This window comes from Macaca fascicularis, chromosome 6 (assembly GCF_037993035.2).
Source record: "Macaca fascicularis isolate 582-1 chromosome 6, T2T-MFA8v1.1".
Taxonomy (NCBI): Eukaryota; Metazoa; Chordata; class Mammalia; order Primates; family Cercopithecidae; genus Macaca; species Macaca fascicularis.
The window spans coordinates 122,369,556-123,522,988 of NC_088380.1; the positions used below are offsets into that span (position 1 = coordinate 122,369,556).

Genomic DNA, 1,153,433 nt, shown 5'->3' on the forward strand with positions numbered 1-1,153,433 from the left:
AATAAAATTAAACTATGTTTCGTATTTTTATTCTAAAAGTGTATGTATTTTTATACTCCTATAGCAGTGGTTCTCACCTTTTGGTGTGCTTAAGAATCATTTAGGAGGCATAGTTAAAATGCTGATTTGGCTTCTACACCCAAAGTTGCTGATTCCCTAAGTCTGGCCTAGGACCTAGGAGCGTGCACTTTTTAGCAAGTTCTCACTTCAGGGCCTCTATTCCCCAGATAATAATAATCCATGCCGCATTATTTGAGAAAAACCATTCCAAAGCAAAAAATATCTTGGATATTTTACAAGACTAAAGCATTTCAGCAAGATGAAATTTTAAAATTTGAAGTAAAAGTATCTGACTTAAAACAGAGAAATAGATCAAGAAAAGGGAAACCTGATTCTTGTGATACACACAGGTTCATTCTATGGTTATTGCACCAAGAACGTGAGTTATTGCTGGCATAAGGAATTTTCCTGTCCTCCATATTTCACTATAGCCAAAGGTCCCTTAAGTCATCCAAACACAGTTCTTCATTCTACTACTAATATATTTACTTTCTGGCATTAAAAAAAAAAAACAAACTTCTAGAAGTAGCTAAAGATATCATTAAAATGTATAAAAGAAAAACACATTAAGGTAGTTGTTCTTTGCCTAAACACAATTATGGTGATTAAATTCACCATTTCATTAATTCATTTATCAAATAGTCACAAAGCTTGTAGGCTAGGGCCTGGAAATATCAATATGTTTACCCTATACGCTGTCCCATTTCTATTAAAGGCAAAACTATCCACTTAGCTGTTCAAGCTGGAAACCCAGGAGTCACTCTAAATATCTTCCTTTTCTTTATATACTCCATTTCTCATCTACGTACTAGTGCCGAACTCCAAAATATACCTCAAACTTGTTGACCTGTTTCTGTCTCTACCACCTTCACTATCATACCACTTCACCAAGCCACTGTCATCTTATGCCTGGACTCCTGCAATTGTTCCTAACTGTTCATTCATTCATTCAATATTGATGAGGACCTACCAAGTACCAGGAACTTTTCAACACTCTAAGACAGAGCGGGGAAACAAAACAGGCAAAATCCCTGCTTTATGGAACTTTCATTTTAGTGGATAGGAGACAGACAAAAAACTGAATTATACAAATAAATGTGGATATGTCAAGTAGATAATTAGGTATAGAGTCAGGTGTTCAAGGGAGAGATCAGGACATACTTTAGTATTCTGGAAGTTCCAAGAACATGTCAAGCACTCATCAGAATCAAGACCTTTGCATGTATTATTCCCTCTACATGGACCCCGTTATCCTTACATTTTTTTAGAAGTTGGTGCCTTCCCACACCTTAGCCTATATGTCATCTACCTAGGGAGGTCCCTGGCCACCCAATCTAAATTAAGTCCCCTCCTATAATTTCCTCGCAATAACACCTGTTTATTTTCCTTCTTAGCCCATACCACAACTTGCAAAGTACTTGTCTATTTATTGTTCTTTCAATATTAAACTGTAAATTCTATCTTTATTGTGTTTATTTTTGAATATTTAGTGCTCATCACATAGTGAACAGATGTTTTGGTTAGGATTCTACCAGAGAACAGAGCTAGAAGGAGATTTTATGTATGTATGTAAATAAACACACACACACACAAACATGCATATGGAGAGAAAGAAAGATTTATTGCACAAGCTACAGAAGGATCTTTTTTTTTCCTTTTAATTCTTTTTTTTTTATTTTATTTTATTTTATTTTTTTTTTTGAGGCAGGGTCTTAGTTGGAATGCAGCTTGGAATACAGAGGAGGACATTCTGGAAAACATTTCTCCTCATTGAGTTGCTTTTTAGTCCATACAAAATCCTCCCCATGAGTCTCCCTCTTCTCTTGATCTCCCTTAATCCTTCTATCTCTAAGACTCCCATATCCTGAACGCTTGCAGGACATTCTACAAGGAGCCAAAGCGCTTAGCACTTGCCCAAGCTCAGCAACTCCTGTTAGCCCCTCAAAGCCAAGACTGGTAAAACCCCTTTGCTCTAGACCAAGCTTATTCAACCCAAGGCCCACAGCCCGCATGTAGCCCAGGAGGGCTTTGAATGCAGCCCAACACAAATTTGTAAGCTTTCTTAACATATTATGAGATCTTTTTTTGCGATTTTTTAAAGCTTATCAGCTATCTTTAGTGTTAGTGTATTTCCTGCGTGGCTCAAGACAATTCTTCTTCCAAAGTGGCCCAGGGAAGCCAGAAGATGGGACACCCTTGCGTGAGACCCACACATTCTTCATGCCTAAAAGGTCAACATGCCCCCCTCTCTCTCATTTATATAACCATCTTTCACAACTTCATAGTATCATTACCGTGCAATATTTTTCAAAAAAGACTCTCCACAATAATGAGGAAAAGGCAGATTGAAGAGAATCAGAGATTGCTGTCTTCTGACACAGTTTTCATAATTTCTTCTCAGTAGTCTAATCTCACAAGTTTGATAACATGTGTTTACATTAACATTGATTTTTAACCCATTGCAAATATTTGTTTTTATTTCTACTTTAACCCAAGATTACTTAGAAAAGGTTTTTTTTTTACTTTTTTAACTTTCAAGTTTACTGTTTCTTTATTTTTGACTATCTTTTTTTTATTAATTTCTGTTCTTATTACATTGTGGTTAGAAAATGAGATTTCCCTTTGAGGCTTAATGCATGTTAAATTTTTATAAATACCCCACATGTATTTGAAAAGAATGCAAATTACCTATGGTCGAGTTTACAACTGGTTTATTCAAATCTTTTATAACTTTAATAATTTTTCTCTCTCTGACCCAAGAAAAGAGCATTAAAATATGTTACCACTGTGGATTTGTCAAATCCTCTGTTATCTATCTATTTTTCCTTTATATGTTATGAAGCTACATTGTTTTATAATTTTGGTGGATTATATCTTTCACCAGTATGAAATATTTATTTTGTCCCATTGAATGATTCTGTCCATTAATAATTAATACTAATGGTTCATTCATATGTTTAGTATTTTCTTGTACTTTTTTTTCTCTTTTTTTTTTGTTTATGTCTCTTACAAAATAGCAGGTAGCTGGATTTTTTCTTTTTTCCTACTCAGCATCTCTGTCTTTTAATGGGGAAATATAACCAGTTTCTATAATTGTTAATCTGATATGGCTTTTCTTATTCTTGTCTAATTTTTACTGTTTTCTTTTTATCATTTTCTTGTTTTTTCCTCTCTTTTCTTTTGTTGCATTAATTTTTTTGCCCACTCTTTTCTTGTTTATTTGAAAGTTACAAGTCCTACATCCATTTTTTTTTTTGGTTACCCTGAAAGTTGCAATTCGCCTAAAAAATTCTGTTTACCTATCTGTGTCTAGATATAATCTGTATTTTTTTGTCAAGCTACACAAAAGAAAAATTTTAGCATATTTTCACTTACTTCTGAATCCTTCATATCTTCTAGTTGAAATGGCCTTTGATTTTATTTCTAGATTGCTATTAGTTTTTTTTTTTTACATTATGCATGAGTGGTTATTTAGACATAACTATATGCTTTAGCAATTTCTTGGCTTATTATTGCTTCTGTAAGCTAAACATTTTCTCTCTTAGATTCATTTTCTGTCTTACTGGATTATATCCTTGAGTAATCCTTTCAGAAAAAAAAAATCTGTGGGTGGTGAACCTTTGAATACCTGTATGACAAAAGATGTAATTTTGCTTTTCAAAAATTTTTAAGCTCAAAATTGTCTTCCAGGATTTCAAAGATATTACTCCATTATCTTCTCACATTCAGAGCTAATGATGAGAAATCCAAAGTTAATCTGATTTTTGTTTCCTTGGAGGTATCATGATTTTTTTCTTACTGGATGCTTTTAGGATTTTCTCTTTATCCATGGATAGTGAATACAATTTGAATGTGTCTAATGGATGCTTTCCAAAAATCCTACCCGTTAGGGCCTTTTGGGATCCTTATCCATTGGGACCCTTCATTCGAAGACTCTTGTCTTTCTTCAGATGTGGGAAATCTGTCTTCCTTTTTCTTCCTTCCTTCTTGCCTCTTTTCCTTTCTCCCTCCCTTTTTTCCTTCCTTCCTTTCTCTCTTTTTCTTTCTTTCTTTTCTTCTTTCCATTACCTCTGATCTCTCTCACTCCCTCGTTCCTTCCCTCCCTCTCTTCTCCCTCCCTTCCCCTCCTCCTCTGAGGTAGATACCAGAACTTCTGGATTGTGCTAGATTATGAGAACATTCTTCATCTAGATCTTCTAATTAATGTTTACATTTGTCCATTCTTATATTAGGGTTATTTACCGAGCTTTTACAGTTTCTGTGATCAAAAAATAAAGACCAAAAAAACCCACAATTATATAATAATTTTTCTAATTGCCTATCTTGTTGCATATGAATATGCAATGTGCCTCTTCTATCACACTGAGGGTATTAATTACAACTATTTTGGAGTCTTTTCTGCTTTTCTGCTTGTTCTATTTACCCTGTTTGAGTTTGCTTGTTTATTGAGCTTGGTGCCTCACTTTCACAGTGTTCCTCAAATGTTTGGTGATTGGTAGTCGTGTTCTTATCTTTGTATCTGTGGTTCTGTATATACAGGTCTGTGGATTCTGCTGCAGTTGACTACAGCTTGCCTCCAGGTACATAAACAGATAAAAGATGTATAACTTCTGATGTGGGGTGGGATGGGACTTGTGGCCAAGGGGAGGTATTCCAACCATTGTCTTTTGATTGAGAGGTTTTCCCACCCACCTCGGAAGCTCACAGCCATGTGGTAGCACTGCTTTGTCATTTTATCCCCAGGCCCAATCTAGGGTGTCAAACAGCTGCTGCCCACTGCTTTGTGCACCCAAGAGAAACAGGACAGGCTGATTTGTCCAGAACATTTATCAGTATTTTAACTATATTTGATCTCTATTAAGAGACCTGTGAGAGATTTCTTAAAGCCCCCTTAAAAATACTTTTGCTTTATGATTTGCAAATTGTATTAAGACACATCAAAAGAAATATGAAATTTTCTACTTGCTGTTTTAAAAAGGCAAAACTAGCCCTTAACCACATTCCCGGTAATGTTAATTGATCTCACAGAGGGAAGGTGGAATTATAGCTTTGAATAAAGCAAAAAAGGTAAGCAAATGCAAAAGGGTTATATGGTAAACCAGACCTTATTTTAAGAATTTTTTAGTGGGAAATTATTGCCATCATTGGCAACACAATGAATAAAAGAAAAACTAAGTGCCTCGTAGCAGAATAGATCTTCAAGATTTCTACGGAATTTGAGGAGAATAAATGAGAGACAGAAAAAAGGAATAAGCCTAATTTAATTTGATGTTTTTAGAGAAACTAAGGTCATTCAAATGATATTTTTAAAAACACTTTACAAAGAAAATCTTATTACTGTTACACAAAACGTTTAATGTTTGTGGCAACTAGAATGTTGTATTTGGTAGGGATGCCAGGCATTCTTTGCATACAGGGCATATCCAGTGTCCTGTATTGACTTTCTCAGAACACATTAAATGCCCTGTATTTGGCTTTTTCCCCCAATAAATTAGAAAAATTCAGCAACTAGCACTATTTTTCTGCACCCATAATTAGTGCTTAAATTACTTAAATAGCAACACCAGCTAAAAATCATACCTTTAGAAATAAACATCTGGACAATCCCTCATTGTCTCTCCTGCAGATCTGGCTAAGAGAAGGCCGAAAGAGGAAACTAAGAATGAAAAGTACTTATTTTTCATATTTCAGAAAGTAAAACACTATTTTTTTGGCCACATTTCCAAGTCATAAATGAGTAAGCATTGTTCATTCCCAGACGACCTTGTATTGACACACAGGCTCTGAAAATCAGCCAAACAGCCATAGCTTCACTCCTATGGCCATGCTTATCATCATCAATCCGTCAGAAAACAGCCTCCCTACAAGCTTCCGAAATGCGGCAAATCCGTAAAGAGCCCAAAGCATCTGAAAGCCAATCAGTTTCAGTAATCTGAGATGCCCCACACTCACAGATAACAGCCAATAGGCAAGGGCCGCCCTCCATTAGCCTTACTCCAGTCAGCCAGTCAACAGCAGCCTTCCTCCAGTGACCACAGTCAGGTAGCCGAAAATCCTTCAGTCTCTAGGCACTTCACTTCTGAAAGCCCGCCAGTCCCTGAATGTCAGGATTCTCAAAACCTATGTAAGATCGACTCTGGCTTTGCTCCAGTAGACTATCTTACAAGCACAGTTCTTACTGTGTCTTATAAGTTATCTTCAAGCTCTTTGTGTAATTGCAGTTGTTCATTCAGCACACACACAAAAGTCAGCTATAGGCCAGATGTGGCTCATGCCTGTAATCCCAGCATTTTGGGAGGCCAAAGCAGTAGGAACTCTTCAACTAGGAATTTGAGACCAGCCTGGGCAACAGAAACTGTAATGGCTTTCCCTAGTGTATGTCTTCATCAATCTTAAAGCTCAAATGACTATTTGAAGGTACTGCTACCAGAGCATTTTTGGATTCCAAAACTGCAAGCAAATATTTAAGTGCCAGGACAAAATCTACAGCAATAAAAAAAAATATAATAGTTACATTTATTCTACAGATTATTAAAGATCTAATGCCTCACCTTTTTGTGGCATAGACAAGTGCAATAAAATAATCATGATCAGAAAAAAATTTCCTATTTCTTATGCAATATTTTTCTTGTGAAAAAGGATTGTTTTTAAGACTATTGTGAGTAAAATCTGCCAGAGAAGACTTCAGGCACATTGGACAATTTTAGTGGACTTTATTAATGAGGTAGAAATTCATGAGATAAATTGTATAGCTTTTGGTGGGGACCATGTCAATGTATGCATACAGGTACAGAAAATGTGTAGTCAAAATTGAAGCAAAGCATGAATGATTCTATGGAAGGGGTTGGCTGTCCTGCCCATATTCTGCATAATGCTGTTCAAATAGTATATGACGTTCCTTCTACTGATATTGTCACGACATTGTTATGAAATTCTTCTCTTCAGCGTTTATGCAGCAGGTCCTCAAATAACATCATTTTGTTCAACATCATTCCCTTGTAACGTTAATAAAAAAAAGTTGTCTAAATTGTCACAGTAGGAGTGTGTGTGAGAGCACCCTGCAGTGGGTTGGTGTCCTGGCCAATGTGGGTTCCCACCTATGCCCTGAGCTGGCGGGATAGGCTCCGGCCACACTTGACTCTAAACTGGAACAATTGGGTAAATAATTATCTTGTTTGTATTAATCTTTCCTAATAGTATGTATAGTTCACATTAATTTCAATGTTTAGTATTAGAAGTGTTTTGGATCTTTATTCAGAAGTTCGATGATGTTTTTGTGACCAGAAATATGCCATAGAAACTTTACTCTTGTTTATACCAATCAGCCTATGGTGAATTAGTTTCATTCTATGAAATTCCATTTAGTCACAGTTTCTAAGAATCTATGGAGGACCTAAGGTGAGGACTTACTATACTTACAAACAGCGTTTTTCTGTTCTATCAGATTCAAAAACTATTGGCTCTCTTTAACCAATGTATATGGGAGAATCCTCCGTATGATATCATACTTTAATTCCAAAGAAAAGACTCCCCCAAATTCTTGTTGAGTATTTAAATAGTTTATTAAATAAAGGCTACTTATTTCTTTTTCATATTTTGCAATTGCTTTTGCAAGAGGATTATACAAATTGAAAGAACAATGTTTTTGAAGTAGTTGTTTAAGGAAATTATTAAATGCATTAGAGAATGACTTGAAAAATTTATTCCTTTAATTATCAAAGTTGTTTTAATTTAATTTTGTTTTTATTTATTTACTTTTTTTGAGACACGGCCTTGTTGTGTCACCCAGGCTACAGTGCAGTGGTGCAATCACAGCTCACTGCAACCTCTGTCTCCTGGGAGCTCAAGTCATCTGCCTGCCTCAGTCTCCAGAGTAGCTACAAAAGTTGTTTTTAAAAGTGGCAACATTACTTTGAACAAGAAAAGAAATTCCAACTAGATTAGATCATTATTATGGCATTTATTGTAACTATGTTTTGAAATTGATACCATCTCTTGAAGAATTTGATTCTTTTATAGAGATATTACTAAATACACCTTCAACATGGGAACAAGAGGAATCATCGTGTGTACAGTTGAAGAGGAAGGGAATAAAAATTCATAGTAATGCTCTTTTATGACACTGGACAACATTTTAAAAAGTCATTGATCAAGATGCAATATAATCCTCAAGAATAGAAAAGCAAGTTATGTCACCAAAGATGGTATGTTCTTCAACAAATTAAATTTCAAGAGCACTTACTGGGATTTTAATTTTAGGCCAGTACATGCCTAGTATGCCAGCTCATAATGAGCATATTTTGTATTGGTAAATGTCAAATGGACAAAAGAATAAAACTTGTTGGATATGACCACTGTAAATGACATGTTAAAATGGAAATGGAGTATAGATTATAACTACAAGGAGTTTTATAAGTAAATTCTGCAAAACAAAGAGCTGTCAAGGAAAGCCAAGTCATTAGGGGGATAACATTTTAAAAATGGATATGTAATTTAGATCATTGTTATTTATTTCAGATAAAGAACAAATACTTTTCATAGTAAAGTATGTCTTATGCAATATTTTTTATTTCTCTAAATGTATATATATAGGCAACTAGAAGTAAAATTTAGCTGGGCTTTCTGTTTTATTATTTGCTAAACTGCAATTGTATATTTAGCTCAAATTTAAAGTTTTAGTAGAGATTGATTTTTATGTGTTTTATATATCGTTTTATATATATAGTTTATAATAAATTGGGGCACTTTATATATAATTTTGCCTGTTGTATAAGACTTAGTAATATTGCTTGTCTTTTATTGGGTATACAGACTTAGAGCTATTTTAATCGTTCTTATGCAATATCATTAGCAATATTATTCTTTTTTTCAGAATAACATAGTTTTTAGCAGCTTTATTGAGAGATAAACATACCATATAACCCACTTACTTGAAGTGTACAACTCAATGGTTTTTATTATATTCAGATGGATGCAACCATGGCCACAGTCAATTTCAGAACATTTTCACCATCTCAAAAAGAAACCTGTGTCCTTTTGCTATCTGGTTTTGTCCCCCATCCTTTATACCCCAGACCCCCGTTATTTACCCAAAGCCTGTACCACCATTGTATCTTGGATGTAAATAACTGTTTTTGACCTTACAGACTCATAAGTAGAAGAAACCTGCCTTGAGTCTCAAATGAGACTTTGGACCTTGTGCTGGAGTGAAGACTTTTGGGTACCATTAGGAAGGTATGATTACATTTTGCAGTGTGAGAAAAACGTGAGATTTGGGGGTCTGGGGGTCAAATGATATGGTTGGGATGTTTTGTCCTCTCTAAATCTCATATTGAAATGTGACCTCTAATGTTGGAGGTGGGCCTAATGGGAAGTGTTTGGGTTATGAGGGCGGATCCTTCATGAACAGCTCAGTGTTGTCCTCATGATAATGAATGAGTTTTCACTCTGAGTTAATGTGAGAGCTGGTTGTTTAAGAGTGCGGTACTCCCACCCCCTTGCTGCCTCTCTCACCATGTGACGTGCCTGCTCCATCTTCACCTTCTGCCGTGAGTGAAAACTTCCTGAGGCCCTCACCAGAAGCAGATACTGGCATCATGCTTCCTGTACAACCTGCAGAATCATGAGCCAAAATAAACCTCTTTTCTTTATAAATTACCCAGTCTCAGGTATTCCTTTATAGCAATGTAAACAGACTAATACACCCATCTTTATGCACTGCTAATGTACTTTCTATGTTTATAGATTTGCTGATTCCAGACATTTGGCATAACTAGAACCATATAACGTGGTCTTCTGTGACTGGATTCTTTCACATTTAGCATAATGTTTTCAAAGTAATCTATGCTATAGCAAGTTTCTTTTTGAGACAAGGTCTCACTTGGTTGCTCAGACTGGAGTGCAGTGACGTGATCATAGCTCATTGCAGCCTTGAGCTCCTGGGCTCAAGCAATCCTCTTACCTTAGCCTCCTGAGTAACTAGGACTACAGGTGTGCACCACCACACTCAACTAGTTAAAGAAAAATTGTAGAGATGAGGTCTTGCTGTGTTGCCCAGGTATAGCAAGTGTTAGTACTTCATTCCTTTTTGTGGCCAAATAATATTCCATAGTATGGATGTATCACATTTTGCTTATCCATTTATAGCTGATGGACATTTGGGTTGTTGCTATTTGGGTTGTTGCTTACGGGTGGAATTACTGGGTCATATAGCAAGTATATGTTTAATCATTTGAGGAACTACCAGACATTTTCCAAAGTGACTGCACTGTTTTTCATTCCCACCACAGTGTGTGAAGGTTCCAATTTCTCCAAAACCTCATCAGCACTTGTTATCTGATTTTTATATTGTAGCCATCCTAGTGGGTGTAAAGTGGTGTCTCATTGTGGTAGCAAAAATAGACAGAATTGGGTTAGCTTCTACTATAGTAATTGCTGAGGAAACAAAAGACAACTTTAACTAAAATAATAATAAACAAATAAATAAGCACCCACTCAAGAGGATTCTTTTAAATCATAAAAAGGACTTTCTGTGACTATGAAGCATTGTTTTTAAGTTAAATAATCCAGTAAAAAATGGAAAGAGAGGAAAGAAGCAGTTGAGAATCCAATCAATGGTGTGCTAATCAAGTGGAAGAAATATTTCAAAACAAAGAACAAAAAGTTCTGATGTATGTAAAGACTGAAGTCACCACCTTGGAAAGGTTTGCTAAATTTCAAGCAGGATTAGAAAAATAAGTCATATGTCAATATCTAGATACAGCCTAGTAAGTTTCTGAATGGCAAGGATAAAGAAGAAATCTTACATTCTTCCAGACAAAAGACAAAATCTCAGATTGGCATCAGACTACTCAAATGCAGTGATGGAAGCCAGAGGATGGTAGAATAATATCTACAGGATGTCAAATGAAAGGAGCACAGTCTAAGAAGCCTACTGTCAGCCAAGATGCCATTAGCTTCTCAGAATAAAAAGCAACCTATTGGTGAATATGTTACGAGTTAGATAATATATTCCCACACATATCTTAGCTGAGGCAAATGCTAAGAAAGGAGACCTCAAGCTCAGGGGAGCTCAAAAGAAGATGCAAGAGTGATGCACATTTATAGTGTTGGTTAAATATGAATAAATAGTGCTACAGAGATAAGGAATTTTTAGTGTCAATGCCAAATAAAGTCTTAAAATTGAAGACATATGAGAGAAAAATCTAATAGTAGTGTAGAACTAAAAATATCAAAGGATCTCAGTAAATAGGAATTGGAGAAAGGTGGGAGGTAAGGGAAGCTTAGCATTTGAAAGCTCTTATTTAGTCATTGAAGAAGCAAAAACATGGTAAGAATGAGCAGAGGGCAACAGAACCCTTTGGTATCTTGTTTTTATTCAATAGTAGAAAGTATTTATTAGGACTATGAGAAATTAGAAAATGACCTCCAGTGGGATAGAAAAGTGAGAACTTCTAAAATAAGAGTCACTAGCCAGGGAAATTTGGGAAGAGCCTCTGAAGTTTAATGCCTAAGGGCTCAGTTTCCTGGCTGTTAGCATCTGAATTTCACAGCCTGAAATCAGGATGCTTTACTGGTCTCCTGATCAAATTTGTGAGAAAAAAACCTGCTAGAGAGGCAAAGCAGCAGAATGCATGGAGCACGAACTTTGGAATCAGATAGAACTTGGTCCCAGTCGGAAATCTGCCCCTTTGCAGCTTGCTCTGAGTCTTTGAGTGTCCTTATCTGTAAAATGGGGATAAAAGCAGCTCTCTCACAGACTGTTGAGAAGATCAAGTAAAATAATATGTGAATATGCAGTGCAGTGCCTGGCACAAGTAGCTGTGCTACAATAGTCATTTTTATTTTATTCTTACTCTAATCATATATTTATTATTATTTATTATTTCTTACTCTAGCCTGTTCAGATACTCTGAGGCCCAGAGGACCAGGTCGGGCTGAGCTGGTAAGCCAGAGGCTTTTGTTTCAGCATCCTGACCCCTGTATTAGTTCTTCCCTATGTGACTTTGCTGTGCAATTTCAAAGCTACTCTCTCATGCTGAGATGACCCAGGATCGTTCTAAAATCTCACCTCCCACCTAGACTGGCTATTTGGACCATTGTTTATTGGAATCATTGAAATGTCTTTAAATAAATTTGTTCATCGATTTCTTTACATTTTGTGAAGACAGGGTGAAAGAGGTAAAAAGAGATCATTTCATGGCTATTCTGAAAGAAATATGTGAAAATTACTTTGTTAAGTAATAGAGTTCTGATTCCAAGCATTTTGGATTTTGAAGTTAGAAGAAATGAGGTTGAGTTTGACTTTCCCAGACTAAAATTGATACCTATATATTAAAAACAATTTTTTTCCATTTGGGACTATGTCAGTTTCCTGCTGTTATCTGATAAGGGTACGGAAAGATGCATCAGACTCAAACGCAGTTAACAGCTCAGATTAACAGCGTCTATCTTAAAATATTGTAGATGGAAAGAATTTGATGTTCTTGCAAACAAGGACCGAATTAACATATGCAGGTGTATTTGTATCTTGGAGAAAGATAAAGTATAACAAAATAAGCAGAACTAGATTTTCATGAAGCATTAAAACTACATTTAATGATTTTCATGGGGATTCTTCTTTCTGAAAGAAAAATATATGATGATTCTTCCCACAATGTACTTAAGAAGACTGCTGTGTTTGCTTCATAACAATCTATTTACCCAAGCAAATTAGTGATTCTGCACTTTGTTATCTGAGACATTCACGCAGAATAGGCTATCCCTATAAAGCATCTTGGATCCTGTCATTGCCTGCATTTATTTTTCTTGCCCCTTCTCACCCACATGTCCCTTCTGGTCATATGCTATGGGTAACAACGCAATTCAGTTTGATAAGAGAATTAGTATAAATCAGACCAGTTCATAAATCCTATTTCCCTATGACACTGCCCAAAATCAAACTTCACTTTATCTCCCCAAGATATGTTTCTTCCTGACTTGTCTGGGTCAAATGTATAAGATCCCTTCTCCTTGGAGCCTTGTGGAGATTTCACAGTAATCTTTGATCACTTTCTCTCTCCAGCCAATCCACAATCAGGTCCTGTGAATCCTGCCTCTGCAATGGCTCCTCTGTCCCCTTGTTTTCTGTCCATTCCACTGTCAACTCCTAGTCTAGATCTCCCTGTCAAAGCTCCTGCAGGGACCTCTGAAATGACTTTCTTGTCTTCAGTTCTCTCCTTACAACAAACTTACACAAAGAACCAGGTAAAATTTCCTAATGCCCAGCTCTGATCACATCACTATTATGTCTGGATCTCTCTTCATTGTTTACAGAATGAAACCCAAAGTCTTCAGCCTTTGCCCACTGCTTCTCTACTCAGCCTTCCACTCCCACTATGCCCTCTAGTCAAATTGGATTCACAACTTTCCAAACTAGTAAAGCCTCCTTAAATGGATGAGATACAGAAGTATGTGAGCCTTGGCCACCTTAAGACGTTCCATCTCCCTACAGTACCCTGTTCCTCAGGTCTAAATGTAAAGATCCAACCCATCCTTTAGGCAGAAAATCTCCCCACTCTCAGGTCCCATAGTCCTCAGTTCATATCTCTTTCATGACATTTGTCATTATTCTTTTTGGTTTGGTACTTGTGTGTGTGAGAGAGAGAGATACTCCTTTTCAGGATGGAGGCTGTATTCCATTTAGATTTGCTACAACTCCTTACACAAGGTCTAGCACCTCAAAAAGACCAACAGATGTCTATTGAATAAATACATTATTTTATTTACTGAATTGATTTCATTAAATCAATCAAAGCAGACTTTCTACAACTTATTTAACCCCAAAGCTTAGTTTCCTAATAGAGTTCTCTGACATTTGGGCAAATTTTATTGTATTGTGGATAAAAACATTTTAATTATATATCAGCAAGTTATATATGTGTGTATGTGCATATATATATATATATATGAGCTGTAGGTATTTATTTATTTTTCTGTTGGTCACATTGTGACAGCCAACTTAGGGGCTGCCTGTGATAATAATGTATGTCCTATTGGCCAACAAATGATTAAGATGGCTGTGGGGACAAGTTAGACCAGGGTCAGATAAATGCTCTTGTCTGCTAGGCCGTGTTTTGTAAAGAAGGAGTTTGACAAGGGGGACAGAGGCTTTCCAGCAGATGATGATGCTGGCAATCTGGGACAGGTCCCATTTGTGTCTTCCAACATGTCCAGAGATAGCAGGTGTTTCTTTGTTCTGCACTTTCCTTATTTATACACATGAAAGGGTGTCCCTTGATTCTTCAATTAATGGGAGTCATGAATCCTTTCAGTACCTCAACCTCTGGGCAAAGGAAGAACTTTGCTCCCACCGAGAAGCAGGTGTCTCACCCTTTCCTGTTAACAGGCAACTACTGTGCCTGCACATAGCCACCACTGCCCAGTCTGGGAGGATGTCTCTCTGCCTTATTTGCTGATTGTGGCTGCCCAGCCCCAGGGGTTTCCTGCTAGGGTGATAACACATTGTTCTTGAACAGAGAGAAATAACTTAGAGGGATTATCTTGTCCTAAGACGTTGTGTTGCCTCTCAGAGCAGAAATCTACCTTTTAAATGCTCTGTGTGTTCTCTGAACACTCTGTTGTCTCTGTCTACACCACAACTGTGAAGTCATTTATCAGGAACATCACTGTTAACGGGGGTAAAACGGTGGGGGAGTGGTTACTCTGGTGGAGACTGAGAAAAAAATAGATGGAGCACTGTCCTTCTCTGGCAATTAGGCTTAAATGATTCTTGAGTGGATTCCCCAGTAACATTGATTGTCACAATGCCCATGTTACCCACTCATGCTCCTGGCTCTTAATACAACATGCTTCCCAGAAGGGAATCTTTCCTCCCCAGACTAATAAAAATTGGCTACCACAGATTAGGCATATGGTGGAGTGGAAAAATTACACAAAAAAGACATGTGTCAGAGTTTCTGAAATTAGACACAGCAGAGATCAAAAGTATTCTTTAAAGACCTCTTTAAACCCTGTGGATTAAAAAAAAAAAGGAAGTAATTAGGCAGGCAAAACCATTATTGAAATCCCAAGATGTACAGTAAAATTTCAAAGCCTGGCTGGTTTGGTTGCTAGAGGAGTTGGAGGGTTGGGAGGCCCTAATCCAAGACCACTTAGTCTATCCTTCACCCCACACTAAATGTTTGAGTCTGGGGCAAATCTAGGGAATCCTAGGGTTCTATGGAGCTCAGTTTTTGTTTTTGATCCTTTAATTGAATGATAAGGAAACTGAGGCCCAAAGAAGCTAGAAGCCCAATAGCCCAGTACAAGTTAATGACAGAGCAAGGTTAGAATTCAGGACTCTTGGCTGAGTGTTCTTTCTGCTCCTTGTAGAGGTTTGGTGCAGGGTAGGAAACAAAGTCAAAGGAGAAAGACTAAAATTCCAAAAAGTTACTAAGAAATAATTTAGGCACATAAATTATAGTAGAAGAAACTCCCAATAATAGTAATGAGCATGATATTTCTTCAAGTATTCTCCGTAGACCTTCAGCATCAGAATCCCCCAGATTTCTGGAGAACGTTGTTAAAAGTGTGTATTTCTGGTCTTCACCCTAGACCCACAGAATTGGACTATCTGGAGGTGAGTCCAGGAAACTGCATTTTTAGAAACTCCCCTAGTGGTTTCTTATACTTGACAATGGCATACTCTGTCCCCTCCAGCAGTGGCCTTCACACCAAAGCAGGACAGGGTAGCACTTAACAGAATGTGTCAGCTGCATACCATCTCCAGTAACTGCTGTTATTTGGTTTTTGACTTTTAAATATACCTTAGGTAAGGCCAAGTGTGATGGCTCACACCTGTAATCTCAGCACTCTGGGGAGCTGAGGCAGGAGGATTGTTGAAGCCCAGGAGTTTAAGACCAGCCTGGCAGCATAGTAAGACCTCCATTGCTACAAAAAAATTAAAAAGAAAAAATAGCCAGGTACAGTGGTGTGCACCTGTAGCCCCAGCTACTTGGGAGGCTAAGGTGGGAGGATCACTTGAGCCCAGGAGTTTGAGGCTATAGTGAGCTATGACTGCACCACTGCATGTCAGCCTGAGTGACAGAGCAGGACCTTGTCTCAAAAATATATAAATTAATTAATTATTTTTAAAAAGCAGGATGCAAAATAACAGCAAAGTAGAAGGGATAAGTTCTAGTGTTCTACAACACTGCAGGATGACTATGGTTAACAATAATATATAGTTGCAAATAGCTAGAAGGAGGATATTGATGTTTCCAACACAAAGAAATGACGTTTGAGATGATGGATATGCTAATTACCTTGATCTGATCACTATACAAGATATGTATCAAAATATTACCATGTACCTTAAGAGTGTGTACAATTATTACTTGTTAATTTTAAAAAATGAAATTAATTTTTAAAATTGTCCTGCTACAACTCAATGCAAGAATTGGTACTTCAGGAACCTATTAACCCATAGCAGAGCAAACACAAACTAATTCCTGTAACAGAGCAGAATGTGGCAAGTGCTATAAGAAAGTGAAAATAAAATTCTATGGGAGCCCAAAGATAGAGAGATTACCTCCCACTGAGGCAACTTCTGAAATAATTGATATTTGAGCTGGGCTTTGGAAAGGAGCTGCTATGTCCCCAGAGGGCAGGGAACTGGGGCAGAGTGCATTTTAGGCAGAAGGAGAAGGAGGCAGAGCAGAACCAGTGAGGTAGCAAAGTGATATTTGTCCAGAGTATGGGGTGGGGAAGGGGTGTGTGTTTGTGAGGGATTGTGGGGTGCTAAGATCTAAGTGCAAAACCTGGCTCTATTGGGCAGGAGAAGTGGGAAGTAGATTGAGGGTCAGGGCTAGAGCCATGTAGGGTGAGATCACAGCAGAAGCTAGAATACGGTTGTAACAGACTCAGTACATACAGACTTAGAAATAAACATTAAGAGAGGTACTTCAGTAACTCACCATGGCAATGCAAAGATGGTGAAGGAGTAGGGGTGCTGCTGGGAGAGCAAGCTCCACCAACACCTAACAAGTCCTCAAGGGAAAATGCCTGATCCCAAGCTCTTAGTGACTTTTGTCAGTTTTCTTTGTAATGTGAGAGTACTTGATATCTTTTGGGTTTGACCTCAGACCTTAGCTGGATTTCAGAACATTGAAAAACATCCCACCTGTCTCTTGTTACACAGGGCAGTAATTCTGATGGAAGAATTTTGACATGGGTTGGGATCGATGGAGGATATTGAGATGTGGGAGCTTTCCCTTGAGCTCCCTCACGAGTCTATCTGTAAAGTGCTTTATCTTTGGAGTGATGAGAATGTTTTTGTAAGTTTCATCAGTAAAAGAAGAGAAAGAAACAACCTAGTCTTGCAGTTTTAAAAGTAGTGTTATATGGCCAGGTGCGTTGGTTCATGCCTATAATCCCAGTACTTTGGGAGGCCGAGGCAGGAGGATGGCTTGTGCCCAGGAGTTCAACACCAGCCTGGGCAACATGGTGAGACACCACCTTGACAAAAAAAAAAAAAAAAAAAAAAAATAGCCAGGCCTGGTGGCATGTGATCCCAGCTACTCTGGAAACTGAAGCGGGAGGATTGCTTGAGCCTGGGAGGGTGAGGCTTCAGTGAGCTGTGATCCTGTCACTGCACTCCAGCCTGGGCAAAAGAGTGAGAAAGAGTGAGAGTCTGTCTCAAAAAAAAAAAAAAAAAAAAAAAATTAGTGTTATCAAGGGTAAAAAGGTGACGATCATTTGGTTGCTATAATTCTTCATTTTATCCTTTTATTCATACATTCAACAAATATGATTTGGTGGAATTGGTTCCACCTTCGACTCCAGAGGCCAACACTGGACTCTGGCCAGGCCAGAGATCACACCCTGTTGGCCATAGTGAATGGGCCGGGGATAGTCATTGATGCACTCAGCATCCATAAAGCTAAATTCCTTTCAACACCTATGGAAAGACTGTGAAGACGTGATCCCTTATCTTGCCAAAATTGAAATAGAGAGCTTGGGTCATAAGTCTGCAGGTTTGGGGAGTCATCTTAACATGCAAAGGCAGACTTTAGGGGCAGGAAATATGGAGAGCATGATAGAGTCCTAATAAGCTGTTTGAACTCCTTGGCACACACTTCCCTGATTACTTACACTTGGACTTTACAGCAACATGAGCTTGCTTTGTTCAGGTCAGTTGGGGTCACATTTTGTCACTTGCAACTGAGCAAGCCCTAACTGAAACAACCTGGAATACTGGTCCGGTGCCATGGAGTATAGCCATGAACATGATCCCCAAAGTCGATCACCTATGCCCTGTCAAATAAGTAGGAATAAAGCACAACCCAGTCTCAGCCTCCGCTATGACACAATCATTAGTTGAATCTATTCAGGGAAAATAAAACTACTCTCTCTTCCACTGGGCTTGAGTATCTCATGAATATATTTTGTAAACTATGAGGTCAGAAACCAGTTGACAGATATCAAACAGGAAAATCAGAATCGCAATTGCGTTGGCCACATTGTTTACTTTGTCCCTGCTTAATAGTTTTTCTTTTTTGTCAAAGGTCCAATGTTCTGGGCAGAATTGATGTCTATTTTGTTTTTTCCATTACGAAGCTCTGTGTCCTTGGGCAAAACATTTCATGTACGTGTGGCTAAGTATTCTCATTGCTGAAATGGAGCAGGGAGATATAATATCTACTTAAGTGACAATAACAAATATATATACAAAAGAGATTTTAAAATTTAGAAGTCCAGTACAAATGAAAGGATAAAAAAGTATATATATATACGTGTGTGTGTATATATATACACGTGCATATATATATATATATATATATATATATTTTTTTTTTGAGATGGAGTCTCACTCTATTGCCTAGGTTGGAGTGCAGTGTCAGGCATGATCTGGGCTCAGTGCAACCTTTGTCTCCTGAGTTCAAGTGATCCTCCTGCCTCAGCCTCCCGAGTAACTGGGATTACAAGCATATTACAGCACACCCAGCTAATTTTTGTATTTTTAGTAGAGACGGGGTTTTGCCATCTTGAGGCTGGTCTGGTCTTGAACTCCTGACCTCAGGTGATCCACCACCTTGGCCTCCCAAAGTGCTGGTATTACAGGTGAAAGCCACCTTGCCCAATCTAAAAAAGTATATTTAAATTGCTCAAGCAAATCTTGTCTTTACTCTGAATTGGTTGAATAACCTCAGCTATAACAATGTGCTGGCGCATGTTTAACGAAAGCTTCTCTGAGAGAATAAAAATACCCTAATTTGTAGCTTTGACTAATTTCCACAGTAGAAATTCTATCATTATAGTCAATTTCAACCTACCAGTTTGCTTGCAAAATCCCCGAATATCAGCTCTAACAGGACTGTATGAGCCTGTACCAGCACACCATTGCTCACATCCATTGGTTAGCTCCTCTGCTTCAGTTTCTTCACTTATCATAACACTTGTTTCACTGATTATAATCATACAGCTTTCACTGAAAGGTGCCGTGCAGTCATCTACTGTTGTAATGACACTTTTTCTTTATGCTATGACATGCCTAGCAGGGATCTTGGCATCGACGGCTAATCGACCTTTATTTGCCTTAATTTGCTTTCTAGTTATGTAATATGTCTATCCCTCATGAGCAAGGAACAGGTCTGGTGATGCTTTTAGGCAAATATTACACACAGCACTCTAGTATGTGGATATTTAGATACAGATATTTTAAGTAGATAACCACTTTCTTGAGCTCGTATAAGAATATCCCTCAGATTACTGAGGGAGAGTCAGTCTCTCACTATCGATATCTATGTGTGAATTATTCAAAAAATTCACCAAATGCCCCTCAGTAAGCAACAGGTGAGGCATATTTTCTTTTCTTTTCTTCTTTTTTTTTTTTTTTTTTTTGAGACAAGAGTCTTGCTCTGTCGCCCACGCAGGAGTGCAGTGGGGCGATCTTGGCTCACTGCAAGCTCTGCCTCCCGGGTTCACGCCATTCTCCTGCCCCAGCCTCCCGAGTAGCTGGGACTACAGGCGCCTGGAACAATGCCCGGCTAATATTTGTATTTTTAGTAGAGACGTGGTTTCATCGTGTTAGCCAGGATGGTCTCAATCTCCTGACCTCGTGATCTGCCCGCCTCAGCCTCCCAAGTGCTGGGATTACAAGCGTGAGCCACCACACCCAGCCATGTGAGGCATATTTTCAAACAGCCCAGAAAGCTATTACATCTCCTTCAACTGCACAGAAAGCTCAGTGATAAAAAAACAAAAACAAACATCAGGAACGCCTCAACTCTCCTATTGAGAATGGGGCTGAATCCTAAATTGACCATGACTAGATCGTGACTTGTCTTACTAACAGGGGCCCTAGAGCTTTCTTGGTTGTGGTATATACTCTCTCTATGAGTGTCAAACTTCTGACAGCTTTGGAGCTTCACATGAATACAGCAGGCCAGTGAACAGAGTGGAAATGGCTGAATTGAAGAGTCAAGACATGGAGCGGCAGGCTGTGCACTAAAGGGACGCCTTCAAGCAGGGCAGCTGGCTATGACTTTCTGCTGTTACCTCATTTCCTGGGCCCTATTATCTTGCTTGTTTTGCAATAAATAAATATGTCAACTGATACTTGTGAAATGACATTATGCACACGGTTATTCATTGCAGAACTGCTTGTAATTATAAAAGGCTGGAAATTACCGAAAACTCCATCAGTAGAGGGCTAGTTAATGGAACTACGGTACATTCATCCAATAGGATAGCATACAGCTGTCAGTACAAAAGAATAAAGAAGCTGTTTGTATCCTGATATGGAAAGATCTCCTTATAATTTCCCAACATTGACTTCAGAATGCTACCCTGTGTATAAAAAATGGGAAAAAATAAATGAGGAAACACAAGAAAGTGATAATATTGGCTACCTTTAGGGAGGGAAACGAAGTGCTTGGGGTTAGGAAGGAGACTTCTCACATTATGTTTTTCATAAAATGGTTTATCACATTTTAGCATTTTAGTATTTGCTATGATCAGTGTGTCTTAACCTATGCCAATACATACACACATGAACACACTTTTTCCCACATGTACTTTTTACAGAAATAATTTTTATTGTGGGAAAATATAGTTATTTTAATCATTTGTAAATGTGCAATTCAGTGGCATTAAATAGATTCAGAGTGCTGTGTACCCATCACCACTATCTATAGCCACCAAATTTTTAGTATTCCCACCAAAAACTCTTTAGCCATTAAACAATAACTCCCCATTCTCCCTCCCTCCAGGCCCCTGGTAACCTCTGTTCTACTTCTGATGAATTTGCCTATTCTAGCTATCTTGTACAAATGGAATCATACAATATTTGTTCTGTGTCTGGCTTATGCCATTCTCCCACATACTTTTGTTTTCTAAAGAAAACATATATCAGCTGGATAAATAAAGTTGTGAAAGTTTGAAATGTCCTTCATGTCTTTAGAAAAAAGAGAACAGATCTTGTGAAATGTGTGGACGTGCCTTGGACAAGGTAACTCATGCCTGGTGTTTCCTAGAAACCTTAGCTAACTCATTGCAACCTTTAAAGGTTAACTAATTGCCCAGCATGCTAATACCCTCTTAATCTCAGAAAATGAAGTCAAATAGCCACCATTTCCCACAAATCTTGGCTCATATATGGCAGAGCTTTTTGAAGAGGGGCCCTAGAGGCCTTCAGAGAGTCCATGAATCTTTTCTGAAATTGTAGGCAAATTTGTTATGTGTTCCCTTTTGGGAGATAAGTTCTTTAGCATTCAGAGATTTTCAAAGGGGTCCATAATAACAATTTTTAAAAAAGGCTAAGTACCATTGTTAAATAGGATAATTAATTCTGTCCCCTCCCTTGGAACAGATGTCAAAACGCTTTGTTCATCAATAAGATTGTGTGAGTACATGATTCATGAATCCACGCCAAGATAAGTCTCTGAATCGGCTTTACAAAAGAAGTCTGTGGCTTAAGAAAATGACTCTTAGAATTTCCATCCTTAATAAAAATAACATTGCACATTTGATTTGGTGGCACACAGAAAACACCAAAGCATCCATGTGTGTTAGTACAAGATTACCATGTAAGGAGGTTGAGGATTTTTTCACTCATTTCATAAATATTGAACACTTCCTATGTGTCAGGTACAGTCCAAACACTCAGGATATAAAGTAGTGAATAACACAATGCCTTTCCTCTTATGGGGGCTTGCATCCTATTACTAGGATTTAGACAATAAAGGAGTGAAAAAAGAAGGGACACTTTCAGATAACTGTGCTTCAGAGTGGCCTAGAGATCTCACTGTTAGATAGTGTGATTGGGAAATTCCTCTCTGGGCAGATGGCATCTGATCTGAAACCTGATGGGCAAGAATGAGCCAGCCACGTAAAGAACTGAGAGAGGACATTCTAGGCAGAGGGAGCCACAGTGCCAAGCTCCAGCTGCAGGTGAGATGGGAGGTACTGAGTGCTATGGGGTGCTTGGCCATCTGTCTCCACCTGTCTCCTCACTTTAGGGCTACTCCTCTTCTACCCTCAGGTCTCCACTCCCTTTTACATCCCACCTACACTTTAGCAAACAGTATGATTCCAGCCCTCAATATTCCTTCTCACTCCTACAAAATCCTCTTGAGACCTTGATGCCATCACTGCCTTGCTTATGTGCAAACACCCCAGTGACCCAAGCAAACAGTAAGCTCTGGGAGAAGCAGTACATTGGCTCCTGCATAAACGTTGTTATGGACTGGAGGGAGCAGGCCAATTACAGAGGCAGGGAGGATGGTGAAGCCATCTATATTGAGCCTCACATTCACAAAGTTCTTCACATTTACATTTGACCATCATTGTCATACATAGGGTATTATATCATTTATGTATGTTAAAGGTGCTATTTATTAAGCACTTATGTATACGTATAAAACATATAACTATACCATAATTTTGCTTTTTGTTATAATGGGATACAAAAAAAAAAAAAAAAAAAAAAAAGAGAGGTGGCCCAGCCTTCTTTTACATCAAAAGGCCTAAATATAAAGAGAATGAATTTTAGAGGTAACTGCTTGAGATCAAATCCTGGCTTCAATCCTAGCTCTGTAATATCTTGGCTGATACCTTTTGGCAAGTTTCTTAACCGTGCTGAATATGTGTATATAGAGAGAGGAATTGTATCCTAGGATGGATGGTAAAAAGAGCCTCCCTCACACCTAATTTAGAGAATGATATATAGACAAGGTTTTTGGACTTCTGGGTTGATATTGTAATGGGATGTAACTCTGTGATCAGGAGAATGGTCTTCCAAAGGCACTGATATCTAATACTCAGAACCTAGAAATGTTATTTCATGTGGCCAAAAACAAAACAACTTCTCAGATGTGATTAAGGATATAATCTTGAGATGGAGACATTGTCCAGTTCCTCAAAGTGGAAAAGGGAAGTAAATGAGACATAGAAGAAGGACTAAATCCACCATTGCTGGCTTTGAAGATGGAGGAAGGATGTTCAAGTCAAGGAATACTGGACAGTCTTTAGGAGCTGAGGGAAAAAGAAACCCACAAAACAAGAAAACAGATACTGCCCAGCCTACAGAAAGGAGTGCAGCCCTTATAATACTGATTCTAGTGCTGTGCAACAGACTTCTGCAGGGCTATAGAATAATACATCTGCATTACTTTAACCCACTAAGTTTGTGATAATGTGCTACATACAGCAGCAGAAATACACCAATTCAATAAGGTTACTTTTCAGAATTGTTAGTAGGCTCAAACAACTTATAACAATACCTAATATATAGTAAGCATTCAGTAAGTGTTAATCTTTCTAAAGGATGAGAGGAAGCTAACATATAAATACTAATATGAGATATATAAACAATGTAACCAATGAGCTACACAGAAACTATTTTTAAAAGATTTTGCTAACTAAATTCCCAGAATTAATAAGCTCTAAGATTATGACAAATATTCCTAAAAAAGTTGCTTAGAGCAGGAAGAGCAAACTTGAATGCATATGCAGGCTTTGCAGGTAACAAATAATGGAAATAGGTGAGTTTGGGACGGCAGCAGATTGGAGGGCCAGCCCATTTAAGAGGCAAACCCTAGCCTAGCCAACTAATACCAATAAAAATGCAGTGCAGACCAAGTGTTCTAGATAATTCAAATTTTGAGCAGCTAGAATCCCTCAACTTCCACAAAAACTCCAGTTTTTACATGTTGAAAACCAATCCATATTTAAACACATACACGTATAGACACACAATTTTCAGGCAACACTGACCATGTCTGAGCCACACTACAGCCAGAGGCTCTCAGGTTGGTGTCTCTGACCAACTAGTGAAGATATTAATTAAGTCCAAAAAGGTAAGTTGTTTTTGAATGTTTTTTGGCTCTCTCATATTCTTACATCATAAAAGCATCTGTCACAGTGCTTTTGTACATCTAAATCTACGAAACTGATTTATGGGAAGTTTGTATCACGTTAATCAGAAAGACAACTTCAAATTGTGTTCAAATCCACTTTATTAAAATTATTTTGCAATTTTAGCCGTACAAAATCTTTGACTATGACCATGGGACACAGACGTGAGTTTATGTTTTGGTTTGTTGTGGTTTGGGGAGCATGTACTTTTCTAAATCCTCTGCACTTCCTTTCATTACCCAATGGCAGAGTGCTGTAAGTTCCTCTCTATTATTCATAGAAAAGAAATTCGTAAGGTAAGACTGAAAAAATAAAATCTACAGATTCACAAAATTATCTTCCAATATTAAGAACATACAAAGTATACTAAAGACATCTACGGTTAGTCCTCCAGGTTACAAAGCAAGCATTTGATGTTTGAGGTTTCTGTTTTTACTTCTTGCTAATTACAGTTCAGAGACCAAAGTATTTCCAAAAGCTATGAAAACCCTCACTGACGCTCATAGTATGGATTCAATGGAATCAGAGGATAGAACTAGGAGAGCACTTGAAAACTTGCCTTTAAAAATCACAAGACTTTCTTTTCCTTAGTGGGACTTTTCTTCTGCAGTAGCTGAGGGCACTACTTGCTTACTTAATGCTTATAATTAGCATCTGCCTTACAGTAGATCTAAGTATTGGCTTATTTAAGTACATTACTGGATAGCACATGGTAGGTAGCCTTTTTATCCAAGGCAAACATACAGCGAGGCTTAAAGTAAAACCTCAGAGGGTTTGGTGCTCCTTAATTGTTCTCCAGTGAGCCCGAAGTTGCCTGTAAAAAAGGGAAAAAAAGAAAGCTGTGTAAGAATCTTTACAAAAGATATTTTAGTTCGTTCTAAATAGTTCTGCTTTTGTAGCAGTGTATGAAAACTCAGCAAGGGCAAGGGAGCCTTGTTTTTCCTGCAATAAGAATATCTCTTAGGGTTTGGAATGTGGAAGACAAAGATGAAGTGGGGTGATAATGAGAAAATTCTGCCCTGGCTTCCCTCAGAGGCTGTACTTTCACTAAGACTCATAAGGATTGTTTTGGTCTCCATTTTCACACATTGTCTATTTCTGGATATTCTGATAATTAAATAAAGACTATTCCTCTAACTGACAAACTTATTTCAGAGGTAGAAGACTGCCCTGCTATATTAGTGTTGTTTGCCTTTTTATTTTTAGTAGGAAATGCTTATTTCTCAAGGAGGAACTTGTTAGTATAGTTTATTCTTATTTGTGGCATAAATGGCATAACAACTCTAAGAATAAGCAACCTTGGCAAACAAAACAGACAATTTTCTTTAGTTATATCATCAGAATAACCTTTACAAAGGTTGACTATGCAACTTATTCCTGTTGGCCCAGCAAATTAGACCTATGAATAGTAAGTTATGGCAGTAAGAGTTATATCAAATAATAGTTTTCACTCTTATTTCCCAAGTAAATGAAAACATTTTAAGCACACATTTTGAAGTTTCTCAAATAATCTTTGGATCTAACATAATAAGTTTCTAAAAATAAATTGAAGAGATAGTCTCTAAAGTTAAATAAAACAATCAAGATATATTGGGCCTTACCCATGAGTTAAGACTCATCTCATTCTTTGCATACATATAGTGTAATAGTGCCAACCTACAAAGCATTCAAACCTGGAAGAAATTATACTCACATATGGAGTTCTGATTCCAAATTTACTATGGAATGTCATGGTGACTTTGTTTTTATGTCCTGTTCTTTGATCAAAGGCATGGCACGTATCGAAAGGTGGACTGTACAAGTGAAGGCTCACGGCAGGTTCCGTATGGCTGATGTTCTCTACTCGATGTAAGCCAATGGAATCTAAACAATATCCAAGAGGGAAAAATAGATAAAGGAGCCTAGACAACAGCTGTAGGTAAAATTTCTGTGAGTCATCTGAGATCATGAATCAATTTTGATGCAAATGGAATAGATATTAGAATTGAACTTGTACTTAAAGATAGTAAGTAACATGTATGCATTAGCCTCTGCTCCTTCCTGAAAACCCTCTCCAATGGCAGTAAAAAAATAAAAAAGACATCAATATACAAAGACAAAATAGGAAAAGAGAAAACACTAACAAAAATTTGAAAGCTTGGAAAGTAAGATGGACAGCTTTACAGAGCAGAGAAAGCTAAATCCTTAGCCATCCATGGGGAAAGTCAAGAAATAACCTGATTTATATCTTGAAACTCCAAATAGCACAGGAATTGACAGCACCAGGTACTTACGGAAATGAGGGTAAAGATAGGGCTGTTCTTATAAGAACTGGTTTAAAGCCTGTTTAAGAAGTAGAGTCTCAATCCCTTTTACCAATTCTCTCTCTTCTTTCTTTTCAGCAGCAGACTAAGATCTAGTCTCTAGGTGTAAGAGATCAACTTGGGACTGATGGCAATCAGGTGAAAAACAGATGAATTAAACAAAAGCTTCCATACTGAATGGTAAAAATCCCTGCTTTAGTCATCACCTAGCTGCAAGAATGCTGCCAGACAAGATTTTTCTTTCCAGGCAGAAGATAGGAAGCAGCTTCTCAGAGAATCTGACTGGCTCAAGAAAAAAGCTTTAAAGATATTGTCGCTGGAAGTTCCTGAAGGAAAAGGCTCTGCCAGACTATCAAAAAGTGAAATCCAGTTGACAAGCTCCACTCACGTTCAGGGTTACCAATTAATTTTTTTGTTCTTGGTTTTTAAATATTAGCAAATCGCCAAGGTCACCAGACATTTGAGCAAGGCCTTTAGTATGAAAGACAGAGGTCAGAGCAAACAAAAAAGCAACCTGCAACAGAGACTACTCAGGGGAAGTGTTCAAAAGCCTATCATTAACTTTTTCCCAGAAATAAGAGAAAATACCATAAAAGGGACCATAATACAAAAAGAGGTTGAAGAAACAGAAACCAAAAAAGAGTTGGCAGGAAATGCTGAGGAAGACTCAAAGAACAAAAGGACAAAGACAGAAAATAGAAAAGAAAGAGAAAAAAAATGAGGAACCGTTCAAGAGGTTTAATATCTAAATAGGAGTTTCAGAAATAGAATTTTAAAATAAATTCAAAGAAATAACCTGTGAATGTTTTCCTGAGTTGAAGGACATGAACTCCCAGATTTAAAAACCCACTGAGTACCCAGCACAATGAATGAGTCATCAAACAAGACACATCACTATGAAATTTCAGAATACTGGGGATAGAGAGAAGGCACCAAAAGAGAAGGTCCCAAAAGTTTTTAGAAAGAAAAAAAAGGTTTCATAGAAAGATTCAATAATTAGAATGGCACCAGGTTTTTCTTTGTTTTGTTTTTGTTTTTTTGGGGAAAAAAAAAAAAAAAAAGACAGGTCTCATTCTGCTGTCCAGGATGAAGTAAAGCAGTGGGATCTTGGCTCACTGCAGCCTCCACCTCCCGGTCTCAAGTGATCCTCTCACTCAGCTTCCCAAGTAGCTGGGACATAGGCGCCTGCCACCAAGCCCTGCTAATTTTTGTGTTTTTGGTAGAGATGGGGTTTCAACATGTTGCCCAGGCTGTTCTTGAACTCCTGGGCTCAAGCAATTCTTCCATCTTAGCCTCCCAAAGTGCTGGGATTAGAAGTGTGAGTCACCACACCCAGCCAGCACTAGCCTTCTGATAAGAACACTAGAAACTAAAAGACAAAGGAATTACCCTCATGGTTATGAGGGAAGATGTTTACCAGGTGATAATCCATACCTAGCTAAATTATCAATCAAGTTGTAAGGGTTGAATACAGAGATTTTTAAATACATGGGGTCTTAAAAATTTACCTTCCATGAATCCTTTCTTGTGAAGCCATTGGAGCATATGCTCCACCAAAACAAGGGCATCAACCAAGAATGAAAAAAAATCATGAGATCAGGAAAGAGGGGATCCAGCCACAGGAAACAGCAAAGGGAAAGCTTGAGAGAATGTAAGCCTTACATTGTAAGGAATCTCAGGAACACAGCTCACCCTGGGCCTAGAGATCAACCAATCTGTGCTGAAGCAGTCAAGAGGCCCTGGGAGAGAGAGCTTCAAGAAGATTTAAACACACACACACACACACACACACACACACAAAAACAAAAAAACAAGATGAAATACTCAATTAAAAATGTTAATAAACTTACATAGTTACAAGAAAGTTTCAAGGATTAATCAAGTAATGAATTTAGTGTAACTAATGTAGGCAACCCATGTGGCTTTGTGCTTTCTTCATGATCTAGCTCCATGAGTGTGCATCATAAAGAACGAAGCATAGAACCAGAAGACTTAAGTTCTACTTCTAGCTAATTAGCGAAGCTATCTTTGAACAAGTCACACCTTCTAGGATCTTTCATTTTCCTTATTTCTGAAACTGGGGCCTAATTCTCAGATCTGCAAATTCTTTGATCCTGTAGCTTGTTGCGTTCATAATATACTGGCTTAAGCATAGTTTTGAACAACTGTTCACCACTGCAGGTTCATGCATTATCTAATGCATGCTGACAATCCTGCAAGCAAAGACCCTGCAAAAACAAGTTGCCCATCCTTTAGAGAAGCTCCTATTAATAATCCAGGCCTTATTATTATATTTTGATCTTTGCTTCTTTTTCCTTTATGGTCATGGTGTACCCTCTGTCACAGTAATACTGGACTTTTCTTGGGGATATTTATGAAGGACAGTTAGGTCCAGGCCCTGTCGACCTTTTGCCCATTACAATAGGCAACTAGGTCTCCTTGCCCCAATCCTCCCTTCTCCTCCACCCTATGTTGCATGCTGCTACCAAATCGATCAAGATATTCCCAATTACAACTCTGCTGACCAAACAAAGTCCTTACTTTTAGCTGGTCTTGCAGGCCCATACCCTGAGCTCACTTTACTCTCCTGCTAATCCACTGACCAAACCCATTCTTCTTTCTTTACTTCCCCCAATGCTGGAATAGTTTCCATTTTTCACAACGATTGTACCTTCACTTGTGCTCTTCCTTGTACTTGAAACATCCTTCCCCCTGATCACTATTCATCTCCACCCCTACTCCTGCATCTGTAAGAATCAGAGGTTGAAAATTTGTGGCTTTTAAGTTATTTGGGTAATTAGTCTACAGAATAATTAACATATCCCACCCAATACTTTACCGATTGGCAAAATTTCATATAAAATGCAGAATTTCCAACTTCTGTGGAGAAAGAAACCAGGCTGATTTCACTGGAGCTGGGTTGCCACTGCTGTCACCTTAGTATGAGGCTTGTATACTCCAGTTCATACCAGGCCTCACCACGGCTTTATCCCTGATGTATATCACTTCTTTATCTGTTTGGATTCTTTGGATTTTACATTGAAGACCCTTGAAAAAGCTTACGTATTCTTAAAGATCTGACCTCTTTTCACAAGCACTCTGACTCCAGCTGGAAGTAATTATTCTGAAAGATGTGTGGCTTTATTGTGAATATACAGACAACAGACATTGTTCTTGGAAATCTGGTGTGCCTTATAGATAGCAAGCCTCACATTATTTGGGTAAATGAATCAGAGCTTCCTGCCACATAGGAAACTAACATCCTTGTGTTATGTGAATGAGGGAAAACTTCCCATACCATCTGACCTTTGCAAGTGACTTGCATACAGGCCAAATATCAAGGCCAGTAAGATTTATGAAAAAAAAAAAAACTAGCTTTGCCAAAAAAAGTCCCCCAAAACTCTATAATACTTTATATAGGTGGGGTACATGCTGAATAAGAGCATAGGTTTTTGAATCAAATTGCTTAGATTCAAATTCTGGTTGCCACTTAGAAGCTGAGTGACCTTGGACAAATTATTTTATCTTCCTATGTACTGGCAACTTCATATGTAAATGGGAATAAAAAACTATCTGTCTCATATACATTTTAATGAGCTTTTTGGAAAGTTACTATTCCTTTTAGGAATATGAAAGTTAATCACTGCCTCTCTTGAAAAGTATTTGGCTATCCCATATCTCATTTAGAAAAGATAATGAAATCTTGGTAAGATATGTATAAATCACTAGCCAATAATGTGCTTTGTAAAATTTCCCTGGAGGATACTTTTTAGGTATGCTATACGTATTTTAGAAAAAGAGAGACTAGCTAGCATTCTTAATTAGTTACAGAACATTTTGTTCTATTCTCTAACACAAAGCTAATGTTTCCAACTTGATCTGTTTTGTTGAAAGACTCCACTGAAGTAAATTCATATTTTATTTTAACTGTCTTGTCTTGGCAAGTAAATGACTTTTCAGTGGATACTAATCTGCATGCATATGTTTTCAATAAGTGATTCCAACCCAGGTTTAATGTTTAAGTCATTTCCAAAGTATTTTAAATCATGACTCATGATCCAGGTTTTACTGCATAAAAAGTATAAGTAACCAATATTTCAGACAAAAGGTCATGGTTCTTCCCACTTGCCCTTAGAAAAAGAATAAGATGTTACCATTGATGTAGGCACACTGGTTTTCCCTCAAGACTCTTTCAGACTTCTTGACCATCTCATTGGATTTTTTGTCAGGCCAGGCAAATAATGTCTCCTTTAGATTTCCCTGTAGCATCTTCAGAAAGCAGTGGGAGTTGGTATGATCATGAATACTGCTACATGTACACAAAATGACAATCGAACTCAGTAGATGGTCTAGTGTCCAGACCTGCACTTAACAGTCTTCCCAGAACTGACACCTACATACCATCAATAAACCATCTCCCCAGCCAAAATCCATTTCAGCTGAATTTTAAAAATGTTATCAATTTACAGTTCAACAATGTTCAGGGTAAAGTAATAATATGTCATCTATATCAATTCATATAAAAAGTACAATTTTGATGCATACCCCTACTAAAGAACAGTTTTATTAACTTTGTTATACTACTTTGATAATAGAAACACAAAACCAGCAACATTTTATCTTCCCCCAAATACATATAACTCACTTAAACTGGGCTAGAATTTGATTATGAAAGTACATTAGAGAAATTTTAGAAAGGATTAAGACAATCATCCATAGTAATTGTACCACATTGAGAAGATCCACTTAACATTTAATGTTTTTTTCCCCAAGGCTTTTCTCTTTTCTCCTTCCTTTGGCGAGCTGTAAGGAGAGAAGGTATCTGTATGTGTATTACCATCCTAAAGTTATACTGTACATAAAATGTTAACACTGTGCCAATTTAGAGTGCTCTACCTGTGATTACCTTCCAACATTGGTGGGAGAAAGTTAATTGGATTTGAGGAAACAAAAGATTTATTTATGCAATCTTAGAGTAAATAGTATTTAAGTATATGAGGCAGTCGTGGTTACAGGGTTAATTAAAATATATGTATCTTTATACATTTTGGGTATTCATTTCATATACTGAATTTTATTAATCTATATATGTACCATAAAAAGAATTTGTTTCCTAAATCCACGGAGCCTAGTCCCACTCCGGACATAATGTGCTTTCAAAAATATTGAGAGAATGAATGGAAACACTTCATTCCATATGAGTAAATAAATGCACTCTACAGACCTACTTTCTAAACACTTATAAATTCATGTTTCCTTTCATAAAAATGGATCTAAATTATTGCTTTTACCATTCTCAAAAGACTGAGATAGTAATACTTAGTTGATAATAAGACTGTCAAACGTGAAACTAAAGACAAATTAAGGAGCTAAGTTTCAAGGAAACAGTATAAACTGCCTTTTCAGTAAAGAAACTAAATAATTAACTTGAAGTAGAAAGCAATTTTCTGAATTTGCAATGCTTTTCTAGCTTCTCCATCCTTTGGTCTTTGGTCCCACGATTGTTTACACACCTCAACCACCACAAATCTGAAGTGTAAACACAATTTCACATAAAATTTAACTCCATAGAAAACAGAGTATGGTTAACTTAAGGGGGTTACTTACCTCCTTTGATTTACTATTCATTTTGGGGGCTGCTTTTAATATGTGTGGTGTATGCGTGAATGCCCTGTGCTAACTCTCATGAGAATTTTTGTTGGGATTAGGGAACATTATGAACAAGTAATTAGAAAATGAGGGCTGGGTGTGGTGGCTCATACCTGTAATCCCAGCACTTTGGGATGTCGAGGTGGGTGGATCACCTGAAGTCAGGAGTTCGAGACCAGCCTAACCAGCATAGTGAAACCCCGTTTCTACTAAAAATACAAAATTAGCCAGGCAGGGTGGTGCATGCCTGTAATCCCAGCTACTCAGGAGGCTGAGGCAGGAGAATCACTTGAACCCGGGAGATGAGGTTGCAGTGAGCCAAGATTGTGCCATTGCACTCCAGCCTGGGCAACAAGAGCGAAACGCCGTCTCAAAAAACATAAATAAATAAATAAAAACAAAAAAAGAGATTTGTTAGTACTTGTAAGGCCTGTGGCTAGCCTGGTACTATACTTTTCATATGCTAGAACACATGCTGTAATAAATATCTGTGAATGAATAGTTATTTTACCTGCCATGTCCTTCACCCCAACAGAGAATCATCAGATTAAATTTTCCGTTTCCTTGATCCACAAGATTTCGGGTATACCTAAAAAAAAAAAAAAAAACCAATATATTCAGAAGTTTTAATTTGGTTGCTGAAACAAGCACTGGAAAAAGTGTGTCACCAAGTACCATTTATTCACAAATGTTAACATTTCCCCCTCTAAGCAATTTTGCATGCAGTTTTCTAATTAGAAATCCAACATAAATGAAAAATCCTTTTTCACAGTTAATTTTGAACTGCTGCATTTACAGAGGTAGCTGCTCAGTTTTAATTAATGGCACGGGAAAAATAACAGGAAAAAAACTGAAATTGCATGTTTCTCAATGTGACGGCCTCAAACTGCTGGAGTAAGTTTCTCATAGAAAAATATTTCCAAAGTGCATTACTGGTTCAGGCAAGAATGTTGTTATTGTATTTTTTTTTTTTCTTTTTCTGCCTGTAGCTAAATCAGGACTTGAGAAACAAGATTTCATTAAATAGAATTCTTAGTTTCACTAAAGCCTAGACACAAACCACATTCAAAGGCCCTTATAATGAAAAGTCTTCTGTGGGGGTTGATCTAAGTACCAGAACAAAGAAGACTACATTAGTGAAGTAAAGAACCCTCTAAACCTCTTACAATTAGGAGAAACCAGTAACTGGCAAACACATACACACAGACACACATACCACAACCAGCCACCACCACCAGCACCACCACCAACAAACTGCAAACCACAACCATAACGATAGCACCAGGAAAAAAGTAAAATCAATGTCAAAGTTTCCATTGGTCCAAGGTGTACTGTTGACAGCATCTAGTTAGCAAAGTTTCATAATTATGACATTCATTTAGGCTGTCACGTTAAAGAAAAGGGGTCTTTACTCCATTTTTGGGGAGTTTTTGTTCCCTTGGTCATCAGTTAACCCTTGTCTAGCATGCCCCTTCCATCCTGTCCCATTCCTCCCCACCCCCAGGTGCCCGAAGAGCACGATCCTATTAAGTGCTTTTTAGCCTCAGTTTTCTCTACTTTGTAGCTCTTTGTGACCTAACAAGAAGCTGTGCACAAAACCTTCAATTCACAGTAAACTGAGTTCCTGCAGAAGGAACTCACAAGTCTTAGGATAATCTTTCTTGCTTCTCTAAGGCTTCTTTCAAAGAATTCACAGCCTGGCCCACACTGGAGCATATTCTGTCTTGATTCTTCTGCACTGGCCCTCCCGAAGTCAGAGAACAGAATCCCTCACAGAGCTAGGCATCTATTTAACGCAAAAAATACTGTAGAATTGAATTCTCTCCCATCTCCTGTCTTCCCACAACTGCCTGCTCAGGACTACATCCATTATGTTAATGAGCTGTACTTCAGATATCTGTGAAAAGACCAATCAACCCGACTGGTTGCCCTTCAAAAGGTTTAGAGTTTGTCAATCAAGACTACTTCAAGGTTCTTGAAAATACACTTGTTCTAAAGATTAAAGATTAAAAATGGTTACAACCTGTCCTGGTTTAATAGTGGTTTAGAGTGTAGGCTCTGGAACAATAATGCTAACCCTGCTACTCGATAGAAGACCTCGTGCAAGTTATTCAACCTCTTCATTACCTACCATTCTTCATATGTGTCTGGTAACTGGAAGACTACCTGTCCGATAACAAATCTTCAATTACCTGGAGCAAATGCAAGAAAATTTAAAAGCTAGACTCTCTGATAGCTTTCACCGCTACAGAAGTGCTCTACCAGGAACTGAGCTGACAGGAGCCAAAGGAATTTCCTCAAGTCACTTGTATATGAAAAATGGGATCCTTAGTGGGCTTCACTTTTTCTATTTCAAATCCTAAAATACAGTTGAAACCGCCCATGCCAACAAAACTTTACCAAATATCCTACCTGTTAAACAGTGACTAAAAGAACCTGCTCCCAAGAAAAACAAACTTACTTCTTTCCTTATTTTCTTTCACTTACCCCTTTCTCCCAACCCTAAACCCAAAAAACCATAAAGACTGATGCGCTGGCTGCTCAGAAAAACTAGAACCTCTCACACTTCGGGGTGATTAAATTTTACCTCTGGCCCCGGAGGATTGGTAGACAGATTCAACTTAATCACCAAGCCAAGCAGGGGCTGCAAAAAAGTCAGCTTACCAGGGCACCTCACTCAAATACATCTGGGAAGTAGGAGTCTTTAATTTACATTGTAGATGCTCAGAACCAAGGATAAGAGAAATCAGAGCGTTTGGGGGGCTGAAAAAAAACGACGGTCGAATATTCAATTTGCGAAACCTGGCAGTGGTTTGAATAAACCCGCAGTCGGGGAAGTTGGTTTGGGAAAGGGAACAGCAGAAATTGCGTAGTGGCAGCTGACGGCCACAAGAAGCTATTTTACATGAGTAAAAATGCCTTCTATAAGGTGCCCGGTTGCAGGCGACAGAAGGCGCAGTGACGGAGAACTGACGTGGGTGACTTGTCTTCTTCATCATCACCCACTTCTCCCGACGGCTGATGTAGTGCTCTCCTGGGAGCACCCTCCGCTAGTACCGCCAGACAGTTCCTTAAGCTGCCAGGCGGGCCGGAACCTGAGTGCGGTCTCTCCGCATCTCCGCGCCGGGGGCTAACGATGGCTTGGGAGTGTGGGCACTGCTCCCGAGGCCAGGGGCAGGAGGACTGCTGGTTTGGAAGCAGAGGGGTTTGCGGGAGAGAAGAGAACAGAAAGTCTCGCAGACGCACTGTGACCTCCCTTCCCAGCGCCTGCCCGTAGTCCCCGGCTGGAGGCCAGCAAGGCCAGTATGATCCACCTTCCGCCTGCGCTGTGGCCGCGGAGCCCCAAGCGAGTCGTGCCAGCCCCGCGGCTCGCCAGCAAGGGGCGAGCGGCTGGCGCAGCGCGGCCCAAGCTTCCCGAGCCAGTCACATTGGGCTGCGTGCCCCACGTCCATTCCTCCTCAGACTGGGCGAGTGGGCGCCGCCTGGCCTTGAGGCTGCAGCGCGCTCACCTGTACTGGTCGAACTTGGCGTACATAGCCCACTCGGTGGGGTCGCTCTCGTAGGCTTCCATGATGGCCTGCACCTCCTCTACATTGACCTCATCGCCGGCGAAGAGCCGGTGCAGGATGCGGATCAGATCCGCCAGGGTCCGTGGCTTCAGCACCTCGGTCTGCTCCATCTCGTGCGGAGCCGGCTGCGTGCGCGTCTCACTGCTGGGCTGCGGTGAGAGTAGCTGAGCGAAACAAGGAGCTGGGGGCGAGGGAGCCTAACAGCCCGCTAGACCGCTAAGCAGACCCACGCACAAACCCAGCGTTCGAGTGCCAAAACGTAAGGATGTCGTCGCAAAGACAGCAAGAGACCCACCCTCCCGCCGCTGGCAGCGCAGTGGATCCGGGCTCGTTGGAGATGCGGCGCGCAATAAATCAGGTTCAGATCTGTGGGGTTCACCCTCCCGGGCCCCTTTTAAGCGCTTGGAGTCACTAGGAATGTACCAACGGCCCTTGGAGGGTGGACGAGGCGGAGAGCCACCCAAGAAAGAGGGCGGAGGCGGGGAGACTCTGCGGACACGGACCACGCGCATATGCCCTGCTTCCCCGGACTCCGCGCCTTCCCAAGAGCCCCGTTGTCTCCAGCGTCCCAGGGCTCGCGTGGGCTCAGCGCAATCTCTCCCCTACTTTTGCGGCGCGTTTTAGCCGTCCGGCCTAACGCATCTCCCCGCTCCACCTCCGCCGCTGTGGTTCGCGACGCTGGGACGTAGACAAAAAGGGTCGGCGGAGATGGCTGCGGGGGCGGACGCTGAGTAAAGAAGGAAAAGAAAAGGGAAGGAGAGGGACATTTCTTCAAACGGAGAATTGTGAGGAGCCTGCGAAGACTGAGGATGGATTCCACTCCTAGGCCGGAGAGCGCCTGTTTTGTCAATTGAAACTATCCAGAATACGCCCCAGGCTAGGTGGAAATAAGTCGAAGACATATATATATATATATATATATGTGTGTATATATATACACACACACACATATATATATGTGTATATATATATACACATATATATGTATATATATATATACACACACACCCCTTCCGTCAAAATATATTTAAGTATACACACACATATTTTTTGAAATGTGTAGTGAAATATATTTTGACAAAGGAGACTCGGGTCTCTAGTAAGACAGTGAAACGGTGGAAAACCAAGAACTCTTTGATTTTAAAATCAAATATCTTCTTTTAAAAAAAGAATATATATATATATATATTTTGCCAAAATATATTTAAGTACATACACATATTTTTTAAAATGTGTACTGAAATACATTTTGGCAAAGGAGACTCGGGTCTCTCGTAAGACAAGTAGTGAAACGCTGGAAAACCAAGAACTCTTTGATTTTAAAATCAAATATTTTCTTTAAAAAAAAATCCAGTGCACAGAGCGAGACTCCGAGACTCCGTCTCAAAAAAAAAAAAAAAAAAAAAAAAAAAAAAAAAATCCAGTGCAAAGAATCTGGTATTTCATTTGATGGTGTAAAAGGGGGCTTTTTCTGAGGGGATGGGGCTCTGACGCAATAATTTCAGAGGCTCTAATTAGATTTGAATCTCTCAAGCATGTGCTTGAAGGAGCCTGCTATAAGGAAACACGTTTCTACGTCATGCATAGCACCTAACACGTTGGGAACAACACAAATCAAGTAAAGTAGCATTTAAATGAGAAAGATGTTAAAGACGGAGGAAATGCAAGTGTAGATTTCTTTCTTCTCATTATGGATGGACCCAGGGAATAATTTGGATTTAAGGTTACTAAAGTTCTAGACTTCTGAAGACCTGTTTTTTTTCTAGACTATGATCACCCTCCCTCGTGTATATACATGTATACAATGAAATTGACTTGTGCCAGGTAGTCTTAAACATCTCTGGTAAAACTCGCTACATTATATTCTAACAGTGTTGTTAAAAGCTCAATCACCTATTGTTCAAAAATGGCTATAGGTAGAAAGCGTTCCAGAAGCCAGCTTTGGTAATGTGTGTTGCTGCCGGGTAGTGAATTAACAAAGTATTTTGTGACAGAGTAACCTGTAAACTTTTCATTGTTTACTCAAATTGTTTTTTATTCTTGGCAATGTTTTCTACTGAGTCTCTTAATTCATTTCAGCTAGTGTAATCCATAAATATTTGGAATGAACAACAACAAAAGTAAGCACAACTTATCTTTTCTACATTTCACTTGATAAAACTTCTAAATTTTTCTGACAATTTCATTTTTCTTTCTCTGACTCCTCTTTTTCTTTTTAAATTTTTATGAAAGTAATATAGTCACATAGTTAAAAAAAAATCAGTAGTACTAGAAGGTCAATGAAAAGCAGCAGGTCCTTTTAACCATTCCCGACGATCTGTCCTGTACTTAAAGAGTCAGTCTCTTAACTCTTCTAACTATTCCTTGTGGTAGTTACTTCCTTTTTCCAAAAATAGGCTTTGTTTGTTTGTTTCAGCAATTTTAGATATTATCTAGTCATTTTACATTATGAAAGCTCCACTCGTTTATTATTCATTCATTAATTTATTCAACAAATGTCTTTTTGGGTGAATACAAATTTTCATTTCACCTGAGTAAATACCTAGGAGTGAGACTGCTGGGCCATTTAGTCAATGCATGTTTAACTTTGCAAGAAATTGACAAACTAATTTGCAAAGGGTCTGTGCCATTTCGCATTCTCAACAGCAATGTATGAGTTCTGGTTGCCCTGCATCCTCACCAGTATTGTCAGTTTTACCGATTTTGGTCAAATAGGGGTGTGCTGATATCGCATTGTGTTGTTCATTTTCTATATCTCTAATTATTACGGGCAGCTCTTTGTTCTTAGAGCTCCCAAGATGGTGGCCGGCCGCTCCCAAGATGGCAACAAGCCTTTTGTTCTCTGACTTGGGGTTCTTGGCCTCACGGATTCCAAGGAATGAAACCTTGGGCCATGCGGTGAGTATTATAGCTCTATTAGAAGCCGTGGGTCACGGAAGAGAACCATGGAACCCAGCGACTAGTGTTCAGCTTAATTAGTACTAACCGGGGCACTTAGCCATGCAGGAACAATGGCGAGCCTTTGGTCCAATCGGGATTGGCAGTGGGCGCCTCACTGGATCAGAAAAGCAGTAGACACCCTGCCTGATCTGGAGGGGTGGAAGTCAGTGGCGGGTCTGTGATGGTGGCAAACAGCAGTGGTGGACAGCAAGTGAAAGCTCAGCCTGAGCCGAAACAAACACAGACCAGAAGAATGTGCAGTTGCAAGATTTAATAGAGTGAAAACAGAGCTCCCATACAATGGGAGAGCGCCCAAAGAGGGTTGCCACTCCCTGCTTGAATGCCTGGGTTTATATCCTGATCATTGTCCCTCTCCCGTGCTCTCAGGCAATATATGATTTGACTATTTCTTTACCTCCTGCTTTAGCCTAATTTGTATTTTAGTGAGCCCTCTTTACTACCTGATGGTTGGGTATGAGCTGAGTTACAAGCCCCGTGTTTAAAGGTAGTTGCAGTCACCTTTCACAGCTAGGCTTAGGAGTTCTTAGTTGGCCTAGGAAATCGAGCTAGTCCTGTCTTTCATAATGACTAATGATGCTGAGCATATCTTTATGTGATTGGTTATTTGTAAATAATTTTTGATGAAATATCCAAGTATTTTGTCCATTTAAAAATTATATTATTGTTGGGTTTTAAGAGTTTATTATATATTCTAGAAACAAGTCAGATGTGTGATTGGTATATATTTTCTCCCAGTCTGTGACTTGTCTCTGTTTGTTTGTTTGGACAAAGGTCTTGCTCTGTCACTGAGGCTGGACACTGAGTGGAGCCATTGGCTCACTGCAGCTTTCAACACCTGAGCTCAAGCAAGCCTACTGCCTTCGCCTCCCGAGTGGCAGGGACTACAAGCGTGCACTACTACACTTGGCTAATTTTTAATTTTTTTGTAGATGTGATTTTGTTATGTTGCACAGGCTGGGCTTGAACTACTAGGCTTAAGTGACTTCCTGCCTCAGCCTCCTGAAGTGTTGAGATTATAGGCGTGAGCTACTGTGCGTAGCTACCCTCTTTTCAACTTTTTAGATTCAGGGGTTACATGTGCAGGTTACCTGGGTATATTGTGTGATGCTGAGGTTTCTGGTATGAATGTTATTGTCACCTAGGTACTGAGCATAGTATCCAACAGTTTCAACCCTTGCTCTCCCCCATCCTCCCTCTAGTTGTCCCCAGTGTCTATTGTTGCCATCTTTATGTCCATCTGACTCCTCCTCTTGACCTTCAAAGACCTCAAGGAACTTTATTAATATAGTGATATTGACACATTTTTATTGTTTCTTCTCTCAACTCCCTCCCTTCCCCCACACCCAGGATTTCATTGATCGTCTGTATGTGGATGCCTCCCACAGTCCCTTAGTTTTACATGCAGACTGCAATCTCCAGCACCTCTTCGCACCTCAGATGCAGTATGTGTGAAACTCCTCTCAAGAATGCTCTCCCAAACTCCTAAAGGTTCTATTTCTGCAATGAGGCACCCAGGCTCAAAAACCTCATCCATTGCTGCGTACTCCTTCCTTGCATCATTATCCAGAGCCCATTCAACCAATTGCCAAGTTTTGTATCTCCTTATCATTTTCCCTACTTTGTATTCTTATTGCTATTCCACTATTCAAACCTCTATTCGATTTTGGCTGGATTATGGCACTGGCCTCTGAACTGGATTCCTTGGTTCCAACTTTCTCCCATAGGTATCCTTTATTCACAATCACTTGATTAATTAGCCTAAAGCACAGAACTGATGATGTTGTTTCCTGGTCACATTCTTCCAATAACTCTAACTTTCCTATACAATAGGTCTTATTAGCCTGGCATTAATTTTTTTTTTCATATTTTGGCTGTAAACTACCTTTCTTGATATTTTGCCCTTTATTATTTTTCTTTATGAATATATCTTTCAGCCAAATTGAATGTGCTTACCAGATCCATTGTTTTGCTTAAGCTTTTCCCATGCTTGAATCCTAGCCAGCCATTTCAACATGTCCCAATCTTATTTTAAGATCCAGCTTTTACTTTCCTGTCAAATGAGCCATCTCTCCTCCTCCTGAACAACGGAACAATCACTACCTTTCTTATGGCACTTACCATTTCTCAGCATGTGTTGCAATTACTTATGTGGATCACTTTGACAGTGAGAACCTTTAAGACAAGTTCCTTTTACATTTTATTTTTATATCACCATCAGTGCCTAGTGCATAGTATTTTGTGCAGGTTAGGCACAAATAGAAATATTTGTTAAGTGTATGCATAAATGAAGTTAGTAAAAACATATTGGCTAGAGTAACTCATCTAGTTCCTCATTCCTCTTTAAGGATCCTAGGGTTGTGATTTCAAATCCAGAAAAGACTTTTTTCAGGTTGTTTCTTTGTAAAGGACATCTGAATTCTTCACAACAGTTGCATATTGTAACCGAACTATAGTCATCTAAAAAAGTTGACATTATAGACTCTATTAACATAAGTAGAATACCTAGATCCAGAGAGGTAGCTCTACTGTACTCTGAATTGCCCAGGGCAATCAATGACTGTCACATTTTCAGACAGACATTTCAGACAGACATGGTGATAGATATACAGAGAAGGGAACTATCCAGCATATTTTAAAAAGCATGTACTATATGCCAGACACTGCTAACAAAACTAAGCCACTGCCCTCGGAGGGCTTACATTTTAATGGGGTTGGGTTGGTAGGAGGAGCACACCAACAAATATTGTATGCAGCATACGTGGAGAAACGGACATACAAACACTTATAAAATATACAATGGAGAAAAATAAAACGGGAAGTTGGGCATGTAGAGTGGCGAGTTGCTGTTTTAGAGGGAGTTCAGGGGAACATTTCCTTGAGGTGGTATTTGAGCAAGGACTGAATATTAGTAAGACATTTGTCTAGGGCAAGTTTCCAGGTGGAAGGACCAGTAAATCCAACAGCCCTGGGATTGGAGAAAGCTTAGTGTTTGAGTAACAGCATTTGAGTGGCAGAGTATGCGGAAGTGATGACTACGTATCACACAGGCCAAGGTAAAGACTTCGGCTTTTACACCAATATAGAAAGCCACTGGGATTCTAGGGGAGGAGAGAGTAGATACAGAGGAACCAACCAGTTAGCTGTTACAATTTGAGTGAAAAAAAAAATATGATGGTGGCTCTGTCCACAGCGGTAGCAAATGAGAAATGGCTGGACCCTGAACATGTTTTGCAGGTAAAGCAGTCAGGCTTTAAAATTTTTATGGATACATAAATGTACATATATATGGGGTACATGTGAAATTTTGATACAAGCATACAATATATAGTGATCAAATAAGAGTAACTGAAATATCCATCACCTCAAAGCATTTCTCATCCTTTGTGTTATGAACATTCCAACTCTACTTTTCTAGTTATTTTTTGAAATATACATTATTAACTAGAGTCACTCAATTGTGCTACCCAACACTAGATCTTTTTTCCTTCTAACTGTATTTTTTTACTCATTAAGCAACTCTTTTATTATTCCCCTTTTCTTACTACCCCTCCCAGCATCTGGTAACCATCATCTACACTCTATTTCCATAAAAGCAATTTTATTTTAAAGTTCTGTGATACATGTGCTGAACGTGCAGGTTTGTTAAATAGGTGCCATTGTAGTTTGCTACACCTATCAACCCATCATCTAGGTTTTAACCTCCACATGCATTACGTGTTTGTCCTAATGCTCTCTCTCCTCTTGCCCCCCACCCAACCCCCCTCCCCCACCCACCCACAGGCCCCGGTGTGTGATGTTCCTCTTCGTGTCTGTGCGTTCTCATTGTTCACCTCCCACTTATGAATGAGAATATGTGGTGTTTGGTTTTCCATTACAGTGTTAGTTTGCTGAGGATGATGGTTTCCAGCTTCATCCATGTCCCTGCAAAGGACATAAACTTACTCTTTTTTATGGCTGCATAGTATTCCATGGTGTATATGTGCCACATTTTTTTAATCCAGTCTATCATTGATAGAAATTTGGGTTGGTTCCAAGTCTTTGGTATTGTGAACAATGCTGCAATAAACATACGTGTGCATGTGTCTTTATAGAATGATTTATCATCCTTTGGGTATATACTCAGTAATTGGATTGCTGGGTCAAATGGTATTTCTGGTTCTAGATCCTTGAGGAATCACCACACTGTCTTCCACAATGAACTAGTTTACACTCCTACCAACAGTGTAAAAGTGTTCTTATTTCTCCACATCCTCATCAGCATCTGTTGTTTCCAGGTTTTTTTAATGCTTGCCATTCTAACTGGTGTGAGATGCTATCTCATTGTGGTTTTGATGTGCATTTCTCCAAGTGACCAGTCATGATGAGCTCTTTTTCATGTTTCCTGGCTGCATAAATATCTTCTTTTGAGAAGTGTCTGTTCATATCCTTTGCCAACTTTTTGATGGGGTTGATTTTTCTTGCAAATTTGTTTAAGTTCCTTGTAGATTCTGGATATTGGACCTTTGTCAAATGGATAGATTGCAAAAATTTCCTCCCATTTTGTAGGTCGACTGTTCACTCTGATGAGACTTTCTTTTGCTGAGCAGAAGCTCTTTAATTTAATTAGATCTCATTTGTCAATTTTGGATTTTGTTGCAATTACTTTTGGTGTTTTAGTCATGAAGTCTTTGCCCATGCTTATGTCCTGAATGGTACTGCCTAGGTTTTTGGGGGGTTTTTATAGTTTTAGGTTTTACATTTTAGTCTTTAATCCACCTCGAGTTAATTTTTGTATAAGGTATAAGGAAGGGGTCCAGTTTCTGTTTTCTAAATATGGTTAGCCAGGTATCCCAGCACCATTACCATTTATTAAATAGGGAGTGCTTTCCCCATTGCTTCCTTTTGTCAGGTTTGTCAAAGATCAGATGGTTGTAGACGTGTGGTGTTATTTCTGAGGCCTCTGTTCTGTTCCGTTGGTGTATATATCTGTTTTGGTACCAGTACCATGCTGTTTTTGTTACCATAGCTTTGTAGGATAGTTTGAAGTCAGGCAGCGTGATGCCTCCAGCTTTGTTCTTTTTGCTTAGGATTGTCTTGGCTATACGGGCTCTTTTTTGGGTCCATATGAAATTTAAAGTAGTTTTTTTCTAGTTATGTGAAGAAAGTCAATAGTAGCTTGATAGGAATAGCATTGAATCTATAAATTATTTTGGGTAATATGGCCATTTTCATGATACTGATTCTTCCTATCCATGAGCATGGATTTTTTTTCAATTTGTCTGTGTTCTCTCTTATCTCCTTGAGCAGTGGTTTGTAGTTCTCCTTGAAGGCCCTTCATGTCCCTTGTAAGTTGTATTCCTAGGTATTTTATTTTTTTGAGAGGAGTCTCATTCTGTTGCCCAGGCTGGTGTGCAGTGATGTGATCTCGGCTCACACTGCAAGCTCTGCCTCCCAGGTTCACGCCATTCTCCTGCCTCAGCCTACTGAGTAGCTGGGACTACAGGTGCCCACCACCACACCTGGCTAATTTTTTTTTTTTTTTTGTATTTTTAGTAGAGATGGGGTTTCAGCATGTTAGCCAGGATGGTTTCTATCTCCTGACCTCGTGATCTGCCCACCTCGGCCTCCTAAAGTGTTGGGATTACAGGCATGAGCCACTGCGCCCGACCAGGTATTTTATTTTCTTTGTAGCAATTGTGAAAGGGAGTTCACTCATGATTTGGCTATCTGCTTGTCTTTATTGGTGTACAGGAATGCTTGAGATTTTTGCACACTGAATTCAAGTCCTGAATATCCTTGTAATCTTCTGGCTCCTTGACCTAATATTGACAGTGTGTGTTTAAAGTCTCCCACTATTATTATGTGACAGTCTAAGTCACTTTGTACGTCTCTAAGAACTTGTTTTATGAATCTGGGTGCATCTGTGTTGGGTGCATATATATTTAGAATAGCTTTTCTTGTTGCATTGATCCCTTTACCATGATATAATGCCATTCTGTCTTTTTTGAACTTTGTTGGTTTAAAGTCTGTTTTATCAGAGACTAGGATTGCAATCCCTGCTTTTTTTTTTTGTTTTCCATTTGCTTGGTAAATATTCCTCCATCCCATTATTTTGAGCCTATGTGTGTCTTTGCATGGGAGATGGGTCTCCTGAATACAGCACACCAATGAGTCTTTATCCAATTTGCCAGGGTGTGTCTTTTAATTGGGGCATTTAGTCCATTTACATTTAAGGTTAATATTCTTATGTGTGAATAAAAAAGTGCAAAGTCCTATGTGTTAACCAGCTGTCATCACGATGCTAGCTGGTTATTTTGCACATTAGTTGATGCAATTTCTTCATAGTGTCATTGGTGTTTATATTCTGGTATGTTTTTGCAGTGGCTGGTACTGGTTTTTTCTTTCCATATTTTGTTCTTCCTTCAGGAGCTCTTGTAAGGCAGGCCTAGTGGTGACAAAAGTCCTTCAGCATTTGCTTCTCTGTAAAGGATTGTATTTCTCCTTCACTTACGGAAGTTAGTTTGGCTGGATATGAAATTCTGGGTTGAAAATTCTTTTCTTTAAGAATGTTTAATATTGACTTCCACTCTCTTCTGGCTTACAGGGTTTCTGCAGAGATCTTCTGTTAAGTCTGATGGCTTCCCTTTGTAGGTTACCTACCTTTCTCTCTGTTGCCCTTAACAGTTTTCCTTCATTTCAACTTTGGAGAATCTGACGATTATCTGTCTTGGGGTTGCTCTTCTCAAAGAGTATGTTTGTGGTGGTCTCTGTATTTCCTGAATTTGAATGTTGGCCTGTCTTGCTAGGTCGGGGAAGTTCTCCTGGATAATATCCGGAAGAGGGTTTTCCAACTTGGTTACATTCTCCCCATCACTTTCAGGGACACCAGTCAATCATAGGTTTGGTCTTTTCACATAGTCCTACATTTCTCCGGAGGTTTTGTTCCTTTTCAATCTTTTTTCTCTAACCTTTTCTTCATGCCTCATTTCAGTAAGTTGATCTTCAATCTCTGATATCCTTTCTTCCACTGATCGATTCGGTTATCAGTGTGTGAAAAGAACTCCTGCAGCTAGCTCGGTGTCCGCCTGAACAGCCACCCAGTTTTGTGTTTGAAACCCAGAGCCCTGGTGGTGTAGGCACACGAGGGAATCTCTTGGTCTGTGGATTTCTGAAACCAGGGGAAAAGTGTGGTATCTGGGCCAGATAGCACAGTCCCTCACAGCCTCCTTTGGCTGGGAAAGGGAGGCTCCCCTGCTCCTTGCACTTCCTGCATGAGGTGATGCCTCACCCTGCTTCTGCTCACCCTCTGTGGGCTGCACCCACTGCCTACCCAGTCCCAATCAGATGAACAGGATACCTCAGTTGGAAATGCAGAAACTACCCACTTCTGCATTGGTCTCACTGGGACCTGCAGACTGGAGCTGTTCCTATTCGGCCATCTTGCCAGTCAATCCTAAAAGCATTTTTTTTTTAGGCTCCCACATATGAGAATATGTGCTATTTGTCTTTCTGTGCCTGCCTTGTTTCACTTAACATCATAATATCCTCCAGTTCCATGTTGCAAATAACAGGATTACATTCTTTCTTAAGGCTGAATATGCCATCATGTACACTTTTTTATCCATTCATCCATGCATGTACTCTGAGGTTGATTATATATCCTGGCTATTGTGAGTACTGCTGCAATCGGGTATCTCGATATACTGATCTCCTTACCTTTGGGTTTACAACCAGCAGTGAGAATGCTGGATTACAAAGTAGTTCTATTCGTTTTTGGAGGAAACTTCATACTGTTCTCCTTAGTGGTTTTAGTAATTTACATTCCCACCAACAGTGTACAAGTATTCTCCTTTCTCCACATCCTCACCAGCATCCATTATTGCCTGACTTTTGGATAAAAGACATTTAAACTGGGGTGTGCTATCTTATTTAGTTTTGATTTCCATTTCCCTGGTGATTAGTGATGTTGAGCATTTTTTCATGTACCTGTTAACCACTTTGATATCTTCTTTTAAGAAACATCTATTCAGATCTTTTGCCTATTTTTAATTGGATTTTTTTTTTTTGGGGGGCTATTAAGTTCTTTATATATTCTAGTTTCTAATTCCTTGTCAAATGAGTAGTTTGCAAATATTTTTGCCCATTCTGTAGTATATTTCTTCACTTCGTTTCCTCTGCTATGCAGAAGCTTTTTAGCTTGATGTGATCTCATTTGCTCATTTTCACATAGGTTGTGTCTTTGAGGTCTTACAAGAAATCTTTGACCAGCCCAAACTTTCGGTTCCCCCAATTTTCTCTTCATAATTTCAGGTCTTACATTTAAGTCTTTATAATCTATTCTGATTTTTGTATATGGTGAGAGAGTGGGGTCTAATTTCATTCTTCTGCATTCACATACTCAGTTTTGCCTGCACCATTATAGCAGGGACTGTCTTTTCCCCAATGTATGTTCTTAGTGTGTCAAAAGAGTTGACTGTAAGTAAATACATGGATTTACTTCTGGGTTCTCTGTTCTGTTCCATTGGTCTGTGTCTTGTTTTTATGCTTCTATCATGCTGTTTTGGTTACTATAGCTTTGTAGTATATTATTTGAGGCCCAGTAATGCAATGCCTCCGGCTTTGCTATTTTTGCTCAGGATGGCTTTGGCTGTTCTGGGTCTTTTGTGGTTCCATAAAAATTTTAGACTTTTTTTTTTCCTATTTCAGTGAAGAATATCATTGGTATTTTGATAGCAATTGCATTTAATCTGTAGATTGCTTTGGGTAGTAAAGCTGTCAGGATTTGCTAATGGATTGAAACTGGGTTTGAAGACAGTCAAAATTCTAAGCAACTAGAGGGATAGATTTATCATTCTTGAGACAAGACGGGAAAAGTGGGGCAGGAAAAGGGGAAAGGTATGTTTTGTAGATGTAGATAAAAGAACTGGGAACAAATACTTGGAGGAAGCAAGGAGGCAGATTTTGGCATGTTGTAAGAAAGACAGTTATGAAACAAATAGCCATCTCAAAATGGACAGGACATCCTTTGTGTCTATCACTAGAAGTAATCAACCTAGATTCGTGTATATCAGCTACGATGACAGAAGGAACTATGGGAGTTGATTTATAAAGATTCCTTTAAAGATTTTACTCACATACATACATGTTTTATCTTTCATTAATATTAAATACGGAAACATGGGTAAACTAATAATATTTCTACTTTCCATTATTTCTAAAAATTCAGTTTTAAAAAATTTGAGACTTAAATTCAAATCTGAAAAATCTGTCCTACCCCCTTGAGTCAACATGAAAGTGACTCAAGAACAGGGACTTTATAGTCTCTTATGAGCTTTATTAGTGTTATTCCAATATTTAGGACATAGTAGGCATTCAGTGTGTGAATGGAAGGTCATATGAACAAATTGAAGTTTATACTTACATTTCAAGGTTTCTGATATTGCCAAATTGCCCCCTAAAAGTGATATACCAACTCATATTCTATTCACCAAAATATGACAGGAGTTCCCCACAACTCTGCTAATACCAAGATGTACATTATTTTTATTGATGTTCATCAGCATTGTTTTTACTTGTATTTTTTGTAACCAATAGGGTTCAAGGTGTTTCATGTTTTATTGGCCATTTTTTTTTTCTGAATCGAAATTTGGTATGTTTAACCTATTTTTCAGTTGGTCTTTTTTTTTTACCAATTAAAATGAATTCTTCACATATTTAAGACATTAAAAGCACTGTTATATGTTGCAAATATTTTCCATTACCTTCTGCTGTACAAACATTTTATACAAAATTTCCTGTTTTTAGCTGTCATACTTTGCAAATCACAATTTCATTCACTCAATGTGTCACATTACTACTTATTTATGTATAAGGAAATGTAGTAAGTATTATGTGTGTGTGGGTACCAGATAAAAACCAGAATGACACATGGCTCTGAGGCAGTATGCAGTAAGTGCTGTAATAGTGGTAGTTTGCTGTAAGTGTTTTTATGAGAGAAAGGGTATCTTCTCCTTGAATGATTCAGACAGCCTTTAAAAAGTTAAAATCTGAATCAGGTCTTGAAGAAGAGTTAGGATTTTAAAGGGTGAAAGTGTAAGTAAACTGCACGAGCAGAAGTAGGAAACAGAAAACACAAGGCATCTTGAGAGAACAGTGAATAATCCAGTTTGGGTTAAATAATGTAGGGAAACAGTATTTATATAAATACGACTTGAACTGTATTCAAATAGTAATATTTGTTGAACTGTTTTCTGAATAGTTTTCATTATGTGGTCCGTAGCTGGCTTCCTCCTTTGTGCCAAGAGTTTACTCAGCATATTATAATCCTTGGAAAATGAAGTAGAAACTGCATGAGATTTTTATTTTCACACTCCTTCAACACCTAAGACTTTCCCACTTTGTGTTACAACTAAATTGGTTGACTAATGTCATATAATCTGAGGAATACACTGAACTTCTAGTAGATATTTAAGGTCCCTTTAGGATTGAAACTTACAGAAATCAGATTCCAGGAATTATCCAATCTCATTTTGATTTCAGATAAAACATTAATTTGCCTTATTCATTAAATATAGTGAATTCATTATGAAGTCTTTGGCATACTTTTAAAGGTGGAAGTACAAAATTGTAATATTATACATATACTTTGTGTGCCATGGGTCATCTATGTACAGTAAAATAAAGCATGACATTATTGACATCTACTCACAAAGAAAACTTAAAATATCATCTGAATGTTCAATTTTCCCCCCAAGTTTAATAAGACTTGAGAGTCTAAATTAAAAATAAATTGTGTTTTAGGTTCTAGTCACCCAATAACTTATCAGATCCAGGCTTAATTATTGCTTCATGTTGTAAATTTAGCATAGAATGATTCTTTGAGTAAAGATCAAGAAATAATTAAATATGATTTGAAAAAGTACAAAGTCCAGGCCCAGCAGGGTGGCTCACGCCTATAATCCCAGCACTTTGGGAGGCCAACGTGGGTGGATCACCTGAGGTCAGTCAGGAATTGAGACCAGCCTGGCCAAAATGGTGAAACCCGGCCTCCACTGAAAATAACAAAAAATTAGGCAGGCGTGGTGGCAGGCGCCTGTAATCCCAGCTACTCAGGAGGCTGAGGCAGGAGAATCGCTTGAACCTGGGAGGCAGAGGTTGCAATGAGCCGAGATTGCGCCATTACAGTCCAGCCTGGGCGACAAGAGCAAAACTCCGTCTCTTAAAAAAAAAAAATAAAAAAGTGCAAAGTCCTATGTATTCTTCAGAGTTGTTAGGAAAGAAAACAAATAAGGTTAGTTGCTTATTTAGCTAACCTTAGATTTAATAAACTATTAAGTTATTTAGGTCAAAAAGAATAATTAAATGGATGCTACAAATTCAACCAGTATTTTCGATTTTTGAGGTCTATCATCTGAAACCTCAGTGGCAAACATAAAAAATTCAACATATTTTTATTTGTTAAATATATTAATATAATTAAATATATTCCTTCAGTTAACTGAAGCGGACAAAACTGGAGAACAGATCTTTTCCATACTCAACTTATTTAACTTTAAAATGATATTACTTGGAATTCTACTACATACCATCTTAGATCCTGTTTTGAAATTCCATTCACATTCCATTTGATTTACTAGAATGCTTTTTTTTTTTGGAGAATGGGATCTCACTCTGTTGCCCAGCAGGAATGCCACAGTACAATCATGACTCACTATACCCTTGAACTCCCGGGCTCAGGGGATCCTCTTGCCTCTGCAGCTTAATAATTTTTTTTTAATTTTTATTTTTTTGTAGAGTTGGGGAAATTGCCTTGTTATCCAGGCTGGTCTCAAACTTGTGGCCTCACACAATCCCCACACCTCGGCCTTCCAAAGTGCTGGGATTACAGGTGTAAGCCACCGTGGCTGATCTGGAATGCTTTCTAAAAATATGGCATTACAAATATAATACTGAACGAAGATAAAAAAGGTTAAATCTCACTTCAAGAAATTATCAGTCTAACAGCATCAGTAAAAATGGTACTTTTAGTCATGGCATAAAATACACAATAAGGCTATTTTTCAGTTATTGAGTGCTTTCAAGTTGGAAAATGCATTATGAAACACTCAAAAAGATGTTACCGGGTTTACTCATCAAGTGCTTTTGACACTATATAAATGACAGAATAACACCACAGTTAGGTGATTGGGACTCAAGAATCCTTAAATGATGGTACTGAAAACAGGTATATGACTTATTTGTCCAGAATTTGTATTATAATATAACCATGTGTATTGTCTAAAATTACAGTCTTTCCGTCTGTCCAACGTGCTTGCTCTCCTGGCTAGATATTACCTAAAAATTGGCAAAAACAGCCATTTTCCCTATTACTCCGCAGCAAAGATGTGAAACCAAAGTGCCTAATCTTTCCTGCCTGGTGGGCTGCCCTCTACTGGATTCTTTGAGGTACTCAGCCAGCAGGTCAATGTGACTATTTTTAAGAAGGTAAACAGAGACATAAATGTAAACATTAAAAAAAAAGGAACCTTTTAGTATATTAACTTTTATCATGAAAACAATTTCAGTCATTTTGAGAACTGGCAATGAAGATGCTTATACAGTCTTAGTCTCCTTTCCAACCTTGGAGGCAGATCTGCAGCAATAATAGTAACAAGTAGGAGCAATGGGTGTACTATAATGACCATCTTTTATGATGATTGGTGTATTAATACAAATCACATTTTTTTGAGTCCATTCATGCTATGGATGTTTTCTTATGCATAAAAATAGAGTAAACACATACTGAATAGATCACATCTGTTAAGTCTCTTGCCACAAGCAGCAAAACTTTTCAGAGCTGTCTCTTCTGTGAAAATCCATCTTATGTAGCAAGTTGATTTTCTTTGTGGTTCATCCCCATGCCTGAGACTTGCAGTAATGTAAAACCAGTTTACCATCACTGCCAAAACACTACAAAAAAAAGGCAACAAATCAAACTCAATCTTTATTATTCTTAGATGAAACTAAGAAAATAAATGCCATATGTATCATTAATATCCACACATGTACACTAAGTTACTTATGTTACAGGCTATCTCTTTCAAAGGATGCCTGTTTCTACCAGACACATATTAATAATCCGAAGTGTTTAATAAAATCTGTCCTTTAAGCATCTTAGGCATGAATGAGTTTATGTATTTTAATCTTGTCCTTTCTCTACATCTCCAACCACAATGTATGTAATTTCAGCTGTTTTCTAGTAGTGGTGCTACTAGGTGTACTCTAATGACTATTGCAATGACACTGTAAGATGTTGAACAAAGTCATTCTTATGCTGTTTTTTCAATTTCTTGTAGGCAGATTTGGATAACAGATTATAAGAACAATGCAGAAGAAATCAACCATAAAGAAAAAGTCTTACTTTCTAAGAATTACAAAGATGACTTTGAAATATAATTTATTCCTTGGTTCTTCAATAACTGTATAATTTATTAAGATCTTACTATGATCAAGATGTTAGATAACAGAACAAGAAAGTCATCTTTTCTTCTATCCCAGACAATTAAGAATGGCATGCTGGACGGGCGCAGTGACTCATGCCTGTAATCCCAGCACTTTGGGAGGCCAAGGTGAGTAGATCTCACAAGGTCAGTGGATCGAGACCACCCTGGCAAACATGGTGAAACCCTGTCGCTACTAAAAATAAAAAAAAAACAAATCAGCCGGGTGTGGTGGCATGTGCTTGTAGTCCCAGCTACTCGGGAGAGCAAGACAGGAAAATTGCTTGAACCCAGGAGGCGGAGGTTGCAGTGAGCCGAGATCATGCCACTGCACTCCAGCTTGGGCGACAGAGTGAGACTCGGTCTCAAAAAACAAAACAAAACAAAACAAAAGAATGGCATGCCATCTCTTGAAATAAAAATGTGAATTAACAATACTACACAATATATATATTATACAGATGTGCATACTCCATTAAGAAAAAAAAGCAATATATATGTATTTTTTTACCTCATACAGAGTTCCAACTTCTTGGTCTGGGGAAGGAGCAAAGGACTGATTCACATAAATAAACTACAAGAAAGGAGAGAAAAACAGAGATGTTTAAGGGTATCCTGATTAATCTGCATTTTTCTGCATTCCAGTCAGCTAGCTATTTCGTATTGTTTTCACAATTGAAGAAAGCTTCTCTGAACTCCTAACTTTTCTAGTCAATTCAAAGAGATCTTTATGAAGATCTCATTTTTCCTCCAGAGGAATAAAAATAACACAATTCCAGTTCCTAGAACAGTGGTTCCTAACTTTTTATAACTAAGAAACTTTTAAATATTTTTTACAAATAGCTTTTGAAGGGCTATTCAAGAAATTACATTATCATAAAAATGTCCCCACTTACCCATAAAGAATTTCCCCTAAGAAAATTACACACACACACAGTCAAAAATCAGTATGTCTAATATTCAAGGTAGTTTGTGCACTTTCCTTGGGTAAATGTATGACATATATACTTAGGTTTTTTATAAAGTCACTTAAAGGCAAATGAACAAGGAAAAAAGTAACAAAATTAAAACCTTATAACCTTGCTCTTTGAAGGATTCGCTGCTCAATGTTTCAGTTTAGTCTGTTTTTACTAAAATATTTCTAGTACTTAAAAAAAGTCAGTGTCCAAGTGCCTTCTAATAATTTTCTTTTTGGAAAACAAAACATTATATGCAGGTAACATATTTAGTTTTCCTTTAATATCCAAATTTGGGACTAAAATGTCCTGGATTAAACTTAGTATTAAAAAAAAAAAAGTATCAGAATAGTTGGTTGACAGATACTATTTTGATCACCAACCATGAACAATCAATATTGCTCGCATCTCTCTTAGCCAACATAGTGTGGTGATTAAGTGTACAGGCTCTACTGAGCCACATCTGGGTTTGAATCCTGGCTTTGAATACAAATAATCTCTCATCCTCTTTATTTGTAAGATATGGAAAATAATAGTAACTATACCTCTTGGGTCTGTTGGGAAAGACAAAATGAGATAATGCACTAAGTATCAGTGCCTGGTGTATGTACTCAAGAGGTGTTATTGTTAAATTTAAATAGTTCATGCTGAAATATCAATTCGTGGTTACGGCTGAGTAGAGTTCTGGCACAAAAATTTCAGAACTGTAACAGAAAACGATGTGCATTTTAATGTGAATTTTTTGTAATACAAATAAAATTTGTGTTCAGTGCCTGACAATTTATGAGCAAATCCAGATTTTACTCTTGTACATTATAAATGAGGGGAAGGGCTCTCAATAACAGCTTAGTTTATTTTATCAGTGTCGATGATGTGCTGAGAATTGTACACGGAACTATGAAGATTAATGTGACCTCTTCCCTCAATGAGCTTATAATCTATAGGAGAGGCAGACACACATGAATAAATATGGGTGAGAAAAGTACATCTAATGAAGTATATAGCATACAGAAATGTACACTAGTCTAGCCTAGCAAAAGGGTCAGGGACAGCTTTGTGGGAAATAAGCAGGATTTAACCAGGTGAAGAAAGTAGTAATTAGGACTTCTTAGGCAAAGGAGACAAAGAGTAAGATGGTGTTGTGTTCACAGAAAACAGCAGACTAGATGGAGCAGAGAACCAACCGAAGGAATTCAATGTGATTTTTTAACAGGTGTTAATTGGAAATTTTAAAAAAGCAATTCAGTTAGTTTAAAAGAGATAAAGCTCTATATAAGTAACAGGTTAACATCATCAATTCCACTGTAGAAACGCTAAGTGGCTTATAATTTGTTCCTTTAAAGTAGATGTAGTTACTCCAGGTTCGTGAAAGTAAAATTCCATGGAGCTATTATTTCCAAACTACAAGAACTTGGGCAGACAAAATTAGTTAGTTTTATTAATTACTTTGCCTTTAAATCAGCTTTTTTTCTTTTTACTTTTAAATCAGCAGTCTTTAAATTGATGTCTCTAGTTATTCTGGTTATAAAGCTCTCTGTCTAGTAGATTCCTCATGGATTCATTGGAATAGCATTTTCTGCTAATAGTTTGTGCCCCGATTAAGTCAGTTATGCAGGATATGAAAGCCTTATTTCACTTTTTCCTTAAGCATCTTTGCTGTCAAGGTTTGATGACAGCCTAATTTTCTAAGTCATGCCTTCTTTCCCAACCCCTACATTTCCAAATGATTTCAAGTCCAGTAATTTTAACAGAATGCATCCTGGTGTTCATTATTCTGGGTTGATACTCTCAGGTACTTGGGATGTTTTTTCTATATGTAGTTTGAAATCTCTTAAAATGACATGTTTACAGTATTTTTTCTGTTCCCTTGCTCTGGTTTTTTTCTTCACAGACTCTTGTCCAAAGGCTGACTCACTTTTAAATTTTTTTCATCTATTTTTCTTAACCCATTATCCGTTGTTTACGTTCCTCCTACTTTAGTCTCCGTTTCTGAAATAATTTTCTTTTATTTCTAATTCTTTTCCTGAGCTCTGTCACTTCATTTCTTAGTTTTACTAAAGCTGATCATTGTTTTTCTTTCATGTCTTATACTATCTTCTTGTTTTTAGCTCGTTTTGAAATACAAGGTTCCAGTTTTCGACTTGTCTTACAGGCATATTTTTCTGGCTTGATTTCATCGTCTCTGGGGATGTTGTTCTTTTCCGCATCTCTTTTTTCTTGTAACACTGTACGGAATTTGACCTTGTTATTGTTTTTATGTGAAATTAGTTTTCCTCAATTTTTAGAATGAGGTGAATTAGGGTAGTTTTTCTAACTTCATAGTGCTCCCCCTGTTGTTTTTTGTATACTGTTCAAAACGATGGAGGCCTGCTTTGAGCTTTCTAAGTTCTGTTTCCCTCCATTTTGATCTGGTCTTTCTCTTTCCTTACTTTCTCATGTCTCTACCCTTTTTAATTTTCATTTCACTTCCCAAAATTTCTCCTCAGTATGGGGTCCTGGAGCCCTCCTGGGTCTATTTTGAGATTGCTTGAGCCCTTCAAGTCCTCCTTAGTGCAAATACATTGTTATCACGTGCTACAGGAGAGGGCAAAACTCCTCTCAGTCGGCTTCTATTCTTAAATTGGCTCACTTTGCTTCTCAGTCAGGATCTATTAGCGCTTTTGAGGTTCTTCTTGTCTCAGTGCTGTCAGATGCCAACCCTGTTTCTTACTGCTTCTTTCAGCACAGATGCTGATACCATGCAGGTCCTGTGGTTGCTGGTGGTTTGCCCCCACCAACATGTGTTTTGGGGCTCATGAGGATATCTTATCACCTAGTTTTGTTACAAACACTAATCATGAGTTTTTGGTTTTGCTATCTAGTTGACTAAATTTTGTGAGAATTCAGAGAGATTCACGCATGCCTTCTGATACCACTATCTTCCCAGAATTCCTAGCGTTACTTTTTTTCCTTTAATGTCCATTTTGCTAGATAAAACTCAGAAGATATCAGTTTTAGTTTAATCTAGGAAAATGATGAAATAATTTTTTATGTTTCCTATTGCTTAAATGGGAAAGGATAATCATATTCACTACAGAGGCTTTAATTTAACCTTTATGAAATTGTTTACATAGGGTAAAATGGTTGAATGATGGCAATTTTATGTGGTTCAACCTACTATGTATTGGTATCAATCCAGTCCTTTCAGGTTACTGAATGAATATAGGCAATACAAAATTTCAAGACTCTTAACAGAGAACACAGTATCATTTCATCTTTTTAAAATCTCCATGTATTTCTAAACTAATGCATTAAATTAGTCAGTACATTTATTTTTACCAACTCTTCATGTTGCATCTTTAGTAAATATATAGCCTCTGCTCATTTCTCTCAAATGTATGTCCTCATTCCCCTGACTTTTCCATTTAGCTTCACCTTTGTGAGAGCACTTGCAGCCAAACTCTTAGATCAGAGTCAGTTTTTTGCTCCTCCCTGACAAAAAGAAATTCCAACATGTCCTGCTTTAATGATAGTTCACTTGCTTTACCCATGCACACACCTGTGTTCAGAAGCAAATAATTCCCCCTAGCACCCCCACACAAAAATTCCTGATTTTATTTAAAAAATACATAGCGATTCTTCAACTACCTATTCACTCATGCTACCTGAGTTAATACTATCCAAGATTGTGATCTATTTGCAGATAAAGGTGTCTGATATATATAAATTGTATATATAAAAAACACTTAATATGCCAAATACATGTAGACATTTAAATTTCTGTAGTCAAATGCCAAGTTAAAATGCAGTGGCATTTAAAGAATTAACCTTTACTACAACTGCCCCTGTGAAGTGCTTAATGTGTACTGTAACATGAAATATTTCTTAGTTCTTTTACAATATATGGCAAAGATACATTGCTTATCTCAAGAAAAATAGGAAAAAAGTAACTGCTATCAAAACAAATTGAAAAAATCCAAAACTTTTGTAGTAATGTACAGATATTGTAATGCTCTATGATAGATTTTTCTGCACGGGTATTCAGTGACTTTCTGAGGAAAACAATACAGGAGGCATAAATAAAATGGTTCACATTGTAAAACAAATCTAAAACATTTCATTTCAGAATTCCCCAGAGAATCCTTTGATAAAGTATATAAACTCCACTAACAAGAGATAAGGCAGGGCACAGTGGCACACTCATGTAATTCCAGCACTTCTGAGGTGGCCCCGTCTCTACTAAAAACACAAAAATTAGCCAGGCATGGTGGTGCACTCCTGTAATCCTGGCTACTCGGGTGGCTGAGGCAGGAGAATCGCTTGAACCAGGAGAAGGTTGCAGTGAGTCACTGTACTCCAGCCTGGGCAACAGAGCGAGACTGTCTCAAAGAAAATGAATAAATAAAAATAAAAGGATAAAAGGGCATAACAAAAGCAACATATGTGGCTCCATATGCATTTCTATAAACAACAGTTAATTCATTGTTGCCTAGGAACTACTGAAAATTTTTGTAGGAAAACGTCACTATTGGTTTCATACCAACTGTTCTGAGGCCACAAGTTTTAGAAACTTTTTGATGAAGTCAATGAGTCCTTGGATGGTTCGAGTTCGCTCTACCGCCCACTTCTTTGTTTTCATAATAGGAGTATCTCCCACAGCCTTTAGCAAAATGTCAACTGTAAAAGAATAAAATTTACTGACAATTACATGAAAACGTCTAAAGAGAATGGAATATAAAAGACTTAGAAATCAGAAATATTTAATCTACATCCATCTTATGTATTTATGATACTGAAGATATGTGAGAGGTATAAAAATGTTAGATTCTTTTCCGTAATTTTTTTCTTGATCCTACGAAGTTCTCCCAACAGGACTAATTTTTAAAATGCATTTTATCTTAACAGGCAATTCCAAAGAGAATACAAATGATCAATACAAAAACAATATTTAAGTTCACAAAAAGCAAAGTAAAATAATGTCATGTCCCTTTTCACCCACCAAACTACTTAAAATTAAAATAATTACCAGTGTAGATATTACTTCTGAGAATGTAAAATGGTACACTCTTTGTGGAATGCAATATGGTAATACAGATCCCAATAAAGGTATACTTTGATTCAATAATACTTCTAGAAATCTAGTCTAAGAAAATACGAGATGTGTAAAAATTCACTTAAAAACATTTCACCTCCGTTTAAGCATTTATTTTTATATGAAACACTGGTAAACCTAAATATCCAAAGGATATTTGGAGGTGACTGATTAAATGGAATGTAGTAAACAGCATATACTTTAAACTGCCTGAGGTTCAAATCCTGGCTCTGCCATTTGCTGGGTATATATGTGGATATTTAATCTCTCCAACAGCATGTATAATATCTCAAATGCATTAGAAACCATCAAAAACACATTCACATAAATATGGAAGAATATGCACCAAAACGTTATTTCTCATTAGTGACATTGTAGGCAATGGTTACTTGGTTTTACTTATGCTTTTTGTAACTACCAAATTTTCTGTAATAAACTTTTCAATAAAGGAAAGCAGTAAGTTATGAACAATAATAGAACCACCAAAGGCCAAAAAGTTGCAGAAAGAGAAATCTTAAGGTTTCAATGATCCAAAACACAGATATGCAAATCCAAACCCTATGAATCTGTCTCTTGAATAAAGTTATTTGCTAAAAAACAACAAACAAACAAACATCTGGCCAGGCGCGTAAGGTGGCTCACGCCAGTAATCTCAGCGCTTTGGGAGGTCAAGGAAGGAGGATCACTTGAGGTCAGGAGTTCAAGAGGGCCCAGTCCCCTTCCAACTTCTTGTTCAAGACTAGCCTGGCCAACATGGTGAAACCCCGTCTCTACTAAAAATACAAAAAATCAGCCAGGGGTGGTGGTGCATGCCTGTAATCCCAGCTACTTGGGAGGCTGAGACAGGGGAATCACTTGAACCCGGGATGCGGAGGTTGCAGTGAGCCGAGATGCGCCACTGCACTCCAGCCTGGGTGACACACTGAGACATCCTCTCAAAAAAAAAAAAAAAAAAAAAGACATCTGCAGTCAAAAACCAAGACACATTGAAAGCAAAATAGTGTATTGCTGCCCCCTAAAGTTAACTCTACTCTACTACACCCTTCTTGCTCCATTCTTTTGGTATTAAATGTTGGAGCCGAAAGATCAGAGGTCAATTTATTCAAGTTTACCCCTGGAATGAAGGCATCTAGAACACATGATGCATGCACATTTTATCTTCCTACTAAAGAACTAATTATCCTAGGCCCAGTTATCTCGGGAATAGGAATGTATTTGGAGAAAACATGGGATTTTATTTATCCTATCTTTCATACCTCCCTTCACTGCTCCCTCAATCCCCTGGGGCTATCAGTAAATCGATTAACGCAATTAAACATTTCCAGAAAGTGAAGCAGAAAATATCATGAGTTATGCTACCTCAGGAAGAAGTGTAAGACAGTGAGAAACTAGAGAAGGAAAATAATTTAATTACAGTTGCCCTCTCTTTTTAATTTTAAAGGTAATTTGCCTGTAGTTTTGAACCCCGGATACACATTAGAATCAACTAGGAAAACACTTACTCCCCAGGTAACCTAACATACCGCCAGTGCCAAAACCTTGGTCTGTTTCAACAATCTTTCTTCTGTAGATTAAAACAAAGGCTGAGGATACAAAACAGTTAAGCTGCTTTCATCAGATTATCCTCAACAAATGATGACAACCTCAAGGTAGGAATAGTTAGAAATAGGTTAGGAATAGAAAGTTTTATATTGGAGAGGCAAACTCAAATGCTAACAAGAGCCAGAAAATAAAAATCTGATCCTTAAATGACAGTTCAATTTGCAAAAAATACTGTTCAGACCAAGAAAATATGCCCTCGAGCAATATTTCGATTGTAAGCCACTGTTTTTTTAGCTTTTCACACAGCTATCATCAGGGTCAAGTAATAAGCTTTTGACTAAGACTGTTAGACCTTAAAACGAATCTCGGAAAGTCCGCTCTTGCCTATAGTACATTGGAAGAAAAAACGCAACAAAAAACTGTAAAACCTGCGGAATTCTTTTGAAGAAAGATTCTAGCGGCTATCCATGAAAAGTCTCACAGTGCATCACGTGGAAATGGGAGTCTGACTTAAAGGGGGAGGGGGGCAGTCTTGGGAGAGAATTATCCTCCACAGCAGCAGAAGTTGAAGAAAAGGCAATGAGACCAATGTCTTTTTTTTTTTTTTTTTTTTTTGAGGTGGAGTTCGCTCTTGTTGTCTAGGCTGGAGTGCAACAGCGCGACCTCCGCTCACTGCCACCTCCGCCTCGTGTGTTCAAGCGACTCTCCTGCTTCAGCCTCCCGAGTAGCTGGGATTACCGGCGCGCGCCACCACGCCCAGCTAATTTTTATATTTTTAGTAAAAACGGAGTCTCACCATGTTGGCCAGGCTGGTCTCGAACTCTTGACCTCAGGTGATCCACCCGCCTCGGCCTCCCAAAGTGCTGGGATTTACAGGCCTGAGCCACCGCGCCCTGCCAGAGACCACTGTCATCTTAAGACTGAACGCGGAAAACTTGTCTATGGACAAAATCAGCCTCTCTGAATCGAGGATGCTTATATGCTGCTTTTCTCATAGGCAACTCTAACTCTAGAGAGTGCTTTAGAACACGTAACCTTGGAAATCTCTTTTACAAAGGAAAACATTCTCAAACAATAAAGGGTTGAGGATAGCTGGTTCAAGCAATGAAATAACTCAAAAAGGTTCCAAAATGTGTTTCTTAAAAAGGTAACATCTATGCCTTTAGCTTTCCCTTAGCAGTCTTCATTTTGCGTAAGAATTTGGTTTTTGGTTTAAGGAGCGAATTCACAACCAACTGGGAGGGGGAAAAAACCAAAAAAGCGAGTAAGTCGGAAGGCGTGAATTCTAATCCAGGCTTTGCCAGTGACCATCCCTACCACCTTAAAACATTATTAAAATAATTAGCTCCTGTGTTAAGTACCTGGAATTACCGAGAACCCCCACTCAGCTCCCTCCCTCCTTCAAAGAGCTTGCAGTCTGGCCAACTCAAAGAATATAGAAAGGGGTGTGGCAGCCAAGTATCAGGACCTACACCGACAGACATAGTATTTTAACACTCAACTCATAAGCCTTAAAAATCAAAAAGTACACTTCTTCTGATGACTAGTCAAAATGCAGGTCTAGGACGGGAGTTCCTCTAAATTTTGCTTCTTTACTGGCCGCCACCCCCAGTCGGATGCAATCTGAACCTCCCGCCTCTCTGCCCGGAAATAAATTCAGTTACTTTTTTTCTTGGTGTCGCCAGCAGGTTCCTCTGTTCCCGGGGAAACTGCAGCGGAAGACGGGGGCTCCGGGGTGGTTGTTTCTGGGGAGACCTCCGTAGGTCCTTCCCCTCCAGCAGCACTTGAGGGAGGAAGCTGCAACATGGACTGCGGCTCCTCCGCCATCTTGCTTGGAGAGATTGGAGAACGGAAGTAGCGATTGAGCGCGTGCAGTGGGCGTGCTTTTTCTCCAGAGAGCGTAGCAAAGGAGGCGCCGGAGAAGGGGAACCCAATTCCACAGTGAAACTTGGTGTTCCTGGCAAGTCATTCAAATCGAAGCTGTGGCAGACTTCTGAACGTTAATAACGCAACATGTGTTTCTCCGCGACTACAGACCTCAGTAAAGGAGAGGTGGGCAACGTCTTCGTGCTTGGTCGAATGCGCACACTCCCCTGTTGGGCCGCTGGCTCGGACCTACAAATGTTTCCGCTTTCCTCAGTGCCTGCCCCGCCCAGGCCCCGCCTCTCGGGCCCCGCCCGGCGACACGGGAGCGCGCGCGGGCGCGTACGGGAGGGGGCGGGTGGGGAAGGATCGCCGGCGAGATTACGAGGCGAGGCTCGTGCGCCCGCCCCCGCCCTGGCCCCCAGTGCCCACCCGGTCGGCCAGGCACAGCCATGATTAAGGCGATCCTAATCTTCAACAACCACGGGAAGCCGCGGCTCTCCAAGTTCTACCAACCCTACGTGAGTATCCAGCTGCTGCTGATCCGGGCGAGGGGGAGTCGTTGGCGACGGGCAGCGCCCAGCGCGGCTTCCTCAGAGCGACCCCCTCCGGCGCGCTGCGGCCCTTCTCCCATCCTGGCCGCCTGGCTCTCGCCGGCTGTCAGCCTCCCGGTGGGTGTGGACGGGGTGCCCACCTCCCTGCCGCGCGGTCAGCCACCGACGTGGCTTTGCCCGGGCGGTTCCTCCGCCCGTCGGTGGGCTGCGTGCCTTCCCGGCTGCGCGGGCGAGGCCCTGGAGACTTCCCGGTGCCTGGCCCTCGCCGATCGGGCAGCGGCAGCCCACCCGCGCCCCGGAGCCCTGCGCCCCGGCCCCAAGAGCCAATCCCGCGCGACTGCCTTGTGCCGCCCGCGGCTGCAGTTAGCTCGGGAGGAGGAAGACCGGGCGGGACTTGTTCTTCTCGCCCCCCTTCCCCGACTCCCAGCCTTTGCAAGTGGACTTCTTTCTGTTCTTTGGACAGATGGGCTACTGGTTTTCACTGTAATCCTCTCATAGGGCAGGAACTTTGGCTTCCTGCGTTTGATAACTGCACGCTCTGTACAGTCTCTCTCCTGTATGTTTCGATACGTGACCGACTGCCCAGTGTGACTTTCAGGTGCCTCCTTATTAAAGAGGAAGATACGTGAGGACCTAATGTTTTTATCAGGCCTTTTAGCAGCTGGCTGCAAATTATTTACCCTCGAAGTAACCGGCGACGTTTGTAGTTGAGTGATTGGAACTGTGGTTCTATACGTAAAAGTTATGATTCTTTACCTAAAAGTTTTAGGTTCTATACCTAAAAGTTAAGCTTCTGGTTTGGCATTTTTCCACGTATGGGAATTTGCCATCATTTATAGTTTTTTTCTATTTATGAAGAATAGTAGCATTTGTAGAACTTCTCTTTTAGATGTGTGAATACTGTTTAGTATGGACAAGTGCAGGAGGCATTAAGGTAGTAGAGATAAGTGATTTATTGATGATCGAGGAAGGGTTTTATAGAGGTATGTGCTCATCTGAGCGAAAATTCACTAGCTGAAACACATAAAATTGGGTTCCCAGTGGTAGGATTAATGTGAGGTGTAACTGTTGTGTGGTATTGTGGCACTTTGCTTATAGCCAGAAATGAGCTTTCAATTCAATTTTGAAATTGTGCCAAGGCTAACACTTTTATGCAGATAAGTCCCAGATGGAAATCAATCTTGCCGTTACAAAGTAAATGTTAAAATGTCAGTTTGCCTAAAATGATAATGCAGTCTGTGGAGGTGTTAGTTGAAGTGAGAAATCTTGAGCTTATTCTTCATTTTTTTTTCAGTTGTTTTGCTTTTGCTAGCTATAAAGAATATTTTCTGCTACTCCTGTGTGGTTTTAATTTAGTATAACTTAAATACTGATGGTCTGTTTAAAAATTCTACATCATTCTGTAATCCAGCTTAAATTCTAGTTGATCCTCCCGAGTGAAAAAAATGCCATTAACTTTACCTGTTTGTTAAAAGATAGTACCGGCCTTTATTGAAGGAATCTTTTTCATAACCATTTTGCCAGTGTCATCCATTTGCAGTATAAAAAAGGTATGTTGCAATAGTGAAACAATTCAAAAAATTATTTTTCCATATCTAAACTTAAGCAATGTTCAAAACAGTGGGTTTTCTGGCTAATCCATATAATCAGTGTATACTATTCGTGTAGTATAGAATGTAACTATCTACTGAAAAATGCATTTAATTTAGAAACTCAGGAATCTGCCTTTCCCTTGTCCAAAAGTGGAACAGAAGTATTGTTTACCATCACTCACTAGGTAGCAGTGACGGTTAATGTGGGAAGAGGCAGTTCTGGCAGCAGTGGCAGCTCTGGTGGCATTTTTGGCCATGGTATGAGTGACAGTGCCACTGAGGGCAGAGAGCTAGAAGATATATAAAGAAGAATCTGGTGGTCACTGGCCATGTATAAGTGGAGTATGAGAAGTTGTTTCTGTGTATTAAGTTTCTATAAGTTGGGTTTTGCTGAGTGTGGTTTTTTTTGTCTTTCGGGAATAATTTAAGATTATTTACATATTTGCTTCCTCCACTAGACCATAACCTTTTTGAGGACAGTTATTTTTTTTTCATTCATTCATTCCATCAGTTTGTCGACAGATATTTAATTCATGCCTACCATATGCAGAAACAGTTTTAAAATCTGAAGATGAACAGATAACTTTTGCCCTTGCTTGAGAAACATAGATAGAGCTATTAAGGAGTAGGCTATATTATAGCATGCCAGATAGTATTAAGTGCTGTGGAAAAAAAATAAAGCACGGAACAGTCTTAGAGACTGAGAGGATGACAGTTGAAAATAGGATAGTCTGGTAAGTTCTCACTGAGAAGGTAGCATTTGAGCAAAGACTTGAACAAGGTAAGAAAGGCAGCCTTCCAGATATCTAGGGGAAGAGCATCCCAGGTACAAGGAGCAGCAAATGCAAAAACCCTGAAGAGAGTGCCTGTTGGAAGAACCCCAGGAATTTCTACATAGCAGGAGCAGACTGTGTAAGGGAACATGAGTTGAAAGTGTCTGTGTAGGGCGTCATTCTATTCTTGCTGCCTGGAATGTCCTTCCTTTCCGTTGCCACGTGTACAAATTCAACCCCTTGTTCTAGGCCCAGCACAAACGTCACCTAAACAGTCTGTGAAGCCTTTGATCTTGCTCAAAGGCTCCTCTTGTGTTTTAGGATTTTATTTTTTATCTTTGTTATGGCACAATATTCTTGTTCACAGCCTGTAATTCCTCGTGGCAGCCATCCTATAGAATACTTGAAGGAACGTATGAGATTTTAGAGATATTTGTGTCATTCTTAGCAGTCAACACTGAGGCTTGAACATAGAAAACTAACTCTTTGCTAAATGCATTTATTTAGAATCTCCTAGCTTGGGATAGAGTTTGGATTAGAATTGACTTCCTGAGTTTCCGTCTGTCTTTTAAAATGTAGTCCTTCACTAACTAGAGGTTTTACGAATTTCTGCCTTTAGCATAAAAGTAGTGATGGAATACCTGTTACTCAGCTGTTTCTGTTTTAAGAGGTCTCTAAGACGTATATGTCCAATATGAATAAAAATTTTGAGTTTAATTTATTGAACAATATCTAGGGATGTGACTGAGCTAACGATTCCATATGCTGGCAGGATGCTGAGGTTTGAGTCCAACAGTAATGGTTTAACACTAAGCCATTTGAAAAATGTTTAACCCTTTGCCAACAAGTTTATGCTACTGCATTGCATTTTCATTCCTCGTTTATCTCCCTCATAATATAACAACTTATATATTCATCTGCCCTTTAACAGTGCACATTTCCATTTCATGCTGTAATGGATTGTTAGATTAAATTGTGGCTCCAAGCTGCTATATGTGAGAAATATGAAGTCACACACCTGTTTTGCTAAACGGAAGTTTTGGTTCATTCTGCTAGAGTTAGACATTACGAATTCAAGTGTGGGCTGGGTGCCTTGGCTCATGCCTGTAATCTCAACACTTTGGGAGGCTGAGGCAGGCGGATCACCTGAGGTCAGGAGTTCAAGACCAGTCTGGCCAACATGGTGAAACCCCATCTCTACTAAAAATACAAAAATTAGCCAGGCATGGTAGCGCACGCCTATAATTGCAGCTACTCGGGAGGCTGAGGTAGGAGAATTGCTTGAACCTGGGGAGGTAGAGGCTACAGTGAGCTGAGATCGTGCCATTGCATTCCAGCCTGGGTGACAGAACGAGACTCCGTCTCAAAAAAAAAAAAAATTCCAGTCTGTACTCAGAATGCCTCCCTTTTTGTTTTTGCCTTCTATATCCTTGGTCTATGACTGCACAAATTCAAATATTTTTCTTCATTTGTCTTTTTAAGTTGATGCGTAGCTTCAGCGACTTGGCAGCAGTAACCTTTAGTCTTTTAATACTTGCCTAACAGTATTTGTGCGTTACTGTAAATAACTAATGAGACTTATATCTTATAAACCAAATATATTTTTACATAGCTATCAAACAAAAAAATCTCTTGGGTTATGATTCCATAGTGTATCCTCTGGTGAATTACTTAAAAAAAATTTTTTTTATAGAGAAAAGGTCTCACTTTGCTTAGGCTGGTCTTAACCTCCTGGCCTCAAGCAGTCCTCCAACTTTGGCCTCTCCAAGTGCTGGGATAAAGATCTGAGCCACTATGCCTGGCCTGTGAATTACTTTTATAAAGTGGAAATGTCTTTCTTTTGTGTGGATTATCTTAGTAGTTTCTGCAGATATAAAATACCATGTGTATATATGCATGTGTGCGTACACACCACACATATATGAAGTACAAGCCGGAAAATTTTCAAGTTAATGTATATGAGTTGCCTCAATTTTTTAATAAACTATATTTAATTAAACTGTTAACCAAATGCAAGCCTTAGGAGAAACTCTAAGATTCTTCTTTCCCGTTTTTCTTTTAAATTTTTAGCATAAAAATACAAAGTATTGAAAGTATAGATAACATTTTTTCTTTTAAAAATATCCCTTAAAAAGATCCATCCATGTTCACTGATGTCTTTTTTTAGTGACTATTAAGACATTGTGGCAGATGGGATAATTAAACTTAAGTCTGTGATCAAGATAGAATTATCAACACTGCTGAGTATGAGGGTGTTAACACGTATTAACACATGGCATTTCAGCTTTTTGTTAAGAAGAAAATTCCATACGATTTGGTTTCCTTCCATATTAGTTATAATGCATTTGTCTGCATAAATTGGGTTTTATGTAGCCTGACTCAAATGTTTAGAAAGAACTATGTGAGGTACATTATAGGAAGTGCAGAGTAGTAGACGGATTCCAAAATTAAATGATTCAACAAATCGATGACTTTATTGTAGATCCAATTTCTTTTTCTTTATCTGCTTTGCTCATCACAAAATTACTATTTCCAAAGGCTGTTTTTCTCCTTGAAATTGGTGGTAATCAATTCAATTCAGAAAGAGACAACTATCTGTTTCTGCAGTCCTGGACTGTGTCTTTTTCTTCATTCTGCTTAGACCCACCCAAGACCAATAATATTAATAGCTTACCCTAATCAAGATCTAACCTTGGATTGGAGCTGAAGATGAGAGTGCAAACGGGAATGAAATGGATATTCTGTTGGAAAGATTAAAGAAAGGAGTGGATGGTGGGTAGGCAAACAAGGGTCTGCTATTTCCTCTTCTAAACTTTTAAAAAAATATTTATTTTTATGGCCGGGCACGGTGGCTCATGCCTGTAATCCCAGCATGTTGGGAGGCCTAGGTGGGAGGATCATTTGAGCTCCGGAGTTCAAGACCAGCCTGGGCAATGTGGCAAAACCCTGTCTCTATGCAAAAAATACAAAAATTAGCGAGTCATGTTAGCACACACCTATAGTCCTAGCTACTTAGGTGACTGAGGTGGGAGGATTGCTTGAGCTCCGGAGGTTGAGGCTGCAGTGAGCTGAGATTGCACCATTGCACTCCAGCCTGGGTGCCAGAGGAGACTCAGTCTCAAAAAATTAAAAAAAAAATTTTTTTATTAAGGTACAGATGACAAAAAAAATTACACATATTTACAGTGTACATGCCATTTTCGTATATGTATGTATTGTGAAATGGGTAAATCAAGCTAATTAACATATCTGTCACCACTGTTCCCTCTTTATTAGCTTTTAATATATATTAGTTTTCTGTAATTTTAATATGCTTCTGAGGTTAATATCAGGAATGGTTCCTTGTAATATGCAATACTGAACATGTGTCACAATAGGTCTTAATTTCAGGTTTTCCTTGTATCAAAGTGTCCTCGAAAAACCCCAATGCTGATACGGTCACAGTCTTTATATGAAGTATGCTGGAAAACTTGCTTTTTAAAAATTAAGGTTAAACCTTTTGAATATTTAATTGTAAAGGAGGAAATAAAGTGTTCAAAGTTAAAATGATTTTTGGTTTTGAGGTAACTGTTATAAACAGTACAATGTTATAGGTCATTTCATGGCTTTTCTAAAAGAAGGCCTTACATAACGTACCTATATTATATTCTTTAGCAAAGGTGTTTTCAATTTTAAGTAAGTTTCTTTTTTGTGACTATGTGGAAAATTAAGTATTAAGGCCACTAAGGTCATTCTTGATTTTCCCACACACAGGTAATTATTAACACTTAGTGTATTTCCCCCAGTCTTTATTTTTCCTTTCAGAATGTCCCAGTGAATAGGATATACCTTTTAGACATTAATAACACAAATAAATGCTTTGAAGCTGATGGTGGATTTATTAGACATTGTGGCTTTAAGGTAACTGAGTATGTTAATGTTCAGCCACTCTATTGTTAAAATTTAAAAAACACAATATATGTTAATAGCACATTAATAATTTGCATGTTTTAAGAACTGTATGTATATCTTTTGTATAAAATTAAACTTAAACCTGTGTAACCTGAGGTTATCAGTGTCCTTGTCTTTTTCATTCTAAAGGGAAATCTTCGCTAATTTTTGTTTGAAAGTCAAGAGTTCATTCTTGCCTTTAGCACTTAGAGTCTTCTTTGTACCTGGGGATTATGGATTTTGTCACTGCTGTTTATAATTCAAGGGGGTTCTGAGCTGTTACCATCGAGAGGGCCCAGTCCCCTTCCAACTTCTTGTTATATAAAACTCTCACATTAGGCTAACTAAACACATTCTTTCTTCACCCATCCCGCCTTTTCAGCTTTCCTCTCATCAAATCCTTTGAACTACAATATAGTTAGAATTCTTTGCTGAAGAATCAGGCAACTCTTAGAAGGATACGGAGATGAAAAAAGAACAATTCTAGCTACCAACTGTTTTCTTAAGACTCCAAGTGGAGGAAGCACCTGTAGAGTTAGGCCTCTGACTAGGCCTTCTAGAGATAGGCCTGTGGGAAGAGGAGTGAGCTTTCTGGATACTTTCTGATCTGTCTCTCCGTTACACTCTTCTCTTGTCCTGTCCATATTCTTTCAAGTATTTATTTGTTGCTTGTATGGCCCTATTGTAAGCACTAGTAATACAGTGATGAGTAAGACAGATGTCACCCTTGCCCTATGAGTTTACATTCTGGTGATAGGAGATAGGCAATAAATTATTTAAGATTGTAATTAGTCTGAAGAAAAACGAAACAGTATAAGGGAATAAAGCTTGACGGAGGAGAGCCTGTATTAGATAGGGTCATCGGGAATACCTCTTTGACGACCTGACATTTGAGAGGAAAACTGAATGAGATAAGAGAGGGAGAATTATAAGAACAGCAAAGAAATGAATGTTTCAGGCAGAAAGAGGTGCAGTCTCCCTCAAATGGGACCACACTTGATGTGTTCAGGAATAGCAAGAAGGTAAGCTGAGAAATCACAGGGAAGAGAGGCAGGAGATGAAGCTAAAGAGAATGATGGGGACAGATCATGCCTGTATGCCACACCATGCCCCTTCTTGACATCATTCAGTTTGATGACATCATGCCCAGCATGTTCTCCACAAGAGGAGATACTCCTCTTCAAATCATACTTGTATTTTGCCATTTGAACTGTGCCTCTGCAGAAGGGGCCGTGAGGCTCTCCTCTGATTAGTTACTTTCTTCTCTACCCAGTTATTGTTAGGCTCTGGAAAGATGGGGTTGCTAGGCCAGTGAATAAAGATAAAAGTCAGTGCATCAAAACCAGGCATGGTGTGTGCCTATAGTCCCAGCTACTTGGGAGGCTAAGGTGGGAAGATTGCCTGAGCCCAGGAGTTGAGGCCATGCTAGGCAACCATAGCAGGACCCCTGTCTCCTGGGAAAAAAAAAAAAAAAAAACCAAAAAGCAAAAGAAACAAAAAACATGAGTGCTCCAGTTCTGTACAGCCTCTCTATCAATGAGACCTGTGATCAAGCTTTCCTAAGTCATCTGTAAAGTAACACAACTCAAGAAGAAAATGATTTTTTTTCTTAACTTATTGTCTTCATTATATGTGAATAGAGTTTATGTGAAGCCCACTGGACCCACCTCTATTGTGCCAAAAAGCATTTACATTTTTCCACTCTTGCAATCCTGATATAATTACAAGAATCACTTACTGTCAGTCACAGTTCTCTTTGTTACTCAGGAGGAAAGGACTATCTTTTAATATTCCAGACTCACTGAATTGTTTCAATTACCTTGTACTTACCGAGGAAGAGTACCAGTTGATTCTACCGCATACATATCCTGCTATTTCCTGTCATTAATATATCTTAGTGTGATATGAAAGGGTTATAAAATAAACCTTATTGTAGTAAAAATATATAACATAAAATTTATCATTTTAACGGTTCCAAGTGTACAGTTTTGTGGCATGAAGTATATTCACATTGTTGTGTCACCATCACCACCATCCATCTGTAGAACTTAATCTTTCCCAGCAGAAACTCCTTACACATTAAACACTAACTTCCTATTATCCTCTTCTCCTAGTACCTGGCAAACACCATTCTACTTTGTGTCTCTATAAATTTGACTGCTCTAAGAACCTCATATAGGAGGCATCATGGAATTTTTGTCTTTTTGAAACTAGCTTTTCTTTCAGTATGTCTTCGAAGTTCACTCATGTTGTATAGCATGTATCAAAACTTCCTTAATTGTTAAGATGGAATAATATTTCATTGTATGTGTGTACATACCATTGACCTAAAAGGAAGAGGCTCAAGCACAAAATAGTATTCAGAGTTTACTTGAGCCAAAATGAGAACAGTTGCCTGGGAGAGTCAGGCATTAAATAAAGGGGACATGGAGTGGGATGATACTAAGTTGTCTGTCAAGAATTCTCACTAGTTTATAGATACAACGTTGGTTAATGATTGACTAACATTGTTGAGATACAGGGAGTTGGTTATAATGTGTGGTGTAGCATTATTAGGTTATTTTCTAGTTACTTGTGGCAGTACAAAGCAGTTTCAATAGATAAGTATTTACCATAGCTCAAAGGAGGGAAGTAGGATGTGATTGCTGTCACATTTGATTGCCTTTCTGGGCCAGATCATTTAAAAGGACTTGCATTCCTCAGATAAAAGTTTCTTTCTCAATACCGTATTTTGTTTATCCGTTTGTCAGTGGAAACTTAGGTTGCTTCATCCTTTGGCTATTCTGAATAATGCTGCTGTGAACGTAGATGTACAGATATCTGTTTGAGTTCCTGCTTTTACTTTTTTAGGTACATACCTAGAAGTGGAATTGTTAGATTATATGGTAATTTTATGCTTCGCTTTTTTCTGGGGAAGTGTCACATCATTTTCCACAGCAGCTGTACCGTTTTACCTTCCCACCAGCAATGCACAAAGGTTTTAGTTTCTCTACATCCACGTTACTTTTTGTTTTTTGAAAATAGCCATCCTAATGTTTATGAAGTGATATCTCATTATGGTTTTGATTTGCATTTCTTTAGTGACTAGTGCTGTTGCGGGTCCTTTCATGTGTTTATTGGCCATTTGTGTATCTTTGGAAAAATACCTATTTGAGTCTTTCACCCATTTTAATATTCAGTTGTTTGCTTTTATTGTTTAGTTGTAGGAGTTTTAAAAATATATTCTAGATATCAGTCTCCTATTGTATATATGATTTGCAAATATTTTCTCTAATTCTGTGGTTGCCTTTTTACTCTGTTGATAGTGTCCTTTGATACAACTTTTTAATGAGATTTAACTTACATGTTTTGTTGTTTTGTTGTTGTTGTTGCTGGTGCTTGCTTTTGGTATCATACCCAGAAAATAATTTTTTAATTACTATATAGTAGTACATTGTATAGTATACTATAACCAATGTGGACTTCAATTTTGAGTAAGATTTTTTGATAAGATTAAATAAGAGAATGGTTGCAGAACCTGACATATAAAGACTTAGTAATTGTGTAAATAGTAATGATTACTTTTATTACTGCTTGTTACTTCCTACTTCTAATTGGAAGATCATGTAGTTAGTCATAGTACCATAGAACACACCAGAGATTGTTCTCAAATACTCTTTGTATTTTCTCAGAATGAATTATCTCTTTTATTTTATTTTTTTCCAAAAACCCCAGTGTTTAAATTATATGGGCCCTGTTTTGGTAAAAGGCAAAAGGTTTATAAGATCTGAAGAGAAACCAGAGTATGTGGGCCCTGTTTTAGAATGAACTTGCTGCTTATTATAAAATGCGAAGTCCCAAACACTCTTCAACAGAAAAGTTCTGTAAGAAGACTTTTATAGGAGAAAGTATGGCTATAAAAGTTGCCCCAGCTTTTTTTCTTTTTCTCTGAGAATTAGCCAACCTTTTTAAAAAACATCTCAGTGGCTTCTAGAATTATATCGTGGTGTGCAACCATCGCCACAATCTAAGTTTAGAACATTTTTATCAAACTAAATGAAATTTAGTACCTATTAGCAGTCACTCTTCAATCCCCACTCCCCACCATCCCTGGCAACCACGAATCTGTTTTGTTTCCATAGATTTTTCTATTCTGAACATTTTATATAAATGGAATCATGAAGTATTACAGCCTTGTAATTGGCTTCTTTTACTTAACATGATGCTTTCAGGGTTTGCCTATGTTGTAGCATATATTAATATTTCATTACTTTTTATAGCCAAATAATATTTTAGTATGGAGAGATGTATATACACTGCATCTTGTTTGTTCATTTATCAATTGGTGGACATTTGGGTTGTTTCCACTTTTTGGTTTCCATGAGTAATGATGCTATGAGCATTCATGTGGGAATTTTTGTGTGACCATATGTTCTCATTTCTCTTGGGTATGTAATTGGGAGTAAAATTGCCAAATCATGTGGTAAGAATATGTTTAATTATTTGGAAAAATGCCAGACTATATTCTAAAGTGACTGTACCATTGTGCCTTCCCACCAACAATGTCTGAGGGCTCCAGTTTCTTCATGTCCTAACCAACTATTGTTATTGTCAGTCATTTTTATTCTAGCTGTCCCGATGGGTATCAAGTAGTATCTCATTGTGATGTTCACTTACATTTTCCTGATGACAGATGATGTTGAACGTCTCTTCATGTGATTATCGTCCATTTACATATCTCTTTGAAAGAAATATATATTCAAATCCTTTGCCTGTTTTTAAGTTGAGTTGTCATTTTATTATTGACTTGTAGGAGTTCTTAATATACTCTACGTGCAAATCCTTTATCAGGTATATGTTGTGCATGTATCTCCTCTCATTCCATAGGTTGTCTTTTTACTTTCTTGCTGCTGTCACTTACAGCACAGTGGTTTTGAATTTTGATATCATCTAGTTTATCTCTTTTTTCTTCACTTGAGCTTTTGGTATCCTCTCTCAAAAATCTTTGCCTACTCCAAGGTCAAAATCTTGTAACCATTTTTCCTTTCAAGAGTTTAGTAGCCTTAATTCTTATACCTAGGTCAGTGGTTCATTTCAGGTTAGTTTTGTGTATGGTATAAGGTGGGGATCCAGTTTCATTCTTTTACATGTGGATATTTAGTTGTTCGAGCACCGTTTGTTGATTATTCTTTCCCTATTGAATTGTCTTGGTACTTTACCCCAAGTTTTCCTCCCAAATTTTATCTTGTTCTTGGAGTTCTTAGACCTTCCAGCTGCCACCATGGTTGACCCTCTAAATATTTCAAACTCAGTCTGTCACCTTCTCAGCTTTTTGTTATTTCAGTAATAGAGTGTTTGCCCCTGAAACTGGGAAACATTTTAATATGTGTCTCAGTTCATTTTGTGCTTCTATAACAGAATACTTGAGACTGGATAATTTATAGTGAACAGAAATTTATTTGGTTCATGGTTCTGGAGGCTGGGAAGTCCAAGGTCAGGGAGCCACATGTGGTGAGGGCCTTCCTGCTGCATCATAACATGGTGGAAGGCATCACATGGTATGCATGTGGGCAAATGTGGGAGCAAACTCGCTTTGATAACAAACCCACTACTGTAATAATGACCTTCATTCATTCATGAGAGCAGAGCTCTCATGACCTTATCACCTTTTAAAGGTCTTACCTTTTAACACTGTTGCATTGGAGATTAAATTTCCAACACATGAACTTTGGGGGATACATTCAAACCAAAGCAGAATGGTTGATGGTGGTTTAGGGGGTTAATTATACCTGCCATTTATTTAGTACTTTTTTGTGTGTGCTAAGCATTTTTTATACATTGTAAGAGAAAATATGAGAGAATTCTTCTCTGAAGAAATTTAATGAGGTATCTTGGAGAGTTCTAATTAAGTTACTATTGTAGGTGCCCTAGTCTCTTCTTGTTTGGGATTTAAGAATCCTGCCATCCTGATTGCTGGTTCTTTGTACACTCTGGCTGAAGTTAGGCCTGCCCATGTACAGAGTCTCCAGCCAGACTTCTCACTTAGGAGAGGCATTGGCAAAAAACACACTAACTGAATTTTCTTTGCTAGGGTCTTCTCTTTTTCATGATTCCTAAATGTTTGGAGTGCTCTGAGGCTTTGTCCTCAGACATCTCTTTTTTTTAAGTGCAACATAAACTTATTATTCTTCATATATTTTCTTGATTCTGTGATTTTGTCCACATTTTTACTTCTGCCCTTCATGTAACTTCATACTCCCCATTCTCTATATTTTTGAATTCTACCTATTCTTTAAGGCCCTTCCTCAGTATCTGTCACTTTTCTTTGAAGATGACAATATTGCTGCTCAAAATCATTGTTCCTCTTGACTTCTTACAGTATGTTATTTGTGCTATTATTATGTCAGAAATTGCCCTGTACCTTTTATTATGAAAAGTTACTTTCTCTCTCTATATATATAGATGTGTGTGTGTTTTTTTTTTTTTTTTTTTTTTTTTTTTTGAGACGGAGTTTCACTCTGTAACCCAGGCTGGAGAGCAGTGGCGCAATCTCAGCTCACTGCAACCTCCACCTCCCAGGTTCAAGCGATTCTCCTGCCTCAGTCTCCCGAGTAGCTGGGACTACAGGCATACACCACCACGCCTGGCCACTTTTTTTGTATTTTTAGTAGAGATGGGGTTTCACCATGTTGATCAGGGCAGTCTTGAACTCCTGACCTCAAATGATCTTCTTGCCTTGGCCTCCCAAAGTACAGGGATTACAGGTGTGAGCCAGTCCTATTTTAATATTTTTATTCAACCAGGACCTCACAGCCACCTAGGCTGGAGTCCAGTGGTATGATCACAGCTCACTCGCAGCCTTGATCTTCCTGGGCTCAGGTGATCCTCCCACTTCACCCTCCTGAGTAACTGGGACTACAGGCATGCATCACCATGCCCAGCTAATTTTTGTATTTTTTTGTAGAGATGGAGTTTCACCATGTTGCCCAGGCTTGTCTGGAACTCCTGGCCTCAAGCGATCCTCCCACCTTGGCCTCCCAAAGTGCTGGGATTATAGGCGTGAGCCACTGCGCCTAGTTGATTATGAGGAATTCTGTTTCTTTTTTTGAAATATAAAAAAGGCAAAATACAAAACTATAAGTTCAAAATAATGATATCTTATGTTTTACTTCTTGTATTAGATCATACGCTGTTTGTCTTTGATCTTGGTAATCCTCTATATTTTAACATCTACCAGAGTGAACGAATGCATTTTAAGAAAACACTTTCCTAAATTTTTAAAAGAATGATGAGGATAATGACATATTGATATGATTAGAGGGAAGTTTTAAAGTTGCCTTTGTGATATATGCATAAGGACAGGAAGGAAACATAGGAAAAGAGAAAACATTATTAGTGGGTTTCTGATTTTGTAAAGTTTATTTTTGTTTTTCATTAATGAATTAAATATTAAAATAATAAAAGTTTTTGCCTTTTTGTAACTGTAGTTGTCTTTAGACTGATGTAATCTAGGAGTTGTGACCAACTGAAATATAGCTCTTTTGACTTCTGTTGTGAAACTATACTGTTAGGAAATCTGATCAGCCTGAAGTAAGTTCTAGGCTCCTTAATGAAAGCTGTTAAGTTAAATAAGGGAAATAGTTTTATGTCAGCAGATACTTATTTAAGTTTAGCTTTAGCCTTTGGATGTTTGATTAAAATTTTAAGGCATTCTTTCCTATTTTTTAAATTCATTTTTAATTGACATAATAATTGTGCATATTAATGGGGTACAGTGTGATGTTTTGATCTATGTACACATTATAAAAGGATTCAATCAAGCTAGTTAATATATCCAGCATCTTTTTTTTTTTTTTTTTTTTTTTTAAAGAGATATCATCTTGCTCTCTCTTCCAGGCTGGAGTGCCCTGATGCCCAGGCTGACAGGCAGTGGTGTGATCATTAGCTCACTGCAGCCTCAACCTTTTCAAGGGCTTCAAGGGATCCTTTTGGCTTGGCCTCCTTGGTAGCCAGGACTCCAGGTGCCCGCCACCATGCTCAACTAAGTTTTTGAAACGTTTTGTTTTGTTTAGATGGGGTCTTACTTTGTAGCCTAGGATGGTATGAAATTCTTGGCTTCAAGTGATCCTAGGCCTTGGCCTCCCAAAGTGCTGGGATTACAAACGTGAGCCACCGCACCCAGCAACGTATCTGTCATCTCATCAACTTGTTATTTCTTTGTGGGGAGAATGTTAAAAATACATTATTTTGGAAGTTTTAAATATACATTATTATTAACTGCAGTCATGCAGTTCAGTAGATCACAAAAACTTATTCCTCCAGTCTAACTGAAACTTTGTACCCTTTGATCAACATTTTTGCTTTCCCCATTCCTCTTTTTATTCCCACCACCAGTCTCTGGTAACCACCCTACTGATTTTCTTCATTGAGTATTGCCAGCATTCTAAGAAGATTCCAAGTGGCAGCAGTTGAAGTTCCTATGAGAAATTCTTTCACTGTCAATATAATGAAACATAGTTAAAGGTTAGCACAGTTGACCTCTTCCTTGATAAGCAGTAATATAATGCAGAAAGATAACATTCCTTAAAAGAAAACTTCCTATAAGATTTTATTGTCCTTAGAATTCTAGAACTGACTTTTCAGATAAGGTCCAGAGGTAGTACTTAAAAATAAGTCAGTGTTAATGCATGCTTATTATGTGCCAGATATCATTCTATGAGTATGTACATATATGTATAAAGTAAGTGTATGAACTCAGTTCTCACAACACCACCATGAGGTAGATGCTATTGGTTTCTCTATGCTACAAATGAGGAAAACTCAGGCACAGAGAAGATAAGTAACTTGCCCAAAGTCACACAGTTAACAAAGAGTACATCCAGGAATAAACCCATATATCTGGTTGCAGATTATTTACTCTTCTCTTTCCCTTTTAGTTTGTTTCTTCAAGTTATACATACGTATTGGTTAAAGAATCTAATAGTTCCATAAAGTTTATTATGAAAAATAACATTCCTTCATTTCTCCCTTTCCACAAGTAACTACTTTTAGCTGCTTTCAGTGTTTATGTACATGTGTCTAAATAATGTACTTGTTTTACAGCCTGACTTATTATTTGTAGACGTGATTTATTCTGCTATTAAAATTGATTATTTGGCTGTTCTCTCCTCCACAACTAATTCCCAGTCCTCTCATAGTTATTTCATAATTTTGGTTAGATCAGTGTTTTGATGTTTACATTAATTTATTATGTAAACACTTTCTTCAGCCGAGCCATGTTGTAAACTGTACTGTTTTTTCTTTCCTGACACTTTGTTTTCCTTAAAGGTTGTAATTACCTTTTCTTTTGATGTAGTGTTTAATGCGCTTATCACTAATTTACATCTTTGCCAGTTGTCTAAATCTTACGCATCTTTTCTCCGTTTTATGTTCTTAAATTTTAAGTCTTTTCTGGAGCCTTTTGACGAGGACCAATCCAGACCAGTTGTAAGGCAGTCATGCAGGGATCTTTATTATTTTAGGGGATTCGTTTTGCTTGTTTCCTGTGTTGGACCTCCTGTTGCTTCATTTCTTTGTTTATTATCTTGCCATGGAGGAGCCAGTAATACCCTCCAGTAATTTCTTGAGAAAAGGTCATGGGAAGTAGATTTTTTGTGACCTGGCATGCATGCCCCAAAATTCTTATGACTCCACATTGACTGCATATAAAAGTTTAGGTTTGAATTTTTTCTCAGAACTTTGATTATATGCTCCATTACCTTTTAGTTTCCAGCGTTGCTATCTAAAAGTCTGAAGCAGTTCTGATTACTTATCTTTCATGTGTGATCATTTATACCTTCTAAAAAGTTGCAGATTCCTGTTTTTGGGGCAGAGTTTCTACAGTTTCACAGACCCTTGCCATGGGTCTGTTTTCATTTATTGTGCTGGGTATTTGATGGGTCCTTTGATTGTAGAAACTTTTGTCCTCTACTGGAAACATTTCTTCATTTCCTGTTCTCAAGTCTCCTTTTTTCAGTTTTTCTGAATTTCTCTGGACTCTTCTACATTTCTTATTCTTTCTCTTTCGTTTTCTATCTTTGTGCCCTTTGGCTCTATTTTCTCAACTTTATTTTCCAGTTTTCTACTGAATTTTTAAAATTTCTCCTTATATTTTGAATTCCCATGAGCTTCTTTATTTCTGAATTTCACTCTTTTATTATATACTGTTATTTTATAGTTGCATTATCTTTTCTTACCTTTCATATTAATGATATATATTTTTAAATTTTCTTCTCTTTACTTGGTTTGTTTCCTCTGAGTTGCTTTTTCCCTTATTTTATGTTTAACTTTTTAAAAAAATTTATTTTTTTTAATTTTTATTTTTTATTATAGTTTAAGTTCTGGGATACATGTGCAGAATAGGAAGGTTTGTTACATAGGTATACATGTGCCATGGTGGTTTGCTGCACCTATATTAGAGTTGTCTTCAACTGTCCAATAATCCTTGATTGACTGCTCCTTTCTAAGGATAGAGTACTGAAAGCTGATTGGAAGCTCTAAATCCATGATTAGAGGTTGCCTGTGCGATCTTTACTTGAGGTAATCAAGCTAGGCAATTTAAGTAGTGTAGGAATTGGAATTGTTGTAACTACAACTCCCCAAATCTTCGTGACTTAACATAATAAAAGTTTGTTTCTCACTTACATAAAGTCCAGCGTTGGTGTTCTTGGTCAACTGGAACCTTTCATGTGGGCCTTTTTTTTTTTTTTTTTTTTTTTAAATCATTCTTGAGAAGGGGACAAAGGAACTTCTACATCTAGTTAGCATGGAAGATTTTGCAGGAATTTTCATGAGTGAGGCTTGAATAGTATATTTTTAACAACCTGATCATCTGGGAGGAAAAAAGCTCTGATTTGTAGCATTTGCTGATCTTTGTGGTATAAATACTTCGCCGTGACCAAGTTCAGGCTACCAACATGACGTCACCAAATGCAGAATTAGGAAGAGATACACCCAATAGACTTTCATGCCAGGTCTGGCATACCACAGACTACCAGCCACATTCCACTGGCCAGAACTGTGTTGTATGGCTCCACCTAAATTCAGGGGAGGGTGAAATTGTGTGCCCTGGAAGTAAGGGAACTAGATTTTAGTGAGCAGCTAACAGTTTTCTGTCATAGTTGGTATCTCCATTATCATTAACTTTATATCTAGTTGGAGTTCCTACAGAGTTATGTTCCAATCTCCTGCCTAGATGGTGAAGAAGGCCTAGCGCTAGGTATTCTGAGAACTCTCATTAGACAGGATCTGGTGGTATCTGTACATTTACATAATCCCCATGTTTTCAATGTGGTCCCTGAATTTATTTTATGTTACTGTAACAAATTACCACAGACTTAGTGGCTTAAAACAACACAAACTTATCGTTGTATGGTTCTTTGGGTTAGAAGTCAGACGTGGGTTTTACTGGACTAAAATCAAGGTATTGGTATAGCTGCATCCCTTTCTGGAGGCTCTAGGGGCGAATCTATGCTCTTGTCTTTTCCAGCTCCTAGAGGCCACCCTCATTCCTTGCTTATGGCTTCCATTCTCCATGTTCATAGCCAGCTGCATAGCATATCTCTGATTCTTTTTCTGTAGTCATATCTCCCTCTGACCACAGCCCAGGAAAGATTCTCAGATTTTAAAGTACCATGCCATGCAATTAGCCCCACCTATATAATCTGGGATAATATCTTCATCTCAGAGTCCTTAATCACATCTGCAAAGGCATTTGTCATGTTAACCACATATTTACAGGTTCCGGGGATTAGGGTGTTGTCATTTTTTGGTGGACCATTTTTCTGCCTACCACAATACCACTTGCTCTCCGAAGACCCTCCCTTTGATCTATTCCTAGTAATAAGATTAAGAACGTTTCTTGGGGATGGTAGTGGGAATTTAGTGATCCTTCTGCTTTTTAAACAAACTTTTAGTCCTTATTTTACACTACTGTCTTCATCCTCACTTCCAGACATATGTAAAAGCACCAATTCATGAGTTTTTGCCTATTTTGTGACACAAATTGAGTTAGTTTTATGATTTCCCTCTCACCATTTAGGATTAAATTTTCTGAGAATACTTTAACACTTATTTAAACGCTTTCAAGATTTTGTTGTTCTTGTCTTCCTTTCCCATTCTCCTCATCCTTGTGTGTTTATGCCTTTACTGAAAAAAACCCTTTAATATTGTTTTAGCTGGGGTTTGGGCAGGCAACAAATGCAGATGTGTGTTTAATTTACCATCTTAATTAGAACACAGCTTGCACTTTTAACTTCTATACCATACTGCCTTAACTTTATTGCCTCTTTTTTTGTGTGTAAGGTAACCCAGATTTTGGGTAATATAAAGGGATGTGGATCTTGTCTTCTAGATTACAAATTTATTTATTCAGTACACTTTTCTTGGCTACTCTACATCAGCCACTTTGCTGAGCATTTCAAATACAAAGCTCAGGTTCTGGTGTTGGAATTCAGACTACCACAAAGGAAATTTGAGCACATTGTTATAAGTGTATGATAGGAATAGAAACAATACCAAAGAAACATGGAGAAAGAAGGGACTACTTTTAATTGAGAGTCAGGAAAGACTTCATAGAAGTCGTAACGTTCTAGCTGTGTCTTAGAAAGGGTGTTGCTGGAGAATGGAGTGAGGAAGTTGTTCCCAGACAGAAGTGGGAAAATGTGAAGAAGGTGAATGGTAAGAAGTTCATTGTGGCTGGAGCAGATTATATGGGGGAGAAGAAAGAGATGATGAAACTTCAGGGATTAGTCTGGCTTAGATATTGGAGAACGTTTTATGGCATGGTAGGGAGTTTTTATTTAGGTCAGATAAAAGCTAGAGATCTTTAAGAAAGGAAGTAACATGGCTTACACATCTTTGGTTAAATTTATTTCTAAGTTTTTAAAAAAATTTCTTGTTGTTTGGGATGATATTGTGAATGAATTTTTAAAAATTATTATTTAAAAAAATTTTTTGGAGGCAGAGTCTTGCTCTGTCATCCAGACTGGATTGTGATGGGATGATCTTGGCTCACTGTAACCTCCACCTCCCAGGCTCAAGCAATCCTCCTACCTCAGCCTCCCAAGTAGCTGGGACTACAGACATGCACTAGCATGCCTGGGTAATTTGTTGTAGAGACAGAGTTTTGCCACGTTGCCCAGGCTGGTCTCAAACTCCTAGACTCAAGAGATCATCCCACCTCAGTCTCCCAAAGTGTTGAGATTGCAGACGTGAGTCACTGAACCAGGCCAAAATTTTTCTTTTCTTGTTTTTTTGAGATGGGGTCTTGCTGTGTTGCCCAGGCTGATCTTGAACTTCTGGGCTCAAGTGATGATCCCCCTTGGCCTCCCAAAGTGCTGAGATTATAGGTGTGAACTACTGTGCACAACTGAGAATCATTCATATTTAAGGACGTGGTTCAGTTCTTTAACTTACTTTTTATAGGATTCCATTGTACAATTCCATTCCGTAATTTATCCTTCTGTGACTGGTGGACATTTGGGTCCTTTTCAGCTTTTCTTATTACAAACAGTGCTTTTATGAACATTCTTCTGTTTGTCTCCTGGTACAGAGGTTAAGAGATTTTTTTATGTACAGTTGACCCTTGTAAGGCTCCACTTACACACAGCTTTTTTTCAGTAAGTATATTGGGAAATTTTTTGGAGATTTTTGACAAATTGAAAACACTTGCAAATTGTATAACCTAGAAATAAAAAAAAAATGGGCCGGGCGCGGTGGCTCAAGCCTGTAATCCCAGCACTTTGGGAGGCCGAGACGGGTGGATCACAAGGTCAGGAGATCGAGACCATCCTGGCTAACCCGGTGAAACCCCGTCTCTACTAAAAAATACAAAAAAAACTAGCCGGGCGAGGTGGCGGGCGCCTGTAGTCCCAGCTACTCGGGAGGCTGAGGCAGGAGAATGGCGTGAACCCGGGAGGCGGAGCTTGCAGTGAGCTGAGATCCGGCCACTGCACTCCAGCCTGGGTGACAGAGCGAGACCCCGTCTCAAAAAAAAAAAAAAAAAAAAAAAAAAGAAATAAAAAAAATAAGTTTGGAGGTATGTCATCAATGCATAAAACAGTAGATACTAGCTTATTTTATCATTTACTACCATAAAATATATACAAATCCATCATAAAAAGTTAAAATGTATCAAAATTTATGCAAACACTTAGAGACTGGACATGGTGCTACTCTCGGTACGTGGTGCTACTCTCAGTACGTGGTGCTACTCTCAGTGGAGAGAACTGTAAACAAATGGAAAGATGCACTATTAAATTATAACTGTATAAAATTAACTGTGGTTTATACTGTACTACTGTAGTAATTCCAATATTCTGTTGCTATTGTGGTAAATTCAGGTGTTTTGAGAATCTGCTTAAAATGCTGTGTGATGCTAATCATCTCCTGGTGAGCAGTTTGTATCTTTAGTAAATTGCACATCACAGTAAAAAGTGCTTTCTCCCAATTCCTGTGTAATTTGTTGTCATGTTTGTTATAATATCATAAACCTTGACGTGCTACTAGTGATGTTGGAAGTGCTCCCAAGCAGCAGAGAAATGTCATGACACTACAAGAAAAAGTTAAATTGCTTGATATGTACCTTAGATAGAGGTCTGTGGCTGTGGTTGCCCACTATTTCAAGATAAATGAATCCAGCAAAAGGACTATCATAAAGAAAATAAAATTCATGGCCAGGCACAGTGGCTTATGCCTGTAATCCCAGCACTTTGGGAGGCCAAGGCAGGCGGATGACTTGAGGTCAGGAGTTCAAGACCAGCTTGGCCAACATGGCAAAACCCTGTTTCTACTACAAATACAAAAATTATAGCTGGACGCGGTAGCTCACACCTGTAATCCTAGCCCTTTGGGAGACTGAGGTAGGTGGATCACCTGAGGTCGAGTTCAAGACCAGCCTGGCCAACATGGTGAAACCTCGTCTCTACTAAAAATACAAAAATTAGCTGGGCATGGTGGTGGGCGCCTGTAATCCCAGCTACTTGGGAGGCTGAGGCAGGAGAACCGCTTGAACCCAGGAGGCGGAGGTTGCAGTGAGTGAGATCATGCCATTACACTCCAGCCTGGGCAACAGAGCAAAAACTCTGTCTTGATAAAATAAAATAGAAATAAATTAAAATAAAATAAAATAGAAACAAAAATTAGCTGGGCATGGTGGCAGGCACCTGTAATCCCAGCTACTCTGGAGGCTGAGACAGGAGAATTGCTTGAACCCTGGTGGTGGGTTGCAGTGAACCGAGATTGCACCAGTGTTCTCCATCCAGCCTGGGCAACAGAGGGAGACTCCATCTAAAAAAAAAAAAAAAAAAAAGAAAAGAATATTCATGAATCTGTAGCTATAGCTATGCCAATGTGTGAGAAAACTTTGCACCTTTTGCAAAATCCCTTTTTATCTAATATTGAAAATCCAGCTCTTATGTGGGCACAGGAATGCTGTAAGAAAGGCATACCTATAGAATATGATTTGAGAAAAAGTGAAGTCATTATATGATAACATAAAGCATAAGGAAGGTAAAGGATCTAAAGCTGGAGAATTTAATGCCAGCGAAGGACGGTTTGTTGCTTATAGAAAGAGGTTTGACTTTTAAAATGTCACGATGACAGATTGTTAAGAGAAAAAGTATAGCTAAGTTACATTTTTGGGGAGTCAAAACTTATACATAGATTTCCAAATGCATGGGGGATTGGCATCCCTAACCGCCACATTGTTCAAGGGTCAACTGTCTGTGTAATTGCCAATGCTCAATTGTTTTTGATCTTCAAAAACTGGTTTCATATGGTTTAGAATAGTATCTAGGAGAGAAAGTGCTGGTTAATAAAACTGTTTCCCCAAGTGATTATATGTTTACCCTACCACTGGTGAGGTGAGAGTTTCTTTGGCTCTACATCTTTGTCAACATTTTATACTATGATATTCTTATACTTTTGCCAATATGGTACATGTGGAACTATCTCGTCGTTTTAATTTGTATTTCACTTAATTACTGCTGAGGTTTAGTATCTTTTTATTTCTTTGTGGACCATTTACATCCTTTCCTGTGAAATTGGTGTTCATGATCTTGTTCAGTTCTCTATTGCAGTGTTTAGGAAACTGACTCTTGTTTTGTTTTGTTTTGTTTGAGATGGAGTCTCACTCTGTCACCAGGCTGGAGTGCAGTGGCGCGATCTTAGCTTACTGTAATCTCTGCCTCCTGGCTTCAAGCGATTCTCCTGCTTCAGCCTCCCGAGTAGCTGGGATTACAGGCACACGCCACCACACCCAGCTATTTTTGTATTTTCAGTAGAGATGGGGTTTCACCATGTTGGCCAGGATGGTCTCAATCTCCTGACCTTGTGATCCGCCCGCCTAGGCCTCTCAAAGTGCTGGGATTACAGGCATGAGCCACTGTGCCCGGTCAGGACGCTGACTCTTACTGGAATATGAATTGCTTAGTCCAGCTTAATAAATATTTATTGAGCCAATCCTTGGCTTTAGATCAACTTATATAAAGATGAGTAAGATATATGGACTCTTACCTCAGTCTGTATTTAGTAAAGGTTAAACTTAATTGGAAGCTCCATAGTTCTATTTCTTTTCTCCATTCAAATATAGATTAGCTATGCTATTTATAACTTTACCTTTCTGGTTCAGTTTACTCATTCGTAAGATAATCAGCTTTGACTAACATCTAGTTTCCCTTTTACCAGTGTGTGTAATTCATCTAATATTTTTTCTTGTTGGTTTTTGAAACTTAGAAATATGTTACTTTTATTATAGTGGTAAATATAAATACTTGGTTTTTTCTTTCCTTTTTCATCAAAAAGTGTTGGGTTTTGCTTCTGTAAGGTGTAATTTAAGTCACTTCTCCAAGGACCCCTCTCTTAGATGGATTTTCCAGATACATATTACTACCTTTGATTTTAAAAATTCTTAAAATGCTATTAAACCTATACCCTCCGTCCTAATATATATGAATTATTCTTCCTCAGAGTGAAGATACACAACAGCAAATCATCAGGGAGACTTTCCATTTGGTATCTAAGAGAGATGAAAATGTTTGTAATTTCCTAGAAGGAGGATTGTAAGTAAAGCATTTCATAGACATTTCTAAGTTTTGACTATATGATTAAAATATATGCTGTTTAATCAGTTTATGGTAAAAGTTTTCTAATTTTGATTAATTGGATTAGGTGAATTAATTGCCACCTATGTTAGCTATAAATCTAACCTAAAGAATTATTTTTTAAAGATATGAAATCTTTTTTTCTCTCTTAAAAATTTTGAAAGGGAATTTTATATAAAGGTAATATATTAATGGTAAAAATTCCAACATTACAGGGAAGTATAAAATGTAAAATAAGAATCTCTCAACTTTAGTCCTTCTACCCAATTTCTTGTGTATCCTTCTAGAAAATTGTTTGTATAGACTAACATATGAAGTATATGTGCTGACTAACATACAACCTTGAAATTTTTATTTATGAGATTATGCTTATTTGCTCATTTGCATGTTGCTGGTTCTCAGTATGTTCAAAAACTTTGCATATAAACACGTCTAGGACAAGGTTATTCTTTTTAATGACTATAGAGTATTCCTTTGTGTGAATGTGCATAAAAATTAGATTACATTTTTTATTTTACTATTACAATACTGAAGTCTGTTTTTCAAATATACCTAATTCAGCTAATCGATTTTTCTATTTTAAAATGAATAAGAATATTGCCAAATATTACAAATAAATACTTTTAAACTAATAGCTTCCATGAAAACAGTTTGTTCTCAAACATGAATCAGTCAGAGAAACCTAGAATTTTCTGTATTTTAATGTGTATGATGGATGAGAAATACTCTGGATAACAGGGAATCCATGGTCATAAGTTACTTTTTATCATGTGGAACACTTAACTTGGGTTTCCTAAAAGGTTATATCATGCTGTCCTTAAATGTCCAATACATACTTAAAAATGTTTCTGTTAACTCAAGGCTTCTAATTTAATAATTGAGACAAGTGTACCTGCTTCTGTTTTTGAATTTTACTTGTATTGATTCAACTTTAGTTGTCTTTGACATTACTGTCACTTCCTCTCATCCTAGCCTCTTGATTTCTTATCTCCTAGGAAACTTACCACCCAGCACAGTGTGTACTGCATTTAGAAGTAAGAACCTGATTAATCTAACTAGGGTGCTATTTGAAATAGAAATTGTGGCTTGAAATTGTGATTGTTCTTTTTTAACCTTACAAAAAATAGAAAGCAAATATTGCAGCAGAGATGAGGCTACACATCTAGTTTAATCCTAGTTTTGTTACTAAGAGGCTGATTTTCTTGGACAGGTCCCTTAAATTCTTGGGCCTCAGTTTTCTCCTCTATAAAATGAGTTATTTGGACTAACAGGATTTCTCAATCCTGTGGTTGTATATGATGTATTGCATTCTGTACAGGAATTTTTATCAGTATTATACTATAGCTTAAAGATAAAATTATATTTTTAAAGGTAAAATATATACTTGCCACGTTAATATTTTTGCTTGCTTTTAATAGCATTAATGGCCTCTTTGAAACATATTCTTCAGAAGTTTGCTCTCCTTTTAAAGTAAAGCAAAATTTTAAGATAGTCACTAAATTGCTGATTCAGAATGAAGTGAAGCCTCCTATTTGTGTTCTTTTTACCTCTTTCAGGGAACAATTGCAGTCACAGTCTATAAATACACTCTCAGAATCTTTAAATTGCATGTAGATATTTTTAAATTAAATATCTTCTCTAGAGGAGTATCTAGGATAGTAGGAAATTTTTATTCTTGTCAAAGATCATTTCTCCTTTTGCTATTAGAGGACATAGAAGTAGTATATACCTTGAGAAGTTGTTTCTACAGAACTTGTAAGTTTAGTATTATTTTTACTGCATAAAAACTAGATGCTGGCCGGGCATGGTGGCTCACACCTGTAATCCTAGCATTTTGGGAGGCCTAGGCATGCAGATCTCCTGAGCTCAGGAGTTCGAGACCAGCCCCATCTCTACTAAAAGTACAAAAATCAGCCAGGTGTGGTGGTGCGCACTTGTAATCCCAGCTACTTTAGTGGCTTGAAGCCAGGAAGCGGAGGCTGCTGAGATAGCGCCACCCAGGCTCTGTCACAGCCTGGGTGACAGAGTGAAACTCTGTCTCAAAAAGAAAGAAGAGAGAGAGAGAGAGAAAGAAATGCCATTTTCCTATATTCTGTTGGGATGGATGTTAGTTTACTTTTGGTTTCATATAACCTTGATTGTAAATTATGTTAAGTGTTTAGAGGTCTTTTAAGAAGGTGAATTCATTATTGCAAACTTAACTATGAAATAGCTAAACTATATTTAGAAAATTATAAGATGTTTGGAATGATTCCTAAATTATTATTTTTAAAATACTAAAATTCCAGTCATTATAAATAAAAGTATTTCATTAAAGAATTTAGTATCCTAGCTTAGTTTTCTTGCATTTATATTTCAAAACAATGTAATTCTGGAAGAGATCTTGATGGTGAATCTATCCAAAACTTAAGAAGTGTCATTCTTCTTTTTTTTCTAGTTGATAATCAGTCTTAAGCTGTGTAACTTACTGTGACGTATGGAGTTAAATACTAGTAAGCACTTACAAATGCCCCATGATCTAATTTCTGCCTACTTCTCTGACTGTATCATTTACTAATCTTTTCTTATCTACTGGCCTTTTTTCTCTTCCCTGAACATACATGCTTTGTTCTTGATGAAATGGCCGTTTATTACTTACTACCTTAGCTTGAAATGCTCTTCTCTAAATTTTTTTCAAGCCAACTCCTTATCATTAGATCTCAGCTTAAATGTCACTCTTGCTTAATATTCAGCCTGAAATAGGGAACCCATCAATATATCATCATTGTATTTTGATTCTCAGTGTAACACTTGCCACTATCTGATGATGTTCTGATATGTTTGTTTATTGCTCCTTCCCCACTACCAGTACCTGGCACACAGTAGTTACTCAGAGAACGGTTTAATGAATGAATGAACTGAAATTAAGCACTGGCTTCTTTTACTTGATATTGCTGAAGAAAACAGCCATCTTAATTTACCTAGTCTCTGAATAAGTTCACTTAAATGCTTTGCCATTGAATGTCACCTTTCATTTGACAAGTGGTTTTTAAACAAATTGTCAGTTTGCTTGAGCTAATGAAAATGTTTTGCATTTTGTTTCCAATAACATTACAATTTTTTTGTCATTTAGATTAATTGGAGGATCTGACAACAAACTGATTTATAGACATTATGCAACGTTATATTTTGTCTTCTGTGTGGATTCCTCAGAAAGTGAACTTGGCATTTTAGATCTAATTCAAGTAAGTTAACACTTGCTTCTTACTATCTTAAATAACAGTTTGGCATTTAAATTTTTAAAAACTTATATGTTCTAAATTTTCTAAAATGATGTTAGTAAGAAATAAAGCATTTCATAATAGATATTTTTGTTGGTAAAAGTGGTCAAAGGACATAGAAACAAGCAAATATTTGATCTGATTAAAACTATCATAACTAATTTCATCATGACCTTTTATCTTGCTCATGTAAGTTACAGCAAGGATCTCAAGACTCGTGGGTTTCTTAACACATGTATCCAAAACTAACCCTAAAACCTACCTCTCCGTGTTTCCTGAAAATCTTTCATAAAGTCTCTGGAACTCAAGGTCAGTCATCAGCAAATTTCTTTTTATCTTCAGCCTCTTCTGTTAATATTACTTTAATTTTGCTCTAAATTAAATCTTGCTTCCCTGATGATACTACCTGCAACCCTTTCAGGTAGTAGCCATTTTCTCTCCTGCTTCTTTCTGCCTTTGAACCTGGAGGTGTACTCTTAGCTTCTCATTGCATTTTCCAGACCATTCTTTCTTCTCAAACACCTCCAAATTTTATCTTATGTTATCAGACTATACCACCTTCTATCCATTTAGTTATAGTCATCACTCATCTCCATCTCTCATTCAGTGGAGATTTTGTTAAGAATTGTGAAGTGTCTGAGATTTGCTTTACTTGCAAGCTAGGAAGTTAACCTACCATAATTTCATGGATGCTGGCAGAAGACAGGAGATTTCTGGGCCAGAGACAAAGGACCTTATTACTAATAGCAAAAACTTTAGCTAAAGTGACAGCATTTGCTTGCATGAATTCTCTGATTCCCAAGGGGTGATATGAAGAGGTCCAGATGATACCTGCACACACCATGGATTAAATGACAGATGAGGAACACCAAGCTTAGGGAACTGGAATCTTTTATAATGGATACTAAGCTTGTCTGCCCTTGTTTGGAAGGAAGAGACTGTCTCTTCCAAGAGTGTAAGGAAACCTATCCTTTGCTGTGGAAGAAGACACTGTCTATTTTCCAGGGCTGTTTGATACACAAGCATGCTTAAAAAGATAGCCCAGAACAAAGACAGTCCATGCCTCTGCTCACAATATGTGCAGAAACACAAGATCCATGGAAAATTGTCTCCTAATAGATTATGGTTCTTGGTTTACTGGCATTCATTCCAGTACTGCTTGTTTTGTAATTCTTGGTGATTCCATTGTTCATATGTATAATTCTTCTAATATCCTGGTGTCTTCAAATCTGAAACTCCTCTCTGCCGATAAATTTTGCCCTGCATTCCATCTCACTATGTACCCACTTCTATATTTTATCTTTGTCTAAACTGTAACCCCTCCATAATCTCAATTTCACAGTTTTGAAGTGTTTAGACCTATTGGAACCCTGTTTTAAAAATCTATTTTTTTTTCAGTCTCTGATTTTACTGATCTTACTTTCCTTATTCCAGCTTAAATTTCATAGTCATGATAGTGATATAGCCTTGTGTACACTTAACTCCTTGTCCACACCCATACATCTGAACACACGTAGAGGAAAAAAAAGTAACCATGTTTACCAGTCTCACTTTAAATTAATGATCCTTTAGCTCAGTGAGTCCTTTATGCTACCCAAGAATCATTTTCTGTTTCCCCGGTCCATTTACTCTCCCATACCTCTAGATGACTACTCATACAGTCTCCTCTCTCCTAAAATATCTAGCACTTTTAGCACCTTGCTTCCCAGTACACAGATAAAATTGGCTTTTGAAGTTATCAAGAAGGAGGCATGGTTTGAGCTCTAGTTGGTGTTACAGAATAGACAAGAAATTAACCCAAGCAGACAACTTAGGTAATAAATTCTTAGCACTGTGGCTAAGGCTTTAAAAATAGAAACATTGTGGCCAGGTGTGGTAGTTCACACCTGTAATCCTAGCACTTTGGGAGGCTGAGCTGAGCAGATCACTTGAGCCCAGGAGTTCGAGACCAGCCTGGGCAACATGGCAAAACCCCATCTCTACAAAAATTAACGAGGCATGCTGTTCTGCACCTGTAGTCCCGGCCACTCGGGAGGCTGAGGCGGGAGCCAGAGAGGATGGCTTGTAGTGAGCTGAGATTGTACCACTCACTCCAGCTCAGGTAACAGAGTGAGACCCTGTCAAAAAAATATAAATAAAAACATTGTTAATGAAATAAAAAAGAAGATAAATGATAAATGGATCTATTCATTTGCCACATTACTCTTAAATCTATAATTCTTAAACTGGGTTTTTGGGAGGAGCCAGGTATCAAAGTTATATGAAACCACAACATAATCATGGCACATATTCCTGGTATATGTTTTTCCTTTGTTTTGAAGATTGGTGGCAATGAGGAAATGAAAGTAAACATGTGTATATTATGAGGTAGAATACAAAATTTTAATAATATTTAAAGCTCTAAGTGGAGACTTGAAAGAAATTTTGAGCTTGAAGGAAAGGTGCCCCAAGATCCCTTGGGTATATGTTCACTTTCCTCCTGGGGCCTACTTGAGAAACACTGCTAAGTTTTGTTTTGCTTTCTCAAGGCTTTTCTAGTAAAGAAAAAGAAGCCAAATCTTGCTTTTGATAACATTGAAGGGTTGATCAGGACTATATATTGCATTGCGTTGTAACTTTGTTTATTCTTACATTTCTTAGTTTATCCCACCTAGGGGAGTAGTTAATTCATTTTATCCTTATGTCAAGAGAGCATTATATTTTTACAGAAAAAAAATTAATGCAGAACTGTGTTTTCTATTTCTCTGTTACCCATGACTGAAGAGAGTGGTAGACATGCACACTGTGTTCCAAAACAGTTTTTACTTACCTGAGCCTAGCCACTGGAATTATAGGAAGACAAACAGGAAAAAGTGTACCATTTCAAATTTAGTCTCTTATTTAACAAATATTGCAATTAAGAAAGACCAAAGCAAATGTGTGTTTTCCTACAGGTAAATCAGAAGTATTTTATGCTTGTGTCCTGAGATTAAGTCCTCACCATTGATTATTATTTTGATACTGTGGTTGATCTTGTTATGAGAAGGTAGTTCTGTCTCCAAAGGGGATTAGATGGGGAGTTTTCAAAGAACAAACATGCTATTAATATGTCATATCCGAAGTAAATTCTGTCGTGTACTCATGGAAAGTGGAAACTGTCTTCTGTGTTTTGCAAAATTTTTTAGCCATGCTTCACACGTTGATCATTTGCTTTGATATTAGGTAACATATAGAAAAAAGGATTTCAGGAGGACTTTGTCATTTTCCTATTACTAAAGTAGGCTAGAGCTGTTTTTACAATACCCCTGAGTTACCACATGCTGATGTATTGTGTCACAAAAAAAGATTTCTGTAATTCACCTTATAGGTACTATGTCTATCACTACCAGAAACATGTTGGAAGTTCTTTGGTTGTGATCTTTCCCCTTCAATTACCACAGTTCATTAAATACTGAAGAGGGAGTGTACTGAGCATACATGAGTCAGTCACTTTAAAAACATTGGTTGAATAAACAAAGATGGAAGTGAGTAGCTTATTGTTTCTGCTTCTGTTTCATCAAATAGCTATTCAGAGAGAACTGATTTTCTTAGTTTGTTCATCCTCTAGTTTGGAGAAAGGCAATTTTAATGTAAAAAGTAAAAGTGGAAAATTATAAACCAAGAGTTTACATCAAAACCTCTTGGTCTTGCATATTCTTTTAGAGAACAGATCAAGAAAACTCAGCATATAACTATTAAGCCTATGCTTATAATTTTGATATTTTAAATATTAAAGTGATACCATTCATATAACTGGAAGCATATATTTTAATACAGAGAGTTAGTGTCTCTGAGGTATGCATATGTTGTCCCAAATATGAGTTTGTATCTTGTATAAAATCTGGGAGAAGGCATTATTAGTAAATTCGATATGAAATTTACACCACTATTCCACCAGTACTGAATTTACATCAGTATTCCACAGAATTTACACCAGCTACCCAAATGAATTATCAGTTTTTGTTTTCTTTTGTTTCTTTTTTAAAATTCCTTGTAAGTTTGGAAAAAAGGGGTAGACATTTTTTGTTATTGATATATACCATTTTAGTGTGATATTAACTGCCATGTATCTGAGAGTTAATAGCTAGATTTTTAAGGCGTCCTTTCTGTTGTAGCATATTGTTATTGGAAGTTGGAAGTGTTAAAATATTTACAGGATGAGAATAAAAGTTTATCAAATATTAATGTTGGGTTGAGTTATTTATAAGCAGTCGTATTGTCCTTAATTAGTTTATTATGCCAAGCTGATAATGGAGGCATATAAATTCACTGGATAATTCCAAATTTCTATTATAGTTTTCTGTACCACATATAACAGTAATCAGAGCATCAGTCTTATTCAGTTGTAGCTAGTTGAAAAAAAAATAACAAAATTGAGAACTAACAGCTAAACTTTTCTTAGGTTTAGAAAGATACGTTCTGACCATGTTGTTAGAATGTATATTTAAACTGGAACTCCATATATAACATTTGTTATTATTACAGTACCATTAGACTACCTTTTCAGGAATTATTTTATTCGTAGCTGCTGATGCTAAGTTAGTATGATATTGAGCAAGTTATTTATTCTTTGTAGACCTTAATTTTTTTTTACCTGTAAAGTATACTTGTTTCAACATGTTGCCTACAGACATGAGGTTGTTAGAAAAGACTTGTGAATTAAAGCTATCTATTATCTTGTAGTGGTTAAAACCATTCAGCTCTGCCATATACAAGCTATGTAATTTTGGGCAAGTTATTTAACCTCTTTGACCCTAACTTTCCTCATCCACAAAACAGGAATAATAATAACACCAACTCACAGAGTAGGTGTGCACATTAAAAAAAGATATTTCATGTGAAACCCATGACTAAATGATTAACATGGTTTTTAGCTAACATTATCATTAAAGCATGTATTTGTGAGAAAGACATGTAAAATATTATTTTGTTAGTACACAAACTGAATTAAGTAAATAGGTTTTTTTTTTTTAATCTTTCTGACTTTCTCATTGTTAGAAGCATTTGTGAATCTGTTTATCCTGTATGTTGTTTGATGGCTTGGAATGAATTTTATATGACACATTTATGTGATAAGAAATAGTCTTCACTGGGGAAATTTATAAGCCAAGAATCCTTAAGTGAAGAAAGGTCTCTGATCTTCCCAGCATCACCTAGCAAATTATGGTGAGGTAGGTGCTGCTGACCGACTGAACATACAGTGGTGTGCCAATGAAGGCCCACCCAGTTATTGTTCTCATCTATCATGATGGTAGGCCTGAAAGTACACTTGTTGGTGGGGTAACAGATATACTGTTTAAGCCTTGGGCTATGTAGGTTTGGGTACCACCTGTTTTTTAAAATTGCCTGGGAAAACCAACCGTCCAGCACTTGGAAATTATGGGAATTTGCAACTCTCCTGTTGGAGATAAACTAACTCCTGGTCCCAGAAGCAGATGAGTTTCTGGTACAGTTCCTCCTGCTGGAGCAAGAGGGATCCCTGGCCTAGCGAGCTTATTTTCCAGGCACTCAAGTGAATGCCCAGGATCATTTTAGGAAAATTCTGCCTCCTACATTATACAGTGTTACCCGGTTATTTAAAACTTTCTGTTTTCAATAAGATTTGTTTCTCATATATTTTTGGGCAACCCCCAATTTTTTAAAAATAGTTTGGGTCAGATTGTTAGAGTTGTGCAGGATTCCTAAAATTATTTTCCTGTGTTATTTTCATGCTTGAGAAGTCTAATTTCCAACAATTGCAAATATAATAATTCTTAGTTATTTATGTTGCTATTTATTTGTGACAAATCCTGGTATCAAATCCTGGTATCAAATTTGATGATACCTGCTCTTATAATTTACATGTTTCATTGATGTCTTAGCAGTTCATTTAGGAGGCATCATGGTGTCAAGTTTAGAGTGTCAGGGTGTTAGAGTCAGGTAGTATGGATTTGAATCTTGGCTCTGTCACCTAACAGTTGTATAACTTTAGGCAATTACTTAGTCTCATCTTTCCCCAGTTTTCTTTTTTCTAAGTGTTGATATTCATACTTATCTCACCAGCGTTGTTGTAAGAATTAGAACTAATTTATGTAAACAACCAGCAAATGATTTAGAATATAGTGGACAAACTTTTCTTAGTTACTTCACAGTAGTGAAGGAAGTAGTTTAGAACTCAAGTGCTTAAAATCAGAATTTTGGAGCTGGAAGTGACTTAAAATTTATTTTCTTCCCTTCAATGTAGGTTTAAGAGAAAAACTCAGCTTATGTTGGTCTTCTTCTTTGATTTAAGGTAAATTCATCATGTCCTAATGTAGAATGATTGGTTTTCAGGAAGGAATTGGACATGGTAGGGAGACTCCCCAAATTTGACATTAACCACAGTACAGCTATTAACCCAAGAAATTAACATTGATACACAACTATATAATCTGTAGGCCTTGTTTACAGTTTGCCAGTTGTCCCATTAATGTCCTTTTCTCATTCCGGATGTAATTCACACATTCCATTAGCTGTCATGTCTCCTTTATCTCCTTTACTGTGTAACAATTCTTTAACTTTGTCTTTCGTTCATGTCTTTCATATACTGATCCTTTTGATGAGTACTAGCTGGTTATTTTGATATTCCCCTATTTGGGTTTGTTTGATACTTCATAATGATTTAGACTGTGCATTTTTGGCAAGAATGCCACAGAAATGATGTTATGTCCATAGTGCATCATATCAAGAGGTATATGGTGTCCATTTGTTCCACTACTTGTGATACGTGATGATCACTTGGTTAAGGTGGGGTCCAACAGGTTTATGCACCATAAAGTTTCATTTTCCCATTGTGCTAGTATATTATGGGGAATATTTGAGACTATGTAAATATACTTTTTCTAATCATATATTTGTTCATTCATCCTAGTATCTATTGATCATTCTTACCTAAAAGAATTATTAATATTTGTGGTGTTTATCAAATGGTGGGGTTTTTCTTCTATCATACCTTCAATATTTAATAGTTGAAATTCTGTGAGGAAAAGCTTTGTGATACATATTTTTTTAATTATACTGTAAGTTCTGGGATACATGTGCAGAAGGTGCAGGTTTGTTACATAGGTATACACATGCCATGGTGGTTTGCTGCACCCATCAACCCATCATCTACATTAGGTAGATGTAGGATAGCATTATCTCCTAATGCTATTCCTCCCCTAGCCCTCCACACCCTGACAAGTCCCGGTGTGTGATGTTCCCCTCCGTGTGTCCATGTATTCTCATTGTGCAACTCTCACTTATGAATGAGAACATGCAGTGTTTGGTTTTCTGTTCCTGTGTTCGTTTGCTGAGAATGATGGTTTCCAGCTTCATCCATGTCCCTGCAAAGGACATGAACTCATCCTTTTTATGGCTGCATAGTATTCCATGGTGTGTATATGTACCACATTTTCTTTATCCAGTCTATCATTGATGGGCATTTGGGTTGGTTCCAAGTCTTTGGTATTGTGAACAGTGCTGCAATAAACATACGTGTGCATGTGTCTTTACAGTAGAATGATTTATAATCCTTTGGGTATTTACCTGGTAATGGGATTGCTAGGTCAAATGGTATTTCTGGTTCTAGATCCTTGAAGAATCACCGCACTGTCTTCCACAGTGGTTGAACTAATTTACACTCCCACCAACAGTTTAAAAGCGTTCCTATTTCTTCACATCCTTGCCAGCATCTGTTGTTTCCTGACTTTTTAATGATTGCCATTCTAACTGGAGGGAGATGGTATCTCATTGTGGTTTTGATTTGCATTTATTTAATGACTAGTGATGATGAGCTTTTCTTCATGTGTGTTGACTGCATAAATGTCTTCTTTTGAGAAGTGTCTGTTTATATCCTTTGCCCACTTTTTGATGGGATTGTTTGTTTTTTCCTTGTAAATTTGTTTAAGTTCCTTGTAGATTCTGGATATTAGCCCTTTGTCAGATGGATAGATTGCAAAAATTTTCTCCCATTTTGTAGGCTGCCTGTTCACTCTGATGATAGTTTTTTGTTTGTTTGTTTGTTTGTTTTTGCTGTGCAAAAGCTCTTTAGTTTAATTAGATCCCATTTGTCAATTTTGGCTTTTGTTGCAATTGCTTTTGGAGTTTTAGTCATGAAGTCTTTGCCCATGCCTATGTCCTTAATGGTATTGCCTAGGTTTTCTTCTAGGGTTTTTATGATTTTGGGTCTTATGTTTAAGTTTTTAATCCATCTTGAGTTAATTTTTGTATAAGGTGTAAGGAAGGGGTCCAGTTTCAGTTTTCTACATATGGCTAGCCAGTTTTCCAAACACCATTTATTAAGCTGGGAATCTTTTCCCCATTGCTTGTTTATGTCAGATTTGCCAAAGATCAAATGATTGTAGATATGTGGCATTATTTCTGAGACCTCTGTCCTGTTCCATTGGTGTGTATACCTGTTTTGGTACCAGTACCATGCTGTTTGGGTTACTGTAGCCTTATAATATAGTTTGAAGTCAGGTTATCATGATGCCTCCAGCTTTATTCCTTTTATTTAAGGTTGTCTTGGCTATACAGGCTCTTTTTTGGTTGCATATGAAATTTAAAGTACTTTTTTCTAATTCTGTGAAGAAAGTGAATGGTAGCTTGATGGGGATAGCATTGAATCTATAAATTACGTTGGACAGTATGGCCATTTTCATGATTCTGATTTTTCTATCCATGAGCATGGAATGTTTTTCCATTTGTTTGTGTTCTCTCTTATTTCCTTGAGCAGTAGTTTGTAATTCTCCTTGAAGAGGCCCTTCGCATCCCGTGTAAGTTGTATTCTTAGGTATTTTATTCTCTTTGTAGCAATTGTGAATGGGAGTTCACTCATGATTTGGCTCTGTTTATCTATTATTGGTGTACAGGAATGCTTGTGATTTTTGCACTTTGATTTTGTATCCTGAGACTTCGCTGAAGTTACTTATCAGCTTCAGGAGATTTTGGGCTGAGATGATGGGGTTTTCTAAATATATAGTCATGTCATCTGCATACAGAAGCAATTTGACTTTCTCTCTTCCTATTTGAATACCCTTTATTTCTTTCTCTCTCCTGATTGTCCTGGCCGGAACTTCCAATACTGTGTTGAATAGGAGTGGTGACGAGAGGGTATCCTTGTCTTGTGCCATTTTCAAAGGGAATGCTTGCAGCTTTTGCCCATTCAGTATTATATTGGCTGTGGTTTTGTGATACATAGCTCTTATTGAGATAAGTTCCATCTATATGTAGTTTATTGAGAATTTTTAGCATGAAGGGGTGTTGAATTTTGTCGAAGGCCTTTTCTGCATCTATTGAAATAATCATGTGGTTTTTGTCATTGGTTCTATTTATGTGATGGATTACGTTTATTGATTTGCGTGTGTTAAACCAGCCTTGCCACCCAGGGATGAAGCCGACTTGATCATGATGGATAAGCTTTTTGATGTGCTGCTGGATTCGGTTTGCCAGTATTTTATTGAGGATTTTCGCATCAATGTTCATCAGGGATATTGGCCTAAAATTCTCTTTTTTGTTGTTGTGTCTTTGTCAGGCTTTGGTATCATATCATGATGATGATGGCCTCAAAAAATGAGTTAGGGAGGAGTCCCTCTTTTTCCATTGATCGAAATAGTTTCAGAAGGAATGATACCAGCTCCTCTTTGTACCTCTGGTAGAATTCAGCTGTGAATCTGTCTGGTCCTGGACTTTTTTTGGTTGGTAGGCTATTAATTACTGCCTCAATTTCAGAACTTTTTATTGGTCTGGTTCAGGGATTCAGCCTCTTCCTGGTTTAAGTCTTGGGAGGGTGTATATGTCCAGGAATTTATCCATTTCTTCTAGATTTTCTAGCTTATTTGTGTAGAGGTGTTGATAGTATTCTCTGATGGTAGTTTGTATTTCTGTGGGAACAGTGGTTATATCCTCTTTATAATTTTTTATTGTGTCTATTTGATTCTTCTCTTTTCTTCTTTATTAGTCTGACTAGTGGTCTATCTATTTTGTTAGTCTTTTCAAAAAACCACTTCCTGGATTCATTTATTTTTTTGAAAGGTTTTTCGTGTGTCTGTCTCCTTCAATTCTGCTCTGATCTTAGTTATTTCTTGTCTTCTACTAGCTTTTGAATTTGTTTGCTCTTGCTTCTCTAATTCTTTTAATTGTGATGTTAGGGTGCTGATTTTAGATCTTTCCCAGTTTGTCCTGTGGGGGTTTTAGTGCTATAAATTTCCCTTGAAACACTGCTTTAGCTGTGTCTCAGAGATTCTGGTACATTGTATCTTTGTTCTCATTGGTTTCAAAGAACTCATTTTTTTTCTGCCTTAATTTCATTATTTACCCAGTAGTCACCCCGGAGCAGGTTGTTGAGTTTCCATGAAGTCGTACGGTTTTGAGTGAGTTTCTTAATCCTGAGTTCTAATTTGATATAGCACTGTGGTAAGAGTCTGTTCATTAATGATTTCTGTTCTTTTGCACTTGCTGGTGAGTATTTTACTTCCAATTATGTGGTCAGTTTTAGAATAAGTGTGATGTGGTGCTGAGAAGAATGTATATTCTATTGATTTGGGGTGGAGAGTTCTGTAGATGTCTGTTAGGTTCACTTGGTCCACAGTTGAGTTCATGTCTTGAATATCCTTGCTTATTTTCTGTCTTGATCTGTCAGATATTGACAATGAGGTGTTGAAGTCTCCCACTATTATTATGTGGGAGTCTAAATCTCTTTGTATGTCTCTAAGAACTTGCTTTATGAATCTGGGTGCTCCTGTATTGGGATATATATATTTAGGAAAGGTAGCTCTTCTTGTTGCGTTGATCCCTTTACCATTATGTAATGCTCTTCTTCGTCTTTTTTGATCTTTGTTGGTTTAAAGTCTGTTTTATCAGAGACAAGGATTGCAACCCCTACTTTCTTTTGCTTTCCATTTTCTTGGTAAATATTCCTCCATCCCATTATTTTGAGCCTGTGTGTGTCTTTGCACATGAAAGGGTCTTCTGAATACAGCAAACCAATGGGTCTTGACCTTTTATCCAATTTGCCTGTGTCTTTTAATTAGGGTATTTAGTCCTTTTACATTTAAGGTTAATATTATTTTGTGTGAATCTGATCCTGTCATTATGGTGCTAGCTGGTTATTTTGCCCGTTAGTTGACACAGTTTCTTCATAGTGTTGATGATCTTTACAATTTGTCATGTTTTTGCAGTGGCTGGTACCGTTTTTTCCTTTCCATATTTAGTGCTTCCTTCAGGAGCTCTTGTAAGGCAGGCCCGGTGATGACAAAATCTCTCAGCATTTGCTTGTCTGTAAAGGGTTTTATTTCTCCTTCACTTATGAAACTTAGTTTGGCTGGATATGAAATGCTGGGTTGAAAATTCTTTTCTTTAAGAATGTTGAATATCAGCCTCCACTCTTTTCTGGCTTATAAGCCAGAAGGGTTTCTGCAGAGAGATCCGCTGTTAGTCTGATGGGCTTCCCTTTGTGGGTAACCCAACCTTTCTCTCTGGCTACCCTTAACATTTTTTCCTTCATTTCAACCTTGGTGAATCTGACGATTATGTGTCTTGGGGTTGCTCTTCTCAAGGAGTAACTTTGTGATGTTCTCTGTATTTCCTGAATTTGAATGTTGGCCTGCCTTGCTAGGTTGGGGAATTTCTCCTGGATAATATCCGGAAGAGTGTTTTCCAACTTGGTTCCATTCTCCCTGTCACTATCAGGTACACCAATCAAACGTAGATTAAGTCTTTTCACATAGTGCCATATTTCTTGGAGGCATTGTTTGTTCCTTTTCATTCCTTTTTCTCTAATCTTGTCTTCAAGCTTTATTTCATTAAGTTGATCTTCAATCTGTGATATCCTTTCTTCCACTTGATTGATTCGGCTATTGATACTTGTGTGTGCTTCATGAAGTTCTCGTGCTGTGTTTTTCAACTCCACCAGGTCATTTACGTTCCTCTCTAAACTGGTTATTCTAGTTAGCAATTTGTCTAACCTTTTTTCAAGGTTCTTAGCTTCCTTGCATTGGGTTAGAACATGCTCTTTTAGCTCAGAGGAGTTTGTTATTACCCACCTTCTGAGGCCTACTTATGTCAATTTGTCAAACTCGTTCTCCATCCAGTTTTGTTACCTTGCTGGTGAGGAATTGTGGTCCTTTGGAGGAGAAGAGGCGGTCTAGTTTTTGGAATTTTCAGACTTTTTGCACTGGTTTTTCCTCATCTTCATGGATTTATCTACCTTTGGCCTTTGATGTTGGTGACCTTCAGATGGGGTTTTTGTGTGGACATCCTTATGGTCCTTGTTGATGCTATTCTTTTCTGTTTGTTAGTTTTCCTTCTGACAGTCCGTTCTGCTGCAGGTCTTCTGGAGCTCGCTAGAGGTCCACTCCAGACCCTGTTTGCCTGGGTATCACCAGCAGAGGCTACAGAACAGCAAAGATTGCTGCCTGTTCCTTCCTCTGGAAGGTTTGTCCCAGAGGAGCACCCACCAGATGCCAGCCAGAGCTCTCCTGTATGAGATGTCTGTTGACCCCTGCTGGGAGGTGTCTCCCAGTCAGGAGTCACAGGGCTCAGGGACCTACTTGAGGCAGTCTGTCCCTTATCAGAGCTCGAGCACTGTGCTGGGAGATTGCTGCTCTCTTCAGAGTTGGCAGGCACGAACGTTTAAGTCTGCTGAAGCTGCACCTACAACCACCCCTTCCCCCAGGTGCTCTGTCCCAGGGAGATGGGAGTTTTATCTATAAGCCCCTGACTGGGGCTGTTGCCTTTCTTTCAAAGATGCCCTGCTCAGAGAGGAGTAATCTAAAGAGGCAGTCTGGCCACAGTGGCTTTACCGTGTTGCGGTGGGCTCCGCCCAGTTCGAACTTCCAGGTGGCTTTATTTACACTGTGAGGGTTAAACCACCTACTGAAGCCTCAGTAATGGCAGACACCTCTCCCCCAACTAAGCTCCGGTGTCTCAGGTTGACTTCAGACTGCTGTGCTGGCAGCAAATATTCAAGCCAGTGGACCTTAGCTTGCTGGGCTCCATGGGAGTGGGATCCACTGAGCGAGATAGACCACTTGGCTCCCTGGCTTCAGCCCCCTTTCCGGGGGTGTGAATGGTTCTGTCTTGCTGGTGTTCCAGGTGCCACTGGGGTATGACAAAAAACTCCTGCAGCTAGCATGGTGTCTGCCCAAACGGCTGCCCAGTTTTGTGCTTGAAACCCAGGGACCTGGCGGTATAGGCACCTGAGGGAATCTCCTGATCTGCAGGTTGCAGAGACCATGGGAAAAGTGTAGTATCGGGGCCAGGTGGCACCATCCTTTACAGCACAGTCCCTCACAGCTTCCCTTGGCTACGGGAGGGAGTTCCCCAACCCCTTACGCCTCCCGGGTGAGGCAACGCCCCACCCTGCTTCTGCTCACCCTTCCTGGGCTACACTCACTGTCTCGCCAGTCCTAATGAGATGAGCCAGGTACCTCAGTTGGAAATGCTGAAATCAACTGCCTTCTGCGTTGATCTTGCTGGGAGCTGCAGACTGAATCTGTTCCTATTCGGCCATCTTGCCAGCCACCTCCTTTGTAATATTTATACTCTTTTTAAGTCACTGCTCAAAATATCAATCATACCATATTCAACTGTAGGTAGAAGAATGTATTTTTAGGCCAAATACCATTTTAAAAATCAGCTTTTGCTTGGGAGTTTAAATATAGTTTTGACAATTTATGTCAATATAAGCTTTAAAAAATGTTCTCATGAGTAGTTTTATACACAGAAAGAAATTATTCAGAGTTTACTTTCATTTTTAAAATTAATACTTCTTAACCTTACAAATTCATAAACCCGGTTCTTTCTTAGAAATTCAACATACAAATCAAATTAAGTCACTTAAATGGAGGGACTGAAACATAATTAAGCTTCCTATAGTACAAGCAGTCCTCGCTTTGCAGAATACCATGGTAATAATTCATGTTTGCAGGAACCATGTTTATCACTTTGCACGGTTCAGTGGTTGCTGAGATCCATTAACATGGTACCGTATAAAGCAAGGAGTACCTGTATTTTAAACTGAATTTATATATGTAATATGTTTTATTTTTATGCTCATATTTTGGCAAACTTTCTCAAATTTTTAAATATCTCAAATTAATTTTTAGAAGTTCATGTATTATGGTGATTCTTAAGTTATCTTAAACATTCTAATACATCAATCAATGTAGGCAAGTTTTCCTTTATATTTCAGCTTAAAAAGGCAGGTGGATCACGAGGTTTGAGGAGGTTGAGACCAGCCTGGCCAACGTGGTGAAACCCCATCTCTACTAAAGATACAAAAAATTAGCTGGGCATAGTGGTGTGCGCCTGTACCCAGCTACTTGGGAGGCTGAGGCAGGAGAATCGCTTGAACCCCGGGGGGGCGGAGGTTGCCATGAGCTGAGATCACACCTTTGCACTCCAGCCTGGGCGACAGGGTGAGACTTCATCTCAAAAAAAAAAAAAAAGAAAGAAAAAACAACCCATTCCAATTGGATATTCAGGTTTACGTTGAAATTTAGATTTATAAAAGCCTAGTCTGTTAAGTATTCTTATGATACCACATTTTTTTAAGGCGTAAGTATTTAAATAACTATATAGATTCTTTCTAAACTTAACATGAAAATACTAATATTATAGGTTCACATCATAATTTCTGTTACTTTAAATCTTTCTGGATTAAAAAATCACTTAACTAGTAAGGCAACCATTTTTTTTCCTAGTTTCTGAGGTTATTATATGTTGACTTGAGAGGCCCTGGCCTGATTCAAGATTGATTCTTTGCTAACACACTAATAGGAACACTGATACAGACATTCTATCACATAGAAAAACTGTTGATCTCAAAGTTCTTCCTGGGTTGAAATCATAGCCCTATGACTTAATAATATGAACTTAACTAATATTACTTCTTTGTACTTCCAGAAGTCTGCACTAACATTATGGCCAACATCATTTACTACATTAGTTGTATTTCCGTTTCTTCTGCTTTCTTGAGTATTTCAGTGTCTTCCTCCTGGTTCCAAAGACACATTAATGACTTTCCATCTGTATTAGTCAATGTCCTCCAGAGAGACAGAACTGATAGGATATATGTATATATGAAAGGGAGTTAGTTTATTAGGGAGAATTGGCTCACACAGTCACAAGGCAAAGTCCCACAGTAGGCCGTCTGCAAGCTGGGGAAGAAAGAAGCCAGTAGTGGCTCAGTCTGAGTCCAAAAGCCTCAAAAACATGGAAGCCAACAGTGCAGCCTTCAGTCTGTGGCCAAAGGCCGGAGAGTCCCCTGGCAAACCATGGTGTAAAACCAAGAGTCCAAAGGCTGAAGAACCTGGAGTCTGATGTTTTAGGGCAGGAGGAACCAAAGGAAGCAATCAGTGTGGGAGAAAGATGAAAGCCAGTAGACTCAGCAAGCAAGGTTATTTCACCTTCTTTTGCCTGCTTTGTTCTAGCCATGCTGGCAGCCAGTTGGATGGTGCCCACCCACACTGAGGGCAGGTCTTCCTCTCCCAGTCCACTGACTCAAATGTCAGTCTCCTCTGGCAACACCCTCACAGACATGTCCAGAAAGAGTACTTTACCAGCTATCTAGGCATCCTTCAATCAAGTTAACACCTAATATTAACAATCATCGTGTTGAATCCTTTTGTTAACTTCTTTTATTCTCCTTGAAATTTATCATTTGATTTAGGCAGACGAAACACTTTAAAGAATGGTGTGAAAAGCCTGTGTTTGTAGTTACTTCTTTTTCTATTTCTTCACTTGAAAGGAAGTTATGAATGAGATTTTAACTGTTAACAGTAGATTTTTGTGGGTGCTGTATGGACAGTTCAGATTTTTGCTTTATACTTTTCTGTATTTTCCATATTTTCTAAATGATCGCTTCTTACTACATTAGAAATAATATATTATTTGTTGTTGATGTCGGTTCTGGAATTAGATTTTTGAGATTTGAATCAGGACTCTACCATTAAGTGTTAGTAGTTAACCTTTTGCTTTAGATTACTCTTCTGCAAATGGTTGATGATAAAAGTAGTTGTCTTATGGGATTACTGTGAAGGCTCAAATAAAATACTTAAAGCACTCAGAACAGTGTTAATGCTACAATACTACGTAGAGTTGACTCTTGAACAACACAGGTATGAACTGTGTGGGTCAACTTATACACAGATTTTTTAAAATAAAGATTACACTGAGTGTACCTGCCTCTCGTGCCTCCCATTCCACCTCCTCCACTTCTTCCATCTCTGCCACCCCTGAGACAGCAAAACCAACCCCTCGTCTTCCTAAGTGTACTCAATGTGAAGACGAAGATAAAGATCTTTATGATGAACTATTTCCACTAAATGAATAGTAAATATATGTTCTCTTCCTCACTATTTTCTTAATAACATTTTTTCTCCAGCTCGTTTTATTGTAAGATTACAGTATATAATACATACAACAAAAAATGTACTAATTGACTGTTTATGTTATCGATAAGTCTTCTGGTCAGCAACAGGCCATTAGTAGTTAGGTTTTTAGTGAGTCAAAAGTTGTACACAGATTTTCAACTGTGTGGAGAGTCAGCATCCCAATCCCCCTGTTGTTCAAAGATCAACTGTACCAAGTAAATGCTAGCTGTTACTATCGTTAACTTTCTATAAACCACAGAGAAAGAATCATTAATGTAAACTCTTTCAGAATTATTATGATGTGATACAGAAGATAGATGGTCCTTTCTTCAACTCTTAATTTCTCTATATTGACATTAAGAGTTCATTATGTGTTAAGTGCATGGTACATAGTAAATGCCCATTAAATGACTGTTTTTGCTAACATTGTCATCACTGGCATGTGAGTGTCCAAGTGAAGTGTAGTAGAAATCCAGTCCAGAATGCAGTCATATGTTGAGTCAAGTGCTATTTACATATCTTGAACACCATACTTTAAAGATTCTTAATAGTACATGCAGTAGTACATATTGGAGAGTGTACCTAGGCTACATTCATAATTGTTCTTCAAAGATAAATGATCTGATTTTAGGTTCAGTTTGTCTTCCCTAGACCTGTTGGTACATTCAGTATTTGTAATGGTATTTTTTAGTTATTGGTTTGAGTTAAACCAAGATGTTTCTCTCTAGAACATCTTGCTGGTGATGAAAAAAAATTTTTTTTGCTTCAGCATATTAGTATCCTTAAATTTATGCCTCCAATTTTTGCACTGAAGACTTTTCCTATCTTATAACATGTCAGTGTAACCCTTTTTTATTTCATTTATTATTGTAGGTTCAAAACAGCAGGATATGTTCCTCCTGAATTTTAACAGAAATTTCTAAACCGAGAAACAAAATTTTTTTTGACTTAGAAACTTGAAAGGGGGTCTGCCAAATAAGTGGTATTGTTTAAGGGTAATTTGTGATATTTTTATTTTATCTTGTGTACATTTTTATTTCTCCATGTGTTTGTTATAATACTAGCTAATGTGTATTGAGTGTTTTCTTTTGTGGGACATTGTTTTAAGCCCTTTATATTTATTCACTTAATCCCTAAAACAACTCTATAATATAGGTACCATTATTATGCTCAGATAAGAAACTGAGGCTTAGTGTTAAATAACTTGCCCTGGATCTCAGAGTTAGAGGCAAAGCTAGAATTTGAGTATACGCATGCTAAAGTTTGTGCTCTTGAGTACTCAGTACTAAGCTGCCACATAATAGATACCTGTTACTCTTTGTAGCCTGGATATATAGGTCACTGTTTATGGCTTGGATGTAAAGACAAAGAAAACACAAGAATGTTTTATAACTAGAATAGCATGGGAAAGGAGAACTGTTAATATTTGGAGGAGGCATTATTCAGAATCTATTTATTTTTTATATTTATTTTTTGAATAATAGGTAATTAAAATGCAGGACAATTTAAAATATTATTCTTTTTTGTAAATTAGAAGTAATTTTTCTCCCACCAGCTTTTGAATTCCTTGAAGACAGAGTTTAGGTCTTTGGTTTTATATCCCTGGCACCTGAATAGCTACTCAGTAGTGGTTAGATACCTGTTATATTGAAATTGTCTTTAAACTTTATATCATTTTAAAATTGAGACACAAGAGGGTGCTATTTACTATGACACTTCTAGGTCTTACCTCCTTTTATCTTTCTCCTTGTGAAATAATAATGAAACAGCAATTTTGTTGTTGTTATGGTTAGAACTATCAAGACTCTAATTTTTCCCCCTAATTTCTTCACTTCAGATTGTCGTTTATTTGTTTTTTGTTGGCCTTGTCCATGTAACAGATCATCAGTGTGTATGGACCTTAGGGCTCTAGATTTCTAATTATATCAAATAATTTTTGCTAAATCAAAAGAAAATTAATAGAAAGTCTTTTGAAGAAGGTTTTTGATTTTTTAAAACTGAACATAGTATCTGAGTGCTTTAAATTTTAAGATTTTTTTCATAAATTAAGAACATGCAGTTATAATGACATTTTGCTGCAGGGTATACTTTTTTTATAGTATTCACATTTTTTTACACTTGGTATTGTTCTGAATTAAATGTGGACAGCATTTTTCCTTTCTAAGTTAACAAATCACAGTGTCTTGGTGGTTGTGGCATGTAGTCATCTTCGTTTTATATCAGTATTTATCAGCAGAATTACAATTTTCTATTTCTATTTTAATTTTATAATTATCACGTAATTTGAACAGCCAGATAAATAATTCTGGCTGCCATTTATTAAATGGGTCTTTGGAACTATGCTGGGCCCTCGATCTAAATTGTTTAACTCAATTTTTATGATAATCCAGAAAAGTAGGTACTTTTATCTCTATCTGATAGTTCTGAGATTTAAAGGAGTGAAATGATACTTAAGGCCACAGAGCAGGGATTTGAAGCCACGTATGTCTTCCTGGTTTCAAAGCATGTATCCTCAACACAGTACTGTACTGTCTGTATAGGCAACCCATATTTTTTACCACTCCCTAGTTTACCAGAGGCACACTTAATGCTATCACAAACTTTTTTTTTCTTTTTTGCCCAGTATAATCTGCACATTTAGTAGGTTCTGCTGATCTTTTATAAACACATGTAAGTGAAGGGGAACTATTTAGACAGCATTTTTACCAGGATGGTCTTCTAACAGTTAAAAAAGGATGACTGCAACATGTAGGTAATCAATGGAACTAGAAAAATTAAGAAAGAAAAAATAAAGGCATACTGGAAATTGTATTCTGATTAGTAAATCTAATAATGATTTAAAATCGAGTAAGACCACTCCACATCATACACAAAAATCAATTTCAGATAAATTTGGTCCAAACTTGAAGAGTAAAATAATAAAGCTTTTGTTTTCTTCTGAGTGAATCTCTTTCCTGACCTTGCTGTAGGCCAAGATTCCTTAAAGTGGACATAAAACAATATTAACTAAAAAGAAAAAAACTGAAAAAATGGATTTTATTGGAATGGAAAATTTCTGCTCTTGGAATGAAAAGGCAAGCCACCGAACTGGCAAAGATATTTGTAATACATATGACAAAAGACCGTAGCTAGAATATATAAAGAATTCCTATACATCAATAAGAAAATACAGACCACTTGAATCCCAGCTACTCAGGTGTCTGAGGTGGAAAGATTGCTTGAGCCCAGGAGTTTGAGACCAGCCTGGGCAACATAGTGAGACCATGTTTAAGAAAAAATAATGATAAAAAGACCAATAGAAAATGAGCAGAAATCTTGAACAGGCTTTATGAAAATGGATATCTAAATGGGTAATACAGATGAAATGGTACACAGTCTTATATCAGAGAAGTACAAGTTAATATCATCATATACCACCACACACCGTTGAGTATGGTTAAAGTTAAAAGATGGGTAACATAAGGTGGTGACAAGGCTATAGAACTGCAGAAACTCTCATACACTGCTGTTTAAAGTCTAAGTGTGCATAATTGTTTTGAAAGTCTATTTGGCACTATATACTAAAGCTTAACCTACGCGACTCTTTGACCTAGGAGTTCTATTCTGAGTATATAATCAGTAGATATGTGTATATATATATGTTCACCAAAAGATGTGTAAGAAATGTTTCTAACAGTACTAATTGTAATGGCACCATACTGGAAACAACCCAAATTTATATCACCAGTAGAGTGGACACGTGATATTCTAATTCAATGGCATACTGTACAACTAAGAATGATTAGCTGTTGTATTATGTAATAACCTGAATAAATCTCACAAAGATAACAATGAAGAAGCCACTCACAAAAGAGCATATATCCTATGATCTCATTTTAATATGGTTCAGACATAGATAAAATGTATTCATAGTGTTAGAAAGTAGGGTATTGGTTACCTTTGATGGTTGATAGTGACTGATGGACTCTGAGAAGGCTTCTATAATGCTAGTAATGTTAAAACATGATTTGAGTGTTGATTATACAGAAAATTTATGTTATATGTTATGATTTTTGTACTTTTCTATGTGTATGTTACACTTAAGTAAAAATTTAAGCAGGGGGTAGAACTTAAATGGCTTTATTTCCCATAACTTTTAACTATGATTTTCTAAATAGGTATTCAAATGATTTCTAAGTTAAAGACTATTTTCAAAGTAAATATTTTCTTCTTTCTCAATGGAAATGTCACCAGTAACTTGAGTTGTTTCCAGAGCCCTGGTATCATCCCAGGCTGTCTAGTTTCTTTAAGCAGATGTGCCTATTAATAGGGGTCTAAAGCAAAACAGTAAGAAAAAGAACTTTCCCAACTATTTCATGAGGGCTGCCCTGGTAACAGCGAGAATTTTCTTCTTTTCACTCCTATTATTACTTGCTCCAAAAAGTTAATATATGTTCATTGCTTACTCTGTGTTCAAGCAGCATTACCCCATTCAGTCCTCATAACAGGAGTCTGTTGTATCAAAGAGGAAAAATGTATCTGAATTAGTTAGAATGAATAAAGTCATTTCAGGTACCGTGTCACCAGGGCCTTGAGGAGAAATAAATAAAGTTGGGAGTTTGGGTGGATACTAAATGATACTAATTTTTTACCTACCAAAAAATTAAACTAAAATCTCACTTGTGGCTGACCTGTTGTAAAAGGAAAATACAAGATGGTTTTTCGCCTCTACCCCCACAGTCACTCAATACAATACATCTGACACCAGATGTGTGGGAGTTTGTTCCCGACACACCAAGCAGTTCTCCTGCTGGATGTCCTATAATTCAGTGCTGACAGTGTCTATATGGGGATAGTATCAGATCCCATGACACAGTCCCACAAGGCTGCCCCCACTTCAGATGCCAGTTGCAAGTAGTAGGTTGTGACCTGTACTTCTGATTGAGTGATGGTAAATTGGGATTCTTGTGACCCCCCTACTCAGTTCGATTAATTTCCCAGAGCACTTTACAGAACTCAGGGAAACACATTTACCCACTTATTATAAAGAATATTACAAAGGATACAGATGGGTGGGACCCTCATGGAGAACCTCTGCTAGGGCAGTGTGGAAGGGAAATGTGGGGTCAGAGCCACCACACAGAGTCCGTACTGGGGCACTGCCTCATGGAGCTGTGAGAAGAGGGCCATCATCCTCCAGACCCCAGAATGATAGATCCACTGACAGCTTGCACTGTGTGCCTGGAAAAGCCATAGACGCTCAACACCAGCCTGTGAAAGCAGCCAGGAGGGAGACTGTACCCTGCAAAGCCACAGGGTTGGAGCTGCCCAAGGCTGTGGGAGCCCACTTCTTGCGTCAGTGTGACCTGGATGTGAGATATGGAGTCAAAGGAGATCATTTTGGAGCTTTAAGATTTGACTCCCCCACTGGATTTCAGATTTGCATGCACCCTAATAATTCAACCAAAAAATGGGCAAAAGATTTGAATAGACATTTCTCAAAAGAAGACATACAAATGCCAAACAGGCACGTGAAAAGGTGCTCAACATCATTGATCATCAGAGAAATGTAAATCAAAACTGCAGTAAGATATCATCTCATCCCAGTTAAAATGTCTTATATGCAAAGTCAGGCAATAATAAATGCTGGCAAGGTTGTGGAGAAAAGGGAACTCTTGTACACTTGGTGAGAACGTAAATTAGCACAACCACCATGGGGAGCAGTTTGGAGGTTCCTCAAAAAACTAAAAATAGAGCTACCATAGGATCCAGCTCACTGCTGGGTATATATTCAAAAGAAAAGAAATCAGTATATCAAAGAGATGTCTGCACTCCCATATTTGTTGCAGCTCTGTGTAGAATATCCAAGATTTGGAAGCAACCTAAGCGTTCATCAGCAGATGAATAATAGATAAAGAAAATGCGGTACATATACACAATGGAGTACTAGCAAAAAGAATGATATTGTCATTTGCAACAACATGGATGGATAGAACTGGAGATCATTATGTTAAGTGAAAGAAGCCAGACACAGAAAGACAAATATTGTATGTTCTTACTTAATTTTAGGATCTAAAAATCAAAACAATTGAAGTCATGGACATAGAGAGTAGAAGGATGGTTACGAGAGACTTGGAAGGGTAGTGGGGGGCTGGAGAAAGGTGGAGATGATTAATGGATACAAAAAAATAGAACGAATAAGACCTACTATTTGATAGCTCATTATGGTGATTATAGTCAATGATCATTGAATTGTACATTCAAAAATAAGTAAAAATGTATAATTGGATTGTTTGTAGCATAAAAGATAAATGCTTGAGGGAATGGATACCCCATTTTCTTTGAAGTGATTATTGTGCATTGCATGCCTGTATCAAAACATTTCATGTACCCCACAGATGTGTATACCTACTGTGTACCCACAGAAATTAAAATAAATTATAGCTAGACAAAATTAACTATATATATTAACTATAATAATTTTGTTGTCACCTCCTTGTGGTGAGGTCAAGTGTTTTGAGTATCTGCTTAAATTGCTATGTCCTGCTAATTGCTATGTCCCCATGAGCAAAAAGTAATCTCTCCTGGTTCTTATGTATTTTTCATCATGTTTACTCAATATCGTAATCCTTGAATAACACCATGGTAACTCCCATACCAAGTGCCACTAGTGATGGTAGAAGTGCCCCCAAGAAGCAGAGAATGTCATGACATTACCAGCAAAAGTTGAATCACTTGATATGTACCTTAGATTGAGATCTGCAGCTGTGGTTGCTTTCCATTTCAAGATAAGTGGATCCAGCATACAGACCGTTGAACAGCAAGAAAAGGAGATTTTTGGGAAATTTCATGAAGTCGTACCCCAGCAGGCATGAAAACATTATTTCACATATTTTGTGAAATATGAAATATGTGTTAATTAACTATGTCATTGGTAAGGCTTCCATCAACAGTAAACTATTAGTAGATTTGGGGAATTCAAAGTTATGCATGAATTTTCAGCTGCCTGGAGGGTTGGAGTCCCAAACTCTATGTTGTTCAAGGATGAACTGTAGTTACATGTCCACTTAGCCATCTAACATTGATGCCAGGAAGGAACCTTGGATTGTGGATGTGTAGAAAGGTGCCCTACATAGGAGCAACTATAGCAAGAAGCCTTTTGTTTACATTTTACTCCTTTCCCCATAGGATCACCTGTGAATAGTGGGATGACTATTCATTTCAATAAACTAGGGATAGTCCTGGTTTATAGCTGTTGTTCCAGGCTGTTATTACATTATGATGATATTGCATCCTATTATATAATTTAGTATTAATAGCTGTTTCTTTTTACTTTTAATACTGCCCCATTTGGGATGATAAATTGTATGGTCACTTTATCTGAAATTACCACTGAAAGGGGTGGTGAGAATAGAAATGGGAATAGAATAGTTGGTGACAACTATGCAGTGTGGAATTTAAGAGACTGATTTTTGAAGGTTTGCATCAGGGATCATCAAGACCATCTCAATCATTTACTAGGATGCACTGGACTCAGAAGTTGCTATATTCATGCTATTGTTTATTATAGTGAAAGGATACAGAGTAAAGTCAGCAAAGGCACATGGGATGAAGTCTGGAAGACTCCAGTTGCAAGCTGTCAGGTGTTCCTTTCTACTGGAGTTACACAGGACATGTTTAATTTCCCCAAAAATATGTGATAATGTGTACAGAGTATTCCCAACCAGGGAAGTTTACCCTGGGGGTCAGTCACATAGGTATGTCATGCCTGCATGACTGACCTTGGCTACTTAAGCTTCAGATCCTCAGAGAAAAAGCTTATATTCACTGTAAATCAACATTATTAACATAAAGTCTCTGCTCATACTGGTACAGCATGGCCCAAGACCTCCAGCACACAAAAACACTCTAATCGGACAACTTTCTGAAAGGTCGGAGCTTAGTTCTCAGGAGCTGGCCAAGGGCTAGTCCTGAAAACAGTCCATTTATGGGAATGTGCAGAGTTTGAACAATGCAAGCTTGTTGAGATGACTCTTTTCCACACGATGTCATACAGGTTACTCAGTTTAGAGTTTGTACCCAGGTAAGTCTGATGCCAAGGTCTGTGCTTTTTCCATAAGTAGTTTTTAGTGGTCTTTTATACTGATTTGATAATTAAAAGTTACTGGCTACATTAGATATAGTAGGGAGTTGGACTGTGCCTCACCTCTCTTGATAGATATTTCCTAATGAGCTTTCTTCCCCCACTCACGTCAAAATAAGGAGACTTAGTTGAGTATTTTTAAGTGATTTTGTAAGAAGTGGTGCTAAGACTTTCTAGTTTTAGTGATTTTCAAAAAAAGTTTATTTTGTTTTCTATACTTACGTATTGAAAAGTAGTTTATCTGTAGTTAAACTTGGTATTTTTAGGACTCTATTCTTTTTTTACTTTTTTTATATTTAATACAATTTTTAGTTTGAAAAAGATAAATGTATTATACAAAATTTTAGTTCATAATTAAGAATTGCCTTCCTTATAGATAACAGGTTTGAATAAATTTAAACAGTCTCAAAACCTTTTTTCTTTTTCCATAGGTATTTGTGGAAACATTAGACAAATGTTTTGAAAATGTCTGTGAACTGGATTTGATTTTCCATGTAGACAAGGTACTATTTCTATTGTCACATCTAAGCTTTTTTTAAAAAAAACATTAACTTACAATTGTCATAGCAAAAGTGGCTTTAATGAATAATTCTATTTTTTTCTTTTATTTTATTCTTTTATTATTCAGTTCATAAATTGTTTTTACTATGAGCCAGGCTTTGTGCTTGGTGGAGAAGATTCAGATCCTTCCTTTAGAGGAGTTCACATCTATGGGCGGAAACAGTGGCATTAACAAATAATAATAGTATGTACAGGATGTCAATGGGGACACAGCTGAACCACTTACCTCTCCCTAGGAGACTGTGAAGGGAGGAAATTACATTTAAACTGGATTTTTAAGGGATTAGTAGATATTTCATACATAGAAAAGGAGAGGATGGTCCTACTGGCAGAGATACAAAATATAGGCCTTTTTGTGAGGAGGGACTGATATTGATCAACAGGCCTAATTTAAAAGAACCATTAATGCCATGACTTTGAACTTTATTGTGAGGCAATTTTTTTAAACAGGTTTTTACTGACATTATTATTGCTTTGTTTGTATATATTTTTGATAGAATGATTTTTTCTTGTGTTATGGAGATTGGATTGATAGGTTGAGAAATTAAACACAGGGAAGTCAATTAAGAGTTTATTGCAGTAGTCCAGAAAGAAATGACTAAGATACTACCATGAGGTTTGAAAGAAGGTAAGACACTAAGATGAGGTTTGGGAGAAGGTAGAAGTGATAGGATTTGATGGCTTATTGAAAGCTGGAGGTGAGAGAAAGAATGACAGATTTCTACCAGTATTGGTTGATATTTGTGATACGGAACTTAGGAGGAAGAGATTCCACTTGCACTATGTGCAGATTTTATTCTGTATTAAGTTTGTATAATCTAAGAGATTCTTTATGAGTGATTCAACTATTGAATAAGATAGTCTGAAAATTTTAGCAAAAAAAAAAATGCTGTGTGATTTTTAAAAATTGGCTTTATTGAGGCATAATTTACAGGTGTTAAAAGTCAACAGGTTTAAGCTTACAAAACTAAGATTTGACAAGTGTGTATAGTACATGTAACCAGCATCACAATCAAAGTACAAGGCATGAATTTCATTATTTGTGAATGTCAAAAAAATGCTTTTCTCTTTAGCCAATATTCTAGATCATATCTCTCATTTACCAAGTGATTTGATTTTATAAATTAATTCACTTTGGACAGAGTACTTAAACATGATATGTTTATGAGTCTGTTTTTAGTGTTCTGCTGTTTTTCTCTAATTACTATGTCTAATGCTTTTTCACACTTACAACGACTCTTGTTATTTTTAGTCATTAGGGTTCACAATACTCAAAATTATGTTTTGAAGACCAGGTGCAAGTGCTCATGTCTGTAATCCCAGTACTTTGGGAGGCTGAGGTCGGAGGATTGCTTGAGCCCAGGAGTTTAAGGCCATCCTGGGCAAAATGGCAAAACCCAGTCTCTACAAAAAATACAAAAATTAGCCAGGTGTGGTGTTATGCATCTGTAGTGCTAGCTGGTTGGGAGGCTAAGGAGGGAGGATCACCTGAGCCCGGGGAGGTTGAGGCTGCAGTGAGCCATGATTGTGCCACTGAACTTCAGCCTGGGTGACGGAGTGAGACCCTGTCTCAAAAAAGAAAAAAATTTATGTTTTGATACATGATTAAAATTTTTAGAAAGCTGTGTTTTAAAATGACTGCTGAGAGGTCATCATTAGCTTATATAAACACATTTACCATCTTTTAAGAAAATTGAGGACTGTGTTGTAAAATGTGGTGGTAAGAATAAGGTTCTTGTATTTTTTTACTAGAGAAAGAGAATAAAAATTTCGAAGAAAATTAAGCTGTACTCATCTGCAACTTCCATACATGATACAAAATGTTTTTAAAACTTCTATTTCTCATTAGTATGCATTCATTTTAGAAAAATCAGAAAATACAGATGAGAAAAATATGTGAAAATCATCCCTATCCCAGAGATTGCCTAGTGTTAACATTTTAGAATATGTATAGTTCTTGATTTTACATCTTTAAACAAATGCATCTTTAAAACAGTAAAGATGGAATCATACAATATGTATTTTGTGTAGCCTGTTCATTTTACACAACACTATATCACTATTTTAGAACCTGCCAAAATTAACTGTCTCTCTTTTCTCTGGGCTAAGATCTTGTTTTATTTTTTCAAGGCAAGGAGACAAAAGTTTTGGGATACCAAGAGTCGGAGATCAAATAAGTATTTCCTTCCTATTCTCCAAGACAATGCTAACTTTGCTTTCAGCCCTTTGATGAAAATTATTTTCAACTTAAAAAATATATATTTATTTTTAAATTTCAACTTTTAAGCTGCTCTGGACCTTCCAGCAGTAGGAATCTTCTGAGTGACTCAGCTCACATTTTCTTTTTTTTTTTTTGAGATGGAGCCTCACTCTGTCACCCAGGTTGGAGTGCAGTGGTGCGATCTCGGCTCACTGCAAGCTCTGCCTCTCAGGTTCACGCCATTCTCCTGCCTCAGCCTCCCGAGTAGCTGGGACTACAGGCACCCACCACCACACCTGGCTAATTTTTTTGTATTTTTTTTAGTAGAGATGGGATTTCACAGTGTTAGTCAGGATGGTCTTGATCTCCTGACCTCGTGAGCCACCTGCCTCAGCCTCCCAAAGTGCTGGGATTACAGGCGTGAGCCACCACGCCCAGTAACGGCTCACATTTTCTTAAAGGCAAGACCCAGAGAGGTTTACACACAACCCTCAGACTGCTTCTGGGTCACAACTGAGTAGATGAAAAGAGAAAGTTGTAGAGAATACCCCTTCTGTTATCAGTCAGGATGAGTTAATTTATGCTGCAGTAATAAACATGGAAATGTTAAGCCCGTGAAACAAAAAAGGGTTATTTCCTATTCACGCAGTATTTTTATCGTATTCCACATGCTGTCATTTTGGGATCCATGGTAACAGAGCTGCCACTATCCAGAACGTTGTTAGTTTCTATGTCAGAAAAAAAGTTTTCATTGGGTAAATTTATCTGCTTTTCAGGGTATCACAGATGATAATTGTACCAAATATTTTGCCACTACAGACATGCATCAGTAACTTCCTAGCCTCAAATACAACAGTTTCCATGGGGCCAACCGTCCAACCTGTAAACCACTGTCACACATTTTCTTTTATCGTGGTTGTTACCGGTTTCTTTTTATAAATCTTTACATGCTAATAGCTGTATCAATCACATAGGCTAGTGTGGTCACCCTGAAGTAGTGGGACAGACCCGCCCCTACTCACAGTTGGTTTGCATGTAGAGACTAACAATGTCACAGGTGCCCCAAGAGGGTTGGAAAAGGTTTATTACTCACATAATGAGGCTTTCTGGAGAAAGCAGAGAACAACACCGGGCTTGGGTTTTCTGGTGGTTTGGTGGTGGGAATGGGGTGAGGATTTCTGCATGTGGGCCAGGTCTTAGCTAGTCTGAACTTTCCACTAGTGTAAAGGAAGGAGCACCCAGACCTTCTTAACAGCTTGCCCAGATATGAGGCAGAAGAGGAATGGGGACTAGTAGAACTTGAAGGCTGTGAGCAGAGAAACATCAAAAATGGAGTCAGACCCATTATCACGTACAGCTAAGTTATGGTGTGGTTATTACCCCTAAAATCCTAAAATATGAATAATTCAGTATGTTTCTTTCTTAGACTACATGTTTATTGTGGATTTGCTGGGAGGAGCTGCTGAGTTATCTGCCCATTTCCTGTATAGTGTGACTTCAATTGGGTGGCCCCTTGTTGTTGCCCATATTGGAACAAAGCATCCAAATCCAAGGCAAAATGAGACAGCTAAAGGGCTTGATTTGGAGGATGTATGACTTTGATAATGACAGCTATTAATATACTCTGTTCTCCTCTCTGCATTCCCCCACTTGCCTCCACAAGTGATTAGTGTAGAGATCTGATTGGAGGCCCAAGTGTCTTTCCTACCCTTGAGGCTGAGAGAATGAAGACTTAAGAGCAGAGTGTTTTCCTCCAACCTGGTCCCTCTTGAGGATTTTGATAGCCTGGTCTTTAACCACAGGCACAGAATGAGAGACTCCTTTTACTTTCACCAAATAAAGGAGCTAGTCATTAATAATATCTTGGAGGCCAGCCCTGAGCACATTAAACCAATAGGAAAAAAAGCACTGCCATCTGAACAAGAAAGATGGACACATTGAACAATCAGAAATTACGCTCCATGGAAAAGAACTACTGGAGAAGATAGAGTAACACTTGAAATTTTATTATTTTAAAATTTATTTATTTTGGTATGATTGGGGTCTTGCTGTGTTGCCCAGGCTGCTCTTGAACTCCTGGCCTCAAGTGATCCTCCTGCCTTGGCCTCCCAAAGCATTGGGATTGCAGGTGTGAGCCACCACCTGGCCTCTCACTTGAAATTTTAAAATGATTTAAAAAGTACTTAGGATTTGGAAAAGTCTTATTGGGCTTGAAAAGAGTTTTTCAGACTGAAAAGTTTTAAAGACGGTGGTCACAATTGAGGCTTGAATTAAAGGTAGAAGATCAAGTGTAGGAAATTATCTCAAAGCATAAGACTGAAAGATAGAAAACATGAAGAAGATAAGAGACTTTGAAGGATGCATTTAACATGTATTATACAAGTACTTGGAGGGTCATATCCAATTGAGAGAAAAAAGAATGAGGAAGAATTAAAGTATTTTAGTAGGAAAACAAGGTCTCAGTGATCTAGAAAGACTTGATATTTGTTTTATAAATAATAACAAAGTCATTTAAGAGGGAGAGATATTTATTAATGGGAAGTATAAGCACAGTAGAGTCTCATATTTAAAAGGAAGAGAATAGTGTAATAAAATTAGATCAAACTAACAAATATTGGGAGAAAAGAGAAAGTATAATTAAAGGTAGAAATAATATTCAATACACTAAAAGTACATTGAATGAAATAATTCATTGAAGACAAAGATGGGTTTAAATAAAAGGCACAGTTTATATAGGAAAGGCCAGATAAATTCTAGAGTGTTTTTTTTTTATATTTACCAATTTTCATAACTGGTTGCTTTTCTAATATCCACCAAAAAAGATCATTTAAGTTTTTTAGTATCCTATGACAAAAATATTTTAATGTATTTGATTTGTTTAAGTCAATTGCAGACATTATTTTCTTTTATGTTCAAGTTGCCCATCTTTCTAGGAGCCCTGATGCCTTTGTGTTGGAGATAGTATATAGTAACCACAGTCTAGAGGTGCTCATAATTATGAAGCTGCTCATTGTTTCTTGGCCTTTTCAATGAATAGAGCATCTTAAATATTTTATGCTCCAGCCCTCAAGTCAGCCATTTCTCCAAGGAACTCTGGCTTCTTTCAGTGGAGAATGATGTTTAGAAATGACGATTTGGGCACTGTGTTTGCTCATTGTTGCTGGGGTGACATGACTCCTGGTTCTTAGTGAACTGAACTGGGAAATAGATGTGTGTATACACACACAGCTGTTTCTAGATCTTGATATGTATATTAAAAGTCATTGACCACTTCTTAATACCTCAGAATCTAGTACAATACTATAGAATTTCTTCTGGCTTTCTCATTTTCCATATTTGCAACTTGCTTCTCTGACAGAGATCAGTGAGAGATCTCTTTATACAAATATATGTCTAATAGTTAATGTTGATTCACTGTTTTAAATTTTTATATTTTTGTTCGTTTGCTCTTACCAATACAGTTTCATTTGTCACCAGTCTCTTTTATGGTTTTCCTAACTTAATTTCTCATTCTTTCCTGACTCTAACTTTCAATTCTTTATTTTCTTGCAGAACTGCAAAAATTAATGTATATAATATGTTCTCATTTGTGTAAATTAGATATGCATATACACATGTATAACAAGTATGTGCACAGCAAGTTTTCTAGGATACCTAAGATATAGCTGCCTGATTAGCTTTGGATAAGGGACCTCATAACGGATGCAGAGTGTGGTAGAGACTATTGTTGTTCATACATAAGTTTCTGTGTGAACTTTTAGTCATTTGCCTATATTCTTTTTTTTTTAAGTTATGATAGTTTTCAAAACACTGTGATGTCTGGTTTGGTTTGGTTGGCTAGGAAAAGTAATTTATATAAATTTGTCTTCGTAATTTTTGCATGAGGTATCCATATTTCCAAAATGAAAAATAGTAAATAATGATTTTTTTTTTTTTTTTTTTTTTTGAGACAGGGTCTCACTCTGTTGCCCAGGCTAGAGGGCAGTACTGTGATTTTGGCTCATTGCACCCTCCGCTTCCCAGGCTCAGGCAGTCCTCCTGGGTCAGCCTTCCGAGTAACTGGAAGTACAGACGTGAGGCACTATGCCTGGTTAATTTTCTGCATTTTTTGTAAAGACAGGGTTTTACCATATTGCCAGTGATCTGTCCACCTCATCCTCCCAAAGTGTTGGGATTACAGGTGTGAGCCACCATACCCAGCCTCCAGGGATATTTTTAAAATTATGAATAAGTTTGCATGAAATCTTACAAAGAAATTTAAATCAAATAATATATATTTAACTCCTAAAAAGAATTCGTTGAAAAAAAAAAATTACTTTATAATACTTAGTAGTTCTATGCTAAGCACTTACATGAATTATTTATGTAATTGTTATGGTAATTCTATGAGGTGCCTATATTATTGCTGTCTCTATTTTGTAAATAAGGTAACAGACTCAGAGAGCTGAAGTAACTGCTCAAAGGCTACAAGTAATAAGTGGTAGAGCCAGTATTCATGCTTATCTAATTTTGGAGTCTCCGTTTCTAACCTTACCACATTATTTAAAAATATATATATATAGCAGAGTAGATTCTTCTGTGAAATGTAATTCAGCTCTGAATTGTTGATTTCTTTGATCCAATAATACCTTATGAAAAGACATGAAGTTATATTTTTACTTCCCAATGGAAGACACCATTTTTAGTCATTATAAGATGTATTTATGAGAAGAAATCTGAGTATTACATGTGTAGAGGATTTGGGGGTAAAAGCACTATTAAAGTACCCACAATTTTAAAAATTCTAGCTTTTTCCAATCTAGAGCCTGTTAGAAGTACTGTGTTACATTGCTTCATTAAGTACAATGAGTAAAATAACAACCTAATTATTGTTGGCTACGAATCTGGCATAAAAGACCCTTATAAATCATATTTTAGTATTAAACTTGACATAATAAGAATGGTAGTTAATATTTACTAGTCATTTACTTTGTTTTGAGTACTGCGTTGGATTACCTTATTCCTTTCAACAGTCCTATGAAGCTAGTACTATTGTTTTTGTTTTATAGCCTATTAAGCTCATTAACTTAATGTTTTATAGCCTATTAACTTAAGGGGGTTATATAACTGCCTAGGACTTCACAGTAGTGATGAAAGTGGATTATGAGCCCTTACTCCAAGTTGTTTTTACCACTCATACATTTAATATAGATGAAGTGGTATTTGAAACAAAAAGTGAATCATGAAACTTCTTTTTAGTCAGTTTTCTTTATGGGTATATGTTCTTTTATTTCCTTTAGGTTCACAATATTCTTGCAGAAATGGTGATGGGGGGAATGGTATTGGAGACAAACATGAATGAGATTGTTACACAAATTGATGCACAAAATAAGCTGGAAAAATCTGAGGTAAGAATGGAAAATGCTATAGTTAAGAAAGGTTCTAAGCATGATGACAGATTACGCATGATTTGTAGCTTTCACTGTTTGTCCTTCAGTATCACCCTTTAGGTTCAGCCGTTATGCTCATTCAGTTTTTAAAAAATTGAATATACACATATTAGTATGCTAAAGGTTCTGTGACTATTATCTGCCAAACCGCTTTGTGTATTCTTCTTTTAGCCACAGTCATAGCTGCCTTGGGTAATAAGCACAATTCCAAATCTTATTGCTTAAAAGAATTATCTGAATAATGGAATCTAATATTTGCTTTGTAAAACATCAGTAATTATCAAGGAAGTCTTAGAACTAATATTTTAAAGATATATAAATTTTGTGTTACAAAACTACTTCTGGAAAGGGCAGGGACAGGAAATGGAATTCTTATAAGGAAGTAAGTAATGTTTCAAATTATAAATAAATGCCTAGCATGTTTGAGTTCACATTCAAAAAAGAAATTCAATACCTTAATCTTTTAATTCTAGATCTTTCCCTAAGATTTCACTGACAAGTTAGTTAAGTCACATATTTTAGACATTGGTACATAAATATCCGTGGTTTTTATTGCATTCTATAGGATTGGTTTGTTATACTTAGCTAACTTTCTGCTGTTAGATTCAACCTTAGATTGGATAAATGAGGAACAACCAGCACTTTAGCATTGTATAAAAACCCTACTTCAGAATTTTAGTGACTCTTCCCTCAAGCACTAGTCTGAATATCAGTAGCAGGTGCTGTAGCTGAGCCGCCCGGGTTCACATTATTTGGGTTGTTTATTACCCTAGCAGAGGTTTAGAAAGAGCAATAGTTTTATCACTTGAGGTCAGGAGTTCGAGACTGGCCTGGCCAACATGGTGAAACCCTGTCTCTACAAAAAAAAAAAAAAATTAGCTGGGCATGTAGAGCGCACCTGTAATCCCAGCTACTCGGGAGGCTGAGGCACAAGAATCACTTGAACCCTGGAGATGGAGGTTGCAGTGAGCCAAGATCACGTCGCTGCACTCCTGGGCAACAGAGTGAAACTTCATCTCAAAAAAAAAAAAAAGATCAATAATTTTTTGATATCTCATTCACCACCCAGCTGGTTTGAGGATACTCTTAAATTTGGTATTTGCAGTCATAACTCAGATTGGAAAAAACAAACTTTATTTATAATTATTAGTGTTAAGCTCAGATGTTCTGTTGATTTAAAGTAAATATTACTATGAAAACATCAAGGTATTAAAAATACACTGGCATTAATTTACAACAGGTGAGTTCTGAAAAATTTATCTTGTTGGCATTTTAAAGGATCAGTTTAACTCAATTCTGTGCCCATTTTAATTGAAGAAAACGCAGAATGAAGAATAAATTTGAAATCTAGAAACAGTTGAAGCTTTCTTATAAAAACATTTTCCAATGTTCTCTTTTAAATAAAATAGTATTGCATTTTTATCTCAATTTCCCATTCCTGTTGGTTTCCCAAAGGAGAAGTTTATAATGGTGATTTAGAGCTAAGATTCTCTTAAGTAACTATACATTTTGTTTGTCCTATAGCCAATTTTTAAAATATTGGCTTTTGAAAGTGGAAAACATAAATTAGGTTAATAGAGAAAATTTTGTTTTGGGACAAGGAAAAAGACTCATAATTTAATTTAGTATAACTGACTTGCAATATATTATTTAGTAAAGAAAAGGTTACTGTAAACCCTGAGCTATTGCTTTTAAAGTTTTAAAAGAACTTAAAATATGTGTCATTTGTTAAACATTGCTTTGCAAAACTGTATGGTTATAGATTTTAAATGCCAAGGGACAAACAGTTATGCAATCCTTTAATAACTGGTATAATGAATGAGTATCTAGTAATTTGTGAATTCTGTATAATCATCTATAAAAAGTATGACCAGTTGTCTGGAATTTTCACCTTTCCAGGTACTTAACTCCTTTCCATTGGTGGTGGTCCTTCTTTTTCTTCTGCTACTTAACACATTTATGCCTAGTGTTCCGTTATTGGAATGCTAAGCTTGTGGGAGTTATTTGTATCCTACTGTTCAGGGTCATCCCCAAGGTCTGATTTTTCACAAAAAAAAGTTTGCAACCTCTGACATAAATGGGTTAATGTGCTATATTGACGAAAGTCATGAAGGACCTATAATTATTGCATAATGGGTATTTGCTTTTTGATTGTTGAATAAAACTTCGTTAATGAGGCAATTTTTCTTATCTATAAAGAGCAGTAAAATGTAATTTACATTTCAATGGAAATAGTTATAAGAATACTATAACTTAAAATCCATTCACAGAAATAATGCTATTTAAAATAGTTTAGAATACTGGTGATTACTTCTATTTTTCATTCCCTGATCATCTTGCATCATACATAATTGTTAGCTCGTACCAAATTAGTTTCTCTTTTTTTGTCTTTTACAAGAAAGTATGTTTTAAGTTTGATTGGAGATAAACCACAAAATTATATATTTTCTATACATGTAATGTCTGCTAATATTTTAGTTATGAAATCGGATTTCAAATCAAAGTGAGGCCATTTAGTCCTGATCATCTTTTTAAAACAGCACTGAAAAGTATGATGACTAATTTTTCAGTAGCTTTCATATATTTTAAGTATGTTTGAACGACGTCTAGCTTTATTCCAGAAACATTGAAATGTCAAAAGCTTTCATATGTTTCATGTCCATGTTACTTCAATTGGTTAAATTTATCAGAGATATTACTCTGCAGAATAATCCAAAATTACTTGAAAGCAAAGTATAAACTTTTACTAATCTTCTTACTAAATTTCAGTTAAAATTTATTATATAAGCATAAACTTAAAAGACTTGTTTGGCTGGGCGCAGTGGCTCACACCTGTAATCTCAGCACTTTGGGAGGCCAAAGCAAGCAGATCACCTGAGGTCAGGAGTTTGAGACCAGCCTGGCAAACATGGTGAAACCCCGTCTCTACTAAAAATACAAAAAAAAAAATTATCCGGGCATGGTGGTACTTGCCTGTAATCCCAGTCGCTCTGGAGCCTGAGACACAAGAATCGCCCGAATCTGGAAGGCGGAGGTTGCCGTGAGCCAAGATTGCACCGATGCACTCCAGCCTGGGTGACAGAGTAAGACTCCATCTCAAAAACAAACACAAAAAAAGACTCTTTTAAAATCAAGAATGTCATGATTGGTGAAAAGAACTGGTTATCAATATTTTACATCATTTAACTAATATTTTAGGAACATCATTTATCTTTAAAAATCATTCTGGGTATAATTAAAACACAGCTTTTGAAACATAACATGCATTTATCTAGGGGCCTTTGTCAGAAATCAAAGCTTTTATTATGTTGGTCTAAAGTTAGTACATTTCTGGTAATGGAAAAAAGTGAATCAATTTAATTCCCAATACCTAGACAGGTAGAGCAAAGCTCTCCCAGATCCTGAAAGAGAGAAGCAAAGATATACTCTGAATGTACTTCCATCTGTTCTGTTTTGATAGAAAAATGGTTTACTGTAACATTGGAATATTGGGAGAGGAGGGTTTAAGCTGGGAGGGTGATGGGATTCGGGGCAAGTATAAGAGGCACTCAGGAACCTGCCTAAGAATGAAAGGACTCCCTGGGGGTGGAGGTAGAGGGGTGGGGTTGGGGAGATCTGTTAGCTTTTATGTATTTCATGTTATTCTTAAGATGGATAAATGGGTCTGAATTTAGTCACTACTTTTTGAAAGTCAGTCCTCTTTTTTTTTCCGAACATCCTGATCTTTCTAGCTCTTTCCATTCTTCTCTCTTACAGACCTTTATCTTTCAGTCTCCCAGACAGGACAGGTAGACAAGGTATTGCTGACTTTGAGAAATATGTGCTATAACAAAGGGAAAGCAAAATGATGTCAAAGGCAATTAATTATTTAGGCCAGACTCAAAAATTCTTTGTGTTAATAAACCCATATAGTCCCTGTAGCCTATTTTCCATTCTAGTTTCTCCTTGTAGTTTCTTCATCTTTTATTGGACTTAGTGTATTTTACTAGTATATCATTGATGTCATGTTTGTTCTGTTTTGTCTGCCTGCATTGTAAAAGGAAAGTTTAAATTTTTTTTAAACATTGTCATCTAACTGACAAATTGCATTTGCAGAAATGACAATTTACTTTGTGTATAGAAACGTAAAATTTATTTTGAGCATCATATAGCAGAACCAATCTTAATTTAACTCTCACAGATTTGTTTTTTTTCCATCTCTAAATTAGGATTCTAACATAAAATTGCCTGCTGGGTTTTGGAAGCTGTGAATTTAAAAACCAAAAGCTGAACCTTCAGAGTTTTGCATACAAAATGGGAAGCAGTGAAGGCTTAGAATAGTGACTGTTAAATAGTACTTTTTCCCCTCAAATGGTTTTCAGTTCCAAAGTCTTAACAGAATTCCTTTTACAGTTTTGACCTGCAGGTGCATATTAACAGTGGCCAACAGAAAATAAGATCAGAAACCTTATAAAACTTGACTATATTTCAAACTTGAATGCTCTAAAAATGGAATTAAATATATTGACCAAAATACAATGGGTTTTCATTGTAGCAAACCTTCTGACATCCAAACATGTCATAATCAGAATCAGTAAAAATACATTAATGTTTTAGTTAGTATTGATTAAAAAACCCTGAATATTTTTGCAAAGCATATTGACAAATATTGGAAATGTTTTTAATAGACCTCTAGTTTTACAAAACTAATTTTTCTTCTGATATTTCCTGTATATTTTTTTCACACTATAAATTAACTGTGTTAATTACTTTTTTAAAAGTTCCATGTATGTGGTGATGAGCAACTCTTTTGTGTAAAACCATGTAAGAAAGAGAAATGTTTATAAGGTCTCTGATGGAAAATTTCAAAATAAAAGTAATTTATTGAGTCCTATGGAGAAAAAAATGTGTAAACTTACAAAGTTAGATTATGCACCGTACTAATTAGAAAAACATCACTGAGAATTGATGATTGTGGTGATATCACAAAGCATTGCCTTTTAGCCACTAAATTTTTACTTACTCTCTGGATGTGTTTGAGAAGTAGCAACATACAGGTGGCTTTATAGTATCTTATTTTGAGATTGTGGGCTATATCACAAAACTGGGGTACCATTTTTGGTCCCTCTATCCATGTTATTTTGTTCCTCATATAGAGAATACATAGTAGTCTCATTCTCACCAGTGGGCAAAATTATTGCCAGTTTCTGTGTTACAGTATATAATTTATGTTAAACTGCTATTTTCCAGCAAAGAACCACTAATCACCTGGGTCTATTAACTTTCATTACTAGAACTGTTAATTGGCCTTTTTTTAAAAAAAAAAAATCAAGTTTCTGTTTTCAAAGAGTAGAGACTAAGAAAAGTGGCTCGGTATTTTAATACCGATGTTGGACGGTCAGCTCATGAGTTGGTTCTGCCTCTCTACCTTGACATACACATTTGTCTTGTACTTCTAAAAAATTTTGGTGAGAACCCTTGAGGTTACATGTAATGGTCAAAACTAGTAATAGTAAATCCATGAAAGTCATTAGTCTGCTCTCTTTTTTTCATGCAGGCAAATCCTACGTTTGATATTAAAGCTATAATTGAAGATAATCCATACAAAATGACTAATAATTTGGAAGGTTTTTTAGATTTTTGAACATTCTAATTTTGTTAAAACTGTAAAACACCATAGTTATTGCTCACTAGAGAATTGTCATGAGCATATCTAAATGTTTATAATTGCAATATTAAAGCACTGCCATTAAAGCAAAGAACAAGCCTATTATATATCCCCAGATTAAAAGTTATTCTACCTCATGTTGAAAAATTTTTTAAACTGTTGACATTGTCTTTTTTGCTCAAAAACATGCTTTCAAAATCTGCCATTATTTTGTTAATGATTTTGAGTCTGAAACCATTTAATATTGTGTTTATTAATGTTGGTGTTCTTTCACTTTGCTGTTAGGTCAAAATTATGAATGTGCATATAGCAACTTCCAGCAGGAAGGGTGGGTAAAGGTTTTAATATGTACAAATTGTTCCAACTACCATCTTATTATGCTGTATTTCAAACTTGAAAAAAAAAAGACATTTTAAGATGGTAGGATGATATTTTATGAAATAAATAACAAGATTGTTACTTTCCTTTTCCCTTCAAGAAAGTCGATTGTTTATTGCATGAAGAAAAGGGAGCTTTCAGGGTCTTTGAAATATATTTTAGTAATGCTGCTTTTTCAGTTTTGCTTGCACATATTTTGTTTATTTTTGGGTCTGGCAATTTAAAAACAAAATCAAAAACAAATCATATCCATCCATTACTATCTTTGTGATTCAAGTGCTTGAAATTTCCAAGAGTATGTCTGTATAAGTCTTCTATCTGTTTGGCCTCATTTTGGTATATTTGCAGACTTCATTTTGTTTTCTTTCTCTTAATTCTGTTAATTTATTTAATCTCATGGGAGAGAAAACATGATCATTCTTTTATATACTGTACTTCATTCTTTCATCCAGTTCATATTCTTAACTGCTTTGGATTCATATATTTGTTTTTATTGGTGTAGTCGCTGCAGTTTTACCTGCCATGGTGGTGCTCAAGTATAACATAGATGGAAACAAGTTATTTCTCTAGTAGAATTTCATTCTTTTTATTTCTGCTATGTGTCAACTATATAATCTTAAATCTTTACGAACTATGTTGTACTGTCAGAAATATCTTACTTTTACGTTTAAAAATGTGTTTACAGTAATCCCCCTTTATCTGTGTTGGATACATTCCAAAACACCCAATGGATGCCTGAAACTGTGAATACTACTGAACCTTATATATGCTATGTTTTTTCGTATACATACATACATACGATAAAATTTAATTTTTAAAATAGGCACAGTAAGAGATTAACAACTAATAATAAAAGAGAACAGTTATAATAGTATAACGTAATAAAAGTCATGTGAGGCCAGGTGCACTGGCTCACGCCTATAATACCAACACTTTAAGGGGCCAAGGCAGGAGATTTACTTGAGGCCAGGAGTTTGAGCCAGTCTGGGCAACACAGTGAGACCCCATCTCTACAAAAAGATATGTATATTTTTTACATTAGGTAGGCATGGTGGGACACACTTATAGTTCTAACTATTCAGGAGACAGGTGGGACGATCACTTGAGCCCAGGAGTTCAAGGCTGCAGTGAGCCATGATTGCATCACTCACTCCACCCTGGGTGACAGAGTCAGACCCTGTCTCTAAAAAAAAAAAAAAAAAAAAAAAAAGTTATGTGAGTAAGCCCTCTCTCTATCACAATATTGTACTATACACACCTATTTTCAGACCACAGTTAACCACGGGTAAATGAAACCATGGAAAGTGAAATTGCAGGTAAGCGGGGACTACTGTACTGCTAACAAGTCAGGTAAACTTAATTTCTGTAAGTTTTAGCATTGAAAAGTTAAGTGTTAGTAAAAGTTACTTTGTTGCTTTGAATGTATCTTACTAGAAAAAAAAATCTTAATCAAGATGAAAATTACTTCATACCTCTGTGTCAGCAAACTGATTCCCTAATGGAAAATTACTTTACATTTTATGTTTTAATAAAAATGTTTCAGGCATCACTTTCATGAATGTCTGAAAATGAAATTTGTTTTATAGCCATTCTGGTGTTGACTGAGTGACATAAAGTCTTTTTTTTGCCCTAAATTTTTATATATAAACATTGCTAGCTGGTTTAAACATCTACTTATTGATCAATTGTCATTATCATATTTTCTTCACATTTTATATTTTGCATAATAATTATTTTAAAATGTGAATTTAATTAAAACTTAAAGTACATATTACAATTTTAAAATTTCCTACCATTTAAATTCATGGCATACTATACAAAAGTATTGAACATGCTTGAGAAATAATTTGATTCTCCTAATTCATTTGCGTGTTCTGAATAGTTCCCATCTTTTGCATGTCTATGGCTTGCTGCTTATGTTTAGAAGAATTGTAGTTTGTTTTACTTAGAAACTTCTTTTGGTTTTACATATTAAGCACAAATATGCTATTTAAATCAATTGCTGTATTGACTTTATGTATTCTTGTTAGCAGCCAATAGTCGACACCATCTTTGGTCACAAAGATACAACTTAGTCTAATGAAATTTAACAGGATGTGTTTTTTAATTTTTTTAATTTTTTTTTTTTTTTTTTTTTTGCTTTAGCTGTTCATGGTACAGGATATTATGGAAAAGAGAGCTTCATGTACATTTAATACTGAAAAATTATGTTTACTATTTATAAGTGTAAACCTTAGTGTCCAATAAAATACACAGATACGCAGAATTTCTCTTGCAATAATAAAATCCCTTAATAATTCATGCCTTTTTAAATATTTATACTCAAATATTTTGTCAATACTTTTCTATAGTTAATTCATCATTTGTCTTCTTTATGGAAATTCCAAAGTAAAAATAGTGGCAAATTGGTCTTTTAACTAGAAAAATTACAAAATCCTCCTGTCTAAAAAATGATACTACCTCCAGGACATCCGCAATTTTGTAAATTTTTCTTCCTTGGTAGACAACATACTTCCTGGTAAAACAAAGCCAAAAGATGGTAAACCTCTTTGAATTAGATTCTTCTTTGATCCCAACCCACTCTCAATTTTGGTAGCTAGACCTTTAACTTGGAATGATCAAATTAAAGACCCTTTCGAATATGATACATGCTGCCTTAATTATTATTTAGTTGTATCTCCAACATCTTTGGGGGAGCAGGAAGGAAGGGGGGATAACAAAAACTTCATTGCTTCAGGTAGGTATAAGTATAGAGGTCAATCACATTTTTAGTTGTACATCAAAAATAACTAACATCCATTAAATTATAAAAATTCTCCAGCCCTATTCAGTATTTAGTTGGGTATGGAGTTATTCATTTGTATGACCCTTATTGCCTGTGTAGAATATACTTATTATTAATACTATTCTACTAATTTTTCTATTATTTCCAATTCTGAATTGATAATCCATGGCTTTTATTTCATTGCTTAACAATGTTTGTATCCTTTATTTAGCAAATAGTTTACACTGGCCTATTTTGTATCAGTCAAGATTTTTCTCAGGTAACAGCTTTATTATTATTTTTATTTTTATTAACAAAGGTAGGATTACATAAGAAAAGAGAACTAAAATTATGAAAAGGGACCTTAAAGCTAGTGTTTCTAATTTGATGGACATTGCCTTATATATAATCTAATCAAAGTGGAAGATTCGTTTTTGTTGTCTATTTTTGTACAAAATGATGCCACTGAACTCAGATGTCTTTGTTGACTTTGCTTTATTATATAGCCTGAATAAAAATTAATGAAATGTAATTGGTATAAAAATTAAACCTTAAATATGAAGGCTGTTCATGTAGGTGAGAAAAATGATATATATGCATTTTTCTTTTATTTGTAGGCATATTTTCTTTTAAAATTATTTCACAAATTATAAATGTTCCTACTAATAGGAAAGCCAAGTATTATGCACTAATGGTACTTACTGGAAATTTTAGAATTCATTTATTTATATTTACTACCCTCTTGCTTTTATGCTCTTCTTTCTCTAAATTCGTGAACTGTAAGCTGAATATATGTTGCTCAATCTATGCTATATGACAAAACATTTTTAATCATTATATTTTTACTAATGCATCAAAGGGTTGGAATGATCCTCTTCTTGTAGTTTCATCTTTAGGCAGAACTATATTCTTTGGATTGAGGCTTTACTTAAAAGCCTATTTTTTGAATGTTCTAGAACTTTCTTAGAAAAGTTTAAAAGAGCCCCCACAATTTAAAAAACTAATTTTATTGTTTTAAAATGTTTTAAGGGTTTATCCCTAAGAAAAGAAATTAAACAAGCACGATCTGTTACTTACAATTTTTATTTCACAGCACATATTGATAATAAATGCCATTTTAAAAGCAAAAGAAAATCTATCATGATCGTTGCAAGAGATATTTAATAAGGAAACTAATGTAAATCATGCTTCATGCTATATGTCAGTTAAATCAAGATACAAGTGAAGATTTAGGTCTTATTGTGTGAATATTGTGTGGTAGTGCACATTAATTTGTATTTAAATCTTTACATTGTTATCATTGCATGTGTTCACTGTATTTTTTAATGTGTCACTGTTTTCTCTTTATAGATTAGTATTTCAAAGTAACCATTCCATACCAATTCAAACTACCATCTGGTCCCTAAGCTTGTTATATGAAAATCTTTTATCATTGTCTTCCATTGTAAGTGTTTTATGATGAGCTACACCTGAGTTGTACATTTTCTTTTTCTTTTATTTGCTTCTGTATACAGGCTGGCTTAGCGGGAGCTCCAGCCCGTGCTGTATCAGCTGTAAAGAATATGAATCTTCCTGAGATCCCAAGAAATATTAACATTGGTGACATCAGTATAAAAGTGCCAAACCTGCCCTCTTTTAAATAAAAATGTAAAAAGGCCACTCCCAGGTAAAATCCAGGGGGAAGAGTCATCTAAGTTTACCATGCAGTTGTTTACCAAAAATAGAGGAGGAGAGTCTTAACTTTTGCTCTTGGATTTAAGTCAAGGTACTGTATAGAAGTTGTGTAAAATCAGTATGAAAGTTCAATGTTGCTTTTCTTGCTCAGTGATTTTAAAGAAATTGAGTAGTTCCTATGTGATTTTTTTTTTTCTTTTCTAAACTGCATTCCTGTGCCCACCTACGGCATGCCTCTATGTATTGGCTACTACAGTGTTTTAAAAAGTGTTTCAGATATTTCTTTAATTATGTACAACCTAAAATGTTGGTGTTTTGTGTGGATCACAAGTGCAGCATTCCTTAATTCCTTCTGCTATTTGTCATACAATTGTTATTTAAAGAACCAAGTATGTATTGCATGAAAACATTATGACTTTTTTCTCTTAGTTTAAATAAACTCCAAGGTAACTGGACTTCTAAAGCACCTTTCTGTTTTTGCCTGATATCTACTTTAGCAATAATTTTTTTTACAACCCTCTGACTCAACAAAGTAAATAAAAATATATTTTATCACTATTAAGCAGCTGTTAATGTCAATTTATTTTATACTTAAGTTTTTAATATTCAGAAACTCAGTAAATTATTCTGAAAATTATTTCACAAACCAGGAGCAGTCTGTCTTATGCATATTGTGCAAGATAAGATCTGGAGTAGGAGGCGACAGTCTTTCTAAAATGTATATTGAGAAAAAGTAAAATCTTTTTTATACAAATAGCTTTAAGCCTTGCCTCTTGTTCCTTCTTGCCCAGATGGTAAAAAATAATTTCAGCAAATACCTAATTGATTTTAAATACAAAAACCCTTGGGGCTCTACTTGTCTGTTTCATCCTAAAGCAAAGTTAAACGAATGTTTTCTTAAGTCCTAACACTCACTTATTCTAGTGTCTCATAATTGGCCCACATTTTATTTGGTCTTCCATGAACTGTGAGTGAGGTTACTTTTCCAGTTAGACTAAGGTTTTCCTTACAGTTCTAGTTCTCCTTCTTCAAATGTTCTCTTTGAAACACTTCCATAGACTTGCAGCATGTATGAATTTTACTCCAAGAACCCTAAGATATAAGCAAAGTTACTTTATTTTTTCTAAATAAAATTAATCTGTCTCTAAGCTCTCCAGCGTGTTATGATAACAGGAAATTTAATCTGTGATTATTGGGATTGCCATCAGCTCAGAAATATGCGAAAGTCCTAGAGAAAGGTTATGCAAAGTGGAACATTTCAGGAGATACCTGATCTTTAGTCATTTGACAATGTTTATTAAGTGTTTACTGTGCGCCCCCAAGTCCCTGTCTTTATGGAGCAATATGCAGTAACACAGAGTGCCTAGCAGTACCCCCTCCCCTCACCACCACCCCACCCTTTTCCTTTTCTCTTTGTTTTGGGGGAAACAAATTCTGGGAAGGTTAAGTGTTGGTTTGGTTAGGATATGCCAAAATTAAGGAAACCTCTGGGCCATACTTTAACTTCAAGACCATACTTTAACTTCAAGAAATAGTCAAAAGTGTTTTATTTCCCATTATATTCTATCACATACAATGCCCCAACAACCAGCCATCCTTCCTCCCCCTCCATTCTCTCATCTACCCTCCCTCCCTCTTTTCTTTCCTGCAGCAAATACTTACTGAGCATTAGCTATGTGCCAGGCATTGTTCTGGGTACTAGGATAGAGCAGGGAACAAACTAGATTCTGTTGGAACATAAATTCATGTGGGGTGAAACAATAAATGTATGATATGTCAGGAGGTGATAAGTGCTATGGAGAAAAGTAAACCTGGTTAAAAGATAGGGAGTAGAAGGATTGCGGGGTAGGAGTTGGGCTATTGCTGTGATTTATAGAATGGGTAGGAGGAGGCATCTCCGATGAAGTAACATTTGAACAAAAACCTGAAGGAGGTAAGGAAGGCATCATGGGAACTTGTGGAGCAAGAGTAAATCCACATAGCAAGTAACAGATGGCAGAGCCCAGAGGCAGGGGCGTGCTTGGGGTGTTTGAGAAACAGCAAGGAGCCAATAGCAAAATGGACAAGAGGGAAAGTAAGCTCTTATTAATGTTCCTGTTGTCCATCTCTCATAATGTTTATTCATGGGCAATACACAATAAGGGATATTAGCTTTTAAACTTTTTCATATTTTGGAAAGTAACAAGGCAGAAACTTTTGGTTAAACATACATTGTTAAACACTTACATTTGTGCTCTTTCAAACCACACTAAACTGACAGTAAAGAGTTTGTGTTAAAGGACCCAAATGGACAAAAAGGATCAGACAGGTGATAACAGCTACAAAATATTTGAAGCTGGAAAGCTTGTGAATACGTAGTATATGACTGAGCAAACCTGAGAAAACTGGAATTTAGGTTAGCAGTGGAATAATCATGAAAGCATGTGGATTTGCACCACAGAATCCAGAAAGACTTCAGGAAGTAGAGGTACTAATGAAACTGTGAATAGAATTATCAGTTATCAAATTGTCGTATATATCAAAGCATATAGACTCTCAGATCCCCTTCACCATACCACAAACCTTAGCAATTGTCTCTCATTCACCCCTGAACTAAGAGCCTGGAAATTACCCCAAATACCTTCTCAATGGTGGGAACTCAGCCTACTTTGTCTCTCAGCTCCCAGACGGTTAGTAGCCAGGCTTATACTCTACCCTGTCCACAAGCAGGAGATTCTAGCATATTCTTCCCTAGGAAGATTAGCCCAAGAGAAAAGATCTACAGTTAATGATGTTTCAAGCTTGCCCATTGATGTGGACCATCCGTATCATCCTCCTCTAAAGCCCCTTGTTGAAAAGCTTCTCCCTTGCATGCAGAGCTTCCAGTCAGGTGTTTAGGAGCCTCATACATGAGCAGAAAGCAAAAATCACCAAACATTTGAGGAAAGCTGCTAACATGAAAGGTAGAGGCCAAAACAAACAACATAAACTAATAGGAAAAACATTTTAAAATTAAAAGTTATCACTTATCCCCCACTATATTAGACACCTCTTATCTTGAGAATCTTCTTGGCCCACCACTTCAGCCACTGCTGTAGTAACTAATTCTTCATAGTCTTGACCAGCTTTGCTCAACTACAACTGGATATTGCCTTGTTTTTTGGCCCAAGCGATAACCTACTTCCTGCCTTGGACGTTCTCTTCACCCCAGCTGAAACGTAGGAAACCTTTTGGTACTCATGTATGTACAATTTGGAGATGAGGGAAATTTAACACCATTCTGACTCCTGTGAGTGCAATAAATACTTCTGTTTTATACCTTAGCAGACAGTTGAGAGTATTTCAAAAGTATTCCTCAGTAAGTCCCAAGGGATTGAAGGCTAGTTGCCTGGAGCAGTAACCAACTCCCTAATATGTCATTTTTTAAAAAAAATTTCCCCCTTCTCTGTTTAGTTCATATCCTGTACACCTTCCTGGGAGTGCATTTCCCAAAAATTATCTGTGCATAAGCCTTTGTCACAGGCTCTGCTTTCAGGAAACCCAGCCTGAGCGACACCCAGGGAAATAAAAGATCAAGAATAAGAGCAAAAAAAGGAACATCTGAGGAACTAAATGAAGTTTTTGGATATAATATAAAATATTATAAAATTGAATATTTAATGGGAAGATTGGAAGACAAAGTTGGGAGGACTTCCAAAAAGAAGAAAAAGACAAATGGATGGAAAATAAAAGGTAAAATTAAAGGATCACTTCAGGTAATTCCATAGCTGACCAGTAGAAATTCAGGGGGAGGGATGGGAGCAACACAGAAAATACAGGGAAGAAAATTTCCCCCTGAAAAAATTTTTTAAAGATTGCTTAGATCATAAGAACATGAGTTTTCAGATTGAAGGGCCCATTAGGCTGCCTAGCAGTGAATGAAAAAAAGAACCATACCAAGTGTCTAGTAGTCCATTTTGGCTGCTATAACAAAATACCATAGACTAGGTAGCTTATAAACAACAGAAATTTGTATCTCACAGTTCTGTAGGGTGGAAGTTCAAGATCAAGGCACCAGCAGTGCCTGGTGAGGCACATTTCTTATAGAAGGCATTTTATTGTTGCATTCTCACATGGGGAAGGGGCACATGAGCTCCCTCAGGCCTCTTTTATAAGGGCAATATAATCTCATTCATGAGGGCTCCAAGCTTATGACCTAATTACATCCTAAAAGTTCCACTTCTTAGTACTATTGCATTGGAGATTAGGATACAACATACAGATTTTGAGGGACACACACATTCAGACTATAGCACAAAGGGACATCACTGTGATTCTAAAAGATTCTAAAGTCTGTGGAGAGGGAGGGAAAAAGCAAGTCACAGAGGATCAGGAATCAACGTTTGAAGCCAAAAGACAAGGAGAAAGAAATGACTTCAAAATTCTGAGGATAAATCATTTAAACCCAAAATTGTGTGCCAGACAAATATTCAGGTATATATGTAGTTATAATGAGTATGTTTTCATACATGCAGTCTCAAAAGATGCATTTCTCATGCCCTCTTTCTCGGAAAGCTACTGAAAGATTGGCACCACCAAAGTAAAGGAATACATTATTTTTAAAAATCAAGAGATCCAGTAACCAATATATACAGCACAGGAGAAAGATGAAGGAAAGTCACAGGATGTTGGTGAATCTTAGAACCATAGCTTTATGGCATACCTAACGGGCAATTAGCCTAGATTGAAACAGGAAAATGAAAAGTTCAAGGAAAGATGGCTCTTTAGAAAAGAACATGGCCAGGTGGGGTGGCTCACACTTGTAATTTCAGCACTTTGGGAGGCCAACGTGGGCAGATCACTTGAGGTCAGGAATATGAGACAAGCCTGGGCAACGTGGTGAAACCTCGTCTCTAGCAAAAATACAAAAAATTAGCCAGGTGTGGTGGCACACGTCTGCAGTTCCAACTATTTGAGAGGCAGAAGCCGGAGAATCTCATGAACCCAGGAGGTGGAGGTTGCAGTGAGCCACGATCGTGCTACTGTACTCCAGCCTGGGCGACAGAGCTAGACTCCGTCTCAAAATAAATAAACACACATTTTAGTAAATTTGAGAAATATAATGTAGGTTTACATTATTATTTATCTTGATTATTTTGTAAGTTTATTGATAGTTGACCTTTGAACAACATGGGCATTAGGGCCACTGACCCCCTACACAGCCTAAAATTTGCATATACTTTTGACTCCTCAAAAATAACTAATGGCCTACCAGACCAGAGACTTACCAATAACATAAGCAATTGATTAACATATATTTTGTTTGTTAAATGTATTATATACTGTATTCTTACAATAATAATCTAGAGAAAAGAAAACATTGAGAAAATCATAAGAAGGAGAAAATATATTATTATATTTACTATTCATTGAGTGGAAGTGGATCATGGTAGGTCTCCATCCTTATTGTCTTTATATTGAACAGGCTGAGGAGGAGAGGAGTCTTGCTGTCTCAGGGGTGGCAGTGGTGGAAGAAAACCCATGTATAAGTGTATCTGTGCAATTCAAACCCGTGTGCAAGGGGCAACTGTAATTTCAATCTTTATATTAGTGAAAATAGCTTTTTACTTGAAAATAACTTTAATATTTGATACAATAAAATTGAGGTGAGAGGGAGGCTCTTCCTTTCAGAAATGTATATTTTAAGACAGCTAGGCTTATCGAATGTTAGGATAAATATGAACCAGATACTGTAGCTTTTAGAAGTTCACTTCACAGCCTTTTAAGCATATGTAGAATGCCCAAAGAGAGCGAGCTTTATCTTGCCATAGTATATAGCAAGGTTTAAGATACTTTTTGTGGGTCCGCATACTAATTAGTATAATTTGAAAAGGAAGGTTGATATTTCTGATATACCAAGGGCTCACAAATTAGAAAAAGACAATCTAATAATATGCTAAGGATAGAAACAGGCAAGTCATAGGAAACTAAATCTCAGTGGCCAATAAATATGTAGAGATACTTAACCTCACTAGTAGTCAAGGAATGCAAATGAACAATTAGATTTTATTTTCTCCTGTCATATTGACAAAAACTAGCAGAGGTGACAACATCCAGTACTAGAAAAGATAATGGGATAACGTGAGCTCTCATATTTTGATAGTGGGAATGTAATGTACTACTACTTTTTAAAAAAAGTTCTGCAAAAATTTAACAAAATTAAAAATACACATATCACACATAACCCATGACCTCATTTGGGAACTCTATATAGCACTTCTTGATTTATTTGTATAGAAAGGCATTTATTATATGAAATTTTTTGTAAAGTAAAAAAAAAAAATAACCTGGAGATATATTAAATGCCCACCAGTATGGAAATAGTTGAATAAATTGTAGTAACTACCACACTAGTTGCAATAGCAAACAACTGGAATGACTTAAATGTCTGTCAGAAGGAGACTGATGGAAAAGCTAGATTACTTCCATATTATGGAGTCCTATGGAGCTACCAAAAGGAATAAGAAATATCTCTTTATATTGCTACAAAGTGATTCTTAGAATATAGTGTTAGGTTAAAAAAAGCAAAGAGGAAGGAGAGTACATATGGAATGCATATTAGGGCTCTCCAGAGAAAAGATATATGTAGAAATATATATACTTCTTTATAGGTTATATATATACACACATATATATATATAATTTATAAGGAATTGGGTCACATGATTAAGTAGGTTGACAAGTCCCAAGATCTGAGGTTGAGTCTGCAAGCTGAAGACCCAGAATCGCTGATGATGCATTTCCAGTCAAAGGCCAGGAGGCTGGAAACTCAGGAAGAGCCAATATTTCAGTTCGTGTCCAAAGCCAAGAAAATGTCAGTGCCCCAGTTCAAAAGCAGTGAAGAAGAAAGAATTATCTCTTTACTCTGGGAAGGATCAGGAAGGCCAGACCTTTTGTTCTAGTCAGGCCTTCAACTGATTGGGTGAGGCTCACCCACACTAGGGAGGGGAATCAGCTTTACTCAGTCCACCAATTTAAATGTTTATCTCATCCAAAAACACACTCAACAGAAACACCCAGAACACCTGTTTGGCAAAATACCTGGATACCCCATGGCTCATTTAAGTTAACAGATGAAATTAACCATCACAATGTGCTTTCAATAAAGAAAAAGGGAGAATGAGTATGTATGTTTTGTATATTTTTTACATAGAAAGATAAACTATACTTTTTGCGGGGGGGTGGAGGGAGACAGGTTCTCACTCTGTCACTCAGGCTGGAGTAAAGTGGCATGATCTCAGCTCACTGCAGCCTCTACCTCCCAGGCTCAAGCAATCCTCCCACCTCAGCCTCCTGAGTAGCTGGGACTTCAGGCGCATGCCACCATGCCCGGCTAATTTTTGTATTTTTTGTAGAAATGGAGTTTCACCTTGTTGCCCAGACTGATCTCGAATTCCTGAGCTCAAAGCAATCCACCCACCTCAGCCTCCTAAAGTTCTGGGATTACAGGTACGAGCCACCATGCCTGGCCAACTGTACATATTTTTTTAAACGTATAAGAGGGAAGAAACAGGACAGAAGATTTGGGATAGAATCTAGATTTGTCTGAATGTACTTTGTTTTGGAACCATGTAAATATTTTACATACTTAGTAACATACAATTTAAATTTTGAAAATGTACCCTCTAAAAATTGAAAGCAGAGCAAATGTGTTGAACTATGCCATGAGTTGTGGCATAATGATCCAGAGGGAACTATTTCACATAACTCTAAAACACTTGACAATACACCACTAAATACCTGCTGTCCACAATTGTTTTCAGTAATCATAATGTGTGTGATATTTGTTCTTCTGAGGCTGGGTATGTGGATTGTGGGGTAAACTAAGGAGAAAGTATGTTGGCACCTGTAGTGGTTGCTCTTACGCGCATCTGTCAGGACTGAGGCACTCATTTCTTCAGCTGCTGGCAGTGAGCACTCAGTTGAGTTGCTCTGAGAACTGCCACCAGGTGGAAAGAACTGCTTCACCCAAAGCCATGGTTCCTCACAAGGACGTCCCGTATCCAAGTGATAAAAGCTTGGTGCCTTTGGCTAAGGCACAACAGCTCTGAAAGGCCATTCCATCAGCTCCAGTGCTACCCATGGGATCAGCTGAGGCCTTCATTGTGACTGCACTGCAATTTAACTCCTCCTCTGCTCTATCCTACTTCCTTCAGACTCTCACAGACTTTGATCCCAGTGGCATACTCTAGTAAATGGGCACATAAATCCACCTCAGTCTGTTTCTCAGGGAAGCTCATCAAAGCAGTTATTGCCAAGAATGGTCTGAAGAAGCAAATTTTTTGAGATGGAGTTTTGCTCTTGTTGCCCAGGCTGGAGTGCAATGGTGTGATCTCGGCTCACCCTAACCTCTGCCTCCCAAGTTTAAGTGATTCTCCTGCCTCAGCCTCCGTAGTAGCTGGGATTACAGGCATGCGCCACCACGCCCAGATAATTTTGTATTTTCAGTAGAGGCAGGATTTCACCATGTTGATCAGGCTAGTCTCGAACTCTCGACCTCATGTGATCCACCCACCTTGGCCTCCCAAAGTACTGGGATTACAGGCGTGAGCCACCACGCCCAGCCAGAAGCAGACTGTAAAATGACATTTTGGAGCTGGATCAGCATTGTCAGGCTGGCAATAGAGGACCCTATTACTGATGGCAGTAAAACCATTTGCATGCTATAACAATATAATTGTGGAAACTTTCACTGGTGGTGAGTTGGGATGGGATGCTGGAAAACCCTGATACAATGTTTCAGGCATTTGAGAAGTCCAAGGGAAGCAGTAATTATAAAGAGCATGGGATTGGATGGCTATTCTGGGTAATCACTGTATAGAGAAATGCTGACAGTAATGAATCACCAAGTAAGGCTATGTATGAAGGCCAGAGGGCCTCCTTGGCAGCATATGAAAACTGATCTCCTGCAGCTGGAGGACAGGAAAGGCTGAGGAGCAGCCCCAGGGCTCAAGTTTGGCTGCAGAACTTTGTCAAAGCGAACCTGGGGGAGCTGGAAGAGTGTAAGTGGGCCTGGATCCTGAGGGTTCTGGGTCAATGGGGAAGGAACATAAAGTTGGATGAGAGGTTATTTATATTTAAGCACTTTCCAATGATAAAAGATATAATACTCTGGGAAGACAGTGCTAACCCGTGGCTAGGGTAATTTTGGGAAGCTTGGAGAAAGCCTGAGCCACTTAGCTTGGCCCAGCTAAGTGAAGTATAATGAGAACTACCAATGCAGCCAAGGGATCAAAAGGCTCCGAGAAGTATGTGTGCTAGAGTGAATGTACTGTGTAGGACAGGAAGGCCCAGAGGTGACTATTTACCAAAACAATAAAGAACGTGCTATTTAAAGGGGCATCAGCATCATTCAGAAGCTCAGAAGTGGCTGTCCTCTGAAGGCCGGGTTTGAGGGTGGGAAATGTTACAGAACTGGGTGCCCTGATAATAATAGGGATGATGGGGTCCTGAAATAACAGAGGTCAGGTTGTGCACTTCGCTGCCGGGAGCAAAGTGGATAAGTTATCTTAATGAATTGCAAGGTCAGAGTGTCATTCACGTGTTATGGTCTGCAGTTTGCTATAGAGATATTTAATGGAACATGGCTTCAGTAGATGTAAGATAGATGGGCAGCCAGTAAAGACATTGCCTAATCTGTACAACCAAAAGAAATCAAGAATGGATCATCAGGAGGCTGAGAGCAGCTGCTGCAATAAAAAGTCATGAACTCTTTTCCAGTGTCTGGTTCTGAGCCAGTTCTCAGATCCAGAACTCACTGATTAACAGAAATGCTAAATCTCCAGGAGGAAGGACCCTGCAATACCACCCAAATGCGTAAGCTAATTATTTTCCCAGGGCTTCCCCTAAATGGACTTACTTGGGTAACTGTGCACTGGGTAATGGAAAACCCAATGTTTTAGGAATTACTGGGCACAGTTTCCAAGTTACCATTGATTCCCAGGGACCAAGCATCGTCATTGCCCCTTCCCCCATTACACTGGGAACATATGAGGGCTAGGTAATACATTTAGTCCTGGCCCAGGTCTAGTTTATATTGAGTCCACAGGTCTACCTCATGGTTATGATATTTTCCTTATCCTCGAATATATCTAACTGGTATGAGTGTTTGGTAAAACCTTACAGTGGTTCCCTAGTCTGTGGGATAAGAGATATAGTAGAAAGGAATACTAGGTGGAATCTTTGAAACTGCCCCTACACCACTCTTAGCCAGGATAGTAAGAATTGTAACTTGGGGACAAGTGAAGAGATTAATGCCATGCTTAAAGACCTAAAAGGATTCAGGAATGGTGGTCTCCATCATGTCCCACTTAATCGACCAGTCTGCTCTCTACAGATGGATCCTAGAGGATGACAGTGGACTACTGCAAATTGGCCAATTATAGCTGCTGTGGCAGATGTAGCATCTTTGTTAGGGCAGATTAATAAGGCTCTCAGATAGTTGGTATGTGGCCGTTGATCTGGGAAATGCCTTCTTTCCCATCCCTTATAGGAGGAAAGTCTAGAAAGTTCACATTCACTTTGGATGCACAACAGTTAACTATAAATGTTAATGCACCTGCCCGTCCTCATAATATAGTCAAAGGATCTGGATCCTCTGGATATTATATCACATTAGTCCACATATTGATAAAATTGTGTGATTTAGACTGCACAAACAAGAAATTACAAACATATCAAAGGCCTTGATAAGATACACTCCCTCAGTGGTTGAGAGAGAAACACTATAAAGATTCAGGGGCCTGGGATCCAGTGGTCTATGATATCCCTGTCAAATGAATGTTGTATTTCATGACTTCCCCACTCAGAAATAAGCACAGTGGTTGGTAGGCCTCTTCAGATTTTGGAGGCAGCATATTTCATACAGAGAACACTATTCCAACCCATTTACACAAATAGCATCCAGCTCTGAATGAGTCTCAACAAAAAAGGGCTCTGCAGCAGGTCCAGGCTACAAGGCAAGTGATTCTGCCTCTTGGACCATACTTCCTAACACACTCAATGATATTGGAGCTGTCAGTGATGGTAAAAGGTGTCATGTGGTGTTTCTGGGCATGTTCCAGTTGGAGAATAGCAACGTAGGCCCCCTAGAATTCTGCGACCAAGACATGACACCCACAGTAGAAAATTATAAACCATTTGAAAAACAAGTCCTTGGTGCTACTGCGCCCTGGTTGACGCAAGTGATCATGCTTCCAGAACTGACCTGAGATCTGTCCAGCCCACAAAATCATAAGGCTAGGCAGACCTAGCAACAATCTCTAGTAAGATGGAAGTGGTGTACATGGGAAAGAAGGGGGCCAGAGTGCACACATTAGCTGCACAAGTCCTGGCCCAAGTTTCATTTTCCACTGTTGACCAATGCCTTTCCCTCAGCTCCTGGGTAAGACAATGGTGAGCAGAAACCCTTCCAATGGGCAGAACTTTTGAGTTGTACACATGGGCGTCCACTGGGTATGAAAGTAAAAGTGGCCCAAGGTAAAACTACATGTGGAAGCATAGCTAATGACTTGGCTGGTTAGTTAACGGATCAGAAGATCAGAAACAAGGAGGTTTGGGTAAAAGGCATGTGGGTGAGTCTACGGGAATAAACATGAAAGTAAAATCTTTCTTTTTGTTTGGTATCTGAAAAGTCTGAATCGTATGTTACCTGACAGAGAGCATCTATCACAAAAGAGGTGCTTACACAATGGAATAGACAGAATGACTCACCAGAATGTCAGTCTGCCTCTGTTATTGGCCACTGCAGTGTTGGCACAATAGGAACATGAGTAGAGAAGCCATAGTGACGGGGATGGAGGCTGCACATGGGCCTAACAGCAGGGGCTCCTGCTCTCCAAGGTTGATTAAGCTACTGCTTATGTCAAATATCCCATCTACCACTAACAGAGAGCAAGGCTCAGCCCCTGATTCAGCACCTTCCTTTGAGGAAACCAAGCAACCACTTGGTGTCAAGTAACTTTGGCCATCTTGAAAAGGGAACAAATTGATTCTGACTGGAATTGATACATATTCTGGGTATGAACTTTCCCTTCCTGGCTGCATGGCCTCAGCCATCCTCATTATCCAAGGACCTACAAAGGGTTTGATCCACCTACCTAGGATCCTACCTAACCTCACAAAGGACCAAGGAATTCACTTTACAACAAAGGAGGTACAGCAGTGAATATAGATCAGTGAGACTGGTCTTGTCACAAGCCACGAAACCTAGAAGCTGCTGGATGGAGTAATGAAATGGCCTTTTAAAGGGACACCTGAACACCAGCTTGGAGATGAAACCTTGTGAAGGGGGACATATTCTACAGGATGTAACATATACCCTAAATCATAACAAATCTATGGTGCTGTTTCTCCAGTAGGTAGACTCCATAGGTCCAGGCACCAAGAGGTAAAAGTAGGAGCGGCCCCACTTCTCCCAGTGATCCGCTTGGGAAATTTGTGCTTCTGGTCCTCACAAGTCTAGGATCTATGGGTATAGAAGTCTTGGTTCCCAAAAAGGAAATGCAGATTTTAAGCAGAACAAGAGTCATATTAGCTTTTAGTCTACAGCTGCCCTCTAGTCCTTCTGGCTCCTCAAATCAGGAGACCAGTAGGCAAAGAAAGGAGTTCGCATCCGCTGTTACTCCACAGCTTACTGAAGTCTGACCAAAAGAGTCTTTCAGAGTACCATAAATAGTAGCTATAATGGCTCATCTAGTGGAAATCACAGCCATTTTGGAGACAGATTTCATTAGGACTCTGCTACTACTGACAATACAGCTCACTCAGTAAGATGCCAGAACCAAAATATTTAACCTACTTTACCTCCTCACACTATATGTGTGTGTGTGTGTGTGTATGTATACATGTGTGTGTATATATATATTATATATAACCTATCAAGTTACCCACTACATATATACATGTATGTATATATTATAACCTATTATATATTAGGTAACTACCTGTGTAAGATCACAGGATTTGGGAAATATAGTTTCCATGTTATAACTAGCTTCTATAATAGATTGCTTAGTAAAATGAATAGAACTGGGAAAAAAATAAAAAGAAACTTACTGACGGCTGGGTGCGGTGTCTCATGCCTGTAATCCCAGCACTTTGGGAGGTCGAGGCTGGCAGATCATGAGATCAGGAGATTGAGACCATCTAGCCAAAATGGTGAAACCCCGTCTCTACTAAAAAATGCAAAAAATTAGCTGGGCTTGGTGGTGGGCGCCTGCAGTCCCAGCTACTCGAGAGGCTGAGGCAGGGGAATTGCTTGAACCCAGGAGGCGGAGGTTGCAGTGAGCAGAGATTGTGCCACTGCACTCCAGCCCAGCAACACTGCAAGATTCTGTCTCAAAAAAAAAAAAAAAAGAAAAAAGAAAAAAAAGAAACTCACTGATATTTCTCATTTCAACCATCCACACCATAACAATTCCCTTTACTTTGAGCCCATCATAAAATAAACCATTGACAGTGCTTGAAAGAATTCCATGTACTGCATGTCCCAGGGTGATTCATTACATGGCTTCTAGAGTCAAAAACACCTGATTTCTAAACCTAGTTTCGTCTTTTAATGAAACCAAATAATCTCTGTAAGCCTGTTTACTCATCTGTAAATGGGAATGCCAGTGGTACTTACCTCATAGAACTATTGTGATGATTACATGCCATATAGAGTGCTTAGCACTGTGCCAAACACAAAGAAGTTCAGCATTTCATAAAATGGTAGCTTTTTTTTTTTTCTTTTAACTTATATGCCTTTGCTTCAGCAGTAAGACCATACAAATACAGAAGGAACAAGTCACTGGTTACTAAATAGTTTTTCACTTTCAATTGTTTGTTCCTTGAAACATGCTCATCTGGAACCTTGTCTTTCTGATACTGTTCTTAACTATTCAAGCTCCCGAATTTTGGTGTGCTAAGACCTTTCCTCACCACCACTCCAGTCTCTCTTAGGGTTGGGGAGAGACTGCATATTGCAACACAGATATTAAGATCAGAGTATTTTCCACAGTAAAGCTATTTTAGTTTGAAGGGGCAGAGGTTCTAATTATTACGTTTAAAACTCCCTTTGTAGTTTATCTTCCACTTCCTGGAGTTTATTTTTATAGGCTCTTTCATGTTCCAATGAAACTAGAAGAGATACTATACACAAACCTAAAAAACTTTTATTCTAGGATTATTAGCAATACATGTTACATTTGTTTTTCAAAGACCTCTCCTCTCAATATGGAGGCTAAAATAGATTATTTTCATATTCCATCCTTTGACACTAACCACCATCACTCTGTCCCCACCCCCACTCCAACGAGCTGGCCCTGGAAATGTGGCCTGGGCCTCCCAGAAAGTTGTCCCTCGATGGCTTTAATTAGATATTATTTCCCAAGCATGAGGTATATTTTATGCTAGGTATTAGTGGAAACAACAGACGCTGGTTACTGACTATTCCTTCTACCTTTAAGCTGCCTTCTAGTGCCCTACAATGGGCCATATAGGATTAGAGACACTGGTAAAATTATTTTTTGAGCAAAAAGAGCTTCTAAACAGCTTTATAATGTGGAAGTCATTATCTTTTCAGTTTTCACTGGACTAGTACTACCTATGCCCTGTTCAAATGATCTTTAAATGTACTTTAAATGTGATTGCAGTAAAATCTACTAACCTAAAATATATGTTTAGATGACAGATATTAGCTACCCTGCAGTTCTGGAGATTTGAAACAATTTGCAGATTTGTTTGTTTAGTTGACTGACAGTGGCAACCTGGAATAGGCCACCATGTGCCAAGATGATCTTTTGCACATATCCACAATCACCACTTTCAGATTCACTATATAATAAACTCTTTTTAATGCAGTCATCACTTATCAAAAACCTAATTCATAAGAGCTTGTAATGTTTTACACCAGGTAGTAGAGGCATAGTTTTGGAGCACAGGGAAGACACAGCTGGGGAACGATTTCAAAAGAGATTGAACTACTGCTGGACACAACTGACTGGGAGAAGATCCAGCTAGAGCAGGATCTTTCAACCTCTGCACTTACATTTTGGGCTGGATAATTCATCATTGTTGGGGGGTGTCCTGTGCATTGCAGGATGATTAGCAGCAGCATCCCTGGTTTCTACCCACTAAATGCCAATAACAGCACACCCTCCAAGTTGTAACAGCAAAAATATCTCCAGACACGCCCAACATTCTCTGGGTTGCAAAGCCAACCTCAGTTGAGAACTACTGACAGAGAGAATTCAGAGTTCTAGAGAAACACTTGGTATATAGTCTGTACTTTATTAGAGCCCTGATGGCAGTGGCACCAACTATGAAGTAGTAGCACCAACCAGCTACTAAGAGGCATTTATCATATGCTGTCAAGAGGCTGACATTTAAAGCCCCTTTCAGTTGGATCCCAGTCTACACTTCTCAGAGTCTACTCTCTTCCTTGAATGCCAGTGTTTTATACTCATTCAGGGGTTATGCAATCTATTTAGTGGGTCCTAATCAACATTTTTTAAAAAATGAAATAATGGAATAGAATAAAATAATACAGAAAATGTCAATACATTTTGTGGAATAATACTGATTTGCAAGAAATTTTTTATTCTGTGTGTGTACACAACTGTATGTTTATTCATATTGTTACCAGAAAGGAGTCCGGATCCAGACCCCAAGAGAGGGTCCTTGGATCTCATGCAAGAATGAATTCAGGGCGAGTCCGTGGTGCAAAGTGAAAGCAAGTTTATTAAGAATGTAAAGGAATAAAAGAATGGCTACTCTATAGACAGAGCAGCCACGGGGGCTGCTGGTTGCCCATTTTTTTTTTTATTATTATACTTTAAGTTCTAGGGTACATGTGCATAACGTGCAGGTTTGTTACATATGTATACTTGTGCCATGTTGCTGTGCTGCACCCATCAACTCGTCAGCACCCATCAACTCGTCATTTACATCAGGTATAACTCCCAATGCAATCCCTCCCCCCTCCCCCCACCCCCCTCCCCATGATAGGCCCCGGTGTGTGATGTTCCCCTTCCAGAGTCCAAGTGATCTCATTGTTCAGTTCCCACCTATGAGCGAGAACATGCGGTGTTTGGTTTTCTGTTCTTGTGATAGTTTGCTAAGAATGATGGTTTCCAGCTGCATCCATGTCCCTACAAAGGACACAAACTCATCCTTTTTTATGGCTGCATAGTATTCCATGGTGTATATGTGCCACATTTTCTTAATCCAGTCTGTCACTGATGGACATTTGGGTTGATTCCAAGTCTTTGCTATTGTGAATAGTGCCACAATAAACATACGTGTGCATGTGTCTTTATAGCAGCATGATTTATAATCCTTTGGGTATATACCCAGTAATGGGATGGCTGGGTCATATGGTACATCTAGTTCTAGATCCTTGAAGAATCGCCATACTGTTTTCCATAATGGTTGAACTAGTTTACAATCCCACCAACAGTGTAAAAGTGTTCCTATTTCTCCACAGCCTCTCCAGCACCTGTTGTTTCCTGACTTTTTAATGATCGCCATTCTAACTGGTGTGAGATGGTACCTCATTGTGGTTTTGATTTGCATTTCTCTGATGGCCATTGATGATGAGCATTTTTTCATGTGTCTGTTGGCTGTATGAATGTCTTCTTTTGAGAAACGTCTGTTCATATCCTTTGCCCATTTTTTGATGGGGCTGTTTGTTTTTTTCTTGTAAATTTGTTTGAGTTCTTTGTAGGTTCTGGATATTAGCCCTTTGTCAGATGAGTAGATTGCAAAAATTTTCTCCTATTCTGTAGGTTGCCTGTTCACTCTGATGGTAGATTCTTTTGCTGTGCAGAAGCTCTTTAGTTTAATTAGATCCCATTTGTCTATTTTGGCTTTTGCTGCCGTTGCTTTTGGTGTTTTAGACATGAAGTCTTTGCCCATGCCTATGTCCTGAATGGTACTACCTAGGTTTTCCTCTAGGGTTTTTATGGTATTAGGTCTAATATTTAAGTCTCTAATCCATCTTGAATTAATTTTCGTATAAGGAGTAAGGAAAGGATCCAGTTTCAGCTTTCTACTTATGGCTAGCCAATTTTCCCAGCACCATTTATTAAATAGGGAATCCTTTCCCCATTTCTTGTTTCTCTCAGGTTTGTCAAAGATCAGATGGCTGTAGGTGTGTGGTATTATTTCTGAAGACTCTGTTCTGTTCCATTGGTCTATATCTCTGTTTTGGTACCAGTACCATGCTGTTTTGGTTACTGTAGCCTTGTAGTATAGTTTGAAGTCAGGTAGCGTGATGCCTCCAGCTTTGTTCTTTTGACTTAGGATTGTCTTGGAGATGCGGGCTCTTTTTTGGTTCCATATGAACTTTAAAGTAGTTTTTTCCAATTCTGTGAAGAAAGTCATTGGTAGCTTGATGGGGATGGCATTGAATCTATAAATAACCTTGGGCAGTATGGCCATTTTCACGATATTGATTCTTCCTATCCATGAGCATGGTATGTTCTTCCATTTGTTTGTGTCCTCTTTTATTTCACTGAGCAGTGGTTTGTAGTTCTCCTTGAAGAGGTCCTTTACATCCCTTGTAAGTTGGATTCCTAGGTATTTTATTCTCTTTGAAGCAATTGTGAATGGAAGTTCATTCATGATTTGGCTCTCTGTTTGTCTGTTACTGGTGTATATGAATGCTTGTGATTTTTGCACATTAATTTTGTATCCTGAGACTTTGCTGAAGTTGCTTATCAGCTTAAGGAGATTTTGGGCTGAGACAATGGGATTTTCTAAATATACAATCATGTCATCTGCAAAGAGGGACAATTTGACTTCTTCTTTTCCTAACTGAATACCCTTGATTTCTTTCTCTTGCCTGATTGCCCTGGCCAGAACTTCCAACACTATGTTGAATAGGAGTGGTGAGAGAGGGCATCCCTGTCTTGTGCCAGTTTTCAAAGGGAATGCTTCCAGTTTTTGCACATTCAGTATGATATTGGCTGTGGGTTTGTCATAAATAGCTCTTATTATTTTGAGGTACGTTCCATCAATACCGAATTTATTGAGCGTTTTTAGCATGAAGGGCTGTTGAATTTTGTCAAAAGCCTTTTCTGCATCAATTGAGATAATCATGTGGTTCTTGTCTTTGGTTCTGTTTATATGCTGGATTATGTTTATTGATTTGCGAATGTTGAACCAGCCTTGCATCCCAGGGATGAAGCCCACTTGATCATGGTGGATAAGCTTTTTGATGTGTTGCTGAATCCGGTTTGCCAGTAGTTTATTGAGGATTTTTGCATCGATGTTCATCATAGATATTGGTCTAAAATTCTCTTTTTTTGTTGTGTCTCTGCCAGGCTTTGGTATCAGGATGATGTTGGCCTCATAAAATGAGTTAGGGAGGATTCCCTCTTTTTCTATTGATTGGAATAGTTTCAGAAGGAATGGTACCAGCTCCTCCTTGTACCTCTGGTAGAATTCAGCTGTGAATCCATCTGGTCCTGGACTTTTTTCGGTTGGTAGGCTATTAATTATTTCCTCAATTTCAGAGCCTGCTATTGGTCTATTCAGGGATTCAACTTCCTCCTGGTTTAGTCTTGGAAGAGTGTAAGTGTCCAGAAAATTATCCATTTCTTCTAGATTTTCTAGTTTATTTGCGTAGAGGTGTTTATAGTATTCTCTGATGGTAGTTTGTATTTCTGTGGGGTCGGTGGTGATATCCCCTTTATCATTTTTTATTGCATCAATTTGATTCTTCTCTCTTTTCTTCTTTATTAGTCTTGCTAGTGGTCTGTCAATTTTGTTGATCTTTTCAAAAAACCAACTCCTGGATTCATTGATTTTTTGAAGGGTTTTTTGTGTCTCTATCTCCTTCAGTTCTGCTCTGATCTTAGTTATTTCTTGCCTTCTGCTAGCTTTTGAATGCGTTTGCTCTTGCTTCTCTAGTTCTTTTAATTGTGATGTTAGAGTGTCAATTTTAGATCTTTCCTGCTTTCTCTTGTGGGCATTTAGTGCTATAAATTTCCCTCTACACACTGCTTTAAATGTGTCCCAGAGATTCTGGTATGTTGTATCTTTGTTCTCATTGGTTTCAAAGAACATCTTTATTTCTGCCTTCATTTCGTTATGTACCCAGTAGTCATTCAGTAGCAGGTTGTTCAGTTTCCATGTAGTTGAGCGGTTTTGATTGAGTTTCTTAGTCCTGAGTTCTAGTTTGATTGCACTGTGGTCTGAGAGACAGTTTGTTATAATTTCTGTTCTTGTACATTTGCTGAGGAGTGCTTTGCTTCCAGTTATGTGTGGTTGCCCATTTTTATGGTTATTTGGGGTGCATTATTCATGCCTCCCCTTGTTAGATGATATAGGGTAACTTCCTGATGTTGCCATGGCATTTGTAAACTGTCATGGTGCTGGTGGGATTGTAGCAGTGAGGACGAGCAGAAGTCACTCTTGTTGCCATTTTGGTTTTGGTGAGTTTTGGCTGGCTCTTTTACTGTGTTATAAGGTTTTGGTGCACAAAAGAAATAGCACTCGAATATAAATTTTTGTTTTTAATTCTCAGCAAGGCAAGGTACTTCTACAGAAGGGTGCACCCTTACAGATGGAGCAATGGTGGGTGCACACTTGGACAAGGGAGGGGAAGGGGTTCTTATCCCTGACACACGTGGCCCCTGCTGCTGTGTGGTTCCCCTATTGACCAGGGTTAGACCGCACAGGCTAAATTAGTTCTGACTGGCTAATTTAAAGAGAGTGACAGGGTGAGTGGTTTGGCAGGAAAAATGGTTATGACAGAGCAAGTAATTGGAATGAGTCAGGGTGGAGTAGGTAATCGGAATGAGTCAGGGTGCATAAGGTGATCGGAATGAGTTAGGGTGGAGCAGGTAATCGGAATGAGCCAGGGCGCGTCAGGTAATCGGAATGAGTCAGGGTGGAGCAGGTAGTCGGAATGAGTCAGGGTGCATTAGGTAATCGGAATGAGCCAGGGTGCATCAGGTAACCGAAATGAGTCAGGGTGGAGCAGGTAATTGGAATGAATCAGGGTGGAGCGGGTAATCAGAATGAGGGTGCAGCAGGTAATTGGAACGAGTCGGGGTGGAGCAAGCAATCGGAATGAATCAGGGTGAGTCTGGTAATCGGAATGAATCAGGGTGCATCCGGTAATCGGAATGAATCAGGGTGCATCCGGTAATCGGAATGAATCAGGGTGCAGCAGGTAATTGGAATGAGTCAGGGTGGAGTAGGCAATTGAAAAAGGTTGCTTTACGAGGAAGTTAAGTTTAAAAGTAGGCAAATAATTGAACGTACTGACATTGATTCTTTGAAAAGAAATTTAGACCTCATATCTAACAATTGCAACCTGTTTTATCAGCAAGGTCTTTATGACCTGCATTTTGTGCTGACCTCCTATCTCATCCTGTGACTTAGAATGCCTTCACCGTCTGGGAATGCAGCCCAGTAGGTTTCAGCCTCATTTTACCCAGCTCCTATTTAAGATGGAATTGCTCTGGTTCACACACCTCTGACAATATTGGATATTGATGTAAAATGTATTCCTTATCAAAAGTTGCAGTCAAAAAAGTTTGAGAATCCCTGTTCTATTTTAACATATCCCCTGGACATACACTTCTCCCCAGTGCCTAACATATCAATGTCCTATTGCTGAAACAGATTATTACAAGTTTAGCAGCTTGAAACAAGGCAAGTTTATTCTCTTGCCAGAGGTCAGAAATCTAAAATCAGTTTCACTGCTCTAAAGGCAAAATGAAAGGCTGGTTCCTGGAGGCTCCAAGGGAAAATGTTTTCTTTGTCTTTTCCAGTTTCTAGAGCTGTGTTCCTTACATTCCCTGGTTTATGGCCCCTTTCTCCATCTTCCAAGTCAGCAGCATAGCATCTTCAAATCTCTCTCTGCTTCTCTTCATATTGTCTTCTTTTTCTCTGATCTTCTGCCTCCCTCTTCTAGGGCCTCCTGTGATTACATAGAACCCCCTAGGATAACCCAAGGTAATCTCCCCACCTGAAGATCCTTCAATGAATCACTTTTGCCAAGCACCTTTTAGCATATAAAGCAACACTTACAAATTCCAAGAATTAGGACATGGACATCTTCACACCTAATCTGTGCTCTACTTGTGTGAGAAGCCCATTGTTCTCTGTACTGACTCAAATCAACCCCTCAATTAAGGCTTTCATCTCACTTCCCAGAATTGGACATGTTGAGTAAGAAAGGTCCTTATGTTTCTAATCCATAAGATGAGGCTAGGCTAAATCATTGGTGTTCAAGCTCCTTTTCTGAAGCTCTTGAAATTTTGGTTCACACACGATTTTTCTTGGTATGACAATATGCCAATAAGATGAAAGTTGAACTGCTCTGTTCCCCCACAGTGACCTGCCCAGTTTCTCATAGTGGAGCCATCCCACTTGCATCTCTAGCTGTTAGAGCCAGGGACACCTGAGAAGTTTTCACATTAAATGCCTACCTTTGCTATGCAGTAAGTGAGGGCTACAGAGGTGAAATAACTCTGTGGTATTGGCTCTGCTGTTAATCGGTGGAGTCACTGGCATATACTCTCCGAGCCTCAATTTTGTTAGCTACGAAAAGGAGCTTTGAAAGACTTTGTAAAGAAGTGGGATGTGAGAGAGATTTTGAGAAGCATTTAAATAGATAGGAAGGAGTAGGATATTATGATATGTAGAATTTTTAAGATAGTCCCCCAGATCCCGCATCCTAGTGTACAAACCCTGAATAATCCCCTCCCCATTGTGTGGGCAAGATGTGGGAATACGATACGACTTTACTTCTGTCACTAGATTACATTATGTGGCAAAGGTAAAGTGATTTTTGTAGATGTAATTAAGGTTCCAGTTGACTTTGAATTAACAAAGAGGAATATTTTCCTGGGTGGATCCAGTCTAATCAGACAAGTTTTAAAAAAGAGGATAGGGTCCAGGCATTTGGGGCAGGGAGAGATTTGAAGCAAGAGAGACATACTTTTGCTAGCCTCGGAGAAGCAAACAGCTATGTTGTAGAGTGGGCCACATGGCGGGAAGCAGCAGCTGAGGATAGCCGAGGAGGTGAGAGAGATGCTCAGTCGACAGCCAGCAAGACAACAGAGACCTTGATCCTGTAGTGGAATTCTGCCAACTGAATTCTGCCAACAACCAGTGAGCTTAGAAGAGGATCATGAGCCTCAGATGAGATTGTAGCCCTGGACAACATTGGTTGCAACTTGGTGAGACCTTAAGCAGAGGATAGATTCCAGGACCATGGAAACTTTGAGGTTACGATGGGAATTGTGTTAAGCCCGTAAGTTTATGGTAATTTGTTATACAGCAATAAAAAAGCTAATAACAGTATTCAAGGGATTCACCAGAGCAGAATCTAAACTGTGCAGGTGTGGTATATGAATATGAATATTAAGTGATTTTATCCAACAACATGGAGAAATCTCAAATGCATTTTTGCTAATTGAAATAAACCAGACCCCAAAGGCTGCATACTGTATGAGTCCTTTCAGATGACATTCTGGGGAAGACAAAACTATAGGGATGAAGAACAGTGGTTATCAAAGGTTGGGAATAGGGGAAGGAGTTGGCTACAAAGGGCAGCAGGCGTGAACGAAGGTAAGTGACCTGTTCTGTACTATGACTGTATGTTCTGTATTATAATAACATACAGGCTTATTAGAAACATGCCACGCTGCTTTGACCAGTGTCTCACAGCTGCATATGGTGATCAGGAACATTCATGTGGCACACATGCAAGTTCAGACTGACTGTGTTCCACTGATGGCCAAGGAGTCACTGGCATCACACACAGTTATCCAGTGTTCCTTAAGATAACATGACCCAATAGTGTAAATAAACAGGAAAAACGGTGTTAGTCATTCCTAGCAGCTCGGTCATGGTAATCATGACTGGTTATTCTTTTGAGATGGGAAGAGTAAAGTATGGCAGCTAAAATCTGTGAGCCAAGGTCAAGTTTATGCAATGCTTAGCCACAAGGCTTATCTTTGAATGGCCTGTAAAGCAATAGTACTTAGTCTCCAACCATAAATGCCATGTCTTTTGACCTAGCACTTGCATGCTTGCTTTTATTCACCCCAAAAAATCCCAAAGAATTCCATCTTCTGTTAAAATTAAGTTTAAATTATTCTGCAAACCTTAAAATGTTTTCCTAAAGCTTGCCTGCTTTGTAGGTCCCTCCATTACTTTTTAATACCACTAAATATAGTAGAACAAAGTTCTTAATGTGAAACTTCAAAGCTTATTTATGCCATGATGATAAAAGTGTTTACTATTAAGACATTTCCTTTTTACTCAATAAACTTCTGACTTATATACAAAGGATTCATTGCTCAAAAAGATCACATTACCAAATAAAAATGAAATGATTTATTGTATTCTGTGGTCTGCATCTACAAAGATGAAAATATCCTCAATAGAGGATTTATTAATTTACAAAGAATGTAGACTATCCATGAGAGTTCCCTGTAAATTAACAGTCAGGCAGGAATATTAAAAATCCAGGGATTCAATTTCCATTTGCAGAGTGGGGAGGATGCTGCCCTACCTATCTCTGGTTTGATGACCATCGAAGTTTTCAATGCAGGAATCCCAGAGTTTGCAGCCAAATAGAAACAATTTTGTGGTAACCTTTACAGTAGCCTTTTCCCCTCATTTAATCTACTTTGTCATCAAGTGAATATAAAAAATAACTAACAAGCTAAATCGCCATACTTATTTCAGGGCTGGTCATATATATGAGATCATCTGGCATTATGTGAGCAAGAATACCGAAGCTGGAATGAATTGGCTTATGAAAGCAAGGAAAGAAGTGGAAGGAGTGGAAGGCTGCAGAGACGGAGTGGTGGGTGTGTTGTTTGAAATGCAAACTAGACCTTGAAAATTAGGCTGAGGAGTTCTGATGTTAGTCCCTGAAAGTTTGTAAGCACACTGACAATTTTTTTGATAAATGCACATTCAACCAGTGTTTGACTATCTAGCTTCATCAATTTGGAAAAGAAACACTTAAGAAATCATTGTGTGTTCCAGTTAAACATAATTGAATAAGCGTTCTTAGTACATCATTCTCCTCAAAACTCACTCAAAAATCTAACAATAATAGGACAGAAACAAAAAGATCCTCCCACTGCTGCAAACCAAAACCAAAACAAAACAAAAAAACCCTCTATCTTCAATAAAATAAAGAAATGGTCTTAAGTCCAGGCCACAAACTTAAAGCATACTTGAAATATCGTGAAAGCAAAGTGAGGGAGAAAAGTGAAAATTAAACCTACCTTCTAAGAGCTTTAGCTGGAAACATTTTCTTGCAAGGAATTGTTACGTTGTAGAAAGGTTTATCTAAAAAAATATTTTAGTGTGATCATGCCTAAGGATGTCGATGGCCCGGGGGGAGAAGCAGAGAATCCTGGAGACAGTTTAGGAACCACAGGACGCCGGGCCGTGGGGCTGAAGGAGAGCTTTGCTGATGTGCCGCCCTCACCCACATCAAGCCTTCTTGTCTGGGGAGATCACATGAATCCACATTTGAAGACCTGCTCTTCGGATACCAGCACACAGAGCCTAGGTCTTCAAGCTTGGGGCACCACATTGCCTCTTGAATGCTAACATCTAAAAATTAAAAGAAGACATGCTTCCAAAAAAAATAAGATAAGTTATTATTGAAATAATCTGAGACAAAGAAGACAGCTGCCCTGGGTCACTCTCTCACCCCTCCTCACACTATTTTTTGACCCCAGTTGACAATATAAGCAATGATTTTAAACGAATAACATGGCACATATACATAGATACCACCATAAAAAGGAGTGAGAGAAGAAAAGAGCAAAATGCGCTCAAAGACATAGGAATTAATTAAGCTCTGTAGAGTTTCAAAGAAATGTTGGATAGCATGATTTCTCTAAAAAGAGAACTCGAAGAACAGACATGAGAATTTAAAGAACATAAGAGAGAAGAAAATAAAAAGACCTGGAGAACTCAAAAAGAAATAAAAGAAAAAATAATTATACTTTAGAAGAGATGCAGGAAGGAAGGGAGGAATGGAAGAAAGATTAGGACGAAAGAAAAAACTAGCTTGAGAAAAATCATACAATGAGACAAAAAAAACAAAGGACATAAAAATTGATTCTAGAGAATGTGATAATTATGGAAGATAAAGGAACTTCAACAGTCACACAATTAGTATTTCTAAAGTACGGAACTGAATAAATAGAACCCCAAATATGTTTAGGAATATGATTTTTTTAAAATAAACTTTGTAGATGTAAACAAAATCTTGAATCTGCAGGCTGAAAGGGCCCGTGAGATGCAAGAAAAAAATATATATGCCCATATATACACAAATTCACTCCAGTACAGGGTCTGGTGGAGTTGCTAAATTTCAAAGGTAAGAAAATTGATAGGAAAAGTGAGTTATGTAGAAAAGGGGAAAATCAGGTTCTCTTTATACTTCTCCATGGTTGTATCATCTACAAAATATGTCGTAATGGATTAGAATTGGAGACATCTGTGGGAACTCATGTTTAGCTGAATATAGATACAACTGGATATATAGAGAAATATGTATACATATGCTTATTGTGATACTATGATTATGTATAATCATAATATATATTATATATTTTATGTAGGTGTATATATATAATCATCATACATATATGAAATAGGCTTTTGTCCAAATTTCCTGGCTCATAACTCCCATAGCCCTTGTTACACTTGTTATAGTCTTTTGTTATAATCTTGAGGCACTTCAGGCCTCAGGAAACAGAATCTCTCTCTCTCTCACCTTTTCCTGTCCTCCTCTTGATAGAGGAGGCATTCATTTGCCTTCCAGGCATTGCCACCGCTACGGGCTCAAAATCCTTTAAGTTTGCCTTGTCACTACTTAAAAATTTACTATTCTTTGTTGATGATGCTATTTAGCTGGAATTCAAAGCCACTTTTTTGAAAACTACTCATTCCCTGGGTGTCTCCCACGTATATATGAAATACATATATATATATATATATATATAATCTGCTTGTTTTTCTCTGGTTAATCTGCCTTTTGTTACAGGGAGCTGTTCTAACTAAGAACCCATGAGGGTTGAAGAAAAATTTATTTTTCTTCTCCTACAACTCAAAGCAGCAAAGGTGGCCAGATCTCTCACCTTTCAAAATTTTATGTTAATTGGAGGTAGATTTTTAAACTGCAGAACTTTAGTACTGGTAGAAATAATCAAGATCAACCCAAGAGTCTAAGCCCTTCATGTTGCAGATGAGGAACAAAAGATTTTCATACTCACTTTTTGTTTTTGTTTTTTGAGACAGTCTCCCTCTGTCGCCCAGGCTGGAGTATAGTGGAGCAATCTCGGCTTATTGCAACTTCCGTCTCCTGGGCTCAAGGGATTCTTTTGCCTCAGCCACCCCAATAGCTGGGATTACAGCCGTGCACCACCACACCTGGCTAATTTTTGTATTTTTACTAGAGATGTGGTTTTATCATGTTGGCCAGGCTGGTCTCGAACTCCTGGCCTCAAGAAATCTGCCCACCTCAGTTTCCCAAAATGCTGGGATACAGGCGTGAGCCATTGCACCCATCCTTCATCCTTAGTTTTACGGAAACCTGATAAACCTAATTCTGCTGGCAAAATAGATAAATTGAGGTAGATATTCATTTTACAAAATGATCCAATGCAGTATTCTTTTAAATATGCCCCTGTATGTTTTAAAAGTATTATTCAATTTATAAAGATGTAATTCACACACAACTTTCAGGAATTCACCTACATTTAGCAAATACACATTTCTGTAATGTCTCCTGTGTACAAAGCTCTGTGGTTAGACACCACAGGGACTACAGAACCCCAGCTCCACTATGAAGTAATATACGACCTTGAAGAAAACTTTATTCATCCTATGAACTGACAGTGCTCTCACAACAAGATGCAGTGGTTTTCAGAAATCATCAGAGTCCAGGGACAAACAACAAAACCATTGTCTGAGCCTCACTGCCATTTCCTGGTGCCTTCATCCTCCTCCACATCTCCCTCCCTGTCAATGCTCTCCTCCTGCACCAGGCCAAAAGCTTGCAAACATCTGAGTAAGAGGTCACACATGCAAATTTCCAAGAAAAAAAAAAAAAACCCAAATAGAAATGAACTAGAAAGGAGATAAATATTAAATAACTCCTTTACTCTTCAACTGGCCTTCATTTTGGGTTTCTATTGTATGGTGGGCATATGTCTTAACATTTTAATTAACTCAGATGACTGGCATGTAATTTTCAGGAAATCCTACATTCTGGGATTCAATATTATTCTGCTGTTGGTCTTGCTAAAAGGAGTGTTTTAAGATTTTACTAGCAGGTGGAATGTGAAAACCATTGTAAGTATCAGGGCATTATCTTGAAGGTTTCACCTTATTCGAATAATCATAGACTGTCAAAGTTCTATGATTATAAATTTATGAAACCAATAGATCAAATCAAATTTGATAAAATGAATTTTCTATGATTATGAATTTATAAAACCAATAGATCAAATCTAGGACTAGGGATAAAGATGAAAAGGAAACACAATTTAATTCTTAATTTACAGAAGCAAAACAGCTGTGTTTAAGTCAAGGTGTGATTACTCATAAAGGATCCATAATTGGGGTAGAAATGATAAAGGTAAAGTGTTACTCATCACATCATTGTTACCACTAAGGCACTTTTTTTTCTTCTTTTTGAGAGGGAGTCTCACACTGTTGCCCAGGCTGGAGTAGAGTGGTGTGATCTCTGCTCGCTGCAACCTCCACCTTTCAGGTTCAAGCAATTCTCCTGCCTCAAACTCCCGAGTAGCTGGGACTACAGGCGCCCGCCACCATGCCCGGCAAATTTTTTGTATTTTTAGTAGAGACAGGATTTCACCGTATTAGCCAGGATGGTCTCAATCTCTTGACCTGATGATCGACTTGCCTCGACCTCCCAAAGTGCTGGGATTACAGGCATGAGCCACCGCACCCGGCCCAACCACTAAGGCACTTTTATGGTAGTGGAAAGATCCAGGCAGATCCTATAGGAGTTTAATGAGATGAAATTCAAGTGTATATAACACATCTAGACCCATTTCTAAGTAACAGTAGAATGATCAGAATTTGTCTGATTGTTCTTGATTCTCTTCCCTGCCTCCCAAAGCTACCATCTTCCAGGCTCACAGAATCTGTGGTGGCAGCATTTTTCTTTTTGAGGTGTGTCCAAGGTCAAGGTTTGAAGTAGTTAGGAAGAAAATCTGACAAGAAGAAAAACAAAACCCAACAATGAAAACAACACACGGAATAGGGAGAAAAGTCAAGGAGAATTTACATTTCTAAAGATGCTAATCTTCTGGCCAGGCGAAATAATACATTTTGCCAGTTGGCTTCATGGTGTCCCAGTCTGGGCCCAGGCACAGATGGAACAGATGTTGGAGCTTCTTCCTGGAACTGTATGGCCAGACTCTTATCCCTTAGGATTCTCTAAGTTAATTCTTGAAGAAATTGGAACTTCCTGGCCTCTGAATTCATGCATGTTCTTATCCAGAGGTAACAATGCTGGCTGTGCTCTGCTCCTATGGGACTAACAAGTGCACCATGTTCTTGGCAGTCCCTCTTTCTTTCTTTTTTTTTTTTTTTTTTGAGATGGAGTCTCGCTCTGTCGCCCAGGCTAGAGTGCAGTAGCACAATCTCAGCTCACTGCAACCTCCACCTCCCAGGTTCAAGCAATTCTCCTGCCTCAGCCTCCTGAGTAGCTATTACAGGTGCCTGCCACCATGCTCAGCTAATTTTTGTATTTTTAGTAGAGACAGGTTTTCACCATATTGGTCAGGCTGGTCTCGAACCCCTGACCTCGTGATCCACCCACCTCAGCCTCCCAAAGTGCTGGGATTACAGGCGTGAGCCACCGCGCCTGGCCAGCAGTCCCTCTTTCTTAATGCATCCCTTAGATACTGCCGCTCCTGGGAAGTTGCTTATGTTTCAGCTTCACCCTTTCCCTCCCTCTTCCTGTCAGTCAGACATGCCTTTCTCACCACAATGGGAATTACCCTTGAATTTTGTTAGAAAGAGTCAGTGCACAGCCAACATTTGTGGGCCTAGCCATATCCACATGTCCTTAGCAAACTAGAAATCTCAATAGGCTTGAAGAAAAGTTAATGAAACATGAACTGACCACTCTAACATTTCACAACCAGGAAAGTCTTATAGAAATGAAATGGAAAATAAATTAAAATATCAAGATTGAGGCTTTAAAAAAATGCAAGAAGAGCACTGACATCCCATGTGGAAAGCATATATACTGTTCCAGTTATTTTAGGAAGAGTCAGCTCACAACTGAGAGATGCTCACAGCTGAGTGTTCTGAGCAACTTGCACACTGGCGCAGGGGGAGGAAGGGCAGAAGGAGAAGATGTGAACTGTCGGCCCGAGCGTTTCATGGACATTCATCTCATAGCAGAGCTCCTGAGCTGCTAGGAATCTTTAGTTCAAGTTGAGTCATCTGAGTTCATACTTAAAATAATAATGATAATAATAATAGCAACCTATATGAATCATATTGTACTTAAGTTTCAATTTCTTTTCTTTTTATTATACTTTAAGTTCTAGGGTACATGTGCACAACATGCAAGTTTGTTACATATGTATACATATGCCATGTTGATTTGCTGCTCCCATTAATTTGTCATTTACGTTAGGTATTTCTCCTAATGTTATCCCTCCCCCATCCCCCCACCCCACGACAGGCTCCAGTGTATGATGTTCCCTGCTCTGTGTCCAGGTGTTCTCATTTGTTCGGTTCCCACCTATGAGTGAGAACATGCAGTGTTTGGTTTTCTGTCCTTGTGATAGTTTGCTTAGAATTATGGTTTCCAGCTTCATCCATGTCCCTGAAAAGGACATGAACTCATCCTTTTTTATGGCTGCATAGTATTCCATGGTGTATATATGCCACATTTTCGTAATCCAGTCTATCACTGATGGACATTTGGGTTGGTTCCAAGTCTTTGCTATTGTGAATAGTGCCACAATAAACATACGTGTGCATGTGTCTTTATAGTAGAATGATTTATAATCCTTTGGGTATTTACCCAGTAATGGGATGGCTGGGTCAAATGGTATTTCTACTTCTAGATCCTTAAGGAATTACTATACTGTCTTCCATAATGGTTGAACTAGTTTACAGTTCCACCAACAGTGTAAAAGTGTTCCTATTTCTCCACATCCTCTCCAGCACCTGTTGTTTCCTAACTTTTGAATGATCACCATTCTAACTGGCCTGAGAAGGTATCTCATTGTGGTTTTGATTTGCATTTCTCTGATGACCAGTGATGATGAGCATTTTTTCATGTGTCTGTTGGCTGCATAAAGGTTTTCTTTTGTAAAGTGTCTGTTCATATCCTTTGCCCACTTTTTTATACAGTTTGACTTTTTCTTATAAATTTGTTTAAGTTATTTGTAGATTCTGGATATTAGCCCTTTGTCAGATGGGTAGATTGCAAAAATCTTCTTCCATTCTGTAGGTTGCCAGTTCACTCTGATGGTAGTTTCTTTTGCTGTGCAGAAGTTCTTTAGTTTAAGTAGATCACATTTGTCTATTTTGGCTTTTGTTGCCATTGCTTTTGGTGTTTTAGTCATGAAGTCCTTACCCATGCCTATGTTCTGAATGGTATTGCCTAGGTTTTCTTCTGGGATTTTTATGGTTTTAGGTCTGACATTGAAGTCTTTAATACATCTTGGATTAATTTTTCTATGAGGTGTAAGGAAGGGATCCAGTTTCAGCTTTCTACATATGGCTAGCCAGTTTTCCCAGCACCATTTATTAAATAGGGAATCTTTTCCCCATTTCTTGTTTTTGTCAGGTTTGCCAAAGATCAGATGGTTGTAGATGTGTGGTGTTATTTCTGAGGTCTCTGTTCTGTTCCATTGGTATATATCTCTGTTTTGGTACCAGTACTATGATGTTTTGGTTACTGTAGCCTTGTAGTGTAGTTTGAAGTCAGGTAGCATGATGCCTCCAGCTTTGCTCTTTTGGCTTAGGATTGTCTTGGCAATGAGGGCTCTTTTTTCATTCCATATGAACTTTAAAGTAGTTTTTTCCAGTTCTGTGAAGAGAATCATTGGTAGCTTGTTGGGGATGGCATTGAATCTATAAATTACCTTGGGCAGTATGGCCATTTTCACGATATTGATTGTTCCTATCCATGAGCATGGAATGCTCTTCCATTTGTTTGTGTCCTCTTTTATTTCATTGAGCAGTGGTTTATAGTTCTCCTTGAAGAGGTCTTTCACATCCCTTGTAAGTTGGATTCCTAGGTATTTTATTCTCTTAGTAGCAATTGTGAATGGGAGTTCACTCATGATTTGGCTTTCTGTCTGTTATTGGTGTTTAAGAATGCTTGTGATTTTTCTGCATTGATTTTGTATCCTGAGATTTTGCTGAAGTTGCTTATCAGCTTAAGGAGATTTTGAGCTGGGACAATGTAGTTTTCTAAATATACAATCTTGTCATTTGCAAACAGGGACAATTTGACTTCCTCTTTTCCTAATTGAATACCCTTTATTTCTTTCTCTTGCCTGATTGCCTTGGCCAGAACTTCCAACACTATGTTGAATAGGAGTGGTGAGAGAGGGCATCCATGTCTTGTGCTGGTTTTCAAAGGGAATTTTTCCAGTTGTTGCCCATTCAGTATGTTATCGGCTGTGGGTTTGTCATAAATAGCTCTTATTATTTTGAGATACATTCCATCAATACTTAGGTTATTTAGAGTTTTTAGCATGAAAGCCTATTGAATTTTGTCAAAGGCCTTCTCTGCATCTATTGAGATAATCATGTCGTTTTTGTCTTTGGTTCTGTTTATGTGATGGATTACATTTATTGATTTGTGTATGTTGAACCAGCCTTGCATCCCAGGGATGAAACCAACTTGATCGTGGTGGATAAGCGTTTTGATGTGCTGCTGCATTCGGTTTGCCAGTATTTTACTGAGGATTTTCACATCAATATTCATCAGGGATATTGGTCTACAATTCTCTTTTTTGTGTGTGTGTGTCTCTGCCAGGCTTTGGTATCAGGATGACGCTGGCCTCATAAAATGAGTTAGGGAGGATCCTCTCTTTTTCTATTGATTGGAATAGTTTCAGAAGGAATGGTACCAGCTCATCTTTGTAGCTCTGTAGAATTCAGCTGTGAATCCGTCTGGTCCTGGATGTTTTTTCGTTGGTGGGCTATTAATTATTGCCTCAATTTCAGAGCCTGTTATTGGTCTATTCAGGAATTCAGCATCTTCCTGGTTTAGTCTTGAGGGTGGGTGTATGTGTCCTGGAATTTATCCATTTTTTTCTAGATTTTCTAGTTTATTTGCATAGAAGTGTTTATAGTATTCTCTGATGGTAGTTTGCATTTCTGTGGGGTTGGTGGTGATATCCCCTTTATCATTTTTTATTGCATCAATTTGATTCTTCTCTCTTTTCTTCTTTATTAGTCTTCCTAGCAGTCTATCAATTTTGTTGATCTTTTCAAAAAACCAGCTCCTGGATTCATTGATTTTTTCGAAGGGTTTTTTCTGTGTCTCTATCCCTTCATTTCTGCTTTAATCTTAGTTATTTCTTGCCTTGGACTAGCTTTTGAATTTGTTTGCTCTTGCTTCTCTAGTTCTTTTGATTGTGATGTTAGGGTGTCAATTTTAGATCTTTCCTTCTTTCACTTGTGGGCATTTAGTGCTATAAATTTCCCTCTACACACTGCTTTAAATGCGTCCCAGAGATTCTGGTACATTGTGTCTTTGTACTCGTTGGTTTCAAAGAACATCTTTATTTCAGCCCTCATTTCATTATGTACCCAGTAGTCATTCTGGAGTAGGTTGTTCAGTTTCCATGCAGTTGTGTGATTTTGAGTGAGTTTCTTAATCCTGAGTTCTAATTTGATTGCAGTGTGGTCTGAGAGACAGTTTGTTGTGATTTCGGTTCTTTTCTATTTGCTGAGGAGTGCTTTACTTCCAACTATGTGGTCAATTTTGGAATAAGTGTGATGTAGTGCTGAGAAGAATGCATATTCTGTTGATTTGGGGTGTAGAGTTCTATAGCTCTCTGTTAGGTCTGCTTGTTGCAGAGCTGAGTTCAACTCCTGGATATCCTTGTTAACCTTTTGTCTCGTTGATCTGTCTAATATTGACAGTGGGGTGTTAAAGTCTCCCATTATTATTGTGTGGGAGTCTAAGTCTCTTTGTAGGTCTCTAAGGACTTGCTTTATGAATCTAGGTTATCCTATATTGGGTGCATATATATTTAGGATAGTTAGCTCTTCTTGTTGAATTGATCTCTTTACCATTATGTAATGGCCTTCTTTGTCTCTTTTGATCTTTGTTGGCTTAAAGTCTGTTTTGTCAGAGACTAGGACTGCAAACCCTGCTTTTTTTTTTTTTTTTTTTTTTTTTTTTTTTTGCTTTCCATTTGCTTGGTAGATCTTCCTCCATCCCTTTATTTTGAGCCTATGTGTGTCTCTGCACGTGAGATGGGTCTCCTGAATACATCACCCTGATGGTTCTTGATTCTTTATCCAATTTGCCAGTGTGTGTCTTTTAATTGGGGCATTTAGACCATTTATATTTAAGGTTAATATTGTTATGTGTGAATTTGATCCTGTCATTGTAATGTTAGCTGGTTATTTTGCCCATTAGTTGATGCAGTTTCTTCATAGTCTTGATGGTCTTTACAATTTGGCATTTTTTTGCAGTGGCTGGTACCAGTTTTTCCTTTCCATGTTTAGTGCTTCCTTCAGGAGCTCTTGTAAGGCAGGCCTGGTGGTGACAAAATCTCTCAGCATTTGCTTGTCTTTAAAGGATTTTATTTCTCCTTTGCTTATGAAGTGTAGTGTGGCTGCATATGAAATTCTGGGTTGAAAATCCTTTCCTTTAAGAATGTCAAATATAGGCTCCCACTCTCTTCTGGCTTGTAGAGTTTCTGCTAAGAGATCCACTATTAGTCTGATGGGCTTCCCTTTGTGGGTAACCCAACCTTTCTCTCTGGCTGGCCTTAATATTTTTTCCTTCATTTCAACCTTGGTGAATCTGACAATTACGTGTCTTGGGGTTGCTCTTCTCAAGGAGTATCTTTGTGGTGTTCTCTTTATTTCCTGAATTTGTATGCTGGCCTGTCTTGCTAGTTTGGGGAAGTTCTCCTGGATAATATCCTGAAGAGTGTTTTCCAACTTGGTTCCATTCTCCCTGTCACTTTCAGGTACACCAATCAAACGTAGATGTGGATTTTTCCCATAGTCCCATATTATGTGTAGGATTTGTTCATTTCTTTTTACTCTTTTTTCTCTAAACTTCTCTTCTCACTTCATTTCATTAATTTGATCTTCAATCACTGATACCCTTTCTTCCACTTGATTGAATCAGCTACTGAAGCTTGTGCACATGTCACGTAGTTTTTGTGCCATGGTTTTCAGCTCCATCAGGTCATTTAAGGTCTTCTCTACACTGTTTATTTTAGTCAGCCATTCATCTAATCTTTTTACAAGGATTTTAGCTTCCTTGCAATGGGTTTGAACATCCTCCTTTAGCTCAGAGAAGTTTGTTATTACTGACTTTCTGAAGCCTACTTCTGTCGACTCATCAAAGTCATCCTCTGTCCAGCTTTGTTCCATTGCTAGTGAGGAGCTGGGATCCTTTGGAGGAGAAGAGGTGCTCTGGTTTTTAGAATTTTCAGCTTTTCTGCTCTGGTTTCTCCCCATCTTTCTGGTTTTATCTACCTTTGGTCTTTGATGATGGTGACCTACAGACGGGATTTTGGTGTGGATGTCCTTTTTGTTGATGTTGATGCTATTTCTTTCTGTTTGTTAGTTTTCCTTCTAAGAGTCAGGTCCCTCAGCTGCAGGTCTGTTGGAGTTTGCTGGAGGTCCTCTCCAGACCCTGTTTGCCTAAGTGTCACCAGCGGAGGCTGCAGAATAGCAAATATTGTAGAACAGCAAATATTGCTGCCTGATCCTTCCTCAGGAGGCTTCATCTCAGAGGGACACTTGGCTGTATGAGGTGTCAGTCGGCCCCTACTAGGAGGTGTCTCCCAGTTAAGCTACATGAGGATCTGGGACCCAGTTGAAGAGGCAGTCTGTCCATTCTCAGAACTCAAACACCATGCTGGGAGAACCAGTGCTTTCTTCAGAGCTGTCAGACAGGGACGTTTAAGTCTGCAGAAGTTTCTGCTGCCTTTTCTTCAGCTATGCCCAGCCCACAGAGGTGGAGTCTACAGAGTCAGCCAGGCCTCATTGAGCTGCAGTGGGCTCCACCCAGTTCGAGCTTCCTGGCCACTTTATTTACGTACTCAAGCCTCAGCAATGGCGGAAGTCCCTCCCCCAGCCAGTCTGCTACCTCGCAGTTCGATATTTTTAGTATCACCTTGCTCCAAAGAAGTTTATTCAGTGCTGATAGACTGAGTTCCCAAGAGGCATGTAGAAAACCCTTTTTCTCCATTTTTGGATAATACCAGGAATGCTACAGATTAGTATATTCATGGTTCCCAGCCAGCTGCATGTCTAGAATTCCACTTTTGTATTTTATCAGCTGGTAAATCAGGAGGCAGAAATGGATCTCCCTAACCCTCTCTTCAGGGTCTAAGGAAAACCAAACCCTCAGAAGCAAACAGCATCATGCTGAAGGAGATTCTTAGAGGTCAGAAACTGCTGACATTCAACTAGGAGATCTCTGAACTCTTGGTCTGTTGGGATGAGCCAAGATAGAATGAAGGTATCTATAATGGTAGAAAGAAGACCCACAGGGACTGAAGAGCTAGCTGCCCTGTAGTGCAGAGGAGACCTTGTCAACCCTGTTATTCTTGAGGAAACTAAGGATCTCAACTCTTAGAGCATTCATGTAGTGTACCCATTTCCTATCATGCAAATTCAGGGTATATCAACTAGCACAAGATTCCTTAATATACTTTCTCCTGTTCATCAAGAGTCACTCCCATTGCGACTGTATTTAAACTAATGGCCACAAACTGTGGCACAGATCACTTTTCATCTTTTCTACCAGAACAGAATAGTAGTTCTGGTATTTGAATATCACTTTGCAACTTTAAAATGCACTAGGGTTGAATTTATGCTGCAGGTGCCTGGTCGACAAAGTGTCATCTGTTTGTGGGGACAGGGTGTAAGGTGTAAGAGAGGAGTCCTTGGGCTGTATTTTTTGCCTAAGTATTTTTCACCAAGGATTTTAGCAATCCTTAAGGCCAGGAGTTTTCGGTTGTTTCTATGTTCAACAAGAGCAGCTTCTTTTCTTCTTTTCTTTTTAAAAAAAATGTTTTAAAGCCAAGTGTAGTGGCTCACGCCTGCAATCCCAACACTTTGGGAGGCTGAGGCAGGCAGATAATGAGGTCAGGAGTTCAAGACCATCCTGGCTAACATGGTGAAACCCCATCTCCACTAAAAATACAAAAAAATTACCCAGGCATGGGGGCACATGCCTGTAGTCCCAGCTACTTGGGAGGCTGAGGCAGGAGAGTTGCTTGAACCTGGGAAGCAGAGGTTGCAGTGAGTTGAGATTGTGTCACTGCACTCCAGCCTCAGCGACAGAGCACAACTCTGTCTCAAAAAAAAAAAAAAAAAAAGAAGTGTTGAATTAAAAGTGTTTTGCTTTACAAGGAAAAATTTGAAAACTTCTGAAATACAATAATACCTTCATCCTCACAGATGACAACTGTGCAGTTCCAAGAGGTTTAGGCCTTACCAGGATGCTTACAGCTGTCTCTCTTTGGAAGTGATGAGCTGGATCCAAGTGGCCTTTCTCTCAGTCCAGTGCTCTGGTTTCCACACTACTCTGTTTCTTGACATTTCATGCAAACGGAGCTAGTCTGCCTCTTGTTTTATTTCTTTCATCTGTTCGGAAAAGATGTCCTTTCAAAGGAAGGGCCCCGTTCACAGAAACCTGAAAGGAGCCCTGGCTGCAGAAGGGAAGAGCATGTGGCAAAGGAGAAATGGAAGTATGAACATCTGGACAGCTGGCTCAGCCTATGCCTTGGCACCATGGCAGCCTAACATTTGACAAGCTCTCTTATCTTTCAGTATTTCCTCTGAGCCTCATGCTGAATTCTTTGGGGAGATTCCTGTTTCTATAATGTTGGATGATTGAGGGGAAGGAGAAGGAGAGCATAGAGCTTAAGGCTTCCATAGCTTTAGGTAGTCCTGAGAGATCATGTCCACTATAGCTGGGTGCAGTGTAGTGCGAGCTACTTGAGAGGTTGAGGTGCAAGGATTGCTTGAACCCAGGAGTTGGAGACCCACCTAGGCCGCATAGTGAAACCCTTACCTCTGAAAAAAAAAAAAATCCTGTCCACTGTCCCTTGGATCCCAGGTCACCTCTAGATTATGGGCTCCTCACCTTCTGGCTGAGGTTAGCAGAAGGTTCTAACCAATCCCTATGCGTTCCAAGGGATCATGGTATCTGGTGGTGTTCTAGGAATGTAACAACCAGGGATACCAAAGGGCTGATCCTGCTGTTTTGGAAACAGGGGCAATAGCTATATTCCAAGGACAGCTACCTCAGTGCATCACCTTCAGATGGAACTGCTTTCAATATCTTAAAGAGGGAGAGACATATGCAATCTCCAGCAGGTGACTCAGCTTCATTATCATATATTTAGGTGCAAAGCAATTGCTGTACTATATGAGTGACACTTAAAAATACGCCCTATTGCAAGAGGCTCCATTGGTGCATCACATTGGTCTGGTAGGTAACAATCTGTTTGGAATTGTAAACTATAGCACTTGGGGTAATAGACTTTCGTTTTCATTTAGCATGGTTCCACTGTGACCCAATAGAATTCCTCATAAAGGCACATCTGAAAGAGCTCTGGTAGGTGTTCAGAAGCCAGATGTTTGACTGAACAACAAGAGCAATGTTTCTGCATTGGATACCAGATACCAGATGAAGGTTGAGGATGTGGAAGCATTTCTTGCTCTCTATATTTGGAGTTCCCCACCTTAAAAGAAGAAACACAAACATACTTAATAGCTCCATTATTCTGATTTGGGGAAAAAAATGATATAAGTACTTCCTCTACTCTTAGCTTCTTGGTTGGAGTGAAAGGAATGGGATTAGGGAAAATTTGCATGCATCAAAGCTCTAATTACAAGGGCAGAATCTAGATTTGCTTTTGATAGGTAGGGGGTTGGGGCAGGGAGTTTCTTTCCACACAGCAAAAGTCTTGAGGTCCTGGATCAGCCAAAATATTTGCACATGACTGGTTGTTTTGCTGCATGGCAAATTTTGCTCCTGAGACATTTTGCTCTAACTTAAGAAACAAACCATCTTAGGCTGGGTTCCCCAAAGAGCAGAGCCTGAGGAGGAGCTTATGTACTAGTGCTTTATTAAAGAGTGCAATGTCAGGAAAGGAATGTGGAGGAGAGGAGTGAGATGGTGAAGGGGTGGGCAGGAAAACCAACGTGAAAGTGCATCACCAGCTCAGAGGCTGGTGGCAAACTCAGCTGATCACGCAATCTCACAGGACTGTCTTCTGAGAGAAGGGTAGAATTTATTCCTGTTGGTCACCAAGGTTGTTCCTAAATGAAACGAGCAGCTCCTTTACTTCCCCATTCTGAGTTGTACACATGTAAGCACTGACTGGTTCCATGACTCATCAGTACTAAGGAAGTTGGAAACTAAGTCAAGAGGACCGAGTTGTGAGCAAAAGGCCAGGGTTTTCAGGTTGCTGGAGGCTCCACAGAGTCAGTCATTGCAGTGAAGATGGAAGGGAATAAGTGGCCAGGGGCCTGAGACAGACGAAGCTGAGAGCATCTGAGCTGGCACAAAGAGGGGTTTAATGAACAAGCTGTTAAGCTTCCTTTTATTATCTGAAAGTGACAATATGTTGCCCTTATTAAAAGTGACAATATGTTGCCCTTATTATGTTTGTTGCAGAAGATCCAGAGGTTGAGAAAAGATTTTAAGAAGAAAGTGAATCACAGGCTTAATTTCTATACTCCAGCGATAAGCAGATATTTTATATGCATTGAATCTTTTCATTGTAACATATTTAAATGCTGCTTTTTCAAATAACATGGTATGGATATATACCATGGAAATAAGTAGAGGTTATCATTATAATTTTAGTGGTTATATATATTCTATGGCTGCATGACCAGTTACTTAATCTTACATTAATGGGTATGTGACTTATTTTCATTGTTTTGATATTAAAACAATGATATGTGGTGTGCATGAACCTTCTCTCCAGGGCCCTGCCATTAATGCCTCTTTGCTTCGACACCCCCCAATTCACAAGTGTTTCCACTACAATTTACACATTCCAGAGTAGGAAATTGGATTGCATCGGCTTGGGTTGAGTGTCAACACTGGATCAGTTGGGTTTGATGAAAGGGTCCCACTGTGCATCAAAGCTATTCCCACAGTAAAAGGAATCCATGTGACTGGGAAACCCATCCATGAGGTATCTGCTCAGCTGGCTGTAGCCCTTGAGGTCAGTTATTAATGTCTCAGTCTCCAGCACCTAACACAGTGCCTGGCACAGAATAGATGCTCCATAAATGCTTACTTGCTGGATGGATGGATAAATGTTAGTGGCAAGCTCAGGCTCAATGTTGTAAAGGTGCTCATGTCTGCAATTCTGACTTCCTTTTCAAGAGATGAGAAAATTAAAAGACTTGAATGGGACAAGGAATAAAGTGGCATACCTCCATCCTTGGTTTGGACTAACCCATCAATGTGGTAGACACAGGTATGAACCATTGAGATCCCTCTTCAAGGAAGGATTTGCTGACAAGTGGTGGGTAGCGCAATCAGAAACAGTCTACAGCTGTTAGCTTCTTCTGGTTTTGCCTCAGCTGCACTCACTTTGCCCAAAGTCATGCCCATCCTGGGCACTGTGCATCTGGTGACTGAACAAGGCCTGGCCATTTGTTTCAGGAATATAAAACCCTGGATATTTGTTTTGGGACAACTCTAAAGGACCATACCCACTCTAGAGCTCTCTGCTGGGTTGACCTACATTGCTGTTGACTTCTCCCTCCACCTAATCCTGTTTTAACCCCCTCCCGTCATAGGTATTGATCCCTGATAAACATCTTGCAACCCAAACTCCATCTCAGCACCTGTTTCTGGAGAACCAACCCTACAACATTTAGCTTACTGTACTGCAAGCCCCACATTTATCAAATATATATAATAAATTGGAAAAGTTGGGCCATTCAAGAATGTACAGCTTCTGCACCCAGCCCTGGCCCTCACTAGCCTCAAGGAGCCTATTCCAGAATCATTTTAGAAGGAGTAGTGTTAGTGATGGCAGTAAATTTCTAATTCATGTTGACAAGATCACTGGGAAGATATCTAAGGCCAGAGAATCCCTGGACAGAAAACACTGGAATTTCTGCTAGTAAGTGGGCAAAGTGGTATCTTTGGGGCATTACCATACATGTGACCTCATTCCTGTACAAAACCTGTATATATTCAAAGGCTAGTACATATAGATAGCTTTAAGGTCAACATTTGGTGGTAGCAGGATTCCTGAGCCTTCAGATTTCTGCTCTGGGTTACTTGCCACTGCTCTTGGCTTCCATGTTTGTTAGGCCAGATAGAAAGCACAGAGCCTCATTTTCCTTGTTTCCGGCCCACTCTCTGCTCTTTCAGGGTGGCCCCACTTAGCATTACAGTAGCAGCAGGGACTTTTCGTGGTATAGGCTGAGGTGACAGGCAGTGATGGGATAATTTTCTTGCTGATCTCTAATTCTGTTTGCTCACAACATTGGACAATGTGAGGTAGCATCATAAGGGTATACCCTGTGCAGCATTGCAGCCCAACTTCTTGCATGAATGAGACACACAGAATATGTGGCACATGCTTATATACTCTTGCATCCACACATTCCTGCACGTCATCCTCAGGGGTTTTGTTTTTCCTTCCATTAAGTTGTACCTGAAGTCTCTTTGCCAGGCTTCTCTCCCAGTAAAAAGAATATATCCTTCTTTAAAGGGAAATGGAAAAGGTGATTGAGAATTGAGCATCTGTTGGAACCATTTTTCTCAATTTCCACATTGCCTGATCCAGAGATGGCGTAAATGATGCAGAGACACTGACAGGAAGCTCTCTGTTTGCTCTACATCATTACAGCTCAAGCCTGATATGGTGTGTATTGTGTGGTGGACTTCTGGTACCATCATTCCTTCTGTGACTTCCCTCAATTGTTGACTCATTTTGTGGAGTTGGGAATTGTTGAGACATACCAGACCTAATTCAATGAATTAGCAAGAAATGACAGCAAGGAGGCCGAAAGAATGTCAAAGTAAGGCACAGATAGGTAGGTGCTTATGGCGGAACCAGCTAGGGATCACCAATTGTCCATGAACTTGTCTACATTTCCCAGTCTCCTTTGCAGTTAAGATGGGACATGTGACTAGTTCTGGCCTATAGACTATGAGCAGAAGTAGAAGTCATGTATGGCACCTCTGGGCTGAGGAACTTAGGAGCTGTGGGCTTCCTCCACAATCTCTCTTCTCCTATTCCAATGTACTTGAGGACCACAGGTTCAAAGTGATGAAGCAACAAAATGGATAAACACCATTCAAGTTGCATTAAATATCGTTTCTCTTCCTGCCTTCCTTGGTTCCTAGAGCCTCTTTGAGCTTTCTTTTCTTCATGCACCCCAACTCCCTTTTTCTCCATTACATATTTCCTTGGTAAAGAGGCCAGGAGTAGCACTTTACAGAACAATATATGTGAGTAATATAAGACTCAGAGGCATACCACCCCGTGTGGAATTTGTCTATGCCACAATAATTTCATGTTCGCCTATGTTGCCTGTGTCTCTGTGAGGCTCATGATGTCACAGCAGAACCCCATCATGCATGTTTTTATTGTTACTTCCACAACTAATGCTTTAACATGATTCTTTTAACTAGGACTCATGTAATTTTAACTTTTCTCCAGGAGAATGCCCACTTGGTCAGATTTCTGCAATTAATGATAGGATATATTTACACGTCAATTATTATTTTAAGAACAATTTATTACTCTTGTTTTTTTCAAGTTAATAAAATTTTATTTCCATTTGATGATATTTATTGTAACTGAGCAAATCCTTAGTCTTTTCTAAATCAGGATAAAAATAAACATAGTAAGTTACTCTATTATATAGGTATCATCAAAAGAGTTACTGTTTAATCCACTGACTATGAAAAATCAGCCTCTCATACTCTTTTATCTGTATTCCAGACTGAAATTCTGTCACAGGCTAGCAAAAGTAGAGACCTTTATATATGACATTTGAACAAAGAAGAGCCTCAGGGCCCAACTGTAGATTTTCAGTGTTATATAAAATATGGACCTTAACTCCTAGCTCTGTTTCCAACATGAATTCCCTCATGGTGCCTGGTGTGTTCTTCTGGCTGCTACTGCCCTTGCTCACTCCACAACAAGAACATCAGGACTCCAAGGACACTGTGCCTCCTGGATTCGACAAAGGATCCTGCAGAGCCTGGCTTCCCCATGGCGTCCACATCAGTCATTGTCCTCTTCTCTCATTCCACTCCACCCCCTTTTCCAGCTGTCATGTATGAATACTTGCCAGCTCCTTGTTATTATTGCTTTTTGGAGTCTTTTCAGTTTAAGGATTGGGTAAGTTTGCAATTTAAACCTCATGGGTTTGAATTTTCAAGTTATGAATTTTGGTGATTACTCTTGTCCAAATGCAGCTCTTTGCCCTCGTGGAAAAAAAAAGTCTCCAGAGACATTTGGACATCTATTGCAAAAGATATTTGGACACCTATTGCAAAAGAACATATTGTTGATGATCTAAGTATAAAGGAACCAGAAATATATGGATTATATTTCCTCTTAAATGAGCATGATTTTTTGAAATGAAAGAAGTGAGTGAATTATTTGGCAATATTGAGTTTGGAGCTGGTCAATATTCAACTATTGGAAAAGTGAGACAGAAAACCAGGCCTGCTTTTAGGATTCTTCCTCCTTGGGTGGCAGGGAGTTACTATATTTTGTTCTGTTGCGGCCACACCCCAGCTGTGAGAACTATTGCACAGCCATCTCCTAGCATCCATTGGAAGACTACCACAATTCAAGGTCATTATTGAGTGATGGCTTGTCACTCAAATGCATTTAACCCTTGTAAATAAGTGGTTCGTAAATATAGGATATAACACTAATGGGAGTATTAAGCAGTTGAAGCCATTGTAACAGATCAGCTACCAGCCTAGTCTTTATTTTTTTAAAATATATTTTATTTTTTGGAACAATTTTAGGTTCATAGCAAAATTGAGTGGAAGGTATGGAGATTTCTCATATACCCCCTACCTCCATACATTTGTAGCTTCTATCATTATGAACCTAACATTGACACACCACGACCATCCAAAGTTCATAGTTTACATCAGGGTTCACACTTGGTATGGTCTGTTCCATGGGTTTGGACAAATGCTATGTGTCCACCAATATACTATCATACAGAGTTGTTTCACTGCCCCAAAAATTCTCTGTGCTCCACCTATTCATCTGTCCCTCCCCACATCCCCTAGAAACTACTGATCTTTTTACTGTCTCCATGGTTTTGCCTTTTCCAGAATGTCATCAAATTGGAATGACAGTATGTAGCCTTTTCAGATTTAGTCCCATCTTTGTAAACAGAAAGATCTGGTTTCAAATCCTGGTTAAGTGACCTTGGACAAGTTCTTTTGCTTTTCTGGTACTGTTTCCTCATCTCTGAGAATTAAATAAGACAGTGTTTATCAAGTGCCAGGTTCAGACCTTGAAACATTCATTACCGTGCAGATTTACTTGATTCCTCAATAGAGAGAGAGGTGATTTTTTTGGTCAAGGAGCACAACTATACTAGGAAAAATCATTATAGCACTCCTTATGACAGACCCGATATGACATAGATGTGTGTTTCCAAAGTTTACACAATATGTAGAGATTGGTCAGTGACCTGACTTAGCAAGTATCTTCAGATCACCAAGTGGGGCTTCCCGCATTTCTCTTTAGGCATCATTAGTTATTGGCTTCCCTTGGAATTTTGTCACAAAGAAGGAAAACCAGATAGAAGAAGGCCAGAAATGCCATAAACCCATAGGATGAAGTCATCCAATACGTGTGATACTGTTCCACAAATATAAATGTCTTAGAATCAACAAGAACAACTATACAGATCATGCAAAGTCACAAAAAAGCAAGCTAAATGTGCAGAGTTGTAGGGCGATGCTGAAGGGGCTGGGCAGGCATGAACTGATGGTATAACTATCTTTGTATTTCAAACGTTTGGTAAAATAGTAAAAGTGAAAAATCTACATTTGAAATTGCTACAAGAATTATTGAGCAGAACTTATGTGCAACACAGGGAGTTAACTCGGTGGGAATGCAGATATTGAGGTAAGCCAGCCAGGACCTGCATTCAACAGACAGAATTCAAGAAAGTCCTGCAGCAACAAAAATATTATATTATAAATGACCTGCCATTTAGCTCTCTGGGGAAAGTGGAAGCTTTCCTTCTACTTCTAAATTTCTGTGGGGTTGTAGCAGCCTCTGAAATCTGGTCCCTGATGTGTTCTGTCATTCTAAAACAAGCCCAGGTCCCCAAGAAGTAGGGACCCCACCTGGCCTTCTGTGGGAAAAGCAGTCTCACATCACCGTTTTCTGATCACTTCATTAAAAATGTGCCTCCTTCACTGTCACTAAAGAGAAAACACGTTTAAAGCTGCCTTCTCCCACTGGCCCAAATAGGTTACCTTGGAAATAACTTGGACTCATTCCTTTACTTCATTTCCCATTGCACCAAACTGTCACACCTTGTTAACTTTTTTTTTTTTTTGAGACAGAGTCTTGTTCCCATCTATGTTGGAATGCAGTGGTGTGATTATAGCTCACTGTAATCACAGTGATCACAGCTCAAAAGATCCTCCCACTTCAGCCTCACAAGAAGCTGAGATTACAGGCACAAGCCACCATGCCCAGCTAATTTTTAAATGTTTTGCAGAGACAGCATCTCATTATGTTGCCCATGCTGGTCTCAAACTCCTGGGCTCAAGAGATTCTCCTGCCTCGGCCTCCCAAAGTGCTGGGATTACAGATGTGAGCCACTGCACCCAGCCCTGTTGACTTAAAAAAAAAAAAAAAACTTTATTGAGATGTAATTTATATATCCTACAACTCACTCACTTAAGGTATGCAATTTAACAGTTTTTAGTATAATCACAGATATGTGCAACCATCACCATAGTTAATTTTAGAACATTTTCATCACCTCAAAAAAAACTCCGTATTTTTAGCTCCATGCTCTCCTGTGCCCTGTACCCCAGCCCTAAGCAACAACTAACCTATATGCTGCATCTATAATTTGCATATTCTGAATTTTCATGTGAATATAATTACGCAATATGTGGTCTTTCGTGACTGACTCCTTTCACTTGGCCTAATGTTTTTGAGGTTCATCCATGTTATAGCACATATCAGTACTCATTTCTTTTTATGGCCAAATAATATTCCATTGTATGGATATACCACATTTTGTTTATTCATGCATCAGTTGATGGACATTTGGGTTGTTTCCAATTTTTGGCTATCATAAATAATGCTGCTGTAAACACTAGCGTACAAATTTGTGTGTGGAAATATGTTTTTCTTGTGCACATACTTAGGGGTGGAATTGCTGGGTCATATAGTAACTCTAAGTTTAATCATTTGAGGAACTGTACCTCAATGATTAAGCTCTACCGTTTTACATTCCCATGAACAGTGTATGAGAGTTCCGATTTCTCCACATCTTCTTCAACACTTGTTATTATTTGATATTTTGATTCTATCTATGCTGTTGCCTTTTATAAAATTATTTTCCTCTGAAAAAAGGCAACATCTCTCTTACCTAGTTTTCTCGTTTCCTGATGTAGTCACCTCAGTCTAGCTCTTCATCATCTCATACAGAATTCTGAAGTCAAATCTGCTTTTTGTTTTTCCCCTTTCCAGATCACATTGCAGCCCTGCCAAACTCTATGTGAGAAATATATTTTCATTTCCATTTAGTTTTCCTCAGATCTCTTCAGTGGCTTCTAACTTGCTATCACTCCATCACTGAACAACTCTTGTTAGCTTTCCAGGTACCCCTGGAAAATTTGCCCGCACTCATCCTACTTAGCACAGATCCTCCTCCCTGACGAATTTTCCAGATGGCACTCACTCTCCTCACTTTTTCCTGCTCACTTTTGCAGTGATGCTGCCTGTTTACTTTTGCCTCCTCAGCATTAGACTCCTCAACCATGAATACCACCTTTTCTGTTTCCCTTGATCAGAAAACACCATAGCTTTCAAGAAGATTTCTCTGACTTTTTGCCCCTTCTTTTCCATGTCCAAGGGGTGGCTATAGCCAACCATGTGTTAAAGGTGTAGGCCAATCTTGTACTTTTTCCCTGGATTGCAAATCTGAGACAAGTGATACAGGATTGAAAAATGGTGACAGTGGTCTCCCAAAGAGACTCCTCATTAATTTTATATGTATCTCCAAGGACATCTGCCCAGCAACTGCCTGTCCAACCTCAGACTGGCATTATCCTTGTTATTGATCTTCGTAGACAAGGATACTTATTTTAAAATAATTATGTAATCCTCATTTTTTCCTTTAGAAATCTTTGTCTTCCTTTACCTTCCTAGATATGCACATGGTTTCTTATAGCATGCATATTCCCATTACAATGCTCTATTCCCAAATAAATATCTTTTCTATTAGAAAGCCCCTCTCTGTTACTTGGTTGACAGTACGAATCAATTTCTTTTTATTTGTTTGTTTGCTTATATTAGCCAAAGTCAGTCTCTATTGATTAAACCAGATAATCCTAACAGATACACCAAGCTCAATAATACTAGTAGGACTATTTCTTTAGCACTGCTGTGGACAAGGCACCATGTAGATTATTTCAGTTAATCTTCATAAGCAACCTGTGAAGTAAGCAGCATTTTTTCTCCCTTTTATGCACGAGGCAATTATATCTTTGAGAAGCAATAAACTTGTCCCAGACAATGCAACTGATTATTTGCAAAGATAGGTTGAATCCAGGTTTGCCTGGTTCCCAAGTCTATGTGCTTAGCTATTATGCAGTTAGGCCTCCCCTGGCATCTGTCTGACAGTCAGTGAAGAATCCTTTCTAGAGAGTGCCTTCTACTTCTTGGTGTCGTAATTCAATACCAAGAGCTATATTCTTGGTATTGAATATAGCTCACAGTCTTCTAATCGCAATTGCATTTCGTCATGTATTATAATTATTTGTGTACATGTCTTGACTTCCCTAGCCCAGAATCTGGCATATATATAACAAATATTTCTCAATAGATAATTGTGTCTAAAGAAAACCAAATGAAATTCCAATTATAATTGAAGTAAATTGCTTCGATGGAGCAAGTAGAGGGCCCTCACTGTGGCAAATATGGCAGCAGCTACCCTTTTCCCATGAATGTACTTATTATTTATTTATTTTTTTTTTAGGTTTTTGTGTAAGCATGTTTTATTTCTTTTTTTTTTTTTTTAGGTTTTTGTGTAAACATGTTTTATTTCTTTTTTTATTTTTTTTATTTTTTTATTTTTTATTTATTATTATTATTATACTTTAAGTTCGAGGGTACATGTGCATAACGTGCAGGTTTGTTATTTCTTTTTTAAAAAACTTGTCATGGTTATTACAAAATACGTATCTCATTTCCAGTGCTTTTCACACAAACATTTAATAGTGGATTGTGGTTTTGGTCAACAAGGCCACTTTAATTAAATTCAGTAGCTATAGCAAATACTTGTGGCAAAATTTTCCCCAAGATATATCATCGGCCAGTGTTGCAAACTGCTTTTCACCAGCGTCTCTCTGCTGGGAGGTTTTCCTCCTTTGTTTTGTCATTAATTTTCTTTCTTTTCATCTTGCTTCTCCTGGACTTTCATGATGACCCAGCTGAACTAGCTGCTTCTCTCCTCATAACTTTAATGCTGAACCCTGGAGACATTGAATAAGAAACAGTTCCCCAAGTGACTATTGTTAAACATACTAATAAATGAAGGGGAGTGGCCCTGTTGGAATGAGATGATGCCAGGCTAGCTGGCTAGTCCTAGGTGGAATGAAGCAAGGTGGCACAGACCAGCACAGATGATGTCAGTAATAACATTGTAGTGTTTCCACAAAGTGCATGAGTTGTCTAATTGATTTTTTAAAACTTCCATGGAAAACATGCAAAATCTAACTTTTCCTTTTACATATCCCCAGCTGCTACCATTTATTCTCCAGGCTTTGGTGGTTTAAGGATTTATGTCCCTCATATTAGGGCCATGAAACACAACATTGTTTCATAACCCCTTTGGTAATATAGAATGCTTTAAACTGCTCCATCAGATTAACTGTGTGATACAAAACCAACCTAGAATGCTGCCATTATGAGAAAGTGGAACTGATAGTGTAACTGGAGATGAAAGAGAATGGCTGAGGCAGAGCCTGGAATCAGGTAACTTCAAGGAAAAAGGAAGTCAGTCAAAGAAGGTCAATAAGAATAATGAAACTTGAAGATATCAAAAAATCTCCTTTGTTTTTAAAAAATATATTCTACACATTTTAAATGTTTCTTTTTGCTTCATTTAAATGCCATTTTCAAACAGTAGTGAGTAAACAGAATAATTCTTAAGAGACACATGCTCAGTGATGGAAGTAGCATGGATTTCAGGCAGGGCTCAGAGACCTGGGTTTAAATCCTGACTCTGCCTTTTATCAGCTCTGTATTTTTGAGCAAATTGCTGAAATTCATTGAGCCCCAGTTTCCATTCTTGTTCAATGGAGATAAAAACAAAGGCCTGTAGAACTGTTATAAGGAATAAATGAAATGCATATACATTAAAGTGCTTGCTAGAGTGAGTGGCACATAAGAGCTCCACATGAGATAGCAATATATGTGCTCTTCTGCTACATGTATTGGTAGAACCAGCACATTGGTAACAATTTGTCAAACTGGACACCAGCCTCTTTTTCCATGATCAATGAAGTGGGCATGATAGATTTACCATTTCTTATGCAAAGAAAGGAAGAAAGTTAAAAGATTAGGTAGAAATGCTTCTGTAACAAAGAACACTTTTAAAGACATATTTTTCTAGTTTATAATGTTTATGGCACTGTAGAAGTGTCCAAACATCTCTTATGTAGCAACTGATGCAACTGCACCTTTCAAGCAGAACTGCAGACTATGTAGATCAAGTAAAGTTGAGCTGTCTAGTTTGTAAGGACTTTATGACCTCAATATAGTTGTAACAATTTTAATTCTTGCTAATTCAAGCCTGTGTGAACACTTAGAAAAGCTAAACTGGGTCATATGGTACTTCTAGTTCTAGATCCTTGAGGAATCGCCATACTGTTTTCCATAATGGTTGAACTAGTTTACAATCCCACCAACAGTGTAAAAGTGTTCACCATACTGTTTTCCATAATGGTTGAACTAGTTTACAATCCCACCAACAGTGTAAAAGCGTTCCTATTTCTCCACATCCTCTCCAGCACCTGTTGTTTCCTGATTTTTTAATGATTGCCATTCTAACTGGTGTGAGATGGTATCTCATTGTGGTTTTGATTTGCATTTCTCTGATGGCCAGTGATGATGAGCATTTTTTCATGTGTCTGTTGGCTGTATGAATGTCCTCTTTTGAGAAATGTCTGTTCATATCCTTTGCCCACTTTTTGATGGGGCTGTTTGTTTTTTTCTTGTAAATTTGTTTGAGTTCTTTGTAGGTTCTGGATATTAGCCCTTTGTCAGATGAGTAGATTGCAAAAATTTTCTCCCATTCTGTAGGCTGCCTGTTCACTCTGATGGTAGTTTCTTTTGCCGTGCAGAAGCTCTTTAGTTTAATTAGATCCCATTTGTCAATTTTGGCTTTTGTTGCCGTTGCTTTTGGTGTTTTAGACATGAAGTCTTTGCCCATTCCTATGTCCTGAATGGTATTACCTAGGTTTTCTTCTAGGGTTTTTATGGTATTAGGTCTAACATTTAAGTCTCTAATCCATCTTGAATTAATTTTTGTATAAGGAGTAAAGAAAGGATCCAGTTTCAGCTTTCTACTTATGGCTAGCCAATTATCCCAGCAAAAAAAGGATGAGTTTGTGTCCTTTGTAGGGACATGGATGCAGCTGGAAACCATCATTCTCAGCAAACTATCGCAAGAACAAAACCAAACACCGCATGTTCTCACTCATAGGTGGGAACTGAGCAATGAGATCACTTGGACTCGGGAAGGGGAACATCACACACCGGGTCCTATCACGGGGAGGGGGAAGGGGGGAGGGATTGCATTGGGAGTTATACCTGATGTAAATGACGAGTTGATGGGTGCAGCACACCAACATGGCAGAATATACATATGTAACAAACCTGCACGTTATGCACATATACCCTAGAACTTAAAATATAATAAAAAAAAACATAGACCTTTTGATTTTATCTTCAAAGACAGATTTAATTTAGATTTAAACATTTTAATTATATGCAATAATCTTATCTTCTCCAGCCCTCTGGTTTTTGAAAATGATTCTTAGTCTTAGTAATAACATTCTCGAAACTGAATCTATGCTAGTAGATATAACTTCTGTGGCAATAGAGTTGAAACAAAGAAGAGAAAGTGGACTGTCAAAACTTGTTCATTGAATTTGTGACTTTTTCCATTACACAATAACTTACAGTTTATCAGGTATTCCTAGGAAAAATGAACTGCTCTACCTAAACAAATTTTGTAGGCAAGAACCCTAACCCCCTCCAATTTTTTATATTAACTATTTCTGTGAGAAAATCTTACATTTTCAGTCTCCTAAAACAGGGTAGGCAGAATATAACCAAATACCTCTGTTGATTTTATCCTGGACAACTCAGGATAATCTCTTTACTACTCAGTGTGCTAGTTTCTACTCCCACCTCTACCTGTTTATAGCCTGCTGCTCCTGGTGAATGATAGTTATAACCTAGGCAGAATTCCGGGATTTCCAGGGGAAGCTAAATAAAGTGCTTAGGGCAGTAAGATTAATTTTGTGTATATTACTGCATTAACAGGTCCTATCTGTGACAATGAGGGAAAAAGGGACTGGAATGGGAGCTGGAAGCCTGGAGTTCTAGATATTACTCTTCCACCAACCAGCTGTGTGATAGGGGCAAGTAATATGATTTCCCCATCTATATCCCTCCTGCGCTCCAAGGTTCTGAAGATATCTTCATAGGACTGCGGTAATGCAAAGTACATAAATTTGTGACATCTTTTGCTCTCATTATTGGGAAGATTTTTTTCTTGTTTTTGAATTTGGGGCTAAGTGAAAGATATGTTTGCTTAAAGTGAAATCGTAGTTAATTGGAATTCAAGAATCTTATATTCTTTCCCAAATTTTAGAAGAGATTTATTAGGCATATACTATGCCAAGCAGTGTAACAGGAACAGTAAATAAAGTGATGAATAGGACAGCTCTTATCTTTGCCTTCATGGAGTAAACAGTCCTGTGGATAAGATGGGCCTCGAAATGAGCAATCCTGTATGAGGAGAAAAGTTAAGAGGCTTTTGCAGTGCACAAGGTCAGGGGTGATGTTAGCCTAGCAGGGGAGTGTGTTGAGGCACTGAGGAGACAGAATATTAAAGAGATATCTTGGAGGTACAACTGATAAACTTAGCAATTGATTCCATGTGAGGAGTGAAGAAGAGGGAGGAAACATGGCTAACTCCCAACTTTCTGGCTTGAGCAATTAGGGGTGGGAAGAGAGATACCATTTCCCAAGAGAGAAAACATTGGAGGAATTGGAAGAGCAGCAGATATTGTGGGGTGAGAGGTTGAGAGAAAGAACTGAGCCCAGTTCAGACCGAGGAGTCTGTGACACAGTCAGCACCAATGCCAAGGAGCCAGTGGATACAAGGGTTGAGGTTGCAGACATAAATGCAGGATTCATCAGCATATGTGTGGTTTCTGAACCTGTAGGACAGGATGGCATCACTCAGGGAAAGAGCACAGAGTCAGAAGAAAATATGACGCAAGACCAGGCCTTGAAGAACTCCTATATTTAATGTTTGGGTAGAAGAAAAGGCAAACAAAGGTATCTGAAAAGATGGGCCAGAGAAGAGAGAATCAACTAAGGGGAGATGGTCCCAGAAGTCAAACAGAAGGGAGGGATTCACTGTGATGAATGCTGCAGAGGCCAAATAAGGTGGGAACTTTGGCTTTAGCCATGTGGACATTATAGTGATCTTAGAGTGTGGAGTTTCAAGAGATGATAGGATTGGAATTTCATTGGGAATAATTCGAAGAGTAACAGGTGAGAAAATAGAGACAACAAAAGCACATACTCTTTAAAGAAGTTTTGCTATACAGGAGATAGAATAATAGATGGACAGGCATAGGAGATCAAGGAAGCATCTTTTTAAAAACTACAGACGTCAGCATGTTTAAATGAGAAGAGAGAGTGTGGTAGAGCGGGAGAGGAAAGAAAGTTGAAGTAAGAGTGAGAAAGAGTAAGATTAATAGCATAATATAGCTGGGCGAGGTGGCTCATGCCTGTAATCTCAGCACTTTGGGAGGCCGAGGCGGGTGTATCACGAGGTCAAGAGGATCGAAACCACCCTGGCCAACATGGTGAAACCCTGTCTGTACTAAAAATACAAAAATTAGCCTGGTGTGGTGGCGCATGCCTGTAATCTCAGCTACTTGAGTGGTTGAGGCAGAAGAAGAATCTCTTGAACCTAGGAGGCGGTTGCAGTGAGCCAAGATTGTGCCACTGCACTCCAGCCTGGGCCACAGAGAGAGAAAAAAAAAAAAAAAAAAGCATAAGATTTCCAAGAAAATGTGACAGAATAAAATTCAGAGCCTAAGTGAATGAACTGACCTTAGACAAGAAGCACATGTTATTTGTTGTGTCTGGAGAGAAAAAAAGATGGGTGTGGATGAAGATAGGTCTGGTATGGAAAGTTGAAGTGGTTCCCAGTTACTGACATCTGTGTTCTCTGTGAAGTAGGAGGCAAGGGGGAAGGAGGAGGAAATTATAAGTGAGGAAGGTGGTGAAGGTGTGAAAATAGTGGCAGATAGTGAAAAAGCAAGACGTTAGAGAAAAGTGGTAGGACTGGAGGCACAACAGGGGTTGGTCACTGGTCACTACGAATCCATAGCGTTATCAACCTGCCTTCTCCTGGAGCCCTGGGCAGGTGTGGAGACAGCTAGCAGTTGGATTCATGGTGCGTTGTGGCCTTGCCCAGTGGTAGGAGGCATCCACAGGTGAGGAGTGGTGGGGCAGTATGCAGAGGATGGTAAGCAACTGAGGAAACACCTTGAAACATTATGGCTGATTTTTGTATCTTCATACCTCTCGATTTGAATTTTACAATAAAACAAAAGTTTGCAGCAGATATTTGTTGTTTGCTTACCCAGCATCTGTTCCCTGTCCTCCAGAAATAGCTCCAAATTTTCATTTAAAGACCCTCTCCCACCTGCTCTCTCAGTCCATAGGGTCCAGGTGTGGCTCCAGGAGGAGGAACAGTGCAGTATGTGGCTCATCCTGGCCAATCAAAGTACTACATCTTCTGGCCAGAGTGACAGGGGCTCGGATTGGATGATGTCACAAGCTGGCCCAATCAGAGTGACTATCAGGACTTTTGAGGAGGTGGGGAAAAGAGACCTCCGTGGGAAGAGGTAAGGCTGAAACTGCCGCAGCCATCTTGTGACCATGACAAGGCGCCAACCGAGCACTGACTGAAAGAGCAGATGTTGCTGAGGACGGAGAGAGAGAGAAATCCGGTTTTGGTGACATTGCACCCTGGACCTAGCAATGCCTGAAACAATACCCTGTGCTTTTCAGATCCATAAGCCAATAAGTTTCCCTTTTTACTTGTGCTAGTTTATGTTCAGTTTTCAAGTGGCTTTTTTCCTGATGGAAGATTTTAATTTGTTTAAAAGGAGCTACCCCTACATCCCAGTCATCTCTTGTTTGGAGATACCTTTGCTGTCCATGCGAGTACTAAGAATTAGTGGGGATGATCATAGGTCCTTGTTAGGCGTAGAATGGAGATCAGAGGAATGTTATAAAACTACTAAAATAGTTGAGAAAAACCGTTTTTGGAATGATACTATGTTAAAAAAAAAGTAGGATTTAAATTGTATGTAAAATCTAATTACAATGCTGTTTTTAAATTAAAGATGAAGTAAATATAACAAACTCTTACAATGATTGTTTAGGTTTTGAAATTATGGTTTATTTCCCCACTCCCACGTTTTCTGCTATTTTCTGCATCACTTGCATAGATTTATGTACTTATTTAACTTCGAAATTAATTTATATTTTTGCTAATGTATATACATAATTTTAAAAAATCAAATACTAAAAAGCTTATAATAAAAAACAGCAATCTTTTACCAGACCCCCTCTCCATACCCTTCCCAATGCTGTGTTAGTTGTTTGTTCTACCTTTGCCTCCATATGTCTAAATACTAGGCATAGACTGCTATTTTTGATTTGTCAATTTTAGAAAGTACCCTTTGAAATTCTGTTACATCAAATGGTGACTTAAGCTCTCTGCTACACCACCCTTTTTCAGTCCCTTTCTTCTCATCCTCCTAATATGGTTATACCACAGTTTAGGTTAAAACTGTAATGATGTATATGCATATTGTTCACTGCTAAGCCAACAGTAGAGTCACAAATATATTTGTTTTGAGATAACTTTTTTCTTCTTCCTGGAGTTAATGTTAGCTTGTTTTTTCATTTTCTTGTTTTCATTTGTTTCCAAGTATTCATTGCAATTTTCTTTAAAAGGTCCAATAGAGCTGTCAAACTTGCAGCAATAATGTTTATTAAAGCATAGAATGCATTGGATAATCCTGCCATCACCCCACCCCTCACCTCTCCTGGAGCTGACACAGGTTTCCACACTGCTGGGCTGGTTTCTTTCTAGGTGGGCTCCACAGCCTCACCCGCAGGATATTGGATCCCTTGTTTCCTGAGTCCTATGTCTTTATCTTTCTGCAGTGTGTGGGGAAGCACATTTTTCACTGGCTTTTTAAGAAAGAATGAAGCAATTTTTTTAGTACTTACATATTCGAAAATTTCAGATATTTACTTTACTATCATACTTGATTGATACTTTAGCTGGATATAGAATTCTAGCTTGAAAATAATTTTCACTATGAATTTTAAAGGAACTGCTGAATCTTATTCTGTCTTCTAGCAATATTGTGGGAAGTCTCATGCCATTCTGATTCTTGTTCATTTTGTTCTTTCTCTGGGTTCTTTTTAAGGTGGTCTACTTTTGGTGCCTTGAATTCACAGTGAAATGCCTTGGTGTAGGCCTTGAGTTGTTGTTGTTATTTTCCAATTAATTGTGCTGGTCATACAGTATGTGCTTTCAGTCTAGATTTATATGAATGTGTCAATAATTGTCTCCTTTATTGCCTCGATTCTCTTTCTAATCCTCTAATTTTCTTACCTATTTTCCTCTAATTTTCTATCTCTTCGAACACCTTGTTTCTCTCTTAGGAGATTTCTGTGATTATCTCTTTGAACACCTTGTTTCTTTTTTAGGAGATTTCTTTGACTTTAATATCTAAATCTTTATACTAAATATTTTATTTCAGCTACTATATGTTTAATTTCCAAGAGCTTAATCTTGATTTTCTATTGTTTCTATTTTCATTCTTGTTTTATGTTCACAATATTATTTCTTATCTCAATAGCAATATTAATTGCTAAGTTAAAACATTAAATTCTGCTTCTCACATTTTCTATTTCCTTAGTTCCTCTTTGCTATTCAATTTGGGTTTTTTCTTCTTTAATTTTGGAGGTTTTTTTCAAATGACCATTGATTCTTAGCTACTATTCATATATAAGAACATGGTTCTACATTGTCAATTAGAAGTTTTGTGTGTTGAGGTGGGGAGGAAGTCCCTGGGGGGGGATGGGTTGACTAGTGACCTTCACTCAGTGGTCATCAGGACACGCATGAGCTGCTCTTTCCTTAATGTCTTTTTCTAGAGATCTTCTCTCTGAATTGTTTCGTTTCTAAGGAGAAACTCCTCTCACCTTATGTCTGGGGTATATGCCCTGCTGCTAGAATTTTGTGAGCAAACCAGGAAGTCAGCCCTTCCATTCAGTGTATAGACTTTCCCTAAATCATTCACTATTTCATTAGCAAATACTTGTTTAAGACCTATTATGTTCCAGGCACTATTTTATGCACTTTGAATCCATCAGTAAACAAAATAGGGAAGGATCCCTGTACTCATGAAGCTTAGTGTCTAGCAACCTGGAGACATACAATAAGCAGTATATACAGGAAATAAGCAAATTAAATAGTATCCTAGTAGGTCATAAGTTTTATAGAAAAGGAAAAATAATAGTGCAGAATAAGGGAGATAAGGAGTGTTACATGGTTGCAATTGTAAATAGGGTGGTCAGGATAGACCTTATTAAGAAACTGATTTTTGAACAAAAAGACTTGATGAAAGCAAGTGAGTTAGAGCAGTTGAGTCAGAGGAATAGGAATGGCAAGTGCAAAGGCCCTGAGGTGGAAGCAGATTTGTTATGTAAGAGGAACAGAAAAAAAAGATTGATATAATAGTTGGAGAGTAATCGAGGAGGAAAAAGGGAGAGGAGGGTGGAGAAGTGAAAGGAAGACCTTGTGAGTGATGGGACGACTTTTACTGAAGGTAGCATGGTGCTATTATGTGCTTTGAAGTGGAAGCATGACAGGCTCTGACCTCAGATTTCAAAGAATCACTTGGCACCAAGCACTGACTGAAAGAGCATGTGTTGCTGAGGATGGAGAGAGATGTCTATGTTGAGAATAGACATTAGAATCAGGGAGACCAGTTAGGAGGCTATTCCAGTAATCCAGGAGAAAACCAGAAAGTGGCTTACACCAGGGTGGCTGAAATAAAGGTGGTGAGAAGTAGTCAGATTCTGGATTTATCTTATCAAGATGTCCTGATAAAATAGGTATGAAGTATAGGAGAAAGAGAGGCATCAAGGAGGACTCCCAGGTTTGTGGGTTGTGCACCTGGAAGGAAGAAATTGCCATCTGCTAAAATGAGAGGAGGGTCCAGAGTTCAGTTTGTGTATGTTGAGTCTTCCTATTTCCATTCCCATGGCCTACCCTTGCCCTTTGCTGGGTGCAGTGTCTTGAGATCAGAGCCATTTCCGTTCAATTCTGCCAAAGAACAAGTCTCTAGTTTATGTGTATGTGTGGAGGTGGGTGGGGCTGTACTGTGAAGTCTTTGGGCCACAAAAAATGAATAAAATGTTGTGTGGGGAGTCAGGCTGCTCCATTTGTGTTCATGCAAGCCCCATTCCTATTCCCACAGCATATTGCTGCCTTCCATAGAAACAGATATGTCCAAATCCTAAGCCTTTCTGGGGTTCTCTGGAGTGGAGCCCCCTGCTTCTCATTGCTCTTCTCCTCACAGGAGTTTTAACATCCTGAGCTTTTTGAACTGTTCAAAAAATGTGTTGAAATTTCCTATTCACTCTTGCCTTTAATCATCCTTGTGCAATTATCTTTTAAAATTCATTTTCTGTGTTTTGGGTTTGGAGAACAAGAGGATATAATGTGTGGGGTGATCTGCAATGTTGAACTGGATTCTTGCATTAGGGGAAGAAAATTCTTTTTTTTCCAAATTATTATTTATTTCTTATTTATTTATTTATTTTTGAGATGGAGTCTCGCTCTGTTGCCCAGGCTGGAGTGCAGTGGCGTGATCTTGGCTCACTGCAACCTCCGCCTCCTGGGTTCAAGCTATTCTCCTGCCTCAGCCTCCCGAGTAGCTGGGACTACAGGCGCCCACCACCACACCTGGCTAATTTTTGTATTTTAAATAGAGATGGGATTTCACCATATTGGCCAGGCTGGTCTCGAACTCCTGACCTTGTAATCCACCTGCCTCAGCCGCCAAAGTGCTGGGATTATAGGAGTGATCCACTGTGGCTGGCCCAGAAAACTCCTTTTAAAAAGCCTATTTGATTTTTATATCATCTCACTTTTTTCCTTTTTAAAGAATTTTTTAAATCCCACGTTGAGATTTTAATTATTATTGTTGATAAATTACTTGCAAGTTACCTCACAGCTCATTGAGATTCTGCAGTTCAGCTCCAGCTTTGAGCATAGAACAAAACATCATGAAACCACATGGACTTCTCTCATTCCCAAGAAAACTCTTTTACTAAGAGGCTAAACTCTGGTTTGGAGTTCAAAAATGAAACGTGGTATTGTTAAGCAGGTGGTTATCATATTAAGTTCTGAGAATGCATTGTTCAGAGTGGATAACCTAAAATAACATCTTCAAATGTATTCAATTCCAGCAAAAGGAAGCTGAGCTATATTCCTGTGGTTTGGGACATTTTTCAACTTCTGTTCTTCATGAATTAAATTATTATGAAAAGACATCTGTGCAGATGCTCATAACTTTTCTGTTTTTCCCCTTAGTATCTAGTACTTGACCTCTCTAATCAATTGATACAAACATCTCTCAGTTCCATCCACAAAACGTTTATTCTGAGCACCTTTGAAGATAGCTTGTTTTACCCCAGTTTGCCAAAGTAAACACAATCTCTAGTTTTGCTAGAATAATCTAATCTTCCAAAAGGAACAGTTGTAACTTCATCTGACAACAAACTTCTATTTTGCATGAAAAAGTACAAAGTTTATTTTAATATTTTCTCAGTGGAAGAGAAGCTTTCATAAGACCTATATTCAAGTAAAAGCATTGTTGATCCACATAGAGTAAATGGATTATATTAATTTATTATAGTTAATTGATAAGTTGAAAAACATTTGGATTGAGGATGTTTTAAAAATTTTTGTTTATATTTTGAAAGCATCTGATAGTGAGACACACTTGCTTATTAGGATTATGTTTGTATACTCTGTTTTACTACCCACAAGTAAAAAAATTGGTCTCTCTCCTTCATAGTAAAGATTTTTCTCAAATGTCTGGTGGCCCTTGGCCTATGCTTGGTGCTAGATGGTTTTCATTGTCCTGTGACACGAGGAGCTAAGCTGCCTTTTATGAAGAAAGGGTCTGCCAGAGTCAGTTTCTGGAGATGTGTTCTCTGTAGCTATTCAGTTTCTCCAGAGAAATATCCTTCAGTATCCTTCTTGCTTAAGACAAATAAATGTGCCTAAGTGACAGGATAGTCTGAAAGGAAAAAAGAACCTTTGTTTCCTATCCACTCTTTTCAGTAAATTTGCAGCCTGAGATTGTATGGGGTGGAGGAATGGAGGTGGGACAAAGTGAGGGTAAGGCAAAACAAACAGAAGAGTTGTCAACTTCTCTTTGATGTGAATACCTATATGTTGGCCAATCAACCAATTCCACCATGTCATACCTTCAGCTTTTCTCCTACTTTCTGTTTATTCCAGAAATAACCAATTTATTTAGCATTGCAAACTGAAGAATCACGAGGTTGATAAATTTGGAAAGGAGAGCTTTATTTTTCATAAAGAGTTTCAGGCCGGCCATCCTGCAGGCTGGGAAGTGTAGCCTCTGGCAGAAGCCAAGAGCAAGCACTTTGAGGGAAGGGTAGAAGGAACAGAAATTGATGCTGAGCAAGGTGGCCAACTATACATATTTAATAAGCTATAGGAAGAGTCATAAGTATTTATGAAAGGAGAAGCATGCACATGCACAATTGAGCTTCATGCCTCTTCGTGGGGTACATGTTCAAAAAATAGCAGTGTTAGCATGATAGGAGGGTAGAATTTTCAGCCCTCTGATGTCAAAAGGTGAAGCAGAGGACAAAAAAAAAACCTCACTGTGCATTCTCTATGAGCTAGCCAAAACTGGTCTAGAGATGGTGATCAGTTTTTAGGAAGGGGTGTGTTGTGAAACTGGTGAGCTGGTATGTCAAAACTGCAAAGAGGCAGAAGGAATCTGGTTGCTGCCTCAGATGACTGGCTGAAGATAAAGTTTTTTGCTTCTTGTTTTTCAGAATCGGCCTCTGCTTACTCCTTAGAAAATAATTCTGGTGAAAGGTTAATAAGAAAGGGGCATACTGAGGCATGTCCAACTTCTCATCCCATCATGGCCAAGAACTGAGTTTTCAAGGTTTCTCAGGGGTCTTCTTGGTCAAAAGGGGCTCTGTTTATTCAGTTGTGGGGCTTAGGATTTTGTTTTTACTTCTGAGCATTCACACTCTTTAAATACATAGAGTTCATGCAAATGGAGAATTATAGCTAACATCTGTTATTAGCTAGTGACTGTTTTAAGCTTTTACAGGATTATCTTAATCCTCTTTAAAACCCCTTTGAGCTATGTACTGTTAATATCCCCAGTTTATATGTGAAGCCTATGAGAGGCAAAGAGGTGAGGTAACTTACCCAATGTCACTGATGTGGTTTGGCTGTGTCTTCACCCAAATCTCAACTTGAATTGTATCTCCCAGAATTCCCACATCTTGTGGAAGGGACCCAGGGGGAGGTAATTGAGTCATGGGGGCTAGTTTTCCTGTGCTATTCTTGTGATAGTGAGTAAGTCTTATGAGATCTGATGGGTTTATCAAAGGTTTCCACTTTTGCTTCTTCCTCATTTTCTTACCACCGCCATGTAAGAAGTGACTTTCACTTCCTGCCATGATTCTGAGGCCTCCCCAGCCATGTGGAAATGTAAGTCCAATTAAACCTCTTTTTCTTCCTAGTCTCAGGTATGTCTTTATCAGCAGCATGAAAATGGACTAATACAGTAAATTGGTACCAGTAGAGTGGGGCGTTGCTGAAAAGACACCTGAAAATGTGGAAGCAACTTTGGAACTGAGTAACAGGCAGAAGTCGGAACAGTTTGGAGGGCTCAGAAGAAGACAAGAAAATGTGGGAAAGTTTGAAACCTCCTGGAGATTTGTTGAATGGCTTTGCCCAAAATGCCGATAGGGATATGAAGAATAAGGTCCAGGCTGAGGTGGTCTCAGATGGAGATGAGGAACTTGTTGGGAACTGGAGCAAAGGTGACTCTTGTTATGTTTTATCAAAGAGGCTGGCAGCATTTTGTTCTTAGAGATTTGAGGAACTTTGAACTTGAGAGAGATAATTTAGGGTACCTGGTGGAAGAAATTTCTAAGCAGCAAAGTATTCAAGAGGTGACTTGGGTGCTGTTAAAGGCTTTCAGTTTTATGAGGGAAGTAGAGCATAAAAGTTTGGAAAATTTGCAGTGTAACAATGTGATAGAAAAGAAAAACGCATTTTCTGGAGACAAATTCACAGCTGCAGAAATTTGCATAAGTAGCAGGGAGACTAATGTTAACCCCCAAGACTACGGGGAAAATGTTTCCAGGCCATGTCAGAGACCTTCATGGCAGCCCATCCCATCACAGGCCTGGAGGCCCAGGAGGAAAAAGTGGTTTCATGGGCTGGGTCCAGGGTCCCCGTGCTATGTGCAGCCTAGGGACTTGGTGCCCTGTGTCCCAGCCATGTCAGCCATGGTGAAACGGGCTAATGTACAGTTTGGGCTGTGGTTTCAGAAGGTGGAAGATCCAAGCCTTGGAAGCTTCCACATGGTGTTGAGCCTGTGGGTGCACAGAAGACAAGAATTGAGATTTGGGAACCTCCACCTAGATATTAGAGGATGTATGGAAATGCCTGGATGCCAAGGCAGAAGTTTGCTGCAGGGGTGGGGCCCTCATGGAGAACCTCTGTTAGGATAGTACAGAAGGGAAATGTGGGGTCAGAGTCCCCACGCTGAGTCCCTACTGGAGCACTGCCTAATGGAACTGTGAGAAGAGGGCTAAGGTCCTCCAGAGCCCAGAATGGAAGATACACTGACATCTTGCACATGCACCTGAAAAAGCCTCAGATGTTCAATGCCAGCCTGTGAAAGCAGCCAAGAGGGAGGCTGTACCCTGGAAAGCCACAGGGTCAGAGCTGCCCAAGACCATAGGAACCCACCTCTTGCATCAGCATGAGCTGGATGTGAGACCTGGAGTCAAATGAGATTATTTTGGAGCTTTAAAATGTGACTACCCTGCTGGATTTTGGACTTGCATGGGCCCTGTAAGCCTTTTGTTTTGGTCAATTTCTCCCATTTGGAATGGCTGTATTTACCCAATACCTGTACCTCCATTATATATAGAAAGTAACTAGCTTGCTTTTGACTTTACAGGCTCATAGGTGGAAGGGACTTCCCTTGTCTCAGATGAGACTTTGGACTGTGGACTTTTGGGTTAATGCTAAAATAAGTTAAGACTTTGGGGGACTGTTGGGAAGGTATAGTTGGTTTTGAAATATGAGGACATGAGATTTGGAGGGGACATAGGTGGAATGATATGGTTTGTCTGTGTCCCCACCCAAGTCTCAGCTTGAACTGTATGTCTCAGAATTCCCATGTATTGTGGAAGTGACCCAAGGGAGGGGTAATTGAATCATAGGGGCCAGCCTTTCCCATGCTATTCTCATGATAGTGAATAAGTCTCATGAGAGCTAATGAGTTTACCAGAGGTTTCTACTTTTGCTTCTTCCTCATTTTCTCTTGCTGCCACCATGTAAGAAGTAGCTTTCACTTCCCACCATGATTCTGAGGCCTCCCCAGCCATGTGGAACTGTAAGTCCAGTTAAACCTCTTCTTCTTCATAGTCTTGGGTATGTCCTTATTGGCAGAGAGAAAAAGGACTAATATAGTCACTTAGCTAGAAATCCATCGTTTGAGGATAAAAACCCCTGTTGGCCTAATTTCAGAGCCTGCTTTCTTAACTACTGTGCGATATGGCCTCTCTGATATATAAATAAAACATTAGGACTTTTATCAACAGAATGTGCAAAGGAATGGAATGAAGACCTAAGGTCCAAAAGAATCCAATGGGTATAAGAAAACTATTTTTCAACCTTACTAGTAAGGTTGAACATTAAAAATTAAAATAATAGTAATTAACAAAGATGAGGTGCTTTTTAGCTTGAGGTGATCATATTTATCCATTCTTGCTTTGGTTACCTGTGCTTTTGAGGCCTTATTCAAGAAATCTTTGCCCAGACCAATGTCCTGGGGTATTTCCCAAATGTTTTCTTCTAGTAGTTTCACAGTTTCAGGTGATAGATTTAAGGCTTTAATCTATTTTGACTTTATTTTTGTGTATGGTGAGAGATAAGGGTCTATTTTCATTCATTTGCATATGGATATCCAGTTTTCCTAGCACCATTTATTGAACAGACTGTACTTTCTCCAATGTATGTTCTTGGCAACTTTGTTGAAAATCAGTTGACTGTAAATGCATGGACTTATTTCCGGGTTCTCTGTTCTAATTCATTGATCTTTATGTTTGTTTTTATGCCAATACCATGCTATTTTTGTTATATAGAATTGTAGTATAATTTGAAGTCAGGCATGTGATTCCTCCAATTTAATTCTTTTTGCTCAGGATGGCTTTGGCTATTCTGGGTCTTTTGTGGTTCCATGTACATTTTAGATTTTTTTTTTTCTTTTTTTTTAGACAGGGTCTCACTTCAGTGGTCCTGGCTAGAGTGCAGTGGTGCAATCTTGGCTTGCTGTAGCCTCGACCTCCTAGGCTCAGGTGATTCTCCCACTTCAGCTCCCAAGTAGCTGGGACTAAAGGTGCACACCATCATGCCCAGCTGACTTTTTGCACTTTTTTGGTAGAAACGGGGTTTTTCCATGTTGCCTTGGCTGGTCTCAAACTCCTCAACTCAAGCAATCCACCCACCTCAGCCTTCCAAAGTGCTGGGATTATAGGTGTGAGCCACCATATCTGGCCTATTTTTTCTATTTCTATGAAGAATGTCGATGGTGTTTTGATAGTGATTGCATTGAATCTGAAGAATGCATATTTTAACCATATTAAATCTTCCAATCCATGAATATGGACTATTCCTTTTGTGTGTGTGTGTGTGTGTGTGTGTGTTCACTTTAGTTTCTTTCATCAGTGTTTTTTAGTTTTCATTGTAGAGATCTTCACTTCTTTGGTTAAGTTTATTCCTGGAAATTTAATTTTATTTGTAGTTATAATAAATGAGATTACTTTCTTGGTTTCTTTTTCAGATTGTTCACTATTGGCATATAGAAATACTACTGATATAGCAAAGGACACAAATCAATAAAGTGAAGAGATGATTAACAGAATTGGAGGAAATATTTGCAAACTACCCATTTGACAAAGGATTAATAATAGGAATATATAAGGAGCTCTAACAATTCCATAGGGAAAAAAACAAACAATTTGATTAAAAAATTGGAAAACAATCTGAGTAGACATTTCTCAAAAGAAGACATCCAAGTGGCCAACAGGTATATGAAAAATGCTCAACATCACTGGGCAGGAAGGGCCCAAAATGGGTGTTAAAAGACCGAAAACAGGGAGAACAGAAAAGTGGGATTCTAAAAGTGGTTAGATTCTTGGAATGCTTACAGCTGGGTTTTGTTAATCTTAATTTAGTCTCTTTCTATTTTGCTTTGTTTGCTTCTTATATTAAGGACATATCTGTGTGTGTCTCAATTTCTTAGAACTTCTTATGAAACATATAGAGAGGAACAAAGATAAGAATTTTGGCAGATTTCCCACTAGAAATCATGCAAGCTAAAGTCCAATAAGAATGACATACTTAAAGTGCTGCAAAATACCTGAAAAATCAGACTTCTATGTCTACGAAAATATGTTTAAAAAAATGAAAGCTGAAGACATTCTCAAATGAACAAGAGCTGAGAGAATTTGTTTTTTCTTTGCTTTGCTTTTTTTTTTTTTTTTTTTTTTTGAGAGGGAGTCTCACTCTGTTGCCCAGGCTGGAGTGCAGTGGCGCAATCTTGGCTCACTGCAAGCTCCGCCTCCCAGGTTCATGCCATTCTCCTGTCTCAGCCTCCCAGGTAGCTGCGACTACAGGTGCCTGCCACCACACCCAGCTAATTTTTTGTGTTTTCAGTAGAGACGGGGTTTCACTGCATTAGCCAGGATGATATCAATCTCCTGACTTTGTGATCCACCTGCCTCGGCCTCCCAAAGTGCTGGGATTACAGGCATGAGCCACCGCGCCCGGCCCTTCTTTTCTTTTCTTTTCTTTTGAGATGGACTCTCACTCTGTCACCCAAGCTGGAGTGCAGTGGCATGATCACGATGGAGCTGAGAGAATTTATTGCCAGCAGATTTGCACCATAAGATATATTAAAGGAAGTTCTATAGGAAAATGGAAAATAATACTAGAGGATAATTTGGATCTACTTTTAAAAAATAAAAAACAGCAGAGATAGCAAAATTTATAGTATATAAAATAATTTTTCTTTAAAAGAAATACTCAACGGAGTTCTAATCAAGGAAACAAATGGGCGATAATTGCTACCGTAAAAGCACACGTAAGTACAAAGTTCACAGATCCTATAAAGCAATTACACATTTGAGACTCCAAAGCAACTAAGAACACTGATAGGAACAAAACCTCACATATCAATATTAACCTTGAATATAAATGTGCTGCTTAAAAGATATAAATTGGCAAATTAGATTTAAAAATGAGACTCAACCATCTGTTGCTCACCAGAGATCCCCTTGACGTGTAAAGACACACACAGGTTTAAAGTAAAGGAGTGGAAAAAGATACATCACACAAATGGAAAACCAAAATGAGCAGGGATTGTTATTCTTTTATCAGATAAAACAGCAGACTTTAACCAACAACAGTAAAAAAAAAAAAAAAAAAAAGACAAAGGCATTATATAATGATAAATAATTCAATTCAACAAGAAGATTTAACTATCCTGAATATATACAAATCCAACACTGAAGCACCTGTATTTATAAAACAAATACTGTTAGACCTAAGAAAAGAGTTAGACAGCCATACTATAATAGTGGGACACTTCAACACCCCACTGACTGTACGAGACAGATCATGAAGACAGAAAGGTAACAAAAAAACTCTGGGCTTCAACTAGACTCTCGACCAAATGGATCTAATAGACATCTACAGAACATTCCACCCAACAACTGCAGAATATACATTTTTCTCATCTGTACATGGAAACGTATTTTCTTTTTCTTTTTCTTTTTTTTTTCTTTTAGATGGAGGTTTGCTCTGTTGCCCAGGCGAGAGTGCAGTGGCACAATCTTGGCTCACTGCAACCTCCACCTCCCAGGTTCAAGCAATTCTCCTGCCTCAGCCTTCTGAGTAGCTGGGATTACAGGTGTGCGCCACCATACCCCTCTAATTTTTGTATTTTTAGTAGAGACTGGGTTTCACCATGTTGGTCAGGCTGGTCTCGAACTCCTGACCTCAGGTGATCCACCCACCTCAGCCTCCCAAAGTGTTGGAATTACAGGCGTGAGCCAATGCACCCAGCTGGAACATTTTCTAAAATTGACCATATGCTTGGCCATAGAGGAAGTCTCAATAAATTAAAAAAATAATAATAGAAATCACATTTAGCATCTTCTCAGACCACAAGGGAATAAAACTAGGAATCAATATCAAAAGGAACTCTCGAAACCACACAAGTACATGGAAACTAAACAACTTGCTCCTTAATGACTTTTGGACAAACAACAAAATTAAGGAAGAATTCAAAAAATTTTGAAACAAATGAAAATAGAGACAACATACTGGAAAACCTGTGGGGTACAGAAAAGCAGTGATAAGAGAAAAGTTTATAGCATTAAATGGCTGCATCAAAAAGAATCTCAAATTAACAAACTGATATTGCACCTCAAAGAACTAGAAAAACAAGAATGAAACAAACCCAAAGCTGGAAGAAGAAAAGAAAAAAGATCAGAGCAGAACTAAATGAAATTAAGACAAAATACCATACAAAGGATCGACAGAATGAAAAGTTGGTTCCTTGAAAACATAAAATTGACAGACCACGAACTAGACTAACAGAAAAGAGAGAAGATTCAAATAAGCTCAATCACAAATGATAAAGGTGACATGACAACTGATACCACAGAAATATAAAAGCTCATCAGAGATTGCTGTGAATATCTCTATGCATGCAAATTATAAAACCTAAAGGAAATGGATAAATTCCCAGAAACATACAACCTCCCAAGATTGAACCAGGAAGAAATAGAAATCCTGAACAGACCAATAACAAGTAATGAATTGAATCACTATTTAAAAAGTCTATCAGCTGAAATAGCCCAGGAGCAGACAGATTCACAGCCAAATTTTACCAGATGTGCAAAGAACAGCTAGTACCAATCTTACTGAAAGTATTCCAAGAAATCAAGAAGGAGGGACTCATCTCTAACTCATTCTATGAAACTAGTATCATCCTGATACCAAAATCTGGCAAGTACACAACACAAAAAGAAAACTCTAGGCCTTGATGAACATAGACACAAAAATCTTTAAAACACACACACACACACACACACACACACACACACACACACACAAATCAAATGTAACAGCACATCAAAAAGATAACTCATAACAATCAAGTAGTTTTTATTCCAGGGATGCGAGGATGGTTGAACATAGGCAAACCAATAAGTGTGATTCACCACCTAAACAGAACAAAACCCATCATCTCAATAGATACAGAAAAGACATTTGATAAATTTCAACATCTCTTTATCATAAAAATTTTCAACAAACTAGGCATTGAAGGAATATACCTCAAAATCATAAGAGCCATACATGACAAATCCACAGTCAATATCACACTTAGTGGGGAAAAATTGAAAGCATTCTTTCTAAGAACTGGAATAAGACAAGGATGTCCACTTTCATCACTAATATTCAACATAGTACTGGAAGTCTTAGCCAGAGCATTAAGGCAAGAGAAAGAAATAAAAGGCATCCAAATTGAAAAGGGGAAGGCACATTATCTCTGTTCACTGATGGCATGATGTTATACCTGGAAAATCCTAAAGATTCCTCCACAAGAATCCTACACTTTATTAAAAACTTCAGTAAAGTTTCAGGATATGAAATTAACATGCAGAAATCAGTTGCATTCTACATACCAACAATGCTCAAGCTGAGAACCAAATCAAGAACTCATTCCCATTTATAATAGCCACACAAAAAAAAATACCTAGGAATATACATTTAACCAAGGAGGTGAAAGACCTCTACAAGGAGAACTACAAAACACTGATCAAAGAAATTGTTGATGGTACAAAGGGAAAAACATTCCATGCTCATGGAGAGGAAGAATCAATATTACTATTTTCAATATAAAGATATATACACAGGTAAGTATACCTCATCTGAAATGCTCGGGACCAAAATGTTTTTTATTTCAAATTTTTTCAGATTTTGGAATATTTACAGAATACATACTGGTTGACCATCCCTAATCCAAAAATCTGAAATCTGAAATGCTCCAGTGAGCATTTCCTGTGAGCATCATGTTGGTCCTAAAAAGTTTTGGATTTGGGAACGTTTCAGGTTTAAGATGTTCAGGTTAGGGATGCTCAACCTTCATAGATTTAAAGTAAAAGAAAGGAAAAGATGTATTTCTAAAACACTAATCAAATGTTGGAGTAGCTATACAAATATTAGACAAAGCTGACTTCAGAACAAGGAATATTATAAGGAATAAAAAGATATATAATATAGTGATAAAGGGGTCATTTCATCAAGAGAGCATAACACACCAAAATGTGTATATAGCAAAAGAGTAGAGCTTCAAAGTGCATTTTATAAATCCAGATATAACTTTAAAAAATAGATTTGCATTGTCATTTGGAGACTTCAATACTCCTCTGAATAATTGTTAGAAAAAAAAGAAAATCAATAAGAATATAGATGAACTGAAAAACACTGTTAACTAAATTGACCAAGTTGACGTTTATATGATACTATAACAACAGCAGAATATACATTCTTTTCAAATGCATTTGAAAATTCCACCAACTTTTGGTGTTTGAATTGTAGAAATTTACATTCTGGGCCATAAAACAAATATATACAAATCTGCTCCCTAGATTTCTCCTGATTCAAAATTGAAACATCCTAGGTATGTAGGCTGTCTAAGTGGAGAAAACCTTACACTTCTTTGGGCTATTTTAGGATCTCATTTTGAGCTGGGAGGCAATGACAGGTAGCGTGGGTTAGGTCTGAAAATAAATATCCCCTTTCGAGGTAACTACTCCAGATGAGGCAGAAAGATTTTTCTACAAGGGAGGACTGCTTACTCAATGGAATAGAGAGCTGCTTTCATTGGTAAGGAACGTTCAGAGGAAACAGATGGTTCAAAGTTCTCAGCTTTGTCTATGTCTGTCCAAATATCCCCAGCTCAAGTCTCAGCATCTCACCCCTTCCCAAACCATGCCCTTACCTTAGCATTAAAGACCTGGTGGGTTGCACATTTAACTGACATTATAGCTATGGGCCTAATCACAACTATGCTGGTCTTGCAGCTAGATGAGATAAAGCACTTCTTTAAGGTGACCATAGAGATTTGACTGTCCACCACTTCTATCGTAACATGGAAGTTTAAAGCTGTAAGTTTCTTTTTCTTTTGTTCTTTCGGCCAGGGCAGTCAGAAGAAACCATAATAATCTACAATCCTCACAATCACCATTGTCGTCATAATAGCTAAATTCTATAGCTACTCAATCTCCCAATACCTTGCTTTCTCACTGTAATCTATCCTCTATCAGCATTGGTGAGAATCTGAGTAAGCCCTGTCTTAGCAAGGAGGATATTCACGTGCTCTTCAAATATGTGAGCTGCCCAGTCCCGTAGTCATGTTTTGAGTGTCTATTTTCTGGAACAATTCCTGATAAAATTATCGTATCAGGACCCAACAGAAAACAAAATTAAGGGTTTAAATAAAGAATTATTGTACATCCTGGGTTTAGCAACAATGAGAAATCATTACCACACTTAGTCCTGAATGGGCGAGAAGAAATGTTATTACTAGGACCTGAAGAAAGCTGAAACTGTGGCCAGGTATGGTGGCTCATGCCTGTAATCCCAGCACTTTGGGAGGCTGAGGCAAGCGGATTACCTGAGGTCAGGAGTTCAGGACCAGCCTGGCCAACATGGTGAAACCCCATCTCTATTAAAAAATACAAAAATTAGGTGGGCATGGGGGCAGGCGCCTGTAATCCCAGATACTCGGGAGGCTAAGACAGGAGAATTGTTTGAACCCAGGAGGTGGAGGTTGCAGTGAGCTGAGATTGCACCATTGCACTCCAGCCTGGGTGACAAGAGCAAAACTCCGTCTCAAAAAAAAAAAAAACAAAAAACAAACAAAAAAAAAACTGGAACTGTAGATGAGAGCCACTCAGCAGGAGCAGTGGCCACAAACCAGGTCAGCCCTGCCAGAATTGTAGGGCTAAGGCACAGAAGAAGCCAGGGAGAAGAGATACTTCAGCCTTTCTCTTTTTCCTGTCCTTTGATCTCCCAGTGCTGCCTCCTATTAGCCAAATCCAACTGATGTCAGAGGTCAAAGAAACCTGGTTGATGCAGTTAGTAGAGCTATAACTCCCAGAATGGAAAACAAGGCAAAGATTGGATTCGGTGGTGAGGAACTGAGAATAATGACTTCAAAATACCAATCTCTTCCAAAAAGCTGCAGCAGTTGGCAAAACAGACCTTCATGAAATATCTATTGATTTTAGTTTTTGATACCTGAGTATATCACTAATGGCACTCAGCATATGCACATCTTAAAAACACCTTTTTATTATTCTTGATCTTATTTTGCTACTGTCAGTACACAGAAAGGGTCCTTAGTGATGTAATAAAACCAGGAGGGGAAATTAAATTATCCAACTCTTGCGTTTCAGTTCTCTACCTGAATTCCAGAACTTTCCCTGTTTTGCTTTTGTATAGTGACCCTGACTTACCCAAATGCTGGAGCTTCACTTGATGCTCACTAAAGATCTTTGGCCTCTGAGTAAGTTCAGTAATATGCCAGTCACAGAGCAGTGCCCAATAAAACTCCTGCCCCTTCAAAGCATGGGAAACGGGGTCAAGTGGTAATTTCAGCAGGAACACTGGAGAACTGAAGGTGCAGTTGGCAGGTCTGACTTCACATTTTGGGGCCTATGGCTCATAAACTGTGTAACAAATGATAGCAGCACAGAGCACTTTCTGAGCATCCTTAGGTAAAAATAATGCTTTTCACTACACAGCATTTTCCCTGAGGTTTAGCTTTGTGGAATCTTCCTTTTTATAAGTGTATTCTTTAAATCCTGAGTACAGAATGACTGTATTAAACTGCTTTTGTCAAGTATGGCAAAGACTGCTTATTGCTCCCCAATATCCATTCTTTCCTTCCTCCTTTTAATTTTTATTTTTATGCATTATTATTTTTTTCTATAGTACTTTGTTATGGCACTTCCTCCTTTTAGTAACAGAAATTCCCCATAGAATTTTAGAGGCATAGCTAGCCTTCCTTAGAGCTAGATATGGCCATATGATTTCCTTACCATTGGAATGTGAACAAAAAACTGATGTGCAGCAGCATATGCATCATTTCTCTAAAACACTTGCCTTCCACTTTCTCTCTTTTCCCTTTATGGGGCCAACTTGCAGACATGGTGTTGGTGAGCCAGGCAAGGACCACCTCCATGGGGGGCGAATTATGTCATGGAAGAGAGCCACCTGCTCATCCTGCATCCTTCACTTACCTCTGAACTATAGTGTGAAAAAAATGAACTCCTGTCTTGCCTGAGCCAGTGCTTTGGGGGGTCTTTTTGTTACAGCAGCTTAGTCTAAACCTTAACTAACACATTAGGACTCATTTAGCAGTAACATATTGCAACTGATTGTTTCATGCAAATTTTGTCTGAGGAGTTCTCCAGTAATCCTTAATTTCTCATCTACATAGGTGACCAAACAAAATATTTTATTGAAAATCAAATTTTAATGTGATTTAATATAACTAAATGGATAGCTAAAAAAAGAACACATATTTTAATATGTGTTTCTAGTATTACTATCTAGGATGCCTTGCTATTTCATGTATTTTTTTCCTTATCTTTTTGGTGAGTGTTTTTCACATTCATGGTTCTACACCAGATTGTGTGCTCGATACTGCAGAGAAGAAACCACCCATGATTTTACACTCCTCTTCTTTATGGTTTATTCTCAATCATATGTCAATTGCAAGTCAGGCAGTGTTTTTTTTGTTGTTGTTGTTTAGGAAAGAGGGGTGACTTACAGTTGATCTTTATTTAAAACACATTAGTTTAGTGGGAGTGACTAAAATGTTATATGTGGTATGACAGAGTAGGAGAAACAAAATCCTAAGAATCTAATCATTTGAATCCAATTATTCATTCCACAAACATTTACTGAAACTATTTTACTATGAGGGAGGTAGCACAGTGCTTCATTAATACTTAAGCCATGGTCTCTATAACAAATGCCTTTAATGTATGGAAGGAAGGAGAAGCTATTTGCATGTGCTTTGTATAAAACTATGAGTGATTCAGTGGAGATGTCTTTAAGACAGCATCTCACAAGACCTCCTGATTGCAACCTCCCCCAGCTTGTCACTAAAATACCTAATCAGCTTAGAAAAGGATAAAAATACCCTATTAAAAATTAGGAGTAACAACTATTGATAGGATTTGAAAAAGTTTCTAGTTGCTGCTGGATCCATGCAGTCAGAAACAGGGCAAATCTCCCTACCTGGAAGTAAGAAGGAAGCCCTCCAGCCCAACTAACCACTCCATAGATCAGAAACAGAACTATTCTAACTAGAGACTGACAGGTGTCACCTGCATTACAAGGGTGGCTTTTGGGAGCAGCCATTGCTTCCCAGTCCTCTTTCCCTTCGACCTTCTCTTTCCCTCTTTTACTACCTTCAGTAAATAATTACAACTCCTAGGAAGCTGAGGAGAGGTATCCATGGAGTGATATACATCCAAGGTGATATCCCCAGAGACAGGAGTCAGCAAAGCCTTTGAGCATTATCGTTTTCTTCATTTTCCACCTGTTCAGTGTGAGAGAGTCAGACAGTGGTGTTGGCACTAGTAGGGACAGGAAGTAGAGACTTCATTTCGGCCTCATGAAGCTGCAATAGATGACAGAAAGTTGTATTAGACCCACTTTCATCATCCCCAGGGGAGCAGGACTCTTCATTCCACTCCCTATCTACTTGGTTATATATTTTTCAGTACCAAACTTAAATACTGTCCTTGCCCAAGCTGCAATACTGAACAGGTTTTTTCTTTTGTGTAACTACATCGTGCGAAGGAAACACTTGATAAATTCTCTAATAATTACAGAGAAAAAAATGACATACAATAAAAATAAAGAGAAAAGAGTAGGAATCAACATGGCAGACTAGATGCAGACAGGAAGAGCTGCTCCCACTGGCAAACCAGACCATCGTGGAGGACAAGTTAAATACGTTGAACGTGGACACAAACAATGGTCACCAAGTCCCGGAATAAATTGTGTGAGCCCCTTGAGGCATTCATCTAGCCCTGTTTCAGAGAAATCTCTATTTCAATCTATTCCTATATGTTACTTATGGAAAAACAACAGTCAATTGCAAAAGCAAGTTGACCTTTTTGTGTTCCTTGAGCCCAGTCGCAAAGGGCCCACGTGACTGGGCCTCATGCCAAACAACTCGTGACAAAAAGAGCCAGGGCCCTAGACTGCACTGAAGCTTCATGAGACCGCTCCTCGTCTGTGCGTGGATGATGACTCTGGGGCCCAGACTGGTGCCCTGGTCTGGTGTCGAATCCTCCATAGTCTGATGAGTGTAAAAAAAAAATATATATATATATACACACACACACACACACACACACACACATTTTTCTTTTCCTCCTCTTCCCATTGCAATTTGCTTATTATCATTTGCTTATTGTATCTGTATTGCCATATACTTGGGATAAAGGCTGTTTACCCTTAAAAGTATTCTGTGTGCCTTTTCTTTTCCCCTCACGTGTTTCCCGCACAGAACAACCATCAAGAAGACCAGCATACACTGAACAGATCTTAGGAAAGAATTAAAAGGGTGGGAAGGCTGGGAACTCTGAAAGGGTGGGAAGCTGGGAATGAAAGGGTGGGAAGCTGGGAACTCTGCATGGGGTTGCCGATCATCAGGACTCAGTCCTGGCCCCAGGCAACTCCTGGTCCAATGGGTTCATTTTGCCCACAGCCGGAAAGGGATGTCATCATCTTTGTTTCAAAGTTAAAGTATAAACTAAATTCCTCTGAAAGTTAGTTTGGCTTATGCCTGGGAATGAACAAGGACAGCTTGGAGGTTAGAAGCAAGGTGGAGACAGTTAGGTCAGATCGCTTCACTGATGATTTTTGCAAAGATGGTTTCATTAGGGAAGGGAGTGCGTGAAATAGGCAATTAGTGGTGCACTTCTTCCACAGACCTCCAGAATCCTAGCTAAAGGAGACCCCACACTCTCCACGGACACTTGAGCTGGCAGGGAGAACTGCCCAGAGCATTGACAGAGGCAGAACTCCAGCCTGCATGGAGCCCAGAGGGTTTGGCATGGGAATGGCTGTAGTGGAGCAGAGCCATGGGCACCCATCCCTCAAGGCCCACCATGCTCCTTTAGGTGGCTTTAGCCTTCGTTAGCTGCTACACCTGGACCTGAGCAGGGCTACCTTGCCCATGGGATGGGGCAGTGTGATCTAAGCACCTGTCATCTGTTGGCCTATCCAGGAGTCCCTGCCTAGCCGTGCAAGGCACAGCAGCATTCTTAGTTTAGAGGGTATATGTTTTGGTTAGAAAACTAAAAGAGAAATGTAAAAATTAAAAATAAATAACAACAATAAAAAATAAAAATAAGATTGGCCCCTAAAAATCCCAGTAATAACACAGATTTTTCCATAGGCCCCTTACCTCACTGCCCATAGTGAATTCCAGTTTTACAAATACCTATGGCATTTGTTCTGTGGTTTAAATGTTCTGTGATTCTTTTTTAGGGCTCTGAAGAAAAGTAACCAATAATCAGGAATTATTTGTGATTTGGGGAAATAACATGTTTTATGAAGTCATTCAAAGGTCCTTTTCTTTTTCTTTTACTTGAATGTCCAATAACGATTTGAAGTTATCCCTTTGATAATTTCAATCTACTTATCATACTAACCGCAATCCTGCCTTTTTACTAGCAAACAACTTGGCTGATAAACTAGCAGAAAATGGAGGAATTCAATGAAAAATACACCCAAATGTATTTTATAAACTATAGCAAGCATGAGGTATTTATGACACCTTGATTATTGAGATTTAGCTCTTTCAGTATAAAAGAACATTCCTGTTCCAAAAACCTGAGAAGGAAGGATGGCAGTGAGGATCGAACCAGTTGAGCAAGCAGCTGTTTAATCAACAAGAAAGACCTGGTATAACCCACAATTCTGATTAGTAAGAGCAAGAGAAAGGACATTAAGAAACCAAGGTGGCTACATAGGGAGTCCCTGAGGGGACAAGTTTTACAGGTACATATTTTAAAAAGAAAGTAGGAGCATGGAGTCTAGGAGAAATGCAACAGACTGACATGAATCTTTAAGAGTGTCTAGAAGATCAAAGGGCTGAGGCTTCAGAAAAAGTCAGAAAACAACAAGAGAGACCTTTTTGTTTGATCTGACAAAAAACAGTAAGAACAGTAGAACTCAAAGTAGATAAGGCTATGCTAAGGATGCACCTGCTTGCTTTGAATAAATGCAAACCTCCAAGCTCAGAGAAAAATGGACACAATACAGCAGCAAATGTGAGTAAAGAATCTGTCAATAATTATTTGAAAATGTACAGTGAATTAGAGACATAAAAGATTTGGACAAAAGAAAACATTGCCTCAGTAACAGTGGTGCCTGGTACACTGATAATATGGATTTATCTTTGTGTCACATTGTTCATGTTCAGCCATCCTTCTATGCTGTCTCTCACATTGTCATCTGTCACACATAAATCTGCTCTAGAATGGATGCACATATCATTTTCCAAAAGCTCTTGATTACCAGTTACAGAAGATGCTGAATGTATCCCCAACCACATAATGCAAATACTTTAAAATATAACGTGTTGTTCTACTTCCAAGAATTTTCTTTTGCTAATGTTCTTAGCTAAATATAATACCTGCTTCCAATAACTTCCCACCCCAGGGGTGATTTCTCTTCTATGTCTGCAGCTGAGCAGGCTTCTCTTCCATGTGTCTCCTCCTGTCTCTATCCCTCATCCTTTTCCTCTTTCATTTTCTCTTTCTGCTGAGAAGTAGAGTGCTTCATATTCCTTTCCTTTTTTGTTGGAGAGAATTAATTCCAGCTTTGAGTCTAAGGTCAAAACAAATTCTCCAATAGACAACACTGAGAGCATCTTATTTCCTGAGTACCACTAATAAGTATCCTATCCAACAAGGCCATCACCAGGGTATGAGGGGCACTTGGCAATTAATTTTGCAGGGCCTCATCTAAGGCTAGCAGTTTGGTTCTTTAAAACACAATACGAATTCATGGGCTCATGTAAGGTATGGTGATTTTTCGATGAAGGGACAGAATGATGAGTAGAAAAGAGAAACATATTAGTTTCTTTTCCAATCAGTGCATATGAAGATTCTTCTTAGTGTTCAAGCACCATCTCTTCCTGTCCAGGAACAGGAATCATCAATTCACATTCTTTATTGTCATAGGCATAATTCCTGGCTCTTTTGTACTGCTTCGCGGGAGAAAAAGGTAGCAATGCTGTTATTACTCACAATGCTATGGCTCTTCAGACCTGTTTGTATTTTTTTAAATATAGGCCTACCTTCTTCTTCAGTTCCTTAACTCCATTTATTTAATACTGATTACATTATTACTCTTGACACTACATCATTCATTGTGCTGCCTATAAATACTGGCTTCTAATGACTCAAACAAAAGTTGTTATTGTGCTTCATTGACAATGCCTACACATGCAAGTTTTACTCATAGGATCCACAAAAATGTAAATGATAATTTATTTTCTGACTGTGTTAAATTTATTCCTCAAATTTGTATGGTGTAAAACAAAACAACACATCTTACAATCCTAGGTCTTCTTTAAACTCTTTAGAACATAATCCTGGCATTCCTAGAATGTGGTCCTTTTCCATGTTGACCACACTCTTACCTTCCACACATTGCCACCCAGGTGAGGGCTAAAAGGAGTGTTTCCATTGGGGCAAGAAATGTCTCTTCTTTATCCAACATACCTTAAGACCAAGCTGGGAGAGCATGATGTCACCACGTCGATTAGAGGCAAGAGAGGACATCAGTTGGAAGGGCCCACTGGCACTGCAGAGCCACAGTCTGAAAATGCTTATGAGCAAATAGATGCAGCCACTCCCAGGGGTGGGCAAATATATAGTATGGAGTCCATGGAGGGGATGGGGCAACTGTCTTGGTTGTCAGTAGCAGGGGGGTCATGAATAAATGACACCTGCCTCCCATCTTGCTGCCTTCAGATATTGCAGACTGGGGATGATCTTGCTGTCATAAAATGGATAAGCAAGAGCCAATACATGGATCCAGATACATAGCTCAAGTCCAAGGGATAGTAGTGGACAACGGGTACTCCAGGGCCCTGAACTCATCCTGTATACAAGATGTTTGAGAGTTACCCAGAATGATCACATGAGCACCATTCTGGTAGCCAAATCTTGTATAAGCTCACAAAGTACTCAGGTCCTCTGGTTAATCTGTCATGTAGGTCAAAGAGCTCCAAATACCTCAAAAAGGAGAAAATGAGACTGGGGCTCATGCATGTCCCAATCCAGTCTCAGAGATCTCTGATTGGATGGCCTACCAGCCCCTGCTTTCACTGTATCCTATAAGTGTTGGTATGTTGTGTTTTTGTTTTCATTCAACCCTAAGTATTTTCTAATTGCCCTTGTGATTTCTCTTTTGACCCATTGGTTGTTTAAGAGTATGCTGTTTAATTTCCACATATTTATGAGTTCTGCAATTTTCCTTCTGGTATTCTAACTTCATCCTATTGTTGTTGAAGATGTTTTGTATGATATATATCTTTTAAAATATATTAAGACTTGTTTTCTGGCCTAACATATGGTCTATCCATGAAGAAGTCTCATGTTCACTTAAGAAGAATGTATATTCTGCTATCATTGGATAGAGTGTTACGTATATGTCTTTTAGGCCTAATAGGTTTATGGTGTTGTTCAAGTTCTCTATTTTCTTATCATGTCTGGTTAATCATCCATTAATGAAAGTTGGGTGCTGAAGTGTTCAACTATTATTGTAGAACTATTTGTCTCCTGAATACTGTCAATTTTTGCTTCATATTTTGAGAATATGGTATACAGGTGTGTAAATGCTTATAATTATATCTTGTATCAAACCTTTTATTAATATGTAATATCCTTGTCTCTTATATCTTTTTTTATTTAAGGTCTATTTTATTTAATATTAGTATACCTGCCTTAGCTCTCTTTTGGTTACTATTTGCATGAAATATCTTTTTTCCTCCTTTTACTCTCAACCTATGCATTTGGATCTAAACCGAGTCTCTTGTAGACAGCATATAGTTAGGTCTACTTACATATCTATACTATAGATCTTCAGATGTTTAAAAACATCTATTCTGCCAATCTCTTTTGGAGAATTTAATACATTTACATTTGAAGTAATTAGAAATAAGGAAAGATTTACTTCAGCCATTTTGCTATTTGTTTATATATAGATGCCTTGTAGTTTTTTCTTGTTGTTCCTCCTTTCATCCATTATTGCCTTCTTTTGTGTTTAGTTGATTTTTTGTATAAAAAATTTAGATTATCTTCTCATTTCTTTATGTGAATATTCTATAGATGTTTACTGGTTGCCATAGGAATTATGTTTAACGTCTTAATATTATAATATCCTAATGTGAATTTATACTAACTTAGCTTCAATAGCATATGAAGACTCTGTTCCTATAGAGTTCTGTTCCCTGCTTTGGTTATTGATGCCACAGATTACATCTTTATGTTTTGTGTGTCCTGTAACATATATTAATAATTGTTTCTATGCATTTGTTTTTTAAATGACATAAAAAATCAAAAGTGGAGTTGCAAACCAAAATTATAAAAATGTTAGCTTGTATAATTGCCCACATATTATCTTTACCAAAGATCTTTATATCTTCATGACTTTGAGTTACTGCCTACTGTCTTTTCATTTTATCTGAAAAACTCCCATTAGCATTTCCTGCAGTTCAGGTCTAGTGGTAACAAACTTCGTCAGTTCTTGTTTATTTGGGAATATCTTATTTTTTCCTTCATTTTGAAGAGTAATTTTGCTGTATATAGAATTTCCAGGAATAGGACTTTTCTTTCACTACTTTGAATATATTAACCCACTACTTTCTAATCTCTAAGGTTTTGGAGAAATCAGCTGATTGTCTTATTGAGAATTCTTTATATGTGACAAGTCACTTCTCTCTTGCTGCTTTCAAGATTCTCTCTTTGTATTTAGCATCTATAATTTGATTGCAATGTGTTTTAGTATGGGCCTCTTTGATTTTTATCCCACCTGAAGTTTGTTGAGCTTTTTGGATTTGTAGATTCATAACTTGCACCGAATTTGGGAAATTTGTGGCCATTATTTCTTCAAATAATCTCTCTATCTCCTTCTCTTTCTCTTCTACTGTTGGAACTTCAACAGTGTGTGTGTTGGTCTGCTTGATAGTGTCTCACAGGTCCCTTAGGCTCTGTTCATGTTTCTTCATTTTTTTCTTTCTGTGCCTCAGACTGAATAATTTCATATGACCTATCTTCAGTTTCATTGATTCTTTCTTCTTTCTGATAAACCTACTGTTGGGCCCACTTACTGAATTTTTTATTTCAGTTATTGTACTTTCAACTCCAGACTTTCTATTGGTTTTTCTTAAATATTTTCTCTCTCTTTATTGGTATTACCATGAGAGAATATAATAATAATGAGATATTACTCTTATATTTACCTTTAGTTCTTTAGACATGATTTCCTTTACTTCTTTTAACATATTTAAAAAGCTAATTTAAGAGTTGGTTCTAAGGTGGCCGAATGGGAACAGCTCCAATCTGCAGCTCCTAGCATGATTGACACAGAAGACAGGTGATTTCTGCATTTCCAACTGAGGTACCTGGTTCATCTCATTGGGACTGGTTGGACAGTGGGTGCAGCCCACAGAGGCCAAGCTGAAGCAGGGCAGGGCATCGCTTCACCTGGGAAGTGCAAGGGGTCGGGGGAATTCCCTTTTACTAGCCAAGGGAAGCCACGACAGACCGTACCTCAAAAAACGGGACACTCTGCCCAAATACTACGCTTTTCCTAAGGTGTTAGCAACCAGCAGACCAGGAGATTCTTTCCCACGCCTGGCTTAGTGAGTCCCAGGCCCATGGAGCCTTACTCACTGCGAGCACAGCAGTCGGAGACCAAACTGAAAGGCAGCAGCCTGGCTACGGGAGGAGCATCTGCCATTGGTGAGGCTTAAGTAGGTAAACAAAGTGGCCGGGAAGCTTGAACTGGCCATAGCCCACTACAGCTCAGCAGCTCAGCAAGGCCTACTGCCTCTACAGACTCCAACTCTGTAGGCAGGGCATAGCTGAACAAATGGCAGCAGACAACTTCTGCAGACTTAAACATACCTGTCTGACAGCTCTGAAGAAAGCAGTGGTTCTCCTAGCATGGTGTTTGAGCTCTGAGAACAGACAGACTGCCTCCTCAAGTGGGTCCCTGATCCTGTGTAGCCTAACTGGGAGACATCTCTCAGTAGGGGCTGACAGACACCTCATATAGGTGGGTGACCCTCTGGGAGGAAGCTTCCAGAGGAAGGATCTGGTAGCAATATTTGCTGTTCCACAATATTTGCTATCTGGTGATACCCAGGCAAACAGGGTCTGGAGTGGACCTCCAGCAAACTCCAACAGACCTGCAGCTGAGGGACTGACTCTTAGGAGGAAAACTAACAAACAGAAAGGAATAGCATCAACATCAACAAAAAGGACATCTACACCAAAACCCCATCTGTAGTTCACCAACATCAAAGATCAAAGATAGATAAAACCACAAAGATAGGGAGAAACCAGAGCAGAAAAGCTGAAAATTCTAAAAACCAGAGCTCCTCTTATCCTCCAAAGGATTGCAGCTCCTCACCAAGAATAGCACAAAGCTGGACAGAGAATGACTTTGATGAGTTGACAGAAGTAGGCTTCAGAAGGTCTGTAATAACAAACTATTCTGAGCTAAAGGAGCATGTTTGAACCCATCACAAGGAAAGTAAAAACCTTGAAAAAAGGTTAGACAAATGGCTAACTAGTATAAACAGTGTACAGAATACCTTAAATGACCTGATGGAGCTGAAAACCGTGGCTTCAGTAGTCAATTTGATAAAGTGGAAAAAAGGGTGTCAGTAACTGAAGATCAAATTAATGAAATAAAGTAAGAAGACAAGTGAGAAAAAAGAGTAAAAAGAAATGAACAAAGCCTCCAAGAAATAAGGGACAATGTGAAAAGACCAAATCTATGTTTAATTGGTGTACCTGAAAGTGATGGGGAAAATGGAACCAAGCTGGAAAACACACTTTAGGATATTATCCAGGAGAACTTCCCCAACTTAGCTAGGCAGGCCAGCATTCTAATTCAGGAAATAAAGAGAACACCACAAAGATACTTCTCGAGAATAGCAACCCCAGGGCACATAATTGTCAGATTCACCAAAGTTGAAATGAAAGAAAAAATGTTAAGGGCAGCCAGAGAGAAAGGTCGGGTTACCCACAAAGGGAAGCCCATCAGACTAACAGCAGATCTCTCAGCAGAAACCCTACAAGCCAGAAGAGAGGAGGGGCCAATATTTAACATTCTTAAAGAAAAGAATTTTTAACCCAGAATATTATATCCAGCCAAACTAAGTCTCATACATGGAGGAAAAACAAAATCCTTTTCAGATAAGCAAATGCTGAGAGATTATGTCACCACCAGGCCTGCCTTACAAGAGCTCCTGAAGGAAGCACTAAACATGGAAAGAAACAACGATACCAGTCACTGCAAAAACAGGCCAAATTGTAAAGACCATTGATGCTATGAAAAAACTGCATCAATTAATGGGCAAAATAACCCACTAACATCATCATGGCAGGATCAAATTCACACATAACAATATTAACCTTAAATGTGAATGGGTTAAATGTCCCAATTAAAAGACACAGACTGGCAAATTGGATAGAGTCAAGATCCATCAGTGTGCTGTATTCAGGAGACCATCTCATGTGCAAAGACGCATATAGGCTCAAAATCAAGGGATGGAGGAAGATCTACCAAGCAAATGCAAAGCAAAAATAAGGAGGGGTTGCAATCCTACTCTCTGATAAAGCAGACTTTACATAAACAGAGATCAAAATAGACAAAGAATGGCATTACATAGTGGTAAAGGTATCAATTCAATAAGATGAGTGAACTCTCATAAATATATATGCAACCAATACAGGAGCACCAAGATTCATAAAGCAAGTCCTAGAGACCTACAAAGAGACTTAAGACTCACACACAATAATAATGGGAGACGTTAACACCCACTGACAATATTAGACAGATCAATGAGACATAAGGTTAACAAGGATATCCAGGACTTGAACTCAGCTCTGCAATAAGCAGAACTAACAGACAGCTACAGAACTCTACACCCCAAATCAACAGAATGTACATTTTTCTCAGCACCACATCACACTTATTCTAAAACTCACCACATAATTGGAAGTGAAGCACTCCTCAGCAAATGGAAAAGAACCGAAATCACAACAAACTGTCTCTCAGACCACAGTGCAATCAAACTAGAACTCAGGATTAAGAAACTCACTCAAAACCACTCAACTACATGGAAACTGAACAACCTACTCCTGAATGACTATTGGGTAAATAACGAAATGAAGGCAGAAACAAAGATGTTCTTTGAAACCAATGAGAACAAACACACAATATACCAGAATCTCTGGGACACATTTAATGCAATTTGTAGAGGGAAATGTATAGCACTAAATGCCCACAAGAAAAAGAAGGACAGGCCGGGCGCGGTGGCTCACGCCTGTAATCCCAGCACTTTGGGAGGCCGAGGCGGGCGGATCACAAGGTCAGGAGATCGAGACCACGGTGAAACCCCGTCTCTACTAAAAATACAAAAAATTAGCCAGGCGCGGTTGTGGGCGCCTGTAGTCCCAGCTACTCGGGAGGCTGAGGCAGGAGAATGGCATGAACCCGGGAGGCGGAGCTTGCAGTGAGCTGAGATCCGGCCACTGCACTCCAGCCTGGGTGACAGAGCGAGACTCCGTCTCAAAAAAAAAAAAAAAAAAAAAAAAAAAAGAAAAAGAAGGACAGATCTAAAATCAACACCCAAACATCACAATTAAAAGAACTACAGAAGCAAGAGCAAACAAATTCAAAAGCAAGCAGAAGGCAAATAACTAAGATCAGAGCAGAACTGAAAGAGATAGAGACACAAGAACCTTTCAAAAAATCAATGAATCCAGGAACTGGTTTTTTGAAAGATCAACAAAATTGATAGACCTCTACCAAGACTAATAAAGAAGAAAAGAGAGAAGAATCAAATAGATGCAATAAAAAATGATAAAGGGGATATCACCACCAATCCCACAGAAATACAAACTACTATCAGAGAATACTATAAACACCACTACACAAATAAACTAGAAAATCTAGAAGAAATGGATAAATTCCTGGACACATACACCTCCCAAGACAAAACCAGGAAGACATTGAATCCCTGAATAGACCAATAATGGGTTCTGAAATTCAGTCAATAATTAATAGCCTACCAACCAAAAAAAGTCCAGGACCAGACAGATTCACAGCCAAAGTCTACCAGAGGTACAAAGAGGAGCTGGTACTATTCCTTCTGAAACTATTCCAATCAATAGAAAAAGAGGGAATCCTCCCTAACTCATTTTATGAGGCCAGCATCATCCTGATACCAACGCCTGGCAGAGACACAACAACAACAAAAAAGAGAATTGTAGACCAATATCCCTGATGAACATAGAAGTGAAAATCCTCAATAAAATACTGGCAAATCAAATCCAGCAGCACATCAAAAAGCTTATCCACCATGATCAAGTTAGTTTCATCCCTGGGATGCAAAGCTGGTTCAACATACACAAATCAATAAATGTAATCCATCACATAAACAAAACCAATGAAAACAAACCACATGATTATCTCAATACATCAGAAAAGGCCTTTGGCAAAATTCAACAGCACTTCATGCTAAAAACTCTCAATAAACTAGGTATTGATGGAATGTATCTCAAAATATTAAGAGTTATTTATGACAAACCCACAACCACTATCATACTGAATGGGTGAAAACTGGAAGCATTCCCTTTGACAACCGGCACAAGACCAGGATGCCCACTCCTATTCAACACAGTGTTGGAAGTCCTGGCCAGGGCAATCAGTCAAGAGAAGGAAAAAAAGGGTATTCAATTAGGAAAAGAAGAAGTCAAATTGTCCGTGTTTGCAGATGACATGATTGTATATTTAGAAAACCCCATCGTCTCAGCCCCAAATCTCCTTAAGCTGATAAGCAACTTTAGCAAAGTCTCAGAATACGAAATCAATATGCAAAAATCACAAGCATTCCTATACACCAATAACAGACAGAGAGCCAATCATGAGTGAACTCCCATTCACAATTGCTTCAAAGAGAATAAAATACCTAGGAATCCAACTTACAAGGGATGTTAAGGACCTCTTCAAGGAGAACTACAAACCACTGCTCAACAAAATAAAAGAGGACACAAACAAATGGAAGAACATTCCATGCTCATAGATAGGAAGACTCAATATTGTGAAAATGGCCACACTGCCCAAGGTAATTTATAGATTCAATGCCACTTCCATCAAGCTGCCAATGACTTTTTTCACAGAATTGGAAGAACTAAAAATTCTATAAAAAAAAAAAAAAAAAAACTAAACTAAAAATCTTAAAGTTCATACGGAACCAAAAAAGAGCCCGCATTGCCAAGACAATCCTAAACAAAAAGAACCAAGCAGGAGGCATCATGCTAGCTGACTTCAAACTATACTACAAGGCTACAGTAACCAAAACAGCCTGGTACTGGTACCAAAACAGAGATATAGACCAATGGAACAGAACAGACGCCTCAGAAATAACACCAGACATCTTCAACCATTTGATCTTTGACAAATCTGACAAAAACAGGAAATGGGGAAAGGATTCCCTATTTAATAAATGGTGCTGGGAAAACTGGCTAGCCATATGTAGAAAGCTGAAACTGGATCTCTTTTTACACCTTGTACAAAAATTAATTCTAGGTGAATTAAATACTTAAATGTCAGACCTAAAATCATAAAAACTCTAGAAGAAAACCTAGGCAATACCATTCAGGACATAGGTACGGGCAAGGACTTCATGACTAAAACACCAAAAGCAAAGGCAACAAAAGCCAAAATGGACAAATGGGATCTAATTAAACTAAAGAGCTTCTGCATGGCAAAAGAATCTACCATCAGAGTGAAGAGGCAACCTACAGAATGGAAAAAAATTTTTGCAATCTACCCATCTGACAAAGGGCTAATATCCAGAATCCACAAAGAACTCAAACAAATTTACAAGAAAAAAAAAACAACTCCATTAAAAAGTGGGCAAAGGATATGAGCAGACACTTCTCAAAAGAAGATAATTATGCAGCCAATAGACACATGAAAATATGCTCATCATCACTGGTCATCAGAGAAATGCAAATCAAAACTGCAATGAGATACCATCTCACACCAGTTAGAATGGTGATCATTAAAATGCCAGGAAACAACAGATGCTGGAGAGGATGTGGAGAAATAAGAACGCTTTTACACTGTTGGTGGGAGTGTAAATTAGTTCAACCATTGGGGAAGACAGTGTGGTGATTCCTCAAGGATCTAGAACTAGAATACCATTTAACCCAGCAATCCTATTACTGCATATATACCCAAAGGATTATAAATCATGCTGCTATAAAGACACATGCACATGTATGTTTATTGCAGCACTATTCACTATAGCAAAGACTTGGGACCAAACCAAATGTCCATCAATGATAGAATGGATTAAGAAAATGTGGCACATCACATGGAATACTATGTAGCCATAAAAAAGGATGAGTTCATTTCCTTTGCAGGGACATGGATGAAGCTGGAAACCATCATTCTCAGCAAACTCTTACAAGGACAGAAAACCAAATGCCGCCTGTTCTCACTCATAGGTGGGAATTGAACAATGAGATCACTTGAACACAGGGCGTGGAACATCACACACTGGGCCCTCTTGGGGGATGGGGGGCTAGGGGAGGGATAGCTGTAGGAGAAATACCTAATGTAAATGACGAGTTAATGGGTGCAGCAAACCAACATGGCACATGTATACCTATGTATCAAACCTGCACGTTGGGCACATGTACCCTAGAACTTAAAGTATAATAAAAAATAAAAAGCTAATTTAAAGCCTTTGTCTAGTTTTGTCTAGTGTCTGACATTCCTTAGGCACACTTATTGACTGCTTTTTTCCTGCTTATGGGCATACTTTCTTGCTTCTTTGCATGTCTCATAATTTCTTTGTTGGAAACATGACATTTTACATAATGTGACAACTCTGAAAATCAGATTATCTTTCTCCAGGGTTTCTTGTGGTGGCCACTGATGTCCTTGCTCAGTTTGGTTAGTAGTCAACTAATAATTAAACAGAGATTTCCTTAAGTGCCTAGGACCAATAAGTCATCTCCCAGTCTTTGAGAAGGGGCTCTGTGTGTGTGCTGAGGCATCCCATCAACAGTTAGCAGGCAATTGACAACTCTACCTTAGTCTTCATATCCAGCTCTAGCAGTGCTTCAAGGTTAGCTAGAAGTGAGAGCTTAGGGACTTTTCAGGTATTTCCTGAGTACATATACAGTCCTGGTCATATGTATAGTTCTATATATGTATATGGTCTTACAGATTTTCAGAGATACTTTGGAGCTTTTCAAAGCCCCCTACAGATATCTCATTCCTGAGCTTTTCTTTTTAAGCTTTTTAATGAGTTTATTATTTACCCCAGTTGTTTGTCCATCTCAGGTAGTTGCAATGCTAAACAACTGCCTCTTGTTTTCAGCCAATGACCCTGAGGAAAGGCTGTTCACACTGCATGAACTCTGAGTATATCAAATAAAGACAGCCTTGTAAATGAGGTCTTCCAGGAAATTACCAAATAGTTCAAATAATGACAATTCTGTGAGGCTTTAAAGGGACTCAGACACCTTTCTGCTCTTTCCAGTAGCTGCCAGTTTTTGATGTGGTGATGAAGGTCTGAAATTCTCTCTGGAACCTCCCAGGTTGTTTTTTAAACTTGATGGTTTGCAACTGGACTTATGGGTCTGAAAAACTTGGCTTGATTACTTAAAAGACTAGTAATTTCACCTTTTGATACTGCCTTTGCAAAAATTCTAACAGTGGGAAAATTATGACAGTGAAAGAGATCTGACCTAACCAACTCCATCTTGCTTCTAACCTCCAGTCTGTCCCTGTTTTATTCCTGAGCATAGGCCAAACTAGCTTTGAGAGAAACTTAGTTTATAGGTTAACTTTGAAACAAAGATAATAATAACTTCCTCATGAAATAAACCTCCTTCTTACCTAGAGACCACACTGTCTTTGTAAGACTAATCAATTAGCCATAATATAAGAAATTATTGTTTCAGGAGTCATGCAGCTAGAGGCCATAAGATTCTGAACCTCCCCAGTTGCTCCTAGGCATAACATCACTATTGCAAAACCTAAAATTGGTGCTTGAGATGTTTTTTGGACTCTAAGTTCTGAGATACTAGCTGGTGCCACCCAGACTGGTAATTTGGCCTAACCAGTTTTGCAATCCTACCCAGGAAAAGAAGACAGCAAGAAGAAGCCACTTTGACTTGACAGCATGAAGTCAGCCCCTATGAAGAAGAAGACAGCATGAAGTCAGCCCCTATGACTTCATCTTTGATCCGATCAATCAGCACTCCCTACTCCCTGATCCCTACCAAATTCTCCTTAAAAGCCCTGGTCTCCAAATGTTCAAGGTGACTGATTTGAGTAATAAAACTCTAGTCTCCCATTTAGCTGTTTGTCTGTGAATTAAATTCTTTCTCTACAGCAATTCTCCTGTCTTGATACATTAGCTCTATCTGGGCAGCGGGCAAGGAGAACCCATTGGGCCATTTCACTATAAGGTCTTTCTAGAAAAGATTCCTCTCACAGAGATTGGTAGCTCAAGTTGGTGACACAGCATGGCCATTTGTGCAAATAAGGGCTCTTCTTTCTTTGCACATTGGATGTCTCTCTAACCTCCGGTACTTGCCTGTACTCTCTTTCTCTTGCTATACCGTATCCTTTGCCTTTAAATAAACACCTATATGAATATACTCTGTGGAGTCTGGTGAATCCATGCAAATAACCAAACTGGGGAAATCTTTGCAATGGTATGTCTGTACAATATAATACTATACAGCTGCAGAAAAGTATGTGAAATGTATCTGTGGACTGATATGAAAAGATATCTAGAATATATTGTTAAATGAAAATGCAGGTGAGGAACTACAATATAGTATACTGTTTTTCTTGTAAGAAAGAGAGAAATACAAGGGCATATAATTCTATTCTCTTGATTTGCATGAGGAAACACTGGAAGTTTACACAAAAAAATACTATTAAAAATGATTAACTATGGAAGTGGTGGAAGCAAGATATCTTAATGTATAAATTTTCATATTGAAGATACTTGCACACACATGTTTATAGCAGCACAATTCACAGTTGCAAAATCATGGAAGCAACCCAAATGCTCATCAATCAATGAACGGATAAAGGAACTGTAGTGTATATATACAATGGAATACTACTCAGACATAAAAAGGAATGAATTAACAGCATTTGGAATGACCTGGATGAGACTGGAGACTATTATTCTAAGTAACTCAGGAATGGAAAGAGACTATTATTCTAAGTGAAGTAACTCAGGAATGGAAAACCAAACATTGTATGTTCCCACTGATATGTGGGATCTAAGTTATGAGGATGCAAAGGCATAAAAATGATATAATGGACTCTGGAAACTTGCAGGAAAGAGTGGGAGGGAGTGAAGGATAAAAGACAACAAATATGGTGTAGTGTATACCACCTGAGTGATAGGTGCACCAGGATCTCACAAATCACCACCAAAGAACTACTCATGTAACCAAATACCACCTGTATCCCCAATAACTTATGGAAAAATAATAATTAAAAAGTAAAAAAATTTCATATTGTTTTGATTTTTGAAACTTACATTACCCACTCAAAAAATTAAAATTTCAGAGTAAACAAAAAAGAAAAGAAAAATCAAGTTATGTGGTCTAAGAGATATAATAAAATATTATAGGGTTTCATAATAAGTACCAAGAAATAAAGATGGCAAAATAATAGACATGCCAAAGTATAAACATAAACAACAAAAGTAAACAGCAGCACAAGATACAAAGCTGAAGTTTTACCTGGGTAGCATGTTAAAGGATTATTGCTTTAGTTCAGGATTTCTGAACAGCAGCACTAATGACATTTTGGGCAGGATACTTCTTTGTTGTGGCAGGCTGTCCAGTGCATTATTAGAGGACAGCTAGCCTCTACCCACTAAATACCAGTAGCACTTCCTCCCCTGAGTTGTGACAACCAAAAATATCTCCAAACATTGTCAAATGAGGTGCTGAGAGTGGCAAGGGCACAAAAATTATGCCCAGTTGAGAATCACCGTTTTCATTGCTCTGAATAAGCAGATTTTCTGAGCAGCTCTAGAAAATGTTTTCCTAGCAACTGGTCTATATTCCCGAACTACTTTTTCATTGAGATGTCAAATATTTCATATAATACTTTTCCAGTTCTTTATTATTATAATCTTGACTCAACCAGTATGTTATTTTGCAACGTCTTTGGAGTGACATGATTTATCAGAAATATTTTCCCTTTAATAAGATACTTGAACTGCTGAATCATTTGGTGTGACTATTACTTTGAAACTTTTTGTGTGGAAGCCAATCTCTATTTCTTTAATCATATTAGAAAAATAGAATTAAATGCTAATGTCCATATACAATTAATGTACTTAATTGAGGGGAATACCTTTAATATGTTTGAAATAATAGTGTTACTGACTACCTTTCTTTTTTATCTTTCCTTGAGTGTCTGGAAATCCTTCGAAATCCTTCAAGAAATTGTCCACGGGTTGTTAAGGCCAGTAATTAGTTAATTAGTGCCACAGCTGTCACAATCCCAATCTGAACATGATCTAAACTGAGATGCCCCTGCTAGCGCAGTAGCTCACAATTCTGGCAGCACAACTTGTGGTAGGTATATAGAAATAGATGGAGCTTCTCCCTCAGCTGTATTCATGATCTTCTGAGAGTGATGCATGTGGTCATAATTATTTTTAAATATAATCCTTAAGTTTCTGAAGAAAGCAAATCCAAAAAAATAAGTCATATGGTCTTAATGTGGACTGGTCCACAGATTATAGCACAACTATCTGCGTGAGCTTGATGCCAAATCTTCTTCCACTTCCCTGTCTTATTCCAGAGGGTGATGGTGGTGGTGTTCATGTGATTCACTTCAGTTGAAGGAACAAGAAAGCACGCATTTCCCAGGAGAATCACCATGGTCTACCCCACCTCCGAACACAGGCGAAAGGGGTTCCTCATTGAAAATGAGATACAGTCAAAGCAGTAGTAAAGCGAACACCGTTTTATAGCTGCTATGGAAAAAAATTATTGTATTTTCGCTGTAACACACACACACACACACACACACACACACACACACACACACACACACACTCTGCAGTCTCAAGACAGGATAGTTTAAAATCTTCAACTTGCAGTGGGATCTAACTACCTTCCCTTCCGTCCCCAGTGCCTCCTGATGTTTGCAATCTCATTTCCAATTCACCAGCGTGCATGAACGCAGACTCCAGATCCAGCGCAGAGCCAAGAATTCGCTCAGGGGCACCAGCTAAATAGCAAACATATGCCATGTCAAACATGTGAAAGCTTCAGCGACTAGGGTACTGCCGGAAAAACCAATTCCAGCCCAGGAATTTCTAGGTGGAAACACTGACCGCCAAGTTGTTTTATTCTCTTTGCTTGATTCAGGCCGGTTTTGAAAGCAGGTGTCCCCTCTACCCCAGCTTCAAGAAGGGAAATCCCGGCCCCCGGCAGCTGCAGAGCTAAGAAAAACTATCTCGCCACCCCTTCCTGTGGTAACGTGGTTCTAACCCTGCTCTGCCCCACAACCCCACTTCACCCGGAGACGCAGACGCCAGGCTACCTAGCACTTAGTCGCCTCTTCCTCCAGCCTGGTTTTATAAGCTCTGGAAACCAGGACGTTGTTTCCATCTTCGCCTTCGCTGCCTGGGCCGCATGCCTCCCGGGCTTATTTAGGAAGCGACGTTAGGGCTACACTTTTGGCTCCAGAAATTTGTTCAGACGGCGCAGCCGACGCCCTGCAGGGTCATTTCCGAACGCATTCCCAAATATCCTGGTCCTCTAGCCCTTACCACCCCCTAGCACACGAAACCCCGCCTGGCGGTGAAGCAGGTGTGTTGCTGGTGGCTCGTCGCTGGCTTGGAGATAGAGGTGCTCCGTACCTGTCCCCTTTCTGACACCACCTGAAACCGTACCGGGGCACATCCCTCATCCAAATATCCACTTTTAAGGTGTACGAATTCGAGTTTGGCCTGAACGCCCCCTCCCCGTGCCGACCCTGGAGGCATCTTCCGTGGGGTCTTTCTCTTCGAACCCAAAGGGGTAAGCTCCTGGGTGCGCCAGGTCCGCCTCTTCCCTGGCGCTGGCAGGGGGCGGGAGTGGATAGGCTGGGACCTGTGTCTGATTAGCTGGGAGGGGGAAGCCATGGTCCCAACCGCTGTCTGCTGCGTTCCAGTCCGTCCAGGCTCTTCCAGGAGGAAGAGGCACGTTACGAGAGAGGAGGGGCAGGGGTCCCAGCACTGAATACCCTGGCCGGGGTTTTGACAGCTGCCACAGTCTCTGAGCTCCTGCCTCGCGCCCGAAGCCGGTGCCTGCCATGGGGCCCCCTTCCAACTCAGGCTTCTATGTGAGCCGCGCGGTGGCTCTGCTGCTGGCGGGGCTGGTAGCCGCCCTCCTGCTGGCGCTGGCCGTACTCGCCGCCTTGTACGGCCACTGCGAGCGCGTCCCACCTTCGGGGCTGCCTGGACTCGGGGACTCGGAAGCCGAGTCCTCCCCTCCCCTCAGGCAGAAGCCGACGCGGACCCCGAAACCCAGCAGTGCACGCGAGCTAGCGGTGACGACCACCCCGAGCGACTGGCGACCCCCGGGGCCCTGGGACCAGTTACGCCTGCCGCCCTGGCTCGTGCCGCTGCACTACGACCTGGAGCTGTGGCCGCAGCTGAGGCCCGACCACCTTCCGGCCGGGTCTTTGCTCTTCACTGGCCGCGTGAACATCACGGTGCGCTGCACGGTGGCCACCTCTCGCCTGCTGCTGCATAGCCTGTTCCAGGACTGCGAGCGCGCCGAGGTGCGGGGCCCCCTGTCCCCGGGCACTGGGAACGCCACAGTGGGCCGCGTGCCCGTGGACGACGTGTGGTTCGCGGTGGACACTGAATACATGGTGCTGGAGCTCAGTGAGCCCCTGAAACCTGGTAGCAGCTACGAGCTGCAGCTCAGCTTCTCCGGCCTGGTGTATGAAGACCTCAAGGAGGGACTCTTCCTCAACGTCTACACCGACCAGGGCGAGCGCAGGTAAGGGCTGTACAGCCCGTGGCCCCTTTCGGCCCCCGCCCCTGCGTCCCGGTGCAGGCTGCGGGTCCAGCTGACTACCATGTCCAGGTGCGCGTCTGCTGCCTTTTCCAAAGAATCCCCTTGCGACGTTTTATTTATTTATTTATTTATTTATTTATTTATTTATTTAATTTTTATTATACTTTAAGTTCCAGGGTATATGTGCACAACGTGCCGGTTTGTTACATATGTATACATGTGCCATGTTGGTGTGCTGCACCCATTAACTCGTCGTTTACATTGGGTATATCTCCTAATGCAAACTCTCACAAGGATAAAAAACCAAACACCTCATGTTCTCACTCATAGGTGGGAACTGAACAATGAGAACACTTGGACGCAGGAAGGGGAACATCAGACACCGCGACGTTTTCTTTCAAAGCCAAACAGAGGGCGAGCGCCTCCTTTCTCCCTTTTCCTAAAACCTTACTCCGAATAAAGAGACGGCGGAGACCGCGGTCCTTCCTCTGGCCAGTTTTCAATCCTGTATCTGCTCATCCAGTTTGCTTCTATTGCTGCCCCTTTTTAGGTCGCTGGTACCCCAGAAGCTTATCGTTTTCTTCAGAAAGCACCTTTCCTCTCTAGCAGGAAATTTCTTCACCCCATTCAACAAACCCCTTGCCCCTCAAATGTTGGTCCTTGGACCAGCAGCAGCGGTAAGGGAGCTTGTTAGAAATGCAGACATGTGTTCTTTTTACACTCATTTGAGATAATATCTCCTACACGGGAAGTTTCCTGCCCCTGCACAAGAAGAATTGTCTCTTTCCACGCTCTGAGACCACAATACTGTCCTCCGGCGAATGCCGGGGAAATAGCTTAAGTGGGAGACATTAAAATTTATTTTTTTTCCAACCGGCGATCTCTTTGTCCACTCACACACTGGTGGAGCATTTGCGCCGAACACAACTGCATGCACTTTGCCCTTTATTATTAGAGAAAATGTTCTCAGATGTTTTCTGAGGGAAAGAATCCCACTAAATTACACCCTACACCATCTCCTGCACTACTTTCAAAATTTCAAAGGTTTTTAAAATAAATTTAAAGAGTTGCCCTCGTGGATGTATAATCTATAACTTTTGTTTTTAAGGGCAGCGTGCTTGGTTTTTCTTTTAAACAATACATCAATGCTTGAAAAACTAGTTTTGAAGTTTTCTTATTCAGATGATGTGTTACTCAACTTGTGAAGGAATCTTTTGAAATTACTGTGTAGGTCAGGGTGCAAAGTATTTCAGAGGAGAAAATGGAAACACTTTACCTACATGTCTGACTTTTTTTTTTTTCTTGCTGTAGGTCGGTAAATCCTCCTCTGTTCACCTACCTCTTCCTTGGTCCTGTTTCAGTGGGACTATGGCCCAGACAAGCTTGCAAAAATGGGAAAGGAAAGTCCCATTCAATTTTTCTATTGTGTTGCTAACTCTAGTGTTAACTAGAAACCATATTTTCAGAACATTAAAATTCAAGCAAGAAGAAATCTTAATAAAGTTCTACAGATGTTCATAAACCAAGGTTAGTCTCCAAAACTGTGATGTTTTGGAAGAGTTGTTACTCTCTGGGTCTCTGCTTCTGAAACCACAAGGAAAAGACAACTAAGATTAAGCTTGAAGCCAGAGTCATGAAGAACCTGCAACAGAAGGATGGCTTGTGGTACGCCAGATTCTGGGAGCCCAGCAGGCCTAAGTTTGAACCTGAGCTGTGTCAATTGAGCTAGTCTCTTAACCTCTCTGAGTCTGTTTCCTCATTCACAGAGTAGATACAATAATTGTCAACTATTAGAGTACTGTGAGAATTAAATGAAAAAGGGAGTACTCAGTGACACATACAGCCTGGGTAGTGGTAACTGCTATCCTTAGGTCAGATTATCATTATGATCAGCTTCTTTGCTATCTAAACACGGAACCTGCCAAGTTCCTGGTATATATGAGTCTAAGAAGATTCCCAGAGGAGAAGGCAAAGCTGGGGAGTGGGGAGTTATTGCTTAGTGGGTATAGATTGTAGTTTTGTAAGATGATAAGAGTTCTGGAGATAGATTGACAACAGTGTGAATGTTCTTAACACTACTGAACTTATACACTTAAAAATGGTTAAAGTGGTAAACTTTATGTTATGTGTATTTTACTAGAATTAAAAGTTTTTAACAAGCAAAAATAAATTATAGATCAGTGAGTTTAGAAAGGAGTTTAGAAATTTATATGTTTTGACAATTGTCTCAGTTAATTCTGATGCCTACTATAGGCACCTGATATGGTTTTGTTGTGTCCCCACCCAAACCTCATCTTGAATTGTAGTTCCCATAACCCGGTGGGAGGTAATTGGAAAAAGGGGGTGGTTTCCTCCATGCGGTTCTCCTGATAGTGAATGAGTCTCATGAGATCTGATGGTTTTATAAGAATCTGACATTTCCCCTGCTTGCACTCACTCTGTCTTGCTGCCCTGTGAAGAAAGTGCCTTTCTTCCCCTTTCTTCCCCTTCATCTCCTGCCATGACTAGAAGTTTCCCAAGGCCTTCCCAGCCATACAGAACTGTGAGTCAATTAAACCCCTTTTCTTTATAAATTACCCAGTCTTGGGTATTTCTTCATAGCAGCATGAATACGGACTAATACGGTATCTCATCCTTTTTTCTAACTTTTTATTTTGAAATAATTATAGATTCACCAGAAGTTGCAAAGATAACATAGAGAGGTCCTAGGTGCACTTCATCTAGTTTATCTTACATAATTATAGTATAATATCAAAAGCAAGAATTTGACATTGATACTATGCATATATATGTTTTTATGTCATTCATCATATGCATATATTTGTGCAAAAACTACCATAATAAAGATACAGAACTGTTCCACCTTAAAGATCATTCCCATACTTCTTTATATGCACTCATGCCACTCCCTAATCATCTCTAACTCCTGACAACCACTAATCTGTTCTCCATCTTTGTAATTTTGTCATTTTGAGAATGTTCTATAAATGAAATTATATAGCGTGTGACCTTTAGAGACTGGTTTTTCTAACTCAGCATAATGCCCTTGCGATCCATCCAAGTATGCATCAATAGTTTGAGTCTTTTCATTGCTAAGTACTATTCCATAGTATGGATGTATGAAAGTTTATTTAGTCATTCATCTATTGAGCGGTATTTTGGTTGTTTCCAGTTTTTGGTTTTACAAACAAATCTTTTATGAATAATTGTGTCCAGGTTTTTCTCTTTAAGAGGCAGGATCCCTCTATGTTGCCCAGGCTAGCCTCAAACTTCTGGCCCCAAGGGATCCTGCTATCTTTGCCTCCCAAAGCACTTGTACAGGTTTTTGTATGAACACAGTGTTCATTTCATTGGGACAAATGTTCACAATTATCATTGCTGGGTCATGAGGTAGTTGCATGTTTAGTTTTTAAGAAATTGCCAAATTGTTTTTCAAAGTAGCTATACCATTTTATACTCCTACCAGCAATATATGAGTGATAGAGGTCCTCTGTATCATGGCCATCATTTGGTTTTGTCACTATATTTTAGCTGTCCTGATAGGTGTATGGTAATATCTCATTGTGGTTTTAATTTGCATGTCTCCAATGACTAATGATGTTAAACGTCTTTTTGTGTGCTTATTTGCCATTTGTGTATCAGTCAGTGAAATGTCTTTTCATGCCTTTTCCTATTTTCTGATAGATTTTATTTTTTACTGTTGAATTCTGGAAGTTCTCTATATATTCTAGATCTAAGTCCTTTGTGAGTTATATATCATTTGCAAATACGTTCTCCCAGCCTATAGCTTGTCTTTTCATCATCTTAATAAGGTCTTTCAGAGAATAAAAGTTTTAAATAAAAGTTTCAATTTAATTTTGATGAAGTCCAAATTGTCTAATTTTTTTTGTTTTTCCCATATACTTTTTTTTTATTAATTATACTTTATGTTCTAGGGTACATGTGCACAATGTGCAGGTTTGTTACCTATGTATACATGTGCCATGTTGGTGTGCTGCACCCATTAGCTTGTCATTTACATTAGGTATATCTCCTAATGCTATCCCTCCCCCCTCTCCCCACCCCAGGACAGGCCTCGGAGTGTGATATTCCCCTTCCTGTGTCCAAGTGTTCTTATTGTTCAATTCCCACCTATGAGTGAGAACATGCAGTGTTTGGTTTACTGTTCTTGCAATACTTTGCTGAGAATGATGGTTTCCAGCTGCATCCATGTCCCTACAAAGGACGTGAACTCATCCTTTTTATGGCTGCGTAGTATACCGTGGTGTTTATGTGCCACATTTTCTTAATCCAGTCTGTCACTGATGGACATTTGCATTGGTCCAAGTCTTTGCTATTGTGAATAGTGCCACAATAAGCACTATTGTGCATGTGTCTTTATAGCAGCATGATTTGTAATCCTTTGGGTATATACCCAGTAATGGGATTGCTGGGTCAAATTCTAGTTCTAGATCCTTGAGGAATCACCACACTGTCTTCCACAATGGTTGAACTAGTTTACAGTCCCAACAACAGTGTAAAAGTGTTCCTATTTCTCCACATCCTCTCCAGCACCTGTTGTTTCCTGACTTTTTAATGATCACTATTCTAACTGGTGTGAGATGGTATCTCATTGTGGTTTTCATTTGCATTTCTCTGATGGCTAGTGATGACAAGCATTTTTTCATGTGTCTGTTGGCTGCATAAATGTCTTCTTTTGAGAAGTGTCTGTTCATATCCTTTGCCCACTCTTTGATGGGGTTTTTTTTTTTTTTTTTTTTTGGTAAATTTGAGTTCTTTGTAGGTTCTGGATATTAGCCCTTTGTCAGATGAGTAGATTGCAAAAATTGTCTCCCATTCTGTAGGTTGCCTGTTCACTCTGATGGTAGATTCTTTTGCTGTGCAGAAGCTCTTTAGTTTAATTAGATCCCATTTGTCCATTTTGGCTTTTGTTGTCATTGCTTTTGCTGTTTTAGACACGAAGTCCTTGCCCATGCCTATGTCCTGAATGGTATTGTCTAGGTTTTCTTCTAGGGTTTTTATGGTTTTAGGTCTAACATTTAAGTTTCTAATCCATCTTGAATTAATTTTTGTATAAGGTGTAAGGAAGGGATCCAGTTTCAACTTTCTACTTATGGCTAGCTAGTTTTCCCAGCACCATTTATTAAATAGGGAATCCTTTCCCCATTTCCTGTTTTTGTCAGATTTGTCAGAGATTAGATGGTTGTAGATGTGTGGTATTATTTCTGAGGACTCTGTTCTGTTCCATTGGTCTATATCACTGTTTTGGTACCAGTACCAGGCTGTTTTGGTTACTGTAGCCTTGTAGTATGGTTTGAGGTTAGGTAGCGTGATACCTCCAGCTTTGTTCTTTTGACTTAGGATTGTCTTGGCAATGCAGGTTCTTTTTTGGTTCCATATGAGCTTTAAAGTAGTATTTTCCAATTCTGTGAAGAAAGTCATTGATAGCTTAATGGGGGTGGCATTGAATCTATAAATTACATTGGGCAGTATGGCCATTTTCACGATATTGATTGTTCCTATCCATGAGCATGGAATGATCTTCCATTTGTTTGTGTCCTCTTTTATTTCATTGAGCAGTGGTTTATAGTCATCCTTGAAGAGGTCCTTAACATCCCTTGTAAGTTGGATTCCTAGGTATTTTATTCTCTTTGAAGCTGTTGTGAATGGGAGTTCACTCATGATTTGGCTCTCTGTTTGTCTGTTATTGGTATATAAGAATGCTAGTGACTTTTGCACATTGATTTTGTATCCTGAGACTTTGCTAAAGTTGTTTATCAACTTAAGGAGATTTGGGGCTGAGACGATGGGGTTTTCCAAATATGCAATCATGTCATCTGCAAACAGGAACAATTTGACTTCCTCTTTTCCTAATTGAATACCCTTTATTTCTTTCTCTTGCCTGATTGCCCTGGCCTGAACTTCCAAAACTATGTTGAATAGGAGTGGTGAGAGAGGGCATCTCTGTCTTGTGCCAGTTTTCAAGGGGAATGCTTCTAGTTTTTGCCCATTCAGCATGATATTGACTGTGGGTTTGTCATAAATAGCTCTTATTATTTTGGGATATGTTCCATCAATACCGAATTTATTGAGAGTTTTTAGCATGAAGGGCTGTTGAATTTTGTCAAAGGCCTTTTCTGCATCTATTGAGATAATTATGTGGTTTTTGTTTTTGGTTCTGTTTATATGCTGGATTACATTTATTGATTTGCGTATGTTGAACCAGCCTTGCATCCCAGGGATGAAACCCACTTGATCATGGTGGATAAGCTTTTTGATGTGCTGCTGGATTTGGTTTGCCAGTATTTTATTGAGGATTTTTGCATCAATGTTCATCAGGGATATTGGTCTAAAATTCTCCTTTTTTGTGTATGTGTCTCTGCCAGGCTTTAATATCAGGATGATATTGGCCTCATGAAATGAGTTAGGGAGGATTCCCTCTTTTTCTATTGATTGGAATAATTTCAGCAGGAATGGTACCAGCTCCTCCTTGTACCTTTGGTAGAATTCGGCTGTGAATCCGTCTGGTCCTGGACTTTTTTTCATTGGTAGGCTATTAATTATTGCCTCAATTTCAGATCCTGCTATTGGTCTATTCAGGGATCCAAATTCTTCCTGGTTTAGTCTTGGGAGAGTGTATGTGTCCAGGAATTTATCCATTTCTTCTAGGTTTTCTAGTTTATTTTCATAGAGGTGTTTATAGTATTCTCTGATGGTAGTTTGTATTTCTGTGGGGTTGGTGGTGATATCCCCTTTATCATTTTTTATTGTGTCTATTTGATTCTTCTCTCTTTTCTTCTTTTTAGTCTTGCTAGCATTCTATCAATTTTGTCAATCTTCTCAAAAAACCAGCTCCTGGATTCATTGATTTTTTTGAAGGGTTTTTTGTGTCTCTATCTCCTTCAGTTCTGCTCTGATCTTAGTTATTTCTTGCCTTCTGTTAGCTTTTGGAAGTTTTTGCTCTTGCTTCTCTAGTTCTTTTAATTGTGATGTTAGAGTGTCAATTTTAGATCTTTCCTGCTTTCTCTTGTGGGCATTTAGTGCTATAAATCTCCCTGTACACACGGCTTTAAATGTGTCCCAGAGATTCTGGTATGTTGTATCTTTGTTCTCATTGGTTTCAAAGAACATCTTTATTTCTGCCTTCATTTCGTTATATACCCAGTTGTCATTCAGGAGCAGATTGTTCCGTTTCCATGTAGTTGAGTGGTTTTGATTGAGTTTCTTAATCCTGAGTTCTAGTTTGATTGCACTGTGGTTTGAGAGACAGTTTGTTATAATTTCAGTTCTTTTCCATTTGTTTAGGAGTGCTTTACTTCCAACTAATTGGTCAATTTTGAAATAAGTGCGATGTGGTGCTGAGAAGAATGTATATTCTGTTGATTTGGGGTGGAGAGTTCTGTAGATGCCTATTAGGTCTGCTTGATGCAGAGTTGAATTCAATTCCTGGATATCCTTTTTAACTTTCTGTCTTGTTGATCTGTCTAATGTTGACAGTAGGATGTTAAAGTCTGCCATTATTATTGTATGGGAGTCTAAGTCTCTTTGTAAGTCTCTAAAGACTTGCTTTATGAATCTGGGTGATCCTGTATTGGGTGCATATATATTTAGGATAGTTAGCTCTTCTTGTTGAATTGATCCCTTTACCATTATGTAATGGCCTTCTTTGTCTCTCTTGATCTTGTTGGTTTAAAGCCTGTTTTATCAGATACTAGGATTGCAATCCCTGCCTTTTTTTGTTTTCCATTTGCTTGGTAGATCTTCCTCCATCCCTTTGTTTTGAGGCTATGTGTGTCTCTGCACATGAGATGGGTTGCCTGAATATAGCAAACTGATGGGTCTTGACTCTATCCAATTTGCCAGTCTGTGTCTTTTAATTGGAGTATTTAGCACATTTACATTTAAGGTTAATATTGTTATGTGTGAACTTGATCCTGTCATTATGATGTTAGCTGGTTATTTTGCCTGTTAGTTGATGCAGTTGCTTCCTAGTATTGATGGTCTTTACATTTTGGCATGTTTTTGCAGTGGCTGGTACCGGTTGTTCCTTTCCATGTTCAGTGCTTCCTTCAGGAGCTCTTGTAGGGCAGGCCTGGTGGTGACAAAATCTCTCAGCATTTGCTTTTCTGTAAAGGATTTTATTTCCCCTTCACTTATGAAACTTAGTTTGGCTGGATATGAAATTCTGGGTTGAAAATTCTTTTCTTTAAGAATGTTGAATATTGGCCCCTACTCTCTTCTGGCTTGTAGAGTTTCTGCCGAGAGATCCACTGTTAGTCTTATGGTCTTCCTGTTGTGGGTAACCTGACCTTTCTCTCTGGCTGCCCTTAACATTTTTTCCTTCATCAGCTTTGGTGAATCTGACAATTATGTGTCTTGGAGTTGCTCTTCTTGAGGAATATCTTTGTGGCCTTCTCTGTATTTCCTGAATTTGTATGCTGGCCTGCCTTACTAGGTTCGGGAAGTTCTCCTGGATAATATCCTGCAGAGTGTTTTCCAACTTGGTTCCATTCTCCCTGTCACTTTCAGGTACACCAATCAGACATAGATTTGGTCTTTTCACATAGTCCCATATTTCATGGAAGCTTTGTTAATTTCTTTTTACTCTTTTTTCTCTAAACTTCTCTTCTCGCTTCATTTCATTCATTTGATCTTCAATCACTGATACCCTTTCTTCCAGTTGATCGAGTCAGTTACTGAAGCTTGTGCATTTGTCATGTATTTCTCGTGTCATGGTTTTCATCTCTATCAGGTTGTTTAAGGACTTCTCTACATTGGTTATTCCAGTTAGCCATTCGTCAAGTCTTTTTTCAAGGTTTTTAGTTTCTTTACGCTAGGTTTGTAATTCCTCCTTTAGCTTGGAGAAGTTTGATTGTCTGAAGCCTTCTTCTCTCAACTCTTCAAAGTCATTCTCCATCCAGCTTTGTTCCATTGCTGGTGAGGAGCTGCATTCCTTTGGAGGGGGAGAGGCACTCTGATTTTTAGAATTTCCAGCTTTTATGTACTGCTTTTTCCCCATCTTTGTGGTTTTATCTACCTTTGGTCTTTGATGATGGTGACATACAGATGGGGTTTTGGTGTGGATGTCCTGTCTGTTTGTTATTTTCCCTTCTAACAGCCAGGACCCTCAGCTGCAAGTCTGTTGGAGTTTGCTAGAGGTCCACTCCAGACCCTGTTTGCCTGGGTATCAGCAGCGGAGGCTACAGAAGAGTGAATATTGCTAAACAGCAAATGTTGCTGTCTGATCGTTCCTCTGGAAGCTTCGTCTCAGAGGTGTACCCAACCCTCTGAGGTGTGAGGTGTCAGTCTGCCCCTAGTGGGGAATGTCTCCCAGTTAGGCTACTCAGGGGTCAGGGACCCACTTGTGCAGATGGTCTGTCCATTCTCAGATCTCAAACTCCATGCTGGGTGAACCACTACTCTCTTCAAAGCTGTCAGACAGGGATATTTACATCTGCAGAGGTTTTCGCTGCCTTTTTTTTTGGCTATGCCTTGTCCTCAGAGGTGGAGTCTACAGAGGCAGGCAGGCCTCCTTGAGCTATTGTAGGCTCCACCCAGTTCGAGCTTCCCGGCTGCTTTGTTTACCTACTTAAGCCCCAGCAATGGCAGGCACCCCTCCCCCAGCCTCACTGCTGCCTTGCAGTTAGATCTCAGACTGCTGTGCTGGCAATGAGGGAGGCCCCGTGGGCATGGGACCTTCTGAGCCAGATGCAGAATATAATCTACTGGTGTGCCATTTGCTAAGACCCTTGGTAAAACCCAGTATTAGGGTGGGAGTGACCTGATTTTCCAGGTGTTGTGTGCCACGGTTTCCCTTGGCTAGGAAAGGGAATTCCCTTTCCCCTTGCACTTCCCAGGTAAGGCGATGCCTCACCCTGCTTCGTCTCTTGCTCGTTGGGCTGCACCCACTGTCCAACACACCCCAGTGAGATGAACCCGGTACCTCAGTTGGAAATGCAGAAATCACCCGTCTTCTGTGTCGCTCACATTGGGAGCTGGAGGCTGGGGCTGTTCCTGTTCAGCCATCTTGGTGCCCAGTTTCCAGTTTGTCTAGTTTTTAATGGGTCATGCTGTTGGTGTCATGCCTGAGACCTCTTCACCAAGCCCTAGGTTCTGCAGATTTTCTATATTGTCTTCCAAAAGTGTTTTACATTTAAATCTATAATCCACTTTGATAATTTTTTAAGATGTTATGTTTAGATTGGGGTTAATTCTTTTGCCTCTGGATATCCATTTTTTTTCCAGCATCGTTTGTTGAAAAGACTATCCTCCCACTATTGAATTGCTTTTGCACCTTTGTCAAAAATCTGTTGGCCACACTATTACTGGATTCTCTATTCTGTTCGTCCACATAGGTGTTGATTCCTCTGCCAGTACTACATAGTCTTGCTTACTGTAGCTATACATTAAATCTTGAAATTGTCTTCCTTTTTTGGAATTGTTTTAACTATTTTAGTTCCTTTGCCTTTCCTTATGTATTTTATGATATTCTTATATATAGCTACTAAAAATCTTATTAGGCTTTTGATAGGACCTATGTTAAACCTTTATGTAAATTTAGGGAGAATTGATAGCTTTGCTATCCTTAATCTTCCATTCTCTGAGCATGAAATGTCCATTTATTTAGATCTTTGATTTATTTCATCAGAATTTTATCATTTTTAGCATACAAAGCCTACATGTTTTGTTAGATTCACACTCAAATATTTAAGTTTATTTCAGAAATAGTATATGGTATTATATGTTTAATTTTGGTTTTCTACATGTCTGTTGCTACTATATAGAAAAATTGCTTTGTATGTTGATCTTGTATCCTGTTCCCTTGCTGAACTCATGAGATCTAGAGCTTTGTGTTTTTTATTTTGTAGAGCCTTTGGAATTGTCTACATAGACCATCATGTTGTCAACAAATAGAGACAGTTTTATTTCTTCCATTTCAATCTATCTGCCATTTATTTTCTTTTCCTGCTTTATTGTGTTGGCTAAAACTTCCAGCACTATGTTAAACATGAGTGGTAAAAATGAACATTCTTGCTTTTTTCTCCTCATTTTAGGGGGAAAGTTTTTAGCCTTTACTACTGAGTATAATATTAAATGTAGGTTTCTGTATATGTTTTTTATCAAGTTGAGAACGTTGTCTTCTATTCATGTTTTTTTCTGAGAGTTTTTTTTTTTGCATGAATGCATGTTGAATTTTTCTAACACTTTTTCTGCATAAATTGATATAATCATGTGATTTTTTTTCTTCTTAAGCCTGTTAATATAGGTATTATATTGATTGATTTTTGAAAATATTGAGACAGCCTTAGTTCTCCAGCCTTTTTTTTTTTTTTTTTTTTTTTTTCAGAGATGGGATTTCACTCTGTCACCCAGGCTGGAGCACAATCATAGCTCACTGCAGCCTCAAACTCTCAGGCCCAAGTGATCCTCTTGTCTCAGCCTCCTGACTAGCTAGAAGGACAGGTGCCAATCTAGTCCCCCACCCTTTTTTTTTTTTTTTTTTTTTTGAGACTGAGTCTCCCTCTGTCACCCAGGCTGGAGTGCAGTGGCGCAATCTCAGCTCACTGCAAGCTCCGCCTCCCAGGTTCACACCATTCTTCTGCCTCAGCCTCCCATGTAGCTGGGACTACAGGGGCCCGCCACCGCACCTGGCTAAGTTTTTGTATTTTTAGTAGAGACGGGGTTTCACCGTGTTAGCCAGGATGGTCTCGATCTCCTGATCTCGTGATCCACCCTTCTCGGCCTCCCAAAGTGCTGGGATTATAGGTGTGAGCCACCGTGCCCCGCCCCCCCCTTTTTGATAAGAGCGCTTGCTATATAGTAGAGGAGAGTGGACAGTCCTTATAATGCAGGGAGGAAGGTGGGGGAAGACAGAGAAAAGAACAAATGGAGAAGGCAAGAGTCTACTTTCTCCCCTCCTCCTTCTGACAAGGTATAACCCTCAGACAAATTTTTCTACGGAAGCAATTTTTCAGTAAGTATTCCCAGGAAAACTCAACTGGAGAATGGGCAAGCGCGACTGAGAAACGAAGGAGGCCAAGCTGGGATATGCAGTTAAACAAAGTCCCATGGAGGAAAGTTCTATAGAGTGTGACTGGTTATCCAAGATGTGACTTCGAAAGGAATTACAACCAGGCTCAGAGACCTGGCCATTCAAGCAGTAGCCCAGATGAGGGCCCCATCATCAATGGAAAGCACTAAGCCTTGACTGTTACGAAGGAATGGTTCACAAGTCACACCATCTGATGAATTCAAAGTCTTCCCCTTTCAAGAGGCCTCTTTCTTTCCCCTTTCTCAATATAGCCTTTGTGTACAGGAGGAAGTGTCTTAGTTCTCATGTCTTAAGGAAATAAGAGAGCCCTGGTTTATCCTGTTTTGGGGTTCACTGAGCTTCTTGAATCTGCGAATTTAAGGTTTTCTTCACATTTGGAAAAACTTTCAACCATTATTAATTTTTTTTCCTGTTTCGTACTTTTTTTCTCCTCTTATTCTGGGACTTCGATTACCTGTTAGGCTGCCTGACATTACAGGCACGTCCTGAGGTTCTTTTCATTGTTTTTTAGTATGTTTTCTCTGTGTGTTTGATTTTGGATAGTTCCCATTGTTCTGTCTTCAATTTCATTAATTATTTTCATCTGCAGTGTTTAGTTTGCTTTTAGTCTCATCCAGTGAAATTGTCATTTAAGCTATTGTAATTTTTGGCCTGGTATGGTGGCTCACGCCTGTAATCCCAGCACTTTGGGAGGCTGAGGCAGGTGGATCATGAGGTCGGGAGATCGAGGCCTGGCTAACACAGTGAAACCCCGTCTCTACTAAAAATAAGACAAAAAATTAGCCAGGTGTGGTGGCATTTACCTGTAGTCCCAGCTACTCAGGAGACTGAGGCAGGAGAATCACTTGAACTTGGGAGGCGGAGATTGCAGTGAACTGAGATCATGCCACTGCACTCCAGCCTGGGCAACAGAGCGAGACTCCATCTCAAAAAAAAAAAAAAAAAGATACTGCAATTTTTATCTTTAACATTTCTACATGCTTATATCTTTCATACCATCTTTCATACCATTATCCTTGAGCATATTAGACATATTTATAATAGCAGTTTTAATGTTCTTAGCTGCTAAGTTTAGCATCTCTGTCATTTTTTGTTTTGTTTCTATTGACTTCTTTTTCCTGGGTTATCATGCACATTTTCTTGCTGCTTTGTATTTCTAGAGATTTTTAAAACAGCTTTATTAAAGTATAACTGACATACAATATACTGCACATATTTAAAGTGTAAAACTTGGTAAGTTTTGGCATATGTATACATATGTGCTGGTGAAACGACCACTACAATCAACATTAATAAACATATTCATCACGTCCAAAAGTTTCTTCTGCTCTTTATAATCTCTCCTTTCTACATCACTGTAACCTTCTTATCTTCAGGCAACTATGGATCTGCTTTCTGTAGATTAATTTGCATTTTGTAGTGTTTTATATGAATAGAATCATACAATATGTACTCTCATGTCTAACTTCTTTCGTTCAGCAGAATTACTTTGAAATACATTCTTTTTTTTTTTTCTTTTAGACAGAGTCTTGCTCTGTCGCCAGGATGGAGTACAGTGGCACAATCTCAGCTCACTGCAACCTCCGCCTCATGGGTTCAAGTGATTCCCCTGCCTCAGCCTCCCAAGTAGCTGGGATTACAGGTGCACACCACCACACCTGGCTAATTTTTTTTTTTTGTATTTCAGTAGAGATGGGGTTTCACCATGTTGGCCAAGATGACCTCGCTCTTCTGACCTTGTGATGCACTCGCCTTGGCCTCCCAAAGGGCTGGGGTTACAGGAGTGAGCCACCATGCCCATCTGAAGTACATTCTTTTTGTGTGTGTCAGTTCTTTTGTATTACTGATAGCATTTCATTATATTGATACAACACAATTTGTTTATCCAACAAATTACCAAGACATTTTGGTTGTTTTCAGTTTTGAGCTGTTTACAAATAAAGCTTCCAGGAATACTCATATACAAGTCTTTTTATGAATTCATTTTTCTTGAGTAAATACCTAAGAGTGGAGTGGTTAAATCATATGAATATTTAGTTTTTTAAGAAAATGCAAAACTGTTTTCCAAGAAATTTGGTCATTTAAAATTTTTATCAACATATGGGAGAATTCTAGTTGTTCCAAATCCTTATCAGCACTTGGTATTGCCAGATTTTTTCATTTTAGCCATTCTAATAGGTGTATAGTGTTCTTTATTACGGTTTTAATTTATATTTTCCTAATGACTAAAAATGTTGTGCATCACTTCCTGTAACTATTTGTCATCCATGTATTTTAGCAAAATGTCTGATAAAATCTTCAGTCCATTTTTCTCTTGCGCTGTTTATTTTCTTACTGTTGAATTTAGAGAGGATCTTTTCTCAAATACATGATTTGCAAATAATTTTTCAGTTGTGGCTTGTCTTTGTATTTTTTTAATAGTGTCTTTCAAACAGCAGAAGTTTTACATTTTAATGAAGTTCAGTTTATCAATGTTTCCTTATATAAATATCAGGCTTTTGGTGTTGTATCTATGAAAACATTGTCTATCCCAAGCTCATACAAATTTTCTTCTATGCCTTCTTTCAGAAGTTTTATAGTTAGATGTATGATCCATTTTGAGTTAATTTTTGCATATGGTGTGAGGTATGGATTAAAGAGTTATTTGCATATGGGCACTGAACTGTACCACTGCCATTTGTTAAAAAGTCTATGCTATCTGTACTGAGTTGTGTCTGTACTTTTGTAAAAAAAGTCAGTTTTTCATATATATATGGTATATTTTTTGATTGTCTAGCCTGTTCTATTGATCTATTTGTGTATTTTTATGCCAATTCTGTATTGTCTTGATTACTGTAGCTTTATAATAAATCTTGAAACTAGGTGTTATTCATCTACCAACTTTTTTCCAGTTATTTATGATATTCTAGGTCCTTTGCATTTCCATATTAATTTTAGAATTAGCTTGTTAATATCTATTAAATAAAGAAAAAAAAGCACCTGCTGGGATCTTGACTGAGATTATGTTGACTCTATAGAAAAATTTGAGGAGAATTCAAATGTTAAAAATATTGAATCTTCTAACCCATAAATATGGTATATCTCTCTACTTATTTAGGTCTTCTTTACTCAGTTTTGAGCTGTTACAAATAAAGTTTCCAGGAATATTCATGAATAAGTCTTTTTATGAATTCAGTTGTAAATTCAAGTATTTTTATTAATTCAGATGAAAATTTGCATGAGCTTGGGATAGACAATGTTTTCATAGATACAACATCAAAAGCTTGATATATATAAGCAAACATTGATAAACTGAGCTTCACTAAAATGTAAATCTTCTGCTCTTTGAAAGACACTATTAAAAGAATACAAAGACAAACCACAACTGAAAAATAGGTTCATAACTATTTTATGAATTTAGGTTTTATATTTTTTACTGTATATATCTTGCACATATTTTGTCAGATTCATTCCTAGATATTTTATATTTTAAATATCTATTGTTAATGATATTTTTTAAAATTCCAATTTCTAATTGTTTGTTGCTAATTAATTTTTGCTTATTGATCTTGTATGCTACAACTTTGCTAAATCACTTCTTCATTTAGCATCTTTTTATTTTAAAAAAAGCTTTTAATTTTCCATTAAATTCTCTATGTATGTTGTCATACTGTCTTGAATAAAGACAGTTTTACTTCTATTTAGTTTTGATGCCTTTTATTTATTTTTCTTGCCTTATTTCAATGTCTAGAGCCTCTAATACAGTGTTGAATAGAAAAAGTAATTAAATATATTCTAGTATCATTTCTTATTGTAGGGTGAAAGCATTCAGTCTTCCACCATTAATTATTAATTATGATTTTTCCTGTAAGGTTTTTTTTTTTTTTTTTTTGTAGATTCTTTTCATCTCATCATGTTGAGAACATTTCCTTTTATTTATAATTTTCTGAGAGCTGTGATCAGGAATGGATGTCATATTTTTTCAAATGTGTATTCTGCATCTTTTGAGATAATTATATAGTTTTTATTACTTAATTTGTTAATATGGTAAATTAATTTGATTTTCTAATGATAAACTAGCCTTCCATTTTTTTTTTTTTTTCAGTGTCTCACTTCTGGTACCCAGGCTGGAGTGCGGTGGTGCAATCACAGCTCACTGCAGCCTTGACTTCCAGGGCTCAGGTGATTCTCCTACCTCGGCCTCCTGAGTAGCTGAGACTACAGGCACATGCTGCCATGCCTACCTAATTTTTTGTATTTTTAGTAGGGATAGGGTTTTGCCATGTTGCCCTGGCTGGTCTCAAACTCCTGAGCTCAAGCAATCCATCTCCCTTGGCCTCCCAAAGTGTTGGAATTACAGGCATGAGCCACTGCACCCAGTCTACCTTGAATTATTGAAATAAATTCCAGTTGCTCTTGATGCATTAGCCTTTTTATATATTATTAGATTTGATTTGCTAAAATTTTGCTTAGAATTTTTGCTCTATGTTCATGAGACTTATTGACTTGTAGTTGTAGTTTTCTTGCAATGTATTTGTCCGATTTTGATGTCAAAGTAACACTGGCTTCAAATATTGCATTCAGAAGTACTCCCTTTTCCTTGATTTTCAGAAAGGATTTATATAAAATTGGTAATATTTCTTCCTTAACCATCTGATTGAATGTAACGCATGAGGCTACCTGGGCCTGGAAATTCTTTGTGGGATGGTCCTTAACTATAAGTTAAATTTATTTAATAGATACAGGGCTATTTAGGTTATCTATTTCTTCATTAGTATACTAAGGTAGTTTGTCTCTTTCTAGGAACTCATCCATTTAATCAAAGTTGCCAAATGTATAAGTACAAAATTGTTCAAAATATTTCCTTATTATTTTAAACATCTATAAACTCTGTAGTGACATCACCTCTTTTATTCCTGATATTGGAAATTTGTGTCTTCTCTCTTTGGGAGCTGGAGCCCTTATCTAGTACCACTCTAACACTTACTAGTTGTCTAACCAGTTTCTTCAGTTTTCATAGGTTTCTTCTGCTTCTAATATTCAATAATTTTATTTGGTCTGCCTTGAGATTTATCTTTTTTCAGGCTGGTAAATATGGACTTTTTATTATGGAAAATTCTTTAAACATATACAGAATATAATAAGCCCCCATTCATAACCCAGCTTTGGGAACACCTTTTTCAAAAATACTTCATCTAGCATTTCTGTTGAGTTTGAAGTAGGAGGTAAAGTTTCCTGTTTTAACTCAGTCCACCATCATAGTAGAAAGTTCTTTGCTTTTAACACTTCATCTAGTCCCTTTCTAGACATTTCAGTTAGTCTTTTGATATACAAATATTTTAGACATACTTATAGAATGCATTCATAGAAAAGAAATTGCCAGATCAAAAGGCCTATGTATTTGTAATTTATACATTACCAAGTTGTTCATAGGAGGTTATACCAATCTATACACCTACCAACTCTAAAGATACATTCACTAGACTTTAGGTAGTAGTAAAAGAGTAACACCTAACAATTTATTATGTTAAAAACTCTTAGAGGTAATACCAATTGCAGTATAAACACTAATGAAGCCTAGTTTAAGAAAGCAGGCATTTGAAGGTATATGTGTTATTAAAGTTTTACATCTGGTAAGCTAGTAACACTTTTCAACAAAAGATCTTAATAAAACTTCTTGGGCCTTCCTTGAAGTCTTCCCATTTCCTTTTTAGTTGTTGATGTGCCTCGTGTCTCTCAGCCATTGATGCTAACTCCTTTGGAACATTCTGGTTTGCTGTTTCTAAAATATAAATCAATTGGGTGGCAACCCTCAAATCATTTCTAGTCACAGGTGTAATTGACACTCCACTCCTTCCGGCTCTTCCTGTGCACCCTATTTAGTGTACATATTCTTCAGTGTTCCATGGAAAATTGTAATTATATATATCTGTAATATCATGGACATCAAGACCTCAGGAGGCTATGTCAGTAGCAATTAATGTTCACTTGACCTATTTTAAAATTCTCCAATGCTCTCTCCCAACCAATCTCTCTGTTCTCTATCACCATGCAGAGACTCTACTGATATATTTCCAAGTATTAGGTCACTTGATAAATGATCTGCAACTGCCTTTTGGGAAATGAAGACAATCACTTTGTCTCTGGGTGAAATACTGTCTAGAAAACTTTAGATATAAATTCATTTTTCTTCCTCTGTGGTGATCATTGTATTTGCTTCACTAAACTTATGGCAACCAGATCCAGTGTACCAGCACAGACAAGCATGGGCTCTTTCAAATAAGATTGTATGAATCGATGAATTGAATATGACCAAGTTGCCTGGTCATAATATTCTGCCTATCTGGGTGCACATCTAACAAAATCTTCATTGTCTTGGGTTCAAACCCCATGTCCAGCATCTTGTCTGCTTCATCTAAAATCAAGTAGGTTATGCTTCGCAGGCTGACAAAGTTATTCATTTGCAGATCATTCAGTCTTTTGGGAGTTGCAATTATGATATCAACACCTTTCCTAAGGTCTTCTATTTCTTTGTCTCCATCTCCACCACCATATACACAAATACTTCTAAACTTTTACTGCATCACTCAGCTTCCACTTAAAGAGTTAGCTCCTGAGTAGGCATAAGGACTAACATGCAGGTCTATTCCTTTTTCCTCTATGTGTTGGAAGTCCAGATGAATATATCCAGGCATTAAATAGCATAATGTCTTTCCTGTCCTAGTTTGGGATACCACTCTCAGATCTTTTCCTTGCAGAGCAATTGGCCATGTCTGTGACTGAATAGGTGTTGGTTTTTGAAAACCTGCCTTTTTAATGTTTTCCATAACTTCAGAATAACATTGAAAGTCATCATCAAATGTGCAAGTAGAATTGGGGATAGGACGTTTCTTATCATTTTTCAAGTCATCACACACTATATTAAAATTTTCCTTCCTCCAGTTGTCTACTTGCACTTGGGACATTGAACTTGTTGTTGACTCTTTGTAAAAGGTTTTCTCAATTGGTGATAAATCAATTCTGCGTTCTGAATTGTAATTTGCTTTTTTAAAAAACACATTTATCTATTACTACTTTTGCTTTTGTTTGCATCGCCTTGCTGCCAAAAATGTTGACTAATGATTCCAGATGTCCTTTTATTATTTGGATTTTGATGTTTGTTGTGCTTTGGCTATCCTTCATTTTTGACCCACCATGACTGATCACTGCACCAGCTAAGTCGTTCTTCAATCTGAAACAGAGCAGTGGCTCCCAGTGACTAACGGCTACAGCCTCCAGGGATATAGAGGGGTCTCTTCGGTGCCACTTCTGCCACCCCTATATCCTTCACAACCTCTTTGATTCAGTTCCTCTGCCAACCTCCTCTCTGGTGCTCAGGATACTGTTGAGCTTCACCAGGTAGCAACAACCCAGGTAATGGCATTGGCTCCTACTTTTTGGTTAGATGAGAGTAAGTGCATCTGATCAGCTCTGCACTACCTGACAGTGCTGTTGTAGGACTTGTGTCAAGATGTATCTATTTTACTAATCTTCTTGTAGAATCAGTTTTTGGCTTCATTGATTTTCTCTATTGATTTGCTGTTTTTTATTTCAATGATTTATATTTTGATCTTTATTATCCCCTTTCTTCTTACTTTGGCCTTTATTTTTACTTGTTCTGTATTATGGTTGACACAAACTCATTACTTTAATACCCTTTTATTTCTCATATAGGCATTTAATATGATAAATTTCCCCCCTAACTATTGCTTTAATGCCATGCCACAAATGATGTTATGTTGTTTCTTTTTTTTTTTTTGGTAGTTCAGAATACTTTCTAATTTCCATTTTGATTTCATCTTTGACTCCTGTGTTATTAGAACTGCATTATTTGCTTTCCAAATGTTTGGGTATTTTCTCATTTTTTATCGAATGCCTGACATTTAAACTTTTATGTTGTTGAATGCTGGATTTGGTTATATTGCTTAGAGAATGCTGGCCCTTTTGTATAGTAACTGAAGTTACTTGGTGATCCTGTTGATCCTTGTTTGATTCTCTTGAGCCGTGTTTTTAAGCTCTTTGAGAATGACTCTCAAGAAGACTTTACTCTAGGGCTACTTTAGGTCACTACTCAGGCATCACCCATCTGGACTCCCTCTGTTGAATAATCTATATATTCTGAAGATTTCAATACTCTGGCTTGAGAAAATTCCACCAACTCCAAACAGTATGTGAACTCTGGGAAGTGTTCAGCTTACCCTTCCCTGGTACGTATTCTTTCCCCAACAGCTTCTCTTTGCCTGACCTCATGATGATTAATATTTGACCAAAGATTTGAGGGGAATCCTATGTAGATTTCTGGAAGTCTTTCTCTGCATAGTTACCTCTTCTCTTATACTCTACTCTGCAAATTCTAGCTGTCTAGGTGTCCCTGAACTCTAATGTCTGTCTCTTCAACTCAGTGAGACTACTGAATTGTTTCAGTTTCTGTTTCCTGTGCTGCAGTTTAGAAACTGCTTCAAGGCAGAAAAACAGGGTAATTGGAGCCTTTGCCTTGTTTGTTTCTCTTCTCTTGAGGATCACAGTCCTGTGCTTCTGGTTATCTTATGTCTGAAATAGTTGTTTTATATATTTTGTCAGGTTTTAAAACTGTTTTCAGCAGAAGGCTGATTTGAGCCTATGTTACTCCCTTGTGGTGGCAAACAGAAGTCTCATTATCTTTAGATTTGGGAATGCTATTAATTATAAAGTTAATCTCTAGTCATCTTCATGACATCTTAGTTTAGTTTAGTTTTAGTATTATTACATTATGTACTTCAAAGCAGGCAATGCATTGGAAAGGACCCCAGGCTTGGGAGCTGGAGCCTTGATTCTGGTACCACTGTGCGCTTGCTGGCTGTCTAATCAGTTGCATAAACTCGTGGGGAGTCAGTTTTCACATCTGTAAATTAAGATGGTGGGACTCTTTAAGGTCTCTTCACTTTTGAAATTTAGTAAGATAACTCATATAATCCCATTTTTGTTCAAAGATTTCCAGAATACTTCTTGCATTTTTGAGTCTAGCATTCCCTTGATTAAAGAAAAGAAGGAACTGAAAGATATTTAAAGAAATGAAAATAGAAAGATCAAGATCAAATAAGGAAAGTGTGAAATAGTTGGTGAAAATTAGGATATTTTGTGGTGCCAAATAAAGGTGAAAGCAGCATGATTAAAATCAATAAATTTGTGCAGGTATAGACAGAGTGAACAGAGAATAGAAAGACTTCCTTGCAGTTGCAGTTTATGCTAGGAAATCTGGCATGGTGATTAGGGTATGACATACAAGAGAGAAATTTGAGCAGTATTAGGAAAAGAATTTGTAAGTCTCAAAACAAGGTTGGAGACCTCAAGTGCCAGACACATGATGCTGATATCACAGAGGAAAATGTCATTTCATTATCCTATAAAAGTGTCAAACCCACATATTTCTTGTGGCTGAGCAGTTCTCTCTGGGAGATGGTTTTGCACAGCAAAGATTCAGATCCTGTGTCTTTTGAAAATGGGTATAGCTAGCATATTGAAAAAGCACAGCTTATAGAATAGTAAAAACACAACTTTGTTTTTCTGTTGTCGTTTTACAGTGGGAAATTTAGTCCATGGGGTAACTTTTCTGCTCTGCATGAGGACACCAGCAGCCTATAAGTTCCTGCTTATTCTTAGGTGACAGGTGATCTACAGTAGCTAAGTCACAAATAAGTTAGATGTGAAAATTAGAAAATCTAGTTCTGTGTAATATTCAAACCTTCAAACTTAAATTTACTGTTAAACCTCCTTCTCCTCCACCTCCATTTTCTCCCATTCTCCACTCTCTACTCTTGGGCTGGTTTTTAGGATGGAAGTCTGCAGTAAGGTAGAGGGTGGTAGTCCTTCTTCTTTTCTTTACCTCATGTTTCTACTGTTCTTTGCCTGTCTTGATAGCTGCTATTTTGATTCCATGGGGGTCCATGGGGCTGGGGTGACAGGGAGAGGTGATGCATAGGACTTCTTACTTGAGCTGGCACTGTTGTCATTTTTTCTCATTCTGGTCTTACAGATGCATTTTCCCCTTGAGATGTCATTTTCCTGGATTATTCATTGTTTTCCCTCTTTTTTTTCTACAATTTCCTTGACTCAGCAACTTCTCCTATTTCTTTGTTCTGATAGTCATCATGACTTCTTCCTTAGCCCATAGACACCGAGCAGCATATCTCAAAGCTCCTCCAGACTCCTCCAGGTGGCTCTATTGGACTAACCCAAGACAGTCCCCATACTGGCTCACTTTGTGTGGTAGGGGACACAGCTCTTGCAAGGAACACTCATGCATCCCTGGCCTGAGACTGGCATGAGTCCCAGGGCAGCAGCACTCCAAAGAAGTCAGCCATTCTCATGCCTTTTAGATCCCCACCTGGTAGGAGTTAGACCTTGGCCATACTGTCAACTTCATCTTTCTCAAAAGTAAGTTGGGCTTCTAAGCCTCTCAGCCTGAGGAAACACTTTCACTGCTCTCTGAGGGATTCTCTCCTCCAAGCCCAGTTAGAAGGTTGCCCCTCCTCCCAACTCCCTGAGAGCATGGAAAGCTTGGCAAAATAATGCTTACCCCTCCCATCCATCAAGAGATATCTTCTATGATCTCTTTTGTCTCCATTCTCTGACCCTTCTTCTGTGGCGCTCATGTAGCTGAGAAGCCCAACAGGAAAACCCAGGTTCTCAAGGCCATTTATTTTGAAAATCTTCATAACATCTTTTGGCACCTTTCTGTGGAATTTTACATCTATTATGTTTTGTTGCCTGGTGAAAACTTCAGTTTTCAGATTCTATTACACGAGTAATAAACGAACATGATTCATAAGCCAACCCTTGAACCACATGGATGTGGTTCACTGGATGTTACACAGTCCAGTAAGTGTAACATCTGGCTCTACTAAACATTTTGATTTCTGAGTGTGTTATTGTGTAAAAAAAACTGTGTGGGAGGACAACTTTCCTAAGAGTTTTATTTAACACTTGTCCAACTATGCTATTCAGCACCTGTTAACTGGAGCTGTAGGCATACAAAGTTCATAAAATAATTTGGAATGAAATAGCTTACTGAATGGATGTAGTAGATTTTTTTAATGTGGTAGTAGATTTATTCTCCAAGGGTGTCATGGGGTTCTTGACTACAAAGAAACCAGTGAGTCCGTGATCCACTTCCAGCACGAGAAAACAGTGAGTCCATGATTCTCTTTCTAGGCAAGAGGGCAGTAAATTTGCTCTGCAATACTGACCCACAAGGAGACAAATTCTCCAAAATTAACTCCCTCACCAGCTGACCATTCTAAACACAGACTTAATGGACACCATAATAGCATGTTTCAGTGAGATTTGAAGGGAGGAGAGGCTGGTGGATGGTTCTATTTTCTGAGGTTAGAATATCTTTAGAGGGTTGCTTGAGTCCAAAGCCCAGAGAAAAGGGAAGGAAACACCACTGCGAGGTTCCCAGAGGTGGCATAATTAGATCATATGTGCTGCTGGTTAGACCTGACTTCTGCAGTTAAGGTTGAGAGCCAGAGACTGTGTGTTGTAGGGATTTTCCCCTAACTTTTTGTTTGTTTGCATCAAACTAGGGAGGGAAATAGTTGAATTAAATTTGAGAGACTTTATTTTACTTATTTGGAGACCTGAATCATGGAATTGGAAGATGCTTGCTTGATGTTTGATTTGCTAAAGTGGTGACTCTTTAAGCTAGCATCTCCACCTGCTTTTACGCTCCAGGTTCACTTTTGGAATCTGTAAAATAAAGTTTCCCACTTCCTTAAAGAGTCTAATTTTCTCTCCGCTCCCCACCTTGCAGCCTTTTTGAGATTCATAAGCTTTGTGAGGTCATGGCAGCTGAGAACGTATGATCAAGCTTTACCTCCTATAGTTTCTGTTACAAAGACAATAGGCATTTGTTGGCTTTTAAAAAATACATAAGCATATATTTTTTAATATGCCACCAGTTGTACGAAATATCCTATAATTTCAGAGGGCTCAAAGACCTCCTGAAGGCCATGCATGAACCTGGAAGGGGGTTGTTTCTCCCAACTTTAGATGACTCATGGGCTCTTTTTCCATCTTGCTGGATATCTTAATCTCTCTTAGAATCACAGTTTTAGGGTTCTGAGTGGCCTTAGAGATCATCTACATTTTATAGAAAATTTAAGTGGTATATTAAGCAACTTTCCCAAAGTTACACAACAGCCTTTACAGATTCCAAGCAAGAACCCAGGTGGCTGAATTTCCTGTTCATGCCTGTCCTTTCCACTATATTGTCAATGGCTTGAATTTTCTCTACTTTGTCCCATCCCCTTACAGACAGTAACTAAAACCATAAAACAAATGCCAGTATAACAAACTCTGCCAAAGTACTTTATGTTCTTTTGCATATGCTGATATCATGCTGCTTTTATTTTATATTAGCTCTTGGCTAAACAGATACTTATACAATTGCTGTGAACCCAGATTTCTGTCAACTCATACAGAAGAAAAAGATACATAACCTCTCATTTCTAGCAGTTTCAAATTTACTGGGGAGACAAATATAACTCATGTTTAACCTGTGGTCAGCTGTAGCCCCTAGAACATTTTTTTTCAATTTTTAATTTTTGTAGGTATAATAGTAGTTATATATGTGTGTGGGGGTACATGAGATACTTCGATGTAGGCATGGAATGCATAATAATCACATCATGGAGAATGGGGTATCTATCCCCTTAAGCATTCATCCTTTATGTGACAAACTAATTATACTCTAGTTAATTTTAAAAGTACAATTAAATTATTTTGACTATAGTCACCCTGTTGTGCTATTAAATACTAGTTATTATTCATTCTTTCTGTTTTTCTTTTGGTACCCATTAACCATTCCCACGTTCCCTAACCCTGGGACATTTAAAGATGCATCTGAAACTAGTGATTTCCGAACCTCCATTCCATCCTGTAACTTATCGCTCTTTGAATTCTTCTATAGTTCATCTGTATCAAGAATGATTTATGAGATTGGAAGGGATATAGGAGAATTCAAAGGGGATTTATTGGTAAATTTAATTACCAATAATTTAAAAGCTCAAACAGCAGTACAAGGTAAATAGGGTCATTATTTTCTAGGTGGAAAAACTGGGACTTAACAAGATTATGTACTGTCCAGGATTTCTCAGTTGGTAGTAGATGGAGTGGAGTACGGTCTTGCAGTGAAAGTAGCTGATGTCAGAGCCCACAGGGCTCCGTCCAGTCTATGCAAGTAAGCATATAATGATGTGGGCAAGAGCAAATAAGCCAAACAGGCCTTACTATAAATTATTGTTTTTGTCAATACAATGAGGTTATGACACCTCAAAATAGCTGACTGAGAGGGGTTTGCATGTGCCAACTGTCCTGTGTGTCCTTCCTAAATCTGTGTGAATTTTTATGCGAGCAGCAGCCTTATGATGGTGAAGGAGGGATCACAAGGGTAAGTAATGGATGGCATACACTCTTGAGATATCTTTGTTGAATTCACCTTTTATTTATTCAAGAATTGGGCCTGATGCAAAAACAAATGTATCAGAGACTTTAAGTCTCAGGACCTTAGTTGAAAAAGGAATTTAGCATCCACAGTTGTCATCTAAAGACAGGTTCCCAGGTAAGCAAGTCTTCACAAATGGGATAATGAGACTGCAGGGTTTGTGTGTGTGTGTGTGTGTGTGTGTGTGTATGTGTGTGTGTGTGTGTGTGTGTTTTGAGAAGGAAGTTGTTTGCTGGGACCTATGCTGTCATCAGACTCAGGCAGTGGTACCAGAGGGTATACCTGACATCTTCTTGTCTGCTCAGGGTATTCTTGTCCCTAAGTTTTTCCCTGTGAGTCACCAGTGTGTGGTGGGATTATGTCACTCTTTGTATTTTGTGTGGTGGGATAATGTCACTCTTTGCATTTTGCCATGGAGATAGAGGAACAATCAGTAGGGGTTTGATACATTTACCCATATATAATGGAAAGTTGTTTTGTTCAATCAGCATGTACCCATATTGTTTACTCCCAAGGGTGTCCAAAATGAAACTTTTTGTAAGTTTTTAGCTAGAAAGAAGAGGAGGCATGTGAGAAAAAGAAAAAAATGTAGACATTCTTCCACTGACTTTTACTTTAGTGGAAGATGAAAGCAATGGACCATTCTCAAAGAAGTACTCCTAGCTTTATAAAGACCTGGTTCTCAAAAGACTGGTGTTGCATATTTGCTATATTTGTTTCTATTCTGTTTGTAAAAGGTTTTAAAGGTTTACGACGTAATAAAGCAAATACTATTTTGTGGTTGAAAAGTAAAGAGTGTGCTTGTATTTAGGTCTTAGGAGAATTCTAAGGTGCCATGATAATTGGAGTGTGTTGGTGTGATGGGGTGGGCAGTGAGGAAGATGAGAGGAAATTTCCTCTAACACACCAGTCTAACAAACCATCATCTCAACATTTTTTTTATTCCACTGGGTTGAGATAAAAATAAGTAAAAATTTCCCCAAAATGTATTTCAGGGCCCTGTTAGCATCCCAGCTGGAACCAACATTTGCCAGGTATGTTTTCCCTTGTTTTGATGAGCCAGCTCTGAAGGCAACTTTTAATATTACAATTATTCATCATCCAAGTTATGTGGCCCTTTCCAACATGCCAAAGCTAGGTAAGTAATGCTTTCTGTCTATATCTAGCTGTCTGTCTATATAAGTTTTGTAATCACATTTACACCAGTAGCTTTTCCAGGCAGTGTATTATGGTGTGTTACAATTACGGTCTACTATAATTAGGTAGAGCAGTCACCTGGGGTATGTGTCGGCATCCACATCTTGGAGATGGTAAATCCTGATTCCTTTTGTATTAGAAGCTGCGGATTTTATACTGTTCTTATATATAGGCAGTCTGTCTGCCTCTTAGTTTGGGCTTCAACTGTTGATCATTAGTGATAACAAGCTGGTGGGCTTAGACTGAATCTGGTGCACAGCTGTGTTTCATTTGGCTCATGTGCCTTTTTTTCTTTTTGTTAAATCAGTTTCCAACTTTAAAATATCCAGAGATTTTACATAAAAATTTAAATGTGAAAACTTAGAAGTTCTAACAACACTGGACCTATAGCTCTTACGTGGCAGTGATCAGTTACATTTGAGAAGAGGCTTTAAGTCTCAGGACCTTAGTTGAAAGGGAATTTAGCATCCACAATTGTCATCTAAAGGCAGGTTCCTGGGTCGACAAGTCTTGCTGTCTCCAGCAGGAGGTTGGCTGCCTCCTGCAGCCTCTTCTCAGATGATCCTCACCACTCCCTATTAGCGTACACCAACCCATTTCACTTCAGGTGCCTGGCCCTTGTAGGCATTTCAGTTTGTGATTCCAGCTTTAAAGGCCCCAGATTGCTTCCACTAAAGTCTTAGTTGAAACCTGAGAGTAGTAGAATTGTACCTTGTTGACCTACCATGGGGCCTGGGCAGCTCTAGATTAAGTGTTGTGAGAAATTGGCTGGACTAGAAAACAATAGAATTAGGTGGGAGAGAAAGGAGGCAGATTGGGGACCAAGCTTATAGTGCTCATGGATTTGGCCCTCAAGCCCATATTATTCGAAATGCTGATTCAGGCCCAAGATGCTGTTCTGAGATTTTCCTAATGTAGTTTTGGATAGCTTAGGAGTAGGTGGAGAAATCTGAACTGCTGGACTATGAGGAATAGCTGGAAAGGAGTAGCTGGGTGACAATTGACTTGACAAATTATTTCAAAGACATGTTATTGCTTAGATTTGCTGTGATTTGAACTAAAATAAATTTCTCTAGGTCAGTCTGTAAAAGAAGATGTGAATGGAAGCAAATGGACTGTTACTACCTTTTCCACTACGCCCCACATGCCAACTTACTTAGTTGCATTTGTTATATGTGACTATGACCATGTCAACAGAACAGAAAGGGGCAAGGAGGTGAGTGAGGAAGATTCTGTAGGTAAGGAAGAGTGTACTGGCTGCAGATTATTCATCTATTCTTTTCTGCATCCAGTGGTTATGCCTGCATATCCCAAATCGATTCCTAGTTCTCTCTCCCAAGTCCTGTAAAAGTTCTTAGTGTGGCTTTGCAGAATGGGACATAACATTTCCTATTGCCATTCTTTGGGTAGGTTTTCATGGAAAGACTCCATATTAAACCCACTCCTCAAGGCAAGGTCTGTGCCCCCTCTTCCCCATGTGTTTCTGCTTTTGCAGAAGACAGGAGAGAATGGGGAGCACTGCTGCACTGGCACCTTGATGTTTGGGTTTAGTGTGTGATGTGTACTTAGCCCAGGGTTAATGGAGTCTTGAAGCTTGGGTGATATTCAAAACAGTTAGCAACCAGCGTGGCCGGGCATCAACCAGTCAAAACAGACACCAGCCAAGAACAACTGCTATGGCTGAAATGGTGCATGCAGGTTAAAATATTATCCCTGTTGTTCTGTAAAAGGGCCATATAACAAAACGACCCCCAAATGCAGAAGCAGCTGAGAGACTGAGGAAGGAGGCAGACAAATCTAGTTTGTTGGTTTGGGATGTTTTATTAGGGGAACTTAAAGACAGAAGCAGGTCTTGGCTGGCTGCGAGACAAGTAGATCTTTGCTCTGCAATTCCCCAGACCCAGGGCTTATATCTTCGGGGAAAAGCATACATGCTGTGGAAGAAATGTGTAGTTGGCCACATCACAGCTTATGATTTCCAGAACAACAAGGGTGGTTTTGAAGGAAACTTACTAGAATAGGTGTTTCTACATAATGAGTTAACACGTTAAGTAGACATTTAGAGGCACTCTTAGACTTAAGGTTAGTCAGAAGTTACATAGTGGATTAGCATTTAAAATAAAGTCGCGCTTGTCCGCATACCTATCCAGAAGCTGAACTGCCATATTCTTCAGTTCTGGAGCATGCAACGCTGTTTCTGAGTTGTGTAAAGTTGGCACTCTGTCCTGAAACAGCTGGTTTTCACCCAATTACCCCCTTTATAATAATCCTTTAGGAAAATATGGAGGTTATACTGGCAGTGCTTTATATACTGGTTCACTCCCTATCACAGTGGGCCTCAGGCCCAGTTCTTTCTAGACACATAGACTTCATCGAACTGAGAAAAATCAGGCCCTGTAGCTCGCTAACATACTCTCCTGGACCTGAGATCTTCCAGGTTTGCACCGTTGACATGTGGAGAAAAGGAAGCTGTGGGTGAGCTAAGTCCCTCATCAGGGGAGAATCACTCAAAGCTACTCCTCCTTTACAACTCCTAACCTAGTGATGAATTAATAATATTGTGTTGGCTGAGCAATTCCCAAAGCTCCTCCTTACTTAATGAATTAATAATACTGTGTTAGATGCAAATGACAGCTTGTTATCTTCCTAAGCTGTTGGCTCCAGTTTGATTTTCCTATTGAATAATTACTAGTAGATCCTTGTCATCTACAGATATAACACTGGCCAAGTTAAACGTGCATGGCTCATATTGTTAAATCTGCTCAGGCATGATTTGGAAGCATGTGCTTTGAGTTTGGCAAGGAGGAATGGGCCCCATGGCTCCCATAGGTAATGACAGACCAAAGGTGATTCCTCGGCTTCCATTATCTCAAGTGCCTTGTTGTGGTAAGTGCTGCCACACAGTCAGCAATTCTTGTAGAGGGATGATATCTATTTATCGGTGAAAGATCACCCCGGAAAGGATGCCAGCTGCCATAGAAGCAACAAGGAAATGCAGCATGCCTAAGAAAGTCATGTTCTTAGCCAGCACACTGAAGTTTGGCATGAGTCTATCAGTGGAATGTGAACATTTGGCTACAGCTCAGCTTTACAAAGTTAATGAGTCCATTACACACTCTGCAGAGGAACAAAAATAAACACTTGGAATAGAGTCCAACCCGTTTACAAATTTCTCATTAAGTAACAGATAAAGATTTCGTGAAATGGAAAGTGTGGTTCATGTGTGGCATGAAAATAAACATAAGAAACATGTAAGTAGTTCAGAATTTACATAATTCTAGAAATACTTTTAAGCAGAAATAAAAGCACAGTAAGACGAATATGTTCTTAGAGGGCACAAATCTGTAAATACTGTGATTCTTTCGTTTCCTTAGCATTTTCTCTAACGTTTTGCAGAGCGTTCTTTCTTAAATTAACTGCATTCACAACAGGACGAATATTTTAATTATCTCACTTGGTAACTTTCATTCCAAGATCTTTAAGTTTTATGCATGTTCTTTAACATTAATGCTGGCAATTCTATTAAAAATTGCTTACCTTTTGTTTTTGTAGAGTTTACAGTACTTTCAATTTACAGTAAAAATTAATGTTAAAACAATAGGATATTACTTACCAAAATCACACAAATAAGCTCCAATTACCCAAACAATAGAGTGGTCGCACAAAACGGACAAAACATGGCAGAGATTTCCTTTTCCTTGCTAAAGTGGAAGTGTCATTTTGCAATAGAATAACAAAAGAATTATAATTTACTTGCTTCGACAGCTTTAAAATTATGAGACATTTGATAAACTTTTTTAAATTAGGAGAATTAACCTTATTTCAAATTTTGAAAGTAAAGTAGGACTATTAATGTTGTAACTGCCAAACCATTTTAAATTTGCATGATTTAAATATGCTTAATATGTACCATACTATATAACCTCCCCTCACAGTGCAATTCTGTTTTGGATCATTAGTAATATATCCTAAAATGGGAAGCAAGGGCCTAAAGTGCACAAAATGCCTATAGAATCTACACTTACTGTAGGAATAGATGGTGGTACGACACATTCCAAGGGTTGTTTTATGATTCCAGATTGTACATGCGATTGTCAAAGATTGAAATACGCTTTCGGGGGAATCACTGTTCATAACTTAGTGAACAGCCTTCAGAGGTTTTCTCAGGACATGTAGGCATGCAAACATTTTATTGTGTAGCTTCTTCTGAAAAGGTAAGACTTTGACTCAGCAGCAGGGAATTGGAGCAAGCAGACTACCTCTTTACAAAATCACTACTGGTTTTCCTAATCACTGCTTGACTGTTTTGATTTAGATACGTATCTGGGCCCGGAAAGATGCCATTGCAAATGGAAGTATAGACTTTGCTTTGAACATCACAGGTCCCACCTTCTCTTTTCTGGAGGATTTGTTTAATATCAGTTACTCTCTTCCAAAAGCAGGTGAGGTAATCTTTTCCTTTCAGTGCATTTGGTTTCCTGTTATTTGGGCCCTTGGTTGAGGCCTCAAGATACACAGACAAACCCATAAGGATCCACTGTCACCATTTATACCTTCTGAAACACACAGAGGCCCGCCGGTTCTTTCTCTGTACAGAACCATGTGCTCAGCAGCTGCTGGGGAGCTCTCAGACTTTTTAGGTCTCTCCTGGCTACTCAATGGAAGCCTCCCATCCTCTAGACCCTGCTTTCTCTTTCGTGTTCAGGCGTTTTCTCTCATACTGCAAGTTTGCAACGCTGTGTCTGGATCACTTTAGCTAGTGGGCTTTCAGAAGTTACTTCAGTTCCCTTTACTAAGTTGTACTTTTTAAAATATCCATTAGCTGTGAATCACTGAATTAGGACTTAGTGGTCCCAACTGTGAATTTTCATTGTATAAAATTGGAATGATATGTGAATATAATATGATCCTTAAGAAAATACGTAAATATTTAACCTTTCATAGATCTATGTGGTATGTCCTTAAAATTGTATGAGTCACTCAGCTCAGAAAGTTGTTCAATGTTTTTTCTCTCTAAATTGAAAGTATCATGTAAATGTATTTTGTTCCTCTGACACGTTAGTTGAAGACTTGAAAAAAGTATGCTCTGCCTATACTGGCAGATAGTGGAAGAAGGTGGGGAGTAAATATTTGGGAGCTTGAGCCTTCTGAACCCCAGGAAGTCAGGGTCTCTGCAGCTTGAGCATTCTGGCTAAGGAGGAATGGGGAATGAAGGGATGGAAACCACCCTTGGCCCATACAGAAATCCTGGAGGTAACACCTATAATTCAGGGATTTGGACGCAGCAGGAGCTCAGGCATGGAGACTAAGCTCCTGGCATTTCTGGGGCTTGAAGCTCCCAAGTTGCCCCTTGTCTTGGCAAGAAAAGTTCTATTTGTATTTATTTAGATGAGAAGTCCAGAGTCATCCTTGACACCCTGTTCCCTTGAAGCACACCCTCGATCTAATTAGTCGCCTTATCATCCCCTACATCCATCCATCCATCCATCCATTCACTTCTTACTGTCCCCTTGGTTCTCCCTAGTTTTCATCATCATCTCCACCACAGCTGTACTCTCATAGCTTCTCCATATTCCCTCCAAGCCATCCTTCATATGAAACCAGAAGGATCTTTCCAGAGAAAATCTGATCATGTTACTGTTCTCTTTAAAACCTCTGTGTGACCTCCCATTGCCCTGAGGGTTAAGTCCGAAGTCAGTACCATGTCTTTCTAAAGGTGCTTCTCTTACCAACCTCTCAGGGCTTTTGGCAGTTCCTGAGTGGGAAGGATGCTCTAGCACTGTCTCTGCTCACTCCTATGCGTTCACCTTCCTCTTGTCTCCACCAGGCTCTTACACATGCAGTTTGCACATCCTGAAATGCCTTCTATCCACTGCTTAATTCAATTCTGTTTCTCAACTCAGTGCCTCCTCATCCAGGAAGCCTTCCCTGACTTCTTTTCTCATACTTCCACAGCATCCTGCGTATTCCTCCATTTGAACTCTTGACCAATTGTATTTTAATGATCTCCCTCATTAGATCTTGGAGTTAGGATCTGAAGGGTCTTTTTCTTTGTGTCTCTAGAACCCATGGCAGTCAGGTGGTCAACAGCAAACTTTTTGGGGGATGGAGGAAATAAATATATGCGATTAGTTCAGTAATTCCACTTAGATTCTGACCAGATTATTAATTCCTGGACATCAGGGATACATTTGATACTTTCTTTGTAACCTTCATAGCATCTCAACTGATGTTACCCTATGAGCGCTCATAGGAGGCACTCAATCAAAACCTTATTTTTATTGATAGGTGATTAAAATAAAGAGTTCCTCTATTACTGGGTTTTTAGGAGAAAGATAACTAATGTTTCTTAGTTGCTTTAACTCTTTGCTGAGTCACAAACAAAACAAAACAAATGCCTCCCCTACCAGTATTTCCCGCATATGCCATACCCTTACCGTCAGTGAGCTGGGTGAAAAACAATTTGGTTTATTTCTTCTGTGTTGTTCTTTTAGCTTATTTTCTTGTAGCTTGCTCAATGAATTCTAAACTTTAGAATCTAAGATTATATGAACGGTGTTCATGTATCCCTAATATAGAACAGTATTTTTTCTCATGTTGCTATCATTTTAATTCACTCTCAAGTCAAAAGTTGGACTGAATATCAAAATATTATAGTGACTGATAGAGCTAGGTGTTTGGGTTATTATTGTGCCAGTTTACACTTTACCTGTAGGCTATGTGCCAAATTTCCTATACCTACACATATTAATTATTAGACTCCTATGTATTTTAAAGATAAATCATTTTATTTTTTGATTTTTGATGATTAATGATGACCATTTTGAATAAGATTTTTGGCTGTTTGAAGTATTTCTTTGGTGCATTGTTCACGTTTGGTTTTTTCTCTGTTTTCTCAGAGTTCTTTAAATATTAAAAAGTTGTCTAATTGTTTGTGGTATATGCTTTAAGTATTTTTCCCTACATTATTCTTTGCCTTTCAAATTTGTTTATAGTGTATTTTGGTGAACTAAAATATTTATTTTTATTTATTCATTTTTTGAGACGGCATCTGACTCTATCACCCAGCCTGGAGTGCAGTGGCGCAATCTCCCCTCACTGACACCTCCGTCCCCCAAGTTCAAGTGATTCTCCTGCCTCGGCCTCCCCAGTAGCTGGGATTACAGGTGCGCACCACCATGCCCAGCTAATTTTTCTATTTTTAGTAGAGACAGGGTTTTACCATGTTGACCAGGCTGGTCTTGAACTCCTGATCTCAAGTGATCCGCCCACCTCACCCTCCCAAAGTGCTGAGATTATGCGCATGAGCCACCATGCCTGGCTAAAGTATTTAATATAAATAGACTATTTTTAGAGCAGTTTTAGGTTTACAGGAAGATTGTGTAAAAAATAGAGTTCTCATATATTCTCTCTTTCCTTCCATCTCCCTCCTTTCTCCTGTTGTCAATATCTTGCATTAGTATGGTATACTTGCTACAGTATTGAAACATTATTGTTAACTAACCTCCCTAGTTTATCTTATGGCTGAGTTTTTGCATTGTACAGCAATATGGGTTTTGGCAAGTGTATAATGATCAGTATCAACAATTGCAGTATCATACAGAATAGTTTCACTGCCATAAAAACCCCCTGTGCTCCATCGATTTATCTTCCCCTGCTTCCCCTGAATCCCTGACAACCACCAATCTTTCTATTATCTTTATAGTTTTGCCTATTCCCGAATGTCATATAGTTGGAATTGCATAGTGTGTAGCTTTCCCAGACCAGCTTCTTTCACTTAGCAACATGCACTTAAAATTTCCCATATCTTTTCCTAGCATGATCCATCATTTCTCATCACTGAATAATACTCTGTTGTATTGATGTACTGCAGTTTGTTTATGTATTAGCCTATTTAAGGGCATCTTGGTTGCTTCCAACTTTTAGCAATTATGAATAGAGCTTCTATAGACATTTGTGTGCAGGTTTTTGGGTGGGCATAAGATTTCAGGTCATTTGGGTTAATTCCAAGGAATGTAATTGTCAGATCTTATGGTCAACTTATAGTGACTGTACCATTTTGCATCCCCACAAGCAATGAATGAGAGTCCCTGTTGCTCCACATCCTCATCCGCATTTGGTGTTGCCAGTGTTTTGGATTTTAGCCATTCGAGTAGGTGTGTGGTAGTATCTCATTGTTTAATTTAAAATTCTCTAATGACAATTGATGTTGAGCATCTTTTCATATGTGTATTTGCCATTTATATATCTTCTTTAGTGAGGTGTATGTTCAGATCTTTTGCCCATTTTGTAGTTGGGTTGTTTGTTTCCTTACTGCTGAGTTATAAGCATTCTTTGTATATTGGAATACAAGTCCTTTATCAAGAATATTTTATTTTAACATAGTCAAAATAATTTATTTGCTGGCTTTTGTCTTTGGTATTAGTCTTTAAAAAGCTTTCTCTGCCTTCAGGTTATAAATATTCTCTTGTATTTTTTGGCAATTTTATGATTTCATTTTGAGATATTTAAAAAATCCCATTTTTTGGAAAATATTATTTTATATTCTCCTCCGTTTAAATCCACTTAGATATAATTGCCTTGCCTAGTTTTGACAACCATGCAATGGAAAACTGGGGACTAATGATATTTGATGAATCAGTATTGTTGTTGGAACCAAAAGATCAACTGACAGAAAAAAAGATTCTGATCTCCTACATTGTCTCCCACGAGATTGGACACCAGGCATGTGGTAAAATGTTCTTTCTATTTCACGTGAAGTTATTTTCCAGGTGCGCTACCAAAATAGCATAAAAACTCCAATAAGACCCTGGCATCTTTTAAAATACCATATTTTAAAAAGAAAAACATCGCAAAGTATGACAGTGAGTAAAAATGGGGAAGACTCAGATTCAGGGTGGATTTGAACTACTGGTGACAGATCATAGGAAGGAGACTGTACAGTTCGTCTGAGGGCTGGGTATTTACATCCAACAATTAACTTTGCTCCGCAAAGTCCTCTTCAGGAAAAGTAAGCCATGCAGACACAGGAGTATTTTATTTTCATTTCACCTAAACTAAGGGCTATTCAAAAGGATCACTGAAAGCTATGCACATTTCATCAGCAGATTGTTATAAATTTCTAGTTGTTGTTGCTGTTGTTGGAGAGAGGTTAAATGGATGCAGGTAATACATTAGCAAGGTGGCAATAATTAACCCTTGAGCTGCATTCCCAATGGTTGTGTAAACGACAATCCATTTAATCAGATCATTTGCTTTTGCACTGGGATTTTAGAAGTTTAGCTGTTTAATTTGATGAAGATTTTCATATCTGCATTTCAGTGTCTGCTCCATTAATACAAATCTGTTAAGAAAGAAATAATCTCAACGATGTTATCTTAGTAATGAGGCTCCATAAGAAGTTTTGGAAAAGAGCGATTTACTAGGATTGACTAATACCCTGGTGCACAGTAAAACACACACATTCACAAGTTTTATTAAGTCACCCAAAGTGTCCTTTTTTAATGATAGCCTAAGTGACACATTGTTTTGCAATACAGGCTATTAGTAATTATAGCTGTTATAAGAATTTGGTTAAATACCAGGCCTTGGGTTTGTTAGTTTGGAAATCATTGTTTTTCTTTCCTCATCCTGTTCATCATCCATTTGGCACTGTTTTTTTTTTTTTTTTCTGTTCAGTTCAAACAGAAAATAATTACAGCTGAACCATATTGCAGAACATATGATTACTTGAGTGATTTGTACATGGCACAGATCAAATTATGTTCTTAAAATATAAACAACTGCTTAAAGTAAAATCCAGTTGCAGCCTATTTAGAGTATAAGGTACTAGAATTAGTAGGTGGCAAGTCAGCATTCAGGGCTTCTGTTTTATGGAACTAAAAACAACTTTTGGGCCAAGTGGACAGTTTAAGAAATGCTATTCTAACTGACCTTATGTTTAAACATCGCAGTTTTAAAACAAAAATTGCTTTTAATCACTGAACATGGAATATTTCTGAGAAAAAAAATGCATGACTAATATCTCCTTATGTGAAAACAACAACTTGTTTTTTTGCTGTCCTGTCTTCAAGTTTTGTTATTGATGACAAATAAATTTTAATTATGTCTTTTGACCTTACATTTACTTAACATGCAATTACAATGAATATAACTTAAAAATTAAATTTAAGAAAGCTCTTTTTTCTTCTCATTTCCAAAAGTGGTTTGGAAACTTGGTTACCATGAATTGGTGGAACAACATCTGGCTCAAGGAGGGTTTTGCATCTTATTTTGAGTTTGAAGTAATTAACTACTTTAATCCTAAACTCCCAAGAGTAAGTATGTTTATTAAGTTTATTTAACATTTTTTCTCCTAATTATAGAAGTAATGCATATTAATTCTTGAAAATGTATAAAATACAGGAAAATACAAGAAATAATAAATTACCTATAATACCAAAAATAATTTGTGTTATCGTTTTGATATATTTTTTTTAAAATTCCAGGCTTTTTATCTATTGTAAATGTTTTTGAAAGTGGGGATTACATAAAATTTTATATTGCTTTTTTTACTTCATATTCTACTTCATATTTCTACCTATTCGTATTTCCACTTCATAATCCTGAGCATTTCTACAAATCATTAGATCTTTTTTAAAAAGATTTTAAATGACTACCTAAGATTATTTTCACTTATTCCTACTACATATATTTCTTATTCCTACTATATGGACTATATATGTATATAGTCTAGGTCTTGCTTTGTCACCCGGGCTGGAGACAGGGTCTTGCTCTGTCACCCAAGCTGGAGTGTGGTGGCGCGATCTTGACTCACTGCAGTCTCGACCTCCTGGGCTCAAGCAGTTCTCCCGCCTCAGCCTTCCGAATAGCTGGGACTACAGGCGTGTGCCACGATGCCCAGATAATTTTTGTATTTTTTTGTAGAGATGGGGTTTCGCCATGTTGCCCAGACTGGTCTCAAACTCCTGGACTCAAAGGTCCACCAGCCTCGGCCTCCCAAGTACTGGGATTACAGGCATGAGCTACCGTGCCCAACCTAGAGTGTATTTTAAAGCAACTGTAACAGTAGTGTATGGCTTTTATGATAAGTAATATGATACTTCATATTTAATACTATTGCTGATATTGTTTTGCTAATTTGAGTAAATAGTAATATTGAAAAATAAATACATCCATGTGCAAATCTAATTCTTTCAACTGTAGGTTTTACTTCTGATATTTAATTTATTTAGGGTAATTATGTAGTGCTTTTAGAATGCCATGATAAAACCTAATTGATTTGATTTAGCTATCTAAATGTTTAGACTTAATGTTATCTTTTGGTATAAACCTCACTTCTTTTATAAACTAGAGGTCCTTTCTTGGTTTGCATCTTCTTCCCCTCCTCTCTTCTGTCTCCTGTAACCTCTCTGGTCCTCAGGATTGCTCCTTCCTGCCTCTTTGCTGGTCCCCGTCTCATCTCAGCTCCCGTTGTTCCAAGGCTGGATTATTGACCTCTTTTCTCCTCCCTGCCTTCACTCATTCAAAGTGTTTATTAATATTTAATGCTATCTCTACTTGCTGGATCTTCTTTACAGGCTAAATCTATTCATTCTGAAGGAAATTCTAAGATGATATTCTTTCTATTATTTTGGAAGTAAGCTTTCCTTCTTTTATGAAACTTGATAATGGACGGTAGGTAGATGGTACTTGTTTTGGTTGATAGTTTGGCAGGAAAAAGAAGTTGACAAGCCTATCTTAGTGCCACAGAAACCTTTTAAAAAATGTCTTTTTATCTGTTTGTGAAATCACAGATCTGGCAAGCACTGATGTAGTGCAGTCTTTTAACACCAGAGTTCCATGCCACCTCCCCGCCCTTTACAGACACCCTATAAGAGTCCCCCAGCCCAGTCACTCGGCAGCGCCTCTCTCTTCCTCCCCCTGGACTATGCACAGGCCCTACTTGTCCTGGAGGAAAGTTTGGATGTCATTATATAGATCAGGAGACTGAAGTACTGAAAGGTTAAATGACTTGCCCAAGGTCATTTGCCCAATCGGGACAGGCCTGATTTTATAACCAGCTATCTGGGTCTAGTCTGATGACAAGCATGATGATAACAACAATAATACTGTATTTACCATGCAGTGAGTACTTAGAACTTAAGTGCCAGACAGTGTGGGCACTATACATACATCATCTTATTCAGTCCTCAAACCAACCGTATGAGTGCTGTTGTTATTTCTATTTTACACACGAGGAAACTGAGGTATAGAAGCATTAAGTAAGTTGCTCAACGTCTCATAGTTATTAAATGTCAGAACTGAGATTCAATTCCAGGTCATGCTAACTGCGAAGCCCATGCTTTTAACCACTGTGCTCTATGGCAAAAACACACTGGATTGTTCTTATCCTCAAGAAGCTAATGGGGTGTGTGTGTGTCTTCAATATACAATTCTTTTCATATATATATATATATATATATATATATATATATACACACATACTTTATCTACATATAGTGTGTATTTATTGTCTTAGCTGTCTCCAACAGTCCTTTCCACTTACTCTATGCCTACAAAATCATTTGTATCTCTCTTTCATAACTTTTATTCACTCATGGTTAGTGCCATCTCTAACTTCTTTTAAAAGGAGTTGGATATGTCCTAAGTTAACTCTGTGGATAGAGTTAATAAGGGAAGAAGTTTAATTCCCGTAAGACAATGAAATTTACTCTATTTTCTTAAGTAGATAGAATACATCATGAACATCAATTTCAGTTACCTCTTATAACAACTAAAATGGTTAAGGTATTATCAGTATCTCACAAAACTTGCCAAAAACATCTTCCTGGTATTTTTGAAGCTAAGATTACAACGTTAGTCTCTTTTTGTACCTTTTAATTATTTCTTTTTATCATTAGTTTGTTAGTCAGTCTTTTCTATATCTCTTAGTTGCTTGTGGAGCTGAGTGAAAGCATCAGATCCTGGCGATTGAGGACATTGCCACGTTCTTTGTTTTTAAAAAGCTTAGCTTTCCTTTCAAAGATTTTTGGAGATCAAGAACTTTAACCTCCTTTTAATCTAATAATGTGATTGAAATTGAGTAACAGAATCATAGACCCTTAGGCAGAAATAGATTTTCAATTTTTTTCTATTTCGAGGTCTAGTTTCAGCTGATATGAATGGATTATGCTCAAGGGGTCAGAACATTAAGGACGAAGCCTTTCTGGATCTCTGAAGCTCTAGCCCTGACATTGCCACTCACTGACTTTCCTCCACCTTCCTGCTGCCTGATCTAAGAAAGCAGCAGACTTGGTGAAGGGAAAAGGTACACATGGGCACTGCAGCCATCAGATGTTACTCTGCCTTTACTATGACGGTAAGCTGAGGAAGGCAGATGAACACCTCTGAGCTTTACTTCCTCATTTGTAAAATGGGTTTCATGCAGTCATTCAACAGATGATAATGGCATCTGCTAGGTACTGTTGAGACAACTACCACTAACTAGGTACTAGTTTTATGTACTTAAATAGAATTATTTATATTATCTCATTCAATCCTCAGAACAATTCTGAAGGATAATAATAAAAATAATGATAAGTAATCACCACAGTGGTTAACCCTTATGGAGCATGTCCTATTTGCTATCTGTTGTGCTTGTAACATTATGAAAATTAATTTAGTCCTCATAATAATCCTTTGAAGACATTGTTGTTTAACCCATTTTCAGATGGCAACTGAGTTTCAGAGAGATAAAGTTGGTGGTCTTTGATGAGTCACCTAACTCCTAAAGGACAGAGGAAAGATTCGTACACAGGCACTTTAACTCCAGATTCTGTGGGTTTTTTTTTTTTTTTTGCGACGGAGTCTCACTCTGTCGCCCAGACTGGAGTGCAGTGGCCGGATCTCAGCTCACTGCAAGCTCCGCCTCCTGGGTTTACGCCATTCTCCTGCCTCAGCCTCCCGAGTAGCTGGGACTACAGGCGCCGGCCACCTTGCCCGGCTAGTTTTTTGTATTTTTTAGTAGAGACGGGGTTTCACAGTTTTAGCCAGGATGGTCTCGATCTCCTGACCTCGTGATCCGCCCGTCTCGGCCTCCCAAAGTGCTGGGATTGCAGGCTTGAGCCACTGCGCCCGGCCCAGATTCTGTGTTTTTAATCATCATGATATTCTGTACAAATTTATTACAATAAATAGTGTTATATTTCTAAGGATAAGAGTAGATTCTATGCTGTGTGTGGTGGCTGACACCTGTAATTCCAACACTTTGGGAGGCCAAGGTGGGAGAATCTCTTAAGCTCAGGAGTTTAAGACCAGCCTGGGCAACATAGTGAAATCTCGTTTCTACTAAATTTTTTTTTAGTTAGCTGGGCATGGTGGTGCACCCTTGTAGTCCCAGCTGCTCAGGAGGCTGCAGTGAGACGATTGCTTGAGCCTAGGAAATTGAAGCTGCGGCGAGCTATGACCACACCAGTGCACTCCAGCCTGGGCAACAGAGTGAGACTGTCTCCAAAAAAAAAAAGGGAAGAAATTTTAATAGGCCTTCTCTGACATATTGCAGCTCGTGGGACAAATTAATGGTGACTATACAGATTCATGTTATCTAATCACTATATGCAGTAGCTAGTTTTATTTATTTATTTATTTTTGTTTGTTTTTTAAAGCTGACATCATGTTTTATGTAATGTTTCCCTCCAATAGAACTGAAACAGGCTACGGGCAGCATCACTTTATGGGAGGCCCAGAGTAGAAAGACCTTTAGGGTGTTGAGGAAGAGGTGTTTGTCTCACTCATTAATTACCTTGTATGGTTATAGTGATATCAAGAAGATTACATAAAACCTTATGCCAGGCAGGCAGAAGAAAGAAAGACAATCTGTTCTGATGGGGTTAGGGGAGACCCACAAAATGTAGAGAAGCAGTATGTGCAAAAATATTCATTAAAACTGGTTAAAACAGCAAAAAGCTGAAAGTAACTTAAATGCCTAGCTAATAAAAGGGAAATGATTGAATCAATTATGGGCCATTGACCTGATGGGTTATTTTGCAGCTATGTATTTATATATTTTAAGGTTTTTTTTTTTGCAACATTTTTATCTGCTGTTTTGAAAAGAAGAAAATCATCTTGATTTGATCACACTATTAAATTTTGGGTTGTTTTCTTTCAATTTATGTTTCTGTTTTCTTTATAATGCAGCAGCCATTATAAGGGATAATTATAAAGATGAGGTAGCAAAATTGTAAAATGCTATAATAAGTAAATAAGCAAGATAAAAAGTTTTTACAACTATGGGAATAAATAGTACATAGGAAAAACGATGGAAAAGAACTACACTAACATTTTAACAGTGGTGATCTGAGGGTGCGATATTACGGGTGATTTTATTTTCTCTATTTTCTACATGGTGGTTATAGGTCACCAGTAAGACACTCTCAAGACGCCTTGAGTGTTAAACTAATAGAATCCATGCTTACTGATGACTCCTCCAAATCCTTGCTACTCAGTGTGATTCTCAAACTAGCAGCATCAGCATCATCGGGTTGTTTATTAGAAATACAGGCTCCAACCCAAACCAACTGAATCAGAAGATGATTTTGACAAAATGCCCTGGTGATCCTTATTCATGTTAAAATTTGAGATGTATTGCTCTAAATGATAGGTTTTCTTATTTCCGGAAAAGCAGAGTTTGATAATAGCCTAATCGATGGTATTACTAGCCTAAAAATAATATGCTTATAGAAAGGCATTGATGAGAACATTGGCAAATGGAAGTGCAACAGGTTTTGAAAATCTGACGCTGTCAAAGGCTGAGAGAGTCAACTTACAGATCCCAAAGATAGTCAGTAGGGACTTGAGGGTTCCTGTGGATCATGAGGGGTTCACCCGGTTCTCCAGGCTATGAACGTGTGTCAGTATAACTTCTCCACTGGTCTTTGCTCTAGCTCTGTCATCACAAGACTCTCTGGCTATAAACTGGTTTTTCTTCTAGCTTTACTTCAGGGAGAAATTGCCCTTGTCATGTGTCTGAGAGAGAGCTAGTCTTTTGAAGAGTCCTGTGGTTCTCATTAAAATGTAATAAATTGCCTTATCTTAATGCATGAGCCATAAACTGTAGTATCCAGATTTATTTTCAATTTTCATTTATTACGTCCGCATCTTTGTGAATTTGTAGATCTGGCATGCTTTTAGTTTGTAAATATTCATGAAAGAGAGGCTGATTAATTTTAAGGAGTTATTGATAAAATTACTGATGAAATTTTAGATAATTAAAACCACCTTAAGGAAGGCTCTTTCAGGATGGCATGGACCTCCCTGTCGGAAATGTAGGTGGCTTTTGGAAACTGTATTAACTTTGTAATTGACTTTTTAAAAACTGAAATGAAAAAGGATACAAATGGGAAAGAAAGTGTCTTATAGTTTTGTTATTCAAGGAATCCTGACTTATTTGGCATCTTTCAATTCATAGACACTTCTCAATTACTGAATTTTCTCCCTCTTCAATATCAGTTTTTGAAAGTATTTGAGGACCATAGAATTTTGGTTTTCTGTGACACCTCAGGAGTTAATGTTGCTCAATCTTTTCCTTTATAGAATGAGATCTTTTTTTCCAACATTTTACATAATGTCCTCAGAGAAGATCACGCCCTGGTGACTAGAGCTGTGGCCTTGAAAGTGGAACATTTCAAAACAAGTGAAATAGAGGAACTCTATGACTTATTTACTTACAGCAAGGTAAAAGCAGTTAGAAATTTCCTTTGGCTTTGTATTCTTGTAGAAAGTTGCATAAAATGGATTCTAAGGGTCCTATATCAATATACAACTTAAAACTTTTTATGAAAATAACCTTATTTTAATTCAATACATAGGTTTCAGAAAACATGATTAAATTAATTCTCACCTTGCAAATATCAAACAAGCCCATATTAATGCTTGGATCCATAAACCATAGACTTTAACAACTTGCTACTTTTAAGGTGAACCCTTCTGCTTGATGGAAATTTATTCTTGCTATGTAAAGATCTCAATTTTTAAAAATGTTATGTACTCTGCACTCTTTACATGTAGGACATCTGCTTACCTTTTACCTCTTAATTAGTGTACTATTTTATTAGCACATTCCGAAATAATTCAAACATTCAACTAAAATGCAAAATGCAATCAGGAGCACAGCTCAGAATATTGCTTATAAATATGGAATGTGTCAGTATGGGGATATTGAATTTCGTTCAAATAACGGAGAGCTTCTTTTTTCCTAGGGAGCGTCTATGGCCCGGATGCTTTCTGGTTTCTTGAATGAGCATTTATTTGTCAGTGCACTCAAGGTGAGCTTGCAAAATAGTTGTTACCTGGATGGCAGTAAACAGAAATTGCTTTGGCATGTTATTTATTTTAACCTTAACTTTTCTATTTTTACAGTCATATTTGAAGACGTTTTCCTACTCAAATGCTGAGCAAGATGATCTGTGGAGGCATTTTCAAATGGTAATTGTCCTACTTTCTGACACGTTCTTGCTGAGTTGTTTTGTATGATACTGGAAAAGACTGGGAGGCCATGGGTGAATGGCAGTTCCACAGAAAAACAACTTTGTCTTGTTGTAGAACTCCCTTAGGTCATGGGTAGTGTCTTTAGTCTTCACTATATTTCCAGTGCCCAGAACAGAGCATGGAACATGTTAGATCAATAAATATGTGTTCATATTTATTGAATGAATTAATTAAAGAACCATTCATATATAAACAGAGTTCCAAATTTGCCTCAGAGGATCACCCACTGCAGGACTACTACATAAGTGAGGAAGAGAATAGCTACCGAGCTTCTTTTTGGACATTGCTACTTCAAAATGTTTCACTGATAACCTTACCTGCTTTTGTGATGATTTTTTAAAACAGGCCATAGATGACCAGAGTACAGTTATTTTGCCAGCAACAATAAAAAAAATAATGGACAGTTGGACACACCAGAGTGGTTTTCCAGTGATCACTTTAAATGTGTCTACTGGCATCATGAAACAGGAGCCATTTTATCTTGAAAAGGTTAAAAATCAGACTCTTCTAACCAGCAAGTAGGTAGCTTTGCTCTTCTTTGTCTTCACTTTCCTTGGGGTGAGCTCTGACCCAATGGAATCCAGCCTGTGGGTGAAGAAGCATTACGCCTGCTGGGCATACACACTTCTGCTATGTGACTGTGTACTAGGGTGAAGCAGAGTCCTTGTGTCCAGGCAAGGCCAGAGACCCACAGTTAGGGATTCCAGACACAGTGCCCCTACCCTGGGATTTAGGGTTACATCAACGACCCAAGCTGTGGGGTATTGTGTGTTCCTCTTCGTCCCTCAGACAGAGGTAATGAATTACTTGGGATTCTAAGTTGGAGACAATAAGATAGAGCCATAGATTGCCACATGTTAGTAAAGAGGAAAGGAAGTCTTATTGCAGAGTAGTCTTCTCTTCCTTAAAAATGAAACTGAATGGTAACTATTTCCTTGAGGAATAGTTCTGTGCGGGGGTGTGCACATATGTGTGTGGATGCGTGCATTTGTGTGTTTGTAGCCATACCCACAACATTAGAATGATGGCCTTTAGATTCTGTTAGACCTGGGTTCAGATATTGACTTCTCAAAAATTCAAACCTTAGGTGTTATTTAAGCTCTGTGAGTTTCAGTTGCCTTATCTATAAAATACACGCAGTAGCATGTATCCCAAAAGATTGTGTAAAAGTGAAAAGAGTATAAAATAGCCTAGACTATATCCCTTTCTTCTTCTCTTCCCTTTCTTAATTTATTAGCTGATTTTCAACAGTTTTTGGTAGTTTTAATCTTCACATTTCATTGCAGCATCAGCACAAATGAGTAATTAATTTTCAAATACCATCACCAAAATTTTCAGATAGTTCTATTCTTTCTTTAAAGCCTCAGGAGAGAGAAATGGGACACTCAAAAGTTCCTTCTCCCTGTATTACTCTGCGATTTTTGAGAAGACCTGTGTGTCTTAGCTATGCAGATAAACACAGACCCACAGCTGACAGTCTTCAAGACACCAGGCTTGTGAGAGCTTAACAAGATTGGAAATATTGCCCAAACTCTGAGTAGAGTATCTCTTCCGATGATGAATGTGCTTCCTGTGGTTGGCTACTTCATCCAGGTCACATCCAGCAATGTGGGAAGAATGCAGACATTCAATAAATATAAATGTCATGGATGATTCCTGTTGAATACTTTTCAGATGGGGAGAATGCTTGAGGCTGAAAGTATTTTGAAGTGATTGTCAAGCTCTTTCTTCTAAACTACTTTTCACCTCTCTGGGCATGGATGGATTTGGGTCTGTTTGCAGCATTTGAACTACCCTTGAGTGAAGCCAGGTGTCTATAATTTAACATACACAGGCCTTGAAGGTTTCAGACATAAGAGTTTTAGTAGCTACCTAAGTTATAAAAGGAAGTAAATCCATAAGACATAACAGGAGAGAGGAGTAAACAATAGCGAAAGTAAAACTAGCTTGTAAAAACAGTGGTGAGTAATCCTCTCTGCATATCTAGAGAGAATGACCAAAGAACCCGAGTTCTGTGTGCTATTTCATCGTCTCTTTAATCATGGCTCAGAGTGTATGTTTTTATGTGCGAAAAGTAACTAAAGTTTTTATTTTCTTCCAATAAGTGACACATGGATTGTCCCTATTCTTTGGATAAAAAATGGAACTACGCAATCTTTAGTTTGGCTAGATCAAAGAAGCAGTAAGTAACAAATTTTAAAAACATCTTTACATATATGCACATATAAAGGCAGGGAATAAAATACTGAGATGTCTAGCTTTTGAAAAGCTATCTCATTTCAAACTAAAATATTCTTGGCCGGGCGCGGTGGCTCAAGCCTGTAATCCCAGCACTTTGGGAGGCCGAGACGGGCGGATCACGAGGTCAGGAGATCGAGACCATCCTGGCGAACACGGTGAAACCCCGTCTCTACTAAAAAATACAAAAAACTAGCCGGGCGCGGTGGCGGGCGCCTATTGTCCCAGCTACTCGGGAGGCTGAGGCAGGAGAATGGCATGATGGCATGAACCCGGGAGGCGGAGCCTGCAGTGAGCTGAGATCCGGCCACTGCACTCCAGCCTGGTCGACAGAGCGAGACTCCATCTCAAAAAAAAAAAAATATATATATATATATATATATATGTGTATATATATATTCTTGTTGAACATAGAGTTTTAAAGAAAAGTGTCAAATCAAAAGCTATTACATGTGAAAAATATATAATGACCTGGTAAGAGCAATATATATTTTAGAATTCCTTTAATTTTTTGTTTTATTGTTTATTGTTTAGAATTGAGTATGTAGTATAAATAGGTATTAAAACCTTTTTTAAATGTACCATTTCAAATTATTCCCATATTCCTTTATAGAAGTATTCCCTGAAATGCAAGTTTCAGATTCTGACCATGACTGGGTGATTTTGAATTTGAATATGACTGGATATTATAGAGTTAATTATGATAAATTAGGTTGGAAGAAACTAAACCAACAACTTGAAAAGGATCCTAAGGTAAGGTTACTTTTGATGCTTTTAATTAAATATAATTTATAATGCCTTCTCTAGTGTTTTAGAGGTTGAACATTCTGGTAGGAAGAGATTCTACCTTCATCCCCGCCCCTCACCTCCAGGCTTACAAAAGATTTTTTTTTTTTCTTATTCTTAGCAAGTGGAGATTTTGATTAAATGTGTTGTGTTTTTGAACATTCATCTTGCTTTTCCAAAACAACCTTTCCAGGTAGGAATCAGGATGCATTTTCCTATTAATCATTAGTTTTGTGATCTTCGGCAAATTACTTAAATGTCCTGGTTCCATTTCTTCGTTTTAAAATGAGAATATTATTCTATTTTATTCATCATGAGGATTAGAGATGATGTAGGTGAAAGCATACTTAAAATTTCTAAACCCATAATAGGTACTCAGTAAATGCTAGAAAATACTAATTTTACTTCTAAAAACATATTTCCACTCTCCCTCAGAAGAGAGAAGTTAATTCACAAAACATCAGTAATAATCCAGTATCACTTTATATCATAAAAAAACTATAAGTAATTATGCAGTGTATAAACACTAAAATGTTGGCCAGTTCTAATCAATCAGATTTTAACTGGATTAAACTAAATTTCCATGAGTGGAGCTGGACGCCGGCTTAGGAGTCAGTACTGTTGTCTCTGCTGTGACTTGCTGGGAGCCCTTGGGTGGTTCATTTAGACTCCATTTACGAAACTGGAGTGCTGAACTAAAAGATGTCTGTGTGTTAAGTGTCTCTGTGTTTGAAGGTTCTCTGAGACACACAGCAGTTTCTCTAGCATATTGGTTTAGAGCTTAGGTTCTGGGTCAGGAAGACGTATGTTCCTGTTTTGTTCATTGTTTGCCAGATGTATGGCACCTTCGAGCCAAATCTCCCCTTTTTAAGAATATGTGATAAAACAAAACAAACCAAAACAAACAAACAAACAAAAAACCCTCTTCAGTATTCCTGGAGGTGAGGGGTGGGAGTGGAGGTGGAGTCTCTTCCTAACAGAAAGATCAACCATTAAAAGGCTAGAGAAGGCATCCTGGTTGTACCTCAATTTCTTATATGTGTAATAATGGGTGTAATATACCAAACTTAAAGGTTTATAGTGAAGATTAAATAAGATAATATATGTATTATGTTTAACAAAGGCCTGACACAATTCAGGGATTCATAACATATTCTGTAATTAAAACAAATTATTGGGATTTTGAATAAAGCTACAAAGGCCACTTACAATAATATTTTCTTTTCAAATCTTTGCGAAGTATCTAAATTCTTATTACATTTTGAAGGGCATTCTAAGCCATGAAAGCACGAGGTTATACCATTATAGTAATGATTTATTGAAACCATTGTAGATTTACTTATTGAAAAACAGAGGCAAATTATTTCTACAACATAATTGGTGAGCAAATAAAAGAGAATCTTTATGATTAATATTAATCTAGAAAACGTGTTAGTACTGCCAGAAAAGAAATTAGACCATACCAGCTGAAGAATTTAACTTGACTTGCTCGGACCCTTAAAGAAATGCTGTGAAGATAAAGTTTTTGAACCAAATAGATCACAGTGCTGAGAGGTGCTGAAGGTATGATGTAGGAGGCCTTGAGCCCCCTTAGGGACTGAGCTGACAGCAGAGTCTTATGGTCCGGCAATGCCAGGGAATTCAAATAGGAGTCTAAAGAATTACACTGGCAATTGGCCCCTGCCGTTCCACGGATATAAAGGGAACTGTTGGTGGCATTCTGTCACATCAGTAAAATCTTAAGATAAATACCATGTGAAAAATTATAGTACCTCAATGTTACCAAAAGAACACTAAACAATACTTATTTAAGGGCTTCTATGCCAAAAACGTCCCTGAAAATAATTTGGATGTGGAAATACAATTTAATGTATACTTGGTTTGGAGAGGCCTTTTAAAATTGGTTGCCTATTTTATTTTTTAACACGATATGTTTCCGGAGTATTTTGGCAAAACTCTCTGCTGTATTTAAACCTTATGATTGATATCCAGAGGGTTCATTTATTTAAAAAACAGATGTATGATAAATAAATTATGGGGACTCTCCTCAGTAATTATTGTTTCTCTGCAGATGAGATAATTCACATGAAGGTGTTTTGTAGGCAGCAGTAATCTTTAAATTGTTGTTATTTTGAAAATTTTACTGAAAAATGTTCTCATCTTCTTCTGGACATATTTGGGTCTAATTCTGCAGGCTATTCCTGTTATTCACAGACTGCAGTTGATTGATGATGCCTTTTCCTTGTCTAAGTGAGTATATTTTCTTCTCTCATGGTTTTAGAATATACCTCGAGACCTTTATAAAAATAATAGCTTCATCACTATGAATTTGATTATTTAGTATATATAGGCCATAACTGATTCAGACTAGGATGCAATTCTGTAGCTGCAATGGAATTTTATAATATAATGAGTTGCTGGAAATAAAAAGACTACCAATTGAGATTTGGCAGTGATTTCTGTTATCCAAGGGTGGTGGCTACAATTTTAATGCAATCTCGCCCGTATTTTAATATATTGCACAATTATTTATTTTATTTATATTAGATTTACTCAGTGTAAGATATGCTGCTAAGTGTTTATAACCAGGTAAATTAATAAATATTCAGAATTTAAATTTTCAGTCAATAAAAGTAGGAATATATGTAGTAAATTATCTAGTATTTTTTCTTTAGCCAGACATATTGCTTGAGTAAATGTCTACTTATTTTATCCTTCTTTACTCCTTTTTCCCTCTGTGACTTGCAGTACATTTCCTTGTCTAATACTTTGCTGAAATTCCTCTCTCTCTAAGATCACCATGACTTTACTATAATTGACTACATCCTCCTGAAAATGTCATTTTGGCTTCCTTAGACTCTGATATGCAAACCTGGTTCTCCTTGTGTATCTGACTCCTCTTCTACTACTGTGAGCTTCTTAGCACCAATCATGGTTATATTACTTTCTTCTATCTTTCCTTTGATAACTCATTCACTCTTGGGTTTTGGTGACCATTTTATTGCGTATCTGTAGAGTGCCAGCAGATGTAAGGTCCTCAGTAAATGTTTGTGGAAGGACATGTTGATGACTTCCAAATCTACATTGTTACTTATCTTTCCTCCTGTCTTAGGTTTATCCTGTGGTCATATGAATTCAGTACCTTAAACCCTGAACTTCATTTTTGTCTCTACCTTGCTCTTGCTATCAATTTCTCCCTGCATGGCAAAGGTACTCTTCTTTTCATCACCCAAACTTGAAACCTCAGAGATATCCTTGATTCCTCTCTTTACTTCATCTTACATGCACCGTCACCAAGTCTTATCTCTTCATTCTTAGAAATGTCTTTCGGAGGCTCACTTTACCACTTTCACTGCTTCCACACTAAGCCAAGCTTTTTTCATCTCTTGCCTGGCCTATTAGATTAGCCTCCTGTCTTCAGTCCTTTTGAATTTCATTCTGTCTTCTGTAACACTATTGCAATAAAATTGTTAGACGTCAATTTCATTATGCTTTTCCAATTGTTTAAATGCCTAGAGTACCTTTCCACCTAAACTCTTCATCCTGACATTCAAGGATCTGCACAGGCTTGAGCCGACTTACCTTTTAGGCCCTATTTCTCACTATACACAAAGGAAATCCTCTGCCTCAGTTAGCTTCATCTGCCCATCACACTAATTCCCACCTTATCTTATTTGTCCTGGGCTGCCCTCCTCTTTTTCTACTTATTTTAATCCTATGCATCCTTCACTGCTCTTCCCAAGTTTCTCCTCCATGAAGACTTCCTTGACTTTTCTATCTTATCCCTGACTTTTCTACGTGCGTATTTTCCTTCTTTGCTACTTTACAGTATTCACTGCCTTTTCTGGGACTTTTCATTACTGATTTCTTATGCATAAGTCTCAGCTCTTCATTGAAGCTCCTCAATGGTAGGCAAGTGCAGTGTCATATGTACTACAGGCATACCTTGTTTTATTGTGCTTCGCTTTAAGACTTCACAGATATTGCATTTGTTACAAATTAAAGATTTGTGGCAACCCTGAGTCAAGCAAGTCTATCGGCATCATTTTCCAGCAGCATGTGTTCATGTTATGTCTCTGGGTCACATTTTAGTAATTCTTACAATATTTCAAACTTTTTCATTATTGTTGTATCTGTTACAGTAATCTGTGAACAGGAATGGTTGATGTTATGACTGTAATTGTTTTGGGGTGCAATGAATTGTGCCGTATAAGGCTGCAAACTTAATAATTGTGTGTGTTCTGACTGCTCCACTGGCTAGCCATTCCTCCATCTCTCTCCCTCTTCTTTGGCCTTTCCATTCCCTGAGAATCAGTAATATTGAAATTAGGGCCGGGTGCGGTGACTCATGCCTGTAATCCCAGCACTTTGGGAGGCCAAGGCGGGCAGATTGTGAGATCAGGGGGTCAAGACCATCCTGGCTAACATGGTGCAAACCACGTCTCTACTAAAAATACAAAAAAATTAGCTGGGCATGGTGGCGGGCACCTGTAATCCCAGCTACATGGGAGGCTGAGGCAGGAGAAAGGAATGAACCCAGGAGGCAGAGCTTGCAGTGAGCCGAGATCACACAACTGCACTCCAGCCTAGGTGACAGAGCGAGACTCTGTCTAAAAATAAAAAATAAAATAAAATTAGGCCAATTAATAACCCTACAATGGCCTTTAGGGGTTTAAGTAAAAGGGGGAGTCCTGCATCTTTCACTTTAAATCAAAAGCTAGAAATGATTAAGTTTAGTGAGGAAGGCATGTTGAAACTGAGATAGGCTGAAACTAGGCCTCTTGCACCAAACAGCCAAATTGTAGATGCAAAGGATAAGTTCTTGAAGGAAATTAAAAAGTATTACTCCAGTGAATACATGAATGATTTAAAAAAAAAAAAGTGAAACAGCCTTATTGCTGATAGGGAGAAAGTTTCAGTGATTTGGATAAAAGATCAAACCAGCCACAGTATTCCCTTAAACCAAAGCCTAATCCAGAGCAAGGTCCTAACTCTCTTCAATTCTATTAAGGCTAAGAGAGGTGAGGAAGGTGCAGGAAAAGGTGCTAGTTTAAAGCTAGCAGAGGTTAGTTCATGAAGATTAAGGAAAGAAGCCATCTCCACAACAAAGTACAAGGTGAAGCAGCAAATGTTGATGTAGAAGTTATAGTAAGTTATCCAGAAAATCTAGCTGAGATAATTGTTAAAATGGCTACACCACCGGGTGCAGTGGCTCACGCCTATAATCCCAGGACTTTGGGAGGCTGAGGCAGGCGGATCACGAGGTCAGGAGATCGAGACCATGGTGAAACCCCATCTCTACTAAAAATACAAAAAATTAGCCTGGTGTGGTGGCGTGCGCCTGTGGTCCCAGCTACTCAGGAGGCTGAGGCAGGAGAATGGCGCGAACCTGGGAGGTGGAGCTTGCAGTGAGCTGAGATCGCGCCACTGCACTCCAGCCTAGGTGCAGAGCAAAACTCCGTTTCAAAAAAAAAAAAAAAAAAGGGCTGCACCAAACAACAGGTTTTTCAGTTTTTTTTTTTTTTTTTAGTATTATTATATTTTAAGTTCTAGGGTACATGTGCACAATGTGCAGGTTTGTTACATATGTATACATGTGCCATGTTGTTGTGCTGCACCCATTAACTTGTCATTTACATTAGGTATATCTCCTAATGCTATCCCTCCCCCCTCCCCCTTTCCTCCACCCCAGGACAGGCCCCGGGGTGTGATGTTTCCCCTTCCTGTGTCCAAGTGTTCTCATTGTTCAATTCCCACCTATGAGTGAGAACATGTGGTGTTTGGTTTTTTGTCCCAACAACAGGTTTTTCAATATGAAACAATCTTATATAGGAAGAAGATGCCCTCTAGGCCTTTTATAGCTAGAGAGGACAAGTCAATGCCTGGCTTCAAAGTTTCAAAGGACAAGCTGACTCTCTTGTTAGGGGCTAATGCAGCTGGTAGCTTTAAGTTGAAGCCAATGCTCATTTACCATTCTGTAAATCCTAGTGTCCTTAAACATTACCTAAATCAACTCTGCTTGTGCTCTGTAAGTGGAAAAACAAAGCCTGAATGACAGCATATCTGTTTACAGTATTGTTTGCTGAATATTTTAAGCCCATCGCTTAGATCTACTGCTCAGGAAAAAAAAAAAAAAGAAGATTCCTTCCAAAATATTACTGCTCATTGACGATGCACTTGATTACACAAGCACTATGATGGAGATGTACGAGGAGATTAATGCTGTTTTCATGCCTACTAACACAGCATCAATTCTTCAGCCCATAGATCAAGGAGTAATTTCTTTCTTTCTTTTAACTCTTACTATTTAAGAAATACATTTTATAAGGCTATAGCTTCCATAGATAATGATCCTTCTGATGAATCTGGCCAAAGTAAATTGCAAATCTTCTGGAAGGGATGAATCATTCCAAATGCCATTACGAACATTTGTGAGGCATGAAAGGAGGTAAAAAAAAAATCAATATAAACAGGAGTTTTGAAGAAGTTTTCAATCCTCATTGATGACTTCAAGGGGTTAGGATTTCAGTAGAGGAAGTCACTTCAGATGCGGTGGGAATAGCAATAGAACTAGAATTAGAAGTGGAGCCTGAAGATGTGACTGAATTGCTGCAATCTCATGATCAAACTTGAGTGGATGAGAAGTTGCTTCTTATGGACGAGCAAGGAAAGTTGTTTCTTGAGAAAGAATCTAATCCTGGTGAAGACGCTATGACCATTGTTGAAATGACATCAAAAGATTGAGAATATTATGTATACTTAGTTGTTAAAGCAGCAGCAGGGTGTGTGACAGGATTGACTCCAATTTTGAAAGAGGTTTTGCTGTGGGTAAAATGCTGTTAAACAGCATCGCATACTACAGAGGAATCTTTTGTGAAAGGAAACTGAGCAATGTGGCAAACTTTATTGTAGCTTATTTTAAGAAATTGCCATAGTCACCCCAGCTTCCACAACTACCACCCTGATCAGTTAGCAGCCAAGGTTATGACTTGCTGAAGTCTCAGATTGTTGTTAGCATTTGTTGACAGTAAACTACTTTTAAATTAAGGTGTGCATACTGTTTTTCTTAGACATAATGCCATTGCTACTTAATAGGCTACAGTATAGTGTAAACATAAGTTTTATATGCACTGGAAAATAAAAAAATCTGTGTGACTTGCTTTATTATGATATTCGCTTTATTGTGTCTGAAACAGAATCCACAATATCTCTGAGGTATGCCTGTAGTTGGTGTGCACATCAGCAGCTGTCAGAGCATTAGATAGAGAATGACTTCTAATTAATACTTGTTGAATGCAAACTATGCTGTCACAAGAATGCATACAGAATGCATAACTGCTCTATTTCCTAATAATCAGTCCAACATTTGGCCTGAATTTTCTCTAGCCTTCAAGACTTTGGACACTTGAAAGTACCAAATTGAAATGGAAGGCCTGTCAACTTTGCTTGGGTTTCATCCTTTCTATAAGATGAGACAATTACCTTCTCATTTCTTGACTTATTCACATGCCTTATTGAAGTCAGGCATTGAAACATGGAACAAATATGGAACGCATGCAAATTACTTAGCAAGTGAAGGTTTTTTGAGTGTGTGTGTTTTTAAATCAAACAGAAACAATTATATTGAGATTGAAACAGCACTTGAGTTAACCAAGTACCTTGCTGAAGAAGATGAAATTATAGTATGGCATACAGTCTTGGTAAACTTGGTAACCAGGGATCTTGTTTCTGATGTGAACAACTATGATATATACCCATTATTAAAGGTAATTTCATTCTTTCTTATGTAGTTTTTAAATAAATCCTCTCTTCTTCTGTTCGTATTTTAGCCAGCATCAGTGAGACAGGTCTTTTCCAAAGTAATAGTCTTAGTTCCATATATATATATTCATTTCCTTAACAATGGCTGATTGATCTTGGAAGAAAATACCTTAGTCGTAGACCTGGTCTAGGAGATGAGTGAGGTTTGGAAGGGTACTTCATTTTTGGTGAAGTGGCAGTGTGTCCTAAGAAACCGGAAGTGGATGGAAATGGTATGCCTGTTTTTTTAGGGAAAAGAATAGTATTTATTAACAACTATTTTCCCAAGAGATTGTTAGGTAACCAGAATGAATTGTAACAACTCTGTGTCTATAATTGCAATATTTTGACACATAGGAACAGCACTTAAATCCAGAGAGATATGTTCCAGAAAATGTAAAAATTTGAAGATGCTTTTGATGTTAGGAAAAGAAAGGGAGAAATTAGAATTACTGAACAGAGAAATGACATGCCATCATAAATTTAAAAATATATTTTCCATTGTTAGATCTTAAACAGTAATTACAGGAAAAAATAGCAAAGGTGAAATCAAAGCAAAAGTTAGGTAGCCCTCTTTAGGGAGTTACGGGTCACACAAACCAAAAAGTATGTTAGGTGATGATTTCAAGTGAATTTCTGGGCCATTCGGAGGGTGAGATCACAAATACCTCTAATGGTCCCAGACTTTCTTTTTCCTAGTGGCCAAAGTACCAATGGGAATTTAGCTGACCTTGGGATGGTGATTAATAAAAGAAGGCACTAAAATTTTGGTGAAATTGAGGAGGCTCATTGATAACATCTGATGACTTGTCCTGGGTAAAGAAGTAAAACTAATACTTGTTTTTAAAGAATTTCAATGAACAGCATCTAGTTAATTCTTAGGGATATATTAGTAAATGTCTAACTTCTATAATTTTATATTTAACAGCTGATAGCTTATATTTATTTTAAAATTAGGGCTTCAGTTTGTCCAGGACATAAACCAGTTCTTTTTTTTTTTTTTTTTTTTTTTGAGGAATGTATACTTAGTATGGATGTTTTATGGTAGAAAGACTGTTTTATACTTTTACATTTCTTCTCTATTTTGAACATAACTGGAAATGTATGCAATGATGTTAAATGATAATTATAGCTAATTTTTTTGAGTTATTGCTTTGTGCCAGGCAATGTGCTTGCAATATATTATATTATTTAATCCTCATAATACACTGTAACGTTGGTGTTATGGTAAACCACATTTTATGTAAAATGGAACTAAACCCAAAGAGGTTAAAAAATAAGCCAGTTATATATTTATAACAGATAAAGATAATTTCTAAAGAAGTATCTGCCACTTGCCTATCAATGTCTTTTCAGATAAATAAATAGAACACAGTGAAAATTCAGTGTTTGCAAGCCAGAATTAACAGTGTATTTTCTTTGTTGTTTATAGAAGTACCTATTAAAGAGACTTAATTTAATATGGAATATTTATTCAACTATAATTCGTGAAAATGTGTTGGCATTACAAGATGACTACTTAGCTCTGTAAGTATGTTTTCAGAAGCGATAATTGAATAAAATGCATTCATATTAATAGGCTTCCAGAAGTAATAAAATAAAACCTTCATACCTGTTATTCATTGAGATATTTTATATGCTATTATTATTTGAGAACAATAGCTCAGAGATTGGTGGGCTACATGTATTCTAACAGAAAATAGTCGTTTTAGATCTTAATTTACCTGCAAAGCACGTGCATGTACACATAGGAACTTACAGCTCTATATTCTCAAAGCCTAGACTACTGGTTGAAATTATAAATGTTTCCTACTATTGGTGAAGGTGTGCTAAGCAAAGCTAGCCTATACCAGTGAGTTGAAGGGCATGGGGAAGCCACAGGGGAAAAGGTCCCCTCTGTATATTATTGTTAACATAAATTCAGTCATTATGCAGATAAGATGAGGTAGGTGGACAGTGATATAGATCAGTCACTGTGTGTGAGCACAGGTTAGTATCACAAATGACTTTCATATTACCAGTTTGGTGAGGAGAGTAAACACATTGTCATGGTGGTCTAGGAAGGAGGCAAGAGGCAAAATGGGGTGGTAGTATTTCTGTCTTCCTTGTGTCCTAAGTTTTGTGCGTAGGATGGTCTCTAGATTTAGGGAGGGACTCTGTAGCCAGTAACAGTATAGGGATTATACCTACAACTTCTGGCCAACATCAAGTTCAAATCAATTAGACCAAGCAAGAAATACAAAATATACAAAGTATGATTATTCTGACTCAATAGTACTATTCTGGGAGGGCAGAAATTTTAGTGCTAAGGGATGTGACTGGAAGGACATAAAATGTAATGGATGAGTAGGTTGACAATGGTAAGGAATAGCTGGGATCGAGAGTGGCTAGGCAATTTGTATGAATGAATGGGAAGGCAAAAGTGTGCTCAATCAGGCAGCATATTTGTTAACCAGACATATCCTTGGCTCTCCTAAATTGGACTGAAGCAGCCTACTTTTTATAGAATCAGGGACAATTCTCTTCAGAGCAGCTCTAGGGAGTTAGACTGCACTTCCACAGAACTCCAGCTTGTTGCTACCAGCTTTAGATTGGGATGGGTGAGGAGAGGGAGTGAGTAGAGTACGTAAATGAATACCTAGAACTGTCTCTCAGAGGACCTCCACCCTTACACATTCCTCTTCAGCTTATCAGAAGGTCAGTCCAGGCTGGGTTGAAACTGGAAGATGGAGTAACAGAGATTTGGCGCTTGCATTTTCTGGAAACTTATGGCCAATTTGGGTTTCTTTACCCTGACCCCAAACTGGAGTAGGGACCACAAGGCATCACTTACCTGGATTTATTATTGGTCTTCACTCTATTCTTTTGAACTTATTTTGTTTTAAAGTACAGTGTATACCCCTGCTCAGCTGTAAAAACAAACCAAACCAACCAAATACCTTTATTCTTTTTCTGAACATGTATATAACAGCCAGGAGGAGTAGAAGAAACACACTAAAGCAAGAGAAAGCAAATTGTAGAAGGGGAGAAATGAACTCTTCCCTTTCCCTTTCTTGTATAGAGGAAGAACTTTATTTTAAAGTCTTTTAGATCAGATACTCTAAAATCATTTTTTATCCATAAGGCAATTCTAGTGAAAGAGAGGAAAAATAAATTGACAACAGCTGTGGAGTGTGTGTACACCCATGTGTGTTTGAGGGAGATGAAGGATGGCAGTAATTTGTTTCTCACTTTCAAAAAATACTGGTCTTAGGAGCTTTTTTTGGTGCCTAGGAGCCTCTCAGTAAATATTTCTCTGAATCTTAAATATCTCTGTCATCCACAAAAGCAATTTTTTTAAACAAACCCAATGTCATTGAAAGGATATTTAAAAATACCCATCTTTTTATGAAACACACATTTTTGGAAGCAGAGAAAATGAAGGTGGTAATGCAAAATAAACTGTTTTTCTTTGACTTTTTCTTCAAGAATATCACTGGAAAAACTTTTTGGAACTGCGTGTTGGTTGGGCCTTGAAGACTGCCTTCAGCTGTCAAAAGAACTCTTCACAAAATGGGTGGACCATCCAGAAAATGAGTAAGAGTAATATTGTAATTCCTCTTGTTTTTGTCCTATTTAAGCACCAGCAATTTCCCTTTTTGATGTACTCACTGTGGGAATGAGTGTTTTGCTTTCACTTGGTTAGGCGCTCTCTCCTACTATTCTTTTCAAATACCTTTTTAAAAAAACCAGTGTTTAATGTGGGTCTGTGTATAACAATAGACTAGAATTTATACAATGAATTGTCACCTAGGACCTTTCACTGCCAATGCATTCTTCCAATAAGCATTTATTTGGAGCTGTCTCTGCTTGACTTGAATCTTAATAGGTTGTTCTTTATGATTGTTTGTGATTGTTATATCTATGAGTGCAGCAGAGCACCTCCCTCTCCATCTCTCTCTTAGTTTGTTGCCTCACTGAGCGCTGAGACTCTCATTTTGGTTTTATTACCTTTAATATACCACCTCAGATGGACTCTTAGGAAATGTGATAATGAGATATGAGATACAAGACCAACTTGTATTATCAATATACTCTATACTATTCTAATTTCCTTCTTTCTTAAAGCCCCTTAGTTTGGAATTGATTATCTCTTCTCATGGAATTAATGCTAATGACAGTTCTGACAATTGCCTCCCTAGATTCCTACTTTTGACCTTTATATCTGTGACTACAAATATTTTTTCTAGATTCATACTCTAAAGTATGATAACCTGGGGAAACATAACTACTATGAAAAATATCATTTTATTTTATATTTTACAGAATACCTTATCCAATTAAAGATGTGGTTTTATGTTATGGCATTGCCTTGGGAAGTGATAAAGAGTGGGACATCTTGTTAAATACTTACACTAATACAACAAAGGAAGAAGAAAAGATTCAACTTGCTTATGCAATGAGCTGCAGCAAAGACCCATGGATACTTAACAGGTGATTATGCTCAACTTACCTTGAAATTTCCTGGTAATGGAAAAAAATAGAAATGTGCTAATGTAAGTATGAAAATGATGCATATTTGTGCTGCACGATCTTAGAACCATGCGATTTTGATTTCGTTTATTTAAATTAACTATGTTGGATGTTTAAAATGTATTTTTTGCAAATGCACTTTTGCAGATTTATGGAGTATGCCATCAGCACATCTCCATTCACTTCTAATGAAACAAATGTAATTGAGATTGTGGCAGCATCTGAAGTTGGCCGGTATGTCGCAAAAGACTTCTTAGTTGACAACTGGCAAGCTGTGAGTAAAAGGTAAGAAGGAGAGTGAGACCTTTCTTTCATTTAGGTCACTGGTTTGGCGCTGGAAGCTCAGCTGTAGTCTAGCTAGGTCACAAAAGTCTTTTGCATTGACTAGAAAAGTGATCATTTTTCCTTCGTTTAGTCTCACTACAAACTGCCTGTGTTATGGAAGAGCAATGCATGAACTTTTAACTATGGCTTGAATATTTTTATCTTTTAGTTAGCAACATGCCATACTCATAAAATAGATGCCTATGCTACTTCTGATAAATTTGCCTTAGTTCACTTTTCTTGCACATTCTGCACAAAAAGTGTTTCAGACTCAAATTAATTTGCTCTCTACATCTTATGCGTTTGTTTTTAGGGCTTAGTTTATAGTCAGCAGTTTTGCTCAATTTTGCTAATACTTTTGTTTGAATAGACAGTAACATTATTTATGGATTGTAAGAAGGAAATAAAAGTTCAACTTAATAATTAAAATTTTATTTATAGTCAAAATGGCACAGGAACATTTACTTAGTTCTTTGTACATCTGAATATTTAATTATCACTAATTAAACAGATATATTTGACATGATAATATGTATGTCACTAGTCCTAATGTAATGATGAAGGTAGTATAACATTATAAGTAAAAATGCTTATGCCAGATTAAATTTTATATTAATGATATGGAAAGTATCTATACTGAATTTGTTAAAATGTGACTGATCACTAACAAGTTAGCAATTAGTTTTTCTCACGCATATTCCACTGGATGCTATTCATGAAGATGGGGATGATAAGCCTTCTGGGACAGAAGAGACAATAGCTCCATCAGTTTTGAAACTGTTTTAACCCTCACTTTTGCAGACTCACAGTGCATTTTAGCGTTATAAAGTATCCAAGAAGCCCTGCAGAAGGAAACTTAGAGTTTTCCATACAGTTTGACTACACAACATCTTCTAGGTGTAGTTCTTCCAAACTCCAGCTTGGGATATGCTGATGTAAACAAAGCGTCATTTTGCCGGTAGAACAGTTGTTCCAGAAGAAAGACAGATGGGAGAAACAAAATTTTCCAACCCTCTCATTTGGTTCTGAAACTTAAAAACACCCATTAGTTAACATTTAGGCCTTGTTTTCTTCTTCTATAGAATAATAGATGTATTCGATAAATGTAAGATTCTTTCTAGTAATAAAAAGTTTTAGTTTTTCTACATCAAGATGCAGTTCAAATTGTTATTGGAGATGTAAAGGGATTAGGACTTGGTATCTGATAAATGCTGTAGAGGAGAGATGACAAGGGCTTTTGGGGATTTAAGGGGAAGAAAGGGATGTGCATGTGATTTGAACAAGCATAGTTGCAAATCTCCTCCTTCTTCCTGGAGGACAGAACATCAGGAAATGCCTGGAGGCAGAGCTGGGAGGCCAACTTGAGACTAGTCACAATAACTGGCAGGAGCTTAGCACACTGGAGAGGAGATGGGGTGGGAAGGTAAGTTGAGGGTCAGAGAGAAGGACAGGTGATAACAGGCCCTGAATATCATGTGAAGGAGTTTTATTTTGTGTGCTCTTCATTGGTGATGTCCTGTTTCTAACTGGTGTCGTATGTGAAACACACACACAGGCTGTCGTGATTATGACAGTGTGTTAACACTACTGGGGGTCAGTTCTAGAACTGGGGGATGGGGATAGACTTAACTAGAGCAGTATAGCAAAGTGGTGGTTTCTTCCTCTAAGAACTATGGAAAGTGTCTCTTCATTACTGTCCTTTGTCCTTTTATTTATTGTGCTTTAGTTTTTCATGTATCCACTAGAGACATGGTATGTCAAAGAGTTAAGGCAATAGAATCTAGAATCAGATCAATCTTAGGATAAGGAGAGTGCTAAATATGTAACCTTAAACAAGATTTTTAACCTAAGCTTCAGCTTTCTCATTCATAAAATGAGGATAATAATGAATAGGCTTTAAGATAATTTAATAATGTGCTATTTAAGGTGATTGGTACACAATAAATGTTTAGTGTTCATTATTATTATCTTAGTGAGATAATATGATGTATGTGCTTTATTACAAGTCCCTATATCCTTCACTTTATTTCTTTTTCTCAATATTATCAATTTCTATTTTTATGTTATTGATAACATCCCTCAGCAGTATTAGAGTCTCATGTTTAGAATGAAAAACACACATTGATGTTGTTCTTTAAAATAACATGTTTAGTCTGGGCACGGTGGCTCATGCCTATAATCCCAGCACTTTGGGAGGCCAAGGCAGGAGGATCACTATAGCCCAGGAGTTTGAGAACAGGCTGGGCAACATAGCAAGACTCTATTTCTACCAAAAAATTAAAAAACAAAATAATGTGTTTATATATGCAATAATTACAGTTTTCACAGCCACCCATGAAATAATTACCAATTAATAACCAAGACTCAGAAGTTAAATAACTTAAAGTCAACACCTAGTAAATAAAAAAACTTGAATTAGAAAGCGTGTCCCCTGGCTCTGATTCCCGGCTCTCTATTTACTTCCTCCTAAGTAAGAAAATGCATACTTCATAATTTTTTTTTTGAGAGTACTACTGAAAATATTTAATGTTTCAATGTGTACTTAACTAATGCCTCATCTACATTTTCAGTGGCTCACGCCTATCATAATCCCAGCACTTTGGGAGGCCAAGGCAGGAAGATCACCTGAGGTCGGGAGTTCATGACCAGCCTGACCAACAGGGAGAAACACCGTCTTTACTAAAAATACGAAAGTAGCCAGGCATGGTGGCAAATGCCTGCAATCCCAGCTACTCGGAAAGCCGAGACAGGAGAATCGCTTGAACCCGGGAGGCAGAGGTTACAGTGAGCCAAGATCAACCCATTGCCCTCCAGCCTGAGTAGGCAACAAGAACAAAATTCTATTTTTTTTTAAAGATATGCTATATCCTTTAAACATTTTGAGATGCCAAGATTTGTTCAAATATTTTAAATTTGTTTTACTTAGAAAGCCCTTCTCATGATGTGATTTATTTATCTCAATTCCAGAAAATGTTTAAATAAATGAAGTGGCTTTTCAGTTGATTTTAAAAAAATTAATAAACTTAATTTTTAGGATAGTTTTAAGTTCACAGCAAAATTGAGCAGACAGAGTTCCCATATATCCCTGTCAGCACACAGGCACAAGCTCCCCCTCTATCAACATCCTGCATCAAAGCCACACATTTACAGTCACATGTTGATTAACAACAGAAATACATTCTGAGAAATGCATCCTTAGATGATTTAGTCTTTGTGTGAACAGCACAGACTGTACTTACACAAACCTAAATGGTAGAGCCTACCACACACCTGGGTTCTATGGTATAGTCTATTGCTCCTAGTTTACAAACCTGTACAGCATGTTACTGAATACTGGAAGCAGTAGTAACACAACTGTAAGTATTTGTGGGTTTTTTGTTTGTTTTTTGTTTTTTGTTTTTTGTTTTTTGTTTTTTGAGAGGGAGTCTCGCCCTGTCACCCAGGCTGGAATATAGTGGCGCCATCTCGGCTCACTGCAAGTTCCGCCTCCTGGGTTCACACCATTCTCCTGCCTCAGCCTCCCGAGTAGCTGGGACTACAGGCGCCTGCCACCACGTCTGACTAATTTTTTTGTCTTTTTTAGTAGAGACAGGGTTTCACTGTGTTAGCCAGGATGGTCTTGACCTCCTGACCTAGTGATCCACCCGCCTCGGCCTCCCAAAGTGCTGGGATTACAGGCGTGAGCCACCGCGCCCAGCCAGTATTTGTGTATTTAAACATATCTAAACATAGAAAAGGTAATGCATTGTGCTACAATGTTACAAGACTATGACATTGCTAGGGGATAAGAATTTTTCGGCTCCTTTTTAATGTTGTCCATTGTTGACTGAAACATTGTTATATGGCTCATAGCTGTACTATAATTGATTAACATAAACAGGCACATCATTATCACCCAAAGTCCCTAGTTTACGTTAGGGTTTACTCTTGGTGTTGCACATTCTATGGGTGTTGATGTATTAATGTATAATGATGCATATTCACCATTGTAGCATCATACGGAATACTTTCACTACCCTAAAAATCCTCTGTGCTGTGCCTACTCATCCTTCCCTCTGCCCATAGTCAGTTGCTTTTTTATGAAAAAGTTTGAATAATCTACTTCTTATTCCAGAAGTTTTCATTTTATTTTTGTTTTTGCTTTTTAATGTGTTGAGCTTTTGGTTGCTGGTTTGGTCTTGGCTGTGGCAGCTAGAATCAGGGGGAGTACGAGCAGAGCGGCTTTGCACCCCTCCCATAAGGTGGTATCTTGCTGGGATCTTATGCTCCATTTCTACAGGGTGAGAGACAGGCTGGCAGAGGCAGCTTGCCTAAATGCAAAAACAAAAAAATACCATCTTATGTCCAGCTTGGCCCTGAGCATGAAGTGACCAGTGCTGTGGTTTTGAGTATATCCCTCCCTTATCTCAGAGCACTCATGGGCATATGTCTCACAGTGACATGCAGGCAAGCTCACAGACATCGTCTCCACACCAAGGCACATGTTGGAGTTGAGTATATCGCCAATAGCGGCGCAGGAACCGCTGTTCCTTTCAGCCAGGCCCAGAATTCTTCCCAGGAAGCCTAATCTGGAAATACATTTTGGAATATTTGATTGAATAAAACAACTTTTGGCTTGGTCTTGCCCCTCACTGTCATGTACAGAGCATTGCACTGGTTGGTGTGGGAAAGTTTAGTTAATTATTGGGCCAAAGATGATCTCTTGAATACTCATTCCAATGACGAAGACTCCATTGGTCATGGAGCTATATTTCAAGTTACAGAAAAGTCAGTAGGTACACATAGCTATGAATAGGTCCTATGGAAGCATATGAATGGGGGTGAAGCAATAGTATTTTTGGGACTTTTCAATGGATGTGGTAGAAGCATTATTTGTGCCATTATCATCTCTGTTAAATGGGCTTCACAGCATACAGAAAAGCCAGTTTTATCTCAATATAGAATACAGAGTATGATCAGTTTTAAACTCATCCTGTCCAAAATGAATCTTACGCTCTTCATTAAGCACTTGATTTTTTTCTCCACATGTTATTATATTGCCTAAAGTCTTAAGCTTAAAAACATGGAATCATTTTCACTTCTCCTTGGTTGTATTTCATGTTGGGGAACACAGCCAAAAAGGCTAAACAGGAGCACAAGCAAAGTGAGAGGTTTTCAGAGGGGAGGGTCCAAGCACTGGAGTCTGTTCCCATGGCATGGATCAGGCTGGATGCCTTGGTGTCCCCATGCTTGCCGCGTGGCCATCCTTGCCAGAAGGAATCTGACATGGCAGGGGAGATGAAGGGAGGGGTAATGTGAGAAGAGGGAGAGGCAGAAAGGAGAGCCAGACTGGAGTACTGAAATCACTGTTCCCACACTAATGTTAGATGTTATGAACTTTTTAAAAAGGATTACTATATTGACTCATATTGGCTTTTGACTTCATATTAATTAGAATGTATTTGAACAGTGATGGGGGTAAACTATTTGTAATGCAGTTTTGTTGAGTAATATTTGAAAGAGATTGCTCTCTCAACAAGAATGATAAATCATGTGTTTCAAAAATAGCCCCTCTTGAAGTTGACAAGAGCAGGAAGGAATGAAGTGTGCCAGGTAATCTAATAGGTGCTTCCATATACATTATCTCATTTATGCTCCAGAACAATGCTTCTAAGTATCTGTTATTTTCCATTTTTACAATTTATAAATTGTCCAAGGTAATGTCAAACCCAGCCCTGCCTCCTCAGGTACCTTTCTCCTGTGTCTGGCAGAAATTAACACATTTAGCACCATAGGTAGGTTTCCTCTGTTTTCTATTTTTATTTTTAAGGTTGGAATTTGAGTTCTTTGGAACTCAAGTTTCTTGAGTCATTTTATAGGTTTTTTCTGCCTAGTTGGCCAATTAAAATAGAGAACTAAGAAATGTTTCCTCTTTCTTCATAAAAACAGTTTCGCTTGCCTCAATTATATGCAGAGTTCTATTGTCCTTCACGTTGCTCAGGTAGACACAGTGTAAGTTACAGCTAGGAACTCAGAAAAACAGCAGCACTATTTTCTCTCACCTTTATTAGTATATTATGCCAAAGTTAACTCTTATAATTTTTAATTTCAAGTACATATTTTTGAAGTAAATCAATTGTGTATATTAACTCTTCAACCATCTCTTGGTCAGTCCATTATAATAACCCTATTTTAATTTTTCTTTCTTTTTTAATGCACCCAAAAGTCTTTTATTTACTTTTTTAACTACAGCCACACTTTGAGTAGGTAAGTATCTGCTGTTTTTTCATAGCAATACTTCACAGTTATTTTAAGATTTTTTTTGCTAGATATTCAGGGACACTAAACGAGAGGGAAAGTTTCCATTACCACACCTATTGAAACAAGCACAGGTAGGGCCATGGTGCCCAGCCTTCAGGGTCACCAACATTTAGAGAACATCGGAAGACACGGATCTTCTCTCCAAAAAAGCACGAACAAAAACAACATTTTAAATACATGTTCAGGGGGCTTTAGTCAGCAGTTCTGAAATGGATCCTCTCTTAACTACTGTTTTTTACGGGACACAATTTATATATTTATTTATTCCTTTAGAAATTGTATTGAGACATGTGACGTGTATTCCAACTACCTCATTTTAATAGATAATGGTTGTTTTTAAGAAGAACTTTTTAGATTTAGATAACAGATTTGTGTAACACATATAAGTATTTAACTATCAATATTTCCTTAGTGTTAATAGGATTTTCTATTGAAAGATGACGCTAAACTAGTTCATACATGTTTTTACCTAGATTTAGGACATAGGAATTAATAGGGGCCGTACACTTGGCTTTCATCTGCTGTATAAAATATAACTTTATTTTGCAAAATGCTTTCCACCCTTGATTAACATATTATTGCCTTGTAGGTATGGCACACAATCATTGATCAATCTAATATATGCAATAGGGAGAGCCATAACTACAGATTTACAGATTGTGGAGGTAAGCACTTTAAATATTATGAAACACAATGATAATTTGGAAACCACTTTTTATGCAATTTGGACTTGTTAAAATTAAAAATAATAATATGCTTATCTGAATTATTACAGTCTATGCTTCTGTTGCTGCTGTATCACTGTGAAGAAGTGTTTTTAATTGTATCCTCCTCCTGAAATAGATATCACCTGTTCATGGAGGGTGGTACTTCATCCTTTCTCACCTGAATGCAGGGGACTCTCGCCCAGGGTTCCTGTCCCAGATTGGGCTTCCTTCTGTCCCACCTTTGCCATCACTGCCAGTCATTGCTGTGTTCCAGAGCTTCAGTAGCTTTTTATAGTTTTTCAAAGAAATTTTGAAATCCTGTGATTAGCACATGAGGCCCTTCATGATCTGGCCCCTACATTACAGTTTGGCTTCATTTTTGCTCACCTCACCACCAAGTGTCAGAGGGCAAGAGAGATGGACAGACACCCCTAAACACATTTCCTCTAGCTATACTGTACCACTTACAAATTTTCTTGAATTATTGTATAGCTTCACATTTTCTGGATTTCAGAAACACTCTACCTTTTGTCTGGAGAACGTTCCTCATCCCAGTTCCTGGCTGGATAATTCCTAATCATCTTTTAAGATTCTGCTCCTATTATCTATTATGGGAACTTTTTAATGAAGGATTTATACCCTTTCCTCATCTATACTTTCAAGTAATCCTATGAATATATTTTTACCATAGTGCTTATTACCTTATAGTGTAATCACTGGTAAATATGTCTACCCCATGAGGCTACAATAAGCTCCCTGAGGACTGAGATGATATCTTAATTTTGTCTATTCTAGATTCTTACCGTTTCCTGGCTTTGCTTTCCTCTAGGCTGAATTTTTATTAGGCAGTCTTTTTCCATGTGGAGAGAAGCATAGCTCCCTGCTTATATAATCCTCAGCACTCCCAGCTGCAGAAGGAAGGATACTTTCTCATAGCTTCAAGAGTTCCTGCCCTGAAAAAAGCACTTTGGTTGGTCCTACTTGGGTCAGAGGCAGCAATCACTGTGTCCAGGGGAGATGGAATACTCTGATTGGTCTAGCCAGGGTCGAACAGCCCCACCCAAGTCACAGGCACTGGGAAGGGGAAGGGGAAGTTCTGAAAGAACAAAGGGCTGTAACCAGAAAGTAAACGAAGCAGACAAAAGCAAATGTCTACAAAAAGATACTTTCACACAAAGTAAAACAAGGATACAATATAAATACAACCTCTACACACCCAGTAGTGTAGGTAAAATTAGACAGATTTATGGTACCAAATGGTGGCAAAGATATGGAGCAACTGGAACTCTTTTATCCTGCTGGGAGGAATGTAACATGGCACAACCATGTCAGGAAACAGGCAGTTTTTTAAAATGTTAACTGGAAACCATCTAAATGCCCATCCATAGGTAAATGAATAAGGAAAAGTAATATACCCACACAATGGAATACTATCCTGAAATTTTTAAAATTTGTGTAGCAACATGGATGAATATCAAGGTGATTATGTTTGGTAAAAGAAACCAGTCACATTCTGGGTAATGCAAATGGATCTATAGTGACAAAGGGCAGATCAGTGGTTGCTTGGGACAGAGAGATGGACTGCAAGAGGGCCTGAGGGCCCTTTTTCAGGGTAGAGAAAATGTACTTGATTGTGTCTATGGTTTCAAAGGGGTACACATTGGTCAAAATTCACTGACTTGTACAGTTTAAGTATATCTAGTTTGCCTCTACAGAATCTAGTGAAGTTTTGTTGTTGTTAATGAATAATAAATGAGGTTCGTATAAATTTAGCAATCTTCAAAATTTCAAAATTCTAGTCACTGACAGCTTTTCAAAATTGGAAAAATGGATTTAGCAGTAGTTAAATTGTTGCAATTTAAAAAAATAAATGAATGAGCTAAGATGAATATCCTTGCCAACAACTATTAATGTCCAGCAGTCCTGCTAGGCTGCATCAGTTCACAGGGTAGTATCTGAAATAAATAATAAAAAAGAAAGTGAAAATGAAATCATTTGCCTCCCTTGTCCCTCTCCAAAGGCACAATTTTCAAACACCTTCCGCATCTCTGGCTCTGGTTTTTATGTTCCCCCGCTAGACATACTCTCAAGCACACATAAAGCCCACCCACAAGCCCAAACACCATCGCCACTCCCCTCCCACCACTACAGGAGCCCAATCCTGGGCACACTGTCCGTGATGTGGAGTTGTGGGCTGTTGGTTACCACCTCCTGGCGGGTGTGAGCAGAGAAGGAAAGAGTGGGGGAGGATTGTTCCTGGCTCTTTAACTTACTTTTCCCTAAAACATTTCTTTTACATTGTAATTAGGCTTGATAGCCCTATTACTATGCAATTTTGAGTATATTAGGGTTGAAGTGAGCTGTTGTGAACTGGAATGTGCATCTTCATCTTAGGGCTGTAAGTGTTTGGAGTTCTAATCCACTGATACAAAAAGAGACTTTTGGTAAAATGAAAATTGAAAAAACTTACAACTTATTTATATTTTGGAATATAACTTATTTTTCACTTGGAGTCTGACTTATACGTAATATTGCAACAAATGTTCTAATAACTGTATGCTTGACCTGACCCAATGAGGTAATTCAGCCAATGGACGAATTCATTATCTAAGTGTTCTCAAATAAAGAATGACAGTTGTAAAGATGCAACTATTATGTACCAATTTTGAGCTTTGGAAGTTTCAGTTTCTTTTGAGATTTAAAAAAAGTGAGGGGGTTCACTGTATCTCTGTCTGCAAATCTTAGAGAACACTCTATTTGCCTTCAGTAAATATTCATTGAGACTTAATATGTGCTTTGGGACTAGAGCAATGAATAAGGCATAGTTTCTGCTTCATGGACCTTCCTGTCTACATCTGCTTCTTTGGGGTAGGTGTGGTGTTCATCACATTGTCTCAGTCACAGTCTCCCCAGGGACACACAATCTGGGAGTATACATTTCTACTCATTCCAACCATCATCACCAATTTACAAAATCATGTTGCTGCTTAGCATTTAGATATTTGTTTTGTCCAAATGGGAAGTTAGATTGCACTGATCATCTGTCTCTCTGTCCTTCCAGCTGCAGCAGTTTTTCAGTAACATGTTGGAGGAACACTCGAGGATCAGCATTCATGCCAAATTACAGACAATAAAGAATGAAAATCTGAAAAACAAGAAGCAAAATGCCAGGATGGCTGCATGGCTAAGGAGAAACACATAGCTTGTGGCTACCTTTCAGCACTCCTCTTGCCTATTATAATGTAGTTTGCTCACAGTTTTGTCTTCCAATACTTTATGAGTCTGGAAAACCATACATTTTGTTTGTATTTCAGTCACATTTATTACTTAGAGTGCCTTTCTTCTCATATTGTCATGTTTGGCCCTGAGGTTGGGTGATTGCTGACAATTTTGCCAATGCTGCTGTATTTCTGGGAAAGATGTCACTTCACGTTGGGCTGTAATCCCACAGAATCCACCTTAAATGTTGTGTAAAAACAAATTAACCTAAGAAAGTCTTGCTTATTTTGTTGTGAAGGCCAGTGGAATATAAAATCATTGGCATTAATGAGTGGCACATTCTTTGCTGAGGGAAATAACAGTTTAGCCAGGCCCGAGGGTTTATTTAGTTCAACATTGAAAATCGAAAAGACTAATGAGAAGATAACATGACAATATGAAAAGACAGAAACTCAAAAAGTATATTCACTAGAAGACAGAAGAGCCAAAGAAAAGCAAGTTGAAAAAGAAAGAGGAGACAATTTAACGAGCCCTAAAGGCAAGAAGTGTGTCTTCTCCTGCCCATTTCTCTCTCCCACAGTATATCCTGCATTGAATCATGCGTTGCTAGTTACTGAATTTTATGGTGTCACAAAAAGACAAATGATTGTAGGATCCATGGAAGTGCACTTAGGCTTGCTGTGGTGGAGGCCACAGTGGAGATGAAGGCTTTGCTCTGAAGCTCTTGATTGTGTATTCACCAGTGGGATGGACACCCTTTCGGCCTAAGCGTATGAGTGAAAATAATGACGTCAAAAGACAATAGGAAGTATGGACTACTATTTAGGGCAAAAGGAATCCTGAAATGAAGGAAACAGAACTACAAGGCTAACTGGAGCATAATCTTACAGTTTTGCACTCAGGGGATTAAGTTTGAAACATGGTGTCTTTTGGCCAAATTGAACCTACTTGTAATGTGGACTAACTTACTTTACACATTTTGGTCAGTCCCAGTATATGGAATTAGCTTAGTTTTCTCATGCTTGATTAAAACAAGACAACTAAAGCCAATCATTCCTCTTGTAGACTTTGTGTATATGATTTAATCTTTTATTTTATTTTTATTTTTGTAGAATGGGGTAAAACTACAGATCTCCACCTCAGGGTGATATTTGTAAAGGTTAAGGAGTATGACATCAATTAACAGTCTTTAAAGGTGTTACATAAGCTCAAAGCAATGTGACCTAAGACGTTTTTCCTATTTCTTGTATAAGTTAAGGCAGCCATAAATGAAAATACGAAACAAAATTTTGCTTTTATATTTGCTTCACAAGAGGGTTCTCCCTGAGTGTCAGGGGGAGGCTGTGGGGCTTCACCACGTGGACAAACGAAAGCACAGGTCAGAGAATTTCTTCTTCAAATTTAGAAATGTAAATTTTCAGCAATAAAATATCTGCATGCCTTCAAAGTGTTGTAGGTGAGATACTTTCCTGTTTTTTTTCTTAAACATTCTATATTTCCCATATTTCCTCTGATAATGCATCTCATCTTTCAATAACTTTGTCTTCATGTGTCCTCTCAACTGCTTTTCTCTTCCTCCTCTTCCTCTCTGTCTTAGTCCATTTTGTGCTGCTGTCACAGAATACCTTAGACTGGGTAATTTGTGAAGAACAGAGATGTGTTTCTTATCATTCTGGAGATTCCAAGGTCCAGGGGCCTGCATCTCACTAGGGCCTTCTTGCTGTGTCATCCCCCATGGTGGAAGGCAAGAGGGCAAGAGAAAGAAGAGGGAAGAGGACTGAACTCATCCTTTTTATCAAGAACCCTCTCCCAAGACAACTAGCCAACTCCCATGATAAGAGCATTAATCTATTCATGAAGGCAGAACCTTCATGACCTAATCACCTCTTGAAAGTCCCACCTCTCAACATTGCATTGAGGATTAAGTTTCCAACACATGACCTTGGAGGGACACATTCAAACCATACATAGCTCTCTCCTCTATTTCCACTCCTGTTGTTTCTCTCTCGAGCTCCCTCTTCCCTTCTCCCCTTTTCCCCTTTCTCCTCTTTCCAGTGACCTCTGCCTTCCTTCTGCCTGGTTGTTTTTATCCTCACTCCTTGGTCTTCCCACACAACCATGGTCTCAGTCCACCAAGTGTGCTTTGAAGCTGACACTCAGGGTCAAGAAGGCTCTGATGCCTGGTATTGGGTGATGCCAAGAACTACTGATCTTGCCAAAAGAGCATGTAGGCTGGTCTTTCCAGACAGTTAAAAGTTAAACTGAATCCTATTACATCTTAGCTTCTGTGGTAATTAAATACTGCTGAAGGTGTTTCTCCAAAATCAAATGCCCAAATATTTGATTAATAGTCTTTCCTCTAAATATGAGGAAAAAAATAGATGATATAACATTTTTACTTACTTGGATGAAGCTGGTTACTTAAGCACTGCATTTTATTATGCTTTACCTTATACAAAGTATAAAAACAAGTAATTGTTGATTGGTTTCTGTGGTAGCAATAATGCAGTAACAGGTCAGGGAGTGGTACTGAGGCTGATTTGTCTGTGTGGCATTAATACTTTATTAACCAATAAAAACTGCTTGTCTATTATCACCCCAACTATAAAATGATTTCCCTGACCCAGTCCATTTATTGTATACCTTTCTTCCTGAAAATAATTAACAATGTATACAATATAGTCATGATTTTTTCCAATTTCGTAATTAGAAATTAAATTTTTTCTCACAATCTTATGCCTTTTTGTTTGTTTGTTTTGTTTTGCCCAAACCCATTCAGTGACTTGTTATTGTTGACTTTAAATGAAAGAACAAATGCCTTAGTGTGATGTTCAACATCTTTTGTAATTTAGATCTCTGGGACCAATCTGTATAGCAATTTATTCTGGGGGAGGCATGAAGAAGCAAAGTGAGATGAGATTTAAAATGTAGCTCATCTTAGTTACTTCTCGTGTTTAATCCATTCTTTGCTCCAATAAAAGCTATTTTTTTCTCATCCGAACTGTAGCAGGATTACCATGTTCAAAGCAAAGCCTTAAGGGATGCTTACAAGTAAATATAACTGCCTCCCCCATGTAAAGAATGATTTAGCACAGTTAGCAGCATTTGAAACCATACATATGTTGCCTTTGGCTCATTCTTCTCTCTAATTCAACAAGATTTAGCAAAGGTTATCTCTACAACACACATTTTTAGGAGTTATTTGGCTCTTCCTCTTCCCTTCCCTTCATAAATAAGTCAGTCCTAGAGGTGAAATAGAGCAAGGTGGCCCATGACTTGAAGTGGGCATTAAGAGTTTGAATGGGGTGAAGAAAGAATCCACACAGAGGAGGGGAGATCACAGCAGGATATCAGAACCCAGACAGGGTGAATAAGGTTAGCACACGGTGGTGGAGGGGATTATGACATGGTGACTTAGAGCCCAGATAGGGTGAGAAGGGCATCTAATGGGGGTTGTGCAACCCAAAATGGGCAGTTCAAGTCCTTGTGGGGTAAAGAGGATATACATATGTTGGAAGGTGGCCTAGTATGAGGTATCAGAGCCTGGGGAGGGTAAGGAGGGAATCCACATGGGGAGGGAGAGAGGCAGATATAAAAGGTGAGTCGCCACAGGGTTATGGGCAAACAAGAAAATACATCCATGATAATAGGATACAGGCTTCTCGTAGTTGGAGAAGGGAGTTACAGATATTCAAATGAAGGGAACAAGAATGAACTGTTCTGGTATGGAATAGGAAGTATTTGTGTGGACTCATAGTTTTCAATATATAGATAGATTCATAAGTATTTGTAAAGTATGTAATAAACAGCTGTAATATGTGTAGATATATTTTGCTCTTTATCTGAATATACATAGATATAGATATAGTTTTTGCCATTACTTTTAGTGGCAAAAACCACAATTACTTTTGCACCAACCCAATATATCTATATCTACATCATCTCTATCTATCTCTATTTACATAGAGATAGAGAAAGAGTAAAAGTAATGGCAAAACCTGCAATTACTTTTGCACCAACCTAATGGATTTAGACTCTAGCTTCCCTCCTGAGAGAGAGTAGCAGCAGCAACACCTAGTTATGGACTGAATGTATCCTCCAACAATTCATATGTTGAAGCTCTAACCCCCAAGGTAATGGTATTCAGAAGTGAGGGCTTTGGGAGGTAATTAGGTTTAGATGAGGTCTTAAGGTTGGGGCCCACATGATGTGATAAGTGCTCTTACAAGAAGAGGAAGAGACACCAGAGCATTCTCTCTCCCTCCATGTGTGTGCACCAAAAACGGCACGTGAACACAGAGAGAGGACGTGGCTGCCTACAGGCCAAGAGGAGCACTCTCACCAGGAACCGAAGCTGCCGGCACCTTGATATTGGACCTTCCAGTCTCCAGAACTGTGAGAAAGAAATGTCTATTGCTTAAACCACCCAGTCTATGGTATATTGTTATGGCAGCTCAAACTAAGACAACCCTAATAATGAGCACAGCTATTGCCCATATCTTGACTTCTAGATGCCATTCTCCACTAAAAGAGCCAAAGTTCCTTGAAGAAATGGCTGATTTCAGGGCCAGGACAGGACAGGAAAGGGGCAATTAAAAGTGGAACATATTTTGAAGCAAAAAGCAAGGAAGTACTACAAAAAATAATGGGGACATACCAAATGGACCCAAAAGCCAGCTTGAAGGAAACCCCACTGGCCTAATCTGGGAAAGTTTGAGAATCATAATAATAAAGCAGTAAGGGAAATCATGAGCTAAATAACAATTAAAATTTTGATGAGGAAGGGTATTTACATAATTTCAAAGTTCTTTCCCACAAAGTACAGTTGAATAATGAAGGCAAAATGAGTAATTTACAATGGGAAAAGCCTGGCAGATGTCACCTCACTCAAGTGATCAGTTCCAATGATATTCCATCACAGTGGGATAAATAGAAATTTTATTCCATTTAATAAGATGAAATGACAAAACTACATCATTATTCTTGTTATACTTCTAACAAAGCTGCAAACATGAATCTAATAATGAAGAAAAAAACAAATTGAGGGACATGCCGCAACAATAATATCCAAAAGTCTCAAGGTCATGAAAGTCAAGGAAAGACAGAGGATCCGTTCTAAACTGGAGGAGCTTAGAGACATGACAACTGAATGTTGTGTGTGGTCCTAAACTGGTTCCTTTTGCCATAAAAGACTAATGTTACAGGGACAATTGGCAAAACTTGGGAGGAGTCTGAAGATTAGATGCTATCATTGTTAATTTCTCAACTTTGATAGTTTGTTGTATTTATGTAGAAAATATTTTGGTTGTGAGAAATATACATCAAGGAGTGAAACAATAACCTGCTGATTCAGGAAAAAAATATTTTTATAGTAACTCCAGCTTTTCTATGAGTTTCTGAATAAATTAAACTTAAATAAAAGAGTTATTTGTTACTGGAACTGCAATGCACTTTCATTTCAAGTCACTTTTTTCTTTAAAATTTGGTAATGGCCACAGCCACAATCCTGAAGTTATCTACTAAACATTTTAATAATTATGCCCAAGTTGGAAATGCAAGTTGTCCGAAAAGACTTAATTTCTTGTTTCAGTCAACATTTCCTATCTTCAACCAGAGGGACTAAAAACTTAAAATTTTAAAATGTATTACTCAAAATCAACAAAGCTATATAAATGTAAAATAAATGTAAGTCATTACACTTTTAAATAAAGTTTGTTTGAAACTTTTATATAAAAATTTGTAGCCTTTATACTTCCAAAAGTATTCAATCTTACAATTTCAGTAAGACTTTTGGGAAGACCTTTACATATACATAGGTGAATCATGTAACTTGAAATTATTATGCCAACAACTTGACTTAGTCCATGTTACAGTAATAGCTAATAATATTTTACCATTTTATATAATCAGTGATAAACAGTACACATCTAGAAGCATAGTAAAGTAGTCTTCCCTTAGCTGCAGTTTCATTTTCCACAGTTTCAGTTGCTCAGGGTCAACTATAGTTCAAAAATATTACATCACTACCCTGTGTTTTGGGGCCACTATTAAGTACAATAAGGGTCACTTGAACACAAGCACTGCAATACTGCAACAGTTGCTCTAATCGCCAAGGTGACTACATGGTGACTCATTGCCATCCAGTGGGCCGAAGCAGGAGGGCAAGAGATTTCATTGCACCACTAAGAACAGTACACAATTTGAAACTTAAGAGTTGTTTATTTCTGGAATTTTCCACCTATGTCACAATACCTGTGTTATTGCCCTCACTTCATCCCATCACGTAGCCATTTTACCATTTTACATCATCACAAGAAGGGTGAGTAGAGTACAATAAGATATTCTGAAAGAGAAAGATACCATATTTGCATATTTTTAATTACAATATATTGTCATAATTGTTCTATTTTATTGTTAGTTACTGTTGTTCATTTCTTACTGTGCCTAATTTATAAATTAACTTTATCCTAAGTACATATGTACAGGAAAAACAGTCGTGTATATAGAGTACGATAATATCCACAGTTTGAGGCATCCACGGCGGACCTTGGAAGGTAGCATATAATTCCTGATACATAGCTATGTATTCTGGGATTTTTGTTGTGGTGGTTTTTGTTTTTGTTTTTGTTTTTTTGAAACAAGGTGTCACTCTGTCACCCAGGCTGGAGTGCAGTGCTGCCATCTCTGCTAACCGCAGCCTTGACTTCCTAGGCTCAGGTGATTCTCCCACCTCAGCCTCCGGAGTAGCTGAGACTACAGGCATACACCACCATGCCCGGGCAATTTCTTGTATTTTTAGTTGAGACAGGGTTTCACCATGTTGCCCAGGCTGGTCTTGAGCTCCTGGGCTCAAGTGATCCAACTGCCTTGGCCTGCCAAAATGCTGGGATTACAGGTGTGAGCCCCCACTCCTGGCCCGTAGCTAAGTATTCTTAATTGTTACTATCTAGTAGAAATGAAATAACAACTCTCTGCTAGGTGCATATTACCACCTCCTTTCACTAAGACAATCCTGACTTACCGTGGTTTGAGTTACTATTTTTTTACTTTACAATGGTGCAAAAGTGATACAAATTCAATAGTAACCATACTTTGACTACCCACAGAGCTATTCTGTTTTTTTTTCATTTTCAGTGTAGTTTTCCATGAATTACATGAGCTATTCAACATTTTATTATAAAATAGGCTTTGTGTTAAATGATGTTGCCCAACTGGAGGCTAATGTAAGTGTTCTCAGAGCATTTGAGGTAGACTATGCTAAGCTATGATGTTTGGTGCATTAACTGCATTTTCAACTTACTATAGGTTTATGGGGACATAACTTCATCATAAATTAAGATCACCTGTAATTTTTTAATTGAAGAAAATCTAACTAGATGAATAAAATTATCTTGATTTGGGTGCTACAACATCACTTCAAAATTCTAAATGGAATTTAGGGGCACAGAATGAAGAACACAGGTAGATATTATCTACTCTATTTTTAAAATGTAGATTCTTGGATCAGGATTTTCAAAATAGTAAGTTGCAGGCTTTTTAATAGAAACTCTTTCTACCCAAGCTATATTCTTAAAAGTATATTATAACTTATTTTGCTTGCTAAAAAGTTTATTTTGTGAAAAAAAAGGCTGTGTGTGTATTTATAATAGAGTATATGTTTGTGAGAATAGTGTGTATGTGAATACTTGCCTGTCCTTGGCTGAACTGCACTTTAATTATTTTGATTGCCATGGAAAAGAAATAGCAGGATATAAAGGCTTCCTCACTGTCTTTGCTTTCTTTCACAAACAATACCAAGCAATGAGATGAGGCTGTCACCTTCTCTGCTCTCAGGCTTCTACTGAAGGTGGACGATTTTGATGACGTGATGAGTCCTCTCAGGATTCATAGATACACATCAGAGGATTAAAGGGGCTCTAAGCATGGAGTTTGCAAGAGTTTGGGGTTTTCTATCCTCTGTGAAATGATCACCTTGTCTTTGAGAATAGTTCTTTAGTGTTTGCATGTCTTACTTGAGATCAACACAGGTGGTTAGTCCCATTATTTCCTATGGGTAGGGACAATCCTTAGTGATGCCAGGGCTCTCAGGGTTCATTTAGGAGATTGTCCTGAGAATTCTCCATAACAGAGAATAGCTCTGGTTTCTTCCAGAAAGTGTTCCTTTGACTTGTCAATAGTGAGCAGGAGACCTTTCTGATCACCTGGCACTAGAGGGTGGCCTCAGTGTTTATGAATTCCTGTGAGAGGGAGGCAGGGTGAAAGTACTAGTAGTAGCACTAGAAATGAATTATCATTCATTTCTTCACAAGGTTGATATTTTCCTTCATTTCCCCCAACACATACCCCCATTTTTAGAGAAATGTTACCTCCTTTTATAAATAAGTTCAGAGAGAAGTTTTGACCTGCTCGACTAGAAGTAGCACAACGAAGTAGGGAAAAGATGTGGTCAGCAGGGAAATTCTACTACCTGCTGAGTGTCTTCTGTGGGTGATATACCATACTGAGCTCTGTGCTATATGTGCCTTGTCTCAGCCTCAAAATAACCCTATAAGGCAGTGTGTCCAGTAGGCTTCAGTTAGAAAAACAGAAGCCAGATCAATTTTGTTTGCTTGTTTTAGCAAAGAGATTTTAATGTTAAGGATTTGTTAAACAAGTATTAGAGAAGTGAAAAAAACAAAAGAAGAACCCCAAGTTATAGTTCGGGAAGTAGTTCTCAGCCTTAAAACTGGAGAATAATGGGCAAAAGTTAAAGTTACCAGGATATAGAAGTTTGGATGAAGGAATATAAGATTTTCTGTTTTGTTTGATTTCACCCAGATGTCCTTATTCCAAATCTCAGGATCTCTCTCCTTCCCAACCAATCTTCTAATGCTCACACCTGAGCCTTGGCAAGGCTGTGAATTCAACTTGCATTGTAATGATGTATCCCACAGAGCAACTACAAAACTTAAGAGACTCTTTTACAGCTGCCTTAGAAGTTTTCTGGTTCTCTGATCATGTCTCAAGTTGGTCATTTTCATCTCGTAAGCACTCCAGTGCACACAGAAATAGCTATCTCACCATATGATCCTCATAGTGGTTAAACAAAGCAGCCACTTGGTCCCAGAAGGCACTTGCTTGAGTAGGTATTTCATTTGTAATCAACCACAGATGATTGCTGATTAATCGTGGGAGTACTAGGAGTCAGCACTGTGTTCAAACCCAAAGTCATGATCAAGCCTAAGCTCAGAATCTTATCTTGAGAATCTATTTCCTAGAATTCTCTATAGTTGGTCAGGAAATCAGAAACCAAATCGGCTTTTTTGAATGAGAACTGTTTACAAGGAATTGGTATTGGAGAACCAAAATGACAAAAGAGTAAGGCCGAGATAACATCGAGACAGGAACTACAAGAAACAGTTAGCACTTCTAGGGCAGGGGTAACAAGGGAGGAGGTGGAGTTATTAGAACCTAGAAGCTGGTGTGGCTACTTCAGAATCTCAGAGACAGGGCTCAGCCCAGCCAGGATCCAGACCTTAAGGAGAGGGTCAACTTGACTGGGGCTGATGCCTCAAAAACTCAGAGGAAAGCCCCTTGGAGCTGGACTGATACCTCTGAGGAGGCGGCTCTGGCCAGCTGCTGCTGGTATCTCTGTGGGGAACTTACTAAGCTGGTCTGGGAGACTGAGGGAAGAATCCTGAGAACTGGAATCCAACAGCCACTGCCAGAAGGAAAAACCATTGCTTGGGTGATACCGACAGAAATTAGAAACAAACAGGAAGGAGCAAGCAAGCCCCTTCTTTCTCTTCCAACCTTCCACGTCCCTCGACAAGCCTGTTGGCAGAGCTGGCAAAGCTAAAATGTGGTTTACGTAGTCTGAGTCCTAACATCACAAAGCAGAGCATTAAAAGGTGGTTTTGGAACTGAGAGACAATGGCTTATTAACCAACTCAGGTCAGTATAATTGTTCTGATCTCAACACTTGGGGAAATAGGGGTTTAAGGTCACAGTGCTAGCAGAAGCAGAAGCTAGAATTTAAGACCCATGCTCTCTACTGCTAAACCCCATTCACCTTTGGGTTTTCCTTTTATTTATTAATTTAGGACATGGTTAAGATACTATTACACTCTGAGAAGCCTCTCTGAAAGCTTTAAAAAAAAAATCTTCCATAAACCAGAAATAATATAGTGTCAAGTGGGAAGCTCCTGGAAATAACACGCAGTGCTTCATATAGAAATGGGTGTCCAAAACAAAGGAAAATTTCTAAGATAATTATCATAAGAATAGTTAAATTTGGACTTGTTCTAAAAAGAAACTTTAGGTAAATGCATTTAAATAGATTGTTGCATCTACTTTGCAAACATTATTTAGATATATTTTTAGGAGCTTATAGAAACTCTAAAATGACTAGCTTCATGCTGTCAAGTCACTATTTGTTTGGGTTTATAGTTGCATTGAAAAATTATAGACTGTGCAGGAATTACAACCTAGGGATATTTTTTTGATATAAATAAACTTTATTTGTAAAAATATAACCTAGAAATATGCTTACATTTCTCATGAAAGCTCATGTTAGCCGAAATGCTGTTTCCTATAGTTTCTGTAAACCATTATAACTATAAACCAGATTTAAATGAATCCAGTGTTTAAAATATGAGAAATTTAATATATCATAAATTCCAGTTTCAGATGTCAAATTTGTGAAAACATCTGTACTAAATTTATTGATGCATTTTGAATATTCTTATTGATGTTTTCCTTTAAAGGCAATTAAGACTTTTTTTTTTTTTTTTGCTTTCTATATGTTTTTCCATTTTTAATTTGCAACTCTCCTCTGAGCAGCCCTTTTCTCAGCAGTAAAATGAAACCACTGCATTAGGGGTTTTCTCTAGGGAAAACCAAGAGTGGAAGTATTTTATGGTTTCCATAAATGTTGATTAAGTATAGCCAGTTATTGACTATGTCAGCTATAAGGGGTGGGGCTACGCTGGGACAAAGAGAAGGACCAGCATGGCCCTTGCCTCCCATCCCATCCCCTGCTTTAAGTAGGAGAGATTCACTTTTGTTGGTTTCATACATTGAAGTTTATTTAGGAAAAAAAATGGTAAAAACATTGTCTGAAAACACATGGACTATATGGGATCCAAAGCCCTCTCCAGATGTGACACCGCATTAATACACAGCTTGTCCACTTTTCGAGAATGTTTTGCACAGTCCAACTTGCCCTGCAGCCTCTGCAGGTCCCACACATCTTGCATATCACAAAGGCCCCTTCCTTTCCTCTGACACGACTCACCTTTGATTATAGCAGAGACAAACAAATCATACCTAATGGAGATGAAGATTCTGGAAGCAGTGTCCATTTTGGCTGATTCCTGGTCACTAAGATACATGCCCTTCACATGGCATTCTTCAAGTAGCAAGGTTTTTTTGTTTGTTTGTTTTTTTAACTGTTTTAATTCTGGATTAGGGATTTTGTGCCATCTGCTGGACATACTTATTTCACACATACAGGAGAGTTCTACATTATTCTTAGAAGTATTTTTAAAATATTAATACCTTTAAAAATTGTGAAATATATGCTTATTATAGGAAATGATTAAATACAGGAAATGATAAAGTATAAAAAAACATCCAGAGATACCTACTACTAATATCTAACTGTTTTCTTACCTGCACATAAAAATGTGCTTTGTTTGGTTTTAGTTGTGGTTTTTATTTTAACACCAATTTGAGATCAACACTGCATTGATATACGTTATAGCAATAGCAGGAAGAGGGGATGCATTGCAAATGTAAGGTTCATGGAGAGGAAATGCTCTCAGTCACTGTTGTGTTTGTGAACCTTAAAGCTTGCATTGCCTATCATGCAAAGCAGGAATCTTATGCTCCAATTTAACAGAGCAAGGTAGAAGGAGAGGTAGGGATGGCGGAGTGGGTTAGAACCTGAAAAAAAAATGCCTTATATTGCTCAGACTCCTGGGAAACAGATCACTAAATTACTATTCACAGTGAAGAATGTGCCATTGATCCTTTCTATTAGTGGGTATGCATGAGTACCAATGTGCTAGTTGCTGTGGCAGATGATGCCATAGAAATGAATAAGTCATATAGATCCTGCCTTGAAGTGGGAGAGGTCTGATAGGGGAGACAAGTGTGTAAATAACTGTGAACAAGCTTGCAAACATAGAAACAGAGGTGCTTATTCTAACTGAGCAGTGGGGATGATTACACAATGGTGATTTTAGACATACACTGGGGAAAGCGTAAGTGGGTCCTGGAAGTGGGAACATTCTAGCACTCTAGCTAGAATTTAGTGTCAGGGTAATGGAAGGATGCAGTGACAATGAGGCTGGGAGGGTAGAGTTTGGTCATGTCATGGAAGGCCTAAAATCTCACACTGAGGACCACAAAGTACCACAAAGGTTTTGGAGGAGGAAAGTGACACAATGCAGACAAGAATTTTAAGGAGAATAACTTCAGCAGCGAAGTATGGAGATTGAAAGGACTTAAGGCAGGGAAACTAGGTTAGGTTAGAAGTTAGCCTGGGAAACATGGGGTGGGGAGGGCGGGTGTGAAAAAGATGAAAATTCAATGCACTGAGGAAATAGAGCACATTCTGAAAAACACAATCTATGACTAACTACTTCTAAAAAACAAAATTTAGACCCAGTTGTAAAAGAAATCTGAGAGCAAATACATGTTTCTGTGGATCTTTAACAGGAGGCAGAACCTTCCAAAATTAAGTGGCTTACCCTGAGAGGCCAAATCTGTAACACTTTGTAATTACAAGCCCCAGACAGCCTTTCAGGGAGTCCCTGGGGCCCAGAGGCGGCGGAGGAAATGAAGCAGAATGAGGAAATGCACAAAAAAATCGTGTTTGCTTTCTGGTGGCAGGGTGGGGGAAGAAGGTGGGTGGCAGTCAGCTCTGCAGTTACTGGTCTTGACCCATAAGAGGACAGGAAACATTTTAGACTCAGTTGTACCCCAGGAGGGAATGTAAGCCTGGGGCAGAGGGTCATGTCCTGAACAGGGTTTGGTGGGAAGGCTTCCAAGTCAACACACCTAACCACTTGCTCTCTTAAGCTCATCCACTCCTGATCCCCGGCCCTCTTCCTATAATCTTTCAACATATAGGTGTCTCGGAAAGGATGGCCTTCGTGCAAAGATCACAGATTGAACAGAAAGAACCAGAATGGGGTCTCTACAAAGGTACCAGGAAAATCAAATAGCCAGTAAGGGACACATAGAAGAACAAATACACTATAAAGCAGAACAAAAGACCAAAAATCTTCTCCATGGAACAAAAACATTAAGAAAACACTTCTTCTTTGAAACAAGTGATCAGATCAAAGATAGAGATATGATAAAAGGAGAGATGATACAAAGCTGCGCAGGCAGGGAAAAACCTAATGAGATTTATATCCCCAAATACTTACATTAAGGGGAAAAAAAGAATGAAAACTAATGAGCTAACCATACATCTTAGAACAACAGAACATCAAAATATACTCAAAGTTCTTAGAAGAATATGACGTAGAAAAAAACAAGCTAAAACTCAGTTCTTTGAGAAGATGAGAAATCTCCGAGAGAAAAGGTACAAATAAACAGTGTTATGAATACATTACATAATTACAGATGCTGCAGACATCAATGATAACATGATGACATTATGAACAAATTTATGCCAATAAAGTTGAAAACTTAGAAGAAATGGTTACGTTCCTAGAAAAATATGATATACTAAACTGTCTCACAAATTTTAAAGCCCTCTGCATTCTCAGACCTGCTTTTGTAACAACAATGTGTATCAATCTTTCTTCTTAACAAATATGTTTCCACAACATTATTTTAATGACTACTTCATATCACATTATTTTGTTTTGACAATTAAGTTGCTGCCAAACTTTTTATTCTACCAACTTAGCAACTCGATGCCTGGCAATTAATACAAGATTTACTCTTGTAGCTAAATTTTTGCGAAGATCTTTATCTTTCCTTAGAATAAATTTCCCAAAGAGGAATTGCTGGGTCAAAGATAATGTCTATTTTAAAACTTTTGATATATACCAAATGGCTATATATAATTTCTATTATAGCCATTTGGTTTAATCACTCCTTTAATGCCTTCCCTTCACTCCTGTTATATACCAAATGGCCATAATAGAAATTATATAATTTATATAGAATAATAGAAATTATAGCCATTTGGTATATAACAAGAGTGAAGGGAAGGCATTAAAGGAGTGATTAAAGAGTGACAGGAAGGCATTTCTGGAAAAGAGAATAAAGGCACATTTAGGTACAGCAAGAACAAAATGTGTCCTAAGACTGGGATGTAGTGCACGATATTAGTAAGTCAAATTAGTAACACAATATTAGCATAATAGTTGTGTTAAAAGTAGTAGTAAATATAATAGTAATAATAGTAAAATAAGGAAAATAATTTCTTTTAATATAAAACAATTAAACTGAACATTATATTCACTTATACCACTCTCTGTTTCAAATTAGAACTTGTGTAAAAAGTTTTTATGTTGTGCATCAAAAAACACAATAGAATATTTTTTAGAGAGGTTTTAGTTTTATAGAAAAAATTGAACAAAAAGCACAGAGAGTTCTCACGTATTCTCTTGTTATCCCCCAACAGTTTCCCTGATTATTAACATCACGCATTAGTATGGTACTTTTGTTATAATTCGTGAGCCAATATTAATAAAGTTCACAGTTTATATTAGGGTTTGTTCTTTGTCTATTGCATCCTATTCTATGGCTTTTGGCAAATGTATAATGACATATATCCACCACTGAAGTATCATACAGAATACTTTCACTGCTTTATTATTATTTTTCAATATATAAAAATATATGTATTTATTTACTGGCATATAAGGCATGCCAGTTCTACAAGGAAGTTTTGGGGGAAAACATTGAAGCAGTTTTTAATCCTATTTTTTGTTTTGTTTTTGTTTCTTTGTTTTTTTAATTGTTTTAGTGATTTTCCAAAATGGATCTGCTGGAGGTCCTGAAATTGCATAACTCTGCTTACTCTCCTCTCTGTTGACTTTATTTCATTTGCCTGCTGGCAACAAAAACCATTTTTGTTACTGGGAATGATACTCATTAGAGTCTATATACACACACAGAAGCTACTGGAGTGCACTTTGCAGTTTAGCCATGTCAGAGCCCAGACAACCCTTAACACCCCCACTAGAGCACTCCGAAATCTGTAGATTTCTCCTACTTTAAACTCTTCCTCACAGCAGCTCCAGTCACTTAGAATGTCCTTCTCCCTCCCTCTTTACCTGAGTTTTCCCTGTGCATTTTTCAAGATTCACCAACTGGCATCTTTTCTAGTGAGTCTTTTTTAAAACAAATTTTTTTGAGACAGAGTCTCACTGTGTCACCCAAGCTGGAATGCACTGACTCAATCACGGCTCACTGCAGCCTCAACTTCCCAGGCTCAAGCGATCCTCCTGCCTCGGCCTCCTGAGTAGCTGTGATTACAGGCATGAGCCACCATGCTCGGCTATTTTTTTTATGTTTTGTAAAGATGGGGGTCTCACCATGTTGTCTAGGCTGGTCTCGAGTGTCTGGGTGCAGGCAATCCTCCCACCTTGGCCTCCCAATGTGCTGAGATTACAGGTGTGAGCCACAATGTCCGACCAGGAGTCTTTCTTGACACCTTGATTCCCAGGGACAGCACACTAGTCCCTCCACCCCCTCTGCCCCTCTCAGCTCCGCAGTGCCTTGAATACTTGTGATGCACATCTTGTACTTATTTGATTACATATCTTCTTCTTTTGGACCTGTGAGCACTTTGAAGAAAGGAACTGTGTCTTATTTGCCCTTTTATTATTGGCACATTGTCTGGCTCATTAAGAAGTATTGATTTGAAGGGCAGTGTGGACAGATACCCTTGAGTACATCCAGTGATGGAGCCACTGGTCCTGGCTAAGGTCTATAGTATTCTATATCAGTGCCATCCACTTCTGGACTCCCATGAAGACTCACACTAGAAAGTGTACCTTTTCAAAAATACAACTTGTAACACCTTCACAGTAGAATAGCAGCTTGATAAAACAGTAACCACAGCGAACCAGAAGTAATAGCACCCCGACAATAAGGGTTGTTCTTCTTGGAGCCTTTCAATTAGAGGATTGGAGCAGCCCAGTGAGAGCTCGTTCAATAAGTGCTAAGAAAGATGCTAACAGCTTTAGGAAGATAAAACTAGAGAGTTTCCTACTGTAGCCCCTCCCTGGATGCTTATAACTCCCAAAGCCAGCAACTTTTTAATTATTTCACAAGCCACACCCTGTATCATATAGGATTTATTAAAATTACTTGGCTAGAGTAAGAATTTTCTTATAATCCTTCTTCATTACATGAAGGATAGTATCCTACAAATACTCTTTGTACTCTGCTTTTTAAATTTAACAATATATTTTGGAAATTATCTTATACAACTCCATAAAAATCTTCCTTATTCTTTTTTTTTTTTAACAGATGTGTAGTACTACATGTTTATGGTACATGTGGATGTACCATAATTTTTTTTAAACTTTATTAAACTTTATTAAAGCAGTTAAACTTAGCATTAAATGGTACACCTATGAAGCAAGAGTTAAACATAAACACAGTCTAATCCTGTACACTTGTGATGGTGACAATCTTAAGTTGCTCACTTCTTTCCCATTTACCAATTCAGAGAAAAGCCCCTTTCCTATTTTCTCTCTCACCACTTTGCCTTGGCATCAAACTAGCCCTGCCTTGGGCTTCAGCTGCAGATCCTCCCCAGCCCTTCCTCCCAGCTGGGCTGACTCCAGTCCCAGCCCCAGCTTCCGCCAATTGAGTGGGGTATGCAGGGTTGTGTCTGGCTTCCAGCATCTACCACCCCTTCAGAGCATCTTCCAACATGGGACAGGAGAGGAAGCTCACACTGCTTGGTCTGAACAGATTTAAGGAGGTTTTATCACAAAGCCCTGAAAACTACCTGAGCCTGCTTTCTCCTTGCAAAGGTGAGGAGGAGCAATGGAGGGGTTGGGGCAGGGGCTCTCAACTGAGGGCCCTAAATCACAGAGGGGGTAGACGCTGCCTTAGTCCTTCTTGCCACCCAGGGCCAGGCTTCTTGTAAGGAGCTTCCCTGGGCTGGAGGGGGTCAGTGTGGAGACTGTGGGGGATTCCAGCTTCACTCTGTCTAGGAGCGTCTTCTTAAGGGCAGCTGGGGAGATCTTTTCTTGGTCGGCCATGGACTGTAGCTCTCGTGTTCGGATACAGGAGGCCTCAACTGCATTGATGAGCAGAGAGCGGAAGCCCCCACTCTCCAGAAAGTGCAGGGCGTGGATGGTGGCTCCCCCAGGGGAGCAGACAATGTCCTTGAGCTGGCATGGATGCTGCTCTGAGTCCAGCAGCATCTTGGCAGCTCCCAGCAAGGCCTGGGCCCCGAGTCGGACTGCCAGGCGCCGTGGCAAACCCATCTTCACCCCACCATCAGCCAATGCATCCAGAGCCATGAATGCATAGGCAGGCCCGCTGCCACTGAGCCCCGTGACGGCATCGATGAGGTCCTCTTCCACCTCAGTGCAGAAGCCCACGCTGCTCATGAGCTGCTCCAGGAGCTGCCCATCCTCCACCAGAGCATGGGTGCCCATGGCGTACACTGTAGCGCCTTCCCGCACTACCACAGGTGTGTTGGTCATGCAGCGAATCACTTTGGGGGCTGGCTGGAACGCCATCAGCTTCTTCTCCACAGAGCTGATGGTGACACCAGCCGCACAGGAGACCACGATGTGTCTGGCTTGTACATCGGCCCCAATCTTATCCAGAACGAAGGGGATGATATGTGGCTTCACGGCCAGAAACAGGACGTCGCTGTGCTTCACTGTCTCCTTGTTGCTGCGTGTCAGGTTTACACCCATCTTCCTGAGGGCCGACACCGTGGGCAGGTTCATTTCCGGAGAGCTGGCTATTATCTTGTGAGCCGACACGATACCTGCGGCCGTGAAGCCCCGCGCCAGAGCATAGGCCAGCTGGCCGGCTCCGATGATGCCCACGCTCGTGGTCCGCGGCTCACACCTCCTGGCAGCCGCAGGAACCTCCTCAGCGCCGGCCCGGAAATAACGCTAGGGGAAGGGCGGACAGCGCCGTACCATAATTTTTTCAACCACTCTCCTATGTATGGGCAGTCTATAAACAATGCTGCAATGGATAAGCTTATGAGTTGTGTCACTTTTAAGTACAGAGTATATTCCAAATTAATATATAGACAGCTAAAAACTGGTAAAATAAATTTAGTTTGGGGCAAAAGTAATTGCAATTTTGCCATTGAAAGTAATGGCAAAAACTGCAATCACCTTTGTACCACCAACCTGATAATACCACTCACAACTCATAAGCGTGAAGATTTTACTTTCTGAGAACTAAAGGGTAAACTGAGGAGTGTTTTAGTATGTGAATCCTTCATTTGAAAAAGCAACCAATTTTACATTACATTCAACTTATTCTCTAAGAAACCTGAGAATATCTGAAGATGAAAAAATATAATTTTATAGCAAAAATCATGTCAGAAGTTCAATAATTTCTGGACTTGCAAATTTAATGAGGTATTATTACCTTTGAAAAATACTCTTCAGTCTTTTAAAAGGAAATTCTTTTAAAAAGTGAGATAAAGTTCTCCTGAAGATTTATCAGTTAAACCATTATTTCAAAAACTATATTAAGTTTTGCTTGAGAAACTTGTAAATAGTACAGGATAATTATTTTGTATGACTTATTTTCTCACTTAAATTAGAAAAATAAAAGGAAGTAATGTTCAGTGCCGTGGTGCACTGTTATTTCCTGGCACTTTAATTTTAAAAAAACTTTAAGTTGGGACTTTTCTTGGTTGGTTACAAACCTTATCTGTTAGAAAATTTTCCTCTGTCTAGTTTTAAGAGCGTTGCTGTCTTTGCCCTTGGCCCTTGATGTGTTTGCTGTATTTCAGTGTTACTTTAGTACATTAGCTAAGACCCCCTTCTCCTGCTAATTGTCTAAAAGCAAAGTCAAACATTGTCCAAAGAATTTATTTTGTAGGAAATGACTGACTGTAGAAAAGTCTGGTAGGATTTTTACCAGCTTTGAATTTTATCACTCTGGAAGTGGCAAGATGGAACACATTTTTAATTATGCAAAATTTGCTGTGTAATCTCAAAATATAGCAAAGGCTTGATACATAAGCAGTGGCTTAATACATAAAAGTTCAGGTCAAGTATATTTATTCTGGAACCACCTTAGGATTTTTGCCTCATTGCCAGATGGGTTGCAAGCTCTTATAATTGAAGACTTTGTTTCCTTTCCTTGCTCTTTGCAGTAAAAGTAATTAGTAATGAAATGGCAGTTTTTACCCTATAATTCACAGGTGAACAGAGCAAGTATTAGCCTGCCAGTGAAGTGGGTTTTAATGACTCACAACATAATATCCAAATCCTGGTGGCAGAGGACAATGTTTAGAGGGTGGCAGGCCGGGCGCGGTGGCTCAAGCCTGTAATCCCAGCACTTTGGGAGGCCGAGACGGGCGGATCACGAGGTCAGGAGATCGAGACCATCCTGGCTAACACCGTGAAACCCCGTCTCTACTAAAAATACAAAAAACTAGCCGGGCGAGGTGGCGGGCGCCTGTAGTCCCAGCTACTCCGGAGGCTGAGGCAGGAGAATGGCCTAAACCCGGGAGGCGGAGCTTGCAGTGAGCTGAGATCCGGCCACTGCACTCCAGCCCGGGCTACAGAGCAAGACTCCATCTCAAAAAAAAAAAAAAAAATAGAGGGTGGCAATTTAGAGATTAGAATATGTCTTAGACACAGTTTATAAACATGGTTTAGTTTTCTCTTGGGAAAACAGCTTTTTCTTAAATGGCTTTAACATTTAAGAAAAACATTATATATGTGTGTGTATATATATATATGTGTGTGTGTGTAGTGCTATTAGTGCTATTTGCACTGAAGTACAAAATAGCAAAGGGGACAATTTGGTATTAATATTAGTTAAACTTTTGAAGTTGAGATATGAGACTGAACAGTAGAGTAAAAACTTAACTCTAGATTAACTGATTATTGTGAACGGAAGATGGGAGAGAAGGTGAACTCTCATAATCCGATTTCATATGATTTTAGAATAGAGTCATGGTGGAAGAGTGAGTTAAATTTACATCCATCCCCTCCTTCATTTTCTACCTCCCCTCATCCCAGCCATTATTATACAGGATTAAACTGTAGAAGCACCTTTGAGACCTTCTCATTTTCCCTTGAGGGTTCTATGGTTTCTCAGCAAAACAAAGGAAAGAAGGCAGTACAGTTTTCCTTTCTTTCCAGTATTCTTTCCTTCTTTTTCATCCAACTTAAAGGTATGTATTCTTTCTCTTTACCACCCTACTAGTTCATCTTCACGAGGCAACTCACATTAAGAAGCAGGAAGTAATAGAACTGTGAAACTTCATCATTTGAAAGGTGCACCTTTACAAATGATGCATCCTAAACCCGATGCCCTCTGAAGCTGGTAGAGAAGGAAGAGGTAAAACAAGCCACATTACGTAGATTCTGAATATATATTGCTATATTAATGTGTTATACTTAAAAGTGAAAGACAATTGGAGTTCCTTTATTGCAGTGTAAATGAAAATAAAAATAAAAACTAAGAAATGAGCATAATAGGGCCATTGGGATTTGGAAGAAAGAACCGCCACACTTAAATATTTGAGATGAGTGCTTTTGAAGGATGTTTATCAGGAAAATGCTGAATATATTTACCAGGATAATGCTGAAAGTAGCACAGTATTCTGGTCTCATAGAAGAGTTTTCATCCTTTTCCACTCTCCATTAGTGGAGGAGGGTAAACAGACAGGGTTGGTTTTTTACAAACTTTAAAATTGCAGGAAATAATTTGAATGTATAATTCAAGAGATCCATGGTACAAATAAGGTGTAGTAGAGAGGCCCTTTTAGATGCTGATCTGTCAGTGACCCAGACAAGCCGTTTAAGGGAGTTGGTTTTAAAGTGATGCCAGACTGTAGCCTTTGTGGCATTAGCAATAGCAACTATTTGGTGGCATTGTGTTCCACAGATGATGAAATTCTCTGCTGAGTGCACTTTCAAATTATTTTAAATATACTGTATGTGTTTTCACATTGTTTCATATTGAGCCACAGAAGTGTGTGTGTGTGTGTGTGTGTGTAGGAAAATACAACTACAAACGTATCTCTAGTAATCTGTGGATATTGTAGATACAGTTGCTTCTAGAGTGTTAATATTGATTATCTAACAATGCTCTCAAAGGCTTAAATCAAAGTTACTTTTAATTCTAAAGGACAAATGGCAGTGGAGATTTTTTAGAGGTTATTGTCTTGTGGTTTTGAAAACAACTGAAACAGCTTGGAGAGGGCAGCAAGGGAATGACTTAATTGACAACCTGCACAGGTATCCTTTCTCTTTACCAGATATGCCCCTGGTGATATTGACTCATCTGTCAATTATCTCAGTGACCCATAAATTTAGCAAGTATAGGAACTCAGACTAGAGACTGAATGAGATTAAAATAGCTTGACTCACTTGTCTTGTATATATGTGTGTGTATCTTTCACTTCCAAATATATTCCAAGAGATATCTTACAGATAGTGTCCCTGAATAAGTGACATTATCTGCTATGAGTAAGAACAGAGACCAACTTTTAGGCTAGAATTTAAATGGAACTTTTCTTTCTTTGATAATTTGCTAGTGTCCATAGGGGTAATGATGGAAAATTATTCATTCTATCCCATGCAAGACACAATCAACTGACGTAAATTCAACTCTACCTGCCACGGCATCCTAAACATAAATGGAAGCAATAAATGTATGAGTGATTTTGCCTGGAGTTCCTCTCAATGACCTGTGCCTCAGAGTTAGTATGAAGATAGAGGTGTGGACCTGTGCCATTCCCTCAAGGGATGTGGTTCCTGAGGCCTCCACAGGATGAGCACCTTGCCAGGGTGTGGGATTCTGAGGCTTAAAAGTAAACATCATGTATCCATCATGAATAATTCAGCCATCATGGCTCCTATGTATAAGGCAGCTACTTCATCTGATGCTGACCCTAAGGAATGATAATCTGTTCCAGTGCTAAAGAAATGCCTGGCTTTGTTGGGCTATTTCAATGTAGCATTTTCTGAAGGGATTTTCAAGGGTAATTTCATCTGTATATGACTGCTATTGACTTCACTGTGTCCTCTCCAAATTCATAATTGAAGCCTGAATTCCAGCATGACTATATTTAGAGATAGGGCCTTTGGGAGGTAATTAAGTTTAAATGAGGTCCTAGGGTGTGGACCTAATCTGATAGAATTGCTGGTCTTGTAAGAAGAGAAAAACAGCCCCTCTTTCTCCGTGTGCATACCAAGAAAAGGCCTTGTGAGGACTTAGCAAGAAGCAGGCACTCTGCAAGCCAGAAAGAGCCTGACCAAAAGCTGACTCAGTTGGCACCTTGATCTTGGACATCCCAGCCTCTAAAGCTATGAGAAATAAATGTCTGTTGTTTAAGCCACTCAGTCTGTGATATTTGTTATAGCAGCCTGAGAAGACTAGTATAGTGACTTTCTTCAGAATCCAATCCTGAAGTCAGACGTGGCTCATATGCCCTAAACAGGGGGCTTTTCTTTCCTAGTATACGCTTTGAGTGTCGTGTTACTGAAGAAGAGCTGAAGGAGGAAAACTTGAGATTATTTATAGTGCATCCTTTACTATTCCTTCCCCAGGCTTCTATGTAGAGATGGTAATCACCAATAAAATAAACCTTGGAGAAGTGTTTCATTCTTAAAAGGGCATAGTGTTGGGGGTCACCTAAATCTGAGATCCAAACTCATGCAGCCTGTTAGTATCTTTGTGACTCAGATGATCTTTCTGAGCCTTGGTTTCCTCAGCTGTAAAATACAGAAAATTGTACTGCTTAGGTTCAACAAGGTATGGACAGCTGTATAAAACTATGATTGGACAAAAATGTATGATCTAATGCTAATAGACCGAGTGGGGAAACCCAGCAAGTCCCATCTCTACATTCTCCCCGGCCCCTCTGAGCACGTGTTCCTTCCTTCTGGGTATAAGGCAGGACCCTCTCTGGAATGGGTCTTATGACCTACAGTCAAACAAGGTGGGTCAGATATTAATGATTTCTTTATGGTCAGTTTTTACACAGATGGGGTGGAGGGAAAGTTAGAGTAATACCTTAAGGTTTTATGACTGGCCTTGGAGAAAAGGGGTGCTGGTTTCTCTAACCCACCTTGGGGAAGAGGGATTCTAGTTTCTATGGCCAGACTCAAAAGAGAATGGGACTGAGAGAAGAGGGCCTAAGATAGAGAGAAAGTTTTGCTTCTGAGGCTATTTCTGAAGCCTTCATTTTGACAGATTGTTTTTAAAACCCCAACACTACCCAACATGCGTAATGAAGTGGTTGATTTCTATTCTGACCCAAGCTTCTTTTCTTTCCCCATACTGGTACTAAACAGTTGCCCCATCTTCAGAGTACACTTTGACCACCTCTGTTCTAGCAGTCTGTTTTAAAAGTCTAAGAGTCTGATGCTTGGGGGAGCCTCTTCTCTTTGTATTAGAACACTTTATGGCTCTTTCATAGGCAATCTGACATAATGTCAGGACAATTCAGTTTATTAACCCGATTTCACACTTTTTGTATCCCCATCAAATGCAATAGCTTAGCGTACATGTGGCCTGCTTGAAGATGAGCGTCTTGTATAGTTTGAATGATCCTGAGCTGGGAACTGTTGTTTCTCATCACCATCATCAGTGGAGATGGTGGCAGTAGGTTCTCCCTGCCTTTTGGCAGTTCTTAATCTTATTTTTGTATCACAGATCTCTTTGGCAGACAGTGATATCTATGGACCGTTTCTCAGAATGTTATTTTTAATTGTATAATATAAAACCTGTAAGTTAAGAAAGGAAACCAATTATACTGAAATATGCTTATCAAAATATTGTGACAGTAATATATGTGCCCAATTGTTAACACATCAAACAAGATCTAGTAGCATGTCTAAGAGCTGCTATTATCTTGAAGAAGTGGTGAACATAAGTAAAACTTTGACATCTATGGCAACTCTAGTGGGTTATGAAAATCTGTTTTCATACTCGACAATGTCACAGGTACTGCTAACACTACTGTGGTTTGTTGGTTACATTATAATAGAAGGAAACCGAAGAATTTCAGTTAGAAATTAGTGAAAACGAGTATGTACTTTTTACTCATTCAAGTTCAAGGACCCCCTGCATTCTCTGGTTAGGAATCCCTGCCTTGGGCATACCCAGTGAGAGAAAAGTTGGTGGGGGTTGTGGAGAGGGGTGCGTTCTGAAGCTTTTTACTACTTTTCCTGGGACAGGTATTTTGAGCTTGTAATAAAATCCAATGACAATTTCAGTCCCCAGTGAAATTTTATTGTAATTTCCTTTTGCTTTATTTGGAATACACAGAAGCAAGTTTTGCTCCTAACTTGCTTGTAGAGGCCTACAGTTCACTAAAGATTTAAACAAAGGTACATCAGGCATCATAAGATATTCACTTTCTCCCAGTTCAGTTAAGTCTATCTAATATATTTGCAGGAAAAGTTCTTGTTTGCAAAGATGCTCGTAGTCTAATGGTCACATCTATTCCCATGAGGAGGAAAATTTGCTACATGAGGAAGCTAGAGGATTTGGGACCCCTTTCTGGGAATTTTATTGAAGAAGTTCCAAACAGCCCAAGAAAGAAAAGGATCTTTGTGAATCGGAAAGGTCTTCTTAGAGGAGGGAGCAGAAGCAGAGCTTAAAATTGAAAGATTTAGTTAGGTAAGAATTGGGAGGTCAATGGGAGTAATGGGATCAGGTAGCTTTGGTCCAAGTGTAGGTATGACAGAATATGAGCCTATAAAGTTTAAAGACAGCTATGATGAACCTTCACTGATATACCAGAGGGGTGGGATATTATTGGCAGAGAGGAGTCATTGAAGTATTTTAATAAGAATGAGATAAAGAGATTCCTGATTTCAGAATACTCGCAGGACTGGAATGTATTAAATGAATTATGGTGTCGGGGATGGGGAGATAATACAGTGTTTCTCTATTTATGGTCAGGTTACGTACTGATAAACTCAAAATATTTTTAAGTAGAAAGTGCATTTTTGGCATATGATATTTTCAATTTACTATGCGTTTATTTGGACATAGCCCATGGCAAATCAAGGAGCATGCTTTCACACCATCATAAAGTCAAAAAGTTCTAAGTCAAACCATCTTCAGTCAGGGACCATCTATATGGACAGTAGTTTTACCATCAGACTGCATGGAGAAAATTATACCTATTTTTCCTACCCTAGTATTTCCTTTAATTGCCTAATGATAAGGTTCATCTAGAGAACTTATTAATTATGCAGAATACCAGATTCTTTCCTGCAAATTACAACTGCAGTAGGTCTGAGATTCAGAAGAAAATTGGTGATTTTTGAAACAACTCCATATGATTTTTATCTTCTACAAGTTGAAAAATTCTTCATAGGAATGTTTGGCTGATCAGGTCTGACATTGCATGTAAGGATATCAAAGTAGAAACTGATGTAGACAAAGTGTAATTAATTAAATTTAATTAATTAATTTTTCTTTCCTTTTCAACTTTTATTTTAGAATCAGGAAGTACCTGTGCAGGTTTGTTACAGAAGTATATTGCATGATACTGAGGTTTGGATTATGATGGAACTCATTATCTTGGTAAAGAGCTAAGTACCAAATAGGTAGTTTTTCAGCCCTTGCCCTCAATGCCCTTCCTTGCCATCTTTTAAATGTGTCCTTTCTTTCATTCATAATATGTTAAGCCAACAAATAGTTTGAAGGACCATAAAAGAAATATAAGTTGGCTATGAGAGGGCAGTAAGAAACTCCAGCAGCACTATAAAACACCACATGTAAGTCTTTATGGCACTGTATTTTCCAATTAGAAATAGTTATTATAAATTACGTTTTTTCACAGCCCTAAGTATTTATGTAACATGCACAAAAAAGTAAATTAAAATTCTCCAAAATAATGGCAGTAGAAATTATGGCAGCAAATGCAAAGACTGAAAAGTCAAGATAAACAAAATTAAATTAACCATTGAGGCTTCAATGTGTTTATTTCATATATATATATGTGAATATATATATCTGCTTATGAATTCTATTAATGAATAGATGCATTTTAAAATAGCTGTTATTTACTTTTCCTGAGAACTACTGTTTGAATTTTATAAGGAGAAATAAAAAGGTGATTTTTTAAAAAAAAATGTGAATATTGTATTTCTTTACTTTCAAGTTTTATTTTAGACACAGGGAGTACATATGCAGGTTTGTTACGGGGGATAATGCACCTAGGTAATGAGCATCATACCCAATAGGTAGTTTTTCAACCCATTTCCCCCCATCCCAGTAGCCCCCAGTGTCTATTGTTGCCATCTTTCTGTCCATGTGTAACCAGGGTTTAGCTCCCACATAAGTAAGAACATGCAGTATTCCGTGTTAGTTCACTTCAGATAACGGCTTCCAACTGTATCCATGTCGCCCAAAAGAGATGATTTAGGTCTTTTTATGGCTGCATAGTATTCCATGGTGCATACTTACACACTGTTGGTGAGAATGTAAATTAGTCCAGTCACTGTCGAGAGCAGTTTGGAGATTTCCCATTGATAGAAATGGAATTTCCAATTGGTCAGCAATTGGAGGTGCTGCTCAATGAGTCAAGCCAACATGATAACAAGTAACTCTTAAGTTCCTTTGGTAGAAATGGTACCCTGTAGTCAGCATTGGTAGTACATGAGAGTCAGGGAAAACATCAGGGCTTGTGGAAGCTTCCTCTGGAGAGTGGTCTCTTCTGATAGAACATTGCAGACCACCCCTGGGCTGTCACTCATGATTAGCATCTTGTGTGGGCTCCATCTCTCTCTCTCTCTCTCTCTCTCTCTCTCTCACACACACACACACACACACACACACACCCTGTATATATACTACTGAAGTAATTTAGAAGAAGTTACAGGCATTTTAGCACTGGGGTTTCATGAAAAATTGATTACCATTTAGCACAAGTTGCGTTAGAAATTTATCAGAAAACTTGAATAAGGAGGTCAAGGCTTTGGGAAGTCACTGTGGGAATGATATATGAAGAGGTGTCAGCTGAAACCATGGGAGTGGATGAGCTTTTCACAACATTACTGGGTATGTATGGCATTAACATATCATACCTTTTCTTTCAAGAGTGTGTGTAAAGAAGGAAGAATGGAGTTCTAAAAACTCAGAGTCTTCTTAATCCTGCTTCAGAGAGGTTTATGATGCTAAGGACTGTCAAATGTACAGTTGATTTTCTCCTGGAACCCCTGGCAGAGGAGAGCCGCAGTAGAGTGGTCTGGAGGAGTTAGATGCAAGGTTTCACAGTGAGTGGGAGAAAAGGTGCTGGGAGTACAGATGCAGTCTGACTTTGAAAAAAGTGAGACGTGGAGGGAGAGTAGAAAAGAATCACCAGATAAAGTTACTGGGAATAGATGATACTAATATGTTTCATTTTTTCCAATTACTTTTTTAGTGATCAGAAATGAGTGAACAATCAGAGAAAAACAATTCCATTCAAGAGGGACACACAGATCATAGTTTTCCTGAGAAGAACTGTCAAATTGGACAGAAACAACTGGTATGGCACACAGATGTTATGATTCCATGCTACTGGGGAGTGCTGCCTCGAGGATCTCTGAGATGCCCATGGATGTAGGTGGGAAGGTGGGCCCAGGCAGGGCTTCACAGGGAGGAGCTCTGCCGCCCAGGCTGATAGAGCTTTCCCTCCACCCCACTGCTCAGTGCGGGCTGCTCTTGCCTCACCTATCTCCTCTCCACCTCCTGTGTACCCTGATTTTTAGCCCAGTGTTCTGTATAGTAAAATTCTGCTTTTTGTGGGGAATATATACAGATGTTTTTATTTAATGAATCTTTATTTTGTTCTTATTATGTCATGTTATGGCTCTAAAACTGTATGTATTAACTCATCTAATCCTTTTCACACCATACTATTCTTAACTCTATTTTACAAAGGGAGAAACTGGGGCCTAGAGACATAGGAATTTGCTCAAGGGCCACCACTAGTACGTGGCAGAGCCAAGGCTTGAGCACAGGCAGATGACCCTGCATCTCTATTCTTAACCTTGCTGTGCTACTTACAATAGTAATCGATGGTACTAAGTTGTACATATTTCATAACCATACCTAATGCAGAACAGTTTAAGTTTATGAAACAAACCCATACACAGATACCAAGATGAAATTTAAAAGAAACATGGTATTATTTTAGACTGACTAGATGGTATTAAACTAAATAAACTGCAGAAAAGCCCATGACATTCTGTTACTAATTTGTTACATTGAAATTCCTATATTGAAAGGTTCCCTTTTGTTTCCAGGTGGAGTATTTCATGTATATGTCAGCCTATATGTTTTTGTGCTTCCGAGATTATTTTCTTATATAATCCTTCAAAAGAGCATTTTCTTCCCTGATGACATGTGCTGCATGTTCACAATAAGTTATCAGTACAATATTCGATTGAAGCATTTTGTTGTTTGTCTTCCAGCTCAGGCCCCATTTAATTTCTAATTGTCTTTCAGCTCAGGCCCCATTTAATTTCTAATTACAGTGGCTCACACCCGTAATCCCAGCGCTTTGAGAGCCCAAAGTAGATCCCTTGAGCCCAGGAATTCAAGGCCAGCCTGGGCAACATGGTGAAACCCCATCTGTACTGCATATGTACACAAAAATTAGCCAAGCATTGTGGTGCGTCCTGTAGTCCTACCCACATGAGAGGCTGAGGTGGGAGGATCACTTGAGCCCGGGGGGAATGAGGCTGCAGTGAGCCATAATCATGCCATAGCACTCCAGCCTGGGTGACAGAGCAAGACCCTATCTCAAAAAAAAAAAAAAAAAAAACTCCAGAGACTTTTCAAAATGTCCCCCTATGCCCTAGAAAGTCATCCTAGCAATATTTCTCTTGTTCCAATCTGGCTTTGACTGAAAGTCAGTCCTTCAGGTGGCTGAGTTCTGAATGGGAGCCCCACGTGGAGGCCAGTCCTGGGTAGGGAGTAGCTCCGAAACGCGTCCCAGGGCACTGAAGGGGAGTGCTGGATCTACTCTGGGTTCTCACTGTGGTTTGAGACACTGCATGGGCTTCTTTAGCTAACAGCTGAGGAAGGGCCTCTACTCCTTTGTCCTTACTCACATCAAGTGCTAGTTCTGATGTGCATCGCCATCAAATTTGGAAAGCTGAGTGCCGTTTTGCAGTTTTAAAGAGAATTCGTCTATTCCCCTTGATTGTTTTTCACATTTTATTTTATGAGTGTTATACTATTTCTTTATTCAGAAAGAATGGCCCAACTTGAGAAAATTTATACCATCTTTTGAAACTTAATTGGATTAAACCGTTCATTTCTTTGTGTAAAACATATATACTTTCATGCCATTATGGTGAAAGTTACAGAAAGTTCATTTTGGGGAAAAGTAAAACTTAAAACTATCTGATTCTTACTACTAATACATTTTATTTGTTTAATAGCAACAAATAGAGCGGCAGTTAAAATGCTTGGCATTTCAAAACCCTGGACCACAGGTAGCAGACTTTAATCCTGAAACAAGGCAGCAGAAAAAGAAAGCCCGGATGTCAAAGATGAATGAATATTTTTCTACAAAATACAAGTAAGATTCTGACTTATTATATTTGGTCTGTGGGATTATGAAATGCATGAGTTCTCCTTGACAAAGCAATTAAAGGTTCCCTCTTTTTATAATTTATTATTTAAAAATATCTCTTCTAAAATACAATAGTATCCATGTGTCTGGACGTTAGCAACCTTAAGAAACAGAAAAATAGACTATAATCCCGATTTAGGAATCAATTTCTTTTAAAAAGGCTTCAATAGCCCTGTAATAGAGTAATGGCTTTAGTAGGAAAGATGATTTAAAAGTAACGAAGATGTATCATTAGAAGGATAAATAATATAACCATGGGAATGAATTCGAGATATCAAATGGGCACAGCACTTTCATCAAGTACAATGATTGTTAGCACATCCTAAGTATAAACTAAGCAAACTGGCTGGGCGCGGTGTCTCACGCCTGTAATTCCAGTACTTTGGGAGGCCAAAGTGGGTGGATCACTAGGTCAGGAGATCCAGACCATCCTGGCTAACATGGTGAAACCCCATCTCTACTAAAAATACAAAAAATTAGCTGGGCATGGTGGCACGCGCCTGTAATCCCAGCTACTTGGGAGGCTGAGGCAGGAGAATCGCTTGAACCTGAGAGGAGGCGGAGGTTGCAGTGAGCAGAGATCACACCACTGCACTCCAGCCTGGGTGACAGAGCAAGACTGCATCTCCACAAAAAAAATTAATTAATTAATTAATAATAATAATAAACTAAGCAAACTATAAAGGAAAAGGATAAATTTGACTATATTAAAATTAATATGCCCATTAAAACTCCATAAAAACACTGAAAGACACATCATAAAGTAGAAGTTATTTGTAATATAAAAAATCAGTATCCAAAATATATGAAGAATCTTACAAGTCAATAAGAAAACTATAAATATCCCAATAGAAAAATTAATAAACTGATAAACGCATTTCATAGAAGAAACAACAAATAAACATTCAGGATATAGAACCTCATCAGCACATGCAGAGAAGTGCCATACTCCCCAGGGAGTCAGAATTTAGTCTGTCGACATCAAAGCTGATGAAGCTATGGGATATAAATTAAGTGTAAAACGCTACAACCACTATTTAAAAACAGCTTAGTGTTACCTATGTGCCTTATGACCTAACATCTTCACTCCTGAGTATATATTAATATCTGGAAAAAGTCAAATACACGTATAGGGAAATATGTTTAAGAAGTTTCATGGCATCACTGAAATAGCAAAGAAAATAAACTGTTAATAATCCAAATGTCCATCAACAATGGAAAAGATAAATAACTTGTGGTATATTTATACAGTGGAATACATATAGAAGTGAAAATATTTGAACAGCTACATGTACCATCATGGAAGAATCTCAACTCATGACCAGAATAACAAGGAAAATTACAAAAGAAAAATCACAATATGTTTAGGGACACCTACATATGTCTCATAACTAAAAGCAAAACAAGGAAGTGACTTTTATAACATCAACGTACAGTTCCTTTCTGAGGGGAGGGTAGAGGGATGCAATGGGTGGGGAATGAAGAGGACTTCACAGCTGTAACACTCTTTTGTTAAGCTGGACAGTGGGCACACCGGTTTGTTTTATTCTTCTTTATCTATGCATGTAGTGTATATATTTTGCATGCTTTGATGTGTATAATTCAGGATTTTACCAAAAAAAAAAAAAAAAAAAGCATCAAATAGGCAGGAAACCATAAAACCTTACCAACACAGGAGAGTATTTGAGTTAAGGCAAAGGGAGGACAGAATCTGACCTGTGCTATAGGTTAGTTTCAGGACCATCTACTCCATCATTCTTATAATAGATTTAAAATATCCTCTTCTGCTAAATTTCCTGGGGGGTGCTTAGGAAGAGTTTCATTCCACAAATAAAGCACTTCAAATGTGAATCTTCATTAGAAGGCATTCTTGCTAAAGCGTGATCATCAGGCAGCAAGTACACATAATGACTAATCAACCCTTTCCCTTCCCTGCATTCTTAGGAAAGGGAAGAGGATGGAACGATATTACTTAGCTGAATAGAAGGAGTGGAGGTATTGTGCCTGCTTGGGGACAAAGGGTTCAGGAGTATTATATATAATTTTGTCATACTAGCTTGGGACCACCAGTCATTTGGACTCCAGTGGTAATAATGGCTAAAAGTTATACAGAGGTATTTTTGTTACTCTCAGGTTTTGAAGCAACTCAGTTTTGAAGGATTTATTTCAAAATGGTTAGGTTTGAGAATGTGGTAGGATTCCTGTGAAACTCCTTTGTCCCTGGCCATGTTGTAGAGGCTGACAGAGAAAGTCTGGACTCTGCACTGTCCTCTGGGACAGAGCATCTCACCTTCGCTCAGAGATTATGATGTATGATCCTCCATTCCTGATCACCTCCTTTCTGCCTCCACACTGGGTAAAAAGCAGAATCAGAAAGGAACAGAAGAAATGGCACTTGGAGACTGTTAGCAAAGGTGCTTTTCTTTCTTTAAATGATTATGGTGTAGTAACTGACAGTTCTAATTTTAGGTAACAAAAATGTGGTAGTTGCATTTGGCATGGTGCTTTTAAGAAAAAAAAAATAATTTGTTAGGGAAAAGTCCATCAAGAATGGTAATATTTTAAAGAAAACTTTGGAGCAATTTGTTGGAGGAAGTTTTAGTTCGCTATTCCTCATAATTTTCTTAGGTAGATCGCTGCATTTCCCAGCAATGCTAGAAAAATGAAGGGTTACTCTAGATGACAAGCCTGGCTGCACTGGAAGTTGTTTGATCTCATATTGACTGAATTTCCCATGACGTCACTGCCATCGAATATTCTGGAGTGTTTCTGGTAATCTCTGGAATTCTGGTCCAGCGTAGCAATGTTTCTAGTAATCTCTGGAGTTCTGGCTCAGGGTAAAATAGTCACGTGTATGATGTTTATTGTACACTCATTTATTCTCAATGTTGAGGATGATTGCACTGTCATGTTAATGTCATGCTTTTCCTTTGTAGAGTAATGAGGAAGTACGACAAAAGTGGCAGGCTCCTCTGTAATAATGTTGACCTGTGTGATTGTCTAGAGAAGAACTGCCTGGGCTGCTTCTACCCATGCCCCAAGTGTAACTCCAACAAGTGTGGGCCCGAGTGCCGCTGCAACCGACGGTGGGTTTACGATGCCATCGTCACCGAGTCTGGAGAGGTCATCAGCACGCTGCCATTTAATGTTCCTGACTAGGTGTTCTTGCATATGGAATGATTTGTTTCTTCTTCTTATACATTTAAGTCAACCTCTTTCTCTTGGGTGAATTTTAGGGCTTGGGGGAAATATTGAAAAAAACATACTGAAGACTCATGTTCTGTCAAGCCCCAGAACAATGTAGAATGGGCAATAATTCTGTAACCTTCTTAACTGTGTCAACAAGTTTCAAGTTCCTTAACTTACAACTGAAGAATGTAACAATGGAGGGATCAGCATTTCTCATCAGCACCCTCATCTCTACTCTGCCTTCAAATTAAAACTCTCTTCCCTCTTTGCTGATATCTGAGAAAATGTAGCTTTAAGATTTTCAAAACTCTGTGGCTGAGAGCTTTTCTTACATGGAACATAGAATCTTAAATTTATAATATCTAGTTATCCTTAGAATCTTATACATCACTAGCTGTAAATCAGAATTGACATTTGAATTAAAAAAAACAAACAAACCTGTGACTGCACTGTATACCCATAGCGTCATTTTTTATTGTTCATGTTTTAATAACATAAAAGTGAAATTTAGTAATACTTGGTAGTATTTTTAATCATTAAAAATTTGTATTGTACTTGTAAAATTGAGAAGTCAGGAATTTAATATCCTAAAAGCCAGGAGTTTACATATTTTTGATTTCAGAAATAGTATTTCAGGATTTTTTCATAGAGAGGAAACAAGTTATACAAAAATGATTTTCTGTATGTTTGCTAATTGAGTCTGTTGATAAGCAATTGACTAGATACATGATGTGGTCTTTTCAATTTTGATACATTATCAGAGCTATAAAAATTGAATTCAGCTTTCTTTGAATTCATTTTTTTTATGACAGTCTTTTTTTAACCCTAAGTCAGTGGTTCTCATTCATCAGAATTGCCTGGAAGACTTGTCAAAACATAGATTTGTGTGGCCCCACACTCAGAATCTGGGCCAGAGCTCAATCATCTGTTCCATGTTCCCAGGTGATGTTGATGCTGCTGATGTGGGGACCACACTTTGAGAACCACTTCTCTAAATTATTTTAGATACATAATGTAAGGAAGTATTTAAACCTCATTGACTATGATACTGCCACGGCACAAAGCTGGAAGTATTTAAATAAAGTAATGTAACAAAAATTTAAAAGTAAATAAGAGCATTTAAGTTTTAAAATAAATTAGAAATATTATAGAGGGGTTTTTTGTTGTTGTTTCTTCTTCTTTTTTTTTTTTTTTTTTAGATGGAGTTTCCCTTTGTCACCCAGGCTGCAGTGCAGTAGCGCAGTCTCGGTTCACTGCAACCCCCGCCTCTGTGACTCAAGCCATTCTCGTGCCTCAGCCTCTCAAGTGCCTGGGATTACAGGCTTGCACCACCATGCCTGGTTAATTTTTGTATTTTTATTAGAGATGGAGTTTCACCATGTTGACCAGGCTGGTCTCAAACTCCTGACCTCAAGTGATCAGATCGCCTCACCTCCTAAAGTGCTGGGATTAGAGGTGTGAGCAACTGTGACCAGCCTTTTATAAATAGAGTTTTCAGGATTTATTTTTCCTTCATAATCAGTTTTTAACACTCACTTCTGCACAATCTACTCGTGCCAGGGAACATTTCTGACAATTCTGGATTTGTTGCTTAACGTATGCTTCAGGACTAAAATAAGCAAAGTCCTAAAAGTAATGGTGTGACTAAGTATACCTGTCCACAGAGCAAGAGAACTTACATTCTTCTGCATCATTCTCTATAGAATTTACTGAGTTTTCCAGATTCCACTTACTTTTACTGAGCATACACTGTGAACTAAACATTGTGTTAACACAGTAATGAATTGCATTACCTTTAACAGTCACAGTCCAGTAAGGAAGACATAAAATCAAATTACTCAACTCACATCCTTTGAAATGCTCACCAGGAATGTGCAGCCCGGAAACCAGTAAAAACAAGCAGGGCCTTTTTCGGTTTATATCTTGTTTTATTTTTGAGAATAATTATTATTTTGTAATTGGCAGACCAAATGCATTTATTACTTCTTCATTTTAAAGTCATATAATCTTAGAGCCAAGAAGAGCCTTCTAGCTCATCCATATAGTGAATTAGTCGACAAATACTAACAGAGAGACTGCTCTGTGACAGGCAGCAGGCTAGGTGCAGGGGATCAGGCAGTGAACAAAATCTGCCTGGCACCTGTCTTCATGGGGTTTGTGGACTACGGCCAAACTCTTTTTGTTTTTTGTTGTTTTTGTACCTTTGCCACTGAGGAGATTTAGACCCAGTGAGATTACATGACTCAGGTAAGCACGCACAGAAGAACTGGCAGCCCTGGTGTTTTGAACACTAAGACTAGGTCAGAGTTCTTTCAATGATGCCACATATTTCCTACACTGCACTCATTAAGTGCTTTTAATATAATACACATTCCTAAGACGCATCCCAAACCTCAGGAATCAGAACCTGTAGGAATGAGACCTGGGATTCCATAATTTTAAACAAGCATTGCCGTTAAGTCTCATGATCTGATACATCTGAGAAACACTGCCCTATATCATCAGTTGTCCAATTTTCATGCTAAAAAATAATCCTAGGCAAATTAGCGTTAAAGCCTCCTTCCTTTCTGTCTCCTCTTGTCACTCAGTCTTAAGGATTAGATAAAGGAATCTCGTTTAAAATGATCTGGCTTAAAAAGTGTGTTGAAAAATTATGTTGGTAAATTTTCCAAGTAAGGCAAAAAATAAAGTAAAAACCTGCATAGTTAACTAAGCAGACACCCTAATACTGCTATTATGGAAGCCTAGTACATTTGATGAAGTACAGTTTCAGAAATCAGGCTATTTCTTCTTGATCTAATGCCACTTCAATGTATTTTTTAAAAGTCTCTTGCAAAAAATAATTATTACAAAAATAAATTTATATGAATTGTCCAAAACTTATTTTGCAAGTGTATAATTTTTATCACAAAGTGAATAAAGCTCTTTAGCTATTTGAACTAAATTCAGATTAACAAGGAATGCAGCTGTACTATCTGATTACATTACCCAAGGAAATTGTCTTGTCAGTGTGATGGGACTTTATTCTGCTCGGCTATCTTTCAATGCTGACAGCATGTCTTCATGAATATGTATAAAATGGAAGGAAACCTATTTTACAAAAGGTTATTTAAATTAAACCAGTACATACCAAAGGATTTAGACAAATTATCCTGTGCCCAATGATGCAAGGATTTTGGACTAGAATGCCATATCACGTCAATTTGTGTGACAACTTTGAGTGTAATTTGTAAGAGTTACAGAATATCTGTACACTGTCTGAGATAATCCTCCTGTACCTCCCCTTCCAGCTACCCCCACCCAAGACACAACATCCTGGATCCATTGCAGGTATAGATGTTGGGATGCTAACTCACAGAAAAATCATTTAACATCTGTTTTTATAAAAGTGAACAATGCCATTTTGGATAGTCTGTGGATGTCATAGACGGTAGTTATGTAATGAAAGCTTTGGACATTTTTAAACATTTACACATGCAAGGCTTCAGTGTTTGGCCATGTAGGGACATTTGCTACTTAAGGGTAGACCATGTATTGACATTTACTTTGTGTTAGACATTGTGTGCTTTAGGTTGGTTCATATTATTGTATAAAATACTTTTTAAAAAAATCCCTGTGTGTCCTCTCTCTTCTGTCTACTTTTTCTTTTTTCCTTCATTCTCTGTAACATTCTTTACATGCTCTGGAACATGCTCTACGCTTTCCTGCCACAGACCCTGCAACACGCTCTTTACTCTGCCAAAAACATTCTCCTTTCTGAATGAAACATCATTCTTCTGATGTCTGTAACAGCAGAAGATAGTTTTGAGGTTACTTAGGACAATAGTCTCTATATATGATTTAACACACACAGTTTTTCTACTACTTTTTCCTTTTCAGAACCTATATTTTAATCCTGGACTTAGAATATTCTTTTTAATGTTCACAGATTCCTAAAATTCTGTATTTTTCTTCACTCTGTGGAAAGGAAATGACACTCTTATTACTATTCATGTCTAATAAACAATGTATTACTTAAGATGCATATTCAATTTGAAAAATGTTTCTTTTGTGTTTATAATTTGTAGTTTTAACAGATTATTTTTTCCTCACTATTGTATGGCTGTCTGTATATTATTTTTAAGCTGGCCAAAGCTTAGGTCAGATACAATAAATTCAGCGAGATCAGTGACTGAGTTTGTTTTTCCTTCAATAGTGCAATCAATAGCATAGTGCACTTAATAGATACACTACTTAGTGACCCATTATTCATTTATTCATTCATTTACCAAGCACCTTTTATATGCCAGACACTTTACTAGGTGCTAAGGATACAATGGATAAGGGAAAAAACGCTCAAACATGGTCTCTACTCTTACAGACTTTTACAGAATAGTCATGTGGGGAGAGAGACATAGAATAATAACTTCATGACACAAATGAGTGTGAAAAGAGTAATGGGTGAGAGGAGTTATTAAGGACATCTTTACATGGGTGATCACAGAAGTCTTTCCTAAAGGAGTGATCACAGTTCCAGGGCTTGAAAAGTGAGAAAAAAATTGCAGAGAAGATGGGGGTGGGGGAGAATGTTTTTGGCAGAGTAAAGAGCATGTTGAAGGGTCTATGGCAGGAAAGGGTAGAGCATGTTCCAGACACTAGAAGAAGCCTGGGTGGGTGGAGGGAAAAGCATGAGAAGCCTCTGCAGAGCAGAGAGTACTCATATCAGGGGAGGCCTTTTAGGCACATTAAGGAAGTTGAGGCCAAGTGTGGTGGCTCACACCTGTAATCCCAGCACTTTGGGAGGCTGAGGTGGGAGGATCTCTTGAGCCCAGAATTTTGAGACCATTCTGGGCCACATAGTGAGATCTTGTCTCTACTAAAAATAAAACTAAAAAACTTACTGGGCCTAGTGGTGCGTGCCTGTAGTCCCAGATACTCGGGAGGCTGAAGTGGGAAGATCGCTTGAGCCCAGGAGGTCAAGGCTGTGGTGAGCCATGTTTGTGTCACTGTACTCCAGCCTGGGCAACAGAGTGACACCCAAACTGCCAAAATGTTTTCCAGAGTGGCTGTACCCTTTTGCATTCCCACCAGCAATGTATGAGGGATCCACTTATTCTAATCCTCACCAGCAATTAGTAGTGTTACTATTTTTTATTTTAACCATTTGGATTGGTAATTCGTGATATCTCATTGTGGTCTTACTTTGCTTTTCCCTAATGGCTGATACTTTCATGTGTTTATTTGCTATCTGTATGTAATCAGAATGAAATGTTTCTTCATATCTTTTGCCCATTTTCTAACTAGATTATTTGATGTTGTTAATACTGTGTTCTGAGAATTTTTTATATATTCTAGCTACAAGTTCTTTGTCAGATACATGTTTGCAAACATTTTTCTCTCTACAGCTTGTTTTCATCCTCCTAATAAGGTCTTTCACAGAGCAATAGTTTTAATTCTAATGAAGTTTAATTTATAAATTTTTGTCTTTTACAGATTGTGCTTTTGGTGTTACGTCTAAGAACTCTTATCCAAGCCCTCATTACCAAAGATTTTCTCCTATATTATCTTCTAAAGGTTTTATGTGATCCATTTTGAGTTAATTTTTGTATGAGATGTGAGATGCAAAGTTTAGGTCAAGGTTCCTTTTTGCCTATGGATATCCAACTGTTTTTCGGCACCACTTATTGAAAATACTATCCTTCCTCCACTGAATTGTTTTTGCATTGTTGTAAAAAGTCAGGTGGTCATACTTGTGCTGGGCTATTTCTGGGTCCTCTAGACTGTTACACTGATCTATGCATCTATTCATCTGACAATACCACATAGTCTTTGTGACGGCAGATACACAATACAGTTGGCCCTTGAACAGCGCAGAGGTTAGGGGTACCAATGCATATTTTGTATGTTATACATTTACAGACTGTGTTCTTATAATAAAGTAAGCTAAAGAGAAGAAAATGTTAAGAAAATCATCATGAAGGGGAAATATATTTACTATTCATTACGTGGAAGTGGATCATCATAAAAGTCTTCATCCTTCTTATCTTCACATTGAGTAGGCTGAGAAGGAGGATGAAGAGAAGGGGTTGGTTTTGCTGTCTCAGGGATGGCTGAGGCAGGAGAAAATCTGTGTATATGTGGACCCAGGCAGTTCAAGCTTGTTGTTCAAGGGCCAACTGCAAGTTTTAAAATTAGGAAAAATAATTTCCCCCATTTTGTTTTTCTTTTAAACATCGTTTTAACTACTCTAGTTCATTTACTTTTCCATATACATTTTAGATTAAACTTGTCTATATCCACAAAAAAATCTTGCTAGTGTTTTAATAGGAATGTGTTAAATCTGTGTGTCAATTTGGGAAGAACTGACATCTCTATTACCTTGAGTCTCCCTTCCAGTTCATGAACACGGCATGTCCTTTCGTATATTTATTCCATTATCACTCCATCCATATTCCATTATAGGTTTTTTCCATTATCATTTCATAGTTTTTGGCTTACAAGTCTTATATGTATTTTGTTAGATTTACAACCACGTGTCTCATTTTTCTCAACAATTGTAAATGGTATTGTATTTTAAATTTCAGTGTTTATTGAGAGCATGTAGAAATAAAATAGATTTTTGTATGTTGATCTTGTATCCAACAACTTTGTTGAAGTCCCTTATTAGTTTTAGAAGGCTGTTCGTAGATTAAAAAAAAAATCTTTGTAAATTTTTTTGGAATTTTCCATGTAGATAGAATCTGTCATCTGCAAACAGGGACAGTTTTATTTCTTCCTTTCTAATGTGTATGCATTTTCTGTCCACTTCTTTCATTATTACTCTGGTGAGACCTCCCATTACTCTCATAGCAATTGTGGGAGCAAACAGCCTTACCTTGTTCTTGAGTTTGGGGATCTCATTTAAAACATTTTTTGCTACTTTCTGATAGCTTCCAATGTTTCTGAAGAGAAGCCTGTCTTTTGAATTGTTTTTTTCCAGAAGTAATGCATTGTTTCTCTCTGGATGCTTTTAAAAAAACTGTCAGCTTTCAGAGGTTGAGTTATGATATATGTTGGTGAGTATGTGTTCCGTTGTTGGGGTACTTCATTACAGCCTAGCCAGGGTGGAAGTCCAGGTTCCCTATTCAGCCTTTGCTGGTGGGAGTAAGGGCACAGTTTCCTTCTGTGATTGTTGGTGGAGTAGAGGGGTTATTGTTTAAAACTTTTCTGTCTTGCTGGGCTGCCTATTTCTTGGTTCTCTGGCTACAGAGACCAAGGTTTTGGGGGCTATTTCCATCTGTGCCCATTGGTATTTCTGGATTGCTGACATCTCCATTACCCAGTCTTCATACACCCAAGGATGTATGAAGTAAAAAGAAACCCAGGGTACTTACTGCTCTGTCGTTCCTCATGTCCCAGGTCCCTAGCCAGTCTGCCTCCTTCTCTCTGCCTTTCAGAGTCATCTTGTATTTGTTGTATTCATAATGTCCAGAGTTTGTAACTGTACGTAGTGAGAAGAATAGAAAAAAAGCATGTCTACTCATTTTTCTGCAAATGGAAGTCCTTGTTGGGCTTTCAGGTCAAGGTGATGCTCGCCACATAAAAGGAGACGGTGAACACTTTCTTTTCTCTACAAGTCTTTGTTTCAGGTGAAACTGTTCATCCTCACATGTTTATTGGAACTTGCCAGTGAGGCCAGTTGGACCTGAAGGGATTTTTTTTGTTGTTTTCTTTCTCTCTCTCTCTCTCTCTCTTTTTTTTAATAGGAAGGTTGTCAATAATACATTCGTTTTTAAAATAGTTATATTCTGTTTTCTTCTATTTTTGTTATGTATTACATATTACATATATATCTTTCTATAAGTTATCTATTTTATATAAATTTTCAAATTTGTGACCGTAAAGTTATACAAAATATATTCATTGTCATTTTTAAATATCAACCATTTCCCCCAAATATTTATAAATTATTGAAAGGATAGTACTAACCAGCATTCTTTCAGTAAATTATTTCCCCCGCTTAGTTAGCCAGAGTTGGTCAGAGTTGGATTCTCTTACTTATAAACAAAACACCTTAACTAATGCAGTTATTGTCCAGAAAATGGAGAGACATGTATAGTGTAGTTGCGGCAAATTCCTTGTCAACAAATTTCCACAAAAATGATTTCCTTCTGTTTCCTGAGAGATACCTAGAGCCTGATTTAAGAGGTGTGAGCTAAGGCCCTCCCGTTTCTTTTCAACACACTGCTAACAATTGTGTTCTCAGCAATAGGAACTGAAAAAGTGTTCATACAACTCATAAAATGTTCCCACTTCAATAGAACACAAATTATTTTGCTTTTCAGGAGTTACTACAGAAAAGTCCTAGAGAAAGAAAAAAGAAAAAAACAAAAACCCAAAAAAGTCCTAGAGAGTGAGAGGAAGGAATACTTTTTCAGTTGCTTCACATTTAGAATCCCATTCTAGCTTTGAATTTTCCATACAGTACTTGGCATAGAGTAGCACTAAATATATGATTTCTATGATTTTTGCATATATTCTTGAATGATGAGGGTTATTTGCATTTTGTAATTTTTATTAATCCACTTTCCTAAAAACGATGTACAAATGAAATACATACATGGTTTTGGCTCCCTCTGCTGGCCATTTGTATGTACTTTAGGTTTTACACAAAATCAAGACCACTATTTTTCAAATGGATTTGGAATTTTTTCAAAAAGATTATTTAAGGCTGGGTTCAATGAGATTTTTATATTTTCTTTGGAATAAAAGATGATTTCTCAAGATTTTGTTTCTTTTTTTAAAAGTCAGGGTCTCACTTTGTTGCCCAGGCTGGAGTGCACAATCATAGCTCACTGTAACCTCAAATTCCTGGGCTCAAATGATCCTCCCGCCTTAGCCTCCTGAGTAGCTGGGACTACAGGTGACAGCCACCACGCCCGGTTAACTTTTAATTTTATTTAGCTTTTTAAGATGAGGGCTCAAGCGCTATGTTGCCTTGGCTGGTCTCTAATGCCTGGCCTCAAGTGATCCACCTGCCTCAGTTCCCCAAAGCCCTGAGATTACAGGTGTGAGTCACCATGCCTGGCACTATTTAAACTTTTCAATTTAATTTTTCAAATTTATACTTTAAAAAACTTTAACATTATAACTGTTATAACATTATAACTTTAAAAAAGGATACATTTAGCACAATAAATAAAGTTTAGAAAATGTTTTAGATAAAAGGCCTGATTCCTGCTGTGTCTCTTTCTCAGGCTGTCTGTGGTGAAGGTGCCCAGTTATACAGACTGATGCCATTCCATATTGCCATAACAATGCCTCCCTCAGTCCAGTCAACTCCTCGGCCATTCTCCAAAGCAGCTATGTAAACGTTTGGCCTCTTTAACTCCCCACTTCTTTATCCTCTCCTCAATGTTGCTGTTTTCTTGGAAATGATAGAGGCCATCTGATACATAACTTTGACATGCTGATTCTTTCTCCTGCCCCCAATCCTAGTAAGAATCTCTATCCATACCTTTTTTTTTTTGGCCTCCATTCTTGTAGTTTCAGTGAAACAAGTTTCTCTCCTGTTAAAGGCCAGTCAGTTGGGATGGATACCTTTTCCCTGGGTTCTTTAGGAACAGCACTGTGTCAAATATTAACATCTCTCTCTTTTCTATATCTTTGCACTCTTATTCTTTGTTGGCTTTTCATGATCGTATGATTATATTCTTATTGTTTATGTCAGCTGGGATCTTTCAACTGCAAATGGCTCTGGCTAAGATAAGCAAAAAAAAAAAAAAAAAAACAAGGGGGGCCCACCAGATCTAAGAAAATGTAGAAAAGCTTGGCCTCAGGAAGAAAAGATACCAGGCCAGTTTTATGAGCTGAGTAGTCACACATCATGAACTAGGAACCAACCATCAGAAACCTTGCTGAGCTGGGGGAGAGAGAGCTGAACTGTCAGGTGTCAGACTAGTTAAAACCACAAGCCAAATATGAAAGAGGTAAGCATGTAATCACTTACTGTGAAGGTATATGCAAGAATCTAAAAGGAGATTGCTGTGAGATTTAAGGAAATAATGCTTGTAAAGCATCAGAAACAATCCTGGGTACACGGCAAACATAACTTGATAAATGACGGCTATCATCATGTATTCAGAGCATCCACAGTGCCCTGTACTCACATGAATCATGACACTTTTTCACTTCACTGTTGTTTTGTGGCCTCATACCGATGTGTAAGTTCCTTAGAATTAGGAGAAGGGATGGTATTTTTTAAGTGCAAGATCCATAGCACAGAGCTTGGCACAAGGTAGATATTCAATAAATGCATGGTGGATAATGACAACATGGATTACATGTTAAGGGCATATGAAAGTAAAGTAAAATAGGCATGGTTACCAAAGGTCCTCTGGGTTTCCTAGAGAGTAGCATAAATTATTTTCATTAAAATATTTGGTTATTAACAGGCATGGAGGGGCATGCCTGTAATCCCAGCTACTGGAGAGGCTTAGGCAGGTGGACCCCCTGAGCCCAGGTGTTTGAGACCAGCCTGGGCAACATAGTCAGACCCCATCTCAACCATCTCATCTTGTTTATAATTTTTACTTTTTCATATACTGACTCCTTGTTTAAATAGAATTCGAGAGTCTGTTAGACAAAAATTTTTCCTTTCCTTTGTTGTCCTATGACCACAGCATCAGCATCATCATTGCCAAGATAATTGTCTTCAAGTACTTTAAGCAATCATTGAATAATAATCTTCTTGGTTAGTTTGTCCAGCAAGAAATCCCTGTTGCACGTTAGATTCCTCAGGAAGCAGAATCTGAGATGAGATTCACATGCAGGAAGTTGAGTGCTGTTGAGTCAAATGCTTAGAAGGGATGGAAAGGGAGCAGGGTTGGGTAGAGGGAGAGATTGGGCTACAATGCAGTCATAATAAGCTCTCAGCTGGCCCCCCAGGAGCTGTGAATTTGAAATGGCTCCTCAATGTTGTCCCAAGTTGATATCAAAAGGACACAGTGATGTGCTACAGCCGGCTCATTCCAGCTTGGGAGGTGATTGTATGCATCTCTTCTCCAATGGGCATTCATTGATTGCACTTTGGTACTTGATATGGGCTATAGTAGAAACATCAACACTATAGAAACTGGTTAAATGCTACAAACAAGGGCACTGGTTTTTCTCTCTTCAGAGATCTGGTTGTTAAATATTACCAGTCAGATACAGACTGCACTGAGAAGTGGACGTGGCCTTGTGCTAAGTGGTACTCTTTAGGTGAGGCAATTCCTGAAAAGAACTCACAGCTCAGCAGTGTCAGCCAGCACCCTTCACTGCAGCTGTGGGAATACATCCTTCCTCCAAAGGGAGGCTTTGGGCGGCACCGCACAGCACTCACAGTGGTACCCATGACCTATTTGTGCTGCTATGGAAAGTGTAACAGTGATAATGTTTCTAAGTTTTATAAGTGTCATTTTGACAGTAGTACTCCTTTCATACTTCAAAAAGTTGAAAATAGTTAATAGGTTTAAAACAAATATACTTTATCTTATACAACTGTTTTAGAAACAGAAAAATTGTGAAGACTGTAAAAAGTGGCCATATACCCCACATCCAATCTCCCATATTACTGACAAATGAGTATGGCATATTTGTTACAGTAAAGGAACTAATAATAAGAAATTATTGTTAGCCAAAGTCCACGCTTTATCTGTATTTCTTAGTTATTGCCCAATGTCCTTTTTCTGTTCCAGGATCCCATTGAAAATACCACATTACATTTAGTCATCATGTCTTTTTAGGCTCTTCTAGACTGTGACAGTTTCTTGGGCTTTTCTTGTTTTTGATGACCTTGACAGTTTTGAGGACTCCTAGTCAAGTATTTTGTAGAATGTCCCCAAACTGGAATTTGTCTGATGGTTTTCTCATAATGAAACCAGAATTATGGGCTTCTGGAAGAAGACACGAAGACCAATTGCCATTTTCATGACACCATACCAAGAGTACTTACTACCAACATGGTTAATCACTGATAATGTGGCCTTGATCATCTGGTTGAGGTGGTGTTTGTCAGGATTCTTCACCGTAAAGTGACTCTATCCCTACCACCCTTACAAACTGCACTCTGGAAAGAAGTCACTGTGTGTAGCCTGTAATGAAGGAGTAGAGAGTTACGCTTCCCTCTTTTTAGGGATGGCCATTTATATAAATTATTTGTAATTTTATGCAGAAAATTTTGTCTTCTCTCCCATTTACTCAATAATTATTCAATTATTTAAATAATGGAATAATTTATTAAATGATTTGTTTATATCAGTATGGACTTGTGGATATTTATTTTATTCTTTGGTTTTAAGTTATTAGGAGTTTTTTTCAGTTGTGTTCTATGGTCCTTTAACATATCTGAATCATTATGAGTTTTAACATTTTATTTTAATTTCTCAGCACTTCCTTACTCCCTGCACTACAAGATGTCCCAGGCTCATTCTGTACTTACTGCCCCAGTCCTAGAATCAGCCATTTCTCCAACAAGTCCAGGTTCTTTTTATCGGAGAATGATATTAGAAACCAAGATTGGGGCACTAGGTGTGATTGAGTTAATAGGCTTTCACACTAAAGTTATACCTCAAATCAAATGTTCCGCAATTATATATTTACCAAGTTGACCTTGATGAACAAATTCTGTCATACAAAAATAAGGAAAAGTCATGAGGAAAAAAAAAAAAACATTTTATAGACACATTTGGAACAGAGTATTTTAACATTAGTTTGTCAAAACATGAAAGTATTGTGAAGTGTCTTGAGTTCTGGAAAGACAGCTATGAAAATACAGTATTGCAACTCATTTTTCAAGATCTCAATAAAACTTACTAATTTCAAAGTAGAATAAATCAAGGAATCACATAAAATATGTGTTTAGGGATACACACTATTTCTCTTTCAATATAGCATTCACAGATTTCTGCACCTTTAGACATACCATTTAACTAAATTGGCTGTCCAACTGAGATGTTAAATCTTCACTGTAAAAGGGTCTGAAATAGTTTTATTTTATCTATCCCAGGCACCCGTATGATAACGGGCATGACAAGGTCTCTGAAGAAGTCTACAATGGATCTATGCCTTTACAACAGTTGGCTAATGAAGAAAGGCAATCATATAGAATTACTTGCTAAAATGTTTGCTTCATATAAGAAACCCTCTCAAAGTTCCAGAGAAGAACATGAGTAGGTGGTGTACATTTTAGGAAGTGTGAACTGAGTTGGATCTTGAAGTCTTGAAGGTTTGGTTTCTCCACACAGATGCTATTGGCACTTTGGGTGGATAATTCATCATTGTGTGAGACTGTGATTCCTGTTATGTATCAGTAACATTTGCAAGGCCTTGGAACAACCCAAACACCTCTACATATTCCCTTCTGGAGAGGTAGGAACTGTGGGTAGAGTATATTACAAAGAAGAGACTACAAAACTAGACACAGAACTGAGAAGGGGTATGGCATGCTGGAACAACGAGGAGACTCGGTAGAGTCATTCAAATAATCTGTATTTACCTATGGCTCTAAGGGGCAGATTGGAACCTCTCGAGCTCTTTGGCTTGTTAGAAGAACCACTTTGTCTTTAGTAAATGCCACGCTGACTCTGATCCTGAAGGAAAGTAACTGCACCCATCTTGTTATTTTACTAATCTAAGCAAACAGTAAAGAAAAAAACCTTTTAAAATCTTGTGTAAATAAAAAATAGGCAGTCACACTGAAGAGATACATGTTTGCCTTTTTTCCAAATGCAATAATATTAATAATTTACTTTAGATCTTTCATTTAACACACACAAATCTTAAGTATATTTTAATGATAATAAATTAATATTATTTACAAATTTCCATAAGACTGATGTTAATGTTAGGTCCCCCAAAGAATTTTTCTTGGCGTGTAAACTATTTTAGCACCTAATATAAAATATCCTGGGCACATAACTAATTATCTTTGTCTTCATGATCTTTTGAATAGTAACTGATGGTGAAAATAATTTCTCATCATTGGAAATTTAAGTAATACAGAGAAGGTAAAAACTTACAGAAAATCTCACCAGCCTGAAATAATTGTGGACATTAACCAAACCTAATTCTAGTAATCACTGTATGCATATTTATATCTAGATCACAATCTATATGCTATATATCTAATATATATGGTACAGATATATAGAAATGATTTTATTAAAGTGGAAAAGAGAAGGAAAAGAAACTATAGAAATTGCTGTATATTAGAGAGTTGTTTCCTTAACAAAGAAATGTTTGTCCCTAAAGTATTCCTCTAAGATGGGGGTCATAAACTTAAATGCCTTTAGGCATAGTGACTATACGATTCATGCAGCAAACTAAAAAATTAAGTTTCTTCTATTGTTTTCAAAATAAGAATCTCTCTGGTTACATTGTTTATGTCACTCCTGAGTAGGTTAAACAAAATAAGCAAGCACAGTATTTCTATAGCCCATGGGCCATATTCAGACTACAGCTCTCTATACTGCCACCTCTGCAAATGTTTAAAAAGATTATGGAAACATCTGGGGCCGGGCGTGGTGGTTCACGCCTGTTATCCCAGCACTTTGGGAGGCCGAGGCGGGCAGATCACGAGGTCAGGAGATCGAGACCATCCTGGCCAACATGGTGAAACTCTGTCTCTACTAAAAATACAAAAAATTAGCCAGGCTTGGTGGTGGGAGCCTGTAGTCCCAGCTACTCGGGAGGCTAAGGCAGGAGAATGGCGTGAACCCGGGAGGCAGAGGTGCAGTGGGCAACAGAGTGAGACTCCAACTCAAAAGAAAAAAAAAAAGATTATGGAAACATTTTAAGAAGTTATGATCAATTCATTTTTTAAATAATGTATTTCATTTTAATTTTTTAAAATTTTCTTGGGACATAGTAGGTATAGATATTTATGGGGTACTGTTGTATTTCTTTAAGAGAACGTTTGATTCATAGCATTTGCTTTGAAAGATAAAGAAATAAGTACTCTTAAAACTTTATTCCACCCAATTTTGTCCATTTAAAAATTAGTTCTCTAAGCTATATGTTGATTCCATATTATCAAACATTACAACATTTCTACTTAACTTCATAAATTAACTACATTTTAGTTTTATATGGATTTAATGTTCACTACATGTCACAGCATCTCTGCTCCTGAGTTCTTTATTTTCATTAATCTCTTGGTTGGCTTGTTCTCAACTATTAGTTTTTATAAAAAGAGCCCATGAAAACTATGAATGCAATCATGTTTAGTAAGATCTGACTTTTGCTTTAATATTGAATAGCATGTTGGCAGGACATGATACACTTTTCTCAACACTTTGTAGACATTGCTATGAAGAAGTCTGAAAGTTGTTGATTATTTTACTCTTGTAAGTGACATGCTTTTTTTCACCACGCCGCTTGAAGAAATTTTTCTTTATCCTTGGAATTTGATAATTTTACCAGAATCTGTCCCAGAATCATCATATTCTATGTTTTTCCAAAAAATAATTTGCTCTTTCATTAGACTGTATATTCAGTTTTTCTAACATTGCAGAGAAATCGTCTTCTATTAATTTGTTTTGATCATCCTACAGAGGCAAAATGGATTTTGTACCCTAAATTTGGTTAGGTGTTGATGTGGTTTGGCTGTGTCCCCACCCAAGTCTCACCTTGAATTGTAGCTCCCATAATTCCCTCGTGTTGTGGGAGGGACCCAGTGGGAGATAATTAAATCATGGGGGTGGTTCCCCCATACTGTTCTTGGGGTAGTGAATAAGTCTCACGAGATCTGATGGTTTTATAAGGGGAAACCACTTTCACTTGGCTCATTCTTGTCTGCTGCCACGTGAGACATGACTTTTGCCTTCTGCCTTCTGCCATGATTGTGAGGCCTCCCCAGCCACATGGAACTATGAGTCCATTAAACCTCCTTCTTTTGTAAATTGCCCAGTCTTGGGTATGTCTTTATCAGCAGTGTGAAAACAGTCTGATACAGGTGTCTAGACTGATGATGCCATTCATGCAGCAGGGAGGTATGTAACAAGATTTATTACTTACATAATGAGGTTTTCTGGGGAGAGCAGAGCAGACTCTCAAGCAAAACCAAAAACGGCTTAAGACAGCAGGGAAAGTCAACTGGCCTGGGGCTTTATGGTGGTTGGGGTGCGGGCCAGGATGAGGGTTCCCTGATGCAGTCAGGGGCTTATGTGGTTTGAATTTGCCATCAGTGCCAGAGAAGGAAACACCTGGGCTTCTTTAACACTTTGCCCAGCTGTGGGGCAGAAGGTGAAGAGGGAGTGGTGGGGCTTGAAATCTGCCAGCAAACATAAAAAATGGAGTCAGACTCTTTATTATCATATTGAAAGTATTTTTGTGTCTATTTGTTGGGTTATTTGCCTTGGGGACACAGTAATCTTTAGGTTGGTTTTTGTTATTAGTATCTACTTTGTGTTTGTCTCATTCTTTGCATTCACTATGAATAGCCCCTCTGCTCTGTTCATAATTTAGTTTAAAATTGTGTGTAGTCTTTTCCTTGCAGTTTCTAATTTACATCACAAGAAATGGTGTTTTTAGTCCTGACTTTCTTTCTTTGGTTTCTGTGCTTTACATCTAATTTTGATATTTTGTCAAGTTGTCTTTTAGCTCTTGTTTCACTGAATTAATTTCTTTCTTAAGTTCTATCTCAAGAGCATTCAGGTGGAATTTTTGTTTTTTGCATACTCGATAGCTTTCCTTTATATATGTTCCTGTAAAATTATTACACAACTGTCATGGCATTTCTTCCTATCCTACTTGTGTTTAGCATGAACAGCTCTGCCCAGACCTCTATTTTCTCTGATATGTCTTCTTTGTTCTTTTTAATGTGAGATTGATTTGTCTTTCCATCTATGCTAGCTTGATGGCTCAATATTCCATTCTGCTATTTAATAAAAGCTTGGGGTTGAGGGTAGCATTTGTTAGTGGATTTAGTTTTTACTTTCTTAGCTCTGAGATTTTGTCAACTGTCCTGTATCAAGATTCACTTGACTGGTACAGGCATGTCCAATAGCTGATGGGGTATCCCCCAGGTTTCAGATCAGTCCTCCTTTAATTGTGGAGTACTGGAACCTCTGACTCTTCCTGAGTTAGCCCCGGTTTTTGCTTCCCCATTTCATTCTTCCATTTCCACTTAATATAGAGAAAGAATCAGAGCACCTGTGGGTTTCAGCCAGTGTTAACATTAAGGCAGGGAGGGTTAGGGAAGGCTATTTTCACTGTAGCTTCAATGTAATCTTTTCCACTGGCTTTTTGCATGGGTGTCTTTTTTTTTAAATTTTTTCTTTTATCTTCAAATTTCATAGCTTCCTATTCATCATTTGAGATAATTAGATGTATTTTTTTTTTCTGCCTTTTTGCTCTACTTTTTCCCTCACTCAGATACATCAAAAGAGTGACCCCTGGAGCTTCCTCTGGACTCCGCTAGTCCTGTGTCAGCCTCAGGCATCTATATTCTCCAGGGATTTTCCATGATTTCTTCTTGGCTGACTGTATACCTCCAATTCTGCTCCTCTCCAAGTCTGGGGATATAAAGATAACTCTCATGGTTTTGTGGAAACCTTATTTTCCTAGCACAGTTTCAGAAAGTTGGGAACCACCTTTAGAATCCAGCTTAGCTAAGGCAGAAGTTCTGTTTCTTTTCTCATCAGATCATTTTTCAAGTGTAGTATTAACTTATGCTTCTTTGTTTCCTGTTAATGATTTGACTTCTTTTTCCTGTTGTCTATTTATGGTGTTTACTCTTTATTTTTTTTACTAGCCGTGGGGTAAAAGGCAGTCTGTAATCTTGCCTTGCTCTGACACGTCCACTGATTCTTTTCAAATGGTGCTCACAGGTGAAAATTACTGAAGAAAGCACTTTGTCTTTCACACATCCTATGTGTAAATATCAGTCCTGTTAATGGCACAGGCCTCTGGGAGGTAGGACTGGGAAAACTAGGTGCAAATGAAAATGGATGAGTGATAATTTGAGATGGTTTTCAACTTTAAGTTTGAGAACACATTATGAGGGGATCTGTTCATATATTACAAAGTGTATTTTTGCTACATTTTAATAAATGTTTCCCTCTCATCCTCTTCCCCACCCTCCATTTGGTTAAGGGTGGGAGAACATAAATACTGTTTTTTCTGGGAAAATGTGGCCTACAACCTGGATACTATTCTCTTTCTGTTTCTTGCTTCTGTTTTTTTTTTTTTTTTTTTTTTTTGAGACAGAGTCTCACTCTGTTACCAGGCTGGAGTGCAGTGGCACGATCTCAGCCCACTGCAACCTCCTCCTCCCAGATTCAAGCGATTCTCCTGCCTTAGCCTCCTGAGTAGCTGGGATTACAGGCGCGTACCACCATGCCCAGCTAATTTTTGTATTTTTGTAGAGACGAGGTTTCACCATGTTGGCCGGGATGGTCTCGATCTCTTGACCTCATGATCTGCCCTCCTCGGTCTCCCAAAGTGCTGGGATTACAGGCGTGAACCACTGTGCCTGGCCATTTCTTGCTTCTTTCTACAGTACAGCCTGCTGTGCAAATATTCAGAGAATAGATTATGTTCAAGCATTCTTTATCCCCTATGTGTATCATGTTAAACAGGAATATTTACATACGTACAACTCAAAAATAAAGATTATGTAATTTAAAAACTTTATCCCCCTAGGACTCTGGGGAGGCAATGTGAAATGAACAATTACATGTTTACCATCTAGAAGGCTGTTCTTCAGCTCCACTTCAATTGATTCTCTCACACCTATGAGGCAAGTGCTGACTGCAGAGCTAAAAACAGGGCTAGAAACTGCATGTGTGTGACGGTAAGGAGAGGAAGACTATGTGCAGTGCAGGGTGGGAAAGAGGAAAACTGGGCCAACAGTGTCTGCAGGTGAATGTGACAAAGCTGTTGAATATGAAGTTTGTGTTTTATAGCCAGTCCGGCAGTCAGGCATGGGTAGCAGATAGTTTTAGTCTCCTGCCTTTATATGTCTATTTGCTAGATGCATCTGATGAACTCAGGATAAGTTGTAGGACTTCAGGCTTTCATAATGTTAAAGAACTGGGTCACATAGTTGGCCAATCCTTTGCCAGAACAATCGGAGGTACATAATAAAATGCCTGCATCCCCCTATTTGAGAATATATATCAAAAACTTACTTAAAAGATCATTTCAGCTGGACTAGGTTTCTGGGGACACGATTCTGGTGGGTGAATAGGTGTTACTCTTCCTCCAAAGATAATCATTTGCATTTGGGACTGGAATGTCGAAGGATAGATTTGGGTGAGGCTCCCTGGTGTCTTCAGAGTTCCCTTAGGGTTGGGGGAGACTTCTGGGAGAAAAACATCCCAGATCTTGGCTTTACTTCACTGGGTGTCAAAAATATAAATCATGCCTAATGAGGGGAGGGGGAGAACACAGTGGGGCTGTAGGTAGAGGCCACAAAGGAGCCCTTCCAAACAGGACAAAGCTCACACTCAGAGGAAGCGTTAGCTTCCAGGATACAGGGAAGGCTGACACCAGACCTACACCAGACCTTACTCCAAGTTGTGCCATGATGTACTTTGGGAAAATTATGTGAATATGAATTGAAAAAGCTGCATAATAAAGACTGAAGCAGTTAGGGCCCAAGCAACTCTTGTTTTGAGACTCCACTAAAGGCTATAACTGTCTCTAAGTTATGTCCCTCCTCAGGTAAGTTCACCCCACTTGTTTCCAAGGCTTCAGCATGTTGTTCTACTTTCCTGACAAAATGGCCCCTGGAAACTCTTGATAGTCCCATGGTTTAAAGCCCCTGTCACTCACTGCCACCCTTGGCAGGGCAGAGGGAGGGGGATTGAGAAGGGGCTATGGGCAGGGATTGAACCACGGGTTCCTCTTCTGCTATAGCTTCAGGACTCAGTTCCTATTCTACTGGGCCCACAGAAGCTCTGAATTTTCCAGTGGGGCTGCCTAGAGGCACCAGGTGACATATCCTAGAAATGCAGGAGCATGAGTTATAGGACAGATTTTGATGAAGAAAGAAAAAATTGGAAAGAGTTCAATTTCTTTCTTCCACTCCAACCCCATGTTGTTCTAAGACACAGTGATTCCGAATAGCCTCTCTGGAAATATCCCAGAGTACTGAGAAATAAGCTAGGTTTTGAAGCTGTAACCAGTTTGATAACATGCCACCCTGTATTTGCTTTCTCTCTACCTTTCCTTAGTTTCCTTTTGCCTGCATTCCTACTCCCTTGCAATTATAGTTCCCAATTGAGCATGTATAATAGCTAGGCTTATTTTCTAGAAAAGTCAGGCTAATACAGAATGTAATAAAAGGTGGACTTCATAAAAGTTTGCAATGGATATTTTACTTGGCTGGCAAGATGGCCGAATAACAGCTCCAGTATGCAGCTCCCAGCCAGACCAATGCAGAAAGTGGTAGTTTCTGCATTTCCAACTGAGGTACCTGGTTCATCTCATTGGGACTAGTTAGACAGTGGGTGCAGCCCACAGAAGGTGAGCAGAAGCAGGGTGGGGCATTGTCTCACCCCGGAAGCGTAAGGGGCCAGGGAACTCCCTTCCCTAGCCAAGGGAAGCCGTGAGGGACGGTGCCATGAGGGATGGTGCCATCCGGCACAGATACTACTCTTTTCCCAGGGTCATCGCAACCTGCAGACTAGGAGATTCCCTTGGGTACCTACACCACCAGGTCCCTGGGTTTCAAGGACAAAATTGGGAGGCTATTGGGGCAGATACCTCGCTAGCTGCAGGAGTTTTTTTGTACTCCAGTGGCGCCTGGAATGCCAGCAAGACAGAACTGTTTACTCCTCTGGAAAGGGGGCTGAAGCCAGGGAGCAAAGTGGTCTAGCTCAGTGGATCCCACCCCCATGGAGTCCAGCAAGCTAAGGTCCACTGACTTGAAATTCTCACTACTAGCACAGCAGTCTGAAGTCGACCTGGGATGCTTGAGCTTGGTGGGCAGAGGGGCGTCCACCATTACTGAGACTTGAGTAGGCGGTTTTCCCCTCAGGGTAAACAAAGCTGCCAGGAAGTTCCAACTGGGTGCAAACCCACCACAGCTTGGCAAAGCCACTGTAGCCAGACTGCCTCTCTAGGTTCCTCTTTTCTGGGCAGGGCATCTCCGAAAGAAAGGCAACAGCCCCAGTCAGGGGCTTATAGATAAAACCCCCATCTCCCTGGGACAGAGCACCTGGGGAAAAGGGTGGCTGTGGGTGCAGCTTCAGCTGACTTAAAACATTCCTGCCTGCTGGCTCTGAAGAGAGAAGTGGATCTCCCAGCATAGCACTTGAGCTCTGCTAAGGGACAGACTGCCTCCTCAAGTGGGTCCCTGACCCCCATGCCTCCTGACTGGGAGACACCTCCCAGCAGGGGTAGACAGACACCTCCAGCTGTCATCTGGTGGGTACCCTCTGGGACAAAGTTTCCACAGGAAGGGGCAGGCAGCAATCTTTGCTGTTCTGCAGCTTCTGCTGGTGATATCCAGGCAAACAGCATCTGGAGTGGATCTCCAGAAAACTCCAGCAGACCTGCAGAAGAGGGATCTGTTAGAAGGAAAACTAACAAACAAAAAACAATGGTATCAATATCAACAAAAAGGACGCCCATGCAAAAACCCCATCTGAAGGTCAACAACATCAAAGACCAAAGGTAGATAATCCACGAAGGTGAGAAAAAACCAGTGCAGAAAGGCTGAAAATTCCAAAAACCAGAAAGCCTCTTCTCATTCAAAGGATCGCAAGTCCTCACCAGCAAGGGAACAAAACTGGATGGAGAATGAGTTTGACAAATTGATAGAAGTAGGCTTCAGAAGGTGGGTAATAACAAACTCCTCTGAGCTAAAGGAGCATGTTCTAACCCAATGCAAAGAAGCTAAGAACCTTGATAATATGTTACAGGAACTGTTAACTAGAATAACAAGTTTAGAAAAGAATATAAATGACCTGATGGAACTGAAAAACACAGCAAGATAACTTTGTGAAGTATACACAAGTATCAGTAGCTGTATCAATCAAGTGGGAGAAAGGATATCCGAGATTGGAGATCAACTTAATGAAATAAAGCATTATGACAAGATTAGAGAAAAAAGAGTGAAAAGGAACGAACAAAGCCTCCAAGAAATATAGGACTATGTGAAAAGACCAAACCTATGTTTGATTAGTGTACCTGAAAGTGATGGGGAGAATGTAACCAAGTTGGAAAACACTCTTCAGGATATTATCCAGGAGAACTTCTCCAACCTAGCAAGGCAGGCCAACATTCAAGTTCAGGAAATACATAGAACACCACAAAGATACTCCTCGAGAAGAGCAACCCCAAGACACATAGTCAGATTCACCAAGGCTGAAATGAAGGAAAACATTTTAAGGGCAGCCAGAGAGAAAAGTCAGCTTACCCACAAAGGGAAACCCATCAGACTAACAGCACATCTCTCTGCAGAAACCCTACAAACCAGAAGAGAGTGGGGGGCCAATATTCAACATTCTTAAAGAAAAGAATTTTCAACCCAGAATTTCATATCCAGCCACACTAAGCCTCATAAGCGAAGGAGAAATAAAATCCTTTACAGACAAGCAAATGCTGAGGGATTTTGTCACCACCAGCTTGCCTCATAAGAGCTCCTGAAGGAAGCACTAAACATGGAAAGGAACAACCAGTACCAGCCATTGCAAAAACATATGAAAATGTAAAGACCATCGACACTATGAAGCAACTGCATCAACTAATGGGCAAAATAGCCAGCTAGTATCATAAGACAGGATCAAATTCAGACATAACAATATTAACCTTAAATGTAAATGGACTAAATGCCCCAATTAAAACACAGACTGGCAAATTGGGTAAAGAAGCAAGATCTATTGGTGTGTTGTATTCAGGAGACCCATCTCGCGTGCAAAGACACACATAGGCTCAAAATAAAGGGATGGAAAAATATTTACCAAGCAAATGGAAAGCAAAAAGAAGCCAGGGTTGCAATCCTAGTCTCTAATAAAACAGACTTTAAACCAACAAAGATCAAAAAAGACAAAGAAGGGCATTACATAATGGTAAAGGGATCAAGGCAACAAGAAGAGCTAACTATCCTAAATATATATGCACCCAATATAGGAGCACCCACATTCTAAAGCAAGTTCTTGAAGAGCCTACGAAGACACTTAAGACTCCCACACAATAATAGCAGACAACTAAAAGGACTTTTCATGGACATAGATGCCTATGCTCCAGAGAATGCAGAAATGTCTTGGGTGAGGTTCTCATTTGAGGTGTGAAACTATTCACAGCATCACGCCTTTATAGAAACACGTGGTAATAAGAAGTAATCAGTCCATCATTGAAAATGAAGAGAATTAGAGTAAGTGGCCTCTGTGTCTACTGGAGACTTGCTTGTGTGAAAACCTTAAGAGGTCTGGGTTTTGTGTTCTAAGGAGGGTAGAGTATTTCTTTTACATACGTCACATTATTTAAATCGCATTAAGATCCAGAGGAACAGACATTATTCTCATCCCCATTACAGATTGAGAATGAGAAACTTGTTGAGGTTAAGTACTTTGTCCAGGGTTACACAGATTTGGGATTTGAGCTATCTTGATGCTCTTTTGCTCAAAATTCTGGCTGTATATTTTTAAGGCAATCAGAGGGTGAACTTCATTAGGGATCTGAAACAGTTTTAGTTGGTTAGTGGTTCTACTTTAGGAAAGGAATCAAGACAAAAGGGAAATGATTCAAAGAATGAGGGAACTGGGACCCTTTTAAGTTGCAGATGAGGTAATCTGTGTTTGGATCAGAGACCTATAATTTATGTAGATTCACATACATCTTTTTCAGATATGCATACATTGGGGACTGTAGAGTGTTGTGGAACTAAATGTATTTGTATGTGTTCAACACATTGTATAATTGACTCAATTATCCATGTGGAGATTATTCACATTTAATTTGCAATCTGGTTTCTCCTTTCAGTTAGGTTGTTCTTGGGCTGCTCCAGGAATGCCAACTAATTTAAATAATAATTTAAGTAAAACATAATTAGGAAGGAAAATTAAATTCAATTTTTTGGCAGCTCTTGAATATTCTACTGCTGAAATGTAACTAATCCATCCACTATCTTTTAATTCACCAATGCCTTTTTAGTACCACAGGATTTTATTGCTTTCCATAGATTATTGCAGTAGTTTCCAGGTAGCCCTCCTGCTTACCTCTTTCCACTCCAATCATCATTCTGCTGACAGCAACCTTCAAAAAAACCAACTCCCATTGCAAAATTTCTTTGCTTCAAAACATTTAATGGATACAAAAAACAACTTAATGGCTACCCATTTCTCACCAGATTAAGTGCACATGCCACAACCAGTCATTAAAGGCTTTTTCTAGTCTAAATTCCTGTTCTTCAAACGTCAAACCGTCCTTCTACTCTACTGACCTGAAACACATTGCCTCACCCTCCACACCTCCACACCTCTGCAGACCCACCGCATTTGCCACCTGCCCTAGGAAGCTTTTCCTGATCTTACCTCTGATGCCTTTCACTGCTCCCACATCTGAATTCCTTTAACTCACTCCATGTTTTTCTCAAAGGCAGATCAAGGTATTTATGCAAACATGGTGTCTCCCTAGTCTTGGATGAGGTCCTTGACATTACTCACTGCAGCGATTCATCTCCCCTGCTCTGCAGTGTCAGACTCTAAAGAAGGGTGCAACAAATACTTGTCCATTTAGACTGCTGGCAAACCCTGAGAGCAGGAATTTTGGCCTTTTGTATCTCCCGTGCCTAGAACAGCGCTTGGTACACAGTAGGCGCTCATTCATTGAACATTGCTGAAGGAATTGAACGTACATACTACAAGCCCTGCAGATGCAGATACAGGAGGGGGTGATGGCACAGTGCTTAGGGTGGAATTGGATGCACCACCTCTCCTGAGGGGTGATGCGCAGCTTCCTGGGCAGGCTCAGGGGAGCTGGCTGAACCGCCTGCCTCTCCGCAGGCCAAACGCTGGAACCCACACATTACCTATCCAAGTATGTACACACAGGCTCACTTAAATCTGCCCTATTAAAAAAATATACCCACACACGCACACACCACGTATCCAAGCATCAAGCATGTACACATGGGCTTGCTTAAACCTGCCCTATTAAAAATAATATATATATATGCACATACATACACACACATATCTATCCAGGTCTGTACATGGACTTGCTTAAACTGGCCCTATTAAACACACACACACACACACACACACCTGTCCACGTATGTACATACATATATAATACATAAATACAAAGACATATATATGCACAGACTTAAGTCCAACACGATTGTAGTGTCGGGAGGACAACTGGGCCGCCCTCTCCGCCCTCCAGGACTGCGGGACAGGTCTCCGGCCGCCGGGGTCGCAGGAGCCCCAGAGCTCTAAAGCGGCCCCGGCGCGGCTTGGGCCTTCCGGCTTTCCGTCCGCCGCGGCCACCATTGGCTGGCTTCGGCGCAGCTGACAGACGGCGGCAGTGCGAGAAAGTCGAGGATGGCGGTGCCGGCGGCGCTGATCCTACGGGAGAGCCCCAGGTAGCTGATCCGCTAAGCTGCTGCGGTAGCGGGCTCGCACAAGGCTGACCTTGCTGCCTGCCGCCTGGCCGCCGCGGCGGACCCGGTTGGGTGGGGTGGGCTGCCGAGGTCGCGACGCTGGGTCTGCGGAGTGCGTGGGGCCGTGTAGCGCCTTTACCTTCACGGTGGTCCACCTGTGGGGCTCACAGTGCGCTTGGCAGCTGAGGTCTGTATGGAAGCGTGTGGTCTGCAAGCATGAGGTCTGCGTCACTGTTTGCGGAGTTTGGTATCAGAAGTTCCCGGGCGCTGCCTTGAGTGCTGCTGAATCACGTGGGACGGTATTCCGTTTCCGATTTCAGTTCCCGTTCGGACCCTGTGGTGAGAAAGGCTCACACTGGTGCTGGACCAACATGTGTTAATACCCCTTTTAAGTCAGGATCGAATATGGGACCGAATTTTTGATTGGTAACAGAATCTAGCCTGGCTTTGGTAGCATTTGCTTTTGTTTGCATTTTAAACAAATTTTTAGTTAATTTCTACTTATGGTAAATTAAGCTGGTTGTCCATGGTGGTGACATACAGTTCCCCTTTAACATTATTTAAGTAAAAAAAGACTTAATTTGTGAAAAAATAAGTAATAGTGCAGGTAGTGTGTGGATACAGAAAAAGTACTGAAGTATATAGGCAAAATAGTGTTCGGAAATAATTACTTTGTGCTTGAATTGGGCAGGAATCTTCCAGAAGAAAAGAGTTATTTTAAAGTTTTTCCTTCTTCCTGGATTCCTTTTGTTACCAGTGGAGGGTGTCCAGGTTCTTGGCGTCTTGAACAAAGAACTGGAGAAGACGCACAAACAAAGCGAGGAAAGAATGCAGAAATTTATTGAAAATGAAACTACACTCTACAGTGTGGAAGTTGCTTGAGCATAGGGGCTGAAGGGCCCCTACAGAATTTTTGGGAATTTAAATAATCTCTAGAGGATTCCATTGGTTACTTGGTGTTCTCCCTATGTAAATGAAGAGGATGAAGTAAAGTTACAAAGTCATTTACTCCGCCTATCTATATAGAGGACATTTCCTGTCATAGCTGAAGTGTGAATCAGCCTTATGTTCCCAGCCTCCCGACCCTATTTTCCTGCCTCACTTTGGTTCTGATTGCCAGTTTCTTTCCTCATACCAGTGTCTTGGGGAACACTGCTACATCAGTAAACAGTATCCAATATGGTGCAGTAAAGAATTGTTCTCATCACATCATTTAAAGTTGATTGTTACAGGACAGGTGCTGTGGCTCATGCCTGTAATCCCAGCACTTTGGGAGACTGAGGCGGGCAGATGTCTCTTTTTTTTTTTTTCCTGAGAAGGCGTTTCCCTCTTGTGCAGGCTGGAGGGCAATGGCGCCATCTTGGCTCACTGCAGCTCTCCCCTCTTGTGTTCAAGCGATTCTCGTCCCTCAGCCTCCCAAGTAGCTGGGATTACAGGCGCCCACTGCCTTGCTCAGCTAATTTTTTTGTATTTTTAGTAAAGATGGGGTTTCACTGTGTTGGCTAGGCTGGTCTGGAACTCCTTGCTTCAGGTGATACGTCCTCCCTGGCCTTGCAAAGTGCTGGGATTATAGGCATGAGCCACCGCAGGACTGATTGAGCTCAGGAGTTAGAGACCAGCCTGGGCAACAGGGCGAAACCCCATTTCTACAAAAAATACAAAAATTAGCCAGCGCTGTGGCCTGTGCATGTAGTTCTAGCTACTTGGGAGGCTGAGGCACGAGGATTCCTAGAACCCAGGAGACAGAGGCTGTAGTGAAGTGAGCTCATGCCACTGCACTCCAACCTGGGTGACAGAGCGAGACCCTATCTCAAAATTGATTATTATTGTAATAATGAAGTTGATTATTACAATCGAAAGAGGGTTTTAAAATAACTATGTCCTTAGTGACCCCAAATAATTTTGTACATAGTATTTGAAAAGTTACTTGCCTTGTAGTATTCTTTAAGTTTTTGGTGTAATTGCCATAATTGCTATTCCTCTCCTCCCACCACTTTCAGAGTTCCGTTTTTGGGTTAAGTGGTTATATAAACACTCTACTAGATTAATGCTCTTCCGCTGCAGAGTACAAGCTTTCCCTAGTACTTTGGTTTGCCCAAAAGCAAGAGAAAATTTGCCAAATGGACCTTTTCAGCAGAAGTAATTTTGGGGGCATCTTTTTGGAAATGTTCAGGTTGCCCTGCCCTTTTTGCTGGCTGTCATCTGTTTTTCTTTATTTCACTCAGATTTACCATACAGCAATCAGAGTTGTTGGAATGAAAACTTAAGATAACTATAGAAAGTACAGTTCAACTTGGAAAGCTCATTTTACAACTTTGTTTTATAATTTTCTTTAGCATGAAGAAAGCAGTGTCACTGATCAATGCAATAGATATAGGAAGATTTCCACGGTTGCTCACTCGGATTCTTCAGAAACTTCACCTGAAGGTTTGTATTTTTGTGTTTCCACACCTTGTAATCTTCCTTCTGATTTAATTGAAAGTCTGATTATTTGGAGAACTTTTTGCAAAGCCATAACTTTTCCAGTATGTTCTTAGGGACACTGGTTCTGTGGAAGATTTGATAATGTTTTGTGGTCAAAAGTTTGAGAAACTCTGTCTTCAATAAAGTTAAATTTTTTAAATTATGGAACTTTTCAGAGTATTTTAGATGCTAGTGTTTGTGGTACGTATGTGAGGGTGATTATGGCAGTAACATTTTCCAAATGTGTTTTGACCTTGGATCTGTTTTATTTTGATATGTATTTTGGGACTAATGTTCTACAAAATCTACTTTAGGGAAAAATTCTGATGTCTTGGTTTGATTTTTCCCCTTAAAAATAATTCTGTGTTTTTTTCTATCAACTAGTATTTAATCTTTCAGTTAATTTTGTTCTTCTTTCACTTTTATTTTAAGGGTATGGTTGTTTTGGACATGCGAATGCTTTGTAATTCTCTACCTGGCCCAATCCAAGTTAATTTATCAAGTTATAAAAATTTGATTCCATCTGACGTATTTATGGAGCACACACTAACTGCTCTATGCAGTGCCGGGTATCATCATCCTGAGAACCAAGACTCTTACTCTTTCCTCTTCTTTTTCCTCGCCAAGAGCCAGCCTCAAAACCATGCCTTTCCCCTTCAAAGTGTCTTTCAAATCCAAGTTCTCACAATTCTAGGTCAAATCCTTATTACCTGTTTTTTAGATGACAATAGTTACCTTCAAACTGATTTCCCTGCCTATAGTCTTCTTGTTTTCTACTGCTTCATAATACTATGTAAATTACTTTCTAATTTTTTTTTCCCTAAAACAAAGGTGGATTATAATTTTCACAGTGTTCAAAACCATCAGTGACTATCCATTGCCCCATGGAGAAAAGTTTAAAATGCTTAACATTGTGTACAAGTCCCATTATAATATGGTTGCAGTCTACAGTCTCATTTTGTAAGTGCTCCAGTTACACTGGATGGTGCCTATTTACTACAACATGCCATGAACTTTTTCAGCAATGTATCTATGCATATATTCTTTCCCTTGCCTATAAATGGCCTTCTTCTCTTTACTGAGTACCTGTTCATCCTTCAAGGATTTCACACTCTCAGGCTCAGCAATTTGTTCTTTCTTCTGTGCTTTAATTCATTCTCACCTAATTTTAGTACTGCCTCATAAGTATTTGTTTCATGATTAGAAGGCAACCAAATCCCTTAAACCTATTAATGGGTCTTCCTCTGGTTTTAAATATCTTGAGGATTATGTCTTACTCATCTTTATAGTTCCCATTCCTAATACATTGCTACTAGTATAGTTGGCACTCAGTAAATATTCTTAGAGTTAATTATTTTCCTTGCTGTGGAAAACACAAAACAAACCTCAGTCTTCTATAATATATTCCTTTTTCTAAGGAATCTGTGATGTGGATGGAGAGAAAGGAGAAACTGCAATGATAGCAGCAACATTCTGTGGTATTTGCTATTCATAAAGTTACATTGGTTTCTTTTTCACTGGTGTGATGCTAATGGCTTTGTGTTACTAGCTCATCTAATCCTTACGGCAACTTGAAAAAGTAGGTACTGTGGTCATCTCTGGTCATCTTCATTTTATCTATGAGGTAACCAAGATAGAGACAGAGATTGGTTAAGTAACTTTCCCAAGGTCACACAGCTAGCTAGTAAGGCAGCTTGGCTCCGTAACTCTGTCCCTTATTACACGAAACCTCAAGAAAGGGTATAGAACATTTCATAAATTGGCCCAAAAGCGAATGATGTGGGCTATACAGATATTCTGCTTTATTTCTTGAGCTGGTGGGTGCTTGCTTGTGTGTAACAATATGGGACAAGAAACTCTTACACACATCTTTTGTTCTTCACACTGAGGGAGAATGGAGCACTTGCACAGAAAATTGTGATGTTTGTCTTTGACATTCTCAGTCATTTATGGAGTTGAGAATGAGTTAGTATCTATCTTAGAGTTAACTGAGTGGCTGAAGAATTCCATGGAGGAGCTTGAATGCTTTGTCATCAGAGGTAGGGGAGTGGAGAGGAATAGAGGTGCTTGTTGAAAAGTGAAGTTACCGGTCCTGCTGGCATTTAATGTCCAGGTACTTTTAAATAAAGAAACATGTATGTGAATACTTGCCTGCTAAGAAAATGTCAGGAAAGGTGTAATTGTTTTTCTCCTGTACAGTTTCAGGGGATCATCTTTTAGAAGGGCTCCTATTTTGATAAGGGCTCTTCAGTCAAGTTTGCACTGCATTTCAGGATCTGCCAACTTTCTTTTATGTGCCCCGACTTCATCAAGTTGGCCTTTGCCTTGAGGCAGAATTCTTAGAATAGTGAAACTGAGGCAGGCAGATTGGTGAAGAGGTTTTGGGATTTTGTTGCGCCTCTACTGGTACTTTTATTTTACCAAGTTTGATCTGTTTATGGGCAGAAGATATGTTTTTGTCTATACTTAGGTATAGAATGTGGGCATGCCAGATTATGGATCTGGGAGTCCTCTTTGGCCATATTCCTGGCTCATCCTGGCATATACAAATACATGGATATTTTGTTTCTTTGTTTGTTACAATGTGTGGAGGCTGCTGCTGGTATTTAATGTCCAGGGACTTTAGAAATATTTTGCAGTGTTGGCCAGGCGCAGTGGCTCACGCCTGTAATCCCAGCACTTTGGGAGGCCGAGATGGGCGGATCATGAGGTGAGGAGATCGAGACCATCCTGGCTAACATGGTGAAACCCCATCTCTACTAAAAATACAAAAAATTAGCCCGGCGTGGTAGCAGGTGCCTGTAGTCCCAGCTACTTGGGAGGCTGAGGCAGGAGAATGGCGTGAACCCGGGAGGTGGAGCTTGCAGTGAGCCGAGATTGCGCCGCTGCAGTCCAGCCTGGGTGACAGAGCGAGACTCCGTCTCAAAAAATATATATATTTTGCAGTGTTTAGGGCAGTCCTGCACAAAGAATTGTCTCATTCAGCGTGCCAGCAGTTTGCATTGGGAAATACTAATGGAAGTCAGATGAACTTCCATAGCTGGGAACTTAGAAATAAACATTCGTGGCCTTTGCACTTCAAAAATAACTGTCACAGCTCATGCAATAAAAAAACTCATGTACTTGGCTTCATAGGAGAGACTTTGAGGCCCTCACACGAAGCCTGTTGAGGTAACAGTGCTGTATATCTAGTTTTGAGAGGTCAGTTCTCTGGGTTCCTGACCATGGCACACTAAAAATAGCAAACTGGGGGTTGGTTTGAAGATGCTGTCATGGGGCATGTAGGCAGCTTTAAGAAATGACTGCTGATCATGAGATGAAATGGAAGAGTTATGACAATCAGACCCAAGAAACATAAAAGGACAGAAGTCTTAGATTTGTTTTTGCTCTAGTTAAAAATCATCCATGTATCTCAGCAGTTCTTTAGGATACATGAGCCCCTTAGCACAGGGCTCTGAGTCACCGCAAGATATTTGTTTAATCTAATTTATTTTGTTTACAAAGGTCTAGAAATGAGCATCATACATTTTATAAATTTACATGCACATCAATTTCTTTTCACCATGTATTTTCCTTTAAAGTTCTCATCTCATATACGAATAAATGAATCTTCTGTCAAGTATGAATTTTGAATGTCTGAATATGTGCTAATAGATTGCTATTTGTATTATAGGCTGAGAGCAGTTTCAGTGAAGAAGAGGAAGAAAAACTTCAAGTGGCATTTTCTCTAGAGAAACAAGATCTTCACCTAGTTCTTGAAACAATATCATTTATTTTAGAACAGGTATTTTTGTTGCCTCAAATTTTCTAACCATGATTTGTTTACTACATATTTGTATTGTTATGATATCTTTAACATTCTGTTTTTTTAATTAAAAAGTATGCAAGATGGAAGCTGTGAATATATTTTAGTTAACAATTTCAATGTAAAAATACCTGAATATTATAAAGTATTTGAAAATATGAATTGAGACTTCATTGATTTGAGACAGTTATGAAAGATTTTAATTTGTTAGTACTTGGTATAATGGAAAAATGGACGTATTTTACTTAAGATAGTAAATGATTTGGGGGATGTATTGACTAGGCTGGTAAGACAGACATTTAGAAAAGAAGTATTGTCATGTTATGTGCTACTAAGCTGCCTTCTGCATCCCTTTTTCTCATCTAAATTCACTTCATGATTTAAGCTGCTATTCAAGGCTCATCTCCTTTACTTGAGCTGTGACCCCTTATACTTTCAGTCTTCCTTTATTTGGATTTTTAAAAATCCTTGGCTCATCACAGTAGAGCACACTGTTAGTCTTTCAGCAGTTCATATGTGTTAGTTATGCCTCCTTCACCAGATTCTAATTTGTGGGGAGCAGGATCATATTTTTGTGTATCTTATATAAGCCTAACACATTGGTGGGCTTAAAATAGATCCTCATAAATTCTTGTTGGTTGATTAAAAATAATATTTGTGAAATAAAAGTTTAAATAGTTTTGTAACTTCATGAGCATTTTAATGAACATATTAAGAGGACAAGCTGGCAGTTATCTACTACAGCCCTACATACATTATAGATCACAAAGATAAATGCGGTTCTAATTTTTGGTGGGTGTTCAGTAAGAGAAAAGGATCATTGAGTAGGACAGCATAGCATGGTGTTCCAGAATAATGTGAGGAACAGAACTGGCATCACTGTTAAAATTTTTTACAACTTTTAATTATATAGCCTGTAGAAAATTGATAGATAAGGTAATTTTGAGAAAGTGCTTCTTGGAAAAAAATTGTTAGTTGGGAAACAAAACTGTTGTATACTTATTTGAAATGATTAAGTGAAATAAATGAAATCTTAATTAGGGTACTATTTACATAGCCAAAGCAAAGAAGAAGTTTTTTGGTTATTAAGTGGATTTAGGATTACTTAAAGCATAGGCAAAAATGAAAAAAAAATCATCTTGAATAATTTAGGCCATTTAATCTTGAATCTTCCAGCTCTTGGTCATGTATTTTATTATTTGTAAAATAACCAAAAATGTCTGTAATAGGACCATGAGGTTTTTTTTTTTTTTTTTTTGACTTAAGTCATTTAAAAATAATTTTGTACTTATTATAGTTTAAGGTTTCTGTATGAAGATGAGGGACATATGTAATTTTTTTTTCTTTTTAATAGGCAGTATATCACAATGTGAAGCCAGCAGCTTTGCAGCAGCAATTAGAGAACATTCATCTTAGACAAGACAAAGCTGAAGCATTTGTCAATACGTGGTCTTCTATGGGTCAAGAAACAGTTGAAAAGTTCAGGCAGAGAATTCTGGCTCCCTATAAGGTATAGAACATACTATCTTAAATATGTTTTTCAGTAATGTATGGCATGAATTATTACACCTGAAGAGTTTTTAAAGTGATAATATTTTGATTTGAGAGGTAGAGTCAGGCGAAAGAAACACAGATGCTCCTCAACTTACAATGGCCTTACATCCTGATAAACCTGTTGCAAATTGAAAATATCCTAGGTCAAAAATAGAGTACACTCTAGAGAATCAGTTGTTTACCCTTGTGATCACATGACTGACTGGAAGCTATAGCTAGCTGCCATTGCCCAGCATCACGAGAGAATATCATACATATTGCTAGCCCAGGAAAATAGAATTGCTAGCCCAAGAATTCAAAATTTGAAGTATAGTTTTTACTGAATACATATTGCTTTCACACTGTTATAGAGTCAGAAAATTGTCTGATATGGTCCCTGACTTAAGTTTAGATTTTACAGTGGTGCAAAACTATTGCAATTTCGACATACTTTTACTTTTGATCTCTTCCTGGGCTAGTGATGTGTGGTACATAGATACTCCTTTTTTTGGAGGCTTTTGAAGATGGCTGACTAGAGACACAGGACACTTCTCCACAAAGAAGAACCAAAATAGTGAGTAGGTAATCACACTTTAAATAAATCGTCTAGAAGAGAATGCTAGAGTTCAGCAGAGAAGTGACCGGAAACACCTGAGGAGAGGGAGGAGAGGTGGACAGCCTTGCTAGGGTCAACCAGAAGCCTGGAGAGGCTCCTCAGTGTAGAGTTGGGGTAAGTGAGAGATCCCTAGGTGTCCACATTCTTGCTGCAGACTCCTGTAATCCTAACTGTGGGGGAGTTCTTGAACCCCATGGGCCCCAAGACTGGCACAGGGAGCTCCCTGAAGTTCGTGCAATGGCATTGCTCTAGAAAGGGTGCTCTTGCTGGATTCTATGCACCCCCTGAGTCTTAGGCAACTGGAGCATGGCTCCATTTTAAGAGTCTAGTCCCTGTCAGAAACAGAATAATCTTAAAATTTGTGTGAAACCAAAAAATAACCCAAATAGCCAAAGCAATCCTAAGCAAAAAGAACAAAGCTGGAGGCATCATCTTCCCTGATTTCAGCATTTATTACAAGGCTATAGTAACCAAAACAGCAAGGTGTTGATATGAAAGCAGACTATATACCAATGGAACAGCATAAAATACCCAGAAGTAAACCCATGTATTTATAGCCAACTGATTTATTACAAAGGTGCCAAGAGCATACACGGGGGAAAGGACACCACCTTTAATAAATTGTGCTAGGAAAACTGGATAACTATGCAAAAGAATGAAATGGCCCTTCTCTCTCACCATATAAAAAATCAACTCAAAATCGATTAAAGACTTAAAGACTTAAACATAAGACCCACAACTATTAAAATACTAGAAGAAAATAGGAGAAACACTCCAGGACATTTGTCTAGGCAAAAGTTTTATGGCTGACATTCCTAAAACATGGACCAAAAAACCCCAAAATAGACAAATGGAAGTATATTAAACTAAAAATCTTCTGTACATTAGAGGAAACAATCAACAAAATGAAGACCCAACCTGACAAATGGGAGACAATTTTACAAACTATTGACTTAGCAAATGACTAATATCCAGAATATGCAAGGAACTTAAACACCTCAACTGCAAAAGAACTAATCCCATTTAATGTGGACAAAGGATCTAAACAAATGCTTCTTGAAAGACAATATATAAATGGCTTATAGGTATATGAAAAAATGCTTAACATCACTAATTATCAGAGAAATGCAAGTCAGAACCAAACATGCCGTATCATCTTACCCCAGGTAGAATGGCTATTAAAAAGAGAAAAAAATAATGGATGCAGGTGAGGATGTGGAGAAAAGGGAACTCTCATATGCTTTTGGTGACAGTGTATATTAGTACAGACATTATGCAAAAGCAGTATGGAGATTTCTCAAAAAACTAAAATTAGAACTACCACACAGTCCAGTAATTCCACTATTTGGTATATATTCAAAGGAAAGGAAATCAGCATATTAAAGAAATATTTGTACCCCTGTGTTTATTGCAACAGTAAGAAATCAACCTAAGTGTCCATCAGTGGATGGATGAATAAAGGGAATTTGGTATAATTACACACGAGAATAATATTCAACCATAGAAGAGAATGAAGTGTTGTTTGCAGCAACATGGATAGAACTAGAGATCATTATGTTACATGAAATAAGCTAGACACAGACAAATATAACAGGCACTCACTCCTGTGTGGTAGCTAAACAAGTTGATGTCATGAAGATAGAGAGTAGAATGGTAGTCAGCAGAGTCCCAGAAGGATGCATGGGATGTGGGGCCGGAGGGTGGATGAATGGAAGTTGGTTAATGGGTACAAACATATAATCAGAAGTAATAAGTTTAATGTTTGATCGTTTAGTATGGTGCTTATAGTTGACATCAATATATTGGTCATTTCAAAATAGCTAGAATTGAGGAAGTGAAATGTTCTGAACATACACAAATGATAAATGCTCATGGTGGTGAATATATTAAATACCCTGACATGATCATTAAACAGTCTATGCATATAAGAAAATATCCCACATATCTCATAAATATGCAAAAATGTTATGTATTGATGAACAAATAGGCTTTGTATTAGATGATTTGGCTCAACCATAGGCTAATGTAAGTATACTGAACATGTCCAAGGTCAGCTAGGCTAAGCTGTGATGTTTGGTAAATTAAGTGTATTAAATGCATTTGTCAATTATTATGTTTTAACTTACAGTAGATTAATTGAGGCATAAGCCCATTGTCAGTCAAGGAGCATCTGTATATTCTCTAGAAGTCTTCTATGGGATATATGATTTGCACATATTTTCTCCTAATCCGTAGTTTTCGTTTTCATTCTCTTTAACAGTATCTTTCCCAGAACAAAACCATTAACTTTGATGAAATCTGTTGTTGTTTTTTTTTTTTTCTCTTTTCGTGATCCTACTTTTGGTTTTCTAAGAATTTGCAGCCTAATCATGACACAAATATTTTCTCTTTTGTTTTCTTCTAAATGTTTTACATATATATATTTTATGTTTAGATCTAAAATCCATTTAACGTTAATTTTGTATGACACAGAAAGTGCAGGTCAAAGTTCATTTTTTCTACGTGTGGATGTTCATTTGATCCAATGTGATTTGTTGTTAAAATTATCGTTTTGTCATTGAATTACAATGTGTTTGTCTAACATTTGATATTTTTGTGTGAGTCTTTTTCTGGAATCTCTCTTTGATTTCATTGACCTATTTGTCTATGCCAATATCACACTGCCTTAATTATTATAGCTTAATAGTAAGTCTTAAAATCAGGTATTATGAACCCACTGACTTTTTTCTTCTTTTTCGTAATTGTTTGAGCAATCCTAGTTTCTTTGCCTTTTCGTATACATTTGAAAATCAGCTTTTGTATGTCTGTAAAAAATCCTGCTGGGGTATTGATTGGGGTTGTGTTTAATTTGGAAATAACTTTATTGAGAAATGACTTTTTAACAAGTATTGAGTATATCTATTTATTTGGATCTTCTTTGATTTCTTTTATCAGTGTCTTTTGTTTTCAGCATATCAATCCTGTACATATTTTCTTAGGTTTGTACCTTAAGTACTTTTTCTTTCTGTCTTTTTTGTTGTTGTTGTTGTTGTTGTTGAACTATTGGTAGTATTTTTCAAATTTTGTTTTCCAATGGCTTATTGCTAGTATATGGAAATACAATAGATTTTCTATACTGATCTCTCTCCTATAACCTTGGTGAATTCACTAATTAGTTTTAGCAGCTTTCTTATAGGTTTTTTGTGATTTCCTTTGTAGACAGTCACATTGTCTGCGAATAAAGACAGTTTCATTTCTTCCTTTTCAATCTGTACAGCTTTTATTTTTCTTATTTTATTTTACTGACAAGGACTTCCAACATGATGCTGAATAGGAGTGGTAAGTCTGAATATCCTTGCCTTGTTCCCAATTTTAGGGTGAAAGCATTCAGGCTCTTATTAAGTAGGATGTTAGAAAATGCCCCTTTATTGTTTTCACTTCTCTACTTCCCTTTTTAAACATTCTGTATTCTTACTGCTCTCAAGTGTCTTCTATGTCATTGCCTCATTTTTTATCATTTTAAATTCTACTTTTTCCTATATCCTGTACAGATTTTAAGCTTTCCATTTCTTTCCCTGCAATTCTTTTTTTAAGCCATTTTCATTTTTAAAAAATTCTTGTTTTTTAATAGTAGCCTATTCTCTCTTTATATTTTTCCTATATTTTATGCAGTCCATTTTTTCCTTGCACATTAGTAGTCATAACAGTTAAAAATATTTTTGTTTTCTGCTTCTAATAGTAAGTTACTTTTTAGTGTCTTCATGATGACAGTTTGTTTTTTTAAAAGTAGTATTTTTCCCATAGCTGCATTACAGAAGCTTCTGTTTAAGAAATAAATTAATCATTTGTTATATAAAATATGCAAATAAAGAGGTTGGAAGGCCCTGATTAATTGTACATTGTCCTATTGAGAGTGCTGGACATTATCTTTTGGTAATTCTGGGTATATCATAGGATAGCTAATATACTCTTTTAAAGTCTGGAATGCTTAAATAAGATAATATTATAATAACAAACATTTATGGTGCTTATTGTGGGTCAGATGTTATAATGAGTTCTTTGTATCGTACAAAACCCATTCATAGTTCTGGTTTATACATGTACTTATAAAATTGAGGCTTAGAGAGATTTAAAAAGTTGCCCCTGGTTGTACAGCTAAATAAGTAGCCGAGTTGGGATTTGACAAGAATAGTCACACTCCTAAGCTATTATACTATCCTGACACATAGATGTTAGCTGCGAAATTTTTCTGCATCAGGCATTATGCAGGGTGATTTATATAGTTGTTTGTATGTACTTCATATTAGTCCATTCTCACATTGCTATAAATACCTGAAATGGGGTAATTATATAAAGAAAAGAGGTGTAATTTGCCCATGGTTTTGAAGGCTGTACAGGAAGCATGATGTGCTGGCGTCTGCTTGGCTTCTGGGGAGGCCTCAGGAAACTTACATCATGGTGGAAGGTGAATGGGGAGCAGGTGTCTTTCCTGGCAGGAGCAGGAATGAGAGAGAGGGAGGAGGGAGGTGCTACATACTTTTAAACAAGCAGATCTTGTGAGAACTCAACTACCACAAGAATAGCACTAAAGGGATGGTGCTAAACCATTCATGAAAAGCCTGTCCCCATCCCATGATCCAGTCACCTCCTACCAGGCCCCACCTCCAACACTGGAGATTACAGTTGCACATGAGATTTGTTGTGATCACAGATCCAAACCATGCCACATATCTTTGAAAGTGAGGAAATAAAACTTTAGAAAATATTAGTCACTTTATCATGTTATCCCAAGTGGTCCATGATGAAACTGAGGTGAGTATTGGATCTGTCTATCTCTAAGTCTTACTCTTTTTATATCTTGCTACCTCTGGCAGCTATAATGCTATCTTTCTTTTTTATTCTGAGAACTGTTTAGGATACTGTGGCCAAAATAGCCAGATGTGAAAACAGATCATGCCATTTAAATTGTAACAAAAATATATTACACTGACTTATATGATGAAAAAAGGTGTACATGCAATGACTTTAACTGTTTTATGGTAACTTAGGGTCTTACCCACATAAACTGTGTAAACTGTGTGGTGCTTGCAGCAGAACACATGTTGGTAGTACAGTCAACCCTCTGTATCCCTGGATTTCGTATTCATGGATTAAACTTGCAGCAGATCAAGAATATTTGGGAAACAAAAAATTCCAAAAAGTGAAACTTGAATTTGCCATGTGTCGAGTACTATATTAAATCCCCACAAATGAAGTGATGTGTTGCCATTGTATTAGTTATTATAAATAATCTAGAGATGATTTAAAGTATAAAGGAGGCTATGTGGAGGTTATATTCAAATACTATGTCATTTTATATGAGGGACTTGAGTATCTGCAGTTTTGGGTATCTGTAGGGGGTCCTGGAACCAGTCCTCCCTAGATACTGAGGAAAGACTGTAATTCTGAATTCAAAGAGGGTAAGATTCAATGAAATAATGTTAAAAAAATCAAAAGGTGTTTATTTTTATTCCGTTTTAAAAAATGCTTATTTTTAAAGCTTTATCAAGGTATAATTGATAAACAAAAAGTATGTGTATTCAGGGTGTGCAATGTGATGATTTGATAGCTTTATACATTGTGTAATGATTACCATAATCAAATTAATCAACATATCCATCACCAGACAGTTACCCCCTTTTATATGTGGTATGTGTGTGCGTGAGGACATTTAAGATCTGCTATATTTGAAAACTAAACAATGTGGTATTTTTAACTGTAGTCACCATAATGTACATTAGATTCCCAGAACTTAATTTATTTTAAGCTAAAAGTTGTACCCTTTGACCAGTATCTCCTCATTTCACCCATACCCCATCCCCTGGCAACTACCATTCTGTTCTCTGCTTCAATGAGTTAAACTTTTGGAGTATGCATATAAATTAGCTCATACAATGTTTTGTCTTTCTGATCCTGGCTTATTTCACTTAGTATAATGCCCTCCAAGTTCATCCATTTTGTCACAAATGGCAGTGTTTCCTTTTAAAAGGTTGAGTAATATTCCATTAATTATCTGTTCATTTGTTGACAGACACTTAGGTTGTTTCCATATGTTGGCCATTGTGAATAATACTGCAGTGAACATGTGGGTGCAGATATCTCTTCAAGATACTGATTTCATTTCCTTTAGATATATACCAGAAGTGGGATTGTTGGATTGTATGATAGTTTTATTTTTAACATTTTGAGGAACCTCCATACTGTTTTTCATAAATGCTGTACCAATTAACAGTCCCACAAACACTGTACAAGGGTTTCTTTTTCTCTGCTCTCTTGCTATCACTTGCTATCTCTTGTCTTTTTGATAATAGCTATTTTAACAGATGTAAGGTCATCTTGTATTATGCTTTTGATTTGCATTTCTTTGATGATTAGTGATATTGACCACTTTTTTATATACCTGCTGATCATTTTTATGCCTTTTTTTGGGGGATAGGGGAGAATGTCTATTCAGTTCCTTTGCCCAGTTTTTAAATGGGTTATTAGTTTTTCTGTTATTGAGCTTGTGACTTCCTTACATATTTTGTATATTAACCCCTTATACATGGTTTACAAATACAGGTTGGGTATCACATATCTGAAATGCTTGGGACCAGAAGTGTTTTGGGTTTTAGATTTTTTGGATTTTGGAATATTTGCATATACATAATGAGATGTCTTGGGAATGGTAAGCAAGTCTAAACACTGAATTCAATTATGTTTCAAATATACCTTATATACATAGCCTAAAGGTAATCTTATAGAATATTTTAAATAATTTTGCGTATGAAACAAAGTTTTGACTATGATCTGTCTCATGAGATCAGGTGGAAATTTTCTATTTATGGTGTTATGTTGGAGTTCAAAGAGTTTCAGATTTTGGAGCATTTTAGATTTTGGATTTTTGTATTAGGGATACCGAACCTCTGTTTTCTCACGTTCTATAGGTTGCCTTTTCATTTTGTTAAGTTTCCTTTGTTGTGTAGAAGCTTTTTAGTTTGATGTAATCACGCCTGTTTGTTTTTGCTTTTGTTACGTATTTCATATCCAAAAAGTGATACGCTTTTGGTGTCCTATCCAGAAAATCATTGCCAAGGCCAGTGTTAAGGAGCTTTTTTTCTTGTATTTTTTTCCGGAAGTTTTATAATCTCAGATCTTTCATTTAAGTCTTTAATTCATTTTTAGTTAATTTTTGTAGATGGTATAAGATAAAGGTCCAGTTCCATTTTTTTTTACATGTAGGTTTCGAGTTTTCTCAGTACCATTACTTGAAAAGGCTTTGTCCCGTGGTCTATTCTTGGTCCCCTTATCAAAGATTACTTGGAAGGCCCCTCTTGTTATCTTTTGTTGTTCAGATCTAATAAATGAGAGGGCCAAGTGAAAAAAAACTTGATATTAATAGGTTTTTGCAAAATATGATTGAAGGAATTTTGAAATTTCATCTCATCTCACTTTTTAATACATCTGTTTTTTGCCATTTATTTATTTTTATTTGGGTAAATTTATGGTGTCCAATTGAAATTTTGTTACATGCATAACAAAATTTCATAATGATGAATTCAGGACTTTTAGGTAATTTCTCATCACCCTCACAGCACCTCCTCTCCCTTCTGAGTCTCCATTGTCTATCATTCTACTCTTTACATCCATGTGTACACATTATTTAGCTCCCACTTATGAGTAAGAATATGCAGTATTTGTCTTTCTGTGTCTGACTTGTTTCACTTAAGATAATGGCCTCCAGTTTCATCCGTGTTGCTGCAAAAGATATGATTCTGTTCTTTTTTATGGCTGAATAGTGTTCCATTGTCTATATATACACACCGTATTTTCTTTATCCTGTCATCCATTGATGGACATTTAGGTTGATCCCATATTGTTATTATTGTGAATACTGTGATAAACAGGAGTGTAGGTACCTTTTTGATATACTGATTTCTTTTCCTTTGGGTAGATGCCCCATTGAGGGATTGCTGGATTGAATGTAACTTATAGTTTTAGTTATTTGAGAAATCGCTATACTATTTTCCATAGAGTTCCCTTTTCTATACTATTTTCCATAAGATTTTTCTCTTTTCTCCACATTCTTGTTAACATTTATTGTTTTTTCACTTGTTTTTGTTTGTTTTCGAGATGGAGTCTTGCTCTGTCACCCAGGCTGGAGTGCAGTGGTGCGATCTTGGCTAACTGCTCCCAGAGTCAAGCAATTCTCCTGCCTCAGTCTCCTGAGTAGCTGGGATTACAGGCGCATACCACCATGCCTGGCTAATTTTTTGTATTTTTAGTAGAGACGGGGTTTCACCATGTTGGTCAGGCTGGTCTTGAACTCCTGACCTCATGATCCACTTGCCTCGGCCTTCCAAAGGGTTACAGGCATGAGCCACCGTGCCCGGCCTTTTTTTCACTTTTTGATAGCCATTCTGACTAGGGTAAGATGGTATCTCATTGTGGTTTTGATTTACATTTCTCTGATTAATGATGTTGAGCATTTTTAAATGCATCTGTTGGCCATTTTTATGTCTTCTTTTGAAAAATGTCTATTCATGTCCTTTGCCCTGTGTCCACTTTCTAACGAGATTATTTTTGTTGTTGTTGTTGAGTCGTTTGGGTTCTTTGTATATTCTGGATATTGGTCCTCTGTCAGGTACAAATATTTTTGCAAATATTTTCTCCCATTTTGCAGGTTGTCTTTGTACTATGTTGATTATTTCTTTTCCTGGGCAAATCTTCTTAGTTTAAGTTCCATTTGTCTATATTTTTTATTGTTTTCTGTGCTTTTAAGATCTTAGTCATGAATTCTTTACCTAGAACAATGTCCAAAAGAGTTTTTGCTAGGTTTTCTTCTAGTATTTTAAGTTTCAAGTCTTCCATTGAAGTCTCTAATTCATCTTGAGATTTTTTTATATGATCAGAGACAGAGGTCTAGTCTCATTCTTCTGCCTATGGCAAGCCAATTTTCTCAGCACCATTTATTGAAAAAGTTGTCATTTCCTCAATATAGGTTCTTGTTGACTTAGTCAAAGAACACTTAAATGTTAATATGTAGCTTCATTTCTGGGTTTTCTATTCCATTCTGTTGATCTATGTGTCTATCTTTATACTAGTATCATGCTGTTTTGGTTATTATAGCCTTGCAGTTTAATTTGAAGTCAGAGAGCGTAAGGCCTCCAAGTTTGTTCTTTTTGCTTAGGACTGCTTTGGCCATTCAGGTTCTTCATTGGTTCCATATGAATTTTAGGCTTGTTTTTCCTAATCTAGTGAAAAATGACAATGGTTTTTTGATAAGGATTGCATTGAATCTGTAGATTGCTTTGGGCAGTGTAGTCATTTTTAATAATAATTCCTTTATTATATTTCTAGTTCTGGGAGTACATGTGCAGAATGTGCAGGTTTGTTACATAGGTATACATGTGCCATGGTGGTTTGCTGCACCCATCAACCTGTCATCTACATTAGGTATTTCTCCTAATGCTGTCCCTCCCTCAGCCCCCGACCCCCTGACAGGCCCCATTGTGTGATGCCCCCACCCCTTATGTCCATCTGTTCTCATTGTTCAGCTCCCCCTTATGAGTGAGAACATGTGGTGTTTGGTTTTCTGTTCTTGTGTTAGTTTGCTGAGAATGCTGGTTTCCAGCTTCATCCATGTCCCTGCAAAGGACATGAACTCATCCTTTTTTATGGCTGCGTAGTATTCCATGGTGTATATGTGCCACATTTTTTTTATCCAGTCTATCATTGATGGGCATTTGGGTTGGTTCCAAGTCTTTACTGTTGTGGACAGTGCTGCAATAAAGATATGTCTGCATGTATCTTTATAGTAGAATGATTTATAATCCTTTGGGTATATACCCAGTAATGGGATGACTGGGTCAAATGGTATTTCTAGTTCTAGGTCCTTAAGGAATCGCCACACTGTCTTCCACAGTGGTTGAACTAATTTACACTCCCACCAACAGTGTAAAAGCATTCCTGTTTCTCCACATCCTCTCCAGCACCTGGTGTTTCCTGACTTTTTAATGATCGCCATTCTAACTGGAGGGGGATGGTATCTCATTGTGGTTTTGATTTGCATTTCTCTGATGGCTAGTGATGATGAGCATTTTTTCATGTGTCTGTTGGCTGCATAAATGTCTTCTTTTGAGAAGGGTCTGTTCATATTCTTCGCCCACTTTTTTTTTTTTTTTTTTTTTCTTGTAAATTTGTTTAAGTTCCTCGTAGATTCTGCATATTAGCCCTTTGTCAGATGCATGGATTGCAAAAATTTTCTCCCATTCTGTGGGTTGCCTGTTCATGCTGATGATAGTTTCTTTTGCTCTGCAGAAACTCTTCAGTTTAGTTAGATCCCATTTGTCAATTTTGGCTTTTGTTGCCATTGCTTTTGGTGTTTTAGTCATGAAGTCCTTGCCCATGGCTATGTCCTGAATGGTATTGTGTAGGTTTTTTTTCTAGAGTTTTTATGGTTTTAGGTCTTAAGTTTAAGTCTTTAATCCATCTTGAGTTAATTTTTGTATGGGTGTAAGGAAGGGATCCATTTTCAGTTTTCTGCATATGGTTAGCCAGTTTTCCCAACACCATTTATTAAATAGGGAATCCTTTCCCCATTTCTTGTTTTTGTCAGGTTTGTCAAAGATCCGATGGTTTTAGATGTGTGGTGTTATTTCTGAGGCCTCTGTTCTGTTCCGTTGGTCTATATATCTGTATGGTACCAGTACCATGCTGTTTTGGTTACTGTAGCTTTGTAGTATAGTTTGAAGTCAGGTAGCATGATGCCTCCAGCTTTGTTCTTTTTGCTTAGGATTGTCTTGACTATGTGGGCTCCTTTTTGGTTCCATATGAACTTTAAAGTAGTTTTTTCCAGTGCTGTGAAGAAAGTCATTGGTAGCTTGATGGAGATAGCGTTGAATCTGTAAATTACTTTGGGCAGTATGACCATTTTCACAATATTGATTCTTCCTATCCATGAGCCTGGAATGTTTTTCCATTTGTTTGTATCCTCTCTTATTTCCTTGAGCAGTGGTTTGTAATTCTCCTTGAAGAGGCCCTTCAAATCCATTGTAAGTTGTATTACTAGGCATTGTATCCTCTTTGTAGCAGTTGTGAATGGGAGTTCACTCATGATTTGTCTCCCTGTTTGTCTGTTATTGGTGTATAGGAATGCTTGTGAGTTTTGCACCTTGATTTTGTATCCTGAGACTTTGCTGAAGTTGCTTAAGGAGATTTTGGGTTGAGACGATGGGATTTTCTAAATATACAATCGTGTTATCTGTAAACAGGGACAATTTGGCTTCCTGTTTTCCTAAATGAATACCCTTTATTTCTTTCTCTTGTCTGATTGCCTTGGCCAGAACTTCCAACACCATGTTGAATAGGAGTGGTGAGAGAGGGCATCCCTGTCTTGTGCCAGTTTTCAAAGGGAATGCTTCCAGTTTTTGCCCATTTAGTATGATATTGGCTGTGGGTTGTCATGAATAGCTCTTATTATTCTGAGATACGTTCCATCAATATCTAGTTTATTGAGAGTTTTTTTAGCTTGAAGGGCTGTTGAATTTCATCAAAGGGCTTTACTGATTCTATTGCAATAATCTTGTGGTTTTTTAATTGGTTCCGTTTATGTGATTGATTATGTTTATTGATTTGCATATCTTGAACCAGCCTTGCATCCCAGGGATGGAGCCGACTTGATCATGGTGGATAAGCTATTTGATGTGATGGTGGATTTGGTTTGCCAGGATTTTATTGAGGATTTTCACGTTGATGTTCATCAGGGATATTGGCCTGAAATTTTCTTTTTTTTTGTTGTGTCTTTGCCAGGTTTCAGTATTAGGATGATGCTGGCCTCATAAAATGAATTAGGGAGGATTCCCTCTTTTTCTATTGTTTGGAATAGTTTCAGAAGGAATGGTACCAGCTTCTCTTTGTACCTCTGGTGGAATTCGGCTGTCATTCCGTCTGGTCCTGGACTTTTTTTGGTTGGTAGGCTATTAACTACTGCCTCAATTTCAGAATGTGTTTTTGGTGTATTCAGGGATTCGAATTTTTCCTAGTTTAGTGTTGGGAGGGTGTATGTGTCCAGGAATTTATCAATTTCTTCTAGATTTTCTAGTTTATTTGCGTAGAGGTGTTTATAGTACTTTCTGATGGTAGTTTGTATTTCTGTAGGATCAGTGGTGATATCCCTTTTTATCATTTTTTATTGCATCTATTTGATTATTCTCTCTTTTCTTCTTTATTAATTTGTCTAGGGGTCTATTTATTTTGTTGAACTTTTCAAAAAACCAGCTCCTGGATTCATTGATTTTTTTGAACGGCTTTTCATGTCTCTATCTCCTTCAATTTTGCTCTAATCTTAGTTATTTCTTGTCTTATGCTAGGTTTTCAATTTGTTTGCTCTTGCTTCTCTAGTTCTTTTAATTGTGATGTTAGGGTGTTGATTTTACATCTTTCCTGTTTTTTCTTGTGGGCATTTAGTGCTATAAATTTCCCTCTACACACTGCTTTAAATATGTCCTGGAGATTCTGGTACGTTGTGTCTTCGTTCTCATTAGTTTCAAAGGAAATCTTTAGTTTTCCTTAATTTCTTTTTTTTACCCATTAGTCATTCAGCAGCAGGTTGTTCAGTTTCCACGTAGTTGTGTGGTTTTGAGTGAGTTTTTAATCCTGAGTTCTAATTTGATTGTACTGTGGTCTGAGAGACTGTTCGTTTTGATTTCCGTTCTTTTGCATTTGCTGAGGAGTGTTTAACTTCCAATTATGTGGTCAATTTTAGAATAAGTGCGATGTGGTGCTGAGTAGAATGTGTATTCAGTTGATTTGGGGTGGAGAGGTCTGTAGATGTCTGTTATGTCCACTTGGTCCGGAGCTGAGTTCATGTCCTGGATATCTTTGTTAATTTTCTGTCTTTTTGATCTGTCTAACATTGACAGTGGAGTGTTAAAGTCTCTCACGATTGTTGTGTGGTAGTCTCCTTGTAGGTCTCTAAAAACTTGCTTTATGAATCTAGGTCCTCCTGTATTGGGTGCATATATGTTTAGGATTGATAACTCTTGTTGCATTGATCCCTTTAGCATTATTTAATGCCCTTCTTTGTCTCTTTTGATCTTAGTTGGCTTAAAGTCTGTTTTATCAGCGACTAGGATTGCAACCCCTGCTTTTTTTAGCTTTCCATTTGCTTTGTAAATATTCCTCCATCCCTTTATTTTGAGCCTATGTGTGTCTCTGCACGTGAGATGGGTCTCCTGAATACATCACCCTGATGGTTCTTGATTCTTTATCCAATTTGCCAGTGTGTGTCTTTTAATTGGGGCATTTAGACCATTTATATTTAAGGTTAATATTGTTATGTGTGAATTTGATCCTGTCATTATGATGGTAAGCTGTTTATTTTGCCTGTTAAGGTTTCTGTTGAGAGATCCACTTGTAGTCTGATGGGCTTCCCTTTGTGGGTAACTTGACCTTTCTCTCTGGCTGCCCTTAACATTTTTTCCTTCATTTCCACCTTGGTGAATCTGATGATTATGTTTCTTGGGGTTGCTCTTCTCAAGGAGTATCTTTGTGGTGTTCTCTGTATTTCCTGAATTTGAATGTTGGCCTGCCTTTCTAGGTTGGGGAAGTTCTCCTGGATAATACCCTGATGTGGTCTGGCTTGGTGGGTCCCACCCCCACAGAGGCCAGCAAGCTAAGATCCACTGGCTTGAAATTCTCACTGCTATTACAGCAGTCTGAGGTGGACCTGGGAAACTCAAACTTGGTGGGCGGAGGGACGTCTGCCATTGCTGAGGCTTGAGTAAGTGCTTTTACCCTCACAGTGTAACAAACCCACCAGGAAGTTTGAACTGGGCAGAGCATACCACAGCTCAAAAAGGCCACTGCAGCCAGACTGCCTCTCTAGATTCCTCCTTTCTGGGCAGGACATCTCTGAAAAAAAGGCAGCAGCCTCAGTCAGGGACCTATAGATAAAACCTCCATCTCCCTGGGACAGAGCACCTGGGAAAAGGGGTGGCTGTGGGTGCAGCTCCAGCAGACTTAAACGTCCCTTAAATGTGTATTCATTCCATTCTCCCCATCACTTTCAGGTACACCAATGAAACATAGATTTGGTCTTTTCACATAGTCCCATATTTATTGGTGGCTTTGTTTGTTTCTTTTCACTCTTCTCTAATCTTGTTTTCTTACTTTATTTCATTGAGTTGATCTTCAGTGTCCGATATCCTTTCTTTTGCTTGATCGATTCAGCTGTTGATACTTGTGTATGCTTCACAAAGTTCTCATGCTGTGTTTTTCAGCTCCATCAGGTCATTTATGTTCTTCTCTAATCTGGTTGTTCTAGTTAGCAATTTGTCTTTTACCTTTTTTCAACGTTCTTAGCTTTCCTGCATTCGGTTAGAACATGCTTTTTTAGCTCAGAGGAGTTTGTTATTCCCCACCTTCTGAAGCCTACTTCTGTCAGTTTGCCAAACTCATTCTCTATACAGTTTTGTTCCTTTGCTGGCCAGGAGTTGTGATCCTTTGGAGGAGAAGAGCCATTCTGGTTTCTGGAATTTTCAGCCTTTCTACTCTGGTTTCTCCCCATCTCTGTGGATTTATCTACCTTTGTTCTTTGATGTTGGTGACCTTTGGATGAGCTCTCTGAGTGGATGTCCTTTTTGTTGATGTTGATGCTATTGTTTTTTGTTTGTTAGTTTTTCTTCTGTTAGGCCTTTCTGCTGCAGGTCTGCTGGAGTTTGCTGGATGTCCACTCCAGACCCTGTTTGCCTGGGTATCACCAGTGGAGGCTGCAGAACAGCAAAGATTGCTGCCTGTTCCTTCCTCCTGAAGCTTCTTCCCAGAGGGGTACCCACCAGATGCCAGTCAGAGCTCTCCTGTATGAGGTGTCTTTCGACCCCTACTGTGAGGTTTCTTCCAGTGACTCCTCCTTGAGGAGGCAGTCTGTCCCTGGATCAGAGCTCGAATGCTGTGCTGGGAGATCTACTGCTCTTTCCAGAGCTGTCAGGCAGGGACGTTTAAGTCTGCTGGAGCTGCACCCACAGCCACCCCTTTTCCCAGGTGCTCTGTCCCAGGGAGATAGAAGTTTTATCTATAGGTCCCTGACTGAGGCTGCTGCCTTTTTTTCAGAGATGTCCTGCCCAGAAAGGAGGAATCTAGAGAGGCAGTCTGGCTGCAGTGGCCTTTTTGAGCTGTGGTATGCTCTGCCCAGTTCAAACTTCCTGGTGGGTTTGTTACACTGTGAGGGTAAAAGCACTTACTCAAGCCTCAGCAATGGCAGACGTCCCTCCGCCCACCAAGTTTGAGTTTCCCAGGTCCACCTCAGACTGCTGTAATAGCAGTGAGAATTTCAAGCCAGTGGATCTTAGCTTGCTGGCCTCTGTGGGGGTGGGACCCACCAAGCCAGACCACTTGGCTCCCTGGCTTCATCCCCCTTTCCAGGAGAGTGAACAGTTCTTTTTCACTGGCATTCTAGGTGCCATTGGGGTATGAAAAAAAACACGCACACAAAAAAAAAACTCCTACAGCTGGCTTTGTGTCTGCCCAAATAGCCACCCAGTTTTATGCTTGAAACCCAGGGCCTAGGTGGTGCAGGCATCAGAGGGAATCTCCTGGTCTGCAGGTTGTTAAGACCATCAGAAAAGTGCAGTATCTGGACCAGAGTGCACCGTTCCTCTGGGTACAGCCTCTCACATCTTCCCTTAGCTGGGAGAGGGAGATCCCCTGACCCCTTGTGCTTCCCAGGTGAGGCGATGCCCCATCCTGCATCTGCTCAGCCTCCGTGGGCTGCACCCACTGTCCATCTAGTCCCTATGAGATGAACCAGGTACCTCAGTTGGAAATGCAGAAATCTTTTGCCTTTTGTGTCGATCTCGCTGGGAGCTGCAGACCGGAACTGTTCCCATTCGGCCATCTTGCCAACAAATCATCAATAATTCTTTTGACCCATGAGTAAGGGATGTTTTTCCATTTGTTTATGTCCTGTTCAATTTCCTTTCATCAGTGTTTTGTAGTTCTCCTAATAAGATCATTCAGCTCGTTGGTTAAAAAATATTCCTGTGTATTTGGCTGAGCACTGTGGTTCATGCCTGTAATTTCAGCACTTTGAGAGGCTAAGGTGGATGGATCACCACTCCTGGGTGATCACCAGGAGTTTAAGACCAGCCTGGCCAACATGGTGAAACACCATCTATACTAAAAATACAAAAATTAGCCAGGTGTGCTGGTGCATGTCTGTAATCCCACCTACTTGGGAGGCTGGGGCCTGAGAATTGCTTGAACCTGGGAGGGGGAGGTTGCAGTGAGCCGAGATAGTGCCACTGCACTCCAGCCTGGATGACAGAATGAGACTCTGTCTCAAAAACAAACAAAAAATTTCTGTGTATTGTATTTTTCTTGTAGCCATTGTAAATGGGATTGTTTTCTTGAATTTATTCTCAACTAGATTGTTACTGGTGTAAGAAATGCTACTGACTTTTTATTTTGATTTTGTGTTGTGCAACTTTACTATATTCATTTATTAATTATGAGAGTTTTTCATGAATCTTTAGCTTTTCTTAGATATGTTACATCTTAAGCAAACAGGAATAATTTTCCTTTCTCTTTTCCAATTTAGAAGCCTTTTATCTCTTGCCTGATGGCTGTGGGTAGGACTTCCAGTACTCTGTTAAATAGGAGTAGTGAAAATGGGCGTCCTTGTCTTGTCCAAGGTTTTAGAGGAAATATTTTCAACTTTTCCCTGTTGAGTATGATGTTGGCTGTGGGCTTGTCATATATGGCATTTATTGTTATGATGCATATTTCTTCTATGCCCACTTTGTTGATAGTTTGTATCATGAAGGGGTACTGAATTTTGTCAAATGCTATTTCTCAGGCTATTGATTTGATCATATAGTTTTTCTCCTTCATTCTTTTTATGTGATGAATCACATTTATTGACTTGTGTATTTTGAACCACTCTTACATCTCTTGAATAAAACACACTTGATTGTGGTGTATTATCTTTTTAATATGCTGTTGGACTCTGTTTCCTAGTATTTTTTTTACGATTTTTGTGTCTGTGTTCATCAGGGATATTGGTCTTTAGTTTTCTTTATTTTTGAGTCCTTGTTTAGTTTTAGTTTTGGGATGATACTGGAGAATGAGTTAGGGAGAATTCCTTTCTCCCGTTCCAACTTTTTGAAACAGTTTTACAAGAATTGGTATTAGTTCTTTGTATGTTTGGCAGAATTCAGGTGTGAATCCATCTGGTCCTACGTCTTTTGGGGTAGGATTTTGTTACTGATTTAATCTCACTACCCGTTATTGGTCTGTTCAAGCTATTTCTTCTTTGTTCAATCTTTGGAGGTTATGTATTTGTCCATTCTTACATTCCTACACAGAAATACCTGCGACTGGGTAATTTATAAAGAAAAGAGGTTTAATTGGCTTATGGTTCTGCAGGCTGTACTGGAAGCATGATGCTAGTAGCATCTGGGGAGGCCTTGAGAAATGAACAATCATGGCAAAAGGTGAAGGGGGAGCAAACCCATCACATGGCCAGAGCAGGAACAAGAGAGAGAAGGGGGAGGTGCTACACACTTTTAAACCACCAAATCTTGAGAGAATTCACTATTGTGAGGACAATACCAAGAGGGATGGTGCTAAATCATTCATGAGAAACCTGCCTCTATGATCCAACCACCTCCCATCAGGCCCCACCTCTAACATTGGATATTACATTTCAATATGAGATTTGGATTGGAACATAGATCCAAACTATAACAGGTTATATGTCACCAGGAATTTATCTATTTTCTCCAAGTTTTCTAGTTTATGAACATATAGTTGTTCATAATAGTCTCTGATAATCTTTTGAATTTTTCTCATATCATTTGTAACATCTCCATTTTGATTTCTTATTTTATTTGGATCTTCTTCTGGTTAGTTTTGCTAGCAGTTGATCAATTTTATCTTTTTAAAGAACTAGTTTTTTGTTTCATTAATTTTTTTAATTTTTATTTTTGGTCTCTATTTCATTTAGTTTTGCTCTGATCCCTGTTACTTCTTTACTTCTGCTAATTTTGTGTTTGGTTTGTTCTTTTCTTGTTCCTTTAGATGTGTTGTTAGATTGTTAATTTACAATCTTTCTACTTTTTCAATGTAGGTATTTGTTGCTGCAAACTTCCTTCTTAGCACTGGTTTTGCTGTGTCCTGCAGGTTTTTGTATGTTGTGTTTCCAATTTCATTTGTTTCATAAAATTTTTAAATTCTCTTCTTAATTTTTTCATTGATCCAAAGGTCATTCAGGAGCATATTGTTTAATTTTTCTGTATTTATATAGTTTCCAAAGTTTTTATTGATATTGATTTCTTGGTATTGGTTTTATTCTGCTGTGGTCTGAGAAGATACTTGATGTCATTTGATTTTTAAAAATTCGTGGAGGCTTGTTTTGTGGCATAACATGTGGTCTATATTGGAGAATATCCCGTGTGTTGATGAGAAGAATATTTATTATGCAGTTGTTGGATAGAATATTCTGTAAATGTGTGTTAGGTACATTTTGTCTGAAGTCCAATTTAAGTCCGATGTTTGTTGATTTTGTGTCTCAGTGATCTGTCTAATGCTGTGAGTGGGATGTTGACGACCCCTATTATTATTGTTTTTCTGTGTATCTCTCTTTAGGTCTAGCAATATATGAATTTGGGTACTCAAATGTTGGATGCATGTATGTTTAGAATTGTTATGTCCTCTTGTAGAACTGATACCTTTAATACTTTTGTGTTTTCCTGATGGGGTTGCCCTGTCTCTTCCAAGTTTATGATTCCTTTGAATATTTCTTGTAGAACTGGTCTAGTTTTGACAAATTCTTTTAGTGTTCTGTTGTCTGGGAAAGAAGATTATTTCTACTTCATTTATGGAGTTTGATATTTCTGGATATAGAACTTGGCTGATAATGACTTCCGTTATTTTTTTTTACATTTTTATTTTAAAGTATGTTTTATCTGATACAAATATAGCTACCTCCGCTTGCTTTGGATTTTCGTTGACCCATAATATCAATCAATATCTTTTTCCACCCCTTTACTTTTAGTCTGTGTGTCTTCGCAGATAAGGTGGGTTTCTTGTAAGTAGCATATAGCTGATTTTTTCTTTTTTTTGAGATGGAGTCTCACGCTATTGCCAGGCTGGAGTGCAGTGGCGCAATCTCAGCTCACTGCAACCTCCGTCTTCCAGGTTCAAGCAATTCTCCTGCCTCAGCCTCCCGAGTAGCTGTGACTACAGGTGTACGCCACCACGCACAGCTAATTTTTGTACTTTTAGTAGAGACGGGGTTTCACCATGTTGGCCAGAATGGTCTCGATCTCTTGACCTCATGATCCACCTGCCTCAGCCTCCCAAAGTGCTGGGATTACAGGCGTGAGCCATCACGCCTGCTCTATAGTTGATTTTTTAATTCATTCAGCCAATGTATATTTTTTAGTAGAACATTTAATCCATTTACATTTGAGGTGGTATTTGAGATTTTGTTCCTGTCATATTGTTTTTTTCATCATTTTGTAAACTTTTGGGTTTTTTTGTCTGTCTTTATGGTTTGTTGGAATTCTGTAGTGGTTTCATTTGATTCTTTTCCTTCTTTGTATGATATATTTACTAGTGTATTTTATATTTTTGTGTGTTTTCACAGTGATAAATATTGTCCTGTCTCTTCCAAGTTTAGGACTCCTTTGAGCATTTCCTGTAGGACTGGTCTAGTTTTCATGAATTCCCTCAGTATTTGATTGTCTGGGAAAGACTATTTCTCCTTTACTTATGAAGCTTAATACCACCTGGATATACAATTCATGGCTGATAGTTGTTTTCTTTCACACTTTGATTGTGTCATCCCATTTTTTTCTGCCTTGTAAGGTTTCTGCCTGGTAGTCTGCTGTTGGTTTGATGGACTTTCCTTTATAGATGACACTTTTCTCTTGATTTTAGAATTTGTTCTTTCACTTTGACATTAGACACTCATTATAATATGCTGTATTGAAGTCCCTTTTACACTGTATTTGCCTGCAGATCATGGAGCCTCCTGTATCTATTATGTGTGTATCTCTTGCTAGCCTTGGGCCACCCAGCTGCCCAAGAGCTCATGAACCCACTCACTTGCCTAGTACGCTACTACCAAAACTGGTATCCAAGACAGCCACCCAGAGCCCCAATAATCAGCCTGCATAGAACTGCCAACACATGTGCCAGCACACGCTGCCCCATATATAGACCTACTTAGACAACCACTGCTACCACTAAAACCTGAAGAAGGACTTATCAAGCATTCCAGTCCCTGGCAAAATTTCACCACATCTTCCATCAAAACCCACACCCTACCTAACACACAAAGGAATCCACAGATACCAATAACAATGTTTACAGCCAAGATTGTTGGGAGTTTTTAATGTATTATTTTGTCAGAGATTTTTGATGTTTCTGTCCCTTTGGGAATACCAGTAATTCATAAGTTCAATTGCTTTATGTAGTCCAAAAACACTTAGAAAGCTTTGTTCATTTTTTCTTATTTTGAAAATTTTCATCAGACTGCACTGTTTGAAAAGGCCTGTCTTCATGTTCTGAAATCTTTTCTTCTGCTTGGCCAGGTCTATTATTGGAGCTTCCATGTATTTTGTATCTCCTTCGGTGAATTTTTTAGTTCCAGAATTTTTTAAAAGACATCTATCACCTTGGTAAATTTCTCATTCGTATCCTGAATTGATTTTCTGATTTCTTTGTATTAGTTTTCAGATTTCTCTTGCATCTCATTGAACTTAATTTAAATCAAATATTGAATTCTTTATCTGGGGTTGTAAGGATTTCTTTTTGGTTCTGCTCTATTGTTGGAGAATTATTGTGTTCCTTTGATGGTGTCATATTGCTGTGCTTTTTTATGTTTCTTGTGTTTTTATGCTCATTCCAGTACATCTGGAACAACAATTGCTTTTCTTTTTTTAATTTAACTTTTGTTGGAAGTAGACTTTGCTGCTGTATATGTGACTTTGATGTTGGTTGGGGAGGGCCACTTGTTTTTATTTCTGGGTGTGTGCATTGGTGAATATTTTATGATTTTCTTGGCTGTAAATATTGTTATTGGTATCTGTGGATTCCTTTGTGTGTTAGGTAGGGTGTGGGTTTTGATGGAGGATGTGGTGAAATTTTGCCAGGGACTGGAATGCTTGATAGGTCCTTCTTCAGGTTTCAGTGGTAGCAGTGGTTGTCTAAGTAGGTCTATATATGAGGCAGTGTGTGCTGGCACATGTGTTGGCAGTTCTATGCAGACTTATTATTGGGACTCTGGGTGGCTGTCTTGGATACCAGTTTTGGTAGCAGTGTACTGGGCAAGTGAATGGGCTCATGAGCTCTTGGGCAGCTGGGTGGCCTCAGTGATGGTGGTTGCAGTGGTGGTGAGATGCTCTCCCCAGTGCGCTTGTGTTGGGAGTGATTGTAATTGGCGTGTGGGCTGACCTCCAGGCCATATGACACTTGCAGATAGAAACCAACTGAGGTAGTAATGGCAGGGTTTTTATGCCAAACACTGTCTCCTTGGAGAAGTACGTGGGTGTCTCAGGCAGTGGGCTGGACCGTGGGACCTCCAGAAGCCCAGATCCTGCATTGTGTCTCAGATAGTAGGGCAAAGCTGGGTATATCTGGATTGGGAAAGCCTGGGCTTGTCCTATGAAATGCTTGCATGAGGGGTGACAACACCTTTGCTAAAGTACTGCCATGATGGGAGAGTGGGGCTACTGGTCCCAGTGGTTGCAGCATTGGCTGGCAAGTTAGGAATCTGTGTCCCTCTCATGTTCCAGTCCTGGTGGGGCTTCCTTCCCTATCCCCGCTCTTGCAGCTGATCCTGTAGTTTAGTCAGACTGGGCAGTTCTCACTTATCTCATAACGTAGCCCTGCCCAGGTCAGGTCCAGACTGCTTTGACGGCTCTTATGCTGCTCACATCTTGGGGATTGCCTAGCTCCCAAGCTGGGGGCTGGAGTTTACGTCATGCTTGCTTTTCAGTCCTGGTTGCAGAATCCCATTTCCTACACAGGCCCCAGTTCAGCAAAGCACAGGCTGAGTTACTCTAATGCTCAGGACTGGTGCCATAGGTTCCCAGGTCACACAATTTGTTAAGCCCTAGGATTGAGAATGGCATCTTACTGTAGCTGCTCAGGGAAGGCATGGAACCCAGGGTGTGTTATTTCCCTGTAGCAGTTCCTTTATACAGTCACCTGGTTGCTTCCCAAGTCAAATTCAAGGTTTGGGAGGGTCAAGATATACTCCCATGGCCTGGATTATACAGTTGATTCTCCAGTAGGAAAGTGGACCACAGAAAGACACTCAGTTGCCTTCTCCCACGTTGCAGACTCCCTTTTGGTTGCCAGCCTGTCCCGTCTACATTAGCTGTTTGTTCTCCTCCTCTCATGATTTTGGAGTTTCTGTTTGCTTTTCTGTTGAACGCCTGTTGGAACCTTTACATAATAAGCATGACTTTAACACTTTATCTTAACCTCTTTGGAGACTTGAGACTGAAATGTCACTATAACTTATTAGAATTTGTATTCTTTCCTCTTGAATCCATGTTGACTGTTAGCAATGTTCTTCTAACAGAGTTTTCTGTTTGATTTTGTTGTTATAATACCTGTGTGTTCATAACATCTATTAAATCATGAATTCTTTTCAGACAGAAATTGAATGCTATGTTTAATTTTATTCCTGAAATTCTGTTCAGAGCTCTTTTACCTATATTTCTACCATACTAAATGTAAAAACTGACATGTCAAATGTTTTTGATGTCAATATTTCTTTTTTAGGAGATACCTAAAGGAAACAACTTGAGTTCTTTTACATATATTTTCTAAAATATTTTTACAAATAAGATTATGAGACATATATGTAAGTCATATTTTAAGCACTTCTGAGTAGCTTGCTCTTTAAAGCATGCATTTATTGACTCCTTTTCTTAAAATGCACTTATGGTTTTGTTAGGGAGTTTTAAAATATAAATTTAACAGTTGTATCTAGTTTGAATGTTTAAAATGTGTTTAATGTGATTTTCTTCTGTTAAGAATGTTCTTTACTTTGCTGAGTACATGGCAGATTTTCCCATAATATAAACTATTATATAGTGAAACTTTGTATTTTATTCTTACAGATTCTTGAGAAGTCTACATTAAAAAAATGGATAGACAATAGTCCTAAGATAATAATGTTCCTGTAACATTAAAAAATCCCCATTAAGCCATTGTAAGATTTACTTTATTGTTAACAACTCGTTGTTTCATTAATTATTGAATACCTATCTTTTATATGGAGTATAAGAAATTAGAAATTGTTACTTTAAAAACGTGTTCTCTTGTTTTATTATTTTCTTTAATTTGATTTCATTTCTTTTGGCATTCTATGGATGGTCGAATGGCTTCATCCTAAGGAGGACAGAAAAAGCATACTTTATGTAGCTAAAGCTTGAAGCACAATATGTAACTGTGAATACATATCTGAGAGCTTCTTCAAGATTTAAATGCTTCTGAACATTATTGTCTTTGTTTATCGCAAGGGTATTTTGTTATAATTATGTTCACATACAATTCAAATTTCTGTTGTTTTTGTTACTTTAGTGTCGGTATGTTATGTAAAAGGCATAGTTTTTCTGTATGCTTAAATTAACTGACTATATGTGGTTGAGAACTTTAAATGCTGCTATGTATACTCTTCACTACTTTTTACTGAAATGTTTTTCTGCAGTAAAATGCAGAGATTTTAAGTGTTCAGTTTGATGGGTTTCAGAAGTTATATACACACATTGAATTATGATACATAACAAAGTATAGAAAATCTTCATCAGCAGGAAAGTGCCCAGTTTTAGTTAATTCCTTTCAACCTCATCCTCGCTCTTTTATTTCTGTCACCACAGATTAGTTTTGTCTGCTCTTGGATTTAGTGTAATGAACTCATATAATATGTATTTGACTGTCACTCAAAATAATTTTTTCGATTCATTCATATTATTACATTTATTAGTAATTCTTTTATTGCTAAGTGTCATTCCATTATATGAAAAATCACAATTTGTTTATCCGTATTTCTGTTCATGTATGTTTGGGTTGTTTACAGTTTCTGGCTAATATGAATAAGATTGCTATGAATGTTTGTGTTCCAATCATTTTATAGATATTATGTTTTTTTCCTTTGGGTAAATATCTAGTGATGGGGATTGCTGACCCCTCGAGCCAAAAAGTTTGAGACTTTCTATTTGAGTTTTAGTCTCCCCATGCTACATGGATTGGGAAAGTCATATATATGTGAATCTCACCTTGAATAGTTTCCTTTAAGAGTCAAATTTCCTTTAACTTTTGCCTAACTTTAGTCATTCTTTTTTTGTTGTTTTTGAAATGGGGTCTTGCTCGGTTGCCCAGGCTGGAGTGTGCAGTGGCACAATTTTGGCTCACTGCAACCGCTACCTCCTGGGTTCAAGCAGTTCTGTGTCTCAGCCTCCCGAGTAGTTGGGATTACAGGCATGCACCACCATGCCTGGCTAATTTTTTTGTATTTTAGTAGAGGTGGGGTTTTGCCATGTTGGCCAGGCTGGTCTTGAACTCCTGAACTTAAGTGATCTGCCTGCCTTGGCCTCCCAAAGTGCTGGGATTACAGGTGTGAGCCACCACACCTAGCCTGATTTTAGTCATTCTTAATGCATTCAAATTGTTGTTTTAAAAAAAGCATTTTGTATAGAGATTATACATTTTTATCTTCAAGGAGGATATAAGCTATTTCCCAACCATTACTAGACTAAGAACTCCAAAAGTGATTTTTAAAAAATGTGTCTTATTTTATCCACCCCACTCCATTTCCATTTTAGGGTTTCCATGTTACTAATTGTAGAAGTTGGAGTTCTTACAATTGTCTTTAAGGACTGCATGATCTGTTGTCTCCTCAGCCCACAACCTACATTGTTGACCATCTCCTTTTAACATCCTCTATCTGGCTTATTGAATACCTCTAATCTCCTTACTTCAAAAGTTCTACTGGATGTTCATAGGGCTGGCTTGCTTCCTTTCTCCAGGTGTTTGTTTAAATGCGACATTTATCAGTGAATCTTTCCCTGATAGTGCCACCTCCTCTGTGGCATTTTATTATCTTATTTTTCTCCATAATACTTATTTTTTTGTGGCCCACTATATATTTTGCTTATTTACTATTTTGTCTGTCTCTACCACCAGAATATAAGCTCCTCAAGGGCAGGAATTTTTGTCTGTTTGTTTACTGCTGTTATTTTCACTATTTTTGGTCTTTGGGAGATAGTAGAGTATCAATAAATATTTGTTCAATGAGTACATGCGCAATATCCCTGCCTTACAAACTGTGCTATTTTTAAGTTCACTTTATTCAGTTTTCTTATGAAGAGGGGTATTTTTATTTATTGATAGAGAAAAGGACAATTAAGGGAGGAGACTATGAACTGCATTTTGTATTTCCTAATATTCTTTTGTGTTTTCATTTTTGGTTGTACTTTAAGCCTTTTTGTGGTTCATTTATTTTATGGCTCTTGAATTTTGCTAGAGTACTAGATTCTAGTCATTTAAAAAATTTTCTCTTTAAAAGTGAAAATATAGAAAGAATTGCTTTAGCTTGAAACAGGTGGAAATTCTCCAGAAAAAAAAAAGTGATGGACTTAGCTGTTGATGCAGAAATCAATTTAAAAAGCTTTAGATCTAAGTGACTCTTAATCATTCTTATTTGAAACAGAATGTATTTCTCCGCTTCATAAGTAATTGGCTGAAACCAGAACCATTAACAAATTGAATAAAGATTTCGTTAATGCCAGGGAACTGTGCTGTTAGCAAAATTACTCTTATTATGTCACAGTATTCAAAGGTGTGCATTTGTTAAATAGAATTGATGTACTTTTTCAGAGTGTTGCCAATTGTGAGAACATTTGTTGAATGACATTTCAGCGTCCTCAAACTTGTGCTATTATCTTCATATATTCTTGGTATGCAGAGGTGACAAACAATTTGGAAAAGAAAAATACATTGATGATTCCCCTCAATTTCTTCCATCTTGAATGTGAAGGCCAGTCTTATGATTTGGTACTTTGGTCAATTGATGTAGTTAAGTTCCTTGTCACCCTAACGGTGGGACTAGGCTGACTTTTGTGGTGTCTAAACTTGAGGATATTGGTTAGGGAATATCCCTGAATTGTGTTTGTAATAAAGTGTTTGCACTTCTTATTATGATTTGATGTAGCAGCCAAATTAAAAGTACAGAGTGCCAAAATGAATGTGTTGGCTTAGTCACTGTTGGAGTTTTGCAGGGGGCAACAGATTCCTGAGGTCTTCTGGAGGCTGCCTAATCTCTGTTGGAGATTTGTGCAATATGTCTTATGAAAGTAGGCAGTCACTTGGGTGTAAGATACGGTAATAGATTCACATCTGTGTAATATAGGTTATATATTGTATACCAGTCATCTCTGATATCCTGGCCCTGGCATCTTATTGTTTGATTTTTTTCCAGAGACAGCGTTTTGCTCAGTTACTCAGTCTGGAGTGTGTGGTGGCTTGTGGTGTGATCATAGCTCACTGTAGCCTTAAACTCCTGGCCTCAAGGGATCCTCCTGCTTTGGCTTCTCAAGTGACCAGGACTACAGGTGTATGCTATCATGCCTAGATAATTTTTAAAAAAACATTTTCACAGAGAGAGTGTCTTGCCATTTTGCCCAAGCTGGTCTTGAACTCTTGGCCTCAAGCAATTGGTCCTCCTGCCTCAGCCTCCCAAAGTGCTAGGATTACAAGTGTGAGTCACTATGCTTGCCTTGTATCTTTAAAAAATAATGTTCTAAAATTATAATTTGCATGGTATACACTGTATTCTTTTGAATTGTATGGTTCCATGAATTTTGATTGTTGTATGTCCATGAGATCACCATGGTAATCAAGATACAGGGCATTATGTTTATAGCGGCACGATTTGCAATTGCAATGAATGGAACCAACCTAAGTGCCCATCAACCAACAAGTGAATAAAGAAAATACGGTATATATACATGATGGAGAACTACTCAGCCATAAAAAAGGAATGAAGTAGCATTTTTTGCAACAAGTTGGGTGGAACTGGAGGCCATTATTCTAGATGAAGTAATTCAGGAATGGAAAACCAAATATCTTATATTTTCCCTTATTGGGAGCTAAGCTATGAAGTTATGAGGGCATGAGAATGATATAATGGACTTTGGGGATTTGGGGGGCAAGATTGGGAGGAGGATGAGGGATAAAAGACTACACATTGGATACAGTGCACTCTGCTTGGGTGACGGTTGCACTAAAATCTCAGAAATCACTGCTAAAGAACTTATCCATGTAAACAGATACCACCTGTACCCCCAAACGATTGAAATAAAATTAAAAAAAATTTTTTTTAAAGACACAGATTATTTTCATTACCCTCAAAAGTTTCATTTTCCTTTGCAGTCCGTTCCTGCCCTAACCTGGCCCAAAGCAACCCCAGATCTACATTCTGTCACTATAGATGGCATTCTCTAGTATTTTATGTAAATGGACTTACAGATATACTTTTTGTATGTGTCTGGCTTCATTCACTGATTATAATGATTTTGAGACTGATCCATTTTGTTACTTGTCTTAGTACTTTGTTCTTTTTTTATTACAGAGTAGTATTCTACCATATGGATATACCTGCTTATCCGTTCACCTGTTTGTGGATATCTGGGCTATTTCTAGGTTTTGGCTATTATGAATAAACCTAATTAATGTTTATCTGTGATTAACATTTATGTATATGTTTTGTACGTTTTTGTATATGTTTATATGTTTTGTATATGTATATGTATATGTTTTTGTATGGGCCCTTATTTTCTTTTTTAAAATTATACTTTAAGTTCTAGGGTACATGTGCACAACATGCAGGCTTGTTACATAGATATATGTGTGCCATGTTGGTGTGCTGCACCCATTAACTCATCATTTACACTAGATATTTCTCCTAATGCTGTCTCTCCCCCTGGCCCCCACCCGACAACAGGACCCCGTGTGTGATGTTCCCCGCCTTGTGTCCAAGTGTTCTCATTGTTCAGTTCCCACCTATGAGTGATAACATACAGTGTTTGATTTTCTGTCCTTGTGATAGTTTGCTGAGAATGATAGTTTCTGACTTCATCTATGTTCCTGCAAAGGACATGAACTCATCCTTTTTTATGGCTGCATAGTATTCCATGGTGTATATCTGCCACATTTTCTTAATCTGGTCTATCATTGATGGACATTTGGGTTGGTTCCAAGTTTTTGCTATTGTGAATAGTGCCGCAATAATCATACACGTACATGTGTCTTTATAGTAGCATGATTATAATCCTTTGGGTATATACACAATAATGGAATGGCTGGATCAAATGGTATTTCTAGTTCTAGATCCTTGTGGAATCGCCACACTGTCTTCTACAATGGTTGAACTGGTTTACACTCCCACCAACAGTGTAAAAGTGTTCCTGTTTCTCCACATCCTCTCCAGCATCTTTTTTTTTCCTGACTTTTTAATGATCACCATTCTAACTGCTGAGAGATGGTATCATTGTGGTTTTGATTTGCATTTCGCTGAAGACCTGTGATGATGAACATTTTTTCATGTGTCTGTTGGCTGCATAGATGTCTTCTCTTGAGGAGTGTCTGTTCATATCCTTTGCCTACTCTTTGATGGTTTTTTTTTTTTTTTTTTTTTTTTTGTAAATTTGTTTGAGTTCTTTGTAGATTCTGGATATTAGCCCTTTGTCAGATGGGTAGATTGCACAAATTTTCTCCCATTCTGTAGGTTGCCTGTTCACTCTGCTGGTAGTTTCTTTTCCTGTGCAGAAGTTCTTTAATTAGATTCCATTTGTCTACTTTGGCTTTTGTTGCCACTGCTTTTGTTGCTTTAGTCATGAAGTCCTTGTCCATGACTATGTCCTGAATGGTATTGCCTAGGTTTTCTTCTAGGGTTTTTATGGTTTTAGGTCTAACATTTCGGTCTTTAATCCATCTTGAATTAATTTTTGTATAAGGTGTAAGGAAGGGATCCAGTTTTAGCTTTCTACATATGGCTAGCCAGTTTTCCCAGCGCCGTTTATTAAACAGGGAATCCTTTCCCTATTTCTTGTTTTTGTCGGGTTTGTCAAAGATCAAATGGTTTTAGATATGTGGTGTTATTTCTGAGGCCTCTGTTCTGTTCCATTGGTCTATATCTCTGTTTTGGTACCAGTACCATGCTGTTTTGGTTACTGTACCCTTGTAGTATAGTTTGAAGTCAGGTAGCATGATACCTCCAGTTTTGTTCTTTTGACTTAGGATTGTCTTGACTATGCGGGCTCCCTTTTGGTTCCATATGAACTTTAAAGTAGTATTTTCCAATTTTGTAAAGAAAGTCATTGGTAGCTTGATGAGGATGGCATTGAATCTATAAATTACCTTGGGCAGTATGGCCATTTTCACGATATTGATTGTTCCTATACATGAGCATGAAATGTTCTTCCATTTGTTTGTGTACTCTTTTATTTCATTGAGTAGTGGTTTGTAGTTCTCCTTGAAGTGGTCCTTCACATCCCTTGTAAGTTGGATTCCTTGGTATTTTATTCTCTTTGTAGCAATTGTGAATGGGAGTTCACTCATGATTTGTCTCTCTTTTTGTCTGTTACTGGTGTATAGGAATGCTTGTGATTTTTGCACATTGATTTTGTATCCCGAGACTTTGCTCAAGTTGCTTATCAGCTTAAGCAGATTTTGAGCTGAGACGAGTGGGTTTTCTAAATATACGATCATATCATCTGCAAACAGGAACAATTTGACTTCCTCTTTTCCTAATTGAATACGCTTTATTTCTTTCTCTTGCCTGATTGCCCTGGCCAGAACTTCCAATGCTATGTTGAATAGGAGTGGTGAGAGAGGGCATCCCTGTCTTGTGCCAGTTTTCAAAGGAAATGCTTCCAGTTTTTGCCCACTCAGTATGATTTTGGCTGTGGGTTTGTCATAAATAGCTCTTATTATTTTGAGATACTTTCCATCAATACCTAGTTTAGTGAGAGTTTTTAGCATGAAGCGCTGTTGAATTTTGTCGAAGGCCTTTTCTGCATCTACTGAGATAATTGTGGTTTTTGTCGTTGGTTCTGTTTATGTGATGGATTACGTTTATTGATTTGTGTATGTTGAACCAGCCTTGCATTGCAGGGATGAAGCCGACTTAATAGTGGTGGATAACTTTTTTGATGTGCTGGTGAATTCGGTTTGCCAGTATTTTATTGAGAATTTTTGCATCAATGTTCATCAGGGACATTGATCTAAAATTCTCTATTTTTGTTGTGTCTGTGCCAGGCTTTGATATCAGGATGATGTTGGCCTCATAAAATGACTTAGGGAGGATTCCATCTTTTTCTGTTGTTTGGAATAGTTTCGGAAGGAATGGTACCAGCTGCTCTTTGTACCTCTGGTAGATTTCAGCTATTAATCTGTCTGGTCCTTTTTTGGTTGGTAGGCTATTAATTATTGCCTCAAGTTCAGAACCTGTTATTGGTCTATTCAGAGATTCAGCTTCTTTCTGGTATAGTCTTGTGAGGGTGTATGTGTCCAGGAATGTATCTATTTCTTCTAGATTGTCTAGTTTATTTGCATAGAGTTGTTTATAGTATTCTCTGATGGTAGTTTGTATTTCTGTGGGATCAGTGGTGATATCCCCTTTATCATTTTTTCCTGTGTCTATTTCATTCTTCTCTCTTTTCTTCTGTATTAGTCTTGCTAGCAGTCTATCAATTTTGTTTATCTTTTCAAAAAACCGGTTTCTGGATTCATTGATTTTTTTTTTGAAGGGTTTTTTCTGTCTCTGTCTCCTTCAGTTCTGCTCTGATCTTAGTTATTTCTTGTGTTCTGCTAGCTTTTGAATGTGTTTGCTCTTGCTTCTCTAGTTCTTTTAATTGTGATGTTAGGGTGTTGATTTTAGATCTTTCCTGCTTTCTCTTGTGGGCATTTAGTGCTATAAGTTTCCTTCTACATAATGCTTTAATTGTGTCCCAGAGATTCTGGTACGTTGTGTCTTTGTTCTCATTAGTTTCAAAGAACATCTTTATTTCTGCCTTCATTTCGTTTTTTACCCAATAGTCATTCAGGACCAGGTTGTTCAGTTTCCATGTAGTTGTGCAGTTTTGAGTGAGTTTCTTAATCCTGAGTTCTAATTTGATTGCACTGTAGTCTGAGAGACAGTTTTTGTGATTTCTGTTCCTTTCCATTTGCTAAGGGGTGCTTTACTTCCAACTATGTGGTCAGTTTTGGAATAAGTGCGATGTGGTGCTGAGAAGAATGTATATTCAGTTGATTTGGGGTAGAGAGTTCTGTAGATATGTCTATTAAGTCCACTTGGTGCAGAGCTGACTTCAAGTCCTGGATATTGTTCTTAACTTTGTCTTGTTGATCCGTCTGATATTAATAGTGGGGTGTTAAAGTCTCCCATTATTGTTGTGTGGGAGTCTTAAGTCTCTTTGTAGGTCTCTTAGGACTTGCTTTATGAATCTGGGTGCTCCTGTATTGGGTATGTATATATATTTAGGATAGTTAGCTCTTCTTGTTGAATTGATCCCTTTACTATTATGTAATGGCCTTCTTAGTCTCTTTTGATCTTTGTTGGTATAAAATCTGTTTTATCAGAGACTAGGATTGCAACCCCTCCTTATTTTTGTTTTTCATTTGCTTGGTAGGCCTTCCTCCATCCCTTTATTTTGAGCCTATGTGTGTCTCTGTACGTCAGATGGTTCTCCTGAATATAGCTCACTGTTGAATCTTGACTTTTTATCCAATTTGCCAGTCTGTGTCTTTTAATTGGGGCATTTAGCGCATTTACTTTTAAGGTTAATATTGTTATGTGTGAATTTGATCCTGTCATTATGATGTTACCTGGTTATTTTGCCTGTTAGTTGATGCAGTTTCTTCCTAGCATCGATGGTCTTTACATTTTGGCATGTTTTTGCAATGGCTGGTACTGGTTGGTACTGGTTGTTCCATGTTTAGTGCTTCCTTCAGGAGCTCTTGTAAGGCAGGCCTGGTGGTGACAGAATCTCTCAGCATTTGCTTGTCTGTAAAGGATTTCATTTCTCCTTCACTTCTGAAGCTTAGTTTGACTGGATATGAAATTCTGGGTTGAAAATTCTTTTCTTTAAGAATGTTGAATATCGGTCTCCACTCTCTTCTGGCTTGTAGAGTTTCTGCCGAGAGATCTGCTGTTAGTCTTTTGGACTTCCCTTTGTGGGTAACCCGACCTTTCTCTCTGACTGCCCTTAACATGTTTTCCTTCACTTCGACCTTGGTAAATTTGACAGTTATGTGTCTTGGGGTTGTTCTTCTTTAGGAGTATCTTTGTGGTTTTCTCTGTATTTCCTGAATTTGAATGTTGGCCTGCCTTGCCAGGTTGGGGAAGTTCTCCTGGATAATATCCTGAAGAGTGTTTTCCAACTTGGTTCCATTTTCCCCATCACTTTCAGGTACACCAATCAAATGTAGATTTGGTCTGTTCACATAGTCCTATATTCTTGGAAGCTTTGTTTGTTTGTTTTTACTTTTTTTCTCTAAACTTCTCTTCTAGCTTTATATCATTAATTTGATCTTCAATCACTGATACTCTTTCTTCCACTTGATTGAATTGGCTATTGAAGCTTGTGCATGTGTCACGTGGTTCTTGTGCCATGGTTTTTAGCTCCATCAGGTCATTTAAGGTCTACACTGTTTATTCTAGTTAGCCATTCATCTAATCTTTTCTCAAGGTTTTTAGCTTCCTTGCAATGGGTGCAAACATCATCCGTTAGCTTAGAGAAGTTTGTAATTATCGACCTTCTGAAACCTACTTTTGTCAAGTCATCAAAGTCATTCTTCGTCCAGCTTTGTTCCGTTGCTGGCAAGAAGGTAAGTTCCTTTGGAGTAGAAGAGGAGCTCTGGTTTTTAGAATTTTCAGCTTTTCTGCCCTGGTTTCTCCCCATCTTTGTGGTTTTATCTACCTTTGGTCTTTGATGCTGGTGACCTACAGATGGAGTTTTGGTATGGATGTCCTTTTTGTTGATGTTGATGTTGATGCTATTCCTTTCTGTTTGTTAGTTTTCCTTCTAAGAGTCAGGTCCCTCAGCTGCAGGTCTGTTGCAGTTTGCTGGAGGTCCACTACAGATCCCGTTTGCCTGGGTATCACCAGCAGAGACTGCACAACAGCAAATATTGTAGAACCGCAAATAGTGCTGCCTGGTCCTTCCCCTGGAAGCTTCGGCCCAGAGGGGCACCCGCCTGTATGAAGGTGTCAGTCAGCTGCCACTGGGATGTGTCTCCCAGTTTGGCTCTATGGGAGTCAGGGTCCCACTTGAGGAGGCAGTCTGTCCATCCTCAGAGCTCTAACACTGTGCTGGGAGAACGACTGCTTCTCTTCAGAGCTGTCAGACAGGGACATTTAAGTCTGCAGAACTGTCTGCTGCCTTTAGTTCAGCTATGCCCTGCCCCCAGAGGTGGGGTCTACAGAGGCAGCAGGCCTTGCAGAGCTGTGGTGGGATCTGCCCAGTTCCAGCTTCCCTGGCTGCTTTGTTTACCTACTGAGGCATCAGCAGCAGCAGATGCCCTTCCACCTGCCAAGCTGCTGCCTCACAGGTCAATCTCAGACTGCTGCACTAGCAGGGAGCAAGGCTCTGTGGGTGTGGGACCCCCCTGAGTCAGGCGCAGGACATAATCTGCTTGCGTGTCGTTTCTAAGACATTTGGAAAAGTGCAGTATTTGGGCTGGAGTGTCCCAATTTTCCAGGTGCAGTCTGTCATGGCTTCCCTTGGCTAGGAAAGGGAAAACTCCTGATGCCTTGTACTTCCCATGTGAGGCGATGACCTGCCCTGCTTTGGCTCGCCCTCTGTGGGCTGCACCCACTGTGCAAGCAGTTCCAATGAGATGAACCAAGTTACTCAGTTGGAAATGCTTCAATCACCATCTTCTGTGTCGATCACACTGGGCGCTGCAGACTGGAGCTGTTCCTATTTGGCCGTCTTGGAATGGAATCCTCATATGGGCCTATATTTTCATTCCTCTAAGGTGTACACCTAGGAGTTGATTGGCTGAGTTACAGAGTAGGGATACGTTTAACTTTATAAGAAACTGCCCAACAGTTTTCCAAGGTGATTATACCATTTTATATTGTAACCTGCACTTGCTGTTTTTCTGGCTAACACTTGGTTGGTATAGTGGGTGTATAGTGGTATTTGATGATTTTTTTCATTTTCATTATGCTAAGGGTGTTGAATATCTTTTATGTGTTTATTGGCCACTGTATAGCTTCTTTTGTGAATTCTGTTCATATTTTTGCCCATTCTTGTACAGATTTCTGTTTTCTTATTATTGATTGGTAAGAATTCTTTATATATTTTATGTACAAGTCCTTTGTAGTGAATATTTTGTCAGTGAATATTTATAGTGAATATTTTATCAGTTTATGGTATGCCTTTTCTTTTCCTTCATGGTTACTTCTGAAGAACAGAATTTTAAAATATTGGTGAATTTCAGTTTATGTTTTTTCTTTGTTTCATGGTTTACACTTATAGTGACCTAACTGAAATCTCTGCTTATTCCAAGATCACGAAGATTTTCTTTTGTGTAGAAGTTTGATAGTTTTATAGCATTTATGTTTAGGTCTGTGATCCATTTTGAGTTAGTTTTTATGTTTGCTGTGAGCTAGAGGTTGTTCTCTTTTCTGTACATATTTACAGTTTTAGTATTATTTACTTTGTCACCTTTGTCAGAAATCAATTGGTATATCTGTGTGTCTGTCCTAGCCAATGCCACATTATCTTAATTGTTGTAAGTATTGAAGTTAGGTAGTGTAACTCCTCCAACTTTTTTTTTTAAATTGCTTTGGCTCTTTTATGTTATTCCATTTCTGTTTAAATGTTAAAATCAGCCTGTCAGTTTCTATTTTTTAAAAAATCCTTGCTGGGAATTTAATTGGGATTGCCCTACATCTGTTGATCACTTGAAGAATTGACATCTTATGTCAGTTGAGCCTTCAAATTTATGAACATGGTATATCTCTCAATTTATTGGTTTCTTCTTTAATTTATTCCAGCATAGTGTAGTTTTTTCATGATAATGACTTGCATAAATTTTGTCAAATTTATCCTTATGTATTTGTATGATTTTGGTTGCTACTATAAATGGAATTGCATTTTGTATGTTCTCCAGTTTGTTTCTAGTGTATTGAAATACTATTGATTTTTCATATTAAACTTTTTGCCATAAGCTTCCTAAAATCACCTATTAGTGTAAGTAGCTTTTGTGCAGCTTTCTACCTATATGGTGGCATATTATATCAAAGTCATTTTCTTACCTGTTTATCTTTACCATTAGACTTGGAGCTTTTTGGACAGAAATTCTAGGTTTGTTTTTGTCTCCCCAACATTCATGATAGTATAAAAGTCAAGTCCATACTCTCATGAGTTTTTTCTCCTTTCTAGGAACTTCTTTGAATCACATTTGCTACTTTCTCCTCATTTCCACAGTCTCTAAGTTTTGCAGTATGCCAGGACTTAATCCCTGGTCTTTTTTCTTCCTTTTTTTCCCCCCGTCTATATGTACTTCCTTGGTAATCTCATGTAGGCCTCCTTTAGTCTTTAAATTATTATTTCTTTTTTTCTGTATCCTGGGCCTGCCTACTTGATAACTTCATTGGATGTCTAATAGGCATCTCAAACAACACTAGAAAAATAAATTGAGGCCGGGTGCAGTGGTTCATGCCTGCATTCCCAGCACTTTGGGAGGCTGAGGCGGGCTGATCATGAGGTCAAGAGATCGAGACCATCCTGGCCAACATGGTGAAATCCTATCTCTACTGAAAATACAAAAATTAGCTGGGCGTGGTGGTGCATGCCTGTTATCCCAGCTACTCGGGAGACTGAGGCCGGAGAATCGCTTGAACGTGGGAGGCAGAGGTTGCAGTGAGCCGTGATCGTGCCACTGCACTCCAGCCTGGTGACAGAGTGAGAGTCCATCTCAAAAAAAAATAAAATAAAATAAACTGAGCTTTGGATCTTTCTCCTTAAAACTGTTCTTCTTGTAGCTTTTCTATCTCAGTTAATGGTAACTCAGGTTTTTTAAAAAATTTATTTTTTCATTTGCTGAGGCCAAAAGCCTTTGCAGTCATTATTGATGCTTTGTTTCAGTTACAGTATATATCCAATTCATTCAAATAGTTCTTAAAGTGTCCTGAGATAATCTGACATTTTCTCAGCACTTCCAGTGATATCTGCCCTTGGATCAGACTATTTCTTCCCTAGATTTTTGCAGTCACTTCCTAAATGATCCTCTCTGCTTCTATCCTTGCTGTCATCATAGTAGTCAAACTGGTCCTGTCAAGACCTAAGTGAAATGATGTCATTTTTCTGTCCACAGTTTTGATGACTTCTCATTGCACTTTTAATAACCCGAAGTTTTTTTCAGTGGCCTATAAAGTCTTATATGGCCTTACGTGGCCTATAAGAGCTTATTAACTTGTCTTTTACTACTCTGCCTCTTGATCACTCTGTTCTAGTCTTACTGCCCTCTTTCTCATTGTCATGCCAGCTTGATTTAAGGACTTTGCATTTGGTGTTTCCTCTGGCTGGAATGGTTTCACCCTAGAAAGCTAATGTTTACCCTCTTATCTTTTTTAGGTTTTTGTTCAACTTTGCTGGCTTCTTAATGAGGTCATTTCTGGCCACGTAAAAAAAAAAATTACAAACCCCCTTCATGACTTTTTAATCCCACTCTGTTTTTGTTTTCCTCTGTAGCTGTTGATACTAACTATATTGTTTACTCATTTATCTTTAATGTCTCTTTTGGCCTGCTTGAATGTAAGCTATATGAAGGTAGTTATTTCTGCTGATTTTTTTACACTGCTATAACCTCCAGCCTAAAATAGTACTTAGGACTGAGTAGGTACTCAGTAAATCCTTATTGAGTTAATTCTTAGAAGAATAACAGCATGGAGAAGGCAATGCCAAAGAGTTTTGGTATCTAACAAACAACGGGAAGTGATAGTAACATACTGTCAGTCCAGAATATACTGATAGCTCTATGATGAACATCATTGCTTATAGCTGTGACAAGGGTGAAAGGGGTTTCTGAACTGGTAGGGGTGTCCAGGTTATAGATGTCAGGCCTTTGGCTTTAATGTGACCAACTTTTCAGCTACTGGTATCTCATTGGCTTTTGGGTGAATCTCAGTGTTAAGCTTCTATTCTCTCACTCTTTTAAGTCCCTTGATGGATAGGGAAGGTAGCACCTTTATTTCAATTCCTTCATTTCTCCCAAAGGTGAAAAGAGGTAGAGGCCATGAACCGAGAGTGAATTTATTTACACAGGTGGTTATTGTTCATCCATACCACTAAAATTATTTTAGTTTGCTAAATGCAAACTTCCATTCATCAGCTAATAAATGTTTTTAAGTGTCGCCTTCTCTGTTTCTTGCAGTTAAAACATAAACATTAACAGCATTGCCCACTTTATACTGCAGTGATGGTTGATGTAATCTTTATATCATTTTGCCATCTTTAAAAAATTAATAGAAAACTTAAGATGAAAGTCTGATTCTACTGATAAGTATAGGTTTCATAAACTTAATACAATTTACATAGAGGTAAGAATCATTAGTATCCTGAAAACACCAGGCTTTTTCTCAAATTGAATGCTTGTGGCTTTAAGACTGATATATGTGTATATAATATTTAAGAAAACCACATATATAAAATGCTGAAAATTAAAGATTTGTCTTAATGTCATGGTGTAATTTGTTTTTAGCTATTGAGTGGGGGTAGTGGAACCTCTTTTATTATTTTTTGAGTTTTAGACATTCCTCTGGTTAGGAATCTACTATATACAAAAAACCAGGGAACTACCTGCATCCTTTCTATTAAATTCATTGGTAATTTAATCACCACTTACAATGTTACTCTGTTTGCAAATTTGTTCTGACTTTCAAACAAGTATGCTTTTAGAATGCAACTTTGTAAGTTGAGCCTTGTCAGCCTAAAAATGGGGATAAACTTTGGGATTTCCTGGAGGGCTTCCAAGTAACATTTTTAAAACTTTGCTCACTAGATTAGTGAACCTATTTTAGCTGATTGTAAATATCTTCCTTATATTCTATAGCATTTATTTTCCAAAGAAAATAAGATACAAAACTGAGGTGTGATCATCTGTGCTATAATATTTTGCTCTGGTATACAGAATGTTGTTTCCAACAACCTGTATTCCTAAATTGGTGGTGTCTTCTTGTTTCCTTTGGCAAACTTTCATTTCCTGAGGAAATTAGTCTCATATAGTATGGTGGAAAGAATGGAAAATTCTTTATTTTAGACAAATATAAAGTTACTCTCAATCTATTATTTTAAAGAAAGGTTTAATTACATATACATATGTATACAAATTATTGAGAAATTATAAGTATGATTTCTAACAGATTCTAAATTGATATTCCCAGCAGGTATTATTTTCTTGGTGATAGAGGTTTATAATAAGAAATACTTAAAAAACTAACTGTACAAAGCAGATTACATTGACTTGAAATATGTCCTTCTCCCCTGAAAGATTTAGAAAAAGTTATTATGCTTCATTCTGTATGTACAATTTTAGGAAACAAAGAATATGGAAAAGACAGCTAGAATTATAGGGACTTTGTAGAGGAGTGAATTTGCTTTAAATGCTATAGTCATACACCTAGGAATGGGATGTAAATATGAACTTACCAAGTTTTCTTTGTAATTATTTATATTTATTAATGTTCTACTTTCTCCTTTTCTTCATGCTCCCCCTTTTAAAAATTTAGCCTTTTTTATTGGGAATATGATTATAGATTTACACACAGTTGTAAGAATTAATACAGAGATTCCATTTACCCTTTACCCAGTTTACCCCAGTGGTTATATCTTATCTCACTATAGTAAAGTATCACAACCAGGACATTGACATTCATACAGTCAAGATACAGAACATTTACAGCACCACAAGGGTCTCTTATATTGCCTTTTTATGGCCACACCTACTTTCCTCCCTGCCTACTCCATGTCCCTCAGGCAACCACTAATCTAATCTTCATATCTATAATTTTGTCATTTTAAATATGTTATATAAATGGAATCATACAATGTGTAATGTTCTGGGATTGACTTTTTTCACTCATTAATTCTCTGGATCTTTATTTTGGTTGTTACGTATATTAGTAGTTCTTTCATTTTTATTGCTAAGTAGTATTGTGGAGCATGGATATAAATAGTTTGCTTAGAGATTTAGGGAAAATGGCAGTTTGGAGTCAGGACTAGATTGCAGCTCCCACGCAGATGGACAGAGCATTGTGTGAAGACTTGCATTGTCTTTCGCTCCGGAACTACTGCTCCAGTAATATACCAGGAAAGCTGAGCGAACCCACACACCCTCTGAAGGAAGCTGAGTGCTCCTGCAGGACCCAGGCGATAGCCCAAATACTGCGAATGCCCATGCTGGGAAAGAAGGGAATCATCTGCCCCCAAACACACACCCTCACTGGGGAACCAGAAGGTCTGGAAGGATTTGATCTTACCTGGAGCTGAGTCAAATTAGAGAGTTGAGTGAAATACAGGGGTAGAGGAAGCAGTGGGGAAAGCCCTGTGGGCTCTCTGGGTCCCTAGCGAAGCCATTTCTGACTTGTCTCACAGGGGTCCTTGGGAGGGCTGCCAGAGGAACTGGTAAAGACCACAGGCAGAAGGAAACGTCCAGCTGAACTTTGTAACAATTTCATCCCAATGCAAAGTCTCCTGGCCAGAACTCAGGGAAGGGTGGTAATCCAGTGTGCAGACTCGAGAGACAGGTGCAAATGCCCTGCTTGCTTTCTCAGCTGGAAAGCTAGTAACTTGGGGCAGATTCTTAGCCCTGATTGCCCACTGCCTGGAAACAAACTCCACCTTGTTGATGGGGCATGGTGGGAGTGAGACCAGCCTTTTGGTTTGCGTGGGAGCTTGGAGAGGCCTGTAACTCCCAGCTTTCCCCCACTTCCTTGACAACATGAATGACACAAAAGAGGCAGCCATAATCCTCCTGGGAACATAACTCCATTGACCACACCCCTGTCCCGCACAGCAGCCAACACAAGCCCTGCTCAAGGAGAGTCTGAGCTCAGAGACGCCTAACTCTGTCCCCACCTCATGGTCCTTCCCCACCCACCCTGGTAGCTGAAGACAAAGGGCATATTCTCTTGGGAGTTGTAGGGCTCAGCCCACTGCATGATCCTCCCTAAACTACCACAGCTGATGCTCTCTTGAAAGCAACATCTCCTGGCAGGAAGCCAACCAGCACAAAAATAATGCATTATACAACCCAAACTAAGGACCCTCAGAGTACCTTTCACTACCCTGCCACCTCCACAGGAGCAGGTGCTGGTATCCACAGCTGAGAGACCTGAAAATGGTTCACATCACAGGACTCTGTGCAGAAAACCCCCAGTGCCAGCCCTGAGCCTGGGAGTTCTGCTGGGTGGCCAAATCCAGAAGAGATACAACAATCACTATAGCTCAGCTCTCAGGAAGCCACATCCCTAGGGAAAGGGGGAGAGTACTAGATGAAGAGAACACCCCATGGGACAAAAGAATCTGAACAGCATCCTTGAGCCCCAGATCTTCCTTCTGACATAGTCTACCCAAATGAGAAGGAACCAGAAAAATAATTCTGGTAATATTACCAAATAAGGTTCTTTAAGTCCCCTGAAAAAATTACTCTAGCTCACCAGCAATGGATCCAGCCAAGAAGAAATCTCTGATTTACCTGATAAAGAACTCAGAAGGTCAATTATTAAGCCAATCAAGGAGGCACCAGAGCAAGGTGAAGTCCAATTTAAGGAAAAAAAAAATTATACAAGAGATGACGGGAGAAATCTTCAGTGAAATAGATAGCATAAATAAAAAAACAATCACAACTTTAGGAAATAAAGGACACACTTAACAAAAAACAAAATGTTCTGGAAAGTCTCAGCAATAGGATTGAACAAGCAGAAGAAAGAACTTCACAGCTCACAGACAAGGTTTTCAATTTAACCCAATCCAAAAAAGGCAGTGAAAAAAGAATTAATAAAAATGAACAAAGCATCCAAGAAGTTTGGGATTGTGTTGAACGACCAAACCCAAAAATAATTGATGTTCCTGAGAAAGAAGAGAAATCTAAAATTTGGGAAATATATTTGGGGAAATAATCAAGGAAAACTTCCCCAGCATTGCTAGAGACATAGACATCCAAATACAAGAAGCTCAAAGAACACCTGGGAGATTCATCACAAAAGATACTCACCTAGGCATATTGTCATCAGGTTATCTAAAGTCGAGACGAAAGAAAGAATCTTAAGAGCTGTGAGGCAAAAGCACCAGGTAACCTATGAGAGGAAACCTATCAGATTAACAGCAGATTTCTCAACAGAAACCCTACAAGCTAGAGGGGATTGGGGCCCTATCTTAAGCCTCCTTAAACACAACAATATTCAGCCAAGAGTTTTGTACCAGTGAAGCTAAGCTTCAAAAATGAAGGAAAGATACAGTCATTTGCAGACAAACAAATGCTGAGAAAATTTGTCACTACCAAGCCAGCATTACAAGAACTGCTAAAAGGAGCTCTAAATCTTGCAATAAATCCTGGAAACACATCAAAATAGAACCTCTTCAAAGCATGGATCTCACAGGACCTACAAAACAAAAATACAATTAAAAAAAGTATGCATGCAACAAATAGCACAATGAATGGAATAGTACCTCATATCTCAGTACTAACATTGAATGTAAATTGCCCAAATACTTCACTTAAAAAATACAACATTGCAGAATGAATAAGAATTCACTAAGTGTCTGCTGCCTTCAAGAGACTCACCTAACACATAAGAACTAACATGAACTTAAAGTATTAAGGGGTGGAAAAAGACATTCTATGCAGATGGACACCAAAAGCAAACAGGAGTAGCTATTCTTACATCAGACAAAGCAAACTTTAAAGCAGCAGCAGTTAAAAAAGACAAAGAGAGACATTATATAATGATAAAAGGCCTTGTTTAACAGGAAAATACCAGAATCCTTATATATATGCACCTAACACTGGAGCTTCCAAATTTATAAAACAATTACTATTATACCTAAGATATGAGATAGCAACACAGTAATAGTGGGGGACTTTAATACTGTACTGATAGTACGAGACAAGTCATCAAGACAGTCAACAAATAAAAAATGGATTTAAACTATACCCTGGGACAAATGGACTTAACAGATATTTACAGAACATTCTAGCCAACAACTGCAGAATATACATTCTATTCATCAGTATGTGGAACTTTCTCCAAGATGGACCATATGATAAAACCAGGAAGTGATGTAACAAAAACAAAACAAAACAAAACAATACAGACCAATATTCCCAATGAACATAGATGCAGAAATACTTAACAAAATACTAACTACCCAAATCCAGCAGCATATCAAAAAGAGATAATTCACCATGATCAAGTGGGTTTCATACCAGGAATGCAGGGATGGTTTAACATATGCATGTCAGTAAATGAGATATACCACATAAACAGAATTAAAATAAAAAATCACATGACCATCTCAAAAGATGCAGAAAAAGCATTTGACAAAATCCAACATCTTTTTATGGTTAAAACCATCAGCAAAATTTGGCATACAAGGGACATACCTCAATGTAATAAAAGCCATCTATGACCAACCCATAGGCAACAGAATACTGAATGGGGAAAAGTTGCAAGCATTTCCTCTGAGAATTGGAACAAGACAAAGATGCCCACTCTCACCACTTCTATTCAACATAGTACTGGAAGTCCTAGCCAGAGCAGTCAAACAACAGAAAGAAACAAAGGGCATCCAAATCAGTAAAGAGGAAGTCAAACTGTCACTGTTTGCGGATGATATGATTGTATACCTAGAAAACCCTAGAGACTCCTCCAGAACTGATAATGAATTCAGCAAAAATTAATGTACACAAATCAGTAGCTCTGTTGTACACCAACAGTGACCAAGCTGAGAATCAAATCAAGAACTCAAACTCTTTTACAATAGCTGCAATAAAATAAAATAACTTAGTTTATACCTAGCCATGGAGGTGAAAGAACTCTACAAGGAAAGTTACAAAACACTGCTGAAATAAATCATAGTAAACACAAACAAATGGAAACACATCCCATGCTGATGGATTGGTAGAATCAATATTGTTAAAATTACCGTACTCACAAAAGCAGTCTACAAATTGAATACAATTCCCATCAAAATACCACCCTCATTCTTTAGAATTAGAAAAAACAATCCTAAAAATCACCTGGAATGAATAAAGAGCCTGCATAGCCAAAGCAAGACTAAGCAAAAAGAACAAATCTGGAGGCATCATGTTACCTGATTTCAAACTATACTGTAAGGCAATCACCAAAACAGCACAGTACTGGTATAAAAATAGGCAAATAGACCAGTGGAACAGAATAGAGAACCCAGAAATAAACCCAAATACTTACAGCCAACTGATCTTTGACAGGGTAAACAAAAACAAAGTGAGGAAAGGATACTCTCTTCAACAAATGTTGCTGGGATAATTGGTAAGCCACATGTAGGAGAATGAAACTGGATCCTCATCTCTTACCTTATACAAAAATCAACTCAAGATAGGTTAAGAACTTAAATCTAAAACCTGAAACTATAAAAGTTCTAGAAGATAACATCGGAAAAACCCTTCTAGACATTATCTTAGGTGAAGACTTCATGACCAAGAACCCAAAAGCAAATGCAACAAAAACAAAGATAAATAGGTGGGACTTAGTTAAACTCAGGAGGTTTTGCACAACAAAAGGAACAGTCAGCAGAATAAACAGACAACCCACAGAGTGGGAGAAAATCTTCACAATCTATACATCTGACAAAGGATTAATATCTAGAATCTACAAGGAACTCAAACAAATTAGTAAGAAAAAAACTAACAATCTCATCAAAATGTAGGCTAAGGACATGAATAGACAATTCTCAGAAGATATGCAAATAGCCAACAAACATGAAAAAATGCTAAACATTACTAATGATCAGGGAAATGCACATCAAAACCACAATGCAATACCACCTTACTCTTGCAAGAATGGCTACTATCACACACACACACACAAAAATACTAGCATGGCTGTGGTGAAAAGGGAACACTTCTACACTGCTGGTGGGAATGTAAACTAGTATAGCCTCTATGGAAAACACTGTGGAGATTCCTTAAAGAAGTAAAAATAGAACTACCATTTGATCCAGCAATCCCACTACTGAGTATCTACCCAGAAGAAAAGAAGTCATTATACAAAAATGATACTTGCACATGCATGTTTATAGAAGCACAATTTGCAATTGCAAAAATGTGGAACCAGCCCACATGTTCATGAATCAATCAGTAGATAAAGAAACTGGTGTATATATATATGGTGGAATACTACTCAGCCATAAAAAGGGATGAATTACTGGCATTCGTGGCAACCTCTGTGGGTTTGGAGACTGTTATTCCAAGTGAAGTAACTCAAGAATGGAAAATCAAACATTATATGTTCTAACTCATAAGTGGGAGCTAAGCTATGAGGATGCAGAGGCATAAGAATGATACAGTGGACTTTGGGGACTAAGGAGGAAAGGGTGTTGGGGGAGGGATAAAAGTCTACAAACTACGAATTGGGTTCAGGGTATGCTGCTTGTGTGATGGGTGCACCAAAATCAAATCACCACTAAAGAACTCATGTAACCAAATGCCACCTGTTCCCCAAAAACCTATAGAAATAAAACATTTTAAAAAAATCAACAATGCAAAAATAAAAAGTATATATAAAAATAGTTTGCATAAGCATTTAACCTGGAAGGACATTTGAATTATTGTTGGCTGTTACAAATAAAGTTGCTATCAACATTTGTATATAGGTTTTTATGTGAGCATAAGTTTTTATATCTGTGGAATAGATACTCAGGAGTACAAATTGCTGCATCATGTGGTAGTTGTAAATTTAGTTTGATAAGAAAGTACCGTTTTCCAGAGTGGCTGTATCATTTTGAAATCTCACCAGCACTATTTTAAGGGATCCACTTTCTCTATATGCTTGCCAGCATTTGTGTTGTCACCATTTTTTATTTTAACCGTTCTGATAAGGTGTATAGTATTATCTCATTGTGGTTTTAATTAGCGTTTCTCAGATGACTAATGACATGGAACACTTTTTCTTGTGCTCATTTACAGTTTGCATGTCCTCTTCAGTGAAATGCCTCTTTATGTCTTGCACATTTGCTAATTGGATTAATTGGTTTTTTGATGTTGAGTTTTGGAGTTCGTTATATATTTTAGATGCTAATCCTTTGTTGGATATTTGGTTTGGAAACATTTTCTCCTAGTCTGTAGGTTGACTTCCATCTTCTTAATAGGGTCTTTTGCAAAGCAGAATTTTTTTCATTTTGGTGAAGACCTGTTAATTATTACTTTTACAGATTATGCTTTTGGTGTTTAGGAATTCTTTTGCCTATCCCTAGATTTTCTGGAACTCTTACTTAAAAAAAAAAAAAATGAAATTGTCTAATTTTATGTTTTTATTTATGTTCATGATCCCTTTTGAGTTAAGTTTTTATATGTGAGTTCAGTTGAGGCTGATTTTTTTGCTGTGGTTCTTGAGGTAGAAACTTGGATCATTAACTTGAGCTCCCAAAGTGCTAGATTACATGTGTGAGCTACTGTGCCCAATCCTTTTCCCTTCTTTAAACAATCTTTCTCTCCCATTTTATCAAATGTAAGTATTTGGTGCTTTTAGTTTCCCTTTCAGCATTGCTTTTAGCTGTAACCCACAAATTTTGATACAGTGTGTATTCATTTTCAATTAGTTCAATGTATATTTTTATTTCCTTTAAGACCCCTTGACAAATGGATTATTAAAAAATGTGTTGTTTATCTTTCAGATGTTTGGAGATTTTCCCATTATCTTTCTGTTACTGATTTATAGTTTGATACCATGTGGTCAGAGAACAGACTCTGTGTATACAGAAATAACATACATATATAGCAAATAGATCACACAATGAGATTTAAATAGCAATAAAAGCAGAAAATGTAATATAAAATCATTCAGAACAGAGATCAGACATCTTTATAACAATGAATAGAAATGAGCAAATCACCTACTTAAAGAAAATTCCTTGGACAGTGAATCATAAAGAACAACTTTGTGGGCTTTACACAAGAGATATATCCAAAACAAACTTATACAGCACATTTACAGACAAACAAGTGTGTTATTTAAAGGTCAAAGGAAACACATGTGAAGAAGGGAAACTGGGGTTCCATGCCAAGAATCAGAGAGTATGCTAATACATTGAAAGAATAAGGCTGGAACATAGTTACAGATTATCAGAGATTTGTTGTAGCAATGGCATTTAAGAGAAATAAAGCCATATAAAGCTTTCTTTATGTTTAGAAGTGAATCCTGGAATTAAATACACAGGAGGGGGAGAAGTTTCTACCCTAAAGTACTTTTGAAGAGATCATTTTGATTACAGTTTTGCACAAAAAAGGAAAAACTGCCATGAAATAAATTAGACAAACATGAAGAGGTATTGCTTCACTTGTTTACAATTTTTTAAAAGTCTTAAAAGAAACTGCACAGTATTACTATGGGAATAATTGATATTGATTTTAAAGGGAAAGGGGAAACTGTGAAGTAACTTGTATTTTGAATGTGTTTGTCAGATGATGTGCTGATACTTTTACATATTATTCTCTAGCTTATACCCACAAAAACTCAATGCAGTCGTTAAATTAGCATTCCTCTATTTTATCCAATGTCAAGAAACCCAGGATTAGAAGGATTAGTTTGCCCAAAAACATGAAACTAGGAGTAGTGGGCCAGAAATTTAAATACAGGTTTAGCTGGTTAAAAACAATGATGTTATGATGGAGGCTCAGAGATTTCACCAAAAACTAAAAAATGTTGGGTAAGTTCACATTCAGAATTTAAAACTTAGATTTAAAAAATCAGCCCTTAAGATGATTAAAAAAGAGGTTATACAATACTTGAGATTATGATTCCTATTCCCTGATGTTTGCCTCCATCTCTCAAGCTGTCATTTAAAAAAGATAGTTTAGGTTTGCCCAAAAACATGTTTAAAGAAATGTGCCCTAATGCAGCAAGTCTTGTTAACCTCTATCTTTGCAGTGTTCTTTGAAAATCTTTATTCTTCCTAACATATCCCTTCCTTCCTTCTTTTTTTTTTTTTGTTCTTGTTTTGAGACGGGATCTTGCTCTGTTACCCAGGCTGGAGTGTGGTGGCACAATCGTAGTTCATTGCAGCCTTGAATCCCTGGGCCCAATCAGTCTTCCCACCTCTGCCTCCCAACTTGCTGGTACTACGGGTGCCTATCACTATGCCTGGCTTATTTTTTAAATCTGTGGAAATGGGGTCGTGCTGTATTGCCTGGGCTGGCCTTGGACTCCTGGCCTCAGGTGATCCTTCCACCTCCGTCTACAAAAGTGCTAGTGTGACCCACTGTGTCTGGCCCCCTTCCTCTTCTTTTTTAAGAGACAGGATCTTACTGTGTTGCCCAGGCTGGTGATCATGGCTCATTACAGCTTCAGCCACCTCAGCTGATGCAATCACCCTGCTTCAGCCTCCTGAGTAGCTGGGATTACAGGTACATGCCTCCACACCCAGCTAATTATTATTATTTTTTGGAGAAATGGTGTCTTGCTGCATTGCCCTGGCTGATCTTGAACTCCTAGCGTGAAGTGATCCTCCTGCCTTGGAATCCCAAAGTGCTGAGATTACATGTGTGAGCCATTGGGGTCGGCCCCTTTCCCTTCTTTAAATAATCTTCCTCTCCCATCAATTATCAGTATTGAAGAAAATAATAGATATTTCTTTCAAAATTTGTATACATGAAAAAAATAAGTTCTACTTTTTACCATTTCTCTTCTGTTATATGAAGTGTCAGGTTCCAGCCCAAGCTGAGGTCCAAGGGGAGTAGGTAGATGGGTAGTGGGTAGCTGAAAGAACACTTTGGGGGCTGTAGGCAGGTGAAATATATGGCTTTATTATGCTGTCTCTCTGGTCAATCTTTGTCTTGGCTGCCTGCTGTGGCCGCACCCCTTCTCAGCAGCCAACTCTGTGACTCCTGCTGCCCCCACACCTACAGCCACACTTCCTGTTGTGTCTGCCCTTTCCTGGCTCCCCACTGTCCACCTGCAAGGTGGATAGCTCTGGCTCTATTATGCATGTAGTAGCAGCAGCAGCATTATTCGCAGCATCAGCTGTTTTGCTCTCTCTCTCTTTGCCCCCCCCCGCCCCCACTGTCCGGTGGCAGCAGGACAGTTACACTCCTTACAGACAGTAGTGGCTCAGAGCCAGGTATGAGCTTATACAAACAGGTTACATAATGAGCGGAGTTGTATGCCTGCACTCCATACTCGCTGAGTCACGCTGGACTGGATGTCTGCTTTGGCCTATTCTTGACTGAAGCACATCCATTTTCCTTACATCCACCCGCCAGGGGAAGTTGTATTATGGACCCAGATAGCCTGTATACTGACATTTGAAGCATACCCTGTTTTATAATTCTATCAATTTTTTCTTTGTGTGTTATAAGGCACATACATGTGTTTGATTATTATGCCTTAGCTATAAACTATCTTTAAGAATGCTTTTTGACTTGAAGTCTGTTTTATCACATATAAATACATGTATATATGTATATGTGTGTATGTGTGTGTATATATATGATATAGTCAGTACAGCATTCTTATGCTTGTTTGCATGGTATATTTTTTTCCCGTCTGTTTACTTTGATACTATCTATGTCATTTTATTTAAGATAAATCTTTGGCTGTGTGTTGTTGTATCTTGTGTTTTTAAATCCAATCTAGCAATTTCTGTCTTTATTTGGGACATTTAGACCCTATTAATGTTTAATGTGATTATTGATGTGGGTAGATTTAGGTATACAGTTTCATTATTTGTTTTCTGTTTGTCTTCCTCAGTGTTTTGTTCTGCTCTTTCCGTCCCCCATTTTTGTCTTCTTTTGGGTTGTTTTTTTTTAAAGAAGAATTTTATCTATTGGCTTTTAATTTGTATCTCTATACATTATATTTTAGTGATTGTTTCAGAGAGTACTTCCTTTGCACAATCTTTTGATTCTGTTGTCACGTTTGTACATATGTAGTTACACTATATAATGTGTTGTATCATGCATATGTGTATATACATATGTACATATGTGTGTATATGTATACACACTATAATGTGTGTGTTATATATGCATACATTGTAAATCTCATAAGACATGGTGAGGATTTTTTAAATTTTACACCATGTCTGTTTTAATGAAATTAAAAGGAAAAATAAATTTTATATTTGCCCATGTATTTAGCACTTTGAATGGTCTTTATTCATTCCTGAAGATCTGAGTTTCCCTTTGGCGTTATTTCCTGTAAACTTGAAAAACCTTTTTTGATGTATCTCTTTGTATTGTCTAATGGCAGCAAAATTCTCTTAAGTTATTATTTACCTAAAAGTGTATGTATTTCACTTTCATTTTTGAACATATTTATATGGAATATTGAAATCTGGTTTTTTTTTTTTTTTTTTTTTTTTTTGTAGAACTCTAAAGATAATCCTTCCATTGTCTTTCTTATTCTGTTGTTTCTGATGGGAACTTCATAGTCCTTCACATGAGTTTTGTGTGTTATATGTCATTTTTCTCTTGGTGTTTTTAAGTATTTTTCTTTACTTTTGGTTTCTAATCGCTTGTCTCTGGGGTACCTGGGTGTGGAGTTTCTTTCAGTTTACTATGATTGGGGTTTTCTGAGCTTCTTAAATGTGTAAATTTATATTTTTCACTGTATTTGGGATGTTTTCTGTCGTTATTTTTTCCTGAAATATTTTTCTCCTCCACTCTTTCTTTTCTCTCATTCTGGGACTATGTTTGCCCATATTTTTTATCTTTTAAAATTGTCCCAAAGTTTCTTGAGATTCTTTAAATTAAAACAAAAAACGAAAAACTTTTTCTCCATTTTTTTCTTGAAGGACTTCATTTTATCTGTTTTCAAGTTTATTGAGTCTTTCTTCTGTCATCTTATTTTGCTGTTTAACCTGATGAATTATACATTTAAGGTATTGTATTTTTCAGTTCTAAAGTTTTTACTTTTCTTCTGTAATTTTTATTTTACTGACAGAATTTTCTATCTTTTCTTCTTTTATGAACAATTTCATTTACTTGAGTGGATGTAGTTATAGTAGCTACTTTATAATCCTTGTCTGAAAACTTCAGTAGATTGTATTTGGGTTGGCACTTACTGATTATGTTTTCTTTTGAGGCTAGATCACATTTGTCTGGCCCTTCTCATATTGATTAATTTTGCATTATATTCTAGACAATATGAATATTACGTTTTTGATTTTTTTTTTTTTTTTCCTGAGACAGGGCCTCTCTGTCTCATTCAACTTGCAGTGGTTTGATCATAGCTGACTGCAGCCTCCACCTCTTGGGCTCAAGTGATCCTTCCACTTAAGCCTCCTGAGTAGCTGGGACTACAGGCATACTCTATTGTGCCTGGCTAATTTTTTCTATTTTTTTTTGTAGAGATGGAGTCGCAGTATGTTGTTCGGGCTGGTCTTGAATTCCTGGGCTCAAGCGATCCTCTCACCTCATCCTCCCAAAATGCTGGGATTACAGGCATAAGCCACTAAGTTATAATTGGAAGTTATTCACCAAGTTATTGGTGGTGAATCTGCATGGGTCTGCTGTAACCTCAGTTCTTGCCCCTTCAGAAGAAAGAATTTGACCGAGGAGCATAAGGCAGAAAAAGATATCAGGGCAAGTTTCAGAGCAGGAGTGGAAGTTTATTTAAAAAGCTTTAGAGAAGGGGGGAAACAAAAAAGGAAATTTACACTTGGAAGAGATCCAAGTGGGCAATTTGAAGAACAAGTGTGGTGGTTAACTGTCATCCTAGGACTTTATAGGCTGACCCCTTTCCTGTGAATCCTCCTTTAGGGTGGGCTGCCCGTATATGCAGTGCCCTCCCTACACTTGGGAGGTGAGCGTGTGTAGTGTTTTTAGGAAGTTGTATGCATGCTCATCTGAGGCTTTTTTCCCTTTTCCAGTGGTGTGCCCCTGGCAGATCATACTCTGCCATTTTGTTTCTTAATGCTCATGCCCAGGAAGTTGCGTCTCCTTAGTGTCTCTGCATTCAATTAACACTTCAGTGCAACAGGTGAGGACCATCAGGAAATGGCCTCTCCCTGGGGCCAGCTGCCAATTTACTACTTTTAGAGAGGCAATGTGATATTTGCCAAACCCTTACCTGGCATTCCTAGTGGGTGGGAGAGAGGCCTCTCCTACCCTGTTCATGCCTAACTACCCATAACACCTGTGCCTGGCCCTTTTCTTGATTTTGTTATTTTGCTCTGATATTTTTCTTTTAGGGCAGTAAACTTGGTGTGTCTCAAACTGCAATCTGCCATTCCTTTGTGAGTGGTGACTTAAATCTCCCTTCAGTACTTTAAATCTTAGCTGCAAGCTACTTTCTGTTTTCCACTTGTCTTTGTTAATGTAGGAGTCATCCAGACACCTGGGCTGAAATTAAAAACAGAATTTGAGGGTTCTTTCATCTCTTACTGAGATTCCCCTCTTACTCTCTGGAGGTTCTTGTTGTCCTGTGCTCCTTTATCTGGTTCCTTCACCCACAAAGATGGCGAGCTCATATTTGTGGTTGTCTCCCAAACTGCTGCCTTAGTGACCAGTGACTGTGACTACCTCAAGGCAGAGTCACAAAACATGGGTAACTTGGTTTCATGGTATTTTGTTTCAATTCTTGGTATCTTGCTATCTTACATTATGTTTTGATTCTCCAAAATCAGTTTGCCTTATAGAGCTCTCAGATACGGGTTTTTTTTTTTTTTGTATTTGTTAGGAGTTTTTAGATGTTAGTGGAAGGATTTTTTTTTTTTTTAAGATGCAAACTTGATACCAGAACACATTGTTTTATAAATTGAGAATTTTCTATAATCAATAGATTGAATAGGAAGAAGTCAATGAGGTCAGGAAAAAATGTTTGGAGTAAGATTTAGCTTAGCCTTATAAATAGTTATTCATGTTGTTATATTAAACATTTAATCAACTTTGTAATTTTTACATTTCTTAGAAAGAAATAGTGGCATATACAGGCACACCTCATTTTATTTCACTTTGCTGATACTGGGTTTTTTTTTGTTTTTGTTTTTGTTTTGAGACAGAGTCCTGCCGCTCTGTCGCCCAGACTGGAGTGCAGTGGCGCCATCTCAGTTCGCTGTAACCTCTGCTTCCCAGGTTCAAGTGATTCACCTGCCTCAGCTTCCAGAGTAGCTGGGATTACAGGCATGCACCACCATGCCCAGTTAATTTTTTTTTGTATTTTTAGTAGAGATGGGCTTTTGCCGTGTTAACCAGGCTGTTCTTGAACTCCTGAGCTCAGGTGATCCGCCCACCTCAGCCTCCCAAAGTGCTGGAATTACAGGCATGAGCCACTGCGCCCGGCCCGATATTGCATTTTTCACAAATTGAAGGCCTGTGACCACCTCACTTCGTGTCTCTGTCAGATTTTGGTATTTCTTGCAATATTTCAGACTTTTTTTTACTGTGGTTATATCTGTTATTGTTATGCCCAGACCGTTTATTCCCTGAAGAAGACCACCAGAGTCCAGAGTCAAAGCTAAGCAGCAAGGATCTTTATTACAGGTTCGAACCTGGAACTCTCCCTCGCTCGTGAAACGAGACGGGCAGGAGAGCTCCCCCACTGAGCTCCGAGCAGTGTTATATAGTCTAAGAAAAGTGGGCATAGAGTTATTATACAAATCAGATATATGATTGGCTAGTGTTTGAACAAGGCGATTTGGCTAACTATGATTGGTTCCCGCCATTTCTGATATTTTGGTTCAAACTTTCAGGCGGGAGAGCAGGTTTATGGCAGCAAGAGTTTATCTTACTTAAACACGTCTTGTGACCTTGCCTCAGAACTTACAAAATCTCTGGTATGTGCAAAACAAAATCTCTGGTACGTGCAGAAAACCAGGTACTCACAGAACTTACGAAATCTCTGGTATGTGCAAAGATTAGAGAGCAGAACAAGGGTGTAGCGGGTGGGGGGCGGGTACACATCTATCTTTGTGTCCTTTCATTATGGTGATCTATGATCGGTGATCTATGATGTTTCTGTTGTGACTGTTTTGGGATGCCACAAACCATGCCCATATAAGATGGTAAACTTACTTGATAAATGGGTATGTTCTGACTGCTCCACCAACCAGCCATTCCTCAGTCTCTCTCCTTTTCTTTGGGCTTCCCTGTTCCCTGAGACACAGTTTTGAAATTAGGACAGTTAATAATCCTACAATGGCCTTTAAGTGTACAAGTGAAAGAAAGAGTTGCATATCTCTCAGTTTAAATGAAAAGCTAGAAATGATTAAGCTTAGTGAGTAAAGAGTGTTGAAACCTGAGATAGGCTGAAAGTTAGGCCTCTTGTGCCAATGGTTAGCCAAGTTGTAAATGCAAAGTAAAAGTTATTGAGGGACATTAAAATGCTACTTCAGTGAACACATGAATAATAAGCAAATGAAACAGCCTTTTGCTGATAAGAGGAAAATTTGAGTGGTCTGGATAGAAGATCAGACTAGCCACAATATTTTCTTAATCCAAAGCCTAATTCAAAGGAAAGCCCTAATTTTCTTCAGTTCCATGAAGGCTCAGAGAGGTGAGGAAGCTACAGAAGAAAAATTGGAAGCTAGCAGAAGTTGGTTCATGAGGCTTAAGGAAAGAAGCCATCTCCAGAGCATAAAAGTGTGAGGTGAAGCAGCAAGTGCTGATGTGGAAACTACAGCAAGTTAGAAGACCTAGCAGAGATCACTGATGAAGGTGACTACATTAAAGAGCAAATTTTCAATGGAGACAAAACAGTCTTCTACTGGGAGAAGATGCTGTCTAAGACTTTCGCAGCTACAGAGGTCAATACCTGACTTCAAAGTTTCAAAGGACAGACTGACTGCCTTGTTAGGGGCTAATGTGGCCATTGACTTTAAGTTGAACCCAGTGCTCATTTGCCATTTCAAAAATCCCAGAGTGAGAACTATACTAAATCTATTCTTCCTATAAATGGAACAACAAAGCCTGGATGACATATCTGTTTACAGCATGGTTCATAGAATATTTTAAGACTACTTTTGAGACCTACTCTCAGAAAAAAAGATTCCTTTCAAAATATGACTGCTCATTGACAGTGCACTTGGTCACCTATGTGCTCTGATGAGAATGTACAGGGAGATTAATGTTTTGTTTTGTTTTGTTCTCCCAGCCTTTTAACACAACATTCATTCTTCAGCCCATGGATCAAAGAAAAATTTTGACTTTCAAGTCTGTTACCTAAGAAATACACTTTGTAAGGCTATAGCTGCCATAGACAGTGATTACTTATGGATGGTGATGGATCTTGGCAAAGTAAGATGAAAACCTTCTGTAAAGGATTCTCTATCTAGATGTCATTAAGAACATTTGTGATTCGTGGGAGGAGGTCAAAATATCAACAAGAATAGAAGTTTTGAAGAAGTTGATCCAGCCTTCATGGATGACTTTGAGAGGTTCAAGATTTTGTGGAGGAAGTCATTGAAAACGTGATGGAAATAGCAAGAGAATTATCATTAGAGGTGGAGCCTGAAGCTGGGACTGATTTGCTATAGTCTCATGATAAAGCTTGAATGGATGAGGAGTTGCTTCTTGTTGGATAGGCAATGAAATGGGTTGAGATGAAATCTACTCCTGGTGAAGATACTATAAACATTGTTGAAATGACAAGAAAGATATAGAATATTAATAAATGTAGTCGATAATACAGTGGCATGGTTTGAGAGGATTGACTTCAATTTTGAAAGAAGTTCTGTGAATAAAATGCTGTCAAGCAGCATTGTATGCTACAGAGAAATCTTTCATGAAAATGTCACTTGATGTGAGGAAACATCACTGCTGTCTTCTTTTAACAAGTTGGCACAGCCACCACAATCTTCAGTAGCCACCACCCTGATCAGTCAGCAGCCATCAACCTTGAAACAAGACCCTCAGCCAGCAAAAAGATTTTGACTCACTGAGGGCTTAGATGATTGTTAGTGTTTTTTAGCAATAAAGTTTTTAAATTCAGGGGTGTATTTTTAAAGACATAATGCTCTTGTGCATTTAATAGACTACAGCATAGTGTAAACCAAAAAATTTATGTGCCTCATTTTATTTTGGCTTTATTGCAGTGGTCAGAAAACTGAACCTGTGATATCTCTGAGGTATGGCTGTAGTTTGTGTAATGAACTATACATATATAGAATTTCCGCTTATGGCATTTGGCAGTTATAAAATAAATGGTGGATTATAACAAAATAACATAGATGATGTTTTCAGATTTAGTAGTTTTGGCTCTAACTTTATGTTTTTATGATTTATTATAATAAATAATAACTGTTTCATGAATATTCACACATACATAGTTTTTACAACTCATTCAGTATTTCTAAGCATTGTTTTTCAAACTGTAGATGACCTGTTCTATTAGTGGGTAATGAAATCAATTTAAAGGTTTCTGAAATAGCATTTAAAAAAAAAGAAGAGAAACATAACAGAGATTATCAGAGAACACTGCTCTGGATAAAAATTGTTCTGTGAAACTTTTGTGTATGTGTATCAATTTGCAGCATAAAAAGTATTCTTGCTGTGAGACATAGTCCAAAAAACTTTAATGCTACTATTTTTAGAGAGCTACTAGTAAAAATTTGGCTGGTAACTTTACATTTTATTTTCCTGTTTTAAAGAGTTAATGTGACCGGGTGCGGTGGCTGACGCCTGTAATCCCAGCACTTTGGGAGGCCGAGGTGGGTGGATCACAATGTCAGGAGTTCAAGACCAGCCTGACTAACATGGTGAAACCCCCATCTGTACTTAAAGATACAAAAATTACCCGGGTGTTGTGATGTGTGCCTGTAATCCTAGCTACTGGGGAGGCTGAGGCAGGAGAATCGTTTGAACCCTGGAGGCAGAGGTGGCAGTGAGCTGAGATCACGTCACTGCATTTCAACCTGGGTGACAGGGCGAGACTCTCTCAGAAAAAAAGAGTTAATATAGTAATTTTGGCTAATTTGAGATGTGCTTAGAATTTTGATTTATAGAGCAATTGTAAGAATTTAAGATTATATTGAAATTATAATATTTTGAGCTGACATTTCAGTAACATTCTCAGGTAAAAGGTAATGTAAGTGAGATGCCTAACTATTGTGTTAACAGTTTTGGCATGGGTTGAAAACCATTATAAATATTAGTGGCTTTCTTTCCTGTGTTTTATATTATTTTGATCATATTTAAACCTAGGACATTAAAGTGTAAGGACCCTCAGATTTAAATTTGAATATGAAATAATAAAACAAATTACATTAATATAGTTCACTGGTATGATATACACAGGGTAGAGTTTTATTTTAAATAGAAGCAAATATAATTAGCTAACTGAAGGCAAAACTCTATACTGAATTTTATTTCACATGTAACTAAAATATTGGTGATTGTCTTATTTGCTTAGTTATGAGTCTCAGGAATAATTAAATGGTATAAGATTTTTCACCTTAGCAGAGTAACTGTATCTTGTTTATATCGCCAATGCCTACTATAGACCTGGTAAATAGAATGTATAATATATAGTAAGCAATGTAAGGAATTACTTATTCCCTTAGCTTTTAGGACATTGATATTTCTGAAGGATACATGCCACTTATTTTATGGGGTATCCCTCAATTTTAATTTGTCTGTTGTTTCTTCATGATCAGATGTAGATTCTGATTTTTTGGTTAGAATACTGTGTAAGTGACATTGTGACTTTTGCAGAATATCACACCTACAGGTACTAGATGTTCATTAGCTACTTTTTGGTAATGTTAATTTTGATCCCTTGGGTAAGGTGAGGTTCTCCACTCTATTACTACTCTTTTGTTTTATAAATAAAGAGCAGTCGCGGGTAGATACTTTGTGACTGTGTAAACATAAAATTCACATGAGACTTTCTCCAGTTTGATTCAGTATCTTCTGATGATTCTCACTTGACTGAACTTGTAACTTTTGATTTTGATAGAATTTTAAACTTACAGAAAAGTTGCAATAATGATGTAAGGAAGCCCCATATATTCTTTATCCCGATTCACCTATTGTTTACATTTCTTTTACCTTTTTAATCTGTAAAATAGGGATAATAAGTGTTACCTGTCTCACAGGGTTGTTAGTTTTCTTTGTCTTCTTTTTTCATTGAAAAGAGAGGTTTTTAAATTACATTATGTAGCTATAAAGTATTAGGTTGTAATACTAGTTATCCTTTATATATTTTCTCTTCATTTAAGCTTTCTGAATACTGATTATTTTCTGTGAAACTTTTTTTTCTTTTTTTAGTAAGTGTAAATTTGCAAAGAATAAGAAATAAGATTCATGTTCAGGAAATATTTTATATTGCATTATTATGGCTATATATGTGTACATATTATGCATCAAAAGGATGAAATCATTTTCACTTAAAAAATTTTACAACAGGCCGGGTGCGGTGGCTCAAGCCTGTAATCCCAGCACTTTGGGAGGCCAAGACGGGCGGATCACGAGGTCAGTAGATCGAGACCAGCTTAGCTAACACGGTGAAACCCCGTCTCCACTAAAAAAAAATACAAAAAACTAGCTGGGCGAGGTGGCGGGCGCCTGTAGTCCCAGCTACTCGGGAGGCTGAGGCAGGAGAATGGCATAGACCCGGGAAGCGGAGCTTGCAGTGAGCTGAGATTTGGCCACTGCACTCCAGCCTGGGCGACAGAGCGAGACTCCGTCTCAAAAAAAAAAAAAAAAAAAAAAAAAAAATTTACAACTGTTGTCATGTTATATCTAATTTGTACCTATAGAGTATTTCTTTTTTATTTATTTATTATTATTATACTTTAAGTTCCAGGGTACATGTGTACAACGTGCAGGTTTTTACATATGTATACTTGTGCCAGGTTGGTGTGCTGCACCCATCAACTCATCAGCACCCATCAACTCATCATTTGCATCAGGTATTACTTCCAGTGCAATCCCTCCCCCCTCCTGCCTCCCCATAATAGGCCCCAGTGTGTGATGTTCCCCTTCCCGAGTCCAAGTCTTCTCATTGTTCAATTCCCACCTATGAGTGAGAACATGTGGTGTTTGGTTTTGTGTTCTTGCAATAGTTTGCTGAGAATTATGGTTTCCAGCTGCATCCATGTCCCTACAAAGGACACAAACTCATCCTTTTTTATGGCTGCGTAGTATTCCATGGTGTATATGTGCCACATTTTCTTAATCCAGTCTGTCACTGATGGACATTTGGGTTGATTCCAAGTCTTTGCTATTGTGAATAGTGCCGCAATGAATATACATGTGCATGTGTCTTTCTAGCAGCATGATTTATAATCCTTTGGGTATGTACCCAGTAATGGGATGGCTGGGTCATATGGTACTTCTAGTTCTGGATCCTTGCAGAATCGCCACGCTGTTTTCCATAATGGTTGGACTAGTTAACAATCCCACCAACAGTGTAAAAGTGTTCCTATTTCTCCACATCCTCTCCAGCACCTGTTGTTTCCTGACTTTTTAATGATTGCCATTCTAACTGGTGTGAGATGGTATCTCATTGTGGTTTTGATTTGCATTTCTCTGATGGCCAGTGATGATGAGCATTTTTTCATGTGTCTGTTGGCTGTATGCACATCTTCTTTTGAGAAATGTCTGTTCATATCCTTTGCCCACTTTTTGATGGGGTTGTTTGTTTTTTTCTTGTAAATTTGTTTGAGTTCTTTGTTGGTTCTGGATATTAGCCCTTTGTCAGATGAGTAGATTGCAAAAATTTTCTCCCATTCTGTAGGTTGCCTGTTCACTCTGATGGTAGTTTCTTTTGCTGTGCAGAAGCTCTTTAGTTTAATTAGTTCCCATTTGTCAATTTTGGCTTTTGTTGCCGTTGCTTTTGGTGTTTTAGACATGAAGTCTTTGCCCATGCCTATGTCCTGAATGGTATTACCTAGGTTTTCTTCTAGGGTTTTTATGGTATTAGGTCTAGCATTTAAGTCTCTAATCCATCTTGAATTAATTTTCGTATAAGGAGTAAGGAAAGGATCCAGTTTCAGCTTTCTACTTATGGCTAGCCGATTTTCCCAGCACCGTTTATTAAATAGGGAATCTTTTCCCCATTTCTTGTTTTTTTCAGGTTTGTCAAAGATCAGATGGCTGTAGATGTGTGGTATTATTTCTGAGGACTCTGTTCTGTTCCATTGGTCTATATCTCTGTTTTGGTACCAGTACCATGCTGTTTTGGTTACTATAGCCTTGTAGTATAGTTTGACATCAGGTAGTGTGATGCCTCCAGCTTTGTTCTTTTGACTTAGGATTGTCTTGGCAATGCGGGCTCTTTTTTGGTTCTTTATGAACTATAAGCAGTTTTTTCCAATTCTGTGAAGAAAGTCATTGGTAACTTGATGGGGATGGCATTGAATGTATAAATTACCTTGGGCAGTATGGCTATTTTCACAATATTGGTTCTTCCTATCCATGAGCATAGTATGTTCTTCCATTTGTTTGTATCCTCTTTTATTTCACTGAGCAGTGGTTGTAGTTCTCCTTGAAGAGGTCCTTTACATCCCTTGTAAGTTGGATTCCTAAGTATTTTATTCTCTTTGAAGCAATTGTGGATAGAAGTTCATTCCTGATTTGGCTCTCTGTTTGTCTGTTACTGGCGTATAAGATTGCTTGTGATTTTTGCACATTAATTTTGTATCCTGAGACTTTGCTGAAGTTTCTTATCAGCTTAAGGAGATTTGGGCTGAGATGATGGGGTTTTCTAAATATACAATCATGTCATCTGCAAAGAGGGACAATTTGACTTCTTCTTTTCCTAACTGAATACCCTTGATTTCTTTCTCTTGCCTGATTACCCTGGCCAGAACTTCCAATGCTGTGTTGAATAGGAGTGATGAGAGAGGGCATCCCTGTCTTGTGCCAGTTTTCAAAGGGAATGCTTCCAGTTTTTGCCCATTCAGTATGATATTGGCTGTGGGTTTGTCATAAATAGCTCTCATTATTTTGAGATACATTACATCAATACCGAATTTATTGAGAGTTTTTAGCATGAAGCGCTGTTGAATTTTGTCAAAGGCCTTTTCTGCATCTATTGAGATAATCATGTGGTTTTTGTCTTTGGTTCTGTTTATATGCTGGATTACGTTTATTGATTTGCATATGTTGAACCAGCTTTGCATCCCAGGGATGAAGCCCACTTGATCATGGTGGATAAGCTTTTTGATGTGCTACCGGATTCGGTTTGCCAGTATTTTATTGAGAATTTTTGCATCAATGTTCATCAGGGATATTGGTCTAAAATTCTCATTTTTTGTTGTGTTTCTGCCAGGCTTTGGTATCAGGATGATGTTGGCCTCATAAAATGAGTTAGGGAGGATTCCCTCTTTTTCTGTTGATTGGAATAGTTTCAGAAGGAATGGTACCAGCTCTTCCTTGTACCTCTGGTAGAATTCAGCTGTGAATCTGTCTGGTCCTGGACTTTTTTTGGTTGGTAGGCTATTAATTATTGCCTCAATTTCAGAGCCTACTATTGGTCTATTCAGGGATTCAACTTCTTCCTGGTTTAGTCTTGGGAGAGTGTAAATGTCCAGGAAATTATCCGTTTCTTCTAGATTTTCCAGTTTATTTGCGTAGAGGTGTTTATAGTATTCTCTGATAGTAGTTTGTATTTCTTTGGGGTCGGTGGTGATATCCCCTTTATCATTTTTTATTGCGTCTATTTGATTCTTCTCTCTTTTCTTCTTTATTAGTCTTGCTAGCTGTCTATCAATTTAGCTTATCTTTTCAAAAAACCAGCTCTTGGATTCATTGATTTTTGGAGGGTTTTTTTGTGTCTCTATCTCCTTCAGTTCTGCTCTGATCTTAGTTATTTCTTGCCTTCTGCTAGCTTTTGAATGTGTTTGCTCTTGCTTCTCTAGTTCTTTTAATTGTGATGTTAGAGTGTCAATTTTAGATCCTTCCAGCTTTCTCTTGTGGGCATTTAGTGCTATAAATTTCCCTCTACACACTGCTTTAAATGTGTCCCCGAGTTTCTGGTATGTTGTATCTTTGTTCTCATTGGTTTCAAAAAACATCTTTATTTCTCCCTTCGTTTCGTTATGTACCCAGTAGTCATTCAGGAGCAGGTTGTTCAGTTTCCATGTAGTTGAGCAGTTTTGATTGAGTTTCTTAGTCCTGAGTTCTAGTTTGATTGCACTGTGGTCTGAGAGACAGTTTGTTATAATTTCTGTTCTTGCACATTTGCTGAGGAGTGCTTTACTTCCAATTATGTGATCAGTTTTGGAATAAGTGCGATGTAGTGCTGAGCAGAATATATATTCTGTTGATTTGGGGTGGAGAGTTCTGTAGATGTCTATTAGGTCCGCTAGGTGCAGAGTTGAGTTCAATTCCTGGATATCCTTGTTAACTTTCTGTCTCGTTGATCTGTCTAATGTTGACAGTGGGGTGTTGAAGTCTCCCATTATTATTGTATGGGAGTCTAAGTCTCTTTGTAAGTCTCTAAGGACTTGCTTTATGAATGTGGGTGCTCCTGTATTGGGTGCATATATATTTAAGATAGTTAGCTCTTCCTGTTGAATTGATCCCTGTACCATTATGTAATGGCCTTTTTTGTCTCTTTTGATCTTTGATGATTTAAAGTCTGTTTTATCAGAGACTAGGATTGCAACCCCTGCTTTTTTTTGTTCTCCTTTTGCTTGGTAGATCTTCTTCCATCCCTTTATTTTGAGCCTATGTGTGTCTCTGCATGTGAGATGGGTCTTGTGAATATAGCAAACTGATGGGTCTTGACTCTTTATCCAATTTGCCAGTCTGTGTCTTTTAATTGGAGCATCTAGTCCATTTACATTTAAGGTTAAGATTGTTATGTGTGAACTTGATCCTGTCATTGTGATATTAGCTGGTTGTTTTGCTCACTAGTTGATGCATTTTCTTCCTAGCCTCGATGGTCTTTACCTTTTGGCATGTTTTTGCAATGGCTGGTACCGGTTGTTCCTTTCCATGTTTAGTGCTTCCTTCAGGAGCTATTGTAGGGCAGGTCTGGTGGTGACAAAATCTCTAAGCATTTGCTTATCTGTAAAGGATTTTATTTCTCCTTCACTTATGAAACTTAGTTTGGCTGGATATGAAATTCTGGGTTGAAAATTCTTTTCTTTAAGAATGTTGAATATTGGCCCCCACTCTCTTCTGGCTTGGAGAGTTTCTGCGAAGACAGCTGCTGTTAGCGTGATGGGCTTCACTTTGTGGGTAACCCGACCTTTCTCTCTGACTGCCCTTAAGATTTTTTCCTTCATTTCAACTTTGGTGAATCTGGCAATTATGTGTCTTGGAGTTACTCTTCTCGAGGAGTATCTTTGTGGTGTTCTCTGTATTTCCTGAATTTGAATGTTGGCCTGCCTTACTAGGTTGGGGAAGTTCTCCTGAATGATATCCCGAAGAGTGTTTTCCAACTTGTTTCCATTTTCCTCCTCACTTTCAGGCATCCCAATCAGACATAGATTTGGTCTTTTCACATAATCCCATACTTCTTGAAGGCTTTGTTCATTTCTTTTTCCTCTTTTTTCTTTAGACTTCTCTTCTTACTTCATTTCATTCATTTGATCCTCAATCGCTGATACTTTCTTCCAGTTGATCGAGTCGGTTACTGAAGCTTGTGCATTTGTCACATATTTCTCGTGTCATGGTTTTTATCTCTGTCAGTTCGTTTATGGCCTTCTTTGCATTGATTGTTCTAGTTATCTATTCTTCCATTCTTTTTTCAAGATTTTTAGTTTCTTTGCGCTGGGTACATAATTAATTCCTCCTTTAGCTCTGAGAAGTTTGATGCACTGAAGCCTTCTTCTCTCAACTCGACAGTCATTCTCCATCCAACTTTGATCCGCTGCTGGTGATGAGCTGCATTTCTTTTGAGGGGGAGATGCGCCCTTATTTTTTGAATTTCCAGCTTTTCTGCCCTGCTTTTTCCCCATCTTTGTGGTTTTATCTGCCTTTGGTCTTTGATGATGGTGATATACTGATGGGGTTTTGGTGTGGGTGTCCTTTCTGTTTGTTAGTTTTCCTTCTAACAGTCAGGACCCTCAGCTGTAGGTCTGTTGGAGATTGCTTAAGGTCCACTCCAGACCCTGTTTGCCTGGTTATCAGCAGCAGAGGCTGCAGAAGATAGAATATTGCTGAACAGCGACTGTTCCTGTCTGATTGTTGCTCTGGAAGCTTCATCTCAGGGGTGTACCCCGCCGTGTGAGGTGTGGGATGTCGGTCTGCCCCTAGTGGGCAATGTCTCCCAGTTAGGCTACTCAGGGGTCAGGGACCAACTTGAGCAGGCAGTCTGTCCGTTCTCAGATCTTAGCCTCTTCTGTGAAACTTTATGTGTGGGTGTATGCATGCACAAACACATACGAGGTCAGCAATTTTATTTACCTTTTTTATTACTCTGTCATGTGGCCATGGAACAAATATTTTTCAATGACAAAATTTAGTAGAAAAGGCTCTGGAAATTAAGAAAGCCAATCCATGAACACCTAAAACCATGACTTTTAAAAATTACCTCCCTTGTGCATACTCTTTATTTCAATTCAATTCTACAGGTAGATGTAGAATGTGCCTACTGTGTGCTGGGCATTATTCTAAGTGCTCCAATATGGCACTGATAAAAAGGACAAAAACCTTTTTTCTCAAGGAGTTTAGAATCTTAAGTGGTAGTCAACAATCAAATAAATACTATATGTTATGATAGATGGTAAAAAGCCCTAGGAAAATAAAGCAAGGCAAGTAGTGACACAGTTCACTTATTAGTTCTCTGTTATCCAGGGACTGAGAATACAGTTTGTTAATTTATTGACCCTGCTTCCCTGTCTTCTGGACATTTGTTATGTCAGTCATTCTTACTGTTAGTTGAAGTCAAAGAAACTCTAATCTAGAAATTGTTTACTTGGTTCTACTTAGGGAGTGGGTAGTAAAGAAGTCTTTCAAAATTTGATGCAATTATCCAAAATTAGTGAATGTGTATGCATTTTTCTGAGATAAATTTCTATACTTTTCATTCAGTTATCAAATAGTCTGCGACCCAAAATATTTTAGTGGTGACTCTAATTTATCCTTTCTTCTAGCCACATGGCTAAGTAGTTTTGTGAATGAGTAACGCAGTCTTGATTAACATGAGTTTTGCAGGTAGCCTTTGTGTACCTATCTCTAGTTAGTAACTTTTAAAATTAGAGTTGTATCTTTTTGTCAGATGGCTTTTTAATAATCTTCTAAAATGAATATAATAACGTTCTAAATGTGTTTAAAATATGCAATTTTGTTTGTACTTTTAAAATCAAAATACTTGATAGTTTCTTGTGTGATGATATATATTTTAAGTTGTATTTTCCAAAGACAATTTATAATATCAACAAGGAAGGCTAACTCATGGCCTGATATAAATACACACATATCTAGTTGGGGAAAGAATATACAGATTGGACAGAACACCTAATTGGAGAAATTGGGAAAGGAAGTGCCACTAACTCAATATTTGACAATGCACCATTTAACCCTTTACAACTTAGTGAGGCAGGTATTATTGTCTCCATTTTGCAGATGAGAAAACTGAGGCTCAAAGAGGTGAATAGAATATGTAACTTGCTTAAGGTCAATTAGTATGCAACTTCACAGCCCACACTCAGCTGCCACTTAGCAAACCAAATGAAAGTTAGGGTAATGTTTACTCATTATAAAAAGGATTTCTGGACATGCTTTGGCCTGCAGATAATATTGTATGTGTGACAGGTGGGGTGTGTGTGTGTGTGTGTATGTATGTATGTATGTGTATGTGAAGAACCAACCAAATATTAGCTCTATAGGTTGCAATCCTGCCTCCTACGAAAGCCATAGCCAAGTGGAAATACAACTTTTTTTTCTTCCTCTTTCATACATTCATTTTCATGTGAATACTTCTCCTTGAAAGTTTGTGTATGTTATGTGATTTATCACTTGTCTGAGAGGAATCTTTAATGTTGACTCTGTCAGAGGCTGTTGTAGGTCACAAGGATATAAAGGTGAATAAGACTCCAGCTGTCTCCTAATGGAGATTACACTCTACTCTGAGGAGATAGACATGTAGACAAATTATTGCAATAAACCGATCTAAATGTTAATAGAGAAAGATACAGAGTGCTGAGGGAACAGAGTAGCAGACTACAGAGGGAAGGGAAAGGAAAAAATAACAGAGGAGGTGACATTGGAGCCAAAGAAGAGATATGTGAAACAGCGTAGTGTGTTCTGGGAATCTTATTTGGTTCACTGTGGCTAAATTATAGATAATTAGGAATATGTTTTAGAACATAGGACTGGAAAGGTTGTTATCACGTCCTGAGGGGTTTTGTATACTAGACTTAGGACTTAAGAGTTTGGATTTTATTTTATAGGTAGTAAGGAACTATTGGAGACTTTTAAGAAGGGAAGTGGGATGATGGGATGAGGTTCTATAGGAGGCAGGTAGCCCAGTTAGAAGACTATTGTGATAGTCTGGGAATATGTGGATGATGAGAGTCTGAAATCAGTCATGAATTTTGGAAAATATTTGAAAAATATTTAGAAGATACTATAGAACAAATTAGGTGACCAAAATGTCTTATATTTATACTACTTTATAGTTGCCAAAATCCTTTAAGTGTGCATGTTATTGGATATTATCAGTAACCCAGAAAAGTAGGTAGTTCAGATGGATTGATTTCCATTTTGTATGAGGAAATTGAATCTTGAAAGATGTGGCTTAGCCATGGTCACATAGCTAGTGATAGTTTAAGCGTGAACCAAATCATAAGCCTCAAATTCAGGGTTCTTTTTAATTTGTCTGCATCATCTCTGTGCAGTGCTTAAGCATACATTAGTTAATATCAAGGCCTGATCATGGTGGGGTGTGCGTTTTAATTTATTCACTTAATATCTCTCTTCATTAGTTATGTTAAGTGCCTAATGGAGAGGGATAGGATCAATTAAATAAGGTAAATGCAACATTTTACAGGTCAATGTAAATACCTAGAATGTGCTTTTCAATTAAGATGACATGTATGCCAGTGCTTTTTTAATATATGAGAATGGTTATGACATTTATTCCTATTTTATTGGAAAGTCTATTGCATGGGACTTGATAATAGTGTTAGGCTGGTATCAGAGACTGTGCTTACTGTAATCAGTGTTAAAGATCAGTATATAAAGAATCCTTACTTAACATGTACCATTAAATTGATTTTGTATTAGGTATTATAGAGATATTATAGATTAGATCTCTACAACATCTTCCTTCTTTTTACCCATAACCTCTAAAAGGTTTAGTGCCAGAAGGAACAGAACTGTATCTTTATTTTCTCATCACATCCTCTCTCAAATAGATAATACTTTCATTGCTCTCTTTCCAACTTGGCTTTGAGTCACTGCTGTGATTCTAGCTGTTGAACAGTCTTTCAAATTAAGTGATTAGTATTCTAGTCAAGGAAAAATTGTTGTGAGCCTGCCATTCTTACCCAGTATTGTTAAGGTAGTTTTACTAAATCTATTATTAGGGTCATGTTATCAGAGGCAAATGACTATTGGGTTTCACAAAACTTCCCTAAATATTGATACTTGAAATTTACAGGAAATTAAATCTAAAACCTTACACTTTTGAAGCTGGAGGCACCAATAAGCTGCTGAAGTTCAGTATAAAGCCACATCTGTGCTCCTTAATACTTTGTAAGAAAAGTTTCTCTGCCTTAGTCTTCCTTTACTATTTTTGTCTTACTTGATTAAAATTTTGCTGTTGTATTAACTAATAAATTCAAAGGAAATGTTCTGATTAGTTTCTGTCATAACTGGGAACAATAGTAAGAGTACCTTGGAAAGTGTGATAGTCTGTTGCGTAACACTTGCTAGGTAGTAGATATGAGTTCTCTGCCTGACTATTTCAATCTCATTGTATCTAAAGGTGTGAACTTCTTACCATCTGGATACTTTAGTTTCCCTCTAAATTAAAAAGAAAAAAAGCAAATCTTACCTGTATAGTACCTAATGCAAAGGTTTTTTTGAAAGATGATGGGAAGTCATTAAAGTGCTTTTCAACAATTTATGCTATTTACTAGTTGAAATTTGTAACTATTTAAAAACCATTAGTTTTAAAAAATATTATTTTAAAATAGTAATTTATTGTTTAATATTTAAAAACATTGGATCTTTTAATATATTTCACTGCTTGGTATTAGAATTTTTTATTTTTAGAATAGAGTATATTTATTTATTTTATTTTATTTTATTTATTTATTTTTTTTTTTTTTGAGACGGAGTCTCGCTCTGTCGCCCAGGCTGGAGTGCAGTGGCCGGATCTCAGCTCACTGCAAGCTCCGCCTCCCGGGTTTACGCCATTCTCCTGCCTCAGCCTCCCGAGTAGCTGGGACTACAGGCGCCCGCCACCTCGCCCGGCTAGTTTTTTTGTATTTTTAGTAGAGACGGGGTTTCACTGTGTTAGCCAGGATGGTCTCGATCTCCTGACCTTGTGATCCGCCCGTCTCGGCCTCCCAAAGTGCTGGGATTACAGGCTTGAGCCACCGCGCCCGGCCTGTATATTTAAAGATGACTTTTGCTCTTAAATTTGACAGGCATGGCAGGAGGCCAATCTAGGAAGCCCAAAGGGAGAATTCGCAGAGTATGTAGGTTAAAGGAGCCCTGGAACTGACTTTCTATGAAGCCCAGCCTACCCATACACATTCCTGCAGAGTGGAGATTTGCTTAAAGTTGACTGTTTTCTTCCTTCTGTACCATCTGATTCAAATCTGCACCTGTCTTTTAAAGCTAGAGACGGTTGGATGGCAGCTTAACCTTCAGATGGCTCACTCTGCTCAAGCAAAACTAAAATCTCCTCAAGCTGTGTTACAACTTGGAGTGAACAATGAAGATTCAAAGGTAAGAAATTGTATCCCATTAAAAGGATGTATTTGGTTTGTTGGGACTTAAACTTTTTATTCTTAGCAGTCTTTGCTCTCTGGATTTAAATTTTAAACATAATTCAGTTACACAATTATTAGTAAGCGGATCTATTTTGACAGATTTTGATGTCAGATTTAAATATCACTGTTATTTATCTCAAGAAATAGCTTATCTTGCAAAGTACCTTTCACACAAAAACATTTCATAATGTCTTCTTTTAAATTCTGCAGTGAAAAAAAATTGGTGAAGACCACATAAAATCATGATTTTAATGTTTTAGATATTTGCGAATATTCCTGAGTGTTTCATGTTTTAAGCTGAATATATGTGGTAGAGGGAATATTGTTTGTTGTCCAGCTAGTGCCTGGAACAATAAATATGATGGAGACCTGAATTGTATTTTTGTGTGTGTAGTAGTGTAGTATGCTTGCATGTGTTTAAATCCCAGCTTTTGAGAAATAGAATTTTTTTTTATACCACAGGGTGATTTTTACTTTATTATTAAGTTCAGAACAACTAGAACATGATTATTAAAGATCAAAGCATTGCTATGAAAGTTTTTGTTACTGCAACATATAGGGAAATACGTCTTTCAGATATGACAAGAGCTTTTTATCATATTTTATATTGTAATTGATTATCTTTTAAGATAGAAAAGGGGGAGTGACTTTTTCCTCCTAAGTAGATAAGACTATCTCATCTTCAGACAAAATAGAATTGAGAATGAGGTATTAGAGAATATCTGAGGAAGGAGATTACAGTGACTGAATGTGATAATAGAATAATGGAAGAAATGTTATTATTAATAACAGGAATTGAAGAATGGGAATATTATTACTTTTTTGTTAAAACTTTCACTATTCATTCTATTATGCACGTTTCTGGCTTCTTTCAGAAGTACCTAGCCCAGGTTATATAAAATTCTGTGGAATTGACTTGAGTCTTATATATAATGTATTAGTTTATTACAGTGTTTCAAAAGTATCATTTTATTTCACAGATTTTAGCTGGAAAGTAATATGAACTTAGTGGTTAGAGTCAAGCTGTTAGAATATGTCTAGTGGTTTCCCTTTATCTGCAGTTTCACTTTCCATAGTTTCAGTTACCCACTGCTGTTTGAAATAGGTGAGTACAGTACAGTAAGATGAGAGAAAGAGACTACGTCCACATAACTTTATTATACTATGTTGTTATGGTTGTTCTATTTTCTTATGACTGTTGTTAATCTCTTACAGTGCCTAATTTATAAATTAGACTTTATCATAAGTTTGTGTATATGGGAAAAAAACAGTATATATTGGGTTCAGTATTATCCATGGTTTCAGGCTTCCTCTGGGAATTTTGGAATATATCTTTCCACCGTGGGCAGGGAGACTACTGTGTGCTCTGCAGTTTAGTGTAGTGTAACCTTAGGCAAATTACTTAATCCTTGATTCTCAGTTTCTTTATCTGTAAAATATAGGTAGCAGTATCTAGCCACACAATTTTTATGAAGACTAAATACCTAGTATATGTAAAGTGTTTAGTCCAGTGCGCAGTAGTACAGCATGTGCTCAATAAATGCCGGCTGCTACCATCATCATCAATAAAACCGTTTTGTTTCTAGCTAAAATAAAGAAATCAATCCATTTGTTTTAATTCAAAGTTCTTACTATTTCCTGATGAAATTATTACCTCTTCCCTTGTTCCTTGCATTCCCTCTCCTTTTTTTTTTTTTTTTTTTTTGATTGTATTTTTCATATATATCCTTACTGGAAATTAGGGAGGGGAAAAAGAGCCTGGAAAGTACCTTTTATTTCTTTTGTGAACTGGGTAAGGTATTCCTTTAGGTGTAGGATGATGATCTGGAATTCACTAGTGTAGACTGGAACTATTCCATGAGTGAAAATACATGCATACATGCACATTCCAAGTAGCTATATACTTCCTCTGTTTTACTTTTCGTGACTACCTAATGTTAAGTCTACATAGCTAAAAGCATTTTATATGTTGGAAGTATACTATTTTGACCACATGCATTGAATATGCTTTAAGCATCATAAGTTCAGCAATGCTTGTCTTTGGGATTCTCAAGTCCTCCTAACTTCTTTGTTATATCTTCAAAGTATGCCTATGTGTCTGTTATATTTTTAGGCAGTAGGAATAAAAGAATAATGCTTCTTGTAAGACAGCCATGTTAATAAGACATTCAGATTATTCAGGAAGATGTGAATATCTAGATGTGAAATCTAACTCATTTGAAATATGAGCTTGAGTACATTTATGTTTTTCTGTGTGTTTGTATTTTGAAATTTTGAATAAGTGTATATATGCATCTTGATTAATCATATAACTTGCAGTTCTAGAGCACCATTTTCATTAACAAATATGCTGAGGAAGAAGAGCAGAAGCACACATACGTAAAAGATATTTCCCTTTCATCTTGTATGTAGACTTAAGTGACTTCTTTGTATTGCCTTTCTCTTTTATGGCATTCTACACATTTTGTGCCTGTGTCTTTTATCTCCTAAACAATAGACACATAATGAGATATAGAGCTACCATCACCTAGGCAGAAACATACCATCTCCAAGTGATACGGTGTGCCCTAGCTATGAAGGACCGGTTAACTACTAACCTGTTTTCCTCAATGTACTGCTGGCTGGAATTACTGCTCTTTCTTTTGTTTACCTTCTCCTTGATTTTAGGATTTTGTATTCTGTTCTTTGTACTCTTCATCTTGTTCCTTATGTTAATTTTTATGTGACTCCTGTTACTAAGGACTACTAACTACTTTTCTCTCAAATATTTACTCTGTCATGAAATGAGAATTCTTCACAGGTTGGAATATTAAGTAAAAGGAATGAGGGTATAGAGCATGTTTTAAAAAACAAGTTTATTAAAGGAAAGGAAAGCTTTTACCAAAAGGGAGATTAAATGTTATCACTGCTTAGTTTAGGATATAAAGTATCTTAAAGTACAAAACTGTCATACTTATGAAGTTGGTGTTTGTTTAAAACAGGAAGCATTGAGTACAGTTCTCACAAATGTGTATTTTACAGGGTAGTTATCCTGAAAATATACATATATTAAACTATTGGGAGGATTAGAGTGACTGTAAATTGTGAGGGAGTATTTTGGTGGTGTTTACTTTCGAGCTGTTGAACTGAAAACTTACTGTAATTCACTGAAGAGTGTGGTTTATGAGGAGCTCTTGTCTTCTTTTTCACTTCTAACATACACATGAAAAATGTAGCCTGCAGTGAAGTTTTAATTGCTATCACACTGGATAACACTGTTTGACTGTAGTCTCCTTTCTTAGAACACTTCTGTCTCGAGGCTTTCCTGTTTTGCTACTAATTTTATCACAAAAACTGGGTGATTGTAGCTTTCCTGCAGTATTTTGATATGTATTCTAGTTGTTTTTGGTTAATTGTCTTAGTGTTTGTCTACTGTGTTTAGGAAAGTGAGATTATTTTCCTGTTCCACAGATACCTCAAATTGAGTTTTCTGACTTAAAGTTTTTTTCATTAGGGGGCAGTAGAGTGCTTTGATTACCGAGTCTTTTCTGGCATTCACAGTGTTATCTGAAATAACATTCACAATAATTTGTGAAGTCAGTAGTTGAAGGAAATGCTAAGTGTTTACATTTCTAATCTGTATAGAACAATAGAGTTCCCTTATTTATTTCCATAAACAAAATTAATGTTTATTAATAATTTATGTATAGAACAAATAAATGAAATCATCATGATTTGACTTTTGAAATTTGTGTATGATCATTTGCCAAAATGAAATATATTAAAAGCTTTCTACATTATTGACTTTTTTGTTACATTATGTCACTTATATTAATTTCTTCATGAGAAAAAAGCATAAAATAGTCCATAAGATAATTGAATGGCACTGTTAGGTTATGATGTAACTAGTTCTAGGCCCATTGTAGTCAGCTGAAAGTTCTTTATTCAGAGAGAGTAATGTCATTTGTAACAAATGTTGATAATATTGTCTGACACCAACACTTTAACTTTGAATATCTTAGAATACTTTAATTTTGCTATTAATCTTTGTATACTTTTTTCCCCAGTAAATTTCCTGTTAAAGACAAACCTGTTTTGTTAATACAGAGATTCCAAATTTTATTTGTACATCTTTGAGGAAGGATCATTGTGTTTCATTTTTTTTTCTTTTGCAGTAACTGTGGTAAAATCACCCTGACAGAACTTTTATTTATCTTAATGTTAAATTAGATTATAATCAGGTTGCAGAAAGTACTTTACGTAAAAGTAATTATGATTTTGAATGAATTTGGGACTCTTAATACTAGTTTTCTGACTTAGAGCTCTTCATTCTTATTTCCAAAATATGTGACAAATTCTGTTTAGTGTGAAAAAATGGGCAAAAGTTCTTTTTTAAGTGTTTACTCTGTGCTATTCATGGTATCACCTCTTTTTATGTTTAAAACATCTCTTCCAGGCATGATTTCTTATTATTCTTATTTTATTGATAAGTGGAAATGTAGAAGCACAGAGAAGTTAAATAATATTCCCATGTTATACAGATAGTAAACAGTAGACCTAGGGTTTGAATCCAGGCAATTTTATTTGAGTTCCAGTTTATCAGTAGGATGCTGTATCATCTTGTTAATTTAATAACTTGGCAGTTGATCTTGTAATATGTGTATATGTTTCAAGGTGTTGAAAGCTATTCTAAAATGTAAGGTTGTTCATAGGATTATAGTTACATGGATTCTAGATTTAATTTTTCTCTTTCCTCTTTATTTGACTAAGTTGAAACAATTTTCCAATTTTAGTCCATTAGAAACACCATTTACTCTCATGTAGTAAGTAAAGTTATAAATGATGTCAGTTCAACAGAGGCTGCCTTTTATTAACAAATATTATTGTAAGGGCTACATGACATCAATGATGTTGATGTCTTGTGAGCAAATAAGCTATATCAGTTAAAAAGAAAAGATGCCCTCAGATCAATTTAGGACAGATTTCTAAGAGAAAAATATGTATGCTATTCAAATCATGAATTCTTGTTATAGAAATTTACATTCTTTCATCTTAAAGGTGGTGTTAGTATTAACTGATTTGGAAGGACCTTCACATGTTTTAGCCTTATGTGAGTTGGTCTGCGTTTTCCTTTTTTTTTCTTGAGGTATCCCATATCATATCTTTATTAGAATAAATCACACTAAAGAATGCTTTCTCACCCTTGATTACACATACAAACGAGATAATTCAACTGATAGGACATAATTCAAATATAAATAAAATCATTCTTTCACATATTTAACATTGTTGAGTGGCTTTTTAAATTGTATATATTTAAGGTATACAACATGCTGTTTTGATATAAATATGCATAGTAAAATTACGTTTTTTGTGTGTTTGGTAAAAGCACCTAAAAACTATTTTCCTAGCAAAATTTCAGTTTACAATACAATATTATTAACTATAGTCCTCATGCTGTACATCAGATCTCCAGACTTATTTATCCTATATAACTGCAAGTTCCTATGCTTTGACCTGCTTCCCATTTTCTCCCTTTCCTTGTCTCTAATAATCACTGTTCTACTAGGCATTTTTTAAAAATTCCACATATAACTGAGATCATGCAGTATTTTTCTTTCTGTGTCTGGCTTATTTCGCTTACCATAATGTCCTCCAGATTCATCTATTTTGTTGCAAATGGCACTATATCCTTTTTCAAGGCTGACTCATATTCCTATGTGTGTGTGTATGTGTCTGTGTCTGTTTGTATATATGTATATGTATGCATGTATATATGGACACATATACATATCACAATTTATCCATTGATAGATACTTACATTGTTTCCATATCTTGGCTATTATGAATAATGCTGCAGCAAACATGGGGGTGCAAATATCTCTTTAACATACTGGATTCATCTTCTTTTTTTTTTTTTTTAATTTATTTATTATTATTATACTTTAAGTTGTAGGGTACATGTGCATAACGTGCAGGTTTGTTACATATGTATACTTGTGCCATGTTGGTGTGCTGCACCCATCAACTCGTCATTTACATCAGGTATAACTCCCAATGCAATCCCTCCCCCCGCCCCCCTCCCCATGATAGGCCCCGGTGTGTGATGTTCCCCTTCCTGAGTCCAAGTGATCTCATTGTTCAGTTCCCACCTACGAGCGAGAACATGCGGTGTTTGGTTTTCTGTTCTTGTGATAGTTTGCTAAGAATGATGGTTTCCAGCTGCATCCATGTCCCTACAAAGGACACAAACTCATCCTTTTTGATGGCTGCGTAGTATTCCATGGTGTATATGTGCCACATTTTCTTAATCCAATCTGTCACTGATGGACATTTGGGTTGATTCCAAGTCTTTGCTATTGTGAATAGTGCTGCAATAAACATACGTGTGCATGTGTCTTTATAGCAGCATAATTTATAATCCTTTGGGTATATACCCAGTAATGGGATGGCTGGGTCATATGGTACATCTAGTTCTAGATCCTTGAGAAATCGCCATACTGTTTTCCATAATGGTTGAACTAGTTTACAATCCCACCAACAGTGTAAAAGTGTTCCTATTTCTCCACATCCTCTCCAGCACCTGTTGTTTCCTGACTTTTTAATGATCGCCATTCTAACTGGTGTGAGATGGTATCTCATTGTGGTTTTGATTTGCATTTCTCTGATGGCCAGTGATGATGAGCATTTTTTCATGTGTCTGTTGGCTGTATGAATGTCTTCTTTTCAGAAATGTCTGTTCATATCCTTTGCCCACTTTTTGATGGGGTTGTTTGTTTTTTTCTTGTAAATTTGTTTGAGTTCTTTGTAGGTTCTGGATATTAGCCCTTTGTCAGATGAGTAGATTGCAAAAATTTTCTCCCATTCTGTAGGTTGCCTGTTCACTCTGATGGTAGTTTCTTTTGCTGTGCAGAAGCTCTTTAGTTTAATGAGATCCCATTTGTCAATTTTGGCTTTTGCTGCCATTGCTTTTGGTGTTTTAGACATGAAGTCTTTGCCCATGCCTATGTCCTGAATGGTACTACCTAGGTTTTCCACTAGGATTTTTATGGTATTAGCTCTAACATTTAAGTCTCTAATCCATCTTGAATTAATTTTCGTATAAGGAGTAAGGAAAGGATCCAGTTTCAGCTTTCTACTTATGGCTAGCCGATTTTCCCAGCACCATTTATTAAATAGGGAATCTTTTCCCCATTTCTTGTTTTTTTCAGGTTTGTCAAAGATCAGATGGCTGTAGATGTGTGGTATTATTTCTGGGGACTCTGTTCTGTTCCATTGGTCTATATCTCTGTTTTGGTACCAGTACCATGCTGTTTTGGTTACTGTAGCCTTGTAGTATAGTTTGAAGTCAGGTAGCGTGATGCCTCCAGCTTTGTTCTTTTGACTTAGGATTGTCTTGGAGATGCGGGCTCTTTTTTGGTTCCATATGAACTTTAAAGCAGTTTTTTCCAATTCTGTGAAGAAAGTCATTGGTAGCTTGATGGGGATGGCATTGAATGTATAAATTACCTTGGGCAGTATGGCCATTTTCACGATATTGATTCTTCCTATCCATGAGCATGGTATGTTCTTCCATTTGTTTGTGTCCTCTTTGATTTCACTGAGCAGTGGTTTGTAGTTCTCCTTGAAGAGGTCCTTTACATCCCTTGTAAGTTGGATTCCTAGGTATTTGATTCTCTTTGAAGCAATTGTGAAGGGAAGTTCATTCCTGATTTGGCTCTCTGTTTGTCTGTTACTGGTGTATAAGATTGCTTGTGATTTTTGCACATTAATTTTGTATCCTGAGACTTTGCTGAAGTTGCTTATCAGCTTAAGGAGATTTTGGGCTGAGACAATGGGGTTTTCTAAATATACAATCATGTCATCTGCAAACAGGGACAATTTGACTTCTTCTTTTCCTAACTGAATACCCTTGATTTCTTTCTCTTGCCTGATTGCCCTGGCCAGAACTTCCAACACTATGTTGAATAGGAGTGGTGAGAGAGGGCATCCCTGTCTTGTGCCAGTTTTCAAAGGGAATTTTTCCAGTTTTTGCCCATTCAGTATGGTATTGGCTGTGGGTTTGTCATAAATAGCTCTTATTATTTTGAGGTACGTTCCATCAATACCGAATTTATTGAGCGTTTTTAGCATGAAGGGCTGTTGAATTTTGTCAAAGGCCTTTTCTGCATCTGTTGAGATAATCATGTGGTTCTTGTCTTTGGTTCTGTTTATATGCTGGATTATGTTTATTGATTTGCGAATGTTGAACCAGCCTTGCATCCCAGGGATGAAGCCCACTTGATCACGGTGGATAAGCTTTTTGATGTGTTGCTTAATCTGGTTTGCCAGTATTTTATTGAGGATTTTTGCATCAATGTTCATCAGGGATATTGGTCTAAAATTCTCTTTTTTTGTTGTGTCTCTGCCAGGCTTTGGTATCAGGATGATGTTGGCCTCATAAAATGAGTTAGGGAGGATTCCCTCTTTTTCTATTGATTGGAATAGTTTCAGAAGGAATGGTACCAACTCCTCCTTGTACCTCTGGTAGAATTCAGCTGTGAATCCATCTGGTCCTGGACTTTTTTTGGTTGGTAGGCTATTAATTATTGCCTCAATTTCAGAGCCTGCTATTGGTCTATTCAGGGATTCAACTTCTTCCTGGTTTAGTCTTGGAAGAGTGTAAGTGTCCAGGAAATTATCCATTTCTTCTAGATTTTCCAGTTTATTTGCGTAGAGGTGTTTATAGTATTCTCTGATAGTAGTTTGTATTTCTTTGGGGTCGGTGGTGATATCTCCTTTATCATTTTTAATTGCATCGATTTGATTCTTCTCTCTTTTCTTCTTTATTAGTCTTGCCTAGTGGTCTGTCAATTTTGTTGATCTTTTCAAAAAACCAACTCCTGGATTCATTGATTTTTTGGAGAGTTTTTTGTGTCTCTATCTCCTTCAGTTCTGCTCTGATCTTAGTTATTTCTTGCCTTCTGCTAGCTTTTGAATGTGTTTGCTCTTGTTTCTCTAGTTCTTTTAATTGCGATGTTAGAGTGTCAATTTTAGATCTTTCCTGCTTTCTCTTGTGGGCATTTAGTGCTATAAATTTCCCTCTACACACTGCTTTAAATGTGTCCCAGAGATTCTGGTATGTTGTATCTTTGTTCTCATTGGTTTCAAAGAACATCTTTATTTCTGCCTTCATTTCGTTATGTACCCAGTAGTCATTCAGGAGCAGGTTGTTCAGTTTCCATGTAGTTGAGCGGTTTTGATTGAGTTTCTTAGTCCTGAGTTCTCGTTTGATTGCACTGTGGTCTGAGAGACAGTTTGTTATAATTTCTGTTCTTGTACATTTGCTGAGGAGTGCTTTACTTCCAATTACGTGGTCGATTTTGGAGTAAGTACGATGTGGTGCTGAGAAGAATGTATATTCTGTTGATTTGGGGTGGAGAGTTCTATAGATGTCTATTAGGTCTGCTTGCTGCAGAGATGAGTTCAATTCCTGGATATCCTTGTTAACTTTCTGTCTCGTTGATCTGTCTAATGTTGACAGTGGAGTGTTGAAGTCTCCCATTATTATTGTATGGGAGTCTAAGTCTCTTTGTAAGTCTCTAAGGACTTGCTTTATGAATCTGGGTGCTCCTGTATTGGGTGCATATATATTTAGGATAGTTAGCTCTTCCTGTTGAATTGATCCCTTTACCATTATGTAATGGCCTTCTTTGTCTCTTTTGATCTTTGATGGTTTAAAGTCTGTTTTATCAGAGACTAGTATTGCAACCCCCGCTTTTTTTTGTTCTCCATTTGCTTGGTAAATCTTCCTCCATCCCTTTATTTTGAGCCTATGTATGTCTCTGCGTGTGAGATGGGTCTCCTGAATACAGCAGACTGATGGGTCTTGACTCTTTATCCAGTTTGCCAGTCTGTGTCTTTTAATTGGAGCATTTAGTCCATTTACATTTAAGGTTAAGATTGTTATGTGTGAACTTGATCCTGCCATTATGATATTAACTGGTTATTTTGCTCATTAGTTGATGCAGTTTCTTCCTAGCCTCGATGGTCTTTACATTTTGGCATGTTTTTGCAATGGCTGGTACCGGTTGTTCCTTTCCATGTTGAGTGCTTCCTTCAGGGTCTCTTGTAAGGCAGGCCTAGTGGTGACAAAATCTCTAAGCATTTGCTTATCTGTAAAGGATTTTATTTCTCCTTCACTTATGAAACTTAGTTTGGCTGGATATGAAATTCTGGGTTGAAAATTCTTTTCTTTAAGAATGTTGAATATTGGCCCCCACTCTCTTCTGGCTTGGAGAGTTTCTGCCGAGAGATCTGCTGTTAGTCTGATGGGCTTCCCTTTGTGGGTAACCCGACCTTTCTCTCTGGCTGCCCTTAAGATTTTTTCCTTCATTTCAACTTTGGTGAATCTGACAATTATGTGTCTTGGAGTTGCTCTTCTCGAGGAGTATCTTTGTGGCGTTCTCTGTATTTCCTGGATTTGAATGTTGGCCTGCCCTACTAGGTTGGGGAAGTTCTCCTGGATGATATCCTGAAGAGTGTTTTCCAACTTGGTTCCATTTTCCCCCTCACTTTCAGGCACCCCAATCAGACGTAGATTTGGTCTTTTTACATAATCCCATACTTCTTGCAGGCTTTGTTCATTTCTTTTTCTTCTTTTTTCTTTTGGTTTCTCTTCTCGCTTCATTTCATTCATTTGATCCTCAATCGCAGATACTCTTTCTTCCAGTTGATCGAGTCGGTACTGAAGCTTGTGCATTTGTCATGTATTTCTCGTGTCATGGTTTTCATCTCTTTCATTTCGTTTATGACCTTCTCTGCATTAATTACTCTAGCCATCAATTCTTCCACTTTTTTTTCAAGATTTTTAGTTTCTTTGCACTGGGTACGTAATTCCTCCTTTAGCTCTGAGAAATTTGATGGACTGAAGCCTTCTTCTCTCATCTCGTCAAAGTCATTCTCCGTCCAGCTTTGATCCGTTGCTGGCGATGAGCTGCGCTCCTTTGCTGGGGGAGATGCGCTCTTATTTTTGGAATTTCCAGCTTTTCTGCCCTGCTTTTTCCCCATCTTTGTGGTTTTATCTGCCTCTCGTCTTTGATGATGGTGATGTACTGATGGGGTTTTGGTATAGGTGTCCTTCCTGTTTGATAGTTTTCCTTCTAACATTCAGGACCCTCAGCTGTAGGTCTGTTGGAGATTGCTTGAGGTGCACTCCAGACCCTGTTTGCCTGGGTATCAGCAGCGGAGGCTGCAGAAGATAGAATATTTCTGAACAGCGAGTGTACCTGTCTGATTCTTGCTTTGGAAGCTTCCTCTCAGGGGTATACTCCACCCTGTGAGGTGTGGGGTGTCAGACTGCCCCTAGTGGGGGATGTCTCCCAGTTAGGCTACTCAGGGGTCAGGGACCCACTTGAGCAGGGAGTCTGTCCCTTCTCAGATCTCAACCTCCGTGTTGGGAGATCCACTGCTCTCTTCAAAGCTGTCAGACAGAGTCGTTTGCGTCTGCAGAGGTTTCGGCTGCGTTTTGTTATTGTTTACTGTGCCCTGTCCCCAGAGGTGGAGTCTACAGACAGGCAGGTTTCCTTGAGCTGCTGTGAGCTCCACCCAGTTCGAGCTTCCCAGCAGCTTTGTTTACCTACTTAAGCCTCAGCAATGGCGGGCGCCCCTCCCCCAGCCTCGCTGCTGCCTTGCCGGTAGATCACAGACTGCTGTGCTAGCAATGAGGGAGGCTCGGTGGGTGTGGGACCCTCCCGGCCAGGTGTGGGATATGATCTCCTGGTGTGCCTGTTTGCTTAAAGCGCAGTATTGGGGTGGGAGTTACCCGATTTTCCAGGTGTTGTGTGTCTCAGTTCTCCTGGCTAGGAAAAGGGAATCCCTTCCCCCTTGCGCTTCCCAGGTGAGGCAATGCCTCGCCCTGCTTCAGCTCTCGCTGGTCGGGCTGCAGCAGCTGACCAGCACCGATCGTCCGGCACTCCCCAGTGAGATGAACCCAGTACCTCAGTTGAAAATGCAGAAATCACCGGTCTTCTGTGTCGCTCGCCCTGGGAGTTGGAGACTGGAGCTGTTCCTATTCGGCCATCTTGCTCCGCCCCTACTGGATTCATCTTCTTTGGATATATACCAAACAGGAGATTCCTGGTAATTCTAATTTGAATTTTTTGAGGAACCTTCAAACTGTTGTCCTTAATGGCTATACCAATTTACATTTCCACCATTAGTGTACCGGGGTTCCCTTTTCTCCACATTCTCACCAGTGTTTGTTATCTCTTGTCTTTTTGATAATAGTCATTCTAACAGTTGTGAGATAATATTTCATTTTGGTTTTGTTTGCATTTCCCTAATGGTTAGTGATATTGAACATCTTTTCATTTATCTGTTGGCCATTTTTATGTCTTCTTTGGAGAATTTCTATTTAGGTCCTTTGTCCCTTTTAAAATCAATTAATCTTAGTACATTGTTATTATTTTGCTATTGAATTGTGTGAGTTCCTGATACATGTTGGATATTAACCCCTTATCAGATATGCGGTTTGCAAATTTTTCTTCCAATCCGTAGACTGTACTTTTTGTTGATGGTTTCCTTTTCTGTACAAGAGCTTTTAGTTTGATGTAGTTCTACTTATTTTTTGCTTTTGTTCCTCAAGCTTTTGGTGTGTTAATTCAAGATATCATGACTAGGATGAGCATCAAGGAGCTTTTTCTCTGTGCTTTCTTCTAGGAGTTTTATAGTTTCAGATCTTATGTTTAGGTCTTTTATCTCTTTTGAGTTTGGTTTTTGTGTATGGTGTAAAGGTCCAGTTTCATTGTTTTGCACGTGGATATTCAGTTTTTCCAGCACCATTTATTAAAGAGACAGTTCTTTCCTTATTGCATCTTCTTGTTGGTCTTGACAAAAATTAATTGATCATGTATGCTTGGGTTATTTCTGGGCTGTCTGTAGTATTCCTTTTGTCTGTGTGTCTGGCTTTATGCCAGTACCATACTGTTTTGGTTACTATAACTTTATAATGTAATTTAAAATTAGGAAGTGTGATACCTCTAACTGTTTTACTTTCTCAAGATTATTTTGGTTTTTCAGGGTCTTTCGTGATTCCATGTGAATTTTATGATTTTTTTTCTCTATTTCTATAAAAAATGCCATTGGAATTTTCATAGGATTGCAGTGAATCCATATATTGCTTTTGGTAGTATGGACATTTTAACAGTGTTAATTCTTCCAATTCATGAACATGGGCTATCTTGCTATTTAATTAGGTCGTCTTCAATTTCTTTAATCAGTGTGTTATAGTTTTCAGATCTTTCACTTCTTTGGCTATATTTATTTATAGGCATTTTATTCTTTTTGCTCTCCTAGCAATGTTATAGTAGCAGGGGGCTGGGAAGAGTGGCGGTGGCTGGGAAAGTGGGGGCACATAAATAAGATTTTTTTTTTTTTTTTTTTTTTTTTTCAGCTAGATCATTATTTTTGTGAAGAAATCCATCTGATTTTTGTATGGTGATTTTGTAAGGTGTGTGCTACTTTACTGAATTTATTTGTTCATTTTAACTTTTTTTGTGGCATTTTAAGGGTTCTTTTTTTTTTAAAAAAAAAAAAGAGAACATATAGGATAATGTCATCTGCAAACAGGAATAATTTTATTGTCCTCTCTCAAGTGAAATGATTTTTTAATATTGTCTGCCTTTTAAAAAAAACCATCATGATTCATTTTTCTGTTACCAAAGCTGTATGTGCTTACTGTAGAAAACTTAGAAATTATAGAAACATGAAAGGAAAAGCTGTTAGACTTACCACGAAGATGCAGTCTATTTGTTTTATTTTTATTTTTTTCAGTGTTTATTCGATACAGACTTCTTCTCCAGAGTCTGATTGTAGGACTTGTTTGATTTTATATTCTGCCTTTTTTTACTTAATGCTGTGACAAATCATTTTTTATATTATCTCAAACTCATCATTAATATATTTTAAATTACTGCATTATATTATGGTTATGACAGACATATAAGGATTTCTTAATAATTCTTCCCCTGTCAAATACTGGGTTTGCTTCTAGTATTTTCCTGTTACATTGTAATAAACATCTTTGCGTATATATACTTAGATGCTCAGTAAATCTTTATCCATTATGAATGAATTAATGAAGCCTTCTTAGGATTTAGGGTTATTCCTCAAGAGGATGATTACTAGGTGAAAGGGTATAAACCAAAATAAAACAAAACATCTTATTTAGTTTGATAAATGGCTTTCTGAAATCATTTTGGGGAATACACACAGAAACGCAAACGTTGCGTTCAGAAGATTTCATAGCTTCTAGAGAAAGATGTAACACTATTTCAAAAATAGGTTCTTTAATAAGTGGGTAATTAATTACTTTGGATTTTAGGAGGCCAGTAAAAAGCCCAGATATTTTTGTAATACTATAGCGCTCACCTTTTAAACTTTTGTATTACATTAGTGCACACATTAAACAAGCTTGTGTTATGTATATTTTGTTTTATTATAGAACATGTAGAAGCACTCTGATCAAATACTCAAGCAGTTAGAGAAAATAGAAATAACTCTTGTTTGTTAGATAATTGCCAAGATACTTTGAAAACAAAATCTGCTTCTTTGGAATCAAATGTGTTTTAATATTTTTAAGGCTTTGTGACTCTGGTTTTCTGAGATTCTTTGTTTTGTATCCTTTTCCATTGTGATCAATTTCTCAATGAAATTATCCTTCAGGGTTTTATGTTTTCTAAATAACAGCAATACAGAAATGTTTTCCCTCAATTTAATGTATTTTTTTTTTTTTTGGTTTTGTGGTCAACATGACTTTTTAAAAGACAATATTATGTAGTCAAGTATATTGATACAAATCATATGTGTATAACTTCCGCATAACGCAATGGAAACCTCCTCCATATATGTGGGTGTGTGTGTAAGTTTTTTTTTTTCCTCGTATTTGAGGCTGTCAAGTGGAGAGTCTGCTTTTATCCATAATAAGACTTTATAAGCTAACAAAAAATATTGTTTCAGATGCTACTTGTCTTTGATGAGTGAAAATACACAGTATTAATACACCATTAGAGGTTAATATTTATGTGGAGAAAATGATAATAGAGACTTGGAGGAGAAAAATCTCTGTTAAAAATACTCCAAACATTTTAGGCAATTTAGAATTAAAATATCATTGTTTTACTAAAATTCTTTTTAAAAATTTTGTGAGGTTGCATAGTAAGGAAACAAATACTATCTTCACTTGTCTTTTCTAACTTCTGAATCCTGTAGTCTCTGAAACCCAGAGGCAGTTGATAAATACAGAATTTTTAAAACAGAATATGTTTTAGAAGTACCTTTAAATTTCATTAGATACCTTTTCATGTATTAGAAATGACAATAATGTAAATGAATGATATAAATATTTTGATACAAAAGTATTAACAATGAATTAGACATCTGGACAAGTAAAATGCTAAATTCAATAAACAATATGCACTAACTTTTTAAACACCTTGAATTCAGTTCAAGAAATATTTTTTAAACATTTACTACATGTGAGTTACTAGGCAAGGTATTTGTGATATAGGCAGGTTTTATTTTCTGTCATGAAGCTTATGGGCTAGCAGGAAATACATACATTAAGCCAGTAAATGTAAGTTTGATGACTAGTACAAAGGAGGAAACATGGAAACCAATAGCAAGAAATTAGAAACTGTGACAGGCAGAGAAGCTTTCAGATGGAGGAAAAAGTACCTGAAAGAGGACAGAGGTTTTTTTTTTTTGAGCATTTCAAATATGGAGGTACTTGAGATATCCAGGTGGAGATTGTCAGGTTTGTAGTCTGAGACATGGGAGAAAATTGTAAACTAGAAATTGAGGTTTAGAAATCATTGAGATTATAATTTCAGTCTTGGGAATGGAAGAGATCACTTAGAGGATATAGTAGACTAACATTTAAATGACAAATAGAATTGAAAGAGCTTATGACAGTGATTGGGAAGGAACAGCTAAATACCAAAGGAAGAGAGCATCTTGGGGTGAACCATGTCACATGTTGTGACTAAGTAAAGTTAGAGGGAAGCAGGGGCAGAGAGAGAAGATAATAATTCTGACAGTCATGAAGTAGGTGCTAGTATTTTCCTATTAAGTAGATCAAGAAACCCAGACTCAGTGGTAAAGTGTCTTTCTCTAAATTGGATACTAGAAAGAAAGTGCTGGTGCCATAATTTGAACCCAGGTCTGTCTGACTCCGTAGCCTGAGCTTATAATCACTTCATAGTGTTAAAAAATGAATTTAGTGACATGGAGATCATTGGTGATCACTTTGTGGGACAGGAGAAGGAAATATTTCAAGATGGAGGGCAGTACTGAATGCTATTTGAGAGGTCAGAAAAGAGAAGAACAGACATGTGACTGTTGGATTACGTAAAATGGACTTCTGTGATGACCTAGACAATTATGATTTCAATAACAATTGAGAGGAGGAGAAAGAAACGTGATTGGGATAAACTGACTAAAGAATATGAGGTGAGAGTGGAAATAGTGATACAGGTAACTGTTTCGGAAATAGGACAGTTCATGTAGGGGAATGTGGATTCAGTGACTGGAGATATTAGAGGAGGTTTGTATGCAGATGCCACGGATCCACTGGGGGAGAAAATGATGCAGAATGGAGAGGGATATATTAATACATTTCTTGAGAAAGTGAGATGTGAGATTCAGAGCACAAACGGAAAGTTTGGATTCAATCACAGTGGGAACGTTTCTTTTGTCTTCATAGAGAAAAAAGAGGATGGGTCAGGGAGGTGGTTTTGATGGTGGAAAGAGAAAGTTGTAATGATCTGATTGCTTCTATTTTCTCAGTGCTGCTGTCATGAGATTGGGAGAATGGGGTGGTCCCAGTAGGTTTGAAAACAGAGGACAAAGTGTGAAATAGTTATTTTGGCTATTGGGCAATTGAACAAAGTAGGTAATTTTAGGGTGTTTTACTGTTACTACACAGTGTTGATTGCCCAGTTGTGATTTGTGATCATGAATTTGAGACGAGAACTGTTGGCAGGTTGTGTATTTTTCTTCATCTATTTTTAATTGCTCAGGTGCACATGTGGAGTAGGTGGACAATTGGGTTTAATCATGCTTTTATCTTTGCCAGGTGTTTTTAGTGAAGGGTGAAAAGGACAAAGGGTGTGCCTATGTCTACGAAAGAGTAAATTTTAGTAACTGACCCTGGAGTCTAAATTGGGCCAGGTGGAAAGTGAGGCTATTGTGTATGTGTGTTCAGGGATAGGGTGGTAAGTGATGAGAGGGAGAAACTATCTAGAAATATGCTGGAACATAGCCATAGTCTCTGATATGATTAGGCTTTGTGTCTGCACCCAGATCTCATCTTGAATTGTAATCCTCACAATTCCCATAATCCCCGTGTGTCAAGGGAGAGACCAGGTGGAGGTAATTGAATCATGAGGGTGGTTCCCCCATGCTGTTCTCCTGATAGTGAGTGAGTTCTCACAAGATGTGATAGTTTTATAAGGGGTTCTTACCCCTTGCCTCGGCACTTCTCCTTACTGCCAACTTGAGAAGAAGGTGTCTTGCTTACCCTTTGCCTTCTGCTATGATTATAAGTTTCTTGAGGCCTCCCCAGCCATGCTGAACTGTGAGTCGTTAAACCTCTTTCTTTTATAAATTACCCTTTCTTGGGCAGTTCTTAATAGCAGTATGAAAACGCAGTAATACAGCTTCCCTTGAGGTTTATAGAGGAGCCTCATGTAGATGCATTATTTTCCAGGATCACTCAGTGACTTTTGAGTCTTGAGATGTCTGTGGCTTGATCAGATGTATAGTTTATCTGTTAAGAGAGAGAAGTGGATACATGTAAAACTTGAAAGCCAGTCTTTTCCGAACCTTTACCCTGCATCAGCTTGGAAACTGAAGTGGTCTAATTATATGAAGATTTATTCTGTATCCTAGGAATTCACAATGTGTGTTCAGTGGCTACCCCTTGATCTCTTGCTTCCTTGGTTGATAATATACCCAGCATCTGCTGGAAATAGTAGAGTATTAATTTCATAATGAGCCCACTACGTCAGTGATACTATATCCAGAAATCAATTAAAATGTGAGAATTTTGTATGTTGTTTGAATTATATTAGCTTTTGAACATCAGTGGTGATTTTTTGAATTGGTTTTCTGAATCTGGTATTATAATTTTGAGGGTATTATTGTAAATTTTACTTAAAGACAAAGATGTCTAGATTGTTTTCTTATAAGTAATTTGCATTATTGGATATTGAATCCAGTCCCAATTATTTTGGCAGTAAAAGGGGTTGAGAAACACTCTTTTTTCCTGGCATAGTTTAAATAAGATTTTAAGCATGTTTACAATGTTAGTTACTATGTGACTACTTAAATATGTCTTTAATGGATTGTGCAGATTATAGTCTTTTCAGATTTTTTCTTTCCTTCATATGAGAATTATTTAGAGGAAGTTAAAGTTATATGACGAGGAAGAATAATTGTAACTATGTATTTCTCAGAACAAATTATTGGGCACTTTTGGCCATTTTGATGGTATTGGGAAAAGTGAAGGTTCTTCTATTAAGTTTTCATATAAAATATTTTTGTTTTTCAAAGTTTCTCAGTTGTCCTTAATATTTATGATCCAAAGCTGCAATCTTTCAGAAATGCCATGTCCATATTTTAAAAAACTAAAATACTTTAAGGATTTAATCAGATCCTCAAGTCTTACATCACAGGACTTATTTGGAAATGTAGCCATCCCAAGATGCCTAATGATTATGAGTCTGGTTTGGGTGTTTTCTTTTTGGGTATTTAGCATCAGCCTAGCACCATCAGTTCTGTGTTTTTGGACTGTATCTGGGTGATACATTTGAGGATCTGCTGAAGAGAGCTGTTTGGTTAGTGCACAAGGAACAGTCAATTTTATTACTTTATCATATGCTGGAGAATGATATTCATAAGGCAGTGGGAATATACCATAACTAGGGCCATAGATGAACAAAGGGATAGAAATAGGGTTGATGAAGCAGTGTTATCCTTTATCTCGCCAATTATACTACCCTTTGCTACCAGCACAAAGGAGACACAGGCAGGATTAATATCTAATTTTTACAAACCCTTTTAACTTGCTTGTTTCATAAATGTTTGATTCCTAAGTATAGTCAATGAAATAGCAAATTATACAGTATCTTTAAAAATATCATATTTTAAGCTTTTAAAAATTGGTTGACTATCTGGAATTTATATAAATTTTGCTTATAGTCAATAACTGCTATTACAACATCAGTGAAACACTATGTTGTGATTGTTGTGGCTGGTTAACTAAAACATGTATTTCACAACTTACATATACTGGGTGAAGATGAAACGTAATAGTAAATGAATGTGTAGAAATAAATTCTTGTTTATAAATTTCATGTTTAAAGAACCTTGATTTTATCTTTTTAAAAATTCTTTTGTACTTTTAAAAAATTACACAAGTAATTTACATTGAGGAAAAATCAGAAAATGTAAGAAAATAAAATTCACCTACAATCCTACCTAGAGGTAATCACTTTGAGTGACATATTTAATTGGCATATATCTTTCCAAATGTGTCCATTGTAAACTAGTTGTCTTTCCCCATAAAGCATATTGTAAACAACATCTTTTATTGTCAGTAAATGAACTTCTACTCAGCAACATCATTTTAAATGACTACATAGGATTCTGTTGTTTGCATGTTCCATTTCTTATTTCTTTTTTTGGTAAATATGATTTATCTATTAAAATAGTCCTTCAGCAGTGCATTTGCCTTTAAAGCCATATTTAAAATACTGTCTACTAACATGTTGACTAAAGTGATGGAAGAAGATTTTAGAAATTCTATTCATGTAAATTCTGTTGGAATTCTAGTAATTGCTAAAATATCAGATTTTTATTGCTGGGAGACTTCCTTTTTCAGGGATTAACATGTTTAGACATATAGTTTAGAATGTCTTTTAAAACTATGTGTGTGTTTATTAATTCATGAGGTTTCTAAACCATGAGATTTTGCTCCTTCCCTTTCCTCCTCTCTTTCTCTTTCCCCCTCTTGGTTTCTTCTTTATATTAGAGTAGATAAGAAGTCTCTTTCAGACATAAAGAAGTTCTACCCTATCCATTATAAAGGGGTAAGTTTACCCATATTTAATGTGCTGCTACTTCCTTGGTGAGAGCAGTACCATAAATATCCCAGCATAACATCTTTGTTGTTCTCAACAGTAAAATGACCAGAATTGTCCAGGTACAACTTTATTTATGGAATTAGCAAAGGCTTGTGGAATTTTCTAGCCGAAAGGGATCTTAAGTGGATTTGTCAATGGATTCTTTTTTTTTTTTTTTTCTGCCAATGGATTCTTAATATGACACCAAAAGCATGAGCAACCAAAGAGAAAAGATAAATTGGACTTCATTAAAATGGAAAATTTTTGTGTATCAAAGAACATTGTCAAGAAATTGAAAGGACAACCTGGAGAATGGGAGAAAACATTTTACAGTTACATAAATTATATTATGGGATTTGTATTTAGAATGAATAAAGAACTCTTACAACTCAGTAACAACAAAAAAACACGAAACCCTAATTTTATTTATTAATATTTTTTCAGATAGGGTGGCCCTGTCACCCAGTCTGGAGTGCAGTGGCATGGTCATACCTCACTTCAGCCTCAGCCTTCTGGACTCAAGTGACCCTCCTGCTTCAGTATTCCCAGGTAGCTGGGACTACAGGCACCTGTCACCATGCCTGGCTAAATAAATAAATTTTTTTTGGTAAAGACAGGAGCCCAGGCTGGTCTTGAACTCCTGGGCTCAAGCTATCTTCCCACCTAGGCCTCTAAGTGCTAGGATTAGAGGTGTGAGCCACTGTACCTGGCCAGCAAGCTAATTTTTAAAATAGGCAAAGGACTTGAATAGACATTTCTCCAAAGAAGATATGCAAATGGCCAATAAACATGAAAAGATGCTCAACATCATTAGTCGTTAAAGCAATGGAAATCAAAACCACAGCGATATATCATTTCATACCCACTAGAATGGCTATAATTTTTTTTTTTGATAAGGAAAATAAGTGTTGGAAAGGATGTGGAGAAATTGGGACACTCATAAATTGCTGGTGGGAACATAAAATATAGCAGCTTCTGTGGAAAACAGTTTGGTGGTTCCTCCAAAATTTAAATATAGAATTACTCTAGGACCCTGCAATTCCACTCCTAGGTATATACTCAAAAGAATTAAAAACAGGCCGGGCGCGGTGGCTCAAGCCTGTAATCCCAGCACTTTGGGAGGCCGAGACGGGCGGATCACGAGGTCAGGAGATCGAGACCATCCTGGCTAACACGGTGAAACCCCGTCTCTACTAAAAATACAAAAAAACTAGCCGGGCGAGGTGGCGGGCGCCTGTAGTCCCAGCTACTCGGGAGGCTGAGGCAGGAGAATGGCGTAAACCTGGGAGGTGGAGCTTGCAGTGAGCTGAGATCCGGCCACTGCACTCCAACCTGGGCGACAGAGCGAGACTCCGTCTCAAAAAAAAAAGAAAAAAGAATTAAAAACAAAGGCTCAAACATGAATATGTACACAGATATTTATAGCAGCACTATTCATAGCTAAAAGGTAGCAATAACCCTGTCTCAGTCCATTTGTGCTGCTATAACAAAATACCTAAGTTAGGTAATTTATAAGAAACAGAAATTTATCACTTACAATACTGGAGGCTGAAAAGTTCAAGATGTAGGGACTGGCATCCAGTGTCTGGTGAGGGCCTTCTTGCTGTGTCTTTACATAGCAGAAGAGCAAGAGGGAGTGAGCACACCCTTTCCTTCAAGCTTTTTTAAGTGCCTTAATCCCTTCCATGAGGGCTTTACCTTCATAACTGTATCACCTCTGAAAGGCCCCACCTTTTAATACTATTGTGTTTGTGATTTTGTTTCAACATATAAATTTTAAAGAATGCATTCAGATCATAGCAAACCCAAGTGTCTCTCAGTGAATGATAAACTGTGTTATATACATAGAATGGGGTATTACTGAGCTATAAAAAGGGTTGATGTACTGATATGTGCTCTAATGTGGATGAACCTTGAAAATGTTATACTGTGTAATAGAAGCCAGACACAAAAGATCACTTATTGTATGAATCTATTTATATGAAAAATCCAGGTTAGGCAAATCCATAGAAATAGCAGATTTGTAGTTGCAGGGTCTGGGAGGAGGAAAGAATGGAGAGTTGACCTTAATGGGTATAAGTTTCTTCTTGGTGTGGTAAAAGTGTTCTGTAATTAGAAAGCATTGTGGTTGTATTGGAAGCTACTAAATTGTACACTTTAAAGTGATTAAAATGGTAAATTTTATAAAAAGGCACACACACACATCCCTCTTAGAAATAAATCAACCCTTTAAGTTTACTGATGAGAAAATTCAGTCCCAGTGAGGTTAAATGATGTGTAAGTTGATTATTGGCACAGCTAGATGAGAACTTAATCTGATATAATGGAGAGAACATTGGACTTGAAGTGAGAAAGCTGAATTTAAATTTTTAGACTGTGGGAAATTTTCTGTGGTAAATACCCCAGTTCGAAAATGTGTTGGTAATACTTGCCTTGTAGGGTTGATAGAGTTAAATGAAATAATGTTTGTGAAATGCCTATTATGGCTCTCACATCATAAGTGACTAAAGTTAATGTTAGTTGAATTTGAATTTGCAGTGCTGTAGTTTATTATTAGGAATATGAGTTGCTCTGGAAAATAATTTTTATGATGAATATATTATCTTGAAGAATAGCTGAATACTGGCTTGGTGGGTTGTACAATAATTTGCTCTTTGAAAAAAAAAAAAAAACCTGTACAGTAATACAGTAATCTGCTTTTTAACCTGGCTATTAGAATTGAGACTGAGTTGTCTGTAGCCATCATTTTTAACAAATCACTGTTCCTTTTCTCTTTAGTAGAAATGATTCTTAAATGAATATAGAGGAAGAATACCACTTCCTTAATTACTAATATTCTATTGTAGGCTGCTTGAACTCCCTCCCTGTGGGATTTTTTTTCACAGTGACCTTTCAGAGAGTATGAACCGTGAAAGAAGAAATCCACAGGGATAGTATGGCAATGTGCCAACTGTAAATGTAGATAAAAAATTTGGCTTCTATGTCATCATCCTTAATTTTAATACTTTGTATTTACTTAGTAGCTTTCAGCTATAGGACTCAAAAGTCTACACATAGCCTCAAAACACCGCATTGAGACAGGCATAAAGTAATCATTATTTTTTGTTAAAAGAGGAAGTGAATGGTATTATTTAATTTTCAATTTTAGATTAAGAGAATAAATCATCTTTTAAAAATATGCTGTTAGTTACAGCATGGTCTTTTTTAAAAATGAGAAACCAGAAGTTTTTCTCCATCATGTTAATGATGGTCCAGTTTTCATCCCCATTTTAATTTGGTTATTTTTGCCACCTTTTTACTGATTGTAATTATGTGTTGATCTCATTTGATTCTAAAGTACAAGAAAATATGAAAATTATAAGCATACACCTTAAGTAGTTTCATTGACCTCTTTTAATTCGTGAAATCTTTTTTTTGCTATAAACAGATGAGTACAATAATTTGTAGATAGCTTTGTGAGTGGGTATTTTGTTTCCAGCTATACAGAAGTTGCCTAATAGCTACCCACTCAGGTATTTTAGATTGACATGGTAGTGACTGTTTAATAATAAGACTGCTACCACATAATAGCATATTTGTGCGTCTTTTCAACAGTGCACATGAATGACCTTTATGAATAAAATAGTGCTACCTAATTCTATATATTTTGGCTGTATGTTTCCTAAAAGTGATAATCTTTGGAGACTGATAGATCTTATATAGGTTAAGATACCAGATAAGTTTAAAAATACAAATTAAAATGGAATCTAATTAATAGTCATTCCTGAAAAAGTATAAGCATTTCTCATGAGGACATTTTCTGTCAAGAGGTAAGTGTGGGTCAGGGCTCCCCTTTGGAGGCTGAGGGGATATCTGATTTCTTCATAATATTATATAAAATTTGCAAGTGGCTGAGCTACCTTATTGTTTCTTCTGTGGATAAGGGCCTGCTGCCTTGAATTCTAGTCAGCCTGGATGGGTGGGGCTGATCAAAGCTGAGGGTCTTGATAGCTGCAGAGCATACAGTAATCACTGTACCTGATACCACCATATTCAAAGACAATAATGATAATAGATAAGCATTTATTGACCAATTAATACGTGCCAGGTATTGTTCTGTGGGCTTTTATGTTTTTTTTCTCATTGGGCCTTTGCAATTAATAAGCAGTGAGTTACTTCTTTTATTGGCCCAGAGCGCTGAAAATAATTTGCAGCTTAATAAAGTAGCCACTTTGCTTCCATAGTGATTGCTTTGCCACCTGTTTAAGTGTGGTCCATGGCTTCTCTAATAAACCCTATTCTCATAATCTTTATCTTGCTCTTAAACATTTTGTTTTGATACCCATGAAACCCTCCTCAGGGTAGATGAGTTATTTCCATTTGCCAAATGTGAAGAGTAAGAGAATGACCTTGATAAAGGGTTGGGTTGAGAATTGTTCCTGTTTTTTTTTCTGGTGGGGCTTTCTGAGTGATGGAGCACTTATAGTACTAGAGAATCAGAGAATTTGGGGGCATAAAATAGAATCCATACTGGAGATTTTTAGAGCTTAGCTACTCAACTGCAATACAAGTAGGCGGGAGGTCAGCTGAGATACTGATTGACTTCATATGCCCTTGGGGCAGCCAGGCAGTGTCTGAGGGGACCTGAGTTCCCAGCCACTCAGCCTCAAGCTGTGTTGTTACTTAACTGCTTTGTAGAGCGTAAACATTATCATTTTCTGTCAGTGCCAGAATGTGAGTTAGGTTTGGGAAGCATAATTTCACTTAGAAATGGAAAGAAGAAGAAATTTTATTTTATTACTTTTATTTTTAACCTAGTTCTCTCTCCCATTGTTTAATTGCTGATCAGATATATAAACTATTCATATTGGATTTATAACTTGAAATTTATACTGGGTAGTTTATTGTTAGTGATCTCAAAAGTTAATAGCAGCGACTTGCATAAAAGTGTAAACATTTCCTGAGCAATGCAATATGTGGCCACCAATCAGTTGTGTTAGTTGACAGAGGGCAAGCATGACCTGTTTTCTGAGAGTGCTGTTCACCTGGGTGCTTTTCATTTTCAATACTCCTTTTGGAGAAGTTTGGTTTACTAGTAGTTTCAGGTAATCTTGGGAGCTCTGATATAAAAATTCTTTCAGATAGTTTAGGTAAGAGTTATACATTAAGGGATTTATGTGGCAAGTTGGCCCAAGGCCATATATAAAGGCCACCTTTATTCGTCACACATAGTTTTCCTTAATCCTCATCTCTGCCAGCCTTGACCACAGAACTTACTTTTCTTTTTCTTTTTGCACATAATTTTAAAATGAGTGACAGCCCCCCTTTTTTTTTAAATATACGATGGGATCTCATTTTAGGGAGGGATGGAATTTAGGGTCTCACTTTAGTGCAAAAGGTGATAATCTCAGAGACAAGGCTGTTCATGAGAGGGAGAGGGAGTGCCTTGGGAAAGTACCACATTGAATCCCAGTATAACATTTCTTTTTTTCTTTTTTTTTTTTTTTAATTTATTTATTATTATTATACTTTAAGTTGTAGGGTACATGTGCATAACGTGCAGGTTTGTTACATATGTATACTTGTGCCATGTTGGTGTGCTGCACCCATCAACTCGTCATTTACATCAGGTATAACTCCCAATGCAATCCCTCCCCCCGCCTCCCTCCCCATGATAGGCCCCGGTGTGTGATGTTCCCCTTCCTGAGTCCAAGTGATCTCATTGTTCAGTTCCCACCTACGAGCGAGAACATGCGGTGTTTGGTTTTCTGTTCTTGTGATAGTTTGCTAAGAATGATGGTTTCCAGCTGCATCCATGTCCCTACAAAGGACACAAACTCATCCTTTTTTATGGCTGCATAGTATTCCATGGTGTATATGTGCCACATTTTCTTAATCCAATCTGTCACTGATGGACATTTGGGTTGATTCCAAGTCTTTGCTATTGTGAATAGTGCTGCAATAAACATACGTGTGCATGTGTCTTTATAGCAGCATAATTTATAATCCTTTGGGTGTATACCCAGTAATGGGATGGCTGGGTCATATGGTACATCTAGTTCTAGATCCTTGAGGGATCGCGATACTGTTTTCCATAATGGTTGAACTAGTTTACAATCCCACCAACAGTGTAAAAGTGTTCCTATTTCTCCACATCCTCTCCAGCACCTGTTGTTTCCTGACTTTTTAATGATTGCCATTCTAACTGGTGTGAGATGGTATCTCATTGTGGTTTTGATTTGCACTTCTCTGATGGCCAGTGATGATGAGCATTTTTTCATGTCTCTGTTGGCTGTATGAATGTCTTCTTTTCAGAAATGTCTGTTCATATCCTTTGCCCACTTTTTGATGGGGTTGTTTTTTTCTTGTAAATTTGTTTGAGTTCTTTGTAGGTTCTGGATATTAGCCCTTTGTCAGATGAGTAGATTGCAAAAATTTTCTCCCATTCTGTAGGTTGCCTGTTCACTCTGATGGTAGTTTCTTTTGCTGTGCAGAAGCTCTTTAGTTTAATGAGATCCCATTTGTCAATTTTGGCTTTTGCTGCCATTGCTTTTGGTGTTTTAGACATGAAGTCTTTGCCCATGCCTGTGTCCTGAATGGTACTACCTAGGTTTTCCTCTAGGATTTTTATGGTATTAGGTCTAACATTTAAGTCTCTAATCCATCTTGAATTAATTTTTGTATAAGGAGTAAGTATAACATTTCTAAATAAGTCTGTGGCGCCTATGTTACTTTTCTTTAGCAATTTTGTTGGAACTGTTGCTATTTTTTTAGTTAAGCACTCAGAATACATGTATGTATCTTTTAACATTGGTGTCATCTTTAGCACACATGAGATCCTGGAAACACCCAAGACCTTGGCATGCATTGACTGAGTAAACAGCAGATTCATCTTTTCCATCTTACACTCACTCCAGAGCTTACATTTTTTTCAGGGGAAGTGTGGACTTAATTGTCTGCATTATTTAGTTATTCTATTTCTGGTTGCAGAGTTTATAGTTGAATTAATACACATGAATCATAGTTAAATTCACATAAATATGAAGTTTCTATTAACTGGTGACTTGGGTTGTTTGTGCGTTGTCGTTACGTTTTACTTACATATGCCATCAGAATCTTCAGATTCTCTCTCATTTCTTTGAATTTAAAAACACTACTATTTTCATTAAGAAAGCCTCCTATTTCCATTTTCTACTGATTTATAGCATCAGAGCCTGTTAGGAGAGATAAAAGGTTCTTAAATATATGTTCTATATTTGTTAGATACATGTTTGTAAAAATTTTGTAGATAAATAGACATCCTGTGTATTCTGGTGAGAAAAAGAGGATAGTATAGATGATAGGTGCTAATTTTTAAATTGACAAAGGGAGGAATGTGACTATATTGTTTTAATGAGTGCCTAATTTGAAGAATTCTGACATGATTGTTTTTTCCCCTCCACATACAATGATTGTGATTCTTTTGCTTTCAGCCAAATTATTTTAATTAGATTTAGATTCAAGTATGACTGCCTCTCACAGTTTCTACTCTTGTAGGCTTTACTTACACTGCTTTAGACAATAGGGGTTTACCTTTATATTAGTAGCATTAATTATCCATTAATTTTTCTTCATTTAAAACCGTTAAATTTAATATATCACATTTATTAGTATAAGAAGAAATTATAGAAGTCAGTTATCTTAAATTGAGGTCCTACAATTTTTGAGAAGTATAAGTTTATTATATTTAAAAAAGTCTAGCTGAGGATTACTATTTGTGGTTTCTTTTTTCTTCATGTTAATAATAACGTAGAGAGTGCTTACATTTTGTTACTAAATAGCTGTGCGCCCTGAGACCAAAGCATTTCACCTCCCTGACCTTCCTGCATTTATGAACGAAATAAAGGGTTAAGCTGTCCTACTATCCAATTCCAAAATAACTCTGTATTGTATTTTTGACAAATAATAGAGAATAAGGTGAAGGACCAGTGGTGGCACTGGTATGTAGTAAAAACAGCACAAGCTTTGTTATCACACTGTCTGACACTTCAGAAGTTGCTGGAGGTTGTCAAGCAGATTACTTACCTGATTGAGGCTCAAATTCTGATCTGAAAATTGGGACAATAGCTACCTCACAAGGTTGTTCTGGAAATTAAATATGATAGCAAATATAAAAGCATCTATTACAGTACAGTTTCATTGATTGATATCTTCATTTCCTTGAAGATGTCTTTCCAGATTAGGGCTGGAGAATTAAAATGCCCAGCTTCTTACACCACCATTATTTGAGCTGGAAAATATGCCCTTTAAGCAACATTTTCATCCTACTTCATATCTATAGAAAGTTGGGGGCCTGGAGGCCTTTTGAATTTCGAATAGTTTCCATCTCTTTTAGTCTAAGTGGTATCACCTTGGCCAGTACAACTCTTAAGATTTTTGTAGGCCTTCTTTAATCTAATTCCGTAACCCCCTCAAGTTGGAATAAGTTCTTTATAATTCTTTTAGAGACATTAACAAAGGGTTTTACAGTTACTCTTCTGCTTTGATCTACTGTCCCAGACTATATTATATTTGGAGACTTATTTTGCCAGCTTATACACTGGAGATGAGAAGCAGTTGTGTTTTGCAACCCCACACAGTCCTTGCCCCCCTTTATTTTTTCTAAATTCTCCTTGTAACTGATGAGTTTTCTGTTTAGCTTATTTCTTTGTTGCCATATTGCCTTATGGTGTACAGTTAGGAACAACCAGTTTATTTTCAATATTCTGCCTAGAGATCTCAGGCAAATCCAAATGTTTATTAAGTAAATATTTCATCCTCTGAGTTTTATAGGGAACACAATTTTGCCATTTTTTTGTTACTGCATATCACAAGTTCCTATTTTTTCAGCCTCTGATAACAATTTTTTAATGAATTTCTAGTTTTTCCGAATAGATCGCTCACTGTTTTTCAAGCCGAAGGCCACTTTAATTACAAAGCCAATACTACATATTTTATTTTTTTAAAATTATGGCAGGACCTTACCTTTGGTAACATCAGTTAGCTATTGCTAATAACATACCATTTCAAAATTTAGTGGTTTAAAACAATAACCATTTATTTTTGTTCACAAGTCTATAGGTGGGCAAGGTAGTTGGCTGGCTGGGCTTGGCTGATCTAAGGCTGACTTGCTCATGTTTCAACAGTTTGCCGAGTCTAGTTTGGGATTTTAATCAGTGGGATGACTGGACTTAATGTCTGTTATCATTTAGCAGGTTACCCTGGGCTGTTCACTTCATTCAGAGAGAGCACAAAGGACATAGGATAGGCCTTTTGAGGTCTAGTACAGAACAGGCACACTGTTATTTTCATCATATTCTGTTGGCCAAAGGAATTTGAAAGAATAAGCCAGATTTAAGGAATAGGGAAATAGATTCTAATTGTTGATGAACATGCTGCAAAGTCATACTTCAAAGGTTATGTTTATAGTGAGAGGTGAAGATTTGGAGTCATTTCTGCAATTTACCAAAATATATGTGTTTAATTTTAAAGTAGTTGTACAGTTTATACTCCCACCAGCAGTGAATACAAGTTGTGATTGTTCTACATCATTTCCAGAACTTGCTAGTAATAGTCTTTTTAGTTTTAGCTATTTTGGTGGGTGTCTGGTGGTATTTTATTGTGGTTCTAATAGTCTCTGAATTGCTAAGATGGCTTGCCTTTACTTTTTTTTTTAGTCAACCATTTGAATATCTACTTTTGTGAAAGGATGGGGAGGTGTGCCTCCAAAGTCTGTGTTACCTTCTTGGGCTGCCATTTCTTCTAGATCCTGGCCTGTAAATCATTACTTTGTTGTTAACTCTCCAAGGCTTTCAAGCAGATCCTTGCCTGCCTGCCTGCCTGCCTGCAGATTCCTTCCTTCCTTCCTCCCTCCCTTTCCCTTCCCTCTTCCCCTCCCTCCCTTCCCCTCCCTCCATCCCTTTCCCTTTCCCCCCGTTCACCCTTCCCCTCCCTCCCTCCCTTCCCCTTCCCCTCCCTCCCTCCCTTCCCCCTTCCCCTCCCTCCATCCTCTCTCACCCTCTTCTCTCACCCTCCTCTCTCTCTCTTTCCCTTCTTCTTCCTCTTCGTCTTTCTCTTTCTCCCCCAGACGGAAGTGCAATGGCATGATCATAACTAACTGGAGCCTTGATCTCCTGGGCTCAAGCAGTCCTCTGGCCTAAGCCTCTCAAAGTGCTGGGATTATAGGAATGGGACACCATGCCTGGACAGCAAAAGTTTTAAAATTTACATTTTAAATTATATTTTCTTAAGTATTTTTACTTAATGCTTAGTGTGAAAATCTCCTATTACTGAAAGACTAATTCATTCCTGTCTCTGTAGTTTTGACTTTCATTAATCTGATGGATTTGAGGATCCATATCTAAAGCTTTAAGAATTAATGTACATTATGTAAAGACCTTTGTAAATGAAGTGTCATTTGCCTTGCAAACAGTTTTTTTTGTTTTTGTTTTTTGTTTTCTGAGATCAGACTAATTTATTGACAGTTTTGTTGTACTTGACAAGTAACAGGTGCTAACATCTTTTGCAGTCTTGTCACAGGGACTAGAGGGTCTAGGTCACCATGTTCATTAATGAAGTCCAGGAAATTTTATTTCTCCTATGGCTAATCATTTACGTTTGACATGAATCTCTCATCTGTGCCTCTAGTCTCTCTGCTTCTACCTTTGTCTTCTATAGTGTGTTGCTCTCATAATAGTCATCCTTTTAAAATATAATTCAGATAATTTCTTTGTTCTGTATATTTTACAGGCTTTCCTTATAACTCGGAGTAAAACCCAAAGGCCTGTAAGAACCTACATGATCTAAACTCATGCTGCCTATTTGATTTCACCTCTTACCTTGTTCCCCCAGCCCCTCCACTCTGTTATGACCATAGAAGTTGCCTTGTGTTTCCTGACACTCCAAAATGCTCTTGCCTCATGGCCTTTGCACTTTTCATTTTCTCCTCTAGAATGCTTCTTCCCTGGATATCCACATGGATTGCTGTTTCCCTTCTGTTAGGTCTCTACTCGAGTATCATCAGAGAGGCCTTCCCTGAGCATACATTGCAAGTAATTACAGTGTCCCTCCTGTCACTCTTTATCCAAGTTCTGAGGTAGGTGCTGAGGAAATAAAAAGGATATTACGGTTCCTGCTCTGGACAAACTCAGTGATGTGAGAGAAAAAGGCTTTATGCAGTGCAGTTAATTGGGAAATGTGTCAAGCACCTAAAGTGGTGCCCCAAACACTGGATGCTTATACATGATAATGAACTATGGAGGTTTATTCCAAGTACAGGCTGAGTGCAAGATGCATGGGGTTGATATTGTCTAGATCCATAGAGAAGACTCCACAGAGGAAAACACATTTGAATTAGGCCTTAAACAGTAAGTGAAAAAAGGAATGCATGGTCTGGGTAAAAGGAAGAGTATACACAATGACTAAATTTATTAAGATTGAAACTTAAATGTATTGCTTGGAAAAATGTTTAATTCACCTCCCTAGTGGCTTAAAAAATAGTTAGAAAACATGTCATTTACAATATGAATAGATTGTTCCAATAACACTGTATTATGACTTTTCAGGATGGAATAGTTATGGACCAGGAATTGGAGGCAGTAAAGTACCTAATGTGATGTTGATATGCTAGACGCTTATAAATGGTAGTGAATTATAGAAGTCCGTTTCAAGTGCAGTGAGATAGCAAACAAGAGGTTGTTTTCTGCCCATTTGCCTCCTTTACTAGACCCTTGAACTTATTTTCTGCCTAACAAGTAAATGAGACTAGAAATAGAGATACGGGAGAGACTGTAATGAGTATTTGGATATATGTGTTGCAGAATTGTTACGACTTTTGCTACAGGTTACTGTTTTGAGGACGAACTATGAATTTTTAAAAAATATAAATTTACTCTGAAAATTTAGCTCAAATTCATTTGTTAATGAATTTGTACCTGCATTCGGCAATGAGCTGAATCCATTGTATTTTGACTTTCTCCTAGTAACTTAGCATCCTAATATCAGATGCTGTATTAAAACACGAGGAAGACAAGATGCTCTTTTTAATTAAATGTGATAGATAAAGCTAGAAAGACAGGTATGCAACTGAAGATGGATGAGTCTCTTAGGTACAAGGTAATAGATTTATACTCTTTAACAGCTCTTTTGATTGCATCACATCTAAAGATTTTATTTGAAGAAAAAGCCTAAGGAAGAACTGCTGTCTGTGAAAGTGCAAAGTAAATACCTGTATTGAAATGAACAATCTGCTGATACCAGAAACTTCTTTATTGTGAAAGCCTCTGTTATTTTCTTGGTCATCAGAACCTTGGCATATAAAAATTTAAGAAATCCCGTGGCTTTAGTTAAGACAACATGCATCTCATCACCTTTGTAATGAAAGTAGGAAGAGGATGTAGGAGAATGTTTCGGGTTCTGTGTTCTGCCTCTTTTACGGGAAGCAGTGTGATTCAGTACAATTGTTCTCATTTGCCAGTTGGTGAACCTGTGCTATTCTGTGTTGAAAATATTGGTATAAGGCTTTTTTCCCCAGGAGGCTTGTTTCTTAATTTCAGGTACTTTTTGTTCATGTTAATATCAGTTTTTAAAATAATACTGATGGTAAATAGTAGGGCTTTGAAAAATATCTCATTTCTTGGGAAATGAAATATTGATGGCGCCATGAAGTCTGCCAGTTGATTGGTTTGTTTTTGGTAAATGTGTATGTGCATGTGTATCTGTGTATTGTACTGGTCTGTGAAATCTAAATGTCTGGAAACTACTGATTACCTAGAAAGATCACGGGCTTTGGATTCAGCATACCTGGTTTAAATTCTTTCTCTGCTATGTTCTTATCTTTGTCATCTTTAAAATTGGGATGTGAATACTTATTTCCTAGGGTGGTTGTGAGAATTGACGAAGATAATGTATATATAATGATGTAGTGCCAGGTGTACAATAAAAGCTGAATAAATGTATTTCTTTCTTTTTCTTATAAGTGGTTGGGAATAGAATCTCAGGGGAAGTTACAAGTACAGTTGACCCTTGAACAATGCCGGGGCTAGGGGCACCAGCCCCTGTGCAGTGAAAAATCAGCATGTGACTTTTGACTCCCCAAGACCTTTATTACTAGTTGCCTACTGTTGACCAGAAGCCTCACCAATAACAGTCAACATATATTTTATATATTATATATATTATGTACTGTATTTTAGCAATAAAATAAGTTAGAGAAAGGAAAATGTTATTAAGAAAATCATAAGGAAGAGAAAATATGTTATTTCTTCATAAAGTGAAAGTGGAAGCAGATCTTCATAAAGATCTTCATCCTCATCATCTTCATGTTGAATAGTAGGAGGAAGAGAAAGGGTTGGTCTTGCCATCTCAGGTGGCAGAGGCAGAATAGATGGAGAAGGTGGAAGGGGAGGCACGAGAGGCAGGTGCATTTCATATAACTTTTATGGGGAAAAAAAACCCTCATGTACAAGTGGACCCCTGCAGTGCACACCTCTATTCTGTGGGCTTTTAAATAATCTTTTGAAAATATGCTGCTAGTTACGGTGTGGTCTTTTTTAAAATGAGAAATCAGAAGTTTTTCTCCCTCACGTTAATGATGGTCCAATTTTCATCACCATTTAAATTTGGTTATTTTTGCCACTTTTTGACTGATTGTAATATATGTTGACCTCATTTGATTCTAAAGTACAAGAAAATACGAAAATTATAAGCATGCACCTTAAGTAGTTTCATTGACCTATTGAAATTTATGAAATCTTTTTTGCTATAAACAGATGAGTACAATAATTTATAGATAGCTTTGTGAGTGTGGGTATTTTGTTTCCGGTTATACAGAAGTTGCATAATAGTCACCCACTCAGGTATTTTAGATTGGCATGGTAGTGACTGTCTAATAAGACTGCTACTATGTAATAGCACATACAGATAAGTGATATATCTATATATGTACATATATAGATTTTCTTTTTTTTATCATTCTCTATAATTGAACTTGCCAATTTAGAACTAATTTGGTTGAAAACATTAAATTGTAGATAACACTATAATTAACAACAAAAGTGTGTACTTTGCTTGAGAAATCTAAGTGTTTTAGAAACAGTGGTAAATGTCTCTATCAGTGTTTGGTTATCGCACAGAACACCTTATAGGGTCTACTTCAGAGTAGTAGTTTTGGAACTATTTTAGATACAACACCTTTTCAAAAAATTTATCAGATATTCAGAGTCTTAATATGTATCTGACAAAAATGGAGCAACTCTTGCTGGGTGAATGGGAGTGAAGGAGCCAGGCATTGTTAAGGATTTGTCTTGCTTATACTCCTCTGTCAGTTTCTAGAAACCTCTCTGCCACCTGTGGGGCTTCTTTACCAATTCTTTAGAGGTTCAGATAAGAAGAGTCTTGACTTAAAGACTAAGCTAAAGGAATAAATAATTATTTTACTGGAGTGAGGAATTTTTAGATAATTCAGCATTAGATATATACAAGTAACTTTTAATATCGAGAGGTAAAACATATTTCTCTACTAACTGGATCTTAGATTTTTAAAAGCATCTTTGTAATTTAAAAAATTGGCCTTTTCTTCTTAAAAATGTCTTATAATTTAAAAAAAGATAAAACAGGGCCAGGCACGGTAGCTCACTCCTGTAATCCCAGCACTTTGGGAGGCTGAGGCAGGCAGATCACCCAAGGTCAGGAGTTGGAGACTAGCCTGGCCAACATGGTGAAACCCCACCTCTAGTAAAAAAAACAAACAAAAAAAAATACAAAGAAAATGGGCCAGACGTGGTAGTGGATGCCTGTAATTCCAGCTACTCGGGAGGCTGAGGCAGGGAATCGCTTGCACCCGGGAGGTGGACGTTGCAGTGAGCCAAGATCGCGCTACTGCACTCCAGCCTGGGCAATAATAGTAACACTCTGTCTCCAAAAAAAAAAAAATGGATAAACCAAAAAATCAACACAAGGAAACTATCTTGATGATTTTGTGAATAGTTTATAGTATATAGGATTAATTTTATGGTATGGCATTCTTGAATTAGTGGAGATTATTATTTTATTATTATAATGTAAAGCACTAAGTTATGTCTTCTTCAACCATTTTTTGTTTAGAATGCTTTCTATGCTTTTGAGAAAAGATGAAATTATATGTCTCTCTTAATTTTTTAAATTAAATGATGTTCAAGGGAAAACCCACCCAGTTTCCATTTGTGTGAAATTTATGTATGTTTTTGGTGTTGTCTTGTATATAAGTAAATAAACATAGTTTCTACCCTTTCTCATTAGAAGTTACAGGTTTATGTACAAAGGGGTGATGGAAATACTTTGTGTAACTATTTTCCTTAGTCAATATAACACTCTGAGGCCAGGCCTGGTGACTCACGTCTGTAATCCCAGCACTTTGGGAGGCTAAGAAGGGCAGATCACCTGATGTCAGGAGTTCGAGACCAGCTCTGCAAACATGGTAAAAACCCCGCCTCTACTAAAAATACAAAAAAAAAAAATTTGTATTTTTTTTCTGGGTATGGTGGCACATGCTTGTAATTCCAGCTACCCAGGAGGCTGAGGCAGGAGAACTGCTTGAACCCAGGAGGCGGAGGTTTCAGTGAGCCGAGATTGGGCCATTCACTGCATTCCAGCCTGGGCACCACAGTGAGACTTGGTCTCAAAGAAAATAAAAATGAAAAACCACTCTGTATTAATTTCTGTTTTGTATTTCTGGTTAATTTTTCCCCGACCTCCAAATAAGTGGGAGTAATTGACAGTTGTTCACACAAAAGTTTAGATAATTCTATGATTAATTTTTCATTGGTTTAGAAAAGTGTCTCAGTGAGCATGCCTGTGTTGTCCAATGTTCATGCCATTACTGCTAATGAAATAAAAATGTTAAGCAAAAATAGTAACTGTCTATTTTAGTAACTGTCTATTTTCAGTTAGCTTTTAAAACACTAATTATAAAAGCTAACTTGTGGTTTACAAATGACCACATATATCTTTATTTCAAGGAAATTCTGGGTTACTTCATCTATTTACTCATAATAATGTCTGAAATAGTAAAAAGAGTGTGGATCTGGGTTTCACCACTAATTAAGAGTTAGTTGCAAAATTTTGGGGAAAAATTTATAATGTTCTTAGGTGGGTTGTGTTGTACAGCCCAAAGACGATATTTTACGTACTTTCACTTAATAAGCTGTAATGTGCCCTTGGCAAAGGAGGATGAAGAGGAGGTATAGCCTGAGCCCTGGAATTTGTCTGAAGTTCTTGGAGACTAAAGCACCCATGAAGACTTGGATCTACACAGAATGAATCATGGCCAAGACATGAAAAGTCAGTGATAAAGTCAGTATTGATCTCAGTCTATCGCTTACAGCTTTTCTAATTTTTAAAACATATTTAAAGAAAGTGTGTATCCCTCTCAAGTTTCTGACATGTCCTTATGCTGTTGAGGACCGAAGAGAATCCCTGAGACTAAGATGAGAATTGGCAGTGAACAATGAAAAGGAATTAAAATGAGAAAAGTCTGAATTATCTGGTTGCATTGATGAGGGAGTGCCTATGGTGAAAAGCATACCTCAGGCTATTTTAAATATCCTCTTAATCAGGTTCTCCTGGCTTTCATGCTTTGCTTGAAACACAGCTCTGATAATGCGTATTGTTGGTAATTGTATTTAAGGAGTATTTTTGGTAATTGTAATTTCTTATTACAAATTAACAGCCACTCACATGCTTCTTATGTACTTGGTGTATTAGTTGGCTAGGGCTGCCAAAATATCACAGGGTGGATAGTTTGAAAAACAGGCATTTATTTCTCACAGTTCTGGAAGAAAGTTTAAAATCAAGGTCTTGGGAAATTTGGTTTCTGGTGAGGGCTGTCTTTCTAGCTTGTAGATGCCTGCCTGCCTTGTCCTCACATAATCTTTCCTAGGGGTGTGTGTGTGCACTTGCACGTGCGCGGAGTTGATAGCGAGTGAGCTCTCAGGTGTCTTTTATTTACTTAAGTTTCTTTTTCTTTTATCTTATTTTCTAATCTAGTCTTCAGAGAGATGGTGTCTCTTCTTATAAAGGCACTCATTCTAACAGATCAGTGCTGTACCCTTGTGACCTTATTTAACCTTAAATACTTCCTTAGAGGCCCCATCTCCAAATGCAGCCACACTGGTGTTTACGGCTGTAAAATGAATTTTGGAGTATACAAGAATTCAGTTAATAATACTTGATTACCCTGTATCTGCCCTGGAGAGGTGGTTTATCTTACCCTTTTTTAGTCTAATCACATTTGGTGACATGCATTGAGGTGGGTCAACTATGATGGCAAACTCACTAAGAGTGTCATCCTGAACTATCCTGCATCGCTTGTGGCATGCCTAGACATTGTATGGCAGAATAAGCTAGCACATTTAAATAATTCTATAGTTTTATTCCTTGGCACATGGACTTGAGTCCCTTTGTCTGCAAAATGGTGATGATAATAGTTGTTCCTTAAAGTTGTTATTGGTCATAGTTGTTTAAGGGAATATATATTTTGAATTATAAGATGCAAAGATTATTTTTTATAAAAATGTACAATGTTCCTTTTTCTATTATTTGCAGAGCTTAAGGACTTGAATCCAGATCTTCTAATTACAAGTATAAGACTCTAGCCAAACATAACCATTTTTTCCAGGATAATTGGAATTCTCCATAGACAAGCACTCTAAGGGAAGTTCTGGCAAGTTTTTATTTGCACCATCTAATGCATTGAAATAAATTGCACCATCTAATAAATTGATATGCTGTGCTTCTAGCACTCGAGCTCTGTTAAGGGACAGACTACCTCTTCAAGTGGGTCCCTGGCCCCCGTGCCTCCTGATGGGGAGATACCTCCCAGCAGGAATTGACAGGCACCTCAGACAGGAGAGATCCAGCTGGCATCTGGCAGGTGTTGCTCTGAGACAAAGCTTCCAGAGGAAGGAACAGGCAGCAATCTTTGCTGTTCTACAGCCTCCTCTGGTGATACCCAGGCAAACAGAGTCTGGAGTGGACCTCCACCAAACTCCAGCAGACTTGCAGCAGAGGGGCCTGAGTGTTAGAAGGAAAACTAAAAAACAGAAAGGAATAGAATCAACATCAACATAAAGGACATCCACACAAAAACCCCATCCAAAGGTCACCAACATCAAAGACCAAAGGTAGATAAATCCATGAAGATGAGGAAAAACCAATGCAGAAAGACTAAAAATTCCCCAAACCAGAATGCCCCTTCTCTTCCAAAGGATCACAATTCCTCACCAGCAAGGGAACAAAACTGGATGGAGGGTGAGTTTGACAAATTGACAGAAGTAGGTTTCAGAAGAAATCGGTTATAACAAACTTCTCCGAGCTAAAGGAGCATGTTCTAACCCAATGCAAGGAAGCTAAGAACCTTGAAAAAAGGTTACAGAAATTGCTAACTAAAATAACCAGTTTAGAGAAGAACATAAATGACTTGATGGAGCTGAAAAACACAGCACGAGAACTTCGTGAAGCATACACAGGTATCAATAGCTGAATCAATCAAGCAGAAGTAAGGATGTCAGATTGAATATCAGCTTAATGAAATAAAGCGTGAAGACAAGAATAGAGAAAAAAGAATGGAAAGGAATGAACAAAAACTCCAAGAAATATGGGGCTATGCGAAAAGACCAAACCTATGTTTGATTGGTGTACCTGAAAGTGGCGGGGAGAATGGAACCAAGTTGGAAAACACTCTTCAGGATGTTATCCAGGAGAACTTCCCCAACCTAGCAAGACAGGACAACATTCAAATTTAGGAAATACAGACACCACCACAAAGATACTGCTCGTGAAGAGCAACCCCAAGACACATAATCATCAGATTCACCAAGGTGGACATGAAGGAAAAAATGTTAAGGGCAGCCAGAGAGACAGGTCAAGGAAGCCCATCAGACTAACAGCGGATGTCTCAGAAGAAACCCTAAAGCCAGAAGAGAGTGGGGACCAAGATTCAACACTCTTAAAGAAAAGAATTTTCAACCCAGAATTTCATATCGAGCCAAACTAAGCTCCATAAGTGAAGGAGAAATAAAATCCTTTACAGACAACCAGATGCTAAGGGATTTTGTCACCACCAGGGAGGGCTGCCTTACAAGAGCTCCTGAAGGAAGCACTAAATATGGAAAGGAAAAACTGGTACCAGCCACTGCAGAAACATACAAAATTGTAAAGACCGTCGACACTATGAAGAAACTGCATCAACTAACAGGCAATATAACCAGCTACCATCATAATAACAGGATCAAATTCACATGTAACAATATTAATCTTAAATGTAAATGGGCTAAATGCCCCAATTAAAAGACACACACTGGCAAATTGGATAGAGTCAAGACCCATTGGTGTGCTGTATTCAGGAGACCCATCTCACATGCAAAGGCACACATAGGCTCAAAATAAAGGGATGGAGGAATATTTACCAACAAAATGGAAAGAAAAAAAAAGCAGGGGTTGCAGTCCTAGTGTCTGATAAAACAGACTTTAAAGCAACAGATAAAAAAAGACAAAGGGCATTACATAATGAAAAGGGATCAATGCAACACAAGAAGAGCTAACTTTCCTAAATATATGTGCACTCAATACAGGAGCACCCAGATTCATAAAGCAAGTTCTTAGAGACCTATGAAGAGACTTAGACTCCCACACAATAATAGTGGGAGACTTTAACACCACACTTTTGACACTAGATCAATGTGACAGAAAATTAATAAGGATATTCAGGACTTGAACTCAGTGCTGGACCAAGCAGACCTAATAGACATCTGCAGAACTCTCCACTCCAGTCAACAAAATATATATTCTTCTCAGCACCACATCCCACACTTATTCTGAAATTGACCACATAATTGGAAGTAAAATACTCCTCAGCAAATGCAAAAGAATGGAAATCATAAGAAACAGACTCTCAGACCACAGTGCAATCAAATTAGAACTCAGGATTTAAAAACTCAAAACCACACAACTATATGGAAACTGAACAACCTGCTGTTGAATGGCTACTGGGTAAATAATGAAATGAAGGCAGAAATAAAAAGTTCTTTGAAACCAATGAGAACAAAGATACAACCTACCAGAATCTGTGGGACACAGCTAAAGCAGTGTTTAGAAGGAAATTTATAGCACTAACTGCCCACAGGAGAAAGCAGGAAAGATCTAAAATTGACACCTGACCATCACAATTAAAGGACCATCACAATTAAGAGAAGCAGGAGCAAACAAATTCAAAAGCTAGCAGAAGACAAGAAATAACTAAGATCAGAGCAGAACTGAAGGAGACAGAGACATGAAAAACCAATTCAAAAAATAAATTGATTCAAAAAAATCAATGAATCCAGGATTTAACAAAATAGATAGGCTTCTAGCCACACTAATAAAGAAGAAAAGAGAGAAGAATTAAATAGACACAATAAAAAATGATAAAGGGTATATCACCACTGATCTCACAGAAATACAAACGACCATCAGAGAATACTATAAACACCTCTACACAAATAAAGTCGAAAATCTAGAAGAAATGGATACCTTCCTAGACGCATACACCTCCCAAGACTAAACCAGGAAGAAGTTGAATCTCTGAATAGACCAATAGCAAGTTCTGAAATTGAGTCAGTAATTAATGACCTACCAACCAAAAAAAGCCCAGGACCAGACAGCTTCATAGCTGAATTCTACCAGAGGTACAAAGAAGAGCTGGTACCATTCCTTCTGAAACTGTTCCGAACAATAGAAAAAGAGGGACTCCTCCCTAACTCATTTTATGAGACTAGCATTATCCTGATATCAAAACCTGGCAGAGACAAACAAAAAAAGAAAATGTTGGCTGGGCGCAGTGGCTCATGCCTGTAATCCCAGCACTTTGGGAGGCCAAGGTGGGTGGATCATGAGGTCAGGAGATCGAGATCATCCTGGCTAACATGGTGAAACTCTGTCTCTACTAAAAAATAAAAAAAAATTAGCCGGGTATGGTCGTAGGCGCCTGTAGTCCTAGCTATTCGGGAGGCTGAGGCAGGAGAATGACGTTAACCCAGGAGGCGGAGCTTGCAGTGAGCCGAGATCGCGCCACTGCACTCCAGCCTGGGTGACAGAGTGACAGAGTGAGACTCTCAAAAATAAATAAATAATTAAATAAAATAAAATGTCAGGCCAGTATTCCTGATGAACATTGATGCAAAAATCCCTATAAAATACTGGCAAACTGAATCCAGCAGCACATCAAATAGCTTATCCACCATGATCAAGTCAGCTTCATCTGTGCGATGCAAGGCTGGCTCAACCTATGCAAATCAATAAATGTAATCCATCACATAAACAGAACCAATGACAAAAACCACACGATTATCTCAATAGGTGTAGAAAAGGCCTTCGATAAAATTCAGCACCTCTTCATGCTAAAAACACTCAATAAACTAGGTATTGCTGGAACAAAATGATAAGAGCTGTTTATGAAAAACCCACAGCCAATATCGTACTGAATGGGCAAAAGCTGGAAGTATTTTCTTTGAAAACTGGCAAAAGACAAGGATGTCCTCTCTCACCACCCCTATTCATCATAGCATGGGAAACCCTGGTCAGGGCAATCAGGGAAGAGAAAGAAATAAAGGTATTCAAATAGAAACAGAGGAAGTGAAATTCTCTTTTTGCACATGACATGATTGTATATTTAGAAACTACATTGTCTCAGCCCAAAATCTCCTTAAACTGATAAGCAAATTCAGCAAAGTCTCAGGATACAAAATCAATGTGCAAGCATTCCTATACACCAATAATAGAGAGCCAAATTGTGAGCAAAGTTCCATTCACAATTGCTACAAAGAGAACAAAATACCTAGGAATACAGCTTACAAGGGAAGTGAAAGACCTCTTCAAGGGAAACTGCAAATGACTGCTCAAGGAAATAAGAGAGTACACAAACAAATGAAAAACATTCCATGCTCATGGATAGGAAGAATCAGTATCATGATAATGGTAATACTGCCGAAAGTACTTTATAGATTCAATGCCATCCCCATCAAGCTACCATTGAACTTCTTCACAGAATTAGAGAAAACTACTTTAAATTTCATATGGAACCAAAAAAAGAACCCTTACAGCCAAGACAATCCTAAGCAAAAAGAACAAAGCTGGAGGCATCACATTACCTAACTTCAAACTATACTACAAGGCTACAGTAACCAAAACAGCATGGTACTGGTACCAAAACAGATACACACACACACACACACACACACACACACACACACACACACACACACACACACACACACCCCCACCCAGTGGAACAGAACAGAGGCCTCAGAAATAACGCCACACATCTACAACCATCTGATCTTTGACAAACCTGACAAAAACAAGGAATGGGGAAAGGGTATTCTGTTTAATAAATGATGTTAGGAAAACTGGCTAGCCATATGCAGAAAACTGAAACCGGACCCCTTCCTTACACCTTATATAAAAATTAACTCAAGATGGATTAAAGACTTAAATGTTAGACCTAAAACTATAAAAACCCTAGAAAAAAACCTTGGCAATGCCATTCAGGACATAGGCATGGACAAAGATTTCATGGCTAAAACACCAAAAGCAATTGACAAATGGGATCTAATTAAACTAAAGAGCTTCTGCACAGCAAAAGAAACCATCATCAGACTGAACAGGCAACCTACAGAATGAGAGAAAAATTTTGCAATCTGTCCATCTGAGAAAGGTCTAATATCCAGAATCTACAAAGAGCTTAAATAAATTTACAAGAAGAAAACAACCCCATCAGAAAGTGGGCAAAGGATATGAACAGACAATTCTTAAAAGAAGACATTTATGCAGCCAACAGACATACGAAAAACAGCTCATCATCAGTGGTCATTAGAGAATTGCAAATCAACACCACATTGAGATACCATCTCACGCCAGTTGGAATGACGATCATTAAAAAGTCAGGAAACACCAGATGCTGGAGAGGATGTGGATAAATAGGAATGCTTTTACATTGTTGGTGGGAGTGTAAATTAATTCAACCATTGTGGAAGACAGTGTGGCGATTCCTCAAGGATCTAGAACCAGAAATACCATTTTATCCAGCGGTCCCATTACTGGGTATATACCCAAAGGATTGTAAATCATTCTCCTGTAAAGACACATGCACATGTATGTTTATTGCAGCACAATTTACAATAGCAAAGACTTGCATGCAACCCAGATGCCCATCAATGATACACTGGATAAAGAAAATGTCCATGTATACACCATGGAATACTGTGCAGCCATAAAAAAGGATGAGTTTATGTCCTTTGCAGCGTCATGGATGAAGCTGGAAACCATCATTCCCAGCAAACTAACACAGGAACAGAAAACCAAAGACTGCATGCTCTCACTCATAAGGGGGAGTTGAACAGTGAGAACACATGGACACAGGGAGGGGGACGTCACACACCAGGGCCTGTCATCATGTGTGGGGATAGGGGAGGGATAGCATTAGGAGAAATACCTAATGAAGATGATGGGTTGATGGGTGCAGCAAAGCACCATGGCACGTGTATACTTATGTAACAAACTGCACGTTCTGCACATGTATCCCAGAACTTACAATAAAATCTGCCCATTATTTTGTGAATTATCGTATTTAAACTCAGTTGCTGCTGGTTGATGTCCAAAATAAGATTTTGCTTAGTGGTATGTCCACAGCTTACAAAAGATCAGAAAAATATATCTTTCAGCCCAGCAACTTTATATAGTACGTATGGTAAACTGTGTTGAATGTTAAGAAAACATCCCATATTGGCTTAACAGCTGCTATTTTTATAGCAAGAGGATTTTATTTAATATGTAAGGCTGAAGGGAGGTTCGAGAGGAAAATAAAGAAAAGCTTTGGATTATTAAAGGTGTGCGAAGGCTGTCACTTACATTGCTTCAGGGATAAACAGGAGGAAAGGAGTACTCAGAGGGAGTGAGCAATTATATAAAGAAAAATACTATGATGATGCTAATTGTGTTCTGTAGGAATATTGATGCTTCCTCTTTGTCTCTAAATGTGCTACCCTGAATTACAAGTTACCTTTAGCTTTTTGATTCTACAAAATCATAGGAGGTCCCTCAAATCTGGAGCATTTGCTCAGACTAACTATTGCTTTATGTTATCTACCCTAGGTAGGAAATATTTAAGTGTTTTTTCTTCAGTCCTACAGAGTTTTAGTCTGATACCTAGGAAACAGAGCTGAGTTCCTATTTGAAAAGATTTACTCAGTGTTTTGTGTTATGAAGTCATACTCCAGGGTATCTTTTAGAGCCACAGCCCTGAACCAAGCTAGGAGGCATGGAGAAGAGGAGCACAGGGCTTCTGAATCCTGGCTGTGCATAGATGTAGTTTAAAAGTGAAATATTACTAACCTTTACTCATCTGAGATAGTAAGATTTTGGAGCTTAAATTCTTCATGCTTTTTAATTACAAAAAAATACGATGAAATTTCAGTGTTGCTATTCTTGCAAAAATTTGAGTAATACAAGAATTGACAATATTAGAGGATGTCTTTAATAATTTTATGCAACACAATCAGATCTTTAACTTTTACTCACGTAAAGTTCGTAAAATTTAAACTGCTTAAAATAATGGCAGTATTAGAGTACTGAGATTCATAATAATGTAAATTAATACATATAATCCTTTCTTTTGTTTGTATATTATCTTTTAATATATAATGAAAATATTTAGGTAGTAAATATTGAGGTTAAGGCAAAGTCATATAATCTTAATTCATCTAACAGCTGCCTCTTGTTTCATATTTATTCCATTTTTGAAGTAGTTACAAATGAAAAAAAATTGTATTAATGCCTTGGCATTGAACAGCAGTTCTTAGAAATCAGGAAATTCCTAAGTTATACTTCCTCTAGCAGCAATATATCAACATTATTTCTATGAGTTTAGTTATATTCAATTTTCCTGTTATATATACACCTTTAAAATGTTATATAAGCCAATTTAAGCAAGTTAATATTAGAGTAGAAGTGTAAACTTCGGAATTTCCTGATTTTTAACATTTTACTTTCTATGTTATTTTGGTGAACTGGATCATCCAACTTAATTTATACAGTTAATATGAAAATACTTACAAAGAGCTAGGTTTTTTCAGCCATCATATTATGAATAGCTTTTAAAAAAAAAAAAGACTATTTCATCCTCTATGATGAAGTACTTAGTGTTTGCCCTTCACTTTTGGTAGCTTTTAATTTTTACCTCTCCAGCTATGATCTGAAGTCATTCCAAAACTTATGGTCAGTTCTTTGTTTTCAGTAAAGGAATTATAGTTTCATAAATTATCCACCTACTCTAGATGCATTGTAGAGATACAAATAGAATTGCATATGCTAACTGCAGAAGCCAAAGCATTGGGTATCACCTTCCTTGTTGATCCATTTTTTCTCCAACTGTTTTGGGGGTTTTGTTTTGTTTTGTTTTTATTTTTTGGAATAAGGACAGTCATAGTAATATGAATTCATTCCTTAATTCTTTTATTCAACAAACATCTATTGAAAATGTGCCATGTGCCATATACTTCCAGGTATTGAAGATACAGTAGTAACCAAAGCAAAGTCCTTTTCTCTCAGAGCATTCATTCTAGTAAGTGGAAAAAGAACGTAGATTGAGTGAGTGTATACTCCATCAGGTTGTGATAAACACTATGAAGAAAAATTAAGTAGGTTATGGAGATGGAGACCAATAAAGGTACTATTTAGACTGGGTAGCTAGGGAAGGCTTTTCTTCCTGGTAAGATAATATCTAACTAGATACCCAAAAGAGATGTGCATGTCTTAAGGAAAAACAATCCAGTAAGTAGGAACACCAAATGCAGAGACCCTGAGATGGAAGTGTGCTTGCTAAATTCCCAGAAGGAGGCCAGTGTGGCAGGAGTAGAGTGTGTGGGAAGAGAGGTTCAGATGATAAGGTGAGTGTAATAATGGGTATGGGAGGACATGGAATTCTGTATTGCCTTATAGGCCTTGATAAAGACTTTGAATTTTCCCCAAAATGGAGGATGTTGAGCAGAAAAGATACATGTTCTGAAGTATAGTCTACAAGGATCACTATAACTACTGCACAGAAAACAGATTGCAAGGGAGCAATGATATAACTGATGGATAATCAATTAATAGAATAACCATTCAGTCAAGAGATGGTAGTGGTTTCATCCAGAATGATGATGGTGGAGGTAGTGAAAGGGGAATTCCAAAATACTTTGAAGGTGGAGATGATAGGATTTGTTGGTTAGATACAAAGTGTGGGACAAAGTGAGTCATTAAAGATAACTCCAAAATTTACCTGGATAACTTGTGTCTCTCTTACTTGCCTATAGTTGTCTTTGCAGAAATCCTCTCCTAACCATTTTGGATTTTCTCTAGGTAGTAGCCACTCTTACTCCATTTTTAATCAAAGCTAACAGTTGCCTTTGAAGTCTGTTAATGTGTCCCATAACTTCTCTATAAAGAAATGGTCAATTTCTAAATGTTTACTTAAGTTTGAAACTCCTTTAAGCAATTTAAAACATCAGATTAACTTTTCTTTCTTTTAAATAATTGTACCTTATGGCAGATATAATATAGCTTGCTGATTAAGAGATGTGGAGAACCAGTTTGCTGGGGAACAGAGCTCTTTGTGGTCTCTCATAACTATTTCCTTCCTGAAGGTCTTTCTAAATGCCACATTCAGAGTGACTTTTCTCACCACCACATTTCAAACACTCTCACATTACTTTCTATCTCCTTACCTTGTTTTATTTGTCTCAGTTGTATTTAATACATGATATATATATTTGTTTGTTATTTTTGTGTCTGTATCACCTCACTAAAATACAAATTTCGTAAGGGCAGTGGCTTAAAAAAAAAAAACTGCTGCAGCTCAGTGGGCTAGGTAGTTAGTAACTTACTGTAAATGAATTGAATGAATAGTCGGTTTTAAGTAGATCTCCTTATGTCACATAATGGGTGTTTATTAAATGGCAGCATGAAAAGAATAATGGGCATCCTTGTATATTGCTAGTGTGAATGAATGTAAAAGTGTATAGCCACTCTGGAAAACAATATGGCACTTCATAAAAAAATTATACATAGAAACCATATGACCCAGCATTGCTACTTCTGGGTGTATATTCAAAAGAATAGCAAGGACTCAGATATTTATACACCCATGTTTGTAGCAGCAGAATTCACAATAGCCAAAAGGTGGAGGCACCCCAGGTATCCATTGGCAGATGCATGGATAAACAAAATATGGTATATACATGCAATGGGATATTATTTGGTCTTAAAAAGGAATGAAATTCTGCCATATGCTGTAACATGGATGAAACTTGAAGACATTACGCTATATAAAACAAACCAGTCACAAAAGGACAAATGTTGTATGATTTTATTTTATGAGGTACATAGAGCAGTCAAATTCATAGAGACAGAAAGTAGAATGGTAGTTGCTAGAGGCCGGGGGAATGAAGAGTAGGGAGTTATTGTTTACTGGGTACAGAGCTTCAGTTAAAGAAGATGAAAAAGTCTGGAGATGGATGGTGGTGATGGTTGCACAATATGAATGTACTTGATGCCACAGAACTGTATACTTAAAATGGCTAATTTGGTAAATTTTGTGTTACGTATATTTTACCACAATTTAGAAAAAGATAAAAATGTTCTGAGCTTGAATCTCACGTTCACCTTGTTGGCTTTTTGGACTTATTCACTGTTTGTTTGTTGAGACAGATCGTCTCTGTCTCCCAGGCTGGAGTGCAGTGGCGCAATCTTGGTTCTCTGCAACCTCCACCTACAAGATTCAAGCAATTCTCATGCGTCAGCCTCCAGAGTAGCTGGGATTACAGGCATGTGCCACCACACCCTGCTGATTTTTTTCTGTTTTTAGTAGAGACAGGGTTTGCCAGGCTGACCAGGCTGGACTCCAATTCCTGGCTTCAAGTGATCCGCCCTCCTCGACCTCCCAAAGTGTTTGGATTACAGGTGTGAGCCACCGTGCTCAGCCTGGACTTATTCACTGTTCTGCTTTAGGCTTTTACAAATAGAATCTGAAACATTTAACCTAACATCTGAGATGTGGTTTTGCCACTCTTATTCCAAGTCCTTTAATTTTGTATGTCTTCATTTTAAAGTCCCTAAAGCTCATGTTATTAATGGTTATTTTCCTATATGTTTTGCTTTATCTTGTATATAAAATTCATATTTTAAAGTCTTAAATTCTGTTTTCTGATGTTGAGGTCCTATAAGGTTGTACTCTTAATGGGTATAATAATAAATAATTAAATAATTTTCTCATTTAATTATTATTTTTTTAAAATTTCCCACTTACTGGTTCTCATGTTGTTATTCTGTGTTATAAGTTATTTATTTCTTATGATTGTTGTTAGTATCTCCCTAAATCTAATAAGGAGACAGAAATCACAAAGTAATTTTAAACAGGGGAAGTTTAATATAAAGAATTATGAAGCTGTGATATGTGAGTAACTATAAAAGTGTAAAGAGAACTGGAACAAACATACTAGGCCTGAAGGAGGAAAGTCTTTAAGGAAAGAACAACTTGGGAGAGGGTCCTTCCCCAGAGTTAAGAGTTCGGACCTTGTTAGAGAAGGTACAATCTGCTGGGGCCAGAGTTGGTCTGTAGTTGCTGGACAAGCAGGAAACAATCTTTTTGGGGTTGCAGTCAAGCTGAGGCTCCTGCATGGGCTTGCAAAGATAGTCACAGTGCTACTGACTGGTAGCATGTTCTAGAACACATACTGTGTTGGAAGAGCCTTAGAAAGGTGATTAAGACAGGGATCCAGTGGACAAAGGGTCTGAATGGAGATGGGAAATGGGAGGGATTGATGGTATTGGGTGGACCAGAAATAAGCTGGGACATTTGGAATGGATTTTGAGAAAAGAAAGAAAGAGACAACTGTATTTTTCTTCCTCCTCTCGTCTTATATTTAAAATACACGTAAATGTAAATGCTCTTTCCATTAATATCTTTTCATTTTCATTGCTTTAACTGAAGCTTTTACTATCTCCATCCTAAGGGACTGCATTATTCTCCTAATTTATCTTCCTGCCTTCAGAATCTTCCTCTTCCAACCTAGTGTCATTTTTCTGAAACAAAGTTCTAATATGATACTTTCCTGCTTAAAATGTCTAAGTGACCCTCCCCCCGTCAACTGCAGAATAATGAGACTTTGTAGGATCAGATCTCTGCCTACTCTGTTTCTTTTCATCCCACTTTCCCATAGTCATCCTAGGAACTTTCTGCATTCAATTTTTCAAAGATTTTCAAGCATCATTTTCTTCTCCTTTGCATATTTTATCTCTTCTCTTCTCCCTTACATTTGCATCTGGAAAAATCTATCAGTCCTTTAAAACTTATATGCCACCTAGTGTTTCCTTGTTTGCCCAAACCTTCCTCAGTGCTAAGTGGCCATTTTACTTTGAACATATTTGTATATGTCTCTCATCCCACTTATACTGAGTTTTGTTTCCTTATTCATATTTCTCCTTTTGGAATTTACACAGCACGTAGTGGGTGCTTAATAAATGTTTATTATCTGAACAAATAAACCTGCATTCTTGGCTTTAATATTCTTTTACTCAGATAATATGAGCATGTACCCTAACTTAAAAAGATAGGGTTCAGAATGGTACACATTATACTTGAGAGTTTTTTGGGCTCTTGTGTGTTTTGTGCCTGTAAAAGAAATAAAACCCCATTTCTATAATTACTTCATTTGCCTAATGTTTAGATGTATAGCTGTATGATAGATAAAGCAAGTTAGAGATAAGGAAAGTAAGGTGAAAATGAGCCATCTGCTGAAATGAATGATGGAGTTGAAATAGAAACCACTTCATTTTGGATTGTCTTCCTTTATTCGCACTAGTATTACAAGATCGCTTAGATAAATATTTATTTATTGAGCCTCTACTATGTAACAAATATTGTGTTAGACCTGTGATTCTAGGTTCTTTCCCACCTCTAAGATTCTGTGATTAATTAGTAAGATTTAAGCCTTAAACAAAACTTACTTTATAAAATTGTTCTAAAGTAGATGATTACTTTATGTATTTGGAGTTATTATACAATTACTATAAAATTAACACATATTAAAGTACAATAAAACCCCTGAAGACACCAAAAATGTACATTGGGTTTGCAAATGTACATGTGTAAATATTTATAATTTTAAAAATTTGTGCATAACTATAATAATGGGGATGATGCCCCCGTTTGAGTTCCTGTCCCTAAAAATATTTGCTATTCTAATAATTCCTAAGAAGCACTTAATATTATATATAGCACCAGGAGATATATATCATCTCAGGCCAAGTTTACTTTCTAGCCTAGATGGGCCTTTTGCAGTTAGTTGACTCTGCTTTTCTTTTTTTTTTCTTTTTCTTTTTTTGAGATGGAGTCTTGCTCTTTTGCCCAGGCTGGAGTGCAATGGTATGATCTTGGCCCACTGCAACCTCCGCCTCCCAAGTTCAAGTGATTCTCCTGCGTCAGCCTCCTAAGTAGCTGGGATTACAGGCACGTGCCACCCTGCCCGGCTAATTTTTTTTGTTGTTGTATTTTTATTAGAGACAGTGTTTCACCATGTTGGTCAGGCTGGTCTTGAATTCCTGACCTTGTGATCAACCCGCCTCAGCCTCCCAAAGGGCTGGGAATACAAGCGTGAGCCAGCATGCCTGGCCCCAACTCTGCTTTTCTTAGTAGCATTAAGGAAAGTTGGTTTATAATAAGGTTTTAGCACAAAGGTTAATGCCCTGATTTATTCTCAGAAGTGGTTAGCTGTAGTTGATGCAGATGGCCATTAGGGTGTATTCATATAAATATCTTCCATTCTAAAGTGTTAAGAAAATATAATATTGTATACTTTAATTATTCACTTACATTAGATACATGTTATTTAATAATATACCTGAACCAGAGACTTAGGGATTTTAGATGCTGTTTGTTAAAGGAATACAAAATAAGCTTGTTTTAAAATGTAATACATCATGCTTCTGGCCCCATGTTTACCCATGTAATTTTATGATTCCATAGATAAAATAGCTGAAAGAGAACCATTATGTTATCAAACACTGTGTCATGCTTGCTGAGTTTGCAAAAATATAAAACATACAATACGTAACTTTTATCTTCGGGAAGTTTATAACCTAGTAAATAAGATTCAATACACATAAAACCTTTAATGTACGATCAAGTGATGAAGTATTAAGACTATAAGTGTTCTAGGAGTTAAATAATTTTAAAACAGATTTTAGAAACAATCTAATTTAATATCTCCTTTTTTTGATGAGGAAGCAAAAGTCTGGACTAGCTGTTTAACTCAAAAATCCGCCCAGAGTTACACTACTGGATAATGTCAGAACCAGAGTAAGAACACAGGTTTCCTGACTTTGGCCTGGTACTCTTTCCATTTGTAAATACCCATGAGCCTGTGTGGAATGGGCTTGATTCAAAGCATACAGAAGAAATGAGACATTGAAGATATGGGTAGGTGGTGGGGAGAAGAGCTCTTCCACAATGGAAGGAGCAAGAAGGAAGCTTAAAATACCTGGCACAGAACATAGGGGATGGCCTAATGAGAGTAGAAGGTACACAATAGGAATTAATTTCAGTTAGTAACCTGGGCCTGGGTTGAAGAGGTCCTTGCAAACCAGGTAGTTTTTATGGGATAGGCACCAGAATGCTTTTATAGATTTCTTGAGCAGAATGACTTGATAAAAATTATATCATTTTATCAACTGGAAGGTCAGTGTGATGGTAACCATGAAAGACTGAAGTAATATTGAGGCAGGAAAAGGTAGTAGTAGTGGGAATGAAGTAGAAAACTGAAATCTATAAGATGTTTCTTGGAGGAAAATGATTGAACGAGATGGCAGTTTTCTATAGAAAATAAAGGGAAGAAGAGTGTAGCAAGCAGAATGCTATTTCCATGGACAGAAATAAAATAACTTGGAAGGAGGGCTGGGATGAATTGAGGTTTTAGGGTTAATAATTGATTATATCTGTTGTATACACTTAGAGGCGCTTAGGTTATCTCTGTACATTTTCAGTTATATGTATAAAACATTTTTGAATGGAATAATACATTCAGGTTTATAGAAACCTTGATGGATATGGTTTAATACAAATTAGCAATAGTATATCTAAATTTGTAATTGTCACTGATCTATTGCTTAGGATATATTTTAAAATGTGTTCACTAAATTATGTTTTCAGTTATTCATTTATCTTTTGTTTAGGTCCTAAGCCACTGAAATGGAGTATGAGAGAAGTGTATATTTTTTCTAATTTGATTTTTTTCCTGTATTAGTCTTGGAATAATGGATTTGATTTTTATACATAATTTTAGTGCCTCATGTTTTTAATAATAGTTGCCTAGAGAATGCAATTTATTGTGAAATTTTCTATTAGCAATTCATTCTAACTGTTTAAGAAATTATACATTTTCTGTTTTTGTGACCTTCATTCTTAAAAGTTTGTTTGAAAAACAATTTTAGTGGAACTAAAATTAAAAAAAACAAAAAAAACCCTGGCTAAAAAAATGTATTTTTAAAGCTATTTTTATAAAAATCAATTTTTTTTGACTTGGGGTCATTTAGGGGGATTGTATATATTATAGTATATCGGCTATTGACTACATTTTAATTCTTATCATTTTAATGAATTTTTTGTTGTAATTTTTAGGAGAAAATGAGGAAATGCTTATTTTGAAAGTCTTAATTACCCATATGTGGTGGCTCCTGTCTCTCATCCCGGCACTTTGGGAGGCTGAGGTGGGCAGATTGCCTGAGCTCAGTAGTTTGAGACCAGCCTGGACAACATGGTGAAACCCTGTTTCTACAAAAATTACCTGGGCATGATGACACACACTTGTAGTTCCAGCTACTTGGTGGGCTAAGGTGGGAGGATCACTTGAGCTCGGGAGGTTGAAGCTACAGTGAGCTGAGACTGTGCCGCTGTACTCCAGCCTAGGCGACAGAGTGAGACCCTGTCTCCAAAAAATATAAAATTTTAAAAAAGTGTTTATTATTCTTGCTGTACTTTCATTTTAATTATAAACCTATTTTATTTCTCTAATGTACTTCTCTGTTGGATTACATTGAGATCTCTGGAAGTGGTATGTGAATGTATGGTCAGTTGATATTCAGTATGTGAATTCTAAATGCTGACGTTTATGCTTTTGGGATGTTTGTTTACCAGCGTTCGTATTATTGGCCAAGATTATGCTTTATATCTTCTGTCTTCTGAAGTTGTGTGAAACAGTGATACAATGTAAATTAAAGCTGAACTAGTGTTTTACAACTAATATGAAAGAAATTAGCAGAAATCAGAGTAGTTTAAACCCATCTACATTATTGTACTGAGTTTTGAGTCATAGATTTAAAAAAAAGTATGAAACATGGTTAATCATAAAAATCCACATAAATGAGGAAATAATAATAGGAAGTCTGTTTTGTTGAATTCTAGAAATATTTTTAGAGAAATATTATTTTGAAATGTGCCGGATACTTCTGGTCCAAGGACCATACTTTGAGAATCACTGTTATGTGATAGATCATGGTGGAACCATTTGACCTAATCAAGATGAAAATGGGAAGGAAGATTTTTTAATTTAAGAAAGTGATCTTTAACTTCTGGCACTGTGCTCTTGCTTATCACGCTAGTAGGATATTATAAAATTAGTCAACATCTCAGTATTTCTTTAGCTAAACTTTCTACTCTATTCATTTATTTGGTAAATATTTACTAAACATCTAATATGTGCCAGGCATATTTAGAACTGGAGATAGAGTAGGATAGACATAGCTCCTGCCCTCATGGAGTTTATATTCTCTTATGGGACATATATATGGACAAAAACAGGTAAACAGGCAAATTATGTAGTTGCCAGTTGAAATATGTCATGTGAAGGACAAGAACAAGGTGATAATTGATACTATTAGCAAACTATTTTAGGTGTGGTGATCTCTAAGGAGATGGCATTGCAATTGAGACCCACAGAAGAGAAGCAACTAGGTCTATTAGGAGGGAGGCGCAATATTCGAGTAGGCAATTGAATGTATGCAGGCTCTCAGGAAAAAACAAAGTTTCTTTAAGAACTGATAATACTGTAGCTCTAGGCTACCATTTAATATTAAGGTTATGGATGGAAGGCAGGGAGGGAGGTGAAAGAGAAAGGAGAGAAATTAAGAACAATAGGTTTCTGGTTTATGTAAGTTAACGAATGGTAGTATTGTTTACTGAAATGGGGAAGAGGTGTGGGGGATGGATGTCGGGGATCTCAGCTGTGTTTTGAGAGAGTTTAAGCCAAAAAAAGTCAGTTGAGGTGATTAAAAATTGATACATTAAAGTGAGAAAGAAACTTTGTTGCTGAGAAATTTAGAATATTTCTCAGATATTAATAAAATTTAGAGAAAACAGTATTCTAGAGAAAACACAAAGATTATCAATTAAGAGGAAAACAATCCATTTGAGGAGGTTTAAGGGAATGTTGACATATACAAATCTTAAAAAGTTAGAAAGCCAAGTAAAAAGGGATTAAAATTCTATCTCCAAGTGGAAAAAATCAGATTGTCCAGAAAATAATAAATACTTGATTGATAGGGTTTGACTGTGTCTCCCCACCCAAAATCTCATCTTTAATTGTAATCCCCATAATCTTCACATGTCAAGGGCGGGATCAAGTAGATGTAATCGAATCATGGGGGTAGTTTCCCCCATGCTCTCCTTATGATAGTGAGTCTCATGAGATCTGATGGTTTTTTTAAGCATCTGGCATTTCCCCTGCTTGCACTCACTCCATCCTTCCACCCTGTGAAGAAGGTGCCTGCTTCTCCTTTGCCTTCGCCCATGATTGTAAGTCTCCTGAGGCCTCCCCAGCAATGCAGAACTGTGAGTCAGTGAAACCGCTTTCCTTTGCAAATTACCCAGTCTTGGATATTTCTTTATAGCAGTGTAAGAACAGAGTAATACGATGATCATAAAGAGATTGTTGATGAGAGAGGCCATTGACTCACTAGAGAACTAGAAATAAATTACCATGGGCATATAATATCTAACATTATATTGAGTTAGTCAAAATATGAAATGTTAATATTTATAGGAGAGACTAAGGATGATGCAAGAACCGAAAGAAAAATGTTCCTAGAAGATCTAAAACCTAAAGATCTTAGCAGACTCCTTGAGAAAAATGTAAATGACCGAAGTAGTTTTGAAAATCTGGTTTTAGCTAGCTCATGCCCTAGAATTTCAATGACTACATATACTCATTAAAATGAAAGTCAATCTTTTTTTTATTTTTAACATATCTTTCAGTTATCCAAGGGACTATTAGGAGGACTTCAATAACCCATATCCTTATGAAAGTGAATTATAAGCCTCCTTGAAATTAATAAAAATCTTCAAAGTAGTATTTAATTTAAACTTGTAACTTTCTTTGTGTTCTGAGAGAATGCCTTTTCTGTATATTTTAAAGAAATAGACCATTTCTGTTTTGTTCACTAATATATTCACTGCACTTAGCACACTGCCTGCGACAGAGTAACCATTTAATAAATACTTTTTGAATGAATGTAGAAATATAAATTTTACATTTAGTTTTGGGTTACCTGGATAGCTGATAATTAACGAAGCAGTTCCTTTGTTGCCCTTAGGAAATGTCTCTACTGTGATCATACTCAAGTATATTTGGTGGCAGGCTATACGTGAATAGAACTAGTGCTTATTAGAAATGTGGTAGGATGTTTTTGAGATTTATGTTTCCATGCACTGCAGAGCATACTGGTGTTATTTTAAACAAAATATAACTTTCAGATGTTGTGTGGATTTTAATTATTTTAATCAGTCTCCTGGTAAGGGTTAATAATCACAGTTAACTATGTTGTTCTCAAATTCCAAATACTAAATTACTGAGGTCATGGTGCTTTTGGGAACAAATACTATTAATGACTAGTAAAATAAGTTTTATGGATCTCATATCGTTTCTGGAAGACCAATAGATGTATTTATTACCATAATAACACATAGAAAAAGGACAGACATTTCTATGTGGTCCTTAGTTCTCGCTCTCTGTTTTTTTCTAAATCCAGCATGTCATTCCTTTTGTATTCACTCCCTAATTATGTATTTACGTTTTGTTTATTTTTCTTAACTATATATCTGACCTTTATTTTTTTTTTCTGAAGGTCTTGATTAAAATCAGCTTTACTCTACAATAAGTTGAATTGATTTGGGCTGCTTTTTCTCATGAGCCTATTATTTAGTGACTGTTTTCCTCAAATATTTGTTTCCCTGACTTTTGTTACTTCTTCATAGACGTATTTTTAGTAGTTGCAATTTCACCTCCACCCAGCCTTTCTGGGTTGATAATACTGGTTAACACTGACTCTTAGGGTACAATCTCATAGTGTTGGTTTAGAATTAAGATATAATGAACACCAAACCTAAAAAATCAGTGTCAACTTTTACTCCAGTAGCAGTGGAGTTATTTACCAAAAGAAAACAGATTCAGCAGTGATCTGTTACAATGCCTATGTTATGCCCTATTAATCTAAAATAGTTGCATGATAATTCTCTAGGGTTGAGCTGTTTTTAATAGTATGTATGAGAAAACATTTTATGGGCTTTTAGCCAGAAGATTTTATATATAAATGGTAGTAGAGGAACACTGTTAAATTGATGAGTCTTGGAGGCAATGTGATATAATCGATTTTGGGGCTTTGAAATCAGCTTTGAATCCTGACCACTTCACTTATTAACTTTGTGACTGTAGGCAAGTTACTTGACCTCTCTGGGCCTTAACTTCCTATTTTGCAAAATGAGAATAATATAACTTCCTGAAAAGAATTTTGCAAGAATAGAAGGCAGTTATACAAAATGTGTGACAAAAGTTTTGGCACATACAGGTTTCTTCCCAAAGATGAACAAGTCCTACTGCTAAGTATAGAAAGGGAGATACAAGTAAAGTTTCTTCGTTATTTCTTAGAGATTTGTGCCCATAGATCTTTATATTGTCTTAACCTGTGTGATCTACAATGACCCATACTAGAATGTGTGTCTTAAGAAAGCATAGAATTTTTACGCTTTTGTTCAGTTTGAACAAAAATCATCAGTTGTGCTCTGAGTCCTAGGTATCTTCTAGATATAAGTATGTGGGAAGGACAAAGACAAGGGGCATTTAACAGAACCTTAGGTCCTACTTCTAGCAGAGCAGCTATACGTTTCTGTTTTACCATTTGTATTTCTGTGTAATATATTGATTGAACAAAGGGGTCTGTGTATTACAAAAAAGCTAGAAAAAATACAAGCAAGGTCAAGCAGTCTATTTCGTGGCTTTCATTTTTCTCAGATCCCACCCTGCTTTCTCCTTGGCATTTTAAAGTTTGTGAGAATGGGTGGGAGTTAGAATGGGGAAGTAGGGAGGAATTCCATTCTGTCTTACTGCGTGGAGTTCTCAGAGAACAAAACATAGCAAAAGGACAAGGGTCCTGTGCAAAGAGGGCATTCCTGGTGGAAAAATTCCTTGACCTCCTTAGCTCTTGCATTGAACTCTACCCACAAAGAGCCATGTTTTGAGCCTTCATTACAAATTTTACAACTGTTAAAAAACAAATACAGATATCTTGCCTCTGATTACTTCCTCCTCTGACTACAATGAGATGTCTTTATTAGATCCTTACTATTTTCATTATTTTCTTATCTTAGACTCTAATCACTTTACTCTCATTTCAGTGTCTGCAAGTTCTTTTCTCATTAGTCTTCTCTGTAACAACCAGCAAGAACTCTGACCCTGAATGAATCTTACCTGACTTTACTGCCATCAAGCATTTTTGGAGAAAATAACACATTGGGCTAATGGTTACCTATAATTTCCTGAGGTCTGGGTTCCACCCCTTTTAATCATCTGAGGAATTTTTCTTTCCTCCATCTTCATTATCTTTCTCCTTGTAGGATTTTTACTGTCAACATTTAAACATGTTCAAATAAATCCAAGCATCAAATGAAGGTAACAAATAATCAACTTGTTGGTTCAGCTGCAACTCTGTTTCTCACCCCACAGTCAAACTTTTTAAACAAATTGTTTATTTTCATTGTCTTTAGCCCATTCCAATACAGCTTCTGCTCCCATAAGCCAAACTGCTTTTGTAAATTTGTTTCACTTCCCTACTTAGCATTTAACAGATTTCCCATTACCTTCTGATAGTCTCATATCCCTAACATTATATTTATACAATTCTGTCTCTCCTTTCTAGCTATAAGCACTTTTCTCATTTCATGAAATATAGTTAATATTCTCCTCCTTCTCTGGGTTTTTTCAGGTTCTATCCTTTAACTGGTGAACACTCTCTGCCTTCCTCAACTCCTCCCACCTAACTGTTCAGTTATCAGATGTCGTCTTCTGAAGGAGGTTTACCGTGACCTGAACTGGTTGAGTTCTCCTACTTTATACCTTCTCTTCACAGCACTTGTCACATTTGTAATAATGTATTTATCATTCTCCCTGTGCCTTTTAATGTTGGCTTCTAGAGAGTAGAGATCCCACTGGTTATAGGACTGGATACCAGAAAGGAGCTCAAGAAATATTTGTTGAAGAAATGACTGAATAAATTAACAACTGTAGCTTTTCCAAGTTCAGTGCATCAGTTGTGTCCTTGGCCTTATTAGAGTGTCTTTTCCTTAGCAGCATAATGAATTTTAAGTGGATAAAAACTATTAGTGATTCCACTAGAGTTATTAAGCACTGTAGCCAGTAATACATCATAGGTGCACAACTATATACTTTTCCTTTATTGTCCTCTCCTTTTTGCTTTAAAAATAACTATAAATATGTAATAATTTCAAATATTAGGAAGCTGAGTATTTTGTTTCTTATGGCACTTTTAATCAAATCTCATTATTTATTGAGTACTACTCAGTGTATATCCTAAAGTAAAAAAGAAAAAAAAAAAAAGGTTTCTAAAAACCAAAACAAGACACTTTAAAAACAGTGTAGGAATACATGTGTTCTAAAGAGACCCCAGAAAGTCTCTTTTCTTCCTGAATATATTAGACCCTTTTGAGCTCCTAATGCTGTAGAATAAATGAAATATTATGAAACTTAGGAACTATCTGAAAGCTAAATGTTTAGCTAAAATGTATGATAAATTAATGAACATACAAAGGAACAGATAGCAGTGGCAGTGTATTTGTTTTGTAAGTTTTATTTACATGCAAAATAATTGTATATGCATTTAAATATAATTGAATGGTATACATATGTATAGAGATTGCTGCCATATTTGATGGATTGGTAAATAGTATTAGAATTAATTTCTGAAGAAATTTTAGTGTAAAGATTTTGATGTAAAAAAAATATCCAGCAACCTATCTATTTATGGCTGTAACAAGGAAGAGTGATTTGGACTACTGCTACAAAGTAGATTAAATGATCTCTAAATTTCTTCATGTATTAACATTCTCTAAATTACTTTGTATATTAATATTTACATATAATATATTTGTAGTATATTCTAATTTAAATATGCAACAGAAATTTGGAAATGAATATAGTTTGTATTCAACTGTGTTGAGAAAGCGTAGAATAATAATTAAATTCTTTTTTTCAACCAAACATTTTTATAAATAAAATTGCTGGATTCCAAGTATTTACACTTAAATAACTTTATGTTATAAACAGTGTTTTTTAAAATACTTTCTTTATGTCTTATACTTTATTTTATTTAAGTTATAGTCATGTGTCTTGGGTAGAATTCTGAGAGAATAATAAGGGACTTTACCCTGTAATCACAGAAGCAGTTTGGTAATATAGGAACCAAGTGACAGCTTTTCTTTTTCAAGTATAGATTCAGATCTGGACAGGAATCTTTAGGGGTGACCTAAAACATCATTATGTCAGTTTACAGCAGAAGGCTTACTCTGTTAGTTTCTAGTAGCTATAATGGAAACTAACCTAGATGAACATTGGTACCTACTTTGCAGTTAGTGACTGATTTTATTTGACCAATTAGCACTCATGAGGGAAAGGAAAATAAGTTGTCCATGACCTGTCATGATTAACTCCTAAGGGACAAGCTTTGATTACCTGTTAGGTTTGTTGTTTTTGCCTTATCAAGTCCACTTGACTTCAAGTATGTTCTACAGGCAGAATACACTGGGGGTGGCGGGCATGGAATTTTTTTTTGCTATAATTAGAGCCAATAAGGTTGATTTAAGTAATCAGTTTTTGCCTCTGTTCTACCAACAATTGTGTGATATTAGGAATATATTTCTTGTGTTTCTTTTTAATAGTTTTTATTTTATTTTTTTAAAAATGGAACACTTCATAAATTTGTGCAGGGGCCATGCTAATCTTACCTGTACCTTTCCAATTTTAGTATATATGCTGCTGAAGTAAATGAGCACATGGTTTTAATCTTTCTTTTCTTTTTTCTTTTGCTTTTCTTTCTTTTCTTTCTGACAAGGTCTAGCTCTATCATCCTCCAGGTTGGAGTGCAGTGGCACAATCTCAGCTCAACTTCCACCTCTCTGCTCAAGCAATCTTCCCACCTCAGCCTCCTGAGTAGCTGAGACTACATCTGTGCACCACCACACTTGACTAATCTTTGTTTTTTTGTAGAGAGGGGGTTTCTCCATGTTGCCCAGGCTAGTTGTGAACTCGTGAGCTCAAGCAATTCACCCACCTTGGCCTTCCAGAGTTCTGGGATTACAGGCGTGAGCCACTGCACCCAGCCCATGTGTTTGTTATTAATGAAGATTGTGCTATCAGTCACATAATGTCATTGTGAAAACAACATTTGCCACATAATTCCTTAAAGTATTTTACAAGAATAAAAATTTTCTTGATGCCTCATTGTATGTTAGGGTTTATGCTGAGTGCCTTAGGTTCCACCTCCCTCTGCGGGAGCCAAAGTGGGGCAGATAGTTCCTCTCATAACTCCTGTGACAGCTAGAGTTTGGGGCATATGACTTCCTGTGACAGCTAGAGTTTCCGTCAACCAGTTGGAAATCTCTGCATGAGACTTCACATCTAGGAAAAGTAATGCAAAGAAGTAGGGACAGTTTAGACTTTATTCTTCTAGTGGTTTCCAATTCCCAGGCTCAAGCAGTCCTCCCACCTCAGCCTCTAGTGGCTGGAGCAGCATCCAGTATCTCATCCCAGTGGAGATACTGGTTCCAGCAGTGGTGGTGGTGCCATATTCTCAGCAGAGGCTTCCTAGGCTGTCTTTTTTTCCGGCATGATTTTGGTTGCAGTTCTGGCTTCCTAATCTTCTTTAGTGCCATCTTGTTTCCCAAGTCTGTTCTTCAGCTTCATCATTTTGTGTGCCATCTGAATTCTTTCCTGCTTAACTTAACCAGAAATCACTTCCATTCTTTGTGACCAACAACTGGACTGGTACAATTCCCTTGGAAAAAGCTAGGGTCTTAATGCCTAGCTGTTTGGAAATATCTTACTACCTTTTTATAGCCACAGCTGCCAAAACCCTAAATTTCAGTTAACACTGTAAGGGAATTTAAGAAAGAGGAAATAAAAGTTTACATCATTTAAGTCATGGCATCAGAAGAAAACAGTAGTGAAAATCTAATGAACAGTACTATCTTCAAGAAATTGTTCATATATTTTAGCAAGATGAAAACAACTTAAAGCATGTTTTTAGTTGTTACTGTTTATTAATATTATCTTTATTATGAAAGGAAATAATTTGTACTAGGCATGTACTCCTGACCTTCTGAAAAACATCCCTTGATTTTTCTTTGAAGAATCTTTCCCTTTCCTGCTGTTAGAGTAAGGCTACCTCCACCAACTCAGAGATGATGTATGTGACCTATGCCTAAGCAGTCATCACGCTTTATCTCCTTCAACACAGTGATTGGTTGAGATTGGATGAGTATATATCAGGATACCTCCACTGAACGATAGCTGTTGCAGCTTCAAGCACCGCAGCCTCACACATCACATGGAGCTGAGAAGAAGACCAAAATATCAGAAAGTAGAACTGAGAGGATGGAGGGAGAGAAACTGAGTCCTGATGGTATATTTTGAGGCCTAAATATATACCTAGTAGAAAATGTTATGAAACTTTTATGATTAGGAACTGTTTGAAAGTTAAATATGCAGCTAAAATATATGATTGATTAATATACGGAGGAACAGATAATAGTGACAGTGTATTTATGTTGTGGAATTCTATTTATATACAAAATAATTTTATGTGCATTTAAATACAACTGAGTGGTACACATATGTACAGAAATTGCTACCATATTTTATAGTTTGATAAATATCCAGCTATTTCTAAAACTATTTCCAATCCTACAATTTCAGTTACATGACCCATTGCACTGCCTTTTTGCCTACGCCAGTTTGGGTTAGATTTTCTGTCATTGGCAACCAAGAGTTCTCTGTTTCTTTGGAATATAAATGCTAAATCATCTTGAGTTGGAATCATAAAGTATTGCTACCACATTTTGAGGAATACCTCTTATTTATATTTTAGTTACATGTAACTTTTGTACCTGAAATATTATTGACAAGGAAAGTAACTAATAATTTTAAGCTGAAATACTAATCCTGAAAGATAAGAATGAAAACTCAGACCTTAAGTTCTATAAAACTTTGAGATAGCTACATGTTTACTTTCAGGATAATTTAAATTGATAGAGTACAAGTTGGGAAACAAACACTTTAAGTCAATATTTAAGTCATGTAAAATATGTATTTTTAAAAGTCAAATTAAACATATTACCAAATTCGCTAGAACTAAATATTCTATTTATAATAAGCACTTTGCTACATTTTACACCCTGTTGCCTTATATAACTTTCCACAGTTTTGACATTATAATATTGTGATTTTCTGTCAAACATTATGAGTTTATGGATGACAGAAGCATGCTATTTCCAGATTTTGGTATATATTCTAAGTAGGCAAATATATTTATCAATACTTTCTTTAACTTTCCCAACACCATTCATAAATGCCTGTATTTAGCATTTACTTGTCATTCCTGATCTGAAATTGAAATTTTCTTCATTTTCCTTCTTGCTTGTACCATATCTGTGGGTGTTAAAATGGGTAAAGAAAAGAACTTCCAAAAGCACTGCCTAGAAAACACGACCTCAAGAGTCTTCTAAGTGAGGGCTCTTTTGAGTGCTGGCACCGGAGACCTAACACAGATTAACGTAATCAAATATAGGAAACTGATTGGCTCAAACAGCTACATTGAAACAAGAGGTGAATCTCTAGCCTCAGCCATGGCAGAATCCAGGGGTTCCAGCACCACACAGTTTTGTTTCTGCATTCTTCGGTTTTGCTTTCCTCTGTGTTGGCTTTATTCTCTGACAGGGCTTCTCCATGGACTGCCTATGTGCACATGTGTATCATTCTTACAGTTCTGCATTTCAAATAAGTATGACTGACTGTTGTTTTCCCCAATGGCGATTAGTAATTTACAGGGGGAAAAATGTACTGGCCCTGCTTGGTTCTCATGACTACTAGAGTTTGTGTAAGGAAGGCCACATGATTGATGAGTCTCTCAGTATCACACTGAATGGCATAGTGGTATTTCTGAAAAAGAAAAGATGCACTCAGACAGGTATAGATGTCTTCTTAAGTAGGGCTTAAGTTTCCCGTTGAAAACTGCCCTCCTTACTTTTGTTTCACTACCTAATATACCATAATTGAATTCAGTTGGGTTAACTTGCTTTCTTTTTTAGATGATGAAAACACTACTTCTGGCAAGATTGAGTCATTTATATCCAGTGTGAATTAGATCAGAATGGTTTCTCCTATTATGTAGCTGGGATCACTTTTATTGAAGGATTGGGAATTTTGGCCATGGGAAGGAAGGTGGGTATTTTGAAGCCTGGCAGTGTAGGAAAGTGGTAGATGGCATGGACTTTAGAAGTTATGTGGACCTAAGTGTGAGTCCTGGGACCCTACCACTTCTAATCTATGTGACCTTAGCCAAGTCACTTAGTTTTTCATAAGCCCATTTTTTAACCTGTAAAATGAAAATAATAATACCTATCTCATAGAGTAGTTATGGAAATTAAATCAACTAGGTAAAGCATTTATTATGATCCTTAGACATGGTGGGTGTTCCATAATATTATTATGGCGGCTGATATTGTTACCACCGGTACTATTAATGGTACTAATAAACACTGCCCTTTTGCTACGCCTGTTCCTGATGGTCCCCAGCTAGCTAGAATTAAGAGGTCAAAAGTGTTCTGTTGTTCAACTAAGAACACATTAAATAAAATCTCACATTAAATTTTATAAACTAGTCTGGAAGTCTAACTACTACTCATAACATTATTTCTGTGGGGAAATTGGTTTAAAATTTTTTCAACTTAAAGAAAATATATTTTTGTAATGTAATGCATTTTTCAATGAGATGTGCCTGTGTGTGTGTTAAAAATCATGTATAGTTCTTCTTGTGAGGGGCAGCCAGTCAAGTAAGTGAGGGTCAGAATCTGTTTAAAAATAAACAGAGTCAAAGTAGATTCTATCAGAATAAAGTATATTTGCAGGGGCTGCTAACTGCTATACAGAGTTGCATCATGATCTTATGGCTTGCTTGGGGGGTCTGCTCAACTTGGACTAATTAAGCTACAAATAAAATTTCAAGCATTTTCATTTTGTTTTTGTATTCAGATATTTAGCACTTCACTTTAAAAGTCCTATCATAACTTGTGGCCCTTTAGAGTGGTAGGCTGATTGAGTCAATATTAGGAAATGTTATAATAAGCAAAGAATTCCCCTTAATTTGAGACTGTGCATTACGAAAACCGATCTCAATGAAAGCTACACAGATATGCCAGGATAAATGTACATAGCCACATAGATGGTGGGCAAGTCAGCCTATTGTCCTTGTTTTTATTAATAACGTACAGTACAGAGGAACATTTTAAAAGCTATTCATATTCACAGAATTTAGAATAATTGATACATATTTGAAAAAGGTATTTACCACTTGCCACCGTTATCAAGGAGAATAAGTTCGTGGATAAATAATCTTAGACATACAGAGCTGTAATATTACTTTCTATATTAAAAAACTTGCTCTTACCAGATTATGGCAGATGGGAGGCAGGACTAGATTGCAGCTCTTGACAGAGCAGCGTGTGGTGGCTTGCATTGTGAATTTTAGCTCCAGATTGACTACAAGAACAAACCAGCAATCCCAGAGGACCCACAGACCCTCTGAAGGAAGCAGACTGCTCCTGCAGGACCCAGGTGACACCCCAAATACTGCGAGTGCCCCAACTGCGGAAGTGGGAAAGGGAGACCCTCTTCTCCCAAACACACACCCCCACTGGAGAAGCTGAAGGTCTTTTTGTAGGAGAAGTTTCTGACCTTAATTAGAGCTGAGTCCATTTAGAGAGCTGAACAAAATATAGGGGTGAAGGAAGCAGCAGAAAGGCCCTGGAGCTCGCTGGGTCCCCTAGCAGGCCATTCCTGCATGACACCACAGGGATCCATCAGGAGAGTGGCCAGGGGAGCAAGGGATAAAACTCCACAGAGAGAAGGAAATCTCCAGCTGAACTTTGTAACAATTTGAACAGGGTGAGAAGCCTCCTGGCCAGAACTCAGGGGAGGACACAAATCTGGTGTGCACACTCAACAGGTAAGGGAACCAAGCCCTTTTCTTTTACAGCTGAGAGGCAGATAGCCTGGGGCAAGTTTTCAAGCCTGTCCCACCCACCACCTCGAAACAGACTTGGGGCTGTTGGGGGGCTCCGTGGGAGTGAGACTGGCCCTTTGGTTTGCATAAAAGCTGGGTGATGCCTGTGACTGCCAACTTTCCCCCACTTCCCTGACAACCTGCATGACTCAGCAGAGGCATCCATAATCCTCCTAGGTACACAGCTCTAGTGACCTGGGAATCTCACCCCCTTCCCCAACAGCAACCGCAGCAATGACCCACCCAAGGAGAGTCTGAGCTCAGACATACCTAGCCCTGCCCACACCTGATGGTCCTTCCCTACCCACCCTTGTAGTGGAAGACAAAGGGCATATAATCTTGGGAGTTCTAAGCTCCTGTCTACCGCTGGTCCCTCTCCATACAACTATAGCTGATGGTCTCTGGAAAAATGCCACCTCTTGGCAGGAGGCCAACCAGCACTAAAATAGAGAATTAAACCACCAAAGCTAAGAACCTTCACGGAGTCCATTGCACCCCCCACCCCCCAGTCCCCCACTCCACCCCACCCCCGCTACCTCCACTGGAACAGGTGCTGGTATCCACGGAGAAGAGACCCATAGATGGTTCACATCACAGGATGTGATATTGTGCAGACAACACCCAGTACCAGCCAGGAGCTGGGTAGACTTGCTGGGTGGCTAGACCCAGAAGACAGTAATCACTGCAGTTCGGCTCACAGGAAACCACGTCCATAGGAAAACGGAGAGAGTACTACATCAAGGGAACAACCCGTGGGACAAAAGAATCTGAACAACAGCCTTCAGCCCTAGACCATCCCTCTGACAGAGTCTACCTAAATGAGAAGAACCAGAAAACCAATTCTGGTAATATGACAAAACAAGGCTCTTTAACACACCCCCACAAAATCACACTAGGTCACCAGCAGTGGATCCAAACCAAGAAGAAATCCCTGGTTTACCTGAAGAAGAATTCAGGAGGTGAGTTATTTAGGTAATCAGAGAGGCACCAGAGAAAAGTGAAGCCCAATGCAAGGAAATCCAAAAAACAATACAAGAAGTGAAGGGAGAAATATTCAAGGAAATAGACACTTTAAAGAAAAAACAATCAAAAATTCAGGAAACTTTGTACAAACTTACAGAAATGCAAAATGCTCCAGAAAGTCTCAGCAATAGAATTGAACAATTATAAGAAAGAAATTAAGAGGTCAAAGATGAGGTCTTCAAATTAATCCAATCCAACAAAGACAAAGAAAACAGAAAATATGAACAAAGTTTCCAAAAAGTCTGGGATTACGTTAAACAACCAAACCTAAGAATAATAGGTGTTCCTGAGGAAGAAGAGAATTCTGAAAGCTTGGAAAGCATATTTGGTGGAATAATCTGGGAAAACTTCCCCAGCCTTGCTAGAAACGTAGACATCCAAACACAAGAAGCACAAAGAACACCTGGAAAATTCATCACAGAAAGATCATGACACACTGTCATCGGGTTATCCAAAGTTAAGACGAAAGAAAGAATCTTAAGAACTGTGCGACAGAAGCACCAGGTAACTAACTTATAAAGGAAACCCTATCGGATTAACAGCAGATTTCTCAGCAGAAATCCTATAAGCTAGAAGGGATTGGGGCCCTATCTTCAGCCTCCTCACACAAAACAATAAGCCAAGAATTTTGTATCCAGCGAAACTAAGCATCATATATGAAGGAAAGATAGTCTTTTTCGGAAAAACAAATGCTGAGAGAATTCACCATTACCAAGCCACCACTACAAGAACTGCTAAAAAGAGATCTAAATCTGGAAACAAATTCTGGAAACACATTAAAACAGAACCTCTTTAAAGAATAAATCACACAGGACCTATAAAACAAAAATACACATTAAAAAGCAAAAACAAAACAAAGTATGCAGGCAACAAAGAGCACGATGAATGCAATGGTACCTCACATATCAATACTGACATTGAATGTAAATGGCCTAAATGTTCCACTTAAAAGATACAGAACCACAGAATGGATAAGAACTCTCAAGAAACTATCTGCTGCCTTCAGGAGACTCACCTAACACATAAGGACTCACATAAACTGAAAGTAAAGGGGTGGAAAAAGGCATTTCATGCAAATGGACACCAAAAGCAAACGGGAAGCTATTCTTATATCAGACAAAACAAACTTTAAAGCAACAGCAGTTAAAGAGACATTATATAATGGTAGAAGGCCTTGTCCAACAGGAAAATATCACAATCCTAAACATATGCACCTAACACTGGAGCTCCAAAATATATAAAACAATTGCTAATAGACCTAAGAAATGAGATAGACAGCAACACAATAATAGTGGAGGACTTTAGTACTCCACCGACAGCACTAGACAGGTCATCAAGACAGAAAGTCAACATAGAAACAATGAATTTAAACTTGGAACAAATGGACTTAGCAGATACATACGGAACATTTTATCCAACAACCACAGAATATGCATTCTGTTCAACAGTGCATGGAACTCTCTCCAAGATAGACCATATGATTGAGGCCATAAAACGAGCCTCAGTAAATTTAAGAAAATTGAAATTATATCAAGCCACTCTCTCAGACCACAGTGGAATAAAACTGGAAATCGACTCCAAAAGGAACCTTAAAAACGATGCAAATACATGGAAATTAAATAACTTGCTCCCGAATGAGCATTGGGTAAAAACGAAATCAAGATGGAAATTAAGAAATTCTTTGAACTGAACGACAATAATGACACGACCTATCAAAACCTCTGGGATACAGCAAAGGCAGTGCTAAGAGGAAAGTTCATTGCCCCAAATGCCTAAATCAAAAAGACTGAAAGAGCACAAACTGACATTCCAAGGTCACACCTCAAGGAACTAGAGAAACAAGAACAAACGAAACCCCAACCCAGCAAAAGAAAGGAAATAACCAAGATCAGAGCAGAACTAAATGAAATTGAAACAAAAACAGTACAAAAGATACATGAAACAAAAAGCTGCTTCTTTGAAAAGATAAATAAAATTGATAGACCATTGGCAAGCCTAATCAAGAAAAGAAGAGAGAAAATCCAAATAACCTCACTAAGAAAGAAAACAGGAGATATTACAGCTGACACCCCTGAACTGCAAAAGATTCAAGGCTGTTTTGAACACGTTTATGCACATAAACGAGAAAACCAAGATGAGATGGAGAAATTTCTGGAAGGATACAGCTCTTAGCTGCTTACATCAGGAAGAATTGGATTCCCTGAACAGACCAATAACAGGCAGTGCGATTGAAATGGTAAGTTAAAAAATTACCAACAAGAAAAGTCCAGGACCAGACGGATTCACAGCAGAATTCTACCAGATACTCAAAGAATTGGTACCTATCCTTTTGACACTATTCCACAAGATAAAAAAGGAGCCCTTCCTAATTAATTCTGTGAAGCTGGCGTCACCCTAATACCAAAACCAGGAAAGGACATAACCAAAAAAGAAAACTACAGACCGATATCCTTGATGAACACAGATGCTAAAATCCTTTACAAAATACCAGCTAACCAAATCCAACAACATATCAAAAAGATAATCCACTATGATCAAGTGGTTTTCATACCAGGGATGCAAGTATGGCTTAACATAAACAAGTCAGTAAATGTGATTCACCATGTAAACAGAATTAAAAACAAAAATCACATGATTATCTGCATAAATACAGAAAAAGCATTCAGCAAAATCCAGCATTTTTTACAGTTAAAACTCTCAGCAAAATCAGCATACAAGGGACGTACCATAATATAATAAAAGTCATCTGTGACAAACCCACAGCCCACATAATACTGAAAGGGGAAAAGTTGAAAGCATTTCCTCTGGGAACTGGAACAAGACAAGGATACCTACTCTCACTACTCCTTTTCAGTATAGTACTGGGAGTCCTGGCCAGAGCAATCAGACAAGAGAAAGAAAGAAAGAACATCCAAATTGGTAAAGAGGAATTCAGACCATCAGTGTTTGACGATATGATTGTTTATCTTCAAAACCCTAAGAACTCCTCCAGAAAACTTCTAGAACTGATAAAAGAATTCAGCAAAGTTTCTGGATACAAGATTAATGTACACAAATCAGTAGCTATTCTATACACCAAGAGCGACCAAGCAGAAAATCAAATCAAGAACTCAACCCCTTTTACAATAACAAATAAATAAATAAAATACTTAGGAATATACCTAACCAAGGAGTCAAAGACCTCTACAAGAAAAATTACAAAACACTGCTGAAAGAAATCATAGATGTCACAAACGAATGGAAACACATCACATGCTCACGGTTGGGCAGAATCAATATTGTAGAAATGACCATACTGCCAAAAGCAATCTATAGATTCAGCAGAATCTCCATCAAAATACCACCAGCATTCTTCACAGAATTAGAAAAAACAATTCTAACATTCATATGGAACCCAAACAGAGCCCTCATAGCCAAGGCAAGACTAAACAAAAAAGAACAAATCTGGAGGCATCATACTACCTGATTTCAAACTATACTATAAGGCCATAGTCACCAAAACAGCATGGTACTGGTATAAAAATAGGCACAGAGACCAATGGAACAGAATAGAGAACCCAGAAATAAACCCAAATACTTACAGCCAACTTATCTTTGACAAAGCAAACAAAAACATAAAGTGGGGGAAAGGACACCCTTTTTAACAAATGGTGCTGGGATAATTGGCTAGCCACATGTAGCAGAATGAAACTGGATCCTTATCTCTCCCCTTATACAAAAATCAACTCAAGATGGATTAAGGACTTAGACCTGACATTATAAAAATTCTAGAAGATAACATTGGAAAACCCTTCTAGACATTGACCTAGGCAAGAATTTCATGACCAGGAACCCAAAAGCAAATGCAATTAAAAAAAAGATAAAGAGCTGGGACCTAATTAAACTAAAGAGCTTTTGCATGGCAAAAGGAATAATCAGCAGAGTAAACAGACAGCCCACAGAGTGGGAGAAAATCTTCACAGTCTACACCTCTGACAAAGGACTAATACCCAGTATCTACAATGAAACTCAAATCAGTAAGAAAAAAACAATCCCATCAAAAAGTGGACTAAAGACATGAATAGACAATTCTCAAAAGAAGATACAACAAATGGCCAACAAACATATGCAAAAATGCTCAACATCACTAATGATCAGGGAAATACAAATCAAAACCACAATGCAATGCCACCTTACTCCCGCAAGAACAGCCATAATCAGAAAATCAGTGAACAGTAGATGTTGGCATGGATGCAGTGATCAGGGAACACTTCTACACTGCTGGTGGGAATGTAAACTAGTACAGCCACTGTGGAAAACAGTGTGGAGATTCCTTAAAGAATTAAAAGCAGAATTACCATTTGATCCAGCAGTCCCACTACTGGGTATCTACCCAGGGGAAAAGAAGTCATTATTTGAAAAAGATACTTGTGCACACACACATTTATAGCAGCACAATTGACAGTTGCAAAGTCATGGAACCAACCCAAATGCCCATCAACCAACGAGTGGATAAAGAAACTGGGGTGTGTGTGTGTGTGTGTGTGTGTGTGTGTGTGTGTGTGTGTGTGTATGATGGAATACTACTCAGTCATAAAAAGGAATGAATTAACAGCATTTTCAGTGACCTGGATGAGATTGGAGACTATTATTCTAAGTGAAGTAACTCAAGAGTGGAAAACCAACCATTGTGTGTTCTCACTGTTTTGTGGGTGCTAAACTATGAGGACACAGAGGCATTAGAATGATACAGTGGACTTTGAGGACTTGGGGTGAGGAGGGTGTGGTGAGGGATAAAAGACTACAAATATAATGCAGTGTATACTGCTTGGCTGATGGGTGCACCAAAATTGCACAAATCTCCGCTAAAGAACTTACTCATGTAACCAAATACCACCTCTACCCCAATAACTTATGGAAAAGTAAATATGTTAAAAAAAAAAAAAAACTTAATAGCCAAATCTGTTAACTCTGTGATTCCTGCTTTGGTTAATGTAGATTATTATCACATGATATTAAAGAGTCAGGATTATGGAGTTGATGTTTTACTGGTGCTTTTTTTTTAAAAAAAAAAAAGGAAAAAAAATGTTTATTATTTAAGGCTGTGCACAGTACATACTTATATTCAAACATCCCTTTTGCCGTTAGTCACAGAAATACTAAATATGTGTATGAATGGCTTTTCACAGTCTATATGATGACTGGAAAAATAGCTAATATAGTATATTCTAAATGATAAATCTTCATCTTCATATATAAAGACATCATATTACTAATTTTCAAATTTATCAAGAAGACACTGAACAAAACCTTAAAAAAATGGATATTGTTTTAATGTGATGTATGATTTACTAAATTAAGCTTAGGAGCATTGCTATATCTGTATTTCTCTCTTTCAATATGTGCTTACATACAAATAACAACTTTGTGAGTATTTTCTCCTTACAGATTTTCAGTAATTTATATCAGAAGTATATAATCAAGAAAGTTTAGTGTTTCTGTCACATAAATATTTATTTATTCTAAAGTAAACCCTTTCGGCGTTTTTTAATGTGGGGTTGCCTTATCAAATTTTGCGTAGCCTACATTACAATCATAGAATTTTGAGTTTTGGAAGAGACTGTAAAATTCATTTCATCATTCAGCATCCATTTGGTAGTAGTGTGCTTTGAAGACTTAGTAAGACATTAACACCTAAGGCAACATTTATTACTTTGCACAATGTCATTGTATTAATGTTTTACCCAAACAGTACATGAAATTAGAGTACTTTTTTTCTTTTTCTTGCCAAATTATAAGTGGGAGTTGAAAACAGAATTATTTTTTGGAGATATGATCTTGCCCTGTTGCCCATGCTGGAATGCAGTGGTGTGATCTTGGCTCACTGCAACCTCCACCTCCTGGGCTCAAGTGATCCATCCACCTCAGCCTCCTGAGTAGCTGGGACTTGAGTGCCACCAATCCTGGCTAATTTTTATTTTATTTTATTTTATTTTATTTTATTTTATTTTATTTTATTTTATTTTATTTTATTTTATTTTATTTTATTTTTGTAGAGACAGGTTCTCACTGTGTTGCTCAGGCTGGTCTCAAACTGAGCACAAACAATCCATCCGCCTCAGCCTCCCTGCACTCTGGGATTACAGATGTCAGCCACCGTGCTTGGCCCCAGAATTTTATTTTCTTTGAAATAGAAAATTCATGGAAGGATTCTGCCACTTTATTCACCTTTCTGACAGTGCAGTAAAGTGCAGATTAAAGTATAGTTCCCTGTGAAATAGCCAATTACCCTTTGAGTAGAATCACATAAAGAAGTACAGGGAGATCACATGACTTGCCTAGGTTATATATTGAGTCAGTAGGAGAAGTAGAAATACTAAGTGCAGATTCACAAGTCAGTTTAGCCCAGAGCTATGGGTACTTTCCTTGTGCTTATTACCCGGAAGGCTTTACAACCAACCACTGATGCCCCCTCCTGGCTCCCTCGTCTCACTTACACATATGCAGTCTTGATTATTTTGATAATTTTTCTACAACATTTATACACACCTCACACATAATTTTCATTGTTTTTTTAAACCTCAGTTTATAGCCTCAAATCAAGTTATACTCAGGAATGTACATTGTACCCTTAAGCAGAAAGACCTTAATATTAGTTACAGCTGAAGACAGAGCTTAATTTTTAAGTACATTTTGGTTTTTCCCTTTCTGTATGCCTTTTAAAGCGCAGTATTGGGGTGGGAGTTACCCGATTTTCCAGGTATTGTGTGTCTCAGTTCCCCTGGCTGGGAAAAGGGACTCCGTTCCCCCTTGCGCTTCCCAGGTGAGGCAATGCCTCGCCCTGCTTCAGCTCTCGCTGGTCGGGCTGCAGCAGCTGACCAGCACCGATCATCCGGCACTCCCCAGTGAGATGAACCCAGTACCTCAGTTGAAAATGCAGAAATCACCGGTCTTCTGTGTCGCTCGCGCTGGGAGTTGGAGACTGGAGCTGCTCCTATTCGGCCATCTTGCTCCGCCCCCTCTGTATGCCTTTTATAAGTGTGCACCTTTAGAAGCGAGTCTCTTGACTTCGCCTAATACTATAAAGAATTGCAAACATTGTATTGACATAATTGGTTGTTATGGAAGTCATTTTTAATAGAATGACCATACCTTATTTATTAAAAAATAATAGACTTTATTTTTTAGAGTAGTGTTAGGTTAACAGTAAAACTGATAGGAAGGTATAGAGATGTCCCATATATTCCTTTCCCCTATACGTGCATAGCCTATACAATTATCAGTATCCCCCATTAGAGTGATATGTTTGTCACAATGGAAGAACCTATATAATTATCACTGAAGACCCCAGTTAATATATGGGTTCACTTTTGGTATCATACATTTCATGGATTTGAACAAGTGTGTAATGACAATATATCCACCATTGTAGTACTATATAGCATAATTTCTACTACACTGAAAATCCTCTACACTCCTGTTTCGCATTTTCAGAAATGTCATATAGCTGGGATCCTACAGTATGAAGTCTTTTCAGATTTGCTGCTTTCACTTAGTAGTATGCATTTAAGGTTTCTCTGTGTCTTTTCATGCATTGATAGCTCATTTATTTTTAGTACTAAATAATCTCTTGTCTGAAGGTACCACAGTTTATTCATTCACCTACTGAAGGACATCTTGATTGCTTCTAAGTTTTGCTAAGTATAAATAAAGCTGCTGTACCTTCCATGTGCAAATTTTTGTATACATGTAAGTCTTCAACTCCTTTGGATAAATACCAAGGAACATGTTTGCTGGATTGTATGGTAACAGCATGTTTAGTTTTGTGAGAAACTACCAAACTGTCTTCCAAGGTGGTTGTATCATTTTGCATTTCCAGTAACAATGAAATGAGGGTTCTTGTTGCTCCACATCCTCACCAGCATTTGGTAGTGTCAATGTTCTAGATTTTGGCTGTTTTAGTAAGTGTGTAGTAGTTTCTCATTTTTGTTTTAATTTGGATTTCTCTACTGACATACGGTGTGGAGTATGTTTTTATATATTTATTTGGCATCTGTGTAACTTCTTTGATGAGGTATCTGTTTAGGTCTTTGGCTCACTTTTAAGCTGTGTTGTTTTCTTATTGTTGAGTTTTGAGAGTTCTTTATATATTTTGGATAACGTTCCTTTATATCGGACATGTCATTTACAGATATTCTCTCCCAGTCATCTTTGGCTTGTCTTTTTTATTCTCTTAACAGTGTCTTCCCCAGTATAGATTTTTTGTTTTTAACTTAATGAAGTCCACCTTGTCACTCCTTTCTCTTATGGACTGTAGCTTTGATATTGTATCTAAAAAGTCTGTTTGTTCAAAATAATAATGATTTGGATCTGTTAGATCAATTAAGAATGAAAAAAAGTTATTTTGCCTTTATGTGTTCTTTCCCTAATGCTCGCTCTTTATGTGGATGTGAGTTTCTGACCTATCTCCTTTAAAGTCATAGTGTAAAAATTACAAGGCACATCCCTGCATGTTCTTTGCTTTGCTGTCTTTCTATCTCTTATCTTACTCTGTATGAATAAACACCTATTGCAACATTAGAGGCTGTTGATCACCTAATAAATTCTTCAAACTACCTCCTCCCTTGAGGTCTTGACATACTTCGCCTATGCACTCAAGTTACTCTCCTACTTTTTACGTCTTTTCAGTGGATGCCACCAAAAACTCATCCTTAAGATTATAGCCACATTTCCCTCTATAGCCACATATAATCTTAAGGGTGTCTGTGCAAATGAACATACATCTTTCCTTAACATCAAATCCAGTTTTCATTCTGTGCATATGACTTCCTCAGGTTTCCACAAATTCTAACTGATTATTTACCTCAAGTCAATTTTGATACCAGTTTCTGCATCATTCCCAAAATAAAACATTTGTCTTCACCTAAAAAAAAACAAAAACAAAAAAAAACATCTTTCTAAAGAACTTTAAAAACCATTTCTTGTGAGGCAGGTCCACTAGCCTAAAATTTTCTTGATTTTTATTTGCCTGAGAGGATATTTATTTCTCCTTCACTTTTTAAAATAAACAGGGTCTCGTCATGCTGCCCAGGTTGGTCTTCAACTCCTGGGCTCAAGCGATCCTCCCAAGTATCTGGGATTACAGGTATGTGGCACCATGCCTGGCTTTCTTCTTCACTTTTAAAGGGTAATTTCAAAGGGCACAGAATTTTAGGGTGGTGGGTTTTTTCCTCAACACTAAATATTTTACTCCACTCTTTTTGTGTTTTTAATATTTGTGGGTACATAGTAGGTGTATATATTTATGGGGAACTTGTGATGTTTTGATACAAGCATGCAATGTGTAATAATCACATCGTGGAGAATGGGGTATCTTTCCTCTCAAAGCATTTATCCCTTGTGTTACAGATAATCCAATTATATTATTTTAGTTATTTTTAAATGCACAATTAAATTATTATTGACTGTGGTCTCCTTGTTATGCCATCAAACAGTAGGTCTTATTCATTTTTTCTACATATATATTTTTGTACCCATCGCTCCACCCTTTTTGCTTGCACTGTTTCTGAGGAAAAATTGGATGTAATAATCTTTGCTCCTCTGTAAGATTTTTTTTCCCCCACTCTGGCGTCTTTCAGGATTGGTCTTTATCTTTGATATTCTGTAATTTGAATATGATATCCTTAAGTGTAGTTTCTTTGGCATTTACCTCGTTTGGTGCTCTGTGAGCTCCATGGATTTGTGGTTTCATATCTGACATTAACCTGAGGACATTTTTAGTCATTATTGCTTTACATTTTTTTCTGTTCTTTTCTCTTTCTTCTAGAATTTTTATCACACATATGTTATACTTTTTGTAGTTGTCCCACATTTCCTCCTGGGTTTTGTTTTTGTTGTTGTTGTTGTTGTGTTGTGGGTTTTTTTTTTTTTTTTTTGTCTTTGCATTTCAGTTTTGAAGTTTTCTTTTGAGATATTTTCAAACTCAGAGGTTGTTTCCTGAGTTTTGTCCATTCAACGGCATTCTTGATTTCTGTTACAGTATTTTTGGTCTCTAGCATTTCTTTTGGTTCTTTCTTAGATCTCTCTGCTTGTACTTCTCATCTGTTATTGCTGTCTTCTTTATCCCTTAGAGCCCTTAGCATATTAATCACAGTTGTTTTAAATTCCTGGTCTTATAATTCCAACATCCCTGCCATAGCTGTGTTTGGTTCTGATGCTCCTTCTGTCCTCTTCAAACTGTGTTTTTATGTTGGGAGAAGAGAAGTGTTCTATTGTCCTATGATTAAGTATCAGTTTTTTAGCAAGCCTGTGCCTCTTGACTGTGAATTTCACAAGTGCTTCTCAGTGTTTTCATCCCTTCTCCAGTTGGACAGATGGCTAGAGTGAGCTGGAGTTGGCTATTTTCTGTCTCCCACCTGGAAGGCTAGTGCCAACTGGAGTTGGATATTTTCCTTCCTGTAAGTCAGTTAGGCTCTCTAGAACTCCAACAGGTTAAGCTCTGTTTAAATAGTTTCCTCTGTGGATTGACCTTGGTGAGAAGGACAGAATGATCTGGCATATTTAAAAAATGGTGTGTCCTTTCCTTTGCTGGAAGCACGAGTGGATTTTTCTCTGGTATTCACTGTGAGAACCAGATCAGGCTTCTGGAGGTTAAACTCAACAGAAGTGAGGCGCCTCCTTATGGAGGCTCCTGCATTTTTCAGTTTTTACAGTTGTCCACACTGACTCCAGCAGTTAATTGCTGTTTAAGTTTTCTTACACTGGCACTAGTTCCCATGGAGGGTTCTGCTTCTGGGTTTCTACTCCAATAAGTTATAATTCTCTGTATTTATATCTGTCTCTCCAATCTGGGGGGCAATGGTTTACCCTATGACTTTACTTCTCTCATAGATCCAAGAAGAATTGTTGATTTTTCAGTTTGTTGAGATTTTTATTTGTTGTTAGGATGAAATGGTGACTTCGAAGCTTCTTACATGCCAGACCAGAAACCAGAAATCCCAGGTGAATGTCACAGACTGACATGGACTACACTGAAGCATTAAAGAGAATAATAAGTTGTGGTTAGTTGTGGTTGGGTTTTAAGTCGGTGAAACAAAGTAAGGTTTTTAATTTATCCAAAGTTACACATCCTGCTAGTGACACAGGTGGGAATAGAATCTAAATATTTGGACTCCCAATTAAATTATCTTTCTATGTCACTAAATTCCACTTTTCTGAAAGGTGGTATGAAGGGTTCATATAGGGAAATATTACAGCAAGGCTTAAGTTATTGTTTCTAATACCATATTCATTTAGATGTTTTCTCCCTCCCCCCTCCTTTTTTTTTTTAACCTTCTTTAATAATTTTCCTTTTAGTTCTGGTTCCTGATGGTACTGAATATTAAGAAGATTATCTGCCATTTTTGAGGAGGAAATGTCTAATAGTATAATCTTCCTCTGTGTTACAGCCAGAAGTATAACTGAAGCACCAATCTGCCTTTCCCCTTTATTTTGATTTACAGAATATGTTAAAATCAATAATAAGATGCAAACAAAAAATCATTCATTGAAACTTAATAAGCTTAATACAAATTCAGCACCATAATTGCAAGTTTAACATTATACTCCATTTTAATATTAATAGTTGATCATACAATGGATGTCTGCATGTGAACCTTTTATTTACTGTGGAGGTCGTGGTATACGGTACTAAAGAAGACGTTTAACTAGAGCTCAGTTTTTTTGATGAGCTCCCAGGTTCCCATCGCAATTTTAGACAACACATGCTGTTTTACTGGAAGAGTAACTAGAGGATATAGTCTGATCACTCTCTACCTCCCGTGGTAAACCTTCTGTTTGTTTTGTGAATTTGGTAGTTAAACTTGCCATCTCTGTTAGATGCTGCTAAATCAAACTAATAAAATGACTGCCAAGCTCCAGCCGCTCTTTGTTTTATTCCTTTAAACATAGATTCCTAAATGGTCATTATCTGGTTTGTCCAAAACCACCTTAACTCTGAAAGCACTAATATCAAAAATATAAATTTTAAATTCTAAATGAAAGAGAGGAAGGAACCTCTTCATAAGTGAAAGCATTCCTTAAACAAATGGAAGCAAGCAGAATTTTTCACGGACATTTATTTTCACTTTTCTGACCATTATATGATTTTCCTAGCAATAAAAAACAATTCCCTGCAGTCCCTCCATATTTAGTTGTTGAAAGAGAAAAGTACATTAAGTCTTAATGAGTATACTACCTGTATTAGCGTCTGGTGTTACTGAATTTTTACCGTCATCTAAAAGCAGTAATCATTCTTTACCTGGAGGGAGTTTCTAGTAATCTGTTTTATTAGCTGACTTTTCTAGCCTTCCTTTCAGTTACAGGATTTATTGAAAACTACCTCATATACATATGCACATATACACATATATGCATATATATACACACATATGCCTTTAGATCTCTGTGTATGTACACATATAGACACGTGCATGCATGTTTTTGTGTGTGTATGTTTTATGTGTATCTGTATGCTCCTTTCTAAATAGCATTCTATTTCATACCTTGGAAAAATATAAAATTAAAAAATGAGGTCAAGATGGCTCCTTTTAAGAAATAAGTTGTTATAACAGTTCCTTTCAGCTTCACATCATAGGTGTTAAGAACACTTGCGTATTTTTAATTTAAACATATTTTAGCATCTATTTGATTTTTACTTTATTTTCTTGATACTTTCAGTTACATATTTGCTTTATATTATTCTCAGTGTTTCTTATTTCCCTAAAACACTTGGAATCATTTCCACTGATTCTTTTTCCTCCTTTGTTAATTTACGTGTATAATTTGTATGATAGTGTCTGGAAGTAAAAGAGCACTTTAGAAACAAAATTGAATAAAATTTCATCATACTTAATTCTGAAAATTGTTTTCTGAAATTATTAGCTCATTGCTGAAATATCTTCAAATCAAACGTTTGGGACATCAGCTCCCAAGGAGCTTCATATTTAATTTATGGTAGGGTATGATTGTGTATTTCACAAAAGTCATGAAGGAAATTTCTACAAATTTATTATGGATTTTAGGCCAGTAGAACTGTTTACATTTCCTAATCTGTTTGTTCCATTGAGTAGCCTTAGAGTTGAAACAGCAGTTTCCATTTTTCTCATGGGTATATAAACCCATATGCACATTTATCATTTATTTCTAGCACTGGAAAAGCATAGAAATTGGAGACAGTGGTCAGGCACGGTGGCTCATGCCTGTAATCCCAGCACTTTGGGAGGCCAAGGTGGGCAGATCACCTGAAGTCAGGAGTTCAAGACCAGCCTGACTAACATGGTAAACCCCATTTGTATTAAAAATGCAAAAAAGTCAACCGGGTGTGGTGGTGCATGCCTGTAATCCCAGCTACTCGGGAGGCTGAGGCAGGATAATTGCTTGAATCCAGGAGGCAGAGGTTGCAGTGAGTCGAGATAGTGCCATTTGCACTCCATCTTGGGCAACAAGAGTGAAACTCCATCTCAAAAAAAAAAAAAAAGAAAGAAAGAAAGGAAAGGAAAGAAAGGGAAAGGAAAAGGGAAGGAATTAGAGACAGTTGTTCATGTATTTGAAGAAAGAAAGAAATTGGAGACAGTTGTTCACGTATTTAAAGGAGGGAGAATATTCTTGGAGAATATCATTGATGAAATAAAAATTCATATGTACTCTATGGAAAATAAACTGCAATAAGCAAACCTTTTTGGCAGATTTTAAAATCAGATACATATTCCAGCCAGTGTGGGATATTCAGTTTAATTTCCTTTGAGAACCCCATTCTGTTGGATTGGTAGGCATGAGGAAGCAACAGCTCTTCTCTCTCCATCTCCTCAAAAAATTGTAAATAGAAATGTTGTATGAAAAAAACTTCAAAGATACAATCTAGTTTTTTTCTTTTGCTATTTTAATAGGCTTTTTTATTTTTTTAAGAACTAAGGTTAGTGAACATTTGAGAGAATCAGAAGTACTTTTCATATGTTTTTTCCCTTCTTGAACTGAATTATTTGAATCAGGTAAATTTCTCTATTAATTATAATTATTATATCACGATGTGTGTTATATTCAATCTAGAATACTTGCTTTTTTTTACTCCCATGATTTTGAATAAGCATATAGGCATTTAAGTTTTAGGAGTTATAAATGTCCAATAGCTTGTTTTATATTGATACGAATTGCATTTTGTTTTATTACTAATAGTTTAGATGAATCTGTATATCCAAGTTGTGAACCACTGAAATGAGTAATTCCCTGTCTTAGAGAAGTACATGAGTATAGTGAGAGATCTCTTACTTTCTAGATTCTTCTTTTTGGTCCTTCAAGAAGTTATACAAAGATAATATTGATGTTCTCTTTTATTCATCAGTTTGTCTCAACTGGTTTCAGAATATTGCAGTATCAGAGATGGGAAAGAAATCAGTATTTCAGCATTTTTTTTTTTTTTTCTTGAGACAAAGTCTCACTCTGTCACCCAAGCTGGAGTGCAGTGGTATGATCTGGGCTCACTGCAACCTCCGCCTCCCAGGTTCAAGCAATTCTTATGCCTCAGCCTCCCAAGTAGCTGGGACCCCAGGCGTGCACCACCACACCCAGCCAATTTTTGTATTTTTAGTAGAGATGAGGTTTCACCACATTGGCCAGGCTAGTCTCTAACTCCCAGTGATCTACCTGCCTCAGCCCCGCAAAGTGCTGGGATTACAGGTGTGAGCCACCATGCCCAGCCAAAAATCAGTATTTTCTCTCTATCACACTGCCAACCTTTAACATTGCCTCCCATTCTTTCTTTTGGCTGTTATTTAATGAGAGTCTGCTATGGGCGGGACATTGTGTAAACCTCTGGGAATGAGAGACCTTCATATTCCTGCTATTATGCAGTTGCAGTTTAGTAGAGATGGTAGGTAAGAACATGGGCTCCTGAATTGCATTGCCTAGGTTCTATTCTTGGTTGTGGTTGTACTGCTTACTAGTTAAGTTGAACAAGTCACTTCATTATTTGTTTCAGTTTCCTTCTTGCTGAAATAAATATAACTCTACCTTAAATAAGAGAATGTATAGGTTAAACAATCCAAGTAAAACATTTAGCACTAATGTTAGAAAAGGGAACATACAGATTAGTATCTCTAACCATATTGTAAAAGTGATTTGACCAGCCGTAGTCAGTTATAAACATTTTATTGCACTTTTGGAGCCTTTTCCAAGTCCTGTGTAGCCTTTGGAATACCCTCTGTTCACCTCCCCACACCAAAAAACCTCCTGTAAGTCCATCACTTCTTGGAAGCTTTCTCATTTCATATCTCCTGGCTAGCCATTCCTATACATGAAGCAGCCACGACTCCTCGTTATGCACTGTGCAGTAATGAACAGTTATTTCCTCCTTGTACATGTTGGTAATGTGGATTATTTATTTGAGTTCTGACTCTTTGTAATCCCTTTGTTTATAATTTTAAGTTCTTAGAAGGATAAGGACCATAGTAATCTACCTTGGTCTATGTGACATTTACACCTTAAGTATTTAATAATTGAAATACATAAAAGTAATTTCAGTGGAGGTGAACACAAGCTTTCTTTTTTCACTGTGTGAGTAGAGTTAGAGGTGACCACATATTTTTTCTCATTTTGCTTTTTTACTAAGTTTTCTCTGATTGAGAACAAACAGGGAAGTCTGAACAGTTTCCTGTTATTTTATCTTTTGGTTGTAGAAGCATACAAATTTCTGTTTAATGCTTTGTAAGGGTTACCTCTTTTATTATTATTTTTTAATATATACTTTAAGTTCTAGGGTACATGTGCACAACGTGCAGGTTTGTTACATATGTATACATGTACCATGTTGGTGTGCTGCACCCATTAACTCACTATTTACATTAGGTATATCTCGTAATGCTATCCCTCCCCCCACCCCACAACAGGCCCCAGTGTGTGATGTTCCCCTTCCTGTGTCCAGGTGTTCTCATTGTTCAATTCCCACCTATGAGTGAGAACATGCGGTGTTTGGGTTTTTTTTTTTTTTTTTTGGTCTTTGCTTTAGTTTGCTGAGAATGGTGGTTTCCAGCTTCATCCATGTCCCTACAAAGGACATGAACTCATCCATTTTTATGGCTGCATGGTATTCCATTGTATATATGTGCCACATTTTCTTAATCCAGTCTGTCATTGATGGACATTCGGATTGGTTCCAAGTCTATGCTGTTGTGAAAAGTGCCACAGTAAACATATGTGTGCATGTGTCTTTATAGCAGCATGATTGATAATCCTTTGGGTATATACCCAGTAATAGAATGGCTGGATCAAATGGTATTTCTAGTTCTAGATCCTTGAGGAATCGCCACACTGTCTTCCACAATGGTTGAACTAGTTTACACTCCCATGAACAGTGTAAAAGTGTTCCTGTTTCTCCACATCCTCTCCAGCATCTGTTGTTCCTAACTTTTTAATTATTGCCATTCTAACTGGTGTGAGATGGTATCTCATTGTGGTTTTGTTTGCATTTGTCTGATGGCCAGTGATGATGAGCATTTTTTCATGTGTCTGTTGGCTGCGTAAATATCTTTTGAGAAGTGTCTATTCATATCCTTTGCCCACTTTTTGATGGGGTTGTTTTTGTTTTTCTTGTAAATTTGTTTGAGTTCTTTGTAGGTTCTGGGTATTAGTCCTTTGTCAGATGAGTAGATTGCAAAAATTTACTCCCATTCCATAGGTTGCCTGTCACTCTAATGATAGTTTCTTTTGCTGTGCAGAAGTTCTTTAATTAGATCCCATTTGTCCATTTTGGCTTTTATTGCCATTGGTTTTGGTGTTTTAGACATGAAGTCCTTGCCCATGCCTATGTCCTGAATGGTATTACCTAGGTTTTCTTCTAAGGTTTTTATGGTTTTAGGTCTAACATGTAAGTCTTTAATCCATCTTGAATTAATTTTTGTATAAGGTTCAAGGAAAGGATCCAGTTTCTGCTTTCTACATATAGCTAGCCAATTTTCCTAGCACCATTTATTAAATAGGGAATCCTTTCCCCATTTCTTGTTTCTCTCAGGTTTGTCAAAGATCAAATGGCTGTAGATGTGTGGTATTATTTCTGAGACCTCTGTTCTGTTCCATTGGTCTATATCTCTGTTTTGGTACCAGTACCATGCTGTTTTGGTTACTGTAGCCTTGTAGTATAGTTTGAAGTCAGGTAGCGTGATGCCTCCAGTTTTGTTCTTTTGGCTTAGGATTGTCTTGGCAGTGCGGGCTCTTTTTTGGTTCCATATGAACTTTAAAGTAGTTTTTTCCAATTCTGTGAAGAAAGTAGTTGGTAACTTGATGGGGATGGCATTGAATCTATAAATTACCTTGGGCAGTATGACCATTTTCACGATATTGATTGTTCCTATCCATGAGCATGGTATGTTCTTCCATTTGTTTGTGTCCTCTTTTATTTCATTGAGGAGTGGTTTGTAGTTCTCCAAGTTCACCTTGAAGAGGTCCTTCACATCTCTTGTAAGTCGGATTCCTAGGTATTTTATTCTTTGATGCTATTGTATATGGGAGTTCATTCCTGATTTGGCTCTCTGTTTGTCTGTTACTGGTGTATAAGAATGCTTGTGATTTTTGCACATTGATTTTGTATCCTGAGACTTTGCTGAAATTGCTTATCAGCTTAAGGAGATTTTGGGCTGAGATGATGGGGTTTTCTAAATATACAGTCATGTCATCTGCAAAGAGGGACAATTTGACTTCCTCTTTTCCTAATTGAATACCGTTTATTTCTTTCTCCTGCCTGATTGCCCTGGCCAGAACTTCCAACACTATGTTGAATAGGAGTGGTGATACTTAAACTTTTACACAGTTATAGCTGTGTATTTATGGGATGCAGGTACCGTTTATCCATTGTAATTGTAGTTTGTTTGTTAGATCAAACATTGGGAAAATCTTTTGTTGTGAGTGGTGATTTTCTAAATTTTTACTTTTATTTTTTTATTTATTTGCCAGATTCTGTCTCTCTTTTCTTTGTTCTTGGTGTACTAATTTGATTCCTCTTCCATGGCTATTCCACTTTTTCTAAGTCTTACCCGAAAGCCTTTCAAAGTGATATGATTAGATCAACTTTTTTTTTCTTTTTGTTTGTGGTTTGCACATCATATGCTGTACTTTGACTAATTTAATAATTTTTTCTATAATTCTGTGGAAATTTTAACTTTAATTTTGTTTTCCCCTGACCTTTATAAAAACAAGGTATTAAATATAATATTTTCTAGTTACTGATTCAGGCTTTGTAAATTTGGCACTTAATAGTTTCACTGTTTTACAACAGAAAAGATTATCTTAACTGACCACTAACAACGTAATTGCCAGTTTGGTGCATGAAATCTGTAGTTAGTACTAATTTCAAAATAGTGTTTCTTGGCAGATAAACCCAAAGCTCAGAATATTCTGTATGATTTTTAGTTCTAAAGAAGTACCTTGCAAGTATTACTGTTAGTCTTGTTTTGTGCAGGAAGTAATAGACCAGGAGAGTTAAAAAGACTTATTTGTTTATTCATATGGCTAGTATGTGTGGTACTACTGAACTGAACCCATGCTTCTGCCTCCTACTTAAATGGTCTTAAAACACTAAGAAAAAAAGCCAACATATAAAATTCAATAGCGGTTAGTAGCAAGGAATTCAGTGTTATCTGAAGTCATAGCATGCTTGTTAAAATATTTTCAGTTAATTTTCTCCATGCATCACTTAAATATGTTTTTATATATATTTAAATTTTTTTTGTACAGATCTATTTAGCAATCTTCTTTAAGATATTGTTAGCTACTCATTCACAAAAATGGTGACATCTTATTTTTAAAAAACATTTTATATAGTTACTCTATTCTGGTGCAATAATACTACTACACACTGGGTAATCTGTAAAGAAAAAAGATTTATTTGACCCATAATTCTGAAGGCTGAGAAGTCTGACAGCAGGATTCTGGCATCTGATAAGGGCCGTCTTGCTGCATCATTATGTGGCAGAAGGCATCACATGAAGAGGAGTTGTGCTTAGGAGACAGAGAAAAAATCGGGGCCAAACTTATTCTTTTTATAACTAACCCACTTCCTTGATAACTAACTCACTCCTGCAATAACAGTCTTAATCCATTCATAAGGGTAGTACTCACATGAACTAATCACCTCCTCAAGGTCCCTTAATACATTTGCAATGGCAGTTAAATTTCAACATGAGTTTTTGAGGAGACAAACCGTAGCAGTTACGTATTTTGTTAAACTTAAGCATTTTGCGCTATTAAAATTATGTGTGTATATATACATATATATATGTGCACACAAGCACACATATACAGGCATACTAATGTGTTTATATGTGTGTTTATAGATCTTTTTCCTTGGAAGATGAATAATTATATTTTAAAAGTCATTAATGGTAGGGATGACAGCAGAGGAAGCTGTGAAATACAATCTAAGTAATATAGAGAATAAGGTAAGTATTTTGAAAACTGCTCAGTAAATTAGGGTGTATTTGTTGACAAGTAATAGATCACATTACAAACTTACCATTAGACATTGTTATTTATCTAGTAAGCATTTATGAATAGTCTGTGGTGATCTGTGTGTTTATATTCCACGTACAGTCTGTCAACAAATCCTGTCATCTCTACTTTCGGGTTATATGCTAAATGCAACTACTTCTTACTACGTTTATCTCTGCCACCTTATTTCAAAACCAGGTTTTACTTATTTACTATACGATCTCGTCCAAGTGTTTATAGTGTTGGGATTTTTCTTTTCACAATCATTCATCGTAGGTAAAGAACTTATTTTTCTCTCACATGGCACATTAAAAGTAGAAGCAAGCAGGTAATTTTCTTAAAAACATTTTTTTACTTTGTCTAATATTATTATTATTCCTCTAGAAAAGATAATAATAACACATAGTTACAAGAACAGAATTGAGGAAGGTGACTTAATATTTGGAATTATTATTATATTTAATACTATTTTAGCTTTTTATCAATGCTTGGTATATTTTGTTAATAATTTAAATGTTGCTAAATTTTGGGCAAAATTACAATGGATTCATTAGGTTAGAGTTCTTCAGATAAATTGAACCAATAAGAGATGGTTGTATCTCTGTATAATTATGTTTATGTGGGGGGGTGGAGCAAGATGGCCGAATAGGAGCAGCTCCAGTCTCCAACTCCCAGCGCGAGCGACACAGAAGACCAGTGATTTCTGCATTTTCAACTGAGGTACTGGGTTCATCTCACTGGGGAGTGCCGGACGATCGGTGCTGGTCAGCTGCTGCAGCCCGACCAGCGAGAGCTGAAGCAGGGCGAGGCATTGCCTCACCTGGGAAGCGCAAGGGGGAAGGGAGTCCCTTTCATAGCCAGGGGAACTGAGACACAACACCTGGAAAATCGGGTAACTCCCACCCCAATACTGCGCTTTAAGCAAACAGGCACACCAGGAGATCATATCCCACACCTGGCCGGGAGGGTCCCACACCCACAGAGCCTCCCTCATTGCTAGCGCAGCAGTCTGTGATCTACCGGCAAGGCAGCAGCGAGGCTGGGGGAGGGGCGCCCGCCATTGCTGAGGCTTAAGTAGGTAAACAAAGCTGCTGGGAAGCTCGAACTGGGTGGAGCTCACAGCAGCTCAAGGAAACCTGCCTGTCTCTGTAGACTCCACCTCTGGGGACAGGGCACAGTAAACTAAACAAACGCAGCAGACACCTCTGCAGACGCAAACGACTCTGTCTGACAGCTTTGAAGAGAGCAGTGGATCTCCCAACACGGAGGTTGAGATCTGAGAAGGGACAGACTCCCTGCTCAAGTGGGTCCCTGACCCCTGAGTAGCCTAACTGGGAGACATCCCCCACTAGGGGCAGTCTGACACCCCACACCTCACAGGGAGGAGTACACCCCTGAGAGGAAGCTTCCAAAGCAAGAATCAGACAGGTACACTCGCTGTTCAGAAATATTCTATCTTCTGCAGCCTCTGCTGCTGATACCCAGGCAAACAGGGTCTGGAGTGGACCTCAAGCAATCTCCAACAGACCTACAGCTGAGGGGCCTGACTGTTAGAAGGAAAACTATCAAACAGGAAGGACACCTACACCAAAACCCCATCAGTACATCACCATCATCAAAGATGAGAGGCAGATAAAACCACAAAGATGGGGAAAAAGCAGGGCAGAAAAGCTGGAAATTCAAAAAATAAGAGCGCATCTCCCCCGGCAAAGGAGCGCAGCTCATCGCCAGCAACGGATCAAAGCTGGACGGAGAATGACTTTGACGAGATGAGAGAAGAAGGCTTCAGTCCATCAAATTTCTCAGAGCTAAAGGAGGAATTACGTACCCAGCGCGAAGAAACTAAAAATCTTGAAAAAAAAGTGGAAGAATTGATGGCTAGAGTAATTAATGCAGAGAAGGTCCTAAACGAAATGAAAGAGATGAAAACCATGACACGAGAAATACGTGACAAATGCACAAGCTTCAGTAACCGACTCGATCAACTGGAAGAAAGAGTATCAGCGATTGAGGATCAAATGAATGAAATGAAGCGAGAAGAGAAACCAAAAGAAAAAAGAAGAAAAAGAAATGAACAAAGCCTGCAAGAAGTATGGGATTATGTAAAAAGACCAAATCTACGTCTGATTGGGGTGCCTGAAAGTGAGGGGGAAAATGGAACCAAGTTGGAAAACACTCTTCAGGATATCATCCAGGAGAACTTCCCCAACCTAGTAGGGCAGGCCAACATTCAAATCCAGGAAATACAGAGAACGCCACAAAGATACTCCTCGAGAAGAGCAACTCCAAGACACATAATTGCCAGTTTCACCAAAGTTGAAATGAAGGAAAAAATCTTAAGGGCAGCCAGAGAGAAAGGTCGGGTTACCCACAAAGGGAAGCCCATCAGACTAACAGCAGATCTCTCAGCAGAAACTCTCCAAGCCAGAAGAGAGTGGGGGCCAATATTCAACGTTCTTAAAGAAAAGAATTTTAAACCCAGAATTTCATATCCAGCCAAACTAAGTTATATAAGTGAAGGAGAAATAAAATCCTTTACAGATAAGCAAATGCTTAGAGATTTTGTCACCACTAGGCCTGCCTTACAAGAGACCCTGAAGGAAGCACTAAACATGGAAAGGAACAACCGGTACCAGCCATTGCAAAAACATGCCAAAATGTAAAGACCATTGAGGCTAGGAAGAAACTGCATCAACTAACGAGCAAAATAACCAGTTAATATCATAATGGCAGGATCAAGTTCCCACATAACAATCTTAACCTTAAATGTAAATGGACTAAATGCTCCAATTAAAAGACACAGACTGGCAAACTGGATAAAGAGTCAAGACCCATCAGTCTGCTGTATTCAGGAGACCCATCTCACACGCAGAGACATACATAGGCTCAAAATAAAGGGATGGAGGAAGATTTACCAAGCAAATGGAGAACAAAAAAAAGCGGGGGTTGCAATCCTAGTCTCTGATAAAACAGACTTTAAACCATCAAAGATCAAAAGAGACAAGGCCATTACATAATGGTAAAGGGATCAATTCAACAGGAAGAGCTAACTATCCTAAATATATATGCACCCAATACAGGAGCACCCAGATTCATAAAGCAAGTCCTTAGAGACTTACAAAGAGACTTAGACTCCCATACAATAATAATGGGAGACTTCAACACTCCACTGTCAACATTAGACAGATCAACGAGACAGAAAGTTAACAAGGATATCCAGGAATTGAACTCATCTCTGCAGCAAGCAGACCTAATAGACATCTATAGAACTCTCCACCCCAGATCAACAGAATATACATTCTTCTCAGCACCACATCATACTTACTCCAAAATTGACCACGTAATTGGAAGTAAAGCACTCCTCAGCGAATGTACAAGAACAGAAATTATAACAAACTGTCTCTCAGACCACAGTGCAATCAAACGAGAACTCAGGACTAAGAAACTCAATCAAAACCGCTCAACTACATGGAAACTGAACAACCTGCTCCTGAATGACTACTGGGTACATAACGAAATGAAAGCAGAAATAAAGATGTTCTTTGAAACCAATGAGAACAAAGATACAACATACCAGAATCTCTGGGACACATTTAAAGCAGTGTGTAGAGGGAAATTTATAGCACTAAATGCCCACAAGAGAAAGCAGGAAAGATCTAAAATTGACACTCTAACATCGCAATTAAAAGAACTAGAGAAGCAAGAGCAAACACATTCGAAAGCTAACAGAAGGCAAGAAATAACTAAGATCAGAGCAGAACTGAAGGAGATAGAGACACAAAAAACTCTCCAAAAAATCAATGAATCCAGGAGTTGGTTTTTTAAAAAGATCAACAAAATTGACAGACCACTAGCCAGACTAATAAAGAAGAAAAGAGAGAAGAATCAAATCGACGCAATTAAAAATGATAAAGGGGATATCACCACCGACCCCACAGAAATACAAACTACCATCAGAGAATACTATAAACACCTCTACGCAAATAAACTGGAAAATCTAGAAGAAATGGATAATTTCCTGGACACTTACACTCTTCCAAGACTAAACCAGGAAGAAGTTGAATCCCTGAATAGACCAATAGCAGGCTCTGAAATTGAGGCAACAATTAATAGCCTACCAACCAAAAGAAGTCCAGGACCAGATGGATTCACAGCTGAATTCTACCAGAGGTACAAGGAGGAGTTGGTACCATTCCTTCTGAAACTATTCCAATCAATAGAAAAAGAGGGAATCCTCCCTAACTCATTTTATGAGGCCAATATCATCCTGATACCAAAGCCTGGCAAGGACACAACAAAAAAAGAGAATTTTAGACCAATATCCCTGATGAACATCGATGCAAAAATCCTCAATAAAATACTGGCAAACCGGATTCAGCAACACATCAAAAAGCTTATCCACCATGATCAAGTGGGCTTCATCCCTGGGATGCAAGGCTGGTTCAACATTCGCAAATCAATAAACATAATCCAGCATATAAACAGAACCAAAGACAAGAACCACATGATTATCTCAATAGATGCAGAAAAGGCTTTTTGACAAAATTCAACAGCCCTTCATGCTAAAAACGCTCAATAAATTCGGTATTGATGGAACGTACCTCAAAATAATAAGAGCTATTTATGACAAACCCACAGCCAATATCATACTGAATGGGCAAAAACTGGAAAAATTCCCTTTGAAAACTGGCACAAGACAGGGATGCCCTCTCTCACCACTCCTATTCAACATAGTGTTGGAAGTTCTGGCTAGGGCAATCAGGCAAGAGAAAGAAATCAAGGGTATTCAGTTAGGAAAAGAAGAAGTCAAATTGTCCCTGTTTGCAGATGACATGATTGTATATTTAGAAAACCCCATTGTCTCAGCCCAAAATCTCCTTAAGCTGATGAGCAACTTTAGCAAAGTCTCAGGATACAAAATTAGTGTGCAAAACTCACAAGCATTCTATACACCAGTAACAGACAAACAGAGAGCCAAATCAGGAATGAACTTCCATTCACAATTGCTTCAAAGAGAATCAAATACCTAGGAATCCAACTTACAAGGGATGTAAAGGACCTCTTCAAGGAGAACTACAAACCACTGCTCAGTGAAATCAAAGAGGACACAAACAAATGGAAGAACATACCATGCTCATGGATAGGAAGAATCAATATCGTGAAAATGGCCATACTGCCCAAGGTAATTTATAGATTCAATGCCATCCCCATCAAGCTACCAATGAGTTTCTTCACAGAATTGGAAAAAACTGCTTTAAAGTTCATATGGAACCAAAAAAGAGCCCGCATTTCCAAGACAATCCTAAGTCAAAAGAACAAAGCTGGAGGCATCACGCTACCTGACTTCAAACTATACTACAAGGCTACAGTAACCAAAACAGCATGGTACTGGTACCAAAACAGAGATATAGACCAGTGGAACAGAACAGAGTCCTCAGAAATAATACCACACATCTACAGCCATCTGATCTTTGACAAACCTGAGAAAAACAAGAAATGGGGAAAGGATTCCCTATTTAATAAATGGTGCTGGGAAAATTGGCTAGCCATAAGTAGAAAGCTGAAACTGGATCCTTTCCTTACTCCTTATACGAAAATTAATTCAAGATGGATTAGAGACTTAAATGTTAGACCTAATACCATAAAAATCCTAGAGGAAAACCTAGGTAGTACCATTCAGGACATAGGCATGGGCAAAGACTTCATGTCTAAAACACCAAAAGCAACGGCAGCAAAAGCCAAAATTGACAAATGGGATCTCATTAAACTAAAGAGCTTCTGCACAGCAAAAGAAACTACCATCAGAGTGAACAGGCAACCTACAGAATGGGAGAAAATTTTTGCAATCTACTCATCTGACAAAGGGCTAATATCCAGAACCTACAAAGAACTCAAACAAATTTACAAGAAAAAAACAAACAACCCCATCAAAAAGTGGGCAAAGGATATGAACAGACATTTCTCAAAAGAAGACATTCATACAGCCAACAGACACATGAAAAAATGCTCATCATCACTGGCCATCAGAGAAATGCAAATCAAAACCACAATGAGATACCATCTCACACCAGTTAGAATGGTGATCATTAAAAAGTCAGGAAACAACAGGTGCTGGAGAGGATGTGGAGAAATAGAAACACTTTTACACTGTTGGTGGGATTGTAAACTAGTTCAACCATTATGGAAAACAGTATGGCGATTCCTCAAGGATCTAGAACTAGATGTACCATATGACCCAGCCATCCCATTACTGGGTATATACCCAAAGGATTGTAAATTATGCTGCTATAAAGACACATGCACACGTATGTTTATTGCAGCACTATTCACAATAGCAAAGACTTGGAATCAACCCAAATGTCCATCAGTGACAGATTGGATGAAGAAAATGTGGCACATATACACCATGGAATACTATGCAGCCATCAAAAAGAATGAGTTTGAGTCCTTTGTAGGGACTTGGATGCAGCTGGAATCCATCATTCTTAGCAAACTATCACAAGAACAGAAAACCAAACACCGCATGTTCTCACTCATAGGTGGGAACTGAACAATGAGATCACTCGGACTCAGGAAGGGGAACATCACACACCGGGGCCTATCATGGGGAGGGGGGAGGGGGGAGGGATTGCATTGGGAGTTATATCTGATGTAAATGACGAGTTGATGGGTGCAGCACAGCAACATGGCACAAGTATACATATGTAACAAACCTTCACGTTATGCACATGTACCTTACAACTTAAAGTATAATAATAAATAAATTTAAAAAAAAATTATGTTTATGTGTGTGTGTATGTATATGTACATATATTTGTATGTATATGCAGTTGTGCATCACTTAATGACAGGGATACATTCTAAGAAATGTGTTTTAGGCAATCTGATCCCTGTACAAATGTCATAGAGTATACTTACATAAACCTAGATGGTATAGCCTACTACACACCTATGCTGTATCATATAGCCTGTTACTCCAAGACTATAAACCTATACAGCATGTTACTGTGCTGAATACTATAGGCAATTGCAAGACAATGTTAAGTATTTGTATATTTAAACATAGAAAAGGTAATGGATTGCACTACCACATTATGATGGCTACAGCATCACTAGGCCATAGGAAATTTTGGTTCTATTTTAATCTTATGGGGCCACCATTGTATGTGCAGTTCATCGTTGACCAAAACATCATTATTCAGTGCATGACTGTATGTATATATTTGTTACTTATTAGCACATTAATATGGATTTGTATAAAGAAATTTCTAGTAATGCCCAAATAACATACATAGATGCATTTTTAATTGCTTCTGGAATAGATGGAGAATTTTAAATAAGTAGATTCCAAAGGTCAAAACAAGTTTAATATATGCCTATTTGCAGCTACATTAAACTCACACACACACACACTCTCTCACTCACATACTCACAGAGGCAGTCAACTGTTCATGAAATATTAATAAGATTATATTTTACAATGATATTTAAAACTTGAAACATACATACAAGACAATGAAGTGTGATAGCTCAGAGCACAGGCTTGGATCAGATAGAACAACATTTGACTTCTAGCTCTGGACTTTCTGAGCCTTGGTTTTCTTATGTGTCAAGTAATGATAATATCTACTTCTTTGTGTTGATTAAATGAGAATATATGTAAACTACTTGCCATGGTGCCCTGTACACACCATACACAATAAGCTATTATCATCAGTATTTTAATTCAAAATGCCTTCCCGTGAACACAACTTGATAAATATCCTTTGGGTTTCTGTTCCAGCTTTCAAAAGTTGATTTAGTTTGTAATGTAACTTAGTGTAGTATAAATAATACCATAGAGTGAAACAACCATCTGTAGCAGTGGTTTGATGGGAAAATACAGTCACAACTACAGTTTGAAAAGCCAGAAACTGTATTTTTCCCTCCTGAAGTTATAAAAGTAGAAGTAGTAATCCTCTCTCCAGGCATCCTTTTATCTTTTGAAGAATAGAAGTAAATATATCTACATATCCAAGCCAGTAGTTGTCTTTCTGGATTGGGGCTTTTTGCAGAGCAGGCCTGCAAGGGGAATGAAGATCAGAAATGGAAATGAGGTTCCAATGACAGAAGGTAGTGAAATGCTGTGTGTGTGTGTGTGTGTGTGTGTGTGTGTGTGTGTAGAATGCAAGGGGAGTTGGATAGAGAGGATCATGTGGGTGTAAAGTGGAAAGATAGGCCTAGGCCAGGGTGATAGATGTATAGAACTTCTTATGTTATGTTATGTTATGTTATGTTATGTTATGTTATGTTATGTGTAATGTTATGTTATGTTATGTTATGTTATGTTATGTTATGTTATGTTATTTTTTGAGACGGAGTCTCGCTGTGTCGCCCAGGCTGGAGTGCAGTGGCCAGATCTCAGCTCACTGCAAGTTCTGCCTCCCGGGTTTACGCCATTCTCCTGCCTCGGCCTCCTGAGTAGCTGGGACTACAGGCGCCCGCCACCTTGCTCGGCTAGTTTTTTTGTATTTTTTTAGTAGACGGGGTTTCACCGTGTTAGCCAGGATGGTCTCGATCTCCTGACCTCGTGATCCGCCCGTCTCAGCCTCCCAAAGTGCTGGGATTACAGGCTTGAGCCACTGTGCCCGGCCCAGAACTTCTGATTTTAAAATAAGTGTGTAAGCTGTACACTATTTCATGAAGTTACTCTTGACATTTTGTTGAAATTAAATAATGAATTCATCATATTTTATGAGACCAACTTTAAGAAAACTAGCTGGATTTTTAATGGTTTGCTTCAACATAATAGTGGTATATAACAGTACAATCATCGAAGGCTATCAGAAAATCTATGTTAGAATTTTAATGATTATAGAAACTAGAATATTCTGTATATATCTGACACTTATAATTACTTGTTCTGGGGTATCCATAATAAAATTTATGTCATGTGGTTTTTGGGGTCAGTACTTTCAGGTATAAGCCTGGTGTATAACAGTGAATGCTCTTAGAAGATTGGGTCTGTATCTTTTATATCTGTAAATTACACAATGATAGGAAGTTAATATGTTAGGGATTTAATAAGTATGTTAATGATCTATAAAGATAATATGCTTTATTTTTTGATTGGTTTGTCATGTTTTATTGGTCTGCTTTCTGCGGGAATACCATTATGATATAACTTGCCAAGGAGTCCTAGGGTGTGAAAAAACAGTCTTCCCTTTTTTATTATGAGAAGTTCAGAGACCTTCTGAATATGTTAATGATTACCACTAAAGCAATTCTTAATAATTTTTCCACTAATATGGGTTGTAAAGTTGCCAGACTCACACAGATGTGAATACTAGGCTCCCTTGCTAGTTGAGTTCTTGTTACTGAACAGCAGTCTTACAGCTTTCTGTTAGTATGATTCAAATGTGGGTCTTAGCAAAATGACAAATTAGCATAGACCCTGGACCTCTGGGTCATGGTAAAAATAATCCCTGAATATTAAGGATCTATGTAAAGATTCTTAACCTGTGTGGGGTCTATATTCAGAAGATCTGTGAAACTCCTGAAATTGTCTGCCGTATTTTGTGTATATGTGCACACATTTTTTCTGTGAAGCGTGTGTGAGTACTTTCAAGTCTATAACCCATGAAAGGTTAAGGACCAATGGATTTGTAACCTCTTCAGAAGTCTTTTACATTGAGTAACCATTTGCCATCTCATTTCCTCGCTATATTGCATATACTTCTGGAAAAATGTAGATACCATGTATTTTTTTATCAGTCTTATTTTTATTTTCCAGAAAATTGTGGCCTTTTCATAATATGGTGTTATTTTTTATGTGATTCGTATTTTAGTACAAATACCATGTTAATGTGATTGATAAAATGTGAATGATTTATGAAATTTTACTTACATACCCAAATTTGTTGTTAAAAGGGACAAAAATGAATTTTTTTGTATTTTACATTCAGTCCTTTTCATGGAATAGAATATTTTAAAACAACTTTGGCTTGAATTTTTATTTATCATATTTAGAAAAACCTGCTTTTATGAAAATACAGAACCCCCACTCTGTGGCTCACAGATAGTAGTAGTGCATTATATAGGGTAGCCTAAACAGTGGTTGATTATTGTGTTTGGGAATATTTCATTCTCTCTGAACTGGACTTGAGAGTCAAACTTTGTCTTTAAACCTTTAGCTATTGCTTTCTGGACCTTTGTATTGCGTAAGGGATGCAAACTTCTTGGAAAGTAGAACCACACAGTTGTAAATGAGCAGGGAAGAAATAGAAAATATAATTATTATCTTCATTAATGTTTTTGAAGTAGACAATGAGTAATTTCATAATTACAGTATTCACTCTCATGAAATTTACCAACTACATTAATGAGCAAATGTGAAGCTGTTTTGCTAATGTGGAAATTAAATTTTTGAAAACAAAAATTTTTTATTCTGTCACCAAAGAAAGAAGCACATTGGTTATGTTAATAAATAAAAATAATAGAATGAACAGTCATTCATTGGATGTTTAATTGTTACAGGCACTTTTATATATTACCTTATTCAATCTTAACCACTATAAGAATTAAATAATATTGCCATTTTGATGAGGAAACTAAAACATGTAGAAGTTTCTTCAAGGTGTTGTATGTGACCTTCAAAACCAGGCAATAAATGGTTGCTCAGTATTTGCTAAATTAATTGCATTGAAACATCTTTTTATCTCTGATCTTTTCGTTGGTATTTTCATTTCCTCATTTATCTGCACTTAAATTATGGCCTCAATTTTGGGACTCCAGACCTCAGTATACATAACATAGGAAATATACCCAGTTAAATGTCTACTGCATTGTTTCCTGCAGTGATTCTTCTTTTTATAATCAAAGCAGTGTGTAGCAAGCTTTTATCATAATATTTTAGAGAAATATGATCTCTTTTATAATCCTGTTAGTGAAGTGAAACAGATTTTCTATACCTTCATCCCCACTTATTAGTCACAAATTATGGGGCTGGAGATCAGTTGAGATATTAGAAGTCTTTTCTGCACAGTCTTCTATGCAAATAGAGAAGGATTTTCATTTTTTCTTAATAGTTCGTGTTGTTTTTCCTAAAAAGTAATCCTTAATATAGTTTTTACCCACATTGGTTTAGTTTGAAAGAAAATATATTTTATTGACATATAATAATTATACTTTTGCTATTTCTCATTTTAAGGTATTGGCATCATTTTTAAATAGTGTTTGAATCTGCAAATGGATATCAAATTTGAGTGTTATCCAATATAAGAAAAAGAAATGAATACTTGTATAGTCAACATTTTATACAAATGTAAGTACATAAAGTTTATATTAAAGAAAATACTTCAAAGTATTTTAAGTATTATAGCTAGTATTGATGCAGTATGGTCAAATTCATTTAGTGAAGGAGTCATTACTGCTACATCTAGCTTTTATAAAATTTGAAAAATTCATGAAGATTATATTAAATATTTTACCAATTTGGGAGACCAAGGCGGGTGGATCACGAGGTCAGGAGATCCAGACCATCCTGGCCAACATGGTGAAACTCTGTCTCTACTAAAAATACAAAAATTAGCCAAGCGTGGTGGCATGTGCCTGTAGTTCCAACTACTCAGGAGGCTGAGGCAGAAGAATTGCTTGAACCCGGAGGCAGAGGTTGCAGTGAGCCAAGATCATGCCACTGCACTCCAGCCTGGGCGAAAGAGCGAGACTCCATCTAAAATATATATACACATATATATATAATTTATATAAATATAGTACTTAATTTAAAAATAGCATTTCCTCTTATTCTCATTTGTTTATAATTATACTTCTAATATTTCTTATTGTAATTAATATGGAGTCTTTTAAAAAAACATTGCTTTTGTGAAGAAAATTTGGAGATGAATATTGGAAAATATACTGAATACCTGGAAGGAAAATAATTTTTTTTTGTCCTTCTTAATATAGAGGTCAAAATAGAAAAGCAATTTCTAAAGTTGCCATTCGTGGGAAAGGAAAGGCCTTATCATTTATAGAATTTGATATCAAGGGAACAGTTCTGAAGTAAAACAATCCAGACCATTACCACACTGATAATTTTCTCCAATTAGGCAGATTAGAGGTTTAATCCTAAAAGAACCCCAGTATCCAATATTTTTGCCTACATTTTTAACATTAAGGAAATCCTTTTTTAAAATTTATATTTTTAACCATCACACGAGATTTTTATTATTGGAAAAAGAACAGACAACAAATTAGAAGGTTTCTCATTGAGGACGATTGAGTTTTTAAATGTATGTTAACAGAAAGTAGGAAAACTGATCACACTTAACATGTATACAGTACTTATATGGACTGGAAAGTTGGTTCTTGTGCTTTCAGTAGAAACATAAAACAAATATGATGTTCTCACAGAAATAGTTTCATAATAGGTTATGTTTTTGTATAAAGTCCCATATTTTCACCAGAACTATTACAAACATTATAGTCATCAGCAAATGTTACACATGTCTAGCATAGAAATTTCTTTTTTTGTTGTTGTTGTTTGTTTGTTTGAGACGCAGTCTTGCTCTGTCACCAAGCTGGAGTTCACTGGCACAATCTCTGCTCACTACAACCTCCACCTCCCTGGGGTTCAAGTGATTTTACTGCCTCAGCCTCCCGAGTAGCTGGAACTACAGGTGCACGCCACCACGCCCAGCTTATTTTTGTATTTTTAGTAGAGATGGAGTTTCACCATGTTGGCCAGGATGATCTTGATCTCTTGACCTCGTGATCCACCTGCCTTAGCCTCCCAAAGTGCTGGGAATAGAGGCGTGAGCCACCGCACCCGGTCCTAGCCTAGAAATTTCTAAAGTGTATATAAATTAATCATATCAATTCTAAATTACAATTTTCTTAACATTTTTTAACCTGTTCTTCAGTTTTTACACTATATTTTTAGTCCAAAAAAAGATGATAGGATTCATTAGGATATTTTGAGGGGAAAGATTTTTAAATAGGTCATTTTGAAGATACTTTTGAGTAGACATAGTCATTACATAGTTATTAAAAACCAGAACTTTATATATTTTTATAAAAGGATTTCTAAATTCTAAAAGTAATAAATGACCTTAGGGAAGATTTGGAAAATACAAACAAGTATAAAGAAGAAAAAAAAGTTCCCCCAATCCCACTGTGCAAATCAACCACTCTTTTTTTTTTTTCCATGCTAAACTGTAGCCAGCTTTATTAAAGATACTTTCCATAAACAGTCATGGTATTTCAGGCAGGACATGGGCAGACATTCATTAACAGTATACAACAACTTTCAAACTCCCTTCTTCAATGGACTACCGAAAATCAGAAAGCCACTATAAAATCCAATGAAGTCTTCATCTGATGCTCTGAACAGGCAAAGTTTAGAGTGAGGGTTGACATTTCACATTTAGCATGTTGTTTAACAACTTTTCACAAGCTAACCCTGACTTTCAGAAAGTGAAATGAAAATGGTAGAATTTATCTGAAGATCCACAATCTAGAAACGGAGCCACTGCTCTTTTGACAGGTGCCATCTCAGTGGCATCACTGGAAAGTCCAGATTGCCTGACACACTGGTAACCAATGAGTGGGGGTCAGGTCCCAACAGATGTCTGGGTTTAAGGGAGTTAAGTCTATGCTGAAAGGTGGAAAGGGAGAAGAGAACATAAAAACTAATTTGTTTTTCCATACCACAAGGCTTTTGTGCCAAAGTGGCCATGTGTGTCAAAGTCAGGGAATCCCTCCTCCTGGAAGCCAAGAGGAAGTCTCTCAGAACTAGAAGGGAAATATGTTTTCCCCACATCAATCCAGCTTTGAAGACACTCTATTAGTGACGTATGCCCCTTCTCCTTAAAACAACAATGAAGTGTTCTGTGTGCTAACAGTATAGCTTAAAAAAAAAGTAAAACAAAATTCTGCATTTTTATGAAACTTGATAAAAATTGTATTTCAAACTGTACAGTCACCAGAAGTACAGTTATCAAAAATGAACATACTTCACTTGGCATCTCCATCCAGCACCTTCAGCTTTCTGTGCCTGGTCTGTTTTGACATCTCCATTTTCCCCTCCTTGCCAGCATCAGCTTTTGCCTTTTTCCCTTTAGGTACCTTCTCTCCCTTCTTGGCAGGGGACTTTTTAGGCCTGAGCTCTGGCTTTGGAGGAGCAGTTTTAGCAGACAACCTCACAGATCTTCTCTGTGGTTCGTCTTTTACCTTGACTTTATCTCCTTTAGCATCCCCTTCAGTCTTTCTCTTGCGATGGTGGTAGAACATAGGTGCTGGGCATAGGATGCAGCGGCATGCGGGCTTTGGTCGGTCTAGGGGTCATTCCTGCCTCTTCTTCACACTGCTCCAAATCAACCACTCTTAATAGTGAACTCTTTATAAATACCACTGTGTACATTTAAGTTGTTTATTATTTCTCACTGTTAAAAATAGTTTTTCCTCATACAATTTCTAAGGATGCTTCCTGATGACAGCAAAATGCAGTTTTCTAAAGAAATTTATCCAACTTGATAAAAGCAAGAGTTCTTCACTTAGGACAGGTATATGGGCTAGCTGTAAGAGCTTCCCTAATTTCTGTTTGACACAAATTTTCTTGGAAGTAAGGAAAGTAGAACCATATTCCCAGGAAGCATTCTCTTGGTGAGACAGAATAGAAGAAAGAATACATACTATGAGAACATTTTAGGGACAATTCTGAATAGTAGAAGAGTAGTAAGGGCTCCAAAAGAACTTACATTCCTTCTTTTGTCACTGGAAAATCCCAGCTAGCTTTGAATAGGGCGTTGACTCTACCCCCATATTAATATTCTTAGAGTGTGTTATAGATTGAATTGTGCTTCCTCAAAATTTGTATGTTGAAGCTATCTTTCCCAGTGTGTCTGTATATGGAGATAGGGCCTTTAATGAGGTAATTAAGGTTAAATGAGGTCATAAGGTAGGGCTGTAACCCAGTATGACTGGTGGCTTTGTAAGAAAAAGACTAGCTACCAGGTGTCTGCTTTAATAGAGAAAACCTATGAGACAAGACCATCCAAAAGCCAAGGAGAGAAGCCACAGGAGAAACCAGCCCTGCGGACAACTTGATCTTGGACTTTGAGCCTCCAGAACGGAAAGTCTGGAGACTGTTGTTGAAAATCTGGAGACTGTTGTTGGTGGCTGTTGTTTAAACCACCCAGTCTGTGGCGTTTTCTTATGGCAGCCCTAGCAAACCAATACAGATAGTTTTCTTTCTTTTTTTTTTTTTTTTAAACTAGTAGTGCTGTAGGCAGAATAACAGCTCCCCACAGATAGAAACTGCTAATCTGTGGACTATGTAAGCGTTAACTTAAAAGGAAAAAAGATTGGGAGACTCTCCTGGGTTATCTAGGTAGGCCATAAGCACAATAATAAATGTCCTTATAAGAGAGAGGCAGAGGGAGATTTGACACAGACATATGTAAGAGAAGTTGCTGCGATCACTAAGGCAGAGACTAGGATAATGGCCACAAGTCAAGAAATGCTGGCAGCTAGAAGGAGGAAGAGGCAAGAAGCAGATTCCCAAGAGGGAATGCAGCCCTCCTGACTCCTTGTTTTCTGCCCCGTGAAACTGTTTTTGGACTTTGTGAAGGAATACATTTCTTTTCGTTTAAGCTATTGAGTTTGTAGTAATTTGCCTTCAGCAGCCATAGGTAACTAATGCAAATAGCTGCTGAAAATACCAAATACTTTTCAGTGTCTAATGATGTAATCTTATGGTTTTTGAATCATATCATGTTTGCTTTCTAATTTGTGAAGAAATTAACTATGTCAATATACTTTTCTATTTTTTTGTAAACTCTACCTCATGCTGGTATTTTTTTTTCATACATTGACTGATTTGATAATATTTTGATAGAGGTTTTTTATTAAGGAATTAAATAGTCTCTACTTTTTCTTTTTTATACTGTCTTTGTCAGGTTTGGACTCATAAGGTTATATGTTAAATTGTTTTGGATACACAGTGGGAGCCCAGGTTATTCTAACCTTGAAAGTCAGTTATCAAAGCTGAAGCTTCCTATGATAGACAATTGGGAGATAATTTTGGCTCTTAAGTAGAAGAAGCCATATTAAAGTGTGTTTTTTAAGATAATAAGACATAACAGTACATCCATAAATTGCTTATAGGTACTTAGGGAGCAAAATCAGGCATTAAAGTTTCAGAAAACAATCTAGGTACTGAGTTTCTCAAACACATTCTGCCTCATTCATGTTCTTCAGGAGTGAAGACTACGTGACTTGAGTTGGGGGGGATTTAATCAGGAAGTAAAGGAATTCTAAGCCCCTAGAGAATGTCACAGTAGATGACTGAGAGGTGATCATGTTTATCTTTTCCCTGTAATTCTTTTATTCCTTTGAAAGAGGTGAACATCATAGATAATAAACTTTGAGAATGTTAGGGTACGGCAGGGAACATATCTGTATAGGTTAGAATTTCTGAGCTTGGCAGCCTTGGACTTTTTGTGAGACAAAGAAGAGTAGAGTTATAAGGATCCATGGATACATATGTAACCCAAGTATTGTATAAACACGGGAAAAATAATATAACTTACATGTCTATTATTCCAGATTTTCAAATATACTTAATTACTTCGTAAATCTAAATCATCAACGGAAAAATTATGTTTCTAAATTTGTGGCACCTTTAGTTAATGCTTTCAAACAACAAATAATAAGAGCTTATACCTGTTACCTATGGGAATCTGAAAAGTGAGTTTAAAATAATTATTTTAAAGGGACCATCTTCTAAATGAAACCCTCCCTATAATCTTATAAAATTAATCAGGGAAGAAGGGATAGCGAGAAACAAAACCAAGCTTGCAGCACATTCAGCATTAATCACTAGGTCAGGCTTGCTCTCTGATCTGCTTCTTCACAGTTGTTTGGTGCCTATTGTCCTAGAATCACATAGACCTTAGATTATAGTTCTCCTTAACTGCTCCATAGATAACAACTTGAACATTATGAAACATTAAGTTTTCCCTTTGAGATATTCTTTTTTTTTTTTTAAAGTGTTCCAAAGGCACATTGGCACCTTTAGGATATTCTTTCAGGTCCTGCATACCAGTGAAACTGTAGGCACCAGCTGGTCTGATGGTGAGCTGACTCAGCAAAGAACACACTCTGTATCCTCATGATTTCATCTCCCTTACTCCAACCAATCAATGACCCCAATTTTCCAACCCCTTGCCCTCTACTATCCCCTTAAAATCCCTGGCCCAGAACTCACCTGGGAGATGGATTTGGGGGTCTCCTCTCATCTCCTTTCTCAGCCACCCTGTAGTCATTAAATTCTTTCTGTGTTACAAACCCTGCTGTCTCAGTATATTGGTCTGTTACTGTACAGCAGGCATACAAATTTGTTGGTCTTGAATCTAAACACCAGTCCCTTAATCTTATTACTGAGGATACTCTTGGCTGTATAGTTACTCATGGTTACATTGCTAGTTAGTTACAGAACCCTGGTGAGAGCCTGTGTTTTCAAGATCTCTTCAAAATGCTGTGAAGAAAAGATCTTAGGTTTAGGTCTTAGTAGTGATTATTTTGTTTGACTTTGGAAAAGTGTAGATACTTGCATCTCCTCACTGTGAGCTATGCACAGATGAAATGTTGCATTATTACTTTTTGAAAGATGCAGGATAGCTTCTGTTTTTGAACATTATGCTTTAGTTGTTGTAGCCACCATTCTTTATTTAAATGAGTAGAAAATCAAGAGGAAAGTAAGGATGGATTTTTGCAGTCCTTTGCTTATTTTCCAACATTTTTTCTTACCAGAGAAAACATAACTTAGATAGGTAGATAGGAAGGGAGGGAGGTAGATAGGCAGGTAGTTAGTTCAACCAGAAAAAAATAAAGTCTGTTTTAGCAGGTTGTGAGAAGATGAACTGAATCTGTCAATGTGCGCATCTTCTTTAGTTAGCAGGAGTGGACGTGGGTAAGCCTTGGTGCAGCAAATAATACTAATAAGTGCATATGTTCCAAATAGAGATGTGGTCATAGGAGGGGAAAAATGTTAATGCTATCTGGGGTGTTAAGAAGTTAGGGAAAGGCACAGAGCATAATTGAGATGAAATTGCAACTTCTTACTCTCTTCAGTGATAGCTAAATCTAATTTAAGTCTGTTACTCTGTTCTCATGAAAATATTCTCAAGAGTTGAAGAAAATAGTAAGGCAATCTATATGGACCTTAACAAAACTTAGTTTTGACTATTGGAATTAAATTTTAATATTTTAATTTGGAAATCTACTCATCCTGAAATCTCTTTTAGTAAAAACATGGAATCTTTTAATATGCATTAGAATTATTTTGGTCAATAATTATAGTTTCTGTACCAATTAGGGTATCAAACCCTTATATTTAAATTATATTAAATTGACTCATTGACTCATCTAGTTAAATGGGAATATGCTTTCAGAAGTAGAATGAAGTCTACTTGTATTTGTAAAGTTGACACAATGTTTTATGAGGGAATTTAATATTCTTTTCAGGAACATGAGGCTGGACAGAAAGATAATCGTGCAAAAAATTATCTCAGTTTTTCATTTTGGCCTTTTGTTCATAAAAGAGCTAGAATTAAAAAGAAAACAACATTTAGCCTATTTATTTATTTATTATTTTTTGAGACGGTGTCTTGCTCTGTTGCTCAGGCTGGAGTGCAGTGGCACGATCTCGGCTCACTGCAACCTCCGCCTCCCAGGTTCAAGCAATTCTCCTGCCTCTGCCTCCTGAGTAGCTGGGACTATAGGTGTGCACCACCATGCCTGGCTAATTTTTTGTATTTTTAGTAGAGACAGGGTTTTACCATGTTGATCTGGCTTGTCTTGAGCTCCTGACCTTGTGATCTGCCTGCCTCGACCTCCAAAGTGCTGGGATTATGAGCATGAGCCACTGCTCCTGGCCCCCCTTTTTAATATTATGGTTATTTTAGTTGATATCTTCAGATTCCTCTTGATTGGAGTATATAAAATATGTAATAGCATTGTGTTATTTTAATTTTACTTGTCTATGTTCTTATTTCTTTGAAGTTGCTATTTTTCACTATATTTTGCCGTCACCTATAAATTATAAATATCAGTCTTAATAGGAGTCAGGTATTTTCTATATTGAATATTTTTTTTAAAAAAAGGAGATAGGATAAAATATGACAAAGTCAAATCTAAGAATTACTTTAGAGAAGTCAGAGGATTTTTATTTAGTATTGAGAAGTATAAGGTAAATTAAATTTATAGATCAGAGAAAAAAGTTTTTATTACAATGTAATATGTGAGACAAAAAAATAGGATATGATTATCTACATTTTATTTGAATATCGTTTATTAAACAAATATTTACTTAGCTACAAATTATGTAGTAGAAAGTGTCTCAGGCTCTGGGAATATATTTGCAAACATACTGGTCAGTGAAACATTAAATTTCTAATTAGAAATTTTAGAAGTTCTAAGAAAGCAGAAAGCTCATGGTCCTTTTGGAACATAGTCTAGGGAGATTTAACATAATCCAGAGAAGCTCGGGAAAAATTTATGTGACAGAGACCATAGGGTTGAGTCAGAGAGGGACAGAAGGGGTTTGGAGAGAATGTTATTGGAATGCAGGAATCGTATGTTCAAAAACTCTGAAGAGACTATAATGTATCTTTCAGGTAAGATACCCTGAAAGAAGTTCATGATCACAGGAGTGGAGTCAGTGAGAAGAGGTGAAACCAGACTGGAATGGTTCAAAGACAATACTTGAAATTATCTGATTAAAAATAAGCCACTGAACATAGCCTTAAGAATGATGGTTATTCCATTTGGTATTCTTTGCTGAACTGCTTAACAGTATTTTTATGTTTCCATGTGCTGGATTCATTTTAGAAATGTGTTAAAAAGTAAAGCATGTATTAGAAGCACCACTATAAGACCATGGAAATAGTTTTACTGTTTGTCTCTTTTGTTTTATATTTTTTAAGAACAAAGCTTCCATTTTCAGCTTCCATCTCTTGGACTATTCATTTAACCGTGATCTTTCGGTTTCTCAATCCAAGTTCTAAGGATTCTGAGGTTGGTCGTTTAACTCTTCATCCTTTTAAAAAACTGAAGCAATGTATTTTTTCAGTGAAAGATAGTTCATAAATCTTGCTGCTCAAATAAATCATTAGTCTATAGGAGGACTTCAGTTGGGAATTGGTTTATTCTTGTTCACTAGAATTAGGAAACCCTATGTAGATAGGAGCCATCTCTGTTTATACTTGTTGTCTCTACAGTTCCCAGCCATTGCCTAGTATATTAATCCATTTTTGTTGCTATAAAGGAATACCTGAGACTGGGTAATTTACAAAGGAATGATATTTATTTTAGCTCATGGTTCTGCAGACTGTACAGGAAGTATAGTGCTAGCATCTGCTTCTGGTAAGACCTCAAGAAGCTTACAATCATGGTGGAAGGCAAAGGGGGAGTTGGCATATCACATGGTGAAAGGGAACAAGGGGCGGCCCACTCTTCTAAACAATCAGATCTCACATGAACTCAGCGAGAACTCATTTATTGTGAGGACAGCACCAAGCCATTCATGAGGGCTCTTCCCCCAAGCCCCAAACACCTCCCCCTAGGCCCACCTCCAGCATCAGACATCCCATTTCAACATGAGGTTTGGAGGGGACAAAATATTCAAACCATATCACCTGGGATATTATTGATGCACTTATTTGTTGATTGAATTAATCATAATTTTTGTTGGCATTACATTTTATTTTGACTTTAAATGCTGATTAGTATTTGATAGTTCCATGGTTCTGCGATAACATTTAGGCTTGTAGTGAATGAAACATTGCAATATTGTTTAACCTTTTATTTTAAATTTAAATAAAAGATGGATAAGAATGTTACTTTAACATTTTATATAATATCCTTTAACAATCTGTAGGCTAATCTTTAGTTTATGGGACTCCCCATAAACTAGGGTAATTTCTCCTAACCCATAATGCAGTTTTACTGATTCTTCTGCCATTTCCAATTTGTTGCTGTGCCCATTTGGTGAATATTTTATTTCACTTATTATACTTTTTAGATCTAGAGTTTTCTTTTTTTCGTTTCTGTTTTTCTCTTGAGATTTATTCTGTGTTCACTCACTGATAGCATATTTTTCTTCAGTTCTTTGAATATATGTATAATAGCTTTTTTGAATTATTTTACTTGCTAAATACAACATCTGAGCCCAGTTAGAGTCATTTGTATTGAGTGTATTTTTTCCTAATTTCTTGAAGACTTTCCTGTTTGTTTTGGGGGATTCTTTTTTTTTTTTTTTTTTTTTTTTTTTTTGGTGTATGTAGAAATTTCTGGTTGAAGACTAGACACTGGGAAACACATGGTGAAATGACTCTGGGTTCTGTTATATTCTTTCGAGGACCTTGGCTTTTTGTTCTAGTAGGCAATTGACTTCCTTGGGTTGAAACCACAAACTGTCTCCTGTGAGGTATTCAGCTTACACCTTTCCCCTGCTGCTTTGTTAACCTGAACACCTGTAGGTCCCCCTTGTACATGCATAATGTGATAGCCCAAAGATTTTGGCAGATGCTCATCTTCTCTGTTGTTTCTTTGTGTCTCAGAATTTCCTCCTAACTGACAGTAGCTATGCCAGCTTTGGGCCCTGTACTCTGACACTTCAAGCCTGTCTAGATTCATCTTTCTACCACTCAAGCTGTAAATGATTGAAGAATGTTCTCAGTTAATAAAAGAATCACTGATTTAAAAATTTTTTTTTTCTCTTCCTGCTTTTTCACTAGGCTTCATAGGCCTCCCTTGCTCATGTGTAATTTTTGTTGTCAGCCAGGAATTTGTGTAGTTTGTGCTCTGAATTTGAGTCTCGTGCCTTCTGAGATCAGCTTGGTGCTAAGATTTTTCCTTTAAATTTTCAGCTGTTTTTCCAGCTCTCAACTCTTAAGTTCTAGCATCTTTAGCCAATGCGATGCCATTTTTTTCTTCTCCTTTTTTGTAGCTGTAGCTATGGAGTTTGGTCAGTGCCCTGGAGCCAGTATGAACTCTCAATTCTTACCCCTTCTAGTTTTCAAAATAAAACTCTCTTCAGCCTTATGTCTGCATTTGAAAGTTTAAAGTATCTTTAAGTAGTTTGTTTGCTTTAATCTAGTATCTTATTATTGGTATCTCTGGGGTTTTGTATGGCCACGTCAGTTTTTCTCATAACCAGAAGTTAAACTACTTCATCCCTATTGATTTCAAATAGTACATTTAAAACAAGAGCTTCTAAACATTCAATAAGATTCAAATGATATTTTAGACATTAACTTACATCTCAACTCTTCCAAGTTTGTAAGTTCATGTTTATACTTTGTACTTCCCCTGTTTTTTTTTTTTTTTTTTTTTTTTTAAGATCAGCAAATTATATTTTAGCTGATGGACTTTTCTCAGTTTGTGTTAATTACATGGGTATCTCTATTTAGTAGTGCATTTAGAGTCACTATTTTTTACTGCTGCAGGTATCTAGACATTTGATTGGAAAATAGTTTGTCATTGAACTTAGTAGCAATATTGGGGGACTTGGGACTAAAAGGCACCAATCAACTTAGAAAACCAAGCCCTGTAGTAACACAAGGAAAAAAAAAAAAATTTTCCTGAAGCCAATACCTTGGGAAATAAAGATAATAGAAATGAAATCACCTAAGTGGATGACCTTAATATTTCTGAATATGTTCCATAACCCTCACAGGTAATAGTGGACTGGCAGCTGGGAGACAGAGGACAAAACATAAATGTAGAATTTCAAGGATCTTCCTATTTTCTGTTAAAGTAGCAGGAAGTATGAATTACTAGAGACTTTACGTATAGTCAGATTGCTGAGTTTCAGTTTCAGATATTTTTCAGACATTCTCCCACTTCACTCTGATTTCGTATGAGTTCATATTATTTTATGCCCCAGGCCCAAAGGGTAGATAAGTGTACTGCTCTAAAGTATACTGTTTAGCTGATTCACTCTCCCCCTCTTTTGCCTTCTGGTTTCACAGAGTGTTAAGCAGGAAAGCAGGGTCTGTATCTATCTGTACTATAGGTTCACTATCCTTGCCATAAATTAAGTTGATCACTTAAAAAGTATCACTACTTTAGTACTGGATTTAGCTCACTTTTAACAGAAATTTCATGGTGATCTTTTCTTATTTCAAGGCCCTTAGATCTTACCCAATTTTCTCGTTAATGAAGCATCTCATTCTCCTTCAACAGGGCTTGCGTTTCCTTTGAACAAACATTATTCCTACCAATAACTCTGATAACTTTCTGGTAATTTAATTGTGGTTACCCATCCTCTTTATTCTCCATCAGTTCATTTTAGATATTCTTCTGATTTCCTTTTGTCTTTCACAAGATCTTTGAATCTCATTTTCTCTACATCTTTAATATGACCTACAAAAAAAGTTCGTTCAATTTATATGTCCTGCCACCAAATAGTACTCTGCTTGAAATTCCACATTTATGTTTTGTCTCCTCTGACACAGGTAATAACCAGTCCACTATTATCTGTGGGGGTTATGGAACATGTCCAGAAATACTAAGGCTGCCCACTTAGGTGATTTTATTCTTATTATCTTCATTATCCAAGGTATTGGCTTCAGAATGTTTTTTCTCCTCATGTTTTCTGACTTGATTGGTGATGCCAAGCATTCACACAGCTTTTCAGTTTCTCAGCTTAGATGCAAGGAATGTTAAAAAGTTACTATCAGTGCCTTTAATCATGAAAAAGACAAGTAGAAGGAATTAGTTCTCTCACGCAGGGACATCAGTGTGTATATATACCAGTGGGAATCAGACATCATGTCTAGGTAAAATCACTTATCACACTGCAGCTACTTTTTTCAACTGGTAATTTTAGCCAAACTAGGTCATGTTATAAATGTCAGCAAGGCAAAAGAGAGAATAAAATGTCATCAGAATAATGCACATACATTTCAGTGGAGCTTAAAATCTTTTATAGGAGACAGGATTATGAGGTAGGAGGTTTTTTTCATTGCAGCGATAAATGTGAATACAGTTACTATGATTCTTTCTTAAGGTATTCACTTTGGCCTCATTCCTGCTTTCCTTAAAAGTCAAGTTAGCTTGTAGATAAGAGTTTTAAGCCAAATAAATAACAGTTATTGTAGTGATTTGGTTGAAAAATACACTTCTAATTCCCCTTTAAAAACTGAGAAGAAATATAGTGCAATGTCAGCCACAAAATCATTATTTTGATAGCTAACATCATTTGTATTCTAGGCTAGAATTTTAAAACAAAGTTCAAAAAAATAAAATTTTATTCACATTGTTGATTTTGCCAAATGACACAAGCTATATGTTAATATTAAATTAATATAGGCAAATTGAAGAAAATATCACATTTATCACTTTTATATGTAGTCATTTTTATTTCAATAACCAGAATTGTAGGTTTTAAAAAACGTTTGAAAATTTGCTTTAATAGGTTTGACAAAGAACCTTTAATAGACCACCACTTTTTATTTCAAATTTTCAGTTAAACCTCAAGAAATAATATGGTCCTGCTGTGATTTTTAAATGAATGCTTTTGTAGTTGCATAAATTGTGTTTTTTCATGAATATTAGGATTGTAAAAATTAAGTCTGAATTCTGATCCTTTTCCTTTCAGGCTTATTAAAATAAGATCTTTTAGGAACACTGTGACTCTCTCCTTGTTAGTCTTATGTTGTAACTTAGCCCTGATTATAAACAAACTTTAACTGTTTCTTAATTCAGTTTTTTCTTTTGTCATGAGCAAAGAAAAATTACTGAAATGAGTAAGCATTGAGACATATTCTTGTATTTGAAAACTTAGTATGGGGATCATATTTTTGACTCCCGGCTCAGGATAGGATTAAGTAGGGTAGATTATTTTATCTTTTTATAAAATATGTAAAATAAATATTTGCCTATAGACATTACAATTTATAGTAGAGGAGTTTCACATTAAAAAGATGCTGATTTGCCTTTACATTTAGGCATAAAAGAAGGAGTACATAGAGAGCATTTATAATTTATCCACTTTAAACATAATTATTTTTTATTATTTCCCTTTGTACTATTATTAATCCTACTCATAGAATGAAAGATGGGGCATCAAACTTGTATCTAAGATTGATGATATGTTTTGAGTCAGGGGCAGACAAATACAGTAATGGCTTAGTCTGATATACAGGCATTTTGGGTTCAATCTCTAGGGACAGGTATTCATATGTAATAAAACTTACCACTTGAACTGGCATTGACTGTCATTGTTAAAAATCCTAGCAGGATCAGCATTCACCAAGTAAATATAAAGATCGAATTTACCTTCTTCTGGCAAGGTAGGCAGAGAAGCAGGACAAAGCATAAAGACTTGATAGCATTACATCTGTTCAACTGTACTTCAAAGAAAAGAAGTGGCAATGATTAAGGGTACTGTTCAATTCAACAAGCAATTATTGAGCAGTTCTATAGCCCAACATTGTGTTAGCTGCTAAAGGATACAAAAGGAGAAGACAGTATGATTTTGCACTAAAGTAGTTTATCATCTAATTTGGAAGACAAATGGTTTGTATATGAAACAGCTAGAAAATAAATTATGACAGTATGTAATTGAATGTAGTTGTTCATGCAACAGAATACAAGCACAATTTATTTGTCCAGCAAGTGAAAAGATATATCTTTATTATGTTAAATTTTGTGTGGCAACATAAAGTAACATAGCCTGAGTTAATTCAGATCTTTGGTTATTTAAGATGAAAAAAACCCCAGCAATTTAAATGGTATTTATTTAAAATATCCTTTATTTTATTTATAGTCCTTTATTTAGACCACCTAAAAACACTGATTAGATATATGATTACTCATACCTGAGCCACCCCCCCAAAAAAAATCAAGAATAGCTTACTCACTGTTAATGATACAGTCCATTGAGTATAAACTTTATTAGGTTTTGTTCACTGTTGATTCTTTGCCTCATATATCATAAAGGTTCATTCTGTCTGTTTTGCAGTATTTTCCAATGTCTAGGTATTCTGAATTATGGTCATTGAAAAGTAGGTCTCAAAGAGCATAGTAGTCTCCTTAGGTTTGCATAAGGAAGCGCCATGTAGCAAAGCAGCCTTACTATGTTTTTGTTTTTGCATTTGTTTTATTTTTATCTCCATTACTTGTTAAGTGGTAATAGTGTAGTAGCGTCTTAAAATACCATATTATTAAGATTCAGCCGGGGAACCTTCTCCTATTCTTTGCTCCTCGGATATTTCTCTACTGTACCCCCATAGCTCTTGAACATCTTATGACATATAACATTGTATTTTAATTTAATAAATTCATTCGTCTATTCACTAGACTGGCTTCTTTGCATTATAACCAGGATTTCACATAGATGCTGGTACCTCGTAGATTTCTAATAAATACTTGCTGAATTAAGGAAACATGAATTTATGTTCTACATCATGATGCTAGTGAAAATTTGTTACTGTGTTTATTTCTTACAATAAAAAAACATGGGGTGCATCCTGTAGTTGCGTCCAGTAGGAATCAATTATTGATACCCAGTGATGTAGACCTTGTTTTAAAAAAAGAAAAGGAAGGAAGGCAGCCTCTTCTTTTACCAGTCTCCACCTCAACTATATAATTTTCTTTAAGAAAACTGATTTCAAAAGCTGTGATATCCATTTCTCTTTACTATAAACAGTTCTTGAAGTTGCCTTGACAAGCACAGATTCCTTGAATCAGTCCAAATACATGATATATAGATATATAATATGTGTGTGTGTTGACATCTTTAGTAGAAACAGCTTTTCAGATATTGATTTCATATCGTCTTCCTCCCACCTTTCCTTGCCTTCATGATTTCAGATACAGTTTCAAACTGCATCTTAATTGTGGGGAGTGGGGATACTATTTAGCCTCTGGCTCCTCTTTTTTAAGGTTATTTCTGATACTGCCTTGGAGTGGTTCAAACCCAAAATAAATGCAGTTTACTGCCTATCACTCCATACTTTTAAGATAGTTTTGCCAGCTTTTAGAGACTCTCAGATGTTCTAAAGTAAGGTCCGGCTGATTCTACATCCTGTTGGTGGTAGGTGTTAGTGCTGTCACTTTGGCAAAGTGTTTTTGACTTGAGATAGAATCATTAATCCAGGGATATCTTGTTAATAAATTTACTGACCACTCACTTGGAATTTTTGATGTAGCAGTTTTTAATAATACAGCTTTTTCACGTCAACAAGAGTACATTCTGACTAGTTTTATTTATAAAAGGATACAATACTAATGTTTAATATTAGAACAGTTAGCAGTAGTTAACTTTGGAGAACAAAAATGGTAGAGGTAAGGGGTCAGTAAGAGGACTTCTGAGGATGCAAGTAATGTGTTATTTATTCAGCGAGGGGTGGTCATATGGGTATGTTTATTTTGTGGTAACTCATTGAGCTATATGAATGCTATACTTCACTAAAATCTATGGAGATCAAAGGCTACTTTAGCAGCTTTAGTCTGATGACAAACATTATTTCTTAAACAATGGGCAAAATTTTCTTCTGACTTGCAGATTCCTACAGTCTAAAGGGAAAGATAAAACTATTTTAGTATGATAGCTAAAATGCTTTTGCTCTTTTAAAATTGTCATTACAAAGTGTATTGTTTATTTTAACTTTCATATGACTGGTATTGGCTACTTAAAATTCTTTAAAGAAATTAATTGGGAAATAACAATTGAACATGAATACGAGAGTACTTACTTCAAGACAATCCAGAAAAAAAAAACCAGAATATAAAATGTAATGTGTTTAACAAAAAACAAATGTCATTTTGTATTTAAAGAACAGTTTAAGATATGTTTAAAACAACTGCTTCTGGACTGAATGATATTACTTCACACCCCCTCCATGGCAAAGAGGTCATCTAAGTTAGTTGTAGTCAACTGCACCAAGCTGAAGAGCCACTTTACACTGAACTGAATTTTGTATGGCAGCTGGAAAGAACCACAGACTTCAGTAACACATCCTAATTGGCAGAAACCCTGCTTCTGATGCTAAACAGCATGCCAGGATTGCATACTATATCAATTTCAGAAGTCCAAGTTACATTTGGATTTATTGTTTATCCAGCCACAAGTAAGCTGCCTTTTGTAACTTACCCATTGGCTTACTGGGTTATGAATTTCTAATTAGAAATGGAGGACTTTGAGATGTTATAAGTGGGGGCCCAATAAGGAGTACTGCAGACACACAGATTGAATATCACTGTCCTTAAAAAAAAAAAAAAAAAAAAAAAAGAAGGTCTTTTAAATTGAAATATCAAAATCATGATTAAAATCAAAAGGTAGACAAATGAGGTAGGATAAATTCAATCCATGGTGTTGGTACCAGTACTCTTCACATGAAAAAGGACTTTGGCATAAATATTCAGAAATAACAAAGATCAACCATCTTGGCCAACATGGAGAAACTCCTTCTGTACTAAAAATACAAAAATTAGCTGGATGTGGTAGCGGGTGCCTGTAATCCTAGCTACTCTGGAGGCTGAGACAAGAGAATTGCTTAAACCCCGGGGGGCAGAGATTGCAGTGAGCCAAGGTCACACCACTGCACCCCAGCCTGGGCAACAGCAAGACTCCGTCTCAAAAAAGTAAAAATAAATAAGAAAAAAGATCAATAAGCTGAAAAATATTATAAATTTGATGTTGAATAATTCGTTAGACATAAAATTACAGAGTACTTAACATTTGTCAGGTACTCTTTTAATTGCTTTACATATATTGTTTAATTCTCAAACAACCTATGAGATACAGGATAAACAAAGAGAAGTTAAGTACATGTATAAGGTCACCCAAATGACATTTAAATCCAGGCAGTCTGATTGTAATTCTGTGCTCTTACCCTTAAAGGGATTGGGCAATTCCAGCTAAATGGTGTGCCTGAATAAAATGTGGAGCACGATAGCATTCATAATATTTATTCATTCAACAAATATTTATTCAGTGCTTACGACTGGGCCAGGCACTATGCTGGGTATTTAGGATATAATATTCCCCCACTTATCCATGGTTTTACTTTGCACAGTTTCAGTTACCTGTGGTTAACTGTGGTCTGAAAATAGGTGAATACAGTACAATAAGATAATGTATGTGTGAGAGAGAAAGACTACATTCTTGTGATTCGTATTACAGTATATAGTTATAATTATTCTGTTTTATTATTGTTAATCTTTTACAGTTCTTAATATACAAATTAAACTTATCATAGGTATGTATAATAGGAAAAAACTTAGTATATGTAAGGCTCAGTGCTTCTGGCAGTTTCAGGCATCTGCTGGGGGACTTGAAATATATCTCCCACAGATAAGGGGGAACTACACATAACAGTTTATGAAAGTCCTTGACCCTTGTGAAGTCGTATTCTAGTAGAGTTTTACAGACAATAAGCCAAAAAGTAAAACAACTAGGTTGTCTAATAAAATATTTACTTTCAAGCTATGAAGGGGACTGTAATTTCATAAGGTGGTCAAGGAAGCCCTCACTGATAAGGTGACATTTGAGTAAAGATTTGAAAGATGTGAGAGGATAACCCATGAGGAATGTTCTTGAAGTAGAACATTCCAGGTAAAGAAATCAGCAAGGGCAAAGTCCCTGAGAAGAAAATGAGCTTGGTATCTTCATGAACAAGGAGAGAGTTTTACTGAAGCACAGTAAACAAGAGGGAGATTGGAAGAGGAGAGGTGAGAGGATTGTAGTAGGACGGATGATGTAAAGCCATTGTTAGGATTTTTAGCTATTGTTTTCAAATGGGAAGCCATTTGCATAGAAAATCAGACCTCAAAATGTTGAAAGAAGGGTTCTAGAAGAATCCTTGATAACTGGAAAGATGAAGTTTTTACATTAACAGAGGAGGTAAAGAGTAATAATCAAACATAGGAAGATCTTCAGTCAGTGATGCTAAAGTGTCTGAAGAGTCATGGTCCCCAGTAGGGGAAGGAGGAGAAAGACAGTGAAAGGAGTCTAAAATTTTCACTGGCATTGTACGTAGAAAGACTAGGCTTTGAGTGGACATCTGCTATGGAAGTCAGGTGACAGTGGAGGCCAAAGTAACAAAGGCAGGCAGGGAAATTCTCAGAAGCATCAGAGTAATACAGTGAAATTCCTCATAGAAATACTATCAAGGAAAGACAGAAAAAGCCATTGGACAGCTATGTCAATCAACTAGGGCAGCTTTGCTAATGAACACACTCTTAAATCTGGCAATTGAAAGGCTGCCTGTTTCAAAACAAACAAAAAAGTAATGAATAGCAATGAAAAGAAAAAATTTCTATTTTGGAATAATTATTAGTACAAGGTCACATGGACGGGAACAATTACCCATTGTTTACATAAATTCTCATGGTAGCAATAATCTAATGCATATGGCTTTGAAGATGAGTAAAATTATTACTTTAATACAGCAAAACTGGTAAATCATGAATGATGTAGACTGCTTATGCAAATATATTTGAAGTAAAGTAAAATTCAGTGTTCAAATGGAGAAACCATTGAAGTGTCCAGTAATGATGCATTTAAATAAGGTAATTTGGCTGCAACTCCATTCATCTGTAAATAATTTACACACAGATCGAGTTAGGAACTTCCGAAAAAATAGTACTCATTCTAAAAACATACCCAATTGGATAATTTCACCTATAAAGTTAAAGAGTACTGATTTTAAAGGGTTCTCAGAGTCCGTTTTGTGAAGAGATCCCTTAAAGTATAATGGTGGCAGAGCACAGGGAAGAGCTCACGTGCAGCCGCAGGAGTGCTGGGGGAAAAGGGCAGCAGCTCCACTAAGCAGCCACTTAGAAAAGAGTTGGATAAGAGCAGTCTCTTCAGAGTCTGACACCTTTCATTTTACTGGAAAATCCCCACCTAGTCTGTCTACATCTTACCAGTGAACTTCTTCAAATGTAAAGGTATTTGTAAGAGGACATAAAAATCAATCATTTGTATAATATAATTTCAGATCTGTGCCTTTCATATATATTTTTACCACTTATTTTTTCCATTTGTGAAATGTGCTGGCACCTACTTTAACAAACTGATACAATCGAGAAGAGAGAGTGTGGGCTACTAATAAGAAGCTCATCAGTCAAAACATAGTCAAAAACAGAGAACAGGTTGATAACGAATACTTAATTCTTTTTAGGAGTGTTTTTGCTCCTATAGGATTCAGAATGATAAAAGCTGTAATTCCATTTGGCTGCAAATTGTAGGAATGTTGCTTGCTTGTTCCATTTTGAATTCCAGGTTGAATCAGTTGCTTTCTTGAACATTTGGAAAGCTGTCATTTAAGCATTTCAGGTATTTCACTTTCCTATTATAGTCCTGGGTTAGATTGTTGTTTCTTAGCTCTCACCTCTTCATCTATTACAATTTTCCCCATCATTTAATTGGAGTATATCCTCAAAGATCTTCCACAGAAAAGGCATACTGGAGATACAATTTCAGAGTTCTTGAAGGTCTGAATTATCTCTGTTTGCTTTCATATTTAATAGATAGTTCGGGTATGTAGACTTCTGTTTTCAAAATCATTCTCCTGTAGAACCTTGATATTTCCTCCATTGTGTCCTGGAATTTAGGGTTGCTGATGAAAAATAGAATCCCAATTTGATTCACATTCTTTTGTTGGTAACATCTTTTTCCCTCCTTGGAATCTCTTAGGATTTTCTTCTTTATCTTCGGTGGATAAAACTTCAAGAGAGTATATTTGGATTCGAGTATTTTATTCATTCAGTCTGCTTGATAACTTGCTCAGCCTTTGCATCTTAAGATTAATAGTTTTCTTCAAGTCTGGTAGTTTTTAAAAATTATTTCCCTGATTTTCTTCTATAGCACACATACATTATTTGTGCCCACCTGTTACCTTTGGTTATCTTTGAACACTCTATGTTTCATTCGCCACATATATTTCCTTAGAAATAAGAACATTATATAGTTTGTTAGAAAATGATACATGTTATTGTAACAGAAGAAGTAGAGCAGAGGAGAAAACCTAGATAACCTTGGGTATGGAAGCATCCAAGATGTCTTCCAGAGGATAAGTAAACTTGGTACATCAGGACAATGGAATATTATTCAGTGCTAAAAAATGATTCGGCTGGGTGCGGTGGCTCACACCTGTAATCCCAGCACTTTGGGAGGCTGAGGTGGGTGGATCACCTGAGCTCAGGAGTTTGAGACCAGCCTGGCCAACATGGTGAAACCCCGTCTCTACTAAAAATACAAAAATTAGGTGGGTGTGGTGGCGGGCACCTGTAATCCCAGCTACTAGGGAGGCTGAGGCAGGAGAATAGCTTGGACCTGGGAGGCGGACGTTGCAGTGAGCCGAGATCATGCCACTGTACTCCAGCCTGGGCGACACGAGCAAGACTCCATCTCAAAAAAGAAAAATAAAAGAAATGATCCATCGGGCCATGAAAGACATGGAGATCCCTTAAATACGCATTACTAACTCAAAGAAGCCGATGTGAAAACACTCTATACTTCACGATTCCAATTATATGACATTCTGGAAGAGGCAAAACTGTGAAGAGAGTAAAAGAGATCAGGGGTTGGGGGTGGGAGATGAGTAGATGGAACACAGATGATTTTTAGGGCTCCAGTAAATACCATGTATGATACTTACAATTTATCCAAACTCACAGAATTTACAACACCAAGAGTGAACCCTAATGTAAACTATGGACGTTGGGTGATTATGAGGTGTCAGTATAGGTTCATTGACTATAATAAATGTACTACTGTGGTGGGGGATACTGACAGTAGGGGTTATATGGGAAATTTCTATATCTTCCTCTCAATTTTGCTGTGAAACTAAAACCAATCTAAAAGAGATTTTTTTAAGAAGTAGAGCAAAGGAGTTAATGTATTGGGGTGGGGGTATGCAAATTGCGATTATTGAATAGAATGATCGAGCTAGGCCTCGTTGAGAAGCTGACGTGAGCACTGAGCAAAGATTGTGGCTATCTGAATGAAGAATGTTACAGGCAGAGGATATAACTAGTACAAGGACCCTAAAGTAGCATGTCTCTGGTATGTTTGATGAACAGCAAGCAGGTTAATGTGGCTCAAGTAAATTGAGTGAGGGAGAGAGAATGGTGGGAAATAAGATCAGAGAGGTAAATTGAAATGGGCTACATCACTAGTCTAGACTTTGTAGGCTAGTGTAGAGATTTCTTAGTGTGAGAGAGATGGGAAGTGTTTACAGAGTAGAACAGTAATGGTTAAATTTGAGCATTTTTCTCTTTGGTAGTTTTATTAAAACATGTAACATTACAGTTTTACAAATCACATGATTTTCAATTTAGTTCTATCATAAGTTCATAAACTTGAAAAAAAAATACTACACCAAGCTTTTATTTTAAAATGTAGATAAATGTTACAGAAAAAAAAATTGCCAGGTGCGGTGGCACATGCTGTAGTCCAGCTACTTGGGAGGCTGAGCTGGGAGGATTGCCAGAGCCCAAAAGTTTGAGACTAGCCTGGGCAACATAGTGCTACCCTACTTCTAGAAAAAAAAAAAAAGAGGCAAGATTTGTAACCTGAAGTTCTCTTAAGAAGTATTTCAATCACATGAGCAGGTATTATCTTTAATCTGCTTTTTATTATGGTTAAATTATGAGCAAAGCTCATAAAATGCAATAAATACATTTTGTATTTCTTGCAAGTTAGCAGTGGTGTTAAATCTTACATCCTCTGATCTGTACTAATATCATCAACTCCTACTGAGAAGAGTTAGAATAACAGTAGAAACTTCGGGAAAGATTTTAAATGACAACAAAGCTAAGGGGTCAGAATGTCATTGTTTCAAAGCAATTTTCTTAGTTGTAATAAAGATAAATTTAATAAAAGTAAAAGCAATCTGCTCCCAGAATGTTACTGTATTTTGTTTTGAATAAATTTATATTATCTGTAAATCAGTATGGCTCATGTTGCACACAAACAAGGTCTGAAAATAGTAATGCCCTAGAGTTCCAATAGGAGGCCATCTCCTTGAACTGTTTAGACCAATATGAAAGGTTACTTCCTGGAAGAAACAATGCTTCTCAGCAAGATATGTCTTAAAATACCATTTCCAGAATTATTTGTAGCCACTATAATAAAACATTATCAGGAAATTGTCAGATTGTTCATGGCATTGATGACAGAAAAACTGCTCATATTTACTGGACTGCATGACAATTAAGAACAGAATTTTTCATGATTAATGGGTTAAAAGGCAAGAGTTTTGAATGAACTTAAATTAGGCAATTCTCAAATCTTTGATGATTTTATTATATGTCATCCTGACCAGTTTTAACTGGTTTAATGTAATTTTGAAATGTTTCCCTAAATGTTACATATTAATAATTAGAAACCAGCTTAAATTCCCATGAAGTTTTATTCGACAAACCTCAGGCTTCTGTTCTGAGAACCTCATAAGTAAGTACCCTATGTGCCATAGAAGGACTAATATTATACTTCAACATTTTACAGTTGGTTTTGAAAATTAAAAAATATGTAGGCTCCCCAGGAGGTCATATTCAATTTAACAATATCAATTCTACTTAAGACATAAAAATCTATTTCTACTGGCAACAAGATGAAAACTCCCAGTTCATACTCCTTATATGGGGTAAACACCCAGGGAATGATTCCAGCAAAGCACAGAACCAGGTTTGTGAAGGAGAGACTGGGCTTTGACATAGTACCACTGGATAGTACATAAACCAGTAATTGTTTCTGTCACTTACAAATATGGATCTGTTTAATGTCTTCAGTTGTTTAGACTAACGATTTGGATGTTCCTAAATTTCTTTGAAACTTTTACAATTAGGTTTCCAAAAATTTGTTTTTCTCCAAGATTAAAGCAATTCTAGCATAGTAGCAGCATACTGCATCAACAAGTTGATTTTTTTTTAAAGTGTATGTCTTCTATTGAAGAGCTCAATGAAGTTCTTAACTGTTGTCTCTTTAATTAAACAAAACAGCAAAGCTTGTGTTTTTGCCAATCGCAAATTTATACTCAATTTAAACCATGGCTTTCAACCAAAATTCCTATACCAAAATAACTCTTTTCACACAAGAATCATAGTGGATTTTTTATATGTTCTTGGTTAACCAGCAAAACTCACAAAATTTGTTGGCATTAGTAACAAATACTTTTTAAATGAGCTTCTATTTCTCCCATCAAAACGTTGATTTCCCTTCAAAAGCCTCATCATAGACTTAGTCACACATTTGTGAGAGTTATTAGAATTGCCATAATCAATGGATACTGAAGAAAAGGGGAGAAAAGTGGAGGGTTTTTTTTTTTTTGTTAAATTTTTAAAAAACTCATGATTCTGGAGCTAAAAGCAGCTCACATGGGCCTTATATGAGCTTTACCTCTCTTTGAGCAATACATTTTAAAAGTCAGGAAGAAAATAAAATCTGACTATTGTAACATTTAGCTTTGTATTGGAGTGGCCTTTTCAGGTAATGCCAACTTCCACGACATTTAGAAGATTCATAAAATGCTGGTCAAAACAATGGAAACAATAGCAGCTGTCATTTGATCAGAATCCATGTGCAAACCAATTAAAAGCCCTGTCATAACTATTTAAGCATATAAGGTGATTTACGATTACCTTTCATAAATTAATGAATTCTACCAATAAGAGCAGGGTGCTACATTGGGTGCTCCTGTTCTCACAGAGTTTACAGCTATACATGACATGAGGACTGCTCCAGGTTTGCTGTGTTTAAATGATTGACAAGGCAGAAACTTTCTCTTTTCTTCAACTGATTGGTACTATCTACTTATAACTTATAACTTAGCTTATTTTTCACTCCCCCCGAAGAGAATAGAGTCCAGAATGGCTGGTAGTAGTATCAGAGTAGAAGAGTTGAGGTGTCATAACATAAGGACACCCTTGAATTTATTTCTCCTATACTTTGCTTCATAAAAGTGAGCACAAGGACAGACAGGCAGAAAACAGTAGATCGCTATGTGAGGCCAGAGTGAGTCCTCTTTCAGGTTCAACAAAGGAAAGACAGAAGGCAAGGGTACATAAATAAAAGAACATAAAGTGTAGGCAGGCAGATGATGAAAAATGAGAGAAATGGAAGAAGTAACAAAAAAGAAAAAAAGATGAAGAAAAATATGGGAAGAGAGAGGTAAAGTGACATGAGGAGGGCAAAATAAACAATGGAGAAGAGAGAAAAGAATGGAGGCAAAGGAAAGAGGGGAGAATACAGCAATCTCCTGAAATCTGCCTATCCCAAGCATAAAGATTAATTGTAATATTTTAATTATAAATTAGCTTTTCCTGAGAAAACTTCATAAACACATAATTCTTATAAATTGTGATATCTCAAATATTTAAAATATTTTCTAGTCAAACATTTGGCGGGGAGGGGGAGGGGTGGGCGGTCCATTGTTCTCCAAAACTAGCTAACCTTATGCAACTGATAGGAGTTCTTCACAGCTGTTCTTTAGCCATGTTGCATAAGAACTTTGCACAGAGAACCTGAGAAGTTCCACTTTAAGAGTTTCTCCCACTTCGGTGTCCTAGGCAAGAAATCAGGAGAAAGGAATGAGAAAGAAGAATCACTAGTGTCAACAGACACATCAAACTCCAGTAAATCTGGATATTACTTAGGTCAACTAGCGTAATTCAACTTAAAGGTTAAATAGTGGTTAAGATTTTAAAAGCCAAGTGGTGATTTCAAACTTGTAGCTATTGTTCTAATATGATGGGTAATCACTTTCTGCATAGTGTACTGTTTATAAACTGCTGGCTCCTTAAAATGTAAATAAAGAAAAATTATTCCAGGCTACAAGATTAATTTTCCTCTACATCTTTAACCTGAGGTGGATCCATATTTTGTTAAAACAGACTTTTTATATTTATTTAGTCAAATTCCTCATATTAAGAAGGAGGAATCTGAGGCCCAGTAAGATTAAGTGACTAGTTTATGGTCCTTGGGTAGAACAGGAATGAAGCAGAGGTTTCCATTCCTAGGTCACTTCAGGACTACTAATTGAGGTTCATCAGAAAAAAGACGTAAGCCAAAGAAATTAGAACATGAAGTTGAGTATCATCTTTAGTAAAAAGGATCTAGTTGTTGCTTCCTTATAATATTGAAAAGTAGTTTTAACTGTATGTGGACATTTCTTTGAAATAGTTTCTACCATTAAAAATAAAACTGAAGACAGAGGATTAGGTTAGACTCTGGAGCAAAATCAAAACAGCTTATTTTGCCTGAGAACTAAGGCGAAATTAACTAAACCGCAAATACCTACATATCTGTAATTTTGTGAGCCACCATAAAATCTGCATACTCTGTACCAAAGTAAAAAACTTCACTTACTGACACAATCTTTACTAAAAAGTGCCACAGACTGTATGTGAAATAAAATATAAGCAGTCTAGTTCTTAATGTGGTAAAACTATCTTCTCACACTCTGCTTTAATTTGTTATTTATTTATTCGTTTATTTTTTTTATTTTGAAACGGAGTCTCACTCCATCGCCCAGGCTGGAGTGCAGTGGTGCGATCTTGGCTTACTGCAAACTCCCCCTCCCGGGTTCTCGCCATTCTCTTGCCTCAGCCTCCCGAGTAGCTGGGACTACAGGCACCTGCCACCATGCCCAGCTAATTTTTTGTATTTTCTTTTTAGTAGAGACAGGGTTTCACTGTGTTAGCCAGGATGGTCTCGATCTCCTGACCTTGTGATCCGCCTCGGGCTCCCAAAGTGCTGGGATTACAGGCGTGAGCCACCGTGCCTGGCCAATTTGGCTTTTAGTGAGCCTGGGTAAATTTAACCTCTCAGAAGATCCCTCAACTTGTGAAAAAATCCTTAATAGTTTCTGTCTTACCTTAAACTAAAAGGCAGACCTATGTCACCTGCAGTCATAGGACCCTGAGTTATCTCCTAAGGTGACTCTAATATACATTCCTTAACTCTGAAGATAACAGCTATGAAGGTGAATGCCGATAGCTGCTGTAGGTTTCACAGAGAGACTCAATGATTATGAAGATTCTGACCATATCTAATAACAGACAACAGATAATTGTACAGTAAGATTTAGGGGAAAAAGTCATTTCAGTTTTAAAAGTTTTGTTAAGGTATATATATGCATATCTGTTGCCTATTAGTATGATAATATAGTAGACAGATTGCCTTTGTCAGGTTTTAGTTTTGGCTCTGCCATTAATTAGCTATGTGGTTTTTGAGAATTTCAATCACTTTAACAAATGTTTATTGGGGGTTACATACCAGGCACTGTGCAAGTCATTTTAACAGTTATCTTAGGAAATCCTCTCAGCAACCCTAAGGATTTGACACTATTATTATTATCATCTTACAGGTAACGGAACTGGAGTTCAGATTGAATTCTCAAGGTTCAATAGCTAGTGGCCTGCTTCCAAAGCTTATATTATTTTGAACAACAGCCAGTTTCTGGGACTATGTCCTTAACAGGTACTTTTGACCCAGTGGGAATGAAAGGGGAGAGCAGAAAGAGGTATATAGGATTCCAGCCTTCCTACTTCTGCTTCAGCCAGAGAAGTTGCCTGTTCATTGTTTTAATATATTGAGCTTTTCAGATAAGATTTTAGAGGTGAAAGGGTTCTGTAGCATAAAATACCTGATCTCACAATATTATGCTTCACTAGAATAAAGGCGTAAAAATGGTGTTAAGATAATATAAGAACAGTAAATAATAATTCTCATTGGATAGGCTTCAAAAAAGAAATGCATTTGAGATGGACCTTGACAAGCAGATAAAATCTTGATTTAGTTGAGGGACTCCATCTGGGGAAACATTAATGAAAGTGCTTAAGTTTTCAAGTGCTAATTAAAATGTTTATTTTTAAAATGTTTCTTTTGATCCTATTTTTCTTCATTAAATAATGCCCTGGACAGGATTAAGAGCACAGCCTGAAGTGATTGTGATGTCCAAGAAGTACTACTAATGGAACAGATAGACAACTTGTCATATTTCAAAATTAAATGCTGACTACACTATGAATATAGAAAAGTACAGTGGTAACCACTACATTCTGTACCATGTAACATCCTCTATATGATTTCAGTTCTTTTTAAGACCACCAGACTATAGTTACAAGAAAGCCAAGATCTGACTGACTCAATTTGCATTACAAACGTGTTCAGGGATAGCCTAGTTAAGGAAAACAGAAACTTCAAATTTTACTCTTTTAAACTGAATTGAAGAATGTCTTATATCCACTGCCAGAAAATATCACCCCAGAAGTGAAAACTTAGATATTTTAATTTCTGAAATAATGACTTTGAGGAAAATAGTTAGAAATTATAAAACATACAAATTCCTATTTGTCAGACTATGGAGACGTTGGAGAATATGATTCTCCAAGTATCTTGATGTTTAAACAATTAAATAAAAATACAGTTCAGCCAGAAATAAACTAGCTTACATGAAAAAGCTGTAGTATTAAAAGCTGGTACATCAAAAAGTCCAAGTGAGTATTCAGTAAATTTATTAACAAGATATCCCTAGATTAATGATTCTATCTCAAGTCAAAAACATTTTGCTGAAGTGACAGCACTAATACCTACCACTAATAGGATGTAGAATCAGCTTGACCTTATTTTAGAACATCTGAGAGGCTCTAAAAGCTGGCAAAACCATATTAAGAATATGAAGTGATAGGCAGTAAACTGCATTTATTTTGGGTTTAACCACTCCAAGGCAGTCTCAGAAATAACCTTAAAAAACAGGAGCCAGAGACTAAATACCATCCCCACGCCCCACAATTAAGATGCAATTTGAAACTGTATCTGAAATCAGTGGAAAGCTGAGAGGAAGACAATGTGAAGTCAGTATCTGAAAAGCTGTTTCTACTAAAGATGTCTACACATACACATTATTATTTATATGTCATGTATTTGGACTGATTCAAGAAGTCTGTGCTTGTCAAGGCAACTTCAAGAACTGTTGATGGTACAGAGAAATTGATATCACAGCTTTTTTCTTAAATAAAATTATATGGTTGAGGTGGGGACTGGTAAAAGAAGAGACTGCTTTCCTTCATTTTTTTCTTTTTTAAAACAACTTGTCTACATCACTGGATATCAATAATTGATTCCCACTGGACACAGGATACACCCCATGTTTATTCATTGTCAGAAATAAACACAATAACAAATTTTCACTAGCATCGTGATATAGAACATAAATTCATGTTTCCTTAATTCAGTAGGTATTTATTAGAAATCTTTGAGGTCCCAGCATCTATGTGAAGTCCTGTTCATAATGCAAAGAAGCCAGTCTAGTGAATAGTGAATAGACAAATGAATTTATTAAATTAAAATACAATGATATATGTCATGAGATGTACAAGAACTATGGGGGTACAATAGAGAAGTATCTGAGGAGGGGTAAAGAATAGGAGAAGGTTCCCCAGCTGAATCTTAAAAGTAAGGTATTTTAAGATGCTACTGCACCATTACGACCTAACAAGTAATGGGAAAAAAAAATCACACACACACACACACACACACACAAACACACACACACAAAAAAGCCATACGATTACATGGAAATAGAATACCTTCTCCTGAATGATTTGTGGGTAGATAATGAAATTAAGGCAGGAAATCAAGAAGTTATTTTAAACTACTGAGAACAGAGATACAAAATACTAGAATCTCTGGAACCCAACTAAGGCAGTATTAGGAGGGAAATGTATAGCACTAAATGCCCATATCAAAAGTTAGAAAGATCTCAAGTTAACTTACGACTTAACATCACAACTAAAAGAACTAGCGAACCAAGAGCAAACAAATCCCAAAGCTAGCAGAAGACAAGAAATAACCAAAATCAGAGCTGAACTGAAGGAGATTGAGATACAAAAAATCACTCAAAGCATCAACAAATCTGGGAGCTGGTTTTTTGAAAAAAAAAAATAATAAAATACATAGGTCACTAGCTAGACTAATAAAGAAGAAAAGAGAGAATATTCAAATAAACACAGAATATTCAAATAAACACAATCAGAAATGACAAGGGGAGATTACCACTGACCCCATAGAAATACAAATAACCATCAGAGGATGTTATGAACACCTCTGCGCACATAAACTAGAACATCTAGAAGCAATGGATAAATTCCTCAACACATCTTACCTCCCAAGACTGAACCAGGAAGAAACTGGATCTCTGAACAGACGATACCGAGCTTGGAAATTGAGATAGTTACAAATAGCTTACCAACCAATAATGTCCAGGACCAGACAGATTCACAGCTGAATTCTACCAGATGTACGAAGAGCTGGTACCATTTCTACTGAAACCATTTCAAAAGTTGAGGAGCAACTCCTCCCTAACTCATCCTATGAGGCCAGCATCACTCTAATACCAAAACCTGGCCGAAATGAAACAAAAAAAAGAAAACCTCAGGTCACTATGCTTGATGAACATTGATACAAAAGTCCTCAACAAAATACTGGCAAAAGAAATCCAGCAGCACATCAAAAAGCTTATCTACAACCCTCAAGTAGTCTTTATCCCTGGGTTGCAAGGTTGGTTCAATATACGCAAATCAATAAATGTGATTCATCACATAAGCAGAACTAAAGACAAAAACCACATGATTATCTCAATAGATGCAGAAAAGGCATTTGATAAAATTCATCCCTTCATGTTTAAAACTCTCAGTAAACTAGGTATTGAAGGAACATACTTCAAAATAATGAGAGTCTTCTATGACAAACCCACAGCCAACATCATACTCAATGAGCAAAAGCTGGAAGCATTCCCCTTAAAAATTGGCATAAAACAAGGATGCCCTCTCTCACCACTCCTATTCAACATAGTATTGGAAGTCCTGGCCAGGGCCAACAGGCAAGAGAAAGAAAGAAAGGGCATCCAAATAGGAAGAGAGGAAGTCAGACTATCCCTGTTTGCAGATGAAACAATCCAATTTCTAGAAAACCACATAGTCTCAGCCAAAAGCTTCTTAAGCTGATAAACAACTTCAGCAGAGTCTCAGGATACAACATCAGTGTGCAAAAATCACTTGCATTTCTACACATCAACAGCAGTCAATCCAAGAGCCAAATCAAGAACACACTACCACTCACAATGGCCACAAAAAGATTAAAATACCTAAGAATACAGCTAACTAGGGAAGCAAAATATCTCTACAAGGAAAACTACAAAACACTGCTCAAAGAAATCAGAAGTGACACAAACAAATGGAAAAACATTTCATGCTCATGAACAAGAAGAATCAATATTTAAAATGGCATACTTCACAAAGCAATTTATAGATTCAGTGCTATTCCTATTAAACCCCCATTGAGATTCTTCATAGAACTAGAAAAAAAACCTCTTACAGTTCATATGGAGCCAAAAAAGAGACTGAATACCCACGGCAATTTTAAGCAAAAAGAACAAAGCTGGAGGTATCCCACTACTTGACTTCAAACTATATGACAGGGCTACAATAATCAAAACAGCACGGTACTAGTACAAAAACAGACACATAGCCTAATGGAACAGAATAGAGAACCCAGAAATTAGGCCACATACCTACAACTATCTGATCTTCAACAAACCTGACAAAAGCAAGCAATGGGGAAAGGATTTCTATTAAATAAATAGTGCTGGGATAATTGGCTAGCCATATGCAGAAGGTTGAAACTGGACCCTTTCCTTACACCATAAACAAAAATTAAGGTGGATTAAAGACTGAAATGTAAAACACAGAAGTGTAAAACCCCTGGAAGACAACCTAGGCAATACCATGCAGGACAATGGCACAGGCAAAGATTTCATGATGAAGACACCAAAAGCAATTGCAACAAAAGCAAAAATTGATAAATGGGATCTGATTAAAGAGCTTCAGTACAGCAAAAGAAGCTATCAACAGAGTGAACAAAGAACCTAAAGAATGGGAGAAAATCTTTGCAAACTATGCATCCAATAAAGGTCTAATATCCAGTATCTATATGGAACTTAAATTTCCAAAGAAAAAAACAAACAATCTCATTAAAAACTGGGCAAAGGATATAACAGATACTTTTCAAAAGAAGACATACATATGGTCAACAGTCATATGAAAAAAAGCTCAACATCACTGATCATTAGGGAAATGCAAATCAAAGCCACAATGAGATACCCATCTCAGTCAAAGATTATTATTAAAAAGTCAAAAAAATAACATTTGTTGGTGAGGTTGCAGAGAAAAGAGAACACTTATACACTGTTGTGGAAGTGTAAATTGGTTGAACCATTGTGGAAGACAGTGGTGATTCCTTGAAGACCTACAGCAGAAATACCATTCAACCCAGCAATCTCATTACTGTGTATATACCCAAAGGTATATATTAATAAGCCATTCTATTATAAAGACACATGTGTATGTTTATTGCAGCACTATTCACAATAGCAAAGACAGGGAATCAAGCTAAACACCTGTCACTGGATAAAGAAAATGTGGTACATATACACCATGGAATACTATGCAGCCATAAAAAGAACAAGATCATGTCCTTTGCAGGGACAGGGATGGAGCTGGAGGCCATTATCTTTAGCAAACTAACGCAGGAACAGAAAACAAAAACCTTATGTTCTCCCTTGTAAGTGGGGGCTAAATGATGAGAACACATGGACACATAGAGGGGAACAACACACACTGGGGTCTATTGGAGGGTGGAGGGTGGGAGGAAGGAGAGGATCAGGAAAAATAACTAATGGGTAGTAGGCTTAATATCAGGGTGATGAAATAATCTGTACAACAGACCCCCATGACACAAGTTTACCTATGTAACAAATATGCACATGTACCCCTGAACTCAAAAGTTAAAAAGATAACACTTACAATATCAAAATTATGCAATAGCTATAAATTTAATAAAAGTTGTACATAGAATTATTGATGGAAATTTCAAGACCTAAGCAAACTAAAGAATCATATTCACTGACCAAAAATACCACTTTTACTGCTGTGAGTAGAAAATACTGTGCTAAGCCAAAAAATAAATGAGCATTTTTCTTTAAGCTCTATACAAGCCAGCATGTGCTCACATCAGAATATTTATTAAATAGTCATCCTTCTATGACCTTGAATTTCTCTTAATTACAATTTAGGAGTGCATAAATTGACTTAAGTGTAGCTTTTGGACAGCACTGAAAGTTTCAGTTCAGATACAGATGGATACAGATGGAACTACAAGGCAGCCCTATGAGGGGTAATTAGAAAAAGTATAATGTTAAGAGTTAGGCATTTGTAAAGCAGGTAGCCTGTTTGACAGAGAAAGAATTAAAGTCATTTACAACGAAGACTTGGGAAAGGTAAAGGAAAATACGAGAAAGTAAAGCCCTTAATGCTAATCTATGCCAGGTGTGCCAGACCCTAGTAAGGCATCAAAATAGCCTGTGAAGTTCCGTTTTTGTTGTAATTTTGTTTTGTTTTGTTTTAATACATTTGTCCTGGTCTAAAGACTTGCACAATTTCTGGGAGTGGCCTTCCATGTAGCAGTTATTCATACAGGTCTCTATTGGTTCTGTTAGAGACAAAGTTGAGTTACTATGGCCTGGCTGTGCAGATATTCTTGTTTTCCTTTTCTACCAACTTTAAAAACAACACTAAAATAAAAACAAAATCTGTCGTGTGAAGCAACTCATGTATGTTGCTATCTCTTGGATCCAGAAATATACTGACAAAATTGAAATGGAATACCAGAGACAGAAAAAAACATAAAAGCAATTTCTCACCATGCATATTATTAGAAACAAAAGGAATTTAAGTTACTGACATCTTGTTTGAACATCCTGGAGATTTCTAAAACCAAGTAATAATAAGTAACAGTAAATGGTATTGTGCCCATTATTATAGTTTTAAGCTGTGTTAAATGTTAATGATATTGTCTTTAGCAGTTTTTATTGTTTTTAGTGAAAGAAAAATATATTCACATCAGAGCATGGTTACCATCCATATTCTTCCTTTAAAGTCATATTTTTCATTTTTCATCATACATTCTCATTACCTTGGTATATTTGGGACTGCTATGGTTGGGGCTGTTTCAGATAACAGATAATTACAAAGAAGTATTTACTTTTTATTGAAATATTCTTTATTTTTGTTTTATGAAAATATTGAGGTATGTCCTCAAACATTATTTCAGTGATTATTGTGGATTTGTGTTTGTATCTTTCATCTGTTGGGTGTCTGGATAAATCAAATGGCCTGGCCATGGCAAACCACAAAATCCAGTTTTGTAGTGCTCATTTGTTTCAATGGAAGATTTTAATTAATCATATTTGTTGCATCACAATGATTTGGAAGTTACTTTGATATTAAATAAAAAGGAATTCTTATTTGTAATGGTAGTAAAGTACTAAAGTATTAATAAAATATTGAGAATTTGAAATTGACTAGAGAATTTAAAAATGAGAAGAGACTAGTCAGGGTTAATTCCCCCATGTTCACATCTGTACCTTATGGGTTACAAACATTTGAATTTTGAAAGATAATGCTGGCACGACTGTGATGGTCAATGGATTAATATCAAATAAACTGTATTATAGTTTATAAAATAGTTTTCTCTTACTATAGCCAATTAAAATCTCAAAAATAGAGTGTGTAATGTAGTACAGATTTTTAGTTGCCTTTATATGGCTTATGCTTCTTGTTATATTTGTGTTTTTTGGGGGAATTCTTGGCAAGAGGTTAGGTCCACATCTGATTTTATGAAATGAACCGACAATGACAGTAAAGTAATAAAGTCAACATAATGATTTAATTATCTATGATTCACATAAGTCACTTAACAATTATATTTGTTTAGTGGTATGTTTATCATAAAGTTAATATGTTTCCAGAATGTTCAACTTTTATATTGTTATATTTTTCAAATTTCATTTTATGAATAATGATAATTTATATTCCCTCAAACTTCCATGTATTACCATAGTTGATCTTTTTTATTCATTCCCTGTTTTGAAAGAAATCTAGCTTTTTACTTTCAAACGTCTAGTTTTCATTATCTTGGAGCTAATTCAATCGCTGTGATAACTGGAAAAAATTACATTTTTATCTTTTAGTTTGTAAGGAAACTTTTGAACCTGAAACAAACTGAATCTTTTTGAGATTCACTAGATGAATTGGTTTTCTTAATTATGCATTGGGTATAGTAATAATAATGTATTATCTTTCAGGTATAATTTTCAATTCATATACAATTTATATTGAAATGCTGTGGCATTTTTATTTGTTCTTAGAAAGGGTAGCTGTTCTATGGGTTAGCAGACAAGATTTGTATACACAATTGGAGATACTACATGGAAGTAGTTTGGCTAAAAAGGAAAAAAAATTCTATTTGATTGAAGATGGAGGACTGAGCATACATGATGACTTCTTATCCTTCCTGACACCTCACTAAAACAAAGGCATAGAGGCATATACATAAAAGAATACATCCATGGAGCAAAGAAAAACAGAGAGACTTACTAGCACTTGTATGTTTTCAAGAAATTACTAGAAGGAAAAATGGGAATGAGCTAACTGATGGAACAAGCAGTGCAGAGGAGGAGATGGGAGGGAAATGATCAGCCTGCCTGAACCCTCGAGAGTCTCTGGTCTGAGAATCTGCAAGGATGAAGATATAGAGCTCAAAACAGGAGACTCAATTAAAGGACCATATCTGAAACTGGGGCAATTGGCTCCCCTACTTCACTTTTGCAACCCAGATTAGAAACCAGTCTGATCTTAGTTCTTCTGAGCAACGAACCATATGGGAAAGAGTGACGTTTCTGTCATGCCTGTTGGCATGCCACAACTAAGCCTACGTTATTCTGGCTTGGGTTGTGGGTGGGGAAGGTGCAGTTTTCCTACCAGTTCATTTAAGTTCCTGCCTAAAGCGAAGTTTGCCCGTGTCCAAAGCTACCCATGTGCGCAGAGCTCCTAATTGATGCTACCAAGTAGGCAAGAAGATAGGTGCATTTTTTATTTTTATGCTTGTTCATTGTTTTCTGAAGCTGGCTGTTTAAATGCTTGATTTTTCTATTATGTTCTTACCACCTTCAGTTTATTGTTCATTAAGTATTTGTTCCCCATTATACAGATATTTCACAAATTAAAGCAGATTCTATTTTCAAAAGAAGTAGTCGAATCTTAAGCGTCTACGGAAACAACTGTTTCCTCTGAAGACATTTGCTAATATATTGATGAGATATAATTTAGGAACAGTTAGATAGTCTTTACATTTTATAATCTTAGTTTGAATTTAATAATAGCATAAGCTAACACTGTTATTCAATAGTACATATATGCTAACTGAATATATGAATTCAGTTACTTATTCTTCATATCTTACAGGCAAAAAAGATACGACCCATGAATGCTTACTTTTTCGGGTTGTATCTTTTTTGCCTGTAAGACATAAAGAATATTTTATTAAAACATTAAGAAATGTTAGTCTCATTAAGTAGAAAAGGAGAACATAATTCTTATCTTTAAACCATTTAGTAGTGGGAATTGAATGTAGTGTTCAGAAACATTGCAGTTAGATCCACTCTTAATTTTTCTCATTTCCTTAAATTTCATGGATATGCATATTGAGCTATTTTTGTATTCAATCTCAGCTAAATAAATTAGCCCAAATATGCATGACTGAAATTACCTTCTATAAAAAATTTCCAAAAGCATTTGAAAAAATATCCCAAGGGTGATGTCTGTAATATTTTATTTTATTAAAATGCTGTACCTGTCTTCTGAATGGATATCTAAGAAGAAGAAAAGAATCTACAATATAATGAGAGTTAACCATGTTTTGTCCAAAATGATTTTGAATCACCAAATGGGACTGATCTTGGAGACGAGTGGAAACTTCAAATGGTGGTATAGAACTTCTGTTCATTTTGAGGTTATTGAGTATATGAAGAATATTATTTTTCTGTGTCTGACAGTCAGTAGCTTTAACATGGTTATAGTGAAGTTTAATTTAGGTGTTGGTTTTAATCTATAATAGACTGTAACACCTTGTATTTTGGGTGCTATAGAAATTCCCTTTGCATGTCTATGACAGTTAAGATCTGAATAATCTTGATTAAAGGTTCTTAGATTTATATTTAAAGAAATCAAAGGATGGGCATTTTTCTCATCTCCATCTTTGGCATTTGAAACAATATACAGGTTGAGTATTCCTTATCCAAAATGCTTGGAACCAGAAATGTTTCAGATTTTGGATTTTTTTGTATTTTGTAATGTTTTCATACACATAATGAGATATGTTGGAATGGGACCCAAGTCTTAACATGAATTCATTTTTTATGCATACCATAAACATGTAGCTTGAAGATAAATTAATGTAATCTTTTAAATAATTTTGCACATTAAACAAAGTTTGCATACATTGAATCATCAGAAAGCAAAGGTATCCCTTTCTCAGCCAGCCATGTGGACACTCTGTGGTGTTTGGCATCACTATCATTCCTGACTCTGAATTTGTATGTTACTGATAACCATTTTCTTAGACTTACACATATGTACTTAACAGTGAAAAAAATGAGTTCAGAGTAACTAAGCAGCATAATAGCATCACCAGAATACCTGTGTCAGCTGTTAAAACAATAACAACAACAAACAATGGCAGGCTTTCAGACTTTACCTACAATGCTGTTTTTATTGAAAGGTTACTCTACACTGTATTTTTTTTTATTTTTTAGATAAGAAGACATACTGGAAACACTTGAGGGACCAAGAAATGGGTCCTGTAGGGATGAGGAGACATTCTGAATAAACTATGTGCTGTGTTCCTTCATTTTGACTGCAACCCATCACATGAGGTCACTTACGGAATTTTCTACTTGTAGTGCCATGTCAGTGCTCAAAAACTTTCAGATTTTGGAGAATTTCAGATTTTTAGATTAGGGATGCTCAACCTTTACAAAGGGCCTTTATAGAGATTTTTAAATATATAGCTTGTTGTCTACTGAGTAAAAAGATGAACTGCTTCTGTTTTTCTCCTAATAATATTTTCAACTTCTATACTAACCAGTTCCAGATACTCCATGGTATAGAAGTATTTATTTATTTTCATATGAAATTTATGAAAGTAAAATGCATAGGAGGGCATTTAAGCGAAACAATAAGACAAAACAGCTTTTGACAGGTAGTTTGCTCTTAATGAGTACACAGGAGTACACAGTAAATGGAAGGCTCATTTAGACCCTCAGCATTTTTCTTAGCAGAGGGCCCTTTACCTGAAATCATGGTATTAGTTTAAGACTTCATGTTCTTTTTTGTAAACACATTTAAGGCGATCAGCTCTTTTCAAAATTAGGTTAATTTTTCAGAAAGAAATAATATATCAAAAGGAATATTATGGTGGGTTCAGATCAATTTTAATTGAAATACCAGCAACAGAAAATTCTAAGATTCTTAATATGTGGACCACTTTGTATAATGTGCCTAGAAGATAAAGATTTTGTGGTCATCTGAATTTGGGGAGAAGTAATTTTCCAAGAATTAATCCTGAAGCTTTTTGAATCACAGTTTTATATACTCAATTTCATTATTTGGTTCTGTGCCATGTAGAATGTTCAAGGCTATCTGTAATCATTTTTGTCCAATTTGTTTTAAAGAGGGTTCAGCAGCCCCAGGAATGGTATAATGGTAAATAATGTTTACATATCAATACAGATCTACAAATATGAGTGTATTTGAAGAAAAGCAAATTCATATTGAATTTAAAGGCATGTAAATTGGATTTCTTTTCCATTCATGTACATCTGCTTGTTTAAAGAATAAAAATTGTATTTTGAACACATCTGAAACCTTCACTCTTACTGAATGTCAATACTCATTTCTAATGATGTCTTAAATTTTGTAGCATATCTATTCCTCCCCTAGACAAGATCTATAGCACATTTATTCTCTTCCTCCTTGTTACTATTCTAGAATACTTTTGTATTTTAATTTTAGATTATTTCCTTTTAAAATTATGCATAAATAATTATTTAAATTTACTAGTTTTTGGACACCACCACATCTTTTTTTCTCTAGATTGATTTTTTTTTGTTTTACTAGAATTGATCATTAAATAATTCTTAGATTGTATCTGAAGGTATTAAACTAGCCTGTCTTTGCATTACTGAAAATGTATATTTATTCTCATTTCATTGCTAATTAGACTTGACATAGAGTTCTGTGTTTAAGTAATTTGATCTTAGATCTTTGAAAATACTATTCTATTGACTTTTCTAATATTGCTAAAAAGAATTCTGATATCAATATAATTTTTGTACCACTGTAGATGATCCTTTTTCATCCCTTCGTCTTCTTTCTTTCTCTTTGGAAGATTTTGGAATTTTTATCCTTGGGGTTTGATATTATACTAGGATGCCATATTATTAATGCTTTTCCTTAGCTGCCTCTCCCTGTACCTCTGCTTTTTTCTGAAACCTGAATCTACCTTTAGCTAAGGGAAGTTTTCTTCTTTTATTTCTGTGATTACTTTTTCTACTCAGTTCTCTTTGTTTTATTCTTTCATTCAGTAGCTACTAGAACTAGATCTATCCTCCTTTTCTCTTACTTTATATTTGCTCATTTTGCAGTGGATTCTAAATGATCTTTTGTCTTTGTCTTATAGCTCCTCTAGGTCCTTTATTTATTTAGTTAGTTAGTTAGTTAGTTAGTTAGTTAGTTAGTTAGTTTTTCTGAGAGTCTCGCTGTGTCACCCAGGCTGGAATGCATTGATACAATCTTGGCTCACGGCAACCTCTGCTTCCTGGGTTCAAGTGATTCTCCCACCTCAGCCTCCAGAGTAGCTGGGATTACAGGTGGACACCACCATGTGTGGCCAATTTTTGTATTTTTAGTACAGACGGGGTCTCACCATGTTGGCCAGTCTGGTCTCAAAGGTCCTTTAATTTTTCAGTTTCTTTTTTAAGGCTTTGTATTGTCATTATTTTGTTAGTCATGTTTTTAATTTTGTAGCGCTCTTTTTCATAATTGTTCTTTTTGTTAGTGTGCTATGTTTTCAAATCTCACTGAGAATGGCAATTATATTTAACATTTTCCTCTGTTTCTTTTACTCTGCTGAGTGTTATTTCTTCAATATGTTAAGTTTGGTGACTTTCTTGCTAATTTTTCCTCAAGTGTTTGGTGATTTTTGGTTGGTTGGTGTTTGCTGAATAGTTGAGAGCCTAGACTGAACAGTCTTGGTGGCTGGAGAGTATATATTTCATCAGCCCAAATGAGAATCCCTTTATACTTCTTGGGGTATGTAGATTCTCATTACAGAAGCCTTCATCCAGTAACTGTAGGGCAAAAGAAGTGGGTATGGCTGGGCAGGGTATTCCTGGTTGCAGAAGTTTTTCACGTGGGTTTGGGACTACCTTTGTATAAATTGGCTGCCACCTTGTTCTGTTTCTCTAATCTGGGACTCTCCACAGTCAGAAATCACATTTGGGAAAATATACTCCTGCTTTTGTTATTTATTGACCGTAAGCTTTGAGTTTCTCTGAGCCTCTATAGCAGACTCACACTTTCTTGTTTTAACTGCATTTTCTCAAATCTGATTTTGCCTTTAAACTAATCACATCTCCTCTGATTTTGTTGTTGTTGTTGTTGTTGTTTATAGAACTTCTTCAGAATTTTTGGTCTGCAGTGGTATTATTTTCCTGCACTATCATTGTGTCTTCTTTTTAGAAATATATTTTATATGGAATTTGAGGGGAAAGAAAAGAAGTATATGTGTCCTCATTTGCCATCCATTCTTTTTTAAAGTAAAATGTAAAAATACAGATTTTGAAATTAAGAGAACTAAGAGATGATGAAACCATTTCAATAGAGGCTTATCAACATATTTTAAAGGGAGAAAAATGTGCTGAATATTGCTGGTGTTTAATGAATTTAGAGAGGACATTTATTTAGCATTAGCCTCTATCACCAATTTATTATTTTTCCTGGTAATGTTTATTGTTAGTCATCCTGTTTAAGAACACCTTGCGTAAGGTGATATTTTTATTTCTTGGTAGCAAATGGATAGTTTTGATGTATTCAATATTGAACCATTTAGTAGGCATGTTATTTTCAAAAGTGCCATGGCATGTCAGTATCTTGAAAATTTTAACTTACCAATAGTAAAGAAGTAAACCCTCATGTACTTTAATGGAGATTATAAAAGAACTTCACTGTCTTGCTCTAGGCAAGATTTAGTAAAAAGAGAAAATTAGGTGTTATATTAATGGTCCTGCAGAGCAGTAGCTCATCTGTACAAGAAAATTAACAGTCTTCTAAAATGGACAGAGATTTGTTTATAACTTCATTTTAATTAATTACATTTTTGGAAAATGAATTTAATATTAGACCCCAGGCTTGAATTTGTCATATTTTTATAATGGTATTTTGAAACAAAGTTTGCTAATAGGCATTTGCTAATAGAATAAGAAGAGAGTTTCATTTATATAGTTAGGGTTTATTTGTGGAATAAGTATTGTATGTTTGTCATTATTCAAAAATAGAAAAAAGTTGTGAAGAAACATGTTCTCTTTGTGAATGTTGAAAATTACTAACAAACCTTTGCAATTGATTTTGTATGCCTTGTGAAGACTTGCCAAATCTGACTTTATTTTTCTCTTTTACTTTTTTCTAGTAAAGCCAAGTCCTACTTGAGAAACATCAGTAGCCTATGGAAATTTGTTGCTTTACTTTTAAAAGTACACCTGCATCCAAAACTGAGTAAAAACATATTTCACAAAGAAAACTGCTATAACTAATTAAATTTCTTAGTACTACCTAATTTGCCAACATGACTAGTTTTGGTTAAAAAGAAGTCGATTATAATGTTCACAACTGTTTATTGAACAGAAAAGCTGGATGCAATCAGAAATCATAGGTGTACTCATGGAGATAAAAATTGTAGATGTGACCATTGCTGTTTCCTTTTAAGGTTTACTAATCTTGCCTAGGGTACCACTGAGTTCTGTGGGTATTTGGAGGATTTTCTTGTTGCAGGTGGTGGCGATCCTCCTTATTTTATATTTATTTTCTGGTAAGGCTATGAGTAATGTAGATGTATATTCTTATCATAACTTAGTAAAACTCTTTTATCAAATTGGTCAGTGCAGCCTGCAGCTGGGTATCTCTAAAAACATGTTGCCATGACTAGAAATGTTTATTTCAGTGCACTTATTTGACATCTTTCTGGTTATTATTGACCAAAACACCCAACTCCTGCCTCTTCTTTCTTTTTATCCATTTTGTTGTCTTTATTTTCCATATTTTTGTGTATGTACAGATTTCTGGCTTCTTCATTCCCATCAACAACCAGACTTTTAGTGGTCTAACTTGTATCTTCACTTATCAACTTAAACTGTTCTTTTTGAAATCTTACCAGTAGGTTCAGTGCTCCGGTATCTGTTCTCTGTCTTCTGGATCTCTCTTCAACCTTTGGTTCCACTGGCCAGCCATTCTTAACTGTTTTGGTTTCAGAAATATTTTTTTCCCTTTAGTCTAATAATAATAATTAGCTAATTTTTATTGAGCACTTACTTTGTATCTTTGACTATTCTAAGCACTTTATATGTCATATGATCTTTAACACAATCCTTTGAGGTAAGTTTGTATTATTTTTTCCAGTTACAGGTAAGGAAAATAAGGCGCAGAGAGGTTAATTACTTTGTTTGAGGCCACACTAATAAGTGGTAGAATCAGGATTCAGACACAGGCAGTCTGACTAAAGAGCTAGTACTTTTCCTCTTCAGATGCTATGCTATTCTGATCAGTGTCTCCTCTCATCTTGTTCTGTTTGGATCTAGTTTTGTATATTTTCATTTGCCCTACACTTACCTGTTAGATTAAAATTTCTACACCCTCAAAACTGCTGAAGTATCAGTTAATAATATAGTTTTCAACAGAATAGAAGTTTAATACATGTTATGAACCAATTTCTTCGTGTTGCCTTTTGAAATTAACTTTAAAGAGAACAGTCATTAACGGCTCAAAGTTAGACCTAAGAGGATTTACAGGTGATGCGCATACGTGTTTTTGTTTTATCCATAATTCTTCAGTTTCTTAATTACCAATACTATACCAAAACAAATGCCTGCATTTCATCATTAGCAATTAAAATCTGATTTTCTTAGAGTTGAAGATTGAATTTAGGGCCAGTTTTTTCAAGTATGTTAATTATGTTTAAATGTATGACTCTACTCATTATAAAAGTGAATTATTTTGTGTTGTTTATTAAGTCATGTATTCCCAAGTCTTTTCACTCTGAAGTGAGCAGAAGATAAAATACCTAAGCATTTTGTCCTTTATATTTTGTACCAGCAAAATGAAGATCATTTTTTATAGCCTCATTATTGCTGATTCTCAAAATGATTTGAGGTACCAGTTAGGCCCATTTGCACAATATCTGGCAATATTTCTATGTCAAATATGTTACAATCTGGCATTTAAAATGGCCAATGTAAGTATTATCAGACACTATTGTTTCCTTTTGAAAAAAAGTATAAAATTTGAAAACAGTGCTTTGGAAATTGTATCTTTAGTGGCTGTAATATAAATAGTTAACCTTACAAAGGGAAAACATGAAATTGTTTGAAATTGGTTTATACTGGTTGTCATGCTAAACATATTTTTTAATTGTTTGCTCTTTTGTTTTGATATTGGTTGCCATCATTTAAAATGTCTATGGTTGTGTAGAAATTCTTCACGAATATATAAGCAGTTTTTACTTATACATACATATATTTTAGAAAATGAATAGTTTATATTTTTGCTGTTGGGGGACTTTTTAAAAACATCTATGAAACACTAAGATACATTTGAATTGGAGCTGAGGACTAAGCTCTGATTTTTTAATCTTACCCAAATTCCTACCTAAGGGATCTATGAGAGTTATGCCCTAAAACAATAAATTCTCATCAGATGGGTTTTATTTGACTCTATGTATCATGACTTACTTTTCAGTCTGACTCTGGCATAACATTGTGAGACAAGGAAAAAATATTTAACCCCAAAATATATTTCCTTGCCATACCTTGAAATTGCCCTGCAAAGTCTCTTGTGGGAAAAATCCACATCTTATAGAGAATCCCCTTTCCCGTTTGTTTTCCTTCCTTTCTTTCCAGATCCGGGAGATAATCAACTAAGAGCCAGACACCCTTTTAGGTATGATAAGAATCTCTCTGAGAGATTCCTCTGCACAGTAAAACTTGGTCTCCACAATCATTTATCTTAACCTGAACATTCCTTTCCATTGATCCCAGGTCTTGAGATAAACTCCACCAATTGTCAACTAGAAAATGTTTAAATTTACCTATAGCCTGAAAGCCCTCCCCGCCCCGCCCACTTTGCTTTGTCCTGCCTTTCTGAACCAAACTAATGTATTTCTTTAAAGTATTTGATTGATATCTCATGCCTCCCTAAAAATATATAAAACCAAAATGTACCCCGACCACCTTGGGCACATGTTCTCAGGACCTCCGGAGGGCTATGTCACAAGCCATGGTCACTCATATTTGGCTCCCAATAAATCTCTTAAAATGTTTTACAGAGTTTGACTCTTTTTGTCGACAAAGCAAACTGTACTTCCTGAAAAGATTTTTAGAGAGCCAGACTTTATTCAGAATGTGAACCTATATACCTATTATGTAAAATGCGGGAGCTTTAACTAAAGGAGTGGCCCCTAAATCAAGTCAAACTCTTCTATTTCCCAACTACCTCTTGCTGTATAGAATCCATCTGGTCCTGCTTTCTCAGGTGTACATTCTTCTTAGAGGAATTTTAGTGATTAAAGTACAGAACTTGGTGCTGGGGGAAGAAAGAGGGTTTTCTTCTGCAGGTTTGTTGAGCTGTAATTCAGGTCAAATTTTGAATATACGTGTGAAGCCATAGAAGTGTTTAATATTTTAGTTTATTCCCTTTAGTAGTTACAAAAATTACTGCTTAGTGAAAGCTCAGCATCAGGATGTCCCTTCACTAAAATCTAGGTCTGTAATTTGACAATTCATTTCACAGCAACTGATATTACTGTTACATTCACTGTAGCACTTAGCATGCAAAGATTATATTTTCTACAACTCTCTGTCTCTTCTGTTATCAGATCATGCAAGAGCGTTAACTACAAAGTCATGTAAAGGTCAAGTCAAGGCTTGATTTGAAAACAGAAGCCTGAGGCCCACCTGTTTACATAACAGACACAGCATTGTAATCTCCTATATGACTGATAGGTCTGAGCACTGCCCCATATTGCTAATTTCTCACATGCTTTTCTTAACATTTTTTTTCTTTAGGTGCTTGATGGAGAGATATACCATTTCTGTCAGATTTTGCAAAATATCTTGAGCTCCTTGAAAAATAGGTGTCATGTAAATGCAAAGTATGGTCAGTTCTTTCAGCCTAAGACATTATTTGATTTTTATAGCAAGTCCATTCCATGTAAATGACATGCAGTCATATAGCTTATCATGAATATGTTCATGTCCTAAAAATCTCAGATACTGCCTATATTCAGAGTAGCTAACATTTCATTTTGTTTTCATGTGTTCTTTAAAAAAAGTAGGGAAAATGTTTTTGATATTATTATGGCTTAATCTCTGGATGTGGTCACCAGTGAAATGAATTTCATAGCCTCATTCTATTACAGGCATTTTGTCTGCTTCACAAAATAACACAATTTTGCATTATTGGTGGTCTGTGTTCAAGAGACATTACATCTAAAGAGAGCTAGAAATTGCAACTTAATAAGCAATGTGATGTGGGAAAGGAGGCCAGCTCTCCACATGCTCTTTCTGCTACAGCATAATATTCTGCATATTGGCTTTTTTTTTTCACTGTCCCCAAAAGTCAAGATTTTTCATTAAATTCTGGTAGTACTGTTGAAATTGACCTTGATTATTTATGTAAAGGGCCTCTCAGACAACCTATAGGTATGAGAATAGCTTTCAGAATAGTAATCATATTTAGGTTATATTTAAGCAGTGATGTTACATACTTTCCAAAAAGTAATTTTTTGGGACATTTACATAACTATCTATGTAATTAAGTTTATCTACTTATTGCTTATTTAAAACATTACATATGAGAGTTTTTGTTTTCCTTACTCAGCATTTTCCGCATGGCTTTGTTTTCCACTTAGTTTGAAAACTTAAAAAAATTCAAGTTAACAAGCATTTATTAAACATCTGTTGTATTCAAGGCCCTGGGCTACGTACATGTGGAACATAAAAAATGATGATGATGACAGTGATTGCAAACACTTGAAATAAGTCCTCATATCCCTGTCAAGTAGGTGCTGTTATTATCCCATATTACAAATGAAGCAGATGAGCCATAGAATATTTCACAATTTGCTCAAGGTCACACAGCCAGCGATTTGGGAAGACTGGCTTAAACACATGCAGTTTGACACCAGAGATCACACTCTTAACCACTGTGCTATACTAAAATGAAGACAAGATCCTACCCTTAAGAAGCTTTCATCCTACTAGAAAAGTGGTAATACATATTCAGGGAAAAAAAAAAAAAAAGCCGTAAGGCAGTATGTGTTAGGTGCTGCATTACTGGCTCAAATATGGAAGACACTGGTGCTCAGAAAGAGATGCATTCCTTTTGGGAGGTGGGGAAGGCCTCATGGAAGAAATGTTTTAACTGATCCTTAAAGAATGGGCAGGATTTTGTCAAGTGAAATTAATTAGAGGAAAACCTTCTCCGTAAGGGAGCAATCAGAACAAAGGATTGTTTTGAGGAAAATGCAGTGCCCAAAGTTAATCTGACTATATGAAAAAGAAAAATATTTATGCCTATGCAGACCTTTGGATGTAATGCATGTTTTCATTTAAAATTAGAAATTTATATAATTTTTGGGATATTATGGATTCAAATTATAGATTTTTTTAAAAGTTAAGCTGTTACATTTTTCTTTTTGACTAAAGAGGTATATTTCAATGGAAAGGAGTTAACCAAACTGAAATCTGGCAAAGATGCTAAGGATTAACATTTATTTTATATGAAAATGTTATAAAATATTTTATGGGTATTATGTTTTACATCTAATCTTAACATTATCTGTAGGCTGATCTAATAGATCTGAGTTGATGCAGCAGTAGTAAACCTACTTTCTATAGGAACTACTTCTATTACGCTCTTTAATTTAAATCTCTTTCCATAATCTGTCAATATTTAAAGTACAACAAAAGATAGTTGCACTCAGAATAAAAATTTGTTTTTACTATCATGAATTTTTCCCACATTTATGTTTGTTAAAAACTGACATAAACAAAACTTGTATAAAAAATACACTTTATTATGCACTTTATTTCAAAGTACTGAAATAGTGTTTTCTGATCATAGTATTTCTAGAGGAAAGATTTTCTCCTAAGCCTTTAAGGGGAAAGCTAATCCACTTGGAGAAATTTTGGGCCACCCACCAAACCTATGATTTCCTGCCCCAATTTATGAACCAAGTTATACTGAGATTGTTAAACGGTATGATTTCTCCTGATGACTTTCACATTTTACTTTATAGGTTATATTGACTTTTAGATTTCAGGCAGTAAAATAAAAAATCTTATGTAGTTCAAGTTGGAAAAATTGGATTAGTCCAAGCCATATTTTTACCTGGTATTTTTTTCAGGCATTTTAATATTACTTTTTATGGTATTTGTATAATTATATGTTTTAAATTGTATGGTTTTCCCTTATCTTGTGTACTGATTCATCTCAAGTATTTTAACCTCTTCTTAAGTTTCCCTTTCCTCCCAGCTTTTCCATAAGTGCACAAAAGAAAGCATGATTTTTGCCAATTATTTTGGTTGCTGAGGTTGTAAGCCATCTTGGTTCGCATACATATAGGTTATTAAAGCACCCTTCCTAGTCTGACTTGCCAGTCTTCTCAACTTTTTGTTAGAGGAATAAGGGATGAGGATGAGAGAATTAATATATACTTTTTACCCCATTTCTGCGTATTTTAATCCCATCTCCAGAAACTAGATTAATTTCACCTCTGTCACAAATTTGAAAGGAAGGGAAAAGATGTATTAATTGCCATTTTTATTGTTATTTTCTGACTTTCAAGCCTTCTAATCTAAGGTTAGTAAATGGATAGCATTTTTAGAAATTATTCGTATTGTGACATAATGAAGAATTATGTTTTTATATTTTTAAGTATTTTGTTCCTTGTTTCTTATTTCCTACTTTACATTTTTATTTACAGCAAGGTTTTATCCTTTTACTAAAGGGAAGGAGATGGGATAAATGGCACACTTTAACTGGATGCTTTATTTAGGCTTTTCAAAAGCAAAAAAGTTAATACATTGTTATATCTCGGTGTTGGGTTACAGGGTATCTGTTACATTCATTTATTAGTTCCTGTTATTTTAACATTTTAAATATTTCATAATTGAAAAAGGAAAAATTAGACTGGGACCAGTTTATAGAAAGCTTTAAATTCTAGGCAAAAAAGGTAGAACTTTACAGTTGGTTATGGAAAAGATATTGACTATCTTTTGTAGAGAGTGGCATTTCGAAAAACTGAATTTGGCATCTGCATTTAGAATGGTCTAGAGAATGGAGATACTGAAGAAAAGGAATTTTAGCAAATTCAGCATTCTGATTTCTGAAAAATGAGTGCTTAGATTAGGTAGTGGCATGGGGACTAGAAAGAAAAGGAATGCTGCTGCTTTATGTAATCATTCCCATTATATAAAGGTTATATATAAATTAGGCTGGGCACGGTGACTCACACCTGTAATCCCAGCACTTTGGGAGGCCGAGGTGGATGGATCACCTGAGGTCAGGAGTTTGCAACCAGCCTGATGAACTTGGTGAAACCCCACCTCTACTGAATTTACAAAAGAATTAGCTGGGCTTGATGGTACGTGCCTGTAATCCGAGCTACTTGGGAGGCTGAGACAGGAGAGTAACTTGTGTCTGGGAGGCGGAGGTTGCAGTGAGCCGAGATCACACCATTACACTCTAGTCTGGGCAATGAGTGAAACCCGGTCTGAAATAAAGATAATAAAGATTATATATAAATTATATATATACACATGTATATTTATGATTATATATAGATTCTATATCTTTATATATACTAATTCTGCTTAGTACCCTTTGTGTACTTTTATTTCCTATCTCAAATCTAGTTTCTACTACATAAGTATAAGTACTCTCCATGAATTGGATTAACATTCTAAACCATGACCAGACTGAGAACATTACGTTTTTTAATGTGGTTTTTACTCTTAAGCTACCAGGATGGAAGATCAACATTTAAGAAGAGCATTAGTCATCTGTGTTACTAAAAATAATGGTTTCACATTAGTCTAGACCAATTAGAAGGAGCCTGTGTCTACTTGGAAGAGTTCTGATTTGCAGCATAGTCCTTGGCTGCTTCTACAAGATTTGGCAAACTTTTATTTAAGTCAGCCCCTGCTTAAATGTCTAGAAGGAAACTCTTAGGCCATTATTTCACCCTACTTTAAGTCATATTGCTCCATACAAACATTCCACTTTTACAAAATCATTTACTTTTTCCCAACTCCATGATACAAATGAGTTATTTTTTCGTAACCACCAACCTCTCAGTTTTATATTTGTTAGCTCAGATCTGACATGAAAGTAAAACTTACCTTCAACTACTTTGGGATTACACAAATTTAACCTGTTTCCATGTTGTATTCAGTCATCTATGGAATATGAGGGTACTTCAAAAAGGTCAAGGAAAAATTGAATTAAAATATAAAAATAAAAGATACAAATTTTATTTCTCAACATAGCCTCCATGAAGGTCAAGACAGTTTTGTAAGCAATAATACCAGCCATTTAGACCATCCCTTAGTTCTTTTGGAATTGAGGAATTTAGCCATATCAGTGTAGTCTTTTTGTACATTACTAACTGAAGAAAAATGGATGTTCTTTATAGAATTTTTTAAGATCAGGAAATAAAAAGTCAGAGGAGCCTAATCAGGTCTGTAAGGTGGATGCTTAATGACTTCCTATTGAAATTCTTGTAAAATTGTTCTGTGTGATGAGAGGAATGAGCAGGAGCATTGTCGTGGCAGAGGAGGACTCTAGTGAAGCTTTCTTAGGTGTTTTTCTGCCAAAGTTTTTGCTGATGCTCTCAAAACACTTTCCTAATAAGCATATGTTATCATTCTTTGGCCTCCCAGAAAGTCAGTAGGCAAAATGACTTGAACATCCCAGAACACTGTTGCCATAACCTTTCTCGTGACTGGACCACTTTCATCTCTTGGTAGCCATTGTTCTGATTGTGCTTTGTCTTCAGGATCATACCGGTAATGCCATATTACATATCCTGTTACCATTCTTGGACAAAATGCTTCAGAATCTTTACCTCACTCATTTAAATTTTCATGGAAAGCTCTGTTCTTACCTGCAGTTGATCTGGGTGTTGTAAGAGTTTTGGCATCCATCTAGTGGACAGTTTGTTGAACTTATTTTTCAATCAGAATTGTGTAAGCTGAACCAATTGAGATGTCTGTGGTGTTGGCTCTGGTTTCTGCTGTTAATTTTCAGTTCTCTTAGGGCATGAACAAGATTATTTTTTTCCTCCCAAATGGATGTGGATGGTCTGTCACTGTGGGCTTCATCTTCAACGTTGTCTCATCCCTTCTTAAAACAAGTTATCCATTTGGAAACTGCTAATGTCTTTTGGGCATTGTCTCCATCAAGTCTTTATAATGTAAACACCAATGATTTCACCACATTTCACCCACAATTCATCATAAATGTGATGTTTGTTCTTGCTTCACTTTTAGAAGAATTCATTTTGCTCTGATAGGGGCTATTTTTAAATGGATGTCTTATCCTTCTTGGTGCCTCAAAGTAGATTCTGCTCAGACATACTGTAAAAAAGTTAGTGTATTTTGGTGCAAAAGAATTTTGAAATCCATGCATAGTTTTTTCTTAATATGCATTTTCCATGAGCTTTTTGAAGAACACTCCTCGTAATCTGTCTTAATTCCCTATTCCATTAAATATATGATTTTGAACCAGCCATATGTGACCTGTAATCAAAAAGCGATGTTTGATAGATGCTCTCACCATTCTGTCATTTTTCCTCATCCAAGATAGAAGATGTCTTTGAAACCTTTGTATATTTTCCAGCCCTATAAAAGAATTCTATAAAACAATTTCAAGTTCAAAATTATTATTGAGAACTTTTAAACAGGATATTTAAAAGTTTGTTTTATTAACTTGGCCTAGGTCACAAAACTCATTAATATTAATGACTAGACTACAGAGGCATGTAGCCTGTCTAATCATTAACAGATACAAAACATTAAACCAAATTGTGAAGCTTCATTATGCTGAGTCATTCCAGGCAAAGACCAGTATAACAAGCAAAAGCTGAACAGCCCAATTGAAATGTTTCTGATCTAAGCCTTTGACTTCTTTGTAGATGAACTGGAGTTTTAAAACTGACACTCAAATTTTTTATTGACTTCATGTGAATAAATGACTCATTAAAATAAAATACTTTAACTAAAGTCATTGTTCAAAAAAAAGTGTTTATTATTAATAAACTATAGAAAACAGAGAAAACTTGAGGGTACAATTTACTTTTTTTAAAGTATCAATCTGAAAATTGCATTTGTTTTCTCTTAGAGAATTTTAGATTATATCGGTCATTACTAATGTCATAAAATGTATGTAAATATGAGCTAAGTGATGTATTTTATTTACCCAAAGATATGTTCTATCAACCTCTGCAACTGTCACCAACCTTTCTCATAAAACAGCAATATATTAAATGAGCGTGGAGAGGATCTGAAATTTCAGCCTTGAGATGAGCAATTAGACTGTATTCAGTACAGCAGATTTTTACTTAGTTCCACTTATATATCAACAACAGGTCTTTCTAACTGGCAAGTCTCATAGTAAACATGAGAAATATGGATGCTTATTAGGTCACTTTTGGTAAATAGAACTAATAACTTGGGACATTTGTCTACAATAGAGGTTGGCAAACTTTCTTCCGTAAAGGGCCAAATAGTAAATATTTTAAACTTGCAGACTATACGGCTCTGCTGGTTACAACATAAAAGTAGGCTTAGACAGTATATAAAAGAATGAGTGTGGCTGTGTTCCAATAAACCTTTATTTACAAAAACTGAAAGCAGGTCAGATTTTGCCCAAAAACTGAAAGCAGGTCACACTTGGCCTGCAGACTATCAATCTCTGATCTACATTTGCTTGATTTCCTTGCCGTATACTCATTCCTCTATTCAGCTGGGCTTGGCTTTTCCCAACCCATCACTACACCAAAATACTTTTGCCAATATCAGTAACATTCTCATCGTTGAATTAAAATGAAAACTTACTAGTCCTTGTCTCATTTGGATTCTTGGGAGCAGTTGACATTCTAATCACTCTCTCCTTAGAAGTTTTTCTTTCTTTAGTGTCAGTGAACTACCTCTAGTTTTTAACCTACCTCTCAAGGCAGTCTCTTAATTATTGGTGTGCCTTAAGGATTTATTATTGATCTTCTTGACACATTTGCCTTAGGCAGTACTTTGTGTTACTATAGCTCTAATTTCTGACTGTTTTTCTCCCTCCTGAGCACACTTAAGTATTAATCTGTATCAGATTCCTAATTTAAATACTGAGTTTGTATATCTAATGGCCTGCTGGTATTTTCTACATGCTTATCCAAAGATACTTTGAAATACATGTCTTAAACTGAACTATTAATTCCCAACCTCTTTTTCATCCCCAAGATTACTTCCCTCAACCCACATTCTATCTCAGTGAATGGCCCTACCCTTCTTTCAGTTGCCCAAGGCAGATACTTGTGCTTCATCTTTGATTCCTAACTCTTCATCTCACCCATTTCTTTCATCGAAAGAATCAGAGTTTTGTGGATGTGCCTCCAAAATAGCTCTTAAATCTATATATTTCTGTTATATTCTGTTGCTTCTACGCTAGTTCAAGCCACCATCATCACAAATTTAAATTACCAGTAGACTGGTCTGCTTTTCCCTTTCATGTTCTCTTTTGCTGGTAGGAATATCCTTCACCCTACTTTATTACCAATAATTTATCTTTCAGGTATCAGATTAGATATCAGTTCTACTAGGAATCCTTTATTGACTCCAGAATGTAGGTGTAGTGTTTGTTCTCTGTGTCCTATACTTTGCCTGTTATGGCACTTACATTATTTTGTAACCTCAGTTTGTCTCTATTGGACTCATAAGCTCAAGAAAAGCAAAGATTGTATGCATTGTCTTCATCATTGCTGTAACCCCAACACTCTAGATGTTGCTCGTAAATCTGTGTTGAAAACAAGTGAAATTAGTCTCAATATCCATAAAATACACCATGTTCTGTACAAATCAAAGCACCAGAACATATCTGATGGCTTAATTTGCAATCAAAGTAAGTATATAATTAGAAAGTTGAATAAATTAATGAAGTAAAGATGTCATACTTCACAAAGGTGTTTTGTTTTATGTAGAACATCAGATCCTAAATCATAAGGCATAAGCTGCTAATGGCCAGATTTGTTTCGCCATATGTTAATGAGCATACAAGTAATCACTGTGCTTAGAAGTAATATAAGTATCCCCTATTGTTATTTAATCCTGGCTCCTTTTAGAGGGAAAGTAAAGAAATAAACTACCCTTGACCTCAAGGAACACACTATGTTTTGGAAGCCTTCATTGTAAAGTGATCATAAGTACTAACACAGGTATTCTTACTGTGCTGTACAGCACCAAAGCAAGCAACAGGTGGATAGAAGGGGGAAAGGAAATCAGGCGAGGTTTTGCAGAGGAGGTAACACTTCAGAAGAGTCTTAAAATACGAATAAGACATTGCCAGAAAGAAAAATAAAAATTAATTTCAAATACAATATATATAAGCATGTGAAGCATGATTCAGAAATACCCTTTTTTTTTTTTTTTCTTTTTTGAGATGGACTTTTGCTTTTGTCACCCAGGCTGTAGTGCAATGGCATTATTTCAACTTACTGCAACCTCCGCCTCCCGGGTTCAAGCGATTTTCCTGCCCCAGCCTCCCAAGTGGTTGGGATTACAGGTACCTGCCACCACACCTGGCTAATTTTTGTATTTTTGGTAGAGACAGGGTTTTACCATTTTGCCAGGTTGGTCTCAAACTCCTGACCTCAGCTGATCCACCCACCTCAGCCTCCCAAAGTGCTGAGATTACAGGCGTGAGCCACCACGCCCAGCCGTATCTTCTTAATTGTCAAAGGAAAATCAAAGTGTGTTAGTAGCATTATCATATATTATGTGTAAGCATGTGTTTGTGTCATACATGACTTTTTTAATTCTAAATTTTAAAATCTAACCTTAACAATTCAGTTGCTTAAATTGAGATACAAACCTTGCTAAACAGAATTTATACTGATACATGATACAACATGGATACATCTCGAAAATATTATACTACATGAATGAAACTGGTCATAAAAAACCACATATATGATTCCATTTAAAATTGATAGGGTTTCCAGAATAAGCAATCTGTTAGAATAAAGTAGATTATTGGTTGCCTAGGACCTGGAGAGGAGGGAGCAGGGGGTAAGACAGGAGAGTTGGTGAAAAATAACTAAAGGGCATGGGTATCTTTTGGGGATGATGAAAATGTTCTAAAATTAATTGTGGTGATAGTTGCACAACTGTATGAACATTCTATAAACCATTGAATTATACACTTTAAGTGGGTGAATTGTGTGGGACATGAATATTTCCATAAAGCTGTTACCAAAAAATATAAGTTAAATTCTCCAGTGTTGTTATTTTCATGAAGTTACAAATAAAACCCGTGTTCCATCTGTTATTCAGATATCATTGTACAAACTGAACTATCAGCTGTTGCTGCATTGAATTCACAGTGGTACACAACAGACATTATATTTCAAACACAAAATGAAATCCTTATTTGTGAGCTTCAGATATACTAAGGATTATAGAAATATATCAACTCATTTAAACCATGTACTTTTTAGAATATGCATCATTTGTTCACTTGATTCCAAGAAGATTTTTGTGAATCATAATCTGGTAATTAGGTTAGCAGAGAGCTAATGTGCATGGAAAAATGAATTCCAGTTTTTATCAGTCATATATATTTGGAAGAGCATCATTAGAGGTTAAAATTTTCTTCTGGATAGTTACTGCCTTAAATTAACCACATATCCTATCAAATTAGTTATTGTACCTGCCTGTCTTTAGGAATTTGATTCCACAAGTGTTGGAGGTAAAATAGGATGTTTCCTATTATTATACTACAGTTTACAATGAATTTTCAGTTGCCTCTTGTATGATAAACTCAATGCCCTTCATAACTTGAAGTAAATGCTGAACTCGCCCTTTTTATTTTGCTGAAACAGAGCTTCTATTCACCGATGAGAAGTGTAAATTTAACCAAATTGTCAAATCAACACTCATTTAGGTGCGCACATTGGTCCTGTTTTCCTTGAAGACTTATGTGGCAACACAAGATAGAAAAAAATTAAGCCTGCACATGTTTTTAATTACCTTTTTCCTACTCTGTGAATTACATTAAGTTATTTAATTTAGGATGCCAAATACATAGTAGCTTTTGAAAGTACACATGCATCATTTAAATTTCTGTTTATGAATCTATTGCAGTCATTTTATAAAGAAAAGAGAAACCTAAATTTGAATGTTGAGATCATAATCTTTAAAACTACACACTAGAAACAACAGAATTTCAATTTGTTATTTATAATTTACCTAGAATCCCTCAGCCAAGATAGTAACACGTTTTGAGAAGTTAAATAATGTACCTATTACAAATGATAATGTTTCAGAAATCAGATAAGTACTTATCCTTAGAATAAATTATAAATACTTATAAATAGAAAAATATAGCATTACCTATAGTATTTAGTACAGAAAAAGGTCCATTGTTTTTAGCTGCCAATGCTCTTTTCAACCTAGTTTCTCACTGTTTAAAAAGCTTCAAATAATCATATTCAAAACCTCTTATCTTGCTGATTATATTCAGCAACCAAAGCTAAATATTTCAGTACCAAAGCTGAAAATCATAATGGCAATATCAGCACACACATAATAAATTACAGTTAATACTGTACGAGGTGTGTTTTGATTGGCTCCAAGTTAATGATCTGCTCATGCATAGCACATTGTATTTTTAAGAGGAAGGAAAATATGGTGATGATATGACTGCCAAGCATATTTTATCTACACTGGAGCAAAGTAGTATTTTAGCCAAACCAAAAATATAATATATAGACAACAAGTCAAGTGACCTAAGAGCCAAAATGAATGTATCTAATTAAACATTTCATGAAAATATTTCACGCACACTCTTACACAATTTTTATATTGAATGAAGGTTTCTGGTCAAAGACAGTTTGTTATGTTGACAGCTAAAAAACTGTTGTATTTTTTAGCTAAACATGTATAAAACACAAAAGCATTTGCTTTAACCATCTTGAGGTGGGGACCTTCAAGAGTGTGGTGCTACTTTTTAAGCTAACTACAGAATAAATACTTAGAGTTTAATTACTGCACTATTTAGCCCATGTATTTTCTGAGTAAACAAGACTCATAAGACCTGTAAGACTACTATCATTGGGGTCAAATACTACAATATAATTAGAAAATATTGAAATCATTTAGACAAAATGCACTTATTCTGGTATTTTCCATATCTGATATTTTTTTTCCTTTGGGAAAAATGACATGATGTCAACTGAACTATACTAAAAGATCTAGCTAAATGAAATCACTGGTGTGTGCATGTGTGCACCAGGATGTGCATGCATGCAATTGGAAGCACTGTTGGGAGAACACAAGAGACAACATGAAAAAGGACCCAGAGAGCAGTATGTAAAACCCTACTGGTACTTCCATACTTCCTGCACATGCAGTGCATTAAGAGGATATTGAGAGATGTGTCTGTAAGAGTCATGGGCCAGAGTTTGGAAGTCTTGAACGCTATGCTAACAAGTTTAGAATTTTTGCTGCTTACATTCTTAAATAGGTAATCATTTTGTTAAACTGTACTTTTCAAAAATTAAAAGTTATAATTTGATTGATTTAACACTGGGAAAATGCCTTTTGTGGTGTATTCCATGTATTTGTTGCAGTTGTCCTTTTGTAACTTTTATCAAATGTTGATGTAAGCTCGGGAGTTTGTGTTTGCCCAGTACCCCCTCTTAAAGAGTGGGGACATTCCTGTGAGGTTTTGGAAACTGCTGGACTGCATAATATTTTAATGAAGTCTTTGGAATCACAGGGCTTGAGGTAGCAACAGAGATGAGCTGAAATTCAGGTGAAAATGATCAGTATGTAGTATATTTACTGGACTAACTTTTTTTATTTGTTTGGTATTAGAATTTTAACTTTAACAAAACCTGACTTTTTAAATTTGGCAATGGTATTGTTAATATTTGTAAAATATTCACAGTGGCTGTGAAAATGTTGTTAGTCTAATTGGTGTAACATACAAAGAGATTTGATTATATTTTTTCAGACCATTTTTGAGAAATTAAAGACTTTAACCTAGCATTACCTCTTATTACTTAAGACAGTGTGACACCCCATCAGCTATATTTATCAAAATATTTACCCTCAGCAAAGCTTTTACATATTTCTGTGTAGAATGAGTTATTTAATGGAAGTAACTGCACAAACTGATTAGAACCTAAGTTCTAAATATTATCTTGATATATAGGTGAAAGTGCTGTAACAATCTCAAGTTACCATAGTAATGCAATGGAAAGAACAATGACATGTTTCACTTTTATATATTTTATATATTTTATGAGTTATTTCACCTTTACAGGCACCATTTTTCTCATCTATTAAATAGGAGGATTGGGCAAGGATATTGCTCAAGTGTTTTCTTAATGACATTTCGTGGTTCTGCCTACTTCCATTCACTAGTTTAACTTGCATACATAGATGTACTTTTCAACATTCTTGAATCATAGAATTGGAAAGAATCTTGGGAGATATGTAGTCAGGCTGCCTCACAGAAAAGTAGAAATTTGTTCATTCACTCTGCATAGGATGCTTTGCTTGTACCTTCTCATGCTGGTGCCCTTTGAGCCACAGCTGGTTGTGACATCAATTATTGATTGCCCCTTTGGTTGCCAAGATTGATTTCATGGATTGGAGAGATGGGAAGAGAATCCTTTTCTCCCTCACTGCCTCATGTACCGTTCTTCCCATATTTGGGAGCTTAGTTATAAAAGGCAACTTGCAAACATAGAGGAGGATCTTTCTTTGGTCAAGAGTCTATTCCTTGCCATGGCACATTCATCTTTGTATCATGAGCACGTTTCTTGGACAGCACTTGTTACTCTATTTGTTTACTGAATGACTGAATATAGTGTGTGACAGAAATGACTAACAGTTGTAATCATGAGTAGAGTTTCATGGTTTATTTAGCCTAAGGTGGAGCTGAAATTATATCTCTAGGTTTTTAAACAATAATACTTAGTAAATATTGTCAACAAATAATAATAGAGATATTGGAATATGTTTACAGTCTCTATATAGTTATAGGAGTGTATCTGTAGACATATTTAATAAATGGTGCCTAATGAGTTTTGTTTTATAAACTCATTTAGTACTACTTGAATTGTTATTTACATTTTATCTCTGCCTTTTATTTCTATAACTAAAAAGAAAACTTCCTCTTAAGTACCTAGCCAAGTATTGTTACATTCAACTTGGACAAGAGTTTAGTACTATTTCTTTTACTGAAATAGTCTATCTCCTGATTTTCTAGGTGAAAAGACAATTGTATCATTTCTGATTCTGATATCCGATTTAAGGTTTAAAGCTAAGCAATGTAAATTTGGTTTAATTCTTACCTAGTTTATATCTGTATTATTTAGAGGATATTTTTGCTTGGGTAATTTGTGAAGAGGTTAATGCATTTCTCTCTTGAAAAATGTATATGTGTTCCTAATTCCTAACTAATGGGAAAACAGAGGGTATTTTTAGTGTCAGCTTTCATCAAGTCAGACTTTTCTGAAAACCGTACTGAATTCTATTTCCATGGGAATTGTGCTAATGGGTATGTGCAACATTATCTAGGTACTCATAGATAGGATTACAAATTAGAAATGAAAAGGAATGGGTGAACAAACACATCTTTCTTCTCTTTTAAGAAATTGACAGAATATTAATCTTTGCACTTTCATTTTCACTTTGCATTGTTTTTAGATTAGATGCAGAAAGTCCGAGTTCAGTACTCATGCATGAGATCAGCATAGACAATATAACTAATGGATTTATTAAGTAAGTTCTTAGTTGTAATCTTACATGTACAAGCAGAAGAGAGAGAGAAAGTCTTCAGTCTCTGTATATTTAGTTAACAATATTAGTGACTTCAATGGGTTTTACAGGAAAATGGAAGACTTACAAATAAGCCATCCAGTTGTATTGCCTGTATACTCATTTACTGATTTGTTATGATTCATGTAATGCATGTCCACTGTACATTTCAAAATACTGTGCAGAAAACATTAATGAAGCTGATGATACTCAACATTTATTGAACACCTGCATACCCTGGATATTGGAATTTCCTTGTGGCTCAGCCTCAGGCTACCTCTCTTTTCATACTACTTTTTTTTTTTTTTTTGGTCCCATATGATCTGGAAAAATACATTCTTTTCCTGGGCAATTTCATGCACTTTTGTGGTTTTAAATATCATCAATATATCAGTGACTTCCAAATGTATATCCCTTACCTAAATCTCCTTTTTGGCTCTCCAGACATGTATTTTCAAGGAAATCTTGGAGACATATCAAGCTAATTGTGTCTGAAACTGTATTTTGGATCCTGCCCTTCTTCGGATCTGCAGCTCTAAGAGTTTGTAATCTCAGTTCCATCCCTCCAGCTTCTGCCAGAAACCTGAGAGTCAGTTTTGACTCCTTTTATTTTTTCACTACCCTTCATCCCAGTTCAAATCTGTCATCAAGTGCTGTCTCATCTCCCTCTAAACACTATCTCAAAATTTTTCACTTTTCTCTATCATTGCTGCCATCACATTTGTCTTGCCTGGACTAAAGTAGTAGCCTCCAAACTGGTTTCTCCACATACGGTTCAGGCAGTTCTAATTCATTTCCAAATAAAAACCAAAGTGAGTTCTTAAATATGTAAACATAATTATATCACTCGTATATCTAAAACTCTATAATGCTTTTGCATTGCTCTTATGATAAGGATCTCTTTTATCTATCCCAGAAGAGGTGATTGGTCTTACATTAGCTTGCTAGGGCAGCCATAACAAAGTAACACAAATGAGGTAGCTTAAACAACAGAAAATTATTTTTTCACAATTCTGGAAGCTAGAAATCTAAAATCCATTTGGTTTCTTCTAAAGTCTTTCTCCTTGGCTTGTAAATGGTTGTCTTTCTCTGGTGCCTTTGCATAGTCTTCCCTTTGTATCCTTGTCTCTTAATAAGGATACCATTCATTTGGATTAGGGGCCATCCTCATGACTACATTTTACCTTAATTACCTCCAAGCTCTATCTCCAAATAAAGTCACCTCCTGAGGTACTAGGGGTTAGGACTTCCAACTTACAAATTTTGAGGACACGCAATTCAGACCTTAATAGAGCCTAAACTCATAGTTGATAGATGAGGAATAAACATAGGCACATAGGAGTAGAGACTTCTGGTGGGTTTTGTGGGAACTAAGAAAGTTAGATTAGACAAGATTCTGTAGAACCAAGAATGGAAGACTAAGAAAAATGTTATCCTGCTTTATTCTCCCTTGAGCAGGTATCATTTTGCAGTAGCCTCCAAAACATCTCACATATAAATACTTTTATCTCAAGAGGAATCATGCAATACTGCAGATGACTCAGTACAAATCCATCACCTCTCCTACAAAAACAACCATTCTACCTACAACAAAAACAATGACAGCAATAAAACAAAAACCCTACCTTATTTACTGACTTCATCTTTATGTTTTAAAACTTACTCATTTGTGTGGAAGGCTGTGTATGTATATCAGTATCTTGGGCTTTCTAGCTATCACAAATTTACAACCTTTTTTTTTTTTTTTTTTTTTTTTTTTTTAAGACAGTGTCTTGCTCTGTCACCCAGGCTGGAGCTCAGAGGCACAATCTTGGCTCACTGCAACCTCTACCTCCCGGGTTCAAGCGATTCTCCTGCCTCATCCTCCCGAGTAGCTCTGATTACAGGCACCCACCACCACACCCGGCTAATTTTTGTATTTTTAGTAGAGACAGGGTTTCACCATGTTGTCCAGGCTGGTCTCGAACTGCTGACCACAGGTAATCCACCCACGTTGGCCTCCCAAAGTGCTGGTATTACAGGTGTAAGCCACTGTGCCCGGCCTCAAAATAACTTTTTAACCAAATCTGATAAATGTTTCCTATTAGTCTTACTGCATAATGGCAGTATCCATTGATATTGCTGTTAAACAACCAACAAAAAGTCCTTCCAGAAATAATTTGTATTACATATCCAGTTACTATATTCCTTTGAAAGACTTCCTGTTGCAATTATCAGCAAAGGCCAGGTGCAGTGGCTCATACCTGTAATCCCAACACTTTGGGAGGCTAAGGTGGGAGGATCACTTGAGCTCAGGGGTTTGAAACCAGCTTGGGCAATATAGTGAGACCCTGTCTCTACAAACAATAAAAATAACTTACTGGATATGGTAGTGTACTTCTAGTTCCAGCTACTCACAGGCTGAGGCAGGAGGATCGTTTACACCCAGGAGTCAGTACAAGGCTGCAGTGAGCTGTGATTATACCATTGCACTTCAGCCTGGGCAACAGAGCAAGACCCCATCTCAGAAAAGAAAAAAAAAAAGAATGATCAGCAAATTTAATTTCTTTAAAATCTTTTAACCTAAAATCCAATTTTGCATTATGTGAAAATATCCTTGTATCTGGTTTCTGGAAGAATGGAGATGTAATGTCATTAACTTTTATGCTATAAAGACAGCTATTTTTAAAAACTAGGCACAGTATCATCTAAAGGAGTGTATGTGTGTATGTATGTGTGTGTGTACATATATATATATGTATTTAGATAGACATACTTTCTTTGGTTTAATTCAAGATAGTTTTGGTTTGTGGATGACAAGATGCAGATGCATTTTCATAACTCACAGCTGTAGTTTCTGCCATTAGGGTATTTCTCTTCTTATTCAGTATGACATAATATCCTACATTTTATTATCCAGTCTTTCTGACTCTGAGGAAAAAAATAGGGCCAAATAGTCAAGTTCCATTATCTAATGACAGCGATAGGCAGGAAGCACATGGATAATTATATACATTGTCAGATTCGGCATATAAACTACTTTAACCAGGAGTTTCTACATTTTTCTCCATGAAGTCTGTTAGAGTTGCTACTGATAACTAAGATGACAGGTCTGAATTTCATTTTATTTTCTCTTCTTCTTCCCTTAACAAAGATACTAATGAACTGTGGGTCGACTGAAAGGCCAGAAGTATATAAAATTAAGGATGAAATATGTAGAGCCTAGACAATCCAAAGAGAAGCACCCTTTAATACTAGTAATTGAACTTTCATTGAACTCAATGCTTTTCATATATCTGTGGGGGCTGCCACTGATTTGTGTTCAAACTGAAGATAAATTGTTTGAAAATATACTTAATTAATGGATAAAACCTTCCATACATTTTATGACAATTAAAAAATGAAGTTAGTTGATTCTGGTTTTATAAGCAAACTTGTGACTTCCTAGTTATAGTCCTAAGGAAAGCTGAATATGTTTTCCTCCTAAAAATGCAGTGGCTCCAGGGTAGCTTTTGATCAGACCCACTCTTAATATTTGTAAGACCTGAAGCAAGAGTAAAAATGGAGATCCATATCATACATAAAAATGTAAAAGTCATTTAAAAAGCTACCAAACTCTTAAATGTGCTCTACACTCCTTACTTGATAAGATATCTTCATGATATCTTAGAAAGACAGATTCAAATTTAAAAATTTTGGACTCCTTGGGGGATTCCATGTCGGAACATGATAATGTGGGGAATTGGCCCTTGGCCTGCCACCCTTTCCTTTTTATCTTGCACATCTTAGCTCCATTCTTATTTCCCCACAAAACAACTGCCCTGGGCCACCCCTTGGAAGACTGTGGAGTGTATGCTGTCTAAATATAGACAAAACACTTACCACTGCTGTATTCCCCATGGTCTTCTGTAAGTCATTATGGATTGAAAGACAAATGGCAATGATTATGACAGACATAAGTCAGATGCTTTTCTGTATCAATTCAGGTGATTATGTGTCTTTCCATCTTTATTCTGTTAATGCAGTGTAATACACCAATCCATTTTCATTTGCTGAACCATGCTTGCAATGTAGAAATAACTACTACTTGTATAATGATATTTATTATACCATGGTGTATAAGCCTTTTAATGTGCTCTTGACTTTAGTTTGCTAGTGTTTTGTTGAGGATTTTTGCATCAATACTTATCATGGATATTGATCTGTAGTTTTCTTGTAGTGTCTTTGTTTGGCTTTGGAACCAGGATAATACTGGCCTCATTAGAATAAGGTTGGGAGTATCTCCTCTTTTTCAAGGTTTTGGAAGAGTTACAGGACAATGGAGGTTAATTCTTTAAATGTTTCGTAGAATTCTCCAGTGAAACCATCTGGTCCTGGGCATTTCTTTGTTGAGGGGTTTTTAACTACTGATTCAGTCTCCTTATTCTTTATTGATCTGTTCGTATTTTCTATTTATTCATGATTTAGTCTTAGTAGGTTGGTTGTAGGAATTTATCCATCTTGTCTAGGTTATTCAACTTGTTAGCAAACAGTTGTTCATAGTGTTCTTTTATAACACCTTTTTTATTTCTATGGCATCTGTTACAATGTCCTGTCTTTTATTTTTAATGTTAGTTATTTGGGTCTTCTTTCTTTTTTTTCTTAATTAGTCTAGTTAAGGATTTGTAAATTTTGTTGATCTTTTTAAAAAACTAACTCTTAATTTCTTTGAATTTTTATATTGTTTTTTGATTTTCTATGTCATTTATCTGTTATAGTCTATATTATTTTCTTCTTCCTGCTCACTTTGACCTTAGATTGGTGTTTTTTTTTTTTTTCCCTAGTCTTTTGGGTGTAAAGTTAGGTTGTTAACTTGATATATATATATATATATATTTATTTTACATTATACATTTAACAGCTATAAACTTAACCCTTTAACACTAGTTTCATTCCATCCCAAAATTTTGACATGTTGTGTTTTCACTTTCATTTGTCTTAAGGTATTTCCCAGTTCCAGTTCCCCTTATGACTTATTTGACTCATTGATTGTATGAGAATGTGTTTAATTTCCACATATTTTAGATTTCCCAGTTTTCCTTGGGCTACTGGTTTCTAGTTTCATTCCATTGTAATCAGAAAAGATACTTTGTATGACTTCAGACTTCTGGAATTTAAGATTTGTTTTGTGGCCCAATGCATGGTCTTACCCCAGAGAATGTTCCATGGGTACTCAACAATATATATTCTGCTATTTTTGATTGGAGTGTTCTGTATATGTCTGTTAGGTCTCATTGGTCTATAGGGTTTTTTAAATCTTGTTTCCTTATTGATTTTCTGTATAATTCTGTTCATTGTTGAAAGTGGAATATTGAAGTCTCCTGCTATTTATTGTGTTGTTGCCAATTTCTTCAATCCTGCCAAAGTTTGTTCCATATATTTAGGTTCATAGAAATACAGTAAGTCCTCATATAACATTGTGATAGGTTCTTGGAAACTGCATCTTTAAGCAAAACAATGTACAGCAGGTTTTTAAATAATGTCATTTTGTTCAATGTCCTTTTATAGTAATGGTGGGGGAAAAATGACTTTGTTGTTTGTCATTTTACTTAAAGTTACGGTTTTCAAAAACCTATGACAACATGAAGTGAGAAGTTACTGTATTTATGCACCAAAGCTATGAGATTTGGTACATAAATACTTATAATTGTTATATTTTCCTGGTAAATTGACCCTTTTATCATTATATAATGTCTTTCTTTGTGTCTTGTAATGGTTTTTTATTTGAAGTATATTTTGTCTGATTTTAGTGTAGCCACTTCTGCTCTTTTGTTACCATTTACATGGAATATCTTTTTCCATCCTTTCACTTTCAGCCTATGTGTATTGTTAGATCTAAAGTGTGTCTCTTATAGACAGTGTATAGTTGGATTCTATTATTTTATCCAGTCAACCAGCCTATGTCTTTTGATTGGGGAGTTTAATCTGTTTACATTTAAAATAATTACTGATACGCAAGGACTTACTGCCATTTTGTTAGTTGCTGTCTATGTTTTTTTCCCTTCCTCTCTCATTGCCTTCCTTTGTGTTTCATTGATTTTTTTTTTCTAGTGGTATGCTTTCATTCCCTTCTCACTTCCTTTTGTGTGTATTCTATAGATATTTTCTTTGTGGTTACCTTTGTGAATCCATAAAACACCTCAAAGTTATAGCATTCTATTTCAAACTGATAACAACCTAACTTTAATCACATACAAAAACTTTCTCCTTTACTGCTCCATTTCTGCATTTGTTACTGATGTTACAAATTACGTTTCTATATATTATATATACCTTAACATAGATTTATGGGTTTTTGTTTTGGGGTTTTTTTCATTTAAATTTCACATACTAAATTTACAGTAGTACCTATTACTATATTTTTCCATGTATTTACCTTTATTAGAGAAACTTATATTTTTATACATCTTTGTGTTTTTGCCTGCTGTCCTTTCATTTCAACTTAAAGGACTTCCTTTAGCATTTTATATAGAGTAGCTCCAGGTAATGAACTCCCATGGCTTTTCTTTATCTGGGAAAATATTAATTTTTTCTTTACTTTTGAAGAACTGTTTTGCCAGATACAGTATTCCTGATTAATAGTTTTTTTGTTTTTGTTTTTGCTTCCTTTCAGCACTTTGAGTATATCATCCTACTCCTTTCTGGCCTTCAAAGTTTCTGCTGAGATATTTGCTGGTGATATTATGGAAGCTCCCTCATATGTGATAAATCACTTTTCTCTTGCTGCTCTTAAGTTTCTGTCTTTGACTTTACACAGTTTGACTATAATGTGTCTTAGTATGGTTATCTTTGGATTTTCCTAGTTGGAGTTCTTTGAATTTCTTGATCTGTATATACATTTCTGTCCACTGATTGGGAAAGTTTTCAGCCATTTTTTCCTTCAGATAAGCTCTCTTATGTTTTTCTCTCTTACTTTCCATTCTGGAATACCTATCATGTATATATGGACCTGCTTGATATTGTCCTAAATCCCTTAGCATCGCTTCACATTTCTTCTTTCTTTTTTCTCCTCTGCTCAGTGATTTCAGATAACTTGTCTACAAGTTCACTGATTCTGCCTAAGACTGTTGTTGAATACCTCTAATAACTTTTTCTGTTCAGTTATTGTATTTTTCAGCTCCAGGATTTCTGTTTGGTTCTTTTTATAGTTTCTGTGTTTTTGTTCATGTATCATTTTCCTGATTGTTTTCAATAGTCTGTGTTCTCTCTCTGTCGTTTTGAGACAGTCTCACTTTACCACCCAAATGGAGTGCAGTGGCACGATCTTGGCTCACTGCAACCTCTGCCTCCTGGGTTCAAGTGATTCTCCTGCCTCAGCCTCCCGAGTAGCTGGGATTAAAGGTGCATGCCACCATACCTGGCTAATTTTTGTAGTTTTAGTAGAGGGGTTTCACCATGTTGGCCAGACTGGTCTCGAACTGCTGACCTCAGGTGATCCACCTACCTTGGCCTCCCAAAGTACTGGGGTTACAGATGTGAGCTACCGCTCCCAGCCCTCTTTTAGCTCATTAAACATCCCTATAATAGTTATTTTAAATTCCCTGTCAGGTAGCTCATAGACCTTTGTTTCTTCAGGGTAAGTTTCCGGAGTTTTATTTTGTTCCTTTGATTAGGGTATATTTCCCTATTGCTTTGTATGCTTTGTGATTTTTGCTGGGCATTTTGAAAGGCAACTACTTCCTCCAGTCTTGGCATACTGACCTTGCTCAGGGAAAGACCTTCACTAATCAGCCCAGCTGGGAGTTCTAGCGCCTCTCAAATGTTTTCTGATATCTTGCTCCCTCTGGCACCTGCCTGTGGAACTGCGGCTCTAATATGCCTCTCACCTCTGTTTTCAGTGCCTTCCAAACGCTGGTGCTGGGCCTGTGAGTGCCCTTCTTTAAGTGATACAGAAACCAGTTCCTTGGGAATCCCCAGAAAGCCAGAATGTTGGATGTATCGTTCATTCTTTTGTTTCTGTCCTGAGGGAAGAGCTCTGACATGGGGGTTGGGGGGTTCTTCTTGGTTGCTCCAACTGTTCCACATGGGAGAGGATATCTGCATGGATACACTGAACACTGTGAAATTAATTTCCTACCACTTTCATTGGAATTTCTTCTTGGTTTTATAATGGCATGGGTCCTGTAGCTTCTCAACTGGTCTCTAAAGTTCTCACAAGGGTATTCTGATCCATATATTGTTAACTTGGTATCTTAGTGGTGGAAAGAGGGCCTCTAGCTTCCTAGTCTACCACTATAGCAATTGTTCTTTTAAGAAGTGTGTTTTCGAATTTAAATGTATTCTGTTTCGTCAATGTAACATTTTAGGAAACACCACCTTAAAACAAAGCAAAGCAAAATACAGAAAACAAGAACGTGGCTTGACTGCTACTTTTAGGGGTACATCAAATCAGTTGTTTACACACTGATTCAGCCTTCATTCTCTCCTATCTTTTTGGATGGAGGTGAGAGTAATGAACTTGTCTTGCTTTTCTCAGAAATTTAGGGTATCATCCTTCCTTAACTGCTAGGAGGACATATAGTATGTATAGATGATGCTGATTAAATCTTTGGAGCTTTAATGATGTGTGACAGCCAATGAATTTTTCTAATATAATATAAAAACTTTATGATTTTATATCATTCTTAAGGGAAGAGGTTTTAAAGCATATGTACTTCTTTATTCATTTTAAAGCTTAAGTACTTAGAAGTATGGAAATTTGATCCTGTACACTTAGCTTCATGAAAAGTGAGATACATTTTCTGAACATAGCCCCATCGACTCTTCTGGAATTAGTTAGAGAGAATTTGGTTTGAAATGTCGGCTTTGTAAATAGAAATGGAAATCATTAAAACAGATAAACAAAAGTGAACATAGGACCTGGGAACTAGAATAAATAGTATGTTGGAAATGACCATAAACAATTAATTATGTGGCTCAATTTTGCATCAATTTTCTACTTCTTTAGTTCATGATGCCCATTTTATATCACGTGATTGCAGCAGTGTGATCAGAGCAGTTAGCATATTCTTGGCATTGTCCCCTCATTAATTTTCACTTCTTCAGAGGGACCTTGAATAAAATAAATACATTTGAGCAGTCTTAAGCAACTTGTTTGAATTGTTTCCTCAGTGTATGGAGTCAACCAAAAGTAGGTTGGATTGAGTTGAGTTGGGTTTAGTTTAATATCATACTTTACTACAGCATCATACATACATACACAATATTACTTAGCATCTGTAGCACCCATAAAGGATTCTCTAATGCATGTGAAGTAAAAGGAAAGAGAGTGTTTAAGTCCTGGCTTTGAAACTGTTGTGTTAATTGTGAACTTTTGCTGAGTCTGTACATTAAAGAAGGTAACCCTCAGCATGTTGAGATCACAACTGCTATATTAGTGCTTGGAGGCAGTAGCTATGCTGATGTGAGGCATTAATGGCTGGATGAGTTCAATCAGATATCCTGCCTCCAGTGTCTTTGTGTAATGGTATTTACTAGATTTCAAACAGACTGCTGAGAAAGATGAAATATAATCTCATGTATTATCTCTGTCTTGAAAAAAATTAGATAATGAAGTTGTTCTCTTACTGGCATGTTTTATTAACCTTCGTAGAGTCAACTTGAAGGACAGATGTCTCTGTAGAGTTGAAACCTTTTGCTAAAGTAGAGTGTTATTAATTGCATTTTTGAGTTCTAAGAATCATGGGGTTGAGTAGAGCGGGTAAGCATTTTTAAAAACCACTCAGAGGACAATCTTATGTCATATTCTAAGATTATCTGGAGAGAAAAAATGTGATGTAAATTGTGTGCAGCTACATTCTTTTTGTTGTTTTTCTTCCTTACAGAGCCTGGAGAAAGTTCTTGTGGAATTCAGTCACAAGGAGTTGTTTGATTTCTATAACAAGGTCTATATTTTTAAAATAATTTTCTAATATGTGGGGGTTTTTTTCATAATATTTTGTTTTCATTTTATGAATTATTATTTTTAAATGTCCTATTATGGAACTAAGTTCTTTAAACTTCCCTTATAAACACCTTATATTTCACAGGGGGAAGTATAGGAGAAATGAAGAGAATCTGAAAAACTAAATCAGGAAGAAAAGGAAAATAGTTTTAATTAAAGCAATAGGATTGTTGCTTTAATATGACATTAAGTAATGAACTTTGTGATTCCTGGCCACACGGACACTTTAAATATATATGTCAAATACTTTAATTTCTGGGCCCAAAGGTAAAGGGAAACATGCCTTTAGAGATTTATCTGTGAGCATGTTTCATGTTTCTTTCTGAAGACTGATTTTGTAATCCAGGAAAATATACTCCCTCCACCCCCAACTTTAAAAATCTTATAAAGTAGGCAGTTCTTCTGCCCAGCCCACTGCCACTGGACCATGCATGTAGTTATCCTGTTCAGCCCACCACCACTGTACTCACTCTCTCGTACATAAGCCTCCAATAAAACCCCATGTCTCATTAAAAACAAAATTATGTAGTGATAATTTAAAATGAAACAGCTGAAGACACTTAACAGTATTAAGAAATCTTCTTTCTTTGAAAATTTGAAAACTTAAATTTTCAAGCACAAAATCTAATATCTTCACATAAAAAGAAAAATATTCTAACTGGTGATTTTATTGCTATGTGAATAGATTTAATATTCATAGTTACCAATGCCATTTTTTCCTTTCTATTTGCATGTGTCTAAATAACAATTGATATGAGTTTCGTTCCCTTCACTAATGTCTTTTTTTCTTTTTTTTTTTTTTGTCTTTGTAAATAGCTAGAGACTATACAAGCACAACTGGACTCCCTTACATGATGTTTTCGAAGACTGTTTTTTTCATCACGCTCCTGCCACCTCATTATTTTGCATTGAAGATACATTGCCAGGTTGTGTTTTCTGAAGGATTCAGTGGCTTGCTTTCTGTAAATTATATGGCTTATCACTTCTTAGACAAATAACAACCAAGAGAGATCATTGTTAAGAGTACTGAGGTTCTAATATACTTTCTTTAGTTCTGTCAGCCAACAGTAATTATTAAGAACACTTTTGCTTTAAAGGAAACAAAAGTGAATACCATATTGTTTTTACTGTCATAGTGTTGCTTTCTTGCCTGTCCTGCTTAGTTTTTAAAACTTGCTTGATGATACCATAATGTATCAAGGAGGGTCCATGGATACAAGATAAGATGTGTACCTTAGTAGAATACAGAGCTTTGGTAATTACATAAATAAAATTAAGAAAGTAGCCACATACAATCAAATACACTATGGCATTTTTATTTGAATATGATGAGTATATTTTGCTTCAGAAATAATAGAGGAAAGAAATGTAAAATAGTGAGTAGTATGGTATCAGTTAATTCCAGTCTGAGCTTCTCTGTCAACTTCAGTTTCTCTCTGAGTTTAATGATTTAATAATAGTCCAGGTTTTTGTGTGTTTTTCTTTATGCTGCAAATTAATAATGATTCACTTTATAGTTTGGGAGACAGAATCAGGTCTTGAATAAAATAATCGTAATGAGTGCTAAATGGGCACCATTATTCAAATCAGATACCTTTTATATTCTCTTTCTATAAATATGTTGATTTCTGTTAATAAAATTTTAGTGTCTTAGGATTGGTTGAAGTGTACTTTTTTATTTTATACATTTATAGTATATTTTATGCCATGAATGTTTGTAAATGAGTACATTTACATACATTTGTTTAAAAAAACTTGCATTTTTTATGAATGAAATATCTATATTGTTCCCAAAAAGAGAGAGAACCAAACATGACTTTCTTCACATGAAGAAATTTGATTTCAGAAATGTCCTATATTTAAATAACCAAAGTCATTGAAATTGAAGCACATTTCTTATTTGAAATATCTGGGAAATACAACTGTTAAATATCTCTCAAATATTCAGTATATGGAATTTATACCCACATTTGTTTGTGTATCTATTTGTAAGCTGTTGCTTAGAAGAATTGAGAGTTTGGATTATTTCACAATACAACTATTACAGTTTTCCATAGTTGATTGATTTTAAAAGTTTTTAAACTCAAACTTTCATTGGTAGAATATCTGGAAGGCATGTTTTTAATGTAATATGGCTTGTAGGATCTCTCCTACTTTTTTATGCTCTGTTTTGCCAGTTCTCAGAGGTAAACACCTGAAGTCCTAGAGGTACTATAAACATTTTGGTAAACATTCTTTGAGACTTTTTCTCATGTACATATAAATATACATCATCCCAAGTTAAATTTGATAGGCCTTCCTGACAGTAGCCGTATAGATAAACAGAAGTTTTCATTGGTTTAGTGACCAAACTGAATTCTCGATGTAGGTATCCAAGTTAAATATGATGGTTAGAAATGAAGTTTTCTGAAAGTAGTTCGTTACATGCTCCCTAAAAGAAATATCTTTAAACCTATGCAAAAATATGGGAAATAGTATTCTTTCCATTAGTCTGGTTCAACAAAGTCTGACTCAGAGACACTAAATAAAGGGCAAGTAGAAGGTCTAATGCCAACTAAGAAGATAATTATTTCTGAAATATTTAGTTGAAGATAACTTTCTTTCTTTCTTAAAACATTACTGTTGTTATGATGCACAAGTCAAAGAACATGTGGCATTTCTAAGGAGTATTAAGTGCATGTTACTTTTTTATAAAAGTAAGATGAATGAGGAGATTAATGGGGCCTGGAACTGCAATCTTGGCAAGTAAATTTACTGTATGTCTTTCACGAGTGTGTGACATGAGGATTGAATAGACATAGAATTGCTTGTTAGAAAGAGGAACTAATTTTTATATCTATTACAAATTATATTTGTAATTATTCCCTAATTATAAATTATTACGATTATTTTTATTTAGGAAATACCAAAAAATCATAAATAACTAATCTAAACTTATCGAATCCTATCATCCAAAAATGGCCATTAATGATAGTTTGATAGATTTAATGCAGTTTTTTTGTATCCATTTATCTTTCTTGTTCATTTTTTCTTCTTTCCTAACAAATTGAAGTAATGCCATAAATTCTGTTTCATACTTTGCTTTATGTACCCTGACAGCATGAGCATTTTTCATATCCTTATTGCGCAAACATAATTTTAATATATATTAAATATTTCATCATTTGAATGATCTATACTTTATATGTCTCAAAATAATTACATTATCCAAATGTTGGCACATTTAGATTATTCTAATTTTTTAACATAAGGAACTTACTGATAAATATAATTATACATAAACCCTAGACCACATCTCTCATGATATTTAGTATAGATTCCTAGAAGTAGAGTTGCTGTGTCAAAAGTATGAAGATTTATTTTCTGTTTTTATCTTTAATAGAATTTCCATTATAAAATGAGGCCAGGTTTGGTGGCTCATGCCTGTAATCCCAACACTTTGGGAGGCTGAGGCAGGAGGATCACCTGAGCCCAGGAGTTTAAGAACAGTCTAGGTGACATGGCAAAGCCTTATTTCTATTAAAAAATACAAAAATTATCCAGGCTTGGTTGTGAATGCCTGTAGTCTCAGCTACTCAGGAGGCTGAGGTGGGAGGATCACCTGAGCCTGGAAGGTTGAGGCTACAGTCATTCTATCACCCCACTGTACTTCAGCCTAGGTGACAAAATGATACCTTTTCTCATACATATATATATATATAGTTGCTCATTAAAACAAAGTTGCTCCATTTTGCCATCTCACTTCCTGGAAGTACCTACCTAATACTGCAAACATTTGGTGGGTGCTGTGGTTCATGTCTATAATCCTAGCACTTTGGGAGGCTGAGGTGGGCAGATTGCTTGAGCCCAGGAGATTGAGACCAGCATGGGCAACATAGCGAGTCCTGTCTCTACAAAAAATAATAGTAATAAATTAGCCAGGTGTGGCACACACACGTGGTCCCAACTACTTGGGAGGCTGAGGTGGGAGAACTGCTTGAGCCCAGGCAGTTGAGGCTGTAGTGAGCCATGATCATGCCACTGCCCTTTAGCATGGGCAACAGAGCAAAACCCCATCTCAACAAACAAAAAAACAGACATCTTATAATACAAATATACACACCTCTTCTGTATTTTCAAAAATACATTTATGTGTTTCAAGGCCTTTGATATATATTGCCAAATTGTTTCTACAAAGGATTATATTAATTTGTACTCTCACAAACAATTAATGAGAACTCACTTGCTTCAAGCCACCTTCAGCAGCCCCTTCTTCCTTCTATACATTTCACCCTCAACATTCTTTATAACCTAGGATCAATGCTGGTTTAGGAAGAGTGATGGGACATATTGAGATATGTCATGTTGATAACTATAGAAGGATTGAAAAGGAAATCTCTTTAAAAAATCAGCAAATATGAGAGCCAATAACTCAGTATTTAAGTGTAAGGGCTTATATAATAAGGCCTATATAATAATATATAATAATCTTCAAAATAAATAACTCATGTTATTTAGATTACTATTCCTATTATTATAACTCATTACATTACATGAGTTATTATTTTGAAGATATTTTGAAGATTCAGTGAAATTCATGTTAAACATTTAGCATAATCCTTGAATCTCAATCATATAATAAGCATTAGCTGACATTTTTGTAATCACTAAGAAAATAAGCAGGCTTTCTGTTGAAATTTTTCCAGGTGAAGTTTGAATTAGAGTCAAAATTGTAGAAAGCTTGCTATGAAGCCCCTTCACTTTAAACTTATTTGGCATTCTAATAACAACTCCATTTTATAATCACAGATTCTAATACAATGCCAATTCTGCTTTTATTTTGTATTTAAAAAATGAGGTAATACATGTATTATGGGACCAGAATGAAAAAAATATTTTTTTCTGAGTACCTTTCCACATGGCCCTTCTGGCTCTGAGAAATCTAACTTTTTCTCTACTCAATGAACTTTGATTTCTTCTTACCTTAAATAATGTCTTCTACACTTCATTCATTATACCAAGGGTCAGCAAATGATGGACATGACCTACTGCTTGTCTTTGTAAATAAAGTTTTATTGGAACACAGCTGTCTTGCTACCAAACTCACTCTTGAGACTTTCTCTCTTCTTTGCATTGAAGAAATAATACCATGTTATAAGAGAGGCTGTGGATAGGGCTACATGGCAAGGAACTGAGGGTGACCTCTAGGGGCTGAGAGAGAACAACAGCCACCAAGAAATTGAGGCCCTTAGCCTTATAACCTCAAGGAAGTAAATTCTGCAAACAACCTTGAATTAGCCCGGAAATAGTTTTTGTTATTGTTGTTTTGTTTTTGGTTTTTTCCCTGTTAAGCTTCTAGATGAGAACACAGTCCAACTGACTCTTATTGTAGCCTTGTGAGATTCTAAACAAAGGACCCAAATAAACTATGCTTGAACTCTGCCCATGGTAATTGTGAGATGAAAACTTTGTTGTTTTAAACCTCTAACTTTGTAATAATTTGTTATGCTGCAATAGATAACTAAAACAACAGCCATGTTCATTTGTTTACATGTAGTCTGTAGCTACTTTTGAACAACAGAGTTGAGTAGTTGCAGCAGAGACCATATGGCCCACAAAGCCTAAAACCTGGCCCTTTATAGAAAGAAAAGATGCAGCACCCTGCTTTGTACTGTGCTTTCTAAACTGGAGCATTCCTAGAGGAATAAAGAGGTAGTTGGTAGTTCGTAGGGAACACAAAAAGTCATAAGATGGACATTGTATATATTTCAATAGCATCACTTCTACTTTTTGTCAGAGGTAGAAGAAATTACATTTTCCATCCTCTTTTGCAGCTACTGCAGCCATGGAACTAAGTGTCGCTAATGAATTGTGAATGGAAGTGATCCTTCATCTCCAGTTGTCTTCCCCTTTCTGTGACTGAAACCCAAATTTGGAGCTGAGTCAGCTTTGAGCAGACAAGAATGCTAATGCTTTAAGAGGTAGGGAGCAACAAGATAGAAGGAACCTGGGTCCCTGAATATCCTTGTAGAACACAACTGTCTCCATGCCCTTGACAGAAATAAAATATCTTGTTTGAGTAATTAAATTTGGAATCAGTTTAGGCTATACACAGCAGTTTTGCCTGTAGCCTAACTAATATGGTGGCAACATAATTTTATTGTAATTGCAGTAATGTAAAACATATTTTAAAATGGAGATTAACATTTTATGGCAAAATACATATAAATGTTCAAGAGGAAATGGGAAACTTTAAAAAACAAAACAAAACAAAACCTTTGTGCTTGCAGCCTGCAACTTCAGGCTAAATTCTCAGTGCTACTAGGAACCTATATTCACCTCCCTCCCTCAGTGTGGTTATTTTGAGACAAAAGTTTTGAGAAACCATAAGAGTGTATTGTAAATTTCCCCCAAAGTCTTTCCATAATTCTTTTTCTACTGTTGAGTAAGAGGACTGGGATGGTTCTGATTTACTCAGATGCATTAGTCAGAAGCTACTCAGGAATTAGAATTTAAATTTCAGATCAATTTTGCTTCCCTAAAACTTTGATTTTTTTTTTTTTTGCCATCATTATGCAAATAGTCCTACTCAATAGACCAGCCTCATTTAATGCTAAAATTAGGAACACTTTAATTTGAGGTATTTTATAGTAAAGCTTAATGGCATTTTTAATTTTGGAGAATTTTAAGGATTTTTAACCATTGCTTCCATCTCCCCACATGCACACTCTTGAAGTCTTTTTGAAGCTCTTTTGCTTTTCTCTGAAGTATAAGGTTGTACTAGCTGTTATAGAGACCTACAATCCAAATCTAAGTGATAGCAGTTTTCATAGCCTACTTTGTTTTATTTGAAATGGAAAATTACTGATTTTTCTTTCAAAAGAAATAGTCTGCAAAGACAAGAAAGGTGAAGCAAGTCCAGTCTATAAATCTGTAAGGAAGAAGGTGCTATAGGCTTAGAGAGACTGTTTTAATCTCCAAGGCAGAAAAAATAATGAATATATGATAATGTTCCTTTAGTGAAACCAGAGTTCAGTCATTTTTAGCATCTTTTAATGAGAATCTGATTTTTTAATGAGTTTTAAAGATTTTTTTCCTTCAAAAAATCTAGGTAAAGGAAAGCAGTTAATAGTAAATTTAATAGCTGCATTTATTTTTTTCTGACTTGTGTTTGTATTTTTTAATTGGCAAATAAAAATTAAAAACACTGTACATTCTACCCAAAACTTTAAAGGAAAAGTCAATAATAAAGTTTTTTTAATCTATAAAAAATACAGACTTGCTGTAAGGCAAGGAGTGCAGTGATTTCTCAAGGCCTTTCTTCATCTCTCCTTCCTTCTGAGATTTCTGAGTTTCCTTTGTGCACTACTTCTCATGCACATTTCAAACTCTTCTGCAGTTTCAACCAGACTACATAAGGGAACAAAGGAAAAAGCTGCTGTCCCCTGGAAAAGGCTGCTTTAACACATCAGCCTTAGAAGCACCAGCGTTCCTCTCCATCCCAAGAATGTGGTTATGGTTTGGCAGAGGAGCACAGTAATTTCCAGCTGATTAGAGAAAAGGTGACTTGTGTATTCTAGAGCATGTGCTCTGCTTTGCAGTTCAGCTTCTCACTCTCTTCCATGCTGATGCAGGTAGTTCTGTCAACATTGGGGTGCTTTAGAAATACTGACTGAATCAATTAATAGAGTACGTAAATAGTTTTTCTCTACCTTTGGCTCTCTCCATTTATTTGCACAGTAGCACCTAAATTCTTAAAATAATTGTAAACTTAAAGTTGTGCAAAAGTAGGTTTCAAACTGGTTTAGCCAGATATGCTGGTATTTGGTAATTCCATTAGAGAATAGCCACATCCCTTCTAGGGAGTATCTCCTGAGGTCACTGAACCTTTTATTCATCATCCAGGAGATAAACATGAGAATAAAAGCCTTATAACCAATCAGAGACCCAGATTTCTGCCCTCCAGAAGGCTAGAGCAAGTTCTCCCATTGCTGTGAAAAGATTTATGGTATTCATGAAGTTGACCTACACATGCTTCTGGGTACTGATGCTGCAAAGACTGAAAACAGTTACATTCCTAGCAATTTCAGAGTTGATTTATGTGACAGGGTCAAAATGAAGTGCTCCAGAGAGACATCAACAACATTCTTATATTGAAATATAGGTACAGTGTGTATAGATTTTCTGAGCTCATTACCCAGAAGATTTTAATTTCCTGCTGAAAAGAGTATCTTGATTAAAGACATACACACACTCCTATACACACTGCTTACAAACAGGCTTTCCTCACTGATGTGGGACAATTCTGACAAAGTTTTTTTAAGTCTCCCTTTACGTGGCACAGATTGTTCCAGCTTATCACAAATGTACCAACTGGACAAAAATCAGATGTTGACATAGATAGTACAGAATGCAGGCAAGATAAAGCCACACAGAAAGCTGTTCAGTAATAGTTTAGTTTAATTTTAGTTTAAAATTTCCCTATGCAACTAAGACTGTGCCCTTAGATGTAGAGCCCAAAGTGAAGGATCAGTTTCTTATGATAGAGTAATGATTTATAACATCTAACTTTTCTACCTTGTGGCAGAATGCCCTGTGAATCCTTGAAACTCAAGGCCCTCTTTGTCAGAGTTTTGGTTCTTACTGCAAAGTGTGTTCTTTCCTTATGTCATCCAAACAAAGTAACTAGAGTAGTAAAAAGAAACTGAGTTTGGATGCATCGGCTTTCTGGACTTGCAAATCATCCAGCACAGGCATTTCTCACACAGCAGGCTTGGAGGACTCTGGGGGTGGCCATCTTTGCTAGATATGCTGTTAACTTCCTTTATATGGTTGGGTCAGTGATCTTGTAAAGTTCTGCTTGGCAGGCTCATACGTGTTGATAGGTGCCCTAAACTGATGGACCAGTAGAGTGTGGCCACCACCTGTGAGATTATTTCTTCAGGCCCTCAATAGGCATTTACCCAAATGCCCTGATTTTACAGAGCTGTGGTTCTGTACTGGTTCCCATGAAGCACTCTTCCCGTCTCTGATTTTCCAGGATCATTTTCCTTAAGTTAATGCCATTCCTGTAAATGCATTTCTACTCTTTGATACCTTTTCTTTAGTTTACTCTTTCAGTTAAACCTGTAACCAAGATAATCTTTGACAATTCTTTTAATTCATGTTTATATTTAGCTCTAGAGTCTATGTAAGGAGATCCAGGGTTACAGGAGTCTACTTGAACAAACAGAACCACAACAGGTCAAATTTTCTTTCCATAGGATTGTATTTTTTGAAATGTTAAAAATTCTCCTATAATTAAATATTTAAACCTTATTTCATCATTTTTGTAAGGGTTTTAACTTTAGGGTTTACTAAAGGAAGCCAAATCAATTTCATAAACTTCTATGTATAGGATTTCAAATAGAACATTTTTATGGAAAGAAGGTGAATATGTTATAGAAGAAGAAATGCTTCTGCCTCTCTGCCTACTTCCCTATTGGCCCTCTCTGGTTCTCCCACATCCTTTAGGGAAGAAGGACTTGCCATTCTGTTTGGTCAGTTAAAGTATTGGTTGGCCGTGTTTATCGATGACCAGATTGACTGTAAAAAGACCATGCCCTTGGATGGTGCTCCTCTTGCATCTCTTGCTTCCACTCCATGGGTTGGAATAGAGATAGTCCAGATTTTGAGGAGAAGCTGAGGTGTGTGGGGAAGAGGGGCAGGTAGGGAGGGAGTGTCTTTCTTAGTCCTTAAGAATGAACATATGCTCTTACACAACCTTACCAAGCTCTGAAAGATAATTGTCATTTTGGTTCCCAGTTGCTATCAATCTTTCTACGTGTAGCTCTTTTGGAAATGTCAGCATCAGGAGTGAATGGAAGGTTAAGATTTGGGCATTTGAAAATTTTCTAGTCAGGTTCCATTAATACAATCACAATTTCAGCCTCTGTCCTTTATAGGTCTTCTTAGCAGATCTGTCTCTTTTTTTCAGTGATAAACATGCAGACAGCTATAGGCAAAAATATCAAAGGTATCATTCGTACCTTTCAACTCTCAAGTGACCCTCCAGTAAGAGAAGAAGGCTTTGAAATCAGTGACTGACTCCCAAAGAAGACCTGCTTGACACTTCTAACCCTCCATTCTAAATGAGCAAAAATTTCACCTCCCTGAAAGCAGAGGGAAGACATTGCCGGGTCAGTTTCAAAGGCTCATTGGCTACCTTCCTGCCACAGTGGACCATTGAGAGTCTGCTCCCAGTTCCTGGCATGGTGGAAATTGACCTTACACTCACTTTCCTCTATATGCTTCTGAGTGAGAACTTGAACTTCAACATCCCCGTCTAGCTCCCTAGGAAAGTGAGGAGGTATGGAATATGCCCTTAGTAGCCTGGCTTGATTCTGTCTTTTGGCTATTTGCTGCATTTGTAGAAGGAAAAGAACAATACAAAACATTGCTCCTCTCTTTCCAGACTAAGCATTTACAGTGCAACATAGCTAAATAGGAAACCAAGAAAAAGAGAGGATGAGATGTTAACTGATGGATCAAGTTACTCTTGTGTGCTCCAGTAACAGATGTCCAGGCGGCTTCAGGGCTACCTTTGTGCCTCCTTTTTAAAACGTATTTGATCATCTACAAGTTGGAATGATTTACATCATTTGAAACCCATGAGATGTGCTTGAGGCAGGGGAATGAATGAATGAAAGGCTTTTTCCATGTTATTTTCACCCTGAAGTATTTAACCTATCCCAGTGTGTATCAAAAGCAGAAGAAACTGATTCTGCAATGCCAAGTCATTTCTGCCTTGGACAATTAACTACTACCATACCTGAATCTATATGCGTCTTTTTTTTTTTTTTTTCTTCTGAGCTTCATCCACAAAATGTGTTACAGGCAGTACAAAAAAATTTATTTAAATTAAATTAGTGATATTTAGCTTTAAAGAACATGCAACATTTCAGTTCCCTGCAGGGGCGTCTGAAATGTCCCACGATATGTTTCAGAACCATTCAGCTTGTTTGCCTCTTTCTGCTTCTCCTTCCTGACCACTGTTGTGGGGGCAGAGAGCCGGATGGCAGGAGGTTCCTTTCCCAAACCAATTAGCATGTCCTCATATTTTGCCGTCTTCAGCCACAGCTTGTTCTCGGCTGTCTCCCTGCATGAATCAACAGCGGTCCCAGGACAGGCAGAGACCATCAGGAACTTACCCTTCACACAGAGAGAGACTCCAGATCTCAGAGAGCAGTGCCCAAGATGCCAGGACAGAACCCTGGTATTTTCTACTGTGAGTTTCAGGCTGCAAATACACAAAATAACAGCTATTTTGTATATATACTCAGGATTTCTTCATTTATTTGAAAAGAAGGAGGAAGGAATGGAGGAAACTGTACAGAGGTAGTGTTGTGTGTGTGTGTGCATGCATGTGTGTGTGTGAAAAGGCATTATATTTAAAGAACAATGGTTTTTGATAGCCTTATAATTATTGTATTCTAATAGGATGCTGAGCATGGCCTTGGCCGGGTAACTCTATTTGCTTAGTCATTCATTCATTTATACATGTATTTACCCATTAACTAATAGGCCAGTCAAATGAGGTTACTTCTGGAGTGCTCTAGTTCTGCTTGCATATCAAGAGCTACAATAAAAGCATTGCCTTAGGTCCTCAGGTAGAGGTTGATCAGAGGGCAAAAAGGCTCTTCCTACGGACTCCAGCAGCATTCTGGTAAGATGAAAAATGGGGAAAGATTAGTGTGTGCCACCCTTGAGAGACTATGGTTAATCATGACTGAGTAGACACAGCAATACCTTCATGAGACTATCCATCAAGAAATAAGTTTTTTAAACTGTAGTTCTGGTAACAAAGACAAACCTCTTTATTTTGTTTAAGTAAGTGTACTAGGTGCTAGGGATTCCAAATAAGATAGGGGGTCATCTCTTTGGCCTTAATTCTAGACTAAACATTACTCAGCTTGATGGTAAGTGTAATACTGAATATAACTACCACAGCAATGACCCACTGGAAATGTGTAGCACTTTACAGTTTATAAAGTCCTTTCATATGCTTGTTCTCGTTTGATCCTTGCATTATTCTTTAGTTAATTGAGCAAGTGTTATTTCCATTTCGTAAGTGAACAAACTAAAAACTAAGACACCTAAGTCACTTGCCTCAGATTACACAGCTGAACTCAGACTAGAACTCAGAATATCTAAGCCCTAGTTTAAGGCTCCTTCGATACTTCACTGTGCCAATTATCAATTTTTGCCCTTCCAAATTTTCCCTTGAGTACTTGCTCTGCTGTTAATGGTTGGAATCCCTTTAAGCTCTCCTCCTTTATGTGAGTACCATATTAAGTTTTCTAAGTAGAAGGTGCTGGAGGGACAATGCAGGAGGAAGGGACTTCTCTTGTAGGCTCCAGCAGCTGCACTTTGTTCACTGGTATGAGTGTGAGTGCATCTGGTGGTACTGTGCCCCAGCCAGAGCACATAGTCCCTTGGGAAGCTTGCAGCCCTGGCCTAGCCTAGTCATTACCTTCCTGTAGCCCTCCCAACACAGACACTGGAAATTCTAGCCCTCTTGCCCAGAGCAGTACCTCCAGCCCCTCTGCATGCCCACTCACCTGCTCATCAATTGTGACCCACTGGTACCCAGCCCCTCAGATTTGCCCTCCTGACATGGACACCAGGAGTGCCAAGCCTTCTACCCAACAGTGATTCCCAGTGTATCTATCTGTGCATACCCAATCACTGGCTGTGGCTCAGGTACTTCCTAGAGAGTAGCTTTCTTTTTGCTCAGTGACTGTGAACCAGCTGTGGCATGAACAGGTCAGCAAACCTCTCTTCCATCCATTGAACTGCAAGTAGACCTGCAACAAGATATGAATCTGAGCCTTGAGGAGAGCCCTTCCAATTTCATCCTTCTTTGAGCACTCTCCCTCAGCCCCCTATAGAACATTATAAAGTTCTCTTACATCTTATAGTTACTATTCTATTATAGCTTAATCTTTTTTTTTTTTTTTTTTTTTTTTAAGATAGGGTCTCACTCTGTTGCCCAGGCTGGAGTACAGTGGCGTGTTCTTGGCTCACTGAAGCCTCTGCCTCCCAGGTTCAAGTGATTCTCCTGCCTCAGCCTCCCAAGTAACTGGGATTACGGGTATGCGCCACTGTGCCCAGCTAACTTTTGTATTTTTAGTAGAGACGGGTTTCACCATGTTGGCTAGGCTGGTCTTGAACTCCTGACCTCAGGTGATCTGTCCACCTTGGGCTCCCAAAGTGCTGGAATTACAGGTGTGAGCCACCATGCATAGCTAGCTTAATCATTCTTTATATTAAACTTCCCTTATTTAAATCACTGTTTGGTTCCTGTCTCCTGACTGGACCCCAGTTGATGCACTTACTAAATGTTGGTGTGAAGTCACAGACAAGGTAAAGTTTCTTATGGGCGGGGACTTTATCATATATCTCAGATCACTACAGGCACTTGCCTATTTTGATGCCTGACACATAGAAAGTCTTGAATAAGTTCTGATTAATTGAGCACAATTTGAGTTAATTTTAACACCCCCATTTGTTGAGATGTAATAACAGCCTACTGAGAGGTCTAGCATGCTGACAGGAAAGCGTCACAAATTTGTTCATGTGTGTGATCATTTATTTGTTCAGTAATGTTGATCAATAATGTTGACTGGGATAAGCAGCATTGGCTCCAACTGCAGGTCAAACAGCAGAATTGGCCCCAACTGGGAGGTGGAGTGAATGATTGCTGTTAAGGACAAGCTAAGGGAACATTCAGAAGGAAAGAATGAAAACAACACAGACCCAGAAAGAACCAGGGAAATACGAAGTGCTCTAACCACTTGTAAGGCTCAGAGGGGACAAATGACCTGTCCCATGTCATGTAGCCCTCTTGGCAGAGCCGAGAGTAGACAGTAGATTCTATAATCCTCAGTCTAAACCCTTGACATTACATTGCATTGCTTCTCCAAGTGGGGCAGGAAGGGGTGGTAATACAAACTGCCATTTCGGGAAGTGGTTAAAAAAAAATACCTTAAAACATGGTTGTCCTTTACCTAGTAGTTCTAAAGGAGTCCATTTTTGGGATCCAAGAAATTCCCCTGCCAATGCTGTTACCTTTTGGAAAACAACTAGCAGTCTGTCAAATATGCTGGATTTGGGGTTTGATGCCCCTCACGGTAATCAAAGTATCCCTCATTTCTCTGATGTAGTCTCACACCCGTATGTAAAGCCTCTCTATCACTCCTTTCCAACATCTGTAGCTTAATTATGCTAATGATCTTCCTTTATCATGTTGGTTTACTTATCAAGACGTTTTCCTATTTCTGGTCAGATGTTTTTCCAGGGAGCCAAGGCATGGAATCCTTTATTAAGTGGGGAAGAATCAACAGAATTTGTTCCACATATTCCTCTGACACATCCCCAAAAGCATGACTTCTAGCCTGAATCCTACAATGAATGTATGGGCATATGTGACACACTGTGTTTCATTAATTTTTCATCAACAGATGGGTCACATATGAGCCAAAGATGAATGTAGATATTGCAAGATCTGTATGAGCAAAGCCAAACCTTGTTTAGAATGTCTTTGTTGGCTGTCATTGGGAATGAGTGCATGCTGATTAACTGATTTGAGATGTGCATACGCCTGTGTGCTGAGAAGCAAGAAACACATAGTTTGTATGTGTTGAGTAGTTTATCCATCTTCTAGATTTTCCAATTTGTTGGCATGTAGTTGTTCATAATTATTTCTAATGATTCTATTTCTTTCTCCTTTTTTTTTTTTTGAGATGGAGTTTTACTCTCCACCCAGGCTGGAGTGCAGTGGCTTGATCTCAGCTCACTGCAGCCTCCGCTTCCTGGTTTCAAGTGATTCTCCTGCCTCAGCCTCCCGAATACCTCGGACTTCAGGTGCCTGCCACCATGCCCAGCTATTTTTTGTTTTTGTTTTTAATAGGGATGGGGTTTCAACATGTTGACCAGGCTTGCCTCGAACTCCTGACCTCAGGTGATCCACCCACTTCGACCTCCCAAAGTGCTGAGATTACAGGTGTGAGCCACCGCGCCCAGCCTTCTGTTTCTGAGGCTTCAATCATTATGTCTCCTTTTTAGTTTCTTATTTTATTTATTTGTATCTTCTCTCATTTTTTCTTAGTTTAGGTAAAGTTTGTTGATTTTGTTTATCTTTTAAAAAGCCCATCTTTTTATTTTTTTGATCTTCTGTATTTTTTAATATCTATTTCATTTATTTCTGCTGTGATCTTCATTATTTCTTCTACTGATTTTGAATGTGGTTTGTTCTTGCTTTTCTAGTTTCTGAAGATTCATTGTTATAATGTTTATGGAAGTATTTCTGCCTTGTTTTTGTTTTTGTTTTGCCCAGACTGAAGTGCAGTGGCATGATCACAACTCACTGTAGCCTCAACTTCCCAGGCTTAGATGATTCTCCCATCTCAGCCTCCTGAGTAGCTAATTTTTTGTATTTTTTGTAGATATGGGATTTCACCTTATTGCCCAGGCTGGTCTCAAATTTTTGGGCTCAGGCAATCCACCTGCCTTGGCCTCCCAAAGCACTGGAATTTACAGGCGTGAGCCACACACTCAGCCTCTTTCTGCTTTTATGATACAGCCATTTATCCCTGTAAACTTCCCTCTTAGGACTGCTTTTGCTGGATCTCACAGATTTTGGTATTTTGTATTTCCATTTTCATGTGTTTTAAGAAAGTTTTGATTTTCTTCTTAATTTCTTTATTGATCCATTGGTAATTTGGGGGCATTTTGTTTAATTTCCATGTATTCATGTATTCTCTGAGGTTCCTTTTGTTACTGATTTCTAGTTTGATTTCATTATGTTCAGAAAAGATTACTGATATGACTTCTGTTTTTTTTTTTAAATGTGTTCAGACTTGTTTTATGACCTAAGATGTAATCTATTTTGGAGAATGTCCCATGTTTTAATGAAAATAACGTGTATTCTGCAGCAGTTGGGTGAAATGTTCTATAAATGTCAGAGAGGCCTATTAGATTTGGTGTGCACTTTAACTCTGCTGGTTCATTGTTGATTTTCTGTCTGGATAATATGTCCATTACTGAGAGTGGGCTGTTAAAGTCCCCTACTATTATTGTATTGCAGTCTATCTCTCTTTTTAAGTCTATTAATGTTTGCTTTATACTTTCTGCTCTGATGTTGGCTGCATAGCTATTTATAATTGTTATATCCTCTTGCTAAATTGATTCCTTTATCATTATGTAGTGACCTTCTTCATCTCTTTTTACGATCTTAGATTCATAGTCTATTTTATCTAAGTATAGCTACTCCTGCTGTTTTTTTGGTTTCCAGTTGCAAGAAATAGCTTTTTCTACACTTTCAGTTTGTGTGGGTCTTTATAGATGAGATGCATTTCTTGAAGGCAGCATATAGTTGAGGCTTCTTTATCCTGAATTTTAGTTTTTTTCCCTCTCAGGTAGCTAGTCATAGAGAACTTTCCATATGGCCTGATAGATGTGGCAGACCCCGGTCTCATAAACATCACTTCCATCCAATAATGGATTGTTTCTTCGCCTGCTCACCTTTATAGATAGGGAGAGCAGAGAGCACTCATGGTGAATAGTTTGGATCCTGTGGTCACCGCTTTCCCCTGTTCAAAATCCCTCAGAGCCCAGTAAGGACTCAAAGGAGAAGGCCTTGCTTCAGAACCTTAAAGGCCTCACCACAGGCTTGAGATGATACTCCAAGCTTCTACAGATACCACAAGCTCTTTTGGAATTCACAGGGTCACTAGCACTGATGTCTAGGCCTAATAGAGCCTTATCTTGCCTTAAGACCTACTCAAATCTCAAATGTTACAGTTTTTTTTTGTTTTTGTTTTTTTAAAAAAAGCATATGTCAAATAAAGGCTAAGTAGAAAAAGCATATGCTTAGTAGAAGAAAGAGAGATAGATAAACAGAAAGAGCAATAATGACTAATTTATCTTTATGAATGTATCTAGATTTCTGAAATGTAGAAAAAAATTGTTTAATTTTAACAAACACATATATTATGCCTTTTCATAAGTTAAAGTTTTGTTTTAGATCACATAGTAGGGTAGAAAATCATTTCAGTACTTAGGTCAACACAAGGTTTTAATCAGGTATTTGGTGAATAGACCAAAGCAGCCACCCATTGAAAACTATATTACCTCCAGAAACGAAGCAAGTGCAGCAAGCATTATGCCCCTTCTGTCTTGGAATGAGCACAAGATTCCGCAACTTGTCTGGCATATATGTGACCACTGATCAGGTTCTCATGTATTTAACTGAGGTGAAAGGTCCCTATATTTTCATGGATATAGTGAAGTGGCATCTTTGTCTGGGGAAATACCCGAGATTCGTTGTCTTGCACCAAGAAGATTAATGTCACAAACACACACACATGGAGTGGGTTAAGGAGTGGAAAGTTTAATAGGCAAAATAAAGAAGAGAGGAGAGCAGCTCTCTTTCTCTCATGAGAGAGAGGCATCCGAAAGAGAAAGGCTGCCCGCAGCAGATTATACCAGATTTTATAGGCAGGCTTGAGGAGGTGGTGTCTGATTTACCTAGGGCCCACAGATTGGTTCCATCATGGTGCACAAGGGAGGCTGGTCGCCCCACCCTAATCTTATGCAAGCGAGCTTTCTACTTGGCCAGGGACATCTTGCCTATTCCATACTGTACACATGACTGGCAGAGAGAAGAGAAGATGTAGCTGCCATTTTGAACATGCCTATTCCCAAGTAGCTTCTTTCTATTGGCACAACCGCCGACATTCACCTGTGCAAGCTTCTAGCTTGCTTGTCTATGTTTGTAGCTCGATTTTACAGGCTGCTCTTTGTTACAAAAGAAAATGATTGGGGGGCTGCTTTTCATTAAAAGGAAAACCTTACCAAGGACTCCTGTGCCCTCACTATCTGCCTAAGTGATTTCTTTTTAACTCCTGTATCAATAGCTTTTTCCTGTTGACACATATATCTTTTAAATTCTTTAAGCTGTAAGCAGCCTAGTTGAGGGTTCAAAAATCCTCTAAGGTTTACTCCAATATGATAGAGAAATATATCTGTGTGTAGGATGATGTGAGAAAAAGTTTGGGAGGCACTGAGGTAAGTAATATGAGGTAATGGTGACATTTGGTAAAAAGAGTTCTTAACATTACCTTAGAGGCTCTAGTGAATTTTTCTCTAAACTGTATGGTATTCTCTTCTCAGAGAAAATTAAATATTTCCAAAAATGCATTCTTCTTTAATAGTTATAGTTTTGTTTTTAAAAAGCCTTAATATTAGCTAGTTCATTCCTAAGGAAAACTTAAGGCCTGTGCTTATTTGTCCACCACAGGGATCACCATACAGCTGAAGACAGTCACCTAAATTCAGTTCTTGAGCATAGGAACAGTTCATCAGGCTCTATACAGTTTGTTCTCATAATTCAAAGCTTTCTGTTATTGAGAATGCCACTTTAGGAGAAAGGAAATCTTAACTAGATTACCAAAAACTATACTACTGTATACTTGTGGTTATCCTGCTCTGCGTTTTGGACTGGTACGTCTTATCACTCACTTGACTATGGCCAGAGGGTGGGAAGAGTCCTTTTATCTCTTAACTCCCAAAATGATGCCTGGAACCACAGTGGTTTCTCGAATCCATGGCAAATCACAAAAAAATACTTTTTTTTTTTTTGTCCTGGGACTCATTCCTGGGTCTGCAAGGAGGTGGTTTTCAGTTTCATCTTTTCAGTTATCTCACCAGCATTGACACATAAAAAGTTGTTTTTTCGTTTTGTTTTGTTTTGTTTTGTTTTCTCCCTGAGCCTTTTTTAATTTAAAGAATTACAGGGAGGAAAGATCACAGAGAGATTCCCAGAGATAAAGCAAAAAAGACAAATAACAAGTGGCCGCACATGTTTTTAAAGTTCAAAACATGATCTCCTGAGGTGTTAGGAAAGTCACACAGGCCCCCTTCTCCACTCGACATGATTTCCACAGGTAGGGCTGGGCTACCTCGTGAGGCTCAGAGAAGGGAAACATCAAAGAGCCGTCCTCAGTCCCATCTCTTCGTCCTGGGTCCTCTCAATGCAGGGAGCTATAAAGGTTACCCTCAGCACTTTTTCCAGAAGTGGTACTTTTTCCAGACCCAGACACCATTAAGTGGGCGCAGGGTGCAGCTCTTTTGTTTGCTTACTCCCCAACAGTAGAGCCTTATAAGTCCTAGATATTCTTTCCTATGGGGAACAGTCCCCAGGATACTTTTTGCTGCATTCAGATGAGAGCTAATAGCTAATCTTTAAAACCATTAAGCTGCACTTAACTGAGCCTTCACTTACAGATTCTGGGAGACCCTTTACTATTACACAGTGGAATAAAACTTCGTGAGGTCACACGTGTAGTCACATAAGCCTTTTCTATGGGAAATCAGTGAGACATACATTTCCTCAATCTCAGTGCTCAGGTGGAGTATATGCTTTGCTGCCTTTTGTCTAAAACATAAATTTTTAGAAGGTTTTTAATCCTAACATCCCCCTGAATTGTTAATAGAGTTACTCATTTAAATTGAATTGTATTAAAATTTCAATGTTTTCACCTTCAAGACATAGCAGGAGACCTGGAGTAGGGTAGACAAGTAAGGCACTTACCTCAGACACAAAATTTAAAGGAAGTTCAGCAATCAAGATAAATAATATTTTAAGGCAACATTTTTAAAAACAAAGATTAACAAAAAATAATAATGAAGAAAATATCAAAATTTTTAAAAAGGCTGGGTCAGGAACAGTGCCATTCTGAGCCACATTGGAACCTGAGGCAAATGAAATCTCAGTAATATTTTGTTCATCATGGATACATAGTCTCTTAGAGATTCTACTTATTATTGCTTTGTCCTTTTGGGGAGGTCATGGTTCCCTGCTTGCTGTTGTTTCTTGTGGGTACAGATTTATGTGTTTGCATTGAAAGATTAGTTATTTACTCCATTTTATTGTGTTCAGCTTATTTTGGTTTTTATTGGATATATTGGCTAGCAAATATTTAGTGCTAAGTTGCTGCCTCTTTTTTGGCTTTAAGTGGTACCTTAAGCCCAGGTTCACCTTGGCGTTAATAAATGATCAGAGCTCTGCCTGTCATGAATCTGGGCAGTCCCAAAGGGATTATCACATCAGTGTGTCAAGGCTGATTAGCTAGGGGGTTTGTGCCAAGGAGACCTGTGGAACATACCTCCTACAGCATGGTGCTGTTGAACAACCTCTTTCATATGGTGTCTCCTTTGGCCAAGTAACAGAGCAGAGTTTCCAGGCTGTGGATGACAGTCTCCCCTCCCTCTTTTGTCTCTGCCTGTCCTCAGGGTTATTTCTCCCTTGAGGAGTCACTGTGCTTCCCACGGGTCAAGGCAAAGACAGGTCTCCTTCCAAGGCACCCAAGATGGTGGGTAAGCTAATTGATCACTTCAGTCTCACTTTTTCTAGTGGAAATTCTGAGTTTGGGGGAGATTTTCCATGCATTTAGTGCTGGGTAGAGGTGGGGGACACATCACATATGTGAAAGTCCAGTTCTCTAACCATTTGCTCAGAGTTTTTTACTCTTCTGTGGCCCCAGGAGCTGTCTTATCCTCATATTTGAGTTCTGGATTGTTGCTGGTAAAAATGTTGTTGCTGTATATTTGTTTATGGTTTTATATTGTGGGAAGTGAAGCCAGCTTGCTTCTTTGCTACCATTTTGGAACCAAAAGTCTGTAATTTGTTTTAAGATAATTTTGATAAATGATGTGAGAGAGAGCCTAGGTTCACTTCTTTCTAAATGGATATCCCATTTTTCCAGCATCATTTGTTAAACAGATCATTTTTCCCCTCTGAGTTATCTTAACACCTTTGTCAAAATCATTTGGCCATTGATTATGTAGGTCTCTTTGGTTCCATATACTGTATATGTTTATTCTTATACCAAATGCACATACTACTTGATAACAGTAGCTATACAGTAAGTTATGAAATAAACTTCATTATAATTTTTAGCTGAAATAATATTTTAAAAATCAGACAGAAATCTTGAAAATGAGAAACACATTTGCTGAACTGAAGAATTCATTAGAGGCTCTCAACAGTAGAATGGACCAGGCAGAGGAAAGAATAGGTGAGCTCAAAGACTGGGTTTTTGGTGGGTTTTTCTATTGGCTATTTGAAAATACACAGAGGAGAGAAAAAAAAAGGAATGGAAGCCACCTGGAAAATACAGAAATTACCACCAAAAAAACCCCCAAATCTATGAATTATTGCTGTTTCAGAGGAAGCTGAGCAAGAGCAAGGGGTTGAAATCTTAGATTAGATGATTACAGAGGATGCTGCATATGTTGGCAGCTGCAAATGCAAGAAATGGTCAGCTACAGTATTATAGTCCTACTCAAGGTATCTGGAAAGACGGTAGAGTAGTAATATCTTCCCAGTAATCAGAACTTTGATCTGTACATATTGTTGTTCATTTGCTGGGAAGTGGAGATGGCCTAAGTCCAGGAACACAATCTATGCTAATTCCGGAGGCATTTGAATCTTGCACAAAGATTGAAAACAATCGGAATTTTTACAGTTAAATGTGTGAAGTACATAAAGGCCCTGGCAACCACACAGTGCTTGTCCATCTACATACATCAGCCTAAGTGATTCCAAGCCAGGTTTTACAAGTTTTACCTGTTATAGTGACAGAATGAAAAATATGTCCTTGGATAGTTGTGGTAAAGTAGCCGAATTTTTCATAAGAGTCAGTCCCAACAGACACCTACTAATTATCAGTTCCTGTGATATTCCTGATAGTCCCACTTGAGGCGTGATTTTGAACCCATTCTGACCTGAAGAGCTGGAACATGGAGGATCATACTTTAGATTTACACTCAAATTGCACACTGTGTAACATGTGCAACATGTCTGTGTTGTGTGGTGGCTTGGTTCTCTGAAGTTCAACTGCACACTGCTTCCCGTTTCTCCCATTCACGCATGTTCATTGACTAGCCATAGACATGAGCTATTTCCATCTCTGGCCCTCTGTTTTCCAAGGTTCTCCTTTCATTCTTCAGTGGCTTTGGTTGTCTCTGGATGTTTTCCCTGCTTCTTCTGGACAATAAGTTTAAGGGGGTTTTTCTATTGGCATTTTGGAGACCTAGCACTGTTGACACTATGTCTATTGCTGCCTTCAGGGCAAAGCAATATAAAAATGGGAGATTCACTCTGCTGGTCACTTTGCAAAGTTCAGCTGTCCTTCATAATCAGCCTGTGTTTTTCTATTTCCAGAGCCTTTAGATAGTTTTTTTCTCTTTGTTTTGTGCTTTTCCAGGGTTTATATAAAGCTGCCATTTGAAAGAGGATTCGTTGTATGAGAAGCTCATCCCTTCTATACTAAAAGCAGAGCCTCCCAGATACTGTATTTTACAGTTCCAAAATGTCAGTTTAATTATTTTAACATATAGATTCCCTGTAACAAAATTTCATGTTTCCATACCTGTGTTTTATCTTTTTTTTCTATTTTATTTGTATATTAATCTTATTTATTTTGAAGTCCTTGTTTGCAAGCCTGGTATCTAGTTCATTTCTCAGTCCACTTCTATTATCTGTTTAATCTCTTTATTATCAGTTACTTTTCTGCTTCTTAACTCTAGTTTAATTGTATTGTATGCTGGACATTGTGGATTTTAAAAATTTTAGAGGCTTCAAATGATGCATATCTTTCACCAGAGTTGACTCATCCTTTATTAGACGTATAAAGTGAGAACTGATTACTTAATCTGATCAGGAGCTAAGAAAATATTTAGTTGCAGTTTTTATAAGTCTCAGTCTACCTACTGTTTATTCCTGCTCTTAGGGTATAACTCTTCAGATTTTTCCATTGAGAACCTGGTATGGCCATGGTGACCCCCATTTTGGCAAATTGTGAACTCTTTGTTTCCTTAACACAGTGATACTTCCCCAGTGTCCATTCTGCTTTTATATGGCCTTCTGCTTAAGCTTTTTAGGCCCCCAACTAATGTAGCTTCAGAATTTGGCAAATGTCTTTAGGGAAAAACTGGAAGTATGTTGAGGGCCTTTTGGTCTCCAGCTCTGTAGTACTTCCGAAAAGTTCTGCTGGTTTCTCTGCCTCTGCACAGTCAAAGCTTCGTTCTCAGGCTCTTGGCCTTTGGCCCAAATCAAAAAATGCCTCCAGAGAAAAAGCGGCTACAGGGGATCAGTTTCCTTCTCTTCCTTCAGTTTCTCTCCAGAATCTTGACCCTCAGATGTCTTTAGACAAATAATTTACAAAGCAATTAAAAATTCATATGACTTTTTGTTATAAACGTAATCAATGGGAGCCTTAATTTGTCACAAGTCAGAAGCCTGTCTACGAGAAAAAGTAATAGATACATAAATAAAAACCTGAGCATACCAATTGTGATACCATTTCATAAACGAAGGAGTATGATTCATTGTAATCTCTGCACTTTCTCTACACAGCCAAAATAGGAAAGAAAAAACAGAGAGAAAGAGAAACTATTTCACAAACATGTTCTACAATCTTATGCCTCCCAAAATTATCACATGCTGTTCCCTCTGCTAGAAATATACAAATTCTCAAACAAGACAAGACATGACAGACAGTAAGACCTCACATTTTGGCTATAAAGGTGAAGTGTGAGTCCATCAGAGAAGGCATATCTTTGATAAGAGGAGGGGTGAGCCGCATCTGGGTTAATTTCCTTCTCTTTACCATAACCTCAGCAATGGAAGGGATATGTGTAACACTCCTCTGCATTGTGTCCAGAAATATACTAGGCAGTGAAGACACAGAAATAAAATACAAATCTCTGCCCCAGAGGAGTTCTCAACTCTTTATCACAGCTCTTTTCTGCATTATTGAGAGCCTAGTAGGGAAGAGTTTTAGTAATATGCTCAATGAGATGTTCTTTGTTTTTTCTTCCTTCTTGTACCTTCTGCCAACTTTATAGTTCTTCATTTAGAGCTGACCAGGCAGAAAGTTGTAAGCAAGAGAATTGTGAAAGTTTTGTGCTTCTCATCATCTGAAACTAACGCCACAGGCTATTATACTGTGCCCAGTATATTAATATATTATCAGAGCTTTAAAACTGTGTTGAAAATGGGAAAGAAAACCTCTATGGTGTTTATTGTATCAACCTGATCCAATCAGACCTGGATCCTTTGGAGAGATTACTCTCTAATGATTTTCAGACAGTAGTAGTTAAACTGCATATTTGTATCTAAATAAAAGGTTAACACTACTGGCATGCAGAGATTACAGAAATGTACATTTTATCATGAGAAACAATCCCAATTGTGTAGCTTTAAAAAATACAAAATTCTACTTGCAATTATTTTCAGAAACTTAAAAATTAAATTTCCATCCCTGTAGTATTTTAGCTGTCAGAATGGCTACTTCCATTATCTACCCATCCAAAATTATTCAGTTGATTTAATACCTGCAAAATTAGTAAATTTTTACCATGGGATTTAGCCTGGGGATTTTTCCAGCTATGCTGATATCAACATTTAAGGTGATTATGAATAGACTATTTCTATTCCACTAGTTCATCGTAGGAAATACTGTTTTCACAATTTATCTTCAGTGGAAAAGAGATCAGGACTGGTTATGCTATCAGGATTCAGCTCTGTGCCATTCATTGGAAAAAATAACCACAAAAATTGCTGCTGAGCTCCCTCCATCAGTGTATTCTCTTCCCCAAATCCTGCTATTCTTCTGCCAGAGCTGTTCACAGGTCAGAGAAGAGTAGGGTGTTAGGTTATTGACATAAGAAAGCTTGGATAGGCTAGAGAATATTTGTAGATATAGTCAGAGGTCTTTACAATAATATAGTTTCTCTGAGCATCTCTGTTCAGAGTGATAGGAGACAAGGAGAGAGAATGAACAGCATTGTTTTGTTATCCCACATTGTTTTCAATAACATGAGGTAGTGAGAATTGGCTCAGTAAAGTTATAGAGGTTAAATTCTAAGCCCTATTTACAAGAGACAGAGTGCGCAATAGATTTTTACCTAACAGGCCGGGCGCGGTGGCTCACGCCTGTAATCCCAGCACTTTGGGAGGCCGAGACGGGCGGATCACGAGGTCAGGAGATCGAGACCATCCTGGCTAACACGGTGAAACCCCGTCTCTACTAAAAAAAAAATACAAAAAAGTAGCCGGGTGAGGTGGCGGGCGCCTGTAGTCCCAGCTACTCGGGAGGCTGAGGCAGGAGAATGGCGTAAACCTGGGAGGCGGAGCTTGCAGTGAGCTGAGATCCGGCCACTGCACCCCAGCCTGGGCGGCAGAGCAAGACTCCGTCTCAAAAAAAAAAAAAAAAGATTTTTACCTAACCTTTATAAAGCTGGACCATTTATTATACTCAGGTACTAGCCCGTTTCATCTTGCATTTCTTGCTTTATGTTGAACAGGATCCAGAGAGCAGAAATTTTGTTGGCTATAAAAAACTTAGATATAAACCTGAATGGCTTATTTCTAAGAATAGAATATATTTTAGCCTTAGTCAATTTTATGCTACTGTAACAGAATACCTAAGACTGGGTAATTTATAATGAACAGAAAATTTATTGGCTTACAGTTTTCTCTAGAACTGGGAAGTCCAAGATCAAGGCACCTGCATCTGGTAAGGGCCTTGCTGCATCATTACATGGCAGGAGGTAGAAGGGAAAGTGCTCAAAAGAGCAAACCCACTCCTGTGAGCCCATAGTATAATTTCATTAATTTATTCATGAAAGCAAAGACCTTATGATCTAAACACTTCCCATTGTGCCCCGCCTTCCAACACTGTTTTTTTTTGGGGGGGGGGGATTAAATTCCAACATGAGTTTTGGAGGGAACAAAAACATTCAAACCATAGTAAAATGCTTAATACTTAAATATTTTCAAATATATTTCTTAAAAATAACTGTAGGTAACTTAAGTCTTTGGGATTTGAAAAGTTGAAGGCAAAAACATGATGCAACATTTCTGCATCTCTATCCATCTCCATTAAACATAGATATAGTGACTTCTCCTTCTGCTTACAAAGCATTAACTGCCATAGAAGTGTTCATGGAGCCCCTTGCAACTTTGGTTGATTATCAGTCTGTGCATACTCTGTTTGTTAAAGGAATTAAAGGAAAGCATAAATATGATGAGGAGAGAAATGGAAGATACACCACAAAGTTGGGCAATAACAACTTCCAAAGTAAAATAACTATAAGGAAACTTGAAAATAAACAATTCCCAGAGCTCACAGAGGACTGGGATTGTTTGACTAATGTTTCCCAGTCACAGTGAAGAGACATTATTTAATTCAAGGACATTCAGTAGAGACTTTAGAAGGGTCAGGTCTTAGAAATGGGACAAAATCACCCCAAAACAAGGGCTTCTCTGTGTGATCTTAAGTAGAGCTTTTAAAAAACAACTCAAGTGACTGGGCACAGTGGCTCACATCTGTAATCTCAGCACTTTGGGAGACTGAGGTGGGCAGATTACTTGAACCTAGGAGTTTGAAACCAGCCTGGGCAACATGGTAAAACCCTGACTCTACCAAAAATGCAAAAATTAGCCAGTCTCATAACCCAGTCTCAGAATAAATAAATAGATTAAAAATTTTTTAAAAACCTCAAAATGGATAAATTTATGTGAAAGTAATATAACTACCCCCTAGAAAGTGCTTAACACTAAAGGGATACAACAAAATTGAGCACTCTACAATGTGAAATTCACAATGTCTGAATATCAATAAAAATTATTTTACAGAATATATTTTATACAGAAAATAAAATTTATACAAAAATTTTATTTACTTATATAACATTTTCTTTTATACAAAAAAATTATACAGAAAAAGAATCTGAAAAATGCAATCCATACCTGGGAGAAAAGTCCATCAGTACGAATAAACCTGGAAATGACAGAGATGATGGAATTATCAGAAAAGTGTATTTAAAAAGCTATTATAAATACGCTATATTTGTCCAAATTTTTAAAATATGGGCACAATGAGGGGAGAAATTGAAGAAATGAAGAATTAAATGGGACCTCAAGCAATGAAAAATACAGTAGCTGAAATGAAAAATATACTGAATTCAAGAGCAGATTAAACACTGAAAAAAGAAAGATCAGTGAACTTGAAGTTAGACAAATGTAAATGACCCCAAATTAAACAGAAAAAAAAAAAACACACACACACTTGAAAAAATGAACAGAGCATCAGTGAGTTATGGGACAATGGGACAATATTAAACAGTCAAACATGTGCAATTGCAACTAGAAGAAGAGGAAGTGAGGGGGATCAGAAAAGATATTTGAAGAAGTAATAGCTAAAACATTTTATTCCTTGACAAAAACTTTAAACCCACAGATCCAAGAAATTCAATAATCCCCAAGCAAAAGAAACATAACAAGGCTGGGTAAAATGGCTCATGCCTGTAATTCTAGCACTTTGAGAGGCCTACGTAGGAGTAGGATCTTTTGAGCCCCAGAGTTCATGACCATCTTGGGCAACATAAGGAGACCCTGTCTCCATAATTTTTTTTTTTTTCTTTCCGGAGACCATGTCCCACTGTATCACCCAGCACCCAGGCTGGAGTACATGGCACGATCTCAGCTCACTGCAACATCTGCCTCCCAGGTTCAAGCAATTCTTGTGCCTCAGCCTCCCTAGTAGCTTGTATTACAGGTGTGCACAACCACACCCAGCTAAATTTTTTTCTTTTTGGATTTTTAGTAGAGATGGGGTTTCACCATTTTGCCCAGGTGGGTCTCAAATTCCTGAGCTCAGGCAATTCTGCCTCAGCCTCCCAAAGTGGTAGAATTAAAGGTGTGAGCCACCGCACCTGGCCCCCATTTTTTAAAAATTACCTATGCGTGGTAGTTCACTCTTGTAGTCTTAGCTACTCAAGAGGCTGAGGTGAAAGGATTGCTTGAACCTAGGAATTCAAGGCTGCAATGAGCTATGGTCATATCACATTACAGGGGAAACTCTGTCTAAAGACAAAAAAAAAAAAAAAAAAAAAAAAAAAACCATAAAAAAAAAACCAAGGTTCATCATAATCAAATTGCTGACAACTAGTGATAAAGAGAAACATCTTAAAAAGCCTCCAGACTTCTGGTTTCAGGTTCAGCATGTAAAGAGCTTGAAAGTCATCACTCCATCTTAACAAGTACAAAGCTGAACAAGAGGAATGAAGTCCTGGGAAAACCACTGCCTCCAAAGCTGGAGAAACAGAGGACAAATACAGAGAATCACAACTCACCAGAGCAGAAACCTGCAAGCAGAACCCTCTGCTGGAACCAGTACCAGGGTAGGAAAACCTAAGCTATAATTAACAAATTGCCGGAAGCCCGATGTGCACAAGTCTGAGATGGGGAACAGTTCCGTCAGAGCCTAAGTAACCTGGGTGAAAGGAAGCCAACTTCAGCATATTGTAGATATTCTGTCCCACCTGAGCTTGGAGATAAAACTGAGAAGCTCTTGTCAAGTTCACAGCCCAAAGGCTCACTAAGAGACTGAGACCTAATCATAGAACTATAGAATGCTTCCCCTTTTCTCATGCCTTATTGTCACATAATAAAAGGTCTATTTACCAGAATTTCTTTTAACCCAGTATGGCATGTTTGGCTTTCAACAAAAAATTATGAAACATACTAAAAGGCAAAAACACAGTGCGAGGAGACAGAACAAGCATCATAACCAGACTTAAATACGGCAAGGATGTTGGAATTATTGGAATTTAAAACAATTATAATATGCTAAGGGCTCTAATTTAAAAAGTAGAAATGCTAAAAATGAAAAACACTAATAGAAATAAAGCATGTCTTTGGTGGGCTCATTAGTAGACTGAACACAGCTGAGGGAAGAATCTCTGATCCTGAGGTTATATCAATAGAAACTTCAAAAACTGAAAAAGACTAACAAATTTGAAACAGAGTATCAAAGAACTCTGGGACAATTACAAAATGTGTAGCATATATATAATGGGGATACCAGAAGGAGAAAAGAGAACAGAAGAAATATTTGAAGGAATAATGGCTGAAAATTTCCTCAAATTAATGTCAGATACCAAACCACAGATCTAGAAAGCTCAGAGAATGCCAAAGATAAATGCAAAAATCAAGCAAAGAAATGACACCTAGGCATATCATATTTAAAGTGCTGAAAATGAAAACTAAGAATTCTTGGAAGAAGCAAGAGGATAAAAACATCTATAGATACGCAAAGATAAGAATTGCATCTTTTCCCTCAGAAGCCATGCAAGCAAGAAGAGAAGACAGTGCAATATTTAAACTGCTATGAGAAGAAAACCCACCAACCTAGAGTTTTGTATTTTCTGATTTTATCATTCGAAAGTCCCTTAGTCAGTTTGGGCTGCTAAAACAAATTATTATAGACTAGTTGGCTTATAAACAACAGAAATTTATTTTTCGCAGTTCTGGAGGCTGGAAGTCCAACATCAGGTTGCCACAATAGTTATGTTTTGATGAGGGGCCCTTTTCCAGGCTGCAGATGGCCAACTTCTTGTATCTACACAGGGAAGTAAGAGAATTAACTAGCTCTCTGGCCTTTCTTATAAGTGCACTAATCCCATTCATGAATGCTCCACCCTCATGACCTAATTAACTACCAAAGGCACCATCTCTATAAACTATTACATTGAGGTTAGAGTTTCAACATATGAATTTTAGGAGGACACAAACATTCAGTCCACAACAAAAGGCGAAGGAGAAATAAAGGCTTCATCAGACAAATAAAAATTGAGGGAATTTATTATCAGTAGACCTGTTTTGCAAGAAATGTTAGAAGTTTTACAGCGAGAAGGAAAATGATACATGTCAGAAACTTAGACTATATAAGGAAAGGAAGAGTATTAGAAAAGAAATAAGTAAAAATGAAAGCATCCAGAGTAAAAGTATACATTATATATAGAGAAATAAAGATAAATATGACAGAAAACTTTTTGAGAACACATTTTAAAATGACATCTTTACAGAGTGTATGGAAGTGGGTGAGTGAAAGATCTGTCAACCTAAAGTTCTAAACCTAATGAAAACATCATTACAAGATGAAGGCAATAAAGACTTCAGACAAAAGCTAAGAAAATTCATTGGTACCAGGTCTACGCTAGTAAGCAATGTTAAAGGGAGTTTTGGCTAAAGTGAAATGGTTTCTGATGGAAATTTGAAACCACACACATACTACACACATTCATTCTCTCTCTCTATCTCTCTCTCTATCTCTCTCTCTCTCTCTCTCTCTCTCCCCACTAAAGAACTGGAAATAGCAAATGTGTGGGTAAATATTTCAAAAAATACTCTTAATTTTTACTGTATGGAAATATACTTGACTTTTAAACAAAAATAATAATAGTGTTTTGTGGAACTTATAGGTTATAGTAAATGTATGGAAATAGCACAAAAGATGGGAGGAGGGAAATGGAAGTATACTACTTTTATAAATTTTTACAATATAATGTGAAAGTAGGCTGTGATAAATTGTAGCTATATATATTAAACCTTGGCACAACCATTAAAAATAAATATAAAAAAGATATTGCTAAATAAACTAATAATAGAGATAAAATGGGATACTAAAAACATTCAATTAATACCAAAAAAGTCAGGAAAGTAGATGAAGAAGCAAAGAGTAAATGTGACAAGTAGAAAACCAGTAAAGATGTGGTATATATAAACCCAATCATATTTATAATTAAATATAAGTTGTCTGAGCATGCCAGTTAACAGAGAGTGCAAGCTGGGTATGGTAGGACATGCCTATAGTCCTAGCTATTGGGAGGCTAAGGTGGGAGGATAGCTTGAGTTCAAGAGTTTGAGGCTGCAGTGAGCCATAATCTCACCAACTGTACTCAAGCCTGGGTGACAGAGTGAGACTCTGTATTTTCTTTTCTTTAAAAAGGAGTTTATAAAATAAAAATAATAACCAACTTTGTAGCAGTTTACAAAAACCCTTTTCCAATATAAAGACAGAGATACGTTAAAAGCAAGGGAAGAGAAAATATTTACCATATAAACAGTAACCAAGAGAAATTCAGGGTGGTGTATTAGTCTGTTCTCGGGCTAGTAATAAAGGCATATCCGAGACTGGGTAATTTATAAAGGAAAGAGGCTTACTTGACTCACAGTTCCACATGACCGGGGAGGCCTCACAGTCGTGGTGGAAGGTAAAGGAGGAGCAAAGACATGTTTTACATGGCAGCAGGCAACAGAGTGTGTGCAGGGGAACTGCCCTTTATAAAACCATCAGATCTCGTGAGACTTAGTCACTATCATGAGAACGGCAAGGGAAAGACCCACCCCCATGATTCAATTATCTCCCACCAGTTTCCCCTTCATGACACGTGGGAATTGTGGGAGCTACAATTCAAGATGAGATTTGGGTGAGGACACAGCCAAACCATTTTCTGCCCTGTCCCCTCCCAAATCTCATGTCCTTACTTTTCAAATCCAATCGTGCCTTTCCAACAGTCCCCCAAAGTCTGAACTTATTCAAAGTCTCATCTGAGACAAGCCAAGTCCTTTTCACCTGTGAGCATGTAAAATCAAAAGCAAGTTAGTTACTTCCCAGATACAATGGGGGTACAGGCATTGGGTAAATATACCCATTCCAAATGGGAGAAATTGACCAAAACAAAGGGGCTATAGGCCCCATGTGAGTCTGAAATCCAATAGGACCATCATTAAACCTTAAATTTTAAAAATGATCTCCTTTGACACCATATCTCACATCCAGCTCATGCTGATGCAAGAGGTGGGCACCCATGGCCTTGGGCAGCCCTGCCTCTGTGGCTTTGCAGGGTAAAGCCCTTCTCCTGGTTGCTTTCATGGGCTAGCATTGAGTGTCTGTGGCTTTTCCAGGTGCATGATGCAAGCTGTCAGTGGATCTACCATTCTGGAGTCTGGAGGACAGTGACCCTCTTCTCACAGCTCCACTAGGCGTTGCCCCAGTGCAGACTTTGTATGAGAACTCCAACCCCACATTTCCCTTCCACACTGTCCTAGCAGAGTTTCTCCATGAGGACCCCACCCCTGCAGTAAACTTCTGCTTGGACATCCAGGCATTTCTATACAACCCCTGAAATCTAGGTAGAGGTTCCCAAACCTTATTTATTGACTTCTTTGTACCCATAGCCTAACACCATGTGTAAGCTGCAGAGGCATGGAGCTTGCACCCTCTGAAACAATGGCCTGAGCTGTACGTTGGCCCCTTCTAGCCATGGCTAGAGCTGAAACAGCTGGGATGCAGGGTACTATGTTTGAAGGCTGCATAGAGAAGGGGGACCCTGGGCCCAGCCCATAAAACCATTTTTCCTCCTAGACTTCCAGGCCTGTGATGGGAGGAGCTGCCATGAAGGTCTCTAACATGCCCTGGAGACATTTTCCCCATTATCTTGGTGATTAACAATGGCCTCCTTGTTACTTATGCAAATTCTGTAGCCAGCTTGAATTTATCCCCAGAAAATGGGGTTTTCCTTTTCTGTAACATCATCAGTCTGCAAATTTTCCAAACTTTTATGCTCTGCTTCCTCTTGAATACTTTGCTTCTTAGAAATTTCTTCTGCCAGATACCTCAAATCATCTCTCTCAAGTTCAGAATTCCACATATCTCTAGGGCAAAAAGCTGCCAGTCTCTTTGCTAAAGCACAGCAAGAGTCACCTTTGCTCCAGTTCCCAAAAAGTTCCTCATCTCCATCTGAGACCACGTCAGCCTGGACTTTATTGTCCATGTCACTATCAGTATTTTGGTTGAAGCCATTCAACACGTCTCTAGGAAGTTCAAAACTTTCCCACATCTTCCTCTCTTCTGAGTCCTCCAAGTCTCTAGGAAGTTCCAAACTTTCCCACATCTTCCTATCTTTCTGAGCCCTCCAAACTGTTCCAACCTCTGCCTGTTACCCAGTTCTAAAGTAGCTTCCACATTTTCAGTTATCTTTATAGCAGTGCCCCACCCTACCAGTAGCAATTTACTGTATTAGTCTATTCTCACACTGCTAATAAAGACATACCTGAGACTGGGTAATTTATAAAAAAGGAATTTAATTGACTCACAGTTCCACATGGCTGGGGAGGCCTCATAATCATGGCAGAAGGTGGAGGAGCAAAATCATGCCTTACATGGCGGCAGCACAGGCAAACAAACGTGTGCAGGGGAACTCCCCTTTATGAAACCATCAGATCTTGTGAGACTCAGTCACTATCACTAGAATAGCATGGGAAAGACCTGCCCTCATGATTCAATTACCTCCCACCAGGTTCCTCCTACAACGTATGGGAATTATGGGAGCTAAAATTCAAGATGAGATTTGGGTGGGGACACAGCCAAACCATATCAGGTGGCTATATAATACAAAATAAGTCTCAGATCCAGGAATGTTTACAGGAATAAACATGGCAGCTACATAATTATAAAGAAGTCAAAATATCAACAAAGAATAACATTGTTACATATGTATGCACCTAATTACAGACTTTCAAAACACATGAAGCAAAAACTGATAGAATGGAAAAGAAAAAAGACAAATCGGCAGAAAGAGTTGAAGATTTCAATTGGTAGAACCAATGGACCAAAAAAAAAAAAAAAAATGTCAGTATGTAAGAGATTCGAGCAACACTGTCAACCAACTTCATCTATTTGCCTTAAAAAATGTGCCACCAAAAATTAGAAACATGGAGAAAAAAGTTTCCAAGATTTTATAAAATTACAAGAAGAAATCATGTGAAAATAATTATATTTTTAAATTTTTAGAGTAGAGAGAATCTAACTGTAATACATAACTTAAGGAACATAATAAAATAATATAAATATAACCATATGAAGTTAAAAATTCCTTCAGGACAAAAATCATAAATGAAGTCAAAATATAAAAAGGGAACTATATGCTACTGCAATCATATATGAAACATAATCTTATTATATAAAGTGATTCAGCAGATAAATAAGAAACAGCCCTCTAGCTCAAAAGAGAAATAAACCAAGGACGTAAAGAAATAGCTCCTGGGAAAGAAATGTTCTTAAATATATGAAAGGATACTCAGTCTTATACACAGTATTATTTTTGCCAGTCAAATTGCTGACAGTTAAAATGTTTGCTAATATTCTGCATAGATGAGGATAGTGTAAAAGCTGATTGTGGATGTCTCTTACCAACTCCACATACAATGGCTTTATGTTGATATCTTAAAATCAGCCATGGTGGTGGATGCAGTGGCTCACGCCTGTAATCCCAGCACTTTAGGAGGCCAAGGCAGGCAGATCACGAGGTCAGGAGTTGGAGACCAACCTGGTCAACGTGGTAAAACCCCGTCTCTACTAAAAATACAAAAATTAGCTGGGCCTAGTGATGCACACCTGTAGTCTCAGTTACTCGGGAGGCTGAGGCAGGAGAATTGCTTGAACCTGGGAGGTGGAGGTTGCAGTGAGCCAAGATCACGCCACTGCACTCCAGCCTGGGCAACAGAGTGAGACTCTGTCTCAAAAAAAAAAAAAAAAAAAAAAAGCCATCGTAAATGTATTTATATCTTGGAAATTGACAAATGCTACAAATCAAGTCTCTCTTTCTCTCTCCCAGAAAGCCAGTTGTCAATTATCTACCAGTACATCAGCAGATGAAAGTGTGGAAATATAGGCACTCTCATTCTGTTGTTATTTTTAATATAAAGCAGCATAATCTCCACAGAGCATTTTGTTAATACAACAAAGTTACTGACTACACACATCTTTTGCAGTAACAAATCTACTTCTAGGAATGTGGCCTTAATATTTTTGCATATATGTGTAATGATACATTTGTTTTGCAGTAGCACAAATGTTTGTCAGTAGAAGATTGGTTTGAAAAATTGTAGAACATTTTACACAATGGAATGCCAATCAGCTGTTAAAGTATATGAGAACAAAGGGACATTATCAAGATGGCAACTAGACTTACTAGACTTGCCTGGTGCTCGGTTTGTGCCCCACTCCCCCCACCACAAGGGGACCAAAACAAACAAGTATATCTCAACCGGAGAGTCTGAGAAAGTATACTGGGGAGCACGAGGAGAGCAGTCAGATCCCTGTGGAGCATGGAAGTGCACATAGCACCACAGAGAGGAGAGCAAGGCATCCTACCTCTCCAACACTGTCTACCCTGCCATGCTTGTCCTGGAGCCAAGGGGACTTCTTCTTATGGGGAGATGGTAAGAAGGAGATCCTTGGCAGTTTGCCATCACCACCACAAACACTGGCAGCATTTCCTACAAGAGGGTCCTCCAGTCTTCAAAGGCCACAGATCTTGTGTGGACAGTTGTCACACAACTACACAGCTGCATTGCCCGAGAGAAGGAAGCTCTGGGACAGCCCCCACCCCTGTGACCTAAGCTGCCATGGCACAGTGCCATCCTGAAAACTGGATGCACTGCTGGAATGTGGCCTGCCCTGGGAGACAGTAGGTACCAAATACCCCATCCCTGTGGCCCCACTGTCATTTCACTCTGTTCACACAAGTGCCTACACCACAAATACCCTGACTGCCTAGAATGTAGACTTGAAAAAATGACTAAGATCCTGATGTTCAAACCCAGGAGGCACTCTATCCTCCAGGGAAACAAGATGACCTACACAGTGTGAAAGCCTCATGCAATGGTCAAGCATATGTGCACCCACCCCTATCACCATAGGCATCCAGAAGGCAGCTTTGTCCCACTGGAGAGGATCCTGTGCAGCCATTGGCCCACTCCCTGCCCAACAGCCAACTCAGAGTTGACCCAGTCTTCCTAGAGTGATCGCTGTGTAGCTGCCACATCCACCTGTCCCCAGCCCTACAGCTGTCCCAGAGACAGCTTCACCCCACCAGAGAGCCCTGTGCATCTAGCTGCCTGGTCCACATGCACTCGGCACCCATGCTGAGTCTGACAGCCAGCTCATTGGTAGCCATGGCCTCCCAGAGAGCCTGCCACACAGCCTGCTGGCCAATTACACCAACATGAACCCAGCTTGACAACAAACCCAGCACCTCTGCACCATCAAAACTGCACCACCACTGTCACAAACTCCCACAGACTATGCCACTGAGACAATTGCAGGTATTGCAAATGACAAATTACAGACAATGAATCTACAAAGACCACAATACGGAGTCCACCCAGAACCACAGCCAATGCACCATTCCCAACAGACACTCTAAGATCCATCTACCAAGAAAAAAAAAAAAAAAAAAAAAAAAGCCTCTTGTTTCAAAAGCCACTTTGTAAATTGGAAAAGATGACCATTCCAGTAGAGGTCCAGATGTCAATGTAGAAACCCAATAAACATAAAAAAGCAAGGAAACATGACATCTCCAAAGGAACAAAATAAGACTCCTATAAGAGACCCTCAAAAAAGGATATTTACAAAATGCCTGAAAAGGAATTCAACACAATGATCTTAAAAAAACTCAGTGCAATACACAAGAACACAAACAATTCAATGAAATTAATAAAATAATCCATGATCTTAATTAGAAATTCAACAAAGATATATCACAAAGAACCAAACAGAAAGTTTGATGCTAAAGGATGAAATGAATAAAATTTAAAAATCAATTGAGAACTTCAACAACAGACTGAATAAAGAGGAAAAAATTTCCTGAAAATGAAGATAGGTCTTTTAAGATAACTCAGTCAGAGATAAAAAGGAAATAAGAATAAAAACAATGAAGAAGGGTCACATGACTTACAGGACACCATTAGTAAAAAAAATATTTGCATTATAGAATTGTCAGTGGGGCAGAGCAAGATGGCCGAATAAGAACAGCTCCAGTCTCCAGCTTCCAGCGCGAGCAACACAAAAGACGGGTGATTTCTGCGTTTTCAAATGAGGTACTGGGTTCATCTCACTAGGGAGTGCCGGACAATCAGTGCTGGTCAGCTGCTGTAGCCCGACCAGCGAGAGCTGAAGCAGGGCGAGGCATCACCTCCCCTGGAAAGTGCAAGGGGGAAGGGAATCCCTTTTCCTAGCCAGGGGAACTGAGACACACAACACCTGGAAAATCGGGTAACTCCCACCCCAATACTGCGCTTTAAGCAAACAGGCACACCAGGAGATTATATCCCACACCTAGCTGGGAGGGTCCCACGTCCATGGAGCCTCCCTCATTGCTAGCACAGCAGTCTGCGATCTAACAGCAAGGCAGCAGCGACGCTGGGGGAGGGGTGCCTGCCATTGCTGAGGCTTAAGTGGTAAACAAAGCCACTGGGAAGCTCGAACAGGGTGGAGCCCACAGCAGCTCAAGGAGGCCTGCCTGTCTCTGTAGACTCCACCTCTGGGGACAGGGAACAGCTAAACAAACAAACAAAAAAAGCAGCAGAAACCTCTGCAGACACAAATGACCCTGTCTGACAGCTTTGAAGAGGGCAGTGGATCTCCCAACACAGAGGTTGAGATCTGAGAACGGACAGACTGCCTGTTCAAGTGGGTCCCTGACCCCTGAGTAGCCTAATTGGGAGACATCCCCCACTAGGGGCAGACCGACACCCCACACCTCACACGGTGGGGTACACCCCTGAGATGAAGCTTCCAAAGCAAGAATCAGGTACACTCACTGTTCAGCAATATTCTATCTTCTGCAGCCTCTGCTGCTGATACCCAGGCAAACAGGGTCTGGAGTGGACCTCAAGCAATCTCCAACTGACCTACAGCTGAGGGTCCTGACTGTTAGAAGGAAAACTAACAAACAGGAAGGACACCCACACCAAAACCCCATCAGTACGTCACCATAATCAAAGACCAGAGACAGATAAAACCACAAAGATGGGGAAAAAGCAGGGCAGAAAAGCTAGAAATTCAAAAAATAAGAGTGCATCTCCCTCTCCAAAGGAACACAGCTCATCGCCAGCAACGGATCAAAGCTGGACAGAGAATGACTTTGACGAGATGAGAGAAGAAGGCTTCAATCCATCAAACTTCTCAGAGCTAAAGAAGGAATTACGCACCCAGTGCAAAGAAACTAAAAATCTTGAAAAAAGAATAGAAGAATGGATAACTAGAATAATTAATGCAGAGAAGGCCCTACACGAACTGACAGAGATAAAAACCATGACACAAGAAATACGTGACAAATGCACAAGCTTCAGTAACCGACTCAATCAACTGGAAGAAAAAATATGAGCGATTGAGGATCAAATGAATGAAATGAAGTGAGAAGAGAAGTCGAAAGAAAAAAGAGGAAAAAGAAATGAGCAAAGCCTTCAAGAAGTATGGGATTATGTGAAAAGACCAAATCTACGTCTAATTGGGGTGCCTGAAATTGAGGGGGAAAATGGAACCAAGTTGGAAAACACTCTTCAGGATATCATCCAGGAGAACTTCCCCAACCTAGTAGGGCAGGCCAACATTCAAATTCAGGAAATACAGAGAACGCCACAAAGACACTCCTCGAGAAGAGCAACTCCAAGACACATAATTGTCAGATTCACCAAAGTTGAAATGAAGGAAAAAATGTTAAGGGCAGCCAGAGAGAAAGGTCGGGTTACCCACAAAAGGAAGCCCATCAGACTAACAGCAGATCTCTCAGCAGAAACTCTCCAAGCCAGAAGAGAGTGGGGGCCAATATTCAACATTCTTAAAGAAAAGAATTTTCAACCCCAAATTTCATATCCAGCCAAACCAAGTTTAATAAGTGAAGGAGAAATAAAATCCTTAACAGATAAGCAAATGCTTAGAGATTTTCTCACCACCAGGCCTGCCTTACAAGAGACCCTGAAGGAAGCACTAAACATGGAAAGGAACAACCGGTACCAGCCATTGCAAAAATATACCAAAATGTAAAGACCATCGATGCTAGGAAGAAACTTCATCAACTAACGAGCAAAATAACCAGTTAATATCATAATGACAGGATCAAGTTCACACATAACAATCTTAACCTTAAATGTAAATGGACTAAATGCTCCAATTAAAAGACACAGACTGGCAAACTGGATAAAGAGTCAAGACCCATCAGTTTGCTGTATTCAGGAGACCCATCTCACATGCAGAGACACACATAGGCTCAAAATAAAGGGATGGGGGAAGATCTATCAAGCAAATGGAGAACAAAAAAAAGCAGGGGTTGCAATACTAGTCTCTGATAAAACAGACTTTAAACCATCAAAGATCCAAAGAGACAAAGAAGGCCATTACATAACAGTAAAGGGATCAATTAAACAGGAAGAGCTAACTATCCTAAATATATATGCACCCAATACAGGAGCAAGCAGATTCATAAAGCAAGTCCTTAGAGACTTACAAAGAGACTTAGACTCCCATACAATAATAATGGGAGACTTCAACACCCCACTGTCAACATTAGAAAGATCAACGAGACAGAAGTTTAACAAGGATATCCAGGAATTGAACTCATCTCTGCACCAAGTGGACCTAATAGACATCTACAGAACTCTCCACCCCAAATCAACAGAATATACATTCTTCTCAGCACCACATCGCACTTATTCCAAAATTGACCCCATAATTGAAAGTAAAGCACTCCTCAGCAATTGTGCAAAAACAGAAATTATAACAAACTGTCTCTCAGACCACAGTGCAATCAAACTAGAACTCAAGACTAAGAAACTCAATCAAAACTGCTCAACTACATGGAAACTGAACAACCTGCTCCTGAATGACTACTGGGTACATAACGAAATGAAGGCAGAAATAAAGATGTTCTTTGAAACCAATGAGAACAAAGATACAACATACCAGAATCTCTGGGACACATTTAAAGCAGGGTGTAGAGGGAAATTTATAGCACTAAATGCCCACAAGAGAAAGCAGGAAAGATCTAAAATTGACACTCTAACATCACAATTAAAAGAACTAGAGAAGCAACAGCAAACACATTCGAAAGCTAGCAGAAGGCAAGAAATAACTAAGATCAGAGCAGAACTGAAGGAGATAGAGACACAAAAACCCTCCAAAAAATCAATGAATCCAGGAGTTGGTTTTTGGAAAAGATCAACAAAATTCATAGACTGCTAGCAAGACTAATAAAGAAAAAAAGAGAGAAGAATCAAATAGACGCAATAAAAAATGATAAAGGGGATATCACCACCGACCCCACAGAAATACAAACTACCATCAGAGAATACTATAAAAACCTCTACGCAAATGAACTAGAAAATCTAGAAGAAATGGATAATTTCCTGGACACTTACACTCTCCCAAGACAAAACCAGGAAGAAGTTGAATTCTTGAATAGACCAATAGCAGGCTCTGAAATTGAGGCAATAATTAATACCCTACCAATGAAGAAAAGTCCAGGACCAGATGGATTCACAGCTGAATTCTACCAGAGGTACAAGGAAGAGCTGGTACCATTCCTTCTGAAACTATTCCAATCAATAGAAAAAGAGGGAATCCTCCCTAACTCATTTTATGAGGCCAACATCATCCTGATACCAAAGCCTGGCAGAGACACAACAAAAAAAAGAGAATTTTAGACCAATATCCCTGATGAACATTGATGCAAAAATCCTCAATAAAATACTGGCAAACCAAATCCAGCAGCACATCAAAAAGCTTATCCACCATGATCAAGTGGGCTTTATCCCTGGGATGCAAGGCTGGTTCAACATACGCAAATCAGTAAACGTAATCCAGCATATAAACAGAACCAAAGACAAAAACCACATGACTATCTCAATAGATGCAGAAAAGGCCTTTAACAAAATTCAATAGCCCTTCTTGCTAAAAACTCTCAATAAATTCGGTATTGATGGAACGTACCTCAAAATAATGAGAGCTATTTATGACAAACCCACAGCCAATATCATACTGAATGGGCAAAAACTGGAAGCATTCCCTCTGAAAACGGACACAAGACAGGGATGCCTTCTCTCACCACTCCTATTCAACATAGTGTTGAAAGTTCTGGCTAGGGCAATCAGGCAAGAGAAAGAATTCAAACGTATTCAGTTAGGAAAAGAAGAAGTCAAATTGTCCCTGTTTGCAGATGACATGATTGTATATTTAGACAACCCCATCATGTCAGCCCACAATCTCCTTCAGCTGATAAGCAACTTCAGAATAGTCTCAGGATACAAAATTAATGTGCAAAAATCACAAGCATTCTTATAGAAAAATCACAAGCTTTCATATATCTGTTCTTATACACCAGTAACAGACAAACAGAGAGCCAAATCAGGAATGAACTTTATTCACAATTGCTTCAAAGAGAACAAAATACCTAGGAATCCAACTTACAAGGGATGTAAAGGACCTCTTCAAGGAGAACTACAAGCCACTGCTCAGTGAATAAAAGTGGACAGAAACAAATGGAAGAACATATCATGCTTATGGATAGGAAGAATCAATATCATGAAAATGGCCACACTGCCCAAGGTAATTTATAGATTCAATGCCATCCCCATCAAGCTACCAATGAGTTTCTTCACAGAATTGGAAAAAACTGCTTTAAAGTTCATATGGAACCAAAAAAGAGCCCGCATTTCCAAGACAATCCTAAGTCAAAAGAACAAAGCTGGAGGCATCACGCTACCTGACTTCAAACTGTACTACAAGGCTACAGTAACCAAAACAGCATGGTACTGGTACCAAAACAGAGATATAGACTAATGGAACAGAACAGAGTCCTCAGAAATAATACCACACATCTACAGCCATCTGATCTTTGACAAACCTGAGAAAAACAAGAAATGGGGAAAGGATTCCCTATTTAATAAATGGTGCTGGGGAAACTGGCTAGCCATAAATAGAAAGATGAAACTGGATCCTTTCCTTACTCCTTATACGAAAATTAATTCAAGATGGATTAGAGACTTAAATGTTAGACCTAATACCATAAAAACCCTAGAAAAACCCTAGGTAATACCATTCAGGACAGAGGCATGGGCAAGGACTTCATGTCTGAAACACCAAAAGCAACGGCAGCAAAAGCCAAAATTGACAAATCGGATCTAATTAAACTAAAGAGCTTCTGCACAGCAAAAGAAACTACCATCAGAGTGAACAGGCAACCTACAGAATGGGTGAAAAATTTTGCAATCTACTCATCTGACAAAGGGCTAATATCCAGAACCTACAAAGAACTCAAACAAATTTACAAGAAAAAACAACCCCATCCAAAAGTGGGCATAGGATATGAACAGACATTTCTCAAAAGAAGACATGCATACAGCCAACAGAGACATGAAAAAATGCTCGTCATCACTGGCCTTCAGAGAAATGCAAATCAAAACCACAATGAGATACCATCTCACACCAGTTAGAATGCCAATCATTAAAAAGTCAGGAAACAACAGGTGCTGGAGAGGATGTGGAGAAATAGGAACACTTTTACACTGTTGGTGGGATTGTAAACTAGTTCAACCATTATGGAAAACAGTATGGTGATTCCTCAAGGATCTAGAACTAGATGTACCATATGACCCAGCCATCCCATTACTGGGTATATACCCAAAGGATTATAAATCATGCTGCTATAAAGACACATGCACACTTATGTTCATTGCGGCACTATTCACAATAGCAAAGTCTTGGAATCAACCCAAATGTCTATCAGTGAGAGACTTCATTAAGAAAATGTGGCACATATACACCATGGAATACTATGCAGCCATAAAAAAGGATGAGTTTGTGTCCTTTGTAGGGACATGGATGCAGCTGGAAACCATCATTCTCAGCAAACTATCGCAAGAACAGAAAACCAAACACCGCATGTTCTCACTCATAGGTGGGAACTGAACAATGAGATCACTTGGACTCTGGAAGGAGAACATCACACACCAAGGCCTATTATTGGGAGGGGGAAGGGAGGTGGATTGCATTGGGAGTTATACCTGATGTAAATGACGAGTTGATGGGTGCTGATGAGTTGATGGGTGCAGCACACCAACATGGCACAAGTATACATATGTAACAAACCTGCACGTTATGCACATGTACCCTAGAACTTAAAGTATAATAAAAAAAAAAAAAGAAAAGAAGTGTCAGAGGGAAAAGAAATTGAGAAAGGCACAGAAAACCTATTTAATGAAATAATAACTGAAAACTTCCAAAGTCTGAAGAAAGCTGTAAACATCCAGATCCAGGAAGCTCAAAGATTCTCAGTGTGATTCAGTATCCCCCAAATCGTCTCTGAAGCATATTATAATAGGATGGTCAAAAGTCAGTGACAAATGGAGAATTCTAAAAGCTTCAAGAGAAAAATATTGAGTCACATATAAGGGAATCTCCATTAGACTATCAATAAATTTCTCAGCAAAAACCTTGCAGACCAGGAGAGAGTGCAAAAATACATTCCAATCATTGAAATAAAAAAAACTGTCAGTCAATAATACTATATTCTTTTAAGCTATCCTTCAGAAATGAAGGAGAAATAAAGACCTTCCTGGATAAGCAAAAACTGAATAAATTCATCAGCACTAACTGGCTTTACAAGAAATGCTTTAGAGGGTGCTGACTGGGAATTAAATGATGATAATTACTACCATGGAAGCATGTGAAAGTATAAAATATATTCATCTAGGTAAATCCATAATTATACTCGGAACACCCCAGTGCAGTAATGGTGCTATGTAAATCTTTCAGTCCTCTTATAACAATGTCGAAAGTCAAAAGGGTCAAAAACATCAGCTGCTACAATTAGTGGCTAAAAATACTCTAGACTTTTTTCTCTCCCCATCCCACAATTTGTATTTTGGTTGCCTTAATTTACATCTTTAGAAAATTAAGACAACCAAAATAGAAATTGTAGGATAGGGAAAGGAAAAAGTCTACAGTATTTTTATGCAGCCAAAATTAAGTTGTTATCAACCTAAAATATTCTACCTACAAGACTCTTTATTTTAGCCCCACCATAAAGAAAGAAAAAAAGAGCAGGTACACAAGTAATAACATGGCCAGATGTGTAAGTTTGTACCTGTAGTCTAAATACTAATGATGTTGTGGTGGGAGGATCACTGGAGGCCAGGAGTACAAGGGTGTCGTAGGGTACTATGATCAGACCTGCAGATAACCACTACATTCCAGCCTGGGCAACACAGTGGGGCCCTGTCTCTAAAAAAAATTTAAAAAAACAACAATGAAACCCAGCTGTATTTTGCCCAGAAGAGAACTACCTTACCATTAAAGACAAATATAGATTGAAAATGAAACAATGGGAAAAGATATCCCATGCACATGGAAACCAAAAGCAAGCAGGAGTTGCCATACTTATATCAGATAAATTGGGCTTTAAGTCAAAAATTGTTTTTAAAAAAAGAAAGTCATTATATAATGATAATTCAATGAGAGGATATAACAATTCTAAAATATATATACACCCAACACCAGAGTACACAAATATATAAAGCATATATTATTAGAGCTAAAAGGAGAGACATCCTGCAATATAATAATAGGGGACTTTAACACCCCACTTTCCACAATGAACAGATCAACTAGATAGAAAACCAACAAAGAAACATTGGAGTTACAATGACATACACCAAATGAACCTAGCAGACATATACAGAAGATTCCACCCAACAGCTATGGAATACACATTCTCCTCAACTGCACATGAAACATTTTTCAGGATAGATCATATTTCAGGCCACAAAACAAGTCTTAACAAATTGAAGAAGATAAAGATAATAAAAGTATTTTTTTTAGGCCACAATGGCATAAAACTAGAAGTCAATCATAACAAAAACAGAAACTTCAGTAACCTTACTAATACATGGGAAATTAAACAAGATGCTCCCAAATAACCAAAAGGCCAAAGAAGAAATTAAAAGGAAAATTAAACCTTTCTTTGAGACAAATGTACATGGAAACATGTCATATCAAACCCTACAAGACACAGGAAAAGCTGTTCAGAGAGGGCAGTTTATAACAATAAATGCCTACATGAAAAAAAAAAGAATTTCTAATGAACAACCTAACCATGCACCTCAAGAAACTAAAAGACAAGAACAAAGTAAACCCAAAATTGGTAGAAGGAAAACAATAGTAAAGCTCAGAGCAGAAATGAACAAATAGAAGCTAAAGAAACAATTCAAAAGATCAATAAAAGGAAGAGTTGCTTTTTTGAAAAGATAAGCAAAATAATAAACCTTTAACCTAGACTAAGAAGAAAAAGGATCTAAATTAGTAAAATCAGAGATTAAAAAGGAGGTATTACAACTGATGTCACAGAAATACAAAAGATCGTAAAAGATCATTATCAACAACTGTACACCAACACACTTGAGAATATAGGAGAAATGAATAAATTCCTGAACACATACAACCTACCAAGATTAAGTTATGAAGAAATAGAAAATGTATTGATTCTGAAAAGGCCAATAAGCAGTGAGGATATTGAGTCAGTAATAAGGAGTCATCTTCCATTAAAAAACAAACAAACAAAATACCAGCCCAGGACTTGATGGTTTCACTGCTGAATTCACCTAAATATTTAAAGAAAAACTAGTACCAATTCTCCTTAAAGTATTCCAGAAAATCAAGGAGGGAATACTTCCAAACTCATTTTATAAAGCCAGCATTACATTGATTTCAAAACCAGACAAGGACACAACAGCAACAACAACAAAGAAAATCATAGGCCAATATTTCTGGTGAACATAGATGCAAAAATTCTCAGCAAGATACTAGCAAACTGAATAACAGTAGATTAAAAAGATAATTCTCTATAATCAAGTAGGATTCATCCCAGAGATGCAAGGATGACTCAACTCTATGCAAATCAATAAACGTGAAACACCGAAAGACAAAAACCATGTGATCATTTCAATACATGCAGAAAAACATTTGACAAAATTCAACATATTTTCATGATTAAAAAAAAAAAAAAAAAACTCTTAACAAATTAGGTATAGAAGACTCTCAACAAATTGGGTACCTCATCATAATAGAGGCCATATAAAACAAACCCACAGCTAAGATTGTGCTGAACAAGGAAAAAAGACTAGAATACTCACTTTCACCAGTCCTATTCAACATAGTACTGAAAGTCCTAGCCAGTGCAATTAGTCAAAAGAAAGAAAGAAAAGCCATCTAATTTGGAAAGGAGGAAGTCAAATTGTTCCTGCTTGCAGATAACATAATCTTATATATAGAAAACCCTGATGACTCCACCAAAAAAAAAAAAAATTCTAGAAGTAATAAATTCAGCAAAGTCACAGCAAAAAAAAATCAGCATACAAAAATTAATAGCATTTCTACATGCTGATAGCAAACTATCTGAAAAATAAATCAAGAAACCAATTTTATTTGCTATAGCTACCAAACAAATAAGATACCTAAGAATAAACTTAACTAAGAAGGTGAAAGATGTTGACATTGAAACTATAAAACATTTATGAAATAAATTGAAGAAGACACAAATAAATGGAAAGCTAATCCATGCTCATAGATTGGAAGAACTCACATTTTTAAAATGGCCATACTACCCCAAATGATCTATAGATTTAATGTAATCTCTATAAAAATATCAATGATATTCTTCACAGAAATAGAAAAAAAAAACCCTCAAATTCATATGAAAGCACAAAAGGCCCTCAATAGCCAAAATAGTTATGAGCAAAAAAATAAAACTGGAGGCATCAAGCTGTCTGATTTCACAATATACTGCAAAGCTATCGTAACAAAAACAGCATGGTACTGGCATAAAGGCAGACTTGTAGAACAGTGAAATAGAATAGAGAACCCAGAAATTAATGGACACACATACAGCCAACTGATTTTCAACAGCAGTGCCAAGAACACACCTTGGAGAAAAGGCAGTCTTTTCAATAAATGGTGCTGGGAAAATTGGATATCCATATGCGGAAGGATAAGACTAGACCCCCACTTCTCACCATATACAAAAATCAACTCAAAATGGATTAAAGACTTAAATGTAAAACCTGAAACTATGAAACTACTAGAAGAAAACATATGGGAAATGCTTTATAACACTGGGCTATGCAAGAATTTTTAAAATAAGACTTGAAAACCCAGGCAACAAAAGCAAAAATAGACAAATGTGATTACATCAAACTAAAAAGCTTTTGCACAGCAAACAAGTAACAGAGTGAGGAGACAACCTACAGAATAGGAGAAAATATCTGCATACTATCTATCTAACAAGGGGTTAATATCCAGATATATAAGAAACTTAAATAACAGCAAAAAATAATAATAATAAATAACCCAATTTAAAAATGGGCAAAAGAAAGACCTTAACTGACATTTCTCAATGAAGACATACAAATGGCCAGGAGGTACACAAAAAAAGAAAATGCTCAACATCACGAATCACCAGGGAAACATAAAAACACAATGAGAAAACACTTCACTCCAATTAGAGTGGCTACTATCAAAAAGACAACAGAAAACATGTGCCAGTGAGGATCTAAAGAAAAGTGAACACTTATACACTGTTGGAAGAATTGTAAATTAGTACAGCCACTATAGAAAACAGTATGGCGATTCCTGAAAAAACTAAAAATAGAACTACCATGTAATCCAGCAATGTCATTCCTGGTATATATGCAAAGGAAATGAAATCAGAATGTTGAAGAGATATCTGCACTCTGTGTTTATTGTAACACTATTTACAATAGCTAAACTATGGAATCAACCTAAATGCCCAACAACTAATGAATTGATGAAGAAAATGTGGTATATACACAATGGAGTACTACTTATCCATAAAAAGAATGAAATTTTGTCATTTGAAACATTGAGGGACCTGGAGGACATCATGTTAAGTGCAATAAGCCAGGTACAGAAAGACCAATATCACATGATCTCAGTTATATGTGGAACTGAAAAAAAAAAAAAAAGTTGTTATTACAGAAGCAGAAAGTAGAACAGGGGTTACCAAAGACTGGAAAGGTGGGGAAAGAGGAGGACGGACAAAGATTGGTCAACAGGCACAAAGTTATAATTAGAAGGAATCTGGTGCTCTATTGGACGGTAGAGTGACTATGGTTAATAGTATGGTATTGTGTATTACAAAATAGCTTTGAGTGTTATCACCACAAAGAAATGATAAATACATGAAATGATAGATATGCTAAATGCCCTGATTTTATAATTATACTGTTGTATAATTATATGTATAAATATGTATCAAACATCAAATTTTACCCCATAAATATGTACAATTACAATGTGTCAATAAAAATGAACAAAGGTACATACAGTATTTTAAAACAAAACAAAAATATATAAAAACACCTTTATGTCCTAATATGACATGAGATCCATTCAATATTATTAGCTGAAATAAGCAAGATTGTAAGGGGAGAAGAGAATATATTTACATATATTTGCTAACATATGCACAAAATGTCTTTGAAAGTATTCACAAGAAGTATCAGTTGCCTCTGTGGGGGGTGATGCCTGGAGGACCAGAGTGGAAGGGAAAGTTTCACTGCTTTTGAATTTTTAAAACATTTTGCACTATATACAGTATTATTTATACAACAGGTAAATACAATTTAAATTTAAATGTCCTAACACCAATGTATTGTGAGGTAGGCTGTTTGATACACTATTGGTGATATTCTGGGTTGGAATAATCTTTCTTGAAAGCAGTTTAATAACATGAAACAAGAATCTTTAAGCAGTTTCACTTTTTAACATAGCAAATATACTTTCTGGTATCTATCCTCAGAAAATATGCAGAGATAAAATAAAATGTTTATCATGATGTTATTTATAACCATGAAAAATTAGAAATAACCTAAATGTCCAATGAAATTGGAACAAATAAATTTGATGTAGTCATACAACAGAATAACATACAGCTATTTAAAACCATTTCGAATGAATATTTAACAACATGCTCAAAATATTGTGAATACAAAAGTAAGGTGCAAGGTTTCACACATGGCATGACCCTAATTTTCCCCAAAAGCTATGTATGTACATACTCACATGTTTATGATGTGGTTCAGGATATGCTACCCCAAAATGTAACACCTTGGCTTGGAGGAAACAGCAGAAACAAGACATTCACTCTTACCTCTTTCACCTGTCTTTGCCTGAGGCAGGACATACAAGCAATCTGTCTTTCCTATGAAGTAGTCATAAAACCTTCATTCCAGAGGTGTCCTCCGTATATCCAGAGGAAAGGAACATCCTTATCCTCCAAGACACAGAGACACAAAGAACAATCTGAATGGTTTCCCAAGTTTAATACCATTAGGTTATATCTTCTTTTGTCCAATCAGACCTTTGCAAAACTGACCACTCTTCATCAAACCTAAGCATAACAATACAGTTTTCCCTGTTTCTCTGGATCTTCATTTCTGAAGTCCCCTGTGTGTCATGTAAAACTTAAATAAATTTGTGTGTTTTTCTCTTGTAAATGTGTCTTTTGTTACAAGGGTCTCACCATGAATCCATCAATGAATGAGAAAAAGAAATCAATTTTCTCCTATACTTCTTCTCTTGCATACACATACAAACAGAAGAAAGAAACCCCACAACATATTAAGATAATTATCTCTGGATGCTAATTCAGTATCACTGAATTTCAATATCTCCTAGATATGATTTTCAGTATCATGTTGCAAATTGCTGATATTTTACAAATTTTCTATGATGCAGATATATTATTCTTGTCAACTTAAAGGATATTTAGAAAAAATTGAAATATTTAATGCTGTACAACATTTTAAACGTAAAGAAATACCTTGGGTCATATCGTAAATTCTCCTCCCAATAATTCTGTACATTGTTAACAAAACATCTGGAGTTACAAAACATATCACTTATAAAAGTAAAGACAAAAATAAAATTATATTTACTCTTACTAGATCATGTTATGAAAAGTAGGGGTTCCAGAAAGAGAAGAGTTCTGTGGTCAAATAAGTTAAAGAAACATTAGAGCTACATTTCATAGCCTCCTCTTAATGAATTAATTAATGTTATCATATTAATGCTTCTGAGAGATCCTGCAGTAGGGAAAATTGTTTAACCATTTAACCTAAAGTTTCTCTCTCTTCCTCTCTCTCCTTCTCTAAATATCTAAATATACCCTAGTATTCCAAAGAACATAGTTAAGAAGATGATGAGCTTGGGAACCTTTAAGACCTCTCTGTCTAATCTCTAATACTTTCTGGTTCTGTGGCACTGGCTCACTGCAACCTCAGTGACAACCATAGTGTGAGGGCTATCCTAACTCTCTCCTGATTTCCCCAAGACAAGGTATCACACCTGATCACTTTATTGTCCATACCCACCCTCCCTTCCCCAGTAGGGTTTACCTGCACAGTATCACTTCTACCTATCAGCATATCAGAAAAACTTGAACACATATTAAAACACTGTGCAACTGTGTTTCTGATGGAACAAAAATTATTAGTGTAAGAGAATCTCCACCATTTCCACTTTCTTTAGAAGACAGGTCAGTTTTTTAATTTCCTGTGCTCAGTTTTTTCTCTCCCTTGCCCTCCAAGAAAGTCTCTGCCATTTTTCTTTGAGCTTTAACGATGCAGATTTGGCAGAATGGGAAAAAGAAGTGGTAGGCAAGCTGCAAAGAAAAATACTGGAAAAGAAATAGAAGGGGAAACAGTTGAGAGCAGTAGAAGAAAGTGGAGTTTTAAGAATTGTTGCTGTGGATCACGTATTGTCCTTGTAATGTTTAAAAAATAATAAGAAAGAAATATGGAAGAAAGTGTCACAGGACTTTCCCTTAGTTCAGCAAAGATGGGGTCCTTATCCGTCTCATGGCCACAAAAATGTAGGCTCGCAGATGGTTTAAAGGTGAGTGAAGCAGGGTTTTATTGGGTGAAAAGGAAGAAAGTGGGGAAACAGGGACTCACGCTAGGCCAGAGTCCCTGCTAGAGTGCTTCCCGCCCAGCAGTTATTCAAATCCCAGGTTCCACACAGGAAGAGGAGGATCCAGGCTCCTGAACTTCGCTCAGCTCCACCTCATTGGGAAGGCTGGTTGGAGCTTCTCCAGGGACCCCCTCCCACCTGGCTATCTTATTCTCCCCTCTAAAAAATACATCTAGCTGCCATTAGATTCAGGATAAGGACAAAGACCAATCTTAAGTGCTTCCTGCTGAAAGAGGGCACTACTGTTGTGGGGAAATGACAGTCAGAACTCCCTCAGAGGCCTATTTGAGGGTCTCCAGCAGAAGGGCCCATCATCAGAGGCTCCAGTTGCATGACTGTGTGGATTTGATGGCCTGAAGGCAAGAACGGACAAACTGGATTATTAGAAAACATGTATCAAAATGAAACAAGGTGGGGGTAAGAACAGCTCAAAAATCCCAAGGCTTTTTACCAGTTTGCACATGGAAAGGGAGGCCAAAATCCCGACTGGCAGAAAAAAAAAAAAAACCTTATCCTTTTGCCAGCATGTTGGGCTTCTGGGTTCCCTTCCACTGGGCCCTATCCTAACCCAACCAGTTTAAGGTTTGGGAAATTAACTCTTTCCAGTTTGGAGGATGCATCTGAGGGGAGTGTCCCATAGTACAGAGACCCAATTACCTATTAGTGAAGAGAAAATCGAGGAGACGAGAGGAAAAAGAAGGCATTTTAAAAAGGCGTCCCAAAGGTTCAGGATGCATTCGAAAGGGGTACAGACTGAAGAGGAATGGCTACCCATTTACAAAGGGGAAGCAGGCATCCCTGTTTCCCTTCTCTTCCTAGTAGATACCCAGCAGTAAGTGAGGGAGAGAGAGAAGAGTGTCTATTTTCCCTCTTCCATCCTTGCATCCCCAAGTTCTGGTGACCTTGGCAGGTGCCACCATGGGTGTAAAAGCAACTTGCACCCATGAAATAGAGGGCCCTCGAGAATAGGAATTACCGACTCTCACCTGTCTCTTTCCTGCCTACTGTCAGTAGCCTTCAAATTCTCTAGACCTCATTTATGCCATGAATATTAACATGGCCTTTATCCATGAAACAGGAATCTTAGTGTTGGCTTATTTGGCAGGAATCAGCCATGCTCACCTGCCCTATGCCTTTCAACCTCTCTTGTCATTTGCTTCTGGATCCCTCAGATCCAATTTTCTTTCCTAGGGCTTTGACCCTAAGCTTGGAATTGCATCTGGGACAAAAATGTATCTCGGGGGCAGGGGAGAGGGGAGTCGCATGGACTCCTTATCATAAGCCAAATGCTAAGGTGAAACTGCAGAACTGAGTCCTCCTCCAGGGGAGAGGAAAAGGGTGTCTTTTGACATACCCAGATAACTGGTAGCTGTAGTTATGCTTGCTAGGATTTGGGTGCACGGTACTTGGCTTTGGTTAGCTCCCTTGGTTATACTTTCCCAAAAGGAAACCTCTGAGTGACAGGCATCCTATTTATTCCAGTCACCTGGCAGTATTTGTAGGATAATTGCTCAGAACTAGAATATTGATCTGGATTTCTATATTACCCATCCCTTTTGTTCTTTACGAACTGCAGCCAGCGATTGCTGGTTGGTTCTCAGGAGCAAGCAGGGTTAGTCTAAAATGTAGGCAAAAACTTAAAAACTAATAATGAGTTTAGAATTTAATGACAAATGTATGATAAGTTTTGAAACATTATTTATCTCTCTCTAGTCCTCATGTTTGTTAAAAAACAATTCATTGTAGGACTGAGTGGTTTGGAAAATAGACTTAAGTTTTATAACTGGCCTGATTATTTGCATAAATTAAAGCAAGAATAATTATTTCTACATAGGTCTTTTGGATTGCCTTGATGGAATTCTGTTCCACAAAGAATCTCAGATAAAACCTTTTAAAGCTGAGCCCAACCATGGGTTTGTGTCCTCAAATACCTGTGAGTTGGGTGATCCTCTCCTCTTAAGGTCGCAAGATAAACTTGGAGCTCCCGGACCTGTTAGAAAGTGACATTCTTTACTAACCACAGGTCAGGAACCCTATACATGGACTGTGTAGATGAGGGTATGAGGCCACTTTCTCCAGTGGGCTTTTATTGACTCTGCAGGTTGAGATTGACTCCTTAAAGGGAAGCATATCCTTCCAGTCAAACCTTTGGTAAAATAACCATTTTCTCCAGTTGTATTCTCTTGCAAGAGAAAAATGGATTCTTATTGCACTGATGCAACTAATTATATTGCCATAAAAGAACTCACAAGTAGTTTTCAAACTGTAGAGGAGCCAGGCAGAGAGAAACAAACATACTCCAAATTTCGATCACAGGAGTGTACACCTTACTTAATTATTAAAGGCCATAAATAGTTCAAAATAAGTTTCCTTGACTCTGAAAAACAAAACATGGGTCAGCAATATTCCAAGCAAAAGTCAAAAACGTTGCTTCAGCTTTCTGAGTTCAGTCCATTTAGTGAACTCTTGTTTTGGTTGATATTCATGAGCATTTCAGCTTTTCATGAGACCTGTACATTTTCCTTTATTCCAATGTCACAATCTCCAAAGTTATCAGAAGCCTGTATTTGAGAGCACCTGTTAAAGTTCTATAGCTTATTATAAGCCATCTTTTGAAAAGGATTAAAATAAGACAACAATTTTCCGTGAATAGCAAAATGTCCAGGGTAGTCACAGTTAAAAACACAATTGTCAAATAAGTTTGGTTGTCTCTGTGGCTTCCAATAACATAACATAACAACCTTATGATTGATAGCATATACTCAGATATTAAAATTCTAGAAATCCCATACAGTTTTGGAACATATTTTAGCATTATTCACCAAGATATAACCTAAAGAAGACTGAACATCATTTTGGCAATTTCATATACATAAATATGTCAAATAATCCTGTTGACCTCTCTCTTCTGGACATTCCAGGGGTTCTCTGGACTATCCAAAAAGCCAGGTGTCAGGGAACATAATTTTCAAACTGAAGTTTGATTTGGGGAAGGCTTTAAAATATGTTTAAAGCACTTGATATTATGAAATAGTATTCCAGATTACCGTAAGTTATTTATTTTGCTAAAATGATGACTCAGAAATTTTAAAGAAGCAGAAAGCTTGTATAACCCTTTTGAATGTAGTCAATTTGTTCACATAGAGAACCTCCTCTGCAAGATTAATTTCCACAATTCATCTACCACTTTTTTGAACCTTCAGCTTTTTCCTAATTTAACTCGAAACAATCCTTTAACCCTAGGCAAAAGTTTACATTTCCATGCCTTCATATAACCTTTTACTAAAAAACACATTTTACTGTTTTTACACACCTTGCACGTAAATCTATTTTCAGTAGTTTCAATTATGTGTTATAATGGTAACTCCTATCAATTTTTAATTTTAAGATAAAACTTAGTAAATTGCCTTAATTGTGTGCTAAGTGCATCTAAGGTTTGCCTTCTTAGTTAAGGGCATGGTTAGTTCCATAAGTCCCCAGGCCCAAACAATTGTAAAGCAGGCAAGACAGATAGTGCTTAAAATCCAAAAAGCGTTTGTAACCTTAAAATATTCAGCAAACCTTGCATCTGAGCTGCATAGGTTAGTTTACCTATTTACATTTTGATGACAACTACATTTTACCAATAATCTTTAAGGTTGCTTTTATTTTTCAAAGATTAAAGTCATATGAACGGAAAGGTTTCACAGCTCTTAACTTCCCTTTAAAAAATATTAGATACAAGCACTTGTCTTTCTTTAGGCCAAATTAATTAGAGCTCTTTTTACAGACATCATACACAGTACATACACAGACAGGCAGAAGGAAACCCAGTCACTGGGTGGGGTCCTCCAGGAGACAGAGCTAGGAAAACATGCAGATATGAACCAGAGGGGACTCATCCTCTAAGGCAGTATTGCTAAACCAAGCCTTGCCAAGTGGTTACTGGCCATGCCCCAAGGATGTAAAGCAAGATGGAGGCTTGCAGGACAAGCCACACAGACATGCAAAGCACACCAGATTTGGCCACAGCCCAAGACTAGCTCCACAAATCCTTCTTCATAATTAAAGCTTTACAGAAAATATGAACAGTGATAGTTGGGGGACCTGGTCTAGTAAAGGGGGAAAAAAACTTTAAAAGTTAACTGCTGACGGGGTGGAGAAGAGGAAAGAAAAAACAATTTAATTCCTTGGGAAGAACCTCTTATTCTTATGCAGCTGGGTACTCCACCTGGGAGAAAAGATGAAGCTAAATTACTGTCCAACAGAGTTGAAACCCTTTGGCTGGTGAAGGGGAAGGCCGCCTCAGCCTGGCTGGAACCCTTTGGCTGGTGAAGGGGAAGGTCGCCTCAGCCTGGCTGGAAACCCTTTGGCTGGTGAAGGGGAAGGCCACCTCAGCCTGGCTGGGAACTGGCCTGCAGATTGTGCAGAACCCTTGGGCCATGTGTCCCAGCCCCAGCAGGGAGTGGGGAGTGGTGGGGAGCTGCTGCTTACTGGTCCCTCCTGAAAGATGAAGGAAAAGGCCATGAAAAAGCCTGGGAGTGACAGGGCAGGTGGGGACGCTGTTTCCCCCACCCTCAGAAGTCTGAGTACGAAAAGACTTAGAAGCAACAGTGAGAGGTTTTGAGTCCTCATTTCACTCACCACTTCTCAAGCCCCACATTGGGTGCCAAAAATGTTGCAGGGCTTTTCCTTAGTTCAGCTAAAGATGGGGTCCTTTTGCATCCCATGACCATGAAAATTTAGGCTCACAGACAATTTGAAGGGTGCACGAAGTAGGGTTTTATTGGTTGAAAAGGAAGAAAAGGGGAAAATGGACTAAGCCAGAGTCCCTGCTAGGATGCTTCCTGCCTAGTGGTTCATATCCCAGGTTCCACCCAGGCTCCTTCCTGCTGCAAATGTCGTGAACTTCCCAAGGCTCCACCTCAGTGGGCAGGCTGGTTGGGGCTTATCCAGGGACCCCCTCCCCAACCTGGCTGTCTCAAAATGAAAGAAGAAGAGAATAAAAGAAGGAGGGAAGGAAATAAGGAAGGTAGGAAAGAAAAAAGAAAGGAAGACAGTATTATCTTAAAAATTGTGTTGTAGTTTCTAGACTGAAGTTCTTTAACCATACCACAGCTTTTAAATGGACTATGCAAGTCACTTTTAATAGTGTAACAAGCTGGCCAGGTGTGGTGGCTCATGCCTGTAATCCCAGCACTTTGGGAGGCCGAGGCGGGCAGATCACAAGGTCAGGAGATCGAGACCATCCTGGCTAACATGGTGAAACCCCATCTCCACTAAAAATACAAAAAATTAACTGGGCATGGTGATGGGCACATGTAGTCCCAGCTACCCGGGAGGCTGAGGCAGGAGAATGGTGTGAACCCAGGAGGCAGAGCTTGCAGTGAGCCGAGATCATGCCACTGCACTCCAGCCTGGGCAACAGAGGGAGACTCTGTCTCAAAAAAAAAAAAAAAAAGTGTAACAAGCTTAGACGCTCACATACTCTAAGTAGAAGATTATGTAGGCCTGGAAAAAATGGTAGGTTACTGCCAGTCATGCAGCATCTTTATTAGAAAATTCATTGATTAGAAAGGAGAGAGGAAGTGAGCAGATTCTGGAGCATAAAAAGGGGAAAGAATAGCAGCTCTGAAATTAGCATATTTGCTTAAATTTCCGAGTCTATAAAACACTATAAAATCTATGAAGTAACTTCATAATCTATAAAATCTACTTCACAGTTATTACAAAGATTAGATGAGCTAATACATTGAAAATTCATGCACATAGTAAGTACTCACTCAGGTAAGCGCATCCTAATCAGAACATGTGGTTTAGGAGAGATTCTCAGTGATCCTGTATCCTGAAGAATGCTTTCTGTTCTGAAAGGAAACATAATCAAAAAGCTTGTCTTGGCCGGGCGTGGTGGCTCAGGCCTGTAATCCCAGCACTTTGGGAGGCCAGGACGAGCGGATCACGAGGTCAGGAGATCGAGACCATCCTGGCTAACACAGTGAAACCCCGTCTCTACTAAAAAATACAAAAAACTAGCTGGGCGTGGTGGCGGCGCCTGTAGTCCCAGCTACTCGGGAGGCTGAGGCTGGAGAATGGCGTGAACCCGGGACGCAGAGCTTGCAGTGAGCTGAGATCCGGCCACTGCACTCCAGCCTGGGTGACAGAGCAAGACTCCGTCTCAAAAAATAATAATAATAAAAATAAAAAAAGCTTGTCTCCTTGGACAAACTGATGGAGAGGAAAAAGCAGGGTCAAAGCCAAGGCTTAACAGAGGAAATGCAGCAATTGGGAATCGGACAGCTGATTAGACACTAGTAGCTCAATAAGCACTATTGGAAAACAAATGCAAAAAAGTGAGAATCCTATTTTTCAATGCTTAAGTATCAGAAAAGGAAAATATTGACAAAACTCAATGCTAAAAAGGATGTCAATAGATAGGCACTTTTATAAACTAATGGAGGGTTTGTGAATTGGTAAACTTGTTTTTGGAGGACAGATTAGCAATTGTACCAAAATCTATAATTTTAAATGCATATACATGGAAGTTCTCTTTGTAGGAATTTTCTCTGAGAAAATTAATAAGCAAGTACATAAAGATGTTTATCAAGAATTTTTAAAAGTTATTTTATATATAATAAAACTGAGTAATTTAATTATCCATCAGTAGAGGGCTTAGTTTAATAAATTAAATATATCCAGATAGTGGTATACTGTTCGACATAGTTCTTATAAGCATAGATTTTGGAGTCAGTCTGTCTGAGTTTAAATCTAGTCCTACCTCTTACTACTTGTATGATTTTGATCACATTATTTATCTTTGCTTAAATTTCCTAGTCTATAAAACACTTTATAAAATCTATAAAGTAACTTCATAATCTATAAAATCTACTTCACAGAGTTATTACAGAGATTAGATGAGCTAATACATTAAAAATTCATGCACATAGTAAATACTCAATATGTGTTAGATATAAATACAGTTGAACAACATGGGGGTTGGGGAACTCACCCCAGTGCAGTCAAAAATCCTTATATAGATTTAGACTCTCCCAAAACTTAACTTCCAATAGCCTACTGTTGACTGGAAGCCTTAACAATAACATAAACAGTCGATTAATGCATACTTTGTAAGCTACTGGTATTATATATTGTATTCTTAGAATAAAGTATGCTAGAGAAAGTAAAATGTTATTAGGAAAATAATAAGAAAGAGAAAATACATTTACTATTCATTGAGTGGAAGTGGATTGTCATAAAAGTCTTCATACTCTTCATCTTCACATCAAATAGGCTAAGGAGGAGGAAGAAGAGGAGACATTGGTCTTGCAGTCTCAGGAGTGGCAGATGTGGAAGGTAGAAGCAGAGGCAGGGGAGGCAGGTACACTTGGCATAACTTTACGAAAACACATCCGACTCTTTTTCCTTTTTTTTTCTCGAAAATATGTTTCTATATAGTACCAATCCTTCTACCACCGTTTGCTTAATTTCATATCATAAAAGAGTCCATGTCATTAATGTCAAAAGCAGTCTTGAATAATCAGAACCATTCTGCATGATTGTCTAACATCAATTTGTTTTCTGGCATCGCATCTTCTATGTCTTCTTCCTCATAATTTGTCATTGATTTGGAAGCACTCCTGTCCATCAAGTTGTCTTCGGTTAATTCCTCTGGTGTGGTATCTATTGGCTCTTAAATTTCTCCAAGATTCTTATCTTGAAATCCTTCACCTCCTACATTTTTTAACTTCCATATCCACAGTCTCTTTTATAATTTCCTTGACTGGCTCTGTTGTAAATTATGTAAAATCATGTACAATATCTAGACACAGTTTTCTCCAGCAGGAATTTTATGTTTCTGCTCAATGGTATTCATGGCTTTTTCTATAATGATGGCATCTTCAATTGAATTATGCCATTGAAGATAATTCTTTTAAACTTTCATGATGTTATTTCTATCAGGGTTCTCTTCCACAGTGTTGATAATCTTTTTCATAGAGTACTGTGTCTAATGAGCCTTAAAGGTCCTTATGATCCTCTGATCTTGAGACTGCATTAGAGATGTTGTGTTTGGGGGTAGGTGGACCACTTTGATGCCTTAAGTGTTGACCTCATGGTGTTCTGGGTGGGCAGGGGCATGTCTAATAAAAGGTAGTATCTTACTGGCAAAGTACTTTCTGACTTCAGAGATAAAGCACTGATGGAACCAGTTTGGAAAAAAAGAGTTCTTGTTGTCCAGGCCTTCATATTGTACAATCTTAAAACTGGAAGCCTGTGTTTATCTTTTCCATCATGACTAAGGAATTAGCAGATTTATAGGTGATGACAATCCCGATCATAAACCTGACTGTGTTTTCACACAATAGTAGAGTTAGCCTATCCCTTCCTGCCTTAAATCCTGGTGCTCACTTCTTTTCCTTACTATAATAATAAATTTTCTTTGTGGCATTTTTTTCCAGGATAAGCCACTTTCATCTACTAAAATCATATACTAAAAACCTTTTTGGGCAGTATCTTTTCTCCTCAATGATTTTCTTAATGATGTGTGGGAACTCATCTGCTGCTTCTTGGTCAGCAAAAACTGCTTCTCCTGTTATCTTGACATTTTTAAATCCAAACCTTTTTCTAAAATTATTAAACCATCCTTTGCTGACATTGAATTCTCCAGCTTTAGATTCTTCACCTTTCTTTTGTGTAAAGTTTTCATATGATGACTTTGCTTTTTTCAAATCATATTACAGCCTACAGGTATGTCTTTGTGTTTTCTTTCACTTTTTTTAGGGACCCAGGCTGGAGTGCAGTGGCGTGATCATGGCTCACTGCAGCCTCAACCTCCTGAATTCAAACAATGCTTCCACCTCAGTCTCCCAAGTAGCTGGGACTATAGGGCATGCCTTTCTTAGAGCAATCCTGGTGCCACTAAAAGCTGCATTTTCAATATGAGATAAAAGTGTATTTTATAAAAAGTGCAAGATGTTCATGCCTGCTGGCATAGCTGCAACAGTGGCTTGTGTGAGAGATCACTTTTTACAGCAATACCCAATTTACTGGACAAACAAACTGCTCAAGCAAGCATGATTAGCATTGTATGGCATTTTAAAAGGATGCTTTCAATGCTTGATCTTACCACAGTAGCAACAGGAGGTAGCTACAAAATTGTTACAATAGGAGAGTATGGTACCACAGTTAATTTTACGCAGTTATAATTTAATACTGCATCTTTATGTTTGTTCACATTTCTCTGGACTGTGAATGGCACTATGCATGGTCTGTGTTTGTATAGATTTTGATTAATGTTAACTTTTTATAATAGAGTTGTATATATCTTATGGTAGTAAATAAATGATAAAGTAGAGTATTATATACATGTATGAATTCATGACATAGTTTTTTCTTAATTTTTTCGGTATCTGTAGGCTACACGGTTCATCTGTGAGTTTTCAGATTGTTGCAAATCTTCCACAAATTTTCTAATATAGCTTTTGAAAAAAATCCATCTATCAGTGGACCCCTGAAGTTCAAACTCATGTTTATCAAGGGACAACTGCATTATTATGCAAACATTATAAGTTACAATAGCTAAGTTAACTTGAAAAATAAACATGTTGAGCAAAAGTTACAGGGTAGATAATTATACAGGTTTCCATTTATATAGAATAATTTATGTGTGATTGCTTGTGTAGAAAGGGTTCTGAAAATATTCTTACTAAAAGGTTAATACTGGATATCTCTGATGGTGGGATTTTGGAAGATTTTTCTTTTCTTTTTTTCTTATTTTCTAGTATAATATTTTTTACTAACATATAATAACTCCTAAAATTGCCAGCTAGGACATTTAGAGCAACTTTTCTGCTGAGGAAAACTAAAAATCTACATGCAATATAAAAATAACAATCTTAAAGCGCTAAAGAGGCAACTAGATAGTGTGTGCATCCCAACATCCTAAAGCAGGTGGTTTGACGGAATAGTGAAATGGCCTTTTGAAGACTACAGCACCAGCTAGGTGGCAATGCCTTGCAGGGTTGAGGCAAGGTTTTCCAGAAAGCTGTATGTGTCCTGAATCCAGCAATACAAGGTGTTGTTTCTCCCACAGTCCGGATTGCTGAATCAAAGGGTGAAAATGAGAGTGGCACCACTTACTCTTCTGTCCAGTGACCTCTACTTGCAAAAATCGTTCTTCTGTTCCCATGACTTTATGCTCTCCTGGCTTAGAGGTCTTAGTTCCAAAGGAGGAAATACTTCCACAAGGAAATATAGCAATAATTCCACTGAACTGGAAGTTAAGACTGCCACCCAGACACTTCGGACTCCTCATGCCTCTGAATGAACAGAAAAGAAGACAATTACTGTGCTGGCTGAGGTGATTAATCCTGACTACAAAGGACAAATTGGACTGCTATTCTGCCATGGAGGTAAGGAAGAGTATATGTGGAATATGGCAGATCCCTTAGGGCATCTTAGTATTACCATGCCCTGTGATTAAAGTCAATGGAAAACTACAACCCAATCTAAGCAGGACCACTAACAGCCCAGACCTTTCAAGAATAAAAGTTTGGATCAACCTACCGGGTAAAGAACCACAACCAGCCAAGATGCTTGCTGAAAGCAAAGGGAATGCAGAGTGGGTGGCAGAAAGTAATTATAAATACCAGCTATAATTACATGACCAGTTACAGAAATGAAGACTATAATTGTCAAGCATATTTTCTCATTTTGTTGGAATATGTGTGTGTATCTCTTTGTTTTCTTTCTTCTTTCATTCCCTTATGTAACATAAAATATATTGACTTTATATCATAGTATTTAGTACTGATAATTTTATATGAGAGTATTTAAGTTATGAATATCAAGAAGAAAAGTAAATATCACTCAAGAACTTTACCTTTTCTTCTAGGGCAGAGGCTAGTGCATTTTTGGTTGTATGCAGAATAGTTGTATCACATTAGGTGGAATTTTGACCTTATTTGTCTTTATTTGAAGATTAAGTATGGCTTAAGGAGACATGTATGAGTGCCAAGTTGACAATGGATGGACTTGTGATGGTTAATTTTATGTGTCAACTTGATGGCCATAAGATGCTCAGTAGCTGGCTAAACATTATTTCTGAGTGTGTCTGTGAGGGTGTTTCTGGAAGAAATTAGCATTTGAATTGGTAGACTGAGTAAAGCAGATGACCCTTCCAATGTGGGTGACCATCAAACAATCCAAAAGGGCCTAAGTAAAACAGAAAGGTGGAAGAAGGTTGAATTAATTCTGCCTGATTGACTGAGCTGGGAAATGGATCTTCTCTGTCCTTGGTGCTCCTGGTTCTCAGGCCTTCAGACCTAGATAGGAATCTATACTATTGATTCTCAGGCTTTTTAACTACACTGCTGGTTTTCCTGGGTCTCCAGCTTGCATGTATATATACATATATGTTCAGACACAATGACCAGCATGCAACAGATAACCAGATAGACAAGGAAATAAGACATGAAAATATAAATAAATTTAAAATATTGGAATTGTCAAACACAGACTATAAAACTTCTAAGCCATAAAAGTCAACTTGATCTGCAGAAAACAGGAAGTAATAAAATGTGATATAGCAGATATTTAAAAGAAACAAAAGAATGTCTAGAACTAAAAATGATATAACTTAAATTAAGAATTAAATAATGGGTTAACTACCACAGTAGACCCAACTGAAGACAGGATTAGTATATTGGAAAATACATCAGAAGAAATTATCTAAAACAGCACAGAAAAATAAAAAAATATAAAAAAGAAAAATAAAAAAGAGAGGATAAGAGACACATGTGGTAGAATATGAATCTCAGAAGGAGAGACAAGTAAAAATGGGGCAGAGGCAAATTTAAAGAGATAATTGCTAACAATTTGCTGTAACGAAACCCGCAGATTTAAGGAGGGCATCACATGTCAAATGGTATATTTTTTTAAAAAAATCCACCCCATCAAAATGAAGCTACAAAAAAAAAAAAAAAAAATCAAAGAGCAAATATTTTAAAACATGTAGAGAAAAAGATGCAACTTACCATCAAAGGCACTACAATTACACAGACAGTTGACTTTTCAACAGCCACAAAAACGATTAGTGAGTAGTAGAAGAACATGGAGTCAAAGTGTTAAAAAAAATCTACTGATCTAGAATTCTATACCAAACTAAGATATTCTTCAACATTACAGAAGAAATGAGAACAAACATGAACACTATCAGACTTACACCAAAGAAAATTCTAAAGGATATGATTTAGACAGAAAGATAGTAATCCCAGATGGGAAGTCTAACATGTAAGAAGGAATAAAGAACAAACACAGTGAAAAATATGTAGGTAAACCTAAATGAACTTTGATTGTATAAAAAATAAGAGTATCTTAAAAAGTGTATCTTATAAAGTATCTTATAAGATACTTATAAAGAGTATCTTATAAAGTGTTTGCAATAAAGTGTTTACAATAAAGTGTATATACACATATACACATATATAATGAATAACTGGAGATTTAACATCATTCTTCTCTTGAGTCTTAGGTGAATTTGGTAAGAATGCCACCTATCAGTGTAAGAAGAATAAGCACAGGAAAGTTATCTGAAAGACTCCTTGAGCCACAGCAGCTTTAAGCAGTTACATATTTGGAGAGAAATACCATATTGTGGTCAAGGAAAGAATAGTGGACATCAAGGGGTGTTTTGTTTTGTTTTTCCTGTAATCACCTTCCTTTAATCTTGGAATAACACCTTCCTTGTCCTTGGGAAAACTCATTCCCCGTTCGTGTGTGTTTTTTTATGCTGTCAATCATAAATACCAGTAGTCATGAGGACGGGCATCTAGTCTAAGCCAAGTCAATCATCATTTTTCCCTAGAATATTTTTTTTCAATTGGTGCTATAAAATGGCATAAATCTCCCCCTGATGAAAGCATGTGAGTCAAGGGAGTGGCTGATAGTCAATTCCCAACCAAGTGAAGGAAGCTGATCTTAAAAAATGAACTGGACAACAGAGAGGAGTAAAGAAGGAATCGCAAGAAGAGAAACTTAGTAGCATTCAAGTCCTTTGTTCCATTAGCTCTGAGGGTTAGCTCCTTCTCTTACGAAATATTTACCTTTTTACCGAAGCCAATTCAAGTCATAATTGTTCTGTGAAACGCAAAGCGAGGCAAGCAGTGCTGATGACCGTGCTTAAGGATAAGTTTAAGGTATTAAAACTAAACCACAGAAACAGATCAGAGACCAGGAGAATGGAGGCAGATGATTCACTTAATTGGGATGGATCAAAGCAATTGAACAACTGTTTAGAATTGGCTAGAGGCCCATTTCTGAGTTTTTTGTGTCTTTTTTTGCCATCTGCATTTTATGGGGACAGAAGAAACACACTGAAGAAGCCTTTGGATGTTGCACAGAACTATTTTAAAAACTTTTATTTTAGGTTCAGTGGATATGTGCTGATTTGTTATATAGGTAAATTCATATCACAGGGGTTTGGTGCACAGATTAGAACTCTTGATACTAAAGTCCCAGGTTATCTGTGGCAGTTATGGAGAACCAAGAGACCTGGATTTAAAAATAGAATGGTTTTGAGATGATACATGGAATAAACATAAACAAGTTGAAAACAGTTTACACTAGTCAGAAAGCATTTATTTTTAACTATTAATTATTAGTTTTTAAATTTTGCTAGATAGCCATGTTAACTCACTGCTTAGGGATTAAAATTAGCACTAATTTATGCTATAGCAGTTATAAAGAATTAGATAACTTTTGAAAATGTTGCACTACTTGGGAGCAATATCAGTCCCAGGCATAAATACCCAGGAATGGAGCCAAGGGAAGGAGAGACAGGGCTTAGCTGTGTTCTCCTTTATTCTTGTACCTCACATCTACTCTATCTGCCTGGGTCAAAAGCTCCCACCAGGGCCAGTGGTTCCAGATAGATCCAACTTCCTCACAGCAACATATGAGAATGATGAGCAAATTCAGAAGCAGGTGTGTATTTTCCTGGCTTGATACCTTAGACTTACTTCCTGGGGAAATGAACCATTAACCATGTTGCTAGATCAGACCTGCAAACCTCCAACCTCCAATATACCTCTTTGGAAGCCCAGACTTAACCTAAGTGTTCCATGGCTTAATCTCTGTGTCCTCTCACACACCACTCACCACAGTTCTTTTTTTCAAGTAAAGGTTCCATAAGTGTTTGGGGTCAGTATAATTTATGGAGAATTTAGTTTGCATGTGTTCCTTTGTACTTATCTTTTCTTCACCCTTGTTAGCAGGGATCTAGGGCCTTATTATTTCTGTGCCATAGAAGTTTTTTGCAAGGCAGAAAGCAAAAGCTATGGAAGGTAAAAGACTGTCCTTTGCAAAAGCCTAAGGTAATTAAAGAAAGAATATGAACAGCCTATGTTCACTTCCAAGGGCTGCTCTAAGAAATTGCGCATAAACCTGGTGGCTTAAAACAACAGAAATTTATTTCATAGCTCTGGAGTACAGAAGTCCAAAATTAAGGTATCACAGGGTTGGTTTCTTCTGGAGCCTCTGAGACGGCGTCTGTTTCATGCCTCTCTCCCAGCTCCTGGTGACTGTTGCAACTTCCGGCATTCTTTGGCTCTGTCTTCACATGGCTTCCACACTGGGTCTCTGTTTTCTTTGATAAGGACACTTGTCATTGGATTTGGGACCCACCCTAATGCAAGATGATCTCATGTTGAGATCCTTACCTTAGTTCCATCTGAAAAAAATCTTATTCCAAATAGATACATACTGAGGGTCCAAGTGGACATACCTTTTAGAGGAATACCACTGAACCACTATAGAGCCTCAGTGGTCGATGAGTGAGAAGAAGGAGAGATTTTTCTCCTGATTAAATGATTTTGGAGCTATGGGGAGGGAGAGAGTGAAACCACATTACCATTTGGTAGCCATAACCCAAGGAGGAGATGAAATTCGGAGGGGAAGGCAGCATGGTACACCTACACATAAGCAGACTGAGCCCAAGGCCCTGCCTCCTCAACCCCCAGTCTGACAGTGAATCTGTCACTCAGCCAAGAGCAATCAGACTTCCAGGGATTGCTGTGGGTTTGGCCATAAGAGGTGAGAGGTAATCTTGATATCCAGGCAGTTGGAGACTCTTGCTCACTATCTTCTGAGCAAGATAAGCCTCCCCAGATTCCTGTGCAGCCTAGGAAGGGAGGGGTCCCCACAGCAACTGGACTGAATCTCTCACCAGACACTTGAATTGGCAGCTCAGAGTTGGACTTTTAAGTTTGAAGAAAATACAGCTAAATTTTCCAGACTGAGATTCATTGCTGCTCTGTTAAACAAAATCCCCAAATATAAGCTCCATGGATTTATAGTAGTTGGCCTGGTTTTCCCAGGTTTTAGCCATGTGGCTCCCCCCTCCTGCTATCCTTGTGAGTGCTGAGGTCTGCTGGTTAGCTCTAGGTAAGAGAACACAGCAGATGCTGGGCCACACTGGTGGGTTGTGGTGGTATCAGATCTATGGACAGAGGTGGTGGCCAAGACCAGCTCCAGGGACTGAGCCTCCAAAAGGACACTGGGATACCTTCCTTTCTAGTTGGAATCCACCCATCACTTTTCATCTGGAATCATTTCTGTAACAAAAAGAGGGTAGGTAGGAAAGAGAAAAGACAGACCTTGTTGGTGAAATGCAAGGGGAGCCAAGTTCAGGTATCGTGCAAGGCTATGGAGTAGGAAAAGAACAGAGCTGGGTGATCATTTCCACTATGTGGATGCAATACAGTTGATGTGTACTTTGGGCTGGTTTGGTTTTTTAAATGGAACATTTCCCCTGCTAATAAGTTAGAGAACTCAGTTCCTCTTTTTATAAGTGGGTGTGGATGACGTAGTTCTATTGACACTTTGCTATGTTTTTTTCCAACTGTAGCTCTTTTATCTTCTCACACCTTTCAGCTACAGATTTATTCCTCATATTCACTCCTCTCTTTCCTACCTCCCTATTTCTATAGGTGTTTATGTCCTTTTAACGAGCTCAGCACAAAGCTGCTGCCATTTATTGAGTTCTGACTGTGTGCCAGGTATGTGTTCAACACAATACACGTGCATATTTCTCTTAATCTTCCTTGCAACTTTAAATGTATTATGTGTATTATCTCCAGTTTACAAATGAGGAAATAAGCCCAGAGAGGTTCAGTAACTTGCTCAAGATTGCACAGCTCATAAGAGGTAGAACTGGAATTTAAGGTAATATCTGTCTGATATAAGGCCAAGCTTGCAGCACTGCTTCCTGGCACTGTGCTGTTCTCTGAAGTAAGAGGCAGTTCTTGGAATTCTCACTTTAGTATCTGTAATGTTGGTGGAAGGTGAATGACTGTTGCATCTCAGCTGCTGCTCCCAGGTAGTAGCAGGACCAAACTGCCCAGGGCTCTGGGTGTTTGCTGTTGGCAGGAGCTCCTCCCGGGCTGCCTGATGCTCCAAGTAGGCAGGCCATTAGGGAGCCCCCCAAGGTGATGGCTGTTATTTTCAGCTCAGGGATCTGAGCAGAACCCCCAAAGAAAGAGTTATTTCAAACTGGGCCTTTGTTCCTTCCTCTTCCAGTGACTGCAATTCTGGGCCCCAGCTGGAGGTCTAGATTGCAAGATCAGGAAGGAGCTGGGCCAGTTTTCTGGTTGCTTCTTGGCACTAAGCTCTTGTGTTTTCACAGCAGCCGCAGGCCCTACATCCTTCCTGGAGACCCCAGGGTGGAACACAAGCAAATTCATCTCTTTTCACTTCCCCAGCCCCTGGCATGGTGACTCTTGATTTGCTATACTCAGAGCCTGTCATTGTTGGGTAGGGGCTTCCATATGGCCCCCATTTGAAATGGATGGTTTTTGAGGGGCTCCTGGAAATGTGTTACAGGTGAGCTCCTGGACACTTGGCTTGCCTACTGCTTCTTCAGCTCTGTGTGCTTTGCCTAATTGCGTTTTCTCTGCCGATCTGTCTGAGTAAAGTTTTTCTATCCCACTTTGTCCGAAGTCTACATGATACATCTGGTACCCATTTGGCTGAGGTGGGGGCAGGAGCAGGGTGATTAATTGAATGCTTGGCACAGGGCTGCAAGAAGAAAACTGAGAAGAAAGGCAAGAACTGGGAGAGCTTAGAGAATGCTCTAATGCTTGGAGCCTTTGCACAGTCCTGAAACTCCACAATCTCTGTTCCTCCACTTGGTTTCTGTTTAGAAACAGAGCCTCAAAAAAGGCAAGAGAAAGACTTTGATGAGATTCTGAAACTAGATTGCAACTCCTGTTTTAGTATAAACCCCGCAGTGCTCCATCTTTCTCCCACAGGGCCCATGGCTTCTCGGTAGGTGGCTAGGGTATCACTAAGCTCTGATTGTGGAAGGGGAGAAAGAAAGAGCTGGGAAAGATCACCTGTCTGTGTCTATTTTTGTACCCATCTAATTTGGAGCCTCTGGTTCTGCAGTGGGAATTTTGGCTCCCGATCTTGGTCTGGTTCCCAGGATACTGAGTAGAAGTAAAAGTGAAGCGGCACCACTTGGAATCCCTGCTTCTGACAGGGGTCCAGGGCCAGCCCAGGCACTGCATGGGCTCTTTCTGCCTGTCTACCTGTCGGTCTGTCTCGTTCTGTGCTTCTGATTTTGAAAAACCAAAAAGAGCATGGACCCTAGAGTCACAAAGTGTAAGTTTCAGATCTCAGCTCCTGCTAGTTGTGTCATCTGGAAAGTGGCTATTAACTTTTTGGAGCCTCAGTTTCCCCCCTATAAAATGTGACAATTCACACGTTGTTCCAAGGAGTAGATGACATGATTCAAAACACATGTCAGCTCTGCACCTCTCTAAGGACTCTCCACTCAACCCTAAAAGGAAAATAGTGTCATCACCGTCAGCATCCCTGTTTTATGGAGGAGGAAACTGAGGCACAGAGATGTTAAGTGACCTGTCCGTGGTCTCACAACCAGTAAGTGGCAGAAGTGGCCAGAGTCCAGGAAGGGAGTCTGGCCCAGAGCCTGCGCAGGGAAGCCTGCTCTGCTGCCTTTGTAAAGCTGGGGTGCTCCGGTGCTGGGCCTGGACAGAGGAGGCACCCACTCAACAGCAGCCCTGACTCTTACCACCCCGGGGATGCCGAAGCTGCAGCCTATTATTCCAGCCGCCGTCTATAAGAACAATGGCCCTGGGGGCCAGCAAGCAGAGAACAAGAGCGACTCAAGGAGAGGAAACCACGGCAGGGGCTGAGGCTCTCACAAAAGTAAGGGCAGCGGGGGCAGCCCGAGGAGGTGGGGAAGGGCACACGGGAAACGAGGTCGGCGCGCAGGCCTGCCTTGGCCGCCCTCCCTCCCTCCCTCCGCAGGCCCTGGGGCTCCTCCGGGTCGCGCTCTTGAAATTCATCGTCAGCTTCCGAGCGGCCCTCGCACAACCGCAGCCAGCCCCGGCGGCTCCTTGCCTGCCTGTGTACCCTTGAGGCGACTGCTGTCTTCCCTAAACGGCTCCAGATTTAGGACTCCTCCATCTCATTGCTCTTCCCCAGCCGCCTGGCGCTTTCAACTGGGCCCGACACGCTTCTGGGACTTGGTCACGGTCCCTGCCTCTCCTGATGAGAGCCCGCGCCTCTAATTCGGGTCCCCCCTGCACCCTCCCTGAGCCCTGCCCGCGCTGTCATTACGGTGCTGTCGCTGCTCCCGCAGGAAGCAGGCGGCGGCAGCTCTCTCTAGCCCGAGGCCAGACCCAGGCCCGCTACGCCGCCACCGCGCGGAGTGGATCCAACCCCTGCGGACAGGCAGCCTGCTTGGGTGTTGTTCCTGAAGTGCACAGGGAGGCTCCTGGGAAGAGAGGGAGACTTTAAGAAGGAGAAAGGTGCGTTTACAGGATGGATTTGAAACAATCACACTTTTCTGGTCTGCCCAAGACACCTCACACCCAAAAGAAGCAAAGAGGTGTTCTGGAGGGAGGACAGAGGGAGATGCTGCAGGTGCCCTATGGCTGGCCATGTCATGATCTGACACCTTGGTAGTGTCTGGGTACACGATTCCTTATGTATTTTGCATGCAAATCTAGTCAGATTGGGCCTTGAAAGGAGCCCTGCCTGGTAGACTTCACCCCCTTGGGCAATCTGGGTGTGAACTCTGGCTCAGCAAGTTAGTTATCTGCTCTGAACTTCTTTCCTCTTATGAAAATGAGGATAACAGTGGCGCTGTCGTGTGGAAATGACAAGTCACCCGAACTACCTGGCACATAAAAGGTCCTCAAGAAATGATAGGCCCTTCTTTGTTAAGGCCTCTGGCCCCCATACTACTATGCATAACTTTTGGTCTATCTGTCTCTCTTACCTTCTCCCCAAGGCCAGCACCGAAATGGTACTCACACTGTGCTAGACTCTATTGGCTTGATGGGTTGGATTGCTGCTAGCTAGCCAGTGAGGGTAGAGACGTCTATGTCTGAACGTCGGGATATCTACAGGAGTGACTTTCAGTGTTCTCTTGCCCCATAATGATGGCAGACCCACAATTCCACAACCATGGCAAGGGAAGGGTATGTAAGAGATCAGACCTCTTAGGGATAAGGGTCTCTGTCACTGCACTAAACAAGCAACTTACACTAACTAAACGCTGACCAAGGACGAGGGAAATGGAGAACGGGTGGTAGAAATAAGTAATGTTTACCAAGTATGGCCTTGAGATCAGCTGTGGCAGGGGATCAGAGCTTGTGTCACTCATACTCTTGCACTAAGTCCTGGTAAAGGCTGCAGCCTTGAAAAAGACTCAGATTAGGTTTAGAGGGTCCATGACAGATAGGCAAGGTACAAGGGATATCTCTTGTGTCCCATTTCAAATCCTCCCAGTGTCACTCCCTACTCTTCTGACCATTGCAGTGGCTACTTCTGCAAAGGTGTCAGAACAGCTTTCTCTGCAGCAATGTGGCAATGTCTGCCCCAGGACCCCTCTGAAGCTGCTGTGTGGAATGCCTGTAGAATCCACTGGGCACTCATCCATGGACAGCCTGGAGATGTGAGGAAGTTAGTGTCAAGAACCACCTTTGACCAATGGAAGGCAGGATCCTATGGATAAACGCTCAACCATTTTACTCCCCAAGCAGATAAATACAAGCTGCATCCTATCAGGATCTTCAGAAGGTCCCATGGAATTGACCATCTGTTGTCCTAGGAGCAGCCCATTCACTTATGCATCCTTGCCCTTCTGCTGTTTCACTCCTCAGATCCTGTCTCTGGATCCCTAGGATCGCTTTTTATAACAACTACCTTGGGATAAGTCTTTGTTTTAGGCACGACTTTTAGGGGAACCCAGGCTAAGCTAGCCATTTATAAAGTTTAAGGACAAAAGGGAAGATGCAAAGAAAATATTTGCACAAAGTGGACACATTAAAGAAGTATCATAAAACTGCCAGGTGTGCTGAGTGCCTATTTGGGGTATGCAGTAATGTGATGAAGGTAAACTTATTAGCATCTTTGTGTTTTCTGCCACAACTTTGAGCTCCTCAGGTGTAGTCACAAGATATGTGGATATAGACTTAATCTTGAATGTGCATTTACCAGATGAGTTTGACAGAAAGAGGAAGGTTAGAAAAACAACAGAATGCACAAAGCAGTAATTATAATGGTGAACCAAGGAATTAAGCAGAACAAGAAGGTACGTGAGGATAAAGAGAAGAACATATATAATGTATCTTTTGTATATTTATAACGAGATAAAAATGGTAGGGTCAATAGATTGATTTCAGAGCATGGGGAGTACTGAAATACAGATTTTGGAAGTGGTACCTTAACTGGTGGTGACAGGGTTAGGGACACAATCATGAGAGTGTGGCTGAGGTGAAATAGAGATTAATGATTGTTGGAGGTGAGGAGGTCAGGGAACTCAGAGGGCAAGGTATTCCACTATTCTACAAGGTAGTTAAAGTTACCAAGAATGGTGATAGGAATGGGGGTAGAGCGCCAGGTGTTAAAGTTATTAATGAATGAAGGGAGTGAGTTGGTAGATGACAGTAGCAGATATGGATGGCAGATGGTCAAGTTTGGTGACATGAATTGCAGAGGATCTAGGGGCTTTGAAGGAGGGGAGAAGATAACTGAATTTAAAGTACAATGTCACATTTATTCCACTTTCACTCTGATATAAGGAGAATAAGGTGGGACAGGAATTGTCTCCATTTGAGACGCTGCAGATGAAGGGGACAGCCAAATTTCCATTAAGGCAAGATATAAAGAGACCTTATGAAAAGGGACAAAAGATATAGGGGAACTTGGTGATGGTGGATCCTGAGCCTCAGGATGCATAGTATGTGAAGGTTGGCAACATGGATAGGGAGTGAGAAATGGAGATAATACTTGTCTTATAGGACTATTGCAAATACGAGAGATAATTTTATGTAATGTTGCCAGTAGAATGTCTGATGAAGATGATGATGATGATGATGATGATCATTGCCAGAAGAACAAGAGTTAAAGGGGAAGCACTGGTAATGTCAGAAGAAGCACTCATTTGGGAATCAGAATGTTCTCAGGTCTCTTCCTGGCTCTACTATTAACTAGCTGTGTAGCCTTAGGCAAATCAATCACCTTTCTTCTGTGGGCCATGTATAAAAGGAAAGAGTTAGATAACATCAGTGATTGTCCACTAGGAGGTGGCAAGGTGGTCATGTGTCAAATACATATGATAATTTCCTAAAGCACTTTTTCAAAACATGTGTATTTGGGGTCCCCCAATAGGTCAAATTTCATTTTCTGGGGGTAAGAACCCAGAAAATGCATTTCAAAAAAGTTTTTCAGGTAATTTAATAAATGCTCCCTCCACGCTCAGCCCCATTTTTTTTTTTTTCCTTTGGGAAACTGCTTTGCCAAGAAGCTAGTCTTTTCTCTCCCAATGTCATAACTCATGAAAATGTCCGAAAATGATAGCGAGAAAGACATGGTTTGTCCATCAGAGCTGGGTCAGAGCATTTATCGGAAGAGACAGATGGCCTGAGATCTTCCCTCAGTGGGTGGATGGCCAATGGGCAAGTAGCAATATTTTTACAGCTTCATTCTTTGGGCATTTCCCCCATCCAAATACATAAGAATGAGAATTAAGTCAGCACAGTGCAGGAATTTTTTGGTTTGTTTAATGTCAGACCACACCATTTGCTGCTGCACAGCCTAGCCATTGGCTTGCTTTGAGGAAGGTGGCTCCTTGGGGAGAAGGGGGTCTGAGAAAAGCACAGGAAGACTGGGGCAGAAATGGGGAGTGAACCCAGCACACAGAGCACAGACCAGTGTCTTACTCATCTCTGTATCCTCAGCACCTAGGAAGGTGTCCAACTCATAGTGGGAACTCAACAAATATTTGTTAAACTGAAATCTAAGGAAAAGCAGCACCAGAACAAAAATGACAGCAATTTAGGGGAATTCATTGGTTTTCAACTGCTGAAAAGAGAACAGCTGCAAGAAAACTACTGTTTTATGCTGAGCCAAACTACCATTAAAGTTGAAGGGCAAAATAAAATCACTGACATGCAAGGACTGGAAAGATTACCACCCACAGACCCTCTCTAAGCAGATATCCTCAAGAATTTCTAGCAAAAGGAAAAGGAAGCTAAGAAAGTGGTCAATAAGTAACAAAGTGTTAAACAAACTTGTAAAATTATAAGTTAAATCTAAAAAGTTGTTGATAGCACAATGTAAAAAATAATTAATAGAACTAAACTAAAACTAAAATTTCAAATGATCTTAAATAGTGGCTTTGGAATGGAGGGATAGGATATGGGGAAAGTGAAAGTAGGCTAATTTGGAATTGTGTCAAATCAATAGGTAACTATCCAGGGAGAGTATAGAGATATTGACTAATACCAGATATTCATAGAAAAATATATGCTTAAATGTGTGTTAAAATTGAAGGATAATCACCAAGAAAAAATAAAAATAAGATGTATAATATCCAATGTTCTCCAGAAAAAAATCAAAGTATTTAAATGTAAACAAATGGTAAAAAGGGAAGACTAACAACTTTTCTTAAAACTAGGATAGATGGGCCAGGCGTGGTGGCTCACACCTGTAATCTCAGCACTTTGGGAGGCCGAGGCAGGTGGATCACCTGAGGTTGGGAGTTCAAGACCAGCCTGACCAACATGGAGAAACCCCATCTCTACCAAAAATACAAAATTAGCAGGGCGAGTGGAACATCCCTGTAATCCCAGCTACTCAGAAGGCTGAGGCAGGAGAATCGCTTGAACCCAGGAGGCAGAAGTTGCAGTGAGCCGAAATTGCACCACTGCACTCCAGCTTAAGCAACAAGAGTGAAACTCTGTCTCAAAAAAAAAAAAAAATTCAGGATAGATGGAAAACATAAAATAAGATTATGGAAATACATCCAATTATATTAGTAATTACAATATATGTAAATGGGTTAAATTTGTATGATTATTTGACAAAAACATTAGGCTTTACCACTAGAAGGTAAGCTCTGTGAAGTCTCAGTTTTCATGTTTTATATTCTCTTTTTCTCTCATTGTCATATCATATACATCATATATCATACAATGATGAGAGAGAGAATACAAGACATATCTTATTGTGGTTTTAATTTTCATTTCCTGATGACTGGAAATGTTAATATTTATTTTATATATATTTGTATATTTATATTAATATTTTATTGGCCAATACACTTATTAAAAGTTCAATATCAATATTGAAACATTAATATTAAAATAATATTAAATATTCAACTCCTTTTTATAATTTTTTTTGGAGATGAAGTCTCTGCACTCAGGCTAGAGTGCAGTGGTGCAACCTCAGCTCACTATAACCTCCACCTCCTAAGTTCAAGCGATTCTCCTGCCTTTGCCTCCAGAGTAGCTGGGATTACAGGCACCTGCCACCCACGCCCGGCTAATTTTTGTGTTTTCAGTAGAGATGAGGTTTGGCCATGTTGGCCAGGCTGGTCTCGAGTTCCTGACCTCAAGCGATCCACCTGCCTCAGCCTCCCAAAGGGCTGGGATTACAGGCATGGACCACTGTGCCCGACTCCCTTTTTGTAAATTTATTGTCCAATCAAGTATCTACTTTTGTGAAGTACATGTTTAAATTTAGATTTATTTTATAACAGATTGTTTGTCTTTTCATTAATAATTTGTGGAAATATTATATATATTCTAGATACATCTACCAGGAAATTTTAACATAGATTTCTAAATAATTTCTGGGTTAAAAAGGAAATCTTACTGAGATTAAAAACAATTTGGGACTAAATGAAAATGTGAGAACAGCACTTTACAACAAACTACACTCAGAGGTTGTATACAAAATTATACTCAGAGGACATTTTATAGCTTTAAATGTTCTAATTTGACAATGAGAAAAGTTTGTAAAAATGCATTAAACTTATGCATTAAGAAACTCGTGACAAAATAATTAGGTAATACCCCACCGAAAAAATAGATGGAAAGAATAAATAAACATGAAATGCAGGAATTAATGGAGTAAAAGCAAAAAAGAAAAATTGATCAAGGCTGCAGTTATGAAAAAGGACGACTTTCACAAAACAATGTTAGAAATAAAGGAGACTAAGATCCTGTTAGGAGATTTAAAACGTTAAAAGATACCACGTTCAACTTCATTACTATCAATTTGAAAATCTACATTAAAAAATAGATGCTTTTCTAGGTAAATATAAATTGTGACACTGACTGAAAAGAGGTAATTACAGAAACATTATAAAGTGAATCAAAGCTAGCCAGAAGGCTCAGGTCACCAATGACAGATAATTTGGGGGCTATATCACTTCTTTCAGAACATAGAATAAAATGGGAAGCTTCTCTACTCTTTTATGAGGATTGCGTAACCGTATACCAAGACTAAACAAGGATAATGTGGGAAAAGAAAACTGTAGATCAATCACATTCCTGAACAAAGGTACACAAATCCTAAATAAAACATTAGCAAATTAAATTCTTTTGTATATTAAAAGTATAATACATCTTAATTAAGTAGGGCTTATCCTTGGAATGCCAGCATTTTTCAACATTAGGAAATCTATCAATGTAATTCGTTTGATCAAGAATTGAGAGGATCAAATCATCACATCATTTTGATAGATTTAGAAGAAAATTTTAATGAATTAAAGACCCATTAATGATTAGAAAACTTAAAATAGAAATCAAAATGAAAACAGCTTTATTTTCATAAAGGAAAGAAACCCTATGCAAATATCATACTCAGTGGTGAATCACCACTTTGAAATCAGAAACAAAGACAATAAGGACACACTAGTATTGCTCAAAATCCTCACTAATGGTATAAAATAATAAAAAGAAATAAAACATAAGTGTTGAAAAAGAACAGACAAAACTGTTTTTACTTGCAGACATGATAATTTTCTATGTAGAAAATCCATGCAAATCAACTGAAAAATGATTTCAACTAATAAGAGAATTCAGCAAGTTGGCCAGATACTATACCCAATTAATAAGCAATTTTGAAAATGTCATGAGGAAAAAAAGATGACATTTACAAAACTGTAAGATATCCAGGAATAAACTTAATAAAAAATATGTAAGACCTACATGGAAATAAATCAGAAATGATTTTCTAAAGATTTAAGGACACCTAAGGAAGAATTACTTAGGTATCAATGTACTTAGGAATTCTATCTGGGTGAAATTGGTCCACACTGTAATATTCAACCATTGACTTCCTATAAAGACCACGAGTTTACTTTTCCTCTTATAAATTTGCCAAAATCTAAAGTAACAATTCCATCTACCTGTCAAAATTAGATATTTTTTACTTTAGCCCCTTATCCTGAGGATGCCAGGCTGTTGTATTTTTGTTTGTTTTGATTTGATTTGCTAGGTTTTGCAGAAGTGAAAGGTATCCCTCAAAATGTCCTCTAACCAAGTAGTCACTGGTCAGTTACAGCATGTCATACAATTGTTCTAGTTTCTAGGAAGAAAGAGAGTATGCTGGAAGGTGAAGACAGTTCTTGGGGGGTCTTCAGGCAGCAGAGAAAGACAGATTGGCTACAATATGACTTGGTAATGCCAATGATCCCAGGAGCCATGGAGTTAATGCTATCAAAGAATACAGGGGTTTTAAAGGAACCCCTATTCTCTGGCTACGCTGAGATAATTGTCTCAGCATCTCTTGTGGACTGTGTGTGCATTTTCTCTATTACAAAGGCAGGCTGGCACTGAGAAATGCAGCTATCAAGCTCTCATGGTTTATACGTATGTGCCATATATTTGAACCTAGCCTTGCAGACTAATCAGGGCCTAATTATCATGTCAGAGCTGGGAACTCCAAGATATCAGGACAGGAGATTTTGGGAGTCCATTTTCACAAGGGGCTTTGAAATTTTGGGAAAGAAACAGTCAAAGAGACTTTGATGTTTATGGCACTTGGAACACTGAGAATCAAGCAGCTGAATTCAGAGAGAAGATGAATGCCGATCCCAAACTTTGAAGTTTAAGTGTTAGAATAGAGAAGTTTCCTGAGAAGTTAGTAGCTTAGGAAAGAGGCAGGAGGAAGTCACAGAGACATGCACCTTGTTAAGGCTGGGATGACCTGAAAACATAGTGGTAAAATAAAGCACTCTAACGACATAACTCCGGATTCCAGGAGGAAACTACCAAGTATGTGGCTGTAGGATTGCTGCTTTATACTTGCTTCATTTGTTGGTTTGTCCAGGGAATGGTGATGGCATATCTACCCGGTTCCAGTCCTTAAAGCACGGTTCAGGCTGATAAGTTTAGAAATAACATCCTACCAGGAACAGTTACAGCTGCTTTGGTGATTTGTCCGTGTCTGCTAACCACATTGCTCAACACAGATAATGGAGACTGTGTAGCTAAGGTGATCTTCAGTTGGGGATAGGAGGCCAGGACCGCATTCTTGTTCATTGTCCTTCTCCCAATTCCACTCTTACCCTGAGAGCGAAGCAGGAAAACACCTGCCTACCTCAGGCTCATTTTGAATGTGGCAGATGACAGGCAGCAGCAGAAACAGTAGTAGGTAGATTTCTGGTTTTAGAACAAAAAACAACAAAATACCATGTTTGACTAAGCTGAAGGGAAGCTGGCGAGCTCTGGAACAGGTGAGCTGTTAATTTTCCTTCTTTATACTCAATGAACTGGGCTTTTGTGTTCTACTCCATGAACCCCATATCTCCTCCCTGGTTTGGTGTAGTGAACAGCCCTGTCTGACACCCAGGCAAGGGTTCTTTTTGAACACCAGCAAGCCAGGCACTGCTTCTGCTCCATTTCAGGTTTTGCATCTGATCTCAAGTTCACTGCTTAGCTTTTCCTTCAGTCAAGTTAGGATAATGACATGTTTTGTCTTTGCTTGAAGATACTTTGCATCCTGTGGGGAAGGAGGCTGAATAAGTTAGTTTCAAAATATGATGAACAGGTCCATGCAACAAACGGACGAGCCCATTATTCAGCTGTCCAGATTACTTTTAGGTAAAAGGGAAACCACAGCCACAATCTCTCAAGTGGAGACTTTAAAGCAATAACATCCAAGCACTTAGACAGATATTTTAAAGCCACAATTTAAAATTATAATCATATTAAAAAACCAACAGGTTTGGCAGTAATGAGATTTTTTTTTTTTTCAGAATTCTTGTTTTGCATACGACCCTTAATGCGCCTGCCTCACCTTCTCTTTGGAATATAAATTGTCAGATTATTCATGGGTTTTTGACATAAAGTTCATTTGGCTCTAGCCACCTTGGAAAAGGGAGACTTGTATCATTTTTTTTTTTTTCTTTTAAGTTCTACATGCTCTCTGGGGCATTTGGAAAGGGTGGTTGAGTAGAATTCGGTATATTTGTAAGACTTTAAAAAATTAAACATCATAGGATGAAAAGGAAGGCCACAAAAAGGAAATACTGTTTGCATAAAACTGACGTTCCTGACTTTGCCAAATTTTGTTCCAGAGGTTAATAACCTTCTGTTTCAAAACAGGAAAGAAGCTGAATCACAGGGAGTCACCTCCACATGGGCTTTGCTAGATAATTATTCAGCTGACAGTTTAGAGAGCTTTATAAACCCTGCTTTATGGTCTCTGAAGACTGAAATCATTACATCTTAAACCAAAAAAAAAAAAAAAATTCCCATTAGAATTTTCAGATCTTCATACTTTCTTTAAATATATGGTTTACCTGTTTAAAGACTTGGCAAAGAGGATTTTAAAAATGCCTTTCTTAACAGTTACATCTCAGACTTTAATTATTCCTATTTTTGATCTTCTAGCTGTAGATCTAGAATTAAACAGTCTTCCTTTAATGTGGGTAGCTACTTTAAAAAAAAGAAAGCATTTGTCAACTTGCAGACTTAAATTTTTTGTCTGTATGAACAGCTTGGGTGGAGAGAGAAAAGAAAGTGCCAATTTATGGCCTTTTGTTTTACTGGGAAGCTGATGGGTAACTTTTTGGAAATGTCTGGAGTATCTTGTGCTATACAGACTGGGAAAGGCATGAGGAGTGCTCAGAGTTACCCATGTCTCTCACCAGAGCTTTACATGAAGATGGACTTTGCTGCCAAGAACCTCTGTGGGCCGGGAAGACTGGGGTCTGATAGGGAGAGGGTATTGTGTGGTGTTTTGGAATATTATTCCCGTAAGTTTTACCTTGGAGAACTCTTTCAACTCAACTCCCTTGTTGTTGTAGCTTTAAAAAAGATAGCTGTTGAGGGGAAATATTTTAAAAGCCCAAAGCAGTCTCCTAGGCGCCACCCACATTTAGGGAGAATTAGGAACATAGCAGACAGCTGCCCTTTTCCTTGGGTGATATTGGTAGGGTTGACATATTTGAGTATTTGGTTTCTTTTAAGTTAAGTTTATATCTTTTTGTAAAATGTGAATATGTATTTCTCTCTGTGTGGGGAAGGGTGGATATACAGAAATATGAGTAAACAGATAGTTCCAGAAAAAGAGGAACTGTCCCAAGAACAGGAAGGATGGAGCCACTCTAGGATCACAATAAACAGGCAGGAAGAGAGTCCAACTGTGTATTGCAAGATGATGGATTAATTCAATGTCCAGAGTGAAGAGCTGACTGGGCAGTGTCTGTCCCCTCTCTTTTGAAAGATGAAACCCCTGAAGAACTCTGCTAATTATGAGATGTCACTCAGGCAAAAGGAAGCAATAATAAAAGAGTCAACACATATGCTACTAACTGTAATCCAGACACTGTTGTGAGTGCTTTACCTGCATAAATGCATTGAATCCTCACAACATCCCTACTAAGGAAGAGTGATTTTTACCCTCATTTTACAGATGTGGGCACTGAGACAAGCGGTACAGCAGTATTTTAGCTTAGATAGTGTAAGACCAGAGTCCATGCTATTAATGACTGCAAGTCTAATAGTAAGAAAAAATTAAGTAAACAGCAAGTCAAAGTGGGAAATTCTATGACAAGACTCGAAGGACATCAGATGGAGCAAGTCCCCCGGAAGGAACTGGAGATATTCAAGAGACAAGGAGACTTTCTCTGTGTGCTACCAGAACCAGAATCCCTACTGAGTCAGTCCCTGCCAGATTCCAGCTGGATGTGGCCTCTCTCTAGGGGCAAGGGACAGCCAGTGGGAATCATGGGAAAGTAGTTCCTTCTCTTTTGGCTCCAACTCACTCCCAGCCTGACTACATGTGTGCGACTGGGACATGTACCTCCTGCTGATGTTGGATTTGAAATCTCTCAGGTACTGCCCATGGTGCAAGTTGAAGATAGGTCCTAGGAGAGAATGAGCTGCCTGCTTGTGGTTGCCAATGATGAGGAGATACCAAATGGTTAACAGACTTGCCTACCTAAGCCATCAGGTCTGTGGAGAGAAGTGCAGTGAACCCAGTAGCAACAAATACTTTCCTACAGAACACTGTCCCCATCATGACCCTAGGAAGGCTTTTACCTTCTTCTCTTTATAAAGAAGGACATGTAGGCTTGGAGAGGTTCAACAGCTTACCCACATTTCTGCAGCTGCCAAACGACAGATCCAGGATGAGTGAATCATGACTGCTCCCTTGATCCTCCTAGTTCACCCACAGGTGCCACACTAAGACTCAGGCTATTCTTCTTTGCATGACATTATACAACTCCTTCTTTTCTAATTAAGCTTGGGTGCATTTGACTGCCCAAACCCTAACTAAAAGCTATTTTATGTTTCACATGGAACACTAATGAACATAGGTATGTTTAAAATTATCAGAGCTTTGAGGAAGGTGGCAAAAATGACTCATTTCTCGCCTCTACAAATGGCAGGGGTGGTACTTTGGGACTTTGGAGTGAAGTGAAATCACAGGTGCAAAATTCAGAGGTCTTGGCTTACAACCAGGGAACTGGTTCATGCCCACTCCAAACCAGAAAGTTCCACAGCCCCCTACTCCTTCTCACAGATGAGACATGTAGGTCGAATCAAAACTTAGCTCTGGTGTTACCTTGTTCTCATGGGAGAATTTCAGGGGGCAGATAAAGCATGGGTTTTAGGATCATTGGGATACAACATAAGCAAGAACTACACATTATGAAATACTTTCTACATGCCTTTTCCTTGGCATGAATTGTCTCATTTAATTTGTACACCACACTTATGAAGTGAAGACTTTTCCTAGGCCCATTTTATAGATGAGGAGACTAAAGTTAAAGTAGATGAAGTCACTTAATCAAGTTATGTGACCCCAGAGCTTAAGAGGGTAACTGTTAGAAATATTCTCTCTTCCACTTTGATTACGTTTGTGATGGCTAATATTGAGTGTCAACTTGATTGGATTGAAGGATGCAAAGTATTGATCCTGGGTGTGTCTGTGAGGGTCTTGCCAGAGGAGATTAACATTTGAGTCAGTGGGCTGGGAAAGGCAGACCCAAGCTTAATCTGGGTGGGCACCATCTAATCCACCTGCCAGCATGGCCAGGATATAAGCAGGCAGAAAAATATGAAAAGGCTAGACTGTCCTAGCCTTCAAGCCTGTATCTTTCTCCTGTGCTGGTTGCTTCCTGCTGTTGAACATCAGACTCCAAGTTCTTCAGCTTTGGGTCTTGGACTGGCTTTCTTGCTCCTCAGCTTGCAGATGGCCTATTGTGGGATCTTGTGATCATGTGAGTTAATACTACTTCATAAACTCCCATATACACACACACACACACACACACACACACACACATACACACATACACACACACTCACACAATCATATATATATATATATATATATATATAAATACTCACATAATCATGTATATATCTCCTGCTAGTTCTATCCTGTAGAGAACACTGACTAATACAACATTACATTACACATACCTGTTACAGTGGATAGAGTACTCGTGGTCTGTGGTCTAAAGGGAAACCTGATTCTGCCCTGTTTCTCAGGCTCTTGAACCTTGGCCTCTGAGGTCGTGGGAGTCCTAAAGAGGGAGCTCACTCAGCCCCAAGAGGAAGGAAGAACCTCATCATTTCCCCAAATGGAGCCTCCCACTTCCTCACCTCCACATGGATTTGGAAGAACTCTGGGTTTGTTTGGCTTGGAATTAAGGGTCTGAAAGATAGAAAATGATTTGGGGGCTATATAATTTCGAGTCTGGTCAGGGGGCCCCCACTGTGGATAGAATATATTTTTAAAGGCCAACTCTGACTGACTGGGTGGAACCTTCAATTCTTTCCGTGACTAAAAGAAAAGCTTTGTGAACTAGAACTAGCCATGCAGGCATATGATGTCAGGTGCAGTTTCCCCCACAGGGCAAAATTGTAATGCAGAGCATGGGATTCAGTCAAATGTATCCAAATGTATCCACTTCTACAACTTACCTGGAGTTCAGGGCTAAACATCAAGACAAGCAGCCTCTTAAGTTTTCTCTCCAAATCATGGTACAGCATTTTGGAAGTGAGCTAATCTTTAGAGACAGATCATTTGATAAATGCAGTCTCTTTATTTTATCCATTTTACGACTGAGGATACTGAGATGTGGGGGCTTTTCTGGGGCCATTCCTTGAGTGACAGGTCTGGGACTTGAACCCATGTCTCTTAACTCCCTTGTCCAAATCCCGACAGTTGCTTATGTCTAATGGCTCGCTCATGCCTTTGAGTGCTTGATGCTCTCTCCTAGCTCAGGGACATTGGGCAAATCCATCCTCATAGTCTCTCTTCTCAGAAGAGAATATGATGTTCGGGCTGTTGTACAGTCTTAAAACATGATTAGTGTCTCATAGGTGGGCACTGAAACATCCAGTTCCCTGGTTCCATGAAAATAAAACAGAAACTTCTCTTGTTGCAAATCTTTCCAAAAATGTGCAGCCACTTCCATGCCTTAGTAAGTAGAGTTTAATGAGCATAACATTTTCACATTATTCAAGGTGCACAATACCTCAAGGTCATCATCCTGGAGGTCTCTGTGTGCAGCTTATATGTCATAACCTAGTTTCACATTTTTAATTGATTTATTTGTCATTTGATTTTTTGTGTTTATAAAAGTAGAAAGTAAAAATATCTGGTTAATTGAGAGGTATGGGTTTGTTAAATCCTTCTGATTAGTTGAGGTCTTTTCACAGTATATGGACTGCTCAATCTTTGTCCTACCAGCCTCCTCAAACAAGTTGTGAAGACTATTTAATGACATAGACTTTTTGATATTTATAAAAATACTGTGCATTCTCCTCAGCCGACGGCATGTCCATCGTAAATCAAACAGGAAAGAGATAAAACACCTAAGAGACTGACACCCAGCCTAGAATATGAATCTACCTGACTCTCCAGCACGCTGTCATCTTCTGTCAGGTTCTGAGAGGCTGATGGAATCAGGCAGAAGAGGGTTTTGACCTCTTCCTAGGCCGGGACTGCTGTGGTGCCCAGTGTTGCTGGCCCTGCCCAAGAGCCCTGAGAGCTGCCTGGCATTACTTCAGTTTCTCAAGTTTCCCTATGGACAGCAGTTCCACTGTGAGGGATCAGACACATGTCTTTCTCCCTCACAGGCAATCAGGTTCCTGTTGTAGAAAGGCACTGCCTCTAGCTCTCTGTATCCTCCTCTCTGGGTCTGGTGATTGTCTCATAAATCAGCGCTTTTGTCTTCCTTCCTTTAATCAAATAGAACAGCAACAATTAAATGTATTCTTAATGTAATCACTCTTTTCTTGTTAGGCCCCGGGAAGCTAGTCTCCTCAAGATGGCTTTTATTGTTTTTCCAGGCTTGTTTTCAGGGAAGGGACAGAGGTCTTTTCAAGCTAGGTTAAGTAAAGGGGAATTCATGTTGAGATGGATATGGAGCAATGAAAAAGACAAGAGGCTCCTGGGAATCCTAGAACAGAAAGTAAGGTATAGCTGGGTCACCTGCAACTAGAAGAGAAGGATTCAAGGGAGCAGGGGGCGGGGTCTCTAGCAGCCATGGCCAGAGATTGTGGAGGGTCTTCACCCATGTGCTCACTATTAAGATGAAACACCTACACTCTGCGTGACGTCTCCTCTCTCACTCCCGGCCACCATTGACTCCTTGTGCTTCCCACTGCTCCAGCTCACCTTTAATTTTGGCCTCTTTAGTTCTAGGTTTACTTCTGCCAGTAGGAGATTCTTTTCTGATTAATGGTTCACATGACAGAGAATTTAATTTGTTCAGTTCTTTATCCTCCTCTTCCTTTTTTTTTTTTTTTTTTTGTTTGTTTGTTTTTAAATGTGTATATCATGGGTCATTGGAAGTTTTCAATTGGTTCATTGTGAGTTAGGTCTACAATCCCTGATCCAATCAGCTATGTGAGAGGGGTGGGGATGGAAAGGAATGGGTCAAAATTAGACCACCTAAACAGCAAGGGCTTTACGTGGGCCAGATTTCCTTTGTGTAAAGTGTGATCCAAGCAGGCACCACACACCCATCAATATAGCCAACATATGTGAGCATTAGAGAGTCTTCCTAGAACCGTAAGCCACCCATAAGCCACAAAAGACCTGGTTCCATAGGAAAACCTAGGAGAAGGAGAAAAATGACAGTCCGACATACATAAATAACTCCGATAGTCCAGCATACGTTTTCAATTCCAGAACAAGGCCATAGACAGTCTGGCAATTTCAGAATTGAATGAAAGAGAAATACCCTGTCAAGCCCTGCTCTGGAATCAAAATAATATGTCTTCATCATGTATGTCTGTGTGCACACACACAGACACGCACAATGGGAGATGGGGTGCTGGGATGATGTGAAACTTCCTCGCAGCCTTGATGAAAAGTCTCCTGATGCCCCTTTCTTGTTGGCCTGAACCTGAGAAGCAGGCATGCAGCTCCTGCCCTTTCAGACAGAAATGCCTACAGAGCTGCTATTGTTTCCCTCAGGTAACAAATGCCACAAGCCTGGGCCAGCCACGCCGTCCTGAAAGCCAGCTGCTTCCGCACCATCAAATGAGAAGGGTGCTTTGTTTTAATTGTCACATTTGTTGTTTGGAAGGATGCTGTTTGACCACGTAGTTTTCTGGGTGACCTTTCATAAGAATTGCATGCAAATGTCCTGGCAAAAGGTTGCGGGGATTGGTCTGGAAAGGTTATCTCCATTCGTCTAGACTGCTGTCTTCACAAAAAGAGAAAGTGCAGGCAAGGAGCCCAGGGCTGGAGAACAGTGGAGGATAAAGGGCATCTAGTCTACCACCCTTCGTCCTCTGGGCCCCACCTGCAGGTGTCCACTTCCATGAGCTTCTGGCCTTCCGCGTTTCACCCCGGCCTAGAATAACCCCTCTGGCTGAGGCACCATCCTGGAGCTTCCTGCAGATCGCCTGGTCCCTCAGAACAGGCTCTCTTTCAGCGGACGTAATAACATCCCCCAATTGCCCTGAGATAGGCCATGCGGAGGAATCGCCTCTCTGAACAACTGAGGCTCTGTTAATAGGTTCTTAAAGGGTTTTTTGAGGGGAAAACGTATTAATGGTTTGTCCTCCAAACAACCCTTTTTAAATAACTGCCCTTTCTGAACCAGAAAAAAAAAAAATCTTTCTGGAAACTAGGTTGAGATTAATGGGTTCCTTATTGCCACAGAGCGGTCTGATAACCCCTTATCCGCAGTCTCAGGCAGGCAATGGGTGAGAGATGGATTTTAAATGAGACATACTCAGATTTAGGCTGCTAAAGAAAAAGGCCTATGCTGTGATTTATGCGTGTGTGGGGTGGACTTCTTGCCCCTCTCTCCCCTATCCAGTGACTCCTGGCAAAATCAGACTGTTTATTTTCCTTCTGGGTGGAGGCCTTGAGGCAGCATAATTAACCTCAGAGGTGGTGTCAGGCTAGGGTAGGCGAGGGGAAACAGGGAGCAGGAAGCCTGTGGACCGGGCTGAGTGTGAGGGGTGAGGAGATTGCAGCAGAGGAGTGTGAAGTTCTAATGAATCATGTCAGCTGTTGACTTGGGATTCACAACAAACAGCTGTGTGTGCAGGCCACGGCCTGGTCCTTGGGGAAGCAGGTGGTGGTGACGTGGGGGGATGGCCTGCCCCAACCTGCCTCCATTAGCTGTAATTATGCTTGTGACTTCTGCTCGGGGGCAGCAAGCGGGAGCAATCAAGGCCTGCCGTGACTACCAGGGACCCTTTTTAGACGGTGGTCAGTCAGCTGTAAAATGGGCCACAGTTGGCAACGACAGAAGGAGACTGAAGCCTGAAGCAATTTTTCTTTGAAATCAGCTTCTAAATTGCAGGGAGTCCAGATAAATTGACACATTTACTAGCTTGAGCTCCTTTCCCATTCTGACTTCATCGCCTCAGCCGGGCCTCTCCTTGCTGAAGCAGTTCTCAGAAGTGGGGGTGGGCTTCCCAGCACGGGGTAGGAGGAGGCTCTGATCTGTCAGGAGGGCGGTCACAGGCTGGACACTGAGGTGATGATTTCAGTGTGCATGCACATGTCATTACCTGCATTGATGAGTGCATTTCAACCTTATAAACGGAACATATTTCTCACAAAAGAAACTTGCAATCTACAAGGGAAATCTCTATTCGACAAAAAGCAAAAAGGGACCAAGTGCTTATTCCAAATAAATACTACAGGCTCTCTTCCCCGATCCACCCTCCTGCATAGAGAAAGCACGTTCTTAGGCAGCAAAATGCTCTCATTGTTTAGCTGGTTTAAATTCTGGGATATTTTCTTTGCTACTCAAAACTGAAATTAAATGACGGAAAGCCTCGTGGGTTTAACATTTGATTGGTGGCTTATCATTTGCAGCGACATCTCTCTCACTAGGATTTTGCACTGCAGGCCTGAGTGGGCAGACCTCAAGCAGTTAGGGAGGAACAGGTCATTGACAGTAGACTCATCTCTGTGCAGTGGAGAGCTGAGGGATGGAGCTGCAGGCACAGGCATGAGTTCCGGCTGTTACGAATTCAAATCCCAGTTTGGCCACTTACGAGCTGGGTGACCTTAGGCAAGGTATTTCATCTTTCTAAGCCTCAGATGCCTCATCCATGAATGGGGATAATAATAACTCTGTAGTGGTGAGTTTGGGATTCCGTGATGGATGCAATAGCACTAGCATGTCATAAATGATTAGTGAGTGTCAGCTATTTTGAATCATTATTGAAAATCAGCAGGAGCTCATTTTCCATTCACAATGCTGGGAGAGCTCAGGCAGTCTTTGTGTCATCCTTTCTGTGAACTCCAACTTTGTCCTCTCATCCTCTGTGCAAAGCCTCAAAAACAGATGAGTTAGGGCCTTCCTGTTGCCCCCAATGTGCCTTTTGAACTCTGACTTCTGCTTCTTTGCCAGTGTCTTCCTCTTTATCTCTCTTCTTTCTGTCTGTGTTCTGGCATTGGCTGAACTCTCACCTCCTTTGGGAAGCGTTCCCTGAAGCCACCTGTAAGGATCTCTCCTTTGGAATTCCCATGGTATTTATTAGCACTCCCTGCCACTTACCGAAATGTAACACTGTGGTGTTTATTAGCTTCAGATGAATTTAGATGTCACTTCTTAAGCCAGTTGACTATAATTTCAGAGCATGAGTGACTTTTACTGCCTCTTTGCATTCTTCTCAGTATCCAGCCCAGTGTTTGGCTCAAAATAGATGCTCAGTTAATGCTTGCTAATTCAGAGATGATGTAAAAACAGACAGAATGGGGCTGAAGACTTGAGCACAGGTCAGAGTTTCTTCTGATTATCTCTGGCATTGACTTATTCAACCAAAATTTACTCAGAATCTTCTAGGCATAGGGATACAGCAGTGAGCAAAACATACATAATTCCTTGCTTCCGGGGGTCTTACAGTCTCATAGTGGGTGTTGATGAATGCATCATATTTAGGTCAGTATTTCTTCAGCAAATGAGGATGAGGGATATAGAGCTGGAAGGTCACAGTCAACAAGTATTATAGTGGTGTGTACTGTATGAACCTAGCTAAACTAAAGTTACAGTCCCCTGAGTTCCCTGCTGAGTTCCCTGATGAGCCCTGGCTACATGAGACATTTTGAATAAAATTTTGGAAGGTGGAGGTGAAGCAAGAACGATAGTTCTTAAGCTCTGAATCTGGGTGCAGGGCACCAAGCATACGTGGGTGCTGATCGGCAGGTGTTGTAGGCCAGCACCTGCTTGTGCAGGTCTGCCAGCTCTGACCAGGTCTCCTTTTTCAGCTTCTCTGAGTCCTGTGCCAGGTGATTATGCCATTATGTGGCAATGGGCACCAGGTTCTCCTGTAGGTCACCCATAGCACTGAGGTGGTAAGAGGCAGAAATGGGTTTCAACTTGTCCACCTGGGTTCCCACTGTCATGGGAATCCTAGCTCATCCTTGAAAATTCCAGTTTGTCCTTGTTCTCACCCATATCCCACTCCCTTCTCAACTGACTGACTGGCTGACCTGTAGTGACTGCAGACTCTCAGATACCAGCTGCAAAAGCAACAGCTTGCATAGACTGCATCACCAGCATGGTCTGCCACTACCATTGCAGAAGGTCTGACTCCTGCAAGTGCTAAGTCTTTATTCTTTTTTTTTTTTTTTTCTAGATGTAGTCTTGCTCTGTCGCCCAGAACTGGAGTTCAATGGTGTGATCTTGGCTCACTGCAACCTGTCTCCCAGGTTCAAGCAATTCTCCTGCCTCAGCCTCCTGAGTAGCTGGGATTATAGGCACGTGCCACCACGCCTGGCTAATTTTTGTATTTTTAGTAGAAATGGGGTTTCACCATGTTGACCAGGCTGGTCTCGAACTCCTGACCTTGTGATCCACCTGCCTTGGCCTCCCAAAGTGTTGGGATTAGAAGCGTGAGCCACCGTGCCTGGCCAAGAGTCTTTATCCACACTTCATCCACAGTGCTTGTGCTTCTCTGATGAAGCCTTGCCTGATTCAATTAGTATAGCAGGTAACATTGGTGGAATCCTTGTTATGTGCAGACTCCAATGTCATGCCTTGTCTAAGAGAGCTTACATGCAAATGAGTGCAATGGGAATCCTTAAATCCCTCCCTTCAGGAGTTAGATCCAATTAGTATAGTAGTTAACACTGGTGGAGTCCTCGTTATATGCAGACTCCAGTGTCATGCCTTGTCTAAGAGAGCTTACATGTGAATGAGTGCAGTGGGAACCCTTAAATCCCCCATTTCAGGGATTAGGGACTGAGGCACCAACCTCTCCCTGTTATTCCTGGGATGTTCAGGTTAGGATTGGGGTTGATGTCAATGTGGCAGGATTTCTGCACGTGACTACAACTGGAGGAACAACCTGTTCAACACAAAACTGGGATGGCAAAGATGCAAAAGCGGCTTCGGAATGCCATGACTGGAGGTGAGCGATGTACACAGCAGTTTCTTTTCAGTTCAGCGGATATTTGTTGCCTGTCTTCTGTGAACTGGTGATGGGAAGAAATACCAAGGAATCTCATTTCCCAGATTTGGGGATGCATTTACCTTTTTAAGGGACAGCAGCCTCCCTGGTCTTTGAATGATGTGGCCCAGAAGACAGTGAGGGGCGGCAAACATTTCCTTAGGAGTGACTCTCTGAGAGGCTGTGCTGGAGGACGTTTCCATGCTGTGCAGGAGTAAAGGCTCCCAGCCATCACTGAGCAACAAGGCTGTGTGAATCTAAAGCGGGATGAGATGAGGTAAAAACATCCAAAATTGAAGTAAAATATTCGACAATGTACATATTCATGTGAGGAAAACATGGAGACGTGGAGAAAGAAGAGGAACAGAAACAGCACACCTCCCAAAGCACACTTTTATAGAGCAATAAAATGAAACCTCAATGTCTGTCACCATTCAAAGTGCCATAATTTTATCATCCTTCCCACGCAATGCTGTGCTATTTTGAGTTCTGTTATTTTTTTTCCTCTCTCACCTCAGTAAGCCCAAGATGTCTGACAAACGAATGTGTAAGAAAGTGCTTTATTTTTCTCGGCAAGGATGGAGAATTTATTATGAGATGCACATCTCAGCACATGCTGCCTCCTTCATGTCGTCATGCCCTGCCCAGCAATAGATTGCGGCTGAGAGCAGAAAGCCAATTAATTTGCCTCATATGGTCTCGTGCCCAGAAACTGAAACCCTGTTGCTCTTTGCTAGTGATTCCTTTCCTTAGTCATGGATCCAAGCAGAACAGAAGAATGCCAGCTACCCTTCTGCAAAGACAATATACCTCCCTTCTCCCTTACACATAGTGTGCCAAAGATTTCTATGCTCTGCTTTGTCTAGTTTCCTTTGTTAAAAAAACAAGAGCAAAACAAAACAAAAAATCCTTGGAACTCTCTTGAGGACAAGGAAGGAGAGCCAGAGGAAGTGGAAGCATTTGATGTTATCTTATTACCATCTGTTCACCTAAGTTTGATATTTAATCAAATGAACAACTGAGAATCCATGTAAACCAGGAGACTGATGATCGTCCTCATTTATCCTGCTCCTTCCTCCACTGTGCTTTCTGACCAGGCCTCCTCCATTTCAGGACCACTGAAACTGTAACACGTGTGTGTATCTTACCACTGTTGGCCAGGCCAGAGCTGTAGGCTAGGCTCAGGCAGGTCCTGGAGTTGCATTGCTGCTTGAACTACATTGTCCGGGCTTGTGAGGTGCCAGGAAAAGCAAGATCACCCTGCCTGCAATGCTGGGGCTGAGACGGCCCTGAATTGAGCATCAGAGGCCACATTGTTGTAAGAATGGTGTTTTCAGCAGAGGAACAAGCCATTAAACTTAAGGAGATAAAGCTGCTAGCCATCTCCAGCAGGGAATGCGTTCACTGCGACTCACAGCTAGAGACATGGCCATAGACTTGTCAGCTTGAACAGCCAGCCATCTGCTAAGACCAAGTCATTTGTCTTTGCAATTTCATGACACTTCACCTTAAAAAGGGAACTGAGCCAGTTTGAGGCATGGGCTTGGGTCTATTCTAACTATGATAATAAAAAGTTATGTTTCCCTGGGAAGGTTTTGAAGCCACAGCAAAAAGTTGAGTACCTGGGTTTAATTCTCCGTTGCTAGGTGCCCCCAATCCCCCTCATTTGTTCTAGCACCCCAAGCAGATGTTCTTACAACCTGCCATGTGTGTGCTTCTCTGTGGGTGAATCAGACCTAAATGAGTCCTATCATGCTTGAAAGATTTATTTTACAACATAAATACATTATCCCCTCTCTACGAACATGTTCAATCCTAGCTCACAGTTCCCCTAAAACTCTTTTTGCTGGACATTTTACTGTTCTTGTAAGTGGTGTGCTTCTTTGTTACTTCTAAGATCACATCATCTCTACCTGGAAAGCTCATCTGAGAGTTCCAGTTTCCCAAACTTACTCATTCTTAAGGTTGAGCACAAATACCATGTTCTCCCTGAAGCCTTGCCTGACACCCCCCTGCCTCCATCCCCCACCCCAGAGCATCGCCTTCTCCTCTAGACTCCTATAGCAATTTATTTTTGCCTGTTTTAGAGATCTCATTCATTTCTGCATCAATTAATGGTTGTCTAGTGATATGGTTAGGCTGTGTTCCCACCCAAATCTCATCTTGAATTGTAGCTCCCACAATTCCCTCATGTACTGGAATGAGGGACCTGATGGGAGATAACTGAGTCATGGGGACAGATCCCTTATACTGTTTTCAGGGTAGTGAATAAGTCTCACAAGATGTGATGGTTTTATAAGGAGTTTCCTCTTCTGCTTGGCTCTCATTGTCTCTTGCCTGCTGCTATGTAAGACGTGCCTTTCACCTTCTGACATGACTGTGAGGCCTCCCCAGCCATGTGGAACTGTGAATCCATTAAACTTTTTTTTTTTTTTTAATAAATTACCCAGTCTCGGGTTATGTCTTTATCAGCAGTGTGAAAACTGACTAATACATCTAGTTTCAGAGTATAGTGGTCAAGTATATGGATTCTGGAGGTAGCTTTCTGGGTACACACCCTGGCCTAGGCATTTATTGTGCATCACTTTCTTTATCTGAAAGATGAGGATAATAACAGTAACTACCACATGGGACTGTTGTGCAAATCAAATGAGTAAAACCAAGCTGAGTATGCAGAACAGAGACTGGCAGTGCTCAGCAATGTTAGTTGTGGTTATTACTACATTAAGTATTATTATTATATCTTCTTTAAATTTCTAGATGGTAGGGGCTCATCTTGTCTATCTTTGTGCTCTACCACAGAGCACCTTGCATATTGATACATGTTTATAAAATAAATAAGTAGATAGCCAAAGAATAAATAAGACTTCTATATTTTACAAGTTGATTCAATTTTCCTCCATTAGTTTTGAGGTACAGGGAACTTGCTAAAACCGATTTAAATTTCAGATGACACTATGACCACATTGTCTTAAATGTAATACATCAGATGATCATCCTGTGAAGCAGGTTCACTGTGCACTGCTTACCAACTTGTCTGTATTCAGTAGGTCAAAACACCCTGCCCCCAACAAGTTGCATGAAGTGCCCCTACAGACAGGCAGCAAGACACAACAGAGGCCTAAGATTTACTGCCAGTCAGTCCCCCAAGGCTCAGAAATGCTCCAGGTATCCTGCCTAGGAGGAATGGAGTCTCCACTTACATTGCAGCTGAGGGCATTGGGACAGCAGCCCACACTGGGTTTTGTACCCCGGGTGAAAACACTGAAAGTCATCCTGTTTTTGGGGGGTACTGGAACAGAGCCCAGGCTGTTCAGGCCAGCTCCCCTGTAGCTCAGGATGTTGCACTCGCACTCCCAGCACCATCTGTAGTTCTTCTTATTTGTATTATTATTATTATTATTATTATTTTTTGAGACAGAGTTTTGCTCTTGTTGCCCAGGCTGGAGTGCAATGGTGAGATCTCAGCTCACTGCAACCTCTGCCTCCCAAGTTTAATCAATTCTCCTGCCTCAGCCTCCTGAGTAGCCGGGATTACAGGGGCCCATCACCATGCCTGGCTGATTTTTTGTATTTTTAGTAGATATGGGGTTTCTCCATGCTGGTCAGGCTGGTCTCGAACTCCTGACCTCAGGTGATCTGCTTGCCTCAGCCTCCCAAAGTGCTGGGATTACAGGTGATGAGCCACCTCGCCTGGCTTCTAGTTATTCTTGAGAACTACAAGCAAGAAAGAGGGAGAACTGGGTGGGTCTAAGGCCACCAGGAAAGCTGTCCTGCACTTTCCATCTCAGAATGTCATCTCATGCTATCACTGCCCAAAGGCAATACTGAGACCCCCTCACTGGCATTATGTGGAGGTGGCCTAAAGCCAGTCCTGGCCCACTAAGTCCATAGCCCAAACCAAACCTTGTAGCTATAGCCCAGTAATAAATAAATCACTGCTGGGCTTAGCCTATCTAGTAGTGTTGGCATCTGGCAATATTGCCTGGCTCACTGTGTCGAGATTGGCCAGTTAGGCCAGAGGTGGAGTCTGGAAGTAGAAGTTCAAGATATGGGAGCACCTCAGATCTAGGAAGGGCCTTGGAGAAGCCATGGAATTTCATCGTAGACATAGTGTGACCCCTCACATTTTGGGGGTGTCCCTACACAAGTACTGAAGATCATTTTGTAAAAAGACCTAGTTGTTTCTCTTAAGCCTGGGACCTTTGAGGTTTCTGTCCCGCCTCTCTGGAATTCTAGGGCAGATGGGAGAAGAATGTCTTCATAGGAAAAAGAAGGGAAAGGGGTAGGGTGCGGAGGGAGAGAGAGAAAGGGAGAATGCTGTTGTTGGAGTTTTGGAGAGGAATAACCACAGAGAAAATTACCAGGAAGAAAAAGAAGAAATTTCAATTTTGATATATTTTTCTACCGTTGCTACCATGAACACAAGAACAATGGAACCTGTCTGAAATACTGATCAACCGAAGGAGGGTGAAGAAGGCATGCTCCCAGAGAAAACAGGCTGTGTAAGTGCTGGCCCAGACAGGCCAGTCTGTGGGGCAGAGTGCAGCTCCGGGTGGATGTGGGTGATGGAGGTGTCATGGAGCTGAGTTATACAGGGGCACTCATAGTTCTGTTCTTTCTTGATGAAAAATTTGCGATTTTTATACCGTGGCAGAGCAAATGGAACTGTGACTTATGATTCACAATTTATGTAGTTTGACACCTCTATCATGTTTCTTGAGGGCACAAAGCTTTATTGCACTCCAAGACGCTGCGGAGGCGAGAGAAGGAACCGTGCCCACTTCATCTCTGAAGTCATGTTTATGGCAGGTGCTTGTTTATTTATTTAAATTCATTCATTTCAACTAAAAAGCATTCTTTGAGCAGGGTTTGAGTCTGGGGTTGCTTACAGAACTATGCAGGAAAGTGCGTGGACTCAGGAAGTTGACTGGAAAACAAGGAAGGAGGCGGAGTCTTGAATAAATTGTGAGTTCGAATCCTGCCCAGCAATAGCCTAGACGTGATTGTAATGCAGCATAAAATTTCTCTATTTTTTGATTTATTTGACTTCAGTTAATAAGCACTAGGGAAAGGCAAATGTGTGCCCTTCGTGCTAAGATGACTCTCTATGAGGGGATCCAAACAGAACCCGAAGCAGCAGCGAGCCAGCCCAGAGGCTTCTTTTAGTCCGCTTTCAAACTTCTGAATACAGCAGATTTCTATTGAAAACAAATATGATTACATTGTTTTAAATAACTTCAGGACCAAATAATATCTTGGCAGACTCAGTTGCGGTCTTAAGCACAAATGTCTCTCGAGCTAGCAATTAATTGCCACCCAGATCACAGGGAAAGTGGGGCTGCGCCGAGGGGGCTGCTTCTGCCGCAGTATTGCCTGTGCGTACAATCCAAGAAGGTGGTGTCCCTCGAGGTTTCAGGGCAAGGTGTGGCTGATGCCAACCTGACTTCTCTTCCTGCTCAGCTGTGGCAGACACAAGACAGTGGGAAGGGAATCGTGTCAGCAACTGAGCTGTGTGGCAGCCTGAATATTCCACGTGGTAATTACCTCCCTGGCCAGGCCCTTTGCCTCACCCCCACCCCATTGGAAATCAAGATTGCATTGTGTTGGGAGCTCACAAGTTGGAGGCTCCATGTTATGAGGGAGGGGTGCCAAGTCCCACATCATGGCCTGAGGTCATCCCAAGTAATACTCTCTGTGATGACCTAGAGCTCCTCGTCCATGATCGGGGTCCACTTCCTTGCCTGAGATAGTGTCACAAAGGGCCCGCTCTCTGCCTAGCCAAGGTCCACCTGCATTTCTTGAGGGCTGCAGAAATCCTGGTCCACAGCACACCCCATAGAAGATCCCAGAACCCCCATGACCACCTTACCCCTAGCCCATCAACTAACATGACCCTCAGGAGGAACCAGACAATGTCATGTAAAAGGTAGCTAAACTGTTTCTTATTTATTGGATGATAGACAAAGTTGGGAGTGCAAAATAGAGGGGATTCTGGCAATGTCTGTCTGCATTTTAGAGGAATTTACCCCGGACCTAGCAACCCCATTTCTGGGAATCTATTTACAGATATACCTGTACATGTATTCAGTATGTAAAAGACTATTCACTGTGATATTATAAGTCAAAGATTAGAATCAAACTGAGTGCCCATTAATAAGGCACTGTTTAAGTAAGGTACATCTACACAATGGAATACTATGCTGCTATAAAAATAATGAGGTAACTCTGGATGAATTGATACGGAAATATCTCTAGGATATCTTGCAAAGTGAAAAAAGCAAGGTGCAGGACAGCATATATTGTGTGCTGCTTTTTATGACAGTGTTCTCAACCTTTTTAAAAATCATTATCACTTCCCTAAGAAGCCATTTTAAAACATTTTTCCTAATCCGCACCCTCCCATGAAATTTTAATACCATGCATATTTGTTTATGTAGTATATGTGTTATGCGTATCTGTGATTTATACATAAAAAGAGTAAGAATTTTTCACTCCCAGAAACCAATTATCACCATCTTAGGGGTGATATTACCCCCATTGAGAATGGCTGTTCAATAAGAAAAGGAGAAAATAAGCATATTATATAACAAAATGGAAGGGTACATAAGAAATTAATAAAAAGGAGGGGAGAGAATAAGGAGCTGAAGGCATACGTGTGAGCAAGATTTCTCTATGTATTCATTTTTATATGGTTTTGGTTTTTCAACTATGCAAGTGCATTGCCTATTCAAAAAATTAAATCTAAAGACATATAAATTCACTTTTTCTAAAATAAAATGAACAAATAAAACAGACATCTGAGGAACTCCCAAACAAAACAAACAAGCAAAACCCCCAGCTCTATTACTGTTCTCCTTCAAACCACTCAAAGCCCCTCCCCAGCTTGGAATCCACCTTCTGTTCACAGCTGTGCATCCCGACCACACCCCACGAGGGGACTTCTGCTCTCTAACAGAGTCTTTTGTCTCCCCATGTTGATTTTTCGGCACCAAGGGAAGCTGAGAACACATCCTGCACTGTTATGGGGGCTCTCCTGGTGTGGGTTAGTTTGGAAGACTGTAGCCTGCATTTTAAAATCATCAGGGTGTTTCAAAGCAGGAGGAAGAGGCTGCAAAGGACCTATGAGGAAGCGAGTGCCAGCCCTTCCGAGAGAACGGGAAATGAGGGAGGAACATGCTTGCGTCCTCTCTTCCTCCCAAGTGCACACACAGGTTCTCATTAGGGAGGGACTGGGATTCTGGTAGTGGCAGGTACAAGGGCAGAGATCCTGGGCCTGCTCAGATTCCATGTCATTCAAAGTTAGCTGGCCCAGTTGGCTTCCTCCAACAGAGAGTATTTCCTTTTTCCTGAGGGCGCGCTCCAGAGGCGGAAAGGCCAGGCTGAAGGTTGATTAGTAGACCAGAAACTCCATTGTGGGATTAACAAAACAAGACGAAACAAAGCAAAACAAAACACTGAGGCTCACACTTCAGTGTATCACCAACTTTAATTTGATTGTGTAATGAGGCACGATAAATAAGATTTGCATGATTGCACCCTTTCCTTTGCTTAAATATCAAACATTGCAATGAATATTTGGAATAAATGGCTGCCTTTGAATTGAGTTTTGTTTTAAAAATGCTACAATAAGTCACCTAGAGAGAAGAGAGTCAGCACATTTAAGTCAAGTCCTGATTGTTGCCCAAACTTCAATTTCCTCATCTGTAGAATGGGTATAATAATGGTTCACTGTAACTACAGTTGGTCTCCTTCCACCCGGTATCTGTGGGTTCCAATTGTGAGTTGAAAATATTTATTAAAAAGGGGTGGTTGCATCTGTAGTGAACATATAAGACTTTTTTTCCTTGTTATTATTCCCTGAACAATACAGTATAACAATTGTTTATATTGTATTAAGTATTAAAGGTAATCTAGAGATGATTTAAAGTACACGGGAGGATGTGTGTGGTTTATATACAAATACTATACCATTTTATATAAGGGACTTAAGCATGCATGGACTTTGGTATCCTCAGGCAGTTTTGAAATCAGTTCCCCATGGATACTGAGGGATGACTATACATGAGAATGCTGCTGTAAAGAGTGAATGATATAAGAAATGTTTCATAACAGTAAGATACTGTCATTGTTGACATTGCCATTTCTAGGAGGGGGTAGGAACTTTGCTTTTTAGAACTCCATAGAGGACAAGCAACAAACATGTTGGGCTAAATTGTTGAGCTAAATTGAAATCTTTCTGTTCCATTGAGGGAGATTCTAGAACAAATATATCTCTTCAGTAATATGAATTTGTTTCTCAACTTTTAAAAAATACAGAGAGATATCCACATGGATATCCATAGATACGCTGTATATCCATGTAGAGGATTTAGATATCCAGGGGTTGCATGGAAAATGGCAGTTTTTGTTAATGCTTTTGGTGCTGGATTTTATGCCCTGTTGTCACTATCTTTCTGTTGGGCCTCAGGTTTGTCACTTAAAAGTTCTGATTTCTCTCCTCTTTCCCTCCCTAGGTGTTGCTCTTTGGACCACACACTGGGAAATACAACTTGTCTTAGGAAGCAAATTATCTTTTTTCTGCTAGGCTACACTAACCCTGGGTTCTAGACTGTAAACACCGGGCTGCTTCTTTCAGAATTGCCTTGTCCTTTAGCATCATCATTTCATATCTGAATTACCATCAAACCTGCTTACCTTACTACCTTGAGTTCCTAGCAGAAGATTCAGAGCTTTTTCTGGCTTTTTTTTTTTTTTTTTTTTTGAGATGGAGTCTCGCTGTGTTGCCCAGGCTGGAGTGCAGTGGCGCGATCTCGGTTCACTGCAAGCTCTGCCTCCCGGGTTCACACCATTCTCCTGCCTCAGCCTCCCAAGTAGCTGGGACTACAGGCGCCCGCCACCACACCCAGCTAATTTTTGTATTTTTAGTAGAGACGGGGTTTCACTTTGTTAGCCAGGATGGTCTCGATCTCCTGACCTCGTGATCCACCCACCTCGGCCTCCTAAAGTGCTGGGATTAAGGCGTGAGCCACCACGCCCGGCCGCTTTTTCTATTTTAAATTAAATTTCTAAAATGCTTATTGTAGAAAGAAGTTTTCAAATAAGCATGTAAAATAAGCATGAAAGAAATAGAAATTACTCATAATCATACTACCTAGATATATAGAATGTTAATATCAGGTGTGTAGACATCTGTGTACAGTCATGTGCTACATAATTATGTTTTGGTCAGTGACAGATGGCATAAACAGTTGTGATCCCATAATATTATAATACTGTATTTTTACTGTACCTTTTCTATGTTTAGATATGTGTAAATACACAAATACATACCGTTGTGTTACAGCTGCCTACAGTATTCAGTGTGGTAACATGCTGTGTAGGTTTGTTGCCTGAGAGCAATGGGCTATACCATATAACCTAAGTATGTAGTAGGCTGTACATCTAGGTTTGTGTCAGTATAGATGATCTTTGAACAACTTGGGTTTGAACTGCTCATGTCCACTTACAAACATGGATTTTATTTCAATAAATCTCTCCTGCCTCCCTTTCCACTTCCTCCACCTCTTCCATCTCTTCCATCTCTGCCATCCCTGAGACAGCAAAACCAATCCCTGCTTCCTCCTCCTCCTCAGCCTAATCCATGTGAAGACTATGAGGATGGGGACCTATATGATAATCCACTTCCACTTAAGGAATCGTGAATGCATTTTCTCTTCCTTATGATTATCTTAATAACATTTTCTTTTCTCTAGTTTACTTTGCTGTAAGAATACAGTATATAATACATGTAACCTACAACATATGTGTTAATTGATTGTTTATGTTATTGGTAAGGCTTCTGGTCAATAGCAGGCTATTAGTAGCTAAGGTTTTGGGGAAGTCAAAACTTATATGTGTATTTTCATGGGGGACTGGAGCCCTTAACCCCTTCAATGTTCAAGGGTTAAGTGTACACTCTATGATGAACACAACAATAAAATCACCTAACAATGCATTTCTCAGAAGATTTCTCCTTTGTTAAGTGACACATGACTGTGTTCAGTTATATATATACTTGAGTAGATATACATATATATGTGTGTGTATATATACATTTATATGTGTGTAGAGAGAGAAATGTATGTTTAGGTATGTGTTTATATATTTATACATGTATTGACTCATTTTGCTTTTATATGCAAATAGGATCACACAACACATACTGTTTTGTGATATGCTCTATGCCTTTAAAAAGACTTGATAATATGGCAAACAACTTTCCATATCAATAAACGTATTTCTTTTTTTTTTTTTTTTTTTTTTTTGAGACGGAGTCTCGCTCTGTCACCCAGGCTGGAGTGCAGTGGCCAGATCTCAGCTCACTGCAAGCTCCGCCTCCCGGGTTTACGCCATTCTCCTGCCTCAGCCTCCCGAGTAGCTGGGACTACAGGCGCCTGCCACCTCGCCCGGCTAAGTTTTTGTATTTTTAGTAGAGACGGGGTTTCACCGTGTTAGCCAGGATGGTCTCGATCTCCTGACCTCGTGATCCGCCCGTCTCGGCCTCCCAAAGTGCTGGGATTACAGGCTTGAGCCACCGCGCCCGGCAATAAACGTATTTCTTATCCATTGTTCTCGGCCTCCAACTTTAAAAATTTATTTTAATTTTTGACCAAGATAGGCTTGATATAATAAATATCCTTGCACAAATTCTTTGTACAGACTCTTAATTCTTTCTTTAGGATAAGTTCTGAAAGGTAGACTTACCTGCTGGGTCAAAAGTCTGCACATGATAGCAAATACAGAACATACACCAATTTGTACTCTTACCAGCAGTGTATGATAGTGCCCCTTTGCCTATTAGCATTGGCTTTTATCTTTTTATTTAATCTTGCCAACTTGTATTTTTTAACTTTCTTTGTGTGTGTGTGTAGGAAGTTATATATTTTCTCATTTTTTTTTCCTGCAACATGCTTCATATTGTCCTTTTCAAGGAGGGTATTCATTATTTTCTTGTAGATTTGTAAGATCTCTTTATTTTTAACACATGTCAGTTGCTGTCTTAGTCTGCTCAGTCTGCTATTACAGACCATAGACTAGTCTATGGTTTATATTTTAAGCCATACACCAGGTGGCTTATAAACAGTAAATATATATATTTATTTATTTATTTTAAATATTAAGTATATAGATTTAAATATATACACACACACACACACACGTGCGCGCACACACATACACACACACATTCTCACAGTTCTGGAGGCTGGGAAGTCCAAGAAGAAGGTGCTGGCAGATCACTGTTTGGTAAAGGCCCACTTCCTGGTTCATGGGCAGCTGTCTTCTCACTTGGTAGAAGGGATGAAGCAGCTCTCTGGGGTTTCTTTTATAAGGGCACCAATCCCATTCATGAGGACACCACCTTCATGACCTAATCACCTCCTAAACATCCCACCTCCTAATACCATCACATTGGGGGTTAGGTTTTTAACATGAAATTTGGGGGATATAACATTCAGTCTATAGTAGTTGCCCAGTCTAGCACTCAGCGTTGGCTATCCCTTCTGGCCTGTGTGTTCTGCATCCAGTCCAAGTACTACTACCAGACTAATTTTCGTAAAACTCTAACAAAAGGAGGCTGAACGTAAAAGCCTGCGATTTCCCCATAGTTTCACCCAATGTTTTCTCTATGTTGTTTATTGATTCCGTTGCTTTCCCATCTCAACTCAACCAGAAATTTCATTTTTCCCAGCCAATTAAAGCAAGGTCATTCCTACCCCTAAGTTTCCAATTCAGTTGTTCCCATTTCTCAAGTTCTAGACCAAATATCACTTCTTCCAGGAAGTTTCTCTGATTTTTCCAGCTCTCATTGTTCTCCCTTTGCCCTTTGAGTTCCTGGAAAATTTGCTGTCTCTATCACATATTTTAGCAGTTTGGCTAAATATTATTTTATATAATTTGTTCATTCATATGTATTTTTTCATTGATTGAAGAAGGACCCAAGGATTTTTTGCATTTTATTTTTTAATTGACAAAATTATATATATTTATGGTATACAATATGGTGTTTTAAAATATGTATACATTGTGGAATAGCTAAATTGAGCTAAATAATATATGCATTATGTCACATACTTGGCATATTTTGTAGTGAGAACACCTCAAATCTACTATCTTGGCTATTTTCAAGCGTTCAATACATCAGGATTAACTATAGTCACTATATTGTACGATAAATCTCAAATCTTGCAGTAATACTTGCAAGGACAGTATTTTTAATATTCCTAAATGTCTTTTAGAGATTGAGGCAGAGATGATCAGTTGTTAACCTGACTGGCTAATTCACTGGTTGAGAAAGAAAGGCCTTGAACTTCTGTGCTCAAAAGCAAAGCTGGAATACATAAGAATATAGAAGGTAACTATCAATGATGAATTTTTCTACCTTTTTTTTCTGGCAAAACATATACAACACTCTAGTAAATCAGACAGCAAGATATTTAAAGGGAGATTAAAAGGGTCTTCCTAACTGTATCTGGTTCAGCTCCACATTGCAAATGCTTCATAAAGAATCATATAAAAGTGGGCAATTCTTTGATTGTCTTTGTAATACTTAGAAGGGGACATAGGTATGGTTGGTTCATTGCCAGAAAGCAAGTTTGTCCATTCACCAATTATGAGTGCTCGTGGGGCCCCAAGAATTGCATAGGGGCATGAGTATCCAGGTGTCACACCAGAGAGATGCTGAGTATGTTGTTGTAAGAGGATTTGGGCTCCGTTTATTCACAGTAAGTCATCTGCTAGCAAAACAGCCTTAAGGATATTGACTCCCTCTCAGGGGCAAAACTTTAAAAGTCTACTATGATAATGAAGGCTTTGAATATTTGCTCTAACTTCCTGTGAAGGGATGAATAGAAGGAAAGAAGGGGAAGAGGAGAAAAGAAAGTCTCATTTTGCCACAGGACAGAAAAAGGATGTATGCAGAGGGATAGAGGAGGCAGCGTGAAGTGATATTAAGATGAGACCCCCAGGATCCAAATCCTAAGCCTGAATGCAGGTGGGGGCTCTGAGCAGTTTCAAACTTTTCCTTCCTCAGTTTCAATCCATACAATGAAATGAGGAAAACAGTAGACGTCTCTGGTGCTTCACAGAGATATGGCTAGAGTATGATGCCATGAGAATACTGAGGTTTTGTAATAAGGCCAATAACTATTATTTCAGCGTGCAGTGATGAAGCTGTCATGACTGTTTGTTTTGAGAGGAGCTCGGAATGCTTAAGGGCTGTCATTCTTCCATCATGGTCACATGAGGCAAAAGTGGGTGTCATTTTACCATGTCTTGTTTCAGATTCTACAGCTGACAAGGATATGGGAACTTGTTCTTGACCAGAAATGGTGATTATGGAGGGGCCAAAATTGTTGGTAACATCTGTGGATCTGTGGCTCTGTGAATTCTACATATTGCAGAAAGAGCAAATCTCTTCTTCAGCCTCAAGGCTCTCTGGAGCTGGCTGCTCTACATGGCTGTGCCAGGTGAGGCTCCCGGGCATTGCTGGTATGGATGAGGAGGTAGGGGAACTAGCTGGGGTGTGCAGGGGTGTGCAGAACCACATGAAGTGGTTCTGCAGGCTTCACTGTACCAGGGCCTGCAGGACCACCTCCCTGCAGAGCAGAGGAAGCACAAAGGAGACCCCTGCCTGTGTTTTTCCTACAAAACTACTCTTTTAAAACCTGAGCCAACCATTGTAAATGGAACCTTTCACTTACAAACACAGATTTCCTGCTTCTCTTGAAAGGTCAGCCGACCTGAAGACATTGGATGTGCATCCTCTCATGAAGTTGCTGTCCATTTGCTTCAGTCCCCACTTGCCTGCTCCAGTCCCTTCTGATACCTGCTGGAGCTCACAGTGGACTTCAGGGAAGAAAAAAGCGGCCTCCAGGGTGGGAGGTGCCCTCTGCTGCCCGACCGCTAACCCCTTTAGAAACAGAACTGGGAGCAGAGCACGCTATAAAAAAGAGATCGGGGACTGTTGGGCAGCGTGGTTTTCCACACTCTCCCTTCTCCCTCTGAAGAAGCAGATGACAGCAGCGAAGATGCGCTGAGCTGCTAAGGAGAGTGGATCTGGACACCACAGCGTTTCCTGTTCACGCGAGCTCCGTGAGAACAACGTAGGCCCGAAGCTTTCCTGAATGGCGGAGCTTGTCCGGGTTTGCTTTCCCAAGTGGAGCAGCAGCACAGCTGGGACGCTGTGGGGTCGGTCCTTAGGCTTTAATTAGAGCGAGGCATTCAGCCCTCCATGCCTCTCCAGTGAGCACTGCCAGCTTTCAAGGACCCCTGGGACACCTATTCAGGAGGGAGACAGGAGGAGAGGCACTTCTGTCGCCTGAATCCCCCTGGCTTCTGACATTGGCCTTTTTTTTTTTTTTTTTTTTTTTTTTTTGCCCTGGAAATATTTTGCATCTGTACGCATCCCGTGCTGCTCTCAGCTAGCTCTTTACAATTCTGTGGCTGTCATGTCTTTTCTGGCTAGGGTGACTGCGGCTGCTCTGAGGCCTTCTGATAGTTCTTGTTTACCTCTAGGGGGTATTCTTTCTTTTAAGACAGGATTATGTAGCACACTGAGCTCTATGCAAGCTGTTACATTCATTTCCCGGGCCTAGGCAGCGGCTCCTCCAATTCCCAGGCCTCAGAATGCAAAGTTTCCTGAGCCTCCTTCTAGGTTGCACTCTGTCCCCTGAAGGCCCCTACCCCAGGGGGTAACCGAGTATCTGTTTCTACTCTTTTAGAAGCTGGCTTTATGAGGAAGAAAGGCCAGGAAGGGTGAGGTGAAGTGTCCTTGGAAGAGTCAGGGAGAAAATGCTGCCAATTTCTGAAAAGCTAAACAGCAATTTGAGAGTCATGCCATAGAACCTGCCTGCAGTTAATGTTCCAGGCAGGCAAAAGCAGCTCATGGCTGTTTGGGAGCATAGGGTTCTGCTTCTCAGAAAGGAAGAATGGAGAAGGTGTATCTTCCTGGAGCACAAGTTAGTAACTATTTTTGGATCATGATTCTCTCAAGATATAAGAAAGCTATGGGCCCTGTAAGGTGCCAGTAGAGACCAACAGGGGGACTAATAAGGTTCCCAAGAGGGATTCTCATTGGTACATACACAATACGTATGATGCAGACACATCCCAAATAATTTCAGGAAGTTCGTGGACCCATTCACACCTGATCGAAGCTCAGCTGGGGGTCCGGAGCCCAGGAAAAATTTCCAGTTTTCATTGGTGGGTGGCACAAAGCCCCAAAGGGCAACTCTTCCCTCATCAAGCCAAGCAGAGGAGGCCATTTTCTGGATAATTTAGGTAGAACCTCCTCTCCCTCCCCACGGTATTTCTTTACACTTGGAATTCAAACCAAAAGTGTGTTGCTTGCCAGGTAAGTGGCACCTTCTCTGCTGGCCCTAGACTCCTGGGAACCACGGCCGTAGCTTCATGCACAGCTCCTGCTGGAGAGGGCTCTACAATGCTGTGAGGACATGCTCTAATCAACTGAGATTTATGAACTAGAAAATAAATCCTGCAGCACTGGCTCTGTGTTTGGCCTATGATAATAAGAGTCCCTTATGGCCTTGAAGCTGGTGTCTTTGTACTGATTTATCATGCAGACTGTGGGGAGCCATAGGCCCCCTCTGCTAGCAGAGAAAGGAAGCCTTCTTGACTACATTTTGAATACATTTCTCTCCCAGTGGCAGGACAAGCTTCATGGACCCAGACCAAATCCCTTGTCAGTGTTGCTGGTGGTGACCTTGGCTTCGGGCTGTCTATCAGCTCCAGCACCTGGCCAGAGGCCTGGGGCCAGGCCAGCGATGGGAGGACACTGGGTGGGCAACATGAGGTGGTTCTGCAGGCTTCACTGTACCTGGCAAGTTATGGCCCAAAGCCTCAGGGCCAACCAGAAGGGGGAAAGGGGGTTCCACTTTCAGTAAGTTGGGACCCAGATTTGGCCATAGGCAAAGCTGCAGAGCCTGAGTTAGTTTGTTCTTAACTCTTCCGGCTTCTTTCTCAGCCGCCTCTGTGACCACCTGCTTAAATGTGTATTCCTCCCGAGGATGGCCTAGCTGCTTTTTGGAAGAGCCCCCACTTTGCCCAGCTCCGGCAGCACCCCATACCTCCCTCAAAACATACACGTTAATAAAGTTCTTGCTTCAGAATTGAAAGGTTCTTCCACATTTGAGCTTCAAAATAGACCTGTGAAGTAGACAGACTTAGTCCCTGCCTACCTTTTTCCCCCAATTCGCCCCTGATTTTACAGATAAGGGATTCAAGATGGTGAGAAGGCAGGGAGTTAGTGTTCATTAGGCGAAGGTGTGGCTTCTGCACAGCCTTTCTTTTGGGGTGAAAAGGGCCTGGATTCAAATTGAGGCCTTGCCCCTGGCTTGCAAGGTTGCTTCTTTAAAGTTTTTTGGACTATTCTGAGCCTAAATGTTTTCTTTTTTAATCTATAAAATAGAGATAATATAATACATTGCGACTGATATGAAGATTAAATTTAAAAAAAAACATGGCAGGTGTTCAATCATAGGGGTCATACTGGCTGTATCTTCCACAGCCCACGCACTGTGTTGTTTTATTTTTTGTTGCTCAAATGCCGCTCATGTACCATATCTTTACAGGGCCATTTACCATTAATGATAACCCAATGTGAGCATCTCCCAGGGTCCACACTGAAAGGCCCCAGAGTCATTTATTTTGTTTCTATGCTATTTTAAGTAGCATGAACACAAAGGCACTTTCCATTCTCATGTATTTGGCAAATCACTTTGTGCATATTGCCAGAATCTCCTTGATTACTCTCAGGTATGGGTTGTGAAATATGTTAATATCAAGGCAGACAGAGCTGAGCTAAAGATTTCATATTTTCACAGTATACATTTTTTTTCTTTTAACTCAGAACTCTCTATTAAAGCCTCTTATGACCTCCTGTCCTTTGCGTTTGCAGTTGTCAGTTCTATCTCCCACACTCCCACTGTCACAGGTTGGTCAGTCCTCTGATCGAACACTTGGCACTCCGTATCACCTACAGAATCAAGTCTCAATCCTTAGTTTGTCTTCTGGACTGTACAAACATTGTGCTTAAGTGGCCAAACACAATCTATGATGCCCACTAAAGGATGCTCTTTCTGCCCACTATTCACTCCATCTGCAATGCCTTCTTCACCAGCAACTCCACTGCCCTGCCTTCGCAGATAGAATTTCCTTTCCAAAGTCCTCTCTCATCCATAGCTGGAAGCAACCTCCCTCCCTCAGAAGCCCCTAGCACTTAATTGTGTCTTTCCTATACTATTTAATCACTTTCTACCTTGGAGAATATTCATTCTAATCTACCTGGTTTAGCACCTCTCTCACAGAAATCTCCTTGAAGGCAAATTCCCTGCCTTATTCATCTTGGTAGCCTCATGATACCAAGCACAGTACCCTTCACATGTTTTCAAATGAATTAGTGAATTACATAGATAGATTAAAAAGGTTTAAATACAGAATAAAATGGTGGAACTAGTTTGGATGATTGAAACGTGTGAATATATTTGAAGCAATGTAGTCATATTACTTTTAAGTATATGTCTTCAACTAGGCTGACCTAGTCTTGCTTCAGCCATATCTTTAGGGAACATGTTTTAATGAATAATTTATTTATTATTAATAATATATACATAATTTATGTGTACTTTGTGCTTCTAAAATACTTCTCAGCTCTTTGGAAAGTCTTTTCCCCCAAAGTATTTTCATATTTCTATTGAAAATAGAAATCTGGTTTACACTATTAATTTTTTGTTCCATAGATTGTGCGTAGGTATTTCAGCCCAACTCCTGTCTGAATGACCAAAATACATTTGGCAAAACACCAGTCCTGAGAGAAGCTCCATGAAAACAATGTATGTTGTGATCAAATACTTTTAGGAAATAGTGTATCCTATTCCTTCCTCTTGGAGATTGCCATGTACTAGTTTTCTATAGAAATGCTGCATTATTGGGTTCCACAGTAGGGAGGTTTTTGTTTTTACTGACCTCTTATCAATATGAGTAGGCTTCCTCTTCAACGCAGTCACCATTTGTTGGACTAGAGGGTGTGTATTCATTTCTGAACCCCCTTCCTGCTCACACAGCACCCCCCATAGAGGGGACAGACAGAGCTCTCCCTATTCCACTCAGCTCCACTCACTACCACCCTTGCCATGCCCACCTCCCACCATAGGCAAATTGCAGAGACTCCCACCTTCCAAGCCTTCCTAGTAGGTAATTTTAGGCTAAACCATACGAAATTGCCAGTAGTCGATCGACTTCATCTTGTTAACCTAAAAATGGCAATTTCATATAGTTCAACTCAATTCTTCTTCTCTGACTTCAGTGACACTCCACTCAGGGTAATGGACAAGATGGAGTTTGCAGAGGTGAGGAAAACACGTGTCCTCTATGGGCGCCTCTCACACCACCTCTCTGATCATCTTCTTCAGCCCTTTTTTTGGAAGCTCCTCTTCTTCTCATTCCTCAGGTAGGAATGTTTTCCACAACTCCACTTCATTTGGTCCTTACCTTTTAATACTCAGAGCTCATCCCCTCACAGTTTTGACTGGCCACTTTACGGAGACCCCACAGCTAACCTCACTCTCTCCTGAGATGCAGCCCTACATTTTACACTGCCAAGGAGACACTACCATAGTCTTGCAGAGAGGAAAAGAATGCGATGGTTGTGTCCCACCCTGTGATGGCCCCCACCCACCAAGGCCAGAGTGTGGATGGACCAGCATACCATTCCCCCGCTGGAGACACGGCTGAGGCCCCTGCTCCCCTACTTCCGAAAGGTGCCATGGTTCAATGGCTCTTTGTCCTTCATACAACTCCCTTTAGGCAGTGACTGTCAGGCAGAGGGTAAGTCTCTTTCTACAGACAGGAAACTGAGGTACTGAGGAGTAAAACACCTATTGAGCATAGCAGACAAGGCAAGAGCCTCACTCAAGCCTAGAGCTCAAGCAGTATTATCAGCTTGGATTTAAAAAAAAAAAAACCAGAATGAATTAAAAACAAGCTCTCTTGTTGGTAATGGCATAATTATCATGTGATCATGTGATCACTACCTGCAATATGATATGAGTGGCCCCAGGAGACCGCGAGGCCTTGCCCAGTGGGGAATGGGTTCCATAAGCAAGTGGAGAAATCATGCTGGACACGTCAGAACACATTTCTGGCTTCAGCTACCTGAGGAATGAAATATTCTCATATATGTAGTGGTCATATTTTATGCAACGGATGCTGTTTTGAGGGCCTTGCATAACTCAAGACAAATTTTCCCATAGCAATAAATGTAAAGTTGGATGTGTTCCAGAAGAACATAAATCTCTAATTATTGTGTTGCCTTTTTGCTTTAAAGCTGCTCTTTATTTTCTTAGCATTATTTTTAATAATTTGCAGAGCCTTTTCCCACATTAACAGCACATCAGAGAGTGAGGATGGGCTTCATTGTGGTGTTTTACCACATGTAACTTCCTTCGCAAAGATTTTGATTTGGGAGAGATTTTTACCAGCTTTAGCATGAACATCCGCATTCAGGAGTCTTTTAGATGATACCACTCTAATAGATTTTTAAAAGATAATAAATTATATCAGTAAAGATTATAATATTAGCAAAATTATCACACAGATACTAATGAATTCTTTGGTATATGTAAACAGTAACAAGATTCACAGATGACAGAGCCTGGAAAAGGATGGCTGGCATTTCTGTGGCCTAACACATGGGAAAAGTATATACTGTTTCCAAGACCTTTCCCAGTCTTGGAATTCTGCAATTCTTGATGGATTTTTTTTTTTTAATTTTGGAGGATTGTCATTGATTCCAATTCTGTGTATAATATGAGACTTTACCAATACTATTCTATATGGCATGGCTTCAGAACTGCACAATTAACATTTTTATTCAGTGTGAGCATGCTGTGCTAAGAGGGTCCCATGTGCCCTACCAGTTGGTCTGCACTGACAACAAGGCAATGAAAACCAATAAACTGCCTCTTCTGCCCCCACTGCAAAACACCTAGGCGGGATATTTTAAGTGTGTGGATTCCCTGAATAGCTCTAGGGCGGGGGCTCTCAAAATGTAGTCCCTGATCAGCAACATTAGCCCCCACTACAGGTCTGGTTGCAGTGGAGATTCTGATTTAGTACTGCCGAGGTGGAGCCTGAGAGATTCTGCCTTCCTCATAAGCCCTCAGCGGATGCAGATGCTGCTGGTTCACGGACCACACTTTGAGTAGCAAGGCTGTAGAGTGCTTTGGGGGCCCTTCCCTGCCTCCCATAGCTCTTCACTTACTTGCAGGTTCCTAAATCTACCTTTATTGTACAATTGAAAAAACAGTTTAATGCAGCTGAAGTAACAGTATCAGTGATGAATCCTTCCTAATGACAAAATAACTGATGACTTGCAAAGCACTCTCTCTTTTCGATGGTGGAGGGAGGATGAGGGCCCTGACTTCTGCCTGGGCGAGAAGCTAGATAAAGGAGTCTAGGTAAGCCGGAATCGCTTTTTAAGACTTGACTGATCATTCTGTGCGGGGCCGGCCGAACACGTACTAGGGACCACTGCAACCTAGAATGTCTCAAGTTTCATGCTGCTTTTGTTATTTAATAAGTCTGACTTCATATAAAGGAGCTTTGTTTAGGGGTGTGAGCTAATTGAGCATCAAGGTATATGATATAGACATTGCCCTCAAGGAATGTAATGAAATTTTTAACTGTTTCCAGAACAAGACTTAAGTAAACGAACTCTCTTCAGAAACCACGGCGATTTGTTTTCCGTTTTTAAGTACTTTTTCATTCTAGACAGAGAAGTTGAAAATCATGAAGGAGCATGCTTTCTTCTCCAAAAGCCATGGGTCCATTCCATGTCAGAATATATTCAGCTTCTTGGGGAAATGAGATGACAACTAATTTTCATATAAAATTCATTCTGTTATTCACACAAAGTCCAGCAGGCAATATGCAGTGACGAAGTAGCTGTGTGTGGGATTACTGAGATTGATTTTTCTTCTTTAAACATTCCTTTAACTGTGGATTTAATGATGTTTATACAGTAAAAACATTCATTTTAGAAGGCCAAATAGTCTCTGAACTGTTTCTATTGTGCATTGTATTGGTAGGGATAGAATAAGCTCATTATTCCCATACAGTCAGGAGAGCGGAAAGTGATTAAACCTTTTGATAAGAAGATAAATGATAGGAAATTCATCTGAAAGCCCACACTGCCCCGAGTCAGAGTTTCCACACGGAGCTAGCACAAAGCCTTCCTTCTGTGCAGGGCGCCCTGGGCAGCCTCGTCCTTCCAGCTGTTGTTCCACGTTGGCTGTGACACTCTTAGAGATTCACACCTGGGGCTGTAGTGTTTTCCCAGGAGGACCTGGGAGACTCGACCAGGCTCCTTGCTATGCTCCACTTCAATACTCATCACTCTTGGAAGGATTTGTTGAATGTGTGCTTCCCTGGTGCTATGTACTCCCAGATGTCAAAGACTGTGTCTCATCTGCACAGTCTGCCACACGAGGGTATTTGCTGGATGGATGGATGAATGGATGGATGGATGGATGGATGGATGGATGGATGGATGGATGGATGGATGGATCGATGGATGGATGGATGAATGGAATGCATAGAAGGACAGACAGATGGACAGACAAATGGAAGGAAGGATGGATGGAACCTTATCAAGCTTTAAAGAAGTCTTCATTAAATGTTTGGCCCTAGGCCAGACCTCTAGTTCTAAGGCTGGTAATTGGTAAACTTGGATGTAGTCCTGCCTTCTCATTAGACTAGTAAGCTGCATACGTCCCTTGCCCCTCCAAGGCATAGGCTTCTCATTGGGGAAGTCAGGGGAAGCCCATCTTTCTCAGGAAGTTTGTGTGAACACAGTGATTTATGTGATGATGCATTGAAAATTATATCCATCCATCCCTATGCTCTCAAACAGCTTGAACCACCTTCAGCGTGTCCGTTTCTGGCCCCAGAACTTTCATTCAGGGCCTTGAAGGCACTCAGGGCATGCGGACCCTCCAGCTCCAAACTCCCTCTCACTTCATCTCAGGCCATGGCAGAGCGAGGTATGAACTCCCAATCCCAAGTTTAATCTCCATTAAGCAAGGAGTTGAGTTCAGAGATTACGGAAATCCCTCTCTGTTTGTGTCAGAGCACACCTGCCCACCATTGCTGTGCTTTTGCTTTTCCGGTAAGGGATTGAGGGATTCGACCTGGGACTGGCCAGCCACCAGGATGAACTGGCGCTTCACTGAAGCTTCATAGTTTTGTGTAGCAGGGATACAGATTTTTAAAAATCTGGTTGTCATTTCTCTTAGGAAAACCTTTTTCTTTTCTTATGTACAAGAAAATAAACAAAACAAGAGAAAATCCCCAAACTTCACATTAGAATGTCTTTTGTTGTTCGTTTATATTTAATTCTGTTTTATTTTAAGTTCCGGGATACACGTGCAGGACGTGCAGGTTTGCACATTAGACTTTCTACTTACGCTCTTGATCTCTTGTCTGACAAATTAACAACTTCGTCACTTCCACAAGCCTTATTAAGCTCTCTTTACTTTTGGAATTAATTGTGATAGGTTGACAAAACTCCAGAGAGCACTGAAGAATAGATTTGACTCTATTGCCAGCTTACTCTAAATTTGTCTCACTCATGTGAAAGCAATGGCGCTTTGTAATCTGGAATCAGGAATTTATCAAATTAGAGCTTTCTCTAGTGTCAGAGTAAATTAGAGCACAAATGATTTTTTTGAATAATACTAATAAAATGAGGCTGATGGTTCCATTTGCCATCTTGTATATGAAATGATCTTGTTTACATGAGTTTATTTTTAGCAGACTCTTTACCGAAGAGTTCAGGATAAATTCAGTGTTTGGACCTAAATTTACCCTATTTATACTGGCTAGCACACTTTAAAAGAGATACATCAATGAAATTACTTTGTGCCTACGCAAATCTTTGGTTTAGGAATCAAAAGATGTAAGTTCTAATCCTGGTTTTGCCATTTACTTACTGGCTCTACGTCCAGAGGAGACATCTGCTGTTTTTGCCTGTCTATGGCCCTCCTCCCTGTTTCCAAGTAACAATAGCTCTTTCTCACTCCTGGTCCATGTTTTCTTTGGAGCTGATTCCTCCTGCCTTAGGGACATTCAGGGTCATGGTGATTAGTTTAGCACTGGACAATGCAATTTAATCTAGGTTAATGAAATTTAATCTGTGACTTTCACTGGAACTATGGAGAAAAGTACTTAATTTCACTGAGACTACCCAGTTAGTTAGACTATAAGGCTAGAGCCTCTGGTCACCATTTTTTGTCACCTCATAGAAAGGCAAATGCATTAGTAAGAAATGGAGAAATATACATTTTGGACATTAATTGAGCACCTGGCTGCGGCCATACCTGCAACGAGTAATGCTTGGACTTTCCCAATGTTAATAAATGATCCCTTTCCTCTCCAGTTTTCTTTTGTTCTCCCTCCTTTTTTCCCCTCCTTCCTTCCTTCTTTCTTTCCTTCCTTTCTTCCTGTTTCTGGCTTAGTTTTGTCATTTGCAATCAAAAGAATAGTGACCTTAGTAAATGCCTTAACCTCTCTGTACTTTAGTATGTAATTGATAAAATGAAATGAAATTTTTTTTTTTTTTTTTGGTCTAAGAGTATTTATGACTCAAATATACATTCTAGTGAAGCACTTTTGGAAGTATATTTGTTCTGGGACACCAACTAAACATTCAGGGACTGGAAAGAGGCAACACATCTCCAAATGTCTCTCAGCTATGCCTCTAGGATCAGTGACTTCATGTCATCATGGGCCATCTCATGTGTCCAGCTGGGTTTGTGAATTGACAAAATGCTGTCACCAGATCACATCTGTACCAGAGGGTGGTACCTTAATCACTGCTAACACACTGCTGTCCCTGAAGAGGAAGTAACTGGTACATTGAATGACTTGAGCTCGGGAGAGTGCAGGCAGGTAACAATTTTATTCTTTCTCACTGTAGATAATTTTTCCCCACTCATGAGATAAATGATCAAGCAAGTCCCATGGTTTTTCCTGTCATTCTTAGATAAGAAAAAGTTCTCAGGCCACTTTAAGTTATAAGAATAGCTTAATTTCAATAATTAAAATATTCAGTCTGCCCTAATCATTAACACTTCAAACTTAATGCAAATCTTAAATCTTCTCTCTCCTCCCACCCTGGGCCAGAGCAGTGGGGGAGGGAGAATGGTTGGCTTCTTCTCCATTCCCCCCTCTGCCTTGTCCTTCTCCTCCTCCCTACATCACCAGGCTGCTTCAGGCTCCTGCAGGGCTTTGAGATGGTGGAGAGGAGAGGTAAGGAATTGGAAACTTTGTCATATTTGACTTCCATAGCCGTAACCCACGTTGTTACCTTCTGGTTGGACAGATTCCCAATGGAGACCTTTCGGTCGGTCTCTCTGGGGGTCATTCTCTTCTTTGGAAACTTTAACTGCAATGGAAATCACCTTTCCTCCTTCAGCCCTTGCTCATTCAGCACTCCACTGGCCCCGTTGGGTCCCATCTCCCTTCCAGGTGGTCCATATGAGACTGGTCTAAGATTTTTGCCAAGCCAGCTCCCTTCCTAGGATCCCACATCTAATCTTTGAAAAACTGCCATTGAGGAAGTGTAATTGGCCCTCAATGGCAGTTTTTCCTCTACCCTGCCACCCTGTCTCAGCAAGCTTCCTGCCTGTGGGCTTCTTCAGGTGTGAGTCTGACCCCACCTACTGAAGGGGACACAGGTCAAGCTCTCCAAGTGGTTCTTTTAAAGCCTATCTCAGCTGGATTGAAAAGAGGGGAGTCACCCTTCCTTCTCAACCCCAGTGCATGGAGAGAGCATTTGCCCAGAAGACTCAGAGCACACTCTCAACTCTCTTGGAAGGAAGGCAGCTTCCTTAACCCCAACCACGTTACAGCCTCCAGGCAGATTATGGCCAGGGGACAAAACTTAATAATGGCTGCCATAGGTGGTCTAGAACTTCACTTTGGATTGGGGCTTTCTTGGCTTCTAATGTTCACTGATACTTCTCAGTCTCTGGAGCCTCAGCCAAAACTGAAACACAGTGAGTCTCATTTTAATATCCCAGTCCATGCCTCATGGTTCATGTCAGAATTTTCTGGCTCTGCTTCTACCTGTAAATGGAAAGTTCTGGGTGGAGGAATCTCCCATCCCATCCTTGGGATATTCCCCAAATCATCTCTGTCCAGGAACCAAGAGGATCTAGGCCACAGTGGTTCTAGGAATGAGAAGCATTTACCTTCTACAGGACTATTTCTTCAGATGCGTTTTCCTGTGTTTGGGAGAATTTCAGTCACATCTGATGGGACTTCTAGCTAATCTTCTCTAACATAAATTATTGGTCGTAACACTTTCATAAGTCAGACTCACAAAAGGAGGCCCAGAGAGGTTAAGCAGCTCTCCCAAGGTCACACAGCAGAACTGTGGCAAGAACCCAAACCACAACCACCAGTCTTTTACTCTGGCCTCTACGCCTTGCAAACTCCTTCTAAGCTCATTATCATCTGTTAAAATCCCATCTCTCATTTTGCACACAGCAGCCAACATGTCTGTGGATTCATATTAAAAAGAATGCAAACATTTCCAGAATTCATTTCCATTTCCATTTCCAGCTCTGAGGAGGTGTTAACTTCAGAGTACTTCGCTGATCATTTTTTTCTCCAGCAGCAATAATTGTTTTGAAGAACTTGACACACATTTCACCAGGGCTCGGTGCTACTGAGCAGGCCGGGAGCAGTAAGGAACTGAATTCCAAGAGCCAAATTTGCATTGTGCTGCGCCTCTAGAGAAAGCCAAACACCTCAGTCCCATTAACAATAATGATAGGTGTGCGCTAAGCTCTTCCTTCATGCCAGAAATATATCTCATCCTTTGGGGATCTGTTCCGATCCTTGGCCCTTCTGTGCACCCAACCTCCACAGCATTTGCTCTATAATTTATAAAAGATGTGTGTTGCACCTGGGTGTCTCAGAAAATTTAAAATAATTTAAAAGCATTCAACACCAGCGTTAAATTAAAGCTCCCCGAATCCCTTGCCTGACGAGTGTAATGAAACTCAGACCTACACAGGTGAGTCTTTGAATACATCCTAGGGATCAGGAGGCCTGGGCTGGGTTTGAGGTAGGAGCAATTCCAGAGATTGGAGGTAGTGAATGATCATTCTGCAGGCAGCTTGGCATACTAAGGGCAGACCAGGGAGTTTAAAGATAAAGCTAGAGAGAGCGCCATTATTCCAAGGTGCTCTTCAGTGTAACAGACATAATCTTCTTCATCTTACTACACCTGTCAAGGAGGCCCAGCTTCTACTCCCAGCAAAGTTCATATTGGCTTGGCCTCTAGCTTCTCAGCAGAGCAGGAACACGAAGGAGTCAGAGTTTCTCCTAGTGCTGGTCAGCTTGCTCAGCCAAGGGAGTCTTTGATGTGCAAAGCACTTGAGGCTGGGATCTGAAAAATCTGCTAAAACATTAACAAAAACAACACTTCCCACCCTACCTTAGGCTTTATTTTCTAGAGCAGTTATTTTTAAGCCCAAGTCCCTGGAACCTTGGAGTGCCTTGAAAAGCACCAATTTTGGAATGAAAGGGACAGTGGTTTGAATCTTGGCCCTACCACCCACTAAGTGAGTGATATCCAGCAAGTCACCTCACCCCCTGCCTCAGTTTCCCAATCTGTAGGGGGCAAGAGGATAATGATGCCTATCCTGCAACAGTTATCTTAACAGATAAACAAGATCACATATATGACTCTGCCTGGCACGGGGCTGGAGAGTATTGTGAGTTTTCACAATTTCAGAGTTGTCCTACCTCCATGGCACAAGCTGGGTAAATTTATATGATGCTGAATCACTTGGCACATTTTCTTAGAGTGGCAAATCATTCCAGTCTTCCTCTTATTTTCAAATCTAAAAGTGAAGGTTGCTCCCTAAGCTCCCAAGTAAGAACATCCTTGTGCTCCGAGATAATTGAATTTTGGATTCTAGAGAAACAAAATCGCTCAATTTGGACAGTAAAGAAAAAGGTGAGCTTAGGGCCTGAGTGATCTGGATAATGGCTTTAACTATGTACTTGGTGGGACTGAAGGCTCCCATTGGGTTAGTCCCTAAAGTTGCACAGTCCAGTATGGTAGCCATTAGGCTATTGAGCACTGGAGATGTGGCTAGTCAAAAACCTGTAAGGGATACACATCAGGTTTTGAAGGTTTTAAAATATTTTGTTGAACATTTTTGTATCGATCACATGTTGGTGTGGTAATATTTTAGATATTGGAAACCTCAGAACTTAATCCCCAGTGTGGTGCAGCTTACAGTAACTAGATCTAGAAGGTGTTCCTGGATTCACAGTGACTCAAACGCCTTGGGCAGTAGGGTCAGAAAGTACCTACAATCCAGCCAGGCACAGCAACTCCTCCTGTCTTCTTGCTCCTCCCACTACCAACATCTCTCCATATTTCCTGTTTCTATTCCAGAGGGAGAGGTGGAAGATATCAGACTGACCTAGTTAATGTCATTATTTGTAGTTAGAAGCACTTTTCCTATCAGGCCAAAAGTCAACTGCTCATGTGAGTGTCTCTGAGCCAATCAGCTGTGCTCTTGTGTGGGAAGATAGGCCATAGGATTCAGGTTAACCATCTCTGATCAGAGAACAGCCTGGGCCACTTCCCTCCTCTGTGGCTGTGAGAGGGACTGGCGCCATGATTGCCTAGTCCAATGCAATCTGTGCTTTAAAACTATTAGCTAAATTAAACTCAAGAAAATGAGATCAGGTTCACAGTCTGATAGTGAAAAATGCCCTGGAGTGGAGATTAGGGAGGGAGGGAGTAGTGATTCCTCCATGACCATGTGGCTGAATCTGACCTCCCTCAGCTCGCTTTTCTCTTTGCACCTGATTGTTGTTTGGATTTGGGACAAAGCACAGAGAGCAGCCCAGGTGAGAATGAGTGGAAATCACGTGCCGCAGAGAGTGGCCTTGTTATGGGCTGAATCATCTCCATTCTAAAGTTGATATGTTGGCCGGGCACGGTGGCTCATGCCTGTAATCCCAGCACTTTGAGAGGCCGAGGTGGGTGGATTCGCCTGACTCAGGAGTTCGAGACCAGCCTGGCCAACATGGTGAAACTCCATCTCTACTAAAGATACAAAAATTAGCTGGGTGCGGTAGCACATGCCTGTAATCCCAGCTACTTGGGAGGCTGAGGCAGATGAATTGCTTGAACCCTGGAAGCGTAAGTTGCAGTGAGCTGAGATCACACCACTGAACTCCAGACTGAGCAACAGAGCAAGACTCTGTCTCAAAAAAAAAAAAAAGAAAAATCGTATGTTGAAGTCCTGACTACCCCACCACCACCACCCACCCCACTGCCAGTTACCTCAGAATATGACTGTATTTGGAGATGGGGTCTTTAAAAAGGTAATTGAGTTAAAATGAGGTCATCAGGGTAGGCCCTAATCTAATGTAACTGGTGTCCTTATAAGAAGAGGGGATTAGGACATAGATACACATGGGGGAAGGCCGTATGAAGGCATAGGGAGAAGACGGCCATTACAAGTCAAGGAGGAAGCCTTAGAAGAAGCCAACCCTGCTGAAACCTTGATCTCAGACTTCTGGCCACCAGAATAGTGAGAAAAAATAATTCTGCTGTGTAGGCCACTCAGTCTGTGTACTTTGTTATGGCAGCCCTAGGAATATAGCACCGAAAGACAAACCTGCCTCATGTCAAGCTTTTCTGCCTGCTCAGCTGCTTGGGCTTTAAACTTGACTGATGCAGGCAGCCCATGAGGTTCTAAGACAGGAAGACAGGTGAGCAGACCACCCAGGTGTTCAGCCCTCCCTACAAACATAGCTGGAGGAACTGGCTGCAGTGGGGAGTCTTCCCAACCCACTTGCTATGGTGGGACGTCAGCCAGTAGCTCCTTTCTGCTCCATTAGCTCCTGGAGGATGGCTCCAGTCTCCACACCTGCTGTTTACTTCATCTTTCCCTTCTGAGTTGGCAACAGGAATACAAGGACTCCCCTGGCTTCTCAGCAACTGAGATGCAGCCATTTTTGCTTTGAAAGTCAGAAACCTGGGAGGTGCAAGAACTATCACCTTTTTGATGGAATAGGCCCAAAAGAGCAGGTGGCAAGGAAGCCACGTGCCAAGAGAAAGCTTAGTTGTCATCTGAGGCCTTGAAACTTTTAAAGTGATTCAGCAAAGCTGTGTACACAAAACTTTATCAATTACGCATCATAAATAAGTCATTTAAATGCACAATGTACTAATTGAATATCATTTTAATTCATAGTAATAGAGAGTAATTATAAACCCCACCCCCATTTATTTTCAGAATGCAAAGATGAGCAGAATAGACTGCCCTTCAGAGGCCTTGCAGTCGGGGGAAAATGCCCAGCAAATATAGAAATGTGAGTCAGTGGAGAGGTGAGGAATGCTTGGGTTTTTTAGTCCGTCTCTGTTCCTGCCTTTCTCTGCCTGTCCTGTGATTGCAGAAATCCGGTGCAGCAAAGCTTCGTTTCTCCTCTCTGTTGAGTTTTTTAGTTCAAGGAAGGGCCAGTGGGTTTGGCTCCCAACAGTAGGTGGACCCTCTCACCAGCATTGGCCATGGAAGGGCAAACTTGGGGGTGCAATGTGTGTGCCCAGCACTGCCTTCCACAGAGCCTCCACCTTCACCTCTGTAACCCAGGGCCATCTGGAACCCATAGCCTGGGACAGTGTTGGAATGGTCCTCATGTAAACCACTTGCCAGGTGTCTTGTTATAGTGAAAGAAAGCTGTTTAATAAGAAATAGATGGCAGAGAAATTCGGTTTTTAATGAGAACTGAGATGCTTACAGATATTCATTTATAGTGGTTATCTCTGGGAGGTGAAATTACTGGTAATTTTTCAGTTTTCTTTCCTTTTCTTAGTATCAGCATATATTCATTTTCTAACAATAATAAAATAAACAAAGCATATAGATGTTTCCTTTCTTGAATCAGACGCCCTGCACTGTGGCTGTAGTCCATCATCCAAACTACATGGAGTCTCGGACGGTATCCAAGTCATGTGACCCACCAAAGCCCATCACTTGCAGTCCTGTTGCCAAATGGGCCTGTGAGTTGGAGACAGCATCCGTAGGAGGGAAAATTCAAAATGTAACCTCTGGCAAGGGAGAGGTCTCTGGGCAGAGCAGGCTGGGAAGTGAAGCCTTGGCCGCCTGTTGCAGCCCAACTTTCTGTGCCCTTGTCTGACCCTGTCTCCATCTGTGAGGTCTACTCCTTATGGGTGGTTTCCCCAGCAGTGTTGCAAAATGTTCCTGTCTGTAAGGCCTGGAGGGGCAGGGCTGAAAGGAGTATGGCTGCCTGTGAAAACCACAGCTAAGCCTCTGGCCTTCCCTCCGTCTCCACCCCCAACCCTTTCATGGCAGCCGCCCACTCTCCTTCCTCCTCCTGCTGGCTTGTACATTGGAAGGAGGAAGGGAAGGGAACAAGGGAATGAACAGTCAGTATTTGTCAGCTGTGAGCCAAGTGCTCTACATAAAATAAACTGTCTGAATTGTCACAAGAATTCTGGCAGATTGGTGTAGCAATCTACTTCTAAAAATGAGGAAACTAAGAAAGACGTAAGATCCAAGTCAATGTATATCATGCAGCAAAGAAATGAGATAGTGAAGATTTGAATCCAGGTCTTCTGACTTTAATATTCAGGCTCATGTCTTGACTTCTGGTGCATCCTTTAGGGTTACAATTAGTTCTAAGACTCTAAGTCTGTGATTTTTCTGAAATTCAGTTTTATGGTCTGAGAGTCCCTTTTGCCTGGCTTTGAGATAGACATCAATAAAGAGACATAGATATATAGTCTACAGAGAATTATTGTGTAAGAGTAGCTGGAAGGTGCCCAAACCAGAGCTAGAGAGTTGGAGATAAAGCAGTTTGTGCAGCTTTAACGGCTCTTTCCCTCCCTAGATGAGGCCACCAAGAGAGTGGAGAGAGTGTTGTCTTTCTCCACCGGCCCCCTACTCTGGCCCCTCCCCACTGTGGCACCTAGTAATGCTCCTTCCTTTAGTAGAAGTTTAAATGGTGTTGAACTGCACTCAAAGTTGTGAACAGATTAGCCTTTTATTTTATGTCCTACTGTGAGGTCTACCCATGAAGTGTGTATTAAATCACATAAAACTTGCATCACCACTGTGGCACACTTATAATATAGCTAATTGTTCTTGTAGCATAGTTTGGGAAGTTAGTGTGAGCCTAATTGCCTGGTCACCATTCTTACAAAGCCAACTATAACTTTCTGAGTCCAGTCAGTCAAGGGTGAGAGGTGAAAGCAAGAAAAACAAAACTGGATACTCTGAGGAAATCTGGTCCAGAGAAGCAGACCTCATTGAAGACCTCAGAGTGATAACCAGGAGCAGAATTTGCCAAATTTCCTTTCTTTCTTTACCATCTTTATGATTTTTGTTATTATAATAGGTCACTGAGCTATTATTTATTTGCTATTTTAATTTAGATGGACTCACTTTTTTTTCTTTTTTTTCTTGAGACAGGGTCTCACTCTGTCACCCAGGCTGGAGTATAGTGGCATGATCATGGCTCACTGCAGCCTCGACTTCCCAGGACTAAGAGATATTCCCACCTCAGCCTCCCAAGTAGCTGGGACCACAGGTATGTGCTACCATGCCAAGCTAATTTTTAAATTTCTGTAGAGGCAGAGTCTCCCTATGTTGCCCAGGCTGATCTCAAACTCTTGAGCTCAAGCAATGCTCCCACCTTGGCCTCCCAAAGTGTTGGGATTACCGGGGGGAGCCACAGCTCTTGGCCTGATAGATTCACTTTTGAAGTATTTTGGTTTCATCTTTAGCAATACTAGTCATGAAATTACTTATTAGTTATATGTTTGTCTAAAACACTCTGACATTGGGACATGACAATTGAAATTAAAAATGTTTGTGTAGCACTAAAAAATCATCTGAAGTGCCACACTTTGGTAATCAATGCCAAAGGGGACCAAGAACTCTTTCTTCAACTATAGGGAACCCTCTGTACTCAGGGCTCTGAGAACTGGAATCTCTAAGCTGCTGCCCTGTCACCTTCTCACCACCCTCCCTCTCAGCCATGGGTGAGGACAGTGCAGGCACCTGCACTGCACTGTACCTGGCCAGCTCCCACTCTCCATATAGGAACTGCTTTTCTGGAAAATAAAAGCTAGCTTGATTATAACTTTACCTACGGTAGCTATATTTTCAGAATCCCAAATCAGGTTACATGTTTTGGTCACAGGACAGAATATTTAAAAGTGAGACGGTCCCAGAAAACATGGGGGAGTGAAGTGGTTGTCCTCAAACGGCTTGTGAGTGGAAACTCTTCTCTTGCCTCTTCATGGGCTTTGTTCTTAGGGGAAAACTGGATCCACCTGGAGACAGTTTGTGCTGTTTGATGCTTGCTGGGTTTTTATGGGCTGGCTATCAAGTAGCTGGGCATTTTCCAAAACTTGAATTCCTTGTTTCTTGTTACTTGTTGGCCTTGACACCTGAGGCTCTTTCACAAGCATGCACTATTGTGGTCAAAACTAACTGGAGAGAAGGAGAGAGAGAGAGATTGAGGAAGACAGAAAGAGGAGAGAGGGAGAGAGAGAGGAGCTGGGTTGATGCATTAGGCTCAGTAATGGGAGGGATGGTAACAGGCGTGGTCAGGATTTGCCTACCAGTGCCGTTTTCTATCTCGAAGAAGGCTGCGAGGTGGCTGGAAGAGAAAACGAAAGAGTGCCAACTGGGGTGGGAGTCTTTGTAATATTTATGCAAAGAATGGAACTATTTACCATGTGCTTTTCCTGCCACAGTCACTCAGGACATTTTATTTTGTCTGTGTTTGTCAGTTAGGACTCTTGGCTGCAAATGACCAAAAAAAGCCAACTCGAATTGTCTTCAGCCAAAACAGAATTATATTGATTCATGTAGGCTGCAATGCACAAGGGGTAGGGTGGCTGGGGCCAAGACAATGTCCTGAAGACTCATTTTCTTTCCATTTATCAGTGTATTGGCTTCTGTCTTGACTTTATGTATTTATTTAGAGATATGGTCTTCCTCTGTGGCCCAGGCTGGCTGCTATGATGCAGTCATAACTTGCTGCAGCCTACAACTCCTGGGCTCAGGTGATCCTATCCTCCCACTTCAGTGGCCCCGAGTAGCTGGGACTACAGGTGCATACCACCATGCCTGGCTAATTTTTAAATTTTTTGTAGAGACAGGATTTCTCCATGTTACCCAGGCTGGTTCCAAACTGCTGGCCTCAAGTGATCCTCCAGCCTTGGCTTCTCAAAGTGTTGGGATTGCAGGCATGAGCCACTGTGCCCGGCCTTCTGTCTTGACTTTATATGGTGGCAATAGCACCTACATTGTTTTTGGTCTCCAAGATTTATTTGGCTCCAATCCACCTCAATCCACCTTTCTTCAGCATTTTTTTTTTTTTTAGAAGATCCACTGTAGCAAGAAGGTCAAAGGCCATTTCCACCAAGTTCAGCGATAGCTCTGCATGGCAAAAGAGGAAGACTCTTGGAGGGCCATGACCAAACACTAAACCTGGTTCACAAAGATCCCTTTGGTAGTGTTTGCACCTTAATGTGCAAAACAATTTATGAATTGCCATCACCAAATGGGACTGGGCATACCAGGTTTCTATTCAGCTTATAAAATATACAATACAAATATGGTGAAAAGAATTTCTTGAAAGACAACAACACAATAGCGCTTTGCCATGATTGAGACTTCTGGAAACACCCTCTGGGCCAGACATACCTTGGCCGATGATGTCCTGGCATATGCAGGTGCCAGTGAATTTGTCTCCCACTCCCCCAGCTCCCGCCCCATTTTCAGGCCATCTCTTTGTTTGGCTTCTCCTTTCTAGCCAACTCTTCTAAATTGTTTTCATTTTAGACTTTCTACTTTTGTCCCTTAATTTATTTGACAACATGACCCAAACATACAGACCAAGTAGGAAACCAGAGGGACTTGGTTTAGAATTTCCTGACAAAGAATATGGAATAATTCAAATTTACTGCTAGACACTGACATTTGTTTTCTCATAGAACCTTTAAAATAAAATCAATATTCTTCATGTATCTGTCTGGAGGAAGGGTCCCAGACAACCTCACAGGTCACCTTTAGTCCTGAGGCTTGACAAACTACAGCATTCTGTCCTGAGCTCCTCCTTCTCCATCCTCCCCTCTTCTAACAAGCTCATCTGGTCTTTGCAACCACCTCCTCTGCACTGAACGCAGGCCGGCTGCTGACTTGGCTCAGAGAATCATGGCTTTGCTGCCTGTTTACCTTGGAATAATACAAAATAAAGCTGATTTGACTTTCTCTGGTTTACCAAGAGCTTTTATATTTGATGCCCTCTATCTCATTAGAGATAACATCTATCCCATTAGATTGCCATAATACTTCTGTGAGGAAGGCTGAGAATAAGAGTGTTCCTAGTTATAACTGCGTAACAGCCCCAAAACACAGTGCCTGAAAACACCGACAATCATTACTTACCTCATGGGTTTGCAGTTTGGGAAGTGCTCCACGAGGAAGCTCATCTCTGCTCCATGAAGAATAAGCTGAGATAATTTGACTGAGGGCTGGAAGCTGAACTTCCAAGATGGTTCCCTCACCTGGTTGGCAAGGTGGTGCTGGCCATCCAGTTGGGCTTCTCTGGGGGATACTTGGGTATCCTTACAGCATGGTAATTGGGTCTCTTGAGTAGGCATTTCTAGAGATGTAATGTGAAAATCTGTAGTTTTAAAGACCTAGATCTGGACACTAGCATAGCAGCATTTGTGCCGTATTCTAATGGTCCTGCTGTCAAAAAGCCCGGATGCAAAGGGAAGGCACAAAGACCTATACATTTGAATGGGAAGTGTGCCAGAGATTCTGGGAGCCACATTTTAAAATTGCCAAATTGACCAGAGGGGATCGAAGCTCCAAGAAGTTTAGTAACTTGCCTGTAATCACTTCAGTGGACCCTTTTGAGATGCCCATTCACTTCATTGCCAACTTCTCTGAGATTTGCTGTTTAACCATAGGTGACCCTGAAGTCCTTTTTATCTGGAACTGGGCATCACATAGGCATTTCCATGTTCTATGTGAATGGTGCCCCCTGATGTTTTACAATGCTGCCAACCTGAGAGTCTGACTGTGACTGGCTCCCACGAATCTGGAATTGTGATGCAGAGAGGCTGGCACTGCAATTGTCTACGGTTAACATTTCTTGAGCTCTGTTTCAGGATCAGGGGATCTAGGTCCCAGAGCAGGGGGCACCACTGATACCTGTTCAACATGAAGGACATTATTACTTTTCTCTGGGCCTTAGCCTCCTGTATATGAGGAGGTAAATGATGCTAATAGTCTGTTCTCATAATTCAGTGCAGGTCAGAATCATGAGATTCTGACCTCCTAAAACATTGTCAACATCTTGTCTCCTGATATTTTTATTCCTGTCCTGGCATTGCCAGAGGACTGAGGAGGGGTAAGAGGTAGTTCATTTTGTGATTGATTCAACAATGTGAGGCTATAGACTCTAGATTTCAGAGTTGAAGGCTGAGGCTGAGCTCCTAGGTGCTGAGAGCCCTGGGCAATGGACAGCTCCGGTGGGGCCTGCCTTACCTGGCAGTGCTGCTGTGTGGGGCCAAGGAGATCATGGCTGGAGAGGAACTTATCAACAGTGAGTCACTTCATGACATGTCTTTTGGTGTCATTGCTATAACCTAGTGGTTCTCAACTGGGGTGAATTTTCCCCCATGGGACAATTGGCAATGTCTGAAGACATTTTTGGTTGTCACAAGGTGAGTGAGAGGGTGCTACTGGCATCTTGTTGGTAGAGGACAGGGATATTGCTAAACATCATGTAATGCACTGTACAGCCCCCCAAATAAAGAATTATCGGCCGGGCGCGGTGGCTCAAGCCTGTAATCCCAGCACTTTGGGAGGCTGAGACGGGCGGATCACGAGGTCAGGAGATCGAGACTATCCTGGCGAACACCGTGAAACCCCGTCTCTACTAAAAAATACAAAAAACTAGCCGGGCGAGGTGGCGGGCATCTGTAGTCCCAGCTACTCGGGAGGCTGAGGCAGGAGAATGGCGTAAACCCGGGAGGCGGAGCTTGCAGTGAGCTGAGATCCGGCCACTGCACTCCAGCCTGGGCGACAGAGCGAGACTCTGTCTCAAAAAAAAAAAAAAAAAAAAAAAGAATTATCTAACCCAAAATATCAAGATTGAGAACCCCTGCTATATCTGAATACCCAAAGGGAAATTTTGAACCTTACAATCTCTATTGAATCAAAGTTAGATTACAGCTGGAGTTTTCAATACTAGGCTTTCTAGTTTTCAATACCGACATAACCTTTCTAGGTTATGGATTTTGTAATCCAGAGATGACAGCTGAAATCCTTGCATTTTGAGTTAATGTCATGAGATTAATTCAAATGTTCAAGTTCATACCTCCTTGCCCAAGAGTTCACAAACTTCCGAGATTTTGCAAACTTCCATATCTGAGTTTCTGGTCATGGTGTGGTATCTCTGTTATATCCCACATTCACTCAGATGTGAAACTTATCTTTTATCTCAATATCCATTCAAGTGTGAGTATTTTCCTTCACGTGCCTCTGCTCACACATACCCCATCCACACTGAACAATGTGTGTGTACAGTACTGTGTGTGTGTATATATATCAGAATATCAGAGGGAATTGGGATAGAGTTGGAGATTTATAATGCACCAGTATCTCTGTTCTGAAGTTTTTTTTTACCTGCTGCATTAACGAGCCTGCATGGAACCAAAAGAGTGGCAACAGTGAGTGTGTAGAGTAGAGGGAGAATGGATATAAGAATAGGTAGCTATGAAAAAAATGACATGTGAAAAATGGAATGTTCTGCAAATAAAAACAAATCAAAGAAAATATTTTTCAAACTTTTTTGAGCATAACTCTCAGGAAAAAACAATCTGACATCTCAGCCCTGTGTACACACCAATACACATAATTTAAACAAACGTTTCATGGAATAAAAACCCCTTATTACATGCAATGCTCTTGGATATTTTATTCCCTTTTCTACTTTATTCTGTAAGAATGCAGCAGCTGACTAACCAATGGCTCTGACCTCTAGTTTGAAAATATGGCCTAAGGTGATATATGTGGGTAAGAGCCTGGGCCCCAGGGTGGGTGAGTATGGTGAAGACTAAGGCTGCTGGCACTGAGAAAATTGGAAACTGCAAGTCTCCAGTATTCTATGACCATTCACTGTGGCATCAGGTTCCCAGGGTGTTAGTGGGACCTGTGGATCAGGGAACGTTTGGAATCTCTGAGCCCAAGCCATCAGTGAACATACGGGAGTTATCAGGAGGTCAATGGATGGCTAAAAGGAGAAGGGAGAAAGAGCAGGTTGGAATAAGCCTCAGAGGTTGTGGTTTTCTCTGAATGGAGAAGTATTCGTGGTTTAGAAGAGTCCTGATCATCCTTCCAGGCCCAGGCACTCATGGTACAAATCACAGCACAGCTGCTCAACACAGGTGGAAAATCCTTGTTGATGAATTCATTCTTTTGACAAATATGTATTCAGCACAGCTAACTTAATATCTGATCCTTACACTTCTGCGTCCTGTTTTGTTTTTCCTAACAGGATCCTATTCAATCTAAAACTTGACGCTAAGGAACTCACAAGTACACCTGGGCACTGTCTGACAACATTATCTTCTTTGTCTCATACCTGCGTTCTGTATTAACACATAACAAGTCAAATGCAGGAAAGCAATTTAAAAACGGAAACATCCAAACTTGTTACATAGGTCTTGAAAATGGCTCCTGATCCTATCGTAACACAGATTCTTAGGATAGAATAGTATAAATCATACAGTCCAGGACTGGTTTAAATGACTGAAAGAGCTCTGGGAATAAGCGAGCAGTGGATTCCCAGTCTAATGAAGAATTCAGGTCACTGGACTCCAATTATTCCTTCAATATAATGTCCCTGCTTCAGGTCCATTAAAAAAAAAAAAAAAACACTGCATTTGAAATGATCACAGTTTATTTACCTTTTTCCTGGCTCGATATTCATCTGTAGCTCTGAAAGAGACAGAAACGACTCCAGGCTTTGCTCTCTTGGGCTTTAATCTGGTGGCATAGTCTGAAGTATGTTAGACCTGGCACAAATCTTGGCTCAGTCACTCATCGGCTTTCCCATGTGATGGGAAATCTACAATTCCCATTTACGATATTGAGCTTTTGTGAAATAAACACTGGAGCCTGACGCACATAGTAGAGTATCTGGTACAAAGCAAGTACCTAAAACTACTATTTCTTTTGCCACCTTTCCCTTTCTCCTCTGTCCCTATGGTAGGTGGTATTGTTATACTCAATTCTTCACCCCTCTCTGTGTGCCATTTACCATGTAACTTTGACGTTCTTTTTACCAGAGGCAGAATATATTTTTCTGCCTTACTGATATTGGGCTTGGCATCTTGTTTTGGGCTTGGCCATGTGACTTGCTTTAGTCATTGAGATATTGGCAGATACGACACAAGTGGAGGCTTGAAATATGTTTTTGTGGGTCAGTTTATTCTCTTGCACTCCCACTTTTCACCACGAGAACAACACGCTTGAAGACACTTCTGGTTCACAGAGAAGGACAGACATGTGTGGGAGACCTGGACCCAGCCCACAGCTTGAGTCAAGTCCAGCTGAACCCAGCCTAGATCAGCTGAACCCCAGATGATCTGCAGATGCATAAGAGAGAAATAAATGCTTGCTGTATGTCTCTGAGTTTATGTAGCATTATTATAGCAATAGCTAACAGACAACTACATTATAGCTTCCACACTCCCTAATAAGTGCTGCATATCTTAAATAGCAGAGAAAGTGATTGTTCCAGGGAAGCGGTAGAACAAAGTGAATCACTGGTGCACAGGAGGGGCTAGAGCTTTATTCTTTTGCTCTGCCCTAAAAACATTTTGTGGTGTCATGTACTGAAACTTCTCCTCCATCTTTATTTGTATGTAGGGAATTTCTTATGAGAATGTAACTGTTTGGACATGGCACTATTTCCTTTGAGATAATAATCCCATAATTATTGTTTCTCTAAGAGTAAGGCCAAGCTGTTGTTAATAGAAAAAACAAGCACATGTTGTGTAAAATCAGATTGTATTGACTTTGGAAGAAAACGAACTCTTATTAGCTATTTGTTCTTAGGTAAGGTGGCCTGATCTATCAATAGCAGGGAAACTAAAGTGGATCCCTCCATGCACAGGACAGAGCCTACCTCTCTCCACTTTGCAGCCAGCAAAGGAAAGCAGAGGACAAGAGGTATCACTGGGCACCACTCCAGGAAACTTCATTCACTTTTGCCCTGCAGGCTTGTCTCCCACGGGAAGGGTTGTATCCAAACAGATAGGGGCAATAAACTGGAAGAAGCAGAGCACAGAGAGGGGCTACAAAAGAAGGGGGATGGAGAAGAGTCCTAGAGATGACCTGGAGACAGTCAGGGCCTCCATGTCAGCCTGGGCAATCAAAGCGCTGTGCATCAGCGAGGAGCTGAAGGGGTGAGTAAGGACGTGAGTCCAGCTGAAGCTCCACTTACCAAGCCAGGTGTCAGGCTCATAGAGCAGTAGAGGACCATCTAAAAGGGGAGATTTCTTTATTTTTCTAATTCTCACAGAGGCACAGCATGAACTAACAGCTTCCCTGGGCAAGAACAAAGCACTGTATGTGTGGGACATCCTCAGAAGGTCCAAACTCTGGCTTTGTTCTCCTACCCCCAACCTTGCATGGGGCAAGGGACAGCATTAGTTCGATAAAGCCTTATCTTCAGGCTCATCTACTGTGTCTACCTTAGGATACCTTCAGTCCAACGTCCTGCTGAGTTCAGAGTGGGTGCATTCTGGGTGGTGGTTTTTCCAAAGAGGAAGCACCTGTTTCCTGATCACCTGGCAGCAGCATCCAGCCCTTCCCCTTTGGACTGCTAGAAGGAGTCCATTACAGACCAGAGACAATTCCGCAAGCTCGAGGGACCATAAAGTGTATTTCTTTGCTGGCCCTGGATCCCCCTTAGGTAATGAGGGACATCCCCTTGTCTGACAGAAAGAAGGAGGATCCAGACACACCCAGGTTACAAGTCTATTCTATTCCAAAAGTAAAAATTTTTAGTGTTTGATTTTGTTTAGAGAACACCCATCTTTGGGTTTCCTAGTTTTATTTCTCTTTCCTCTGTTTGTGTTACATTTGGGGAGAGATCCAAGTTTTGTGGGGCCCAATGCTTACACAATTTGAGGGCCTGCTTGATGAAAAACATAGAAAATAACAATACGGCATTAGGTATAGAATTGAATCTTTATAGATTATGAGGCTGGAAAGGGGCCGGTGCAAGTACGGGCCTTGAAGCTTGAGCCTTATCAGCCTCCTAGTACGTCTGTGTCTGGCCACATTTGATCCCCTTTCTCTCCCCTTTGTCTAGGAGGGTGAGAGCCAGGAGCCAGAGCCTTGCTGAGGGGAGAGGGAGGAACCCTTCTCCTGGGCTCTCTAGTTTGTTCTTTACTGTACAGTTGGGGCAGAGTTTCCTGCGGACATGGCAGGCAGCTCTGCTCTTCAGCGTCACCTTGGGGAGGGTGACTGGGGAAGGCTTCGCCAGGCTGCTTGGCAGAGTCATCCTCTTGACCATGAAATGAGTGAGATACTCATGCAGAGGCCTTGGCACATGTCAAATGTTTCCCTCAGCCCTTTGATTGCCCCCTCAGTGGAGTGTATTGGTAAAACTACAGGGAGACCTTGTGTATTAGTCTGTTCTTGCACTGCTCTAAAGAAATGCCTGAGACTGGGTAATTTATAAAGAGGTTTAAATCGGCTCATGGTTCTGCAGGCTGTACAGGAAGCATGATGCTGGCATCTGCTTGACTTCTGGGGAGGCCTCAGGAAGTTTTCAGTCATGGTGGAAGGTGAGGGGGAAGTAGGCACGTCTTAAATGGCTAGAGCAGGAGGAGGGAAGAGTATGGTGGGGTAAGTGGCATACACTTTCAAACAAGCAGATCACACTATTGACCGGTCTGGTCCGGTTTGATCCGGTCTTATCCGGTTTGATCCGGTTTGGACCGGTTTGATCCGGTTTCATCCGGACTGATCCGGTCTGATCTGGTTTGTACCAGTCTGGTCCGGTCTGATCCAGTTTGATCCGGTTTGGTCCGGTCTTGTCCGGATTGATCCGGTTTGGACCGGTTTCATCCGGTCTCATCCGGTGTGATCCGGTTTGGACCGGTCTGGTCCGGTTTGATCCGGTTTGGACCGGTTTGATCCGGTTTCATCTGGACTGATCCGATTTGGCCTGGTTTGATCCGGTTTGGACCGGTCTGGTCCGGTTTGATCTGGTCTTGTCCGGTTTGATCCGGTCTTGTCCGGTTTGATCCGGTCTGGACTGGTTTGATCCGGGTTCATCCGGTCTGATCCGGTTTGGACCGGTCTGATCCGGTTTGATCCGGCTTGGACCGTTCTGGTCCGGCTTGATCCGGTCTTGTCCGGTTTGGACCGGGTTGATCCGGTTTCATCCGGTCTGATCCGGATTGGACCGGTTTAATCCAGTTTGATCCGGTTTGGACCGGTCTGGTCCGGTTTGATCCGGTCTTGTCCGGTTTGATCTGGTTTGGACCGGTTTGGTCCGGTTTAATCCGGCTTGGACCGTTCTGGTCCGGTTTGATCCGGTCTGTTCCGGTTTGGACCGGTTTGATCCGGTTTCGACCGGTGTGGTCCAGTTTCATCCGGTCTGATCCGGTTTGGACCGGTCTGGTCCGGTTTCATCCGGTCTGATCCGGTTTGATCCGGTTTGGACCGGTCTGGTCCGGTTTCATCCGGTCTGATCCGGTTTGATCCGGTTTGGACCGGTCTGGTCCGGTTTCATCCGGTCAGAACCGGTTTGATCCGGTTTTGACCGGTCTGGTCCGGCTTGATCCAGTTTGATCCGGTTTGGTCCGGTCTTGTCCGGTTTGATCCGGTTTGGACCGGTTTGATCCGGTTTCATCCGGTCTGATCCGGTTTGGACTGGTTTGATTCGGTTTGTACCGGTCTGGTCCGGTTTGATCCGGTCTTGCCCGGTTTGGTCCGGTTTGGACCGGTCTGGTCCGGTTTGATCCAGTTTGATCCGGTTTGGTCAGGTCTGGTACGGTTTGATCCGGTGTGGACCGGTCTGCTCCGGTTTGATCCAGTTTGAACCGGTTTGGTCCGGTCTTGTCCGGTTTGATCCGGTTTGGATCCGGTTTTGTCCGGTCTGGTCCGGTTTGATCCAGTTTGATCCGGTTTGGTCCGGTTTGTTCCGGTCTTGTCCGGTTTGGACCGGTTTCATCCGGTTTGGACCGGTTTCATCCGGTCTCATCCGGTTTGATCCGGTTTGGACCGGTCTGGTCCGGGTTGATCCGGTTTGGACCTGTTTGATCCGGTTTCATCCGGTCTGATTCGGTTTGGACCGGTTTGATCCGGTTTGATCCGGTTTGGACCGGTCTTCTCCGGTTTGGTCCGGTTTAGACCGGTTTGATCCGGTTTTGACCGGTCTGGTCCAGTTTCATCCGGTCTGATCCGGTTTGGACCGGTCTGGTCCGGTTTCATCCGGTCTGATCCGGTTTGATCCGGTTTGGACCGGTCTGGTCCGGTTTCATCCGGTCTGATCCGGTTTGATCCGGTTTTGACCGGTCTGATCCGGTTTCATCCGGTCTGATCCGGTATGGACCGGTCTGGTCCGGTTTCATCCGGTCTGATCCGGTTAGATCCGGTTTTGACCGGTCTGGTCCGGTTTCATCCGGTCTGATCCGGTTTGATCCGGTTTTGACCGGTCTGGTCCGGCTTGATCCAGTTTGATCCGGTTTGGTCCGGTCTTGTCCGGTTTGATCCGGTTTGGACCGGTTTCATCCGGTTTGATCCGGTTTGGACCGCTCTGATCCGGTTTGATCCGGTCTTAACCCTTTCGATCCGGTTTGGACCGGTTTGATCCGGTTTCATCCGGTCTGATCCGGTTTGGACTGGTTTGATTCGGTTTGTACCGGTCTGGTCCGGTTTGATCCGGTCTTGTCCGGTTTGGTCCGGTTTGGACCGGTCTGGTCCGGTTTGATCCAGTTTGATCCGGTTTGGTCAGGTCTGGTACGGTTTGATCCGGTGTGGACCGGTCTGCTCCGGTTTGATCCAGTTTGATCCGGTTTGGTCCTGTCTTGTCCGGTTTGATCCGGTTTGGATCCGGTTTTGTCCGGTCTGGTCCGGTTTGATCCGGTTTGATCTGGTTTGTACCGGTCTGGTCCGGTTTGATCCAGTTTGATCCGGTTTGGTCCGGTCTGGTCCGGTTTGATCCGGTCTTGTCCGGTTTGGACCGGTTTCATCCGGTTTGGACCGGTTTCATCCGGTCTCATCCGGTTTGATCCGGTTTGGACCGGTCTGGTCCGGGTTGATCCGGTTTGGACCTGTTTGATCCGGTTTCATCCGGTCTGAATCGGTGTGATCCGGTTTGGACCGGTTTGATCCGGTTTGATCCGGTTTGGACCGGTCTTCTCCGGTTTGGTCCGGTTTAGACCGGTTTGATCCGGTTTGATCCGGTTTGTTCCGGTTTGGACCGGTCTGGTCCGGTTTGATCCGGTCTTGTCCGGTTTGGTCCGGTTTGGACCGGTCTGGTCCGGTTTGATCTGGTTTGGACCGGTTTGGTCCGGTGTGATCTGGTTTGGACCGGTTTGATCCGGTTTCATCCGGTCTGATCCGGTTTGGTCCGGTCTGGTCCGGTTTGATCAGGTTTGGATCCGGTTTGGTCCGGCCTGGTCCGGTTTGATCCGCTTTGGTCCGGTTTGGTTTGGTCCGGTCTGGTCCGGTTTGATCCGGTTTGGATCCGGTTTGGTCCGGTCTGGTCCGGTTTGATCCGATTTGGTCCGGTTTGGTCCGGTCTTGTCCGGTTTGATCCGGTTTGGACGGGTTTCATCCGGTTTGGACCGGTTTCATCCGGTCTCATCCGGTTTGATCCGGTTTGGACCGCTCTGATCCGGTTTGTTCCGGTCTTGACCGGTTCGATCCGGTTTGGACCGGTTTGATCCGGTTGGATCCGGTTTGGTCCGGTTTGGTCCGGTGTTGTCCGATTTGATCCGGTTTGGACCGGTTTCATCCGGTCTCATCCGGTTTGATCCGGTTTGGACCGCTCTGATCCGGTTTGTTCCGGTCTTGACCGGTTCGATCCGGTTTGGACCGGTTTGATCCGGTTTCATCCGGTCTCCGGTCTTGTCCGGTTTGATCCGGTTTGGACCTGTTTGATACGGTTTCATCCGGTCTGATCCGGTTTGATCCGGTCTGGACCGGCCTGGTCTGGTTTGATCCAGTTTGGTCCGGTTTGATCCAGTTTGATCCGGTTTGGTCCGGTTTGGTCCGGTTTGATCCAGTTTGATCCGGTTTGGTCCGGTCTGGTCCGGTTTGATCCAGTTTGATCCGGTTTGGACCGGTTTCATCCGGTCTCATCCGGTTTGATCCGGTTTGGACCGCTCTGATCCGGTTTGTTCCGGTCTTGACCGTTTCGATCCGGTTTCATCCGGTCTGATCCTGTTTGATCCGGTCTTGTCCGGTTTTATCCGGTTTGGACCTGTTTGATCCGGTTTCATCCGGTCTGATCCGGTTTGATCCGGTCTGGACCGGTTTGATCCAGTTTGATCCGTTTTGGTCCGGTCTGGTCTGGTTTGATCCAGTTTGGTCCGGTTTGATCCAGTTTGATCCGGTTTGGTCCGGTTTGATCCGGTTTGGTCCGGTCTGGTCCGGTTTGATCCAGTTTGATCCGGTTTGGTCAGGTTTGATCCAGTTTGATCCGGTTTGGTCCGGTCTGGTCCGGTTTGATCCAGTTTGATCCGTTTTGGTCCGGTCTGATCCGGTTTGATACAGTTTGATCCGGTTTGGTCCGGTCTGGTCCGGTTTGATCCGGTTTGGTCCGGTTTCATCCGGCGTGATTTGGTTTAGTTTCATCCGGTTTGATCCGGTTTGGACCGGTTTGATCCGGTTTGGACCGGTCTGGTCCGGGTTGATCCGGTCTGATCCGGTTTGATCCGGTTTGCACCGCTTTAATCCGGTTTGATCCGGTTTGGACCGGTCTGGTCCGGTTTCATCCGGTCTGATCCAGTTTGATCCGGTTTTGACCGGTCTGGTCCGGTTTCATCCGGTCTGATCCGGTTTGATCCGGCTTGGACCAGTCTGGTCCGGTTTGATCCAGTTTGATCCGGTTTGGTCAGGTCTGGTCCGGTTTGATCCGGTGTGGACCGGTCTGCTCCGGTTTGATCCAGTTTGATCCGGTTTGGTCCTGTCTTGTCCGGTTTGATCCGGTTTGGATCCGGTTTTGTCCGGTCTGGTCCGGTTTGATCCGGTTTGGTCCGGTTTGGTCCGGTCTTGTCCGGGTTGATCCGGTCTGATCCGGTTTGATCCGGTTTGCACCGCTTTGATCCGGTTTGGACCAGTCTGGTCCGGTTTCATCCGGTCTGATCTGGTTTGATACGGTTTGGACCGGTTTGGACCGGTCTGGTCCGGTTTCATCCAGTCTGATCTGCTTTGATCCGGTTTGGACCGGTCTGGTCCGGTTTGATCCAGTTTGATCCGGTTTGGTCCGGTCTGGTCCGGTTTGATCCAGTGTGGACCAGTCTGCTCCGGTTTCATCCTGTTTGATCCGGTTTGGTCCGGTGTGATCCGGTTTGGTCTGGTCTGGTCCGGTTTGATTCAGTTTGATCCGGTTTGGTCCGTTTGGTCCGATCTGGTCCAATCTGGTCCGGTTTGATCCGGTTTGGTCCAGTCTGATCCGGTTTGGTCCGTTCTGGTCCGGTCTGATCCGATCTGATCCGGTTTGGACCTGTTTGGTCTGATGCGGTTTGGTCCAGTTTGGTCCGGTCTGATCCGGTTTGGACCGGTTTGATCCGGTTTCATCCGGTCTGATCCGGTTTGATCCGGTTTGGACCGGTTTCATCCGGTTTCATCCGGTCTGATCCGGTTTGATTCGGTTCGGACCGGTCTGGTCCGGTTAGATCCAGTTTGATCCGGTTTGGTCTCGGTCTGGTCCGTTTTGATCCGGTTTGATCCAGTTTCATCCGGTTTGATCCGGTCTGGTCCGGTTTGATCCGGTTTGGTCCGGTCTGGTCCGATTTGATCTGGTCTGGTCTGGTTTGATCCGGTTTGGACTGGTCTGGTCCGGGTTGATCCGATTTCATCCGGTCTGATCCGGTTTTGTCCAGTCTGATCCGGTTTGGACTGGTCTGATCCGGTTTGACCCGGTTTCATCCGGTGTGATCTGGTTTGATCCGGTTGTATCCGGTCTGGTCCGGTTTGATCCGGTTTGGACCGGTCTAGTCCGGTTTGATCCGGTCTGGTCCGGTTTGTTCCGGTTTGGTCCGGTTTGATCCAGTTTGGTCCGGTTTGGTCCGGTCTGCTCCGGTTTGATCCAGTCTGATCCGGTTTGGACCGGTCTGATCTGGTTTGATCCGGTTTAATCCGGTCTGATCCAGTTTTGTCCAGTCTGATCCGGTTTGGACCGATCTGATCCGGTTTGATCCGGTTTCATCCGGTGTGATCCGGTTGTATCCGGTCTTGTCCGGTTTGATCCGGTTTGATCCGGTCTGGTCCGGTTTGATCCGGTCTGATCCCGTCTGATCCGGTTTGATCCGGTCTAGTCCGGTTTGATCCGGTCTGGACCGGTCTAGTCCGGGTTGGTCCGGTCTGGTCCGGTTTGATCCGGTCTGGTCCGGTTTGATCCAGTTTGATCCAGTCTGATCCGGTCTGATCCGGTTTAGTCCGGTCTGATCCGGTTTCGACCTGTCTGATACGGTTTGATCCGGTCTGGTCCGGTTTGATCCAATTTGATACGGTTTGGACCGGTCTGGTCCGGTTTGATCCAGTTTGATCCGGTTTGGACCTGTCTGGTCCGGTCTGATCCTGTTTGGGCTGTTCTGATCCGGCTTGATCCGTTTTGGACCGGTCTGGTCCGGTTTGATCCAGTTTGATCCGGTTTGGTATGGTCTGATCCGGTTTGATCCGGTCTGATCCGGTTTGGACCGGTCTGATCCGGTTTGATCCGGTCTTGTCTGGTTTATTCCGGTTTGGACCAGTCTGATCCGGTTTGATCCGGTCTTGTCCAGTTTGTTCCGGTTTGGACTGGTGTGGTCCGATCCGGTCCGATCCGGTTTGGACTAGACCAAACCGGACTAGACCAGACGTGACCAGATCAGACACACCCAACCGGACCAGACCAGACGAGACAAGATCAGACACACCAAACCGGACCAGACCAGACGAGACCAGATCAGACACACCAAACCGGACCAGACCAGACCAAACTGGACCAGAACAGACGAGACCAGATCAGACCACACCAAACCGAATTCAAAACCGGATCGAACCAGATCTGACCGGACCAAACCGGAGCAGACCGGATCAAACCGGACCAAACTGGACCAGACTGGATCAAACCGGATCGAACCGGACCAGACCGGACCAAACCGGACCAGACCAGATCAGACCACATCAAGCCGGACCTGACCGGATCAGACCACAACAAACCGGACCAGACCAGACGAGACCAGACGAGACCAAACTGGAACAGAACAGACGATAGCAGATCATTCCACACCAAACTGGACCAAACCGGATCAGACCAGATCAAACCGGATCAAACCGGACCAGACCGGATCAAACCGGATCAGACCAGATCGAACTGGACCAGACCGGAGCAAACCGGATCAGACCGGATCAGTCTGGACCCAGACCGGACCGAACCGGATCAGACCGGATCAGACCAGATCAGACTGGACCAAACCGGACCGAACTGGACCAGACCAGACCGAACCGGATCAGACCGGACCAAACCGGACCAGACTGGACCAAACCGGACCGAACCGGCTCGAAAAACAATCAGACCGGACCGAACTGGACCGAACCGGACCAGACAGGATCAAAAAAGTATCCAATCCAGACCGAACCAGATCAGACCGGACCGAACTGGACCGAACCAGACCAAACCGGATCAGACCGGACCAAACCGGATCAGACCGGACCAAACTGGACCGAACCGGATCAGACAAGACCGAACCGGATCAGACTGGATCAGACCGGCCCAAACCGGATCAGACCAGGCACCACCTCCAGCATTGAGGATTACATTTCAACATGAGATTTGGGTGGGGACACAGATCCAAAGCATATCACCCTGAGATCTGCCAGAAGCATCTACTGGTGTTTTTTGTTTTCTCAGAGAGCACATGAAACCTCCCCAAAGGCCATTTTGTCTAAAATAGTCTCTCCTAAGGCTTCCTTTTCTTAAGATGGGCCGTACTTTACCATCCTTTCAGGTTAAGAAATGGTAATAGGTTTTTGTTGTTGTTGTTGTCGTTGTTGTTGTTCTGTTTTGCACTGCTAACAAATATAAGGGAAAATGAGAAGGGAAGGTACTTCATCAGACGGCTGTTCAGGTCTTCGAAAGGTCAAAAACGGAAGCAGTCCAGGTGTGGAAAACTACATGTCCAGAATTAGTGCACAGTTTTTTCCAGAACCCTCATTTTATATAAATTGGTTATCTTTTTGCCACTCTCACAAGAAGACCCTATTTGGCCTGGCTGCGGTCTGGTGTCCCAGGTTTTGTGACAGACCAGGGCAACCCAACCAATAGTCCCATCAAGGTGGCAATAATGGTGGAGCCAGGGTTCTGCCAAGGGAATATGAGGGTTTACAAAGCATGAGGAAGAGGCACAGGGGGCACACACTACATGCATATTCTAGGAGCAGAAGCATCTTCTTATGCAGTCCACCATCAGGGACGACTTTCTTTGCAGCAGCACCACCTCATCATTAGCTTAATTAACAGATCACAGGACGTGAGGAGATGGGACTCAGGGCAGTTTGCTGGAAGGCTGGACATCGGGAAGCGTCTGGAACATGGAAAGTGGGTGGTAAGAGGCAAATCTGGGTGGAGGATCCAGGAGGAGGAGAAGAATCTTAACCCCAGAGAGGTATGGAGAGCATGAGAAGTTGGTACCAAGTGAGATGGGGAGGCTACAGGGAGGATAATGGTCCCCAATCACAAAACGTGCTGAGTTTCTCAGTTTGTCTAGGGAGAGTGCCCACTTTCAGCCTGGGGTTTTCCCTATTAACAAAACATTATCATTTTAAGGTAGTCATTTTCTTAACTTCTACCAAGCATCCCAGTCCAAATGGTGTCAGAGAGTAAAGGAGCCAAGGCTCAAGGAGAAAGCAATTTTATCTTTATTAACTGAGTTTAGAGCTCTAAGGACTATCTCTCCAAGGGATTCTGGGAGATCTGAGGTGTTGCACGGCCAGAGGCGAAGCTGGCCTGAGAGATATTTGGAGAGAAGTCATAAAAGCCGTGAGACACTATGAAAGATTGGTTCTCAGGAAGAGCAGAGGGAAAAATCAATCATGTCTGGTTTTTAAAAATGCAAACAAACTTATGATATCACACAGCCCTGTGGGAGGACTTACTATATCAAGCTGCGGGTCACAATGAATGCTCCGGATCTGCACACGGAGGTCTTGATAGTCATAAAATGAAAGTGTCATGGCTGGATTGCAGCCCACTCCTACTTCAGGGTTTCTGGCATCATAAATCACTTGTATGTTCAAACTTTGGAAATATTTCCTTTCTTACTAGATCCTTTAGACTTAGAACACATATAATGAGCAAACTTCCACAATGGTGGGTCCGGTGAAGGACGATAAGCTTGGTTTGGGAGGCTGCTGAGGCTGGTCCTCCAGGAGAGGGATATTTGGTTATTGTCAGAAACAGAGCAGGGGTCAGTGGCACCATCTTTCTTCCTGCACAGAGCTGGAAGAGCAGAGCTGCAGCTTCTTGCCCACTCCTTTCCTCCCTACATTCCTCCCTAGATTTAGAATAGGTATATTTCTTGTCCACACTGGAACCCACTGTCCTACAGCCACTATCCTTGGTCCTCAATCCATCCTTGACTCCTGTCCCTCATTCGACTGTGCTGCCCTTGGCTTTTTATTCCACTAGAAAACCACTTTGATCATTTACACTAATAGGAGCTGGCTACTTTATGTTCTTTTAACTACAGAGAAAAGCAGAAAGTACCTGTGTGTCCTTCACCATGGTATGTATTTTTAGATGACTCACAAATGTGTCTTTCTTTTTTTCCTTCCAAAACTCCTAGATTTATTCTTGGAAGCAGCCCCCTGCTGCTGACTTTACTTCTCTTCTTGGCTGTGTCTAAGTAGGAGCGCTGAGCCAAAGTCCCTCGTTATCTGTTTTATTATGAGAAAGGACACACAGTTCTGCTTTGCAAAAGAACACTGAGCTTGTATGAAATGCCCTTGTTTCAGCGCTGGGTTGCTCCAGGTGAGATGTGTTGACCAATTCTAGCCTCTTCATAAACCCGATGGGTATAAATTTGAGGATCTTAAGCAAATGCACAAAATCCAAGATCTGAATTCAGCACTTCCTACTTAAAAACCTCTGATGGTTCCCAAGACAAAAGCTAGATTCTTTAGCCTTACATAAAATGTTCTTCACAATTTAATGGCAGCCAAGTTTTCACATCTCCACTTGTTTCACCACAACCATGCACTCTACGCTTCATGCGCACCACCTCATTCCTTTTCCCTAAAACTGGCAGACCGGCCGTGGTAGCTCATGTCTATAATCCCAGCACTTTGGGAGGCTGAGGCAAGTGTATCATGAAGTCAGGAGATCGAGACCATCCTGGCCAACACGATGAAAACCCGTCTCTACTAGAAATACAAAAAATTAGCCAAGTATGGTGGTGGGTGCCTGTAATCACAGCTACTCATAAGGCTGAGGCAGGAGAATTGCTTGAACCTGGGAGACGGAGGTTGCAGTGAGCCAAGATCACACCACTGCACTCCAGCCTGGTGACAGAGAGAGACTCTGTCAAAAAAAAAAAAAAAAAAAAAAAAAAAAAGAACGAACGAACGAAAGAAAGAAAGAAAGAAAGAAAGAAAGAAAGAAAGAAAGAAAGAAAGAAAAACAAATAAACAAACAAAAAAACCTGGCTACCCAGTTATGTGCTCTCTTTGCCTGTGGGAGGTGGGTGTCGTGTCTTCAGCTGGGAGTGCCCATCTTCCTCCGCCCTGGTCTCCTATGTATTGATATCCCTCCCAAGTAAAGTTCCTGCCTCCCTTCTGTACTCCAATGTCCAATGTTCATCTCTGTGCTGGGATCTTATCAAGGTCCATTTCAATTATTTGTTCACATCTGTCTTCCTCACTTGACTTATGAGTTTCCTGAAGGAGGGCATTAGGTTCTTACTCTCACTTTTAAATCTTTAGCACCAAGTCTGTCTGGAGCCAGTGCCCAGTAAATATTTGATGAGTAAAATAAATAGTTCTACAAGGGCAGCTTTCCCTTGAACAACAGAAAATTAGCAATTTTGTAATGGGCACAGGTCCCTTCAGAGGCTGGATGTTCAGGGATATACTCTTCTCCTTGCCTGGCTCTCTGCAGGCAAAAGGGGCCAGAGTTCTTCAGAGGCCTCTCTGGATGATCTGTTTCCTGTTACTAGCTAAAGACAACTACATGCCATTGTGTTTGCTTTCTTCCTTTCTTTTCTTCTTGGACAGAAAGTTCAGAGCTAAGGCAATGCTTTCCAGTATTATTATTCTATAGACTCCCTCCCCCTATTGCCTCTTGGCTGTTGCCTCCTGACAGTTTCAGAGCTTGTGTGGTTCTTTCCTACCTGTACTTTGAATTGAAAGCTATGTCACATCCTTTTGGAAGCAGGTGGGGTATAAAACAGGTGGGGTATAATAAACGAGAGATGAACATATGATACGGTGCACTTATGAAGCTTCACTGCCTGCCAAAGCAAGAAGTTTCCCACCCTGTGTGTAAAGGTGTGCTTCTGGCCCCTGAGATGCACACCCTGGGTACTGGGTCACACTCAGGAGGCTTCTCCAGAGGGTCTCTCACAAATTTGGGGGATGCAGTTCTGTGCATTCACTGAATTCATCTTGAATGTGGATAGACCACCCTGATTTGCCTGCCAGCTCCTTTGAGACTCTCAGGTAGGGGATTGTGAAAAGAGAAGGTGATCACAAAGATGTTAAGACTCATAGTGACCACCTTACATGCCATCTCTGGACACACACAATTTTCCAATTTCAAGAGGATCAGGGACTCCAGTTTAAAAGTCTATTCTTTACAAGATAACTTAACCAGGATGTCATGTGGATGAATAAATATGCAATAAATGCGAAAGACATGTTTTAATGGAAGAGTAGTGTGGCAGCTTAGTTTTACCTGCTTTAAAACTTTTATAATTTAAAAAAGCATAGTACTGGCACAAATTTATCAGTGGAATAGAATAAAGAAACAGATCCTTATTTTTGTAGATTTGTAAACAATATATGATATAGGTGGTGATAATCCTTAGGGTTCAATCAAAGAAGCAGAACCACTGTCAATACTATAGAGCAGTAGTTCTCAATGGGAATAATTTTGCCCCCCAGGGGACATTTGAAAATGTGTGGAGATATTTTTGTAGTAACAACTGGGTAGAAAAGTGCTAATGGCATTTAGTGGGTAGAGGCCAGAGATGCTGCTAGACATCCTACAATGCATAGGACATCCTCCACAATAAAGAATTATCCAACCCAAAATGTCAATAATGGTGAGGCTGAGAAGCCCTGAGATAAAGGAGTAGCAGACTTTGACTTCATGCAATGGTGGGAGCCCACGGGGAAGTCTATGCAAGGCTGTTGCTGTGTTCTTAGAACCTGAGCCACCGTAGATGAGTCTGATTAGCAGTTAGGAAGGAAAGATGGACATGGAGGGGAGGAGAGACAGGACAAACTGGCAAAGCAGTAAGGACAAACTGTAATCCATGGGGGCAAACTGGAACCTGCTTTTGTCTGTCACCACCTCCAATCTTGATGCTGTAAGTGACCTGTAGGAGAAACTGGTTCCCTGAGCTATGCAGCTGTGCAGGCATACCTGGCCTAGGAATCAGAGAAGCTGAAGAAGGAGATCTGATGAGCTGAAGGAGCTGCAGGTCTGAATGCTGTCCTAAGCTAACATATGCAAGAGCGGGCAACAGCACCTTGAGCCCTAAAATGACCTTCAGAACACAATGGCTGCTGTGTTACTGCCAGCTTCTAGGTTTTTCCTGTAGCCATGCCTAACCTGGAGCCACACAGGGAAGGGAATTCTGGAAAACAGAGTTTCAGCTTAACTGAGTTGACAGAATTCAAAGTCACCATACTGGTATTAGAAGACAGTGGGGGAGTATATCTTACTCAATAAACTGAATAAGAATCCCTTGTATTTGTTTGGAAGACAAGAAGATGGAAACCTTGCCTTATGCACATACAAAAATAAACTTAATGGAGAAAGTTGATGAAGGAAAGAGAAAACATTCTCTTTTTGTTTTTCTAAGCAAATGCAAATTTACTTAATTTTACTAATGTTCAGAAATATGGAAAGTGAAACAACAATGAACCTTCTTACCCACAAGATTGGCCACGCTTAAAAAGGTAGAGTCACCTCGGTCAGGGTATGAGGAGAATGGTAATATCATTTGCTACTTGTATGATTGTGAATTATAGGAGCATTTTTGAGTGAATTCCAGAAGTAATTATTAATATTGAAATACACATACCCTTTGTCATAGCAATCCAACTTCTGGCAATCTAGTAAATAAAAATAATGTCAATTTTAAAAGGTATACATTCAAGGTTGTTACGTATTATAGACTCATTGACATGGGAAAAACTAAATACATGATGCTACATTCTTAAGATTTTTATAATATTATGAAGTATAATACTATTATTAACTTGGCTGTCTGGCTAATGCAAATTATAGGATTCATAATATATGGTTAGTGGGAATATATATAGATACCATGAGAGCAAAAGACCAAGTAAGTGAGGGCCCACGACAGTGTCCGTATTTACACTGTGTGTGTGTGCTGGGGGGTTGAGGAGGGTACTGTCGAGGGACAAACATGGTATGTAGATAGATATTGATTGTATAATGTGTGCTGACTTCAGAGACCTTAACATCCAAAGAAATGTGTCCATTTTGGGTTTGAAGAATTTGGGTGCTTGCAAATTCTTCCAGGACCATATCTATTGGGACTTTATTTATATAGGCTCTTCCCGTCTCATGGAACAAACCCCTCTATGCCACCCCGCCCCCAAACTCAACCATCAACCCCACTCCTGTAGCCAATTCCTACTCATCCTTTAAGACAGTGTGGGGTCCACCTTCAGTCTCACAAAGGGGAGGGGTCCCTCCTGTGGCTCCTCAATGAGTGTCCCGGAGCCTGATCAGAGCACGTGGCTCACTGCATCGCATTCATCTCTCCGCCTGTGCACTTTTTCAGCCCCTAGAACAGCACAGGAAATATGATGTGCTAAGAATGTTTGCTGACTAAATGAATCAATTTCAGATTCTCTCACGGACATTTGGGGAAAATACTCTTTTTTTTTGTGGCCACAAGAATTATGCCACAATTCTCGTCAACCAAACACCAAAAACAACCAGAGTGAGGCTTACCCAAGAGAAGATATGCTAATGATTAAAACTCCATTCCCTACCCACTGCACTCAAGACCCCACATCCCCTCAGCTCTGAATACAATTTATGTATTGAGATTTTTTTCCTTCTCACCTGACAGCTAGTGCTCTGATATTCTGGGGAATATATATATATATATATATATTTTTTTTTTTATTTTACCATTAAAGAATAAAGATACATGGAGCACCTACTGAGTCACATTAGCCATGCAGAATGTCATGTTTGTTTAAACACATGCAGGTCCCAGAGGCTGCTTACAGCACTGTCACTCAGTCTAATGGTTTTACACGCAGAGCCTGGATGTTAGAGCAAACTCAGTAAATTTGTGTTTACAGCCAGCACAGGCTTTCAGAAAAGCTAGGAAAAATCTGTTGCTACCTGTGTGTGCTTCACAGGAAAGGGTCCTTGTCCTCTGATCCCTCTGGTACCCTCTATATGCCCAGGTAACACAAGGAAAATGGCTTATGGAGATCCAGTATGGGCTGGACACTTCTTAAATTATCTAATTCAATTATCTCCCATAAATACCCTCTCGTTTTTTAAAATGAGGAAATTGAGGCTCTGAACATGTAAGCAATTTCTCTAAGCTGCTCAACCTATAAGTGGTAATTACTGAACTCCAGAATCAGGCTGTGCTCACTCCTTCTGTCCTTAGATGGCACTTGAGAAATTTTCCAGAGGGCAGATATTGCCTCTGTCTGCATGGAGGCTCCAGGGAGCACAGGTAAGCTATGGCCTGCTCAGGCAGCATGGCTACCAGGTCTCCTTACACAAAGGCCACTACAGTTACAGATCCCAGACCCTGGGCTCCAATCCCAAGTCACAAGGCTGAGACACAGAGAAGCTGGCCCATCTCTGCTGGGTGCTTGAACTGGAGAGTGATGTGCTTTGGAAGCTCAGGCTGCCTTTCTAGAGCAGCCACATTAGACCCATGTGCAGAGAATCAGAGAGTGGCAGTTTTTGGAGCTGAACTAAGACGGGACACTAGAGGCCAGGATGCCACAGAAAGAGAGAGAAAGTGCCCTGCTTCTTGAATTTGTAATTCTAGGTTTCAGGCCCTTATGAGAACCAATGAATTCTTGCATCAGGTTCTTTGAGATATAGTCATTGCTCAGTATTTTCAGGGATTCACTCCAGGACCCCCGCAGATATCAAAATCCTCAGATTCTTAAGTCTCTGATATCAAATGGTATAGTATTTGCATGTAACCTATGCACATTCTCCTGTATAATCGAAACAATCTCTAGGTTACTTATGATACCTAATACAGTGTACATGCTATGTAAATAGTTGTTATACTGTATTATTTTAAATGTTATATTATTTTTAATTTTAAAAATATTTTCAATGAGCGATTGGTTGAATCCATGGATGCTGAACTTGTGGATATGGAGGGCCTTACTCAATATACCAGGTAAGAGCCCCCTGTATTGGTTTGGAAGACAAGAAGATGGAAGCCTTACCTTATGCACATATAAAAATAAACTTAAGAAAATGGAGAAAGTTGACGAAGAAAAGCAAAAACATTTGTGCACCCTATATCCTCATAACAAATCCCCATTTTACCTAATTAAACTGGGCTGAATATGTTTCTATGATTTGTAATCAAATGAATCTTTCTATATGTCATGCTAGTTTGGCCCCCAAGTTGTACTTTGTCCAGAAGGCCCAGTGACCTGTCCTTGTGACTCACCAATGTCTTCCGGAAGGTCTAGGCTGACCTGGCTGAATCATGATGCCTATAGCCCCACTTATTTGCAGCAGAAGGCTCATACAGTAGCTTCCATCTCCAGTCTCACCACCATGTGTGCCAATATGTGCTTCTCCCTCAAACTGCACTTAACTTCAGGCCTTACTTGATATAGGTATTCTTCTACTTTTATGTCCAGAGCTCCTTCCAACTGACAGCCTGGGTCTGGGCCTTCAAGGGCACTTCCAGTGGGTGTGGATATGTTCAGGCATGAGCACCAATCATTGAGTACTTCCTTCTAAAGATTTTGGGGAAAAGATGTTGATTGATCTGGCTTGGGTCACCTGCCCACCACTTTGTTAGGAGACTACCAGCAAGTTTAATTAATGGTCGCATCAAGATTGTAGCAAGGAGAACATTAACTCTCAAAGGAAAGATAGGATGCTGTTGTCAAAGAAAGAAGCCAGGAGACACGACGTCCAAAGGCCCACGGTGCCTAGGAAACCAGCTCAGTTCAGTTCTGCCACTGCCTGAGGATGTATGTGTTTCTTCATGTTCACCTGCCCCTTATGATACAAAGGCAAACGGGATGGGTTGCCTTTTTCCTTTCCCACATATCCCACAGGGTGCTTCTAAAATTGGTTTTTCTGTCTTCAGATGAAGTCCTCATGTTCATTTGCATCTAGTTCAACCTGCGTTAAAAAATGTGTACAGTATAGGCTGGGCGCGGTGGCTCAAGCCTGTAATCCCAGCACTTTGGGAGGCCGAGGCGGGCGGATCACCTGAGGTCAGGAGTTCGAGACCAGCCTGGCCAACGTGGCGAAACCCCGTCTCTACTAAAAAAATGCAAAAATTAGCCAGGCGTGGTGGCAGGCGCCTGTAATCCCAGCTACTCAGGAGGCTAAGGCAGGAGAATCGCTTGAACCCAGGAGGCAGAGGTTGCGGTGAGCCAAGATCGTGCCATTGCACTCCGGCCTGGGGGACCAGAGTGAGACTCCATCTCAAAAAAAAAAAAAATGTGTACGGTGGGGTTGGGAGGACCCCAAAGGCCTGCCGTGTCCTTTGGCATGAGCCTGGATCCCATAAGGAGGGTCCGCCTTAAGGAAGACCTGCCTTAAGGAGGATCCTTAAGGAGGATCGCCATAAGCCTGGGTCCACCTTAAGGAGGACCATGGCATGTGCCAATCTGCTTTTGCTGACTTGGCATTTCCCAGTTCCCTAGGCTACTCCTCACACAGTGTCCCATCTAAAAAGGCAGTGATTCCATGTGTTTCGATGACCCTCAAGACTCCCACACTAATTCCCTTCCTCAGAGATTCCAAATGAGAAACAATGGTATTGTTTTCAGCTTGAAGAGGTTTCCTACCAGAATGTCATGTCTTCCCCAGACTCAGTGGTTGTGAAGAAAGGTGTGGGGCGAACTAGCAGGGAGCCCCCGTCCACACTGTCCTCTTAACTCCCTGCCTTATCCTTAGGTGAGGCAGGACAGAAGCACCTGCGGAGTGAGGAGTTTTGTTTGAGGCCGCAGCCCCTTCCTACCCACAAAAAGATTCCAAATTTCTTTAAACCAACATTTTGCTTTTCATCTTAAATTTTTGAATAAGTGAAACTGAAGCTTTGACGCCTTATTTATTTTAAAATCAGATTTAACTCCTTCCCACACGGCCCAGATGTTTCTTCACTTTTCCTATTTTGATTTTCTCTTCACACGAGTAATGAATGGTGGAAATCAAGGCCCACAGAGGTGTCACTGCAGACAACCTTGTGCTCCTTAACATGTTCCCGACCTGCAGGTTCTCCCATCACTTCATCCTGGGCTTCTCTGCTACCTCCAGCCCCTGGTGGTCTTGCATCTGAACTTGGGAAACGTGTTAGTTTGCTAATTCGGGCACAATGCTGTCAGCCTGCATATGCTGGCACATCAGAGACGGGTGAAGAGCCAAAGTATAAATAAAGCTAAAATAAACGGTATTTGAAGACCTTGCAACAGATTAATTTAGACATGGTTTGAAAAAGAGTGGGCTGGCTTTTTTCCTCTTATTTTATTTTATTTTATTTTTTGGTTGTTGGTATTTGGGGATTTTTTTTATGGTAGAGCAAAATGTTCAAATTCTATTTCTTTAATTTCTTATTTCAAATTGTACCAAAGACTAATGAATGTGCAACTTGGCTCAAATTTTCCTTTGTTTAGGGTGGGCACACAATTAACAAGAGGACACTCAGCCTGCTGGGTACAAGAGAGTTTGTTCAACTTTCTAGGTTTCCACTGGGGGGAGAGGAACACTGTTCAAAAAAATTAAATAAGTAAAGAGGAGCCCTGGTCCTTGAACTACCTCTAAGAGATATCGTATTACATTTTTTCAGTGTTTCCTAGGAAACCAGCTCAGGGTAAAAATGTATTCTTTGTCTTCTGCTCTTTGCAAAATTGTTTGAACCATCATATCTCATAAAAGGTTGCTTCACAGGCAATTTGAACAGCATTAAAAAAAAGCTTAATCTGCAGTTTGCTGCACGAATGAAGGCGATACACCTTTATCGGAGGTTGAATGCTTCAGATTATATTTGCTGAAAACGGATAAGATTGTGCCATTATTTCTGAAGCATCTGTGAAATCAAATCTTGTTGTCTTTTTCTCCTCCAAATCATGAGTCTTCTGCCCCCAACAAACCCAAGTTACATTAAAAAAAAAACTCCTAAAATAGTTTTAGAAGATTCTTATCAGCACTTACACAGCAGAGCATTAATGAAGAGAGAAATAAACACCTTTCCCTCTCTCGCACTGTCTCTCTCTCTCTCAGGCTTGTACTCAGCCAAGATCTCGATGCATGTGCTTAGTCTCCAGAGCTGATGTGCTTGTGTGTCCCTAGTGCCATCATCCAGGTCAGAATCCCTTGATGCCCACTCTGCTTTCTTGGGCTACCTCTGATTTATATTCCTCTATCTTTGTGTGTTCAGTTGTTATTGTGGTTTTGCAAATGACTGAGGTACTTGACTGTGTGCTGGGGTGGGGTTCTAGTAAGGGTCAAGGGATTTTAGGGTATTAAAAATTTAATTTTTTGTTTTAAATACTTCAAATGTCAGCTACTAACTATATCTTATGTGTTAAAGCTCTTTGGAAAACAGAAAGAGCATCTCTGCAGTATTGACGTGGTTGTGCACATATGGAATATCTGTGGGATTGGCTGCACGTTGTTATTGTATATTATTGGAAGAATGTTGCTAAGGGATTAGTCTGACTCTCTTGTGTTATTAATCACATAGGCTCCTGCAGTGTTGGCTGTCTCTTGGTTTCTGATAGGCACTCTTTGTCACGTTAAAAGGATACCCTGTCCCACTTCACCTAATAAGACAAGATGATTAAAAGCACTGGCTATGGGGTCACCCAAATATATACCATGGGTCCACCAATTACTAACTTGGTGAGTATAGCAAAGTTCTTTAATTCCTCTGGCCTTCAGTTGCCTTATCTGCCAAAGGAAGTAACAGAAGTTACTTTCCTAAGAGTATTCTTGTGAGGATTAAATGACCTAATGTCCAGAGAACACATAGCCCGGTGCCTGACACCTGGTGAGTGTGTAATTTATGCTACAACTATTAGGACAACTATGATATTCACTAGTAATAATTTTGTTTATGTGGTGCATGGAGACTCAACCTTTACTATGTTATGTCTAATAATGATAACTCCATTTAGCAAATGATTTATTGTGCCCCTCAGTTTACCGGGCTCAATGTAGACTGTGGGCTTATAAAGGTAAAAAAGATGCAGTTCCTGCCCTTGATATGCTTCTAGTTTAATGGGGAAGCAAAGCTTTCCAGTGCACTGTGTATTAGAAACCTTTATGCACAGAGTCCTTTCGGAGAGGAGAGAAGAGCACAACACTGCCAGGGAGCTCAGGGAAGGCTTGGTGGAGGCAGGATGCCTAAACCAGGTATTGATGTAGCATGTGTAGTGGTTAATTACTATATACATATATAGCACGCATATATATACACATACACATATAGACATATATACACGTGCATATATATGCATATACATATGCATATGTATGCACGTGTATATATACACATATTTATATGCACATGTGTGTATATGTATACATACATTTTCCCTTTTTAAAAAATTAAAACAATTATTTTAAAAATTTTAATTGACAAAGATTAAATATTTTCAAGATGTGCAATGTGATGATTTAATATACATATATAGTGTAATAATTACATTAGTCAAATTAATTAACACTTGTTGCCACCCATGCTGTACCTCAGATCCCCCAAACATATCCATCTTGTAACTGAACATTTGTAGGCTTTGACCAACATCTCCCTACTTCCCCTACCCTGTCAGCTCCTGGCAACCACCATTCTACTCTCTACTTCTATGAGTTCAACTATTTTAGAGTCTACAGCTAAGTGAGATCATGCAGTATATGACTTTCTGTGTCTGATTTATTTCACTTAACATAATGTTCTGTAGGTTTACCCATGTTGTCGCAAGTGACAGGATATTCTTCTTTTTTATGGCTGAATAACATTCAGTTGTATATATGTACCAGAATTTGTTTATTCATTTATCCATTAATGGACACTTAGTTTGTATCCAAATCTTGGCTAGTGTGAATGTTGCCTCAATGAACACGGGGGTGCAGGTAGTGTTTCATCATATTGATTTCATTTCCTTTGAATATATGCCCAGAAGTGAGATTGCTAGATCATATGGTAGTTCCATTTTTAATTTTTTTGAGGAACTTTCATACAGTTTTCCATAATGGCTGTACTAATTTACAGTTCCACCAACAGAATACAAGGGGGCCCTTTTTCACACCCTCACCAACACTTGTTATATCTTGTCTTTTTCATAATAGCCATCTTAACAGGTGGAAGGTGATATATCATTGTGGTTTTGACTTGCATTTCTCTGATGATTAGTGATGTTTAGCAGCGTTTAATATAACTGTGGACCATTTGTATGTCTTCTTTGAAAAATGTCTACTTGTGTCCTTTGCCCAATTTTTAATCAGGTTTTTTTGCTTATGAGTTTTGTGAATTCCCTGTATATTTTGGATATTAATCCCTTTTCAGTATATGGTTTGCAAATATTTTCTCCCATTCCTTAGACTGCCTTTTCATTCTGATGAGTGTTTCCTTTGCTGTGCAGAAGGTTTTTAATTGTTAGTTTTATGTAGTCATGCTTGTTTATTTTTGCTTTTGTTGCCTGGGCTGTTACTTTCTTTTCTTTTCTTTTCTTTTTTCACTTTTCTTATCTTATCTTTTTTTTTTTTTTTTTTGACAGGGTTTCACTTTGTCACCCAGGCTGGAGTGCAGAGGTGTGATCTCAGCTCACTGCAATCTCTGCCTCGCAGGTTAAAGTGATTCTCCTGCCTCAGCCTCCCGAGTAGCTAGAATTGCAACTGTGCGCCACTATGTCCGGCTAAGTTATTATATTTTTAGTAGAGATGGGGTTTCACCATGTTGCCCAGGCTAGTCTTGAACTCCTGGCCTCATATGATCCACCTGCCTTGGGTGGATCCCAAAGTGCTGGGCTTACAAGCGTGAACCACCACACCTGACCCATGCTATTACTTTCTTATCAGAAAAATCATTGACAAACCAATGTCAAGGAACATCTTCACTATGTTTTCTTCTAGGAGTTTTACAGTTTCAGACTTTACATTTTACTCTTTAATCTCCCTTGTTTACGAAAATGATGCACACCTCTGAATTTCAGAAGAGCACAAGGCCCCGAAGTCTGCATTTTCCAGCCTCCCTTGCTGCTCAGTGTGACCCTGGGATTATATTCCTGCCCATGGGGTGTGAGCTAAGTACTCCACACAACCACTGGGGTTACCCCTTCAAAATGACTCAGCATGCTCTTGCACCCACTCTCTCTTTGGCTTTCCTATTGACTAAGAAATTGGCATAATTAGAAGAGCTGCTTGAACCTGAAATGGAAGCTACTCACTGAAGACTGAAGAGCTGTCCCACAGTCCTGGACCATGGGCTTCTGGGCTGCTACATGAGAGTGAAATCAATTTCTATCTTTTTTTTCAGCCTCCACATTCTGGGATTACAATAGAGAAGTCTGTACTTTAATAGAGAGTTGTCTCTTACAATGAATTAGAAATTGGGACACATGCCTTGTACTCCTAGATCTGCCACAAATGAGCAGTGTGCAATTGAGCAACCTCTTATGTCTTGGTTTATTTTTCTTTAAAAGGTGGGTGTTGAACTAGATCTTTCAGCACCATTAGAAGTATAATAATGACCATCACATATTTGGTATAATGCTTTATAGTTGAAATAAGGTAGAGCTTTTTCCTTGTAAAGAATGTCACAAACTCTTGGGACAAGAGACAGGGATAAACTTAGGACTGAGTAACTGCTACTTCTATCCAGGCCATCTGTAGCTCAGAATGCAAACACTTTGGGCCTGGACAGGGCAGCACCACAGATGTGCTTAGGGAAAATGGCTGTGAGTGAATCAGTTCAAAGAGCATGGCACCAAAGTAGACAGGAAAGCCAAGGCCACCAAGTATCATGTACTGATGTCCATGAGTGTAAGCCTCATGGACCGAACACAGGGAGTGTTTACAATTGTCCTTCCTGCAGTGCACTGTGGGCCTCATTCTCTAGGCCTCAGTGTCCTGGCTGGAGGCAAGAGTGGGCTGAGCAGTCAGGAAGAGCACCAGGTGGTAAAGGGAGGCAGAAGTCAGTGAGAATGAGGTAGGAGGGGGAACTCCACTCCAGAGGCAGGGGCTTGGCATGGGACCAGATTGATGACTAGCTAAAAGAGAGGCTGAGCAGAAGCAGCTTTCAATCAGACACACCCAGTGGCAAGCCATGTTGATTTGTCATTGCCATGGCAACACCTAGAGTGACCGCCCCTTTCCGTGGCAATAAACCAGTGACCCCAAAGTTACTACCCCTGCCCTAGAAATTTCTGCATAAACCACCCCTTAATCTGCATGCAATTACAAGTGGGTATAAATATGACTGGAAACTCCTGAGCCACTACCCTCTGCCTAAGGGGTAGCCCTGCACTGCAGGAGTAGTCATGGCGCTGTAACACTGCCTCTTCAATCAAGTTGTTTGCTTCTACCTCTGGCTTGCCCTTGAATTCTTTCCTGGGCAAAGCCAAGAACCGTTGTGGGCTAAGCTCCACTTTTGGCTTGCCTGCCCTGCATCAAGAGCATAAACAGTTCTCCCTGGACTCTTCATCTGGGAATGGACAAGGAAGACAGCGTTGCAGTGTGTGGAGCCCCCCAGGCCTTGATATGGGCATCACGTGGCTGAGATGGCTTCATCTGTGAAAAGGAGCCAGAACTCTTTATCAGACTAGGCAGGGCTTTTGTTTAACTGGTCCCTCTGGCTGCTTTTGTTGACAGATAAGGAGTATTTACGGAAGAGAAAAAGACATTTTCATTATCAGCAGGATGGGAACTCAAGGTCATTTAATTTGAAAACTTAGAGGACTGGGATCTCATTTTGTACGCACATTGAAGAAGAGGAGCATATCCCATTGGAGAAGAGGTGGAACATTCACCTCATGTGACTTTTACGCACTCCTGTAAGGTAGGCAGGGCAGCTATCATTAAGTCCATTGTACAGATGAGGAAAATGAGGTGCCAAGAATTTGAAAGACTGTCCCAAATGATGACCCACAAATGGTGAGGCTAGCTCAGACTAGAACCCAGGCCCACAAGACTCATGATGTGATGTGTTTTCTTCTAAGCTACTTTGCCTTGTGGGAAGGGAAAAAACTCCAAGCTGCCAAATTAAGAATCACTGTCCCTAAAGGCTTTAGGGGCTGGCCTTTGTGGGGCTGGTCTTAGAGTACCTTGGTCTCACAACACACCTTCCCTGAGCCTCACTCATCTCTGAGCCCAAATCTGTCTGCTGCTCTGCCTAGGTAATTGGAGAGGATTGTTTTAGGTCACCCTTTCCTGAAGACAAAACAATCCCTTTGGTTTCTCGATCAGAAAGCCCAACAGATTGAGTGACAAGGAAAAGTTTTTGATCTTGCTATTACAGTCACCTAATTAAAATGAGATGCAGATGCTCCAACACCTAGTAATTTTCACCTCACTTACTTTGGCTTCAATTACAACCCTTCCCTACTGACTTACGCTGTTTAAATTACAAAGTTAGAAGGAAATATGACTATTTACCTGTTTCTATTCATACATATAAGTCTAACACATTATCTTTTCTCCCCAAGCATGAAATGTGATCACAGGCCTTCTCTTCACCCTGGAAATGAGGGGAATAAATCTTTGGTTCTTAAATAAAATTAAACACAAATAAGAATTCAAATCAGTCAACACCTACGTCAGTCTTCAAGAGACAACTTTGTTTCACGCAACACACACACACACACACATACACATACACCACTTTGGAATATATAATTTCCTTTCCAAAGTTGACTGGCTATGGACTCTGACCTGTCTGATCAGGGAAAGTTAATTGTTTCCAGAGTAGTTACCTTTATTGGGTACATAATTAAGTAATCATTGCAAGGCAGTTGGAATTACATATATATTTTATACCAGAGCTGCCATAGTTGATTGCAACCAAGCCTCTCCCTATTCACTAAGAAGCATATTTGTGTTCTGAGACAAGGCTTTGTTTACTGTGAACAGGGCTTCAATTGTCTCACAAACAAACAGCAACAAGCAAACACAAAGAGAACAGCGGGGGTTCTAAGAAGAATGCCCATTTTCTCCTCCCTCTGAGTGGAATCTGTCGGAGGTCATTTGTGAGAGGGGTGAGTGGAAGATGCTGGCTTATTCAGAGTGCCATAGCCAGGCACTGCTGCCCCGAGGGCAGGAGGAAGGCTGGGCACCCACGCCAGAGAAGATGGTGCTGTCTGTCTTGCACCACACGCACTTACAGCTCACTAACTCAAGGAAGGCTTGTCTGTGGCAGTAGCAACGTGGAATGAGGGGTAGCGACATGGAGGAGGAAGACGGATCCCTAAGTAGAGCTGAGCTCTCTCTTCTGTCTCCTAGTGGAAGATTTTTCTAGGCACTCAACCAAATCATTCAATCATCGATATCAGGGGTAAAGTCAGATGGTTGCTTTGGTACCCATTGTGCTACAGTGACCGTGGAGCTGAAGTGAAATGACAACAGTGGATATTTCTTACATGTCTCTTACTTTCAAACTAACTTTACCTCCATGTTCTGAGGCTGGACAAGTTCTTCACCCTTCTAGGTACAGGGCATTTCTTCTTCTCTGCTTCTGATTCATCCTGGGTTCTTACAAGCTTCCTAAACTTTTTTTGTGATCTCTGTGGACTGAACAGGATGAAGCAGCTACAAAAGCTGAGGCTTTCATCCTTTTTCTTTCACAGAGGCAGTTGGTGTCACAGTCCCTAAAGTGGCAGGGTGCGCCCCCAGAAGGGAGGTCCTGACTTGGGCTCCAGCTCCCTGTTTTCCTGCTTTGTTGACAGTTCCTAATAACACTGCTGGCATCAGGGCTCTGCAGACGCAGGAAGGAAGATTGTGTTCTTTAACGATGGAAAAATATTAGAGCACAATGCCCTTAAAATAGAATGTGTGTGCCTAGCCTTTATTTTGGGGACTTTATTGTTGTAACGGTCTCCCCTGGGAAATGCTGTAGGAGACTCTTCCCCTTCAGTGAAGAGGAGTAATTGTGTAACCTAAGGTGTCCCCAAGAGAGCTGAGGGGGGTGATGTGGACACACAGGTTTTTGAAATATGACTACATTACTATGTTGATCAGTGCTCAATAGATCCCTTCTCTCTAAACTCCTGTTTCTTTGAAGTGGGAACAATCATATATATGCTGCCCACCCCACTAGGCTGTTATTAGGATTAAGCAACATAATGGACAAGATTATATCTGCAAGCTGTAAAGTGCTACAAATGCAAAATGTCATTGTTGTTGACAATTGGAAGCCCTGCCCCCCTCTAGGGGGTGGGGGGGACCCTTCCACTTTTCATTTTTTATTAAATAAACCTTAGCCATATTACTGAAATTCACACTTCCGCTTTGACATGGGACTAGATGTGCAAAATGTTCAGTATTCATGCCAGGGAACTAATATGAAGTTTGCTAAGAGCAGCCCACTTTCTGAGCACCCCATAATGTGTGTGGTAAGGGCAGTTGTGATGTACAGGAAAAAAGAGAGTGGTTGGCTCATGAAATGGTTTTTCATCATCTTTCTCATCCTAGGAAACCCCTAAGAATCTGCATGAGTTTCTTTCATGTTAGTGTCCTGGCATTTGATATTTTATACAATGTCACCCTCATCTGTTTTGTTGTTGTTGTTGTTGTTGTTCCTCTTGAAATCCGTCAATGAAAAGTGCTTCTGATTTCATGGTTACCAACTTTCCCCCTTCATTAGCTTCCCCTTATTTGGACCATTATTGCAGCCTGTTAGCAGGAGGGATGACTTGCTTTGGGAATGACGTTAATGATTCTCAAGAGAGTCTTTTATCTGAAGGTGATTAGGAAGAATGAAAAAGTTGTTAGCTGCCTCAGCCAGTGCCAGTGGGCTAGCAGGGACCTGTGTCTCATCTCCTCTGCAAACGTCCTGGGTCCCATTTCTTAAACCGTAGTTTATGACACTCACCTTTGACCAGAAAGTGCTTAAGTGGAACCCATGTTTTGCCAGGGAAAGGGTAGAACGCCTTCCCAAAAGGACCACTTGGTCAGTATACATGGGTTCCAACCTCTGTGACATTTTTGATACTAGACACCAAGAGGAAAAAGCCCCGTGACATTTGTGTATGCACATGTGTGCATAGATGTGTTTGCAGAGGGGAATGAGAAACCCCCCACTATTCAGCTGCCTCTCTTGATTTGCTCAAATTTCATTTCCATTTGCTAGAGGGACATCTGCACATTTCCCTACCAGCCACATTTAATGCACATCAGTTCAGCCGTAACCCTCTGTAGAGGTCAACCGCCCCCTAACTCCAGTCTTCCCCGGGGGGGTTAGAGTGAGGGATACACAATACTCTAAATGGAATATTGAAGATCCCCATCTGTCTGACAGTCCCAATCAATAAATGTGAGCCCTTCCTTCCCACTTCTGTAGAAGAGACACGTCATCACCTGGTTTTAAGACAAGGGAGAGATGTGGGTTTCTAAGGGTTACTGAGTCCAAGCACCCAGCTGTCACAGGGCTGAGCCAGGAAAAGGATTATGCTCTTAATCATGTTATTTTGTTACTAAAGGGTTCTTTTAAATTCCCCTCACCACTTCCCCTCAAGCAAAATGTACCAGTGTCTGAAATGAGAGGTGCTTTTCTGACACTTTTACTTGCTGAATGACTTTTTGTTGAAAGAGCTTTTGTTCAGGCAGTAAAACCTAGGCGCTGGGGTCCAGGAGCATCTGATTTGGCTTCTGCCAAATTACAAGGCTGAACAATGAGACCAGTTTTTTGTGTTTATCTGACATGGCCCTTGAGGAAAACATTCAGGTCCAAGATGTCATCTCTGATCCCATGAAACACCTAGCCTGGTAGCTGCATCAGGACAGCCACTGCTTTGGAAAAACAGTCTAAAAGCACTGCAGAAACCTTTAACCTTGTAAAAATCAAGCAAGCAAGCAAACGCAATCAAAAATCAGGGTTGTCTGAGGCAGTTTTTGTGTCTGAGCAGGGACATCCCCGGGGCCCCAGATAAAATACTGGCTCCACCTGTTCAGCCTCTTTCACCTCTTCAGCAGCCCAGAACAAAGCTGACTGCAGCAAAAGCCATGAGACCAAGTATCAGGTTGCACTGCGGGGACTGTGTGCTTCAAGCCTACATGATCCAAGCTTCTTTCCAACCCCTTGCCTTGGCCCAGATGAGGGGATCTAGGAAGCCCAGCTGGTGAAGGGTGGGTGTGTATGAAGGGCTTCCTATGAGAAAGGATGACTGAGAAAGATGGGGATGCTATCTAGATAGGTGAGTGGGATCAAATCTTTCTAGCTAGTATTACTCTACTGATCTGAATGAATGGGGGAAAGAGACTATGAATTTGTTTTCAGAATAGCTGCTCTACCACTAGTTTTGGAGCATGAGCAAATCCTTTCACTCAGCGGACCTCAGCTTCCCCCAGGATTTTTTTTTTTTTTTTTTTTTGAGATGGAGTCTTGCTCTGTCACCAGGCTAGAGTACAGTGGCACAATCTCAGCTCACTGCAACTTCCGCCTGCAGGGTTCAAGCGATTCCCCTATTCTCCCGAGTAGCCGGGACTACAGGCACACGCTACCACGCCTGGCTAATTTTTTGCATTTTAGTAGATGCGGGGTTTCACCATGTTGGCCAGGATGATCTCAATCTCCTGACCTCGTGATCCACCCGCCTCAGCCTTGCAAAGCTTCCCCCATTTTTAAAATGAAAGGGTCATGCTAGATGTTGGTCGTTCTGTCAGTTTGGTATAACCAGACATTTGGGTATAACCGGGCAGAGCTAACCTGCCAATTACATACCACGGAAGTTCTTTCTGGCAAAAAGGGATGATCACAGAGCTGAGTCTGTCCTAAAGAATCTGACCTTGGATGTGGGGTTTTCACTTGTGTTGCTCTTACACACTTGACATGCCATCTGGCAAACTGCCCAGCTGACCTGCCGTCCCTCTCTGGGCCAATCCACTTCCCACATAATGGCCAAGTAGCTTTCCCAAGCACAAGTGTCTGTTGTTTTATTTACTCCAAAAAAGGGGAGCACTCCTGCTTCAGCTAAAATCCTAGCATATGGGAACCAGGTCCCTCCTGGCCTGTCTCCAACCCCCCTTTCCTGGACTTGCCCTGCCAAGCTCTCTCACAGACCCCGCACAAGGCCTGCTGAACCTTTTGCTTCCCAAAGAGCACACTTGGTGCCTTTGCAAAGGATGTCCCCTCTGCCTGGGCTAGTTGTTCAGAGGACTCGTTCTTTAAGAACCAGCACAAATATTGTGACCCTAACATCTAGGGAGCTTCATCAGTACTTTGTTCTTACCTCCAAATGGCAACTACAATGGCCATGTCAGTCTCTCTTTGCAAATGAGGAGGTAGAAACTACATTCTAGTCAACTTTGTGCCTAACAGAGCCAGGCGCTATGGATGTAATTCAAGAAACACAATTGGAGATGGCAATCTAAAGGTTACTGGGTTACTATAGGTATGAACTGAGGCCTCAACCTGCAGCTTCCCACACTCAACTGACTTAAAACATAAAAAAAAAAAAAAAAAAAAAAGTCAGAGGGTCAAAAGTAAAATACTATAGCTGAAGACTTATTAAAATAATTGTTTTAAAAACACCCCTAGAGGAAAACCTGATCTAGGCATTTCATAATGCTCTTTTGCAAAAGAAGAATCAAGCGCTGTGTCCCAATATACCTCCAACCGTGTCTACTGGGTTACAAAAGATAAATGCTAACAAGGAGTAAAATCCAGCCCCCTCCACCTTATTAATATGTAAAAAGACTGAAGTCACATCTGTGCAAAGATCTATTTTTAGTGGACCCTACATACTAAAATCCTAGCCTTGATCTCTTAAACTATCAAGCCTACCATAAATGTTTGATGATGAACAAGCCCATAAAAAGAAAATGCATAAAATGAATAGAAGGAGCCAATGCGTGCTCTGCCTTTTAATTACCGATGGCTTCTGCTAAAATCCTGCTCCAGGCTGGGTTTGAGCAGAGAAACCGTCAATAATTTGGGTGGGGGTGGCTGGGTGTGGACACTGCAAACAAATACATCAAACTCTATAGTTATGTACGCTTTGGAAGCCAGATAGAAATGGAGGAAAGAGTAGAATCATACCCACAAAGGGTGGGGAGAGCAGCTTGAAAAGGAAAAATTAAGAGATAAATAAAAGCATTCAGGACACAAAAGATAATGTAGAACAGTCAGGTTTTATTACTTTTAAGTAATAAAGAGCCTTTTCCTTGCTTTTTTCCTTTTTTCCCTTTCTTTCTTTCTTTCTTTTTTTTTTTCCTTTTTTACAACATACATTAAGTCGTGAATCAGATGTTAGGGGATGTGGAGATGGAAGGAAAATTGGTGACATCACAATATTTTTACAACTTTATAACAAATACAAATCTGAATTTGTTGCATCTACCAGTGTCTAGCAAGGGTGGAAAGCAAAGGCACACTCGGGTTTATGGACCCTCCCCCCACACACAGTGGGGAAAACAAATGGGAAGAAATACTTAAATGCAGAAGACCAGCTCAATACATGTGGGTATTTTAGGGTTAACACCAGAAGTGATGGGTTGTGGGGGCGTAGGAATGTGGATGTAAGTTTTGACACAGGTCTCCTTAACAGCTGAGGCAGTGAGGCCCACAAATACTGGACAAGACAGCCGCTCACGTCAATGATGGGTGCTGTACAGCCAGTACTCTCGGGAGTCAAGCATGGGAAAGAAGGGGTCGGGGGATACAGACCCATCGCCTTCCTAATTTCTGCATTTCTAGAGAAAATTCAAGGAAGAAAACAGTATTTCAATTTCTAGAAAATACTTCAGGGTTTCAGGGGACAGAGTTTACAGGATGTGAACATGGATTCCATTACAAAAGCCAAAAAAAAAAAAAAAGTGAAAACAACCACCACCATCACCTACCCCTAAACAACAGCAAAACTGCAATGGACTTTTGGAACAAAGGGCTCTCACCCTCAGCTAAGTACTTAGGTCTGAAGGCAACCAACTGATTATGGAGGCTCCACTTTTTCACTATCCAACTCAAAACTGTCATTGTCAGTCTTTTTTTGAATTCTTTTTAAAGACAAAACTAAACCCAGAAGATCCAACTGGAAATAAAAACAGACAAAGAGACCACCAAATATACTGTATAACTGTTTAAAACAACAACACTGCTCATGGTTTACAGTATGTGGACAGTTCCTTTGTTCATGATAGAGTAAACAAAAGTCCCTTTTGTGTTGAGCAAATGAAAACCAAGGGGAGAAAAACACACATCACCTCCCATCCCCTAAAAACAATAATAACAAAATAAAAAATAAAACAAAAAATCCTTTGCCCCAGTCAACGTTTTTGCAGCATCCATTGTGGTCGGACTTGTACCTGGAGTTACTCATTAATCACAGCAGGGACCAGCCTGCCTGCATCTATTTCCATGTCATTTCTTTGTGTGCACTGCATGTGTGTGCTATGCACATGGCTTGGGGACTCCTCCCAGGTGTCTGCCCAACCACACACAGCCTGCTCTCTAGCCAGTGGACACAGCAGAAAAGAGGAATGGGACGTTAGTCCCTTTTCTGCTAGCAAATCCTTATTTGCTAATCACCGTATTGAAATAATCTAAGGGAAGCAGGGAGCTCTCGAGGATGAAAGGGGATTTCCCACCCACAACACTGGGGTCCATGCTTGGCAGCACAGCCAAAGGGTGGTTCGAGTTGGCACAACTAGAAGGCAGTGTGCATTGGAGGGTGTGGTGCTGCCCAGCGTTCTCAGGCTGTAGCATGACAACTATCACCACTGCATTCTTCCATCTGCTTGACTCCAGTTTTCCAGAGGGCTGGAGGGGGGGTGGGGGGAAGGGAGGGTTAAATAAATATCTGCACTTATTTCAAAAGGGGGAAAAGTTGATCATAACGACAGTTTACACGTGTACACAACTCAAGGTGTAAGGCACAAATTTACATGTGGAAAACAGGCTATTCACAGATGTAACCCCACGAAGAACCCGTGTGATCAAATCATTAATTTATGCAAGGTAGCAGCCAGCATATTAATTAGTTCACACCGTTTGTGGATTTTGTTTGCTGTCTCACATGCAACATGAAATGAGATGGCATATTGCAAGCTGGTGCCTTCACAGAAAGTCGGAACCATGGACAAAACCATGTTGGCACCAATAGGATATGATGTGCCATTCTAAAAGCTTCTCTCCTGATTGCTTTAGAAATTAGGATCTGGAAGGACTTTGACATGAATTAATTTTTTTGCATGTTTATAGGCCAGAGACCTGACCAGCAAATGAACTGATAGATTTAAATAAATATTCCTCTCCTAACTTTTTCCTTTAGCTACAGACCAGACAGTCCAAACACAAAGCTCAGAATTCCAGCTCCAACTTATTTACTCAGTGAATTTATTGTAAAAATAAAGAAACTCAATTATTCCAGTTAATGGTTTTCACGTTAAATAGTTTAACTTTCAATGGGCTTTCGGAAGAGCTGTTCATAGGATGATATCTGGAAGAGTCCTTTCCTTAAGGAAAAACAGGGTGAACAATAAATAAAGAGTTACTTGCGTTAACGGTCACGTTATTTCATTAAAAGAGAGGAGGAGCAGAAATCTACGACATAGTTGCCCAACATGGCATTTATCTGCTGTAACAGAAAGCTGTAACACTGGCGGGCATTTCACAGTATTTGCGCATAGTAAACTTCTGCCATTGTTAAAGTCTGAGTTAGAATTATCAATGAATTCTTTTTTTTGTCTTTTTAAATTTTCATGATTTTAAAAAATGTATTTGTGTTTTGCAGGTTGGAACGCAAACCCAGTGTGGCCACGTCCCGTTAAGTTATGGACAAAATGTTTCAGTTTCTGTTCACCTCTGTGCGTGTGTGTGTGTTGTGTGCATGTGTGTGTGTATATGGGGGATGGGGTAGGTATGTGCTTTTGGCTCATGTTTGTGATGATAACTGAAGTCTTTTGTGGGACCGACCTATTGTAGGGTGTGGGGGAAGAGTGAAGGAAGAGAATGGAGGTGAGTCCCCGCCGTTGCAAACCTTCACCAAACCACGCGGCCCAATTTTCGTGCGTACCCCTGTGTCCCAGAGAGGAGGACCCAGCGTCCTCGGCTCGTCCTCGGCTCTGCCGCGGGCCATCTTGGTCTGGTGGGTACTCGAGGCAGTTGAGAACCTTGCTGAGCTGAGCGGGCACCTCGCCTTGCCTGCTGGTTCGACACCTGACCCCCTCCCCCTGGGATTATGTACACGCATCATTGGGCTTCATGGATGTGGAAAGGGGAGCAAAGGAAGGTTTAGGGGGTACGTCCGGCTTTAGTGAGGGCGTACGCTTCAGCCCCGACCTCGTCAGTGAGTTGCAGGCGTTGAGGCTGGGCTGCCTGGAGACAGTCACGGCCTGGCCAGATGGCTGGGAGCTGTGCACCTGGATGGAGTCCACCCTCTGCGGGGCGGGCGGCGGGTTGTCTCCCCTGCCAAAGCTCTGGTTTCTGGAGAGGTGAGAGGAATTGGAGGAGTTAGTATTGTTTCTTTTGAGAGTGGTGGCCTGGTGGCTTCTCGTGAGCGAGTTCGTGGGGTAGCTCCTCTTATAGTCAACCCCGTAGGAAGAGGAGTGGTGCATTTCCAGCCGCTTGCTTAGACCGGTCTGAGACAGGGAGGCTCCCGGGGGGCCCAGGGAGGCCTCCCGTTGTGGAACTTTAGGGGGCAGGCTGTCCAGGTTCTCCACAAGGTTCACCCCATGGTTGGGACTCTTGCTGCTGAGATGTTCCTTGATGGTCTTATACTCCAAGGTGGCTGCCTGGTCCTCCAGCGCCATCTGGGCCACCTCGCTCATTTTGGGCTGGTCCACATACTCATGCTGGTAGCCCTGCTGTGTGATGGGAAGGACCACCACGCTGGGGATGTGGCTGGGGGAGGCCCGCAGGGGCAGGTCCGTGGGAATCACAGGGGAGCCCATGGGGGGCAAGTCCTTTGTGCAGGCATTGATGAGGTTCTGGTTCCTCTCCCACTCGCGGCTGCCGCGGCTGGGCTTCCGCTTCTGCTGCAGCGTTGGAGTGGACTCTGGGGTGGGGAGGGCGGTCAGGTCCAGGTGGTGCTGGTCTGCTTTAATGAGCATCTTGGCCGTGTTGCCCGGAGTGGCGAGCTTGCCGTTGTGCATGAGTGGCGTGAGGATGGCCTCCGGCTTCGGGTCTTTGGATTGAGTGTCCCCAAAGAGGCCGCTGAGCTTGGTGACGCTGCTCATGGAGCCCCGGCGCGAGTGGGTGAGCTCCTTCTCCTTGCGCTGCACCACGGCCACGTCTTTGCGCCGGTGATCACAGACGCAGTAGACGGTGATGCCCGAGAAGACGGCCCCCATGACGAAAGCCAGGATGACTGCAATGGCCAAGAGGGTGACGGGAACCAGCTGGTCGTGGCCTTTGAGGTAACTTTCCCGAATCACTCCTGCAATAGACATCGCATATGGCGTTAAGAAATGAAAGCACACCCCGAGGCTTGTTTTTGTTTAGCATTCACCTTGTTAATTAATAACAGTAATAAGTGACAATAGCACCTCTGCACAACTTGTCTTCCAAGCTCAGCTTGCCAAACATTAACTAATTAATCCTCCCCAATCCCCTCGTGTGCAGTATGTAAATGGACTCCATTTGTAGCCTTCTTTGTTGTCTAAAAAAGTGCTGTTCAGGCCGGCTGCCATGGCTCATGCCTGTAATCCCAGCACTTTGGGAGGCCAAGGCAGGTGGATCACGAGGTCAGGAGTTCAAGATCAGCCTGGCCAAGATGGTGAAACCCCCGTCTCTACTAAAAATACCAAAAATAAAAATAAAAAAATTAGCCGGGCGTGGTGGCAGGGGCTTGTAATCCCAGGTACTCTGGAGGCTGAGGGTAAAGAATTGCTTGAACTTGGGAGGCGGAGGTTGCAGGGAGCGGAGATCAGACCACTGCACTCCAGCCTGGGCGACAGAGCGAGACTCCTTTTCAAAAAAGAAAGAAAGAAAGAAAGGAAGGGAGCGAGTGAGGGAGCGAGGGAGGGAGGGAGGGAGGAAGGAAGGAAGGAAGGAAGGAAGGAAGGAAGGAAGGAAGGAAGGAAGGAAGGAAGGAAGGAAGGAAGGAAGGAAAGGAGGGAAGGAAGGAAAAGTGCTGTTCACTCTCTCCAGTACCTGCACTTTCTACCCTGCTTCACTCCATGGAATATGGGAGGTTTTGGCTTTCAAAAGTTATTTATCTTTCTTTCCCTCTTTATGGCTTTTTAATCTTCCCCTCCTAGAACTGGGATAACTAAGTTATCCTGAGTCTGGAGGAAGAGGCAACAATTTTACGCATGTTAACCGAACAAATCACACAACACTCTAGGCTTCCAGTTGGGATGTTTTCCGATGACCCCCTTGTGGCCACCCGAGCCTCTGTCTGGGGAAAAGTATGTTTCCCTTTCAAGCAACTAGAGGAAAGACAGTGTGTGTCGTTTTTATTTACACTGAGAGAATAAAGCTAAAGTTCACAGACTACAAATGTTTGTGCTGATTTTGCATCACCTCTCAAAAAAAAAACAACAGTGCAAACTCAATTTCAGGTGAATATGCTGAATATTTGAATGAAGCTCTCTCATTGGAACTGAAAGAAGATTTAGAAATAAGACCATTTGGGGCCCTGTAGTGGGTTTAAATGTTAGGTCCCATTATTGCACCTAGAGTTTGCTGTCACAGTGAGATTTTTCAGCAGAGCTAATCTCTTCAATTTAATAAAAATTACGTGACTACACCCGTCCATAATCTTACACTACATTAACCAGGAATCAGTGTTTCCGAAGGAAGGTGCTTTCACTATTCCTGCTTAATCAGCCACCCAGCTGAGCTACTCTAATCAAATGCAAACACTGAAGCTTTTATTTTTTAATGCCAAGTGAGAATACACATCACAATTGTCAGATCTTAAGTGCTTGATGCAGTCGCTAAAAAATAAAATCTCAAAGACCTCAATTCCTGCCTCTGGAGAGTGAAAGAACACGAATACATTAGAGGCACTGCATGGGCTGCAGAAATGTAAACATTGTTCCTATTATGGAAATGATAGCAAGACAGAAAATGTACCTTCTCTGGTCTCGGGAGACACATTTTTCATCTACTAAATCAACTCTTTCTGGAATATATTTAATGTATTTTACTGGCAGGTATCAGTGGCACAGAATTAGAATGAAAGGAAATAAAAATCTCTACCCCTTCCCAAACCCACAACATGCAACCCTTAAACTTCTACTGAAATGTTGTCTTTGTCACAGCTGAGACCTTGAAGCTTTGTCATGGGGTTTTTTCTGCTAAAATATTTTGATTTCTGAAGTGATGGTTTTAAAACCCAGAAACCTTAGCCTGAAAAGTACATTCTCTTTTTCTTTCCTTCCTAAGGGTCCTCCTCCCTTCAGTTGTGACATCACAGTTGGTTGCTGTGGAAATGATTGTCCTGTGACAAAGGATTGTGACTTAAGTAGAAGCAGCAAATATCTCTTAAGAAATAAAGATTCTGTGACCCAACAAATACCCTCGGTAATAAAAGGCAGTTGAGGTAATTCACCATAAGGAAAGAGTGTGCAAGATGGTAAGATATCAAATAATTTCCAAATGTGATGCTTTTCAAATATTTCCAGATTTATCTCCATCAGCTATTAAGGGGTAGAAACTGAGAAGCAAAAAACAGCCGGATAATTTGGCTGTAACTCACACCTTTTATGTGTGAAGCTCCCCAAACAGCGGGGTGTCCTGCATTCAAATATATTTTAATACCTATTCACCAAGGAAGTGTGCTAATGAAAATTTTCTTTCTTTCTTAAATTTGCATTTCCTTATTATGCTAAAATAGCAACTGATTTTTCTTCAATTTTGATTATGTATGGGGTTCTACTGAACATCATTTTTAACCCCCTACATATAATTGCACACAAATGTACACCTGTGGATAAAATGGGTTTTAATTTCCCTCATTGACTTGGTGATTTCAGTGGGAGTTTAACACAGGCTAGATCCCAGTGATGGGGTAGGGGTGTATTACGTATGTTTTTCATGGCTATGAGTGTTTCATGAAACCCTTCCAGGCAACCAAATTTAGGGGGACTGGATATTCCCAATAAATGTGTATTATAATAGGAAGCTATTTATAATTGACTTTGGCATTCTATTATTTAAATTGCCCTCTCAGTTTAAAAGGAACATGGAGAGAGTAAAGCTAGAGCAATCCATTGGTTTCCCTGGGAGAATTGCAAATTTTTCACATGTATCCATTGCTTCTTAGCCTTACTTGTAGCTCCCAAATATCATTCTTCTTTCATGTCTGAAGGTCCTTGGCTATTTTGGACTCATGAAAGCTACTTATTCTTTCACTGGGAAGAACTCTTTTTTAGTGGATGATATTTGAGTTCAGGTTTTTGGTTGTTAACAAGTTAAGTAGGATCTGACCTTTCAGGAAAATGGTATCTCAGACAGATTTTTTTTCCCCCGTCTCATTTTGTTATATAAAGAGTGGCCTTAAAAACATTTTTGCATCTCTTCATCTATCCATGGGGAGGCACAGGGCTTTCCTCATCTGCTGGTGTAAATTCAGAAATGTCCAAAGATAGAAACAGATCAGAGAGTAAGTTGAAAGTGCAGTTGAAGAAGATAAGGTAAACGTTATTTTTGGAAATGCCTTTCAAACTTAAAGCTTTCTGCTTGTATCATGAAAAAGGCCAAAGAAGCATTCACAGAAATGATCAAGTCAACTTTGTGGCACAGCCATTGTGAAGGCTTGGAAACAGCAGACTGGTCAGTGGTGGTGATGTAAGCAGCTAGAGAAGATCTCAGTGGGCTTGGAATTGCAGGCTCCCACTTACTGGCTGAGCGACCTTTTGGCAAGTGGTTTAACATCTCTGGGCCTCAGTTTTTTAATCTGTAGCATGAGGTGAACACACCTAATCTTACTGCCTTACTGGGTTGTTACAAGAATCAAAGGAAATAAAAAATAGAAAAGAGCTTAAATGCTGTAGTTTGCTGGATGAATCTAAAGCTCAAAAGAAGCCACAAAGGAGGAGTGGTGGGTTAGTGGCTCACAAAGGGCTTCCAAGTGATAGTCGCAGCTGCTCCATTGGATTCCATTTGCTATTGGTCTCCCACTGGAGAGGAGTAGACCTGTGCTTCCAGGTCTAAACTTCATGCCTTCTAAATGCAGGCAAAAAGGTGATATGAGATTTCGAAGCAATATAAGGGAACACATACTGTTTCAGGATGCCTATAGTTACTGAATTTTGAAATAATTAAAACAACAAAAGTGGAAAATGTTGGCAATTATAGTTGGATTCTCAGTGGAGTACAAATCCTGGGCAAGTACCACATTTTTTCTGCATTTATAACCCTTGCCATCCACAGAGCTTTTAGTTGGATAACTCAATACTCGATTGCTGAATAAATGGCTTTTCAATACATTGTAGAGCTATTTTTAAATGAACTTCTAAACTTAGTGGGTCATCTTTAGAGCGACTACCCCCTTGCTTTTGAAGTCATGGAAATAAATTCTATCCAATCATATAAAAGAACTTTAATAGTAGCATCTATGAGACAAATAAAAATAAATCTATAAAGGTGCTCAGTAATTTGCTCAAAACAATAAGAAGAGAAACTATTTCAAAAATGAAATTAGTTCTGGGAAAAATCCAAAAGAGTCGATGACGATAAATGGGTTATTTGCAACAACTGAGTGCTCCAGTGGAACTGAATAATTAGAAAACAAAAATGCATCCCTGCAAAGGGCAAAGGGCAAAGGGCAACAGGCTAGAGCTGAGTATCCCTTGCTTCAGATGTTGCATGGAAACCCTGGGCAGGTGAAGGGCCCTTGGAGGGTGGTATACTCCCCTCCTCAGGTATCCTCCCACTGCAGAGAGAACAATCAGAGTTGGCTTCTCTACCCTAGGGTCTTGAAATTCCTTCCTCTTCCAACCCCTGCATCCTCTTCTGCTCTCACCAATTGAAAATGGGGCATTAGTAATGAAAACAATATTTGAAAAATCCTTTGCATTGATTCATTAACCACCAGCTATTTCTCACCAGTCATAAGGTACTAAATGGTTATTCTTTCCACCTTCCTATTGCAGGAAGCAAGGCACACCCTGGCTTAGAAATTTCTCTGAAATCATGTCTTAAATTGGCAGAACTGAGAAAGAATAGAATCTCCACTGTTTTTTGTTTTTTGTTTTTTTTTTTTCCTGAGGTGAGAGTTTTCAGATGCTGGAGGGAGGCCTCAGAGAAGTAATTTGAAGTTCTTTAGAGTCCAAAGCAATGAAAAGATTATGAAGGACCCTGCCCCCAGGCCCTGCAACATGTGATTCAAAATAAGAACAATTGTAAACTGTAAACCAAGAGGAAGCCCAGTATAATTCTGACTTTTCCTATGATGACCATGTTAATAAATTTTGAAATATCAAACACTACATTCCTTATTTTAAAAAATGTTTTCTAGTAGCCCTGCTCACGGATACTATTCTGTGCAAAGGGAACCTCGCACCAGGCTCAGACAATTTGCTTTAGAAATGATGTTTTCCCCTAACTTAGGGTTGGGTTGTGTCTTTATTATCACTCTCCTAGTAGAACAAGGTTTTGGCTCCAAGCATCTTTGTGGCTGCCTTCAGCAAACATTTACCAAGCACTGCACTAGGTGTCGGGGAAGGACAACAATGAATGAGGCATAAACCAGCAGGGAAGAAGGCAAGTGCTTGCACACAACTCCATCCAAAGTGTGGCTATGTCATGAGATATATCACTTCTGCTTCAACAGTGGGCAAAAGCTTTACATTGGAGATGGTGTTTGAGCTAAGCCTTAAAGATGCACAGGATTTTAGCGGGAGTGGAGAGAGCAACAAGAACTGAGGCTTGGAGGGAAGGAAAGGGAAGGCCGTAGTAATAGCAAATAGTCTAACTCCCTTCTAGTCTCTTAGGCTATAGGCATGAGCCACCCTTCCATACGCTAGCTTGCTTCATGGCTCTCATACAGGCTGTTCCCTCTGCCTGGAATATCCCTACTCACTTTCCCACTCATCAGACCCTATCTTTAGGGCTCAGCTTAAATGGGGAAGCCTTCTCTGACTCCTTAGGCCACGTAAGTTCTTCTTTCTACAAGTGTCCCCAGAGCTCTGCATTTCCTTTATCCTAAAATCATCACTAGTATGATACTTGTTTTTCTCACCTGGACTGCTAAAACTCATCACTGAATCTTCAGGCAGAAAGGTGCTCAGTAAATATCTTTTAAATAAATAGTAAAGGAATGCATACATGAATCAGCACTTGTAGAGAAAATATAAGAGCAAGAGCTAGAAACATCATTTGGAAGGCTGTGGACAGCCTTGAATGATTAAAAAAGAGGTTTAGAAGATCTGCCACTCATAGAAGGAAAGTTCTTGGTTAATTTATCTGCAGTTTCTCTTACCTGAGAAAGCTAACTTTCAGCTTGCTCTGTTCCACATCGAATCCATTATCGAAAAACTCTTGGCTTCAAAGAGTCAGTATCATTGCATCAAAAGCACAGCTAGTCTACCTGCATTTATTATTACTGTTTTTAAAATTAAAACTTTCAATCTACTTATCCCCTGCACCTTACACAAACAGCTGGGAGATGTTATCTGTCCTATCAAAATGTGAAGCAAAACAGACAAGCAAAAATACGTAAAACCAATCACACCTATTAAGCTAAATACAAAGGAGGAGCTCTACTCACCCCCACCCCAATTACCACCCTAAGTGTGTAAGACCCAGGCAGCCAGTAACCTAACTCGAAATGGTTAAGTGTGCACTTTCCCCTCTCACCCCCTTTCACTGGACGGCCTGTTTCTGAGCTGCTGTGATATGATGGATGTGTCTGTCTCCATAGTGAAGTGATTAATAGGCATCTGTGTAAAGCGGACCCGGTGACCACAAAGACAACAAAGCCTCTCTGTGTCCTTTAGAGAAATATGCAAAGGCAAAAAGGAGGATGGACATTTCCTCCATTACTGAGCCAGAGAGGGTTTGTGTTGGGTCTGAGAGCTAAGAAAGATGGCAAAACACCAAGAAAAGCCCCGGAGTAGGATCCCCTAAAAATAGATTCTTGATTCTGCTTTATAGTAAGACAAGCCTACAATTTCCTTGAAATCCTCATAACAACTTGAGTGAATGGAATCTAACAGCCCAATTTTTCTTGTTTGCAAATCTTATTGCAACAAAATGCCAGGCTCACGGTCCTGCAAGACAGTATGAATGAATGAACTAATCACGAGCCAAGCATCACCCCGCTAACCACACAGAGCCCGCTGTAATCCCTATTAAGAGGAGAAGAAAACAAACGGGAAAAACCCTAACTGGAGACAATTTATTCTCAAAGCCACACCCCAGCCAAGAGATGACCACACTGAAAGTGAAATGGGAACTCTCTGTGGTTATCTGGGCAGGAAGCAGCCTTCTTCTTGTCTTACGGCATAATGTGAACCAGATGGCTTAGGAATAAACGGACATGCCAGCAGCCATGGAAATGGGCTTGGAGTTTGTAACTCAAACTTTCCTGTTCCCTTAAGTGTGTGCATGTGTGTGTGTGTGTGTTTCCTGGCAGGCTACAGATTAGGTACCAGGAGGCGCCATGGTCTTCAAGATATATAAAGTTAATGACTGACCATGTCAAAGTAGAGGTAGCTTCCTGGCCTCGCTATTTAATATCCTCAATTCAGAAGCTATTTTAAAACTCACATATTGAAATAATGCTTAGTGTGGTTGACTGTAGACGAACCCACTTCCACTTCCATCACCTTTAAAAGTGATGCATTTTTTTGTTGGGATGTCATCACAGGAATAGAAGGGAGAATGAGCCTGGAATTCATTCGATTTCATTTTTTTAGGGAAGAAACAGCTTCATTTTTCCCTGTGTGCTGGGAACGCTCAGTTCACTGTTCCTCCACTGCTCTACTGCTTTAGAAATGGCATTGCCAATGGGAGTGCTACAGCCAGAGCACGGACTGATGTCTAGACTGAGGGTCATGATAAGATAATTTTTAAAAGCCATGCCCTGGAATGTTGGTTTGTGGTTTCATGTGTTAGAACTGTTACTGTCCCTGTAAAGGTAATGATTCTTTTATGTTGGCAAAGTTTTAGCAGAGTCTGCAAGGAGCATTTTCCTGCTTTTTGAAGTTTTCTTTCATCAGCTTTCTTAAATAAGACTAGAAACACAATGTCTAAGTGATTTCTAAAACTAGACAAAGCATTTCTATTTTCCAACTTCCTAGTCCCATCTTCTTCCTTTACTCTCTCATAGGGCATCGAAGCCACAAAATGGAGAAGTGGACCTCCTTAAAAAATTGTGAAATTTGGGCCGTCTTTGCTTGGATTATTTGATTACTTGCTTTGATTTTTCTCTATAAACAAAGATAAAACAGATATGAAGAAACAGGTCTGGTTCAATACTGCTAAATCTTCCAACTTGAATTTTCTAGAAATGTAGTTCTTGAGATCTGGTTAAAGATGAGACTGGGTGTTATTGGTTAAGAACATAAACTTTGAGCTCATAAAGACCTGAGTTTGCATGTTGGCTCTACAAATAGCTAACTGTGTGACTTTGGGCATGTCACTCGGTCTCCAGGCCCCAGTAGTGTTGGCTATAAGATGAGCATTGTTGGAAGGATGAAATAGGTTGAATAAATGAACACAAAGCAGTCGGCATTGTGCAGAAAATGTGTTAATGCTCAATTAATAATGTAAGGACAGTGTTTCTAGAATGTTTGACAAGTTGCCTGTCTTGTACAGGGTCCAAGATTAGACTATTTTAACGCAACACTTTGGTAGAGTTCAACTGTGTTAGCCAAGAGTGGAAAAATAAGGATTTAAAACTACAACAAAAGCTTGACTAGTGAACTTAAATAAGACAGCCCATCAGCAATGTGGAAAATGTCCTGAATCAGTGCCACTCAGCATTAACATCACCTGGAACTAGTTAGAGACACAAATCCTCAAGTCCTGCCCAAAGTTTCAGCACTAGAATCTCTGGGTTAGGCCCAGAAACTGGGCCTCCAGATGATTCTTATGTTCCCTCAAGCTTGAGAAATGCTATCCTGAAATGCCATAAATAATATTCCAGAAAACACATCTAAATGTTTAGCTTTAAAATCCAACCTCAGACACCACTGAGGCAGTATATAGCAAGACTTTCAAAATAATCTGTAAAATAAGTAATAAATAAATGCACTAAGTATTCCTTGGTGTTCAAAGTATGTTCTACATCTTTAATAGGTCTCATTGGATAATTTCTTTACTGTGGTTATCAAGCTCTGATAAAGAATATGAAATCGACCGTCTTTTATTGGAAAGACAATCAAATTCCTAACACTTTCCCTTGGTATCTGTCAAAAGCATGGCATATAGCGCAAAATACTGTGCTGCTACTCCTGCAAAAGAATCAACCCGATTTGCTTGCACCAAAACGGCTGAAAAATGCTTGTGGTCTCTATTTGCTCTGGTATGAAAACATGGGGGGGGAATTTCTGATACTCCTCATGTCTGTAACTGTGGCCATCAGATAGTGACTGGTACCCCAGAGCTCACGTATGTCCTAGACTGGGTCAGCCCAGGCATAACTGGTTCTCAAGTGCAGAAGAAGCAGAATGCTTGATGGAGCCCACCATTGGATAGAGTGGCCTCCTTTAAAGGCCTGCATCTAATATCATCTCAAAACCCACTCCCTCATCTCAACTTACAGCTATTAAGCAATGTTTGAGAATGGTTTAGGTGATGCCAAAATCTTTACCTTCATCTCTGCATGACTAGACAAAAGAAAAGAAACTCATGAAGGTTCTTCTCCTTTATATTCCCGGGGTGAAAAGAGGGACTTGAGTTCATGTGTCATTCCCCAAAGTAAGGTCCTGATTTACAATAATAAAAGATGCCTAGCACAACAGTTCACTCAACAGAGCTCTGTGCTTACTGATCTGCTGAGTTGAACTGAATCTGCAAATCCATAGAATTACATAAGACATTTTAAGTTACATTAAATTTCTGCTGTGTGCTTTTAAATCATGGAGTGCAAGACCCATCAGCACTTAGGGTATATTTATTACCTTAACAAATGTCAGATGATTGTGTCCAGTGCTATCTATTATTTATGAATAACAAGAGGCTGTAAGACTGGAAATGACATGCTTTAATATGTCCAAAAGGTTAGGCATAATGCAGTTTGCTACCCTATAAATTTCTCGACACCATTTTCCTTCCTAATAAAGCATTGTCAGTGGTTGACTATACCGAACTTCCATTATTTCTATACAGTTCATGACTGCCTCTGATTTCAGTAAAAAAAAAAAAAAAAAAAAAAGTAATTGCAGATATCTGTTTGAAAAGGAATGCATCCTTTTGAAAAATATGAAATTTAAAAATAATTGGAGTGGAAAAAATTTTATTACGCCATTAAAAATGAATCTCTTTACAAAGATAGTTGTCAGGCTACAGACTTATAAGAGCTTAAGAAATATTAATTAAGGGTGACAAACCTTCACATTGCCTGTAATTGGCTTTCTGACACCAATTAAGATCCCATCTACTGTGCACCCAGTATATTTCAATATATCCAACTGCATTTCAGTAGTTTACTTCAGGGCGTTTCCATAATTTAAAGTGCTAAGATATTTACATATAATGAGGTTCACATGGCTCCTTTCAGTCCCTCAGAGCAGCCCATAGGCTTTGCAAGAGTTTATCTATTACTTGCATAACCTACATCTCCCTGGAACCAGCAAATGAACCCAGCTTTTTCATCCTCTGTCTTTCCAGGATAATGGCGTGCGTGATGTAGTTAGTTTGAGCAAGCCCTACGTAGTTTGAGGCCATTCTCATCTATAATGTCAAGAAAAGAGAAGCTATTCTCAGGAAATTACCTGATTTCCACTGTTTTGCCCTCTGTGGACTAGTTTGCTTATGGAGCAGTGAAGTTTGCAAAGTAAAACTTCTAACCAGCCTTTTAAAAAAAAACTTGATGAAACTAGGCTATCAGAAAGAAAGGTCTGAGACAAAGCGAATATTATTTTCCCACTTTTCCACATAATGCAAACTACAAATTGATTCTTCACAATTTTATTGTTAGGACAAAACAAAATCTAGATGAACGCAGTGCCGTTGAACCAATTAAAGAGCAAATTTTTAACTATTCCAGATGTTCTGTTAATAAGATCACACTTAACCTAGTCCCCGTAGTCCTTGAAAGTTCCATTAAGCTGTCAGAAAACTTTGTCATTGTGTGTGTTTTTGTAGAAAAGATGGGAGAGAATGGGAAGAGACTGAGGGAAAAGGGTGGGGGTAAAGTGTCATGTCAAGTAGATGCAGCTTGAAAAAGTGGCTAGAGATTAAAGGTGAGAAGCACCTCTAGAAGGTGAATTGATTTTTTTAATACCCTAAGGTTTAAGTTGGCGTTTTAAAAGCAAAAGTTCAAGCCTCCATAATCATAATTTAAGTCCTTCATTTTTTGAGAAAATGAATGTTAGGTTAAAAAATAAAAGGTTAGTGGTATCCCTAGAAAAGAAAATTCAAATACTGGTGTGCAAATTCAGGCAGGCGGAGAGATGAAACAGCTTTCTACATGGCTGACATTTAACTTTTTTTTTTCCTTCTACCCTTTCCACAATAATCTCATCAAGACCTTAGATAAATTCAGCAAGTTGTCAAAAGGATACAAAATTAATTAGATCAAATCTACATCCATGCCCACACTACTGAAAGAACAATTACAGCCTCCCACATGGGCTTCTCGGCTTTGGACCCTCTCCCCCTGCACACGTTCAAACATGGAAACCCACATCATCCATTTGAGAGCCCAGCACCTTACTTGCTCACAATATCATTTTCCTCAGTCTCTCAAAGAAAAGCCGGAGACTACATGTAGATTCCTTTTCTCATAGGTGACCAAGAAATATTAATAAACATTATATTAAATAATTTTATTATAATAAAAATTATAATAAAATATTATAAAATAAACAGTGGCATCCTGGATTATATTATTAATTAAGCCACCATGCTCAGCTGAACCCTACTGTTTTAACTAAAGAGAGGAAGAAGCCCAAGTTTGGAGTTCAGCTTGCCTGGGGTTTTACCTAGGATAGAGCTAGATAGGCAAGAAGCATCTACCAGGAAAATGCCGGCAATGTGTAGTAATAGACACTTTAGATCCAAAATTGATGCAAAATTCCACTTCCCAAACTTATTGTGTACCTGTAATTAATAACCTAATATGATTAAATGACCAATTTATTACATATGTATCACCTATCAATCTTGCTATCTTAGTCTTTCCCCACTTCTACCCTCCTGTGGTCCTTTTCTTCCCACCATCTACCTTCCTAGCCTCCACTGCCTGTCGCTAAAGCCAAAGCTCCTTGTCATGGCATTTAAGGTTCCAGGCTATGATTTCAATCTCATTTGCCATTCCAGTCCTCCATATACTTTAGTCACCGCACACTCCTTGCCTCTTTATCATCACACTCTGTCATTTCACAGTGTGGTGTCTTGGTCATGGACTTTATTCAGCTTGGAATGCCCTTCTTCTTGTGAAATCTAACTTTTCCTTCAAGACTTTGCAAGGTCGTTCCTGTGTACCCCACTTGGAATTAGCTGTGCCTCCCCTTAGACTCCCTTAGTACTCTCCCTCCCCCTCTTTCCTTGACTTCCCTTACCGGCAGACTTCACTCTGCCCCAGCATTTAGATCACCTTTGGGTATCCCTCACTAGACTGTAAGCTGTCTGAATGCCAGGTGTACGTGAAATTCAAATTAGTATCTTCTGTAACACTCAGCATAAGGTTTATATATAGCACATGTTTGTTCGATTTCTGGTGAATGCAGGAAAAAAGAAACAAAGGAAAGGTTGCTGTCTTGCCTTTCTTTGAGATGAGATTGTCACCATTATTAAACTATTATTTTTTAGGGCTTTCAGAATTCCAGTTCTTCCCCTCCAAAGCCATGAAAGTGACAGATGAAAAAAAAAAAAAAAAAAAAAAAAGGGGGGCAGCCATATAATTTAGGAAGGAAAAAGGAATACATATGGTTAACATAACAGTTGTTAAAATTTTGAGGTTAAGTAAAACATAAGAGAACCAATAATTTTAACCATGCTCTTCTTTAAGAACAATTTGATTTCTGAGCCTTCCTTACTTGAAAGTGGCATTTGAAACCTGTTTTCAGTAATAATCTTTAAATTACTCTTTATCACATTTCAAACACATATATAATATTTCATAGTCATTCTCTGAACTTAAGTATGCTAAGAATATTTTTCGTGGAAAAAGATTTTTTCTTAAACATATCAGAATATGGGTTATTCTAGATTTCCAAGAGCTAAAGGTCAAATGTAATATAGAAATCAGATCTTATATATTCACTGAGTAAGTAATCAGTAACATCTTCTATAGAATTATCAGGTAGCAAAGAGTATAAGTACTCTCAGTTCATTCGGATAAACAAAACTGTTTTAGTTAAAAGTATGTCCTATGCAGTATTTGGGGTATACTTACACTAACAATTATTTAGTTTTGTTTCAATATAAAAAATATTATTCAGGTGTAACTGCAATTCAAATAAACTGAGCATCCTATATTTTGCCTAGCAACCCTACTCTTCTTCTCCCAAGCAGTATGCTTTAAATGACTCCCACAAATATTCTTTAAACCGAGTCTAAACTTTTAGAGATCAAAATTGTTAATCTCTTTTTTTTTTCGACACGAAGTCTCCCTCTGTCACCCAGGCTGGAATGCTATGGTGCGATCTTGGCTGACTGCAGCCTCCACCTCCCTAGTTCAAGTAATACCCCTGCCTCAGCTTCCCAAGTAGCTGAGATTACAGGCAGTTTAGAGTAATAAAAATGATGGTAAATCTTTACTCTCTAAAAATTAAACTGTTTAATCTCTAAAAATTTAGAGTAATAAAAATGATGCTAAATCTTTATGGGGCAGGTATAGCACAATTTATAAATAAAAAAATACTGACGAACTCAATATTAAGAATTGTATTATATTTTGCATAGTCAGCAACAGTAATAGCTTATGTTCCAAATTTCTTATGAACTTTGAAGGATACCTTTCCTCTAAGCTTCAAAATCAGAAATAAGTGATCTCTAATTCAAAAGAGTTTTTGGAACCATCACAATCAATTCACTATCTCTTCATGTTCCTTGCCTCTGGCCATGCACGTTCTACCGAACTCAGTTAATTTTCCATTGTTGAGTGGAAGTGAAAACCCTTACCCTCCCATTACTAGTACTCCCCAAGACAAAGGCCCTTTTTCTGAAGTCTCCTTGAAACTGCCTTGCTCTACTCTTACATTTAAAAATGACTGCAGTAGGATCATTTTTACTAACAAAAGGAATGCAAATTAGTATGAGTTTTGTTTTTTCTTGAAATAAAGCTCAGGCTTAAAAAAAAATAAAAGCCTGAGTTTGCCAACACTCCCACAAAAATTTTAAATATGACTCCTTTACCAAACATCCGTCATTTTCCTCGTCTTCCCTGTCAAGTGATGTGTTATTGCTACAATATTGGTACTGAGGGAAAGAACTGAAGGAAAGGAGCTGAAAACCTGTTTCACAGTTCTATGTCCTTGATGTGTTCAGCCAAGTTGTCTTTACTTGTCTAATATATATTTTTAAAGTCTGTGGTGTGTGATTTTGGCATTTCATAAAGAGAATGTTGGTCATAAAGGCCTTTTGGTGTGCTTTCGTGTCTACCTGTGCTCCATCTGTTTGGCGTTTGTTATTTCTTGGGCAGGAACTATGTCTATCTCTCATATAGCCTCTTACTCCTTATTGGCATCCAAATTGCACCACAGAGCCGGTGATAAATTCTGCTTCAGACACCTCAGAAAATGTTTTTGTTACGGTAATATTACTGAAGAAATGGCAGAGAAAATTCAGCCCAAGTTTAAGAGTCAGGAAAAGAGGAGAGGCCTATTTTTCTTCCTTTATTACAGTCATCAGGAATAATTTTCTCTGTCCATAAAATCACTTACATATGACTTGATACGAGCCAAAAAATTACCTTCTGTGTTGGGAGAACCAGGGTGCTTTAAAATCCCAAATCCATTAGATTTTAAGCATCGGAGAGTGTTAAAATGTAATAGTAACCGGGGGTAGGATCTATTATTAACTATACTCACCTAAAATGAGATTTCTCAGTCTGTTAATAAAGACAGCTGACACTGAAGGCTTGGAACTTAGAATAGGTAAAGTTTGAACGGGAGAAAAGAAGAAGGGTCAAGTGTAGGCTATTGCCAGGCCGGGCAACACTGTGTAGCACAAGATTCCTTACGGATATCAGCAAAATAGATGAAAAGTGGAAAGGCTAAACATCAACTTTCCCTAGGCCACAATTTGAGTAATAACTAGCGGCAGACCACACTAGGGTGCTTGCTGCTGGTGTGGAGAAAAAACTTGCCAGATGCTTAACAAGCCTAGAGTGGCTAATTTCTTATTAGTCTAAATCCATGTTACTTTAAATTCCTATTTCACGAAACTTTCCACCCCCAAACACAAAGTTCAGTAGGTAGCAAAGAAATCAGAAGGGCACTGGGTTGTATAATTATAACACTTGGAGTGACGCATGTATTCACTTGGTTTTGCAATACTCAGCCAGGAGAGTTATAGTGGTCATCAAATCTCATTCTTCCAAATGTCAGAACAAAGTTCTTGGTAATAGTTTAACCTTCACTGGACTCCTTCAATTGCTATAGTACATAGTCACCTAAACTTTGGTCATTCAACTACCAATACTACAATTTTAACCATAACAATGAATCTCACCTACCATATTATTTACTTAGTATTTTTATATCCCTCATAACTCCTGCATTATTTACTTTTCTATTTAAATTACCTTTAAAATGTATTTCAAAGGGAAACTTGGTATCATTATCACAAATGAAAAAAAAGTGTCACTTTTCAAAGATAAAATGTAACCAGAAAAATAAAAATTAACTTAAAGCCAAACAATGTTAATTCCAGCTAGGTGCAGCTGGAAGACAAAGCCCCAGTGTAAACCCTATTCCCTCTTTGTCAAAAAGAGAGAGTAGCAAGTTTAGGGAGTTGTTAATGAGAAAACACCAAACTGAGACTTTTCCTTTCACATAATCAAGAAGATAATGCAGATGACTGAAAGAGCAATGAAAAGGGCATAAATTTCCACCACATGGCTCAATACTTTTGAAGGCCATCACATCCCTGCCACCTAAATCATCCCGTGTAAGGTGCTGCTCATCTCCCTCAGAGGCAATACTGCTGTAGGCTACTGCACATTTAAAGAATAAATAATTAACTATAAAGAGAATTATTGATAACCTCTGTGATTTATAAAATTTCATTTAGGATTGTGAGATGTGGACAATACTAATCATATTTATACATCTTATGAATCTTACCGGAATATTATTTCCCAAACTAAAAACTGCTTACACAAATAGCTTGTACATTGATTAAAATATATTCAACATTTGCTATCCATTTTAGGTTATTCACTTAACCTCTAATTTGAATTCTGTTTCTATAATATATCTTATTCTTGTCTGTAATGGGCATATTTTCTGGACTAAATGTAATAATGTGATAATATCTCACTTTAAGGATTTCCCAAAAGATAGAAGCATACTACAACTCTGGCATTTCTGATTAAATGGGAACTGCTCTATATTTACTATTTTGTCCTTTTTCTGAGAGCTCACAATAACTCTTTATTATAAAATAAAGTCTGAAGTAGGAGATTTTTATTCTGTTCAGGATATATTCTTGTGTCCTCATAGCAGTGGTCAGCATTTACATTTTATATGTATGCTACATAGCTCTCTTGGCTGCTCTGGACATGGCTAATTTCCTTGCACATCTCACAGACTTCTTGGAAATCGGCTTTAAAGTATTGTTACTTTTGGTGAGGAATAAGAGGCACAAGGGTGGCTATTTGTTCTCAGTATTGTTTAACCTAAAAACGAAAGCTCTTATTTCTTTTGATGTGGGAAGCAGTGGTGGGGAATAAGCCAGATCTAAAAATAAACTGGGTTTTCTTTCTTATTTATATGTAATTACAGCCCCTTTGTAACTACCTATTACCACCTCAATAGTTATAGGAGGAATAAATAATATGTATTTTTTAATGTGGCAGAACCAAGAAAGAAGTAGTCAGGGCTGCATCTCATTTATCAGCTTGGTGACTAAAGGGCTCGCTCCGGAGGCTCCAGACATCTAGGGACCCAGAGATAAAACAGAGCAGTTGGCTGTGTTTTCACTAATGAATCCAGGGCTTGAAAGATACCAGGCAATTTTAAAGAAAAGCAGCAAGGACAAGAGACATTAGACAAGGCCAGTAGGGTAATGAAGGGCAAGGCCAGTTACTGCGAGAGAAAATTACTTCATTTTCTATGATGATGCTTCCGCGTGCTGTGCAGGTCTCTTCTCACGCTTTGTTAGTATGACTGGATATACATACAGCATCAGAATGCTACTCACAGTGTAGAAGGAAAGAGCCTTGGAACATTCCACAGAGGGGCAGAGGGCTTGGGTCTGTTATTTTGAAAGGGGGAGGCTAAGAACAATGGTAGCAGAAGGGGGTTAGGCTGCAAGGTGAGGAAGGGTGTTTCGACAGAATGTGAGGGACGCACAGGATTAAATCAAGACGAAAGACATAGCAAGGAAAAGAAAGAAAAACGCAGCAAACATACTCTGGAAATGGAGAATTGTTTGGAGGATGAAGTGGACAAAGAAGGGGACCAGCTCACTGGCAGTCAGCATATCTGCAGAGGAGAGCCATGGGCATGCCTTGCTCACTGGCCTTTTTACCAGTGGCCATAATAAAATGGGCAATGGGCACTTGACTCCTCAGCGAGCTGGTCAGTGGACACATTTTCTGCTTAGTGGGGAAATGTGATGGATTTTAGAAACAATTCCAGAGTATATTTAGCTCCTAAAGCTGGGGCACACAAATGTCACATTCTCATGAGACAATCGACCCAGTAGAAAGAGCACCCATCACAGGCCCTTAGAAAACCCATGAAACTCTTGCATCCCGGGAGATGCTGCATACACGGATGTGACATCATTAAGGCACCGACATCAGGGAATGAAAAGAAGCGAGGGCATCACAGATTGGTTCAAGTTAAGGGACACCATGATGAGTCAGAAAAGGAACAAGACTTTTCCAACGCAGTAACGCCATCACCAAGTCATACCACACAGTGCTTGGCAAAACGAAACAAAAGTTGAAAATAAATCATGAACATTAAACAAAAAACAATTTGGAACAAAATGGAAATTAAAATCATAAAAACTATGATAAAAGGAACATTAAGCTACATCTTTTGTTTAAAATTTCTGCACAACTCATTGGCATTGCCCCATCAAACATACAACCAATGGTAAAAAACAAACTCAAATCTGACAGGGCAAGGCAAGGAGTTACTAGCACAAGAACAGTGATCATGTTAAACACCCATGCAATCACCTCTGCCACCATTGTTTGACAATATGTAGACTGCTTCCAGCTTTGTCAATATAATAAGACCCAAGAGAATGAACAATGCCGAATTTTAAAATGATCTGTCAAAGTGTTAATTGGACTCTTTGAGAACCTCCATTCCTTGGGGGGAGTTAACGATTACAGAAAATTCATGCTACCCCTCTCAGTGAAGTGAAAAGAAAATTACTGCAACCAACAGCTAGATATTTAGTTGGCATATTTAATGCTTTATTGGAAAGGCTGTGTGTTTTATTTTGTTTCAGAAAATCGCAGTGGGCAAAAACAAAGTGATTTCTACTAAGTTTTCTCTTCTTGAGAACACAGGACTAGCACATCTGAGGTCAGGAGCCACACATAACAAATAATGGCATATGCTAAGGTTTGTAATCTGTCGGGACAATTTCTCTTCTATCTGGAGCTTTCTCAGGATGGAAAGAGCAGGGAATCCCTCAAACTGAAAGAAGCTGATGAGACAAAACCAGCTAAAAAAAAAAAAAAAAAAAAAAAAAGAGAGAGTTGGCCAGGAGCAGCAGCTCAAGTCTGTAATCCCAGCACTTTGGGAAGCTGAGGCGGGCAGATCACCTGAGATCAGGAGTTTAAGACCAGCCTGGCCAGCATGGCAAAGCCCTGTCACTACTAAAAAAAAATACAAAAATTAGCCAGGCATGGTGGTGGGCACCTCTAATCCCAGCTACTTGGGAAGCTCAGGCAGAGAGAATCTCTTGAACCTGGGGAGCAGAGGTTGCAGTGAGCTGAGATCGTGCCACTGCACTCCAGTGTAGGCAACAGAGTGAGATTCCATCTCAAAAAAACAAAAACAAAAACAAACAAACAAAAAAATAAAGATTTGAGGCAGGGAGTATTACTAAGGGGAAGGGGAGCTCTATAGAAGAAAATAAAATCAGTTAAGAGGACATGCTCAAGAACAAGACAAAAGGGGCTCCATCTTTACATTTTGACTTGGCAAATAGAGTAAGCAGAGCGCCCAGCACTCTCAGGAGATGAGAAGCAAAAAAGGAGATGAAAATGTAGCCTGAGAGTCTGACCACAAAGCATTGTCTAAAAGTGAAGATGGAGATATGTATGCAGAACGCTCTGGGGGAGGGCGCGATAGCGACTATCTTCCAAGGGTCACGGTGGCTGCTCTGCCCTCGAAACTCAAACTCCCGCTTGGATGAAACTCTTGAAAACATATAGAAGTAAACAATTCTGAATGGGGGGAACCAGCTCAGCAACATAACTGGGCTTTTCAGTCTCTGATTTACAAGACTGTTTTTTGGACAAGTAAAGGCCTCTTTGGTTGCAGCTGCAACTAAAGTAGGATGTGTTACCAGAAGCAGCAAATGGCAAGAAAAGAGATGACATTTCCTGTCTGCAGCTAAGCAAAGAAAGCAAAGGAGAATTTAGGACAGTTCACAGTAGAGTCCCTTTCATTTAGTGTGGCTTCCTTTCCGTTTTAAATGCATAGCAATTCTGCTTGATTAAATAACATATTTTTGTCTTAGCTACTGTCCTCTAAGAGCAATTGCAGTACGTCTGAGGACCATGGCTCTATTCAAATTCAGCACCATGCAAGAGTGAGAGATGCTACCAGCCAGAAAAGACTTTGCCCTGCTATTTCTCAATTCACTGATTAACAGGGCCTTTACTTCAATTGCATTCATTTGCCAAAGCCCGAACCGCATTCCATCACATTATGGTGGGAAAAGAGGGTCCAAAAATCTCAGAATGAGACTAAGAGGAATGGCAAGGGATGTCAGAAGCCAGCATCTGCTTTGGGCAAAGCCACATCTTTTTTGGGTAGAGGAAGCTCAGAGGATATATTATTTGTTTCGTGTGGTTTTCCTTGGTCAGAGAATAATTTAGGATCAAGCTTCACATAGAGGATGGGGTTGCAGTCTTTTTCGAGAAACTTTCAATCATAGCGCATTGGAGGTTCCTTAAATGCTGCTAAAATTCAGCTGGAAGCAGTTACACAGTCCTCCCCACTTTTCCCTCCCTCTCCCCCGAGAGGAAGAGGCATTTCCAAGGCCTTACCCTTCTTGTCTTGGTGATTATGGGAAGACACGGCCCCCAAAGGGTCTGTGCTCTCAGGTGAGTCAAGCAGATGCTTCCAGTCCAGCATTCCTCCCCTAGACTCATACCCCTCTTGAGCCGTCGAATCTGATGTGGTTGTGCTGGGCAAGAGGGAACTGGAGTGCCCTGTTTTCATCACAAATACAGTTAGGAAAACATCATCGGAGAGACCCACATTCCCTTTGCTCAGAGGCCTGGAGGTGGGACACCCAAGCTGGCTATAAGACTGAGAGGAGACCGCCCTAGAAACGACACGGTTTAGTGGTGGTGGTGGTGTGGGGTGTGTTCAGCAGAAAGCCCTTGAACTTGTAGTTAGAAAATGAAGGGTCAGATCCTATCTCTGACACTTGCTGGGTGGGCCTTGGGGAATCACTTAACCTCTTCCTGTGCACCCAGTGGGGATAAAGACACCTCTCAGTGTTGGGAAGATAGGGACATAATGGTGAAAGCATCTTGCATAGTGTCTGACACATAGTAGGTGCTCAAGAAAGGCCAGTGTCCTTCTCTGATATTTTCGTGGCAGAACTAAACACAGAAAGTGGCCACTCCAGGAATCCTGTTTGTGACTGATGGGGCAGGTTTCTGGTAGTGGGTAAGTCTTGTCCCTGTCACAAGTAACTCAGTGACTCTGAACCCTTCCTATGGAGGTTCTACAGTGTGCCTGGTCTTCAGGTTCAGCTCAACTTCACAGGCATTCCTCTTTCTGAGAGTAGTTATTGCTTTGCAAAGGGATCTATTCCCACTGTCTTTTCATTGGAATGGAGGCTTCAACTGCTACACACTATTATGGCTGTCCCTTTTGTGTCTTATTTCAATAAAAATAGTTTCCGTTTTTGAGGCCGCATTGACTAAAATGATTCAAATTAGAAAAGGATAGTTTTCTGAGGTTCAGCTAAGCTACCATAGGATAATACGAGAAGAATGGCTAGGTTGAGAGTTACAGCAGAAACTCTAGCCATTTCCTGTGAATTCATTCGTAAGCTCTCCCTCCATCATTCCACAAGGTTAAATACAGATTGTATCAGGTGCTTTGATCCAAGCTGACACAATGATTTAAAGAAGCTCTACTACCTGTTCTCTCTGGCAGAAATAAAATATGACCTCCTTGTGATTTTCAACTGGAGTTTTTGGCTTACATAGAGCAACCTCTTGAACAATTTTTAAAAGATATAAGGGCAACTACTGTGCATGTATAATTGGTGCCTTTGGTGGAAAGTAGGGCAGACTCACAACAACTCCAAAAGCTCCAGCCTTGAAGTATGATCACCATGCACATGATAAATAAAATATTGGCCTCTAGAAAGACAGATTATAAGAATAAGCACAGTGCATTCTTCTTCTTTTTTTTTTTCTTCCAATTATTATTGGAAGTTGGATTCCCCCCCCCCCCAGGAGACTGTAATATTGCAAATTACAGACAAAACATATATAACAAAGATAGCTTTTTATCTTCTTAAAACTTTGCGTAGCAGGAAAAAGGAAGCCAAGTGGTTCGTCCATGCCATAGTGACTTCTACAGAGCCACCACCCTTAAATCCTGCCGCAAAGCTTTGGTAACACTGAAGAGGTCCCTTTCTGTATGGCACTTGTTTGGCTCTCACACAACTTCAAACGTTCAATTCGTTGAACATTGTCTGCATCGTATCCAGCTGCTAAAAGCATGTTCATTTAAAATTCAAGGAATGCTTTACTCTAGACTTTGTGTTTTTACATTTCTGAGTTTCACATCTCATGTCATGATACAGATAAGAGAACAGGGGCAGGAAAATCAGCCTGAGAAATGGAAATATAGAAGTTCCTTTATTTCCTTTCAGCTTACATTGAGGTCTAAAACATAACTTTTTTTTTTCCACTCTTGAATTCAAGACTACTCTAATAGTCTAATATGGTCAGTCTAAGAGAAAATTCAGTGCCCAGTAAGCAAACAATTAGAAATAGCTTGTAGGGAGTCAGAAAGAGAAAGTGAGGAAGGAAAAAAAATACCTCCCCTCCAAGTAGCAAGATTTCTTTTACCTGAATTGATATGCATTTTGAGCACTTTCAATTTAACTGTGTTCAAGGGGCAATTTTATGGTAATGCCATAAGTATGGTTTAGGGAGAACATTTCTTAATACGGTAATCTAGGGGAAATATATGCCTAAGGGACACATTCTCTGTAGAAAGATTTCCTGGCCCATATGCTGCGAATACATGGAAAACTCATTGGTAATGGAAAGCTATGGCTATGAGAGGATATTAATGTGGACCAGATGGTAGTTAGGTAGGAAAGTGTTTTACACAAATGTGAGAAATCAGTCTCTTCTTCCTATCACTGAAGTGTTAGTCTAATACCCACCACATCTCGATTTTCTATATGTAAATCTAGAGAAACCATGCATCTGATTTACTCGAAAGAAAAAACTGAGCATCATGAGGTTTGTAATCTTTTAAACTTATGCTTGAGGATACGAAACACGTGCCAGTGGTGAATTAAAACAGTCAGAGAAAGCAATACATGATTCTCAAAAATTTTAGAACCACCCTATAAAAGCACCATTAAGCAGTAGTCCTCAGTCTGAATTCAAAGATGTGTTATTACCTCTCCACGCTTAAAAAAATATTACAAGGAAACCACTTATATTCCTTCTTCTAGTCTGATTTTTAAGGTTGTATTATTTTTGTGCATTCCCTAAGAGACTTTGCAACCAAAATCATGTTACAAAAATAGGCAAACATTTGTGGATGTGATATCATATGTCAATAGATTTGGAATCTATATTTTTGTTTTGTCAGTCCAATAAGAAAGGTCACATTTTAATCAATTGAGGTTATACTTTATCATTCTCATAAAATACAAATAAATAGGTATATTTTGAAAGTTAACTTTAATGCATCATGTTGTTTCTCTATATCTACAAGTCATTGTAATTCCAGAGGTTAGACCCTCTTCATACTACTCTAACCTATTAACAATGTTTGTAGACAATTAGACACAAAACAGAGACATTAAATCAATACAAGAGAGGAAGAGAGAAGGAAAATAATCAGGGCCCAATTCACTAAAAGGGGTTCTTGCATATGTAACTGGTGTGGCACAGAGCTTTTGACAAGCAGAAAGTCTGCATCATTTATTGAAATGATCCCTTTTCCTAGGTTGGGCAGTTCTGGTTTTGTAGTTGGCTCTGTGAGCCTACACTCAGCCACAGAGTGCAGGACATGCAGAGGACATAGCTAGAAACAGTGTGGGTGCACTTTTTACTTTGGAGTTGGCTTCCTTGTCTATATCCATGCTCATAAAAATAGCAATTTATTTCTTCTTTTGGTGCTACAAATACAGCGCCCAGTACAGTGTCTAGGACACAGTAGCCACTCAACAAGTTTTTGCTGAATGAATTAGTGAAATCTATTCTGGGTTTATTAATTCCAAAATTAACATCCCTTACAATGGTTTATTTATAAAAGTTGCCAATATTTTTGTAAGTACTGTCTGAACCAGTCCTCATTTTGATGGTCAATTAATCATTGAACTGCTTCAAACTGAATAGATTTAGCCTGAAATGGATAGGATCATTAGCTGAAAGGAAAATTCCAGCTCTTCTTTAGTTGCCTCCCCCCAAGACCTGAAAATGAATGAGCATCATCCCTTAAAGTGTTAATACGGAAGCATTAATAAGTACCTTTCCTTTTGTAAAGGAAATAAGAGAGAACATAGCTTGGGAGTGATTTTTGTTCATAAGAGTATCCCATAGTTTAATTATTCTGTCTATTTAAGAAATTACCTGGGAGTTAAAATTGGTCTTAGTATGACTGATGAATGCTGGGCAGGTTGCTGGTTCAATTTGTTTCAAGATCTTAATTTCTCAATATCTGATAAAGACTATTCAATTACAGGAAATGATCACAAAGTATCATGTTGGAAAAGAGCAGATACAAAGTGCGGTTTTTTTCTCAAGGCAATCTAAGCTAGACGACATTTGCCTCCTGAGCAATTTTTCTTCTAGTCTTTGGTGTTCAATATTCTGGTTTCAGTCATAGATGAGGGAACATTAAAGGTGGATGAATTCTGTGGGCTCATCTACTCCACACTGCCTTACTTCACAAGGGGGCCAGTCAGGAGAAAGCAGGCAATGTTTTCCATACCTAAACAGTTCCAGTCTTTAAGATATTCAAAAAGCCCTTTTATGTATGCTAATTTGACACAGGGAGTGAGAGTTTACAAGGAGCTATTAAACACATTTGTAGCCATCATGAACTATTTTTTTGGATCATAAATCAGCATTGCTTTCTTTTCCTTCCCCTTTGTTTCTTTTCTTTTCCCTTTTCTAAAATTTATTTTTCTCCCTCCCTTATTTACCTACTTCTGTACTTAAAGACTGTCCTGGATCTGTTGCTTGATTATTTATCTTAAACACACAAACTATAAAATGGCTGTGTATACATGAAACTCGCAGCTTCCATTATAATGCAGAGGCTTAAATCTGCCATCACACAGATGTTTTTCATACCATATTTTTTTAAAAAAAACACATGGATGGTTTACCCTAATAAATATTTGGGGGTACCTTGAGAAATGTAAATGGAACAGCTACATTTCAACTTCTTACATGAAGAGTTCAGAATATTCTGTTTATGGGCTTAGTAGCTTTGTTTAATATAGTGATTGTGTATTTCAGACCAAGAACAATGAGATAAATCCTGTTTGCACATCATTTCCACTGCGTCACTCTTCCTTGTCTACAATCTGAAGAAATCGCACTGAAAACATGTCTAAATATTCATACTCTTTTTGAGCTTAAATTTCAGGGGCCAATTTCATACTATATTGGAAAGTTTTGTCTAATAAGAGCCTGACCTGTGTGTCCTGTACAGATTTTCGCCAGCAGAGGGTATTGTCTTGAGTGCCAGCATTTTGGGGAATGGTGCACTGTATCAGCTGAGGAGCTATAGTCTATTAGTTATCAGCACTATTCCTTTGTCTTGGATATACTTATGTTCGAAAGCAATTTCTTCTCCCTCAAGAACTCATTAAATGTATTCACCAAATTCCCTAAGGTTGGCATATTTCATGTTATCTGGATTAAAAATTTAGGACTCAGTCTCCCACATCAATTGTCTCACATAGGCAGAGTGATTTTTGAAGGATGGTGAAATTAATAAATAATTTTAGTGAATTGGGGCCCTTAAGTAACGAAGAATCTGGTCCATGATGTTTAGGAATGAAAACTATAAACTACTGCCAGATGAATGACTTAACGAATTAAAAAAAAAAAAAATCCGTAAACTGACCATACACTGTGTTGTAAGACATTTCATGATCTGGTAGAGGAGTTGAAATGTCTATAAAAAAATAATGAGGATAAAAAATTAATTAAAAAGAAACTTAAGATTTGAACATACTCAAGGGGATTAATGAAATAGAAATTCTCAGATAGGTTTCCACCAGTATGAAATTATGAGAGTAATATCTTCCTTACCATTCAGTGCCACAAAGGAATCTGAAAGACAGAAGGGAGGAGAAGGTTACTTAATGTTTTACACTCTGCTTAGTGCGACTTGCATAAGTGGGAATGAGCTAACACAGAACTATGCCGACGTACGTATGGTCCCCGATACTAAGTAAGTGCTTTTTAATTCCTGCGTGTAATGTAAAATGCTTTATACTCAGTCTAATTTCACACCTCCATATCTCTTCCACCAAGTGAATTTCCTCCAAGTCCCTGCCTTTGCCAAGAGGCAGAGAAAATGCAAGAGTTGGCAAATGAAATGGTAACCGCAATTATAGGTGACTTCAAGAGTTTAAACCCTTCTTTATACAGAGGGACATGCATGTGCATAAGTGATACCTGGATCACACTTACAAAGAAAACATTTTTTCTTTACATTCTCTTTTTACTTCATCCTCACAACCACGCTGTGAGAAACTGTCCAGTGTTACAGTGTTCTGAAATCATCAGGAGTTTTAGTTTGGAAGTTAAAAAACAAACCCTTACACATATTAGGCAATATATCTGGGTGTGTGCTGTGTGTTGGGGTCAGATCTCTGGTTCACTCAGCCTCTAACACTGGCTGCTGTGATTTCCTCATTTCCCTTTAACATCCTGTTAATTTTGTACCAGTTATGATGACTGCACCAGTTAGAGAAATCCTCCCTGAATACCTGTGTGGGGATAGGTCTGTCTAATAGAGGTAGTTCATGCTCCAGCAGGAACATGGGGAGAGGAGAAGCCATGAGGAAAGGCAGGGAGGCAGAGGGGCAGCCTGACTCCTGCCCTGAGCAAGCACCCTATGTGCCTCAGCAAGAGTGAGGTTAAAGGTCAAGGACACACTACAAAGCACGAAGGCAGATCCAGGGGCTTGACCACTAAGATTACTCTGGAAATAAACTGTAAATCACGGGGTTGGGACCTGAGAGCCTCTCCTATGCTACATACAGAGGTTTCCTTAGGTTCTTCTGCCTGAGAACGCAGATAAGGGTGTGAGCCTACTGGGACAGTGGGCATTTTATAGACAAAGTAACAACCATCTTTACATGTTTCACGTATTTTCTGATTTGATCCAAATCTACACCCCTATTTTTCTACAGACACCACTATCACAAGTAATATAAATGTGATGAAAATGGCTCATTAACATCAGTTAACTAAGCTGTTAATAAAACACACACACACACACACACACGCACACACACACACACACATCTTAAAACCTGTTTCCTTGCAAATAAAGCTATAATGCACCAAGATGATTAAGGTCAACTGATCAAACATCAAACTATTTCCCTCATACAGATGAACGCACACACGTAACATACATCTTTAGGTGATGACACTTCTCCTATGCTTATTTATTAACTCATCAATTTTGTGTGAAAAGACATAATAAATTAGAATTTTTTGCCAATATATAATATTTGTAAATGAAAAAAATGTATATGGCAAAGATTTGGAGATAAGGCTGCCTTTAGCCCTCTTTATTTGATTATAACGAATCTCTAAAAAAGGTAAGGTAGAAAGTTGAATGACATGTTAGAGTCTGAAATTTCAGTACTCATGACTGAAAGATTAGAATTATATCCATGATTTTTATTATAGAATCAAATATCAGGATAATATAACTTCATTCCCTTGGGAGCTATTATTTGCTGCCATTTTGAATGCAAGCTTCTTGAAATTCAGCATATGTAACATTTGAAACAGCACAAACTAAACATATTTTCCAAGAGTATGGTATTATTCTTTAAATTAGCATTAATAAAGCATTTTCAGGAGAATATTAATATTAATCAGGTCACATGACAACTGGGCAGAAATTTGAGCCAGATCCTTTATATAAAGTTCTAACTAAAATGTTACCAGTTAATAATGAATGCTGAGATTTACATAGTAGGCCAATTCCTATAAAAAGGTTATTTTTAATTGCCTTGTACTTGTGGGTTATTTCTGAAATTTTTTTCGTATCATATATGGTAACAGACACAAATCTAATTTAAAAACATAATTACTTTTGTTAGTCGATATGTTGAAGAATAAAACAGGCCCACTCAATTAAAAAACTGGAGTACAATGATCAATCTTTTTATTATTCGGCTAAAAATGACAGTATAAAAGCACGTTTTTAAAAACAGCAAAACTGTCATTTTGTAATGGAAATGCTGATTTAACTTACTGCTTTGCTACAATTAATATCCTCTAGAGTGAATTTGTTCCCCTGCATTAGAATTAATGAAATAGGTGCCAGCATTTATAGGACAACATTGACAACACTGGCTTTAGAACACAGTGCTTTCTTTACTTGATATTTAGAAGATGATTTCTGTCATTTATGCATGCTTTAGTGTCTGCTACACTCAGATCCACATGTGAGCTGATGTATCTAGGCCGTTCACTGAAAGCATCTTTTGCCCAAAGATAAAAATGGATAAAAGACTGTACTTACTGTGACAGTCCCCCAGACCATCTGTATTGCCATGCTCTATGTCCTGCTCAAAAGTCAGTCTTTTAAAAAAGGAAGGGAAAGAGAGACAGAAACGAATACAATAACGTGAGTCTTCAGAAATGAGTCTTAAGTTTCACTAAAGACAGTAACACAGTTTGATGAGTGGCAGGTGCAAAAAAGAAATAGTTAACAGCTTGAATATTTATCTCTGAAGTTTGTATCTCTGAAGTTATAGGAAGTCTTAGGTGACTCTCCAAAGAGAAGCCATGGTTTAAGCAGTGAATTCAGATATTATTCAGGGAGATAATAAGCTTGCAGATTATTTATATCCTTCTTTACTCTAATTCTCTGAGCATTTCTTAAACATTTAAGAAGTTTAGATGTTAAAATACACTCTTCATAGAAACAATATAGAAGTCTATAAATTAAAAAGAAAAGTCTTTTTCTCTCTACTCTTTCACTCCTACCCTTGCCTTCCTAGGCAAGGTTTTTTTGCCTAGACATTTATCTACCCAAAAGTGTTCAAAGGTCCAAGTGGCTAGAGAGGGGACAGGAGCCGGTGGTGCATTTTGTGGAGACCACTTGGCTATTTGTTTACCCCCAGCCCTGCCCCAGTCCTTGGGAGTATTACTGTCATTCTCTTTGACAGGCTCATGTTTCTTCCAAGTCTACTAGGTCACCACTGGGCTGTACAAGCGACATGACATTAAGAAAACCAATTTTAATAAAAGCTATTTTGATTTTTAAAATAAGCACACCAGAGTCACCTTCCTTTAGGGGCACTTTGTACATATTCCCATAATATAATTGAAACTCTTATTTTGCAACTGCTTTCAGAGCTTATTTACGAGCCATATAGGAAAACTATTTTGAAAGTCACAGCTTGATCTAATAATCCACCATGTTTTGTTTCTAATCTTTTTTGCCACATTAAAAATCAAATCCCTCAAAAGATGAAGATTTCTAGTGGTAATGACAGCCAATATTCATGATGCCCTGGAGCCCACTCTCCAAAGGGCGTGCCCCATGTTTTGAGCAATACCAGCATCATTGAAATATGAATGCAAACCTTAAGGAAACCATTTTGGAGTTCTTATATTGACTTAAAAATAATTTTTAAAATATCAGTCTTATAGCCTTTGGTCACATGTTGAACACAGAAAGGACAAAGGTCATTTCATAGCTCCCCTCACCATGCTTGGTGAACCTTTGTCCTCCACCTTGAGGGGTCCAATGAAAAGGTACAAACCTCTAATATTACAGCATGTCAATAATGCTACTTGCAAAGCTGTTCTAATAATATACAGTGACTCAGACTTTTGCATTAGTCAAATTTCCAGGTCAGATTTTATAGTTATCATCAGCTCTGTTTATGAGAATACTTGTCCTCAAATTATGCAGGTGGTGGTCATAAGATACGCCCTTGCTCTGTTTGTTTAGCTATTCTGAAATAGGAAAGGAGGCACAGAGTGATGTAAAGATGGTTCTGTTCCCCCTTTGGATCTGGGGAGGTTGCAGAAATGGCTGTGTTGAAGGAAGATGTGTGCTGTCTAACCTCCTAAATTGCTTGCCACAACCCATCAAAGATAAACATTGAATACTTTTGCAAATGTATTTTGGATTTCACATCCACTGAAGTAAAAGCATAAAAAGAAACCTCTTAGCCAATGCCATCTAAGCATTTAAAGCCAGGGTAACAATTTTAAACACCCAAATCACAGGCATGGTGGACTGGCCTCATCTAGCTGATCTGTTGGAGAACTGCCAAGAATTGATTGACTGCCTAAAGAGTAACAGGGTCAACCGCTCTTCAGCGCAGGAAAAGGTTTATTGGATGTATACACCATGCTTGCAGTACAATTGCATTGCTTAACAAATGTTCTGCAATTTCTTCTCAGCCCTGCACAGTCAATTACAAGAGCCAGTTTTGCTATGACTGAACAAAGCACTCACTAATCTAATTGGTATCCTATTGCTCCTTTTCTCTGCTTTTCTCCCACCATGATGATCAAGGCAGGCACCTTCTTGTCTCTCTCTCTAGGGAATACATTGAAGCCCACTGTGTTTCCATTCTGTGTTTTTAATCAGTTCGAGGATGATTAATCAATTGGAAATCTGCCACATGTGATGTGGTAAGGCTCCATGAAATGGGAAAGGGAAGGAGAAAGGCTGACAGTCCCGTTGCTGGTGTTTGTGCACAGAAAGCTGTGTGGTGGAGTATGAGAGCAGAGCAAATCTTACATCTAGAATACACCTTGGCTGGAAGCCACTGTACCCTCTCCCACTCCTCAGGCTCCTTACCTGCTATTGGGTGATAAATGGGTACAGGCACCACCTTCCTTTATCCACCCACAATACGGGTCTCTGGAGGCAATACAGGTTCTGCAGGAAGAGGATGACCATGAGCTACGTAGGACTGTTTCCTAGCCACCACGGACTTTCTAATTGTCAGTGAGGCAAAATACATACTTTTTACACTTCCCATGTCGTTCACACCGGCCAAGGGGAACCTTTATCACACAGGTAGAGAATGCAACATACAGAGAGCTGCTTGCTCTGTCCAGCTGCATGCCCATGATCCTTTTGTCTTCGACTCCATCATAGCTGCATCTAATTTCATCAGGCAAGATAATATCATTAATAGACTCTTCTCTTTTTCTCAGCACCACCCTCACATCCCACTTCCCAGCCCACAAGGCAATCTCTTAATCTGATCTAATTGGCAGTGAAACAAACAAATCCTTATGCTCATGCACACATGTAGACACACACATATGTATGTATCTATATAAACACACACACACACACACACACTGGCAAGGAGAAAATAATGCTTTTTAGATGTTAAAAAATTTTTACAAACGGCATTAAAAAGTCATCTAAAAATGCATAAAACCTAAGTCGGCCATGATTTTCTCTGAATGAAAGGGACCATAACAGCGTAACAAATAATAACTAAGGAAGAACCAAATATTCTACTTACTTTTCAGGGTTGTAAACGCTCATCTCCTCCAGGAAAAGGCTGTCATTTAGAAAACCACTGTTTCCTATCCTGGCCAAAAACTTCAAGATGATTCCCTTCTCTGATCCCAGAAAAACCACAGTGTGATTCTGATACGGCCCAGCAGCCGTGTCCACTGCAATTTTGGTCAGGCGGTATCTAAAATGACAGGACCACATTTTTTATCTCTTTGTTGGTCTATCATTAAAGTGTTCCCTGTTCCACTTCAAACAGCTGTGCCATAGCTTTCTAGTAATAACCTCAAGAAAAATGTATGCATATAAATAATGTTCTCAAGTGGTTCTGGCCCTTTATTTCCATTTGCAGAGCATTAGTATGGCTCCAAAGGGGAGGAAGGAGGTGTGAATGTGTGTGTGTGTGTGTGTATGTGTGTGTGTTTCTGGGCCAAGTCCCATAATAGATAGCCAAAACCACCTGAAACCACTTAGCAATAATCCCTTCCATGAACGACAAGGAAAGACTAATGTCTCCTATGATGAAGGTAAGAAGTAATAAATTCATTTAACCTTTAATTTAACATTGAAAAGCAATGACTACCATTTCTCCATACTCTTCCTCTGAGGTACAAAGCCTTCATCGACAAAATGTTTGATTGGAAAGCTTTCCAGTTGTATGTCGAGGGGCTGGGAGACTTCTCAAGGATGAGGAGGTAGGGTGCTAATGGCACTGCTAAAAACTGCAGGGACCTGCAAGCCAAACAATATCCATTTAAAGCTAAAGGTGAAGGGCATACCTAGGATAAGTCCTACCAGCAATTTGCTTTCTCTGAAATCTCTTGAACATTCGACATTCTATGGGGACCCAGTTGTCCTAAGCACCATAGCTGGAACCAGAAAACAGACCCTCCTGCAAGTTATATACCGTGGTTTCCATTTTATGTGCCAGAGCTATTACAGTGCTTTAATATATTTTAATAAAGTCAGAGTATAAAAATAGTGGTAAAGTTAATTAACATTTTGTTTGATGACTACCACAGTGGGATGGTACTTGGGAAAGCCTGTTGAACTGTTTGGAAATAAGCTCTGAATAAATACTAGGAAGAGTTTTTTTTTAATGCAATCACAGATCTCTAATTGGCTGTCCCTTCGCTGTTGGCCACCAGTTCAGAAAAAGAATACTAAACTATGAATCCTTCACACTGGCGAATGTGGTGTCTGTGCTCTGTGTGACAGTGAACAATCCATGAGCCATGCTCAGGTGGAATCTGCTGCGAGTTTTGTAATCATTTCCAACCAATCAGGTATCCACATCCATTCACTAGTTCTCCTTCACTGCTGCTCTATTTTTGCACAGATTGGATCAATGGGCTAATCCAGAAGGAAAGGTATTTCCTTCCTCTAATTGCTGGCATGTGTCCAACTAGCCTGAAAATACTGGAACTCTTCTCCCTGGGAATGTGTGTATGGGGGGATAGTGGCATCCAACCAACCGGCCAGCATTCCACAGCTGAATGAATGCCCAGGATAGCAGAAGATGTTGGTGGCATTTCAAAGCATGATCCACCGATCGGTTCTCCGAGCATGAGATGAAGTCAGGAAATTCATCAGGACACGGTTTGCTTGACACCCACCTGACCATTGTTCTCAGGAACCATGGCCTGTTGAAGATGGAGGGCACTGCCTCATCCATGAGTGGGTGCGTCTTGATGAAGTTCAGGGTATCATCAGGAAACTCATTGGAGGTTGCATATCTTTCTAAGGAGGATGAGCCAGCACAGCAACCTGGCCTAAAATGAAACAAAGGGTGAAGAAGGAGGGAGTTCCTTTTGTGCCTTATGGCAAATTATTTGAATGAACTGCTTCTCTAAGCATCTGGAATGGAGAAGAATGTACTGCAGCCTGAGAGGAGGAAGTTAAACAATGCAGAATGCCACCAAGCACAATATGCTGAGATTTCCTCTGAGCCGCCTCCTCATTTCATAGAGGAGCCTCAGCCAGCACAGTTCAGCCTCAGCTGGGGGCAGGCTGGCTTCCTCCCAGAAGCACAAACAAACTTCAGTAAACAGTGATGGAGCTTGAAACAAGTGAGTGAGTGTGGTTTGCACGTATCTCACGGATGGTTTTACTTATCCAAAAAGGCTGCTAGAGATTCCTCATGCATTTACTCTATAGAGGGAGAGAATTAGGTTGACGTTTTCGCAAGTGTAGAAAGCAAAGACTCTCCAAAAGTCAATAGGGTACGTGCCAGCAAGACTCCATGTAATCATGTTTCATTACCTGGGGCTCCCTCAGAGAACATTTGGGTTTTGTTTCTTATTGTTGTTTTTATTTTTGTTTGATTTTGGCGGGTATGAAAAGCCAATTATATCAGATTCTTTCCTGAAAGGTCATTTTCTTGTCATTGAATGACGACCGTAAAAATTTGCTACCACAAGAAATTCTATGGTTTCAGGAGTCAGGGGTCATCCCAGCAAAGTCAGATTAGGGAAACAATGAAGCCCATCTGGTCCAGACACCTGGTTTGCCTGGGTGGTGCAGGAGAGGAGACTGGACCCTCACGACACCAGCATGAACCACTCCTATGCCCACACTGTCCCAAGGCAGCATCCTGGGAGCATCCTGACTGCTGCAAGAGGGACGAGGCAGGCATGTGGAAGTATATGGGCAAACTCACTGCCATTAGTAGAAAATCACTTAAAGTATATGTGCTGGTATTGGTTGAGTGACACCACCTTTACACACCAAGGAGTATTACATAAGAACTTTCTGAAACCCAATCCCTCAGGCTTAACTCCCCTTCCTGCTTATCTAGAAGGTAGTTAACAATCCCAGGCAATGATTTAAGACTATCTGTCTGAGGTTGCTGGGGTGTGCTTTTCACACCTAGTTTGCTCTCCATAAGTAACAGAGTATCAACATGCCAGATAATTCAGGTAATGAAGATGGATGAACCACTAAGTTTCTCCTCTGGGTATAATTGATTTATATTACCTAAGTTAGTTCATGTAAGTGTACTTGGCCAGGTACGTTGTGGGGAGGACTGGAGGTTGCGGAAGAGAGTTGAAAAACCAAAAAATTAGTAAGATGTTGGGCTTCCTTCCAGAGGCACACAACTCCGGGGGAGGACAGACACCATGGTTGTTTCTATGGAACCTGGAGTGCAAATGCTGCGATGGAGCTGTGAGTGTGTGCCACAAAGAGAGGCAGGCAAAGGACTCGGGGGGACTTCCCTCCTGTCCCAGTTAGGACGACTTAGCCTGTTTAGGAAGCGATTACATAGGACTGAGAGGTCTCTGGGTTGCCTCTGGACCATAGTATCTCATGAAAGCAATTCTAAGGTATGATCTGGGGAGGAGGACACTGCACTGTATTTGGACCCAAAACAGACCAGAATCTGGCAGACCAGAGACATCTTAATGGTCCACTCTACCCGCTATATTCTTCTCCCCCTCGGTCTGGAGTCCTAGACTCAACTCTGATGCAGCTTGGCCACAAAATCCAGAAAACACTATTTACGTTTCCTATTTTATTTGGGTTTGAAGACATGGGTCTCTATAAAATTGAACGGAAGCATAAAGAAGCAGCGGAAATCATTCCCCCTGCTATTGAACTTGTGCAATACCCTTTACCTCTCTGGGCCTCAGTTTTCCCAACTATAAGCCAGTAAGGCCTCAGATGGTTTCCACCATTGTAGTATTACATTGGATAAATAACTATCTGGAGGTTAAAGCAGAAGACTAGAGGAACATTGGTTTGACTATATGAGAAGGTAACTTTGGGTTTTGGTTAATGAGATGAAGGCAATCTGCTTGGCTGGCATGGAAGGCACTAGTGTGCAGTTCATAGGATGTTCATTATCAAAGGTGCAAGCGTTGCCATTTCTAAAGTTTAAAATAGCCATATGAATATTTGCACGTACCTGGGCTTAGGAACTCGTTCATCAGGAACTGGTGTCCAGGTGGAATCGGGAGACTTCTGTTCCTTGAATCTCCCAGTAAAAACACTGGCAATGTCAAGCATGTCATAGGCACAGACTGCAGACCCAGGGATGCTACAACATGACATTTCACATCAAGTGTTACTCACGCACTGGTTATGCATGTAGTTTGGAACATACTCCAGAGAAACTTTCCTAGTACAGCAAGTGAAATTTAAAGTTCATACCTTGGACACTATAAATGTAAGGGATCTGAGTACACAAAGAAAATATTTCCCTCAATCAAATTTGCATCAGTTGCCTTAAAGAATGGGCTAGTTGTAGCAAGCTCACAGAGAGGAAAAAAAACCCTTCATGTCTACATTGCCTCTTGAACTGCTTTTGTTTATAAAGGAAGAATTGTTGAGCTAGTGATGGAAGTTTCATGAATTCCCTGACACTAATTATCAATGACCTCTCTGAAGTCTCTGGATAGCATTCTGTATCACTAATATTGGTGAAAATTTGAAACAAAAATGCTCTCCCAATGTCCACATATTGCTTCTTTGTATTTGGTTTTTCAAGCCAAGAACTCAGGGTGTGAGAATGTGTTTGTGGGGAAACCCACACACAGTTTATGTTAGTCTCTGCACATTTAAATTTTTACCTTCCTGATTACTTACATAAGACTAAACAATTTAAGTCTCTAAAATGCCATCACTTTGCAAATAAAGTACTTTATAAAGTGCTAAATAATAAAAATGGCCCTCAGCTCCACCTATAATTATATCCTTGCCTGGCACCCTTGGAAGGACTTAGGCTTCTTTTTTTAATCAGTGATGGGAAGGAATGAATTATTCATTCATCTGGGTACACTGTTTACATTTGGACCCACATTTGTTTTTGACTAGAGTTGCTCTATGATTTTGATCAAATAAATTACAGGCACCAGCTGGCCAAGAGTTTTAATCAGGTTTTGAGATAGTGGGTCATTACATGGCCAGAGCACCCAGGACAAGAGACATGGGCGCCCTGTAGTGCGGGAACATCGTCCAGGGCAGGGAATATCATCCACAGAGAATGATTTTGTCTTAAATTTTGCAAATGTTGAATAGATATAAAAGTAACTTCATAAATGATTAGGATAATTTATTCCATCCTTAATTTCATAAGAAAATTATTGAATAATTGCTTAATAATAATTGCTTAAATAAAGCAAGAAATAGGGAGAAGCTTAAAATGCTTATTTAAAATAAGGTGGCAAAATAAATTTTAAATACATATAAATTTATACAGGTATATATGTTGTTCACAGAATTAAGTGTATAAGACAGTGATAGGGCAGGCGCAATGGCTCACGCCTGTAATCTCAGCACTTTGGGAGGCCGAGGTGGGTGGATAACTTGAGATCAGGAGTTCAAGACCAGAGTGGGCGACATGGTGAAACCTCATATTTACTAAAAATACAAAAATTAGCCAGGCCTGGTGGTGGGCGCCTGTAATCCCAGATACTCGGGAGGCTGAGGCATGACAATCACTTGAACCTGGGAGCGGAGGTTGGGGTGAGCCGAGACTGAGCCACTGTACTCCAGCCTGGGCGACAGAGTGAGACTCTGTCTCAAGGAAAAAAAAAAAAAAAAAAACAGTGATTCTCATTTGTTTTGGAATTTCAGAACCTTTGCATTATTTATTTAATTTTGTGAGACTCTCGTCACATATTTCTTTTCTGAAAGTAACACAATTATATATAGTATTTGCCCTATATATTAAGAAAAATAGGATAAATGCTGTTTGAAGTATTTTATGATGCATCTCGTAATAACTAAAAATATCCTAGGGTTTCATAGTCTTCCCGATGTTAGAATCAGTTGTAAAATCCTTTTTTCTTCCTTCCTTACATTCCTCTCTCCTTCCTTCCTTTCATTCCTTTCAATTTTCCATCATTCCTTTCTTCCCATTTTCCATTCATTCAACATATATTTATGGAACCCCTACTTAAGGCAGTAAGTGCTCCACAAACAACATATGGTCTTTCCTGCAGTTGGCTCACACTTCAGTGTGGAGGCAAGTATAAGAATAATGACAAAAATAAGGAGAATTGCTTGAGTCCAGGAGGTGGAGGTTGCAGTGAGCAGGGATGGCTCATTGCACTCCAGCCTGGATGACAGAGCGAGACTCCATCTCAGGAAAAAATAGAAAAAAGAATAATAACAAAAATCACAACAACAACATCTTTAGGACAATCTGGTAAGAGCAGAGTATAAAAGGAATATGCACAAGGTCACATAGGAGGTGACTAGCTGACATTTGAAGCATCCGCAGGGTTTCAGTGGGCAGATGTTGGTCAGGTGGGCAGATCTTGCAGAAAGCAAAGAGTGAGCAAAGCATGGTACATTCAAGGAGCAGATCTTTGCTCCAATCAGCCCATGGCACAGGCTGCATAGCAGAGGATGGGAGGGGATGAACTAGAGGAGGAAATGGGGTCAGACCCTGTGGGGGATTGCGTGTTATGCCAAAGAGCAAGGGCTTTATCCTCAGGGCAAATAATGGATTTGAAACAATTTGATATGACCAAGTGTGCATGTGTAAAGCATGAAGTAGAGAGGGATGAAACCAGAGAAAGTGAAAACAGAGGGACTATAATTTATAGATGACAATGGGTATGCATATTTTTATGTGGATGTTAGATTATCAAACAAATATGATTTCCAAGACTGCATAAGCATGCACTAAGTGGATACTTCTTAGGGGTCTTTTAAGAAAATACTATAAATGGAGTTATCTATAATATTTAAGGGCTTACTACTATATTGTAATCACAAAGCAACCCACACCCTTAAAAAACAAGGCAAAACAAAACAGAAACTAGAAAACTAGAACTGCTCTTAGATTCCACTAGTCCCTGCATTTCCATGTGCCAAGACAGTATACGTTTACCAAATCCCAGAGAGACAGGTTCTGATGTATGAGCACTAGAAGCCTGAATTTTTAAATATCATTGTTATCCACAAGTCTGAAAATCCCTACAGATGTTTAAAGCTTACTTAAATCTAACTGAATACTTCTTGGTGCAATATGGGTTCATATTTTCGTATTATTTTCAGTGGGGAGCTTGACTCTCATCCGCTGTATAATTGAGGAACATGATTTCATCCTTCATGAAGTTTGGTCTGTTCCGGGCTCTACTCAGTTCTTAAGCATTTCTTTCTAGATGCTATCCTTTAGTTTTATCATTTGTGTGCCTGTCATTTAGGCACTCATCATGTTCTTAAAAGTCTTTGTAAAAAGTTTAATTCAAAGTGAAACAGTGTATTACTAGAGGAAGATACTCAATACAGAACACCCAAAATTCTGCACAGAAATGAGAACACAGCACATGAATTTAGATTTCACGACCATGCACACAGTTAGGATCATTTTCACACAATAGTACTAGGATTCTGAAATCTCATTGGCTTAACAGAGAGAGGAGTACTAAGGAAAAACACTAACGTTTATCTTCCTTCTGTTCTGTACACATTTTCACTGCTCTAGGAACAATTATTAGTGCATCATTAAGTTGCCCAGAGTCTTAGTTGTAACTAAATACAAAAATAGGAGTGACTAGGCTGACACTCATAATTTGTAGGTACAATGTTTGATGGTTTATACGTTATCACTAGGACCCTCCAGAGTCAGATGCCGGTGCTGTGGTTGGGGTCTGGGTTGTGACCCAACTTATTGAGTGAGCTTGCCCAAGGGTGACTTTGTTGGACAGGATAATAACCAAAGTCCTTTATAACTCACTTGAATCCTAGATTTTACCCTGTAGCATTTGAATACATTTCCAGTGTTTTAACTTCAAAAGGTACTGATCCAGCCATGAGAATATTAAAAGTCAAATACTGCAAATTATTAGATGACCTAGAAGAGACAGGAGGAACATTCTTGAGTTCCAAAGCTGCCTCTTGCATCTACAGACCACTTGGACCAGGTAGTAGAATATGCTGAGCTCAGTTTCCTTAAGTGGAAAAAGAGGACACTATTATCTAGTTTCTAGGATTACTAAAAAGATTTACAAATAACACATAAAAAGTGTTTATGTAACAGGCTTACATAAATAGAAGATATTGTTATAATTTATCTAATTACCTCCCCTAAAACCTAACTTAATAGTGCTTATAAACTACTATTAATTTGTTGATGAAAACTAAGTGTTAAGTGCTTTTTAGCTACACACAATTTTCAGTCAGTTGCAAATATTGTTTATTAGAAGAGAACCCCCTGGGAGAAGGAAGCCAGGAAGAATTGATGAGGTCAACACAGCTAGGGCATGATTACCTGTTATAAGGTGTAGAAAAGGTTGCCAGGACAACATCACGCCCATTGATACGAATCACATCTGTAACTGCCTGGAGAATGTTGAAATAAAAATGAGAGTCTCCGGGAACTGAGCAGTTCAGGCGCGCTTTCAAGAACGATGTCCACTGTTTCTCCAGGACTCTTTGAGATCCTCCCATATCATTCTTACAAACCTGAGCTACTCTTGGGAAAACTACCTGCAGAGGGAAAACACATAGGGAAAATGAAATGCATTCATTTTGCAAGGAGATCTTAGTAGAATTTCCATTCCTTGAAAACAGAAACAAAATAACAAGGTGTTTAATTTAATACTATTTCTAAAATCAGTAGAAAAAAAAAAAAGAAAAGAAAAGAAAAAAAGAGGAAAACTCAGCATTGGAGCAGCATGTTTTAAAAGATAAGGCTGTGGCATTTAATACAGAGCCATAAATCCTTCAGGGAATCAGCTCCCAGCCACATAAACTCATTTCCATACAGACTGCTTAGCTTTTTATTTCCTCAAACAAAAGCACACTTTGTATGCACCATCTCTGCCATCCTCACTAGCTGCCTCTGGAACCTGAATCTGTGCAAGCCACCCTGGCATTCTATGTTACCCTTCAACTTAGGGACCTTGATCTAGTCTCTGGTAAAAAGAACCTAAAATGGATATCCCCTAAATGTTGTATTGCTTTTTGCAATAAAGACAAAAATCAAGACTCAATTTGATTAAAGATACCGCATAGTTACGGTCTCTGTGGAGCCACTCAATTAAGAAAACAAAACAAAACAAAACAAAACAAAAAAACTGTTGAGTCTACCTGGAAATCACATCTCAAGACACTTGAATCTTGGGCCAGGTGTGGAGGCTCATGCCTGTAATCCCAGCATTTTGGGAGGCTGAAGCGGGTGAATTACTTGAGGTCAGGGGTTCAAGACCACCCTGCCAACACAGTGAAACCCTGTCTCTACTAAAAACAAAAAAAAATTAGTGGGGCACGGTGGCGCATGCCTGTAATCCCAGCTACTCAGGAGGCTGAGGCAGGAGAATCACTTGAACTCGGGAGGCAGAGGTTGCAGTGAGCCAAGATTGCACCATTGCAATCCTACCTGGGCAACTGAGCAAGACTCCGTCTCAAAAAGAAAAAAAAGATACTTGAATCTCAGCATGAAACCAACCAAACATAAATTTTCAATAGAAATACTTATGAAATTTCCTGTGATTTGTTACTGTTCTGAAAAAGCAGATAGGGCTTCCAAGACTGTTACTAGATTTATGATTCTCATTTCAAGATCATTGATAACAACAACATTTGTCCAAAGGTGTGGGTTTCTGAAAATATTACAAAGTGAGCCAGGGAAAGCATCCCCTCTTACCTTTCCCATGGTGTTATACTCCACTGCTATTTCCCTGAAGAAGAAGTAGATATAATCTCCGTAATCCACAGCTTGAACGAAGTATGGTTCTGTAGACAAATAGGCACTTTAATTGGGAACATGTCATGCAGAGTTAACAGAATTTCAATCAAGTGTAGCCAAAGACATGTTATTAATTAAAAGTGTAGGGCCATTAGACATTTGGTTAACACTAACCATTTCTAATGACTTCACACATGCAAGCACTGGTGATTTCACAAGGCATTCACACTTACACATTATATCTTTCAGAAGCTTTGCAATCAACAATGAAGAATTATCGAATTTTGCATATCTCTGTAATTTTATTTTCCACAATGAAATGCCCCTATTACAGAGAAGATTTTGTATACATTGCCTCGTCACCCTGACTCATACAGGGCTGTGAATAGCTTTTCTCCTCTTCCCCACCACCTCCAAGCCCCTGTCCCCTTCCATGAATGCATTGTTCCGTTCTTTTCATGCAGGACTCGGAAATGAGAGCTTGAAGCAAGAAAAGATGAATGTAATGTATTCTATTGTTGTGGCATTGGTAGTTTTGTTAATACTCCAGAAACTCAGGGGAAGGAAAAAAGGGAGGTAAATAAATCAGTTGAAGCCAAAGATGCAATTTACATGTTTCTGTCTGTCAGAAGTCATCACTAAAATGAAGCTACAGTCTGGTCCCTCCAGACTCTAGATCTCCCACAAGATATATATTCCCCTGCCCTCTGACCCTCCTTCTTTTAATTGTTTGTTCACCTTTCAACCATTTTGAATCGTGCTTGACGGTCCGCAGGGTAGGGCTTTCTCCAAGACTCCGGTAAATGACTGCGTCAATGGCAAGGAAGTCAGTCACTGTGGCTGAGTATAGCTTTCCATCTTAGAAGGAAAAGAAAAGAGGTGAACAGGGTGGGAGCAAGTCAGTGGGGGTGGAGGAGTAATAAAGACATCCCTTAGATTGCTTTCCAACATCAGGCAAATGAGATAGGACAACTGGGAAAAATCCAAGAGTCACTGGGAAAACTCTTGGCCCACATTCCTAACCATTTTAAATTGGGATCATGAGAGATGAAACATTTTTCATTTTTAAATTGCATGGCAATTTTTTTTTTTTTTTTTAAGCAGCAGTACCAGCAGCAGCTCAGGGAACAGGGTAAATGAAAAATGTTTGCTTCACTTGATTAGCTGGATCTTGACTGAAATCTCAAGGCCAAGGATCCTTGGACACTATTACTGCCACCACGCCATGGTAAACTGGATTAGGTGAGAGCCCAGGGAGAGATGGATGCTGATTGTATCCCCAGAAATTCGGGGCACATGCATAAGTAAAGGAGTCCTCAGTCTGATCAGGTGAGAGGAGTTAAAGAGAGAGGGTTCATAAGCAAAAAAGGGCTGACTAAATTGCTACCGTCCTGGGAGTCACAGCTCCCCTTGACCTCAGGTTTGACAGTTCACTAAATCCTGGCAATCTGGTTTCAATAACAGGTATTTGCTTCGGTATCTCCAAAGTCACAAACTAAAAACATTCTGAAATACAACATGCTAAAGCAAAGAAGAAAGGGGAAGGAGTGATACTGAGTTCAGACAAGTCTTTCCTTAATAATTCATGCTTTGGGGGAGATATGATTGAGGGTAGATCCCAGGCATAAGAGAATAAAGCAGACTGAAGATTAGTCTCTAGACCTTTTGGTTCCTTCCTGGCTTAGCAAACACTCTGCCAACAAATAATCAAAAGGAGTGTTCTAGAATAGCAAAATCTGTGTTGATTAAATGGAAACAAGAATTATATTCAAAATAAAAAAAACTACTTCGGTGATTCACTTTTAGTGGATTACATATATTCATTAGCTGTATGTCAAAGTGACTTATATACAACAAAGTACTGTTCAAGCTCTTTTATATGTAGTGTAAACATAATGGTTTATGGTTTTCTTTGTTTGTTTTAAAAAAAACTCATATCCAAATATACTTAAAGATCTTGATGTCTGTCTTTGGTCTTATAATAATTAAAATTTGTCCAGGTCAATTTAGAGATGTCTTAATATCTGCAATATTAACAGCTATATATCAATAAGTTTTGACTATTTTGGGAGATTTAAACTGCAGAGAGTAAACCTTTAAATTGGCCCAAAAATATCTACTAATCTTAACTTTTCTTACGGATTTTGAGCCCCAGGTCATAAAGATATTCTTTATGTCTTTATGACTACAGAATACATATTCTATATTCCTATAGCCCCAAGCCATACAGATATACCTGGGTAGTGGGGGAAGGTAGAGGGGAATGTAGGTCATGGTGATGGCTATTCCTTCTAACTACTCCCCAAAACTCTTTTTGTTTGCATTCTTTTAAAAACTGAGTATCTCACCAGAACACTCACTTGTAGAACAGAATACTTTTCTGCCACCGTTTTTTTTTTTGTTTTTTTTTTTTTTTTTTTTTTTTGAGATGGAGTTTCACTCTTGTTGCTCAGGCTGGAGTATAATGGCAGGCACTATCTCAGCTCACTGCAACCTCCACCTCCCGGGTTCAAGTGATTCTCCTGCCTCAGCCTCCTGAGTAGCTGGGATTATAGGCATGTGCCACCACACCCGGTTAATTTTGTATTTTTAGTAGAGACAGGCTGGTCTTTTTAGTATTTTTAGTTGGTCAGGCTGGTCTTGAACTCCCAACCTCAGGTGATCTGCACACCTTGGCCTCCCAAAGTGCTGATATTACAGGCGTGAGCCTCTGCGCCCAGCCTCTGTCACTCTTAGTAATATGATACCATTCATTTGCAATGAGGATCTCCTATTAATAAGGGCTGAACTTTTATGAGATTTCAAACACTTAAATGAAAATCTATTTAGATATAACACTAGGGGTGGGGACAGTCATAGTATTAACTCATGTGACTTGCTCTGTATAGCTCCTAAAAACTTGGTGGCCATAGTAAGTTCTCTGCCTATTCCACCTTTTCTACCTTAGGCTACAATAAGTCGTCTTTTCAGTTTACATTTAAATTATGTTTTTAACCAAAGGATTATAAATTATGCTGCTATAAAGACACATGCACACGTATGTTTATTGCAGCACTATTCACAATAGCAAAAACTTGGAATCAACCCAAATGTCCATCAGTGACAGACTGGATTAAGAAAATGTGGCACATATACACCATGGAATACTATGCAGCCATCAAAAAGGATGAGTTTGTGTCCTTTGTAGGGACATGGATGCAGCTGGAAACCATCATTCTTAGCAAACTATCACAAGAACAGAAAACCAAACACCGCATGTTCTCACTCATAGGTGGGAACTGAACAATGAGATCACTTGGACTCAGGAAGAGGAACATCACACACCGGGGCCTATCATGGGGAGGGGGGAGGGGGGAGGGATTGCATTGGGAGTTATACCTGATGTAAATGACAAGTTGATGGGTGCAGCACACCAACATGGCACAAGTATACATATGTAACAAACCTGCACGTTATGCACATGTACCCTACAACTTAAAGTATAATAATAATAAATAAATTTAAAAAATAAATAAATAAATTATGTTTTTATTTTATTTTATTGAGACAGGATCTCCTTCTGTCACCCAGGTTGGAGTGCAGTGGTGCAATCACAGCTCACTGCAACCTCAACCTCTTGATCTCCATGCCCACCTAATTTTTTTCTTTTTGGTAGAGATAGTGTCTCACTATGTTGCCATCTGATATTGAACTCCTGGGCTCAAGTGATCTTCCCGTCTTGGCTTCCTACAGTGCTGGGATTACAGGCGTGAGCTACCACTCCGGGACCTACAGTTAAATTTTAATTTTCCCCTGCAGTCCACATTCTCCGAGGTCCCAACTAATGCAGGTTCCAAGCGTCAGTGAGGGCCTCCAGCAGGAGTCATGCACTTGGGAATATGCCCAAGTACTCTCTCCACTTGCCTTGCTCATACCTTACAAATAGGTCTACAAGACTTTGTGTTCCTGACAGAACTGCTTCTCAGTAATACTGTGCTCTCATTTAGGGGGAGAACCTGAGGAACTTGCCCTTCTTAACTTGACAATCTGTCACTGCAGATTCAGGCCCACAAATGGATGACACTGAGGGAGAGGTTCAGGAAGCCAGGAACTAATCTTGTTTCATAATCAAAGCCCTAGTGTCCCTCATCCAGCTAGTATGTGCCAGTTTTTAGCTGTTGTGATGGAAATTATAGTTAACTGCTTTATTACAAGCTATAACAATCACTATTATACCAACACTTCTCTTACATCCACCTCCACATACACAGCTGGTAATGAATTCCTAAATAAATTTCTAATTAAAGCATATCATCTCATACACAAAAATCCCACTAAATCTGAAAATGATGGTCTGTTTGCTATTTCTTTATATCTTTTGCAGTGGAAAGAAGGGGTAGTGTTGGGGAGTAGAGGTCAGCCTAAGCAATTAGCACCCTCCCCTCAGCCACCATGGTCTTTCCGTCAGAGATGGGCATGTAACCTAATCAGGTCAATGATATTTGAGAAGATGTTTATTGGAAGCTTGTGGGTATATGGCCTCATTGCTCTGAGAGAGCTTCCAGAGGCTTCCTTTTGTTTCTTTCCCTTTCTTTTCGATATGTGGACAAGAAGACATGTAGCACTAATTGGGGCTGGTAGCCATCCTCTGATTGTGAGAACCGCCAGTCTCATCATGAGGTTGATGCAGAGCATGGGAATAAAAAGCAGCTGCCTCCCGGATGACGCTGTTGAGTTGTTGAATCTAGCCAACCCCAAAGTCCATCCTAGCTTGAACAATAAACGCACATCAGTAGGGGGTTTTACATTTAAATTTTATTATTTTTTTTACATTGGTGGTTTGAGTTGAGATTTTCTATTATTTGAGCCCAAACATTCCCTAACTGATTCATCACATGTTCAGTACTATGCTGTTATCCTTTCCTGAAGGCACAAACGCATGGGTAAGTGTGGCACAGACTTCGTTTGAGAAGCAAAAGTACAATTTTCATACCAATTTCAAACGGAAAGGCATTCTTAATTACAGTATTCACCAGAGAATCAAAGCACAACTGTGACTCCATGAATCCTCTACAGCAGATTCACAGTGACAGGATGAAACACGCAAAAGCAAATGCGACAAGGAGAAATCAGGTCGCTTACCTGCAAACAGTGCAACGTTGGCATGTTTGGCATCATACGGGCATCTGGCCATTCCGCTGAATTCATCCCCAAATGGTTCCAACGTATCCATCTAAGTGAAATAATTGGATATAATTACAAACAACAACCTTTTCTTTTGCCGTAAACCCTCAGAAATAATGTCCAGGATGTGACAGGCCTTTTTAAATCTGTAACCACTTTGAGATGGACCCTGTTGAAGCCACTATATATTTTTTTAAAACTGTAGTTGAGAATCACATAAAATAGCTGTGTTAAAAACATATTTTTAGAGGAAAGATGGTCAAATCAGACATTCTTTCAAGCAGTGTACTCTTCCACCCAGCACATTTTTTAATGAAAGTCTTTTTCAGATATTTTATACCAACCATGAGCTTTCTGTTGAACTCTGACAGACTTTGTGGTCTGTGGGTCTGGCATGTATTCAAAATGATGCCTTAGCACACAGTGATGCAACGGAAATGCCCTTATCCTAAGCTGTGCACGCTCTAATCCTAGCAATGAGGAAACAATAGACAAGGGGTATATGGTTTTCTTTATAACGTAACTAATCCTTAAAAAAAAAGTGGCTATAGCTATAGCTGGTCAAAGGCAAGAAGTAGTGAAGTACAAATGTATTGGTTTGTGAGGTTGGAAAGGTCCAGAGACGAAAGCCATAGTGATTTCCTCTTTCCAAGAAGTAAAAACTAACCCTTGAAGCAGTCATCAAATCCGAGACTTCACAGCAGCTCCTGGGAAGTTAAACCACTATCGGGTACAGATAATTATACAAAGACCCAGCCTGATTTTTGCAGAAGTTCAAAAGGTTTAGAAAACAGGAGGAAAAAGGCAGGGAGTGCAGTTTTAGATTTATAGTATGTAGCCTTCAAAGCTCTCCCCCAGATAATCTTGATAATCTAATTTGGGGCTATAACCTTTCTAACACATTCAGCTTACTTGTGTTATAAAAATTAATATAGATCAGTGCATGGTAGAGGGGCAGATACTGAAAATTTGTTACTCTCTTGCTTCATGTCACTCTAATCAACTTGACGCTTGTGTGCTATGATAAGACTTGGGTTTTTCAGTGGAAGGCTGGTCATTGTTTTCACTTTGAACCTTTGTCCTGATCTGTTGATAAAAAGCACTTAAGAGAGAAGCTGTCATTCTCCCTGCAGCCAAATACATTATGTCCCATATCATCAGCAATGTCACGCTGTGCCCTGAGTCTAAAAATACACTTTTCTGAGCAATGCCAAGGGTTCTTACTACCATTCACAGTGCTAGGCATATTGTTGGGAACTAAGCATGAGCAACATCTCATCTGCGGCTTCTGAGAGGCCTGGCCTCCTGGAGCATGTCTCAGCAGGTGTGGCTAGAACAAGCAAGAGGTGATGGCATTACCATAGGTGTAGAATCGTGGGAAATGGAACATGTACAGGAAGAATAAGCCAGACCATTCATGGCCTGTATATCACTGTGCCAAGAAAACCTGTAATTTGTCATAAAAGATAGCTTTCCAACTAGGGAATTCCTTGGGATTTGTTAGAAGCATTAATCTTAATGAGTCCTAAATAATGACAAACAGGGATGGAATATTAAGTGGTAAATTAAAGTTGAAACCTTATCTGCATGCTGTCACTAGCTAGAGTAAATGTTGGGCTAGACTGGCTACCTCTATTATACACTGATAAAATAATTTTTTAATAAAAATTCTTAAGTATAAAGATCTTGTCTTTCTACTTAAAAACTTGATCCTTTGTTTATAACAGACCTTTATGTACTAATTTTGATTTTTAAAAAATATTGCATTAAAAATCTGACATCTTAATTACTGAATGTTTTGGTGCTCCCTTCTATTTTGTGCCTGAGCCACGTGCCTCACTTGCTCCACCGTAACCCTGGCCCTGTTGGTGCCCATTTCCAAGTGTAAGATGGAAGATGAGTATGAGGGTCAAACAGACCCTCCCTTCACTGTACATGCCAAGAAAAGACAGGGGGTCGTTCTGGTGAGCTTGCTGGTGTGGATTCCAGCCCATCATTGCTTTTCTCATTCTTCCCACTCCTAGGGTTTCACTTTATGATGATGGAATCCAAATCTATATTTCTCCCCACATCTCTCTCTAAACCAAAGCTTACTGATGCATCTTCTTGCTAGATAGCTCTATTCATGTCCCATAGGCAGTGCTGTTCACAGTGCTTGGCATTCTCATAATGTGCAAAATGGAACCTTTACCTTCACACTCCCCCAACCCCCAACCCCCAACCCCAATCTCACAGCTCTTCCTTTATTTCCTGTCTGAATTGGTGGCAGCCCCATCCATCTACTCACCAAGAGATGGCCTAGCAGTCATTCTTGACTCACCTCTCTCTCTTTATCCAGGATAAAGAGAGATTGATAATAATTGCTTATCAATTATTAAATCCTACCAGTTTTTGTCACTTCAGTATTTCCTGAATCTATTCTCTTCCCTTCATCCCTGGGGCCATCTACATCTCAAGCTTTTTTCTGTTAACACTTGTCCCTTCACAGTCACACAATTCAGAACCAAATGAGGTTTCTCAAGCTCGATAGGCCATTTCTTACTCCATGCCTTTGTTCATGTTGTTCCCTGCTAACTGGAATGCTTCTCTTCCTTCATTTGGCTAACTTCTCCTTACCCTTTAAGACAAAAGTTAGGCATTACCTCATTCAATGCTTCACAAAAATTAATTAAACACCTGTTTGGGAGGCACTATGTTAGGTTCTGGAGAATCACAGATGTGATCCCTGCCCTTGTAGAGCCTGTGTTTCTTAAGGGCGGTGGTATTTGTGTTCCAGGTGTGAGAACAACAGGTAGGAAAGTTTGAAGACAGGGGGTCATCTTATGAAGCTTTCCCAGACTCCTCACCTCATGCATGGCAGGAACTTTTGTGTTGTGCTTCCATAATCCATTGCATGATGTCATCATGGCAGCAACCCCATGAAATTGTTTTCTTCTCCCTGCCTGGCTTCCCTAAGGGTTGAGGCCTCCTGTCTGTCTTTATAACCTCAGCGACGGGCCACAGTAGAAAACACAGTACGTGTTTCCTTTGAGAAAGGCTGGCAGAAAGATGTACAAGGAAAGCTAATAGTGGTGCAGCCAAGACCTCAGATCGCTGCCACCTCTGCTTCCACGCCTGGCAAGGTCCCTCCTCCTTCATCAGCACCTCTATTATAGCTGCATCAAAACCAGCTAGATTTACTAACTCTTTAAGAGGGCTTTTTTCCCCCTGCTTGCATAAAGCCAAGGTAAATAAGGCTGTGGTCAAGAAAGCTGAGTGCTCAATGGAATTAAATTCCTGTGTTCTTACAGGAAAGTCTATAGTTTCAAATGGCATGCTTTTGAGATACCTTTTAGAATAGAAATCACTCACCATATAAGTGTGCTTTTGTGCTCAGAGGTTAGATAGTGGGGTGGGAGGGAGAAAAAATAGAGAAAGGAAATCCACATGGTGTACATGGTAAGTATGTCAGTCTTCTGAACAATAGAGAAAAGGGTCTTACAGAAACTAACTTTGCTAGGCAGGCTTTTTAAAAATGTGTCTATCAATCCTCAACAAACAGGAAGCTTAGAGGCCTGCTCAGGATCACTCATGTGGAGCAATACATTAAGTTGAACAAGTGAGAGGAACTCAGGTGGTGTTGAATTACCCCTCTTAGGTTGCTGCAGGTACAATCACAGTAAATTATGAAATGCCTCCTGGCAGTGTGGTTCTAACCGACAAATAGCATTTACCTTATAGTTTCTGCAGGAAGGGTTGAAGGCATTAGTTCCACAGACAAACAATGCATCATCGTTTTTCTTCAGAAGAACTTTAATAAAGTTGTGGCACTCGTCCTGAAAAATAATTCAAACTGTTTGTATCATGTCCATTCAATACAGAAACTGATTCTTCACTGTGTGCCATGGTCAGTAAGATTAAAATGGAGGTGGCTGAGGACTTCTCCCATTAAAAGTTCAAGTTCCTCCTGATGTTAACGACCACAAGATGATGCCGATATCAACAATTACTCTTTCAACAGTAAAGAAAAACAAGGCATAGAATGGAAGAGTGTGTGTTTGTTTTATGTCACAAAAGGAAGGTAAGCTTGGAAATGCCAACCTCCCATCATATTAATTTTCATGCCAGATGCGCCAGTGTTCCCTGATGTACAAAGCTGCTGGCTGAAGTGTGTTTTTATGTTGTCATATGACCAAAGGTAGAAAACCCGGCATGTCTGCGGCAGCCTTTTATGAGCTCTTCCACAGACTCCCTGTGGGCCTTGCACTGCGGAGGTGGGCATCGGAGTGTACTCAGAAGACTCTGTGCAGCCGGCTCTGTGTCCATAATCCTGTGTGCGCCTAAGTAGTTCATGATGCAGGCCTAGCAGCTGTTGTAATGTTTCATCACATTAAAAGCAAACTATTTTTGCAAATTAAAGCCTTCAATAAGTTGATGAAAAAAGCAATTACTGAGGGAAAAGGGAAAAAGAGCAATCCATTCTACATCACGGTCTATGGCTGGATATAACAGTCAAAAACTTAACCCAAAGTGGCAGCTGCAGGAGAAATGAAAATTGCCTACCTTATGTTTTCCCTTCATTCTGCAAGTGTCTACATCGGCCTGTCTAGATTTCCATGTCAGTTTCTGCAGGGATCAAGAAAGAAATCAATTAGAGCCCAGAGGTTGTTGCATTTGATTTTAGAAGTAAGAGTTCCCTTGGGGAGACTAAAGCCTGAACATATATTCATTGAAAGCTTTCTGCACCCTTTCTCTATGATTAATTCACCATAACAACAAAAGATTCCAGATGAAAACGTTCGTTTAATTTTGAACTCTTATCTATTCATTAAACCACAAAATGATCTTCTTCTGTTTGAGATAAAGATGAAGGAGAAAGGAAAGAAGAATAAACAACGGTGTGGAAATTCTACATAAACTATCCAAATTAATTTGCCAAATTATGTTCATTTTGATAAAATATGTGTCCTTGCCCTTTCCTTTCAGTTTTATAAAAATCAATTTTTATAAAGAAGGCTTTTTTCTTAAAATATGGAAGTCATTTTCTTAAACATAAAGAGGACATTCACTCTGGGTGGACAAAGATTTAATTCAGGTTATGCTCCTTCACATAGATTAATGGACTGAAGGGATCTTCTACTCCTATGGCACAGGTTTTATTAACTAAAATATCCCCATGTGGAGTTATGAGGAAAGCTTAGTTTATACTTTATGTCTGTCTGAAACGGGTAACGATCAAGTTCCTGAACCACAACAGTCGAATCAAACTTAATACTGCAAGACATGGAAATTAACATTGAAACCTTCGTGGAACACATTTGTGGAACAAAATTTTACTTTTGGAAACTGATATTTTCCTGGACAAATGAGGCAATATTTTTATAAAAGAAATGTAGAAATTACCTAAAACTTCAAAATGTATATGTACACATACATTTGATGAATAAAATATGAAGTACATAACTGTTTCTGAACATGTATTAAATCCGAACCTATTCCCCAATTAGGATTTCACAAAATGCATGTTGGCATCTCTAAATTATGATTAGCTACATCATCTTAATGCACTTAGAATACATATTCTGTTCAAGAACTATCCAAAGGTCCTTCATTTTACAAATATGGTTTTAAAACAACTTACTTTGCTACAATAAATTTCTTCCGTGTGTGATGTGTCTATATCGACAGTATAAATATGGTCCCTATAGGCAAAGAAAAATTAATACAAGGTCAAATCAAACACAGAGTCAAAACAGTTCATTTTCTGCTTAATGAGTTATGTCTTATCAGGGCAGATAAGCCCATATCCATGTTCTTAAAAAAACATGATATCCACATGCAAGAAGAAAAGAGCGCAGCTTTCAAGTGATGTCTCCGGATCCCATTTAGCACCTTCTGAAAAATCATGGCATTGTGCTCCAAGCGACACGTTTTATGAAAACTTTCCTGTATTAACTCTTCACTCTGACACTAGATCTATAACATCTGCATATATGTAGCTCAGAAGGGAGGGCTCTGAAAGTTAAATTGGCCCCAAATCTAGAAAACAGATGGGTTCGTGTGCCCTTTCATTATCTTCAAATACACGTACCAAATACTTGGAATTCAACATGCCACATTTGTTCATCAAGAGGGCTAACAAAAAAATGATCTCCATCTCCATCTTTCTTTTGAAAATATATTTCCATCTTAACTTTGATTATTTGGTCAACAGGATGGATGACGATAAAGGTAAAATTATTTCCAGAAGCCACTCTTTTCCTCATAATGATGGTCAATTAAAGTCTAAAATGTACTTAAGCTAAAGTTTACATTTCTTGCTTCTGTTCACCTTCCTGTTTTGCTGAGAATTGGGTTGTCTTTACAATTTGCTGCCAATCTAGCCTTGGAAGGGGAGAAAGAATCAGCAGCTCAGGTGTGGGGCTATATTTAAACATCCCCTTCTGTGTGAGCTGAGTACAAGGGCGTTTTTGTCTGGAATTCGTAAGAAAGAAAAGAACTACACTCAACAGAGGAGATGGGGGGCTAGTGAGGGAAAGCAAAACAGCTCATTTTCCCTTGAAATAACATTGACTTTTTCTAAAATGCAGGAAGTCCTGGGGCTGGAAAATTACCCACAGCTTTAAACCAGGACTTCGAGTCTTCTATGCAGACTTTTAAGCCACCTCGTTAGTTAAAGGAAAGAGCCGGGAGCTGATAAGAAAGGAATTATTTCTTTTCTTATATATTCACATATATATATCTATTTTTTTTTTCAGGATTCACATATTCACATATATATTTTTTTCAGTTCTTGGAAAATCTGTTTGCTTCTTGTTTTAGAAAAACACAACACAGAAAAATAACAGGCCATCTCACGTGAAGATAAAAGGAGCAGGAAGGGCAGTTGGCTTAGAAAATTCCCTTGCCTGCTACTGTGAGTGTGCATGGGGTGAGAGGGGGGAAGGGCATGGTAAGGGGTGGAGGACTAGGGGCCTGTTTTGTAAATTGCTGAATAGGGAAGTTTCTTCAAACTTCAGTAGGCTGCCAGAATCGCCATGCTCTTTAATTTCAAGGCAGTTTTATTGCATTTGTTTATTACTTGTTTGACTTTATTGGTGGTGCTGTGGTCAGACTCATTATTGGAATGGAATTGCCTATTACTTTGGTATCAGGTTTGAGATGACTTGAGGCTTTTCCTTGCCTGCCTCTCCTCAAAACTGAAGTCGGAGCTGAACATATGAATTGTAAATGAACAACTGATTAATATGCATTGGCAGCTCCTCAGAAAGCTCTCAGATTGCCCCCTTTTGGCATGGTCTGTTTATGTTAATTAGCAGTTTAGAGATTAAAAAAGAAGAGGAATTTACAAAGTGGATAATAATAAAGCAGAATTGAAAGGGGTTCTTGCCACCAACACTCACTCAGTCCCCTGGGTTCTGGAGGGGACTTGGCTTGCGATTGCTGACACCAATTGTCTAGAAGAACTGGGAAGCCTTTTAAACATAGAATTCTGTGAATGAAATCTTCTTTTGGACAATGACAATCTTTTTCAATATCCAAGAGCTCACATGGCCCTAGCAAACAAAAATGGTGCTTTATGGTAAACCACAGACCAGGATCAGGGGTCATTCCCAACCATCTTAGTGTGCATCCCAGGTCTCATACGCTGTTCTTCCTGAATTAAGTTATTTGAACATAAACTGACTTAATCCTAGGACTTCCTCTTCCCCCTCCAGCAAGCACCACTGAATTGTGTTGCCATGGCTTGAACCTGGGCGACGGGGGGCGGGGGGGGAGGGATTTAGCTTTAAATCATGTTACTTGCTGCCTAGAAACTTGGATCTTTCAGAACAATGTTGGGAAGTGTAAAATTAAAGTGAATTAAAGTTGGAAGTGTAAAAATAAAGTGTAAAATTAAAAGGAGAGAAGAGGCCCTAAATATGGTGGGCATGGAACTCCTTCAAAAATTTTTCTAAGGGTGTGTGTTGAGAGGAACTGGCTGCGTATGGTGTGAAAACCAACATGTCAATGCTACAGTGATATAAACTTGACCTCTAATGAAAGATGAGTTTATTTGATAGTTTCAAAAATATTAGTGTGTTTCTTCTTTTTATCCTTCTATTTCTTCCTTCCCTTACTTTCCTTGGGGTGAGGAGTTAGAATAAAACTGTCTTGGTTTTAATGAGCTAGAATAATGGTCACTTTTAAGTCTGCATAGGACCTTGCTCCTAACACTCGTGTAGCCCTGGGACCTGTGGTCCACGCGCTGCTAAATCATTGAGTACAAGGGCCGTCTGTTATACCATTTTTTCCCCCGGAGACTCAATTGGAAAGTGAACAATTCACAAGAGATTCTTAAGTCAACCTATTTCTCACAGATTCAATGTTTTATCATTTGTTTTGATCAGCCCTTGAGTACTAATGTCATTTTCCAACCCTATTATGTTTAGGAAAATAAAAATGACATTTAAGAAGGAGCTGGTATTCTATCAGAGAGGTGACTACTGAGCATCTTATGGAAATGCTTTATAATGACTACTCATAATGACCATGTTCTTGGGCTACAGCTATTACAAGGGTTATTCTCAGGACAAACAGTACCAGCTCTATTCCTCAGTATGCAGCAAAGTACAGGGAATGACAGCATGGACTCTAGAGCAAGACCATCCTGGTTCAAATCCTGCCTCTGTCATTTTGGCCCCATCATTTCACCTATCTGTCCCTTGGATTCCTCCAATAAGACATAGGAATAATAATAGCTCCTTCTTATAGGGTTGTTTCCAGGATTGGATGAATTGACATTCATAAATAATCTACAGCTATGTTTGTTAATTTATGTGCACAACATACTAGTTGTATATACTGTATAAGTATTTGTAAAGTCAAACTTTAGAAAAGTATTTGGACATTGCTTCCTGTAGCCAAGTTGGGGGCAGTTTCAGGACGTTTTAGTCTAGCTGTTTTTTGTTTTTTGTGTTTTTTTTTTTTTAACTTTATGTTGCACAGCTTGTCACCTCAGAACATCTAAGTGCTTTAGAAGAATCAACCACTGTTATTTACTTGTTCTTTCCTTATGCCAGATAGAAACGATCTCCATTTCTAGGCCGAGCATGGTGGCTCACACCTGCAATTCCAGCACTTTGAGAGGTCGAGGTGGGTGGACCACTTGAAGGTCAGGAGTTCGAGACTAGCCTGGCCAACATGGTGGATCCCCATCTCTACTAAAAATACAAAAATTAGCTGGGCGTGGTGGCGGGTGCCTGTAGTCCCAGCTACTCAGGAGGCTGAGGCAGGAGAATTGCTTTAACACTGGTGAGGAGGAGGAAGTTGCAGTGAGCTGAGATCACGCCACTGCATTCCAGCCTGGACAATGGGAGTGAAATGCTCTCTCAAAAAAAGCATAATCTCCATTTCTTCTCCCTAGTGTGAAATGATTAAACAGTGTAGAGCCAAGAAAGACCACAGGGAACACTACAAGATAGTGCTCCACGTTGCTGTTCATTTGGAATTATTTTGAATAGCTACACACTCCCAAAATGGAGGATCATATATTGTTGGACTCCTCGGGGACTTCATTAAGGTAATCAAATACAACATCTCATTTGGCAGAGGATACTTATGGCCACAGAAGCTGTGGTCCGGCTAAATTAAGGGCAGAATTATAACAAAAGCCTAAATTTATGTGATCCCTGTTTGAGCCGTATTCTTACCATGCCATTCAGCCTTAAGACATCAGTCTGTCTGTCTAAATAACATTTTCCCAATGGATGAATATTTTTTTTACTAAAACCAAATAAAAACCTTCTGAAATATATATTATGCTTTCTTTGGTTGTCATTGCCGTTCTTTCAAAGTGATGATATAGATTATGAATGATATATACGATAACTGCAAAAAATACAAATAGGTTTAATGCACACACCTACATTTACACTATATAATACATGTTTACACATTCTACTTAATTTAACAAATAAGTATTAGGCCAGATGAGGTAGCTCATGCCTGTAATCCCAGCACTTCGGGAGGCCAAGCTGGGTGAATCACCTGAGGTCAGCAGTTCAAGACCAGCCTGACCAACATAGTGAAACCCTGTCTCTACTAAAAATACCAAATTAGCCGGGCGTGATGGTGCATGCCTGTTATTCCAGCTACTTGGGAGGCTGAGGCAAAAGAATTGCTTGAACTCACAAGAGGGAGGTTTCGGTGAGCTGAGATTGTGCCATTGCACTCCAGCCTGGGCAACGAAAGCGAAAACTCCATCTCAAACAAACAAACAAAGTATTGAGGAGCAGAGCATTCTAATGGGTGCTTGAATAAATATTTGCATATATATTCAAGATAAACAGTGGATTATTTGAGTGTAAGTGCCCAAATATGCTATTATTTCTATTGAAATCCACATAGGGTTAAACAGACATAGACAGTTGTGAAATAATGATTGCTTGACAAATTACAGGAGCCTTTAGATTAAATAACACTCTATTTAGAAACCTCAAGATCTCAAAAATAATGCAGAGCTGGTAAATTTAGGACCTTGGGCTTTTGGACACTCCGAAGGCAGACAAGGGGAAAGGGCCCCGTACCTAGCAGCAATGTAGAGGGTTCCGTTCATGATCATAATCATCTGGATGTCCAGCCTGTGCCTCTGTGTGGTGTTCCGTCCTGGCTTGTGGCCCACAAACACCGGATACTGTTTTGTATCTGTGAAAAGAGGAGATGGGGCAAGAAAGGAGAAACAAATCAAGCCAGGAATTGACAGGGTAGGGAGGGGAGGGAAACAGGCTACAAAAGAAAGCCGTGTTTAAGTCAGACCATGCCACCATTTTCCATTTCCATATGAGTCTGTTATTTTAGAAAATATGATAGAAGAGTGCTCTTTAAGGTGCATCAAGTTAGTTTCATTTCTAGATGATAATAAGACTGGATTGATATTTCTAAGTGTCACAATTTTTGATTTGTCTCTCTTTCTCAGGGCTCAACTTGCTAGTGAACGCTTTGCATGAAGGTGCTCTTTTCTTCCACAGTTTTCTTTTCATCTTCTGTAGAGCTAAGCCTGAGGGGGCAGTCTGCCAAAGATCTTGTCTCGGGACAAAACTATTTCAAAGCAGCCTTCCCATCAATCAGCGCAAATGCAATGTGGTCTGGAGGCCAGAGCCCTTGTCTAGGAGCCAGAAGAAAAATACAGTCTCCACAGGCGTCCAGTTGGAATAATCCACTATTGAAGGCAGCCCTGCGAGGTTGGTTGGCATTCTAGGAACTGTGGGAAGTTCACTCTTGAGTTAAGCAATTGGCTAACAATTTCACAGAAATGTGGGCTTTGACAGGACAGGGTCAAACTGAGTGTAGCCAGTCAGGTGATCTGAAATTTTCCCTGACTTGGTGAGTCAATGAGCATACTTCTCTTTTCCTATAGTTCTCTTTGGCTGAGAGTGGGCAATTTGGATTCAGATCTGACCTTTAAAAATACCTACATCTCAACATCTCTGCCTTTACACTTACAATCTTGAGAGCACTGGTGAGCCTCCAGAGAAACTCAGGAGGAAAGAAAGATGAGCCACATTTAAAAGGCACTTGTTTTCTGGAGAGGAGTGGGGGTGTAAATAATGACTAGAACCATTCACAGATTTATGCTCAGACCCTCACTTTACACCCTTGTAGTATCTGACCATTACTCACAATGGGTATCTTATCAGGAGTCTTACTATATTTTATTCACAAGAGAGCTTGGTATAAGACAATCTTGTGCTTTCCCTTCCACTGCTTTGAAATTTCATGTACCCATTCATCAAGGAGATTGCTAAAACAATTCAAATGTCTCCAAGATCATGGATTTGAGTGACCACAGAGGGGTGGTTGATAGCAATCCATTTGGGCTGGAGTCCCTTCTTTTTTTTTTTTTTGAGACGGAGTCTCGCTCTGTCACCAGGCTGGAGTGCAGTGGTGTGATCTCGGCTCACTATAATCTCCACCTCCCGGGTTCAAGCGATTCTGCTGCCTCAGCCTCCTGAGTAGCTGGGACTAAAGGCACGCACCACCATGCCCAGCTAATTTTTTTTTTTTCGTATTTTAGTAGAGACAGGGTTTCACCATGTTGGCCAGGACGTTCTCCATCTCCTGACCTCATGATCCGCCCACCTCGGCCTCCCAAAGTGCTGGGATTACAGGCATGAGCCACCACTCCTGGCCCTGGAGTCCCTTCTATACTCAGGCATTCAAGAGAGAAATCTTACCTCAAATGGAAATAAATAAATGTTTATTAAGTTTAGAACCTTGAGTTAGGTGGACTCTGCCATTTCAGGAGTGATGATCTTAAACTACACATTTGTTCTTAATAATGCCCTTTGACTTTGGACTCTCTAATTGTTTTGCGTGTCAGTTTTGCTACTTCATTTTCTTCCAACCCAGAAAGAACAGCTGAACACTGGGCATATTTGGATCTCTTTAGTATTCCTTATTAATGTTAGACACCTTTCTATGGCTCACTCAGTGTTTGTTTTGGGGTGATTACTATGAAAAGAGATATTTAGAAAAAAATGCTCTCTTACATTTTTATTGTAATAAAATACTTAAGTCTTTTGAAGGGCATGAAAAAAAGTGGTAAATTGAATGTTCCATGCAACACATAGGCAGGACTCTCCTCTTTTGAGGAGACAACTGAATTCTTAATCATGTCAGTATCTACTCCTGACAATGAAGCAGAGACCAAAGGAAAGTTATAAACAGTTAAAATGGGTCCTCTATAAATTCAAAATTACTCTTTACCCAAGTATATTAACCATGTAACTTCTAAGTACAAAAAAATAATAATTTTCTCTGAAGTACTCCAAAATGGTCATTGTTTTTTGTTCATATTTTGCAACAATCCCTATATATGAAGTGTATGTAAAGGTGAGTAATATAACACTACCAATACCCAGATCATAGTGATATTCTCCCACAGAGTTGATTTTAAGACATGAACACCATGGCATCCATGTAGTAACTGAGACTTCATCAGGGTTCCAAGGGACGTTTCAAATCCTCACACATGTCCCCACAACAACATCTGATGGAGTTATAGAAAAGTCATCCTATCAATTTGACTAGACTTGAATTATCCACCTTTGCCATGTACAGAGGACTAAGAAGTCACCTTTCTATTTCATTTTTGGTTTTTATTTTTTGCTAGGCTGATTCAGGCTAAAATGTTCTCAAAGGGAGACAGTGAGTGAGACCATGGGTACTTACAGTTGCCATGCGAAATACTGATTGGCTCAGAATCTTCTGGGAAACCAGCCCCAGCAAAGTGTAGCAGTGTGAAATATAGCAGCAAGGCTTCTGACCTCATAGTAGTTCAGCGGGGAGACTTTATTTCTCTACTTCACCCTGCCAAAAAGTGAAGAACAGATTTTTTTTTCCAAGTCAGCTTTGTTCAATGCCATAAAATGAAATACCCTTAAAGATAAATTCAAGAGAAAAAAAAGCTTCTGCTTTACATCTTCTACATGGTGAATTCGCTGATTTTTGTGTTTGGAACTTGTACCCGTTACCTACTGCCACCTCTTTCCCCATGCATCTGAGCCCTTTTGCAAAGTTTCTCCAATATGGGACAAAGAGCTTTAGTCCCTTTACCTGAGCCATCTTTAGGCTTTTATAGATGGCTCTTGCACAATCATGAAACTCTGCATTCAAAATCACTCAGAAATTTGAGGTGATTGCCAATATCGAAAAATAGGAGATTTCTGATATTAATCTAGATTTTTCAATTTCTTTGTAAAAATCAAAATACCTGCCGTACTGCCCTAAATGACAGTTTCCTTAGGCACCACGCCTCCACTTCCAACACACAGGTACAGACATGCACACGCACACACATACACACATCTATAACTCGTCCTCTTTACTAATTTCCATTACCTGCTTGACCCCTTAATTGAGATATTCACCCCTGACGTATGTCATTCTACAGTGACTTAGACATAAATAAATAAAATCACACAATCTATATTTAAAGAGAAGTAGGTAGATCCTTTCACACTCTAAAGATTACTACAAGGAGAATCTGAAACCGCATTCTGAAACGGTATTGTTGATTTAAAAAGTCGTATCTCTGTATATTTTAGTCTCAATACTTCCTTGCAGTGAAATAGTAGTGAATAAAAATGTCAGATATACTGTTCTACCCATCTGTATTTTCTTGATGAAGCTCTTTATGTGCAGAAAAATTCTCCTAAATCTTGGAAATAAAAACAATCCCATGTGGGACTGCTGGATACAGTGAAAAAAAAAAAAAGACTCATAATACGGTAAATGTCACTTAATTCTCAGGCATATTGCAAATAAGCATTGATCTATCATGAAAATTAATGTAAAATGAGGATATCTTTTCATCTTTCCAGAGCAGTAAACTCTTTGAAGTAGCCTGCCAAAGATTATCTTTTTTGAACAAAGCTATTTTACAGTAATCCATCAATCATTTAAGATTTGTGTGTAGAAATGTCAAACTTAGTAACCTAGATGTCTTTGAAAGTTAATTTGGCAAACAAACTGCTAACTTAACGCTTTTTGGAACACCATTTTGATTACATACCTATGTCTCTTCTCTTCATGCCAAAAAAGTATTAATCCGTCCTAAGTGTTGCACTGTAACTTATAATTTCACAGACACAGCTGGGTCTTAAGCATTTCTTCAATTGAAAAGTGCACATTAATTAATTTGCTTTATCTTGAAAATCAAAGAGGGAGAGAGATTGAGAGAAAAGCCTAAACACTTCCATATCTCCATCTCTGATGTGTAGATTAAAATTAAACTTTAAATGATTACTTGTTCATAAGGGTGAACCATTACGAAGAGACATAAACATGTATTTATTAGACAGGTGAAAAGCAAGAGTCTATTCATTCATTTATTTGCCAGTTCTTCCTATCCTAGAGAATCTGAACTCAAAGGAAAGAAGCTCTGAAGTGCCCCGATTTGCTTCTCATGGCTCCTGTTCAGTACAGTATTAAAGGGGAGAAGTAAATCACAAAAGTAAGTAAAACATAAACAAGACACCAGTCAGCTGTTAGATTTTAGGAGAGAAAGCATCTGGCGGGAGGGGGCGGGGGCAGGGAGAACTGGCAACTTTTACCAGGAGCTCAAGAATAGTATTATACAGAAGCATATTGCCTCAGAGAATTTGTAGCATATAATGGAAGAAAAGAGGAAACTCAGAAGTCTGATTCTCATTCCTTTAGAAATGTTTAGAGATGTATGTATGCTTTGAAGGCTTAATTTTTCTTGACATGACAAATGAGTCTCCATCCTTCAACAACTGCATTCATCTTGGTACAAATGTCCTACAAGCTAACGAGACAATGTCCTGCTACTTTATTATATCCCCCAATTTTAATTTTTTCCATCTTAAGATTGCATGTGTCAAATGTGAAATTGTCAACCCCAGAAGCTGGCAGGAAGAGCAATGCATGCAGAAGAAATCTATTATGCAAGTCAATGGCTATTCTTGGTATCCCTGCAGTCAGCATCATGGCTGAGATATGTCATTTAAATATCTCCAGGTTTACAGCAGGGCTCTCTGCCAGGAAAAATAGCTGTTTTATATGTCTTTCTATCATTATATCATCAGGTAGTTAACATGTACATCATACGGGTGAAAGTGCTCTGGAAGTATTGGTTCATCTCGGTCAGTCCACGTGAACACTTGAAAATTTTCTTCAGTTGAAGTTTTGATGTATTATTCCCTTTCTACTCCATTTTGGGCCCTAACCCTTGTAAATATGTAGACAATAAATTTTCTTGTTGAAATGATTACTTTGCGGAGGGATCCCAATTCCATAACATTGTCATTTCTCATCCAAAGAATAACAGGCTTAGGTCTGTTTCCTAAGATCACGCAATACAGACTTACAGCAGCCCAGGAGAACAAAAACAAGAACTTAACACTGAGTTTATAAACCTCGAGTGAGCTGTGTTGCTGCAATTTAAGAGGCTGTTTAAGTCACTTTCAAAACTCTGAAAAGTGCTACCCACATGCAGCATATTTATAGGTATCTGCAAACATTTGTCGATTTCCCTGTCTGTGACTGTGCTTATATAGGCTAAATATAACTTAGACTTAAGCAGCTATTCAGAAAATTAGATAAAGGAGGACTGTCAATATAAGGATTCTAAATAAAAGCATTTACTTCATAAGTAAGCCTATTATATCTCAATTTTCCATCTACTTGTCTCAGCCTTTCACTCTTCTTAGCCTGAAGTGAAATGGCCTTTGTAAAACATACCACTACTACAAAGTTATAATCCTAATTTGCCCCAAACCCCCAAATTCACAGAAAACCTTAAGAACATTCTTCATTTTAATAGCATCTGCTTAGTGAATTTATCAGGTCTATTTAGGTTCATCTGAAATTAATTTGTATTGACTATCTACACCCAAACAAAAATTTTTTTCACAATAATTTTTCCCTACAGTTCTTAAGCCCAAATTGGATCACAGAACTGTGATGTACAAATGGTGTTGTGATTATTGGTTGCCATGAGCCAAATGAACCATGCAGAATGCTAATTGGCCAGGAAACTAGCTTTCAGGTATTCCAGATTGAAGACGAAACAAAGGAGACCAAAAGAAGGACTGTCTGAAAACCCTGTGAATGCATTCATGCTGATAATTTTTTTTTAAATAATAAATTCTTTTCAATTACTAGAGCTTCCATTTATGCACACCCCTACCTCCCACACCCTTGATGTACAGCGGGTCATTGTGTCAGCCAAGCGTGAAGCCAAAGGGATGGCAGTGGAGCTGGAAATGATTACAAAGTCAGAGAATGAGTCCATCAATTGCCACATCTTACTTCTAATGAGTCAGTTTAATAAGCCACAAGCGGAAGCCATGACAAGCGGACCCAGCCAGAGTACTACTCAGGCTAACCCCTGACACTAGTTCTAATCCTCTGCCCAACTATCCTCCAAATTCTGCGCTGGAAAATTCTATGGGGGCTCACAAACTTGTAGTACCTGGCAGAAACTGACTCACAGAGAAGAAAAAACCTAAATTAGCAACACTGAGGGAAAAATAGAGGAGATTTAATAAACAACTCCAGATTTCTGACTTCTTTAAAAAAATCAGAGGTCGGGCTTTGCTAGTCCAAGTCCACCTGACAAAACTCTGGAGTTGAGCATTGGCTGTCCCAAATAGGACTCTCTGCAGTTGGAAACATTCCCACCCCTTCCCACTCTCTTAGGAGGCCTTTCTTACCCATTAACCTCATCTGCCTGCTCTTGAAGGCTCAGAGGGAACCTTTATGCTACCCAGGTACAGGACATCAACGCTGCTGCATGAGGTATTCTGTTTCTCTTGACCATCACCTGCAAGTGGCTGAGCAGCCTTAGCAAGTGGACCATGTGGAACCCACTGTCTATACACACAAATTAATGAACATTGCTTGTTTTAGAGACCTGGTTGGGCTGCCCCACAAACTGTCTACATGTTCAGCTGCAGCAAACGATGCATAAATGCTTGGTGCATCAAACTGCATGGAGGCCTTGACTGTGCGAATACAATTTGCGTCCGATTTGGTACACGTGGCAGCATCTTCCAGAATGTTGGCACACAGGGAACATTTTAATAATAAGGGATAGTGATGTGAAAAATAATATCTCTGGAAACTTGCAAATACAAAATGCTCTTAACAACTCCAAGTGTGGGCTTGAAATAAAGAGGAAATGATAATAGTGGCACTATTTTTCCATGAGGAAAGTCACTTACTACCATGTTTCAGTAATTCTTTTAAAAAGCTCATTTTCTAATATATGAAGTGCTAAAGATAACCAACAATTCCTGCTGTCATTAACAGAAGGAAGGGCACATTAATAGCGTTGACCCTGGGCAAGTTAGCCTCCCTAGCTCCTAGTTTCCTCACCCGTAAAAGGAAAGGATATGAAATGTAATGGTCTATAAGATTCCTCTGGCTCTGTGATTGCACTGTTCTAAGTGATTCTGCCTCAGTGAAGAAGGGTGTCTCTCGGGTGTGTGTGTGTGTGTGTGTGTGTGTGTGTGTGTGTAAGAGAGAGAGAGAGAGCGCGCGATTAGGAAGGATGGTACAGGGAGTGGCCTGCCTCTGGGTCACGTTGTAACACATTCCAAGGCCAGGAACATCACCTGGAGAGATGAGGTAGGGGCAGCAGGGGGAATAAGGTGGCCCAGGCTGAGGCAGGGTGAGGTGCTGGACCTCCACACACCTTTCCTCTTTGTCCTAAAGGGCACTGGAAATGTAGCTGGGCTCTTGTTGTGTCAGCCACTCTCAGATCACCAAGGAGGGCAGGCAGAAAAAGTTCTCTGCAGCGGGGCAAGTGACCTTTCCAAAACAAACAGGGGAATGGGGCTCATTTTTCCCTCTACACTCTTTCCTGGTTGCTCCTAAGCAGCATGTGGTTTGGAAACTCTCGGGATAATCAGCATGTCAATGTGTGGTACCGTTTGTGGCAAGCATGAGGGGTAGAACGAACTCTCTTCGATGTAGCTCTCACTGGACTGCAATAGGCACATCATGAAAAGTGGTGAAAAGTTCATCAAGCAAGAACAAAGAAATCCCAGCCTGCTATACTGCCTAGTCTCAACTTCAGGACACAGTTCAGGTAGATAAGCAGTTCTAATCTGACCACAGAGAACACTGTTGTTACCATTTAGTCTTATTTAGACTTCAGTTGAGTTTTACACTAAATCTAAAATTTTCATTTTTATTAACTCAAGTTTTTGGACCTCATCATCTTTGTCTGTACAGTGTGACTGCCTCCAAAAGTCTAAATTGAAATTGATTTAAAAACTCCTACATGAAATCAAACTATTGCAATAACATAGGAGAGCAGAAGAGAGCAGAGGGTGAAACCTGGGTTTTGAAACCCCTTTTCCCCCTTACTAGCTGGGACCTCTGGCAAGATGCTTAAGCTCCTTGAGCCTCAGTTTCCCCTTCTTTATATGGGTAATACAGTGTCTTGGAGACTCTCCATAGTCCTCAATAAATATTTATTTATTCTTCAGCTAAGATACTAAAAATTACTTTTTAATAGCTTTTCTTGGACTTCCTTACAAAATTCTCGGAGAGGTCCTAGATTAGCTTCTAGCGTTCTAGTGCTTCAGTGGGAGGAGAAGTCCCCTTCTCTCCCTCCCTCCTTCTCTCCCCCAACCCACTTCAAGTCACTGAGCTTCTTATCTCTGGAGATGGGCACTTGGAGAGGCTGGAGAGTCTGTCTTGGGAGTCCCACAAACACTGTGTGGTTTTTAAAAAATGTAAATCATGGCATTCACAGTAATGCAAAGAAACACAATGATGTGGAAAATAAAGAAAGGACTGGGTGAAAGTGGGGGTTTACTGAGTATCTTCTGTGTGCAAGGTACACATGCCTATTACTTTATTGAAACATCACAGCAACCCAGAGAGAAAGGCCTTATTATCTCTGTTGTAAACACAAGAGTAAACTGCGATTCAGGGAGGTGAAGCAACATGTCTAGGCAGCACATAGTAAATACAGTTTTCCTTCAGTATCTGTGGGAGATTGGTCCCAGGACCTCCCCAAAGATTCCAAAATCTGGGGATACTCAAGCCCCTTGAATAAAATGGTATAGTTTTTTGCATGTAACCTATGCACATCCTCCTGTATACTTTAAATCATCTCTAGATTATTTATAATACATAATACAATGTAAATGCTATGTAAATCGTTGTTTCACTGTATTGCTTAGGGAAAAGCGACAAGAAAAAGAAGTCTGTAGATGTCCAGTACAGATGCAATTTAAAAATATATATATATTTTCTATCAGCGGTTGGTTGAATCCACTGCTGTGGAACCCATGGATAGAAAGGACCAACTGTATTTACAGCACAGTAGTCAAAGGGTAAAGACAAAACGCAAAGCCAGGTCCGTAGAATGCCAAAGTTTATGTCCTTCCCAGGGCATTAAAGAAAAAGGAACAGAAGAAAGATTGGAAAGAGAAAGGTGCTGGCGTAAATGGAAACTGCACTTAAGATCATATATAGGCTGATGCATCTAAGCTTATGTGGACGAAATGGCTGAAAGTCCCTAATGGCTTCAGTAATAAAAATCTATAAAGGGAGTACACAGTTGCTCCCAAACATGTAGGCATGCAAAGCCTCATTCCACTTTATGGCCCTGTGATTGCAGTCTTAAGGTGATAGAAAGATGCAAATGCTTCTCAACCAGTTTTAGGAGAAATTGATTCTCTCACGAACAACACTGTGTTAAGTGGAACCACTTGCCTGCTTGCAGCCTCCCTCAACCGTGATGTTTTAACATCAACACATCATAGAGAACAGTGTCAGTTGCAAAGGGTAAGAACAAAGTTGCCTGCTTCAGTAGCTGATAGGATAAACAGATGTGGACATATCTCAAGTCAATAAGGAACCTCTGTCCAGAGAGAGATGGGAAAGCAGGTGTTTGTGTTGAACATCCAGCTGGAAACCTGCTTCACAGAGACTGGAACTGCTGATCATTCTTGCACCAGAGGAAAATTTAAAGAAGTAATGAGTGTTTAAATAGTAGGTATCCTTCACTGACCTGGACAGCTCTGTTTCAAGGACTGCAGCATTAGGAGGGTGCTGCTATCCACAGGATGCAGAGCTGGGTCAAAGAACACATCCCATTGTAATTAGAAACAACCCGGGCCCATTGATCCTGTTTGAAACATTTACTGTACCCAGTTTGCAGGAACCATGAGGGCCACCTGTTCAGTGATATTTGCATTAAGATATAAGGTTCGGGCAAATGAGAAAAATAGCTCCAGCCTCTTAATAAACCATCCGGTCTTTCTTTCCTCCTCCTCTCAGCCATTAACAGAGACATAAAACACCCATTTTGGAGGAAAGGGAAATGCCACAGACCTAACTTCAACACATTTTGGAGAGTGATGATGGCATTCAATGGAAGATAATAATAAATATCGACTGGGTGTAATAGATGTTCCATTTTAGATCTGAAACCACTATCACAAAAGCATAGAAAAACTGTGAATTCGTAAGTACTTCTAGAAAAAAATATCTTCGAAAAATAAAGGTTGGTTGTATACCTATTATCTTTTGAGGGAGACGGCAAGTCTTGCCTTTCCGTTGATTCTTTGCTATGCCGGTTTTCTTTCTCTCTACCCATCACCCCCCACCCCAAACACACAGCCCCGAGCCAATGCACTTTACTTGGATGTTTATTGCACATTTATTGCACTTTATTGGATGTTTCAGATACAGTCTCATGGCCCACTGGGCTCTAGTCATGACCTTAGTAGGCCTGAAAGTATTGTGGCAAACTATCTTCATCTCAGAAATCTGCAACAGTCTTAACCAGGCTTACTTATGGCATGCCCTAGCTTTTTGCTGTCTCCATCTTTGTAAACGTTCTTTGTTGGTTTGTTGTTGGCTTAAAGGTGGCTACCTTTTTTTGAATTTTATTTGTAATTTTTGTGGGTCCATGGTAGGTGTATATATTTATGTGGTACATGAGATGTTTTGATACAGACATGCAATGCATACTAATCATATCACGGTAAATGGGGGTATCCACTATAAAGGCAGCTTTTTTTTTGAGATGGAAATTTCACTCTTGTTGCCCAGGCTGGAATGCAAGGGTGCGATCTTGGCTCACTGCAACCTCCTCCTCATGGGTTCAAGTGATTCTCCTGCTTCAGCCTCCCAAGTAGCTGGGATTATAGGCATGCACCACCATGCCCAGCTAAGTTTGTATTTTTAGTAGAGACGGGGTTTCTCCATGTTGATCAGGCTGGTCTCGAACTCCTGACCTCAGGTGATCTGCCCACCTTGGCCTCCCAAAGTGCTAGGATTACAGGCATGAGCCACCACACCTGGCAAGGCACCTAATTTTTAACTCTTAATCTAAACCTTTAGTTTTAGAATTCTAGACCTGATTTTGTATAATTCCTCTGGAAAATTCTACTTAGATGTATGGCTTACTTGTAAAACTCACACAATATGTCCCCAGACTGTAATCATTACCTTCATTCCCAAACCTTCCTCTTGATTTTCGTTTTTTTTTTTTTTAATTTCCAACTTTTATTTTGAATTCAGGGTACATGTGCAGGATGCTCAGGTTTGTTACATAGGTAAGTGTGTGCCATGGTGGTTCGCTGCACAGATCATCCCATCACCCAAGTATTAAGCCCAGCATCCACTAGCTATTCTTCCTGATGCTCTCCCTCCTTCCATGCCCTGCCCTCTGACAGGCCTCAGTATGTGCTGTTCTTCCCCATGTGTCCATGTGTTCTCATCATTTAGCTCCCACTTAGAAGTGAGAACATGCAGTATTTGGTTTTCTGTTCTTGTGTTAGTTTGCTAAGGATAATGGCCTCCAGCTCCATTGATGTCCCTGCAAAGGCCATGATCTTGTTTCTTTTAATGGCTGCATAGTATTCCATGGTGTATATGTACCACATTTTCTTTATATCCAGTCTATAATTGATGGACAATTAGGTTGAGTCCATGTCTTTACTATTGTGAACAGTGATGCAATGAACATGTACATGCATGTGTCTTTATATCAGAACAATTTATATTCCTTTGGGTATATACCCAGTAATGAGATTGCTGGGCCTAATGATATTTCTGCCCTCTGTTTTTGAGGAATCACTACATTGTCTTCCACAATGGTTGAACTAATTTACACTCCCACCAACTGTAAAAAGTGTTCCTTTTTCTCCACAACCTCGCTAGTATCTGTTGTTTTTTTTTTTACTTTTTAATAATAGCCATTCTAATTGGTGTGAGATGGTATCTGACTATGGTTTTGATTTGCATTTCTCTAGTGATCAGTGATTCTGAGTTTTTTTCCATATTGCTGGCCACATGTATGTCTTCTTTTGAGAAGTGTCTGTTCATGTCCTTTACCCACTTTTTAATGGGGTTGTTTGTTTTTTTCTTGTAAACTTGTGTAAACTGTTTACAATATTGCTGAACTTGAACATCTGCTTCAGATGCAGAAACAAATGCCTCCTATAATTTGCTGTTAAGAAAACTGAGGCCCAAAATGGTCACTTGCCAAATGTAGGACAGCTCAAAAGTGGCAAAGATGAGCAGCAGCTGAGAACTCCTGACTCCTCTTAGTGAGCTCTTTCCCTGCCTTACGCTACTTTCAGAAAGGAAGCCAGAATTCATTCATTTCTCCTTGGCTTGCTGCCTGATGTTCATTACTACCATTGTCTGATTCCCATCTTACCAACTCCCTGTTTTCTACTGGGAGGCTCTGTGTTAAGAGGATGGAGATAGAGATGGAAATGGCCCTTCCCCTTGCATCACCCCCAGGACCTCGCTATTCAGTGGATGGTCCCCATAGCTTTTGCTCATTGTTCCAAAATAGAACACATAAACAAATAACAATAATCTTTCAAAAAGAAATTATTACTCTGTTGGCAAGAATACCACCTGGAAGGTGAAGGTGTTGCAGAGGTATGTAAGGTGGGATGACTGGCAAAGGCTTCTGGTTGGAGAAAGCCTTAGAGGGTTGCATGACTGTTCACTGTGGAGGGGGCAGGTGGGAGCCAAGACATTTCAGGTAGAAGGGCCAGGCAGGGTGTTAAAACAGACAACTCCATGCTTACTGGATGTGCAGACATCAAATTAGACTATTTCATTCTTTGCTTAAGGAATTTCAAACATTTGTCTAAAGTAATGGATGGATTTTTTCCTTTAACTGAAAGTTTGGTTTAAAATATTATACCTGAGAATAAAGATTGTGTCTGATTACTATTTTTTCTAAGAATATGACAGAGAAGAAGGGGCGGGGGAAGCTCTGAAGTATAAGCTCAGAGTATTGGTATTTATTTGCTTGAGGTGTTGAGTATATGGGTTATTTTTGCATTACTCTCCCTAACTTTTTCTTTGTAATTTTATTAAAAATGAAGCACACTGCAAAAAATAATATGCCTGATTCCAAGCATTTTTCCTAGCCAGTAAAAAGATATCTGGAGAGTGACTTTAAAGGAGCAAACCAGAGATAATTTAGCAACTAGAGTTTTCCACATACCTTTGTCAAAGTCCTGAGAGGATTTAAACTAAAATAAAGCAATTGCTGAACTTTGACAGGACGACTCTCCCTAATAATTTCTCCTCTGTTTACTCTCAGTGTAGTTAATAGAAATAGAATCTCCCAGTCACAACTCTAACCCTCCTGATCTCCAGTCTGCCTGGGATTGCTTAGGCTCAAACGGCTGCAGGAATGTGTTCTTTGCCCACTTTTAGAGTGGAAGTCAACTTCAAACGTGGCTCCCACAGAATTAATAACAACCTGCAGGTCTCTCCATTGAGCTCTGAATAACAGCCCCAAATAACAATGTCATCAGTCACGGATGATTTAAACTTTGACCTAACCCTATAAATCCTTACTGTTTTCTTGTTGTTTGTTAACATTTTTGGTAAAACAGTCTCACGATCAGGAAGAAAGTGAAAACATTTCCTTGAACTAAAATGTTGGCGTCAGGTCCTTTGGTGTTTGCTGCCTATGTCGCCTATGTCAGTCCTCATTGTATTTCCTGCCTCTTTCAATGAGCACCGATGCTTTCCCAGAACCCTGAAAGCCAAAAATAGAGTTTCTATTTGATTACAAGCTTCTGATTATACAAAAAGAGGCATAATATCATTTCAGGATCTGCTCCATAACCAAGCATGATATTTATGCTGACTGGTGCTTATTATCAGTAAAGTATCTGTATACACAATGGATTCTCTGTTTATCTATGTATGTCCAGACACATCAAGAACAGATATGATATGGAAGAATTGTATCTTGAATTTCCATAATTTTCCCACATTTTTGGGGAAATTCATTTCATTTATCCATAAAAAGCCTGCTTTATGTCTCAGTGAGCTAGGTGAAAATTGCAAACCCACACATTTAAACCTATTATTCAATTTGATAGATATTTCAGTTTTTTTCTGAAATTAATAATATCTTTATTGGCTTTGCTCATTTACTTTACATGTAAAAAGTGACTCATTAGCCTGGCTTGATATACTTAGCAAAATAACATAGGTGTTCTCCAAAGGCAGTTTATCAGTTCGCATTGTGGTGGAGAGAAGACCATTCACTAGGTGCCTCTTCCCAAACCAGAGTCAAATCTAGGATGTACCACCCCATAAAATGTTCATATGCTTTTAATGTGAAATCCTACCTTCAGAATTAATAATTATTCCCAAACATCCTGAAAATATGCTTCCTTAGAGCAAATGAATGTAAATTCTAGGAAATTATGGGTTTGTTTGAATGTCTCTACCACTTGATGACTTGACTCCTTACTCAGGTGACTTCAGGGTCACCGCACAAACAGAGCAGTTCTGTTCTTTGGGAAGTGGTTGAGCATACTGAGGCAGCATCTGGAGGAATCATTTTGGTGTTCATTGTTTTTGAAGTCTGCCCTGAGGCTCCTTAAGTTTAAAGAAAAATACGATTTGCCATCCCCTGTTTCTCTAGATCTGGATGAGGCCAAGTTCATTTCGGGAGTACAGGTACACAATTTCTTATCTGGAATTACAAACAAAACAAAAACAAAAACCCTGAAAATCAAAATGTTTTTTCTACTCATTGTGTGACAAGCTTGAGTTGGCATGAGACTATTTGTAGTCCGTATTTATCCCTCTTAGAATGAATATTTATACATTTTGCTGCAAATTATGAATAGGTATGATTATTAGATATTGCCCAGACTCCACTGGTGTACGTGTCCCATGTTACTTTTCTAAAATCTAAACAACTTAAAATTCTGAAACATATGTGACCCAAGGGTTTCAAAAAAAAAAAAAAAAGATTGGGAAACTACATGCCTTCATTCTTGAAGAGATTAAAAACAGGATAAAAAGTGATGGAGAAAGGAAATCCTTGAGAGTAAATTCTCAACACTGGTTTTGCTAAAACGAGAATGAATCTTAATTATCCCACAGTGTGTTGTGAAATTCTCACAGAATTAAAAAAAAAAAAGTAATCTGATTTCACATATTTTTAAAAGTGTATGTCCTATCATACTTGCAAGAATAATGCAGAGATGAGGAATTGCTGACTGAGTTACTTATTTTTCATTTCCTATGTTCTGGGCTTATGATGACAGTTTTCCAGGCTCCTCTCCAGACAAGGGACCAACAAGGACAGACTTCCACAAAGTAAGTGATGTTCCCAGAGCAGATGTAATCTTGGTAGCAAGGTCTCAAAGCCTCTCATGAGTAAGTGACACCATCCAGAAGCCGCAGAAGTGACTGCCTCCCCAGGCTCAGCAACCCCTCCACCTGAGGGAGCTGCATTTCTTCCCATCTGATAGCCAACTACAAGGGAGTCAGCACTCCTTCCTCTCTCTGTAGCAAATAGATGCACTTCACAAGCTTTTTGTGCAGTTGGTGGTGGTTTCTCCAAAGGAGATTCCATGATGTCAGAGCCTGTAATCATTTTCTCCCCAATGGAAATGCCTGGTCATGGCATTTTCCAATCCCTGGCATCGGAAGCAATTGTCAGCGGGCAGTATCTGCCCTCTGCTTTGTTACATGTCCCTGCCTTTAATTTTCAAATACCTGTAACTTTCTTTTGATAAATAACCCCAGAAATTTAGGGATTAGATAATAAAATGAAGAATTTGGATTTCTGGAATATTTGGGGAGGACAACTGTTATCTTGGACAACAGGTAGGGGTGGTAGAAAAGGAAGACAGACTCTCTCCCATTCCTCTCTGAGGTGCCCTCCACTCGCTGTCCCTCACCTTTCTTTCTCCCAAAGTGGCCATTGGGCGTCAGACAACAATGTAATCAATTTTAAGTCTGAAATAAAATGGAGGCAAATGGTTAATAGCAGATAACTTGGATATGAGGTTAATTACTGCAATCCAATTATCAGGAGGGAAGACAGCACATGAATATCACCAATTAACCCCTAAATCAAATTTTAAAATCACCATTCCCATAATTAATAGCACAGCAATCACTATAATTACCATCTCTGCCACACCAGAATAAGGAGGAAAAGCGAAATTATCCAATAAGCTTGAGTGTGACAAGAAGAAACCAAACTAAAGTGCTGAGGTCAGACAAAAGAGAGGGGATAAATCAGAGAGAAAGTGAGTGTGAGACACACACCCAGCCTTGCAGGCATGCCCAGGTGTGTCACTCTAGCACAGCACAAGGATCCCTGCCCGTGGGTGCTTGCCTTTCTTTGGGAGGAAATGGAGGCATGGAAAATGGATAAACGTCTCTAGAAGCTACTTAGCCCTGGTTAGTGGGAAGCATAGAGGTCCACCTGCATCATCCGGGCTTTCACTGGTAAGGATTTCAAGGTCTGAGCCATGAGAAGGAAAAGACACAGCTATGGAACACATGGAGAGGAATAACACATGAACGTCTTTCAAAGAGGAGATTCCCCAGGTTCACTTTGAATAACTAAAAGACCAAGTCAGAATAATTTTCTTCTCAAACACAATATTTTTCATATTTGGTTAATATAGTCTTCATCTCTCCAAAGAGTTAAAAAAAAAAAGTCATTCTAAAGTGTTATGCAAGAATAGGCAGATGTGTTCTTCACATGTCTATTTAATCAGCTCTTTCCAGCAGCACTAAGGCACGAAAGAAAGGTTGAGTGTCCTCCAGAATCCTCAATGAGGGGAGAGCAAAGTACTGTGTGGAGCTCCAATCTTGCAAGATTCCCCAAGCTGGGACACGGCTCCACGATTTGAAAGTAAGGGAGCTAAGGACACCTCCTCCATTCTCACACAAAAGGTACATTTGAGGAGTCGTTATCAATAATTTTTCCAGCTTTTTTGAAAGTAACTCTATTCCAAAGGAACACTGCTTTTGTACATCACAGGTTACCTTTTTAGTGTCTGGGGAGGTACAAGCAAGAATATGAGATGTGAGAAAATATCGTACAAGTGTGTAGGCATTGAAAGGATGTTCCTTTCACTGTTCAATTAAACCCAGAAATTGCTTTTGTTAGTAATTTTCCTTTACTTGTTCATTTACTCATTGAATTCAGTCACTTTAGAAATGGCTGTTTCTAATACGTGCAAGCAAGGCACTGTGCGGGAACAGTGCGGATATTGGGGGCATGGTCTGAACCATGGGTTCTGCCCTTGGGGAGTCTCCAGACCACTGCAGACTATACATAAGTGGCTAAAACGATGGTGTGCATACACACACACACACACACACAATACATATAATACATGCTTACATTAAACACTGTGAGTTAAGAGGACCAAGAGACATAATATCCAAGTATGAATTCTATTTCCAAAGCACATGCCAAATCTGCCCACTTCCCTACGTTCTATCTACAATCCTCTTAATCTAACCTAACCTCGGCTCCTGCCTCATTATGACAATAGCTATCTACTTAATCTTTCTACTTCCACTTGGCCCTCCTTCAATTTAATCTCCACACAGCAACCAATGGTCTTTTAGAAACATAGATCATGTTATGTCCTCCCTTCCATAAAACCTTCCAGTGGTTTCTTAATGTATTAACAACAAAATTAAAACCCTCTGTTCTGGGCACAAAAGGCACCACCCATCTGGTTGACCCCATCATGTTCCATTCCACAATTTCCCACTCTGTTCCAACCCCTGTGCCTTGCTTTCCTCAAATGCACAAGCTCTCATTCCTGCCTCATGGACTTTCTGCTCTCTCACCTTGGAATGATCTATCTTCCAAGATCATAAAATGTCACTTCCTCAGACAGGCCTTCCCTGAGCCCCCAAAGCAACCCAATGCTTTTTTTTTTTTTCCATCATTTTATTCTACATTTCTGCAATGGATTTGTTTCCAGTTGATATTTTCACATTTATAGTATTACTTGCTTTTGTCTGTTCCTCCCCTCCACTAGAATGTAAGCTCTGTGTGGGTAAATTTGTCTTATTAATCACTGTATCCCTCCCATTCAAGAACAAAGTCTAATGTACAGTACACTCTCAACAAACATTCATTAAATAGTGAATGAAGCTCTAAAAAAAGAATATCAGGACAATTTCTGAAAAATCAGTACTAAAACAAGGAAAAGGGGAGATGCAAGGGGCGGAGACTGGCATTTTCAGATATCTGAAGAGAAACCTAGAGGACAGTTGTGAGGGTAGACCTAAGATCAATGGGTAGTAACTGTAAAGGTAATTTCTGCTCAAAATAGGGAAGAATTTTCTAGCAGCCCCATAACACACACATGGACTAGCCTACCTAAGGGGATGGGGAGGCCAGATGAGTGCTAGGGCAGAAGGAATACTCTCCAGGAATTTAGACATAGGTTGCGGGGCTGGACCAGACAACGTTTAGGGTCCCCATGGAGAACCTGACTGCCTATGGTTCTTGGATCCTCTGACAAGTCTTTCCTCCCACATAGTGAGGAAGTACTGTTCAGAGCAGGAAGCCACAGATGGTCCAGAAGGATCCTGCTGTGGACTCAAACTCTTGCTGGCAGCTGCTCCCAGGGCTCTGTTGTTGTAATAATGTCCCTGGAATCAAAAGACCAAAAGAAAGTCCTCAGGCTTTGGGCAATCCTCATTCCTTGTCTCCTAGTTTGACTAAATTGTATAGGATATAGGTCTACAGCCAAAAGCATTTGCAAGGAGACAGATGGCAAGAACCTAATGAACATCATGGGCAATGACAGAAAGCCTCTAGGGGTGAGGACATCCAGCATCTATACAGCTCCACCTCTTTTTCACTCTACAAAGCCCAGAGGTCTTGAGTGTGGAACACAAAGTGAAGCTCTGGTTGTGTGGCCTTCCTGGGAATGTCAAGCACTGGCTTGTTACTAAGGCTCGCTTGCCAATGACACACAGACCCCAGGAGATGGTTTAACTCTACTCTTGTCTCAAAGCCCTTCCCAGTGACTCATAACTTTGACACCAGAACAGCTGGGCCAGCCAGCAGGAAAGAAGACATACAGATGTAGCTGGCTGGAATTTGAGGGGTAACGGGGCTCTCAGCTGTGCAGTCAGTCTAGTATCCTGCAGTGGGCTACAGACTGTGGAAGTCTCCCCCTCTGCAGACAAGTTGTGGGTGGGGACATTGGCTCTGTCATGACCGTCTCTCATCCTACAACACTTGTGTGTTTAGAATAGAAAGCACTGCAGCTCTTCCTCAATGGCAACTTGGGGGACGTTTTATTTCTTTTGGGAATATTAGATCCTTGAGCCAATCCATCTGGAGAAGGTATGAGAGAGAGTACTCTGGCCAGAACATACCATCTACCCAGATGTCTCGGCTTAAAACCGAGCTCAAATGAGAGAATGTGTGAAAGGCTGAGACGTTAGAGGGGTTAGGGAAAGAAATGGATCATTTTTGTTTCTGATAAAAACATTTAAAACAAAGATTGACTGACTGCCCTTCCACTAACATAACTTTAGATTCGTTGATTATTCACCAGGAAAAAAGTATGAAACATATATGTGTAAAATGCTCACTAGAAATGGCTTGCTTAGGCAACATTGTGCACATTGAAGGTACTTATTAAATATTTGTTGATTTTGATCCAAATAGCTTTGGGTATTTTTAAATATCAGTGCATTGAGTACCCCAGTGATTGTAAAGGGGGTTATTTTTGTTAATGAAACTTGAAATACAAGCCAAGACTGATTGATTTTTTAAAGTGTTGTGAATATTGCAGTTCTCATACATAAGCAACTAGTAACAGTGTCTCTGAGGGAGGAGGACTAGGAGGTCAGATTTGGGTAAGAAACTCACTTTTTATGTTGTACTCTTTTATGTTTTATTGACAATATTTTTCTTGTGCATGTGTTTCTTTTTTAGAACAAAATAAAACTAGTTACTATTTTTTAAACTCTTTGTCTCTAGAGACAAACCTGGAGCTTAGACCTACTGATAACCTGCCAGTTCCCACTAAACTAGAAAGAAAAAAGGATTTTTCCCAGGATCCCATCTCTTCCCAGTATGGTCAGCCAATAGTAATATTCTGGAGTACAGGATGCGGGTGAGGGAATTTATAGGCATTGTGGTGTCAGTAGTGATAATTCTAGTTGATCTGTGACGCAGATGGATGTATGTGGCGGCTGGTGGTTTACACAGCACTGTAAACCTGCCTGCGTGCCATATGAATGGCTGCCTCATTTATTAGCTTTCAAATAAAAATGTAGCAAACTCAAATTGAGAACGCAATGAAGTCTAACAAAAAGAATCAGATGGGCTCAAAGCAAATAACCTTCATATTTTTTATTCTATTTTCTATAAGTGGGATTCCAGTACCGCAGATGGGAATCTTGTCTTCCCCCCCTTCTCTATCTGCATGTTGATTTCTGGGCTGCCCCCATGTTCTCTGGCTTCACTGGCCTTTCTTCCTGTTCACTTCCCACGGCAAAGGAAGCCCAAATGCTGCTTTTGAAGCATCCCCAAAGGACACCTGACATTTTAAAAGCTGAATGAGTGTCCTCCTCTGGGACAGTCATCTTAGACCATCTCATAATGACTGCTCCCAGAGAAGACAGGAGATTGACTAAACTAGAGAGAAAAAAAGACTTTATCGGGAGAGCGAGGAGGGCATTGTGGAGAGGTGCCCACTGTGCAGGGATGTGATCAATGAAAGCTTCCTCCATCCCATCCCAGTACCCTTTCTGGGAGGTGAGCTGCACATGACCGCCTCCTCTTTTCTCTTTTTATTCGTTTATTCAACACTGAGCTAAGCGCTAAGAAAGGAGCAAAGGCATGCTTCCTCCTTTTTTGGTTCTTCTTCGCCTCAGAGCCGAGTCTATTTCGACCACTTTGAGGTTGCTTTTCTCACCGAGTGGGTCACATTATGCTTTTTCTCTTGGGGTTTAAGGTTTTACTGGGGTGGGAGACAGCAGTTTCTTTTCTTTTTGAGACAAGGTCTTGCTCTGTTGCCCAGGTTGGAATGCAGTGATGCAATCTCCGCTCACTGCAACCTCCACCTCCCAGGTTCAAGCAATTCTCCTGCCTCAGCCTCCCGAGTAGCTGAGACTACAGGCACGCGCCACCGTGCCCAGCTAATTTTTGTATTTTTTGTAGAGATGGATTTCATCATGTTGCCCAGGCTGGTCTTGAACTCCTGGGCTCAAATGATCCACCCGCCTCAGTCTCCCAAAGTGTTGGGATTACATGCATGAGCCACTGCACCCAGCCTACACAGCAGTTTCGGATTCCAAACTGGACTCCAGCTTGAACCTTGGAGGCAGGTGGCACCCACAGGAGTGTGCATGTTCTCTTGCCTCACTCCACCAGTACGTGCTGCTCTATCCATAACCAAATGCAAAAGTACATATAAAACTGTAAGTATAAACCAGTGCTTTCCAAACTTGACTGCACACTGGAATCACCTAGAGAGCTTCAAAAATTAAAGATGCCTGTGTTCCACACCCAGAGATTGTGACGTAAGTGGCTTGGGTGTGACTTGGGCTGTGAAAAGTTTAGTAGACCCCCAGGTGATTCTAGTGAGTAGACAAGTATGGGAGCCGCTGATACAAATACAAATGGCATCCATATTACAATCTTAATCCCTTCCATTTCAGTGCCTTCAGCCACAGCCCAAGAATATTAACCATGATTCAAAGACCTTTACTTGTGCCAGCTGCATGGAGTGGCTTTAAAAATATCTAAGTTTATTTCATGCCCACCTACCCTCATGCCAACCCACTTACAAAATATAATGTAATCCATTAAAAATTACAGGGAGCCATACAGAAACTTCTTTTCCAGCATGGGGCGTGCAAAGTATTTCTAATGCACAAACAATAGGTATGTTTTCTTTTATGACAGGGTTGAAATAAAGCAGACCTAATTATCCCACCCAGATGCTATGGAGAAGAAGCCGTGTGAATACTGCATGAGGAAGCCTATCTCCCAGTCTTATCAAACCCACTTTTCTCTTCAACTGTGCCCTGGTAACCTGGGAAATATTATAAATTTTGATTACTGATTGCTGCATTGTTAGTAACTGACTATTTATCATCAGTAGCTGGTCACCAGTGTCAGTCCAGACTTAATTATCTCAGCTGAAGGGAAAGTAACCCCATGAAAGAATTGCTTTCCAATTAAAGCAGAATGGAATATATGATTTGTCTCTCTGACGATATCCAATTCATACTCCTTTTCATGTTATTTGTATTGTCTTCTTTTCCTCATTACAAGCTCAGAGTTGTGAATCTTAGGTTCCCTAGCCAGAAACACATAAATATCAAGAGGGCAGCTGCCAGACCTCTAAAAAAAATCATGAACAGTCACCACCAAAAACATAACAGTACTTACAGAGTTTCCACTAGCAAATGCTACACTTAGGGTTAAAGACATCTTTCAGCATACCATTTATTTTCACAGGTTCCTAACCTCCTATAGAATGTGTGTATAATTACATGGGTAATGTATACACACACACACACACACACACACACACAATTTTTAGAGTTTATTCTTTAGGGGTTAGGATCAGATGCTCTATGCTGTGTTATAGCTATTGGGTCAATGACAAGGAAACAAGGAAACCATTTTTCTACTAGCACAAGTATTTTAGGTAAAGATCTAGGCAATGGCATCTCTGAACTCTTCATTTTTCTTATCTTGTTTTTGCCATTAGTTTGATATTTATTTTGCATGTCTGCCCATTTGCCTATCTAGACAATTCTTTATTCCTGGAGCAAGGACAAAAGTTTATCTTATCTGTGACTAACTCAACCCTGATCACTTTGTAAACATGGCCTTTGAAGTCTGGGTTGTTTAAGAAAATATTTATTGAGCACCTACTGTGTGCCAGGCATGCTCCCGGCACTGAGTATTATCAATGAACAGAAGAGGTCTCTGCTTTCATGGAGCTTATATTCTAGTGGGCTTCCACCCTAGTCCTTCCATTAGTGGTCAAGTGGCCTTGGGTTATTTAATCTGTGTAAGGCTCAGGTTTCTCTGCTCTAAAGTGGGATAATGATGCTTTCCCTTCCTACAGCTGTTATTAGGATAAAAAGCTCCTGGCCCATGAAGAGTGATTTAATTAAGGTAAGCTTCCATTTTCTTCTCAGTCCCCTGTATCCTTGGGGTTGGCACTGGGAAACTCAAAGTATCCTCACCTTTCAGCATTGTGAATTTTGTATGCTTGTTTCCTATACCTATACGCCATCACTTGTTTCCTAAAAACATTTTCTTACTGTAGCTCCAATTTCCCCCTGTCCTCAAAACTTCCCACCCACAGCCTTCTGTGTCTTGCACTGGAGCTGCCTGTATTTCTTAGAAGATGGTAACTGCAGTTTGGTGTTTAACCAAAATCTTGTGGAAACTTAAATTATTGCTTTGGGGAAAGGAGGGTATATTTTTCAGTACCGTGCCAATGTGAAAAGGAGGAATAGCCTATAGTCATTGGTGTTAAGTCATTATTTACTTGGCTTATAGTTCTCTTCCCAACTGCATTACAAACACTTCAAAGGGTGGGGCCGTTTTACTTCTATTTACTTTCAGCAATTTAAATTAAGCATTTATTGTCTACATTTATGAGCAAGGAACTGTTTCAGGTGCTGTGGTCAGTACAAAGATGAAGGCTGGTTGGAGGAAGTAGCACTTAAAAACCTCTCTGGAATCTTTTCACCTAGCAGCCAGCTGCCCTAGGTTAAGAATATGTACCAGAATTTCAATAAACTGCCCCTAACAAGAAAGTTTTAAGAATTTTTCACTCTTCGATTGAATTGGGTTGGTGGGTGAGGGCTTTGGAGGGATGGCTCTTATTGGATCTTCCTTTGCCTTTTTTTCTCCCCTCTTTTTTATCCTTTGTGTCTTGCACAACTCTTCCCATGACTACGGTTTTTCTTTTAAATCATTTTTCTATTAACAACCCCTCCCCACTCCACTTTTCTATCCTTTCCCATTTCTGCCTTGTGAATTTCTACACTTCTCTTAAGACACTCTTCAAACATCACCTTCTCTGTGAAGTCTCCCCTGATTCCCACTGACAACTAACCACTAATCTCTCTCTTTTTTCTTTGAAAATACTTGAGTGAGCCGTATCATAGCCATCAAATTGACATTATTTGTTTACTAATCTATCCACACCATTAGTCAGTGAACTTGGCAAGGGCAAATGAATGTTTGATTGGTAAACAAATGGATTAATGAATGAATAATCTAACATACAATCCCTGTCCTCAGAGGATTTACAAATTATGGGGTAGACAGGTATACGAATAAAAAGCTGCAAAATAAAGTGCAAACACGCACGTCATATAAGAAAGAAAAACGCTATAGATTTTAAGTTTTAATTTTTCCAGGTGGCTTATATTACTTATTTAGCTCACTTTATAATGAACTGATGCCCTTGGAAAAGTTACTATAGATTGCACTAGGCTTTCTTTTTTAAAAGGTCTTAGTCCTGGCTAACACGGTGAAACCCCGTCTCTACTAAAAAAAATACAAAAAACTAGCCGGGCAAGGTGGCGGGCGCCTGTAGTCCCAGCTACTCGGGAGGCTGAGGCAGGAGAATGGCGTAAACCCGGGAGGCGGAGCTTGCAGTGAGCTGAGATCCGGCCACTGCACTCCAGCCTGGGTGATAGAGCGAGACTCCGTCTCAAAAAAAAAAAAAAAGGTCTTAGTGCTAGTTAGCCTCAGAAATCCTATTATATATACACACCCAGGTAACCCACATCAGACTGACACACAGCATTTGCCTTTCTACTTGCAAATACAGGTCTTGAAATATACATGAAATGTAAGATGCTGGTATTCTTACAGTAACACAACACTCACATTCTATGAAATCCCTGACCTAGTTACATTGCTGAGGGCATAGCTTAAGCGCATATAATGCCCAGCACGAGGAAGAAACTGTTATCTTGAGAAAAGTAAATTTTGCATTCCCCAAGTTCTGTATTATTAAATCTGTGACCTTAATTACATTAGAGTAGATATTTTATTCAATTATATGGACAATGAAATAAGAACTGAGAAAGATATAGCTGGCCCAGAATCTCCTGGGTGTGAAAAGATGATGATATTTATTTTGTCTACTCCTGACAATAAAGTTTAAACTGTTACTTAATGCTCCAGCAAAACATCAATTCAAACAGAAGTTAATTCTTCACAGTCATATTTAACATTATACATTTTTTATCTGAACTAAAAAGAAGCAATTGAATATTTCTGCCCTAAAAAATGGATAGAGTTGGATCTTTCAAAATGTTGGAAAAAGAAAATTAAACATGGCGAAAAGACGAATATTGCCAAATTAAACAAATGGATTTGGGCCTTGCTAAATAAAATAAACTATTCCTAATGCTTCAGTACAAGGAAATACACTGGCTTTTTTCTACTTGCACGGAAGTATTTCTCACATAAGCACTTTCAAAACAATGATCTTTTATACCCAATAAGCCATGAAAAGTTGAAAGTATAAGTGACGTTGAGGAAGAAATTCTTTTCCATCTTCTTCCTAAGAGCTGATGTCCTATGTGGTGGGAGAAAGAAGTTGGTAACGTGTACATTTAAACTCAAATTTATACAAATGTTTTCCTAACATATTCTTTGTGGTTCAACAATTCTTTTATTTTTTTCTTGTCAAACCAGTTGGTTCTAATGAGTCTAATTATTAGTCTTCGTAGTCAGAGTTAACAGTATAACGTAACAGTAACGACTTTCAGTTAAAAGTCAACCCTGTGATGCACAAAACCTTGGATAAGATTAAATTTTAACAGCTTCCAACTAATCTACAGGCAGAAGTCCAACTCAGGTGTTACTATTTTAATAACACTCAACTCTAAAAAGCATAAAGCAAATGCATATTAAAAGAGGAACAAAGATGCGAATTAGAGAACCAAACGAAGGAAGGAAAACAATACAGGTTTTTCCTTAATTAACAACTTTTGCAAGATATAAGTTGCAGATAGAATTTCCTTTAGGTCATATCATTTAAGTGAATCTAGTTGTAAAGCAATTTAGAACTCTCCAGGAACAGTAGAGTTTAAATAACTAACCAACAAATGTGTAGTCTTTTCTTTTGCTTCCTTTTCCTTTCTTTACTTCCTTAACAATTGGCAAAATATTCTTAAATTATTAATATAGTACCCGATTTGCTTCTCATTTCCCAATTTCATTCACTAAAACTAAAAGCAAATAGCAAGCCTTAGTAAACTTCTAGCCAGATTTCTTGCTTACAAATATAATGCGGATTTCTGAAAATGCCCAGTTTAAGGGAAGTACAATCCCATAGACTCCAGTACCTTGCTGACCAATGCCCCCTGCCCAGCCCCATCCTCATTTGCCTTTACAATATCAAGCTGATACTGCAGAAGCAGTTGATTGTCAGGACAGCCAGCTCAGGTAAATTAACTTAATGAAACAGATGACTTTGTATGTATTGAAATTGACTAGGCTCAAATATCCACTCAGCTAATGAGCTTGCGATAGGACCCTGGCAGAGGTGTCATCATCATTCTGCCACTAAAAGCCTTTCTGCAGCCCTGTATCCTATCTTCCTGTCTGAAAACCAGGCAGAAGCTTAACAGCCGCCAAGCTTCCAAAATGCAAACAGCGGCAGTTGCCTATCTAAGTTGTGATTGATAGTACACAAAAATACATGGCTACTTCATAGATATTCTAGCCTGCAACAAATTAGGGATCTAAACCTTTGTGCTAGGCAGATAGCCAGTGTATTGTGGGGGACTGCTGTGGCTCTATAATTATATCCAGCCTGATAATAATCCGTTCTACCGCTGTGAATGGCTGTACCCTGGGACTTTAATTTCACCGTCCCCTTCCAGCAGATAATGCCTGACCCTGTGTCACTTTGACTGTGAAACACATGAAAAAGACAAATGAGTTTTTCTCTGACCATGTTAAATTAACTAATGGATTCTAGATGTGAAACTGGCATAATAATAAGCCAAGGCTCTGCTGGTACTGGGTGGACATTCAGACAGTCTCTAAGGGTGTTATTAACCTCATGCATGAAAACAAAACACAAACACCAAAAAAGAATCTGGCCAGTGTGAATAAAGAGTCTGTTTAGTGTGAACAGGGATTAACCACATAGTTTATATTCCAACCAGTTATTTTAGTATTTTGAGACACAGCTATAAGAGAGTGTTGAATTACTAGAGGTGAGGAAGGATGGGAAGGAGGGCTGGCCAGAGGTTGGTTAACAGATACAAAAGTACAGCTAGATAGGAGGAATTAATCCTAGTGTTCTATAGCACTGTAGGGTGACTATAATGAACAACAACAGCCTATTGTATATTTTCAAACAGCTAGAAGAGCAGATTTTGAATGTTCCTAACACAAAAACACAATAAATGTTTGAGGTGATGGATATGCTAATTACCCTGATTTGATCCTTACACATTGTATGCATGTATCAAAATTTCACACAGTATCCCATAAATTTGTACAATTTTTATGTGCCAATTTAAAATAATAATAAAGGAGGGAAAAAAGAAGACCACGCAGCTGGAGAACATCAGAAGCAGGATTAAAACTCAGTTCTCAATGGTTCTAAAACCATGAAGAATATCCATAAATCCACACTGTTTCAAAGAAGAAAGAGAGAGTGAAAAAAAGAGCTGTTTTATGGTCTAAAACTAGGCATTAGCTGAAGGCAAACTAACACAGGAACAGAAAACCAAATATTGCGTGTTCTCACTTATAAGCAGGAGCTAAACACTGAGTACACATGGACACAAAGATGGAAACAATAAACACTGGGGGCTGCTTGAGGGCGGGTTGGGGGAGGGAGCACAGGTTGGAAGGCTACCTATTGGGTAGTATGCTCACGACCTGGGTGACGGGATCGTTCATATACCAAGCCTCAATGACACACAATTTACCCATGTAACAAACCTGCACATGTACCCTCAGAACCTAAAATAAAGTAGAAGAAAAAATAAAAATAACAACAACAACAAAAACTAGGCATTAATTGAGCGATTTTATAATCAACATTTCCCTCTTTCCTTTCAGAGTTGTATTTTGTTTTCAGAAAGTGGCTACAATTCAATATCCTTGAAGATATACTCATTTGAACTAAATGTTGTAAATGTTAAATATCTTAGAAGAGAAAATGACCAGTGTTTACATTACTTTCATTCCAACATAAAAAGGCACTATTGCTTCCAGTAATTAGTAAAGGACATTATAATCTGTACAGAGAGTAATTGTGCAAATTCCAGTCTTGTAGTTATGTAGGCACTCCCTGTTACACATGGTCTTAATTTTTAATATGTATTTTCTTTTAGCTCGCTAAAATATTACAGATTTCATATTAATGCAGCTGAAAAGATAAATGTCCTTTCCCATGTTCCCATCAGAGGTCTGTGTGTTCTGGGAGGTTAAAAAATTATAACTCAGCTGTTCCATACCGTATTAAGATTGAAATTTGGCATCCCAGATGTGAATTTGTTTCCAAAATGAAACAGAATCTGGTAAGCTTTTTTTAAGAGAAAAAAATATTTTAGAAGCTTATTTTTAAAGTAGACTCATATTGGGTTTATGGGTGCTTTTAAGATAAAATTGTATATAGTTTTATTTAAAACTGTTTGGACTTCTGATGGGTAAAACCCCACATTTATCTAAAATTTTTACCTTTAAAAACAGGCTAATGAAAATCCAGAAGTTGCATTACCTTTCTTAATCAGTGATCAAAAATACATGCTTGCCTTTTCTTTAGGCGGTATATTTTCAAACAAGCTCTCTCTGCCCAAGAGGAATTTATTTTTGCAAAGTAATATTTTATTCTGTGTTTACCATATGTTAGACACAGATCTAGCTCTTGATGTGTAATGACTCATTTAATCCTCACAATAGCTTGAGATATATGCCATTATTATCCCCATTTTACAGATGAGAAGACTTCCCAAGGTCACATGCTAACTAGTAAGTTGGGAATAGGGATTTGAACCTGGGACAAACTGGCTCCGAAGCTCACATTCTTAACTGCTATGTGTATTGCCCCTCTGATCATAGTCATTTCCCTAATCTTACATTCACTAAACATTTAATAAGTGCCAATTAATCTATGTGGAGGGCATTATACTAGAGTTGAGTGTGGGGTTGGGGGAGGCGGTGGGGATTGGGAGGATCCAGAGTAGAGAAAAGGGGTCAATAAAGTTTTTTTAAAAAACGCAATCCCCACCACAGTTCTGCAGGTCAGATGGACATGACTCAATGACTAAACACAAAGTAAATGCTACATTTTGCAGATTGGTCCCTCCAGTTTTGGGGAATTGTAGGACCTGTAGTGCAGTGTCTCTGAAGCACTTAGGTCGCTCTGGATGTTATGCCTAGGCCCAATCTACCTTGTGGAAGGGCCCTCCTGGTCAACTGGAGACATTTCCCAGGACCTTCCTAAAAACACTCAAAATCTGGTGGTGAAAGTCCTTGTGTAACATTCTGAAACTAGGCGTCCTCCATCCCTTGCTCCTGTTAGATATAGTGATCCCCAAGTTTCTCTTCAAAGAATCAGTATGTCAGTATGTTCAGTCCTCTTACTCTTTGATTCTCCATTTTAAAGTTTAACACTCTGGTTCTCTTCGTCCCCTTGCTTCTAGTTTCAGTAAACAACCTTTTCCACCAGTTTTAATCAGTAGTTCACATCTGTTCCCCAGTCACCTGCTCTGTCCTGACTCATCCTGGTCACCTGCTTTGACCTGAGTCACCCCCACCTGCTCTAACCTAAGTCACCATTAGTTACTTGTTCCTAACCGTCCTTCCCACCAAACCACTCACCCCACCACTCTGGTTCATACCCCTGCTCTCTTTAAAAGAGCCAACTGGAATTAGCTTAGACTGTGCAGTCCAACCCTAGCCAATAAGGGAAAGACACAGCGGTAGGGACCACCTGCATCAGGAATAAGAACCCCTTCCCCTCCCTTGTTCAAGTGGTGTGCTCTCGCCATTACTCTATTCAAGAGTCACACCCTTCTATAGAAGTAAAAATTGCCTTGCTGCAAATTAAATTTATGTTTGAATGCTATTTCTTTGTGGCACCGAGGAACAAGCATTTCTAACATTCTCAACCTCCTAAGTCAACACCATTTCTTGATGTGATTTATGCCAAACACTTAAGACACTGCTGTATTTTGGATGGATCAAGCCTACTTAATCTTTAATCCTAAAATTGAAAGAAGCAACTGGGGGTCTTCGGTATAGAAAGTGGGGTCAGGCGGCCAACAAAGGGAATATGAATGTATATCCAAGTCACTCAGAAACTTTTATGCAGGTGCAAGAAACTTACGTCAAAGTGGTCATAAGGCTGTTTAATAGGAGACAGACAAATGTAACTCCACGTTTACTGCTCGAAACCAAAGCTTTGTGTGAAATCTTGAATTTATGGGGAAGGAGAGAGGGTAGCCTGTAACCTACCTGTTGTTTTCCTGATCCCTTCCCCCCAGTCCTGAACTCCTGGAGATTGAGCCCCTTTGGGCTTTGGTGACCCCATCATTGGGGTATGTTTATTTGATTGTTAATTTTGCTGTACCAGACACTCCCTTTCCCATTTTCTAACCATCTTGTAACGCATGCTGACTCTTTTCCCTTCCCTTCTCTTTTCCCTAGGAAAATCAATGAATCAGTAAAGACATATCGGTACTGGAAAAGAAAAAAAAAAAGTCCTCTGTATGTCACGGTGCTTTGTTATTTTTCTCTCAAACTCCAGTGGACATGAATAACAATCCCTCTGGATGTGGTTGCTCTGAAAGAGCCGGGCTCTTAGCATTTTGTCACACTTAGCCAATTGTTAAAGTATCATTAACAGGGACCCAGACAGAGATGACAGGTGTAAACAGTTTATAATTTACAAAGTGCAGGATCAGGTTTCTGCACCCCCTCTTCCAAGAGCTCTCAAACACATCTTAACTTGGCCCTGTGTAGGCATGGCAGAAATTCTTACAGGATTGTTTGAAAATAAATCCTATCATGCAACTATTTGGTAAAGTTTTGGCCTTTTGATCTTTTACTGTTAATTCAAACTAGGCAAAGCTATGAGTTAATTGCTAAGTTAACATTTCAAAATGCTCTGTACAACTAAATACACACATGTTCCCTGGAACCCTCTGAATGGGCTTTCTACTCTATGTCATAGATTTCCTTCTTTGTTTTTCCTTCTTTTTTTTTCCCACTAGTGGTGCATTGGAGATTGCAGGTTTGAAATGCCTAACAGTTGAAGAGACTCGACACTGCTGCTCTGTGCACAGATGTGGGATTTCTTATGCCTTTTTAGTCAGACCTACTTAGCTGCCTTCTGCATTTTTCAACGCTGACATGTTTCGGTAAAACTTTGACTAACTGGAATACTTGGGGGAAGGGGGTTTCTGGCTGAATGACTTCCTGGTTAAACTAAAAGTTATTTAGAAAGCCCTTTTTATTGAAAATCTTTCTAAAGTATATCAGCATACTTTACTCTTGAGTGAGGCAGCACTGTCAGAGAAAAATTGTACAGTATGTAGCTGTTTGGAAGGACTGTGAAACAAATTTAGCAAAGCTACTAACCACTCATCAGCCTTTCTCTTGCTGGAAAGCAGCCCCTCTCAGTATCCTGAGGCAGCTTAGGATGCCAAGCCCTACTGCTCTCTTCAAAATTTATTTTGCTCTTTAAGCAGAGGCCTGGATCTTTACCAGGGAACAAACAAAGGTCCTGAGGCCACCAGCCCTCACCTTTCATCCCTCACACCTCCAGGCTTCACTCCCTCCAGTCAGTCTCCACTTAGGTCCACGGCTGCCCCTCCTTCACCTGTGCTGGGAATTCATTCTCTCCAGCCTCCCCAAGGCAGCCATCTCTATGCCCTTTCTCTGGTAGTTTCATTCTCTCCCAATTCACTGATACTCCCTAAATATGCCTATCTCCCTATTCCAAATGAACCTTTCTCTCCACCTTTTCTTCTCGTGAGGGCAAAGTCCTTTTCTTCATTGCTAAACACCTTGCAAGGGTAAGCACAACCTATGTTTACTTCCTAACCTCTTATTCATTCTAAAACTATCTTTTATCTTCCTTCTGTAACCTCACCAAAACTACTCTCAAAAAAGGCCATCAGCCTATCTACTGGATCCTATGGCTTTATCTCAGCAAGTCTTATTGATTTTTCCTAAATTTAGCTAGAATTCCTTCCTTTCCCTGTCTTTGTTGCCACCATTTTGTTTTGCTGAAATTCACGTGTGCAGCATAAATCAGACCATGTCACTCACCTTCAATGCTTCCCACTGCACTTGTAACAACACAGATACTCCACATCTACATGGCTCACAGCTCTGATGTTCAGCTCTGGAGAGCTCATGCCTCCTTCTCCACCACATTCCAGCCTGTCTTTTGAGTCTCAAACATCCTAGAGCACCCTCTGCTCCTTCTCCCTAATGAAGTCCTCCCCTCACTGCTTCTGGCTGGTTTCTCCACCTTCCGGTCTTAGCTTAAATTTTACCACCTAGGACAGAGCTTCTTTGACCAAACCATCATCTATGTGGGTTCCTGACAGCCCCTCCTCACCACACCACTCTTTTCAATGCGCCCCATTCTCTCCTTTCACGCTAGTGACCATAAGCTGTAGTGGGAAATGAGCTTGTATGTTTACTGGATGGTTGATCTTTTGTCTCCACTAGGCTATGAGTTCCTTGAGTCCTTGGATCATGTCCCTTTTTCACTGGACACCCACTGCTTAGCTCAGGATCGGGCACGTTATTACTGAATGAATGAATGAACAGATGAAGACTTTATACTTTTCTGCAGAGGGCTGTCTAGAATGACTACAGAAATCTGACCAGACAAGGAACTCAAGAAAGAGTACCTGAAGAAATTCAAATTTTAGGTTTTGTAGCATTTTAAATGTCAGAAAGATGCTCACTCATCCTTTCATATACATAAATCAGGTCTCTCAGCCTGGGGGAGAAAAGCATTTAGCATAATACAAATATATATCCTTTTGCAGGAAATACACAAATATTGTGTTGGGAGTAGTGACTAGGATGGCCTGAAGGAAGGAAGGAGGGTAGCCTGGCAATGGATTGCTGCTAGCTCAGTGAGAGGAGCACGCAGCACAAAAGCCCGGAAGGAGAAGGAAGTGGAGTGATGATGGAGGGAGTTTTACCCAAATGGGGAGGCCAAAGTTAGACCAACTAATAAGGTCACTGACCTGCAGGAGAAACAGGGAAGCTGGGTAGAAAGTGAGATGAAGAACTGCAAGTCCTGCACAACACAAAGATGTGTTTGCAGCTGGGTAGGGGAAGAGGACAGAAAGGATTTGGGTGGAGATAAATAGAAACTACAGTGATAAGCAGAATGCATGGTGGCATGAGGAGGCTGCAGTAAGCATGTATGTATGAGTAAGCAGCAGGAGTTTCTAATAAGTATGTGATCTTTGGAGTCTGAATGATTAGAAACTGTGGGCAAGGTAATATCACAGTTAGGCTAACTATCCTATCCTATCAGCTGAGGTTCAAGGGCACCCACAAAGAATCACCATTTATAATTGATGTCCTACTAATTCCACGGGGTCCTGACACACCTTGAAAAACAGGGCTAAGACTGAGCTAAGGGGGATGTTGAAAGAGGCAGCACCTTTCAACAAATGTCCAGTTATTAAATAGGTCATGTTACAACTGCAGGTGTGGAGCTTCTGCTCCAGAGACTGCTATTAGAAATGATTTTGTAAAACAGATTACACCTACTCTCTTGATTTTTCAACAATTCAGATTTTCATATACTGAGACTGCTTAAAGCAGAGTCTTCTATGCCATTCTAAAGCAATAAGATATGCTGGTCATTTTGCATAGCCTTTTAGCTTTTAGGTATTTTTTTAAATGCTTAAAAAAATTGAATACCAACCCCCAAATAACTCAATCAACTCAATCCTATTGACTCAAAAGGAAATGGTTTCAGATAAAAGCCCACATGGCTTTTAGTTCACCCAGTTCTTTCTACCTACAAGTAACATAACAATTTCCTTCGCACAGAAAAGTTCTTAGAATCATCAGTCATGAAAACAGATGTTGGGCACAGAGGTGAAGCAGCAGCCAGCATCAGTAAATTTGCCATTATCAACTGCCCACCGCCACCCTCAACCCCATTCCCACCCCCTGTTGGAACTGGATTAGCCTTCTGGTATTATTTTAAGAGTGATTGGAATTTAATTTTAGTTAGGAAGAGCTGAGTCCATTGTTTACTTACAAACAAACAAAAGAATCCTCTCTCCAGCACTAGGATTCCTGCTTGGCTGGTTTTAAATGGATGAAGCTAACCAGATATTTACCATCAGCTTGGTGAAGAAAGAGTCATTGTCCTGGGGAGCCAGAGTCATGGGAACTCAGTCCACACAGTAATGCATTGCGAACTGTGAGTGGACTATGACCAATCAAAGTCTCACTGTACATTTCACGGAGGTGGGAGCAAAACAGGAAAGAAAAAATCCCCTACGTGCCAGCATGTTGGGAAGGCATCATTGCAATAAAATTGTGAAACTAATGCTGGCAGGCAAACAACAAAAACAACAACTGCCACAAACTGCAATATGCTTATCAGGGTCTGACCAAGAAAAAAGAACCCCAATCTTCCACAGAGGACACTGGCAACAATCCCAGGTCCTGCAACTCCTGAATAGCTCCATGTGCCGTGTTCCCTTCAGGTACTGCATTGTCCGCGGGAGATGTTCTCAGCAGTCAAGGAACAGCTGCACAATGCAAGCAGCCTCTGAATGGTCGAAAAGCTTTTTGTTCAGGCCTCGTGTGATTTCTTTAAAAAAAAAAAAAAAAAAAGCAAAACTGGTGTTCTTTTGTGCTGTACAAAGGCAGCACTTTGCTGACTCCAAGTTCAAGACTCATGGGCTATTAGGAGAGGAAAGATGGACATTGTATTAGCATGTGTGAAAAAAAGAATAGCAGTTCCTTTAAACCAAGTCCATAATAAGAGCAGCCTGGTATTTGGAACACCTACTTAGCTGGAAGCAGCTCCCACAGCAGTTAGAAGGTAAGTGTTTGCAACAATTACACACACATGCACACATGCATGCACACATATAGACCCATCAACAGGGAAGCAGCAGCATGTGTTCATAATAAATACATTTCTTGAGAATAGGGCAGTAAAATAAAATATAATCACAGAAAAGTTAGAACTGGGATGCGTGAACTAAGAGGGATGTGATGTTAGTTTGTAGAGAAGCTGTTCTTCCAGAGAAGTTAAATGACTTACTCAAAGACATATGGATACTTCATCAAATCAAGTTCTTAACACCACTTAGGAAGGATGTCCTGGTGCTTCCTGCTCTGCACGTGAAGCAGTGTTGGTTGAGGGGTGAGGGGGCTGTGGAGACAAGGTCAGGGGTTCTAGCATCAGTCTAATCTGAACTTGAACCCCTAGGATATATCAGTGCTGAGGGTTCAAGTCTAGTGTTTCCAGTTGCATGACCTAGAGAGAAATTCCTTTATTCTTCAGAATTTCGACTGATTCAACCCCAAAATGGGGATAAAGTAACTTGTGCCTTTAGAGTTGCCACAAACATTAAGTGAACAAAGAGTCAACATTAAATAAATGTTGGTGACTATGCTTATTGCCATGAGGAGTAGCCATAAAGGTGGTATTTTCATCTTCTCAGAAATTTCAATACATTTAGAAAAAAAGAGAGAAAAGAAACAGGAAATACACAGAGAATAACCATATAGGTATACAAGTAAGCATACGGAGAAAATACAGAGAATTAATGTAGACAACAGGGAACAGGCCAGGTGCGGTGGCTCACGCCTGTAATCCCAGCACTTTGGGAGGCCGAGGCGGGTGGATCACGAGGTCAGGAGATCGAGACCATCTTGGCCAACATGGTGAAACCCCGTCTTTACTAAAATGCAAAAACTTAGCCAGGATGGTGGTGCATGCCTGTAATCTCAGCTACTTGGGAGGCTGAGGCAGGGGAATCGCTTGAACCCAGGAGGCGCAGGTTGCAGTGAGCCGAGATCACACCACTGCACTGCAGCCTGGCTACGTAGCAAGACTCCATCTCAAAAACAAAACAAAACAAAAAGAAAACAACAAAAAACTTGGACCAAATACTTTACACATGAATATTATGCCTCTTATCCATCTGTATGGGTTCATTGGTTTCAGGTTTTTTTTTTGCAATGATAGGTATTTGTTGATCCTTTAAAAGCATTTTGTCTTCCTCAAGACAATTTATTGCTGAATATTTCTTTTTCTTTCTTTTTTTTTTTTATGAGCAGTGGGTGTCCTCAACTTGGACTGCCAAGACGCAATACCACTTTCTGTCCTGAGATGTCAAACTCACACATGGAGCCACCTCAGTGTGTTGGGATAATGAATTATTTTCAGGTCCATGTTTTCCAAGGTATTTCTAGCACTATTATTTTACATATGTCCTGAAGATAGTTCTGTTCAGAGGAACAGAATTTCAATCAGATGTGTTTTTCCCTTCAACAAGTTTGTGATTTTTTTAATCTGTTCTTAAACTCATTATATATCTGTTAGAATGTACTTCTTAGTAGCTACTCTTTGTGTACTTTTATTAAATATACAAATAATACATGACAACCTTTTCGTGATAAAATAAATAAATGAAATAAACATTTTAGACAAAACTAAAGTCCTGCTTGCCCATCACCTTGTCACCATCACCATCATCATCTTGGACCTTTCACCCTACAATATCCCTGGCCTATTCCACAACAGGGGCACCCTGTTACCATGCTGTTTCCTATGTATTTTCTAGAGTTTTCTTTTCCTTCTTTGCCTTTGTTTGTTTGTTAAACCAATATCCTTTTTTGTTAATAAATTCTTGGAGTTGGCATATTTTTCATTGGAAATAATTCATAGCAACTAAGAAAGTATTTTCAACTGTGTGTTTGCAATCAAGCAAATTTTTCTCCATTATATATAAGATAATTTTAGGCATCTACACCCTATTCTTATCTACCACAACCCAGTGTCACCACAATGGCAATGCTAGAGTTGAAGCCTAGATAGTATTTATTTCTTTGGCCCTAGACAACTTTTCTCAACAGGCTTTTAGCTGTGACGATCTGGGCGAGCTTTAGACAGTGGTCCTGCTTCCTAAAGTTGGAGGCAATCTGGGGTTGATTCTGTAATTTTTGTTTTTGTAGCTTTCCTTCTGAAGTATACATCACATATTCCGAATTCTAAGGTTGTTAAAGATCCATAGACTATTGAGTAGGCACGTAATGTGACACGCTATGAAAGCATTTTCCCTGTTTTGCAATCTGAGAACAAAACACATCATTGATAGTCATGACTTGTAAGAATCCTCTTGCCCCTGCAGCTGTACTGGGCAGTGTGCAGAGCTTCCATCCTGCTTCTTAGGTTGTACTCCTGAGAAATGGCTCCCTAGATTCTAGTATGGTTAACTTGTCCTTAGTGCAATACATTTTAATAATTCTGTGCTTGCGTGTGTGTGTTTAGCCTTTCTTTAATTTTACCCCTATAATCCCCTTCAAATCACACTAAAATATATATAATAACTGATGGATTTCCTTCAACGACTTGATCTTCACCACTAGAATGGTTAACACCATTTCCACCAGTGGTGGAAACTAGTTTTCAGGGTCTTTGCAGTTCGGGTACTTTACATTTAATTATTATTTTACTTCTGGCCTGAACTTTTTGTTAACCTCTTGGTTTTTATATAAAATTTTAATTATTTAAGTCATGAGTCATGCCAGTTTGTCTTCCCAGTGTATCTTCAATTCACAGGAGATACAGAATGCACGATATTGCTTCTGTCTGGTTAAAGGAAATTTTTAGTTTATTGAGTAAGCGTTCTTGGGAATTTTCTCATCTCACTGTTTTCTGTTAGTTTTCCTTTCATTGCAAGTTCTTTTTTTCTTATTTTCTTGTGCTAAACTGCATGCTTTTTACAAAACCCCTTTTCTTCCACTGGTTGGTTATATAAACGATTGCTCTTTACATGCTCAGTCTGATACTTTTTCCAAAAAATGTGATAGGATTCAAATACTCATTATTTTCAAGGCATGTAGTTACTGTAGCAGTAAAACAGTATATTTTAAATTAGGAAAAGTATGCATTATTATGCCTTTGATTCACAATCATCACTTCAAATACCACTTTAAAAGTAGGTGAGTAAAACTTACGGTAAATGCAAACTAAACTAGGCTCTGCCGTCAGTACAAACTTATGCTTGCACAGCATGGAGGCTGTTTTCTGTCCCCTGCCTGTAGATTGCTTCCACCATTTGGAGGTCTCTATACCTGGATACACTCCTGCTTTAGGTGTTCACAAAAGATTCCTTGATTTCTGGCTATAGCTTCAGTTTCTGGCTGTTCCTCCTGGGAAGGCCTGTCCCTTTCATACTGTGAAATCTAGAAGGCATGAATCCCTCCATCATTCCCACAAGTCACTTTAATCTCTACTAGAAACATCATATGGCAAGATAGGGGCTGGGGACAGAGTTTGGCCCCATGTGTCCCTGTTTGCTTGTAATCAAGCATCCCTCATATTTCCTATAGACTGCTGTTGTGTATACGCATGTTAAATACCTCATTTCAAGAGTGAGTGAGAGAGGGAAAAAACTTGGCCCAAACTATCTTTTTTCACTCCAGTGTCTTCCTTGGCAGTTTATTCTCATCTGACTGGCACCAATACCTGCCAACAACTTCTACTTCGGATCAGCATCTTTTGGCACTTAAGATGAGAGTATATTTCTACATGGCTGAACGCAGACAGGAAAAGTCTTATGTAAATAATAATTTCCATTAGCAACACTGAACTGATGTCAAAGTTCTCGATCCATCTCAAGACAACAGAATTCACAATCATGATAATATTAAGATGACAACATAAGTGACTTACAGGGGATATTATTCTGCCCCACTTGATACTATTTGGAAGAAACTACAGGAGTCAAATCTACATCATGTCTTTTTCAGGCTGCAAATGCTTGATAACATTCATGTGGATCAGCGGTGATGGGTGTGGGTGTAGACGGTGAACACAGCAGTTGAACCACATGCTAGCCTGGCTACACAGAATGCTAATGGGTGATGATCAATGTGTCCAGTGCATTCTATATTCAAAATATGGCAGATTCAAATGAACACCACACATCTTTATCTCAACCTACTGTGTCAATTTTCAGAAACGCTAGAGGTAAGAGCGGTAAGAATCACCAATATTCTTATTTGCTTTTTTCATGTTTACCAACATTCAATAACACTTGAAAGCAATGTTCTGAAAGGAAGCAACGACATACTAACATGACATAATAAAGTGTTAAACACTGTGCATGTTCCTATACTAAGAGGTCACCCACACAAGTTCATTCTGTTAGTACTAAGTTTGCATTATTGTAATTACAAGTTCAAACACTAATTAATAGTTAGAGCAGACCAGGTGCAGTGGCTCACACCTGTAATTCCAGCACTTTGGGAGGCCGAGGCGGGCTGATCACCTGCGGTCAGGAGATCCAGACCAGCCTGGCCAACATGGCGAAACCCCATCTTTACTAAAGATACAAAAATTAGCTGGGCATTGTGCGCCTGTAATCCCAGCTACGCAGGAGGCTGAGGCAGGAGAATCACTGGAACCTGGGAGGTGGAGGTTGTAGTGAGCTGAGATCACGCCACTGCACACCGGCCTGAGCGACAGAGTGGGACTCCATCTCAAAACAAATAAACAAACAAACAAACAGCGACTCGGTAACATTTTACCCATGAATGGGTATCTAGGGCAGAAAAAGAACGTAAGTTCTTTAAGATACTTTATTTATCCAGTAATGAAGTCTCATGTGCAGAAGCACATGTCATATCTTGGCAAATGCATTGGTAGTGCCCATTCATTTTCTTCTCGTTATCTGAGGACTCTGTCCCTGCTGCTGGGACAGTAGCCTGGGGAGCCATCAGGCATTGAGTCTCTTTGTATGCCCTCTTCATATGAGATACAGAAATTGGTGTAGACTTTTTTTTAAGACTTTGCACAGGAAATATCAGATAATTATTTCTTACATCCTTTATAGCTGTTACCTGCTAACCAAATCACGTGTCGGACTGGGAATTGTGCACCAAAGTCTGCTACCATAACTGATCAATATTCTGGTGTTTATATAAGTCAGAATTCTGGACACCTCTTTGAAAAATAAAGTATCTTTTAAAGGACATTTAGCGTTACCTTTTTTCCTCTTCATTGCTCTATTGCACTTTATTTCTTCGCATGAGATCCCTCCCCAACTTTTTACAGGCATCTATCATTTTTAATAGCCTTTTTTAAAGGACCCTCACTGTCCCTTTATCTTTCATTAACAGGATCCAGAGAATGTTTGTTTTCTTCCCTCTCATTTACCTTAGACTGCAGAGAATTTAAAAGTAACATGGCCCATCTACTGCATCAAAGAAATAAAAAAAAAATTTAGAAACCCAAAAAAGTCAAATATCACACTCTGCTAGGATTCTAAGAGAATCTGGATTTCTTTGACAGTGGAGTTTGACCATTTGCAGAAAGTAGAGCCGTGGAAAACCTGTGAGGGTTACCATCATCTTAAACCCTGACACAAGCTGGTTTCTGCATCACACTTAGAGAAACAGTAAGTGCCTGGGCTGAATGGCACAATGCATAAGGAAGTGAGGGCAGCAGCTCTCTTCTGTTCAGGACTATTCTGTTTGCTTCACTTCTCCAGCCTGGCAATCACCTCCTTTAATTCCAGAGGCTGCTACTTCAGCAGCACTTGAACCCTTTCTCTGATTTTTTTTTTTTTTTTTTTTTGTCATTTTGAAGATAGCATCATTATTTTCCATTTGCAACACTGAGATTCTGTAAATGTAGGTATATTTGAATACTCACAGAGCCCAAATAGCATATCATAAAGTTGAAGAATTTTTTTTCTTCTAAGCTCATAAAATAGTAGCTTTCTCTTTCAAGATGATGTCAATTTTATCTTTCAACTACTATGGGAGGGATGATTGGTTTTTCTGTGTTATGACTATAACTGGATTCCTTGAGGAGATAGAAGTGCTACCTTTCTATTTCACAACTAACTAAATTTTACTTAATGTTTTTGGAAAATTCTTACAAGGCACTTGGGTCCTGTAAAACCTCCTCCCCTGCTCCCTCCTACCTGGCCTGTGAGCAAAGCGACCCAGTTCAGAAAAGGTTCTCTCCCACTTCAAACTCCACTATGCTCATGTTTTCACATTTTTCTATGTTCATGTTCACTGCAGATGTGTATTAAACTTCCATTTTTCTCTTGTTTAGTTTATACTGAAAATACTTTTTTCTTCTTAGAATAATTCTCACTACTCCGGAAACACAGAAATACTAATATAAAAACAATGCTTATCTCCAACATCTAGACCTGTTATCTTTTAAAATAAGGCCAAGAATTTCATCTTTTAATTGACAGAGTGGTCAAGACTGATTAATACATGATGACTGTTTAATCTTCTCCAAAGGTTTACAATCCAACTAGCTGCATGACCCTTCAGGGCTGTTTTAACACAGATTAGGTAGCAGAAATACCACTTCCACATGCTGACACAAGTTTGTGCTGGCAGAAGAAAAAGAAAAGTAAATGGGACAATATGATAAGGCAAGCAGATGTGTTTTGATAATGTGGTTAAGCCTCAATGCTCCTGACCAAGTCTCCAATGTGGTTAAATTGATGCCAAAACTAGCACGTTTTACTTTTACGTAGACTTTGCAGGCTGTCTCTTCTCTACTTCTCTATTAAGTTCTTTAGTCTTCTGAACTGCTGTTAAAATACATTTGCAAGGTCTTTGCTTATATGACAGTAAATGTTCTCTGTGACATTACTAATGCAGATTAAATGCATCCTAGTAGAAATAGGAAAAAATAATTATCTTTGGCCTCTAATGAAATAACCTGGGTACTTGAATTTGAAGGCTCTCCTTCCAACCACTTCCACTATGGGTGGTCCTTCCTTGTCAAAGTTAGTTTCTAGGATCACTGAGAAATTTCCTTTCTGATCCTCTTTCCTAAGGCTGGTGGATACAGCACTGCTCGGATGCAGGGTCCACGGCATGTGTGCGGTTTACAGAGGTCTCCTGTCTGCCACACAGGACTGAGGTTTTTTGTTTGTTTGTTTTTTGTTTTTGTTTTGGAGACACGGTCTCATTCTGTCACCTAGACTAGAGTGTAGTAGCATGATCATGGTTCACTGCAGCCTCGACATTCTGGGTTCAAGCAATCCTCCCACCTCAGCCTCTCGAGTAGCTGAGATGACAGGCATGTGCCACCATGCCCAGCGAAATTTTTGATTTTTTTTTTTTTTTTTTTTTTTTTTTTTAGAGATGGTGGTCTCATTATGTTGCCCAGGCTGGTCTCAAGCTCCTGTGATCCTCCTGCCTCAGTCTCCTAAAGTGCTAGGATTTTACAGGCATGAGCCATTGTGCCTGGCCAACTGAGATCATTGTATCAAAAAGTTGCAAGAACAAGAACAGATTTGTGATTACTGTGATATCACCATTTCTAGTCAATGTTTCTCTAACCTGGTACTTATTGCCTTTAGACTTTGGCATAAAAGATGAAGTGGTAGCCTCACCCTCCACTGATAGAGGCAAGTATGCCAGGGGGAAAGCAGTGTATTTACATACCACTGTTAAATATAGTGAACCCTAAGTTTCTCTTCAAAGAATCAGTATGTCAGTATGTTCAGCTCTCTTATTCTTTGATTCTCCATTTTAAAGTTTAACTTCTTGGTTCTCTTCACCTTCTTGCTTGTAGTTTCAGTAAACAACTTTCCTGCCAGTCCTAATCAGTAGCTCACATCTGTTTCCCGGTCACCTGCTCTGTCCTGACTTGTCCCGGACACCAGCATTGACCTGAGTCACCTCTGGTCACCTGCTCCGTCCTGACTCATCCTAGTCACCTGCTCTGACCTAAGTCACCTTTAGTTACCTGTTCCTAACTGTCCTTCCTGTCAAACTACTCACCCTACCACTCTGGCTCATACCCCAATAGCCAGTCGGGTTTAGCTTAGATTGTATGGTCTGGCTCCAGCCAATGGAGACAGGACACAGTAGCAGGGACAAGCTGCGTAAGGGATTAAAAATTGCTTCCCTCGGCCGAGCACGGTGGCTCATGCCTGTAATCCCAGCATTTTGGGAGGCTGAGCTAGGTGGATCACCTGAGGTCAGGAGTTCAAGACCAGCCTGGCCAACATGGTAAAACCCCATCTCTACTAAAAATATAAAAATTAGCCAGGCGTGGTGGCAGGCACCTGTAATCCCAGCTACTTGGGAGGCTGAGTCAAAAGAATTGCTTGAACCTGGGAGGTGGAGGTTGTAGTGAGCCGAGATTGTGCCATTGCATTCCAATCTGGGGGACAAGAGCGAAACTTCATCTTAAAATTGCTTCCCTCCTTTGTTTAGGTGTGCTCTCACCATCATTCCATCTGCTAGGAGCACCCTTTCTGCAGAAAGTAAAAATTGCCTTACTGAGAAAATTAAATTTATGTTTGAGTGCTATTTGTGGCACCAGGGAACAAGCATTTGACATTTCTAACACCACCTAGTGGGCTTGGCTGCTATGGAAAAATGGCAACTCCAAATGGGAAAGTGGAGACAAGAACTGATCTAGTCTTTGGATGAAGACTTGGAGATGCCATTCAAAAGAGGTGCTCTGAAGACAGGCATCTCTTTATCCTGCCATCTTCGTGGCCCTATATAGTTCTGCCATTCATCATAACTCTGCAGGGTTAATGGCGTAAGTCCTCATTTGCCTTTTAAAGTCCAGGGACACAGTAGAGCTATCTTAGGAGGCTAAGATAGTTCTTAAAGGGCTATTAAGCATTTTGGAAACAAGATGCTTCAATAAAATAATAAATTATTTCAATAATAAGTATGTGTTGGAAACCAAGGGCAGAATCTTTGTTTACCAGAGTCAAAGCTCTAAAACCTAGTGATAACCATAATCCCAAAGGCCACTGAGATTAGGATCACTCTTCATATTATCAGGCTTTCTTATCTCAGCTCCATTTGCCCACATGGCCTTGGGGCTCTTACAGAAGTACTGGCTTCCTATGACACAGAGTCACAAGCACAGTCACAGGCTTATAAAGGTCCATGTTATGACTTCCCTGAGACACTATGATTGCTTTATAACCTGAAAGATAAACTACTAACAGACATCTGTACATGATTTCAATGAGTTAGCTCATTAGCTAAAAAGTCTGTTCCTTCTTTTCCTATGATAACCCTACTACTGCACCCCATACTCTATGTTTCCTCACATCTTGTGTCCATGTATTCCTTCAACCAATGCTTCTCAAATATGAATGTGTGTGCCAATCACCTGAAGATCTTGTTAAAATGCAGATTCATATTCAGGCACTCTGGCATCTGGCCTGAGCATCTACATTTCTAATAAGCTTTTGGGTGATGCTCATGCTGCTGGTTCAGGAGCAAGGCTTTAGATTACTTGTCAAGCTGACCATAGGGATATAACTGGGTAATTACTGGGAGCTCTTTTGTGCAACCAGCAGACCACTGCCTGGAAAGCCCCCACACTCATTACAGATCCCGATCTTAACTCCACTCCATTGAACGTAACAGCACAAGGGAGAATTACAGTGCTTCCAAAACTCAGAGCCTGCAAACTATACTGAGCCCACCCATTTTCCCTGATTCCGTCTCCTCTCACTTTAACCATTCCCACCTCTTTTTATTGCTCATTATCGCTAGTCTGAGCAAACACAAGCTTCAGCCTGATAAGCAATCAACTGACTTTTCCATAAATATAGATTCTCATGGAAAAACAAAAAGGAAAGGGAACAAAATAGAAAGGTGTTATATATTGAATTTATTTTAGGTTCCAATCCTATTTTTTTTCCTTAGGCTGATTGCCTGATTTCCATTAAGTCATTCTGTTTGCTGTTTGCCTTTGAGTCAGTTTTTCCTGGTGGTCTAAAAGGACTTTAAAAATTTTTTTAAAAATCTATTAGCCTTAAAAGAATTTATCTTTTTTATTCTAGTGGCATTAAATAAATGCTGGCTAGTACTGTGGGCATGCGTACAAGTGTCCTGAAGAGGTATAGCTTTGATGTTGCTGAAAAATCTCATATTCAATTTTATGGAAATCTTTGCTTTGATCCTTCCAAGTCATCTTTATTGAATTCCTAGCCAAAGCATGGACTAAACCCTCTGAGTGTATTCATCCTACATTTGTATGTTTATTTTTCAAGATTCAAACATAGAAAATTAACTCCTAAGAATATGAAATGCCAGCAAATTTCAGACATGTATTGCAGAAAATAAGTGGTCCTGACACATTATTAAGGTGAAAAAGGGCAATATTTTAAAAGCATTCATCATTTTTCCCTCATTTTTTAACTATTTCATTAATATTCTCTAAGTAATGTACTGATTAAGAAGAGGTCTTTGTTTTATCTATTAAGAAAGCTTCTGCAACAGAAGCTTTTATTTCATAACAGTATTACTAACAAGCAAGCATTAAGACTAGCTAATAATGTCTTTGGATCTAAACCAGGGGATAAAATTCAATGATGTAAACTGCTATGTATCTGATACTTAAAAAAAACCAGGCCAGGCGCAGTGGCTCAAGCCCGTAATCCCAGCTCTTTGGGAGGCCGAGACGGGCGGATCACGAGGTCAGGAGTTCGAGACCATCCTGGCTAACATGGTGAAACCCCGTCTCTACTAAAAAAAACACAAAAAATCTAGCAGGGCGAGGTGGCGGGCGCCTGTAGTCCCAGCTACTCGGGAGAATGTCGTGAACCCGGGAGGCGGAGCTTGCAGTGAGCTGAGATCCGGCCACTGCACTCCAGCCTGGGCGACACAGCGAGACTCCGTCTCAAAAAAAAAAAAAAAAAACAAAAACCAACCAACCAACCAACCAAACAAAAAGCCAAATGGTCCCCTGACTCAACACCCGTGAATATAAAATGTTCTGCAAATAAGGAAGGAACATGATCAGCACTATTAATTAAGGTATATCATACTCAGATCCTTGCAATATGTAAGCTACACTTTGAGAGAAGCTAAAGTGCTTTTAGGGGCTACAAATTAACGCCATCTCCAAAAGTGCTAAACCTTATCCCCAGCCTCACATTTGTGCTGGGGACTCTGACCTCCTGGCTACCATGGTTATTTTGAAGACCACCTACCCTATCACTTACATTTACATCTGCAAACAGGGATGTCTGGCAGCCCTGAAACTTAATTTCCCAGTTTGGGGTTGACCAGTCCTGAATTGGCTCCAAACCTCTGTGGTATCAATACAGCTGGACACTACAGGCCAGTTACAATGCCTTCGTCTTCCTTGACGGCTTTCTTTTCTTGACTTGAGATTTGATTTATGGACCTTAGTTCTTGCTTCCAGAGAAGACTATCACATTCTCGATACTGTACATTTAGATGCCATGCCCCAGGTGGCTGAACAGTAGTTCTCCAGACTCATGGTGCATTTCAGTGAACATCACATTTCTCATCACACTGGAGCAGAAAACTTGCTTTGGAGTGGTATATGGAGTGAAGTTCCAAGGTCCTGCTTGGGTTCTGGAAGGTGACTATGGGCTGCGAATACATCTCAGGGTTTCTAGGAGTCAGGAATTATAAAACAGGCTTCTTGGTACTTGTGTTACTTTCAAGGCTTTTCTCAACTTATAGTGTATAAATACAATGCTACATACCACGGAAAAGTTAGTGTTGTGCTTAAATAATACATTTTCCATTGACATAGCTTCTTCAGCTGAAGAGTTTTAAGATATGTTTCCAAAAATCCCCTTTCCAATGGGAAAATTGAGGCCAAAGAACAACTGCCCACAGATTAGACCAAGTCAACAGAAGAGATAAGAAAACAACCTTATTCTCTCTGCCTGGATGGCTTCAATTCACCTTAAAACAGTATTGCTTTGCACAATTCTGTTCTGCAAAAAGGTTTTATCCAATGGCATTATCCAATATCATTTTAAATGCTATGCTTAAATGAATGCTGCCTTGGAAACTAAAATAATAATAGGACAGGCCTGGCCTTCTCTGTATGCAATTTCTACTTCTAGAAAGAAGTATACAATAAGTAAAGCATGATCTTGTAGATAGAGTACTCTAAACCACTGATTTAAAGGTTCTCAGTGCTAGCTGATGGAAAGACCAAATAAGCACATTTCAGGCTCTCTGATGAATCAACGAAAAATAAAAATAAAAATCATTATAAGCAAACAACAAAATGGACCTGATAAATCATCTCTTAAAAACTAGATGGAAAAAACATCACACGCTAAATTCCTTTAATATTGCCAGGGACCTACTAAAAGCATACTTTACAAGTCTTTATTAGCCTCTACATTTGAGAGTCTGAATCTAGAAATAGAAATTTCTCTTGGAGTCAGAGAGGTGAGCATTCATAATGGAATAAGTTCCCCCATTCCAAACCCTCCCATAGCATATGGAGAGCTCAGCACTAGAACAGAAGCACTGAAGCCTGGAGAGGAGAGATTAGAAGCAGGAGGATCTTGATCATGCTTATCTCCTAGAGAAGACCAGACTACCATGAAGCCCTCATGGATTAGGAAGGCGAAACAAGAATGGGGAGTTGGTATGGAGGTAACTCAAGCTGAAACCCCAAGGACCCACGGTTGTCTATCCTCTGACTGCAGGTTATAGAGGTTAATTTTCTTTTCATCTCCACCAACATTGCCCAGAGAAACAAAATATAAACAGAGGTAGACACAGGAGACATGAAATAAGAATAATTTTATTTATAATAAGTGGGAAATTACCCTCTTCTCTTCTAACAAGGTGTACATATCCAATTACTGTTAACAGAATATGCCATATCAGTACTTTTCTGGTGACAACAGGAATGCAGTACACTCTTTATACAAAATTCACAAGGGAGTGTTCCCATCCAAATCATTCATACTATGTACAAATTATAACACTTTCCAGAGTATTTAGTAGTATACAAACAATAATCAGAATGCACAAACAATACTCATGCACTTTCACAAACACCTCTTTGCAAAGTGCTACCTGTACGACTGGTCACAGCACACATTACATTCAATTAGCTGTGACCCAGAAATACTGGTTGCATTGCTCCTGGACCTTCTAAATGGTCATCCAAATGATCATGTTTGAGTCAGTGATGGATCCTAAACTTGTACAAGCAGAAAATATGAAACTGAATTGCTTTCGGGTTTCAGTGGAAAGGGACTGATGGTTAATGAGTTAATTCTTTTAGAGGCACTTTAAATCACAGTCATTGTCATGTTAAAATATAAATGTTATTCATATTCATTGATTATTTTAGGTCATTCATTTTCAAAATATTTCGTCTTATGACTACTTCTAAGCCTCCTTGGTTTTTATTTTAAAAGCAAAATCAACATATCTACTGAAGGTTAGTCACAAATTTCACATTGTCAGCAATCTCTAGATTATTTTAAGAAAGGAGAGATTACCAAGAAAATGATCCTCTCTAAGGTTATCTGACACCATTTCTCCACCTTTTGGTTCTGGACATTGAAACCATGTCTGTGAAATAATACTCCAAAAGTGCTAATGTTAACAATAGCTAATGATACAGGAATCCCATGGTAGGCTCTGAGGACTGGAAACTTTGCCTTTAACTGGATTTACTGAACAAATGAGAGGGCAAAAGAGATGATTTTCCCAGAAATGTTGATCTATTCTTCTTTAATTATCATTTTTTGAAGGATCTGTCAGCATGTGCCCAGTGGACATCTCTGCACCCTGTAGCCTGGGGACCTTCCACAGCACCCAGGTGCTCTGCAGTAATAACAGTAATAACAGTGCCTTAGGTTTACCTGGGCTTCAGGCTTTGTAAAAACAGGACATCATTTGATCTGCACCAAAACTCTGAGAGAAAAGCTTGGTTTTCTAATAATCTTACACATAAGGAACATTATTTTCAGGATGATTAATTAAATTAGAGGCTCCTAATATTGAGTGATCATCACAATCACCTGATGGGCATTGACTCATAGATGCCCAAACTTCAACCCTGGAGATCAGGTTTGTTTTGGGCAACCCAGTCCCTCAAGCAGCCTCATGCCTAAAATTCTCACTCTAAACTATAGGAATCTAACATTGTCAAAAGAGGTCATAGATCAATACCAGTTTCAAACGTTGGCATGCGTTAGCACATTCAACAACTAACACTGCACAAAAGGATCATTAGGGAATAGTCTCTGTTCTTGGGGGCCTCAAAGATGAGTGGCTTTATGGAATTCATAAATCATCACTTAGATGAGGTACAAGTACAGGTCATGACCAAATAGAACATGAGTGAAATAATCTGAAGGGAAAAAGTAGAGGAAGCGAGTGACATGCAGGGGCTTTGAGAGTAGGGGAGGTGTCAAAATGGATAAGGTAAGCAACAAAAGTCAAATATGCCCATGTTACAATTAAAGTGTAGAATCAATCCTGCATGATAGAAAGTCTGGAGCACACGCACACACATACACACGCACACACACTCTCTCTCTCTCTCTTTGTAGCTCATCCTCTATCAGCAGAAGATTTACCTTTACAAAGCAGAAGATTTGGGGGGAAACATAAAAATAGGAAACACCTAGTGCTTATGAAGTAACGGGCACTCAAGGGAATGTATACATATGGACTAATTTAATCCTCACAGCAACACTATGAGGCAGATGCTATTAATATTCCATTCTACAGAGGAGGAAACTGAGGCCAAAGGAGCTAGAGAGTGGTGGATTTGAACCCAGGTGCTGGCTTCTCTGCAAGTCATCAGTGACATGCAGTCTCTTCACCCATGCACATCTTTTCCTTCCCACCCACTGCTAAGTTTTGACCTGATTGTTAAGTTCAGATATAACAGGTACCTCAGAGGTTGTAATCACAAGAAGCTTTCTCTTTCAGCTTCCTGTCTGCAATTAAACGCAGATGTGCTACAACAACATCAATAATCCCACTAAAGAATTAGTGTGTCTGGACTGACAACGTAACGTATCAGGAGCCATCAACTTTCTGACAGCTATCATAGGACTTTCAAACATATCTGCCAGATGTTTGTCACAAGGATTCTCCTGAGAGCAAGTCACAGGATTTTGTCTGTAAATTCTGACTGCAGTTTTCTACATTAACCTGAAGAAATGGTGACAAAGGAAAATACAGGCATGCCAATCACTACCCACCAAATGTCACTGACACCAGTCAGAGAATCACTGATTAACCTGGAGAGCACTGCAAGGTGAGCTACAGGCTTTATCCTGCTCTTTAAAATGTCCTAGAATGTATAAAATAACAGTATTTATGGCCTAAAGGCTTCCTCTGATGTACACATTTATTTTAAAAAAGGATTTTGTAGTCAACCACTTTTTTAAATATGTTTTAGTTTGTTAAGTTGAAAATTGCAAAGAACAATATTTGGGTGAAGTGATAAAACACATAACTTTACACAGACTATCTTTTTAGTCAAGAGGAGAAGTTCTATTTTTCCAAGCCAGGGTAAAGGCAGGTGCCATAGAGGACTATAGGAATGAAATGAGATGGTGCATATAAAAAAGCTCTGCAAAACTTTACACTAATTACTTGGTCATTCTCTGGGTCAACTAATGCTTTGGTAATAAATGAAATACTCTGGGTTCATTAAAGGGATGCTCTTCTCCATCCTTCAGCATAGCTACATGAGGCCATGGAGCAATTTAGTTAAGCGGCCCGGGCAGTATAAAGGTGAGACAGCCACCGTCTTGGAGGGAGCATCAGGCCACATCCTCTCTACCGGCAGGAAGGTTCAAAACCGATCTATTTTGGTGAGGGGACAGCTATGGGAAAGCTTATTTATTTATTTATTAGTAACACTTACAGGAAGTGTTACTAATGGGGCACTTTTACAAATCCAATAGAAAATAATTTCGTAAGTATTGCCAAAACGTTGCGAGATGTGACAAAAACGAATACATTTTCATTCCACCATTGCCAAAACATGCTGGAACATTTTAAATAGTAAAATTTTTTATGGATTGGGTGTAGGGATAAGTTACTAATGATGGCAATCCTGTCTCCAGGAGAAAAGCATCTCCTGGCACAGACAAGGGCCCAGGAGGAGTTGGCCGTGCTCTAGGGAGCATTCGCTCATTCCCCAGAATCCTGTGAGTCACCAAAGGACACTTCTCCATTTAGAAAAAAGCAAACTGCTTAGAAAACTATAGAGGGAAAATGAGTACATACAGCACATATGCACATATATTGTTATTAGACAACTACATTATATTACTTTGAATAATACATTACATAACTTTTTATCAGATCTATTTTTTGTGACTGTGTTCAGAAAGTTTTATTAATATATTCACTTTAAACACAAATACATTTCAGTACTTGAAAATCCATTAAGTATAATCTTAGCGAAATTTCTTATAAACCTCGGTGAAACCACCTCTGAACTCCAGGTTCAGTCCCTCAAAGGGATTAAATCTTAAACACACCATCACAACCACAGCTCTGGCGGCTCACACTTGGTGTCATTAGAGTCTATTTAATATGGCAGCTGATGCCTTGTGGTCCCTTGCAAAAGGGGGAGAGCAGAGCCTTGGAGAGAAGTGAATTATAATTGCCTGCCGCAGGACTGTGTGGCGCTGCCTGTGACAGCAGCAAATGGGGAAAATAGGAAGGCATTAGAGAAGGTCTGTTGTACTGATGAAGTGGAATTCCTAGAACACACTGTGCTATAAAATGAGATTTGGCTCCACAGTGCTGGGAGCAAACAATGGACTCAATAGTACCCGGCCTTGGTTGCTGGGCATATTCTAGCTCCTTTAGTCAGAGCAGCCTTTCATTCAAAGGGGCAGGAGCCACACTAGAGAATGGGAAAGAGGGGGTGGATTCCTGGTCCAGAGAAATCCTGAGTGAGATGTTAGGGGGAAAAAACCAACATCCTTTCAACCAGGATGAATAGTACCATGATAAGATAGTTTCTCACACTCCATATGATATAGCAACCACGTCTATCATTTTTTTAAAATAAATAATTATAGAAATGACTGGTGAAATGTGTCCAGCCTTAGCTGGGTTAATACAGATTGTGTTTTGGAAATATCTGTAGTGGAGGATGGATAGTTCTTAAATCTGTATTTCTGGAGAGGAGTGGGAAAAAGAAGACTTCAATGGGTAATGATGGGAGGAGGGCCACAGAGAGCCCTGTAGTAGGAAAGGGCTTTCTACTGTAATAAACAGTAATAAACAGTAGCATCAGTAAAAGTGTTTTAAACCATACATTGTAAAACTACATCCTGCCTTAGAAAGAATTATTATTTGCCGGTACATAGATGGGTAACGGATTCCAACAGTATTAATAATAAGCCAGGAGTTAGAGTTTGTTCCCAACTTGCAAAATTGAGAGGAAAAAAAAAAGAGAGAATGCTTACTCAAAAAGTGTCTCAGGCACTAAAAAGATAGTTGAACTGTTGAAATCAAACTTAATTGTATCCTGTACAAGTAGGAGCAAGCCCTATCTAATGATTTATGGGGCATCAGTTTGCCCCTGAAATATCCACTTTAAAACAGTTTTAGGTTTTTAAAATCCATTTAACAAAAATATTTCCACAAAACTACATCACAGATAAAATATACACATTTATTTGGAGGGGTTCATATGAAGATAATAGGTAACAATTTGTATAAAGTATTTGTTCAAAAAGTACTGCATAGCAACCAACTTTGTGGAGAAGATTCTGCATTTTAAGACTTGCCTTGGTGAGAGGTGGGTGGTGAAGTCCAAATGATCCTTCCTTGGCCTACCTTCTTAAAAGGTTTCAATTAAGTACATACATACAAGCATATATACATATAAAACAAATATTCAATACCTTTTGGGAGTTTCATGTCAAGAAGCCCTGGAACCAAAAATCCCTGGCTATGGAGAAAGCTCAGTTCCCCAACAGGGCCTCCTCCCTAAGCCAGGAGAGGCAGGCTTGGGCATTGAGATGGTCAACAGCAGATGCAGCCCATTCCTGTCTTATTTGTTGAGATTGTCAGGAGGGTGCCAATTAGTGCCTATTTTGATGAAGGTTTTTGTGTTGTGAACATCTGTCCACTAGCATCTGGTCAGGGCCCAAGTCCATTTCACAAGAAACACCAAACAGCTGTCAGATGGTTCTGACTTTGGGTGAATACCAAATGAACACAATCCTCTCTGCTACTGGGAAGGAGGGGCCCCAGTTCCCATTATCCAGCTCCAGAGACACCCAGTCTCCAAGCTGTTGTTAGCACATTCCCTAACCCCTGACCAACAAGTTCCTTATTTTTGTGAATCACATTCTGCCCACCCGAGTAAACTGGAATGGATAAAGCCACAATTAACTCTTGTTTGCTTGAGAGCTAATGATCAGTTCAACCCTTGTTTCTCTTCTTGACTCACCCAACTTCTTTTCTATCTCCTCATTACACCTCAGTGAAGTAAGGGTGAAGGCAGGCTCAGAATAGGGCTTTACTTTCCAAATTACCCACTTTGCTGTTTAGTGGTTCAGCTATTTGATTTTGTGAAGGACAAGTATTTAAGGCCCATGACTCAATTTGACAATTCAGTTTATTGGTACAAGTAGTTAATGCCACATATAACAAAGTTTTATTATACAAAATAAACTTGTTTGTATCTATACATTGGTTTTGAGTCAAACATTAAGTTAACAGAGCCAGGTGCAGTGGCTCATGCCTGTAATCCCAGCTACTTGGGAGGCTGAGGCAGGAGGGCCACTTGAAGCCAGGAGTTCTGGACTAGCCTGAGCAACATGGCAAGACCCCCTCTCCAAAAAAAAAAAAAAAAAAAATTGTAAAAATTATCCAGGCTCAGTGTGCACCTATAATCCCAACTACTCAGGAGGATTACTTGAGCCCAGGAGCTCGGGGCTGCAGTAAGCTATGATCATGCCATGCCACTACACTTCAGCTTGGGCAACAGAAGGAGATCAGTCTCTAAAAGATAAATACATATTTTTTAAAAATCTAATTAATTAACAGAGATCTTTGGGCCCTCTTTGTTAGCGAAAATTCCTGAGTACTGTGTTTCCAAATACACAATCTACATTACCTACAATCTAAACACTGCATTCAGAACACTCACCCAGTGAGGAAACACTTGATATTATGACCTCAGAGTTTCTTCCTCTGAGAACAGAAGACAGGAAGGCTATAGCTCAGGGCCTCATGGGCCTGATAAACATAGGCTCCTAACTGGGCACTGGACCCAACAAAGGCAAATAAAAACTGTAGCAAAACACAGTCACCTAACCCCTAATGCCTTATTTAATATTTTAGAAATATCCAATAGGATCTAATTTAGCTCTCTGCACATGGTAGGCATACACTATATTTCCTAAATAACATGAAATCATGATTATTTACTCAGTTATTTTAAACCAAGCTCTGACACACAAGAGAACATAGAGACAGAAACTGACAGAAAGATTCATCTGGACACTATCATCCCCTCATCATCCTGTCTTTTTAGTTTTACTTGTCAAGAACCCATATCCTGCTGGTGACAAAAACATTGAATTTATCTAATTATATTAGGAGGATTTGGTGTCAAATATTAATAGCTAATTTTTATTGTACCATCATTCTGGTGCATACTGTTTCATTTAATCATCAGACTCCCTTTATGAGGTAGGTGCCATTAGTATCTCCCCTTTACAGATGACGAATACGAGGCGCAGAGATGTTAAGTAATGTTCCCAAGATCTCACAGCCAATAGAATAGCAACCTCCAGAGCCCATACTTTTAACTAATCTATCGTAACACCCCTCTAGAAGAAAAGCTGACTTCCAAGTGTCATTTTGGTGTTCAGCTTCATTTTGTGTGTGTCTAGCACTAATATGGTTTTAGTTGTTCTTCCTGATCTGAGTTTCAAAACTGGAAAATCACCGTTACCAGTAACCATTTTTATAGAACACACGTCAGTCACTCTGCTGCTGTGAGCTGGATGTACTTGGAGTGTTGCAACGTTACCTTCATAATCCACTGAGAATGCCATCATTATACACGCAAAAAATAGCTACTGTGTCTGAAATTTACTCTCCCCACTTTCTGCAGACTCTGGTGTATGCTTACTCTTCATCCAAGAAAAAGCAGAGTTGGCACTATTGTCAGAAAAGTACTTAACACCACCGTTTAGGTTGCGGGTGTGCTTCTCTTCTTAATATCTTTAGAGAATAATCTGTAAAGTGCTTGGATCTACTCTTTGAAGGTTTGGAATAGAAAAATGTGTTTAAGTTTGAGAACTCCTCTCTGAGGACTAATTATATCATAAACTTTGAGGCTGTCTGGTCAAACACATCCCACCCAATGGTGGTTGAAATACTTTTCTTTCTGTTTTTTGAGAAAGTCTCACTCTGTCTCCCAGGCTGCAGTGCAGTGGCACAATCTCCACCTCCTGGGTTCAAGCAATTCTCATGCCTCAGTCTCCCAAGTTGCTGGGATTACAGGCGTGAGACATCACTCCTGGCTAATTTTTGTATTTTTAGTAGAGACGGGATTTCACCATGTTGCACAGGCTTATCTCAAACTCCTGGCCTCAAGCAACTGGCTTGCTTTGGCCTCCCAAAGTGCTTTTCTTAATACTTGTAATTTTTAGTTAAACTAACTGAAGAAGTTCTTATAGCTTTATTTAGACAGAGCTTATTTTATCACATGTAGCTTTTTTGCACATACAAAATAGAAAATAAAAGTGAAGTTAATTGGTTAAGGTAGTCCTAAAACCTGTGTTAGACTTCGTATTCCGGATATGGCTTCAATTCACAGTCATCGGTGTGTGTTTTTTCTAATGTTGTCTTCTATGCCATCAAGAGCACTGGTGATGTGCACATTTTAATTTATTCAAAATCTTTCAAACTATGTATCATAAACTTAACAATCTAGCTGCTGACTAGATGGTAGCATCCTCTGTGTGTTTTGTCACCTTTCATGGGATCTAAACAAAAGTGCTTGTGCTGAGATTCAGTAACACTAGAGGGCAGCCTCCAAGTAAAGTTTGAAACAAGCGATAGCACAACTATGCAATAATGTGGCATGTAATAGATAAATAATCTATAATTCAGTTTCTCGGCATTATGATACCAACTCAAATACGGTGTCCCAACATTTTTTAAAAATCAAATCATTCCTTAATTTTTACTTCTAATATGCCTTTAAAATAAGACATCCAAGCAAACAGTTTCATAAAGGTTCTCTAGAACCTTTCTAGATATTCGGTTTGTTAAAGCCCCTTGAAAATAGTTGATTTTTCCAATCCTGTTTTGTTTTCCTTTTGTTACTCAGCTTCTTTTTAAAATACAGAATGAGAATAAAAACATTCATGTTACAAGTTTTATTTAGAAACCCCACAAAGAAAAATGCAACATGAAAGATAAATATAGAATACCCATCTTTTTTAATTTTTATTTTGCTTTAAGTCCTGGGATACATGTGCTAAACGTACAGGGTTGTTACATAGGTATACATGTGCCATGGTGGTTTGCTGCACCTATGAATCCATCATCCAGGTTTTAAGCCCCGCATGCATTAGAGAATACCCATCATATAAGGATTCTTTTAAATAGTATAAGTATTAGCTAAACTAGTAGAGACATCAAAAGATTCTTCTGGACAACTGTACCGTATCAACACTTAAAGGTTGAAACCATAAAATGAAATTTGTGATTCCCCAATCATCTATGCAATGAAGATTTACTTATTCCTAAGTAAAATATCACTGAACACATTTTCCTGTCCACTATATAAGCGGTGTTCAATTTTAGCACCATGCAGCAAAAAAAGAAAAAAAAAGGCCTAGCTGTCTGATTAACACTGTCTTATTAAATCAACACAATTTAAGCGTTGTGTTTTGTGAACTACATCATCTGTAACATCTCAGTTGCACATGGCAATTTAAAAGATAAATACTCATATAAATATGCCCAATATTGAGATGGGGTGAGAGGGAGAACACATGTATATCTAATTTCAGAATTTAAAAACTTTCATAAAGTAAAATTGTTTGGAATGAAATAAACAGGAACTAGGTGGCTCCATATATGCCCCGATTTTTACATGAACAGACCATTTAGCGCTTGGTCCTCCTGCCCATTTGTAACAGTGGTTTTTATAGATGCAACGAACGTGCTTCCGTCTTCCTCGTGTTAGCCACCTCATATTATGGTATGACTCTCCCTAAGGTTGAAGAAAGTGGTCCCAACTGCCAGATCAAATGGCGACAGTTTAAACATACTCAATCTTAAAAACTTTAGCACTCTTTGTGAAGAGCTGAGGGTGAGCACAATAGGACTAGTGAAAGATTCTCCCCCCGCCTGAAAGCTTGGGAGGATGAATAACTCCTCCCTCCTCAGGCCCAGTCCCAATGGGCCAGAAGATAGTTACCCCCCTGAGATTGAGAGAGGTCATCAGGGTACACGTAGCAATTACGTCAGACTGGGACACTTCCTGTTTAGAGGAGACTATAAAACCCCTGCCCCGTCCTCACTTGGGGCTGACGCCATGTTAGGCCTCAGCCTGTCTGCAGCTAGGGTCTCATGAAAACAGCGCATTGCTCCACACCGACCTGTGTTGTTTGTTGGTGTGCTCTCGGAGTTCCGACCAATAAGAGAGCATTGCAACTAGGTGTTGGACTTTGGTGTTGTGCTTATTATGTGTCACTTAAATACGGTTTATGACAGCAGTTAAATGTTTTGTCTGTAAACCTGGGTTCCTGTCCTGGCCAATGCCACAACCATCCACTCAGCTCCCCAGAGGTGATACCTTGGAACCATTTTTTACTCCTTCCCCTCCCTTACCCGACACATCCAACTGGCTCCAAATCCTGTTGGCTGTACGATGCCAACATACTCAAAATCTGTTTCCTTTCTCCACTCACAGTCCTAGCAGATTTATACTTCTAAAACACGTATCTGGTGACATCATCCTCTTGCTGAAAAGCTTCAGCCACCTGCAGCACCCTGGGCAGAACCCTCCACAAGCTGCCTCAATGCCTCCTCTGTCTTCAGGGCTTCCCCACATCATGTTGTCCCTGTGCTCCAGTCACCAGGAGGGTCCCTTGCTGTTCAGGGGCCAAGTCCTACATTCCCCATCTCTGGGCCTTGCTCCTGCCTTTCCCTTCACCCCACTGTTCCTCCTCCCCCTTGCCTCCCAAATACGGAGACCTCACTCCGCAATTGAAATGCTTCCTCCTTCAATGGAGCCCAGCCTGATCTCCCAGCTGGACAGAGCCACTTTTCGCCTTCTTAGCATCTTCTGCATTCTGCATTTGGGACAGAGAATAGTCATACCTTACACTAGAAAGATTTTTCACATCTCTACCTTCTTCACTAAAATGTGGGCCTACAGTAGGTACGCAAGCAGTAAATTCTGAACTAGTTCATCGCTGTCTCTCTGCAGTGTGTAGAATTTTTCCTTGCCAAGAGTAGGTGCTAAATATATTATCTATTGAATTAAATTGAGCTGCTGCTTTCACTAGATCTAGTAGCCTGAACCAGAGTACAATGACCTTTGTCAGAGGGAAGATTCACTTAGGTTGTGCCATGCAGTCTATTTCATTCCTTGCTAAAAACGTGTTTGTTTTATAGGTATGAGTTGCAAGTCCCAGGAGGATATTCCTGACAGAGTATCTAATTCAAACTTCTGTCCCTCCAGTTCTACCCTGTGCCAGGATCAAAACTGCCACCCTTATGTAACTATTTATTTTTATCCCGACCATAAAATAGGACTAGAAAATATTTTATTTGGGTGATCCCAAATAAAATCACCTACCATTTGCCATTTGATATTTCTTAGGGTGACTTTGACTCAAGACCCTAAGAACCTCCAGAGACAGTGAGTGTCCCCTCCTAGCAATGGCATTTCACTGAGAAGTAGGAATTTAGGTCCCGGTTGCACTAAAACCTCAGATGAAATCCTCAAAAAGCTACTTCTAAACTTGTTCTGTATCAGGATTCACTTCTGTGTAATAGGAGCCATGTGAGAACAACTAGGATTGGACAATTTTAATACTTTTTAAATTTTAAATACTGAGTAAACAACACAGCGATATGGAGGAGCACAAAACTCAGATTCATGTGGTTTGGGACCTTGTCCAGGCCCTTCCCTTACCAGAGGTGTGCTCTTAGGCAAATTACTTGACCTCTTTGAACCTGTTATCTCATCTTTAAATTGGGTGTAATAATACCTATCCTGCCTAACCTGGAGGGTTGTGATAAGACGAAATAAGGCAATGTTTATAAACACACTTTGAAAAATACAAGCACTATATAAACAGTCTTTATTGTTAATAATAACACCATTAAATACAGTCAGTAAGGCTGACTTCTAATTGTATTGTAGAACTCAGCAAGACTAATTTGGGGAAACGTATCTCCTTCCTGGGCAGAACAGCCCTATCTAAACACCTCAAAGCTGGGAGCCAATCTATTCTCTCCCCAACAAGGTGCCACCCAGGAAGGTGTGTTGAGCACTTTAAACATGGCCAAGGAAAAACAATAAAAGATGCAAATACATTATGATTACTTTTCACAGAACAGGCAAGTTAAGACTAAGTATGGTTGACGACTTGCATTGTCCTATTCGTACATTTAAAACGCTTTCATGTTCTACACAGAATTTGCATTTCAATAACAATGTGATAATGTCAAGTTATTCACAACATTTCAAAGGCTTGTCTTGCACACCTGGCATGTTGGAAGATCTGCTGGAGAACTCGATGTAGCTGTTTTCTAGCAGCAAAGGCAATTACATTGTCCTTTTAATTCTTGGGAACGGATGTGTTTGGGCAATATTAACAGGTTTTGTGTTTTGGACACAACAAAATATGAAAACGAAAGCATCACACTCGGAGATATCCCTGGAGAATTAATTAACCAGCATATTGAACATGCTGAACTTCCCCCTCATCACAAATGAGAGGAAACACCTTGTAGATAAAAGTTGACTTTTTAATAGAAACCTTTCCCTGTACTCTGAACATCCCTTTATAATTAAAAAAAATGTATCCAAAAGATGTGTTACCTTTTCTCTTGACTACATATGAAACTACTCTGCTTTTTCTAACTTTTGACATCTCCTCCTTGGACAGAGGTGGGATCATGCAACAGAGAGGACGTTTTTTCTATTAAAAGTAAAGCCATACTGCATGCGGTCAGACACATGCTCTAAAACTTATTTTAGATAACCACTACCCTGGAACACAGTACAGCAAATATTATGAATCAATTTAATTTCGGTAATTTCTCATTAAGGTGCCTACAGATCGGTAAGTCTAATTGTAAAAGCTAAGTATTTATAATTCATAAGCATAATTACACTAAACTAGATGGGTTATATGCTATTAGGGTTTTGTATAAGCTACAAAATAATTGTTCACAGAGAAATTTAATTCATAAATTGGCATTAATATATCTAGCCTTTATTAGACCCTCTAGTTAAAAGTTGAATGTAAATAGCACATTAACATCCTTATTTAGGTTTTTGATATCTGCTCTAAAACTCATGACACAGGAAAAAGTACTTTTAATCAAAAATAAGGCCCACTCTTTCCGGTGTGGAGTCTGGAGACAACGTGCAGAAATGGCACCTCGAAAGGGGAAGGAAAAGGAAGAACAGGTCATCAGCCTCTGACCTCAGGTGGCTGAAGGCAAAAACGTATTTGGTGTCTGCCATATCGTTGCATCCTTCAATGACACTTTTGTCCATGTCACTGATCTTTCTGGCAAAGAAACCCTCTGCCGTGTGACTGGTGGGATGAAGGTGAAGGCAGACTGAGATGAATCCTCGCCATATGCTGCTATGTTGGCTGCCCAGGATGTGGCTCAGAGGTGCAAGGAACTCTGGGCCACAGGAGGCAATAGGACCAAGACCCCCGGACCTGGGGCCCAGTCGGCCCTCAGAGCCCTTGCCCCCTCTGGTATGAAGATGGGGCAGATTGAGGACGTCACCCCCATCCCCTTTGGCAGCACCCACAGGAAGAGGGGTCGCCGTGGTCGCTCTCTGTGAACAAGACTCCTCAAAATATTTTCTGTTAATAAATTGCCTTCATGGAAAAAAAAAAAAAGATGCCCAATTCTCCACATTGTCTACAATATTCCCTAGTTGTTATGTTTAGTACTTTGTAAAGGGTACACTTGGACAATGGAAATGCTACTAGGTCCAGTACTTCTGTAGTATGCTTTTATTTGAAAGAACTGGGGCACCACTTAAAATCTCATTCAATCTTTGGAAGGAATGGCCTCAAATCCAGCCAGAAGCCAGTAAATATCAGCAATTTTGATAGGTAAATTCCTTTAGAATTAGAAATGATTCCTCTGAAGATTCAAATACTCCACACCACTTACAAATTTCAGTTGTTCCCCAAGTGATATTTCATTCTTTGTATGACCATTCTGAAATGATGTAGAATCACATTTTTCATTGTAATGAGAATCTAGTGTGGTTTGCATGGCAAGACAAAAGAAGCAAGTTCATGTCACTACTGGCTGAAAATACTCTACCTAAATACAGCCTCCAAGGCATACAAAAGAAAATCTGTAATCAGAAATCATTAATTAAGGTTAATTAAAGTCCACATTGTATTTGACTGACATCCATACAAAAAGTACTCTTTACTTTTCTTAAGGCTACGTGTGCAATGTTGTGTCTAACCCGACACCCAAGAGTAATCACAATCTTGTTATCATTTGAGAGGAGAATGAACTCAATTCAACAAAATTCTTTTTAATGAAAAAAGCTTTGATCTTAGTTAGTCCCACTGTTCTCCTCCATTCCATGTCTTTTGTTGTTGTTTAAACATTTAGCCTATGCAAATACGGTAAAATGAACAGAACCTATTTTCTTACCCTGCTAAATAATCAGGGGTCCATAATACTGAATTTACAAATGCACATTTTCTTTGCTTCTTGGAGATATCTGAGGGGAAGTGGAGAAGGGCTGGGAGATAATTGAAGCCTCTGGGTGAGCCAGACCACATGATCAAAAACTGCTGTGACACTTAAAAGTGTTTCTCCACAAGAAATTCCGGTGCCTAGAAGCCTGGTGAAGCCAGTAGCAATTAAGGCCATGTTATCCTTTTAATTTACTTCACATTATTGGCCTCTAAAATCAATCCTTTAGTGTGGTTGGGTAAGGGATGGGTCAACAAAATAGGCACGTGCATTAAAAATGCTTGTTGATCTTACACAAAAATTTTGGCAGGCTGGATCTGGAGAAATTTAAAACGCTGCTTTGAAGCTCACTCTGAAATAAAAACTAGTCATTTTCTAGTAAAAAGGAAAAAAATATGACTAATTTTCTAGATTAGTCCCATTTGTAAGGAATTCAAAGTTTCTTCTTCTAAATCAGCCTAGATTTTCATTTATGCTTTACATGTCTTGAATTCAGCACTGTTTGCTTCCAGTGTGAGATTATTTTATGTTTTAATCTACAAAGGAATTAAATTGCTTGGCTTAGACTGGCAGGAGTCCTTGAAAGTCCACTTGAGAAATGGAAACTGAAACATGAAGTGTACCACTATCTGTTACACAAGGCCAAATTTGCCTAACAGAAGCAAGCTGTGTCCTACATCACACGTGAAGCACATAAATCGCCGGAATGTGGGTATGTGTATCACCCTCTTACAGCAATTTACTCCCCAAATCCTTTCTTGACCAAGTCACACAACGTATACACCACTGGAGAACATTTTCTAATCAACCCTACAGTCACAAACCTAAAAAAAAAAAAAATAGCAAAATATTGAAATTATTAAATAAATGAAAAATGTTCATATACTATTCAAGAGTTGACAAAGCAGCAGACCCACCGTCCAAAATGTATGTGCCTTTTGTTGCAAAATACAGTAAAATGGTCTGTGGCTCCTTAGCAATGAGTGTCAAGCGTAAAAAAGGAAAGGTTAAACCTGAAGTAAAGCTCTACATGTTTCCATTGCCAAAATAACACACAACACACAGCAATCATGATGTCATTTTATTTATTTAGTAATCTGCAGAGCCAAAACGAAATTATGAAGCTGAAATTTTAAGCAAAGTCGTGAATGCCCTCATTTACCTCCACATTTGTGAATAGCCTTAATGAAGAGTTTGCACCCCTTTGCTTTCTTGTTGAAATATGAAAGTGACATCAGCCTCTGGACTGTATTTTGATTTTTTTTTTTTTTTTTTTTTTGCCAGCAAGACTGAGCAAGAGGCAAATCCTGGAGTAAATATCAGCTGGATGTGCACATAACAAGGTCCAGGGAGACACTCTCAGAAGTTGCCTCTTTTAATCCAACACTGAATTATATGAGAAGCGGTTTTCAGTTTTTCAGAGCACAACTGCCAAAATAACTGCAAGGCTTGCAAGCCCTAGTATATCTCAAACCTTTCCCAAGACACCCCAACACTATCTGAGGCACTGAAACTATGGCAACCGAATAAGAAAGCAGCCTCCATGATTAATAGATGAAGATCCCAGCGACAGTGTCTAGCTAGGGCCATCATTCATGATACAAGAAGAATTAGCACAGAATCCATCTCGAAAACCATTAACAAGTATTCTTATAAAAATCAACTCCACTGCCATTCTGCCACGTATACTTGAGTTTAGAATGCTATAAACAATTTGGTTTCTATTTATCACTCACTATGCAGGAATGAGAATGTTCTTAGAAACTCAGATGCTCATGTTTTAAAAATAGTGAAAGGCTTAATAGAATGGTTTTCCACCTGGGTATTTGAGGCCTAAGAACAAATACATTGAAAAACCAAAATATGTGAATGAAGTCAAGTGGCTCTCTGGGTAGAAAGGCGGAGGGACAGTTGTTGAATTGTTTTGAGTGTTTTTTTGTGGAATGCAATTTTGTGTAAAGCATTCCATTTTCAGGAAAGGAACATTTCCATTCAGCAGCTCAATCAGTATTCTCTCAGTTTCCTCATTCAAGGACAGTAGGAGTCTGGGGGAGGGGCAGGGAAGTGCTGAAGTCGCTGCAATATTAATGAAAAGATTGAATATTCTTCTTTAAAAAACGAATCAGGAATAGGAACAGGGAAAGAAGAATGGATCCATCACAGAGAGCTTGTCTGTAAAACTCTCATAGAACATTAAACCATAATTAATACAATCTTTATTTCTTCCCAGTCTCTAACAATGTTTATTTTCCAGTGGCATGTTTTCATTGTATTTAATGCCAGATCCTGTTCTGTTCTATAAATGCTTCAAATCAAATCATGGCCAAAGGCTGGTCTTTGAACCGTAGAGGGGCAAAAGGGCTAAGAAAGGGGTGAACAGCACCAATTTTAGAGCTGCTTCTGCTAAATTTTTTTAATTGGCATGGGTTCTTTGAATTTAATTTTCTACAGATGACAATTATAGGTTAGTTGGAAATTCCTAGAGAGCACCCAGGAATATTAAAAGAAAGCTTCAAGTCTAAAGGCTGCATGAGGAAATATCTATTACTAACAATACTTTCAAAGCAACAGTCACCATACCGGCTGCTAAGAAGGATCTGAAACTTCAGTCCTTGCAGCATGTTAATTACTGATTTATCTCACACTCTTTCCATTCCCTTTCCACTTACAGAGTTTGAGAACATTTTATTTCCTACATGAAAATAACTGTAACTCTAAGCCATGGAGGCATTCCTAGAAAACATAATGGTAGCAGGGAATTGTGGTGATAACATCAATTTATTTCCCCTTCAGCTGTGCCTTTTAGAAGTCAGATTTTTCTCACTGATAAGAACTTGTATGACTATCATTTGAATCAAATTTCAGGTTTTGTAGTAGTGTGTCTGTCAGTAGAATAACTGCTATCTCTACTGGGGTCAGCCAATTATTTCCTGCCTTTGGTGTAGAAGGCAGTAGTTTGCTTTTGCTGGGAGATTCACACTCTCCCAAACTGATTTCAAGCTTGGCCAGGGAAGAGTGACTTGGCAGATGCATGGCCACCCTGAAGACCTTCTTGCAGAAGGCCTAGCCACAACCTCCTCAAGGGTTCCAATCAGCAGCCGGGTTTCTCTCCTAAGACAGGTGTGGTCCTTGGGAATTCAACTCATCCCTAAAATAGTCATTATGGGTTGAATTCAGATTCTAAACGTAGGTGCAGAGTGTACATTTTCTCACTAAAATGTTAATAAGTGACAGCTATCATTTTAAAAAAGCTATCCCTTGGGCTCCTATTTGATATAAGACTCTGCTTCTTGTTATTATTACTTTTTATATACAGTGTTTTTTTCCTTCCATGTTTCGGGTGTGATATTTCAAATTCCAAAGTTTCCCTGCTTCCTGTTTCCCTGCAAGTGTCGTGTTCACATGCTCCTCAACTTAAAACCCAAGACATTATGGCCTGTTTATGGTATGAATGTTTATTTCTAGTCCAAAGGTTGTTTCCTTTTGCATCATCTCTTTATATTACAGATTCAGAGCCATTTCCTTTTGTACTATTTCCCCTGCCCCCCACAATAAAGGTACTATCTGCTTTTTCAAAATCCATTCCTAGGGCATTTTTCATAACTACTCTTACTCAAGTAAAAATAATACCTTATGTTGAATGACTGCTTGTTGTGTGCCCAGCATTGTGACATGCATTTTACAGATGTTACTGTGCTATGCATTTTAAAGATGTTATCACATTTATTCTTCTCAGAACCATAACATTATCATCATACAAGCACTTTGCAAATGAAAACTGAAGGAGAAAAGAAACTGGCTTAAAGTCCCACTGTTAGTAAATGGCAAAACAAATCCATGTATATTGTCTGTCAAAAAAGCATGACTTCAGCAATGCCTCTAGAGCTGTCCACTACATTCCCTCCAACACTCCCTTCACATTTATTAACTTCATGCCACAAAATCTAATGAATTTGGCCTTGTTACAGCAAAGATGGAAACTTCTAGTAGTCCTAGTTCACCCTGACATATCTGTGTTACATTAATGATTACATTGATTTGAACTATTTCAGAATTTAACTGAGCAAAAACAATTACCTTACTTTTAAAATAATTCCTGGCAGAGTGGCACTCCCATGACCTTGCCTGATTTAATGATCATGTTGAAAGCAATGTTTCCTTGACATGGTTGGTGTTCTAATTAATAAAGTTGCTATCCATGCTCTAAGTGAACTGTACAATTTCAATGAATTCAAACATATTATTTAGTTGCATGATGTGATTTACACTAAAACTACATGAACAGTGTATATTCTTCTAAAAATAATTTAGAAGATGAAGTAGGATCTCTGTTATATCCAGGGTCTGGAGTGGGAAAGAGGGGGTTAACATCAAACTTCCCAAATTTCCAGAGTGCGTGTAATATTTCGCTAAATACATTCACATTCATGATTTCATATTCTCCCAGCAATCCTATAAGTTGGGAAGAATAGGTTTACTATTCACAATTTTCAGTTAAAATAATGCAGCCTCAGGGAAGTTAAGTGATTTGTCCAAGGTAGTAAGAGTCTGGAACCCAAGTCTTCTTGACTCCAAGTGCAGAATCCTCAACAGCAGATATACTGTACGGGTACGGGGAAGAAACATGGGTTAATAAAGTATGCTATATTCTCCTGACAGAAAGTTGAATTTTAAAACTACTATTAGCAAACTCCAAAAAAACAAGAACATTCTGTGGTCAGTGGTTAGAATGCAGAACAAATGAGGCCAGGGTCAAAAGCTCAAGCCCCATAAATGCTGGCTGTCTTCTTAGCTGTTTCTTGGCAAGTTGATTTTACCTAACTCAGACTCCCTCCAGTTACAACCAGGTGTCTCACAGATGTGTGCTCTTGGACACAGGAGGGGACTGGGTGAGAGTGTGGGAATGAACAGGCTCCAATCCATCACTACCACTGGAAAAACAACACAGTGAATGTTCCACTAATGATGCATGAGCCATACCACCTATGTGCTTGGAAGATTATACACACACACACATTCATGCATGAAGTATCTCATTTGATAAAAACATGATATAAAAGGCAGACAAAATAGATAAAATAAAGACTAGTTGTTTGCAAAAAAAGATTCACTGTTTATTCATTCAACAAACACTTGTTATGGATGGCCCATGATGTGCCAGGCACAGTTTTAGGTGCCAGAGTGAATAAAACCTAAAAATGTCTATCCTTATGGCATTATGTTCTAGTGGAAGACAGAAAATCAACAAGGACAACATATAGTTTGTCAGACTGTGAAAAATGCTAAGAAAAAAATAAGGACTGCCAAGCAGTGGGGAGTTCTGTGGGAAAGAGTAAAGTAAATAAGGGGATCAAAAGGCTTCACTGAGAAAGTGACATTTGAACAGAGACCTGAAGAATGTGAGAAGCAAATCATGTAGCTATCTGGGGAAAGAACCATCCCAAGGCATGAAAGAGTAAGTCCTTGCAAAGGCCCCCAAGTATATGCAATGCTTGACAAATTCAAGGAAGCCCAAGGGGTGGAGGTCAGAGAGGCGGGAGCCTGAGTGCAGATCATGTGGGGCTGCAAAGACCAAAGGAAGGACTTGGCTTTTATTGGAATAAGATGGGAAAATATCTGAGCAGAGTAGTGATCTGATAGGGCTTAGTTTAAGAAAAAATCACTGCTGTGTTTTGCCTGTTGCATTGAGAAAAGAGCAGAGGCAGGAAAGCTAGTTGGGAAGCTGGCATGAAAACCTAGCAGGAGAGGACCATGGCTTGGCCAATGTGAGGGCCACACAGAGGAGGATCACCTGAAGGAAGCCGGCAGGCATTCTGAAGGTGGAGCCAACAGCATGGCAGCCACCATGGATGTAGGTGTGAGAGAGAAGCTTCAAGGAGAACTAAACTCAGGCCAGCAACTCAAAGAATGGAGTTGCCATTTACTATGATGGAGAAGATTATGAGAAAGGCAGATATGGGGGAGAAAGATACAGAATTAGGTTTTTTAAACCTAAATTTGAGACCTCTATTAGGTTCAGGAGGAGCTGCCTACCCACTAAGCGCTGGTTTTTTGTGAGGTCCAGGAGAGAGGTCTAAGCTGAAGAGGTTACTTGGGAATCATCAGTGTATTATGGTTTGATATGATACCCTCTATTGGTGTAAATGGAATTATTGTAATAAAGTTTTGCAAGAGCTCATCTGTTTCACAAAGCAAGATACCCTTGTGTATAGACTATATGCAACAGTCCCATGGTCAGAAGTCCTGAACTCCTCCCCTTGAGGTTTGTGTGGTATGACATCTCATTTGCTCTTTTCAAAGGGATTAAATGCCCCCCTCCTTTCTCCACCTTACCATATCCCCAAGAGGCAACCATGTGGTTGCCAGCAGAGAATAGCTCAGTTGCTCTTGCAGCACATTTTAAAGCAGATGAGAAAAGCCTTCATGCTGAAATAGAAATATCTCAGAGAAAACTTGGCTCCAAGGCATCCCAAGAGAGTGGGGGGTCCTGATATGGGAGGGCCCAGCAGAATGCTTCAAGGCATCACCTTCCTCGACATGCACAAATGTGGCTGCCATAACACAAAGCTCCTATATAAATATGTCAAGGAGCACTCGTCTACTCTAGGAGGACAGAAAATTGTCTAAACCTAAAGAAGGGTGTGGAGAGGGGCAGTGCGGAGATAGGCTTTCCTAGGCATTGCCTTACACAAATGGCAGATGCCTAATTAAAGCATTTGCAATTAGCTTAGCTTGTTCTGTGATTCCTTCCTGCAAACAAATAAGATGGAGAGACTATATTAGCTCTTGGCAATCTAGTTCTAAAAAAACTTTCATCCCATCATCACTCTTTTGTCCTGTTCTGAAAAGAGCTGAACCACAATGTACACAGAATAAACTATCTGACTTAACTCCTGGTTCAAAATAGTATTTTTCCTTCCATTTCATATAGGAGTAAAGCATGACTACTTATTCTGAACCTAATACAAGTTCTTAATTTGGATGCCTTATTTTTATTTGGTGAAGATAACAGTCTTCCTGATTCTCGCTATGCTTCTGATTCAACACATTAGACTTCACTGTGCAATGTTGCCCGCCTACTCAAAATACAATTGCTGTATGTGTTTAATGTTGGAAAAAGCATTTACTAAATTTTGGAAGAACTTGAGGGGTGTGTGTTTGTGTGTAAATAAAAAGGTGCACTTATGGATGCCTTGTAATAACCACTCACTTGATGGCATATATATTTTTTTCACTGTAGGGAAAATAAAGAAGTCCACTCTGAGTGGAAAAACTATTTCATTCATTCGACATTTACTTGACTGTTCTATAGTGATTCTTACAAAATTTTAACCTATTTAAGAGTAGTTGTTATGTCCAGTAAGTATATTCAGCTGACGGCTCCTCAGAAATGATTTTCGGTATCTGCTTAACATTTACATATGTGGATTATATGTGTTATTGAGAATGTAGCACAGCTCTAAAAGGTGATAGCTGCAAAACCTAACATATGGGGAAGGTTGTCACCCACAAACACTGTAAATAAGAAACATAAATAAAGTAGAATGCTTCTTTACAACAAGTTGAAAAATGACTTCTAACACAAAAGTAAGATTTTAAATTTGATGTTCATTCTTTCCTGCTTTAGACTGGTTTGCAAAGTGCCTCATTCAAGAACGTCCTAAAACCAAAATAGTAACAGGGAGCAAGGGTTACTCAAGATTCAAATAAAAATTACCATACACACAAGCATGGGTAAACAAAATTCAAATAGCTAGTGCAATTATTTTTTAATAGATAGTTTAGGTTAATAGGTGGAGACATAGTTCTGCCACTGTATTTAAGGTTAGGTTAATAATTAACTTTGGTGCCTGGAGTAGTTTAATCAAAGCTTACTGTAAATCATAAAACTGCTCCATGCAGACTAAGCACAGCATTAAAAAGTCATACAAAATTCTTGCAATCTTGACCTCTGGTAGCCATTTGGGTATGATGTAATAAAGTGTAGAGTATTTTCATTCAGAATTAAACATAGGCATCTTTACTTTGGGGAGAAAACGTAATTAAATAATTAATTAAACCACCAGTCTTCCCCGCCATCACTGTAGCGTACCACGGACTCCATGCCCAAGATGTGTCCACCAGGGGAAGGACGACGAACAATTTCAGGACTAAAGAAAGACAAGGCAAAGGCACTCGACCTTCCCATCCTGGAAAGACTTAAAAGCCAGCGCTGGGGGGCATTAAATAGCTTTTCTGAGACCTGTTGGCACAACACTGCAAGTGGATTAAATGGCTTTTCAGATCTGAGGTAAAGAAAGTTGTGCCTACAAGCGCGAGTGTGTGCGTGTGTGCGTGTGTGTGTCCTTGCGCGCCTGTGTTTTAAACCTTTCACAGATCGCATTCAGTAGCGTAAAAAAGCTGAGCGCAAAAAAAGGAGCGATCCCACTGTGGCTGTGCCTGGCCACCGCAGTTCCAAAGCAGCCACCTTTCTCTCCAAGACCGACGCGGAACAGCCTGCAGGGCTCCCCATTGCGATGCAGGCCGGAGGCTCCCTGGAAGTGCTTGCCCTAGCTGTGAAGACAGCGCCTCCAGTCTCCCATCCTGCCCCGCTCCACGCACACCTGGCTCTGCTTCGCCCCTCCCTGGAGAGACACACTGGGAAATCGTGCGCGGGGCGCAGATGGCTCGGGATGCTGCGCTTGGAGCTGGCTGTTTGCAAGCCAGCAAGTCCCGGCCTGTGTCCACACGCACCTTCGTCACAGCCTCTGTCCACAGTGGCCGCACCTGCCTCCAGGTCCTGCTTCCCCATCCATCCCTTCCCCGACTTGCCCAGCAAGTACTGCGGGCCAGGAGGTTCCACTCTCCAAAGGGCCGGGTTCTAGCTCCTAGCTGCATCCGGAGCTGTCCGCATGATTCCCTCCAGGTCCAGCTTCCCTCAGACTGCACACGCTGAGCCCCAATCCGGTCGTGCCTGCCGCCTGGCTTTCAGGGAAACTTTCCAGAAGCGCCTGGTCTACTGACCCCGCCGCTGTAAAGTGGGAGGAGGCGCTGGGCGGAGGGGCGGCGAGGGAGCGGGAAAAACAGCGGAATCCCGTTTCCTTTCCCGACGTCCACAACTACCGACGGCTCCCTGGCTCCCCCCGTACCGCTTGGGTCGTGCGAGGAGGGAGGAGACCTCAGGATCCTGTTTTGCACTATCTCCCCAGCGAGGAGCTGAGCAAAACGCGGAGAATCGGGACAAGAGACACTTCCCGCCCCAGCAGGATCAGGCAGGGTGGGTGGGCACTACCCCGCTTACTCTCCAGCGCCCCATTGCTCCCATGGCAGCGCCCTAGGACACAGTGAGGAGTCGGGACAGAGCCCTTGTCTGGGTTTCAAACCCAGGGCCATCTCCTGCCAGGTCTCTCACCCTTCCCCCTCCTGGGTCATCTTTCCAGAGCGAGACCGCGCTGATCCAGGAGGAGGGCGTACCGTGCGCCAGCCCGGTGCAAAGGGCTCGGTGTCTCATGAGGGACGCAGTCGCGACGGGCTATATCCTTGCAGCTCGAGTTGGGAGCTGCGGAGGAGAACAGGACCCAGGGCGGGGGCGCCGCGTCACCCGAACGGCTGCTCCCGGACACTTATTCGAGCAAACAAAGCCTGGAACCTCTGGTGGCAGCGGCCACAGGAGCCAGGATCTCACCAAGAGACAGGGCGCGCGGGTGCCCAGGGCCATTACAAGTTTCTCGCACTCCACGGAGCCCAGCCCAGACCCCACACTGACAACAAAAGATTCTCTCCGCTTCCACACCGTCTCCGCGGAACCCCTTCTCCCACCTGGCTCTGGACGAAAACAGCGCTGTTCTACCCAACCCCCTCCAGCCCTCGAGGGCAGAACCCCTTCCTCCGCCTTCGACACCGGGCCAGGGAGCTTCCGAGAATCCCACCCTCTAGAGCCCGCTCTGCTCCCTGCTTGGCCCGCGTGAGGATGAGCCTTGGGTCTCGCACACACACACACCCCCGGGAGGAACAGCCATACGCGCCGTCGCGGCCCGGGGCGGCGCCGGGCGTGTGCGCAACGCGGGTGGGAAAGCTCTCGACTTGCAGCCGGGCGTACTCTGGGGCGCGGGGCTTGGAGGAAAGGCAGGCAGGGCTCACGGTTCCCCCCCAGGACCGGGCAACGCTCGAGAAACAGAGACAAAATAAAACGCAGGCACCACAAAGCCGACAGCACGCGCTAGCCACGGCCCCGGAACCCTCAGGCTGGAGTTCTGCTGCCCGGGAGGTGGGGAGCGCCGGGGCGCCCGGGCCGTACCTTTTCGGTGCATCGACGGACAGGCGGCCGGGGCTCGGAGCGGACTGGTACAGCGTGTATCCCATTTAGTAATCCATTATCGAGGGGATCTCTCCGGGCCGCGGGCTGCGCTCTCTCCTTCGCAAGCCTTTGTCATTCCTACATGTGTGCTTGTCTCTTTGGGGGAAATAGTCGCGGCGACTACTTTCTGGGATGCAAACGCGATGTGTTCATCTCCAATGACGAGCGGAGAAGGGGAGAGGAAAAAAGAAAGAAGCCAAAAAAAAAAAAAAAAGAAGAAAAAGAAAAAGAAAACAAGGAAGAGGGTAAATGTTCAAGAAACTCTTCTCCAAATGCAAATTCCACTTGGATTCCACTCCGGTGAGTCCCCTTGGTGGTGTCTGCGCCGATTAACAAGTCATTTCAGGGCGGGGGGTGGGGCGGGGGCTGGGGCAGGGGTGCAAGGCTCTGGCCCGGCTCTGCGGCCGGGAGCGCGGTGCCGCGGGTGTGGTGATGCTGGACGCTGCTACACGCTGCTAAGCGGGCATCGCGGGCGACCGGCACCGCGGAGGAGCGCCGCTGCTGGGTCCCGAGCGCCTGGGCAGCCGAGTGCGCGGGGAGCGGAGTTAGAGGCAGCCTCACCCCTTGCCGCTCACTACTCCTCTGTCACCGGAGAGGCCGCCGCTCCCGGGCGGAGCCAAGTCCCGGACTGGATTGCGCAGATCGGACTCTCCTCCCGCTACTCCGCCTACTTTGGCTGGCGTCTCCTCCGACCCAAAGGAGAGCTGTGGTGTATGTGAGTGTGAGCGAGCGAGGCAGAGGTGGGGAAACTACGCAGGTGGAGCCTTGGACCAACTGGCCAGCGCCGCTTCCTTCCACCAGGATTCCTGGCCCCACCGCGCGCTAGGCGGAGGCTCAGCGGGGGCGACTCCGGCTGGAGCCCAGCCCTCACCTCCCCCACCCCCACATCTGCTCTAGCTAGGAAAGGAAAAAAAAAAAAAATCCCGGACAGCATTGCTGAGTCCTGCCAAATCAGAAAAATAAATAAAAATAGACGTAGTGCAGGAGCGAGTTACAAGAAAGGTTTTGTTCATCGATTTTCTTAAATGGAAAAGTTTTAAAGGATGAGGGTAAGTGAACGGCGAGCCTTTCTGATTCTGATTACTGTTATCAGGAGGTAGATTCCAGAAGCGATGGACGCTCTACGTAGCTAGAAGAATTGGATAGAAGCCGGTGCGGTTAAATATACACTTGGAAGATAAGAACACAGCTATTAGTTACGCACATACACACGTTAATAAAGCATGTGAAGTAAGCAAATAAACTACAGTGTAGAGAATGGCGTTTTTAACGAAGGCGATCTATCTTAAAACTTCTTAAAGTTTACATTGTGTGGACTGGTCTTAGAAATAAGTAAACTTCAGAAATAACACGCAAACAATTCCAGTGAGAACCCAAAAGCTTTATGGAAGAAGAAAATCGCAACCACTTCCAAGGCGCTATTGTTATGATCACACGAAGAATGGCAGGCACTGCCTTCCTTCACCACTTGAACTTTCAGTAGCTACAAAGTCTTGCAGTTACAGGCTTGTGCCAACTCGTCGGGTCACACCACGTTCCCCTCCCCCTGCCGCTGCGCCCCGAAAGCAACTGCGCGCCGCGACTCTTGCTCCCCAAGGGGTCTTCGCCGATGGTGAGGACCTCAGTCGCAACCTTTAAACAAAGTAACACCGGGCGACCCAGCAGTTCTCGGAGAGATATTTACTGGTCATGGAATTGGCTGAGAAAAGCCAAGTGCGGAGGTCGGGGTCCCAGTCCCACTTAGGCCGAGTTCCTTTATATTGGAAACTGTACCTGTTCCCTAATTGGGACTAGGACCACTAGTAAGTCCATGTTCCCTTTTCTGTCGCTTCTGCAAGTACAGACATCTGCTCAAGAGGCTTCACGAAGAATAAATGCACACGGGTCAACACCTATTTCCCCCCACCACTACCACCACCTGGAAAAGGTAGGGAGAATGGTAGGAAAAAAAAAGAAAAAAAATAAGGACTTCTGCTGTTCTCCAGAACTGTCAGCAGGGGCCGCTATCCCCACCTTTCCCGGGCAAAGGCCGCTACAGACTTGGGGTAGTGGGGGGCGCGGCCCTAGGTGCGCGCGCAGCCCCCGCGGCTCCGAGAGACGGCCTCGGGAGGGGGTTGGGGAGTGTGGAGCGGTGGGTAGGATTGAGCATTCCCGCGGGTTGGGTGGGGGCCGGCTGCGGGACGTCTCCTCAGAATCCCGCGGGGTTCGGAGAAGGATCTGGAGGCCAAGACGGCTCGATACCCGGCTGCGCTATTTAACACCCAGATTTTGGCTGATGACTGCCGGGTCAGTGCGAGCTGGTCCCCTAGCTCGTCCGTGCGCTCCAGGCGCGGTACTGCTGCCGGGTAGTCCGGCCCCTTTGGCCTCCGGGGTTTTCTGTCCCGCGCTCCACCCAACCCCGGTCGCCGAGGCTCATTCTTCGCTCCCCGCCGCTGATTTACATGCTAATTGTGTCTGGGAAAAGTTCTTTAATTGGTAGAATTAGGCAGAGCAAACGAATTGTTTCACAGGCCGAACCAAATTAATTTCGAGTTTAGCTCCTTCCCTTAGAGAAACAAATAATTAGGTTGTTTCATTTGCTTTATGGATATACTGGAAATGCCCCACAACGAGTTTCCGGATATTGTTTAAAGGGACATTATTTTTAATATTAATACTTGCATGTTTACTTTGTAGTAACGCTGAGCCAAGAAGCGAGCGGTTAAATTTACCTCATTTAAAATTATAACATACGAGAGTTAAATAATTGGAGTCTACTTTTCACGGTGAAGAAATACCCCCCAGAATCTTCCTAGCACTCGCTAGATCCTAGTCTCACCATCCAAGTAGGAGCCGGTCCTTCTGACCACGTGATATTACATTTCCACCTGCCAGAAGAGATGCTCCCGGAGCTGGAAGAAAAGCCAGCTATTGTCAGGCTCCCGAAACCCTCAGGGGAGCACCTGTGGGGAAGCCAGGCGATGAAATCTCATGATGTCATTTCCCCATATGTGCGCCTCAGACTCACTTCCAGAAGCCTGCCATACGTTTTCAGTAAAACCACTGCCCCTTGAAAGCCTTTGAAGTCTGCAATTTATACCCTGTCCCTTCAGGGAAAGAAAGCCAAAGAGTTAAAGAATCACAGAGTGATTAGAAGGAGACTTCACTGTGTTTTTTAAAGTGACATAAAATGCAGTGTTTAAGGCCCCGGTCTCTGGAGGCTATCTGCGGTTAATGTAACTTAGCTGGTGATCCTGGGCAAGTCACTTATCTCTCTGAAGTCCCAGTGAATTCACCTGTAAACGGGGATTCTTACTCTACTCACTTCCTGAGGAGCCTGTGGATTACATTAGATGGTCTTTGTAAATCTGGAGTCTGAGGCATACACTGCTTTGTAAAGGTTAAGTGTCACATTGTCATTCTTGCCATCCTCCACATCAGTCCTACCATCACATTTTACGGGAGTCACATGGTGGCTCAGCGGAAAGAAGTGGCTTGACCTGTGTCAGTGATTGGGTCAGGGCTGAAAGCTACCTGTAACAACTCCTCCTCCCCTTCTTAAATGCCTGCATGACAGTTCCTGCTTTCTTCAGATCACCTGGAAAAGTGTGGAGGAAGATTAAAATAGAAAGATAAACTCAGGTTCCTGGCAAAGACCACATCTAGCTGTTGGATCAGAATCTCTGCTTTGAGACAAAAAGGAGTAATGAACTTGGGAGAAGGGGCTGCTGCTACTCAGTTCCTTGAGGGTTCATGGGGGCACACTTGGAGAGCACAGTTTGTACATTCAGGCCATTATCATTTATCATCGAGAAACCTATCTGTACCCTCAGCCCCTTCTCCAGAGTTCCCTCCACCTCTTTGCCTTAAGTCAGTGGTTTTAAAATCCACTTGCACATTAGATGACCGGGGAGCTCTTCAGTGATGCAAATCCCCAGGCTCAAGATTCTCATTCATCAAGAAGGACTGGGACCTGGGCATGGGTAGGTTTTAAAACTCCATAGATGATTCTCATTTGCAGCCAGGGATGAGAACCACTGTCACATTAAATCCTGGCTGTGTTCTAGACCAATTACTTGTCCCTAGCCTTTTCTTGTTCGGGGCTGTTTCTTCTTCTTGTCCCTTTATTCCTCTTCACAAAGAAAATGAGGTCCATGTCCTTGCTTCTCATGCTGCTTTCAGGCTGTTTCTCCTCTAAAAACCTCTGACTGACCTCGGTAGCTAAACTCTACAAATACATTTGTGGTCTCATTTTATCAAATTCTTCAAAGACTTTATTTTCATCCTATCTGTCCCTCTACCTGTCATCACTCATGGTAGTGTTAGCATCCATATAACCACTGACCCTCTGGTTTTTCCATTTCTTGCCTTATTCATCTACGTTGTCTTTCTACTCGCCTCCTCCAGGCTTCATGCTGGGCCCCATCTTCCAGATCACTAATTCTGACATCCTGCTTTCCAATCACTTCTTCTCCTTCAATCTTCCTTGCTCATGCAGCCCCCCTGCATTCACTCTGATTTCTTGAGGACCTCCAGATTGTGGGTTTTGCTTCTCTCTCGATCCACCTATTCTCTCCTTTTTTCATTCCTCTCTTTGTCTAGCATAGCTTCATAGTATCAGTTCCTCTCTCTTGCAAATACTCCATTTGCTGCTCTATCTTTTGGTCAACATCTATGTGACTAAAAGCTAGTTCTGAAGTGTGTAAACATCAGCCGTCTCTGCTCCTGAACTAGGCAGCTGAAGCCTGCTGGAAAAAAATGTCGATAGGTTGTTATCAACCTCAGTCTCATCCAAAGCACCGCCTTATCTCAGTTAGTTTCTGACTTTCTCCCCTTAACCAGCTGTCTCACCTTTCATGCCTCATACTTCCCTGAAAAAAGATAACCGTCTATCAGAAGGGAACATTTTTGCTTCTGTACTTATTATTTTTTTTCTTCTCTCTCTCTCTTTCTCTTTCTTTCTTTCTTTCTCTCTCTCTCTTTCTTTCTCTTTCTTTCTTTCTCTCTCTCTCTTTCCTTCTTTTTTTTTTTTTTGATGGAGTTTCACTCTTGTTGCCCAGGCTGGAGTGCAATGGCACAATCTTGGCTCGCTGCAACCTCTGCTTCTTGGGTTCAGGCAATTCTCCTGACTCAGCCTCCCAAGTAGCTGGGATTACAGGTGCCTGCCACCATGCCTGGCTAATTTTTGTATTTTTAGTAGAGACGGGGTTTCACCATGTTGGCCAGGCTGGTCTCGAACTCCTGACCTCAGGTGGTCTGCCTGCCTTGGCCTCCCAAAGTGCTGGGATTACAGGTGTGAGCCACTGTGCCCGGCCTGTACTCATTATTTTCCAAGTGTTTCTTGTGAAGGAGGCAGTGTCCTTCCTCCAGTAGGAGGCCAGTCCCTCCTTATGTTCTCAATAATTCACACATTCTCAGAAATTCTGTCCCATTGTCTCCAGACCCTCTCCTGAATCTGCCCATCAGCATGTAAGCAAGCTTCAGTCTTTCCCATCTTAGAAACAGTCTGCCTTGGTCACCGGGTGTGGTGGCTCACTCCTGTAATCCCAGCACTTTGGGAGGCCAAGGCGGGCAGATCATGAGGACAGGAGATCAAGACCATCCTGGCTAACACAGTGAAACCCCATGTCTACTAAAAATACAAAAGAAAAAATAGCCGGGCATGGTGGTGGATGCCTGTAGTCTCAGCTACTCGGGAGGCTGAGGCAGAATGGCGTGAACCCGGGAGGTAGAGCTTGCAGTGAGCCGAGTTTGTGCCATTGCACTCCAGCCTGGGGGACAGAGTGAGACTTGGTCTCAAAAAAAAAAAAAAAAGAAAAAGGAAGAGGAACAGCCCGCCTTGGATCCCATTTCTTTCAAGCTACTCTCTTCTCTCCTCTCTTTCAAAGCCAGACAGCCCCAGAGATTGTTGACAACCAGTGTTGCCACTTCGTCCTCTTTCATCTACTCAGTCCTCTTTTGCTAGGCTTCAGTGACATTCATGACAGTAAATACAGTGGATATTTTAACATTTTCGTTTTATTTGAATTATCAGCAACAATGAGCTTGTTTCTTGTGAAATACTCTCTGCTCTTGGCTTTGATGACACACCACTTGTCTCTTGGTACTCCTCTCACTTTTTTTTTTTAACTTAGTTTTTCTTTTGAGGAAATTGAAAGATTGTCAAAGAATAATATAACCAACATCCCAATTTTCATTACTCAGAATTAATGACTCTTAATATTTTGTCATTTTTGTTTACCGTCTGTATTTTAAGAAATAAAACATGGTGGATAAAACTTAACTTCCTTACATCGACGTCTCTTTCTTACTCTTATTTTCTTTTTTTATAAGTAATGATACTATGAGTTTTCTGTGTATCCTTACATTTTGTTCTGTACTTTTACATATGCCATATGTATCTGTAACCAATATATAGCAATATTTTTGGTTGCTTTTTCTCCCAAATTAACATTAAATTCGATTCTCTCTTGTCCTCTTATTCATTCTCTAGATTGTAGCCTAAGTGATCTTTGAAAGATGCACATCTGATCACATCAAGCCCCTGCTTAAAACACCTCAGAGGCATCCATAGACACCCTCAAACCATAATACAGCCTTAACACTGTGCGTGATGAGTTTCTTGCCTATCTCTCTGGTCTCATCTCTGCTGTGCTCCCATCACTGTCTCCCTTTCTTGCAGCATCACTGGTGTTTCAGTTCCTGGAAAGCTCCATGTTTCTTCTTTATAACTACAGGCCTGCCCTTGTGCTCCTGCCTGGAATACTGGAACTTCCCCTTCTCCCTGTTTATCTGACTAACCTCTACTCATCCTTCAATGTCCCTGCCTCAAACAAGACTTCCTTGATAGCTGGCTGGGCATGGTGGCTCACGCCTGTAATCCCAGCACTTTGGGAGGCTGAGGTGGGTGGATCACAAGGTTGGGAGATCGAGACCACGGTGAAACCCCGTCTCCGTTAAAAATACAAAAAATTAGCCGGGCCGGTGGCAGGTGCCTGTAGTCCCAGCTACTCAGGAGGCTGAGGCAGAAGAATGGCGTGAACCCGGGAGGCAGAGCTTGCAGTGAACCGAGATTGTGCCACTGCACTCTAGCCTGGGCGACAGAGCGAGACTCCATCTCAAAAAAAAAAAAAAAAAAAAAAAAAAAAAAAAGACTTCCCTGATAGTCTAGAATAGATCATATTCCCTATTATGTATTCTCGAAGTACCCTGTGAATTTACTTCACAGTACGTATCAGACATTACAGCTAGTATTAATATTTGGTACAATTATTTGTTGAATGCTTCTCCAGCACTTAACCAAGAGTTAGGGTACATAAAGGAGGGCATGAGTTACTGAAAGCAATGAGTTCCTTTTCAAGGATTCAGTAGGATAAGGAATAGATCCTTTGATGGAATAGGACCATTTAAAAAAGAAAAGAAAAAGAAAACACTAGAAATATATTATGCTCTTCAGATTTTGAGATTCCAGTTCTAAGGATGAACAAAATCTAGGCTTTCTCCCAACACTGAATTTTGACTGTAATGTGTCTAATTTGCTTTTTGAATGGAGAGAAAAAGATTTATAGATGAAAGTGATGAGTACATATAACAATTACAGAAACAAGATGCTTGAAAATAAGATTCAATAAGAATTTAAATAGAACTCTAGAAGACTCGTGGAAGGAGATAAACTGCAATTTGAATTCACTGGGAACAATGTCAGAGCATCTCCAAGGACCAGCTCTACCAGCAAGCTAGAGTTTGCTAACAGTGATTTACTGTCTGCCCCTCCATGAATAGCTTCATGGTGGGCCCCCCACCCTGTGTATAACAATCATTCCACTGTACCACAGTAGAGCTTTGGCTCTATTCACTTCTGATATCAAATTATTGTTTGGGAAATTAAGAGAATGGTAGATTAGAAATAAGGTAATGAATGAACAATACATGTTAAGTAAACCAGAACTCCATTTTTTTCCTCCACAAAAGCTCTTTACATTTAGTTGAAATCTCTAGTTATGTAACACAGAGCAAAGACTGTCTTCAGCCCTGTTTTCTTCTGTCCGTTCCAAAATAACTTCTTTTAATTGCCCCACCTACTAATATTTGGGCTTAAAGATATCTACTGGGATGTGAGTTTGTTTAAAAATGCAGTTACCTAAATGTAATTTATACTTTTCATAACCAGATAAACTGGTTGATTAAGTACCACTTTGGAATTTGCTATTTGGCTTAAAGAATGATGAAAATTAAAATATACTTGATTTTGAGAACTGCCTTTCAAGGCATTTGCTTCCAGGTAGCAAAAGCCCTACTAGAAGAGAAGATTGTTCTGGCACTTGCTTAAATATAAAATTATGCTTCAGTTTGTTCCAATTCTAGTTTTTAGATTATGTGAGAAAATTCTGTACTGATATCAACTGAAAGATTTTTCCAGACTATTTATTATAATGAATGTGTATTTAAGAGTAATTTTATAACCAGAGAAATGAAGACAACTAAGGGTGTTTTGTTTGCTTTAACATTGAAACTTTAAAACAGAAGACAGCTGTTTTAAACATCTAAACTTAGGCTGGATAATTGGAACAATGAATGTTCTTAAAAAAGTGATATGCTTGGATCTAAAGTACGTTCTTAATGAAGTATAAAAAACTACATTGTTGAATATAAATTTATCATCTGAAAACTCCCCTGTATATATAATTATAAAATATAAGGATGGTTTCCCAATATCTTAACTTGATCTTGAATTCTGGATTTTGTGCCTGGGACAAGTCTCTAGTTAATTGTCCTATAAAATGCTAACTAAGCAGCTAGATTTAAGAGTGTTTTCAGATATAACTTTTTGGCTGGAATGAGCTTAAATGATACATTTCAAAATAAATAATATATAATAATGGTACTTTCCAAAAGTTTCAGATGATTCAGTCACTAGTTACCAGTGCCTGATTTGTACTTCGCTAAATATAAGACAAGTAGAACATCTGATGTCAGTTTCTTTGTGAAACCTCTTAAATATATCTTTATTCATAACCAAGTACTTATTAATATAAACTAGAATGTCACATTTTAATGTTTGAACTGAAAACCTACACAAACCTGTTTTCTTAAGAACTACCGTATTGTGTCATTTAATTGTATTATTAAGACTCTTATAAAAACATACATGTTGATTTCCTCATAATTCCTCTCCCTTTCTTTGCATGCCTCAAAGCAATTGAGTCATTTCCTTTCTCCCAGTCGCCTTTTAAAGCCTTTCCTTCTGTTGAAGCAAACTTTTCAAAGTCCCTAAACTTTTTCTCCTCCTCACTATTACTGTTCCCTTCTATTCTCTACTTTCTGAACAAGATTGCAGACTTGGATTTTTAAGTCCAATGTTTGCCTTTTTTTTTTTTTTTGCTAGATTCCCTTGTTTTAGGGAATTTCCTCTTTTTGTTTAATTCCTTAGTCAATACATTACTTTTTTAGGTTACTTTTTTTGTTTTTTATGTAAACTGGTTAGTTATTTTTCTTACAAAACACACCAAATAAACTTTAATAAGAATGGTGTATGACAGTGTTAATTCGCTAACTATGGACCAAGAATTAGCCTTAGACTCCCAGGTTCCTTTCAGTGCGTTGTTGATGAAGGTGACTCAAAATGCAGTGATACTTATCACCATTGCTTCTCCTGATCATGTAGCAACATCCTCCTTCCAGCTGCTCAGACCTCACAATCTGGAGCTGCCCTTGACTCCTCCCTTTTTCCCATTTGTCACATCCAATTCATCAGCAAATCCTGTTAGCCTACCTTCAAAATATATCCAGAGTCTGATCACTTCTCCTTTTCACCATTATCTCACTGGTCCACACCACCATCATTTTCATCTGGGGTTTTGCAATAGCTTTAAAACTGGCCTCCCTGCTTCTGAACTTACCTCCCTAGAATCTAATCCCAAATAGCAGCCAGAATAATCCTTTAACTCATTCATTAAAATCATGTCCATCCTCTGGTCACAATCAGCGTATAAGCCAAAACCCGTATCACCTGGCCACTTTTGCAGCTCTCTGGCTTTGTCTTCTCCACTTCTTCCCCTCACTCACTCCACTCTGGTCAACCTGCCTCCTGCCCATTCCCACCACAGACTCTTGTTTCTCCCTCTTCCTGCAAAACCATTTCCTCGGATATCGGCTCACCCCATCATCTCCTGCAGGTCCTTGCTCCAATGTCAGTGTCTCAGCCAGGCCTTCCCTGACCACATAAATAGCAACTCCCTGTACTGCTTCCTACTCCCCTTACCCTATTCTACTTTTCTTCATAGCACTTGTTGCCATCTGACCTTGTATATATTTACCTGTTTGTTTAATGCCTGTCTCCTACCACTTAGTGGTAAGCTTCATCAGGGCAGAAATGGACTCTTTCATTAGCCACCATAACCATAACCCCAGCAATTAGAATAGCACCTGGCACATCCTATATCTGCAGTCAATATTTGGTGAGTGAATGAGTGAATAACCACATCTTACCACATTTAATGTCAATCACATTAGGACCACTGAGGCATACTATAAACTAGGTAATATTTAAAGCAAATGAACAGCTTTCTGTCAAAAAATACTCCCAAATGTAGAGGTTTTTTAAAATGTACTTTATTTGTCTAATGTTGCAGTAGACAACCTGTGGTACTTTTTTTTTTTTTAATCCACTTTGCTGGATGATGCTACTTGCTGGTTATTTCAGATGATCACTTCCACAGACCACAAGGAAAAGGAGAGCTAGCTTTTTGTCATCACCTCCATCTAGACATCTATGATCTATGTTAGTCAGCTGGAGCAGATAAAACAAAATACCACAGGCTCCATGGCTTAAACAACAGAAATTGATTTCCTCGAAATTCTGGAGACTGGAAGCCTAAGATCCAGGTTCTGGGCAATTTGTGTTCTGGTGAGGTCTCTCTTTCTCTTACTGACTTACAGTTCAACACCTTCTCACCGTGTCCTCACATGGCTTCTCTTTGATGCATGAGAGCAGAGAGAGAGAGATGTTGAGAGAGAGAGAGAGAGAGAGAGTTAGTTCTCTGGTGCTTCTTCTTAGAAAGGTACTAATTTCATAGTCAAGGCCCCACCCTATGACCTCATTTAAGCTTCCTTAGTCCTAATACAGTGACACTGGAGATGAAGGTGTCAACATATGAAATGTGAGTGAACACAAACATTGAGACCTTAACAGCCTCCCTTTCAGGCATAGCTGAGTCCCGTGCTATCCCAGGCCTCCTCTTGCCTGGGCTGGCTTATGTAAAGGAGGGGCCAGCAGGGCTGTTATCTTGAATCTCACATTCAGAAAAGTTCTCTAATGATCTATTTTGACCTTTTCTTCAAATAATGTTCACGCATACCAAATACATTAAAATGTTATATATAACGTATTTCTATGTATATGAAATATATAAAAATATGCATAACATATATACCCCAAAGCACTGCATTTTTATTTTACAAATTAAATATTAATATTTGCACAGGTGAAGCTTGTTTTAGCACTTCTTGTTTTTTTCATGGAATGGAAGGATGAAAGGTCTGGCTCTATCTCAATATCAGAGAGTCCTTACCTTCTAGATTTGGGTACAATGTCCACCAAGCTGACCATCCTTATTAATCTTATCATCCCAACATTGGCCCTTCCTGGCAGAAATTCTTTCCTATGTTTTACTGTCTATAGAGCTGTGTGCTTCTTGTCCCCTAACTGTGACTCCCACCCATCTCTTGCCTTCTAAACCTCCTTTTTATAGTCTTTTCTTCTCTGGGACTTCTCCAAAATGAACAAGGCCTCCCATATCCTCAGTGTCTTCACTGACTCATCTTTCTATCTCCTACTTCACCCCTACTATGGCAGGCAAAAGGATCCCAAGCACTTTGTGGCCATTTTTGGGTGACAAGGACTTTATTAATGTCAGGGTAGATGCAAAAACATGAAACCTGCTCTGCCACGATGGGGTTCACAGAGAAGCCCCTACAGGGGCACAGAGACCTGGTTCTGTAAAATGAGGGACTCTGCTGAGACATTGTTTGGCTCTTGGGGAGGCAGCATATGTGTAAAAAAGCAAAGACTTGAGACCTAGAAAATCCAGGTGAGCTCAGGCAACCCTGAGCTTTTTTTTTTCTTTTGAGATTATGTATCTGAAATCTCCAAGCAGTAAGTGTTTGGAGTACAAAAAGGACCCTAGTGAATAAACATGGCAAGCATGCTCTTGAAGCTTTATGGGGGAATGTGTGATTTCCCCATCAATTGTCCCAGTGTCTTCTGCATTGGCGTAATTCAGGCCTGGGGTCAACTTTCCAGGGTGACTGTGAAAGAGCCCATAATTGAGGCTTACATTTCCTTGCAATCAAACTTGGGTGTGGGGATCAAAGTGCTTGTCACAAAGACACCTTGCAACTTTCTTTGATAATGAATTTGGGACAAAGACTCTATTTTAAAAAAATACACACCAAAAAAGTGGTGATAATGGAAAAGAGAAGATAAACTGAAAACATGCAAAGTTTTTAAAAAGACAAAAGTAGGACATTATCAAAGCAGCACCCTTCTGGGCTGAAATCTTCCCCAAACACTGAAACAATGGCCATGTGGATACTATTCTAAGAGCTTTGGAGTATTACCCCATTCAGTCTTTATAATAATGATTCTAATATGTAAGTCTTTTTATGATTTTCATTCAGCAGACAGGGCAAATGAGGCAACCAAATATTAAGAAGACTTGGCCGAAATTTTATAGGTGTGAAGTGGCCTAGGCAGAGTCAGCACCCGCGCACCTACTGCTCTGCACGGTCAGGCAAAGAGGGTACACATCTTCTACGCAGTTGGTTCCTTGTTTTAGCCCTTAGGGAAAATACACATAAGTCCAAAATGTCTTTGAGGCATGCGTTGTTTAAGGTTACTGTTAATTTAACAAAATATAGGTTGGTCCAAAATGTGTATAATGTTATAACGAATCTTTCTCTAACATAATTTCAGCAAATTGTTTACATTTAAATGTGTACTCATTCAAACAAAAAACAAATTATAGGAAAATCTTAATTACAAAAGAGATAAAGCAGAGGTTGGTAATTTGATTTGTGAAAAAGATTATTTACTTTTGAGAGGGATCAATGTTGAAGAAAGCTCTTGATTCAGGCTTAATGTCTAACCTGACTAAAATTATACTTACAACCTATGTCTGTTGCATGAAGAATGAATGCACCGGAGGTTCTGTGCTTCCAAGTGTGTGGTCAATTTCTTCTGGACAGTGTTGGGCATGGCTGTGTACACCAGTTGATTTTCCTCTTGAGCTGGTTCCAGAAAAAGTGAAATACAAAAATATTTTCTCTTCTTAGAGTATGAGCTTCTAACAACAGCAACAATAAAAATCAACTTTCTGCACTGGGATAACTGACTATTCACTTGGAAAATAGTAAACTTAATTCCTATCTCACACCACTTTCGGAAATAAATTTCAGATGGATTAAATATCTAAAAATAAAAGAAAAACAAAAAATATCAGGGTTAAAAATATGAGGGTTAAATGCGTATATGAGGTAACACAATTATGATCTTGGGGGAGAGAAAGCCTTTTTACGATACTAAAAGCAAAACCTGTAAAGGGAAAAATTAGAAATTGTGACTATTTTCAAAATAAAAGCTTTCCAAGGCAAAATATGCCATAAATAAAGTAAAAAGACAGAAGGCAGATTAAGAGAAAATATTTGAAGCCTAATTTACAGACAAAGGATTAGCATATAGAATATATAAGGGAGTTATACAAATTTAATAAGAATGATAAACTATTTGATAGGAAAAATTGGCAAAAACACATAAAGGGGCAATACTTAGGAAGAAATGAAATTGGTCAATATATATTTCAGATGTTCAACTTCAACATCAATCAGGGGAATACACATTTGAGCAGTAACGTAATATTTTCTTGTACTCATCAGATTGGCAAAGATATTAAAGTTTGATAATACCAAGTGTTGAAAAATAGATGTTGATAATACCAAATGTTCAAGCAACCTCGTAAATTACTAGTGAGAAAATAGATTGGCATAGCCACCTTAGAGGATAATTGGACAGTATCTATTAAAATTTATAATGTACATATTCTGTGACCCAGCAAGACATCTTTGAGAAACATTCACCTTTGTACACAAAAACGCATGTATAAAGATTCTCATCGCAGAATTGTTGGTGACTGAAAAAAAAAAGAAATAAATAATTATCAATAGGTGATAGTTATTTAAAATTGTTAAGAGACTGGGCAGAGATTAGTCAATGGTTACAAAGTTACTGTTAGATAGGAATAAGTTCTGTGTTCTATTGTATAGTAGAGACTAGAGTTAACAATAATAGATTGTATACTTCAAAGTACCTAGAAGACAGGCTTTTGAATGTTCTCATCACAAAGAAATGATAAATGTGTAAGGTGATAGATATGCTAATTACACTGATTTGATCTTTACACAATGTATACATGTAAGAAAATAGCACATTGTACCCCATAAATGTGTACAAATTATATGTCAATCATAAAAAATAAAATAGTTAATAGGATCTGGTAATTATATATTAGAATATTATGCAGCAGTTAAAAAATAACAACTACACATATACTACTATGAAAATTCACCAAGATATATTTTACAAAAAACAAGTTAAATAAGCCTATGTACCGGAGGATTTTTTAAAGTGCACAGAATAAAAATAACTTCATAAATCCATGGGTACATTTTATTTTCTGTTTTAGAAAAAAATCTGAATACATGCTTGTACTTAGAAATTGATTATGGAGGTCAGACAAAAACAATAAATAGGGAAAGGATTCCTTATTTAGTAAATGGTGCTGGGAATACTGGCTAGCCATGTGTAGAAAGCTGAAACTGGATCCCTTCCTTATACCTTAAACAAAAATTAATTGAAGATGGATTGGGCCGGGCGCGGTGGCTCACGCCTGTAATCCCAGCACTTTGGGAGGCTGAGGCGGGCGGATCACAAGGTCAGGAGATCGAGACCACGGTGAAACCCCGTCTCTACTAAAAATACAAAAAATTAGCCGGGCGCGGTTGTGGGCGCCTGTAGTCCCAGCTACTCGGGAGGCTGAGGCAGGAGAATGGCGTGAACCCGGGAGGCGGAGCTTGCAGTGAGCCGAGATCGCGCCACTGCACTCCAGCCTGGGCGACAGAGCGAGACTCCGTCTCAAAAAAAAAAAAAAAAAAAAAAAAAAACAGATGGATTAAAGACTTAAATGTTAGACCTAAAACCATAAAAACCCAGGAAGAAAACCTAGGCAATACCATTCAGGACATAAGCATGGGCAAGGACTTCATGACTAAAACACCAAAAGCAAGGGCAACAAAAGCCAAAATTGACAAATGGCATCTAATTAAACTAAAGAGCTTTTGCACAGCAAAAGAAACTACCATCAGAGTGAACAGGCAACCCACAGAATGGGAGAAAATTTTTACAATCTACCCATCTGACAAAGGGCTAATACCCAGAATCTACAAAGAACTTAAACAAATTTACAAGAAAAAAATCAAACAACGCCATCAAAAAGTGGGCAAAGGATATAAACAGACACTTCTCAAAAGAAGACATTTATGCAGCCAACAGACACATGAAAAAATGCTCATCATCACTGGCCATCAGAGAAATGCAAATCAAAACTACAATGAGATCCCATCTCACACCAGTTAGAATGGTGATCATTAAAAAGTCAGGAAACAACAGGTGCTGGAGAGGATATGGAGAAATAGGAATGATTTTACACTGTTGGTGGGACTATAAACTGTTCAACCATTGTGGAAGACAATGTGGCGATTCCTCAAGGATCTAGAGCCAGAAATACCATTTGACCCAGCCATCCCATCACTGGGTATATACCCAAAGGATTATAAATCATGCTGCTATAAAGATACATGCACAAGTATGTTTATTGCAGCACTATTCACAATAGCAAAGACTTGGAACCAACCCAAATGTCCATTAATGATAGACTGGATTAAGAAAATGTGGCACATATACACCATGAAATACTATGCAGCCATAAAAACGGATGAGTTCATGTCCTTTGTAGGGACATGGATGAACCTGGAAACCATCATTCTAAGCAAGCTATCACAAGTACAGAAAACCAAACACTGCATGTTCTCACTCATAGGTGGGAATTGAACGATGAGAACACTTGGACACAGGGTAGGGAACATCACACACCGGGGCCTGTTGTGGGGTCAGGGGAAGGGGGAGGGATAGCATTAGGAGATATACCTAATGTAAATGTCGAGTTAACGGGTGCAGTACACCAACATGGCACACGTATACATATGTAACACACCTACATGTTGTGCACATGTACCCTAGAACTTGAAGTATAACAAAAAGATAAATAAATAAATAATAAAAAACTTGATTATAGAGGTCAGAAATGGGCAACAAGCATCTAGGTACATGGGGATATTGCTATGGACTGAACATGTGTGTACCCCCAAAATTCATATGTTGAATTCCTAACCCCCAGTATGGCTGCATTTGGAATAGGAAGTAATTAGGGTTAGATGAGGTCAGAAGGGGCAGGATGGGGTCCTGAATTGATGGGATTATTGTCCTTATAAGAAGAGACACAGCTAGGCACAGTGGCTCATGCCTGTAATCCCAGCATTTTGGGAGGCCAACGCAGGCAGATCACCTGAGGTCAGGAGTTTGAAACCCGTCTGGCCAACATGGCAGAACCCTGTCTCTACTAACAATACAAAAATTAGTGAGGTGTGGTGGTGGGCGCCTGTAGTCCCAGTTACTCTGGAAGCTGAGGCAGGAGAATCACCTGAACCCAGGAGATGGAGGTTGCAGTGAACTGAGCTCGCGCCATTGCACTCTAGCCTAGGTGACAGAGTGAGACTCCATCTCAAAAAAAAAAAAAAGAAGAGACACCAGAGAACTCTCTCTCCTCTTCCTCAATCTCTTTCTTTTTCTCTTTCTCTTCTTGCACAGCAGGGAGGAAAGTCCATGTGAAGATACAGTGAGAAGGCAAGAAGGCATCCATCTGCAAGCCAGGAAAAGAGCCCTCACCAGAAACCAAATGCTGTGAGAACTTGATCTTGGACTTTCCAGCCTCCAGAACTGTGAGAAAATTAATGTCTGTTGTCTAAGCCACACAGTCTGTAGTATACTGTTATGGGAGCCTGAGCAGATTATGACAGATGTCAAAGAGGACTTCAGCCTTAGCTGATATGTTAGCTGTAATCTTTTTATGTTTTAGAATGAGAATGTATTTATGTATTACTCATGCAATTAAAACATTAACTTTTTAAAGTCAACTTTCTCTTTCCTCTTCCCCCATAACTGCCCTTTTCCGCTTTATCTTCCTTTGAACAATATTAATCAAGGCCTGTGGCAGATATATACATTCTGAGCCTTCCAGCAAAATTTTTCAAAAAGACCTCTCTTCAGGTCAGAGTCCCTGAAAATAAATCTTCTCACCACAGAACTCAGGGGTGTGTTTATTTATTTTTGTTTAATAAAATATTTATTGAACTTTTAATAAAGTTCAATTAACTTTATTTATTATAAAACAATATTATACTAACACTGTCAGAAATTTAAAGACAAGACAATTTTCCTCATTATCCCTCCACTGGAAACACAGACCTGATTTCCATTTTTAGGCATTACTTTCTAGGCTATCCATATGCTTACCTTTCTTTTGGTAGTCATCAAATAGTTTATATAATTTTGTACATAACTTTTTTTCACTTACCATAAAACCTTTATAATTGCCATTTTAATGGTTACTCAACATTTTATTTAGTTTTAATTGACTTATCTATTCCCTGGTGGTCAACATCTAGGCCATTTCCAACTTGTTATTATAGATAACGTTGAATAAACATTTTCACATACATGAATTTTAAAATTTGGGTTATTTCCCTAAAATAAGTTTTCAGGGGTATTACTAAACCGCATGATACAAGCAGATTTTATGACTATTGATCAGAATCACTCAATAGAGTTCCAAAGCCTCGTGCCAATGGATGATGCCACCAGCAATGTGCAAATATACTCCATTTTCAGCATTGGTAATATAAATGTCAAAGTTTTTGCCGATGTAAAAACTTCAGAGGGGGATTCCTCAGATCATCTAAGACTACTTGGTAAGCTGATTGAAAACCACAGAGATACGTAAAAGGACATGGATTATCTTTTCCAGCTGAGGATCCATCTCCTTTCTCTAGGAACAGCACCTTGAGGCTTCTGCTCTCTCAATCCATATGGTCTGACAGGACCCCAGCCCCACCCTCAGATTTAAGAATTCAGCATATGACCCAGCTTGGTCACGGATCTCTCTTTCTCCTTCTCTCTTCCTTAATTTCTCTCTATCACACACACACACACACACACAGACACACACACACACACACACACACACACACACACACACGGGGTGAGGGGTGGATCCAACAACAACCAAAGCAGAGCCAAGAGGAAAGAGTAAGTCCTGGTGACAGTGTTCAAGTCCCTCGATCCAGCTGGCAATGATACCAGTCTACCCCGGGATTCAGGACCACTATATAGAGTTGAGCCAACTGTGAACTGCAAAGCATTCCCAGCCAAAGGGGTAAACGGGTGCTGAAATCTGTTGTGTGCATCTGGGAGTAAAGGTGTGTCTATTCAGAGAAAGATACTTGTTTATTTTTTTTGTTTCATTTTGCTTTGTTTTGTTTTTTACTAAAAGTTCCCATTGCTTGCCAAGCCAAATGCTCACTCAGGATCCCCTTTTTTCTATTCTCAGAAGGTGCTATGCAGGCTGCCAATAGCTTTGCAGTTATGTGAACCAATAAATCTCCCCTCTTAACTGAAGTCAGTTTGCGGTCTCTTTCTGTCCCTTAGAACTGAATGAATCCTGATTAATACATCAAAGTAAGGGATTTTAAAACTGGGAGAGATCTTAAAAATTCCTGAGTACCTAGTGGATACTCTACAGATGAAGAGACTGAGGAGTTTAGCAACGTGCCCAAAATGATCATACCTCTATGTGAGCAGCAGGATAGCACTAAGAGACTGGTTCCCAAGTTAGCTTTCTTTGTAACAGAATATACTGCCCTTCTATTTACTACCCCTAATATCATTTTATAAGTTTGGGTTTGAGAATCGAACACTGCAAAGATGGTTCATCTCCTTTCAGCTACTCTGGCTACAATGCTGCTGTATTGGCCTCTTGGGTATAACTTTGTGACTCAACTACCAGTGTTTCTTAATGACATAAAGATTTGAAAGATATGAAAAACAAAACATAAGATGTGATTTGGTAAAATTATTGCTGTGTATAAGAAGTCAACTCAGAAATTGCCAAAACACTAGTATTAATTTGTGAGAATACTATGATTAAGGAAATTAAACACTTGTACCCTTTGGCCTAACATTAAAAAAAATAATTTTTAGATATATTTACACCTATCCTTTAGCTGTTATTAAATACTGTTTAATTTGTGTGTGGTTGTTTCCCAGGCCTAAGCAGAAAATTCATCACAGGACTTAGCAGACTCACAGCTAAGTTCTCCAGAGGGGTAGGCCCGGGCCAAGGACCAATGAAATGCTAAAAGGCCTTAGTGTGTCTTCTGACCACGCCCCATTTGGTTCATCACTCCCACTTGTTTCTGATGTTCCTGAATTTTATTTATCCTGGAGAATCTGTCTTCTGCTCCATATGCCTGCTTAAGCTGAAAAAGCAGGGAGCTTTCAGCTTTTTGATAAATATAATGAAAGACTGCCCAATTTATCTGGGATTCTGTCAAAGCCTGTTGTAGTCTCTTCCCAGACAGAAGGGAGTAATTTTCTTCCACCAGACAGCCTTCTCTCAACCCAAATTTGCCCTGCGACAATATCGAATCTGATTATCTGCTAAATTCTATAGATGTCTTCTTGTTTTGAGGCCTAGAGTTTTTGACAGTGAACTTTGAACAAATTACTTTTCAAGGAGTAGGTCCTTGGCCTTCTGCTCATTGTGAAACCCATCTCAACAGAGCTCTCAAACTAGCTCCTCCTCTTATCTCATTTTGCCAGTGAAATGGTATTCAGAGAAAGGCATGGAGTGGGTATTATCAACCCAGAGTAGCCCCTCCTCTCACTAGGAGCTCGACCCTGCCTCCGAGCTTGGATTTTATCTCCTTCTGTGTCTCAGGAAACTTCCATTATCTATGCACCTTTGTATCATGTTTTAATCATGCTCAAGTCTCACTTACCTAAAAAAAAAATTCTTAATCTAAAATTTCCCTTCAGATATGGCCCTACCTTATTTTCTCCCCTTCATCCCATATTCATTAAAGATTTGTCTGCATGCACCATCTCTACTTCCTGATTTACACCATTCCATATAGGCACCCTTTTTAAATATCTTTCCATAAAAACAGCTTTAGCTAAGGGCATTAGCCAAAGACACCTAAATGACCCAAACACAGTAGATCCTCCCTGAGCACTTGTTAATAATTTCCCTGCTGACTCCTTCTCTTCCATCTGGTCTCCAAACATTTGGGATCTGTACTGGGCCCCCTTTGCCTTTCTTTACTTTCTTACTCATTTCCATGATTTTAAAGACTATCCATATGTGATGACTCCTGAATATGCATCCTCAGTCCATAACTCTCCTCTGAGAATCAGCTCCATATGCTCAATTGCCTGTTTGACACCTCCATTTAGATGCCACATGGACATCATCACCCAAACAGGACTTTGCTTTTCTTCCCAAAAACCTGATCCCTGCTTAGACTTCTCCATCTCTGTTTCTAGACTAGAAGCTCAGGGACATGACTTGATTCCTCTTTACCCCTCATAATTAATCTATCATCAAATCCTGTCTGTATTGTTTCCAAAATATGTCATGTCACTCTCTTCTTTTCTGTTCCAGTGCTACCAGCCCTGTTGAAGTCACTATAGTTTCTCAATTGCTTTGCTACAACTAACTTGTTTCTTGAGTCTAGTCTTGCTTCTGTCTAACCCATTATTCATACTTCATCCAGAATAAAAATACAAATTTCTTTATCGTACTCTGTTGCATAAAACCATTTAGTTATTTGCCACTGAACTTAAATACTTTCCATGATCTACAAGGCTTGGATAATCCTCTAGCATGTAAGCTTCCTGAGGACAGTTATCACTACTGCCTTGTTCTCTATTTTATCCATAGTGCTTAACGTCATATTTAACACATGGAAAGCATTTGATAGATATTTTTGAAAACAAAAAAGAATAATAAGCACTCACCATACTGTATGTGTAGTTTTTAAAAATGTTTTTCTAAACTAGTATGTGAGCGCTGTGGAAAGGGAAACCATGAGTTTTCTTCTTTAACCCTTTATACCTAATAGTTAGCAAAAGGGTTTGTAATAATTATAAAATAATTAGAAATGATGGATGGGCTGTACATGGCAATATAGTTGTATCCAAAAATGTAGTGCAGAGTATAAGAGGTATGAAAGAAATTAGATACTAAACACAAAAATATCTAACACGCAAAATATAATATCTAACACACAAAAATAAAAAATACACGCATGCAGACAGCAGTATACATTTTGCAAAAGCACAAACACAAAGATATACATTACACACATCAGATTGGCTGCTTACAAAAGGAAGTGGATGGGCTTGGGAAATAAGATAAAATAGAAAAATAACTGAAGTAAGTGAGGGAAAATATTTGTTAAAGGAATGATGAATGGATTCTGCAACTGGAATGAAACTCCAAGGTGAGTAAGCATGAATCTTTAAGGGACAGCAAAACAGAGAACTGACTTCATTTATAAAAATCCTTTTGTTACTTGGGGATTTCCTCCAAGGTTTTGAGAATAAAGATGGAAACGAGGTTGCAATGGCCTGGTCAAGTTGTAATATTCTCAGAAAAGTGACTTCCAGATCTGACTTTGCTGGTCTCTAGGAAAGCTGCAGGCATGCCACCACATTCTTAGAGTTTATTTTTAAATCAATTTAATTAGGACAAGTAAATATATGTCATGTGGCACCCATAAGAGAAAAATGGATTATCACATTATATTAATGTGGCTAGGCATTCAAAGTGTGGGACAGTTGTCTTACAATCAAAACCTCAGGCTCTGTACAACATAATTTAAGATTTTTCCGAGGTCATCATATGACATATTTGTGGCTCAGCCTGAGTATACAGTCTGCACTTTTCTGTTTGAGAACCACAGGCTCCAGCACTTAAAGCACCAGAAGAGCCAAAGCAAAATTTAAACATATAAATAGATGTTAATGAACAAAGAAAAAGTAAGAAGGCAAAATTGCAATAAATCTCATTATAAATAAATACCAATATTTTATCAAGGAAGGCCAACCTCACTATCACACTATCATGGGCACATACGTGACACACACAAACACACACACACACTCTTTGTTGTATAGCTTAAATTAGACAAATGTAATTCTCAAAACATCGTGCAACTGCAACTTTTCTTATGAGGTTTACTACTTGGTAACTGCAGCTGTGTTGCATAATTGATCATGAAATATTTATAAATTTAGGGGATTTGATTTCCAAACCTCATCAATGAGTCTCACATATCAATTTAATTGCAATCATAAACTTGGCTTCAGCATCTGGATTACCACATCCTATGTTTCCTGATCATCTTAACTATCTTCATTTCCAAACAGAGAAGGTATTAACTGGGGATCAGACTCCATTTATAAAATATAACCAACATATTCTGTAGTGAGGAATATAACCTGGAGTGTTTTTACTTAGTTGCGGTATCGAATTTGTCACAGGTGGTTTATCTAAATAATGATAACTAGCATTTCTTGAACACTGTTATGTGCTGGATTTGGTTAATCAGAATGGTTGATACAAGTGGTTCTCAAATTTGAGTGTACCCCAGAATTCTCAGGAGGGCTTTGTTAAAAGACAGACTGCAGGTCCCATCTTCAGACTTTCTGAGTTAGCAGGTGCTATGGTTTGGACATGATTTGTTGGCTCCATGAAGTCTCATGTTGAAATTTGGTCCCCACTGTTGGAGGTGGGGCCTGGGGGAGGTTTATGGGTCATGGGTGTGAATCCTTTACGAATAGCTTGGTGTCATTCTTGAGCGAGTGAGTTCTCACTATGTTCCCATAAGAACTGGTTCTTGTAAAGAGCCTGTCACCTCCTCCTTTCTCTCTTGATTCCTGCTCTTGCTGTATGGTCGGCTCCTCCTGCCTTTCACCGTAAGTGGAAGCAGCCTGAGGCCCTCACCAGAAGCAGATGCTGGTACTATGCTTTTTGTACAGTCTGAAGAACCATGAGCCAAATAAACCTGTTTTCTTTATAAATTACCCAGCCTCAGGTATTCCTTTATAGCAACACAAATGGACTAAGACAACAGGTCAGGGTTCGAGCTTGAGAATTTACATTTCTAACCAGTTTCCAGGTCATGATGATGTTGCTGACCCAGGGACCACACATTGAGAACCATTGGTTTCTGCTATGCTGCAGTAAGAACTAAACTCCAAAGTCTCTTGCTTTTGCTAAGTCCTATGTGGGTGGCAGCCCTCCCTCATGTTATGGCTATACCATGTGCATACACAGCTTCCTTGGTAGCTACAACCCAGGAAGAGAGGGATGGAAGAAGCACAGAATCTCCTTGACCCACCTGGGACATGGATCCCTTGACTCCCCATCCATTAACTAAAACTCATCCCAGGAGCCTCTGGAGATCCCAGGGATATTCTTTCTGCCACTTGGGTGCTTTACATTTACAGTCCTTTCTTTTCACCACAAAGCTGAAAGGCAGGTGTGCGTACACCGGATTCAGAGATAGAAAATTTGAGCCTCAGGGTAATTAACTACCTTCATAGATTACACAGCTACCAGGTAAGGAGTAGTGGAACCGGGATTTAAATCCATGGCTGTCTAACCACAGAGATGGTGTGATGTCCTCTTCAGACCACTACTCCAAACGTGCTGAAGTGGCTAATTCCACTCCAGGTTGGCATGGAGTACACTGCCTAGGAAACCCATCTGACATCAATAGAAAAGATCTGCAGTTGAGGGCTTGTAGCAGGCTCCTGCCTCAACTTTCTTTTCTTTATTTTCCCCTCCAAGACAGAATCTCTCTCTGTCACCCAGGCTGCCAGGCTGGAGTGGCCCAACCTCGGTTCACTGCAGCCTCTGTCTCCTGGGTTCAAGTGATTCTTCTGCCTCAGCATCCTAAGTAGCTGGGATTACAGACACGCGCCAACATGCCTGGCTAATATTTTTGTGTTTTTAATAGATACGGGGTTTCACCATGTTGACCAGGCTGGTCTTGAACTCCTGACCTCAGGAGATCCGCCCACCTGGGCCTCCCAAAGTGCTGGGATTACAGGTGAACCGCCGCGCCTGGGTTTTCTTTCTATATAGAGTCTGCAACCTGAGAGTCTTTCAAAGTAGAATGAAATAATCTGTGTATTTTCATAGTGTCTTATACTCATGTGATGGCTAGATATTTTGAGGAAAGAAATCCTGAAGGGAGATAAAAAAGATATTTAGAGAATAAAACACTAGATGATGGCAGAAGAAAGGTCATCACAAGTCATGATAGATGGAGTTCTTATTTGGAAACACTGAGGAGAAGTTGAGACTGCCCAGCTCTTAGTCTAATTGGCGACTTTGAGAAGCTTCCAGCCATGTACCTCTTTTCCCTGTTTCTCTATCTACAGCTTGATCCCATCACAAATAATATCTATTTTACGTTTTAAATACAAATTTCAATTGAGTGACTTGGAACACAGTGATACCTACATAACATTTGTGGAAGAGTCTGAACACAATGTTGACATAGTGCTGAGAAAAAAAAATCAAAAAAGTAAGTTGAAGGGTGCTGTTGGGTGTCTCCCACAATGCTAGGGTTTCCCATGCTTCCCAGCCCTTCACGAATATATCCCCACTGCACCCCCCATCCCCTCACCCCTACCCATCTTGCTTAGACAGCTCCTACTTCCTGCTTCCTCCAAAAAAATTTGATCATTCACTGTGCTTCCCACCACTCCTGGGGCAGGCATACTGTCCAGTTGATCTAATATAATATCACATCATATTAGTATAGTGGCTGTTTCATTTGTGAGATTCTTAAAAGCAATGCCTGTGCCTTTTACTCCGGAATCCTTATTTCTGAGTACATTGCCTACAGCATGGAATAATGAACGAATGAAGCAGATTGTTTAATTGGATTCACTAGGATTCGTTTGAGGTGGCCAGACAGTCACATGGTTCACAGCTGAAGAAAGTTACAGACAGTTTATCTTTTTATTTCTTTGAAGGTCATTAAAGAAAATGATTATTTTCCAAGTGCAGAGAACCTCTGAATGTAGTTAAATAAATACACTGTTACACTGGAAACAGAAATGTCAACTCAGATCCGCTTTACTAATTGGGCTTATAATTCGTTTAAGGTCGATTTCTGGTACCAATTACATTCAGTTTTTAAATTTCCTTTTCACTCTTCCTTTTTCATGTGGGATCCACCTTTTGGTTTACATATCAAGAGTTTAAATATTGACCTTAATTTTTCTGGGAGTTGATATATATATTTTTTACAGCTTTGATCACAACTAGATTGACTTCTTTTTTTTTTTTTTTTTTTTTTTTGAGACGGAGTCTCGCTCTGTCGCCCAGGCTGGAGTGCAGTGGCCGGATCTCAGCTCACTGCAAACTCTGCCTCCCGGGTTTAAGCCATTCTCCTGCCTCAGCCTCCTGAGTAGCTGGGACTACAGGCACCCGCCACCTCGCCCGGCTAGTTTTTTGTATTTTTAGTAGAGACGGGGTTTCACTGTGTTAGCCAGGATGGTCTTGATCTCCTGACCTCGTGATCCACCCGTCTCGGCCTCCCAAAGTGCTGGGATTACAGGCTTGAGCCACCGCGCCCGGCCTAGATTGACTTCTTCAGTCACATAATTCGGGGAAATTTGTCAAGGTATGCAATCCATGTATGGATACTGAACTACTGGTAATTATCCTGTGGGTAGGATCTTTCACTTGAGGATGTTGTCGGAACAGTAACATTGCTCAGAACAATTCTGAACTTACATACAGAGGACATTTTCATATGGATCTAATAAAAAGCCTTCTTAAAATATTGTATTTTCATTATTATCAATCTAGACCATTGCTCCATCACAGAAATAGGTAAAATTCCACATTCCCACCACTGCTGCTACTGCTACTACTACTATTACTACCACCACTGCGACTACGCACTACCTCTCTTATTCCACTGTGACTACTATACCTATACACACACTCACACATACATGCACACACTCAATTCCACAGGCACCCAAATTATGTTGCAGTGGGGGCTGGTTTTAATAAGTATTAATTTATGTATGTTTTCAGTCATTCATTCAACAAAGATCCACTGAGTGTCTACTCTCTCCAGGTAACTTTTACCTATGAGAGATGAGCAAAGCAAAGTCTCCATCCTCATGAAGTGTACATCCTGTTGCAAACAATAGACAAGCAAACAAACAGATGAGAAAGCAATGCAATTTCCAGTAGTGGGAAATGCTATGAAGAAAAATAAAGCAGAGTGCTGGAGTCAGAAGTAACCTGGTGGAGACTGGGGAAGGCAGGTTATTTTTAAGTTTCCTATTGCTGCCATAAGAAATTACCATATATTTGATGGCTTAAAACAATGCAAATTTATTATCCTACTGTTCTGGAGGTCAAAAGTTCAAAATGGGTCTCCCTGGGCTAAAATAAAAATGTCAGCAAGACTGCATTCTTTCTGGGGGCTCTAGGGGAAAAACTGTTTCCCTGCTTTTTTCAGCTTCTAGAAGTCACCTGCATTCTTTGGCTCAGTGCCCTTTCTCTATCTTCAGAATCAGCAGCCCAGTATCTTCAAATCTCTCACTTACTCTCACCCTCTCATGAGGACCCTTATGATTATGTTAGGCCTATCCCAATTATACAGGATAATCTTCCCATCTCAATATTCTTAATCATACCTGCAAGGCCTCTTTTGCCATGTAAGGTAACATATTCACAAGTTTCAGGGATTAGGATGTGGGCATCTATCAGGGCTGTTATTCTCCTTCCTACGGGGTGATCAGGGAAGGTCTCTCTGAGGGTTTCACCTTACAGCAGAGACCTACATGACCTGAGTGAGCCACTGGAGGACCTGGTGGGAGGCTTTTCCAGAAAAGAGCAAGTGTAGAAGCCCTTTGGCATATATGAAGTGCCAAGCAGAGAAAAGGCCCATGCAGCTGGTACAGAGTGGGGAAAGGGGATGGGAAAGGGGAGGGTCTGAGATCCTAGAGGAAAGCTGGTGCTGCAGATGTGGGCTTTGCAGGTCTTCCTAAAACGCAATTGGGGATTTCATTCTGAGTGGGATAGAAAGCTTACTGGCAGATTCTTAGAGCGGACAGGCATGATCTCATATATTTATAGAACTCAATGAACTTGTAGAAATTCCTTTCTTAGCAAAGGTTTTAGGAGCATATTGAACTGCTTCCCGGGCTCTTTGGTGAGTCACTCAGTGAAGAGGGCGATGTGTCCTAAACCAGAGAGGAAGAGTGAGATGTCATGAGAGTTCTCTGCCCTTCCTCCTCTCCCTCCGCTGAGGGGCTGAAATCCTGTGTTGACGGGTCTGGCTGGGTGTTAAGAATGTCAGGTGGGAAGTAGAGTGGAAAGTGATAGCTTCTTAATAGATACTTTAGTAGAGGAGCTGAGATGATCTTGGCTCTTTTTCTTTATTTTTATATTTCCAACATGAGCAAAGAACAAAAAGATATCTAAGTGTTGGGAATATAAGCTCTCTGGCAGAGACCTGAGAAAGCATGTAGTCCATAAAATAGCTTGTTATTTAGAATTAACCTAATTAAAAATCACTGTCATCCCATTCTACCCCCCAAGATGTTAAGATAAGTTAACTATCCAGAAATATCTTTATAATATTTTTGTAGTGGCATACTTGGTAATGTAATTTTACATGCAAGCTAAATTGGTCTGGCATGATTTTCTTGTCATACAACCATATTGGTTGTTATTTTATCATCACTACTTATATTCTGCAAGGATTTTTGTATTAAGTATTTTCATGATCTTGGCTGGCATTAAAATTAAACTGACGAATTGTTTTTTTTTTTTTTTTTTTTTTTTGAGACAGAGTCTCGCTCTGTCGCCCAGGCTGGAGTGCAGTGGCCGGATCTCAGCTCACTGCAAGCTCCGCCTCCCGGGTTTACGCCATTCTCCTGCCTCAGCCTCCCGAGTAGCTGGGACTACAGGCGCCCGCCACCTCGCCCGGCTAGTTTTTTGTATTTTTTAGTAGAGACGGGGTTTCACTGTGTTAGCCAGGATGGTCTCGATCTCCTGACCTCGTGATCCGCTCGTCTCGGCCTCCCAAAGTGCTGGGATTACAGGCTTGAGCCACCGCGCCCGGCCTAAACTGATGAATTTAATGTGATAAGCATAATTTTTTTCTCTTTAATTATAAAGGATTTTAGAAAACGGTATGTTTGTAGTGATCTTTAACTAAATGGAAAACTAAATGTTTGTATGAACATAACATAGCTCCCTACCTCTGGAGATCATACAATAATTATTTTAAAATCAAGATACTAGCCCGGGCGCGGTGGCTCACGCCTGTAATCCCAGCACTTTGGGAGGCCGAGACGGGCGGATCACGAGGTCAGGAGATGGAGACCATCCTGGCTAACCCGGTGAAACCCCGTCTCTACTAAAAATGCAAAAAACTAGCCGGGCGCGGTGGCGGGCGCCTGTAGTCCCAGCTACTCGGGAGGCTGAGGCAGGAGAATGGTGTGAACCCAGGAGGCGGAGCTTGCAGTGAGCTGAGATCACACCACTGCACTCCAGCCTGGGCGACAGAGCCAGCCACCGTCTCAAAAATAAATAAATAAATAAAAATAAAAAAATAAAATCAAGATACTTTCTATTTTCTTTTTTTTTTTTTTTTTTTTTTTTTTGAGACGGAGTCTTCCTCAGTCGCCCAGGCTGCAGTGCAGTGGCCGGATCTCGGCTCACTGCAAGCTCTGCCTCCCGGGTTTACGCCATTCTCCTGCCTCAGCCTCCCGAGTAGCTGGGACTACAGGCGCCCGCCACCGAGCCCGGCTAATTTTTTGCATTTTTAGTAGAGACGGGGTTTCACCGTGTTAGCCAGGATTGTCTCCATCGCCTGACCTCATGATCCGCCCACCTCGGCCTCCCAAAGTGCTGGGATTACAGGCGTGAGCCACTGCGCCCGGCGTCTATTTTCTTTTTGAAGCTCTTTTTTTTAAGTATGAAGTCAGCAGCTTAGGACCAAAGACAATAAAATTCACAGTTTTGCAGCTGCTATTCTTGTTTATAGGATCTGGGGCTGTAGCTAAACCTACAGTTTTGTTTGGAGAAGAAAGAGCCCTCCCTGGGAATGTGCGAAAGACATCCCGACAAGAGCGTCACGGATTAAATTCTGTGTTCACAGCAAGACTTCATAAAGACAGAGCATCAATCAAGAATTTAGGGGAGCAAGGAGAGATGATTGCATTTATCTTGGCAAGGTCCATGTTATTACAGCACAAGACTATAGCCCAGTGTGGACCATAACCATGCCTTCTGAAATAGCCCAAGTCAAGGAAAAGCATAACTGCCATAATTGTAAATAAGTGGCCCAGAGAAGTCTGCATTATATCATAGGGGTTTTACATACAATTATAACATCAAACAGATTGTTAAAAATCAATTGAAATTAATAAAAAAATGACTAGACAAATAAAGCCGTCTCTCTGTGACCTTTCCCTCGAATTCTGCCGTGGACATGGTGTGGTAAATTGTACACAAAGCAGGCTCCCGGCAATTAAGAAGCCACTTATGCCTTATAAAGGCTTGAGCATTGGGTTTTAATTAAGAATTTCAATTATCGTAAAGCAAATCATTTTTCTTCCTTGGATAAAAGGGATTGAAAAGAAGACACTTTTAAAAAGTTTTGACAGTAAAGATTGCATTAGGGGAACTAGAGAAAGTTAAGAAGAAAAAAATAGGAAAGAAAAGAGGTGAGAAATAGAGGATAAAATAGAAGAAAGCCATCAATGTACTGAATAGGAAGAAACAGAAGCAGCCAGCTTATCTTGGAAAGGCAAAAAGGGAGAGTGTTTTTTCCACATGTTAATATTTAGAACATGGCTAATATTTGGCTGTTCTTATTAGCTGAAATAAGCTGAATGCCAAATCTAGATGGAAAGTGAAAAATGTAATCCATTATCCAGATGTTTCCAAATATCTGGGTTTTTGGCATCAAATAGTTAAAACATCTCAGTGATCAACTGAATTTGTTGTTTTGTGTTTATACATGTTGACATTAGAAAGCCAAACATTGTCTGGTGCCTGTCCATACAAAATATGTGTCCAACTCTGAACCTGTTTAACATATAGTTACACATTAGGGCAGCCTCTTCAAGCATGTATTTGCTTTAAGCTCTGGTGCAGTGCTGTGCCACCACTATCTCTGTGTATTAGAAAGAGACTTAATGTTAGGCACGTTGTCATCACCCTGAAAAGAGGTGACAGTGTTTTGAAAGATACTGCAAAATACTTGGAGAGGATAAGAATGCCTCTCTTTCAACAGCTTGATGCTCACTGGTGCTCAAGTATTTTAAAAATCATTTTAATTTGGAAAAGATTGAAGAATATTTTCTGAAACTAGTGGAAAAAACAACAACAACAACACCACCACACTAAAACAGGGGTCTTCAAGTGCTTTCCGTAAAAAGCCAGATAGAAAATGTTTTGGGCTTTATGGGCCATCTCATCTCTGACACTACCTCTCAACTCTGCCACTATCCCATGAAAGCAGCCACAGACAATACATACATGAATGAGCATAGCTCTGTGCCAATAAAACTTTACTTATGGACAATAAAATTTGCATTTCATAGAACTTTCATGCATCACAAGATAGTCTTCTTTAGATTTTTGTCCAACCATTTAAAATATAAAAATGACTCTTAGCTCTTGTACTATGCAGAAACAGGCAGTAGGCAGCATTTGGCCTGTGAGCCACAGTTTGCCAACCTCTACCCTAAAACATGAGCGATTTAGATTAATAACAATAATGCAATAATAATAGTAAACATTTGTAGCATGTTTAAAATGTGCCAAGCACTATACTAAACACTCTACATGTTCTACAGCAATTATGTCCTCAAAATAGCCCCATCAGACAGATAATATTATTTTCTTAAATGTACAAAGAAGAAATGAAAATGCAGATTTCAAGTAACAGAGCCACTGTATACAGTTATGTGGATTGCATACTGTGCATGGGTGGCCATTCAAGGGAATGAGTCAAAAATGAGCCCTCCAGTCTCCTTGGACTTCATCTACCCAACGAGGTACCTGTCTCTAATTCGCACCAAGGTCCTAGGGCTAGTCTTTTAAGTAACTACTCCAAGGCCACTTTTATTAAGTTTCAGGGTTGGGATTTGAAGTGAGGACTTTCAATCCAAAGACTGCTAAGCTGCTGAGGCAATTTCCTGCATACCTTTTGAATGTATTTTATGTTCTAAAGGTAGTTTTTGCACAAATCTTGTTTGTTTCTTCATAAATTCTCTCTTAGTTACCCACGACTAATAGATTCAGTTACTCTAAGGTGACTTTGTTCCTGAAATTAGACATGTTTGTCCTCATAGTTGCTTCATGCAACAATGTGTCAAAGTATCAGAAGACATTAAACAGCACTAGCACCAAACATTATAAAAATGAAAATATTGTGAGATTGCAAACCCTTGTTTCCTCTTCTGTAATTCTTTCTCACCCTAGTCAAGACAACATATTTTCAAAGGGGTCAAGGTGAACAGCAGCTTAAAATAGCAAACTGAAATATATTGTACCATTTTTGCCTGTAACATTACTTAAATAAACTGTCATCCCCAGTGTAATCAGTTGATTGTGAGCTCAGCTAAATAGCATGCTAAAGTCATAATTCCAACTTGCCAAAGTGAATTCCATTCTTCAAAACATTCTCTTCCACTATTTCTTGTACACATTTCCTTCTCCATCTATCCCTAATGCAGGCTCCCTTTTTTCCTAGATACTAAAATGTCCTCCCCTATACTCAGCTTAGTTCTAATTTCACAAACTATCAATAATCTATCATAGTGACTTCATGTTAATCTTAGAATGCTAGTTTTAAAAATCATTTCACAGTCCAGTTTGAGGCTCTCCACTGGGGTCCTGTCTATGGTGTCCATACAAATGTCTGAGCCAGGCACTCAAGACACTGTAAGGGTGGTCCACTTTTACTTATCTAGTTGTTCACTGTTCCCTCAGTTCAGTCCATAAAACGCATTTCCTTCTTATCCTCACTCTTGAGTGCATATGCACACGCCCATCTCTGAGTCCTTGCTCATGCTGTCCTTGTTTGGAGAGCCCTGCTTCTTCCCCTGCGCATCTGTACTTTCACACGCTCTGCCGAGGTGCCATGCCACATTCTACCTTCCTCAGAGAATTTCACTGGGTTCTCAGCTCAGGATTTTATCTCTTTCTACCACGGGTTCTATCTTTCAGCTATTTTCTGTTTGGGATGTTCTCAGATTTGCTTTGCCTCTGTATTCTGTAGGCCAGAAGATTCTAAACTCTTATGGCAGGATTGCCGCATTCTCCTGCAGCAGCCATGAGATCCACATGCCAAACTCTGATCAGCAAACAATGCTTCCTCTTTTGCTTTTAATATCTCAACCTAAGATCTGATTATGATTTCCCCATTCTGTTGGACCTGTGAAAAAACAAGCCAACAAGCAAACACAACTAAATTTTAGCTTGTCTTGGGATAATCTAACTTCTCCCCTGGGGCTGTGCCACAGTTCTGGCATCTTCCACAGAGCCAAGTGGTGTGGAGGTTGGAGACACTGGGTCCTCTGTTATTGCACACAGGGTAGGCCTGAGAGCTTGTCATCTCTGTCCTCAGTTTTAATGATCTTCTGCTGTTCCCATGTCATGCTGTGAGCCCAGGAATCTTTGTGAAGGCTGCTTATATTTCTGTCAATGTGCACAATGCAGCCATCCCTCTCCAGGCTGGCAGCCTTCCTAGTGGGCTGCTTAATGCGGGACACAATTCCTCTCTGCTCTTGAAACTGGTCCCAGACCTCCGCCTCTTCCACCCTTCCCCAAGCCCAGGGAACTGGAGTTTGGAGGAACTTCTCCATCCCTGTTTCTTTAGAATGTGAATAGAGAATCTCTTTCCCCAAGGGTTTAGGCTTTTATAAAACAAAGACACAAAAGCTTGTGGTTTGCCCTGTTTCCCACTCTTTTCTGTGTCTCTTCCAATTGAGCAGAGATCTGATCTTGTGCTAGAATGGGAGTGAGGTAGGAGAGATTTACTGGAAAGGGAGGAAAAAATGAGAAAGGCAGAGAAGAAGTAAAATAAATGAATATTTTAAAATAGCAACCATCTGTATGCACTTCTTGTTATTTCTTACTTTATCTTATACACAACATTGATAGCAATGCAGAAGGACCTTAATAAAGACTTTCTCAATTAACTTATAGAGTTCAGTCTTTGCATTTTCAATGAAAATGATGAGAACTTCCATTTCTACCACCAGAATTTTTAAGGCATTCTTTTATGTTTTGTTTTCTTTAGTTTTACAGCTGCATTAGGTTTAACCAACATTGTTACAATTTTCGTAAAAAGGCATGCTTTTTAAAAATAGATGCTTTTTTCATCCTAATGTAACATCCTTTTCTGTAGAAAGGCATGAGGAAGAAATGTAGAATCTGTTTACTAAAAGGAACTTTGACTCTCAATGAAATCACCAGATAAGTAGGTGGAGGTGAAGTCTGAGCAAGCAACTGGCAGGAGAACCCCCTCTGCTTACCTAATTCCTTGGCATAATTAATTCATTCACAAACAATGCCTATGTGGGTTCTGCCAGGTACATCCCTATCTGAACACCTTGTTTCATCCAGATGAATCTTAGGTATTTCTGCTGGATTTCAAAGGATGCTACAAACAAAGCATACTCAGGGAACATTCAGTATCAATAGCTGGATCCTTCTACATCAGCCTTAAAGGACTCAAATGCCAAAAGCAGCAGAGGGTAGTGGTGCCAGCACTGTAGCCAGACCTTGTGGCTTGAATTGCAGATCTTATTAGCTGTGGGTCCTACGGCATGGGCACCTCTGATCCCCTTATTTTCTTCTTTGGAAACAAGTGGGGATAAATATACTCCTATTGCAAGACTATTAGGAAGAGCAAATGAGAAAATATGTCCTCTGCCTTGAATACTGCTGGGCACATGGCAAATGTAATGTAGCATTAGCTATTATTATCATCAGATCTTTGTTCTCTCCTTTTTGTCTGCCATTCCCTTCCTGATTACACCTCTTTACCCAACAAAACCTCTGAAAAAGACACATCTAAAATTTTACCATTTACCATTCTGTTCAACATAATTGGAACTGCAAATGACTTCATATAACCTGTCATTTTAGGGCACTTGGAATCATGTCCTGCTTAAAGCCATCGCTTTGAAATGGGCAACTGCATTCTGATTTTTGCATTCCTTCCAGGTCTTTACGCAACTGTATTTCCAGTCAGTCTTTAATTATGTTAGTTTAATCATGTTAGATATAAGGAATCAGAAGCCCAACAAAAAGTAGCTTCAATAAACAATAAAAGCACATATATAGTGGTCTATATATCTGGAAGTCTACCAGTAAGAAAAAACTCTGGACTGTGAAATTCAATGACTCAACAATGTCATTGAGGTTTCTTTCCATTTTTCCTCTGCCTACCACAATGGCAGATTCCCTCCGAGGCTAGCCTTATCTAGGTGGTAATATGACTTAGCCTTGCCTCACAGTGGTCATTTGACTGCTGACATTTTCTCAAGGTACTTGCTTTCACATGTGTGCTTGGAGAGAGCCAGAGAGATGCCCATTTCCAGAAGGTTTCAGAAAAGAGAAAGTATACTTCTCAGAGGTTACAGAACATTTCTTCTCCGGTCTTATTGGCCTACATATTGTGTCATTCATGCTCGAAGCAATCACTGTAGCCAGGGGAGGGGAGCACACTGAGTAGGTCATGCCTGAACTACATACCTCACCCTCAGTGGGAACAGGGGGCATTCAGCCTTCTTCAATGGGCAAGGACTCATGGGAGGTGTGGCTACCTGAAAAAAAAAAAAAGCCAGAGCAATTACCCAAAGAAGGGGAGTGGACCCTATGGTGGTCTCTTGCATTACTATGAAAAAAAAATTGAAACTGGGTAATTTATACAGAAAAGAGGTGTAACTGCCTCATGGTTCTACAGGCTGTACAGGAAGCATGATGCAGGCATTTGCTCAGCTTTTGGGGAGGCCTCAGGAAACTGGCAATCATGGGGAAAATGAAGGGGAAGCATGCACATCACGTGGCCAGAGTAGGAGCAAGAGAGCAAGGAGGAAACTGCTAGACACTAAGTAGCCAGATCTCATGAGAACTCATTCACTATCATGAGAACAGCACCAAGAGGATGGTGCTAAACCATTCATAAGAAAACCACCCCTTAGCTGGGTGCAGTGGCTCATGCCTGTAATCCCAGCACTTTGGCTGAGATAGACGGATCACTTGAGGTCAGGAGGTTGAGACCAACCTGGCCAACATGATGAAACCCCGTCTCTACTAAAAGAATACAAAAATTACCTGGACATGGTGGCAGGCACCTGTAATCCCAGCTACTTGGGAGGCTGAGGCAGGAGAATTGCTTGAACCTGGGAGATGGAGGTTACTGCGAGCCAAGATCATGCCACTGCACTCCAGCCTTGGTGACAGAGTGAGGCTCCGTTTCAAAAAAAGAAAAAACAAGAAAGAAAGAAAATCACCCCCATGATCAAATCACTTCTAACCACGCCCCACCTCCAACACTAGGGATTACAATTCCACATGAGATTTGGGCGGGGACACAGATCCAAACCATATCAGGAGGCCATTTCAATATCAATTATAACAACCACGCCACCTGACTAAAATCATTCTTCTGCTCTCTGCTAAAAATCTGATTTCACCTCATCATACTCAACATAGGACTGTTTCTATTTTTGTTTACTTGTTTGTTTTGTTTTGTATTAACAGCAAATATCATGACCCATACATGTCTTGACCACAGAATTGTAACTGGCCACAGCATTGAGTCAAAAGACACTACCCTTGTCAAATTCATGGTAGAAATGACTATAAAGAGTTAAGTGCATACAAAGGCCTATTCATATATTTTAAAAGTAATTCTATATGGTGCCCTGCTTTTAAAAGTGGATTTTAGTGGAATTAGAGTTGAACAGCTTGAGCATATGTTTAGATACATTCGATTTTAGTTTCTAGCTAATTTAATGAACTAGCAGTGAATAGTATATGTCAAGGTGAACAGGTGCTTCAGCCTCTGGCCTACCAGCCCCAGTGTGATAATCTGCTGTTCTGCTGTTCTCGATCTGTTCCTACCAGGTCTCACATGAAGGAAGATGTTCACCCTAAGGACAAGGTCCCCGCATGCATTCTCAGTACGTTCATGTTTTCTTTACCCATTCCCTTCAACTCAAATGCAATTGAATAAGAGACATATTTTTTCATAGGTATGAATTTGAATCAGCCCTAATTTATAAAAAGAGAAAGGTTGTTTTCAATCTTTAGTTTTTGCATTAGGCAGGTTTGGCTAGTTATGCTGCAATAAGAAACAACTCTTCCGGGCTTGCCACAGCAACATTTTGTTTTTCACTCAATGTGAGCTTACAGCCGAGGGGATGCTCTGCTAATCAAGACCACCCAGGCACCCAGCTGGCGGAGACACCATCTCAAGGCAGCTCACAGGGTTACAGAGTTGAGCGAAGGTGACATCACCAATCACAAACTCATTCTTTATGTTTTTGCCCTGGAATGACACATCATTTTTGTTCTCATTTTATGACCAAGATAAGTCACATAGGCCGTGCCATGTGGGGACAAGGAAAAACAATCCTAACATATGCTTTGAGAAGGAAAAATGGAGTATTTGTGAGTGTTCTAATTACCACTATAGATTTAAAAACAGAAAAATCATTAGTAACAATGAGTTAGGATATACATCACTGTTCTACCTGACAATTGCACCTCCTGCTAGCCAATAAAACTTAGTTGTGCCATCTCTTAAGCTGAGGAGGTTCTTCTTGGACCATATATTCTCCATGTTGACTACATGGAAAGGGGGCTTTTTGGATATTTTGCTGATGTTCACATATTGTTAAATTCTAGTTTAGCAAAATTTAACGTTGTACATATGTACCTATATATTGTAGCATATTGTATAGACAAACACAGGGCCACTCTATAATAGGTTCAAAATCAAAAGATAAAAACAGTTCTCCCATAACACAATGAATAACCAGACTGAAAATTTCACTTAAATGGTTACCTAATATTAATCTGTATAGCATCATCTTCTTTTTAGAAAGACCTACATATGTATATTTATAATGCCTCAGAAAAATCTGGAAGTAAATTCATTAAAATGCTAATTATATCTGGTTATAATATTAAATAGTGTATTAATTTTTATTTTACTTTTCTTTTATCTGCATTTTCTAAATTTTCAGTGATGAATGTCCTAAATAATAAAATCATTATCTCATTGCATTTGTGGTCGGGTGAAATAACTGAAAGCAACTGTGGTAGGCAGGATTCTGAGATAGCACCAAGATTCCTCCCCGCAGTGTACCTTGTGTATAAGGAACACACCTTGTATAATTCTCTCCTATTGAGTGTGGGCGGCACTGTGAATACCGTGGGCTATCACTCCTGTCACTATGTTATGTTATATGACAAAAGGGATTTTGTGGATGTAATTAAGGTCCAAAATAAGTTGAGTTTGAGTTAATCAAAAGAGACATTGCCTTGGGTGGGCCTGAGCTAATACAGTAAGCTCTTAAAAGAGACAAGCAGCAACAGAGGCCTTCCTCCACTGACCATGAGGAAGTAAGCTGCCCAGTTGGTAGAGGAAGAGACCATGGGTTCAGCATGAGAAGGTGGCATCTGGGAGGCCTGATTGACAGCCAGCAAGAAAACTGGAACCTCAGGAATACAGCTGCAAGGAAATGAATTCTACCAATAACCAGCAAGCTTGGAAGAGGGCTCTGCCTCTCAGATGAGCTAGCAGCCCTAACCTACTACTTGATTTTAGCCTGGCAAGGTCTTGAGCAGAGACCCCAGCTAACCCATGCCTGGACCGCTAACCCAACAGGATCAACAGATAATGAATTTGTGCTGTGTTAAGTTACTAAGTTTGTGATCAATTTGTTGTACAGGAAAGAAACAAAACAAAACAAAACAAAATACACAGAAATGTCAACAACTGCCAAAAGATTGTTCTGCATAAAGTCAAGAAAAAGTGAGAATAAACACATATTTTTTTTAAAAAATGTTTTTTTTTCAAATGGAAATCAAAATTGCAGTTAGCTTTGTGGGAAGTTTGTTATTGGCAAGGGGCAGGCAGGAGCCTGCTGGAAATGTTCTACGTCTTGATTCAGGTAATGATTGGTATAGATATTAAAATTCATTGAGATGTATACTTAACGACCTGTGTGTCTGTACTTACATCCCAATAAAAAATAACGAACTCAAGTCAGTGAGCTTGACATCAATCATTCCCAAAATTCTCTTAGGCAAGTCTGTGTGTCTTGAGCATGATAGGCACTCAAGAAATACTTTTCTTTATGGTAGTAAAATACACGTAACATACAATTTGCTATTTTAATCATTTTAAGTGTACAATTCGGTGACATTAAGTACACTGGCATTGTTGTGCAACCAGCACCACTATTTATCTCCAGAGCTTTTTTGCCATTCCAAACTGAAAAAAATATATTTTATTGTTGAGACACTTGGCTCTGCTTTTTTTTTTTTTCTTTCCCTATGCACAAGTCAAGGAACAATACTGGATGATTATCCAAGCACTTCTCACATTATGCTTGTTTATGTGTGAAGTTAACATGAGCACTGATATGCTTCTAGGTTTTTGTTAAGTAAAAAATCTTGGAAGATGGCCATTTATTTTACCCAATTTTATCAGCTTTGTTTTTTATAATCCCTTTCCAGCCCCCTCATTCATAACTTCCTCGCTCAAACCATATTCTCCATTGTAACAAGTTATTTGCGATTCTCAGAACACCCCAAGACCATTTTGCCCTTTCCTGTGTACTGCACCACCCCACCCCCCGAAATGCTGTCACACCCTTCCATGCCCGGCAAACTTACTCAATTCAGAAAATTGCATTGAGCACTTGCTCTGTGCTGGGCGCTGGGTGCCCACTGGGGAACCTGCCTCAGTCTTATAGGGAGGTGGGCACTAGTCCTTTAAGTCGCTGTGCAGGTATCAGTTTTTTGTGACACCTTCTCTGACTGCCTTCCTTCTGTGCCCCACTCTCCCATTGCCATCTCTTACGGCTCTCTTAGAAATGTGCGCATACAGCCCCCTACTTCAGAAATCTCCCTATTTCTTGACTTTTTTTATATCCTGTCTCCTCTACTTAACTGAAATTTACTTTTGTGTCCTCTCCACCTACCATACTGCTGGGCCAATGGTGGACCCTCTTTTGATATTCATTGAATGACTGAGTTGAGTGTGGGGTAAGGACATCAAGGTTATAACTACATTGGAGGTGCTACCTAAAGATCAGGGCACCTTAACATCTGAAGGTCACTGAGAAGTTTAGTTAATAGTTGTGACAGGTAGAGAAAATGAGGAGGGCGCTGTTAAAGTCTTTTCCGCATGACGGGCTTATTAATTAAACAGCAGAATGTGGGAACCTGTGAACATTGACTCCCTCCCCTAGAAAAGGGCTGCCTTTCTTATTAATTAAGTTGAATGCAGTACAGTGTAAATCTCCCAATGCTTATTCCACTCAGTTCATACATACTAATGAGGATGCATGTATGAATGTGGTGGTGGAGGAGGAAATCATTTATTCAGCAGTAGGAAAAAAAATAACATCAGGACGTGGACCCCCTGCTGACTTAACACACAGTTTTCTTAAAGATTTATATTGACAGACTAATTAAGTAACTGAGTGCATTAGATAAAGAGCATGTCATTGCAAAGGTTACAAGAGACTCTTCGTGTTTCTCCACTTAACATCCTATAGATGAGGGAGGAGAGTGTGGACACAATCTCTCCGGCTCTTTCCTCCACACGTTAGCTACCATGTTTAAGTTTTCTACTTCCATCAAAAATTAATAACAGAATGTTCACATTCCCTGTAACTATAGAAGACAAATTTTGGTACGAGATGACACAATTATGTTTGTCTCCTTTACACTGCCTGTATTTAACATTTTAAAATGTAGGCGATAGTCTCATTCGCTAAGAGAATGTATTCTGAAAACATAATCTCAGATTTTATGACTGTGCTTATGTTATTTACTAACTTCCAGAAAGAGGAAAAAGGGTAAGAGAAGTCCTCAAGTTATTGTTTCATCTGCAGGAAATGATGTGAGCTCCTCCTGGAAGTGAAATATGCATTATTTTCTACAGGCCCACATGCTTAGTCAGCTCTATTTGTATCCTGCCTGATGACAGTTTAATGATGGCAAAACCGAAACGGTGCATGTGAATTTCATAGTATATCCACCTAATATGTTGTGTTTTGAGTGTCAGTCCAAACAAAATTTTTAAAAACCTACAGAGAAAACATTTGTATGTGTGTGTGTATGTGTGTGTGAATATATAAAGATGGCTTTTAAAGTATTTCATAAAGATATTGAAATGAAACAATCTTCTCATAAGAAATCAGGTGACGTGGTATTACAGTTTGCTTCCTACTTTTCTTTTGTGTATATTATGGGCCTAAAGGTGTAGGAACAATTTACAATAGGCAAGTGCCCCTGGATTGATTAATTGGTTGAATGGGTTTCTTTTGATTGTGGCCAGAACAAAACTGAGGGCCAGAAAATGGGCAGTGTCTTGGGCAGTGTCACATAGCCTGTTAGAAGCACAGCAGAGGCCAACCCCTCCGCTCACCTGATACCCAGTGGGTTGTCATTTCACTAGAGAAAGAGACATAGTTGCTAAAATTTTCCCTCTTTCTTTGCTTTTCTTATTTATTTTTTTCCCATATGGTGTCTTCCATCTGTATTTTGATACTGTATCTATTAGCAACAACAAAAGAACTCACTCTTGTTTTCATTTTTAATTTCTCTTGATGCATCCAAATCTTTTTCCCACTGGGTTCCCAGCTAACTCTTTCCACTCTTCTTGTCAATACTCTGTTCCTGGGAGGTCTGGGTCTGTTTACTATGCTTTCCTGGCTGAATCAAGATAGCAGGAAGAGTTGGAGTAATGACTTTGTTCCATTCTCTATTTTACCACAAAAGTTGAGGGAGGTGGGGTGGTGGGAAGAGAAATTTTAACTACGGGTGAGAAACTCTTTGCTTCCTTTTATAAGAGAGGAGGTTTTCCCATCACACCAGCTGCTGTGTAGTACTAACTCATGAATCAGATCACATTCTTTCACCACCTCGCCCAGTGACACCTTCCTCAAGGCTGGACTTCTGCTGGAGAAAAGCAGGAGGAAGCTCTGCAAAGTGAGCAGAAAATATTCAGCAAGTCTTGGAAGAAATATAATATATGGCCAGGTGCAGTGGCTCACCCCTGTAATCCCAGCACTTTGGGAGGCCGAGGCTGGCAGATCACCTGAGGTCAGGAGTTCAAGATCAGCCTGGCCAACATGGCGAAACCCTGTCTCTACTAAAAATGTAAAAATTAGCCGGGCGTGGTGGAGCATGCCTGTGATCCCAGCTACTCAGGAGGCGGAGGCAGGAGAATCTCTTGAACCTGGGAGGCAGAGGTTGTAGTGAGCCTAGGTTGCACCATTGCACTCCAGCCTGGGCAACAGAGGAATACTCTGTCTCAAAAAAAGGAAAAGAAAAAGAAATGTAATATACAACACGAGAGCAAACTGTCAAGCTTTGATTCTTGGCTCTTGCTCTCTTCCCAGTATAGGCCCTTGGGTAAGTCATGATCACTTTGGACCTCATTTCCTATCTACAAAGTGGGGACAAAAATTACCTCCCTTGCAGGCAGGATGTGAGGATTAGCTAAAGCATCTGGAGTTAATTATTCATTTTATCAAGTAGCATCAACAGGTAGGACATAATTTCTTGGAAACACTGACAGATTTTCTCTGAATCAAGAAGTCAAGAAACAGAGCTCTGGCACCCAACATCCTTCCCTCTGTATCCCCACCACCATATATAAGTTTTCTTTCTTGGGAATAATGGTAGGAGAAAGAGTTTAGACTCCTGGGAGGGTGTCCAGATAAGACATCAGGGCCTCAGCCAAGTGGTCTGAGTCCTAGGTGTGTTCAGGTCCTCAAAGAGAGCTGCAATGCCAGGCTGGGCACTGAGGCAAAGCCCAGAGAGCCACCGCAGCAAGGGTCCTTCCACCAACTCCACGGCTTACTGGCTAAGGACTCCTGCTGAGTTGAGGAGAGCAGAACTGAGCCTGTGGAGCAATGGTGCCACCCAATCCTGCCAGGTTCACCATGGCTCCCAACTTCCCTCACCACCTGCTGGGGGGTGGGTTGTGCCTTCCTGCCGTCTCCATGTACCTTGTGATACAGGGCCGCTCCCTTCACATGCGAACATTGCCGTCTTGGGTGCTTCATGCTGCCGGTGCTCTGCTCTATCACCTGTATCCCCATATGCCCCAGGCTCCTGCCTCCAAGCACACAGACGGCTTCCCTGCTCCATGAAACAGTGTCTTCCTTCATCCTTAGACTGAAACACTGGCCTTTCTAAAGTCACTTCCATAGGTGCAATTTGAAAGTGTCAACTCTGGCTTTGTAGACAGAAACCCCACCTGGAGGTGGAGATGGACAACCTCAGACAGCAAAAAGTAGCTGCAGGCCTCCATGGATTCCCAGCTGCCCTGTAATCTCTTGTTTCAGGGGGAGTTCACAGGAAGCCGTGTTAGGGCATTTCCATGTCGTCCTGGGCCCAGACTTCCAGCCCAGAGCAAGGACTTCAAGTCTTGGTCAACCGCCATGACAGGGCCTCGGCATGGCAGCTCTCACTGCAAAAGCTGCGCAGGCCTTCAGAAGAAGCGGAAGGTTCCTCTGCCATTTCCAGTGTAATTCTGTGAAGACCAGGCCCATCCAGTTTAATTGAGTCAGCTCCCCTTCTCATACTCCTCCCACTGTGATGAGAAGCAGAATGAGGCTCGCTATAACACACTGTGAAACAGATCAGAGGAGGCAGAACCTAGGGTACAAATTCATTTTTCTTGTTGCCATACTTCCTTGCTCATTCTAGTTTCTTTGCACCCTAGAGCTCTTGTCAGCGACCCATTTTGTGAATGGAGACATTTCTGCTTTGAAGTCATAATTTATCCTGCAGGAGCTGCTAAAAGAAGCACTTTTAAACTCAGATCTGAGCGAAGGTTTGGAATTCTAAGTCACCTCCAAGCACTTGGGTAAATTGCAAAGAGTAGAGTCTTTACCTCAGGGAGTTAATTTTAACTTATTGCTTTTTCCTCTGAAGAATGTTTTCTCAAACATGTTCTCCCGCTTGGTTTCATTGCAAATTCTGACTTAGGTCATACAAATTAGCAGTCTGTGATTTATTTATGACATTTAGTTTGCTGTAAGTTAACTTGGGACTATCTCATCATTAACTATCTAGCTAAACAAGAGTTTTAAAAATTAGCCTATGGGCCGGGTGCAGTGGCTCACGTCTGTAATCCCAGCACTTTGGGAGGCCGAGGCGTGTGGATCACGAGATCAGGAGATCAAGACCATCCTGGCTAACACAGTGAAACCCCGTCTCTACTAAAAATGCAAAAAAAATTAGCCGGGCGTGGTGGCGGGCGCCTGTAGTCCCAGCTACTTGGGAGGCTGAGGCAGAATGGTGTGAATCCGGGAGGTGGAACTTGCAGTGAGCCGAGATCACACCACTGCACTCCAGCCTGGGCAACTGAGCGACACTCTGTCTCAAAAAAAAAAAAAAAAAAATTAGCCTATGGAAAGCCTAGGGAAACATTATATATTTTTTGACCTGCTCAAAGACGATTACAATTACTACCAGCCATCCCTCTTCATAAGTCTTAGAGAAGGGATGTGGAAGAGAAGTCAAGAGGCTTCACTCACTTGCATATGCCTGGATTCAAATCATGTCTTTCCCTATGGTCATTTCTGTGACCTTGGACAAGTTACTTAACCTCTCTGGGCCTCAGTTTCCTCAACTGTGAATGGAAGTAAAGCTTCTGCCTTCCTCCTAGGGTTGTTGCAAGTAGAAAATGAGTTACAGATGTACAAAGACATTAGAAGGCTGCCTGCAACATAGAAGCAAAATGTAAGTACATTTTATTATCAAACTGTCTTCTAAATGTGTTCAGAATATGTAACTACATGGAGAAGAGAGACATACAGGTGGACTGGGCAAATATTTATTTGTAAAAACAGGTATCTTTTGCTTTTATGGTTTGATTAATAATTAAATGGCTATTCAAAGCAGATCAGATTTAATGCAAAGACGTTCATAGTTTTAGTCACTGAAGGTGTTTTGTTTTTTGTTAAATACAATCAGGTGCGTTATCTATTTAATTCTTCTAGGTCTTATGACAATGCTGTTTTGAATCCCATGTTTTAAAGGTTGACAGAAAATGTCTTCAATGTGTGAGTTTGCATAATAAAAGCCATCTGACTGAATAGAGCTATATTAAGTGGCCAGCGTCTCTGGTATCTCCTTCTCACCACTCTTCCATACCTTCCCACACACTCTCAAGAGACACATGTGGCACACTTTCTGTAAGCGACAGAAAAGAAAAATAATAAAAACACATCTCTGTCTCCATATGTTATTGCATTTTCTACACACTGCGTTTTCAGAGTAACTGTCTTGTTGTTAAATTTGCTTGTTGCTGACAAAGCTATTCAGGAATAAACAATACCCTCTGTCAGTTGATAGGTGGCCAATTTCCCAAAGAGGATTCTTTTGGAACCCCTTAAAATATCCCTTTGTTGCAACCCACAGAAAGTCACAAGAGAGCAGTTGAAATGTGTAACTGAGTTTTATTAAGAACCCACTGTAACAGGGATAACTGTTTTCTTGCTTACACATTCACACACACACACACACTCCTTTCCCTTCATTCCTTTATTTTTTGGAGGGGGTGGCGGGGCTTTCTTAACAAAGAAATAATTTGGAGCTAAATCTCTGCTGATTGGGAGCCATTTCGTCTTCACAGTGCGGATTTAGCAAGGCTCTATTATCATACCCATTTTATTGCCAGAAAATCCAAGGGATTTGGCCAATTTTGGTATAAATTAGATGAATCACCTGGCAGTCACAATTCAGCCACATGGATTTAAGCAGCTCTTTAATAGTTTGGGGACCCCTAAAAGAAAGGTCTTGCAACGGTAATTTTTAGAGAATGGGAGATGAGAGTAGCCAGAGGGAAGGAGGTTTGCAGAGTCTTAACCTGGAGGCTCCAAGTTCTGTTTCCTGCACAATTCTCTTCCTTCAAACCCCAGAGCAAACAGGTCCTCCTGTTTCTTGCTTTCAGAGCCCACATGATATCCTTTTTTTTTTTCTCTCCCTCTCTTTTTTTGAGACGGAGTCTCGCTCTGTCACCCAGGCTGGAGTGCAGTGGTGTGATCTCGGCTCACTGCAACCTCCACCTCCCACGTTCAAGCGATCCTCCTGCCTCAGCCTCCTGAGTAGCTGGGATTGCAGGCACCTGCTACCACGCCCGGCTAATTTTTTGTATTTTTAGTAGAGATGGCGTTTCACCATGTTGGCCAGGCTCGTCCTGAACTCCTGACCTTGTGATTTATCCACCTCAGCCTCCCAAAGTGCTAGAATTACAGGTGTGAGCCACCATGCCCAGCCTGACATCCTTTCTTTCTAATGTGTATCATGTTGCAAACTTATATGAATTTTTATGATCACCTGAGTAATCTCTGTCTCTACCAGAAGGCAGGAATCCCATGAGAGCTGCGAGGGTGTTTTACTTATCACTCTATTCTCCACATCTAACCAAGTGCCTGGCATACAGTGGAGGCTTAATAAATAATGACCAATGGAGTGCTGTCCTCTGTGCACATTTTTTGTACCAATTTTCAGTGTCTTCTGTAATACCACTGACTTTCAACTGTTGCCATTGGCTAAGGTCAGACATGATGGGGTGGCTGAAATTACCAGATAATCTTCTGGGCAGGCAGGAAGGCATTCCATCAATCAATAATTTAAAAAGAACGTATTAGGTTCACACCATTTACTTACTTTGTGCTCAGTGCTAGAAACTGAGGGAAATATTAAAATGTCTGTCTCTTTGGCCAGAGAACTTCAAAATCTAGCTGGCAAGATGAAGCTTACACAAATGTCATAATTAAATTCTAATTTTTTTTTTAAATTAAGACATTCTAGGGGAAGCAAAGTTTCAGAGAATGGAGAGATGAAAGTGTTCTGAAACGATTGGAAAAGGTTTACACGGGATTAAGATTTAAACAGGAAAGACAGTAGGATTAGAATACGTCAGGGTCAGAGGCAAGACTTTCTATGTGGAAAGGAGGGGACAGGGTGAACAAAGACATAAAGCCTGGCATGAGCATGGCTTAAGCGAGCAGAAGAGAGCCACTGACCAGACTGGAGTGCATGAGAGAGAAAAGGAGGAGACCAAAGTCAAATTATGGAGTACCCCAAAATGTGCTCTGTGATCTTGATACCAGCCCTGAATCCAACCTGGTCAGTCTAGGATTGTGATACCCAGGGTGGCAGGGACAGGGCAGTGGTAGAGCTTGGAGAGCAACGAAGGAGCTTATCCTAGCACCTCCAATCCACATTCTCCTCTTGGTTTCCGTTTCACTCCAATCAATTTTTTTACTTTAAAGTACTCAATTTTTTTACTTAAAAATCTCATAGGGATGAATGATTCTACTCCCTATGAGGCAGTGGTTCTCAAAGGTAGATGTACATCAGAATCCTCAGGGATCTTATTTTACATGGTGATTCCTGGAACTGCCTCCTACCCCACAGCCAAGTTATGATTTACTAGAGTAAGATTAGGGTCTAGGGGTTTGCATTTTTGCAAAGGCCTAAGGTGGTCTATGTACCACATTTTGTGGATATGGCCCTAAGGGGTAAATGACCTAAGGAAAGAGCAGGAAAAATCTCAGAAGATGGGTAGCCAGAGAAAGGCATGATAGAAGCAAACTGCACAGTGACCTGGATGAGAATGGAGACTGTTATTCTAAATGATGTAACTCAGGAATGGAAAACCAAACATCATATGTTCTCACTGGTATGCGGGAGCTAAGCTATGAGGACGCAAAGGCTTAAGAATGATACAATGGACTTTGGGGACTTTGGGGGAAGAGTGGGAGAGGGACAAGGGATAAAAGACTATAGATATGGTGCAGTGTATACATGGGTGAAGGGTGCACCAAAATCTCACGAATCACTACTAAAGAACTCACTCATGTAACCAAAAAAACACAGTCAGTCACAATGACACTGATTTTTGCTAAAATTTAAATGCCACCCAGAGCAATTCTTATCTTTTCCATCATCTAGGGGCTTACCTTAATTTGATGAGTAGGGGTGATATGTATGATAGTTATAGAAATTATCCAATTTCCAGAAGCCCAGGTAGTGAGCATACTAAAGCTCACCTTAATCCAAGGGCATCCTGAGAGCAGCCACTTGAATTTATGCTTTGCTATCAGCTGGGCCCAGAGCAGCTCATTTTAAGCTACAATTAGTAGCAAATTACAGTCAGACTGACTTTCAAAAGTGCTGGTTACATTCTGCTAGGAAACAATTTAAAGGATCAGATTGGTGCTGCCACTAAATCAAACAAGCTCATCTAGCTCCAGAGACTTGGGCCTCTCAATCCTGCAAAGTCTGCAAGTCGGTTTCTCTTTTAGTGAAAAAGCTTAGCTCTAGGCTTTGGTATTCTAATCAGTGCTCACTCTAACAATGGCCTGATCTGCTTGAGGAGGGTGCAGTAAACTGATGGGCAAAAATGCAGAAATGGTGAAAACATGTATTTCTTCTCCACCTCCGGATGGCAAACCTTTGCAGGACTTTTGTAGTACCTGACCCAGTTTCTCTGTAGGTTCTCTGCAAACTCACTGGGAAGTCAAGAAACCTCAGAGGAGACACAAACTCTCCTCTGTCAACTGTTCTTTCATTCAATACATAGTGAAGAAAGGCGGACAGTGCAGAGGGAATTCGTGCCGCTGAGCTCTCCACAAAGTCACACGGTTTGACTGTGGGAACTGGAACACCGACAGCTGATACGGTCTGGGACCGAGCTGGAATGTGGGGTCACAGTGTGGGGTGCAGCTTTGAATGGATTGAATGGGTTGAGTGAACTTCCTCAGAGTTATAATTCGAGAAAATTGTAAAAAGTTTTTCAGTTCTTACAACACAGCTACAAGGGGGGGAAAGCCTCTGTAATACTTATTTCACCAGAAATCTGTATTTTCCTTGTGTTTCTCACTCTCCCACAGTTTTATAATGAGAGCATGGCCATTTCACCTGAGTTAAAAGCAAAGAAAAGAACCCTACTAGTGAAGGAAGCACATTTGAGGCCTAATCCCGCTCCTTTTATTTTTATTTTTAATCAGCAAGCGAATAATGTTTGGTTTTATTTTCTGTGATCCTGGTCGGATAGAGAGCCCAGTGTCCATGGGGATGTGCAGATCCATCTGTCTGCAGGAGAAATGAGCACAGTACAGCTGCACTGGCCCTTCTGTGCCCAGGCATAGACACCTCTCATGCCTGGAGCTGAGGAAACGAAATTCCCCATGTCTTTGAATTACCAACTAAAGGCACCAAAGGCAATCCTCACTTTCCTCAAGGACAGGCAACCTTCAACACGAGATGGGGGAAAGAATGCTGTTGAACTAAACTGAATTTAAATTAAAAGCCAACACCCTTTCCAGAAATGCAAGAAATTTTGCTTGTTTAGAATATCTACTGGGCACTGAATGGGCGGGTCTCTGGCAGTTGTCCGGGACCACCTAGTTTCTGACTACCACCCAGGCATCTCCCAGTCTCCAGTTCAAGATAACACCTATCCTGAAAGACATCTTGCCCATTCTGGCCAGTACCTCGTATTTTCTTCACTCCCTCATATGCCTCATAATAAAATATCTGGCCCAGCTGTTTCCTCATTTCACAAGTGTCAGCTAGAAAAGAAGGGTAAATTCGGAATGACTGATTCAAGGAGTCTGGACTCAGGAGCAAGCCTGGAGGAAAGCGTCTACCTGATGGGGATCTGCTTGAACCTCCTCTTCATGCCTGCCCCCGCCCCTGTAGTTTGACTCAACAGCCATTGTGACAGAAACTAAAGGGGAAGAAGCATTTCCAGCCTTGATGAAATTTTGTTTGTGTATACATCGCTGAACTGGTTACCTATCTGTTATGGGAAACGGTCTCGATCCAGACCCCAAGAGAGGGTTTTTGGATCTAGCACAAGAAATAACTCAAGGCAAATTCATACAGTAAAGTGAAAGCAAGTTTATTAAGAAAGTAAAGGAATACAGAATGGCTACTCCATAGACAGAGCAGCCCTGAGGGCTGCTGGTTGCCCAATTTTAAGGTTATTTCTTGATCATATGCTAAGCAAGGGGAGGATTACTTATGCCTCCCCCTTTTAGATCATATAGGGTAACTTCCAGACATTGCCATGACATTTGTAAACTGTCACGGTGCTGGTGGGAAGGTAACAGTGAGGATGACCAGAGGTCACTCTCATTGCCATCTTGGTTTTGGTGAGATTTAGCCGGCTTCTGTACTGCAAACTGTTTTATCAGCAAGGGCTTTATGACCTGTATCTTGTTCCAACCTTCTATCTCATCCTGTGACTTAGAATGCCTAACCATCTCAGAATGTAACCCAGTAGGTCTCAGTCTCATTTTATCCAGCCCCTACTCAAGATGGAGTTGCTCTGGTTCAAACACCTCTGGCATATCTACCGTTTGTCGAGTGGCATTCATGCTGGCTAGATCCTATGTCTTCCTGCATCCTCTGGGACTGGGGTCTCTGAGGAAATTGGAAGGAATCTCTGTCACCCTCTCCAGCAAAGCCTTCTTATTCTTGTAGGTGTTCTGGAGACTGTGATCCCACCTCCCATCTTGCTTGCAGGCTGTCATTCCTGTGTCCATTTACTTCTTTTCTCTTCCTCACAGATCAATTCAGTTTTTCATCAAATCTCAAAATCATGCAACCCAACCTCCTTATTTTATAGATGAGGTCACTATAGTCTAGGAAGCTTGAATGCCACCAGATGTGTTCCTCTCATTTACTCCTCTGTACCTTTTGTCTTGTCTTGCCTTAAGTGTGTGTGTGTGTGTGTGTGTGTGTGTGTGTGTCTGTGTGTAAGACAGAAAGAGAAAGAGGGAAAAAAAGAAAGGGTGATTTATTCATTCAGATTAATTGACAATTTTATGCAAGAGAGAAAGCATTGATATTTTTTGAGCTCTTACTATGTGCCAAACTAGAAGCTTTTGTATATTATCTTTTCTGAGCCTCATACCGGCTCCGTGAACTAAGTGTTATTATCCACATGTACCACATGAGGAAATTGAGGCTCACAGAGGTTAAGTAATTTGCAGAAGATTGTACTTCTGAGGGTATCTGGGCTTGGGCTCCACGCCTGACTTAGCTCAGGACTATTCCATAATACCACATCTCTAGATCTCTGTTTGCAACACTACCTTGGACTCTAGAGATAAGAGGCTGCACATGGGGGATGAGGGGCAGCCTGAGGCTTGATCAGGGGGAGGAGCTGTAGGCAGAGAGGTCCCTGAAGGACCCCGACACATATGAGAGGGGATATTCTGCTGTTCAATAGGGCACTGCGCCTAAGCCATCTACTTTACTTCTCTGCTTTCCACTTTGAGGCTATTTTTTTTTGTATGAAGTGACAATGGGAAGAAAAAAGGGATCTGGCAGAAGTGTTTAGAATGACAATACTAGTTGTGATGGTGCTGCCTATGCTATCTGATTGCATAGATGCTCCCAGGGATATGGGTGGGGATGTGGGGCTGGAAAGGAACTGAGCAAACATTTTCACTCTGTAGTGGGATGAAACTCTCAGATCACCCTCTGGTTGGGCAAATAAGAAACCAGATGACATCATTTCCTTGTGCCCCTGCTGGGGAGGGTGTTCATGGAGCAGCCCTTTCACTCACATTTTTCTGGGCATCTATTTAGGAACTGGTTTTCTCTCCAAATGGCCCTCTGAAGGAGGTGGGGAAAGAGATATTGAGAAGGAAATCTGCAATTATTGACAAGGACAGCAGATCAGGCACAAGGTCCACTGGTTTACCAGCATTTTTCAGAACAAGGAATGAAGTACGTACTTCCTCTCTGCCCAGATAAGCAGATTTGGAGCCTCTACATTGGGCTGCTAAGACTGGAGTTCCATGAGATAAATGTTTTCTAATGTGGACTTCTCTTGGAGAAAGACCTCTGGAGAGAAAAACACCCTACTATAGTTAGAACGTGACTTTTTGTTTTCTTTTTGCTTGCTCTGTGCCCTAATCAATTCCATTTGTCTTTGAAGGCATTGGGACAACAACTCTTCCCACTTTCTCTTTTTCTCTAGGGATTTAACTTTAGCTCATTTTAAGATGGCAAGTTGCCTAAAACTTTTTTCCCCATCTTTCCAGAAAGGTTTGCAAACTGGTAGAGTTATTTAAATGCAGGTAATCTGAAGATATGCTGGTGTGTTCTGTTCATACACACTTTTGTTTTAAGAATAGTACAAGGCCCGGCGCGGTGGCTCAAGCCTGTAATCCCAGCACTTTGGGAGGCCGAGACGGGCGGATCACGAGGTCAGGAGATCGAGACCATCCTGGCTAAAATGGTGAAACCCCGTCTCTACTAAAAAATACAAAAAACTAGCCGGGTGCGGTGGCGGGCGCCTGTAGTCCCAGCTACTCAGGAGGCTGAGGCAGGAGAATGGCGTGAACCCGGGAGGCGGAGCTTGCAGTGAGCTGAGATCCGACCACCGCACTCCAGCCTGGGCAACAGAGCGAGACTCCGTCTCAAAAAAAAAAAAAAAAAAAAAAAAAGAATAGTACAAAGTGATTTTTAGGGGTTGAGAGGGAACTAATGAAAGTTATTTTATTATTTTTCATGAAAAACAAAGCCCCTAGAAAGAGCAGAAAGTCTCATAAGAGTACATCAGACTGGGATAGAAGTTTCTGAAGGTTCTCAGTGCTTTTGATTACCGTAAATACACACTGCCCTTTTCCACACAACATTGTTAGGATTGCTGGCTTCCTACTGCTGTCTGGACAAAGGTGGAAGAGTTAGTTCACTGACATGAGGTTGACTAGCAGGATTACCAGCAAAAGAAAACCTGTGAAAGTGTGTCTTAGCATGGACAGCACAGGCTTTTAAGGATATCTTTATAATTCCTTCACTATGTTCTGTTTTGGTACAGTTGGGCCTGACCTACTTTGTGCCTTCATAACAGGATTTTGCATAGGTAAGAACAAGTAAAAAGATGAGGAGGCTCTGATGTTAAAACTCATCCCTGAAACTTAGCAAGGTTTCTCAACTCCCAATCCCCAGGCCAGGTTCATACATTTTATTTGTGTATATGATGTCTGGTGCTGAGACTTGGATAAAAAATTAAAACATAAATTCATCAGAAGGATCCTTAGTGGAGCTTGATTAAAATTGGAACCTCTGAACTTCCCGACACCTCCTCCACAGAAATAACAAGATCATTACTGAGCTCCCAAAACAAAGGAAGCGCTCTCCTCCCCCCAACAACAGGCCAAATGGCAGACTTGAGAATACTCGCACAGCTCACAACATCACTTATGACATCCCAAACCATAACAAAAGCAACTCGCCAAGCAGCCAAACAAACGGAGGAGAAGTCGGCCTCCAGCGAGCCCTGGTGAATTGCCAAATTTGGCTCTGGCTGTTTGCCCATGAGGAATTACGTAATTCTAAAACGAGGGCTCTCAACTGAGAGTTTCAGCCTCTCATCTTTTACTCCCAGGATCTGGCAGCAAAAATAGGTGAGAATCTCACTTCCACTGATGCAATGAGACTGCTGATTTTGATTAAGTAATTTTGTTGTTAGGGTAAACTGCGGATGTTGTAGAAGGTAATGCTATGTTTATGAGATTACAGAATGAACTCCACTCCTCCCTCCCCAAAAAGTAAAGTACCCTCTGTTTCATACTCTAAGTGATCCATGTCTGCAGTTCTCTGAGGTCAATAAATATGAATATCCAAAGCAGGAAGCCCTGTTGACTTTCTTCTTCCACAGTGGGATAGCAAGCTCAGACTAAAGAACTGGCTGATATTCTAGGGATTCGCTAAGGAAAAGCAGAAGTAGAAGAATGTTGAGGTTAGAAAGTTGAGGCTGGGGTCTGGTTTCAGGGGGTGTTAATAAAATGACCCCTATAGACCAGACATCTTACAGGTGTTCTCTCATTAATATCCACAACAGCCCTATAAAGTATTATTCTCGTTTCACAAATAAGAAAACTGGGCCGGGCGGGGTGGCTCAAGCCTGTAATCCCAGCACTTTGGGAGGCCGAGACGGGCGGATCACGAGGTCAGGAGTTCGAGACCATCCTGGCTAACACGGCGAAACCCCGTCTCTACTAAATAATACAAAAAACTAGCCGGGCGAGGTGGCGGGCGCCTGTAGTCCCGGCTACTCGGGAGGCTGAGGCAGGAGAATGGCGTAAAAACCCGGGAGGCGGAGCTTGCAGTGAGCTGAGATCTGGCCACTGCACTCCACCCTGGGCGACACAGCGGGACTCCGTCTCAAAAAAAAAAAAAAAAGAAAACTGAATCTCAGACCGTAAAGCGCTTGCTTGAAATCACACAGCTGGTGAGCAGTGACCTGGGGCCTGAATGACTCAGAAACCTGTTTCAATGGATTTAGGTGAAAGGGCCCGTGCTCTCATTAGCTCCATGGGAAGGTGTGATCGGGGTCTAAGGGTGTTTTCCTGTAAAGTCAGTGCCTACACATTCCCTAGTCTCTGTGCTGTCCCATACAGTAGCTATTAGCCACATATGGTTATTTAAGTTTAAATAAATTACAATTAAATCTAAAACAACTCCTTTCCTCTGTCACAGTAGCCACATATAGAGTGCTCAGTAACCACATGTGGCCAGTGACTCTCCTGGACAGCACAGACTTTTAGAACGTTTTCATCTCCACAGAAGGTTTTGTTGGACAGCAGCATTAGAACATTCTAGCTGTTAATGGGACCTCCCCTATGAGGCTGCGTTTAGTTCTTCTGGGCCTGGAGAACCAGATCCATTGTGCTTACTGGAGCAGGAATGCTTCGTTCCTTCTGGGTTTCCAGTAATAGGAATTTTCCCTAAGCATATTTCTGACCTCTCTCTTCCCCTTTACTCATTCTATTCCTGGAAGGTGGACATCATTTACTGATTGATTAATCTGGGAAGAATTATTGGGAATGAGCTACCTATGGAAACACACAAGTTCTGCTCTTCCTCCAGGGCTCTGCCCCTGGAGTGGGCAGGATTTAGGGGTGACCTGAGTATCTTCTGTCTGCCTTTAATCCACTGTCTACGCTTCTCCACCCATCTCCAGGCTCCAGGAGGCTGACCTGAATGACATACATCAGTGAACTCCTTTGGTCTCTGTCAGACCCACCAAATCACAAAATCTTACACTCCCACAAGAAATTCCTGGTAAAATGAAAGAGCCACATCTGGGGCCGGGCACCTGCAGGCACAGACCCATTCACCTGCCACTCTTGCACTAGTGTCTCTCCCTCAGCTCACACCCATGTCTCCGTGGGGGCAGGAGCCCCTAGGAGCTGATGAAGGAGGTAAAAGGCCAAACTTGGTTCACAGAGGGGTTGGCTCTTTATATGGGTATGAGCAGTAAATGACCTGCTTACTACAGCTCTGTTCGGGGGTGGCCTGAAATAAAGACTGAAGAGAAATTCTTCTAACAAGCAGAGATCTGGGAAGTGTACATGTTTACCCACTTTGTGTGCAAAGAGAAGTGGTCTACAGTAAGAACACATGTGGGCTCATTGTCAGTAAAAAATGGCTTGTCCAGTTAATCAGAGCCAGGAAGGAGAAAGATTGGAGGATTAGGGATGAAGAAACCTGGGGAAGAAGTGCATGAAAGCCTCTTTGAGAGAGAACATAATGTGTGACAAGCTTTGTATCAAATATTAATGCTCAACAGAGAGCATCTTCCAGGGAAAAGGCACTACAACCCAGTAGGCAAAAGGACCCAGCTAGTTGACATCAGTCATTGATCACTCTGATGCTGACAAATGGACCTCACACCATGGCGGCAGGGATGGAAGCTATGCATAGATCCAACAGCATGGGTGCCCTCTTACTAAGACTGATCTACCAGTCTGAATGTCCAGCCTTGTAGGAACACAGGCCAGTACTGAGCCACTGATTTAGCACATCCTCTGTGGAGACCAACCAGCCAGTTGGTGGCAAGAGATTGCATTGGAACTCTCTCATCTCGGAAGGAGCAGTGTTTTGTGTTGACTGAATCAACATGTACCCCAGATACAAGATTGCCTTTTCTGCTGAAATAATCTACCAGCATGACTCTCAAAGGGCTTGACTCATGGACATAGGATCCCATGTAGCACTCCATTGGACAGAGAGATAGAGAACTCAGTTAAAAACAAGGAGGTGTGGTAGTGGGCCCTTGACTATGGTAGCCCCTGGCCTTATCACATCCTGTGTCACTCAGAAGTTGAGGGCTGATAGAGTGAAAAAACAGCTGCTTACTAACCACTGAGGACCCAGCTTGGAGATGATAAGCTGTAAAGATCGGCACTGTCCTCCAGACATGATATATATGTCCTAAATCAACAACCATTCTTGGGGGCTGTGTCCCCAGTAGATAGCAAGTGCGAGTCTGGAAATCAAAGAGTGGAAATAGGCATAGGCCAGCTTATATCACTTCAAGTGACCAATGTAGGGAATTTGTGCTTCTTACTACACTCCCAGGCTTTTGTGGTTTAGAAGTCCTGGTTTCTAAAGGGAGAACATTTCCACCAGGAAACTCAGCAGGAGGCGCATTAAGCTTTAAGCTATGCTTACTGAATGTTGCTCATGCCAAAGTCTATCAGAAAAGGGAAATAGTCTTCATCCCAGTGGCAGTAATGGGCCCTGATGATCAGGAGGAGGTAGGGCTGCTGTTACTCCCTAGGGTTCTCTTGGAACCCCCTTGCCTGATTTCAACAAAAAATGGACAAATGCAGTGGTCATGGTCTGAGAAAGGCTCAGATCTTATTGATGAAGGTGGGAGTGACCCCAACAGGTAAGCTGCTTAGACCATCAGAGGTGTTAGCCAAGGGTGAGGAGAATCTAGAATGAGTAGGAGAGGAGAGAAATGATGTGTGTAGTTACCTTGAAACCAACTGCAGCATGGGGGTGGGGGGTCCTGGGGCTATAATTCACGTGACTAGCCTTCCTTTTGTTAAGTTTACCTAGGAAAATAGGCCAGCAAGAACCTTGGAGGGGCTGTTCCCAAGTTTTACTATAAAATGAAAGTGAATCCAAGTGGCCTGGGGCTGAATCTGAGTTCATGCTGTGGGCACTGCCCAGATACCTTGTCAGAGCTAACATCATTCTCCCAGCTAGTGAGAGTGTGGGTAACCTGTGATGCTTAGCTGAGTACCTCTCCAGTAATTGCCTTTAGCAAAAACTGAGCCACATCTCTTTACCCAGACCATACTCCCCTCCCCAGGGAATGTACAGCCCAATTCAGTGTGTCGTCAATGCAGAGGTAGAAAGGTTCAATTTCCCTGCACCTAGCAAGACATCTAGGAGGGTTCATCCTACTCCCCAAACGAGTAGGTGTTGACTGAAGCCTTCATCACAACTTCATTGCAGTTCATACCTCCCTTTGCCCAATCCCACTTCTTTCATTCTCCATGGACACTGATCTTGATCAAGGCCACTGCCCAGAACACTCCCTGCCTGCACATCTGTCTCAGGTGTCTGCTGCCTGGGGATTGGATTTAATACACATGCTGGTCTTCACCTCAGAGTACTTTCCCTGTCCACACTTTTGATCAAATTTCCTTGAATTATCTTAATTTTGAGTGTGCCATCTGAATTCGGCTGGGATCTGGACTGACGGGGGCAGGGTATTGGGCTAGGGACATGACTGGCAGGTAAGTCTGCCTAATTCTGAGGCTCAGTATTAGTAGGACTCTTTACTGACACATGGAATTTTTAACCTCAAACCTACCAAAATCAACTTACTAAAAGTATTTTGGTCTCCACCTTAATTCTTTGTTTATTAAAAGTAATGGCAGAAACCAGAATTGCTTTTGCACCAACCTAATAAACTATTCAGAACTTGAATGGAAGCTACTCCTTAGTGGTTCCCTCAGAAACTCCAGCCCCATCCAGAGCCCTTGTATCAGATTTGGATACAAGGCCATGTGTTTAGCCTGTTCAAGGGTGCCTTTTAGTCAGTCCTCTGTGTGTGTGTGTGTGTGTGTGAGTGTGTGTGTGTGTATGTGTGTAGGTTCAGCCTTTTTTCAGTAGGACAGTTATTTTCACCCATAGGCAGGTACCCTGATGGGAGAGGCAGGCTGAATGGATCTCTTTGATACTCAAAGTTGTTTAAGCCATTGATGTGTTATGTGTCTAAATATTCTTTTTTTAAAAATTATTGTTTCATGATATAATTAATAAATTAATTTATTTTCATTTTTAAATAATTAAAAATTATATTAATGATTATGTGAATAATTAATAATTATAGATAAGGATAAAATTCCTTTTGACTGTTACAGCAGTCCCCTCCCCAAGAGAATAAATTATTACCTTCCAGACCTTTTCAAAAAATTGACAGGATCTATTTAAAGTCCCACATTTAGGCCGGGCGCGGTGGCTCAAGCCTGTAATCCCAGCACTTTGGGAGGCCGAGACGGGCGGATCACGAGGTCAGGAGATCAAGACCATCCTGGCTAACACAGTGAAACCCCGTCTCTACTAAAAAATACAAAAATCTAGCCAGGCGAGGTAGCCGGCGCCTGTAGTCCCAGCTACTCGGGAGGCTGAGGCAGGAGAATGGCCTGAACCCGGGAGGCGGAGCTTGCAGTGAGCTGAGATCCGGCCACTGCACTCCAGCCTGGGCCACAGAGTGAGACTCCGCCAAAAATAATAAAAAATAAAATAAAATAAAATAAAATAAAGTCCCACATTTTCTTTGACTAGGAAATTCTACTTTTCAGATGTTACATTTAAGAAAACCTCTTGAATGTACCTAAGAAAGAATGAACAAGCATATTTATTGCAGCATTGTTTATAATAGCAATAAAGGTAAACAACTTAATAGGGGACTAAATAAATTGTGGTGTATTTTTACAATGACAGAGTATGTAGTAGTAAAAACGGTGAGGTGGAGCCGTAAGTGCCAACCTGGAAAAAGCTTCAGGAAATATCACTGAGTGAAAAAGGAAGTTGCAGAATGATGAATGTAATATGATGCATTTTATCAGGGCTACTTAGGAAAATTATGGTCTAATAGAAATGACCTGGGCTGAGTGAGAGGAGCAGGAATGGGGAGAGTGATCAGTGCCCCTCCCTTGCTTTGCCTCCTTTAGCCATTTCTTCCCGTTCTCTCAATCATTTTTTTCCCCTCTTTCACTCCACATTCTTCCCTTTCTTCATCACTTCTTTTCGTGGTTAAAATTGAAGCCAAGTCTACTCTCTAGGATCTGTATGTGTTTATGCTCATTAACAACCAGTTGAACTCTGTTGATTAACAATACAGCCAATCCAAACTGGTTGTTAAAGTGTCAAAATAAATGGATCCAATGCCTGCACCCTGGCTCACATGATCTCGTTGATGAATAATTAATATAGCCTCAGTATGATGCGTTATATGGAAACCTGCCTGCTTTGGCTACTGTGAAAGCTTAAAAATAAACCAACCACTTGACAAAGTTACAAAAAATATATATATGTAAAAAAGAAATTCGCAGTATGGGTTGAATAATAAATATATAGTGTTTGCATTAAAGAAAGTACCAGTGGCATTGTACTTTGTGTTATTATTAGAGTGCGTAGATTATTTGATTTGAAGAATTCTAGTTTAATGACTTCCTTTTGTACTGAAGGAAATAGTGGCCCAGTGAAGTGAGATCGTAAAGCAGGGCTGTTCAGTGGTTTTCCAGTAACACACTTTGTAGGTAATAGAGATGGTCATTCTCCTTTCCTTTCGGAATAGTTCCGTCTCTCTCTGGTGTGGTAGGAGCCAAATGTGTGGATCCTCCCTCACTCACAGGTCTGCATCTGGGGCACAAGCTTTATGGGATGCATAGAAATGGCTGACACAGTGCTGAGTGGGCTTAGCAAAGGAAAGACCAACTCTAGGTTTCTCTGGAGCTCTGTGTCATGGTTTGAAGATGACTCCAAAACCAGAGCCTGTGGGAACAAACTAATATGAGAAATGGTCACAGAAAGGGTCATTTTAAGGTGGAAGAAACTCAGACGAAGGGTTACCAGATACTTAGAAAATACCCAATTAAACATGAATTTTAGATAAACAATGAATACTTTTAAAGTATAATTGTACCCCAGATATTGCATGGAACAAACTTATACTAAAATTTATTCATTACTTATCTAAATTCAAATTAATTGGGTCCCAAGTGTTTTTATGTGTTAAATCTGTCTAGCCCAACAGGATGTATGTTGAAATACATAGCTCAAAATGTCTTATAACCTGAAGAACACATTATTCCCTATGTTTCTTTGTCTCTCTGACCCCAACATTTTAAATTATGACCAATACTTTAAACTCCAAAGGTATTGGATATTAGATCAATTCAAGGACAAATTTTATAAAAACTGGAATGTTCTGCAGCAGAACAGATTGCCTCAAAAATAGTGAATTCCTGTGCCAAGGATATGCCTGTATCAACATTTGTAATGGCAAAAAACTGGGAGAAACATAGAAGGTCATGAATAAGGGACTGTTTAAAAAAATTAGGGACGCATCTATGCAATGGAATTCTCTACAGATTTTTTTTCTAGCCTAAGCTGCTGTTATAATAGGACTGTCACCACTGTCATAACCTGACCAACCAACTAGTTTCCCAGCAGACAAGCTGGTCTTTCTGAAACCTTAGAAGCATTCCTCATGCACTTCAGAATGGTTTTCTGTCTGTACATAATGGGGATTTCCAAGCAGATCTTTAAGTTAAAAAAGCATAAAAAGCAGCATGCATGTTGACATAGTTTGGGTGTTTGTTGAAATGTGATCCTTAACACTGCAGGTGGGGCCTGGTGGAAGGTGGTAGGGACATGCAGGTGAATCCTTCACGAACGGCTTGGTGCTGTCCTTGCTCCCCTCTCTCTTGCTCCTGCTCTGGTATGTGACACGCCTGTTCCCCCTTCCCTCCCACTGTGACTAAAATCTTCTTGAGGCTCTCACCAGAAGCAGGTGCTGCTGCCATGCTTCTTCTACAGCCTGGGGAACCATCAGCCAAAGAAACCTTTTCTCTTTTTCTTTTTTCTTTTTTTTGAGACAGAGTCTCGCTCTGCCACCCAGACTGGAGTGCAGTGATGCAATCTCAGCTCACTGCAACCCCTGCCTCCCAGGTTCAAGTAATTCTCCTGATTCAGCCTCCTGAGTAACTGGGACTACAGGCATGTGCCACCACACCCGGCTAATTTTTTTGTATTTGTAATAGTGATGGGGTTTCACCATGTTGGTCATGCTGATCTGAAATTCCTGACCTCAAAGGATCCACCCACCTCGACCTTGCAAAGTGCTGGGATTACGGGTATGAGCCACTGCACCCGACCCTTTCTTTTCTTTATAAATAAACTAACTGTATGAGTCTCTTTAATATATTTATCTCCTAATTCATGATCTCTCTTCTATAGTTTCATTCCCAGGCTTCTTAACTATCCCTTGTTCTTTTGAAATTTATTTTCCTCTGTCTCAGTCTTAGATATTTATAGCAACACAAAATGGACTAACATGTATGTTAAACTCCCATTTGTGTAAATTCTAAAAAGCATAAACATAAATACAAGTAAAAACATACTAATTTTTCTGGTTAACTACCTGGGAAACTCTTAAGCATGTTTATTTTAGGGAAAGAGATCAGTTATTGAGCATAGGTGAGGAAGACTTACTATTTTTTTAATACCTTTATGGATGGATTTTAAAAAACTAACTTTGCACATTGAAAAAGGGCTAGGCTGGGCATGGTGGCTCACGCCTGTAATCCCAGCACTCTGGGAGGCTGAGGCGGGTGAATCATGAGGTCAGGAGATCGAGACCATCCTGGCTAACATGGTGAAACCCCGTCTACTAAAAATACAAAAAATTAGCCAGGTGTGGTGGCGGGCGCCTGTAGTCCCAGCTACTCGGGAGGCTGAGGCAGGAGAATGGTGTGAACCCAGGAGGCAGAGCTTGCAGTGAGCCGAGATTGTGCCACTGCACTCCTCAAAAAAAAAAAAAAAAAAAAATAGAAAAAGAAAAAGGGCTGGATATTTCCTTTGGTAACACTGTAGAGGCACTTCCTGGGATGGGGGAACAGGAGGGAGAGGATGTGTGCTAGAGGAAGGTCACCTCATATGTCTTTCAGTTTAAAGATTATATAAATTTAAACTTTAACACTTTAAGAGAAGGCCCCATCAATTAGTTTGGGTAACACCATTGATGCTTCAGGCCATCCTCAGTTGCCCTTGCTCACTTAAAAGTTCAGGCTAGAAGGAAATATCTCCTAATACACTCATGGCTAATCATACATGTGTTCACAAATGAGTATCTGTGGACCATATGAGGGTTAAAAATTACTCAACAGATGAGCCCAGTGTCCACAAATCCACATGCAATTCTTGGCCTTAGGTTCAAGGCAAGTCCTGGTAGTTCACAACCAGGAAAAGCAAACTTTTTGATGCCCCACTTAATAACAGCTTTAAACAAATGAAATTGCTATAAAGAAATGCTGAATAGCAATAATTTGATGTAGTTCAACAAATACTCTTTCTGGGCATCCTTTTCTACTTTCTCCCTTGATCAATTAGAGAAACAAATCAAAGTAACTAAAGTATGTATTTGTCCAGGTTTCCAAAACTGCCTTTCCTTTGATATTACATAATATATTATCTTAGATAGGGCAGCTATAACAAATACCATAGACTGGGTGGATTACAAACAACAGAAATATATTCCTCACAGTTTTGGAGGCTGGAAGTCTGGTATCAGGGTGTCAGCAGGGTCGGGTTTGGTGAAGGCCTCTTCGGGGTTGTCAACAGCTGACTTCTGGTTGTATCCTCACATGGTGAAGAGCAGAGGGAGAGTGAGCTAACTCTCTGGTCATTTTCTTATAAGGACACTAATTCTGTTCATGAGGGCTCTACCATGAGGACCTAATTACTTCCCAAAGTTCCCACCCCCTTATTCCATCACCTGGGGTAGAGGTCCCCAGTCTGTGGCCTGCCAGGAATTGGGCTGCACAGTAGGAGGTGAGTGGCAGGCGAGAGAGCAAAGCTTCATCTGTATTTACAACCACTCTCTATTGCTTGAATTGTTGCCTGAGCTCCACCTTCTGTCAGATCAGCAGCGGCATTAGATTCTCATAGGAGTGTGAACTCTATTGTGAACTGCACATGTGAGGGATCTAGGTTGTGCAATCCTTATGAGAATCTAATGCCTGATGATCTGTCACTGTCTCTCATCACCCCCAGATGGGACTAGTTGGAGGAAAACAAGCTCAGGGCTCCTACTGATTCTACATTATGGTGAGTTGTATAATTATTTCATTATATAGTACAATGTAATTGTATTAGTTCATCTTCATGCTGCTGATGGAGACATACCCAAGCCTGGGCAATTTACAAAAGGAGGAAGTCGAATTGGACTCACAATTCCATGTGACTGGGGAGGGCTCACAATCATGGTGGAAGGCAAGGAGGAGCAAGTCACATCTTATGTGGAGGGTGGCTGGCAAAGAGAGAACTTGTTCAGGCAAACTCCTGTTTTTTTAAAGCCATCAGATCTCATGAGACTTATTCACTATCACAAGAACAGCATGGGAAAGACCCACCCGCATAACCCAGTCGCCTCTCACAGGGTTCCTTCCATGACACGTGGGAATTGTGGGAGTTACAATTCAAGATGAGATTTGGGTGGGGACATAGCCAAACCATATCATTTCACCTCTGGCCCCTCCCAAATCTCGTGTCCTCACATTTCAAAACCAGTCATGCCTTCCCAACAGTCCCCCAAAGTCTTAACTCATTTCAGCATTCACTCAAAAGTCCACAGTCCAAAGTCTCATCTGAGACAAGGCAAGTCCCTTCTGCCTATGAGCCTGTAAAATCAGAAGCAAGTTAGTTACTTCCTAGATACAATGGGGGTGCAGACATTGGGTAAATACAGCCATACCAAATGGGAGACATTGGCCAAAACAAAGAGGCTACAGGCCCCATGCAAGTCCAAAATCCAACAAGGCAGTCAAATCTTAAAGCTCCAAAATGATGTCCTTTGACTCCAAGTCTCGCATCCAGATCATGCTGATGCAAGAGGTGGATTCACGTGATCTTGCGCAGCTCCACGCCCACTGATTTCATAACATCTATTATTTACAATATTTATGTTAACAGCTAAAACTTACATAACATTTGTATATGCCAGGGTGTTTTAAATGCTTTAAATCAAGGTACTCATTTAAATTTTATGACAACCTTATACGATGGTTATTTTTATCCCATTTTGCAAATTAAGGAGCCTGAGACATGCAGAGTTTAAGCACTTTGCCTGGTTTGGTGCAGCAGTCGATTTTGGAGCTGGGGTTTGAGCTCAGGTAGCCTTCTGCTGGTAACCACTACGTTACACTGCCACTCACTCCACTTTTATCAACTGACCAGCCAACTCTGCCTACAAGACAAGTTGGTCTTTCTGACTCCATGAGGCATATCTAATGTACTCAAGGATGGTCTTCTGAGGCAGTATAGAAGGTTCTCCAAAAGCAGTCAGGCCAGTGTGGGCCCATATCCAACTTTTTGGAATGTAGGCCCTCAGGCAGACAGCCTGATTTTCATCAGCTCCAGTGCCAATCTCATGACAAGGAAACCATGCCTGATAAGAATCATCTGTTTTATTGGTTGCTGGTGTTCTTCAGGGCTCATTGCCATGGACTGCAGCTTTCCCTAATCCTCTCTGTTTGGAGACATCCTGATTTTACATCTCCACAAACATGTTCTCTACCCCTGCCCAACAATGAAATCACCTTTGTGTCTCTGTTTATTTCCTCTTTCCTAAAACAGTAGGTAGTGCTGAGGCAGCAGCAAGGCAAAGTGGCTAGCAGGTGCTATATAGATAGGAGAGGATCCACCACTCAGAAACTGAATGTTAATTCATTTTTCTGCAGTTCAGTTTTTCACCTGTAGAATGAAAATAATAATTCTAATATTATGGAATGGTGGTGTGACTCCACTAGCTCTTGTATTCAGAGCCCAACATTAGCTTGGGACATGTGGTCAAAGATATGAGAAAGCCCCATGGAACTGGTGTCTGTGTGTGAGACTGGACCTGCCATGTGGACTAACAGACATATTTCCCTGGCTTACAAAATGTCCCTCTATTTAGCAAAACCATCTCATTAAAGGCACCTGTGAATTTATTGACTAAATCTTGGTATCTGTAAGTGGGGGTAAAGAAGCTTAGATGCCACTCCTTATATTTTCTTCAACGAGGATGAAACTCCGCTATGTTTGACATCTTGCTGCTCACAGGAGGGTATGAAATTAGCTATCTTGTGAGTTTCTCCTTCCTCTTGGGGTTTGTCACCTATGATGGTCTCTTCTGCTCCACCAGAGGCAGTCCCCCATAACTCACTAGTTCAGAATCTGGGCAGGGAAGACAGGTTCTATTACAATTTATGTTGATGTGTTATATTATTGGCTTTTTCTGAGCAATATCTTTCTGAGCAAGATCTATCAGAATTCAATTTTCCCTTTGCTCCCAGACCGTGCATTGGCACGGCCAAAAATTTCAAATGCTAATTAAAGACATGAGTTGCATATATTTAGTATTGTAGGCGATAGCTACCAAATTAACGTGAACATTAGAGATTTGATATTTAAGATGTTTGAATAATTTGATACTAGAATATTATAGGCATTTATGCTGATTTTTAAAAATGTGATGGTGTAATAGGTTTTTTCATTTATTTTTGTCACTATTTTTTTTCTTTAGGCTACATACTCAATTTTGTAATGGGACTAGGACAATATTTATTTTAGTGTGATTGAACTTCTGGCTTACTGATGAAATAAAAGAGTCCGTTCCTGCAAAAGCATCTCACAGTTTGTTTTTAAATGAAGTAAGACAAACATACAGGAAAGGCATTATAAGTGTAACCAGCACCCAGATAAAGAGGTATAACATCACCAGCACCCTGCTTGCTCCCAATCACTGCCCCCCCACTGAGTAGACTACTACCTTGACCTCTCACATCATACATTAGTTTTTGCCAGCCTTTGAGCTTCATAAAAATGCAATCATACCACATGCACTTTTTGGTGTCTGTCTTCCATTAGTGAGCACAAATATAGTTTCTTGACTCTGCAAATAATGTGAGGGTTTCTGAACCAATTCATGAAAAGGAAAGGAAGGAAGCAGGAAAGCAAGAAGGAGGGTGAGTAAGAGAATGGGAGGGAGAATGTGTTTGTGGGTACTGGTTATCTGCAGCTACTCTGAAAGTGATGCAGCTCCTGAACAATTTTGAGAGAATATCAATAAGTTGTATTAGCCAGTCAGTGACTACCTTAGTTCTTATTTACAAAGAAAATAAATTAGATTTGAAGGAATATTTTTTTGAACTGACTTGCTTTGGCTATGCAGTAGGGGTGTGGACTCATGGTTTCATTGCCTGTGAACCTTAAGAAGGCCCCAGGGGATTAGCCTGTACAGATTTTACAGCCCTGCCCCTGGGTCTGCTTCGCTTCAAAGCTATGAGCCTGTACTGTGGTCATCTGCTCAGGGTCTAAAACCAATTTCTTTTGGGACATGGACTTTCCTGCTGAGTTTTCATCATGGTCTTAGGGCAAATGAATGAGAAGATAACAGCATCTTAACTCCTTCATTACACATCTCTTTGGAACACTAGGACTTTTTCAAAATGAGAGAGTCTGTGTTTGTCAAGCCATATTCACATCACAGATACAGGGTTAATGATGGAGGTGGCATGTTTGTCTTTTAGTGCCTCCCCCAATTCTTCAACTTCTGTTTCCAAGGACACATCCTTAGCATTCTCTTTAGGGGTCTGCGGGCTTTCATCATGCCCTCCATTTCCAGTGGAAGGAGAAGTCAGGCAATTGTCTCAAGCTACTAAATGAGAAAGAATTTGAATCTAGCTGTCTCATTTCCAGTCCGATGACTGGGCACTCTAATTCACTACATGGATGAAGTGTAATGCTCATCATCCACCCCTTCAGCTTCTAGGATGAGAATGGGAAGATCATGAAACTCTACCAAGGCCCAGTGTCCTGTTTGCTTCATCACTGTCTCTTCCCTTTACCTCTTTGCCAACCCCAAACCAACTCTTCTCTGAGCTCATACCAACATCTCAGAGTAAGTGTATGTTTTAACTATTTGACTCCACTTTCTGGACTAATCACTACTGATTCCAAAGGTGGCACTTTTAGGCCAGAGAAGAGGAGAGAATGGTGGCATGGCATTGCAGTGGGACAAAAGAAGTCCTGTGATGTCCCTCAAATCATATGAGGTAAGTTCACCTCTATTCCATTTCTGTATGGCTCTTGTCTTCATAATATTTATTAATTCAAAATTATTCATTCAATGCCTATTATTTTTCCTTTTTCTTAAGATAAGCTTCAGACAAGACAGTACCTATTATGCATCAGGCAGTATTCTAGTGGTTTAGGACACATCCATGAATAAAATAGACAAAATGTCTTGACATTGTGAGGCTTACACTCTAGCAAGTGTAAATAGAGGACTAAAAATGTAGATATTATAAATAATAAATGAGTATACTAGGGTTACTCAGGGAAACAGAACCAATAGGATAAATGATACAGAGACAGAGCAAGGTAAGAGGGATTAGTAATGCTGGGGGTCAGAGGTCACTACAGGTTTAACAGAGTGCTCAGGAGGGTAGCATCTGAATAAAGACTTGCAGTTGACAAGCTATTCAGATATTTAAAAGAAGAGCAGTCCACAAAAGGGATGAGTCAAGGCAACGGCCTTAATGTAGAAGCATGCCTAGAATATTCAAAGTAAAGCATAAGGCCGGTGAAGGGGGTAGCCTTCAATCAAAGGTGAAGTCAGAGAAGTAACCAGGAGTCAAATCATGAAGTGACATGTAACTCATTGTTAGGACTCTGGCCTTGCCTCTGATTGAGGTGGGGCAGGGGGAGGGTATCGCAGAGTTTTCAGTGAAAGAAGACATGAAATAATGGACATTCTAACTAATCATTTTGGTTGCATTGTTGAGAACAAGCAGTAGGGGAGTAGGGAGAGAAAAAGAGAGGTCAGGTCAATTAGAAGGCAATTTCAGTAACCAAGACAGAAGATGGTGGTGACTTGAAACAGTGAAGAGAAACGGTCATTGTCTGCATACAGGACTTCTTGATGTTTAGGCGAAAGAGAAGTCAAGCATGACTTTCAGGCTGTTGGTCTAAGCAACTTGAAGAATCAAGTTACCATTCACTGAGATGGAGAAAACTGCATGATCAATAGAATGGGAGGTGGACCGAGAGTTCAGGGTTGGGTATGTTAAGAATGAAGTCTCTACTAGACATGTAAAGTGGAGATGTGGTGTCTGGAGTTTGGAAAACTATTCTACTTGGAGATAGAGTGTAGGAGTTGTCTGTATATAGATGGCATTTAAAACTAGGAGAATGGAAAACTACAAAAATAGTGGAGGTAGAGAGAGAAGAGTTCAAGATCTGTGCATGGAGTTGTCTGGATATAGATGGCATTTAAAACTAAAAGAATGGAAACTTGACAAAAATAGTGGGTGTAGATAGAGAGGAGGTTCAAGAACTGTGCATGGAGTACCCCAACATAAAGACACAAACGAGAAGAGGAGGAGGAACCAGGAAAGGAGAGAGAAGATGTGTCAGGGAGATAGTGGGAGGGGTGTGGAAATGTATGGTGTTTTGGGAATGAAATGAAGAAAGTGTATGAAGAAGAGAATACCAACTGCCTCAAATTCTGCTGATGGATCGAGCAACATGAGGACGAGAATTAGAAACTAGATTTAATATTGAGATGTTCCAAGGTGACCTTGAGAACAGTTTTGGTAGAATGGTAAGGGTGAAAACCTTGTTGGGATGAGTTTAAGAGAAAATATGAAGAGATATAGAGGAGACAGTACATGTAAACAACTCTTTCAAGTGATTTTTTTAATGAAGAAAAGAAAAATGGACTAATGGGAGAAGTATGTCAAGAGAAGTAGTTTTTAAGATGGGAGAAATAACAGCATATTACTGTGCTGATAGACTTGTTGATGTAGAGGACAGAGGTATGGACTGCTTGGGTACTGTGGGAAAGGAAATGAGACTTGGTGTCAGAGCAGAGGGACTGACTGGGGTTAGAATGGACAGGCTGGCCCGGTTCTGCCCCAGGTGGAAGGCAGAGGGCCTATGTGTGGAGAGGGTGGTAGATGAGAGGGCAGAGGGTGTTTGGGGACTCTCTTTCAAGTGCTTTGTTCTGTCCGAGAAGTAAGAAAGTCATCAACTGGGCCGGGCGCGGTGGCTCAAGCCTGTAATCCCAGCACTTTGGGAGGCCGAGACGGGCGAATCACGAGGTCAGGAGATCGAGACCATCCTGGTTAACACGGTGAAACCTCGTCTCTACTAAAAATACAAAAAACTAGCCGGGCGAGGTGGCGGGCGCCTGTAGTCCCAGCTACTCGGGAGACTGAGGCAGGAGAATGGCGTAAACCTGGGAGGCGGAGCTTGCAGTGAGCTGAGATCCGGCCACTGTACTCCAACCTGGGCGGCAGAGCGAGACTCCGTCTCAAAAAAAAAAAAAAAAAAAAAAAAGAAAGTCATCAACTGAAAATTAGGGTACAGGAGAAGATGTTGGAGGCTGAAATAGACATCTGGAAAGGGGACATCGTGAATGAACTAGGGAAGTATAGCACAATTGTCAGGCAGCATTTAAGGCCTATTTGAGCTTCTTGGTCATGGAACCCTGTTAAAATGAAACCTGTCAGCATGATTATGTGTTCCAGGGATTTCCACCTGCACAGCTGATGTACATAAAAGGTGGAGAATTGGATCTCTTCTCCTTTCAAAATTTTTAATGCAGCAATTGAAATGTTTTGAGAATCAAAGAGTCACTTCAAACAAACCTGTTGAGCTTCCATCTTTCCTTCCTTTCTTTCTTCCTTCTATTTTTTCCTTTCTTGCTTGCTTTTTTCCTTCTTTTTCTTTCTCCTTTCTTTCTTTTCCTCCAAAAGAACTTGTGAATATCTCCTAGGTGTATAATAATTGCACCCCAAACTGGTCTAAAACAGTCCACATTTCTTCAATACACTTTATTGTATGTTTATTAAGTGCCAAGAGCTCTGTTAGGTACTGTGGAAGACACAAAAAACACAAAGAAAATTCAACAAGTTCACAGCAGAGTGGCAAAGGTGAAATATGTCCATAATAACTACATATAAGATAGAGATTAGTAAGCACCAATTTGAAAGTATAGCATTGTGAGACTTTAGAGAAGAAAAAGCTTATTTCTAGTTGGAGATGGGGAATCTGGGAAGATTTGAGATTGTAGTTTTCAAGGATGGAAGATCTCCTATCCTACATGCTCTTCTATGATGAGACATTGGTACTCCTCCCATTGGGAGTTGGAATTGATGTCCTCTCTTGAACCTGGGTGGGCTCATGACTCGTATGTAACCAATACAGTACACAGTAGAAATAACACTTATAACTTCTGGGGCTAAGACAGAAAAAGAGGTTCAGGTCTCCCCCTGTTTACTGGGACATCAGGTAAAAAGTCCATCAAGTGAGAAATTGAATTCCCCTGGGGCTACTGTGCTTTGGAGGAAGCTCAGGCCACATGGGGAGGTGATCTGTAGGTGCTTTGATTGACATTCCCAGCTGAGGTCCTAGCTGATGGCCAGCATTGACAGCGGACATATGAAGAAGGCACCTCCACATGATTCTAGCCCCCAGGTCATGAGTCACCCCAGCCATTAAGTGTTCTCAGCTCAGGCCCCAGACATCATGGAAAAGACTCAAGCCGTCTCCGCTACACACTCTGAATTCCTTACCCTCTGAATCCATGAGCATAATACAATGGTTGTTTTACGCCACTGAGTTGTGAAGTGGTTTGCCATGTAACAATAGTAACCAGAACGGAAGATTTCTTGAAAGAGAGAACATTTAAGCCAAGTTAACTTTAGATGTAAAAAAAGTGTAATATTAAATGAGGCTGGGTAATTGTATTCTCAATTGCGTAGGAAACTTTTTGAATTTCCCTTTTACATTTGATGTTCTGGCTATTGAACATTCTTTTGTAGAAATATCTCTAGATGTCTATCTGATTCCAGAGCATTTACAAAGATTTTGGAATGCAGCTCTTTCTTGTGATTTGATTCTGAGATGACACAGCACCATTAAATACAATTTAGCAGAACCTAGCTTTTTAAGAGAATAACTAACTTTCATACAAAAGGTTGACAACTTCATTAGCGGAGTTACAGTACACATTTTATATAAAACTAACAATACTATTTACATGGTCACATAAAAGGTTTTGTAGGTTATCTGTCTATCTATCTATCTAGCTAGCTAGCTAGCTATCATCTATTTATCCATCTATCTAAACAACAGGAACATATTAATGCATTGTTAGGCAATTTTATCATTTTGAGGAGTGGTCCCCCACATTTTTGGCACCAGGAACTGGTTTTGTGGAAGACAATTTTTCCATAGACTGGGGCAGGGGAGGGAGATGGTTTTGGGATGATTCAAGCACATTACATTTATTGTGCACTTTATTTATACTGTTATTATATTGTAATATATAATGAAATAATTGTATAACTCACCACAATGTAGAATCAGTGGTAGCCCTAAGCTTGTTTCTCTGCAACTAGACGGTTCCCATCTGGGGATGATGGGAGACAGTGACACCTGAAGTGTGTTGCTTATGTCCAGTCTAGTCCATAATCTCGTTTTGGTTGCTGTCACTGCAGAAAACCCTGCTTCACAAAGATAGGATGTTGGAAATGGAAGCAGACTTTTCGGTGCTTCTGTGGTAATCTCAGGATCCACTTTGACTTTAATTCAGAATGTTTGGAGATTTGAAGTTGCCTCAGACATACTTTTAAGGGCACCGTCATTTGCAATCTCAAGCAGTTGATCCTCTTCTAGCACGGACAAAGTCAATTCCCCTGGCTTATTCACAAATGGGTGATGGATCCATTCCTTCCCAGTTCAGGGTCTTTTGTGGTTGGGAAGTGTATTACTCAGTGTTCTCCAGGGGACAGAACTAATAGGATATATGTATATATGAAAGGGAGTTTATTAGGGAGAATTGGCTCACATAGTCACAAGGTGAAGTCCCATATAGGCCATCTGCAAGCTGGGGAAGAAAGAAGCCAGTAGTGGCTCAGTTCAAGTCTAAAAGCCTCCAAACCAGGGAATCTGACAGTGTAACCTTCAGTCTGTGGCTGAAGGCCCAAGAGCCTCCAGCAAACCACTGATGTGAGTCCCAAAGTCTAAAGGCTGAAGAATCTGGACTCTGACGTCCAATGGCAGGAGGAGCAGGAGGAAGCATCCAGCACAGGAAAAAGAAGGTAACCAGGAGACTCGGCAAGCAAGGTGATTCCACCTTCTTCCCCTGCTTTGTTCTAGTCATGCTGGCAGACAGTTGGATGGTGCCCACCCATATAGAGGGTGGGTCTTACTCTCCCCATCCACTGACTCAAATGTCAATCTCCTCTGGCAACACCCTCATAGACACACCCAGAAACAGTACCCATCATCCAGGCATCCTTCCATCCAATCAAGTTGACACCTAATATTAACCATCACAGAAAGTAATGTTCAAACTCTTGAAAGCTGAGATAGGTGATCATGCACCAACTGGGAGAAAGAAGGCCCTGGCTCTGACTCTTTCTTTAAAAATTTCTGCTAATGTTTGAAACATGTTAGAAATCCCAAAGTTCACTCATCACCCCTTTGTTCCAGTTTGGTTTTGAAAGCAGCCACTTTATCTGCTGACTTGAACACAGTTGTTGTTATCCCCTGAAGTGACAGATTGAGTTCGTTGAGCAGGTTGAATGTGTCACACAAGTAAGCAAGTTTTGCAACCCATTCCGTGTCACTGAAATGTGCTGCCAGTGGTGCCTGTTTTTCTAAAAGAAATCTTTGGAGTGGCTCTCATAACTAAAAATCTCTGACCAGTGATCTGCCTTGAGAAAGCCATCTCACTTCTTTGTATAAGAGAAGACATGTGCTCTGTATCCATCTCCTCTCAGAGCTGCACAAACAGATGTGAGTTACGGGTATGTACTTTATTGTGATTGATAATTTTAATCATTCCTACAACATGTTGTTAAGTTCAGGTGACATTTTTCGTCTACCCAGCATTTTTCTGTGGATGACGCAGTGCAACCTCTTGGACCCAAGTAGTGAAACCTTATTCAGAGGCAACCTCTTGGACCCAAGTAGTGAAACCTGAAAGCCGTCTGGTCATGGCAGCTGCTCCGTCCATGCATATAATGATGCAAAATGACAAATTCCATTTTCCTAATGTGTAATCATTCAAAGACTTGAATAGTTCTGCAGCTGTGGTGGTAGTTGGCAACAAAAGCACACATAATATACCCTTTTGCACATTTTCCTGAAAAATATATTGCACGAAAGCAAGCATTGTTGCCTTGTTGTCAACATTGCTAGACTTGTCAGCCTGGAATGTGTACCACAGTGACTCATTAATCCTCTCTAACAGTTGTGCCTCAATATCCTCTGCTTTTTCGTCATTCATCTAGTTACGGTGCTAGCTGAATGAGGAACACAGGGCATCTTTTGAACCACAGCCTCTCCTAAAACTTCACAACAAATGTCCGTAGCAGTGGGCAGGATCAACTCTTCACCAATAGTCAAGGGCTTCTTAGCTTTAGCAATGTGGTTAGCCACTAAGAATGATGCTTTCAGTGCAGACACATTTGATGAAGTGGTGGCCTTCAATAATTGCTTCTGTTCTTTGTGTTCACAATTTAAAAAAAAGAAGAAAAAAGAAAAAAGAAAACTCTCCAGGCTTGTCTTTTAATGCAGGGTGCTTGGTCTCTATGTGGTGAAGCAGTTTTGAAGGTTTCATGGCTTTATTGAATAGCTGGTCGCCACATGCTATACAAAGCAGGTCTGGAGTATGTGAATCACCTGTTGCAATGAACCCATAGTTTAAGGAGGACTCTTGGTATTTTCTTTTAAGTGCAGCTTTCTTTTTGTTGGCAGTCTTAGAGTCTTCTGCTGGCTCATCACTGGGTGTTTCCCCCTTTTTGAGGAAGCTCTCCAGTGATGTTTCCTTTTCACTCATTTTGGCTAGGGTTAGCTTGTGGACTTACCAAAACCATGACTGAGACAAGTGCACAGTGCAGAAAGAGGCACGAAAGGGAATGGCAAATGAAATAATCGGTGGACCATGCATGGACTAAAATAAGTGTCAGATTCTGACTTAAACCCTGCCACTAGATGCAGCTGTACAATTGAAGTACATCAACTCATTGCAACTACAAAACTTGCCACCAGATGCAGTTTAATTGTCACTTGCCACTCACTGATAGGGTTTTGATATGAGTCTGCAAACGACTGATGTGTTATGGTGTCTGCACAGTGAAACCTCTCTGCTAATGTTAGTCAGTGTTTGCAGCCACTCCCCAGCACTAGCGTCACCACCTCAGCTCCATCTCAGATCATCAGGCGTTAGATTCTCATAAGGAGCATGCAACCTAGACCCCTCACATGCACAGTTCACAACAGGGTTTGCTTTCCTACAAGTATCTAATGCTGCCACTGATCTGACAGGAAGTGAAGCTCAGGCGGTAATGCGAGTGATAGGGAGTGGCTGTAAATACAGAAACTTTGTTTACTCACCCTCTGCTCACCTCCTGCTGTGCAATCCTGTTCCTAATAGGCCATGGACCAGTGCCAGTCTGTGGCTCAGAAGTTGAGGACCCCTGTCATAGAGCGTACTTACACACCTAGATGGTATAGCCTACTACACACCTAGGCTATATGGTATAGGCCTATTACTCCTAGGATATAAACCTGTACAACCTATTACTGTACTGAATACTTTAGGCAATTGTAATACAATGGTAAGTATTTGTGCATCTAAACGTATCGAGACATAGAAGAGGTACAGTAAAAATATGGTATTATAATCTCATGGGACCAGCATCATATATGGAGTCTGTTGTTGACTGAAACGTTGTTATGGGGCACATGACTATATGTGATTTTTATAATTTACTTTTAAAACTAACTTTTGTTGTCACAACATTAATGCTTTTATTTTTCCTTTAATTGTTTAAACTTTTGTTGACTTACCAAACCAAAGGGGAGAAATTTTAAGTATGGTGGCTATATACTTATTATTGGCTCATTTATCCTAGGCTATTCTGGTTTTTCTTGTGCAGTTGATTAACAGGTAATCAAATGGTTTGATTTCCCTGATTTCTTCTGTCTACCTCCCTGTGACTGCACAGATCTGTTCGTGTTGCCGGGCTGATTTTATAGTCAGGGTGCTCTGTTTGCATGTCTCTGGGACTAACAGTAGCCAACTCAAGGAAAACCCAGGAACAATAAGAGCCTGCTTTTATGGGATTTACTGCAGAGTAGTGGGAGAGTTTATGAAATCAAAGGAAAGGATGAAGGACCAGACCTGGGCAAGAAGAGAACCAGAGCAGCTCCAGGATAGGAGACAGAAAAAGTCTCTTCCGAGTCCATCCTGGGGGCAAATGAGCTCCAGCTGTTCTAGGGCTGCATCTATTCTGCTCACAGCTCACATTCCGATGAAGTGTGACTAGGGCCTGGGGAGGGTGGGTCCCTTGATGAAGCTCCCTGCAGGTCTGCATCCAGCGGAGGAAATTTCGCAAAATAAAAACTGTACCTTTTGACATCAGAAGGGAAATGGAAGTTAGGCAGCCCAAACAACAGATGTATACTCTGCCGTTAGTTCCTGCAGTCATCTAAATGGCCAGTAGCCGATTGGATCTTAAAGGCATTTAGGACATTCATTCAATACAAGTGCATCTGTTAATTAGTAATATACCTTATTGAAAAAAATCATCTTCACACCTACATTTGGAAAAGAGTTATTATTTTTAAAAACATCTTCATATTCATTAGCTGCTACTATACTTAAAAACTTGTTGAGGTAGATAGAAACAGAATTAACATGCCCTCTTCTGAGGTGAAAACTGGAGGGGCTGAATATTTAAGGCACTTGTCCCAGGTCACACTGATGCCTTAAAATTATAGTCAGGGCTCCAGCTGAGTTTCCTTATGTATAGTTTCTGCACCTCCTGCCCCATCTAAAAAAGTCTCGGCATATATTAGGAAGCTGCACGACAGAAAGGAAAGTGCTTTGGAAAGGTGAGATTCAAGTTTGGCTTCAACATCTATGAGCTGGATGGTCTGCTTACCTGAGGCCTCCTGGCTGGCTTTCTCCCATGAATGACAAAAGAATAAGATGGCATAATAGATAAGACAAGGCTTTATATAAAGTGTCACGCAACTGTGAAATGTTATGATTTCCCTCATTCACACTCCAAATTCTCCTTACATGTGTAGGCATTTAGTGACATTATCATTGACTACTACACCATCTGCTAGTTGAGCATGTGAGCAGTATCAATGCAAGGTGTATTCTCTATGCTTATCAATGTGGCTGAAATCAATGAACACAGTGCTTCAAACCTGAATCACATTTTCTTCAATTTGTGTTGTTGCTACCTGCTAAGCATGCAGTAGTAAAGGTGTTCAATTTCCAAAGAATAATTAAGCAAGGACACTGTGTCTCATCTTTGATGAAATGCAGATTTCACATTAAAATCAGATCCTTCATTTTTAAAGGTTGAATAGAATAACACCTAAAAAAAGAATTCCAACTGGTTAAATTTAGGCAGCTGAAAAAAAAAGTTTAATGTAAGATTATTCTTGGTACAGAAACATTTTTGCTTGGCTGTGAATTGGATACATTTGAAAATCATTTTAAGCTCTTGCTTTTGGAATTGTGTGTGATCAGGGAGATCATCAAACAAATGTCAATAGGCATGTTAGACTCAGTAACACTGCTTCCCTCATTCTAACGAGCTATTTTATGAGAATAGGTTCAGGTTAGGATAAGGGGGTCTTCTGATTGCAGGTACACTTGCAGTGATTGGTCACAAAGGGCTGATAGTATTATTGTAGGTGTTGGCCTCCCCATTCAAGCTTGGCTCACTACAGTGCTTGGAACAGACACTTGTCTTGCTTATTTAAAACTTATCTACCTATGCCTGTGAATCTGAAGTACCATATGGCAGATGTAGCCATTTTAAGAGACATGCCAACTGATGTCTCTGTTGCATATCTTATGCATATAATTATAATAATAGATGAGATTTAATGAATTTATACTATGTACCAGGTACCAGGCTGATCACTGTACATATTTATTTTTACCTCATGCCATGGACATAGAAATCACTGAAGAAGATAAAGTGACTTACCTGGCCATAAAATGGCCATTTAGCACCTATAAACTTGGCCATCCCTGGCTTAGAGGAGGAAAAAAATATTTTTTAAAAAACATTTTTTCTTCAAATGTAGAGATTATTGTTTTCTTGCTGCTTTGCCAAAGAAAGAGCTCTAAACACAAAAGGGGGATAGTTCTTTCCCATCCTATCCTGTTGCATTATCATCTCCCAGACTGGATGAAGAGGGTAAAGACTCATGCCAGCCCCTCTAATGCCTCAAACCCTGTGTGCTGTGATACACTCAAAACAGGAAAGAAAGGATAACAGTTCTCATCCCTGTCCCACGCCACTCCTGCCAGACAGAGCTGTTGGCATACACCCAACTGGGCAGGCTGCCCTTTTTGTGACTCTTTCCTTTGGCTATCCGCGAAACCTGGTCATGGTGTTAGCCTTGGAGGACTCTTCCGGGAGGGCCATGAAGCCACTAGGCTGCCTTCCCTGCTGTGGGCCTTGGGGCTCCCAGTCATGGCTCTGTTGACAGAAGAGTAGCTGAATTATAATAATAACCTTTCCTTCCACCTCACGGGGGTGTCGTTAGCATGAGATGACATAATGGATGTAAAAGTTATTTTGAACAGTATAAAAATATAAGTCAAAATAATAAAAGAATAAAGACCATTATGATTACAATGATGTCAGAGCACTCCACCCCAGGATCGTTAGAGCTCTCAATGACAGAACAAATTCTCTCTGCAGGCCCCAGGGTTTTCGCTCAAGGTTTTAGCAGATTTGTATAAAACTAGCCACTCTCTTAGTCAGAGAAACAGAAGAATGGAAAAAGTTCAGTGAGCTCCTATTTGGGGCCAGATACTACCCCCAAGTTTCTCTCACACACATATATATACATTTGCATATCCACAGGTACGTAAGACATACACATAGGAAACGTGTAAATGTTGACAGAGGGGAAAAGTATAATTCAGATGTACTGGCAACTTCTCTGCTCTTAAAGATCTGGGTCACATTATCTTGAGCTCCAACTCTGTAGCAGGCATAGCACCCCTAAGTCTTTCCAAAATTTCTGCAATTTCTCCAGGTGTCTAGTGGTTATGCCAGCTTTTATGGTTTCTGTCCTTGGGTTTCCATTTCTTGTAAGCAGTCTATGCTGCGTAACATGGACAACACAGAGAAGCTCAGGCTTTGATTTCAACAATCAAAATCATCCACCCTGAATATACAAGTAGATTTTGCTGGGATGAATATTCAGTGGATGCGCAGGTGGGATTGAGTTTACACAGCAACAGTGAAGTTCACATGGCAACACTGATCAGTTCAGGAGGTGTGATCCATGTTGAAATTTTCTGTTGATCACCCCTTTCCAGGGGGTATTGAGAGTCTTTCTCCAAAGGCCTGCTCTTCTCCCTGTTCCTCCTCACTTCTGTCTACCTCCCCACACCCCACATTCCTAATCTCACATCCCATATCCCCATTTTAGAAGCCAATAACTGGTTTTCTTTCCCTGTCTCAAGCACAGCAACCCTCCCGGTCCCTGAGTGGTGGGTGGAGCTACTCCTCTTCCACAGGCGCTCTTTCAAAAACTGAAGGAGGCTTCCCAAGTGAATCTAGACAATAGATTGTCTTTGCCTCCTTCCGCAAGTGAGAAATAATTCCATATTACCCAAATCCTGCAGCCCATCAGGGCTGAACACAGATTACAAAATCATATTCAATACTGTTTAACCATGACTTTCAGTGGCTCACTCACTGAAATCTTGAGATTAGACACAATCGTTTTGAAAATCTAGCTGGGCTCTAACATTCTATGTTGCTCTGTTATTCTATTGAGAGGAGGGGAGGGGCGTTTAAAAAAAAAAAAGATGAACTGTGTAAAAATAATGTAAGGGGAACACCCACTAATCCTGTCCCTTCTCAAATGTCACATCACATTGATCCTGGTGAGCCAGGAAGTCACTTAATGCATTCTTTAAAAAGTCAGACTGTCCAGGGAAAGAAGGACACCTTCTTTCACTTCCAATCAGCCAACCCATCACTCCTTTCCTCCATTTGTAAGTCTGCGGAGTAACTTAAAAGGCATGAGTCATGTTCTGAAAATCAAACACCCGCATGCAGAGCATGCAAAATGAACCGCGGAGAGAGTCGGCATTACAGACACAATGCGGCCTTTGTGAAACATGACAACATCCCTGGGGACCGAGGTTTCTGAGTGTTGCTGAACTGAGGAGAGTAATCACAGGGTCCAGGGTTTGCCAGAGAGTGTGACATAACATGGAGATTTTAGGAAAAGTGTGGAGTCCCTTTAATCAGCTCCCAGAGGAGCTTGCTAATAGTGCCTGTTTGCCCTTTGTTTATGTGGTGGGTGGGTCAACATCAGAACTTTACCCTTTTATTGTTATGCAAATGTGTAGAGCGTTTATCTATTTTCTTTCCCTTTTCCAAGGAAACATTTGCCAAATGTTAATTATAGAGATTCTAGCTTTACCTTTCCTGAAAGATGAACTCTGAAACATTACTTTCACTTGGGATCACCTCTCTTAAATGGGGGACTTTAGTTTCAGTGACTTTGCCTGTCACTCTGAGCAGGGTTTGTGCTCCAAAGGAATCTCTTGGGATCCACCATTTGTCTGGGGGACAGGGATATTATTTTGGACCGTGAAGTCTGTCTGCTAAAAAAAAAGCTGGGAGGATACCAACCACACACAAACGTAGGAATTTCTACTCGTTAAGCCTTTCCATCTGCAGGGGAGTTGTTGTGTTATTTCTTATAGCTGTTTTTTCAGTGAGATAGAAGTATGTTTGAGTCTCTGACCTCATCTCCCAAAGTTTATTGTGAAACTTTCATATGAGCACCTGTGTTCCTGGATTACAAAATGACACCATTAGGCAATTCTTATAGTCATGGATAATTGCCAAAGAAAGGGGAATAGGATAGAGGACTAGAATAAACAGTGAAAGTAAACACTTATGGGGAACATTATGCTTTAGAAAAAGGCCTTGCAATGTAATAGCAGGATGATTTTAATCCCAGAATCATAGTGATATAATGAAATAAGCAGCATCCATAGGCTCAAAACATATGTTTACAGAGGTAGATGGAATAGCAGATATTTCTGCTGTAAAGTAGTGATATTTTGTGTCCAAAATGTATCTTCAAAAGACATATAGTCCTTTGAGGTCTGAAAATACTGACAGTTTTCTTTTTATGCTCCTTGTGTTTAGCACTCATTGTTTTATCTTGGAAGACACTTTCTATTTCTATGTACAGGCATCGTAATAGGATTTACATTTCAGCCGGCAGCAATCCCTAAGACTAATAGAAAAGCTGGAAGGAATAAGAAGACTTCGTATTTTAGCTGTCATAGATGATGATTGGGTTTATAAAGGACTTAAGATATAATGACAGGCAGAATTCATAACCTCATGCTTTCAAGTCAATTTCAAGTTCCGCTTTTAATTAGAATCAGCCTTCTCTCTTTTTCATTTGCTATGTAACATACCTTTCCTGAATTTCTGGGGGGAAAACCCTCTCGAAACAGGGGTGAAAAAACTGTTGATTTAGAATCATGTCATAAAATAGAACTCAAGGAAAGGGTTGAGCTGACTGCCTCAGACTGAAACAGAGCTCTTCAGGGTTGGTCGCACTGATTGTGCTGTTGACGGCAGGCAGAGGCAAGGCAAACACAAAATTGTTAATGTGGCAACTAACACAACCCTAACCATAAATACTTGCCAAGGCTGGAATGCGGGATTTCAATGAACCCCGCTAGTCTTTTATCCCACTGACATAATTTAAATTGTGGGGCCGGTTTCCACACATGACTAGAAACCCCACCTCAGTGTGGTTTTCAACATAATGCTCACCTCATCATATGTTGATTTCCAAATCTTTGGTCCCTAACTTTCCTTTACAAGGGCTTGGTGTTCTCCAATTACAGGACCTTCAGTGTTTAAGTTATACATGTAATTCTCAACGTTTCTTTGAGTACAGACCTGAGAAATTGTTACTGAATAAAAAGATTCAGCAATTGCAGTTTAACATTGTCCTGTCCCGAGCTCTTGAATTCTGCTTTCTTTAGTCTTGATTTACCCCTGCACTAGGATACAGTGGCCACTTTTTCCCCATGAACTTCTTCATGTCTTTTGACTTAAAGAAAAACTCTCATTTTTTGGTATTTTTTCAAATTTGAAGAAGGAGATTAGAAGATTCAGATGTTATTCTAAATGAATGTTAAAAAAAAAAAAAAAAGCCGAACTATCAGAAATGAAGGTAATATAGAACTGACTAAAAACCCAAATACTTTCAGTTTGAATAAAAAAAATTCATCAGATTTTTTTCTTGGATATCAGCCTTTTTACGGTTTTGGGTGCCTAGTCACTGAAAAGCTTTGCTCATTTTTTAAAAAAACATAATAACATATATAGATATTGCAGTAGCTAATTGCAATTATTCACCCTAGACAAAGACGAAAACATGAGTTTTTCTTTTTCTAATTTCTTAGCTTGTGTGCAAAGTTGCCATTCCAGATGGGGCCCATTATGTGATGTTGTATTTCAAAGGGAAACATTTCTTAAAGTTGCTGAAAAAATGTCTATTAAGGAAATAAGAGCTGCTGAAGGAAAGACACGTGTTATCTATTTCTTCAATTAGTGGCAAAATTCTGGTAGTATTCCTAACGAGCTGCAGGGGTTCTAATTGAAATATTCCAATCCTTCCTCTTCCCAGCCCACACAATGCCGTTGTCAAAAGGGGGAAAGAATCATATAATTAAATTCTAGGTAAAACCATTTCTGATTTTGTAGCAATGAGAAAAGGTTGCACTATTTTTGCTTCTTGCATCATTTATTAGAAGTTTTTCTCAGTAGGACAGCAAGCAATTATCTGAAGCAGCTGGGTTACGTGAAGGACTGATCACATGTTATAACACACAGAGGAATTATGGATTATGGAAAGATGAACAATGTAATTATGCTCATGGAGTGTCACTTATTAATTTTAAGGTGAGATTTGTAATAATTTCATAATAGCTATAACAATCAGAGCAAATGTCTGGATTTGTAAGGGTCTCCAAGGTTTAAAATTGGTTCATAAATTTAATTTTGTTAAAATGTGGTTCCAGTTGCTGGAAAGTTTTTGTTTCAAGGAGAATGAAATCCTGCAAGTGATGAAGACAAAATCTAAAACTTTAAATTGTTGTTTTAACAACTTTTATTCATCGCAACTCCATTTCCTTTCTGGGTTAGTGTAGAGATGGATTCATAATAGGATAGTTCACAACTATCTCGTATTTCCTATGAGTAATTGTGCAAAGGTGAAAAGATGACATAATCATGGCAATTAACTTCTTTTCTGGCTCCACCATGGTAATTACTAGGAAACATCACCTGTGGGAAGCCCAACACTCACCCAAAAATCAGGGCTACCTCTGCTTTTCCGAAGGACCTCCCCTAATCTGTTTAACATAGTTTCTCTCTGTTACACTTTTCATTGCCTCTTTCACTCTCTTTATTCCAGTTTTCTTATTAACATTATTGCTAATTAGGAATCTAAAGTAGGCCGCCTTTTCAAAACAGAATGAGGACCGTTTCTTTTCCAGGTAAGTGGGTGGTATTTGCAGCAAGCAATTAAAATGCACTTTACCCAATTAAAAAAAAAAAAAGACTAATGATAACAATAGTTAAAAAAACATCATCACAAAATGAGGGTGAAAAACTTAAGTGACCTCGAAATTAAGCTATGTTAGTCAGCTGTGATGTAACCAGAAAATGATGCATTACAGATAACACAGTTTTCTGAGCAGTAGCTCTTTGGCTATCTGACATAAAGTAAAAAATAAAAGAAAATAAAATCATAATTCTCCCAAGTCTACTGTATTTTTAAATTTTTTACAGCTGCTGGATAGCTATAAGGTTTTAATTTTCACCTTTGAGTATTTTTTTTTTCCAAATGGAAATACCTTTATTTTTTTTAGCCTATCAATGTAATGGGTACTCACTATTAATTATTCAAATAAAGTAAAAATTACCCCAAATCCCCAGTGAAAAACTGCTAAAATTTAGTGTCTATATTTACAGTACTTTTTATATGACATATGAGTATAGAAAACAGGTACAAATATATGCAAATATATTTTAGTAAAAATTCATTTATTCAACAGTATGTATGGAACACCTACTATGAACATGCAATAGAAAACCATAGTGAGCAAACCAGACATGGTCCCTTTACTCGTGGTGCCTACCAGCCTCCCACAGGATAGAGATATGAATTAAAGATTCATAAAACTGAATATAATATCACAAATGTGGCAAGTGCTATGAAGGAGGGGCACACAGCATAAGACCTTATGTTAGGGGAAAGAGACTTTATTGGGGATGTCAAGAAAGGTTTGTCTGAGAAAGTTATAATACTGGCTATGGATTTCAAGGAAGAGTCAGAGGAGAGATAGTACCTAGAAAAAGATGAAGGTGAGGGGAAAGAAGGGATCTAGAGCAGCTGAGCTTTCCAGGCAGAGGAAGCTGCTTGATTAAAGTTTTTCTGAGAGGAGAGAGCCTGCGCATTTGAGAAAGAAAAGCTAACATCCAGAGAATACGTTTGTCACATTGGAAGACAAGCCCGGAGTGGTGGATAGAGAGTAACACCTCGAAGGGCCTTGTGATTCTGCTGGGAACATGGTTCTCAACCTTAACGGTAAGGGAGAGCAGTGACTGAAGGATGGAGGTAATATGTGTTTCATTAAGCTTCAGTGTGGACTGATGGAGAGGGGCAAAATGGATACAAGGGAATCCAGTTGAAGGCTATTGGAGAAGAGGAAGAGAGATGATGGCAACGTGGACTAGGGTCGGGGTGGTGGAGTTGGAGATTTAAGAACATGGCGATGAATTTTATGTGAGGAATAAGAGAGGTGTCTTTAAAACCTTTTGCTTTTTTGACTGTAATGCCATCTTTCTTTTTCTTATTGATTCAGAGGATCTATTTGTCTATTTATATATTGTGGCTGGCTATTATTCCTTTTTTTTTTGTTATATGTCCCACATATTTTCTTTTGGTTTATTTTTTGTCTTTGAATTCTGTTTATTATTATTTTTTTTCAATTGAGAGTTTGTTTTGCACAGTTTTATATGTCAATTTATTCCTCTTTGAGATTTTTGTGTCTCCCAATGTTTTTATGATAATATTTATTTGGGTTTTAAAAAATCTATTTGAAGTCTATTTTGGGGTTTCAACTTATATTTTCTAAATGGGTAAACAATTGTATTTATACATTTATCATTTATTACTCACTAATTTGAAATAAACTTACACACACACAGACACACTCACACATATGCATACATATAGCAGGTATTTGGTAAGTTATTCTAGTCCATTGTTCTGGCTGACTTTTCCTGTCTTAATTTTGCACTGTTTTAATCAGGATAGCTTTATAGTATATAGTTTTTACTCTTCTTGTGTGTTTTCTACAGAAATCCAGAGACCCAGCTTGTCAGCTCCATAAAAGGAACTGTTGAGATTTTACCTGATATTGCACTAGATTTATAGATTAATTTGGAAAGAATTGACAGTTTTTACAAAACTAGGTCTTCCTAGCTAGCAATGTGATATGTCTCGTCATTCATCAAAGTCTTCTTTTACATCCTTCAGTAAAGTTTTACGATTTTATTCATATAGGTCTGAAGGCAAAAGTATTTTGTGTGCTTTAAATTATCTTGTAGTTTTCTACTTCTTGATTTCAGTCAAGTGTGTGTAAATAAACCCATCTTTTCTGTTGAAAATATTTAGGCTGATAATTTTGAGCTTTGTATACAGCAGATAATTAAGATATCTCCTCTCTCCAACAGGTTTGCCATTTGTTCCAGGCGGGAGCATGTGAGGAAGGTAATTTTTTTTTCCCTTGGAATTAATGCCTTTATGGAGAATTTCAAATCAACCTCTCTGCAAGTAAAGGCTTGCCTTCTCTAGTACAAAGTTTAATGTGGGCAGGAAATATGTATCTATGACTGTATATCTACATCTTTAGAGACATACTCTATGATGATTTGGACATATTCCAGTATAATTCTTCTGCTGATACATATTCAAGGCCCCACTGAAAAATTACTCATCTTCACCCTTGTATGTTTATCTGCGTGCTGGTCTTTCTCTTTCCTACTACCTCTTAGCTTCATTGAAGGGTCAAGACAGTCTAACCACAAGCCCTTAAGCAGTGACCCTAAAGTTTATCTTGTATGTTGCTGAAAGACATTCTCTTCTTTGCCGCCTCCTGCTGAGATAAGGAAGTTATAATTAGATGTTATAGTTGATAATGCACATAGAAGTATGCGCAAAAAAATCAAAGACTTCAAACATATTTATCTGTTTAATGGATTCTGCATTCCTTGTTCAAACAGCTTTGCTTAAAATTGTTCTTTCAGCCTCCAAGTTAAGCTTGTGTCTGGTAGCCACAGCTTGATTTAAGTTAGAGGCACGGTGAATTCCCTGGGAGAGCTGGCAGGGACAAAACTGAGTTTTCTCAACCTTTTCATTTCCTCCCTATTTGTCCTCATACTCTACAATTTTGCTTGCACGTGAAGCTCCATCGATGAGGCTCGTGTCTTCATTTTATAGCTGTAGCCTGGGCTCTGCAATGGTGATGGCTTGCAGTTTACTATCTATTACATTTGGGATTAATACTTTCCTGTTATACTTATTGTTCAGCCCCACTCTCCTGCCTGGTACTGTAATACACTGCTTTCAGTATTCTAACGGGATTGCACGAATCTGCCATCACTAGCTTGATTTTTAACAGGAAACTAGGACAATAAGAGCCTTGAGAAAGTGAATGTGAGAAATGTATGCTTCTGTCTAGGGACATTAGTGCAAAATGAAAACAACACTATCTTCTATTGCTTGCTTCTGCCACCCCATTTTCACCAGTAAATAACTAGAGCCCTTCCCTGCACTATTGGCATGAACAAAGAAAAATGGCTTCAGCTATCAGGGGCTGCACTTTGAGATGTAAAATATCATTTTGCTTGTAAACATATAATTGTCACCCACTGACTGCTTTCTTTCCTTCCACTCAATACTCAACTCTAAGCAAATTCTTGGTTCAAAGAGCAAACCTTGAACTAAGAATAAATAAACCTATGATTATTATTAACAAATGACATGTTAAAAGAAAAACTCAGGAAACCTAGTGGCAGATAAATATTAACAAGTCCTTCATGCATTAATTTAACTTAAGTGGATAACCAGTAAAGCTTTGTGGGAACCAGGTCCATGTAGAGCTGGTCTTTGGGGAAGGGACTTCTGGTTCTTTCCAGACCTGGTTAATGATGCTCCAGGTAATAGTGACAACTTAATGGGACTATAAACAGGATTTGGGGGCTCCTAGGGAAGAAGAACATTTAAGAGAGAACCATAATTTTTCACTACTCTAAAGAAAGAAAATACAGAAAGTTAGACATGGTTTCTATTTTACCAGTGAGATAATGTCAGGTATCTGGTTTCTAGCTTTCTTTGCTGAGTCTCTCTTATGTTCCTCCACTGCAGTTAGCCAGTTGCTCTTGCGGACACGCCTTTCTTTCCCCTGGGTCTTTGCTAGTATAGTTCCCTGCCCTCAAATGCCTTCTCCTCCCATCCTGTATTGACAAGGATAGACATTTAGTTATTTCCAAAATTCTATTCTCTTCTTTCATAATAATAGACTTTTGAGTTGGCACATGGTTGCTGACCAAGAAACTACATTTCCCAGGCTCCTTTGAAGCTAAGATTTTGGATATAAATTAGATTCCACCAATATAAGTTCTCTGAAGAGATATAGAAGAAGAAAGACAGGGACTTCTTTTGTATTCTGGCTGTCTTCACTGGCCAACAAGATTGTGGGTTTCCTGTGTCGGCCGCCAGTCTTCCTGGTTGTCAAGAGCCAGTCCAGAAGCAGTGGTGGTGGTAGTCACATCTTGATCTGGTCTCTAATTCCTGAACAAAGCATCTCATGCCCATTCTCTGACCTCCAGCTACAGCAGGGACCTCAGACTAGACTGCTGTGGCTCTAGTTGTGGCTCTGAGTTGGCAGCTTCTCTACTCGGCTGGCTCTGGGTTGTTCTGAGAGTCATTCCAAGACTCTTACCATTTCAGTGACTTTGTAAGCCTCTCAATCTTTGTATTAAATCCATTTTGTTTAAAACACTTGGAGTGAATTTTGTTTCCTTAACTGACCCTATAGCAAATAACATTAGTTATTTGCAGCTTCATAGAGTTTGAGGGCGGGAACATATTCACTGTTCTGAATAAAGCTGGCATATAATAGGCCCTCACAGGGAATGAACAGATTTCGTATGACAGGCATTGTGCAGGGCACTTTACCTACATCCTTTCCTTGAATCATGCCAACCACCTTAGGAGGTAGGCATCACTGATGGCAGTGGTAGCTGGTCTGGAGAGGCCACTGGCATGACACTGGCTGCAGTGGGGAAGTGTGGCTGGGGCAGTGTGCTCCATGGAGCCAGCAGGAGCCTGAAAACAGGCAAAAGCCCCTCTTTCTTCCAAGCTGGAGGGGTGGGAGCCCCGCCCTTCCAGGTACAGCTGCAATCACTCAGCCATGGCTGCAGATCCGGGCATCTCTGCACTCTTGGGGGCCTGAGAAGTCCCCCTGTCCCCACAGGCTCAGAAATGCCTGCTCTCACTGCCTGGCCTGTCCCTGATCCTGGTGTCTGCTCCAATTTCAGAGCAAAGTTGTGATTGAGCTCAGGTGCTGTCACTATCCGGCCAGGTGTGCACACACTTGGGACAGCCCTGACATGCCAGCTCCCTGTTGCCTCAGCATCCTCCAGACTTAGGACACCAACAAACACTGGAGGAAGGCTTGGGAGAGGGGCTAAGGGCAGCTTGGCATGGGTCCTTAGGCACCCCTTGGTGCAAATAGCCTGGGCACTGTGGGCACTGTGGACAGCAGGTTAATGGCAGCAGAAGGCAGACAGGCTCCTGGGCAGAAAGCAGCGGGTCCTCAGTGAAACCCCTGCTTCAGGCTAGCCATGGCCTGAGGCCTGGGGGCTGGGCTGCCAGTTCCACAGACTAGAGTGAGAACTTACAGTGCTTTTTCCAGACCTCCCTATGGCCATCCACAAACCAATCAATATTTACTTTCTCCCCTCTGAAGACCGTAAAAACCCCAGACTCAGCCAGACTGAGGCAAACAATGGGACAGCCTGCTTGCAGAGAGGAGCTACCCACTGTGGTGTCCTCTGAGCTGTTCTGTTGCTCAGTAAAGCACCTCGTCACCTTGTTCACCCTCCACTAGTCTGCATACCTCATTCTTCCTGGACATGGGACAAGAACTTGGAACCTGCTGAATGGCAGGGCTGAAAGAGCCGTAACACAAACAGGGATAAAACATGATCCTTGCTTGCCACATAGTGGGCAATGAGAAGGAGAGAAGGAGAGAAGAACTGTAGCCTTCAGGAAGCCCAGACCCAGGAGGTACCTGAGCCAGGGCTGTGGCACCCTCTTAGGGGACCTGTGAGTCCTCGTGTCTCCAAGCTTCTAGGCACCACTGTGCTCCCTGGTGCCAGCCATGGAAACTGCTTGTGGTATGCCTGGTCCAGCCACAGCCTCACAGGGAGCTGGTGCCCACAATGGACCCCACACTTGCTTGCTCACACACCCACTGCTGCTCTGTGCCTGGCTTGCCCTTGGCAGGTGTGGGAACCAAGTTGGTAGAATGAGCTGAGTGCAGCCTGCCAGGCCAAGTGGGCAGAACAAGCCCCGTGGGCCCAAGCAAAACTCAGGCAAAGGTGCCACCAGTCACAGAGGGTTTTGGCCAGGAAAGTGATACCCGAAGGATCCTGTGACATTGCCACTATTTTATTGAGGTCCGATCTCTGAAGTGAGGGTTGGGGTGTTCAATAACTTGCCTAAGGCCACAGGGCTAAGAAGTGAAGTCCCATTCTTCCTGTAAACCTTCTCTATCATTCCAGCTATGAGCAGAAAATGGTTAAAAGTCAAAATAAAATGTTGCTGACTAGATTTTAACATAATTTATTTCATTTTCAAATGGTGAAAGTGAGGCTGAAAGAGGAAAATCTTATTTCTTTGACTCTTCATTGTAAACTCTCTGTTCTTCAATGCTGAATTAGGCTACGACCCCTGAATTCACTGTGGAATTTTATGCCTCTCACCCCACCACCCTCATTCTACTCTAAGGAGGAGTAGATGCTATGAATCAGTCCCTTCTAAGGACTAACAGTGGCTAAAGATTACACTCTACTCTTTCAAAAACAAGTGAATAAAAGCACCAGTGCATGTATTATGAAAATTTCAAAGGATCCCACAGGCAAGAGGGGAGATGAGAGTAGCCTGATTGCCTCTCTGGCTCTTTCCTGCATCCTTCTCTTCCATTCCTAGGGCTAGAAGTGCCAGGCTTGCACCCTCAGGAGAAGCCTAGGCCCCTTCTTGTAGGCTCTCCCATCCCTCTCACCTGCCAGCCCCGTCCTGCCTAAGGCATTGCAGCCTGTCTCTTTCTAATTGGTTCCTTTTTCTCCTGCACTATATTCTGGATTTGCTTTGCCTAAAATCAGAGTGGTGAGACATACAGTTTGGCTTTAGGTGAAATAGAGGAAGCCTTCTATGCTGTTAGGATTCTAGGACACTTCAACCATCTAACTTAGGTAAAGGCCTTCTCCTTGGGCCCAGCCTAGCTTCTCAGAGTTTACATAGGGTTTGGGTGGAGGGGCAGGAAACTAAAAAGAAAATATTGTTGACTTTGTGTGTTTGTTTCTCTGAGTGTGTGTGTGTGTGTCTGTGTATGTGTCTGTGTCTGTGTGTGTATACCCTTTATGGACCTTAGAGGGAAAGGACTGGAGAGGCCAAGGCAGAATTTAGGTACCATTGTGGTGTCATTTCATTATCACCCCTTATTAACTCCCTGTATAGCCATCCCCTGCAAAGCCCTCCCTCTCATCTAGGACCCTCCCCTGGCCTGAGTGAAGCCTGTCCACTGTGGAGGCTCAGCCTAGTTGTTCCCACCTCTGTTAGCATCTTTAAACCTGCCAGGCAGAAATAATCCCTTTGTCTTTGGCAGCCCACGAGGTCTGTTGACACAATAGAAACAGTGCTATAGCACTCACCACAGTGTACTGTAATGACCTGTTTACTTATTTGTGTTTTTCACTACATATTGACCTCCTTAAGGAGCTTGACTGGATCTTATTTATCTCTAAGCCTCCACAACTAAATAAATATTTGCTAAGTCAAATTGGATTCCCACCCCTAATTCATTGCAATATATCAGGTAGAGGGATGCCATAGAGTTCTTTGATTTTAAGGAAGCTTGATTGTAAAATGCACCTTAGATTTACTGTTTGGGAAGTCGATATATTATTCAATGTACTTGTGCACATGTTTACTGATGATGCACAAGAATTCTGGCTGAGAATTGAGCTCTGGTTTGAACACTGGCTCTACCACTGACAAGCTCTGAGGCCCTGGGCAAGTGTCTTAATTTCTCTTCGCCTCAGTTTCCTCAACTGTAAAATGGAGCAGATGGATCTACCTCGTATGGCTGGTTGTGAGGGTTAAATGAGTTAACATATGTTGAGTATTTTGAGTGTATCCTAGCACACAGTAAATGCTATTTAAGTATTTGTACCTATATAATCAGAAACAGTAAAATTTAAATATACATACCTTAAACTCATATAAAATTTAATACTCTAAAAGCAGACTTTCACAAGTCTTAGTTCAGAACAATTTCCACAGCAGTAAGTGCCTTCATTATTGGCTGTTCTTTATCTGGGCACTTGAAGGGTTACTTTTTTTTTCCATCCACAGGGACCTTGCATACTTTTCTTGTATTATCATCCTTTTTTCTTTTCATCAGTCTTGTTTTCACCTGAAGGGCTGGCCCAGTATCTTATATACTTTAACATCAGCTGGCAGGTAGTCTAACAAACAGTAAGTTCATAATAAACAGTAAATGAACAAATGAATCACCAGTGGAACCCACACATAACACCTGGAATCAATTAATAGATAGTGTATATTCGGATAACTGGAGTTATAGTCAACAAATTAACAAACCCTCACCTTCTTATTCAACCTCTGACAGGCACATACTCGTATTTGGGGACAGACTTAAACAGGTACCAGATTATACATTCATTTTGTGCCATTTTCCCTATTGTTGGCCTTATCTCTTCTCTTATCTGTGCTGGAATATGGACAACTTTCTCCATGCTCATCTTCATTATTGATCCAATCACACATTTTGTTCTTTCTCTGCCATCCTAAATCACATTTCCTTACATGAGCCTTTGCCTTGTCATGTGCGCATGACAACTGCACATGACAACCTTTTACCTATTCAGAATTTTCAACTGACTGTTTTTATATATATATATATATATTTTTTTTTTTTTTTTTTTTTTTCTTCAGCTAAAAGAGCGGAAGAGGTGATTTATTTTAGAGTTGTTACACTTGGCCACAAATAAACACAGAAATAGTCCAGAATGTCACAAGTCCAGGGCAGAGGACCAACATGGGCAGTGTTGTTTATGAGCAAGGTGGGTGTCAGAGGTGATCGGCAATCAGAGGGCGATGAAGTTCTAGATCCATTGAGACAAGCTCTAGACAGTAGCATGCAGTCCCACAACTTGTACCAGCATCCCCAGCGCCTGGCATTCCATGTTTCTGCTCCTGTGGCCTCCACGATGCAACAAGCTAGCGGTTTACTTGGACTTCTGCCTCATCTTTCTTCTTTTGCTCTTCAGCCTGCGCATTCGCTTCTTCCTCCACTTGGCTCTCATGGTGCAGAGGTTTCCAGAAAAATGGCGCTAAGGCCGAGAGACTGTTTATGTTTTGATACTGTATTCTTAGTCATGTGTCCTGCTCTGTTAAGGTATGAAGTTTCCCGCATTATTATTATTATTATCATTATTATTATTATTGTGGTGTTATTATCATGGCGGGACTCCTTCATGTGCTACAACTGGAAACTATTTAATAAATGCTTTTGGATAAAATATTGACATCAGCTTGCGTGACTTGTTATTTGAGAGATAAAGAATGTGGAAAAGATAGCCAGTACAATCATTCAGTATTTTATTTATTAAAAACCTATAAAGCCTCTGTGACAGGTACAGTGCCAGGTGTTGACAGTCTAACTAGGGAGATAAGATTAAAATGTATTAAAATATATCATTACTTGCAATATTGTTGAACCCAGCATTGTAGGCCTTCAGCAAAGGGTCCATCCATTGAGAAAGGCCAGAATGGTCACAGTCAATTTTCATGAAGAGAATGGAACTTGAGCGACCTTGAAGGACTAAAAGATTGAAGCTAACAATGGGGAGGAAGTCAAGTATTCGAGCAGAGGAGTATGGTAGAGAGGCAGGAATGAGCATGCCATACGAGGGAGTGAGACCAGTTTGACTGGAATGGAGACTGTGAATCTTCAAATGCGAGGCCCAGGCATTTGATATAGACTAAAACAGGTTTCTGAGAGGAGAATGATGTAGTGGAATCAGTTAGGAGAAGATAATCTAACAAAATTTTGCAAATAGGATTGAAGAATAGAGGGCATTGCTTTGGGGAGGCCAGCTGGGAACCACATTGTGAATGAGTCCAGATGGCAAGATGGGAATAGAAGACAAGGACATGAAGATGTTTGGAAAGACATGCAGAGCCTGACAGATCATTCTTCTTGTGATTTGCTTGGAGTTCAGCATATTTTCTTGCCTGTGGGACTCCTGTGGTGGCTTTACTTCACATTTTCCTATTTACCCCGGCCCCCGTCTCACCCCATCCATCCTTTTGCACTATTCATATAGAATACAGCCACACCACAGCATGACAGGTGGGGACCAAACATTCAGTCATGTAAAACACGCATTACTGTCACTGGGTTGAATGATGATGCTGGTGCTGGGTGTTAATAAAATGACAGGAAAGACTCTGCAAAGCTGGCCAGTGGCCTAGAACTTAGGTGAATTTGTCCCTGTTATAGCTATGCTTTGGCATAATGAATGGCAGCTGTCTGACACCCTTATTCTCTTAGCCAAATCCCTCCCCATTTTGAGCAAGAAAGTCACAACTGGAGGATGGGAGCCAACCAACCATCAATCCTCCCCCCTGCAAGTTCCCAAATGCACATCTTTACTATGTATCTTTGTGACATGAATTCTCCAGAAGACGAGTGAAGCTGCTGTGGTAAGGACCCTCAGCCGTCTCAGCCACACTTAGGAACTTGACAAACATCGTCACTGACATTTCTTCCCTGTTCTCCTGCCATTAACAGTTAGCCCTCTTAGACGCTCATAGTATTCCATGTGATTGTTTCATGGTAATCAATTTTCTCTCCCCAACTCAGTTCAGCTTCCTTTGAGGGCCTTCCATGTCTTATACTTTTCTTCCTGCCTAGGCAGAGGAGCTCACTAAGTAGTGGTTGGAAGAACAAATGAATAAATGATCACTAGTAGCAGTGAAGAGCTCATAACAACACAACCTTTTGGATTGATTGCAATTTTTGAAGAACTAAAAATAAGCATATTCACAAGTATGCAGATAAGGTTTTTTGTAATACAGGATGAGTATCCCTTATCTGAAATGTTTGGGACCAGAAGCGTTTCAGATTCCTGATTTTTTTAGATGTTGGAATATTTGCATATACATAATGAGATATCTTGTGGAGGGGATCCAAGTTCAAACATGATATTTATGTTTCATATACACCCTATACACACAACCTGAAGGTAATTTTATAAAATATTTAAAATAATTTTGTGCATGAGACAAAATTTGTGTTACGCACTCGTGTGTGGAATTTTCCAATTGTGGTGTCATTTCAGCACTCAAAAAGTTCTGGATGCTTAACCTGTATGAGATTAAGTGTAGCATAAGCATCAAATATAGTTATATGGACCTCAAGTTACAATAAATGGGGGAATAGCCAAGCCTCAGTCAAGGAACTGTATGCTTTAAGGATCATCTACTGAGATCTTCTGACTTTTAAACTGAGGTCTAAAGGAAAGAGGTGACTTGTCCAAGATCCCATTTCTGGTGGAAGAGCCTGAAATAAAACTGAGAAAAGGCTATTTCTAAGTCTGCCCTCAGACTACTGCATCTGGAGTGTTATCCTTCAGGGACCCCTCCCGGAGATCTGTGGGTGCTGCCAGAGCCCTCCATGCTGAAATCTCTTGTTCCAAGCTCTTTTGGCCAAAAACTCTTCCAAAGTCTTGCCAGTTGATGAGTCAGAGAAAAAGAAGTGGCAGCAGCAGAAGAAGAACTAAGAACGGAGGAAGGAGCTGGTCGCAACTTTTGTGCAGTCATGGTTTTGTTACTCATTTGTAAACTAGTCTATGAGTCTAATCACCATTTGCAACATTATTTCTATATCAAAATGCATTTTGAGCTCCCAAAATCCAAGTTAGTAATTTAAAATACTAGCTTAAAGGTTAATTTCTGCGCACGTGCGTGTGTGTGTGTGTGTGTGCGTGCGTGTGTGTGTGTTTGAAATAACTGTCCATTTATAGATTAATGTTATAGTGCAAAAAACAAAATGGACTTTGGACTCTGTTGGCTGAATCACTAGTGACTGTAGGACTCTGGACAAGTCAATTCAATTTTTTGAACATCAGTTTCTTTCATTATTCCTAAAATGGTTGGGGACCATAATACTCTCACCTTTGGATTGTTATGATGATTAATTGACTTAGTTCCCATTAATTGCTGGTGCTTGACACACAGCAGGCCTTCCATAGATAGTAATTCCTTCCTTTTTCTTCTTTGTCTTCTTCTTTTTCTTTTTCCAGCATGGTCAGATGAGTCCTACCCACTGATATAGTCCCTCTCTTACATAAGAGCCTCAAGCACACTAATTATTCGGTTTATTTTTGCTAAGCTGGAAACAGATGAAAGTTGACTTTTGCATTACTGACAAGCCTCTTTCAAAGTATGTTGTCTCCTATTATTTCACCAAAGCCCTGGATTATTTCCTGATCTTGGGAAAAGAAGAGAGGGTTTTTTTTTTTTTTTTTTTTTTTTTTTAAGGCTATTGACTAAATGCAAATCCGAATTCAAAGAGTTACCAGTATAATTTATTTATTTTATTGAATGATAATTCTAGCATGTAGAAGTAAGATCTTTAGGAAAGCAGCAGTGATGGCATCCTCTTAGATTCTCTTTATAGTCAGCTAGAGGGATCCTGATGTGATTTAGGTGTGATTTAGTTTGTCACTGGATTAAACTTTGAACTCCATTGTAAACCAATCAGCTGACTCTCCCTGCAGGAATTTTGCTTTTATGAGCAAGACTTCATTTCAGAGCCCACTTTTTTTTTCTTTTGAAAGAGTTATATAGCCTACAGCTTTCCTGGGTTACACTTATTGGTGTCTCCATATTTTAATTTGAATAAGGACATGAGTAAATGAGAGAATCCCAGTTGACCATGGTTTTGTTCTTTGGAGTGGAGATGAATTTCTCAAAGTTCTTCTCATCACTTATGCTGTGAATTATATCACTGAAGAAGTTGAGAATTACTATGCAGAGCATAAGATTATGAATTTAAGAAGAGATTGGAATATGTTTTAAGAGCTGATGCAAAATAATCGGTGTATAGAATATACAGGGAGAAACAGCTTGGTGACTCAAATGGGACAAGAGAGTCCACATGACTGATTGTTCAAGTCTAAAGCTCATACCCTCTCTCTTCTGTACACATACCCATATGTACATACTGTACATGTGTGTTGGTTTGATAAATGTGCTTTTTAATAATGTTGCCTTTTAATTTACTGACAATAGATTTTTTCTTGTGACTGTGCCACTAGATGTTCGTTTTAGGAAATCAGACACTGATAGCTTTGCAATAGAAATAATATTATCAACAGAAATAAGACTGAAAAACAGTGACTAGACTAATGAAGACTAAAACTTACTAAGCACTCACTTTATGCTGGGTACTTGCCAACTGTGTTAAGCACTCATTACCTCTTTTAATTCTTGGAGCCACCTTATAAGTTCTATTGTTATTTCCTTTATACCGTTGCTGAAATTAGATTAAGTTGCTTGCCCAGGGATACACAGGGATACACAGTGCAGTGAGATTCAAACAGAAGCCGTTCATTCTGCTGGGCAATATGTACTTTGCGTCGGATTCCATAGAAAAGTATTATTTTAACAAAGTCAGGTTGAACTTATTAGTGATGTGGGTACTATTTAACAGATAGGAACTTCGGAGCAATTGGAAATATCTCAGTTAGTGACAGATGTTGTTGATCACAAAGTTCTTCTAGATTGCTTGCTTCATTGGTCAAACTGAATTTTAGAAAGGTGCCGATTCACTGACACAGTGGTTTTGTATTATGGCCAGATGCTTATTCAATGCTTGAGAATGTTTTCTCTCCATTCAGTCTAATGGGAAATTAACCAGTGGCTTTTGGGGAAAGCAAAAAAAATGAAAGGGCTGGGGTAGGGTACAGATAATAATCTTGTTCATAAAGGAGCTGCCAATCCCCCACCCTCTGCTGAGGGCATCCCAGGGATTGCCAGTTGCTTTGTCTTGTTTGACACAAAACTCTGTTGTTTGTCCAACTATTGCCAAGTGACACTTTGACATTTGCATAGCCAGGAAGTACTGGAAAATAGAGCTCCAACATTTCCCTGTATTATTTTTATAGTAATTAGGAGTAAAAGTTATTTTTAGCTTTCTGGCAGTAACTATTTTTTGCAGTTCCTTTTTTAACTTTGTAAATAAAATTCTATTTCCTGGTTGCCTGGAATGAGAGGTTTATGACAAATACTAGCTCCTGGAAGACTGAGCAACTTTCTGTACATTTTTGTGAGACAAATTCCAGGATTCTTGGGTAGGAATTAATTCTTCATGGAAGAACCACTTTCAGTGGGAATAAAATATGGGAAGAATTATTCATACTCACTATTACGTATCATTATATATAAAAGTACAGTTCTTTTCTTGTTTTAATTGTTTAAAATGTGCAAAGATTGGTAATTTATATGGAATCAGAAAAATCCCTGTGTTGTTCCTACAGATGAGTAGAGTGGAAGAATCTATATGTTGTTTGGATGTAAACGTTGCTGGGCTACACAGTAGCTCTTGTTATACTTTAGGATACTGAGTACACTTCATCATTGAATCAAGCAAGATTTCATTAGGAAGATATTACAATGTGCCTATGTATATATTACTTATCTTGCATTCTTAAGCATTAGGCACATTTTATTTCATTGTCTATTGTCTGTTTCATAAAATTGCATGAGATATTTGCCTGGGAAAAAAGGGATTGCTTAAAATTCAACCATTTTAGCCGGGCGCGGTGGCTCAAGCCTGTAATCCCAGCACTTTGGGAGGCCGAGACGGGCGGATCACGAGGTCAGGAGATCGAGACCATCCTGGCTAACACCGTGAAACCCCGTCTCTACTAAAAATACAAAAAACTAGCCGGGCGAGGTGGCGGGCGCCTGTAGTCCCAGCTACTCAGGAGGCTGAGGCAGGAGAATGGCCTAAACCCGGGAGGCGGAGCTTGCAGTGAGCTGAGATCCGGCCACTGCACTCCAGCCCGGGCTACAGAGCAAGACTCCGTCTCAAAAAAAAAAAAAAAAAAAAATTCAACCATTTTGTGTGCCTGGTGTATACTTACACTGTAATAAGCACTGTGAGGGGGATTCAGAAATTAAATAGACATAGTCTCTTCTCTCCCAAAAAATGGTAGTAGAAAAGTCACAAATGAGAGTCCTGCATGGAAAAATAAAGGGGGATAAAAGAACATCCTAAAATATGCATAGTGACTTGGAAATCTACTCTGCTTCTCTCTAAAGTTTTGAGTTTGAAAGCTTGACTTGTCTATAGAATCAGCACCCCAAAATATCAATGAGTTAGCAGCTATTGACCTCTACCTTGGAAATTTTCAGAATTGAAAGTTTAATATTCTATTCCCTTGGCAGATTAAAAAATACTTTTCTTACTCGATATATTGCGTAAGTTAACAGTTTCTGAAAAATGCACGAATCAACTTATTAGAAATACTGTAAATGCAGAGCAAATGCAAAGTCATATTCAAATAATTCTACTGCAAGAAATTTAGTACAATGTGATTTAAACATGCCCCTAAAATGTGAGGCTTGAGCTTGCACTTTTCTCTGGGATTAGGAAGACGTGATGAGCTTGAAGCTGAAAAAGAAAAAAACCATTGATAGTTCTGTTTGCACTCTACTCCATTCTCATGGCCTCTTAGTGCGCTTGTTTGTGTTTTGGTTGAACAAGGGAGGTGATTATTTCTTCAGCATGTGACTCTTTCAGTTTCAAGCATACACACAGGCTTTTCTCATCTCTGTGAGGTCATAGAGATATGCCTTTTACATGATAGGTTACTGAGGTTGGGGCTTGGTGCTGTGGGGGTGTACCAGTCAAACCTCCTTTGTCTGCTGTGTTGGTTTCAATTCCTTGCTGGCTGTTGGCTGGAGGCTTCAGTTTCCCTACCACACAGACCTCTCCATAGGGCAGCTCACAATATGGCGGCTTGCTTACCCCCAGGGAGAGCAGTGAGGGATAGGAAAAGAGAGAGAAAGAGATAGTTTGTGCAAGCAAGCAAGAGAGTGCAAAGGCCAGTGGCAGTCTTTTATAAGCTAATCTCAAAAGTGACATATCATCACTTCTGCCATATTCTTTTGTCACATAGACCAAACCTACTGTGATGTGGGAGGATACTATCCAGAGATGTGGATACCAGGAAGGATCAGTGGTAACCATCAAGACTGGCTACCATAAAATGCTTTCGTTGGTTTGGGAAACTTTCTAGGAAAGCTTTCCTGTTTATGTTGTGTTGGTAAAGTCTTGTTAAGCTTTCAGTCTGATGGTTTTGAATATAGGATTAAATTTGACTAAACTAATAGTTGACAAAGCATCTCAAAGAATGTGGGTTTATAACTAGTTGCTGACGCGTACATAACATCAATGGTGTGAAGTATAGATATAATGCATGTACACTTAAAAATAGCTTTGTATACCCAGATACTTTCTGTCAGTTTTAGTATATGAGATTTAGACTTACCTAGTCTTTACTCTTTCAAAGTTGTTAGATTTTTTTTCTTGAATTGTCTTCAGTTTGCTGTAATTTTATGCAAGTGTAAATATGCAAACAGCCTACCTTTACTGAAAGTACCTTACTTAACTCATTTGATGGACTTTAACTATTTGGGACTCCAGTGTTCAATAATGCTTTGTACAGCAGAAGGAAGTATGTGTGGTAATAGGTCCTGACATCACACCACATTCCATTAGCTAATTATTATTTTATTAATTAACATCCTTTGGCATATGGTATATTGATGGGCTGTGAAAGAAGCAGACAGGTTGAGAAATAATATTTAACTAACTTGGACACTAAGCAAAACCTTGTTTTTGTGCAAAAGAATGCTCCATGCCTTAATAGAAGAAGATGGAATGTGTTCCAGCGATTAAATAAATCATGTTGAGCTTGATTTTTGTTTCCTTGTTCTATCCTTTAAGCTACTAGGAGATTGGCATCTTGGAGGAACACAAATAGAGATTTGAGGTGATAGGGAGGGGCTTCCGGATTTGATACCTCATATATAAGATGAAGTGATGATATGAGGGTTTTTTTTTTTTTCCTTGAGACAGGGTCTCACTATATCGCCCAGGCTGGAGTGTAGTAGTGTGATCTAAGCTCACTGCAGCCTCGAATTCTGGGTTCAGGCAATTCTCCCACTTCAACCTCCTGAGTAGCTGGGACCACAGGCACGTGCCACTACGCCCAGCTAATTTTTTCTGTACTTTTTAGTAGAGATAGGGTTTCACTATGTTGCCCAAGCTGGTCTTGAACTCCTGAGCTCAAGCAGTCTGCCAGGCTTGGCCTCCCAAAGTGCTGGAATTACAGGCATGAGCCACTGTGCCTGGCCTGATAATATGAATTTAAACAAGTGTGTATGATAGATGATCACAGTTTCTTTAAGGGGGTACTCTGTCCAGCCCTTGCAGTCATTGGCAAGGATGACTCCAGGTTTTTGGAACTCTTTAGGAAAAATAATATACAATTGCATATATAAATAAAGTATGAAAATAAATATTTCAAATGAGAAAAGAAGCAACAAATAATTTATTAAAATCTGTCAATTACCACACACATGATGAATCCAGAAAAAAAGTCACAATAGCTTTTACCTCCACACATTTAAGAGAGCTTTTCTCTGTGACCACCCACAAGCTTTTGGTACTGGGCACTGTGGGACAAGTTTCTATCACACCATGACTTTGGGCCTTGCATCTTCATGTCTCAACACTGGGTGAATTGGCACTGTGGGTGCTAGGACTATTCCTGAAGTTGTTAATTGGGGATGACTAATGATGACTGCACACAGAAGTCACTGCAAACCACATAAACATATCACACTCAACCCCAGTCAGGGGATCCCCACCTCAACATCTCCTATCAGATACTGAAAATGCGCATGGCCACTCTGGTTCCTCTCAACATGAGGGAAAGTGTGATGGAGGCCAAGTCAGAGTAAAAGGGGACAATAGTCTCTATCCATGGTAATACAAAGATCTTGCTTTTAGAAGTGTTATAATAACATGGCAACAAGAACACATAGGTAGGGCCCTTTTCAGGGTCTGTGTAAAGTGAAGAGCCATGAAATTTAAATGCCATTAGCTTTACTAGAAATCCATTTCTGATCCTTGGACTCAAAATCATTATTCTGAGACATGTTGACTGGCCCAGACAAGCTGATCACATTTTGCCTTTAACTTAAGTGTTAACCCTTATGACCAGAATTGGTGACCTTAGAGCTGTGAAAAGTTCAGCTGTCTTCATATCCCTGCTCAGCTGACCTGGATTCAGTATACTTTTCTCCATTAAATTCATCATTTAGGTCCTGTGTTTTGGAAAATGAAATTTTGGTATTGATAGAATGTGGCCAGGGTTGACTATGATATTACTTTTTTTCTCCCTCTTCCCCAGTGGGCAGTGAACCTTGAAAGGCAGTGAGGAATGCTAATTCAGGCCTTGTTTATTATTGTACACCCATGGAGTACTAAATCGCAGATCTAAATGTATGGCTAAGCTTTTATGCTATGTATATATGTATTAGGTTAGTGAGGATGATAATTAGTTGAAATTAGGAAAATGGAACATAAGACAGGAAAGTGATACCCTGGAAAACCAGAGTCGTCAGAGTTCTACTTGTCCTGTTGTTACTGGCCAGTTCTTACACAGTTCTACCCAGGGTGGGTGCAATACAAAAGTCCTTATGCTTAAGAGTACTTTTGTTTTTCCTCTGGAGGCAGAATTGAAACAACTGACTTCTTCTCAATGTAGACAAGAACTAAGGATGGGCAGAAAGTGAAATCATTAGCTTTCTATAGATCTCGGGTAACATAAGCTTTAACCTTATGAATTTTAAAAAGCAGGCTTGACTCATCTCCGCCTGCCATCATAAACATTTTCTACTAAGTCCACGAGTATTAAACATGCATCTTGCAATGTAATGGATGTCCAAGGTTAGATTTTAGTTTAATCCATCAAACATGTCCGTAAGCATAGGGAATTCTGTGTTGCACCCACCCTGGGGAAAACTGTGCAAGAATCAGACAGTCCCAACAGGACAAGTAGAACTGTGAGGACTCTGGTTTTTCAGGCTATCACATTCCTGTCTTACTTTCCATTTTTCTAATTTCATTCTCTAACACATAGCATGAAAACTTAGTCATTCATTTAGATCTGCAGTTCAGATTCCCTCCTGGTTTTTATTTCAGTCTCCTCCTTCCTTTTATTAATCAATTCCTAGGTGAACAAAAATCTAGTCTTTCTAGTCCAAATTTGAATTTCCACTCTATGTTGGCAAGATTTTCTTATCTATCCTGGTGAGACATTTGGGCAAAAGTCAGACCTCCTGCTGCCTGAAACACCTGACTGAACTTGGAAGGTAAAATAGGTAACATGTGACCAATTTAACCAGTAGGCAGGGTGATATTTTTGTTTTCCTTTCCTCTTCTCTTCTTTCAAGCTCTTATGTGCTATATAACCCCAAATAAAATCATGCACAACTTATGTATATGTTTAATTCAAAAGCATTCTGTGTAAAGATAAAACTGAAATTTCATCTTAAATAGATCTATTCATTCAGTGCTTTGGAGGCCAGCCAGGAATGAACTCCAAATGTGAGAGTCTGCAACAGCAACCAAAAGCACATGCTCCACGTGACTTAAACCTATATTTTCAAATGGCCGATAGAACAAGTTTCAAATGCTTTCAAGCTGCGACTAGGCTCATATGGAGAGATAAACAGAGGCCCCAAACTGTGCGCTGAATATATAAGTCATCAAAGCAATTTTAAAATCAATTCAGCATTTGACAAGGAGCCAATATGGTTCCCTTGTGATTAGAATGACATGCTCAGGCTACTACTGTGGGTAAAATTCTGACAGCAGTGTTTTGTACATGTTGGAACCTCTGAAAGATCCCCCTCCTGCCTCCCCCCTCCAAGGGAAAGGATAATGAAGCATTACAATGGTGTATCTGTGAGATCACTAACACATGGGCGCCATTTGACTGTGAGGGCATTGATGAAATTCTAGTGACTGGGCAAAAGAGCCCAAGACCCGAGTTTATGGTATGGCCTCAACCACATTTATAAAAACAAAAAGAACAATCATCTCTGAAACTAGAGATAATTGAAAACAGGCTTCTTCTAAGGATGGGGAGTTTTTTTGTGTGTTTGCGGGGAGATAATCAGGACAGAGGGAGAATGGCAGTGACTGAAACACTATAACAGGCCCTCATGTTTGTTCATTTTCACAAGAGAAAATAAAAAAGAACTTGCTAGCCAGAGGCCCATTTGCCATTGATATTTTTCTTCTTTATATAAGTTCCAGTTTTACATCTCTTTTTCTTATCCTAAGAAGTTCTCTTGGCTCCTCAATATGTAGAGGAGACCTGGTGGAAAGTGGGGTTCGCTGTACTTTCATTTTATAGTCTAACTTCAATCATTGTTTATTTTTTCTCATTGTTTATTTTATTTTTTCTCATTTATTTTATTTTTTTCTTCACTTTGGAAGTGATTACCTTGATTTCTTCTTGGTAAATCAGCAGAGATAAATGTCCCACAGCTGCAATTTTGATGCTAAGCTGCTATCTCATTGTAACAGGCTCAAGGCCAAATTTTCTCCTTGGCCTTCACGTACCCAATCTTTCAACCTCAGACTCATCACCTGCTTGTGCACTTTTGCCACCATCTGGCACTGCCAGTGTGCCAGCCTCCTTCTCTTTTTCTCTGTAAAGTAGTCCAGTCACAGAAGGCTTAGTTGCTTCTATCCTGCCCCACCCCACATCCCTGGTCCTCATGATCCAAGGAGAGCAGGTAACAGAGGTAAAGGATCCGTACATATCAGGCACACAATAGGGACGTTGTTCATTGTTCGGCTCAGCTTCTCCTGTTGATTCAGTACACTGAAAAATCCTGTACCTGGATCAATAATAAATAATATTGCTAAAGATGCTGGAGCAAAGCCCAGGCGAAACTGTACTGAATGAAGCTCACAAACATGGTTTAGCTGGTTCCCTGGGAAACATTCCTGGGAGAGCCAAAGTTATGGAAAACTACTCTTGTTTTTTCCAAGAATATGAAGTACAGGCTTGTGACAACCTTTAAGGGGGGAAAAAATATCTCCACAGTCAGATCAGGTCAATCTCCTGTTAAACACCCAAACTCATTTTCATGACCCTGAATGAGCTGCCCAGCTTTCTGAGCTCATCTGCAGGTACTTTCTTTACCCTCTTTTTAAGTTCTAGACATACAAATATCCACACTTTCCTGTTCTCTCTGCCTAGAATACTCTTCTCACGTATTTTGTCTTCTTCTTATCACCCAGTGTTTAGATTAATTATTACCTCCTTGGTTGTTTCACTTCTTACTCCATTTTTGCTCCTTAGCAATTACACCTATGTGAATTCATATTTTATTTTAGTCATTTGCTTATGTTTGTCTTCCTAGTAGAATAAGCTCCGGTGAGGCGGGAAGCTTATTTACAACTGTATCCTCAACATCTAAAACAATGCCTGGCATGTGGGAGACACTCAGTAAATAGTTGTGGGATGAAAAATGGATGAGTGCTCATGGAATGACACAACTATAGACCTTTCACAAAGTGGTCTTCCTACAGAAGTATTTCTTTTTTTTTCTTTGAAACAGAATCTTGCTCTGTCACCCAGGCTGGAGTGCAATGGTGCTATCTCGGCTCACTGCAACCTCCGCCTCCTGGGTTCAAACGGTTCTCCTGTCTCATTCTTCTGAGTAGCTGGGATTACAGGCACCCACCACGATGCTAAGTTTTTCATTTCATGTTGGCCAGGCTGGTCTTGAACTCATGACCTCAAGTGATTCCACCCACCCGCCTTGGCCTCCCAAAATGCTGAGATTACAGGCATGAGCCACCGCTCCCAGCCCAGAAGTATTTCTTTGAAAAAATAAGTGCCCTGTCTGATCATAAATTCAGCTTCTGATGCTGTACCATGGAGTTGTTTGAAATTCAGCAAATGCTTACTAAGACCCGACTTGGACAAACTATAACTGAAAGCAACATGGAGGATCTATAGGTAATTGAGAAATTATGCCTGTTATCAGGGTCTTGAGACTTTGCTGAGAGTAGTGCTACTTCTTTGTGGGGGGAGTTTGACAAAACAAGACAAAATGAAATAAAAGTTAAATAGAGACCCAGAAATCCAGCATTTATCCTTCTTCCCTTCTGTTCATACTCAGGTTCATCAAATTTGAGATTTCTACTTCCTTAGTATTTTTTGAGTCTCTTCACCAATCTTTGCGCCCACTGCTGTATCTGTGGTTTTGTTTCAGCCTCATAATACGTTCCCCTGCCTCCACCCTAAACTGGCTCTCATCTTTTCTCCACGCTGTTACAGTAATGGAATTTCTTTTTCTTTTTTAAATACTTGAGGGGATGGATACCCCATTTTTTAAATTATACTGTAAGATCTGGGATACATGCACAGAACGGGCAGGTTTGTTACATAGGTATACATGTGCCGTGGTGGTTTGCTGCACCCATCAATCCGTCATCTATATGAGGTATTTCTCCTAATGCTATCCTTCCCCTTGCCCCTACCCCCAACAGGCCCCGGTGGGTGATGTTTCCCTCCTTGTGTCCATATGTTCTCATTGTTCAACTCCTGCTTATAAGTGAGAACATGCGGTGTTTGGTTTTCTGTTACTGTGTTAGTTTGCTGAGAATGATGGTTTTCAGCTTTATCCATGTCCCTTTAAAGGACATGAATTCATTCTTCTTTTTTTTTTTTTCCTTTCTGAGACAGAGTGTCCTTCCATTGCCTAGGCTGGAGTGCAGTGGCATGATCTCAGCTCACTGCAACCTCCACCTCCCAGGCTCAAGCAATTCTCCTGCCTCAACCTCCTGAGTAGCTAGGATTACAGGCATGCACCACCACGCTTGGCTAATTTTTGTATTTTTAGTAGAGATGAGGTTTCACCATGTTGGCCAGGCTGGTCTCAAACTCCTGACCTCACGATCCGCCTGCCTCAGCCTCCCAAAGTGCTGGGATTACAGACATGAGCCACTGCGCCTGGCTGAATTTATTCTTTTTTATGGCTGTATAGTATTCCATGGTGTATATGTAACACATTTTCTTTATCCAGTCTATTATTGATGGGCATTATGGTTGATTCCAAGTCTTTGCTATTGTGAAGAGTGCTGCAATAAACATATGTGTGCATGTGTCTTTAGGGTAGAATGATTTATAATTCTTTGGGTATGTACCCAGTAATGGGATTGCTGGGTCAAATGGTATTTGTGGTTCTAGATCCTTGAGGAATAGCCACACTGTCTTCCACAATGGTTGAACTAATTTATACTCCCACCGTCTATGTAAAAGCATTCTTATTCCTCTGTATCCTCTCCAGCATCTGTTGTTTCCTGACTTTTTAATGATCGCCATGCTAACAGGTGTGAGATGATATCTCATTGTGATTTTGATTTGCATTTCTTTAATGACCAGTAATGATGAGCTTTTTTTCATATGTTTGTTGACTGCATCAATGTCTTCTTTTAAGAAGTGTCTGTTCATATCCTGTGTCAACTTTTTGATGGGGTTGTTTTTCTCTTGTAAATTTGTTTAAGTTCCTTGTAGATTCAGGATATTAGCCCTTTGTCAGATGGATAGATTGCAAAATTTTTCTCCCATTCTGTAGGTTGCCTGTTCACTGTGATGATAGTTTCTTTTGCTGTGGAGAAGGTGTTTAGTTTAATTAGATCCCATTTGTCAATTTTGGCTTTTGTTGCCATTACTTTTGGTGTTTTACTCATGAAGTCTTTGCCCACACCTATGTCCTGAATTGCCTAGGTTTTCTTCTAGGGTTTTTATGGTTTTAGGTCTTACATTTAAGTCTTCGGGGGATATTATGGTTTTAGGTCTTACATTTAACCCTTTAATCCATCTTGAGTTAATTTTTGTATAAGGTGTAAGGAAGGGGTCCATTTTCAGTTTTCTGCATATGGCTAGCCAGTTTTCCCAATTGTAATGGAATTTGTAAGCTCAAATTCTCAGCATGACATGTCATGTTATGGCATGTCACTCCTCTGCTTAAACCCTTCATGGACTCCCCACTGAACTCAAGATAAGGGCCACATTCTGAAACATAGCCTGCAAGGTCCTGCCTGATCTGGCCTTGGCCAGTCTGTCCAGATTGATCCCCACCATGCCCCACCTTTCATGCTACAAAGCAGCCACAAAGTTAAATATTCCTTTCTCTGAGTGGCCCATGATCTCACCGGCCATATGGCTGTAAGTCCCTCTGCCTGGAGCTCTCACTCACCTCAGGACTTAGCTTTCATGCCTTGTTCTCTGGGTCATGCTCCCATCCCCACACCTCAGGCTCCCACAGCCATCCACTTTGACAGCGTCCATGACTCTGATTGCTCTTTGTGTGTGTTTTTCTCTCATTACATTGAAACCCCCTTGAGTACAGGGACAGCATCTAGTTGAAAAGAGAAGAAAAAAAGAGCAAAAAAAATTATAAATGAATGACTCAATAAGGAAATACAACTAATATGCTGTTGGTTTTCCAAGGAGGAGATCATTTAAGGCCCCCTAGAAAAATGATATTTTATCTGAGCTTTGAAGTATGACAAAAGGCTTTCACAAACAGGGAGTAAGTGTGAAATATTTGAGGCTGAGGAGAATGGCAAGAGGTTAGGCATGGCGAGAAGGCTGTCAAGGACAATAAGGCCAAGAAAATAGGGGAAAAGCTCAATCATTGAGGGCTTCTGATGTTATACCATGGAGTCGAGACTTATTCTGAAGGTCATAGGGAGTTGGGATTGTTTCTGTACAAGGGTGTGACAAGAACTGACTTATGGCCTAGAAAGAATAATCTAGCATCAAGGTAAAAGAGGCATTGCAGAAGTGAGAGACTGGAGGTAGTAAAGCCAGTTGGAGACCATGCCAACAATCCAGGTGAGTGACAAGGAGGCTCTGGGCTGAGGCAGAGGTGGGGTGGGGCTTGGGTGGGTGGGGGAAGACATTGTGGCAGGAGAACAGGCAGCATTTACCATGATCAGCTAGAAGGATGGTGAGGCAGATGTGCAACAGGGCTGACAAGCTGTGTATCCCAAGCAATACTCCATTCTCTTGGGTACTGCTCAGCATGCATCGGGAGGAGAGTGTTCTACATTACATTGTCATTTAAAAGGACGTTCCCAAAATGTAGCCCATTCCACGGAGGGCAAGAAAGCAGCCTGGATACCTCGGTCAGTGAGACATGGATTGAAGAATGCAATGTTGTTTAGTTTGGCAAACACATGCAGAAGCAAGGGGAAATGTCATAGCAGCCTTCACATATTTGAAACTGTCCTATAAAAGAGATATTAGCCATGTCCAGAAGGCAAAACTCAGGCCAAGAGTGAGCTGGAATTGAAAGAAAAAACATATTTTGGCTCCATACAAGGGAGATCTTTCTAACATGTAGAGCTGTAGGCTACCTTGTCAACTGAAGAGCTCACCTGCACTAATGGCCACACAGAGGGCAAGAGACCCTGTTGGGACACATAGAAAGGGGTTTCTGGGGTTAGATGGGACGTGAGACTGAGGTCCTGTAACCCTGGAGACTTTAGTTTCCTTCCATTGCTATCCTAATTCACTCCATATTTTTAATCACAAGCATAGTATTGAGAAGAAATACTGTGGCCAGGAAATCTTGACAGGGAAGAGGAACTGTATCACGAGGACAGTTCTGCTGCCAGGGGAGAAAAAGTTTATTCAATGCCCTCTGGGACACTTGCTGACCTCTGCTCTCCTGTTCACCTCCCTCCTCTTCTCCAGAAACAATGGGATTTTCCTCTGGGTTAATATGACCCAAGGGGCTGGCTGTTCTGGTCCCAGCCACATGACAGTTGGGAAATGTCCCCACTTATTAAACACTGCCTTCTTCCTTTCTTCGGTGTTTTCAGACATGGGGCAAGGCAAACTCAGTGTCTGGGCCTCTGCTTACAAGGAATTTTGTTTCCCTTGCTATTCTATTTCGCGTCTCCACTTTCTCTTTCTCTACTCAACTAACTAACTAGCTAACTTTCTCTTTCTCTCTGATCATAGGGCTTTGTCAGTCAGTGATAAATTAGAAATATTCCTTTTCAGGGATTTCGAGACCAGAGACTACACCAAGTTCTTAATAACTATATCAATGATCAAGATTTCATAATTTATATAATTAGAGATCATATTTTTCTATTGATTTTTGTGGCCAGGCCTCAAAACAACCTATGAGGTGAGGAATCCGAAGCTTAGAGAGATTCAGCCAATTTCTCCAAATCTCCTAGCTGTAAGAGACAATGTTGAGGACCTGTGGTCTGACTTCAGGGCCTGGACCTTCGATCAGTAATCCATGCTACCGCTTTGTGTGGAACAGGCCTTCAGACAAGAGCAGCTCACAGACAGACAGTTCTCAAACTTCCACCCTCTCTTCAGACTGCAAACTCCCTGGGCACAGGGGCACAGTCTCACCATGGGGCTAAGAGCCCCAGTAACTGCATTGTCCAATACATAGAATGAAACAAATGAATACTTTTAATACTATTTGTATGTTGAAAAGATGAGATTTTAGATAGGTTGTATTGAAAGGTATTAGATTTGATTTTACCCAGTTCTTCTTACTTTTAAATGCATGGCTATTAGAAGTCTGAAAATTACATATGTGGTCCTCATTGGCTTCTGCTGGACAGCACTGCTTTAGAAGGTGGAGGCCATGCATTTTCTCTGAGACCAGCTCAAGCGTTCTGTGAAGGAGCTGGCAAAGGGAAGATGCCAGAGAAAAGCTGGAAACTAAATCCTTCAGAGTCCCTAAATGAGATGAGATCTCACAAGACTAAAGCTGGCACACTTTGCCATGACATCTCATTCTTGGTTCCTTTCCTCCCTAGACTCTCAGAGATTTTTGATGGTTGTTGCTTGCTTGTTTGTTTATTTTTGAGAAAATGACCACGTGCTCCCAGGCAGGTCCCCCAGCCTCTGGCCTGCACCAGAAAGCCTTCCCTGAAGCTGAGAGTACAGCCACCCTCCTGTCCCCTGCTCTTTGTTAACATGTTTTTCCCCATTCTGCACTGCCCAGGGTTGAGAGCTGTCTGGGAGGCTGATACACAAAAGGCACAAAAGCATCCCTGGAAATATAATGAGAAGGGGACATTTATATTGACCAGAATTCCTTTCAGGGTGAGAATTGTTTTGTTTGAAATGTAGGAATAATTTGATACCATGCTTTGTGTGGTGGGGTGTAAAGGCCCCTAGATCCTAGTGGTTACTAAATTGCTTTCTAAAAAGTGGTGGTTTGGTTCATTGTAGTGCTTTCCTTCTGCTGAGTTGAGTGTGCAAGTTTGAAGCAAAAGATGAACTGCTTGAGAGAAACAGAGAGCTAGAAAACTGCCACAGGGATTCTATTCTCCTCTTAATTTACTCAGCATGTGTTCTTTTGTCAATATTTTAATGAATATTGATTGGACAAGAAAGCAAATAATTAGACTCTGGGACACTCACATATCTTAGCCTGGTGCTGGCATGCTCTGATGAAAAGCATTTTCCCTATAGCTGCGTTTACAGTCTTACCTGGTTTAGTGAAGATTGTGTCTGTGTCTAGTGATGTTCAAAGCAATGGCAGGGCTGCACAAGTGCACGATGAATGCTCTAACACATCCTCTCTGGGAAAGCAAGGCAGGGGCCACTTTTTTAAACCAGACTATTCATTTCTAAGATGTAATAAATAGAACTATTGTACTAATGAGGAATGCCAACAAATGCACCTTCAAATGAAGATGTGAGGCTACCGTAAAAATGGAAGAGATGGGGGAAGGCCAAGGAGATATTTGCTTAAACTATAATCATCCAGTCGATGTAAAACAAAAACAACAACAACAACAACAACAACAACAACAACAAAACCCTTCGTCAATCTTCTCTCTCTGTTGCACTCAATCCCAAGAACCATAAATAGGTCCTATTCCTTTTCATAACCCAAAAGCAGCACCATCTTTAATTCCTTTCTGATAATCCCTCCTCACCCTCCCCTGACACTTAAGACAGCATTCTGTGTCCAGTGGGTACTGGTTAGATAAATATAAGGTTCTGAAAGGAGACTTGTTAGCAGGACCTGGCCGTAAAGTGCCTTCACAACCAATCCTCATCAGTCTGGACTCCCATGATTGAGTAAGAGAGGCTGTCTGTCCAGAAACTGAGCATGACTTGAGCAAGCCCGTGGGCATTTGCCATTTTCTGAGCCTAAAACTGCAGCATCCGATCCTGCACATGGTCCAGGCAGAGACAGATTGCCCAAGCAGTGGGACCTGGCTGTTTCAGTTGTAGCTGGAGATTGTGTGAGACATGGCAGCTCCAAACTTATGGGCTGCTTGGTTCCCAAAGAAATTGGGGATTGATGAGTTTGCTGAGCTGTGAGAAGTTGTTTTGAACTTTTCTAAGGGAGCTAAAAGACACAGAGTCACACTTCTCCTCAGGGTACCTGGGCACCAGCCCAATAGTCTTATGGTGACCTGTTCCACACACTGTGGGTGGTTTGTTCTGTGGAGATGCCCATTCTCAGGTTCTGTATGTGGGAAGTCAGGAAAAAGTCAAGAGAGATGCATTTCTTCCAAAAATTGTCACTGGTTAGTTCTATTCTCCTGAGGATAGTAGCAGCAATTGCTAGTAATATATAATAGTCATATTAGCAAACACTTAATTGAAGCTTACTGTTTGCTAGGTACTATTCTAGGCACATTGCACACACTAAGTATTTAATCCTCATGACAATTCTCAGAAGTAGGTTCCATTATTGTCCCCGCCTTATAGATGTGAAAACAGAGGCACAGAGAGGTAGAATAATTTGTCTAAGATCACACATTTGATACATTCAGATTTAATCAGAGTTTGGATTCTTAATTTTATAGTAGATTGCCTTTCAGTGTGTATTCACTCACTGATACATATGTTTGTTTGGTCATATCTCAGTGCGGGGAGTATATCAGGTAGAATTTAGTGGTCAAATTCATCTTAGACACCAAAAAGAAATTGAGCCCTAGGCATAGGCTTTCACATCTCTGCAAAGCACTCGGCCACCTAGGAATGCTTTGTAGACATTTTCCCTGGAGGGCTGACTGATGCGCGGCAGGCACACACGTGGTGGTGGCGGCGTGCGCGTGGTGGTAAACTGAGTGGACCACATTTTTATCGTGTGGTCTATTTGGCTCTGGATATGTTGTTGTGGCCTCTGACACAAGATTTATATTACATGATCTAAATGCAAATTCCGAAGTTTCGATTTTGAGAAAAGAAAGGAGCCTTAAAACATACTGGACTCAAAATGCCATGATAGTCCTATGCAGACTGTGAGGGCTCCACAAGGCAGGCTGAGGGAGGGAGAAGGCAGAGAAGGAAGGAGGCAATGAGGGACACACAGGAAACAGGGGCCACCAAGAAACAAGCAGCAATTTGTTATCAAGCAGTCTAGAGTTTCTCATAAAAAGAGAAAAATGAATTCAGGCAACTATTTCTTGGGTAGGAAGATCATTCAGAAAGTCTGTCAAATCCAAGGAAGTTATGGAAATGGTTGTGGTTTACTGTTTGTGATAGTGAAAAACATAGATCTAATTATTTAAAGTTAGCATTAAGGTTTAGATGTCCTGTGTGTGTCTGTGTCTGTGTGTAACTTTAAAAAAAAAAAAAGTTTCTAAGGCTGGGATCATGCCAAAGGAATAAACTGAATAGACTCACGATGTCTCTCCCCAACTCCTCTCTCCCCTTACGTCTTAGAAATAAGAGAAAAAATGCCGGGCGCGGTGGCTCAAGCCTGTAATGCCTGCACTTTGGGAAGCCGAGATGGGCGGATCACGAGGTCAGGAAATCAAGACCATCCTGGCTAACACGGTGAAACCCTGTCTCTACTAAAATACAAAAAAAAAATTAGCCGGGCGAGGTGGCGGGCGCCTGTAGTCCCAGCTACTCGGGAGGCTGAGGCAGGAGAATGGCGTGAACCCGGGAGGCGGAGCTTGCAGTGAGCTGAGATCCGGCCACTGCACTCCAGCCTGGGTGACAGAGCCAGACTCCGTCTCAAAAAAAAAAAAAAGAAAAAAAAAAAAAAGAGAAAAAATTACAAAAATATACATGTTAAAGTAATTTTTTTTTTTTTTTTTTTTTTTTTTTTTTTGGTGGGACGACGGAGATTTACTCTTGTTGCCCAGGCTGCAGTGCAATGGCACAATCTTGCTCACCGCATCTTCTGCCTCCCAGGTTCAAGCGATTCTCCTGCCTCAGCCTCCTGAGTAGCTGGGATTACAGGCATGTGCTACCACGCCTGGCTAATTTTGTATTTTTAGTAATGACGGGGTTTCACCGTGTTGCCCAGGCTGATCTCGAACTCCTGACCTCAGGTGATCTGCCTGCCTCTGCCTCCCAAAGTGCTGGAATTACAGGCGGGAGCCACTGTGCCCGGCCGTTAAATTCAAATGGAGACTAGGCCTGAAGAATTCCTGAGCAGACAAAACCAGTGAGGCCTCGTAAGTGACCTCAACTTTGCTTGATTGGCAAATGTAAGTGAAACTTAATGAGCTATTTCTTATAAATGCCTATTAAAGAAAAATAAAACTTAAACTGAACCAATCAGACACAGCCAACAAACTTATAATCACATATCTACAGACTTTCCAATACGATAGACCAAATAAGACAACAGTGTAACTGTAACCTATCAAACGTCTGCTTTGCTTTACTTCTACATTTGTCCTATAAAAGGCTTCCCCTTACGCTCTCTCAGTGGAGCCCCTCAATCAGTTTTTGGATGGAGCTGCCCAATTCATGGAATCATTGTTTGCTCAGATAAACCCTTTAACATTTTATTGTGCCTCTATTTACTTGTTAATATATGTTAAGAGAAAGTATAGCCTTAGTGGAGCAGATATTATGAGGAGCCGCTGAAAGCTGGAGGTAGATGAGATCACATTGAAGAAAGAATCTACAGCCTGAAACAGATTTAGGAGGAGGGGATGGAGGAGGTGAGGACAGCCCAGGAAGAGTGCCGAGCTGAAGGCGGAGAAGGGGAACAGCAGGGGCCTGGTTGGGAGTTGCTTGCTGTTAAGATCTCCTGGAGGTGAGCCTCTTCCCTCTTCTAGGTAGTTGCTGCAAATCTGGGAGACTGGGCAGTGCCCGAGGTGGTTGGGGAGGCCCATGTGGAAGGATGAGCCCTGTGCCCAGGACTCCAGGGTGGTAACTGGAGGTGGACTGTGATCAGAGACAGGCTAAAAGGAAATGGCCAGTAAAATGATAACCTCACAACCCCAAATCATCATACCTTAGAGGATAACACCCATCATGGAAGATAGATAACATCCAAAAAAAAAGAGTATCTGAAGAGACATGATTAATATAGCAACCAGGAAGAAAGTTTAGAATATGTATACTTAGCATTTGCAGAGTACTGTGAGAGAACAGTGTTCCATACCACATCCATCCACCTGTTTTTCCAATAGAAAGGTAAATTAAGACATTATATAACAACAAAAACCCTTAAAAAAATACCATTTGTGAACCACGAAATAATTAATACAGAACATACTTCAGCAATATTAAAAATGAACTTGGAAGATGTGGAAAACAGCAGTATTGAGCAAAAAACAGCATAACTTATAACTGAGTATTAATTATTTAAAATATAATAAAATTTGGAACTGAAATCTCATATAACTTCAACATTGTGGGAGCTCAGAGGTCAGAGGAGAAGATAGGAAGTTACAAGTACTCATTAAAGCTAGGCTTCAATAATAAACATAAGTTTTTCATAAATTTGATGTACATAGAAATAAATGTGTTAAAATTTTTAGTATAACTACAGAAAAGTAGAAACAAGAGGAATAATCACCAACCAATTAAGGAAAAACGTGGAATAAATATAATATGTAAAAGAAATATAATCAATCCAATAAATTTGTCAATGGGTAAAATAAGAGTCAACAACAAAGCATGGTAAATATAATACATACAAAAATGATGACTGGGATAAGTACAATGTATGATAAATAAATGTAAATGGTTTACATGACTCCATATGAAACAAGGTAGCACAGCTTTGAAAAATGAAAACCAGCTATATGTTTTCTATGAGTGACACATAAAATGAAATGACTCAAGAAAGGTGAAAATATATGGATGGGTAAAGACATTCTAAGCAAATACTAGTAACAATAATGATAACAAAGGCTATTATAACATATTAATATTAGAGACAATAGAATTCAATATTAAAATTATTTAAAGGGAAAAACAATATATTTCATGTTGATAAAAGGTTCAATTCAACAAGAAATGTATTTGTTACGAGACGTTATATACACCACAGTTTCAAATTTTCTTTTTTTTTTTTTTTTTTTTTTTTTTTTGAGACGGAGTCTCACTCTGTCGCCCAGGCTGGAGTGCAGTGGCCGGATCTCAGCTCACTGCAAGCTCCGCCTCCCGGGTTCACGCCATTCTCCTGCCTCAGCCTCCCGAGTAGCTGGGACTACAGGCGCCCGCCACCTCGCCCGGCTAGTTTTTTGTATTTCTTAATAGAGACGGGGTTTCACCGTGTTAGCCAGGATGGTCTCGATCTCCTGACCTCGTGATCCGCCCGTCTCGGCCTCCCAAAGTGCTGGGATTACAGGCTTGAGCCACCGCGCCCGGCCCACAGTTTCAAATTTTCTAAGTCAGAAATCACTAAAAATGTGAGAAAATGTACATTAACATTGTAATGGGTGAATTTATGTGCTTGTTTTAAAAACTGATGCATTAAGTAAGCAAAATTTAAAATAAAACTATAGAAAATTTGAATATAAATTATCAAACTTGATTTGCTTGAGAGCTATTATGATCAGAAGTTGGTTATATGGGGCTGTTTACAGGATGAAAACCACATTTTGTTTAATAACCTTTCGTATATCATCACTTCCTTCTGTTCTTCCTTCATTTCCTTTCCCCTTCCTTAATTCTTTCCTTCCTTCCTTCCTTCCTTCCTCCCTCCCTCCCTTCCTTCCTTCCTTCCTCCCTCCCTTCCTTCCTCCCTTCCTTCCCTCCCTCCATCCATTCCTCCCTCCCTCCCTCCATTCCTCCTTCCTTCCTTCTTCCTTCCTTCCTTCCTTCCTTCCATCAGTCATCTATCTATCTATCTATCTATCTATCTATCTATCTATCTATCTATCTATCTATCTATCCCTATTTTATTTATGGTAAATGATTCAAACAGTACAAAGGAGAGTGAAGGAAAAAGCCTCATTTCTTCCATCTCCCTTAGCTCCCCAGTTCTCCACTCCAAATGCAGCCACCATTTTCAGTTTTCATATCATTCCAAGTAATGTGTGCCAACATAAGTTTGTACCAGTATGTATGTATGTGTGTATGTGTGTCTATCTAGGAATAGATGTTTGCTTTTTTAAGTATTTGTACTTGAGCATATATATTTTCCTATGCTAATAAATATTTTTGCACAGCATTATTTTAAAGTTTTAAGCAGGGTTCTACTGTAAGAACAATTTTTTTTTTTTTGAGATGGAGTTTCACTCTGTTGCCCAGGCTGGAGGGTAGTGGCATGATCTCAGCTCACTGCAACCTTCGCCTCCCAAGTTCAAGCTATTCTCTTGCCTCAGCCTTCCAAGTAGCTGGGTTTACAGGCGCCCACCACCATGGTCGGCTGATTTTTGTACTTTTGGTAGAGACAGGGTTTCACTATGTTGGTCAGGCTGGTCTCAAACTCCTGACCTCAGGTAATCTACCCACCTTGGACTCCCAAAGTGCTGGGATTACAGGTGTGAGCCACCACACCCTGCCAACAATGTATCATTTTTATAGGTACTTATGAGTGATGTGTCTATGACAATTCTTACAGGTATTTTGGTGATCAATTTATAAAAGTAGAACCAAATGTGGATCAACATAAAGGAACATTTGTAAGACTTTTGAATAGATGTCACCAAGTTGTTTTCTAGAATGTGTTTCTTAAATTTTCATTGTGAATTCAACATAGAGTACTCAGACACTAGTCTAAGTCTATATTTAACAGGTGAGTAGAGTCTTAGCTAAGAGATTAGCTAAGTGATGATCTGATTGTTGAGGAATACTAATCCAGTTTCAAGTTGAAGAGCCGCGCCTGTTTTTTTGTGTATTCAAATCTATCAGCTCAAAGTTGCTATAGCCAAGACAAAGGTTTATTCATGTATGCTTTTTGTCAGAAGATGGCTAAACTTGAGGGGGAAGGTGGTAGGAGATGAACAAAGAATTCAGTATTCCTTGGCTTCTTTGGAAGTTCAGCTTTAAATATATTCTGTACTTCCTAACAGGATGAATGGAAATATTCGTGAGAGGGAGTGACAATATGACAAAATTTTGTTTTGGAGAAGTACACAACTTTTAAAAATGCATAAAGAAAGAAGGCAACCACAACTTGTTTCATAACATAAAACACCAAATTTAGGATTGACCATGGGACTATGTTAGCTGTTCAAAAAAAAAAAAAAAAAAAAAAACCCAAAAAACAGTACCTTAACATATTGACAATGAAAGGGCTTCATATAAAAATAAATTTAGAATTTTGAAGCACTACTTATTATATCAACATCTTGAAAATTCATAGTTAACATATTAATGACTCTGAGAAATCCAATAAAACACTTGCTTGAATTCATTTTACTCAGCATTTTTGAAATTTATTTAACCAATAACCAATTCCCCTTTTAAAAAGATGTGACACCTGGCCAGCATGGTGGCTCACACCTGTAATCCCAGCACTTTGGGAGGCTGAGGCGGGTGGATCACGAGGTCAGGAGTTCAAGACCAGCTGGAACAAGACAGTGAAACCCCGTTCCTACTAAAAATATACAAAAAAATTAGCTGGGTCTGGTGGCGGGTGCCTATAATCCCAGCTACTCGGGAGGCTGAGGCAGAGAATCGCTTGAACCCGGGAGGCAGAGGTTGCAGTGAGCCAAGATCGCGCCACTGCACTCCAGCCTGGGCAACGGAGCGAAACTCTGTCTCAAAAAACAAAACAAAACAAAAACAAAAAACATGTGACACCTATTAGATACCCTCAGAACTAGTTTTCTGGAGAACATATTTTTAATAATGCTGGCCCACAGTATGGTGGATTCATCAAGATAATGCCAAAATAATTTGTTGGTACAATTTCCTACCAGCTATATTAAAACTATTGAATACCAAGACTGGTATTTTGGGACCTGTCATTTAGCTGAGTCATGGAAATGAATCATGCTGAATTAGATACCTTTAACTTCTCATGTCTATGCTGACAACATCTCAATACTTTACTAGGATCAGCTAGTCCCTCTAATTATAAGAGATGTTAAAGAAGTTCTATAATTTTCTTTAGACATCTGTAGACAGATAAAGAATAGATGACTTAGCAACACTGTTGTGTAGATTTCCCATTTCCACATGCACTCTGATCAAAGTCTGTCAATATCCATTTATTCTCAAAAAAACAAGTTGAAGCAGGTAGGAAGATTGCTAAGAGAAGGAAGAGGAAGCCAGTGTCGAATAAAAAAAAACACAATTTGCTGCCCCACCTCTTAGAGATCATCTATTAGTGTGACATCAGGTTGTATTACCTGACGAATAATGGCTGGCAGATCCCTTAATTCTGCCCGCCAGTAATTAATAGGAACTACCTTAATTATACATCATTCTTTCAAAAATTATAAATAGCATAGATCAATCTTCTTTTTACTTCACCTACTACTTGCGTCTTACTTCAGGTTCTTTATTATGGTATAAATTATTTATGTTGAAAAGACTAAAAGTGAAGCTTATATTTTGTTTTATTAATTTCATATTATTATTTTTGCTTTTGATTGCAAATTGATGCATACTGGTTATAAATAATTCAAATAATCAGAAACCTCTAAAGTAAAAAGTAAATGCTCCTCCCTCCCCTAACCCTGCTATCCAAGGAGTAATCTGTGTTAGTAGCTGGATGTGAATACTTCTAGATGTGTATAAATATTTATATTTTTTATACATTTATGATTATGTATTTTTTATTTTTACAAAAATCTTAAACTACCAATTATATGTTCCTAGAACTTGCTTTCCCCCTCATTAACAATATTTTAACACCATTCTATTTTAGTATATATACATCTCCATTGTTCATTTTATGGCTGCTTAATAATTCAACATATGTATATATTAACATGTGTTTTGCTGGTCTTTAATATATGGATAATTATATATGTTCTTTTTCTTTTTCTTTTCCTAAGGAACAATGCACAGTGTACATCATTTAACAGTGCAGTTGAATTTTAGTCAATTCTAAAATCAACATGCAAGGCAACAGTCCCTAGAAGTGAAATTAAGTCATGAATTAGTTAAAAACAGTATTTAGTTTAACATGTATAGTACAAACCTGCACAGTCATATGTATGTAAACATGTAAAATATATAGAGGAATGTATATTACATAACAAATTCATATAAATACGTAATTTAAAGTGTTTTAATTATATAAAAGAGAAAATGTGCAATCGAGATCTTTCAGGTGGATATTTTTGCTTGTTTGTTCGTTTGAGACGGAGTCTTGCTCTGTCACCCAGACTGGAGTGCAGTGGCACAATCTTGGCTCACTGCAACCTCTGCCGCCCAGGTTCAAGCGATTCTCCTGCGTCAGCCTCCCGAGTAGCTGGGATTACAGGCATGTGTCACCACGCCTGACTAATTTTTGTATTTTTAGTAGAGACAGGGTTTCACCATGTTGGTCAGGTTGGTCTCGAACTCCTGACTCATGATCTGCCCACCTCTGCCTCCCAAAGTGCTGGGATTACAGGCGTGAGCCACTGGGCCCAGCACAGGTGGAGATTTTATTGTACATAGGTCTTTGTACACTTGTGGGAGAACTCAAGATTTTCTACATGATTTTTCAGCCAGGATTATTTTTATTAATATGTAAATTTAATCATGTCACTTCCCTTCATAAAACTGTTTATTGGCTTTCAGCAGAACTCAGATAATACCTCAGATCCCTAAAATAGTCCACACGCCTCTGCCCAATCACCCTTGCTTATCTCTTGAACTTCATTTTGAAATATCCTCCCCATTTCTCAGTGGTCTTGGGCCACCATAGTCTCCAATGTACTGAATGTGCCTTTGCATAAGCTCTTCTCTTTGCCTGGAAGATTCCTCTTTCCACAGATTCTTGGATAATCCTTCATGATTCCCAAACTCATAATATACATTTGGTACCTCTTTTATTCTCATTTCAGGCATTGTTTTTTATTAGAATACTTATCATAATTTAAGAATATGTATATATGTTGATTTATTCAACAATCTATGTAATCTCTTCCACGAGACTGTAAGCACCCTAAAGTGTTCACCACTATCTCCTCAGCCCCTAACACATCATAGGTGCTCAGTAAATAGTGATAATGAGGCACACACACCCTTGCAAAACACTTCACAAAATTCCTCTCAGTGCTACATTTGTGAACATATTTAATCCTCATTGCCAAAACCGTAAGTTGGCATTACTATTATCCCCATTTTGCAGAGAAGGCAACAGAAACGTGGAAATGGTGAAGTCGTCTGGCAAGGTCATATGGGTAGTAAGTGGCAGCACTGGGATTTGAATATAAGTAGTTAGTCTGGCTCCAGCATCGCTGATCTTAACCACTGCAGCAAGGTCTCAATATTTTTAATATGATAACTCTAATACACACCAGTAAATAATACCCCAGAAGCCAGGTGCCATGGCTCGTGCCTGTAATCCCAGTACTTTAGGAGGCTGACACAGGTGGATCACTTGAGGTCAGGAGTTCGAGACCAGCCTGGCCAACATGGTGAAACCCTGTCTCTACTAAAAATCCAAAAATTAGCTGGGCGTGGTGGTGCATGCCTGTAATCCCAGCTACTCAGGAGACTGAGGCAAAAGAATCGCTTGAACCTGGGAGGTGAAGGTTGCAGTGAGCCGAGATCGTGCTACAGCACTCCAGCCTGGGTGACAAAGCGAGACTCCCTCTCAAAAAAAAAAAAAAAAAAAAAAAAGAATAGCCCAGAACAAAAGCGCACCAAGTGCCCACAATTGTTATCTTTTTCAAAGTGTTATTTATGAGTCTAAGATGTATTTATTCTAAGTTTGTTTTTGAGATGTTTTATCACTAATCGTTAACTTTACCATGTTCAATAAATGAAAAACAGCGACGATATTAAGAAATACTATAGGTCTGGCCAGGCGCAGTGGCTCAAGCCTGTAATCCCAGCACTTTGGGAGGCCGAAGCCGGTGGATCATGAGGTCAAGAGATTGAGACCATCCTGGTTAACACGGTGAAACCCCGTCTCTACTAACAATACAAAAAAATTAGCCAGGCGTGGTGGTGGGTGCCTGTAGTCCCACCTACTTGGGAGACTGAGGCAGGAGAATGGCGTGAACCCGGGAGGCGGAGCTTGCAGTGAGCCAGGATCACGCCACTGCACTCCAGCCTGGGCGACAGAGTGAGATTCCATCTAAAAAAAAAAAAAGAAAGAAAGAAAGAAATACTGTGGGTCTATTTATTATAAAAAAAAGATTGAGTTAAAAAATTAAAAGATCTGAGGAAAAAAAATGATCGTATTATCACTTTGGACTGCCAGATTTCCATCCAGAAAGACTGTATTGATTTTCTATTTCCCACAGTTCATGAAAGTGCCCTTTCCCCACACTCCCCCAAACTCTGAATATGATTTGTCTTTTTCATTTTTTGTCATGTTGATGAATGTTTCAAATGAAGATGGCGGTCTTTGGTTAAATAAATATTGAGCACATGGTAAATGCTTGGTATCAAAGCACTTGGTGAGTGCCTTCCTGCTAAGAGCTTCCTGTTTAACAACCTTTGCAGAAATCACCTTATGGAGGCTCCACAACATTGTGCCTGGGGGGAGGAGGGTAGTTATTGGCATTACATTTTAAAGATAAGGAGCCAGAGGCTAAGGGCTTGAGTGGCTTTCCCAGAGTTACACAGAGGTCTCTAACTGTCTAGTCCTTTCTACCTGTGTACAGCGTGTAGTGCACATTGAGCAATTTTAGGGTTTGACTCGCCACGCACTTACTATATTCTTAGTTTTGTGTTAGGTGCAGTGTTTAATAATAAAGAAGTGTAATACTTGGTTTCTACCCTTAAGAAACATGTATTTTAATGGCCGGGCGCGGTGGCTCAAGCCTGTAATCCCAGCACTTTGGGAGGCCGAGGCGGGCGGATCACAAGGTCAGGAGATCGAGACCACAGTGAAACCCCGTCTCTACTAAAAATACAAAAAATTAGCCGGGCGCGGTGGCGGGCGCCTGTAGTCCTAGCTACTCAGGAGGCTGAGGCAGGAGAATGGCGGGAACCCGGGAGGCGGAGCTTGCAGTGAGCCGAGATCGCGCCACTGCACTCCAGCCTGGGCAACAGCGTGAGACTCCGTCTCAAAAAAAAAAAAAAAAAAAAGAAACATGTATTTTAATTATATATGCTAGCCTAACACTTATGACTTAGAGGCAAATGGTGCAGAATAATGAATGATTAAATACTTAGCTGTGTAGTAGAGACCACGAATAACATATTATCTACAAGATGTTTTGAGTGCCATCCTATGCAGGATACTAAAGTAGGCCTTGGAGGGAACCAAGAGATAGAGGTAAGATGTATGTAATCAAGAAAGCTATAGGCAGATAGAGGTCAGTGATGGCTGCAGAGGCAAAATCTGATGATATCGTGAAGAATGAGCGGAATTTAAATAGACAAAGGTGTGGTTCTTTCCTAAGAGATCCACAAGATGAGTGAATGTATAAGGTTAGGAATAAATGTAACCTATTTCAGAGACTGACATTTTCTTTCATTATGAAAAATAATCCCACAAATAAAATCACCTTGCTGTATCAGAAAATTTAATAGATAGCTGTAAGTAATTAATGAGACACCATGTAATCGCTATGTGGTAGAGCAATCAGAAATCGTATAGCAGCATTCACTAATAAGGTAATTTAAACTCATTTTCAAGGATGAGAAGAACGCACTCTGAAGGACTTCTTGATATGATTCCACTTGGCCTCAACAACATACTGAGTGTTCTGCTACCCCAACGCAAATGGTGCATATTTATAGGGTTCCATAGGAAAGTATACATAAATTAAGCCTGCACATTTGACCTTAAATAAGCAATTTGCTCTGAAACCTACAAGTCTTCTAAACCCAAATTCTGTGCGTCTAATTATCCACCGCAAACACAGCTTTATGAAAGATGAATTCTGTAAACAGAAAAAGAGCTAACCAATCTCCTTTAACAAGTTGACTTTTTAAAGACTTGTGTAAAAACACATAAGAGTCTACAATTCAGAGCCAGCAATCTTCGGTCTCACAGACTCATTGCAATGTGTCAGAAGAAATTTCTAGATAGTCCCTTTTGACCACCTTGGGAGAGGAAGTCTGCCTTTTTAAGCTTGCTATCTAAATTGTGGACAATTTTCTTAACCTTGTATATAAAATGAAGATAATAATACCATCTATTCCATAGAGGAGTTGTACAAATTAGAGAATATTTAATGTATAGAGATTTCCACGATGACTACATACAGTAGACACCAACTGAAAAATACTTACAGTTGTTATTATTTCTGTTTTTAAGATGATTAATTAAATTTGAGAAAACAAGGCCGGGCGCGGTGGCTCAAGCCTGTAATCCCAGCACTTTGGGAGGCCGAGACGGGCGGATCACAAGGTCAGGAGATCGAGACCATCCTGGCTAACCCGGTGAAACCCCATCTCTACTAAAAAATACAAAAAACTAGCCGGGCGAGGTGGTGGACGTCTGTAGTCCCAGCTACTCGGGAGGCTGAGGCAGGAGAATGGTGTAAACCCGGGAGGCAGAGCTTGCAGTGAGCTGAGATCCGGCCACTGCACTCCAGCCTGGGCGACAGAGCGAGACTCCGTCTCAAAAAAACAAAAAAACAAAAAAACAAAAAAACAAACAAAAAAAAAAATTTGAGAAAACAGGCTGGGTGCAATGGCTCATACCTGTAATCCTAGTACTTTGAGAGGCTGAGGCGGGTGGATCGCCTGAGGTCAGGAGTTCAAGACCAGCCTGGTCAACGTGGTAAAACCTGTCTCTACTGAAAATACAAAAAATAGCCAGGCATGATGGTGCGTGCTTGTAATCCCAGCTACTTGGGAGGCTGAGACAAAAGAATCGCTTGAACTCGGGAGGTGGAGTTGCAGTGAGTGGAGATTGCACCATTGTACTCCAGCTTGGCCGAGAAGAGTGAAACTCCGCCCCCCCCCAAAAAAAAAGAAAAAAAGAAAAGAGAAAGAAAAAGAAAGAAAGAAAAAAAACAAGAAAGCAAGGAACTCCTTGGGGAAAAGGGAAAGCATCTAACATTGACCTGGCGCCTCTTACGTGTTCAGTGGCTCAAATGCTTTACAGATATCATCTAAATTTTTTAGCTGCAAAGCAGCGTTTTACCCATATGCAAGGGCTGAACCTATGTGTATTACTTATATAAAACAACGGTTTTTAGCAAAACAAGGAGACATCTTGTCAACATTAAAACATGCAATCCATTTCTGCTATCATTTTAACCCTAAATTGAAATAATAGACTTTGACCTAATGTTACAGATTTCAGAGAATAATGGAACACTCCAGTCTTTCTAAATTTCCTACGCTGGTCATAAAATGTAAGATCAAGTTGTTTTTATGACCGTAGCTTGTATAAATATAGCCAAGTTATTTTGGAAGTCTCTAAAATGTTATTATTTAATCAAGTCTTTAGGATGTTGCCCTTGAGAGAAAGATTTGCTTTTTGCTTGTATTAGAAATTGTAGTTCTCTGATGGCTTTCTGTGATTAGCACTTGTTGGACACTTAAAGTATTTCTTATCAGGAAGATATAATTGGATCTCCTACAATTTTGCATCTTCAAATGTATCTCTGAATGGTCACCCGAGAAAGCATTTAGCAGAAACACTTGTTAATGGATTTTTTTTTCTTGTCCCAGGTTTACTTCTAATGCAATAATAATCACATATATTTCCAAAGTGCTTTTTATTCTCAAATGCAGCAGAGCTCTTTACAAACTAAATGTAATTCTGAAATCTTGTGTTCCGTCTCACCATCAGCTCTCTCTGGAGTAGGACATAGGCACAGCAACAAGGAAAGAGGGGAATCCAGAGAAGGTTCCAGGATGAGACAAGACTGGGAGGAACGAGCGGACTCGAAATTGTTTTGTGTTGGAAACGCTAACCTCTTGGCCTTCAAGCGGAATGCAAATTTGTCCTCCAGGAATTAGTCACTCTGTTCTGGGCCATAGTTCATGCTTTTCTCCCACTCTCTTGTGTGTCACACTCATGAAAATCCCTTGCAACTGAAGCCAGGAGACAGTTTTAAAGAGAGGAGTGAAAATTGTGCTAAAAAACAAAACAAAACAAAAACTCAGTGGAATTAGCAGCTTTGATACAGAAATATAAATATTGCTTTGTTGATTTCAGTGTTTTGATGAGGGACACATTTGCCCTTTTCCTTTTCCTCTCCTGATTTCCAAAACCATAAATTATTAACTTTGCCTGTTTTAAAAACTTTGCTTAAAATTATGTTTGTGATTCATCCAAGTTTTGGATATAGTAACATCTGTGCATTTACACTGTTAGTAGTATTATATTGTATAAATATACCACAATTTATTTCTCACACACACACACACACACACACACCCTCTTTTTTCACCTAAGGGTGTACGTACACTATAATGACACTTAACCTAAATACATAAAACAATTTTCATGTCAATTAAAATGGTAAGGTCAACCTTAGGTCAGTTTTTAAAATGGCAGAATATTCTGATATTGCAGAATATCTACAAATATGGATACCTCAGAATCAGATTGGGCAGGGGATTTTCTATCAAAAAGGGTTTTTCATCAGGCATGGTGGCTCCGCTCTATATTCCCAGCACTTTGGGAGGCTGGGGCGGATGGATCACCTGAGGTCAGGAGTTCAAGACCAGCCTGACCAACATAGTAAAACCCCATCTCTACTAAAAATGCAAAAATTAGCTGGGTGTGGTGGTACGCGCCTGTAATCCCAGCTACTCAGGAGGCTGAAGCAGGAGAATTGCTTGAATCCAGGAGGTGGAGGTTGCTGTGAGTGGAGATGGAGCCATTGTACTCGAGTCTGGGCAACAAGAGCAAAACTCCATCTCGGGGAAAAAAAAATGTTGGGTGGTGGTTCTTTTTATATTTAACTTGATGTAGAAAAAAGATATAGAGGAGTACAGCCTAACTCACTGCAGCACAATACAGTGTCTGGGCAAATGAGTAACTGGGACTCTCATTTACTGATGTGGGGAAAGCGGGGGAATGAGAAGTTCTGGTGCGGAGGGGTACACTAAAGAGGTTTCCTTTGAAAATGTTAGGTTTGGGATACCTATTAGATGTCAAAATGGAAATCTTGAGTAGGTAGTTATACATCAGTGTCTGCAGTGTAGGAGAGGCGAGGGCTAAGATATAAATGTGGGAATCATTTACAATTTAAATCAAGTCATGACCTGGATAAAAAGACTTATGGGTGAGTAAACATAGAAAAGAAGAGAAGAGCCCAAAGACTGAAACCTGGGACACTTCAATATTTAGATATTTGGAGGAGGAGGAAATGCCAGCAAAGGGGACAAAAATATAGTGGCCCTTCAAATTGGTAGAAAACAAGGAGTGTTTTCCCGGTAGTCAAGTAAAGAAAATATTTGATGAATAAGGGAGGAAGTAACTGTGTCAAATGTTGAGGAAAGAGTGAGTAAAATGAGACTGAAAATTGAGCATAGTTTTGAAAAGGTGGAGATTGTTGGTGATATCTATGAGTGCTTTCTGTGGAACAGTGAGGACGAGATCTTCATAGGAGTAAGTGGAGGAGAGAATGTGAATTGAGGAAATGGAGACTCTAAGCAAAGACAATTCTTTAATGAAATTTTGATATAAAGGAAGGCAGAGAAATAAGGCAATAGCTGGAAGAGTTCATGGAGTCTGCACTTTTTTAAATGGGAGAAATAAGAAAATGTTTGTATGCTGATAGAAGTGATACAGTAGAAAAGGAGAAGATGATAATTTCAGAAAAGATAATGAAAGGAAACAAAATACAGATTTTTAAGATAAACATACTTAGGAAAGTTTGATGAACTATAATGGACACTAGTCAAAAGAAACCTTTACTATTTGAAATTAAGAAAATAAGGGCTGGGCGCAGTGGCTCAAGCCTGTAATCCCAGCACTTTGGGAGGCCGAGACGAGGTCAGGAGATCGAGATCATCCTGGCTAACACGGTGAAACCCCGTCTCTACTAAAAAATACAAAAAACTAGCCGGACGAGGTGGCGGGCGCCTGTAGTCCCAGCTACTCGGGAGGCTGAGGCAGGAGAATGGCTTAAACCCAGGAGGCGAAGCTTGCAGTGAGCCGAGATCCGGCCACTGCACTCCAGCCTGGGCGACAGAGCAAGACTTCGTCTCAAAAAAAAAAAAAAAAAAAAAGAAATTAAGAAAATAATATTTTATCCCTTTCAGAAACACTGTTTTCTAAAGCATAAACCATGGATCTTGTGTTTTCTTAATGGCCATGTTTGTGCATGTGTATAAGTACAAAACATTTAGAAATTCATGGCCAAGAGATTCTATACCCTGGTCTAAACATTTACTCTCTTTGTCCATGGTTTATTTTCACAATAGTAACCAATAAAACTAAAGAGTTTCTAAGTAGCAGGATCACTATAACAAATATTCCATCAAACCAACCAGGGAAAGAAAGCAGTCTCAACTAGCACTTTAGTATTATCCTAACTCTTTTACAAAGCAATTGTGTCATTGGCTAACCATCTCATCAGTTTAAACAACTGTGAAAGTTTACGAAAATTCCTAGTTGCTTTTTCAGAGACATACTAGAAGGAATTTGCATTTGTGCACAATAGTGTGTGTTCCTCTTTTTCTTTCTTTTTTTTTGGTATAGCCTTTTTTCTTTTTCTTTACTTCTGCAATCTTTTATGTTTGTGCATAGAGTAATAGATGTGTTTTCTGAGACAAATCCTTCCATCAGCATATTTCATACATTTCCTTGGCTCTGTTGATAAGATAGAAAAAGAACAGTGTAAGCAGCAGATGCTATTTTTGTTCCATAAATAAAGACAATTAATAAGTTTAATTTGGTATAAAAATGAAAAGAAGCCAGGCACAGTGGCTCACGCCTACAATCCCAGCACTTTGGGAGGCCAAGGCAGGTGGATCACGAGGTCAGGAGTTCGAGACCAGCTTGACCAATATGGTGAAACCCTGTCTCTACTAAAAATACAAACATTTGGCGAGGTGGCACGTGCCTGTAATCCCAGCTACTCCAGAGGCTGGGGCAGGAGAATCGCTTGAACCCAGGAGACAGAGGTTGCAGTGAGTCAAGATGGCGCCACTGTACTCCAGCCTGGGCAACAGAGGGAGATTCCATCTCGAAAAAAAAAAAGAAAGAAAAGAAAAAAGTATATAAAATGCAAAATGGCTTTTCTCAGCAGTAAGTACAACATATATGATTAGATTTTTTTAAAAAAAAACTACACAATGGGCCGGGCGCGGTGGCTCACGCCTGTAATCCCAGCACTTTCGGAGGCCGAGACGGGCGGATCACGAGGTCAGGAGATTGAGACCATCCTGGCTAACACGGTGAAACCCCGTCTCTACTAAAAACACAAAAAATTAACCAGGCGTGATGGCGCCTGTAGTCCCAGCTACTCGGGAGACTGAGCCAGGAGAATGGCGTGAACCCGGGAGGCGGAGCTTGCAATGAGCCGAGATTGCGCCATTGCAGTCCAGCCTGGGCGACAGAGCAAGATTCATCTCAAATAAACAAACAAACGAACAAACAAAAAACAAACTACACAATGAACATCGACTATCTAGACATACTTTTTGAGTTTCTTCTTTTTAGAAAATGGTTTTGCTAGATGTTTGTATTTCTTGCAATTTTCCCTTTATGACTAGACTTACTCCTTATGTGGTTGGTGTAACAAACGTAGTTCTTGTGCTTCACATTTTTGAACAGTAGTGTGTATTGTGGAGAACCTTCTAGGTTTTAAAGGCTTTTTAATACTTTGTCTCGTTTGAACTTTTTTTGTGGCATGAGCATGGCAACTGCTACTTTAAAAACTAGGCTGAGGCTTATAAAGAGTAAGTGACTTGCCTAGCAGCTCAGCTAAGTCTGAAACCTAAGCGTTCTGACTGCCAACCTCATGAGCCTTTCATTTGCCAAACTGCCTCTCCAGCCATGTTTGTTTGCTTTTTAAGCCCATCACAATTTCTGAAAATCAGGCCTAATGTTCCCCTTTGCATCTGCTGGGCTGGCTTTTGGTATATTACAATTTTATATCTTTGTAAACTTTGAAGATTTAAAAAAAATACTTCCTTTAATTTTACTATCAATATCTTTTCCAAAATGTGTTTAAAAATATTTATTGTACATGTAACATGAGCCAGGCATTGCTCCAGCTTGTGGAAACAACATGGAAAAGAAATACAGGACCTTAGTTCTTAGGGAATCTGCAATCTAATTACAGAACTTTTTCATGTTAAGGTGGGTTACCAAATGTCATCCTTCTTGGGTCAGTTGGAGGGAGATTTCTGGAGAGCAGCCTTTTTGGGGATTTGTGCTATATACCTGAAATCATTGAGTTGACTTGGTCAATGGTTCCGATGAAGCCCTTTCAATTTTCTAAAATGATATACATTTGCAATAATTAGAAAATGAGAGGCCGGGCGCGGTGGCTCAAGCCTGTAATCCCAGCACTTTGGGAGGCCGAGACGGGCGGATCACAAGGTCAGGAGATCGAGACCATCCTGGCTAACACGGCGAAACCCCGTCTCTACTAAAAACACAAAAAATTAGCCGGGCGAGGTGGCGGCGCCTGTGGTCCCAGCTACTCAGGAGGCTGAGGCAGGAGAATGGCGGGAACCCGGGAGGCGGAGCTTCCAGTGAGCTGAGATCTGGCCACTGCACTCCAGCCTGGGCGACAGAGCGAGACTCCGTCTCAAAAAAAAAAAAAAAAAAAAAAAAAAAAAAAAAAATTGAGGCTGGGTGCGGTGGCTCACGCCTGTAATCCCAGCACTTTGGGAGGCCAAGGCGGGCAGATCACCTGAGGTTAGGAGTTCACGACCAGCCTGGCCAACATGGTGAAACCCTGTCTCCACTAAAAATACAAAAATGAGCCGGACATGGTGGCACACATCTGTAATCCCAGCTACTGGGGAGGCTGAGACAGGAGAATTGCTTGAGCCCAGGAGGCAGAGGTTGCAGTGAGCCGAGGTCATGCCAGTGCACTCTAACCTGGCTGACAGAGCAAGACTCTGTCTCAAAAAAAAAAAAAAAAAAAAAAAAAGAAAAAGAAAAGAAAAGAAAATGAGTTTAGGTTGCCAATAGTGAAAGACACAGATGGGATTGTTCCTGAAAAGCTCAAGAACCGGGATGTTGAAGGGTTTTAAACAAACCATGTGAAAGGCATTTCTACTCACAGATTCTGCTAACCCAAGATGTGATACAGGCCGGGCATGGTGGCTCATGCCTGTAATCCCAGCACTTTGGGAGGCCGAGTTCAGTGGATCACCTGAGGTCAGGAGTTCAAGACCAGCCTGGCCAACATGGTAAAACCCTATCTCTTTTAAAAATACAAAAATTAGCCTGGCATGGTGGCACACACCTGTAGTCCCAGCTATTTGGGAGCCTGAGGAAGGAGAATCGCTTGAACCCAGCGGGTGGAGGTTGCAGTGAGCCAAGATTGTGCCACTGCACTTCAGCCTGGGAAACAGAGTGAGACTCAAAAGTAACAACAACAACAACAACAAAACAAAGCAAAACAAAAAAACAAAACCAAAAGATGTGATACAATACATTCTTTAACAGTAGGTAATATTTATTGAGTGTCAGGTTTGTGGAGAATGTTTTGTAAGAATCATTTCCTATAATTCTTAGAGGTAGGCATTATCATCATCATTCCCATTTTAAAATTGAGAAATGGAGCTTTAGAGAGAAACTTTACATAATTTGTCTAGGAAGTGTCACAGCTATAATGTAAACCTAGGATGTCTAGTTCCTCAGCTTTTGCTTTAATCACTGTGCAATACACCTACTCCTGAAAAACACTTGAAACCTATTATTGTCAACTAGTTGAAGGTTAGCAATGTGTAGTAGCTCTGGTTTTCCCAAGAAACTTGGAAAAGAGAATAAGCAATATCAATGTATGGTTGAGAGTCCTAGCCTCCTTGTGTTTTTACAGTTGTAATATCTCTCCATGGCCCAGCATTTCAGGAAGTCTTTCAAAACATGGAAACTATCCATTTAAAAGCTCTGAAAACCAAAAATGAGTTCATTTGCAAGTTTTCATAATTATGCATGGCTGTGACCTAATTCTTCCTTTTGCTTTGTGTTTGACTAGTATGTATTAGTCACATCTAACCTCTAGTTTCTGCTCCCCTCCCCAGTCCCCAGTTTGTTAGGAAAGGGTAAAATTCTGATTTTTGCCTGCCCAGACTTTCAGTTTGGAAGCTAACTTAAAATCTTACAAAATCTCTCTTAGCTTTCTCTATATCCCTCAAGCAATCCATGGATGAAAACAATGAGCACTGTGCTTTTCTTTTTCTTTTTCTTTTTTATTTTTTTGAGACTAAGTTTCACTCTTGTTGCCCAGGCTGGAGTGCAATGGCACGATCTCGACACACTGCAACCTCCGCCTCCTGGGTTCAAGTAATTCTTCTGCCTCAGCCTCCCGAGTAGCTGGGATTACAGGCATGTACCATCATGCCTGACTAATTTTTGTATTTTTAGTAGAGACGGGTTTCGCCATGCTGGCCAGGCTGGTCTCAAACTCCTGATCTCAGGTGATCCACCCACTTTGGCCTCCCAAAGTGCTGGGATGACAGGCGTGAGCCACCGCACCCAGCTTGCACTGTGCTTTTCATATGAAACAGTGGGCAAGTGTGGCTTTGGTGAATTGTATGAGACATTTTATCTACATAATCTAATTCATGTTTTTGGCCTTTTACCATCTTTTGAACAGGGTCTAATTGGCCTTTGGTGATACATTATGTAATAAATCCCTGTAAAAGGACACTTTTTCATAGAAATTCAGCCATGTTTAAAAATGCTTCATAAATCATGGAGCACAAAGCTTATTACATTTGCAGCTCTTGAACGCAAGTGTAGTGTGATTTCTATTTGTCAGCATTTTGTTCAAGGTGAACTGGGCCAATAACAAGTATGAGCTTGAAGGATTTAAGTAACGGAATTAACTGACTTTGTTGTATTTCTCTATTTGACCTCAATAAACACAAAATATATGCATTTCCCCTCATGCTTATAAAGCATATACAAGATTTAATTACATACTTGCCTACAAAAAGCTTTAATATTATTTCCCCAAGGTAGAACACTTGTACAACACATTCTCTGACCAGAAAACCAAAATATAGAATTTCTACAGTAAACAAAATAATAAAACTCCACTTCAAATTAAAAAAAAAAACAAAACCTCTTCTAAATGACTCTTGAATTGAGAGGAAACAAAAAAAAAAAGCGGAGATTACAAATGCTTTAGCAATTACTGTAAAGGAGCTCTCTTCATTGACAAATCTCCATAATGCCAACAGAGCCCCAGTCAGAGTAAGCTTCATGACTTTAAACTTCCTATTTTAATAAAACGAATCAAACACTTCGTTCAGGGAACAATGTAGGAAACTTCGAAAAAAGAACAAAATAAATTGCAGGTGAAAGTAAGAAATAAATAAAAGATGGAAATTATTATGTAGATACATTTAAAAACCTATCAGAGACTTAAAAAGACACTGGACTTATCAGTAAAATCAAAACGGTTTTTTTTTTTTAAACAAAAATACTTAATGGATAAGCTTGCCAGATAAATACTATACGCCTAGTAAAATTTAAATTTCAGGTCGCAATCGCTCATGCCTGTAATCCCAGCACTTTGGGAGGCCGAGGCAGGCGCGTCACCTGAGGTCAGGTGTTTGAGACCAGCCTGGCCAACCTGGTGAAACTGTCTCTAATAAAATACAAAAAATTAGCTGGGCGTGGTGGTGCATGCCTATAATTCCAGCTACTTGGGAGGCTGAGGCAGGATAATCGCTTGAAACCGGGAGATGGAGGTTGCAGTGAGCCACGATCATGCCACTGCACTCCAGCCTGGGCGACAGTGAGATTCTGTCTCTAAAAAAAAAAAAATTCAGATAAATAATAAATTCTTTTTCAGTGTTAGTATACAAAATAAAATCGTCACTTTGTGTATAATTATTATACAAATTATTATTCATTTTTATCTGAAATTCAAGTTTAACTAAACTTCCCATATTGTTATTTGCTGAATCTGGCAATGCTGTTAATGGAAGAGAGTATTATTTAAAAGTTTAAAACTTGAGATGATGCAATCTAGACGAACTTTGTAAGAAAGTCAAAATTGGCCAGGCGCGGTGGCTCAAGCCTGTAATCCCAGCACTTTGGGAAGCCGAGACGGGTGGATCACGAGGTCAGGAGATCGAGACCATCCTGGCTAATATGGTGAAACCCCGTCTCTACTAAAAAATACAAAAAACTAGCCGGGCGAGGTGGCGGGCACCTGTAGTCCCAGCTACTCGGGAGGCTGAGGCAGGAGAATGGCGTAAACCCAGGAGTCAGAGCTTGCAGTGAGCTGAGATCCAGCCACTGCACTCCAGCCTGGGCCACAGAGCGAGACTCCGTCTCAAAAAAAAAAAAAAAACCAAAAAAAAAAAAAAAAGAAAGTCAAAATTAACATGAGTTGCGTCAAGAGATGACAAAAAACAAAAGCTGAACAAAGAATTCAGTACTGCAGAAATAAAAAAGAATGTTAAGTATCTGTTTTAAAAAGAGTACTAGGAATTCTGTTTTCATCTTTGGAAGAGTAACAATAACCAGACTTAACTTTCTGCAGTAAAACTGAACAAAATATATGGAACAACTATTTTTAGATGTTGGGCAACAGGCAGTGCACACCATGATCCCCGAGAAAAGGGGATTTATGGGGTAAGCCCTGAGATCTTCTTGGCTGAATGCTTGAAGTGATTTTCAGACATAGGCGAAGGTAGAGGAAACTTACACAAAGACTTGATGAGTGGTGAAGGTGTAGACATGGCCAGAAATTGCAAAGCGTAGTTCTAGAAATGAAAGACCTGCATATAAACAAAAGCTGCAAAACCTGTATAGGGTTTACTTGAGGCTTTGCTGAGGATACATAGAGTGAAACTCCAAAAAGTAGGGCTGGGGGAGGGAGGAAGATTGAGAAGTTTTATGCTGACCGATTTCCTTAGTACATGTAGGATGACTATAGGTGCAGACATCTTGAATGGTATGTACATTAAAATTATATAAAGAAATACTTCTTCCTTAAGTGGAATGTATTCTGTGTGTGCAAGGATGCTTTAAATTTTTTAACAAATAGAGCATGATCAAATGGTATATATTCAAGGAATGAAAGCATAGTACATTAGCACATCTATCAATTTAGCAGATATTCTTGATGGAAGCTCAAAAACAAATAGGAAAAGATAAAAAATTCCTAAATATAAAAAATAGTACCATTAGACATAACAACTATACTAAATTCAGAGAAGAAGGATCAGATGCTTTTTATATCTTTTTCTTTTTCTTTTTTTTTTGAGGTGAAGTCTCACTCCGTTGCCCAGGCTAGAGTGCAGTGGCAAAATCTTGGCTCACTGCAACCTCCATTCTCCAGGTTCAAGTGATTCTTGTGTCTCAGTCTCCCTAGTAGCTGGGATTACAGGCACCCACCACCATGCCTGGCTAATTTTTGTATTTTTAGTAGAGATAGGGTTTCGCTATGATATCCAGGCTGGTTTCAAACTCCAGACCTCAAGTGATCTATCCATCTCAGCCTCCCAAAGTGCTGGAATTACAGGCGTGAGTCACTGCATCCGGCCACTCTTGTCATCTTTTTCACACTGTTCTGAAGATTGTTTCTAGTTAATGCAATCAGACAATATATAAATGGCATCTGCATTAAAAAAATAAAATTATTATTATATATGCAGCAAAAATGACCACCTGCCTACAAATTAAATACATCTAAATAAAATAGTATTCAAACTAATACTAAAATTCATAAAAGTATTTGGAAGCAAAATGAATACATAGAAGTCGTTTATTTATGTCAGCAGTAGATAGTTAACATTAGTTTTAAAAAATCTCAATGATGGCTGGGCGCGGTGGCTCACGCCTGTAATCCCAGCACTTTGGGAGGCTGAGGCGGGCGGATCATGAGGTCAAGAGATCGAGGCCAGCCTGGCCAACATGGTGAAACCCCATCTTTACTAAAAATACAAAAATTAGCTGGGCCTGGTGGCACATGCCTATAGTCCCAGCTACTCGGGAGGCTGAGGCAGGAGAATCACTTGAACATGGGAGGCAAAGGTTGCAGTGAGTTGAGATCGCGCCACTGCACTCCAGCCTGGCAATAGAGACTCCATCTCAAAAACAAAAACAAAACAAACAAAAAAAACCTCAATGATATCAACAACTGTGAAAAGTCTCACAATACATTTAATGATAAATGTATAATTTTTCATGAGGTTCAGCAGTCACAGGTTGCCTGAAAAGATATAAGGCTGAATAAATGTAGTATATTTCATATTTAATGAATAAATGTGGTAGTCAGGGTATTATCTTTCTCAAACTCGTATATTAGTCTTCTGAAACTCCCATCATAACCCTGACATTGTTTCGGTGAGAAGTCAGTAGAAGGAAACTTGGCAGGATTTTAAAAAATTATCTGAAAGATCATATGTATAAGGTTATTATTCAAAATTGTTTTGAAAGGGATTTTATTGTGTACAGACTTAACTTACCGAATATTAAGAAATTCTATAATATAATTAAAACGTTATGGTGTTAGTACATAATGAACAAATAAAACAATAAAACAGTAAAGAGGGTCCATTAAGATATGAAAAGAAAGACTGCACTGGACATCTGTGGAGCAGGAATGTATTTTATAATGAATGACATTAGGACAATTGAATTTCTCTTTGAAACTACACAGTTAAATATCTCTTTGTGTCAAACATAAAAATGAATCCATTGAACTAAAGATTTAAACATAAGAATAATTAAAATACTAAAAACAATACTTTCTTTTTCTTTTCTTTCTTTTTTTTTTTTCTTTTTGAGACAAGAGTCTTGCTCTGACACCCAGGCTGCAGTGCAGTGGAACAATTTTGTCTCACTGCAGCCTTCGTCTCCTGGGTTCAAGCAATTCTCCTGCCTTAGCCTCCCAAGTAGCTGGGACTACAGGCACGCACCACCACTCCCGGCTAATTTTTTGTATTTTTAGTAGAGACGGAGTTTCACTGTGTTGGCCAGGCTGGTCTCAATCTCCTGACCTCATGTGATCCACCTGCCTCTGCCTCCCAAAGTGCTAGGATTACAGGCATGAGCCACTGCGCCCAGCCTTAAAAACAATACTTTATTATATTCAGGTAACTAAGGTATTTTAGATATGACATACAGATCAGAAATCATAAAGAAACGATTAACATATTTTATAATATAAAATTCTTAAACTTCAGTATGGTGAAAAATACTGTAAATAACTTAAAGAATAAATAACAAATCAAGGAAAGAACCCTGTGATTATCTATCTATCTACTATCTATCTATCTATCTATCTATCTATCTATCTATCTATCTATCACCATTTCAGTGATGTGTAAACAGATTTTAAAAATCAGTGAAGTAAAGACAATAACCCAATGGGAATCTGCACAAAACATATAAACAGGTGATCTGGGAAAAAAAAATTCAGATAATTGATGATTAGTGAACAAATAAGAATATTCTAAACCCTGTTAATAATGTTAAAATTTGAATTAAGATGAGATATGATGTTCATATTTAATGTGTTATGTTTGCAACCATTTAATAACCATTAATACCCAGAGTTGGTGGGGTTATGGGAAAATAAGGATTTTTATGCATTTTAATGCTTATAAACTATTACAACATTTTGAAAGGAAATTTGACAGTAATCACCATATTTTAAAATACTTTTACCTTTTGATACAAAAATTTTACCTCTAGGATTTATCATATTGAAGCATATAATAAATGAGGTAGATGTATTTAATGAGCTGGATTAGTACAAAGGCCCCTGGATGTGTTCGTCATCTGCTTCCTTTAGGCCTTAGATTCTACACACCCCAGAATCAACTTACTAGCTGCCTCCCCTTCCAGTAGTTGGCTTCTACAGGTCCGCTAGCGCTTGTCTTTTTAGATGAACCCAGCCCCATATTCCATGGTTCCTATAATATTTTATACTGTTTTTCTGTACTATTACCCCCTTGTATATGATTTCTCAAAACAAAGCCCTCTGCCTTCCATCTCTAAAGATGCTTTTTCTAACATGGACTCAAGCCCCTGGACTGTGGCATCTTCATTACCATGTGGTAGATCTTCTATTCATATAAAATCCAGCTCCAAAGAGACCACTGGGAGAAGAGGTTGATATGACCCTTAGCGCCTCCAGTTATTATTCAAACCCCAGTATAATATATGTAACCACTACATTTCATATATTCTAAAATGCAGATTATTTTTCCTCCTCCTAGCATCCCTGAAATAATGACATGTCTTTAAAGTCAATGGCATATTGCAGTGTAGGTGGCAGTGTTATTTCTTAGTAGGACTTATGGCAATAATGTATCTTATGATCAACGGTATTTTAGTTTCAATAAAATTCAGTTGTTATACCTAGTTTAACACAATTTTTATTTTATGTTGCTAATGAGATATGTCACATGGAACTCTATCAACACACTGACCATTATAGTTAATACATTTTTAAAAACATTTGTTTGTTTTTGCCTCTTCTTAACGTGTTATCTCATCCATGTTTTAGGAGAATATTTTTAGTTTGCAGGCTGTTATTTACCAAAATTAGGTGTTTGCAAACTGATAATATGCTTTGGTATTATTCTTGACCCTGACAATGTACCAAGTTCTGGTTTCTGGGTATCATTTTATTTAGCATTTTGTTTTGATTCTTGCTTTCTTTTCTCTCTTTTCCCTACCCCTCCCAACCATTGTTTCCTTACTTTGGAAATATTGCATGGACTAAGATTCAGATAAAGTGTTTCTGAGAGAGGCTTAATCTAAGTTATGCCACTTAGTAGCTATAGAGACTGGAGCAGGTTATTGCAGTTCTCTCAGCCTCTGTGTCCTCATTTGTAAAAGCTTTGTTCAGTGTTTTTGGGAAGAGCAGTTAAGGTAAAGTACATGGATGTATTTTCTAAACTCCAAAGCTGTGACATTTCTGGAGATTATTAATGGCTTCAGAGGGCACCTTCAGTAATAGCTGGTTTTAACTAATTTCCTGAGCATTGATGCAAGGTGCCCTTACATACTGAGTTAATCTAGGATGAGTTCCTTTGTGTCTACTATAGCTCATTATTGTGTTTTCTCATCCTTGATAGCACTTTCTCTAGTCTTCAGATAGCCTTTAAAAATGGAGTTGCATCAAGGTCATATCACAAGCCTATAACAAAATAAAGGGAAAATGCACCTGTCTTATAAGCCAAGTTGCTCCTTCTTCACCAGGTAACTTCCCATCCATATAGTGTCCACTCCATGCATAATTCTAAAGTAAATATTCTGCTTCTGTAATTTTGTAATCAATCTGCAACCACAGGATCAAGTACAAATTGCTAGCCAATGCAGAACTCTATTTGCTACAGTGTTCTAGGAACAATGGAACTGTAAATCTGGATGAGACTTGGAGTCAATCCCCTTACTGTAATGGGTAATCACATCTAAAGCATCTAACACTAATTTAATTTGTTCTATTTTTGAAGACCTCCTGAGGTGATTTTTCAACTTCTCTCAGGAACACTTTCCAATATTTAGCAAATCTTATTGTCAGAAAATACTTCTTTGTACCTCAAAGTTTCTCATGCCACGGAGTAACTAATGGTTTTTTTCGCTTCTACCTTAGTGAAATAAGGTAACATTGACAACATATCATGTATTTGCTTTGTTTATAATCCTTTAATAAAAAGCTCTCCATTGCCTAAAAGGTAACATTCAAACTCCTTGGCATGCCATGGAAGGCACGTTAGAATCTGCAACTGTATAAATTTATAGTATTTACTCTTCGCATCTCCTACATGATTTGGGGTTTAGCTCTGCTAAAGTACTTTCTGAACTCTAAGAATACTATGTTCTTTAATACGTCTTGTTTTTTTATATGTATTATTCCCTCCACTTGGAATGTCTTCCCTCCTCATCTTCCTAGTTGAGTTTTACCTGGTAAGGAAGACTTTCCTTTGCTTCCTAAGCAGTTGGTCACATTGCACTTTTTCCAAGCTTCTATCACAGGATTTGGTTATTAAGTATGATATTGCTTTATAACTGTTTTCATGTGATTTCTTACCTTTCACTAGGCTGTGAGGATTGAAGCCTGAGATGAGTTTTATTCATATGCTTTCTATGTACGGTCACTGACTGACACATAATAGGGGATCAATGAATAAGTTGAAAAAAGGAATGAGTGAATGAATGTCACAATACTCTCCTACTACTCAGAGAAGCAAAAGGCTTTCTTTGCCTTAAATTAGGAGGAATATAAATATAAAAAACACAAAAGACCTGCCAAAAGCATCAACATGCTAAGTATCTGTAAAGTTATGCTAATTTAAGTTACCATTATCAGAAATTGTTGAAGGACAATTGTAAGTATGTATATCTCTTTGACAGACATCACCACAGGTTTGTATTACCATCCCTAATGTGAAAAAAATTTCTTTTTACCAAGTCAGAAAGTCAAGGATTGATGTTTTATTTTCAAAGGTGATGTTTCCATTAGTTTTTCAGTACCCATCAGCAGGACATTTTGCAAAAGCATATGGATGTTGGCAACCAGTGATATATCAGATGCATGCCATTAAAAACACTCAGGCAGTCTATCAATGCCATTAGAGGCTCTGATGGCCAGAGATGAAAGACTGAAGAGTCACTTATGCAAAAACGCATGACACAGGCATAGAATTGTGATGCAAATAATCTATCATGAAGTTTTTCTGATTTTATTAGCAAATAAAAATATAACTTCCCAATAAACATGTCCTAGGGAAGGTAAAGTGACTCTGAACTGGAAGGGAACCTGGGATGGAATAGCCATTTTTGTTCCCATTGTGAGGGAAATTCTTAAAATTGCCATTTACAAGGACTCAAAATTTTGTTTTCTCAACATAATCTTTTCCTCATACTATACTGATTCCTACTATTTCTAGATGGTTTGTTAATCTCTTTGTATCCTACCTACTTCCAAAAAAGATATTTGTTTTTCTTGGTTCTGATTATCCTCTGATGAAGGGGTAAATGAGTATTAAATTCATCAAGGTATATTTTTTGTGTAATTAGTTGGAGTTGGTGGGAGGGAAAGGAAAACAAAGGTCTTCTATAATTTACAAACTGAAAAATCTAGTCCCTCTCTCCAATGCTGTGGCTACTGATGATGTATTAGACACCTGTAGGATGCCCGTCTCTGAGCCCAAACATCAGAATTTAGGACATGGCACGAATTAAAACACTGGGAAAAAATAGAGAGCATTAAGGATCACTTAATTACTACCCTAAAGAAATATTATGTTGGCTCTTTGGAATAGCTATTTTCTGTTTTTAATGAGAAAAGTCAATGATGATTTCCATGTATCTGTTGGGACTTAAATTAGCTATTAAAGAAAGAGGTGAGATACAGATCTCTTGAAATTGAGAATGTAGGTTCTCTTGTGTGTAAACCTTTTAAATAAATGAACACCAGCCCTTCTTCCCTCCCTCCCTCCCTCCTTCCCTAAATTAATTCCTTCCTCCCTCCCTCTCTGCCTCCCTCCCTCCCTCCCTCCCTCCCTCCCTCCCTCCCTCCCTCCCTTCCTTCCTTCCTTCCTTCCTTCCTTCCTTCCTTCCTTCCTTCCTTCCTTCCTTCCTTCCTTCCTTTTCTTAGAATTTGCTTTTCAGGGTTGAATACATATTTCTTCCAGCTCTCTATAACACATGCTTTTATTTTTAGGAATACTGTTTCCATTGCTTATTTTACGCTTGTGAGCAGTGTTATTCTATCTGATTCTCTAATGATGTTATTAGCAAAGTTCAATTATTGGCTTTGTGCATTAACCATGACACTGGCTGTCATATCTGTATTTGGGAAGAGGCTAAAGGTTAAGGGTCTTGAGTTTAGAGTCATAGATTTTCCTTGTCATATGACTTTGAGAAAAGTGCTCAAATTTTTAAACCATGTATTCCTAATTTATAAACACAAACATAAAAATTATAACTACTCCATATCCCAACAGTATCTAATCCATAGGGTTACTGTGCAGATTTAGTGAGATTATGGCACAAATAAAGAGCATACTTACAGTTTTTTAAAAACATCAGACACTTGACCTTTGTCATTGTTTTAAATTTGGCATTGTTTTAAACCCTGGGACTAGAAGGCAGATTTTAAATCAGAAGCTATAAGATAGAACCTAGAAAACTGTATGTGTATATATCATCTCTCCAGGTGATTCTGATATATAAATTATGTTTGAGAACCATCAGTTTAGAATGTTTTCTTCCCTTAAAACAGAGCCAGTTTTAATGAGTAAGGATTCCTATCCCATATTTACCATTTCTCAGAGAAGTTTCTCAGAGAACTTTCCTGGGAATTGATTCCAATTGTCACAAAATATTTTTTAAAATTGTCTTTCTAATTATCCGAGCTATAGGAGAGCATAAGATCCTTCATTGCAGCCTATGTGAAGATGAGGCCACTTAACATGGAATTCTGTCATATGTGGATATTTACGTATGCTCTTATGCCTCTTCCTTAACTGTGAACTTCAATGAGAGAACCAGAGAATGCCTTAGTATGCATATTTATCTGTATTAAAGTAAAATGAATGGACATACATCTTATAGAAATTTCCAGGGAGATAAAGCCAGAAAAACTTTTCAGTGGGAAATTATAAGTGAAAATTCACGGCAGTTTACTCATTATTGCTAAATTGGGTTCCATAAAAACGTCATAGATAGTCTCAGGTTTAGTATGTTGTCTTGACTGATTGATGTGGGAACATCATTTTAAAGCCTTTCCTATATTCACTCATGAACAAAGTTTCCCTCTCCCAAAAGTCCATTGTGTTAGTCAGAACTCTGTCATTTGTAACTGACTGAAACTCAATTCAAACTAGCAGAAAAAGGGTGTGTGTGTGTGATTTTTTTTTTTTTTTGATTCTTATAACAATCTAGGGACTAATCTATTGCTCTGTTGTTTTGTATGGTTAAAATAAGGAACTCATCAAAGTGTAATTTCACAAATCACATGTTTTATTTCCATACAAATAGATTCTTTTGTTTTTTCAAAATGCTGATGGAGGGGAAGAATAACAAAAAAAAATCTTACTGGGTACACACTCAATAGCCGAGTTGCATTAATCACATAGTGAGTGTGTTCCTATTTCATTTGGAATCCAGTTATTAAAGTCTAGCTGCCAAACTAGGAAGGGAGCAATCCTCTGTGGATGTGAAGTCAATCAAAGTTTAAGGCATAGCTTTGCATGAGAAGTTCGGGGACGAGACAGTTTGACCAACACAGCAGAGATCCAAGATGACAAGCAAAGTCCCTTGAGGCTAGTGCAGTGCTAGTATTGGTGGGCTTTGGAGAACATCTCAAAGGCTGAGAGAGTAGCTCTGCCACAGCCCCGGCTTTCAATCTGTCTGTCAAAATTATGGGTTTATATGTATTTTGGAGTCTAGCAGTTGAGGCAAATAAATCACTTATGTGGTCTGATAAGTAGTGCTGTAACATCCTTGTGGGGAGGAGGGATTCTATTCCAAGCTCGTATCACAGCAAAACATATGTCACTCAGTAGCAAATTATGTGTTTGGAATCATTTCAAAGCTACATAACACATGTCTTCTGGCATAGCTAGATGTAGGGGTTCACATCATGTCTTTAGGACTCAATAGCTTCTATATATCACTGAACCTTACTTTTCTTTCAGTTGGCTTCATTCTCAAGCAGGTCCTTAACTCCATTTAGCTTAGCTATCCCAGCAGAAGGAGCACCTCTTTTTCCAATAAGTCTAGTAATAGTCCCAGGAGTGGCTCTCATTTAATGTAATTTGGATCACATACTTGTTTCTGACCTACCAACACAGTTAAGAAATGGAATATGGGCCGGGCGCGGTGGCTCATGCCTGTAATCCCAGCACTTTGGAAGGCCAAGGTGGGTGGATCACCTGAGGTTGGGAGTTTGAGATCAGCCTGACCAACATGGAGAAACCCCGTCTCTACTAAAAATACAAAATTAGCCGAGCGTGGTGGCACATGCTTGTAATCCTAGCTACTAGGGAGGCTGAGGCAGGAGAATCGCTTCAACCTGGGAGGCGGAGATTGTGGTGAGCCGAGATCGTGCCATTGCACTCCAGCCTGGGCAACAAGAGCAAAACTCCATCTCAAAAGAAAAAAAAAAAAAAAAGAAAGAAAGAAAGAAAAGAAATGGAATATAGTGATTTATAAGCCCTAAGTAATATGCCAGTCTCTCTAGGGATGGGGACAACCATATCCTAAAAACACAAGAAATTGTTGAGACAGGTGGTTCCCTTAAGGAACACTGAGGCACTGATATCACAAGAGGAAACATGCTGAGCAGACAAAGACAACAAATGTCCACAGTATATCATAAGGCACTTAGTCCCTTAACCATGAAACTTCCTTCCACCATGAATATTTCACCACTGAGTCTTAGGAAGGGAAGACTAAGGTAGGAATTATTTTTGGGAGAAAACTTAGTAGTTTCAGAAGGTTTTAAATCTGAATTTTACCTAGCCTTTTCTTTTACCAATTTATATAATTCTTGTCTACTTGTTTGCCAATATAATGGGGAAGAAGATTGAATTTATTAGAAGGCTTTTGAATGTGTTGAATGCTATATTTAATTATATTTTCATTATCTTTTTTTTAAGGCCAGAGTGAATTAAACTTACATATAAGCCCATGGAGAGCAGGCCACAGGAGATAGATTTGTTTTCTGGGAGTCTCTTTGGGCCAGCAGGTCCATACGTAATAATATTCCATACATTATATGCTAAGTCTCCTGCTATGGAAAAGTAGACATTCTATTAGGTGTTAAACACACTTCCAATCAGGTAGTAGTCTCTTTGTTTTCTCCACTTTTCCGAGCAATTTAATCTCAGGAATTAGTTTAGTTTCTTGGGCTTTTTAATTTACAGCATTTTAGGTTTTTTGGAGTAGCCCCAATTTCATGCATTCATATTGCCTCAATAAAGGAGATTTGTGATATTCAATTAAAATATTTTTACTATTATGCTTGCAAATATTTATATGCAAATAACTGGACAAGTAAAAAATAATTAGACCACGATTTCTAATTTGTGCTTCATAGAATGTGGTCTCAGATACTCACTGACCCACCTTTCCAGCACTACTTGCTGTGGTATGTAGAGATGTGACATGGCCATTCCTCCTTAGTCGGGAATTATTCTAAGTAAAACAACAACAACAAAAACAAAACCAAAGAAAAAAAACCCCCACACCTCTGTTGATTTTACTTCATGTGCACACAGCCCTGTGCTCCCTGTGCTTGGTAACATGACTTAAGATACATTAAATAGAAGGCATTGCCTCTGCTAGCAAGGATGGCAAGATATAGGAAGAAAGAATAATTCATAAAAGATAAGCCACAGACACCTCAAAGAGTAAATATACACAGTCCCTTTAAGTATAGGTTTGTATAATGTCTTTGCTGGACAAGTTATCAAGATCCATAAAAATTAAAATGCAAAATCCATAGGAATTTAAACAATACCAGAAAAAGACATAAAAAATTAAAACAACAATCTCCAAGTGAGGAAGGCATTTCTAAGTATGACATAAAACTTTTAACAGCAGAAACAGATATTATACTAAATAAAAATCAATATTTCTACATGATAAAACAAATAATAAAGTCAAGACACAAATGGAAAATTATAATTTATAATCCACCCAAAGAGCTACTTTTCTTAATATATTAAAATTTCCTACAAATCAATAAGAATGGGAATAAAAAAACGTTAGAAAAAGTAGACAATATGAATAGTCAGATCACAGAAAAGAAAGTATAAACGTTTTTTAAACATTTAAAAAGATGATATTCATACAAAGAGATACTCAGATGTTTACCATTTAATCTCTCAGTTCGGGAAACATCAAAAAGTTTCTTAATACCTTATGTGTGTTCCGGTAAGGACAGAATATGGGGAAACAGTCACTCTTGTAAATTCATCTTAGAAATGTAAATTGGTGCAACCTCTGTGGAGGGCAATTTGGCAATAGTTACCACATTTTAAAATGCAGCTCTCCCCTGACTCAATAGTTTTATTTCTAGAAATGTATTCTCATTTGGACATTTTTTTTTTTTTTTTTTGCCAAATAATGTGTATAGAAGATTGTTTATTGCAGTATTGTTTGAACTAGCAAAAAACCTGAAAATAACCTAAATATCCATCAAAGAAGGACTGGGTAAAGTATGACACATCCCTCTGTAGAATGCTATTCAGCTGTATAAAAGAAGGAAAGCCTATTTACATGCTGATATATAACCATAGAGCCAAGGTATGTGATTAAATGAGAAAATGGAAGGTGCAGAACATTGCATTTCTTGGCATATATAAAAGATGCTGGTAACAGAAGTTATCCTAGGAATGGGAACTAAATGGCTTTCAGACAGTGGTATTTAGGAAGCTTACTTTTTCCTAAATACTCTTGTAACTTTTGTTATTGTACCATGTGAATATACTCAACCTTCAGAAATTAATATAATTTTAAAAACAATGAAATACATCAAAGAATTGATCTAGCAATTCTACTGCTGGAAATTCATCTAACAGCATAGTTCATAATAGCAAAGCACAGTCCATCAGTAGAAGCTGTAAAAGAGAATTCCATGTGTGGTGGTATGAAATATTTCCAAGACAAATCTGTACATCAAAAAAAGCAAAAACAAGTTGCAAAATATATATATATATTATGCAACTATGAAAGTTGCAGAAAAATATTTATGTACCCATTATATATATGTTAAGTTTTCATTTATACTAAAACTTTCATGTGCATGTAGTGTTTGCATAGGCATGGAACACCCATGTATATGGAAAGACACACAGATATTTAGGGTAGAAGGCCTGGGGATCATGGATAGAACTAAGATTTACATTGTAACATGTCCCTTTATATAACCTACACATTTTAAATTCCCATGTCCATATAATCATTAATCAAGCAAAAAGGAAAACATAAAGGCAAGGACAAACATGTAGTTTTATTGTTTTGTGAACAGCTGAATTGACCTTCTGGATGAGGAGAACCATGCCGAGTTAAAATTAGCATTAAAGGGAGAGCCAAGCTCATTATGTGCAGAGCCGAAGTCCTAGAGATACATTTGGGTCCTCTTTAATTCCAAAATGACCAGCTAGACAGAAAAGACAACCACAGATGATAGATGACTTTATATTTTGAACAATAATAGGTTATTTTCCAAAGATATTCAACTTATAACAATTTCCTTTTCATTGAAAATGTTGGACTTTTTATACCCTTCCATGAAACTTGGCAGACCAAAAAAGAGAAATTTGACTTTTCCATGTTGCCCATGATGCAAAAATCCTGAAATATTCAGAACACAAGAGACACATACAACAAGCACGATGACCTTGAAAATTCTTAGGCAGATGTATCAGAGTCCATTTCACATAGCGGATGTCCTTTGCCAGGGAGTGAGTGTACAGCTGGCTAAATGCTGCCTCCACAGCAGCCGGTCTAGGGATGTGCATTAGCTTTTTGATTTAAAGAGAAGGGAGGGCGTATGATGGTGGAGAGTGAGGCATGTTATTCAGGGTTAGATGGCAGAGAAGGTCCTGAAATGCAAGTGTGACGATGCGTGTGGAAGGAGCATTTTATTGGGGAAAAATACTCAGAGATGGTCCTGCCTCTGGATGTGAAAGCAAAATTCAGGTAACCCTTTGCTGCACATCAGAAGTCATTTTATCATTTTAGTAAAATTTATTTCAATCAGTAGCTGCTTTTGCTTCCTTTTCTGTATGGGAACTGTCCAGCTCTGGAGTTCCAAAGCTGCATGAAGTAGACACACATTTGCTCTTGACCATTTCCTCGTGTTACCTGCTATTTTCGATCAGGAGTCTCTCTGGTGTGCCTCCTCTGCTTGCTTCTTGTTCCAAGATGGTTCTAGCTATAAATTCCTTGACTTCTGAAGTGGATGTTTGTGACCATCCTGCCCAGCCTCTGTTCTCTCTTCTTTTCAGTCCCCTGGGAAGCCACTCCTTTATTGCTCAGTCCATGCAGCTCTCATGATGTGGATGGCAGTGCCTCTGCATCCAGGACTGGAAGCTGTAATCAACACCAGTGAGAACTCCAAATCTCCTTGGCCACAGTGATTGGTTTCTGGGTACACATGTGACCCAATGGATCAAAGCAGAACAAATCCTGGGATTGGAGTGAGAGGTTCTGGGACACACACTTTCCCAATGGACTTGAATTGGAGAGGACAGGAGCCTTAAGCAATCAAACAGTACCACACAGAGCCCAAGAGTGAAGAGCACACACACTCAGCCCAAAGCAGAACCCAGAGATGCAGAGAAACTGAGTCCAAGGACACTGTGAGATCCCTGAACCTGCCAAGCCTAAAGCTGCATCAACCCTGGACATTTTGGCTTTAAGAGTCTCCCAAACCCCAAACTCTTTTTTCCTCCATCTCCTTAGCCTAGCCTGGGTTTTCAATGATCTGCAAGAGAGAGAACCCTGACCAACATATCTCTGACGATGATTATAGCAGTACACCTGTATTTTTTTGTTGTTGTTCTTTCCAAACATTTTCATCTACATTAGCTGATTTGTTCTCTCAACGACCCCGTACAAAGGTCAGGAGGACAACTTATACTAATCTCCACTTACATTTGGGAGAACTGAGGCTCACAGAGGTTAAATGACTTGCTTGGAGTAATCATAGCTAGTAAGAAGTAGAGCCTGTTCTGAAACCCAGGACTCTGGATTTTGTGTGCTTTGCAGTGCCGCCTAGGAGGTAGGACGTGACTTTCAGTCCTTTGGCTTCCTTTCTCTCATGCACTTCTGGGCTATGAGCTTGGAGGACCTTTCACTCTTCCTCGGAAGTGGGCACTGGGGGCCCTGCAGGCCCAGCCGGGTCAATGTCTGGGGCCCGGTGAGAGGCAGAAAAGGGAAACTTTCACTTGAGTTAATGAAAAATAACCAGATTCTTTGTCCCAAAGGAGTGCTAGGGAAGAGCTTGTATTACAATCGGATATAAGCCTCTCCTGGGCAAGAAGGGCACCAAGACGCAAAGCCACGCAAAAGAGCCTGAGGAGCAGTGACCGGTGGGTGCTGCAGTGGATTTAGAGGAGGAAAATGAAGGAGAAAGCATGGGCAGAGGCACTTCCCCTTCATGCTGCCCCATTCGCTGTGAGCATCTTAACAGAATGAAGCCTGGGGACCTCCGGGTCACTGCTCAGCCTCCTGACCTGGTTCTTTAAAGCCCTGGTTCTCCTCTCCCCTCTGTTCCACTTACATCATCTTTTCCCACTGCCACATACAATCAGAAATAATATAAATATTAGCCTGCTCATGGGTGAAAAGGAATAAGATATCAAATATGTTTCCATTTTTATTTTTAAAAATCAGAGGATGGAAGCCATTTTGTGATCACAAAAAAATATAAAATTTCTGCATGAGGTTTGAAATATTCTCTCTACATGTATCATTGTCTTTAAGGCATGAGGATTTAAGGCCTCAGATACCAACCTAATAGAAACAGCTGGGTAGACAGTGAAGGTGAAACAACATCGGTTAACATATTCTGTAATTAAATAATGTTTTTTCTTTTAAAGGATCCCTCTTCCTCATCTGTCTGCAAAAGGGACTGTGGTGGGATGTCACTGGTTCCTGGGGAGGGGCAAGGTCCTTGGTGAGTTCAGGCTCTCCCCTCCCGTCCTGTGCCTAACCTCCGCCGACCCCACCACCAGCTCATGTTTTTTTCTTCCTCAGGTCTTGGCAGGTAGTTTGTCAAGCTGATCTTAATCAGATCACTGTGTAATTACAGAGGGACTGTGAGGATATTTTTGGTTGTCATCTTCTAACAAAATGCAGATTGCGTGGCATGTATACATAGAATTACTCTGTAATTCAAAGTAAATTGACATTTAATTTCAATTTAATTACACAGGAATTACAGGCATGACAAGATACAGTCTAATTAGGAAGCAAAGTATAAGAATCTGTTTATGGAATGAAAATCCACATTATGTCACATTTTAACAGAATCAAAATAATTTCTTTGAATTTTTGTGAAACATATAATGACAACAGTAATAATTAAAACTGCTTCTGGGCCATTCACCAGGTGCATACATATTATCTTATTTAATTCTAACGGTAACTCAGCAAAGCTGGTGTGATCATTCCCATGGTACAGGAGGGAAAACTGACATTTGGAGAAGTTAGTAATGTGCTCAGTGTCACTCAGCTCAGGAGTGGTCAAGGGGAAATTTAAGTCCCATGCTTAGGAGGCCCATGCTTAGGAACACCGTGCTGCTGCCTCACTTGCACTTCTAGGCAGAGGAGGAGGCACGGGATACAGTGCTGGGGGCTGGCCTCAGCAGCCTGCTCTCTCGGGGAGTGTGGCCCAGAACACTGAGCTTGTTTTCCCCCTTTTCCTTTCCCTATGCTCTCTCCTTTCATCTCTACCTTCCTTCTTTTCACTCACTTAACAAATGTTTACCCAAATGCCATCCACTCTGTCAGGCATTGTACTGGCTGCTGGGTGCTGGGTGTTAAGTGCCAAGGGTGGCTGACAGTGCTCTGGCCTCGTGGGGTTTCCTCTGCCCCCCCTTTCCATACAGGACATCTCAAGCATCCTGTTCAACAGCTAGGATGAATAATGAACCCCAGCTAGTCAGCTGCACATGCAAGTATCAGGAGCTATCAGGATCCAATCACAAGGAGACAGATACAAGCGAGTGGGAAGGGGACACCCAGAGCCCATTTGGTGGAAGCTTTACCCTCAGGATAGTTTTTCCCACACTCAGGGTTTATGGAGCTTTCACCTCTCTTCCAGTGGAGCTTTCAATCAAAGCAGAATTTTGAAGAGTGTGTGTGTGTGTGTGTGTGTGTGACCCCTACCCTTGTACAAAACAAATCACAACCTGGGCCTTCCTACCTTTCCAAGATCCGGACCTATCTAGCTTCAGTGACTGCAGAATTTTATTTTATTTTATTTTATTTTATTTTATTTTATTTTATTTTATTTTACTTTATTTTATTTTATTTTTTGAGACAGAGTTTTGCTCTGTTGCCCAGGCTAGAGCACAGTGGCACGATGTTGGCTCACTGCAAACTGCACCCCCGTGTTCAAGAGATTCTCCTGCCTCAACCTCCTGAGTAGCTGGGATTACAGGCATGCACCACCATGCCCAGCAAACTTTCTGTATTTTTAGTAGAGATGGGGTTTCACCATGTTGGCCAGGCTGGTGTCGAACTCCTGGCCTCAAGTGAGCTGCCTGCTTCGGCCTCCCAATTTCCTTCAACCTAAACGACTTCTTTAGCTTCTGCTCTCTTATCCTTCCTCTATCCCTCACTTAGTTATAATCTCTTCCATGAGTGTCATACTTTACACTTGGTAAAAGGCTTTCCCTTAAAATAGCTCATTTGATTCTTAAGCATAAATCTGTGAAGAAGTCAAGTTAATATTTTAATCACATCCAGCTTATAGATGGGGAAGCCAATAACCAGAGATGTTCAAGACATTCATCACCTTCCACAGCTTGTCAATGTAGTACTGGTTTCAGACTCAGCTCTTCTGGGGTTAATGCCAGCTTCTGTCTGGGACATCAGCTGCTGGTCCTTCACCGAAGCCCTCTTTCCTCTTTCTTCTTGTTACCTCAAATTTCAGCATTTGCATATCGCCTATGTAATTGTTTATTTAATTTTTTCTTTTAACTGATTTAAAAATATTTGAATATATTTATTTTAAAAGATAATTTCATATGACTCCTTCCAATGGACAACCAGCACCACTTAACAAAAAGAGAAGGTAAATATAAATCCAAATATGAAATGAAATGAAAGATTATCATTAGATCACAACTACACTGTTGCTTGCTGAAGGTTCTTATCCTGATTCCAGCTCTTTGTTGAAAATTGAACTTTGCAAGAGTGAGAGGACTGTTAAATGTCTACTAACACCAAGCAGAGAGTTGCTCCTTAATGTGACAGGCAGCACTGAAAGAGAATCAAAAGCAAAAGACAGTGTTTTCACTATGCAGTCAATGTTTTTGGATGCTCTCTCTGTATCCTACTCAAAGCATCTCAAATCACGTACCATGGTAAACGCTGTTCTGGCCTAACCACTCTATGTCACATAAACTTAACCTTAGTTATCCCTACCAATAATGCCTAACAGGTTGCATCTTGACTCGAGGTTCAGTAGAAAGATATTAACCTGGTGCAGAGTAACCCAGTGCCTGGGCCTGAGTCTTTCTGGGCCTTTCATCAGCCAGTTGGGGTAGATGACCTTGATTTATTATAGAAATTTTGTAGATTCATGTGTCTAACAGAGAAATATACCTTATAGAAAAAGTGGGCTTCTCCTGGGTTTGGGAAACCTTGGTGAGATTACCTAACCTCTCCAGGCTTAGATTTTAGCTTCCCATCAATCAGACTTTCAAGGTTTACATTTTGTTTGCTTATGGAAAATAAAAGTTCTCGATGGTGAAAAATGGAGCATTTTGAGAAGGACATCAAGTGTCTCCTTGAAAACATGTGTTGATGAAATGTAAATGATGTTGTAAATGAATCAAACCCAATGGATTAATCAAATCATTAACATATCAATCATTAACAAGTGGATTTTATTTTTTAAAAATCCAATGAAACTGCTCCTGCAGACAGATCAGAAATTCATATATTATGCTGCCTTAAATCTTTTCTGGAACAAAGAAGGATATAAATAAATAAACATAAATTAATAATACAATAATAGCAATCTTGTCCCTCATTGTAATTTTAGATTTTAAAGTGAAGAAAAGACTTAGGTATGGAAAAAGATATTTCTGTTTGTTTGATGTACTCAATCTGAATACAGCCAGGGAGTTCCATATATCTGATACATGGCCACAGTTGTAGCTCCTAAAATCCTCACTCCCTGTTCAATTGCTTTCTTAGCCTCATGAAAATGAAATCTAGGAGGAAGCAACTCGCTTCTAAGGATACACTTAGAATTCATCTTTAACGTGCAGGAGATAAAAATCAGAGAATGCATTGCTCTACCTTTGCCATTTCATCAGTTTTAAAAGATTGTATATAAACAACAAATCTGAACATACAAAGGGGTTAGTTAATCAAAAAAAGATCAAAAGCAATGAGAATCTCTCCACATAGAACACGGTGGCATAGGGACAGGAGCTCTATACAGAAACGATTTGTCATGAACAGGTGAGGACAGAGAAAGTAAACAAAGGAGATAGCAATTCTAAAGAGTAGAAAGCTATTCACCAGGTCACACATCCCCTGCCCTTGGAATTAGGAAAGAAACCCACCATTCTGCCCTATGTCAGAATGAGGGAAAAAGCGTCTGCTGCCAGCTCTGCCTGCCTTTGTGCAGGGCATGGGAGTGGGAGTAGAGAAAGGGTGATGTCCTCCTCTTTCTGGTAACGCTGAAGGCTCAGTCAGTCTGCAAAGTGGCAGTTGTGGGAACTCAAGAAGCTCACTGTGCTATTCAATTAGAAGCAAAAATGTCAAATTTATTTTGGTCATCTCTCAGTAACCCCTCTCACTTGGCAGCCCCCCCTCTTTAATTTCACTCTCTTGCCTGGTTACCTCAATAAGAAGATGCCCCATTCTCTCTGGATCTGAGACTCTTGCCTCCCTCTCTCTCAGCTCTCAACAGAAAATATCCATGCCATGTCCTAGACCTATGAGACCACAAAGGTGTGCTCTCTGATATCCACACAGATAGGCTAGTAAGTGGTGCTTGTCTTGTGGGGAGAGCAGTGGGGCTTAGAGTGAACAGGGCGGCTCATCCTCTGTCGAGAGCAGGCAAGTTGAAGAAATTGCTAACCTCAGAGTTTGCCCAATGTAACGCTTATGTGGGGAGGCTTCCATCAGCTGGAACAGCTCCCAGTTCAAAACCTTTGCCAGGTCTGTTAAAGAACCTGATAAAGGCAGTGGAGTTCAGGTCTTAATGAGTATAATTTATATGGTGTGCTACCTCTCCCCTTGAACCTAACCCCCAAAAGGAAAATAAAAAGGATTTGCATTCTGAAGGGGGTCCTAATTACCTGAGATAAAAAGGATGTTCAGAAAACATATTTAGGACAGGAAAGAGGGTATGTAAGAAAATGTGTACCCTCAGGTCACATACTAGCCATCTACAGCAAAGCCATAGAATTGACACTCAAGTCACACTTCCATTTTCTGTCCTTGTACCCTGGCCCATTCTCATGGCACCTTTGCTTATAGCTCCCAGAATAATCCACTGAACATTCCTCTTCAGCCTGGAACGCCTGGCAGTCCCTGTCCATCATTTGGAATTGCATGGGAGATAGAAGCTAGAGGCAATTCTTTTATACTCAGAGCAGATGCTATTTGAGACTGAGTGAGGCAGGAGTGCACTCCAGAAATCTTCAGAAGGCCTTATTGACTCTCCACCACCACCATGGAAGTCCCATGTTAAGCAATCTCTTTATTTACACAGGAGGCCATGTTGCTATTTATCACCAGACCCCAAGGGAAAATTGATTCAGATGGCAAGGATGGTCAAAATGGACTGATCTGAGAGTCTGCAGGTCTGCATGCTAGTCTTAGTTCCTCCATTTCTTTGTTATGGAACCTTGGCCAAGTTATTTAATTTCTCTAGACCCTAGTTTTCTTACTGTTAAATAATCTTTCCAACTCTATCATTGTGGTGGGGTCAGAAAAGATAGTAATTAGGCCCATATATCAGAGTTGTGTGAGGTTCAAAATGAGATGCAATATGTATGTCTTGGGCAAACTCAACATCACTTCACACATGTACAGTCATTCTTCTCTGGGTTTTTCCAGAGTTAATGTCCAATGCTATGGAAAGTTGAGGAAGCCTGTTTTTGTGAATTTCTAGTATCCTCCTGAATCCAATGGAAAAAATCAGTCTACTTGTAAATCTGTATATTTCACATAATGGAGGATTATTTTTGTGCCAAAATAAAAGTTTTCTTATTTCAGAACTTGATGGAAATAAAATGAAGGCTGCAAGAACATTAAACGTTTAACCTATGATTTTCTTGCTCTTGAGAAAGATTTAAAAAAACAATGCATTGTGTTCTGTTGTCCTTTGTTGATGCATAATTAAAGATTTCTTTTTACCATCCAAGATAATTTCAAGTCCAGTAGGAATAAATATTACCACTCTGTTACAAATGTGCTAAATTCATGTTTTAATAAACTGAGTTTACTTACGCTGCTTGGTTCTTGCAAAATTAGAAATTATAAACATATGCTTTCCAGGAAAAGTAGTCATTTGCCTCGCTTTCATCTGGACTAAAATACGATCATTTCCCCAGCAAAGAGGAAAAGAAACTGGGCTATATTTAGCACTGCTTGATGATCCTGGGGCCAGCTGGCAGCGTAGAACGTAAAAGAGATTTGGATGCCGGGTGTGGAGATAGCCTCAAGACTGGACTCTTAGGGAAGGCCGCTGGGGCTCCCCACCTTTGGAGATCCGCAGACCACATCTATTTTTCTTCCTTGACTTGATCCTGAGAAGCCCAGCAGATAGTTAAATCTTATCAATGAAGTCGTGTTTTGAATGTATTAAGAGACTTCTTTTAAAGCATGGTGAATCCTTTATAAAGGAAATTGTCACTTCTAAGTAATAATTATTCTTCATTTTCATAATTATATATCTAGATTAAAGCTAGAAACGTATCTGAAAAAGGTTGCCAATGCATAGAAAAATGTTGCTCAACAAATAAGAATTCTGTTTACAATGTGGAGTCACATCGCTGTCATTAATGGAAAGTGACTACAGTCTTTGTTTTAATAAAAAGCACCAGGTGAGTCCCTGGGACTGGCTTCCAGCAAAGAGGGGCATATCTGACGGAAGAGGGCAAAGGCAGCTTCCTAGAACAGAAAACTGTCTACCTGAACCATCTGCATTCCAAGAATTTTTCTACCCAGTTAGTGAGCCCTAGGGAGTGAGCAAGTTTGTATGTTCATATTTGTGTATGTGGGCCTGTGTGCATGCATGGGTAAGCATGCCCAGATGTGTGCATGTGTGTGTATTGATTTGTATGCAAGTGTGTATACTTTGTGGGCTTGCCTGTGTGGTTGTGTGCATGTGTATAAGAGTGTGTGTGTATGTGTGTACCCACATGTAGATGCCTACATCTGTCTGAAGGCAGTGAGTGGACAGAGGGAAGGAAGGAAGCTCTCTTTTATCCTTTCTTTCAGTGCAGATCAGCTTCTACAGCTGCAAAGTTAATGAGTCTGGCATGGTGCCTTTTCTAAAGTATAACTCAGTTCCCAGACTCACAGAATTAGAGGGAAAGCAAAGGAAGAAAAAAGAAGATTAGTAGGTTTAGTGGAAGGTAAGTTGCTATTACTATATTCTATAAACATAAAATTGTCCCATTAAAATGATTCTGAGTTAGTGTGATACAGTCCTAAGGAAAAAGGTTTATGAAGAACCTCCTCAGAGATGAGGAGAAAACCTCAAAGAACAGTTAGCATTGATTAAAAAGCCATGGCCTGGAGGGCTGAGGGCAACACTGGCCTTGGAAACACAGTTCATGCTGAGTGATAAGATAGTGAACAGTTCCATGTAAGCCAGCTGGCTGGTGCTGGGCTTCACAACACAGCATTTGAAGAGGCTGCACGTCTTATACTTTAGATGCTGAGTTTTATTTTAGCAGCCCAGGATTTGAATTCCTAGCTCCATTACTTACTTGCAGAGAGACTTTGGGCAAGTTCCTAAATTTTCTCTGAACCTCAGCTTCTTCATCTATAGAATGGAGATAGTGATACCTTCCTCTCAGGCGTGTTGTGATAAATTAAATGAGATAAATCAAGGCTCATGAAATGTCTTCCCCTTTCCTTTATGGATTCTATACTTTGGTGAGTAGTTTTATAAGAAATAGCTGTCAAAAAAGAGGTTCCCTTATATTACCTAGTTATCACTCCCTGCAGCAACGGTCAGAAAATTCAGGAGCAACAGAGTCATTTGAGTTATGGCCATCTTTAATCTAATCAGGATCAATCAAGAATCATTTAGCCCCTAGTGCTATGTGTGTTGTGTCCCTGGGGGTCTCATCCCTAGTCAACACACATTTAGTCAGTGGTATGTAGATGAGGGGATGTCAAGCAAGAAAGGGCACTGTGGTTCCAGGGTCAGGAGACACCACTGGCCCTTCTACTCCTGATTATTAATCTCTCTAGATTTCTGTCAGCAGAACAGTGCCTTTTACAGAAGACACCAGCTTTCATGTCATGTAGGAGTTAAGAGCATGGCTTTTTGCCTTAGCCTGCCTTGATTCAAATCTTGGCTCTGAAGATTACCAGCTAAATCATCTTACCAAATTATTTAGTCTCTCTGGCTTCAATTTCCTCATCTGTAAAATTGTAATAATAATAATGCTTACATTAAAAGATTGGATTAAATACATTTATATGTGTAAAGCGACTGGCTCACAGTAATTAACAAACATTTGCTTTGACTATTAGATGATGATGGTTATTATAAAAAAAAAATTCCTGATGCTGGTCTGTGGGCATATCTTTGGTCTGCTGAATGCATTTGAGGAGACATGAAACTATGAAGCCTGAAACATTTTTGGATAATGTATCCCACAGTCCTAGAGCCAAAAGTGCTTACAGCTACCCAAGCCAACAACCTTAAAAATAATATCTAGACCAAACTGAAAAGGAAAAAATTACAGGAGATTGTTTCTTTATAGCAGCCTGGCAATATTGGTTTATATTCTCCTATATACTCAGTGGGGGAAAATAAGGAATGTTTTTCTATTACTTTTTTACTTCCAACCAGTCTTCGTCTCCAAACTCACAATCAATCAACATATCCATCAAGAATCTTACTGCCGGCCGGGCGCGGTGGCTCAAGCCTGTAATCCCAGCACTTTGGGAGGCCGAGACGGGCGGATCACGAGGTCAGGAGATCGAGACCATCCTGGCTAACCCGGTGAAACCCCGTCTCTACTAAAAAATACAAAAAAAACTAGCTGGGCGAGGTGGCGGGCGCCTGTAGTCCCAGCTACTCGGGAGGCTGAGGTAGGAGAATAGCGTAAACCTGGGAGGCGGAGCTTGCAGTGAGCTGAGATCCGGCCACTGCACTCCAGCCTGGGCCACAGAGCGAGACTCTGCCTCAAAAAAAAAAAAAAAAAAAAAAAAAAAAAAAAAAGAATCTTACTGCCAATGAAATGAAGAACATATTTTCCTTTTATAATCAAGCTGTATGGTCTAGTGGTTAAAACTACAAGCTTTGGAGTTAACTGCATCTGAGTTTGATTTGAGACAAATTACTTGAACTCTCTGAAAGTCCATTTCCTCATCTTTCAAATGGGGTAATGATGGTGCCTGCTTTGCAATACTGTTGTGAGGATTACCTGATAAAATGCACATAAAGCTCTCAGAACAGGGTCTGGAATTTACTAATCATTCAGTAACTCTTCATTTCTACAACGTTTTGAAAATAGTGCCAAGTGGGGCTTGGGCTTGGGAGCCGGAAGTCCACAAATATGAAAGGCATCAAGTGAAGTTGTGAAGAACCTGGCCAGCCTCCAGACAGGAAAACTCATCACCCTCATCTCAGAAAACAAAGCCCACGCAGAGGTTGTCCTTCCCAGCATGTCTTCCTCTAGGGCAGGATCTGTAAAACCAGGAGCGGGACTGGCTACATAATTTGCAGGGCCCAATGCAAAATGAAAATGCGGGACTTCTTCAGAAAGTACCAAGGATTTCAAGAAGGCAGCAACAAAGCATTAAACTGAGTGTGGAGCCCTGCTGAGCCCAGGATCCTATGCAGCTTCTCAGTTTGCATGCCCCTGGAGCTGGCCCCTAGGAGTGAAGGAGAGTTGGGGGGAAGGTGATGGGAGAGAAAATCAATTCTACCTTAGGAAAAAAATTCAAGTTCATTTTAGAGCACAAGAGCCACATTCAAATACACCCACATTGGAGCCCACCTGGGGACACACATTTCATAAACCTGCTTCTTGAGAGGTGTGTCCCTCACTGTGTGGAGGACAGGCAAGCCAGGGGCTGCTCATTTGTTTAGCTTTGCAGTTGCCAAAAGCAAGGCCAGCATTTTAGGGCCACAGTGCAAGATAAAATTTATAGGCTCTTTCCAGCAGCCTGTGCTTTACTCAGGGTTAATCCGGTATATTAGAGGAGCAGCAAGGACGTGTGAAAGACGCCTTGGAAGGGCTCCATGTCGCAGCCTTGACTCCTCATAAAACGGACTGTCCCCACCAGTCCCTGGCACAACTTCTACAATACATCAGCCTAAGGAGGCAGAGGCAGGCTCCCTGCCAGTCTCCCAGGACTCACTTCATTTGCTGTGGTTGAAGCACCAGTACTGACTCCCCTGAGGACTTTCAGGTTTTCCAGCAAATTCCCGGCCTGGGATGGAAGACAGCAAGGGCTTTGTGGGAATATGTCCTGGGAGCAGGGGAAAGGAAGGCCTCTGGGGTTGAGGAGCTGCAGGGGTAGGCACTGGAGGGAAGAGACGTTGAGAGAATGAGACCGGGCAGGGCAGGTTATTAATCAACACACCGCTAAGTCTCCTTGCCAAGAATACTCACTCCTAAGCTGCCAAAAGACCTGATGGAGGAGTTGCTATCTGAACTCCAAGCAAGTATTCACTCATGTGGTTAGTTAGAGCAATTAAAAACAATATGCAGGTTATGGTAGAGAATAATGCATCCCATGGTCCAAAGTCCTTTCAAATACCAATGATTGATGATGCATCAGCTCATTTGTGTAATATGAGGAATGGTATTTCAGTTTTTCAAGACATGGAATGGAGTTCCTCCCCCATATTATCTCAAGAGCTGCACCAGTAAAGAAATATTCCTGTGCCTTTTTATGTCATTTTGACACTTGGAATGAATTGACAAGACCCAGCACAATTCATCTCTTCTTCAACCCTTTGTTGCAATATCCATGGGATTCAGCTGTGCAGCTGAGCCAGCGAATGGTGTATGCTAATCCAGGTTTACTGAGATCTGAAATCCAGGTGTGTGCTTCTGAGCTTATATGCGCTGGAAATTTTTCTGCAGAGTTTGTTGCAGTCTGTGTAAGGCAGAATTGGAAAAACTTGGCTATAAATGACACCTGCATGATAGATAAGCAGGCTCCTTTGTGGAAAGGGCAGCCCATTTTTAAACAGGGACTGGATAGAGATAGAGGATTGCTGGAACTGTGCTTACCTCTTCTTTTGGCCATTGTAACTTTGTTTCTGAAGAATATTTAGGACCTTTATAAGAATATTTTACTCTTGCCAAGAAGAAGCAGGTTTCTGAGGCTTTGGGGTTTTCAAATTATGGTTTCTCTGTTAATTTTTCAAAAATTAGTATCTTGAAAAAGTATTTTAAGAAGGTTTTGCTTCAAAGATTCTTGCTCCCTTAACACAGTAATTCATGGCTGACATAGATTGTAGAAGACCCTTAGAACTCCTCTGAATAAAGATACTAGAAACCATAACAAATAGGATGAACCTATGCAAGATGTGCTTTTAAATCATTCTGTGAATCAAAGCTATTTAACAAACTCTCTACCAAAAGATTATTGAGAAAAACTTCTTTGCATTGGTTGGAACATCCCAAAATTAAATATAATTTATAGTTACATTGCAAACAATTGTGTGTTCAAGTGAGAGGCTAATGTAAGTCAGAATAATGAACTGCATAATCTGTTAGACTATTAAAGGTGATGAAGTATGTTTTTACATCAACTGTTTATCGTAAGAAGCACAACGAATTGCAAAGATTATTAAATCCAGACTGCTGTCCACAGTGATGGTAAAGTTGAGGAAACCTGGGAAAGAAGTTGGGTCCACAGGGAAATGCTAGGCCAGGCTTTACCTGTTTTACAGCCTTGACAACCAGCTCGCCTCTCCTCAGGGTCGTTTTGGCCCTGGAACTGGTCCTTTCCAGGGTAAGCAGGGGAGAGTTAGGCTGAAGAATATTTTGTTGATGGATTTACTATAAATGTACTCAATCTGGTAATGATGAACATTTTGATGTTTGTTGATCATCCTAACATTTTGAACATCCTGGTCTTTTGTTACTATAAACAATGCAAAAAAGAACAACTGCATATGTATGTCTTGTACACTTTTTGGGTTTATATGTCCTTAGAAGAGCCAAATTCTTGTTACGTCAATGTGTATGTGTGTTTCCTACTGCCAGTTTGCCTTCCAAAGAGGTTGTACTAATATATACACCTGCCAGAATTTTATGGGAATATCTATTACTTCACACACATGCCAACACAGCATGCTATTCAACTTTTGGATCTTCATTCATCTGTTAGGTGAAAATGGCATCTCAGGATAGTGTTCATTTGCATTTATTTTCTTATGAGCAAGCCAAATATCTTTTTATAGGTGAGAAGGCGATTTTGCAATTTGTTTTTCTGTAAACTCCATTCATGTTCTTCATTTCACTCTTTGGTTGCTGGTCTTATTAATTTTCAAAAGCTCCTTATATATTAACAAAGTTATCCCTTTGTCTATCATGTATGTTTCAACTACTTTCCTTAAGTTTTCACTTGGTACCTTTGTTAAGGTATTAGTGCTTTATTTTGCAATGCAGACATTTTATGCAGTAACATTTTCAACCATGTTAAATGTGCTAATTTTTTAGAATGGAGTAAGGACACTGTGGAATAATAGTGAGAAATGCCACTCATTCAGTATGTGAGGTGCTTTTCCTCAACATGGTGACTTCCAGAAACATCTGAACAGGTGTCACCACGTCTGCCATTTCACACGCCATCCATGGCTGTCATACGTCGCGTCTCCCAAAAAACAGACTCTGAGGCAGCACTGTATGTGTAGGAAGTTTATTGTGAATTGCTTCTGGGAACAGCATTAGTCTGAGGAAAGCAGGGAAGGGGGCCCTCAACTGATCCCGTAGGGGGCCCTGGAGCTGGGATGGCCCTTCAGAGGTGTCTCAACTAAAGCCAAGGTGGAAGGGGCTTGTACTTCGCATAAATCTGTTCTTGAATGAGGGATGCCTCCAGGGAGGGAAGGCACCCTTGGGTGTGGCAGCTCCCTTCAGCTGAGGACAATTCCCCAAGAGGGACTAGGCTGTGAGACGTCAGTTGCAATGCTTCCAGCAACTGGAAAAAACCCTTGGTCCCGAAGGGCCTGGGTGGCATGCCCAGTACTCACTCCACCGCCTCTTCCGGCTGCCCCCTACCAATTTAGACCGAGTTCTAGAATCTTTAGGCTTCAGAGCTTTGCCAACTTATGCTCTTTTCAGATTTACACTGTTTAAGTACCTTTTTAGTGCAAAGAGGGCCAGTCACACAGCCATTGGCCTGAGAGTTTTTTCCTCTCTTCTCTCCTGGGGTCTTTATGGTTCTTCGACACCTTGCACAGAGATGTGAAAATGCTGTAAAAAGGTCCCATGCTTGCAAATAAAGTGAACCAGACACAGTAATTAAAGAGATGAAGATGGCTGCAAATTTAGGGCTTTTAGGAGATTTTGGCTGATGTGTTTCAGCAGTGATGGAAGGAGAAACAGGATTGCACTTAATTAGCCCCAAGTCCCAGGAGGCCTTTGCTTTTCCATGCCTGTTACCCGCTGAGCGCCATCACACCGCTGAGCTGGAAGCTCCTTTCTGGACGGTTTGATAGGCATTGCAAATCCTCTCAGAGGGCCCCTTTCAGAACCCACAATAGCGCGCCTAGCAAAACATCACCACATGTGCATAGTACCACTTCCTTTTTAGGGCTGCTGGCTCTTACTGGAATCAGGTTTTCCTGGTGCTTGCTTTGGCTCCTGGCCACCAGCTGCTCCTGTGCCTGGAACAGGGCAGACAATGAAGAGTGGAGACCGTAGCAGCTGCTGCTGGTGCCCTGCCCACATCCCCTGGGCAGGCCCTGCTCTGTAGGCTCCCAGGGCTTTGCTCGGTTCTCAGAGTTAATGACCCTGGAGGCAGCCTCATTCAGTAACTTGGATAAATACCCCAGCTTCCCTACCCCTAGAGTGGGGCCAGTCTGAGGCTTGCTGTATGGAGTTCCCCAGGCTTTCCGGCAGGATTGCATCCCGCTTGCTCACAGGAAAACCTGCTTATTAGCAGACTGTATTTTGGCCTCCTTCCTTTCCCCCACTTCTCTCCCCTACTCCCCTACTCCCCTACTGCTATTTCCTGGGATCACTTCCCAACTCAACTACCGGCTCTCAAATCCTTATCTGCCAGAGCCAGACAAGTGTCAAGGTGTAAACGTTGCCAGGCAAAGGGTTCCATCTGGGAAATCGTGTTGAAAAGTATATGTCCTGCCTTCTCCCCCATCTTGTCCATCCGAAGCAAAAACGTCCAACCAACCCGAAACAAGCAGACAAGAACAACAGCAATAAAAAAATCAGTAACATCTGTTATGTTGTCCACAAAGGACATGTCCTAATTGTCTGAACTGGTCTATGCAAATGTGTTAGTTCTTACACTGCTGGCTTCAAAACTACTTTCCAGGCAGAATTCCAGTTACTGATTCTTAACTTGCGGTTTGCATAATCTTCCTGATTCTTGACATCACACCCAGCGCATTGTCAGCTTATACCCACCAGGATAGAAGGGAAAGGGGGTCTTTGGTGATGAGTCCAGTATTACTTCCAGCCACTCAGAGCCTGATTTTGATGAACTGCATCTATGAATGTGCAATTATTTTCTCTATGTCCATATCAATACTCTGAGCTGATAGAGATTAAAAGGGGAAAACAGAGCTCCAGAGTTTTACAACTCCTGCTGGAGTTGCAATGTGTGTTCCTATCTGTCTGTTTGATTGGAAATTCAAATCATCTCACATTTCAGGCAATTGGTAGCCTCATAAGATACCAAATCTGACAGTTTATGGCTCAATCTGTGTCTTGCTGTCTTTAAAGGAAAGGTAGTAAAAATTGAAATTATGGAAAACAGATAAATGCCAAAGTCCTGGGATAGTGCATTTTATAATGATCACATCTGCTGCAAAGTGCCTGAAAAATGGCTTTGGAAGGCCGCCGGTGCCGCAGAGCAGCTCACACAGTGAAACAGAGCTGGACAGGAGAGGACATGAGATGTGAGCATTTCCCACCACATATTCACCTTGTGTTGATGAGTGTGACTGCTCCTTTCTCCCTTTTGTTTTTTGTTGCAGCTGTTCGACATCTTTCAAAGCACGTGAGATTCCTGTCTATCTCCGCCCAGCTTAGGAAGGAAAAAGGAAATGGACAGGCGCAACAGTCAGCGGGGCTGGTGTGTGTGCCGGGGAGAGAGAGGTGGAGAGAAGATGTGCAAATCGCAGCAGCTGCTCTGATTTTTGTGGTTATCATTTGCTTTGATATTGGATCCTTGTGGCAACTTTGTCTGCCTGGTAGGTCGGGGGGGGGGGGCAAATTAGAATTTCAAGCCTTAATTATATGATTTGAAATGATAAAAATAATCATGAGAAAGAATTAATAATAATTGTTAAATTAAGTATGAACCAGGGACTGCACTCAGTGCACTATGCAGAATATTTTACTTAATTCTAACAACCCTCAGGGGGAGCTATTAATATAGTAGCATTCCCATTTTAAAGATGAGGAAATCAAGGTTCAGAGAGAGCACAGGACACGGTCAAATGAGGTCCAGGTGATCGGACTTCATGTGCAGTGGTCTGATTTGAGTTAGAGCTGTGTTCAATCTAGAGCAACTTTTTCCCAACCAAGGGAGGGAATGGAGTGATAAGCCTTGCCTCTCTCCTTCCTAGGTGTGCCTTTTTCCACCACCCAGACTCCTGGTCTCTTCTTTTTCACTCCTACCTGCCTAGCTGGCTGTCAAGTCCCTTCTGCTCATTAAACTATGAATAGCTCACAATGCTTGACAGGAGGCTTCTTTCAGGGGTTTTGCATTTTCACCTGAAACCCCACGCTAAAACCAATGAGCTCCAAGGACCACTTCATGGTGTTAAGGGATTGTTGGACAGCTGATCTTTGTATTAATTTGGGTTCCTTCACAAGCCAACTCTGTGTCAAGAATGTATTGGGAGGTGAGGGAGACCCTGGCAAGGGATTGAGGGAGTGGAACAAGAAAGGGAAGGCAGCCATCGAAACTTGCTGTAACCTTTGTGGGCTAATGGAGTTTAATCCCCACTGAGAAACCCTGGTAGACATCTGCTCTTATGAGGAAGCATACACCTCAGAATTATCCTGTTCAAGGGGCCAGGAAACTTGCATATTTATATATATTCCCCTGGTTGTGGTTGAGGGCTGCTGTGTTGGGGAGTGTTAATTCCCAGCAGCTTCTGGCCTGGCATACAGGCAGCAACATAAGCTTCCATGGCTGGAGAAAGCCTCAGGCAGAGAGAAGCAGGTGCTGGCACTGGGAAATCAGGTTAGAAGTTACTGGCACAGAAAGGGCCAGGGGATATAGACAGGCATTGGGCTACTGCCTGACCTGCTGCAAGCTTCCTTGGAGTTCTTAAAACCACAGGCCTTGAAGTTAGGAGTTTCAATCTGAATGGGCATCTGCCTTAGCTTCTAGAGGACACCAACATGTTTTTGCCTTCTAGGCAAAAAGACAGTTAAAAGAACAAAGGGCGATTATTGGACACAACTGGACATGGTGTTCAGTGTGTGTGTGATAGTGATGGTTATATAACTGTCTTCTAAACTTGAAGAAAATAAAAATGGTACCAGCTGGGGCCGGGTGTGGTGACTCACGCCTGTAATCCCAGCACTTTGGGAGGCTGAGGCAGGCGGATCACGAGGCCAAGCGATCGAGACCATCCTGGCTAACACAGTGAAATCCCATCTCTACTAAAAATACAAAAAAAAAAAAAAAAAAAAAAAAATAGCTGGGTGTGGTGGCACGTGCCTGTAGTCCCAGCTATGCAGGAGGCTGAGGCAGGGGAATCACTTGAACCTGCGAGGTGGAGGTTGCAGTGAGCTGTGATCACACCACTGCAGTCCAGCCTGGGCAAGAGAGTGAGACTCCATCTCAAAAAAAAAAAAAAAAAAAAAGAGGTACCAGTTTTGTGTAGTTCAAGTATTGTCTACAGCTTCCCTTTTCTTCTTAAGAAGCTTTGATTTAAAGGCCAGAAGATCCTATTATTGCCTCTAAGTCTTTTATAATACAGTTGAAATTGTCTACTGCTCTGCATGACAGTAACCAATTCTAGGTACTCTACTTTTTAATGCATGCATTTATTTAAGTGACAGTAGTATGGGGTCTCTGTGTTTGATTCTATATGACTACTTTAAATGATAGTTACAGCATTTTTTTATCTACTCATTTTAATGATTCTTTTGTGAAATAAATGGGTAGCAAGCATTCTCTACACAGAAAACGTTGCAGCCTCTATCTGAACCAAAATGATTTTTTAAAGAAGCAAAATAACTAATTCATGCACTACACAGCTGTTTTTGGAAAGAGTAGTTATTTGGCTGAATTTAAATGCTACCCTCTTCTGCAAATTACTTGTGTGTGTATGTGTGTATGTATTTGCATAGTACAGATAGATATTAGCTATTGTTATCCATTAACAAATAATAGGCCATTAAGAAAATTTCTAAAAAGTGTATCTGTACTGGATATCTGTGAGGATTTGGGGGAGGTTGATCTCTCCGACATTCATTTCTGTTTTATTTTGTTGGAATGTCCCCAATGTGTGTAGATATTTGTAGCTTGGTCTTTCATCTCCACCTTCTAAGAGGAAGACCAAATGCATTACCTAGGCTGGGGCAATTGAAAGTTCCAGGTAAGATTTCACAGCTTGAGCCAGCAATACAAAGAGAAAGTTTGGTGCACATCCCCTTTAGGAGCCTCAAGTGAGAGTGATGGTGGATGTACAGTGGCGATGATCACAGAAGTAGTGTTCAGCCATAATGGTGTTCTGGTGATTTTGTTTCCTGTTTATTGTCCCTCTGGAGTTGCCTCTATATATTCACTGAAATAACAATTGAGAGATTGCTCTGAACCAGTTACTATTTAATATTTCAGATGTGTGGGATACAGAAGTAAACAAAACTGATATAGTCCCTGGAATCATTCCTAAAAATAATCATAAATCTCTCTCTTTGCACCTAGGACTTTGCAAAGTGATGTTACAGGGTCTCCCAACAAGAGGCAGAATCTAATTTTCTTTTAACGCTTTTGGAGTTGAATTTGGGTTGGCTAATGGAACAGTCACAAATGTGACATACTCAGAGGTATGAAGGGTAATTGCTCACTGTAACCCTGTTGTGCCAGAAACGCTGAGCACCATATGAATAAGCCTAAGTGGGCTGATTAGAGGATAAGGGGTCACATGGAAAAAAGTTCAGCAGCCCAGCCAAGGGTCAGCCTGCTCTCTGCTGACCCCATTGATAAACTCAGATGAAAACGCTTCAGTCAAGATCAACCAAGCCTGCCCCAGATCAGAGGGACCACCCAGCTATGGGCAGCTCTCATTGCCAAACTATAGAATTATGAACTATATAAATTGTTGCTGTTTTTATACACTAGGTTTTGAAATGATTTATTACTCAGCAAGGGTCTAGTGGGTGGGTAGTCTAATATATATATATTATATATACATGTAACATATATATATAAAAAAATCTAAGCTAATGAAAACTGCTATAAACATTTAAGAAGAGAAAGGAAGAAGAACAATCAGGAAAGCATTTTCTTAAAAACATACTTGTAAAAAGTGAGGGACTGAGCCTGTGGATGCCTGCAGAACAGCTGTTTCAGAGAGGGGAGGCAGTAAGTACAAATATTTTGAGGCAGGAGCATGCTTGGTATATTCAGGGGAAGATGAGCAGGCTAGATGTGAACTAAGAGAAAGCCAGAGAGTAAGGAGGGAAATGCAGTGAGAGAGTGATATGGTTTGGCTCTGTGTCCCCACTATAATCTCATTTTGAATTGTAGCCTCCGTGTGTCAAGGGAGGGACCTGTGATCTCCACGTTTCGAGGGAGGGAGGTGATTGGATTATGGGGCTGTTTCCTCCATGCTGTTCTCATGATAGTGAGTGAGTTCTCAGGAGATCTGATGGTTTTATAAGGGCCTCTTTCCTCTTCACTTTCTCTTCTCTCTCCTGCTGCCTTGTGAAGAAGGTGCCTGTTTCTCCTTCCGCCATGATTGTAAGTTTCCTGAGTCTCCCCAGCCATGTGGAACTGTGAGTCAATTAAACTTCTTTCCTTTATAAATTACCCAGTCTTGGGCAGTTCTTTAAAGCAGTGTGAAAGTGGACTAATACAGAGAGGTAGACAGGGACCAGTAATTACCGCAGAAGATGGAACACTGAATGCATGTTTTCAGAATAAAAGTGTGTGCTGAGACACATCGAGTGCCTGAGCACCACCTGTGCTTGGCCAGACCAATGGTAGAAAATGATCCAGGAAGTCAAAATGAGCAGGTTCAGCCATCTGGAAGGGTGTGAAAGTGGTATGGGGGTGGGGAGGGGAGGCAATGAAGCAATTGAAAAAAGAACAGTTGAAAAATATAATGGACAAATAAATGTATTTATATTCTACTAACTCTTTGCTTCCCGTGTACAAATCAACAACTTTGCAGATATTTTTCCTCCAGGAAACCTTAAAATCACATATTAGATGTCCCTTACTGCATGCTTTTACATGCCTTTCCTCACCTCTTATGTAGTGATTAGTGTGTAACTAGAGACATTATTTTTAATTTTAGGCCAGGCATAAAGTAATTAGAAAGATAAATCTGTTACCTGAAAGAATCGATCCTTTTACTCATTGCAATGTCAAACTGAATTTTTTTATCCAAGTCATTCACTCTGTGAGAGATTATACTAAGTTTTCTGCATTATTTTCAAGTTGCAAATTATAAACAGGAAAAATTAGTATAGTATAAACACTACTGAGTTTACATATGGCAGAAATTCAGTTCTGCATGGTTAGCCTCATTCATCAAAGAACACTTCAAACGTGAATCTAGACACATATAGTTTTGTAACAGTAAGGTACTAAGGAATATCCTGGTATTCTAAGAGGGTTTAACCACCTTGACCATTCCCCAGGAGTATAAGACGTTCAGTACCATGTGGCAAGTGAGGGCCAGGGACTGTGTACAAAATGGTTTCAAGAGTCAGAGCTAGTAATGTGTGTCTGAGTACAGTGGCAAGGCAGAAAAGACCCAGAGTAGTTATCTGAAATTAAATGTTAGAGCCACAAGATTGAGGCTCCCTGAAAAAACCAAAATGGGCAACCAAACAGTGGGTTGCAGGGTAGTCTGAGGATAATGGGGGTCAGTAAATAGGTCCTTCTGTGTTTTTCACTTGATGCCTAGGGAAATAAGATCTAAAGAAGGAGTTGGAGGGGCCTATATGGGACCAGGGATGCTTTTCTAGGGAAGAAAATGTAAATGTGGGTACAGATGAGCTAGGGTATTTCCTATTGCCTGAGGATGATTCAATGAGAAGACCTAGTATAGACGGTAAGTGGAGAACACCCAGCCTCGTTGTCCTCGATGGAGAGCAGGACTGAGACAGCTTCTGGCGGACAGGATAGCTGTGGACACATTGTAATTGTGCCGCAGATGCTGTAGGTTTTCGGTTGTGCACTTGGTTTCAACTTGCATGGGCTCTAGAGACAGTGCTATCCAACAGAGCTTTCATTGATGATGGAAATGTTCTGTATCTGCATTGCCCATTAGAGTAGCCACATGTGACTGCTGAGTATTTGAAATGTGGCGTATGTGACTGAAGAGTTGAATTTTGAATTTTATTTTAATTAATTTGAATTTAATTCATTTGAATTTAATTAATTAAAATAACAATTCAAATTTGAATAGCCACATGTAGTTTAAATGGCTAACAACCCTATTGGCCAGCACCACTCTAGAACATTTACTTTTTAGGGCCTCTGCCCCTGATCTGGTGATGGGGATTTTATGGGAGTTCAGGGCCTCCATGAAAGCTGACTGTCTGTTTTGGTCTCTTTAAGAACTAGAATAAAGCCTAGCGCAGCGTAGATGCTCAGTAAACATTTGTTGAATACATGAATTAATTAACTGAGAGAAGGGCTATCAATCACATGTAACACTCCAAGATCAATATTTATTTCCAAAGTTTTACCAAATTGCCTTCATCTTGGTTTCCCTTAGGGAATGTCTCCTTAGTCAGGGTGATGCATACCAAAGCTTCCCTTCGAAAGCTTCTTGCTAAGGACAGGACCACAACAGTGAATCTCCATCCTGACTGGCTTCAGATGATTCTCCCAACTCAGGCTTAGTTGTTACATATTTTAAAAGGTGCATATTGTTTGCAACATTTGTGGAAAATTATACTGAAAGACTAAGTTAATATATTGTAAATTCTCTCACCCTACAGAGTACCAGGATCTAGTTTTTTACCATGTGAAAATGGCCATAATAATTGCCATTGATTATGTGCCAAGCACAAAACTAGACACTTTGTAAGTAGCACTTCTAATCATTATGACAATCCTGTAAATAAAAATGTCCATCTCTCTATTACTGATGAGGAAAATAAGGCTCAGAGATATTTAGTTTACTTGTCCAAGGTTACACACCTTTCAAGTCGTTGAGCTCTGTGTGCCTTCAAAATCCATGCACTTTTCAGTGTACCCCCTTGACTCAAAACACCGTTATTGCATCCTTCAAGGGACCCAAGAGCCTAGGAATGTAGAAGAGAAATAAAGTTCACTGCAAATTGTTTGTTTTAGGAATATGTAACTAAAGAAACAAACAACCTATTATCTTAATAGGCTCCTTTTTGCGTGGGCCCAAATATAATTATGCATACTATGGAAATGATAGCCACCTAAAGCATAGTACTGCCCAGTGGAAGAAGGTGGTATTTATCCTAGATGATGAATTACCCCCTTAGATAATAAATCTGAGAGAGGTTTGTGAAGGATGACCTAGAAGAAAGACAAGAGTTTCCATTAGGAAGCTAGAGAGCAGGGTAGAAAATTATTGTGGTAAGTTTATTTATGTTACCACTTTGGGCTTTTATGAGAAATCCTAAAAGCCACATCTCTGGAGCTGGAAACTTGGCAGAAAGACAAAATAAAATGTCCCATTTCTATCCAAGGAGTTACTAACATGATGGCCACGGGAGTCATTCCCTTTCCAGAAATGATTGAGCCGAGCATGTTGTAATTAGAAGGGAGAAACAAACCTAGAATCCAGTCAAGATGACTCTCTTGTCTCTCACTTGCTGCCAACTTGCAGCACCTGCTGGGAAGGCCAGTGCTTTGCCTCATTTTCATCAGGACTTGGCTAATAGACCAGCAAGCTATACAACGTCCAGCTCTGAATGGCCTTGTTTGAGAAGAATTGAAGACAGGAAAGAAGAAATCTTCAGGTCACGGATCCTATTCTTCCTTTTATATGAACTAGGAAGCAAGTCCGGAGGGGGTAGACTTGTTAAAGGACCTCATGTCAATCTCCAGCATCCAAGTCCAATCCTTGAATAATGCCACTCTTCACAGCAAATCTGACCATGACTCTTGCTCCCCATTGCCTTAGTCCTCTCACCCTGGCTATAATTTTTGTTATATTCTTTACTTTTCCCAATACTTTTCTACAGGCATAATTGTTCATGAATTTCAGTGCTGAGAAAGTGCTTGCCTGCTATTTGGCATCATCATTGTCATCTTCCTAATCACTACCAACCCCTAGCACCTAGCGGATCGCAGTTATTTAGAGACTACAACTGTTTGATGAGCCTGCTGAGATATATTGATAACTCATTTGAAGTAAGCATATGCCATAGATCTCTAAGAAGCTTCTGGTAGAGAGGGGTAGGAACTATACAACTACAGATGCCATAATGTAGTTATAATGGTTGCTGTAGCTAGTATTTATTGAGCATTTACCAGGTACCATGTTAAACATTTTGTATGTACGATCTCCCTTAATTCTCAAATTCTACCTACGAGGTGGCTAGTGGTATTATCTGCTTTTTCTGAATAAGGAAACTGAAATGGAGAGAGCTTAATAATTCGTCCCAAGTCATGCTCTGCTGACTCTTAAAGCTGAAGTTTTTCCATTACTGCATTCAGGGAGTTGTGTGCCAAGCACAGGAATTCTTTTGCACTTGAAGTTCCCCAGTTATATGAGACTCCCTGCCCTTTCCCCCACATCTCTCCAGGGATGGAACCTTGTGCTAGAGCAAGAAGTCCAGAGTCTGTGTTCCTGCCTGGGCCTGCTGGAGTCACTCAGTGGGCCTCCCCTTCCTCCCAAGGCCTCTCCTGACTCATTGTCCCCCAACCCCAAGGAAGCATGTTAATGCATGAATACAGGTCCAGATTGATACATGGGTGGATAGCCATCACCTACCTGGAGTGCCAGGGGCTTCAGGGTAGTTACCATGGTCAAAACTATTAGCTCTTCATGTCCATAACTGTGCCTTAAATTCTGTCATTAGCTGTATATCACAAGTTAGTTAAGATCTGCTATTTGTAAATACCCTCTTAAAAATGCCAGGATAAGTTCTTAACTCAGAAACCAGCAGGGTCTTAAAAGATCGCTTACTGTTTGGCATTTGAAGTGCACTTTTCCACCAAAGCCATTGGTGAGATTTCTACACTGGCCCACAAATCCTTCACTTTTTAACTCTAATATACCTGTCATTTGGTACTAGTAGTACTGTGGTACTATTTCAGCTCTGTCTAACTATGTCTGAAAATTGTTTCAATGGGAAAACGCAACAAGTTTCAATGCAAGATACTAGACACACAACCTTTCCTCTTACTAGTGGGACTGGGAACAGATTGCCTGGTATTCCCTAAGAGTGACAATAGGCATCCTTTGCTCTGGCCCAGATAATTGGCCCTGGAGTTTCCTGTCTTGGCACAGGTACCAAGCAGAATATGCTGGAGGCTGCTGTGCGTGGAGTTATGGGAATAATCAGAGAGGTGATGTTTTGGGGAAAACTGAACCTAAAGCCAGGTACATTACATAATTGGCAAACCTCATGTTATATAATCTGGCAAAACTCAATAAAATTAAATAACAAATATACCTCCCACTTGACCCAGTAGTGCCTGCAGAAATCTAGCCTCAGAAACACAATAATCTGTATATAAGGAGATACACACACATGTGCACACACACATACCCTGTGGTTCTATTTTTTAGTAGCAAAATCTGGAAAACAACATAAGTATCTATCAACAGGCAAATAAATTGTGGTACATATTTAACATGGAATATTATGCACCTATTTAAAATTCTAGTTAGAACTATATCTATTAGCTTGGAAGATGTCCATTCAGTATTGTCAAAAAGGAAATCTATAGGATAATATGCATATCATAAGTCAGATTTTGTAAAATGGGATCAAGAGCAGCTGAAAGCAAATAAACAAAAAAAAAATCTGCCCCCTCTATGTGTCTGTGATGTATGGTTGGTGTGAGAGTGGAGAACCATTTGGAACAACTTATACCAGGGCGTCAACAGTGGGACCCTCAAGAAAGTAGGGGCAGGGGGTTTATAAGACTTTACTCTGTGCCATTTTTGTTTGTTTGATTTATTTTGGAAGCACATGTTGCTTTTGTAAGGCTTAACTTTTTTTCTTAAAATGGTGAAATTAATGCTGGGCACGGTGGCTCATGCCTATAATCCCAGCACTTTGAGAGGCTGAAGCGGGTGGATCACCTGAGGTCAGGAGTTTGAGACCAGCCTGGCCAAGATGGTAAAACCCTGTTTCTACAGAAAATACAAAAATTAGCTGGGCCTGGTGGTGGGCGCCTGTAATCCCAGCTACTTGGGAAGCTGAGGCAGGAGAATCGCTTGAACCTAGGAGGTGGAGGTTGCAGTGAACTGAGATCACGCCATTGCACTCCAGCCTGGGCAACAAGAGCAGAACTCAGAAAAAAAAAAAAGAAAAAAAGAAAAAGAAGTTGAAATTAAAAATAAAAGTTGAAATTTAAAAACACAAAATGAAGGGTGAACGAAAGTACTGAAAACATTCCAAGCAAGGCTGTTTCAGTGTTTCATAGGCTGTGCCTTGGGCATGATTCGGAGAAACAGTTGGGGTTCCACAGCTGGCCTAGGTAGTAGCAGTGGTGGTCCTGGGCAGGTGTGATGGAGATAATAGTAATTCTTAGAGAGGCAGGAGCTCCAAACATACCTCTAAAAGCAGAGGAAGTAGGAATGAAATGGGGGAAACATTCCTGAAGAACGATACTTCTCCACCATATATATTCCTATAGGCAGAAAAATAATCTTATTTTGTGTCCATAGCTCCTGGCATCATACCTAAATCAGATATTGTCAGGATGCTCTGATCTGGGAGAAAAAAAACAGCTTCACCCTCCCCCCACCCCAAAACACACACACACACACACACACACAGACACACACACACACACACACACACAGACACACACACACACAGACACACACACACACACAGGTGAGATAGGCAGGTATCTGGGAGGGCTAGAAGATTTTCTTTGTATATGTAAGGCATTGATAAGATAGACAGAGGATCTTAGCTACGGATGACTCCTTGGAAGAGAGAGTTCACTAAGTCATTTATACCTTAAATAAGAATGAGCTCATCAGGATATTCTTTTATATTCCTTGCCCAGGATTTGGCAGAGTGACGAAGAAACATGCCAAATAGAGACTGAATAATAGTTCTGCTAGATGACTTATGTCTTGCTGAACAAACATTTCCCAGATCTGTTAGAGTATCAGAGCATCATCTTCCCTTTTCAATATTTTGACAACATAAAAATCATCATCATCATCATCGTCATCATCATCAATATCATCACCGTCATTGTCATCATGACCACTAAGGTGAATTGAGTGCTTGTGTTCCAGGCACTCTGCTAAAAGCTTTATATCCACTGTCTCATTTTATCTGCATAATATCCCTATGAGGTAAGACTCTATTATTATCTTTATTTTACACATAGGGAAATTGAGCCAGGATTCAAACACACTTTATTTGATTCAGTACCCATACTCTTAATAAACTTGGGAGGCAGTTGCTATTACATACTTGTTAGGGCTCAAACCAGCTCCCTGAAATCAAACTTCCATGAGTGTAAAGTGACGTATGTGGGTTCCCCAGAAATCAATTTCATTAGTCTATGAAGACATATCCCCAGATTGGAAACAGCCCTTATGAAAAGCTGCTGAGGATTTAGCCGATCATGAGCCTAACCTGAGCCAAGAGTGTGATGTCGCTATTAAAACAAGAATCTGACATTGATTCAATAGAAGTACAGGATTGTAATGTTATTAAGTAACAGGTCTGTCATACTCTATTGTTCAAAAACAAAATATCAGGAATATTTTTTCTTGTGGACAATACATTTTAAAAATAAGCACGTACTAACAACAGTGTGTTGGGAGAAGCATGACAAAGAATTTTCAAGGTACTCAGTGGTACTTACTCTAGGCCAGGCACTCTGCTGAGTTCTTTACATGCATTGTCTAATTAAATTTTCACAATGCCTGTAGAAGGTGTGTACTCTGTTTTTCACAAAAGAGAAAATGAGGATTAAGGTACTTAAGAAATGTGTCCTAGATTAAACAATTGATAAATGCAGAGCTGGGATTTCATACCAGGCTTGCCTGAAACCAGAGCCTAGGGCACCGTCTCTAGCCAGGACCCGAAAAATTGTGAGCTTCAAGCAACTATGGAGGAAGTTTAGGATGAGCCCAGAGAAAATAAGACTTTGGGGAGAAACCCACTGGTTGTCTTTGGTATCTGGGTAAATGTAAAACATAGATATGTTTTATTTAGTCCACATTGTTGTTCTCGTTTTTTCTTTTTAAAGAGAACTTTCCACAATGATTCTTTTTTTTTTTTTTTTTTTTTTTTGAGACGGAGTCTCGCTCTGTTGCCCAGGCTGGAGTGCAGTGGCTGGATCTCAGCTCACTGCAAGCTCCGCCTCCCGGGTTCACGCCATTCTCCTGCCTCAGCCTCCCGAGTAGCTGGGACTACAGGCGCCCACCACCTCGCCCGGCTAGTTTTTTGTATTTTTTTAGTAGAGACGGGTTTCACCGTGTTAGCCAGGATGGTCTCGATCTCCTGACCTCGTGATCCGCCCGTCTCGGCCTCCCAAAGTGCTGGGATTACAGGCTTGAGCCACCGCGCCCGGCCCACAATGATTCTTATTCCTACTTTGCTTAAAAAATTTTGTAGGCGGCCGGGCGCGGTGGCTCAAGTCTGTAATCCCAGCACTTTGGGAGGCCGAGACGGGCGGATCACGAGGTCAGGAGATCGAGACCATCCTGGCTAAGACGGTGAAACCCCGTCTCTACTGAAAACAACAACAACAACAAAAAAACACAAAAAACTAGCCGGGCGAGGTGGCGGGCGCCTGTAGTCCCAGCTGCTCGGGAGGCTGAGGCAGGAGAATGGCGTGAACCCGGGAGGCGGAGCTTGCAGTGAGCTGAGATCCGGCCACTGCACTCCAGCCTGGGTGGCAGCGAGACTCCGTCTCAAAAAAAAAAAAAAAAAAAAAAATTTTGTAGGCAATACCAGACCTTCATTTTTAGCCTTGAGAGCTGCAGAGCATCTTTCCCCAGTCAAAGGGCATAGACTTGCCACTTTATTATAGTGCCCACAATGTCTTACAAAATCTTTCACGTAATTCTTTTAAGCCACCCATCTGGGTCCAGGGGAAAAGGAAGGAAAACTGTGTTCTGTTGAGCTCCAGCAAGTAGAAGGGAGGCCAGTTCCTTCAGCAGAGAAGCCCTTTCTATAAAGTGGTGCAAGTTACCGGTTTAGACCAAAAACTTCGTGAGCTTGTGAGGTTCCCATCTGTGGAAATAATCACATGGGGTTTTGACATGTCAGAGATTCTGTGTCAGGTTAAGAGACTGGAATAGATGAACTCTATGATCTCACCATTCTGGTTCTCATTTAATAGGTCCTTAGTATCTGTTTTTAGGTTTCAAAGTCCCCGCTGGAACATTTTCTTGCAGGGCTATTTTCTTTCAAGAAAATAATACCTACAGAATGGAAAGGAAAATTGGTGCTGTTTGCATGTTCTCTACCATGCAGGTATTATTGTCTTAACACCAAAAGATAAGTTAGAAAGAGCAGATGATTATAGTCGGGTATTTCACTCAGTCAGGGTTTTTTCTGCCTATGAGTAATTGAATGTTATTTTCTGCCAGTTAATTTTCCTACAAGCTATTGCAGGATTCTTGCTAGTGGATATTTACAAATAATGGTTGAATTCCTAGGGAAAAGGAGCTTCTTTAACAGATCTAACAGTGGCAATTTTGAAGGATGAAGAGAGATACTTATTAAGTGAGCTCATCAAATAAAAAAGACTATTGTCGGGACAATAGATAATTTTTTTGCTTATAACATTTCAATAAATACATGTGACAATGGTTTGAAATAGTGACGTAATATATTTTTAGTTATGTAACTGTATGCAAACTTTAAATTTGTAATTTTAGTTACCTGTGTGGACAGATAAAATGGAACATATCCATGATAAAAAAAAAACACTTTACATTTTTATTGTACTTTCCAAAGCCCTATCCCACCATTGAATTTTTTTTTTTTTTTTTTTTTTTTTTTGAGACGGAGTCTTGCTCTGTCGCCCAGGCTGGAGTGCAGTGGCCGGATCTCAGCTCACTGCAAGCTCCACCTCCCGGGTTCGGGCCATTCTCCTGTCTCAGCCTCTTGAGTAGCTGGGACTACAGGCGCCCGCCACCTGGCCCGGCTAGTTTTTTGTATTTTTTTAGTAGAGACGGGGTTTCACCGTGTTAGCCAGGATGGCCCACCATTGAATTTAATTTACACAACAATTTTGTGTGATGTTTTCTCAGTTAACACACATGATATTTCAGTGTAATTGTGTCGTAGCCCTTAAGTTTTAGTAGGACTGGCATACCCCAATGACTGTAGGGGTAAAGCAGGTAATGTAATGAGCAAAACAGAGGCACATGTAAGAAACAACAGTGCAAGGACATTGATAAAAGACAGTTCACATTTGGCCTCAGTGTTGGGGAGAACAATGTGATGGATCAGTCTGTGCTTACACTGCTTAACACGGTCACTCAGCATATATTTCCATATTCTTCTGTATACATTTCTGGACTACAGCTAGTGTCCTATAGGTGAATTAGGCTCTGCCAATTAGATGCCTTTGTGTGTGATTTGGAAGGCTAGATTGGGGACTTCTTTCTCCCGCTGTTTTACTTGGCAAATAACGTTTAGGTTGTAGAGAGGCAGCTGTAGCCAGAGTATTGACCTTTTGATCTCAGAATTGCTGATACAATCAGCATTCAGAATCGCTGTGTTCTTGAAGAGCTAGAAATCAAGATTTTAATGTGAAATAAATTGATTTTTTAAATATATTTAATACTTGATTTTAAAAATATATTTACTGTGAACTACATTTGTTTTTTAAAATATACTTTTCAGGAATAGTTTTAGATTTACTTGAAGGTTATGAAGATAGTACGAGAGTTCCCATCTATCCCACACCAATTTCCTCTATTATTAGTGTCTTATATTCATACGGTACAGGTTGAGTATCCCTTGTGGAATCAGAAGTATTTTGGATTTTGAATTGTTTTGGATTTTTGCATTATACTTACTGGTTGAGCATTGCTAATGGAAAAATCCAGAATACCAAATGCTTCTCTGAACATTTTCTTTGAGAATCATATTAGTGCTCAAAATATTTCAAATTTTGGAGCACTTCAGATTTTGGATTTTCTAATTAGGGATGATCAACCTGCACATTTGTTAAAATTATTGAACTAATATTGATATACAATTATTAATGAATATCTATACTTTGTATGGATTTCTTTGGTTTTTACTTTACATCCTCTTTTGACCCAAGATCACACTGAAGATGTGACATTAGATTTAGTTGCCATGTCTCTTTAGGTTCCTCTTGGCTGTGAAAGTTTCTAAGACTCCCTGTTTTTGGTGACCTTGATAGTTTTACAAAATACTGAGAAGGTATTTTGTAGAAGGCCCCTCAACTGGGGTTTGTCTGATGTTTTTCTCATAATTAGACTGGGATTATGGGTTTTGGGAAGGAAGACTTGGCATGCCAGACCCCTATTGGTGCCAGTAGGGATGGCACTGTGTCTGCAGGTATAAGAGGAGACCCAGAGCCAGCAAAGGAGACGTAGGGTTTGTGGAGGACTTATATACAGTGACTGTGGTCTGGACAGGAGAAGCACTATCATTTGTAAAAAGCATGCAGTTTAAATAGCATTTTTTACTTAGCACTGTCCATCTAGAAACCTCCATTTAACTCAAAAGAGGGTTCTCAGTTCCCTGAATACCTGCATACCAAGGAATGGGCCAGGGATTCCGATGTCCTTCTTAGATAAGGAGTAAACCTCTGGGTTGGCCACTCCTCCTGGATTCCTTAGTTTGGAATCCTGAACCAACATTCTTCTTAGACCATAGTGTCATGCTTGGGGTATGCTTAAGTTATTGCTGACAGGTGAGGATACATCTGTCATATAAGAGCACAGAGGCAAAGCGCCATTCTCATCACATCATATCAAGGGTACATATTATAAATATGACTGATGATACTAACCTTGATGACCTGGCTGAGGTAGTGTCTGTCTGCTCTCTCCACTGTAAAGTTACTCTTTCTCCCCGTCTCCAATACTGTACTCTTTAGAATAAAGTCGCTACGCACAGCCCACACTTACGGGATGGGGAATTACGCTTCACCTCCTTGGGAGTTGCTATGGTTTGGCTGTGTCCCCACCCAAAATCTCATCTTGAATTGTAATCTCCATAATCCCCATGTGTCAAGGGCGGGACCAGGTGGAGGTAATAGAATGACAGGGGTGGTTTCCTCCATGCTTTTCTTGTGATAGTGAGTGAGTGTCACAAGATCTGATGATGGTTTTATAACCATCTAGCATTTCTGTTGCTTGCAGTCATCCTCTCTCCTGTTACTCTGTGAAGAGATGCCTTCTGCCATGATTGCAAATTTCCTGAGGCCTCCCAGCCATGCAGTGAGTCAATCAAACCTCTTTCCTTTATAAATTACCCAGTCTCTGGTATTTTCTTTTTTCTTTTACTTTTAGATGGAGTCTTGCTTTGTCACCCAGTCTGGAATGCAGTGAAGTGATCTTGGCTCATGCAACCTCTGCTTCCCGGATTTAAGCAATTCTCCTGCCTGAACTTCCCAAGTAGCTGGGATTACAGGCATGCACCACCATGCCTGGCTAATTTTTGTATTTTTAGTAGAGATGGGGTTTCGCCATGTTAACCAAGCTGGTCCGAACTCCTGACCTCAAATGATCCACCCGCCTCATCCTTCCAAAGTGCTGGGATTACAGACATAAGCCACTGCGCCTAACCTGTCTCAGGTATTTCCTTATAGCAATGTGAGAACGAACTGATACAGGAGTGAAGTAGCTACATAATTTATGTGGAATTCGTCTTTTTGAGATACTTTTCTCCCATTTATTATTTTATTCAATAATTTCTTTACATAAGTAAGAATGCCTGGATATTTATTTTATATTTTGAGTTAGAATTCAATATGTTATTTCCTCTTTACATAATATTGTTCGCAAGAGTGAACAATATTATGTTCATAATATTGGCCATTGGGAGCTCTTTCAGTTGGCTCCCATGTCCCTCTGTCATCTCCCCATCATTCTGTGAGTTTCTTTTGGCTTTGTGGGGTTTTTTTTGGAGCACTTCCTTACTTTCTAGTACTATAAGATGCTTCGGACTCATCTTGTATATTCCCTTCCTCAAGTCTAGAATCAGCCATTTATCAGTTGATTTTTAAATCTTGCCTTACAAGAAAATTTTTCTTTTTTTTCTTTTTGAAACAAAGGACAGAACAAACAAAGCATGTCCGTGAGCTAGATCAAGGCTGTGAACTACCAGTTGATGACTATGCTAGTGGATTCCATTCCGAACTTTGTAGTATCACTCTTCTATGTCTATTGTTACCTTGTGAGTGCTCTCACCTCACAGCTCCTATCAAACCTGCTCTCATTCTCTTCATTCACACAGGTAGAGATGACTGTTCATGGTTCTTTTATTTTAAAACTGGTCAAGTATTAAGATAAATTAATCGGCCAGGTGCAGTGGCTCACGCCTGTAATCCCAGCACTTTGGGAGGCTGAGGTGGGCGGATCACAAGGTCAGGAGATAGAGACTATCCTGGCTAATATCGTGAAACCCCGTCTCTACTAAAAATACAAAAAAAATTAGCCGGGTGTGGTGACAGGTGCCTGTAGTCCCAGCTACTCGGGAGGCTGAGGCAGGAGAATGGCATGAACCCGGAAGGTGGAGCTTGCAGTAATCTGAGACCGTGCCACTGCACTCCAGCCTGGGTGACAGAGCGAGACTCCATAAAAAAAAAAAAAGAAAAGATAAATAAATCACTTAGAAGGCGTGGTAGTGAATTCACGTGAAATATAGTGATCCTGTACACTCTCTTTCCCAAAAAAGGACAGTCTATTTGAGACAGAAAGTATGGATAAAATAAGACTCTACTCACCATAAAGCCAGAATGTAGTAAGTGCCACAAGCTGGCAATGTACACATATGAAATCAGGACAGCATAGGATAAGAGAAAGCAGTGGAGACTCTGAGGACCCGAGAGGGACCATGAATTGATAGACCATGATTGATTGCTCTCTCATGATTGGTGGCTTCCGTGCAGAGTAACAGAGTGCCAGCATTGTGTAGGTGGGCTGACTACCACTCAGCTCTAGATGATTGTTATCACACAGAAAAGAGGGCCTTGTGTTGGCAGGTCTTCTGATTTTCAACAGAAAACTGAAAGTTTTCTAAAATCACTCCATTTTTAATTACCGACAGCATATTCCTTCCCTCTTCCTCTCAAAAAACACTAAAACAATTTGAAATTTAAACATCTTTGGGGCCACCAGTTTGAGACCACTGCGGGGAGGATATTGCTGTTGTGCTTTCATAGAATTTCAGGCATCAGGCAGGTTCTGGAGGCCTTTTTTAGACTCAGGGTTCTCCTTTTATAGACCTCCTGTGTGAGCAACTGCTCCTCACCTGAATGGAACACTGACTGCAGCCCCTTCTCCTAGTGCTTTGTCAATACCACCACTGGGAAAAGCTGAAACCATAGGACTTAAACAAGAACTTGGCCACAAGACGTGCTGCTTTCTTCTGTTTCCTGCATTTAGAAGAATTTGCTGAAAACATTCTCAGCCATTACAGGCTAGCTGAGGTGCTCTGAGACTCAAGGCTGCAGTGACATAATCGTCATTACTAACACAGCAAAGTGAGCACTTAGAAAATGGTTGACTTGGCCAGGCACAGTGGCTCACGCCTATAATCCCAGCACTTTGGGAGACCGAGGCAGGCAGATCACCTAAGGTTGGGAGATTGAGACCAGCCTGACCAACATGGAGAAACCCTGTCTCTACTAAAAATACAAAAATTAGCCAGGCGTGGTGGCACATGCCTGTAATCCCAGCTACTAGGGAGGCTGAGGCAGGAGAATCGCTTGAACCTGGGAGGCGGAGGTTGCGGTGAGCCGAGATCGAGCCATTGCACTCCAGCCTGGGCAACAAGAGTGAAACTCCGTCTCAAAAAAAAAAAAAAAAGAAAAGAAAATGGTTGACTTTGGCTGGGTGCAGTGGCTCACACCTGTAATCTCAGCACTTTGGGAGGCCAAGGCAGGTGGATCACTTGAGGTCAGGGATTCAATACCAGCCTGGCCAACATGGTGGAACCCCGTCTCCACTAAAAATACAAAAATTAGCCAGGTGGGGTGACAGGCACCTGGAATCTCAGATACTTGGGAGGCTGAGGAAGGAGAATTGCTTGAATCCAGGAGGCAGAGGTTGCAGTGAGCTGAGATCATGCCACTGCACTCCAGCCTGGGTGATAGAATGAGACTCCGTTAAAAAAAAAAAAAAGAAAGAAAGAAAAAGGAAAGAAAAGAAAATGGTCGACTTTATATGCTTAGTGAGTAGAGGCTCAGGGCATAGAACCAGATTCTCCTTTGCTGATGGATCCAGTGCCCGGGAGCCAGTCCCCCACCAGACTTGTGTTCCAGGGTCCTTAGCTATGCGTCTCTCCCTAGGCTGAGTCAGGACTGGGAAGTCTCTTATTGGCACAAAGGAAGCCACGTCGAGAGGCTCCACTGGCTGAGTAATTGTGCTTCCCTCCACCTCTCTCACCCATGCTCCAAGAGCCTAATGAGCAGCCTGACTGGAGGAGCCCCTAGAAGCCACCTGCCCTGCTGTCTCAAGATTAATGGAATCAAGTGATGCAGCAAAAATGCCATGACAGAACCTTATGCTGCCAATCCTCTTGGTGTCATTTAACTAAAGAAACCGTAAACAAAAACGAAGAAGAAGAAAACAGCTGGTGGTATAATCCTGCTCTGTTCTTCATGAGAAAGAGAAAGGGGAAGAGAGTTCTGATTTTCACATCTGAGAGGTCCCTGTTGGGTGAAACTTCTAGGGAAGCTTCTACGTATGCATAGTTGTAACTCCAACTTTATTGTGAAACGTTGGAACTGGAATTCAGCTGTAGCCCCTCCCTCTCGAAGGTGGCCCTTTGTGACCTCCAGAGCTCTACTTCAAACAACTCAATTTCAGGGATTTCATAGCTCTTTATAAACTGAGCAGTGAGTAGTAGCACATTCTATTTCCCCTGATTCAAGAGAAGAGAAACCAAGGCACTGAATAAACACAGGCTGTCTGGTGTGGTCAGGGCCTAAGAGTACAGAAGCAGAGTCTGACATTTGAATTATATCCATTGGCAAACAGTACTTACTATTTCTTGACAAATTTCAAGTTTTTGCTCTTGAGAGAGGAACAGTGGTTGCGACTTTGTTTGTTCAAAGACATGGAATCAGGCACTCAAAAGTGCCCTCGATAATGCTGGGGTTTGCAAGAGAGGACACAAAATGGAAAAGTCAAGAATGTTAATGGCGAAGGCAGATGAACAGGTTATTCACTTTCTTTTTGAACTCTGTGCCTACCCACCTTCTGGGGATTATATTCTCCATCCTGAGAAAGCAAATTGGCCATGCTTTATAGCCCAAATACTGGCTGGCAGTCTCATTTGAGGAATTTGTTTGTCTTGCTGTCAAGCTTATGTTCTGAGCTAAATGGGCCAGAAAGGGTGAAGAATACTGTAGAAACACAGGCTTAAACCCAGGGTGAAATTATTACAATGTAAAATATTCCTTTTAAGAAAGCTGCAAATTCTAAAAATTCTGTTCTGGATTTTTGGAATTACGGATCAATGATAAAGGGTGATTGAGTCATGAAGTGACAAGTTAGCCCCCAGTTTTTCTCAATAAATGCCATCCAGGTCTTCTTTTTGTGAAAAAAAAAAAAGAAAAAAAAAAAGCTTTTTTTCCCCCCTCATACATAATACTTACAATAAAATCATTTAGACATCCAAATACCAGAAGTTTTGTGGCTTAATACCAACTGCTTTTTTAGTTAATAAAAACTGTCATTTACAGAATATTTACTATGTGCCAGGAATTATACTGAAAATTAGGACTTTACATGAATGATCAAATTGAATCTTCATAATTTTATGAAAAAGTACTATCCCTAATTTACAGATGAAAAAACTGAAGCATGAAGAGGATTAGTAATGTGGCTAAAATGGTGCAGCTGAAGTGTGGCAGAGCTGGGACCCAGACCCAGGGATCTGAGCCAAAGGCTCAGGTTTTGACCGCTTAGCGCCTTAAGGCTCACTGATTGAAGCGTGGACTCTGCAGTGAGTTTCTGTTATTCCATACCTCACTCTTTCTCTGGGCTCCAACTCTACTTCTTTTATTCAGAATTTTAGGTTCTTTATTTAGGAGCCTATAGAGGTCAGGCAACTTGAATCTGAGCATGTCTTCCTTGCAATGAGAATTCCTAGGTCCCACATACCAGGAGCACAAACCTGACTTTGTACTTCCTGTGTCTTCTCTTTTGTTTCCATTCAGGCCAGCACCAGTTAACTGGATTAATTAAGCTTAATACAAACTAGACAAACTGAAGCTCAATGTAAATTAATGAAGAGCCCATTCTATCAATCTAGGTGAATATTGGAAAAGTACTTATGGGACTTGTTCTCTCAAATGAGGACTGAGGGCGGGCTGCAAAGCTCAGGTCCCATAAAATCCCTAGGTGTAACTTTTTCCATTAGTATTCTCACTGATTTAGAATGGTTGTTATTCCAGCCTCACTCCCACCTCTTCTCTCCAGCCCTTAGCAATTTATTTTCCTTTTAAAGATTTTCTTTTTACAATCTCCACACTGGCTTTTACCACCAAATGAAAGGAAACTCTTTTCTTGGAACTTTTTTTGTTGCTTTTTCAAAATACAGCCCTGAAAGTCTGATACTCTAATCTTATGTTTCTAGTATATTAATTAGATCCTTCCTATGCCATAATTGTGACCAGGTGCCTGGATTGGGAAGTAGACTGAGAAAGGCACTTACCTATAAGGTAAGATTACAGGCCCATCAACAGGGTAATGGCTAAACAAACTATAGTTTTATATGATAAATATAATAGCATAGTTAAAAATAATGAGATATAAAGTAAGTTCTAACATGGTGCAGCAAAAATACACAGTGTATTTTTTTATTTCATTTATGTAAGGGGCAATACCATATGTATCTTTTTCCTGTGGGTATGCATACGTGGGGGTACGTGAATATAACATTTGAAAGATGCATTCAAAACCATACTGATACCCCCAGGAAGAAGAGAATATGAAGCTACTAAGAACGTGCAGGAATAAGCAAAAGTGAATTTTAACCTTATACATGTTGTTTTAATGTGAAAAGGAAAACGTATTCATGTATTTCTTATATAATTAAAAAAAATTTTTAAAAAGGTAAAATAACTTCGCCTTTAGAGAAGGTCACTGCAGCCACCAAATAGGATACTTCTACTTATTTCTTGGTACATCATAAAATCCCTTACAGCCTTTACATAATTAGAGTCAGAATCCAAATGTAAGTTTCTCTAGACTAAGTGACAAGGAGAGCTCACCTCCTGGTAGAATATAAATGAGTGACAACGTTTCCTTGAGATCAGGTTTTGTCTGGGAGATGTTAGGGCTGCAGGCTCAGAGCTGAGGAAGCCTCAGTTTTGCTAGGGATGTGATATTCTTAGCTAGTTTTGTAAGTTCACCTGGGGGTTGCCCTAGTTAAGGGCCCAATCTCCGAGGGGAATTTTTTTAGTTTTAAATTTTTTTTTGGCTGGCATCTACATCCAGCACCCTGTCCACACAGCTTACCTCTTTGGTAAATTTCTAGAGTACAGACAGTTCAGACACTCCTTGGGAAGCCAAAGCAAAACAAAACATCAAGCCAAGAAACAACCCCACTGCAGTGGTGAGAGTATGTCTCGTTATTAATACCTTTAACAATTTGTGAATTCTTAGGACCAAGAGCATAAGTCATTGGAGTTGAAAATCAAAACCTGCTGTGGCTTGCATTTAGCACCCAGGCTGCCAAAGGATCAGGCCTGTGGGATTCCCTGTGAAAACGATGTGGCCTGAAGCACAGAGCTCTGCGTGCTCCTTGCTCCCCACGTTTCAGTGCCTCTGGGCCGGGCTGGCCTGCCGTGGCCATACCACCTCGAGGGGATTTTCTTACCAAATCTAAGCTGTGGGAAATGGGAAATTGCATAAAAATCTGGGTTGGGTGATCTAAAATAAAGCAGGGGCTGGGGATAGGCAGTAATATAAGGCAAGATGGCTAAGGAAGAAGGTGGGCAGTGGAGCAGGTGAAAGAAGCCTCAGGCACGGATGGAGGCGAGGAGATCAGGAGCAGTGAAGGAACACTCTCCTCCCCCAGTCAGCTGGGATCTGGAGTTTTAAGGCCCAGGGACTCTGACTTTGGAGGCCCTGTCTCCATAAGGTAACATTAAAAATTAAAGTTTACTATTGTGCTACTATAAAGACAAACCTATGATGTTTTATATTAAAATATACCTAAGAACTCTTTCTTAAAATTTTCTGCTCATCTTAAAAAAATTAGAACATTTTTGTGGAACTCCCCTTTTCTGCAAAGGATCATGGGTCCTAGGCACTATGGTACTGCATCTCATGGAGACGTCACCCTTGTCCCCAAAAGAATGGCATCTTGTTTGTTTCCTCCTATAAATAAATTTAGCCCTGATTTCCAAGAACTCATAACCTGGATCATCTCTGATTTCACATTTCCTGCTGCTCTTATAGCCGCCCCCTGCTCAGGAAAAGAAATAAGACATAGGACAATTTCTAAATCAGAGTTTAATGGTCTTTGAATCTTAAAGGGTTTCTCAAGATAAGATAGGAAATCAACTACCTTATATGAGTAATTACTATGTGCTGGTGTCATTTAATTTACGTAAGTTCCTGTGAGTTAGAAACTGTCTCTCTTTTAAAGGGCCTTTCACAAAGGACCTAGTAATGTTGGTAACTTGCTTGAAGTCACTCAACCAGAGAGAGTTAGAGCTGAGTCTGGAGCTCAGTCCCCTCTGCTACACTTGCTGCTCCCTTTGCTTAGAACATTTTCCCCTGTACCCCCACCCCACACCCCTATCTCCTTGTCATGACCGTGGCTGATATAAATAAATTATAAACAAGTCAATTTTAAAATCAGAGTTTAACGGCCTTTGAATTTCAAAGTGTTTGTCAAGATAAGATAGAAAATCAGGGCTTTCCTTCAGGGCTCAGTTTGTGGTGAGCCCCCTCAGAGGGCAACCACTAGGTCATTCTCCATCATACCACACCACAGTGGTGCCCAGCATTGTCTTTTTTTTTTTTTTTTTTGAGATGGAGTCTCGCTCTGTCGCCCAGGCTGGGGTGCAGTGGCCGGATCTCAGCTCACTGCAAGCTCTGCCTCCCGGGTTTACGCCATTCTCCTGCCTCAGCCTCCCGAGTAACTGGGACTACAGGCGCCTGCCACCTCGCCCGGCTAGTTTTTTTTTTTTTGTATTTTTTAGTAGAGACGGGGTCTCACCGTGTTAGCCAGGATGGTCTCGATCTCCTGACCTCGTGATCCGCCCACCTCGGCCTCCCAAAGTGCTGGGATTACAGGCTTGAGCCACCGCGCCCGGCCAACCCAGCATTGTCTTTATGGCGATCTGGCATTCATTCATTCTTTCTCTCTTTTCTATGTGCTTTTTTTTTTTGAGACGGAGTCTTGCTCTGTCACCCAGGCTGGAGTGCAGTGGTGCGATCTCGGCTCACTGCAAGCTCCGCCTCCCGGGTTCACGCCATTCTCCTGCCTCAGCCTCCCCAGTAGCTGGGACTACAGGCACCCGCCACCTCGCCTGGCTAGTTTTTTTTTTGTAATTTTTGGTAGAGACGGGGTTTCACCGTGTTAGCCAGGATGGTCTCGATCTCCTGACCTCGTGATCCGCCTGTCTCGGCCTCCCAAAGTGCTGGGATTACAGGCTTGAGCCACAGTGCACGGCCTTTCTATGTGTTTATACTGTGTTTCAGTCTGTCTGTTTCTCCCCATTTCTAACCCCCAACTCAACTGTATGGACCCCATGACAGCAAGGGTCTTTCTCCCTTCTTTACTGCATGCCTGGCACACAGCCAGTGGTCAATAAACATTTGTTGACTGAATGACTCAGAATCCAAAGCCTGTATGCACTGTGGGGGAAGAAAATATATTTTTCTCATCCATCACTAGGTTCATGGCTGAGGCCCTTGTAACAAAAGATAAATTAATGAGTGGAAAACATACACACACTTATTTATTGTAAGTTTAATATGACACAGGAGTCTTTAAAGGACATGAAGGCCTGAAGAAATGAGGAAGCTGGTGTATTTTTACGCTAGATTTGATGAAGAAGTGGATAGTTATGAAGAAGTATGATTGGGTAAAAAAAAAAAGTATGATTTGATGGTAATAAACTGTGTGTGGGAGGGTACTTAGCACGTCCTGTTTGTTCAGATTCTTCTCTGTGACCCTTTTTCTTCAGAAATAAGGATGTTCTTTCCAACCAGGATTGGGAGGGCACAGGTCACATGAGGGTCTTGGGATCTGCCTCAAAGGAGGGTCAGAAAATTCCTCCTAGGTTTTAGGACCTGCTTTAGGGGAGAAGAGCAGGAGAAGGTGAGGAGACCTTCCTGCTTCTGCTGTTTTCTCAAATACTAAGGTGCCGTACTCTGGGGCAGCTTGTCCTGAACTCCATCAGCACATTAGCGCATTACTACCACGGTGCACTGCTTCTCTGGATGGCTCTTTTCTTTCTTTCTTTCTTTCTTTCTTCTTTTTTTCTAAATGTAAGTTTTCTTTACTTAAAACGCAGCCAATTTTAAATTCAGATAATGTGACTCGATGAACAGGAAGCACAGGCTCAAAGTTCACAAGCTACATGAATTTTAAGAAATTGCTTAACCTCCTTATGGCTCAATTTCTTAAAATAAAACAAGGATGACAGAACAATGCCTCCCACTCTAAATGTAGGAGATAATAGAAAAATAAAATGCACCTTTATGGTGTACAAATAATAACATTAATCAAGGTTAAGACAGCACAGTAAGTGTGGCTGTCATGGAATACTACAGGAGATTGCTCACCACCAGCATTATTACATAAAAAGTATTACAGTAAGCAGGGAGCTCTGAGATTGTCTATTACGAGATACTTTTTGGAGAGAGCATTGAAAAGGCAGAAAGAAACAATGACTCAGCCAGTATTACTCATCTCTGAAGCAAAGAGCTGTGGGCTCCTGGTGTTGGGTTTGCAGACAGTGTTGACATCACTAAATGCTGCAAGAGGACTCCTGTGGCCTGAGCCCTGTTCATTTAGGAGATAAGATTCTCCAAAGAATTGGGTAATTTCGGGGGCTTCTCTAGTTCTGCTGTATAACTTAACCACGTCTGATAGCCAGACCCCAGAATTTCTACTACAAAATTTTCTTTGGTGCCAAAAGGATGATATGAGAACAAGAGTCTAGGCAGACACTTCCGTCCACGGGCTTTTGCTTTAAAGTTGGAACTCTTTTGGCCAGGCCCAGTGGCTCATGCCTGTAATGCCAGCACTTTGGGAGGCTGAGGCGGGTGGATCACAAGGTCAGGAGTTCGAGACCAGCCTGGCCAATATGGTGAAGTCCTGTCTCTACTAAAAATACCAAAAAAAAAAAAAAAAAAAATTAGTTGGGTGTGGCCAGGCACGGTGGCTCACGCCTGTAATCCCAGCACTTTGGGAGGCCGAGGTGGGTGGATCACCTGAGGTCGGGAGTTCGAAACCAGTCTGACCAACATGGAAAAACCCTGTCTCTACTAAAAATACAAAATTAGCTGGCCGTGGTGGCACATGCCTGTAATCCCAGCTACTCGGGAGGCTAAGACAGGAGAATCGCTTGGACCCAGGAGGCGGAGACTGTGGTGAGCTGAAATCGCACCATGGCACTCCAGCCTGGGCAACAAGAGCAAAACTCCATCTCAAAAAAAGAAAAACAAAAATTAGCTGGGTGTGGTGGTGGGTGCCTGTAATCCCAGCTACTCAGGAGGCTGAGGCAGGAGAATTGCTTGAACTCAAGAGGCGGAGATTGCAGTGAGCTAAGATCATGCCACTGCACTCCAGCCTGGGCCACAGAGCAAGACTCCATCTCAAAAGAAAAAAAGAAAAAGAAGTTGAAACACTTTTCTGCATGGCTGAGGCATACCATGGTGTCCTGGCAATGATCCTCTCACAATAGAAAACCGGGTCCAAGGCTGGGCGTGTTGACACTGAGTGCCTAATGGATGCTAAATTCTTACTTGCATAATCAGTTCTCTCCCAAGGTCCAAATCATTACTTTGCAGAGCACTTTGGGACAAATAGGGACTAATTCTACTCCGGGGTGACAGTGGCTGATAAATATTTCAGGCTGTCCTTTCATCTTGTTTCATAGGGACTTACATGTGTAACTCATTTGCAGTCTTACCAGAGTATATTCAGAGCAGGTATTTTCTAATGAAAAAAACATATGCATCTATGTATATCTGGCTCTTCAAAAATAACCGTTGGTAATTGCTATCTTCAAAGAAGTCAGTCAACATTAGCCAGACAGTAATGTTCATCTTTGATAGACTACAGAACATACTGGGGAGGATGAGTGGCTCCTCTTCAACGTTAGATTGGACAACCCTCCTGACAATGGTCTGGCCCTCCTGTGCTTACCTTGGTCATGGCACAGCCCACACTTATTTTATTTATTTATTTACTTATTTATTTATTTATTTATTTATTTATTTATTTTGAGACGGAGTCTCCCTCTGTCGCTCAGGCTGGAGTACAGTGGCGCAATCTTGGCTCACTGCAAGCTCCGCCTCCTGGGTTGATGTCATTCTCCTGCCTCAGCCTCCCAAGAAGCTGGGACTACAGGTGCCCATCACCACGCCCAACTAATTTTTTTGTATTTTTAGTAGAGACGGGGTTTCACCATGTTAGCCAGGATGGTCTCGATCTCCAGACCTCATGATCCGCCCGCCTCGGCCTCCCAAAGTGCTGGGATTACAGGCGTGAGCCACTGTGCCTGACCCATACTTCTTATTTTATAAGAGAAGGCTTGTGAAATTGCCTGCATCAGTGGGAATCCCAGTGTTCATGACTGTATTATCCTTAAGCCTCAGCTTTTTTATTCAGAGTAGTTAGGGCATCAACACACTTGGGAATCCCTGGCATATATTTTGCATAAGAAGCCTTGTATTTTATTAATTAATTCATCATAAGAAAATGTGCTTTGGTGACTGATTTTTTGGGAGGAAATTCAGTGTCTCATTAGGGATCATCACTGTAGCTTAATGCAATTATGTATGTCAAACCTAATGACATTTGACATTGTGGCATGAGAGGTTCTCCAAATGGGATGCGACTTAGGAAGATGACAATCCTAGGATTGATTTGTTTCATTTTTTTCCCCTCAAACAGAAATTCAGGTTGACTAGACTTTGGGGCTTACTGTGTCTCCTTAGGAGATGACCTAAAATCACAGTTCACTAAGTTCTTTTGTTTAAGGTCATGACTTAGTGGCGAAAAAGAAAAAAAAAAAAAACTCCTTGGTCCTAAATCATGTCTCTCTCTATTTAGTTGCCTAATAGATGTAGAAAAGTAATATCTTTTTTTTTTTTGAGACCGAGTCTCGCTCTGTCGCCCAGGCTGGACCTCGTGATCCGCCCATCTGGGCCTCCCAAAGTGCTGGGAGATTACAGGTTTGAGCCACCACGCCTGGCCGAAAAGTAGTATCTTAAGTAAAATCACATGGCACATTAAGTTTCACCTAAAAATCAGTCCAGTTTCAGGGAACAAGCCGACCTTTATAAACATTTCAAGAAATAGCAAATGACTGGGTTCCGCTAAAGGTAAAGGTATACCATTACTTAAAAGTTCCTCTGCACTCAAAAGAGAACTTACAAATTATTTCATAATTTCACTGAATTTTTGCTAGTCTATCCTTTTCATCAGTGCCTTTACTTACCTCTTAGCAGACATTTAGGCTTCACCTATTTCACTTTTCCTGTGGTTATCACATAGGTTGAAAGGTTTGCTACGGTTAAAGGCTAACCAAGGACCAGAGTAAAGAAGAATGATGTCAAAATTCAAGAAGTGTTTGACAGGTGATGGGGCAGAGTGACTCTGATTTAAAGCCAGACTGTAATTGATTTGCTTCGTGATCTTGGGAAAAATCATTTACTTGGAATCTTCAGTATTATCTTATGTCAAGCAACTGTGAATCACACCTTCTCTCTCTGTAGAGTACACAGCGCCCAGTACGAAGCCCTGCATAGAGCAGGGGTCCAAGTCCATATGACTATGATACTAATTCTTTTTTGTTTTTTTTTTGAGACAGAGTCTCACTCTGTCATCCAGGCTGAAGTGCCGTGGCACAATCTTGGCTCACTGTAACATCCGCCTCCCAGGTTTAAGTGATTCTCCTGTCTCAGCCTCCCCAGTAGCTGGGACAACAGGCGCGTGTGACCACGCCGGCTAATTTTTTGTATTTTTAGTAGAGACGGGTTTCACCGTGTCAGCCAGGTTGGTCTCCATTTCCTGACCTCGTGATCCGCCCGCCTCGGCCTCCCATAGTGCCGGGATTACAGGGGTGAGGCACCGTGCCTGGCCATTTGATACTAATTCTTAAAATTGAGTATTATTCTGTGCTTCGGGCAATCATTTAGCTTTCTCAGCGTTAATGAGAGTAGGCCAGGATCACTCCTGTAATCCCAGCACTTTGGAAGGGCAAGGCAGGAGGATCACTTGGGTTCAAGAGTTCAAGACCAGCCTGGGCAACAGAGTGAGACCCCATCTCTACAAAACATTAGCTGGGCATGGTGGCATGTGCCTGTAGTCCCAGCTACTCAGGTGGCTGAAATAAAAGGATCACTTGCGCCCAGGAGGTCAAGGCTGCAGTAAGCCATAATTGCACCACTGCACTCCAGCCCAAGTGACAGAGTGAGACCTTGTCTCAAAAAAACAGAATAAACATGTTTTCTGAAGTAGATAGAGCTAACTTAGGACACTAGTTTGGAAAAATTGGGGCACTTTTGGTTAACCAAGTGAATTTCGAATATAATAAGAAAGACCATACCTTCGGGACTTTTAGAACTGTTGTCATAAAGCAGCAAAGATTGCTTTGTAAATGAGTTAACACTGTTTTTCATGTCCACATGTATTTTCATTAATTATGCTTGCTTAAAATAGCGTACGTGCATGTAAACCAACATCTTATATTCACCCATTTAAAATTCACCTAGAAGGCCGGGTGCGGTGGCTCACGCTTGTAATCCTAGCACTTTGGGAGGCCGAGGCCGGCGGATCACGAAGTCAGGAGTTTGAGACCAGCCTGGCCAATATGGTGAAACCCCGTCTCTACTAAAAAATACAAAAATTAGCTGGACTTGGTGGCACATGCCTCTAGTCCCAGCTACTCAGGAGGCTGAGGTGGGAGAATCACTTGAACCCAGGAGGTGGAGGTTGCAGTGACCTGAGATCATGCCACTGCCCTCCAGCCTGGGCAACAGAGCGAGACTCCATCTAAAAAAAAAAAAAAAATTCACCTAGAGATGTCTGCTGAACATGCAGAAACAAAACAAAACAAAACAAAACAAAACAGGATATGTCTCACTCAGAAGTTTATTTCCCTGAGATGCCAAGAAAGAAACCCACTTACTTGCCACCATTTCTAATTTGCATCTCCTTTGTTCCGTAGTAGATCAGATTTACCTTAGAAAAAGCCCTTGATGGTAACCGAACAGAGGCCTTAATGTTCCTGGCACATGTGCTGTAGCATCAGGTACTCAGTGGCTGTGAATGCTTTTGTGAAACCTGCTGTGCACCAGCGTTTTTAGCTCTCTAGGAACCAGTAGCTCCTATGGTGACTGTCTGCCCCAGCTTAAAGCCAGATTCCCTCTTCAGGTACGGAGGGGTTGCAGAACATGGCTTTGCTGAAGACACACCTTGGACCTGGAGGTTTATCTCTGAAGGGCTGGATTCTCTTATTGAGTTCTTCAAAAAAGCAGGAAAGCTCTTTTGCTTATAAGATACTATTATTTTAACAAAAACATTAGGGTTTGCCCAGACTGAAGACCTCTGTGAAAACCTAGCTTTTAAGTAAATACCATAAAACATTTTTTAATGCCACTTTAGAGTGAGAGGGTCCTCTTCAATGTGTGTGGCCAAGCTGAGCCCGAAGTACTTTTCCTCCTAGCTCTAAAATGGGGCATATGGAAGTGATTGTCAGGAGAAGGCAGCTGTTGCAGACACAGGGTGAAGATTTTGCAGCAACACCCAAAGCCGGTTCTGGAAGCTGTGGAACAATGTAAGTTCTGTTGTCCAGGAATGCATTCTCAACACAGTGGTTTCCTGAATGCCCCAAGGGAGTGAGGCAGTAAGACGCTGAAGGCCAGACAGCAGGTATACCTTTCCTGTTCTGTGCAGACAAGATTCATTACTCCCTAGTGATGTTTTAAGTGAATGTATAGCATTCATTCATAGACAGTGTCTAATTAGGTAATATTAGCATGAAGGGTAAGTTCTAAATGTGAAGGAATATACATGACTTTGACTAATCAACATACTATCCCTAGAAAATATATTGGAACTGCAAAAACAAAATGAAAAAATAGAGTGAAGTGATTCAGAGGTTGTGAAACCCTACATTTTTAATTAAAATTGCACAATGCAGTTCTATCATGAGAACAAACTGTATTGAACTCCTCCTACATCAAAATCATTCTCAAATGTTTGAATAACTAGTAACAAGATAAACATGGACAACTAGACTCTTTGTATTAAATGACAAAGTTACCAACTTACCCTACTGTTCTTTTTGTGTTTTTTTTTTACTTTTTTTTTTTTTTTTTTTTTTTTTTTTTTTTTTTTTTTTTTGAGACGGAGTCTTGCTCTGTAGCCCGGGCTGGAGTGCGGTGGCCGGATCTCAGCTCACTGCAAGCTCCGCCTCCCGGGTTTACGCCATTCTCCTGCCTCAGCCTCCGGAGTAGCTGGGACTACAGGCGCCCGCCACCTCGCCCGGCTAGTTTTTTGTATTATTAGTAGAGACGGGGTTTCACCGTGTTAGCCAGGATGGTCTCGATCTCCTGACCTCGTGATCCGCCCGTCTCGGCCTCCCAAAGTGCTGGGATTACAGGCTTGAGCCACCGCGCCCGGCCTTTTTTTACTTTTAGAATGTTTTGGGTACTGGGCAGACATGTCTGAACTCGGATCATCTACTTGGCTATGCTAATGTTTATTTTTCTCTTCCAAATTATCCCTCCAGCTAAAACTGTATTGGGTCCTAGACAGGGGAAAATGGCTGCTCCTGAGACCTCTCTGGAGAGCTGAATTTGCAGATGGAATCTATTAGTTGCATTTCTAAGCTTGAAAGATCATCTTCCTTTTACCTTGAAGGTAAAACTCCCCTCTCTAATAACCTAGAGTGATTTTCTTATCTGCAATTTAGATTACTGAGGCCATCTGGGGACATTTGCAAAGACTGCTGTGTTATTTTGGAAATAGGTGTCTGGCTGTACATCTGAATACTTCTCCTTCCCCAACTTTATGGACCATATTTTCCAAGTCCAATTTTAAAACATGGAGTGGGTTAACCCCAGCATAAAGCAGAGACAGACAATCGCTAAAAAGATGCTTTCATTTAGCCACTGATTTTAGTGTGGAATTTAAAATGGAAGGTCTTTAGAAGTATTTTAGGTTGAAGAATAAAAACAGACACACCAGAGGGAGATTTGCCAACCATATACATACATAGGCGTTAAGCCCCCTATACATAAACCAAATATAAATGGAAAGACAATGAGTAAACTGCACATATAAACAGGCAAAGCCCCAGTGGATAAGTCATAAAGATCTGACAGCAAGGACCATATGTCTTTAAAACTCTCAGCTTTTCTACTCAAGTAATGTGTTATTTGTCCCAGGTTTGCAGTTCACTCATTCCACTCAACATCCTCCTTGGCACTGTTCAGTTGTCTGCTGTCTACACGTTTGGGCTCTTGGCAAATGTAGATGCTCTCAACAAGAACAGCTTTTGAGTGTTATTCAGACCCCTGATGGGCCTCCGATTGTATAAAACAAGGATTTGTAGCTCTTTAGGGATGTAACTTTGTTTGAAGCAAAATATCTTCTCACTTCTTTCCAGTACTTACATGTGGGGAGCTAATCCCAGAGCAGGAAGAGAAGGTAAGCAGTTTTTTTCTTATAGCACCAGCATACAAGGTTTTCCCAGAGGTTTGGGAAGTAGGTGAGCAAACATTGGAAAGCTGATGGATGGCCTCTGATCATCTACTTGAACAAATCCTGAGCTGTGTTTTTCCAATGTAAAATAGTGTCAAATAAATACAAGTTAGGACTGTTACAAACCATTTTTTTAGTATCAAATAAAATGACATATGTGAAAGTATTGTAAAACCATAAATCATTGTGCAAAATTATTATAGCTAGCGGGGAGGGAGAAACTATCAAAACTGACTTGAGAAGCCCCTATTTCAGGTAGATTGAAGGTTAGAAACCGCTTAGGTTCTTAGAAGATGTGTTTCCATAACACTGAGCAAATCTTTAGTCTTCACTTAACAAGCTAGTCACATAATGCCTGGATTTATTCAATTTGGGTAAATATATGTTAAAATATCATGCCACCACTGTAATCTGTGGAATTGCTACCCTTTCCACCTGGTCTTGGAAGGCAGTACTACTTTGAATAGTGCTTATACTTTGAGCTCCTACTTGAGTTTCTCAGACTTTTTTTGGTGTGCAAGTGTTAACACTGTGACAAGTGTGTTATTGGTTTGCATGGAAGGGCTGAGAGCTTAGCAAGGATCTGTGAACAGTAGGGCCAGTGAATGTTAGGGCAACTCCCAGTACAGCTGGCCATTCGGTGGCCTTGCAGTGAGTGATTGCCGGACAAGCCTTCTAAAGTGGTAGCTATTTACAAGAAGAAGGTGAAATATTCTGCCGTAGCAAGGACAAGCAACAGCACAATACTTTACAAAAAGGTCGGAAGGCAGGGTACTTTACCTTGCATGGAATTATTCAGAAGGCTCAATAGCTTTGCATAGCAACGGAAGGCTTATTGACAGGAGTTAAAGGCTTCCGGAAGAGGGACTCATTCTCTGGGACAGCCACACACACAAAGTCATTAACCCCCTGCGGGAAAGTGTGAAATTATCCTGTATTGGAGGCTGGGTTAACTTGTGTGGCCCTATTGTGGCCATTTCCTCTCCTTATACAGTAGAGAATCTATCTCCTCCTTCTTTCCATATAATTAGTGAGTTTGGGGCCCCAAATCACCAAAGCAGTTGAGGTCCCAGCATTTTCTTCATTACCATGTGGGCCTCTTACCCACTCCCTGCGTAGTTGCATAGTTAGTGGCTGTGAGAACCAGTCTCCATTCTCTGCTAGTGTGGAAGGAAATGTGGGCTCTTTTTATCCCCTCCACTCTTCCTCACCCAGAGGGGAGGAGAAGAAGTCACATTTCTCCATTGTTCCAAAAGAGAAACTCTCCTATTTAATTGGGTCAATTTTAATTTAATACAGAAAAATGACAGGAGTGCTTCCCAAATAACTTGTTTGTAACTGCTTATATCATTCTAACAGTATAACTTTGGACAATTTCCTATGAACACAATAGAGGAAAAAAAAAGAATTCCTAGCTAAGAGGTGTTGGAATGACCAAAAAACTCTACTGTCTGATTAGCAGATCAAGTACTTTGGGTTGTCTGGGTAAATATTTAGAATAAAGGAAAAAATCAAGGACTTAAGGCATACAGATGTGAATTTAGTTGGTAGCCCTGGTGCCTTCTTAGCAGAGAAATGTCAAGTAATTAATATGCTTATTCTTGTTGAGCTCTGGTTTCTCTACTTGTAAAATGAGATGAATAATGCTAACCTAATAGAAAAGACTAGAAATAGCCTTCGTACTATGAATAGGGGAGTGGTTAAATGAATTAGAGTACATCTGCAGTATGGTGTATTACACAAACTTTTAAGATAGGTAGAGGCATATGTGCTGATGCAGAAAAACATAAAAAAAATATTAAGTGGATAAAAGCAAGATATAAAACAATGTGTATATCAGATTTCCTTTGGTGTAATAAGTAAAAGAATTTTACATCAGGAGATATGCATCCCCATATGTGCTAATAACGAGGGGGATAGGAATGATAAGAAACAGTTAGAAGTTAACTTGAGGGAGAGGAATGGAAAGTTGGGCAGGAGGAGGGAAGTTAATATTTTTAATTTATGTTTTTCTCTGTTATTTAGGTTTCCTAGCCAGGTCTGTATGTTACTTCTATTTTTAAAATGTCCACATAGTTTATTTGCCTAGTAAGATTATGAACCTTTTTTCTTTTTTATATTTTTATAGAATAAACAATAAAAACCTTTGAAATTAGTATGGGAATTAAACTAAGGAATATGTGTGAAGTGCCTAGAATAGAATGGGCATAGTCAGCATTAGTGCAAATAAAATGAAGAAAAATAACTAAATAGTTTTTAACCTCCATCTTCTTTTTATGAAACTATATTTTATGCATAAATGATGATCTTTGTTATCCTATTTATTATTTTTATTGCTAATTTTTAGAAACTGTTTACTACCTATCCATTTCTCTGTCATTTTTGGCTTATGGTTGTGACTGTCCTGGATGTGGTGAAAGATCACTGGATTGGTAGTAGAACTGGATTTGCCAATAATTATTGTAATTTGTGTAAAGCAGGTCATTTGATCTTTCTGAGCTTTGGTTCCCTCAACTATTTAGCAAGTAATCTAGATGATCTCTAAGGTCTCTCTAAACTCTAAATTTACATATCCATTTGCCACTTAATTTGGTGTAGCTGAAAGCAAGAGTGTGAATTTTTATCAGAGTTCAAAGATAAAAGAGAAAAGGAATGTCATAAAGAAAAGTTTGAAGTTAGGAAATAGTTATTTAAAACCAACCCAATTTGTTACAATAGACACAGACACTAAATCACTCACTGCACTTCTCAATCAGTAATTTAAAGCTATTTCTGCCCATGGATACTCCACCATTACATAAAAGACTGCTAAGATAAGCTTTACATTTTTCCTCCAAGTTGGGTTTTGTTGATAAATTATTTTCTTTCTGATGATTTGTTTTCAGTCTAAAAGCAAGATAAATGCTTTGAGGTCCATAATTATTTACTTACATAGGGGCGGAAAGGTGTTACCGTGTCTGCACCCATCTTAAGGATCGTAGCCTACGCTCCAATAACAAAACAAAAGACAGGTTAACAAGAGAAAAGCTTAACCAATCTGTTTAATCAAAGTTGTATGTGATAGGGGTGACTTCAGAAATGAAGAGCCAAAGACCCAGGGAAAACTGCCTATTTTTATGCTCAGGTTGAACGAGAAATGAACAGCTCTGTAGAAATGTGATTGGACAAATGGGTATGATCTAATTAATGGTAATAGACTGAGAGCGGAAACCAAACAATGGCCTATTTAGATTCTTCTTGGCATCTCTGGGTGGCATTCGTTTCCTCCTGGACATAAGACAGGACACCTGTCACATGAGGCTCTTCAAAAGAGAAGGGAGAAAGTCAAAGCATGTCCTTTCTAGGCTTTATGGCTTTCTTTGGGAAAGAGGAGGTCTAGTTTCTGTGACCTGCCTTGGGGAAGAGGAATTCTGGTTTCTATAAATTATTTCGAGGGGAGATAGAGTGGTGAAAGACAGGAGGATGGGAGAAGGTCAGAAAGACCTTGCTTCTGAGGCCCTTCCATTCTCCTCCAGTTCAAAATATTCAGCACACAAGGGTACTATACTTTGGGGTATTGTGTTCTGGAGCCTAACACTTTATTTCCTGTTAGTTGGAGTTGTAGAGAAAAGATTTCTTTTCTCACCTATTGTTAGGGTCATAGATGTGGTGCCTGTAACTAAAGATAGATTAACAAGAGAAAAGCATAACAAATGTATTTAACGTAAGTTTTATGTGAGGCCAGGTACGATGGCTCACGCCTGTAATCTGAGCACTTTGGGAAGCCGAGGCAGGTGGATCATTTGAGGTCAGGAGTTCGAAACTAGCCTGGCCAACATGGTGAAACCCCGTCTCTACTAAAAATCCAAAAAGTTAGCCGGGCATGGTGGCGGGTGCCTGTAATATCAGCTACTCGGGAGGTTAAGTCAGGAGAATCCCTTGAACCTGGGAGGCAGATGTTGCAGTGAGCCGAGCCTCCAGCCTGGGTGACAAGAGCAAAACTCCACCTCAAAGAAAACCAAAAACAAACAAAACAAAACAAATAAACAAAAACTGAGAAATAAACACACTAACACTTAAGACACAGTTGAGAGTGACAACAAACAAAATTATAACAATGCTGAGGGAGCCAATAACAATTATTTTAAACAAAAACAATAATATGAACAAATCATTCACATGATTTTATCTAATTGTAGTCATTTTATGACCAGAATTTTTGTTTTTTGTTTTTTAGGTGACAAGACTTTGTAAGCATTGTTTCCGTGTTACTTTGTGTCTTTCATAATTAATTTCACAAAGATCTAAAGGAAAATCAACATGGTTGTCTTTAGGCCTCCAGGAACCAGCATCCAAGGCACATGCAATTAGAGTGAAAGGGTAACTGGGTCACATGAAATGTCTCTGATTTTGATTACTGACCATATTTTAGTTATGATAGTTTGCCCCTGCTTATGAGGAAGTCCAAGACTTTCTTTTCTTTTCCTTGGGAGAATATCTATGGATTTCTTTGCTGCTCTCAGTGCAATGTGTTCTTGAATTTGGCAATTGTCTCTTTCTCTTGTCAAGTAGAGGACTTTTTTTCTTATGAACAAGAAGTCACAGTGGCTCATGCCGGTAATCCCAACACTTTGGGAGGCTGAGGTGGGTGGATCAACTGAGGAGTTCGAGACCAGCTTGGCCAACATGGTGAAACCCCATCTCTATAAAAAACACAAAAAGTTAGCCAGGCGTGGTGGAGGCACCTGTAATCTCAGCTCCTCGGGAGGCTGAGGTAGGAGAATTGCTTGAACCTGGGAGGGGTGTGTTGTGACAGAGTGAGAATCCATCTGAAACAAACAAAAAAAAAAAGAAGTCACATCTCATCAGGCTCATGATCAGGGGGCTTCAGGTAGAACTTCTTAGCCTTCCAAACTTGTCCCCCAAAGTCATTCTAGGGGTTCTATTTGAGAGAATATGATGATGATTTATTTTAAATCAAGAGTTCTGAGAAGTTCGCAGAAACCAGAAAATGTACCCAGAAATTAGAGATTATCAAATTATCCTGAATGTAGGGAATTCCAATGACACTGATTCTCATTCTTCATTCCATTTTGAATGGTTCAAGATGAAGGGGAGCTACTGACTACTGAATAGAGACGAGGAAATCTCCATTTCCATGTTTGCTTCCGGGCTCTGTGACTCATTGTTGCAGCTGTCTGGCTGTAACAGTGTGAGGTCTCAGGCGCTTGCGGGGAGACGTGCATCTGGGTAGAAGCTGTGCCATAAGGACAGAACTCCCACAGCCAGCCGGGGCACTCTTTCCTACCCTCTGGGAGCGTTCCCACCAACTCTTGTGATCTCAGAGGCACTGCCTGCCAGAGTAAGGACCCTCCTCAGAGACCCACAGGCATTGCAGTGCAGCCTGTGAGGCACTTGTTAGCTCTGCACAGTGGGCTGTCTGTCACTGCTTGGAGCCTACCTGCTGCTGAGAGAGAGGGCTCTCTAAGCACAAAGTAGCCTGTGTGAAACCTTGGACATGGTTGATAGAATCTATTGCCAATGGTGGGTCCATACATCACAAGGGGTGAAGAAAGCCTTGGAATCCTAGGCACAGAGCAAAGAAAACCCCTTTGAGACCAACCACACCTAATAAAACTGGGCACCCCATGTGGCTAGTAAACGTGCCATCATTAGATAGCAAAGGGAAGCAGGGATTGTTGAAAACGTTGACAAAATGTTCAAGTTCAGTGGCCCTGGGTCACGTCCAAATACAGCAAATGGTAATAGTAACAGGTTCTAATTAAGAATTCCCATTTTTATTTGAGTCAGCTTGGTGAAAAGTGAGAGAGGTTTCTTGATATTTCTTGGTTTGGTTGTTTTCAGCTTATAAAACAAATTCTATTTTCCCCTACAATTGTGTTAAATTACTGTATCCAAAGAAACATTTTGCATATGGTTGCCCTCTGATCTCCCTTCTCCTGATGTGTCTTTCATGCAGCCTGGGAGGGTCATTTGCAGTACAGCAAGGGTTGTTTGGCCCAGGCACACAGACAACTAGAGGGTTTAAAGAGTATAATCTGACTGTATCCTGTAAGTAGCTACTTTGATCTCTTTTACCAATAATTATGCTTGTCAAAAAATAGAGGGTTGGGGGAGGAATCACTGCAAGCCAAAACTTTTGCTGAAAGATAAGATGTTATGATTTTCTGCTAATTATCTTACTGCAATTAAGAAGTTGAGACTGATGGCTCAAAGCTTCCAATACATAAAAATCAGCAGCCATTTTAGTTGAAATGCAACATCCTGCGACCTGTTTTTAATTGACTTCCCTCCTCGTCACCCTTCAAAGTGGGGCTTTGCCAAAGCCACCAGATTCTGACTTTGAAGCTCTCTGGGAAAAGAGTAAAAACAAAGGCCAGAAGTCAAGGGCTTTCAACTACATATGTTTTAGGCCAAATTTACAAATGTCCTTTTTTTTTTTTTCTTTTTTTTCAGTTACTCAAAAGGTTACTTTTAGTGAGCTCTTTGATCTGGAAAAGCAAAAACAGAAACCAAGACACCTCATATTGATCATGTCTAAAAAGAAAATCTTATTTAACAATTGATCTAGTCACAAATGTCTGCTTTCCTAATCTTTTTCTGAAGATTGAAGTTTCACATTTCTGATAGGTACAAAATTGCAGATCAAGGTTTTCCCTTTGAAGTGTATCATATAATGTAATTGTCACATAAGGGCCAATGGCTGGTTTAGGCTGCAGAAGACATCATGGAACAAGAACTTGGTGAATCCTATGGACAAGATCTGTGGCTCAGTTACAGGGTTCATGGTCCGTGCTCAAGGAACGCATCCTTACTTATAACCATCTTAAATTATAACATTTACACTATGAAAATAGAATTTCAATAATTTGATATTTAAATGAATTATTTGCCAAGTTCAGACACACATCAAGAATGTTTGCAAATTTATGAAGGAAAACAAAGTATCCCAGCCAATTTCACAAAGAATAGTTTTATAACAGATTCAGATAAATGCTCAAACCTTAAAAAAAAAAAGTGCTCCTTAGAAAGTGCCAATAAGACATGCAAAGTGTTAGTTTTTACAGGGCTAGAATGCCATGCAGCCCATTTAGTGTGGTGCCCATTCAAGACTCTTCAAATTAAAGCTAATGTGTATTTCTGTCTTGGCATGACCTTCTCATTCCAACAATGTAGAGTGTCTAAGGATCTGTATAGAACAACGGCTCACATTTGGATTGTAAAGGAGGAAAAATTTTCTCTTTCTTCCTCCCCTTCCTTCCTTCCTTCCTTCCTTCTTTCTTTCTTTCTTTCGTTCTCTCTCTTTCCTTCCTTCCTTCCTTCCTTCCTTCCTTCCTTCCTTCCTTCCTTCCTTCCTTCCTTCCTCCCTCCCTCCCTCCCTCCCTCCTTCCCTCCTTCCCTCGTTCCCTTCTCTCTCTCTCTCTCTCTCTCTCTCTCTCTCTCGATGGAATCTCATTCTGACTCCCAGGCTGGAGTGCAGTGGCACTATCTCGGCTCACTGCAATCTCTGCCTCCCAGGTTCAAGCAATTCTCCTGCCTCAGGCTCCTGAGTAGGTACAATTACAGGCGTGCACCACCACACTCAGCTAAATTTTTTTGTATTTTTAGTAGAGATGGGGTTTCACCATGTTGGCCAGGCTGGTCTCAAACTCCTGACCTCAAGTGATCCACCCACCTCAGACTCACAAAATGTTGGGATTACAGGCATGAGCCACCACACCTAGCTTCTTTTTTAAGAAAATTGGAGATAGATTCTCACTCTGTCACCCTGACTGGAGGGCAGTGGTGTGATCTTGGCTCACTGCAACCTCCGCCTCCTGGATTCAAGCCATTCTTGTGCTTCAGCCGCCTGAGTAGCTAAGATTACAAGCGTGTGCCATCATGCCCAGCTAGTTTTTGTATTTTTAGTAGAGACAGGGTTTCACCATGTTGCCCAGGCTGGTCTCAAACTCATGGCTTCAAGTGATCTGCCCATCTCCACTTCTCACAGTGCTGGGATTATGAGCATGAGTCACTGTGCCTGGCTTTTATATATATATATAAATATATATATATATTTATATATATATGGCCCATCATAGGCTAGGATTCTGTAAACTAGACTGACAAAAGAAAATTAACAGGAGAGCCGGGCGCGGTGGCTCAAGCCTGTAATCCCAGCACTTTGGGAGGCCGAGACGGGCGGATCACGAGGTCAGGAGATCGAGAGACGATCCCGGCTAACACGGTGAAACCCCGTCTCTACTAAAAAATACAAAAAAATAGCCGGGCGAGGTGGCGGGCGCCTGTAGTCCCAGCTACTCGGGAGGCTGAGGCAGGAGAATGGCGTAAACCCGGGAGGCGGAGCTTGCAGTGAGCTGAGATCCGGCCACTGCACTCCAGCCTGGGTGACAGAGCAAGACTCCGTCTCAAAAAAAAAAAAAAAAAAAGAAAAGAAAATTAACAGGAGAAACTGGCTGGGCACGGTGGCTCACTCCTATAATCCCAGCACTTTGGGGAGCCGAGGAGGGCAGATCACGAGGTCAGGAGTTCGAGACCAGCCTGACCAACATGGTAAAACCCTGTCTCTACTAAAAATACAAAAATTAGCCGGGCGTGGTGGCACACGCCTGTAATCCCAGCTACTCAGGAGGCTGAGGCAAGAGAATCGCTTGAACCCATGAGATGGAGGTGAACCCGTGGGAGTTGGAGGTTGCAGTGAGCCGAGATCATGCCATTGCACTCCAGCCTGGGTGACAGATCTAGACTCCATCTCAAAAAATAAATAAGTAAAAATAAAAAATAAATAAATAATTAATTAACAAGAGAAACTGAAGTTTGTTAACAAACACATGCATCACATTATGTATGGGAGAATTCAGGGATGATTACGTAAAAAAGTGATGAGAGGCCAGGCACAGTAGCTCATGCCTGTGATCCCAGCACTTTGGGAAGCCACGGTGGGAGAACTGCTTGAGGCTAGGAGCTCAAAACCAGTTTAGGGGCCTGGCACGATGGCTCACGCCTGTAATCCCAGCACTTTGGGAGGCCGAGGTGGGCGGATCACGAGGTCAGGAGATAGAGACCTTCCTGGCTAACATGGTGAAACCCCATCTCTACCAAAAAAAAAAAAAAAAATACAAAAAATTAGCTGGGCGTGGTGGCGCGCACCTGTAGTCCCAGCTACTGGGGAGGCTGAGGCAGGAGAATGACGTGAACCCAGGAGGCGGAGCTTGCAGGGAGCCAATATCGTGCCACTGCACTCCAGCCTGGGCGACAGAGCAAGACTCCATCTCAAAAAAACAAAAAACAAAAACAAAAACAAACCAGTTTAGGGAACCAAGAGACACCATGTCTCTACCAAAAAAAAAAAAAAAAAGTGGTTAGAATTTGCACGTATATAGCATCTTCACAAAATAACAATATATTTTACAGCAGTAACAAGACAAAGGAAAAAGATTTTGAGTTTCTAGAAAGGCAAATTGTGGGAAGGCAGCCAGGTGCAGTGGTTCATGCCTGTAATCCCAGCACTTTGGGAGGCCGAGGTGGGAGGATCACCTGAGGTCAGGGGTTTGAGGCCAGCCTGGCCAACATGGTGAAACCCCATATCTACTAAAAATATAAGAATTACCGGGGCATGGTGGTGGGCACCTGTAATCCCAACTGCTCAGGAGGTTGAGGCAGGAGAATTGCTTGAACCTGGGAGGCAGAGGTTGTAGTGAGCTGAGATTGCATCACTGCACTCCAGGCTAGGCGACAGAGCAAGACTCCATCTCAAAAAAAAAAAAAAAAAAAAAAATTGTGGGAAGGCAAATATGTGAGAAAATTAATAGTAGAGAAGAGCTTTTTAGTAAGGTTTGTCATGTAGATTTCATTGGTGCCATCTGTTTAGAGTTGTTACCAGTGATTAACTGATTAACTTCTATCCCTCTTAGTAGAGAGGGGAGGAAGGACACCTTTACAAATCTATATCCTGCTTTTAGGCACACCAGGGCACACAGAGAGCTTTTCTTGTATCTCCTTCTTCTCAATTGCCTATGATTCAAAATAATCCTTATGCAAATGTGGCATATTTTGAAGTGGCATATTCTGCTGTATTAGTTTGTTTTCATGCTGCTGATAAAGACCTACCCAAGACTGAGTAATTTATAAAGGAAAGAGGTTTAATTGGCTCATGGTTCCACATGGCTGGAGAGGCCTCACAATCACGGTGAGTGAGGTGAATGAGGAACACAGTTATATCTTACGTGGTGGCGGTCGAGAGAGCTTGTGCGGGGGAACTCCCTTTTATAAAACCATCAGATCCTATGAGACTTATTCACTATCATGAGAACAGCATAGGAAAGACCCACTCCCATGATTCAATTACTTCCCACAGGGTCTCTCCCATGACACGTGGGAATTATGGAAGCTACAATTCAAGATGATATTTGGGTGGGGACACAGCCAAACCATATAATCTGCTATCCTTGATGCCTTTCCATTAAGAAACCCGCTTACCCCACTTTTTCTTTTTGAGATGAGGTTTGCTCTTGTCTTCCAGGCTGGAGTGCAATGGCATGATCCTGGCTCACTGCAACCTCCGCCTCTTGGGTTCAAGTGATTCTCCTGCCTCATCCTCCCAAGTAGCTGGGATTACAGGCACCTGCCACTACGACCAGCTAATTTTTTTGTTTGTTTGTTTCTTTGTTCGTTTTTGAGATGGAGTCTCACTCCGTTGCCCAGGCTGGAGTGCAGTGAAGTGATCTCGGCTCACTGCAACCTCCGCATCCCAGGTTCAAGCTATTCTCCTGCCTCAGCCTCCTGAGTAGCTGAGATTACAGGCACCTGCCACTACTCCCAGCTAATTTTTTGTATTTTTAGTAGAGATGGGGTTTCACCATGCTGGCCAGGCTGGTCTCAAACTCCTGATCTTGTGATTTGCCTGCCTTAGCCTCCCAAAGTGCTGGGATTACAGGCATGAGCCACCGTGCCCAGCTTCACGACCAGCTAATTTTTGTGTTTTTAGTAGATACAGGGTTTCACCATGTTGGCCAGGCTCGTTTCAAACTCCTGACCTCAGGTGACCCACCCACCTTGGCCTCCCAAAGTGCTGGGATTACAGGCGTAAGCCACCGTGCCCGGACCTTCTCACCCCACTTTTAAGCCTATTCCATTCCTATGAGGTAAGTACTATTGCTTTCTCTATTTTATGGATGTGGATGCTGAGGTTCACAGAGATTTTGTTAAGTTTAGTTAGTAGGTGAGCCAAGATGAGACTTGCACTCTTTATTCCAGGAATGACTATCATTTCTGATAGTTATAAGTGTTATACAGAAAGTGGAGCAAGGGATTTTGTTGGGAGTGGTGGTGGGGTGGTTGGAAGGAGGATGGCTAGAAGGTGGAGATTTAGGTGGTGTGGGAGGTAGTATTTTTAGTAGAGGGCCACTGTTAACCTGTTTAAAAACATTCAAACTCATGTGTTGTATTTCTGCTCTGGTCATCATATAGATTCAGCCTGTGCATTTCATGAGATCTTTTGTGGGGAATGTTTTTTATTTTACGGATGGAAAAAAAAGAAACAAAACAAAAAAAACAAACCCTAAAACAAAGAGAGGTCACAGGACTTGGTCAGTGTCACACAGCTCAGCTGATCCGTGCCAGGATCTAGGTTTCCTGACTTCCAGAACTGAGCTCCTTCTACCACACTGCACAGCGTCTCTCCCCATGAGCCAGGCATCCTTGATGCAGCAGCACGCCGGCCTTTCCTGCCTTATGCCGAAGGCCAGGGGACTCAAGCAGGGAGACAGACATCATGTTCTTGAGAGCTCTGAGCCGTATTCCCTGCCAGCACTCTTACCCTAACCGTGCAAATAAGGATGAAGCTTAGCACAAACTTATAGATTATTTAGGAGGAATCAAGCAGATATTAGCCTTTGCTGTAAAAACAGCACACGTGTGTGTGTGTGTGTGTGTGTGTGTGATGTGTGTGTGTGGCAATTGTGCATGGATTTTCCAGGCCTCTAAGGACCTGTGTGTTGTGATGATTCTTTGTGGAGAATGATATAAAAAAGTTTTGGCGAGGCCAGTGGTTTTCAGGCTGCATGTGCCATGCAATTCCAGACAGGTCACATTAGACCAAAACATTTCTTTGGTCCAATTCCCAGAAGTTCATCTCTTGGTCTCTATGACAGTGACCTGGAAACACAAACTGGCTTCAAACAAAGCCACTCTACCATGTGTGCTAAACCCAGGCCATTCTCATAAGCTGTTGTTTCAGCTCATTTCATCATCTTTGGCTCAATCCTTGGAAAAGTACTTTCATATAATTGAACAAGCAAAACATTGTATTTTTTCACTATATAAAGAATCATATTCATGCAGAAAATTTATAAATGACTGATGTACACAAAGGAGAAATTTAAATTGCTCAAATCTGACAATAATTATTGGTAAGTTGTAAGTGTAGCCCAGTCTACTTTTTATGCCTGAAGATACTTTTTTAAAATAATAAAAAAAAAATGGATCATACTATAAATTGCTTTGTGACTGGCTAATTTTTAGTTTTTCTCCTATTAATACAAAAATAATATCGGAATTTTTGTTGGGTGCTTCTACATCTCAGCTACAAAAATTTTGTGAAACAGCTACTACAATTGCTAGTTTACAGATGAAGAAACTAATCTCAGAGGCTCTGAGATTAGTTATTCTTCCTCTTCACTCTCTCATTAGATCATCTCATTCTGGGCCATGTCTCACAGTTTATTTATAAATTCTAGCTCAAAATTTTACTGTCAGCCCTGACTTCTCTTCTCAGCTTAAGACTTATATATCCAACTGCCTGCCTACTTGATATCTTAATTTGAATCTCAAAAGTGCCTAGGACTCAACTCATCCAAAATTGTATGTGAGTATTTTGCACTGGGCAACACGGGAACCTGCCCTAAGCTATGATCTTAGTCTCTTGCAATCCACCCTTGACTTTCTTGAATTCATCATTGTTATTATTATTTGAGATGGAGTTTTGCTCTTGTTGCCCAGGCTGGAGTGCAATGGCGTGATCTTGGCTCACTGCGACCTCTGCCTCCCGGTTTCAAGCGATTCTCCTGCCTCAGCCTCCAGAGTAGCTGGGATTAAATGTGCCCACCACCATGCCAGGCTACTTTTTGTATTTCTTTTTTCTTTTTTTTTTTTTTTGAGACAGTCTCGCTCTGTTGCCAGGCTGGAGTGCAATGGCGCGATCTCGGCTCACTGCAACCTCTGCCTGCCGGGTTCAAGCGACTCTCCAGCCTCAGCCTCCCAAGTAGCTGAGATTACAGGCTCATGCCACTATGCCTGGCTAATTTTTGTATTTTAGTAGAGATAGAGTTTCACCATGTTGGTCAGGCTGGTCTCAAACTCCTGACCTCAGGTGATTGGCCCATCTCAGCCTCCCAAAGTGCTGGGATTACAGGCCTGAGCCACCACGCCCGGCTACTTTTTGTATTTTTAGTAGAGACGGGGTTTCACCACGTTGACCAGGCTAGTCTTGAACCCCTCACCCAGTGATCTGCCCTCCTCAGCCTCCCAAAGTGCTGGGATTACAGGCGTGAGCCACCGCGCCCGGCCTTGAATTTATTTTTTACATAGCAGCCAAAGGATCTGGTCAAAATGCGAATTTGGTTACACTACCATCAATTTATAACACTCGAGTGACTTTTCTCTGCTCTTCAGGGAAAGACCAGAATCTTTAACATAGCCCACAAAGCCTGGTGTAATCGGTCTGCCTGTCTCACCTCAGTTCACATGGTCTCCTCACACTTTTCACCCCAACCTCCCTGACATGCTTAGTTTATTTAACTAAACTGCAATAAGACTTTGCACTTGCTGTTCCTTCTGACTGGAACGTCCTTCCTGCCACCCTGTTTATTCTTTGCCTGGATGACTCCTACTTTCCTTTCAGGTGTCAGTTCAGCCACCACATCTGTAGATAAGCTTTTCCTGTACCTCTTGACCAGGCCAGTTCCCCTGTATTAGTCACTGTTTTACAACTGTGGGGGCCAAGGCCCTTGGACACCTAAAGTTTTGCTAAAAGAAATCACTTACATGAGGCAGATTGATGAATGATTCTATTACATGGAATACATTTTAGGTTTTTGGCCTGCTTTGGGAAAGGAGGTTCTGGTTTGTATGACCTACCTTGGAGAAGAGGGATTCTAGTTTCTATGGCCAGCCTTGGAGGAGAATGGGACTGAGAGACAGGAGAACAGGGGAAGAAGGTCAGATTTCTGCTTCTGAGGCTGTAGCTGAGGCCTTCATTTGGGGGTATTGTTTTCTGAGCCCCAACAGCACCCTGCTATTTTTTTTGTAGTACTTATCACAGATATAAACTTATACCTATTTGTGTGATTCTTTGGTTGAAGACTGTAATTCCATTTAAACTGTAAGCTCCACAAGGGCACAAATGACAGCTGTTTGTATCTACCATTATATCTTTACTGACTAGAGCATTGGTCAGCATATATTTTTAAATAAATAATGTGTGTTAGATGAACTAGTTGAATGACTTTCCCCAGATAAAATGGCTGAACCATAACGGAAGCTAATGTTCTTTCTATTATGTATGATAAAATCAGAAAGGCGTAAAGCAATAAATACATTTATATGAGGTATTTACCTAAGAGTTGACCAGGCGCAGTGGCTCAAGCCTGTAATCACAGCACTTTGAAAGCCTGAGATAGAGCTCAGGAGTTCGAGTCCAGGCCTTGTCTCAAAAAAAAAAAAAAAAAAAAAAGAATATACTCTAGCATTCCTATTTCCCAGATTTTCCCAGATTTTCCCAGATCTCTGTCTGAACCCACCTCTGTAAACTTCAACCCTTTCTACACACATAAAGGAAGGGATTTTCATTGCCTGCTGGGGAGAATTTGCTAATATATCATTGTTTTGATTCATACGTCTTGCAGTAAATATATCCTTTGACTAACACCTAAGCCTTGAGTCAGACACAAGAGAGAAAATGAAAAAGAAAGCATGGTTCTAGACCACAACATGGAGAGCTGTTAGATCAGAAGCAAAGTGACAGTGAGAGCAAGGGCAAATTTCACAGGGTTGGAGGTGTTGTGGACAAAGAGTGGATAGAAACCAGAGAATATTTCAACTGGAAGTTACCCTAGAAATTATCTAATTTAAAATTCTCATTTTATAGAGAAATAAAATTCTCATTTTATAAAATTCTCATTTATATCATGGCCAAAGTCACACATTTAGTTATTGAAAGCTCCAAGACTAAACCTTATACACCTGCCTTGAAGAGGGTAAAATTCCCAAATACTTATGTTAGTCCATTGACAAGTTCTAATTGAAATGTCTACTATATACTCCACAAATATTTAGTATGGGAAGTGTAGCAAAAGTAATTTGAAAGCTAGTAAATTCGTAATGACAACAATAAGAAGAACAGCAGCAGTAGCAGCAGCAGCATTTTGTGTTTATAAAATGTTTTCTTGTTCGAAAAATATTTTTCGGTACTTCCTGTCATGCAATCCTTACAAAACCATCGAGGTAGACAGGGCAGGATTCTTCCTCATATGCTACATGTATAGAAGGAAATATACACCCAAGAAGATAACATAACTTGTCCAAAGCTAATGGCTACTGAACGGTAGATCTCAGCCTCAGATTCAGATTCCTGGACTCCAAGTTTTTTGCTGTCATCATTGCCTCTTGCTGCCTGAAGAGGCTTTGTTAAATGTGAAACCTTACACAGCAGTTCTCCAAAATCTCCGTGAATTTTCCCACATAGGCGGAGGCTCACCTTCCAAGTTTAAGAGTATATTATGTGGAACCCCATCTGTAGTGACCCTGACCTCTCCTAGGTTCAGCCCTTCCTTTTCTTAGTATCAGGCAGGAAGCCAAATCTCATGCAGCCGTGATTTTGTGCCAAGTTCAGCAGGGAGCATTGGATTAAGATTCTCATGTTGACAGCGACTTTGTCTTGTGAAGATGCACAAAGTCTGCCTTATGCATTCCTTACACACCTGGGAAGACTGGAATATATTTCCATTTGTAAACATATATGCCTCAATACATGTAACATGCAAACAGAAATGTGGTTTCTTTGAAAATAATCTACTGTTACCCTTCCATTTCAATCATATGGTGAGTTTTGAATATATTTTTCTTTCCAGAGTCCATGAAAAGGTGTTTATTCTCCCCATCTCTTTTAACCAGCTGGGTGCCAACATTTTCTTTCCTTCTCTCGATCTGACTTAAGTTCAGTTTTTGGCTTCTGTCTGCTATTCCAGCTGGTAACCTGCAGGTAGTTGGATGAAAGAAGCTTTCTCTCAACTCAGGCAATGCACCAAGTCCCAGATACATACACACATATATATACACACACACAAACACTGTGGAGTACAATAGTTTAACGTACAGGATGCTCTGCAGAAAGAGGTCAGTTTGCTTCTACCCACAGTCCTCTGTTGGCCGGCTGAAGTCAATAAAACTGGCTGCTATCAGTGCAAATCAGCATCCTGGAAAAGGAAGGTCTAGGTCAAGAGGAAGGAATATCCCATCCTGAGGAAGAAAGATTAGATTTGTTTGGTATGATTGCTTGGGGACAGCTTCAAAATTTACAATGCTCTGCAACTCTTAATTTAGCCTGCTATCATTTTAAGATTACTACCCTGTATTTAGAAGAAAGACACATTCATTATTGTTATTAAGCAATCTAATTTTAGAATTATTACTAGAATAAAACTCAGGAATATAATAATGTTGAGCTAGAAATGTGACTAATAAAGCTACCCATGTTTCTACATTTGCATATTAAAGTCTGTAATTAAAAGTAAACAGTGAAACAGGAAAACTTCTTTTGGGTGATATGGTAAAGGATGAATTGCTTTTAGCAAATATTGTTTTGATGAATGAGCTACTCAAATGGCAGACTGCCTTTTCAGATGTAATTATATTTCATTTAAATTACAGACTGACCATACAGCATGTTCTTTTTATTTAGGCTGGCTGGAGACCAGGGATCACCCCTAGTTATCATAAAGCATGTGCATGGCTGCTTTAGTACAGGTCAATTAGGGACCAACTCAGACTCTGCAAATGTAGAGTCAGAAACAAATGAGATGTTGAAATTAGGTAGCTGCAGGTGACTTCAGTCTACTCAAATCTGGTATATAATCATACAGTTCCTTAACATGACAAATTCTATATTTCCCTGCTTCTTATATGCATATCTCTTTTTTTTTTTTTTTTTTTTTTTTTTTTTGCTGTTGTTTTGTTTTCTTGCCTACTTGCTTTGGCTAATACTTCCAAAACAGTGTTAATTAAGGATACTTATTATAGTAATTTGTATCTTATTCTTGACTTTGATGAGGAAACTCCTGATTTTCTTTGCTCATTCTGCTGGCTGAATGTTTTAAGTTTGTACACTCTATTTCTGAAAGTTGTAGCACTTATTGGTAGTCCCTGAAGTGACTTTTTCAGCAGTTATTGCCTATGTGGCTTATGACCTCTGTGGTTCTCAGTCATTGTGGTCTTACCTTCACCAATGCCTAATTAGCTTTGTCTAAGACTCCAGGGCTAGTTTCTAACTTACATCTGGAGGAACATTTGGGAGTCTGATGTGTGGATTTCTGCCTTATTTCCAAGCCTTACCTTGTACCAAGTTCTGGTAAGTTAATCTCTGTGCTTTAGTTTTTATCTCTGTAAATTGCCTATGATAAGTCCTGGTTAGTATGGTGACTGTGGACCAGAGGACTTAGGTTCAAGTCCCGTTTATTCTACTCACTAGCTATTTGACCTTGGCAAGTTATTTAATTTCTTTGTGCTTCCACAAATTGGGATCATAGCAGTACTTGTCTTATAAGGTTATTATGAGCCTTAAATTAAATTATGCATATAAAAACCTTAGAAGAAAGCTTGCCTGCTATCAGTTTAAGATTAGTAAGATACTTGCTAAAGGTTTGTGGTTATTATTACTATTAGAAAACATATTGGTAATATTTTTATCATCGTCACTGGGGATCTGCCACCAGTTATTGGGCTCATTTTAGTGGGACACTCCATTGCAACATGTTGACCTTTGGGATGAAGAGTGTTCTTAAACTATCTATTGCCTGACCTCAGGCATCAATATTCTATCTGCTGGCTGAAACTTTCTTTAAAGACTCAGTTCAGGGTTCATTTCTACTGACCAACTTCTAGTTCACTTCTTGTGAGCCTATTCCCATCTTAAACATTTAACTAGAATATTCATGGCTTTTTTTTTGTTCTTCTTTTTTCTTTTACAACACTGACACACTTATATTAGTGCTTTTCTAAAAGTGACACTGATTAGCGATAAGGGATATTGTCCCATCTTTGCAAAATCACTTCTATTTGGCCTGAGACAGAGTTCAAAAACATAAAATTATGTTAATCAATTTGTTCACTTAGCAAATATTCATTTAACCTAGATTCTAGGATTAACACTGTGCCAAGGCATAAAATAAATATATAATAATGTAAGATTTGGTCACTGCCCTTGAAGAACTTACAGTTTAGTTGACTAAGACAATGACCATGGTTGTCCGAGGCAAAGCTGTGGAAGTGAAGGTGTGGATGAATAGCTTAGTAGGGAAGTGAGATTTGAGTTGAATTGTGCAACTTTTAAAGAGAGTACAATGAGTTTTGAATGAATTTTTCGTGTCCATGAAATAGCATTAGTTCCTTTCAATTGGTGAATGTCAACATTTTCTTTATCTTTCTCTTGAACTGAAGAAGGAGAAGGGCATTCCTGTTGGGGTACCAAGACTGGCAGTAGATTCCAGTTTGGTGATATTAATTATAATTAATGCAATTAACTCAATTGATTTATTCAGCTACCCTTGCACTACCTTCATGATTTTCCCATTTCTGCATATTACCTGCATTATTACTTTCTTAATAATTTTCTTTAAATCCCTGTTTTGTGTTTAAGTAAATTTATTTACATTTTGTTATTATTATCTTAAGTAGAAACATAGTATATCTTTCTAGTAAAAAGAGATAACAACAAAGTATATATGTGACTATTTAAATTTTAAAAAGTTTATCTATAAACCATTTAGAATTGTCTCACGTACCACTGGTAGGGAACCCTGGCCTTGCCGTTCGAATGTCCCTTTGGGAAGGAGCACTGAATGGTTGATGGCAGTTTATTTTTAAATACTGCTTGACATTTCCACTCTCCTCCAATTCCGTTTACCTACCATCACTCTATCTTTTACTTTGTCTTATTTTCTTCATAGCGCATTTCATTTCCTAAAATCATATTATTTATTTATTTATTTTGCTTATCTGTTTTTTATGACTGGAATATAGATTCCATGTGGGCAAGGACTTTGTCTTGATTGCCTCCATTCCCCAGGGCCTGACATATATTAGGCACTCGATTTCAGGAGTTCCATGGCAATATAGTGAGAAACTGCTGTGATGCAAAAATCTGGGTTTGACTAAATAACTCTGTTTGCTAACTTAATACATTATAATCAGATTTTTTTTCTTTCCTGTCTTTTATTGTTTACTATGACTTTGGGCTTTGTTTATCCAACTGGGTTCATGGACCTTTTTACTTGTCTGAGTCTATAGATTTTCAGAACTTTGGGCTCTACTTTCTTGCATTCATTTACTTCTCTATTTATTTATGTATTTATTTATTTTTTGAGATGGAGTCTTGCTCTGTCGCCACGCTGGAGTACAGTGGCGTAATCTTGGCTCACTGCAACCTCCACCTCCCGGGTTCAAGCAATTCTCCTGCCTCAGCCTCCTGAGAAGCTGGGACTACAAGTGTGCACCACCATGCCCGGCTAATTTTTGTAGTTTTAGTAGAGAGGGGATTTCACCATGTTGACCAGGATGGCCTCACTCTTGACCTCACGATCTGCCCATCTTGGCCTCCCAAAGTGCTGGGATTACAGGCATGAGCCACCACGCCTGGCCTCCTTCTCCTTTTAGAAGCCAACCTACTCTCCCCACAATTTTTCTATATAGACTTATTTCATAAGGTACTCACTGGATTCTTCTGTTCAGTAGCCATAGCATTTGTCCAAGAAGGGTGGCTATAACAAATCACTGGATGCAGTGGCTAACACAGTGAAAACCCATCTCTACTAAAAATACAAAAAATTAGTTGGGAGTGGTGGCGGGTGCCTATATTCCCAGCTACTTGGGAGGCTGAGGCAGGAGAATGGCGGGAACCTGGGAGGCGGAGCTTGCAGTGAGCCGAGATTGCACCACTGCACTCCAACCTGAGCAACAGAGCGAGACCCAGTCTCAGAAAAAAAAAAAAAAAAAAAAAAAATTAAATCATCCTGGATGGTGTGCTCTAATATTTAAAAGATAAACAATGGGACAATGGCACGTACATTTGTCCGTCTGTACCAATATAACTCTCAATAGTAGTTCTTAAATACTGTTTATAGTTTTCATTCTTAAGGCAATGGATGTATAATCATTAGGAATGGCCTCTCGATTTTTGCACTTACCTTAGGCAAATAGATTAAGAATTTGAATAAATTTATTTTTATCATTGGTTTTCAAATGTTTTATATGATATTCATACATTACAGAATACATCAGTCAGAATCTTTTTTTTTTCTGTTTTTTGAGACAGAGTCTCACTCTGTCACCCAGGCTGGAGTCCAGTGGCATGATCTCGGCTTATGTCATCTCTGCCTCCCAGGTTCCAGTGATTCTCCTGTCTCAGCCTTCTGAATAGCTAGGATTACAGATGCACACCACCACGCCCAGCTAATTTTTGTATTTTTACTACAGATGGGGTTTCTCCATGTTGGCCAGGCTGGTCTCGAACTCCTGACCTCAGGCAATCTGCCTGCCTTAGCCTCCAAAAGTGCTGGGATTTCAAGTGTGAGCCACCGCATCCGTCCTCAATAAGAATCATTTAAAGAGATAATGTGAGGCCGGGCGCGGTGGCTCAAGCCTGTAATCCCAGCACTTTGGGAGGCCGAGACGGGCGGATCACGAGGTCAGGAAATCGAGACCATCCTGGCTAACACGGTGAAACCCCGTCTCTACTAAAAAATACAAAAAACTAGCCGGGCGAGGTGGCGGGCGCCTGTAGTCCCAGCTACTCGGGAGGCTGAGGCAGGAGAATGGCGTAAACCCGGGAGGCGGAGCTTGCAGTGAGCGGAGATCCGGCCACTGCACTCCAGCCTGGGCGACAGAGCGAGACTCCGTCTCGGAAAAAAAAAAAAGGAATGTTATTTGGAATATTTCTATCTAGATTTTTACTTTTTGAAGAATTTATCTTTTTCTTACCTCATTAGATAATGGTAAGTCAAAGGGATGAAAGTCCGTACCTACTTCCTGTGATGAATACAATGCTTATTCAGGCTGGTTGATCACATAAGCCATACTTCTTGGTGATAAATGACTCAGAGTCCACGATAAGACTCACACATTTCCAGTGAAATCTTTCATGTCATGGAAGAGGAAATAAGATTGCAAGTTTGAAAGTAGATGGTAATGATTAGTTTGGGATGCTATTTATAATCAGTGACATAGGAAGTTAATTAGTTGTTTTCGATGGAGTGACTAAGCCGATCCCAATAGAAAACTACAGCATATGATTTTCTAAATAAAATATATTTTTTAAAGGACTGAGAATTTTCATGATTATGGTAAGGTTGGGAGAAAGGATGCTTCGTGGTTAAAAATAGCACAGATGTAATTACAGACCAGTCAGTCCTCTCAGTTTTATTTACAGCAAACTTCGTATTTATCAGAATGTTTTAATTAATTTGATTTGTGTTGGTTAGTTATCTGTCTCAAAAAATTCAGCCGCATTAATACAAAAAAATCTTTTCCATAAAGTTTGTTTGGCTCAGAACTTCCCTCTAAACAACCATTATAAATATGTAGTTCCAAGGCGATAGGACATGGTCATTAAACCTACATATTATGGTCTATTGCTAGATTTAAAACCATATTTTATTAGCCAGGCATAATGGTGCCTGTAATCGCAGCTACTTGTGAGGCTGAGGCAGGAGGATCCCTTGAGCCAGGAGTTGGAGACTGGGCTGAGCTATGATTGCACCATGGCACTCCAGCCTACCCAGAGAGGATGGAGTGCAGCCTTTTAGACAGAGGGAGACATTGTCTCAAGAAAACAAAAACAAAAACAAAACAAAACAAAAAAAACGTAAACAAATCCTGTTTTATAGATTCCTTGTTTCTATCTTCCTTAAAGTGTCCTCCTGGCTGGGCGCGGTGTCTCAAGCCTGTAATCCCAGCACTTTGGGAGGCCAAGGCGGGTGGATCACGAGGTCAGGAGATCGAGACCATCCTGGCTAACATGGTGAAATCCCGTCTCTACTAAAAATACAAAAAAAAAACAACTAGCCGGGCGAGGTGGCGGGCGCCTGTAGTCCCAGCTACTCAGGAGGCTGAGGCAGGAGAATGGCGTGAACCCGGGAGGCTGAACTTGCAGTGAGCTGAGATCCGGCCACTGCACTCCAGCCTGGGCGACAGAGCGAGACTCCGTCTCAAAAAAAAAAAAAAAAACGTGTCCCCCTTTCTGAAGCTTATGGGTCGTCCTGCCCTTTGTTCTCCTCCTACTTCAATGAATCTATTCTTTCTGTTTCACTAGAGGCAGGAAATGAATCACATGGATTGTGCAATTAATGGCAATTGTGTGCTTAAGCCTGGGTGTTTCTGAAATCAGAGTTTACTTTTTATTTGAATTTTTCTTTTAGAAATAACAAGTTGTTGATAACTGGCAAATTTGATTATAGACAAAGATGATTATTCTGAATTTAATTTATTTTTTGTTTTTATTTATTTATCTTTTTGAAATGGAGTCTTGCTCTGTCACCAGGCTGGAGTGCAGTGGTGCGATCTCAGCTCACTACGACCTCCACCTCCTGGGTTCAAGCGATTCCCCTGCCTCAGCCTCCCAAGTAGCTGGGATTACAGGCATGCGCCATCATGCTCGGCTAATTTTTGTATTTTAGTAGAGACAGGGTTTCACCATGTTGGCCAAGATGGTCTCCATCTCCTGACCTCGTGATCCACCCACCTCAGCCTCCCAAAGTGCTGGGATTACAGGCGCAAACTACTGTGCCTGGCCCTGGATTTAATTTATTTTAATAAAATAAGTAACATACTGTAATGGAAGAAAGCTGGGCATGCATTTGTAGAAAAGGGGACTTTTCTAACTCAGTACTAATTATCAATGGTATAAAACAATGCTGTATTTTCCAAATATACAAATTATTTACTCTGTAGGAATAAGTATGAAATGTGATGGTAAGTGACCCAACCTACAAAGACACTCTAGTGTACTGTGGGAATATTTTATTAGTGAATACCAGTGTGATCTGGAAGAGTTGATTGATGTAGTTTGCAAAAGGACCTAACTTGTTCCCAGCGAGTCATTTACAAACTGGCACGACTTGGCTGATTATGGAAAGGAATAGTCCTCCTGACAAAAGTGTAAATTGTAAGTGCTGCTGATAAAGAGGCCCAAGGTCAGGAGAACCATCTGATTCTAACAGACAAACTATCAGGGCAGTAATCAGAAGCATCACCTAGATGGTGGCCTGGAGTCAAGATAAAGCCATTTACATAGTACTTTCTGTACTTGTTTTCCTTTTTTCTTACCTATCAACAGGTTTAAAATGTTTAAGTGATTTGACCAGATAACTAACAATAGTATTTAAATATCGACATCCTATAATGTGCCAGACACTATGCTGCCTGCTTTACATACATTGTCTGACTTGATTCTTACAGAAACCCTTGAAAAGTGCTTTTATTATCACCATTTTTAAAAGGAGGAAGTCAAATCTGGGAGAGAGGTTCCAAAACATGTCCATGGTAGCACAGCAGGGAGGTGATAGAGTCAAGACTAAAGCTTGGGTGTGTCCAGTTCAGAGGCTAAGATATTGGCCCCCAATACTGCTAAGGCAGGTCTTCAAGTTTAGTTCAAGTCCACAGTTCTTTCTCTCCACTTGCCCTCCACTCCTACATTTCCTCCAATAGACAAGTAGGTCTTCAGCATTTTGGGGTTCTGCCTTTTTTTGGGAGACCGAGTCTCACTCTGTTGCCCAGGCTGGAGTGCTGTGGCTCGATCTCAACTCACGGCATCCTCCGCCTCCCAGGTTCAAGCAGTTTTCCTGCCTCAGCCTCCCAAGTATTATAGGCATGTGCCACTACGCCCGGTTAAGTTTTGTATTTTTTTTTTTTTTTTTTGAGACGGAGTCTCGCTCTGTCGCCCAGGCTGGATTGCAGTGGCCAGATCTCAGCTCACTGCAAGCTCCGCCTCCCGGGTTTACACCATTCTCCTGCCTCAGCCTCCGAGTAGTAGCTGGGATTACAGGCGCCCGCCACCTCGCCCGGCTAGTTTTTTGTATTTTTTAGTAGAGACGGGGTTTCACTGTTTTAGCCAGGATGGTCTCGATCTCCTGACCTTGTGATCCACCCGTCTCGGCCTCCCAAAGTGCTGGGATTACAGGCTTGAGCCACCGCGCCCGGCCTCAAGTTTTGTATTTTTAACAGAGATGGGGTTTCCCCATGTTGGCCAGGCTGGTCTCAAGCTCCTGACCTCAAGTGATCCACCCACCTCGGCCTCCCAAAGTGCAGGGATTATAGGTGTGAGCCACAGCACCCAGCCTGGGGTTCTGCTATTTTAAAAAATTTGTGTGTGTGTGTGTGTGTGTGTGTGTTTATGTGTGTTCTATAATAGACTTCATTATTTAGCACAGTTTTAGGTATACAGAAAAATTGAGCAGAAGGTGCAATTTTCATATACTTTTCCCCCTTCTCCCCACCCTCAGTTTCCCCTATTATTAGCATCTTGCATTAGTGTGGTACACCTGTTACAATGGATGAACCAATACTCTACATTATTATTAGCTGAAGACCATAGTTTACATTAGGGCTCTCTCTTCATGTTCTAAACACATAGGGATTTTGTCAAGTATTTAATATCGCAGATCCGCGATTACAAAATTATACAAAATAGTTTCACTGTCCTGAAAATCCCTTTTACTCCACCTATTATCTCTCCCTCTCTTCTCCCAAGGCCGTGGGAGCCACTGATCTTTTTACCATCTCTATGGTTTTGCCTTCTCCAGAATGTAATATTATTAGAATCATTCAGGATGTAGCCTTTTCAGACTGGCTTCTTTCACTTAACAACATGCATCACTTCATGTCTTTTGGTGGCTTGCTAGCTCATTAAAAAAAAAAAAATAGATGAATGACATTCCTTTTATGGAGGTACTACAGTTTTTTAAAAAAGTCTATTCATCTAGTGAAGGACACTTTGGTTACCTTAAAAATGGGCAATTATGAATAAAACTAGTATAAACCTTTGTGTGCAGGTTTTTGTATGGACATAAGTTTTCAACTACTTTGATTAAATGCCCAGGAGCATAATATCTGTATCATATAGTAAGAATATGTTTAGGTTTGTGAGAAATTGTAGCATTTGCATTCCCACCAGCAATGAATGAGAGTTCATGTTACTCTACGTCGTCACCAAAACTTGGTGTCTGTGCATAGTGGTATCTTGTTGTTTTAATTTGCAGTTTCCTAATGATACATGACATTGAGCATCTTTTCATATGTGTGTCATTTGTATATCACCATTGGTGAGGTGTCTATTTAGATCTTTTGCCCATTTGTGTTGTTCATTTTCTTATTGTTTAGTTTTTGTTTTGTTTTTTGTTTTGTTTTGTTTTTTGAGATGGAACAAAACAGTTTTTGTTTTGTTTTTTGTTTTTTGCCCAGCCTGGAGTGCAATGGCACGATCTTGGCTCACTGCAACCTCTGCCTCCAGGGTTCAAGCAATTCTCCTGCTTCAGGCTCCAGAGTAGCTGGGATTACAGGCGTCTACCACCATGCCCAGCTAATTTTTATATTTTTAGTAGAGACAAGGTTTCACCATGTTGGCCAGGGGTCTCGAACTCCTGACCTTGTGATCCACCCTCCTCAGCCTCCCTAAGTGCTGGGATTACAGGCGTGAGCCACCGCGACTGGCCTCCTATTGTACAGTTTTAAGAGGTTTTTTTTTTTTTTTTTTTTGCATATTTTGAGTAACAGTGCTTTACAGATAAATCTTTTGCAAATATTTTCTCCTTGAGGTCTGTGTTTTTTAATAGTCAGGGATTCAACTTACGTGAGTTCTAAATTCTGAGAAAGTAAAAGGACTAATTCAGGAGGTCATAACAAATGGAAGCATCAGTTATTAATTCATCATTTTAAGAGAAATGAACAGCCAATATAGATAGCAAAATTATGTTATTTCTAGCACGATGTCTTTCAAAGTCAATTTCACAAAACATTCGTTCTGTGAGGATTTGAAAGATAGCTAGTGTAAAATAAGTTTGTGAAGAGTCAGATTAAAATATAACGGAACTGGCTTCTTAGTTGTGGGCCTTCTCAGTGCCTTCATGGTGATGTTCATTGTGATGGGGGAGGGTGACAGTACACATCTTTTTTCAAAGCTATTTAACTACAGAACTCTTTCTTAAGGTGTGTCAAAGAGGAATGAACATCTGTTTGGGCAAGGCACCTTGAATCTTGTGAGTCCTATCAATAGGCTCCTGAGAAGTAAGATGGCAAAGATAAAGTGAGTTTATAGGGTCTTGCTCTGAGCCCCTCTTTCCCTCCACCCTTCTTGCCCTATACTATTTTTATTCAGCAACTTTTTTTTGAAGGTTTATTATGCAGAAGACTTGGCATTAAGTCCTTTAAGTGATATAACAATGAAAAATGCTCAATTTTGCTAACTGCTTCTAGAGATAACCAGATCCAGACTTTTCTTGTACTAGGATTATACCAATTACAATAACATATGAGAAGAATTTGACAAATAAGATTAATCATTTAGTCACTAGTTATTTTTTGATTAGCTCCCACATGCCAGGCTCTGTATGGGTATTGGACAGTGACCAAGATGTCCATTTTAACCTCATGGAGGTTACAGTCTAGGGAAGGCTAATAGACAATAAACAAGAAAACAAATAAATAAGCAAGATAATCTCATGCAGTGTTAGGAGTGAAGATGGAGGAAGAGGAGGAGACAGATAAACAGGGTGACGGAGATGGCAGGGCTTGGCAATGTTTTTCTATCAAAGCCAGATAGTAAATATTTTAGGTTTTACAAGCCATAAAGTCTCTGTCACAACTATTCAACCCATAGTTGCAACATGAAAGCAGTCACAGACAGTGTGTAAACAAAAGTGTGTAAACAAAAGGGTATGGCTGTGCTCCAATAAAACTTTATTTATACAAATAGTAGTCCAGGGACAGATTTCACTTGCTGGCTCTAGTTTGCTGACTATGGGGATAGATAATGATTTGATGTGAGTTGGGACTACTTTAGATTGAGTTACAAGAAAAACTCTTTAAGAGCAGGTACCATTTGAGCTGAGATCACAATTATGAGAAGGAAGCAGCCATAGAAATGTTCTGGAGGATGAATTCTATTAGAGGAAGTATTAGGTTGGTGCAAATGTAATTATAGTTTTTGAGCATCTTTTCATATGCTTGTCATTTGTATATCACCTTTGGTGAGGTGTCTGTTCAGATCTTTTGCCCATTTGTGTTGTTCATTTTCTTATTGTTTAGTTTTAAGGATTTTTTTTTTCTTTGCGTATTTTGGGAAACTTTACAGTGCTTTACAAATATGTCTTTTGCAAATATTTTCTCCTAGAGTTCTGTGTTTTTTAACGGTCAGTGATTCAACTTACTAGTGTTCTAAATTCTGAGAAAGTAAAAGGACTAATTCAGGAGGTCATAATAAATGGAAGCACCAGTTATTGGTTCATCATTTTGAGAGAAATGAACGCCAATGTAGATAGCAAAATAATTTTTTCTACATTATTTTTAAAAACAATGGCATTACTTTTAAATTACAAACACCGCAATTACGTTTGCCCCAACCTAATAGCAACTGCAAAAATCTTGTGAGAAGAACAAGCTTGACCTTGTCAAATATCAGCAAAAAATCCTTGAACCCAGATCACAGTGAGCAAGGTGGCATCTACAAGACAAGAGTATGGAGAAATAGGCAGGGCCTAACACACACTAATTTGGATTTTAGTCTAACTTCAATATGAAGCCGTTGCAGGTTTTTATGAAAGGGGCTAAGAAACCTCAATGCCATTTTAAAAAGATGAATCTGCCTGTTAGGTAAAGAAGGGAAGGAAGAATGGAAGCAGTTAGAACACTATTGTAATGAAGCAGAATAGAGGAAATATGAGCGTGGGCTAGCATTGTTGCTGTGAACATGGAAAGTTGTGAATAGATTTGGAATAGGAAGTAGAAGCAAAACCAGTGGGAAAATGAAAAATTAGATGTGAAGAGTGAAGGAAACGATGAATCAAAGACGACCGTGAGGGACTTGAACAACTGGGTAGATGGAGATGTTATTTAGAGAGATGGCAAGTCTTAGGTGGAGCTTATTTTGGGAGTGAAAAATCAAGAGTTCTATTTTGGAGGGATGTTGAGTTTGAGAGATCTTTTAGACATCTGAGTGGAGATACCATGCAATCAGTCATTTGGTTATGTAAGTCTGGAGTTCATTAGTAGGTAAAGTTCAAGAATCAGCTGTAAGGGCCAGGCGCAGTGGCTCACGTCTGTAATCCCAGCACTTTGGGAGGCCGAGGTGGGCGGATCACCTGAGGCCAGGAGTTCAAGACCGGCCTGGCCAACACAGTGAAACCTGTCTCTACTAAAAATACAAAAATTAGCCAGGCATGGTGATGCATGCCTATAATCCCAGCTACTTAGGAGGCTGAGGCAGGAGAATCGCTTGAACCCAGGAGGCGGATGTTATAGTGAGCCAATATCATGCCATTGCACTCCAGCCTAGGCAACAAAAGCAAAACTGCTTCTCAAAAAAAAAAAAAAAAAAAAAAAAGAAAAGAAAAGAAAAGAATCATCTGTAAGGAAAGACACAAGACTGAAAGAGACCAGATAAGGAGGGAATTTCTTTATTATAACACTTACCATATTCTAGTATAGTTATCTCTTTCTTCACTGATCTACATTGTAGCTTGTGAGTACCTTAGGGGCAGAATAAGGATCTCATTCAGTTGGTTCTTCCTGTATTTAATACTACCGGTTAGGAAGTTTGTTTTTGTTTTTGTTTTTGTTTTTGTTTTGAGGCGGAGTCTCGCTCTGTCGCCCAGGCTGGAGTGCAGTGGCGCGATCTCGGCTCACTGCAAGCTCCGCCTCCCGGGTTCGCGCCATTCTCCTGCCTCAGCCTCCCGAGTAGCTGGGACTACAGGCTCCTGCCGCCACGCCCGGTTAATTTTTTGTATTTTTAGTAGAGATGGAGTTTCACCGTGTTAGCCAGGATGGTCTCGATCTCCTGACCTCGTGATCCACCCACCTCGGCCTCCCAAAGTGCTGGGATTACAAGCGTGAGCCACCACACCCGGCCCACTTAGGAAGTTTTAAATAAATATTTGTTGAATTTTTTCAAGACTATTGACTCCATATTCTTAGCTCTCTTTTACTCCTGTGGCCTCATTATTTATTTCCATTTGACAAATAAAATGGATAAAAACTACAACATGAGAAAAAAGACCCCTAGTTAAAGGCACTTGAACATTTTACCTTTTAGCCTTGGCTGAACACAGAGGCTGGAATGGAACATGCACAGTCAGCCAGAGTGTCATCGTCACCTTAATGATCCACACAGCTAGTGGTATAATTCATTAGCCTGCTGGGAACATTATTGATCATGGTGATGACCAAAATAATTGGAGCATCCAAATTGTGGTTCTGTGCCCATTTGAAAAGTGATATTGTAATTTGGTGATTTTCCTTTATTTGTTTCAAAATTTCAGTGTTGGAAAAAGTCTTAGAGATTATCTGGCACAATATTATTATTTTATAGTTCAGAGAAGCTAAGTGCCTTGATCCAGGACACATGGCTAGTAGTGGAAAAACTGGTCCCAGGGCTCCTAATCCCTTATCCATTCAACAACACTCAGTGTGGGAGAGTAATGTGAGCAGGAAATAGCTTCTCTTTTTATATATCATTATATGTCACTGATTTTTTTTTTTTCCTGTTACAGCAAAGTAACATATCTCAGGCTACTTGATCCTCTGTATGAAGAGCTTTATAAATAAAGTTCTGTACACGTGTAGATCCCTTTGTAGGAAAGAGGTGAGAGTAGCACTCAAACTTCTCTCCACATGATCAGTTGTTGGCTGTCCACTGTTTCAGAGATTCCTAGGGTAAGAGTATGTGTGTGAGTTTGTGTGTATATGTATGTATTATTGTTGTCATTGTGTTTATGTAAATTTTATGAATATTATATATCTTTCCTGAAAGTTAGGGCTCTTGTCAGGGGAATTTGTGGTTTGGAAATCTATTTTCTTGGAGAGTAGTTGATACAATCAAGGAAAATAGAGCTAGAAATCTCAATTACCAATTCTTTTTTTTGTGACAGAGTCTTACCCAGGCTGGAGTGCAATGGCATGATCTCGACTCAGCTCTGCCTCCCGGGTTCAAGCGATTATTGTGCTTCAGTCTCCTAGTAGCTGGGACTACAGGTGTGCACCACCACACCCAGCTAATTTTGTATTTCTAGTAGAGACAGGGTTTTACCATGTTGGCCAGGCTGGTTTCGAACTCCTGGCCTCAAGTGATCCACCCACCTTGACCTCCCAAAATGCTGGGATTGCAGGCATGAGCCACCACACCCAACTTCAGCTGTCAGTTCTGAATTATGAAACATATGTTGGGTTGGCAAAAACAAAGTAGATGGGATTATTCAACAACCTTTCATTTCTCCACCTTTTTTAAAAAGAGATGGGGTCTTGCTGTATTGGCCAGGCTGGAGTGCAGTGGCTATTCACCAATGTGATTATACGCCAGCCTTAAAATTCTGGGATGAAGAGATCTTTTTGCTTCAGCCTTCCCAGTAACTGGGACTACAGGTATGCCCACTGTACTCAGATCTCATTTTCCTTTTTGATGATCAAAGGTAATACATATGAAGCTCAACCCACTGAAAAAATTTAATTTAAAAACTTAAAGTTGGCTTTGGCAAAATAGAAGGAAAACCGATAGTATTTGAATGGTATGAACTTCCAGCTAGTAAGCTGATCCATCTTATCTAGATCCCTTACCTCAAAGCTCTTAGGTATAGACCTAAGAGTGCAAAGGGCGGCCAGAGAGATGGCTTATACCATCAAAGTGGTTGAACCTAGATCCAGCCAGAGAAAGACCTGTTCTAATTCAGATCCTGTTCTCAAGATGCAATGGAAATGATGTCTGATGACGGTGGATGGACCAACATCCAGTGTGCAGCTGGATATCTTTTCTACCAAATCAGGTCTGCAGGAAGCAGACTCTTGGACAATAGGTAGGATTTTATTCTTGTATGTTCTTAGGCTTCCCAGAAACAATGTCATTTTCTGAAAAGCTTCATAACACTTTCAGAAGTTCCAGTAATTATTTCAGACTCCGTAGACTCTGCTAACAATATCGCAGACTTTGGCAATGTCCCAGAAGCTGGATGCTAAACAGAAACCCTCTGTGCACCTTATGATTCGTATTGACTATTCCCCTTTCCAAAGTCCACAGGCACTTCTCTATCCCCTTCTTCTACTTATCCTCCTCCCATAGGCTGTGTGCCCATTATTTTCTTCTCGGTTTCATTCTGCAAATTTGAATTTCAAAATTCTCCTACTTTCATGATTAATTCCCCCTGAAAAAGTTAAACCCATATTTACCTTACAACCCAGCAGTTCCATTTTTCGGTATTTACTCAATAGAAATGAACACATATATCTACAAAAACACTTGTACAAGAATGTTCACGGTAGCTTTGTTCATAATAGCAAGTTTGAAAACTGCAAATAAGTGAGATGTTCATCAACATAATCTGGATAAACAGGCTATGGTATATTCATACAATGGAATACTACTCAATAATAAAAGGAAACCAACCACCGGTCTTCAGAAGACAGGATATATTGTGCTGCATGAAAGATGTCAGAAGCAAGAGTACCTATAGAATATTTGTATTTATATAAAATTGAAGGACATAGGCAATGCTAATCTATGGTGACAAATATCAGTAGTACAGTGATGGTCTTTGGCCAGGAGGGCCATGGAGATTGACTGGAAAGGGCTGGAGGAAGCTCTATGGGATGATGGAAATGTTTTGTGACTTGACAGCAGTGTGTGCTGTATGAGTGTTTGCATTCAGGAAAACATCAAACTGTAACATTTAAGATCTGTGCATTTCACTGCATGTAAATTAAAACTCAATTTAAAATAAAAACATGAAAGGAAGCATATTCTTTTTCTAGCCCTCAGTTTTGCTCATTTACTATCACTTAGGCATTATGCTTTTATAATACAATCACCTCCCTTCAAACTTACTGTCAGAAAGACAATGTAGTATCTGTCCATTACACATCTTTGTGTTTATTTAGATCAATGGTTTATGTCTCCCAGTTTTCAAGTCTAGCAGTAGGCTTAAAGTACTGTGTTTGTTTTCAGTTTAAAGTATTCTAGACATTAGACAGAAGAAAAGAAAGCTATTTCAAGGGATTGCCGAGCTCCTTCTAGAGTTTCTAATATCATGGCCAGTGCTTTAGTGACCTATAAAAGTTATTCCTGATACGTATATATTTACTTATTTATCTATGTGAGAGAGGGTCTTGCTCTGTTGCCCAGGCTGGAGTGCAGTGCCATGATCATAGCTCACTACAGTCTCAAATTCCTGGGCTCAAGAGATCCTCCCGCCTCAACCTCCTGAGTAGCTGGGACTACAGGCATGCACCACCACACTTGGCTAATTTTTAGTAGAGACGAGGTCTCACTATGTTGCTGAGGCTAGTCTCGAGCTCTTAGGCTCAAGCCTTACTCCTGCGTCAGCCTTCCAAAGTGCTGGGATTACAGGTATGAGCCACTGCACCCAGCTTGTAGTTATTTTTTTGAGACGGCTTTCTGCCTTTCTTTTCCATCTTCTCACTCACCTCTATGTGCAGGATTGTGTGGGTGTGTATGTAAACACACATAATCTTTTTAAAAAATTCATTCTCAGAAATATCTGAGTCTCTTTCTCTCATGGAATTTTCAAGCTAATTTAATATTTCCCTTGACATGTCTCTCTCCCCCACTAAACTTGGGGCTCTCTTACAGGTGGGAAGTATCTAATTCATTTTGCTTTCCTAGTGCCCGGCGCAGAATGTGCACAAATACAGACATGCAATAATGATCATTGAATAAATTAACAAATGACCCTATTTTTTTCTTATGTGTCTGATGAAGTGAAAAAGAACTGCATTGAGAGGCAAGAACTTTTGACTGAGTGGTGTTTGCAGTTATAACTGTCCCCTCAAATCCACCACTCTTCTCTGTACTCCTATCTTTACTTCCTTCTATCACTATTTTATAACAACACCAGGGTAGTATAAGTGTTCCTACAACTTTATACTATAGAAGTCTTGGGGAAAAAAATGACATTATAATGACGTTATAAAATGAAAGCAATTTGTGCCAAAAAAGAGATTACAGAGTTTTGCACCTTGAACTTTTACTTTATTGAAGCCAATGTTTTTTTCGACAGGCTTCCCAAAACAAAGTATGTTCAGATTGGACTGGGCTTAAAATGTAGTATTTAAAACAGCAACATGTCTGACAGATCCCAGAAATGAAATATGTCCATTTCTTTTGGCAAGGAGCAGAAGGCAACATAAAGCAGCTGCAAGAATTAATTCATGGATAGTTGACATTTTCGAGCTGACTGCCTCTTAGAGAAAATGATGTCATTCTCCAGCAGCCTAATGACAGTCATCAGCCTGAGAGGACACATGCTAATAAGGTTCATTGCTCACCTAGTTTTCTTCCTTTTTGTCTAGCCAGAGTGTCCTTGTATGCCCATAATTTGGCATTGTGCTCCTAGAATCATTTTTAAGAGAGACTAGAGTATGAAACTTAGGAAATACTGCTTTCTTTTTTTTTTTTTTTTTCCTAATCAGAACGTTGAATTAATGTTTCTAACTTCTTCCAATAACTCAAAATCATGTTCCCAGTTTATTCATAAGTATCCAAATTCTTTTTTTCTTTTTGAGATGGAGTTTCGCTCTTTTTTCCCAGGCTGGAGTGCAATGGTGCCATCTCAGCTCACCACAACCTCGGCCTCCCAGGTTCAAGCGATTCTCCTGCCTCAGCCTCCCAAGTAGTTGGGATTACAGGCATGCACACCACCCCAACTAATTTTGTATTTTTAGTAGATATGGGATTTCTCCATGTTGGTCAGGCTGGTCTTGAACTCCCGACCTCAGGTGATCCACTTGCCTCAGCCTCCCAAAGTGCTGGGATTACAGGCGTGAGCCACCGTGCCTGGCAAAAGTATTCAAATTCTAATTGAACTTTCTAAGGTGTCGGATCCATTGTTTAAATTGTGAAAGACCATTGCTTCAAGATGCTGAGGCAGCTCCGATGATGAAAAAGCATGATGCAGTAAAAATCTAAAATTTCATTCTCAACCACAAAGAACATTGAGTCTGAAATGTCTAGAATACTCAATATAGGTATCCTGGAGTTGACCTTATTCCTGGACAAAATTATGGCTTTCAAAGGAGTTTTAAGATAAATTTTCATCTTTATCCAAATATGCAAAAGGGAACAAGCAGTAGCAACTTAAAGGAAAGAAAGAGCAATGTCAGCTCACCCACACCTTTCTGACCATGGCTTTTGATTCTACTATCAGAACCCATCTCAAGAAGCAAAACACCTGTTACATTTCCCAAGCCTTTCTGTTTTTGTCTCTCCCCTAATAGACATCACCAGCAAAGACCCTTCTGAGCAAATGTGTACTGGAGACCTCCTGAGGAATCCACTGGAGCCTGCGCATCCCCTTTTCCTAGCAAGGCCAACTAGAAAACTTTCAACTGAGAACTATCATGAACAGGTAAAATGTGTTGGCTAGCAAACAAATAAAGGAGGCGAGCCGTGGATTTTGGAAAAAATTGGTATGTTGCAAGCATAGAAGGCCTGTAATTCAGAATGGTTTTTATGGCTGAGGAGTTTCACCTTGTCCTAACTTTGGCCACCTATTCTTGATGGAAATAAACTTCTGGAAAAAGAAACTCATACTACACCTAAATGAATGCTTGAGTATTAGATGGTTAGAACCAACTGATAGTAGAAAAACAATTTTCTTTCTTTTTTTCTTTTTTTTTTTTGAGATGGAGTCTAGCTCTGTTGCCCAGGCTGGAATGCCGTGGTGCGATCTTGGCTGACTGCAACCTCCGCCTCTTGGGTTCAAGTGGTTGTCCTGTCTGAGACTCGCAAGTAGCTAGGATTACAGGCATCCACCACCATGCCAATTTTTTCGTTTTTAGTAAAGACAGGGTGTCACTGTGTTGGCCAGGCTGCTCTTGAACTTCTGACCTGGTGATCCTCCCACCTTGGCCTCCCAAAGTGCTGGAATTACAAGTGTGAGCCACCGTGCTCAGCAGAAAAAAAATTTTCTTAGCAGCTCAAGTGCTCAAATTGGTCCAAGGATTTTCTACACCAGAGGGCAGGGTAGTCAGATTACTAAATCAAGAATCAATGGTGTTTTGTTGATATTATAATGAAAAAGTAGGTCCAAGTTGAATCTGGAGAAGGACCGATTTTTAAAAATTAATAAATTAGATCATCTATAACCTTGGGATAAAATCTCTGATGTCCTGATGTATGTGGAATTAATTCAGTTAACGCTTATTTAGCACTGACTCTGTAAAAGTCCTCTTCAAGGCTCTGGGCAAGGGACAAAATAAAAGATACTGCTCTTACCTTCAAGGTCATTCAATCCAAATGGTATATTAGCCTATGTACACAAATTACTTTCATTTTGTAAGGCACAAGTCACATACACTTAACCCTCACAATAGTCCTGCTAGTTGGGTATTATTATTTATATACTTTTGCCTTTGTGTAAGCCTTTTCTTTTGTCCATGCCTGTTTGTTGTTTATAAAATGGGTATGTTAGATTAATAAAAATAATAGCTAACACTTATTGATTACTTACTATTTGCCAACTGTTTTGAAAGTATTAGCAAATTTAAGCCTTATACCAACCCTGTTATATCTATCTTTTCTTTCAGAAATGCAGCAAGGTTAAGTGACTTGCCCAAGATCAGAGCTGAAACTCTAGTCATCTTGCTCCAAATCCAAAGCTCTTTCCAAGATACATAGTCTTGGAATGCAGCTTTCCTTTGGAATGAGCAGCAGCATGTCAAATAAGGAAAGGATGTGTAGAGTTCATGGGAGGAGACATTACTTCTGACTGCAGAATTATGGAGGCTTTATGGGAGACGTGGTATATTTTATCTGTGCGCCTTGATCACGTGTCTGACCATGGACAGAGAAACCAGTCTAATGAGCCTTCTTTACAGGTGACTCTCTAGTCCTTGGTGAACATCATGTTTTTATTCTTTCTTAATTCCAACATTTATTCTTGACAACTTTACAAATGAACAAATCTTATTTACTAAATTGTTGATGTAGTTTTTGTCTAACACAGAGCTGATTTTACCCTTGAGAGAGGGACTCAAGGCTTCATTTAGGGGAGGGTTAGGTTTGATGTTTATTCACTGCACGAGGCAGATTGGTTTTAGAGACATGGGTTATGGTCTTGGCTTTTCCTGTTACTGCTCTTGGGTCTTTAGATGAACATTTTGCTTTCTCTAGACTCCTTCTTTATATATAAAACAACTACATCTTTGGACCTATAATAACTGTTGGTGGTCTCCAATGAGACAAGAATATGAGGATGCTTTGTGAATGGCTACCCAAATGTCAAATATTATCATTCTCACTCGGTATTAGAAAATATTGATAAAAATATTATCTAGGTTTTTCAGACATCTTAGAAGATTTCTTTTTCTTCAGGGAAAAAGAGAACCCTAAATATCAATTATAATCAGAATTTCACAGCAAATAAAAATACCTGTGTGTTAATGAAATTAATCCTTAAAAATTAATCCTTAATTTTTAAAAGATTCACTCAAGGAGCTCTGATGAAGCAGATGACAATGACTATTTGATATCTGACCTTAATTTTTTAAACCAGGCATCAAAACTCTTAGAAGTGGATTGGTAGGGTGGGTACAGAAGAGGAGTCGTGGAATTCCCTTTACTGTAGGTTAGTTGGCAACAGAGAATCAAGATTTATATGACTCTCAGGCAAAAAGAGTGGGAAGAGATAGACTGAAATCTTCATGTTCACAGGTAAGAACAGACATTTCTTGGCCCAAATGATAAAGCAGTGTTCAACTCTTCTAGTCAAGCCGCCCATACTGTGGAATTCCAAGGAAACAGTCTGCACTCCTGTTAAGTGATATTCCTGGCCATTGTCAATGTGCAAGTCCCACAACAAGGCAGAGACATTCATGCTCTTCATTAACATTCCCCCAAGGTCTCAGTTTGCATCTCTCTATGCATCTCCTAGCTCTGAAAGGAAGTTTCCTGGGAAACATTTCTATGAATGGAATGGATGAGGTTTGTCCCATGAGGGAATAATTTAAAAACAAAAAAACAAAAAAACAAAAAAAACCAGACACACAAACAACAACACAGTACAACAAAAAACTTCTTTCCCACTGCAGCCAGGAACAGATTACGCCTATCTTTTTTCAAGGACAGATGGAAATTCTGACCATGTGGTATTCAGTCATACTAGAAATGTTGCTTCCTCGATTTAACAGGAGAGCTTCCTTTCTTACTGATTAAAAAAGTCAAAGGGGGTTTAAAATTGCTTAGGTAAGGAGAACTATGGTTGAGTCTTCTCAGCCACAGATAAGCATCGGCTCTTTCTGATCTGCTCTATTGTCAGCTAAGTAATGACTCAGTTTGTGCATTGTTCTCCTTGTTCCAAACAGAAGGGAGAGTAAACCTTATCCACAGGTTCCTGTTACAAGTAGACATTCCTCTTCCATCAGAGGTGGGCTTTGTGCGACACAGTCAGGACATTCACAAATTAAAAAATGAAGAACAGCTAACATTTTCACCAGCTATTGATATTCCCTATCCCAGTAAACCTTGGGTTTTCGTCTGAGTATTGTTTTCTAACATAAAGAGAGATAGAGAAAGAGAGAACATATAGGTTAACCAGCTCTATTGCTAACAAAAGAAATACCTAAGAGAGGAAAGCAACCAGGGATGAAAATTGGGCTTTTATTTGAATCTGCTTGCTGCTTTTCGGCAGCAGCTTCCTGGCTAACTTAAACATCCTATTCCTGAGCTTGTTGAAATATGTCTTTTTTAAAAAAACAGCTTTGTTGAGATGTAATTTACATACCATAAAATTCATCCGTTTAAAGTATGGGACTCAGTGGACCCACTGGTTTTTAGTATATTTATGGATTTGTTCAACCATTACCATAATCAATTTTAGAACATTTTCATCACTCCAAAAGGAAGCCCAGTGCCCATTTGCTGACACTCCCCATTCTCCCCACTCCACCACCAGCCCTAAGCAGCCACGAATCTACCTTCTGTCTCCATAGATTTGTCTATTCGATCTTTCTTTTTTTTTTTTTTTTTTATTTATTATTATACTTTGAGTTCTAGGGTACATGTGCATAACGTGCAGGTTTGTTACATATGTATACTTGTGCCATGTTGGTGTGCTGCAGCCATCAACTCGTCAGCACCCATCAACTCGTCATTTACATCAGGTATAACTATTGGATCTTTCATACAGAAGCATGCAGTAATGTGATCTTTTATGACTGGTTTCTTCCACATAGAATAATGTTTTCAAGGTTCATCCATGTTGTAGCAGCACTTCATTTCTTTGTATTGCCAAATACTATTCCATTGTGTGAATATAACACATTTTATGTACCCTTTCATCTTTTGATTGACATTTGGGTGGTTCCCACTTTTTGACTCTTATGAATAACAATGTTGTGAATAATTCATGTATGTTTTTGTGTGGACATGTATTTTCATTTCTCTTTGATATTGACCTAATAGTGGGATTGCGGGGTTGTATGTTTAACATTATGTTAAATATTTTTAGGAAGCCTCAGGCTGTTTTTCAAAGTGGTTGTACCATTTTACATTCTCACCAGCAATGTACCAGGGTAAGACCTATTTGCAATTTTCTCCTGCTTATAGAATTCTAAAGCTGTGTAAAAGGTTAGATATGTAACAGGCAGCTTATTTTGATACTTATTTGGAAAGCCTACTTTTTCTTTCCAAACTACAAACATTTCTGTTGTCTAATGAGCAGATGCTACCAGCTAATGAAGCAGGAATACTAATTTCTTATTTGATTCATAATAACATTTAATAATTACAGAGGAATCTTTACTTATCTAGTTTTCTGTGTATATGTGTTCTACAGTACTAATTTTTCTTTCTTTTCTTTTAGAAATTCACCTTACTTATTGCTTTGTTATTTAATGATTTGTTCCCTGATTATAGACCATTAATGCCTGTTTAAAACACAAGTCCACGTGTGCATTTCAACATGTATTTTATTTTATACTGATTCAAAGCAATTCAATTCTTCATTCATAAAAACATTTAAGCTAAGGCATAAAACAGCCAATTTAAACAAAGTAACGTTTAGTCTTTGAAATTGCGGTATATGTATTCTTCATTTATGCCTACCTGAAAATGTCAGGTATGAAATAAATTTTAGTGACTCAATTGTTATTCTACAGGCAAATCCTTATCTTATAAACATACTAGATAACTTTATAAGATAAATCTGTTTCTAAGACAAAATTTGTCCATAATTCTGAATTTCTTTCTTTCCTTGTTTACTTAATGCACAGGATGTTTCATGAACCTTCTAATTCTTTCCTACTGTGGACGTTAGCTGGCATTTTGTATTTAATTTCAATATTTGAGAATAAGTCATGGGTCCAGCTAATCTGCATAGACCAATTTGGAGCAGCATCCTTAATGAGTGGTGAACTTTCTCTGTTCTCCAGACAGTATCACCTCTGCCACTTGAAACCAAGGCTTCTAATGACATGCACTGAAGGACAAGTCTTGATTTCAGATTTCCCTTTGGCCTGTTTCATCTCCATTTGCCGACCCTGGATTATGCAGACAGTATACTGCTTTTAGTAATCTAGACCCTTGAGCCAGACCTTGGCTGCCATACTGCATTATAACTGATGGTTCAAATGCTTCTTTTACATAAGGAGTATTTTCTTCCCAGAGATACCTCTAAGATATTCATGGCTAACTAAAAATACTGCTGAATCCTGTTCTCAAGTAGAGTTTCAAGGTCAACATGAAAATTGTTATCACTCTCTTATGTGGCATAAAAAAATCTGTTTTATCTTTGTAACAATGCTTTCATTAAAAAAAAAAGCATTGCAATTGCTCTGCTATACTAGCGTTTTCTCAGATACCAAGCAGGCTATGCCTTGATGGCAAGAAAACAAGTTATGATTATTTATGTGCCAGTATACACTTGTTTCCATCTAGAGTTATAAACAATTAGTTTATGATAATCAATTGTGACAGCAAAAAGGATTTCTACTCCACTAGCTTATATTCCTAATAACAGAGAAACACAAGTAATTTTGATAATGTCTTATGTGTCCAGTGAAGTAATTTCCCTATTACTGGCTTTTAGCAATAATTTATAATTAAATCAGAGAGAAAAAAACACTGGCAGCCAACATTGTGTCACATTTATTTCAAGTGTAATGTCAAAAATTTCATGGGTGGTCACTTGGACATTGAAAGAGCAAAAAGATTAGAGAGCAGAATGGGATCATGAGAGGTTCTGTTCATTTTCCTGCCTTCCCAAAGTAAGCAGGGCAAATCAAATATAAATAAAACTATTGCTTTAATGAGGCACTTGAGTTTCTGCCTGAACCAACAATGGAAATAATGGAAATCTGCCCCAAAAGTTTTTAAGTAAAGTAATTCTTTTATATCTATTATTTAAAAGAAGTGATCTACACACACACACACACACACACATTCACTCATTAAGAATTTGAAAAAAATATTTATCTACCTCCTTCTTTCCTATGTCTGCATATGCATTTTTCTTTTGAAAAAGGCTATAGATGAAAAGGAAAAACATTAACAGCGTAACAAGATTAAAACTATGTTTTATGGCAAATGGTTTAAAACTTTAGGAACCACCTTTAAAGGCTGCAAACGAATGCCTGCTTTTTACTTAAACCTGTGGTGATCTCCCCATCGCCTGGAAATATGGAGCTGTACTGTAGAGTGTGTATACTAGTGTGCACTCCTGTGCTCATTATAATGTGGCCTGGGGCTTGGAGCTAAACATTTCTCTAGAACATAATGAGCTGTGTACTGTAATGAAGGTGTTTGAAATTGATTTGACTGTTATTTAGTATAAAAACTCCCAGATCAAAGACTCTGGCAAGGCTACAGACACTCAGGCACTCCTAGACAAAGGACATTGTATGATGGCGGGAGGCAAGTGGAGAGGTGTGGTGGCTTATGCAGAGCCAAGGAATCTATCAAGCCGTTATCTGATTGTTTTTATTTCAAGTCGCTATACATCACTCACAAACTGCCATCTGGCAGTAGACGATTTTGAGGATTATTTTGAAGAATATTACAAAACCCGATTTAATTTCCCTCTCGATTCCTAGTATTTCTGTATTGCTCCTTCATCACAGTCATGGACACCCTCCCAAGCTAATTTGTAAAATGAATTTTACTGAATGCCATTTAATCTTATTGCCATAGTTACAAACCAAGAAATCGAAGATTGCTAGGCTGAGCTGAAAATAGCTGACTTGGTACAAGGAAGAGGACTAATTCTTATGCAAAGCTCTACGCTCACATACAATCTCTGATTCAAAGAACAATAGAAAGTTTGATCTTTGAAAACCTGACCTTCTGATGCCTTTTCACTCTCCAACCCAGAACAACCATAGGTTTGAATGAAATGTGTAAAAACTAAAGATAAGGTCTGCTTTGCAACCTGCTGTTTTAGCTCCTGTGTTATTGTTGCAGTGAGGTCACAGCCTTGATATTTTCACCGGCAATACTGGGGATTTTATAACTGTGTGAAAATTGTAAAAGCAAGAACCCATGTAACAGTTGAAATTTAAGAAAGGTGGCCGGGCGCGGTGGCTCACGCCTGTAATCCCAGCACTTTGGGAGGCCGAGGCGGGCGGATCACAAGGTCAGGAGATCGAGACCACGGTGAAACCCCGTCTCTACTAAAAATACAAAAAATTAGCCGGGCGCGGTTGTGGGCGCCTGTAGTCCCAGCTACTCGGGAGGCTGAGGCAGGAGAATGGCGTGAACCCGGGAGGCGGAGCTTGCAGTGAGCCGAGATCGCGCCACTGCACTCCAGCCTGGGCGACAGAGCGAGACTCCATCTCAAAAAAAAAAAAAAAAAAGAAAGAAAGAAATTTAAGAAAGGTTTAAATAATTTCTGAGCATTATTATTTATAATTAACAAATCTATCTAATCATTCTATAATTCTATTATTATAAAGCATACCCATCATCTGGGTGAACATATGTATTCCACGAGAGAGGCATAGGATAGGTTATATGATAACTTACAGGTTACATGAAAAGAAATTAAGGTGCTGAACATCCAAAGGCCTATCTTTGCAGGTATATGTGTATCTAGATTTTACATACCTATATATGTATGTATCTCTCTTAGGGAGAGAGATAAAGAGAATGCAAAGAGATAAGATGTAATTACAATAAATATATTTTAAGGAGAGTCGTTTAACCCATATAAGCAATCATTTTAAGATCTTTGCCAAAGTCAATGCCCCTTTAATCTAATATCTAATGTATCGAAAATTCTTTCTATGTGCTAATAATTTGTCATCATCAAGTTTGCATTATTCTTGGTCCTTAAAAACAATCAAATCAATTTCTTCGGACAGTGATTTCATGTCTTTGGTCCTTCATTTTCTTACCTGTACAAAGAGAGGATTAGAACTTTGAGATCTTTAACAGGCAGAAAAGTATGATATAATTATTCTTTAATTTTCACTTATTCGACTTGCAATTTATCTGATTTCATTTAGATTATTATGGCTTTGGCATATTTGAATTTAATTTTAACATATTTGATTGACAATTCAAAAACAAACACAGTCACTTGAATATTCAGAATAAGTGAAATATATGCCATGTATGTAACAACTCAGCACAAAGAGCCCCTCTGTACTCACGGGGCAGGAAGTCAATCGGCTGAGGCTGTGTGGCTGCTGCTGTATAGTGCCTGCTAGCTGCTGCTCAGCTTCTGAACACTTGCTTTTATATGCAAAAATCTCAGGAGAACTTTGGGAGTTCTAGGGAACTCCTTGTTGAATGTGAGAGGAAAAGAGCATACCGTGGTATTCTCATTCTAAAACCACCCCACAGAGGAGCTGCGTGTACAGACTGGCCTCAAATGAGTAGGACAGGAGATTCTAAGTGTTGTGCAAAGTATGTTTTAAAGGATTTCTTTTATTTTTTATTTTTTAAAATAAATAAGAAATGCTGGGTTAACTAAGAAAAATAAGCTTCCTTATTGCAGGACTTCTCCAAACCTTTAAAATGCCAGCCTTACCGGGCGCGGTAGCTCACACCTATAATCCCAGGACTTTGGGAGGCCGAGGTGGGTGGATCACCTGAGGTGGGGAGTTCAAGACCAGCCTGACCAACATGGAGAATCCTGTCTCTACTAAAAATACAAAATTAGCAGGACATGGTGGCACATGCCTGTAATCCCAGCTACTCAGGAGGCTGAGGCAAGAGAATTGCTTGGACTTGGGAGGCAGAGGTTGTGTTAAGCCGAGATCACACCATTGCACTCCAGCCTGGGCAACAAGAGCGAAACTCCATCTCAAAATAAATAAATAAATAAAATGCCAGCCTCCAAAAATGTAAGTCCCCAAAAGTGGGATGGAAGACACAACGTTGTTCACTTTTCTTTTCTTCTGTTTTTTAGACAGGGTCTTGCTCTGAGCTGGAGGGCAGTGGTGCAATAATAGCTCACTGCAGCCTCAAACTCCTGAGATCAACCAATCCTGCAATCTCAGCCTCCTGAGTAGCTGGGACTACAGGTGTGCACCACCACACCTGGCCAACTTTTGTATACTTTGTAGATTGGGTTTCACCATGTTGCCCAGGCTGGTCTCGAATTCCTGAGCTCAAGCCATCTGCCCATCTTGGCCTACTAAATTGTTGGAATTATAGGCATGAGCCATAGCACCTGACCTGTTTATGTCTCTTGATAACACGACCTTTCCTCTTCTGATCCTCCAGTCTTTTGTGGAATAATTATGTCATTAAATGCGATTAGGCAGGGTGGCAAATAGGTTTTATTTTGAGTGCCACGCTTGGTCAGTTGGTAGAGACTACGTGCAGGCATTTTATAAACGACTTTGAGTGGTGGTTCTGATTAGAAGGAAAGAAAAGATCTAATGATGATTAGTATACCATGGCTGTGCCATCCCTGCCCTTGTTTTCCACCTGTCCTGAGTCTTTCAAGCATTTCTTGATTATCTTCCATGTACTACTTTATCAGGAAATCTCAGAGATAAAATTACAATTTGCCTGAATCTCAGTTACATTTGATTTCACATAAGTTGGAAATTCAAACACTTGCAACCAAACATGCAAGAACTGGGAATACACCACAATGCACATTTTCTAGGTCTAACATTTTACTCACAGAAGTTCAGTTCAATAAACCATACACACACACAAAAGCATGTTCATCTTTTTATTATGAGAGAAGAATCATGTTTTGGGTTATCTTTTTCTAAAACACCTGTTAGATAAAACTTATTAGCTATTTACTTGCAGCAAATAACATTTATTATGTACTAAGTAAACTATAAAACATTTATTAAACTTCACTGAAAATGCAGTTACCACTACTTGCATTCTTATGAATATACAATATTACATTGTATTCAGACCAATTGAGCTGCAGGCGAATATAACCACCTGTGATCCAACAAAGTTCTGATTATGTTAAGATCAGACATACTGAGTTATTGTTTAAGCCATTTTCTACAATTCAGCATCAAAAACGTGGTAGTCATGGCCCGTTAGAGGCAATGTAGACACATTTTAAATGTAAATGACCTGCAGTCAGTGACAAATCATAAAAACTGAAGGTTACATTAATCCCAAAATGTCTATGAGAAGAACAGAATAGCTCTGCTGTAGTGGCTCACATCTGTAATCCCAGCACTTTGGGAGGCCAAGGTGGGAAGACTGCTTGAGCCCAGGAATTTGAGACCAGCCTGGGAAACATGATGAGATCCCCATCTCCACAAAAAATACAAAAATTAGCCAGACATGGTGGCGCATGCTGTGGTCCCAGTTTTTTGGGAGACTGCAGAGGAAGGACGGCTTGGCCCCAAGAGGTTGAGGCTGCAGTAAGTCATCTTCATGCCACTGAACTCTAACCTGGGAAACAGAGTAAAATCCTTTCCAATAAGCAAACAAACAACAAACAAACAAACAAAAATGACTTTACACATACACTAAAAAAAAAAAAAAAAAAAAAAAAGAATATGGTAAAAGCAGACAATTTGAACCAGACTTGGAAGGGCAGACTTGCATGGGACCCAGAGTCTTATAGTCTTCAGAGTAAATCCATACAGAATTTTGGCCTGTTACTAAATCCACACTAGGCAAAGGCAGAGACATTGTCATTGCTCTAGGATGCTTAGCACAACTGAAAATATAAAGGAGATGCTTGCTCCTCCCTAGGAGGTTTTTGTTGTTATTGTTGTTGTTGTTTTTAAACCCAGAACTGTTTTTATGGTTTATGGAAACCAGTTACCAAAATATTGCTAATTCAATTTCTTTGATTAACATATTATTATTGGAAGAGTTAGGTAACATGGAAACTTTAATACTTTCAGAGGAGCAATTTGTTTAAAACTAATGGGAGTCTATGTTACTTATGTTGGAATTTATGTGTTTCAATTTCATACATTAGACTGAAGCTTCTCATAAATGAAAACATGTTATATTTTTCTATCTTTATCTCTAATTATCAACTATCTAGCTATTTATCTGTTTTCTACCATAGTGGAGCTGATCTACTTCTGCAAAAGAAAAATTGCTTAAGATAAAAGAAAACACTATGCACGCAACACTCAAAATATAAATCAATATTTGAAGGAGAAAAATACATTGTACTTAACAAGGCCACCAACATTTAAGAATATGGAATATAAAAAGTCAATCAAAATCATGATTGTGGGCCGGGTGCAGTGGCTTACACCTGTAATCCTAGATCTTTGGAAGGCTGAGGCAGGAGGATCTCTTGAGGCCAGAAGTTTGAGACCCAGCCTGGGCAACATAGTGAGACCCCCGTCTCTACAAAAAATAAAATAAACTATTTGGATGTAGTGTCACTTGCCTGTAGTCTCAGGTACTAGGAAGGCTGGAGTGGGAGGAATGCTTGAACCCAGGAGTTCGGGGTTATAATGAGCTATATGGTTCTGTCACTACACTCCAGTTTTGGTGACAGAGTGAGATGCTGTCTTAAAAAAAACCAAACCAAACAACAACAACAACAACAACAACAACAACAACAACATAGCTGTGAAAGAATGTGTGAATAAATATGGCTGAATCAGGCCTTCTCTTTCATCCTGCTTTTGTTTGTTTGTTTGTTTTTGTTTTCTTGATAGAAATTAAGGCAGAGATAGAGCTCAGATATATGATTTTGAGAATCAACATCCAGATATTTTTGGAAGATGTGCTTATATCCCTTAGGCTTGACTCATAGTAATTATTAATGAAATAGTTTTTGAGCAGTGAATGATTAGAAGGTAGATGGAAGGGAAATACATATTAAGGATCTTTGCAGGCTTTTCTGAACTGTTAACTTCAGGGCCTTAAGCTCAGCTCTGAACATTTATTAGGTATATAATAGATCTCACTGTATTTTGGGAAAAGGCAAACTTCATAATGAGGTAAAAAGCTGATTTTAATGAATTCAGTTATTTAATCTTTATCAAAGCCTTTACTACTACATTTTTCTTCCTTTTAGAGCAAACCTTGAAATGGCGCAATTTTACAAACAACTTAGATGATGCTATTGCATGGAATTTGCTAAAATATTCCCCATTAAGAAATGTTGAAAGAGTTATTTCTCATAAAAAATCAATATAACTATATGGAACATTTTTTAAAGGATGACTAATGAGCAAAACCAAATCTTTACCTCTTACTAAGTAATAAAAATGTTAAAAATATATGATGTGTTACCAAATGCTAGATCCAGACATGCTCCATATTGATATTTTGGCATGTTTTGACATAAAACGGCTAAAAAATTTTAAAACATCTCTAAATGGCTCAATCTAATGAACAAGTTATTTAAAGTGAGGCTGGGAAAAATAATGCCCCAGGAGGAAGATGATAGTAGAAGAAAATAATCTTTGATTTTTGTCCCTTAACATGAAGCCACCTGAGAATGGCAAAACCCGTGGAGTCAGTCATTTGGGAAAAGCAATGACCATTCCTATAAGCCCTTCACTAAGACTTCTCCCGAGCACTCTACCATCCCACCACCCTACCTACCCTTCCCCAGAAGCCAAGCAGATCCCAGCATCGTGTTTTCTGTATTGTCTGCAGAGCCTTGAGCTAATTAAACCTCTTTTTTAGAAAAGTAAATTATCCAGTCTCTGGTATTTCTTTCTTTCTTTTCTTTTGAGATGGAGTCTCACTGTGTTGCCCAGGCTGAAGTGGAATGGTGCTGTCTCAGCTCACTGCACCCTCCACCTCCTGGGTTCAAGTGATTCTCCTGCCTCAGCCTCCCAAGTAGCTGGTGTCAGGACTCTGAGCCCAAGCTAAACCATCATATCCCCTGTGACCTGCACTATACATCCAGATGGCCTGTTCCTGCCTTAACTGACGACATTACCTTCTCCTGGATGACATTCCTTCTCCTGGCTCATCCTGGCTCAAAAAGCTCCCCCACTGAGCACCTCGTGACCCCTGCCCCTGCCCGCCAGAGAACAACCCCCTTTGACTGCAATTTTCCTTTACCTACCAAATCTTATAAAACGGCTCCACGCCTATCTCCCTTTGCTGACTCTCTTTCTGGACTCAGCCTGCCTGCACCCAGGTGAAATAAACAGCCTTGTTGCTTACACAAAACCTGTTTGGTGGTCTCTTCACATGGATGTGAGTGAAAGTTGGGATTACAGGTGCCTGCCACTGCGCCTGGCTAATTTGGTATTTTTAGTAGACGTGGAGGTTTTGCCGTGTTAACCAGGCTCGTCTCGAACTCCTGACCTCAGATGATTCACCTGCCTTGGCCTCCCAAAGAGTTGAGATTACAGGCATGAGCCACCACACCTGGCCTGGTATTTCTTTTTTCTTTTTTTTTTTTTTTAAATATATTAATAGATTATATTTATTGAATACTTAATTTGATAAAAATACTATTTTAAGCATTCTATCTTTTTAAATCTTTTTTTTATTATTATACTTTAAGTTCTAGGGTAGATGTGCACAATGTGCAGGTTTGTTACATGTGTATACATGTGCCATGTTGGTGTGCTGCACCCATCAACTCGTCAGCACCCATCAACTCATCATTTACATAAGGTATAACTCCAAATGCCATCCCTCTTCCCTCCCCCCTCCCCACCATAGGCCCCGGTGTGTGATGTTCCTCTTCCCGTGTCCAAGTGGTCTGATTGTTCAATTCCCACCTATGAGTGAGAACATGCAGTATTTGGTTTTCTGTTCCTGTGATAGTTTGCTGAGAATGATGGTTTCCAGCTGCATCCATGTCCCTACAAAGGACACGAACTCATCCTTTTTCATGGCTGCATAGTATTCCATGGTGTATATGCGCCACATTTTCTTAATCCAGTCTGTCACTGATGGACATTTGGGTTGATTCCAAGTCTTTGCTATTGTGAATAGTGCCTCAATAAACATACGTGTGCATGTGTCTTTATAGCAGCATGATTTATAATCCTTTGGGTACATACCCAGTAATGGGATGGCTGGGTCATATGGTATTTCTAGTTCTAGATCCTTGAGGAATCACCATACTGTTTTCAACAATGGTTGAACTAGTTTACAATCCCACCAATAGTGTAAAAGTGTTCCTATTTCTCCACATCCTCTCCAGCACTTGTTGTTTCCTGACTTTTTAATGATTGCCATTCTAACTGGTGTGAGATGGTATCTCATTGTGGTTTTGATTTGCATTTCTCTGATGACCAGTGATGACGAGCATTTTTTCATGTGTCTGTTGGTTGCATAAATGTCTTCTTTTGAGAAATGTCTGTTCATATCCTTTGTCCACTTTTTGATGGGGTTGTTTGCTTTCTTCTTATAAATTTGATTGAGTTCTTTGTAGGTTCTGGATATTAGCCCTTTTTCAGATGAGTAGATTGCAGAAATTTTCTCCCATTCTGTAGGTTGCCTGTTCACTCTGATGGTAGTTTCTTTTGCTGTGCAGAAGCTCTTTAGTTTAATTAGATCCCATTTGTCAATTTTGGCTTCTGTTGCCATTGCTTTTGGTGTTTTAGACATGAAGTCCTTGCCCATGCCTATGTCCTGAATGGTATTACCTAGGTTTTCTTCTAGGGTTTTTATGGTATTAGGTGTCTTGACCTCATGATCCGCCCGCCTCAGCCTCCCAAAGTGCTGGGATTACAGGCGTGAGCCACTGCGCCCAGCCTACTCTGGTATTTCTTTATAGCAATGCTAGAACAGGCTAACATAAAAATCTTTGCCTCAGTGGCTGCAACTCTTTGATATTTCCAACTATACTAAATTTTGCTAGGATCACCTTGGTTTCAGAATACCTATTCTGGCAATCATCTTCATGGTATGTTTGAATTGATGATTTTCTCAATTGACCATTTTAGGCCATAATAATGACTAGTCACAAAGGCAATCAATGGAATGTGCATAGTGCATTTGATTTAGTAGGATTAGAGTAACTGCATGATATGACAGGGTATTTGTGACATTTCAACCACTCAGTTGAATTAAACATTTGGCAATTCAATCTGTTGGAAGTAGGATATGTGATATATAGGTGTTATGATCAAAATACCTAAATTGACAAACTAAAAATAGATTTGCTCATACAGGTCAGACATAGTCATTGATAAGCAGATCATGTTAGTAGAAAAAGTTTCACATCAGTAAGATTAAAAAACAAGGTATTTTGGAGATAGAATATGTTTGTTGAAGAGTGAAAGAAAGTGAGAAAAATACAACATTTCTTTGGAATTTTGGTAATATAGAACCTGAAACATGAAGCATTTCATCAATCGTTAATCTTAAAATAAAGGTTTTTATTTTTTATTTTTTGGTGGATGTTACCGGGCAAGTTAAAAAGGTAATAATGGAGTCTTCAAAAAACAAGAAACTAGACAGAAATTCAAACCCCGAAAATATCCACACTTAGGAAAATAGGATGAAATACAGCTTTTATACCATATCGTGGCAGGAAAAATAATCATTCATTACAATACCTGGTTGTTTTATTATGTAAAAATAGTGATAACATCTTTCAAATAATTTGGCTTCCCACTGAAGGAATCTCTGTCAGTAGGACAGAGATCAACACTTGGTCACAAGTGAAAACAAATCTCTGTGAACATCTTTATAGCTGTCACCTTATGAATTAAAATTTGTTCATATCATTATTGTTGGGGGCTTCAGTTAGATCATTGTACCTTGAAACAACATAATATAGATCTGCCAGAAGCCAGAGAATGAACATTTTCTATTTGGTTTTGGTGGCACATCCTTATGTTGTAGACATAAAATTTCCACTTTTTACACAGATTCCTTATTGTTACCAGTTGTAAAGTTTTTTGGTCCTATATTTTAATTGCATGTGTAATTAGGGGCATGCCCTTTTAGGAATAAGCTTTGTTAAGACAGCATTCCACAAGATGCGGGCTGTTGAACCTAGGTCTGCCAGACTGGGAGTCAACATTCTTAATAATTTTTAGGGAAGATCCATTGTGTTCAGATATCTATAGGCAGCAACTCCAACGTGGGATCTTTTATTTGAAGGTACATAACAATGTAAAAATAATTGGTTGAAAAATGACTAAACTTCTCTTTTGAAACAATACTTGATAACATTCATTGAGTGCTTAATGCATGGTAAGCTTTATAAACACTACTTCATCAAAACTTTAGTTTACCTGAGATAGGTAATGTTCTTAATCTGGTTAAAAATAATTTTCAAAAAGATTAAATCATGCCTATTTTACAGATATAAAAACAAACACATGCTTAAGACTTTATTTATTAATCAAAGAGAGAACCAGACTGATGTTACAGCTGATTCAAAAGACAGTCCAAAGGACAAACCCACTTGTAGATCAGAAATATTAAAATGAATGTGCAAATGAAAGCAAAATAGTTCTTTGAATAATGGGGTGAAGGAAGTCAATCAAACTTCTACCTCACTGGAAAAAAAAGCGTATGTCTCCTGACAAGAAATATTTTGTATTGCTTTCAATTATTTACAACTTACAGAGTTGTAAAATGGTTCCCATGGAATCAAAATTAGATAATCTGGAGTGATATCCTCTAGAAAATGCAAAGTTTTTCACTTAAGCATAATTTCGGTAATTTCCCCCATACCCTTACTTTATAGTGATGAAATCAAGGTTCAGAAAGGACAGATTTTTTGAATGGGGATATTAACTAGTAGAAAAGTTCACTGCCTTATGGAAAGGAATGGATACCAGAGTTAGATAATAGAAGTAGAATATGTGAAATGAGTGAATGAAGTCACCAAAGGTATGCATATCTCCAAGGCTTTGTGAAGAAACTGACAAAGGATGGAGAGGATTCCAACATGTTCACATGTTTAAAACTTTACTCTGACAATGGGAACCCCTCTGCAATGCATACCATTCTAATGAGAAAAAATATGCACAATCTGCACAAATGGTATTAGAGCCACATTGTATTCCCCTTAGTGTCACCTCATAGGAAAGCCTGGAGAAGAATTTGAGAGGGGTTTATGACGCAAAGAATGAGATATCAAAGGATTACCTTGAGCCTGTAGGCTACAGAGATTCTTGGTATGGTGCAGGTTTCTACTCGCTCATCTGACTTTAATATAAGTCCAGTTAGGTAACAAACTATATGGTAACACCTTGTTACGCCATCACTGCCTGGAAGGAAGCTGGAGAGGAGTATGACAGAGGCCCATTTTTCTGGTGTCCTGGTAGGTTGTGTCAAGCCTGAGCAGTTGCTTAGATGGCTCTCTCTCATCCCTGCCACATACCGGAACCTAGGGAGGTTGAGCCTACTCAGAGTGGGTAGTGAGAATAAAATAGAAAATTAGAATAAATAACATGCTGGTGGATATGTAGCTAAAAAGTGACAGAGCCCATATTCAAAATCAAATTCACCTGATTCCAGATCCAGATTCCTAACTTCTTCACTACGTGGTTTACCATGTTTTGTTTGAAAAGCTGGACGCGGCTAGGTGTGGTGGCTCATGCCTGTAATCCCAGCACTTTGGGAGGCCAAGGGGGGCGAATCACGAGGTCAGGAGTTCGAGACCAGCCTGGCCAACATGGTGAAACCCATCTCTACTACAAATATAAAAAAATTAGCTGGGTATGGTGGCATGCACCTGTAATCTCAGCTACTCAGGAGGCTGAGGCAGGAGAATTGCATGAACCCAGGAGGTGGAGGTTGCAGTGAGCCGAGATCACGCCACTGCACTCCAGCCTGGGTGACAGAGTGAGACTCCGTCTCAGAAAAAAAAAGAAAAAAAAAAAAAAAGAAAAGCTGGGGACTTCCTCACTGCCTGCAATGTCTCTTCATTGAGTCATTTGGTGAGATCGGCATTGACTCTGACTGGTGGCAGTGTCTGTCTGCTGTGTGCTATTACTCTAGGAGAGGAAGCTTCCACACACCTTTAGCAGCAAAGTGACTTGTAAAGTGTAAACTGAAAGCAGATTCCACTATATGAGGCCTGGAAACATCCAGGATGGTATCATCAGACGCTGTCAGCAGTTTCTTGTTTCCTACTACTTACTCACTTCATCTTTAGCATCCTATGGGAAATGCACAGGATCAAATATAAGCAAGAGCTACCAGTTGAAAGTCTTGGATATTGTCCCAGACCTTGAACATCATTAGCTTTTCTATGTGTCCATTTTTCTCATTAATAAAACAAGGATAACAGCATTTGATCTATACAGCATCTGTGCAATTATTTCCATGAGAGAATGTAAAATGGAAAAAATGTTTTATATATAAAAATTGATGCAGATCAGGCCAGGCGCAGTGGCTCATGCCTGCAATCCCAGCACTTTGGGAGGCCGAGGCGGGTGGATCACTTGAGGTCAGGAGTTCGAGGCCAGTCTGGCCAACATGGAAAACCCCATCTGTACTAAAAATACAAAAATTAGCTGGGCATGGTGGTGGGTGCTTGTAATGCCAGCTACTCAGGAGGTTGAGGCAGGAGAGTCACTTGAACCCGGAAGGTGGAGGTTACAGTGAGCTGAGATTGCACCACTGCACTCTAGCCTGGGAGACAGAGCAAGACTCCATCTCAAAAAAAAAAAAAAAAAAAAAAAAAAAAGTAGATCAACCTCATTTCTGCGCAATCCCAGAAATGCAGATTTAGTCAATATCTCTAACAAGCAGAGAAGTAGAATAATTTGGATATTAGATTATTTAGAGTCAGTCTTCAAAGAGCTCCTGTGTCCACATGTGTTAACTGTAGATTATTTCTGATTATTTCTATTGCAAGTGACAAAAAACCAATTCAAATGGATTCAAGCTAAAAGGACCTTTTTTGTGTGTGTGTGTGGGGGGGTTGGATATCTGAAAAATCTAACTGTAGATGTGGCTTCAGGTGTGACTGAATCTGGTGATTTAAATGTCACTATCAGGACCTGGTTCTCTCCTTCCTTGCCCCACTTTCTGTCTCTCTTCATTTCTAGACTGCTTTCCCCTTCATTTGCTTCACTCTCAAGCAGGTTTCTCAGACCACATAGCAAAATGGCTGCTAGTCACTTTGGACTTATGTTGAAGAGATAGTGCCTTTCTATTACTCCTCTGAAAGTTCTGTGATTCATATAATTGGTTCTACTTGGCTACTCAGGCCAGTTTTTGTTTCCCGACCCAACCTTGGGGCCATGGTTGAAGTCAGTCTCATGAATGCCATGTGAATTGAGACAGTGGAGGACTAGACCCACAAAGAGAATACAGGGTACTTTTACCAGAAGAACAAGAAATGTTGGTAATGCAGAAGTGAAATCCTTTTGGAGGTATTTGTGATGGAAAAATGATTAACTTATTCTTATTGACTAGCTATGAGATGAAAACTGTAAAATATGAAAAGTACATCAGTTAAAATGCCATTCTGGTCATGGTGGCTCATACCTGTAATACCAGTGCTTTGGGAGGCTGAGGCAGGAGGATTGCTTGAGGCCAGGAGTTTGAGACCAGCATGAGCACTTTAGTGAGATCCTATCTCTACAAAATAATAAAAAACTTAGCCCAGCATGGTGGCACATACTTGTAGTTCCAGATACTCAGGAGGCTGAGGTGGGAGGATCACTTGAGCCTAGGAGTTGGAAGTTGAAGTGGATTGCACCACTGCTCTCCAGCCTGGGAAACACAGTGAGACCTTGTCTCTAAGAAAAACTTGTAAGATATCATTCTTATTTTGCTATGGAGACATTAGGGAGTTTGGGGTCTTAGAGAACAAATTGCTTGAAATTAGAGTAACAGTTCTATCAGAAATACTTCTTGAGTGATTACTAAATAAATATTTATTTATTGAATTCTTTTTTTTTTTTTTTTGAGACCAAGTCTCGTTCTGTTTCCCAGGCTGAAGTGCAGTGGCACGATCTTGGCTCTCTGCAACCTCCACCCACTTGGTTCAAGCCATTATCCTTCCTCAGCCTCCTGAATAGCTGGGACTACAGGTGTGTGCCACCATGCCCAGATAATTTTTGTGTTTTTAGTAGAGACAGGGTTTCACCATGTTGACCAAGCTGGTCTCAAACTCCTGACTTTAGGTGATCCACCCACCTCGGCCTCCCGAAGTGCTGTGATTACAGGCGTGAGCCACCGTGCCCGGCTACTATTTAGTTAGTCGAATTTTTAAAGTTTATTTTTCTAATAGAACAAGGGAGAGCACTAGAAGTAGTTTTCGTAAGACACAATAGATATAAACCTGTCATTTACCTGTCTACCCCTGATATTCTGAAATCTACAACTTGGGTTTAGAACAAAATGGACTCAATCCTTATTTTTTAGAGAGAGAGATTTGTATGATGGTGGCTGGTTTATTCATTCATTTAATAATTATGTATGGATGTTGACGTACAAGACACCCTAATCTTTAAAAAATTCAGCCCTGGTTTTGCTGTATTAGTGTGTTTTTCTGATCTTAAAAAATTATATGAATGTTATAAATGGTCAATTCACAAAAGATAAAATTCAGCAGAAATATGAAAAGCTGCTTAACCTCAATAGTAATAGGGAGATATAAATTAAAATAAGATTCCTTTTTTGAATCATCAGATTGCCAAAAATAAAAAAGACCTTTCATAATATCAGGGGGAGGCAATAGTGAATATGAATTGTGTAGTCATCATAGAGGGAAATTTTACAATCTGTTAAAATTTAAAGTGTACACAAGAACTTACATAAAAGAATGCTTATTATGGTATTGTTCATAATAGAGGAAAAATTATAAATAACATAAGATTATAGAAGGGAAGAATAGTCCAATTGACTACCAAAAAATGCATACTTAGGAATGTCACATAGTTATGAAAAACAATGTGTGTTTGTGTGTGTGTGTGTGTGTGTGTGAATGCAAGCATATTGGGAACAATAAAATATCCTCTAATCCAACATGGATACATAGATTATATTACATTTTTATACAAATATATTTCTAAATTAAAAAAAAAATTTAACCTATAATAGTGTTTTTCCTTCTCTAGGATGTGGGGAATGAGACTGTAATGGGATGTTTATCTGCATTGTTGGAAAGGGTTTACAAGAACATTCTCACTACTTGTTTAATTAAAAATTCAATTACTTTTTAAATTTGAAAGATGCATATAACTATGAGTGTAATACATACTGAATTCCTACAACAACCAATTTTTACTCTATCTTCACAAAGAGCCTTACATTTTGATATAATGCTATCCTTTTCATAAATGTATTTAATTAAATATAATTTTTATATTATTGGAAGACTACTTGAAAAACAGAGACCTACGTCAAATAGGTTTGAAAAAATCCGTGCTCTCCAAAGCAGTAACTATATGTAACTATTTAATTTAAATTTAGATTAATTAAAATTATATAAAATTAAACATTCTTTGGTTGCAGTAGCCACATTTCAAGTTCTTAAATAGCCACATGTGACTAGGGTCTTCCACATTGGACAACATAGATATAGAACATTTTTTATCGTCACAGAAAGGTGATCACTTTTAGAGCTGATCTAAATCATTTTATCTTTCAGGTTCTCTCACCTATCTTTGGAAACTGTGGTTTGCTTTTGAAAGTATAAAACGTATTAACTATAACCAATGAAAGACAAAAAATCAAACATTTTTATCTGTCATCATGTAGCGTTTCTACAGTTAACTGGTGCCAAATAAATTTTTTCCTGAGCCCTTGAATAATTTACTATTTGGAAACACTCAGATTTCCAGTGTTTGAGTAAAACTTTTCCTCGAAGTGTTCCCAGATTCATACACGAGAGAACTTTGAAGTGTGGGGTGTGGGGGATGAGGCATAATATTAGAGTCTACTTTGCACTAGGATAGAGTTAGCTAATTTTCTTAAAAATTTGTAAATCAGGAAAACAATCAGACCCCTGTACAAGAGATTTGCCACCTTTGCTCTCGTGGCTGAAACCAGGGAGCCTGCGAATTCGCAATGAGTAGATTCACTGCATGCTTTCCCACAGGAGCTGTGGGATTTGTGGATTTTTATTAAGCATTTTCTAGGAGATTCTGTCTTTTCTGGGTTGTAATTCTCATGGGCTCAGAGTGCAAATGCCTAGGTTAATACCTGCAGCTCCAAGAGGGTCTGCAGGATAATGGTGTAACTGTGAGAAATATGGTAACGCCAAGAAAACAGAAGCCACTTTACATTCAGGGAGGAAGAGAATTAACGCCGAGAAGAGGCTTACACAACCATTGCAAGGATAGGGGAGGGAAAGGGGTATAGATTAGAAAGATTGCTTTTAGGAATTCTCAGGAAAGCTACCATCAGATGTCCTTGGTATCTTCAGACCCTGAAAGTTGCTGACAAACCCCTATGTCACCCATCTGCCCGTGTCACATACCTGCCAGAATCTGCTGCTGCTGGAGAAATATGGCTTCTTCTTTTCTTTCTCATCCCTCCAAATTGTGCATGGCTGCTTGATGCTGATGAAATCTAGCTAGAGCCCTGCTGTCATGGAAGCCTGGAAAATGTAGTTTCCAATTTTTCTGCTCTTGAGGGACAGGCAAGAGCTATGGATGCAAGAAAGACTCTGAGTGGCACAAACCTTAACCCTATCCAGCAGGCACTGTCCCATCCTCTGTCCTAGGGTGCTACCGCTGCATGTCCACGTGTGTGAAAGTGGGAGCGAGGCAGTTTCTCCCAACCTTTGCATTGGAACCTGTGCATTTCTAAGATCTGTTCAGTAACTTGGAATAATTAAGATGAGCATTTAGATAACTGCCCCTCGAACTTGTTGCCTATTAAGTGTCACTGAGAAGTGATCTAAAAACAGATTATTGAGCCCCCTTCAGAACTACTGCACCAGAATCTTGGTTGGAGGTTGGGCTGGGGAGCAGTAGTCCTGGGAATCACCAGCTACCTGCAGTGCTGATGAGGCAACACCTCTCAGACCAGTGTTTGGAAGAAGAATGGATTTTCCCCCTGGGTTTCTGGAAGATCAAGCCAATTTTGTCCTAAATTTATACATTTAGGTTTTAGAATGAAAAAGCAATAGTCAGATGCTGGTAAATGGTCATATTTCTGGGGACTGCAATGACTACGATTCATGATGTCAAATCATTAACCTGATCATATTCCCTGAGACTATGAAGAAACTCCAGAAGTAATATGTGGAGAAAACACCGAGTGTTGGCGGAGTTTCATTTTGTAAGGAGAAGAGAAATAAATTATGTTGAAACTGTATATATATTAATGAATATATTTTTTCTCCACTGTTAAAAGGCCCACTGTAGATATATATTTACTGTATTTACTGCTGCCAGTGCAAATAAAAGACACACAAAGCACATACTGGGCTGATTACACTTTTTTATTATGAAAATATAATTTAAGCTAAGGCCAATTCTAAGACACAACTGACATTTGTGAAGAGTATTCAGGGAACTTAGGAGCAAGCAGGTGCTAGTTGCAATGTCATGATGGACACATTAAAAATCCTTTTGTTTGTGTGATTAATTGGTTGTTCTCTGGAAGCATGAAATATGAACTGATTTCTAGTTTTTGTAAGGATGCTGGTTAATTTGTAAGTTGCTTAGAATATATGATTTTCAGTATATCCTTTTTTTTTTCTTATAACTAAAGGGGGAGGAGGAGTGACTTGGTAAAGAAAACAAGAGACTGTCTTTGTATATATTATACATACTGTTTCAAAGCCTACATAAGTTTGCAGAGTATATGTATGCTGGGTGGGATATCTCGTACTCTTACCTTTGCCAAAGTTTATTAAGAAATGAATTTCTGATTGGCCAGGCGCGGTGGCTCACGCCTGTAATCCCAGCACTTTGGGAGGCCGAGGTGGGCAGATTACCTGAGGTCAGGAGTTTGAGACCAGCCTGGCCAACATGGTGAAATCCCGTCTCTACTAAAAATGCAAAAACTAGCCGGGCATGGTGGCACATGCCTGTAATCCCAGCTCCATGGGAGGCTGAGGCAGGAGAATTGCTTGAGTCCAGGAGACGGAGGTTGCAGCGAGCCAAGATTGTGCCACTGCGCTCCAGCCTGGCTGGCAAAGCAAGACTCTGTCTCAAATAAATAAATAAATAAATAAATAAATAAATAAATAAATAAAATAAAATAAAATAAAAAGAAACGAATTTCTGGCCGGACGCGTTGGCTCACGCCTGTAATCCCAGCACTTTGGGAGGCTGAGGCGGGCAGATCACGAGGTCAGGAGATCGAGACCATCCTGGCTAACACGGTGAAACCCCCGTCTCTACTAAACATGCAAAAAAATTATCTGGGCGTGGTGGCGGGCGCCTGTAGTCCCAGCTACTGGGGAGGCTCAGTCAGGAGAATGGTGAGAACCAGGGAGGCGGAGCTTGCAGTGAGCCGAGATCGCGCCACTGGACTCCAGCCTGGGCCACAGAGGGAGACTCCTTCTCAAAAAAAAAAAAAAAAAAAAGAAAAAAAGAAATGAATTTCTGCCAGAAGAATAAAATCATGTAAAAGGTAAATTCTGAAAGCAGACTTGCTGGAGCAATAAACTTGATGAATGATGCTGTTTACAATTGAAGAAATTTCCTTTTATGAATCTGTATTAAAAATGGAAAATCTGTGAATTTTAAAATACATAGAAACTTGCTGATTTTTAGCATAGGCTTTGAGATATTGGACTTTGAGGGTTTAAAAATATTCATTTCCGGCCAGGCGCGGTGGTTCACGCCTGTAATCCCAGCACTTTGGGAGGCTGAGCCTGGTGGATCACCTGAGGTAAGGAGTTCAAGACCAGTCTGAGCAACGTGGTGAAACGCTGTCTCTGCTAAAAATACAAAAATTAGCCAGGCATAGTGGGAGGGCACCTGTAATCCCTGCTACTTGGGAGACTGAGGCATAAGAATTGCTTGAACCCAGGAGGCAGAGGTTGCAGTGAGCCGAGATTGCACCACTGCACTCCAGCCTGGTTGACAAAGCGAGACTCTATCTCAAATAATAATAATAATAAATCATAAATAGAAATATTCATTTTCTCTGGTGTCAAATATAAGAAAATTCTTGTTTGTTTGTTTTTGCTTTTCGAGACAGGTCTGGCTCTGTCGCCCAGGCTGGAGTGCAGTGGCATAATCTCGGCTCACTGCAACCTCCGCCTCCCGGATTCAAGCGATTCTTCCTGAGGAGCTGGGACTACAGGCACTTGCCACCATGCCCGGCTAATTTTTTGTATTTTTAGTAGAGGCGGAGTTTCACCGTGTTGGCCAGGCTGATCTCAAACTCCTGACCTCGTGATCCACCCGCCTCGGCCTCCCAAAGTGCTGAGATTACAGGCGTGAGCCACTGCACCCGCACCCAGTTAATGTAAGAAAATTCTAGCCGGTTGCAGTGACTCACGACTATAATCCCAGCACTTTGGGAGGCTGAGGCGGGCGGATCACGAGGTCAGGAGTTTGAGACCAGCCTGGCCAACACGGTGAAATCCCGCCTCTACTAAAAATAAAAAAAAAATTAGCTGGGCATGGGGGCAGGTGCCTTGTAGTCCCAGCTACTAGAAAGGCTGAGGCAGGAGAATCGCTTGAACTTGTGAGGCAGAGGTTGCAGTGAGCCGAGATCGCGCCACTGCACTCCAGCCCAGGCAACAGAGCAAGACTCCGTCTCAAACAAACAAACAAACAAAAAAAAAAAAAAAAAGAAAGAAAGAGAGTTCTAGACGGTGATGTATAAATATGGGTACATGGAGGGAGAGTCTGAACTCTTGACATCAGAAAGAAACTGTGGGCAGTTAAGTGAAATCTAAGAGGATGAAAAGTACTGGAAGATTAAACTGGCAAATTTATCTGATTTCACTTTTAGATTTCCACATTCTTATCTGCCAAATATCATATTTTTACTTTCAGGTCTTACTGCCTATTAGAGCGAAGGAAGAGGAAATCTTTGGCTAACTGATCAGAGAAAACAACTGGATTAAACAAGATACTCTTCATGATTATGGTTGCAAAAATGCAACACAACTTTTAAAAATCTTAGTACTAATTTTTAAAAATGGATTTTAATTTGGGGGAGACTCGATAACAGAACCTGAAAATCTGATAAATTGTATGAACATTTTATTCAGAAAAATAAACATATATTACCAGAAAATTTCATAAATGATTCAAGAAGTCCACAGAAGTTCCATGTTGTAAGTAATTAGAAAACAAGCATTCTGAATTGTTAAAATAAAATTTAGTGTTCAACATCATTAATCCAGGAAGTGGAATTTTCCCTCTGTTAATGACAGAAAGAAATGTTCTTAAATTTAGGTGGAAATAAAATATTTGTTGTTGGAAATGTGTATACTTCTGCTGTTTTTAAAATTCCAGTCTTCATCCGTATTCGAAATGCAAAATATGATTAAAATAATCAGAGCTCTGACTTTGGAAAACTCTGAAGTTGCATCTTGGCAAAACTGGACCTACTCCTGTCGCTTCCCAAGTGGTGGTCCTTAAGTGTTAGTGTGCTTGAGAATTAACTACAGAGATTGTCTCAATTACCAGTTTCTAGGGTGAGCCCACCAATCTGCCTTTTAACAAGAGCTCCAGAAAATTTTCTGTGCTTCTGACCATATTTTGAATATTGATATGAAACTACTGATGAACCTCTTGGTTCATGGTTTTTTCCTATACTACTCTCTATCTTTTAATTTGCCTCTAGCACTCTATTTCTTTTCTATTTAAACGTGTCTCCAATTCTCTGAAAGTGTAATTTTTCTGTTTTCTTATGCTTGCCTTTCTTTCCCTTCCTTCCTTCCTTTCTTCCTTCTTTCCTTCCTTCCTTCCTTTTCTCTCTCTCTCTTTCTTTCTTTCCCTCTCACTCTTTCTTTCCCTCCCTCTCTTCCTCCCTGCCTCCCTCTCTTTCTCTCTCTCGCTCTTTCTTTTTCTTTCTTTCTCTCTCTCTTTCTTTTTTGACGGAGTCTCACTCTGTCGCTCAGGCTGGAGGGCAGTGGCGCCATCTGGGCTCACTGCAACCTCCGCCTCCTGGGTTCACGCCATTCTCCTGCCTCAACCTCCCGAGTAGCTGGCACTGCAGGTGCCCGCCACCACGCCCGGCTAATTTTTTGTATTTTTAGTGGAGATGGGGTTTCACCGTGTTAGCCAGGATGGTCTCCATCTCCTGACTGCGTGATCCGCCTGCCTCTGCCTCCCAAAGTGCTGGGATTTACAGGCGTGAGCCACTGCACCGGGCCTCTTATGCTTTATTTTCTATTTCTAGTAATAGAATCCTTCTTCCATTGTGTTATTTTCTCTGACTTTCTCACCTCCTTCTTTTCCCTTTTCTCTGATTTTACCTTAACGGGCCTGTTCTATTGATTTGATATAAATTGCACTTATTAAATACATGCCTGTTCAATGATTTTTTTTTTAAATTTAAAACACAAACGGGTGAAGCATTTTACATTTCTCTTTCTTTAAATGTGACAAAAGTTAAGTTATGTGACTTTTTCACTGATGCATTCATTTATTTTTTGTTTTTCTACTCTCTTATTTATGTATCCCTAGTTCAGGGATTACTGAAAAAAGAAAACAGATAAAGAAGAGTTCAAGATGCCTGTAGATCAGGACAAAGACAAGGTTATCATCTTTTGTAATATGCTCCAGAGGAAGCTGCAAACATCTGCTGACAACTGACAGACCTCGTTCCTTTTTTTTTTTTTTTTTTTTTTTTGAGACGGAGTCTTGCTCTGTCGCCCAGGCTGGGGTGCAGTGGCCGGATCTCAGCTCACTGCAAGCTCCACCTCCCGGGTTTACGCCATTCTCCTGCCTCAGCCTCCTGAGTAGCTGGGACTACAGGCGTCCGCCACCTCGCCCGGCTAGTTTTTTGTATTTTTTAGTAGAGATGGGGTTTCACCGTGTTAGCCAGGATGGTCTCGATCTCCTGACCTCGTGATCCACACGTCTCGGCCTCCCAAAGTGCTGGGATTACAGGCTTGAGCCACCGCGCCCGGCCGGACTTCGTTCCTTTTTTCTTATCAGAGACAAATAAAAGCAGAGTAGATTTGTTTCTTTAGGAAGATTTGTAATTTTTATTCTGGATAATCAGACTGCAGCCTTGCAAAAAAAAAAAATAATAATAATAATCAGTTATATTTATAATAATCAGACTCTACTCTGCCTGCAAAAAATTAAAATATAAACTACCCCAGCTCTGTATTTGGCATATAACAGACTTCCAATAAATATTGGATGAAAAACTTCTTGTAAATTATTTCTGGTGTTTTTAAATGTATGCCAAATATTAGCTAGTGTTTTAATATATGCATTCATATAAGACATATGAAGGAAATAGATACAAAAAAGTCAAATTTAAAATACGTCTGTATAGCCGGGCGCGGTGGCTCACGCCTGTAATCCCAGCACTTTGGGAGGCCGAGGCGGGCGGATCACGAGGTCAGGAGATCGAGACCATCCTGGCTAACACGGTGAAACCCCGTCTCTACTAAAAATGCAAAAAATTAGCCGGGCGAGGCGGCGGGCGCCTGTAGTCCCAGCTACTCGGGAGGCTGAGGCAGGAGAATGGCGTGAACCCGGGAGGCGGAGCTTGCAGTGAGCCGAGATCGCGCCATTGCACTCCAGCCTGGGCGACTAAGCGAGACTCTGTCTCAAAAAACAAAACAAAACAAAACAAAAATGTCTGTATTAATGATCATTTATATATGCTCAGATTTCATCCTCATGTTCTTACTGGCTCAGAGTTGGGAAGCTGAAAAGACTCTTGGTTGAGAGTGTGAGTTACGAAATTAGCTGGATCTGAGTTCAAATGCTAGCTCTGCCACTATGTGATATGAGACCTTGGAAAGTTGTTTACCACTCCAAGCTTCAGTTTTTTCCTCTGGGTAATGGGGATAATAATAGTAGCTCCAGTACTGGTTTGTTTTGAGGAATCAATGAGATGTGCAGGCAAAACATTTAGTACCCTACTTAACACAGTATAATAATAGATAACTGGAACTACTTTTATTCTTTCTGAATATAGAACATTTGTTAGTTCTCAGAAAGCCTGTGCTAAGGAGGGGCAACTGCGTAAATTATGAGTTATCGTATCTTATAATTATTCTCACTGTTGTTTCTCATTAAGAAATTGTAGTGTTCTACATCACTGTGAGATGACTATAGTTAATATGTTGTATAGTTTCATTAAAATTTTTAAAATTTATTTTTAACTATAGTAAAATACACATAATTTAAAATCTACCATCTTATCCTTTTTTAAACATACAGTTCAGTAGTATTAAGTATATTCACATTATGGTGCAACCAACCTATAGAAATTTTTTATCTTGCAAAATGGAAACTCCGAAATATGTTGTATAGTTTCGAATATCTAGAAGAAGGATGAACATTCCCAATACAAATGTTTGATAAATATTTGAGATGATGGATATGTTAATTGCCCTGATCTGATCACTGTATATTATGTGTACAGAAACATTACTATGTACTCCATAAATATGTACAATTATAATTTAGCAAATAAGAAAATATTTAAAAATTAAGAATAAAAAACAAACCAATAAAAATAAATGTCTCCTCCATATTTACAATGCTCTAATAGCCAAAATCATGCTATCAACTACTCTTTCACTGTAACTTTTATAATGGTAATAAATTATACCTGAATTTCAAATAAAGACATTATTATTTTTTTAAGACAAAAAAAGACATTTTTATAATGCCTAGAATGTCCAAACAAAACCATCAAATGACTACATAATTCTTAAATCTTTGCTTTATTATACTAAATGTAATTTAAAATGTGTAACTTCCACCAAGGAGGCATATGTTTCACTGGAAAGTACATGGGCTTCAAAACTGCCACTTGCCACGGGGATTTGAATAACTCACTCACTCCCTGAGCATCGTTCATTTATTTTTTCAAAATAAATGAGTAGAATTCTATGTCATGAATTTGTTGCAAAAATTGAGACAGATGGGCCTGGAACAGTGGCTCATGCCTGTAATCCCAGCACTTTGGGAGGCTGAGGTGGGTAGATCGCGAGGTCAGGAGATCAAGACCATCCTGGCTAACAAAAACACAAAAAATTAGCTGGGCTTGGTGGCACGTGCCTGTAGTTCTAGCTACTCAGGAGACTGAGGCAGGAGAATTGCTTGAACCCGGGAGACAGAGGTTGCAGTGAGCCGAGATCACGCCACTGCACTCCAGCCTGGGTGACAGAGCAAGCTCGACTCTATTTCAAACAAAACAAAACAAAACAAAACAAAACAAAATAAAATAAAATAAATTGAGACAGATAAAAAGGCCTGACACCCAGAAGTTGGTATAGACATTAGTTAATTCTTGTGAAGGTATCTGTAAGTCACAACCCTTGGGAAAGGGTGGGCCTCGGCCTCCCCGTCAGAACCATAGGACACTTTCCCCTCTCTAGGTGACCCAGCCATAGGGGTGTAGCTGACTCAAGATAGACCGATCAGATTCTCTCTTTTGGCCATTTGATACTGGGACAGAGAGGCTCTAGTTACCTGGTCTCGGGCACTGGAGGAGAGAAGTCAGGTGGTCAGCCAGGGATATGCTGATCATTTTTTACCATTGGGGCTGCTAGTCAGTAGGTCAAAGAAAACCACTGGGTAGAGAGAGAGAACAAATAAAACCAGTGCTCAGAGAGAATAGCAACAAGAGCCTATGTGACCCTAGAATCTCATGGGAGTGATATTGGCTCTGGAATGCCCACTTTCCGGACCTAGTGCCTTAATAGGCTTTGTTATAATGTCTTCCGTTGCATACTACTAATGCTTTTTGAGACAGGGTCTTGCTCTGGCATCCAGGCTGGGGTACAGTGACATGATCATGACTCACTGCAGCCTCAACCTCCTGGGCTCAAGACATCCCTCAACCTGAACCTCCTGAGTAGGTAGGACTACTGGCATGGCCACCATGCCTGGCTAGTTTTTGTATGTTTTGTAGAGACAGGTTTGACCATGTTGCCTAGGCAGGTCTCGAACTCCTGGGTTCAAGTGATCTTCCCACCTTGCCCCGCCCAAAGCGCTGGGAAAACGGGCATGAGCCACCATGCCCGACATAGTTCTTTTTTGTTAAACTAGTTAAACACAATCACGTCATTAAAGCAAGGGCTCATTAAAGGCTAGTTTTCCTTTCATTTATTGTAAAAGTTTATAAGATCATAATCAGGCTTAAAAGGAATTAATAACATTATGGCTTCTTCATTATACAGGTATGGAAACTGAGGCACAAACATGATTTGAATGGCATGTCCAATGTCATTCTTCTAGAAGAAGAGTCAAACTCAAGCCCAAGCTCTCTACCTACTACGTTTCATGACACAAATAGCTAAGGTCTATGTATGTCATATGTGTGTGTGGTGGTGATGGTTGTGGGAGAAGACAGTGATTTGCATTTATAAAACTGTTTGGAATTTTGTTTACATGCCTGCCCACATGCATTTCAAGCTTTTGAACACAGATGGAATGCTTCGTTTGGGATCAGTTGCCTCTCTGTTTTTCTTGGTGAGATTAGCTAGTGGTTTGAGCCTATTATCTTGCAGGGAAAGACTCCATGAAAATATATTTAGTATTTTCTGAATATAAATGGAATCAGTTATGATCTTTAGAATTTCTGATGACTTAATAAAAATGGGCACCATACATTAAGTAATTTCAGTAATCAGAATCAGGATCAGAATAATCAAGAAGTTTCTTTTCTCACTATTGCAAGGTTTCCAAACATTGGAGGCAAATTCCGTAAGAGATAATTCTGTTTACCATGAAACCAAAGAACATAAACAAGTTGAGAAGCATACGTTTTTCAGGATTAAAGATGCTCTGCTTTCTTGCATTTTTTTTTTTTTTTTTTTTTTTTTTTTTGAGACGGAGTCTCGCTCTGTGGCCCAGGCTGGAGGGCAGTGGCCGGATCTCGGCTCACTGCAAGCTCCGCCCCCCGGGTTTACGCCATTCTCCTGCCTCAGCCTCCCGAGTAGCTGAGACTACAGGCGCCCGCCACCTCGCCTGGCTAGTTTTTTTTTTGTATTTTTTAGTAAAGACGGGGTTTCACCGTGTTAGCCAGGATGGTCTCGAACTCCTGACCTCGTGATCCGCCCGTCTCGGCCTCCCAAAGTGCTGGGATTACAGGCTTGAGCCACCGTGCCCGGCTTTCTTGCATTTTGAAAGTGCTAGGCCTGAAAATATTTCTGGCTATATAGAACTTTAACATTTGTTTCATTACTTTATTCTCTAGAGTAAAATTGAGGAACAATAGTGACATCCTAATGATAGGGCAGCATGGATCTGCTTTAGTAAGCCTGAGAGCTGCAGCTGTGAAAAGGGTCCTGACTCCATTCAGGTAATGTCCAATGTGTTTCAGAAATGCTTTCCTCAGTGACCTCCTCAACTTGCCTTGACCTTTTAAATTTTATTCTTTTGTTGAATTAAATCGAATTCCAAAAATATTTATTGAACATTTGTTAAAGGGACAGTGCCATTAATGATTGGGGATTGGCTAATGTTTTATAGCAATGAATAATATGCATTCTCCACCCTCAAAATACAAATGACCCAAAAATTCCTTAATTATGTCGATTGTTGTTTCTGATGCAAATTTTTTTTATGAACGGTGATCCTCAACCTTGGGCGCATATTAGAACCACCTGGGGAGCTTTAAAAACTCTTGATGTCCCAGGCTGTGCCTCAGACGAATTAAATCAGGGAGTGATATCCAAATATCAATTTTTTTTTTTTTTTTTTTTTGAGATCGGATCTCATTCTGTCGCGAGGCTGGAGTGCAGTGGAGCAACCTTGGCTCACTGCAACTTCCGCCTCCTGGGTTCAAGCGATTCTCCTGCCTCAGCCTCCCGAGTAGCTGGGACTACAGGCGCTCGTCAACATGCCCAGCTAATTTTTGTGTTTTTAGTAGAGATGGGGTTTCACGATGTTGGCCAGGATGATCTCGATCTCTTGACCTCATGATCTGCCCACCTCTGTCTCCCAAAGTACTGGGATTTCAGATGTGAGCCACTGCGCCCAGCCGCAAGCATCAATTTGTAATGCTGTCCATGTGCTTTCAATGGGAAGCCAATTAGTAAGCTTTGAATGGGTTACAGCTGTGTCTAGTTAATTCTTGTTAACTCCTTGAGCACTTGGGCAGGGCCAAAGCAGGTGAAGCCTGCAGCCTTCATCTCTGACCACAAGTGGACTCCACAAATGAGCTGTGGAAAGAACATTTTCTAGGTACCATGCCATGAAGAAAGTTGGGGAGCACTGAAGTGTCTGATTTCAATCTTATAATAATACTGTAAGTAAATATCTGTTTTTCATATTTTATAGATGAAGTATTTGAAGCTTTGAGAATTGATAATTGGCTTTACTCAAATCACACATAATTCAAAGAGCTGATATTTGAACGATGCTTTTCTTACATTGCAATTTCTTAGGTGTACTATAAAGCAGAATGTGAAAAGTACTATACAGTGAAACAAGTAAAATATGAGAACTTGGAGATATAGACATTGATTTTGGTCTAGTGTGATTAGGGAAGTCTTCCTGAAGAATTTGTTACTTGAGCTGAACCTTTAAGAATATGTGAATTTCAAGAGGTAAAAATGTGATGTTATTCTAGGTTTATATATTAAATAGTGATTTTTTTAGGCTCTAAGATAAAATATTAGACCTTATCTTATGAAAATTCAGGATTCTTCCAGTGTTAGGTACCTGAATGGAAGGTCACAGCTCTTCTGCTAGGAAGCTTATTTATTCTGGTTGCACGGTAGAGTCATCTGGGAAGCACACTGATGCCAGAGTGCTACCCTAAATCATTAAATCAGGGTATTGGAATGGAGCCCACGGGGGTAGTGT

General features: G+C 39.2%; 8 protein-coding genes, 1 long non-coding RNA gene and 4 pseudogenes across 49 annotated transcripts; 5 read left to right on the forward strand and 8 right to left on the reverse strand.

Annotated features, from left to right (window-relative positions):
- Positions 1 to 24,539: 24,539 nt before the first annotated feature.
- On the reverse strand, positions 24,540 to 36,347 carry CDO1 (cysteine dioxygenase type 1). 4 transcript variants are annotated; one of them, XR_012414021.1, is made up of 7 exons: positions 35,918 to 36,347; positions 32,920 to 32,997; positions 31,488 to 31,562; positions 30,914 to 31,068; positions 29,431 to 29,506; positions 26,150 to 26,319; positions 24,540 to 25,270 (listed from the first exon to the last, which is right to left on the reverse strand). XR_012414021.1 is itself a non-coding variant. In XM_005557550.5 (6 exons), exons 1-6 carry the CDS (start codon positions 36,085 to 36,087, stop codon positions 25,241 to 25,243), a joined length of 678 nt encoding a protein of 225 aa, XP_005557607.1. In that variant the 5' UTR covers positions 36,088 to 36,347; the 3' UTR covers positions 24,540 to 25,240. The 4 variants fall into 4 exon arrangements, 2 of the variants coding, with proteins under 2 accessions (XP_005557607.1, XP_045250051.1); XR_012414022.1 differs by lacking the exon at positions 31,488 to 31,562; XM_005557550.5 differs by lacking the exon at positions 29,431 to 29,506.
- Positions 36,348 to 51,442: 15,095 nt separating this feature from the next.
- ATG12 (autophagy related 12) lies at positions 51,443 to 62,125 on the reverse strand. The gene is given in 5 exon segments (XM_045394124.2): positions 51,443 to 51,865; positions 52,907 to 52,969; positions 57,871 to 58,007; positions 61,629 to 61,851; positions 61,853 to 62,125. Coding segments are annotated over 5 exon segments (564 nt in total). The 5' UTR covers positions 61,934 to 62,125; the 3' UTR covers positions 51,443 to 51,805.
- AP3S1 (adaptor related protein complex 3 subunit sigma 1) lies at positions 61,838 to 220,163 on the forward strand. Of its 19 annotated transcripts, XR_010587573.2 has the most exons (9): positions 62,176 to 62,348; positions 85,663 to 85,754; positions 88,909 to 89,020; positions 114,001 to 114,072; positions 121,610 to 121,717; positions 125,516 to 125,556; positions 127,692 to 127,734; positions 130,781 to 130,828; positions 132,063 to 132,784. XR_010587573.2 is itself a non-coding variant. In XM_073994079.1 (7 exons), exons 1-6 carry the CDS (start codon positions 61,978 to 61,980, stop codon positions 125,549 to 125,551), a joined length of 459 nt encoding a protein of 152 aa, XP_073850180.1. In that variant the 5' UTR covers positions 61,838 to 61,977; the 3' UTR covers positions 125,552 to 125,556; positions 132,063 to 132,784. The 19 variants fall into 19 exon arrangements, 15 of the variants coding, with proteins under 15 accessions (XP_073850180.1, XP_045250054.1, XP_073850179.1 ...); XR_012414023.1 differs by lacking the exons at positions 62,176 to 62,348; positions 127,692 to 127,734 and adding an exon at positions 61,838 to 62,016; XR_010587572.1 differs by lacking the exon at positions 127,692 to 127,734.
- Positions 220,164 to 224,005: 3,842 nt separating this feature from the next.
- On the forward strand, positions 224,006 to 297,759 carry LVRN (laeverin). The gene is made up of 20 exons (XM_005557559.5): positions 224,006 to 224,843; positions 251,410 to 251,552; positions 252,688 to 252,827; positions 255,927 to 256,053; positions 260,181 to 260,335; positions 261,814 to 261,927; positions 268,184 to 268,324; positions 268,849 to 268,914; positions 269,009 to 269,074; positions 269,483 to 269,655; positions 271,243 to 271,319; positions 271,989 to 272,128; positions 274,356 to 274,411; positions 279,774 to 279,927; positions 281,394 to 281,488; positions 283,430 to 283,537; positions 284,267 to 284,434; positions 284,621 to 284,758; positions 291,687 to 291,762; positions 294,866 to 297,759. Exons 1-20 carry the CDS (start codon positions 224,149 to 224,151, stop codon positions 295,004 to 295,006), a joined length of 2,973 nt encoding a protein of 990 aa, XP_005557616.2. The 5' UTR covers positions 224,006 to 224,148; the 3' UTR covers positions 295,007 to 297,759.
- Positions 242,557 to 245,181, reverse strand: LOC135971199 (probable ATP-dependent RNA helicase DDX43 pseudogene; annotated as a pseudogene).
- Positions 297,760 to 301,230: 3,471 nt separating the features above from the next.
- On the reverse strand, positions 301,231 to 353,831 carry LOC135971406 (uncharacterized). Of its 2 annotated transcripts, XR_010587574.1 has the most exons (3): positions 353,680 to 353,831; positions 335,341 to 335,447; positions 301,231 to 301,366 (listed from the first exon to the last, which is right to left on the reverse strand). It is a non-coding gene; the product is annotated as an uncharacterized lncRNA (long non-coding RNA). The 2 variants fall into 2 exon arrangements; XR_010587575.2 differs by lacking the exons at positions 301,231 to 301,366; positions 335,341 to 335,447 and adding an exon at positions 343,373 to 349,488.
- On the reverse strand, positions 311,553 to 313,091 carry LOC102146328 (pyrroline-5-carboxylate reductase 2-like). Its single transcript, XM_015451810.3, has one exon. The coding sequence runs from the start codon at positions 312,951 to 312,953 to the stop codon at positions 312,099 to 312,101; it is 855 nt and encodes a 284-aa protein (XP_015307296.3). The 5' UTR covers positions 312,954 to 313,091; the 3' UTR covers positions 311,553 to 312,098.
- Positions 322,607 to 332,155, forward strand: ARL14EPL (ARF like GTPase 14 effector protein like). Its single transcript, XM_005557560.5, has 3 exons — positions 322,607 to 322,702; positions 324,606 to 324,745; positions 327,736 to 332,155. Exons 1-3 carry the CDS (start codon positions 322,607 to 322,609, stop codon positions 327,956 to 327,958), a joined length of 459 nt encoding a protein of 152 aa, XP_005557617.3. The 3' UTR covers positions 327,959 to 332,155.
- Positions 353,454 to 598,395, forward strand: COMMD10 (COMM domain containing 10). Of its 11 annotated transcripts, XM_065546660.2 has the most exons (9): positions 353,454 to 353,522; positions 355,877 to 355,967; positions 359,677 to 359,787; positions 361,163 to 361,318; positions 429,926 to 430,036; positions 495,824 to 495,885; positions 506,016 to 506,089; positions 596,621 to 596,680; positions 597,556 to 598,395. In XM_065546660.2, the coding sequence occupies exons 1-8, from the start codon at positions 353,482 to 353,484 to the stop codon at positions 596,665 to 596,667; spliced, it is 693 nt and encodes a 230-aa protein (XP_065402732.1). In that variant the 5' UTR covers positions 353,454 to 353,481; the 3' UTR covers positions 596,668 to 596,680; positions 597,556 to 598,395. The 11 variants fall into 11 exon arrangements, with proteins under 11 accessions (XP_065402732.1, XP_065402735.1, XP_065402733.1 ...); XM_065546663.2 differs by lacking the exon at positions 495,824 to 495,885; XM_065546661.2 differs by lacking the exons at positions 495,824 to 495,885; positions 506,016 to 506,089 and adding an exon at positions 581,414 to 581,511.
- On the reverse strand, positions 490,560 to 490,657 carry LOC123574233 (U6 spliceosomal RNA; annotated as a pseudogene).
- A 157,938-nt stretch (positions 598,396 to 756,333) lies between the features above and the next one.
- Positions 756,334 to 890,091, reverse strand: SEMA6A (semaphorin 6A). Of its 9 annotated transcripts, none has more exons than XM_045394130.3 (22): positions 889,448 to 890,091; positions 852,506 to 852,616; positions 851,568 to 852,138; positions 819,615 to 819,752; positions 816,971 to 817,088; positions 812,044 to 812,104; positions 810,966 to 811,028; positions 810,137 to 810,238; positions 806,382 to 806,472; positions 801,999 to 802,118; positions 801,219 to 801,307; positions 799,842 to 800,059; positions 795,525 to 795,656; positions 793,237 to 793,392; positions 791,628 to 791,804; positions 791,114 to 791,254; positions 790,946 to 791,026; positions 788,645 to 788,703; positions 786,184 to 786,204; positions 785,996 to 786,046; positions 780,691 to 780,855; positions 756,334 to 760,596 (listed from the first exon to the last, which is right to left on the reverse strand). In XM_045394130.3, exons 4-22 carry the CDS (start codon positions 819,712 to 819,714, stop codon positions 759,398 to 759,400), a joined length of 3,144 nt encoding a protein of 1,047 aa, XP_045250065.1. In that variant the 5' UTR covers positions 819,715 to 819,752; positions 851,568 to 852,138; positions 852,506 to 852,616; positions 889,448 to 890,091; the 3' UTR covers positions 756,334 to 759,397. The 9 variants fall into 9 exon arrangements, with proteins under 9 accessions (XP_045250065.1, XP_045250066.1, XP_005557624.2 ...); XM_045394131.3 differs by having other exon boundaries at positions 851,486 to 852,138; XM_005557567.5 differs by lacking the exon at positions 851,568 to 852,138.
- Positions 757,199 to 758,135, reverse strand: LOC107130054 (uncharacterized; annotated as a pseudogene).
- On the forward strand, positions 877,827 to 878,345 carry LOC107130055 (small ribosomal subunit protein uS11-like; annotated as a pseudogene).
- Positions 890,092 to 1,153,433: the final 263,342 nt, after the last annotated feature.

Bases quoted from the DNA above. Each gene is read 5' to 3' on its own strand.
- CDO1 (XM_005557550.5), bottom strand. From the start codon at position 36,087: ATGGAGCAGACCGAGGTGCTGAAGCCACGGACCCTGGCGGATCTGATC. The intron at 32,998-35,917 runs GTGAGCGCGCTG...TTTTTTTTTTAG, and splicing joins GCCAAGTTCGACCAGTACAG to GTATACCCGAAATCTTGTGG. The intron at 31,069-31,487 runs GTACAATTACTA...GTGTACATGTAG, and splicing joins AAGTGGATCTTCTCAATGTG to CAGTATTCATGATCATACCA.
- AP3S1 (XM_045394118.2), top strand. From the start codon at position 62,280: ATGATTAAGGCGATCCTAATCTTCAACAACCACGGGAAGCCGCGGCTC. The intron at 85,755-88,908 runs GTAAGTAAAGCA...TTTGTCATTTAG, and splicing joins AATTTCCTAGAAGGAGGATT to ATTAATTGGAGGATCTGACA. The intron at 130,829-132,062 runs GTAACAGCTTTA...TTCTGTATACAG, and splicing joins TCAGTCAAGATTTTTCTCAG to GCTGGCTTAGCGGGAGCTCC.
- LVRN (XM_005557559.5), top strand. From the start codon at position 224,149: ATGGGGCCCCCTTCCAACTCAGGCTTCTATGTGAGCCGCGCGGTGGCT. The intron at 261,928-268,183 runs GTAAGTATGTTT...TTTCCTTTATAG, and splicing joins TTAATCCTAAACTCCCAAGA to AATGAGATCTTTTTTTCCAA. The intron at 272,129-274,355 runs GTAAGGTTACTT...CTAATTCTGCAG, and splicing joins AACTTGAAAAGGATCCTAAG to GCTATTCCTGTTATTCACAG.
- LOC102146328 (XM_015451810.3), bottom strand. From the start codon at position 312,953: ATGAACCTGCCCACGGTGTCGGCCCTCAGGAAGATGGGTGTAAACCTG.
- ARL14EPL (XM_005557560.5), top strand. From the start codon at position 322,607: ATGAGTGAACAATCAGAGAAAAACAATTCCATTCAAGAGGGACACACA. The intron at 322,703-324,605 runs GTATGGCACACA...TTTGTTTAATAG, and splicing joins AAATTGGACAGAAACAACTG to CAACAAATAGAGCGGCAGTT. The intron at 324,746-327,735 runs GTAAGATTCTGA...TTTCCTTTGTAG, and splicing joins TATTTTTCTACAAAATACAA to AGTAATGAGGAAGTACGACA.
- COMMD10 (XM_065546660.2), top strand. From the start codon at position 353,482: ATGGCGGTGCCGGCGGCGCTGATCCTACGGGAGAGCCCCAG. The intron at 355,968-359,676 runs GTTTGTATTTTT...TTTGTATTATAG, and splicing joins TTCAGAAACTTCACCTGAAG to GCTGAGAGCAGTTTCAGTGA. The intron at 506,090-596,620 runs GTATGTGGCACC...TCTTCCTTACAG, and splicing joins CCAAGTATCTGGGATTACAG to AGCCTGGAGAAAGTTCTTGT.
- SEMA6A (XM_005557565.4), bottom strand. From the start codon at position 819,714: ATGAGGTCAGAAGCCTTGCTGCTATATTTCACACTGCTACACTTTGCT. The intron at 791,805-793,236 runs GTGGGTGTCAAG...CTGTCATTTTAG, and splicing joins TTCCTGAGAACAATGGTCAG to ATACCGCCTGACCAAAATTG. The intron at 788,704-790,945 runs GTAAGGAGCCTG...CTTTTTTAAAAG, and splicing joins CATTTATCACCCAATAGCAG to ACTGACTTTTGAGCAGGACA.